This window comes from Harpia harpyja, chromosome 10 (assembly GCF_026419915.1).
Source record: "Harpia harpyja isolate bHarHar1 chromosome 10, bHarHar1 primary haplotype, whole genome shotgun sequence".
NCBI lineage: Eukaryota > Metazoa > Chordata > Aves > Accipitriformes > Accipitridae > Harpia > Harpia harpyja.
The window spans coordinates 3,115,736-4,267,132 of NC_068949.1; the positions used below are offsets into that span (position 1 = coordinate 3,115,736).

Consider the following 1,151,397-nt stretch of genomic DNA (forward strand, 5'->3'; position numbering starts at 1 on the left):
TACTGCAGAATGAACTTTTACTACACTCTCTTCTTACATTGCTTCTTGCCAGCTGTGCCAGAAGACAGACTTATCTTAACTCTCTGTCCATACGGTTAATATTATTTTCAATGTTTGGAAAATATAACTAGGGAAGCAAAAAGAACAGGTAGGAAAGGGGTAATATATATAATTTCTATTATGAGATACAGCTGACTTGAAATGTCATTTGTTTAAGGGTGTTTATTCAAATCAAATCTTCATATGTTAAAAAAAGGTGTGTAATGTGGGAGGAAAGAATTAGAACCTGTTAGAAATCTAATATATTGTCAAAAAAACCCTTATCTGAGCTTTAGTTATGGTCTTTTTATGGACAGAATATAGGCTGAAAATGATTTTTAAAAAGTTAGCTTGGGCCAAATCTCTTGGACTTTGTGAAATACAGGTTATAGCAAGAACTTTCAATTACAATATGCAGATGCGATAGGGTATGTTTCTGTGTTGAGCCACCAGTTACTACTGAGTGCTGTTTCCAAACCTTTCTTCTTGTCCCTCTCTGATAGTATGTACAGATCTGTTTTTAAAGCATATTAGTGGAAAGGGAACTTGGCTCTTTTCCTTGCAAAACTGTTTGCTATGTTGGAGCATGGGGGGTGGGGCAATTTGATTTCCAGATGGTTCTGGAAATCCCTATAGTTATCTGCAAACAACAATTGTTTAGGAGAGAGGTACATTTTCATGACAAATGGAAGGTGGGTGTACTGGCATTACAGAGGCTATTTAGAATGAAAAAAATTGCCCATAGGACACAACAATTCTGCAGTGTCAGCACTGATCTTTCAGGCTTATCAACCTTCACTGTAGTTGCTCATTTTAAATTTGTGGCATCTATCCCAGGATCTAAACTGAACTAATACTGAATAAAAACACAAAAGCCCTTATGATGCTTGCTCGATATTGGCTTGAGAAATTAATTTTTCAGGATCAGTATCGTTAAACTACTTTTGAAAACTTCTTATAAAAAAGTTAGTTATGTCACTCAGGTTGTCGCTCATGTTGCCCAGGAAGAACTATTTTCAGTTATTCTGACAAAGGAATTTGTGTTTCTGTCTGTTGGACTTGACTAGAATGTAAAGATTAGGACTTTGCATCCAGTTGAAAGTAGGAATTTTCTCAGTTGTCCATGTATACGTAAGGAAAATGAAGCCATGGTGGAGATTTAGCTCTATTCAGCTTAGTATATGCTAATGTATTCTTCTCAGTGTAATCTTTTACCTTGCCTAAGTAAACTTTTAAATGCATATTTCTCTCAAGGTGCTCATAGAAGTTTACGTTAATCTGCAGTGTGCAGCAATTCCCAGAAAAATAATACCGGGAGAAGTCACTGTGAATTGTGTTATCATAAAAGCTAGAATCACTTATTTCCCTTTACAATTTAAAACATTGCACAAGACTCTCCAGGGTAGAAATAACATCTCCAGCTGGCCTGATTTGTGTTACTTTTAGTAACACCACCAAAAAAGTATTGCCTGTTGTAATTTGAAATTGAATATGTACCTTATTACTAGAGTAGGAGGAATGCATTTCACTGTAGTTCTCATGGCAATGTCCATCAGGAGGAAAAGAAGAAGAAAGCCCCCACCTAATCACTGAACATTCTGGATCATAAACATTTGGTAAGGAAAATCAGAATTCAGTGAAAATCCACTTGAAATGTCTCAATTAAAAGCAGTTGTTATGGAGGCTGAGCATATGATGCATCTTCTCAAAATTAGTCTTTTAAAGTTCTACCCATTTTGACGTTCTGAATTCACTTTGTGGCTTCTTTGTCTCTCTGAACAGCTTTACTTGTCTCTTGCTAAAAGACATGAAAATATGAATCAGCCAAAAGTTACATGAATTAAGAAAACGTTCTGCAAATCATGGTGTCTAGATAGGTGGGTTTGTTCTTTTGCAGAGGCAGCGATGCTTCACATCAGTGTGTGAAGGGTGCCTTAGGCAGAGCAGTCATTGCAGGACTATGACCACCCTGTTGCATATCTCTTTATAAATATGAAGTGCAAGGAGAAGCAAACACTGTAGGGGAATACACCCTGCAGTGCTTCAGGTTCTTGGCAGTAAGGTAGTACTTCTAACAAGTTATATGAAATCCTGGGTGCTGTTACAGTTAAAAGGGTGAAAATCCATCAGCATTTAAATGTCAGAAGTCTCCTTGACTTGTATGAGATCAGAGTTAGCTCAGCTGGGGAAAAGATAATGTAAAAGGATCAGAAAGGAATGGATGCCATTATGCAGCAGCTCTCTGAGGGAATGGAGAGCAGGATCTATGTGCATCATTTCTGTGACCCTCCTGGGGTTGTCAACAGGTAGGCCTGATGGATCTAGTAATTATGGCTTAGACTGTTACCTTGGATAACTACTGTGCTATTGCATCTTTTTGTTCAGGGTTGCCAGTCCCCCTGCAGTGACGGGAGATCCAAGTTGCATTCCAACGTGAATTACCTTAGAATCCCATGAACTTTCTTCGCTATTTCAGCAGTAGCTCAGGCACAGTGCTTCAGCCAGCGCTGCTATGGGGCTACGGTTCCTGGCAGAGAGGTGGAGCAGACAGCAGCTGAAGCTTCCACAAAATTGGGTTGGTTGGTTTGTGTGGTGGCGTTTTTTTTTTGTTGTTCGGGGTTTGTTTTTGTGCAAGAGTAAGAAGCCTTCAATTAATTTGCTGCCTTAATTGGTCTGAATTAATCCATGGTGCAACTCCATTAACTTCAACTGACCCTGCAAGATCATTAAAATGATAGAAAGGTATTGATGTCTCCCTAATGCAGCCAAGTTGTTGTAAAAAAAGTCACCCTAATTTTTATATCGTGGAACTAAAAATCTACGTATACCTTACTTTCTGTTTTGTAAATATATTCTCTCAAATAAATCAGTGACTATTTTAGCTTGTAGCAGTGGGTTTCTACATGTATCAAACTCATCGATTCCTTTGCGAAAGGATGTTAATCTGTCTGTTAAGAGACGAAGGTTTTCTTGCAGTTTATGTAGATGGGAAGAAGAAAAGGAAGAAGAATTGGAGGGACAGTATATGCTCTCAGACATAGCTCATAAACCAGTAATGTTCTAATTAAAAAGTGGGTGTATTTACCTGTTTGAAGTAGTCTAAAATGTAAATTATGTTTTGCCCAAATTAGAATGGGTTTCCTGTTTACTTGTAGCTGCAATCGTTGTGCAAGGTGAACTGTTCATGTAGAATTTTGTAAGGGTTTTGGAACTACTAGTCCTATCAAATTTTCTAAACTGAAAGCAGAGTCTCATGCGCTCACTACTGAAAACATGTTTTCCTTTGTATGTCCTATGCTGAAAAAAAAGACAACCTGGTTGGTTGTTGTATCTCAACTTCCTTACATTTATTGGTATTATTTTTCTCTTCAAGAAATACTCAGTCAGCATGATTAGACTTAAGTTTTCAATAGTCTTAAGTTACATTTTTGCTAGCTAGATTTTGTTTTGTTTTGTTTTAAATTCTCCTTTCTTTAAAAGATGGTCTACTTGATCTATACCTAAACTCTGATCAGTTCTGTTAAACTCACATGTACCTTGGAAACTACTGCTTCTATTTTTAGTATGAAGAAGGGCTTTTATGTCTGGAATGTTGTCTGGCTTTTCCAGGCATACCAGCTGCTCTAGCGAAAGATACTACTTCTACTTCAGACACTTTTTCTGCCTGTGTGTTTACTCTGTTACAGCTGTTGTAGAATATGCTGCAGCAAAATACTTTGGTGCTGTTGCTACTGGAATCAGTTTACAAACCAGCCGCATAATTGGTCGTTTTTTCAATTAATCTCTGTTTTGCTAAAATGATCTGCCATGTGATAAACCTGAACCGTGTATCAGGATCCTGAATGATGAATGGATATTAGTTTTACTGAGTCTACTGAAAAGAATATTTTTGAGTCACCTGAAAAGTACTTTGAGCCATGTTCATTTATTGAGCATCGTTTTGGGTTGGTGGTAGTTTACTGACATCATCCTTCGGGTCTGTCTGTCCTTGTGAGTATCTGCCTGATGCTGTGACTGCTTACAGCCGTGGAGCAAAGTAGACTCTTTGAAAGAAATGCAAGACAAATTTTGAAGTGGGTATTTCCAGAGTAACAGCACGGTTGGGTATTTTTTTTTTCTTGACCCCACAGACCTTGGTGCTAGCTTAGCTGTGTAGGGTTGAATGCAACAAAAGCAGAAGAAAGAACAAATGGGATTTTGCCTGAGGCTAGCAGTCTTTTTAAAGAGGATCTGGCGGCAAGCTCACTCACTCTAGGTGGTGATATTAGTGAAAGGAAGAGGTTAGTGGGTCTCCCCTAACTGCTGTATGATGATGTTTCTTCTGAGCTGTCACAGTCTCAGCCAGTTCCTATCCAGAATCTGAGAGTTAGCTGTAAAACTGTGCTTGACTTCTCAAATTCCAGGATGGATGTGATTTCCCCCCCCTCCTTATTAAGTCAGAGATCTGGATGAGGGGAATACCTCACCCTAATCACAGAAATGAGGGACAACTGTCAGGGAACAAGGCAATGTTCCCACTCTGCATTTAGCTCTAGGCTAGCCACCCTAAGTTAGTCCTCGATGTCCCTCTGTGCCAAAAGCAACTAAGGAAACTCCTGGTTTAGGACGTCAGATGTCAAGGATGTGGCACCACCATTTGCCAGGAATGCCGATTGATTTTTGCCTCTTTCCATCTTGAGGCAGTGGAACAAGGTATGTTTGCAAAGTACCCAGTAGCAGAAGGGTGCATCTAAAGGTAAGACTTACTACTAGCTTTTTTTTCTTCCTGGCACCTGAAAGAGGATGTTATGTTGTGTCTCCTGCTTGTCATGCCCCCATTCTTGGCTTTGCTGAAAATGTACTCAGGGTGCTGCTTCAGGGTAGCTTGTTCTGTAGTTTGAGACTTGTCCATGTGCTATCAGTGAACATGGAGAGGCTTTTATTCAGCTGAGTAAGCAACAGTTTCTTGCAGAACATGCCCTGAAAATGGCAAGGGCAGCATACCAGTCTGTAGAAAGACCTTTAAACTCTTGAGTAGGGTATTGAGGAGGGAAAACAGGAGGCTGCTGGGAGGATTGTCATTGATTAATTCCACTTGAAACTGAGAGAGAGGAAACATTGAGTACAGATCTGTCTCCCTTTCTTCCCTCTCTTAACTGCTTCAGTCCAAATAATAATGAAAAAGCAACTATTCTCTTGCTTGCTTCTTCACTTTTACTGTTGTTGTTTACTGAAAAAAATATTACTCGGTTCAGTATGAAGTCTGCACGTTTATTTCTATCAGATTTATCCGAGATCCTTCCTTAACCCCCCACCCCCCACTTAACTGGCAATGTAGAAAATGCTTTGGTGGAAAATCAAGACTGCTGTTGTTCCTGCCGGTCTGTAAATGATGTGTAACAAGTGGGCATAGATATTTAGATTTCTAATATGTTTCTCTGAATACATTGCTAGTCCAGACTTTGCGTCTCGTTTTCTTCCTGCTTATTATAGATGACATATTTGTCCCTAGAAGCTGTATTCCAACCATTCTGTGAATTCATTTGGTTTTCTGCAAATATTTGTTTTAATTATGTCAACAGAATGAAAGTATCAATGACTATCACTGAATAAAAAGTTGTGTTGTACATATAAAAATAGAGAGCAAACATTCCATAAAAAAGAGAAACACATTTGGTTTTGCTGCATCATAAGACCATAGGATAAGTCAGGTTGGAAGGGACTTCCAGAGGGCTCTAGTGTAACCTCCTGCTAAAAGCAGAATGGAGACTGCAGAACCTCTCTGGGTAACCTGTTGCAGTGCCTGACAGTCCCCGGGGTTGCGTGGGGGGAAGTCTGAATCTCTCCTGTTCCAACCTCATTGCACTGTGTGATATAATAAATTATCTCTTCCTTAAACTTGTTGCTTGTTTTTGAAAGTAGCAGTGGGGATATGTAATGGAAATATAATGCTCTATTTGTTCCTGCTGCATGAGCCTGAAGGTATTCACGGGATAAGGTGGGTCCACATACAGTTTACGTTCAGTTTTTATTGTGATGAAGTGTGAAACATTTCTGGTGTTACGGTTACTAGTTGTCCTCCTTTGCTTCTGGAAAGATCACATAAATTTATGAGTGTGCTTGATAAATTATATCAGTGAACTGATCCAGTTCAAAAATAGGGAAGTATTTCACTGTGATCAGTTTGTTCATTGGCTAATAGCATGAGGATGCAGGCATAGAGAAGAGGAACTCTAAATTGGCTTTTCTATCAGTAAAGGGGTAGAAGGAACTTTAACTACAGGCTGGAGATCTATAAAGAGTCTAAAGACAGACAAAAACTTTGAAAGAAGTGTAATGCACAAGGTAAAACTGGGGCTGAGTGCAGCTCTTCTCTTAGAATAGCTCAGAGACTGGCTGGCTGACCGATTCTGATTGACATGCATTTTAGGAATAACTGCATCCTTTGAAAAAGAACTGACACTGGTGGAGTTTTCATGACCACACTGAACAGTTTATTCTCTGAGATTGTGGTGGAGACAGCACTAACATAAAACTCAGTTTTGTTTGCAGATACTTACCTGTTATCATGGTACAAATTTAATTCACTGATCAACTTCTATTTATGGATTCTGATGAGTCTTCTAACAAGAAAGGAGAACAAATAAGCTGGAGGTAGTACTGTGAAGTTGAGTTAACTATCTTTGTCTAATCCCTTCTCAGTATTTCTGTATGAGACCTACCAAGGTTTAAATCATGGGGCTCATAAATGAGGCTCAGAGCGTGAAAAGCTTCAGAGCAGGTTCAGACTTCTCATTCTGTTACCACTGAGCTGAATTCCTGTTGAAAGGGTTTGGTGCCTTTCTGACTAGAAGTGAATCATTACTGATAAAACAATCAGAGATATGACCTAGTCACTTCGGCAGTGTGTAAAACTGGCAAGAATGCGTTTCACTTCCTGCTGGGTAGTTATATTAAGATGACATGTTGATCCTAGAAATCATTTGCTTTGAAAATTTGCACAAAGCAATGACTGCTGTGGTTGAGGATATGTGGCTCATTAAATGGAATAGAAATTTCTTTCCCCCAAAATGGAAAAGAGTCGTTAGGAAACTGGCAAGCTAGGACTGAGGAGATGCTGAGCTAATACTCATGGTACAGCCTAGATAACGGGGTTCTGAATTACTGCGAATACTCCAATCTGAGAAAGACAAGGACCTTGGTGTTGATTTAGTATTGGTATGTGTTGCTATAGGGTCATTCAGTGAGTCCCTGTGTATTTCTACAATAGAATAATTTCTGTTCACTTCACCTGAAATCCAAAAGCAAGAATGGTATGGAAATAGTTTTACTAGAGTAGAATAACAGATGCTATAATCCTAGCATTGTTTTAGCTGAACAGTATAGGATCATCTGCCTGTTGCTCATTGCTTTTATTTTGTTTTTCCTCTTTAGATGTCTGACACCCTAAGAAGTGATAAACAGTTTTCTATTTAGCTTGAGAGTCAAAATTCTCCTTTAGTTATCTACATTGGCTGGGCTGTGCTCTTGTTACTTTTGTGCACAAGGGAACAGAGCACAGGAACTGCTTTTTATTACAGTTCTGAAAGACAGTGCAATCTTGTCATGACTTAAATTAGAATTAGCTTCTGAAAAAGCTGTGTACTGTGGGTATGAAATCAGTGCAACGTGTGAATTGCTCCATGACTAATTTAAAATGACCATTTTTAGTTTATACTAATAACTGCATCAGATAGTGAGAACAATGTACTAGATGGGCATTTAGAAGTCAGTCATGTGTTACACTTGTATAATAATGTAAATTTGACAAATTAAATGTAATAAAAAGAAAACATTTTTAATGCCCCATGGTATCAAATGTGTCAATATTTGTGCCTTCACTGGCCATACCAGAAATAGGGACTTGCAAACAGGATGAGCAAACTTACTGTGAAGCAAAATGTACTTTATATTGGGTTATACTTCTGGTCATGTTTGTATAATTATAAAAATGAATCTGATGGCTTTGGGAGATAGTTGGAGATTGAGGTTGCCATGACATGAACGAGGGGATGCCGTCTGTCTGCGTTGCATGATGGGGCATGGTGGACTCATGCAGGCTGATGTGATAAGGGCGGATCTACGGCTCAGTGTTTTACTGAGGAGAGGTGCACATTTCTCAGCTACAAGCAGTGCTTCAGCTTCTCGTCTGCTGTGGGACCTGATGTGCAAGACTAACATCTGCATCCCATATGTTGTGTTATGGAATTGGAGGAACGCTGCCTTTGGGAATGTATGAGTTAGTGCTGAGGCACAGTGGGAGATGCAGGCTAATGATCCTAATCCCCTGAGCCTCACATTTTTAATATGCATATGATTTTGCTTGGTCACCCCAGTGGCACTAGCAGGATAGTTGGAAGCTTCTGCTTTACAAATGAGATGCATCTTCCTCGATGCTTTAAAGCCATCAGGAATCATAGTGTGACACACAAAACCTAACAAAACACTAAAACGTATGAGCCCGCGCTGAATCTAGAAAAGATGCGGGACAGCCATCCATGGGTGAAACGATTTGATTTCACAGAGAAGACTCTAGAATGGGACATGAAGATGCATCAAAGGAATAATACTGCAAAGAATTTAATACAGATGAATGAATATCCTGAATATCACGTGACTGTGTCACATCAAGCTGTTAATCAGACAGAACTAAATTTGGATGCTCAGGTTGTTTAGAGAGCACTTTGTGTTCTGAGGAGATATAGTCTCACTTTTGACTGCAGAGTGACATCAATTGCACTCACTTAGAACATTGTTTATTTGAATATTTACCAGGTTGTAAAAGACTTACGAAAGAAAATTGTACCATAGTAGAATCCAAGAGTGGTTTTTTTCCTTTTATCTGGGAAAGCAACAGAGCAGAGTCTGGAATTCCATCCTCTTCAACTTTCCCCCTCTTCCTTATTCCTGAAGTTAAATAATCTCTTCAGAATAGATCTTGAAGAAAGCGTTAGAGAGGCAAATTGGTAATAGACCTTATGATATCTTTCCTTTTGGTTCAGTTCGCAGTATTACAATGCTTTAATCTCTTGGTTCTTTTTTCAAGTGGCTGTAGCATGCTTATATGAGTGGGTTTGGGAATGTACTGTGCACTTGTGTCACGTGCATGTTGAGCTGTAACAATCATACCGATGCTGAATAGTGGGAATCAAGGCTGTCCTTTGCAATTGATAGATCAGGTCATGGAAAGATACAAGGAAAATAAACATGCTGGACATGGTCCTTATCCTTTCCTGCCACTGTGACAATGTTGGATATGTGGTTTTATAAATTCTGATGTCAGCAGAGGTGAATCGAGCATGGAATATGGCCATGTATATTCATTTAAAGAGAACAAAAGTGGATTTGGGTTTTTTTTTTTTTCTGCTAAATCCCTGGAATGCATTACATCAGTGTATTATCTGCCTCATCAGAGAGCCTATAAATTGTGACATACATCATCAAAACACTCTTCCTCTAATGATTCATAATGGAACATGGTGTATTAGAGGTAATCTATTTTAAAATTGCCATGAGCCGCCAGAATAATTTATACTAGGGTTTTTTTTCTATAGAAAGAAGGGCAAACCTGCATACATTTTCTAGTGTGTAGAACTTATACCAAAGTTCACAATGTTAATGTGTATTTTTATATTGCAAAATCTATTCATGTGTTAAGTACACATTGTACAAGTAGTGGGTATTGTAAAGCTGCCTTTGCTGCAGAACTGTTAAAACCATTTCATTCATCATATTCTTTTAGGTAGATACTGCATGGGAACTAAACCAAGCATTATGGCTAGGGTTATTCACTTCTTATATGACAGAGAGGAAAACAAACATGCTTTGACTAATGCCATTACTAATTGGTCCAGTCATGCCATAACAGAATATTTGAAAGAGAAACCAAAAGGTTTCCATCTCCCCCTCTTTTATCTTGTGTTGGACTGTGGTGACATTGTTTGCTGAAAATCCCTGTCCGGTGACCAGTTCATTGTCTTGCAAGGAGAAAGCTGGGTGCATTCTGCTGACTCATGGAGACAGACATTTCTGTATTTATCCAGGCAAACAGGATAATGAGGAAGCTTAAAGCAGCATTGCATCTTTTGTAGCTGCTTCTGTTAGCAGTTATGTTCTGGAAAAATAGAGTAAGAATGCTTGCTCTTATATTTGGACAGCTCTGTTCTGAACTATTGGGGGAAAGGTAGATCTTTCCCCACAAACAAAGCAAGTTCTTTTGCATACATTAGCTTTGGTGCAATTGCTCGGAAGCCTATCTGAGCACGAGGACTATGTAGACTTAAGGACCAAATCTTTAGAAATCCTAAAGGAAAGGTAGGGCTGGAAATTTGGTGTCACCTGAAAAAAGGTGAAGGAAGTTCACTTTGAAGGAATCTGAGGTTTCAGCAAAAAGACCATTGGTAGAACAGTGGGATTTGGAATGGTAAGAACTCTGTGTAGAATCACTGGTAAATTAATGGACTGTGTAAGAAAAAAAAATAACCAAACAAAAAAACCCCAAAAACTTTGAAGATCCTTTTACTTCTACTGCAATTTACTGTGGGTTTTTACTTATAGCTACTTATAAATGGCAACTGGTTATTTAGTCCTGTAAATGCTTCCTTCTGTTCTTTCCTACTATGGCAACTTACTTTCTTGTAGCTTCTTTAGAAGATTATGTCAACTGAATCATCTTTAACTGTGTGCTTGTTGACTCCTTCAGGGAATTCCCATAGATTTGAGAGGTGTGACTTCCTTTTACACAGGACTCCTTCCTGTTGACCCTTTCCCAATATATCATAGCTATCTATGTGCTCACAAATTATCTTTATTGTAGTTTCTACCAGTTATCCATCTACAGGCATCAGATCTACTGGTCTCTACTTCCCTCTCTCTCCTGGAACAGTTCTTCAAAATGGGTATCTGATGTATGACCTTCTAGACTTCTCATAGTTAGGTACTTTTAAGCAAGAGATTACACATCACAGTTAACTGCTCAGTTATTTTATTGTAGATTTTGTCCAGAAGGTCATAGGTGAATACTGCCTGAGCCCAGTGACTTGTTATTATTTAGAGTGTTCAGAGTAGAAGTTCTTTTCTCTTATTATTGTGTCTTCCAGCAGCCCTTTGATTTGGCGGGGGGGGGGGGGGGGGGGGGGGGAATCCTCTGGTATGCCTTATGCTATGAGGGGATCCAGTAAGGGAATCTCTTTAAGCTGCCTTACAGTAAAAATGAGTTTAAAAAAAAATTGTTTAATGCCATAACCTTATCTTCCCTGAGCACTCCTTTTATACCTTGAACAGTAATTGCTTCTACAGATTCCTAGACAGGTATTCTGCTCCTGATATGTTTGAAAAAGGATATATTACTAGGCTTTATAACTCTTATAAGCTGAACCTAAAACATTTTCTGTGTCCTTTTTCTCTGCCTGTCTTCTTACATCTAGCCTGCCAGAATTTATGATCCTTTCTATTTCCTTTGGACAAACCTTTAGTTTTCTGAAGGATGTCTTCTCACTTTTTAGCCATGCCTGCTTTTGTGTGATGTTTCTAACACCTCTTTGGTTTCGAACACAAGCACTTACTTACCTTGAGCCTCCAAAACAGTCTCTTTCCTTATTATCCATGTGGGGAAAAGTACTTTGTGGTTTTGTGTGTGTGAGAGAATTTAATTAAAATTAAGTTAGAACCAAACCCAAAAGCTTTGGTACTGTGATAATAACGCTCTAATGCAACATGATATTTAGAGTATACTTACAAAAGAAAGAAAATAAATAAATAGATTAAATCCCGGATGGTATTTACCTCAGTAAAGAAAATCTACATCGTTCAAGCTACACACAATTAATTAATGTAACATTGCATTCTATGGCAGTTGAAAGAAATGAAGAAACTTCTTGATCCATATCTGTTCTTGATCTCCCTAGCAGGCCTGCTGAAGATTATAGAACTAATTCTCAAGTAAGGTAGAATTTAATGTTGTGTGAAAATATTAGCATTTTAGTGTAAAAGCATTGAGCATAACAGGGTTATGAAGCAGTGGCTGTGGTCACGGCAAGATATCTCCTATTTCTTTTTTTTTGTTTGGGTTAGTCCTGTAGTAAATATTGGGGGGGGGGGAAGTAGAAGTGACATTTGGGGCATTTTAATGAAGGATGTCTGGAAAAAAAACCCAAACCTCTCACCAGATCAGCTTGGAGAAGAGTATTGTTGTATACAATAACTAATTGAAGGATTAAAAGCAAAAGGTTATGGTATCTATGGAGAGAACCTTGAATGTTTTAATGACTTGGCAGGAAAGTCATCTAGTACAGGTGCATTATTTGAATATATTTTTGAAAAGTGCTTGTATTTTTAAATGAAATGTGATTTTTCTCACAATCTGAAATGGGACAGTGAGTTAAAAGTTCAATGGCTGAAAATTCATGCAAATGCTTTGTTGTCCATGTAATTTGAATTAATAATGACAACATTAATTAATACATTAATTAAGTTCACTATGAATTTCTCTAATATTCTGGCCTGGATTTCAGTATGTGAACTACTTGAAGATTATAAAGGAGAAGCTTTCCTTGATTTCTCATATTCATTAAACTTCTGAAGAACTTTCCAGTTTTGTCACTACCGTACTGCCTTTGCTTCATTCAGTATAATGTTTATGTGTATGTAAGTTCTTAATACATAGTTTAGATTATGGAAAACAAACCCAGTCTTGCCAGTTCTGCACATATCTCATTGCTCTGTAAGAACCAACTTCAGGGAGCTGTTTGGTGAAATGTCTTGAGAGGAAATCCCTCACTCTAGACTACGTGACACTGATAGATGTCTAGAGAGCTGTCCTAGAAAATGCATGTTCCTTCTGATTCTTTCTGTATAGAGGAGGATCTTGCTCATTTTGATTTTCCTGCAAAGTTTGGCAAAAAAGCACTTAAAAGCATATACTGTACAGAGCTGACCAAGAACACTATGGAATGGTCTTTGCACTTTTACTGTAAATTATCTTTTTTATATAAATTGTGGCTAATAACACTATTCTGCATCTTCTTTAGAGCTGTTTGATATCATGATTTACAGGTGATGTTATTTATCATCTTATATTTACTGATTAGGAATAGATCTAATTGGGAACAGATCCTCAGGTTCCCTAGTGCTCTCAAAAACCATGAAGGTAATGCAGTCATTTGGCGATTTACTATTCAAGTACAAGTACTTCTCAGTCACCTGAATTAGATGTTCTTACTTTCATAAAAGATATTTTTGAATTATCAATGCTGTTTTCCAAATCTGTTATACCATTTGACAAATGTGTTTTAAATTTTTATTTAGGCTATTATTGAATATTACAGAATCGTGTGGGAAAAATCAGTGTAAAACAAATTTGCAACATTATAAAGTTATTACAGTAATCTCCTATTTTTATGCTCTTTAGCATTAGGTGGCACTGTTTTCCAAGCTTACCTTTCACAAGTGAGTGAGAATTTGAAAGCTAAAATTGAAATGCCATCAAATAATGGAGGTGTTAGTATATTTACCATAAGATAATTTAATTAAAATGTGGCAGTGTGAATTAGAAATGTATTGACCACTATCAGACTGACACTAAAACAGTGAATAGTTCACCTGGATTTTTACCTGGTTCACCTGTTCGTTTTGTTTGGTTGTATGTGGTGGTTTTGTTTTGTCTGGGGTTTGGTAGTTTTTTTTTTGGTTTTGGTTGGGGTTGTTTTTCTGGTTTCCTGTCCTTACAGTCTTTAGGGTTCCCATAGCAGCTTTGCTTCTTTTAAGTGAAGCTCACCTATACTGTATTAAAATAATTTGCCTGCCAGCCACTGCATGAGTTGAAATGAAGAGAGTTCAGCATGCTCTTATCAGTCAGTGTACCAACAGGAGGAAGAAAGATGTCTTGCAGCTCTTGTTGAGAAAGCTGTGTGCCTCTGAAGGTGCATACTCAGTGAATGTCCCTGGTTGCCATTTGAGGGTGTCCTCACTCCTTTCTCTTTCCTTTTCTGTCTGGGCGAAGCAGGAATGTTCATCAGCCACAGCAGGAGCCGGCAGGTGTACGTTACTGCCAGGCTGGAATTGGGCTACAGGAGTGGAATGGTTGTTAGGGTAAAACTTTATTTTTATAGTGGTATATATTGCAAATATATAGAAAAAAGTCTAGAATGCTTGTGTAGAGACCTGGGTGGTTAAAGAGAAGTGATCTCGCTGCAGGCAAATCATTCCTTTACTTTTCAAGTGTCAACAATATTTAAATGAATCACTGGAACTACACAGGAGTGTGAATGGTCTCATACTGTGAACAGCATTGCAAGGGTGCCATGCTTAGGAACTGGCTGTAAGTTTAAGGGATTTCCTTCTTCTGGGGCAATAGCCTATATCCCTCTGCTTTCCCACTGTGACTGTCATCTTAAGTCCCTTTGCAGTCAAGTAATAGCTTTGTTAAAAATTTAGTCAGTGTCTTAAGTTCTCGTATCATTTGGGGATAATGACAAAGTTAACCAACTACCTTTCACAAGATGTTGTATTTATTTAGAGCAACAAGCAATATAGAGAAAATGAATGTTGAGTTGATAAGCAGTTCATGTGGGCTGGCAATTACCCACTACCTGTGCAGTCCTGTCATGTGCATGTGTGTAGGTAGTACACCGCAGACAAAGAGAAGCTCATTCTCTACCTGGTCCAAGTTGAAAAATAATTGTTTGTGACCGTAACTGAATGAATATACCCAGCACAGGGGGGAGTATGAGAGACACGGTTCATTAATCTTGGGCTAGACTGTTACCCTTGCTTGGTCATGCATGGCTTTCTCCTGTCCTAGAGCATTGACAAGGTTTACTTGTATCTGCTCACAAGGCACAAAACAAAGGCATCCCTCAACACTCAAGTTTATCAGTTTGTCCTTTTTCTGAATCACTAAGTATCTGCAACAGGGTTATCCATTAATTCAGATTGTCTTTTGTATTTAATTGACTTTCTTTGGTTCAGGATGTGTTTCCCCTTGCAGGGGTAAGAATTCAACGGTCCTGTCACTTGCTTCTGTGATTTGTATTAGCTTTCCTTTTCCCCCCATACTCCAGTTTCCACAGAGAATTAACTTTGAGCACAGTACAGATGATTATAGTCCTTGCTATGCTCAATATTAAAAAAAATGAGTAATGTCTACAGTATCAGACACACCTCAGTGTATTTGTCATGTGACTGCTCTTAAGACTGATTTTTCTAATACAATAGTTATCTTAGGGTAATAATGCAATGTTAAGTTTTTCTTTTTTAATACGTGCATGTTTATTCACTGGAGTACATTTCAGTTACTGAATTGTTTATGTGGTACACCATCTTTTTTGCAACCTAATCTGTGTGTGTATATGTCTTTTATTGTATGCCCTGCTCAGTAGAAGACCTCAAAATACACTGAGGTATTGGGAACTACTTTATAATTCAAGAAAATTCTGTACTGTCTTAGCTTACTTCATGAGTATTGGTTTTACTGGTTGGCAGTTAGAGTAGAAAATAGGGTGGGAGGAAATAACGTTGTTCAGTGTAAGCTACTGTCTAGTAAATACTTTAGTATTGTTAATAGACAATGTCAATACAAGAATATGCCCAAAGACATGGCAAAATGAAAAGCTTTGGAGAGTTTCTCCTAGATGTGGAAGTTGCAGCAGGCTACGGGTGTTTTCTGACATGTCTGTGGTATCATGAGGAAATAAGACATCTACAGTCAATCCTTTACCTAAAAGAAAACACTCTATAGTTATGTGAGAAGGCTTTGCTTCCACTACGAAATTAATGTTATGTTGGTTTCGAAATGGTTTTACTGTCACAGCATGTCAATGCACAGGACTATGGGGAAAATATTTAATGGAATCTGCTGAGTAAAAGCAAATAGAATCTGCTGGCCCTGAGTTTTGGGAAATTGCACAGTTGTGCTAGCAAAGACAAGACTAGAATCCGAAGGTAGTTGCTTCATAGAGGTCAGAAAAGAAGATAACTTAAATTTATCACTCCACCTACACATGTAATATTTTCTGCTACCCCATCTTAGTTGGTGAGTAAGAGAACAGTTGTTGTGGAAGTTGTGCATAAGGATACTGAGAGCATGTGTAAAAGTTCCATAGCTGCTCATCTTCAAACCTGTTTAAGATGAAGGATAACTCTGCAATTTCTGATTGTGTCTGTCTGCTGTATATTTGAAGAAAATCTATGGAATTAACTTTAGCTGTTGTAGCCAAACATTCATCAGTGAGGATGGCCTTAGGAAGAAATACACTGACACTGTCCCAAATCAGAGGAGTTCACTGGGTATCTCAGTAGACAAACATCTATGTTCATTCAGTTGTGATTAACATTTAACCTTTAAAATGGCATTCTCTTTACTTTACCAGACTGTTTTTTTAAATTGAAGTGACTGCCAATTATCTTTTAATCTGTTATATGACATATGACTACACACATTCTATAATTAATTATTTGGAGCAAGTGAATGTGGGTCAAAAAAAGCATTTGATACACTCTTCTCTAAAGCCTTCACATATCAAAATAAATAGAGAATCTCTATTTAAAGACAGCTTGGAAGGCAGTTTATTGAGCATCATAAAAACATACTGATACAGAGGAAAATAAAAGCATGTTAAGGTGCTTCTGTTTTTCTTTTTTTATACAGATTGGTAGCTTTTACTCAACATGTCTAAAAATGAGTGATAAAGGTGCAGGTCAAAATTTTGGAACTGTATCTTGGGGAAAAACTCTACAAATTTCTATGCAGTTTCTCTTAAGGCTAAATGACTGATCAGGAAACTTGGATATAGATCTGAACTTTCCTAAAATCTAGATGTATTTGACATCTGGTAACTTGATTCTGTCTCACTTAGGATCTTTAAATTCAGCTGTTTTGGGGTTTTTGGGGGGTTGGTGTCATGTCCCCCCCCTTACAGAATCAATGACATTGTCATCATCAAAATACAGATCTTTCTTTGCTTGGCTTTTAAATGGAAAATTTATACTAAAAATTTCATTTCATTGCAAAGGTGATTCTATTGTCTCATTATGTACAGATGAATTAGAAATGTACAATTTACTTTATTCACCTTCCTTGGGAATAAGAACAAATGTACAAGACTTGGAGATACTTAACAGTAGCGGCTGGAAAAGTTCTGTAGGAATATAGTTACTGCTTTGGAAGAAATCCATGCACACTGAGTAAATTGTATTAATGCTGTATTGCTTGATGTATGGTCTTAAATTGTAAGATGAGTCTGCACTGGTGGGTATATCATAATAACTTAGTGTAACAATGTTTAGGAATTTGCAAATTGCTTTACAAATCGGTAGAACTGGGATCTAATTTTGGACTATACCATGCTATTGGTAGTGCTGTGGATCAGATCCTTCCATCAGATACACATGCTTGCAAGTCAAACCTTGTATCTAAGGGTAAAATTAAACTTTTTGTAAATGCTAATTTTTCTGTTTTTGTCACTTCCATTTTTCTTCACAGATTTAGGCATATTTCTGTTGTGAATAACTTGGAAGAAACTTTCTGCTTTAAGCTACTGTATGTCCTCAGCTTGCAGCGAGGAACTTATGAAGATCAGAAGTATATTCAGGGTCATGCTACCTACCTAACTTTGTCTAGGTCATAAGTTCATAACATAGCTGACTGAATCCATAGTGCATCTTCAGGTAATTGAAGCTGTAATTAACAGCGTTATGTTGCTTTTACAGAGGGTAACTTGTCACCTAGGAAACTACTGGTGTGCAGAACAACAAAAAAACCCCATCTGAATTACAAAACTGGTAGAAATGAGTATCTGATCAGACACTTTGTTTTAAGTGTAAATGTAATAGTTCTGATATTTAAGTAGGCTCTCTATCTTTCCTGTTAAATTCCATTTTGAGCAGAAGAATTCACCATTAAATTGATCTAATTATGTCTAATAGTTTTTGTCATATGCTGTTCAGTTCAGTCTTCTGAAGTACAATGATCTTGCTCCTTTTTCCTTCCTTGCTATGCCTTATGTTTTTCATCCAAATGAGATTTAAAAAAAAAAAAAAAAGGAAAACACTAGGATTGTTTTTGAATGGTTTATATGCTGCTGTTTACCTTGATGAAAAAGATGAAATTATTAATCTTACGGCATTTACTCATAGAGTGTGCAGTCATTGCTTGCCTGTAAATGAACTGGAGTCCAAATTCTAGAGGCTTAACAGTTTTTTTTGCAGTCAATGGACTCTAACTTCTGTTGTACTGTAAATTTATTGAACTAAGTAAGTTTAACTCTGCATGAGCTGACTATGGTAGAAACTGTATTTTATTAGTCGTGTGCTAGGACTTTTTTGGGTAATTCTGAGATGTTGCATCTCTGAAATGTTGAGTTTTTGCCTAGCCACCTCTCAAGATGGTGGTGGTAGTAGTTGTCTGTTAACACCATCTATATCCATTCTGGATAAATGCATTAGAGGAACTTGTGCTAAGACAGTTTTTCTTAAAATTAATTGCTGAGCTGTGGAGTTCTTTGCCACAGAATGCTGTGATGATAAGATCCCATGTGGTTGCATAAAATGGTTGGGCAAATTCATGTAAAGAAAATTCACTAAGGGCTTTTAAATACAAATACAAACACACCACTTCTGGCTTAGGATGTCCCTGAATTGCAAATGGAAGTTGCAGAGTTTCATCTGTTCTTGCCCTCTTTGCCAAGACTCTACCAGAAACAAAGTACTGTGCTATGTGAACCTTTATTCTGATCAGGTACCTTTTTTTTTTTTTTTTTTTTTTTTTTTTTTTAAACAGAATAGACAGATAACTTCCTGGAAGATACTTATACTACACTCATCCTGCATATAGCTCCCAAAATTCCTCAAGGGCAATGTAAAATCACTGTCACTAGGCAAGAACTATTTCTGCGAAAACAAAGGACAGCTGTTACTGCAGCAGAAAAAAAATTCTTTGTTTTTGTCTAGCTACAACCTTAGTCTACCAAAGCTAGCTCCCTCCCATGAGCTGTACAGCTTCTGGAGAACTGAATGAAAGTACAATATGCTTATTTTGCTTTGTTTGCTGTGTGTATTCTGCTGCTGAAAACAACTAAAGAAACTAAAAACAGTATTTGTGTAGGGTCAGCCATTCTCAAAGAAGCTGCTAAACTTTATCAATGCTAAGCTTATACTGAAGCTAACAAGAGAGGGGCATGTTAATGAGCGGTAACATTAGTAAATTTGAAAAGTAAAGTGGATGGAAAAATGCGTGCAGATTAGAAGGAATTGATTGAACACAATTCCCTAACTATAGTATTAACTAGAATCTACATAAAGCTATCTATAGCCATACGTATTCTTAAAATGTTTGGTTTAGGTTAGGTTAGCAATGTAATGCTAATAGGGTGCAAGATATGAAAATGAGTCATTAAAATCTGTGGTGTTGTAGCAGAGGAAAGAGTAAAAAGCAACATTGGAAATAAAATGAGAGGATTAACGTGACAGTCCAACACTGGTTAGCGAGTCCTCTGTTATACCAGATAAAGCATAGGTATATGTAAAGATCTGGAGATACTACATCCATCAGTATTTCTGTGAAAATTATGTTCTGTTTTCTGGTAACGAGCTAAATTGATCTATATTCTTTCTAGGTAGTTAATCAACAATCTCAATGAGTCACTCCCAGCAGGTGAAAATGATGGTTTGTGGAGTAATAGGAGTTAGAGATTAATATTTATTCAAGATTTTAAAACTCTTCTTGAATAAACCAATGAAAACGTACCATAAGTCCATTAGAAATCATGTTGGTATCATTAAAAATTGAATCACTATATAGCATATTAAAAATGCGAGCCTACTTCAGTTTTGGAAAAAAACCAAAACCCTGTTGTAAGTGTTTTGTTCTCATTAATGTTGTGATTTATTTTAGTAACAATGCTGTCATTAATTTTAATAATTGATGCAACCAAAGCTTTATGCTGTTAGTGACAGTTCATTTCAAAGCAGTGCATAGTCTTAACTGTAAGACCACAATATCTCAGTGGAAAAAACCACTTTTTGAATGTTCCGGTTTTTTTAATTTGAAACTAAAAGTTTGAGAATTTATCAGCCGCATCTAGCTGTACCAAAATTTTCTTTGAGGTGAAACAATATATTTTTTTTCCCCTCCTTGTTTGTGTTTTTCTTTCAAGGCTGTTGTTTTGTGTCTTACAGAAAAGAACTGTCATTGATGCATATAGAAAAATATGCATAATTGCTACATATGCATACATGAGAATATTGGTGCATTCAGAAAACAGTTTTCAGATGTGCTGATGAAGATTTGTTCTTCCTCTTTCCTCTTTCTTATGCATGATCCAGCTGGCATGAGCCAGCTTTAAATAATTGTCACGTGGGTGACTAAAACCCAGAATTTGTATTAACAGCCAATATTGTAGCCAAAATGGGGTTACAAATTAACAAAAAATAAATTAAAATAAATACAAAACCAATGGGGTTAAACAAATTTAAAAGATTGCTTTCAGTTTGGCTGTAAACACTCAAGAGAATCTAAACATTATATGCAACAATTGAATGGATCTTACTCAGAATGTGTACCAATAACAGTTTAAAACAGAGCTCTTAATGCATCTTATTTTCGCCTGTTTCTCATCCTTGATTCTGTACCTTCTCGGACCTTGGGTTGAAGGCCAACTGAGAGTCTGGTCAGGTTTTTATTGTAAATATTACTGTTGCATCAATATCAAAAAGTTTGCTCCACTTCCTTCGTTTCAAATGTTGGTTTTTTTTTTTTTTTTTTTTTTTCCCAAATTCCAGCACAGAGCTCCTGGTAGAGAAGCAGATAAGTGCAATAGTCCCAATAAGAAATGTTTCCAGCCTGGGTTGCACTATTACAGCAATGTGTATTGCAAGAATAACTGCCAGAATATCTGCTCAAATGGTGTAAAAAATCTCTGGCCATATTAGCTATGCTCAGGTGTGGTTGACAAAGGAACTTTTACCCCAGCACCAGGGCTCAGTAACTTCTCTTGATGAGATACGGAGAGAAATAACAAAATATGCTACAGGTAAATAGCGTGCATCAGCTGTTGCTATGTTGCTTTTTCTACAAACTTACTGTGTGCATGAAGTGTGCACAAATGTGCTGTATTTAACTGTTGCTCTTGGGTGAAACAAACCCTGAAGTAAAACAGTGTTTTGCCACACAAGTTCATCGGCAGCTGGATGCCCACTCCCAAAAAGAGGGGGTCGGGGGGCAAATGTGGCAACCAGTTGCAGAAAGCAGCAATAGTAGAGAAGCCGTAATTCAGTGGGAGTGTCTGTGGACATGTCAGTCCATGTCTTTCAAGCAGTGTCCTTAGTGAGTAAGCAGAACATGACCACTGCCTTCTGTTGCAGAAGTTGAGGGCTGAGGAGAAGAGATGTTAAGTGATTTTTATTGATTAGTCAAAAATGCAGTAAGTGCAATTTCCATAAAAATTCTAGGTGAATTCACACAGTAGTCAGGTATATTTATTTGTTTCTCTAGGAAAGCCATGTGGATAAATAAATATAGGTTGGGAGAGAAGAGAATTGCCTGCATCTACTATATGCTGGTACATTCCAAACAAGAACCTTGAACATGCTTTCAAGAAGTTGTAGAAGAACAAAAAAATAAAAATACAAGTATTAGAAAAAATTAAATATGTAGCGAAAAAGAACTGCCCCACAGGATCTTGGAATAAAGAATCTTCTATGAAATTGTAGAGGTGCGTTGAAGCCCACATAGATAATGAAAATATATGAGTCTAATTCCAGTGGTTTGATTCAACGTGTAGAAGTGATGTAGAAATCTGTCTTAGAGCAGGAAAGCTATTGAACTGAAATTAGAACAGCTCAGGTTTTCGTTTTGTTTAATTGAATGATTTGCCTGCACTGTGGGTTACCTACCTGTCTGTACTGTAAGGAAATCTGTTGAAGCACCACGACATGCGCTGGTGTTGCATGCTGAAGAACCTGCTCTGTTGGTGTGTATAGAGATGCTAATCTTCAAACTTCTCCCTCTTAAAAGATTACAGTATACGTATCCTTAATTTCTAGTATAAACCAATATGCATCTTTCCAAATAATCTTTGGAAAAATCTAGTAGCACTGGGCATCCTAGGATCTTGTACCTCTGGTTTCTGAGTGCATGCCTTTGGTAGTGCTGGCCATGTGATCTAATTGTTAAAAATGAACTGGCTTGCAGGAATCTGGTGTAGTTTAATTGTCAAAATGCTTTAAAAATAGGTGACTGAAATATTAAATAATATAGTTCAGGACAAACATATTTGCCACTAGAGAGTTTTGGTGCTGTTCTACCTTAAGGGGGAACAAATTCAAAGCTTAACAGCTTGATTCATATTTGTTCTTCTTTGTTCCTCCTGTATGCGAGCTCAGTCTCTTGAATATCAAGTGGTTACGTTACCAAATGCTTTTAGCTACAAAGCATCCCAGCATACTGCATTGATGTTTCTGTCCAATAGCTTAACCTGCTTCTTTCCACACACTCCAAAGACAGCCAGATGGTTCCATAATGTACGTCAATACTCAGGCATAAAACTCACTTCAGTAGCACTATACAGTTTCATGCTGGCAGATCCCAGTGCAGTGTTTTCAGAATAGTGATTACTTCAAAGGAAGCCAGTTTGACAGAATGTGTTTCATGAAGGTGGTTATAGCTTTGTTGATGGATATACATAAAATTATAAGGCTGTTTTCCTCTTCTTTTTGTACAAGAAATCAGGTCAGTTAACCTTCTCTCTTAAGAAAAATCCAACTCCAAATGTTCCCTATTCCTCCAGAGCTTTAGCCGTGATTGTTCCAGCGCTCTGGTTTAACCATGTATTGTAGTGATACACACACAGAGATGCATTTGGAGGGATGGATAGTGTGAACTCAGGGTAAAGGTTCCAAATAGATGGTCTGTTGCAGGGTTGATGTATAGCTATCGATACTTGGGGTAAGGAGATAGGAAAAGGGTGGTTATAATGATTGAGTCATTCAAGTCAATGGCTGGTTGGAATGTTACATAGCAAGCGTGTACAACGTTTTTCATCATGGGAGACAGGATTTTTCCAAGGAACTTGGCTCCAAGAGCGTAGTGGCAACATTGGGCACTGAAATATTGTTTGTGAGGTACAACATTAATATTTTTCCTAATCAAAATATTCCTTCTTCCCCCTTCCCCCCCTTTAAATAAAAGACTTCTTTCCTGCCTTTATAAAGTTGACATTTCAAGTGCATTGAATGCCTTTTGGAGGCAGTTATGACTAGACAATCTTGAAATAAAATGGGTATGGCTTAGATGTATTGAGTAACAGCCACTGAAGTGCAGAGTATGCTTGCAACTTGGCTTCTCTGAGTTCCTGTGCATCCATCTGTCTAAGAAATGGGACAGATGACATTTGTAAGATACATCAATAAAGTAAGAAAGCTGGTTTAGCAAAATTATCCAGTGTATTTTTTAAGTCTATGTAAAGGTGGTTTGTTGTTGTGTGATGTTGAACTGTAAAGCTTAAATTAAGCAAAAACATCTCTAACTTATGATGCAGTCTTGCTGATCTGTTAACAAAGGCAAGCGAACAGATTAAAATGGAGCAAGTATGTTGGCTTGCCCCTTGTCTATGGTATTGCTCATATCAATGTGCCTACCCAGCATCCTGCTTTCTCTTTCCTTCCCCCCTTAAGCATAAAGGAAATATGAAAACGTTTCCATGAATCTTGGTTGCCTTTACCAAGTGAACGTCTGAAAAGCACTGGTACTTCAGTAATATAGCGCTCCTGAGAGCTGGGTGAATCAATAATAGTAAAGTACTTCTTTAAATGACAATATACCTTTTAAGGCAGTTTCAAATATACTATGCCTTTCTTTTTTATACAGACAGAATAATGGTTCTAAATTAAATGTCAAAATACCCTGCATTGTTAAAACCTACTCATCATAGATGTTTTGAGTCTGATATTATATTGTCTTTTTTTTTTTTTTTGTACTGGGAGCTTGGCCTGGGAAAATACTTAGGTGTGGGCCTTTTTGTGATGATCAGCTAATGACTTCTGATCTGTTACCTGAAGGAATAAAGGAGCAGAATTTTAGGCTATTGTAACTTGAACTTGGAAATTTAAGCCATTTCCAGAGCTTGGATTCTAATCACAAATTGCATCAGTTTATACTAGGGCTGTGGGACTTAGGGGGGAAGAAATGAGATTTTTACAGGGCAAACATCTTAGGGTGGGATGGGGGGAGATGACAGACTCATGTTCCTTGAAGGGAGTGAGTGAAGAAAGTAGTTATGGAAACTCCGCTGTGGTTATATTGTAAAGCAGCTAAGGTGGAAGTGAGAAAAGGCACAGAATTTGAAATGCATCTGAAAGGCCTATCTCTAGGAGCTTCTTTAGATACCCCAAATAAGTATTTTGAGAAATAATAAGCACTCAGTAGTTGCCACTTACAGCACCCAGTAGCTCCCATTCCAAATTAGAAAGTTAGGGTATGTCCTGCTTTGAGAGCTATCTGTGGATTTACTAGCTTAGTTTTAGTTGTAACTTAATTTTTAACAGATTATGTTGAACTAAGAGTTTTACTGTGTGAATTTAGAATTATAAGGCCATTTATTGACTGAGCACAAGCTGCCAGCTGTGAAATGAATGGTTAATTAAAAGGTTTATGTTTCTAGTGTAGAACATAACATAAAACAATAGCAGTTATGTGAGCGAAACAGAGTCTCAAAATGGGTGTAGCATGGGCTATCAATAGATCTTTTACAAGCCTGTTGCTTTTGGGCTTTAGTTCTATATTCCCTTAGCCTTGCTCCACCTTTGTTGTCAGTTCAAAGCTTTGGTGATTGCTTTCAGAAGTTGTTCCACATAAGGACTCTGAAATATTGTTCCCTTTGTGGGATTTGAATCAAGTTTTTCATCTTTGGCAGGTTCTCTATAGGAACTTCTAGCATTCTGCAGTCTTCTCTGTGCTTCGCAAGCAGAAGTACATTTCTGGCATCAGTACAAAATGGGAAAAATCTCCAAATTACAGGTCTTGGTATATGACATTCCTCTAAAATATGTTTTCCCTGAGGCTGGGCCCTAAATTTGCACCTCAAACAACGTTGTGTCCTTTTCCAGTTTAAATTTACATCATAGTTTTCCAAGTAGCTCACTCATTAAGGCATGCTTGTCTGGATGTTTGTACAGCTCTGTCTGTCTTAATGGGATGAAGTAGGTTGGAGCTTCAACTGGCTACCTCACCCCTCAACAGAGGTCAAAGACCAGACAGAGCACAAGAAATATGTAGCTGTAGTATGGGGCTTTTTTTCCCCTAAATATTTATTGTAATTTTGACTTGGCAAAAACTGCATTTTATGGCAATATAAATGTCTTTGTTTTGGGAGTATTTTATGTTCTGCTGGAACATAAGCTGTTTTAACACCTTTGTAGCACTGTAGATTACAGCACCTATAATGCTTCTGTATGGTCTTTGCTATATGCTGGAGAATACTACAGCTTGCGTCTCTTAGCTGAATGGAGAGTGTCATGGTTTAACCCCAGCCAGCAACTAAGACCCCCCCAGCCGCTCGCTCACTCCCTGTGCGTCGGGCTGGGAGAGAGAATTGGAAGACTAAAAGTGAGAAAACTCATGGGTCGAGATAAAAGACGGTTTAATAGGTAAAGCAAAAGCCGTGCACACAAGCAAAGCAAAACAAGGAATTCAATCAATACTTCCCAGCGGCAGGCAGGTGTTCAGCCATCTCCAGGGAAGCAGGGCTCCATCAGACATTAATGGCTACTTGGGAAGACAAATGCTGTCACTCTGAAAGTCCCCCCCTTCCTCCTTCTTCCCCCAGCTTTATATGCTGAGCATGATGTCATGTGGTATGGAATATCTCTGGTCAGCTGTGCCAGCTGCGTCCCCTCCTAACTACTTGTACACTCCCAGCCTCTGCTGGCAGGGCAATACGAGAAGCTGAAAAGTCCTTGACTTAGTATAAACACTGCTCAGCAACAACTAAAACATCAGTGTCTTATCAACATTATTCTCAGTGCAAATCCAAAATACAGCCCCATAGTAGCTACTACGAAGAAAATTAACTTGATCCCAGCCAAAACCAGCACAGAGTGGTATGCAGCCATCCAAAAGAGAATGCTATCTATATGTCATAATTACTTTTTTATTTTCCTAAATTTAAAAAAAAAAAATTTCCCTAAATAAATAAAACCATCTTTGCTAAGTGAGAGGAGATACACCAGTTAGTCCTTTATTCCCTGAACTGAAGCTGAAGTTTCAACTTTGTGCAGAGCACATCTTCTAGTATGTAACAACCAATGCAGGCGTAAGGATGGACTGCTCTGTGGCCATTTCTAATACAGAAAATTCCATATAGACCCCAAAACACTACACAAAGTCTAGTATATAGTATAAATACTTTTTTGCTGTAGTATTTTGGAAATGTTTCTGTCTCCTTTCTAGTAACAGCACAAATCGTAACTCATTGCAGTACAGCGTGGGGAGTTCTAGTCTGAACCCACACGATTTTAGTCAGCCGAGCTGCTTAATTTAGGAGTAGTATTGATAGTCTCCTTTTAGTGCCAGAAGAAAGAAGCAAATGTATTTCAGTTCAGAACATTGTCCAGTTCAAATTCAAAAGCATTTGGCACCTGACTTGATTTCAATCAAGATTTTAATATTAACTTTCCTTCTACTGAAAATATGTCTTATTTTTAACAACAACATCAGGAATCTTGCTTGAAGTTTTTCTCTTGACAGCATTGTGTTCTGCTGCTAGCACCTGCTGAAGACATTAGTTCAGGAACATCTTCATTAAATGATCTCTGATTAGAGGAGGTAGCAGGCAATTTCTTAACGCGCAACTGTCCTTTGAGTCTGAAGATAAGTACAGATCATGTTCCACAGTATTCAGTTTCTGTTTAGTCACACTGATTTAACTTTGTGTAATTGTTGAGGTGATTTCTCTGCAAGAAACATGAATCCATACAATTGAATATGTATCAGGCTTAGCTAATACTTACAAATAACTCATTCTTCCTAGAACTGTACAGTGAAAATGCGTTCCCTGAAAGAGAATACATAATCTGTTTTTTCAGTATGAGAAATAAGTAGTTAAATTATCCAGATAGTTTAAAAACCTTTTGTCACATGCTTTGGCATAACCATTCAGCCTTTCCTTTCTCTGTTCTCTCTTTTCTGTAATGGAAATATATTGTTGGTTGTGTACAGCTGATTTTATGTATTGTTTATTAAATGTGCAATAGAAATTTTGAAAGGAATATAGTGCTAGGGTACATTAAGTTGGAGTCTTCTAAATTCTCTTAAAGTACTAAGTTTTGGTGGAATAAAACAATGTTTTTATTAAGAAGACTAATGATTGCTTATTGGTGTTTAAATGATGGTTATGTAGTACTGAAGACTTACTCATGTTTATGTACCTGTGCACTTTTTATATTTGTCACAATTTTACTATATTGTGGAATAACTAACAAGCATACAACTTTTCAGTAGGTAATGCTGCACTGTAGTATATTTGAAACTGAATACAGGAGTAGGAAAGATAATTTTGAAGTATCTTAAGAAGTTATTCTATTTTCGCATGTTGTCAGAAAGGAATATTGGTTCTGCACTTCTGATATAAGTGGAGGACTGTGATATGCAAAAAAGAAAGGACTACATCCCCTGGCAGCACTTGTGGACATGTCTGGATTTCCTAAACTCTGTGGTTTAAAAGCAGTTGTGATATTATTTTCAAATCTTGGTCTTTAATGAACTTCTCATTGGAGAGTGTTCTTACTGATGTTAAATGAGTTCTAAAAAATTAAATTTGACTGTTTTGCGTGAGATCTACCAGGAGCCATAGGTTGGAGTATAGAGGACAGATATAAGTATCATCATCTTTCTATTGCCAGAGCATTGCGTAGCCCAGTCATAAAAGAAAAATCTTTTAGTATGTGCCTATGCGGTATAATCACACTCTGAAAGCTGTACTGTTTGAACACAGACTGAAGACTGTGTCTGTCTCATATATGCATTTAGTGGAATGAATGTAAAAGCAGCAGAACAGAATATGTGTTCGGATTTCTTTCTGCTCCTAAACTTTACATGCTAAGGTAATAAGCAGTGTATTGGGAGGATCAGTTCTTATTCTGAAACTAGGGAAGTATGGTATGAAAATCAAGATTAAATCTCAAATCTTCTCATTTACAGCATTGTTTCTACTGATACACAATTAGTTTTCACGGCTTTATTATTTCTTTTAATATTTTAGGTAGTATTAAATAAAGGTGATGCTTGGTGCATTTAATAAAACTTATGTGATTTGACCTTTGGCAAGTCTTGACTTGCAATAAGCAAACTAGTTGCTGCAACACTTAAGGTAACTGATGGGGGATGGGGAGCAAATTCTTATTGCTTTTGATAATGGATGTTTCTGGACACTTAAAATGATGACTTCTATCTTCTATCTTATATGGCATTCGGTAATAACTTTTAATGGCTTGTGAATATGGAAATCTGTATGTGTTTCTTGTTAGATAAATGAGGGTAAAATTATTTATCGTTTGTGTTCCTAAAACTACCCTTGAGATACCTTTTGTATCAGATGCAGATATACAATACTGGCAATCTCAGTAATGAGGCATTAAGAAGAAAAGTAATTTCCCCATTACTGTGCTATTGCATTATCTTTTAATGTTGCACAGAAATTTTTGGAGATGACAGCCAAATACAATTTTAGGGGTAAAGATGAATGACTTCCTACAAGCAGGCCTGATTTTTCATTATAGCTTAACAAAATGGTAGGCGCATGATGATGCTGGATGTGTGGCAACATAGAATTGTGACTAATACTTTATAAGAAGCCAAGATACAAGACTTTACAGTGCACAAAATTAACAAAAAATATAAATGAAAGGTATTGCATTTAAGGTAAACAGATGAGTAAGTTTGAGGGAGAAGTTGCATTGCCCTTTTTTATTATTTACAAATACTGTGAAAAACATTTGAAAGTTGCAAGCCTCAGACTTCCCCCCCCCCCCCCCCCCCCCCCAGTGAGTTTCCTCTATTCTTAAAGGTAGGTAAGCCCTAAATTTGGGGGGAGGGAGGGGAGAGATACTAGTTTGGTGTGTTGAATTAGAATCAGTTCTACAGAGTTCAAGTTTGAAATATGCCACAACCCGGATATTATTTCTAAATACCAATTGTCTAGCTCTTTTTGTATACATGTGGAAGACACATTGTCAGGCTACCATGTATTTTGTGACTTGCCTATATATGGTATATCATTTAGGATATTTGATCCCTAGTATGACATGTAGGACTTGAGTAACAAATGTATTTAAAGTTGGTAACATGGGGAAAGGAGGCTGTATTGTCTCTGGTATAACAGCATGTTAAGCAAGAATACAAACTGCCTCATGCTCCAGTCACATATATCAGAATATTGCCCTGATCTGCTTAAATGTTATCAATCTTTACACAGAGCTTTGTCATGTGATTATCTCTGCCCCCCATTCACTACTTGCTTTGTTTGAGTGTATCCCTGTGTTAATGTTCCTGGACTATTTAGAACCAAATTTGCATAGCTGAAAAATAATCTACATGCGAGACAGTAGGTTATGTCCGCTGGTTGAACCCTCCAGACTTTCCAGAAGACCATTTATCAGTGACATTTAATAGACTGTTTTTACTGGATTAAGCAAAGATAACTGCTCTCTTGAAAACTGAGTAGGCCCCCAATGAAGCCTTATTTCATGGTGTTTTTAAACTTTTCCTAAGCACGGAAATAAAATGTGATTGCTGTCTTTATTCTGGTACGTCCCATTTATTCAAATGAAACATTTTAAAATAGTTCATAAACTGCCTTTTGATATGTAGCTTGTCTTGTCTGTGTGAAGTGGCTAATTACTTCCCCTAATGATATGATTTAATGGTTAAATGTTTCAATATTAATCTCCTGCCATAAAAAGATTTCTCACCCCTGCTTAGGGCTCTCGGTTGACTTTTATGAACTAAAATAAAAAATTAATTCACGTGAGATACCAACAGAAGAGCTATCACTGACTTCTTATTTGCATCTTTTAATGACTAAGCTGATTTCCTTATCAGACATCATCTTTCATGTGCATAAAATCCTGAAATCTCTAGTTCTCAAGTAGTTCTAGAGTCAAATGACAAGGTTTTTAGCGGCTATGAACTGTTTGAGGGCTGAGGCAGATAATTAAGGCATCTTGATTCCAGTTGTCTGATAACTTTCTCTGCAGCCCAGCTCTAGTTGGGCAGACCAGAGGAGCTAGTGCAGATTTTATTTCCTAGCTGCGTAGCATATAGTCGATAAAAATTCACTTAAAAAAGCCAACTTTTCCAAGTGTCCATGTCATCAGTTTCAGTAGAAAAGCTAAAAGCCGAATGAAAATACAGACTGTGTTTTTTTTTCTTTTGGATGAGTTTTTTTCTGATTCATCACTGAGGTGACAAAGGGCAAAGAGCAAGCATATGTGGGTATCTGGCACTTGAAAGCTGCTCTTCTATGCATCTTGCACCTTCCGAAGCACTGAATAAACTAATTGCATAATGAATAAATGTATGTTTCCAAAGAAACACAATGAAATGAACTAGATTAGAGTTTTTTTCTGGAAGCATTCTCTGATGGAACCTGCAAGAAATGTTTGATACTGAAAGGATTACTCAGAGCTGTCATGTATGTATATATGTATAAACATACGTATGTTTGCGTATATACACACAATCTTTCCTTCCCCCCGCAGTCTCTCAAATCTATACATGCAATTTTGTGAATATGACAGGAAGTTCATGGCAACCGTTTCCAAAAAACAGTGTATGAAAACTGATCACTACAAAAATACTTATTGCCATCTTTTTCTGGAGCCAGAGTTTTCTAACACGTTCTATATTTCAAACTTTTTATTCCTTAACATAGGGTCAGTAAACAGGACTAGTGTAGGAGTACAGCCTGAATAAGAGGTTGAATAATCTCTTAACAAGAAGATCCCAAAGTACTAAGATAATCAGCTTGAATAGGTTGATTGGAAACCAAGTATCAATCAACATTCAAACTAAAACCTATTTTTGTAAATCTTTGTCAAGAAATAAGAAACTATGTCATTATAAAAGGCTATTAGATTTTGGAGGATTTTGAGAGATTTAGTTCTCTTCCCTTATGCATCTCTTCTGTGAAGCCAAGTTTCTTCTTATGGAGGGCAGCTGCAGATAAGACTCTCTCTCCTAAGATAGTTATGAGCCTTTTTAATAAGATCAACAATTTGAAAATGCTGATGAATTTTCTGTGAGCGGCGGTCAGGTTTTGATCTGAGTGTACTTTACAGATGATGCAGCAGAGGACCAATGGTAAGGATTTTTTTTCTGGTAGGGTTAGCTGCTTTTCGCACCTTCAGAGTGCAAAGAACACAGGCAGAAACCTTGCAGTACTACGAAAGGAGCAGCATTTGAGCCTTATATGATGATAGATGCCAAAGGCATCAGTAAAAGTACTTGCAATATAATTTTGTTAAAAAGTATCTAGTGGTTGTATGTAACTTCTAATGCTAAAACAACTGGGCTTGAGGAAAGGGGATGAGAATAAAGCTGTCTGTGCATCCTCATCTTGCATTCTTTTAGGCTATAGCCTGGTTTTGGACGTAGGCTGACTGAATGTGTCGGTATAAAGTCAGACAGCCAAACGTGCGTCTATCTTGGCATCGCTAACTAAATCATCATCTACTGCATTTCCATAGAATTTGTGAGACACTCAGTTCAATGGTTATCATGCATAGGGTAGCTGTCTCCTGGTAGCTTATAAAATCACAAATCTGGCACTTTGAACTGCTTGACTTCACAAGCTCATCAGTGCTCTTTGATATAAGCAGTTCAGCTCAAGAACTATATAAGCAGTAGTTCAGTGTGTTACTGTTGGATATCAGGGTTTCTTCTCAGTTCTTGTAAGAAACACTAAGTATAAATAATAAGTTATTTATTATTACAAGCTCAAGTTCGTAACTGTGAAAAATACTTATTTTTTGGCATTCCCATTAGACTGTTAATTCCTAAACTTAGTCTTTGTATGTGTGGCATATGATAATTGCTTGCTTGCAGTTATGGTAAGCCATGTGGTTGGTCAGAATTTTAAGTATGTTTGTCATTGGCTTGATTCCATAATACACCGATTACAGCATTGAAACTTCCTCGATACATTGCATCTGTTCTTTAGGTCTCAGTGTTGACAGGCAGCCACTTATATTCTCAGGCTGTTGCAAGCAAAGTTCTAGTTATTTGATCAGAGAGAAATAAAATTTATCGGTAATAGTTTTTGAAGGGGGGGGAGAGCTAGGAGGAATTCTGAATTTTGAAGTCTGGCTTTACAGAGATTTTTCTGTAATCAGAGTAACATTAAGGGGGGGGGAAGCTGGGGGCTAGGGATGGCATATCCTTTATGAATATTTAATAACTTCTAATAATCCTCAGGGGAAAGTCTTTTCTATTCTGCCATCTTTTACTTTTCATTTGTCTTTATTTTCAGCACTTTAAACTCCTTCTACTAGTAATCTGTTGAAATTGGAAGTCTTTGCTATGTGCTGTTATGGAATAAATGCTCCATCTATTCATCCATCTTTCTATAAGATACAGAAACCTCCTGTACCTTCATTCCAACACCTCCCCTTCAAACAGGAAAAGGAGAGACGGATTCTTCACTGGAAATCCTGGTTTGATACTGGAAACTAATGAGAGAAAGTTGGTACTGCCCATCTTTCTCTTTAGAGTCATATGAAATTGTATGCAGTTGTTAGTGTGGAACTGCATTAATTTCCAGGATCCAAATCTCATGTATACAAAGACTGCACTTCTCTCCATGAACTGAATACTAATTATATTAAACAACAAAGTTGTTAAGGCTAAGCTTACAGAAGTACATTGATAGCTTACAATCAGACTGCAATAGTAGAAGGTTTGTAAACTGTTTTAGCTTTCACTTCCTGTATTTTGCTTGTTACCCAACTTGTCTGTCTTTTAATCATTATAATTTTCATATATATAGGCCTTTAAAAATCATTGGTTCCTATGCGTATTCATTGTTGTCCTAATAACTGAATTGCAGTAGAGAATATTTTTGTGCACATCATTGGAAGCTGTTTGAAATAACTACTGTAATTCAATATAGCAAATGTGGCCAAAGTTATTGCATAGATATATTTGATAGTTCCTAGCTCCAAAGACACTGTGTAAAAGCTACAGTCTTTAGCAGCATCTTTTTTTATTGTTCTTGATGGATTATCTTTCCATAACTGACATATCCCAAGTTCATTGATACTTGGAACAGAGCAGTAAACAAAACAGCTGTTAGATTTTAAAAGGAAGTAGCTTATTTATAATGCAATCATGTTGTTAGAGGACTGCAGAAATCTTTGTTCACAGGATCCTGCCTATTTGACTGTCCTGTACTGAACTGCAATATGGGTGAGGAAAGAGAAGCATATAGCTATATATGTAGCCTTGTGGTTTATGACATCCATGTCTTAGTGTCATCAAAGAGCTACTGTAAACTGCTGCTGGGTTGGTTAAAAAATTAACTAGTTACTCATTGCTTATTAATGTTTTGCATATCCAAGATATAACAGTTTATTATTATTCAGCAGATGAAATAACCAGTCCCACTTTTTTCTCATATATGAATTCTATGTGATTTTCAAATATAAAAATATAATTTGTTGCCATGTATGATAGATTATTCAGGCTGTTTTGCAAAGAAGCATTTCAGTATCCATTAAGCTTTAATTACATACTACCTTTCTATCTTTCAAACAGTGTTTAACACGGTATCTTCTAGAGAATATTTTTATGTGGAGACAGCTGGGGTTCCTGAACATAGCTAAATTACAGTTTTAAACAAAAGTTCTCAAACCGCTGAATAGCACTGCAAATCAGGTTTTAGCTGGTGGTGCTGGCAGCCTCTGGGTGTTAACAGACACAAGGAAAAGATCGGTTGCTTGGGCAGTCCTCGCTTACTTGCACTGTTGGTACACATAGATTCTTTTTATTACCCCTGAGGCTTCAAGTGTCACATTTGGCCTGCTATGCAAACAGTTCAGCTTTCCTTCCGGTCTAAGGCCCCCAAAAATTAGTGTTTGATAATTGCAATGGAAATCACATATGTTTTAGTTCATAATTTTTTTTAAATAATTCCTGATTCAAAGTGATTTTTATTTTACATTGCTGAAATTTCTGCTGAGTCTTCATTTATATTATTTCAAATATTGATATGAACTTTAGCTTTCAAATAGCAGTTTGTTGGTAACTTTAGTTGTTGAGCAGGTATGTGAAAAGAACTCATAGCCCAGTAGAAAGGTTACTGTGTTCTGGAAAAACCTGTATGATTAACCCAATTTTGTAGTTGGGAAGGTTCCTAATTGCCTGCATTTCAATGTTGTATCTTGTCTAGTGAGTCGGCTCCCTCTTGCAGAGAATCTCTCTTAAACATTGAAGGTTCTGTGTAGGCTAGTCAGGTTATTAAAAAAAACCCGAACAACCCAAAACCCAACAAAACCTCAAAAACTTACATGATCAGTAATATGTAACAGAGCTAGCGCTATGTTCAGGATATTAGTTCAGTACTTCTAACAATACTGTATTTTTTTTTTACTGCACTTCAGGAAGTATGAAGCTAATGTAATACATTGCCTGTAAATGCTTGTGCAATACAGTAGACTATTAAAAATTAACTCACTGACTTTACTGTTGCTTTTAAACAACTGAAGCTTGTCAGATTGTCTTACAGCCTCTAGATCCCTCGTACACTCACTCCATGTGCTTTATAGTAGCGGTTTAGGCTTCAGCCTGCAATCTACTGCACTTTAGCAGCACCTCTGTGGTTATTTAACACAGTGCCTGTTATACATAGCTATCGTCCTTTGGCACTCGTCTGATTAAACAAAGACTGCAGTTGTGCTGATGGATTTTGCAAAATCAAAATCTTAGTAATTTGGTTCCATGCCCATCCTTATTGGAATCAGCAATGTTGCAGTAGGGAATGTTTGAATAAAAAGACAATAATTGATAGTTATCTCTGAATTAGGCCCGTTTGCAGGTTTTTATTCAGAGTTGGCTCATGGCAGCTTAGCAGTATTTATAGACAGCAATACCTAACTAAAAATGTTCCTTTAATAAAAATCTTAATAATTAAAAAAAAATCCTTTACAGATCTCTAAGCAGTATCTGTGTTTCACACAGTAATAATGGTGGTTGACTTTCTATGAAGAAGAAAGATGGAGAAACCAAGACTTTGAAATAATGAATGGTTAATTTGCATTTACTTTATTTAACTTCTCCACTACGCATAGATATTTCTTGCATATTTTTGTCAGTACTGTGCCATATTGTGTAGTGAACATTGTTTTCATTTCATGGAAGTTCTGGTGGGTGTATTGTTCAGTACATTGGCACAGTCCTAAGAAAGCATGGTAAGAATTAGCAAACATAAGACACAAGGAAAAATTTTTTTTGACACTGAGGACAGTTTGGGTTTAATTTTTGTTAAACTAATAACACAATTAGATATTCAGCTAATGCTGTATAATTTTTATGAAGTAGTCCTGTTGTTGTGGCATTAGAAATGGGATACTGTTTGGTCATGAAGCAGTACGCAAGTAGGAGATAGTTGAGAACTATGCTTTCAGCTTAGTGAAGAGGAAGCCAGGAATGCTCTACTGCTTCTGTCCATCTTCCCCTTCAGGTAGGTCTCTACTGGAAAGAGTTACATTTGCTCACCCTGTTTGAATTCAGTTAAACATCTTAGGTAGGATGGATCTCCTACCTATCTTTAGACATCCAGAATCTCAATGTGAGGATGTGAGATTGTATTGGGTTTGGGGGGGGGGGGGGGGGTGTTCAGTAGTGGGGAAGAGGCTGCAGGGCCGGCTCCTGGGAGAAGCTTCTCGAAGCTTCCCCGGCTCCAGGCCGGACCCGCCGCTGGCCCAGGCCGAGCCCCTCAGCGACGGCGGTAGCGCCTCGGGGAGAACATGGCCGAGAGGGGAAACCTGCAGCGGGGGAGGAGGCTGGGATGCGAGAGAAACCCCTCTGCAGACACCGAGGGCGGTGAAGGAGGAGGCGGAGGAGGGGATGCCCCCGCAGCCCGCGGTGAGACGGCAGGCTGTCCCCCCCCAGCCCACGGAGGGGAGCGGGGCAGCAGATGCCCACCTGCAGCCCGGGCAGGGAGGAGCCCACGCCGGAGCAGGGGGATGGATGGATGCCCCCCAGGATGGCCGGGACTCCGTGGGGAAGCCCGCGCTGGAGCAGGCTGTGCCTGAAGGACTGCGCCCTGCGGCAGGGACCCGCGCTGGAGCAGTTGGTGAGGAACTGCAGCCCGCGGGAAGGACTCACGTCGGAGAAGCTGGTGGAGGACGGTCTCCCGCGGGAGGGACCCCACGGCGGAGCAGGGGCCGAGCGCGGAGTCCTCCTCCCCCTGAGGAGGACGGAGCGGCAGAGACGGCGTGTGAGGAACCGACCCCAGCCCCCGTCCCCTGTTCCCCTGCGCCGCCGGGGGGAGGAGGTGGAGAGAGCCGGGAGTGGAAGGAGGGAGGGCTGGGGGGAAGGTGTTCTCGGGTTGGGTTTTACTTCTCATTATCCTTGTTTTGATTTGATGGGTAGTAGATTAAACTGATTTTGTTTCTTCCCCAAGTGGAGCCTGTCTTTTGCCCGTGACCATAAGTGGTGAGTGATCCCTCCCAGTCCTTGTCTTGACCCACTAACGTTTCTTTTTATTTTCTCCTCATCCCACTGGGGCGGGGCCAGGAGGAGTGAGGGAGCAGCTTCGTGATGCTTTGTTGCCCCCGGGCTTAAACCACCACAGAGCTAATCACCTCATACTTCTCTTCTGGTCAATGAAGAGAAATCGGTATTTCCTGAGGGTTGTGTATTTGACCAAAATGTGATGAATCACAGCCCTGACGGGGGGTGGGTGGGTGTTTGTGTGTGTGCATCCTCCTGTCAGACTATTTTGAAGAGCTAAAAAGATCTTTAGGTGTTGCCAGCTGCTTTCCTAAATGCTCTGAGTGGGTCTTCGGAAGTGCTTATTTCTTCTCAGTACATAGAGAACCTCTGCACTTGTTTTTGCATCAGATCTACACTGACTCAGGGCTGCTGCAGAAATAAGTAGTCCTGACCCTGTGCTTGGTCTTCTCACCAATGCATAGTGACTCAACAGTTTCAGTGTCAGATCATTTCACTGATCAAGTCTACATCCCCTTAAAAAACCAAAAGTTTTCTGGCGGATTATCTGAGTAATTCAACTTGCCCTGCAGCCACCTGATATTTAAATTGGATGGCAGGCAGGGAGTAGGACAACCCCCAGCTGCAGGTGGGTGAGGCTGTGTAGGTGAGAAGAACTGTCCTATTCAGCAGATAGATGCAGTTGGATGAGGCAATTGTGGGAAAATGTATCCTTAGGCTCCTGACTTCGGTCCTCAGCATTGCACCCAAAGTACATGTGGTGGTGGGCTCACTGAATTTGTTTAATATGCAAGTGCTATATTTTGTATGCTCTAAGTAAGAGATTGAGTCAGTGAGCACCAGAAGGGAAGGTTCCTTTTCACCTTATCTTGGCTCTTGTGTTGTCGAAATCCGGAATAAAGCTCCTTAACAACAATGAGAAGTTAAGCAGCAGGCACTCCTTTATTGCAGCGTTGGGCACACAGGGGATCGCTCCACCTATCGTGTGCACCTGTCTGGTTTAACTATGCAGGTTAAATACACACCTGTTATACATATTCACTAGATTTCCAAGAAATGTTATACATAATCATTAGTTTTCCGGGAAACTATTAACATATGTAAATGTCCTTTACACAAGCGCCTTGAAGGTCTCTGGTGGTCTTCAGAAGCCCTCTGGTGGTCTTCCATAGTCTTCCTCACTTGTCCGCTTCTTGACCTCTCTTAGGTGATTCTGCGCAGTACGATTCTTGCCATCATATATTAGATTACACAAAAGTACATTCTATGTTAATTCCTTTTCAATGATTGGTCTTTTAATCATACCACCTTATTAATATTCTTATGTTAAAACAATCATTGGTTGATCTCAATTTATTAACTGGAACTTTGATCAAACTAGGGTTTCTAAGCAACAGAACTAAGGTCCATAACAATTTCTAAAACAAACCACTATAATTAACCAATCTGTGTTAAAGTTCTATGGTTAACTGACTGTCAATAATACTTGTATTCTTACGATTATGCTTAGCACATTTTGTAATGTTCCTAAGTCTCTATAACTCCGTTGCAAACTGCACATTCCTATCTCATGATTTTATTTTAATCAAATCTTTATCAAAGCATTTGCAACACTTGTGTTCTGGGTTTTGAAGCATCTGTGAGCATTTGGGGAGGTGGAATGTCCAGGCTGAAAGGAAGCTTGCAACCTGACTGGCAGATGCCTGAAAAAAGTAAGGAGCCTGTGCAGTTGAGAATTGGACCAAAATTCAAGGCTTAGGAAATGGAAGGGGTCCTTTCCAGGAACCAGAACTGTTGGGGCAGGAAGGTGCAGCTGGCTAGAGGACAATGGAGGGGTTTGCCTCAACTCAGGTTCTGCAGGTTGCGGGTTTTGAAAGAAAAATGGGAAGAGCCACACTGGAACTACAGGGTTGTATTAAACGTGGTCTTTTGTTCAGCTCTGCCCTCCTCCTGAGCCTAGGGGCTTTAAGTTTGCTGCTCTTTTGGTTTTACTGAAGTGTTGTACCAATGGGGGGGTCAGAGGCTTTTGGAGTGCTTTTTTTCCAATATAGAGCTACTTCAATCTAAAGTTTGTGTTGGTTTGTGGTCACGTTCCCCCTTCTAGAAAAGGCCTGGACTGGGTTAGTCCTTGGCCTTCAGCATATTGTACCAAGTATCCAAAATACCCCCAGGTTTTTATCTTTCTTGAGAACGGTAATTAGAGCAACTGTTTTCCCCATGTATTTTTGTTAAAGGTATCTGATTTTTTTGTTAAATAAGTTAAGAAAATTACCTGAAATCACATTGTGCTTGATGTACAATTCGTACTTTCAAGTACTGCAGAACTTACAACTCATTTTATACTTTGCCCTTTTATAGAATATGTTGTTTAAGCTGTGCAATGTGTGTCATCCATATTGGATAACAAGCTTTGCAAGAGCTTTGTAAGGTTATACGTAAGGATCATTTCATTCACTATTTTATTAAGCTGAGGTCAGCCTATTGCCATTTGAAATACCTGTCTTAAAGATTAACTCTCATTGGCAAATCCAAGATGCTACCATTACAGGTTTTGAAGATACTAGCCCTCCTGTCAACTCCAAGCAGCTGGGAGTCTGTGATCTTGGCACTGAATTTGGGTTTGTGTCTATCCAATTTTTCCAGTTCTTTTGAGGACAAATGGGTGTCTCATTATTGAAAAGAGCAGCTTGACACCTGGCTCCATTTATATTACAAATCTGGCCACCTTAGTCTTGTACATGTCATTTTTTGAGGGCACTGAACAGCAGCATCAAAGTCACCCACAGCTGATGTTTCTGTTCTTCATATAATAGAACTGTCAGCTGGAAGCCTTGTAAGTTCGAGAAGAAGGTTAACTGGAATAGTTAAAGCTAGATGTAGATGGCAACGAACGCTTCCGTCATCCTAGAAAGCCCAACAGATCATTTTTCTCTGAGCAGTGAATGAGTTAAGTATACATCTGAAAGTTGGCAGGATCTGTTAACAACAAAAAAATCTGAAAAGGCCTCCAATGACTTCTCACAATTTTGTTAGCAAGTGTTTGTACTAGGTACCAAGTATTACACCACTTATTTTAGATGCTTGTAAAGGTTGCTGTCATGACCCAAGTGAAAATTAAAGTCTCCTGCATATGTTGCCCCTTGACTATCTCTTTGTTCTCTTGGGGAAATCATCTTTTTGATAGTGAGAATAATTTGGTCTCTCTTCTCGTTCAGACGTTTGGTTTCTGATCAGTAAACCAGTTTACGATGATGCACCTATTGGTTAGGAGAGCTGTAGAAAAACTTAATATGAGTATTTTTGGACAGAAGTAAAATACTTGCAAAAGAATATCCGTTGGAGTGGGGGCGTTTGTTTCTTACCAGAGTTTAAGACCAAAATATATTTCAGCTTTTTAAATCAAAACATGGTCTAAATGTTAGAAAGTATGGAGGAGAGTGTCTGTGGAATAGGCTGTTCTGAAACTTATTCACGTAGAATTAAAGAATAATGTAGTTTGAAAAGGACCTATGGATGTCATCTGGTCTAGCTTCCCAACTTGAATTTCCTGTATTTATGAAACGTAAACTATTTTACAGATTTGAACTGGTTTCCTGTATGTTAAAGTTGGATTACTAATTTCTAGAGTCAATTTATTCTTATGTCGAAACCATCCTTCTTATCCTCCATGTCTCCAGCTAATATCTCCTTTCTTAGTGACAGTGGGTGATACAACCACCATGGCTGGTGTTCCAGTTCCCAGCTCGTCTCCTGGCTTTCAGACTTGCTCTCTTCTGTTCTTTTTTGGAAACAAATACTGGGCTTGAACAGTGTTTAGGATAGCGAAGTGTCTTGACTTAGCACTATGGCTTTTCTGTCCTACAGTAATGTAAATAAGGTATAGATTGTTTGCAGAGGTTAGCTTGGTCATGAATCAATTAATCTGTAAACAGACTGACTGTTCCTGAAAACTTACTGTAACTGATGTGTGTACTCCTATGGTTGGTTTTTGTAACAAAGAGCTGGGTTTATGTAACAAATGTGTCGTCTCCCTTTTGGCTTCTACTTCCCCGGCAGATTGATTATACAATTAGAAGCTCACTAATAATCATATAAAATCACACAGGTAATCCCAGATGAGGGATTTGTTCTTGTTCTGTGAAAATAACTAGTGACCTCTCAAATGTCAATACTGCAGCTGTTTTTACCTGCAGACGACTTAAAGGCTTGGCTCCATGTCTACAAGAACACCACTGGGAATTTTCATCTAACAATTTGGCTTCAAAAACATTGTTGTGAAACCTCAAATGGTTCCCAAGCTGGTTGTTCCAGTGACAAAAGCAACCAAGGATGCCCCCCCCCCTTTCAATTACCATGGGTTTTTAAAATACAAACAGTTTACCTTCACTATAAGCTCAGAGAGCCTGGAAGAAGAAAAACAGGCAAACCTTCCCCTCACCACCACCCCCCCCCCCCCCCCCGCCCAAATGTTTGGTTACTTTCTTAATTCATATTTATAGCTATATGGAAATTGAGGGGGGTTGTGAAATTTCTAAGTGACTTCAAATATGAAATGGGAAGTAATTGAGAACTTGAAACATTTTTTTCACTTTTTCTAGTGAAAACATCCATTTCATTAGAGCGCTAATCATGTATATTCTGTCAATATAATTTTTGTTTAAAAAATACAGCCTCGGGAAAAAAAAAAGCATCTGATAAATTTTGTCAAAAATCTACTGGTTTTGACACAAATGAAACAATAGTTTACCAGGTCCAGGATAGATTGTAGCCAGAGGGAGAAGGAAATGCCAGCATGCTCGGTGCCACTGATACTAAGCATTAGCGTTAGCTTTATCAGATTGAGCCTAAAGAGGTACACACACCTGGTGTTGCTTACTCTGGAATAAGCTTTTTTCCCAGTCTTTTTTTTTTTTTTTTAAATACAAATATTTATTAGTATAGGGATTCAGCCCTCATCTGTTTCATCGATTTGTGCCTTTTCCATTGGAATCCTGGAAGGGAAAGTGAAAAGTGAGCTACAGAAGTCTGTTTTATTTAAAAAAAAAAAAAAAAAAAAAGTTTTGGCTTTACTGAGGAAAGGGAATCCTCTAAAAATACCATGGGTTTTGGGAGGAGATTCAGAGATTCGCTTTGAACAGATTTCAGATATATTCTACAAATAGATAGGAACTGAAGAATAATTCAGGAAATATTTCAGGAAAAAAGGAAGGTACACAAATCACAAGCAGAAGACACTGCTGGCAGAGGTAACTTTAGGTGTCTTAATTAGAAAAGACATTTAGTGTGAAATGTTGATGATCAGGGCTAAATATAACAAACTAATAATAATAATAGAATGTGAAGTTATGAATTGGCTGTATCTAGACCAAGCGGGGAGGGGTGGTGCACACAATTATTTTACTGACACAAGTTGCTATGACCTGTGTGACGCTCTCCACCGCTGGTGGATGTGCCGGCTTAGGTGTGAAGAACGGTCTGTGTGTGCACGTTAGATAGCAGCCCAGCTGGGCTGCCTCAAGCTCTGCTGCTGGCTTAGCCCTGGCTTTGTAGGTACGGTTCCACCTGGAGTATAGACTGACCCTCTCTGTCACCTTCTCTGTCATGTCGGAACTGAGATCTTTTGTCTCTAAATAATTGTTTTTCAGGTTTTATGACCAAGCGAAACATAATCTCTTATGTAATGATGCAGCAAGAAATTGTTCAGTAAGTAAAAATATCTGTGGTAGGGTGAAGTTCAAACTTGCTGTGGAGTGACTGTGAAAGATTAAAATATTGATAGAGGTGGATGAGTAAAACAAATAAAATACAGGCCTGAACCAGCATCACTAGTCTTTTCCTTCCACAAAGGAAAAAATCCTGGAAGCATCATAAACTCTTCTGGCCAAGGGCCCTGTCTTTAGTGTGAGTAGCACAACATTCACAATTTAAATAAAGGTCAAAAAATAAGAGGGGCTCACATTGGTCTTATGTGACCAATGTGACTGTACTTATGACTTAAAGTAAAACAAACATATTAAAGAAAACCCAGCAACTTTAAAATGGATATTGACTATACTGTACTCCCAATTAAAATACAAGCAATACCTCTGAAAACAAAATGATGCTTTGAAAAAAACCCAACACTTATTGTGTAGGAAAATGCTCATATTTCAATATTGCTGTGTGTGTAAACGTGGCTTAGGCAATCATTTTGCCCCTCTCAGGGAGGAGATGAAGACAGAGATCCTTTAGGATTTTTAAATAAATATTTGAAATGGTATGTGTGGTCCCATTTGACAATGGACTTGTCAATATTGTCCTTAAAGACTCCCCAGACAAAGCAGTACTGTATTTTTCATTGATAATTTTAAATCAACAAGACAACATGGTAAATAAAATTGGAAAATTAGTTCTGAATTTAATTCTAATTGTTAAAACTGATTTTTATTAGTCATCTATTTTCCAATTTACATGTATTTGTCTACATCCCTTAGACCTAGCCTGCGGATATTGGAGCACTTAGCCTTCAGGTTCATGGCTTCCACAGCCCTTAGTTGGGTGGCTTCCTGTGACATGCAGAGGGGAGGGGAGGCTTCAGTGGTTTTAAGTGGACTGAGTGTTTTAGAAATAGTTGACTTTTTTTTTTCCGCAGCAGAATGGCATCCTCATTTAAATTATCAGGAACTTGTTATATAAAGTGTTCAGATTAGGAGTTGTGTCTAAATATGCCTAAGATACTTGATGCTTTGGAAATGGTTGTGGTGGAAGTATTTGAAATGTGTCGTCTTTTTTTTTTTTTTTTCTCCCTTCCCATATAACTTATAATGTATTGTGACCTTCCAAAAAATACCTTCAAAACTATGGCAGAATCTTCAGACTTTAAGCAGAAACCTTGATGGCAGGTGGTGGCGGGATTCCTCTTCTTTGTCCTTCAGGCCAAAGCAGGCAAGTTGTGATGCATGAAAACATTTCTATCTGTGTCAAGTCATTGCATCCTTGTGCAATACCATTGTGTCTTTATGTTCTGACAGACTGTCATCATGTATCATCATAATATGTTAGGTTATGTTATCAGCATGATGTGTAGGAGGCTCTTACTGGCATGTATTCTGTACTTATTCAGGACAGCCCTATAAAAGTAATGAAATACATCTAAATGTAGGAGGTTAGCAATCTAAAATAAGAGGCAAATTAATATCCTGGTCTATTTGACTGCAATTATCAGCGTTGACAAACACTTAAGAATCAATCCAGTTCATATTTCTTCATCGCTAGTAAAGCAGCAAAATCATGATGCTCTATTTTAGTGAAAACCCTGTATAAAATCTCTGTAACTTACGGATAATGCCATAAACTATCATCAGAGTTTTTTGAAAGAAAACCTACTTACAGTTTACCCCCTGTTTGTGCTGAAGTGTGTTTCAGCACTTTGTTCTAGGTTTGTGAGCACCAGATGCATTTGGACACGAAGAGGGTATTCTAATCTATATACAGAGTGTGTGGGAGTGAACCAAGAAAGAAAATAAGAAAGGGGTCAGGTTAATATATTTAATGCATAATAATGATCTCTTTGATATAAAAAAGATAACATGCAGATTGAATTCCCTTCTACTTGCATTTCCTTTCAGAGAACAGATGTGGATTCTGACTCTTGGCACCACATTTTATTATTCTTCAAGTATGAGGGACAAGAGATGATACTCATTTTTCCAGAGAGACCAGGGAGGATAGAGTGGCTAGCTTGGTGTTATTTGCTGATTCTTGTACCATGATATATCAGAGTTACGAGTATCTTTGCTAATGAATTACCTACTCCAGCTCTTGTCCTTTGTCTCTTCTGTAGCTTTTGTAGAAGAACCTTTTCTTCTTCCTACTCTGGAAGTTGTCTATTCTTATTGGTGGCATACACATATAGCCTCACAGTTTTGCAGTAGTTTTGCAGTAAGTGTGCTGTGGCAGCCAGCAAGCAGCCCTGACTACTAAATAGTGGAATAAGATTTTGAAGAACCGTTCCTTGGCTAGTGGAGTTTCCTGCAGAGCCAGTCAGCCCTCATTGCCTTGTTGGCTCAACTGGAAGGCTTCAGCCCCTCCATGCTCTGGCAGATTGAAACTTTGGGGCCAGCCAGTCTTTAACAGCCAGGTCAGTTTGGAACTACTGACCCTGTTTATAGGGAAGCCCAAACAACAGCATGAGTGATTTTATAGCAGAGTTTTGTAATGCTAGTTAGAGTTTAAACATAAGGAGAGACATTGTTTATGAGAAGATAGGAAGTATCTGATAAGCAGGTCAAGAAGTCGTCCAAGTTTTGAAGATTTGTAGTTTTGCTGTCCAAAAGAGAAGCCTGTTTTCATGTAAGCCTTTTGAAATTGAATTAAGAAATCTCACAGGACATTTAAATTGTAATCAGCTGGATAATTGTTTGGTACAATTTTTCTTCTATAAACTTACAAATGGAAGCCATTAAATTTGAGATCTTAACAGGAGGAAAAAAAAAACACATTTCTATATTTGGTGGTATAAATGCTGTCACCCTCTCAGCCCACCCAAACACTGTAGGCAATGTAGAATTTTATGAAAAAAGCCCACCCAAACATATGGACACCATGTAACGACAGGCAACATTTTGATCTCAAAAAGAATGGTAATTAATAACGTGTTAACTTTACAGATACAACTAAAAATCACACTTTGGATCACACTGTTGCCAGTCTGAAGTGTTAAAAATCATTATTGGCTTGAAGTGATGAGGGTTTTCTTTTTTAAACTAGCATCTGTTTTATTTGCCATCTCTATGTAGGCATTTTAGAGTTCACTCAAGTTTTACTTTCTAGCGTTGTGAAATGGAAATTTCACTTCAGTGTCGATGCTAATTCAGTATTGATCACATGAATATAAGGATCAGAAATTTTAAAAGAAAAATCTGAAGTACTGTGCAATTTCTTGGTTATTGACAATGCTGAGAGAACTGAAAGTAAAGAATTTAGCATAAACAAGAAAGGAGAGAAAACCTCAGATGGGTATGTTGCTCTTTTGAGATATATGTTGTGGTATTTCTGTAGTGATACATCATGGTATGCTAATCTCTGTTGTAGTGCCTTGCAAACAAGGTATTTCTTTTCATATAATGAAATATTAGCATCTGAACTCAGTTTTACTGTTTGTTTCTGTGGCTTCATGCTACTGTTACTGAAGGGCATTAAACTTGGGATAGTGAGAAAATATGCTTGTGAAATTAAGTGCAAATTAATTTTTTCCAGTATTGCTCCAATGAATAAATACTGCACAGAAAACATAAATGCAAGTTTCCAGATGTGACCTTATTTTTGTTTGTTTAACTCTGGAAAGGAACCATTGTTGCATCTGCTGAGACAACCAACAGTGGGGACACAGCCCATTATGCTGGTGGTTTGTTATTTTATAAGTGTGCTGAGAGGCATAGTTACTGTAGATTCAAGTCTATTTGTGAGGTTAATCATTTAATGATAAATCTTATGGAAATGATCCTATCCCCTGTTGAAAGTTTTAGTATCTTAGTGATGTTTTACATGTTTAAACAAACATACTCATTTTTTCTTTAGACTTAGGGGGTTGTTGAATGCTGATTTGAGTAAACTTTTTTTATAACTAGCTATTTATGTATCTTTATAACCACTTTCTATTTCTTTCGTATGTGGCAAGAATATTTTCAGCGTAGTGTATTGACATTTCTTCATGGTCCAAAAGATTTGCTTTGAGAGGTATCTTTCATAAGATTCTTAAGCAAACGAAAAGATTGAGCACAAGCAAAGAAATGTATTAAGCTCCTTATTTTAATCCACCCTAAATCATTTAAATGTATGTATATTTGCATGTGAAAGCTGCTGTATTATCATTGCAGTAGAATTGTTGATATAAATAATGCCAGTCACTGTCTAACTTCTATTTTACTTTTAGCTGGAGAAGCCTATCTGGAGAAATGCCAATTCCTATTTAATTGCCTTAGAATTTTACAGATGGAAATGAACCCATTAATGAATCATGCATTGCTGTGGACTGATAGGACCGCTGAAATGCCGTGTAGTCTAAAATTGCCATCTTAGAAAACAAAAGATAAAAAAAGTTTACTGTTTTCAAGAACAGTGGCTATATATATAAATAAAGAACTTCCTCGTTTGTGTTCAAAACCTTTAGTTGTTGGAGATTAACAATGGCACTTCTTTACTATTGTGTTTACATGTGTGATTAATGTACCATAACACAGCTTTTTCCAATTACAGGCTGCAATGATGGGAAAGTTGATCATGTTTTCAGACACGTTAAAGAGATGGTGGGACAGCCTCGCACAGAGAGATTGAGCTGTGGGTTTGCCATGGTGAGAAAACGGGGGCATCCAAATGTTCTCGAGCAGATACCAAGGAGATGCAGTGGAACTTCAATTTGGACAGAAGGAGAGGAGGTTGCCAACAGACAGAGATATGTGAGTTGTTCCTGGAGGTGCTGCTGCTGATTGTTTAGAGATAGGTATAAAGAGAGGAGAAAGGGAAGGGCAAAGTGCAGCACCTGGCTGGAAGGGGAATGAGAAACAATCTTCAAAGAACAATTTAAAGAGGGAAAAATTTGGAAGCTTTAGATTATCCCAATTTTACAGTATCCCATTCCTAAATATGGGAAATTGAGAGAATCCTATCTGACTTTAAGATCTTGTTTTAAATCTCCATATACAATGTGCAGACCATAAAATTAAAATCTCCCGCATAATAGTTGTATAACTGCCTCTGTCAGATGTTGAGAAGTGCTTTTATTTATTTTGTAATGTTAGAACTTGCCAAAAATTATCAATGATAAAGAACGGGTTCTAGTTACTCATCTTTTCTGTAACCCATTGTGATTTCTTGATTTGCACATGTAAGCAAAAATTTAACTCACCAACTCAAAGTTAGATGGAACTCTGGATTTAGTGGTTTTTCTTTTTTCAGGAGAATGTCAAGGAGAGGACAAGGATTTGCAGCTAATGACAAAGTAGGACTAGGCCTTTAGTCAAGAAAAAGGTAGGGTTTTTTTTTATTTGTGTGGGGTTTGGTTTTGGGTTTGGTTGGTTGTTTTGGTTTGGGGTTTTTTGGGGGGGGGTTGTAACCTTGGAAATATTTTTTCTTGCCCATTTGTATTTTTCTAGATTGGATGGTTATACAATGATCTGCAGAGTGCCTCGGTAGTGTGCTTTATCTGTCTGAATTTCAATCAATACAAATCATTTTGATGTGCAATTGTTAGTACTTTCTACAGTGAGGATAAATATCAGGGACCACTGTTAAGTTGTGCATATTGCATTTTCCTTTTTGCTGAAGTTAGTGTTGCATTTTTGAGAGCAGTCTTTCTAGGTGGAACTAAATAACATGGAATTTGAAACACATTCTTCAATAGTCATTATTTAAATAAGCATATAATTTTTACAAGTTACATTTTGTATTTCCAACCTATGTATGTCCATCACTTCTTTGGGGATGGTTGAATTAGTTTAGTAATTACTTCCCTTTCTATTGAGTAGTTGAGCAATTAGTAGTATAATCATTAAAGTAATTACTTCTTTGTTGACTAAGAGCAATCTTGATAGTGAAAATCCATACACGTTAGCAAATCAAAATGTGAGAGCTTTTCTGGTACAGAAATGGTTCACCAGACAAAATTTAAGGGGTTGTATGATGAGGTGGTGTATTGGGTTTGCGTGGCAAGGTTTTGGTAGCAGGGGGGGCTACAGAGGTAGCTTTTGTGAGAAGCTGCTAGAAGCTTCCCCTATGTCTGACAAAGCCAATGCCAGCTGGCTCCAAGACAGACCCTCCGCTGGCCAAGGCCGAGCCCATCACTGACGGTGGTAGTGCCTCTGGGAGAACATAGTTAAGAAGGGAAAAAAAGTTGCTGTGGCACAGAAAACTGCAGCTGGAGAGAGGAGTGAGAACATGTGAGAGAAAAAGCCCTGCAGACCCCAAGGGCAGTGAAGACGGAGGGGGAGGAGGTGCTTCAGGTGCTGGAGCAGAGATTGCCCTGCAGCCCATGGTGAAGACCATGGCGATGCAGGCTGTCCCCCTGCAGCCCGTGGAGCAGATATCCACCTGCAACCCAGGGAGGATCCCACGGTGGAGCAGGGGGATGCCCGAAGGAGGCTGTGACTCCATGGGAAGCCCGTGCTGGAACAGGCTCCTGGCAGGACCTGTGGCCCCGTGGAGAGAGGAGCCCATGCTGGAGCAGGTTTGCTGGCAGGACTTGTGACCCTGCGGGGGACCCACGCTGGGGCAGTCTGTGCCTGAAAGACTGCAGCCCGTGGAAGGGACCCATGCTGGAGCAGTTTGTGAAGAACTGCAACCCATGGGAAGGACCCATGTTGGAGAAGTTCTTGGAGGACTGTCTCCTGTGGGAGGGACCCCATGCTGGAGCAGGAGAAGAGTGAGGAGTCCTCCTCCCCCTGAGGAAGAAGGAGCGGCAGAGAAAAGGTGTGGCGAGCTGACCCCAACTCCCATTCCCCCTGTGCTGCTTGGAGGGGAGGAGGTAGAGAATTTGGGAGTGAAGCTGTACCCAGGAAGAAGGGAGGGGTGGGGGAAAGGTGTGTTAAGATTTGGTTTTATTTCTCATTACCCTACTCTGGTTTGATTGGCAATACATTAAGTTAATTTTCCCCAAGTCGAGTCTGTTTTGCCTGTGACGGTAATTGGTTGAGTGATCTGCCTGTCCTTATCTCGACCCACAAGCCTTTTGTTATATTTTCTCTCCCCTGTCCAGCTGAGGAGGTGGAGTGACAGAGTGGCTGCATGGTCCTTAGTTGCTGGCTGGGGTTAAACCACAACAGGTGGATTGAATCTGTGTTGTAAATAGATTGGGCATTTCTGTGTCCCCAAATGAATTTTGGAACTCTGTTTCAAGCTGTATGTTGTGTTATTTATTTGTATTGAGGTTAGGGGTAAGAAATTAAGAATCTGTTCTTTTTAAAGAGAAACATCAATGAATACTGCAGTTTAGCTCTTCTTCATATCTGGTAAATATCTCATCTTCCCTACATTTCTTGAAAATGAAGCACACGTGAAACTTTAAGTTGAGAAAGGCTTAACAGTATTTTTATATTTTATGTGTATTAGCTGTATAGGTATTCTATGTATGTGAAGTATTATTTGCTAAAGCAGGCCTAATTTATCAGTGCAACAGACTGCACACAAATATCTGGGCACTGCATGTACCACCTGGAACTTGTAGAGCTGTATCAGCCTTACTTGTGCATTGTGGACCACAAAGATGGATTCTGCAATTTGCCTTCCCTGATCCCCTGCAACAGCTGCTGTGCTGCTGCTTTATTTACTTCTCAGAATATTGTTTGACACAAGTTAGTTGTAAAGAAAAGGCAAACTTCTTGATCTGGGCAGCCTAGTAATTTACCATAATCAGAATCTCTTTCACCATAGATATTGGATTATTTTTTAGAGTAAGACAGCCTGAGTGCTGAAAACACTGAGCCTGTGAGACTCATGCAGACTTAGCCCAATGGGTTTCTGTGAGAGAATTGCTTGTAAATTAGTACATGAGAACTACTAATACTCAAAACCTACACACTTGATTCAGTAGAGCTCTTCAGTACAAACTTAAGTGATTCAGTGAATGAGGGCTTCAGTTCAGAAAGGCGCACTACATTGTCAGTGGAGCAGGGCTTTCAGATTGGCATGATGGTACCTTTTTGTCCATATGCTTGAACTGTGATCGTGGGAAAATCAAAGCCCTATTTCTGGCTTTCAAGTGTATTTAAAAAACAGCAAAATTTAGCTACTGACATTCCCCACCCCCACATGCATGATCTGATGAGGGTATGGTCCCCAGTTATGATACAATAGACTTATCTTTGCGAAGCCTTCAGCTGGTCATGTAGTATATATGCTGACTCTAGGTTTCCCCGTAGCTTCTTTGGAGAAAACTTGAGTTTATTCTGCTAATTATTTTAAGAATCACCCAACTTGTCTCCTTGGGCAGCTTAGGCATCATGTATTTGAAGGCTTGCTTGTGGGTGGGCTTTGAAAATGCTATGGCTAAACACAGAGACTTATGGCTTGCATTACAAAGAACATCACAGGAGCATGGTCATGGTAGCATGAGAAGTTCCCAGCACTTAAACAGTTCTTTGAAAGCGATCTTGTCTTGTGAATGTTCTTTTGTGACTTACTCTGACAATCTGACTCTTGACAATCTTTATATTGACTGTCTTCCATTAGCATATTATCAGCTGTAATGTCCTCACACTTTACATTTTGTCTTTAAACCTCTATCATATTTAAAATCCCAAATAACATTTCATTCAGGAGCACATATTTTGGGGGATTGTCACATGTAATGTGAAGGACTACAACCTCTCCGATACCAATTTACATGGGAAAAGTAAGCATATCAGTAACTGACAGTGTCTGCTGCAAAGGATACAAAAATCCTTCCAGATAATGGTTGGAGTTCTTTCCAGATGTCAAGGATTTATGTCAAGTGTTTGCATTTACAGTAAGGCTGGCTAATAAGATACTGTACCTGAGTTATCTCTGGCCTGCTGCTTAGTTTGGTCTTTATATAAAAGACATTTGAAAAGGATCTTAGTGCTACAGACAGTATCCAAAAAAACTTGTGTGGAAAAATCAGGTTGCTCAGCATTGGTTTTTGACTGGTGTAAACTGTACTGAGCCTTCTGCGATTCTTTCAGGTTTCCTGAAACAACTCTTTGGCTCTATTTCCTTGCAGTATTTTCCCTGAGTACAGCACTACTCTATTTCACTTTTACGGTTAATTGAAGTGGTTGGAGGTCAGCCAGTTTGACCAGAGAGCTACAGCCAGGCTGTTTTATAATCCTGATGTAGTTAGTACTGAAGATTCTCTGTAGAGATTATAGTATTGAATTGGAATTACTCTCCATATATCCAAAGTATATTAAATGTTTGTGCTTGAAAGGGGCAACTGGTAGGGCAGGAAGCATTTTATTTACATTGAATTAAGATTGCTTTAATTGCTCACATTTGCAATCGGGGAAAGGATCATGCAGCCTAGGGGAATTGAGACTGAAGCAAAGGAAGTAAAAATCCAGCAGGAGTGTTGCTTTCAAGAGTTCTAGCCCTGCAGCTAGCCTTGCCTTTAATTTAGGGAACGGGGGTGTCCTTCATGGATTTAGGCTGGAGGGAGAAAGGGGCCTCAGGTACCAAAATTACCATAGCTGTAGTTGGCTGTATAATTTCACAGAACTATAGAATATTTGAATAAAAGGCTCACAATTACACCTTAGTGTTAAATTTGTAATGAAGTTTAGTCTTTAACTGTAGCCCTTTTAGAAAATGAAGCTACTAATTACAACTATTATTTTTTACTTGATTTCATTTTTAAGAGAATACTGAAACATAAAAAGAAAGATAGAAAACCATGAAAGGTTAAAAAAGCATTTCTGGATACAGTGTGTTTTAAATCTCCTGTGGCAAATAAGATCATATCATTTTTTTGAATTTCAAGATGCTCTAAAAGTTGGTTTCACAGTTGTTCTATCACATATTTTCTCTGGCTTGTTTATACCAGTCTTAAAACTTTTTATTATAACTTTTGTGAGATCAATGTTTAAAAATAGTAATGACTTAGAAATGGCTTTAAAGATAAATTACAGTACATCATCTAAATGGGGTTATTCATAGAAATAATGCTATAATTAGAGTGCTTGCTGATTTTCATAAGTTGTGATGAACAGCGATACACAATTGCAACAACAAAAAAGACAGATTTTTGTTCTTAATGATGAACAGCGATATACAATTGCAACAACAAAGACAGATATTTTTTTTTCTTAAGTATAAAATAGTTTTCTATGTAAATTTAATTTTCCAAGGTCTATAACTGTTACTATGATAAAAGGCCCTGCCCAAAATATCAATTTTCTGCATAAATAATTGTAATAGGTTTCTCTGAAACCTTGTGTTCTCCCAACAGAGAACTATAAAATGGCACAGTAATGTGAACTGGGTTACCTTCTTGCCACTGGCAATAAATGGTATTCTAGAAAACCTAATAAAGTTGATGATAATGGGAATGTAGACAATAAAAATCCGAGTAAAATTTTTTTTTTGTTTAAAGTATGCCTTTCAGGGGGCAGGGAAATTGGCTAGAGATGGGGAGTTTATGAACATGCAGCAGAGTCTTTTCAACAAACTGGGGAAAGAAGATAGATGTCAATGTTTTTCAGCCCATCAGGCTATGCTCGCTGGCTTAAAGGCGCTTCTGCCTATATAATTCTAAATGGGTATTTCTGGAATAAAGCCAGCCTTCTGGAAATCAAACAAAACAATGCCATGGGATTTCCTGGGGCTGCTGCATTCTAGGGTCACTTCTTATGCTCTCTGGGGTCTCAAGTCATTGTTCTGATTCAGTCAGCTCCATGTTACCTTGGTTATCTCTTATTCAGGATATCCAAGTTCTCTCATTCAACATATACTGCATCAAAATATGACAGTTATTTGTCTTTGGAAAACCAATACTCTTTTAAAGAAATAAATTAATCTGCATCTTATAAACATGAAACTAATGCCTGGAACCTGAACAAACCCTTACTTCTGAGTAAGTCTGGTCTCTGTTCTGCAACCAGTCAAGATCTCAGCTAATTTCCTCAATCTCTCAAGGGAGACTATATGAATGTCTGAGCTCCTTCCTGTCCTCTGTATGCAAGTGGTAAGATTGGCAGCTGTTCATTATTATATCTCATGTATTTGAGGAGATAACCTACTTTTAAACCATTCAACCAGGAAAATAAGGATGAGGTACTTATCAAAGTTTTTTAGGATACAGGAAGTGAAGGGAGATGGGGAGAGGAGCAGAAAGATCCGTTGCATGATCAAAGCAGAGGCAAGATTTGAACTATTTGGATCCTGGTTTGTTGCATAGGCATGGCATGTGTGCCATTGGAGGTAAGGTAAACTCCAAACAATAAAAAGGTGTATGTTTTAGAATATGATCTGTGTTTGTCATATCTATATTTCCTGGCTCAGATTTATTTAAATTTAAAATATTTGTTATATTTTGTTTTACTTGCGTAATATAAGGTGATCAGCATGTCACACAGGAATTCCTTGTGTTTAATGGACTCTGCTAACTATATCAGACTCATGACTGACAGGATGGCTGTGTGGGATGACTTTTTGCTTTTGAGTAGGGTCAAGCTCAACATGATGTTTGAAGTCCTTCATTAAACTTGAGCTCAATTTTATTGTATGGTTTGTTGAAGATGAGTAGATTTTTATTTATTTTTTGCAGGGCTTTGCACAAGCCTGAAAGTGAGTAGGAGTATTAGCTGTATTGTATTCTCCAACAGTTCACAGAAATTGCAGCCCAGGATTGATAGTTTTTGGTTTTCAAGGCACCTGTCTTAGCTGGGGAGTTTCTCAAACTTCTCTAGCCATAACACCTATGTTAAGAGGAGCAAAATTAGTCTTGTGGTGGCGTGTTTGAATTCTGCAGACCTACTTTTTTTTTTTTATTCCTCACCCTTTCATGTGTCAGTATTTGCTTTTGCAGTCTATAGTTTGAACCTTATGGATTCTTTTTTTTCCCTTTAATAGTACTGCAAAATTAACAAAGTTCTTCAGAATTATTAAATCTACTGGAAAGGTTTTTAGTGATCTTCTTTACTAGAGATCATTCAAGTAATTCAGTCTTCAAATTTAATGAAGCATGATGCAACAGGCCTCCTGATGTAAATAATGAATTCTATATCCCACTTTCATCAAGCTATTCAGAAAAGAAGGATTCATCTATGCTTCACTGGGTATGCAATGAGAGTCTTCTCTGCTGAAACATTTTTTGTAGGTTAAACAACTGTTAAAATATCAAAATCTGATTTTTCTTGGGAGTTTTATGATTTTTCTTTTACACTTCTTATGTTTGTTACCTAATAAATAGCCTTTAGCATATGTCTATTTACACTTATTAATGCATATCCTAAATGTAGTTGTTTGATGGAAGTATAGGTAGTTTTCCTGTGTTAAAATAATAGTTAACTCTGAAAGACAACAACCCTTAGAATAACAGCACTGCTCTACTGGGGCATGCTGAAGCTCACGAACAGTAGGTATGGAAGGAGCTGGTACTGCGTGTAAAACATTAACTTATTACGCTTGACACTTTGTCTCTAATTGTATGGTCCAGAGAGAATGAGAAATGTAGAAGAGTGGGCAGAGTAAGACAGACAAAATAATATAATGAGGTATGTAAGTTTGTGTATCATTTTATTTGAAAGTGAGCATTTCTGTAGCTTTGGCACAGTACGACATTGCACGTGTAGAAGGCTTGTGACACTTGCACAGTATTCAGGAATGACAGCAAAGTTGCATTCTGAGCAGAACAGATCTTTTAGTTGTGACATTGCACAACTTTTTCTAGGCTGTACTACAGAAAAGCAGAGAACTTCCCTTGTCAGGATTCAGCTGGGACAGCACAAAAGTCTCCGTGAATTCACCGTGGTGATACACTCTGTACTTCTAGATAGTGTAAACTACTCATGGATAACTGAATGTTGATTATCTGGACTGTGCATTTTCCATGCTGCAGGTGCAAGATTCAAGTAGCTCCCTGCAGTGCCAAGTTAGGTGTGGTGGGTCCTGGTGACTCAGATGCACTGCAGCAGAGAAACAGTGGCCCTTCTCTCTGCTTGTCTCAGATGTGAAAGCAATTAACTTTTGCATGGATTGCAGCCTGCTCTAATAAGTCTGCCAGAATTAAATAGATTTTCAGAAGAGCTAGCGTGTCATTACTATACTCCAGGAACTGGAAGCATAAAGAACTATACCATGTTAGTTTAACATGTTTACCATATTAGCTGAAGTCCAGGTGAATTTGTTAGGTCTAGCTTGGTATTGGTTCCATGGGAAATTAGGCATTTGTGCAGAGCTGTGCATGCCCTAGCTCTAGGTCACCTTGTCCTCTGGGTTTTGAAGGTGTTCTGTTGTGTGACTGTGGGAGATTGTGCAAATTTTGATGGTGAGCCTGAACTGAAACAGCCAAAAGTAGTACAGGGTTTCCAAATATTTTTGCACGAGTCATGTAAGTGCTTATTGCCAAGGGCACTCCCTACCCAGACATATGAGTGCACTATACTCTGCAAAATGCTCTGTCGTTCTTGTACCTTTGTTGCGGATGGAGTGATGCACTTCACTCATGAGAGAGAAGTAGCAATATGTTTATTGATAAAAAAAGAGTGATTTAACAAAGTTTGATAGTAAATGCGACAGTGGTTTAACAAGATTCAATGGCAAGGTATGCTTGAGTGTTTGTTGCATAGAGGACAGGGTCAGACAAAACTGTCGGGGAGACCCTCCCATTGAGTCATGAGGTTCAGAAAGGATCCCCTTGCTTTCTAAACTCCTCAGAGAGGAGACTAGGTGCAGCTGGATGCAATCCTAGTCCCAGACTTGGTCAACAGTTTCTGTCTAAAGGATTATGTATGTGCAATCAATCCTTTATATCACTTAGTTAAGATTTCAAAGTTTCAGTGCTCTTATTTCCAATTCACTTACTGAGTAGCTGACATGATAAGGATTCTGTCAACCTCAAGGAGTAACCTTGAGAGGCGTCCCTACTCAGGACAAGATCCTGGCATACAGCCCATTGCTGTGGAGGAGAGCTCAACGGGCCCTGGGCTGTCCACTATTTACGGAGTAAGGTGATTGACTTATAGTCATATTTGCATACCAGCCGTATTTCAGTTGGCGCGTGCTCAACTAGCCCTTGGCTATGGTGTTATCTGTCTCCCCCAAATCCACTTTGAGCTGGATGCAGCCATCATGACCAGATGCATCCATTACGACTGCCACTGGTGGTTATCGCTTGAACAGGATTATGGGAAATAAAGGTCAGGTTGGGGGAGGCAGGGGGAAGCACACAGTCACAACCTTCTGGGTTCTGCTACTTAGGCTGTGCCTGTCATACCACCAAATAATGGAGCACTGACAGTGTATGGGAATCTGGCATCTGTGAACAAGCAGTACCTCTTTCTACTAGAGTCAGGAGTAACTGAGAGGGAGTAGGGCATATAACAGTGAGTGAAACACTACTTCAGAGTTTTCTCTGGAGCAGACATTGTCTGAGAACACGCTGTATCTCATCTAGCAAGCGTTTGGTATGCGATGCTGCACACCTCCATTGGGGTCTTGAAACCTCTCTGTGTTTGTGTAGGGGATGTGTTCCCACACTGTAGTCAACTACTGCAGATGGTTACGCTCGCTTGTCTCCAAATACATCATGATGTTTATCCCAAGATACTGCCAATTGTGATAGGTGTAATCAATTCTGTAATTTACTTCACCTGTTGGAATTAATCTTCATATGTAGAAATGTATACCCATTTTAATGACATACTAACAATGTGTTCAAACATGGGTCAAAATTAAGTTAGGGCTAGCTGTAAATTTAACTGATTTCTATGATGACTTTTGAAAAGATTTCTGTTTCATTAAAGGTTGCCCACTTCAGCCAAACTAATTTTTGTGGGAAAGGAGAGTATCTAAATAATCTACAGGATAAGCTCATATTTATAGATCCGTCATGCTGATATTTGTTGCGAAGTTTTGTGTGTGATTTTTGTTTGTGTGGTGTTTTTGTTTTGGTGTTTGTTTTGCTTTTGTTGGGGTTGGGTTTTTTAGGGAATTCAAAACTGGTGTGTTGAAGTAGAGAAAGAATTGGTACTTAGGATGAGAGATGTGCATCTGGAGAGATGCAGAGAAATGCAGCAGTAGGCAGGGAGGGAAGGGTAGAATTGCAGCACAAGATTGGACCTGCCTTGTGGCTGTCATTACTGCCTCTCTGCTCCCAGTGTACCAGAATTAACTGTCACAGGTAAAAAGAAATCTCTGCCCTCTCAGATCCTCAGTTGAGAGTATTTTACTTCTTTTTTTTAAGATTAAGTCCAGCTGCATTAGACAGCTGAAATTCAACCTTCTCCATAGTTCAAAGTAAGAATTTTATACCATATCTGTATCCAATTTAGCTGTTGTAGATTGATTTCAGGTGAGGAACATGTTTAAAAATATTTTTTTCATGTAATTATTTTTTTTTATTTATCTAGATCTATAAGCAAAATAAGCAAGGAGGTGTAAGTACCACAAAACAAGGGATATTAAAATGTGCCTGTGGGGTTTAGGAGCACAAACGTCACTGAGGGATAGTCCCAAATTACATGATATTTTAGAAAAATCTGCCAGAATATGCATACAATGACATGCCACATACATATGGATTCTCCTGAAAACAGAGTCACTTCCTCATTCTAATCCTGCCACTGTCACCAGGCAGGTTCACAAATTTCCTTGTTCCAAGTTGGAAAATTCACAGTAATTGTGGCTGTCTACTACTCCATAAATTTTTTAGGAAAATACATAAATCTAAATCTGGAGATTGCACAATTTTAATATCACATAAAAAACAGGTTAGTATTTGAAAAGCAGTTAATTTAAAAAAAAAAACACAACCAAAAAACAAAAAACCAAAAAAACCCTCCAAAAACCCAAACAACCAAAACCAAACAAAAAACCCCCAACAAACAATGAAACAATAGAATAAGTTGTTAACTTAATAGAAATTGTAAGAAAAAAAAAAAATCTTCAGAGATTTAAATTATTTCTTCAATTTCTTTGCTCCTTATGTTGTTCCTTCTCTCCTAACCTTCCTGCTAGGCTTTTAGCTGATCTGTAAGGTAGAAGAAAAATCCCAACTTCAATTCAGATTAAGATGACAAAATATTTCTTTAACTGCTCACTCTCATTCTCTTCACATAATAGTGCAGTCATTTGAAGGTTTAATGTTATATCCTGTGATTGGACTTCTTATTTTAGACAGTTTTAACATTTGATACAAAATTTTAAAATCTTGTTTTGAACTTTTCTCTGTCTGCAACCCCTGTTCAGGGCTGCAAATTGTGCTCTTGGTAGTGCATTATGAGAGGGATCAGTCCACTTGCTCTTCTGGAGTGACTTTTAGCAGCACTCTGTGGAGGGGCAGTTGTATTTACTTCAAATGAACACGTGTCTTCAAAGAATTGAGGAACAGTTGAAGAATCAGTATGATCCTTTCACTAAATAGCACTAAAGATTACATATGGTATCAGACTTTGAATACTGGTGAGTTGACCATGAAGGCACACTGGAAATTTCATTCCAGGGGCTGGGGTTTTTTTATGGTTTAGGATGCCCCTGAGAAAAAGACTGAACAACTAAAACAAATATTTTGAAACTTCTTGTTCATTTGGGGATTTTACTAAAAGTTGATGGAGACTTTTGATAAAGATAAAATATTCATTTGGCATCTCTGCCTGTACAGCAGCCTTCCTGTTTGGAAGGGAAGAACTTCAGTTCACTGATGTATTTTCAGTTAGTTGGAAACTTTTCTGCTTTTGACAGAACACCCAGAAGGAGAGGAGGGTTTGGCTGGTGTTTGTACTGTCAGGCTGCAGTGCAGCTATGCCAGGCTTGCTGTGTCAGCCGGAACAAATGTTATTTTGTAAATCACTTTCCTGTTGGTGTGTTCAGACTTGTCTCCTCTATCAGCCATTGTCTGAGTGGACAAAGCTGAATGGGCTATCCCATTGCCTTGTTTTTCACAGAACCATTGGGGCTGGAAGGTACCTCTGGAGATCTAGTCCAACCACGCTGCTCAAGCAGGGTCAATTAGAGCATGTTACTCAGGGCCATGTCCATTCCGGTTTTGATTATGTCCAAGGACAGGGACCCCACAACCATCTCTGAGCAACCTGTTCTAGTGTTCAGTCAACCTTGCAATAAAACAGCCTTTTGCTATGTTTTAAATGAAAATTTAAATGGGTATTGGCTCTTGTCCCATCCACTGAGAACAATCTCCATCTTCTTTGTCCCCCCTCAGGTGTTGATAAGATCCTGCCGGAGCCTTCTCTTCTCAGGACTGAACAATCCCAGCTCTCTTAGTCTCTCTCCATATGACCTATGCTCCAAATCCTTAATCATCTTCATGGCCCTTTGCTGGACTCTCCCCACTATGCCTGTGTTTCTACAAAGCTGCTTTCCAGCCATTCAGACCCCAGCTTGTACTGGTGCTTGCGGTTATTCCTCCTCAGGTACAGAGAACTGCATTGAACTTCATAATGTGCCCATCAGCCCATTTCTCCATCCTGTCAAGGTCCCTCTATATGGCAGCACAACCCTTTGGTGCATCAGCCATTCATCCCCCTTCTCTGTCATCTGCAGGCTTGCTGAGGGTGCACTCTGTCCCATTGTCCAGGGCATTAATGAAGATGTTAAATTGTATTGGTCCCAGTATCAACCCCTGGGGTGCTCTGCTAATGGCTTGTCTCCAGCTGAATTTTCTGCCACTGATCACAGCCCTTTGAGCCTGACACTTCAGCCAGTCCACAACACTCTCCACTTACCTAGTCCGTACTTCCTCAGCTTGTCAATGAGGATGTTAAGGGAGACAGTGCTGAAAGCCTTACCAGCATCAAAATAAACAGTATCTGCTGCTTTCCCCTCATCCATCAAGCCACTCTTCTCATCACAGAAGGCCATCACATTGTTCAAGCATAATTTCCCCTTTGTAAATCCATGCTAACTACTGACAATTGCCTTCGTGCCCTTCCCATGTTTGGAAATGGCTTCCAAGATTATTTGCTACACCACCTTCCCTGGGAGTGAGGTGAAGCTGGCCAGCCTGTAGTTCTCAGATCTTCCTCCTTGCCCTTCTTGAAGAAAGGAGTGATGTTTATTTTCTTCCAATCCTTTCCCAGTGACCATGACCTTTCTCAAAGGTAATGGAGACTGGCCTTGCAATGATATCAGTAGCTCCCTCAGCACTATTGAATAAGGAAAGTAGAGGAAACGGTGGTGAAGTGAATGGACTGGGTTTTCTGACAGCAAGATAGCAAACAAATGTTGCATGAGTGAATTTAGGTTTTTAAGCACAATAAATAGCATTTTATGCTGAAGGTGTTCAGGGAAATACCTGGTATCTGACTGGCTGGGTAAGAATTCTTCCTGTCTTTAAACTGTATGTAGGAGAAAGTCACATTAATTTTGTTTTACAAAGAGAATGGCTGAACATATGCAAACTCACTGAGACAGATTATTCTCAAGGTTAATTGAGATATATCAGTTTGCACTAGCTTTCTCTCTCTCAATTTTCTGCCTGATTACCAGTACAAAATGGTCAAATACATGTACCTTTATTCAGGGCGGTTTCTCTAAGGTTAGAGATCCCAAGAAAGATGGATTTAGGAAGCTTGGTTCAAGGCTAAGATAATTAATAAAACTGTAGAACAAGTTAGTTATATGCTCAGGGAAACCTAACTGGGAAGGGACATTCAGCATGGCTCCCTCCAGTCCTGGTGCCTCGGTCGTCCTTGGTATGCAGGCACTTCTGATGTGGCTTTTTCCATTTGCACAAACCCAGATTTTCTTTTGGAAGGAATCTAGAATTTAGGAGCAGGAATTTTAAGTTTGTGATCTGAACTGTGGATTGTTCCTGTCTGTGGCATCATGGTTCGGTCTTAGGAAAGTAAAAGATCGCTTTTTCTAGGATTCATTCTGGAACTGCAAGCTCTTAACATATTAGCTAGAGAAGATTACTCTGCACATGGGAGCTCCTTTTCTGTATTTACTTGGTGCTATTTGTAAATTATCTAATTTCAGGAATAAGGGCTTGAGCTTGATGAGCCAAGCATCTCTTTCTCAATAAAAGTGTGTATTTCCACTTGAAATCAATGGGAATTTCAGATTCACAGTAGCTTCAATGTCAACTTCTAATGTCCATTGTTGCATATTTGGTGTGGACAGGAACACTGGAGATCATTAAATGACAGTAATTAAGGGCCTTCTCAAAGAAGTGCATAGGAGAAGATGGGATATTTAGGAGTATTTGTCATTAATTTGAAAAATACAGTTTCAGCGGGCTGACTGTTTGTTAGCTGGGTTGTTCGCATTAGTACAGTTGGCCGTAAAGGTTTCTGTGTCTGTACTCTAATGGGGTTAACAGAATGGAAGATTGAGGGTAATGAGTAGCAGATAATGACCAGTATAGTTTTAGCACCATATTATAATTTATTTAAACTTGCAAAATGATCAGAGTTAGTGTGTGTATCTACCAATCTGTAGTACAAATATTTACAAATAATTAGTATTATTAGGATCTTTATATATGACTGTGGACCAAACTTGGCATTTTAGATGTGGAAATGTGAGTGAATTATGGATTGTTGTTTGTTCAAGTATTTGTAACAGTGAAGCAGAATGATTGAAAAACACATGGTAGCCTGGCGATGGACAGGCTCCACTAGCAAATGAATGCTGAATTGAGCAATTAGGCAGGAAATCAAAATGAGGATTCACTCTAGGGCAGCACATGGCACATGATATGGAGCAGGTCTAGAAACAACTGTAGAAGCTGGCAGAGCATTGTCAGCACCTGGTAGTGTCATCTATAGCCAGCATCCTGCAGTGGGGACTCTAGAATAGCATGAACGTTTATCTTGTCTCTTTTGAAACATTTTGAGAGCACCAGCTTGCTCAGAAGTATTTTTTTTAAAAGGAGGAGGGAAAAAAAAAAAAAGGAAATTACAACTGGAAAGAAAAGAGAGGGTGTTTGTTCTTTTAAGTTCAGTGTATGAAAGGCATTCCCTTTTGTTTCAGTAAGTTTCTGTTATGGGAAATAGTTGCTGTCTAGTCAATGCAATATCTGAAAATGAAATATTTTGATTTGAAATACTTCTAATAAGTGTTATGTGTTGTTACAAGTCAGGTTAGTAAAATTCACTGCTGCAATCATGAGCCCGAATGAGTTTGTGGATTGAGCAATAATCACACCCTGATATTTGTGACTAAATAAATCTTGTATTTGTTCACGTTGGAAAGAAGTGGGACAAATGTATGTATACAACAAATTTCCAACGATTTTTCTGCCTAACCCTGAATTTGGCTTTCTATATAAAGCCTAGGTACCGGTACTTCTCTTCTGGGCCCTCTGTGCACTCTGTCATCCAGATGATCCTTGCTTTAACGTCATGGTAGAAATTCAGTGGTACAGAGTGCCTTGTTCTCGGTCTTCCACACAAAGTTTAATTTCCACAGAGTGGTACTGTATGATGCCAAAGCTTGAATAGCTCTTGCTTGTCTTGTGTCATTAATACTCATCTGTCAAAAGCAGCAACATTCATCTAGAAAACATACTGAAACTCGGGGATCATTCTCCTGCCAGTATAAAGAATAATTTTAATCTTCTTTACAGAGTTTTCTGTATTATTTTGCAAATATTTTCTGTATAAGAAAATCCACATAGTAACTTCAGTCAGATTTTTACTGTCTTCAAAATGACTCAGATGACTTTTCTACACCAAACAACTGAATTTCAATGTGTATGGCACACATTGGGGGTATGAACACTGACATGTGCTGGAGCGATGAGATGCAAGTGTTGTGGTATTTCAGTGAGACCTGAGTGCATGTTTTCTGCATAACACAGGCTGGCTCTGCTCTCAGGTTGCTGCTGTTTCAGCTGTAGCCCAGACAGTTCCTGGGCAGGGAGGAGGGCAGAGACTGGTAGGTAGATGTGTGTGAAGCGCTTCATGTCTTAGTGTGAAGAACGGAATCTTGGCCTCTAGTTGCAGTGTTCCTGGGTATTTCTAGTAATATGCATATCCTTAGAGAGAATGTTAAAAGCTGCTATTTTAGTGAAAAATGTAATTTCTTGCATAATATCAGTGTCACAGAAGAGTAAAACTTGTGGAAATCCGTAGAGCTCCTTTCTATCCTTTCATACCATCTGCTTTCATGTGGTTCTCCGTTCTGGTGCTTTATTGCTAGTAAAAGTGAACCTCTTCACTTCAGCAGAACCCAATCACAGGCTCATGTACATTAACTGTAGTGAGTTCATTATGGGCTGTGAGAGTCAATTGTTTTCTCACTTTTGGTTGAGGTGTAATTTGCATAATCAAAATGAAAATAAAAAAACTATTTTTGTGAAAACTGAAAGGCAAGGATTTGCATAGTATCTACTACCATGTTGTTTGAGTATGGGATGCTAAATCATGGTAAGCTGGGACAGATTCTCATTTGACAGTCAAGCTTAGCTGTGCTGTCCGGTGAACTGCTACCTGCCTAATAACTGTTCTTCTTGCCCAGTTCTGCTGCAGGGAGGTGATACCTAATCCATGTTGCTGGAGTGTGGTGGGGACCTGTGCCTCAGTGAACCATTTACATTCAGGAGAAAGATTGATTCTTTTCACCTGCATGTTAAACAAATTACTAGGGAGGATTACAAACCGCTGAGGCTGTCTAACAGATAAGTAAAAACAAATATAGTTCAGAACATCATCATTCAGTGATTGCTGACAGCTAATACCGTCTGAGCCTCTCTATTGTTGAATGTAGCCTTTTCATGGAATATAAGTCAATAAATATATGAAGTCAGAGGCTGCATCTCAAAATGTGTTGAAAGCATGTGCTTTGATAATAGGGCACTTCAAGGGTAGGTTAATTAGCATTAACTTCCTTTGCTCACACATATTAGGGAACTTTTCATAAAGAGAATGAAGTCCTAATTATTCAGATCAGCAAGAGTAATTAAGAAATATTACTTGCATTAATAGAATGTGGGACAGAGATCTTTACTACTACAAGATTGATTCAGGCTGTCTAAATGGGAAGAGTTGCCCATGCATTTTTCAGATTGGCCAGGGTCCCTAGTTTTTAAGGAACTGGTAAGAATCAGAGGTCAGCAACCCAAAATGTTATTAAACTTCTTAAAGCATACTCTGCACTTTAGCTTTAACATTGACTTCCAACATTGACTTCAGAAGGGAGCAAACCCTTCAAAAAATAAGCTGATACAGTTACTTCATGCAACCCGTAAGAAAGGTTCTGTGTCTTGCTGTTTCCTAAATGTAATTAAGATAGTTGTGTGACCCTCCCATCTACCTCGTGGTAGTGCTTCACCTTTGGGTTCATTGTTTACCACTAAGGGTGCTCTGCCTCATCATGTCAGTGCTGTTGCAAGAGAATAAAGCTTACGTAGTACTCTCTGTCTCCTAGCCACTTATGCATATGCTGCATAGCTCTGTGTAGTTCTGGAGATGTTACAAAAAGATGGAGATCCTGTGATAGAGGATCAACTTTGAATTTTATTTTTTTATTGATGACAAACTAAATTCCCTTAGGATACAGTTTGTGTAAGATAATAATAATGACACCCTCCTAAGTCAAGGCAGAGCAACTGAAAATAGATGGAACTGCATTATTGATGGGAACTGAGGAATAAGGAAACAAAAGGGTAGAACAATGCTAGATAGAATATTTGACCATTTGCTAAGACAGGAGCTATAGACACTTCCTTAACTAGCACAGCTGAGACCAGTGCAATCAAACCTGAAAGTTAATGGGAGGAGATTTTCAGATAAAAATAACTACAGAATATTTCTGCATGAATGTTCGTTTATGTTGCCCTCTTGCCTGGGTTTGGGTTCATTAAGAGAATCAAGACCCAAGCCAAACAGTTCACTTCCCCCCAAGTGGTAGCTTTAAGCTGAAAGCTGAAAATGTGACATCTTAGTGTATTCAATTACTTTTTTTTTTTTATCTTTAACACCTTTGAAACTCATTTCCACAGGTGGTAAAGAAGAGTTAGTAGAGTGAAATTTTCTTGGCTTTTCCTTTTTTTTTTTTTTTTTAATTGGTGCCAGACGACTTTATTATACTCTAGGCCCAATTATTCAGCTAGTATTAAGGGTATTTGCTTGACTGTTCTTGACCTTCTTACTGACACGGGCCTTGCTTTGCTATCTAACCAAAGGAACCTGAAGAACATTCAGGGAAAAATGACCTTTAAATGCCTGCTCATCTCAGGTAAGGAATAATAAGGGTTCACTGGCTCCCAACAGATGGTAGGCTTTTCTTAGGTGTCAGTACAAATTTATTTCAGTAGAAGAGGAGAAATGCCTACAAGCTATTTGTGCAGAATCCTGAATTTGGTAGCTAGATAGAAATTGACTTGAATGGCATTTCTTCACTGGGTAATAGTTGGTCACCTGCAATCCCACAAAAGTGTGGTTTCAAAGGTACAGCTGGCTAAGCCTGGTTTAGATGTTCCAGTAGAACTGTCCTATCCTTCAGCCTTGTCTTACTTTTGAACACAAAATATATATAGTTTATGAAAAGCTTAATTTAGATTAGAATAAGGAGGAAAGCATTGCCCAATTCATCCAAATACAATTGTTTCAAGGGCTGATGAAAGCGCATGAAGGTTAACAAGGGTCTTTCCTTTGAGATTACTGGAATTAGGTCAGTTTCTTATTTTAGTACATCTGGCCTACAGGCATCAAAACCAGCTGTAAACGCAAACAATTTGTTTGCACACTCCTCATTTATAGTTAGAGGATGAAAATTTAATTGGAAATAGCATGGATCAAAATCTTTATATTTTTGGTAGTTACAGTCCCTGCTAACCAACCAGCCTGAAAGTTGTACTACCAGGATAGCTTTGAGGTAGATAAAGAAATTAATTAAAATTAAGCTAGAGATCAAAATCTTGCAAAGCACTCAATCTGCAAACACCGATAAGATGTATTTTGTTCCTGTTCTTCAAACAATAGGTGTAAGTCTTTTGGGGATTTTGTGTTTGCCAACCAGAACAAGCAGTAAAATTCTTCCTTCCCTGACAAAGCAGCTCAATGCCAGGAAAGCCGATGCAGCTAAGTTCCCTCATTTTCAGTGATTGGACAAATTAAAGGCAGTTTAATGACACATAGGTAATATCTGACTGAGGGTGATAGTAGTTTTTGAAATTTGTCTTGGTACATATGTCTCTGTGCAAAGATACTGTGCAAAAGTAGCACTGCTCCATCATGTCAGTACAGCAATGCTTCTGGCAAGTGTGCTTTTGCCAGCTTGACCTCCTCAAGCTCAGTGTAAGTATCAGTATCCAATTTATCATTGACTATACAATATGCTTCTGCTCCTTCAGAAAACCCACGCTAGCAGAATTTTTAAAAGCGCTTCTCACTTTGAAGAAAATAACATAGGAGGGGAATCAAGGTCACTTTCCACATCCCAGGTTGCCTTGGGGGTCACAGTAAAAGAGTTTGTCTTTGTTTAAAACCACTTCAAAGAATCATTCTATCTTTATGGAGGAACAAAAGAAAATGCAAGACTCCAACTCCAAACTACACCTTAGCTTCTTACAACAAAGCGTGATGCTGTTTATAACTGTTGAGACTGTTTCTGAATAGATGATAATAAAGGACAATTCAGTGATAAAAGGCAGAGTCTGACTAAAGAGATTTTCATACTTGGCAAGGAGGGGGTATAGGAGGAAGGGTTGGCACAGGAGGATAAGGTGTACTGAGAAAGAATTAGTGACATTAACTTTATAATGTTTGTCTTCCTTTTGACTGGCTTTGAATTTGTATAGGTATAAATTAAATCCTATGCTATTGTGAAGATCATAATCTTTTTCCTATGTTTGTATGAGAGAAAAAGTTGAGGGCTCTTTACAGCCTGTTTGAAATACACCTGTGTTAGCAACCAGAGTGATGCAGGTGAATACAGAAAGAAGTGCCATTGAGGGAGAGAACTAGAGGGAAAGATAATGGTGACCTTGAGGAAGGTCTTGTTTTGGATCACCTGGGTGATTTTGACAGGCAATCAGTTTAGAGCAGTCAGACTGACAATGATGACAGTAACCGGTACACTGTGAAGGTGTGAACTGGTGACCTGTGAAGCACAGGAAGAATCAAGAAACAGATGGTAGAAAGGTTAGTGGAAAAGTCTTAAAAGTTCAGTTTTCCATAACTTGAATAATTTCCCATATACTTGGAGCAAAAGAGCACAAGTTGTATCTTAATGCCGCTTCCATCCTTCATCCACGGTTGGACTTGGTGATCTTAAAGGTCTTTTCAGACCTAAATGATTCTATGGTCTTAAACACTTTATTTTTTCTTTCCTCCATCTCTTCAGTTTTGTCCCCGTTTGCATCCAAGGAGATCTGCTATTGCTACAGTTTGGGTTTCTTTTGCCAGAACCTGAAGGGGCTATGCACAAAGGTGGTGTTTCTTGGAGAACATACCTAAAACTAGGGAGAAAAGACGTGTCCTTTAATTTTGATGAGACAACCTTGAAGCTAAGGTGGAAACAGCAGAGTGATCCATGCTGCTTCTGCAGAGACAGCTGCAGCTTAAGATGGTAAAAACTAGCAGAAGAGATGGAGAAATCAGTGCTACTTCTACTGCTGCTTTCTCTTGTAGTAGTTTTCTGCAGTCTGCCTCAATTGTGGCTCTGCTATCAATCCTCAGAATCGCTCCACAAGCACTGAGGATCAGTAAAGAGCTTAGTCTCAGCAGTGAGCAACAATATGCCTCAAACATTCATTTGCTTTTGTAACTAGGGGACAGAAACACAAGTTTATCAGCTCTAGTATGGTATGCTAGCTTCCAATGCCTTCTATTGAGCTGTGCTGCTCTTCCCAAGAAGGATATGTTTATCTGCTCTTGCTGAGTTTTGACAGTTTTACTCTGGAAATTAAGGTTTCCAGGAAACAAAGAGGGAAATACATACAGCTTGTCACTGAAATGTGACCAGGTAACGCTGTTTTCTAGTAGCTTGTTGGGTCAGTATTAGCAGTGAGAACATAGCCACCTCTGGGTTGTTTCTTCTGGTGTTTAAGAGTAGAAGCCCAGAGAAGAGGAGGAAGTGGCCTGTTTCCCTCCATGACATGATCATGTTAACAACAGAAGCAGTTATGAAGTTGCTGTTTGGATAAAATCTTTGTTTCTCTTATTTTCTTTTTCCTTCAGATAATGAAGGTAACTAGAAATGGATCCAAGCTTGAAAATCTGGAGTCAAATTCTTATTCTTTTAAAGCTCTTTACTCTTTGGCCTTTACTCTTCCAAGGTGCAAGGAGCAACTGTGTAGCAGCCTGCCTGCTTCCAGTACCATCACAAAGATGTAATAGGGATGCAGTGATTTCCTTCCAGAGTTCCTCTGCAATAAAATCTTCATCATCTACCAGCCTGGTTGCCTTCTCAGGATTTCAGATTCACAGAGGTTATGATAAAAATATTACCTTATTAAACTAGAACATCCCCAGAATATCAACTGCTTATCAAAGCTATGGGATCCTTTGTTCAGGCTTTGCCCACAATCAAACCCATACAAGACAATTACCACTCTTCTCTGAAAGCAACACTATTCTGCCTGAACAGGTACTTGTGTGTAATCACCACTTATTGCTTGAGCTAAGAATCAAAACTGGACCTCTCTTAAAAGGCAAGACAATACATCAATGCTAAAAGGCCTCACAAACTATTTTAGAACATGTGATTAAGGCAGTTGTTGCCTGCTCCGTCTTAGCCAAAAGAACAGTAAAAAAAGGCAACGGATTTTAGGGATCAATGAGCATTATAAAACAGGGTATGCCTTGATATAATTTGCTGTGGAAAGAAAAAAGGACTGGGTCAAACAACCCACAAGCTGTCTGCCTATCATTAAAGACCAAGATTTCCAATTAATTATTTTTCATTTAGAGTTTTGCTTATTATTAAATATAACATATTCACTGTGGTGCAGAAGTAATTTGGTTGGCAGTTACTTTACATTTTAACAGCTACTTTTCTTTCATTTTCCAGAAACATTTTCAAGTTGGATGTAAGCATACAGATGTGTATTTATATAAGACCTTTGGTAAATTTAATTTGCTATTGTGAGACTTATTTCTCGTAAACTACACTTCTAAGAAATTTGAAAGTGAACACGATTTGTTTGTTTTGAATATGACTGGAAAATAGTTTTCTTCCCTTGGTTTTGCAGGTGAAAGAGTTAAGACTTTGCCTGCGGTAGACTTATGAATGTTGCTGCAGGCAAAAATTAGCTTAGCAGTTTTTGCTAACAACTCCATCCTTTTCCTTCTGAACTCCACTTTCATCTAGCAGAACTGTAAATTGTGACCCAGTAGAGCAGGTAAACTGAAGGTGAAAGAGAAATGTAATGGGCTGAATCACACGGCTTCACTTTCATGAAGGTAGGAAGATCTCTTTAAGAGCAGATCATAAATAAGCTGAAAATTGTGGGGGTCAAAACCCTGTAGAAAAAAGTAAATAACTTTTTCCCTGCACTGTTTTTATGGGGGGGGGGGGGGGGGTGTTGGGGTTTGGAGGTTTTTTTTGTTTAGGTTTTTTTTAAAAGTAAGAAGAAAAAGTAATATTATTAGTTAACCTTGTGCCTTGCTGCATTCAAATAACTGCTTATGAAAATTACAAGTACAATCACCTAGTGTAGATTTTATCCATGGTGCTTAATGTTTGTGGAAAAACCCCGGACATTTTCTTTGCCTTCGTAGTTGCTGCTCTGAGGCCAGGTGGAAGAGCATTATAATTTCTCTTGCGCTGCACAAAGCTGTTTGTTCTTGAGCTCTACATTGAGGTCTAATGCAGGAAAAAATCAGTAAGGCTTGGACTTAGAATCGTAGAATCATTTAGGTTGGAAAAGACCGTTAAGATCCAGTCCAATGGTAAACCTAGCACTGTCAAGTCCGCCACTAAACTATGTTCCTAAGTGCCACATGTACATGTCTTTTAAATACCTCCAGGGATGGCGACTCAACCACTTCCCTGGGCAGCCTGTTCCAGTGCTTGATTACCCTTTCAGTGAAGAAATTTTTTCTGATATCCAATCTAAACCTCCCCTGGTGCAACTTGAGTCCATTTCCTCTCATCCTATGGCTTATTACTTGGGAGAAGAGACTGACGTCACCTCGCTACAACCTCCTTTCAGGAGGCATTCAGTAAACTGCACCGTAAGCGGCATTACATTTCTGCTTCTGCGGTCCGCAGACATCAGGAGAGGGTTTGTGACTGCAGTGCAACATGCCCTGGTGCTGGCAAGCAATAAATAGATTTCAGTTTTTAACTTGTCACAAGTATACCTGTAAAGAGTTTGAATACTTGTGCTTTAGATGGATAGTTTGTATTTCAAAGCAAATGGGGAACGATTAAAGACTTTAGGATCAGATTTATGTCTTCAGCTTTGCCATTTGCTCTGTTAGTGACCAGGAACAAGACACTCAGTATGTCTCTCGTTTGTCACAGACTATCTCTAGTTTTGTATTCAGAGCAATTTTCTAAGTTTATTCTTTTCAAGTCTGTTCTTTCACATCTGACATTAAACAAAACTTACCTTCTCTGCTTTAAAAAATTCCTTTCCTGTTCTGGGACTGACCTTCTGTCATTTCTTATCCAGTATAGATGGGATCCCTGCTGCTTAACTACTCATCATGACATCTCTGTCCTCCCACTTACCAGTTTTTTGAAATATCTTGTATTTCTTCCAGTGTAGCTAATGCCAGTGCGACCAGTTAGAGTTCCAAAAAACATCATTAAAGCTTCCCTCTGTTCTTCCTATCGTTCCTGACAATGCTCCTCTACCATAATGCTTATGCAAAACTTCAGAGAAGTTATTTGACTGGTGTAATGAGTTCAATGGCTTTCACTATGATCCATAATTTACTCCCTCATCTGTCTTTCTCTTTATCATCTTTTCCATAATAGGGCAAAGGTGAGTACTTACTTTTACTATTTTATAGCAATCACAGAGTCTAGGTAATCTCTTTGTGTAGATGCTGAATGACTTGGGCAGCTGCTGGCAGTGATAAACCCAGGATGTTCTTTGCAGGTGTTCTGTGCTCTTTCAGATTGACAAGAGACTTTAATATTGTCTCCAATACAGATATTGGTGTGTTTCTGTGTTGTCAGAGGCTCACCATTTCTGTGCTGGTTCTACTCTATTTTTACAGCATCAACAACAGAGGTGCAGGGCTAGGAGACTAATATACTGTGAAAAAAGCAACCAAATAGTATCAGGAATGCCAGCTCTTAATGTGACATCATTACTGATGGGGGTTACTTCTCTTTGCCATATATGATTGCTTGCTATTGTTGGATGTGCAGAGCTCTGCTTTGTGCTAGACATGTGAATGGCTCCCGATAGCCGGGAGGCAGAGGCTGTGGCAAAGCACATTGTGCATCCTCAGTGTTTTGCTGAAGGTGTACTGGGGCACAGTTGCCTGCCCAGTGAGACTGGGGCTGCTGTCCAGGGGTTCCAGATGAATCACTGGTTAAGACTAGTGTTTAATCATGATGTGATTAAAATAATTGTAGGATTTGGGGTAGTTTTCTACCCTAGGCTGGAACATTGTCAATCTCAACCCTATCACTTTCACTGTATTTGGGAGGAAAAGCAAAAAGCCGTGTTGATTTTCACTGGCCCTGAATCAAATCTTAACCTGGGCATGAAAAGTCTGGTGGTTTGATGGAAGCGCTCTGCATGTTCCCTTACTGAAGGGAGGGGATGTATTCTGATGTGTTGCATGAGATTGCAAATATTAGCACTGCTTTTTGACTAAATCTTTTCTTTTAGTGTCTCAATATGTTGGATTTGGTTGAAAATTGAATTTTTAGTTGTTAATGTCTATCTCAGTTGGGCTACTTCATCATTTGCTGCTTACTCTGAGTGAAGTAGCATGATTGCTGACTGATTTGAGCTCTTGTCAGTGGGAGTCTTTCAGCTGATATTAGTGGATGTTGAAAAAGGTGCATTATGCGCAACCTAAATTCTAGTGTTGGCTGCCTATGAAACAGCTGATTTATTTAAATATCTTTATTGTCTTTTAAGGGCCTTAATTCTGTTGTCTCTATTTGTTATTTAAATCCAATGTCTTGAACCTTGTTGTGACTAGTATCTGAACTCAAATATCCAATTCTGTCAAAAGCCTATTTGTCATAAAAAAAAAGCTTTTCTTTCTGTAAAAATGCTATTAAAAATGCCTCCTACTTGTTCTCAATCTGTGTAAATATTTTGAAAAGGCTACTTATAATATACAATATATATCAAGTTTATTATTTTAAATTAGAGCAGTTTTCTCCTCTTTTTTGAAGACAGAACACTTTCCAGGTTTTGTGTCATTTTGTAATACCTGATAATATTGGTAGAAGAACTTGCTATTTCTTGCTCACGGTTTTCTCAACTTGTTTTGGTTTACATATTAAATAACACTGTGATCTACTGTAGTGAAATGCTCAAACTGTTTCTGTAATGTCTTTTCCTTATTTCTAGCAAAATAATTTCATTGAAAGCTTAAAAAGATAATGTAATAGACACTTTATAGTAACATGAATATAATTAAATAGGAAATACAATGTATTCCTGTTAAAAATTGTGATTATTAATGGAGTTTTTATTGAAATTAGTGAAAGATCATTATTTTACGTTTTCCTGCAGATGTTTTATTTAATACCCTAAAATTCTAAAGACAAAGTATGCTAAAGACAAACCTTATGCATTCTGTAGGTTTCAAGTAAGAAAGTTTGCTTTTGTGCATTAAATTCAATAAAACTCAAATTACTGTATGAGTAATCAAACTAAAATAGAATAAAAGGTAAAGTATTTACATGTAAAATATGAATATTCACGGAAAGAAAATTCTTAACCACTTCTGTTTCAGTAGTCCCTGTATACTTTTAAAGCAGAGTCATTAAATGTCCACTCACACTGTTTCAAAACAATAAACTGAAATATCTCCTGGGCCTACATTTTAGTAGTCAGGTCTGTACACCAATCACTCTCTCTGGGTGCTGCTTCTCTTGAAGACGTTAGAGGAGGTTTAGAGATCACAGGGGACGTTTAGTTAGAGCTGTGCATAATGATTCTCAATTAGGTCAGGTAATGGTGGGTATCTGCATTCTGCAGCAAATGGAGCTTGAAATGTTTTGGGGATGGAAGGTGGGTTGAATTTCTCCATAAGATGCTTTTGCTGAAGTTCAGGAAGGACTAGAGAAATGCTACTTCATGCTCGCTTATGTAATCAGCCCCATAAAGGACAATATTTTGGAAAAAAAAAAACAAACAAAAAACCCAACAAAAAACCCCATTTGGTTTTGCATTACAGAAATACAAACATGCCCACACAACATGATGACCTCTTTTAATACTTTGATTCAGTTGTATTGCAGTTGTATGTTGTGTGCAGCTGTGTTAATGTAGTATAAAATACTTGACTGCATGTTTTACTAAGCATTTTGCTGCCTTCTCATAATCCTGTGTTTTCTTAAGAATTAATCATTTCTGTGCTATTTATGCACAGTTTAAGGCTTATCATAGGTATTCCAAAACTAATTCTATTTTCTATTCGTATGACAAATGGATTAAGAATCTTAGTTATGAAAAATAGTTATTAGAGTCCAATTATCATTCGGTCGTTAACGGTCTCATATAATAGGATGCTTTTGTGGTAAAGGAAGATGCATTCCATCTGCAGGAGCTGCATAATTTTTCAGACTTCTTAAGTGGAGGTTTAGAAGTTTTCCCATAGAAAAGACTAATTTCTCATAATAGATTACATTGATGTAGTGCATTTAATCTGAAAGCCTCATTGCTTTTATAAGCATCATTATTATTCTTTATTTATATTACAGTAACATCTAGAATCCCCTGCTGACATCAGTTCCCTTTGGTGCTAAGCGCTGTGCAAAATACTGAATGAAACACATTATCCCCAAACATGCTAATGTCTGAGCACACATTCTGTGTACATGCTCTGTGCCAAGGAATTACCCTGAACATGAAAATCCCTTCTCCCAGGTGATGGGACTTGTTGGGCTAAAGAGCTGCGGAGTCCTGTGGGAGAGGCATTCCTCCGGGGAGTCAGAACAGAAGGAGAAAGTGTAAGTCTCGAATAGAGTTGCTATAGGGCAATATGTTTGGGAAATATGGATCTAGAGCAGCTTTCTCCACATAATTCGGAGTGAACCATTATAGGCAGACTTATTAAAATGAATTACTCTTGTACAAACTGAGATGGTTAGAAACGGAATATTTGCATTAATTATTTTCCCCCCAAAACCCCACCCCTGAAATTAATTGATACTTCATGGTACCTGAGTATTTTATCTATACATACAATACCACTAAGTATGTTAAGTTCACTGAAGAAAGGAGAGGATCTGCTTTTTTTCCTGGCAAAAATCCTTAATATTCTTTCAGTATAACAAAGGAGTATTTTAGTAAGTTGGTAAGCAAAGTTAGTCAATTTACTAGTGCTTTTCTAGAGCTAGTATTTTAGGTAAAAACATTTCCATCAATTTAATAAGAACTAGGAAGCATACATCCTTGAGGTTTATGCATTTTTACACTTGCAATGACTGTTCTCTGTTGTCATATAGCAGAAGCAAGCCCTGGACTATGTGTGTGTTGGCTGCTTGAATGAGCACTGAAAATTCAAGGTCCTGTTCTCTTTAGTTTGCTCAGGAATCTGATGGTAATTTTTAGTGTGAACGTGAGGGGATCTGTTCTCTACTTTGAAAGCCCCTACAGTTTGTCGTTGGGGCATGTTGAAAGCTTTCTGAGGCCATTAATCTATGCGGACGGAGATCAGAGGCTTTTTTTTTACACCCCCCCCCCCTTTTTTTTTTTTTTTTTTAAAGAAAACATTGTTCAGATAATTGTGGAATTAGTGAGAATGTGATTTTGTCTCTCTAAATAGGCAGAATGGGCATAAACAGCCTACAGCAGTGGAGACCTGAAATAACTGTAAGCTCTCTTTGTATCTTAATGAGCTACAGCTCTTTGGTCCACATGAACTGGAAAGCTGGGGTCTGTCTATGGGCTTGTGGTTGCAGGAAAATTTGTGTTTATTAGTGTACTGATATAATTCTGTCTTCGTAACTTCTAGGAGAGAACTATAAAAGTCTCTTCTTTCCTGTTTATTTTAAGTCACTAAGGAAATAACTAAGGCTATTTTACCTCAGAATGAAAGCTTTCACCTGGTGAGTTCTAATAGTATAATTAGATCATTAGAGATAAGCTGCAGGTTATGCCAGGGTCTCTTCTCTGCTATCTCTGGCTGCAGAGGTGCTTGGGATCCCCACTGAGCTCTGTACCAGTGCTGTTCTGTCTACAGCACAGCTGGCTCTCAGGGCCTTGCCCTGGGGCTTTCCAAGAGGTTCAATGAAGGGTCGTGGGGGAGGGCAATGGACAGCCCTTCCCATAAATTTTGAGAAAGATTTTTGTACTTCGACTCCCACTTGACAGAAAAGGTTTTGGCTCACACTGATCGGGTTTTACTTCAGCAGGGAAGTGGTGTCGTATGCTCGCAGCCTTTGGGTCCACAGCTATGTGAAGCAGACCCAAAGGCCCAGGGATCTGGGAAAACTGTATGTATATAAAAAAAAAAAGTACGGTTTGGGTTTGGATTTTTTTTTCCCCTCTGAAATGATGTAGAGAGAAATGAAAATATTTGCATGTCACCGAAATTTTTAAAGAAATGCAGTGGACTTTCTGAAAATTGAAATTTTATTTTTTAGGTTTTTTACATATGTTCGTGAACGTTTCGTCATTTTATTTTGCTATAAGTTTATAAATGGTATTTTTGAAGTTTACTTACTATTTGCATTCTCCAGGTCCAATTCATAAAATTTTATCCCACTTTCCCATTGAAAAGACAAAGAAAAAAAAGAAAGAATAGAAGGAATAGAAGTGAAATTAAAAGGGAAAAATAACTTCAGAAGTGAATTCAGGTATAAACTGTTCAGGTGTGAGGGTAGGCGTGAATGGGGAAACATCTGACTGTTTTCATTTGGGGACTGGGGGACTTTGTAGTTCCCTGTCTTGAAGGTGGCTCCAGTATTTCTACAATCCTACTCCAAAGTGAACATTTGCTCTTACTCTGCTGGAATTGCGTTGGTGCTGGTAGAGACTGTTTAGCCTGTAGGCAGTCTGAGCAAGACATATTCTTGTCCTGCAGCCTCTGCTGCATGCACAGGTCACAAAGGTGTATCCAACCTCGTTTTAAATAAGCCAGCTCAACTACCACTAGCCATGTAGCTATGACAACCCTTACCCTAGGGTGGCTCCTTGATTCTCTGGGTCTGTTTCTTTTTCTCTTATTTATTAATACAACTATTTCCCTTTTGTCTTGGACAGGTTTTATGCCACATGGTTTGCTTTGTGAACAGTATCCAAGCTGATTAGTTTGAAGCTACCTTGACTTTCCTTATACATGCTGAGTGGCGTATCAATACTTTTTACAACAGTCAGAATGCTACTCTTGCTAGATGTTTGTAGGAAGTGGATGGAACATTTTAGGGTTGAAAACAATATTTGATTGTCTCACATTTCTGAAGCACATTCACTGTTTATATATTCAAATATTTGAAGACAGCGACAGGCAGAGAGAGAGCCATCTGTGTTGTGTTCCTTAAGGTATTCACAGAGCTTTAAAACTATTGACTGGAATATTAATATGATACATTCATATGTTGGTTTTCTGCTGTACATTGACCAAGTGTCATGACTATTTCATGCAATTACCAAATGTTAGTGACTGGCAGATTGGAGAGAGACCTATTCTGCCCTAAGAAACTTGATATTAGTTTCTTACATTTAGGGCAAACTTAAAAGACAGCTAAGCCAAATGAGCAACTCACTCCTATCCAAAGGAGACATCCCACTTCCTACTCCTCCCAAAGCACACATGTCCGTTGGTGGTGCTGGCTGTCCATTCCTCCCTTTATCCTTTGTGCTGGCTCCAGCCCTCCTTGATTCCTTCGCTGAGCTGATTCAACGTGGCAAGAGAAGAAGAGCAAGCAAATAGCTTTCTGTGAACTTAAGCTTCATTGACTCAGTGCAGGCTTTACCGAACATTACCAACGTGCTGGGAAGCAGGAGGTTGTGTGCATAGGAGCAGGGTGAAGGGGGATCTCCCCATTGTTAGCAGCTTGCCTCCAGATCACCGCAAGCTGTAAGAGGTGGCTTGAGTAGCCAAGCCTGAGGGCTTTGTGTATTGTCCACGGTACAAAGCAGATGAAGGGCTGAAACGTGATTGTGTTGGTACTGCAGAAAACAGACAAAGCAGATGAAAGCCTGAAATGTCGGTGCACCTGTTCTTCTCTTAAAATGTTTTTTGTTTCTCCTTAAAACTTGTCAGTATACAGTTTTTACTCTGCGTGCTGAACAGAGAATGTAACAGTGGAAAGGAGAAAACAGGACAACATGCAGCTGCAATACCACAAACTGACTTTCAGCATTACTCTTCCTGCATGTGCAGCCGATTTGTCTATTAGCAGGGATAAGTGAAAAGATAATGGTTTTCATTTTTTTGCCAGATGCTTGGGTACTAAGTATCTTATTTTAGGATAAACTTTAAGATCTGTTATAAGCAGTTATGTCCTTGTTTTCTTACTTAGCTTAGATGCCTATATGATGATTATGGCCAGTTAGTCGTGACAGATCTTGAGAAAAGAGGTTTACAAGGAAAATTCCTTCTGTGTTTCAGGATTTTTCCTTGGGGACTTAGCTTTTCCTGGCTTTGTAACTTTACAGTGTGAACCCCGTTACATGGTTCCTGAGGTTTTCCAAGTATTGCATTCTCACTTTCTTAATTTCCAGCCTGTAGGAAAAAAAAAAGCTTGCTTGGTTCATGTAGAGTTTTGCTTCTCTATCTTGCTGAGGGCATGTGTGTCTGAGACAATTACAGAGGTTGTTAAAATAAAGAATCTCAGTTGTGTTGATCAAAGAATAGGAGCAGCTTATGTCCATTAAAAGATTTCCATGACTATAGCTTAATGATCTTTGTGAACAGACCTAAAATTAAAAAGGTTGGTTTAAATTGATTGCCAGACTATAGGTTACGGATATGAAATTTCTCTGATTATTGTTTCTGCTGACACTTACAACAAAACAATAATTTTTTTTGTGATAGTTTTTTATTTTCAGTGTAGTATTAACCAAGAAATATTAACACTTACGTGAAGGAAACCCTTGACACCATAAAAACTGAAATAGGTACTTAGAGAAATGAAAGGCTCCATATTTGAGGCCTTTACTTACTCAAGCTTTATTTGATAACAGTGATTTGGTAATTTGCATGCCCTAGTGTGAAGTCCTAAACCTGTATCTAGAAAATGTAACAGCAGTGACTTCTCAAACAGCTATTATTTGAGATATCAGAAATGTCGCTTAAGATGTTCTTGATCTTGCCACATCCTGTGGCCACTCAAGCGACTGGTTGAAGTTTGGCAAAGATGGGATCTGCGACTCTGTTCCCAGTGTACTAAATGGGGCTCGGATGCTTCCTTCTGCCTGTTCTTGGTGTGCTTTAAGTAAGCTGTCAGAGGCAGGGGGTGTCTTGCATCTTGTTATATGCTTATCAAACATAGAAGCATGATGAGACCTGTTATCAGATGGTTCATATGCATGCTACTGTAACAATAATACTGTAATAACTAATAATAAAATCTTGTCTCATCTCCTGAAATCCATTTCTCATACATGCTTCTAGAAAATGAGAGCCTTAAAAATCATTCTCCTAGAGAAATGAGAACACAATGCTAATCACATCAAAACAATCTGAAATCCAGTGTTGCTTTCATTATCCTAAAGTCAGCAATATGCTATCCTCATTGTTCCTTTGTATAATGGAATTTATTGACGCTATTCATCCTTCACACACACTGCAAAAGTGCACTTTGTAAAGCTGAGAAAGCTGTGGAGTTAATAGTGTAATAATTCAGCAAGAAAAACTGATTTGCAAGTGACCCATGTATCAGGCTGTCAATGGTGCTTAAAGGTAGTTCATAAATTCTTGACAAAGAAAGGTGCGGGCTTTGGGGACCACCCTTTTTTATAAATAAAATGGCCTTGTAAGAGTTGGTCACAGGAGCTTAATGCAGAATGTTATTCTTGCATGTAATTTACATACCACCAGTGGAGAGGAGGAAAGGAAAACAACATTTTGCGATCAAGAGCTAACACAAAGATGCTACATTTCTAAGGACCAAGCAGTTTTACTTGAACCTAGACTGTGTCAGAGATGCTGCAATATTCCTTCTGCTCCCTACCAATTCCCAGGGGATCTTGATCAATCAGTTTTTCAGGGTCATCGTTCTTTAGGTCATACTTAAGCGTATAACTGCCACCTGGATGTGACATGAGGCCATAATTTTTCTGTTTGCGAGGACCTTGTTAGGTCAGTACTGCTAAGAAAAAGCTGTCTCTGCCTGCTAATACCATGTTCAAATTAAAAATGGTCTGGAAAACAGAATTTGCCTGAATAGAAATTATCTATAAATAGTTATGTTGCTGTGCAGTCTCTAGGCACTTACTCTAAAGCAGGTTATGCTCTAGCACTCAGCTTGCTGGATGAGAAATAGAGGAGGACTTTTTTCTTATTGGCCAGTCTTTGAATGGTGAAAGGATTGTTTTGCCTTCTTATCTTTCTTTCTTGGGAAGGGTCTGGCAGCAACTGCTGCCCTTACATTTCCCCAACTGTGGGGGCTTTGTCTGTGAGCGTCGTGTGTCTGCTGAGGAGTTCTGAAATTACTGTGCTCTGCTGTCATGGGGTGGCTCTACAGTGCCCTGGCCAGTGACCAAGTTACACAGAAATGGACCTTGCTAAAAACTTGAGGTCGTAGTTACTCTGCAGGGATGAACAGCATTAATTTTGCACCAGCTGTACATGTGCAACCTGGTGGGTCATATTAAAAACAGTTCTTACTGTTTCTGTACAAATTGAAGGTAGAGGTAGGTTCAAGTATTTAAGGATTATTTGACAAAAACATGTTTCTATGGGCTTAGATCCTCCCTATGTATAGAATGGATACAGCAGCTCAATGATTGCTGAAGTTATTGATTACTGTAATAGCCCATTAGTCTAGAATGTCCCATCAAGTCAATCGGTACCTCATGTGATTTCAGACAAAAATGCTGTGTGGTAGGTTTATACACACTTTAGCAGATTTGGGATATGTGGATGGAAGCTTTTTTATTAATTTAAAAGCTGATTTCTCTATAATGAAAACATAAATCAGAGGTATGCACTCAAGCAATCTATTCAGATTACTCAACTGAATTTCTACATTGGGCAGTGAACGATTACAAATACATTTCATAATGCTTCCTACTAGGTTTTTTGATAGAAACAGGAGCTAATGATCAAGGTATAAATGTATGAATTAGACCTTGAATGCATCCCCAAGAAATGTATTGAAGGGCCTAGTGGAAGAAATTATAACTTGTGACACACAGAAAGTCAAATCACATCAGATGTCAGCAGCAGTCATACAGGAGTCCAAGAAATTGATTTTCTTTAAAAGGATTTTTATAACTGCCCCTTAGAAAATGAGTGTAATGACAGTATACATAAAATAGATGTCTGTTTAAAACAAACAGAAGGCAATAGAAGGGCTTTGTTTTATAATCTGTTTTTATCATTTCCTTATCTTCCACAGCACTGGGAAGTTAAGGTTCAAAAATGATTCCACAAGATGGTCTCTAGTTGACAGTATGGCATTAGCCACCAAAACTTCCTTATGGGTGCTTTCAAGGATAACAGTTAAATGTTTTGCCTTATTTAAAAGGTGACATTAAGGTGCTATGACAAACAGCTAAGCTGTCGCACTTAGTAGTGTAACTGAATGTGGCTGTATGTGACTGATGTATTTAGGAAGAAACTGAAATTTGTATTACTCCCATTAGAATCTTAGAATCGTTTAGGTTGGAAAAGACCTTTAAGATCATCGAATCCAACCATCAACCCAACACCACCATGCCCACTAAACCACATCCTGAAATGCTAAAATTCTGTTTTACCTTTGTTCCTTGCTGGCTGTACTACTGTTCCAAGGAAGAAAAGCCTCTGTCCTCACTACTGACCTTCCAGGCTTACTGAAAGGAAGATTATGGAGCTAGTGAATATTAAAGTTTATTGTATTAATAGAAACTCAGAATCATAGGTCTTACTCAAATTTACTTTAAAGCATGGAATTTCTTTTGTCTTCATAAAAAGCTGAGTAAAAATGGAATATAAATCGATTACAGACGTTATAGAGCAAGGCAGTCATCGGTGGATTTACATTTGTACTCCGAGGTACAGATGCTGTAAGTGTTATTCTTTAGCCGTGCTCGTTCAGTTCAGGCCTTCAGTAAATCTAGGAGCAATTTAGTAAGGTAGTTAGTGGGGAAAGAAAAAAGGTTACTATTCTTGACATTTAGAGAAGTCAAATTACAGCACATCAAGTTGTTGCTCAGCAAAATATGCCTGTAAGGGAAAAAAGAATGTGATTTCCTGCTTTTTGTAAAGGGTGTTTTCTGCAGGGTCTAGTGCTAGCACGTGGGTGGCTGTGTATTTCCTAATGTAGATAGAATCTCCCCTTTGTGGCAGAATTACTCTGCTGTACGTATATAGAAGAGCACACCAAACAGCTAATAGTTCTTCTATTTTCATATTCGGTGACCTCCAGGTCTTCACTGGTTTGCTGTTTTCTGGAAGAGTTGTGTAATGCTGAAGGCAATCACTATCATGAGATCAGAATTATTGATTTAACTTCATGTTTAGATCAGTGGTCTCCAAACTTTGATTGCACACCCATATTAGTTAAAAAAAACGTTTGAGCACACACCCTCAATAAATTTATATTTATTTCTTTATTAGTACTACTGTATTAATGTATTATGTATCTTATAAAACATGCAGAAATAGAAATGGAAAAAGGACAAAATAATGCTGAAATATACACTATTTAAAAATTATTTCTTATTTTATTAATGGTACAAAAAAAAAAAATCTTCCCACACCCCAGTAGATCACCTTGCCCATCCCTTGGGGTGTGCACACCCCATTTTGGAGACCACTGATTTAGACCCTGTTCAGAAAATCATATTCCTAACTCCCACTGTCTTCCCACTGTGTCCATAAAAGCCCCCACATCTTCCTACATTCTGAATAAACCTTGTGTCTTTCATGTTCATCTAATAACAAAGGAAGGACTTATACCAGGAAATGTATGAGAATCTCTTCTTATTAGATGTGCAGGGGATTTTTCCGTGTTTGATTATGAGACTGAAATGCATAATTGGGCACTTCAGAAATATATATTTGCTGTTTACTTTGTGGGAGAGTTTCCTGAAGAAATGTTTTCCGGTTTTAAAGTGTTCATTTTGAATATTATGAAAATCTATTAAAAGCTGTTTAAAGGCTTACTAATTTTCAAATTAAGTGAAACAACTTGTTCCAGGTCAAATTATGTATTTTATGTAGAAATATATTCTCAGTCCTTATGGTTTGCTGAGAAAATTACAAAGAAATATTTTTCCAGTCAAGATGAAATACTCTTTGGGTTGTGGAGCCGTTTAACAACTGAGTTGGGAAAACTAGTCGTTAACACGGCCCCACAAAGGTAGAATGCTTTTTGCTGGCGACCTTCAAGAAAACCTTTGTTCTGCAAGACAACACAGCAAGCGAGTGTGGATTGCCTGGCTGGAGGAAGGCTGGGAGCCCTGGGCTGAGCCCGGCCCTGCCTGTGTCACCACTTTGGACTGTGGGCAACAGCTCCGAGAGCCGGGAGGCTGCAAGAACAGTGTAGCTGTAGTTGTCTCTTTGTTTTAAGAGGAGTTTGTAAGGTTCTAAGACTTATGCTCATATAGGAAATACTTTTTTCCATTTGCATTGCTATTTTCAGTGGATTTCAGTGCTTGCTGTGAGACTAAAAAGAACAAAACAGAAAAACCCTAAAGCCTGTAGCTTTGATGAAACTGCTTCTGTCATACTGTTCCTCCTGGCATGGGACCCCCTCTGATATTTATGGGTGGGAGAAGGGGCTTGTCTCTGCCTTTACATGGGGGTGAATGTCTTTACCGTATTGTTTTACAAGCACTTTGAAAAATTTTGTATACATATGTGTGTGCCTGTGTATATGCGCATGTATGTTTATATTTGTGTGTGCGTATTTCTGTGTGCGAGCCCCATTCTGCCTTGTAATCTCTTTGGAGTGTGACCCTCATGCTGTAGTCGATCTCTGTGTGGCCAGCTTGCCATCTTTTTAAATGCTTGTCTGAGGATCTGAAGATTGCTTTCTTGGTTGTTTTGTGGTTTCTGGCCCATCTGAAGGACTTGGCTCGTAGGGAGAGGTCAGCACTTCTTTGTAGGAATCCCTGGGCAAACAGCGTCTGGTCTCTGCTATGGAGGGAGGCCATCCCAGGAGGCAGACTGGTACCCCTCTGTGCTGGAGAGGGGGCAGAGCTAGGGAGAGACCTTTTTTCTTCCCTGACCTACTGACCCAATGCCAGATCTCAGGCTTGAGATTGGACTCATCAGATCTGCATGTTATATTCTGTGTTCAGTTTTGGGCCCCTCACTACAGGAAAGACATGGAGGTGCTGGAGCGTGTCCAGAGAAAGGCAACCAAGTTGGTGAAGGGCCTGGAGCACAAGTCTTATGAGGAGCGGCTGAGGGAACTGGGGTTGTTTAGCCTGGAGAAAAGGAGGCTGAAGGCAGACCTTATTGCTCTCTGCAGCTACCTGAAAGGGGGTTGTAGTGAGGTGGGTGTTGGTCTTTTCTGTCAGGTGGCTGGAGATAGGACGAGAGGGAATGGCCTCAAGTTGCAGCAGGGGAGGTTTAGGTTGGATATTAGGAAAAATTTCTTGACTGGAAGGGTTGTCGGGTATTAGAACAGGCTGCCCAGGGAAGTGGTTGAGTCACCATCCCTGGAGATATTCAAAAAGCGCGTAGACAAGGCACTTCAGGGCATGGTTGATGGTTGGACTCGATTATCTGGAAGGTCTTTTCCAACCTAAATGATTGTATGATTCTACATTCCCTAGTGAAGGTGTGGGGTTTTAGATCTTTGATACTAAAAGAAGCTTTAGCAGAGGATTTCTTTTGCTACCCCATTGCCACATGCCTGCTGTGCTGTGCAGGGAGGGCTTAACCAACAAGCTCAGAGCACCTGTTAAACAGGGACTTGCCAAGTAGAGAGGAGAGGAAGGCTGAGAGAGTGCTATCAGGTCTAAAATGGGACTCACTGTTGTAGTAAAATAAAAGTTACAGTATATTGTGAATTGTAGCCTGCTGAGCTAAGGAGTTGTAACCACAGAGAGGTGTGAGGCATGCTGAACAAACATAGTAGGGGTATCGTAACCACCAGCGAAAATCAACAGCATGGAAGATGCTAAAGGAGGACAGGTACGTTTCTTCCAGTTGGCTACAGGCGTGCAGGGCACAACCCTGGAACTACATCCACTTTACATCACCGAAGGCTGTAGAGTCTGTGCAAGTTTTCGTGGCAAATGCAGTGTCACAATAGAGGTTTTCATGAGGTTGGGGTGGGGTTTTTTTGTTTTGTTGTGTTGGGTTTGTGGTTTGTTTTTTTTTTTTTTCTTTTTTTTTTTTTTGGAGAGGCAGTGGCATGCTGTAACACCCATGAATACAGACATAACTACAGAAACTTCCTTTCTTCACCAAGAAACAATTCCAACAGATATACATCTGTAAGAGGCAGAAAGAAAAAAAAAAACCACCCAAACAAAAAACCACGTCTACAAAAGGAATTATGTATAATAAACCAGTCTGCTGTTTGGTTGAATGAAACAAAACACAGTTTGTGAACTTTGAGGTGATTTATAGTGCTGCCTCACAGTAAAATCCCCAACTGAAATTAAATTGCATTTGATGTGCTGGTTGTACTCTGTAATTTCTTTAAAAATATAGTTGATTAAAAAAGATTGAATGGGAAGGCAGTGACTTGGGTGGGATTGTCTCTCTCAAGCTGGCTGAATAATGGGTATTTTGCCTCATTGGAAAACCTAAAAGCAGGGGCGGGGGGAAGGGGGTGATGGAGATGAAGCCAACATAACATGAGTTGTATTGCTGGAATAGGAGAAAAGAGAAATGTTAATTTGATGTCAATTTTGTAACAATTTTGCTTTTTTCAACTCTGTTTCTATTTTCTCTCAACAAAACTAGTTAGCACTTCTGAAAGAAATATTTAAGTTTTGAAGAATCAAAATGTTTTCACTATGTCATATTTCTCTCCTCCTCCTTTTTGGGGGGACTGAAATAGCCACCTGAATTAGCAAACAATGTAGGATTTGGAGACTGATTTTTTTTTTTTTTTTTTTTTTAAACTAATTTCATTCAGATCTAGTCTTTGTGCCCATACCAGGCTCATTGTATTATTTAAAATGCTTAGAGCTCCATGTGGCAGCTCAAAAAGGACATCATAATCTTCCTGAGGAGGCTTTCCTACAAGTTGGTGCCCTTGCAGGCAATCACAGGCTGTTTCCTAAGAGACTTTGTGCGGCCCCCAGGCAGGGTGATGTGGGTGCCTAGCACAGAGGCACGGGGAGAGCTCTCCTGCAGCTGGACAGGATGGGTGGGGAGTTGCCATGCACTCATCGTGTTGTACCTGGCTTGTTGCAGTTTTCATAACTGGCCGTATGAGGGATGGCACAGAGCTGCTGTTACTCGCATCGCATAGCTCCTTAACTCCTTGAGGTTATGAAGTTTTATGCGTTTTCAAAGTGCAACACAGAAAATCATCCATGGTATTAGCTGCAAACCATTCAGCAGCTGTAATCACAGTTACATTGAAAGGCTTCCTCGATGGTATGAAACATATGGAAATATATAAAAGAGAGCAGAAACAAGGGAAACTATATAACACTGTGAAATTTTTGCATAAATATTGGTCACGGTAGTGAAATGAAAAATTTTGTTTGCAGCCGTTACTTAGTCACCAGCTCAAACCATTCAAAGATGAACATCATTGCTTGCATGAGGGACAACTTTATTATCTAACTGTCTCTAGAGCAGCTAAGGATTTTTCTGTTGACTCCATTGGGAGCTGTTGTAAAACCTTGTAATGATGAGTCTACACGAAAAGGAGGTGTATGAATTCTTCATAACGCTATAGTGTAAGGAAATGTGTATCACAAACCAGCTGCCCACTTATAAAAGTCATGCAATGCATATAGGATTGTATTCTTTTTAAAAAAAAAAAGTTTGCAAAAGGGGCATGGATGATATATGGTTTAAGTCCTTACGCCACCAAGGCAATTACCGTGAAACTGAAATGTTTATACAGGCCTTCATAGAGGCATTACCACATCCCAGGTATGATATAAACTGACTTAAAAGGTTACAGCTTCTAATAAAAACTAAGCACCAATATCCTGAACTACTAGAAGTTTTTCAAGGATTTATTCTATTTCTCTGTTTATTGAGTATTCCATTTCTCTGTCTATTGAGGACACCATTGCTTGAAATGCAGGATGAATGCTAAGCTGACCAGAAAATACAGCCATCCTCCAAGAAAAGAGTTACTTTTTCAATAACAAATTGACTTGAAAATTGATTATAAATCCAAAAGAAATTACTTAGTTATGAACTTGAGTTAAAGCAGATTGCAATGTAGTTTGGCTTTAAATACGTGGCAATATGTATCCATTACACTGTTCAATATGCTAATGGAAAACGAGGTCAGAATAATAAAACATCTAATGAACAAAAAACCTTGAGAAACAGTATCTGATCTATGTTTAGCTTTCTTAATTACAGGATAGCAGCAGTGAAACACAGGCTGTCATCAGATAATATTTCATTTAGCAGAAAACAGAGAAGTGGAACACCTATAGCGTTAGAAATTTATGCCAGAGTTCTGCAGAAGTAAAAAGGCTGTACAAAACAAAATACTGCACGTGAGACTTGAGGTCACAGGAGTTGTATTGTCTACCTGTATGGCAGCCTGTTGCTGCAAAACTCAATAATCAAGTCCCAATAGAGGGCCCTGCAGGCTTACAAGGTTGACTTACCAAATGAACACACAGTAATGAAGAATAACGATACTACCATTTTCCAAAAAGGAGAGATCAGAGATACGTAGCACGTGGTGTTCCACCAAGAAAATCACAGGAATGACCACAGTGGATTGAGACAGATGATCTCCACAACATGATGCTGTCAGAATGAACTGACATATCATGTATTTTGTCTCTTGTAGTCACCACATGGGTGGCTCAGAGCAAATATCTATCGCCTATCAAAAAACACTCTAGCAAAATTCAAGGAAAGTCAGCCTGGCCAAGTGAAAGGGTAAGCGAGGATGTTAGAAATAAGGCAATAACCTTTAAAAAAATTAAAGTACCAGAACGCAGAAAAACAGAAAGGATGATAAACTAACCTAACTTAGGTCTTGCTTTGAGAAAAGTTTGAACTAGATGATCTGCAGTGGTCATTCCTTCCTACCTAAAGTTTTCTTCACTTCTATGAAATGTAGGTACAATGTGGCAGGCCAAAAACCCAACCAACGACAACAGCACAATAAACAAAACCCCCCAAAACTTGAAAATGGTATAAAAAAAGCTGTGATTTTTTTTTTAAACATAACAGGAATATTGAAGCCTAATGTAAAGGTGGGGGAGAAAAACTTTTTCACACATGATCTTTATGGAGAAGATTGGGGAGCTACCCATGCTGGAAGTGTATTTAAAGGGATCATGTGAGTTGGTAGTCCTCAAAAAGAAATTCTGGTCAATGAGATTCCAGCATTTGTTTGGCAGTAAGTGATAAGAAGTTACGGCAGCACATGTTAGCACCCAGAATGTCTGAAGGATTTCTCCAGTGAAATTGCTGCCTTTGTACCTGACAATGAGAAGGGTTGTGTGTTCAATCATGTTTCTGAAAGGATTTAGAGGAAAGCCAGGGCAGTAATGGCATGAGGCCTGATGTCTGCTGTGGAGGGGGAAAGATAGAAACCGTAATAAGAAATGGAATGAATAGGCACACAGATGGATATGATACTTTGGGAAGAAGTCAGCACAGTTCTGAAGGAAAGTCAAGCCCCACAAATTTATTGCAGTTTTCTGAAGAAGTAGCTGAGCAAGTGGATAAGATAAAGCCTGCTGATATAGAATCAATTTGGACTTTCAAAAAGGTGTTTGGTAAGGCCCCTTGCCAGTATTTTAAAAGAAATTTGGCCACTGTGTATTCATTGAAGGAATAAATAACCAGTCAGGGATCAAAAGAAATGGTCAGGAGATAAACAGTGTGATGACAAAGTTTGCTTATGAGATCAGGTTATTCAAGATAATAATGAGGAGGATCTGAATGTGAACATGAGATGAAATATCTCGTGATACTGAATGACTGGGTGATAAAATGTCAAATGAAATTGAATGTAAATAAAATGCAAAGTAATACACATGAGAGAGGATAATACCTCAGCAGTGCTTGTTTGTGATTTGAACATAAGCACTAATTTTATAATTGATAGTTCAGAGAAAATGCCAGAGTTGTGCTCAGTAATGATCACAAAAAATAGCAGTATTAAAGATCATTATGGCAGGAATAGAAAACAGAATGAAAAAATGTCATTGTGTTGCTACATTTACCCATGATACACATACATTGACAAACATGCACAGTTCTGGTGAAACTAGGTCAGAAAGGTGTAGTAAAACTAGAAGTGGAACAGATGGAGGTAGCAAGCGTGATCAGAGATGGAGTATGTTCCGTATGGAAAATGACTAAATTGACTCTTCAGTCTAGAAAAGAGTTTCATGTTCTGTAGCTGAGAGGTGGTTTGAGACATCATAGAGAAAACCTCTGACCCTCAGGTGATTTCTGAACCTATTCAAGACAGTGTACCCACAAAACCAGACTGAGGGAAAAAGGGTATAGTAGGAAATTTGCACACCTGGTTCAGTATTACCTCTGAGTCAGCGCTTTGCAAAGTGATGTTATAGGCCGAGGGGATGTAGAGAAGTGGGAAGAAGGGAGTAGTGGTGTAAGAGTGATGGGATGAATGAAAATGTCTCCAGACTTTCACGGCCAATTTCTTTTGTTGTTTGAAATGATCAGCAGGAGTGTGTTGCATCCGTACACCCAGAGCACTTGCAAAATGTGCTCACCTTTAGAAATGAAGAAAAGATTAAATCAGTCTGCTTTGGGTTCTTGGGATTAGTCCTTTGTCTCCTTGTGTTGCCCCAGGTGAGTGCTGCAGGGTGCTAGGTAGCAGTTGTGAGTTTAAGGAAGTGGCAGCCTGGGGCAGCTGTGCATGTTCTTTTCAAAAGAAATGGAGTTTTAGGAATTATAATTAGTTAGAGGGCTCTGAAGATACATTAAATTTGATTTGCGCAAGCAAAGCCTCATCTGCTTCCCCAAGAGTATCCCTGATTACATGCAGTCTTGTTTTGAAATCCCCATAGTGGGGAGAGGCAGGTTTCCTTTTTGGAGCACGAGCATTAGTTTGTGTCTGATTCTACTGTTTTTTTTACTTAGTAGAAAGAGAGGTTCAACTCACTAACAGTAGAGCTAAGTAAGATGGTTTCATGCTGTACCATGTCTATTAAAGCTGCGAATGGAGTTTAGGGAGACAACGTATTAATTTTCCTTTCTCAGCGTGAAGCTTTCTTTTTCTTGCGTAATAGTGGTGCAAGCCTGACTTCCCCTGTCATTTAAAACAGGCAATGACCTTTTTGTGCTTTGGGGTGCACAGGTACCTCTTGTATTGTTTGATTTCTCCTTGAAGAGGACTAGTAAAGAACACAGCTCCAGCTGAGACATACTGAACCTGTGAGTTTATGATTCCATCATGGGAAGGAAACAAAGGTGTCATCTTTTTATGTTGTTCTTTTTAAGTCCTTGAACCAAATCAGAGTCTCAGCATGTAGAAATGGTAGCTGTGCAGTGTATAGACACAGTTTTCACAGCCAAATTCCTATTACTGGAAGGGAAAGAATTTCTTAGACTACTTCTGTAAGTTTTTAACAAATTTGGGCTTGTCTCTCTAGTGCCCATGTAGGTTACTGCTGCTTAGGTAATTTTTTCTCTCTCTGGTTTGGTCAAACCATTTCTTTTGGTGATTTTATTGTCTCAGTATGAGCCACATTTTTTGCCTCATTAAAATGATACCATTCTCTCACGTACAAAATGATGATTTCTAAGTGGCATAAACCTTTCATGCTAGGCCCCCACCTACTTGTTCCATTTCGAAGACGCCTTTGTCCCTTCTGCCCTACTACTCCTCGCTCTCAGGAGGAGCTGCTCTTTATGCTTCTCTCCTTGATGATGACCATAAAACAACTTGACTGTGATGAGGCTGTTGAAGCTCTGGGGGTGTTGTCTGCAGCGCTGAGCATCAGTATAGTGTTGCATTGTACTTCCCTGTTGGTCTGTTTCTATCTGTTGTCCCATACCATTTGTAGAACAAAGATTGGATTTTAAAGGGAGTTTTAGTCTTTGTTTGTGTAGCACCTGGTGCTACAGTGCAGGGTGCTAATGAGAATGGTGGTATAATGGTCATAGTGTGGCCCAAATCCCATGGACTTCACTGGGAATGTTGCCTGGAGATTTAGGCATGTAACTGACAGTGCTTTCCTGGCTGTTTTTAATTGTGCTTGCTTAAATGCAACTTGTTAAAAGAAGTAATGAGGTGAATGCTTAAATGAGATTGAAATGGGTAATAAACTGTCCCCAAAAAGAAACTTGAAAAGGGTTGAGGAAAAACGACCCTCCAGCCAGCACGAAAGACTGCATCAGACACACGGTAAGGACAGAGATCTGATCTGTCATGAACACAAACATGGAAATGCATCAGAACCATGTAATAGTAAATAGTGAAACTATATGCCACTGAAACATACTTAATACTAGAAGTTTTCTAGACCAGGAGCTGTTGTCTCCTGCCATGTACTGTCATTGTATGAAACGGACATCTGCCACTGGGCAAACTGTAGCTGTGGGTTTTTTGGCTGCTGAGATGCTATGAAAATGCCATCTGGGAAGCATGAAATTAGATGTGTTTGCCAAGTTGTTATTAGAGTAACTATACTGAAACAGTATCAATATCGGGTTTTGCCTTTTGCTACTATTTATGTTGAGCTGGCCTTATTACCACCTTAAGTCTTAGAAGAGTACAGACAACGTCAGGAGGATTGGGTATGATCTGTGCTAACCAAGATGTTTGTCTTCAAAATCTGGTACAATGCAATATTCCAGGATGTATTCTGATAACTGGTGCTGGCATCCGTCTGGACATACCAACATTTGGAGAAGGAGATGGGTAGTAGGAAGCAGAGTATCTGTCCTTCTGTTAATAGATGGGATCCCATTTGCTCTTCTTCAGCATCAGTCAGATGGTTTCCTGAGATTCCTATGGCAGAAACATTTCCAGGGAAGCAGGAAGCTTCATTGTACCACTGCCTCAGAATTCAGAGTCCTTTTAATTTGCACAGTTGGCAACAATCAGTAAAGGCTGATTATTATACTAGATGCTACGTATGAACCACCTGATGGAATGTTGAATGGGATAAAATTATTATTTCTAGCTAAACTTTAGTAATTCTGGGGTAGAGAAAGTAACCCTGTATATGTGTGAGAGAAGACTGTTAGTACTAACCAGCGCATGATTGAGTCTCATTTGAGACACCAATTGCTGTGTCACTGTGGGCTTTAACACAGTGAAACAATTCAGCCTTCGAGAGAGGGGAATAGCTTTTCTTCTTCCTTGTCCAGAAGATAACCATGAGTAAAATGGCAGTGCTTTTTTAAACGTTGGTTGCTAGAAGGTTTTAAAATCTCCGGTATGGATTTTTTCCTGACCTCTTACGGAATGACTTTCTCGTGAACTGTATTGACTATCCCAAGAAGATCATGACTTGGCTAACAATGAAATACCTGAACAAAAATACAGCGTTACTATGCCATAACCCTTATGGATGTGCAGGGAGCATCGGGAGCTTCTCTGCTTGAGCTGGACTTTTGAATTTTCTGAGGCATGACTAGATATGCTGTGGATTCCTCAGTACCAAGCAGTAGAGCTCCTGGTAATAGAAAGAACAAGGCCTTTCTTCAGCTCAGATGTTCTCAAGAAAGCCTATAAATAATTTATAACTGCAAGTTTCTTTTCTAACAGTGCATCAACCAAAGTCACTCTTCAATCTGAAGTGTCTCTGCCTTTGGTGGAGTGTACTGGTTGCATTTAATCCACTAAATAGTTGGTTTGGTCACTTTCTCCCCCCATCCCCCAAGTTTTTCAGTTGCAGACTACCAGCTCATTTAGAACAGCAAGGCAGAAAGGTTTGTTTTCAAAGTAGTTTAGTGCCAGGAATAACTGAAATTCTCAAAGGAAAAACAAGCCAATTATTAAAATTGTTTCTATATAGGCAACTAGATTTAATTATTTTTCAATTGTTAACCAAGTGATTAATTCAGAGAACTACAAATCTCAAATTTCTTTAAATTTCAAAACAAAAATTCATTTTAGATTTAGAAATTCAACATTACAATAATTCTCTGTAATGATTTATGAAAGCAGTTCTGCATTCTGGTTCTCACCAATGCAACTTCTGCATGTGTAGGAGGGTTCACCATCAAAATTTGCAGTTGAAATTGATTTTGAAATAAAGAGAATGTTTTTATTAGTAGTGTATCCCATATAAAGGAAATTAAGTAAACAAGTGATGAAATGTGTTAATATTTAAAGAACATCACACTGATGTGCCAAGGCTTATAAAATTATGACATGGTTAGATTGAATACCTTGAAAGGACATGTATCATGGAAGTTCCTTCACAAGCAATGAAAATCAAGAGCAGCAATTTAAAATTCTGGAAAGTCCAAGAGTCGTTGTGTTGAACTGAGGTTGGTTAATAATCAAGATCATTGGCAACATTTAGTAATCATATTTAGGGAAATAGCATTGTATAACTTAATGCAAATACAGTGAAAATAAGCTTGCTTACTAACGTCAGAATTCAACTTTATCTAGGGATTCTAAAGAAAATAATCAGAATAAAAATTGGTAACAAAATAGTACACTTAAAATCAGTTAACGGCTATTAAGGAGAAAAATAAAAGCCAAACCCAAAAAACCAAATCCCTCAAAGCTCCTTTTCATAATAGTCATAAAAGCATGCAAGACGCTTATCTGTAAGCATATGTCTCAATGACTATTTCAAGACTGATAGTTACAGATCAAGGTTATGTCTGTACATGTGCCTAGCTGAGGGCTGTTGCAGTAACTATATGTATAAAAGTTGAGGGTATGATAATCACATTATGATTTTCTAAATACCACTGTGTAATCTGGTTTGATATAATTTTAAGAAAATAAGTTGTTGAAAGGTAAGAAGAGAGTTTAACAGAGTAGTGCATGTGATTTTCAGATTGAAAGAACTAGAAAGGAACAATCAGAACATTGAAAAAGACTTTATTAGGGTACAGTGAAGCATTTATGTTATTTATTCAGTTACTCTCTTTCCGTGGACTATCTACATTTCCATTTCTGGTTGAACTGAATGTTGCCTGAGCTCAGGAAATCCTTTCCTGGTTTTATAACAACATGTAATCAATATCTGAAGTTTTCCGTGGAATGTCTCGTGAAACTGAGCTGTTGTACAGATTGTGCTGTTTACTTTTTGAATGGGCTTTTGGGATTGTCTGGTTTTATGGCCAGTAGCAAAAGAAAGTAAAAGAGAGAAATTGAAATGTTGTCATTGTTTCTCAGAGATCTACTGCAAAAAGTATCTGAGGGTATGGGGTGAGAGGAGAGAAGCTGGAAGGAACAGATTTGGTTTCCTATCCATAAGCTCAGGAAGTTTCCAGGCTTAGAATGTCTTTAGAATCTTCTCTGAAAGGATTTGCAGTGGGGATGGTTGGCCTTTTGGGGCTTGAGGATAATTTCAAAGTTAACTGTCTTTGTCACTGTAGATGTAGATCACAGAAAAGGTTGTCAAAGGTAAGTCACATATAACAATCCAGTGTAAGCCTGGGCAGAGAGAATACACAATAAAATAAAACACCCACAGCAGAATATTAAAACTAATTGTAGTTTTTATTAGTTCACTATGACCAATGCTAAGTTACCACTCCAAAGTAAAAATTTAAAGATGGTGCTTGAAAGTATGTGACATTCACTCATAGATGGAATATTTCTGTAAGTAAAAATATGTAGCACATTCAAAATTGGTGAGGCAAGGTATTCTGGAGTTTATAGGAAACATACTGAATGGTATAGAACAAATTAAGGCAGGGAATTACTATCCGTTTTAATGCTCATCCGTGAGTAGGGAACGTTTTTATAGGAGTTGTAAAGTGTCTTTCCTCTTTTCTGAGATCTACACAGATATTCAAAAGTATATGCTGATACGCTATGCATTTGTAGCTTCTTACACCATGCTCAGCAAACCAGTTATGATCTCAGTGTTAATTTATGTAAAGACTAAATGCGATATGAAGTATTCCACTGTTCAACCTTAGGCATCTTGCTGGATGCCTAAATCAGCTGGATATCTGCAAAGCTAACCTAGGTCTAGAGTAGTGAAACATCAGAGTACCCCTCACAGTCACCTGGGGATGTTGGTCTCTTCAGAGAAGAGCGTAGTCCCACAAAATGGCAATTCAGGAAAGCATGGGGAGATTTCTAGGTACTGCAGATGCAATTAAACATTACTGCCTTGTGAATGATGGGCTAAAGCCAGGCTGTGACTGCCATGGGTGGCACTGAATCAACAGTTAATCTGCCTGGTAGGAATTCTAGAATTCAATCCTTTTCTTGGTTTATGGAAGAATCTTAAAAATCTTAAGCCTACTTTGTATAGGTAGCTCCTATATTGATGAACCCGAATATTATTATTAGGAATTGACAACTCAGTGATATTTAGAATAGGCTAAATTTACCAGTTTGTCTATTTCCGATGATTAAATGCTGTTGGCACAGAAATCTGAATTTATGAGATGAGATGTTAATGTTCTCAACATTCTAGCAAACCCATAACTTGAAGACAAAGTTCTGAATTATATTTTAAATAAGTAAGAAGATTTTTCTGTGGAATCTTTCAACACTAAGTTCTGATTTTTTTCTATTTCACAAGGTGCTTATGGAGATTTGAATAATACCATCTTTTACAGCGGGTAGTTTGGGGCAGTCCCTTCTTTCTTTCGATGATACCATCTTGCTCTCAGTGAGGCACAAGTGTTGCTTTAGCTTTCCTAAATTGTCTTAGAGTTGGAACACCATCCTGAAGGTTTGACGTTAAGAATTTTTTTTGTCTATAAAAGGCTCTGAATTAGAGTATTTCTCTCCGACTAACGAAATAACTCACTTGTAAGAAGTAAGTAGGCATGTCTGAATCAATGAGGAAAGAGAAATGTGTTTGTTAGCTGCTAATATCTTGATGAAACCTAGAAGTACCACAGATCTGAGAAAGTAGGGAATTTCGTAGTCTTAAACAGTTCAATGGATCCTTAGGCCCAGGCATTCCTTTTGGTATGTTATTTTTGCAGTGAACTGCACCAAGGAGATATTCTAGTCCCAGGTGTAATCAATATCTTTACAGACCTTTTTATTGGACAATCTGGTCTTTGACTGCTGGTGATGACTTTAATAATTGCATGATTCAGTTGCTTCTGCCCATTTTCTGCCTGTCAGGTAGGCTGCATTCAACTTCAGAGAGGTTTCAATTTTCCTTTGTGTAATTCTTGTTCTTTATTGAAATGGGTTCAAAAGTACAGATATATAAGGTGTCAAAATAGGAACTTTACATAGCAAAAAGGGAGAGGAAGAGATTAATTTCTTCTTATATTACAAAATAATTGGAATTTTATGGGGCAAGAGGAAGACAATTTTCTTGTTCTCTTTCCATACAGCACATAGGCAGGTCTTTTTTGGAAAGTAATAAAGATGATTCATATAGTTGATAAAAATCTGTCACTCAGGGTGCAGGAAAAATTACACTAAATTGGGATTATAATATTTAGAGCCCATTCCATTTCAGATCATACCTAAATTATAAAAAAGTGTTTATAATATGATTAAATTTTTTAAAATATGTACTTTAAATTTTCTTTAGTCAAATATTTATGTGTAAATAAATGACTTTAAAAAACAATAAGGCTCAAAAGTAAGCTTTTTATAAAGAAGCCATATTTCAAAACAAATCTTACTGTCTTTCGTATCCCTCTTGCAACTAAATGGTTCCACTTCTTCCAATCTCTCTTCGTTTGCCCTTTTCTAGACAGCCTGTAGCTCCCCCCGGCCTTCAGTTTATTCATATTTTTTTGATGTAGTGTTCCAGTAAAGGAATTCCTAGTCAAAAAGAACAAATACTTTGTCTGTATAATAGCATAGGCTGCCCCCTTCTCAGTACTCTCCAGGTGAGATTTACTTTCGAAAAAAGTACAACCTTGCTCATTTATCACTAGCTTCCAAACCTGTTGAACACCTACACAACCAGTTGATCCATTGTTAATTTTTCTTTTGACTAATTTGATACTTGTTGTTTTGTAAAGTAAAATCAGCGATGCTAATGCTGCACATTTCTAACATTAAGCTTAATGTCTGAGGATGATGCTTAAAGGTTATCAGTCAAAAATTGACAAGTTTTTCCAGCCAAACTTTCAGGTTTTCATTTAAACTTGCAACACCTGATTCAGTAATAAATTAAAGAGTTGTTTGTTTGGTTTTTTTTTAAACTCAAAGTTAAGTATGTTCTTAAATGCTTTGCTGATTTGAGACCTGTAAGGCAAATAGATCCCTGATGTTATATCACGGGCTGTGTTCAAAAATATTATCACATCGGTAAAAGCTACACTTCAGGTATATGGTTAATGCTTGCTTCAAAATTGTAATAAAAAAAAATCTTTCTCATATTTTAAGGATTTGCTAAAATAGTGCTGAGGCATTGTTAAACATTGGGTGTAGTAAATTTCTGTCCTTTTATTCAGTTTCTGAGTAGGCAGGCCTGAGTGTAATAATACATAAAGAACAAGCGACTGGTAATCAGTAGTTGTTGACTGATCTTCACTAGGGCAGAAGAAATATTCAGATTAGAATCGAAAACTATCCACATGAACACAAAGCTCTTGCTGCAAGACACTCCGTTGCTATCATTGGTACTGAGAGCCAGAATCCTTCAAGCCATAGTTACCCTTCAGCAAGAAACTGCATTCCTAACCCTGTAGGGAGCCCTTCAGATGACAATAAAGGAGTAAATTATAGTGGTGGACTCGGAAGACTCCAGGTATGGTCAAATATTTTAAGTATTCAAATAGCTTGCAACTAAACAAGCACTGTTCAGACCGACCACTGGCTTTATTTCTGGCTGGATTTTGGAAATGGAATTATCGGTCGTCTACAGTTTGCATAGAATTTTCATGTTGTCCTCATTTTCTCTGTTTTAAGATTGCTTAATTTTAATTTTGATACTCTGTTTCCAAACATAAGTGAGCGTGATTTTTAGGTAGATATTTTAAGTTGACTAATTAATTTGTTGTGGGTAGTTATATCACAGCCCATAAATCTGCAGTTGCTTTTCAGCATTTTTCTGATTTTGTTCAAACTATTATTTAAATGTAGGGAAAAAAAAAATCAACATCAACTATTTTTCTTGGCTGGCCTGTTTTTACTAAAAATGCTTATTTTCCCTTTTGTAACATTTTTCCCTGGTCATAAGCGATAGAAAATAGGTTTAATTATTAAAAATAGAAGTTTATATCACGCTTTCATAATTTACCAGAAAATTATTGAAGGACTTCAGTTATTTTAAGATCATTTTGATTGCCATATACTTAAATTTTCAATGAGACTTGTTAGATGTGACTGTCAATTTACTGTCTCCTTTCCCACAAGCAATAACAAAGATACGTTAAGAGCTCTTTTTACTTGTCGGATGAAAAGGCAAGAGTGTATTTTTTTCAGCACCAAAAAAAAACATTTGAGGGCGGTTTTTCCCACCACATGTAAGGTACTTGGTTTTTTGTCCTCAGTCTTATGTAAGTAACTCTGATAAATCCAAAGAGACTTGGACCAAACTTTCAAATAACATTTTGTCACATAGGAATTGTCAACATGGAGAAGGACAGATTCAGAATGTTATAGTCATGTGAAAGCTGTGTGACGTTAAGAGTCTCTTGGCACGTTGTACCATTAAAAAAAAATGGAAAAGAGAGTTTGCAGGAATAGGTTTCTTCTTGTACGCACAATAAAAGGTTTGAGGAGGGGGAGTGAAACAGGAGATAAAGAGTGGAAAGAGAAGACTCTTAGAGTAGAGGAGGATTAGGTAAAAGAGAATATTATGGTGGACTAAGAGAAGAAAAAAGCATTTGCTTTTTATATGCTGAACTTACTCTGTGTGACTTAATAGACTCTATACAATGGATGTAAAGTTAAGTCAGGAGGTGGTAACTGGTAGACAAAGGGCAATTGTACAGGGGGAAAAAAAGGTATTTTACTCATCCCAGTTCAAAAAGATGAGTTTCCAGTTCCGTATAGCTCTCATTTAATTAGTGTTTTGTTTAGTTTGGTTTTTTTTTCTTTTTTCCTAGAGTAAAGCTCCACTATAATATAAAGAGGAGTATTGGTGGTCTTTTGATGTGTATGTATAGGGAAATTCAACATTAAGTTTCTTGTTGATACAGAATGGTTTTGATTTGAGGTTTTGTTGGTTTTTTCTAAAGCAAATTGTGCCTGTTTGATACTTCTCCAGAGAACAGCTTTTCTGGGTGGCAGACAAATCTGTGGACATGGGCAAAAGACAAGTGCCTGGTGCGTTTGTCTACCAAATCCAAAACATTTTTCAGGAGTACAGGAAGGTAGAAGTGTCTTGGGCACCTTTAACTTTGAGATGTTAAACCATTATCAGAAATGTAACCCGTCCAGCTCTGCTTGCTCAAAATCTAGCCTGAAGTTTCTCTCCTCTGTGTGTGAAGGCAGCTGAATATGTTTTTGTTCTCATAACCTGTGAGTCACCTAATGAAATACTCTTACCATTCCAGTTTGCAAGAGGTTGCAGGCAGGATAGGATCACAGCATAGTTCAGGTTGGAAGGGACCTCAGGAGGGCTCTAGTCCAACCTCCTGCTTAAAGCAGTCGGCTCTGGGGTCAGACCAGGTTGCTCAAGGCTTTATTCAGTCACATCTTGGAAACCTCCAAGGATGTAGATAGCACAACCTCTCTGGGCAACCTGGTGCACTGCTGGGCTTTCCTCATGGAGGAAAAAGGCCTTGTCAGCCCGTTTCTCCAGCCTATACAGATCCTTCTTGACACCTCATTTTGGTGTTATCTGCAAATTTCAACAGCGTGCATTCTGTCACCTCTTCCATGGCATTGATAAAGACGTTAAATAGGACAGGTCTCAGGACCAATTCCTGCAGTGCTTCACTTGTCACAGGCATGCAGATAGAGTACAGCCTATTTACCATCACTCTCTGAGCCTGATCATCCAGCCATTTTTTTCAGTCCATCCTTCCATACTGTAATGACCTAACAAGAATAATGTGGGAGATGGTGTTGAAAGCCTTGTCAAAGTAAATGATACCTATTGCTCTTTCCTTATCCACAAATGTGGTCATTTTATCATAGAAGGTAATCAGGTTGGTTAGGCATGATTTATCCTCAAAAAAACTATGCTGACTGTTCCCAATCACCTTATTCTCCTTTATGTGCCCCAAAATGTGTTCAAAGAGGACTCACTCCACGATCTTCTGAGTGACTTATGTTGTCTGGCCTGTAGTTCCCCACATCAACCTTTTGACTTTTTTTGAAGACACTTTCTCCAGTTGTTGAGTATCTCTCCTGGTCTCTATGAATTTCTAATGATGACAGAGAATGGCTCTTCAGGGACACACCCAGTTTTCTCAATATCCTCAGATGCAACTTGTTGGATCCCAGTGACTTGTAAGGATCAATCTCTCCCAAGTAATTTCTGCTTCAATCCTTTTACGTTACTGATAGTTCATCTCCTCTTTGAACCCTTTGACCAAGTACAGAGGCATTTTTGGAGAAGACTAAGGCAAAGATGTTGTTGAGTAGCTCAGCTTCATCTGTATCTGCTGTCACTAAGTCATCCGCCTCATTCACCACTAGACCCACATTTACCTTGTTCAGCCTACTGCCACTAACAGAGCAGTAGGACATGTGTGGTTTGGCTCAGCCTATGCATGAAAATTCCAGGGTTTTTTCTTCTAGCACACAGTTGGCATCAAAGGCTGGTAGAGGCTGTACAGACCTTTGATCTGATCTAGTCTGCTCACGTTAAGCAGTCGTAGTCTCCTATAAATGCCCAGACATTTGGATATGGTGCTGGCTCTCACACAAAGAACTTGGTGTGCGAGAAGCACTATCCGGTAATTAGAGCAGTGAGACTGAGGGCTGGAGCTTGTAAATTTAGCCTCTTCCACCCCCCCCCCCCGCCTTAGGTGATCAATAAGTAGCTTTGTGTGGTGTCAAAATAGGTTTTGGTCTTTTGCCTTCCTCTCTAGCCTGAAAAGGATTTAGTGCATCCTGAGAAATTTCTGTATTACTTGGTTATTCCCTTCGCTATTCAGGTTGTGAATATGAACTCAGAAAAGCCCAGATATTGTGCACCCTGGTTTCTGTCCTGCCTCCCAAGGGGGTGCCACTCAACTTACTGGAAGTTCAAACATCTTCAGTATAGGTACTGGATGGAGGTGAGGCACTGATATCTTATTAGAAATAGATCTGGGTAGAATTAGTCCTTTTACTTGGTTGAATCCAGATTTGTTAACTGTATCAGATTAACTTTTAACAGTAAAGGCCAACAGTTTCCTGACTTAAGAAAAGAAGTATATTTTATTTTACATATATTAAAATTTTAGCCATCAGTACAAAGACTGGAAAACTTGAGCTTTACCAAATGATGTGGCTCTAAGGGTGTAATATTTGAAAATAATGTGTTATAATTGTGTTAGTTAATAATGAACTGTAACCAACTTAGTTTCTACAAACTACGGGACCAGTTCAGCATCTAGCTGTCTAGCAAAGCTCTGTTGAATGTTAAGAGCGTGACTGAATGCTGTATGGGTCCCAACAGTGATTGTCTTGCATAACTGAAAGGCATTCCTCCTGCAAAACATGGGAGAACAGGCTATTTGGCCCGGCAGCAGAAACGGTACTGTAGCCCCAGGGATTTTTCTGTAGCAATACATGTGTTTACTGAAGCAATAATTTCATGAATGAGACGGACAAAGAACAGCTCTGTAGGCTGGGGATAGCGAGGATGCTGTTGTGAGAGATAGTGTGGTCCTGTGACTGCCATTTCCTTGAGATCCCCTTGCCCTTATACACCGGCACACCCAGCCCATGCCCTGAGGCCGGACAAGCGTGAGTCTGAAGGTTTGTGGGCAGCAGAGGACACCTAAGCTCTGTAGCCTGTATCTTGGCTGCACACCCTGAAATAGCAACCGTATCGGTCGCCTCCAGCCAAGGTTAGCCCTCTAATTCCAGTCTCTTTTTATTAAAGATGTTTTATATGACTCTGGAAGAGTTTGTTTTTCTCAGTAAAACAGGTAACAAAAGCTTTTACTTTATTGTAAGCTTTTTTTTTTTTTTTTTTAGTTTGGGCAAAACCCTAAACCATCTATTATTTGCATGGGTATATTATTTGCATAGTTAGTTTGATGTCTGGTTTTGAATTTTACTTTGTTTCCTGACACTGAATTATTTAGTTTAATAACATCAACAGTTTATTGATGTAGTTTTGGGCATTTTAATAGATTTATGCCAAGCATTGTGAAAGCAGAAGAAAAATTACTTTCTTTATGCTAGTTACAGTTTTAGTAAGGTTACTTCCATGTTTTAAAATGAATTCTGAATGTAATGAAAATAGTTGTTCCAGTTTCTTTTTCACCTTTTTGTCTCACTTTTTTTATAATTCAGTGCAATTATTTCCTAACATGCTGTAGGATGTAACAATTACCTGTATGAAAAACTAGTATTTACAGCTGTAATTTCATGGCTTTAAGAAAAAAACAAAAAATGGAAGTGGGGGGAAAAAAGGCACAGGCTTTTGTGTTTGAGGGAGACTAAAGCCTGGCACAATGAGTTTGGGAAAATTTCTTAGTCATTGCATTTTAAAATCTACACTTAACATCTGTAGGAGAAGTGATGACAGTGATATATTCTCTGTAACGGAAGACTGATTTCCCTTGGTTGTGAATGTGTCCCTAAACTAATGTAGGAAGGCACCCTGTTCTATCATGCAAGGACATTGTTTTTGAGCTAAGCAAGAGACAAGAAGAAATTTCTGATGCATAAAATTTTGAAGTGAATTATGAGCTGTGTGATTGCAAAAGTTAAAGACTTAAATTATTAAACAGCTATTCAAAGATAAGCCGGTAACACAAGCGGTCGCTTACTGTATATGTGAACCCGTCTTCCTAAAGTCAATCTCATGCATAATGAACATTTTTGTGGGCATAATCATAAAGCACAATGAGTATCTCTAGGTATCTAAACATAATAAGAACATTGTGAAGTAACATTGCTTTGTGTAGGGAGAGATTTTGCTATTTGGAATTCTTTGTTCTGTATTTGTGATTCTCATTTGAAATTGGCTTTCCTGAGAGTGAAAAATCTGTCCCTACTGTTTTTAGAGTATACTTTGTGTAAAGTTTTGCTTTGGATAATTGGAAATTTAAGAGTGTGTGAGTGTATGTAAGAAAGTCATGCATACTGATGGAAAGTAAGTAACCTATCTTATCTACTCATCTAGTTTTTTCGTAACCACATGCGATTTCAAATAAAACAGTGCTGTATTAAGTGAATCCAATTGATGAGAAATAGAAATTACATTCTATGTAACACGAATTCAGGGTAAATGAGTAAATAGAAGAAATGATATATGTCCTGCTAAATTCTAAGCATGCCAATAGCATAAAATACAGATTCTGCTCTGTAGTATCATTCCATTTTAGCTTATTTTTTCAACCTCTGGTAACATCAAGCATAGAAATACCAATAATTACAGTGAGTTTGTCGATTTTGGTGCATCAGCCATGAATTATTGAGGTTCCCCTTGGGGGAGGAGAAATCCATGAGGAGATGATTATGAGAATTTCTTATAACTGAGATATACACCACCATGTTGGTGAGAAGCAATGCTGAATCCCAAAAAACTCAATGCAGCTTTTTCCTTAACCTGAGACATCAGTCAGACAAAACTGTAGTTATTCTTTTTCCTTTTTTTTTTTTTTAGATGATCAAATATCCTAGAATACAGCAATTTCCACACTGAAAGAGTTTTATACAAATGTTCATGACCACTCTGCCTCCTAAAATGACATGAAGCATCCTGGTTCTGTTTTGCGATCTTTCTGTGATGAAGGAGCTATTTTGTCAGTATCTTAGATTCACGGAGCACATGTAGTTGCCAAAATAATATGATAAAATCAATGTGAAAGGTATTAGGTACTTCTCAGGGATATTGGTCATCTGCTTGGTTTTCTTCTATTTTTCATTTAATTTTCCAGAATTGAAATTTTTGTAAAGCAATTTCATATCAAGTAGAGGCATTTTAATAGGGCTGCTGTTATACTTACCTGCCGGTGTATCCTCTGGGTATCGATGAGTACTTTATTAGCCCTGGATGTATATACTGTAGCATGTGAGACTTTAGAAAGGGAGGGGAAAAAACAGTAAAGCTTAGCACAAAACACAATTATTGTGAAAAAAGCTGAAGGATTAAGGTGCATTCCCGACCTATAGAAACAGATGACTTTTATATTCGAGAGAGAACCACAAATTATTTAAAAAAAAAAAAAAAAAAACAACTTTGTACACCAAACTTAAAATGTTAAATCTTTCTTCCAGACTGAAAGATGATATATTCTTTGCTTTCCCTTTGAAATCAAAGTTACCCCTGATTCCCAGTCAGTGAAGTATGTGAGTGTATATGTATTTCTTAAGCATGTTTAAGTTAATCAAAACCACTTGGGGATGCTCAGAGCAGAATAGGCACTTTATTTGCCTTTCTGAGACAGACCCAAGCATTTTAAAAATGATTGTGCTATTACATTTGGTTTAAATATGCATGTTGATTTGAAAAACCTTTGGTTTTCCCAGATAATTCTTGTGAATAAATACTTACAAAACCAACATAAATATTAGTAAATACTCAACAGAAAATAACTACCTGAATTTTTGCTTTTTTAGTTACAGTACTGTTTGATAGCATTTGAGTTAAACTTCTGCAGCCTGATTTATTACTATGGTAACAAATATCTGCAATAACTGATGTACATAGTAGGAATAGAAGAATTATAAAGAAAACCTGCTTAGCTTAAATATTGTGGATCAACTGGGATAGACTACTTTAAGATGAAGCCTTAGCGCTATCGTTGTACATCTGTTTTCTGTGTACAGACTATGGATATTATGTCTTCTGCATATGTCTTCAGACTTATTTTTTAGGTGCTGAGTGAAAAACGTACTACACCCAGAGACTTCCCCTGTACTTTCAGAAAAATGGAATTCCTCCGTCATCTTTCCCCTGGCTTCTCCATCTTCATGTGTCATTTTTCTTTCTTTTAAAGAATAGCTATGTCAGATTTCCTCTCTCCTGCACCTTTGTGCAAAGGTTTTTTTTTTTCTGGTGCTTGATGTAATTGATAGCATATATAGAATTTATGGTATTTGGTTCTGAAAAATATTCTCCAGTAGGTAAAGGGAAGTTTCCACAACATTTACCTGGTGAGCTTCAGAATGAGGATTATGACGAACATGAGCTTTCAGCCTGGTAACACCTTTCCTTTCTTTGAAAAGATGGGAGGTCAGTTAGACCTGCCATTACAGGGTATGACAATTCAGAGTTGCTGGCGGTGACAAGCTGTTCCCCTGCTGGCTTTCCCCCGTTAGAAGGGTTCTGCCTTACATATGGGAAACAACTCATCTGGAGACCTGGTGTGTGCTAGTCCTCGTAACACTTCAGTTTGGTGGAAAACACATCCAAATTCCCAGGACTAGTTAGTCTGCCTAAAGTGGCACGTACCTGAAGAGGATGAGCACATTTTTTGTGTTGGTTTATTTATCTGCTTTATGGCTCCTCAAAGTCACCTGAGAGTACTCTCAAAGATGAGAACAGATGGGATCCAGCAAAGCAAAGGGTTAGGTTATATATTAGGAAAAAGAAGAGTAAACCAAGGTCTGTTTAGCACAAAATTTCTCTTTAGTTACCTCCTGTCTTTTTCAGTGCACTTGGGAAATTGATGATTGTAGTCTGCCTTTTCCTTCCAGTCTTTCTTCCCACCAGTCTCCTCTGAGTCATATTTTGTTCCTTAACCAATACCTTTTTTCTTCCTTAAGTGTCCTCACTTCACAATGTTTTCAAGGGTATTTATACCATTTTATGAGTCATAGGTTATAAAAATATGTTTGTACTTATCCATTGAAACATTTGTTCACAGTTTCTCCACTTCGTAGTTCTGATAGATAAGAAATTATTCATATAGACAACAGATTTGATATTTATAGTGTTTTTGCAAACCACCCTCTTGAATCTGCCATCTACTATTTCAAATGCTCATGTTGTCCTAAAGGATGCTCTCTAGAATGGATGGGTGTATCTTGAGATTCGAAACATGTCTGCTTTGTGTGGTCTTTGTTCCACATGCCAAATGGCTAGACTCTCAGCAGGTATGTTTAAAAATATTGTAGTTCAGTTGAAATCAATGGAATTGCAGGTCGTCTTAGTTGCAGTTTTGGCCTAAAACACAGTCAAAGTGAATGCATGTCTGTCTGGTTCAAAAACATTAAAGCTATTCCTGCAAAAAGATCTCTAGGGATCTAATGGATTTATATTACCAAAGTGGGGGTTTTCTGCAGTCAGAAGGAAGGTAACAGAGTTTTGGAAGCCTTATTTAATACTATTAGTGTAAATACAACCTTTCTTTTATCGTGTTCCAAATTCTTATAGCAGCTCTTGCCTCTTTTTGATGGCTCCAAATAGCTTCAGTCCTGAGACTAAGATCCTTTTTGCAAGACACTCTGAAAGCCTATCAGAAAGACAGGCTTGGCCCTGTGGAGCTTCCAAAATTAGGGGCTACCCTATAGCTCACTTCATGCTAGATGTTGTTATTTGTGGCACAGTTTTATTTGTGGATTTTATATGTTTCTAGTCATGGGAATCTTCTTTACCTTTTTGCTTTCCCCAAACATTTCTTGCCACTTTTGTTCCTCCAGGTTGTGTGTGAAAAACTGGCATTGGCAGGGTTTTGTGATCCAGGACTTTAATTAGAGCCATAAACATCAGCTGCCGTGTGCCATGTAGCTTTCTGAGCCGTTTTCACAGATTGTGCTGAGAAGGAACATACTTGGCAAATTCATCACTGGCACCTAACGTTCTGTCCTCATTTGTAAATGGCAACTATCTGTAATGCATATTTATTTAATATCTCTATTTTTATGTATGCAAAACAAGTAAACAAGAAGGAAATGAAGGAAGTAAACATTAGCATTCCTGAAAAACACGCGTGGTAACCTTGGAGACAGAAAACCAAGGGTGCAGAGCTGTTAATTTATTTTTGAGCCGAAGTGCTGTAACAGTCTATTCATACTTTCTGTATAATGCAGACTTCTGCATTTCAGAAACAATAGAAACAGTAAGCGTACATCTTACCCGTATAGTTTTAAATATGTCTCTAGGAGAGGAGAGACTACATGTGATTGTGAAAGATCGGCTAGGTTTCCGTGCTTATCGCACCCATCAGGTTGTGACTCAGGCTGTTGGTTTTTCCTTCCATTTATATGTGTGGATTTAACTTGAGGATGCAGACTGGTACCCCATAGTCAAAGGCATGTTTTCAGTTTTGAATACAAAAGAGGTTGTGTTGCTGTAGGGAAGAGAGATACATGCTATCCTGCTGCTTTCTAAAACCAAGGAACTGCTGCCAATCATTTTTGCACAGTATTACAGATCTATATTTCTGATAATATCCAGAAGAGAACAATTATGCTTTTTAATGCTTATTTTGTAATTAAATGCTAATTGCTTTTAGTCGCTTCTTACGGTGCCTGGGATATTTAGAGCTAGAAGTAGTATTTCTGATATTTCCGTGATAAGAAAGGAGGTTTGGACTCTGTACTCCTTTACTAACTGTGGCCAGTTGTGAGTTTTTAGTGGCAGTAGTGTCATAGCTGATCTGTAATAAGATGAATTAAAATTCTTGAAATCTGCAACAGAACAAATACTGTGCAGCTCTATAAATGAAAAGGCGTGTCTAAGTCTCTAATGAGTTGGTTATGATACGGAAGCATGTCCTTGCTACTTCAGTCCCAGGTTTTTTCTTACTACATTTAATATATTTACATTTGCTCCCACACTTTCAGCTTTTGATATGGAACAGATCTGTGTAAGTAGACATTGCCGGGGCAAAGAGAGAGATTTGATAGCTAGATTGGCAGATGATAAATTGTTTCTCAACGTTGCCTGCGTATCTACTGTCAGGGCTATTGAGGATATCTAGCAAGTATAAAGAACTGCGCCAAAACTGGCAGTCATTATTCAATCTCACCAGGGCAAAACTATCACTGAAGCTAATGGGAGTTTCACCTGATTATCAAGTCTGAGATTCAGTTCATAACTGATAACATCACTCAAATACCTTGTACATCATATCTGTATGCCTGTGACCTCATCTGCTTACACCTGAGCAACTCGTTCACCTGTTGAGAGGTGTACATATTTCTTAATTTCATAATGCTCTGTAACGAACACTTTTTTGTCAGAAAGACATTGAGCATTAAAGCTGGACTTCAAAGTATTTCTACTCTAAAGACGAACTTTCTTCTCATGGTAATTTTAATGGTAAGACTAAATCTTCCAGTGCTGCCAGAACTAGGTGCACTCCTTTCTAACTTGAGCCTGCAGAAAACACAGGGTCTTGCAAAGGGAAGAGGATCTTTCTACATTTTTTTTCTCATTATGATTTTCCATTTAATAAATTTTTCTTTCAGGAAATCTAGCTTCCTTGCTGACTTGAATCAGATGTCCTTTTTTGTTCTCTTATGTCTTTCAATATATTATTAACAAAAGTTATGAATGATAAAAAAAGTTTCTTCATCTCCCGCTCAAAAATGAAAAGAACATGAAAAAAAACCCAAAATCAACTGTTTTCCTGATTTTCTGTTTCTGTGACTGTTATGGAAAACTTGCTGGGTTTGGGTTGTCCCTTTTCCATCTCACTTCGCAATTCCTTGTAGCATTTTTCCTTTGTTGTTCAGCTCCACCTTTATATAAACTAAAAATAATTGAGTACTTTTTGATTCATTTTATTCTAGTGCCATCTGGGATTGTAGCAATTCTGCTGTTTCTCCATCCTTGTAGACAGCAGCATATATTGCTTTTCAGATTTTCAAGCTATCATCTGATTTGCAAACACTTCAATGATTTTCTCTTTATGTAAATGTTTGAGGATTACAAGGAAGACTGGAGTCAGTTTTTGAAGGGACTTTTTACCATATAGAGCAACACAACCTGGCAGTTTAATTTTAATTGATGGCCAAATGGGCTGGAAAGTAAACTGCCCAAAAGCGTAATGGAGGCAATGTTTCTCTGTCTAAATGCTAACACAGGAATGAAATTGAACTCCCTATAAAGAACTAGGCTTGTTTACAGTAGAAAATTCTGCTTTAAAAATAAAAAAAGCTTTCTTTTTCCCTGCTTTCTGGTGAGTGCTTTTGGATAGAGAATCTGGAAATATACTCAAGTCAATGGAGAAAATTACCCAAATGCTGACGAGGGCTCTGACACTCCATCTTCTCTTCTGCATCTCTTTACATGCATCTTTGAGGACAATGCATTTGCCTCCAAGAGCTCTTCCATGTCATTCCTCTACACTGCATCTCCCTCTGTCAGCCTGGCACTTAAGAATAAGTCAAAGTGGAATGTTTCCTGTCTGCACATTTCTAAATTGCTAGTCTTGAGTTTTAAAACTGGAAAATGTAAAAATTAAAGCGTTAATGTTCCAAAAATACGCCTTAGTATATATGCCTGTTTGTAATTTTTTCCTCATCTGTGAAAGATCATTATACCTGTGATGGGTTAACCCTGGCTGGATGCCAGGTGCCCACCAGAGCCATTCTATCACTCCCCCTCCTTCTCAGCTGGACAGGGGAGAGAAAATATAACAAAGAGCTTGTGGGTCAAGATAAGGATAGGAGAGATCACTCACCAATTACCGTCATGGGCAAAACAGACTCAGTTTGGGGAAAATTAACTCAATTTATTACAAATCAACCGGAGTAGGGTAATGAGAAATAAAACCAAATCTCAGATCACCTTCCCTCCACCCCTCCCTTCTTCCCGGACACAACTTCACTCCCGAATTCTCTACCAACCCCCCAGCGGCACAGGGGGACGGGGATGGGGTTTACGGTCAGTTCATCACACGTTATTTTCTGCCGCTTCATCCTCCTCGGGGGAGGACTCATCACACTCTTCCCCTGCTCCAGCGTGGGGTCCCACCCACGGGAGACAGTCCTCCACGACCTTCTCCAACGTGGGTCCTTCCCACGGGCTGCAGTTCTTCACGAACTGCTCCAGCATGGGTCCTTTCCACGGTGTGCAGTCCTTCAAGCACAGACTGCTCCAGCATGGGCCCCCCATGGGGTCACAAGTCCTGCCAGAAAACCTGTTCCGTGGGCTCCTCTCTCCACAGATCCGCAGGTCCTGCCAGGAACCTGCTCCAGCGTGGGGTTCCCACGGGGTCACAGCCTCTTTCGGGAACCCACCTGCTCCGGCGTGGGGTCCTCCCCGGGCTGCAGGTGGATATCTGCTCCACCGTGGACCTCCATGGACTGCAGGGGGACAGCCTGCCTCACCATGGTCTTCCCCACGGGCTGCAGGGGAATCTCTGCTCCAGCGTCTGGAGCATCTCCTCCCCCTCCTTCTTCACTGACCTTGGTGTCCGCAGGGTTGTTTCTCTTACATGTTCTCACTTCTCTCTCCGGCTGCCGATTACTGTCTGTCCCAACTTTTTTTCCTTCTTAAAAATGTTATCGCAGAGGCGTTACCACTACCGCTGATTGGCTCGGCCTTGGCCGGCAGCGGGTCCGTCTTAGAGCCGGCTGGTATGGGCTCTCTCGAACACAGGGGAAGCTTCCAGCAGCTTCTTACAGAAGCCACCCCTGTAACCCCCCCCCCCGCTACCAAAACCTTGCCACACAAAGCCAATACAATACCATTCTCCTGTAAGTGTGAGCTGACCTCTCTCTAGAGCAGCAGTGCACCCTGGAAGTGAGGCTTGGGGTCAAGTCTTAGAGGTTTTGGGTCTACTCGTACTTGCCTGCGGAGTGAGGTGACCGAGTCTTGGCCCACAGAGGCGATTTTCTAGGAATGCTTGTACTGCAGCTATCTCAATAAAAATACCTTATCTTTTTAAAATGCATTGAGACCTGCAGTTAAATAATACCATCAGACCAGCTTCTCGGAGGTTTTAAGGTAATTCAGATTGGTTTTGGTTTTGGTTGGGGTGGTCTGTTTGGCGTTGTTGGTTTTATTTTTTTTTTTATTTTATCTGTGTTTTCTGCATCCTACTTGACACCATGATCTTGTGTCAGGCATATGGTAAAAATATTACAGGCACTGGGATAAATTTTTTTCCAAAGGAGGTGGCCCTGGAATGAAGGTCTTAAGGTTGTCTTATGGCATTGATTCATAGAGACAGTCGTTTTATCCCAGAAATTAACACTACAATGCAATTCTTCCAGAAATTGAAGAGTAAATAATCATCTCAAAAGAGGTGATGCAAAGGGGAGGATAAATGGTGTAATATCTATGGGAACTTTGCACTGGCATATAACCTTCAGGAAAACGATGTAGAAAGATTTAGACACGTAACTGAGGCCAGGATCTGAATATGACGGAATCTGGGATAGGAAGAGGGACAGAGAGGGTGGAATTCAGTTCAGCTGTGTTTAGTCATAATTATTCAAAGACTGATACAAAATGCTGGCAAGACATGGATACTGCAATGATTTAGCCTTTCTGTTACTCCTCATATAGAAAAACAAATAGTTTCTTTCCTACTGTGGAATTAGAGTGTCTCATGGGCTATTCTGCTGGAGATGTTTGTGAGGCACACAAGGGAAGAACAGAAAAAATTATGGATGCAATTTATATTGTACTGTATTTTTAGCATTTTAATATGTTTTTTCTGTGGTTGTGTTTTGTTTTGGTTTTTTGGAGGGAGATTGGCAAAAAAAAACCCACCCAAAGAGGAAGCCAGGACCTGTTTCCAGTTGTGATTGAGCTAACTTAACTAGCCAACATTTTTCAGCTTTTGCTGATGAAAACGTACACTCAAGTGGCAGTAAACATCTTTTAACTGTAAACCTGTAAATGTTGTTGAAAATGGAAATTAAGGAGACTTCTATGCGTGTTTTTAAAAACACACACTAGAGACAGTAATTGTTACTGTGGACATGGGATATGATCAGTCTTTATGCTTCTATATTGAAGAAAAAACACTCCAGAGTGATACCTATGCTTTGAAGTGCTTATGAGCAGAAATCTTTCTCCCTGGAGCCTCACATTTTGCTGAGTGAATTCAACAGCAATGTTGAAGTTAATTACCAGAGTGCAATATCAAATTTATACAGCATTTAACTGCACGTTTAAGGGATACAAGACTTTTAAATCATAACTTAAAAAGATAGTTAGAAATCATAAGATATTGCATATAACCACTCATCATCATATATACCTTGCAAGTAATGACAATTGGAGAACTGTGTTGATAAATGTGCAGAATAAACTATGAAATCTGTTTACAGTATTACAAATGCAGAGTTGTAGCACCAAGATTTTCTTCCCCTGTATGTAAATAGCCTACATCTGTTTTATTAGTGGGTTACTAAGAAACAAAACCAAAAAGGGTAAGAATTGCAGTAGGTGTAAAGATGTTAGAAGAACCAGCTATTGCAGCATGAGAAGGATGTATTATATGTAAATGTTAATCACATAAAAACATATAAAAATTGAGAGGTAGAACAAAAGATATTCTATATGAATTGTAAAATGCACAAGTTTTATAGTACTGTAAATTGTTTTCAGAGATAATGGAAGCATTTAAGACATACAGATATAAGCACTAATCATCAAATAACTATTGAGATGAAAGTTTTTTTTGCCAAACCTTCACGACATAAAAATATGAGATAAATAACAGACACAGATCATAAAGGATAATACTCTGAACCCATGATGAAGCTGAAAAAAGGTGTAATGTTTGAATTTGCACATTCTGGAGATGTAGGGTGAAAAATACAAGAGGAAGAGCAGAATGTCAGAAGAGGACCATGAGGTGGTGTAGAGGTGACCAGGGATAGGTTGTTCTTGCATGCAGTTGAATGCCAAATGGACTATATTGAAAGGGAATCCTTGCACAACAATAGCAGAGAATTGAAAAAAACAAACATCAAAGGAGGGATGTTTGGTCAGGGATAGGTTCAGTAAAAAAACCCCAGGAAGTCTAAAAGAATTAATATGCTATTAAAGAGCTTATCAGACTTAAGGGGAATACTGCTTTTAAACAGTCTCTACTTCTGATGTAAAAATGTGTTGTGGTTTCATAAGCTCCAATAAAATTATCATATACAAGTGGAAGAACCTGCAAATCTGTCTAGCTTATCAAATATGATTCAGACTCCTATGAACCCATATTTTTTGAAGACCAAACTGGATAGTGCTTGGAAGGAAAAAAGAGGAAATTATGAAAATCTTCAGATTCCTGTATACAAAGCGGTGTTCTAATTTTTTTGAGAAAATATATCCATCAATTATAAGGCTATTAGATTGACCTGAGTATCTCTAGTATTCCAGGCAAACTGCACAGAACTCATAAATGAGCATGCATTAGTTCTTGATACACAATTTGGAAGAGAGGTTTACTGAAAAAACTCGTCCAAATGTACGTACTTCTGAACAGCACAAATGATAGAAAAAGAAGAAATGTCTTTCCAGTGACACTCTTCTTGCCGTTATTCAGAACTCCAAACTGCAAAAGCATTTGATTTAGTTTAAAATGCCTTTAGATAGAAATTACTTTAACAGACTACTTATTTTGTCAGGTTTTGATTATGGATCTACCTCTTATGTGGATTTGCAAACAGGCATCAATGTATAATCATACTTGTAAAAATAATATTCTGAGCTTTTGTTGCAAGTAGTTTGAAAGTTGCTTTAGTTGCATGAACAGATTCTGAATTGGTTGTTGCAAAGCTCTGGGTCTCTGGCAGAACCAAACTCTTCTGTATGTATTTCCATGATTAGATGTAAAATGGGCTGTGTGGGTAGTTGGTCTCCTAGCAGTATGAAATAGCTCTTATGAGTATAAATGGTTTCCTTCAGCAACACACAGATTCTAATGGGGACTGAGAAGCTGGTTTATAAAACAGTACGTAGCCTGCTAATTTAACTTCATCATGCTGTTCCTGAAGAGCATGAATCCTCAGGCACTATCTGGAGAGCCCAGGAAAAAGCTTCCAACTGAGCCTTTTTTCCAGAATTTTATCCCTGAAAATGAGAAGGACCAATGTTTACATGTATTTCCAGCTATCTCTATGTGTAGAGTGTGTTTTTGAAAAAATGAAAAGGTAAAGGGAAGTTCATCTTGATGAAGACTATAAAATCTTCAGGTATTTAGTTCAAAAACCAAAAGCAAGTTCAGGAATGGCTGTTGTTTAAACAAAACTATATAAAAAAAAACCCAAAACCCCTATAGTCCTGGTCAAGACCTATCTTCCTATTCGTAGTTGGCTTTTCTAGATAAAATTAGAGTAATAATAGAGCATCTAAAAAGCTCTCTATGTTTTTAGTAAAAACAAGTAGTTAAGATACTTGTAGTGTCAACACCACCTATTCCCCCAAAAGAAATTTGAAGTTGCCCTTATTTCCCCAGATAAAGTACAGCCAAAAAGAAAAGTATATCATATCTCTGCCTGCCTTCAGCAAATTGCCTTGAAATATACTTTACTAGTGGGACTTCATGTCTTTTTCGTTAACTACTTTTTCTCTCAAATTCTTTTGATACATTTGTTATGATATGCAGTATGTCACTGCTATTTTAGAAGAGTCACAGAAATCTCTTTGTGGTGGTTTTAAGGAATTTTAAACCCCTAAAGACACTCTGATCAAATAAGGTCACACCAGCAGTTACAGTGCTGATCAAATGTACTTTTTACATCCTCATCCACATCTCAAGTATTGTATCAGAGGCTGCTTCAAAAGAGCAGGAGGATGGAAGTTCTTTTGCAAACTTTTGCACTGCATGTCTACAGGACAAAAAAACCTTTTTAAAGCAACATCAGAAGTAAAAAATGCTAGCCTTTGCTATGACTTTTCTACTTTATTATTTTCTCTAGTGAAAACTTTCAAATGATGCTTTCACTGACCTCTTTTAACATCTTATTTCTGCCTAAGAAGCTGATGTATAAGAAAAAAAAATGTAACTGTTGGATGATTGTAATTCTTAAGTCAGCATGTTCTGTTCAGTTTCACTAAATGAGAAGAACCTTAAATATGCTCTCCCTTCTGTGCCTTTTTTATCATAGTATTAGGATGGGCCTGAAATCCAGCCAGCTTTCCTCTCTTTTAAGGTACAAATCAAAATGAAAACCCACTGTGGAATCTTGTCTTGTAGGCAATGCTCACATATTTGCTATCAGAAAACGGAGGATGATACTACTGTTATATTACTGTTTAGGCTACTGATCAGGCTGCTGTTGTAGATGCCATACAGGTTTGGAACAAAAATTAGATTTCAGACCCAAAGACTATGAAAGTTCTATGCAAATTACAAAACAGTAGTTTGAAACAGAAAGAAGTGCAGCATGTCCAATAAACTAAGCAAAATTCAAGCCAAACTGCTGCCAGGTAATCACTGTAATTTATAAATATGTATTCTACAGATAGAGGCACCAACTCCCTGTGTTGAACAGATACTGCAGAGAGCGCACTTTATTCTGGTCCCACTGTTGTTCTTTAGCAGTAGGACAAGAGGTTGGAAGACTCATAGAAAGCTGAAACAATTTTAGATCAACTAAGCAGCATTGTTTTCCTTCTTCACAAATGCTATGCTAGATGCAATACCTTTGTTTTTTTGTTTAAGAGTTGGAGTTGCAGCTTGTAGGGATCCTAGGAATTCCCCAGTGAACCATCCCATGTGCTCTTGCTTACATTGAGGAATGGCAAAGCTTCTGTAGGAGCCTTGAATCTGGACATGTTTGACCATTGCCATCAGCATCCCAGCACCTTTCACTCCTTCCAGGGATAGAAAATGGTGCTCTTGCTCTCTTCACTGGAGTCATAAAGGAAGAGTGTTTATGGGACTTCTTGAATTGTTGAACATATTGCCAGTGAGTAGCTTGTCTCTAAACCAGTGGGAAATATCCAGTACAAACAGATGGCCAATCTTCATTCAGCTCTATGCTGTATAGCACACAACAGTTTTCTCTCTTTTCTTTTTACAGCATTCTCATTTCAATCAGATTAGTGATGGGGATATTCATAGCAGCCTGTGACTGCCTGGCTGTCTTCTGCCAGAAGTATCTGGCCTGTTGCTTTGGATGCAGAGATAAATTCCTCCCCTCTTTTGCTAGACTGCACAAGACAAAAAAAGCATCTCCTGCCAATCTTATTGTGTTGGTATTCAGCTTGTGAGGGCAGTTCTGAGGAATTAAGGGTGGAGAACGGACTATTAGGATATAGCTATTTCCATTTTTATTCCTGAGGACTATCCTCAGGACAGAATTTGCCTTCCTGATTGCCTTGCAAGAGGATATACATGCTTGATTAGGTACTTTGCACTGATATGTAGGGCTTAACCCCAGATACACACATGTCCATGAAAGCGTTGAATGCAGCAGTTTGTTGTAAATGCAAACTTGTGTGTACTGCTAAGATTTTGCCTGCACCACTACCCGCCACACCCCTCAAGAGCACTGAAAACATTTGATCTTTACTTCTTCCCTTCCCAGCCTTCCCTTTCTGGGACCAGGACTGTGGCATAATTAGATTGAGGTCTTAGAAGTTTGCTCTGCCGTATCCTACAGTATTTACTTTATGTAGTGGAGTGCACGAAGTCTGTGTATGTGCAATTGAAAACCCATACCAGCTGGTTCACCTTAGAGGCTACAGAATTCTCTTGGGAAAAGGAGAGGCAAAATCAAGTTTCTGCTAGGCTGTTCTCTCAGATGCAGTCTTAGCGCCCTCACCATTGACACCCTGGCAGCTGGTTCTACCAGGTATCTCTTTTTCACAACAATTTTCAGATGTTTCCATTCCAAGAAAAAAAATAAACTCTTGAAAACATGATTACCAAGATTACTGAAAAAAGGAAGATGATTTCAGCTGGATGTAGTCCTTTATTTGTTGTAAATAAATCAGACGTTTGCTACATGAACATCTTGTTTTGTTTCTGTTATTTACAGCCCAGGCTGACAGTTAACCTTTTAAAAACTTTCAATTAAAATCCAGCTGCAGAAGTCTTTGCTTACACCAGACTGATAATGTCCAGGTTTTTTTGTTTGGTGGTTGGGTGGGGTTTTTTTGGGGGGGGGCATAATATATTGTATACCTCCTTGTAGTTTTTAAATTACCTGGTCATCAAAAAGGCATTTACATTCCTGTTAAAATAAGTGCACTCAGAGGTGCCAACAGAAAGTTATGCATAAGGATATAGTTTATGTATGCAGGTTGCAATCTAATAAAAAAATCAGTCACTTCATGTTCCTAGGTTTGTGAATATTTATCATCATAAGCAAGTAGCAGATAGAGGCTGGTGTGAGGAAATGGGAGGGTAGGGGAGCATATCATTATAACCAATAGAAGACAAATCTCTTAAGTGAAAGCAGGTTCTTGCAAAATCCCAGGTAAAAGCTGTTGACAGTTTCCTTTGTGTCTCTTAAGTGGCACTGACCTAAACCAGCCCTGTAAATTAAGCTGCTTAAGAACAGTACACAACAGAACAGACGTTCTGCCAGCTCCTTGCTAGTGCCCAGCAGGATCCCATCATTTTCTATAAAAGCAGCTGGGTGAGCTAATTGTGTGGCTAAGGAAGCATCAGCAGGTTGCAAGAAACCATTAGTCACCTCTGTAATATACCTGGTAAATTATTAGTACGTTAAACGTACAGCAAAGCTGTCTCAGTACTGTGGTGTAGTCTACAGGCAGGTTCAAGGTTCTGTACATAATCAACAGATGTGTGTCTGCAATTAGAAAGCAACCATCTCTTCCACTACCAAGTCAATGCAGAAGAGCTGCAAGAGTGTAGGCAGGCTGTGCTTCCATTATTTTGCTAGGTACCCACAGCATAACACACCAAGCTGATATAGCGTGCAGCACATAATCCAGTTCTTTCAAATCACTATGTGCTATATGAAGTCTAAATAGGTTTTAAGTTTTCACATCAACTGTAGAACAGCAAATGATACCGGGTCAAGCATAATGATACAATGGCAAGGTTGGATGAGGCACTGTCTGGGAGAAACTCTATAGTACAAAGCTAACTCTTCAGGGGGAAAAAAAAAAAAAGGTTATCACATTTGAACTAAAGCGTGAATTTATGTTGAATCAGTATTTTGACTTGTGCAGTGTGTTTTTCACCTTGTGTAGGAGCTCTAAAGCTGGTTCATTTATAGTTTTGGGTCATTGCTGCTATGTCAAGTGGAAAGTTTTCTGAATTAGTCTTGACTATTGTATGCTAGATAAACCTTTACCGTTACTCTTTTCAGCTCCATAAACAATCAGATGAATCCCTACAGAGGTAGAAATAACACTTTGGTCACCTTTGCTCACGCTGAGCAGTCCCCGACTCCACGTGGATTTCCCTGGAAATCTGAATCTGCCCAAAAGGATAAGGCAGTGATTTCTGGCAGACTTGATCCAGAGTGAAGAAATCTGTTGAGTACCTTCAGACAGGCAGTAGAGGGGTGTCTGCACTGTTCTGCTATTGATGTTCGAGCTGTGTCTCTGAAGGGCAGCCTCAGTGTATCTCATTGGAATGTTTCATGCTGGAGAAAAAAAAAAAATAAAAGAGGTTGTTTTGCATCTGCAAACAATACTTTTTTCTTTGTTGTGTGTTACCAAGACCTAACTGAAGCCTGACATCAGAATTTTAATCCTGTCCTGCAATTGCTTGAAGGAAAAGGGGATATGAAATGAGTCATGAGAATGGACCAGGGTGGATGATGATAGTTTTGGTTTCCTCCTCGTGCTCTGCACGTGGTAAGGTAGGTAAGGAGAATTTGCCAAAGATGACATGCTGAGAGCAGTAGCACTCACCAACAGTCAGCATGTTGCTGTTTTCATAGATTCATGCTCTCAGACTCTTGCGTAGCCAGTAATATGTCATCTTAGGTACACATTTATGTTGTCAGACAAGCATCCAGGAATAACTGTCCATTTTCAGAGTAATTTTCAAGGCTTGTTACATCCTGTGGAATCCGTCTGGTCCATCAGTCAGGCTTGTGGGCGAGGCAATAGCGTTATGAAAAACAAGTATATCAGTTGTTGTCTGTCCCAGTCCATCTGGTGAAGCATCAAGTGCATAGGAGCACTCGGTCCAGGTAGAGTAGTTGGGGCAACGTGCTGCTGAAATTTAGAAAATCTGGGCAGTAAGTGTATACTCCGCTCATTTGACCGCCTGATGAAAACAAATTTTTACCAGTGCTGGACTGTGCTCATGTCCTATTTTGAGACCTCTTACTGTTTTCCATGCAGGGTGGTCTAACTTCTAGCGTGCCTCTGCATAACCTCCTGTGGCAGCTACTACTTGTCACAACTTGGTAATAGCTCTCAGTAACTCCAGCAGCTGGCAGTCCTCTCTAGAATTCCAGTGTTGTTTATACTGCTTTATAGCACTTTTGCCAAAGTTGGAGGATACCAGATCAAACAAGCCTTGAAACTTGGTGGAGGCAGGAATTGGAATTTACAAAGCTAAGAGGTTCCCTCAGTATTAAGGTGTTTTTATGTGGGAGTGGTCTGCTTTCTTCTTATTACAAACACTAGAAATATAGTAAGTGTTCAAGTCATACCAATTTTTTTTAACTGCCTTAATGAGAAAGTTATCAGCATTTCTAGTTTATTGTATGGCAGCTACATAACAGAAATACTGGCAGTATTCTGCACTTGCACATAAAATGCAAATATTATACAAAAGAGGTTTTAAATAGTATTAAATATTTTTTTGTAGAATTTGGAGAATCCAAACTTAATTATTGGAATAATATTCTAAACAGTCAACCTTCACTCTAATTATCCAGCAGTTCTTCTGTGCTCGTGCAGCTATGGTGTCATAGCCAAAGAAACAATTTAATGAAATACAGTAAGTGCTAAAATATATATACACATACACATGCTGTAAGTTGATAAATGAAAAAAAAAGCGACAACGTAAAAAGCGCTTTAACAAATCTTGTTATTTAATGTTCAGTTTAACAATTAAGCGGTCATATATATGTTGGATGTGCTGCCACAGTAAATACTGTTTAATTTTAGTCCCTTAATCCTTTGGCTTCTTACGCAAAAATTGGCATCCCATCTGTTTATGGAAGTATTGCAGATTCTAAACTCGCATGGTGCCTCCTTCTGGGAGTGCAGCAAACAGGTGCAGGGAGATGATTCTTGTATGACGCCAGGTTTTTTTCTTAGCTGTATGATGAAGATACATGATAGTACTCAAGGCATAGGCTGGCTGCTTGATGGTGGTGACATGCCATGGGGAATTCTTTTTTGAGAGCAGTCAGCCAGTGGAGAGTGCAGGGCTGAACCCTACCTCTAATCCAGGCCCCGTCTATAAAGGAACATATGCTCTTATTTTGGGGCCTTTGGTAGAAGTAGCTTGGCGAGCACACTTGCTCCCAGTCTTCCTGCAATAACCTGTTCTGTGCAGCCAGCACAGCTCTGAAACAGCCTGCCGGTTGCTTTTGCTGCCTCTGCCCGCTACATCTAGAGTACAGCATCGATTTGCAATTACTCTCTTTTCTGCTTCTCGCATGTCTTTCATTACAAAGCACAGGCCCTAGCTATAGTAGCATCCGTGTGGGTCTCCAGTATACAAAACCAGAATTAATGTTTTTTCTTCCTTTACAGACCATGGAGGTTCTTTGTAGAAGAATCAGCTTGATTAGCTCACTGGTTTTCATGTGCTTGCTTGTTTGCACGGTATGAAGGCTTTTTCTATGAATGGGAGGAATGTTTAGTGTCTGATTTTACTGAACTGAAAAGATTTCCCGTCTGTATAATTAGCCTTATTTGTATGATTAGAGTTTATCCACTAATTGCTTGGGGTTTTTTTTAGTTTGCTTTCCCTGTACATAGTATATTTATCAGACAGCTCATGTTGAAAAGTCAGAGATTGAACAAGATTGTTGTTTCTCTGTTTTTCATGTCTCTACAAGGAATGTATTTGCCACTGAAGCACTGAATAGTTGAACGTTATCTAAACACCACTTAATGTCAGCATATTTTCCTGAGTGACATAATGATGAATTCCGGAGAAAAAATATCTTAGTGAAATTTCATCAAATAAATAATCTAGTTGTGCCAAGAAATCCCACAATGACCTCAAGACTTAACAGCTGCCAAGTATACCACTTAGTGTTAGCCACTCTTCTTGAGGTATCAAAATAGTATACAATGAATACTGTAAAAACTGCTTTCTCTAGCGCTTAGTGTATCTTTTCTAAACATAATTCATTGTGTGCAAATGGCACTGTCTTTTATAATAGTAGCTTGTATTCATGCTCAATATTGTTGTTGTCTGTCTCTCTAGCATGATAAGGACTGCGGTGCATCCTGTATGTCTTAGAGCTTAATCATTCAATTTATCCAGTAAAAATAAAAATAACGTTATGTGAACATGCTGGTGAGCGAGAGCAATCAGACTCAGTTACAAAAAAAGACAGTCTAAACTTGAATGTCAACTAGATAATTTACCACGCTCAAAATGTGAAGAATTTAATAATGAACTGTCGTCTTTATAGAGATTTCAAAGATTATATAGATAAAGAATAGCAATGGAATTATGATTATTAGAAATAGCAGAGTAGGGTAATTTCTTCTTAATCCATAAGCAGTCCTGTCAAGCAAAAGTATTCACAAGGTTAGCACAGTGGAATCTATTAAGCTGGTGGTTGTGTTGTTTTCTTCTCTTTGAGAAACTAGTTCTCTAAGGCTTCACCATGTGCTAGCCTTCATCCCTTATAATGCTTTGTTATATACCCTACAAGATCTGCATTGGAGAGGACTCAATAATTATGGGAAAAGCAGGCAAACTGAAAAGGTTGCTAAAAGTGCGGTGCAGCAGTGTGGTATCTGTGTGTGATCCTTTGCTTGTCTGCATGTGGACACATGCTCGTTTTCCAAACATGACCTCCCAGGGCAGCAGAAGGGAATACATCATCTACTTGCTATCAAGAAACGGTACATTCCTTTTGAGTTTTAGCTCGGCTGCGTCCTGACCCTGCAGGGCTGTTTGCTCAGATGGGTAGTGTATTAAACAGCATTAGGAGGCTGAATTCAGTGTGGTTGGTTCCTGGCTTGTTAAGTAACCAAATCACTTCTCTGTTCCTTCTATCTGTGAAATGGAAATTACAGAGGAGCGTTAAGAACTTTGGGTGAAAAAGTTTGCTCAGTGATGTTATTTGTGGTGTTGTAACACAGGAGCAAAGGCAGGATTAACGGTCAGGTAATTTAAAGACTTACAGAATTTCCCTGACCAAGGAGTGATAGAAGTAGTTTAGATGCAGTAACTAAAAATCAGTCTTTGATATAGCTGTATAGTAATGGTAATAAATAGTGTTACAGAATGCATAAATCATATTGCTTCTGTGTTGTAGTTTGATTTGCATAGCTATAAACTGCTTCGTTATTGCTCAAATCAAAGCACACCTACTCTGTACGCTTGACCCTCTTTTTGTTTAAGATGATGTAATAGAATTGATCTATTAATATCCTGACTTGTTTTCTGCTTAGGTGCATCTGATTGCTACCATCCATTACCAGTGTTTAAATGCCTCTAGATTTGGATTTTCCACTACTTTTTATAGCCTCATGTGACAAAAAGTATTTCCTCATATTCAATGTTTTCATTTTGGAAAAGCCCAGGTTGCGGTGCTATCCCAGTTGTCATTTCTTGCTAATTCTTTAGAGAAATATTTGACAAAAATTCTGATATTTCAGGCAATCTCGTAAAAACTGTCAGAACTGTCATTAAATCATAACTCCTTCTGGAGCATGTCTATTTCTTTTAGGAACTCTGAGATCAGCCTTTCTGTTTTTTCTAGACTGAAACTTTTCTTTTACAGCAGACAGCTCCCGAGTGGCATAGCTAGCTACAGCGATGTATTTTTCTTTGTTAATGCTAGCATTGGAGTACTTCTTCCTCATAAGAGAATAATTTGAAAAATTAAAAAGAAAAAAAAAAAAAGCTTAACGCTCAAGAACTCACACGAAGAACTTCATTGCTGTTGCCGAATTAACCATCCATACATATCACGCAGTTCTACAAAAGAAGGCATCACTTTTTCCTCCAGACTCTTTGAAAGCATGGGTGTCTTGAGTAGATGCTCTATGTTTGGACAAGCTTAAGAGATAGATTTAAAGTCCAATGATCGGGGCTCAGATTCAAGTGACATGAATAGCTTAAATGTAATTACCCTCTCCAGTCAGACTAGATTGTCATATAAAATGTTCTAAATCAAATGAAACACAGTATTTCAGTGAGAAGGGATTGTCCTTACCACTCTATCGCTCTCAGTATAAGTAGTGCTGTGGAAAGTATATTGCAAGAAAAGACTTCTTTCCCCATGATAAAACAGCCTTGGCGGCTGCCAGGCTCCTGAACAGCTGATACGCAGCTAGGGATGTGTTATTTCAGGTACCTATTAGAAGTATATGTTGAAGAAAATGTATTGTGAAGCTGATGCATAAGCTAGTAGAGCAGAAGGAGCTGTTTCCATGGGTGTAGTAACTAGCCTAGTGGTAGTGTTGTCATCCTGTGCTGCTGTAACTACAGGAGCACTTTGAGTAGTTTTGTCCTGTTGGAGAACTTAATAAGTTGCACATGAATTAAACCTATGGCCAGCTGTGATTTACGCAGACTTTTACCACTGTAGAAATTCCACAGCAGGGCAAACTCCACTCCAAACTCCAGTTTCCAAATAGGATATCACAGAAATACGGATTATTTGAAAACCAAAACAGTTCTAAAATCAGAGATGATTTGAGCACAAGTGATGCTGAGTTTAAAGCTTTTAAAAAAGCAGTGATGTAAGTACAGCTTCTTTAGATGGCACACACCTAACTGCCTTAGGGCTGAAATTAGATTCTTATGCTATCACCTTCTGGTTTAGGTAACCAGCTGCCGCAGTCAGATAAGTGAAATCCTAATAGGACCTTTCCTTCATCTCCTTTCCAGGGCAGTGTCTGCTGTCTTTACGCTTTCTTATTGCCGTTTGCCAAAACTAGAGAATTCTTCATTTCTTCCCGGCAGACGTATACTGAAATGCTTCGTCTCCCCTCTGCCCATCAATAATTTCCATGACTGTTTTAAGTGCACTGCTTAGGGTGCTAGTATAGCTTGTTAAAACAAAGCCACTCTCTCTTCCCATCACCACTGTGTTCAGCATGCCTTGAATCTGCTGGTTTATGGCCAACACACTGCTAGCTTTCTAGTAGTGAAGGGTATTGATTTACATACCCAGTAAATATCTTGTAGGCATTTTTCCTTTTTTAATCATTGTTCAATAAACACAGCTGGACGCAAATAAATTGACATCATAGTTAAGGCCTCCTAACAGCTCTACTCACATCTCCTGGGGCCTTTCTGTAGCCTCTAGGATTTTTATAAAGATTTGTTTCCCCTAAAACCAATTACATGATAATCTAATTATTTTGTTCTAATTATTCTCATAATTAGCTTTGCTATGTTTAAAACTTAAAGAAAGAAATGAGATAGACCATACCACTACATCAATCTGAGGAGCATATCTTGTATTTCTTAACATTACTTCTGATTTTTATTTTATTTTATTGGTCTTGTTGATATGATCAGGAAATGTCATCTCAGCCACTGTCAAATTAAAATAATATTTACTTGATTTTTATTGTACATCAATAAAAAACATAGATGACATGAACAGCAAGAAGGAGCAGGTATGTGGTTTTATGTTTTATGCTATTTTAAATGTGAATGTGTTACATCTAATTTGCTGACATGAAACAAATATTGATAGGCTTGAAGTGTGTAGTGGAAAAAAATGCATATTGTAAATTCAGTTTCTTGTCTTAGTTTGTAGACTAGGTACTTCCTTAACTATTTCCCTTATACTAATACAGAAGTTCCTGACTTCTCTTTTTCTTTTTTTAATTTCATTGTCATTTCATATGGATATAGAACTGTTTTGCACTGGCAGAAATGCATTAAAATCTCTTTGGAATAGATGTAATGTAATTTATTATTCATCAGTATTTTCTGTGTAGTCTTAGAAAGCAAATTCCTTGATAACAGTTCATGAGCACTTCTGTTTGTCTTTCTGCAGCTTTGTGTTTGGTGAGTGGGATGGGCCAAGTGATGGACTTATATGAGTAAAGTTTCAGGCAAGCAAATTCCGTAAGGTATGTGAAATATTGACTAAAACACATCTGCTTTTAATTCTTAGAGAGCATATTTTCTTAAAATTAATAACATTTTGAGGATCAAAGACCTCAAAAAAATTTATTTTATAAAAATAAATCACCTGAATACTTAGGATACTTCTACAAATAGTAGTAGAGAGATCCCACTGTAGTGGTTCTCAGAATGTATGAAAATCATTTTTTTTCTGTTTTGCTCTCACATATATAGAATGTTTCAAGGAAAAGTCGGAGGGGAATATATATCTTCTTGATGTAGGATGAATACTCTTTTTGAAAGAGAACAGAACTCAGTTAATTTCAATATTCCATATTCAGTATTTCAAATCTTTCAGCATTTTTATGTAAGCTAGAGGTTTTGGGGGTTTTCTTCTATTATTTTTGTAATAGAAAATCTGTTGCCTTATGTGAGGACCCCACCCTATTGTTTCAAATAATTTCTCATGAAATTTCAATGGAAAAAATAGCACTCTGCCCCAATTCTTCATGCTCTTCTCCAGTGTGGCTACTGAGCATGGTAGGAACAGTTAAATACCTACCTGAGCTAGGTAATACTGATCTGCAGGAGAAGGTGGAAGCAGTTACTGTTGTACAGGAGTAGCGCTAGGAAGCACCATTCTCCTCTTAGGGCCCGCTATGTTTGACCCGATGGCAACCAAAAAAGTTTTTCAGAAGAGGCAGCTTGAGACTTCTCAGCAACGGGGGTTAAATTGAATATTGCCAGTTCAGGGGTGGGAGAATATAACCTCATTCATTCCCAGTGCTGACAGCTATAAAGTTCAGTTTTATAGCAGAGGAGAGCCAGTGGAATGACACCAACCGTTCTTCTGCTATCTGGCCCAGCCTGATTGTAACACGTGGGTGGCGAAGGCTATCAGAGCAGGCAACGTCTATGTCCTCTACCCGCTCCTGCACCTACTCAGCTTTTGCTCTGAGTGCTGCCAGGGTACTGAAGAAAAATAAGTCTCTGTTGGTCCAGCAGTTGTAAGGGTATCTAAAATTTGGAGATACACAAAGCACAGTTTTGATAATGAAAGAAAAGCTAACTGCGGTGGAGAAGGGATGTGCAGAGGGAATAAGAAGAGTCAAAAAGGGATGGTTTTCCCCACTTAAGCTAACTTCTTTAAAAGTTGGTGTGAATATTAGCTGTGGAAGAACTGAAAGGTCATTCAGGCCTAAATATAGAGCATATCTTTGTGGATGGAGTGCCTCTCTTCTTGATTATAATAAAAGTGCGTAGGATTTCAGTTGAACTGAAATATAAACTGACTCTTTCTTTAGTATTTCAGGTTCCTCAAACCAAATCTTTTCAACAGAAAATACCTGACCAATCTTTATGGTGGAAAAACAGATTTCCAAAGTTTTGTCCCTAGTCATCAGGTACTTAATCTTTACCTTTTGTAAAAAAAAATCATTTGATAAATGCCAGCTCTATATACATAGATTCTGCCTTTCGAGACGGAAGGGAGCTATCTGTGTGGGTGTATCTATTCCCTCCTGAGAGTGTGCCCTATGCGCTGAGCATTGGACAGCTAAGTACAGAGGTCAGACTGCCTGGGACCCTGAGGGTGATAAAAGCGAACCATGTCACCTCTCTGTTTCCCTGCTAATCTGTTTTGCCTATTAAATCACGTTGCCTTCATCACCTCCTTGTGCTCTAAAAATTTACTTCTGTTTACTGCTTTTTAACCATTTGTTTATCCATTTGAAGACTTTCTTACTCTGTATCAGCTGTTCCTTTAAGATCTCGTGCCTAAGGACTTGTCAAATGCCCTTGAGTATATAAATATAGCCTGGATTTCTGTTGTCAATATAGCTGCTGATGGATGCCTTTAGAAAATATTTTGATAGATAATGAGGCATGACTTCCTTCACAAAATCTGTTTCTCTCATTACAAATAAATATATTTGTCTATAAGGCCACTCATTCTATTCTTTAAAACAATTTCCACCAATTTGCCTGGCTTTACTGGTCTGTGATTGCCCAGATCTCCTTTGGTATCAAAGTAAACTTAAGCTAGAAGTTGAATAGCACTGTTGGTAGTTAAGTCTTGAGTTTCTTTATGCTATTGGCAGTTACCATGTGGTTCTGGTGATTTGATACTGCTCATTTGCTCATTAGAAAACCTTTGTATTCTGTCATTAATTTTGATTTGAGATAGGTGCTCTCGTATACCACTGTAGAGAGAGATTCCAGCATAGGAGTCTTTCCAACCTCCTCCACCACAAACACATGCAAGAAATGCATTTATTTTTTTGTGCTATGGCTTTACCTTCTCTAAGCACTTTGTTTAGATCTTCATCATTTTTTGACCCTACAGATTTCCAGCAGGATTCTTTCTTCTGTGTTTTTATGCCTTTTTAAAGTTGTTCCTCAAACACTTTTTTCTGTTGTGTCATACATATTACACCTGCCAGAGTTTACGATCCTCTCTGGCTTCTTCATCTGGACGTGAAACCTCTTACTCTGCTGTTTAGCAGCATCAGGTTCTTTTGGTTTCTCTCTTAAGTTTTTAGTAGGCACGATTTATTTGTGAACAAAGTTGTCTTTGAATACCCTTCATACTGCCTTTAAGAATTTTACTTGTTTAAAAAAAATAGAAAAGAAAAAAGAAAAACCTGTTCCAGTGCAGTGCTTCCAACTAAGCCAAGAGTTGCTTCCTCCTCTCTGAGTTTCCTGTCTGCCCATGAAATGATGATTCCTGGCAATGTGTCCCAGTATGTTTACCACTCTCCACTGAGTATAAGTTAAGATTTCCTGTCACCATGTCATTGCATAGTTGATAATATAATGCTATAGTATATTACTCCTCTTTGCCCAGAATATCAGTTCCATGGGATCACATCTTATTAACCTGGCTAGAGAGCTTGGCTGATTAGTTTTAAACTACTCAACATACGACACTACTTACTGCTTGGTACAGCTTGCTGCATCTTTTATATATGCTTTGACTTTCACGTTACAGTAGCTTTGTTTTCTTTCCACTAGGCATCCTGTATGCTTATTATGCCCATATTTAATGTTATCAGTTAAAAGTGTGTAGGCAAGCTAGTCAAGTAGGCAGTCTAGTTCCCCATCTTACTGCTTACTGGCTGCAGAAATACATGTGTAAGTTGTTTTCCGTTTGTTTCTCTGTAGAACTGTTTCTCCTATGTAGAGCTGTTGCTATTCTTTGCTATTTCCTATTTGATTATTTCTAACTTCTATCCTATCTTCTATATAAATTCTTTTAACTTCCCCTAATGACCTTTTCTGCACCCATCAGCATTCTTCCATTTTTCAGTTTCAGCAACTTTACACAAACCTGGCTGTCTTCCTGGGAGGTGAATTACCCAACACTGTAGCCTGCAACTTGTAACTAAGGTTCATGACCCAAGGGTGTGTTTACCTCTTGTGAGGAGGATTTCTCATGAACATCATTTCCAGCTTGGGTTCAGGACCCTCCTACACAACAGGGGCTGCAAGCCTGTAGGTGTTCACTGCTAGGAAGGGTCTTCATTGTGTTGACATACACACACAACCCCCCTGAGGAGATGCTGATTGCTACGTCTGTTGTGCAGTGCAGCATATTCTTTGCACATTTGGATTTTTTAGCTTCCTAGTTGCATGGGCTGCCTTTCTCAATTTATCCTGTCAGTGCTAGCAAATTGGCTGCCCCTTGTTTCCTTATTGTATCTCAGATTGACCATGACAGCAAATAATTTTTAAAATTTTTTTAGGTTTTTTTGTTTGGGTTTTTTTTTATTTCTAGCAGTTGTTTTGCAGCCTGAAAAACATGTATCTGCTAGATTCAGTTTCCACAAAGCATTGCTAATTCTCACGGCAGAATCTGGGCTGAAGAATCCCAGGCAGACCTCTCCACAAACACTGACATGTTTGATATATTCTTGGCATTGATAGCGTCTCTGGTACCTAGAAAGGCACCTCAGCAAGTGGCTCTCCTGTGTCTACTCTTAAGAATGTTGTGGTGCCAAACAGCTTATTTCTGAAACCCCTCTGACTGCATAAACCATGCGGTTCTGGGTCTAACTACTTGATGTGAGGGAACAGCACCTGGATGTGTTGAATAGTGGTTATTCCTTGCATTTGAGCACATTTTCTATTGAGGGTTATTCTACTGGAAGAAAATCAAGCATGGAAGAGGGATTAATTCCAGAGTCCCAAAGACATTGTCCATAATAGGAAGTTTGCAGCTATCAGGCAGAAAGCATCAACTTCCTATTTTCAGAAGTAGTTCCTTTGGTCTTGATGAGGAAATAATAAAATCCTTCAGAACGTAATTCATTAAGATACAGTTCAGTCTGGGATCACTGGTGAGGTTTATTACCTGTGTGCCCTCTTGTTTGCCTAAGTGGGCTGTAGGTCATAGAAATATGTCGGGAAACAGCTTACAGGGACACCTATTTTAATATGCAAGCTTGAATATCTGCCTCTCTTAATCTGTCATTCTTCCATTAAAAAAAACATTTCTGACACCCAGTCAACCGAAAATATCCTGAGAACAGCCTGGTGATTGATTCAGTAGGAGCTTGTGAGTGGAAAGAAACCAGCCTGATTTGCACAAAATACCATTCAGTGGTAAAGCCTCAGTTTTACTGGTGGCTGGAACAAGTACAGGCATGTTCCACCTTCTCATGTTTCATGCTTTAATTTGGCATTAACGAGTTCCTACAAACATGGCCTCTGTGTTTATACAGTCGTCTTTTTCTCGTTTCTACCAATCTGTCAAAGACTACGTTGGGGTTTTGTGGTTGTCTTCAACATTGAGCAGCTAGCTAGGGCACATACACTTGTATATGCATTTCTAAAATAATATCTGCTAGATGAACACCTGGAAGTGATACCTCTATTCACCTCAGATATTTCAAGTCTTACAGTTTGGTTGGGATATGCAAATTAGTCTAGTTTCCTTTTTCTGTCCTTTTGAATTTAACTTATTTAGGCTTTCTTTATGAGATGAATGTCTGTTCTCTCAGATGTTATAATTTACAAACTAAATTGTGAATGTAGAATTCTTGTTTTATGAGAAATAATGAAAAGTGTTGACCATTGTGTACAAAAATGGCTGTAGCGGGACCCTGTAGCATGTCCTATGAGTCTTTCCTGGGTTTTAGCTTTGCTTTTGACTGCAATAATTCCATAGTTGCAAACTGCAATACTTGATCCACTTTAACCTGGTGTCAAAAATAGTTACACTTTTCAACATTGCAAAAATGGCTTTAAAATTTCAGTGGTTGGATTTCATTGTCTGTTTCCTGACAGTCACAAATCTTCAAACCTTTTAGAGTCAGATTTCAGTTACTATTTTTGCAAGCTAACAACATTGTATATTGCAAATAGGCAGATTTTTGAGAGAATAAAAAATAATAATACACACCCCCCCAAATTTAAAATGGGTTTGTTTTCTCCCTATTTGATTTGTTTTGGGTGGGTTTTTTTGGTGGTTGTTTACAGGCGTACAAGCCAACATTCCCTATTCTGTCACAGGTTGAGCACAGCACAAACCATAACAGAAAAAACCCTGAATTCTCAGGTCTTGAGATTTATCTAGTACCGCTTAATCACATAGATTAATTTAGCCTCAGTAGCAAGGAGTTCTCACTACAGTCAACAGCAACATATTCGGGAAAATTATCGTGTTGTTGCAATAGAAGAGCAGATATCCTCCCATGTTGCATGGGCTAAGGTAGGCAATTTCTGCCCCATGTATTGGAGCATATCAGAGAGCTAATCAGGGCAAAATGAACTCTCTGCTACTGAAACTCTTTAGTTACAGTGGGCAGCTCGGCATGTGTAAATTAGTTGGGACTGCAATTTAAAGGATGTTGCTGATTATCAGAAATGAATGCTGGCTAAAATGTATTAGAAAGCTTGAACCGAGCCTTCTGTCCCTTCACAATGAAATATTTTTAATCCACCTGTTTAATGAGAACAATTCCCTCAAAATAAAAGTCAAATGCAGCAATATGAATAAATCCAGCAAGCAGCTTAAAAAAATAAACTCCAACTAGATGAGTAGACGGGCAGTGTTCATGCTTTATTTACTTTAATAGATTTGTGAAGCTAAGTCCTGTGCAGCTGTTTGAAAATTTATGGAATTCATTTCTAAAACAAACCATTTAGATGATAGACATGGCTATGATTTCTGTTGTGTCTGTGCCAGGAAAGCATTTGTTTTTGTACTGCAAATGCTCTTTAATAACAGATCTTGTGTTTAGCCTTTTGGCTTCTGAAAACAAATTACTCCCTTTTTGATATCCAGCTGATTGTGATGCAACCTCATGATTTAGCTTTAAGTTCATATTTGTTACTTGATATCCATTCTTTTCATAACTATACAGCTAGGACTGGCAATGGTATTGTACAGCTGAACCATATATATTGTTAATGCAACATAATGCTCACAAACTGCACCTCTGCTGCGTTATCCAATGTTGCCTGTATGATATTACTGTTGACTTTGATTGCTTCTTGTACACAGATGTCCTTTTAAAATGTGCTTGAACTCCTGATAGATTTCCAAATATTTCTAATTGACAGCCTCCTTACAAATGCCCATTTCAGGGAATGTGAGCCAATATTTCCATAATCAAGTTCAGTCATTCACATAGCTATCACATTTGAATATAATGAGGAAAACTGATTGCGCTAAAGCACAAGGATTAATTGGAAGCAAATGCCAAAAAGATGTTTTCATAATGAATGTGTCAATATTTAAGTAGTTTCCCACCATTTTAATATCAAAAATATGTTGGGAACTGCCAACTCACTTGGTAATCTTGGATAATACCAGGGAAGCTGCACATATTCAATGGCTTTAAGGAGCAGCGTTACTCAGCACACTTCTTGGGATTCTGTGCATTTTGGAAGCAATTACTTGCTGTCTTTCACAACCTTGGCAACAAGTGTCAGAGCAACTGCAATTTTTGTCAAGAGAAAGTGCTGTCCTGTAATTCCAAGGAACATCTGAGGACACCAGTCATGATAACAGAATAAGGACCTGCAACATATCACTGAGCCCTGACTATGGACCCACTTACAGCCCAGCTCAATAAAATCTGTGTGCCCTGTAGGACTGCTGTGTTGAGCAGGATGTATATTCAGAGTGTTTTAAGCATTTACACAATTAAAAGCCAAATGTGGACTTTATTGCATGGGGCTTTCACCGGTTTGTTTGCAATCCCCTAGATACACATTGTGCCATGGCACAGCAGAGTCTGAAACACAAAATAAAGCAAAGTGGGGCTGTAAAATCCACTTCCATCTGCACATTATAGTTCTAAAGCGGTTCAAAATAAAACACTAGCTAGTTACAAAGCAGAGCTACTGAGAATCTATTCAAGATTCTGTAAGTAATACAGTTCATATCTCATGGCAAGTCATGTGCAGTTCAATCAATCAGTGTTTCATTTTCCATTATACTGTTGGCGTGACAAAGCAGGGAAGTGTTGCTAGACTTAATACTCCAACTCTCTTATCTGTGTCTAGAAACTGGTTCATATTGGCCATGGGAGTGTTTTAGATAGTATTTCCATCTTGTGTTATTGTCCAGTCCTGATTCCTTGGCAGACTGCCATATCTTATATATTTTGCTCCTGCAGGGTTTTTTGCCTTCTCCCAAGGCTGTGCACAGTTTGTCTTCCTTGCTTTTTAAGTGGAAAATACTTTGTTTTTCCAGAGAGCTGGAGGATATTTCTTTCTCATATTTTTCTGTATTACTGTGTAATTTTCCTTCCTTTTGAAAGGAGGTATTGCTTGGAGAGTTCCCAGAAGCTATGGCTACCATTTAAATTCTGTATTGTTGTCTTCCCTGTTGTGGGAGGGTTTAAAGGGTATTTGGTGAGAGGGAGGGAAAAGAAAGAAGGAGAACTGATCTTATTTGGGGGAGGGTTTCTCCACAAGCATTCAATGAAATAAATTATTCTCTGTTCAAGCATCCCACCAGGTCTTAATTGACACTATAGGTAAATATATGTCATGCTAAGGAAGGGGAAGCATGCTCCTCTTTGAAAAAAAGTTTGTAACCCCTAACATTGTTAAGGTACACTACAGATTATTTTTCAATAAAAATAGCTGTATTTTCTCTAAGGTGACCAAATAAGTAGCTTTTTTCTATTTCTGTCTGCCTTGTGTAGATGTATCATGATACTATAGTGTTGTAGTTAATGAAAATTAGGTATAGTACCTCTTCCTTCCTTAAAATATGTCCATAGTCAGTGTTTTCAACCTTTAGCTTCTATGTAAGTCTCATGTGCAATTATCTAAGAGAAAATCTGATGGCTAAACGCACTAATAGTTAGAAAATGCCTTAAGGTATGGAATTGTATTTGGATTTCCAAGAAGAGGGGTCTCACTGAAAGCTTTTAGAAGAACTAAGAAGTCAAAGGATAAAAAGAAAACATGACTTGTAGATTGATAAAAGACATAAATCCCCAAAAAGGAATAAATAGTTAATTTTCACTGAGGAGGGAGACAACTAGCATGTCCCAGATAAATCTCATCACCTATTCATAAATAGTCTCAGGAAAGGGTAACAGTAGAGAGGAAGCATTTGCTGAATATGACATTATTTGTGGTAGTAAAAAATTAAAGTGGCTGTGAAGAGGTGTACTGGGATCTCAAAATAACAAGTGATTAAGGTATCAAATGATAAACGAAGCCCGGTGTTGATAAATGCAAAGCACTGTACATTGGAGAAACCAGTCCTAATCTGTACATATAACATAAAGGGTGTATGAAGGGTTATTACTTCTGAGCTATTTTGGATAATTCTGTGACCATATCAGTCTGGTGCTCGGTGTCTACATCTTGTTAGATACAGTTCTGCCCACCTCTCCCCTCTCAGAAAGATAGATGAGGAGCCCAACAAGGCTTATTGCATTTTTGAAGCTGTTCCACACAAGAAATGACGAAGTAGACAAGAAGTCTTCATCTTGGAGGAGAGATAACTGAAGTGGTATGAAATAGGGAGTCTGTAAAATAATAAGTAGAAAACAGACAGTGAGTAGGGAAGGATTAAGAAATGTTTCTCCTAGTGGGGAGAATATTTGGCAGTGTATTTAAAATCAAAAAGAAATAGTCTTTTTTTCTCCAGTCCCATAATTAAACTGTGTGACTCACTGCTCAAAAATGTTGTGGATACCAAAAATTCAGCTGGATTAAATACTGTATTATAAAGGTAGGTTCATGAAAGAAAATCCTGGAAGAGGCTGTAAAATATGAAGATACAACATCTGGCTCAGGTAGTTTGAAGGGTTTGCTAGAGGAAAGATGAAATAGGCTTGCTGTGGTTTTATATTCTTCCCCTAAACCATCATTGTCAGAGATAATGTGCTGTGCTACATGGACCTTTGGGCTGACCAAGGACAGCAGAGTCATGTCAGCAGTAAAACATCAATACATTATAGCAGTGGCTGAAAAAAACCAAACTCTACTACTGTATACAGATTAAAATAGGAATTGTATGTGTGCTGTAGCCATTCCTGTAACTGGAGTATTTGGCTGATTAGCTGACAAGAGCAGCAGTGCTGCTCTGAATTGCCGTGACTCTTTTATGCCATATTTCTTTTTTAATTTTAAGGTGTAAGATTATTGCATTCTCTTTCTCTGAAGACCAGTGGCCTGAGAACCTGGTTACAGTTCAGGTTCCCCTGGAGACCTGGGTTTTGAAGGCCTTCTGTATAGAATAACTATACTCCTTTCTGTCTTACATCTAGTGAGTATTCTAACTATGGAAAGCTGGATGACCTGTACTTGGCAGTCTGCACAATATGGCTGAACAGCTAATGCTCTCACTCAAGCTCCTCTGCCTCTATTTGGAACTGTGGTGCTCTAGCAGAGATATTTCTGTCTGTTACAGAAATGGAAAGATTGTCCTTCTCCATATAGCACATTTTAGTTTTGTGGAAATACTGCAATGAGCTTGCTGCCATTGCTTACACTCTTTTCTTTCACAAACACTCTAGCAGATTGCAATGCTCTGACTATTAGGACAGAGATACTGATTTCACTGGAAGGCAGTGAGGTATGCAGAAGTGATGTGTTTCCATGGCCCCTGTTAGTGAGCAGATGGGCTGCTGCTTCCCATACTAATTGGACTACTTCAGTCAACTGTGGCTTCCTTCCCAAGTATTAATCCATCGACTTTGAGGCTGGAACTCACAAAGAGATGGTCTATTGTGACCAGGTGGTCTAGGCAAGTGCAGCTATCAAGGTGTTGAGTGGATTTTTTGTTTGTACATATCTTCCTGTTTGGACATCCAGCAGCCTCAAAGACTCCAGCTGGAGTCCAAAACTCCAACTCATCCTAATCATCTTGCAGGTGTCCTAGACAGATGGAGATGTCATGGAAGTGCTTCGGAAGCACTCCTCCCTATCTAACTACCATCATTTCTACCTTCTTAATGGCCTGATACAGTAGCTGGGCTCCTGACGGTGCAGCCAGCCAGAGAGGCCTTGGAAAAGCCACGACAGAGCATAGTCTGTAACAGAGAGGGAACAAACACCTAAGTTTTGAGCAAATGTTTTCTGTTTGCTTGGAAGTCTGTATCATGCCCTTCCCACCCAATAAGGAAACAAATATTCCAATTTTGTAGCAAAAATTCTAAAAGACAAACGATTAAGCTATTGTCCAGGTATTGCTGCATATCAAACCATCACTATTGGACACTGATCTATCTTGGAAGGACTATGAAGAATTTTGTTACACTGTCTACAAAAATACCTTAACTCTAATAAAAGAAGAGCTTAGCTGATAGGCAATGGGCTGCCCTTCTACCTCTGCTTTAAAATGCATCATCTGTAATGCCTTCTGTATGTAATGTAGTGACTTTTTTTTTTCCATGCTATCAGCCTATAAAACTCCAGAAATAATCCAAAGTAGTTTGGAAATTTTTCCAAATCTGTTTTCAACAACAACAACAAAAATCATCCAACCTGTTGAAACTATTTTTTTCAGGATCAAGTATTTCTCCTTCAAGAGTCTGCAGGAGAGAAAGCTTCTGACATGGAATTTAAGGGCAATACGAGAGTTAGATGCGGATTACTTTTCCCTGCACTTCTTAAGAACAGAGGAACTAGCTGGCGTGAGAGCATCCTCCAAGGAAGCAGAGGATTGAAATCTATCACCTGAATTACAAGAATGTCCTCAGTCCTTGTCTCTCACATTCCAGCTACTGCCCTGGGTATTGTATACTTGCTCTTTGTTGTTGTGGCTTTTGCACAAACACTGCAATCTTCATGGAAAATGACACAGCTGTGTGCTAGTGCAGACATAGGAAAGTGGGGGGAATCCCCTGTTCATACGTAACTACTAATACAGTGTAGGACTGCACTAGCAGAAGGTGGCTGATACCTACTCTGGGAAGAACAGTTATATCACTAATAGGGCATCACACAACTGCAAAACGGAGAAGTGGTGATGCTAAGACTTGAACTGGTGCCACCTTCACCAGGCAAACTACTCAGCTGTTCACAGTTATGAGACTGCTGCATTTATATATACACATCTTCATCTTATTGTCTTCTGGAGTGAGACTTTTAAAAAACCTATTTACTCTTTACAGGACAGGAAAAAAGCTCTAGCAAGTGTTCTGCCTCACATGTTAAGTTGCAGTTATACTGAATTCCAATGGAGAAATCAAATCATCAGCCTGTGTTTAAAATTCTGGTTCTACCTTGTATTGAGTATGGCTATTATAATATCCTTTCTTCCCTCTCATACACAGCATGAGCTTTTTACAGTCCCATTTCACTACAGCATCCTAGAGAAAGCTGACCTCCTGACCTTATTTAAACTATGTTTTTCAGTAATACTCTACTCATTTCGCTGTTAGATGAAATGAGCAGCAAGCTGCACACACGGCCCACATCCTTATGGAAGAATTAGGATCGTGCCATATCCATGCTCAGTCCTGGGAACTTTAGGTGATAAATGTGCAATGACGGGATCATTTTAGGAACTTTCATCTTATACATTCCCAAATGATACTGCAGCCGTAAGAATCTGATGAGGAATCCTAATAGAACTGCCTGTCATGTGAATAACTTTGCACAGCATCCTACCTGCCAGACCCCTGTTAATGTGCCACAAAGGAAGTTGTGCAAACACAACACTACCAGCATTGCTGGAACAATTGCAATAGATCATTTGGCAAGAAATGCATTTTTGTCATTCATCAGTCATTAAGTTCCATTAATATAAATGTGAGCTCACTTCTCATTACAGATAGATGAATGAAATACAGAATATTGAATAAAATGTTTCTCTCGGAGAAATGCATCAATGGACTTGTAGTTTGCAGAAATACGATGAACTTTACTTGTCCTGAAAGAATTTCTTTTTTTGGATCATGGGAGGAAGGCTGGATACTCCAGGGGACAATGTGATTTTGGTTCAAATGTGCAGGTAGTGATGAACACAAACATGGATGTTGCCTTGTGGTTACAACGGCATTTGATTTTTCTGTGCTTCCAACACTACAAAGATGTTTAGGAAGCTTTTTATTTTTCTCCAAACTCAGGAAAAAGTAAATGTGCTACCCCTCTTCACTTTTTTCCTTTTTTCCTCTTTTCTATTTTGTAATCTTCACTGCTATTTGAATTGTTTTTCTGCCCAGACAGAGTTTTTGTCTAGACAGGACATCTTTAGTCTTTCTGAAGACAGTTATTTAAAGCAGAGTGTTAGAACAACATTTATCAATGTTATTTGCACTACACACCCAGTCTAGGCACAATCAAAACTCTGTTGTTCCTCACCCTTCACTTAGGACCAGAGTAAAATATGGTCCCTATCCATGAGTGCTTACAGTCTGTTTTAAAATGTTGTTCACAGTAATGTTGTAAAATGCATCTTTGTGCAGCCTTAGGCTGCTGCCACCATGCATAGACATGTCTGCAAAGGCTCCTGATTTAAATTTTCCCCAGTGTATGTGAGCTGAGAACTGCTGCCTGTATGCATGGAAAACCTCACTGATACAGTGAATGCCATTCTGACTCTGAGCACTCTCTCATGGTTAACTCATGCCAATACTTAAAACACAACCATTGCAAGATTGTATTTTGGGACTGGTTTATAAAATCGGCCTATCTTTTTGGAACATCCACTGTATATGGATGATTTTGTTTCGAGGAAGCTAAGTGAGGTGGATGGATATAGCCAGATGAGTGTCTCCATTGAATTTTATAGTGTTGAATTTTTCTGTTTACTTGAAGACAAACAAACTGCTCTTAGTTATTGTTTTCTTAATGAGGGTAATGCAAGCAAAGTGGTTTAGATGTACAGTGTATCAAAGCAGCTGTTGAGAAAGCTCTGATGTGTAATAGCATGAGAAAACAGGATGGCAAAAAAAGCTGTTAGTCTTTCAATAGCATGAAAATTATCGTAGAGATAAGGGGAAAGAAGTTGAGAAGGATGTTGGGCAACAGTGAACTGCAGTATTGCTGTAAACAATAGAAAGGTGTATTTTCAGAGGAAAAAATGCTAAGAAGCTAGGAGAACTGAACATCTGAGGAATATTCTTCAAGAGAAGACAGATACTATGAGAGGGAAAGAGTTGCAGAGTTTAGTTAATGGGGAAAAGCCGGCTATATTGGCATGTAATGAGAAACTTGCTTGTGAGCTACATTGTGGGTTGATTTACATCCTGTGCGACTTACTGAAGTCACTAGGATTTCATGAGATGTAAATTAGATCAAATACCATCTCCTGGTGTTACTCAGACAAATTAGTTGGGTTAGAGATTTAGAGGCTTTTACTCTACTTGATGAGAACAGCAATAGGAAAAAGGGGGCTGATAGCCTTAAGTGGGAATAGACATGATTGAAGGTGCAAAGGAACGTTGAGTTAGTAGGACAGAAATACTGCGGTACAAAAAGCTCCGTGTTGAGAGCCTTTTCTAGGGGCTGGATGAAGGCAAATGAGGCATTCCTAAAGTCAAGAGTCATTAGAGTAGCAGCCAGAAACGTCAGAGGAGGTTGCAATTTGCTGATGGTTATTCAGAGTAATAAAGTGTCTATAGATAAACTAGAAAAGACTTTAGCTTTTTTTTTTGTAGGTGTGTGCTGAAGGCGACTAGAAGGGTTAACATGTTTAGGCCAAATCATCACCTGCTGTAGGTTTAATTGAGATCAGCAGAATGTCACTGCTTCCAAGTAAGTTGTACAGATTTACGCCAGTGCAGGTTTGGGACTCAGCCTTTTCTCTATATATTTTTCTCAAATAAATAGTACGTAGTTAGACAATGGACTTGAAAGGATAGTCAGGAAAACACACCAGAATACTAATGCCCTTATAAGAATGATTTGTATTTTGCCTCTGAGAGAAATTTTGGAGGAAAATGCAGCAAATTAAAAAAGTAAAGTAATTACTATATTAATAAAAAAACAACCACCACCCCAACACCTGATGGTGGATACCTACTAAAAATCAAAGGTGTTGTAGAGCTGGATCTGAAGAACTGAAAACTATTAAGTAAACATAACTGTAAATCTTAAGGCCAGTATAGGATGACAGTTTAGTCAATAGCAGGTGAAAAATCAAAATGAAAGTGCTGTGAACATCACAGTGGGGCAAAATAATAATATACATTTATCTAGCACTTAACATTTCCAGATTGTATGACCCTTAAATAATGTTGAAAGTTGCATTGGTCTTAGATGCATGGTAAGAAATAAAGGATATGCTGTATTTCTAGAGAATATAGCTGAGCAAGCTGTTACTAGACTGGAGGGCTACATTAGAGAAACACTGTGATGAAGGAATTATGGGTAATTTAAAATAATTAAGAGGGAATGAGTGCTTTCTGTCTGGATTTAATAAAAAATATATGTGGAGGTTAGATTGGGTAGCCCTTGGAAAACAAAGTGGTTGGTATTTGAGACTGAGTTAACTGGAGTGTTTAAGAGAATAAATTGGCAAACAACAAATTAGGTCTTTCTGAAGGAAAAATTAACTGTGCTATTAAAAATTGTTTTAAAGACCTTTAAGGAAATACACTGGTAAAGAGCAGCCGTCATTCTAAGATACTGGTTTGGGTTTGTGTGGCGGGGTGTTGGTAGCAGGGGAGGGGCCGCAGGGCCGGCTCCTGGGAGAAGCTTCTCGAAGCTTCCCCGGCTCCAGGCCGGACCCGCCGCTGGCCCAGGCCGAGCCCCTCAGCGACGGCGGTAGCGCCTCGGGGAGAACATGGCCGAGAGGGGAAACCTGCAGCGGGGGAGGAGGCTGGGATGCGAGAGAAACCCCTCTGCAGACACCGAGGGCGGTGAAGGAGGAGGCGGAGGAGGGGATGCCCCCGCAGCCCGCGGTGAGACGGCAGGCTGTCCCCCCCCAGCCCACGGAGGGGAGCGGGGCAGCAGATGCCCACCTGCAGCCCGGGCAGGGAGGAGCCCACGCCGGAGCAGGGGGATGGATGGATGCCCCCCAGGATGGCCGGGACTCCGTGGGGAAGCCCGCGCTGGAGCAGGCTGTGCCTGAAGGACTGCGCCCTGCGGCAGGGACCCGCGCTGGAGCAGTTGGTGAGGAACTGCAGCCCGCGGGAAGGACTCACGTCGGAGAAGCTGGTGGAGGACGGTCTCCCGCGGGAGGGACCCCACGGCGGAGCAGGGGCCGAGCGCGGAGTCCTCCTCCCCCTGAGGAGGACGGAGCGGCAGAGACGGCGTGTGAGGAACCGACCCCAGCCCCCGTCCCCTGTTCCCCTGCGCCGCCGGGGGGAGGAGGTGGAGAGAGCCGGGAGTGGAAGGAGGGAGGGCTGGGGGGAAGGTGTTCTCGGGTTGGGTTTTACTTCTCATTATCCTTGTTTTGATTTGATGGGTAGTAGATTAAACTGATTTTGTTTCTTCCCCAAGTGGAGCCTGTCTTTTGCCCGTGACCATAAGTGGTGAGTGATCCCTCCCAGTCCTTGTCTTGACCCACTAACGTTTCTTTTTATTTTCTCCTCATCCCACTGGGGCGGGGCCAGGAGGAGTGGGTGAGCGGCTTCGTGGTGCTTTGTTACCGGCTGGGCTTAAACTGCCACAGATACCCAGCGTGTGTGTGCATATCAGCCCCTTGCCAACCCCCTCATGCCCCGTGACAGCCCAGCACCCTCCTGCCTGGTGGGAGGGCAGGAGAGCTTTGTGTCCCGGGGCAGGCCTGCTAGCGGGCACAGAGCAAGCAGGGGTGGGTCAAAACTTAGGCTTATCTTCAGCATTTGTGGAAAAGCAACTGAAAGCCATGGGTCAAAAAGGCCACCTTCTGCAGACCATATTATGCCTCGTACTCACATACTGACTTGATTATGGGGGAAAAAAAAGAAAAATCTGAACAAAATGGTGATGATCTGTCCAAGTGATGAGAGATGTGACTGATCTCCCTGGGGCTAATTCTTTATATAAAGTTAAATGTACGCCTAGAGGGTTTCCTGGATGCAGTCAGAAAGTTCATTCCCTTGCAAACTTGAGAAATAAATCAGGGTAAAATCATAGTAATTGACAGCTCTTTGGTCTGACTTACTTTCTGACATTGCCAGTTGACTTCGTTACAGGAGCAGGGACTAAGGCACGACCCAAGTTCTCAGAAAAGGGACTGTGTTCAGAGTGCTGGATTTTGTGGTGAATTTGTATGATCATAGCCTTAGACAAATCTATTTTTGTAGTTGCCATATGTGACGGCTTTTCATAATTGCCATCTGTGGAATGAAAGGCAATTCAGGCAAAAATGTGCACAGTTGCAAATATTAGAAAATACGGCTATTATAAAAAGTCATAAGAACTTTATGCACATGTTCCATCCACAATGGAAAGGCCAGATTCTAATATCACGCATGATGCACAGTGACAGATTTTTCTTAGGTATGCCGAGATGCCCACGCTGCGTCTGAGATTAGAATCTGTCCCAAAAATGGATTATTGGGATATGAAAGAGCCAATGATGAGGAAAATCAAATTTTACTGAGTTTTTTTTCTCACTCTTACTATGTGAGATTTGCCTTACAGCATAGTTCTTGATCTTTGTAATTTATTATGAAAATTGGCAATAAAAATAATGACAAAATGTAAAAAATCATTTTCCTCCTTAAGAAATTCACATCATCAAATTAGGACAAAGAAGTGATCTTTCTATGCCCAGTTGCTCTGAGCAACTAGCAAATTTTGAGTACATGAAGCATTAGCTGAAGCAAACAAGGATTCCATTACCAGGGGGATTCCCCCGAGGTGGTGTTATCAGGTATTGGTAGCGCTCTAGTTCTGGTGTTGTGGAGGTTGTGTGCAGGTTAATTTACTCTGCAAATCCTATAATCAGTGGCAGCATCTTCATTTATTTAAATCCCAAACTTTACTGTCTTTATTTTCCCCGTATCCAGATACTGTCTTCTGTTCTTGTCTCTTTGGAGAGAAGGTAAATGAAATTTGGGTACGAGACATAATTATTCTGGGAAAATCACCCTGTGGCATTGATTTATATGCAAGATCTTGCCCTGCAGCAGCTTGACAGCTACACAAGGCTAGGGAGGCAAAGGCTACAGAGCTTCTCTCCTTCTTAAATGATATATTTATGGCCCTTGTCTCTTGTCTTTAATTCACAGTGACCCAGGTTTAGCAAAAGAAGTTGGTACAGCTATCCCATTCTCATCTCCAGAGTAACCCAGCACTGGCCAGGTAAGAAACTCCCCTTGGATAGGGGAGATTTGATTTTCTAACGTCATGGGAAGATAAGGGGTGCAGTGAACACAGCCCCCATGCACCACTCAGGGGCAGAGCTGAAGAAGCCCTGGCAACGCTCCACAGTTAGAAAGCCCCTTGTGACTTTAGACTTCTTCAGTATTGAATAGCAGCCGCAGTAGGGTTTCCATGATTTTGGATTAAGAGAAGTTTCTTGGAATGCTATTTAGAGTGCAAAGGGGTGGCTGATGTTTTGAAGTGCAGAGTGTTCCTAATGACTTCCATGGAAATCACAGTATCAATTGGTTCTGAAAATGAGGCCCCTTGTCTAAATGGCCAGGTACGAAGAAAAGGACCAAACACTTCAAAGTGTTTTGTTGGATCATTACTATATACCCATTTTACTATATCTGAACTGAACAGTTTTTCATTCAACAGAGGATTGTTACTTTATTGCAAACAAATGCAGACAAATTCTAATAGCAGATTCAGCATTTTTAGCAAAGACTACAAACACAAAAATGGTCACTGCAAATGTTTTTCTAATCTACAGCTTCTCAGTTTTTTCTGAGAGCAATACCCTTGTGTTAGTGATGCTTCTAACACCAACTGAGAAAAGCTATAAATCTTTATAACTCACAAGTGAAGCAATAAAATTTCAATGGCAAAATGTTTCTGTCTTCTGGAAAAGTTTCTGTCTTCTTGAAAACATGAAAAATATGCCACTGTGTAGGGACAGAGAGCTTTTGCAGGAAATATTTATTAAGACTGACTGTGAATATTCAATAAATACCCCGAAGTCCACATAGTTTTAAAATGTTGTTTTTAATCAAGATTTTGCTTTTCAAATATTGTTGTAACTAACCATCTATCTTCAAATATTCTGAAAATAGAAGGATTCCATTTGTCATGTGTAAGCTATATAAATGCTATCTAGATGCTGTAAAATGAGCTCCTTTTTTAGGCATACATATTAAGGTATTCCTTTTCACAAGAAGGTTTGAGTATAAAAATTATATATCTGCTCATCTTTATATAATATAAATTCCAAAATATCTTTTTCTTTTAAAAACATAGTAGTTTTTACCAGAAATATCATGGAATGTATCTGCAGTTGTAGATTTTTAAGCTGCAGCGTCAACAAGCAAATCGAGTTATACAGGATACTACATCAAATGAAACTTCAATGCCGTGCATCACCAAAATGTATGTTTCACATCTCACTGCATCCTTTCTAGTTGTGTTCTAGTTTCACACAGGGACACCAAGACCCTAAAAAAGTCTTATGCATGCAGATAATTAATATGCTGCCTTGTAACAAATACCGAGGACACTAAGGGGTCAGTCTGTACTGATACTTTGTTTTTATTCTTTTGCAGTTTCAAATTAGCTGAAAGGTTATTGGTGTCAAGTCTCTAGTTCAAAATCTTTTACTATCTGGGCAGTTTTAGTAAGGTTTTGAAACTGTATGATACTGTTGCTGATGTAGCAAAGGGTTAGAATGAAAGATCTTGTTTGTACGCTATTATGAACAATAATTGGACTTTGATAGTGGACATGAGGATCCCAGTATCATCTTTGTTTTTTTGTGACTTCTCTGACCCTTATGTCCTCTGCAGTCACACAAATCTCCATGTGCATGGGATAAATAAATTCCTTCATTTTCATAAAAGAAAATAAGAACAAGGGATTGGAAAACACTGTCATTAATTACAGTTCCCTGCTTCATCAGGACAACATCATGTAGTCACTTCTATGGAAGTTACTCAACACAACTGTAAATGAAAGTAAATTTCTTGTTGCACCATCTCACTTGAAAACATGTCCCAGGAATATAATGGAGGAATAGCTAAAACTATTTTTTCTTATATAGCCTTAATGTATGTATGATCAGTTCACACACATTTGTCCTTGGAATTATTTGTTCTCTGGTCCTGAAACAGCAGTGCTTCTCCCTCCCTCATGCTTATCGTAGTGTATTTATGGACAGCAATATTTTCCTCTCTTAACTTTGTAAGTCTTGTAAAACTAGTAATGTACAGTAGCTAGACTCCTTTGCTTCACTGGCTTTTCTCTTCTCCAGCAGTCTTCCACTGCACATTAATGCTTAAATTTATTTACCTTGAATGTGAGGATCAGGACTGCATATTTTTGCAGAATGTGTTTGGCAATCTGAATTTTGGGCTTCACAACTGCTAGTTTCCATTTCCTCCTTTCCCCCGCCCCCCCCCTTTTTTTTAACCATTGAGTTAAACAAAGTCAAGTCAATCTTAGATTATATTCTATTAATGTATCATTTTGCTATGTATATTTTAGTCTAAAATTAGGGCAAACTTTTAAAGAAAAACTCATCTTCTATATTTAGTTAAAATTCTTATAGAAAACTGAGTATTCAACATAACTCGAACATAGAACATGCTTTGATTTTCAGGTTTTCATTAAATCAAAGAGTATAATTAATAAATATAATTTCACATCAGTATTAATTTCTCTTACATAGTGGATGTGCAAGTGTTTTCTAAAAATAACAGCAATACATGAAGGAAAAGGATATAACCGCTTCAGAAGTTTTGGCAACTTTGAAAAACAACTGCGCGGGGTTTTTCATATTTTCTAATCCTTCTTTTCTACTTTTTTGTGTTTCACTGGTGTTGATGTCTGCAGAGTGTAGCCTAGCTTTGTATAGAGTATGGTAGTTAGCAGCAGCAATCGCTGTGTAAAGTGGTAGAACATGGTTGAGGTCTTCACGTTAGACTGAAGGGGAGAGAACGCTGAGTTATAAAGATCTGCCCATTGCTGCTGAGAGCTTCACTGTACAAGTGGTCTATTGTCCACTTCTGTCTTGGTCTGAAAGCATCTACCTGATGCAGTACTAGCCACCACATGTGGAAAATTGACTTGAGTGAGAGGCAAATTAAATCTTCCTGTTTTCTTTTATTTCTCTAAAAGATATACTAAATCATGCAAATGTTACTCTTATGTCTGAGTTACTTCTTTAAAATGTTACAAGTGGCTGTAGAAGTGATTGTACTTCAGAGCTGCAAAAGCTCTTCTGGGGCCCTGTTCCAGCATGCACCACTTTCTGCTTTCATATTGGAGCCACTTCAGAGAAACTTAAATGAAAATAAATCATGAGCTTCCTCCAAGGAGGGAACAAAATACGTTTTCTTTTAATGCTGGTTTTGTGCCAAATGCTGCATACCAAATTTGTGGTATAAAATCCAGGAGAAATTGGGAGGAAAAAGGTTGATGTTAGGTGGTACTTTTCTTAAGTTTACTAGGGATAGAAAACATTTATATGGGAGAATATTTGCACTAGATCCTTGTGTCTGACAGCGAAGCAAGCACCCATGCCTTTTTTCTCCTGATATTCTGCTTGTTGCAAAGTTAGGTGTATGTGTAGCTTAATGCGCTACAGCTGGAGTTCTGTCTCTTTTTTACTCATTCCAAAACAGGCAACGGCTTTAGCTGAGTCAGAATTTCATCTTTATTTTCACCTCACTAATCTCACATTTTTACCTGGTTATGTGATTTCAAGGTAGGACCACAGCCTAAGAGTAAAGAATGCTCTTCACCCTGTCATTGTCCCTTCAGCCAGGACTTTCGGTGCCTAGAGAGCTTCAAACAGAGCTTCCTATGGCAATATGGAAAAATGCGATTGTTACTGAAGGAGCCTAAAAGTAAGGCCTTCCAACCACTACTAAAGATAGAAACTGCTTTTCTGTGGAGGTAATGTTGCTACATGATTCTCCTGTCAATTTCCAAATGCTTTTCCTTCAGTATTTCTCTTAATTTCCCATGCCATTCAGCCCTGGTATGTTGTGAAAAATAACCAATACCTAGTTTCGCCTGTGGAAGGCTGGAGCCACACTTCCTCTTAGGGCTGACTGGAGCTGAAAACAGCCAAGCTCCCTCTGGCAGTAGACTCCTAGAAGCAGCAATTAAGTAATCTTCCTGATGATGGCTTTGCCATTGTGAAAATATTTTAAGCCAGTGACAACTTCTGTAGTTGATGGGGGAATGAGGGCTGGAACGGTCACTACTTCACTCACCCCAGCAGCAGGATCTTTTCCAGGGTTAAGTTCCTCTTCTGCTCCTTCTGCCCTTCTCCGTGGCCCTGATTTGCCTCTCATCTTCAGAACAGTAGAGCCTGGTTTTCTCTGCACCAGCAGGAAGCATCCAGCTGGCTCTCCCTCCTCTCTCTGCACCTGGGCCCCTTCAGCGGCAGCCCTAAGCACTCAGTCTCAGCCGCTCAGGTCCTGTGCATGGTGCTGGAGCTGGGGAGTCTCCTGGTGTGAGGAAACGTTCCCCATCAGGTCTTGTAGCTTGATGCTGAAGCATGTTCATGGCAGATGGAATCTGTAGGGAGTTTAGATAAAAAATTTCTGTAAAAAAAAAAAAGCTTGCAAATTGGTTAAAAGCATCTCTTAGATTTGAGTAACCGAAGTATCTGGCCTGCCATGTTTCAAGCTTTTTCTCTAGATTACAGTGATGTTTGAGTGTCATGTAATTACACCAATTAAATTATTTTTAATAAGAAAAAAATATTTTGTCTTAATTTTATACTTCAAACTGACTAAAACTTTTTTTTAAATATTCCGTTAAATTCAGGTGTGGGATGTACTTGTGGCAATAAATAGCTAGATACAAGAGTTTATAACAGGAACCATTAGACAGCCTCATTTTATCTGGGGAAATAAGTACTCTTTTTCACTTTAAAAGAAAAAAATAAAACATCACAAAGTGAATTCTGAGGATACTAAGTCATTAGTCAGAGAAAAATCCAGTTGAAATCAAACTCTTATGGATTGGCCAAACAGCAAAGGGCATACTCATTTCTGTAGAAAAATTATTTCAGGCTAACACAAATTTATTGAAAACATCTGCTCCTCTAATTAGCATACTGACTACTTATCATCTTTAGTTGTTCAAAATGCCAGACTGTTTCATTACAACAGGAGGTATTGTGATGTAGAAAAATTCAACCAGGACTAAAAAGCAGCTATTGCTATTGATTTAAAGAAAAAAAAAATTAATATAATTTTTTGTGTTTTATTGTAACAATAAAAAATAGTAGTAGTAGTAGATCATATATGTCACGAACAATCTCTGCCAAAGCATGAAGTACAAATCTACAACAAAATTTTCATCTAATAATAGAATTTCAAACTCTTTCCTCACTGTAAATATCCAAAAAGTATCCATTAAACCCTCCAATTCCTATTTTAATGGAATATTTTGAAAATGTTTTGTTTCATCCTGAGAATGTTTTTTACACTGCCTGCAAGACACAAATTCCAGAGCCCTGTCTGTTAATCAGCACAATCTGTTTACCATGAAAAAATGTCATGGTAATCTCTGATTGCAGATAAACACCTTCCTTTGGAGAATTATCATTATTAACATAGCAGGTTCAACTAACTTTTGTGGCAGCCACAGAGAGAGTATAGCTGGCTCAATCCCTCTTACTTTTTCTTGCATCTTCATATTATTCTTTTTTGTTGTCTCAAACCCTAGACTCTGGCTTTTCAGTGTTTCAGCTGTTTGCTGCTCTTAAACGTTATCAAATATTGGATACTTTTGACTGAAGTTGAAAGCAACTTTGAAAACAGACATATGACATTCTAACATTTAGGGCTGCACACCACTTTCTCACTTGGGACAATGCAGAATGAAACAATGGCTACAGATAGAAGAAAAATGTGGCTCTGCTGAACCCAACCCAAACCTCACCATGGACAAAGTGGGCTGAGCCAGGGAGTTCTTGAGATCTGTATCATCTCCACTGAGGACTCATTTTATATCTGTAGGCAAGTCATTTAACTGTCTCTGGATCAAATTCTCCTTTGTCGTAAATCCATGAAGCTTTGTGCGTTTCATGGTACATGTGTCAGCTGAGGAATTACCCAAATTCTTTTGCTGGAATATGTCAAGCTGGTGAATGGGCTCGGCATTACCCCTCTAATCTTAAAGGTTCATAAGACATTTTGGGCTTTAAAAATTAAAACCAGGCTGATAAAAAATGATTGCTTGACTCCCACACTACTGCTTTTAAGAATAACATCAATTTAATTTTGAGTAGGAATATATCAATCTGACCCTAAATGAATGCAAACAAAAAAAATTTTCTTATCAAACAAGCACAAAGATATGTTCTGCCATTGTTTAACAGAAAGTCGTGGTTGTGCTACATTTATGACTGTTTCCTTCCACAGCTCTGTCAGGGATATAATTTCAGAAACTTTCTGTATGCTAGATGTTTAGTTGGTTTATTTTTCTTTCTCTCTAGGCTTGCATAGATTTTAGATACTTGCCTTAAAAGAAAAAACTCTTTGGAGTGAAATATTATGTTAGATTCAGTCATGTCTATTCTAGTAAGGAAATTTGTACTTGATAGCTCTTCTTGTTATTATCAGTTCTTTCAGCACAATGTGAATTTTTTCTTGACTTTCTTCAGTAATTTTGTTTATTGTGAATTACGTTATTCTAAATTATTGTGCTGTCAGGGGGAAGGGCTAAAAAGAACTGTCAGTAAAAGAGGTAGGCTGTGGTTCTCAGGCATTATATTGGTGTTGCATATGCAAAAGCACCTTTGCTAGGGCTATGGGTGACACCTTACAACTCTGAATGTTCTTGAACTATTGCTGTTGTGGTAGGTAATAAGGGTAGATACAAGGCTGGTCTGGGGCGAGGGAAATTTGCTTCATTGCCTTTGCCAAAAATTACTGCTTTTGGAAGTGGAGCTTGGTGGAGCCAGAAGGTTGCTTTATTCTTTGATAATAGTATCAATTTAAAAAAAGTCACATCCAAGCATAAAAAAAATGCCTAGTTCTTGGACAGTGTAACTGGTAGGAGAAGCACATTGCTAGGACTCCATCTCTAAAACATACCTTCTATGGCATGGGAAAGCAGAAAACTGAAGAAAGTGTCAGACTGCATTTATTTTAATTTTTTCCTCCATACAATTAATGTGAGTTAATGGAAGGAGTGACTGCCCTGGCATCCCCTTCCAACTGCAGATTTCCTACTCCCAAAGGTCTCTCTGGAACATGAGGGAGCAATGCTGCAGAAGCTGGTAAAAGCCACTAATTAGAACTGTAATTAACAGATAAGGATATGTGAGGAATCTTCTCATATGGGATTCCAATACAGCATTTCAGCTATAGTTTCTGTCAGTGTTAGGTCCAGCATTAGCCTCCTCGGATTTTGCCTAGAAGTAGAACAAATGTTCTCTGTAGAATTAACAGTAAAGCATTTTATGTGCAGCTGCATGGAAGCTTTAAGGCAGCTGGCTGATCAGACTCACCTCTGTCTGCTGCAGGTAATTCTGCTGTTGGAGGAAATGAAAGTTCAGGGATCATACGGTAGAGCTATGTGATGAAGAAGGGCTTTTGAAAGCAGGGAAGTTTGCCTTTCAGGGAGAATAAGATTTGTAACAGGAGAAGAGCCTGAGTGAAAGTTCAGGGAAAGAAATTCTGGGTAGTTTGATGTCATTTAGGGGAGGTAGCCTGTTTCTTCAGCAGCTCCCAAGCCCTTGAACGAAGTTTTAAGGGTATGAAGGCACTCGTTCCAGCCCAAAAGAACTGGTAGCAGGAGGGCTGCACACTCTGAAATATGAGCAATACCTTGACAAGGTGCAACTCCTAGCAAGATGCAATACCTAGATTCGAGTATAATTTTGGGAGGAGGAGATCGGGATTCTTAACTGGATGGTAGACAGTTCACTGACAAATTCAGGTAGGAAATAATAACATGCTGCAGGGGAAAAAAATAAAATAAATGAGGCCATATGCTGCATGAGCATTGGCTAAAGTGCTTCCACTGTAGGAAGAGAAAATTGAAGTGGTAATTAACTTAATCCATTACTAAAATGTGTCATTCGTGTTTTCATACATTGCTTGCTTCTTTTCAGCATCCCCAAAAATGCCAATATTGGTAAGTTTAAAAAGGTGATGAAATATTCACACAATATCTGTATATTCCTAATACTTCAGAATATTCACCTGACTGATACACTAGTTAATTTAGTCAAGACAGCAGTCAAAGTTTAATGAATGCAGCATTTGTGTGATGTTTGGGATAGCTTGGGTAAAAGTTGCCTTGGGAATCAATAATGATGCTTCCCCTTTGAGTACCAAAAAGCCAAAGGATTTGCACTGGACATGCTTGTGATGCTCAAAGCAAGACTGCAGCCTAACAGGGTTGGAGGAGGGGAACTCCAAAAAGATTAATTGAATGGCAAGAAACATTTCTTTCTGCTATTGTGGCAAAGATTCTGTAAACTGTTCTGTATGCTACTGGTTTGCCTTGGTGAGGGCTTGTTAAGCAATTCAGCAAGCAGCGCACCAGGTGGGAGACTGTAACCAGCACAGGGTAGCTATCAGCTGAGATAAGCAATAGAGCCCAAAATGCCTCATTTTCAGCAGTGAACTAATCCTAATAATATCTGTTACAGAAGTGCTGTCTTCTTGAATTTTTTTTTTCTTATTATTTAGTGGGAAAAAAACCCTGGCTTTGTAGTCTTTCCTAGTGATCGTTCAAATATGCAATAAAACCAGCAGTGGGCTGAGCCTGATTTGTTCCAGTTCACAACTGCAGCCCTTATAGATTCAGAGAGTAACTTTCTTCTTATTTTGAGACCTCTGGTGATAACATTACATCTTTCCTTACTGCTGTCTAAAGGTTTGGATCGGTGCTTTGCTGGCCATGGAACAATATAGTCTTTCTAAGCTGTGAGGGAGGTTTTGTTCTGTTGCATAAGGGGGATTTTTGATAAAAAAGAAAACTCTTTGTATGTTTTGTGGAGGCATGCTGCTGCCAGTGCCTTGATGAACGTTTGCAAATATGAGAGAATTGATAGGTTAAATATTGCAGTGCTAAGAGCCTCTCTCTGTTACAGTTTAAACTTTGACTTACAACCTTAATTAAGAGGTAAAGCTAAAAGTTCCACAACCTAATACTTCTAAAATGGGTGTGCTGGAGTCTGAACTGAAGCTCTGCTGCTTCAGTAACTAAACAAAGGTACTTATTAGACTAAAAATACTGTGTTGAACATCAGGAAGTCAAGTTATATCAGCTTAATATTAAATTATGTTCTTTCATATACATCATTATCTCCTACCGTAAGCTGTGCAGCTGTTCATGAAATCTGCACCCAGTCTATAGTTTGTGACATATCTTGAACAGATATTTTATGAAAAAAGCCACCATGTCTAACCTTGTAGTCATCAATTTAGAATTTCTTACATTTACCTGTTAATAAATGTATACCTTCCTTTATATATGCATTCCAGCAGTGTCATGTGTATGTTCTAACAATTACCCACATTTAATGCTCCTTCGTGACCTTTATGCATGTAAGGAGCAATGAAAATGCACTTGGGACTTGTACATGTCATGGTCGAGTTTAATCTTTCATGATTGAAAGAAGCTGAGCATGTAAGATAGAAAATAGTGCAGTAATTGCTTCTTATTCTGGAAAATACCGTTCAGATTGTATGTGCTGGAAATACCATCATTTAGTGCTTTATAGAGGACTATCTTCAGCCACATCATTGGAGGTTCTTCCCTCACAGGAAGATGATCATAGTCCTCGAATTAGTAGCAATGCTCCTTGGGTTACTGTATGCCTCCGATTTTTCCAACTTATATGTGCACTGTTTTTTAAAGTTAAAATGTTGTCCTTCCGGTAGATTATTGGATGCAGCTCCCTGTTAATGGAATTACTCTTGGCTGAAAACTAGAGAGAAAACGACTGATGAAGATCTGCTAAATTTTCTAAAAAAACTTAGATATATGACTTTAAGCTGCACAGTTGGTTCCATACTGAAAACAGTATCTTTGAAAGCTTAAATGAAGATTAGATATATTCAGGTATCACATGTGAATATGAGAGAACCATTTTTTCCTAGGATGCTAAATCCAACAGGTTTTGAAAATTATACCATTCTTTGCCTGAAGACTGGTTACTCTGAAAAGTATACTTAGAGACTATTTGGAATTCTTGCTCACTGACCGTGAATCATGGCATTTTCTACCAGTATTCTCATGTTTCCGTCTCTCCAAGAGCTCTAAGGAAAAAGAAAGGCAACATTCATCTGGAGAAATTGCTTTCCCCCCTCTCTGTGTATTACCTTCACTAGTTAGAAATGAGTTAAGAGTTTATTAGTATTCAAAGTTCTTCACTATTCAAAAGGTTTGTTTCTGTTTGCTTTTGGCTTCATTTATAGTAGAAGAGTAGTGGAAAGCTCATTTTTAGGGATTACGCTTCCTTGTTCTCTCTGACGTGTCGTAATTGCATAAGGGTTGAGACAGATTTTCCTCCTTCTGTTCTTTGGATGGGATCCACAGCAATATAACTGATAAAGAAATGGCATTGACTCTGGCTCTGGAATTAGAGGGACAATTCTTATGAGAAGAAATGGTCATTTATTCAGGGGATGAGCCAGTACCAACTGCAGTGATGTATTTTTCTACATAGGTAAATGAACTGTGAAGTAAAGGTTCATTAAGCAAAGAATATCAACTATGCAGAAAACCGTAAAAGTTATCAAATACAATGTAGACGAGCAGGAACTGAAAGGACTTAGAAAAGTGACGGCATCATAGAACTGAGAGATTTTAAAAAACAAATATTTGAGCTTTAAAAATAGTTTTTATTGCATTTCTTAAGTCTCCAAGTATTTCTTAGTAACCTCTTACCTGTTATAATTGCTTAGTTGCACTGAAATTGTTGCAAGGTTGGCAAGTTTCCAGGGTAGCATCAGCCTGGTTCCCAGAGCGAGACAGACACCTTTATATTGTTGAGACTTGGGCATTTCAATGGGACCTGCGAGGAAGGGTAATAACTAGTGGGAATAAGGATGGTGGAATTTGGCCCTAAATTAATGCCTGTTGTAGCCTTGAGGGTCTGTGTATACTGCTAGCCTAAGCTATTGCTTCTAAGGGCCTGTTTTGTATATTGCTTACAAAGATTTATTTTAAACAAATCCCTGATAGTCATTGTAAATCAGTGCTTTAACTTTTAATTATTGTCTAGGCAGCTGGTTTTCTGAATTATATTCAACATCACAAGTATTTTCTTTTTCTTCTGAATTCCAAAAAGTCGCTTTTAAATATAAGGTGTCTCAAGTTCACTTTATCTGAGAAATAAGAAATCTGAGAGGATGTAAGATAATTTGGCTGATGTTTCAGTGAGAGGGTGTCAGAGAGAGACTAAGATAAGAGAATGAAGTAATTCAAGTTACGTATGGACTGATACATTGACTTCAGATTATGAGCCACAATTTCTTCTTAATTTAATTTTTAACAGTTTTTTTTCTTCTCAACACATTTTGCAGGAAAAAAAAAAGGAATGTGGTAGAGCTTTTACTCTGTAATATTAATTTGGTTCAAATAGTATGAGTTTTTAGTATAGAAATCTGCATATTAAAAAAGTGAAGAGGCTGGGGTTTACATGTTTTTTCCTTAACAAATCCTTTAAATTCTCCTCTGGTTATTACAAACTAGCCTTGCAGTTAAGGTTTAAAGGTTAGCTAACAGCTTTTTTAGAAGATGGGGAGGGTTTGGGGTCTAACACAGACATTAATGAAAACATAGAATAATTGTTGAAGGTGTATTTTTACTGATACAGTACACAATTTTTTTTCTTTCTCTTTTTAAAAATCGAGCTAGGCTCAGCTAACAGAAACTGTTAAAGTACAAGATTTAACATAAGAGAAACATTCCTTCCTAGGATAAAAATGAGGATTATGATTTATCGCTTTTAGCATACTATAATAGTATCTTGAAACAATCTGTATTTGGAGAGTTATGTGAGATAACATTACAAGCATTCTGGAATCACACTGTGACAGTCCAGTGAGCCCAAATGGTCATTGCAGGCAAAATGGCAGGTTGAATGGAATGAATGAGATTGTGTATTTGATACGCTTCATATTCAAAAGCTCTACGCACACTGTGGCATACAAAACTTTGCTATGGGCAAATAGGGAACATACCTTATGTGCATAGCAAGGAGTTTATTGTTAATCTAATTCAAGAATGATTACTAATCCAGATCTACTTATAGAAAAAGAATAAAGAAAATAAAAGAATGCAGTTTCAGGAAAATGTCCTAATAATGGAACAATTGCAACTGTTGCATGCTCCTTAGTACCGACACTCTTCTCTCCAGTGTGTTATCCTTGCCCTTGCATGGCTTCCATGAACCACAAGACTGGGTGCTCACCTTCCTCAAGAAAAGGGAGGGTGTTACATGAGCCTTCTGCAGCCCCTGGCTCTTCATTAAGAGGAGAATTTTGACTTTGGGGGTTTCCTCTACCCTGCTCCTGGGTCCAATAAGTTAACTAATGAGAGCCATTCACTTTTTCTTTCTTTGTGGGTTCCCAATTTCACCTTACACACAATTCTTTATATATACATACATACTCCTTGTTCACATTATTATCTATAAGCCAGTTCCATGATCACATTCCTTTTGTGACAGTAATTAACTATTCATGATTATATTCCTGGGGCCCCTAGTATCATCCTCTGCCTTTATTTGAAGGCCTCTGCTATCATCTCATAACTGTCAATAATTTTGAGAGCAGTTTGGGATATCTTATGAGTGACCTGGGGATACTTAATCATAACTTGACATTAAATTTAGGGCATGGCCATAGCATTTAGCATATGGTTCTTTCCTTTACAGTTTGGTACTGATCCTGCCTCCTAGAGGCTATTTAATTTTTAACTCTCTCTTTTCTCTACTGAAATGAAATAAGTAATTCTCTCACCTCCGAAACCAGCCAAAACAATAAATCTAAAACTACTGGTATAATACTTGAATCAAATAGTGCAGAACAGCTGCAAAACTCCCTTATAATTGGTCCTGGTGATTGTCTTTCCTGGAGACTATCTACTTCATACATAAAACATGCATGCGTGTATCTCCATTGCTACCACAAGGTCTTGGCAGGTCTGTTTTTCTGTATATCAAATTAATGGTCTGAGATTTCTTTCATAACAGTTATTTCAGTAATTTCTGAATTTTCTTTTATCTGTAATTTTCATTCCCAATAATTTATTATTATTATTATGAAATAATGTTCATATTCAAAACTTTGGATACAACAGAAGCAAAGTATTGAGCAGCTCATGTTACCTTCTGTTGAATTCCATGTTTACGCAAAATAACGCAGCAGAAACTTAGAGTAGTTGGCAGTAATCAGATATCTACAACACAATGAAATAATGTTTTAATAAATGGAATCTTTCCTTAATTCAAGACAGCAAGTCAGTTCTTAATGTTTGCTTCTTCTAAGCTAATATGTCGGATTGTGGTGTACAGTTTTTAACAGGTACCTATCTTACACCATGGGGAAAAAGTTAGAGAAAACAGCAAACCGGAGAAAATATTTATAAACTTTCGTATGTAAAAGGAGCTGTCATATATAAAATGCCTCATGTTTTTATAAAATGAAATGTCTACTTGGAAAAGCATTAATTTAAGAAATACAGTGGAGTATAAAAAATCCTCTTAACATTGGGGGTTGGGTTTAGAAAACACTTGTGTGCCCATCATACTGCAAACACTGTTATAGAACTGTACTCTCAGGATTCTCTGAACTGCTGAAAGAGAGAATCGTACTCATTTTAAATCCAGAGTTAAAAAAGCTTATTTCAATAAGATACTGAGTTGTGTCAGTAACTGATGAAACTTTAAACAAGATACACTGGAATGGTATGATACGGTCTAACCTCAAATCTGTGCCTGTAATTTTTATTTCTTGCATCTGTAAGGAGGGGAGAGATTTGTTAGATCAGTGGATCCACTTTGCCCCTGCCTGGGTACATGGTTTTATTTAAAATGTGTTCCAAGATTTTTCAGTAGCTGTAATCAAAGTCCCACATCACTTACACAAAGCTTCTGAAGTGGATGCCATGGAAGCTTTGGCCCTTCTGGTCAGTATATTCTAGTGAGTATTGAAGAGAAATTCATTTGAATAAGGTAATCAAATTCATGCTGATCACGATATGATCAGAGATATATTTTTCCAGATGAAAACTGAAATCTGTAATTCTGCATGGCTCTAAAATGAATCATATTATATCTATTGATGTAACTGTCTTGCATAAAAATATTCATTATGAGAAGTAGTAAACAATTGTAGTAGTGGTTTTACTAGAATATAAGAGAATGTAACACGTACAGCAACACTTAGAAAACTGATGAGTTGTGTATAAGAACATTTATCCCTCCTCCCAGTAGTGCTTTCCATTAAGAAATGAATCAAATACCAGAATTCCCCTTTCCAAGCCCCAGTTAACTTTGCATTTCTTTGATTGGATCTCCCTAACTATGCAGTTTATAGAGTGGCAGAAAAGCCATTAGAATGGTTGGTTGTTTTCTTGTTGGCTAATGATGCTGTTCTTCCTTTTCCTGAAAGGGCATTTTTAAATCCCTGCATATTCTTATTCCTCCAGTCTGGCCTGCTGAATGGCAATCACAGCTAATATCTCCCTTCAGCAAACCATACTTCTGTCTTTAACTTTACCTCTGGAACAAATAGTCAATTTAAGTTTGTACTAAATGTGAGTTTTGGATTGGATTGTACAGTACTCTCCTAATGTGAAAGCTATGACTTTATAGCAGTCTTCATAAAGCATACCTCCATAACTCATCACATGTTCTCCTTTCTCTACATTCCAGGTATACGTATTCTATAAATCACTTTACCTTTTATAGTCTCTATACATCTCAAAATAAATTGAAACCTAAAATTGAAGTGCAAAAGTAATTTATTCCTGAAAAAATCCAATTGGTATTTATTACGTTAGCCACTTGGCGCTTCCCCTTTCTTTCCAGCACTCACTGTTTACACTGCCGTCCTCCTTGGTCTATTCTTCCAGCTTAATATTTATGTGTCGCTATTAAAGAGAACAGTGTTCTTTCAGATGCTTTCCATAGCACCCTCTATGCTTGGAATCTGGAGGAAAACTTAAAGGAGTATTATAGGTAATATACCTACTGCTTACGCACAGTATCTTAAGTTCCACATATTAAGAAATTGTTCAGATTTTCTTCATACAGTCAAGGTCACCATAGGTACTTTATCTTCCACATATCCTGGTTGGAAAGATAGGCTTGTGTGTTTTCATTATTTAGTATCAGATGGAAAGATACTTCATTTTGATATTTCCACTGCTTCCAGGCTGGGTAAGGACCTTGTCTCCAGTAATTGGGATTTTTCTGTTTGGAAGTCCACTGAAGGAAGGGGCCATACTGCAACTGTAACCACGTGTTGTGCTCTGCCTTACTAAGTTAAAGTCTTTTGGGTGGCAGCTGGCCCTTTTTCTATGGTCTGCCTCTTATACGCTTCCCTCTATTCAGCTGAGAACAACAGTCTTCTGCAAGTGGTTAGTCGTGATCTGACAGACTTGATCAGCTGGATCCTCTCATGAATCACAATCTTTTTCACATGGTTACATTTTGTGATTATCTCATTCTTAATGTGGTCGTGCCAATATACCACAAGCAGCTTGTTTCCAAGAGTAGCAGATTTTTGCCAAAGGCCTTCTTTTGAGAATCAGGGTTGATGTTACATATATCATGATCAAACCCATGGAAAATGTGCATAGCTTGAAAAGCCTAAGCATTTTGTGTCCCATAAAAGTTCATACCAGCTTCAGATCATTCAAACTGATTTGCATACCAGCTGTATTTCTCGTGATCTATGTGGGAGCAATTTTCTGCCCCTCAAAATGCAAACTCTTATTCTTTTTGTTTAGGAGATCAGTGTGTCAGTGAAAATCAGGGGCCCCTATGCAGTGTGCACTTGCTGCAGGACTGTTGGGCCCCTGGGATGTCGTACTCCACACTCTCAAGCTTGATGAGGATGGTGTTGAGTGATGTTGACTCTCCCTCACTGCTGGTAGTTGCTGTTCTGCAGTACTTATTAGCTCACTGTTGACTGGGATTTCACCTCTTCGTAATTGCTTTTCAGCAGGGTTAGTCATCTGGAAAGCCCATAGTGTATCCTAGCCCAATGTTTTTCTGAAATCAGGCTCATCCTCAGGCACCAGTTGCAGAATTCATCAGAAAACCTTCTTGTCAACCTTGGAGTTGTCTGTGGTTAGCCTCAGGCATGGGATTTATTACAATGTCTTTCTGTCTCTTCAGAAAGCAGAATAGAAATTTTCTCTTTCTGCATTTTGAATCTTCCCAAGAATAACAAAATTTTGGCTCAGGCAAGATATTTCTGAAGTCCTCATAATACCTTTTGGGATATTATGATCAGAATCAACTTCCTCACTTACTGGTGATCTTTATAGGTATCACTGCATAGCGTATGCCTATATCAGTCTGTTCAGATCCACTACTCCCTATGCTAGGCCCTGCTGATGCACCATCAGCTTCCAGTCTTAATTTCTTAAGCATCTGATCAAAGGCACTCTGCCTTTTCCACTGAGATGTCACCATTTTTGCTACCCTGTCTAAGCTAGGTTGTAGTTTTCTGGGTTTACATCACTTCTTTGGCTTTTGGTCCACCATCCAGCTTTGCCATATTTATTGCCTACTCCACAAGATTCTCCCTCTTTTTTGAAAGTATCAGGATGTATTTTTCTTTTAGTACAGCACCTGAGATAGTCCTTCTGACTGATCTCCCCTTTTACTCTAAATGTGTTTCTCAGTTTGGAGACTCCCAGGAATTTCCTGGTGCTGCAAGAGTCTTCTGTTAGCTACTTCATAGCTGCTGGTCCCATCTCCATGTCACTGGCTGAAAAGGTCCTCTTTCCTTTGGCTTTCTGCTTTGAACTAATCAGCAGAATAAGTCTTCTGCCATCTGTGCTTCCTAGCTGCCCTCTTGCAGTACCCAGTACAAATGAAACCACCCATTTTTAAAGCTTATGTAATCTACTATTTCAGGAGATCAAACTTACCATTCACATCATATTTCTTTTTTACTTCAGGCTATTCCAGGACATTGGTTCTGGCTGGACTTCTCAGCAGCTCAAGTAGAGTTGCTCAAATGAAGCCGGGGTATTGCAGGTGACAACTGATGAACTACATGCTTTGTGAAAGGCTCTGACACTGAAGTGCTGCAATTCCAGCTAATCTGACAGGACAACATCTATTGTGTTTTTGCGGATATGATAGCAAATTTGAGGGTGTTCCTTGGTCTTTTGATCTAGGCTGGAAGTTCATATGGTGTATCTGGAGAATATGGGATCCTGCAAATGGTACCATTCATGTGTCACATAGCTTTCCAGTGCTGTACCTGAATTTGTGTAACTTTGTTTCAAATTTTTTAGCAACCATTGGACCCCTGAAAATTTCACCAGCTGCTCACCTTTAGCTGGAGATGAAGCACATCTTTTTTCAGTAATTTTCGCTTAAACCCATGAATGCTAGTCACTAATAAGTGAGGAGAACTGAAACAGATGCCAGAAAATTAAAATCAATTGATTTTATGCATAACATTAACAAGGCATTTTATCTTGGTGACAAACAGTGCTATCTTAAGTAAGCATTCATTTGACTTAGTGGCTTTGATATCAGTTGCTATTAATATCCATGTAGCACTCATTAACAAGCCTGGAGCTTTCAGGGGTTTAGCTGAATGGTAAGTAAAACTACATGTGAAAATAAACTGACCTGTAAGCATCTTTTTTTTTTTAGGAAACAAACCAAACAAAAAACAAAAGGAAAATATATTAAAGCTAGTCTAACAGAATGCAGGAGATTAATAACTGTGGGCATTTAATGAATACTGTCTTATAAATAGAAAATAGATATTAATGATGAAGAGTTTCTAAAATTAGAATTTGTCTCAGATGAGATATTTAGAATAAGTTTATGGAAGTCATGTTATGTGGCCATAGGAACAAATCAAACAATAAATGGCTGACAAGCATAAATGCATAATTAATGCTGTGCATCAAAATGAACTGTACCAAAGCAGCTTTCATTTTCCCAGAAAATTGAAGGAAGCTCTCTAAAAGCAACTAATTTGCAATACAGAGCTGATGAAGTAACATTTGCAAATGTTTCTACTCTGTTGGAAGGCTGAAAGGATACTTATAAATTCCCCTGGATTACAAAGTAGGAATTGAAATCATTTCACTGCCTTCCCCCATTTCACCAGCTGCATACCTAACATGACATAAGCCCATAAGCTCTCTGAACTTCTTCCTCTAAAAGTTACTGCAAAACTCTTGTTTGATGGGTCCATATATCAGATTCACAGCTGTATCAGAAGCCTGAGTCAGTATTTATTTACATAACAGGACAGTTCTTTCTTCTTCTTGCAATATCTTTAGTTCAACCTGTAATGTTTTTTTAAAACTACAGTAAGCTTCAATAACTGGATCAACACCAGTGTATGTCAGGTAAACCTACAGTTCAACAGGTTTCTTCATTTTCATTCTTTAGCTTATTATTAGCTTATTATTGTGCTAGCTGGACAAGGAAAGTTTTAATTACTGATGCTGTGATCAAATCTGATGGTGCCAGGAAAAGCTAGAGCTTTATTTCTGTTCTTTATGGCGTTCTGTATGCAAGTAACTCAGCTGTCAGATAAGGAATCTGTATTAGGGCTCATTGGAGATCTTTGCAAGTGAACAGAAGCATTGATTTTTTTTGTTTGGTTTGGTTGGTTGGGGTTTTTTTGAGGGAATAGCATTAGGGAGGTTGAGATCCAACTATTGATTCATAGCCTAATTCTTTTAATGTATTAACAGTCTATGGAGAACTTGAAATTAAACAGAGCTGTTCAAACTTTTATTTAATGAACAGTAATACAATATTGCATAAAAAGAAATGTGATTAACCTGGTACCTAATAATGTTGATGGCATGATCCTTTCAAAGTAAGTCGCAGACTCCCTTTACTCTGACCAGGGCAGGATTTTTCTGCTTGAAACAGAAAAAAGTTTCAATGTTCTTAAAACCAGATTTGATCCAGCTCCGTCAAAAGTTAACGTTTGTCAAATTCTGTTTAATCCAATTTCTATTTTGTAGCCACTATTACACTAAAATGGCCATTCTAGTGCTCCTTTAGAGTATAACATGAGTAGCCATTGACATTGGTGGACCGAGATTTCTCCTCTGATGTTTCTCACCAGATAGTAGCTCTCCGAACAAACTCTGTTATGATATGAAATATTAAACATCAGGGAGGCAGGATTGCTGACAGCACTGTAATATTGAAGACATCTGTCTGATTCATAAATATATTATATTTGGTTTCACAAAAGCCAGGGAATGTCAGATCATACAAGAATCAATTTAGACTGGAGAAGTTCAGCACAGTTTTAACTCGAGGGCATCATTATTTACATCACTCGGTGACATAAATATGATCTCTGATCACATCTTTGCTTTGAAGAAGCTGCATATGTTGGTTCTTCTTTGCAGAGTATATCTCCAGAGACATACAAACTGAACCCTGCAGAATTTGCTTAAATTATCAGTTCCTCTTTATGTTTAGATTAGAATAATTTTCAGAGTATTTCTGTGGTCTCTGCTTATGTTTCTGTGGTATTCATGTACACGCGTCAGTTATAGTGGAAGTTTGCCAGTTTCAGACAGTTGGAAAATATCTGTATCTCTTTTCATACCTTAATCTGACAGGTGTTCCTACCTTACTTCATTTGAAAGAAACAGCAGAAGCATAAGACAAATCAGTGTCTGTTTAACTCATTACTGAGTGTGTTGGGCTTACTTGTAGAAAAAACTGTGTAACAAATCCTTTTTGGACCTCATTTTTTGTAAGAGCAACACTATTTTCCTCTTCAATGACCATCATCATGTCATTGTGTTGCATCTCATCATACAACTATCTCAAAATAACAAAAAAATATTTCTATAGGCCTGCTGACTGAGGGTAGTTTAAGTACTTGTGTGATATTTTATAGGCAGGGCTACATGCTTGGAAAGTGATTGGTTCTAGACAAACTTAGGTATGTTTTCATTTTAAAGGATATAGTAAATAATTGTAGAGCTCATAGAATAGATGACCAAAGATGACAGTGAGAGTGCAGAGTGTAGACATTTTAAAAAAATAAAGGAATTGAAAAATTACTGGATAATTACAGGTCAGAATATTTCCAAAATGTACTTTTTTGACAATACTGACATTGGAATTGGTAGTTTTTTCCTATTTTTCTGTGGACAGTGGGGAAAAGGAAGAAGGGGAAGAGGCAAGGACGATTCCTGTATTCTAGTGCAAAGATCTGGGCTCTTAACAGTGCTTTTATGCCAAGCTAACACTTCCATCATGAGGAAAAATACACGGAATCTATTTTTAACAAAGAAGTGGAGGCCTTCGATCTGGGGTTTTGTTATCATTTCAGAGAAAGCTTTCTAAAAGCTCTTTCTAGTCAGGATGGAAGAATTTTAAAATTACCATCAAGTGGATCTGTCATCCTTCAATCTGCTTTAGGAGTCACTTTGAGAAAGAGAAGTACTCCGGGAGATTCGTTACTTTACATTCTAGCAGATATCCTCAGAAAATCCATCTAATAACAGGAGCTGGAAGAAGCTTGTACAACTAATTTGTAGCCAGTGTAAATACCCCCAGGTGAAACAATGCTCTGGTTTAGGAAGAACAGTTGACAGTCCCTTTTTAGTAATCACTCACTAGCTGTGTAGCCACATTTCTTTTCAATGGCTTACTTCCTACATCTGGAAATAGTTTCTGTTCCTCAGCAGTTTGTTGTTTAATGAGATACAAATACCCCTCTGAAATGCTTTCATTATGATAAAATTCTTTTAAATTGCATGATTTTTCATGATGTTTTACATTAGGTTTGTGTGTCCTTTAGAGCACTGGGGGTGAATCAATGTCATGTGATAAGAAAGACTGATGTTATCACCACTGCTGCCTAGACTACTGCAGAATCTGCACAGTGAGCAGAAGAGGAGTTCAGGAAGGTAGAAAGCACAGTTTCACTGTTCAGGCAGTAGAAAGCTGCCCCAGAGAAAAGGACTCTCTCTATATACTATATCAGCCTATGCTACAGCATTCATGTGTAATCTAAAAAAGTAATCTAAGCTGTAATTTTCAGAATGTCTCAACTGCATGCTATTGACTTCTCAGGTGGCCACCTTTAAAGTCAGGGTTATACTTTTGGGAAGCACCAAGCAGAGAATGCATCAGATGGACAGTACACCCCAGATACTGGGGCAGTACTGTAAAATATATTCATTAATGACCTGGATGATGAGACAGAATGCCCCCTTGGCAAGCTTGCAGAAGGTACAGAACGGGGAAGACTGGGTGTGCTGCCATTCTGGGGGACCACAACAGGATGGAGAAATGGGTTGACAGAAACCTCATAAAGTTCCACAAAACGAAATATATTTACAAACAAGTGAAGTCTTGTGAAGTTGAGTAAACAAATCAGTAAAAGACAGTGTGAAAAACGCTGTCAGTAGCCGGCAAACTGCTACCATTTCTCTCAGAAGGGAAATTCACTGCAACACTGGTGATTCCTTGAGACCTGTATGAAAGTTGCACTGCAGTATGTATCCTCGCTTTTCATTTCCCAGGTTTTAGATCACACCTTAGCATCCAATACCTATAGTCTTTGTGTCCTATCTTTTCAGGTACGTGTATGAATAATGGTCTTCATTTGATTTTTTTTATATTTCATTAGTTATTATTTTGTCAAGATGGACTGGAAAGTTTCACTTTTCGGAGTTCTAATACCAATGGCAATAATCATGTGTGAAACACCTGAGAAGGGGCTGTAGTGATAAGAAGAGACAGTTGCAGTTCCTCTCTCTCATAATACTCTTTAAATCTACACTAGTGACCTCCAGAAGAGGCAGACCGCAGAGGGGTTGCAAGGACTTCTTCCACTGAGTAGTTTTAAAGAACTTATCAAAAAGCACTCCTTGGATATAAGCTCCTTCTAGATTGTTTTCATCTAGAAGTAAAATACTAGTGAGTCAGCAAGAAAAAAAAAAAATCTTCTACGTAATCTAAAATCTTTATATTTTTCAGATCTGCTTCTGGGCAAATAGTCCCATAATACCGGAGGAAAATTAATAGAAAATGGCCTATTAGTGTCTTTATTTATAGTTCAAGACTCAACAACTCAGTGATTTATATTTTCAATTTAATCACACCAACTGATGTAAGAAATAACTGGGAATGCAGGTATGACCTTGCTCAAGCAGACTATATAAAATTCAATGTAGCAAAGCTTGTATATTGAAAATTGTGCAGTAATAAAATGTTTTTTGCATTGTGTAGCTTGCTAGCTATGTCAATACAAGATAATGGTTTAGGCAAATTACACGACTAAAGAATTAGAAATGTAACGGCAAAAAGGAAACATAATATTGGGTTTGTGGCAAGAACTCCTTTTATATGATAAAACTAATTTGTAATTTGATCTTTAAAGCAGAACGCAAAAAGAGTACCAAAGCACTTGAAATGCAAGGTCTATTATAGAATAAAGGAAGTGTGAAGACAAAGAAATAGTCTGACAGCAGCCTAGACAAGGGCAAAGGAACTCTTACTGGGCATAGCTAAACATGGTATTCTTAAGAAAATAATTTGGTTATTTGAAATAAGGAGCTGATGAAGTTCATGGGAGAGGGAGAACAAGAAATAATTTAAGAATGCAAAGTTCAGGTTTAGAAATTTCATTTAATTGACTCTATTTTTGTTCACTTAAATCTTCCTTAATATACTCGGGCAAGAGAGGATAGTTACTGAGCTAGTGGAAGGAGAGAAATTCAGCTTAGAAAATACAGTTCCTTATAGAGTTTCCCAGAATCCGTGTGCTTATGCTGAAAAGAGAAACAAAGGAGTGTGAGTGACTTCATGCAGTAACGCAGGTCCAGTAACGCAGGTCAGGAAAGTGGGCCCAGAGAATACCCTCCTTGGAACAAACTTCCTGTCTCATGTGGAACATGTGCATAGTCTTCTGTAGGGAAATGAGGCTTTGTTCGGCCTGTGCCCTCCACCACGTTGGTACAAACCAGCTCTGAGCTGAAGTCATGCAAATGAGTGCTTTAGGTACAGCCTTACGATAAGCAAGGTTCAGAGCAGGCTTACGTCCAGCTGGCTTGGAGCCCAAGCAGGTTGTTCTTGTTTGCAGAATACTGCATGGATGTACCCCTGTATTGCAATGATGTTAGGTGTTTCCATTGCAATTTCCTTCATTTATCTTTTTCCATCCGTTTATAGCTTCCAAAAGTATTAAGCAGAATGGCTTGGAGTGACGTTGTAGCTTATTCTAGTGATCGTGAAGACTGATGAAGTAGGTGGGGAGCAGGTTCTGATCAGCTGGTCTATTGAATTATGTTCTCTCTTGGTGAAAGTGTAGCTGCTTTTCAGACCCAGCTTGTTGGCCCAGGATGTCTATATGAGGCTTTTGTCTCTTTAACTCTTGATGAAAGGACTTCTGGTAGGACATTAAGGATGTTGCATTAAGTAGAACCAAGTAAAACCTGCTCATTCCCTGGAGCACGTGAGGTGTATAGTCATATCCAAATAACTAACTGAAAGGAAATTCTCTAAGTAACCAAATGTTACCACTGATGTTAGGTACTCTATTAGAAAATGACCTCAGGGATCAAAGAAACGTTGATTGCAATGGTTCAAGGTATTTCTCACTAGCAACAGTGATTTTTTGTCAATCTCCTCCTCATTTACGCCTCCATGTTGGGAAGAAGAGGACCTAAGCCATTGAGTGCAAATATCTTTCATACAAGTTAGATGTATTTTTTCCAAAGGCTAATTCCTCTCCTGGTACAGCTCCTCATAAAAATATAAATTCATTAATTTGTTAAAATACCCTAATGGCCTGGCATAAGTGCAAGAGGGTGTGATTATTTCTGAGTTATTAAGGGAAGGATCATTTAGATGCAGAAGTTCACATTGCTTCATTGAAAGACTATGTAAAACGGTTGTTGAAATAGGTTTTTGGTCTATTAGGCTCCTCACTAATCTTTTGGGGGAACTCATTAACATGCTTGAACGATAAAAGGCATAAGGATAGCTTTCATCAAGTGAAAATTGTTAGTTGAGCATATCATGCATGAGATGCATTATAAGTTACATTGATGATGTGAGAAACCTCGTAATAGCATCTGATACACTGCATAAATCATTGCATTCTTGGGACATGATAAATGCAGAGAAATTTAATTCTGGGACAGTTCTTAAGAGAAATCAATGGATTGTATAAAAATTTGCCCTTGTACTATTTTTTAGCTTTCTGCTTCTGAAGTATGAATGATGTACTCCCTCCCCTTTTCCCACACTACAGATCTTTAAGTACAGGGCTTGAGTGGAGAGCAGCAATGCTGAAATGCTTTGGCCTGTGTCCTTTGAATCAGGTAGAAATAGTTAATCACATGTCAGAAGCAAGCTTTGGGCTATGATTAATCCCACATGTTGAGAATTACCTTTCAAGAAATTGTTTAAGAGAGGGCATGAGTCTTTTGGAAAGAAAATGAGACAGCTTGCCAGAGAAGAATATTTTAAACATCCTGGTTGTTGAATAGATACCTGGCGAGAGAACTCAGCTGAATACGTTTGAAGGAATTATTGTTCAGCAAATGAAAACCTTTCAGATGACTGTTATCCCAGTTTGAAATCCGATAATGTATCTTGGAAAGTTGAAGAGCACTTGGGAGTGTTAAAAGTGGCAGGGAATATAGGACGTCACAAATTTCTGTTCAAGCATATTTTTCTATATTTACCATATTTCACTTGTGCTTTTATAATGAGCTGACAATTTTATCAGATTTTTGCTTGCCAGCATTTATTTGGAATTAAATTGCTAAGGAGAAACCTCTAATAGCAGAGTTCTCAATTTTTTTTTTTATGCAGGCAAGTATGCCTACAAACCCAGGGCCTGCTCTTAGAGCCTTTATTACAGTTCTTGTCAATCTAATGAGTAGTCCATGTGTAAGTTCAGCCATGAAATGTCTGTAGAAGACATGCAGGAAGAGATCTACACAAGCTGCAGAAAATATTTTAAGAGATTTAATGAAATACATGAGTTTGATAAAACTGTGCAATGTGCTTGACTCATCTGCTTGGACAGAAGTACTCCATGTGTTTATTCAAGGACTTGCAATTGCTTAAACCTCTTTCATCTCAAAGATAAAACTGCTAATAATACTTATTAGCATCCCCTGCAATTGAAAGTTCAACGCATAATTCTCATCTGATCTAGTATGTTCATTGATACAGAGAGATTATGTTACATTGTGGATTTACGTTGCCAAGATTTAGAAAGAGAGAGGCAACATATAAAAGGAAATGCTTTGCTGCTGAAATAAGTAGGGAAGGCATGCTTCCTAAGTTAGAGTCTAAAGGGAATTTTTTGCCTTAAATATAAATTTCCCCAGTGTCGGGAAATTCCTTTTTTTCATACGAAGAATAATTTTGGTGACTATTGATAACAGGGCTCTGAAGATAGATCAAATGAAAGCGGGGAGTTAGGTTGTATTATCCACTCGGGGATGATGTTACAAACAGGTACAAAGATCTTCATCCCTAGTGAAAAGGCCACAGAGCAAGTAGGATAGTTCAGGAGGGAAGAAGCTTGGGCAGAGTTTCCAGTGGTTTTGGTAGTTCTGAAGCTTTTTCTCATGGGCAAAGCTCACAGAGTAGTTTAACCATAACAAATACTTTCAAATACAGGTTGTACTGTGCTGGTTAACACACTTTGGTCCCACATCTTCCTCAAGACTGGGATAGTTTTGTTCATTGTTCCATTCAGTGAAGGGGAGAAGATGTTTCTTAATTGCTTGTGATGCAATCAACAGGCATCTTTTGCTTATGTCATGGGTAAAACTAAGGAAATAAAAATTTACCTATTTTCTCAGTCTGGCAATAACCAAAGTTCTGAGCTTGCTTTATAAATGGTGCTGGTTTGATTTTTTTTTTTTTTTTTTAAATTACTTTACAACAGTTCTTTTTTCCTTTGTCCACTATTTCTGGCCCGCCAGGGCGTGTTTGAAACCAGTATGTAAGTAAGATACAGTTGTTAATAATGAAACTTACGCACCTTTTACTACTGATAGTATAAAGCTTGCACAGAGGAAACATGAATCAGATGCTGCCTTCCTCTTTTAGCAATAGCAAGGTCAAAACTACACTATAGCCTTTGAACTCTTGAAGTCCATCAAACTGTTTATGGTTTTACATTCCCAAAATAGAAAAGAGGCAAGCAGCAGGGAAGTGCAAGACGACCTCCATCTTCAGTTCAGCACAAGTGTAATTTATGGTCTCCTTTAGGAACTATTTAAAAAATAGCAAACCACGTATTTAATTATGTCAAAAAAAATAGCCTTGGTTCAGCATTTCACTTTGTAGATGGAAAAGGACAGATATTGAAATACCATATATGAAACCCTTAAAAGTCTATTTACAGTACCTTCTTTTGACAACTCCTACCACTTTTACCCTTGTTTATTTGCTATATCAGCTCACATCTCATTGCTGATTTTCGCTTTATCATGTTGCTCTAAAAACTCCCTAGCTTTATATCTCTCAATAGTTTGAAACAGAAGCAAACATGCTAAACTGAGGTAACGTATTGCAGTTCAGAAAAATGAGAGTATTGCCCTAATTTCATGCTCTTTAGTCTCTTTTATATTACTAACTCTCAGAAATATTTTAATAGCCAAGGGGACCAAGTCTTTTGATCTCAAATTCATAAAGCTCCATTTATTCCAAGAATGGCAAATAGAACAAGGAAGACTATGAATGGACATAGGACTGTTAGAGAAGGTGAAATGCAAGTTCCAATCCATCAATACAATAGAGCAAACTGATATAAACATTGAAAGAAATTATAGATACTTTAGTAACAAAAGCTGCACTATTAAAATTAATTTGAGAAACTGTAAAGATTGGTCCCTGCTTCATATTGATCACTGGATGCATTCCATTACAATGTACAAAACTAGGAGGATTTATACTCACCAGTGTAATAAGGTAAAGCCTTAACATCTGAGCGCAGTGAATAAATGTTTTAATGAAAATGAATAAGAAGCAAGTCTTTCTTTGGTGTGTTGGATATTTTATGTTGTCAGAGTTTTAGATGTGCTTAAGATACTCAGATATTTGTTCAAAGAGAGGCAGTCTTTGCCCAAAGAGCATATTTGACTGGGTAGAGGAGAAAAAGAATGCTTTTGTTGTGTAAGTTCACTGCTGAGAAGTATGTCCTAGTTCTGACAGAAGTGGTACATTTCAGAACCCTATAGCATTATAAGGTTTTTTTTTTAATTTAAAATTTACACTAGGAGCTAGAATAACAAAAATATTTTGAAACAAAGAACCCAAATGCTCAAAACAAAGCAAAATCTGTGTTATCGAAAAAAAAGAAATTGTCTTTTATTATTGTTGAATTCAATTTAATTTATAGACATTTATATTCTTTTGTCTGACTGGAAAGTGTTACCTCAGAAGAGGCTGAGAGCTGGAAGCAAAGCAAGAGCAAGCAATGGCTGGAAGTGATGGGCCCAATACAGAAAACGCTAAATCCTTGAGTTGAACAATGAGGAGGCTATTAGATGGCACTGACTTTTCTTAGGACAAGATTCATATTCTCAGGTGAAAAACAAAGATTGAGAGGTAATACTTAAGAAGTCCAAGTTAAAAAAGGCCACAAAAAAAAAAAGGCGTGGAGGCAGTTGCTGGCTATAGCTGAAGAGTTTTTGACAGAGAAGCTGTAGCAAGGCAGTTTCTCTAGCAGTTTCACTGTCCCAAAGACTGATCTTGTATGTGCTGGAAGTGGCAGGGAAAGATTACAATTTAAGTGAGGTAATTGGTTTTTTTCTTTAATCCTTTTTCTGTGTGCTCTGTATCTTTTGGGAGAATAAATAATGCTTTACTGTTAGCTGGTTTTGGTCCGCAGTAATCCAGTGTTGTGACAGGATCCTGGGGAAAAGCTCTGGTAAAATCACGTGCTTCAGTGTTAACCACTGAAGATTTAGGGATGCAGAGTCCCTGTTGAAGACAGCAAGTGACAGCAAGTAGTTCCAGGTGGAGAGAGAGAGAGAAAAGGCCAATTTGTTTCCAAAAGGTTGTATCCAAGAGAAAAAAATATGTATACAGTGCTGGTAGCAGAACATCAAAACATGTAGCTATAGATTTGATGTTGATATCATAACCTGTGCCATCAATGGCATTTTTGCCTGGCTGCGAGATGCATCGTCAGACCCAGGAGGTTTATAGCTTACTACAGGTTAGGAAAATGCAGAAGACTACAGCGTATCTCCTTTAATATAAATTATAAAAGAGTACTGAGGTTTTCTGTGGAATATATGATGATGAAATGTGACAGTGTGTTCGGAGGGGGGGCTCTTTCTTGTTTTTAGAGCTCTGTAGGACAACAGCCATTTTGTTTTCTGAGTTTCTGAGGTGTTAATAAGACATAAATATTTTGTGCTACATGCCTTTGTTCTGTTTTCTTTAAGTTAAAAGAAATCACTGTAGACTGAAGATGGTTCCCCATTGCTTATGGCAATCACTGCTTGAAGAGAAACTTCTTAATACTCCTGTTGTTGTTGACATTTCTGTTCACAGTATTGAGCGGGGAAAAGAATATATACAAAAAACCAACTATAACCTCAAAAGTGCTTGCAGATATTTTTGTTTTTTTTATTCTTGAATGCTCAAGCTAGTATTAGTTGGCTAAGACTTTGTCTGACAAGTGTCAGTGGAGTCATGGAGAACAATCATCTATCTGGCTGTTTTTCTCTTGGTCTGAATTTCAGGTGTGAGTCTGGTTGGCTGGAGTATGGTTCCTGTATCCTGATATTAGCTTTTCTTAACCTGTCAGATTAGGAAGATCAAGCCTTGTTGAAGCCAGACACTTCCACTTGACTTGGATATATTTCAGCTGAGCTCTGAGAGGCATTTGGAAAAATCCACGTTCAATTTGAAAAAGCAGCTTCTTCTAACTTTTGTATAGAGCTCAATCTGACAAGCAGTGGCACTGTACGTTTCTTGCCTTCAAAAATCCATGGGGAATGCTATAATTTTGATTTTATATCTGTCTTGACGTAGGTATCTCCTAGTTTTGCCAGGGGAAATATATTTATTTCATGATTGATATCAAAGTTTCCTCGTGTGTTATCTGCCTGAGGCTGACATGGTGTTATTCTTGGGCAGAGACCTACATGCTAAGGCTTGTAGGACTACTCTCTGGAGTTTCTTGACTTAGTGCCTGAAAATTGATTTGCCCTGTGGTATTAGCTGCCTCTCATAGCGTGTCAGCTTTGTCTTAAAAACCAGAAAAGATCAAACCTAGGAGCAATAGCAGTAGTAAAAGCACTGCCTGTTACTGTTACCAAGGGGCAACAGAGGGTCAAGACAGGGTCCTGTAACTTTCTTACTGTAAGGAACAGTAAGAAGCAGCTACTCATAAAGCTTTAATTAACTTTGCAAACTGAACAAAGTAGTCCCAAGCTTCAGTGATTCCATGTAGATCCCTCTTAAAATCTGCTGGAGCTCTTGAAGATCTTGTTAAGTATCAAGTATTTGCTGAAACAGCAAACAAAAATGCCTGTGAGGTGTGGGCAGTCACCTAGGAGCAGGACCCATGCAGTTCAGGTTGGGCTTTTTGTCAGTATTTGTTCATGTATTCACAGTGAATAGAAGTCAGCCCTTCTCTGACAGACTGGAGCTGGCAAATCCCTGGCAGCATTCATCTAAGACCTAACTTAGGTTCCAGCTGGACAATTTTCCATATGCCATTCTCACTATTTTACAAAGCTGGTCCAGCAGCCTAAGTACTTTCTTAACTTCTCTCTGAGCACACTGTTACCATCATGTTAATATGCGGCAGGCAGGTTTAATTTTTTACGTTTATGCATTTTGACTGTTCAAAAAAATACCAATTTTAACTGTTCTCTTTAGTCATTGTTTAGTTATCATCATTCCCCTTCCTCCTGAAAGAGCAATTAAGCTAAGCCTAACTGCTTTGGATTTGATGTGTCTAAGAGCAGACACATGGCCAGCTATTACAGCTCACTTGACACAGAGTAACTTTGTATGCTGGCCATTTTTTGGAGTTTCCCCTGCCAACAGGACAGTTCTAGGTCTTATTGCTCACTGAGCAATGAACAGCTCAGAGGAAGAAGAAAAATCCCCATTTGTGTTAAGCAGTGGCTGACTGCTTCCTCAAACACAAGATCACACACATTTTATAAGTGTGAGTGCAATCACTGAGATGTATAATCCATTTTTAATCTCTTACCCTTCTCCTGCAATGAATTGTCCTGCTTAATTTTATGTTCTATTAAAATATCCTGTTAATCAGTTTTAAATGTATTTAAATGTAGCCTTGTGATTTCATTAACTGTATCTTCTTCTTTGTATTATGAGAGAGTACTTGATCTGCCATGCCTATATACTTCATTGTTTTGGGTGGTTCTGGCATATCCTAAATTAATTAATCATTAATGTGAACTGCACTAGTCTTAATTTTTGTTCACACAGGACTCTCCATTTCCCTAACAATACTTGTTGTATTCCTCTTAGACTCCTGCTGTTTCTGCTCTTATGGTTTTGGAAGAATACTTCTGGTTTTATAATATCATTGTAATTATCTCTGTATTCTATTCTAGTCTCCAGCATTTGTCTGCATTCTGAATAGCTCTGCACATGCATCATTGATTTTGTAAGATTCTGTTACATTAATACAGCTCTGCAAGTAAGCTATTTTGCTTCAGTTCTGCAGGGCAGTGGGTGTAGATCTGAATGCTGTCACAACACTGGTGATTGACTTCTGTATTTAGTCTCTGGTTTAGTCTCAAGTTTCCATAGTTACTTCATACATTATTTCATTGACTGGAATGGAAGCTGAACTGAGCCTTCAAATGGAATTATTAGTAAGGATAAAGTAGTTCATACAAGCAGCCTTGTTGAATCCATATTGTCTTGATTTATGATTAATAATCTGGGTTCAGTCATTTAGATGGATGTTTAAAAATACTTGGAGTTATTGACAAAGTTCTGACAAATGGTTCTCTACACTGATAGAGACTTCTGAAAATAATGAAATAGTAATTGGTTTAAAAATATGGTGTTTTTTAAACTCTTGAGTAAATAATATAAGAGGATCAGTAGAAATTGCAGCAAAGTACTCTGTATTTCTTTTTCTGTTTGTGGAGTGTGTGGTGGTTTGGGCCAAAATAATAGTATTATTTAAAGATTCATGGATTTAAAAAACCATTGACCATGTGACTTTATATGATAAATTCAGTCTAAATTATCTAAATTCTGAATATATTAGAATTATGATAGTTCTATGCCAATCTAATAGAAGACATGAAACAAGCACAGTAAAAATTGTTTTTAAAAAAAAGTTAAAATATGAAAATCTCTCCCACTGTACTGAGGAGAATTGGGGAAGGCAGTATTTTGTTATAATATATAAATTAATACGCGATATGTTAAATATGTAAATAATAGTAATTATTTTGCTGCTGGATACTGCTTACTTTGACTATTGGCTAAATTAACAAATTTTTGTTATAAGTCAGTTAATTAATGTTTAGAATCAGTTGTTCGGTGCTTTTAAAGGCAGAGATCAAGGAGGGCATGTAATACTGGTGTAGCTTTTGTTTGAACTCTTGACAGCTGAGAAAGTCATTGCACTTCAGCCTGGTTGCCTAGTATTTTGTATTTGGTATTTCACAGCATCGCTTTTGAGCACCAACTGATTGGTTTGCAGTCCTTTGGAGGAGGACATCCTCACAGAGGAAGAACAGCCACGAAGCATCTCTGTGTCACAGCCTGAGCTATGCCATTGCAGTTGTGTTTGCATGTCTGCAGCCAGACACTATGGTGTGAATTTTCATCTTTCTTTCACAGTATTTATGGCAGCTAACAGAAGTGTTGGGAAATGGGATGTCCTCTGTATAAAACCCTGTAACACACTGCTGGGGATAACAGATTTAGGTCCCAGACTTCTTTACCAGATGCCCACTCAACTTTGGAATCCTGTTTTCATTTCACCCCAGTGGTTTTGTCTGCAATTGGAAACACTATTATAAGTTACACTCCAGTGAAATTAGAGAAAATAGGCTTTACTTGCAGCTTACTGTTCCCAAAACTCTTTGACTGTTTTCCCCTTCTTGATACCTATTTCTGTCTTTCCCTGACAGCACACATGTACTGTTTTTCAGACAATTTTTCTTCCTTTTTTTTTAGTTATTAGTGCTAACTCTTGTTTTTCTCTTACAGTTTTTCTGCACCATGTTCTGTACCACTTCATCAGCTGAATTCCATGGACAGCAAAAGAATATGTTCCTGTGCCCCCTATAACGTGGCCCCAGGCAGCAGAAAGGTTCATACATCCCATATGGAGCTTTATGACTTGAGGTGAGAAAGAAGTAATTGAAGCAGATGAATTTTAAAAGACAACTGTTTATATGCAAATGTATTAGTGGAAGTCTGTGATTCAAATGTCTGTGAGCTAAATTATGGAAAAAGCGTTTCTCAGTTAAAAATTCATCATAAAGAACTTTACAATACATTATGAAATAAGAACTGGTAAAATAAATCTCAAAACTACTGTAAAGCAGTTTGAAATATAACACCATATATTTTTTCCTTACTACTATTGTTTCTAATTTTAATTATTTATTGATTTATATTATGAATTATTTTTTTGTCTTCAGGTCAGTTGTTTTTAGCATCTCCCTTCTTAGCTTTTGCACCAGCTCTTCTAAGGTGTTCTTTTTAAATATCCTAAAGGTCATAGGGTTATTGCCATGTTAAATTACCGAGAGTTTCTACTGGATTGGCAATGGATGCAGTGTTTTGACTGCTTTGGCAGAGAGGTTACTTTTCCAATTCACTCTTCTGGTCACATGATTCAGACTGGATGTTATTGATAAGCTGAGATTAATATATTGCTGTAACGATGTATGTGGGCTCACTATTAAGTAAAGCCAACTTAAGCTTATTTTGCACAGTGGATATAATAATCATTAAAGATACCTATCTATCTTTCAAAAATGAAAGAATTTTAAATTAATACAGCCCAGCCAATGTGCTTGTGCACATTTGTTAAAGACTTGCATCTAAATGAAAAGGTACACAGCTAATGAGCTCAGTAATGATTCCTGACCTCCCTGGTTTGTTTCGGGGTTTTTTGTTTTGGTTTTGTTTTATTTATTTTTTAACCATGGAGCTTCATGTCTTGATTATTGTGCTGGTGTTTTCCACAGTGGTTTTGAAAATTAAGTTAAATCTTCAGCTGATTATGTTGCAAAGTTTTTTGTGGATTTTTTTTTTTTTTAGATTTGTTTTTATCACTGCTTGAGAATTACCACAAAAAAATTTTAGACAATTTGACATCTTTTTTTTTTCTTTGTATACTGTAACACTTGGAAATAGTATTGCACATGGGACAAGATTAGAATGATAACAAGAATGTAGTATAAAAAATTTTGATGGACTGCTTTTACCTTAAGATTTTGGTGAATCAGCATGTAATATACAAATTATGTCATTTCCAAAGTAGTTCTTGTTCTGAGCAGTCCATCTTACCCTTCTCCAGAGGTCTTGTCATTGGTTTGAAAAGATGGAAATCTCTATCTGCTCCAGTATCCACATACTCTGTCTGTATGTGTATGTATATGTCTGTATGTGTTTACCTGTTTTAGTTAAATCTGCACCATTTTGGTCTCATTATACTCAAATCTGCTTCACAGCTTTGCCCAAAGTCATGTTGGTGTAGACTAGCTGTAGAGTTGTTTCTCCCACATGTGTCGGTCAAAAGATTCCCCAGTACTGAGGAGCTCCTAGCTGATTTGTGGTTAGCAGATATTTTGCAAAATGCACTTATTTCTTCAACTGTTGTCTGTAAGCCTTTCTTTGTGGGGACATCATGAAACCATATGAATTTCGGGGCAAAGACTGCACGAGGGAAGTTCTTGACTAACTTTCAAGAAGACACTGTGATACAATTAAATGGTAAAAGACTGCAATTTAAGAAAAGAACCACAAAAAGTATGTATCGTATTTGTAGATATCACAGCAGCTTGGTTTTGGTCCGTTCTGCATTCTGATTCAGTTCAGGTAGAACCTGGAAGACTGGTAGACTAGAAAAGCTTATAAGAAAGCTGGAAATTGATAGAAATAGTCATGACTTTAAAGGATGACTCTAATAAATTCTTATTGCAAATATAGAACATCTTTGAATACTCTTTTCAATTATAAAGCATTCAAACTTACCTGGTTACTTTCCAGTAAAAGTCCAACTGGAAGAATGAGTTCACTGGTTTAGTATTTACTGCTGACATTCTACTTTTCCATAACTAAGGCCCCAAAGTACAACTCACTGAAATCAATGAATATATATATCCATTAACTTCGAGGTTACAAATCAGTCTCTGAAACAGTTTTAACACGATTTGTTTCATATGCTCTATCAGTTATTCAAGAGTTACAAATTTCTGCAAGATGTTGTGGTATGACATCTGCCTCTACTGTTCTAGATTCACCCTGTCAGTACAGTAGTGGATGGTGACAACTGTCACAATATTTCTAGATCCCTTTTAGAAAATGATTGATGTAAATTCTTAGAGGAGATAATATACCCCCTTAAGCAGCCACCAATGTTTCAAAACTTATTAAAGCCTTTTCTCTGCACTCATCAGGAAAGCACAAAATGTAAGGGTAAGTTTATCAGTTAAATCCAAGAATTAATGAGGTATGCACAATCCTAATAGGTAAAGCACAGTTCTATGTAGGCTTCAAAGGTCACTCTCCAAATCTGTTCTCATTGTTAAAGCAGCTTTTGCTGTTCTAAAGCCTAAATCAGCCTGAGTAGCATCCAGTAAACTGAATGCAATGGCTTCAGTTGCCTTTTCTTGTGTACAATTGGGTAGCAGCATCATCGGTCAGCTGCTGCCTGGTGCTAGTTCCTGGCAAACCAGGAGAGCAGTTGAGATGGCAGACGGACTTATGTGTAAGTGCATGCCCCTTCTGTGGCACTTAGGGGAATAAATTGTAAGGAAATTACTTTAAAAATTGTTCCTGAAGTTACATCACTCCATAAGTCACTGATGGAATCTTAAGATCCAGAGTTGATATGTCACTGCTGAATTCTTGATAGGAAGGTTTTAAGAAGTGTGACAAGAATTTCACATTTTATCCTGACGGTCATGATGGTTGCAATGCCTCATTCTATGCATTTCAGTTCAATTTAACCCTGTGGCCTGACCAGAATTCAGTAGCTTATTTGCTGTGAGGCATCGAATGCTTAGAGCATGTGGTAGCACAGTAAAGCCAACCTCACAGAAGTGTTTTGTAGAGGAGCAGAACATTTTAATAATGCCAAAATTCAGTTTCATGGCAGTTTAGGATAAAAACTTTGAGATTCTTCTGTGAAAGAGAGTGAGGCTTCAGTGCAGTCTTTGCTGGAGCAAATGGAACTAAAGATATGAAAAAGAAAGTGAGACTGCTGGGAAGAAATTCCGTCAAGGTGGATTGTAGCTGCAACGTGCTTCTTTCCAGAGGATTAGGTTGTTAACCCTGTTAAGGTATGGAGCCACAATCCTGAAGGACTCCTAAGAAGGGGCAGTCCTAGGGCTGATAACATATGTGCACTTCCAGGGGGTAGGCTGATAAGAAGGTAACTTATAAACTCTTCCCTAAAGGCACAGGGGTGGGGTGGTGGCAGCAGCTGGTGAGCTGTTAGAAGTCTCTAGAGGCCAAGAAATTCAGTTTCTGTTTTGAACATTAGCTACCGGGTCCTAGGGAGAATCTTATAACAATTTGGTAAAGAGAAATCTCTAAGAAGTACTTTCTCGATTTTGACTTTGCTCTGAAAACAGCTTCTTTTTATTTTATTTATTCCTTGCGCTTACACTTGGGACTCTTCAAATAGTTTCATTAAGAAGAATCTGTTTTCCCTTGAGAAATAAAATCCACAGAGGGATACTCTTTTTCCCCCCCCGATCAAATCTCTGTTTATGACTAATGTCTCGATTGCTGTAAAAAATTTTAAAGATCACTGTCTCTAGTCATTTAACATACTTTTTCATTGAACATCTCATTTTAAAAAATCAACATCCTGAAAAACAAAACTCCTATGTGCGATTTCATTGACAGCAAATGTGAAAATGTAGTTAGATATTCTAAACTAGGCTTTCGATTACAAAATTCCAGACAGAAGAGAAAAATATTCAAGCTGGAAGTAAATATACCTGATTTTATATCCTTATTAGATATCCTCAGTTCACCTACTGCAAAAATTCTTTTTATTGATGTCATTATTCAAAGAAAGATTGCAGTTCAGAACAAAATTTGGCATAAATGTATCTCTGCTACAAAACTTCTCCACTGGCACTGGCATTGTGATGCAATTTCTCGTGTTGGTGGTAGACAGGGTACTGGTATGCACAGTGTAAGGAAACTTGTGCATCATCAGTGAAACGTGAAAGATAGTGGTCAAATACATGCAGAGTTAATTGATTCATGAACATCTACACAGAGCAAATAACACTTTGTATAATCTATTTGTATCCACGTTAGTTGCTTTTCCCTCCCTCCTGTATCTCTGACTTCCCTGCAATTTCTCTCTATTGTTACAATTTAGATAATCTCTTGCTACTATGTCTTCTTTAATAAGCATTCTTTCTTTGTCAGCTTCCTTTCGCTGATATCATCTAGAGCCTTGCTCTACACCATATGTGTACATTATACCTGTGCCAATTTCTCTATTTCCGATCTTCTCTACATTTCACAGAAAAGTGAAAATGAATGAGTTTTTCACTCTTTAAATAAACATCCTGAGTTCTTGTTAAGCAATATCTGCCTTCTACTGAAGCTGCATTGCTTGCAAATCCACTTGGCATTTATGTGCAGCGTATATGTGCAGCTTTGGTATAGGGATAACTGCAAACCTGTTTGGAGGCAATAGCTTTCATTCAAAAGGAGATGACCAGCAGTGCTCATGACTTTTGAAATTTGACAGAATATTTCGATTACTCTTATGCAACTTCTGCTCCTGCTCTGGGAGTTTGTTTTGTAACATTTCAGTATTAGTATGGTATATCTCTGGTCAAACTCTATCAGCAAAGTAGTGCATTAATTTCTAGGCAGTTTGTGTTCATCGTCATCCTGCATAAGCAGGACACAAGTAGTGATCTTAGTGTCCCTGGCTTCCCTTGACTAGCAATGATGGTTTTTGTTTACTGTCTATTCACAGACACAGATTTGGTTTTGGATTTCTTACAAATACATAACTTTTAGCAAAACCAGAGCTCTTCTGCTTAGACATCTGACTCCAGCATAAACAGACAGTGGTGCAAGATGAGATCCAAATACTTCAGAGAATTATTGGTGGTGTTCTGAACTTCAAAAATAAAAATAATGAGTTAAGCCCCATAAATCGAGGACCTTTCAGAAAATGTAAAAATAATGAATGCCAGGTTCTTTATTTATACTTTTTTTTTTTTCTGGTCCTCTAGCATAAGGCTACAAATTCATTTCTTAAGAAGATTTGATAGGTAGTTTTAACAAGATCATCTTGGATGGAAAGTGTGCATGAAATCCAACCAGGCCAGCCAGGTGACCGGGAGAAGAGCAAGAAATACAGGATTTTCCACAGGAATATTGGCTAGATATATAATATACCTAGGAAGTTGAGATCTTGACAAAATATATGCTTAGCCTTGAGCCATTTCGGTAACTCTGCCTTGCAGTATGGTTTGGATAGTTTTCCAAGCATCTGATTTCTCCACTTTTTCTGTTTCTGTATTTTGAAAACTTACGTTCTCACTCTTACCAGACTACTGTCTCCAACAACTACATTTCTAAGTAGCAGCATATGTATCATTAAGCTTGTAGCATTAAACACTGAGATTTTACTATTGTTACCTTACTACATGCATACAGGTATGGTCTTTTGAAAGGTCAAGGCCAACAAGAATATTTACGTACTTGTGGATGCTAAAATTTTACATAGACTAAAACCAATATATGGACAAGTTAATGGAAGAAAAATTCTCTGAGAGCAGTTTAAGAAAGACCTCATGCAAGTGCTGCCAGTCTCCTGCACCATCCATGTACTGACCATTTCTGCCTTAGTTTACTGAGCGCTCAGTTACCACTTCGGTGTTTTAAGCTGGTAACAGCCTGTCAGTCTGCCTACATTGGTTTTGGTTTTCACATTGAACTAGGTATTTGCTGTGAAGATATTTGGGAGAGTTCTTTAGTAGCAGCCATTAAAAAAATGTAAACTTCAAAAGAATATTGTAATTGCTATGATGAAAACAAATACTAAATTGCTTGTAAATCAAAATTTCATGCAACACTATGATCAAAAACTCATCAATGGATATTAGAATTAAAATGTAATGCAAATGGTAAACAACTACATATGTAAAAATCAAGATGAAAATGCCCAGTTAATATAAACTGCAATGTATGTAGGAGAATGAAGATGATTATAGTAGCTCTGTTTCATATTTTGAAATAACAACCTCTTGGGTAGTACATTACTGCTGTTCGTAAAAAAAAAAAAAAATACATCACAAAATTGTTAGCAAGCCCCTTCTCACTTGGAAATAAAAAAAAACATTCAAAATACATTTCAGCATTAGTATGGTATATCTCTGGTCAAATTCTATCAGCAAAGTAGCGCATGAATTTTTAGGCAGTTTGTGTTCATCATCATCCTGCATAAGCAGGATACAAGTAGCAACCTTAGTGTCCCTGGCTTCCCTTGACTAGCGATGATGGGTGCGTTTTCTGGATGTGGGGCATAGTTCCACCAGCTGTCAGCATCCTTCTAGATTTCCTCCATGTGTATTAAATTGTATGCTTAGTGTTTGAGATTGTGAGAAGACATGGGCTGCTTTCCATCCCAAAAGAATAAGTTTGAGAGGAGGGCAAAGGTAGCAGAGTTCTGTGGATGTGTTTTAATGAATGGGATGTTATAAATATCACAAACAGATACCTCACGGAAGAAAGAAGGAAAGGGAGGGGAAAGGGAAGGAACAGAAAATTGAAGTGATCAGGAAACTGCAAATACCCAGCACTTGAAATCTAAACAAAACTGGAAAAGAATAGAATAGGTCAGGATTTTTGAATTAGTAGAACTGTATGTGTGGTAAGTTTTCATATTAAAATATATCATTTCATTTAAAACAAAACTATTTAATATAAAAAATTTAAAAAGGGGTGGAAAGGAGCATTGAGACCATTTACCTACCAAAAATTTTGGAACTTTTGGAAGGAAAACTGAGCTGATGCTTTAAAATTATGGTGCCCATAATTTTAGTATAATAACTCTTTTTGTAACAAAACTGGCTGATTTGTTTTGTTTCCTGGCAAGGAATTTAGAAGAAATGTTCTGTTAATATACTGGAATACAAGAGGCATCAAAACAAAAGTAGTTTTACATTAAGACCATATTTAAATATACTGTAATACTAATACACTATATTATTAACATAGCAATATATTACTATAGAGGATATTGAAAAGGGACAAAAATGCTTATTATTGAATACAGTCCAGTACTTCATATGATGTTCAAGTCATATAATATCTGCCAATAAGTTATGAACTTTTGATTTCACCATCTCCCTGTTTCTGGATGAGAATTGGGGCTTACTATAGGAAATATTTCATGAGCAGCATTTAGAAAAATACCTCTATCCTTGTTTATTACTTGTTTACACTATTTCAGGGCAAAAGAAATTAAGTGGGAGGCCTGAGCTTAAAAACAACAACAAAAAAGAAAAAGTTGTAAGTGTTGACTGATGGGATAGAAGAAAGCTAAGCTGTTAATTTGATAATTGGGAGATAGCTAGGGATGGGTTATGAACAAGATGGTTAAACATGTTCTAAACACCTTAAGAAGGTGAATGAGACTTTTCCTCAAACCTAATCACTTGCCCCTCCACTTCTTTCCTCATCTACATACTTCCACAAATACTGTGTGTATTGGCCGTTAACAAAAGTTTCCCTTAGTAAATCTTCACACTGTGTTGCTGCCTTCTCTTGCAGACAAGCTCAAAACGATTCACCTTTCCCCTGGTACTGCTGAAGCAGGAACTCAGCTGTTAACCTCTGCATTGTAAGCAGAGAGTTTCCTGGAGCAGCCAAAACCTTTCAGCTTTCCGATTACTCCCTTTTGCAATTGCACACTTGAAAGCTTAGGTCTAAACCTCAATGTGTGGCCTGGATTAAAGTAGTTGCTGACAAAAAGTAATCAGCTGAAAGACTTGTTTGGTGCAGATCTCTTATGTTCAGGTTTCTTGCTATTAAGAAAAGGCACGTAAAGTCCACAGGTGTACTGAACTAAAAGGATAGTCAAACAGCTTGCAGGGATCCTGAGTGGATACACAGCGAAGGAAATATCAAGGACTTAAACTGAGTCTGTGAAATTGCCAACCTTGGACGTTGCCAGCACCGAAACCGCTGTCCTTGAGGCTGACTAGTCGCTAATGTAAAATTCTGGTAGTGCTTCCCAAATGAACTGTTGAATCTGTAGATGTTTGTAGCTACAAAAGCCTGAGAAAAATTAAAGCTTTATGTGTGGGCATGTTTGCATACCTGCATGCCTATGTCTGTAAAGTATGTTTTATTCTGATAGCTCTCAAGTAAAAGAGCAATAAAAATTTTAAGCAGCTGCCCTTTCTGATAGCTGCTACCTTGGGGCTCATTCTGATCCTCATTGAAAGTCAATGACAAAGATCCCATTACCTTTAATCATGCAGGATCAGGGCCTTATATGACATGGTCAATCCTGCTGAGCATTTTTTCAATGAATATTCTCCTGAATTAGACCATGATTATGGTTTTGACTGCACTAACTCATTTCTGTATTAGCTCTTTGTAAATATTCTGGTTCAGGCACATCGATAACCAGGGATGTCCATGGAAACAGAAGTAGTTGAGTAAACATTAGAACAGAGTCTTGAAAACAGGTTTTTAATTTATAAGTATGACTGTTCATACAAAAAAACCTGAACCTGCTGCAGAGATACTGCCTAGCAAATCAAAACCCAGAAGTGGGTCATGCAATTCATGGGTTCAGTGATAGCCAGAAAAGTCTGAAGTTTAAACCTCAAATACTTCCAAATAATAAACTGCTCACATGCAGGCCACAGACAGGGAATGATCTACCAATATTGTTTGGAACAAAATTAATTCAGTCAGGCTATTTGCTTACTTGTACTGTCCTGCCCTTTACAACAAACAGAAAAAATAATGTCTAACTTTCTAAGAGATAACATCTTTGCTTTCTAACTGTGAACATGTATTTTTGGGGTACGGCCTTTGTTCATGGAGGTGGCAGGGTCATGCTTTGTCTTAGTAGAGTCTGCTGCTTTTAACTGATTTTGATGTAACCCTTCTTAAACCAGCTAAATTTATTCAGACAAAATGCCTCTCCAGGAATTCTACTTATGTCATACACATTATGTTATTTCAGGAGGGAGTAGGAAAGAAAAGAAAATCCTCAGTAGAATTGCTGCAGAAAACAATTCTTGTTCTTGGCTTTGTTGTTTTATCTCCTCTACTTCATTGTGGCAGTAGAACCGAATGTGAATGAGAAAACCAGCCCAATCCCAGACACCAATTTTGTGGGATTTAATTTAAGAACTGAATCTCCAGTTTGAATTTTTTCTAGGCAATTTGCAAGTCAGATTATTTGAAAAATCCAGACAGTCTAACTTTATTTTCCTAGGCAGTGGGGCATTTCAGCTTTATCTCATTATATTTTTTGCAGAAGCTGGTGATAAAAGGTCTCTTGCTTTGGGACTGTTTGTGCAGATGTGACATTATCTCTTCTTGTGTCTCCCCTGTGCAGTTGTCTCTCTAGGGTCTAGCAAGGTGCTTTAGAGTTCTGGGGATGTCTTCTCTATTCTTTTGATAACATGGGTTTTCTCTTGTTTTCCTTCTCTACCTTGGCAGAATCTGCCATACAAATATGTTAGTGCACAGATGAAGGGCATCTTTTGAAATCTGTGCCAATATTTGTACCTTTTGTAATTAACTTAAGAAAATAATGCTTTCTTTTAGGAGAACATTTTTTCACCCCGTATTGCTAATGTTTTATACTTTAATCAAAAACAACGAAATCTTTTATGAGGAATTATTCTATGCCATTACCTGTGTTTGATCATTTCTTCAAGGTGATACTCTACATAAGTGTGCATATGCAGCTGTTTCATCTGAAGGGCCCATTAAAATCTTTGCTCATTTTTCAGCTCTGGGACTGGATGAGTTTTTATTCAGGTCTGCTGAGCTGGGAAAGCTGGGAGGAAGGTGTTTGCATTTTAAGTAGCTTTCACTGGTAAAGTTGATATAGCACTGAGCTCTGAAAGTATAGAAGAGAGATTATCTTCATTTTGTCTAAGTCACCTCCATCATGCAAGTTGATAGCCACTTTTCTTTGTAGCTATTTCTGTGTACTGGAAACTAGTTTCTGGGGTGTGAAAAGCCAGGCTTTCTCATCTATTGTTTGACAATAGGCCTGTTCCCAGTTCCCATAGCCCTGCTCTTAATTCCCCATGCACTCATTTATTTCTGTTTTAATGTAAGACCATAATTTTTCCCTCCAGCAATAATATGGGAACTTCTGCTTGAACACCCACTAGTTTTGTAATTTTGTTACAGCACCCTCCAGCCAATAATTCATGCAAACATAATATGCAAATTGGATTGTTTTTCATAGAATAAAAACCAATTCTAGTCTTCATTAAGCGTGAGATTAGGATTATTATAAGGTTACATACTAGGAAAAGGTGTTAAGGTTTTCCGCAGGGATGAACAAGCACTGAAATAATCTGCCTCGAGTTGGGTGAGTCCCATGGAAGCCTGTAAGAACAGGTGAGACAAACACTTCTCGGGAGCTGTTTTTCCCACCTTTCTGCACAGGGATGGACTAAATGACCTCTGAAGGTCCCTGACAGCTCCTAAGCTCTGTTTATTTGATGTTGACTGTATTTTCATTCATCAGCTTGTGGGTTTGCTTGTAGGTAAAAGCAACACACACGGAGATAACACAGCTAAGAGAGGGGATAAACTTCCTTCCCTTTTTACCCTCTCAGGATGACCTTTCTTTTCCCCATCCATACCTACTACCTGTACTAGCTATGCTCTGGACAGGACACTCTCTTTCCCTGCTTCATATGCATTTAATTCTTCATGGGCCACAGCCATGTGTGAGCCTGTCCAATTCTGCCCTAGGAGTAAAGAGTTTACTGCTGTACCTGCCCTGCTTGTTCCAGCCTCCTTTGCAGCCCTCAGCTGCTGAGGCTTTTAATCTACTTCGGAAGAGGGAGTGGGTTTTTTCTGGACTGATGCTTCACATGGCTTGTGCACTCCCCTCAGCTGGCTTATATACAAATCCCCAAAGGTTGCTTATTCTACCCAGAGTACCTGCAAGAAAACAGTTGTCTTAGTATAAAGACATCATGAATAGGTTGGCAAGTATCCTAAAAATACAGATGCATTATTAAAACGTTGTCTTGCTCAGTCACCAAATGTGGAAATGTACCCTGTGGTTTTTTATTCTTTCTGAACATTTTGGGGGGTTAAGCTCTCTGGGATCATCACTTAGACTTTCTTCGCACCTCCCAGACACAGCGTGTATTAGTGTTAGAGTGTTATTAGTATAGCAGTGGTTCACACAAAGTCCTGAAAATCTCAGACTAAAAATAGTCTTAGCTACTGTAGTGATCCCTTTCTGAGCAAAATGCAACTTCAGTTTGCTTATCTAAATTAGACTGCATGCTTATGATATAGGCCTAATTGATAGGAATCTGTGCTTATGGAAAAAGTCTTATGAAAATGGTCTGGAGAAAAGAAGTCTCCTAAATTGTATTCTCTTTTAGGTTCTTCATGATGTAGTAATCCTCATGTTTTAAGGCAAGTTAGTGGTGGTACTTTAAATTTTAGTGTTTAAACTAATTCATTGAGGAAAGCCAGAGCCAAATTGTTAATATAATAAACACTGAAAGCAGATTATTTTACTCTTTGAATCTATTCCTACAGTGCTACACAAAGACTCCTCCTTTGGTTATTAAAGAATTTAGGACATGGATGAATGTCAGCAGGAGTCCATGGAAATAATGCCATTGAATTCAGTTGGATTAGTATCAGGTTCTTATGAATAATTGTAGGAAATCACTGTGTAGGAACTGCTGCTGAAATGCCTAACTCTCAGAAATATCAGACTAAAAGGAATAAATATCAAGGCCAGTTCCTTCTTGTCAGAGACAGACAAGTTAGATAGCTTCCACAAGCTGATAGAGAAATACCTCTTTTTTAGTACATTCATAAAATGTTCCACACATGCAATGTTAATAAAATTAATGTTAATTTGGAGCTTAGCTGTACTGAATCAGGACTTGGTAAGTTTCTCTGGATTATGCAGATCTGCCGTCACACAGAAAACCTGTCTGTTACTGCATTTGAGATAGGAATTCACATAATAATTTGCAGAAACTTTATAACATTATGAGAAACAGGATTTAATGATAGAGTATCAGATTGTTTCCAGATGCATGAGCAAAAATACTCTGTTGAATCTCTGAGAAAATGGTGTCCCTCATATTAATAGTCCATATCTAAGTATCTGTCAAATTACTTAATGCTTAGGTATTCTTTAAAACTTCCCTTCTTTTCAAAAAAAAAGTGATTGATCCAGATCAAAGGAATACTTTTCCTGGGGAAAAAAAAAAGTATGTCAGGTGTTTGAGAGCTGGTGTAATGACTGAATTAAATCTGATTCCATTTTTTGCTTTTCCATGTTCCATATTTGTACAAATTACATGTATCACCAAAGAATTAAATTATCAATTATTTGTCTCAAGTGACACAACAGCAAATGCTTATGTCTTATAATTCAATATATACTAGATTGATTTCTTTTAATTTTTGATCTCTGGTAGAAATATATACAATATTCAGCCACTAAAAGTACTTCTGCATCATCCTTATTTCCTCCCTACCCCCACTGAACTTAAAAATAGGCACTGGGCAGTCCTCAACTGAGGAAAAGATTGATTTCTAATAACTAGAAAATATTTTTTTATTTTCAACTGAAGAATATAGAAGTAACCATTTTTCAGGGACATTGCATAACATTTCCATATAATCAAGTTTCAAAAACATTTAAAATTTCTCCTGTAATTTTGAAACACTATTGGGAGAAGAAGAAAACTCATCTAGAACTTGTTATAGAAGATGAAATGAAGACTCATCTGTAGCTTTCTTTAGCATTATATTAACTATACAATTAGGTGAAAGCAGATACTCATTTTCCTTTCCACTTGTTTCTTTGGCAGAACGGAATCTTCTGAATTGATGATAGCATTATGCAAAAGAATACATGTCAGAATTGAAACCATTTTAGTTTAATGCACGTTTTTAAATATATTTGCATTTTTAATGTATTTTCAAATATTCCTTATGCAGCTTCATTGCTATTTTGAAAGTCATAATGAAGACGATGATCATTCTTCCTTCACATCAATGGCAATGAACAGCTATCAGAAACATTTTTGGTATTTGAGGCAAAGCTGGCCACAGAGAAAAAAAAAGTGTGTTTTTCAGCCGACCCCTTCTATTTTCTCAATGTAAAAAGGAGCTACTGTATTGTTAGCATAATTTCAGACAGCGAGGTGGCTTAGGGAAGAGGATGTCATCAAAAGTCCGGGGGAACAAGTCATCACATTTTTTTCTCTCTGCTATTCCTTGATGTTTGCCTCCCTCTGGAGAGGTTCTTCCATTTCCATGTAGAATTTGGTGGAACAGGGCCTCCAAGGAGAGGACTTTCCCCCAGTTTCACAGAACCAATGCCCTCAACCTACAATATATTCACCAGCTCAGAGCAAATAGTGTCTGTATGCTGAAGCATCATTTTGGTTAAAATCTTTCTGTCGTTATAGTCTTCAGAATCAATATAGAAATTTTTGAAACTTTGTTGTAAAGCTCCTGCTTGGAAATACCCAGACCTTTCAGAAGGATTTGTTTTCTCAGATGTCTCAAAGCACCGCTGTGTGTACAGTACTTGCTGAACTTTTTCAATGGCCCCCAGTGTCTGCTGTCCATGTGGCAAGACTTCACTGATTGCATAGCCGTTAATGAACCTTGCACAACATTCCTCTCTTTGGATTTTAAGCAGTACATTTCAGGCACAAGTAGTACAATTTTGTAACAAGGTAAGCAGCAGGTGTCTGTGATTATTTCATGTGTGCAATTCAATGCTGGTTTAAAACAATAAAAAAGGAGAATAAGGGGTGGGTTTTTTTGTTTGAGGGTTATGGTTAAACTTCCGTTAGGAGGCCAGGTTTCTTCAGGACAAGTTTTATACTAAAAGCAAGGTTTAATCAATAAAACAGCTCTGCACAGGTCTGATTGATTGATTCAGCCTTTCATGCACTCAGGAGATGGAGGAACAGAATAAATGTTCCCTGGAATAAGCAGTGGATGGTCCTTTAACGTAAACGGCTGTTCTCTCTCCTTGGGGCTAAGCCCCAGGATGCTTATTCGTATCATGGTTTATTATTCTACTGCACACTATATGGTCTCATAAGACAGGCTCTCACTTCTTGACATCACCCCAGTGATCATTGACTTAATCTGTTCCAACCTAAATTCCTCTATATAGAATCAGAGAAATCTGAATGATACCTTCTATTTTTAAGTGAGTTTTCCTCTGGGTTGTGGACAATGACCTGATCTTTACAAACAAAATCTCAGCAACAAAGTTTTGCAGAGTTTCTACACAGCAAAACTCTTGAAACTCGGGCAGGTGAAGTATCAACCCAGCCCTGGATGCTGCTTCCTGTACCAGATAGAAGTCTTTTAAGATTGACTTCAGTTTTTCTACATGAAACTGAATTTAACTATGCTTACGCAACCAGTTTTTGCTGAAATATATACATAAACACAGTACAGGAGGGCTTTTGAAGATATGTATAAATTGGTAAGGGCACCCTGAAGATGATACACACATTATATAAAGGCAAACTACTACTCTCCATAACTTTATACAAAGAGAAATGTTGTCAATGGTTATACAATAACTTATTTATAGTATATTTTATAATACTCCTTGAATGCTGGTGGCAAAGACTCTTCTAAGTCCCATATATGCACTAGGACGCAACTTCAGTTTGGTTCTTCTAATGTTTACTGGTATTTCAGTTACGCTCTCCTCTGCCAATACTTAATTAAACACTTCCATAATACTTGGCTACCAATGAAATAATGTAGTTCAGTGGATGAAAGTTCCACTTCTACAAAAGTTGTGATATTTTTATTCAGAATGTTCCTTTGCACTTTTTCTCCTCCATGTAATATTGGTGACTATATTTTTATCTCTGTCAGCCTTAAACATTCTAAATTTTATTTGATATGACAAGAATATTGCAAGATTTTAAAAAAGAAAATCAATGAAAACCCAAGGAAGTACGGCTTGCATGTGGAATTTGACAAATACATTTTTATTTTACTATTCTGAATATTTCTGTTCTTATTACTTTTCCGTTCTTTTGAATGACCCCTTCTTTTAGTTTAATGTCATGATATATTAGGTATGTTCAGCAATGCATAAAGTATTTGAGAGGTTTCTGAACATACTTTAGATTTTAATTAACTGGTTAGCTTTTCTGCCAATGTCAGTATGTTTCTATATTCTTGGAGCAAGGTAATCATCTCTGGTGACTAATTCACTAAGAAGATTTTGGTTTAGGCTTTAAAATACAGTTATTAGAAAATGGCATTGCAAATAGAAATAGGTGTCGGTGAAGTTAAATTCATTTTAGCTACATTATTCATTTATCTACATTAAAAATGTCAACTATATGAATCAGCGTATCTGCTTAACTGGGTTTTATTTCAAATAAGAGAGTAACGTTTAAACAAAAAAATCTTTCACCAGTGCAGACTATTGACAAAACACTAGTCATGTTAATGAGAGAGTATTCTCAGAAACAGACCAAATCAGAAATAAGTTAACCATGAAAATGGTGTATTTCACAAAGCAAAACTGGGACTAATTTTACTTCTGTTCCGCTGGATTTCTGTCTTGGATGTATAGAGTTCTGCATCTTAGGAAGAGGAGATAGAGCTTCTACATTTTGTTCATCTTAACTCGAGAAATACCTGATCTTTTTTCCTTAAAATGTCCTGATTATGCCCATGTATGGCCTTGTTTGCATAGCAGATAAGTTCTCTGTTTTGCCAATGCTTCTCTGACAATGGGGAAAATGCAGTGCAATTCCCAAGTGCCAACAGACAGTGGTTTATTTGCACTGCCTACACCAAAACAAATCGTGGCTGGTTGTAGCAGGTTGGCATGGAGCCTTGGGTGGGCACAGATTCCCCCTAAAGAGGTTACTAATATCCTTGAAGTAAAATACTTATTTAAATGTCTTTACAGGGGTGAGAAAATAAGAGTATCTCTCGGAAATGTAAGTTTCTTTTCTAAACATTCATTGAGTTATCACTGCATACCAAGTATCTCTTGTTAATTGACAAAGCTGTGTTTGTATATGTGTCAGAGATACTCTGCTACAGCAGAACCTTGATGTGTATGCATAAGGTTCAAAGGTCTGATCAAGGATGAAAGTTACTTAGTCAGTAAGCCCAGGGATGCTTTCTGTCATCTTATTCCTGGCTATTTGTAGAACCTGCAGACGTGTTTTTCATATGCCAAAGTTATTCTTTAATAATTTTCTCCTGTATGATACTTTTTTGCAATCTCAAATGTCAGCTACAGAACATGAGATTCATTTCTAAATTGAATTTTAATGTCTAACTCTTCCTTCTCCTTCTATTTATAGTCTACTGTCTCCAGCACAGAGCCTACAGATACAAGGTATTACACAAATCCTACTTTTTAATCTGTTTGTGTTTGTGTTCACAGTGTCCAATAACATTAAGAAACTCTACCTGAGTTTAAAAATACACTTTACATAATCACTAAATATATTAAGTTGTTTCTGGGACATTGTTAAACCTTTACTTTTTAGAAGCAAACACCATATCCCCCCAAAAAAGAATATAGAGAGGTTGATTATTTCAAATTAAGATATAGACAAGACTGTGTACATGTGTATACATACATATATATACACACACACTCTTCCTCTTGTCGGAGTATATTCATAACCCTTTCAGTTTCTCCTAACTGCAAATTTACTTGGTGGGCTGGGATTTGTTGGTTGCTAGATACTTCTTTTTTTTTTAATATTTCAGCCTATTTCACATATTTTTCATAAATCAGATGAAGGAAAAATAACTCTTCAGAAAAAAGATATGACAGCTAAAAATAGGTTCAAGATAATTTACTAAGTTTTAACATTTTCATGTTTTCGAGAAGACACATGAAATTTAGGAAGGTTTCGGTTTGCCATACTCGTGAACATATCTGCTCCAATACAGCCAAATTATGTTTACAAAAACCAGAGCTTTGCATGTATGTCAGGGCAGATTGAAAGCTCTGAGGACTTTGCCTTTGCTGATGCTCCATCCCGCTAGTGCTTGCGGTGCTGGCCAGCTTGTGTGCACTTAACCCACCGAGCAGCACAGCAAGCGCCATCTTCTCATAACTCCTGTGTCTGACTAGATGGCACATATGCCATCCCCATGGAGTAAATCAAACTTTTCTTGTAATTGCTGTCCCCAGCTGCTCTCCAGTATGTCTTATATGCTTTCAGGAACACCCATGCTGGTAATCAAGCTGAGAGGATTTGAAGATGGCATGTCTAATTTGAATGTAGAATGGCCTGGAGCCAGACCAAGGACAAAGAAGGAATATTTTGGAATAACATTGGTGATGCTAGGACTGAGGGGCAGGCACAAGGGAGAAGAAACAGTGACTAGTTTGGCAACTTTGAGCTGGGGTTATAGGAGTGGCAGGCAAAGAAACAGAGCTTTTTGTGTGTTAGAGGAGCTTGGGATGTGGTAAAACCAGTGAAACTGTGGCTAATGACAAAATCTGGGAGCCAGTGACATGTAGTGCAAACACATGCATTGAACATGACAGCGAGAGGCAACTTTAACTTGCTCAGTAATGTGTAAAGGCTAGAGGTGAAAGTAAACAGATTAATGCAGACATGAGCTTGAGAGAGAGGCTGTGATAAGGAGTTACAAAAAAAAACCCAAATAAACTGGGAGAAGGAGCCAGAGTAGAAGGAATGAGGCTGGTATTTTACAGGAGCCAAGAATGGGGAGTGGGGACAGGCAGCCTTCCTCTTCCTCTGCTCTTAACTTCTGCAGCTCACCAGTATGGCAGCTGCCCTGGCATCTCTCTGGGAAAAGGGCAAAGTTGTTCATAGCTCTTTAGCCAGCCAGTCTTAATGGTGCTCAATACTGTGGCTTTGAAGTGGGATTTTTTTCCCTTTTTTTTTTTTTTTTAAATTCCACCTTGAAGTGCTTGGGTTTAATGTTTTTAATATCACATTCTGAAGAACAGAAATTCAAAATCAGTCCAAGAAAGAGGTGAATCTATTGAGTAGAAAACAATGTTAGATATTTAATGTAATAATTTTGGTATGTTTGGGTAGTAGTAAAAGATAGCCAGTCAATGTGTAATAATTATTTTCCTGTTTGTGTTAGCAGAGCCTTGTGCTCTCACAGTTGTAATTCATGTTACTATTGAGGTGGAATTCTGAGGAGGCTGTGCCAGCCAATTAAAATGGTAATATGACTTCAAGATCTGTTTGTGATCATATTGATTTCTTTAATGGAAAGCTTCTCTGTGACCTTTTCAAAGCACATACTGTACTTTTTACACTTTTATAAATTAAACTTGTAAAACATTATTTTGAATTGTCACACAGTAAGCTTGTAGAATTTTATAAATTGCCTAAAAGATGATAAAAGCTACTGTGATTTTGTGATAAAGAGCATTAGAGCACTGCCAGCAGATCACGAAAAGTGCCTCTGCAAGTCTACTGGGAATCCCCCATGGCAGAATGAAAATTGCAGTAGAGCAATTAGGGAAAGGAAGATGTCTTTTATTAAGACATGGGTATTTGTTGTGGTGGAAAACCTGTTTTAAGAATGTAATATAGCTATCAAAAAAGATTTAGAATATGAACAATTTATAGTTCATGAAGTATAACAGTGTGAGTAAAAAGATCTGTCTGAGATTTGGAAGAAAGCAAGCACTACAGCCGAGTCTGTTAAATCATAAAACATCAGACATGGAGTTCATTCTTCAGATATTCAGATGTGAGAGATGAACCTAAAGCAAAATTCCAGACTGGAGTCCAACTCTTCTCAAGCTTTACAAATCTGAACCTTCAGATAGAAACCAATGAGTAAGATGTAATGGGATTTGAATTTTCTGGAGGGAGAATCCGTTGTGTGAATGGATTTTAATTGTGATGAAAAAAGGCTATTAAATCTCATCAGGGCAGGAAATGAATGTGCTGCCAACTTTACTGAATTGTGAGAGATTCCCTGGCACTGAAAAATAATGGGAAAATGTTAAATCATACTCTACAATTGTTGATGATGATTTAGAAATTATGTTTGATTCAGCCCGTTTCAACAGATAGTTTCCAAACATGTTTGTGTTAGCCTCCATATTACACGCTAAATTACTTGCGTAGGGTTGGTGTTATGCTGAACCTCGTCAGCTTATTAAAATGAGGAGCAAGCAAAAATGGGCATTGATCTCACTGTTCGTTATTAGGGGCAAGCACTGGATCGTATAACGTTTCTCAACATATTTGGTATGTTTAGACTTGCATATCTTCGTAATCCTTTTGCAATTTACTCAAAATCTGTATTGCTGTCATTCAGAACTCTGTTTATATATGTGTGGTGTAGCATATAATTTACAAGTGAGGTCAGCTGTTATGCACCAGCCACTGAGACCCTTGTTACTGGTGCCGAGAAGCAAAAGGAAGCTAGGAATAGCACTACCCTCTGTTTATAGACGTAGAAGAGGGGTAAACACAGATGCAATGCTTGTTGACTACTTGCTTATTTGAGCCAGCTCTGCCCTTTTGCAGAAAATAAGAAGAATGTGCACTAATTCCTTAAGTCTTTCTTAATAGCCGATGTGCCTTGTCTTATGCTACCAAGATGGTATCTAGGTCTCTTGGCCTTTAGACTACCCACACTGCTATGCATGCTCTTTAACTGTGCGATTCTCACTCAGAACCTGGATGCTCCTTGAGGCCAAACCAAGGTCACATCTTCTCTTCAGAGCTCCCTTAGCAGCTGTTTCTTGAAGCAGCTTTTGCTAGTACCTAAACACTGAGTCTCTCCTTCCCATCCCAGTGTCATGATCAGTCACCCCATCCTGGATGGCATATGGGTAATACAAACCCAAAGCTAAATTCTACTGATCGAGGCCTGTGGGTTTATGTGGGTTTTGTATTACTCGTTCACTGGGATGTTTGCTAATTTGATTAAATTCTAAGCAATCTTAACCATCACAGCCTGCTCAGTCTTTCTGGTTTTTTCTTTGTATTGCCTTGACTCCCTGATTATCTTCCTATCATCAAATTTCTTTATGTGAAATACATTGATACTATATCAGTTAGAGCTAGACCTTCCTGTTCACCACCTTATTGATTTTTTTCTTACACTTTGAGTGTTTCTTTCATGCTGGAAGTATTGTGCCTGCATGCAGGAGAATAAATGGATACTTCACTGGGCAGTATCTGCTGTGAGATTTGTTCACCCTACCGTTTCTGCTGCAGATGCATGTTGTGCGCTCAGTGGATGGCAGTAAGAGCTGTAGGGTAGCTGACTGTTACTTGGAAATGTACTCTGTGCATTGCTATACTGTCAGTTGGAGTGGCTATGGAAGACTGGTGGTAACAGAGGTGGCTTTTCCCTCTGCAGCGCAGTTTTCTGTCATGTCCGAGTTGCACAGACACCAGGCATGTTTTCATACACATTTCCTTTGCAGCAAGGGTGACAAAAACCTGACCAGAAGGCCTAAACTTTGCCTTGTTCCCTATGGTGAGTGTTTTCGGGGGAGACCTCATCAGAGGCAACCGTTTCCTATGCTCTCCTCTTCCCATACTAGGCAGAGGCAGACGAAGAAGTGGTGGTAGGTGCCAGGCTGCTTTACCCACCCTCTCTCCTAAACAGTACTACACCTATCTGGTGCAGCATAGCATTGTGAAAGCACATTTTCTGTGTGCAGTGAATGCCTGAAGGTACACTCTTTGAGCTTTATAAATCTCAACTGGCATTGTCAGGCAGCCTGTGGTGGCCTGCAGAGGCCACTACGCTTCTGGCCTAGCTCCGAACAGATAGACATGGGAGTACACTGGTCTTTTCTGGTCTTGCTGTAAGATCCTATGGGCCTGAGTCAGTGCCCTGACGAAGGTCAATTTAATTTGCTTTTTGGCATTCTAGTCCATCATATAAAATAATGATCGTGCTGCTGTGTCTCAGCAAAAGTGGTCTTACAGCTTTGTCAAGGTATGTTTCACTTGCTGGTGCAGGAAGATGTGTGTGGATGTACAGGAATGCAGGGATTATTGGGGTAGTGTTGGAGACCTGTTCAGTTTGGTGGGCCCAGAGGTTTATCCTTACCACCCCTGCATAAACTAATGGCTCTGTGGGTTTTGTCACAGATGGGACTGCAGGGAGTGTGGATGAAGATAAGACCAGAGCCTAGGAGCAAAGAGTAAAACTGAATTAAGCTGATATGGTAGGCACACCCAAATTTTGAAAAATTTCAGAAATATTGGTTCAGTCCAATGTAAATAAATCCCTTTTAATTGAATATACTGCTGGGCTATCTTGCATTTTATTTAGCTTTAAGTCTGAATTTTTGCTGAGAAGTCGAAGATTTCCAGGTGGGATCAATTTCCCATGATAAATTGTCTGATTTATGTACAATTGTGCTAAATTCTGGGGTTTGCAACCTTCATCTGTGTAGATCTTGGATCTGATGACTCTGCCGTGTTAAGGTGGTATTAGAGACACCTTTCAAAGATGCCCGCAGATCCACCACTGAAGACTTTCTGCTTCTATTGCTTTCCACCTTCTACTAATCAATTCCAAGTGATTAAACACATAGGTAACACGCAGTAGCAACAGGCAGTACTTCCATACCCTTGCTTTGTATCCACATGGAAAGCCTGGGGAAAGCTAATGAGCTACACATTATTCTCTAGCAGCTCTGCACCTGTTTGTATGCCCTCTTTATAGTTCTTTCTACATCAGTGGTCATTAATGGTAGACAGTTTACAGCAAGAATGAAGTACTCCAGACTATGCTGAGTGCACAACTAGTGCATTTCCTGTGGGAGATTTGGTGGGGGGTCTTTGACTCGGTGACTTATCATTTCCAGAGGCACACACCGATGCTCAGCTCACCAAACCTATTTGAGGCTATCTGAAAGAATTTCTAGGTGCACACTACTGTTTTCTTGGATATGCAATTCCTCACTGAAATTTTATGGCAACTTTGTGTAATAACTGAAGCACAAGTTGGCCAGTCACCAGTCTGGTGAGCCACTCTGTCAGTCAAGTAGAACTCCAGTAAACTATCGGCTTCTGTTTTGAGTATTCCTATATGAAAACAGATTTTTCTCTCCAATATTTACAGGTTTGACAGAGAGCAAAATATTTCCATTTCCCCCAGCAAACAGCTTGTCCTCATGTAATGACAGTTTTCCATCTGCAAGAACTGCCTTTTTGATACCACAAACCACCTGAGGTGAAAATGTAACTGACTTGCTTTTCTGTAAACCTGCCAAAAGTAAAATTATTCTGCCTGGAGCAAGAAATGTTTTCATGCCAGTGTATTCTCCAACTTTGCTAAAAGTTACATACTTCTGATTTTATCAGAACAGAAGAGTAGCTGTAGCGTATCTCTTGGCAAATCAACCTATTCTATTGTGAATCAAGACAGCAGTTTTATTTGTGAGTTCAAGTTTCATATTCACTGAAGAAAGCTGTGGTGTGTCAAATTATGCCTTGTCAGTACCTAAATTTGAGCTTCTAAATCACAGGTACGTGACTGAAAAGCAGACCCATTTCTGGAAATAAAGGGAACTGGAAATAAGCATATTCAGATCCTTTTGAAGTCAAGGTATTTTTTTTTTTCAGATTTACAAATATAGATTTAAGTGCCTAACTTTATGCATTCATGTTTGAAAATATTTTGACCTGAAGAGTCATATAGTAATTACAGATGTTCCAATTAGAGAGAGAGAGATTTCCAGAGGAGGGAAAGGTGACATGGGAGAAAAAAAATTATAATATAATTTGTTTCTTAAGAGAAGAAATAAATCTGCATTGTAATGTTTTGGCTGACATCATCTTCTGACAAACTGAGGCCAATCTCAAGTATAATTATTCGTTTTAAAGTAATACAGTTTCATAAGGTAGTTAAAATTGACTTATACACAGGGACTTCTTTTTTCCACACACTGTGATTGTCCTTATATAGGAAGATATTTAATAAAAAAACATTACTTGCCCTGACCTTGCCAGCATTGCAAAGGATTTGACAAGTTGTATCATGTTTTTAATCTAGTGCAGCAGAATTCTGAATCCTAAAGAAGTTATCCATTGTGTGTCTGTGCTAGCTTTGGATAGCAAGGGGACTCGCAGACTAGAGTGCAAGCCACAGAAACCTGCAAGCTCCTTCCTACTATGTGACCTAAGCTGACGGCACTGCTAGAGAGTTTTCCTTCCCAACAACTTGCAGTTTTTGGAATACATTGATGTTAGGCATAGCTTCTTCCCTGGTGTGCATCTGTCCTGGTTTCAGCTGGGATAGAGTTAACTGTCTTCCTAGTAGCTGGTACAGTGCTATGTTTTGAGTTCAGAGCGAAGAATGTTGATAACACTGATGTTTTCAGTTGTTGCTCAGTAGTGTTTAGACTAATGTCAAGGATTTTTCAGCTTCTCATGCCCAGCCAGTGAGAAAGCTGGAGGGGCACAAGAAGTTGGCACAGGACACAGCCAGGGCACCTGACCCAAACTGGCCAACGGTGTATTCCATACCATGGGACGTCCCATCCAGTTTAGGAACGGGGAAGTGGGGGGGGGCAGGGATTCGCCGCTCGGGGACTGGCTGGGTGTCGGTCGGCGGGTGGTGAGCAATTGCACTGCGCATCATTTGTACATTCCAATCCTTTCATTATTGCTGTTGTCATTTTATTAGTGTTATCATTATCATTATTAGTTTCTTCTTTTCTGTTCTATTAAACCGTTCTTATCTCAACCCACGGGTTTTGCTTCTTTTCCCGATTTTCTCCCCCATCCCACTGGGTGGGGGGGAGTGAGTGAGCGGCTGCGTGGTGTTTAGTTGCTGGCTGGGGTTAAACCACGACAGCATCCTATCTATGCAAAAATCCTTCTGCCATGATTTCTTTATGCCAAACAACCCTAGCCTTTTTCTCCTGCTATCCCATGACAGCATCTCAAATGTTTCTGATTATGTTATTCCCCAGGAAGGTTATTCCCCCTCAGAAGGCAAAGAGCAATGGCTTTATCCTTTCTGCTGCTGCAGTCCTGTCTGTGCCCTTCTTAAGCATACTGAATCTGATTGTGTTTATGATGGGGAAGGTGAGAAGCACATTCTTTAGTCCTGCCTTTTTGGATAGTCCCCAACTTCCTTCATGATCACAGAGGCATTGATAGGAGGAATAGACTTGAAAGAATATTTTGCCTAGTTCTTTACTGCTGGAAGGATGGAGATTTCTTTAATGAAGTTTTATGCAGTGTGAAAAATAAAGTGAGAAAAAGATGAATACAAGATACCCACGTATTCATCACAGTTGCTTCCTAGGAGAAAAAAAATGTTTGTCCCATTGAAATCAATATCAATAGGAGTGTCTCTGTTGATTTTTGCAGGTTTGGGAAAAAGTTCAGCATGAAATAATAAACCTTGGCTTCCTATTTTGCTAGTTCTATTTGCATTTCATCAAGTAATGGATGCAAGCTACAGCACATCAGAAAAGCCAATCTATATTCTGACTAGCTATGGACTCAGTAATTTGACAGCTCTTTAAGTCAACATAATTTTAAAATATTTTTAATCACAACAACATGAAAAATAGTGTGGATTATTACTCCACTAGCAAATTAATGTAAGAATGTACAAAAGTGGGAGACAGTTAAAAAAAATAAATCACTGCTGGGAAGAGACTCTCTTTAACAATATGCAATAAAGCTTAACACTTTGACAGTCTAAAAATTGACAGTTGAATCATCATAAAATAATACAGTAAGAGCTGTCCAAATATAGTCCACGAACAACTGTTTGATACGAAGAGCCCTAGAAAAAGCATTGCAATAACCCAAGTTATAACAGGCATTCTGAATTTCAAGATAAATCAGTGCAGTAGTGTTTACATGATAAACATGTAGAACAATGTTAAATCATGTCTTGACTTCTATTGAACCAACTAAAATGTTCTCAAAATTAAAATATTTACAAGAGGATATTGTTTCACAAGAAATTAAAGAGACATATTCTACATATTGATGTGTATTATGTACATAAATCATCTTGAATGTATTTTGAATGCCACATTGGATGTAAGCAAAGAGACATTACATCTTCTGTGTGAAAGAATTATTAGGCTGCAGCTCCAGATTGGGGTTGTGAATTTTTTGATTCTGACAGTAAATCATTTCAATAGAGATGGAATACAAAATGTTTCAAACCAAACCTTTAGGGAAATGTATAGGCACTGTCATCATATCCTTAAATATTCTAGAAAAAAAAACAAGAAAATTAAAAATTGAAAAGGTTCATCATGAAAAGAAGGACAATCTCAATCTAGAATTTCTGCTGGAAATAAAATCACTAAGGCTACTACCAAATTATAAAGTTCACAAGGTTGCTTCATTGGAACTCTAGGTCTAAATGACAGAATAACAATAATGATGCATTTGCCTTTGAAGTCAGCAATACATAGAAATTAGATAAAATAAATTTAGTTGAGCATCCTTAAAAATTCAGTTGTTTTGACCTAGTATTATACCAAATGAATTGATGCAGTTCGTATCTCAGTACACAGTGCTTATATCACTTGTAGCAGTTGCTTCTCTGCTTGCTCAGTTTTACCTTACAAAGGCTATGCGCGTTCCAGAATCAGTATTCAGAGGAATATCTGTGTAGCTGTCTGTGAGTTGGAGGGGGTGTGTATATGTGTGTATTTTCATAATAGCCGGTGAAGACAACACAATAAGCCTCTTCTGTTTAAAATAAAATTTTAGTTTGTAGTAAGGGCAATATCTAAGTAGCACCTGTTTACCATCAATCACAAAGACTTACTCTGTCAAGTTGCAATACTTAGGTAGCAACAGAAATTTAATGCATTTGTCACAGATCCATTCCAGTCAATTCTTAATAATAAAAATTCTTCACAAATGGTTATAATATGCAGTTCTAAATACATGTAGCCAATCTATTGAGTAGCTTTCAAGCAATACTTAGCCAGTTTTGGAAGTGCCTCATAGAGACATTCTAATTTGTAAAACCCCCTTAAAGTGTCAGCACTGCAGTTGTATAGTGGAAGTCCGCTTGCTCAGTCTGTTTTCATTTCAGCCAAAATGACAAACTCATCCCTTATCTCCCTCCCTCTGGAAGCAGAAAAACTATGGTTCAAGCATTCATAAATGCACACCCTGCTGGGGGACAATCCCCAGCCTCTAGGGAGAGCTCTGGATGAAGTTACTGTTTGGAACCATGGATCATGTTCACAGACTCATGGCATCTTTTGAAACTCTTATGTCCTGTTGCTTTCTCCTTTACCATTCTCTATCCATATATGCTGCTGCAAATCCTTAAATTCTTCAGCAGCAAATTACATCAATACAGACTTTGTAACTCAGGTTTACTTGCACATAATGTCTGAAAACATTTTTGCTTTCTTTTTACTATTCTGCAATTTGCAGGGTAAAGTATCAAGGGTCAGAATCCCTCTTCTTTTGTCATTAAGAACTTTCATATTTCAATCCTTTTTCAGCTAAATTTGTAGATTAGAAATAATGAGAACTATGTGCTACGACATCTAAATGCAGACTTCACTGCAGGCAGCCTGTGCTCCACTCTCTAGGCTCCACAGATGCAATGTCAGTTGTATCATGCCTAGCAAAAATCAATTTGATCTTCATAATCTTTTGTTCAGCAGGGGTATCCTGCCACTGTCAGTGACCTAAGAATTGAAGTCTGTTATGGGTATGTAATTTTCTTACAGTCATTTTAAATAAATCAATGCCATATTAGTTCTAGGGGATGAATTTTTTTGATCATCAGCACATGATCAATTGTTTCACTCGACCTCACTTTTATGGCATATACCACAAACCTGAAGAAATATTTAGTACTGTCTCTCCAAGATTTTTCAGTCCAAAAATGGTATTCATTTTTCTGACTTATTCTCTCTCTCTCTCTCATGCCCCCCCCCACCCTTGTAACATCTTGAAAGCCTTTTTTTACTATAGCTAAATAAAAAACAAACTGGAACTGAATGCTTACTCCCAAATTGTTGGGGCGAGGGGGAACCAAAAAAAACCCCTGGAAAATTTCTATTAGAAATACCTTCTTCATGTTTTGCAGAGCTCATCCTGCATTATAGTTCTGGCAGTCACAGTTCACACTTTCATTTGTAGCCAAAGGATTTTAGCATTCATGTAAACCATTGTTGTCATTACCAACCATAGCACTAGAAGGATACATATCCTTGAAAGGATCCTTTCACAGGTAGCTTAGTTTTGTGCTTGTTTTTCCTAGTACCTCAAGACCACATTTCTTTGATTCAGTTCATTTTCTCAGAACGTTTTATTCAGATGTACTTCCAGTATACCCTAGCATAGCAAAGTTTTTAGACTTCTCATTTGTAAAGCTGTCCTGGATCTGTTCTCCTGGGAATCAATTCATTTTTTTCCCCTGTAAATAACAGTCACATTAATCTCTGGTGTCTTGGGGATCCATGTTTATTTTTTTCAACTTTTTCTGAGTGTCCGCATCTTACATTCTATCTCCTCAAAAGCTTGTATTTTTGGGTGACAGATACTCTCTCTGCCAAGACAACCTACCCCATGGTTCTGGTGTCTTGTCATAACTAACTTCTGGCTGTCTCTGGATGACTTCAGAGGTAATTGCTTTTATCCCTTCTTGCTGCCTCATCTTCTCTCCTCTTGCCCCTCGCCTCCTCATACCCCATTGTAATGAACTTACTCCTCAGTTAATTTCTCCTGCCTTAGCTTGTCTCTTTTTCTATTTTGTCCTTGTGTGCACATGCACATTCTGGCCTGGATTGTGTGCTTTTTCTCAACTCGTCTGTATTCTGGATTCATCACTCTCAAATACAGAACTTATATAAATTCAGGGTAAATCCAGAGTCAATATGTCTTGCAGTGTAGCCTGTATGATTCACAATTCATGATCTGGTGGAAGAGATTGTGAGAAGAAGAAAGCATGGTGAAGTCATAGATGAAGCCTGCTGCTTTCACATCATTTTGCTAGCTTGCTGGCTGGGCTCAATGAGGGCAAATGTTTACTGACTTCCCCTAGTCAGGACATCATTTAATTTGAACAAAATCAGGAGAATCTGCCTTTCATCCAGAAGAAAAAGTTGTGCTATCTCATGCATGCCATTTCTAGCTGTTCATGCTAGTTCACATTTCTTGTAGTAACTATTGCATTTGGCTAACAGCTTCTAGGCACGACGTGCTGCCTTACTGACCGATAATAAGATGGGGATGGTTGTATTGCTGATCACCGAAGGAAATTATTGCAATCAAATTAATGGATTAGAGTTAATGAGTGTATCTATCTGCTTGGAAGAGTGTTGGGTTTTGCTTGCTTATTTGTTTTCTGTGATAGAATTAATGTAGACAAATGTTCATTTTAGCAATATTAATAAGTTCATTATCATATAATCAGTCTAACAAATGGTGGGTTTAAAAGTTTAATCTTAAAGAGCTGCAAATAGAAGATAATTAGCTATGTAGGGCTACACCAATCACTGCTTAGTGGTAGTTGATTGATTGAAGAACTGGTAGGAGTTTTCAGAAGCGGTTTCAAAATGTTTAAGTGGTTATTAGTGTGAAAGCCTATCAGTGGCCTAAAAGGTGTATTAAAGGTTACCAGATGGCTTTTACTGTCTCATTCTCATGTCAATTACAATTGGGGATTTTTGTAGATACTAGAGAAATATTTCAGTCTTGCTGTTTTTCTTGTAATTAGCAGATTGGTGTGGGAAGATTTCATTGGGATATAGTGATGTTTCCTGATGTGCAGGAGGTAAAGTTTCTGAGTGTAATCAGCAGCTTTTTAAAATGGATTTTGCAGCCATGAGGTGACAAGATATCAAAGTAAAGCATTTCAGTAATTTATTGTAGTTTATTTCATGTAGCTTTCATATATTATAGAAGGAACATCCGTTAACTCGATAGTCATTAGAAGGGTTTAAAAGAAAACTCTGTACATATTCAACAAAGTATGTATTCTTTTTACTTAGCATTGAAGAGTAGGTAAAGGTTTTCCTACATGCAAGTAAGTTTAATATCCTAATAAGTAAATTAATTTTATCTTGGTGAGCATACATCTTACAATTCCTGTATTGGACAAACTGCAAATATATAGGGCCATCTTCTCAACTGGTAAAAAAAAGTATAATTTGCAGGGAGTTCACATCCATTAATTAGTATGTCCTAGCTAACTATCTGCCTATTCTCCCAGAAATCTCAATATCCGGATAAAAATACTTTCACTGATGTCAGTTTGCGTACGTAACAGGAGGCTGTCAAAAATGGAGTAACCATCTGCAAAATGGCTGCCTAAATGTTTCAGGGCCAGGTTGAAGAATAATAATAGGGAACGTGAGTTCTTAGGTGTCATGGTCGAGACGGACAAATGACAAGTATGCATTCTTATAGTACAAGCAAAGAAGGTTTTTTTTATTACTACAAGCCAGCAAATTTATACCCATTATACTTGTTACCCTGTACATATGTCTGTCCCTTATTGGTCAGAAAGTTGTCAGAAGTTGTTTTTCTCACCCCTCATTGGGTGACTTTTTCAGGTTCCTTACCACAACTGCAAACGGTCAACACATTCCTTAAACTTAGTTTCCCAGGCATGCTTCTCATCCTTTCTTGTTCTCGCACGGCAACACTGCAATCTTGTCAAGGTCAATATCCTCCCCAGGCCCCGAGGTCCAGCTGAGGTCCTCTACACTTAGGGACCCTAAATATGAGGATTTATTTTCATCCTAATAAAACTGAAGTTCCTGAAGAGACAATTGGAGAAACCTAATTATTCATTTAGGATCTAATAAGAGCCTTCAGAGAAGGAATGCCACCAGTGGTAGAGTGGGATGTCATAACCATAAGTCTTCAGACATTCAGAACTTCTCATCCCACACGCACAAACTGGAAGATGTCTGGAGGATTCAAAAACATATGGTGAGGCTGCTGAGAAGGACAAAGAAGATGCTTTATGACTCTCCTACTACAAGAAACTGAACAAGAGGTGAATGAATAAAAGCCCCAAGATGGAAAACTGTACCACTAACAAGAAAACCAGAACCGCAGCTGTCTCAGGCAAGAGAAAAATGAGGTGTAAGGAGCAATGCTGATGGTACTGTGAGCCGGAGATGTTCCCAGTCCAAAAACTAATGAGAACCAGAGAACGTGGTCTTGAAGTAGAGCCAAAGCACTGTACCAAAGGGATTCAGTGGAAACAGAAGTAGCAGCTGTCATCAGGCAGCAAGGAGAGCTTCATTTGTAAGGAAGCTAATGAAAAGTTCAGGGAACATGTTAATTTGACTAAAAAACTTTAAAAATGCTGAATGAATCAGAACAGACCCTGTAGTTCTAAGGGATATTAAGGTATATTATGGGGACAGGAGTCTTGAATTCTGGGCAGAGACAGCTTGCATGGAGTTTAAGCTTAAACTTCCTGTGAGTGAAGCATCCATGTGTAGCAGGATGGCCCTTTGAGGGCCAGTCTGTTCCCACTGCATGTGCTGACTGCTGGATTGAAGACAAAGCAGCTGTCTAGGTGCTAGAGAATCTCATCTAGGCTGCCTTTTCCGTGAAAGATTCGACCAGATGATCTTTCTAGGTCCCTTCCAACCTGAGCTGTGTAACTGAGGTCCATGTAGGTGGGAAGAGGACAGAGGTAGGATATTCTCTGAGAACAGGCAGTGTGCTGCAGTAAGAGCTGCCTGCAAATGGGAGAGCCTACCAGAGGAGCCAAACCCAAGGGATCATGTTGACAAGAATTTGGGACTCAGCACTGTGGTAGCAAGAGGGGATACTGCTGAGAGGCCTTGCCGGCAGAGAAATATGGGAAGCTTTAGGAGAGTGGCCAGACAAGAAGCAGTAGAGGACTAAGAAAAAATGACCTCATGAACCACAGACAGAATCAGAATCCATAGGCGTGACTATAGACTCTCATTCCCTTACTAGCCCCCAAGAAGGATGTCCTAAGAAAAAGAGTGGTTGGTGCTACCCTGAGAGGGGAGATGCTGCTAAAAAGCCATTTCCTGAGCTGGGTTCAATAACCAAATTAGCAGGTGGGACCTAGAAGGTAGCAGTCAACTGTTGCTTACATATGCCAGTAAGCATATTCATTTCCATAAGAACCAAAGGGATTTTTTTTCCCTTCATTTAACACCTGTATACCTGTAATGGACCTGTTTTTTTAGGGTAGGTAATGAGCCCCCAAAACAAGCTGTTTGAGCCATGCTTGTATCAGTTTAGAAGCAAAGGAATTGAGGTTCTTCGTGTGTCTTACATCTTACAAGAATTTCTTCTGAATTTTCGCAGTTCACAAAAGCAATCAAGCTTTTTGGCATTTTAACATGCATCCGTGTGCGTGCCCTGCAAAGCAATTGAGGAAATAGAGAAAATAGCTGTGTTGCAATTCACACTGGGTCTTCAGTGTGCTTTCACCCTACTCTTACCGCAGGACTCAAAAGGACCACAGGAGTATTCGGAGTATGGTTTCTGATACTATGAGATCATTTACATTTTCTTTGTTACTTTAAGTGAAAATGTTTTTCTGTAATGGTAGGAGTGATACATCTATGACCATAACAGGTCACGTTTCATGGTGAACATGGGGGTGACGGCAAGTTCTACTAAATACAGATTTCCTCTAAAAAGGTTCAGCCTTGACTCTTATCTGTTAAAAGAGAAAAAAGCATGTTACAGGAACAGATGGTGTAGCTTTTTTTTTTTTTTCTTTCTTGTTGCTTGACTGGAAGGTTCAGAAACTATTTCTTTTTTGAAGAACTGTACTTTTTGGTGGGAGTGCTAGGTAAGTTTGTGCTCTGTGCTTGGTTTTTAATATATGATATATGACAAGGTAGTGGAAAAAAATAGCGCTATTAGGTAAATATCAAGTCCTTCACGAGTCTGTCTTTTTATCTCATCTTTTTATTCTTTTTCTACAAAAATAATAAGAAACAACTGTTTATGATTGTTTTGCTAAATATTTAACTGTTTCTCTCAAGTATACTTAGTATGATTTAATATGAATGTCAATATCCTCGCCTATTTTTAGTATAGGTTGAATTATTGCTTGCTACTTATGTTTTCTGGGAGGTATGATGTCAATTGTGGATGAATTCAATAATAGGTGCTGTTTATAGGAATTGCAAGAATCTACATGAAGTAGAAAAAATCCATATTGTTAGGAGAAATAGCAGTGTCTGCTAACATAAAAGAAATTGTGCTTTTAAGAAATAAATATGAAACACCTTTAAATGAATCTCTGTGTGAAACACTGGGTGTATGCTTCCCTGCAGGAGTCAACTTCAGAGAAAGAGAAGGGGTAATGGGATCCCTATTGGGCTGAAGTATGCAATGAGCACAGGTACATTCCTGAATTAGCAGATCCGTATGAATATTTGAATACTGCTGCTGAGTTGCAGGGCTGACATCCAGAGAGACCTTGACAGGCTTGAGAGGTGGGAACCTCATGAAGTTCAACAAGGCCAAGTGCAAGGTCCTGCACATGGGTCGGTGCAATCCTAAGCACAAATAGAGGCTGGGCGATGGGTGGATTGAGAGCAGCACTGAGAAGGACTTGGGGGTATTAGTGGATGAAAAACTGAATGTGAGCCAGCAATATGTGCTATAGACAGAAGTGTGGCTAGCAGGTCAAGGGAGGCGATTCCCCCCCTCTACTCCGCTCTCGTGAGACCCCACCTGCAGTACTGTGTTCAGCTCTGGAGCTGCCAACATAAGAAGGACATGGACCTGTTGGAGCAAGTCCAGAGGAGGGCCATGAAGATGATCAGAGGGCTGGAGCACCTCTCCTATGAAGACCGGCTGAGAGAGTTGGCAGCCTGGAGAAGAGAAGGCTCCGGGGAGACCTTAGAGTGACCTTCCAGTACCTAAAGGGGACCTATAGGACAGCTGGAGAGGGACGTTTTACAAGGGCATGTAGCGATAGGGCAAGGGGTAATGGCTTTAAACTGCAAGAGGGTAGATGTAGATTAGATGTAAGGCAGAAGCTCTTCACTGTGAGGGTGGTGAGGCACTGGAACAGGTTGCCCAGAGAGGCTGTGGATGCCCCATCCTCGCTGGATGTGTTCAAGGCCAGGTTGGATGGGGGTTTGAGCAACCTGGTCTGGTGGAAGGTGTCCCTGCCCATAGCAGGGGGGTTGGAACTAGGTGATCTTTTAAGGTCCCTTCCAATCCAACCCAACCCATTCTATGATTCTAGGATTAAGCTATGTTCCTGTGCTATCCTGTGCTATTTAACCTGCTTACTGATTAGACTCAGCATACAGTTTGAATTGCAGTGTGCTCCAGTTTAGGAATGTTTTTAATGCATGTTTTAAATCAGTCCTTGTTTAGGAGGTTTAAATCCTATTCATTTCAGTGAGAATAAAATGCATGTTTTAGTATTCTTAAAGCCTACAGTTGTAATTATTGGAAATAGTTATTAAAGGAGGTTGCATTCCTTATGTTAACATTATCTTGTGATAAAATATAATTATAGTCAAGAATTATTAGGAGAAATTATTACACTTTGGTACTACAAGTGAAAGATGTGGTAATGAGGAAGTGTATTAGCTTAAATTACAAGAGAAAAACGGTAAGTGAAAACAGCAAAGTATTTTCATTTTGAAATAGAATTATTCATAACAGGCTGTGTTTTTCTTATACTTGTTAACTACCTGCTTGGAGGGAGGATATATGTTTTTAAATGGTTTTACAGAGACAGGTGAAGCAGCTAATTTTTTCTTCCAAGATTAGCTAGATAGTGTTTTAAGTACGAAAACATGATTTCTATCTCAGTTTTCAAATTTTTCTGTTGAAATGAAACTGCTTCAGAATAAGGTATTATTCTAAGCTAAGAAGCAAAAGTTGTTTTTTTAAATTAGTATTAATAACATACAAAAATATGAGTAAAATGAAAGAGATAATATGTGATAATTTGTAAAATGCAGTCTGTAGTAGTTTGGTTTTCTGGAAAAGCATTTGCATCTAAGAAGTTTTCCATGGGAGAGGGGCAGGAGGACTGTTGTGCTGTTTCCATCATTAATGGAGCAACAAGGTGCATTTAAACACACAAAGAATGCTATTATTTCTCATGTCTAGATATTAAATCAAATTGAAAATATGTATATTTAAAAAAATGCATGCACTGGAAAAGTTTTCTCCCATACACATGCATCCAGTTTTAGGTTCTACTTCTTTCTTTATTGCTTTTAGTGAGTGCTATTCGATGAAGGAAGTTCCAGGCGCATTATAATTTAGTATAAATTTTTGTTTTGATTTCATGGCTCAAATGTTTCCATACGTAGTATGATAGAAAAGCTTTGTTCTTCTACCCTAACTGCATGTATTCCAAAACAGCAAAGCGGTCCTCAGAATGGATGGTGTTACATTGCTATTTCAGTGGAAGAGGTACCTTATTGCAAAGTGGGTGTAATGTGGTATTTTTTGCTGAGGTTTCAGTTAAGTGGTAAATATGGGATGTTTCATTCTATTCTTAATTATACGGATTTAACCCCGGTGTGTGAATATCATGTACACACATGCAATACAGGTCCAGAATAGAAGTAGTGCTTTATTTTTTTCCAACAGTCTTCAGCTTTATATGCTAATGGACTATTTAAATTATGTCCCATAACTATACATACAAAAAGAGAGGAAACTGTCTTTGTATTTTTAATGGTATTTTGGACAAGGAAAGAAAATAAACAGTAGGAATATTTTTCATGGTCCATCCATCTTTCGTGTACATCCTGGTATACGTGAGAAGTGGCACTGTATTTGAGAAAAAAAAAATCCTTTCTCCCATGACTTCCCATGCAGCAATGTTTCATGGTGTGTAGTGAACTAAAACTAGTGTTTCATGGAAATCTGTGTGCATGTTTAATTCAGGTCCCTCTGTATTTACATATTACGGTGAAGTTTCATCCCATTTTCCCCAGTTAAAGCACAATTCTGAGTCAAAGCTTTTCTGCTATAAAGAAGGTAAACAACTCCATTATAGACTGAAAATTTCAAAAAGGAAAAAAAAATTGTTAATTAACATTTTTTGGACACTTGACCAGTTGTCTTGAAATTTTACAGGAAATTTGTCCTTATTCTTCAAAGAGAAGTTAGGGCTTTACAAATACAAAACCAGTCTAAAGGTAATGCAGGGAGAAAAATTGGAAATTAAAACGTCAGATGCATTTAGCAATCTCTCCATAAGAAGTCCATCCTCTGATTAAATTCTGAGCAAGGCTTTGTGTGTTCAACATGCTTTTAGGCCAGATTTATGATATAATGAGAAAAGGACCTGCTTAAGAGCCAAACCTAAGATAGTTTTGTTAGCTGTATTTTAATTAGTATTTCTTTCTTGAAAGGTCTAAGTTATTGCTAAGTGCTTAATTATTCTCAAGCCACTCTATATCTGTAAAACAGAGGCACTGAAGAGAAAAACTAGGAACCTTTAATGGTCTTTAAAACATTATCTAAATCGCCAAGCTCTTAACTGACTGTGAAATATCTTTAAGATGCTTGAAGTCTGATGCTGACATTTTAATAACAAAAGTGAGTGGCAATAACTATTTCAAGAGAGCTCTGGAGCACTGAGCAGTCACTTTGCTGGTGTATAGGGTTGACTAACCTGCAGCAAAGCTAGGAAGTTCTTATTTTCTCTTGATTGCTCAGTATTTGCAACCTGGGTTTGGTTTTCCCAGTGATCTTTAATGGTTGATCAAAGGACAAGAAATGTGGATCATGATATTAAACTGACTACATCTGAATAAAGACTTTTTTCACGAATGCCAGATAAAATCCTGTTCCGTGGTAGCTCCTCAATCCCATTTACTTCATTGAAGCGAATGGTGGATATTGCAACAACGGCAGTTTTTGAACATGAGTGACATCATCAAAAAAAACCTAACAAGACTTAACGTTACAAGGTTTTTTTCCATTTGATTTGTGAAAGGAAAGATGAATAGATTACATTCCTCTTTTTTTTTTTAACATCCATACCACTGAATTGTGGTTTTACTTTTGCTTAGTTTTTGTTGTATATGCACTACAGTTAAATTCTTATATTTCTAGCTGTGAGAAGAAAAAACAAAACAGGCTTTCTAATGGTATTTTCTTTCCACTTGTTCCGTAAAAAAATTATTTTTGCATGTATAGATCTTTGCTATTTCTACGCTGCTGTACTTGTCAATAAGTTATGATCACCAAAAGAATATTTCCATTGCTAATAAGATGAGAAATACCTTTGCTGTCAGCTGTCAGATATAAATTATTCATTGCTTTTCATGTCATCTGCTCTTAAGCAGAGAAACTTGTCTCTTTAATTCTTGTAATAGCTAACAAAACTCCCTATATGTGAATTCTTTTTTTTTGAAATGTTTTCATCCACTGATTGATTTTTTGGTTTTTTTGATTTTTGAACTCTAGTTATTTTTGTGTTTGGGGTGTTGTTGGGTTTTGAGAGGGTTTATGTGGGTGGGAATTTTTTTTTTTTTTTTGGTTTGGTTTGGGGTTTTTTTTTGTGTGTTGTTTTTTTTTTTAAAGCACCTGAACTCAGTATATGGTATTATATGTGATACTCCATAGCATCTGATTTGGTACAATATGCGTAGTAAAGACTACCTTTCCACTATATGCTTCTGCTGCCTAATGTAACAAGGCCCTGAGACATTCAGAGCTCACAGACATGATGGCAATAAAGCATGATAATATTAATAATAACTTAGAAGAGAAAAGTGACAGTGGATCGAATATAGAATTGACATAAAATCACTAGTCTTAAATAACAATGCCTATTGCTCTAAAATACTACTCAAAGCTTTCATAAACACCCATTTACTGCATTTACTAAGCATATAAGAATAGAAACCTACTGAAATCCAATGATGGGAGTTGACAAAGGCAAATGGCAAAGGTTAGGTTGCACCAGCTCTGCAGTGAAATTACAGAGCTTCTGCAGATGGGAATAAGCGTGTAATGTAACATAGTATTAAAAAAGTCACAAAGATAGGGGATCTATTTGCAGCATCAAATGTTTGCCACACTTCTTTGTCATTTTTTTTTTTTTTTTACTACTCTCCTCCTTCCTCATAATATACCTTTCCCTTTTTTCTCCTTTTTCACAGAGCGGATTTTCAGCATTTTCTTCATTATGTACTTTCTGATTTTCTTAGTGGGAACTTCCACATTCTTTGAAATTTTTCTCAGACTCACAAGACTTGAGTTGTATTTAGTTCCGTTTTCTTTCCTTTGTGTTTCAAATACTTCTGTATGCTGTAAAGTACCTGTCTATCAGTTTCTCAGTAGTCTCTGGTTTATGGTCATCAGATAATTAATGACTGTTTTGGCAGACCATTGGGATATTGTGGTTCTTTAAGCATAGACACCACCTATTTTCCAAATTAATGTAGGTGCAACTCTTGGACGAGTATTTATTGGAATGGTTTAGATACAGACTTTAATTTCTCAAAAAAAAAAAAAAAAAGCTATTGACTGCACAGACAAGGAGTAATCTTAAAAATCATACTAGTTTTGATAAACTAGTATCTTCTGAGGTCTTAATTCAAAGTCTTTATTTTTGGTGATGCTAAAACCAAAACCCATCAGTGACTTAGTGGCTTGATCTGAATTTCTTAGAATAGAGCATAAATACATTGTATAGCATTCTCTTGTAAATCAGGGTAGAACAAATCTTTTGTGGATTATAACCTAATTCCAAGACTTTATTCCTATAACATGACTAGTAGACTGAATTATGTTTCCTTCCTTATGTTGAAGCTTGTGATTTATTTCAGTTTCAACTTTGTGGAATAATAGAATTTCTCACTGGTGCTGCTTGTGTATAAATCTTTACAACCCAAAAGTTAGTGTTGGTATTCATTCATATTCATTTTTGCAAACAACAGGATGGTATCAGACAGCATGTGCTAAACTAGTACAGAGGAGGGGATTAAGTGATTACTTGGCTTGGGAAAATTGGACATATATGGTTTAAAGGATCACTAGTGTTTAGAGGAATGTGTTTTGACTGCAGAATACTTTGCTTCCAACTCTTCTGGCTGAGCATCCTGTAAAATTCAATTACAGGAGCAATAAAGTGTATTGCAATAAAAACACTTCATACTTTCCCCTTTATGTACAGTAGACATGGATCACATTGACTGGACAATTGATTGCAGTGAATAAAAGCTGATCTGTAAAGCCCTGGCAAATCAGAATAGTTATTCATGCTGTCTAGCAGTTCCAAACTTGATTTCAGTAATACTACTATATGCAGCTGCTAATTAATATTCTGAGAATCAAAAGAGATAAGCTTGTAGCATGAAGACACCGCAGAGAGTCCTTTAAATCAGTTTATTAGAACCTTCACAGAAATAAACGTAAAACATTTTGTTGTGAAATATAGCTAAAACAATATCCTATTGAAGTAAACATGGGTCAAATTAACCTTCTGTTGCAGCTGTTTGATCACTGATATTAGAACTGATAGCCATAAAAAGGGGTCTTGGAACATACCGGGCTTTGCTGACTTGCACATTTTTTTCTCTTTCCTCCCAGTTACTTTTCTCTGCTTTGTACGCTGCTTCTGTCAAGTGTCTCCGTTTGTGGGGCTTCTTAAATGACTGTTAAAGCTATGCCTGTACTGGCTAGATCTTGCTAAAATACTTTTTGCAAGTGAATCTCCAAAGGTAGTCCTTTTCCCTGTAAGTCAATTGTTTGTAAACAGATTCTGAATGCTACAAAGTATCAGCTATTAACAAATATTTGCCAGATAGTTTGCACAACCAAAACTGAGGTTGCAGTACACTGTAGAACATGCATCATATGCCTTGTTTGTGAGAAGTCATTTAAGGTCATGTAAGATGTTGAAAATGCTTTGCTACAACTTGCCCAATTTTTTTACAATACAAACAGAAACTTTTCTGCAATTATTCATAACTGATTAGTAAGACTGGCAAACATGGCTGAACGAAACAGTTGCTTAGTGTTTGCTTAGTACGTTACACACAAATACAGAAAACCAGTGTTATTTAGACTGCAAATCAAATACTCAAAAGCTAGAAACTTCCATAATTACGATAACAATTTAGCCCCTTTTCCATTTGCAGTCTGATACTATGCTCAACCTCATAATCATACATTCTTTTTGCACAAGGCATGTGCTTCACTCATTGCTCGGGAGATCAGTGCTGTTAGCCATGTTTTATGACAGAACATATTGCAGAGATTTAATGATATGTAATCCCCAATGAGTGTGTAATCTTACATTGACTATGCTTTTATAATACACAAAAGATACAGATTTTAAAGGCAGCCTTAGTCTTAACAGTTCCTACTGGTTGAGAGTTTTATGTTGTAAGTTTAATAACTTTTTTTAACATGTTTGATGGGTTTCTTATAAGTTTTTCAAGAACAAACTGAAAAAATAACACCAGATGAGAGTCAAACTTTCGGACCCTCATGGTCCCAGCACTGCACACAGTGAAAACTTTTGACTCTCCCTTACAGGCCTGTGCTATCTGCATTGCTGAGATGTTGCTGCTGGGGATTACTCTGTACCTGCAGCAATTCCAGGAGGACTGAGGACACTTTACTCTTAGGTTTCATAGATAATTGCTGGCATAGAGGGTGGACGTTGGGTTAAATTACAAGCTGTGAAGGGAGTTTGTACAATGAATAGACAATGCTCTGCCTGTGTCCTTCAAGCTTTAGATTCCTTCTGCACCATCTTTCCATCCTGCCTCACAATGAATCCTTTTTGACAGACTCCTCATGCTAGTCCCTTTTTCCTCATGAGGAGTATGCAAGCCAGCCCCACTATGGATTTTTAATGACACTTCTACTCTTCCTGCCTTCTAAACTGTAGCCTTCAGATAGTCTTCTGAGCTTTTTGTCCAGTCTGTGTATTTACTCTTTGTTCTGTCCTAACAGAGATATGTTGACACTGTCCTATTCAAGGAGATGGAAAAAAGATGGCTGTGACAGAAAGGACAAGCTTTTTTCAAGTCTTTGTTCAACAAGGTAAGAAAAAGAAAACATTGCATATAAAGTCAGCATTTTTTTAATCTTTGGGATGTGGGGGTGGAGGCAACCATTGTTTTCCTCAGCGATGTTATAAATGCCTGAGTAATTTTGCCCGAGTTTTTAAAAAGTCAGTCTAGGACAGATTTATGACTTAGGAAGGCTTTATGCAAAATCCTTATATTTTTGAGAAATGTTGAATAGTTATAAATGGACTCTAAATAATATGAAAGTTGAAGAACTTTATCATTAGAGGATGCTGTTACCTGCTGTTGCTCACAATGCTTTTGTAAGAGCTGGAATTCAGTTTGATGGAATACTGTTATTTGCATATTTGTCACCTTTTATAATATATGTGATTTAATGTGTTTAGTATTTGTTATGCTAAAATTGACACTAATTATACAATAGCATTAATGTGAAACTTGTTTCTGTGATGTTACGGAATTTCTTGTGATGTGCAGTTCTGTCGTTAGCCCCTGCCCAGATTCAATGTACTACACTACTGCAGTCCTCAGGTAAATCTTCATTTCTAGTGTGTGACACAGTCATGTTCTGTCACATGCTGGGAGGTATAGATGATGTATCAAGGCACATGATGGGAAAGAGCCACAGCACTATGCCAACGCTGGGACACATGCTGCCATGCACAGTCTGTTAGGAAGCAAACTCGCTAGTGGTGAAACGTTATCCTGGCTCCCATCTGGCCACATCCGAATGAAGCTAGTTTGTCAATCACTGTGGTTATGTCATGAATCCAGGTTAAAAATCAGATGATCTGTAGTTAAAATAATAACAAAAGAAGTCTTCCTAGCAAAAAAACCCCTAAGCTATGAGGATTTACAGACAATGAAGCTTTATAGGTATATTATAATTACTAGTATTTCATTTACTTGAAGGGACATCATCACATTATAGTAGTTGTTCTGAAAGAATGTCTTACAAGCTTCTTTAGATACACTTTCAGTTCTTACATACAGTGTTTAATTTACTAATAACATATTTTGCTTTAGTCTAATGTTATTTTACTTAAATATATGTATCCTTATACAGGGCAAAAAGGTATTTTTTTCCTCAATGCTTAGGATTTTCAAATCTGAAGCTGTACGTTATCACATTAAAATCTGCAATGTTAAAAAAAAAAAAAAAAGTGTTTAGCATTGACAATTACAGGACAAAAAGTCATGACAAAGAGAGAAATTCACCAGAGAAGGTCTGGGATAAATAACCTGTGACGTAATTTCATATAACTTAATCTATTTTCTTTGTCCATGATTAACTAGATAAGAAGCAATGAGCTTGAATTTCAGAAAAAAAAACCAACATTTCAATTTATTTGTTAGAAACTGTTTGTAGCAGAAAGCATGAAAAGGGGTTGCCTGAGAAAGCTGTACAATCTCTAGTATCGGAGATACTTAAGAACACATTAGACACAGATGTGTCAGAATGACTTAAATAAATTTAAGCAGCTGGCAAGGGAATAGAATAAATAACTCCTGGGTTTTTGTGACTGGGAACTATGAAGGCACTGAAGAAGTAAAATGAAATTATATGTAATATTTTTAGTTTCACATACAGAAATACAGTCAAAGATTTACACAACAGGTGATGGGGAATTTCTGTGCAGTTCCAAGGAGATTTTTACTGAGCTGATTCCTCAATAATACCACAAGTTTACAGACGAATTTGGGGGGGCTCAGTAATGAACAAGAATTGAGATAAATGGGAAAAATCTTAATGAAATGTGGGCTTTTTCTTTTCAAAATCAAAATCCACTTTTTACTCACTTAACTCTGCTAAACTCCATTGAAAATCTCAGTTCCCAGCTCTGTTTCATAACTGGCTTATGTAACCTGTCTGACTACAGGGAAAGAAAAAATAATATTAAAGAAGGGGTTTTCTTTTCTAGTATTCTCCACTTTAAAGTGTAATTAATTGGTTAAGAAGGAGTTAGGGTGACTGGTGGACTTCCACTCTGGTTAGATACCATCTTTGTGGTATCTATAAGCATCTATCATCTGCTGAAATCACAGTCCTTGACTGCAGAAGTTTGAAAACTGGGGAAACATAGAGATGAGCTGAGAATGATTAAAGACATAACTTTTTACAATTGAGGATTGCGAAAGTGCCTTAAGGGACATAGGCATCCATTTCCTGTTCAAATACTGTCGATGGATGTGAGTGCCTAATATCTTTTGGCAGATACACCCCAGAGTTTTAGGAGTGCCCCGTGGTGGAGTGGAAAAGGAACATGTCCTATTCTCATACAGTTGGTGTAAGTTCAAATATTCCAAAAGCAAATTAAACTGTAATTTTCTCTGCTGGACAGGGTCACAGTGCAGTTCAGATTCACAGGCTGCCCTCAGTCAAACCTTCTCACCACCTTCTCTCTGACAATGCTTCATAATGCCTTAAAACAAAAAGCTCCATCCCAACAGCTCTGAGAGATTTAAGTTTATTAAAAGCACGTGTTCCTAACTCTATTATCAGAATACATTTTTCCCTTAGGGACAGAAATGAAAGGGCTGTGAAATAAATGTGAATGTGACTTATTAGCCTCATGATAGCAATCCATTTTCTTACCTTACGGTCTCCCTAAGAAGTGTTTGTGGTTTTGTCCCCAAAATGTGTGCTTTAAATAACTCTAAGAATGTTATTTCAGTTCTAAGACAAAGCGCTGCTGGTGTCGACCTAAGAAAAGTAGAATGTCTAATGCATATTATTTGAAATAGAAATATTACCATTTATCGATGTTCATGCCTCAGACCAATTAATATGGGGTTTCTGGTACAGGTTTCTTGAAAACAAGCTGCTACCAACTGGAAATGAGCTGGTAGTTAATTTTTCCTCTCTTAGAACTGGAACATTTTCCATAGCAAATAATGTGGTAAAGAAACTACTATGTAACTGAAATACATGGTGTTTGGAGACCACTAATTACATTTCCACTGGCTGCAGCAACCTCAGGGGTTGCTATTTTGATGTTCTGCTGAGATTATCATCAGCATTTCAGCTCTTTGAAGATAAATCCTTGGACAATACAGCCACATCCACAGCTTTTTATTCTTAAGCTTGGCAAAGGCCTTTATGACATTAGTGAAAGTGGTGTTCATGAAAATGTTTGTCAGGACCATTATGCTCATGAGAACTTCAGCGACCTTCTTTACCTGGAAAGGAACTTTCCTTTCCTGCTCTCTACCTCCCTTTTGCCTAATGTCCCTGAAGGACACCTGGAGGCAATGTCACCTACTTTAGAGCATGGTTCTGTGGCAGTTTTTGCCTGTAGGTTCATGTTAACTTTAAGACACCATTTTCTCTGTGCATTTGGCAGTATTTGTGTCTATTGCAAAGGCAGCAGTAATGATGTGACTATCAAGCAAGGCTAAATGAGCCTGCAGTATGCAGTGGCTTTCATTACATGATCATGTAGCTGGGGGTCAGAATTCAGATGCGGAACATTTTAATGAAATGTGGTCCATCCAGAGGACTGTTTTTTCCACCACCTGTGTTTTTATTACAGATGAATGAAAGGCAGTTTTTACTTCAATACAAATTAAATTAGTTGTTATCATATTGATTTCAACTGGGCTAGTAGCAACAAGCAATTATAATAAGTGGGAATTTAAAAGGTATACTACTGGCCAGTTTAATTCACAAATGGCCTGGTTAAGAATTTCTTACACAGGAGAAGCTCCTGTTAGGCGTCAGAGGAAACTGTTCCTGAGCACCAGCACTTCAGCCTGTAGCCAGAAGTGATGAAGCTTGGCAAACATATTCGTATCCTGAATTTTGGAGAAACAACAAATCTAAATGGAGATGTTTTGGGTAGGAGGTCTGTTATATGGCACATCAATGGGATGTCTACAGATATTTTAAAAATACCAGCTTTAAGCTGACAGGAGAAATTACAGAAAGTGATTTGAGGAAGCACAAGTAATAGTAATGGGAAGGAGTTAATTGAAATATAGTAGACTCTTGAGGGGGGAGAGTTACCTGCAATGGGACAGGGTCACAGCAATAGGTTTTTGAGCCTGGTGGTTAGCACACTTACTTCATGGTCATAGTGAACACTTAAATTTCTTTAAGCAAAGTCCAAAGCAGAAAAGAAAAAAACATGGGATAAAGGTTCCTATAGAGTTCATGCCAGAACTTTTATGCATCCCATCTTCCCCCTGTATTCCAGAGCCCTGCCAGCTCACTGTTTCTTGCAAGACCCGAATCTTGCACCCTCTACTGCTAGCTTACCCAACTGTTCAATCAAGCTGGTATTTCTGCTGTCACTTAGCCTGGATAAAACAGCAAGAGTTGGTTGCAAAAATATTAATGAGGTATGGTTTCTGACTGCAAAGGAAGAGGTGTGAACTGCCAGCTTGGTGGCCAGGTAGGCACTTTGCAGAGTTAGTTTGTATGCATTTTCAGAAAAGAAACATTTAGTATTTTAAAAACAGGAAAATACTGGAAAAGGGTGAGGAAAGAGTTCTACAATAGCATCTCAGCAGATGTAAATATATATAGTTTTGTTAAAGTTAAAAGACATGTTAGTTTGTTCCAGCTAAGGATCTAACCCTGTCTCTGGAGCTGTTTCCTGATATCGGTGTCCATTTCATTTCAAGGGTGTAAAAATCTGGTTTAGATCTCTAGGAGAGATTCAGAACTATTAAGCAGTAATAAAGGATGAGTAAGAAATGACTAGTAAGATAAACCATGGATAAAAAAAGGGTTTTCTAAACTATATTTGTGCAAGTTACACTTGTGTAAATGCTTCAGTATTTTGCACATTCTGGGTCTGCCTCCTCACTTTATTAACCAAGACAACAGCATACGAACACTGCAGCCAGAACTAGGCTAAAAAGCCTGCCTTTCTCATTTCTGTTCTCTGTGCTGGGGTGATGTTCCTGGGGCTGGTACCAAAGAATAAGCAGACTACTTTGCACAGCAGCAAAAGAGACTCCCTGTATTTGGGGATTTTGCAGAACTGCTTGTTTTCAAGGTTTTCTTTTTAGTGTGTTGAAAATTTCAATCACAAAAAGTTTGTCTAAGTTATAAATTGTAATGCAGTCTGTTTAGATGTATCTTGTGATTCATCTCATGTAATCAGAGACGATGATGCACTGAGCACTTTTGAAATATTCATTCTTACATCCTTTAGAAAGTATCCCAAGAATTCAGGAAACTTATTGCTCAGTTCTGCTGAGACGACAGCACACTGGCAGACAGTTTTTGGCACTTAAGCACATTATTAATATATGGTTCGGTTGTTTACTTAGTATTACAAAAATATTTTTTGTTCTACAGAGGATACCTGGAAATGGTATCCTCTTCCATCTCCCTATAAACTACCCAAACATCCAAACTTTGTGAACAGCAGAGGTTGTTTCTCTAACAAGAGAAAGAGAACAGGAATTGGCATGTGCAAAGGCATTCCAAAGTGACCCTCAGCAGTTGGTTATTTTATAAATTTTTAATAATATCTAACAGTTTATTTTGATTTAAAATTTCAAGACAGGTGGATTTTTTTTTTTTATGACCTCACAATGGTTCTGTAATAGAAACAACAAGCAAGAAATTGCAGTTGAAGTAAGATTTACTTGTCTTTTGGATTGATTTTTCTTACAGGTATAAAATTGTATTAGTCTGTTTACGTGCTTGAGTTTGTTCTAAAGAGTGCTGTAAACGAGTGTTCAGAGGCCAAGAGTTGAACATACGTAAAGTCATTTAGTCTGAGTCTCCCAAAGTAACCTTCATTTGTGCTTGCATTACTTTCTGCTCTTAAGGAATTTTTCCATGGTTTTGTACCTGTAGTTAGAAAGAAAATTCCGTGATGTGCGGGGTAGATGGTATTTTTGCCTGAAATGATAAAGCCTCTGAAAAAGAGATTTGCCATCTTTTAGTACAAGAGTTTTGCACAGGAAGATAGGGCAGATAGGAGATTAGGCTTAATTAACCAGTACAGAGAATAATAAAGTTACTAGTAAGCAACAGTCTCAGTTGACAAGGAAAAGACATGAAACATTCTCCCCTTTAGTTGCTTAGTACATTTCCACAAGAAAATGCTTCATCAAAAATGAAAGGAAAAGGGAACTGTGTCCTAAAATCAAACTGGAGTACTGCAGTGTCTAAATTTTAGCCTCCTAGTCCTTGGAATATAAAATGCAGGATCTGTACCAGACATTTTGATTCCCTGTGAAGAGGGGTACAATCTGGAACGACTCAGGAACTGCACAGAAAGCTGCGTAAGGCGAACAGGCTCAACTGGAGCTGCTTTGGCCTAGCCAAAATGGAAGTAGCTGAGGCTAAGGGGGTAGCTGAGGCTCAGGGGTGGTTTTAGCCCTCCCTGTTCAGTGCAGTAGTTCAGCCCATGAAAACAGATGTGGCTGTGAATCTTCTAGCACAAAGATGTGCAAACAAAATGCCCTACCCCACACTTTTAAAGAGTAGAACAATGCAAAGGATGAAGAATTAGCAATTATTGAACTCCCTTTTATATAGCTTGTAAATCATTTAGCAAGGCTGAAAACTGAGATTTGCATTTCCTTTCTCTGTGGGACAGTATATCAAGCCACCTGCTGGGGAAAGCCTGAACCATTAAGATGGAAGCTGGTTTGGAATAAGAAAAAGTACACCCTTTGCTGGAGCCAAAGAAAGTACCTGTTTATTTAAGTTGTGGTTGGCTAAGGTAAAAGCCTGAGACTGTGCAGGATTCCTCTCAGCTCATTAGAGAAGAAAAAGAATGGGGGTGAGGGGTGTCAGTTCCTTGCTACAGGGACTGCTAATGCATAAACCCTCTGACCTCTTTTTGTCATCCATAAAATCACCGCCGGACTGCTTAGCTCTCAAGATGTCAAAACTTCTGAGCATGGGTGGAAGCAGAACTGTCCGGGGAGCTTTTAATGCACATGCAAAGCCTTTAAAGTAAGAGCAACATTTGAATTTAGGCGTCCTGAAGTCATGAGGCTTCTCATTTGGATTAGAGGGGAGGGGGCAGAGGCAGTTAATGATTTTCGCTTTTGATCAGAAGAACCTTTGTAGCACTTAAATCCTTTCTAAATCCTTGTAGGGATCTGGACCATTCTCTTTTAGTTTTATTACATGCTTGATGGCCATGAAATATTGGAAGGAAATTGGATGCGATAAAGTTATAAAGAGTCTATAAATAGCATTACAGTCTTCATTATGATTCCAGTTGTGCTGCAGTTACCTGTGCTCCATGTTGAGCAGAGCATGAGTGAGGTGAACAAGCTGCTGGGAGAGGAATTCAGGCACAGGGACAATGCAATCAGTGACTACCTAGCTACCACGTAAAGGTGAAACAAGTGTACGGGGCATCCATATATCATCACCACAGATATTTACAGGTGCATTTCCAGAGGTGCTCACCTAGCTAAAGCCCCATCATGTAAAAAATGCATGAGTGGTATTCCTCACTGTACATTAGTATTCCTAATTGCAAACAGGATGAGAGCGCTGCCAGTACTTCGAAGGGGAAACTGTCCTGTTGCAAGTCAGCAGATACTGAGAGCCATTAAGTTTCAGCGAGGCCAGAATCTCATTGCGTATCTAGGTTGGCAGGGTAATTTAGGTCTCAGATGCTTTGACTCCACTATCCTGTTCATTCAGGGATTTAGGGATTTTCTTTTTTTCCAGCTGGAAGAATTAAATTTTAGTCATCTTTTTCAGCCCTTTTCTTCCTCTGTTCTACAGATATTTGTACTCACAAATTATCAGCGACTAAAAATTCCACATTTTGTTTGTGATTATATCATCCAATGTTTGGTCAAACATTATCTTAGTTTACCATCTCAGTGTAATTAGATGCTCTACACAGTAAGATAGATGCTGGAATTTTTCTGCTTGGTTCTCCTAAGGTGCGGAGAGAGCCCTTGTTGTGAGCTGTTGCAGCTAGACCAGCCACGTGTTCTGTACATTATGTATGGCTACATACAATACCCTACAGCTCTGGCAGGAGGCTGAGGGTTTGGGAAATACAGAAATGGTGAGAGGCACTAAAGAGATCATAAGCTATTTAAAACCCAAATTCTTTGGGATTTTTTAGGCTAAAATTTCAAACGGGATAGGTTAAAATTTCAAATGGGAAAGAGATAGGTTAGAAAAAACCTACAGCTGCTATACAGGTAGCATTCGAATAGCTGGCCAGTTTTATACCGATGCTTAAATATAAATAACTACAGGTATATGTATATGAGAGTTCTTTTAAAATAGTGTTCTAGGTCTTGCAAACTCCACAGATTTTGAATCTGGAAGGCCAGTTAATGTATTTAACCCAGACAGTGGTCTATAAAAGAATGGTTTAATTGCATACTAATTTTAGTCTACATTTTAGTGACATTCTAGCAGCATACGTGTTGGAAGCGCTGTATTAGATGCAATGAGAAACACAAGCTAACAGCTGAAAAGTGTTTATATCGTTCCCATCACATATTAAAACAATCTGAACAAAGACTATTGTTTCTTCACTGGCTTGTTATCAGTCCAGCCTTTGAAGCTACAAAGGACGCAGAAAACACTGGTAATGGCTGTTTTCCACAGAGTGTCTGTGGCAGATGCTACCTCCGTTTTCAGTACGCGGTCTTCCCTGTGAGCACCCTGAGCAGAAACGTTTTCCCTAATAAAGCAGGTGGTAAATTTGAATAAACCGCTTCCCACAGTCAGTCCGTCCCCTTGATCAGCAGAGGGTGACTCCAGATCTGACTCCAGTCAGTGGAGACGGAGGGCGGGGGAGGCGGCACACAGAGCGCGGCGCATCCCGCGCGCCCCCGAGGCGCGTGACCCACCCACCTGCCCTCCTCTGCCCCCCTGCCGGCGCCGACCTGTCGCGAGGCCGGCCCGCGCGCGCCCCCGCGGCAGTTGTTTTTGTTTGTTTGTTTTTGAAACGGGCGTTAACGGCCCTTCGGCCGCGCGCTGCTGAAGGGGGAGGGGCGGGGGGGGGGGGGGCCTCTCCACAGGGAACGGAACGGCTCTGAGCTTCCCCCCGCCCGAAGCAGCGAGGAAGTATCAACGCCTCCCTGTGGCTCCTGTCGTTGGAAAGGGAGGAGGAGAGAGGGACGTCTTCTTCATTGTCCTGTTTTTTTAATTAAATAGGAGGTGAATCTGAGTGCTCTTGGGAGATAGTGGCTAAAGGAGGAAATAAGTCTCCTTTAAAGGATAGCTCCCTTCCCCTTTTCCTTTTTGTTCTAACCTTTCAGAAAACACTTGAGACAAAGCACCCCTGGTATTGCAGAGGGGGTAACACACCTTATTGTTTATCATAGTCGTTATCATTTCCAAATGGGGCCGATGTTACTTGACGTAGCTCAATGCGTAAGCAGTGTTTCGAAAGTGTTTCAGAAGGATAAGGTGATGTCTAAGGTAGCATAGTTGTCAAAGGGAGCAATCCTGCTCCTTAGCAGCTCTATCTACTTCATGGGGGGGGTGGAATATTTTTAAAATATTTAGAGGAAAGGGATCGAATCAATACACAGAAACATATTTAACTTTATATTTCTACAGGGACACTGTTAATGACAAGGAATAAATAATTTCAAATTTTAATAACCTTTTCAGCAATTGTTACACCTTTGTCTTCATAAAATTGTTTCTCATCCTTTGGTATTACATAGTAGTGCTACAGATACATAGTTTGCCAAATAGTAGAAGTCTTTGTCAAATTCCTTATAGTTTAGACTTAAAAAGAAAAGATACTGTATATTGTAATTCTAAAATAAGAAAAGTTGTGCTTTATGTGGATTGTGTCACATGGTACTCCTGAATAGATATTGGACTTTGTGGTTTAATTTGAATACCTTTCCACTTTTGTGTGCTGTTTAAGCACTTAAGTTATTCTCTTGTTTTCCCCCACCTTAAAAGCTGGCTGTGTTATCAGCTGAATATAATACTGAAGAACTTAGGTAAAGGCTTACCTGTTTTAGCGGATATAAACTCTTGTTATAAAACGAATAGGATTGGATTGCTTATACAAGCTGTTATGTTATACAATCATTGTATTAGGTATTTTGAATTGTAAATATGAGGAGAAAGTCTGTTCTGGGGAAACTTACTCATTTTTCAACCATTATGCAGAAATGCTTTTGTGTGTTTTTGAGACATTTTTGAATTAGAGAATATAAAGGCTGCATGATCAGCTTCCATTTGTATGTCTAATACATTCTATGTGGTTGTCTGTTAGTTTTCACATCAGGTGCATGATTCTTGCTGTTAATGACCTAGGGTATAAAAATTCTTCCTTTCATCACTGTTCTCTCACCAGTCATGTTTAGGTAATGCTCTTCCACTGTTGCCCAGTATCAGAAGCTAAGGGTATATCTACGGAAAAGACTTTTTCAATGTTTTTTGAAACAGGTTTTTCAAAACTGCATTTCTCCCAAGGAATAGTAAATGATCTCGGGATAATTAGAATGATAAGTAGTGACTGCTATAGTTCAGGTTATGTGTCCTTAATATTGTATTTTTATGGTGATAAGAATATATTTTCAAAAAGAAAAACACTTCAAGACTGGGAGATAAAGCAGCTTATTGCATCAATAGCTCCGATGCAAAACAGTGTTTTACTGCTTTAGCAGTCCTGTTCAAGGTTTACTTAATGGAACTGCTATGGGAATACTTAAGTAATAGTGATTAGTCTGGTTGTATTCTCTGCTATACTTCCTGTATTTTTTTTTCAGTGCAATATTAGAAGAATCATGCCGCCTTTTCCTGTGTAGGGGTTCATCACTGTCTTAATACATGGAGTCATTCTTAAAATATATATAAATGCCTTCAACCTTTGAAACAGGAGGTAGGAGCTGAGGAAAAAAAAAATTCCATACTTAGAATTTTTGATTGACTGCAGGATGCCTACACCACTGAAATCCCTTGTTGTTTTTAAGGAAGTGGAATGATACTAATTAGATTTCTTTCCTTTACTTAAACTTACTATGTGCTTACTACTTAGTAAGCATTGTGATAGGCTCTCTGTTGTGCTATATTATATTATATTATATTCAGAAAAGCATACCATCACTGTTGTATTTGCAGAATCCAGGGTTTCAATAAAGATGATTTATACTATCTTTAACAACAATGGAACCTATTTGACAAGTACAATAGGAGTAATACATCAGAGATTGGTTTCTTAACATACTCTGAAATTTTGGTTTCTTTTTAGTAGGTTATTTTATCCTAATAGATTAATATAAGTATCATTCTTACAATTTTTAAACTATTTCCTTTCCACAAAACTTTTATTTTAGAACAAAGGAAATACTTAAATGTATTCACGAGAAAAGATTTCATTATTTCTGCTTTCTTTTCTTTTTCTCTGTCGTAAAGTGTTTAAGCTTTCATTTTTCTCCTGTCTGAAGTAGAAGTCAGCTGCATTATTTCTGTGGCTGAATTTAAAAAAAAAAGTTATTGATGCTGCTTGGAATTATTTGATACAACTGGTTTGTTATGATGTAGGATAATTTTGTATCACACCTGGGGAAAAAATAAAATGAAGTAATAGTTACAAGTTTATTGGCTATATATAACAACTGCCCTTTTAATGATGGTGGTTTTACTTATTCTGGTTTCTTCATGAGTTCATAGTCACTGAAGTTAGTGAAACTAGTATGAAGTTATCTGAAGTTGTCCAGGAGATAGCCATTTTGAATCCTTTAAAAATAAAGGCAGAGGAAATAAGTTACTTGTATATTAGAAGATATTTAAGCACCTCTGATACCTTTTCTTGTAGATTGTGATCTGCTACTGGAAAGCACTTGATGAAGAATTCAGTGTTTTACAAAGACAGGTGTCCCAGTAAGCATAAGGCTCAAACCATGTTGGAGAAATTGTAATCTTCAAAACGTATCACATCACTGAATATTTTTTTCTAGTGGCTTCCTCCTGTTGTTTCAAGGTGCTATGATTCTTTAGGCTGCTGTTATTAATTCATTGATGTTATTCTGACAGTGGAAATAAATAGTAGCAGCACAAGCATTCCTAGTAAGTGCTTCCCTCCGACCCAGTGTTCCATACCAAATGTCATTTATGAAAGAGGTGCTTCCACTGCCTTTGGGCACTCCAAAGGCATTACACCTTTGGTAGCATGATTCAAAAAGTTCTGCATGAAACAAGTCAGGAAGGTTTTAATAACCATGCTTTCTGTTTTGGTTTTATAGAATGTTACTCTGCTATCCTCAGTTTCTCTTAGGTGTTTCTTAAAGGACTTAATTCACTACAATTAGTGTGATAACACCCATAACAGTAATTTAATGATTATTTTTGTCTCACTAGAATTCTTAGTGCTCAAAGGGTAGTTTTGTCTGGAATTTTTCTAACAGTGGTTTTAAAGAGTTTGGATATTTTCTATATCAGATAATTTGCATTAATTATTTAAAATTGAATATATATATTGCTGTGTGCAAAATGGTGATCATGTTGTGCTCAATTTTCTGAAAGAGAAGAAAATTCAAGTAAATTCTCTAATGAATACGACACAGTTTAGAAGCATTAAATTTTCAGCAGAAAATTTTAATGTGTCGGAAGTTCATAGGTACTACCATTATTTTCTTTTTTAGTTTTGAAGGCCATTCTTTATAGGGTGACATTTTCTTTGCCTCAAAACAGAAATCTGTCGCCTACTGTGTTTTCCTTCTTGCTTTTCAGAGGGTCTGTTTAGTGATGATCTGCAGTTTTGCAAATATGTATAGCTTTAATACTTGCAAATAAGATTCTTATGTCATCCGCTGTTATTTTCAACAAAACTGAGTAGGAACGCATATGTGGCTTTATGTGATTTCTATCTCCCTCGCTTGTCCCTATCCTTAGGCAGACTGGTTGTATGTACTCTGGCCTCAAGACTGTTTTGAATTGTGCTCAGCAACCCATTCAACAGAGCAGAAGGAAAGCCCTCTTTTGTGCCTGGTATATAACAAGTTACCTGAGAGGCAGACATGACTCAAGATGTCTTATACTTCATCTGTCTGCCCCTATGAGTGTCACGCTTGGATTAAAATGTCAGCGTTGCGCAGTATTATGTAAGTTGCCATGCATCATATCTTCTGCAGGGAGCACTTAGACTGCCTGAGCGGTTCTGGTATCATGGATATATTCTACAAGTGCTAGGTCTTGTGATTGTTTCTAAATCAGCATTGCTGGGAATGGCGAAGGAGATGGAGACCTTGTGACTGTTTAACTCTCTTCTTCCAGAGAGCTCTTGAAAACATAAGCATCTTAAGTCTTGAGATGTGAGAGTTACTGAGAGTCTTAAAAGTGCTGCTAACTCTTCCCCCACTTCTTGAACACACAAAAAATCCTAACCGCCACAGGAGCTCTAGAAGAGGCTGGCAGAAACATGTGCTGGCAGAGAGCAAGTATGTAATCTGGATTAGGGTTGTTCAAATGTTCTCTTAAACATCATTAACCTGTTCTCAGTGATCAGTCTTGGCTGGATGAGTACTACAACATTCTGCTACTTTTAGAAAACTTAAAACTGGCTATGCTGTCTCAATAACTTTTTCAAAAGGAAGCATCTGTAATAAGGTACATGCATATATTAGAATAATTTTAAGATGTTTGTCATAATTATGACTAGGAAGATCTCAGAAAAAGATATTACAGTACACAACGTGCATCCTTACAACTCGGCAGCTCAATGAAACTTTTCTCTGTCAAGTATTAAAAGAATGCAAGTTCATATTATGAATTTTAAGGAAATAGAAAAAATGCAACTTCTGAGCTATCCTAAAAGTCTGCCTTAAACTGTAAACAGACTTTTTAACATTCCTAAGTTTTTTTCTTAAAATAAGTTCTCGCAGTAATGCTGTGGTTAAATGGTGCAAATTTGCTGAAATATTTAACCTAGAGTACAGTTGTCTGCCATGGGTATTCAGCTGTTTTAATTTTTGCCCAGGAAAGCCTTGGCTCATGTGCACATATTTACTAAATGAGAACCAAAGAAGAGATGCTTTATACGATTAGGGTTTTGTTTATCATTGTGAGAAGGCTGTTTCAGGTGCATCAGAGAAACTATGTATGCACCTACTGTTGCAGGCAAGATTCTGGACATCCAGGTGCACCTAAAGAAGTGGTTTGTATGAGAGGGATGTGTACAAGGATTGAAAAGAGAAAATGCAGTCTAATTCCAGCCTGCCATAGGGGTGAGGCCAAAATCTAATCTGATTTTGCACTAAAAAGAAATCGCAGAATATCTTAGCAGAATTTGGCTAGGTAGTTCACAGGCCTTCCATGCACTTTGCGCAGGATCCACCAGTAATTCTGGCAGGATGAAATGTGATGAAGTGCATGCTTTCCACTCAGCAGCAGCTGAAGAGGCTTAATGTGGAACCTAATTATCCCTCCAGCTGTGACCAAGCAGCCAGTTAGAAACAGCTGCTGTGAGAGACAGTGTGGGCAGCAGGTGGAGTAGTTGTGTGATACAGGTGAAAGAAGCTTCAAAAAGAGAAATATCTAGAGGAAAAACAGCCATGCAGCAATGGGTAGGAACAGCATGGGCAAATGGCAAAGGAAGGAAAAAATGGTCCTTGGTTAATGAACAAGAACAGAGAGGAGAGTCCGGAAATAAAGGTTCATTTCTTCTCTCTCATATGGAAGGGGAAGCGGGAGCTGCAGAGCTGAGGGTCCAGGTGTGTTTGAGATTAGAGAGACACCGTGCAGTGCAGTGCATATGACCCCTCTGGTCTTTGGGTTATGATTTTAAACACCACTTTTTCCTGCTCTGCTTTCAGGCCCACTCTCTCTTGATGGGAAGACAGGTGATCAAGTGACATCTATACCAGGTCTAGCAGTTCTCATACCATGGATTCTGTTGTGCTTGATGCCTTATCCTTTCTCAGTGATGTAAATACAGAGTGCACCAGAAGAACTTTATATGGGTAAGTGATTCTGAGAAGGTGGGTCAGCCAACAAAACTTGGACAAACATTTTTATTTGGAAAGTTGTGTGGGGAGGTTACTGAACTAAATAGGCAGTTAGTCTGACTTCGATCTCAGCATCTTGGAGGAGAGCTGAAGACAAGCTACTAAACTTGTGATTTTGCAGACTTCATTTACTTACCCCCGCAAATAGGAAACATTTGATGCATACTTCCTACTGTCCCTGTTTCCCTGTAACATTTACTCTTTTGGAAAGCTTTGTTAGGCATGGTCTTTACACTGTGAAAGCTTCCTCTTCCTTGAAAAACAAATCTGTTATTTATTCAAAACAAGATCTTGCTAATTTCCAAGGCTGCAGGTACAATATCATAGGGAGCAAGACTGACAGCAAAGCTATGCAGACTATAACATCATAAAGTCATTACGCTTCTATTAACAACTGGAGCAATAAAGAAGGCAGTTCCCTTTTATTTTTCCTCCCAAACCTGCTGGTGGCTGAGAATGCAGTTTGTACTGTGTATGCTTTCTGAAAGGATAGATGTGCTGGATTCATCCTCCACTTAGGAACTGCTACCACTTCTTCCAATGACTTCAGTAAAGAATACGAGGGGAATGGTATCTAACTCATAGAAAAGATGTGTAAGAAGCTACTATGTTAAAAGATTGGGTAATGTTTATAGTCTGCTCAGCATTTTGCCACTTGCTTTATGGCTATATTAAGTGCTTATTAAGTGTCTTAGTTTAACGTCATACACACCGTCTTTATAATACATGTTTGGATTTCACGTGTTATCTGTGGCACATAATAAGTATGCATAATAACCTAATCATTTCTATGTAAATGATAAATCACAAGATGAAGAGCTTTAACAGTTTGAAAGAAAATGAAAAATATATAATTTATAAAGGAGATTCTTCTACAGGAGATTATGGAGAGGCGTAATAAAAAATAAAAAGTTTTCTCATTTCTGGGTATGAGGTTTTTAAACAGCCCCTTCTGCAACAACTAGATTTTCATGTTCAGTCAGGGCACTGTAGTGTGCTGGTACCTTACCTCCACTCACATTTCTTTCCTCTCTATATCAGCAAGAGTGAGAGGAAGCATTTTTGAGGAAAGTACTTGGGACAAAAGGATCCTAAAGAGCTGATGGATTTATATATGTTACCTTTGCCATCATAGACATATTCTTGAAAGCTCTGAAGTACAACTAGCTGAACATGAGCAGACTGTTCAGCCTCTGGAGAACCCCATTGCCTTCAGGAGTAATCAGCTTGGGCACAGCAATTTGACCCTAAAGTGAACTTCTGAGCACAGGCATGGAAATATCACCATCTTTATCCCATTGCTTCGGTTCTAAGTGCGTGATTGTGAGAATGAGAAAAGCCAGAGTGAATTAAACCAACCTAAACAACGACACCAGCAAAATTTCCCTTTATTTAACACACTATTCTTCCACTGTATTTATCAGTTCTTTTTTACTCTTCATGTCTTACTAAACCTAAACTGAAAGATCAGAGGAAAAAAAATAAAAAGGGAGGGAGGGATCAAGTAAGTTTTCTCTCACTGAAAGGGATGACAAAGCTCCCATTGACTTCAATGAGTGCATCTCCTTTTGTGCTTTACTTTGAATCAGGAGTGTGCTTTTGAAGAAAATTTTATCATCGCCACTTACTGTGCTTTGGTTCACATGATGGAAGTGATCGTAGAGACACAAACTGAGTTCCTTTTGAGTTAGACTGAACTTAAGGGCACATTCCAGAAGTACACCTAATACACTTCAAACGAACATTCAGACCATGGGATGAGAGAAGGGCTATTCTGAAATGAAAATACTGTCAAATGGATGTAGTGTGGATATGAAGTTCTGTGCACCACTGTTTCATTTTGTAAGTCTCCTCCTGCTAGGCCACATTATTTGCAAATACAGAGATGACCAGTGAATCCAGGATTGGTCTATGTATTCTTTGTTTTGAAAGGCACTGTGCTCTTTGGTGCTTTAATAGCTTCCTTAAAAAACGTTGACTGTTGTGATGGCTTACGGAAATGGGGAGCAATTCAGTCGAGATTTAATATGAAATTGAAATTATGAGAAGGAAAGAAATATCTGAAATTAATTTAAGACTGTGATTCATCTTCTGAGTTTAAAAATACTGTGGATTATAATTTAGAGGGCTCTTGTATGGAATTGTTAGTACCAAGTACTGTGCTTGACTGGTTTAAAACATAAACGTCTTAGAGAAGATGACATCTTCAGCATGCATGTCTGCAGAACCAACTTATCACCATAGATTAAATGCTCTGCTTAGAGTTAAATAGCTAGGCTGTATTTGCCCTCCTTCTAATACTGTAATCATATCTTGTGAAGCTTCATTATTTAGTTTTGAGGGGGTTTCTAAATGAAAATTTGAAAGGAAGACTTGGACAGCTCTTTTGTGACAGGGAACAGGAACATGGTATGTGGGTTTGTGCGTTATATTAACTTTGTGCAGTCTTATAGCACATGGCTTTTTAATTGTGACCACTTAAAAAGTATATTATTAGTGATCTGAATTAATTAGAGATAATGTAAAAATCAAGGGCGTAAAAAGACATGTCACATAGCATGTGTTTGCTCATTAGATATGACAGTAACTCTGCAGGGGAAATTAATATTGATATAAATATTGAAACAGAAATAAACTGGAGAGGAAGAGAGGCTGAGCACTGTTCCTTGCCAGCATTTATAATGGGAAAATAAAACAGAAGTTAATATTGACTACAACTTCTCATACACTAGGCATGTTCTGTGGCTCAGTAGGTTCCTCCCAGTACCATTTGATTTCTCTGAGACAAATGGTGATTCCAGTAATACTGCTATGCTTCAGGCAAGGAAGACTCCATAACTGCGTCATTTTTCCTAGCTACCATTATACTACAAAATTTGTGTGAAAACTTGGAGTGTGTGCTACAACCTCCACAGCCTCTGTGGTGTAAATGAAAGCAGGAGCAGTCAGTATACATATTAAGCATTACACAAATTTCTCCATTCAATTTGCTGGCTCTATTTGTGGGGTAAGCAGATCTGTTGCTATTTCTGTGCTATTTGCTCTCTCTGGTAGCAAGCCAGCAGTTCTTGTTTACTGGGAGTAGGGCAGTGGGCTGTTGTGCCAAGTGTGTACTTTTTTTGTTGTTTAGTTTTTAACTGAGTGAATTTAGAGCTGTACCAAAACGTATATTTAAGTTGCATTTCAGAAGTATTTGCAAACGTTTTGACTAGCAGAAGTTTGTCTTTTGTTACTGTAATTGTGTAAAGCCTGGGTTGGTTTTTTTAATGTAAAAAAATGTTAAAGAGTTAGTAGTTAAATAGTTAAGAATACGAAGCGTATTATAAATCAGTGATGTGATGCTAATCTTGTCTGGTTACTGCCTGTAAGAAGTGCCTCATCTCCACTGGGATTCTCCAGTAGGACAGTAAATGGGACACAATGTGCTGATATGGTTTCCTATCATTCTCTTCAGTTTCTTTCCTTTGTTCCTACTTCTGTCTTTCTGAAACTTGAATCAGATATAAGGAACTCCCACTTCAAAAGTTCCCGTACTAACATCACTGAGGAGTTGTGAACTAACTGCATGCCATCAGTGGACTCCTAGTTTAGATGCACCTGTGCTGACTAGTGCCTTTGCTGGCTTAGTTTATGGTAGCTGGCAATTTATGACCACCTGCTAGCTACACCACAGAAAAGCTCTTATGTATGTGGTATCTCCAGTAGAAGGGCCTGTTGCTTTAGCTATGCTACAGTCACTGTTAGGGATTAAAACTTGACCAGTGCATGAAGTCTTTAGGATTTTAAGTGCCTTGAAGTAAGGAAGTTTGGGCTTTTTTCTCTTTGTGTTTATATAGCATCCCTTAGTACCACGGGGGACCTGGCTTCTGTGTTTTGCAGTGATATTGCAAACACGTGCTGGTTACATGCAAAAAATACTATTCTAGTAGTGAATAGAAAGATAACCTTCTGACCTTTCTCCCATGTCTGGTGATGGCCCGTGACCTAAAAGGTCAGGGCAGTTGATCAGAGCCACTACAATTGGAGTGCCAGTTTCCTGGATATGAGGATCTAAATAAAAACTTACAAGTATCATTATTCTCTCAGTGTAGCCCAAAATTATTTGCCAACAGGCTGGTCTTCAATTTTGCCTTTCAGGTTTGTTCCAAAGGATTGTAGAGAAACTTAATACTTTCTCTAATGTTCATTCTTGCATTCTTCTTGTTGTTGGGTTTTGGGGGCTTTTTTGTTGTTTGTTTGTTTTTTTTTCTTTAATAAAAACAGAACCTGTATTCTTTGTTAGTCACTAGCAAGTAGAGCGCCTTATTTATGTTTAAGGATAGATAAGGTTATGTGAATGTTGAAATGAAATCCTGTTTATGTTAATCTGCTGTTTAAGCTTCTGAATGTTATGACCAGGATGTTTTTTCTTCTGTTCAAAACAAGAAAATGAAAATTAAGCTATCAGCTGAAAGTTTCTACAGTGCATGTGAGATACTTCAGCAGCATAAGCAACTCTGTTACCTCTGTCCTCTTTCTAGTAGATTGGAAGGGGCATGCCTAGTCTTAACAGCAAAACCATGGGTCATGGTCACAGTCGAATTCAACAAGTTCCTAATTTGTTGTAATTTATGCTGCTGGAATAATAATGGAGTATATACTTTGTGATCAAAGGGGTATAGATTGCTGAGCTGGCTCAAAATTAGTTTCACAGAAATAGCAGGAGTGCTTAGTGCGTGAAAATTTCTGTCATTCTTATGGGGTGGAACACTGGCTTATTAATGGTAAATTTGAGACCCTTCTGATAACACAATTGAATACTGAGATGTTTGGTTGTTTGTTTTTTTAAACAGAGGTTACTTTTGTGGCTTATGGGTAAAGTCATGTGATATTACTCAAATTCATGAATTGTGTGAAATTGCCCTGTAAGCTCAGAAAGGTCAGCAGGGTACACTTGGAGAGGGAGAAGATTATTCAGTGTTTCCTTTTCTTTCTTCCCATTCATGTCTTTTTACGAACAGCTCTTATGATCCAACTTACATGTCTATCAATATCCTAATAAACTGGAGGAGTTGAAACTTTGCAAAACAGATTCTGATATCCTTTTAACAGAATGGAGGGAAATTAAGGTAAATTTTGTTGTTGCTTATATCAGAGTAGTTTTCTGTTTTGAGGATTGCCATTGCTGGCTCACATCCTCAGTGTTTGCAGAAGACAAAACAGGTAGTTCTGTCATTCTCAGAAGAAGCCTGGGAACTCTAGGTCACTGTGGTCATTCTGCTGGCAACCAGAGAAGAAGCTGTTGCTCAGCTGTGGAGAGCTGGCTCAGGTCTGGATAGAGGGAAATGTGTAGAGCCTTTTAGATGTCATAAATTTTTGTGTTCTGACATTCAGCATCCTAGTGTGTAATAAATCTGTAGAAATTTCTCATTGGTGATTACTATAAAGTAGATAAAGCCTGTGAAAGTGATTAGAATCAAGGATTGTCATGGCAAAAGGGAGCTCTAATAGGGGAAAAAATTGTACATCTGTGTACGTACAAGTATATGTACATACAAGTGAGCGTGCATGCTTTAGTTACCTTAAAAATATGCTACATATGTAGTGTCTGTCAGCTTTGGTATAGCTGCAAGGACTGTTTATTTATTCTATTGATTACCAGTGTAGAGAGGCCTATGTAGCACTGCCAAAAGTTATTTCAAAGCAAGTATTATGCACTCTACTTAGATGCTAGTGACCACTCTTTTGCTAGAGTTTAGCCTTTCCAGATAAGCCTGGAATTAACAGAATTGTAGGAAATGATTTTTTTGAGACAACTTGAATTCAGAAGCAAATACTGGTATACAGGTACTGACCTGGAAGTCAAGGAAAACACTATTTTATTAGTGGTGAAAGCTGGGTGCAGTTTCCACCTTTGCCGGTGAATGAAATCACAAACATGGCTTTCTCTTTCCATGCAGGAGGATGAGGTATAAATCATTTCGGATATTGCTCCTAAAATGAACACAGGAGTCTGCAACATTTTATGGAGATAATAAAAATTAAGGAGGTATTATATGTGATGCATATCAATCCATCAGCATCTAGCTGTGATATGATTGTGTGTATTTGACACAATTTGACAACCTTTCCTACTGGGTTTCACTGATCAAGAAAAGTCAATGATTTGGGGCCCCACAGCAGAAGATATATTTGTGCTGTATGAACATTATACCAGTTATCCAGTTTATGCTGGGAATTTAATTGTAAAAATGTGGACTTTCAGAAAATAATGCATATACAAATCTTTCTAACAAGGGAGAAAAATTGATTTTACTGGCTGTGCTGAAATTTTCAAACGTTGGTAAATGCAAACTGAGCTGTGTATTTTTCATTTGATTCCAATGCATGCTTATTATTTAATAGAATTTTCTTTATAGGCATGCTATATATTTTATTACTAGAGAGTGGGAGCGTATACTGTATTTTGCAGTTCAAGTATCATAGACACTTCATTTTAGAATAAGCAAGTATATCCAGACATAAATATGGTCATACTATTTTTGTTGTACGGTACCTTACCAAACCCTTTTTTCTTAACCCTGAAAAATGGTTTATGATTTGATATATTGGCCTGTGGCAACCAGTGCTATTCATGTCAAAGGAAATGACAGCAAATGGAGAGGAAAACATGCCAACATGCTTCAGTGCAGTTGCTACCTAATGTGTATTCATAGAGGGATATAGCACTAATGAAGGCAAATAAAAATGGCAAGATAGCTAACGAGCAGTAGGTGGACAATAGCCAAATGATAAAATGGAGCAAGAAAGAATCATCTATCCAGGAAAGCAATATGTTCTTCAAAATAGTATAGCAGTCAGGTCAGGGCAGGGGAGACTTCAGAGCACTAATGGACAAGGTCAGTTAAGAATCTTGCTGGGAACTGTAATAATGGGGTTATGAAATTCCTTATATCAAAAGAACTTTAGGTTAAGTCCTAAGGACCTCATCCAATCATTATGCGAAAAAAAATCTCTTTTAGCTAAATATCAAAGTCTTTGGATAATTTTACTTCCACTTCTAAGAGTGGAGGAGCTGATGCTTATATACCAGTCCTTTGCCCTTGCACCCTGAGGCTCAAGGCTCTAGCTCTGCATCCTTGATTCCTGTAGTCTTCAAATGGACAAAAGCATGGTTGGATCTGTCTGGCTGAGTTTTGTTCATTTTCTATAATTTCATTCATTTCAGTAAAATACAAAAGAAAGTATAACTAATTATGACAGAATAAATATGCAAACATAGAAAACAGATATTTTCCTCTAATTTGAAACATCCTTTTAAAAAAGGAAGGTGAGTAGTGAACCGGCTAGCTACAGGGTAAATCCTTCTAGGCACAAGGAAGCAATGCCATCACAGGTACCAGGCTGCTTGGCACAGGTGAGACTTCAACTGGGAAGTATTTATTGCATAAGTAAGTAGTCTTGACTGTGTGGAAAGTGTGAAAGCCTGCACAGTAATGGAATGCTGAAGGAAGGACTACTTTGAGCATGCTGTGTTCCCTCCAGATTTCCTGCTTCCTGATTACTGCCTGGAGCCCCTTGAATCAATGTGGGTTAAAGCAGCCTAAGGTTGCTTTAAGTTCCCATGTGACCCAAAGAAGCATTCAGACTGTACTGTAATATATGGATCCGTGATTGCTTTCTACTTTGTTTCAGTCAAGCACAGCTCTCAAGAAATAAAGCACCTACAACATAATAACTTGTAATGGCATTCTGCCTGGGGATTTACCTCAGCTCTCAGTTATTCAGCTTGAGAAATGTGTACTGGCTGTATATGTTTATATAACATGCTTTGTAAAAGAAAATATCTGAAGAGGAATTATCAAAGTATAAGTAGACTGCTACTGTGTTGGAAACCATTTTCTAGATTCTGGTCTGTATCAGTGGAGGGCCATCGTGAAGTATAAAGTGGAGTGTTTTCTCTCCAAGATGTACGTCAAAGGAGAAGCTGCCCTTTTGAAAATGTGCCAAAGGTACCCCGTAAAGCTGGATTTCTTGAAAGCACTTGACCTCAGCTCAATGCTAATGCTATTTAAGTTCATGGGAACAGGACCAGGCCAATAGTGAACTCCTCTGAAGGGTTAGTCACCTCCACGTCCCTAGCTTCTACCATTGTGCTACAGAGAGAAGTCCCAAGAGGAGTGTTAGGCAGCTGTTCTGATATATTCTGAGTCCTTTTTAGGACTTTAATAATAGATAACTACAAGTCACTCTGAACTCTGCTGTTCATAAACCATTTAAGCTGTGTTCTAGCAGTTTATGCCATTTCTGAACTCGGTGAAGTACAACCTTTCTTCAGTTACCAAGGTGGCTGGTAGCTAGTCTTTTTAGTCTATTTCATGGAATGTTATATTTAAGAGGGTTTAAGCAGATTTTTTTTTACTAACTGGGGGAAGAAAAACCACCAAACCACCTCAGCCCAAACTTCCAGAAACTTTATTTTCATTTGAACCTCCTGTAATCACTGTATAAACTTTTTTTTTTTTCTGTCACATAAATTGAAAGAGGGAACAAAGTACTGTGGTAGCAATATTTCATTCTTAAGAGGAGAGAACAAGGAAGGGTAAGAAGAGATAGTTTCTAAAACCTTATGACAGTCTGCAAATCTTACAAGTGAACAACTGAATACCTTTTCTCCTTGAAGGCCAACTGGCTCTTGTCTAATCTCTCATGTTTTTATGTGTTCCTGTAATGGGATCCCTTTTAAATGGTGTAGCGTCCAGCTCTTACTGTTTTTTTGACCAGGTTCATATATTGTGGCTTCTTTTTGTTCCAGCTGCTTTAACTGATCATCTACCAGAATGTAAAGTAGCACTAAACAAGAAAATCCTTTGTCACTGCAATCACTCCCTCCACCACTCAACCTATCTTAGTATCATCAGTAGGATGAAACTTGTTTTAATGTCCCCTCTATTTTTCCTGTGCTAGTGCTCACTTACGCTCTGTCACACACGCTCTCTCCCTCTCTCCTTCTGAATTCTGTCTCCCACAGTGCTGTATAAAATCATAAATGCAGCAAGAAGAGTTTAGATACCTAATTAAGACTCTCTTCCTTTGCACATTCATCTAAGACTCACTGGTTTTCTTTCTCCTTTGGCCCAGGTACTGTTTTTAAAATGGTCAAAGCTTCCTAGTGAGTTTTATGGAAATTTTCTTGTATAAGGAGTAGTTTCTTCTCTCTGTCAGTTTAAATAAATTAGACTTTTAAATTTACAATATTGCCATTTATTTTTAATATGTAAGACACCGTGCTTTGTGAAGGAGAAAACTGCAGCTTTTAATTACTTAGTATTTGTTTAATTTCCTAGTAATCACTACAGCAAATTCTGATGTGTCATAGCATATTTACTTTCATTTTTTACCTTATTTCCTATGTTTGAGTTAGAAATGTATTATTTTGCCTTTTGCACTGTCATTCTGGAGTTCTCAACCATGTGGTGATGGTGGCAGGATTTTTGAATAATGAGCATTGTCTCTTAAGGAAAATAGATTTGTATTGTGTTCTGAAACGTTATCATTACTTCTTAACAAATATGTAAAATAATGTCATGAAATAAAGTTCTTTGGCAGGACCTTGTTGCACAACTGTTACAAATGTGAACAAATGTGATAAGGTGAACAAATGTGAGATGAGGACCTGCTATGATCAGAGTATACGTAAACTCAGTGCAAAGGGCAGAGCCTGGGAGACAGTTTATAAAATTCACAGTCAGTCACTGAGTGTGTTTAAAATAATTCAAGGAAAAGGCATAAAACTCCAGAATTAAAACCAAACAAACAGGCAACTAACACACAAAAAAACCCCAAAACCAAAAACCCCAACAACAAACAAACCACCCAGAAAATGAGTGAGGTTTTTTCATTATCTACTGTCAGATCTTTCTACAGGAAAGCTTTGGAAGCTTTCATATAGATTGGATTGTCATAGTCCCATTAAAGGTACCATGAATGGTGCATTTCAAGGAGAGCCTCAAATTAGTGTTGCATTAGCTGCTTATGGAGTGTCATGATGTACTTAGAAATTGAGCTCCAGGGGAGTGCATGACTCCAATTGTGAGTACTCAAGATTTATGCAGTCCAGAAAACACCCTCAACCTACACAGCAAGGCTTGCAGGTTATGTTTCTCTAATAAATTTAGGAAGAATACTGTTTAATTTTACATACTAGTAGAGAAGATAACATTCTTGTGACTCTTTAGCTGCAGTACAGAAGAGGCTGACAAGTGTAGGGAGCTATACTTTAAAAAACACGTTATTGGAGGCAGTAATATGAAAGCCTGGAACGAACAAACTTCTTCTGAAACTCAGTGAAGTTCATAGTACTGTGTGGTGAGTAGTGAATAGAACGTTGCCAATAAGAAAATGGAGATTAGTTTAGCGGTGCTCTACAACTTAAGTACTGTGAGATGAGATAACAAGACACAAAACATTTTCAGAGAGGATATTGGTACAGTCCTCATGCGATAGTATAACCAAGATTGGGACTAAATACAGGTGAGGAGTGCATTGCTTGGAAGGCACTCTTCAGCCCAGTTGTTTAAATGGCACCATAGAGCTAAGTCCAGGGCTATACATAGTCTTCTGATTTAAATTATTTTAAATATCTCTCTCTCCTCGGATTGAATACATACAACAATGCCCAAGCTTGTCTGGTTGGGACAGAGACTCTTCAGAAAGTGAGTTAAAATGTTAAAAGAATATGACTAATTAAATTGGTGTTAAAAATAAAATGGAAGCTATTTAGGCCTAATATGTAGAGTGTTGCAGTTGTATTACACTGGTCACAGATAGAGTTGTTTGAATAAATGTCTTTAGGATTGCTGTAAGATATGTGAAGAAATGTAGGAAAAAAGAATTGAAAAGCTTACTTTGGTCATAGAAGTAAAATTTGGTTAAGGAAAAAAAATTATTTTAGAGAGCAAAGCAAAACAGGACCATCATTTTCAAATTATGTAGTTGTTTTGGAATATTAATTTGACTTTCATGACATTTTATGACATCTTTACTGGAATATGCTTCCATTAAGCAGCAATCACGCAGGTCAAGTCAATATTGTTAACTATGAGACAGAAAGGTCTGAAAATGGGATCTGTCAATATGCTTTCTAAAAACTCCATGGAATCAGACCAAAAGTTGTGATTAGCACAAGTCAGAGGCCATCATTGTTAAAGACGTCGTCAAAAGGGAACTGGAGTACCTACCATGGTAGTGGCTGACATTATCAGAGGAACCAGGAATTGTCAGAAATATAAATATGTAAATAAGATAAAGAAAACAAATCAATATAATGTCCAGGGAATTGACATCTCTTCAAAAAAAGGATTTACTGTTTCCCCAGTGGTAATTGATGACTGTAAACCACAGTGGTATTCTGAGAAGCTGTGCTTCCCAGAATATATTCCCAACATAACTTGGAGAAGAGTAAGTAACATTTAGTCCAAACTGTAGGAAGAAGGGAAAGTTGTCCTGAGGATGAGATGCTGTCCAGAAAGGTCTTAGGCAATCCACAATCATGTAGTATGTGAATCTTAGGGTATATTGGGATAAAGCAAAAAAGTCACAGACCACTAAAAAGTGATTTGTTTGGTAATGACTGCTTGGAGAAAGTAAATTATATTTGGAAAGTAGGAAAGACATTATTGTTCTTAACTTCTGTTTTATGTTATGAAGTTATCCTGAAAATCTGCAGTGCTTGGTATCTGATACTTGTTTGGTATCACAGAGCTTATTTGGGGATTTGGCAAGGCAAAATCCCAGTTTTAAGAAGTTAACTTGTAGATCAGCATGGAACTGTTACTATTTTAATATAGGGGTTTTGAGATATTGCAGCAGTAGGGAACAGAGATCTAAAAGTCCCCGCTAATACTGTTAGGAAAAAAGGTATTAATTCAGATTTCTGGCTAACAGAAGAACACTTCAGAAGACATTACAGACCACTTAGGAGGAAATGACTGTGTCTGATTACTTAGGATCAAAAAGGAATTATGTTAATTTGAAAACACTATTAATGGTAATTAAATTGCCTTCCAGTTTCTGAAATTAAAGATAATCTGAGTTGGAGAAACTGAAGTGATTATAGAGGCAACTTTAGAAGGTCTAAATAATTATAGCTTTCAAAAGCATGAAGTAGGAAGGGGAAGGCTACTTTCTTTTACTTGTTGGCAAAATGATACTTGCAAATTGAGACTTAATAATAGCAAACAGGAACATCTACCTTCTCTGTTACTACCTATCCCTAATAATTGTTATTAGAATGAGGTTGTTTTTAAATGAATATCATACTCTCAGATCTTAATAGCTGCTGCTTTAAATTTAGCTGAGAGAGAGGAATATGGCTCAGAAATAACTACACTAGTATTTGCTGTTAATGTCTGTTCATTTACTGAGAACAGTCACCTTCAAATCCATGTTTTGTATGCCCTTTTTTAATCTTTCCTTATTTCTGAGGGGGCATCATATTTTCAAATACTTACGTTCTAATTTAGAAAACTTAAGGTACTTTTATGAAATAAAAGATGATTGTGGTGGCAGGTGTGAAATGAAACAGCAGTTGTTGAAGTAACAAAGCTAGTTTGTCATTTGGAGTCATTAATGCTGTATATGCCTTAGCCCCTCACATGCAGCTATAAAGGGATAATACATAGTAAGTGCCGTTAAGTATCTGAGGTATAGAGGACAGCAGCTATTGTAGTGATAATCCAAATTTCACAACTTCGGGCTTCCGCCACATATGCTAAGGCTGATCTCATAAAAGTGTGTGATGATAGAACTGCTAATGTAGTTGTTTCAGTTAGGTGAGTATTACAATGGTAATTAAAATTACTTGTATTAAAAATGAGTATTAAAAATAACTGGTAAATTTGATTATTACAATCGTGATAAAAAAATTACTTACATTGCACTCCATATGAACTGAATTTCAGTTCATTGAGGTTTGGAAGGGCTGGAAGAAAAAAAATTAAATGCTCAGTTGAAGGTTCATTTGCTGTGAAGAATGAAATTACTTGGTAGAAACAGTGCTTTGGAAATCAAATCTCTGTTCCTTGAAGAAAGAGGGCTAAAGCTGTTTTAAACTTTATTTTGCTCCTCCTTGATTGTGAGCTAAGAGGTGTCCAGCACAACTTATGTGCCAGTTACACCAGCTGCGGTAACTGAAGGGCTCATGCCTTGAGGACTGCTTTGCATGCTTGCACTTTATGCTCAGTATGAAACTTGCAGTATGCAACTTGGAGTGGAATCTGAGCTTGATGTGAGTTAAGTGAAACCAAATAAAAGGTTTGAGAATAAAGAACTTGAGCTATAGAATTATTTTTTCCAAGTAATTTGCATTAGGTCTTAATTATATAATTGATTATTTATAAGTTACTCCTTTAATCCCTTTTACTTAAAGATCTTTCATCTTATTGTAGTTGACTCTGAAATTCATGTGCAAAAATACAGCTGTGTCTAATTCTCTGCTGATTTCTTGGAATTAATGTGATTCTTGTTCTTGCATTTTTTTGCAGAGAAGTAGGCTTAAGGCAACCTACTGCATTGAGGGAATGAACAATTATGCTACACTTGCAAATTCACAAGTTGCATGTCAGTAAGTGGTAGCTCATTCTCAAAGTGCAGTTTGATGTTAATGTTGAGAAGAGGGAGAAAGTGTGGAAGTGTGGTTTTTTTCCCCTCCTGCTTTCCCAAAGTCATTTGTTTCTTTTGTGATTCTAATCCAGTTCTGATAGTAGATGGCTAATTACACAGATGCTTTATTTTCATATGAAATACTGTATAGGCAACCAGCTTGAAGTGGATGCAGGGTAGAAATTGTGAGAGTATTTACGGAAGCAGCAATCAGAATGGATATGAAAATCTGGGAACATCATACAGGATTAAATTGCTTATCTTTATTTAAGAATTGCAGATTGCTAATTAAGCATAAGGACATGATTCTGAAGTGTGGGTGATAACTTAAAGAAAGAGTACTGACTCCTCTTATTATGAATAACTAGGTCTCCCTGAAATGCTTATGAGAAGAAACCTCCACATGTACTATTTTGAGCGGCTGGATAAAATAAAATAACGTTTGCTCTATGAATTAGCATATTGTTTCCCAGAAGAAAAAATGTCCTATTGTGTAATTTACTTTCCTCTGAATTTTTTAGTGTTTCTGCAGCTTTTCTGTCTGTGAGGATGAAAACAGATATTATCAGATCTGCTTGTTATATGCTCTGTGCCTTGAGCCCTGCCCTTTGCAGAAAATTCTCAGTTCAGAATGTTTGTAGGTATTACATTTATTTGTGGTGTAAAATCCTGCAGTTTTCTGTCAGTCAGAGGTGTGCCATTTGTCCAGTGGCTTCAGTCATTAGGTCACAGAATTTTTATAAAACTGTTTATAATTTATATCATGCACCTAAGAAAACTGTAATTAGGTATTTGACCACTTAGTGACACCAGTAGTTTTGAATCCACCTAATCTACTTAGCTGCAGTAAGATCTTCTCTTGCCCTCATCCCACTTACGAGTTTAATGTTTGCTGTTATGGCCAGTCTGCTTCAATTTGGTCAGAGTACGTTAAGATGGTCAAGCTGAGAAAATGACAGATGTATTAAAAGTAACAGGCTCAGATGCATGGGCTTTGATGTGTGTACCACAGTCCTGCTGAGCCAGCATAGTACACTTGATTTGCGTGTACCCAGCAAATTCATAATCTGAGCACATCAAGGATCCTATATCACTTGCGCTTCTCCTCCAGTATGTCCAGGCACCTATTACACTCACTGCCTGAATGTTCCTCCTGAGTTTTGATTGTTCCATTAAAAAGAAATAGTACAAAATGCGATATCTGGATCCCAGTCAAATTTTGGTAGCATGCTACATCTGCAGCTTTTTGTATTTAGAGTTTTTACTATTGTAAATTTAGGGATTACGCTTGTTTCTGACTTTGATTTGGATTCTGTACTCCTCCAAACCACAAGTCCTTATGCATCTCTGTTCTAAAATGGAAAAAATTGCTTTAATTGTGATTTTAATTGAAGTGATCTTTGCTTATGAGGGTGGGCCAGTTACTGGGAGAGGTGGGGGGGAAGTAAATCACTAAGTATGAGAAACATTTGTCTTCTGTGAAGATTATGAAACTGTTGCTAATTAAGCTAACAAAATCTTACAGTCTCTTCTCTTCCTCTGTCCTTTTAGTCTGTGGCTGTTCTTCATAAAGCTTACTCTGTAAATATCCAAAATGTTTATTGATCACCGCTAGCAAACTACTCTAATTAACAGTGAAATTCATTAAATAAGTACATGGGAAACAACTCCATCTGGCTGTAGAAAATGAAATGAATATTTGGTAGTTTGTGAATTTGTGATTGCAGTGTAAAACCCATGTGAATAGAAGTGGTTTTAGAAACATTTGAATCTCATTACCAAAGTGTAATATTTTTACATTTAAGGTTATCAAAATTTATCTTGAGGAAAATGAATCTTAAAAGTACTTAATTAGTTCATATGGAACGTTAATGTAGAATTACATTGTTCTATAATCAACAAAGAGCAAGTATACTAGATAGTAGATATAGGCCTAGAAAACTGAAGGGACAGGAAAATGGGTTAGGAATGAAAAACCTTACAAATATTCTGATCCTTGCAGAATCACATAATGTACAGTGAAGAAATATATACATAGAGTGGAGGAGGCTGATAAGCATAGAGAAGGGGCAAAAATCCAGGAAGAGGAATGTTCTTAGAGTAGAGGCAGGGGATTGCTGTTGACAGAGAGGAACAAAAAGTAGAACAAATACTACGGTAGAAAACAAAATTTTGCTTCAAAGTCCTAAAAATACTTCTTTTGATAATGTCATATTTCTATTAAAAGTATATTATACATCAGCCTTTAAAACTACTATTTTAGGAGGGGTGCTCTATTTCACAGCGTAGACATATTCAGAAATACAAACTTTAGGCAACTGAAGGCAACAGTCTGTCCATACTTAGCAGAACCTGTGCTAGGTACACAATTTGAATTCTCAAACGGGTAGTTGGAACATAACATTTGTAATGCAAAGCAGTAATTGGAATTATCCCTTGCTTTCATCTGTTTAGGTTTAATTCAAGGGTTCAGTCATAACCTATACTGGGGAGAGAAAGAGATCTTGTATTCTCTGGTCGTGCCACATGTAATTAAAGGAGGATTTGTACAAGGCTTGGTACCTGCCATTCCATGTTTCAGTGCAACTTTCGGAATTCCAAGAAACTGAGAAAATTATGTCTAGACAAAATAGAAATACAACAGATACTATCAGGCACAAAAAGGTTTAAATCCAGTGCAGTCAGTGATTGCCACAGAGCTTTTATCTGGTGTTAAGTTTATGTAAATAGTCTCATTTTTGTCTAAGTTGAATTTGGTTAGAAAACGGTGTGCCACAATAAGTGAATAAAGCAGACTGTCGGTGGTTAGTTACTTTAATTTAAAATTGCAGTTTTAACATACCTCATTCTTGCTCCAGTATAATCTAAATTTAGCAGTGTAAGATCTAGCAGAAGGGACAGAATACCTTTAATCTGATAAGATGTTCGTGATCTGACAAGGCCTCTAGTCAAATGCAGCATGTTACAAAAATCCTACATAAAGAATGCTAACGAGATTAAAACAGGCAATAGTAAAGCGTTTGTAAGATTTTTTTTGGCAAGTTATTTTCTCTTTCTACAGTTCTCTGATGTTTTTCTTTAATGTAAGGGACTTCTACTGGAAAGAGAGTGGTAAAGAAATATAGCTGAAATAGAAAATGCTTCTGCTTAAGAACAACAGCTAAGAGGTAATTTAATTGAATTAAAGAGTTCTTGAGGAGTGAGCCATGTGCTACATTAGCCTGAGTATATCTTTTTTTTTTAGGATAGTTTTTATATTTCAAAGCTGCATTAACATTAGTCATTGAGTTAAAGGTTCAAGCATAGCCTGGCTGAGGCTAATACAGTGCTTTTAATTTTGTCCTTTGAGTAGTTCAGTGTCCAGAAGGGTTCCTCATTCTGAAGCAATGTTTCCATAGAGTCAGTGTTAATAATTGTTGGGACAGCTCTGTTAATTGACACTAGCATTAGTTTCTTCTGTTCTTGATATGCTTACAAGTTTTGTCCTATTCAGTATTTCTTTCTTCTTTGAGTTCTTAGTGCCAATATTAGTCTTTTTTTTCTCCTAGTGTTGACTCATTCCTTTGTTTCAATTTACTATGTTCTTCCAGTCTTTCTTCACTGTGTTACTCATAATCATAACTCATTTTCTCTGAATCCGTAAATGGCTCCAAGGGACAGGCATTTCTAATAGAGGACATTTCAGAAGTTCAGATTAATGATTCATGAGTGTGCAGGTGAATGCCAAATTGCCAGGTTGCTGCTCCAGCATTTCACTGCTCTGGTAGAATATATGGGCCCAATACTTCCAGCAAGATGACTTCATAAGGCCATTTTATTTCTTTATCCATTCCTATTTCTGTAAAGTGGCTAAAGCAATATTATTTTTCCAAATTATTTCTTTTTTTTTTTTTAACTGAGTAATTATTACTTAATGATTACCAGTTAACTTAGAAGACATTGTTTTCAAGAGAGGTCTACTTGCACAGTAGCACAAGTGCTATAAACCTATAATGAAATACAAATACTGCTGGATACCAGATGTTATTGGAAAAAACAGAACTCATGGATTTGAAAAAAAATGTCTGCTAGCTGAGATTTATAGCAGGGGTGTGTACAGACTTTATGCAATTCATTCTGAAAGCCATTAGAGGTGTGGTAACTCTTAGTCTGTTGTAGCATTTGTTGGTAGTGAGAAAGAACTGAAGACAGAGGCTTGTTTTTCAGTAACTCAGTGTTAGAGGTTCTTATTGAAAGTTGCCACAGAATGACAGTTCCCTTTGTCTCTCCCTTAGAACTTGACATCCTTCTTTATGTTAGGAGAAAAAACACAGAGGAACTAACAAAAGTTATCGGAGGTAAAAACCAGCATGTTCCATACAGCATGTGCTTAAGCAACATTCAGAAGCCTATCTTCGACTTTCTGTGATGTTCACTAGGTGAAAGAGTATTTAATTTAGAAATCAGCATTTTCATTTTTTTATTTATCTACATCTGTCAAAATAAAGCATCTCTGCCTTTTAACAACCGAAGGGCAGATTCCCATTAGTGGAAACTGAGCTAGTGACGTGAATACACCAAGGCAGAGAACGCTATCCATTATAGTAACATACCACAATTTTTAAGGGTATTTATTCGTCTAAAGTTGTAACCAAGTGCATTACAAATCCTAGTAAGGCACCTGGCTATATATTTGGGCATCTAAATACCTTCAGCTGGTAGCAGTAGCAGACAGTTACTCTATGTGGATCATCTGGAGACAAAGTGGCTGGTAAACAATATACTGTAACAATACAGTAAATTGTACACAAATGCAGTTATCAAAACTCTATATTCTCATAACGTTCTTCAGTGAATAGTAGGGCAATGAAATTAGAATTTCATGCCTCATGAAGACACATTTTGAGCAAAACTGGTCAAAAATATAAAGCAATTCATAAGCAAATGCTGAGTTTGGACCGAAGTACACCAAGAGAAAGTAGCACCACCTGAACTCTGTTGTGATTTACTCACTAATCAAAAGCTTTGCAAATACTGCCTCTATTATAGATATTGACTGTTGTATAGCACAACGCTATATGCTTAGACTATGTTTAGTCTAAACACTACTTAGCAACAACTGAAAACATCAGTGTGTTATCAACATTATTCTCATACTAAATCCAAAACATAATACTCTACCAGCTACTAGAAAGAAAATTAACTCTATCCCAGCTGAAACCAGGACAAGTGTTTATACTAAGTCAAGGATTTTTCAGCTTCTCATGCCCAGCCAGCAAGAAGGCTGGAGGGGCACAAGAAGTTGGGAGGGGACACAGCCAGAACAGCTGCCCCAAACTGGCCAAAGGAGTATTCCATACCATATGATGTCATGCCCAGTGTGTAAACTGGAGGGAGTTGGCCAGGAGGGGTGGATTGCTGCTCAGGGACTGGCTGAGCATCGGTCATCGGGTGGTGAGCAACTGCATTGTGCATCACTTGTCTTTCTTGGGCTTTATTTCACTCTCTTTTTGTTATCTTCCTTTTCATTATTATTATTACTATATTTTACTCTTTATTTCAATTATTAAACTGTTCTTATCTCAACCCATGTGTTTTACTTGTTTTTGATTCTCCTCCCCATCCCACTGCGGGGGTGAGGAGTAAGTGAGCAGCTGCGTGGTGCTTAGTTGCTGGCTGGGGTTAAACCATGACAATACCTCTTTTATTTAAGCTATTTTCACCAGTCCTTCTTTGTCATTTATGTTGCTAGTTGAAAACTTCTCGTTTTCTGTTGAGGGTCGACTCCCAATTAAGAATTCACCACGAGACCACCCAGACACAATTGCAATGACCAAATCTGCTTTGTGCACCCAGGCTTTCTTCACAGCTATGTCTGTCACTTGGCCTACTTAGCTGACTTAGCTGTTCCTGGTGCTGTACCTGAGCTCCTGCGCTGCCCTTGAGCATACATGCTCACACACAAGCCTTTGATATCGACAGTACTTTGGAAGATTTCCCCTTTGCATAAAATGTTAACGAAATTGAGAAACAGAAATGTTTATTTTTGTCTTGATTGTTGAAATGTCAATTGCTGCGCCCATTCCATTGGAAGTTGTTAACAAATTTAATTGTCTATCCAAATTTCTAGAACTTGGATAACTTTTAAGTCTTTCCCCTCATGCGTGCAATACCATCGTGTATTTTGTTCTACTTGATCCCTTTTGTTAAAACACTGTGAAATAAAACTTTTCTGCTCTCCATAAATTTCTTCTTTCAGGAATGTACATGAGCAGATATCATTGAAGCTTCCCATCAGTCAACCCTTTTAAAACTGTTACTTATCTGTCTTTCTTTATGTGGCACTGACATGCATCTAACCACTGTCTGTTTTAGAAGCAGTCACTGAGTAATACTGTCGTGAAATTAGAAAATTCTTTAAAATCTTGATCAACCTTAGTTGGTTTATACTTTTTGACTTAGTTTGACAAGATGTCTGTTAAGAGATAATAGGCATTTACTTACTGAATGAGGTTTTAAAGTCTTTTAAAGTAGAAACAAGTCTACATAGCCATGGCAGTTAGAACTCAAGCTCCTTTCTTTAAGCAAAATAAGTTTGCATTCAGACCATACTCATTAAACTATGCACACAACACAATTTTTGATTTTGAAATAAATGTAGAGTTTCACTAGTATGCACAGTGCTGTTTAAGCCCAGCCAATCAATGCCGTTTCCACCAAGGAGCAGATGTTTTTTCAGCAGTCGTACTCTACTAGGTTGTCTTGGCCACTTCAAGTTAATAGTTTTGAAAACTTATGACTAAACAATTCTAGGATGCCTCTTTCCTACTTATTTATTGTTGCACAATTGTTATTTTATTTGGTTTGTTAATTTAGTTTGTTATCTTTATTTTAATATGGGATTATTATAACATTTTGGTTTTGGAAGCCACTGATGAGACAACATGCTGGCGTTGTAGCATGTTTAAGAAGCCAGCTTAGGGAGCTTCAGTCTTACAAAGTTAGACAAAGTAGTTAAGGATGTTGAATATCTTGTGTTCATATGTTTGGCTTTTTGACTTGACTTGCCCATGCACACAATTCGATTAAGGAATATTCTTCCTGAGAATTCCATCTGTAGATCATCTGTTCTTCCACAACTCATAGTGTGCTGTGGCCAATGTTCCGAAGAGACTGGACATAAAATTCCGAATCTTAAATTTCAAGTAGAAGTAGAGCTGAGGTGGTTTGTAAAGTAGGAGAAATTGTGGCTTTAGAAAGTGGGTTAACTGGTCTGTATACACAGATCTAAAACAATCTCTCTCGACTGAAATAAGAGCTTCTCCCATAAAAATCTAATTTCCCTGTTTTAAATATCACTTTAAAGGAAAATGTGTTACTTGTTCTTGAAAAAGCATTTCATCTTTTTGAGGGTTCAGAATCATACTTGTCTGGAGGTTGATGCTTCATGTAATAATGAACTGTTTGCTATGAAATACACTTCCAAGTTTTTTTCTCGTTGCCTTTTGTTCTTCAGTGCTGATAGTCTATATATCCGTGTAGACTAAGGAGGAAGAGAAGAAAGGACAGCACTGAGTTATGCCTTGGTAAGCTGTTTTTGTAATGACTTGATTCAGTTTCTCATTCTGAAATAGCTCACTGTCATCAGTTTCAAAGTCATTTAATGGCTCTACTAGATCTAAATCAAAGTTGATGTTCATATTTTTCGTGGTAGTTGTACAAGTCTTGAGTCAGCATTGGTTCTGGATGAATGCATGAATGATATATAGTGGCTTGAACCCACCTAGGAAATGGTTAACTGCTTTCGCTTATGACAAAGAACAGCAGCTTTATTTTCATCTGCCTGCTAGAGGCCAGCGAGGTGTCAGCATTTAACTGTTGGAGTCTTGATTTTGAAATGTAGTATAACGTTTAGTAATCAGTAAAAGCATTCAGTAAAACATTTAAACATGCACCTCTGTGAAGACGTATGATGTTATGTATGCTGCGTGTATGATTCAGTGAAAACGGACTATGGTTGGTAACTTGGGAAGAAAGGGTAAGATTCTGGAAGGAGAAGGCAGTGATATGAAAGGTGAGGAAGTAAATAAGGAAAGAAGAGCAGGGTAGCAGCTAGAGTAGCAGGCAAGTAGCTCAAGGATGTTACACTTCAAGGGAGGAGGTGAGGACAGCAAAAATAATGAAATAAGAAGAGGTGGTGCCAGGGTTATGAAAGAGAGAATGGAAAGGAGGTAGTAAAGGAAAAGCTTGATCATCAGCAAAACCTGAAAGGACAAAATCAGGGCCAAATGCCTCACTAAAATAAGTAAAACCAGTTTTGTTCTGTATTATGTGAAAGGAGCGGTGGGCCTGTGCAAGCTGAGTGCCCATTCTGTGCTGTAATTTATATTAAGACACTTCTTCCGATTCAATCTCAGAAGCTGATAAATCAGACAGACTATAGAAAACAGGACATTAGCAAGAAAAGCAGTGGCTTTCTGTGTCTGGAGGCAAGTGGAGTTACTACTTGACACCTTAGGAGGTGTCAGGAATTTCTTTTTCTGCTTCTCCTTTTCCCCTATTTCCCTCCCCCCTCTATAGTTTTTTTTCACCTGGTGTGGAGTACAATGCTTTGTGAGGAACTGGGATTTAATAACTGTCTAGCTTCAGGTCAAGTTGCAACCTGAATTTGGTTTATTAGCTGATCCTGGACCCCTCTCTTTCTTGTCTAATTTTGCTAGCTCCATGCACTAAGTCTATTCTTAAGTTTGCTGTGTTTGTTTTTTCTATCCTTTCTCTTCCCATCTTACAGAGGTGTTGAAGGTTTACCCTTCAGTCTGGTTTCTGACACTATGTGGAGTTTATCAAAGATCAGTGCTGAGGTGATCTTCTATTAAGAACATAAAAGAATGAAAAAAGAGCAAATTGTTTAGATTTGTACATAATGAAAACAGGAGGTGAAACGGGACCCAGAGCGATCCAGAGGCTGGGCAAGTAATTTTTATGGCTTCAGTGTTTGAAATGGGAAGTAATGAGTCTGGTAGAGAATAATTATCTTTTATTACTGCTTTGTAAGTATTCACAACTGTACTACTCTGCTCCAAGGCTGGATTATGGTGGATAATCTAATCCTAAATTAAAGCACGCAGGATTAAGTTAAATTTGAGCACATGAAGTTTTGCACAGGTCAGGAGGACAGTTAATAAAGCGCTGAGAAGATTACTCCCAGACTTTTATTACATTGTCCATTGAGAAATAAGGGAATGGTCTAGAAAGGAGGAATAAAGTTGATAAATCCTAAATCTATTTTATTGGAAACACAAGATATGGGTAAGAGAAAGAAGGAATATTTGTACTTCTATGAAAATACAAATGTATTTCAATTTCATTTAAAATAGTCACTATGGGGACAGAATAGGAGAGAAGGTATACTTACGGTGTTTGATAATTTTAATATACACAATACTGATTTATTGTGCTGAACAGAGCTTAGTGACACATGAGGTCCTTGAGATAATTACTAGACTATTGGTACAATGAGCAGCTGTTAAAACTTTGTTTTATCTTCAGTTGAGCCTAAAAGTACTATAATCCTAGACCGATCTCACAGGTCTCACTGAAACTCCCTGGAAAGAAAGGTAGAGGAGAGTTACAGTGAGAATAAAGAGTCAAGTCACCTAGGATTTCAATCTTTTACACATGTGCAGCTGCCTTAATAATGTGAAACCACTTCTTTATCTTAGATTGATATTATGAGGAGTATTTATTAATACTGATAGGATTTAAACCATTCCATAAATACTGTTACCAGGCAAAAGTAGAATACTTGGGCATTTCGCAATTATTTGAACAATATATTATATCACAGTTCAGTTTGTGTTTTACTTCAGTGAATTCTTTTTTATTCATATTTGTATTAATTTTTTTTAATGTACAGTATTTTTCATCTTCATCACTTACCTCTTGAGAGCGTACTTCTATTCATCTTTTCACTTGTGAGCTCCAATAACGTTTTTAGATTAGGCAATGCAACATAAATCACTTGAGAATGCAAACAGATTAGACAATTCATTAATAACTTGGAAGGTAAAGAAAGAGGAAAAACATTTTTTTCTATGGCATGGCACTTTGAGTAATATTTTACAGTACTTTCTTACTGACATTTTGAAAAAAAATTGCTAAACCAAAGTCAAATAAGGTGTCGTATGTTTTGGTGTGGTTGCAGTGCCATGATCACTTGAAATAAATATATAGTGGGGTTGCTGCCAAACAGGACTGTCCTAGCCTTTTTGCTGCCTTTCTTGTGCTGACACTTTTGTGGTTGTGCAGTAAGACAGTTCAGGGGACTGATTTGGCTTTAAATCATCATGCACCACAGATCTAACCAAACAAACCTCTAGAGTACAATCAGAGTGGGAAGCTGAGAATAGGACTGCCTAATTTGGCAGCAGCCCAAATTTATGTTGGTTTAACAATATCATGAATCAGCCATCTGAGTTAGCTATTTAAGCCTTCAAATAACATTTCATATGCTTTACTTCAGGTATATTTGTAATCTATTAAAACTGATGAGCTTGTTTACATCTTGAGTTTACACACATGTGAGTAAATGCAGCATGGAGGCTTTATTTTGATACATTTGGGAATTTTAGTACAGCTTATTATTTTTCAGTTCCATTCCAAACTAAATGGACACCAAGCTTTAAAAGGTAACACAGGTCACTCAGAAAGTAGTATCTCACTTTGATTTTGTTTGGTTGCTGATATAGGTGGTTGTGTGTGCCAAATGCAGTTTTCCACATCTGAAAGAAAGTGCTCTTTAGACAAAGCTAGGCCAGTTAAATGTACATTCTTTAAATAATTTTCTCTTATTATGTAGTCCCATGTAAGCTGTTCAGGTTTTCCTAGAAAGTGCTTGTGCTGTTTGCACAGTGGAAATCATAAGGTGTAGATATGACCATCTTTATAACTAATAATAATTAAGTATGGACAAAGCAAAAGTCTAATAGGGTTTTTTTACCGCCTACTACTACTTTTTAGCAAGAATAAGACAAAGGACATAAGGTCTGAAGCTGTCGAAGCAGCCTTTTCTCTTAAACAAATATACCCTCAGACATGACCTCTTCTGTCTTAAGATTGCCCAAATGACATACAGATTTATAAGCTTCACACATCTGTCCGGTACACAGCAATATGTGGAATATCTTATTTTATTCATTTTGCACTTGTACTTGCCTGCCTCCCTTTATATTATTTTGAATTTAGTAAGTCTTTGATGTAATCTGATTTTTCTTTCTCATAACGTTCTTGAAAAACTATTGCGGAATTCATGCAAACCTGGCTGGATACTCTGTTCACAGAGAGTAGTTCTCAGTGATCTGCTACTGAATTGGAATTAGTCGGGTTTTCCAGGGGGACTGTCCAGAGGTTTGTACAGCTTTGTATCTTCATTAGTTGTTCAAATAATGGAGTAGAAAGTATGTTTATTATACTTGACACTAGCATGCAGCTGGGAAGAACAGGACAGGTTGGAAGGCAGGTTTGTAACTGAAAAAAAGTTATGACAAATAGGAGAAATGGGTGTACGTTGCAGTTGGAATTTATTAAGCACATAAACAAAGGTACAGGTAGGATTAAGTAGGAAATAAAATTTTGTTTGTTTGTTTGTTTTTAAAGGATCTGATAGTTGAGGCTCCCAAACTGAAGAGGAGTCAAAAATACTATGCTGTTGTGGAAAAAAAAACAAATGCAGTACTACATTATATACGTAGTGGTAGCATTTGTGAGACATAAGATACATACAATAAAAAAATCCTTCCAGCTCAGCTTAGATGGAGTCATATTCCCAGTTTGAGGGAAAAAAAAATTGGGAGGGAGGCAAACCATTGGGAGAGGGTCCAGAGGAGACCATAAGAATAGTTCTCTTTCCCTGCATTTTCTATAATTCTTCAAAGATAGTGAATGGAATTTCTTTAGCCTAAAGAAGAAAGATGTGAGAAAGTGGAGGAAAGCATAGGAGGAGAACTTAAGTATCTTCAAATATGTAAAAGGCTGTTTCTAGCTGAAAAGGCACTACCTGTTCCCACATATCTATAGTGCTTACGTCAAGAAGCATGAACTTAAATTTGAGGAGTAAAGATTCAGGATAGACGCAGATTAAAACTTCATTGTGAGAGGGTACAGAAGTCCTTGAAGGGGTTTACTGGGGGAGACAGTAGAGTATCCATAACAGGAGAGTTTTAAACAGTGAAGACAATGTCTGTCAATAATGACCGGGAGCTGCTGAACCTGCCTTGAGTTCAGGAGATGGCCCAGTTAATAGGGTTCCTTCCTGCTGTACGACCCATATCATTTTAATGTCAAAATAGTTACTGTTTTTCCAAACATTAACTTTGCAAGTTATCTAAAATACTCATCCTGTCTTCATGAGTATCTTTTAGAACCACTAGGTACTGGAACATGTAACTATTTCAGACCAATGGGTGAATAAGTTAGGGTGACTTGTCTTTCTAATGAAGCTTGGATGTTATTCTTGTGAATCACAGATTGATCTCAGTGTCCTGGGAAATTTTTCAGGACCGCGCTTTGTTGTGTACTTTCACCTGAATGGGATTTTCTCTGTATCCTTTCGAACTGTGAGCCTAGGAACAGACAGATGGTCATCCTGTACTAGAAGACTAATTGCTCTTGTTACTGTGGTAATAAAACCAATAAATCATTATTCTGTTACAGTCAATGTTCCATGCTTATTTCTGTTATACATCCCACTCCTACTTCTGTAACAGATCCTAGCTATGTTTAGGTAGGCATGTTAAAAGTATAAATGCCCATCTGTTTGTATACATCCATAACCTTTTCTATTTAAAAGCCCCCATTTGAGTAATGAGTGTGAATATTGCCTATCAAATATACTTTTTGCCTAGATTTCCATACAACATGGTCTAAGAACCTACTTTGCAACAGCATGTAAAGGAATCAAAAAGCCACAGCAACAATGGTGTGTTATAGGAATAGGGCAAAAAAGATCAAGGATACTGTCAATGCTCTAGATCTTGTTCCTTTAATAGGGAGTATGTGCTTTTACTGTCAGAGCAACAAGTTGAATAAACTGTTTCACGCAAATACAAATTGTAACAAAAGATACTAAAAAAGCCTGCATAAGTCAGATGCTGTCAATTTGTTATGGAACACTTGGACATCAAATTTAGGGATGAAAATTCATATGAAATGCAATTGTATGCCGTTAATAAATGCAGAGCTGCATAATCCCATTTCATTAGGTGTGAGGGCAGACTTCATAGGGATGTCAGTTCACGAAACTGCACTGCAGTACAGTAGATTAGTCCATTACTGTGCAGGCAGGCTGCCTTCTCACAGCAAAAGAGAACCTCTGTGCATTATCCACCTGGAAATAAGTTGATTTCTCTCAGAATTAAAAAGCCCGTGACTCCGGAAAGAATATACTTATTCATTCCCACAGAAAGTGTAGCACATAGAATATTTCCAGCAAGAGAGATAAATGACCATCTGAGGATCACTTTGTGCGAAATCTCAAGGGAATACTTTTCAGGAAGCCATTTTAAGTTCCGTTAAAAACAAAACAAAACAAGCCCGTGTTACTTAGTCTCTTCTTCCAAATATGAAATGTTTGAAAAAGCAAAGACAGTGCCCAAGTTAATCTCTGTAGAAAAAAATTGGCTGCTTACTTGTTTTAAGAAAAAGTCTTATAGATAAGAGCGAATTTGAAGATTGTGTTAATGTAATGAGAAGCCTCTAGATCACAATTCTTGATAACATGGATATACACGATTATGTCAGTTTTATTTAAGATAGTGTTTGCACAAATGCTTAGTTTTAAATTCTTAGTTTGATTTCAGTGGAGTTAGGTAAGCATGTATTTGCTTTGTTTCCTCTCTGGGAACTGCTTTACAAAATCAGAAGCGTAGATATTGTGCCACTGATGAAGGGCAAATGTGCACATAATAAGAAGCATAGAAAGCAAGGTGTTTACAAAGCAAGTTCTGACAGGCAGAAATAACAAAATTACTACTTTCAAATACTGTTCTGAAATAACTTTCAAAAAGAGTAAAGCAGGAAGTTGGTTCCCAAGATGTATTCTGGAGGCGAACAGTTCATTGCAAACCATTTGCTACACTGGTTTAGCCTTTTATTTTGTTTGCAAACTGCTTTACAACAGACTTCGAGTTTTACAGCTTTGTTCTCATGAGTTATTCGGCAAATGCCTAATGAGGACAAACTTAATCTTGTGGATTGTTTACTAATTGTGTTTTCCATATGTTTATATGTTCATCTTTTCTATTGAGGGATTTCATCACATGCTTGAGGACTGTTTTTTTTCTGGAAATTATTATATGTAGCATAGTGCTGGGAAAAAAATACAGAAGCACTAAAATTTTTACTTTCTCTGGGATGGAATCTTTGAGACCTTGCATTCTAAGGATTCTGTAGAACTTTGTTTCATATATATTTTTAAAAATATGTCTGTTTGCAGCTCTTCACTCTAAAAACTGTTGTTATTAAAATCAGCCTGATGGTGGTGTTAGCAGCTTTCATCTGTATGTGGGGCGTATTCTTTGTCAGACATAAGCATTCATTTTTAAGAAATGATAGCCAACTACTGTGTCCACACACCAGACACTTTTCATGTTTTGGGTTTGGAGCAGACTCAGAGTCTTCAGATAGTACATATACAGTCTTTGCCCTTTTACCTCCTGCGTTCAGTTCTCTTCTGTTGCTTTTTTGCATACTCAGTTTTGCAATCTTTCTACTTCCCTACTGACTTACGTTTGCTGAGACCTTCTCAGCTTTTTGCCACCCTTCTAGTATTCACATAGCCAGCCATGGGAGTGGCCTACCAGGGTTCAAGTCTTGGTTTTGTGGTTTTTTTCAAGCTCTCCGTGTTATATTGTTTGTTAACATATTAAACCACCTGCTCGCAAACTAAAAAATCTCATCTCTAGTTGCTACCTGGCTCTTGGAAAAGTAACTGTAGAGGGGTGGATGATTAGACCAACTCAGCATTTCAAGTAGGCAACATGTTAGTGAATATGATTTCTTGCTATAGCTCTGTTTTGGTTTTGAATATGCCTAGGGTATCTTCTAGGAGGCAGAGAAAAGATTGAATTATGTCTATCATTGAAGTGAAATGGGAGTTTGAGACTATTAAGGGTTTTGGAAGCATTACAATTTCTGCACTGATGAAATCCACAATTTCTTTATGAAACCAGTCTTAGAGGATGTGCCTAAGCAATGTGAATGTTTAAAGTGTAATGCTTATTGATTTCAAAACACAACATGACATACGTTGTCTGACTCCCACTCTATATTTATTTCTTTGTAATTGGGAAAAAAGAGGAAGAGGAACAGCAGAACAGGACATGAGTCTACCAGTCTGTCACATAACATATGAGCTGTTCTTTCCCAAATGAAGTCACTCACAAAAATCCATTATCTTCCATATGAATAGAAATCAGCCTTTGTGGAAAAGGTTGTTAAGGGAGGTCTGTCTCAAAGAGTCTCACCAAGAATTTAAGCATGCATCTTTTAAGTATGGAGTATACTTCTAAATCAGTATTGCCTGGTCCTCTCTTGTAGTACAAAGAACAAACATATAAACACAGTTTCAATTACTATTATAACAGGAACAACTATAGGAAATTATTATTTTTTCTAGCATGGAAAAAGTATGATTACTTGAACCCATCAGGTTTCACGCACTCAAGCTTTTTCTGTTCCAAAAATCTGATGAGATGCTTTGAAACTTTAAGCTACGTAAGTTCCATACATGAGAGAGGCTGACTCTAAGATCCTCCGTAGGGAAGCAGGATGATTGTGACAAGCCATACTTGAGCACTGTCTGAAGACACTTAAATAGCTGTGAGTAATACTAGTAAGAGGACTTCATGTCAGTCCAGAATCTTTCTGCACAGCTGCAACTAAAATTTATCTTAGATTTCTGCACAGAAAATCTAAGAAAAACTAAGGTCTGAGAGAACTGGCTTATAAAAAAATAAAGTCAGAAAAGAGGCTGTTTTGGACTACTATCAATGCATGCCTATTCTTTCTAGGTGAAGCAGATAATATTACTTAGCTGTGATACATATATGAAAGTAAAGGTTGGATGTCACCCTGGTTTTAATCTAAGCCTAGGAAAAAGCGTGTTGTTTGGTTAAAGAACTAGCATCTGCTCAAAGTGCCATCTAAATGTCTGCCCAAATTTGATCCATGTAAATCAACAGAATACAGCAGAGCTTCTGTAAGGTCCGGAATAGCTCAAGGAGCTGAAGACTGACTACATATGTTTTATTATCAGCTGAAATGTCTGATAGAAATGGCGACCTCTGGAGAGAAGTCATTGATTATTACATTGTGTCCTTTTCTTTCTCCTCTTAATGATAGCCACCCGTGCTAAACTTATAGGAGCTTGGTAAAATTTTAAGAAAGCATTTTGGTTAGAAATGTTGTTAAGATCAGTTTATCAACTCACAGAATATTTCAAAATTGTTTGGGGTTTTTTTGTCCCGGGTTTTTAGCACGTGGTATTTTTAACACATTGAGTGTTTTTCCAGGAGAGTCAACTTGACTTTCAGCTCTTCTTCATTGCTTTGGCCATGTATAATCCACATAATTCTTTTTTTATAAGTGGGCTTTTTTCTTTTTATTTTCTGTTCTAACTGAAAACTCAGAACTGTGCTCCTTAATCATGGATTTCTATGAGCAAGAGGTTAAAACTCTTACCAGAAACTTCTTATTTGCAGGACCCACATTCTTTGTAGTCAATAGATTTAAGACTGACTGACTTCTGTGGCAACGCAAATGCACGGAAAAGAAATAGTGCAGCAAATTAATGTAAAAATGAAAGCAGAATGATTTTTTTATTGACCTAAATTATGAAAATGAAGATACAAACAGAATATAATCTTTACATAACTTGTTTTGTTACTACATTCAGTTTAGTTTATGCTTCCTTAAATTTTTAATGTGCTTCAGAGTTTTTAGCTGACAGTTATTGCTTTCATATAGAGACTATCTAGTGAGATCTGAGGTTTGGGAATTTGGTGAAAGAATAGTTTTGAGATTCAGCAGCCCAGCTCTGAGAGCACTTGGGATTGATGGAAGATGCTGCTAAAGGTTAAATATTAAAACTGTCATGTGTCTGAGTTTAGATGACAAGAAAGGAAGCCCTCCATATGGATGTAAGTTGCTGTACAGTACTTTATTCATGTTCTGGAAGATGATGTAACAATAATTTACATGTAATCTATCAGAATGTTTTCAAACATTTCACTTAAATCCTCCAAATTTTGTGTGGATTTCAGATTTCATGTGTGTTTATAAATATACATATATGCAAACAAACATGAATGCACTCACACATGGACTTTCGTGTTGAATTTAATACTTATGCAGCAAATTCTGTGGTTTGAGAATCATAGAATAAGTGGGCTTCTTATGTGTATGTAGCTAAATAGTTCCAAAGACCTGTGGGAGAGTCTAGTTTCAATGTCAAAAGCAAGCATTCACAAATACAAGTATTAGCTGCTGTTCATCACTACTTCTTCTTCCTTATATATTTATTTCTTTAAAAATCTCTACACTATGCCAGTGCAGATCTTATGATGTCGGGATTACAGGGGACGTTACTTTGGTACCAGAGTGCCAAAAGACATGGTTGTATTGTCATTTGGTGACTGGCCTAAGTAGAGGAATTTGTATCAGTTCACCAAGATACCTAAAATAAGTTGTCATCACGTTTTTATGTAACTTAGCTCCTCAAAGTGCTGTAAATTGCATTACCCCTTAGGTCCCAAGCAATGGGTCAAATGAATGAATATTGTTCAGCTTGTAAGTGCTTTAGGACAGCACCTACTAGGTGTCATGTTAGTGAGGAATTTAGCCATTGACTCTGTGGAAATACTGGATCACTTGGCAATGAGGAAGTAAGAGTCATCCTCCTCATTGCCTATATTATGTTTTCTGTGAATAATAGAGAATTAAAAAGCCCTAGACAAACAGAACTGATAAGCACAAATTTGCTTCTTGAAAACAGACCTGACAGTAATCCATTTCCTGTTAAGGGACATTGGGGGCTTTTCCATCTTGAAGGGATCAAGCCCAGAGATACAACAATCATTTGCTTAGTAAAACATTAATGCAAGTTATCAGATTAGCCTGTTAATCATAGTCATGACCCTTTTAAGATTAAAGGGCAAAAAAAATGGTGTGCTCTCTGTACTACTATACCAGGCATTAATTTCCCTATCACTTAAACTGTCATGACAGTTGATGATGTGCTGGTTGTAAGCAGTTACCACTAAGGTTTTTAGGGAAAATATGGCAAGAAAGTGAAGCAACAGAGTTTACAGCTAGTAAAAACTGAAAACAAGCGTCCAGCATTTATTCATAATGTCAGACATTAGATCAAGAGCTACCAAATCAAAAAATACTGTGGCAAAAAGAGAGATTAAGAAAACTAGCCCTAAAACTGCATCAAATAAAAGCAAAAGAAGCAGATAGCACATCTAAAACAACAGAGGATCCAAAAAAAGCTGAAATAGGGCATCAGGTGGTAAGACCTACATATACGAAGGTAAGCTTACACTGATAGCAACAGCAGTTTGCTCACTTTATGGGTCACACAACTATACTACAGCCAAATGAACACATAAACAGAAAAAGGGAGGAAATGTACAGTGAGAACCAGTTCTCAGCGTTTTTCCAAATACAGTCCACCTCAGAATTCAACTTCCATCACCGTTGAGGGATGGCCATGCCAAAAAAGCCAATTTCAGTGGTTTGTTTAGATCAGCAAACAGAAAAGAAGCAAGGTCTGTGCAATACAACACAGAGTTTTGGATTTTATCTTCACTGGAAGCTTTATTGTGGCTCAGATGAAACAGCTTGATACTATTAAGGAAAAGCAGGCTAAGTATGTCAAGCCATGCTGCAGTGTAACTTCTCAACTGGCATCATTTGACTTAGACAAGTAAGAGAAACATGTCAGTTAATTATTTTGTACCTACTGTTCACAATCTAATCTAACAATGTCAGAAGTATGGAAGCTGAGGAACTGACTTAGCCCAGAGGCTTTGTTTAAGATTAAATGACAAAATGCTATAACTATCAGACAAAAGATAATAATGACATTTGTCTTCTAGGACATTATGTAAGAATGAAAAGATGCTTTTCAGGAATGATTTGCAGGAAGAACTCTGTTAGAATTTATATAAAATATATGGAGGAAAATACTAGGTGATATTGGGGGGGGGGGCAGGGGGCAGGGAGGGGCGCAGAAACCCCACACAAAAAGAAAACCCCACATGAAACCCAAACCACCCTCTGTCTCTCAGGATCCTGTCCGTGACGCCAGTTTAATGTCACGAGTCCACCGAGTGGACCGTGACACAGACATAACAAAGACAGCTTTGTGAATATGGAATAAAGTCACTACAGTTGCCATGGGTAAACCATTCTTCACAAAAAAGGCCCATGCTCATCAAGAAGATGCTTTCAGTATCATCACTCTGAGAGAAAATATTTACCATAATGTCTATGTTACCTGTGCTGGTCTTCCTAATATGTTTCTTGGCTGTCTTGTGATTAAGCCATAGGTCAGGTTCAAATCTCAGGTCAAGGAGAGGTTTCTGGAGGGGTGGGTGGTGGTTTTGTTGTTTGGGTTTTTTTTTAACTGAAGAGTAAACCAAGACATTTAATGAAAATTAATTGTGGTTATCATTTAGCTTCCTAAAATTTAGGAAATTTCCATCATTTTTTTTCTGCACACATAATTATCAAAGGGGGAAAAAAAAGGTGGAATTTCTAGGAGGAGCAATCCAAATATTCAGATTGTGTTCTCAAAAACAAATAACATGATTAGGTATGTTTATAACTCAGCTTTATTCTTAGTCCATGTAAGATGGATAGCTTTATGAAACAAATGTGTTCTTAAAATTCAGTGTCCCATTGTAGTACTGGCAACTTTTATCAGACAGTGTTGTCTTTCATTTGACTGTGTTAGAAAGATACTTTGGTGAACCCATCCAGAAGAAAATGTTAACGTTTATAGAGGTTTTGGGGGGAAGTTCTGCCAGATTTACAGGAGTTGTAGGTTTGGATTGGTTCATTTTCTTATTCGCTGTTTTGGACAAACTGAAGAAAGTGGGCTGCGCACTGAACTAGATTGTCTTTTGAGGATTTAGACTTGTTTATAGTCAGGTTGCTGGTGGGGTTAGGGTCAGACAAGAACTGGAGCTAGTGCAAGAAATTGAGAAGAAGAATTAGATGTATTCCTGGACACATGGACTCATCCCAGAAGTTTTTTTTATCCAGCTTGCCAAAAAAGTATTCAGAGATGCAAGATCAAAGAACTCTTCAAGCAGTGATGTTTCGTAGGCTTTCTAAGATAGCTGTGATCACAGACTCCTAGCTGCTTTTCTAAGTTCAGAAATTTTTTAATTACAATGTAGGACATATATTCAAATGATGTTTCAATTTCTAAATGCTTTTTTACCTTTGAAGAACTTTACCACAGCTGATAAGACTTTATGGAGCTCCGCAAGCCTGTTAAGATTAAATAAGCAGAATTGCTTGTAAAAACTGCTGCACGTGTGGTAGTTATTTTTTCCCATCAGACAAAAGTGCCAGAGAGAACTTCAAAGAAACAAATAAAAGAGAAAAGAATGAGCAAGATGAACAGAGAAAGGGAATTGGGGGGGAGCAGGTGCAATATTGAACCATATCATAACTAATTGCAGACTAAATTGTACAAAAGAGACAAAATACGTGTTCACTTTATGGTTGCAGAGCTGATGGCAGGGTAGCATAAAGATGTCTCCAGTGTCTGTAAATGAGGTCAGCCAGGCATTAATTGTCCAGACAATTATCAGTATGCCTTCTGTATACCTTCAGTGGCAAACAGGAACAAAACCAGGCACTCCTGCTTTGTTTGTAGCATTGCCATCACAAGATTACTCAATTTCCTACAGTAATTGCCCAGCCCTATTCCAATACCCTTCCAGCACTGAAATGTGGTTTCCTCACGTGTTAGAGCATTTAAGTGTTTCTGTGCAGAAGAGCCAAGGTATATGGAAAATGGACAGACTCTTCACTCACTCAAAAAAGCAAGCTCAGCATGCACGTGCCCTTCTGTGAAGAGTTATGCTTGCTCTGTGCTGGAGATGACAAGGGAAAGACAGCCTCAAGGGTTCCTTAAGAAGTGTATTAGATCTTAATAATTTAATAATACCAGGAGATTCATAGCCAAATGTCTTAACAGCAGAGACTGAATCCCTGGAATGAGGCTTTTTCTGCCTTCTGTTCTCTCCTCTAGAGGGCTTTATGGGTGTGTTTTGTTTTCAGTCTTTTTGTTTTCATTATTTGATTTTTAGGAAAGGCATAGGCTTAGCATTTTATCACAATTGCCTTTTTATCGAGCAGGATTTAGTCCTATCTGTGAATACTTAGAGCCATTGTCCAGGATGGTTTTTTAGCTCTAATTAACAACTCTAAACATACAGAGATGTTTTGATCTCATGAACTTATATACAATATATATTAATTAATTACCACTAATGTGATATTAGACATTAATAAAATATTATTATAATATTATAAAATTAGATGGTTTAGATCTGATAAATATCTCTAAACATCCAGAGAGATAATTGGAGGTTAGAATCTGTGCAAAGGGAAAACAAAGTCCATTTGCATTGACCCTAGCAACAGTGGTATTCAATCTCTACATTCTCCACTTCCATGTAGCAGTTTCTACTAAAAACTCATCATAATTCTTCAGTGGAGAACAAGTTTTAAGCCATTTTTAACTTCCCTTTACATGATGATGGGTTCCCTAAGTTGTCTGTTATAGTAAGTTGGTTCCTTTACTAAATAATATATGCATTTCCCTATTAAAAATAAGTTGTCTTACAGTTCCTCGTCAGAACCCTGTATTTTTACAATAATTTATTCAGTGGAAATTAGTTTGTTAAAATAGAATTGTGTGAGATCTCGCTGAAATGTAGTCTGTAAACTCTAAACCAGAGTCATGTGTCTAGTTTCTGCCTCATTTAATCAGACTCTTTGAAATTGCATTAGACATTACAAAAAAGTGCTACTGGATTTTTCAGTTCCCTAGAGAAGTGTAGGTTGTGTGTCAGATCTGGTCAGAAATTCTGGTTTAACTGGCTTTATCAGAAATTCTGATTCATTAAACCTTAAGCATTGTGTAAGAATATAACTGTTACAGATGAAAGGTTTCTCAGCTGTTAAGGAGAGAGGTGGACTCAGAAGATGTGGTTTTGGTGCTCACCTGCCTGCAAACCATTGTTCAAATTCCTGCTCTAATTAATATTCAGCTTACACAGTGGAACAGGTCCAACAGGAAAAATTGGGATAAGCCTATCTCAAACATAGGCTGGTTGTGTGGTGGCATTTATTAACATTGTGGGAGAGCCAAATTCAAATCCCTGTTCTGCCAATAAACTATGTGGCTATGGAATTGTTATGTTTTTCTTCTTAGCAGTTAGCAATTTTTGCCCCTATTCTCAAGAGCCAAGTTTAAGGATTACATTAAAACATAGAGCAGATTGAATGATGTAATTTGCACAGACAATAACCAGAAGAGAAGGAAGGAGCTCACCAAGAGAAAGCCCCAGAAAAGCATAAATTGAAAGACAGAGAATGGCCTCTTCCTGTATTCCGTCATGTACTGTCTCTATAATACTTTGCAGCTGCTTCAGGTGTCCTGCCTGCTCTAAGAAATTCCTGCTCCACTTGCTTTGCAGTGCCACTCCTGATTGTGCTGAAAAAATCTGTGGGACCTGTGCAGGTTACATGTGTCAGAGAAGTTAAAGATACATAGGTAATTATATCATATTTAATATATATTTGTTTTAGCCTGATCAGTCCTTGGTCAGCGCTTAGGAATTTGCACGAATGAGCATAAAGGGCTGAGAACACTTTATGCCAGCAGTGAATGGCCCTTGATATACAGTACAACTAAGGCAATCTTATAATGCAAATAGATGCTCATTGAGGCACAGTAACTTCATGGCCTCACCAAATTTTGCTCTGCATGGTCAGGGACCAGTTTATCATTGTCTTCTTAATTATGCAGTGTATTATACATACAATAGCCACTCTTGCTCTCAGCCAGATGATAGTCCTCATCAATATTCAAAACTGCAAATAGTTGAATACTGAGGTAACTTTTGCATCTTAACTTCCTCATTTAACGTAACCACTACTTTATTCAGCATTTGGAAAAAAATAGCTGTGCTGTGTCTTTCTGTCATTGAATTACATAGAAACAGAGAGAGAAGGGAAAGGATATCAAGCAAAAGAGGAAATGAGTACTGTTTGATAGCATTTTAAGCCTGGATCATAATCTGGGTTTGGGTTATAAATTCTCCCTTACTAAAACTGTTAAATCCTTACCCACGGCTGTAGCGATCCATAACCTACATTTTGAGATGCTTTCAGGTCCTCAGATTAGAGGTGAGTCCGTCCTGCCCTTTGAACACCAAGTGCATCGTTGCTGAGAAGTGATGCCCCTAACCAGCTGTTTGTTGTTGCTGGAGGCAGGCGCTCTGGTCTGGTGAAGGGAGGTGCTGGTAGCTGGCAGCAGTCAGCTACAGCTTACTTCCCAAAGAGTAGGGAGGATCTCCTTAGCCCAGCTGTGGTCCCAGCTGAGGAATAGTGATCTCTGAGCCTAGAGCAGTGGATACAGTGACAATGGGTCAAAGAGCTCAGCAGTCTAGGGCTAAAACCATATGGTAGGTATATAGCCTTTAATACATGTAGGCAAAGATAGTTCAGATACATATTATCCATAGAGAGAAGACCGTCAAAGGATAAATGTCACTTCCCTAAATCTGAAGTGATTCTGTGGCACCTAACAGAGAATTCAGTGATCAGTGAAAGCTTTATGCAGTCATAAATGAGTAAAAAACCTGGCTAAAAAGTATGGGGGAGAATTTCCCACTGCTGGAAGAAATTTTTTCACTTTTTTTTTTTTTTTTTTTTAAATTAGAGCACCCATTAGGACTGTTTTCTTCTAATTAACTTTCTGTCATGGAGACATTTAGTTATTTAAAGTTTGCTAAAAAGAAGAGTAAAAAATATTTACCCTGAGTTTGACTGTTACTGCTTTTGAATTACAGGTAATATTTGACATTATCAGAGCATGAAACAAAATCCCACAAGCATGCTTGCCTTTCACTCCTCTATATTGTTACATTTCAATTAAACTTTATTAGGCAAGTGTTGTTTTAGTTTAAATATTAATTGTTAATAATTACTAAAATATTACTTATATATTACAAACAGTACTGTCATTCTGTTGGATTATCTGATATAGAAAACTGGGACTGATCGTGAGTATTGGAATGCACAACGTGCACCCTTCTGGAGAGTTACTTCTTTCTTTCCCAGTTGTATTTGTTCTTTTCTTCTACCACAGACACCACTTTGTTTGCCCCAGGAATATGCTTCAGGCAATTTATCTCAATGTAGTCGTACATCCTAGCAAAGCAGAAGTCTCTGGAAAGCAAAAATTTTCCTTTTCTGGCCAAGACTGACAATTATCATTCTTCCTTGCCTAGTTCCATAGGAAGTTCCTCACTGAAATCTCCCCTGACACTTCTCTCCCACTCCAGCCTGTGTTACAAAGGTACAAACTAGAACAGAGCTCGTCTGTCAGCATCCCTGTTGCATTGTCATTTATTGAACGTAGAAGCTGCCCTAATAGATCAAACCAGTTGATGCTGACAGAGATCAGTAATGGATGACTGGAAAGAATATACTCACTTCCATTAGGATAAACTGGTGTTAGAGCAGTCAGAATCCTAGAGCCTTTTTTTTTTTTTTTTTTTTTTTTTTTAATGCATTAAACTCTTGTAGTGTTTTGGACTATATTGTAATTCATTCCAAAGTGGTTGCCTAGAAGAATGGCCAGTATCACACAGAGAATCCCTGATGGCCTTTCATTTAACTCTCTGTTTGGAACACACTAACCTGTGTGTGAACCTCTTGGCTGCTCACTGTACATTTCTTAGTTCCTTTTGGTCTTACTATTCTGGGTTTTCCTGGGATTATTTTTCAGGACTGAAAATTGAGCAAGAATAGAATTTTACAGACTTATTCAGAAAGAATGCAGAGAAAGAATTACAGTGAATGAGACAAGAAGGTCTCAGGAAAGGAGAAATATTGCAGTGGAAAGCAGGAGGCGAGCTTGGCTCTGGAGGAAGGAGATGCATGGGATATGGAATGTCCAACTTAATTCTGTGGGAGCTAAGGGTAGAGAGAATTTTGATGCAAATCTGTCTGAACAGAGTGTTAGGATAATTCCAGTATAGCAGACTGTTGGCATTAACTTTATTTCAGATTGCCTACTGGTACTGCTTATCTATCACCTGCAGTGTGGGAGCACAAGCTCTTTTCTGCTCCTTTTCTGTTTTAGCCTCACACACCTGTGTAGGACAGAAATCAGTCTTGGTGTGACCTGGTACAATTCCCAAGTAATTGATGTTGCAGGCTTTCACTGATTTATAAAGAAAAAATTAACCTAAATATTGATTTCAGTCCTCCATTAACTGTTGGAGTAAGCATTTCTTTGTAGGGTACTGGCATTTCAAGTTGTTATAACAGTTTGAGAAAAATCTGAAGGCTTGTTTCAGTTGATACTGATCACTACTGTAAACCAGCGTGAAATTCAATTTATTAGTGAATGGATAAAAGCTATAGTCAAAGCAAGATAGATCAGTTCTATCTTTGTGTTAAAATGTATAACCTATCCATGGGAAAATCATGGGACAAATTAAATGAAAGTTAAGTCAGATGCTCTGTAAAAGCTATATACCTTGTCTGCTTTGAAATTTCATTGTACTTTAAATACTTTTTAATTCAGTAAGTGCCCTAGCCCAATTATGAAAGTGTATGCTTTCAAGGATATATTTCTGATATGTTTGTTAATAGCTAATCAAATGATCCGGTTGGTCCTAGTTAATCTTCATTTTGCATTCTTGTCTGAAAAGAAAAAAAAAGGAAAATTATGAGCATTCAAATAACAACATGAGAGGGTAAAGATTTTCCTTTCCAGCTCTGACTGAGCCACTGCTTTTTGGTGTTCTTAACTGTAGCAGGAGGCTTTAATGGCAAAATTGCCAAAAAGCAGTGACTAGAACTGGAAGCATTAAGTGTATTGGAACATTTGTATTTAGGTTTGTAAATTAAATTACAGGAATTTCAGATGTGACGATTCACACACAAGTACCACTTGTGTTAATAGGGATCTGAAGATCCTAGCAACTGTAGCATGTTGCTAACTTTTTGAGTTTCTGTTTTATTGGCTTCTGTGAGGAGGTACTTGTGACAAATAAAATTTTTATTTTATACAATTCATGGAAGAGAAAGGATGAACTAGATTGGCACTCGATAGATCAATGTTCAGACACACCTGTAGGACTCCAGAAAAGATGTTAAATTTTGCTATGCTTGAGTTGCCTGAAGCCATTTCTCTGATGTAGTGAGAGCTTGTACAAATGTGCAACGAGTGCCTTGGGCCCTAAAAAGTGGCTCCTTGTTATCTGTGTGGGCTTACATGCTAGTTAATCCAACATCTACCCACTGCACCACTCATTGTGCTTGGTAGTGGCTGTTTACATCACAGGCACTAGTATTATTTTGTTCGCAGTGACCTCATTATGAACAAACTGCTTTCTAGGCCCACAGGCACAGCTGTCTGTCCTGAGACATTTACCATCTCAGAAGAGGTGGTCAGTGCTACTTCAACGGCAAGAGATTTTTTCCACATGATAAGGAATTCTATAAACAGGATGATAGGACGAGGATGCTAAGGATTATAAAGTATGATGGATAAGGCCTTTGTGTAGCATTTGGTGGCCCTCAAAGACTGTATGTATTCTCCTGCATCTTCATGAAGCTTCACAAACTTGCACTATTTGACTTTTCTTTCTTTTTCAAAATAATTGGATAATTACTAATAGAGTCATACTTTGGTTTTCCACCTTGCACTAGTTCCATTTATAAATTGATTTAATCTCTGAAACTATTAATTTTTACTAGAATGTGAAGTACAAAATAATAGGGGGAATCAGTTTGTCCAAAGGCAGCCTTTGTTAAATGCCGAAGAAGCTCAATCTAATTGTTAAGTTAATCTCACAATTTTATATGAAGGGTTTTGTATACATCATTATAGCACTCAAATGTGTGAACAAAATATTACTAATTGGTAACCTGAAGGTTGCTTTTTCTGATGACAACTTAGGTTAATTAAAAACTCAGTTATTACCTGCAGGAAATGTTACACATATGCTGAAAAATTGTGTCCATAACTGTGTCTATTAATGAGATGCAGCTGAGAAAGAGGAAATTCTGGCTAAGTAGCAGGAAAGTCTGTCCAATAGTGATAGGTTTAGAACATTTCAGAACAATCTCCTGGAAGAAAATGGCTGAATCTCTTTAAATCTCGGTTGTAATCAAAAATACGTCAAAGGGAATTATTCTGCAGTAGAAGACACTGAATTTGATAATTAATACATATTCATGAGCTCTGGCTCTGCAAATTGCATCAGTGACTTGTTCATAATGTTTAAGTTAGGAGCCCATACTCAAGTTTGTACAAATGTGGAAGAGCACTCTGAAGTCCAGGTAGCCTACTTGACGCTCTGACTTGTTTATGTAGCGAATGAGTAGTGTCTGTGGCATGAGAGTCACCATTCTCCCCAAGTCTGTCTTTGGTATGGCCTTCATTAGTTTTGATTTTAAACTGTCTTTCTTATCCCCATGAATACTGCAGAGTTTCACTTTCTGATCAGTTACATCAGTATAATTTTTCAGTAGTCTCCTGGTCAAGGATAAGATGACAAATCTCCAAAACCCACTGGTTCAGTGCCTTCACGCAGCTACAAGTGTGAGCAGTGCTGAATGCATTTGATTGTGGGTGTCATGAATGCTTAAGTAATGCTAATTTATTCAAGTTAAATATTAAGCTCTTCTACTAAAATGATATTTTGCAACATTTAATATTTACTACCTAGGGGCATAAGATAACTTCTTAATCAGAAAATGAAAGGCAAGGAGAGTTTAGGGTCACTGTGAATTTTAAAGGGCTTAACAACAGCTGAGACTAGCAAGAAAAAGAAGAACATCATCTGAGTAAAGCAAGAGTTAGCCCAGTATTGCACTCTAACTGAACTCAGTTTTGTACATTGAAAAAACCCACCAGTTTTTTTACCTGCCCCAAGCCTTCCTACATAAGTCTATCTTCACTTGTTTTCTGGACCTGTATTTCATGAGGAATGACACTTTTGTACATTGCAGTAACTTAAGTAGGGGAATCTGAAAGTTAAGGCTGAATGCACAACCTCATATATGCTCTTAATGTAAGCATATACATTATAATCAAGCAGGTAGTTATGTGACTGCCTCCTGTTCCTGAAATGTAATATATTATTTCTTCAACCTGTAAGCGTTATCCCACAATTTTTCCTCCTAAAAGTAGTCCTTGCAGTTGTACCCAGTCTTATCAGAGACAATGGGAAAAAGGATGCGAGTAAGGTTTGTTAGATTTGGTCATTACGCAAGAATATTTCAGGTTCTGCAATAGGAAGAGCAATGCAACAGATTTTCCTGATGTTAGTGGGTGTTTGGGAACCTTTTGCAAGAGAAAATCCATGAATTTATGTAGAAGAGATTATGATGACTAGTAGCCTTTCCTTATATGAACTGATGCATCATAGCTTGTCAAAGGTTTTTTGTCCTTTTCTGGTTTGCTAGGTTACTCTTTGCTTGTTTCTTTTCAGACTAATGTTTACTAATTTACTATTTTCAATTTAGTACAGACTCATTTACCCTTTTTCCTTTGGCCTAGCAACTTCAGAAGCTTATCAGTCCCTGTGGGATTATATTTTGCAGATCATTGCCCTAAGAATGACATATAAATTAGATTCTCTCCTACCATCAGGATGCTCCTGTGGAAACCTACTGTTTCTCTACAGCTTAGCTAAAACAGCTTCCATTTTTTTCAAGATAACTAGATGGCTGCCAAGATCTCACATTGCTTGTACCAACTGGGAGACAGTTGATCAGTTAGCAGTGGAGTGTTAAGATTCAACCAAAAGGGTGGAACAGGTCTGGCTAGCCCAGCATCCTCTCTCTGAGGGCATTAACCATGAAGAGGTCTTGAGAAACAGCTTCGCTAAAATGTATTTATAGTTGGATTAGAACCGAACATTGTTATATAGCATTCCAAAAGTGAAAAGACTGTTTTTTTCTGATCTAGATAGATGAGATGTTATGAGAACAAGTTAGTATGACAAGATTATAAATTCTTAAAGTGCTAGAAATGCTGTAAAATTGCCCAACTTTACATATAATCTAATTTGAAGAACAACAGTTTTGGGAATTTCATTCTACAAGTGCTGATTTGTTGAGTTTGTCCCCAATGTGTGGTAAATGTTAAATTTTTGAACCATTTGTGAACATCAACACTTGGGCTCCACATCTGTAATGTCAAACTAGTTTGTGAAGAGGTACAAAGCTTCTTTGGTACAAAAGGCATTGAGATTTTAAAATTGCATTTAAAATAGAATGCTGTGTCCTAGTCAGATTCATGTCTTTGGAAAGCTAACTACTAGACAAATGAAAAGAAAACAAAAGCTTCTGGAAGTGGGAGGTCTAAATTTGTGCTTTTAAAGTTTTCCTAACGTTTAAAAATTGCTGCTCAGTTTAGGAAGAATTGATTTGTGAGGAAAAAAAGAAAAAACAAAACTCTAGACAAACCACTAGTTATGATTCATTGTCATGAAATAGTGCGAATTGTGTTGTTTAAGTGTATACTCAGCAAGGAAGTAAAAGTGAAGACATTAATGCATCTTCATATTTTAGTCCATATTTTTGGTGCGATTGGTTGGGGAGGCTGCTTAACATGCTTAAATACCAGGAATAAATTCTCTCAGGCAATTTGCAGTAGGAGTGAAGAACAGCCTCTTAACTTTTGATCCATGGATATTAATTCACCAGAGAGCAGCATATGGCTCTAAGAGGATATTGCTATACTGTACTACTTACTACAGTGAATTGAGATATTTTCAGTCCAACTGCTTTATATAGCCCAGGCTGCAGTTTTATAGATTCTTGTCCTGAAACTAACAGCTAGCTGTCAAATACACACTTTTTATACCTCACTTTGTTAAAAGAGGAAAATATAGTTTGTTAAGGAGATAGAAGACAATAAAAATTTCTGAAGCTAAAATTCAATCCTTAATAGCTTCCTTTGACTGTAACTTTTGTTTCTCTTGTATGTAGCAATTTTTTAGCATACCAAAGGGTAGCATAGTAAGATTAAGAAGTTGTTCCTTTCTTTCCTGAGTTCTGATAATCCACTTTCCTACGTGAAGATATGACTTTTCTTTCCTCAAGAAGCCTACAGACTGGTGTGGATATCTGTGTAGTACCTCTTGCTTTTTAAAATGTTTTTTAAAAAACTGCCTGCATGAAGACAATGTTTGGAGAGAGTTTGAAAAAGAGACTTCTTCTCTTAGGTAAGTACCTTTTCCAAAACATTGGCTAAAGCTCCAGAAGTAAAAGTTCTGAAGTTTCATTAAATGCAAAACCTGCTACATTTTCTCCTATCTCTAACAGAAGGCCCTTTTGCTCACTAATCTCTCTTCTTCCCTTTGACTGCATTCTGAAATGTACAGAAATGGGGGAGTGAGCCCGGATAGTCAATTATTTGCATTTGGCAGGTATGACTTCATTGCTTCACTGCCTTTTGTAATTTCAATATGTAAAGGCAGCAGTACCAGATAGCAAAATTCATAAAGAACTGGCAAAAGAGGTTTCAGAATTGTTGGCAGTTATCTTTCGGGGACTCATTAAGAACATCAGGAGGTAAAGAAGAATGGAAGAGGGCACACGTCCAACAGACCAATTTGATGCTTTGTTGCATACATGCAGAACTGCAGTCACAACTGTGTACAGATCATAAAATAAGTGGCAAATAAAACTCTCCCATTTCTCAAGGTGAGGGAAAAAAAAGAGAGACCTCAGAAATTACTGATAAACTGAAAATTAAAATATATTTGAGGAAGTGCTGTGTAGCATTTACATCCCTCAGTGTTTGAGTGTACACTGTCATAGAACTCGCTCAATGAAGTCTGCTCTTGTGCACCCTGATTGTGATACAACTCGCTCAATAAGTCTGCTCTTGTGCACCCCTAGTTATCTGAATGTTTTCCTGTAACAAATTCAGTGAAAATAGGAAATCTAATAGATACAGATTTAACGAGTTACATGACTTTCATGAGGTACTGAAGCAATGTGTGCATTAGTTAGAAAAATTGGCAAGAAGATTGTCATGAGAAAATAAAGCAAATGAAGAAAAGAATGAAGATTGCACCAATCATATTTGCTGACAAAAATTAATCTAGGAGGGCTTGCTAACATTTGCAAAGTTGGACATAAAAGGCTGTAGGAAGTAGAGCAGTTAACAGAGGCACAGATGTTAGCAGAGTAAAATGTAATCAAGATGAATACAAAGAGGTTCTCAGTGTAAAAACCAACAATGAAAAACATAAAATGTGGGAATGCTGACTAAGAAACAGTATTAGAGAAGCAGGATCTTGGGAGTTCTAAATTGAACATAAGCACGCAGTATGGTGCTGCTACAAAAATGCAAATACGGGGATATAACAGAAAGGGGACTTCTATTTTCTCTTTCTTTGGACTGTGAATTAATGGTAGTTTTCTCAGAGAACGTTCTATGATATCACCGACCCTAACCAGTTCCATTAAATAACCTTAGTAGCACTCACTCTTCCTCTCTTCAGAACTGACTTTTCAAAAGGATTGCATTTGTAATTACCACTCTGAATTTTTAGCCAAAATACTAGCCTCAATTACCATAGTTCCCTACACTTGGCATTAGAGAAATTGTCCCTTATAGCCTTTGTTTCTGTCTTTCTCCTGCTTGCAAGACATTTGATGTACAGTACTCCTCTTCTGCAGCCTAGCAATGAACATTTCTACTGTGTTTGTTCTGTGTAACCTGTTTATCATTGCATCTCTTCATTAAGTTTTCAACCTCCTCCTCTTTAAGAGCATCCCAAAACCCAGTATTTCTTTGGACAGCTGTTTTTCCAGTTTTTCCCTGTGCTGCTACCATCTTCATCTGACCTTTTGCACATATTCTGTGCTGCTGAGGACTAACCATGCTACAAGGAATAGAGATGAGAACTTTTTTTGAGACAAAGATTTTTGTGCTCTCCTTAGGTTAATCATCAGCTTTTCAATTACCACTAAGTTAAAATAAGGCCAGTTACGGAGAGCTCTATAAATTGCAATTCAAAGGAGAAAGAAGTTGGGTGTTTCTGCTTCTGTTACAGTGATTTCTACTTCCAACAACTTTTCATCTGACTCCTGCTTTCTAAATGGTCTCTTGCAGAGATCTTTCAGTGGCTTCTTTGCTTAATTCCCTTTTTAGCATTGTGTTGATTTATTTCCTCTGTTGCCATCTGAATCTTACTTTATATGGCTTTTGACAGATGCTTCTATTTTTAACTTGCTGCAAGCTATGGCTGTTAGTTTCATGTTGTACTTTTGCTCTGGTATTCCATATTCTGGATTGCACTTTCATATTACTCCTTTTTGGTCTAATACTGCAAAGACATACGTAATTTTAGCTTCAGTATTGTTAACTAGTCACATAAAACTTTTCACACACATAAACAATTGCTCTATTTGATGTAGTGGCTGTTCTTCCTGTAAAGTTGTCTGAATGATAGCATGCCTTCTCATGCTTCCAGACTGAATACCATGTATTTCATTTAGTACTTTTCTTACAACTCTTAATGCAGGTGACATGAGACTTTTATGATAGACTGATGTTGTTATTGTTCTAAAGAAACCACATTATTCTTTTACTGTCAGTGCCTTTCTAATTATTTTTAAAAAGATAGCTGTATGCAATGCTAGATACAATTTTACTTCAATGTTGTCTAGGCTGTAGAAAGGTAAGATTTGTTTAGTTACCTGAAAAAGAATCTGGAAGTTCTCAGTTCTTCTGAAGTAATGAAAAATAGGTAGGGTTATTTTTTTCTTTTCAGATCCCTCAGACCTATGTAAGCTCCTGGGATAACAGATGATGTTAGATAAAACTGCTGAAAAAAAAAGGACAGATAAATCAGAAGTAACTGCCCTTACTGATAATAGCTTTTGGCGATGGAAATTAAGAAAGCTTTTTCAGAATGCTGGACTTGGATACAAGAGGATCAAGGAGTCTCTCAGTGACAACAGAGAGTTCTTGAACAGCTGACAAAGACGGCAGCACTCCTGCCAGATGACAATTCAGATCAAATATATTTTCCAGGAATTGTGCAAGTACATTTTCTGCTGTAGTGCATCTAGGTCTTGATGCTTGAGTTGAACAAAGGAAAATATACAAGAGAGACATTGATAGGTTTGCCAAAGGGATGGGACAAGATTTCTGCTTGTAACAATTTAATTTATTTTTTTCTATAACAAAGTTTTAAGGAACTTATCTCACTGGTCCTTGCAAATCATGTAGATGAGGTGTGTTACGAGAACAATTAATTTTGTTGTATAGTCATGCTTGCCATTTGGAAACGTAGCTGTAAAGAGGTTGTGATGGACAAGGGGACCCTTTCCTTATGGCCTTGGCCATATGAGTTATGGGTAGAGCTGCCTCTTCCATTAAACTGTAATTAAGATACTTTCAACATGGAATCACCAAGAAATAACAAAAGATCAAGAAAGATATGATTTGGAAGAAAGAGAAAAAAAAATCACATTTACAGTAGAGGGATTACCTTAGTTTGGCACAACAGGGGTATTATGATCTTTTCATTTAATGATGACTCAACAGGGAAAAGTCTGTAATCACACAGCGATAACACAAGACAAAATGATAAAGACAGTTAGGCATGAAATATATTGCAGGTGGTGGACTTGCCAGTGACTTCAGGGGAAGTCAAATCCGCACTTCTTTAGTGAAACCGTATGAATAGATGTTACAGTAATGGTAGTAGAATATTAAATGGCCTTGTTTATGCTTTGTTTTGGCATTGATGTGGTCCATGTCATTGGAGAATTTACTTATTTCTTAACCTTCATTTCAGATTTAGGTTGTAAAGTGCTTGGGGCAGGGCTGTCTCCTACTGCGTGTACCTACAGGATCTTTAAAATGTAGCATTGACCACATATAAGGCCACAAGGTACCAACTCACGTTGTTAAAGAATGCAGGTACACTGGAGAGAAATCAATGGCATCTAATGCAAAAATGTATGTATAACTTGCAGTCTGCTGTCTTCTTTTGTTAGGTTTTTTGTTTTTTTTTTTTAATCTATTCCTTTTCTGCTAATGCAGAAGGCTGCAAAAGTCTGGAGAGAAGAAAGAAGTACATAATATGTAATCATTCTGTTCAGGGCTGTAACCTTATAAATTGCTATACCACGTTATGTAAAAAGAATATTACTAGACAAGCATCTTCATTAAAACTGAATCCTGATGATGGAGACTTCAGTGCTTGTTTAAGCATTGTCAAAAAGGGCTAATGGGAAGATAACAGTGGTAGTTGATGGCGTAATAAATAATTGCGTAATAAGTAATAGCTGTAAAAAGTAAGACCTGGACCAACTCTGAAGAGGGTTGGTTTGGTGTAGTAGTGTTTTGGAACATAAGCTAGTAGAAATTGTGTAAGATTTAGGCCACAAATCAGAACTATAAAAAATATCAAGGTTTCAACCATAATTTAGAAATGAAAACATGGCAAGAGGTAATCAGGAATTACATGTGGAGCATTACTTTGCAAGTTACCATTGTACTAGCATGGTCCAGCTCTTACCAACAAATACTTAGTTGTAGTAAGAGGTAACTTAAAAAATTGAATTTATCTGCTAGCCCTTTGATGACTTTGATTATTCAAACTGAAAATGCATTGCAGAATATGGCTTTGTGGTTTTGATTTGCATTTTTTAGCACTTAAAATTTGCAAGTTATCCTTATAATTTAAAGTTCGTGTGGGGAGATAGTATCTTGTATTAGATCAACAAATACAGCTGAGAAAAATGAGGCATGCTTTCAAGAACACAAGGCTGCCTTTGAATCTGAAGAACCTCAATGTTTATATTGAAGACATTGTTATCCTAGTTCACATTTTTATAAGTATAGCAAAACAGTTCTTTGAGTGCGGGAACTGTCTTGCTTATTAAGAATGCTTGCCCAAAGAGCTCACAATTGTCTCGTTTTCTTAAGATTAAATTGACAACATCTAGCAAGATTGGCACTGGCAAGAGCTTTCCAGCTCATTGCACTATCCTCCTGCTGCAACCAGAAGAATTGCCTCTGCTTGTTTGAGCCCTCATTTTGAGCTATTCCTTTTCACTTTCTATCTCGTGTAACTCTATTCTCCATTCGCTATCACTTATTCTGATCTGCTCTGTAATCTGCCATCTTGCTCAGAAGCACTCTCTTCTGAAGTCCGTCCTTTGATCCATATAAAGTGTAAGATCTTACCAAATAGCTGCCTGACTCTGTTATACCTTTTCTCTTCTAGATCTTTGAGTGTGTTTTGTCTCACCAAGACTTAATTTTTTTCTCTTTGATCTCTTCTGGGGTTTTTTTTTATTCTCTCTGCTCTAAACAAACTGGCCTAAAGGCGGTTTTTCCTTCCTGCTCTGCACATTACATTTCCTGGCTTTGACACGCCCTTCGTTTTTTGCTTTTTTACAAGTATTGCCCTGTTACCTTTCCAGCCATGTATTTTCTTCTATGCCACAGGTTTAATATATTTGAAAATGTGTGTTATGGTATTTTTGAAAATAACACGGTCCAAACCAATCTGGAAAGCTTCCTTCTCAGCTGTGTCCTCTTCTTCCTTATGTGCCATGTGTTTTCTTTGTTTCTAGGCTTATTTCTGCCATTGAGGAGGGGACACAACAAAAAACAAACCCCTTTTTCTTTTACCGTCTCGCTGTGGTCTTATCTGTGGCATAATAGCTTAACATTAACCCTGTGAAAGTTACAGTCCAAGTTCAGGTAGTTGATTAGGATTTCCTTACAGTTAGCAAGAGAAATGGACATTTCTGTTGGATAATTCAGTACATCTTCAAATGCATACAGATAGTTCAAGCAGGAGAGATGAATCTCTCCCTGCAGATGTCTGTGATTGTTGACTATAGAGGGACCCTAAGCACACTGTGTCTACTTGCTATCAACTAGGCATCTGTGTTAGTTACCAGAAATGAATTGCACTCGTAATCTGCATCCTGTGTATGTGCAGCATAACTTCCACCAGAAGCTGTAAGAGAAGCTGGAATTAAGGGCATCAGTATTTGGATATGGGTAAATTTTCCTTCTTGTGTCCCTTCATGGAGGTCTTATGGATGACTCTTAACTATGAGCATGATTATGATTTTTCTCCAAAATGATAAAATAGTCTCACTTGCCCTACTGGAATCCATCTGAAACTGATTCCCTGTTTCTTTGCCTGTTTTAAATTTGAGCAGTTTCTCAAAGAAAGAGGCACAAAACTTGCAAAATAAAGAGCTCAATTATCTCAAAGAAAGAGTCATGAAACAAACACCAAATTTAAGCAGGAATCCATCTTCATGTGAACAGCAAATGTCTCTTAATTTATCTTTTCTTTTTTAAGGGAGGAGGAAAGCAAAATGAAGGGAGGTATAGGATATAATACTAGTAAATGAAGGACACTTCATGTTGAAAAAAAATGCCTTTTCAAGTTAAATGCACAGAAATATCCTTTTGTGGACCATTTATACCATGGGTGACCAGCAAAATACTAAAACTTTTGTAAGGTAAAGCCTTCAGTAATTACCAATACTATGCAATTTGTATTTTTTTTATAAAAAGTATTACCATAAATCTCATGAATCATTTATTTATAGTTAGAAAATAACAGAAAAAGGGCAGTCTCCTTTCTGCTAAGAAAAACACAAAAAAATTAACAAAGCACAGTGTAACAGCTCTTAGTTGCCACCAAATTCTTAGATTCTGGAAGAATTGTGATTTTCTCACCTTGAGCTTGCAGAGATTGTGTACAGGGGGGAGTGCTGAATGAATGTTAGTCTCGTGAAATGGATAAGGGGTATGGGAATTAAATTAGTAGATTTCTTTGCCGCTTAATGCATTCTGGTGTTTGCTTGTAAAACATCATTATAGTCTTCTTACAAGGAGCTGCTTTCACATCAAGTGCAGAGATGATGCAGTAGTTGTGTATGCCTGCAAGATACAACACTTGACAGAATAATGGAGGTTGTGATTGTCAGGGGAGAACGCAGCACTGTGACACTCTCCTACTGAATTCTCTTTTGAACGGTCCTTTCCTCTGTCCGAGTGCATCATTGCAGGGACCCAAAAGTAGGCCTGGGCAAGGTGTGAACTACGTTCTGTGGGAATATTGCATTTATTTCAGAACCTGCAAATGTGGTGAAATGGAATTTTTGTGGGAAATTATTGGTTTTCAAGTTCTGTGAATGCTCACCAACAGCAGGTTTTATTTGTTTAGGGCTAAACTTAGCGGTGCTTCAGCTGTGCATCTTGAGTTTGACCATCAGTGAACTGATTGGGAGAAGGAGGAGCGTTTGAAGTTATAATTTTACCTGTGCACTGAAAGAGATGATGTTTTTGTGGAACAGAATTACTATATATGATATATCCTTGTTTCCTATTAATCACCATCAGCTCTCTATGAGAATAGATATATATTTTCACACACAAAGCAGTTTTAATTCGTTATCACAACATTGAGTTACTGTTGCAACTGTCTGGCCAGAGGTGTGTCATTTAGCAGCTGGATTCAAAAAGACATGATCAGGCTCAAAGCAAGAGAGGACTGCACATGTTGAAATGCACTGTGTGTCAATAGAAAACAATAGGTGTTAAGACCTAACCTGTAAGCAGGCAAGAAGCTTTACCACCAGAGATCAGTCTTTCTCTCCATCAGCTGGGAAGGAGCAAAGAAAAATTTAGCCAAAAGAACAAAAGAAAATCTTCCAGATTTTCAGAAAAAACATCCCACGTGGATAATTTATTTTAACTTCATTTTCCTGACATAACCAGTGCCTCAGTAGCTCATACTACCCTGCAGAACTGCAACAGTTAACTAGACATATCCAAATAATGAGTTTTTAAATTTATATATTTAATATATACTTAATAGTAACTAGAAGAAATAATACTAGATCCTCATTTTAGTGTCACAATTTTCCAGTGCTTTTAATAGCAGCTAAATTCATGAGCAACATGTAGACTGGTGTAAGTTCACTGGAAACTACAAATCAGTGCAATAAATTAACAAACACATAAATGTGGGTCTATTTATAGACAAGTTTTGTACATGACAAACTAAATATACTAAAAAATTGTATATCATTATTCTAATTAGGATACTAAATAAAGTAGAATTTGCACTTAGCAATATATTGGTATCTCTTTAATAGATTTTTAAAAAACCAGACCATATAAAATAATGTATTATATAGGTATATCAAAGCATACTTGTTATGTAAGCTCATTGTTCCTGTCCCTCAAATGTAGACCTTTATTTATATAATATTTACATATTTAATTATTTACATAATATGCTGTATACGCTCAGGAGATCAAGCTTCTGAAAATTTGCATTTTACTAGTTGGTTACAAATTTCTTGTCAAAGCAATGCAGTTTGAGGCAAACTATAGAAGCAGACTGTTATTCAGGGTGTGTTGTGGGGTTTTTTCTTGCACCACTAAAAAAGGTTTTGATATATAACAGGGATTATCAGGCTTAAGCAAAATAGTCTGTTAAACTATACTGACAATTAGGTTTCTCTTAATATTTCTTAATGACAAAAAGCATCTTTTCTTTTAGAGATCATGTATTATAACCTGCATGCTTTGATGAGTGTGATATCAAATAAAGTTGTATTTTTTTTAAGTTGCCAAGATACCAAATAATCAGCATAGAGTTTATTCTGTCAAAAGCAATTAGCTGTCATCTACAGAGATGCAGTACCTTGTCATTAACATTGATGTGATAACACATGCACGCTCTGGGAGTGTTTAAATCACAGAACAGAAGCAGCGTCTTGTTTTCATTAACAATAATTAATGCTTGCTTTTTTTTTTGTTGTATAACTTAGTCATGGAGCTGTTAGTAAAAGATGCTGTTAAAAACTTCCATATTTGGGGGAAAGTGCACTCATTGGAACTACATCCTAGCTATGGTATTGGAACTACAACAAATAACTACAATAAAAAATAACGGCAGTGTTCTTACCGCTGGTGGTGTGCAGTGCTGTGACTCAAACAGGACTGTGAGACAACTGAGCAGTGCAGATGCTGCGAGGGCTTCAAATGCACCAAAAAGGCTGAACTGAACAGAGGATGCAGGGAAGCCCCATTCCGCCTCTAGTGCTGGTTTAGCACTAGACAAATACAGCCATCAGTTGACTTACTGTAGAAATAAAGCTTTAGAAAGAATTGCATAGCTGAGCAACTCACCTGCAAATTGAAGTTGGAATTTGCATCCTCCTTATCTAGGAGCCATTTGCCATATTTTTAATATGCTTCTTACTTGAACCTAGTAGGTTATGGCCAGTCCTTTTAAAGTCATGTGAAAGGAGGGGGAGAGCTATGACCAAATGCTTTCCTGTGGCAAAGGTCAGACATTCTTCCCATTCACCCTCTGAAGATAGTGACGTGCTGTAATGTAAGCTCTGTGAATATCCTGGTAATTTCCATGGAACTACCAGCATGGCTTATGATTGAGAGCTTAGGTATGTCCTCAGCATTGAGCTTGATATGCAACTGGGATAGTGGTTCTAGCTATCTTAGACTGAGACTGTAAGACTTTGGAAGTTTTACTAATAATTTCTGTCAAATATAAGAAGAGAGATTGTGAAACACCTGTGTATCAAGGTGCTTCTGAGTGATGCATGCATGCTGGAACTTTTTTCTGAACTGTGTTGAGTGATCAGTTCCAAAACCATTATTAGATTTAGGCTTTTGTTAAAACAAGTAAATGAAACCCTGCAATACAGATGTGTAGGGAACAGCACTAGAGACAGACTGCAATGGGCAGCTGAATACTTTTGACTGAACTGAATAGTGAGATAAGTAGTTTTGACATAGGGTCCCTTTCTTACTTGCTTTCTAGTTATGTTTGAATCTGACCTCTGATCACTCCAGTTGGTTGTCGTGCCTTCTGTGTATAGTGTGTATTCTGGAACTGCATGCTGGCAAGTCTAAGTGTATATATAGGATCATAGGGTACCTCAGGTTGGAAAGGACCTCAAGAGGGCTCCCGTCCAACCTCCTGCTCAAAGCAGGGTCAGCTGTGAGGTCAGACCAGGTTGCTCAGGGCAATATCCAGTCCTGCCTTGGAAACCTCCCAGAAGGGAGACTGCACCACCTCTCTGGGCAACCTGATGCACTGCTGGGCTGTCCTCCTGGGGGTAAATGTTCTCCTTGTAACCAGGCTGAACCTCTCTTCTTCCAGCTTACTGCTGTTGTCTCTCACCCTCCCACCATGTGCCACTGTGCAGAGCCTGGCTCCCCCTTCTTCATGACCTTGTATTGGAAGGGCTGCTCTTAGGTGCCCCTGAAGCCACCTCTTCTCCAGGCAGAATGAACTTACTTCCCTCTATGTCTCCTCAGAGGGCAAGTGCTCCATGACTTGATGGCCCTCTGCTGAACTTTCTTCAGTTGATCAAGCCTTTCCTGTATTGAGGTGCCCAAAACTGGACACGTTGTCCAGATGTGGTCTAATGTGAGCCGAGCCCAGGGGGATAATCACTTCTTGCAGTCTGCTGGCTCTGCTATGGTTCATATGGCCCAGGATATTCTTGGCCACCTTTGCTGCCAGGGCACACTGCAGACTCATGCCCAGCTTCCCATCTGCCAGGACCCCCAGGTTCTTTTCAGCAGAGCTGCTCCACAGCCAGGCAGCCCCCAGCCTGTGTTTTTCATTGCAAGGGTTTTCCCTTCCCAGCTGCGAGACTTTGCGTTTGTATTTTTTTTTTTTATTTCATAAGGTTCCTTGCTGTTCTTTGTCCAGTCACTGAATATTCCTTGCCTAGACTTGATGCCTTCAGGAACAAAGAACTCTCTTGATCTTCCTGACCACCACCTAGAGTCAGCAGTATTTTTCCCTTAGATAAATATGGGTGACACACATAATGGTGTCTTCATTAGGGACGATGACATTCATTGCTTCTGTTTTGAAATTTAGGCTAATCCATCAAAGTGGAGGTCTTACAAGGTCCATGTTGCAAGACAGCTTTAGTTTGTCTACTTTCTGACTTGTGGCATCTGAAGAACAGAATAGGTCCTTTCTTCTCACAGATACATTTCAAGTTAAGTAGCAAATGTCACTGGAATGTATCATACCCATAACAAAGCAATTTCACTAGGAATAATGAATCTGATGAAGAGCTGAATAGCCTTCATCTGCCACCTGAGCTGCCTTCTGCTGTATGATTTTTTTTTGCTGCAGCTGGAAGCTGTCAGGTTTTATGTGGCTTGTGACCAGTCTCCTAACGGACACTAAGCTCAAAGTCATCCAGAAGCTTACACCCAAAGTATATCTGTTGAGGACATGAGTCAAAGAACAGTATGTTTTCATAAGCAAAACTTACCTGTTGGCTGCACACATTACCTTCAAGTTGATAATCCAATGAATTCTGAGTACTTCAAGTGCCTACGATAATAGCCTTTATTTGGCATGCATACAAAACCTTCACGTTCATTAACAGTGCAGCTATGCTAATCAGTCCTTGAAAAGGTGGCCTTCTGTTTCTCTCACCTATTTGTCTATCCAGCGCTGAGACTTATTTTTTTATTGATATGATCTTTACTTGCTTATTTAAAACTACTGCTAGAAGAAGGAGATTTAATTTTAGCATTGTATCTAGCAATAGCAACCTTCTTTTCTCCTTAATAAAATTATAATGCTAAGATAACCAAATGGTTTGGTTACAGTGGCTGGCTGTCGTGGTTTCAGCCCAGCCGGTAACAAAGGACCACGCAGCCGCTCGCTCACTCCTCCCACCCCCCTCCGGTGGGATAGGGGGGAGACGGAGGAGAGAAAAGGAAAAAAACTGGAACCTCGAGGGTTGAGATAAGGGCAGTTTACTGGGACAACACACACACAAAAAAAAAGTTACAACAACAACAACGGTACTAATGAAAGAATATACAAAAAGAGTGATGCACAGTGCAACTGCTCACCACCCGGAACCCGATGCTCCGCCACCGAAAGTCCCGAGACCTCCCCCCGGCCCGCTCCCCATTTATATACTGAGCATGATGTCACATGGTATGGAATAGCTCCTTGGCTAGTTCAGGTCGGCCGCCCCGGCTATGCCCCCCCCACCTCCCAGGTTCCTGTAAAAATTAACTCTATCCCAGCTGAACCCAGGACACTGGCCTGTTTCAGGAAGAAAAATTTGATGTAATTTTGAGGGTTGAAGCCAACCTGATATAGAGCTGTTTGCTTCTTGGATCAACAACATCTATAGGTGTGGTGAACAGGTGTGGTTTACTTGAAACATTAAACTGGTAAAACCAGGCACAAGTTTAACAAATATGTAACTGTTTTCCCAAGAATTCTTCAGACACCTCTGGTGTATCATTTCGGTTTGTGAAATTGCATTAATTCACAAGCTTTTCAGTCATTATTCCAACTGAGTAATATTTACTCAAACTGCATAATAAAATTATTGAAGACTTTACCGTAAAGCAAAGTATTTCATGGTAACTATTGGAGTAAGTGCTAGTCAGCATGAATAGCAGTTATGTATCTGTGCTCTAGTTATTCCACAGAAAGTATTTTTTGCGAGTATTTAGTTAATTTTAAAAAATATGATTTTTTAAATATGATTTTTTAAATCTATTTAGGTAAATATCTTTTTCTCCAAACCAGATATTTCTCTCTAATAAAAATGTATAAGCCAGTAACATATACTTGTTTTGAAAACTGTGGGTTTTAAATCATGTTTCCAATTGAAAAGTGCCAATTTTATGCAAAGCAATGAACTTCTGTGCATGCTGTAATTTATTACACTGATTGAGGATAGGGGCTATAACATGAACTTTCTTGACAGAAAGCTAAGTTGAAGTGGAAAGAAGTTTTACTGGATTCAGTATTATTATTTCCTTGGAAAGTAATTAACATGAGAAGAGTATAATGATAGTAGATGAGAAACTGTATATGGCTTGAAATTAATTTTTAATTGAGGCCAAATGACACTTGAGTGTCCTTTTCTTTCCTGTAATAGCACTGGAATAGGGGATAGAAGTAGAGGGTTGTTTGAAATACAAAGGGGCTCTTCTTCCATAAGAAGAGACCTTCATTTGCAAAACCAAAGAAAAGTCAGAAGCTTTTAAATCTGAATGCTGAGTCGTAGAAATCAAATAGCATTACTCAGAGTCTAACTGGACATCTGTTATCAGGTGAAATGTTCTGTGAGACTGCTGTTTTGCCATCACTGGCAGACATTTATTTGCTAGAATTTGTCTTGGAGAACAGAAGTTGTATGCTGATAACAGATAAGATGCTTTCAAAATCAAAGGGTTGTCAGGAAGTTTATCTCATGTTTTAAAATATTAAATGCCATTAATCCATTCCTGAAATAATGGACAAAGACAGTGACAGCTGGGTGATCAGTTCTATTGAGAGTTTTTTTAAATTATACATTAGCTAGCTAATAGAAAATGTATATGAGAGAGCAGAGGTGAGAGACCCACTTGTCAAAAGGTTGCTTTGTACTACAGTAGTTCAAAATCTGAAAACACAGCAGGAGGATGTGTCAGGTTATGTCCATTTTGTGCTTAAGAACTTCATATTTGGAAAAATAGCTTTCAGTGGCAGAAAAAAGGGGGAGGGTACAACAAGGGGAAAAAACAAGGAAGAAAAGCTATGCGTATCTAGAGATTTTCTTTTCTAATCTTTATAGTTAAATACAAAACCATCTGGATAACCATAGCCAATCAACAGACTTAAATAAAACCCAAATATGCTAGGCTTGGAAGGACTGTGGGTTTTTTAAATGTAATAAATTCATTTTCATGTCTTACAAAACACTGAGCATATTAATAGAACTCCCTAGGGGAAGTGTTACAGAAAGTTTTGAATATGTTTAGGCCTTAAAGCCATGTTTTTACACATTTCAATGGCATGATCTAGGGACATCAAAATTTATATCGTGCTTTTAATCTGTATTAGATTATATTGTTATGTGCTGAAGAAGCAACACAATCTGTCATTTAGGATTGACATTGATGCCTATGGAAATAAAGGGGTTTATTCACTCTGTCCATGGTAACAGTTAATTGCATGAAATCTCACAAAACCAGAAAACTAGCTGTCATTAAGGAAGATCTATGTTTGTCCTAACGTGACATCTATGCCAAAACTTTCCTTTTAATGTTTTTTTTAAATAAAAAATTGTGATCTTTGTTCTCACCAGCAAGCCAGCTCCCGAGAAAGACTTCTCTATTAATATTTACAAATTTGGCTCCCCATGGTTCTGAGTCACTGTTTTATTTAAGTTCAACTCGAGTTACCTCAGTGAAGAAGGCAGTCATAGAATCTTTTTTGAACTGCACCTTAAATAATTATGTTTCTAGAAAGAATTACAATGTAAGCATGAGATCGTATGTCTGTAAACATGCAGAGATAGATACTAATATTTCATTTGCCCACCAAATTTAGAAGAATGCTGGAATTAAACCTTTGGTTTAGCAGCCCATCTCCATTGAACAGGTATGTGGCATTTAGTTCTGCTCCTGTTGAATTCAGTGTCAAAATATGTATTGACTTTTATTGTATAGGATCATGTGCTTGTGTATTGTTGACAAGAGAGTTGATTTATATTTGTTGATCACAGTATACTTTGATACACATTTATTAAATTTCCTCTTCTGAGTGTATGCAAGATGGTATATTATTATATGGCACATTTGCATACCATTTTTGAGGGGTTTTATGCTTTTTCATTCAACAGGGTGGACCTGCTTAAATGGATGAATCAAGGTAGTGTACTAGAAGGTGTCTGATATAGTCTAAGCCCTATTTGTTGCAGATACTCTAAGTTTTATAGTAGATCAAAGAGAAGAGAAAAGAAGGAGGATGATCTCAGAGGTTGATTTGAGAGGTTGCCCTACTCAGCTGATTTTTGGTTTTGTTCATTCAGTAGAGCATCTGCATTCTGCAAATTAAGTCACTTGGACTAGACAACAGGAGGGATTTCTAATGGCGTGTACTTTAGTTTTGTTTACCAAACCTAAGATCTGATTTTCAGAAGCTCCATCCAAATAAGGTTACTTACCTTTCAGTGCTAAGGTGATTTGCTCTCTTTTAATTCTTCTGTAAATTAGGGATAATAATTCAGTATCATTTTATAGGGGTACATTGGAGATTAATCCATTACTTTTTTGCAAAGTGTTGAAGTAATACAAGGATGAGAGACACAGAAAAGTTCATCCAGCATTAATCATTCTGTCATTAAACTAATGGTTGAATAGCGTGCAATAAATATTCTGACATGTTAACATGTCTTATAAAGAACAATAAGGATTAAACAAAATAATACCTGCTGGGTGCTTAATTGACCAGCATTCACTCTCAGCAATAACTGAGACTGGAGTTCTTTGGGAAAAACAGTTGTGATCATGTAATGAAAGATAATTACAACTCACGCACAAGGGGATGGATTATATTTGCAGAGATACCAAATGCCAGAACTAAGATTTTTTTTTTGCATCCATAGCATCTGGTCCTATGAGAAAGCAAATTAGACTAAATAGACCCCTGATCCTGTACAATGACTTCCTTATATTCTCATGAAATATTTTTAATCGGCAGATGTGGAATTCTTCTTCCCAAGTGAAAAGAAATAATTTTTACATGGAGCATCTGCCAGTCTTTTAAGCATCCAGGCCCACAGAATGCACATGAAAGGAAATTTCAATTCTAGGATTGTAATGATAGATCTTAGACCCATCCTTCAAGACATCTTCTCAAGATCAGGGTCATCCAGAAATTGATCTCTGGCTCAGACAGCAGCAAAAAGTACCAAGTCTTTTAATGCCTAAGAAGATTTACATCAGGCTCACAATCAGACCTCTTCTTATCTTAGGGTGAAGGTAACTTACAAGTTGTCTCGCATCTGTCTGCAATTTTACAGTGTTGCACATGATGAGGTAGTATTCTTCAAAGTTGATTCCATTGCCCTCAGGCCAAAACACTGTTGGATTGAGACTTCTTCCATGCCAGCTAGAACTCATAGGACTCAGCCACCTTTGCTCTTGCACTCGTTTTCTCATACCAGGGGAATATGCAGACCCTTCTTATCCCAGCTCTGTGGGATGATTAGCTGCACTGTAAACAAAGGATTTGCAACCAGGCGTTATTTTCTATTCCATTTTAATGTGACTATGTCCTTAGAGTATACAATTTAAGTTTTAATTAGTTATTAACAGTAGCCGTTGCAGTTAGATAATTCCATGAAGAAAAGGGAAAACAAATTACTTGCAACTAATCTATGTTCCATTTCAGCACCCTGAAAATGAAGGGTTGCCAGGAGAGTAGGAGGGAGAAACACTGGTTGAATACACACCATTTTTTCCCACAAATGTCAATAACAGCTTATGCGAATTTATTGTCTAGATTTCCAGGGCATTAAAAGTTTTTGCACCTGCAGACAGTACTGTGATTGTTGGTGAAAGATTTGCCAGAAGTTCATGTATATACAGCTAGATGTGGAAGATTATGATAGAAGGAGATGGAAGCTATAGGCTGCAATTATGTAGCAGAAAAACACTCAGTCCAGAAGCTTGTTGAAATCTCTCCTTTTTTCCCCAGGAATAATATCACGGTGAAAGTCGTTTTTGTAGCATTGATGTGACGTTGCTGTCTTACAAAACATGGTTTTATTTTTAGAACCTTCTGAGAGATTGAGAAGCGAATTGTGTGATCCTCACTACAAAAAGTTACAGATTTTTTAAAAATTCCTTTCCATAAACATGCTATGAGTAATAACCTCCTGAAGCCAACTGGTACTGTATGTACTGACAAAGGAGTTTTAGTCAATACTTTCATAAAACTTTGTGATGGAAACTGCCTTTTCACAGCCTTTGTAAAGAAAGGCAGATACAAAATGAAGTAGGCACCTGTAAGATTGCTGAAGGAGAAGGGAATTGGCCTAAACAGTTGAACTTTGGTAAAGGAGAAGGTCCACAAGGTGTCACTGATATGACGCTGGGATCTGTTAGGGAAAGTCTTCCATGTTTCCTATCAAAAATATTTTGTTTTATTTATATTGGTTTTGTAGACTGTAAATCAACTGCCTTTCTAAAACGCTCACTGCATTCCTATGTAGCATGCGAGTCCAGAGCCAAGTGCAGAAGCAGTGGCCCATGCAAGTCAACAGACCTTAAGACCTGCTTGAAGTGACATGCATCAATTAAAACATGCTGTAGAATCTGCCAAAGTAGTAGAGTGTTTTATTCACGGTTTGGTACTCCGAGCTCTTTCATTGTTAAATCTCTAAAAAAAAAACCAAACCCCATAAGTTTTGTTTGATTTGGGGGTTTTTTTTTTCTTTTTTAAGGGAAAAGTAAAGCTTTTTGTAGCAGACTGCAAGTCCCAAGGTTGAAAAATACCGTGGGATATGGTGAGCTTTACAAGCAACGTGTAATGTAAACTAGAAAGAAGGTGCTTGCATAGTAGAAACTAAAATGTTCACTGTTGTATCTGGTGTGGCATAGGGCTTTGTCTCCAGTCAAACACAGAACACTGTCCTTCAGCTCAAGTAAATCGGCATCATTCCTCCCCAGCTGAGTGTTTTGTTAAGATATTTGTCGTCTTTGATCGTTGTGCTAACAGATGTCGATGAATAACTCCCTGCTGCCTAACTCTGGTTTTACAGTGTCATGATTCCATTGTTTTCAATGGATCTATATGATTTAAAACTAATACTAATAGCAATCTGTTATCTCCTGTATTTTTCCTTTCCTAATGATACAGGAGGCAGGCCTTTTATTCAGTTCATTTGGTCATGTATTAATATATAAAATCCTTGGAATAAAAGACTTTCTGGAGGACTGGAATGATGATTTATATTTTTGGTCTGCTCTGTTGAACAGCAGAAATTAGAAAAAGTTTCTTCAGTTTCAGTCATCTTTGTTAGCTCCTGGAGCTGAAGGAATTAGGACTCTTCTTCAACCTGGTAAAGGTTCACCTAGTGGTCTTCTCTGCCATCATCTTGAGATGAGTTGAATCTCTGTATTTTCAAATGCCGTGCTTTCAAAACATACTCTCCTCCTCATTAGCTACTTCCCCACAATATTTGAACCTTGCACTCCTTAAGTTCTCTAGGACCAACCCTTGTGCTTCTGGGTACATTATTCCCTTTTTATTCTTTGTAAAGATGATCACTATGACCTTTGATAAATAGATGGCAGAGTTTTCAGGTCATAAGAGTGATCCCCAACCAAATCTTCTGACAAGTTTCTCCACACTCTCCCAAACTTCCTTTACAAAGTTGTATCAAGTCCGTTGTAACACCCTGTATTTGAAGAGTGACTCTCTACTTCACACGCACTGGGTCTGCAGGAGTCTCTTCTTTTCTCCACAGGTATAGGCTCTTTAGGAAATCCTTCAGGCACACAGGCTGCTTTCCTTTTAACTGTACAAAGATACTGCAGCAAAATCATACCTTTCAAAGCACTGCCATCTTACTCATGAAGAAAGGCCTAGTAGGAAGAAAAGAGAAATATAAGTAATTTGATTGCTGTCTTATCCTACAGGGAGCTGAGAAGGCATACATACATATTCTGACAAGAATGTGGATTTGCTAACAGATACCTGTTCATATTATTTTGAATTTTTTTTGTTGTTGCTGTTAATGAGGGTTGTGTTTTGTTTGATTGTTTTGTTTGTACGGACTGAGATCAACTAGGAAAAAATCAATAAAGAGAGGAGAGCTAGAGCTTCTTTTCTGTTAGTGGAGCTTATTACCTGTTAAGTATTATCAACCAGCTGGTAAGGAGTCAGAGTGCTGGAACCAAGAGGACTAAGGATAGACTGCAAGCCAGAACTTAACTTTCAGAGTGAAAATGCTATTATTGGGACTGTGTGAATATGAAGATCTTGCATATGAATGGTAATGATTAAAATATAAAGTACAGTGAAGAAACTGGTAGTATCATGATTTCTTTTGCTCCGACTTGGTGGTGTACTTTATAATTACTTCTTAAGTTTTAACGTCAGTGGTATTTGAGTGTTTTAGATTATTATTAAATAATTGGCCTTAAGTGCCTCCAATGAACTGCTCAGTTTCTAATCTGAATTTATGAAGTATTTAATAATACTGTGCTGAAAAGTAGTGATGAAAAGAAAAAGAGCGTATGCTTTTGATCTTCTAATAAACCTTTTTTCTGCACAGAAAAACGATTTTTTGGTAAGATTCAGTTCTTAATTAAATGATAAAATAGAGAAGAGGCATTTTATGGGCACTACATTTACATAGTTGTCTTGCGTTATTGTTTTTACTTAAATTAGCCTTCTGTCATCACCCACTTACCAGTTCCAGTGGTACTTTTGAAGGGAGATTTTCTCTGCAATGTCTTAATTAAAATCCAAGACGGAAGAATGTGCATTTTTTTTTTGGTTTATTGTTTTGGTTATTTTTTAGATGTTTTTATAAAAGATCTAGCTGCAGCAAATAGGAAACACTGGACACAGGAACACAGGTCAAATTTAAGCTATCTGAAAATGCAAATGATGAATACGTTTGTCCTGTTCATGTAGAGTTATTCGCTGGAATGTCTTGAAGTATTCATTTCTAATGGCCTAGAGTGATGTTAAAATTTTAGAGATACATTATGTGACCTGTAAACATTAACTCTGGACTGCACTGATGTTCCACGCCTCGGTTCTCCATCATTAAAATAACGGTAATAACTCCTTCCTTTTGCCCTTTTGTTTTCTTTTTGGTATGTAGCTTAAAATTGCGGGTCTGGGGCTCTCTCCACTGTGTATGCTGGATGAGCAGGGTGGAATCCTTGAGTACTACTGTTATACTGATCATAATTACAAATAATAGCTATTACTTCATCTGCTATCAGGTTTTCTGTTCAATGTTAAGACAGTGGTCCTCTTCAATGCATTTTTAATAAAACCCCATAGACATTTTTTCATTACTATTCTGCTCATTCTGAAAATCTGTTTCCTATACCTACTATTTTGGGTTTTTATTTGAGTTAAAGCTTACATTAGCTGACAAGATTTAGTAATTTCTTATGTAAATCAACCTGCTATTACTCACCTAGGTTTATTTTCTCCTGAATTATTCTAACCCTTTCCCCTCCTGCAAAATAGAAAGAGTAGAGTGTTTGTGCACTGGCAAATGTATGACACTTTCTCAGGGGAATATGTAATGGTGTTAATTTTCAGAACCATAGAAACAAAAGATGCTTAGAGTTCCCATCATAAAGAATATACAAAGGTGGGTTTGTCATCAGCATGTATGCAGTCTTTAGACTGTCAATTATGAAAGTTCAGACATAGACAGTAATTTCTGACCTAACTTACTACTTATTCCTGATTTCTAGAAGGCAAATAATCAGTGAAGTATTTAAAGGTACAGAAAGAGTACCTGCATAAAAAATAAAATGAATGCTAGTAGTGTGAAGTGAAAATGATTTGTTTATGCTCTTTCACAGTAAAGTATGTTTTAATTTTTTCAGCTGTAGTGATTTGAAAGCCAGGTCACATTTACGAGGGGCATTATTACAAAACTGGAATTAAAGCTCAGCCTACTCAATCTAACTGTATCATAAAGCAGTCAAAAAAATGCTGATGACAGTTGAACTATCGATAGTTTATCAAGTTTTATGGACTAATGGAATGTAGATCACCAGTACTTGTGTTAATAATGATTTTATACTACTGTTTTTAAACAAAGACATTGATTAAAGAATATCCATTAAAGAATACGTCTGATAGTTCTCTAAAAATATTTCTTTTTTTTTTTTTTCCCCTTTACATTGAATTCGGAAGCTCTAAGAGATGCAGTTTACTTATTGAGGAAGAATATGTCAATAAATGTAAACTGGAGAATAGCTAATAAACTTGCATGGATCCTTTTAATTAATTTTTGATTGCATAGTGTCAGAATAACACGGTGTGTGTGGTCACTCCCTTTCCCTCTCTTTGTATTCATATGTGTGCATGTACCAATCCATGCAGGTACATACTGTATAGTATAGCTACACCATATTTACTTGACCTGAATTGTAAAGCTAATTGTTTTGCAACTAGATGTCACTGATCTGTCATTTTTGAGAATTTGCAGGCATATTAAGAGCTGTTTACGTGACAGCCATAACTGGAAGCCAAATGGTGATGTGGAAGACCACACTACACTGGAAATTTTAAATTCCAAGTTTACTATTATCCCTTTTCTACAAAGGTATAATAAAAAGGCAAACTACATTTTTATTTCTTTTGAATCTTTTAATTAAACTGTAGAAAAGAACTCTGAAGTCTAAGATGACATGCTAAAGAATGTATCTAAATATGATACACAGTAGGATTTATTTCAGTCTTGTTTAAATTTCAGAGGTAAATGTTGAAGCTTTATGTCATATTTTGAAAAGTATCTAGCGGTGGCTGTTTTCTAATTTGTTTTTTTTCCTTTGCCATCTTTAAAACTATGCTTGTGAGCAAACTGGAGACATTGGATGGTTTTCATGGTTAGCTGATGTGATGCTGTCATGCTGGTGAAACAGACCTTCTATATTCCAGAGCAGATTGCTGTGCTTTTTGCGCTATGTGGTGCTCAAAGGTGCTCTCTAGCTTTAGGGAAGCCAGCACATTAACAAAGAACCATGTGCAGAAGCCCAGTGATGGTCTGTGAGGCACAGGTAACTTAAAAGATGTCGAATTTTTCAGAAGTGGCTCAAGTGGGAGATCTGCATTATAAATGTATCCTAAACAGGTCTGGCTATTTGGTGGTGTGAAAAAAAAAAAAGTTTTGTCATAGCTGTCCTGATAACTACCCTCATGCAAATACAGCTAAATATGCTAGCTTTGTCAACCAACCTTTAGGACAGGTGGTAACAGGGAGGCTATGGAATCACTCCCCATGGGCAAAGCATTGGCCTGGCCTGACCCCACAGCTGGCTGCTCTGAGTAGGATGTTGGACTGGAGCCCTCCTGAGGTCCCTTCCAACCTGAGTTATTCTGTATGATATAGGAGTTATTTGGGGCAAAAAAAGCGCAAACCCCCACATTTGTGGACATATCCATGCATTTCCATTGGAACTGTCTTGACATAGCTGTAGCAGACAAATAGGAAGTTCCTGCCCAGCTCTTGCCCCATCACACTAAATGCAAGGATGTCTTGAGTGTTTTGTCAATTGGTTCTTGAAATGCTGAGCAGTTGGGACAAGGAGCACTGACAGCAAAGATTGAAATCCAGCTCTTCCCTCTCCAGTGGAATTCTGAAGACTGACAAGGTTTAGTAATGTGGGATACGTGGGATAAGTTACTTAAAAGTTTTCTTGAGGGCATAGTGAGGAAGCCAGGTCTCCATCACTTCCCCATGCTGAACTGTGAGATTAGTCATGTTTATTCCTTTGTTCTCTTTCTGGCTTTACCGAATCTTGATAAGTCCATGCAAAATGAACAAGTTTCATTGCAGAGTTTGCCATCCACCTGAGAATTATCTGTAACATGAATATTCTCAGATAACAGATGGAATAGAACATATGTTTATTCCACACTGTATGAGCTTAACTTTTTAGAAGATGGTGATGCTACTACTTCAGGGACTGTGTTTGAGTTGAGGCCTGTTCTGGTCATGTCTAACAGATCAGGTAATAGTAGTCAGAGGACTGCCAAGTTTCTGGATCCTGACAGAACTGAGGACAGAAATGATCAGCAATATCACATCGGGCAGCTTGGAGCCTACCTGAAAACCAAATTCCATTATTAATAACTGCAGTATCTAGAATTTTCAGAAACCATCAGAATAAACCAAACATGAGATACATGTCTTGGTTGATATCCAAAGTGAGCAGTATGTAGGGCTTAATCATTGAAATAATTTCTTCTCTCTGTCGCCTTATGTCTGACAGCTCTGAGTAGAGAGAGCATTGCTTAAATACTTGTAAGTATGGGCTTATTAATAGTTCATAAGAATCAGTTCTTGTCATTTTACTGATACAAGGGAATTTTTTAGTACTTTCAGACCTCACAGCTGTGGTTTCTGATAAGGCTAGTACCACTGTTGTCCTGTGTCCGTCCCCGTCCGTCGCCCCCCCCCCCCCCCCCCGCTTTTTTTTTTTGGCTAGGGAGGAAATTGTCATTTTGGTAAACAAACTTTCAGTAACACATAATTAAAATAACCTTAACTACAAACATTTTGCACCATATATCATCAGTTTTCTTTCTTCACTGAAAAGCAGTTTTTCACGATCAAATTTGACTTTATTTATTTTTCCGGTGTCCACCTTAGAGTTAACTTTATTGTGAAGTTTTTAGTAGCATGTGATTTTTTCTATTAATAATTCTTTATTAGTGGATGCAGCTTCCAAGCATGTTAACCATACACTTCAAGAAAATATCTACCTTTGGTACTTCAGAGGAAATAATAATACTAATGACAATATTAGTGCTGTCTAGTTAATGCATATGCAGTCAAGCACACAGTTTTTGTCATTTGGGAAGTCATTATCAGTTTGTATTGTCCTGTACAGTGTTGGCATGGGCTGATTTTACTCCTGTAGTGAAACGTGCATACACCTTGGCATTGAGAGAAAGTATTTTTATGCAGCAGTAGGTTTCTAAAATTAATCTGAATTTAATATAAGCATATAGTTCATTAAATCATAGCATATTTGTCATGGAGAAAGCTGGCTTGACTCATAGAATTTTACTTCATTTATTGGCAATTAACGCAAACTTAATTACTGAATCATATATTGAGAAAAAAAGAACATACAAACAATTTAACCCTTAGAGAAATACCTTTCCTCCCCCTTCCACAGGCTCAGCTTCAGCCAAACACCTTTTCACCCCACTTCCTACCCTTGTTTATACCATGTGTTTTACACCGTCCCTCCGAATTGGAGGGGCTGCTGTTAGGTGCTATTAAGCCAAAGCCACCTCTTCTCCAGGCAGAACAAACCCAGTTCCCTTGGTGTCTCCTCACAGGACAAATGCTCCAGCCCCTGACCATCTTGATGGCCCTCTGCTGAACTTGCTTCAGTTTATCAGATGCCTGCAGTTGTGGACTGTAGTAAAATATGATGCTGAAGCACATACCAGACCTGTTGAGTTCAACTTTGCTATTTATTTAAGAACGTAAAGTTGTGTATACCTCAGGTTCCTCATAGTAAATACGATGGTATCTTCTCTCAGGTGTGATCTGATGTTTACTGCTTCTCATAGTTAATCTTTTGAGGTCAGCCAGAGAGTGTTGCTAGGGCAGAAAGAGCTTTGCATTCCATTCACTGTTCTAATGTCTGGTGCTGTAAGGATAGGAGAACAGTGGAAGCAAAAAGATGAGAAAGAAAGATGGTTTAAGTAAAATTAACTGTTATTGTACTGAAATAGCTGAGTGTTATGAAAATCACCCTGTCTGCTTCCCTCTGATAAGCGATAACATCTTTTCTCTGTAACTTCACAAGCTGTGGAATAGCTTTTTTTCCAATATTTTAAATCCTTGGAGAAAGATAATAAAAGGGGTCAACTTGTAGGTATCAATTACATAAATAACAGGCCATTAATTTAAAGCAATTTAAATTAAATGGCAGTATCAATCAAGGGAAGAGATCCCCTCTTCTCGTATACATTTTGGATGTTTACTTCATTCTACATTTGTGTGTAGATTCCTATTTGTCATCTCCTGCATAAGTCATAGGTCTGAGAACTGAACCTACATGGCAGAAAATGTCTTAATATTTTTCTTTCTTCTGTGTTGTTCACAGCTAGAGGAAGGAAATGAAAAATCAAGTAGAAAACTCAGGCAGCTACAAGTAACCAAAAATCCTGCTACTTCAAAGGTAGACTTTTTGTACTGACTTCAAAGGATGCTTTGTGAGACTGATGTTCAGCATCAGACAGAAGTCTCGCAATTGTTGATGATATTCCCTAGAAGTTTTCCTTGTGCAAATATCTGAAAACTAAGCCTGAACTAACTTACTTATGTGATATTTTGTCATTAGTTTAACTTGAAATAAGTGAAGAGTCAGTCCTGCAAAAGTCATTAAGTGCATAAGCCTATCACTGAGACCTCCAAACACCACATTTTGGTGATGTGTAATCTAGGAAGCCTCTAACTTTCCTCTCTACAAGCTCCCTGGATGGTTTGGTGCCTGATCACTGTCAGAAACAGAGGCGCCTATATCAATGTTGCCAGCTCAGTTGGTACCTGCTGGGATATTTAAACCAGGTTTCTGTCCTTCTCCTTGACTTTCTTAGACCCAACAGCAACAATTCTCATGGAACAGTTGGTGATAAGATGGTTTAGTACTTCTTTATAGCCATTCTACTCTACCCAGTGTCATAAAAAGTTGAGAAAGGCATCTGGGAGAATAGAGGCTGCTACTTGTAGGAAAGGGTGCAGATAGACAATGAAGGGGTCATCTAGGTTGCTGGAAGTGAGTCCAGATAGAAGGTTGTAAGGGGATTGGAGTTTAACACTTGGAAGACATCTTCCCTTTTTGTTTATGTTTTTAATTGGTTTTACTAGGTTAAGAATATGTTCTCCGCCTGTCTGCATATGAAACCTGCAAAGGTCTTGTTTGTTTTGTTATCTGTAGAGTAAGAGTTGTAAGGACTGGTTTGGGAAAGGGCATTAGAAACCAGGAGACAGATTAATTTTCTCAAGCTGTCCTAGATATCTTTCTTGTGTTAATGAAAGCACACTATTAGAAATCCCCAGTGAAATTTCACAAAACCAGAGTGATACATGGATTGAGAAGAATCTGAGGATTTCTGTCCTTTAAAGGAGTGCATTCCAGACCTTACTGAGTTCTTGCAAGCAGGGGAATGCTGCCTGTTTGGATTCTAAGTTGCACAGCTCAAGCCGTTTGCCTATAACAACTCAATAATGTTCTGTCACATTTTATTCCCACCTCAAGTATTGTATGCTTGTTTGTTTATATTATATAGTAAAGTGACTGCACCAGTTGGTTTTTTAGACGTTTAGGTTTTTCATTCTGTACTGCATTTTTATGCTTTTATAAGTTTTTTGCGTTTAGTGTGATCTATGGACATGAATCAATGAAATGTAGATAACTCAGGATTGTATATGACTTCTGAGTTAACACAACATGCTTGTGGTTTATTGATGTAATTCACGTAAGGTACTGAAGATCAATTTCTTATGGATTTATTTATGTTGGCTAAGTATTTATCCAGCAGTTCATCCCAACAAGTTCAATTCTACCTTCACACCTGCTTAATGATAGGTAATTGTTTAAGATACTTAGCAGTAAACCTCTGCTAAGAAGTAGCACTGTTAAGCAATAGCTTAAGTTGGTATGTTAAAGGCAACATAAGAAAATGTGAACCAAGGAAAAAAGGTAGAATAAGATATGAAAAAACAACCTAGGAGCAATGGAATTGTATTTAATGAAGTTAACTGACATGATATTGGTATATTGATTAAGGTATAACATCCCATGGATCAGGCACGTCTCAGAAGTTATATGCGTCAATGCAAAGGATTTGAGGGTTGTTTTTCTAATATTAAGGAATGAGACTAGGAAGGCTTTAAAGAACAACGAAGAAGTCCCTAACTACCTACCTAAATAAGCTGCAAAGTTAAAATATCCAGCTTAGAGCCACTATTGGTGCAAAATTGGGTTTTGTTAACTGTTATCTGTGTGCACCTGCTGTCATGCATATCATCTGATGAAGAACAGCATCTTCTCTGTCATGCTTGTATTTTCATTCTTATTAAAATGATGATCATCATACAGGGCCAGACAGAACTAAGTACTTTCTCTACAGATACTTTTTCCTGGGAAAGGGCTTTCTGTTCAGAAGATGCTAAGATGTGCTATTGCTTCTTGTTCTGGTGGGGGAAAATCTGTTTTGAAAAATCTTTCCTTCGCTATAGGTGCCTAAATGGGAAAGAATTCTTGAAAACCTGGCCATATGAGTAATATGTCATAAAAACGGCAGCACGTGGAGGCAGTGCATCTTTCAGCATTTTGTTCTTAGTTGGTATTTAGCTGTCTGTGATCATACAAAAAGTGCTGACTTGTTACTGTTCTTATATCCAAAATGCTGTTGGTGAAAGAGGAAACATTTCCCATGCTTGGGTTTTGGTTAGTTTGGAGAAGGGCAGGTTGTGCTATTCTGGATAATTTTAGTAGTTATAAATACATAAATCAGGAATTTCCAAATATCCCAGAAGATGAGCTTTGAAGTTTGCAAGGCACTGGTGCCTTCTGAATGTTTTTATGTTTGTGAAGATGTTTCTTAGGGGGAGGAAATGCCTCAAGAATTTTAATTTCCTTTCATTGCTATTAATGCAAATAGTCTCTTTCTCCTCTTTTTCTCGCGCTCTTTTTGTCTTGGATTGTAAAGTCTTATTAAGCAGTGAACTATGTTTTCTAAAGATTTTGCTAGTGCCATGGGCGCCAAGAGAGTTTCTTGGCCATTATCTCAAACAATTGTGATCAATATATTAATACTTTCTGGGGTCTTCTAAGCATGTGTAACTGAAGTGAGTTTATTCCAAATGCAGTCTTGATTCATACCATTCATCTTTACTCAAGTGATTTGTTCCAAAGGTGAGGATGCAGCTAAAGAAAGGTTTGCAGGGTAGACTTGTTTTCATGTATCTTTTATTTCTACAAAGAAAATATAATTCAGAATCTGCAGAGGAGGAAAATACCATAAACATTCTTTAGAAAATAATTTAACTAAAGATGTTTGCTATTTAATTATAGCTGTTTAAAAATAAGTAGCCAATCAAAAAAGCTCACTATGTAGAGGGGATAAAAAAGTATATTTTTTAAAGTAGTAACATATCCCTTTTAGGCAATGAATTTGGCAAATATAGTAGGACACTATTTTCTTTCTCCTTTTTAATTTATTACATTAAACATCTATTAAATGTAATTAAAATGTAATCAAGTTTTCCTGTAGAATTTTCACTTTTATAATTTCATTTTGAGGATGCTAGTGTTTATTAACTTGACTATATTTTTAAGAGGAAAAGGAGAAGAAACCTTGCTTTAATTAATGTAAAATGTAGGACCCTTGCTCTTTCATTTCTAGTAAGGGTATCTCTAACTCATGAGTAGTTCTCTATGTAAGAAAAATCCATAATTTATTGACTTCCTGAATAAGGATCCCCTCATCTTCTACCTCATTAAATAACAGACTTGATCAGGTGCAGAACTTATTATTTCCCACAGTTGGTTTGACTGATTAACTTCTTTTCACTGAGCATAGGCAAATGTTTTGAAGAACATTGTAAATGTTGAACAACATAAAAAGCAGGAAGTTAGATGGCAAGTGCACTTCTCGTTATAAGAGCCTAAGAGCTCAAAAGGAGAGAAGGGGCTATAATGGGACACCAAATAATGAGAATCTGCTCTTATAATAACAAATACCATCTCTTTAGAAGTTCTCTGTAAGACTGACTTGATCACTTCTTCAGATGCATGGGTCCAAGAGGAGTCTCATTTGTCATCTAGTGGGACCTTTGGGTTTCATGTTTTGATACTAATGGAAAAAGTGGTGCTAGCAGAAAACAGAGGTTTCCTCTATATTTGCTCATTGTAAGAAGCTGCTTGGGGGGGGGGGGGGGGGGGATAAGACAAAAAGAGCCTTCCCCTACTTTACGTCCTTCAAAGACATGGCAAAATTTCAGGCTTTGAAATTACAAATGATTTCCCAGTATCTACTGCTGTCCTGTAAAATCCAGTTCAACCTAATGAGTATGAGGATGAAGATGTCTCTTGCTCTGTTCTCACTCAATCAGGCCAACTGAATTAACCAGTAAAATTGTTTGCAACAAGCTGCACTGTTCAAAGGAATGTAATAACAGCATCATAGACTTTGTGCTGGGGAAATTTGTCGGGGAGAGGAGAAATCTGTGAGAGAGCGAGCGCATTACTTCAGGGTCAGTGAAGCCCTGCACTTGAAACCCTTTATGGTTTATAGTGTCACTATTGTAATTCTAATATTCAGAAAAGTTAACTGTATTTATCCAAATTTTCATATATTCAGAAGAATTTAGCAACAAAGCAGAGTATTTTTTACCAGAGTTTTTTGAAAAGTCAGTAAGTAAATGACATGCTTATGTCTTTTTTTTAGTGTGTCTCAGTTGCTTGGCACTTGAGAAATTAATGGCAGGAAGAATGAACCCTGTGTACAGGAAGTGCAGAAGTAAAGCAGTAAGGAGCCACTTTTTGGAATTAGTTGCTTCATTGTATCAGCCAACACCTGGTAATGTAGAGAACGACTGGATTATATGGATTATACAATTACCAGTTCTTGGTAAGGCTGAAAGCTCACAGAAACAATAGGGGGACAGTTCCTATAAAATTGCTCAAATGATGCATGAGTTGTCAGTGGTGTCTTGCTCCATATTACATCGTCAATTCTTCTACTCTAAAAACTAGGCAAAATAATTATTAAGGAAGCTTCTCTATTTGATATTTGTATGTAACTGTTGGTATCTGTTGCCAGTGCTCAGAGTTATGTATTACTTAAAAGAACTGCTTTAGAGACCAAGTAATTAAGAGATTTTAATTCATGTACTGTGAATGCTCACAGTTGTCTTACTAATTTGTTTGTATATACTTGTTCAAACTTACAGTCTATGGCAGTAAAATTGTCTTTTGGTACTATGAGTTTATGCAGTACTAATAGAGCTTCTGTTTGTTCTGTTAGTAAGGATAATAAATGTTTATTAATAAATAAAATCACAACATTATTTTTACTTGTAGATTTTAGAGAGTCCTAATGGAATGTATGGCGGTTTTGTCTTTCTGCAGGTAAGCAAAATAAGGCACAAAGAGGTAACTTGGACCTGTTGAGCATCACAGAACAGGTCACTAGAGCAGAGCCAGCAATACTATCGAGTCCTTTTCATTATCAAGCAAGTAGGCCAGCTAGGTGAGTATGTATCGCTGTCAGATGCCACAAAGACATAGTAATTATGCTCATAGAACATGACTTCAGTCCATCAAAACAATCTGTTACAATTTTTCCATGATCTGGTGGCCCATGAAATAGTATTTCAGTTGTTAGATTTATGCTAGATTGAAGAAAGGTGAAAAAACTAGGCAATGTTGAATGAATTAAAATGGCTGGTTTTGACCATAATCTAATGATATGAAGCAGAATGTTTGACTGTTAAAGTAGATTATTCAAATATCTGCAAAAGGCTTTAAACAATGTCTGCCCCTCTTAAGGTTCTTTATGACAAATAATATGCCATTTGTGTACTATGAATCCTTGGAAAAGAAGTTCTGGCTCTCAAAATCTCCTAAGCTGGCCGACCCAATTTTGATTTAGCAACAATAATTTATCTTACTCTGTCTACTGCCAGAGTAGACGAAATATACATACTAACAGCACTTACATTACAGCAGCCACATACAGTGATGTTACTCATTAACTTGTCAGTATAATCTAAGGAAACAGATGAAGCTGATTTGCTGTGAACATTATTTCTTTGTATCTTCCTGAAAGTAAATAAATCTTGAATTGTGCAAATGCCCTGCTGGCTGTATAGTATATATGGCCTTCATATAATTGATGAACAGACAGATTCTATTGTATTCATTTTCGTGGTTATATTAACATGAAATTTCCTATATTTGGCATTACTCCATATACATTCTTTTTTTCTCTCCCAGAGTAATTTTCCAGGAAGGAAACTTCTCTTCCACTTCTAATTAATCAAATATTCTTGGCTTTTGAGACTTTAAAATTTTATTTATTATCAGGAATAACTTTATTTTATTTTTTTTAATTCAAGCAGTTTGTATGCTGGTGGTCTCCCACTTTTTCAGAACATTCTGTGTTTGCTGAATGACCATCAACAGACATAAAATCTGCGTTGACATTGATAAAATAATGTCAATAGACACAATACAGGATTAAGTAGAGAGTTTGGCTTGTAGAAAATCAGTTTGTATACTCTTTCACTGTCTGCATTATGGTTCTTAATGAGAACTATATGGGGCTGCTAGTAAACACTTCCCATTTGTAGGCAACTTACACTGCCACACTTTTTTCTGTGTATGAGTTATTATTTATGTATATAAAATTAAATAAATAATGTTCACAACCTTACTTTGGAAACTTGACCCATTTGACCATGGGAAGAGGCAGTTACAGAACCCTCATACACAGTCATTGCTTACTCTTGTCTTTCAGTACCAAGCATAGTTAAACTGTTAGAATAACCAGCCAGCAAAGAGGCAAATCATCCTACATTTGCAATATTTGAGTCAAGGTTGTATCCCTTTAATGAAGATATGCGATGGCTTATGTAGAAGCTTACAGGTGTAATGCAGAAATTGTTATGCAAGGTTCTGTGACCTATATTACACGGGAGTTCCTCCCAGCCTCAGAATGAATGAATCTTTTCTATTAGACCTGGCATATTGGAAATGGTAACAGGTGATGGCAAGGTGAGTTTAAATAAAGCTGTTGCCAACAAGCTGTTAAAAACCCCCAACTTTTTTGGTTTTTCCAGTCTGAATATCTCTCTTTTGGGAGCACTGAAATTCATGATCACCCAAGGGGAACTGATACTCTTTAGAAGCGGTGTGTGAGGAGAAGGGAAGACAAAGAAAGAGAATTATTTTTGTTCATTGCCCCTCAAGATCAGAATCTTATAATTTAGCAGTCATAGTAAAATAAAGGAAGAAAAAATCCGTGGAGCTCTCCGACAGTACTTTTACCAATGAGACTCTCACGACAGTAAAACATAAGAGAGCTAGAACTTTAGGAAAAAGAAAGGACTGTTTGAAAACAAATCACTGATATTCTGGGCAAAAAAGGATCCTTAGTTACAATATCCTAGGAGAGTTGATATAAACAAAATTGGGGAAAAGTAGAGGATGGTAGGTGAATGCCTGCTCCTACACCTAGCAGACCTTGAGAAACATGCCTAGGTGTTCTAGTGTAGCAGAGAGAATTTGTTCATCCAGCTTTTAGCTCTGCAAGTTCCTTTAGGGTAATATGAATAGAAGTGATAGCCCAATTTTAACAGAATGGAAAAGACCAAAGGGTGACAATTTTAGGACGATAATATAGATAAAAAGACCAATGTTTATTTAATATTAATTTCATTTTACTGCAGGTTTGCACAGTCAGTGCAGTAGTTTACCCAGTATACTCCCTACACGGCACTCATGTTTCAACTTTAACTCTTCCTGGGGGAATGGAGCTTATTGATGGCAAGCTTCCAATGGTGTAAACAAATCACACAGAAACAGCATGTTACACATTCAGGAAATACAGCATGTGGTATTACAGCATAATGTAAAAGAAGATAATAACAACTGAAAACTGCCCATCAGAATTTACTCCAGAGGTTTAATGGAGGATAAATGTTTTGTATCACAGAGATCTGGCTCCCATTTTGCTGTCAGTTTATGTATGTAGCAATTCAGCTATGGGTGAGAGTGAGTTTGTTGTGGTGGAGAAGGGGAGAGTAATTTGAGTTTTAAAAATTACTTTATGTAACTTAAGATATGTTGTTAGAGCAAACTCACTTCAAATAGATTTACAATCTGAAAACAATCTCCCACAGCAGGAACCTAATTTCAGGAATATGTTGGGGAATTTTTGTTGTACTTGAGGAGAATTAAACACATATTTGTGCTCAAATATAGTAAAAAAAAAAAAGAAAAGCATTGGACAGAGTCCTGCTGTCATAAGTGGTTCTACAAGGAGTCTGCAAAGATGCATGACAAGCTGATTCCTTATATACGCTTGTGTTGGCACCGGTCCCATGAACATTGGCATGGCGTGCTTCAGCCCAGCATTGGGTCCATCCCCAGGGTCAGCTCTGCTGCCCAAAGGTGGTCCCTGAGCATTGGCATTCCAGCATTTCTACAAGACAATGCTGTGGCTATTTCTTACCCCATCAGCAAGGAAAACTTCACTCCCTTACAGGGAGTTCTTCCCTCTCTGGCATTCCAGCTTCCAGACAGTTCAACCCCTTCTGCAGTTGGGCCTTTTTGCCCTCCATGCCAGATCATTTCTTTAGTCACAAATTACCACTGCTGAGCAGTTACAATTTGAATTTCCCCTTCAAATACTTCAGCAGTGACACTACGCCCATATCTATATAAAGTCTCTTTAAATAACTTAAGTGAAAAAGGAAAAAGAAGTAAAGCTAATAAGTTGAACCCAAAGATAACCATCTAGCTCAGTATTTTGGGCTTACGGATGCATGCGCTTTCTATAATTGGTAACATTTACACTTTTTGTTAATATTAATTTCATTTTTATTGTGATGTTTAAGTTACCTCTGGATGCATGCATCCATGGTGTCTTGGGGAGGAAGAAAATTTGTTCAATTTTACTTCTACTGCCTTTCATCAGGCTGCTTTTATTTGAATCTGCTTTTCCTGTGTATTTTATGCTTATAGCAAGGCACTTGTGAATCTTCATATTTCTGGGAAGACCTTGTTTGCCTTTACAGCTGTGGAACGTGACCTAGTTGTATATCAGAATCTTAAGTCTGTCTGCTGGAAGCCTGTTTGCCGATGTTAAGGAGTTGTCTTTCTGAGAAGCTAACAGTGAAACATATGGGATCTCCAAACTCAGAATGACATCGCTGATTAGTCATGAAAACTAAGTCAGTTTCCTAGAAATCGAGACAACAGGCATCAACAAAAAGAAGGAGAAATAGGGATTACCAGTTGCATATCTGAAAATTAAAACATCTGTCTTCCTTGTGATCTATCTCCTCAGATCTTGGAAACTACTTTTTCCTTTTCTTTCTGCTCATTTCCAACATAATGGATTTCCTTGAAATCAGCCATGTCTTGTCTTCTCTTCCTCTTCATGATTAACTATGGCATTTTCAATAATAGCCCCTGGAGCTGCTTTCAAATCAGTACAGAGCTGATAGAAACATCTGGAACATGAGGAGAAAAAAATGGCAGCACTAGTGAGACCTCTGCCATACCACCCTGTGTAACTCTGTGTGCGATACCAGTAGTGACAAAGAGTATGTTTCTGAGCTGCCAAGTCAGCTGCAGCTTTTAAGAGCGAAATATTTAACTACTAATAGCAACACAAGACCACAGGTTTCCATTCAGTAGTGTAATATGCACAAATGCATTGTGGTTGTGGTGGGTTGACCCTGGCTGGGCGCCAGGTGCCCACCAAAACCACTCTATTACTCCCACTCCTCAGCTGGACTGGGGGGAGAAAAATATAATAAAAGGCTCATGGGTCAAGATAAGGACAGTTTAATAAAGTGAAAGCAAAGGTCACGCGTGAAAGCAAAGAAAAACAAATGATGTTGTTCTCTACTTCCCATCAGCAGGCAATGTCTAGCCACTTCCAGGGAAGCAGGGCTTCAGTACACTTAGTGGTTGCTCTGGAAGACAAAAATGCCCCTGCTTCCATCTCCCTTTACTTAGCTTTTATATCTGAGCTGACATCATATGGTATGGAATATCTGTTTGGTTAGTTTAGGTCAGCTGTCCTGGTTATGTCCCCTCCCAAGATCTTGCCCAGCCCCAGCCTGCCATTGAGGCAGGGCAAAAATGTTGGAGAGACAGCCTTGATGCTGTGCCAGCACTGCTCAGCAGTAGCCAAAACATTGGTGTGTTATCAACACTTTCTAGCTACTGATGCACAGCACTACGAGGGCTGCTATGGGGAGAATTAACTCCATCTCAGCCAGACCCAATACAGTGGCCAAAGACCAGTATGAAGCTCCTTTGTCAGGAGGTTTACAGCTACAGATTAAGGCTTTCCAGGTGTCATGGGCTAATCCTGGTACACAGCTAAATGCCACACAGCCACTCACTCACTCACCCTCAGTGTGGTGGAGAGAATTGGAAGGGCAAAAGTGAGAAAATGTGGGGGTTGAGATAAAGACAGTTTAATAAAGCCAGCAAAGCAAAACAAGGAATTCATTCACCACTTCCCATGGGCAGGCAGGTGTTCAGCCATCTCCAGGAAAGCAGGGCTCTGTCACACATAACAGTTACTTAGGAAGACAAACGCCATCACTCTGAACGTCCCCCCCTTCCTCCTTCTTCCCCCAGCTTTTATTGCTGAGCATGATGTCATATGGTCTGGAATATCCCTTTGGGCAGTTGGGATCAGCTGTCCCAGCTGTGTCCCCTCCCAACTCCTTGTGCAACACCAGCCTACTCACTGGCAGGGCATTGTGAGAAGCAGAAAAGGCCTTGACTCTGTGTAAGCACTGCTCAGCAATAACTAAAACTTGTTTTACCAACATTGTTTTCATCACAGATCCAAAACATAACACCATACAAGCTGCTATAAGGAAAATGAACTCTATCCCAGCCAAAACCAGTATACCAGGAAAGAAGGGACAGGAGTTAGTCTGAGTTATCTATTTAGAGGAAACATGCAGCAGGAAATTTTACTCACCAAATCCATCAGTTTCTCTTTGGATATGCTTGTTGAAAATAGCAGCACAATGCATTGTCTATGTGCAGCTCCCAAATCAGTGCAGAAGACAAATAGAACTGGGATTACTTGGGGTTTCAAGCCATTCTCATGTTTTCCTACATCTTCCTTCTCCTCATAAATCCCTGACTCCTCTTTGTTAAAAGGGCATTCCTTCAGACTGTATTGTTTTAGTACTGACACACCATGTGCTGTGCTGGCTGCAGGAGGGTGTTGTCAGAAAATTCTTCCTGTAATTATCAGAAAGACTAGCAACCTCAGAGCAAGTCCTCTGAAATAATTTCTTTTTTTAATGAACATTACGTATTACCAGCCTGTGCCTGCTTGCATGTTCTAATAAAACATGGCATCTTGAGGCTTTGTCTGTTAAAGTTTCGATAGGAATTATTGTCTCTGAGGGTATACAGGTTTTTTCTTCAGCTATCCTAACTTTATTAATGTCAGCTTTTGTCACAGAAAGAAGCCAAGCAGTGTAGACCTTCTATTCTCATCTACTGACTAAACTCTTTACCATCTCCTACTACTTCCCACTTCATTTGGCCACCAATTTTATTTTTTTTTTAACTACTAGGGACCCACAAGCCTCATTCCAGCAGGAGTAAAAGGCCCCCACTATCAGACAACTCAACATACAGACTTCAAAGTAGGCATAGCTCTGAAATCACAGCAAGATCCACAGCTCCTGCTTTGAGAGGATACTTTTACCTTCAAATTTCAGTCCTCATTTCAGGTAGAACACTACCCCCCTTGAGGGGAAGAACCCATTTTGTTCCCAAGTGCTTAAATCACTGCACTCTGCAGAGCATCCTGTACCTGTGTTGAGACCATTAGGAATATTCCAAGACACTCCCAGGGAAGAATCCTCCCTACAGCCTTGCTTTCTTGCAAACCATTCTGTTTCTCTGCCCTAGCCCCTTCTTAGCATATGCTCCAGAAATTTTCCAGGAGTAAATAATGGTCTGCTGTCATCAGTCCTCAGCATCAAATACCTCCGCAGTGAGACAGCTCTGCCAGACAGCTGAAAGCTGTTAATCCAACACACAGATCCACCACCCATAATTCCAGTCACATGTCTTTTCAAGGATAGACTCACAGATGTAAATCCTAACAGCAGTCTATAAATTCAGCAAGACAGACTTTTAATATCCTAGTCTATGGCTATACTTTTAATTCTTGAGAATACCTCAATCTAGTCTTCCTTCCCCATCCCCTAAGACAATGTGCTGGTTTTGGCTGGGATAGTTGATTTTCTTCATAGTAGCCAGTGAGCAGCTTTGTGGTACTTAGTTGCCAGCGGGGGTCAAACCACGACAGACACCATCACAGAATATTGAAATCCTATCATCGTTTTATCCAGGTGCTCTAAAATTGATCCCCCGTACACTTTGATACAAATGAGTTTTTCAGAAACTTCTTTCCAGTTACAAGAATGAAGGCTAGAAAATGTTTTGAATTTTTTTGATCAAAAACTTCTCATTTGGAATGGTGCCTCTGTGGGCAGTAATTCTATTGAAGAACAAAGTAATTTTCATTTCTCAGGCTGGAGGACATATACATCTATATCTGCATCAGACCATTGTGTTAGTTCTCAGCAGGTAAGAACCTGTATCAATCAGTTCAAAGCCCTGCTTTTCATTTTTCCTGTAGCCCATTTATAAAGATTTTGCTTCCTGTTGACAGACACCTTGGATATCAGGTTGCATAGGACCTTCGTTACGTGGACAATTGCTTTATAACAAAGCATTGTTTCTGCCTTAGTGGTGAACTCAGTATAATATTAGGTGAAGTAAGATCATTGGACCTCTGCATAAATACACTAAAATTATACTGTACTCTTACCTTAGCATCTGTAACACCTCTTAGTGTCATTTCCAGGCCTTCCTGAAACTCATCAGCTAATTTTACTACCAAGCACAATTAAAACTTCTGGATTTGCTGGCAAGTAGCATTCAACACACATACTAGATGCTAGAGGAGGTGCTTGCTAGCATGCCCAATTGATCTGCTGACAGAATATTCATACTCACATTTCAGGCATGTGTCCTGCATTAGCCTCCAATGGTAGAAAATTCCAGACGTTGTCTACAAAGGATGTCTTTTCTTTTTCATCTTATATCCAAACTGAAATCTCAGAAATATTGCTTGTAGGGTAGAACACATTATGTGTAGGCCAGAATACCTTGTGCAGAGCCCAGCTGCATCTTGAAGACCTCCTCATAGGTTTTGGAGTGGCTGCTGTTAGGTGCCTCTGCAGCTGCCTTTTGTCCAGGCAGAACAAGCCCACTTGCCTTGGCCTTTTCACACAGGGCAAGTGCTCCAGCCCCTGACAATCTTGGTGCCCATCCACCAAACTCACCCAGCTGATCTAGTCTTTCATTTACTGTGGAGCCCACAAGTGGGGTTCCCATGTTTATTACTGCTCAGTGACTACAGACTAAATGAGCTTTGATTAGAAGTATGGTTTTGTTTTTGTTTTTCCAGTCACACCAACACTGGAAACTAAGTTTGGGATCTGCACACCCGCAGAAACTGCAGTTAAGATATTTTGCTCTGAATGCTTCAAAATGAAAGATTCCTCAATCAAGATTATATCTCTAGAAGTTGTGTAAGATGGAAACATATGACATAGCCTGCCATGCTCATGTCAGCCCTCACAGAAAAGCACCAATTTACTCCTTCTGTCAAAACATAAAGATATCAGTTAGAATTATCCGTGTGAAAAGTCTTAGGGAACAAAGTCTTGGGCAAATAATTCAATTTATTTCTGTGAATGTTCATTTTTAAACTAATTAATGTTGAGTGCTTTGAAATAATTCTGTATTTACTATTCATGTCTATCTGGGGAATCAATTTCTCTCATGTGAATTCTCACAAGTAGCCTGAGCAGGATCCAGCTGTGAACTACAAAATGTGTATATCAAAATTCCCACTGCTCTTGTTATCTAAACTATGCAGCAAGGAACAGAATACCATTTAATTTCACAAATGATTGTAAAGAACCTGTTTGTCAAGATAATTTCTGAATTTCTTTAGATTTATTAATCAGGATTAATTTGCTTTTCAATAATTTTTCACTATGTGTGATTTTAACCACATTTATGAAATTATTCCTTTCAAATTCTAACATTTCCAGTAAGAATTCTGAATATGCCAAGAAAATCTTACTGCTAAGGCCATGGACTAGAACTTTAACCTCAGTCTTCCCTGTGTAGAATTGGTCTTATCACTACGAGCTTTGTTGTAAGCCTCAGGTCAGGGCCAATCTTTTATTCTGTGTTTGTAAAGTGCATAGCACAATACCTCCATCTTCCACATAATTCTTGTTGTAACTTAAGAAGAAAACCCCATATTAAACAACAAGAACATACTAAAAAATGAATAAACTGTTTTTCCAGAACTGGTAAAAACAATGTAGTTTATAGTAGATGCTTTTCCAAAGCATCTTCAACATTTAAGAATGGCAAGTCCTATTGAAAAGTCAATGGGAATTTAGATTACCAAACTTCTCAGAATTTAAAAAAAATCCTTTAATATATACTTAGAGTTATTGTATAATTTTAATGAAATAATTTTATAATTATTGCATATTTGAGCAGTGTTATACTGAACCACAATGTTCATTAGCAAGGACTTTGCTTAGTGAAAAAAACTTCTGATCTGTTCCACTGCAATATTCCTTCCCTTCTCTTCAAAACAGAAAACTCTTTGGTACATTACATACAGAAGTTCAGCAAGAAATTAGATACTTATGAAGTGCCATGAGGAGTGCAGGGATTTTATACACCATTATATAAAACAGGATTAATAATTTTAAGGAAATTACCTATAATTAAGCAAAAATACAAAAAGCATGCTTGAGATCAATTGTTAAAGAAAACAGCCTCAACAAAAAGGATGATATTTTTGTTGAGGAAGCTGCTACTTCGAGTAAAACACTGCTTCTAAAATTCAAAATTAAATTAATGTTTTCTGCATTAATTTACTGTAGCAGTAAATTACAAAATTCATTATAATTTATAGTTAAGAAAGCAATTTGCTTTCGAAGTATGGTAGAAAAGAGGCAGTGATAATGAAAATAATGTGTTCATACAACTGTATATGCACAACACAGGGATAACATTTTAAAGCAAGTCCATCAGTACAGAGCAAGACTTTTATGTGTTAAAAAACAGGGGTTTAAGGCCAGATATTATAGTTGTTCTCTGCGTGTCTCAGAAATTCTAATCTTATTAGGCGCTCTTCTGTTGTCTCATCTCATCATACCAGCTCTGGTTGCGTACAACTTGCTACAGTCATCTCACAGAGCAGTGTTTTGTGACAAATAAAAATTTCACGTAACTTCTTTTAGCTATTTTATGCCTACATGGAGTTCAGGAACTGTAGCTCAAACAGTGCTGAAGCAAGGAATGGGCTGATAGAAACCTTACGGAATTCAGCGTGGGCAAATGCAGAGACCTAATAACTCAAGGAAGTTCAGCAGAGGGCCATCAGGATGGTCAGGGGGTGGAGCACTTGCTCTGTGAGGTTCGTTCTGCCTGGAGAAGAGGTGGCTTCAGGGGCACCTAAGAGCAGCCCTTCCAATACAAGGTCACGAAGAAGGGGGAGCCAGGCTCTGCACAGTGGCACATGGTGGGAGGGTGAGAGACAACAGCAGTAAGCTGGAAGAAGAGAGGTTCAGCCTGGTTACAAGGAGAACATTTACCCCCAGGAGGACAGCCCAGCAGTGCATCAGGTTGCCCAGAGAGGTGGTGCAGTCTCCCTTCTGGGAGGTTTCCAAGGCAGGACTGGATATTGCCCTGAGCAACCTGGTCTGACCTCACAGCTGACCCTGCTTTGAGCAGGAGGTTGGACTGGAGCCCTCTTGAGGTCCTTTCCAACCTGAGGTACGCTGTGATCCTAAGTCATTGGTAGTTTCCAAACTCAAGAGACATGTTATGGTTTTGCTGAAGCTGTGGAATTACTTTCAAACTTCTATTGCACCAGAAATCTGTGTAAATCACTATGATGCTATTGGTAATACCAGTATCAAAACACAGATAAATCTTTTAGACTATTTAGCAGAGTTCTTCCTCTTTCCATCTGTCCCCTTCTAAATGTCTCTTACATTTTTATACAAACCTGTTTATTCTGTAGTTTTACTCTGTGGAGTTTAATACTTCCTTTACTTTACATCAGCATCTAGAGATATATTTTTTCATATGCAGAAACTAGGATATGTAAAAAAAGAACAACAAAAAACAAGCCTCCAAATGTATTCCATTCTTTTTCTGACTGGTTGAAAGCACAGCAGTAGTAGTTAGGTGGCTGATAAAAAGAGCACCTGGCAATCATTAAGGATTTTTTTTTTTTAAGTTAAGGTTTTTTAAGTTTTTTTAGATTAGAGTTTTCACTTAGAGAAGTCTATAATTTACCTCTTCAAAATCAATTCAAAGGGAAATAAACAAACAGTTAAAAACATGCTCTTAAAACCTGATTTTTCATACTTCTAATTTTGCTACAGGCATCTATAAATGGAAAAAAAAAATTCAAAGGACTGATGTGTAAATGTAAGTAGACTTGTGGAGGCAGTGCGATAAATAGGCTTGTTGTCTGCATGTCAGACTGCCTTATGTTACATACTGTAGAAACTGCCTCATACAGCCTTACTGTTTTTTGCTACAACAGCTTTGTTTCTTTATTGAGCTGTTTTGTGTGCCAGTACTTTTCTGTTTATCATAGACTTGCTATTTAGCTTTCAGTTTGGTAGTTGAATATTCGTACAGCTCTTGGTATTTGAGATTACAGATACAGTGTCATGGTAATGCTAAGTATGCATTTTTTCTTGTACTCATTGCTTTTTTGAAAAATACATACTTATTCAGCAAAATTCTAAGTTTCAAGGTGTCTCAGCTAGATTTCTTAAGAATTTTCACATATTTTACTATTTTTTAACTTATTTTCTGGTGATAATTACTGTTCTCATTCTTTAAATTGAGACTATCCTGGAAAATTTTAGTAGCCATTTGCTGATCGTGTTTTTCAACACCAAACATAGCAATTCCAACTTGGTTCCATGAAATTTCACTTGTTTGTTTGTCCTGTGGGAAATCACCGTGTGATATATTACACATATACTCACCAGCTCTTTGATGTCACTATTAATGTGGGTCCTGCATATGCTTTCTCTACCTGTCATGTTTGATTTGACTGTTCCAAGGTGCCCTTTGTCCATTTGTTTCAGTATTTTCCTTGTCATCATTATTACACCTACAATTTGTGGACTTTTCAAGAACACTGCTGAGATCCCTGAAAGCTCATTTTTACTAAAATTATGAGTAGAGAGCATTGATCTTTTCCCTCTATTTCATAGTGTCATTAGTTGTTAGTTTTCTTATTTAGTGGTGGTTGTCTTCAGATCACCCCAGATGCTTAAAGCTATAGCATGTTTTGCTTTTGTCAGGGTCATGTACATTTATTGCTTGTTTGAAGTTAGCGGACTTTGAATAATGCAAGTTTGATAATATACCCTTGAGAATGTGCTTCCCATTACCAAATAGTGAGCTACTTTCTTCATCTTGTAGCCCATATGCAGCAAAGGACTACAGAGGTAAATAATAGCATAGCATCCATTATCTAGGAAATATAGTCTAAATTGACATGACAAAAAGTGACTTGACCAAGGCTGTAGACTATATCTATGGCAGAGCGATGCTTGGATCTGCTTCACTGTCTTGGTGGCAGCATTATCTTTTTTTTCTCCCAACAGTGTGTGAGATTGTAATCTTAGATTCTTCATATCAGCTGACCTTTTATTTCATGAATCCCATCTCTACTACCAACCAATTGTATGATGTAAATCAGAGGAGAGGATGAAGCACATTTAGGACAGAGATAGATGGGTAGATTTGTGTATAAAGTGCTTTTTTATATGTCTAAGCAAACACATAGGATAGTCACATCTCTTCACCAAATGAAGCAAGTACAAAGATAATTTGATTAAACTGTTAAACCCCAGGTACTCCTAGTATGACCTAAAACTGGCATGGAATCATGTTTTATGAGATCCTTGCCTATGGAAAAGGTTACAATTGCCATGTCTTTGTCAGTGTTTCTATTTAACTGCTAACTGTTTTTTTAAATACTTTCAGAATACATACTCGTACCTGCCAAACAAACGCCGCTGTACAACATTTAGGATTATTTCCTCACATTGGCTTGGAAGATTATAACTGTCCATTGCAAAGAAGCAACTCCATTTTTGAGTGTAATTTTTTAGAAATGCTGTTGGTGAGTGCATTTTCTTTAGCTCTGAGATACTGTTGTTAACGTTATCTAATACTGTAAAAAAAAAAAAAAGACAGCATTCCTCTCCATTTTTAAGTGGTGGCCAAAATACTGTTAAAAACTGTATTCATAAATTTTTTAAGAAACACACATTATGCTCAGTAGCATTGCAGAAAACTGGCAATTCGGAACACCCTTTCCTCTGGAGACTGAGTGTTCTGAACCTACAGTATAAAACAGAAGATCATCTGGTGCTGTTTCTGGGGGTGGGGCAAGGGGAAGACATGAAATCAAGTCACTCGGAGCTCCTCTGGTCAAACAAGTAACCTTCATTCCTATTTAGTAACCATGAGCGAAAAGCAAAAGTCTTGCAGAAGAATCGTAAGCATCTGCTCAACACAGCTAAAGAGTTTCCTGAGACAAGTGAAGTGCGGACAGACACCGAAGTCAAAAATAGTTTACTAAATGATCTTAGTATTGACTAAAATATCAAGCAGCTTGTCGCTGGAAGAGACACTTGAGGAGGGTTTACCCAACTGCAGGTTAGGAGGAATATGGAATGGTTGTAACAGATAAAGGTATTCTGTGATTCTATAATTTTAAGTTTTTCTTAATCTGGACATTAAGTCAGTTACTTTATTTTTATATGATTATTTTTAATATATTTAATAGAGTTTTATTTGGGCAGGAAGAGAAAAAGCAGCATGAAAGGAAAGCAAAAAATATGTGTCCATAGTGTTACCTGTATAGGAATGGTGGAGATGTCACACTTCCAGTATGCTTTCTAACTTTCTGTGTAACACAAACTTACACAGAACTGTACCACAGGTAAGACTAGTAGAAACATAGCTAAAGTTTGTATGGTTCCCCAAAGCAGAAACTGTAGAAGTCTTTCAAGACTCCGCTAAGGTGGAGGGTGGAAGATGCTACGCCTGTGAGTACCTTTCCAGTGAACTGCTCTGATCCATCAGGCCAACTAGGCCTTGGGGCTGCTCCCTTGTGAGCAGTCCTGGTAAACTGGTGCTACTAAACCAGGCATTGTCATGCCTGTGCACTGATATTTGTTAAGCATTGTATTAGGAGTTTCAAGTGGAATATTTTAGGTACTTGTGATAAGACGTGTCCCTGCCAAAGCTGAACTGGATGCTGATGAGGGATATGGGGATGCTCTCCCACACAGATTATGTACTAAACACGCACACATATTCTTATCTGTCAATCAGTATTCCAGTTTCCATTTCTTCAGCAGTCTCTGAGGATTTAGTACGTGAGGGTGTTTGGCTAGCAGATGGAGATATCAAAGTGGAGGATACAGAGAGCGATATGTGCTTCATGGGAGAAAAACAAATGTATTTAAGAGCGATCCTTTGATTGCAGAGGAGTTTGAGGGCTGCAGGAATAACCTGAGTTCAAGGGTCTAGATGAGTATTTGTAGTGTTTTGCCTAAGGATTGTCTAATCCTATCATCTGTGGTGGTTAAAGACAATAAAGGCAAAGGGGAAAGATGCAACGGCTATTTGCAAGAGATGGTCCTCAGACTGTGACTGGTGTGACGGGGTATGGTCTCAGTGCTAACATCCTAATAGAAAGCAAGTTTTATGTAGAATTGGCTACACGTAACAATTGGAAACAGCGTAGAGAACCCTGTGGCCACTAAGGCAGCCAGGCGCTAATCCCTTTTCTCATCTAGGTAATTTTGTGGGTCAGTTCTCACTTTTTGTGTGAGTGTAGGTTGTATCAGGTGCTGTTAAGCCGCAGGAACAGCAGTAAAAGTCCTTGAAAGCTTTGTATTGTAAATAGGAGTATTTTGGCTTAGGCATGTGTTAAGCGTCACTGAAGGTAAATTACCCTGAATTAGCCACAGATACTGTCAGACAACAGGTAGAAAGTTTGGTCTAAACCCATTCCGGAGCATATTGGTTACTTAAATACCTAAAACCATTTTTTTTTTTGTCAGACTGATATAAAAAACATGCTTCAAGGAAACTATTACTAGGAAATGCACAGATAAGACACATAAAACTTGAGTTTGCTTCCAGTGTTAGTTACCAATAAAGAACTATACTTTGATTAGGAAGATTTAGTAAATCATTATTAATGCTACATGTTGAAGGTTATATTGGTAATTAATTTGATAAATAGGACATATTTCTTGCCACTTGTTTGCAATGTATTATTAGTAAGCATAATAATCTTTGATTCCAAACCAACTGAAAATCATTTTCTGACCATATAAAACAGTAACTACTTAATTATTCTAATCTTATTATCTTTAATAATTACTTTTATGGAAGGATGCATTTCATCATCTGGCTAGTGGCTCTAAGTAAAGTTTCCTTTTCTTGAATCAGACTTAGATTTAAAGGATTACAAAAATAAATTTTTGTCTTCTTGTAAGGTTTCCATATCATGTGAATTTATTGCAGCAATACATTAACCTTTCCTTCATCCAGAATGCAGTAACTCAGCATATCCAATATTTTGCAGTCATGGCAATTTATCCAAACTTTGTTAGATCTGAACATTCAGCGGTTACATAGATAACATCTGAATACTTTAGGAATCTTTTACTCTTTCTTTATGTGCATTCTGTCCAAGCTATTAATATTATGTAAATGTAGAAAAAAGTTTATCTAAAAGGTTTTTTTCTTTCCATTCTTGTAGATAATTCCTAGATCTCACATGCATCAAAGTAAAATGGTCAATTATTGTAAAAAATGGAGGATAAAGAGTAAGCAAGGATTATTAAAAAAATACCTTCAATGTCAAATATTTAATAAGAATTTTTAGGTGTTGGTCAGTGTTTTTCAAGATCATGCATATTTTACTAAAAAAAAAAAAAAATCTTGAATTTCAAGTCTATTTTCTTTTAGTATGGATTGTGACCCTGCCCTAATGTGTTAATATTTCCAGTTAAGCAAGTAGATTTCCTGTACTAACTTCGTCCTCATAAAGAACATTTTTAGTAAAGGTGATGCTAGGGAACATGCAAATTTGAATTTGGTTGTTTGAGACAAAAAAGGATTTTATTTGATTGTGTGGCATTCAAGATCACTGTGGTACATGGTGCAGAGAAGTTGGAGCTGACTGTCGGCACTACAGTTAATAAGCCCTCACGAGAGGCAGGAGTAGTGAGCACGGACACAGCACATCACTAACATGTTAACAGTGTTCTGTGCAGATGTACCAGTCAGCACTAGCCTGACCTCTCTGCACTACTGTGTGCACTGAAGGCATACACTCGGTTTTGATTTGCTTTTTTGAAGTGAATTCCTAGTGGCTTTGGGTTACAGAGACTTCAAGAAATTGTGACTGAGACAGGCATCTAAATCTGGAATAACAGCTTGAAGAGCTGTGACCTGCTTATCCTTTTCATTTCAGAGTGGTGCTAGCTCAGCCCCAGTAACAAAGTCAGTACAATATAGTACCATTCCTTACAAAAATAACATATGAAAGAATCACATGCTTGCATGATGCTTGATTCTGGAACAACAGAGGCCTCACAATAGCCTTACCAGTGACCCACCTCAGACAAATCCTGACTGTGAGGTAAGGTTAGATGGAAGAGAGCTGATTTATTTAACACTCCCATTCAGTCCAGTATCAGCAATGCTCCTGTATCAAGATGTACGACAAATATTTCACATCTAAAACGCTCTGTACAAGCATGCAGGAGAACGACAAAACTGGAGCCAGAGAGACTATGAGCCACTATTATCCAAGAAATTTGTCCAGATAATACCCATAATTGTAGTAGTGCAAAATGCCTGATCTATGCAATACAAGTTCAGCAGAAAAGGTGATGGGTGTAGCAGTTAGAGAAGTACTAACAATACAAGCAGGTTAGATTTCAAAGATTAGAAGTGTGTGGGCAGGACAGGAATTAACAAGAATCTTTAGTGATTAAGGCAGCTTTCTCAAGAGATCTTTTCAACCCCTCCAAATGACTTCCTCACCAAAGCAGGCAGAGTGTGTATCTTATGAATTAGCTCAACCAGAAGTTACAGTTTTGATGCAGGAAAATAGAGTGAAATCCTGTAGATGACTTGTGAAGAAGGTCAGGCTAAGTATCTAGCCATCCATTTCTGGCAATCAAGTGTCCTGTGTGAAACTATTCATAGCTGTTAAGGTTTGGTTACAGACTAGATCGTATCCAGTGAAATTTCAGTAAGCTAAATAGAGTATGGTTATAAACTGTGTTGTAGAAGCTATAGCAGTACAGTATGGCTTGGGACTGAGAATTGTAGAGCTTGATCACTGTAATATAGCTTCTTAATCATAAATACTGTGGGGTTTTTATTGAGTTATTAGAAACAACAATAAAAACCCAAGCTGTTTTAATAGATACACATCATATAAACTGCTGTGAAATTGAGATGGTTATTACTCATTTGCTATAGTTAGAGTAAATTGTGTTGTGATACTTAGCAAACCGCTATACCTACAATTCTGCAGTCTTGTCACAAGTGAGGACTACACCATATGATAGCATAGCCTGTAAAAAACAAAGCTCATAGTAAGAACGCATCACTTAGAGTTCTTTAGATCCTAGCTGACTTTTTTTTTCCCCCTAGGAAAAGTTGTTGGATTGAAATGTCTCAGTGAGTTGCTGACTGTTTTCAATATTCAACCATAACTCAACAATACGGGAGTTTGTAGTACATGAAAATGTGTTCCATCGAGGAGTTATCAATAAAGAAACTCCAAACAGACAGTTAAAGGCTTCTTCAGAGAATCCTGTGAGCCATGTGCTCTACCTGTAAAAATAGACTGGCTCCAGTTTACCTCAGCACCCGGCTGTCTCTTGAGTCTCACTTGGCTGCAGGGAAGGAAAGTTACTCTTTGCAGACCTGATGCTAACCCACCCACAGTAAACAAAAGTTCCTCCACTTCATCTACAGACACAAGTAAGTGCCTTCTCACAGTGTTTCATATCAAATTCCTGAATGTTAGAAATGAATATTGAAACAAAACAAAACCAAGCCAACGCTGTTGTTTATTGTAGTACTGACTTTTTGAAAGCAAATGGCTACATAGCAGTATTTGAGATATCAGTTATTTTTCTGCATATTGGAAAGCCTGCAGCACCCAAGATACCACCATGGGTAGCAGCCAATCCTGAGATGCCTGTGAAAGGACAGGCAGCCTCCCTCCCCTAAAGCCAAATGTGGCCTCATCACCTCTCCCATCTGTGCCTGAGTAGCAAATAGGAACCAGCTGTGTAACATGCACAGCCCACCCAGCAGCAGGCAAGAGGCTGTCCTGGAGAACTTTTAGAGAAATTGTGATAGAAACAAAGAATGAACAAAGCACCTCTGGCACAGAGAGCAGGAAGAGGACCAGGGAAAGCACTGAAGTAGGTTCTGCCTTTGAAAGGCTGGTGTAGAGCAGGATGGAGAGGCATGAGCACAGTGCTTCAAACTGCTGCTTGGACTGCCTATATAAGTCACTCACAGTAAGGAAAAGGAAGGAGCAACCCCTGTTGCAAATACACATATTCTGGACTGGGACCTGGAAGAGCAGGTGTAAGCCTATGGAAAACAAGGTAAGAGAACCAGAAATAAAATGATACAAACATAGGGACACAAGAACATGGAATAGCCCCAAATTTCTTTGAACTTTTGTGAGAACATGTTTGAAAGTTCCAGTGAGGTATGTGGGAGATGCTCCTTTACAGGTGTAGTATTATTCCTGATCAGAGAGAAACAAGTCAGAGCAGTAGAAACAGTTTTGTCACCATAACTATTTACAGTAAGGATTTTTGCCGATACTGCTATGGCAGGCACTATCATGCCTCATTACACACCTGACCCAGCTAGCAAAAACTTTAAATATTGTTTTAGCTTTAGTAACTGTTGCCACCTGGCAAAGGATGGCAAACACCCTGCCATCTTCTAGGGTAAGCTCATTGTGAGTCAGAATGTGGAAGTCTCTCATTTCTGCTGCACTGAACAGAAATACCCTACGACAGGGAGTTTGAGATGTTGTGTGTCTACACAGGACACTCGTATTTTGAACCAAATGAACGAATATGGCCATAGTTACCTGCATGTGGTTTCTTATAGCCCCTCCAGCTGGGGCTATTAACCTTACATCTTGAAAGAGTCTGCCCTACAATTGCTCCTAATGTTAGTGCAGCACCAGTCACTTCTGTACAACTTTGTCTGCAGAAAATACCCCCCTTAAACTATCTTGCATTTGCTCCCTGAAAGCCACATTCTGCTGGCAAAAGTTTGGGTCTTTTTTGACTAGAGCTTTGATCACTAAAACTATGCCTCTATCAAGGGTTTCTACTGGCACAAAGTACACCTTTGTTACAGACTTTTGGCACCACACCAAAATGCAAGTCTGTATAAGAGAAGAGGGGGATGGAGTCAGAAAGTTATGTAACATACAGCAATACTGAATATCACTTCATGTTCTACCATGTGCTTATGTCTATATGTCCAACGCATACCACCTGCTTTTCCTTTCACACATGCAAGGCCTAGGCTTGCAGATGGACACCCGAGAGACTCAGAAGGATGGGTATGAAACTATGAAAATGAATTAATGGATTAGTAATTAGACTTCACGAGGTGTGTGGATTGAAACAGTAAGTCACAGAGTTGTATTCAAGTAATAAGACAATCAGAAGCACGTCTTTACTTTCAAATAACTATTTCTGCTGTAAAAAATACTGCTGTATGTGTATACACACACAGTGTCTTGCAAACTTCAAATTTTCTACTATTTTCTTTGTCTTTTTGATGTTTTAGGTATAGGTGGTTTGAAATTTTTATGTTGCTAAAACTGCCACTTAATGTAGAGCTCAAAGGCTAACCAAAGTTATCTTAGACTATATTGTGGGCACAATACACTTCAAAATAATTTTCGTATAGGTTAGCTCAATAAAAATGACTCTTACACTTCAAAAATAAATGCATGTTCCACAGTAACTCCTTATTTCTGTCAGGATTTAGTTATATCAGCCAGATAAGGTAAAGCAAGCACTTTTGGAGACAGGAATTTATCATCATTTGTATGGCTTTGATGCATATGACAACTACTAAAATTTCCCAGGCTCATAATTAATAATGCTGGCACTGAGAAAGAGGGAGAGAGAAGTGATTAGGAGAGGTAGCATTTTACTATATTGAAGCCAAGTAAGATTGGTAAGGACAAAGGCTACTTGAGGAAGAGTCATTTAAAAAATGACATAGCACAGAGACATTTTCATATTTTTCTCAATAAAAATAAAACTAGAAGATGACAGCTGAGAATTGACCCATTAGAGATAAGACAAAGACTTGTCCCAGGAATGACTAGGGGGGGAAAAGAGGCAGGGGCACGGCAGGTAAAAGTCTTAACAGCTTAGAATCAGTAAGTTAATATTTTATACAAACTTTTTTTCATAGCCTCAGTTGCTATTAAGGGATTAAATCAAGACTTCTTGCCACAAATAAAGTATTTTGTAATTTTATTTATGATACCCTCAGCCTCTTTGTCACCACCTGTAAAAGATATGTGAAAGGTTTTACTAGTTTGTCTACATTTAAAGAGACAACAGAACATCATTTTGTAACTTGGTAATGTGTGGTTGGGGGGGTCTTTTATTGTAGAGAAAAGGATTATTGGCTTACAATTTTTTTTTTTTAAAAACATCTGTCTATGAAAGCAGACCGCTAATGAAACATTGTATTCCATCCAACTTTCTAGGACATTGTTGAGAAAGCTTAGTTCTGAATTTCTAAAATACTGATTACTAGTACAAGTATGCTAGATTTTGAGATCTATTTTATTCTTCAAGGTAACATAAAAGTTGTCTACAGCTACTTCAATAGTTGGGGTGAAACAGAGCAATCATCTGAAATATTAAAAGGATGCCATTTGTCACAGTGCGCCATACCACAGGGTTTTTTTACCTTCTTTTGTACTTGGCAGGACTACTAGAAAGTCTTCACTGTCTTTTATCAGTAGATTACCAATATACAATGAAGAGTGTTTAGTCCCTATCTAAAAATACCCATATATTGGGGGAATGCTGCATTTCTTTTCAAACTATTTTACTGTAGAGAAAAGGATGCCTGTGATCAAACATAGACTATATAGAAACAAAAGAGCATGTTATTCCCTTTACTCCTTCTACTGCAATTAAATCCAAGAAGAAACCAAATTACGGAGTGAGAGGCAAATTTCACATCAGGATAATAAGCAAGGATGTATAATACTAAATTAGAACAGAAGCTTCCCTGATTTTTCAGATTTTTGCTTGTCTTTTTCAGAAGTAGAATAGGAGCTGGAAGATACACTCCTCTTTTGTAGCATTTCTATCAGTGTTAAAGTACTCTAGTTGGTTGCTGATTCATAGAAAGAACTCCTTCAGCTTGATCAGCCCAACTTAGGAGTCAGTGAGTAGGAAAGAGGGGGAAAAGAAGGGCAAAATCTTCTTAAAGTATTATGTCAAAGGTACCTTGCCTTTGAACTCACTCTGTCAGGATGGGATGAGAAGCAGTAGATCCTAAGGCTGGACCCTGTAAATGATGTTAGTAGTAGCCAGGGAAAGGGGGGAGGTCAACATTCCAGCTAAATACTTTCTTCCTAATAGGCAAAAGTATTCAGCTGATGAATGGTACCAACCTTCACACTTCTACCAAATTACTAATTAAATCCCTACCACACCCACAATTAATACAAAATTGCACTCCAGAATCAGATGGATTCTATTAGTGCCTTCTAAATTACATCTAACACAGAAAATACCCAGTGTATTAAAACAGCATTTGCTGTACCTACTACTCAGTCATTTGTCATTAGGTTTTATTCTCAGTCTTTCCTGCTGTCATCCCTTTTAAGTATTCCTAAAATCCAGTTGGTTAAAGCTGAAATTTGAAAGTATTCATGGTGTATTTGGTTTGTTCTGTAACTTTAGCCACATGGCAATTTTAATTTCAGCTCATAGTACTGAAGACAAACAAATTATAACTTGAGGGAGCAAATGTTTTCAGTGTTGTTTCAGTTATTTTTAATCTGTCAGATTCAGGGACTTCCTCATGGTTCTTGAATGAGAGAAATTTGAAGATACTGGCCTGTCACTGTGGTTCCTGCCAAAAAGGCAGATGGAAAACTCAAGAGCTGTAGTAGCTGCAGTGATGAGCAGGGACAGTTGAGAAAAGCAAGCAACCTTGGAGTGAATCGTTTATGAAACATCCATTTTTTAGACACCAGTACTTCTCTCTTTTTTTATAGATAAAAATAATTGTGTCTGCTATGGTCATGTTTTCTCCTCAAACAAAGATTACAGTCACTCTTGTCTGCATATTTTATTGCTGAAGTGCTTAACAACAAGCAAGCCACTGGGGTTATAAATGGAAGACAATGAATAGTCTCCCCTTGAAAAGTATAAGGCTAGCTGTTTATCATAGAATGGTTTGGGTTGGAAGGGACCTTCAAAGGTCATCTAGTCCAAACTCCCTGCAATGACCAGGGACATCTTCAACTAGATCAGGTCACTCAGAGCCCCATCCAACCTGATCTTGAATGTTTCCAGGGATGGGGCATCTACCACCTCTCTGGGCAACCTGTGCCAGTGGTTTGGGTATCAATACAGGCTGGGGGATGACGTGATTGAGAGCATCCCTGCGGAGAAGGACTTGGGGGTACTGGTGGATGAAAAGCTGGACATGAGCTGGCAATGTGTGCTCACAGCCCAGAAAGCCAACTGTATCCTGGGCTGCATCAAAAGAACTGTGGCCAGCAGGTCGGGGGAGGTGATTCTCCCCCTCTACTCTGCTCTGGTGAGACCCCACGTGGAGTACTGTGTCCAGCTCTGCGGTCCTCAGCACAGGAAAGACATGGACCTGTTGGAGCGGGTCCAGAGGAGGGCCACAGAACTGATCAGAGGGATGGAACACCTCTCTTGTGAGGACAAGCTGAGAGTTGCATTGTTCAGACTGGAGAAGAGAAGGCTCCCGGGAGATCTTATTATGTGGGCAACTACATTTTTACCTGATTCTTTTATATGTCACACTGAAGGCAGTGCAGTTACTGATCCAATTTTAGGAATAGTGTCATTTTCTGTCTCTTTAAATTTATCTTCTTTTATTTTTATTTTGAAAATGGTATTTTTTATGGGTTTTGGAAAAGATGGAAGTAGAAGGCATATTAGCTTCAGCAAGAGATACACAGAGACACTGTAGGTGGGGGTGGATGTAACAACGTGTAGATTATTTCTGTGGATACACAGCACACTTCAGGGAAGATATTTTGTTGGTTCCCCATTAATACCAGTTATTAATATTACATTCTTTTATTATGAAATTTATTTGGCTTGCAAATGCCATGGGTAGGGTTGTTTTTTTTCTGAATAAGCAGTTAAGTGATTTGAAACCATTTGTATGGTATATATAACAGGAAATATCTTATGTATGTATTTGCAAGGCTGCTAGTGAGCATGTAAAACATATTTTCAGACCAGTCTGTTCTGAATTTGTCAACTGTTTATTGGGGAATTAATTATATAGGAGAACCTTTCAAATGAAAATACAATGCCAATCTTTTTGAGGCCTTTTGAAATGTTTTTTGTAAATCTCTTCAGTTAAAGGATGTGTTACTCTGTAAAACTGGCAAATTCACTATCGTTGAAGCTTAACAGATATTTTAAACTTGGCTAGGAACAGTATCTTTTACTGATGTGCACTGTTAAAAAACTGCTCATTACACAGGTATATCTCTGACATTATGAATTCAGGGAAGTTGCCCTTCCAGCAAAGCTTTTTCCACACCATCAGCAGAGTCTCTGTGACACTCCATATTACAGATAGCTACTGACATAGATGAGAGCTTTGCCTTAAACAGCCTTACATAGCACAGTTTTCTATTCCGTACTTGAACTGGCTAGTATGCTCATCTCATTTGTGTTTTATAAAATTGCACCAAAAATTCAATGCAGTTTGTTATTTTGCATGGAAGTGGCTCAAAGTTTTCCTGCTAAATGATGAAAGAAACACTGAAGGACTTGCATCATGTGTTTGGTCTGAATCCCTCTTTAAATCAAATCTCCCAAATACACTAAGGAATGCAAAATAGGCAGCTAGATCAAATAGATGATTAACAACAGTCTTATAGTTAGAAAAATGGGTGAATTCTATGATAAGCAACTCGGGTTTATTCATATTTCATGTGTCAGAAAGCAATCTGAAAAATAAAAGCACCAGAGTAATAGGTGAAAAGTTAGTTATAAATGCGTCAATCAGGGCTTCTAGTGAAGGAAGCGTCACTCCAAAGGGCTCTGAAAGCAATTACTGTGCTCAGGTTATGGCATGTGACCACTGGTGGTCTGTGTTGGCACTGGGGGCTGTGGGGTAATTTAAATTACCGACACAGTGGTGGCTCGTTTCCTTGAAGTACCGGGAAGTGAATTGCATATTCCTTTCTTTGGCTTCCTGAGTTTCATAGTCAAGGGGCATATACTACGATAACTCAACGGTGATTTGATGGAGATGCATGAAACCAAATGGAGACAGTAAACTGGGATCAGTTGTTCACACTCTTATTTCTGTACAAGAATGAAGTGGATCAAGTGAAGGTGGTAAGAGCCAGTTTCAAAACAAAGAGAAGGGCAGGGTTCCCTATGCAACAAGTAATTGAGCTGTGGAACCCCCCAGCAAAGAAGTTGTGGATGCTAAAAGTTTGGATGAATTCAAGAAATGAGTTAATGGAAGAAATGTCTGTGAAGGGATGCTAAATTTATAGAAACATCATCCAAGTCAGGAATTACCTAGGCCAAAAATAGTTAACACGAGTTCTACTTTCAAAGCTAAACCAGTTAGAAGAGTTTACCTTAAAAGTGCTCATTACCACTCTTGGAGGTAGGATATTGGCTCTCATGACCTTTGTCTGATACAGTACTGCTTTTCTGATGTTAAAATGTTACTTATTTTCACTTTGCAGCTTGTACTGTCAGAGGAGTTTGGGTCACTGCTGCAGCCCAGCTTATGTAAGATTTATTATAAAACCAAGTCCCTTAGGGGCCCCAGGGCTTGAAATACTTACCTGCTCAAGAAGAAGGAGGGAACTCACTATGATATTTTTTTAAACAGATGTGTTCTGATCTGGCTTATCTTCTAACCATGATTGGTTGGCATCTTGCAGCCTCACCCACTCAACTGACCTGCTAAAATACATACTGAATTTCTGTCAAACTGTATGACCTTGGAATATTTTGTCAGCGGTTCTAGAATTTACAGCATCTTTACACAGTTAAGTGGAAATTAGAATCTGGTGGTGCGGTTTTGCTTAGGTATTGGCTTTCATTGCTTTATTTCCTTCGTTCTCCCCCTTTTTTATGAGAGTAGCATAATCAATTTATGAGACCAGCAAGTTATTCATAGGTGCTGTGATACCCAACAGGTCTGAGTTTTCTTTGTTTCAGGAGTCACCTTGGTTTGGTTTGTGTCTTAATAAAAACTAGCTTTAGAACTTGGAAGGTTTTGGTGGTGTAACTGTGCTCACTTTCCTGGTGCATATTTATTTTAGAGGGTAAGCATTCAGGTCAGGGGCTTTGTCTTGCATGCCTATACAGAGCATTTTCTGCTTTTACACTGGGGTTTGTGTAAATATCCAAGAATATAGCTTGTTGTCTGCACAGGATGTTAGAGTGCTTTATCTGAAGGTTAATGAAGTCCTTCTCCCAACACATCTGACAGTTGACATTAGCCCTATTTTTAAGTTCTGAGCAAGAGGACATGCAGGTTAAACAGCTCACACAAAGTCACACATTAATTCTGTGGCAGATCTAGGAGGTTTTGGCTTCCAAGATAACTACAAAGCTTTACTTTCAGTGCTGAGCATCTTGTACATAAATGTTAGTGAATGCAGTTAATACTTACCTAAAACCATTTTGATTAAAAATACTAGATTACCCAGGTAAATACTCCAAATGAGCCTATAGGGTTAAGGTTTCTTAAGCTCCAGAATAAAAAAGGGGGGTTTTGTGTAATAACTTTTATTTTAAAGTTAATGCTATGAAGGAGAAAACATAGATGCTTTCCATTCACTCTAGTTTACTATCACTGAACTTTGTAGATATGGGGCACTGAAGGGCTTGAAGTCCTATGAAGTTCAGTTGTTCATTGGCCTAACAATCCTGAGAAGCTAGGGCTTAGATTCTGCTTTTATTTGAAGAAGGAAATTTAACTTTGGGAGCAAACTGTGACAGGTAGATTATTTTCATAAGCTCCGTGCCTCTTACAGGCAACTCTGCACATCTGGTTGAATGAGTCCAAGGTTTATGGTAATGCCTGGATATTTACACATAAGAAGAGAAAGGATAGGAAATCTGCACTTTTCCATAATGACTGCAGTTGGTAAATACACACTGTGTATGCTTATGCATGTATGTGGGTGTATGGATAAGTGGATGGGCATAGGTCATTTTCCTTGCTGAGAAACAAATGTTCTCCTACTTTTGGTTCCCATGGAAACCAGCAGGAACATATGGATTCATCCTATGCATACCCTACATTCAGGCTCTAAGTGCCACAGGATCCACAGCACAGGAATAATATGTCTGCTATCCCTAGATGTTCAAAATCATGATTCCTTGGGCAAAAGATTGGATGTCTATAACTTTTCTTAGTGTCCTGGTTTCAGCTGGGATAGAGTTAACTGTCTTCCTAGTAGCTGGTACAGTGCTATGTTTTGAGTTCAGTATGTGAAGAATGTTGATAACACTGATGTTTTCAGTTGTTGCTCAGTAGTGTTTAGACTAATGTCAAGGATTTTTCAGCTTCTCATACCCAGCCAGTGAGAAAGCTGGAGGGGCACAAGAAGTTGGCACAGGACACAGCCAGGGCACCTGACCCAAACTGGCCAACGGTGTATTCCATACCATGTGACGTCCCATCCAGTTTAGGAACGGGGAAGTGGGGGGGGGCAGGGATTCACCGCTCGGGGACTGGCTGGGTGTCGGTCGGCGGGTGGTGAGCAATTGCACTGTGCATCATTTGTACATTCCAATCCTTTCATTATTGCTGTTGTCATTTTATTAGTGTTATCATTATCATTATTAGTTTCTTCTTTTCTGTTCTATTAAACCGTTCTTATCTCAACCCACGGGTTTTGCTTCTTTTCCCGATTTTCCCCCCCATCCCACTGAGTGGGGGGGAGTGAGTGAGCGGCTGCGTGGTGTTTAGTTGCTGGCTGGGGTTAAACCACGACACTTAGTAACTAAAAAATCATCTAAGAGAGGTTCAGCCTTTGGGAATAAAGCTTTGGTCATTTTGTTGTTGTTTACACTGCCAAAAAATGCCGCTGTGTGTAGAGATGGATTTGCATGGGAATTCATTCTGATTTTGCAAAATACGATCAGCTGAAAAAATTAAGATGAAAAAAAAAAAAAAAGAGTGCATTGGCTCATTCCAGGCCCACTGTTCCAGAATGTGGGATTCTAGTACCTGGAGAACCTGTACCAATGCAAACTTGTAAGGACTTTAGGCAGCAACACTGTAAGTGGTAGCCGAGCAAGTGTTCGAGGGATTTACATTTTGGATTTAAGCACCTAAGGAACAATTAAGCCATATTTGCATGCCAGAATTCTCTACCAGATGGACAATATATGTGATGTGACTAAGGCTAGCTTAACATTGAGAGTAGCAGAGAAAAATATTGCAGAACATGACTCAATCCAAATGCAACCATAGAATAGATGATTTTGTGGACATATTTTAAACAACTGCTGAGAATTATTTTAAAGCCCAAGCCATCAGAAATACTGATCTGCCCCAGGCAGAAGTGAGAAAGATGAACATTTTTGTGGTTAAGACTTGGATTTTTGCTGATGTCTGGTAAGTCAATAAGAGAGGAGATGCAACTTCTGCTTCTATCACGGGAAGACATGTCTGCTGGTTTTCTTTGCTGTTCTCTTAATAGCTACAGCTCTTTCAGAGTTCAGTGAAGCATTCCAGCCCTAATGGAATTGCAGCTTGGTGCTGAAATCTCTCATTAGAAAGTCTTTCAGTCTCATGGTCCCCTTCCTCTTCCTCTGGTGCAATGAAGATGGCTTCTTTGGTGGCTGTTGACTCTGCTAGATGAGCTAGAGATTCAAGTCATAACAACTCACCTTCTTTACCTGTTCTTTTTCTAATATCCCCAGTTCATTTCTCAAACTATCATTCAATTGAATTTAAGTCAAAAAACTCTTCAGCTCAGTGTATCCCTAAACCTTACGTCGTCTGAGTTTCAAAAAAATCAGTTCACATAGTATGTTTGGTGGTGCTTTCCATCTCCATCACTATAGGATAAAGCCATTTTGGGAGAGGCTTAACCTCTTTGTTTCCATGGCAGAAAGGCCATCAAGTTAACTAGACTCAGAGGCTGTTGCACTGAATAGGAGGACTATATTAAGCCTTTTCTGCAAAGGTCAAGCTGCATCCATGACCTGAACATTCTTCAGGAGACAGGCAACCTTAGAGCACCTCTGATGAGTCTCTGTTGCCGAGACTTGTCTCAAGTTTTGTACACACCTTTGCTAAGTAGTATGCTTTGTGGAAGTTACCATGCCTGATACAGCTCTCTGAAAGGTGACTTTCCAGTTACCGTTCTAGGAAATCTTCATGTTCGTAATCTATGCAGGTTACGTTTATACTGGTAACAATCACCCAGCTGTGCACGTGAACAATCACTGCAAAAAAATAGAGAGGTTACTTTGACTTACTTTGACATTTTTTGAGAATTCCTATGCCTACATGTATTTTTTTAGTCCTGGTGTCTTTCTGTTTTGCGTTGGAGTTCTACCAGGATATAATCCAGGATCTGGGATTGAGCTTCACTCGTACAAGAGTGCACCTGTGATGGTAAGATATGCACAGTGTTCAGACACTGGTAGGGCTAAAATGTCTCTAGCTTGTTCTGCTTGTGCCCACCTATGGTGTGAATGTATTGACAAACTATGCATCCCAAACAATGTCTTGATATTTTTGATTGCTATAGAAATCTTAGTTGGCATTTTTATCTTCATTCTAGCAACTGCCACTTAGAGACATATCATGTCTACTGTATCCTTGGGGGATTGTTACATGGAAATATATAAATATGAAGATAAGGGTCATTGCTCTTGTTAGAATAATATTTCTTTAAATGTATAAAATTTCTGAATTCTCAGAAGCAGGGATGTTTTGGTAAGAGAGATGAAGGTAAATTTATTTTAGAAGAATAGGTAAAAAAATATAAACAGGTCATACAGTTTGTTACTATCACATATTTTTCCCTCGTTCATTCTAAAAATGTAATAAAATCATCTCTCTCTACTCAGTTTTTTTGCTTTTTCATTTATAAAACTTTTTTTTTTTTTCCTCCTGATATTTGCTCCTTTGTCTCACACCTGCCTTGTCACATTTGCTCATTTTGATTTTAGGGGATGAAGAAGCTCTTTTTATTGTCTGCTTTCTTATCAGATTAGCTTCTTAAATTGTTGCTGTAGAATAGTTAAGGAATATGGCTTTCATCTGAAATAATTGGCAGGTTGCATCAATCCCTGGTTGAGGGAGAAAGGAAGTTGTACGTGCATATTGCACATAAAATTCTTGTAGTGTAAAATCTCTTTGCCTGTATACTTCTTGGTTTAGATATTTTCTGTGTTATTACTTTGATACGATTCACTCACGTTGTTAAATATCTTGTGTTCAACAAATAATAAAAGCATTCTTTAAAAGTGTTGCAATTTCATAACCTTCTCCGTGCCGACTTCTTCACTTATCTACTTGTCTCTGGTCCCAAATCAAGAATATGTTTAAAATGACTGGTAGGAGAGGAGGTCCACAGAATTTAATGAGGCTATTAACAAACTTGAATCTAGGTAATTGCTTAAATACATTCCTGAATGCAGAACTCACAAAATAAAAGGACTGTATTAATAGATCATTAAGAAGCAATTAACCTTTTTTCTTCTGACTGTGAGACCTGTGATCATGATAGCATTAATTCCTTATAGCTTAGCATGAGACTCTTCCTATATGTCCTCTTATATGTGCTCTTTTCATAGGATTCCATTCAAACCTGATATTGAAGGTATGCTGTAAAATGTTTTCATGATATACATACTATAATTCATAAGAAACTGTAACGCTAAGAGAGGTGACTAACTTTGGCATAGTTTATGGGCAAACTCCTGGCATACGTTCTACTTTGTTACACTGGTATATAAAAAAGGGTAACTAATTTTGCTTCACTGGAGCTGTTCCAGATACTGATGGAAATGAGGTTAGAACTTATTTGCCCAGTTATAAATAAATTGAATAGCCATGCTAAGTGTGAAGAATAGCTAAAACGCAGCCAAATTAGTACTCTAATAGAAAGTTGTCCATAAACATTAACAAGAATTCTTTCAATATGTCCATAGTACAGTTGGGACTGTGCTTGCTCCAAATACCTGACACAATTCTGATACAGCTGAACGTAATGAAGGAAAAACAACCTTGGAAGTACCACTTGTAATGGAGGAAATATGAACTGCTTTGGACCCGCTTATGATCGCTATAAAACACTATTGATTTAATTGAATTAAATGTTATTTAGGACTTCGGTGGGTAAGCTGAAGTTGTGGACACGGATTTCCTATAATGCAGTCATGAATTTATATATAATATGTATAAATCTTAAATATATATGGATGCATGTAGAATTTATACATGCATTAACGAATATTTTTATATGGGATATATCCATAGTCAAAGAGAAAAATACTCTGTTCTGTGGGTTTGAAAGAAAACCTGTGCATTGCAATTTTTTGGTTGGTTTCTTTTACCAAGACTTGCACTCTGACAGGATTAAACACACAAGCTTCTTTAACTTTGTTGGCTTCTAGATTTATATTCATGTGGAAAGTGATTGTTTTGTTACATTGATATGTTCAGATTTAAGTGCGAGACAGAATGGCTGTCTAGTGCTGTCACTGGAAAGACTGAAACTTTAATTAAATTATTTAACTGAGCTTTACAGTTAAAGGCAAAGTATAGAATGTGAAACATCATAAAATTCATCTTTCCAATGAAATAATAGTGATCAACTAATCATTCTTTGACAACTTGTGGGATACTTAATAATTTCAAGGATCATAAAATGTTGAGATCTAAAAAGTCAAATGATACTCAGTCCTAGGTGTAAGAGCTAGATTAGTTGAAGGTGAGTGGCAGGCTTTAGGATTTAACTACTCTCAGAAAACTCCCAATATCATTACACTGTTCTATTGCATATACTATTTTCTGTACTTTAAGACTGATATTTTCAGTGTAAAGTTTACCAATGTGATGAAGAACCAACAGGGAAAAGCTAGTTAAAAGATAAAGCCAAAAGCAGTGCCTGTAAAAGAGCACATTAACAGAAAATTGGCAGAGGATTTTCCTGTCCGCACTGGCTTACTGGGTCTGCCAATAAGCAGACTGCATTAACCCAAATAGGCCTCCATGCTGGCATTGCTTTCCTGCTGGGACGGTCCATGACAGCACAGATACCTCTGCACAGCACTGAAGCCTTGTAATCAGGTCAACTGGATGACCAGTTGGGTTTTATATCTGATTAAGAAGATTAAAGATGAAAAGATACATCTTATTTAAGACCTTAGAATTCTGTGAGGCTTCTATGTGCACTTCTATTTGAGGAATTTTCTTATCCGTATGAATTCTCCTTTGCTTTATGTCATGATAAACCAGTTGTTCCTCTTTGCCAGTCTTTTTGCTTGCTCGATTTGCAATTAAATCCAGCAGTCTGTATCTTTTATTGGTGCTCTTCTTGGTCTTCCTCTCTTCCTCTTTTCCATACTTTCTTGAATGGTTATCTTCTTTTGGCTGTTGCTTTTTTCCCCTCCTGATCACGTGACCATATTTTGTGTTTTCCTGTGTTAATCATATTGACAGGGTCTTTTGTCATACCACTCTTTTAAACGTCCAGTTATAAGATTTTTGCTGAAACTGTAGTTACAGCAGCTCTGAAATCTGGGGTGGTTGTATTTGATCTAACTAACATTACTACCTCCACCCCCCAAATCTGTGTCTCTGCTATTTTTCTGTAAAACAAGCAGCATTCAAAATGCAATCTCTGAAGCACCCCTTTTTCTCAGCCTCCAACTCTCATAGGTATATGTTGCTTTTTAGCAAGCTATTGTCTTCAAAAAGCGTGGATTTCTGTTTTTCATGCTGACCCCTATTTTTTTCCAGATCATTGATACGTTTGTCTTTTTTGGTTCTGTAGTACTTAATTTCCTTCAAGTATTATTTTCATGGGAATTATTTTGGTCAGTACTTGAGCCTAGATATGAAAACTCTTCAACCCACTAATGTTCTTTCTCCTCCATTAGAACCATAGAATGATGTCCTCTTTTCTTAAAAGAGATTAACGGAAATCTACACTCCTAGCATATATACCGTGTTGACATGTTCTGTGGAGCCTCAGACCAGGTGGTAATCAATATTATACAGTCTGCATCCCTAAAGTCACAGACCTCCTCTCAAATTTTTTAATGCTTTCCTCTGTGCCATCTCTGCTAGAATGCTGGATAGGATGATGAAACTCACCTTTTCCTGTACACCTTTATTGTTTGAGAGCCACTCTTAGATTATTCTTACTTCTTGTACAGCAAATTTATGATTGTGCTAAGTTTTACACAGTAGCTCGTCTAAGTATGATAGAAAACCCATTTCAAGCATCATCAGCCATAACCGATCATTTCCCACTGAGTCAAATGCTTTAGTGAAGTCAACGAACAAGAGAGATGATTACTAAAATATTTGAACATGACTGATCATGGTCTTGAGGTTTGTCCCTTGTGCCTCTTCCAAGAGTATGTCATACCAATTCACATTGATATTCTGAGTTGTGTTTTTAATCTTTGAATCCTTTCCAGAATAATGACCTTGCTTCCATGCAGTATCAATGAGATTGATTTGTAGTTGTATGTTTCTTCTAGTACTCTTTCTTAGGTCCTGGAATGTACATTGCTCTTTTCCAAGAACCTGGCTGTCCTCCAGTTTCCCATAGCTTCATGAGTATAGAAAGCAACTTTTCTACTGCTGCTGTTCAAGAAGCTTTATTGGTGCATCATCCTGTCTTTGAACTTTTCCATTCTTCATTCTTTTAGCAGCATGTGCTGCTTTAGACTATAATGGTGGTAATTAAAATTACCTACTCAATCGATATCATTCATCTGTTCCTTATCCTTACATAGTTTCTGACAGCATTCTTTCTGTCTGTGATTACTTGCTTTTCTTCTACCTGGATTCTGTAACCTTTGACTGAGTACCTGTGATGGGAGCTTCTAAGCAACACTGTAGTGACAGTGCTACAAATATCTTATCTGAGTCAACTATTACGTCATCTTCTGATTTTTTGGTACATCTTTTGATCTCCTCATTGCAGGTTTTAAAAATTATTATTGAATTTGTATAAATTATTCTCTGCATACATTATTTTTTTTTCTATCCTAAATAACCCTTAGTAGCTTATCTAGGAACCCTCTTTCTTAGTAATACTCTGTTCTCACATATTTCAAGAACATTAGTGATATTTGTTTTACTAAAATTTGGTCTGTTACTTTGGATCTTGCTCTTCTTTCACTTTCAGCAGTACTTACAAATGGGTTTAGTATTGGCAGCATGTGCTCTGTTACATACACCAAGTTGAAACTCAACAAACCAAGGCCTTCTCTTCCTTTTACCTTCTAACTCTCAAGTACAGCTAATGAATCACAAACTGTAACAGAATAAATTCTCCTTTGGTGCTGTAGTGGTCTCCATCTGAATGTCTCTGTGCAAATGTCCTTCTGATTTCCTGACTGTAGGGTTGGCAATGTCAGGGTATACACGTTTTGCTTGGACAGACTTTCAATACAGAATTCCACTAGCTGCTAGCCCTTCCTTTTACTTTTCTTTTATTCTTGCCTATTATTTTTTCTTCATTTTCCCCAACTTTGGTATTCATCACAATAACACTTAAGTACCTCTCCCTTTGAAAATATAACTGTTTAACTCTTGCATTCATTCATAATGCAGAAGTAGCCACGTAGGTTATGATTCCTCCCAGTGGTATAAAATACCACTGTGTTCTTTACTGATGTATTTAAATTATTTTGACCTAACTCATGGCCACAATTCCCAGCATATCTGATGTCTGTAATTGTAATTCTTTTACAATTAATGTAATTACGGCAGTGAAGATGTTTAGAAGTTCCACCCATTAATTTGTTTTCTTAAATTTGGTTGATTTTGATTTTTGCATTCAATAGCCACAACAGCTGGATTTGGCTTAGTTACATCATAAAAGTGCTTTCTCAAAGTCTAACCCTTCTCTTCCATCACCAGCCTGCTGATTTCATACTTTAATGAGAGAAGGAGAGGATTAAGGGGAATCTCGGTGATTTCTGCTCTCGTTTGAGTCTATCAGGTAAAGTAGTTCAGTCTGCCCCAATGGGAAATTAATTTCCTTTGCATTGATAAGCTTATTGGAAAAGGCTAAGAACCTGCTTCTGCTTCTGTTGTGAAATCAGAAATTATTTCTCCTATTTATAGTTCTGTTTGGTTTACAGGACTTCTCCTCCATTAAGAGGATGTACCCAGCACTGTTGTACTCCAGAATCAGGGATTTTTTTTTTTCAGATTTTATAAGTAAGCTGTGTTGTGAATACTTAAAATGCAATTCCATCCCTGATACCGTAAGTCAAGCTATTGGGCTAATGGTCTCAGCAAAACTTATTGCACGTGTTCAGTATGGTATTCTTTCAGTATCTTCTAGCTCTTATTTTCTCAATTTAAAGCCAGGATACTCTACATGTACGTTACACAAATTGAAGTTTTAAATGGTAGCTTTTTAATAGCAGCAGTGACAATAAAATTATGCCCTGAGTATATGAAAATGGAAAATACATTCTAAACATATCAGATGTCTAAAAACCAGCTGAATGAAATCTCAGACATTCTGAGAAGAAATATTTTTGTTTGGGGCTGTGTATATGAAAGTTTAAGTTCAAAAGAATATATTTTCAGATGATCTTGATGCAGAAGAGGTGATGGAAAACATTTTAAAGCCATATTGATAGCTTTGCTGGAATTAGTATCTGTATACAAATAGGTGTATATAGACGTTGATTTCAGAATCTTTTCTAGACATCTTTCTGCAGTCTTACAGTCATGGGCAGTCCTGTTTTTCTCAAAGAAAATATTATTCAATGACTATAATTATTTTCCCTTGAAACATACTTATTTATTCTCTGAATGTGAGGGATGAAAGGTTTTAAGTACCAGAAATCTGGTCTTACTTTCATAGGTTTTCTATTTCTGAATTACCACTCGCTCTACATTAGAATTTATCTAGCCTTCTGAGCAATAGACTAGTGTGTGAAGGAGATAACCAGCATACAATCTGGCTTTCTCCAGGCACATAAGGGACACAAATGAGGAGAACTGAAAAAGCATAGAAGAGCAAAGCATCCCATATCACTGGGGTTAGCATCATGGATTACAGCAGGTCAAATGAAAAGTGAAATTGTATGTCCTCAATGAGTAACTGCCAGCTGGCTGACTTTGGATCCAGATGTCACATTTCTTTTTAGCCTGAGAATGCAACAACTGTTTCAAGGTTTACTTGGGGGGAAATGCAGCCTGTATGGAGGAGGCAGATGTGAAGTAGACATAAAGATTTTGGAAAGTAATTAGAAAAGATTGGATATTCTGTTTTATACTCTTCAGAGATTTGTTCCACCTGGTTTACTGTTATTACAAATGTTGGGAATATCCTTGAAATGTCAAATAAGACAAAAATGTTTATGCCTTTTTACTACATGTGCAAAGTGTTTGGATAAAAGCTTTTGAGTGCCTTTTTTTTTTTTTTAATGCAGCATTCTTTCTATAGAACTGAAAAAGCAATAGTTACTAAGCCATTTATTCCAACAGTGTGCTTTAATTTTAAAGAGTATTTACAACATAAATGTTCACTGAGCCATTGACATCAATATAATATTTAATGTGACCAGGAACTAAAGACCAAAATTGGTATTACTCAAGGTCACCAGGAAATATTTTTCCTGGTGGGGGAGGAAGCCTCCAGGAAACGGCGTGATTATGCTGAATTCATGCCCATCAGAATGGACTGTGTCTACAACAGAAAATGCCACTACACTGATTTGAAGTGTGGTTTATACTCATTTTTTTCCCTGCTTACTTGTAGGAGCGGGAACTAGTGTTGATGCTGATATATAAATGGGTAACACAGACTTTGAAAAATAATGCTATCTAGCGTGATACCTTCTTCTCTCCCAAGTATATATGCTGTGCTGTATCTGATCTCTCTTACACTGAGAGCTTTATGCTAACAAGGCTGGTGGCAGCAGCTATCTGAAAGAACAAAGACTTCCTTCAGAAGAAGGGCCACAGACTCTGAGGCCTGCAGACTAGATCACTGGCTCCAGATAGAATTTAACTTGCAGGGTTTTGAAATTTGGACCTGAATCCAACTTCTGACTTCCTAAGTCAGCTTGAGTCCATATTCAACTAGAAAGATGAAGAAATGCTAGTTAAATATTTATGCATTGAATATTTAAGTTTCACTAACTGATGCTTTTTACCTACCCCATGGTTCTGCTTCTCTTACAGAAATCAAAGTGGTAAAGGATTCATACCAGCTTTTGAAGTCCAGATTAAATTAATTTCAGCGGTAGAGGGATCATAGTGGCAATTCTGTAGCAGCATTGCAGTCTAGAGGGAAAGGCATGTATTCTCCTTTGGTCAGCCTGGGGCTAAACCTGGAGGTATCCCACCATCACTCTGATTTGTTTTCATAAATTTCTCTTTCAAGTTCTTGTTTATATGTACATCACGCTTTGGGAACATCTATGCAAGAACTGTCGATTGCATAATTTTTTACTTCACCTGGATGCACAGCACTGCTTTCTGAGCCTCCTCCCATGTGCAGCATAAATGGGCAGAAAACATCACACACTTTAATTTCAGCTGCTGTCTGAGCTGGAGGTTCTTTCTTTTGCTCATTGCAGTTGAGTCTAATTGCTGAATTTTGCTCTCAACTTTTATTGGGTTTAAGTCTTCTTTCAGTACCTTCAAGAGCCTGTACTAGTGGGCTTTATTCCTTTATGGGACCTAGGCCTTGGTTTCTTTTAGCATGCATGCTTTCATGTATGTTGATAACCTCTCCCGCTAGTTCCAAGATCTGTGTCTTGAAAGTATCTGATGGGCATACATTCTGCCTGTGCTCTCTAGAGGGAAATGTTGTAGCTATGCGATTTATCTCTGTAGCCTTCAAACCTCGGGCACCTCAGCACCATTACAAAATTTCGAGATAAATTGCAGAGCTAAACCAAAAATTCTAATTCTTATTTCTATTTGTTGCTGTTACAAACACATACATTTTCAGGAGAGGACTGCTAATCTTTTTAATTGGATTTAGCAGCCTACAGTTTAAAAAAAAAAATTGGATTTTGCACGCTTACCCCTTAACTTTTAAAACTACTTCTATTATTAAAAATACACTGCTCCCAGCCCTCCTTTCAATTACCTCTGAGCCTTCCCTTCTGCTGTTTAGGGAAAAGCCTCTTATAGGAGGCTCAGCACTAAAACATTAAAGTCCTGAAACACAAAAGGGGCCTTCAGAAGTTTTCTGCATTCTAGCAAGAACCAAGGTTGGACAGCAATTCTGACTGAAAAAATGTTCGAGTCATTGTAATGTGAAAATTGAAGTTAGGGGTAGCAGCTTTTGTCCACAATCCCTTTTTTCAAAAGGGAGATTGGTTTGTCTTCCTCTGCCTGTAGGATGTTTACAGCTGCACATTGATCATCTCTTCATATCAGAAAAAACATTATTTCTAGATAAATCAGGATCATTACTAATGCAGGGTCCTGCCTTTTGGTTTGTCCATTACTTCAACTAGCTCCAGTTCTTATATGCATAAGATGACAGGGCTTAAAGACTTTTCCTTATGTACATAACCGGCTCCTGTAAGATAAGAATTCCTATAACTCCTAACTCCTTATTCCCACAAAGCCATGTTAAGATTGTTGTACAGCCTGTCATATTGGCTGGTACAATTGATGTAATTGTTGAGAGAATAAGTGACATTCATGAGTTACAGCTGTAACTGGTGTGCTGCCTTTTTGAGAAGGGGAAAATTTCTCATGAAGTATACATTTTTGTTCAGTCTTGGATGCTAAACCACATGTACAAAAAATCTGTTTGTTTTTAGTGATTGCTTCTTGGTTTATTATGTAGTTTTCAAAATCTAATTGGTTTGCCCTGTGTCTTCTGAAACTTACTATCCTAGTAAGTCATTTACCTTTGGCTACATATGAATCCCAGAGCCCTGGTTTTACTAATCCATACTGACCATTGTAGCCTAAACTGCCAAATATTAGCTTCCTGCAAAGGGCTGCCTTGAACTGAAGGCTCAGTTACACAATAGCAGCTCAGATTAAGACATCAGTAGGAATGCAAAGGCTTGTCAGAAACAGCAGTGATAGCATAAATTTAACTACTCACAGATAATGTTGCCTTCCAAAGATGTGCAATTACTCATGGCATAGCCCAGCCCAAGCGTAGTCGTGATTCCATGGCCAGTTCCCCTGGTGGGTGGGAAAGAGGTTGGCTGCAGAAAGTGGAGATCTAGGCTGATCCTTTGCTGAAGCCTTATCTCAGCCCGTGGGTGCCAAGTGCCTTACTTCCAGAGTCCTGATCTTTGAAGTAATTATGTCATCTATTGTCTTGATTTGTGGAAGCTAACCCAGTGGTTCCTCCACCTCTCCAAACTTCCCATCTGATCTGCTCTCCTTCCATGAAACTCCAGAAAAGAACATCCTTGGTGTGGTTTCTCTTCCCTCACACTAGTCTCCCTTCCATTGAATCTTACACTAGTGCTACCCTGGCGACTCAGGAGTTGCAATACACGCTTTTGTAGAAACATCAACATGGTCTTACATGCTATGCTAAAGTCTGTATGTTAACTTACTTAAAGACATTTTTGGCCATATCCGTCAACAGTATCATAGCTAGAAAATTTAAAACTGACTGCAAGGTGTTTATATGGAATTAGGCACTGCATATTTAGAAAATAATATGTAAACCAACCCTTGCAGTGAATATATACTTAATGAAAAATAAAAACAATGTACTAGCTCTCTATTTGGCAACTTTGGATATATAACAAGTGTTGTTCCACATACCCATTGAATTGTTTACTTATATTAATTTTGTGTGTGATGAAGAGACCCAAGTAAAATTATTTGGAGCACTTGACATGCAGAAACCAGCAGATGTACAAAACCAGCTTGTTGGAAGGTTACCATATGGTCTCAATGTCCTTTGGCACGTTTTATAAAAAGTTTAAATCCAGATCACATCACCAAATTAATAAAACATACATTTCAAATAAATGCTTTCCTATTTTATAAATACATAACATGACATTGATAGAGTAATCAGTGAAATATGGATAGGTCCAGGGGGCCTTTCTGTACAGAACTGCTAGAAAAAAGGGGATCTCTGTTTGTGATTGCATTATTTTTATGTTCTCTTATTTTTAAACTGACCTAAAGCCCCCAAAAATCTAGCTTCCTTGATCTACTTGACCAATCGCTTATATTTCACTCCTCACTGTCCTGTATCTATCCACAGTTTTACTTATTATTATCACTTCCATATGTGGTGGTGTATTAGACTTCATTTTTCAGTTCTAGCAACCATTGTGTATTAAGATCATGGAAACACATAATCATGTTTTTACTTTTTTTCCTGTAAAAGTTTTTCATATCATTTTTGTCTTTTTGAACTTGCCAATCATTGATCTATAGTGTGTTAACAACAGTCACACATCTGTCGAGAGAACATTGAGCTAGGACAGAAAACCTCAATGACTAAGCTTCAGAATCCGGTTCTGTTTTGTGATCCTTGAAGTGCTGTCTTGGAATCCACCAAAAAATTAGTGAGTTAGAATGTTATACTTAATGTAATCAACATAATAAAAGATACCAGGTGAAACACAATTGTTTCATGGCCTGTATTTACTACTGCATGTTAATTCCAGTATTGCTATTTTTTTTTTGCCTCCTCACTGGTATCTCTGATGTATTTTTATAAAGACAGACAAAGCCACAGGATCATACTTTTGGCTTGGCTGAGCCTCAGTGATCAGTTTGCAGTTCCGTAAAGTTAATGTTGCAGCTCCCACGTCCTCTCTGGGTAGGTGGGAAGGTAGGTAATTATTCAAATGTTAGTCCATTGTTAGTGGGTTTTTTTACATGAAACCTACAGATAAGACACACTGCAAACCTGTATTTTAGTGCTACAGAAAAGAAACTAATGGTGTTTTTTCTATTCACACAGCTGCTAACTTCATATCACTAGTGAGTACTGCTTTAATTATTTGGTATGTTCTTCACTTGATGTGACACAAAGCAAAATAGCTCCGATTACATAAATACATGGTTAGGGGATTTTTTAAAGGCTCATTATGTACCATACATATGCATATTTTGCTACAACTGAATGCAGTCATGCCTTCAAAGCAGTAAGTTATTCCATAATCTCATTGACGACTCTTTAATCCAAAGTATGTAGTCTGCAGATGAATGATACTCTATAAAACAAAATTACTTTCTTCTAACAATGATGGCCTACAATGAAAGTATTTATGACCTAGGTGGACTTATCTTAGTCTGTGGATTTTCTTACTGCTGTGATTTTTTTCTACCAGATTGTAAACCACTTGAAACATAACTCCAAATTGTAGCAGCACTATTACAACATACACCACTGCCAAAAATTATTCTTATGAATGTCTCAAGTATAATGTAATATGATTAATATTAATGTCAAATATTTGGCTTTGCAATACTGTGACACAAGGTCTAATCCTTATAGTTTGGACTGAACAGAGCTTTTAGTAAGCTAATTGAATTTTTTTTTTTTCTTTAAAATGGCAGTGACTGAAATAAGTAATTCTTATGGATGTCTCTAGTGGCTAGAGGTTCTAAGATGGAACTTGCACCTTTGACCCATAATTTGACCCATTAAAATGTCGTGTTAAATTTTTCTCTAGTTTGATTATTATTTTTGTGTTAGCAATCAAACACATACACAGTTTTAGGGTAATGGAAATCTACTGTCAGGACTTAGCAGTGAAAGAAAAAAACGAAGTAATTTGTTCTGTGTTTTCCTTGTTATTTTCATTTTGATAGTTTTTTCAACAAATAATTGAACAAGCACATGAACAATCCACCCTCGTATGTGTGACTCTGCCAAAGATACAACTCAGAGAAAGAAGGAGACACTAAACAATCTTTGTCTGAAGACAGCTCAGAAGTACAGCAGCCTATCCATACGCTAAGAAATATTTCCTATGTAAGACTTGATTGTACCAAGTTCCATGGCTCCAGAGTAGCATTTTACCAGATTTCCCTGAAGCCCTTGGCTTCATTGAGAGCAAGTTAAACTTTGACAGCAGAAAAATTCCCTCTTTGCCTTCTGGAGTAGTGAAAAATCTTAAGGGAAACTGGTGAACTTCAGAATCTCTCAAGACACAGCTGCCTTAGGTGGAAATAGTTGTGACATTAAGAAATTTTCTGCATGAGTATTTGACCTGTGTCCCTGCTTCTGGAAAAAAAATTTGATCAGAAAGCTCTGTGCCAGGAGAACGTGTTTTGTAGCCGTAGTTAGTGCTCCCAGGCAAGGAGCCTGTGAGAGGTCAGTGGTTCACGAAGAAGTTTCATGCTGTTTCCATTTCATAGCTATTTTATTTAACTTCTTTAAAAATATAAACAGTAAGAGAGTCCAGCCTTTTTCTAGTCTTCAGCTTTACTGTATGAATCCATAGCTATGTGCATATGAGCACTAGTACTTGAATACAGGAAAACAGGAAAAAGTTCCCATTGAGCATGCGTCATAGAAGTTCTCATTAGGGTATGTCCTACCATGAAAAGTCACAAAGGTTATAACATTTTTGCTTTTTAGGGACTCTTTTTTGCTCCTGCTGGGGCAGGAAGAATGTGGGGCCAGAGAGAAAAGACGTAGTTACGTGAGAAGAGCTGCTTTTGACATTGTGACTTAGACTTTGCTTTCAGTTTTAAGATATTTAATAAGCTCCTAAGCTGAGTTATGACCAACACAAATGAAATTTTTTAGCTGAGTTTATAACCAACCAACTAGGTTAGCTTATTGTCACCTTTAGTGTTTATAAAGATTGATTAGTCATAGCATTAATCTTTTGATCTAATTAATTTAATTGACCCAACATTGAGGCTAACCTATTGATGTATTAATTTGACCTTTATTTGATTTAGATTTAAATGTTAAATTGTGTTATTCTTCATTACAGTGTGTTAGTATTACTGAAGTAACTCTGTTTGGATGATACATTTTCATTTGTTCAGTTTTTTTGTTTAAAAAAAAAAACAAAAGCAAACACACAAACCTGCTGCTTGCTTTTATAAAGCTCAGTGGGTCCAGACCATTTGAAAACTTGGTTAGAAACACACCTGCCACCCGGTGATTAGCCTTTGGCTCTTACACACGACAACTCAACATTTTATAAACTAGGAAGAGAGAGCTGAGGAAGAAAAAGTGTTACTAACTTTCTCTGTGCAGGAGAAATTGTCGTGAGCAATGAGTTTTAAGAATAAACTTAAGACTTCTCTGAGGAGATAATTTACTGAGGTTTTTATAGACTCAGTATAATTAACATTTACATGCACTGCATGTAATTGCTTTCATGTGCATTTCCCTAAGAATAACTGTGGTAGGTACTGTGTATTACAATAAATCCCTCCCTTTCTCCTCCCCTAGGAAAAAAAAAAAAAAAAAAAGACAAAGGAATCTGTATAACCGCAAAGAAAAATGTCTATTACTTGACTGATTATTGAACATAATCTCACAGCTGCAGTTTTTGACAGCTAGCATTAGCCCTTACTGAAATGCTTGAGCAAGACAGTGTTAGGCAGTGCCTCTGAAACAAGTCGCCAGTTTCTGCTTTATACAGCTTCAATATGAAGGTAACCCTTCAGTGTCGCTGAGAACAAAGCGCAGGTAAATACGAATAGCTGCGTTACTTAAAGAACATGAAACATTACTCTTGATCAGAACTTTTTCAGCTGTTGGCAATTCCTTGTATCTATGCTTTCTGCAAGGATAGCTTAGCCTTACTGTAGTTGCTAGACGTTACTGTTTAATCATAAAAACTTCCATATTTAGTCGGACGTAGAGGGTCATCTGGCTCATAGCTTGTGAAACTGTGCAGTAGAAAACTCTAAGTGAATTTGTGTAGGAGCAGGACACGTATAATGGGATTCTTTGCTGGAATGTGGGAAGGTGTCCCTGAAAGAAGTTAATTCTGAACCAGGGATTTGCCCACCCATTATGTTAACATCTAAGAGGAAATCCATTCTCCATTAGTATTTGTCCTTTTTAAACCACTTATATTTTTAGTTTCTACAACATTTTGTGGCAGTAAATTCCAACATTATATGCTGAATAAAAACCCCTTCCTTTTGTTTGTTTTGAACCTGTTACTTGGTAAGTTTATAATATTTTAATAAATATTGTATCATTCATAATATATGCTATAATATAAAATTCAAGTAGATATTTTCAAGTAGAGATGTCCAAAGTTAGATATCTAAATTAATATTTGAAACCACTTACATGTCACCTTATCATTTCTTTCAGAAGTGCCTACATTTCTTTTGAAAAGTGGTAGGTCAAGTGTTCATTTCCGTTTCTAAAATTACATGTAACAAAACAAATGTAATTGAGTTTTATTCAGTGGAAAATTCATTTTAGCCTTCTTCCTCACCAAAAAGAAATACTATTTTTGAAGTTGGATATGCCCATTTCCTATGCATTAATTTTGATAGGAAAAAATACAAATGAAGCATTTAATTTAAATGATGCTTCATCTGTTAATGGTATTTCTGCCAATTTTCAATAGCTAATGCTAGTGTTAATGTAACTTGATTTCTGAGCAATTAAGCAGCACATTTCATACTGGCAAAAAGATTAATTGGCATCTTTTGTTGGGAAGCCAAAAAAATGGCTAACACCATGTGTGTGTTTGTGTGTGTGTAAAATTCAAATGAATTTCTATAGTTTTATTACATTCTCAGGCTGGACACTAAATAGCTCAGGCAATTGGTAATGAAATACAGTGCCTTTCACCTTTGGGTGAAAACTGTCATCGTAGTCATTGCTAAAAGCAACAGTGATGGTCATCACTAGGGAGGGAGCCCAAGAACCTTACTGGATGTGAAGGTGAATGAACAGTTCCTGCATCCAGCAGTGATGGTTGCAGGCAGAGCAGCAGCACACTGGAGAGGAGGAACACAGATGCTTTTGTTCCTATTGTTTGTGATCAAGCAGACTCCAACTCTTTTTAAGGAACATTGAATTCACCGTGAAGTCGAATTGTAAAATTATTGTTCGCTTGAAACCCTCTGGCTTCCAAATCTGCAGCCTTTTTGTGTTAAGTAACATTGACATATGTAATTAGTCTCCTTTGAAGGTAGTAGTCCATCTGATCTAAATGTGGGTAGATAATCAAGTCAAGTATGCTCAGAAACTATTTGTCAAGGCCTTGTTTTATCTATGGTGAATGATTGTCACTGTCTGAAGTGTAAAGGAAAAAGAAAGAGATTGACCAGCTATTGACCCTGGAACTTCCTAAATATGCTGGATTTGAAGCTTGTAGAGACGTAGTGGGGGTAACATTTGAAAATGTTAGCTTCCAGGGTTGTCTCACTGGATGAGGAGCAAGAGAGAATCAATAGAGTCTAGGAAAATTCATCTGGGAAGGGAAAATGAGTAACATCTGAGAAAAAGAAATACAGGGAACAAATAACATGTTGCTAATCAGGGGGGACTGTTAGAAAGTGAAAGTAAAGTAAGGAAAAAGAAAAGGGGGGGGAATGGCAAAACAGGGAAGCATTTAAAGCAAAGGTGGCTATGGGTGAGATCTGTATTATCAGGTGAAAGATGAGCATGATACAAAGAACATTTCTCAAAAATCACATCTGCCGCTATCTTTTATTGCAAATGTTCTTTGAGATGCTGCTTTTCAGCTGAAATCCTCTGCTCCATTGCATTGTTGCTAATACAACTCTGTGTCCTGAGACAGCAGGAAAGGACCATCACTTTTTGTGTGAGCTGCAGAAAGAGAAGAGAAGGCTTCCATCAAAGGAAGTAAAGGAAGGAACAGTATCCAAGATGCATATCAGTACCTGCCATTTACAGATATTAAGTCTTGGATGCAGTGTACTAATGTGGATTTAAACAGATATTGGATTTTACTGGGTGTTGGGGGGAGCAGGGAAGAAGCAGTCAGGCACTAGAGAGAGACGTAGTTCTATTACAGAGGTATTTTTCACATATATCAAGAGCCTACAAGCTGAAAATTTAAATCAGCAATCTGCTCAGGGTGAACACTGGACTAATTGTTCCTTCCTGTTCCAGATACTAGTATTTTATTTTAGCTTTTCAGTTTCTTATATTATTCTTTTAAAGTGCTACTTTCCCTAAATAGAATGAGAAGAAATGGAATTCTTTTCCGGAATCATCTGCCTAATGTTCCTCCTCATTACTCACTTTCCTACTTAGGTCTTTAATCAATGGCCCAGAAGTCAGTCTGTCTGTCTGTCTTCTTTCTTTCTTAAGCAAATGACTAATCTTTTTCCTCCAGATCCTTTCCACTGTCCTCTCATTGTAGCTTCATGACTTAATGTACTTCTGCATGCCTTCCTTGGCAGCTGCCCAGCTATTCCCTCTAGAGCTTCCTTACATCATTATCTGTAGTTTAGGTCTTGCGTTTGGTTTAGGTCTTGCATTTGTTGGGGTTTTTCTTGTTTGGTTTTTTGTTTGTTTTATTTCCTCATGTTCCCCTTTTATAACCAAGTCTCAACAGTATGTTAATCAAGTTAATCAACGTATGTCCAGAATCAGTGTATGTTTCAATATACAGTTTATGTCTAGAAATGATCAAACATCCAGTAGATTTGCTCAGATACGTTACCTGTTTTGAGGTAGTGCTAGCTAGCACCTGCGCTTAGGAAAAACACAGGTCCTTCCTTGACCTCTTTTAATGGTAAGAGAAAAGATTGCCATTTGAGGTGTATTTACTTCTCTTGATGGTGGGGAGACAAAAGTTCAGAGTTATGCACTGGCAAACTTCATTTGGATTCAGTAAATCCAGTGGAGCAATAACTAACCAGTGAAGTTAACCAATATTACTTATGTTATTACAAATGAATGAAACATATGCAGCCTTTCTGTGTGCATAAGTTGTTCTGGGGCAGAATTCCCTTTGTACATCTTCCACTGCCATTTTCATCCCCACTGTGCTTCACAGACGCTTCCATCAATGTCCTGTGCACACAGAAACCCATACTGGATTCCATCTTCAAATGTAGTAAGTTTTGTGAGGACTCTTAACACATAGGTTGCTCTTGGGCTTTTGTGAGTTGTGTTTTTCACCTCATCCCTTTGATTTCCATCTTTAATTCCACTTAAAGTATTTGAGGTACAGTGAATATACTGTGTTTAGTGGCTGGTGTTTCCAGAATCTGTTGAACTTTTAAAATGCACAGCAGCGCACATGTAATACAGACTTATGTGCATTATTTCTAGCTTTCTGGAAATACATTTCTACATTTCTGCTTTGCTCTGTGGAACCAATTATTTAATATACCATGAAATGTTGCAGGAAAACCTGATGCAAGCATTCTGTGACTTCATTGCTAATGTATTCATTCTGAGATATATTAATATGTTCTTCTACAAGCACTACAGGATTTCAGAGGTAATTTGGCTTTTAGATTTCTTTAAGTTTAAATATTTAAAAAAGGAAGTTTTCCCAATTGAGCTGATCTGAATATACAGTAAGAGGCTCTGATTTATGTACTGCTTTATTGCCCTAAAAGAAATTTAAGTTACACCTATGGTTATGAAATTTTATTCTTTACTATGGATAATACTAAAAATACAGCAAAATCTTGCGTATCTGCTTTTATCTATTACAAAGAACCTAGAAATCTTTCTCGGTTTGATGTCACTGAGTAGCTGGCCGTTGCAATTTATAATTACATAGGGTCATGGTAGAACATCAACAGTGCTGAAATATTCCACTGTGAATACCGGTGAAGAGGTTGCTCTGCTAAGACTTGCTTTATTAAGTAAATAAGTAGTATATATAAGGATCGATATTCATGGAAGTATATAACCAGAAGCAAATTACTTCAGTTTCCACTCTTTAACAATAACTCAGTCAAAGAGGTGAGGTTGAAACTTGGCATTTGACCTGCTAAATTTCTTTCAATTAAATTTAAAGGGTAATCGATCAGGAAGATACAAAAAAAAGGGTTTATTTGGGCTATTTCTGAAGCGATGCTCATGAGTTAGGAGTCAACTCAGCAAGCCATCTTAAATACCCATCCACAGGGAACTAGCAGGGCTACATTAGGGTTATGTTTTCCACTGGGTGCCAGGATGCTTGAGAGTTAGGCCTTTTTTTTTCCCAAATCTGAAGTTACTTTCTTATATTGATCACCTTCGATTTTGTCAAACTCCACTTGTGCTGCAATTTTCTATGTTCAGTCTTTATTTTAATTCAATAAATAGTATAAAAAAAGTTTTGGGTAGGGCATGCTTTTTAGCAGAGGGCTAGTTACAGAATAGTAATGCCTTTCTCCTTTGAAAATCTCCTGAGTGTAATCCATTTATAAGCCTTGCAAAAATCACTATTTTATAATCCATGCAACTTATGCTTTTATTGTCTGAGCTTTCCATCTGTTACGCTTATCTGTTGAAGCTGTTCCACTTTCCAGAGTAAAATGTATATATTCACTGGCTCACAGAGGAAAATAATTTGAATAAGAGCACACCCCAGGGATCTAAAGAATCAAAGTCATGCCCCTGTTACGGTGTTCAGTTTTGTTTGTTTATTTTAACACAATGTGGAACAGCTTTGAGAAAAGAGAGAGTAGTGTGGTCATCAGTCCAAATCAAGCAGAAGAGAGAGCCGTGTCCTGTATTTTTGAGCAGTGTTTGAATTGGTTAAGCTGCTTAGCTCACTGTGTGACATTGTCTTTTTCCTTTACCCAAAACAAGTCTTGAAGCTGAAGGAAAACAACAAACATGCCCCACTACTACAACAACAAACCAAAAAAATATCAGTGTTGAATCTTCTTAAGGCTGAAGTATCCTATACTTTAATGCAGTCATGTCATAGGTGACAATACATTCCTCAGAGCACTTAGTCATCTAGGGAAGCCCTACTGGTGGAAAATGAGGCTTTTAGGAAATTTATATGTCTACAGTGGAAGCAACAGCCAACATGCAAGTTCAGAATATCTAAAGTATGAGATTGTTAGATGTGTCAAACCTTTTATGTGTCCAGCTCTGAACTATTTAGTACTTTCAGTAATATGACTAATAAACAGCATCAGCTTCAGCAGAAGTTGTTCTATTGCTTTGGTAATAGGAGGGATGCTCTCACCATTTATGTAGGTTATGCTGGGTTACAAAGAGCCTAAGTTTTTTGCATAGTCAAGGAGAGAGATACGCACTTCCAAAGGATGGTTCATAGCCACTAAGATGGATGATTTTGGTTAGATGCTGTGAAGACTCCTAGTATTACTGTGTTACCCGTGGGCAATTCTTTGCTGCAAATAGGGAACTAGATAAATTCTGGAGAAGATCAGCCCAGTGTGATTCATACCCATCTCTTATAATTCACACTGAGATAAAGAGAACAGATTATTCTTTTTTGTAAGACCAACATGAACAGAATTTGTAGTGTTGATTTCTATACTTGTTTAGATTATTGGTTTACATTAGATTTCTCATTAAAATTCTATGCTTATAAAGACAGTTTGGAGTTAATTGTCTGGCACTCTTCAATGTGTGAAACAGTGTAAGAATTAAAAATTCTCTTTTCTGTTTCATAATAGTTCAAAACATGCATATAAAGTTGCAATAGTCTGTTTTCTTTAATCATAGCTTCAACATACAAATTGCCTTATTAAATATTTCTTATAGTCAGTCTTAAAGTTTTGAAGAAGGGTTCTCAGCTGCAACTACTATACCAGTGCAGGATGGAATAAATAAATACGTAAATGTTTCTGCAAAAAAGTAATACTAGTCTTTTTGCAGAGTTATAAATCTGCCTTCTATACTTTCTCCATCTTCTCTCATACGCGCCACCAAAAGTCAGCTTGTTAGGATCTAATGTTATATGAGAGTTTTCCCTTGCAAGACTCCCTTTCAGTGTTTTCTTTCCATAGAGGAGACTGGTATTTGATGACCTTCTAAAACAGCAATTCTGTTTTCTGAAGCAGAAAATTAAGTTTTCTCTTCTTTACTGTGAAGAAGCCAATGTGTGTCTCATATTCACGCTAGACTGTCCTGACATGCAAGCAGCAGAAAATGTGAAAATAGCGTGTCCAAGCAGCTAGGACAGCAGAATGCAGTTTTCCAGCAGAATCTATATCAGAAATGTCTCACAGGCTCTGATTCTTATTCATACTAAGATACCTTTAAATTGCTCCAGGAGTGCAAAGAGCTTTCCCGTGGATGAAGGTGTAATTTATACTCTTTGTACTGCCAAGAGACCATAGTGTAAATAAGAATCAGATTCCATATCTGTTCTCCCCCAAAAATAGAGTATCCAGATTTCAGCAAGGCATCTGAATTTTCAAGTAGGAATGAAAAAATGTCTAAGATACTTCAAGTGACAAAATTATAATGAAATCAGATGCTGATCCTGGATATTATATGCACAGATGCTTTAGGAAAAGCTGAAAAGGGAGGTAGTGACAAATTTGTCCCAAAATGTCAGGTTGTGTATGATCACTGAAGTTGCTGAACAGATGTCTTCACTTGCATGGAGTTCAGATGTTCACGAGGGCAGCAGCTTCTAAAGGCATCCTGGCAGAAGCACCCAGCCCCTTGCGCTGGGATACCCACTCAGAGGAAATGCTTCATCTTCAGAATCTTGACAACTGGGTTTTTCAGGTTATGCTGCTCTGGATGATCAGCCAAACGCTTTGTCTTTGTGCTATTGTTAGTGCTTCTCTAGATCCTGAATCTGCCCATACAGATTCATTTATTAAAATAGGCTAAAATACTAGATCAACCCACAGTGATGTTTTGTGTGGGAATAGTTTTTCCTGGGGCCCTTCCTATAGCTGTACTGTAAACCTGCCCAGTTATGTAATTTATTTCTCCTGCTGGACATTACTCAGCTCCTCCTGTAATTTAGGTTGGAATAACAGGCAGAGAATAGTGTATTGGGCCCTGGAATGTGGGCTTGTCAAGTGCAGTTAGTACACCAGCAGTGTGTCTCACATGAAAGACAAAGTTACCTGTAAAATTTATTCAAATGCACTGTGTCCCAGTTTGCTTCTCAGTAGGTGGCACAGCCTTTCTTATGTCTTACTTAGCTGAAGTAAATAAAAGAGATTATGCTTAGATTAGGCTGAATTTTGAAATAATATATATGTTTGTACTTGCAGAAAATAGGAAAGTGAAAATATTATCTTTTTCCCATCCTGAACAGGAAAAAAAGCTAATCAAATGAGTGGAAATGGCACAGAAGAGCACTACACTCATATTAGAGATGGATTGAATCTTGTTATTCATGCTCTGTTGTTGGCAGATGGCTTAATGTATTAAAACGGACAAGAGAGCATTACAGACAGCATGGCATCATAGCTGTACAAATGGAGACAGTTCAGGCAGTAGCTCATTGCTGTTTGGGGAGTGACTGAGAAAAGAAAATGACTCTGTCACACTTAGTTAGAAAAGTAGCAGTACAATACAGACGCAAAGCCCAGTGACAAGTATCATCTTTGCAGATCAAGCATGAGATACCTTGTACAGTCCATACGGTACCTTTTAGCTCCTTAGCTTATTGACTGTATAGGTAATATGACTTTTTACTAATCTGACAGTCGTAAAGAGAAAACAGCTCTTTAAGCAAGCAAAGATCAATCAAAGGGAGGAAGACCCTGAAGCTGGACGATTCCCTTCACTTCCTTCCTTCTTAGATAAATATAGGTCTGCTGCTCTCAAATCCTGGATTTCTGTATCAGTGCTTAAATGAAAGATGATTTCTTTATTTCTGTGCATAACTGAATAGCAGAGCACCCTCCTGAGTCCTTTCAGCAAATTTTTGCTTGTTTTAGTGCAAGCAGCATTTTTGAAATCTTACAGCTGCTAGAAAAAACAAGGGATTTTTTTTTTTTTTCTTCCCTAACTTTCAGAAAATACTTTCTCCTTCTTGGCAGTAAGCTTTAATCATATTCAGCAGTGATTTCCTCCTCTTTAGAGTTCAAGTAAATTAATAGGTTTGAGATGTCAGGGGCATTCTTTCAGGAATCTAAGGTGCAGTGATTATGTTAATGGCTTTTCAGTGTGCTGTGATCAGTTTTTGGTTCACGCTCAGCGTGAAGTGGCTTTGGGCCAGCTAGTGATTCCCAGCAGATAAATTCCCTTGTGCTGGCATCACTGTTGCATACATAGCACTAGCGAGCATGGCATGGTCCCCTCCTGCACTGTTTGCCCAGCCATCCCCTGTTGCAGGCAGGTTACCAGATGCAGCCAAGGGCAGCACTAGGGCAAGATGGACAGGCAGAGCCAAGCTCTGCTGCAGTCACCAACGGATCATTTGCAGATGTAATCTTGGTGACTGCTGGATTCTGTAAGCTGTTGCTTCTTTTGACCTACAGCGCTTATGTTAACAGGGCAGTATGTTACGCTCCGCGTTCTGCCTACAATGGAAGTCTTCCAGGCTATACATTGTCCTCTACAGCAGTGTGTCATGTATCCTGCAGCAGAGGGGCTACACAGGCATGAAACTTGGAGTTTATCTTAAAGGTTTTATTGACTAATTAATTTTATATGATTTGAAAACTTAATGCCAGAAAGCTTTGACCACAAATACGGTTTATCCAAACTTCTCAGAAATTTTCCCTTGTTCTTCAGACATGGATCAGTGTTAATTGTCCATTCCCCCTCTACCATTTGCCCAGTTTCTTCCTGTTCAAGCATTCTACCTGTTGCTCCAGTTTGTGGTCTCCCAGGAGGTCCCAGGCAGGCTCTCTACTGCTTTATCATATAAATAAATAAGAAGCAAAACCCATATTTGTTGATGTTGCTCTGTACAGCTGCCACCAAGGTATGAAGTCAGAGTTGCTTTAGGATTAACACAAAAGTCCTTCTTACTTTTTCCTTTTTCTATAGTTTTTTACCAAGTTTTATGAATGACAATATGAAATATCCTGAAGGAGGAGCCACGCTTTAACTAGAAGACCTCTTCCAGAAGTATATTTTCAGTGTCACTCATTGTTTGGTCTCTTGAAGACCAAAGACAGAGGACTTGCTTAACAAGTCCTTCCAAGTAGTTGGACAAGCTCACCATCAGCAATGTATTTCACGGGGCACAATAGCATTGAAAGCATTGGCACAATGATTTTTTTCAAGGCAACTTTGAATTTTTCTGGTTTGTTTTCTGATTGTCATGCAATTGGTTAGCCTTCCATATATCCACTCACAAAAATACCAACTGTTACACTACTGGCATGCAAACAAGATCTTCGATGTCCCTAGCATCTAAGATAACTGTTCCCATCTTTACTGGCCTCACTTAACAGCCTTCACATACTATCTTCTGTATTTTACCTTCCTTCTCACCGTAGAGAATCCAACTGTTCCATTATAAATCAACTTACGCATTTTTTAATTACCACAGATAAATCATGTACCATTCCTGCACTTTATACTGCAGCAAAACTCCACGTGCTTTCACTAGGAACTTAGCTTGAATGAAGCAAATCACCAGTGGCCCAAAGACATTAAAGTTTGCAACTTCCTAGGGAAGTTTCTTATGTGCATTTATCTCTGTGTGAATTGCCAAGTCTTTTTTTTTTAGTTTATTAATTTCATTATGATATTAAGAAACCTGCTTTTTCTAATCTTAGTTCACTTTTTTCCTATGTTGCAGTACCTCTTTAATTCTAGCTTTGGTGGTGCTGAATATTTGTTAGCTAACTATAGGGGTGAAGGTATGGAATCTTTAACAAATGGAGCATTTCCTCAGTATACTTAACAAGCAAATTCAAATCTCTTTCTAAACACTAATTACTTTGAATTCCTGCCATCTCCCTCTGCTGCTTCTCCATCCTCAAAACAGGCCAGAGTTTCATTTTTCTATTGCAGTTTATTCTTCTATATTGCTCAGAATTTACTCTTCACTTTAAGAGCATTTCACTTGTTCTCCAGTCATCAGTTAATCATCAGAGTATGCAGGCCTTCCACATCACATTAAGCTTGTCAATCATTGTATCTTACTTTCTGTCATGAGGGACTTTCATCTAAGGGTTTTGTTTTATATGTGGCTGTTCTTAAGCTGAAATAAGTTCTATGTGGCTGCTTCTCTTCTGTTGTTTGTATGTGTGTGAAGCACTGTGTATTGAATAAAGTTCATTTAATTATGGGGAGAGCTGGAAAAATGAGCTTGGTGATAATATGATTTCATAGTGCTTAGTTACAGTAGTCAATAGTTAAGGCATCCCAGCAACAGTGGGGTGAATACTAACTTTCACGGAGAACTATGGAGAATAAAACAGTTTCCTATATGCAGGCAGAAAAAAAAGAAATTTGCTTTTTAAGGTGCTGACATAGGGGGTAAACACATCCAGTAAAAACTGGTTGCAATGTCAAAATCAATTATTATTCTGCTTTACCCTTTACATTTGATTTGAATTGCTTTACAGAAATTAATTACATACATTTTATAATTACACCACTTGTGTTACTTTATAATAATTCTCAGAAAGGCCAAGTGACTTTCCTGAGGTTATATATGTAAGAAACTGAGACAAGAGTCTCAAATTATATATTGTATTCTGGACAAAAATTATGGAGCTTCAATGCAAAACCTTGCTAAACAATAAAACGTATCTAGAAGGTAGGCATATTAAAAATTATCCATAAAAACTACCATAGGTCCATTTATTCTTTGTACAGCCTTATTAACTTCAAAATATGTGGATGTGGACAGAACACACACACGTACACAAAGACATATTCATTCAAATGTCTCCCTCCTCCAACAGTATTAAACAGAATATGGTGAATAAAAATTGCAGTTTTGCTACTGTACTGCCATGCTAGTACAAAAATCAATTTCTTTTGCTTTGGAGATGCCAGGTGCCTTCTGAATATGGTACTTAGTGATCCCGCTAAGATAGTGAAAAAAGTGAAAGAGATGTCAAGAGAAAATGCATCTTTAGTGGAAAAATCAATGTTTTTAATTAATTTCAATTTCTCATTTTACAAATTTCATTACGTCCAATTCTATTATAAAAATCACTCTTTCAATATGGCAAATAATTGGAAGAAAAAAGTTCAACTGGGTTTAATAATTCATTTATCTGAGTCTTCAAATGTTTCAGTTTTCTTCAATAAAATATAACAAAATTATGGAAGATGATGTCAGTCCAGATAAAGTCGTGTGCATAAAAGATTTGTCCAAATATTTCATTCTTGTCTGTACTTTGTATAAATTCATACTAAACTAATTCATCACTACCAAAACACAGCAGTTTAAATGTTTGTAGGGTTATATACTTACAGTCTAGCTGTTCCAAATCCGTTCCTCTGAATAATGCATACTATGCTACAGAAAGTCATCACTACTCAGGAAGCAAGACATGGCCTGCTGCTTAGGTGGCCCAGCAAAATATGAAGTAAAATTGTCTCGATTTTGAAATAGAGTACATAAATACTGGCTTTGTTTTGTTGCCGTGCATTTAATATAATCCTTGTTATGATCTATATTTTACTCTTCTGTAATGAAATATGACCACAGTTGTCCCATTCCCATTCAATTATTCTATTCCTGGGAGATGATACAGTTATTTTGGAGTGTGTGCTGCCCTGAAAGCTGGGGGGACATCCCCCTCGGGTGGTCACCCCATGGGGTGAGCCCTTTAGTGCCTTCCTGCTCCTGGAAATCAGACCAGCCTGGGGTCAGCTGTGCAGAGGTGGGAGGCTGGAGGGAAGCTCCGCTCTGTAAGTTCTGCACCTCTGACACACAGAACATTCCCATGCTGCAGGAGGAGGCATTCTTTCAGTCACCTCTCTTCCTTCTCCTGCTTACTTCAGGCAGGCAGTAACATCTTGAAAGCTCCTTTCAGATGAAATAATCTTCCTAAACACGTGTTAGAGAAACATGGTAAGATTATAACGTATCACAGTCTGCTAGAGGAACGGCTTTCCTCTCATGAAATAAACTGGGTCTGCTCACAGTAGGTTGCTTGGCACAAGAGATCTTGGAAAGATTGCCTACAACCTATTATCATTTTGATGGAGTGCAATAGGCAATGGCCTTTTTTTTCCTGCCAGCTGTTTCTTGGAATTGCCCTGCAGTGTTGCGTATCAGTTACGTTGCTTACCTATATGGGTGAGAGAGAAATAAAATGGCTCCCTCTGAGATGCAGGAAGAATTAAAAAAAATAAAAATCTGATGGTCACTGCGCTTCTGGGAAGAGCTAGACTTCAGTGATCACAGAATATTGAAACCAATGTCCCTAAAACTCAAGAGACAGCTACAGAAGTAAGCAGTGACAGAGAGGTGGCTGAGGTCTTTTTGATACTTCATATTATCCTCTTTTTTAATGTAATTCTCAGGAGATAGCTGATTTATTTGAGACCCTGTCAGACTAGCTTATGTAATAAGGGATTGCAGTGCAGTGGCTTCAGGAGTTCAGTGAAGAATTCCTGTTTTTAAAGGAGAAAACTTGGGGTTTGTCTCTCTTCTGTCTAAAATTCTTGTTTTATGACATGCGGTTTGCCATCTGTTCCAGAGCACACAAGTTTAAGGATGGGAGCTTTAAAAAAATAAGGTAACCTTTTCCTAAACAAGAAAATACTGTTGCTGTTGATAAATCACATTGTGTTTCGCAAAATCAGAGGAGAAGCCTTTGGCCGCTGCAATTAGTTTGTTGACTTTACAAGTATACCCCGCTCTGTTTGCAGTCTAAGGTTCTGAGTTTTTTGTAGGCTCTTCTGTGTGTGCTGCATTAATTCTTTAGTATTTTGCTACTAGTCCCTCTTTTATTCTCCCTTTAGATATCAGAATCTTTGGGCATTACAGTGGGTAATTAACACAGGTTGCTGAAACAGCTTGCCACTTCAGTAAAAAAAGAAAGTTGGAGTCTTACTGCCAGGGTAGAAGTGTTGTGAATGATTACAATTAGGCTAAGGCTGTGGTAGAAGCTGGTCAATGGATCATTTATTTATGAAGATCTAGCCATAAGGGAAAAAAGATGCGTTGAAAAAATATGGGGAATTTCTATCTATCTGCTTCTGCCAGGTTAGAAAAGTGGGAGGGCATGAGCAGGGCAGGGTCATATGGATTTGACAGGAGGGAGAAAGACCTTTCACTCCAGAGGCAGGGATAGGGTTCAGGTAAATATCGGACTTGTATAAAAGCAGTATTAAAACCACTGCAAAGTGATCTGACTGCTGTCCCAGCTTATCTGCTTCTGGCAGGTTGGCCTGTTAGGGTATTTGTTACCCAGTACTTACAGATGTGTCAGAGTCCTAATACTGCCTTTTTCCTCAGTGAACAAGCAGTGTGTCCCCTGAATCCCATCTTTAGAGAGCAATTCAATGAATGAGAAGTGAACTTACTTAGGAAGGTGTTTGGTGGTTACTTTCAAAATCCTTACTGTGTACTGATAATTGGTAGCTGCAAAGTGTTGAGTACAAGCTGGCCATGTGTAGGAACTCCATACAAAGAAACTCCCGAGGCCTTTCTGGAGAAAAATAGCACTTTTTTCTGCCCCCTTGGGAAATGCTGACTTTACAATGAAATTATAAACTGGAAGTTTTCCATGTTATGTAAATGTCATTTTCCCTCCTTCTATCTTTTTTTTCCCTCAGCTCAGAAATGGGTAATGCGTTCTCTCATGCTGTCACGGTTTAAGCCCAGCCGGCAACAAAGCACTACGAGGCCGCTCGCTCACTCCTCCTGCCCGGTGGGATGGGAAGGAGAAAATATAACGAAAGGCTTGTGGGTTGAGACAAGGACAGGGAGAGAACACTCACCGCTTAGGGTCACAGGCAAAACAGACTTGACTTGGGGGGGGGCGGAATTTGTTACCAATTTGTTACCCTGTAGCCCCTACCCTGCTATTAAAACCCTGCCACACAAACCCAACCAATACACATGCAAAAATATTTTCAGCAGTACCTAGCAGCAGCATGGAGAAGACTAGAGATCGCTATTGGCATCCACATACGGCTGCTGGGGGATGTATGAACTTAACCAAGTATTCTCCTAGACCATAGGCTCCACGCTTAAGAGTTAAGGCTGCTAAAAGTGACTTGGAAGAGGAAGTGTGGCCAGCAGTGGAAACTCAAGACGACAGTTGCAAGCGAAGTAGCAGGAGGGTGATGGTGAGACCAGGTGGCACACCAGCTGGAATTATTAGAGGTACTTGAATGAGGGGAAGATGAGACTTGTCAATTAAAGCTTGGCGTTCATTAGACATCAGGCTCCAAGGTATTATAACAGAGTCTGGTTTGTGACCACATTTCCAAAAAATCAAATGTTTGTTTCGATCACAAACTGAACCCATTATATTGTGAAATCTATATCTAGTAATACCTAGTGACAGGCAGTGTCTTACATACAAGCTAAAAAAGCAAAATAGAATAGAGAAGAGCCTGGGACATGGGGAATGAACACAGAATAGTTTGGCAGATTTGAGTCTTGAATTTCATTCCAGTAACAGGGTTGCCTACACCCTATTTATTTTTAGCCCAGATCATGGGTTTAATTCATAATAACTGGATACACTTGCTGCAATGTTAGTACATTTGTACATGCTACATTCCTTCCAGAGCCCTGAGAACAAGAGGTTCTTCTGGGGGGAAAATAAGGAAGAATAGGCAGAGGATAGGACACTGGGGCAAGTGAAGCATCTTAGTCATTCTTGTTGACATAACACCTATTTGACTTGAAATTATATTGGCTTGTGTAATGTTTGCAGCTAGACAAAGATGATTTCAGTAAAAATAGAGCTCATCATTAGCCAAAAAGTTGTCTTGTTTCACTTTTTTATATTTTACCATATGTGAATATCCTATTCAAACTCATCAGAGGTTTGTAGACATACTTATTTTGTGTTCTGTTTTTAATTGCTGGGGTTTTAGGTTCCAGTTTACTTTATCATAGAATCGTTTAGGTTGGAAGACACCTTTAAGATCATTGAGTCCAACCATCAACCATGCCCACAAAACCATGTCCTGAAGTGCCTTGTCTACGCGCTTTTTGAACACCTCCAGGCATGGTGACTCCACCACTTCCCTGGGCAGCCTGTTCCAATGCCTGACAACCCTTTCAGTAAAGAAATTTTTCCTAATATCCAATCTAAACCTCCCCTGCCACAACTTGAGGCCATTTCCTCTTGTCCTTTCCGACTGACTAGATGCAGTTGCTATACTTTTGCCATAAGCTGCAGCTGATTTTTTTTTTTGTCAGATTATTTCAAAAGCAGAAAATTGAGGCTGAATATGGAAATGCTAAGGTGCAGCATTCCCGTACTTCCGATAGTACTGGCTATTAATTCTAACAACTTTAGTTTATCAATAGCTAAATATTATGTAATTATAGAAAAATATCTTTATAACTATATTTATTATGTAAAATAATTACATTTATTGTATGTTACTAATATTTTATTAATGTATTATAGTAATCATTACTAATATGTATTCTACTATACATAACATATATAATAAATAAGTAAATTATATAATTCTACAAATAGGTAAATAATAGTGAAAGAGAGGCATTTTTCTGTCAGGCCAGGGCAAAGATCAGCTAAGCATTAAGGCAATCAGATTAGTGGCAAATGGTTTGCAGTGTGTGCATGTGGTCTTCCTCTATTTGTGTTTATTTCTGTATGAAATTTGTGGCATGTGTACAGTCCATATGTAAAGTAGTGGAGCTTCCCTGTAAGGTGAAATGTGCCATCGGAGCCGTTTGCCAGGAGTGAAATCTCAGTCATAAACTACCATTTTATTTTCACATTTATACTCCCTGTAATAATCCATATAACTTTTGGGTAATAAATGTTTCTCTTAGTAACCATGCCTTGCTGATTCCTGAGATAGGTTGTTGACCTAAATGTGCCAGGAGCATGGCTTTGATTCAGCAAAGCACTTTCATACAGTCATAAGACCAGGCCTGCCAAACAGATCATTTAAGCACAGGCTTAATGATATTGTTTGCAATACTGGCAGATCCATGAGAGTTCTTTTCAGTGGGAATCATTGCTTATGCTTACTGTGATAAAATGTGATGAGGTATGTTATATTAGTTTGTGTTGGAGGGTAAAGCATGTTACTGTTAGTCTGACCACATACTAGTAGCTGTCAATTTGGTGGCCACACCAAAGGCTACATTATTGTTTCAAAAAAAAAAAAAAGGTATTTCAGCCAAAGTTTGCCCACGCTTACTCAGTATCTTACCCAACATTTGCATATTATAGGGAATACTACATCTGAAATGAGTAATTCCATTTCTCATTACAACAAACTACATGAATCTGTCAAAAAAAACCAACAAAGAAGTGAGAAGTCTACCGTATGCTATCTAATAACTTGGCATGATGCCTGGTTTAGTAAGTTGTCCATTATCCAATCCATTGTCTAGGTAGCATATTGTATGTTCCTTTCAAGTTTTTCTTAAGTCTGTTTATATAAAAGTCAAATACCAATGATAATAAGATTTAATTAGTTTTCAAAAGAAGTCCTAAATTGTAGTCTTTAAGTTTTTAGTAGCTTTTCCAGTCCTTCTGCATTGGAAATAAACTCTGGAACTTTCAAATACTTGGTGGCGAATTCTGTACCAAAGTGTGGGTCTCATAGCTAGATGTAGTTGGATAACCATTCTTCTTTAGATGATGCCTTGTTTAAGGGAAAAGAGATTGCAGCATCAGGGCACAAAGTTTCTGGATTAAGAAAATTAAGATTTGGCCAGAAAATGGGCTTTTTAAAGATCTCTTGTAAATTGTTCCATTTAAAATATGGCTGAACATGCTTTTGTTAACAAAAAACCCCATACTGTTTTATCCGATAGGCAGCCAACCAAAATTAATTCACAGAAATCCCTTCACAGAATGACATGCATCTCTTAATGCATAAGTCACTGGTGGGGGAGATGCATTCCATGTGCTATGTACCTTAAGCAAAAACACAGGAAGAGCTGCCCACTTTCTCTCCTTTGATACCTTGAAGAATCAAAGTACGTGAATATATTTTAGCACATTCAGACCCTCAGAATTCACTTAGTAGTGAAAAAGATAAATGTACAGCTGCTTGGAAGCTGAAATACAATGTTTCTGAAAAACAATATTATAAGGACTCTTATACTTAGGAACAATTCTCTTTGTATTCCGTCTTTTGCCGCATATTTTCCGATCTGTTATATTCGTCTGTTAATATTTTAGGAGGTGATGGGAAAGTTTGTTTGTGCATGTATTTGGCTTACACTGGACTCATGTATTATTGGCTGTCAGCTTTGGTCCTCAGCTGTTGGTGATGCAGAAAATTAATGGAGTCTTCAGCCCAGGCATTATGATAATAGAGTGCTTGAAGATGTGCCATCACCACCCACATGACTCAGTAGCTCATACTACCAATAAGCTCTTTGCCCTTTGGATTGCTGTATTAATAACCTTCATATTTTGTATTTTGGTATTTTAAAGTTGGCCCCGACATGTCTAAATAAAGACAAGTTGTTTGAAATGCAGCAAGAGGAAAGGGCAAGGAAGACATATTTTCTTTGGGGGAGCATATCTCTTTACTGGTGGCGTGCTTTCTACCTGTTCAAAAGCAAACTTCAAGGTGACTGATCGGTCTTAGCCAGCCTGAGTGAGGGATAACATTTTCAGAGAGCTGCTACAGAGGAAGGACTACAGTAACTACTGTCAAGGGGATATTTTACCACTGAACTCAAAATAGCTGTGCTGATTTAGCTTGGCTGCTGAGCTGGCCACACACTTTCTCCTTGTTCTTTTGTTGTGGTGTTTTGAGAAGAAGATGAAGTGAAACAGGATCTTGGGAAATAGGGGTGGAGGTGCAGAAAACCTTTACACTGTCTTTTTGTTTAAAGAAGTTGCAGTGTCCAGGACAGAAGACAGGAAGCCAATGCTGAGGGAGAGCATAGATATCAAAACAATACAAAAATAGGATAGATAGAAATTAAAAGGTGGATCAGAAGGGAATAGGACAGGTGGGTTACTTGGTCACTGCATACAAATAATACTAGGATGCTGTGGGGAAGGGATTCAGTGGCTCCCCTCCTCCTTTCTTGGCTAACCTTGCAGACAAGCAAGCCAAGCACCCCTGTGGAGCCATTGAGGACCCACTCCCAATTGAATTCCTGAACATCATGAGCTCTGGCTCCTCTGAAGGACACACAGTCTGCACAGTGTGGTTACAGCATGTCCCATAATGAACAATAATGAAAGGTGTTAAGTCCAAGCAAACCTATTCCCACACCTGACCGTAAAGGGCAAAATACAGAAAGCTGTAAAAGCAGCCACATCCCAAATGTGCAGGAGCTCAGCTGCTGGTGATTAAATAGGTAGCCTGCCATGACAGCTTGAATCTTCATGTGTGACTAGTTACCATCTCTATACATCATTATGTCTGTAGTGCTGTTCCCTTTCCTCCAGAAGAGGCCTTAGTTAGGACTGCGTAGCGGTCACTACTGAGCAGAGGAATATGGTACAAACCACACAACATTTTTGCACTCAAAATATTTACACAAGTAGCAGTAGGAATGGTTTGCTGCCTCCTTCTCCTGGTTGCTGCCTATCCAAGCTCTGAGAGACATCACTGAGGGTTTGGGCTTTGCAGCTTGCTGGGTGAGGTCCTTAGTACCTCAAATAAAAATAAGTAATATGGAACAATTCATCAGTGCAACTTACTGTTAGGAAGGCTTCCAGTATGTGCATCAGTTGCTATAAAATAACAGCTGGGTAAATAATGCAAAATTTATACTTGGATAATCTGCAATTAACAGCAAGTTTAGGACAGAGAAAACAGAGGACTAGATTGGGTTCATAGAGGGAGTGGAAGGCATAAAACAGCCTCTTGCTGTTTTTTTTCTTGATCCTGGTAAAGCCTTGACTCCAGGGAAATTCTGCTTTCCTGGAGAAATCATTCTTTTGAATGATGGTCTTGCTCCACTAGAGAAGCTGAAAAAAACACAGAAAAGTTAGTTTTCTTCCTTTCTCCCATCCCCTCAGCCATGCTGGCTAGTTGGGCAAACAGAGCATGGTGGTCCGTTCTGTATTTTGAAAGTGTGGGAGCAATTTCCTACTGTGTTTCCATCTAATAAGGGAGCTCTGGAAACTAAACAGACAAAAATACCTACCGGCAGGCTTGCTGGAGCAGTCAGCACCAGCTCCCTTAACATCCTGCTGCCCTGCCTCCCTGAAAGAGCAGTGCCAAAAAGGCACAGTCTACCCCACAGCTAATGAGCTACATGGCTATTTTCAGCTGCTGTTCAATCATTTGCTGTCTTGTGTAAAAACAATTGAGAACTACAGCAGCAAAGTCAATGGCTCTAAAATGGCCAGGCTGATATAAGACTGAGAGTCCAGAGGAAACATCATCCTGCATGACAAGGCATCTCTGTATTCTCCAGCCTGCTTAAATGCAATCATTTTCACCATCAGGAAGCAGAACATGAATATTTCCTACACTGTAAAAAACTCCTTAAAAATAAAATTGCTAGATCCATCTCTTGCACTGCAAGCTTTCATCTTAACTATTTCTTATATGCTGGAGTCAAAAATTAGCCCCTCAGCTTTCAACTCCTTTGACTGTAGCAGCAAGTTTCTGCTGTTGACGGTAAACACCAGGGACTTTGAAGCATTTTCCTGGTTTGTTTTTACATAACTCTTAAGCCATTTCTGCTTTGGATATATTTTGTTTCTCTTTATCCCAAGAAAGTTTCCACAGAGTTGCAGTTTATTAATTGAAAAGTGGTATTTTTCATTGCAGCAATACCACTTCCAGTGTACGACACAAAATCCATAAGATTTTCTCATCAACAGTGCTACTGCATTTTCTTTAAGAAGTAGTTCTGCAGAAAAAACCAAGCCCACTAACCATCTTAGGAGAAGGAGTAAGCCAGTTCTAATGGTCTCTCAGATAAAACAAAAATGAAGTGTATAGCATCATCTGCTTGAGCTTTAATTATTTAATTAATCTACTAATACGGTCCTAAATTGCGCTCTGTTGGACAATTTCAGATGACTGCTTTTGTTATATTAACTTTTTCTTCCCAGCACCCAAGCGGTTTTAGTGGGTTATTAGAGACAAAGTGGTTTATTAACAGTTGTGTATAACCAGAGCTACCTCAGTGTTACAGGCAAAATTCAATGGGATGCAGAGGAGACTCTGTGGAGAGTGGAGAATGGAGGCAGGAGCCCAGAAGAGGGCTGGGGAGAGTCACTTGTGCCTCAAGTGACCACCAAGAGCTGCTGGCAGGGACAGGGAGGACAGGGAGGATGACAGAGGTAAATGGCACTTTTCAAGGCTTTTGGGATTCAGGGGGTTAGCTGCAAGGCCAGGAGGCAGAGGACAGGCACCATTCACTTTCTGAAGCCAAAGTGCTGATCTCAGGTACAAGACCAAGATGGGCAGCACCATTTTATCAAGCCCTTCTATCTCTGGAGTTTCAATCACTTCCACGTCCTCTGCCAAAAGTACCACCCCTGCTTACCACCCTCACTTCTTTCCTCACTCCAGGGCCCAAGACTTCTTTCCTCTCCTGCATACACACACATACCAGTCCCTCTCTGTCTCTTCCAATGCAGGGCATTTGTTTTGGTTTTGGGTTTTTTTTGTTTTGTTTTGAAATCCAACCTGAGGGAATAGGGTTTTATTTACCTCCTCATTTCCTGAGCCAAATATACAGGCAAGTCCCCAAAATTTAACCAAGAGCAGTACACAAGGGATAAGTAGGACCTGGAAGCAAAAATAGCGGGTATGACCACATAGAATTTTACTGTCTACTACTGGTAAAGACTTAGAAGTACTTTCTTCATAAAGAAAATTTCTAAAAGCTCATTAAACAACTTGCTGCATAAACACATTTTTCTTAAACACTTCAATTGTGGGCTCACAGGAAATAAGTAACACAAAATACCTTTTCAAGAGAGCTGAAGACCTTTTAAAACCATCTGGAACATCAGACCTGCATGATGTCAGGTTGCTTTGTCATGTTCTTCAGTAGAGATGCAACTATAGAGCTTCCCAAGTGATACCAGGTTAACAGTGAGGGGAAAAATAACATTGGTGTAAGTGCAGAGAGAGTTACCACATCTGTTCCCCACCTTTTCCTCAAAAAAAAAAAAGCTAATTTGTTACGTCAGAACAGTTTTTAGCGTGCACAAGAGCAGAGCTCCAGGGGTGGGCAGAAGTAGAGGGACACGTTGTTTTACACTTTCTTGAGGGCCCAAGAGATGAGAGGACTTTCATTACTTTTACTTACCAGGAATGGCTCGCTCACTTAAGACAATAATGAAGTAATTGGGACAAACTGCAAACTATGCTCAGCACAATCTGTAGTGACAGAAGCTGCTGCTTACAAATTAGGATCACTAAATACTAAAGGAAACAACATCAGCAGTGAGAGCAGAGTGACACAACCTTAAGTTTGTTAAAAAAAAAAAAACAACCAAACCAACAGCTTTGGGATTCGTGGAAATGGTGTGAATGTGTCCTCTGGTACTAATGTGCCTCAACAATGAAAAATACGATCATCTATCTCATTTTTTAGTGCTCCACTGAATTTTTTTAAATAAAATTGCCTTCAGTTGTCCATCATACTTTGCTCCGTAATGCAGTAATGGGGAGAGGACATGGCAAGATAATGAAATAATCTGAGCTGCTGAGGTGAGAAAGCCTTGCAAAGCTGCAGCTAAGAGCACAGTTTTCAAGTGACACACTGATACGCTATGGACATCATGCAAACACAGGGAGAAGCAGCAATGGATTGAAAAATTATAGTCTGAAAACTGGGGCTAAGAAGGACTGAGTAGATTTCAGGATGAACTGAGTACTGTTTTTCAATAAAACTTACTGAGCAGCACATCCTCCTTCAGCATTGTTAATAGCAGCATAGAAGTGGTGGTTCCCTGCTTCACAGACCTGCTGAGGGGCGTAATGAGCTAATACACTGGGCTCTTTACATCTTCAGGACTTGTTTCTTATCCCCCTGCCTCCTTAGGCAGGAATAAACTTCACCTTGTTATGTTTTTCGCTTGGGTTTGAACTCTAACCAGGAAAAAGAAGTCTAGATACAATTAACAATTCTTTTGGCTCTTCTCAAAAACCAGCAGTAGGTTTTGATTTTCTTGTTCATTTAGAGGGTTGGTTTTTGCCTAATAAATTCCTATGTAATAGGAATAGCATTGGAAGTTGAGATCAAACTGGCTATCGACTATGGCCAGGAGAAGAGAGTAGTGACTAGCACTGCAGGAAGGAGCATTAAATCAAGCAATCAACTGTGCTTTAGTGATACTAATGCAAGAAAAACTCTCACTTAAACCAGACTAATAAAGTACACTTAGTGTGCTGGAAGGCTGGCATTCCTATAAGCAAACCTGGCAGGCTTTTGAACTGGGTGTTCACTAGTGTTGGAGACCAATAAGGAGACACATTAAAAAAAAAATAAATCCCACAACACTATAAAGATGTCTTCTCAGTGGTGTACATGCTTTTTATTAATAATGTGATAACAAGACATTAGTTACAAACATTTGATGTCAAGGTGACCTATATCAAAGGTGTAACCCAGAGACATGAGAATTTATTAAGAGAGTAACACCTCCCCAAAACAAGGTTATGTCAACTTACCTGCTGGCTCCTGGACCTGAACCTTGCTGGGGGAGGAGGTAGTCTGAGGGGGTGGGCCAGAACATGAAATACTATGTGGAGATTTTGGCTTTACGGTGTGACAATAATGTACACTCTCCTGATCTCCATACCATACAGAATCTTTATCTCAGCTCTGCTCAGTCTGCCAGCAGACCTACTGGAAGTAGGTTATATGACTTGCTCTCTATTAGCTCTGCCAGCTATACTCGACTGTTAGCTGATTCCCACTCTGTAGCCCTAAGGGGACGAGCAAAGACTTGTACGTGTTACTAAGATCTTGGTGCAAACGTGCTGGAGGGAATCTGAGTTGGGAAGAAGTAATTTTTCTTCCAAACTTCCCTTTTTGTTTCATTTAACAGACAGTAAAGTTAGCGAAGGGGGAATAGTGATCTGTAAAATTTTCAATTCATGATCACTATAGGTTTCATGGGGTTTCTTAACCAACAGCCTAGAAATTATACCGCTCCAGTCCTGAACTTAGAGAGTGCCCCCAAGAGGAAAAACACAGTTTATGGTTCTTTTTGCTGCCCACATTGTGCTAGGCAGGTGCACTGCTGTGCAAAACATGGCAGTAAATGACATGGAGCAGCAGCCCATAGTCTGGAGCTGCCTCATAATGGCAGTCAATGACACATCACAAAGTTCTGGCATTTGAGGGAGCCCTTTCACCTTAGCAAGTACAAAAAACATGCCAAAGGATCTTCTTAATTGCCAAGCAAAGACATCTTGAGTAACAAGTGTCATCTGGGAAAACTCAGTGACATGGCAGGGAAGACAGGTTAGATTCTTAAAAAAAAAATAAAGTCAGTCCAAGTGGATTTTGGATTCAAACAGGTTTAGAAAAAGTTTCTTTATCCAAGTATCTTACAGAAGCCTAGGGGTGATCACGCACTAACAGCACTTATCTTCATTACATACTTTGAGATACAGTGCAGCCATTTAGCAAGTCACTTACCAGCACAGTCCTGCACTTAGGACTTCACTGTCATAAGAGAAGTAATTTAAATCTCTACAGTTACCTTGCAAAAAATCTCATCATTCCTAAGATTCAAGATATGTGTAGTTCACCCACTGATCTCAGAATAGTGATTTATTTCATATTTGTTCTTTTGTGCAGTGATTAGAAAAGTTTTTTATTGTTAATATCTGATTTATCTGAACTTCCAAATGTAACAGTCAGCAGATTTATTACAGCTCACAGAATAGAGTAGGAAGCAGAACACAGATTAATGTTAATGTTTCAAAAGGCCTTTTGAAAAGCTATTATTACTGCTGTGTTGCAGTCAATGCTTTTTTTATTGCATTATTACATCTATGTTGTTACAACACTTTCTGTGTTTCATCATACATTTTCAAACTTACATTTCCAAGGCTGGGCCTTGGACGAGGGGAGATCTTTAGATCTTTCAATCGAGATGATACAAGTTGAGGGCCCAGGGTCTCAGCTACCATCAAGCAGTCCAGCTGATTTGATCACGGTGTAATGATGCTGATAAAGGATCTGGCCCAACAGCATAATGTTTGAAGAGCTGTATGTCATAAGATACATGCAGTTTAGTATTGGCCTCATTCATCGCTGGTGAAGGAATGCCTAAGCCTAGTGAATGCAGCGGGACTTTGGGCAGGTTTGCACATTGCATCCTCGTTTCCAACTACAGCACAGTCCCATAATGTATCACTCAAAGTGCTCTGCTGAAAACATGCCAGTATAAAGACATGATAGTTTGTCACTGCAAGAGAATGGGTATTTTTTTCAACTGTGTGCTTCTAATTAATCCAACAGCATTTTCAAATAATTTAAGCAAGTGTTATCTTACAGATTTAGAAAAAAGCAAAACATTAACATATAATTATTAAATAAATGGGGGAAAAGATGAAAATAATCAGAAATTCAAGATAGGAACACAAAAAGTGGCAGAATATTAGACTATTTCTCTGCCTCTAAATTCACTCATGACTTGAACAGGATGGATTCTCTTCTTTGCAGAACCTTTTCTGACAGCTGCATAGATTTCTTCTGGCTTCTCTCTTTTAATTAGGGGCTTCTTCTCTGGAGCCTTCATTCTCCACATCACAACAGGATGTCGTGGGCCAGTAGGACTCTGAATCTTGATAATCTTTGTGGATGCAATATAGGACATCTTCACTGTCTGCACCACAGCATTCATTAAATTTTTGGCAGCCTGAATTAGTGAAGTGACGCTATCCAACTGTAGTAAGAAACAGAAACATTAGCCTAGGAAGCTGGTCTGCTTTTAATCACAATATGCTCAGGAATAAACAACGGTTAAAAAGTAAGAAAGACTACCATACCAAACCCTTATTTCTTTGTTTTCCTCTTGGTGTGTTTGATCATTGTATTCATGTTCCACTGCTCAGACTTAAAGTGATACACAGAAATTTGTGCTGGTGGACTATAAATGCTTAGGTAGATAACGTTTGTTGTTTTCTTTTTTTAAAATGTGAATTCATTATGCTTGTCTGCAGCGTCTCATTGCAATTACTACTCATGGGTAATGAAACCAACTCAAAGAAGAGCTATGAAAATGTGACCTGTTACTTCCTTGGTATCAGCACTAGGCAAAGTCTCCAGCTGCTCCTGTCGCATTCCAGGCTCCCACACCTGCTTCTGAGCAATGCTGGGATACTGTGAAGTAGCTGGCTTCGTCAGAGCTGCTGAACCTAGTCTCAGTGGCTAAGATTTTTAAGGGTAATTGAGTGGGATAGCACACAGAAATTGCAGTGACTGTGTGGCCTCTCAAACTGCTTAAGGAGTGCCAACCAAAGGCAGACTGCATAACAAACTAATCCCTATCACCTACTACCATCTTCAACAGCATACTACATAGGCATACAAGCGTTAAAGCAAAGGCATTTTTCCATCAATACGCATGGAAATAGGAAATAGTGCATTTAATTCTAACTGAAAATCTGCTAACTGGAACAAAAATGACAGCTTTAACAAGGGAGTTGGCTCTGCAGTGCAATACAAGCAAACTCACTGATTGCACTGCTCCCTTCATACCTTGGAGGCCTGCGGGCTGCACAGTGTCTGTGGGCTGAAAGCAGAGAGCGCTGGGGACGCTTCACTGGCTTAGTCACCTCCTCAGCCCCAAGGACTTCGGCAGCCTAGCTAGAGGCTAGTTGCACTGTGCAAATGGCAAAAATGATCCTATGATGTGTATTGAGTAGAGGCATTTTATTCTGTGTTAACCCTCCCCAGTGAATCTTAATCTCAAACTGTAGGCACCAATGTGGTCCAATGATGTGCTCCAGAAAGAGATTTCAAGCAGACTGTTTGCAGAACAGAGTTACTGCTCTGATGGGGAGAGCTATGATCTCAGAGGCTGTGGCTTGACAAAAGCAAGAACAAGTGCAAGTATTTGACAGGAGGCCAACACTGGCAAAAGAAGTAAGTGATGCCTGTAATTGGCCATCAGTATTACTTCAGCCCTTGGAAATGAGTAAAAGCATTTTTCTTTTTCTTCATTTCTCGTGTTCTCAAAACACAGACTGATAAGGCTCGGGCTCATCCTTTCAGAAGTAATAGGGACAACACACAAAAGGGGAGGACCTGCTGGCGGGGGGGGGGGGGGGGGTGTCCTTCCATGTCTTGTGGTCTTAAAATCCAAGAGCAGAGAATTGCTCTGTGTACGTTTGCTACAGCTGTGGGTAATGTTAGGCATTGTATGCCACCCCAGGCACTTCAGAAGGTATCACCACACATCCAGTGCAGTCAAACAGGAAAAAATTATACCATTTTAGGTGAAATGTTTGTTTATGATTTTATGTTTGGTCATATGGGAAACTTTTCTGTTGACAGGGTCAGTTAACAGCTGAGTGATGCCATATTTCATTTTGACCACACTGCTTTTTGTTACCATTAGATTTCTTTTGGATTTATTTGCTTGAAATAAAGGCTGCCTTCAGGTATTATTATTCAGAGTAACTTCAGGGATCTTTGCTGTGGTCATAGTGCACCAAAGAACTGCTAGGGACAAATACTGGGCATAAATCACCTCAGTGACCTAAATGAGTAGCTTTTTATCTTGAGAGATGACACCACACTCCTATTTAATTACAAGGCTGACAATTTCAATTTGGAAAGGAATCTCCAGTCTGAATACCTTCAAGAAAGCCCTATTTTACATATTTATTATTTAAATATTATTTAGTATTTAATACTTACAGTTACTATTTATTTAAAATATTTTTTTGTTAAAAGTATTATTTAAATAAATAAATTCTACCTGAGCTGCCTGCTGCCTTATGACGTCCTCCCCCAACAGGGAAGAGGAGTGTTAAAAGCCGAATTTACATCAGTGTGCCAGGATGAGAATAATATTGCTTTTAGGACAATATATAAACTTCAAATGCAAGACAGTCTACTTTCTAGAGAGTATGTGTGTGCGTGTGCGTGCACACACTTCCATGCTCCAAGCACATTGTTCAGCAATATTTGTCACTTGCATATATGTCAACACTAGGAAAGCCCACTATGGTTTGGATGTAAAAATAGTAGAATTACTCCATATAACTGGAGAGACTACATTTCAACTTCTAAACATCCTCTTTGTTGAAACACTTGTCTTCTGTAAAAGCAATGAAGTCAGTTCTCTAAAAGGGCCATCGGTTTTAGTGGGAGAATGATCTTGCACTTTGTCATCCAGCCTAACTGCACAGTCTTTTGCAACATGCAGATTTGCAAACTGAGTCATTAGGAAAGGTTCAAGGTCTTCTCCCCTTTGCCAGGTCAAATGAAGATCAGGTGAGGAGTGTTACTGTCTGTCTGCAAGTTGATTTTGCACATTTGATACACATACACACAAATGCAAATCAGGCAGTAATAAAAATGCAGCCAGTGGGCTGGATTTAGTTGCAATTTGGAAATGCCTCTGAACTGGCAGAAAAACCCTCCGGTTAATATCACGTCTACTGCTTCTCTCCAGAAGTGCCAAAAACCCCTTACTAATTCTACCCCCCTCGCTCCGCCCCCAAGTTAAAATACTTAGAGGCCTGGTTGAATGCACACATATGTGTGATAGCAAACTGAAATTATCTCTACACTCCAAGAAAAAGTGTAAAAATTTCCCTCTAAAAGTAAAGGCCTCTAAAGTTCATTCCTTGCTGCAGCAAGGAATTTGGGCCTGTGATTTATAAACTGAACTTTAGGGCAGCAGACTGCCGAGGCACTCTGCTAGGTTAAGCAGTACAACATAGTTTTTGTGATACAATTTGACATGAAATTCAAAGCATGTGGTGACCTCCAGGCCTAAAGCTTATTTCCAATGCTGCTTTTAAACCAAACATTTTATAAACTTCCAGGCTATCAGTAAGGTGTTCTGCTCAGAGGCCTTGTCATTACACTCCTGATACGTCGTCAGTCCCAGCATATCCCTTTTCCTAGGAAGGCCAACTAGTGTTGTAGCATTAGCTCACTGGCAAATGAACTGACATCCTGTCCAAATTTCAAACTGCTGAATACTCAGCGTCACAATATATATTACTTGGTTAGAAGGACTGAGGAGAGAAAGATAAAAGTTTCCCATGACCTGTTTTCTTTCATGCTAACAAGAGGATTAATTATACACAGACACACATACACACACAAAATTTTAATTATCTGTTGTTTTCTGGAACAGCTGACATCACCATGATCCTGACAGCTTCTTAAGAGCTTTGAATAATCTTCACACGTACACACACCCTCCTCAACGGTCAATATTGGTGGCATCATACACACTCACTTTTCTAGCATTGGCTGTGTAGTAATACCATTATGAAGCTGCTGTGTGCCAGAGGGGGTAAAAGAGAAGATAGTTTTGGTTCTATGGCAGGTGTATGGGCTAAGGGGCAGGGTTTTTTTTCCCTGAAGTTTCTTGGTGACTTCAGTGTCTGTAATCCTTCCACTTTTTTAAAGTTGCCTGGAGTTAGAGCCACACTAGGAGGATGGCAGGCTGGGCAGCAAGCTGGGCTGGGATGTCAGTGGCAGGTCTAGTGACTGCTGCTCCAGGAGTGGGGAGAAAAAAAAAAAAAAAAATCTGTTCACATGGAAGGAAAAAAGCTTCTAGAAGAAATTGGTACCAGCATCCAGGCAGGATAAAGGTTGTCCAAAACCTCATCTAGTTTTTATTGTGACTCTAGTTTATACTGTGAAATACGGATAATGAAGTGGAATCCTTTTAGGAGACCATTATAACTTGCCTTTCCTCTCCTGGGAAATGTAACGGTTAGTTATCACCTCATTCTGGCATCTGTAGCTCCTTTCACAAAACGGCTGTGGCTGTGGAACAGTCCACAGCTCCTTCACCACACCACTGTGATCAAGAAAACTGTGTTTTTATTTCTTAAACTATAATCATATATATCTACTATAAACAAATAATAAAATAAACTTCATGGGTCTCTAATTTTGATGAGATGGTTTGCAATTACAAACCAGTATGTGGCTTGTTAGCCTCATAGTTTGACATGCAATCTGGGGAGGGGACACCTATCAACTCTGGCGTTTTAAATGCTAAAAATCTGAAGACTGAATTATAAACCCAATTGTACACCTGTACCAAACTGAAGTGGCTGAATACCACTGCCCCCTTGCCATGCCAGAGGAACTGAACCTCTGCCGTATTATTTAAGCTCTACAAAAGATGCCCTGAGATACAAATGACAGGCTTGCAGAAAGATACCTAAAAAAAAAATATATAAAAAAGAGCTGGCTGTGTGCCTCCCTGCTGAAAAGCAGATGATCTGTCTACTACTAAGGCTCTTTAAATTAGGGGTTTTGCTGCAGGTACCATAGTGGTGGTGGTGGGGGGCGGTGGTGGTGGGGGGTGGTGTATGTCAGGACAGGCAGCAATCACCATTAGTTTTACTTTGCTCTTGGCATCTCTGCATAGGCAATGAAATACAGGGAGACTTAATGCTGCCCTTTAGGCTACTCGTGTTATTTGCTGTGCCTTAGTGTTCACGTTCCCCCTCAGTTTTCTGGGTGCATCTCACACTAGTCTTACTTCTATACAGAAAATGTGGTTATTGGGGGGGGGGGGGGGGGGGGTGTATTTCTTAACTGCATTCAAAATTTTGGAGAAGCTTTTAGAAGATGTTTTTGGACATCTTACAGATAGTAAGAATCAGGCCATACATTTAATCTTTTGTCTCCAGAGAGCAGCTCTTTTTATACTTCGATGCCAGTAACAGTACAGAGTTTGGTGTAAATCTATTGTTCTTCTATAAATCTAATGTACTCAAGGACTGCTTCACTTGGATGCTTTTATCTCAGATATTCAGCAGGCTCTTCAAGGTTTTATATCTAGGAAAACTGATGAAATGAAACTTGGCATAAATGAAAGATTGGTAAAATATTCATTGAGCATTTAAGTTCATTTCATTTAGAGAGATGTAGCTGCAAACTCTTCAGTGTGTAGCAAGTGGTACATAAAGATTCACTAGCAAAACAAACCAACTAACCAACCCCAAACTAAAAGCTGTTTATTTTTGCTTGACTCCTACTTTTCCTCTTTTGGCACTTTCCATGGAGACACAACGTTCCAGGCTCCACATTTCACAGGTCTGACTGCATCAGTGAAGACAGTAATTCATTAAAGGATTTAGGAAAAGCATCCCTTGCCATACCTTTCCTCGTTTAAATAGGTCATCTGTCCTATGAGCATTAGTACATTGTTGCCATTGCAAAAGGAATACAGAATGATTCTGTAACCACTCTAACTTCACATTGTGCTGAAACACAGAAGATAGAGACCTGAAGACAGTAATTAAAAAACAATCACCCAAATCCCTCCTCCACCAAAACCCAGACTGGCAGCACTTATGCTCAAATCGACACTCTCATCTCCAGCGCTTCCATTCCTGTTCTGTAATGAGTCCTGTGTGCAAGTAAGCAATCTCTCCATTGAATAACAAAGCTGAAGGGAGTTCGGAAAAAACTGAATTTTGAAACTTCATTTTCAATTTGTTTACATGCATTGTGTTTTTCACATTTTTGTAAAATAACTTCATGTCTTGGCAGTAGTAGCAATCCATTACTATAAGGAGTTTAACAATGTAATAACTGATATGGTCTTTTATTTTTGCCTACTATTTAGAATGATTAAGAGAATTCTAAGTTAGAATTTGAAGAAACTCTTTCTCTGTCAAAGTATTTTCTGTTCAGTGTACTAGGAATGCTTGCCTTGTCATGTGTCAGTACGAGTTGTTTCTGTAGCAGTTAATCAAATACAGAATTTCCTTATTCTCAAAGCACGTGAAGTCAGTCTCCCACTCACATTCTTTGCATAGATCTGCAGACGCTGTCTGTCTGACATTAAGAAGTAGCAGACAACTGCCCTCTGGAATAAAGCTGTACAAGAGACTGCGCAAAACAATACTCACAAAACACTTCTTGATACATAACGTGCCAGTCTGCTAGAACCCCAGTTGTGATACTCTTGATTGGTCTGCTGTGAGCATAGATTTTTTTGCAGGGAACTGCTGTTTTACTGTTTGAGCACAGATTTATCAATTGGCTGTTTACAATCTCCCAAGTCCTATTTACAGTTCAACCAGACTTTCATACAGATGAAAACTAAGAACTGAGTATCAAACACACAGTTCTTTAATCAGTGTTTGAAGTCTGAACTTAAAATTCTTTTGGAAACAAGGTCAGGTATTAAAAATTTATCTCAATTGAACCGCTAGGTTTACATACATTCCTAGAAGCAAATTTTCTTTGTTACGGTATACCAAAAGACTAAGACTGAATTTTTATTTCTTTGACAACTACTTCTGAAAATAAGATGAATTCCACATTTCTATGAAGAGTAGTGAGCTTCTAAGTAGTGCTGCATTTAAGGTAAGGAATACTTAATCACATTGTGCTTTTCATTTTTTTCCCCACTTTTTTTACTATGTGTAACAATTTGCTGTTGTGAATTATTTTAGGGTTCTTTCACTAAGGTTGCTATATAAAATAAAGTGATTTAATCCCTTAAGATTAGAAGTAGCAGAACAATCCAAACAGGTAAATTCTTAAGAGTGAAATCCTGACTGTTGAAGACATTGGAGTTTTCCTTGGCCTGGGCCAGGATTTTATCACTAGTTACTTGCCTTGTTTTCTGAGCCAAGGATGATGTTTACATTTCTGCAGTTTCTTCTCCACCAACAATTTCATTTTAATGAAAATGGAGATCCTAGTGTAACAGTGAGACCAGAAGATGGGTGTTCAAGAAAGCACAGGAAAATGTTCAAGAGTTGGAAGCACTTCATTAACTACCATGTTTCTTCATATAATTGCCAGATGATCCATAAAACCTGTCATGGATTCGATCCCAGTACAGGTTATATATAAAATAAGCCAAAGGGAGACGTGCCATTGCGATTCTTTTTTCCCATTACTGGAAACTGTTCCCTCAGCATTTTGCTCACCTCTGCTTTGCCATGCTCTCCTCCTTGTGGGATATCGGAGAGATTTCATCCCAATTTGTGGAACTGGCCTCAGGAAATCTGCTTCACCATTTGGGCAAGTAATCTGGGGGTGTTTCTTTTCATTGAGCTGAGTTTTCCTAAAAATGTGGCTATTCTGTTGGTTATCTATCTCTGCCTGTCTATCTAGTAATTACATTATACACCTCAAGGGTATGTGGGGTTTGTTCTGCATTTTACCTATTTTTCAGGTGGGGAAATTGAATCTAATGAACTAAATATCTAGCCATTACCAGGATCTGCCTCAGGCTGTATAGGATTCAAAGACCTGAAATTAAGTCCTATAATTAGACCAGGCCCTGTGTCCAAGTGAAATGATAAACAACTTACATAAGTACTGTAAAACCGTTTCCCTGAAACACCATAATGGAACATATGCTTAGACAGGCGGTTAGCTCAGTCCCTCCCAAGTACTGCTGCTTTCACTTGCAGGAAGGTTTTAAGAAAGGAAACTATTTTATAAAAAACAGGTCCTTGAGAAAAAGAGAATGATGGTTTAATACAAATCCTTTCCTTGCTGTTCCATCAGCTGCTTTAGTTTGTGAAGAAACAGAGTGCTCGTTGCAATAATCTTTTACATGCGCTGAGGCTAAGAACTATAAAATACATCCTGATTTTACTAATTAGCAAAGTAATTATTATTAGGAAAAGGTAAGTGTCTTGTAGTGTACATTACCAGTAATACTTCTTGCTGCTTTAAATTAGTTTTTCGTGGTAGATGCAGTTTAGAAAGCAATAGCAACAGAGCTGTCTGTAAGTAATTAACAGGAAGAAACATCCTTTGCTTTGCTTCCAAAGGGCAGGAGTTCTATATACACACACCTACTGGCATACACTAGACAAGAGCAGTGAAAGATGTAGCGTTATTGCATTAAAAAAACAAACAACAGTGAAACATCTCTGTCAACTCTCAGTAAAAGAAAATTTTAAAATAATATACCAGCTCTTAGGGGTTAACATCAACTTTTAGAAAATAAGTGGTTTAGTATTTTCAGAATCAAATACCAATATAAGAAGTCACTTTATGCATAGTATAAGGCCCTACAAGTAGCCTTCCAACATTAGTTCAAACAAACGGAACTACAAGTTCCCAATGACATGAAGAAATACCAGCAAGTGAAACAAACTGTCTGAACAAGGAGCAGTAGCTGTGCCTGTGGCACATGCAGGCATCAGCTTTGTCAGAACAGCAGCTGTGGACTGAAAGCAAGGCAAAAGAGAAATTTTTTCACTGAAGGTCGCACAGCAGTAAAAGCAGGACAGCGGTACCGAAGTCAGTGGAACAAACTGTCTACCTATAATAAATCAAGTGGGCTGTGACAGTGGCCAATATTTCAATATGATTGCCAACTTGCTGCTTAGCGCTTTGTTCCCATTCTTCAGTCCTACAGGAGCTGCAGCTAGGAAGCCATTCTGCCCATCTTCCCTTCTCTTTTAGGAGGAAAAAGCAAACCCAAACAGAAATCCTAAAAGGAACTGAAATGCACTGCTCCCCATCTCCTCCCCTGCCACAGCAGCAGCTCTTAGAGTTCAGCAAAATGCCAGCTCTTGCTGTGTGGCACCTCTCTAGCAGTAACTGAAAACCTCCAACTGCAACAAAGGTGTTGAGCAGCTTGCCGGCTGCCACAGTACTTGCATGCTGGCTGAGACACGATTTTCCTGGGGTATGGTCATCCAAGGATTGGGACTGTGTCAGCCAAAAGCCTGGTGGCAGCTACAGATACCCTACCTTGTATTCTTCTACATGCTAGCTTACAGCTTTGACTCCATGTGTTTTTACCTGCAGTATAGCCTTCACAGCTGAAACACAGTCTTAGCAATACTGTGCAGGCAACTTTTGATTTAACTGGCGTGGGAAATCATCGGTAACTCGGTAAGTGCAACAGACGTTTAAATCCAGCCTTGAAGCATGAAGTTAGAAGTAGTAAAGCACCAACATTTGGCACAAAAGTGGACTTATGTCACTGTTTAAGTCTGGTTCTTGAGATACCAACAGGAAGAATCAAAGATAAATCAAATGAGGCATTTGCAGGAAAAATAGAGTGAAACAGCCTCCAATGCACAGGTAAGGCTGGCTAACCTGGGAGATCTTTTCTATGCTTTTTATCAAATTCTGAGAACTCTCTCTTACAGATTTCTGTTTCTTTCTTAAGGCCAAAAAGCTTTGTCTCCCTTGCCAATATGAAATGAAATACAAGAAGATAATGACTACAAATAGCACAAAACAGAATTGCCTGGCAGAAGTCAGAGAGCACGATGCTTGCATATAGGATATGTTAATTTTCTGCCCTGTGATACGAATTCTCTTTATTTAAAGCCACTGCTGGGGAAAAAAGCAAGCTGGCAATGTGCAAGCCTATCATTGTGCAGTACTTGTAAATGAATTATCAGATTATCTACACAAATGAATGCAATTACTGTCAATCTGCATACTGCAAATGTTACCCCATTATATTGTGCCTGAAGAGGCACAAATTTATTGTCCATTTCCTGTTTAATCACACCTAGTGAAGACTTACTGAATCCTCACCATTTTTACTTGTGCAGCTTACGAACTGGCAATGCTAGCTGCATTATTTAAAAATTTAAGTATTTTATGGGAGCATGAAAGACTAAATACTCATCAAGGAAATTTTTCATGAATTAAAAAAAACAAACCCACAGTGAATGAAGAATTAGAAGCCAATGAGTCACACCTCTCCCTCTCTTTTTCTGTTCATGACCCTTTACAACCACTATAACTGGGGCTCTGAGCATTGCTGCGCCACTGGCTGGAGTGAAGGTACTGGAGCTCAGGAAGGGCAGTGAGAAAGGCAGGTGTTCACCTAACTGCAGTAAGAGACTACAAGATTATATGGCCTGAAGTCAAAAAGCCACTAATTGAGGAGAGCAGGTAGGAGGACCATCAGCTGGATACTCCCGGAAGCATGCCAACTGCCCCAGGCAAAATGGCCTATTTAACCTACACTAATGGTATGGCAGGGGTATTGAGGAAGAAACATTCCAGGGGAGGCTGTTAGAGGAGTGTTAGAGGGAAGACAAGGTCAAGGGCACAGGGGCCACAGATGAAAAACAACTGAAGAAGATAATGTCATATAGAGAATGGATGACTATGAGCTGTGTTTGCGGATTACAACAGACTTTTTCATATGCATAATGCTCTTTGTTGTCATGGGAGTAAGTAAGTCCTGAACTGAACTATACTGGCAGTCACCAGCACCTCCTTAGGTACAGTGCTTCTGTAGATGAGAATCCGTTTTCCTGTCAACAGAGATACAGGTGCTCTTACACCATGGCATTGCTGACCACTGTTACATAGTAGTATACAAGGTTAATCTGTAATGCCATTTTATGTCTACTTTACTTTCTCCTCCATAGCTTCATCCAGAAGAGGATACTGGTAAGACAGATGTTGTGACTTAGCTCTATTTCAAGAAGACCATTCTTTCTTTTACAGATCTACGAATACATGATAGAATAAGACTACATCCTCTGCTCTTTATCCCTCTATTCTTTCCTCTGACTTGGTCTTTAGGCTTCAATAGAGGATTTTTTTCATGAACCGCTACTCTTCTTATGAGGAGAAAAAATTTTAAAATTCCTTAAGGCCAATTTACATCTGAGATCCTTGTGCACAGTTCTTATTGTTAGAGAAAGGGAAGTGTGGGGTGGATGTAAGTGCCATCTTATATCTGTACAACAGTGCTTTTTATGTGTGGATTTATGGTCTGTCACCAGCTTTTGCTCCATCATTCTCACTTTCTACAGCAAAGTTGACTTGCCAGTGTGGAAGTTGATACTAGCCATCTGAATGTGGAAATCTGTAATTTCTCACAGGAGAGGGGCTTTCCTCCTCAGCTCTTCTGTTTGCATACACCTATAACAGCTCATGAGGGAGACAGGGAGCTGCAAGGAGCAGACAGCTGAGGGATAACCACGAATCAGGTAGTTCAATCTTGAGCAGACATGTATGTACATGGGTACAGAAGAGAGAAATCACAGCGAAACAGTGAAAGCAAAAAATGGAGCAACCTGCAAGTACAATTATTTCCTTTCTAATTATGCCCTTTCTAATACACTTTTTCCTGTTGCAGATCTTCACAATCCAGAGGATGGATACAGTTTCAGATACTCTGAGAGTCATGGGGTTTCTTACTTAATACATAATGAAAACTTTACTATCTGCATGGGCATGTGCTCTTTTTTTCTTAATCATGCCTGATGTCTCTTTTTCTGGTTCTCATTCTTTATTAGCATAAACAGATAAATGAGAGAAGATCAGGACTGGGGAGAATATAGTCCTGTTCCAGCTACAGTTCTGACTCCTTGAAAAAAGAACTTTGCTATTGATTTCATGTGAACAAAATCTGAAGATTTAGCAGTGTTGCATAAACCATAAAAAAACCCTTTTGGCTAGAAGAGTGAAATTCAGCTGCCTGAGCAGATACTTGACAGATAATCAGGGCACAGATGTTCTGTCCACATATTTTCTATAGAGTTTTCTCCTTACTATGCTCCCAGATCTTGTGTATGTCTGCATGTGAGTGTGTGTGGCAGGGGAGATAACCTCTGTGCTCTCCTATGGAGAACTTTGTTTTGTCACTTTTTTCAAGGCCACTAACCTACATGACCAAATTCTTAAGCCCCCACATGGACTTTCAAAGCCAGAATTTGCTCCAGCTTTTAAAAAAGGCAACTCAATCATCAGCCATGTTGTATCAGTACTGAATTTCTCTCCCTCTCTGCTTATCACTTTATCCATACAAAGTATTTCTAATTCCCATATTCTCCTAAAATTGAAGCAAGTCAAACACAAATAGTTCATTTACATAGAGATTAGGACAAGCCTTATAGGAAAGCCATCACAGTATGCTGTAGTTGCATTTTCACATAACCACAATTTTAATTGAAAAGGGACAGTTGAGCACAGTCAATCATGAATGCCCTCCCCTTCCTAATAACAGACATTTAGACCAGTGAGATTTTTTTTTTTAATTTTATAAAAAATTTTTATAACCACCAATACCAAACAGGTATGTCTACACTGACTTTAAAGGCTTTGGTTGAGAGTGCAGATCTCTTGGAGCATTGGCTGGCAGTTTTTCTCTCTTTTATAGGCCTAACCGTATCACCCATATTTAAAAAAAAATACAGTCACTGTTGGAGCATTTTCCAAGATTGCTTTAACAGAGTAACAACCAGAATTTACAGTGTCTCACCTCGACTCCACAAACACTTCCAGAACTGTCCAGGACTCTAAGCATGTTCTTAATTTCCACTGACTCCAAGCTAAGCACCTGTTTAAGTGTGTTTATTGAACTGGGGCTGAGTTAAGCATTTATTTGAACAAGTAACTGCTTTCCTGAACTGGAGTATCTGGATGCACACAACATATGTCCTCATCCTCCTTCCTTGAAATAGGACTAAGATCTATAGTCATCTCTCTGGGATTATGAATGAAGTTGAGTTTGGGTTTTCATTTTTAGAATTAAAATTTTTGCACCAGGATTATATACTTCCCACTGTTGACATAGGGGTGGCACAATAAAATGGTAAAAACAATGTGAATATCATTACAGCAGGAGAAACAAAAGAGCAAGAACCAAACTAGGCTTCCAAAATTTCTTGCAGCAAGTCCACCAATCAGTTGCGGTCAGTAATGGAAACAGGACCAGGAAAATTACAGATTGTATGCATCAGGCGGTATGCAGATTTTTGCAGGTCAAGGATCCATGTGAATCCAAATTTGCCAAAGTAGTGGACAATGCAAATCAGATACACATTGTGATGTGCAAGAATCTGTATCTTTTAAATAGTTTTGTAAGCGAATCAGGTTTATCTATTTGTGTTGTGCATTTGTTCATTTGTCAATCCTCCAGTAACTTTTTAACTTACTAGTTAACTAATCTCAGATTTCAAAATTTCACAGAGCCACAAGAATGCCAAAGACAAATAATGAATCTCTACCAGATCACAAAATCAGAGACTGTATAGAGGAAAAAAGAGTCCCAAGCAAGAGGTCCCAGAGAGGAAAAGACAGAGACAGCCCAATTCTTGCTGGCTCTGAAGTGGGTGGCCAGCTGCTTGTGGCACAGCTGTAGTGGACTCTGGGGCAGGTTTATGGCAGATTCAGTGTTCGCTCTATCTATCTATCTATCTATCATGATCAGGGGAGCACATCAGAAGCACAGAAGTTGGGGTAAAAAGCACTAGTACTCTAAGAACGATGTAAACAGTTTATGTGCAGGTGAGTGGGAGAATGAAGTACTGAAACAAGGCCTCTAAGCACAGAGGGATATGTGGATTTCTGCTGTGTAGGACCATTGGGGGTAGGTTAAAGACAACATGGGGAGGTTGAGAGCAAGGATAGCAAAGGACAATCACAAAGGGCATGAAACAATGACTTTTGGCTTTATTAACCCACACTGCTCATGGAACTGCTTGTAAAAAGAAAGAACAAACAGAAAATGAAGGTAAAGTTGATTCATTTACAACCCAAGTGAAAAGAAGTATTTGCTTCAGAAAGTATACATTCAATTCAAAATCACTTACCTGTAGGTTCCAGAGATTTAAATATGGTCTCTGAATTATCATTTAAATAGCCAACAAAAATATCCTACAAAAATGTTTAAAATCTCACATCAGCAATAGAGGCTTCATTTCGCATTAGTTTATAAACCATATAAAATGTAGTAATAGTTTTAGTGATACATATATTCCTGACTATGTGAATGTGAAGTTATCATAAAGAGGAAAGTATGTAAATGGTAAGAATGTGGGGTGGGAAGCTTTTGTTACCTGTTTTTTGTACCATTTAGCAGATTTTATGTCTTGAAATCATAATCCCGTATGCTACAGGTAACAACACTAACAATCAAAGAAATCATGAAGGTGAAGGCATTATATGAATGCCCATGATCAGATTAGTGCTGAGGAGAAGTGCATAGAAGTTCCACAAAATCATAAACAACGGTATCTTTTCCATGGCTAATGATACTTAGCTGTAATCGAGCTAATGACTCTTAAATTAATGCAAAATGAAGAAATCTACTCAAGAATCAAGTCACCTTGCTCTTTAATTGTCTTTATTTCTGTAGAGATGTAGAATATCCTTCATCATTTCCTTCTGAACTGAAGTACATCTCTGGGGATTTCTTTTTGTGTACATACATGCATACTCCATATATGTTAAATAAATGACCCACTATCTTAAAATACGTTACAGTTCTTAAAACCAAATCACCCCAGAATAACAGGGAGGAATAATATATTTTGAGAATTTAAAATAAAAAAAAAAAACCAAACGCAAGTGATTGCTATTTCTTTTAAGCCACCAATCTTACACTTCAGTGTCTCAGAATCTCTGTGTTAAGTGAGTGTAAAAAACAGTGGGGAATAAAACAAGAGATTTGGGACTACACAGGAACACCTCGCAAGCACAGGAAAGCACAACTCAGATTTAAGACTTAATTTGATTAACGGAGTGATTTATACCATTTTTCTACTTACAGCAGACATGATGAGCTCTCCACCTAGATTCTGAATTTCTGCTTTAACTTGACTGCAGATTTTGAGCTGATGGGAGTACAGCTTGATCTGTTCTAGGTAAGCCAACAAATCCTGTTTGCATGATTGGTCTGGACACTGAAGATTAAGAAAAGAACAGTTAATAATGCATTTCAGCAATTGCAGATTCAAAATTTTGTCTCGGACATCAGGTTAATACTTCACTGAGGAGTATTCAAATTGTATGCGAGTGTAGCCTTGCTTTTCACTACAGCTATATCAGGTTGCACAGTTCATTCCTCTTGTGAAGCTTTTTAACAAAATAATTGGAGGAGCTCAGAATAATCCTAAACTTCCTCATATTCACTTTTTATTTAACACTGCTGTCCTTGCCTTAGCAGTATTTGTAAAAAAATTCTTTAATGTATGGAATAATTACTTTCCCTTCTATTCCTAAGAGGTTACGATTTCTTTTTAAGCAGATACCTACATTAACAGTGATACCTATATGGGCAAATACAAGCATAAATGCAGAGCAATCTTAAAGTTTATATGAAATTATTCTTTATCTTATAATATGATCTATATTTTTTTGTGTTCCATTCAGAGTTTATTCAACTTGATCAGCAGATCTTCTGTATCAGTGGGAACAGGAAAATAAGAATGTCTTACAGAAAACTCACCGATTTCAATACTTTTAACAACACAGTTTTTTTATAAAAAATAGCATCCTTCTGCTCTCACTTCTGTGACCTCCCAAAATACTTGGAGTACTTGGAGGTGAAATGCCACTCTGTGAGTACCAGGCTAGACACCTAAGGCCTGGTATGCATTTGTTCTAAAGCTGCTTTTCATCGCTCTGGCAGAATAAAGGGATCTTGAGGTGAACGGTGAGTCCCTATTGTGCTACGACAGCTGTAAAAAGTCAGCATGATAAGTAAGAAATAGATCCCTACAGTTTTTCAGACGTGTTTTTAGCCTGTGTGCTGTACTTACATTATAATATGGTCACTTTAAAGAAAAGATACATTCCCACCAACTGCAGTCGCAGCAGTCATCTCTGATTTTGTATAGTTATTTAAACTTTTGGTCTTATGGAATTGTGGTCAACAGATTTAAATCCAAAACCTGCCAGAAGTCAGAAAAAGCACAGATTCTACTTAACTCATGAAATGCTTTGCCTAAACTACTAGCTTTGCTGAAGAAACTTGATACTTGTTTAAAATAGGGGTGTGACAATTCTACTCTTCATGACTATGCAGTATGTTTGGTTAAGCAAACAAGTTCATGTTTTAGACTTAGGAAACAATGAGTAAGGAAGATTAACGTGAACAATTTTAAATTAATTTATATGAATTAAATGTCGGTCTTTACCTTGTGTTCTGCTAGATCCATTACTAAAATGTTTTCTGTACTTTGACATAGTTTAGAAGAAAGATAGAGGAGTTTCTTGACATCCTCTCTTTCTTATGTGTGACGTTTTCAAAGTGTTAGCGTATTATGGAAAACTATACTAAATACGTCTTTGTTTCTTGCTTATTCAACACTGCTTTAAGAACCGCACAAATCAGTATTTACATACTGGTATCTAACTGACTGTTTAGAAAACTGGAATACTCATTGTTTATTTAATTTTAATTAATAAAAAATTGTCCTTCCAGTCAAATACAATTAATTCCTTTAAACATCAGAACTAATTATACCAAGACAGGGCATATTTCCTGGAACAAGATGCTTGCTTCTCCATTTTTGCTTTTCTTAAATACACTGTGATTTACGTTTTTCCACCACTGGAAAAATTCAAGAGATGGGCAGATAGGGTGTCGATGTAGTGTCTCATCCACTTCAAATAGTGACAGTGCCAATTACAGAACTTCAGAGACAAGAATAATTTAACCTTATTATATAGTACTCTTTTACATATTGGCAGGCCAGTCACATTTACTATCTTCCTTATATACCATTTGAGAAGAAATGTGTAACATTTTAGGAATGCTAAAGATGATATGCATCAAAGACCGGGAAATTGCCACTCAAGAACAAGACCTTGAAGTTAAAACAGTTCTATGAAAACACTGGTTCAGTGCTCAGTAGCATTCAAAAAAAGCAAATGCTAGGCATTATTAGGAAAAGACTTCTGAAATGTGGTTATGCAACTGTACGACTCTCTGGTATACCCACAACTTTACTACCCAGTGTAGATAGATATGGTGCATCTCTCCCCTCCCTTGCCTACTATGAGGCACATAAGACAACAGGAAAAGGACAACAAAGATTTTTATGAAGACAGGTATTCTTTCCTCCAATAAAAACCCAAGAGGTCATTAAAAGTTACTAGCATGAGTTCAAACCAAAAGGAGATGGTTCTTAACACTGTGTTGTTAAGTTGCAGAAATCTTTGTTGCAGAATGGTTATACTAAAAGCTTACTTGGGTTAAAAAAGTTACTGGACAAATCAATGAAAAACATCAAGGACTATTTAATGTATCAATGTATCAAAAATATGTTTGGTTAAGTAAATTCTTGAATGGCTGCTGGAGGTTGGGAGACCATATTGTCAAGTATCATGAAACGCATGCCATCATCTCACCGAGTTCTGTATATATTCACTACTGTCAGCAACAGGATATTGGCCTAAATGAACCTATAGTCCAACTAAGTGTGCTCATTTTTATGTACTTTACCCATAAAATTTTCCAAGATGGTAGGATCAAGGCAGGGACCAACACAATGCAAAGAAGAGGCATTTACAGGGGCAGAGATAACACTCTAGACTACTTTAAGCAGGATGAAGTACTACAAAAAAATTAAAGCCTCATGCCTTATAGCATATCCCAATCAACCATGAACAGATGTTAGAAAGAAATGTACTCTGTAGAGAGGATATTCCATAAGGAATCCTCTACATACGGCTCAGAAGAATCTGGTGCAAGCAACACTTGCTCACTAGTGAAACCAAGCACTAGGCTGCAACAGAATCACAATAACTTCTGAGTTTAATCATCCCACAGGCAATTGATGGTTACCAGTTTAATGTCCCACATTCTTAACTAGAGATCCTGGCAAAGTATGAGAGGTTCTTTCCCATACATATTGAAGGTAGTGAGGTGTTAAGAGCCTTCCATTAAGAACAGGATCAGAACTGACTTGCATCCAAATGATGCAGTGGTGTTTTACCCAACAGAAGTAATATCCAGAAGCCTCCAGGTCATCTGATAGATTATGCAGTGATTAAAGACACAGTGAAACCAACATTCACAATCCAAGTGAAAAAGCCACTAGTACAGCAGTGGCACAAAAGACCAAGACAAACAATTCTGGAGGAAATTCTGACTGTAAACAATACTGTTCTTGCTTTATGTTGATTTCATCCCTTTGCTAACAAAGTCGGTAGCATTTCTCTAGAATCTGAATCTGTCTTCATGGTGAGTAATACTATGTATAATCACAAACAGATCCACTACTATAAATAGAAATGTATAATAATTTATTGCAACTAGTTATTAACTGTGAGCTTCTAGGTTAGATGATCCTGTAATTGGAAGATCTTTTCGGCACATCTGCTTGCATCATATTCACCAGCTAATCATTTTAAAGGATGCCTTTTTAGTTTTACTTTCAGGGAAACTTTTTTGAAGTACATGAAATCAGCTTCTAAGTCAGGAGACTACCTGGTTCTATAGCAAGACATGTTTCATACTGATCCCTACACTTCCAGAATTTGAAAGTAGTTAACTTTTTATTGCCTTGTATTGATCCTAACCGAGAAACCACTGTACATGGAGGAGTTAGTGACCCACGCAGCAGTTAACCTGAGTAGGGCCAGGCCTGGGCTGTGCTGTGGTGCACAAATCCCTTGTCTGCAGCATACACCTAGCTGATGTACGGCAGCAGAGGAGCTTGCGGGCAGCTCCCACTTGGTAGTGGTGATTGGGACACTGGCATATCCTTGCCTTTATCTAGGCAGAAAGGAGTTCTCATGTCAACATCCCGTTTGACAGTGGAAATGATTAATAGAGTTGTTTCGTTGTAAGAGAATCCCGTAATAGCTCGAATGACCAAAATGGGGGAATCTCTTCTACAGAGAGGGTCTGCCCAGCATGCTGTGGATGGCTCCAAGGCCCATTCGGTGCTACACCACCTGGGGTTCCCACCACTGAACGGGATGTAAGATTATCTACGCTATTCTTTCCTTACAGTGTTAGCTCTCACAAACAGCATTTTAAATGACATCTCAGAGAGTCTGAGTGCCTGTCTTACTGGGATCATAGCGGACCAGCATCTCCTGGTGCAAAACAACTGGAATACTGAGGAGGCTTTTAATAAAGATCTTAATCTACAGCACACAGCATTAAAACCAGGATGTAGTAACTGCCTTAATTATCTTATGGCTTTCAGGTCACAAATTTGACAATGAATTTGAAACAATCTTATTTTAAACTAAATTTATTATCAATGTACTTGTGATTAATTTGCCTAGTTTTATGTTGATGCGGTACTGTAATTATTTTCACAGTTGTTAACTCTGAGTCATCTTAAAAGTGCTGTATGGACTCAAATACAACTGAATTCTGCTAATTATACCATACTGTGTCTCTTTCCTTCAAATGCAGGAAGAGGGGTTTATAAAAATCTGAAATGAAGAACAGTGTATCAGAGAGGTGCTGCTGTGGCTGACAAGTTATAAAATACTGCTAATACAGTTTCAAGGTGGTTTGTTTTTTTTTTTTTCCTCCTAAAAGAAAAACTGTATGAATGATGTCATTCCACAGTTCTCAATTATGATTCTCTAAAATTACATGGAGTGTGAACCAAAATCATTCATTTGAAAATGTTTTATGAACAGGAAAAGGTCACAGAGATATGACAGTGATTCTTCATCCCACAGTGATTGTGTTTTTTGGGTTCTTGCTCAGGTCTGAAGCTAGATGGAGGAAATTGAGCGAGGTTTTGGCTTTTCTTTCTTGCATGTAGCTTTGAATACTGAAAATGCTATCATAGATTACTGTGGTCCTGTTAACTGCAAAGGCAGAGTAATATTGTTGAATCATGGGACAACTGTGAAGTGATGTGGCCTAATTAAAGGACAGTATCAGAAGTGGTAACAAATACTTACAGGATAGCCTAAGCTCAATAGCAAGTAGTGAAACAGTGTTAAGAAAAGTATGCGCAGGAAGAATGCAACGACTTGTATCTTGTAACAGTTACTTGAAAATTGGTGCAATGTAGAGCTATCTATTTCCACTTTTGAAGCAAATCATACAAATCCATTTTTACATGGAATAAAAATTCCACATAATTTAGATGTTACTCAAAGGCAACAGGTGACATATTCCACTAAAAAGTATTAATGCTGCTGAGAAAGGGACCCATAAAACCTCATCAGAATTCACGTTCCAGTCTGGGCACCAAATTCTTGCAGCATTCCTACAGTTTGGACCAAATTCAGTGAACAGCTATTCGGTAGCCCAGAGGAATGTAAAGTTTATTTTATTTTAGGACCCCAAGAGAGCCAGGCATAGGAAATTTGGCAAAATAACAGCTGAGAAAAGGAATTACTGGTCTTTACAAACACCTTGCAGATTAAAAAAATAACACAGTGAGAAAAGAGCTTTGTAAGTTAAAAGATGACGTGGCATGGGCAAAAAAGGTTACAGAAGTTAAAAGATTTCTAGCCATCTGAGGAATGAGAGGATCATATTAAACCTCTTTGTAATAGGAGGAGTAAAGGCAAGATTCTCTTTTTTACTAAGTTTGACACATGGCTAGCAATGACTGTAGTTGTGTTCACCACAGAGGTACTGGAAGGGCTGCTTTGGTTCATCTTTTTAAAAAAAAAAAAAAAACAACTGTATATGCGTATTTGCTTCTTGTCCTTGTAATAGGAAATTACATCTAAAATACACCTCTAACTAACTAGTGTATTTCAGATGCATACTAGATGGCAGAGGGAATAAATACCAGGGGTCAGGTGGCTTAAGGGTATCTACTGTGTGCAAGCTCTGAGCTAGGACAAATGGAAATAATTTGAGTGAATTCAGTAAAAGGGTTACAATAACTTGAATGACATCACATTTCCCAGCAGCTACGAGGGTACACACGAATTATTAGCACTAATGATTCATGGCTACTTTTTCCTCACACTGATTTGTTCATGTTTCTAGTCTGGAGTCACTGTAATAATACAGAAAAAGGAAAATTTTAGGAAATAAATATTTCATTGAGACTGGATTCCCTATTCTAAAACAAGCAAGAGATTATGATGCTTACTCATCTTTGGCTTTGATACCACATTGTTTTCTGCAATAGATCAGTGACGGTTTTGAATTTTAATTTGTAATTGAAAAAATCTTGAAAGGAGCCATGCTGCAGTGCTCTTGAAAAGAGAAATATGCTGGAAGAATATTTGTCAAGATCAGAAATGGGGACTCCAGACATTTTACCTAGTTTTGCCACAAATCAGATCACAACTGTATAGATCAAAAATAGAAATTCTTTGTCTTGTTACCTGGAATTCAGAGAGAAATATGACAGAAAACACTAATAGATTGTTGCTGCTTCACAGATATTAGAAAAGCAAGCGTTGTGTATGAAAATCAAAAGTGAGGGGAAGAGAGAGAGAATGTGAGAGTGTGGAAGACAGCGACTATACCATGCTACCCTGGACCTAAAAGGCAGTCACAAGGACTAGGAATGTACATGCTTTAGATTTGATACTTGCACACTGACACTTCACTACACTCTTCTATTGGCACTGTCTGCCCCTGAAACAACCAGCCCTACTTAGTAAAGAGGGCTGCTGCATGTGACAAGTTGCTTTTGGTGTATTCATTTACTAAGCTACTATGCAGTCGTCTTAGCCCAGAAAATGAGCATGCTTACTGATCTATGTAGATCCTGGTTTGGATATTTTGGTGGAGTTTTTTGAGCGACTGGATGTTTTAAAGATCCAATGGAAATAAAGTGGACCTTATAGCTCTAACACTTTGCATTTGATGATGATACATATTTCTTTTAAATGCTAAAAAAAATCACCTCGAGACTACAGCTATGCAGCGGCCAAAACTCAGACTATCCAGAAGGTAGTTACATGGAAAATGATTTGACATCAATACTTGAAAGAAACGGCCAGTGTTGGGGGGCAGAGACAGAAGAAAGATTACCTAGGTACAGCAAAAGCACAGGTTCTGTAACTATCTATGTATAGAGATTAGGGTAGAAAACAAATTGCAAAGACAGAGGAAGTCAGTCAGTAACCTTACTAAGCACAGTGCTGAGACCTAGCACCTGTCCAAAACAGTAAGCCTGCTCAGCAGAACTCTATGCCAATGTAACAACCCTGTGTTCCCACACCTAAGCTGACTCACCTGAAACAACTCAAGTTGTTTCTGCGTAATTTACCCAGGGAAGTCAAGAATGGACTATACTATACATCTAAAATGTTGCATTCATAGCTTAAAGGAGCTCACAAATATACACGTATGTTCAAATACATATGTAGATAAATGTATGTACATATGCATCTGTGATACATGTACACATACATTTATGTGTGTTTTTAAGTGTATATGAACAGACACATTGATACGTATGAAGAAGAGAATCGACATAGACAATTAAGACAGGATCTATCTATCCATTGCTTCAGAAATTGAGAAGAAAAGGAAAATCTGAGGTAGATCTAAAATGCCACAAGCACTTTCGTAAGTGACCTTCTTAGGTGCTAGAGGTTCTGTGGATGGATTAATCTGTGACAAAGTTTAATGCACTGCTGCATAAATAACCTACCTGATTGGCAATCAGCCGTGCTAGGACATCCATCCTTGATCCTGACTCTGAAATCATTTTTGCTGCATTAATTACATCAGATGTGTTCTTCAGTGGTCCTCTACCCCTTCAAATGAAACAAAGAACCTTACTACATTATTCAAAAACTGTGAATAAATCACATCCATGCAAATTAGGCACAGAAGAACTCAATTGAATAAAACAACTAATCCATACAGAAGCAACATTAATTAAATCCCTGCCCCCCCCAAGGGTTTTGTTTTTCATGTCCCACAAATTTGTATTGTTTGGCATCAACTGGATGCAGAAGTACGAGAAAGATGTCACACAGTTTTTTCATACTGGAAGCACAACCCACACCAAATCCTGAGAATACAGATTTTAAGAGACTACTTTTGCTATTCGCTATTTCCATGGTTATATGAAGTTTATCCTCCTTTCCCTTCCAGGAATTTTCTAGTAAATATGTTCAAAGAAAGTTCAGCACAGTGATGTATTCTGAGACTCATTATAGATATCTGGTCAGAGCAATAGTAGGGGTTTTTTTTAACTTAACTGGTGTACACAAGCTTGAATGGAACTACATGAACAAGGCTGCAATTAAAACTAACAAATGCCACTCAAAGTACAGGTATGCCATATCTGAAAGTAGTTTCCAAATAATTTCATAAATTATTCAAAGAATTTTCAATTTAGGAAAACTGTGAAGTTCTTGTGAACAGTTTGTCAAGAAGCCAACCTCTTCTTTTGTACAACCTCCCCACAACCCTAAAAACTTTAATTACTTGAGAATGTTTCTAGAAACTAAGAAGTAAAATGTGAATACTTAAGGTAGGTAATATTGACAACCATTATCTTCACATTCTCTTGTGCTTCAGCTTCTTCAGTGTTGAAATACTTCAGCTAAACTAAAGTCAACGCTTAATAGTAATTCACACATGTACACAGTGAGCAACCCCACTAAACTCAACTTTGCATTTCAACGTCTTTGACAGGAATACTTTTAGTTTTATTATGTAAACATTTAATTCCTGAAGGCCTCATATAAATTTACAAGTTCTGTAATGGACAAAGGAAGTGGACAACATGAAAAAAAAATGGCTATACTTCTTTGTTCAAATGAGGAGACCCTTTTCCTCAAAGACAATATGGTTTCACGTATAAAGGCAAACCATTCCAGTAAAAAACTCGTTTAGCTTAAAAATCTTATCGTACGTAACTATACAAAAATTTCCTTCAGTAAAAAGACCCTGATGACAACACAATATGGCAGATAATGTTTAATCTCTTCTCTTCTGGATTAATTGGAGTGCTTAGCAAAGAACTATGTGTTAATCCTTGGGGAAAAAGCATACTTTACAAAATCATACTTTACAAATTTCCTTATTCTTAACTTCTGAAGCCCACATTTGGAACAACTCAGAATCGGGTATTTTACGTGTTATTTTTCTACAGAAAGGTATCTCGTCTTATGGAAAACCTATTTAGCAAATTGACCAGTTTATAGAAGAATAATAGTGTATGTGGGGAACGAATTTGCAAACGCAATCCTATGCGTCCAGGATTAAGTACTCAAACTTCACAATACCCTTCATTTGCCTTTCCTGATGTTTTTCCTTCTGACTCATAGTTTCACAACTGAATTCGTACAACCGCATACTGAACCTTCCCACCATCTCAGTCCACTGATTAGTTTTTCATTGTTATTTGCACTGTGGCAAGTTCCAAAGGCCATAGGTATGTCAGTTGTCCATAGCAAGTACTTTAGACGTTCTACAAGTTGTAAGCAGTCCAGTACCCTCCTGGAAAGTTACAACCCAGTCTACCAGACAAACAGCACAAAAGGTGAACACAACCCAGAATTAAAGCAGCAGGGAAAGGAGAGATGGCATAACAGTGCAAGTAATTTCTGTTTAGGTAATCCTTGTGAGTATCAGCCAGCAGCTTTTTTGGCATCTGAAGATACGCTGGCCATGCATTTTGAAGGTGAAGTTGTTCAATTAAATTAGCAATTTTCTTGTACCTGTGCAAGTCCCTCAGAGGATCTGGCTAACGAGAATGAAGCAATTCTACCCAAGAAAGGTATTTCAAACAAATGAAAAGTATTTCTTTCCACCACAAATACGGCCACCATGAGAGCCATTAGAGGAACACTCAGCAATGAGGACTGACAAGAATTCTGCTCCACTTGCCACCTAATTGCACCAATGGTTCAAGTTCTTCTCCACTACATTCTCTAAGAAATGTGGGGCAGGATGCTTACGAGCTATAAACCACAGCTAAGTCTTGAAATAAATGCTTAGAAATAGTGTTTAACAATGCCTCAGGCTTATATTAAAAAGTGCTGAAAATCCAGCATGTTAAGTTACACATACAAAGACGGCTCCTTTTCTACACAACCAAGAAGAACTATCTGTGCTCCATTTTTCACCTCCACATAAAATCCAGACCCTTTTACATAAAGTACAGGTTTAACTGCCTTGGGGTACGGCATAATGAGCCATTAGTCCCAATTTATGATGTTTGGCAATTCTACCCACTAAATACTTTTAAAACAGTACTTGGGAGAGTACACCAAATCTGCTGAATCACCAGCCAAACAGAAGATACAGACAGGAAAAAACCTGGGATGAAATTTCTATGGGGACAACTGCAAACTCTTAACTTGGACACAAATAATCAACTGCATGGAAAGAGAGCAATATAAACTCTATAGCAGGTTTTTAAGAAGATACAGGGGTTATTACAGTGGGTCAGTCTGAACAAGAGTCCATGAGGTACTGCTGTTGTGAAAACAGCAGATGCAACACCAAGGTACACAAATACTTAGATATCCAAAAGAAAGTTCTCCTTTTGCTTTCTCAGTTTTGGTAAGACTGCAGCTGCAGTTCTGTGTGGGTCTCCATGAAGACAGTTTTGACACAACTGGAGACTGTCAAATAGGATGATTAGACATGTCATAAATATGACCAGTAAGGAAAGACTGAAAGGTTTAAACCCTTCTTTGATATAGAAATTTGAAAGTTAGGAGTGGGGCAAAGGAGGAAGCATAAGCAAGAGAGGCTGTAGGATACACATGGTAACAGTCTTCAAATAGGCTTCATGGCTGTAGTGGATAGGGGAGGTAGTATTGAGCTTACATTCTGGAAAAGAAGTTTCAGATGAGGCACTGAGATCATGGGGAACTGGAACAGAGCAGCCAGGAGGCTGTGGCGTCTCCGCTACTGGACAAGACTAGACAGACATCTGTTACAAATGATGGGATGATTTAAGTCCCCTTCTGAGGTCTCTTCCAGTCCAATGATTTTATTTTAAATTTAACAAAGAAGTTTCATGTTGTTTGGTGAATGACTACCAGTTTCAACGTGTGTTGCCTTCTAATGTTATCGGTGCAGCTGTGCATTTTGTGAATTCCCAGTTTTCCTGATTTAGCACCGGATCAGCAGATTCAGAATGCCACTAGCTCAGATTAACTCCCTGAATCCAGATGTTAGAGACACAGAAAGTCTATTAAATCATCTAGGTTTTTTTCCCCAGCCATTAGACAGCATCCTACCAGTTTTATATTTACTTGCATTTTGTCTGGCAAGTTTGAAGTATGAAAAAAACACTTTGCTTGGGAGGCTGTTTCCCTGAGCTATCCATCTCACTGTCTGGAGGGGGTTTTTTTAGATATTTCACTTAGTTCTCTCTCCATATCATTGTACCAACATCCCTTTCCTCCTACAGATGTAGTCCATGATCCGTCTCCACCAGGTGCTGAAGCATCCTTGCCTAACCTGTGAGACTATTGTGGTACTTGGTCCAGTCGTTAAAAATAACCAAATTACTATAGATAATACAGATCTGCATGCAGAAGCTTAAGAAGATTAGCTTAGCTCATGCACCTACAGCAGGTGCTTAAAGACATATTAAAAAATCCTTCCCACCATGTACCATCTGCTGGTCAGCAGCATCACAAAATTTCTCCTTCATGGAGTTTTCCACCTTTTTCACTCTTCTATGAGATAAATTCTAATTTCTTTGCTATGGTGTCCATGTAAACTTTTTTTTTTTTACTCAGCCTTATCTTACTATTTTTGCCCTGCTTCCAGTCTCTGTAACTTTTAAAGCCAAACTTCATCTCACACACTCCGTTACTGCATTTACTGAAATTCTTTCCCAGTGATTTCATTGCGTTCACAGCCTACAGTAGATTCTGAATGCCTGATTTGGATTCATTGCATGGAAGATCTAATGCATCTATTTTCCTCACACTTCACTATTTCCAAGCATAAAACCTTACTAGCTAAGTAAGCTGGTAACACACTCAAGGCTATGAAAACAAAGATGAGACACAAAGTACTATACTTATGAGCAATTATATGCTCCCAAGGCAGTGATGGATTGTTACTAGATCTCTTAAATCACCTGCTTTATCCAATGAGGAAACTGTGAATAGACCATAAATAATTTGAGAGACGTCCAGCTAAGTCTAAGTAGAAGGAATGTAGTTGGATTGTGTACAACAAAATCAGTTTAGAGTACCTCCACTAAATTGTAGGAGAAAAAAAGCTTCACATAAACGTTTCTTGAAAGGTACAATCCTAAGAAGAAAAAAGCTGGACCATGTTAATTGGTATGACACCGAGGGTTTTGGAAGATTGTGAAAGAGAGACCTAACCCTCTCAATCTAATCCTTCTTGCTCCAAGCCATGATAAACAGTGTATCATCTGCAGAGTAACTCCATCTCTGTCTGCCTAAACTTAACTAGAATGATTAGCAGGCATCAGTATCGGGCATTATCTTCTGTTTTCCTCCACACTGGAATTTCACTCTGAAAAGTAATGATCAAAATTATTCTCTTAATTCTTACATTAATGGAAATTTGTACTCTTACCTCAAATCTAAAAGGCCTTTCCCATCACATTTTCCCGGAATAGACAGTTTTTTGTCTCTGAGCAAAGCTGAGCGGCTTACCCCTACTCACTGTACTCACCTCAGCAAATGTTTTGTACTTCCCCTGCATCAGAAACAACAATAGGGAGCTCTACTGACCAGTCAGTCTCAAAAAATAAACTCCTACCTAACATACATCTAACACCATAAACTACCATCAAACATAAGCCTTTCATAGCACTGCAAGCATTTCAAGGCGTGAACTTAAGCTTAGCAACTACTGTCATCTCCAAACCACAACCTGAGTGGTCTTTGTCACATTAAAGTCTCGAGCTTCAGGCACTGACCACTACATCATCAGTCCTAATTTCTAGCTCAGCAAATCCTGACAGCTCCCACTGTCATTACAGGATTTCTGGGCATGCCACAGAAGAGGCACTAACTCCAAACCAGTATAGACCCAGCTACCTCTTTGGTCCTTGCTGTTCCAATCAAAGCTCAGCAATGGATCCAGTCTGGCAATCCTGGCCAACCCCAGACCTGTGTCCGTGTGAGCAACCCCAACTTGTATCATCAGTTAGGGTTCAGCCTTGGCCTGGATGAGGCTGACTGTTGGCAAGGGCTCCTTGTTGATGGGAATCAGCTGGAACTTTTCTTGACTTTGTGAAGAAGGTCAGAGCACTCATCCAGGTGGCTATCACATCAGGTGCATGTCTACTCTTGGGGAAAGTGCATTAGTTACATTGCTATCAGTTTGTTTAGTTTTATAAGGCACATCCATTACCTTATCCAGAGACAGAAAGATACTCCTAAACAAATTAATTACTTTTCATATACACTACAGTATTTAGTTAATTCAGTTGTCACTACTTTCCATGGTTCCACTTGTGCCTCCTTACAGTTCTTCCCCAAATACACAGTGTGTTTCTCCCTTCTTTCTACCTTCCCACTGATGTTCTGCAAAATGCTTCTAATACTGGCACAGTTAAGAAATTTGGATTCCCATCACACATTCTGATCTCTATTCCATGAGCTGTTTCTTAAGTTTTCTTTTTCTTTTTTTAACCTAGTGATTGCATGAAGTCCTGGGAGCAGGGATAAGGAAGCAGGATTCAAACCTCACTCATTACAAATGCTCTATTAACTTACTGAGTGAATAATTTTTTTCTGTAGATTGTTTTGTCTGCCCCTCCCAGCTCAGTGCGCACAGTTTTAGATGCAATTTGTGAAGTGCTTGGTGTTCAAGGATGGAAAACTACACTTTTTAGAATCAAGGCTATAAACAAAAGACCCCTTTTATTACACCTGACTGCATGTCTCTATCAGTTATACCTAGACAAACAGGAGGCAGCAGAGTTCCTCAGGTAATTCAGTTAGGGAGAATGTAGTTGTATATTGTACAGGTGGATCCCAGAGCTGACTTTTGCCATTTCATTACAGCTGTGGACACAGGAGCAAGGAAGATTCTACTTTAACTCGCTCTCTATCCCCATCTGAGTTTACAGGTTTGGAAATTAGAAGAAAAGAATTCTTAATGCTAGCAAAACTGCTAGTGTAACTGACTAAGGCCAAACCCACACTCAACATTTACAGATGCAATGGCTGAAGCAGTTCCACTCATTAATAAAACTGATGTAATATAAATAATAGTGTAGCCAGATGAGAAACGGACAGTGGGAAGGAACTCTAAAAGGCATGAAATAAATGTCCGTAAACTCTCTGTATTAAATAGTATTTTGTAGGTATAAATACCTTTTGTGAGTAAAGGAATTTAAGACTTGCAAAAATACCTGGATTATATGAATCCAGGAACGGGTCAGTGAAGTTCCAGGCAGGATTATATGAATCCAGGAACGGGTCAGTGAAGTTCCAGGCAATGTGAACACAGCATATATATTACTATCTGTTCTATAATTCTGGAAATGAATATGAGTTTAAGGCAGAAGTTTCTCTTCCCTCTTCTTTTTTGCCCTCCTGCACTGGCAATATATCAGCTCTGCATCTCCCTCAAAGAGGAATAAGGGAGAGGAGGTCCAAAAGCATAGTCTTTTTTACAGCAAGAGTGGGGTGATATATATGAAACAAATATACTTTGTAAATGAGTATTACATGGGCTGATCTGGCTATGACTGGTTTTTATTGGATTGGTTCCTTTGAGTGTGCAGAAGTCAGCCACAGACCCTGTTGGAGTTCTGAGAGCTGCCCTTCAAAATCTCTTGGTAAAAATGTTGGCCATCGACCTCATTTTGTCTATCAGTTCCAAATGTCTGCTGAAAGCCAGTAAATCCTATCAATTCGTAATCAATCAAACAAGTAGGAAGCATGCAGAATACAACAAAGATGAGTAAGAGCCAACATGATTTTTCAAGGATAAATATTGTCGGACCAATGTAAAATAAGCTTTTATGGCTTCTGGAAAGATTAAAAGCTGTAAATACCATGTATCTTCAGACAGGCTTCTGAAACTCCCTTCTGTTGTATTTTCATAAACTACCTAATGAGTATGTGGTCTAGACAAAATAATTGCAAGGGAGATGCAAAACTGTTGGAAGAGCATTCTCCAAGACAGACTGGTTATCAAAGGGCCACTGTCACAATGGAGGCAAAAAACAGAAGAAGGAACCTGGTTTTGCTGGGATCTGCCTTGGTTTCTGCGCTGCTGTCGTGGTTTAACCCCAGCCAGCAACTGCCACCTACTTCGTAGCATCTAACCAAGTTTTGAGGATAACAAAAAGAGAGTGAAATATAACCCAAGAAAGACAAGTGATGCACAATGCAATTGCTCACCACCTGCTGACCAATGCCTAGTTAGTTCCCGAGCAGCGATCCACCCCTCCTGGCCAACTCCCCCCAGTTTATATACTGGGCATGACGTCACACGTATGGAATATTCCTTTGGCCAGTTTGGGTCAGCTGTCCTGGCTGTGTCCCCTCCCAACTTCTTGTGCCCCTCCAGCCTTCTTGCTGGCTGGGCATGAGAAGCTGAAAAATCCTTGACTTAGTCTAAACACTACTTAGCAACAACTGAAAACATCAGTGTGTTATCAACATTATTCTCATCCTAAATCCAAAACATAACACTATACCAGCTACTAGGAAGAAAATTAACTCTATCCCAGCCAAAACCAGGACAGCTACTCAGTTCCTTATTTATGACTTGAATGAAGGAAAAAAAGAATGCTTAATGAACTTAAACTTGATAGTGATGTGGAAGAAGAAGGAACTAAGCTGGGAGGCCAGACTTGGAATTAAGAATTATCTTGAGAAAAGTATGGAAGAAAAAGTAGATGCAATTAAAAAAGGATATGTGCACTCAGGTAGGAAAATCAAATGCACAGATACAAGTAGAGAGTCAGTCCCTACACAACAGGACAGTAAGAAGCAATTTGGAGTTTCAGTGGATCACAAATCCATCATGAATCAACAATAGCATGCTGCAGAAGGAAAGGCAGTGGGAAAATGGTAAACACAGAGGAGAAGTAAAACTTCAGCTCTTTTTTACAGTAATGAGGTCTCTGTAGGAGAATTCCTGGAAAGACATAAGACTTAATTTAGAAAAGAGAAGACTGAGTGTCAATGGAATCGATTAGGTTTGGGTTTGCTTCCTAAGCTTCAGCTTATTATGGTGGAATAAGCAGTAAGGCTCTGTGAAAAATCTTGACATGGGAATTCCTCCACAGCTGCAGTCACTGGGTTACATGGCACAAGAGGATTATATGGTACTTACACACTCATACGGTTACATGCTCTATCAACAATGACATCTTATCCAACATCATGCATGTCTTGTCTCAAAGGCATCTCTCCTGTCAAAGTGGACCCCTTCTGTTATAGGGAACAGTAGGAAATGACACAATTTCTCCATGAACCTGCAATAATTAGCCCAATGAATTCTACAGCACTAGATTCAAAGAAACCAAGGAAGTGGGAAAAATACTAAACACAGAAACAGTTGAAAAGTCCAGACTTTTCCTTTGAGTTAAATTGGCAGGAGGCAAACTATACTTCCCTCTTCTCCCAGATCTTTACAGAATGATAATGGAACCGTGGCTAAATACTGAAAATGAAAACCAGTGTAATAATCCACAGGAGTAGTTAAATCCTTTACACCAGTGTGGTAGTTAAATGGGAATTGGAAAGTACTGTTATTAACATCAATTTTTTTTACATCAATACAAGTTTATATCAGCCCTATGATTTCTTTCTTTTTCTGCTCTGCGACAGATTCTACTATCTAGATACATCATTGTTGATCTCACATTGGTAATTTTCTTATCTAGGTCATGCTTCTCTCCCCAAATCCTTTGTGCTTTCACTAGCTTTACAAAATAAAGCAAGCTATTATTTACAAGGCTTTGCTCTAAGAGGAACCCACTCATTTATTTCTTTTTGCTGCTCTTACTTCTTGTCTTTTGCCACCCAAGACGAAAATAGAGCAATCAAAAATCTTCTCAGCACTTAGTAGACAATACAGAAGCAGATTTTTCAAAGGCCTTTAGTGTCTAACAATTTCAGTTCTGATAGCAATGTCCAAAATTCTCCGAATTTCACTAAAACCATGATCACTTCTTGTGGTCTCTGAAAAAAACCTGAATCTTCTGGTAATTTCACAAAACATCACGGAGACTCTATGGTATATTTGTAGTTCATCTTCGGTGCCATGCCTATGCAACAGTGATTCTCATTCGTGGGCCACCACAGCCCCTCAGGCACTGCGATGCAGAACAGCATGGCCCTGCCTCCCGCTTTGCCCACAGCTGCTTTCAAATGGCATGGTCCCTGGCTATCAAGTCTGCCAAAGCCCTTAGGCCCATCCTTGATAGTGTCTGTTCCTGACCCTGTAAAATACAATGTGACTGCGTAACAACAAACAAAATGCCCTTCACTTGTATTACTGTGTGGAAAAACTATTTGATAATATTAAAACGCATAAGACACCTTTTCTTAGCTGTGTTTTCTTCCTCTCTCTGCTTTGATTAATGAATGCAGCCATTTAAACATGAAAAGGACAAAACACTCTTGTTTCTAAGCTCACATATCCGATTTTGTCAGCTGTATAAGCTTTGTTAGAAAAATGCAGGCACTGAAAACTTGGCTGCAGGGTCAAAGGTGAACATGACAGTATTGCAAGATAACTGTCACTGGAAGTGCTATTTCTGGTCTCCAATTTTGAAAAGCATATGGCTTAACGCCAAGGAATTCTTGCTTCAGAATGTAGTCCTATATAGCAGAGTGCTGCTCCATCATCCTCATCATGACGCTTTTGAAACTGAGAAATCCTGAAATAGTTAGTAGGGAAAAAATGCTGATATTACTTGAATAGTTACTCAACATTATGCTACCTGTCAAAGATGCTTCATAATTTGGAACTGTATTTTAAAATAGTATGGAAGAGAATAGAAGAGAACCTGAGGCAGAAGTCAAGTGGGAACAGAAAAGAAGGTATGTCAGTAGCGGAGCTGTACGTGTAGCCTGGGAGGTGGAAGAAAGCTGAAACCCTGACTACAAGTTGTTAAATCAGAAGGCTGACAAAACTAATCATAGCAACAACAGAATGTGGAAAGCAAAGCATCAAAGGGATACATGTTTGTACATCTGACTGATGTGTATGCATATGCATTGAGTATTTGTATGTGCAACAACCAAACACAGAAGTGTCTGTATGTTTACATACACTTACAGAGGTTAAAATCTAAGAATTGTGAGATCTTCCCATACTTACACTTGTGCACACAGGCAGACACCCTTTCCCTTCACCTATAGACCTGAAAGTCCAAATCTTCTCAAAGATATTTGGAGTTCTCTTGCCAACCCTGATGAAATGCGTTAATGAAAATGTCCAATTTCTATCCAGTTGAGACCAGCTGCAGGAGGTGTATATATTAAAAACCAAACCACTAATAATGATATAAAATTGTCATTGTGAGCTGAAGATGAAAAGCACTTCACAGTGCTTCACAAAGCTAGTTGTTGTTACTAAATTATTTTATCAGTGGATTTTACACTGGACTCAAAAAAAAAAAACCCAACCAAAAGCCTGTAGTGATAAAAATATCGCTGCAGCAGGTCTCAACTGGGTATAAAGTCGACACTTTCATGATGCATTTCATCAAAGACTGCAAGACAAGTCCAAATGTCCAAGGGTGTCCATCTGCATGCACAAGTGTTAAGTATGGAAAGCGCTCACAATTCTTAGATTTTCAGCTCTGTAAGTGCATGTAAACATAGAAGCACTTCTGTGTTTGGTAGTAGTTTATTAAAAATAGAGATGAAATTGTAACAAAAGCAGTGGTTTGTACAATGTAGCACACCTGAATAGATTTGATGATGCCGTTACTGAGCAGATGCCCTGCATGAAGCTCAATGATTTGCATTTCGTTTAGTTACAGAGGAGACAATTTACAGATGTAGAATCTGGTTCCCCCAGTTAGCTATTTCATAGCCACTTTTTCCTGTGCCACCAGAAATCTCTCCCTAAATCTCCCTCGGATCTGTTTATCACAGCCATATACAAACACTGTTGGTACAATGTAAGAGAATACCAGAACATCACAAGTGAGACAGTTCTGGTATCTAAAGCAGGCATCAATTATTTGTTTCTCATCTCTTTTTCCTCTCATTAGCTCTCTATCTCTTTCTGCTTCCAAATCCGGCTTTGCAAAGGACACTTTGATTTTTTAGTTGCTAAGAAGGGTCAGCAGACCTTACCAGTCATGGGCTTTAATTTGGATGTCTATCATTTTTAATCGCTGTTACGTACCTACAGTTACTGTTCTGTTGATTACAGGAAAAATCTCTGCTATTTGCCTCATCAATCTCCCTTTTCCTATTTTCCCTGTCACGAACAGAAATTATTCAGAAACGTTTAACATTTCTAATATAAGAAACCATCCAATAGCCTCACAGACTGTATGTTTCAGTAATTTTTAAAATCCAAGCCTTCCTGTAAGTAGAAACTATTTGGCTATGAACAAATAACATTAAAATTGTATGCATACATGTTAATAAATGCACATCTTCCTTGCAGTCTGGCCTGGATTGTGCAACAAAGTGGACAATGCAAAAGGAGATGTCAAATCTTGTCCGTTATGAACAGGCCAGACACACTGTCTATGATACTTCCATAGGCACTAACAGCCTGTCTGCAGAGGTACTCTAGGGTTGTCTCCCATGACAGCTGAAAGAGCAAGCATGGAGGTGTTTGGCTATGTGGAATATGTTTCAAATATAACAGCACTGCAGCTCCATATCTGCATTTTCTCAAAGCACAGAGGTGAATTACAGCCGAGTCAGAAAGTCAGCATTATCTCTAAGGACTCCCACTGCAGAGTGGCCCATCTGCTTCCCACTCTTGTGGACCATGTGTTGAATTTTCAATAGGAGTTACAACATGGTCTAGAAAACACAAGTCTTAACAGCCTGGAAGCAGAAGAAAAGCCATTGGAGGGTTACTAATGAAATAAAATATGAATGTAAGCAGTACAGTGCAAACATATAGCAATGCCACTTAAATAAGTCAATATTGTCTTATAAATCCTCTTGCTATGCTGTAACCTTTAAAACATGAAAGAAACATTGCTTTTGTTCTTCAAAGTGTTATCTTTTCAGTTCTCCAATGAAAGAAAGCAAATTAATTGTTCTGAAAATCATTTGTTGCATCTGTTTTCTATTAATTTTTTTTCTTTAGAAGAATCCAGCCACATATATATCCGGACTATTTCCTGCCTGTTTCAGAACATGCCTTGTAGCAAGGCCTGTTACGGCAATTAAAACTCAGTGAATCCCAAAAGGTAGAGGATAAAACTCAAATGGCAAATTTAAATTTGGTGCTTTATGACCACTATGCTGTGATTTTTTGAGGGTATTTATTCCTCGTTTAATTGTGTCATTAAAAAAATTAACTTAATGGCAGACCTTACCTTTTGAAATTTTACAGCAGTGCACAGATAGTCATGAATAGAGTGTTAAAACTGAGTTACTGGGAACTTGGCACAGGGTAATGCTCTTGTGGGAAATCATCTCTCTAAAACAGGACAGTTGGTCTCTCTCTGGACTCTCTATTTCAAGTGTCCTCACAACAGCATCTTCAGCTGGATTGTGAGAGACTTCCCAAACCATTCTTCTGCTGAGTTTTTACCATTCAGCTAGCCTGTGGTCCTACATGACCTCTCCAGCCTGTGCATAATCAATCCATTGCTATTCACTAACCAAACTACATGCATCCTCATGACTTTAGTGAGGTACAAAGGACTGTCTTAAGTCACCAGTTCGGCATCTGCAGCAACAGTTTCTACTGGCTATTTACAAGTATCTCCTGTGTAGAGTTTCATCAGTTTTGCAGCAGGAACTGCCTGGAGAGTCTGGATGGGCCAGATTCTCCACCCCAGCTATTTATCAACACCACAGGAGCTGCCTGGGGAAACCTTAAGGATGCTCTAGAACTCCCATTCAGAGAGCTCGTGCACCACTTGGTTACGTCCTTCTTGGTGAAGGTGGCTAAAGTTCAGTCTGCAACCTTGTCTGCACTCAGTCTGCTGTTCCAAGTCCATCCATTATCTCGGGGATGCAAATGACTACATGGGGAATTCCTGGACCACGCACGCAATTAAATGAAGTTACTAGACATCAAATTGTCACATTTTTCTAACTTTTGAAGTCTCTTCTATGTTTTTAGAACAAAGCAAGGATGGAGTGCATGGTAGGATCTGACCCTACGTTTTAACACTTAGTAAAACGAATGGCATATATGAACAAGCAGAAAGTACTTCCCCGTCTGGCCTCAAGAAGGTAATAAATCAATGCAATTTAAAAACACAAACTACTTGAAGAAAACCATTAGGAATGCTGGCAGATGCATAACTAAACACTTAATTAAATTCAGAAGGGCCAAGCTAAAGGTTGAAGGTGCCAACTACCCTCTGGACATGGAGTTACGGAGAAGCTTTTATTTACATGATCACAAACCCAAAGTATAATATATGGTACACTTTACTTATTCCTGGGTAAAAAAATGGATGGTAGCAAAAGAAGATATAGACACTGTAAAGAACCATCTTCTAATGGTTTTTTACATTTTCAAACATGAAAGCAAACAAAGGCAATAATGAATTCATTATCCAAAAATAAACATTGAAAAATCCAAACCTGGAGTTTGGAGAGCTCTTTTTTTATGACAAAAAGACTGTCATGAACTAGAGTCACAGAATGAGTCCTCTGATTCAGTAATATGGGGTAACGGTGCCAGCTGTATTATATACCCAAATAGCTGTAAATATGCATTTATATGTACTATATCACCAATCTGTCATTCTTGAGCTTACACTTTTGATCTGTTTTTTTTCCCCTAATCCAATTGACCGCAATCCCACTAATCAGATGACAGTAGAAATTGCAAAGGTAGGTAGATTAATTATTTCAGTTTGCTCTCATGTATGTCATAGTCCACATCATTAAACACCACATATATTTTGTGGTGAGACAGATACCTTTTGGAGTAACTGCCTCTACATGAAAATTACCTTGCAAGTAGATTTCAATACCAGCCAAACAAACTGGACAGTCTGGGAAACCTGACACACCCCCACCCCCACCTCCACACGAAGACTGACCTGCTTTCTTAACAAGTTTCTAGCTTTCATTACACCTCCCAGATTAACACAGCATACAGTACATAAATATATGAAATGTGGGATCCCTCTCCACTATCTGCCACTTGACTTCCTTGGAAATATCTATGGCCAATGGATCAGAGGCATTTTATGCAGCTGGTCAAGACAAATCATGGTAGTCCCACTCTGCCATAAACTCCAGCTATGAAACAGGTGTGAGGACAAGCAATGGGGACTGGAGACTATTCTCCATGCAATTCTCTGTATTCTAGCAGGCAAAGCACTATTAACCTGCCAACAGCTCACCTAGCAACTCCCTTCAGCACTTTCCTAGACCTGCTAATTGTCTGGGTGTTTTACTGACTGCATCTATTGCTGCATGCAGCCATCCTGACACAAGGACTGCCTATACACAATAGATACACCTTGAATATACAACAGGCATTATGGTCTACTGCCATTTATGTCTACTGGCATTTACACACAGAATTCCACTTTGGGGCTTTCAGGTCTTTAGAAAACACAACTCCTCAATGGATGATGCAGGTAACTAACCACCTTTACAAAATTAGGTTTCTGTACTTAGAAGGTCACAAGACTCATACGATACACGTTTCCTGCTGAGGGTATGTCAGAGACTACCTAAAGATAGAAAAGAAAGCCAGAACCTAGCTGTGCAGTCCATGCAGGTGTGAACACAGCAGCTGAGAGGTCTTTAACACAATTAAGCTAAAAGCTGTATCAATGACACACAGTTTTAATTCTGAACCCTTCTCATCTCACATTTTCTCATCCCCCATGACTGTATCTTCAATCATAGTTATTAAAGAAACCTCATCCGGATCTCAAAAAACACAAGACTGGCCAAAAAGTATGTCGCTCAGATTATTTTGAGCTTGTTTTATTTCTAAAGTTCAAGGCTGCACGGTGGTCATGTCTTCAAGCTTTTAATCTCTAATCTTGAAAGCCCTGCACATGCCTGCAGGGCTATGGTCTCATTGGCATCACAGAGACATGGTGGGATGGCTCCTGTGACTGGAGTGTTGGAATGAATGGAAGGATACAGGCTCTTTACGAAGGACAGGCAGGGGAGATGAGGAGAGGGTGTTGCCCTCTATGTCAATGACCAGCTGCAGTGCATGGAGCTCTGCTTGGGGATGGATGAGGTGCCAACTGAGAGCCTATGGGGCAGGATTAAAGGGAGAGCAGGGAGAGGTAATATTATAGTTGGGGTCTGCTACAGGCCACCCAACCAGGAAGACCGAGCGGATGAGGCCCTTTATAGACAGGAGCAGCCCCATGTTCACAAGCCCTGGTCCTCATGGGGAACTTCAACCACCCTGGTATCTGCTGGAGGGACAACACAGCAGGGCATAAGCAATCCGGGAGGTTCCTGGAATGCGTTGATGATAACTTCCTTCTCCAAGTGATAGAGGAGCTAACGAGGAGAGGTGCTATGCTGAACCTTGCTCTCACCAACAAGGAAGGGCTGGTGGGGAATGTGAAGCTCAAGGGCAGCCTTGGCTGCAGTGACCATGAAATGGTGGAGTTCAAGATCCTTAGGGCAGCAAGGAGGGCGCACAGCAAGCTCACTACCCTGGACTTCAGGAGAGCAGACTTCGGCCTCTTCAGGGATCTGCTTGGTATAGTACCATGGGATAAAGCCCTGGAGGGAAGAGGGGCCCAAGAAAGCTCTTTAATATTCAAGGATCACCTCCTCCAAGCTCAGGAGTGATGCATCCCAACAAAGAGGAAGTGAGGCAAAAATGCGAGGCCTGCATGGATGTACAAGATACTCCTGGACAAACTCAGACACAAAAAGGAAGCCTACAGAGATGGTGGAAGCAAGGACAGGTAGCCTGGGAGGAAAAGAGAGAAATTGTCCGAGCAGCCAGGGATCAGGTTAGGAAAGCTAAAGCCCTGATAGAATTAAATCTGGCCAGGGACGTCAAGGGCAACAAGAAAAGCTTCTATAGGTACGTCAGTGATAAAAGACGACTAGGGAAAATGTGAGCCCTCTCTGGAAGGAAATGGGAGACCTGGTTACCCAGGACGTGGAAAAGCCTGAGCTACTCAATGACTTTTTTGCCTCAGTCTTTGCTGGCAAATGCTCCAGCCACACCATCGATGTCGCAGAAGGCAAAGGCAGGGACTGGGAGAATGAAGAACCACCCACTCTAGGAGAAGATCAGGTTCAAGACCATCTAAGGAACCGGAAGGTGCACAAGTCCATGGGACCTGATGAGGTGCATCCATGGGTCCTGACGGAACTGGCAAATGAAGTGGCTAAGCTACTATCCATCAGATTAGGGAAGCTGTGGCAGTCCAGGGAAGTTACCACTGACTGGGAATGGGGAAACATAACCCCCATTTTTAAAAAGGGAGAAAAAGGAAGACCTGGGGAACTACAGGCCAGTTGTCTCACTTCTGTGCCTGGCAAGATCATGCAGCAGATCCTCCTGGAAAATATGCTAAGGCACATGGAAATTAAGGAGGTGATTGGTAACAGCCAACATGGCTTCACTAAGAGCAAATCATGCCTGAAAAATTTTGTGGCCTTCTACAAAGGGGCTATAGCATTGGTGGACAAAGGAAGAGCAACTGATGTCATCTACCTGGACTTGTGCAAAGCATTTGACACTGTCCCGCACGACATCCTTGTCTCTAAATTGGAGAGACATGGATTTGACAGATGGACCACTCAGTGGATAAGGAATTGGCTGGATGGTCATATTCAAAGAGTTGCGCTCAATGGCTTGATGTCTGAGTGGAGACTAGTGATGACTGGTATACCTCAGGGGTCGGTATTGGGACCAGCACTTTTGAACATCTTTGTAGGAGACATGGACAGTGGGATTGAGCGCACCCTCAGCAAGTTTGCTGACAACACCAAGCTGTGTGGTGAGATCGACATGCTGGAGGGAAGGGATGCCATCCAGCGGGACCTTGACAGGCTTGAGAGGTGGGTCTGTGAGAACCTCATGAAGCTCAACAAGGCCAAGTGCAAGGTTCTGCACATGGGTCGGTTCAATCCCAAGCACAAATACGGCTGGGCTATGAGTGGATTGAGAGCAGCCCTGAGGAGGACTTGGGGGTGTTGGTTGACGAGAAGCTCAACATGACCTGGCCATGTGTGTTCACAGCCCAGAAAGCCAAGCGTATCCTGGGTTGCATAAAAAGAAGCATGACCAGCAGGTTGAGGGAGGTGATTCTCCCCTTCTACTCTGCACTCGTGAGACCCTACCTGGAGTACTGTGTTCAGCTCTGGCGCCCCCAATATAAAGAGGACATGGACTTGTTGGAGCAAATCCAGTGGAGGGCCGTGAAGATGATCAGAGGGCTGGAGCACCTCTTCTATGAAGACAGGCTGAGAGAGTTGGGATTGTTGAGCCTGGAGAAGAGAAGGCTCCGGGGAGACCTTAGAGCAGCCTCCCGGTACCTAAAGGGGGCCTACAGGACAGCCAGAGAGGGACTTTTTACAAGGGCATGTAGTGATAGGACAAGGGGTAATGGCTTTAAACTGAAAGAGGGTAGATTTAGAGTAGAAGAAAGGAAGAAATTCTTCACTCTGAGGGTGGTGAGGCACTCGAACAGGTTTCCCAGAGAAGTTGTGGATGTTCCATCCCTGGAAGTGTTCAAGGCCAGGCTGGATGGTGCTTTGAGCAACCTGGTCTAGTGGAAGGTGTCCTGGCCCATGGCAAGGGGGTTGGAACGAGATGATCTTTAAGGTCCCTTCCAACCCAACCCATTCTATGATTCTATGAAACCATTTTACCTTTAAATAAAAGTTAAGGCTCTGTTCAACTCAAAACAAGGGCTTCCTTAGCACGGACAGCTGTGATGAGTGGCCACTCTTTACCACACCATCCTCTCTAGCATCCCTACCCTGCTGGGCAGTAGCAACAGAAGACCTCGATGCGCTGCAGCTCAGTGCCATGACTGTAGTCACTGTGGACACCTCTGCAAGAACAGAGGGGAGAGATGATGGCTGGAAGAACAAAAAATACCTTCACATGTGAAGCAGAGCCCTGAGAGGCTCATCTACCCAGAGATCTTCAGAAGCAGATACTTTATGGAAAAAGAAAGTCATATTGCTAGATACAGAAGAAAATTAGGAGAACTGGCAAAACTGATTAACAGTAGTAATATCATGGGCTAGAAAGGAGGCCATGCTACGATCAGGTCTGTCTTATGGCATTATTTTACTTTATGCAGTTAGCCTCAGCAAATCTCTTTTTCACCTTCCCTCTAACGTTTTTTGAATTCTTTGATTCACAGCACAATCATTTTACCTCTTTCTTGCCAATACTTCCTACTGTAGTATTCTTTACTGAAGGGTTTATCATTCCACTGAAGTGTTGATTCCAAAATGAACCTTTCAGAGTGCCTTTACTACATGTAACATCATCTTGCTAATCACCAGTCATGCCATTTTCAGAGTTTGCATGTGCTACCCTACTTCCGGTGTTAACATGTGCTATTAATAATTGTATTTTTCAACACTTCTGCCCACAAGCTATCATTACTAGCTTTTAAAGCTACTTGAAAGAACAAGACCTCTCAGTGGTACAATTATAATTTTAACTACCCACTATGTCACAACACAGGAAACAGTCTTCGGAAAAATCCCCAGAAAAAATACAAATTAATACCAAAGTTTGACTGAAAAACTCACCTGGGCTATCAGTAACGTGCTAACTTTTTTGCTCAAAAAGATGTATTTGACTAATGGTATATAAAAATACTGCAAAATTGTCTTTCAGAGTGCTCATCTAGTGTTTTTCGAAGAAAAAATTCACAATGATCAAAGATTTTGCAAATATGATAAATGGATTTTAAATTGAATGAAGTTTAGGACACAGAACACAGGAATGGAAGAAATTCTTGGGAGTTAGGGAGTCAGTTTTCTGGTAGTGAAACTACTATACCTTACAATTGCATTTATCAAGTTTTCAAGTTTCATCTTCAGAAAACAATGGCAATTTTTGCCCGATTGTGACATCTGACATTTAGAAAAGGGAGTCATGAAGTTGTACACCCTACATGCCACGCATTATAAATTTAACGGCAACTGGAATTAAAGATGCTATTGAGCCTAGAGAGGTACCAAAATCAGGATTATCAGAAACAAAATGCTGCAACAAACCTGTAATGATAGGCTGTTGGTCGGTAATGGAAGACAATAAAATTCACCTTTTAAAATTATTTAATTAGCAGAGTCATATTTTAGAATTTATCAGAAAACTGTCCTCACAGATTTGTTTAAAAAAAGGACTTTCAGTGTTGCAAATTGAAACAAATGGCATGATATATAATGTAATTAAAACACTGTGTAGTAAAAAATAAGAAAGTACTTATCAAAAATTTACATTTTATGTTATATACGTACCTAGCACATCTGCTATGCCATTGTGACAGATGTTTATTAATATGGTTATCTAATCATATTGCTAAATTGCTAATGGCTTAGTAATCCTTCTAAATACTGCACAAGTTTCTGGTTATATGTTGAACCAATTGTCAAATTATTTAAGAATTACTTCTTTACCTCTATGGCCTCTGAAAAGCACCATTAACTTCCAGTTTTATTTCAACAACAATGTACAATTATATCATAGCAAAAACATTGTATGAAAGACTTACTTCAAAGACGCTTCCTTTAATATGATAACTAGCATGAAAATCAGCTAAAATTAACAGAAATGTGTTTTGATACGAGAGATCTCTTGAAAGAGTGTGTTCCGTGGCAAAGCCAGTGACCACAAAAGTGGTGACCCAGGTGGACACTACTCTTTTCGGTTACCTTCAGGAATGTATAGATCCTAAATACTACTTCCTCATGCATTAGCCCACCCTAAAATTTTTATGCCTTGCAACCTGCAACCTGTTTTTTCCTCTCGGTTTGGTTTTTACGTCCAGAGGAAAGGAGTAAAATTCCCCACATCAAAATACAATGCTGATTTTCAAATTTCTTTTTCTTATTCAACTTCAAAATCTCTGAGTAGAAAACCTCACATCTTCCTGACAGAGTACTACAGATCACGTACTTATTTGAAATGCTAGCATTTAGTTAGAGAGTTAGTTAGTTAGACAATTACACAATCCAGTTAATTATTGAAATATTTGGTTACAGCTGAACATCAGTGTTTTAAGATTCCTCAAACTGTGGAAATAATAATGGTTTACTGAAGATCACAGTATCCTTTTCTAATATCCCAGCCATTAACTACTGATGTCTACCACACATTTGTATTCACCTTTACTGTGGACATACTCTCTTACCAACTCTTCTCCTAATTTCTAAGCCCTTATGGAGGTACAGATAAAGCTTACTTTATTACAAGTAAGTTCACAGAAGATGAACAAGCTGGACTTGTTGGGCTTGAATTTTTGAATTCCCTTGATTTTTCTGATACTACTTTAGCCCCATTTATTTTCTACTAGCCACTGTCCTGTCACTGACAAGTTGCTGTTTCATGTGGCACTGCCACAGAATCAGACTGGAAGGCAACAGCAGCTCTTGAAAGTGTTGCCTTGGACACCAGGTATCATCAGAATCCTTCAGATACAACTCTTCAGAGCTAAAATACCACTTAGTGTCATCCTATTTATCGCATCTCAAGGGTTGAGGGTTTTGGGTTTGTTTTGGGGTTTTGGAGTAAAAACAGTAAATATGTCTTTTACTTCCTCCATATTACAATTGCCTAATGGGCATGACCAGAAGAAGCAGTTTCAGTCCTAGGTAGTCTTCATGACTGCAGTACTTACTTACTTGACTCTTACTGAAGAAGTACCTGGCTTTAAAACACTATGCAAAGAGGAAACCAATTTCAGATGTTTAGAATAAAAAGATAATACTTTGCATAATGAAAAAGAGCAGTTTTACTGACAGACTGTATTGTATTTTCTTTGTATGTTCTTTATCAATTTGATACTTGTCTTGTTCATGCTCTGAAAAAAAAAAGTAAACAAATTCTCATTTATACTGTTGACAACTCACGGAGTTACAAACAGCTCTGGCACCAAAGGAAAAGGGTCATGATGTTCCCATCCTCCCAAATCTCCCACATTTTTCATGGTGGACTCTCCTCATGGCTCTTAACTACTTATGTAAACACAGTGTAACATAGAGAGCGTGTGAATGAAATATTTGTATTGTCAGCCTCAAGCATTCAAATATCATGAGTCAGGCTCCAAAATATCACAGAACTGGAATAAATACCATGAGACTTGAAATAATAAATCTGAAGTTCTTTGTATTTACTTTCTGTTTTCCAAGGCTTCAGGGGTCACATTTTCAGGATTTGCTCAACAGCCATGAAACTTACTTAAAAAATGCTGGAGGTTAAGTTTCACCTACAATAACACATCTCAAGTGCCAAGACACAAAGCAATATACACTGAAAGATTTCTAATAAAGTTGTGAGTCCTCAACACTGACTGTATAAGTCTAAGAAAAGAGCAGTTAAAATATGGAAGATCTTAATTCCTGTTCTGCTCATCAAACATCAGTAAGAAAGCCCTCTTGCAGCCACATGTCGGTGAGAGATAAGTGGTATGAGAGGATGATGTGGTCACTGGCTAGAATCCATCACTGGTGAAAAAAAAAAAAATAGGGCAAACACGGGGGAAAAATTATGAACATGGGGGCTGTTAGCTAGAATGCATACACTCTGGCAGACAGTTATGTCTGCTTATAATGTTGTAAAAGCTGCTTAGCTCACTTTTTACATTTCCCCGCCCTTTTAAGAATAAGGACTTTGCTACTGACTGGCAATAGAGACCATTCATCATTCCTGCTGCAGAATGCTGGGGGTGAGAAGGGATTTCCTTCCCTGCCGTGACACAAGAACTCGCCTGCTGAAATGCTTGGCTGCAGATGCAGAGAATGCAAACCAGAGCCAGAATTTGGGTCTTAAATAGATCATTCCTTACTGTTTTGAACTGCCTCATACAACCACAGCAAGACAGGCCATTACTGGTTATATTAATTATGTACTTCAAAGGTTTTCTTAACAACCAAGAAGGCTTAATGGACACACATTTTCTTGAGAAAATTACATTCAACACAATTAACACAATTCAATAGGGCAAGTTACTTGCCATCAGCAAGTCTCACTGTCACTTTGCCATGCCAAAATGAAAGCACTGGAAAAGATGTTTGGCACATGCTCTCCGGTGAATGAGACTTTTAAATTGTATCACAGTAGTTGAAATTTCCTAGGACTGAAAGGAGAAGTATCCTCTGAGAGTGTTTCAGTTGAATACGACGTGCCCAAAAAGTAACATGATAGGCCTGAATAGAAACATCACTTTGTCTTAATTTTTCATCAGAATTAAACCATACTTTATTCTAAGGCCTAAAACTACAGCTGCAGCTTGTTTCATCAGCCTATAGGACTTAAATTTGAAGAGAACTTCTGGAATAAGTTACTGCCTGGGCAGGCAATGCAGTACAGACAGCTGCTTGTTCAATGAAATCCTGATAAAATCCTGAGGGTTTCTGCTCTGAGGCTTGCGCTCTGTCCCACGCCATGAGAAGTTCTCTTTCTATATTAATAACCCTGCTTTATTGATGAGAGAAGCTGCTTTTATCACAGTTAAGCAACACAGTAAACAGCCATGTTTACTTACATATTTATCTTTACACTTATAATGGTTCTCTCACTGCATGAGCAGAATTATGGGGCTGTGTAGCTTTTTAGCATGGCTTCTCTTACGATTGGTTGGGAAGACAACTCTTCCAAATTTTGTTAAAGTACTAATAATATTCACTCAGGCAAACACTACATAGCCTGACTCTGAAAAGGAAACACAAGATGTAGGCTCCACACTGCAGCAAAGACGTAAAGGAGAAGAATGGCACTGTGATTGAGAAACTTAGTGGGGACTTCCCTCTACAGTATTTCCATAATAATTCTTCCTTTCACCCACCTTCCGTTTGCTTTGCCTATTGTCAGAAGCCAAGGTGAGACCTTATGTGAGTGGTTCTCACTTGGGGACATGGGAGAGCAAGGAGGTGATGTGCATTCCCCATGCCAGCAACTGGCTGTTCATTAAACACCAGCCAGACATCACATGAGGTCCACTGAGAGAGCTTTATGATTATGGTGGGGGGGGCCTCAGGGTCTGCCACATTCTAGACAAGAACTGCTCTTGGAAAGGATTTGGTAGACTACTCTCGAAGTGTCCTTTGAGGAAAAAACCCAAACAAATCCCACAGTCAGTTAAGAAAGGTATAAGAAAAGAAAGGTAAGATTCTCCAAGTAACTCATTGACTCTCTTATTAAACTAGATTGAGCTGCAAGTCCCCAAACCAAAATTATGGCTTGTGTAAAGAAAAGCTGCAAAATACCCACATGTGAAAAACAGAACAGTCTTGACAGAGATAAGCTGCTGATTAATCTGGATATGACCTACACATGTATAGCTGCTGAATATTTAGAAATGCAAACAACGCATTTTAGGCATAAAAGGAAAATGAGAGGAAATACTGAGTGAACACTTGCAATACCCCATCCAACAGCAGTAACTTCTTTGGCAGCAACTTTTTCCTGCCATATCCTGTGTTACCCGCACCATGACAGCAAAAGCTCTTGGTGTAACACAGCACCAAGCTCTCGCAGTTGCTAGTAACGAGCGTCCAGCATCTGCTGCCTGCAGCTCATGCCTTCCTGTATAAGCACTGAGAACTCTTAAAGGAAAGCACTTTTAGAATATTCATGTTATCCTCATCTGGTACCTCTGACTGGCCCACTTGAAAAGCAATATAGAGAGAGACCAGACAGCATTAATGAAGACATTTGAGAGAGAGATGGAATAATGTATATTCCAGTATAAAAAACCTTGAAATGCTAAATTTTAATTGGCAACTATCATCTGTTTGTAACTATTTAGCTAAAAAAAAAAAAAAAAAAAAAAAAAAAAAGTTATTTAAGAGCAGAGCATTACAATATGTCTAGCAATTACCACGGGCCCATACATACAGAAAAGGCTTCTCATCCATTACTCACTGAGGAATATGCTGCTCTGCATAGATGATTCAGCCAAGAGGAAAAAGAGGATGTTTAAACCAATAAACAAAACTCTGCAAATAAACCTCTGCTTAATGCTAAATATAAATCAAAGGTGTTAGTGTAAATGGCCAAGTAGTTTCTTAATTTTAATCCTAGCTTATACAGCGTACCTTCAGCTCTAGGGTAAGAGAGACAGACCCACCTCAGGATAGCAAGAGAATTAGCGATCAAGTGATCCAGGTGGAAGTGGGAAGCTGACCTGAATGGTGAAAAGTAGAAACTACACTCCTCTGCTTCCTCCTTCTCTGACACAACACTAACCAGAAGCACACTATATGTCCAGAATACCACACATTGCTGAGGGTAGGCATGTGGGACGAAGTGTGCTCGCAAACCCCCTCCCCTTCTCCTTTACAGCTTTAGTTGTATTTTTTTTGCTTCTCAGTATGTTGATGACACGTGGCCTTTCCATAAATCTAAAGATGACCTCAATGACAACGATGTCAGCTACTTCTTTTAGGGGAATAATAGAGGTGCATATGCAGGGATGACCTCAACGGTCTGTGAAACAAGTGTGACTACAGCAGATATCTTTAAACAACAGCTTTTCAGAAGTTTACCATGAAATGAAGACACCCTGCTGAACTCCGAGACTCCTTCCATTAACTCTCACCCACCCAGGGTATACCAAACAGTGTCACTCCTTCCCTCTGCCATCACAGAGCACATAGAACTAGTGGAATTGTTTGATCCACTACTTGCTGACAACCGGGAAGCTCTCAGATGACCTCAACAGTTCAGGATTGAAACAGGTATGGGAAAATGTTGTGGAAGAAAATCTTACATTTGCAATCTGTGATACAAATCCCTCTACATTTCTACCTTCTCCATCTTCTACCAGCTCAGGTAACAGCTATGATGCAGTCTTTCAATAAAGAAATCATGGTATTACTGCTGTTGGGTGTATGCTGCATTAAGACTACATTTGCATGATCTGGATATTCCCAAATACCCATATCATGTTTACTCACATTAAGGTCACACACCCTCCATATCTCCAGACACTGACCTCCAAGGGGTCAACCAGCCGTAGTCATTCTGCAAATGAGCCTTGAAGCAGCAATAATTCCCCTGACCACATGGTCAGCAGGCAGCAGACAGAAGGGCACCTACTCTGCTTGCACTTCAACTTGGCTGATGAAAACAAGATCTGGTGCAGGGAGGCAGCATGATGCTCCGAGCAGGTCTTACCATATTTGTGTGAACATGCCCCACTGCAGTAATGGTGACCAGTGGCTATCTAACCTTACAGAAAAACTAGCGCTACAAGCCAGTCCATCCAAACACAAGCTTTGTCCATCATTTCTCATTTGACCTTCTTTCCAGCAAAGCAGAGGTATGTCTCTACACAGAACACAGGCCATGACAAGGGAAATCCCACCTTTATACCAAGAAGGCTGAAAGCTGCTCTCAGCTGGTGTCAGGGCAGTCAGGAGTTTGGACCAGAGGCTCAGTATGGGCATACCTCTTTCTGCCCTACAGTATTATGCCTCAAAGGTGTCAAGAACATAGTAGGATGGAGAGGCAAAACTATTCACTGACCTTTATTAACATTAGTACTACATCAGGTCTGAGGTATACTATAAGAAGCTGAATGCCACTACCAGTACCATTTTAAGAAGACAGAGTTTTAATCCCCAAGGGTAGCAAAACAAAGGCACTGAATAAAAAATGTGTCTTAAAAAATGCTGTATAGTGTTGAAGAAGAAAGTGTGAAAACCATTGGCAGGCTGTGTGAACCCTGAAAGGTCCTGGTTTAATTAAAAAAGGTTGGAACAGACTCCGGTCATATTTTTAGCAGAAAACACAGCAGTTCAGCACTGTTTCTGTTTTTCAGCATGCTCCCAAGGTGAGCATTTGTGAATAGTTTTTCCAGAAGTATGCATATTCAAAAAAGAAAACTAAACTAAAAGGATACTAAATAAAATAAATCACACAGAAAATACAGTAAGGCTGCTTGTAGCCCTGCAGCTTCTGGAAACAATTCTATTTTATTAGATAGCAATTCCATCCTAGCTTGACTCTTGGCCATAAAGAAACCAAAGGTTCAACTGAAATTATTTCCTGTGGATTGATCACTCAGACAGAAGAAAGTTAGACATTTGGTAGGGTGAATAGGGGGAGGAGAAACAATACAGGTGAATTGATTTTGTGAAGATGAAGGCCATATCTCTCTGAAATAACCATGGCTTCATCTGCACAGAGGAGGGTGACTATAGCAAGTGCTATGGTTCTGTCAAACAACTGGTCTGTAACCCAATTTAGGGAAGAGGGGAAAATAATAGTAAAATAATCCTTTAGGAAAGACTGAAGTCATATACTGAAAAGAAAATTCTAACCATACTTCCTCTCCCCACCCTATAATGTACTTCTGATACACCAAATGACTGAACCAAGGCACACAATCTAGAGAGCCTCTAGCTGATTTGGATATGGCTGGGTACCTGCCCCCATAAAACCTTCTTTTTAGGGTGTGCTGTGCCTTCACCTCATCTACATGTTAAAGGATATGGGATATGTCCAGAACGCAAAGGGCCAAAGCCTAATTTATCTCCAGTGCTTATGACTTACTGCACATGTGAACGTAAAAGAAGATAATTTGCTTAAAGTAACTGACTCTTATAAAAATATTACAAAAACTCTTTGCTTTGGAAAATATGACTTACTCGCTCTAAGTTTTTTCATATTTCACATTCTCATAGAGAAGCCATGAGATACAAAGTTGATAGCATTGCTTCTAAGGGTAAAGAAGATGGCAGAGAAGTCCCTGACTACAAGCCTTCCTCGTTCCCTTTTCTCCAGACTGCCCACTTGCCCCCTCACTAAGATCAGAGCATCAGTCCAGAAAATGACACCCCTTTACTAGATTCATCTCATCCTGGTAATCACCAGCAAACCGCTGAAGAGTATCTGCAAATTATGGTGACCAGCAGTGCAAAGCCTACACAGCATCAAAAGCGCTCCCTTTTGCCTTATAAAATAACATCCCATTGATCTGTTTCCTTTCTATTTCACTATCTGCAACTACTATTTGCCTTCCTTCTTTTAGCAGTTACTACTCATTTTTATGTATCCACATTGGGTGCTATATGTATTATCAAGTTCACAAACTCTGCCTTGACAAATACTCCTGTCTTCTATTTCACAAACACCAGCCAGGTCAACAGTGCAGTAACTGCCATAAATCTGGGGGTTTTTTACCCTTGGACAATAAATAGTCAAGAGAAATGTGGGTGTACATCATACTTTCAATGTGACTGATCTCTTGCAGAAGCAGGCACAACTTTCAGTTGAGTAAGCATTAAATTCACAGAAAAAAAAGGTAACTAATATTTTATGTCAAATTTCTGGTCATAATTAATTCACTGATATGCCTATACTTCCAATGAAGGATCTGATAACTGCAAAAGTTTCCAGTCTTTATTCCTTGGAAACCCTCCAAAGGTTTAAGCTTCTAATTTCTGCTAATTAATTCAGGAGGAACCTGAACATATGGTGTTATAGCAAAAAATATATAGCAGGTACAAAATATAGCAAATAAATTCCATGAAAATAGGCCTACATTTTAAAGGGGAAAAAAGCTGAGAGAGGAGCTTTGCCTTTTTAATGACAACTTCTTTATTTCTCTAGGAGACATTGCTGGGCATTCTCACCCAACAAGAGCTTGAGCAAGATAATCAGAAAAACAAGTCTTGCATCAAGCCATTAAAGTTCAAAAGGCAGGCTTAATGACATGCCAATTGGAGAATGCTACAAGAATTGTTACTTCCCCGAACATTATCATAAGAACAGCAAATTGTAGTATGTCACAGATCATGACCTCACATCCAGTCTGGACATTGTCTTTTTGGCTTCCCCTTCTGGGTGGGCCTGAACCATCAGAATGGACCGAGAAAAAGCATAGAGGAGAAACAGTTCTCCTCTGCTCCAGCTGACACGGCCCTGAGGGTACCAGTAGGCCTTAACTGTCCTGCCGAGTCTCACCTGAGGCCTCCTCCCATGGCCTCTGCCCATTGGCCTAAGAGCTCCATTTAAGCCCTGACCTGATTCACATGCATACCTCTCTCTAGCTCTACTTTTTGGACAGACTTTGGACCTACCTTGCCAGTAGCTTGTCTCCTAGATGGACCACTCATGTACATGCTGCTGTTTGGCTTTGGCCCCTTCTCCTTTTGCTCCCAGATGGACCAAACAGGTGCTTCACTGCTTACCTTGTCTGGGACTGCTGATGGATGTTGTTACCAGCACCCTGGGCTCCTTACTACATTCACATGCTGTTGGACTGAGCTGTGCTTAGTGCAAGCTCTGTCTACACTGGGATTATCCTTGGATCCTGGCCTGCCTCCCTTTGGGAGTAGCCGGCCCTTGCTGCTCCCTGATACTGGCCTATATCCTCACAACCCCAGGATCTAACTCCTGCTGCTTCAAGGACAAGGAGGAAGATGACCATGGATCGAAACTGAGCAGCACCAGTCAGAGCAGTGGTGCTGGCTGACCCTGCAGAAGCCTCCAACTGAGCAGGCAGCTATCACCTCTGGGGTGCTCTGCTTTTCCCTGCTAGGGAGCTGACACCACCTCTGCCCATCCCTGCTAAATGGTGAATGTCCACAGAGCACAACCTAGACTGCTGTGAGGTGGCACTGCATCTGGCTTTATACTGGGTGTAATGCTGCTGATACAGGTGCAGTTTTTCCTTGGTCTGTCATGCCCAAAGGAGACTGCCTTGCCACAGGCTTCCCAGCTGCTTATGGAAACTGGCCTGGAAGCTGTTAATTCACTGCCTGAACCTCTCTTGCTTTACACTCCTTATGTCTCTGTTGGCAGGAGCTAATACTTGGGAGTCCTGAACTCACTTTGTCCTCTTAGTAGTCCCGAAAGATGAAACGCAAAAGATGGCTCTTTCTGGCACGAGATAAAATCCTATTTTAACGACAAGTTGTATATGCTGTAATGTATGCAATGGCTTTGGAGCTGATTTGCTTCTAGTCCTCAATGGATTTATACCGATGGGCGGACAGATCCGTTTATCTGCCTTATTCATGATTTTGCTGTATTTGAGTATGTCCCCATTTTATTAAGTTGTCTTTGGCTATGTACATGAGGCACGAATATTAGTTAGTTCATCACTAACCTCCTTGCCCAAACAACAAGTATCTCTTTATCCATTCACTTTTTTGTCTCAACTTTTACGCTAAGGGTTGTAGTACTGGTATCAAGAAGTACTAGGTGCCCTGAAAGAACTGCTAGGCTATTTGTAAGATTGCTAAAAAAGCAAGGTATTCATCAAAATCTTGCAGAGGAGTAGAGGAAAAATAGTGAAGTGGCAACAAGTGTTACTTAACTGATTTCTCAAGGACCCATTGTTTTCAAGGAAATACTAGTTACACTTAGAGATACTGAGACGGGGAAGTCTAAAAATATTTTAGTGTTCATATTAGTGTATTGTTTCATCCTATGTATACAATTTGTTTACCTATACATGAGGTATAACTAAACATGTCAGCACAAACAAAGGACTTCTACAGGAACAGTAGAATTAAGAGGCTTGCTGTTTAAAATGGAACACATTTTCTTGGTCTTAAATTTATAAAATTCTTTTAGGATGTGGAGCATGTAATTGCTCTAATCAGAGGAATTAATCTCCACAGCTTCCATGACTACAAGGCATTCTACAGCATGAAACAAATGATTCAGCAATGGCTTTGTACAGTCCAGCAGTAAGTCAACTAAAAATGTCACAAAAGCAAACCATCACCAGAATTTTTAAGTCAAGGAGTTTTACATAGACTTTTAACCAGATGACTAGTAGAATTCTCTCTGTGATAGAATATATCTGAATTTCTGCCTCCTATGTATGAAATTTAAGAGTTATTTTCTATTCCAGCTGCCAAGTGACTTTGTTTCCAATCAATTAAAACATTCTTTTAAAAGAACTTCATGTCTACATGAAAACGGCTCCATTTCCAAGCCCTGCTACTTGTATCAATACCTGGTTTTCTTGCGGGAAAAATAAGAATTAAAAAAAAATGGTTTGCAAGCATTGGCAATATAAAAGTTGAAATTAGGAAGGTCAAATGTCAAGCTAGAATATTTTTTTGCCATTTTTCTGCCAAAAGTCTAAGTGTAACCATTAAGTTCAATAATAAAAAAGCATTATGTTCACTTTCAGTTTTGATCCAAAGAAATGAAAGTCGCACAAAGAAAGTGTCTTTTAAAAAAAAGTTGTTACATAAAAGACAAAACTGTGAATGCATCACCCTTCCAAGGAAAGAGGCAAGTAGGAAAACTGAAATAATTACACATGCATATAGTGTAGAAAGATATCCAATGTAGTTATGTCACTGAAAGAAGAGGAAAATGGTAACAGAACATCCTTCTGTCCTCATCTTTTGCTGAAGAGCTTGCATTTTCCCAGTACGATTGTTCTCTCAGTGAACAATTTCAAGGACTTAGAAGTCTATCTTTCTCCCCATATAGGGGAGAAAACATCAGCTCACACAGATCCAACAGTGATTCAGTAGTAGAACAGTTCCTGTGAATTTTGTGAAACTAGCTTACCCCAAACCAATCCTTTCCATGAAAGGCTTACTCTGGAATCGTAACTTAACTCACAGATAAGCATTCTTCTTTCTTTCCAGAACTGGAGGTGTAATAGCTTGAAGATCAGGTTTCAGAGAAGACATAAGCAACTGTTTAATAACCAGAACCTACTAGGTAAATTATATGTTAACTGAATTATTTGGAAGTTAATAGCATTCATGGGGGGAACTTAGGGACCTGCTGTATTCTAGAACCTTTTAGTTTTGAGTAATACATTAGTAACTTAAAACTTTACAATGAACTTGAGAGACCGGGAAGCAACAGTGATAATAATGTGTGATTTAATGTTCAAAAAAAGCAGAAGCTACTCACCAGGTATCATAGTAATTACTACCATGAACCTGACACTGTCCTGGACCCACTGGAGTACATGCTAGGCACCTGCTGCCAAAGAACTTCCAAACTAACATAAAAGAAGAAACAGACAGCTCCATGTTAGTCTTCAAGTTCATCTTCTAAAAGTTAAGGAGGATCTGCAGACCTACAGGCTAAGGGCTCACCTCAGTCCTGGGAAAAATTATGGAGCAAGTCCTCATGGAAGGCATTCTGAGGACAGGAATATGATTAGGAAGGGCAAAAGGCAAATTGTGAGTCTGCCAAACCAACTGCTTTTTGTGATGAAATGGCTAGTTCTGTGCATGTGGGGACAGCAGTGGATGTTGATCAACTTAAAGGTTTTGAGTCTGCTACAGTATCCTTGTAGACAAACTGAAGAGACATGGCTACATAGGTGGACTACAAAGTGGGTGAAAAGCTGGCTGGATTGTTGGTCTCACAGTGTTAATGGTCTGTGGTTCAAAGTTTGATGAATTGTTACAAGCATGTTCCTCAGTAGTTGATAGCAAGGCCAATGCTGTTTAACACCTTCATCAATGACTTGGATGATGGGACAGAACACGCCCTCAGAAGTCTGCAGATGATACCAACTGGAGGTAATGGTTGATACTTGAATTGTTGGGCTGCCATTCAGGAGGACCTCAGCAAGCTGAAAAAATGAGCTGACAAACCTTTTGAAGTTCAACAAAATAAAACACATTGTCCTGTACCTGAAACGGAACAACTCCTTGTATCAGTGCAGAGGCAGAACTAACTGGTTAGGTATTAACTTTGCATAAAATGACCTAACATGAGTTAGCGGTGTGCCCTTGCACAGTGAAGGTAAACCACATTATGGGCTGCATTACTAAAAGCATAGCCAAGAGGCTGAGAGAAGTGATGGTCCTGTACTTGGCTCTTGCAAGGCTGCATCTTGAGTCCTCTGCCTAATGCTGGGCCCTCAGTGCTACAGAGACACTGACAATCTGAAGAGAGTCCAGAGATTTAGGGCTGGAGCATATCATGTATAGAGTAGAGGCTGAGGGAACAAAGCTTCAGCCTCAAGAAAAGAAGGCAAAGGAGGGGTCTAATCTGCATTCTTCCACTACCTGAAGGGGAGGGTATAGAGGACACTGACTTTTTCCTCAGAGACATGCAGTAAAAAAACATAAGGTGCATGGGACACAAACTGCAGCTAAAAAATTCCTGTTAGATGAAGATGGAAAACCTCTTTACTGTGGGTGGTGAAACACTTAGAGGTTGCCCAGAGAGGCTGGACGTGCTGGAATCTCCAATCTTAGGAATTTTCAAAGTTTTACTCGACAAGCCCCTGAGCAAGTTCATCTGATGTAGAAATTAAGTCTGCTTTGAAAAGGCTGGACTAGATGTCCTCCAAAGGCCCCTTCTAACCTCACTTTTTCTATGAGTCAGTAGGAACAAACTGAGATGCAGTGAGATGAGACTGGACTGCTGGTTAGCAAGCGACCCCAGCAAACCAACATGTCTTCCAGTATCCATTTCTCAACCTGGAGTGTTTCTGTGATGTAAAGGAGAATAATGAGCTTCCACAGTACAGCACTGAAAGGACCCATTTAAAAAAAGAAACCTAGTAGGTGTTAAAGGAATAGGGTATTATGAATGTTATAAGCTGACTGGAGACAGCAGCAGTACTGAGTGAGAGATGAGAGAAAAGAAGTGTGCTTAAGGGTTTTGACAGTGAAGGCAGGTGGTTTGTTTGATGCAGCGGAGGTGAGAACAGAAGTGTGTAAAAAGGTTGTGGTTAAACAAACAACAAAGATGATGCAAAAAGAAATAGGAGGCTGCAAAAATGCAGATTCAAAACAAAGCCAATGCATATAGGTATGCATATTTACCTACTGTCTTCCTACTTTGATGCTGACACAGAGCTTTAGTTTATCTATTCCCTTTAGTATCTCTAGTCCAGTTGTGAGCAATAGCAAAAAAATTGTTTACTGAAGGTAGCTGTAGATGGTTTAGCTGTATTTTGTTACAGTAATGCTGCAGAGGAGAGAAAGCAATGTTATGCTCATTATTTCGGTCATTAGCTGTTCACTGTATTGGTTTATGAGTATTTAACATGCTTTGTTAACCTGCAAAACAGCAAGCACGTTAACGTTATATTTGTTACTCTTCTCACCTAACCTCCTCTTCAGCTGCATACTCTTTATCCATTTAGAACCTGTTTGTGTCACAGTCTAAAAGTAAATCCTGACCTTGTAATTCCTAACAAAAGCATCTAAACCAGACTATGCATCCATGATTTACTATGTTTGTTTAATAATAGTACTATTGATGTTAATTATGAATACTACAGGGAAAAACTCCACTCAGTTTGCAGGCAAATTGGATATCTAAGTACTTTGAGTAACACACTGAGTAATAGACCCAAACTGTTTAAATTGGTTTGGTTTTGGGTTTTTTTGTTTTTTGTTTTTTTTTTTTTTCTTGAAATGTTTCTCTTTTGGTTCTAAGGCTTCATACCATAAGGTCATTTTCACTTTGAAATATGTGGTTGTATAAAATAACCAGTATTTGGATTTTTTTTTGAGAAATTTTACTATCAGAGGATGAATATTTAGAACTTATACCTTTTAGAATTATATTGAGGCCTCCAGAGTAGTGATTGCCATTTCTTATTAAATATTTGCTGGTGTATGTCTTTAGGAATCAGCTGAAACTATTTTTAATGTAAAAGTGGTAAAAGAGCATCCACATGAGTATCATATAAACTACCGTATTCTATGTAAATATCATTAATAAAGACACAGTAGTACCATGCATGAAATTCAGACTCAGTCAAAATCTTTTGAGATGGGCAGGAAGACAGATACAGGATTTTTTGCCTTCAGAATTCTCACTTATTTGTTAAAGTTGAATTTGTATACATTTTAGAAGCTCTGTGACATTCATGAAGAATACGCAGTATCAGCTCATTCTGTGTTACATGATATGATTTAACTTGACACATCTCAACAATTCATCACAAATCTGAGAGACCATGTTTCTACTTGAGGGTAACAACTGCCTGAGGCTACTACATGTAGTTCTGGCTGGACAGTCAGTATCCTGCAAGTACTGCAAAATCTTAAATAGCATTTATGCTACTCTAGCTAATGCAAGTCTCCTGCTCATTTTAACAGCAAAATTTATCTGCTTAATCTACTATGTTCTAACAAATAAATCCTGATGGTTCTGTTTATCAAAGAATGTATGATAAAACACATGCAAATATGCACACGCAACTAAATTATACATGCTTTAGAAATAAATTTATCTTAAAGAATGTCTTCATATAATTAACTCTAGTAAAAGTTGCTCTTAAGATAGAACCCTAAGGAGGGTTCACCTACTTTGCCCAAAGTAATTTTGTCCCAAATAACTCTTTCCTTTCTGATGACTCAGCTTGACAACGTCACTGTTGACAAAACTCTTACAACCTTCAATCTTTGGGTGATTTTTGATGAAATACTTGATTTTAAAATGAACGTTTTTTGTTTTCTTGCATCTTATAATGCAAACACTGAGTACCTATGGACTCTCAAAAGCATCCTAGACTGTTTAATGAAATAATGCTGACCTATGAATTCTCTGAGCAATGAAGGGAGGGAAAGGGGAAATTTTTTTATATATCTGAAGTAGAACTGTAGATGTAATGGCACTTAGTTCAGGGTTTTTAGTAATAGAGGAACCATTATCTTTTGTGGTGGTAACAAACTGGGTTGGTGACCAGGGAGAAGACTGAGTAAGAGAGCTGGGAGCTGGATGGAACTGATAGAAATCTGAGGGCTAGGAGGGACCAGAAAAAGACAAGGAAGTCAGTGGATTTTAGGGTGCAATGGAAAAGCTCCACAGTATTTCAGAAGTATCTGGCTGCTGAAGGGAAGCTAGGAGTATCATGGGTAACTCCGAAAAGGAAAAGAACACCAGGAAAGGTAAATCAAATAGTGAGTTATGGTGAGGAGCTTCATGGATAAACTTGAATAGGAATAGTATCCCTCTTCTTTCCTCTTCCATCTTCACCTTTTTGTCCCATGGTCTCTTCAAATCTCAGTAACTACAGAACTGCGACCTTGCCTTCCCATCTTCTTTTTAGATCCCCCCTCTTGCTTTTCCAAGCAAAGACTAGAAGACCAGGGAGAGCAGAAGAATTAAAGCTGAAGACTGTGGCTCTTATCAGGTGAGGAGACTTGCAAGATTGGGCAGCTGCACTTGGTCTTAACCATGAGTACTACAGCGAGAAAAGTTTAGGCTAAGCTGCAGTCCTTGGAAGTACCAGAGGTATAAGCAGAATTATATTTAGGCTTACTATAAGGACAAAGGGGGACAGCTTTTGCGGGGTGACTTTGCTAGATTTTATTTTTCCACATCTTGTTAATTTGTTTTGCCATTTTTAATATTTTTCTAATATTAACTCCGATATTGATGCCATTTTAGAAACAAATGTCAAGTATCAAGAGCAAATATGAGACATTTTCTGAACAGTTTGCTAAGAGCTGCACTTTTTTTTTTTTTTTTTTTTCTTTTTTCCCAAAGAAAGCATTCATGTGGCCCCATTTGGAATCTTGACAAACCCTACAACATGGGTAGGGGTAAAAGCCCAGTGATTCTCATTTACTGTTTGTACCACAGAAAACTGAAAGGGATTGTCACAGAGACTTTAACCCGGCGCTGTGAATCCTGAATCCATGGACTGCATGCCATTAGGACATGCTGTGAAAGAGCCTAGCAGAAGTCAGTTACCAGAGCTGGTCTCTCCCTGGCATATCTTTAAAATCACCTCAGACATGGCAGCAAGCTCTGCCTTGTATGTCCGAATCTCATCTGAGGACCTGGTAGTATCTTTCCTATCAGCAAAGTGCTGTGAAAAACTTGCAGTCAAGACACCCTGCAGTTCTCTGTTACTATGAAGGAACTGTCTTTGGCAAGCAAGACTCAAACAGTAAGGCCGTCCACTAAAATTATTCTCAACAAGTTCATGACAGATTTCCCTTTCTGCTTAAACCACTGACCCTTTCTTGCTACTTTCTCAGCATGAATTAAAAATTCCAGTGTTCTGATCCTAAGCACTGCTTGAATAGATACACATTCCTTTATATGAGCAAAAGGAGATTTGTGTCTGTTTATTGGTACATAACTTCCTAATTATAAATCTGCTGTGGCAATGGAAAAAAAAAAAAAATCCTGCTCCATTTATACATAAATCCTAAGAAAAAAAAACCCCACAACCCCAGGATTTTTCTTGTACATTTTTAGTCAATCAGCAGATAAATTAGAATACTTTCACCAGAATATTATGAAAACTATTACAGCAGATGAAGCAATTTCTTGCTATTCACCTCTACAGAAGACATAGCAAAAGGACAAAACATTGATGTGTGACTGACCCGTGTGATTAAATACATTTTTCCCATAAAATTAAAAGCTCTAACTTCTTTTTAAACTTAGACATTTTCTATCAGTGAATATTCACGCTTTTGCACCGGGAAAATGTAATGCGACAGGACACAAGGAAGAAAGCACACATGTATGTTTATACATACCAAAATCCCTATTCTTTTACCCTTCCATTCCTTTTAGAGGTAATTGTGCCTGTTGTACATTCCAAAACACTGGTGGAGAATAGAGACTACTGTATAGCAGTGTTGCTTCCTAAGGAGAATACGTATACACACACACACACACACGTGTGTGTGTGTGTGTATTTATTTCCCTAACCCAATGTGGTCTTTGGGTTAATTTTGTCCATACTTTTTCACGTGTTTAAAAACACAATTCATACCTGTATTTGAGATAAACACATAAATAAGCAGTTATTTCAAAAGCCCTGCAAGGTTTCTTACCAATAATGTAATTTGAAAATGGTTAGAAAGCTTGGGAAAAAAAGTATTTTCTCATAGAGAGGAAAAATGAGTGCATTTGGGACACTAAATCAATGATGTATCCAAGCCTGTTTATTAGCTACTTGTTCAGTTTCTGTAAAATACAGCTTTGAAAAATAGTAACTCTAAAAGTTAGAGGGATGCTTTGAATTAATTGCTTAAGAAATTGTAACCAGCCTTTCTTAAGACAGCTCTTGAGTCATTTATGCTGGTTGTATGCTAACATGGTTGTTTGTAAGCACTTCAGAGTTCCTTGTTCCATGAAACTGTGTTTTCTTTAATGTCAAATCTTTCTATGTTCTCTTTTGTTTGGGGTGAACCAACTGGTTCACAGGCCAAGATTTAAAACTAAAATACAGTGCACAGTATCTGCTTCCCAGATAGATCCTATGTCCCAAATCCAATCTAGCCTCCTCTTACTCCCCTAGAAGTCTGCCTGTTCAGATGCCACTTCTGTTCTCATCTTTCATTTACATACCACCCATCAATACAATGAAACAATATCACATATACTGAAGTCTAAGCAGCGAGTTAAATTAATTGACTTTCCAGGAATTATGTTCACTTAAAAGCTCAATTTAAAGGAAGAAAATTCATTCATTGCCGATACAGAAGCTATTCCTTTAAAAATAGTATATTCCCACACAGCAGGACAGGTCTGTCACTGCTGGAAAACTAGAAGCTCAAAACCAGAATTAACTACTTCTATTTTTAAAACAGTAGGCCTAAGTTTTGGACTGAGTTTTCAAGTCACTAACGGTCCTTGTACAGTTACGGCATTTCGGATGTCAGACATCTAAGACTACAAAGGGACTTAGGTGCAACTAAGTGAACACCACAGCACTTAAATACACCTTCATCACATCACACACACCGCACTGTTAAGACTGTGGGACACCCTGTAAATGACAGTTAAGTAATTCAAAATGGGATCTACACAAAACAAAATGCTCATCAGGAAGTCATCTAAGATGGCCAGTAGGAAAAACCATGGACAAAGGAATCCTTGTATCTTGTCCTCACCCAAGAAAGAGAAGCCTTTCAAAGGCTGAAACAAGAACTGAAATCCTGCTTTCCCTTCTCCGTAACATAACTGATCAACCCTCACCACGGTGGCAGAATTTAGGCCAAGTATGACTTCAGTGCACAGAAATATCAATCCATGTCTATTGCCACCTCTCACTAAGAAGTGAGCTACAGGGTACACCGTGTGTGAGGACTACAGAAATGATGGCTTTGTGGAAAGGAGGAACCTAATATTCATCCTCCTGTCCCCAAACTATCCAATGAATATTTCACAAATACATATGCAGTTTTTGGAACAGCAATTGGAATCCCTAAACACTAGCCAAGCAATCTCCTCTTCTGCACAGGGAAGTATCCACGGGATGGTGTTAAAGTAACTCCCACAATTCCCAGTAATTTATAGCCTAATACTCTGCAAGGTGAAAAGTAAGTTTAAACCCCCTCTAGCCAAAGAAACCAAATGTCCTGCTATCTTGAGTGAATCCCTAAGGTATCAGAAAACCAAATAAACTCTGTTCTGTACAGTTCTGCACAGCAGGCTTTCAAAGGAGATGCAGATACGCACTCTGGATAGATCCTGACCCAATAAGGTGCTCTGAAAATGTCCAGCCCCTTTGAACGGAGAAGTGACAAAGCACCTCTCCTGTATATTCAGAAGAGGATGATGAGTGACAGGCACAAGGGAACCATCTCCCAGACTTTGCTCATTTCTGCATACAGACAGAGGGAGAAGTACAGGTTTCTGGTCAATGCTGTGGAAGCTAGCAGAGCCAGGATGGTATTTCAGGAGAAAGAAATGGTGCTGCAGCTACAGGCTGAAGACAGACAGAAAACATCAGCAGACCCACTGATACCTCATTTGTTTCTCAGCTTTGCTGAATGCCTTTGCTACTGAAGCCATGGCAATATAGGAACAATTTCATACTCCTTGTTCTTTTTCCCTTATTCAGTGTAGCCTCCCCTAAAGAAACTAAAACTACAGTCCAGTTCATTTTCAGCAAAGTAAAATTCAGGAAAGAAACCTCTACCAAATTCCCTCATTTCTAGCAGCAACAACCTTCAGCAAACAGACAGAATAAAATTGGCAGGAACGTCTTATGTTATCCCCCAACAACCAACACGTCTGGTGGAGTCCAAACGGGAACAGGGGGTCACACTTTCAGCAGAGCAAATGTCTGTTATCCACTGCCTCCACCTCTGCCTGTCAGGGCCAAAGCTTACTACTGCAAATAAAATGGAATTTTTAACCAATTCCAGTAATCAGTATAACCAGTTTTGCGTAAACAGACCTGATTATCATGTTCATACCACGGATTAGCAGCTGCTACAAACTTCCAACAGTAGATTTCTGCTCTTGCTCAATTACTTTTCCGTCTGTCAAGTATAAGTTTTCTATGACAATGATTTATAGGATGGTTCACTAGAGCAAGGTTCATCAAGTTTTAGTAAGCTTATGTCATGTAGCACATACAAAGTTTAAAGAAAGCTGGAAAAATATGTTACATAAAATTACAGTAGCCTGGCCTAGTGTCTATCTGCAGAGGACATGCTCATGAATGTTCAGTAGGGTAAGAATTGTTTCAAATGAGGTTCTGCAGGTCCCTTCTGCCAAGACTCAAAAAAGCACAGAGGCATCTGCCTGTATAATCAAATAAGGAAGCTAAGCCATAATAAGCTACTTCACATGGTTACTCTTTACACCGGTCCTAACTCCCGCTGAGCAATCACAGATTATCACTGGCCTTCACTGAAGTCATCCCAAAGTATTTTTGTTAATGATCTGAGGCATACACATCGATACTTTATGCCATCATCATTCCTGTTATCTTCTGTCTGAATAATGAATTATTTTGATACCAACGTTAACTTGTTTTTAGTTGAATATATAACTGTTGCATAAATGTTCAGGATAATACACACATGCAAACACACTAAGATGCTAAGATGACCTTAAAAAACTAAAGCTTTGGAAAGCGCTCATTGAGATTGAATAAAAATTAATGCAAGGTAATACCTTTGTAGGAAAACAGAAACCAGCTTAGGTAACAAGTTACTCAAATAGGGAAATTTACTATTTGCCTGGGAAGCTTCTGATGTAACAAATATAAAATGTCAGAATCTTTTATTTCTTCCATGTCCAAGAACTTGGAATTACAGACTAGAGAGATCAAACCTTAAGGGTGAGGTGAGCCGGTGCTTGCTGTGGCCTCTGCACTATTCATCCCCAGATTTTCACAGAGAAGGAAGTGAGAAAGCCAGCTGTGTTCCTCAGCACTTAACTGCTACCTTTGATACAGCAACAGCAAGAGGAAGGGGAAGATCCACCTGAGTTCACCTATTGTTTAGATAGATACAAACCTTTAAAAGACCTTGTCTGGCATCCTTAAGGAAGAAACAAAACTTGAAAACATATAGCTGAAGGACGTATTCAAAACCAGTTTTATAAAGACATGAGGTAGAGTTATGTAAGATACAAAAGTATCTCGTAAGACCATTATTGTATTACAGGATGACCTTGGTTTCTGTTACTAACAGTCCTAGAAACTCAACAAAAGACTTGGTAGGATAGTCCTACGCCCAAGAAATTACACCTTAAGCATCAAACTCATAATACAGTAGTATATACTTGTATATACTTGCATATCTCAAATTATAGTCTAAGTATCTATGAAGTAAAAAGAGTAATGTATTTCCTAAAATTTGGAAGAGAATAATCAAAATCCATCTTCCAATAATGTAGTTCCTTACCATACTCTGAAGTAAAGGCTAGCATTTCTGCTCTCTCTTCCCAACAGATTTTAAATTTACCTTCAAGTTATTTGACCTGAGTAATTTCAGAGTTCTCTGTAGACTCTCTGGATATCAGCAACACTGGACGAGAGCTGCTCTTTGACTCGGAACTGCAGATTATGCTGTGTTCAACAGACAGCCACAGATGCAAAACTAAGACTATGAACTGGCCTTGTTAATCTTGATTAATCTAAAGCTAATAATTTAAAGAACTCTGGTGAGGGAGGTGACTTTAATTGTAAAGACTGACTTTATGGCACAATATATTCATTTTCAAAGGTCTCAATATAAATCATATACTCTTAAAACGAATAAAAGGATTCCAGAGTTCAACATGCAGGTCTTCAAATCTCTCTCACACAAAGGTGAATTTGGGAAGTGCTAGCATGATAAAACGCAACAACTGTCTTCACCAGAACAGGCCTAAGCCAGAACCCAGCTTTGTTAGCTGGTTCAGCTCTATGCAACTCTGTTAATTTACACACCTGAAGAATTTGTCCAAGAGGCTTAGGTTTTTCTTTGTATCTTACATGAAAGGACTTATTTTATGAGACATGAAGTGTCTTGCAAGAGTGGTTGTGTTTTAAGGCTTCAGCTACCTATCAGCAACTATTTTATTAGTAACCAGTGTGGTGGTGCAGCCCCCGCTCTTCCCCCCTGCCACGTTGCGATGTCAGGACCAGCCAACACTGTGTTTTCACACAGTGAGTTGGGACAGCTCAAAACTTTCTTATCCTGGCTATGGTACAGCGAGTCAGAACCATTAGGCACACCCTAACTGCACCCGGGGCTCCTGTCACCTGGAACTGTACCTGAGACTCCTGTTGCTTAGATCATGACTCACTGCAAAAATCGGAGGACGGTTGCCAAAAGCTGACAATGGGACCTGGGCTCATACCCTTTACTCCTTGAGGCTCAACCCTTTGCCCATTGAGAAATGCTGAGACATTTGACATGAATATTTCACTGAACTCGAGGTGAATTTTTTAACAGGTATACCTCTGTTTTTATATATATCTATCTTTGTATCTTTGTGTGCACATGTGTGAATTAACCTAGGCATATTCTATTGAATTGCTTTGTAATTGTTAATCAGTGATTAAGTGTTACTAAATCTTGTCATTTACCTCAAACTGTAAATGAACCTCAGACCGCTGCTACACACATAATCCCTTAGACATGAGCCATTGATCAAGTCTGGGACTAGGAGTAGATCCAGCCACACCTAAACTCCAACAGGAGTTTAGAAAGCAAGGGGGTCTTCTCTGAACCTCGTGACCCAATGGGAGGGTCTCCCCTACCTTTCTGTATCCCCAATATTTGTACAAATCATGAAAAATCAAATCTAACTCAATCTTTCTTTGTATGTTTATCCCCCACACTTTGGTGTTTTCAGTCTCTGTATTCTAGTTTGATTCTAACTTGATTTTCCTTTGTGCACTTCATAAGTAATAGAGCGAACCTTGCCACTTGCCATCGAACTCTGTGAGGTCATGCTTTTATAAATTCCTATTAAATCATTTTTGCTGATACCTTTGATGGTGAATTCTTTTAAGTGGTTCAAACCTCTCATTCGCAACAACCAGATGGGGAAAAAAAAGCCCACCAGTACCTCCCTTTGGTACAATTAATTGATGAAATTTACTAAACATTTATTCAGTGCATGGCAGAAAAAGCTCCTGAACTTAAGATTGTTTCCTGTATACAAGTATCATAGAACATATACTGGCAGCAGAGAAAAATACCAGCTTTGAAAGCTATGTGCTATAGGACACTTCATTCTTTAAAACTACATATAGCAGCATGATACAGTTCTGATGAAAGCAACAGCAAGTAATGTGATATAAAATATGCATGAGTCTGAATGCGTCTGTACATATGGTCTGTAGAGTATGTTTTATGCTTGACAGCATGGTATGGTACAGGTAGAAAGAACAATAGATGAGACAGAACTACAACTTAGAATCAAGATTATTTTGTTACTTTCCCCCCTTTCATTGAGAGCAGAAATAAAGCGCTAAAAAATGTGCAAAACCCCCAACCAACCAAATGAATAAAAAAGGACAAAGAAAAAAAAAGTTAAGGACATGCATGGTTCAAAACTTCAAACTTCCTTTCCAACATTTCAGTACTACTAGCTAGTGTGGTAAAGCTTACTACATTAGCTTAGCCACTCAATTTTGTAAAGATGCTGTCACCTGACATTAAAAACCCAGTATTTCCTGCTGTAACAATATAACAATGGCCTCCAATATTTATAAATATTGAAGACCCTTTTTTTGCATAATTACCTTGTGAAGTCAGTCATCTCCATCATAATCACACACATCCTCTTGGCCAAAACAATGATGTCATTGCTGGTATCATCCCATATTTCAATCTCTGCATCAAGCTTACTCTTAACTTTTTTGAAGTCAGCCACTTGCTCAGCTATCTTTTCCTTTTCAGCCTCTGGCAGTTGAGTCATCTTGGCCTGAAACATAAAATAATTTGATTAGCAAAACATCTATCTCAGAGTGTTTTTTGTTTTTTAAACAAAATCACTGGGTATTATTAAATATATAGTTTAAACACACTGTGGCCAGAGCCAACTGTTCCAGCCTGAGCACTTCTGAATTTCAAAATCTGTATGCTATCATTGGGTTGGGCCAAATAAATTACATCAGAGTAATGGGGACAGTGGTGTCCCCAAAACCATTAATATTAACATAGTGAAATAAAGAAGAATAAAGTCTTCCTAAGAGCCTTTATGAAATATGACTATTGATAGAGTTTCTTAGGGATGAAGGAGCCTAAGGGTTTTTAAGTATATGCAGGTTATGAAATGCAATATTCTTTCAGGTACGAAAGAATAAATGAAAAGGTTTAATTGTCCTAAAACTTTCAGGTATGCTTGCCCTCTCTCCTGAGAAGGTTCTATAATATCATTTTTAAAACTGAGAAGGACCTTTTTATTCAAATATGCATCTTCTGTCTTTGAAAAAGATAAATAAACAGATGAACATATCAGAAATCAGTATGTGAATAAGGTTAGCAAAAAAGTATCTCGAATGTCAACAGGAAAACTTCCAGTATTCAAATAAAGCCACATCCAACCTGGGTGAAACAACTTCTGAAAATGCAGCATGGCCAGAGAAACATTTTACTTAATATTCTTTATGAGCAAGATTATCAGCCTCCTCCAGACAAGGGTCAGATATACTTCCTGTGTCAGAAACAGGCCAGAAAGCAGACAGGGGCCAAGATATTTTGTGGCCATATGCCTGTCCTGGCCCTTCATAATACTTTCTACCACAGGAAGTCAGGAGACCTTTTGGCCTGTTTGTCTTGACGGCTCTACTGCCATAGCGGTTTTTATCTAGGACCTTCTCTGTGAAGTGGTCCACCCCTTGCATTGCAGGCCTTGAGGAACTCACAGTTACATACCGCAACTACTAACACGCTGCAATTATACTGCAATTAAACAATAAGTATTTTGTGACTTATTCTTGTTTATAAAACATTATATACTATCCATAAAACAGAAAGTCAAGGCAGTGGCTGAATTACTTATGATTAGTATAATGGGTAAGCAGTTTAATACGTAGTGCGTACGTTTTTCAAGCCATGCCATTTCAGAGATTTTATTTATGCTGGAATCACTCTGTCACAAGGTTAATTTTCCCATTTATATGAACTACTGGAAATTACTGGTCTCCCAAAGTGTAACTATGTTACAACTGCAGTCACAGAATTAGAAAGTGTAACTATTTTAAGAAATGCTTTTCCTGTTTTGTTAAAAAAAAAAAACAAACCTAAAACAGACCAGAGAAGACCAAGACACATTTTCCTCATGGCTGCAGGATAAGCTTGCTGTGAAAGGTATGAAACAGTCAAAAATAAGAGTTGGCTACAGAGTCAAGAGAACTGAAGTACCCCTTTTTTATAATCTGATATGTATTTACTGATTGGTGGACGCTTATGGTATTTCGTAGCCACCAGCTTCAATACTGTTTTGCGTTCAAGAACACAGGCCTAGATCTGGAAACCACAAGAAAGATGACATTTTAATGAGGGAACAGTGACATACAGTATCCTGTTATGTGCCAACAATACTGAGTTTCAGGTGGAATGAGACACATTATCCACTGGAACAAAGGGGCAAAGGAAACTACAATTCTGACCCTGACTTTTCTTTCATTTTCCTCATACTGCTTTAAAACCATTTACAGCAACAAAATAAAACAATTGTATACACAGCCTTTTAAGTGCAGATATGATTTTGTATCAAAACAGACAACATAATGGTAAGTGTGAAATAAAGATCTAAATTAAATGACTGCTATTACATGAGTGCAGGCTTATTTTGTCCACCAGGAGAAAATGATTTTTTCATTACTTCTAAGACAAAATGTTTTTTACTGCAGTAGCAGATAACAGAGTTAAAACTAAGTGAGAGGAAAGTTACATTTTTGATATTTTTCTTTCTTCTATTAAAAAAACCCGGTATGTATTTTTTTCTTTAATTTCCTTGAATTAACTCTTCAGAAGGCTATTTATTCCTCGTAGCTGGGAGTCTGCCAACACTGGGGCTATTTGCATTGTCTCATTTGCAACTTGACTTACCATGTGAGATTGGTGTTTCTTTTCATTTCAGCCCCTTCCAAGTTTCAGTCAATTCACTATCACAGATACTGACATTTTAATGTCAGAACAAATTGTACACATGATAAAAATAGAGGACACATAGGGAGTAACTACTTGGTGAAGATTTTGACTCTTCTCTCACTGGTGTATTCTTCACCAATGAGATCCCAACCCAAAGAACTGGCCTTTTTCCTACCTTTGCCCCTGGCTCCACTCAAAGGAACTGACTTTCATATAAACTTAGGATTATTCTCTCCGAGTCTTACACTGACATGCTTTTTTTCTCTCCTGACCCCCCCCCCCCCAAAAAAAAAAAATTACTGGCCAGATCCATGCTACCAAAATCCTTAACACATACAGGGAATCAGGAAGGAAAAAAAAGCAACAGAAAGAAGCAAAGTACACTCAAGCAATTGTTTGTGTTACCGAAAACTCCTTCTGTCTGAGACAGAGGCAAGCCAGACACCCTTTTTAAAGGTAAGAACCTCCCTTTGAAAATTATTTAACACTTCCTGCTTTGTAGGTTGCAGCGTGTCATGTAACTATAGAAAAGAAAAGAGGAAAACTCTGTTTTATTACAGTTTGGTAGGTTACAAAGAAAACAAACCCCACTCTCCTGATGGAGCACATGAAAAACTTTTCAGAGCTTTTACAAGCAAGCATACAAAATAACATACTCTTCACACATTGTAGGTAGAAGATAATGGCCTAGATCCAAAAAAACCTGATTCGTGTCCCTGCTTTGCCTTAGTTGAGAGCTAAGCTTTTCATTCCACCACACACTCAGCAGCCACAGGAAGCCATCTCACTTATGTTCTTGCTCCCCTGCTGCAGAGTCAGCTGAACATTTGGTGGAAGTGAACAAGATCCCTCCGAATCACTCAAAGGACAGTAATATCTTTCAATCAAACTGTTATAAACCAGTTCCAATTGTGACCTTTAATTGTTTTTTCTTGAATAAACTTGTAGATCACTGTCATAAAATACGCACACATCATCTGAGCCTGTTTTATCAGGAAGGTGAACGTAAGATAGGCACTTACAAAGATTATTATACAGATGTAGTTTTAATGCCAGTACGCAAGTACACTTCTTGAATACAGCAGAGTCAAAAGTGATTCTGTTAAAATGAGTAAAATGTGTCCACTACCTTTTACAAAACGTACTTTTTCTACTGAGTGAATAATTATTCAAGTTTGGATAAAGAGGTGAAAGAGAGAATGGTGGATATTCAGCAATTCATGGCAAAGTGAATACACAGCATGTTTCCTTGAGATGAACTGTGTGGGTGTGTGATACTGACAGTGTGATGAACTGTGGGAGAAGCTGAATTTCTTCTAAGATTACTACCTGCTGTCACCAGTTGTCTTCTCCCAGTTTTAAGAATTGTAGCATGCCTGCTGAAGTCCAGCATTCTTTGAACAAGTTCAGAGAGTGCCTCATTTGGGATGCCAAGTCAGTTCCTGTGTATTTTTAGATACAATGTAATTGGATAAAGAGGTAAAACTATCAGGAGATAATAGAACAAACCGTTTAATGTCATTTTTGCATCAGGCTTCACTAGAAAGGTTGACTTAGATGAGGCAATTGTGTCATTAATCTAATCTTCTTTGTCCCAGCATAATAGGCCCATAGATGAAGAAGCAACATGTCATAAATCTGGGCTTCACTACAGTTTTGTCACTGGTTCTCATGTTGTCCTCACAAATAATTTAAGGAAATATGATCTAGATGTAATTGCCATTGGGTGGATGTCATACTGGTTAGAAAACTGCTCACAGAATACTTATCAAGAACACATGCCAAGCCAGAGGGATCCATCAGGCAAAATTCTGAAGGGACCTGCCCTGACTCTGGCATTATTCAGTATTTTCGCTAATGGTGTGGACAATAGAACCAAGAGTACACATCACACATTTGCAGTGTAAGAGGCCTGGTTTGACATCTAAGAGGCCTGGTTTACAATTCAAAGTGATCTTGAGAAAATTGAGAACTGCTCTGAAAAAATAATAGGATGTATTTCAGCTGAGACAAGTACATGGTTTCACACCTAAGAAATATCACCAATACATACACAGAACTGAGACAAAACCAAGTTATCAGCGGTTCTGTGGGTGAGGATTTGTAGTTGATCAAAATGTACTCTTGGCAAAAAGACAAACCTCATACAAAACTCATTCTAAAGCATGCATACAGAATAATACAGTGTAAACCTTACACTAGTGCTTGTTGCTGAGACCACAGCTGGCATAATGCATTTAGCAATATAAATACTCTGGACACAAAATTCAAAAAATCATTAACCAGCTGAAGAGCATGCAGAGGAGAGAAAAAGAGAGCAAAAAGACATGCAGAAACCACTCTCTTAAAGGATAAATGGTCCGAAGGATCTTCTTCAGGGATATAAGAGAGTCCTACAAATAATAATCAGTATTGCTATCCAGTTTAATTACTGAGAGATCTCACAGCACATTGCCCAAGTTAACCTGCATCTCACCATGTGGGACGGTGCCATAAGCACTATCATATTCATCTTAGAGATATGGAATTATCTGAGGGAAAGATAAATGAATTCCACACTTCCAAGATTACCTATATACTTGCAGAGTCAGGAACATAAGTATGAGGTCAAATCTCAGTCCTGCTATCTCACCACTAACCTATACTCTCTATATACAGAGACAGATTTTGAAGAAGTTATTATTAATATATGAGTATTTCCTACATAAGCAAAATGAGATTTCCTACTGAAGATGTAGCCTTTGTTACAAGTGGCATATGCACATCACATCTGGTTTTACGTACTTTATATGTTGTGATAAAAAGAGAAAGAGAAAAGGCACTTTCATAAGCACTAGTTCCCTGTTGGAGCAGTGAGAGATGTGACACAGGAGAAAATACAACACACTTGACAAAGCAAGAGGAATCAAGAGTGCTGTTATGCAGAACTAGTATCGAGACAGATACATATAAATAAAATTGAATTACTATAGCAGAAATGCCCAAGAGAAAGAATTCAAGGAGGAAAAAAGTTCACTCTGCAATCTTGCCATACCACTTCTGGAACACAGTCATTCTTGGTGTTACCACTGCATGAAGAAGCCTCACAATAGCACATAAAGCTGCTGCAGAACACAAAACGAGACAATCCCTGTCTAAACCTTAACATCTATCTTCCCTAACAGATTCTTCATATTGCTAAATAGGTTCTATGTATAAATCTTCAAATATCAATATCAAATAGCAATCCAAGCAGAGAGGCCTTAAATCACTGTTCATGTTTGCTGCAGCAGCAAATAGATTTGTTCAAACACTGGTTTAAAAAAAATGTATGTTAAGGTTTCTGTCAATATGTTGATTTAGGCTGAGAAGGTATGTATCTGATTTAGTCAAAGCTGTAATTTTCTATTAATTTGGGGGATAATGTGCCATTTATGGCCTTGATAGCATAATCTGAAATCTAGGAAAATTGTTCCCAAGATATAGAATCAGGCTTTAAGCAGTGACTGCTATCTAGATCCCCCCAAAAGGAACATTTACAGGACTTGTATTATTTTCGGGAGAAATGGAAGAAAAAATAGAAATGTACATCCTATACTGTTAAAATACTGTTTTTTCAGATGTACTAACCATAGTTTATCTATAAATAATGGAGCCTTCCACGTCCCCACCAAATTCACTGACAGTGCAGATTATATATTGTGTGTGTAGTACAAGGAAAAGCATATCCCAGGGATATCTCTTCACAGCAACAACCTATGCCTCTGACTCTTGATAGCCAGCTCCCTACCTACAACAGTCTTCAGCATTTACTTCTTGCTTTGTGTAGTCATCTGGTAGTATGTGTTATTTATGGTTCTCTTTTAAAAAACATTCTCTTTAAAGAAGTACCCTGGTTTATCTGAGAATTGAAAGACCATGTGTGAAAATGTGATCTTTCAAAGCTTTAGTGGATCTTTTGTTACTACATTGTGACAGTAAACATCTACAAACTACTACTTCTGTTTTCCCAGTGAGAGAAAAATTGCAAGTGCATTCATTATGGGATATTTATGAAAATATGCAAGCACACCATCTGTACCTGTTCCAAACAAATTCGTAACACCTTATATGGATAACATTTTGAAGGAAAACCTTGCCCTTCTTAACTACAATAGAAATTTTAGCCTGTAATGTCAGGAAAACGTGCTAATATTTACAAAGAGTAATTTAAATTGAAAAGGGCAGCTAGTGTATTTTAATTGCCAATTATGTTTATTGAGTAGTAAGATTGTATGAGGTGATCTTTCACATAGTTGTTGCATTTCTCAAAATGTTTTAAGATTCAACTGACAGTTAATTAACGTATAATTGATATGCACATATGCAACACAAGTTAACAGCATTCATTTTGGCTAGTATTTTTTTGTTAGTATTTAGGGTCTTAATAAAGAAAAATATTTGTGTTGAATAAAAAAAAAAGTGTTTGCTGAAAAACAGATGTGAATTAAAATGCCATTTTCTTGACATAATTCTTTTTGTATTTGAATGAAAATGTTTGCTTTTTCCTAACTAGTTCTATCATTTATAATTTCCATTATGGGAATAATACTAGAATCAATCAAGTGTGAGAGATCTGTTATTGCTTTAGGTATTGAGCAAACAAGTAATGCAGTAGACGTTTCTGGCCTCATGGATCTTTGCACTTCAGAAAGTTGTGAAAAGAGTACAGTTTTGCTGAAACATTATTTAAAGTGGAAACATAAAGAAGATTAACGCTTGCTAAATACATCAATTTTGTACTAAGAAACCTTTTGCTATCTCAAAAATGTTTTCAGGCTCTTAAAAATGTTTGAATATAAACAATAAACAAAAACCAGTAATGTAGTGAAGTCCTCAGGTTAAGTGATGATAAAACAGGAAAACCAGATTCATAAATTCCAGAAATACAGAAATTGCCAAATGCTGTATTAAGTTTTTCATGCTTCCTCATTAATTCACTAGTTAAGCAATAAACTATAGAATAGGTTCACACAACACAGCAGGAAAAGTTTGTAACGCACACACTGCAGTGGCTAAGATTCCAGATACATCCCCTTCTCTTCTGTGCATGTGAACTTTCTCATATGCAGAGGTTATTTTTGGTTAATACACCTTGCAGGCTTCAGTAAGACCCAGATACAAAAAATTCCTTACTAACCTAGCTTCTATTAGACCAAGCCACATTTATGAAACTGTAACCTGTTAGAATTTCATTCAGTAAGTATAAGAATTTTTCTGTCTAATTTACATGTTCACCAAGTATTTACAACTTAATTACACTGTCTTTTTCTCTTTCAGGTTATACATATCAGTTTTATGCCCTCTGCACATTTTCAGAAATCTGTTAAGAGCTGAACAAGACTTTAATGATTCACTGCATGACTTTATGTGGCTTCATAGGAACAGCAACACAATAGTGTTTTTCCCCCTCATCAAATTGCTTTTGAAATAAACTGGTGTAATGCATACCCTGTCCGTTTTCCCTTCAGTCTGAATACTTGTACGACTACGTGCATCATGGTCTTCTTCAAGGTCAGATACATCTTCTAGCTCCTCAGGTGTCTGGGGAAAAAAAAGTGGAAATGGGTTATTCTCTTTTATGGTTAGTCACTTTGGTATTAATGTCCAACTTATATTATAATTTGGTCTAAGATAACGTCTGATAAAAACCAGTCCTGTTCTAGCACTGCACGGGTTACTAAATGCTAACTAAAATCAAATTGTGTCAGACAGCTTTGAACTAGTTCAGAATAGCCATGCTTTAATTAAAGTACTTTTAAAGTTGGTACTTAGGGAAGTTATTTTGTATTAAAATATTGTGTTACTGCTGCTAGCAAAGGTATCTTACAAGAAACCTTTACATGATGAGAATGGATGCCTAGGATTTTAGAACCAAAAGGTTTTTCTACCTTTTTTACAAGTTTTTCTACTACTTCTCTTCACTGTCCAGAAATACTCATATGCCCACCCTCCCATCTTCACATTAGACACAGTAGATCTAGCAGGCTCTCAAAACGGCCTAATATTTTGTCAGTGGGAGTAAAAGGCTTCAGAATCACGCTGATTTTTGTTGCTACACTGACATCAAAGAGTGCTCCAAGTCAGCTATGTGCCCTGAGAGGGAAAGAACACCTCTTCCCCAGTGTTGATTGTATCTCTTCTCAATTCTATCAAGCAGCACAAGTTCCTGCACTACAGGAAAAATTAAGCGGCCCTAATTTGCTATTTGTATACATGGCATTGTTTCATATGCTACTGTCTATTCCTTCTAGTCACCTCAACTGCCATTTAAGCAACACCAGTTTATTACATGAAAATACACATTTGCATTATGATAATTTGCTATCATTTTCTACTGCTGTGATATTTTCTTAGGGCTGTCTGGTTTTTGCTTACAGGTAGATAGGAAGAAGTAGTTCTTACAGGTATCAAATAATGATATCAAGCTGTCTTCTCAACAAAGGAAAGTTAATCCCAACAGCATTAGGTAAATATATTTACACTTTATTCAGCATATAAGCCTTTTACAACCCTTGAGCTATTATTCTTCAACCAGTTATTATATATGTTGGGAAAAAATGTAAATTCTATTTTTAGCCTCCTCTTTTAATAGGCTCTCTGAATTCTCTTCTTCTCTCTTCCTCTCCATTGATTTTTTTTTTTTTTCATTTTTTCTTTCCCCCATAAACTCCAAAACATGAGTGATTTGGGCCAGCCTATGACTTTTACTGTGTATATTATATGTAATGTACTCTCAGTTAAAAGAATCTGTTTTGGTAACAGAGGTTTTGGAAACTAATTTCTTTAACTATACAGGAGCAACTCTATCAAAAAACATTGTTTAACTTAGGACAAGAGCAATTTTCTATACAATCCAGGTCTTCACATTTATTTCCTCCTTCCCACTAACCAACACAGTATAAAAAAAATAGACTTCATGTAGAAGTTCTGAATTTTATTGTAAATAACTTAGTAAAAAAAGCATAATGAACATGGCTGTATAACTGACACTAAATAAAACATTAAAAGCAAGGCTACGCATAGTAATAAAACACTGTACAATGAAGCACACAAACTTTCAGGCTTATGAACTATTTAAAAAATAATATTGGTTCCGCCAATGCAATAGGGCATTCAAAGAAATTTCCTTTATCAAGTAGATTCACATTTTAAAGAACCAAAAATATATAGAACCAGACTTAATACATAACTGACGACAGATCTACTACTGAATGATCTACTACAAGCTTGATATCTGGAGTTCCCATTAGAAGGAAATCCTGACGTTCTTACTATCCCAAAAGCCTGACATGCCAAGAGAAGCATGACAAGAGAAGCACTATCAGATAACCCTACCAAAAGATAGGCAGAAAAAACCCTGGTCATTACTTCTACCCAATTTTCCATCATGTCAAATGTAATTTTTTTAAATCCAGAATTGCTATACATTCTCACCTCCTTCTTTTTACTGTCAAGTTACATATAAACAAGATCTGTTGAGAGGGACACTGTAGGGTTCTGTTATTTTATTTCTGGGTCCATAGCATGGTAATGGCACTACATTAAATTGAATAAATCTACCTTCGTATCATTTGGGAAAGCGCCTCTGTGGCCAGAGGGTGGTATATAAACCACTAGACTTCAATGTCAGCCTTGAAACAAGGTTTAAATAGCACTCCATTACTTCAAGAGCACACAAGTAAATTTCACTCACTGAACAAAATAACAATAATTTCTATGACATAACATTGTAAGAAATAAAGGACTCAAAGTTGGTGCACAATCTGGCAGAAATATGCTGGTGGTGAAAAATACACCTAGAGCCCCTCAAGAAAACAGACAGGCAATCAATTTCGGGGGCAAAGATGAGCATAATGCTACACTGGTAAAGCAGGGAAAAGGAACATTTTATTTTCAGGTGAAGACTAACAGTGTGATGAAGTCTCTCAGCTTTAGCCCTGGAATTAGACGTAGTAAGAATTCCACAGTAGCCAAAAGCTGTTACCATGCAAAAATTGTTTGAAAACCTGCAGTGTGGAAGGACAATCAGATTTTGTTGTGCCTGCATATCCATGAAATAAAAAACATATCACCAGCTCACTTTAACTGAAACACTTACAGACGCTCTTATTAGAGGACCAATAACAGAAAGGGTATTAAAACGGAGTAACTTCAGCTTCTCAGGATTACACTGACCAGGGCCCTCAGGCAGGTAATGGCCCTTATTCAGTAAAAGGTTTATAGAAAAAAAGAAATCACTTTCTTCTTAAAGCTACAAGATACTTGGTTACTACATACAGAAATACATTGTGATTCTTAGGTTTTTCTAAACATTAGTTACAATTGTTTTCCCCAAATGATCTTAAAGTTGTATTCAGGGTAGCAGGGCACCATTCCTTCCTGGGTGAACACATACTTGGGAACGTTTGACAATCCCACATTTCCAATATAATTTTTTTCTTCTATAAAACATGGATGTCGTGGTTTAACCCCAGCCAGCAACTGGGAAGACAATTAACTCTATCCCAGATGTTGTGACAGGGCAGAATGGTTAATAATTTTGAGACAGTCACATTATTCGTAAGTGAATTTCAGGTCATGTCAGTAAGAGCTTTATATCATCACCACGCCACAACAAATTGCAAATATTTACAAAAAAGTTATTTTAGGAGGCATTGAGAGAATTTTGTAGAATTGTATTGACACTATTTTTCTGTAAAGTCAAACTACATAAATATTAACAGCCTAAAGGTAGAAACCTTAGAGAGCAAAGAGGACAGGACAATTACAATAGTAGAAGACACCTCTAAACAACAGTCTCAGGTAAGCTTTCCATAGACGAAAGCATCAATCTATTAACTGATATGGCACTTTTGAAATAGTAAGTTACATAACGGAGATCTCTTTCCATCTGCACTGACATAGGGATTCACTCTCCAATTCTTCATTCATATGTCGTACATTAGGTCAGAATCTAAGTGCAAGCGGGCTCATCTCAGAGCCCCTCTTGGCCCAAATGCTGTCAGAAAACTTTTTTTTTGTTTTTAACAATGCATATGCCCTTTTCAGGTTGGTAAAATTTATTTGTGGCTGGGATGATAAGTTTCTTGTAGGAAGCCCATTTTCCTGGCCAGAAGAGTGCACTCCCATTGAGTTCTTCCTAAGTAATGTTCTGCAAAGTCTAGATCTGCCAGGTTTTGAACTTTTGGTACTACAGAATTCAGAAAAAAAGCCTATCCAGTTATTAAAGACTAAGGACAAAGTTTCAAGCTGAAAGAAGCTCTTTGTTTATCAAACCTTAAATCACAAACCATAAACCATAGTCATTTTTGGACACAAAGCATCAAAAATTGAAAAAAAAACCCCAACACACCAAACCACCATAATAATGAGAACAATAGAAGTAGTTACTCAACCCTTTTTTCTCCTTGGAAGCTGTTTTATTTAATTTAATCCAAGAATTGGAGTTTTTCATATTACATTCATAATCCACTATTTATTAAATACCTGAGACACACATGTGTCTGCTCATATGAATATTTCATGTGTGAACACACAGGTATTCCATGTCGGGAAAACTGAACGTAATGCAACTCTCTGCTGGTTCTGAAATCTACCCTCACTTTGAATGCTATAGTAAGAAAACGTTATTGCATGTTTGAACTGGTCTGGACTACCAGGGCTTGTAACACAAAATAGGGTGCTATCATCCATAAACAGAAATTTTGCACAGGAAGAACAGCAGAGCTTGAGGACTGGAATAAGAATGGAAGGAATTTGAAAGGTTTTTTAAGGTTGAGTATTTAGGGGCCTGACATAAACTGTACATAAACTGCGACATAAACTGGAGTCTCAGCAACTGCAAGTGACAGAAGAGAAAGAGGACAGGACGAATACAAGACATAAATGGCAAATTCATTATTAAGACACAGAAAGTATGGAATTTCCAGTAAGTGTTAAGGAACAATGCTGAGGTACAATGAAGTCCTGTGCAAGAGTCTGGCCAGCAACAACCTACAAACTCATGTGTGAAGCAGAGTGGTAAAAAGAGTTTAGAAATAAATTAAACAGGAAAATTTAGACAAAGGTTTCCAGCAGCCATAGGAGCAGAACTCTTGAATAGTCTCCCCTAGAGGTGCTAGAGGATGGGAGAAATCAATTATAAGATGAAGCCTGAGCAGCCTACAAACAAGGTTATGTACCAGCTGGCTGCAAGAGTGGAGGTGTGAGACGGGATGGGACAGGATGGGATGGGACTTCTGCCCCAGCCTCCTGGCCCATGATTCTAAGAGGGATTTTGGTCATTTGTGAAAAGCCTTTGACGACCCCAACAAAAATGCATTCAGGTGTGACCCTACATATTTAAGACGAATATTACATTACTACTGCTTACATGTTACACAAGTAGTGTGCACTCCTTTCTACATTTCAATGCTTGTATTAAATCTGCATTCTCGGTGGTTTTGCTATAGAAGACTCAGGCTGAGGACTCGAAATCATATTTATAGCCAAGTCTAGTACTGGTGAATTTTACACCTTCCGGGTATTCAACTTCAAGCTGCAATAGCAAGTCATTACTATTGCACATGGGTGATTTCAGGCTATGAATTACCTTTTCATCTATGAAACGAAAAACACTCTCTGATGACAAACCTTTTAATTTGCTTTTCTACTAGGATTTTAAAGAGAATAACTAATAAAAACAAGGTCTGGCATTAGTCTTTAGATCTCTGCCAGTCTTTCCAAACTGGGTGCAAATGTGCTCTTTGGCTTATCTGCTTTTTAATCCAAGCTTTGTAGAACAATGTATTTGACTAGGTTTCACAGCATTTTCTCCAACACAAAGTTTTTTATGTAAACTCTCCTCAAAAGTGATTATCCAAACAACTTTAGATCATTTATTTTTAAAGGTCACATACACCCATGAAACCATCAATCCTGCAAATAAAGGGTCTCAGGTGTTAAAAATAATGCAGAGCCAAGTCTGAAAGCTCAAGATATACACTGTAAATGGACAAAGAGGCATCATGATGTGAAAGAAGGAAGCTATCTCCTCTTATCTAATGTTCAATTAAATGCTGACCTTTAAACTGTCATTATATGCCCTTCTACTTTTCTTATCTTGGTTTCAACACCCCCATCAGTCATTCTTTTTCCCAAATGAATACTAAAATGCAGTGCAGACTAACACCTTAACAGGAGCTAGTTGATAAGTGATGTCTTTATTATACCACTCCAAATACAGAGTTATTTGTGGTATGTAAATACCGCAGCAGCAACAGAAATGCTTGTATGCACTCTAGGAGCATCAGAATTTGTCTATTATATTCTTCACTGAGAACAGAATGGGTTTAAAGAGATTATCTATTCTACTCTGGACATTTGACTAATGCCTGTATTTCGAAAACTTCATCATGTCAAGCAGCATGTCATTCAGTATAACAAACTATGGTAAACGTGTCACAAACAGGCCCTCTGCAAATATCTAGCTAGTGTCTGATATTTTTGTGTATTAGTCATAATACCACCGTTATCCCACACTTAATTCTGCCAGATGACAGGCTGCCAGATAAAGAGTTTTGATGCATTAGAGGGAGAACAAGAAATTGCAAGCATTATTTATTTTTCCTGACTAATTTAGTAAGAACTTCATATAATTGGTGCTATCTATTCACTAAAAGCACTTGTCAAGTTTTTGCTAAAAGCAATTATTTTGAGTGTTATTTTGAAAACAATAAAAACCTACATTATAAAGGGCAAATTAAAATCCTATGTTCTTAATCTGTCAACATAGCGACATCTCAACGCTATGGCCAACACCACCCCCCCTATTTATCATTAAAATGATCATACATCTATTCTTGAAATCTATTCTTGGCACCTCCCTTAAAATGACGTCTTTTGCATACCACATTATTTGGGATATTATGAATATAAAGCTAACAAATGATTAACTAAACCAGCTATCAGAACTCTGTCTTTGGTAGCAGCATTGTCACCAACTGCTGGCAAGGAATTTGTCATCAAGTAACAGTAAAATCATTATCCTGCCATAGCCTGTACACATTACAGATAGTTCATTTTCAAATGTAGGTGATAAACAGTTCTTGTTACCAACAGACAGAATTGTGCAAAAGATGTTTTATATATTTAAGCTGTAATTTCAGATAAGATTAGTGGTGAGAGCATAAACTTTGGTGAAGACCAAACAGTTTAATTAATAATGAGAATAAATGACAACCTTCAGCACTGAAGGATGAAAGTATTTTCAATAAAAAAAGACTATCTTATATGGTGGAGAGTCGAGGTTTTAAAAATAATAAATGCCGTGAACTCATACTATGGGGGAAAAGTTACCTTATTACTACTGGATGCTAGGAGGTTTTGCTTGCTCGTTTAACAGTAAGCCAACTTACAACATTCTGCTCCAGGAGATTAAGACAAAAAAGTGAAGATTAATCACCATTAGAAACAGCTACACAGATCAATAGCCTGACTCCACGTGACAATTCCTGTATTTTCAGTTCCCAGTGAGCATACATTAGGCTAACAGTCTTCTCAATAAATGGCCTGGGAGATAGGAAGGATGTGAGCAGAGGAGTGTAACTGAAAAGTTTGAAGTGGAATTTTTGAGAAGTGCCTTCTGAAAATCCTTTTAAAGTAAAAACTGTGAAGTTGTCACAGCTGAGTAAATTGGCACAGAGTTTTAGCACCTATTTTCTATCCTAAGTTACACCCGCTTGCTGGAAGCCTGTATTTCAGCCCTGTTTTCATTCCTTCCTTTCTTGAAGTTTGGTTATACCTCTTGAAGCACTGATGGTACCTTTGTGGGTATGCCACTCTTGCATAATGCGGACAACAATTCAAATAAATAGAATTTTACTCCTGAAAATACTGACCTAGTTATGCTGTTGCAAAAGCACTGAACACATATTTAAATCTAAAAAGCTGGGGGAAACTTTAAAGTTGCCTGAAAATCACAAACAGTAATGGTATTGTAACCATAAGGGTCAAAAGATACAAGGAAGATAGGATTTATAGATGAGGTAGCAGTTTTTATAAAATGAACAGCATGATCATAAACGAAGCTAAGATTTCAGGAGTACAAATTCTTCATCAGGTACCTGAGGACTCACTTGGGAACCTGAAAACTTGTTTACTTTTTTCCAGTTATTTCATTTCAAGGAAGCACTTTTTTGGTATGACTTTTTTTAAAGAATTTAATATCCCAAATAACAACAACAGAAAATATGATCAAACATAGCCATTACAACCATACACCTCTGTTGCAACCAAAGTCCCTGTCTTCACTCCATGAAAACCATGACAACTGATACACAGCTCCACGCAAAGTGTATCCTTTGCTTATGCTTATTAAGTAGGAAACTTCATCGCATGGCTTAGAAGCTTTCATTTTTAACTCAGAAAATTAGTAATTAACAAGAACAGAACAGTAGTTTTTAATATAAGTGATCTGTCGTTCTGCTGATCTAAAATGTATTCCCCGTTTCCTCTGCTGGGCTGACATACATTTGCTCCATCTAGTGGGAAGCTAATTAAGACTTTTCATTTATAATGGAAATACTTCTTAAGTTGTTTGAAAACACTGAAAAGCCAGCTGAGCCGTTGTTCTCACTTTTGCCAGTAATCTTTATAAGTAAGTTATATATGGCCTACCAATTTTATAGTTGTGTTTGAAATAGAAGACTTTATTTCTAAACATTACTCCAACATTTGAAAATGAAAAGAGAAAAGAACTTGTTTTCTCTATCACATCCGTACGTATTAGAAGTAGTCTAAAACACCATTACTGTAGGACTGGCTAACTCCAAAGGCAACCAAACAGATGCTTTCCATTTTAACTCTTCAAAAATTCATGATGGTTCCCATTTTCAAAAAAGGACAGAAGAACAAACTGGGAAAGTTCAGGTTGCTCAGCCTCTCTTCAGTGCCTGGGAAAATCATGGACTGACTCCTCTTAGAACACACTTCCAGGCACATGAAGGACACAGCGATGACTATGAATAGTCAGTATGGATCTCCCAAGGGTAAATCATGCCTCATCAACCTGACCACCTTCTTCCACATTTCTGGATGAGGGAAGAACAGTGCCTATCATTTAGAAAGGCTCTTCATATCATCTCCCAGTTTCTGTAACCAAGTTGGGACATTAGACTTTGGATGGCTGAACAACTAGATGGATAAAAACTGGTCAGATGATCCAGCTCAGAAGGTAATGGTTCATGGGTTGTACCCTACCTGGTGGCTGGGAACAAGAGTACCACAGAAGTCTATGCTAAGACCAGTTCTGTATGACATCTTTACCAAGGGTCTGGAGGAGGTGAGCACACTCAGCAAGTTTACAAACGACTCCAGATCAGGGGACCGGTCGATACGCTTAAAGGCAGGGCTGCCATCCAGAGGGATTTATGCATGCTGCAGGAATGGGCTGACAGAAATCTTATAAAATTCACCAAGAATAAATGCAAAGTCTGGCAGCTGGGAAAGGAGAACCCCTTGCTACAAACAAAACAAGCTGGGGCTGCCTGGCTGGGGAGCAGATCAGCTTAAAAGGACCTGGGGGTCTTGGCACACAGCAAGCTGGGCATGAGCCAGCAGTATGGTCAGGCAGCAAGGAACACCAACAACATCCTGGGCTGTATGAACCACAGCAGAGCGAGCAAATTAAGGGAACTGACCATTCGCCTTTACTTGACTCTTAGTAGACAGCATCCAGAATGCTGCATCCAGTTTTGGCCCCCACCCAATACACAGAAGACACTTGATTAACTGCAGCGAGGTCAGCAGAGGACCATCAAGACAGCTGGTGGCTGGAACACTTGTCTCACAAGAAGAGGCTGAGGGAACTGAGCTTGTTCTGCTTAGCGAGAAGGTGGTTTCAGGGCATCTAACAGCAGCCCACCAAAACATACGAGGAGATCACCAAGACAATGGAGCTAGACTCCACACAGCAGTGCATGGTGGGAGGATGAAAGGTAATAGGCCTAAGTTGGAACAAGAGAGGTTCAGCCTGGCCATAAGGAAAACCTTTTTCCCCATGAGACCAGCCCAGCAGTGAAGCAGGCTGCCCAGAAAGGTTGTATAATATCCATCCTGAGAGGTTTCCAAAACACAGCTGGTTAACACCCTGTGCATGGGACTGAGGAGTCCCATGGAAGGCAGGAAAAGCCCCAAAGCAGAGGGGATGATTACAATGAAGATCCACTTGGGGAGGTCCAGTCACAGGTTCCAGGTACTTTCAACAAAAGCCTGTTTCCTTCCTCAACTTTCATGCTTGTCTGCTTTTTTGTGGTTTTTTTTTCATTTGTTTGCTTGTTTTTCCCCTTAATGCTTAGTCTGTATTTTAATCTCACCTAATGGTGAACTTCCCACAATGCTTCTTCCTTGTGATAGGCAGTAGTGAGGTGTGGTAAGACAAATCCACTTCTGTGAACAAGAGATTTGAAATTATGCTTTGAAAACATGTGATACAGCCTGCCTTCCTGCAGAAACTCCCTTTCCTCTCTAGAAGACTTCATTTTTTGTGGAGTAGGAGAGTATATCCCAAAGCCAAAACAAATCGTTTCCAAGGCAGACTGTCCTATGAAATGCAGATAGAACTGAAACTGCTTTTGAAAATATCAGTATGTTAAAGGTAAAAAAGGTGAAGTGAATGCCTCAAAGTCTGACTGCCTTAAAGAGACATTTCAGTGCTCAGAAAAGACAAGAAACAGAAGACAAAACAGACAATTCACAATTCCATAAGAAATGTAGGTTTATCAGATGAATAAAGCCTGAGCAATGGCAGCCCCCGCATCAAAGATTTTTCTCTAAAAATCCATCTGTTTCTGTTAAATGAATTATGCTAAATGATCACACTAAGAAAAAAAAAAATCCTTGGGTAGATGAATATATATATCCCTTAGCAAAAGATTGCCAATGATAAGTACATTTCTCAAACTGGAGTAGATGAAATGATTATCTACAACCTCAAGATTTGCTCAAGTCTCTTCAGTCTCAACCAACCCTCTCTACTATCTGACCTGCAAGTAAAACATTATCACCTTAAAAAAAGGTACACAGAATAAGCCTGTCAATCAAAACCTTATGCATAATTGTAAAAATACAGACTCTAACGCATAGGCCACTTCTGAATGCAAAGGTACCACTACCATCAACCTTCCCACACATTCCCACCTATGACTTACTGTTGAAATGTAAACTTCCCAGTTTTAGCAGATGTTCCCCCCAGACGCTAAGACAGTGAAAATAAAACCACCGTAGCCGTGAATCCTGTATCCATTACTTTCACTCCTGCTTTTAATTACCAAGAGGCTTCTGATGCCCAGAACATGCATCCACCCACATTTAGTCATTCAGTAACCAATAACTGTTCTACTGAGTGATCAGTGCCAGTTGACGTGGAACAAATAACCCATTAAGCACATCATTGTGCAGACCAGCCTTCATGTCACAGATCAGTAATTTGATTCTACTTTAAGAGGCTGATAGCCTTTATTACTAAGTAGGCTCCCCAAGTGAAGTGGAATTACACACACACACACACCAACCACCCCTCAAAGAACAGTATTTCAGGTCTTGGTTCTTAACAAATTATTTATTACATGATTTTGTTATAATTTTTATAGCTGCTAAAGAGAATCATACAACAGCTTCTTAGTTACATGTACACTGTCTGTTATTACTAATGCATTTAACAGTCCATGCAAAATTCTTGGGTTTCTATGTGAAATGATTTAGTTTGGGAAGGTTTATGACAAAGTCGTGTGAAACATGGCAGCAAGGAATATTCCTCTCTAACACACCAAATGAGAAATTTATTCCAATCAGTACTTTCCCTTTGTGTATTTTTTCACAATATGCATCTTTGACTGCCTCTGCTGGCCAGTGAAATGGAAGGGGAGATATTCAACATAACTGTCATTTACAAACACAGACTTCCACAGATAAAAATGACAGAGACACAAGATCCTTAATGTCTATGAAAATTTAACAAAATTTTACTTATGAAATTTGGTTTTCCATATGTCTAAACTAAATCACTCCCCATGTAGTCAGAGCTTATTCCCTCTGTATCCATTATGAACATGTAACACAGATTTTCTCCTTTCTTGTGCAACAACTTTTCATATAATTGAAAATGGCTATCGTCTTTTCCTTCTCTCTCCCCTTCTGTTGCTCTATTCACTAGGCTAATTAAGACTAACCCATTTGGTATTTTTCTCATAGGTCACATTTTCTAATACTCTGATTATTCTAGCTGCAACAAATTAGAGTGCATTTGCTTAAACAACCAGGGAATTTTGGAGGTGCTCACTGCTCATCTTGGGACCATAAAACCCCAGTTCCCTTATTTTTAACTAAGGTATATAAAAAGCAGAATAACTGCAGCCAATTGTAACTCAATCAAATCTTGTTTGGGTGCATGGGGTGAAACTGGTCTTTCAGAGATCTCCAGAATTATCTGACTTGAACAGTAAGAACTAATGAATCTAAATACAAATTAACCATAGCCAGCCAATATTCAATCAGTAAGTGGAGCTGATCAGCAATATTTTTATCCCGTGTCAATGGATTTAAAAAAGAAGAAGAAGAAAAAAAAGTCTTTCTTACTAGAACAGAATGGAATACAAAGACTTTTTTCCATGAAAAGAAAAAAATGCCTTTGATAAATACTTGTTAGAAAAGCATTAATGAGATTCATTCGGTTTGTCATTGTTGCTGCCTACCCATTATTTTAAGTTTTTGTGGAAACTGCTCAGGCACATGAATAATTTCAGTAAAACCCTTTCACAGTCAGTTAAGTATTAAAACTAGATCTGGTTTCAAATCTCCTGGAAATTTAATTTTGGCAATGAGAACAGACTTCACTGATAAAGTAATGCAGCTTTGGGCTTTACAGAACATAGCTGATGTGATGGTCAAGGTGTCTCAATAGAGGAAGGGTTTGTAAGGCACACGAATTCCAACTTGTACGCATGTGCGTAATTGCACCAACTTCACTGAGGCCTTTTATTCTAAATTACTGGTCCCCAAAAGCTGCGGTGAGAATAGGGCCCTGGTGAGCATGCTCTCTTGTCTCCACAAACCAGAGCTGTGGGACAGCAAGGATGAAGCTATACTCCTTTTGTGAATAAACTAAGCACTTCAAACTCTAAGTCTCCGACATGAATAGTAGTTTGCTCATTTATATTAACCTGCAACTCACAAAATGTAAGGCAGCAGAACAAGAGAGGTCTGTCCTGTGAACTGGGTGAACTTGTATTTTAAATTAAACAGTATACAATATGAAGCAGAACTTATGCTTCTATGAAATGGCAAAAGCCATATAGAGCAGCATCTTCATCAGTGCTCATCTTTATATGGAGAAAATACACAACATGCTTTAATGACACTTGCTGCTAGAAGAAAGGAAAACTTGAAATGAAACACGCTGAGTGACAGCAAACATGGATTTATTAAGAATAAATCACAGCAAAACAAACAAACTTAATTCTTTGATGGGATAATGCCCCTTTGTGCATAGAAAAGCAGAAGTTTTTGTACACTTTCACATGATCGCCTTTTAAGCAAGCTAGATAAATAGATTCTAGATGAACCTATGATAGTGTTTGTACATAATTGGTTAAAAAAATATATTCCAAAATAGTTACCAAGATTTGTCTGTCAAAATGACAGGATTTATCAAGTAGAATTCAACAGGCATCTGCACTAAGCCAAATATTTTCATAAAAACTTTGCACAATGGAATAGAGTGGGGTTACTAAATCTGTAAGAGATAGTAAATTCTTGAGAGAGACTGTGATTATAAAGCCAATGTTAAAACTAACACAATCTTGACAAACAGACTGAGAAAGAAAGGAAGATAGCACAATAGGAATAAATGCAAAGTACTGAATTTAGGCAGGAAAAATCAACTGTACAAATAAGAGATGGGAACTAAGTGGCTAAGCAGGAAGTCTATAGAAAAGCATTAAGAATTACAGTGGATCACAGGCTAAACAGGAAGCAGCAATGTCACATTCTTGAAAATAAAGGCAACCAGACTGTTATAAGTATCTGCAGGAGCACAGTCAGCAAGCTGTATGAAATAAGCCTTCTACTCAACTCAGAGCTGAGGCCTCCACTGGACGTACTCTAGGTATCTAGTGTTGGGCACTGCACTTCCAAAAGGAGGTAAACCAGCTGAAGAAAAGGATCGCAACAAGCATGAGCAGGATATGAAAAGAAACACTCTTACAAGAGTATACAAGTATACAAGAAACAAGGAGGAGACAGCCTGTTATCCACATCCTTGATGGACCAGACAACAAGTGCTTTAAGCTGCCATAAGGAGACATGTGGGCCAGATTTTAGGAAGAACTTGCTAAAGCGAATGGAGGAATGGAATAGATTGCTTAAAGACACCGGGGAGTTTCCAGCTGTGGATGTTTCTAAGATCAGGTCAGGCAAATGAACATTGGGAATTATTTGAAGTTAATCCTGGTCTGCACAGGAAACAGTACTGACGGAGTACCACTGTGCTTGAACTACTGAACTGTAACTGGACATGAAGGAAGTAAAAGCAAATACTATAGAAGATTCAAGTTTGCAAACACTGCTACCAAGCAATTTTTTTAAAAGCAAAGATACCTTGTTATGCACAGATTACACTATGGAATACCTGCTGTTAGAGTACAAGTAAGGTCTTTGCAAGAATGATAAATTAAATACAAATTGATATATACAGGAATTACACTTTAATTCTAATTAGTGTAAATCCTGAAAAATAGATGAAAAAACATCCAACAGTCATTGCACGTATTTCTTCATTAATGCAGCGCAGTACTGTTAATTTGTTGTAGCAGTTATTACCACTTGAAAGTTGAGAATGGGACTTGCAATAATGTAATGTAAAAAACAGACTTACACAATTGAAAAGATTTTGCACATCATTGGTCATAGATCCTTGATTCATACAGGAAAATCACTTTTGAAAACAGTGATCTCATAAATGATACTCTAATTAATTTATAAATTTATTTGCCTTAATTTTTATGTTGATCAGATACCCAGTAAACTATTCAGAACCATTTCAATCATCCAAACTCTAAGATTTTCTCTTACTCTGAATAAAAAACATAATCTACTCATTGATTTGGTTTAAACTTTTGTTTTCTTTTATGGAAATACTAACATATTAGTATGCATATATATGAAGGCAGTATGGATATTAAGATATACTTATTTAATGCAGCGCAAGAAGATTTACTATTGTTAATTACTGAGATACCATGAAAAAACACCCCTGCTTGCTAAATATCACTAGGGATGACACAATGACACATTATTCAGACATAGTGCATTAAGTTTGCAGAGAACCTCAACAGTGCTGTTTGCTAACTTTTTAAGTACTTGTTTCTAAAACAGTCACCATTTTTTAGTGTAGTATTTTAATACAGATAGTGGCAACATAAGAAACAGAGAAGGCAACGGAATCAGGTGCAAACATCCAGATGAGTTTGAAGAGACTTTAAAATTTAAGATTTAAAAGAGAAGAGAAAGGAAGCTTACTTTCGCAATTAAGAAATCCAGTTCCAAATGCGGGGGGGGGGGGGGGGGGGGGGAGGGTAAAAGACAACTTCAAAGAGTTAAAAGGGAGGAAATAACTAGTCGTGAATGCTCAATGAACTGTGCCATACCACGGGACCACATGAAGACTGGATACAGGCTAAGTGAGATGGGTAAATGAGGTCTGCTGTTCACAGTGGTGGAATGGCCTGTATCTATTTCCCCTTTTTAATATTTTATCAACAAACTCCTATTTCTCTGTCATACAAAGTAATACGAGTCAGACCTTCAAGCAGAGTAATTGCTACAGTTTACTGATTTTAACATAGCTGCTAAATTTCTATAAGCAGAAGATGTGGCCCATAACATCTACATAAATCGGTTCACAATGGGCCACTGTTCATTGGTGTGCTCTGCCAGAGGTTAAAAAACCACTAAATTCCCCTGAGATTTCAATTTGCTTTCATGGTATTTTCAGTAAAATACATTTTTTTCCAACTAATTAGTTGGCCATTATTCTATGTAATAGTACAGTACAAAAATACCACCTATTCCTTGGAAAAGTGTATCTTTTGGAGCATATGGAACAGAACAGAACAGAGTATTTTCAGTTGGAAAGGACCTACAACAATCATGCAGTCCAACTGCCTGACCACTTCAGAGCTGACTAAAAGTTAAAGTATGTTATTATGGGCGTTGTCCAAATGCCTCTTGAACACTGACAGGCCGGGGGCATCGACCACCTCTCTAGGAAGCCTGTTCCAGTGTTTGACCACCCTCTCGGTAAAGAAGTGCTTCCTAATCCAGTCTAAACCTCCCCTGGCGCAGCTTTGAACTGTTCCCACGCACCCTATCACTGGATCCCAGGGAGAAGAGCTCAGCACCTCCCTCTCCATTTCGCCTCCTCAGGAAGCTGCAGAGAGCAATGAGGTTGCCCCTCAGTCTCCTCTTCTCCAAACTAGACCATCCCAAAGTCCTTGGCCGCTCCTTATAGGACGTTCCTTTCAGTCCTTTCACCAGCTTTGTTGCCCTCCTCTGGACACGTTCAAGTACCTTCAGAGCCTTCTGAAATTGTGGGGCCCAGAACCGCACACAGCACTCAAGGTGAGGCCGCGCCAACACTGAATACAGTGGGATCATCACCTCTTTTGACTGGCTGGTTATGCTGGGTTTGATGCACCCCAGGATGCGGTTTGCCCTCTTGGCTGCCAGGGCACGCTGCTGACTCCAATTGAGCCTGCTGTCGACCAGCACCCCCAGATCCCTTTCTGTAGGGCTGGTGCCCAGCCACTCATCTCCCAGATTATACCTGTGCCCAGTGTTACTCCATCCTAGGTGCAGAATCCAGCACTTCGACTTGTTAAATTTCATCCCATTAATCATAGCCCAATGCTCCAATCTGTCTAGATCCTGCTGCAAGGCCTCTTGTCCCTCAAGACAGTCAACAGCACCTCCCATTTTGGTATCATCAGCAAACTTGTTAATGGTGCATTCAACTCCTGCATCCAGATCGTTGATACATACATTGAATAGAACTGGCCCTAGAATTGAGCCCTGAGGAACACCACTGGTAACCAGCCAGATGTAGCCCCATTCACTACAACCCTTTGAGCCCTGCCCTTCAGCCAGTTCTTCACCCAGTTGTGAACCCACTCATCCCACAGTTAGACAACTTGTCCAGAAGTATGCTGTGAGGGACAGTATCAAAAGCCTGACTAAAATCCAGGAAAACTACATCCACCGCCTTCCCTTCATCCACTAGGCAGGTGACCTCATCATAGAACAAGACTTTCCCTTTGTGAACCCATGTTGACTGTGCCTGATGATTGCATTATTCTTTAAAGGCCTTTCAGTAGTAAGCAGTATAATCTTCTCTGTAATTTTTCCAGAAACTGAGATTAGACTAATAGGTCTGTAGTTCCCTGGGTCTTCCCTCACGCCCTCTTTGTAGACAGGACTAACGCTAACTAGCTTCCAGTCAGCAGGGGCCTCCCCAGACCTTTGGTAGATGATCTAGAGGGGTCCTGCCATAACATCTGCTAGCTCCTTCAGTAGTCTGGGATGAATCCCATCAGGCCCCATGGACTTGTGAACATTCAGCCGATCCCTTACAATTTCCCTTACAAATGGAAAGTCACTCTTCCCACACTCATGGTCCTCCAACTCAGGGGACTGGGCAGCCCAAGGTCTATCAGTGTTATTAAACCTTTAACATGCTTTTCAAGTAAGCTTGCTTTGACACTTTGTAACTTCATGATAAGCACAGGACATGTAGGCTCACAAAAAGGTGACAGAAAATTTTCCCTCACTGAGAAAGGTGAATCCCGCCAGGCCCCAGGAGGCCTGGTGTCACATAGATCATACCGTGATCAACACTGTCAATCAGGGAAATAAATTGAGAAAACCCACACTACCATCGGTGCTCCAGGTATCTTACTACAACAAAATGGTGATTTCTTTTCTATCAACCGGCAGGTTTGCTGGTTTTGGTTGGGTTTGTGATTTTGGATTGGGTTTTTGGTGGGTTTTTTTGGTTGGTTTCTAGAAAAAGCAATCATGGTTCAATTTTTGAAAGACAAGGCTAAGCATTCCTTTTTTTTAAGAAAGTCCCAAGCTACAGAATTGCCTTTAATCTTTGAAGCCTTTAGGAAGGTCACCTGGCCCAGGAGAGAATGGAAACTGCTAATCATGAGGATGACAGTATTTTCACTAAAATGCAAACTGTTTTAAATTGCATTCCCAGCCAGTAACATGGTTTTTGTGGATCCTATCCTGGTTTGTCCAGCACTTTCCTTATCTTGTATGGGAAGGCATGTCAGAGTGATGAATCTAACTCTGGAGATGAGATTGAGGTGGACTAAAGTCATGGTGCCACTTGTTTTATTTTTGTCTAGCTCAAATGACTTCCCTTGTGTGTAGAAACTACTAAGTACATAGACTGAGGTAAACTTCGGGGCATGTGAACATGGGTCTCTGGGCCTTAAACTTTGTATTTAAACATCCATCTTCTAATCTACATCCATATGCCAAGGTAGCTTTTAGTGTGTAGGTCCCTGCTTCTAACAAGACTTTTTGAATCACATTACTTTATTATACAATTTCTATACGTAGTTTGGTAACTTTAGATTTCGTACTTGATTACAGTATTTATTTTAGCCAAGATAAAAGTTGGAATTCATGCATTAGTTACCCTTTTCCAAAGAGACTGGCACCCTGTGGGAATTCCAGTTTTCATGCTTTACAAAAGTCAATTCTTATAAGACCTTAGTATGAGGCATGAGAAGTAAATCTACATATAGACAACATGAGACAAACTGTAAGGTAACAGGAGAGAAAATGGAAAAGGAATGAAAAAAGAAAAGGGAAGGAAAAGAAGATACAAACAAACAACACTATGTGAGGCAAGACAATGCATAGCTACACCTGTGATGCAGCACCACAATACTTCAAATACTATCTTACGTCTTCACGGTAAGCTATTCATGCCAGTTGTTGAATGGTCCCGACATGAATTTCAATTTTCTTTTACTTTCTCTTTGTAGAGGATGGTATTTTTTGGCAATTAATAATGCTCTCAACTTTTTTTTGCCTAGGCAGTAGATAGATCTCTGAGCTCATCAACATACCCAAGAACAAACAAAAAAGGAGCGGAGATATATCACAGCCTAAAACCCAATTATGCCAGGTAAAAGCTGCCTGCCAAACCTCTGAGCTATCTGACAATCCTACAGACTGTGTGAAAGTGAATCACTCCACCTCCAAATATCCACACTGCAGGTAATATTTGCTATTGAGCTTTCTGGAATGCAAATATCAGGAGAAAATCAAGTTTTTTATTGATGAACTAAACACAGCCTAAAATTTCATCTGGATTTAACCCCACCAGCCAAGAAACGTGATAATTTTATAGGGAGAAAACAGTCCTATGAATTATAAAGCTAGTATGTTCTAAAAATACATGATGCAATTTCATATACAAAAAACTCCTCAAACACCCAAACAAAACCGACAATATAGCAGTAACACTATCAGCTAGGATGACCTTTTCATTCAGGAAAAAGTAACTCCCTTCAAGCAGATCCCTTCTGCAGCTAAAAGGCAACTAGGGCAAGTCATCTGTTTTCTGATCTGTGAGTTTTCTATAAATGGCAAAAGCAAATCAAGCAGTCAAGCCTGAGATGGTGGAAGCTGTAAGATGCAAGGCTTAAGGCTATATTAATGGCATGGAATAGCAAAGGGGAAAGGGAAGCCTAAGTCTAGGCAGACACAATTTTAGGTTTCATCTCTGCTGGGGAGTGGCTCCATTTCACAAATAAGCGATTAGTCCAGAAACCCCAACACTGGCAAATGAAGCCGCAACTTGCGCTGGTGCTGCTCTGCTTAAAATCTGGTTTAAGTTCTACTTCTGGCTTCACTCACTGAGGTGACAAGCTTGTTTTATTTGTTGGCCACTGACCAATCAGACTGAACTTAGTACTTACACAGTTCCAGGACACTGGTGAGATCTCGCATCACTTCAAGCACATAACTATGTGCTGAAAGGGGTTTACCTTTGCTTGTTGTGGTTAGCTCTTCCTCACTGAAACAGCAAACAAGTCTTCAGCTCTGTTGTTTATTTGCTGAATATTAACTAAGTCTCATACTTGGTTTTTTACACATCTGGAATCAAGCCTTCACAAACCCACAAACATTTTCAGAGTGTATTTGACAGAACAACCCTGTGGGGTCAGCACAACTCACAGACATAGCATGGCATGCCATGTTCACATGGGATGCCAGACTGGCTTCTCATTACGGCAAAAGGGACTGATTCCCATCCTGATAGCACATCAGCAACAAATACAAAGAATGCAGAATTGTCCGACGTCTGCTTATCTGATTTCCTCAATGAGCAAATTACACGCTGATTATGAAAAAGGTAAAAGGCAGGCAGTGGTATGATTAATACAATAAATATAGGTGGAAGAACAATGGATGTCAGTTATCCAGCTGGCTCTGACACCAATTACTGCGGTCAAGCATGTGGCCCTCACAGCAAGACTACACAGAGTCAGCCAGTGAATGTCAGTGCCCGTGAAAGAATGATGATATTCCCCTACCTGTGCTGGCCACGATCCTAATGGAGGAAACCTGATTACACTGTAGTAAGGGGATGAGCCGCTGCTGGAATGGGGGCCATGCAGCTGCTCTGGGTGCAAGGCGGCTAACTAAGGCGGATCATCTGTTGACAAAGCCATTCTTAGGGACACGTAACTGTACCTGTGTGCATCCCTAAGCTGCCACCATCTCGCTCTATATAGTTACTGGCAGCTCTTTATTCTCAGTACTTCACATGGATATGCTTTGCTGTATCATAACATGAAAGTTTTTACTATTTTTGTAGGTTAATTTAACATTGTAACAGATTTCAGGATATTTCAAAGGCTAACCGAACTGGCAGGTATGATCATATGTCCAGGAAAGAGGAAGGCTTCTATTTTCAGAAAAAATTCTCTCCAACTTGCTGAATAATTTGGTTTTCTTATATTTTCTATAATCATTTTATGCAGACAACTTCATGGAGACCAGGATAATGAAGCACTTGGAGTAACAAACTAATTTTATGTTAATGTTACTGCTCTAATTTCCTAATAACTAAAGCACTTGGTATAGTGACAGCAAGACGGCCTCAAAAGCTAGTAGCTAAGTTACATTGAAGGAATGGTGCTCTAAAACTGCAATTTCAACACAATCCATGTGCTAGGTGATGCACAGTACTCCCTCGCTGCAACGCACCTCACTTTCAGTATCAATATACACTTTGTTGATACTGAATATAATGAAGGGTCTTTCTCTCTTTTTAAGAATAGGTTGTAAGTCCCAGAGGTTCTCAGGTAATTAGGTAGTATCTGGTTTGTCAACCTCTACAGAATCTTTTCATGTAAGCAGTACTTAAAAATACCATCTTCCATTTATCAAGCTCAGTTGCTCAGTAGAGGAATTTTTTTTAAATTCCCCAAAGAATTTTCTTTCAAGGTTTCTGTTTTTTTCTGAGTCAGTTTCCCTATTATTACTATGCCTCCTTACTTGGTATGCCCACCTGTCTTCATCAACTCTGCATTCCAACTCTATGAGCACACTTTCAAGAAAATAACCTGGTGTGATTCAAGTTAGCAAGAAACATTATTAAAAAAAAAAAAAAAGGTAGGAAGGTATCATTAACAGCAAAACCTGAACTCAAATATACCTATGGAATACTAAGAGATTATAAAAATGTAAAGCAAAAGAACTATTCAGAGTTAAATAAAGAAATAAAATCTTCCCAACCTTTTTCACTGTCACACTGCTGCATCAGCAAGGACACGCATGACAACAGGACCAGATCTTGCACTGTTACACCAATGTCAAAGCACAGAATGACACAGACCACAGCACTGCTACTCCATTCTTGTGCCAGCAAAACTGAGCTCACAATCTAGCACACAAATAATTATTATTACGTTTTTGAAGTCAGATTACACGTTCAATACATTTGTAGTGTACCTCACTGCTTTTCTGCATCATGCTAAAAAGAGTCCATCCTATCAGTTAAATGATTCCACAGTGAAAATAATGGCAATGGAGAAATTTCAACTAGGCCATGGACTGCACAGATGATTATGATCAGTAAAAGGGATCTATGGCCAGATTTACACTGAGCAATGAAGACCTCTGAGCAGAACCGGCACTAGCATTGACGGGGCTGATTTCAGAACCAGAACCATAGCTTGAGCTATTAACACTATTGAAACACTGCAGTTTCCAGGATTGCATTTCTCATACTCCAGTGAACCATGCGGCAGGATGCATATTTTAATAGAGTATCTGAGATTTGTAACATTTTTCCTGTGCCTCCCAGTTTTAGTTCCAGAAATTCAGTCCTTCCCTTTTAACAGGATAATATTAATTCAATTTCTCTGGGAATATAATTTATATTAGACAGTAAGCACCAAATGGCAAGAAAGGAATACACATCACTTTTCCTTGCTGTAAGAAAAAAAACCCCTTCAGCAAAGATTTTAATGTTCCAGAAAAAATACTGCCTTGTGCTTAAGTTTCCAATGAGCCACTAAACTAGAGCTATCACATCATTCTGGAAAGTTCTGCTTTCCTAAAAGAGAGGGATAATTTTGTGAACAATTAAAAACATAAACATATGTGACATAGTTGCAATATAATTTAATCCCTAAACTGGGAAGAACAGAAATTTAAAGTAGTAAGTCAAAACTGTTCATGCCATCCATTTCTGTACAAAGCATACTGGCTTCCCTGTCTGAACCAGTAATGCCAGCACTAAGAGACTTTGATGGTAAGCCATGTAGCAATTTGCTGCTGAGAAGTTCTTAATTCACAGCCTTGCATGATGCCTAAGGCTGTATAGCTTGGGCAGAAGACAATGTAGATTTGCCAAGATGGATAATTGCACATTTATATTGTAATGCATACAGTATGCAGCTGACACTTTCACTAGTGGTCCCTGTATCAGCATTTCTGAACTCATTCTCTATTTGGTTTATATACACCCGTAAGGCCTTTTCCCTCCCACCCCCCCTTTCTTTTTTAAAACCCAACACAACATCTTTCCCATTAGCTGACACTTTACAAACTGGAAACCTAAGGCAGATTTAAGAAAATTACATTTGTAACTGAAAAAGAATAAAAAAGAGAAGCACATCATACAGCATGTGCTGCAGGTAAACAAGCAGGCATAAACACAGCAAACAATGGTAAAAGTATTATAGTCTAGTAGTTGCATGCAATGTGGCAAGTGGCTTGCTTTTATAAATAAGATTGAGCACACACAGCTTTGTTTGCCCCATCAATTCTCCATTACTGTCTTAACACTAATATATAAAAGAAAAAAACCAGACAGTGAAGTCAGACTTGGCTTGAGAGGGCCCTGGATAACACTCTGCTTTCAATAGGAGGTTGGACCAGATGATCTCCTGAGGTCCCCTCCTTCTGTGATCCTCTATGTATGTGTCTCTTTCCCCCCACTGACAAGAGAGTGAGATGAGTAAAATGTTGACAGTGAAAGGTAAGGTTTGGTTCAAAGGATACTGCAGTATTTTCGGTTTAGTAAGAAGGCTCAGTTAACCATAATATTTTGGACAAAAAGAGTAATACTGAATGGTATTAAAAGAATTTCAAATAATGAAAAAAGTAATAGATGTTAACATACAGTAACTACAGGCTTGAATGTGGTACTATCCAAGCGGTGAGCTCCTGGCACTCTTTTTCAGTACTTACTTCCATTTAGTCCTATCTAGAGCCACCTGGATGGTACATGTGAGCTGCTGCTTCGGAGGGGAAAGAAAATCTTCACCATCAGGCCCGTACGCAAGATACAGCCTGACAACATCAAGTGCTTTCTCATATACTTATACATGCAGTTAGAGAAAGAGTCTACTCCTCCAACATATACACAAAACAATCCAAAAATTCTACATATTCTTGCTCGGAAGGGGGTACCTGCTTTTGACACTCATATACTACAGGATGATTTCTTTGTACAGAAATAATATAGTCCATAGATTTAAAAGAACAATTTTAGACTTGTCCATATGGGGATGAAGGGCACACTTATTTTCCTACCCACTATTTGGTTTATGTGTAAAAAGAACTCAGAATCTAAAATCAGAAATATCCCTGTAAAAACTGAGCAAATGGCTGGAGTATGGGAGCAGGGACAGCAGTCGGAAGGATGTACAATGAACCAGAAAGTTAAAACTTGTTAGTCTGAAAGTGCAGGAATGTAGAAGCACAAAAGCCAGGTAGTTTCTCTTATCTTTTGTTCAAAAAGAAAAAAAAAAAAACCAACACAACAACAAACAATCATTCGCCAACTACCCTGCTGACTCTAATTCAATGGTTTACGCAAAGGGGACCTGAAGATGTGGGAGGAGAAGGGCTATCCCTCCTTGGGTGAAATAGTAATGTATCTGTGCTTTGGCTTCCATTCCCATGTCTGAGATAAAAAAGGTGTACATTCTCTTTTTCCTCTTCTGTCTCCCTCCCTCTACCTGAGATGTGAATACACCATCCGTTTTTAAAATCAATAAATTAATGTTTTTCTGCTAGCAAAGTATTAATTTTTTTGTGGAAACACCTCAACTCTTAAGAACAGATACTTGTTATGGCAACTGTGGCAACTCTAAACTCTAAAGATATTTCTTAGGGTAACAACCTGCCCACATGTTCAAGAAAACAGAATGTAACTGTCAAGGAAAACAAGAGGGTGGGTTTTATTTACAGATACACTGCTGAGCAGCTTTTTGCTCTATGAAGCAACAAAACCAGTAACACTATTACACACAGAACCAGAACGGTCATCTGATTTGCTGAAGATATTAAAGGCCTTAAACTAATGAAACTGGCAGAAAAATCAGACCTTTGAGAATTTGTTATACGGTACATAAATGTGAAATAAAAGCAAAATGATGTGTGTAGTTAGTTGTTTGCCAGAAAACAGAGATCAGCTTTATTTGGGAACACAAATTGACCTGGTACTAAATGGAGATTAGCATTTAAAAAAATGTCAGCATGTTAAATTGAAATGTACGCAGACTGTGTCCCAAAACTGTTGCAGTACAGAGCATTTTGATAAGACATCTGCAAGGTACAGTCATAATAATAATGACTGAGTTTATGACGCTAATACAGATGTAAACATAAACAAGCATTTCTACAATGAGATGATTTCCCAGGTATACTGTGGGGTAAAGAACATAGACGTTTTTGGAAAATATATATGTAGATAAATTAAGATACGAAAGGTAACCTATGTGGGATAGTGCTTTGAGTTAAGTTTTCCCCATAATGACACCTAAAGGTTGGTGATCCTGACTCAAGATGTTAAAAGGCCAAGTAATATGGCAGGGACAAATTTCTGCCAGAAGCTTTTGACATGCAAGTATGCATATTTGATCATGGCACTAAACAGTTTTAACTCACCTCTTATTTGGTTTCTGCAGTACAAACATAACATTCCCCAGTAAAACCTTTTATGTGGCTTGGGATAAAAACCTGAAAAAGGAACAGGTGTCCAACTATCCTTAGCAGACAACAGGCACTTCTTCTCGGCTGTTTTTTAATGGACATCAGATATTATATCTTTTTTCAGTCACACTGCATCTAGATATATCAACCTTTGGATGACAGGACTGATAGAATAAGAAAGAAAAGCACCATTTGAAGAAGGTAGGGCATGGAAACACCTGCCTGGTAAAAACCAGTATAGAGCATATTTTTTCCTGAGTAACAAAGGAAAGAAAATCCTCTCCTGGTTAAAGATGAGGACAATGTAACAAGTACTAACTATGTTTATATAAGAAGTCTAGTGCATAAGGGAGCACAAGTGGAAACACACTTCCCTTCTGCCACGGAAGCTGACAACAAGCTGAGGCAAGGAAAGGTCAGCTCTGACCTACTTAGGTCAGAAATGACAAGAAATTTATGAAAGGTGCAGGTCCAACTGGCTTGCTAACTACTGCAGCAGAAGTTCTTCCTCTTGTGCAATTGGTATAGGGCAGAAAAATGAAGAAAAAGGTACTTAAACTTCCCGATATATATTTGTAATGAGTTAGCATCACTCATGAATTTCAGATCAACAACAGTGAAGTTTACCAAGATTATATGAATTGTTTTTTTTTTTTCTTTCGTCCCCGTGAGGTCTCAGGGCTCTCTTGGAAAAACAAACAATTATAAGACTGCAGTAAATGCCTTTTTTTCTCAAACACTTCCCTGCTTTGCTGTGTTTTCTCTAACTTTTAAATAGAGGTTCAATTCAAGTGTGCTATTGCCTGCATCTGAGAGGATCTAACTCATTCCTACTGCAGAAGTAAAAACAGGTAGAAAAACCTGCATGCATAGGGTAATTCTGTCATTAATAAAAGCAAAGGTAGAATTTAAACTAGACGCTTATTAACTGGCTGAAAGAGAAACAGGATGATGATACCGTTTTCGCCACTTGTTATCTTCCTTTCCAAGAAGTCCATGTTCTCAAAATTCCTGTAACTCTGCTGGGTACAAGAGATCAAAGTCTGCTGTGATGTCTCTCATTGAGAGCAATCAAGTGTATTTAAGAGCTCACAAGCTCTGTTATGGATGAACTCTCACATTTCTTTAAAACAGAATGAGAAGCCACCCAGGATTTCCAACCAACAAAAGGAGAAAAAGGGAACCCATCCCAAGGGTATTCTGAGGTAGCCAAAACATTTTCAAAAGGGTCATGCTGTGGACACCTGAATGTATAGCTAAAACTGAGTTTGATTTTGCAAAGGGAATTAAAACCCACAGTAAAAGACTATCAGCTAAAGAAATAGGAAGATAAGGAATGGAATAGGGAAGTAGGGAGGATCTAGCTTAAATGGAAGTATCTAGGTACAGGTATAATAGAAAACCAAAATGAATGCTTTGCCTCAGTTTTTTGGGGGGACCCCAAGTAGACATCATGTAGAATATGGCGCAAACAATGGCTGCTCAACGGTAATAAAGGCACAATCTGCAAAAGAAACACTCAAAAAGCTTAACACCATAAACCAAGGAAACCTGTAGTCTCCATGCCAGAATTCTGAAAGAAATGGCACACGGAATACACATTTCAGCAGAGAGAATTTTAAAGAAATTCATCAAAATGATGCATTGTACCAGATAAGAACTACAATTTCAATATACATTTTCCACCTCTCACAGAATCAGGGAACACAGGTTCCTCAATCACTGCTTCCACGAACACAGAGTAGTAAAAGCATTCTGAATAGAGTATATGAATATTTTGCCCTCTTCTTCCTCTCTGGAAAACTCACAGCAGTTCACTTGTTTATCCTCCAACAAAACCAAAGCACTCCATGAAACTTTGACTTGGTGAATTCTTTTCCACTGTTCTTGGTGTATGTCTATTAGGATGACTTTATTACTGCTTCAGCCATCAGTAGTTATTATTCATTTGAAGTCATTACCACTTTCCACTATGTTTAATATCCTAATGGGATATTATTAGCTGTTACTTCAATCCAGGTGTCTCATATTTTTCAACAAAATACACTTTCATATAAAGCTCCTTTTTTTAGAAGAAGTTCTAGCATCGGTCTTAACATTATGCAACATTTAATACGTATTGCCTCAAAAACTGTCAACCTGTTCCCTTTGACTTTTCCATGTATTTCACATGGCAGAATTCTTGTCTTTATTTCTACTATCTACCCCAACCTAGTTCCATAACAGCAATATTCTCAATAAAACACTATCCAGACAATGCCCAGATGTTCCTCTGCAAAACCAAGCTCCCAAAGCCTCTACAATTTAACAAAAATCAGATGCTTCAAGAGTCAAAAAAGGACTGAGGAATGTGGACACTAATAACCACATGCAGCTATATACCCTGGATCAAATACATGATTTCAACTCAACAGCTACCACTGGATGAATTAATCCTTGCAAGTGAAACAATGAAAAGCATCGTAAGGGAAGCATCCTGCAGTTCCAGAGGCATTTCTATTACAGCTCATCAGTGTAGCACACCTTCCACTATTTAGTTGCTCTCAAGTGTTATTCACATTATACCTGCAGGACTGGAATGAATGTTTTATGTATCTACGGTTAAGCTTGGACATTGAAAACCATATCTGATAATTTGCATTAACAACACTATTTGGCAGCATTTTACAGTTAGGAACTCTATTTTTAAAAACATTCTCTCTGTGTAATTACATGCTTGAAATGCTTCCTGAGGAACTGATCTGGAGAGTTTCTGCTTTTACTTTGATGTTGAAAAATTGCCCCCTGTGAATCAGTGTCCTTGTTCATTTACACTTCTCAATTATATTTTGATCAACAATTTCTTTCCCTGATTCAATCCTGCAATCCCCTGTAATCAGTAACGCATTGTTCTTTGGCACTGTATCAGTAAGCCCCTATAAGTTGGCCACAGAACACTTTTATTTCCTCACCTTGGCTGCTGTGGTAACAGCATGCATCTGAATAACCATCAGATTTACTAAAGCTTCTTACAGGCAGGCTGAAATGAAACTGGCATTGTCTGGAATGTATCTGTCCTGGTTTCAGTATCTAATTAGGAATGCAAATACATCCTTACTCAAAAAATGAATGCCAGGGTTTCCTCAGCACTCTATGCTCGCAGTCAGTATCTCTAAGGGATGGTGGAGTAGCTGACTATCATTTCACCAAACCTCAAAAAAAGCCTCTCATGACAGTGTCTGAATAATGGTATTCATTAAATAGAAAGCTGCATATGTCCTTTTTAATGAATTAATTTTTTTTTTTTATTATCTCCTGAGCTTTTGTCAGGACTCTGCAATTGCTGGGCTGTTGAATACATTCAAATACAGTTGAATACACTTCAAGCCACATGGATTTCTAAGGCAAACACATACATTGTTTAGGATAATGGAAGGTTCAGTACAGGTGGAGGCAGGCTCTTATCCCACTGGTCATAACTTCTTCAATTCAGAGGAGGAGGATTATCTGCTCTTTGCTACCCACAGCTTTAGGTACAGCCCACAAGGTAATTTCTGATACTTTGTTTTTTCTTGCCTTGTGAAATTCCACTTGCGAAGCAGAAGTGGAAGACGGCGCTGATAGAAATCTTCATATTAATACTGTCCATTTAGGTGTTGTGCAATGACTTGCAATTTTGCAGATGCACTATGCACTTACATAGTACACGTACACACTGCACTTACTATGCGGTATGCATATGTACAGTCTCTTCAGATGAAAGTATTTTCCTCTCATGTTTCAGAAAGAAGTACAGGGGATATAATATCCTTTTCTTCTTTGAGTGACTGTCCACATACATACACACATCACAGAGGACTGTAAGAATATACACTCAAGAGTTTCCTGCACAGCAGTGTCTGTGTCTTCATAGAGACTGACTGAAGCTTTGTTGCACTCCTCGGTGCATTTCCCAAAAATGAAAAACTCCATAAAGGGATAGTTAGTCATGTTCATCTGGGGTTCAAGCCCAAGAAGACTGGACCTATAGAAGACTCAGATCTCACTGAGAAACAGATAGAAACAACTTTATAATCCTAAAAAAACCAAAGAGTCCCTGAGTCACTACGGGAAGGCGAGATGAGCAATGCAGGCATTAAATGAAGTTTAACTTATCTACAAAAGAAATTAGACGTCCTAACCAAAACTCTTAGCTTATGTTCACTGAACCAGGAACTGATCGGAAGACCTAGCAGAGGATCGCCTTCAATCCAGTTTGTTTTGCCAGATAAATCCAATTCACATAAACCCCTCCTGCTATGGGCAAGAATCTTCTAAAAAGTAGAGGAACAGAGCCAGGGAGTACAACGCTGTGAAGCAAGACATCTTGAGCCTGGGACAAGCACAGAGTTCTGCATTAGCAAATAAGGAGAGACAGAGTCCAGAAAATTTTCATTGACAAAGACCGTCGTGTCAAAACCGCTTATCTATCCTAGCGTTTGGCTTTCCCTGAGCAGGACTCGTAGAATAGGTTTGATGCTTTCTTCCTTGTGTCTGAGGCACAGAGCTTCACCCTAGAATTACTTCCAGTCCTAGCAGGATTGGAACTGAACCCATCAAGTAACATCTGCGTACTGGTAACATCATTCCCAGTCTAACCGCATGAAGTAGTTGAGATCACCTACCAGGATATTTGAAGTGAGAAGGAGGCAAACTTTGAATCTGCTCTTGATACACTTCCAAAGATTGACCACTCCCTTATAGAGATGAAGACAGCACTCAGAACTCCACTAATGTAACGTAATTGCAATAGCAGTGGCACTCATCACATAAATGTGATTTTCTTGGTAGATACTTGCCTTTCCTGTTTGATCCTGAAAGTATCTGTTGTAAAACTCCTTTTTCTACAGGTGTACAGAAGAAAACTTTTGTAATTCCCTGATTAGCATAGAAGTTACATCCTTTAAAGTGTATGGTTGTGAGAACACATCACCAAAAAGGCCTTTTTGAACAGAAATGGTTCCAGCTTGGACCCCTCTCAAAAGGTACACAGTTTAAAGGAGCAGCAAATGGAGATGGTGGTTTCATCTTTGCTGTAGACATGCCTACTGCTGTGGGATCTGTAAATGGTATCTGACCTAGGCAGGATGGCATGAAAAGTAAACATTTGGAAGATGCTGTAAGAGCAGAAGCCTACTCAAAAGTAACAGTGACAGGCACAAACAGAAGGCAAGCAGACACATGAAGATTCCTTGAATACATGTGGCAGTAGCCAAATATAATTTAAATAGGATTAGGAAACTCCTAAATCTGCTAAGAAACAAAAATATTTTTAAAATGCTGCAGGACTGAAAATTAGCAATACAGTAATAAAACTTTTTCAGACAGTTGCAATGAAATTAGATGGTACTAGTTGCACCCTGCATCATGTAGCTATGTGCTGAACAAGACAAGCAGGCCAGGCTTTAGTGAGCCCTTCAGATAAAGTATATCATTATCTGATTTTTTGGTGCCTGGCTACATGCACAACCACCAGATAAAAAAAACTTAAGAACAATCCCTTCAAGACAGAATTATTTAAGACTAACCTGCTGGCAACCAATCAAAACCCACTGTAGGTAAGCGAAAGAACAGCAACCATACAACAGTGTTTCAGGATCTCTCTTCAATACATAAACAATTTCATAACTGACAACTGCAATATGGATGAGACATTTTAAAGATTTTGCACATTTGAATTCCTACTGAAACTGCTTAACTTATACACTGAAATATGTTAAGACTTACTAATATTTTCCATATTAGAATCATAGAACAGTTTGGGTTGGAAGGGACCTTTAAAGGTCATCTAGTCCAACCCCCCTGCAATAAGCAGGGACATCTTCAACCAGGTCAGGTTGCTCAGAGCCCCATCCAACCTGACCTTGAAGTTTCCAGGGATGGGGCATCTACTACCTCTCTGGGCAACCTGTGTCAGTGTTTCACCACCCTCGCTGTAAAAAATTTCTTCCTTCTACCTAGTCTGAATCTACCCTCTTTTAGTTTATAACCATTACCCCTTATCGCAATGGGGCCTGCTAAAAAGTCTGTCCCCATCTTTCTTATAAGTCCCCTTTAAGTATTGAATGGTCCCAATAAGGTCTCCCCGGAGCCTTCTCTTCTCCACGCTAAACAACCCCAACTCTCTCAGCCTGTCTTCATAGGAGAGGTGCTCCAGCTGTCTGATGATCTTTGTGGCCCTCCTCTGGACTCACTCCAACAGGTCCATATCTTGCCTGTACTGAGGACTCCAGAGCTGGACACAGTACTCCATGTGGAGTCTTACCAGAGCAGAGTAGAGGGGGAGAATCACCTCCCTTAACCTGCTGGCCATGCTAGCCTACAATACATTTTTATATTTTAAAGAAAAGAGGAATCTGTTTCTTACTTTCTTCTCAACTAAAAAGGCAATGCAGAAGACAACCTCACTTTGAAAAATGTATCTACATTTTTATTAATGTTTCATTTTGTTTAAAACCAAAACTGCTGAACATACAGATATTGCAGCTCAGATGTTCTATCATTTGAAATGGGATTTGTGGACTGAAGATATTTGAGGGAAATGCTGCATATGACAAAATTCTGCATATGACAAAATTCTGGTTCAAATTTTAAAAATAAGCTGTTCCAAAGCATTTTCTTGAACTTCAGGAAAAACACTAGGATAAGTACATTGATTGTGATTGTGTAAGACTGACAGAAATCAGGCTGTTAAGTCTTCTGGTTCAACAAGGGATTATCAGGATCACCTGGATATACTTTCATTCCTACATTCCACTAAATAAGGTTAAGGTTAAAGAGCTACAAGCAGATTTGGGTTTGTAGCCACAAGTTGATCATTAATGAAGTGAATGATGATCTTTATCAACCAAACATAAATAAATATTTTTAAAGAACAGAACACATTTTAATGCAACATTCTGATCTGGTACTCAACGCAATTCTAGCCTTCTTGAGTTATAACCATGTGTGTTTCATTGTAATCCAAGTTTCCCAGATCAGCTCAATCTGGATGTAAGCTTACGGGCATTGCTCACATAGAGTTCTAAATTCTCCTGAAAATGCCCTGATGTCCTGAACTATTTTAGAAATTAATATTAAATGAACAAATAAAAAACTTACCCGAATAGTCATGACTGAGCATCTGATGTTATGAATTGTATCATACACCTTCTTAGAAATGTCCACAAACTGGTTATCATCAAACAGATGCACTGTATTCTTGGTTAAGCTCTCCAATGCAATATTTACTTGACTAATAAACTCTGGAATCACTATTTAAAAAAGAAAACACAAACAAAATTCAGTGAGCATAAAAAGGATAAAATTTTATTTTTCTTTCTGGCAAATTGCCTCACATTGATGAAAACTTTATTAAAAAAAACATTACAGTAATACCATGATTAGCTTTAAGTGGGAACAGATTTGTATTTTTTATCACAGTGATAAAAATGCATTTGGTGGGCACGTAAGCTGTGGATGGTTATACAGTACAACAAAGAAGAAAACTTTAAAAGGGGGGTCAGGGAATCAGTTGTAAAAACTTGCCAGTGATTTCAACAGTCATTTTACCCAAAGAATCAGGATGAATAACCTGGCTCAAAGTTGGAACTACAACTGACTATTATTATTTCATAATCTGCTTTTAGTCTGAATGGAGACAAAACTACTGAAAGATTGATGCTTATTCTCCAAATTTAAAAGTCCCACAGTTGTAACCTGGACTTACCAAGGCAGTTTACCTTGTTTGATTGAATCAAACAAATTGTATATTTTGAGTCAGTTTGATATTAACTTTTGCTTTACCCAGAATGTCCTGGAATTTTCTTCTGGTGCTCCATGGCCTTATTTTGCATGGTGACCTGGTACCACTGTATCTCCCTTGATCCTTCATATCAATTCAAAGCAAAGGAAACCCAACACACAGATATAGAGTGAAGAGAGAATGCAACTGAAAAATCCATCACACACAGAAGGACCTCAAACAAGTACAGGTCAAACTCATTTGCAAAAACACATTTCCTATCACTTGGAGACTGAAGCGACAGAAGAAATGGAAAGTAAAGGGATAGAACTCAAGTTCTGTAGTATTCAATATGAATAACATATACCCTGTGGAACAGCTTTTTTCAGGCAACGTGTTGGTTTCAAATACAAGTATAATATGCTTTCCATCCCTTCCTACACAAGTATGCGCTGTGTAATTCATGAATTCATATGACATGAAAGCAACAATACCAATACCTTAAGTATGAATAACTTCAGGTAAATTTTGAAGTATATAATGATTTTTTTATGCAAAGCTTCAGCTGAAGTCAACAGAACTTCTGAATTAGAAAACCTGGCAACATATACTGTAAATATTAGGAAAAATGCCACAATAATGCTTTAACCCCTAACTTTACATGGAGAAACCCACATAACCCTTGGAGACATTTAAATTACTATTAAATTACAGTAACTTCACTATCTTCAAGCTCAGTTGTTTCTCTCTAGAGTGCAGAACAGTTAGCTTATGTGTCAGTTCTCAGAAATAACAAACTTCAGTTAATTCAGTGGTAGTGGGAGGGTTCATTTTCTTCTGTAAAATAGGTCTCCATAAGTGTGAGACAAGTAGATGCCATTTAATTTGAAAAATAGGATATTTAAAATCCTTTCTTCCCTCTTCAGATTATCACTTGAATTACCTTGCCTTCTGAAAAGGTCAGTGGGAAGAACAGATTTCTTAAACGGTATGGAAAAAAAGACATGGCAGATTTTTCATTAGCAACCAAATGGAATAATTAGGGAGAGCGAGCACTTATTTGTTTAATGCTTTTTGATTTTTTTTTTTTTAAAGAAACACAAATGCACAGTTTCAGAACATGCAATCTTTTTTTTCCTGTTAAACAAAGATCTTGGCCCCTAGACTATCAAAATAGTTGCAAGTGTGGCAATTTTGAACAGTCACCTCAAACGTTTACATAAAATTAAACGTTCAGCTCTTCACACCCGGGAGATTATAAGAAGTGTCCAGGAATTCAAGATTTCCACTGGTATAGTAAAAACCATCAGGTGTTTTCCAGAGCCTCCTACATCCTCACTTCTCAGTTCATTGTACTTCATATACTTTCACTTGCAGTACTGTAAAGCATAGAATCCCTGCTTACCAGCAGCATTTTCAGTGGCTGCTCACTGCCTACAGGCATTGTCTTCTATAGCACAGGCTATTTCTTCTCTGTTTCTATTCAGGCTCCATCCTGCATGCCATCCTTATTCCATATGCTTATTAATGGCCTTTTTACAGCTCCTTCCGAGGCCAAACTCGTTATCACAGTATATTTGTTTGTCTGGATGAATACATCACTTATGAAAAAAGATTTTACACAAATAGGTACTCTATAGCTTGTATGCTACTGGTAGAATCAGTGCTAAACCACAGTCTGCACTTGATTACAGAAATATGATCCCAGTGGCTTCCCTTTGATAACATTTTTAAGATGGCTGCTTTTCATCAGTGTAATTTTTACACATAGACAATTAAAACACAAGACTAAACTGTAATTCTAAAATATGTACATAACAATCTGCTAATGAAGTATAAAAATATACTTGGGCTATTATAAGGTTATCAAATAGTTCTTATTATTTGGTCATTTACCCTGTATCTGATTGGATAATTCCCTCAAATCCAAGACTCCTTTCTTGACTGCATATGATTTATTTAATTTTTGAGTTCTCAACTAAATGACTACTTAAGAAGAGGTTTTGGTGGATATATGAGTTCTTATACATGGATCACTGGCATCAAAAATACTTTACTTCATACATCCTGAAATGGTTCAGGCATCACTCTGAAGCACTGCATTAAGTGGACTAGAACTACGTTAATAACGCGCATCTTTGCTGTATGCTGCTTTATATTTCTAGACAGCCTAAATACAGAGAAGCAGATGCAGGTAAAAATAGGTTGGATAAGATTGAGTTTTTCAATCTTTCAAAAGCAAAGAAAAATTGAACAAGTTGTAAGTAAAATAAAAAGTTTCAAGTGTTATACAATTGAGAAGTATTATTAGATTTTTGTGATTTTAATATTAAAACATTACAATTTTCCTATAAATTTTTGCTATGTTTTTCCTCAATGAAAATTATGAACAAATTTCAACAGGAACATCTGTAACCCTGCCTTTCCTGAGGGAGAAGGCATGGAAAGGACGAGGATGTTTTGGAAAATACCAATACTGTTCATAATTGTAATGATGAAAGTCCCCAAACTAATTTACATTTTTCATGCCACCAAAATCATGTTCTCCACTCTTCTTGAAATTAAGCTTATTTATTTTAAAATTAATCTTGTCTTCCTAATTCCTATTTTCTTGTAAATAAACAATACTATTTGTCCTTCCTTCTAGGCCATATCTTCTTAGACCTCTAATAATTTTTGCTTTGTTTTGTCATCTTCAACCAAAACCAACTAATGAATCCCGTTTGTAGTTTAATAGCTGTCATGACCCAGCTCTTAATTCAGAGGCTACCACTTCTATATGCCACAATCATATCAGGTAATACAGAAAAGTAAACTTCACTAATCATATTATTCCAATTAGCAACTCTGTGCCTGTTATTTTTAATAACAAAATCATCAAGACAACAGGTTTTCACCTTTGCAGATGGGCAGTGACAAGTGGTGAAAACACGAGCCATTCTACTGGCACCTTTTAATGAAGTTAAGTGATTAACATCACTTCATCAGCAATCAAGAGAGCTTGATACTGAAAAAGCAACAGCTTTTTCACAGCTGAAATGACCACACGTATGCAACACTTACCTAAAGAATGCCTTAACAAAATGAATTAACAGACATGGACAGACATGACCTCCTACAACTGATCAAAAAGCAATTAATTCACCCCCCCACCCCCTTCAAAATGTTTATGCTTTTAATTGGGGGGGAAGAAAGGAAAAAACCCTGTTTCATTTGTTTGAGAAAGGGGGAAAAAACCCACCAAGAAGCATCGTCATAAAAAAATGAAAACATGGATTACTTATTTCTCACCATTCTAATACTTAAGTACTGAGAATAAGACTATTTGGTACTCTGCCCTCTCTGCAGGACAATCCTCAGGTCCCATCCTCTGTGTTGGAACAATATAGGCAGGGTATGGTTCTCCCTTTCAGTTCCTCTCAACTTAGAATGCCATAGTTTCTCAAGGATGTCAAGGAAGAACAGACATCGTGGATTACTGAATCCATATATGCAAAATTTATCTCAAGAAAAAGAATTTGTGGCAAATAACCAAACTTTCACCTTCAATGTTTATCTATATGGATAAACACTGTGAGCAACTTACTGTATGGTGTAAATAGACTGGAAAAAGGTTCAAGAGTTCCCACTAGAAAGACGACTTATAAACTACTCTTTCAAAGGCAGCTTTGAGATGGAAATGAAAACACAGTGCCCAGAGGAATGAATGAAGCTGTGGTAGACCTACAGATCCCAGCTACAGGTAGACTCTGCAAGACTGCCACAGCTATCGCTTGAACTTAAGTTCAACAACCTTTCCGCAAAGGTGAAGACTCTCTGCTGGGCAGTCAGCCATCCAGAGACATCTTCTGTCCTCAACTAAAAGACCCACAGGACTGTTTGGTAAGAGATATGAAAACACAAGCAGCCTTCCTAAAAAGTTTGTCTTGTCAGTATACAAAAATACAGAATACCCAGAGTGAATAATTAGTTTCAACTAATGAAGCACTCGGAATAAAAATCACATGAAGGTTAGTACCTAAACTGAACCTCCAATATCAAATTGAGTAGAGACTGCAGGAGAACTTAACAAGAATGGCATAAGGAGGATTTGTTCTAAGAATGGGAATCTCCATCTTCCACAGGTAGCTGAAGTAATTGCTATGAAAAAGATCATTTAAAAAAAAAAAAGTGGAAAAGACTCAGTGAAAAAATGGTTTTCCTCCTGAAGATAATAAAATGAGGGTCAGTGACTATCGATGAATTGGGATTCTAACAGGAGGAAAAAGCCCCATGAGCACTTCCAAAAGCCCATCAGAAGACAGATTCTAAAAAAGTAAGCAAAAGCCAAAAGCATGGTCATGTAAGGCCTAAAAAGATGCTGAATGAATGTAATATGAAACTAGTATGTCTGGGTTTTTTTTTTTCAGATCACAGAAATAAACCAGACTTGCAGGCAGGTGAGTGCAACCTAGACCTATGCCAAGCCACATGTTTCAACCACTATGCCTAATACCTTCTTTCAGCACGCTATGTCTATTCATTAGCCTCCAAACAGGAAAAAACAGGCCCACTAAAATCTTGAAAACCATCCACCATTTAGGCAGTAAGATGGCAAAAAAACAAGAGGCTCAGGTCTTGATAATGACCTCGGTTTGTTGCAAGAAGATCTGAAATCACAGGAAGAGCTACAGGTCTCCAAACCAAGAGACACAGCAAGTCCTAAGACCAAAACTGTCTGAGTAATGCTGTAGCTCAAGGTATCAAAAATGCACTGTCTTCTGTCATCTGGAAGATAACTCCTGACAAAGGAAAACTTGAAGGTAATTAATATATTGCCATTCCTAACCAGAGGGCTAAGAGTGCACCTGACAACAATCCTTGGAAGAGACTTCTTTCAGAGGAAAAAAAGCTGTCATTTGTTGATGCTCAAGGTTAAGAAATTGATCTCAGGGCACCCACAAATCCTGCAAAACAGTCTTTAGTACACCATTGTGTATCTCCCCATTTCTGTACATCAACCTGAAGGATCTTAGGTTGCCTAAAAGACCAGGAGGGCTCCTCGGAGCTAACCCAGGAGTAGTACGTAAATCCAAAGCTCTCAATCCAGAGAGAGAAAATGCTAGCCTCAAGCATAAGCAATCATCAGGAACAGTATTTTTATGAAAAACTTCAGTGCTGCAGAGAAAACAAAACCCAGAATCCTACACTGTTAGTGCTTCCGTGACAATTTTAAACCAAAGAAACTTCCATAGTTACTCCAGAATAACATTTAAAGGTAAATTTAGCTGCCAAAGCTCTAAGAGGGAGTTGTAATCATAAGCAACATGAAAGGTACCAAGGCTTTCACTGCTAGCAAGACCAAACCACCTGAACAAGATGACTCTAGCCTTCTAAAGATGAAGAGTAGATAGACAAAGGACTTCTTTATTTAATCATAAAATTAGATGGAGATTGAGTGGCTTGTTACATGAGAAGTCCGTGACATAGCAGAACTAAAACAGCACTAAAGGCTGGCTGCCTTAATAGCCTTTAGGGCAATCAAAAGATGGTGAAACCATGGCAACAGATTAATATGTCATAGCTAGGGTTTTCCTACGAATGGTAGTAGAGCTGTAGCATATGAAGCTCAACTCACCTTACAAGTCCTAGTAAGTCTATTGTTGACAATGAAGTATATGGATAGATTTCCATCTTGTTCTACACAGGCAGTAGAGTTTAGACTTACAGAAGGATCCCAAATACATGTTTTATACCTTACCTTTCCAGATGCACTTGACCTATCTCTACAAGCAGGTTATGACTGTGTCAGGAGAAAAGGAGGCTGAGGGGAGACTGTATCTGAAAAGAGGTTGTAGTGAGGTGATGTCGGTCTCTTCTCCCAAGTAGCAAGTGATAGGACAAGAAGAAATGGCTTCAAGTTGCACCAGGGGAGGTTTAGATTGGGTATTAGGAAAAATTTCTTCACTGAAAGGGTTCTCAAGCACAGTAACAGGCTGCTCAGGGAACTGGTTGAGTCACCATCTCTGGAGGTATTTAAAAGACGTGTAGACATGGCACTCAGGGACGTGGTTTAGTGGTGGACTCGGCAGCTGGACTTGATGATCTTAGGGGTCTTTTCCAACCTAAATGAGTCTATGATTCTATATGTGATCTCTTGTCTTTTACGTCAAAAAAGAGGTAAAAAAACTGAGGAGACAACAGTGGAAGCAGTCCACAGTAATCTCCAAGTCTTGTACTTCAAAAATGAGCTCAAAATTATTCTAGGCACCAAGAGCTCATGAGAATTCATAAAAGTCAGAACCAGTGATCTTGTATCTTATATTACCAAGGAAATTATCCCTGCCAGATGTAGTTAAACTCAAGGTATGGATACAAAGAATGCTGCTTGAAGTGATTTTCTCTTCTCTTCTGACTGTCAAGGACCTAGAAGGTCCAACCAACTCCGGAACATCTTTTCAGGTGGCAAGGGAAAAAATTACCTCATTTTCACTAAGTATTCACATTATGTCTATACTAAAGCTGACTGACATTTAAAGAAAAAAAACAAAAAACACTGTTGACATTTTTGGTGGGCTTTAAATCCCCTGACCAGTATTACTTCCTGTGCTACTGCACAATTAAATTTGTATCACTGTGTAACACGTATTTTAGTACAACAAGGGTAACACAAAAAGGACATGACCCATATGAATATGGGGGATGACATTCAGAACACTGCACTCACACAGTGCACACATACAAAATTAATCAGAACCCAAAGAATCATAGGAATTAGTGCATGGAAATTATTTTTTAAATGTCTCTGCCACATTCACCTCCAAAAATAGAGCATTTATGTACTCTGTCCACTACTGTTTAAATATTAAAGAATATTTAAATGTATATCTTATATGTTATGTTTAATTGTACATATAAAAACACCTCTTCAGAGTGGAGGCCATTTTTCACACATCAAGGCGCCACAGTGAAACAGTATGAAAGCACAGTGTGTCTAAGTCAAACAACGGTTGTGAAACTGAAATAAAAACACAAAAAAGCTTCTGGGAGAAAAATGGTGGTGACAAAAAACAATAAAAAGAATAACTAATACTAAAAACTGTTCAAAACCACAATCCCACATTTTTATTTAGAACTGTTGCACCATGTCCTTTACTTTGTTATTTACTGTTTAAATTGTCTTCAACTGAATAATTTATATTTCTATCCAAAATGTTCCCTAAACTAAAACAAGTTTTTCCCCAAAGAGCACTGAATTTTACTCAACTGCTGGACCACAGTAGAGTATTTTTTCATAGCCCATACAATAAATCCACTGATCATTGACTCTGATGCCATTTAAAAAATATGCCTTCTATATTATAGTTTCTAAACATCACACCTAATTATATGAAATATATTGGGTTTATATTAAATCAGTTATCGCAGAGCCAATTACCTAGTATCCTCCTAACATTGAATCATGTTCTTGGCTCATCAACTCCTTTCACAACATAAGTATTTTTATCATTATGAGGAAAACTCAAGGCATTTTGAACAATGAAGGAAGACAACTTCAAAAAAATTTGTTATCTCTCTTTATGAAATACCCTGAAAAACTGAACTCAGTTTTGCACTACTCTCTCTTACAAAGCACCTACTGAACTTTGAGAACCTGATCTAAATTCTACCCATACCATAGGGGGCTCTTGCTTTGACCTCAGTAGGTCTGGGATCACACTAGGATGGATACTGGCCTTTGATTAGACCCCCTATGTTGCAATATGTTAACTCACACTCTTTCCTAAATACAGGAACTATATTGTCCATCAAATCTGAAATTCCCCTCCTTTTCTCAGAGTAAAAATTTAACACTTCCATTTCAGAGAAATATACCATTGATGCTTTTAAGTTTTGTAGGCAAAAATTATCAGGACCTGTCGATTAGGAAAAAGAAATCTATCCTTATAACAGACAGCTAATAGATGACAATTTAACAGTCTCCTGACTTCCCTATTTAAAGGAAGAAGCTTATACAATCCTTGTAAAGAAAAGAGTTGCCATGTACACTTAAATCCTGACACCAGGTAAATGCTACTGGCAAGCAGCACGAGTACAGGCATACCTTCCATCCCTCGGGTTAACATTCCAAAAAAACAACAATGGTAAAGGAAAAAAAAAAAAAACCAAGACAAAAGTGAAAGAAAAGTAGAAACAAAATAAAAATTAAGGAAAAAAAAAAAAGTAGTAAAGCAGAAAAGCAACAGGTACTCTTCCATCAGAAAAAAATAAATCATTTTTTCTTGTCATGTGAGGTAATTCATTATTTCTTCTCTGTATGCCTTTTCATTTCCCGCTATGCTCGCTAGCATAGCTTGAGTTTAATTTTTATTGCGTTCATCTAATTTTGTGTAGCACCAACAAAGCCACATAGTAAATGGAATAAATGCTTGAACTCTACCCTCCTGAGGATGCTTTTTGATACTATATCCTGGAATTGTACACTATGTTAGATTGAACTAATCTAGAATTTATTCATGGGAATGAAAAATTTGCTTTAAGGATGTCCTTCATCTTTCAGCAAGAAGTTCAGATGAGTCCTCCTGCGGCAGCATAAGCAGAGAGTTGTGGCAAGTGGTGTGAATCTCAAGTATTTTAATATCCCCCATAATCTGATCACCTAGCATGAAAGTCAGTGTGATGGGTACAGATAGTTTGCTTTCAGAGGATTTAAATAGCTTTCCAGTTGCAGGAATTCAGCTGAAGTATGTATGCAAAGTATGGTTGACAAGATTAAAAACACAGCTACCATTTAAATGCAGGGTAATACTAGAGTAAATAAGAAATCTAGTTAATAACTGCACAGTCTTTATTCAGTACTTTATTTCATTTCATTCTTTGAGACCAAAGAATAGTTTGCACTTCTTGTGATTTAAAAATAAGCATTTGCAAATTTCTTCTGGAGTGGTATTAAGAATTTCAGGTAGTAAGAACATTGCATATTCCAGTAACCCAATTTTACTGCTAAATATTATGTCTATTCTTAATGTCATATTAATCCAAAGAGGTATACAAAAAACTAATAAATAGATCAAATAAAAACCATCTAAGCTAAGGCAACTGCACTGGCCAAGGCATACATCTGAAAAACAAGGGCTGCTTCTGGCAGAAGCTTGAGTTATACCACCCAAGGCATGCTATTTAGAATGGAATGAACTGTTTTATGACTGAGACACCTTCATCAAATGTGTTTAAAATTACATTTAAATAATAATGGAATTATTGCAAAGAACGATGATTCTGCACTCACTGCAAAAGGTTGAGCTGAATAACATAAACGGTTTTCTGAAACTCCAATCGTTTACGAGTCTGTTACAAATCCACATAATACAATGTTAATATGAAGATTAAGCTCTAAATTTGATTTCACTATGGTACAGACACTTAACTTCAAGCCGGTATTTTTGTGATACAATGTTAAATTGGTGACATATAATTATAACATCGTATCAGATGACTTGCCCAGACATGCATATATCTATGAAACGATTAGAAGAGCATTGTGACTGTGCGCTTGATATATCCCTTCTACTTCTTCAGATATTGCCATTCATACTTAAAAACCTTTTTTGGTAACAAGCTTATAGGTTATATGCAGGAAAAGGGATTAACATTTTTGGAACTTCTAACACATGAAATACTTAGCTCATGTTCCTCTGCCCATCTCCATCCTAGGCCAGTATATGAGAGAGATCTCTCAACTGCCCCCTGTGCCCACCTCCCACCCCTCCTTAATTAAAGAACTATAAATTATCTTTGTGGGATTTAGTATTTCATGCTAAAGTTTTTGCATACTGAAAGCATAATGCAACATGAAGTAGCCAAGGCAGAGGCCTGTTGCACATAAAAAGAAGTTGCATACTAAAACCAAGATGTGATTAGTATTTGCTTCTCTTTAACCCAGACATATGCATACTAAAATAGCAAAACCAGAAACTGCGTATAAGCATTCTGCAACACTGTATGCACTTGCAAGGTTGTAAGACTACTGGCACAACCAACAAGCATTTAGTAACACAGCTAAGAATATATATATAAACATGTATTATATATTTATATATAAATGTATAGAATAAATATTTGTTTGTAATATATGTATATGTTTACATATATGTAAGCTATGCTGAATATATGACAGCAGTTTTGTGGTATTACAGCCTTACAGCTAATAAGGGTAAGATTTTTAAGAGTTAGTCCTGAATATGAGAAATGATTGATAATGCGTGAGACCTAATTATTGGCAACGTGTATTATTAACGAATGGCAATCCAGTAAATTGCTGCTTTTACGTTTGAAAAGGCCCTAATTTATCCCTCTTTTAAATGCACCCATGACAGTGATTCAACTTCCTACCTGGAAAACATGTAGTTATTTTCATTTGCACCAAGACAATTTAGATACATACAAAGTCACTCTTACTCTGTAAGACAGCAGACTGGACAGATATGCGTACAGGTAATTGCTTGTGACTTCGGAATATGTGAGCCTCTGGACTTTGCCCTACTCAAGCTCTCCCTCCACAGTCCTTGGACAGCCTGGCAAATGCATGTAACACTGCAGCTGGGAACTAAAGCAGTGCCTACAAATAAACATCACAGTTCCAGACTTCAGTGGTGACTTAAAGGCATCTTCTTCCTGTCACTGCACAAATGTGCAGAAAAAACAGAGAGAGCTCGTTTTGGTTTTGAGGGGATAGATAGATTTCCCTGTATTAGAGGCAGGTCACAGCACCTGTAAGAGCAGAAAGATACTTGGAGATCATATAAATAATCTACCTTTTTTTAAAGCGTTCTAACTACTGCATTTTGCTGCCATGCTCAAGGACAGACTGACCATGAGATCTCAGATGAGAAAGACATTTCCCCCTAGGTCATACTGGTGAAGAATTTCAGATTTTTTTTTTTTATTATTTTTTTTTTTCCCCATTTCTTAGCAGACAGCGTGGACCATGTGGGCCTGTCTTATCTCATCAGTTCCCTACTACTGCAGGGCCTTTATGTGCTCTAGAAAAAGCATGACCTTCTTTAGTCTAACTGAAGTCACTGGGCTTAATTTGAAGGCATCTGCACTAAATAGAATGTCTTGTGATACACATAGGCTAAGACCAGCAAATACCCTAAGTCTGTATCTAAAAAAAAGAAAAATTATTACTTTTCGTAAGTGAATTTCATGGGGCACAGACGCTTCAGTTTACTTTCAAGTCCAATTGCGGACTACCATCAGAACTCCACATATATGTCCTCACTTCAAAACCAGTGATCATACAGAAGCATGATGACAAGGTTCAATGAACTGAAGCAGTTGAAGACTTTGGTTTTTAGTTGTCAAGCTAGTTTTGAGGTGGTCCAGTGTACCAGTCCAACTTGCTATCAGGCCAGGTAGTTGACGTGCCAGTATAGGTACAAGGAAGGTGGTAGGAAAAGGCAGATGGGGCAGGTGGACACCACTGCTGTCAATAAAAGCTGCATTTAGAGCTGTTTAGAAGGACTGTGAATTGCAGCCCCCATTGCTCTGACTAAAATTTGTTACCGCAGATTTCTAATCAATTTTTTCTTCACTGGCTTTGTTATATCCAAGGCCAAAGCTCTGCCAGGAAGAGCAGGGAGCCAACTAACACATCAGGCAATTCTAAAGGCTGCTGAATAAATACTCCCGAATTGGGATTGTTCAAATGTCCTGAATAGGACACAGGAAATTCCATACGAACCACTAAGAGGAAATGAAGGTCTTCCTACAGGGGAGTCTCCTCATTATATGTAAGGGAGACTATCTGAACAGAGAACAGCTTTTCATTAATTTAGGTGGGGAAGAGAAATCCTGAGAGTTTAATTAAAAAAAAAAAAAAAAAAAATCTCTGCGAAACTTGGTTGTTTCTAGTGCATAAGCATCATGGTATATACTGCTTAAGCTAGAGAATGGTGTTTAGTTCACAAAAAACTAAACCAGTCAGACTTTATGAGTATTATTACATAATGTTTTTTCTTAATTTTATGTTTAGCATGATAATTCCTATGAAATTTGACATAATAAGAATATGCTTAACAAAGGATATAAAGGGATATTTTGGGGTAAATAAGATTATTTTAGTCTTTAAAAACACTGACCTTTGGAAAGGTCACTTAGAAGATATTTAAAGTCATTTAAAAGCATTCAAAAATAATTACCTCTTTTGAACTACAACAGAAATCTTATTAAGGTTGATCTGGAGAGGAGTACTGAAAAGAAGACAGAATGCACTTCATGCAATAAATTCACCATTGTATTAGAAACTACGTATTTGGGAAACAGACACCCTGGAACATGGAATATATTCTTACCCCATGTGCAATACAACCCCATTTTTGGCTAAGGTTTTATACATTAACATTGCCATGACTAAAGTGTGGATTTCCTCACGTGCTCACTTATGAATGCTGAGACGACCTGCAAACTGACAGTTTGCTTATTCCACGTGTTTACTGTTACATCCCCGAAATTACTGGTTAGCATTACCTTGGCCTATGGCCTGAGCTTGTAACTCTTAGTACACCTCTTCCTTTCCTTGAAGGCAATCCAAGCATCTTCAGAAGATCCCCAAAGCGTTCAGGCTTCATTCAATAAAAAAGGAATTCCACAAAACAGTCTGTTGCTAGGTAAGGTGGATTTATTTGTAAACATACTTATTGTAACATACCAGACACATTCCATAAAAGCACTGTGTCTGTAAACACAATGATTTTTTTTAAAAAGGAAAAAAATATTGCAAAATTATTTTTTCGCCTTTTGTCTGATAGATTACAATTTTGAGTCTTAGAAGACTGGCTTCATTTATCTTCGAGTATGACTGTAACACTTTCTCCACCGTTTTAAACTCCATCTCTGTAACTTTCTATTCAACTGCATAAATGCTGTAGGTACACACATCCACACTCTCCTATCTATTGAAGACAAGAAAAAATAAAAAAGATTTGAGAGATATTACAATCTCTTTGTCTTATCGCTTGCAACTGGAAAAAAGAAAAATGAAACCTGTTCTAAATCAGTGGGAAGAGAATTAGCAGTCTACAAGAATGGAGGATAATCTGGAGGGATGTTAAGACCTCTTTAACTAACCTGTTTCTAGAACTTGATTCTGTTATCACACAGTATCAGTACAATAGCAGGCTACTCTCACAGATTTTTCGCTAATTTTATGTCAGGATAGACAAAGCACTCTCTGATTTTTAATACCTAGTATCTGATTTCATTTCAAATTAAAAACTGTTACAGTTGGTGGGAAGTGGCATGTTACTGTTTTCATCTGGAAGATAAGGAAGATGGTTAATTTAATTTAAGCATGTAGAAGTACTGGGGAAAGCTAGCTACAACAATAAAATCAATGGAGAAACACTAAGTATCTGTCACTAAGTATCTTTAAGTATCACTTTAGCTCTGCTTACTGAAAAGTCACAGAAAACCAGCTGTATTTTTAAATGCAAAGTTATATTCTCATCTTATAATCTTCCCCAAAACGCAGCTTATGCTACAGGAACATACTGACTTATCTGGGAAAATGTAGACACATTTTATTAAAACTAATTGATAATTGTTTTTTACAAACACAGTCTTGAAAAATACAGAGAGGGTAAGCAGGGAAAACCTATTAAGATGGGCCTTCAGGTAATGCAAATCTCAGGCTCTATGCGACAGTGTTACATTCAATGAAGTGAATGGATATACGGCAATTCATTCTGGGAAAGGGCCTTCGTAAAAGAAACAAAACTGCTGTAAGACCATTTCCGAATGTCAGATTTATAGATTATACTTTTGTGTTTATACAGGAAAGTAGTGTTCATTGTAGATATGAGCATGCACACCTATTAAGTCTTTCTATATGCTCTTATTAAAACCGTACAGATCACTTTGTACTAAAAGGCTCTGCCTTCTCCCTAAACTACAGTGCAAGTAGCTAAATGCAACTACCACTCTTGAAAATTAGATCACTAACACTGTCTCTAAAAATGAAATGAAAATGTACAAAGTACCAAGAGAAGCAAGTGCTGGCATTTTTACCATGTCTAGTTGCCCCACCTCCGAAAGGGGAGGCGGGGGAAAGCACGTGCACAGAAAGCCTCACTGAAGACACACATTTGAACACATCTAACACTACAATGTCCAAATGCCTGAGCTCATGAAAAGTGAGTGTCTCTAATCCACTGCAGTGCTCTGAAAATGCTAATGTAAGGGGAATGGCTGATACGTGAAACTGGGCAGGGGGGGAAGCCACAGGGCAAGGGGCAAAGGCTTGCCATGGATTAAAAGCTGAAAGTGATAGGAAATAAATTTAAAGTGAAAGGCATCTCCCCTGAGCAGCGAGGAGTTAAGCATATAGTGCTTCAACAGATCAGCAGGGGTGAAGACTATTATTCACAGACATGTTCACATTCACATACCTCTAAGATTTATCTAGGCATGATAAGGAGTTGGTATCCATTCCCTTAATGCCTTCAGCACACATCGATGGACAAAAATACATCCCTCTGCTAACAGATACAGTAAGAGTCATGGAGTTTAAAATTAACGCTGTAGCTAACATGGACATTTTTAAAGGGACAAAGCTAGCAAAGGGACAAAGCTAGACTCCTTCCTGTCATATCGAGTAATTAAACATCTTCAAGACTGCAATAGTCTCCAGACATACTTAGACACTTGGGGAAAACGGGGCAGCACAATTCAGGATAGGTTTTACTCCAGTTAAGTTTAATTAAGTTTAGGTAACACATCGTAACAAATATAGCTGCCTCTCAAATGGGAAAGGGAACAGACCCTTGCACGGGACTCAACAAGAATGGTGCAGGGCTAGCTGTTTTCTATGTGTTACTGTTGTTCTTGACATTCTCCCAAGGTCTCCCTCCAGGAACACTCTAAATTGCTATAGCTGCATAAAGACAGAGCAGAAACCAGAATGGAATTTAGCATTTGTTACCTTACATAAATGTAATAATCACTGATAGTACATCTTCTGACATAGTTACCTTTAGTTCTACCTTCTACAGAAAACAGATAATAGGGCACAGCTTGAAACTAGTCAAGAAAAGGCTCTTAATGACTGCAAGAACCACAACTTGAACAGGACCAACTGCTTGCAAAAGCAGGGGATCATCCACTCTAAGCCACCTGGTGTGGGACTTTTCTTTTTGTATCGAGCAGCGCCTATTGCATGGGAGTCCTAGTAATAGAAATGAGTCACCATCTTCACAACGGGGAAGCTTTTGTCACTTACACAACAGCAAAGAATGCTTGTGTCTACATTTTGCCATAAATCTGTAGACAGACCATATAAATAAATTGCATCATTTTGGAAAGAAACAAGTCTGTGATGCTTGCGTCAGCCTTCTCTAGGGTTTGCTTACTGATCGCTGTATAACTTCTAATGAACTCAATAGTGCCAGGGTTTTGTTCTAGACCCCTTTATCTCAGCTTGGCACGTGTCAATTGCTGCACTGAAGGAGCACACTACTTTCGTAAGCTGCAAGGTTGATTACTTCTGCGTTCTGGTCTGAATTACTGCACAACATCCCACCCACCAGAAGGAAAAACCAAGTGAATGCTTGAATCTAAGCATACTTGTTTTGCTATACAGGAGTGTTTTAAAATCGCATTTTTGAGGATTTCTTGAATCAGTTTCAATTATGAAATTATCTAAAAAATTTAAAGATCATTCAACTAAACAAGGTCAGAAACTCTAAGACATTTCTTCCCCTTTACAAATGTAATGTTTCCACTAAATAGACTTTTTGAGGGACAAAGAATGATGCAATTCAATGAAAAACTGAGAAATCCAATTTCTCCAAATAATTTTTTAACTGAAAGGTGTTTAAATTCTATTCCAAACAAACAAGCAATACTGACTGATGTTATCTCATTTTCTCCATTCTATTGTACTCTCTTTGGGGTGTAACTATAGACACTTCTCAGGCTGTACTTTTATAGCAGGGCAAGGGACACCTCAATTTAAAAAAAAAGTCACCAAACACAGAAATCAGAATAAACAAAATAGGAAGAAATTATCTAATCCCACCTCACTACTCCGAGAGGGTCCCTCTTGTTCTAAAGTGAGTAAGATATTACTTAACTTTGTAATACACAGACTGGCATGCACGTTTTCAGTAAAACAGTAGAACTAAATATACAGTATTTTGACTAGTGGTTCATGCCATTACTGGTCACATCTTACTTCAGGCTGACTTGCAATGTCAAATTGCCAATGCAATCCTGCAGTACTATATGCTTTCTACAGAGAAAAAGGCAGAAAATCTGTTTATTTTAAGGAGAACAAGCGTAGGCCGCAAATCTGCAAAGGAACTCTTTGTACCCTAATATATGCTTGGTTTGTATGATCCTTCTTAATATTTCTCATTTATAGCCACTTTTCTTCGCAATTTTTACAGCAGTTTGGTATTTTTTTTCTTCTTATTTTACATCTAAAGGACAGAAATCAAATATGGTTTTTTTCCTTTGCTTGCTATACTACACTTCATGCAGTTCATAAAAGACAATATACAGGAGTGTAAAAGCAAGACCCTTTAAAAAAAAAAAGCTATTTTTATTTCTATTTTTATTTTCAACAATTCATTTTGAGACACTGCACAGAATGTCTCTTTTGCAATGGCAAAAATAGTAAAATGTCAGAGTTTCATAAAGAATGTTTCAGAGTAGAGACTGTGTTTTACCAAACAAGGCAAGCAGTGGGTGTATACTGTCTTGAGTACCAAACACAATGGGCTCTTGAGCCAAATATATACCTGTAACAGAACACCAGACTACATCCACCACTCTCAGTTACTGAAAAAAGGGCCAGCCCAAACAGAACATGTGAGTGGTAACTACTGTCTTTCTGCCCATCTCTTGCTTGAAAGATAAAATTTAGAAAGGCACATGGGCAGGTGTGTGTGAACAGGAACAAGAACACTGCAGACACCTCTGCTCAACACAGCTAGAAATGGGAAAACAAGACTACTACATTTGTTGCATTTGGGAGTAAAAACATATTCCTATAAAATCAGCTGTGTCTTTGACATTCAAATGATTTATTTCCCAACTGCAGCTTAGATTATTTCATACCTGTAAGATAAGAATCAAAACAAATCTGAATGTTATCATTGTTACAGTTGGCCTCAAGGCATAGCTATTTAAATTGATATTAAATGAAGCAATCATCCTATAGGGACAGAAAGAATTGGTTTCCAAGTGGTGAGAAAGTTTTCCCATGAAAGCAGGGGAATGCTCACAAGCAAAGGTGGACTGAATCTGCATGTATAGAGAAAGAACTGCAGCATTAACATTCTTCAAATTTCTCCCTCTATTTACCACCCTAACTAGTGAAAACAAATGGTGCACCAGAAATGAAAACTAATGGCTTTGACTACAGTGTTCTGAAAGAGAGCCTTCAAAGAAGCCACAAGAGATGCTCTGTCTCCTCTTTGCATCTTGCCTGCTTGCAGACAACCTGCAGGGTATTAAATGATTACATCTAAGTTTTGGGACTAGAACATGCTCTGACAGTACTTGAGAACATGCTTCTGAGGATGTGGGGTCCGACAGCTGAGAAAATTTGGTCTCAGTAAAAGCTCCAAATTACATGCAAAGTTCAATTTGCAAAGCTTGTATTTTGTTTTTAAAAAAGTTTCCAGATCTGAAACATCTTGAGGAGATAGTTCCATTCAGATACCTCCAGAGATGTGTGCACACATTAGACATCCACTGCTCATGAAATACTGATTCCTGCTGTGCTAATGTTGACCTACAATTCATTTATTTAGGTGCTGTTCCTAATACCAAGACAAAAGAACATTAGCCTATAATGTTTTAAGCATGATACTGAAAGGTTAGATACAATTCAGTTTTCTTCCCAAATCAATTGGTTATCTTAATACAAATCTCATCCAAAAAAGATCACTCATTAGAAAACAATCAACAAGAAAAATAAAACCACCCAAAACCTTGACCTTGAGGCAAAGAATTACAGAGCTACAGGGAGAACTTCCATAGTGTTTAAATTCCATGTGACATAAAACTTCAAAGTCCTATCTCAAAAAAACTTAGGATACAAACAAAAAGAAGAATAAAACTGTGATGAGGCTGATGAGCAACAGATTTAGTGAAGTATGAGGAAAACAAGAAAGCTGGAGAGGGACTTTTTACAAGGGCATGTAGTGATAGGACAAGGGGTAATGGCTTTAAACTGCAAGAGGGTAGATGTAGATTAGATGTAAGGCAGAAGTTCTCCACTGTGAGGGTGGTGAGGCACTGGAACAGGTTGCCCAGAGAGGCTGTGGATGCCCCATCCTCCCTGGAAGTGTTCAAGGCCAGGTTGGTTGGAGCTTTGAGCAACCTGGTCTAGTGGAAGGTGTCCCTGCCCATGTCAGGGGGGTTGGAACTAGGTGATCTTTTACAGTCCCTTCCAACCCAAACCATTCTATGATTCTATGAAAAATAAGAATGCCTAAATCTGAGTTAAATCCAGTCATCCCGTAAGGTAGAGAAGTAGGAAAAAACAACCCTGAGCCCAGCAGTTACTAACATACAAACTTCTGTACTATCCCCAGTAAGTTCTTCAGTGATCGGGGAAGGCAGAACACTGGTGCTGAAGTGGTTATTACGTGCTTGGTACAGGGAGGTTTTCATGTACTATTGGTGATATTATGTCAGTAGGCGTCAGTGTAGTTTCAGAAATTCAGAACACGTAACTGGGCTGAATTTTCCCAATATTATAACCATGCTGACAGTAAGTTGGTCTTCAAAACATTAGCAGTAGATAACAATCTAAACATTTCCTTTTGAAATGTAGCCATTTACTTTGGTAGATTATTAGAAATACTGTCTTTTTAGAAATCTGGTTTCCAGTGGGTGTAGTATCAGCTTACAAAACCTGAAAGTAATTGGATTATCCAGAAGGGATAATCCTGCACAAGATTCCCAGCTTTCATTGGTCCAAAGAGGAAAAAAAAATTGTATATCCCACGGGAAACAATCAGAATTTAATACTTTTTTTTAGGCAGAATCAGATACTTTGTTTTTGACGCATATATTAGCAATTGACAAAAACATAGACAACAAAATTGCCTTTGGCAAAATGTATTTGGGAAAAGGGTCACACCACTTTTTAGTACTATGTCTACTACAATAGTAACTTGGAATAACTGAAATAATTTAATCAAGAAGAATTATATTTTATGGAAGATTGCTGACACTTAAAAATCAAGCAGAGTAAAAATACAGCTTGGTAGCCAAAATCCTCAAGTTCTTCATTACAGTGAAATTCCAATAAACACTGTCGACTGCAGAAAACATATTTTTCTGAACAGTGCCAAAAAAATACTGATTCTAAATTTAATATTAATAGCTAGCCTCGAAATGATTCAGAAAACACCACCTTGTGACAAAGACAAACTTTGTGCATCTACTTCCTGTCTTTGCTGTAATACCTTAATGTACTGTGCTCTTTACTGTTCAATACAATAACGAACAATGGTAAAACTCAGTAAATAAGAACTGGGACATACGGGTTTAGAGAGTTAGTGGCAATCATTCCAGCAGTTTCAGTGGATTTGAAATTAGGTCCTAAATGCTGAAGCCCATGGTGTAAGAGACCACACAGAAACTGTCGTTACGAGAACATGGTACTAATGAAATTGTTTTAAATGAAAAGTGATTAAAGGAATGTCAGTATATTTAAGAAGTATGTTCAATTATAGTATGCAATCATTTGAAACCAATAAGCCTACTAGTTGCAGAAAGTGAAATATCATTGGGTAGCTTGTTTGTGGCCAAGGTGACACAAACTCAAGTGGTTCTCTCTAGACGTCAAGCTAAATTTTATTACCACATGTGGCCCTTTTGTTGTGTACTTCACAGGCTTTTTGCCTTTTTGAATTATTTTGTAATTGCCTTTTCATTTAAAAAATGGAAATTTGTTATAGAATACCTTAAGTCACCACATTGCAACTATGACTCACAGCCAGCCTTCACAATGCCACCTTCTGGACAACCATTTTTACTCCACAAGGTAAGAAATGACTGTTCAGGTAGCAAATGCTGTCTTAGTAACATTCTTCCAGCACCTGTGCTTACTACAGAGCTTTGAGGCCAAACCACATTCACGTCCATGCGGGAAGACAAAGATGAGCTGGAAGTATAGTTCCCAGCTTGAGATAGAGCCTGGAGTAGCTCTTACCATATTGATACAACCTGTAGGAAGGTCCCCAATTTGGACAGCTTTGGGCTTCTCCTATTACATTTCTGACTACTCTGAAAGTATACATCAAACTTACAGACACTTAGAACCTTGCATTTTAATATGTAAGGTTGCTACCTGTTAAGATCAACTATAAGAACATGAGTAAACCTTACCCAAAATGTTTTACCTTGGTGGTCCTGTTTGTAGTGGAGAATGATCTTCAGATTAGGGAGCAAAATAACTGAAATTAGAAGATCTTTAAGCAAACCAAACTGTTTGTACATACAAACACACAAAGCACATTTATCACATAATCAAGCATCTAGCTGTGTCATAAATACAACTGTTAACCCAAATTAGCAATCCAATCTCCAGACTTACAGATCTCTGCGTTTTTATCACAGTTGAGCTTTTAAAGACTTCCTGTCAGAAGTGTTGAAGCATGAGCTCACCATCTGAGCTGAAAAAGAAGGCTAAAGGGGACGACTTTGTAACAAAGGAATCTGGGGCAGAAATTGCTAGAATTCTGAGTATAATGAAAGATGGAAATTATCATATCCTTCTCTTGCTACAAGCAGCAGAGTAGCCCTCTGGACACCTGGCTTCCCTGAAGGTGAAGACTTGGGACACTCAAACAATTTTGCCCGCATTCCTCTAAAGAAAATAATGGCAATTAGGGAGTTAGAAAAAAACCCACAGAATACCTTTCTCTTGTAGAAAACAATGCTGCTGTGCTCAAGCATCTTCTTTTGCAAAAAACTTAGGTCTGGATGAGGAAATTAAGGAACCGACTTCTACTGGCTCCTGCTTGCTATGGGTTTGAAAAGGCTCAGGTTCCCTAAATCTGCTTTAAACCACTCAGCAATACAAAATTAATAAAACCAGTCAAGAAGGAGCAGTTTCGGCCCACTGAGACAGGAGTCAGGAGACAGAAAGTTCATTTCACCTAAGCAGATGACTGCAAAAGCATAATAAGCATCAGACTATGCATCGAAGGAGGGGTATCTCCACGTGCTCTGCAAAAATTCCTACATACAGACAGTGCTCCAGGGAAAAATAAACCAACCCAACCCAAGAACTCAAGAAGTCATCTAGTTCTCCTCCTGCTCAAAGCAGTAAGAGTTGTGCCAGGCTTTGTCCAACTGGGCTTTGACCAGAACCTCTCTGGGCAACCTTTCAAAAGCTGTCACGTACATTTGGATAGAACTTGTATATCTTTTTATGTTATCAGAACTAATTTAACTATATCTACCACAAGGAGCACAAGTATTTTAGAACATTTTTTTGTATATCTGATTAAAATCTAAAACCAAATGGGAAAGCGATTCTGAAAATTGTTTCAAGTGGAATTTGAAGATAATTGAAAGCCCAAAAGATCAAGCATAGACACAAAAGAGTGAGCAGATGATCAGATATACAACGGCCCCTGAATCAGACAGGATTGACATGAAGAATGAAACAATTCACACAGCCTAACAAAATTGCTATACTAAAAGATGAAGAGACAGAGAATATGATGCTCTCATCTACCAGTTCTCTACTGAAAACAGCAGGATGGGCTACCACATAAAATAGAGGGGAAAATAAAACGGTAGAATATTGAACTAATTCCAGTTGTACTATTCAACTCGTTCCTCCCCTTGATTCTTTTCCCAGAGGTAAAAAAAGCATTCCAAGCAAGAATCTGAATGGGCTGTTTGCACTCATTATACTGGTAATAACTGCATCTTGCATTACATATTTTGCCCCATAACAGAAGCCTTGCCTTAACCAACCAGCTACAAATAACATTAAAAAGAACATTCTTCAGTATTTACCTGAAACTCTTAATCAACTAATGACTAATTATATTAGCAACATTTATGGATATTAGTGCTAATGCAAGTATTACCAGCAGGGAGAAGTTCTTTAGGTAAAGAAAGTTCTGTACGAGAACCTAGAGAAACAGTGAGAATGATTAATTATAATAGGTACTGACTGTTCTGCACATACAGCCAGGGTGAACTCCAACTGCAACAGACTGCTGACAGACAAGAAAGTGATTGTCAATTAGATTTCCTGCTACTTTCAATTCTATGTAGAATAAGGAAAGGCTGAAAAAGTTCCAGAAGATTTTTTTTTTTCTTTACTCATGGTTTAGAGTTTAGAAAGGCTGACTGCAAGAATATTTCCTCCTAACCTGCAATGCAGAAAGAGTAACTTTTCTCTAAGACTCAGAATAGCAGACTTTAATAAAGATTTAAGAACATCAGTTATCAACTCATGAAAAATGGTTAGAAACCGAATAAAACTATATTAAATAAAACTAACATTGCTTCTAACACTACTAAGATATCACTTCTGAAGGTGTTCTTAGGTACAGGTACTTATTTGTCTCAGAATAATATATAAGCAAGACAAGTGAAGAAATTGAGTAAATACAGGATGACTTCTTATTTAGAAGAAATCTGGAGCACTGCTGAAAAATCTTACAATTAGCTCTCAGGAAAGAAAAAAGGCAACGTAGTTTTAAAAGAGCATGCTACAGAGCAAACAAACACTTTGAAAAATAGGGTACCAATAGGCTTTAAATGTTTACCTGCTTATCTGGAAATGTATCTAATTACATCATGTAGATTGATTGCATCTATTTGCAACGTTGCTATGATTCACCTCCATTTAATACATGATACCTCACAGAAAAAACCTGCATTAGCATTCTGGAGAAATATGTAGATTCGGAATGAGGTATCTGCAACCCTTTTACACTAAAAATCCTTCTCAAATACTAGCACTTCATATTTTTAACAGCAAGCACATCACCAAGGAAGAGAAGGAACTCTGGGAATTTGAGATTGTTACTGCAGAGTATGAATGCACAGGTTAAAACATTTAATTACACAGAAAAGATGACTCCCAGATGAATGCAGCTGGTGTCTAACAACGGGGGGGGAATCATAAACACATTGTTTGAAAAGGACTTCTGCATATCATTTGGATCAGTCTCCTCCTTAAAAATAAGGCCAACACTATATCAGAGCTAGACAAAACTATGAGTGACAAGTCTTGAAAGCCTCCAAGGACAGAAATTTCATTGCATCTCTGTTCTAGTGTTGCCCTACGCTTTTAATAAATCCTTCCCCCCTCCCTGCCCCCATGTCCTACCTGAACTTCTCATGCTGCCACTTGTGGCTACCGTCCTTTGTTGTGCTATCTGTCTCTACCAAGAAGAGTCTGGCACCATTGCCTCTGTAACCATCTCTCAAGGTAAGACTTCTACTCAAAGACTTCTATTCTATTAAACAAACCCTCAACCTCTCCCTCTCCTCACAGGTCACCTGCTCTAGGCCCCTGGCCAGCCTGAGCACCCTCTGTTTTCCAGAAATCTTTTCCCCAGCATTTCTGAATTTAGCAAGGCATATTTTGCAAAGTGTACAGTGAGTACCTTCCTGTTTCCGAAAGACACATTCTCAGACTCTTCCCACCTTCTTTTTGGCATTCGTGTTATAATCAATATATCATCTTCCCTTAATGTTTGGTGTACTACCATTAAATATTACTTTTTTTACCATGAATGCTTCCTCAGAGATCTGCCTCACAGTATTTCCTGAAATCTAGCCACCTCTTCCTAAAAAAAAAAAGCTTATAAAAAAAAATGGTCTCAGGAAATCTAAGAAAAATAAAAATACATCTATTACTTGCAGCCATCTTCTAGAATAAAGTTACTGGGAAAACACTAATAGTCTGATACAAGGAATGCTAACTTGCAGCTTCAGGTCAGGAAAGAAATTATGAAATTGCTCCAGATTAAAAAAAAAAAAACAAGAAAACAAAACAAAACAAACCACAAACAGAACAAAACAAAACAAGCTGTTGCAGTATGAACAGCTTCTCCCAAACGTTTTTGTTGATTAGGAGGGGCATCAAACTATTTACTGCCTAACCTAGCTGTCAAGCTCTGAGTATTCCATGAGAGAAGCACGGCTGCTGCTTTATATTGCTTTGGAAGGGTGAAGGTTTCTGTAATGAATTTTTTGTACAGTGCCCAAGGTACATACCTTCTAATCTGCTGACTGAAGCTGTCTACCTGTTAATTTTCAATTCCTGACAGCAATCATAAAGGAGCATGAGTGATGGACAGTTGTATATTCCTGCATGAAACGCCATGATGAATGCTCTAAAACTGATGGATATATTACTTACACTTTGTCTGCTATCTACTGAATTATTCCACAACTACTCTAGCTGCAGTTGTTCAATAGCACTGGGTAAACTGAGGAGATGGTCTGGTGTTCTCATCAACTGTGAGTCAAAACAAAGCCCACAGCAGACAAAACTGGCTTCAGAGATGACCTTGTACAGTGCTGGCAGCAGTAGGATTCTGGTAGAAAACAGATTCTGGTCCCCAGAAGGTAAGGAGAAGCCCTATTTACAGAAATATTTATTCCACATATAATGCATTCAATGCCACTTCTCCAAATACTGCCATGAATGGTAGTGCTGAGAGACTGAGATCTGAGGTGAACAAAATGACCACAAGCACATCATTTATGATTTCAGCAAGACTCAATTTGACTATGTTAACAGATTTATAATCCATCCATACACACACATGCACACACAAATCCTAATGAATTATGCATACGCTGCCCCCATCAAGGTCTGCTGCATCATTTTCAAATCTAACAGTTCATAGTTACTAAGGAACGAAACATAAATAGCTGAGGGCATGTTTGCCAGAAAGCAGTCTGGGTGAAAGACTATGAAAATCTTAAGCAGAGCAGACTTTGGAATGTTTAGCTGTATATAGTTATTGGGGGGAGGGAGGGAGACCATATAATTTTATAATTATGATATAGCATGTTATGACAATTATGAATTTTATCATAAAACATTTAAAAAAATTCCATGCAAAAATGAAGACTGTGGAAGGTGCTTTTTATAAATTCAAGTTAGAAAACAACAACAAGTGATAGCTCTGAAGAACTCAGAGTGATCTAAAGCTGAAGAACAAGAAGTTACTGCAATTTTTCACATCTTAGGAAATCCTTAATGAGACTGGATTCATGTTGAAGACTTAAAACAAAAAAGTCCTCACAGACTATGGAATGTAGATTTAACTCATAAGCACCAATGATTTGTGAAAAAGTTACTCAGCCCACACTCCTGCTTAGGAGGCAGATCATGCTCTGACACATCAATGTTACAAAACCAAATGGTTAGAAGAGTGGTAAATCCCAAATAATTCAAAACATTTTGGTCTTTAGGAAAAAAAACCCAGTAGGTATGTCTGACCAATTAGCTCCAGGAAGCTTCAGAAAAAGCCAAAGCAGCTAGGTTAAGAACTAAAATGTTCCTATTGGAAAGAATTTATAAAATAGACAAAAACTTTGACTGCTTTAAGGCAGATCATCTCCAATGCACTGCACTGTTCTAAAAGACAACAGGAAAAGAGGATTCTTTGAATGTTAAATGGCAAAGGAAATAATTATTAAAACTCGTGTCTGAGACATAGAAAGTTAATCAGGGACAAATGCAACAGGGACAGCATGCTTATTGTAATTCCCAAAAGAATGCAAAATAATAGTATTATCAGGGTTTGTAGGTGCAAGACCACGAGAAAAACTTTATGACAACAGTAATGGAAAAACACTGCCACAGAGGCTCTGGAAAATACATTCAAAATAACCCAAAAGGTTACAGAGCTGGCAGCCAAAAGCAGACTACAGAATTGCAAATGAAAGGTCCTTAACATCACAGAGGTTAAGGCACTGAAGACCCTGTGCAAGGAAGCCACAGCTGAAATGAAGGTAATGGTTTTGATACGGGCACACAGATAAAAACCGTCCAAGTTAGAGAGTCTGCTTCAGTTAAAAATACCTAGTACAAAGAGCAGCAGTAGTTCCCTGATCTTGTTATCAGCTTAAGGAAGGGCTGTCATTACGAATGGACTCTACTGAACGAGACCACAACAATGATTCTTAAGATCTACAAAAGAAAAATATATTAAAAGGGATAGATAAAGGTTATATACACAATGGAAAGTCATGAGTCATTTCTTGAAGTAGGCTCAAGTGAGGAGAAGCGGTGAAGATTTATCACAGTGTCACATATGATGAACACAGAAGGGCAATTCTACAGAAAACAAAAAACAAAAAAAACCACAAAAAAGACCCCAAACCCACCCAACAAAATTTGTCTTCTGGAGCACACGTAAATATAGATTTATTATACTGACTGGAAAAAAAAAATCCACTTACTGCACATTATTATATCATCAACCTCACTTCCCCTACAGGAATAAAAACCTGATTTTACTAAGGGCTTGTGGAAATTAAAGAAACAAAGACAACAGCGGTGTTCCTACTTTAAGGAAGGCTTACATAAGTGTCCTCTGCTCCAGAATCAGACTGCAAGTAAACCTGGCTTCACCAGGGTACATGGAAAATTCATTGTCATGGGAGCAAGATTAGAATTCACAAGAAAGCCTGCCTTTTCCAGTTTCTTCCACAAATGCCACTTAAACCAAGAGACCTTTCTCTCGGCTCCCTCCCCTCTCCCCACATAACTAGCTGGAACATGAACATGTATGTCAATTCCATGCTGGTAACAGAAATGTATTTACTATCCTAATCCAAGAAAACGATCTAACAACCAAAAAAATTTCAAAACTAATTTGAAAACTGTAAAAATAAAGGCATTAGCTTATTCATAAACATAAACTGATTTTATGTTAATGCTGTGTTTTAAATGCTCCTCTTACTAACTTTTATCTTGAGAAGGAGGAAAGTTTTTGGAGACTGTGTGTTTACGGGCTAGTGCCCTAGACAGCAGGTCTGTGCAGGGCACTCTGAAGCTTTTACTGAACAAAGCCTGTGGGAACAGCGCACTGAAGAGGAGTTTCTTCTCAGTATCTTGGATGATCACTAAGCACAACAGTATTTTAAAGCAACCGAATGTGTAGTTAAAGGCATCTGAACTCCCACACAGTGTTTATCATCAACATGGACATTACTGTTGTTAACAGTGAAGAAAAGCTATTTTTGAGCTACAGGAAATGGAAAAAAAGGTTGGCAAAAAGAAATGGCATTATGATCATTGTCATTTTTTGATTATCTGGAACACAAAAAAAATTTGATGACATTTCTTCCTGTTTTTCAGAACATTCTTCACATCCGAAGCAAATTTCACAGTTTTTAAAGCCAACATTTTAAACATAGTTTCACAGAAGGATTAGAACAGACCCTGACAGGGAAAAAAGCTAGCTGCAGACTTAACCGAATGGAGTTTACTGACTCTGTAATAGAGTAATAGTCACAAGAATGAAGGGTTATTGCTTAAGTTATAGTCTTACAATCATCATGTAATTATAAACAAAAAATATTTTAGGCTAAGTCATGCAAACATCCTCAGCATTTTTCTTAGTTAATGCTTTTTTCCCCTCTTAAGCTCTTACAATATTTCTCTGTTGAATAGTTTCTTACAAGCTGTTCCTTGTCCGAGTTGTACACCAATTTCACAAGTTCACCAATTCCATAAGCTTGCATACTCAAGCCTCACTCCAGTTTTTCTATCAAATGTTTTGGGGATTTTAGTTTTTAATATTTTACAGTGAAAAGACTCCGTCCTTGTTAGCAGTCTTTGGGCTTCACAAGCAAGGGCAAAAAGCTCTGAATACTAAACAGACTCAAATAGCAAGTATTATCTTTAAATCTCATTCTGAGGGTGATGAATGAGCAGTGGAAAATATCTTTTTCATTAAAAATATTTGTCTTTTCAAATTAATGACAACTTTTGATTTTGCACACACCACAGAATGAGTGAGATTCATCCACCTCATTTTTAGCTACCCCCAAATAAATCACCTAGAACAAAGTTTACCATATTGGTATCTTTTATACTACAAAAGAGGTAAGGAGCTTCAACAGCTGATTCATCCCATCTAATCTGAAGATGTATCTTAGGAAAAGTCAGTGAAGTCTCTGGAGGTGCTTCTCTCTCCCCATCTTGGCTTAGATGGCATGCCAAAGTACCAAATGTCAGAGTGGTCGGGAGAAAACAGACCACAAAGCCTTCTTATGTTTCCTCCTTGGTGGGTGTCTTTTGGGTTAGAGAGAGTGTAACATTCTTGAACTGGAGAAAACAGACAATCCCTACTGCAAAAGATTCAGACAGTGGACAGAGGAAACTGTCAGTCATTTTGCATAAACTGTTGCGACAAGCCTGCACACTGTATTTGAAAAAGGCAAATGAAGCACCTAGGAATACACAAAGTCATTAAGTTGTGCACATAAACATGCAAGAAATGGAAAAGCTAAATAAAAAGCAGAAGATGGAAGGAAGATCATATCGAATAACACTACTATCTTTTATTGCTAAGATAAATTACCTTTTCCCAGGGAAAAGCAACGCAGTAGATTTAATCCACTCTGCAGAATCATTTAATAAAGTACCATACAGGAAAGCTCTGTTTCAGGTGAAGTGTATCAGTATTAGTATGGAGGCTAAACAACTGATCGCACTGAAAGAGCTATAAAGTGAGAGGAGACTCTGGAAGGTGGCCAAAATAACAATCTTGGGACCAAGAAATAAACAAATAAATAAATTAATTAGTGACACTGGCAAACAGTGTGATGTTAAAACATGCTGCCAGTACAGAAGACAGCTGGGTCAGGAAGAACAGAATGACTTTTAGGACAAAATCATAGGAAAGGACTTAAAGAAAAAAAAAAAAAAAAAAAGGTAACTGAAACTTGTGAAGGTTTTAAAGAAAATCACTGAACACAAACCCAATCTCTCCAGAACAGGTCTAAAAGTTTAGTGTGTTTGGCCAACTGAGGCCAAGTGTTTTTTTAATCCAGGTGGAGGCAGAAGAGTTGTTCATACTGACGCAAGAACAAAATGTACAAACTGGCCATGCATAAATGCTAGAAATTTGAGGAAAATCTTTAATTAGAAGTAATAGGTCTACACAGCTCTCAAGGAGATAATGGGGCCACAAATTGTCCCTGGTATCCCCTTGCTATAGATCAAAGAATTATTATTATGTAATACTCAACATAAAGCTCCTTGAGCCACGTGAATAAGTCATGGTGACTGTTTAGATATGAGGTTTCTCCCTCACTCTGAAACGTCTAAAAACTTGTACTTACCCAGATGATTACTCACTTAATAAAAAACACGTCTTATGTATTTTGCCCTTCAATCCCCAATTACAAGTAACATTGCTAGAATCACATCAGAAAAGCAGTAATCTCTAGAACTGTTAAGATTCCAGTCAATTCAATTACTAGACTTCATATTTTGCATGAATACAGTTTTAATGACTTTCAACAAGACATACACAATTTAGACCTATGGGTATTTGTAAAAAAATCTGACTTACGTCCCTCATACTCAGAAACTATTTGGAATTCACAGTTATGGACACAGGTTTAAAAACATTTTCTGAGGCAGGAAGAAATTTTCAAATCCATGTTCAACTTTACATTTGATATCACCATTCTGTCTCAGAGATTAAACTCTGTCTTAATCCATACTTCAAAGGGAGTGAGAACAGTATTGTGTATCATACCAGTGTCTGTCTCAGAACAATGCCTACAGTTGACCTTTAATTTTGAGAACAGTTAAATTTGGTTTTCATTCCAAATACAACTTCATTATTATTCCCAAACTTAAAGTTAAGCCCTATGTGAATTACAAGGTATTTCATAATTCTGGTTATAAGAAGCTGTGGACAACGGTTTGCTGTAATTCCATCAGCACTACTGGAATAAAAATATGTGGACTCAAAACTCCAATGATTCAGAGAAAGATGCCTCCACTAGTTCCTTAAGACAAGTAAAATACTCATCTTTGTCTCCAGTCTTTTCCTTGTTTTTTACAAGATCCTTAGATCTAAACAACCAGAGGATTTATATATGTGTATACATACATACATATGTATATAACATATCATTCATTATACGTTGACATGAAAGCAAAACTGCAGACAAAATTTACAATAAATATAGGCTTTTTACTATATCAACAGATATATACCATAATATAAATTGTTTACCTAAATTTAACTGCTGCAGATTCTGGCAGGCAGTAATATAAGAGAGTAGACTTCGATATTTAAAAATACAGTACAAGGTTACTCTTCCAGTTCTGAAGTGGAAATACCTTATGTTTTTGTAAACAGTGTTTCTAAAGGTTTCATTTTGCTTTCATGCAGCAGTACACAAACCCAATCAAAATGCACGGATCTGCATATTTCAGTCTAATCAACAGTGCCAGACATTAGGAATCACAGAAAGGTACCAAAACTAACATTTTCACAGTCTTAACCATACCAGAACGCAGCCTGAAGCTCTACTACCTTTGCACTTGTAAAATCAAGATAGGAAATGCTGGTTTAAACAATTGCCTGCAAGGAGTATACAGAGCACATGATTGAACACTCTTTTCTTCAGTGATCTGTAAAGGTTTCATACAGACCCTGGGGCATGCAGTTCCAGGGCATGATTCTCAATGCTGCCTTCCACTCATCTAGAGTAGGGATTTGGCTGGAATGCTTTGCAGCTCTCTTTCCTACCCATGTACCTACATGCCCTTCCCACTCAAACCTGAGAACAAGACCCAACAGAGCATGTGCCAATCTCATTGTGATGTAGAACAAAGACGCAGTCAGCATGGTGCTCACTCAGATCAGGAGCTGGGAAGCATTCCTGCACCCCGCAATTAGCTATAGCCTCAGGCACTTAGTATCACACAGGAACTCTGTACAGACAGTGGCAGTCCAAATGAACTATAGAATAATAGAATCATTTAGGTTGGAAAAGGCCTTGAAGATCATCAAGTCCAACCGTAACTACCCTCAGTCTTCCTACAGTCTTTTGCTTCATTACTTTCCAAACTGATGCTTTGGACACCAGCCTCCTCTAATGTGACCCTGGCATATGTCTAAAGCAGGTCCATCCAGTGACCTGAATTAAGCAGCTGTTTTGAAATATAACTGTGTATGACCACATAATCACAACATCATAACGCATGCACACACAGCATGCAAATCAAAGCTGCAAAGACAACTTTAGTTCTGGTATTACCTAACTTCTAAAAGCTCAACTCCACAACATAAATGGTGCTCTTATAGGGCCTTGTTGTTAGTTTTCTTGGGGGTTTTCTTCTTATTGAGGGAGAGGGAAAGGGCAAAATGGAGGAGCAGAATAACATAAGCCTGAGAAAGCAGACACTCCATTGTATGGTGCTACAGAGATCCATTCAGCTGTCAACAGCTTGTATCTAAACAGGACTACACAACTTGAGCGAAGAAATTAAGCACCAGTTTTTAATACTTGTCGTACGGCAGTAATATGATATTATTATTGAATAGCTCACTTCATCTCAAACATGTCTGATGTATTCCAGCTGAAGAGACAGATTCAGCAATCTTATGCTCTTTTCTTGAATATACTGTAATGCAGAGAATCTAACCTCTTTTTTTCTTATAAATTAGCTCAACATATGTGCTACAATTTAACATCAGTCTTTGTTTTAACAAACAGTAAATGTATCTGTTCCTCTTTATGCACAATTTCTCTGTCCTATTACCTCCAATTTGCATCCTTCCTATTTCTGGCTCCCATTCTCTCTCATTTCTCTGCAATTTCTGTGTACGCTATTATTCTATAATTTTATTTTCACTAACTCTATACTCTGCCTGCAGTAATTTCTCTTCAGTAACACAGTACCTGTTCACTGGGCATAAAGGATGCACTTCACTGCCCTAGGTTACTCATGTAAGCTAACTCAGGAGCTAATGGCAGCATAAATACACAGTCCTCTCCTAGTGCAGTGTCACCTTGCCCATCAGCTGGCTCCTCAAAGACCCAGCAGTGATAGAATATTTTGGGTTACACCTGAGGGCTGCAGCCTACCTGCATTCTCCCTGTAAGCTGAAAGAGTCAAAACAAACAAAACAAGAGAAAACCATCAAGCAATCAAAAAACCTCACATGATTTGATGTCTGTTCATTGCAGATCATATAAATACAGGTAAGAACGAGTACATGTTTCTTTTTTCCACTCCTAATGAATTATGTAAAGGTAGTAGGTTCTTGGATTTGAAGTACTGCAAAGACATGCGAGATGACACCATGCTTGATGTCCCTTGACACAGGCAAACATTCCAACCAAAACCAGTTTTACGTCTTCCTGTCTTTTGTAGATAGACGGATTTAGGTACATTATATATTACTGTCAAAGCAAGGCAACAGAACAGAAATCAGTGTCAACTCCTAATGTATTTAAACACTACCAGTTTCAAGAAAGAAGGGCTCAGCTTTTACATGGGAATCAAAACTATGCTTTCCTATAATTGCTGCTTCCCTTGGTATTTGTCATAGTACTTTCAGAAGTTATGAAAAAAAGAATGTCATGTTGAAAGTTCTCAGATTTTCTCATCAAAATGTCAGAAAAGAAGATAAAAACAGGAAAGTTTATTACAAACTCTTCTCACTATTCTGTCCCTTTTGCCACTTCATTGCGATGTCAGTTCACTCTTGATCACATGAAGACGGTTCTGTCCTGGACATATTTGAACTGATTAAGAAATTTGTTTAGACTGACAGAGCTAGGATTTAGACTGCTGAGTTCATGAAGCGAAATCCTGTATTCCGGAGGTATACAGACTTGCCAGAAAATTTCTTAATAGCAAGTTTTTTAACTGCCCAACTATTAGACTTGCAACCACTGAAAACATGGAAGTCCTGGGACCTCCACAGATAAATTTTTTATTAAGTACACTATGAAAGACCAGAGATTCATTTATATAAACGACAACTGTTGTAAACAACAGAAGCCATTTATAGAATAGTGCAGTTATACCCCTGCTGCCAGTACAGGGATATTCCAATATAGGATACACTCTTCTTGAACATTATGAAAAAGTAACCATTTTAGGAAGTTCCAAATTTGCTTAGCAAAACTGAAGGTATCTGGGGATATTTAACCACTGGTCAACAGTCCTTAAAGTGGTAGTACAAACAAATCATGAACCTGCTTCTCCTTCTCTGACTTTGCCTTTCATCTGCTTAGAACAGATGTGATGAGGTCAGTACAACAAAGTGGAAAGCTGCTGCCTCATCAGTTACAAGTCTCCAAACATTGTTACTTGCATTTAATTAAGAACTCTGATAGAAGTCTTCCATAACTTAAAAAGCCTTACATAAATGATGTAATTCAAATAAAACTTTAAAAATTAGTTTTGAACTGCATGGTATCATCATAATTGGATAGCATGCTGAAAGGAGATTAGAGACCATACAGTGAATCATTAGTGCATAATTAGTCCGTTATATCAGAGAATCACAGGATTCACTTTAACTGTGGCATACAAAGGAAAGTTTATACCAGTAAAGAAACTGAGAACATAGCTTAAAAATCAGACTTACCATTCTTGGTCAAATACTGAACGTTTGTCATCACTCCTTCAGTGTAAGCACCTGGTTCATAATTGTCCATCTCACCCGAAACAATATGAGCTACTCTTGAAGCACGGCCTCGGATTGCGCCTGCTGCACGATCTAAATTGTCTGCATTTTGCTCTCTCAGTGCAATGATACACTTGTTTACATCCTCAAGAATATGGCTTTCTGCAAATAAAACAGCATTTCGTTTAGGATGGCACCTCTTACACAATCAGACACATTTTCGACATGGAGCTGATTGCATTTTTTCTTCCTCTGTTGAAATGCATTGACCAACACAGGCTTGGATAAAAAACTTACAATATGAAATCTACACTGAACTGTCCTTGAAATTCTTAAAACAATTTACTGAATCCTAGAATTCAAAGGTACAGTAATAATCTCCTATAAGCAACAGCAACAATAAAATATTCAGTCAGAAAGTGTTAGAAAAATATGAAAACCACAAAACCTTACATACAGAGTGAATATTTGCAGAATGAAGCAAAATTTCAAGGGATTAAAGCTGTTACTTGTTGAAACCTTCTTAAGCCGCTGTGACAAAAGGTTCCATAATGAGATGAATCTTTGTTGACAAACAATTGCCCCAACAACTAAACTAACTTCTTTTACATCAATATGTTAGGATGTTCATGCTAAATCAAACTCCTATGTGAATAAAAAAGAGCAGTATTTTTGCCTAATTGCATTAAAATTGGACTATTACTTATTAAATTATTGCAATGTGTCATTATTACAAAATGTATATTGATTACATATTTTCCATACGATTTACATTTCTTATTTATAGTAATGTATTTACTGTATTACTATGTATATTACTGGTTTATACGCTATTGGTGACTTTCAAATAAATATGTGCAAATATATATCTATATTTATATACCTACAGTATCAGTTACCAATATATTAACACAATTATGCAGCACTGGCTTTCCTACTACAGCTACATTATTTCACTGTGCCTTCTTGCCATACAATACTTCCCCCCTTCAGCTATTTCTGTCATTGCCTAATGATAAGATTTCTGTTTTCTATTATCATTCCTACAATATTCTTTTCCTTATTAGAATTTTCCTCTTTAGAATTCATGATCACCTCACAAATTCAAAGCCACATTGAAGAAATGAAGGAATTCTTGTTTGCTTCATCTTTTCTACAGTATTGTCAAGTCTAGTTAAATGATTTGCCACAACATATCCAAAGCCTATCCATTTTTACTTTACTAATTGAAACATATACATGTTATAGTCACCTTCCGCCTGTACAAATATACATACATTCATAATTTTACATTTCTGGCACAAAACAGAACACAAAGTTTGGGAATAGGCAGGGAGATGCTTTTAAACTATGTGAATCACATAATGACGCAGAACCTCTGAAAGTCAAAAAGTCTCTTAGACACCAGTTCTTGGATGAAAGATTAAATGGGTTAAAGATGATCCTCCTAGTAAAAAGCTTTAAGAAAGAAATAAACATGCACAAAACCATCCCACTACTAAAGGGGCTGAAAGATGCAATAAAAAAGGGGCTATTCTTCCATAGCACTATTTAAAAAAAACCCACACACCCCACCCCACCCCCAAAAAACCCCACCCCACCCTCCAAACCAACAACAGTATGTATCACAGTAATTGCTATCTTCCGACTATGGACAATATTTAGCATCCAGAGGACTTCTTCAATATTTGATAAAAGAAAGACAAAGAAACACCTGGGAGCTGATGAAGTATATGTTGTACAGTTAACCAAAGAGGTACCCAGTGGTGTCTTCCCTAAGGATGGGAGTTGTAATAAGCTGACTCTGTCTTCCTTACAGATCAAACATGTTTATATCTGGCACTCACCTCCAATGCAGGTAGAACTGCAAAGTTGCTTTTGCTGTTTCCTCTTTGACAGATTTATTTTTTTATTTTTTTTTTAATGGCAGTAGCTGCCCTATGCCAAGACAAATTGAGCTGCTTGACACACTTCCACACTAAAAGGCACCAAACACTCAGTACAAAAGAGACACTTGAACCTTTCTTTGCTATTTCGCTCAGCTCTATGTGATATAATGACCTCACTGAAGGGAGTCTGATGTCAGTTTGTGTCTAAGACAGCCAGAAAAGAGAAATTATTATAACACACATAAATACAATGTCAGCATGGCATATTAGCATTTCCAAGTCACCCATGCAAAACGTCAACAGTTAAAAAAGAACAATGATTTGGCTAGAGGAAAGTACAAGGAGAAAATGGTTGCTTGTAGACTGATGGAAACAACTGTTGGGTTGACACGGTCAGAAATTAAAATTAGAGAAACGCAGAAAGGTGCCAAGCAAAGAAGAATTATACAATTCTTCTTCTAAAATAAATTATTATCCTTCTGTCTTTCTGAACATCCATTTCCTCAACATTTTTCAAATGCCAATAGTAAAGTTGTATTTGTGCTTAAAAACTATTTTTTGATACTCAAATATATAGTAATGGAAAAAAGAACATCAGCAGGAAGGATGGAGATGAAGAAGAAAATACTGGTACTAAAGTAAGAAAGACTAGTCATAAAACCAAAAGGTAACAGACCTGAGTAAGAATTCAGATTAAGCTAGAAGGCAATATCAGTAATGTCAAGAGTTACAGAGAAAACAGATATGTGGTATGCTAGTATTCCCACCTATACTACCAATACTGAAGGGCATATTCCATTTTTTTCAGGCAAAGTGATGTATATATAAAATTTAACTTGTGGTACAGAGGGCAATACCACAAAATATAATTTAAAAAGATAATATGTTTATGGCTTTAAAGCTTATCACTTCTTAAAAGCTTCCATACTAGTTTTGGTATTGAATTTCCTTTCCTACACAGACCTAAAATCTGCTTTGTCTCTCAGAGAATGTAATACAAAAACATTAGAAATGCAAGATGTGAAGGCAACAGATTTGCTCTATCTTCAGAAGTACCACTGTGAAACTTCTTTTGCACTAAGCCATGAAATAAGTCAGAGCTTACATGTTTCTTGTTAACTCAGGACTGCCATTCAGTATGTCAGTATTAAATTGCACTTTATGTTATACAATAAATTGGACAACCGTGGTAACTGGGACAGACAAAATGCACTCTTAGGTAATCCTGAATTACTATGTCTGGCATGAGTATCTTGGGATTCTACCTATGCAAAAATTATGAATTCTGGTTCAGTTTATGAAACTGCTACATCACAGAGTGCCTCTATGAGTATGGAATGTCCATATTCTTTCAGGTACATGTCACCAATCTCCAAGATCAGCAGAGAAGTTTAATAATGGTGACTTTCTTAGCACTGTTCGTTCAGTCTGTGCATATTCTGTTAACTATACCCATGGACTACCATCTACATGGAAGCAGGGCAATGAGAGGACTGGCAACTCTTTCAGTTCCACCCATGCCAAACACAACACATGAAACTGAAAGAAAGAGGCAAACAACAAGATGCACAAAGACGTTCCAGGGACTACCCTGTGCTGTACAGGTTAATACCTCATCTTTCTTTTTTCAGGCATCTCCTCCTGTGTGCTTTCCACAGTGGGAGGCTTCCAAACAAACCAGTTTGTGAATGTGTACAAGGCTGAAAAAGGCTGAAGCACTGAAGGAAAGAGAGGGCTGACATGCACAGAATGCAGGAGAAAGGACTAACAAAACCCCACTTCTGCTGCCATAATTATGTCTAAAATGAAGTAGCATAGGTCACCATTGCATTAGGTTTAATATTGTCCACCTGTTAACAGAGACAATCACAGAAGTGGATAGCACAACCTCCACTTTAAGGGCCTTTGTGTGAAGAATACACTCCCTTTTAACTGTTCAGCAAAGACAACAACGAAAGGGCTTAGTCCTGTGTGAACGGAAAGGTAGGGCTCTTCTGATACATACCAAGTGAAATCTCCATAATGGAAAAACACAGTTAACTGGTTATCTTGTGTGATATGAATCTCAAGTAAATTTAAAAAAAAAAAAAAAAACAACACTGCATGTGGCATAATGGAAATACTGTATGAATGGAACACATGACGGAAAGCTCCCCATTTCCAAACCCTTCTAAGAGATGTCAAAAACAACACTTTCATGGAGAAAGAAAAAGCAAATTTGAGGCCAGATGCTCAACAGAAATGCAATTAGACCTGTATGTTGTGGCCTGAGATCCCAATTAGCTGCTTCCTTCCAAATTGGTAAGACTACTTTTAAGTCCTTTTAGAATCCAACTATCAAAGCCCACAATAATATCAGAGAATATAAATGAGAATGTGATATATCCTTCCAGACACTGTGTTTCACAGAAGACAAAGACGGATGCAGATTTTATTAACTGTGTACTGTCCATCCACCTTGTACTAGAAAAGATGTGCAACATCTTTTCTTGCTACATCCATATACTGTCACAAGTAAGGGGTCAGTTGAGAACTTCACAAATGCCATACTTACGTCAAAAAATCACAAGTTCTTGGCAGCATGACAGAATGCACAGACAATACACGAACTCAATAAGCATAAATGACCTTGTCCCCACATATTGGTACTATACAGCCGTAGCTTTTCTGCATATCCACAGTCAACACACAGTCTCTCACAATGTTCTGAAGCTCCTCCCAGATGAGGTACTTCACAACCAACAAAACCTTGCTTAACTTAATTTCCTCAAGGCACAAACAAGCTTATAAATTTGCCTTAGCACATCTAATGGAAAAGGAAAGAAATCAGCACTGGTCACAGTCCAGCTGAGATTCTTTTCTCCTGTAACTTTCTTACAAATGCTGCTTCCTCCTCCTATATAAAATGCATTAGATCAACTTCTGATTTTCATCGCAGTATACTACTTTCCAAAGCAGAAAAGGATGGTTAGGATGATGTACCATCTCTTCATCATGAGTCAATATCTAATATGAGAGTTAATTGTAACAGTGGATTGATAGATGTTTAAAGAAATTGTCAGATCACCACAGTCATCACAGCAGTTATCACGAGTGGTGCGCTGTACCTTCTGATTTTCCTTTGGGATCTCGGTGTTAGTTGTATTGGCCAAAAATCATATCTCAGCTGAGCTAACCACTGGATAATAAAGCTGTCTCTGACAAAGCCATGACTCAGACTGTCTCTGGGACAAAATCAATAGCTCTTCCTTTGCATGTCATCTGAAGAAAAAGACAGGTGATGCCCTTCCACTCCACTTGGCACTGATAAGGCCTCAGCTGAAGCACATTTAATTAAAGTTCCTCCGCTCAGTTCAAGAAAACTGTGGACCAAATGGAGGCATTACAGAAAAAAGAGAAGAAAAAGAATTATTAGAGATTTAAGAAATAAAGTATATGAAGAAGCATTAGAAAACTCAACTTGTTTGGTCTCCTGAAGACAAGATGGAAAATAAAACATACTTTTCTGCAAGCCCTAAACCATAAAATTAAGATATAGAAACTTATGCAGTGGTAGTTTAGCCTGACCAAAATGAATTCTATCTTTTACCATCTGTCACCATGATAAAATGGGAAGCAAAGAAACTTTGTACAAAAAGTAAACTTCCTTTCAGACCACTCCTATTCCCTGGATGTGGTACTTTACAGTGCTACTCCGAAGATTTCAAGTTTTCCAATAATAGCACTACCTAGTATGGCAAAAGATGTGCTCCCGCAGACTCATAATGCTTTGGTGAACCCCAAAAAGATATTTGAAAGGAAATAATTATTAATAATATCCATACTTAGATTTGGCAATTTCTGGTGCCAAAGTTAAGAGAACAAGACCACTAAGTGGAAGGTGCAAGTGCCAGTATACAATTCCCTGTTATCATTCCTCCTGTATTCAGACAGGAAAAGAAGCTGCATTTAATTCCCACCTTTTTGCTACATACCAAAGTTCAGAGAATACTCCAGGGTAAATCTCCATGAGCAATCTTATGAAATAGTGTTTCTTGGCCCTTGGGGCAAGACAGTGTCTTAGTCGCTATTCAAAAAAGAAATCACTGGTAATCACTTAATGTTCAAAGTCTCTAGCAACTTCAATAGAATAATTTTTAAATTAATAAACAAGCGGAGAAAAAGAATTACTCAGAACAAGGAAAATAAATATCCTTTCTTCTATGATTGTATTAACTAAATCTATTTTATCTGCCAAAACTAAAAAACTGGATGATGATTTCTAACGTTATTTGTTGCTAGTGCAGCTAACAACACTGTCATTCTGTCTCAGACCAAGAGTGGTATTGAGAAGCAGGGTTCACAATGGTCTGATATTTACTCAAATGCATGCATGGTGCTTCCAAAATGCTCAGCTTTCAGACACATACAGCTATAATATAAAATGCATATAAATGTCTATTGTCATGGCCATCCTAAAAAAGGCAAGGAGGAGGATCCAGAAAACTACAGGCTAAGGTTTCACCTCAGTTCCTGGAAAACTTATGGAACAAGACCTCATAGAAGGCATTTCCAGGAACATGAAGGACAGGAAGATGGTTAGGAACAAACAGCATTGATTTACCAAAGGCAAATCAAGCATGGCCAAAATGATCACTTTCAGTGATGAAAGACTGGCTCTGTGGATGAGGGGAGTGCATTGGCTATTGCTTACTTCAAGAACATTTTTGACACTGTCTCCCACAGTCTCCTTACAGAAAAACTAGAGTGATAGCATCTGGGTGGGTGAACAACAAGGTGGTCAGTAGTTCAAAGAAACTGGAGGCTAGTTAGGACAGCTGCTCTTCAGGAAGGGTCAATGCTGATGCTGATATTGTTCAACTTATTCATTAACACCTTGGACAATGACACAGAACACATCCTCAGCAAGTCTGGAGGTGACATTGACTGGGCAGACTGGCTGGCTGGTACTCTTACAGGACACAGCTGCCATTCAGAGCAACCCTGACAAGCTGGACAAATGCACCAACAGGCACTTGGTCAGAAGTCAAAGCTAAGGGAACAGGACTTGGTGTAAGGGGTGGAGGGAGTGGGAATTTCTTCATTATGAGCACGGTGAAACACTTTAACAAATTGCCTGTGGAGACCAGAAATGAACTGATGCAGAGAAACGGGTCCAAATGTTTTTTTTTTCAGGTGCTAGATAAAATAAATTATTATTACTTTTAAAAAACACTGAGAAACTCTGCCACAACTACAGTCTCTTCCTGAAAGGAGAATTGTGATGCTAAGAGAGATCAAATTTGGAAAAGCACATACATGAAAAGCCTCCTGAGTTAACAGATATGTCTCATGTTAATGGGTACTAGGCCACAAGGACAAATTTTCCTGAGAGAAGGACATGCCTAGGAAGTGTGCCAGAGAGCTCCAGGAAAGAGTGAGCAAACTTGGAGAAAGGTAAAATCTAAGTGTCCAGTATCATGAGACATAAGCACAAAAATATGGTAGCCATCTCAAACAGTGAGCTGGAGGCTGCAAGACAAAAGCTGTAACACAACAGAAGAATAGGGATGGAAAATGAAGATGAATGTAGGCAGAGAAAAGAGGGGATAGCATAAAGGCACCCCCTTAGGCAAGGTACTGAAAGTTCTTCAGGATCCATCACTATCTGTGCAAGTCCCTATAGATGACTTCTGAAGGAAAACAGAAGCAACATTTTAAATTTTATAATAAATTTCTTGTTTATGTTTTTAGAAACTTCAACCTGTAGTCTGAAACATTAACTTCAGTTCTGTTCACAGAAAGTACTAACTGAAGTGTGTATTTCTTTTGGATTTTACCTTAGGGTGAACAAAGTATTGATTGAGTTGGCAGCCTCTCCTTAAGGTTCATTTTCATTCACATATGCACGAATGATTCCAAGATGTTAGCATATAAACTCAAGACAGCTAAAAAGAAACAAACAAACAAAACCCAAATCCCCCACCACATCAGCACCAAAAAAGAATCTTTGAAAATAAGAATGTTTCTTACAGTGAATGTCTATTTATTAGAGAGTTGGTAACCCAAAATGATCAGTTTAATTGGCTAATAAAGGTTTCAAATTACACAAAATTTCTCTCCCTGCATGAGTGAGAACTCTATAGTAATATTAATCCTTTCCAGAATTTTATTTCTTTCCCTCATTCATTTTAACATGATTACAATAAGATTTGGTTGGTTTGAGATGCTAACTGCTTGTGCTTCAATCCTTGCCCTCAATTTCTTGTGCAAAAAATTCAGCCTACAGACAGGTTCTTGGATTGCCAGCTTCCCTATTCAGCATCCAGATGTACTCCAGAATCTTGGGGACATGAAGGAAGCACAGTCTTAAACTCTCAGTATGTTTAAGTCCCTCTCCTTTCCTAGAGCTTTCCATGGGCCAGGCTCTGAGATCTCTGAAAATGAGGAAGTACACAGTAAAAGCATACAAGCAATCTTGATGTCTAGATAAGGATCTGGAGAGAGGAAAGGCAGAGAAAAAGCAGACCAGAAACATGGACACCTGGATGGACTAGACATAAAGAGAAGCCAGAAAAATCAAAAACATAAGCATACCCAGCGGGGTAGGAGTCACTTCTCTACCTACATACTCCAATTCTCTCCTGGGCTACGAGACCAAGGAAACACCTTCCTCCACAAACATGCAGGGGTGACATGCACTCATACAAATTGCCCCTAGCCTCTTCATTTGGCCTAGTCATCTTAAACGTACCCTTCTTATGTCAACTCAGAGAAATTATACATTTTAGGGATAATCCACCTCATACTTCATGCACACATGTAAATGTGTTCAATTGACTTAGGCCTTAGAGGTGCCCATTTCTCTCTTCTGGCTATAAAAAGCTGAGAATACTTAGCTCAGTTTTTATTCTAAAAATTACAGGAGATGGTTCATACTCCCATTATCCAAGATAATGTACAGGGCAACAAAGAATTTTTTATGTATTAATACTGTGTAATATGATGCTGACTTTGTAGGAAAAGAAGGGAAAAAATAATGAATTGCAAATGGTAGCAGGACATGAAAGAGGAGACAATGAGGGAGAAGAAGAAATAGAGCATTCTTGTTCAATCCTTGGAAATCACCATAACCACAAATCACGTTCACAGTATGCCCTGCCGTCCTTCCCAACTGCTACTAACTTCCAGAATGTACGTAGCAAATTTTACTCAGACTAGCCACATCTCAGCTATAAGCCTAGGTAAAACTATAATTATGTTAATAACCATTGTTTCCTAAAAAAGCATTCTCTTCACTGAAGTTGCTATAATGGACACAGAGTAAAATTTTTCAAAGACTGTATTTTACCTTCCTAAAAAACAAATTCAACAACTTCAGCTTCTTGAAGTACAATGGAATAACCCCTTCAACTTTGATTTGACCATGCTAACTCCTGATAATGCTGACCAGAAGGCCATTTGGCCTAGATTAGGAGACTAGGCAGCACTGGACTAGAAGAACTTTTTTTGTCTCAGCTACTGCGGACAGACTGATACTTCAACATTATGTTATTTATATTAGAATTCTCATGGTACATGTACCTCTCCTACATCTGATCACAAATGGCTCCCCCTTCCTCTTCCATAGCATGTGGTACTTCAATGGACCTGCACTATACACCCAGCTTTGCTAAACAGCTCTAAAAAGTGCTTCCACCATTTAAATACATTTACACCTAATACAGTAAGTGCTTCCAGACAGATCCAAGAAGCCATAATCAGCATACATCCCTCATCTCTTATACTACATTTTAGAAATTTAAGTTTTAGTGAACACAGCATGCTGGAAGAACATTGCCAGGTAACATTAACCCTGCATTAATAGGTTAATTGACTCTGGTCTTTCACTTCTTCACTGAGGTGTGAGGCTGGTGAATGTGAGGTAACAGTTGAAATAGGTGAGGAGGGGTGGCGGGAGGAAATCACTGCAAAGATAATGAGGTTGACCAGAATAATGAACAAAGAGGTTGTAAAATCTCTGTTCTTAATCCGAATACACTGTAGGCCCAGCTGTGAGCAGTAGGATGGACTAGATCTTGAGGTCCCTTCCAACCAGAAGGATTTTATGATTCTGTGATATAGAGGGCAAAAAACGCAAAGAACTGCCAGCCAAAAAGAGCACGGGCTGACATGTCCAGGCTCCACAAATTACTGAAACATGCCTTCTCTGCATCAGCAAGTCCTTTTATAGATTTGATCATAAAATTCTTCAGTACATTTGCCACCAACTGTCAGCCTTAACTTAGGCTTTTCTCCTCACTTTGTTACCTTAGACGTAATAATTAAGTAATTACTTTTCACTCTTCCCTTTAGCTATTGGATAATGGAGAATTGTTTGCCTTACAAAATCATGTCGTATTTTTTTTGTATGTGCATCCCGTTCATAAAATACACAGGAAAACCATTTTATTTATACTCAGTCTGGGCCTGTTACCTTTATTTACACAGCAATACAGAACCGAAGCATTTATTATTCTCCTCAGAACATTCCCTCTCAAAAAATACAGGAGACAGTTTCCCTTTCTGTCACCTTTATAAACCCCAGGTAAAAATTCAGGAAAACTTCTTTTTCCAGTAGATGAACTACAAAAGGGGAGAGACTTTTCTTTGGAATTCTCCCCCCCCCCCCCCATTTGTTTCTTAATTCCCATCAGCTTTTCAGCAGTCTACTAGAACTGTCTGGGGGAGAATTCTTAACTACAAGAGAGGATTCTCCTTCAGATGAGCAGAAGACTGCATCATACACAAAATGCTCCACAAGTCTTTGGTCTTTTGTGCCCCACTTGCCTCTTCTGAAGGCAGAGTTGCTTACACAGCTGACGAATTAAAGCAGACAGAGGCTGGGGACAGTGGGAAGGAAGTTGTATTCTCAGTGCTATGAAAGTAGAGATTCAATTTTCCATATCATTTGCTCTGCCAAAAGAGAAGAGCTGAAGTCTGCAGTTTTATTGCCTTAGGTGAAATATGAGCTGGCCCTAAACAGGGCATAAATAAATCTGTTTTCTGCCCTTCTGTGGCTGGGAAATGGAAAATTTATTGTTGCTTTCTAAATTCTGCATTCAAAATCCAAATCTAGCTAAAATATTATCTAACTTCATGAAAATATCTCTTGAAAACTCAGAAAGGCCTTGATATATCATAAATCCTTAAGTCTAATATGGCAAAAGCAATGTCTTCTGAATAACACGTTATCTAAGGAATTAGTTTACGCCACAAATTACAGAGTTCTTCATTGACCTCCAGTCTTATCTCATTGGAAATGAAAGTCTTTTGAACAGTGAAATAACTAGCCAGATTACAGGGAAATAGTTCACAGCACATATCTTAAAAATAGAATCATAGAATCATAGAATCATTTCGGTTGGAAAAGACCTTCAAGATCATCAAGTCCAACCATTAACCATGCCCCCTAAACCATGCCCTGGAGTACCCTATCCACTCGCTTTTTTAATACCTCCAGGGATGGTGAATCAACCACTTCCCTGGGCAGCCCATTCCAATGTTTGACAACCCTCTCAGTAAAGAAATTTTTCCTAATATCTAACCTAAATCTCCCTTGCCTCAACTTGAGGCCATTTCCTCTTGTCCTATCTCCAGACACCTGACAGAAGAGACCAACACCCACCTCACTACAACCCCCTTTCAGGTAGTTGTAGAGAGCGATCAGGTCTCCCCTCAGCCTCCTCTTTTCTAGACTGAACAACCCCAGATCCCTCAGCCGCTCCTCATAAGACTTGTGCTCCAGGCCCCTCACCAACTTGGTTGCCCTTCTCTGGACACGCTCAAGCAGCTCAATGTCTTTCCTGTAGTGAGGGGCCCAAAACTGAACACAGCACTCGAGGTGCGGCCTCACCAGTGCCGAGTACAGGGGAACAACCACCTCCCTGCTCCTGCTGGCCACACTGTTCCTGATACAGGCCAGGATGCGATTGGCCTTCTTGGCCACCTGGGCACACTGCTGGCTCATATTCAGCCGGCTGTCAACCAGCACCCCCAGGTCTTTCTCTGCCAGGCAGCTTTCCAGCCACTCTTCCCCAAGCCTGTAGCGCTGCATGGGGTTGCCGTGACCGAAGTGCAGGACCCGGCACTTGGCCGTGTTAAACTTCATACAATTGGCCTCAGCCCATCGATCCAGCCTGTCCAGATCTCTTTGTAGAGCCTCCCTACCCTCAAGCAGATCGACCCTGCCTCCCAACTTGGTGTCGTCTGCAAACTTGCTGAGGGTGCACTCAATCCCCTCATCCAAATCATCAATAAAGATATTAAACAGAACAGGGCCCAACACCGAGCCCTGGGGAACACCACTCGTGACCCGCCGCCAGCTGGATTTCACCCCATTCACCACGACCCTCTGGGCTCGTCCATCCAGCCAGTTTTTCACCCAGTGAAGAGTGCACTTATCCAGGCCACAAGATGCCAGCTTCTGCAGGAGTATGCCATGAGAGACAGTATCAAAGGCCTTGCTGAAGTCTAGGAAAATAACATCGACAGCCTTTCCCTCATCCACTAGGCGGGTCACCCGGTCATAGAAGGAGATCAGGTTGGTCAAGCAGGACCTGCCTTTCGTAAACCCATGCTGACTGGGCCTGATCCCCCTCTTATCCTGGAGCTGCCGTGTGAGTGTTCTCAAGACAAACCGTTCCATAATCTTTCCCGGTACCGAGGTCAGGCTGACAGGCCTGTAGTTCCCCGGATCCTCCCTCTGACCCTTCTTATAAATGGGAGTCACATTGGCAAAATCAATGTATAGCTAATATCCTAGTTAATAATTTCAGGGCAGATACTATAGAATGAAGAGCTGGCAATCTTCCTAGTTTGGACCAAACACCATAAAAGAAATTTGCAATTACTAGGGAATACTCAATGTCTGTCTTTGGATCAGCTGGAGGATTTGGTCAATTTATCACCTTCAAAAGATTTAATTTCCTCGGGGGGTGGGGTGGGAATTAACAAACATGAAAATTTATCATCTATTTCCTTTTGCTAGATTAGTGGTGTATAATTGGGAGACCTTTTGCATTACCTGTTTTACAATGTGTGCAACAAAGCAGACCGTATTATGTTAAATGGTAGCTATTTCATTTATGTCTATAAAATATTGTCAAAAGACAATAGCCATCTGCCACTCTTAGGTAATTGTTCAGGTGAAAACACTTTATGATAATATTCTCTTGTAACAGCTTTTTATCTGCTATAGTGAACATGTGATGAACACCTAATAATTCTGTTTGACACAATAGCCAGCCCACAGAGAGGGCAAATGTTAACAGATGGAAAACATTTAACTGACAAGAGATAATTTGGGGTAGGAAACTCCAAAGTCTCCCTACAAAAATGATAAATTCTAAGCTGTGATAAATTTGTCAATTTTCCTGGTGGAAGCATTATACTCATCTGTGAATTGCGTTGTTTACTGTTGAAAATAGCTACCTCTCGAAGTATCAAATGTCCAGACAGAAAAACTGCCTTTTCATTAGATCAGTTTTTCCACTGAAGTGTAAGCTGGCATCATTTTTGCTGTTGTTGTTGGGGACGGGTGGTGTTATCTTGTTTTGGGCAATTTTTGGGTTTCAGAGGGGTTAAGGTGTGGGTGTTTGTTTGTTTAAGTTTTGTTTATACTACCACACACCACATTTCTGGGACCAAATTTAAAGCATCTGCTAAACTTAATGGCAACAGAAGTTTGGGCACATAAGTCAGACTTTGTGCAACCCACAAATTCAATTAGGCACGTTCCTTGATTTTGCACTTTTTCCCCCCCCCAATATTCTAAGGATTCCCCATTTTGTAGCAAACAGGCACACGTCCTATCGAGTTGCTGGAGGTTCCGAAGGGTAGAATGCCTTCTGATCATCAAGAAAAGCTCATTAGTATCCTACTGCTTGTTATCAGTTTCACAAGAAGGGACCTTAAGGGAACACATCACATTCAACAATCGGCTTTTGCTCATCTTGTGCATGCATGTATGTATGTCTTTTTAAAGAAAATATGTGTTTGACATGCTGCACGCTAGCCTTGCTGGCTAGCTTTCAGTAGTAAAAGCACGCACCAGAAGTTTCAGAACTACAACACAACTGGAACCTGCTCTTCCAGATAAAGATTTTGTATCATATCCTAGAAACAGAAAGTCTGGCATTCTGCACCATAGTAGCATCGTCACTTTGAACTCTTAGTGCCACTGATCAAAAATCTTCCCTTATCATTTGGTTGTGCTTATTTAGATACCGTTTTTTAGAATGCTTATGTATGTTTCCAGTAGGCCTCATTACAAAAAGCAAGCAAATCAATTCCTGCAAAGCTGCACAAAACCATTAAAAGCTACTGCCACAGCTGCAGCTGGAAAGCTATTAGCAACCAAGCTGTTAGGAAATAAACACACAAAAAATTAATCCCAATCTGCATCAAACCCATGCATCTTAGACCACGCTCCAAAGGCTGCCAAATCTGAACTCAGCCAGATCAAATACAAAGTGAATTCCAAATGCATCAGCCTTCAAAACTTTGGAAGGGGATGCCAGTAGTTTGCAAAGCTTGTGATGAGAAACAAATCTTGCAGATAACTAGGTCTAAGCAACAACTTACTGAAATTCAGTAAAAAGTGAGCAGGAATTCAATATGAAATTTCAGTTTGTGGATGGAAACTTTACATAATGCAAATGACTAAGTCCACTGCTGAACTGCACTACCTAGCTCCTTAGTCCTGCCTACTTACTGAATGACTTCACACATCTGATTTGCTCTTATCCTCTACAGCTCTGCAAGCAGTTTGCCACTAAAACGTTCCCATAACAGGTACAGAAAATCTTGAATTAGAAAATGCTAATCTGAAATAGCAGGTTTTTATGGGACACCACTTGCCAAAACAGTTTCCCAAAATCAGCATGTGATACATGGTCCAATCTGGTGGCTAGGATATGGCATACCTAAACAAGCAGCCCCTAAGAAAGCATCAATTACCTAAGAAGTGTAACACCATTGTAATGTTTGCCCTTGAGCGTAAACAATCGCAGTTACAAGAGTAATTTTCACTTAGATCAGTGTATCAGGGACTGTCTGCTACTTTTGGGGCTAGGATAGGGATACCAAAGGGAGGTAGGAGACAACACTAGATTTTCAGTTAAAACAAAATGCATACAATGAGCATCAACAAATTTGCAGGAACAAGACATTCCTCTAAAGAAAACTGAAAACAAATTGTTGAACTACTAGTTGTGACACATAACATACCAATTTCCATTAACCTTGATAATAGAGTAAGAAAAATTGATTACTATGGTGATAACTTTTAAGGCATTTGGTAGGAATCACGGGAAACAGAAACCTATATATAATAATCCTGTTGGGCAAACTGGTAGAAACTTTTCCATAAAATAGAACAGAGAGTAATCCGAATATGACGTAATTAAGAAGAGTCAGAATAGCTTTGTAGAGCAGAAAGCCATGTATCACAAACCAGAGATTTTTAAAGGTACCAGTGAACAGTGAGATAAGTGATTCATTTGGTAACTATAGACTGGATTTCCAAACAACTTTCAAAATGGTCTTGCAACTACTATTCTTGGACAAGTCTGAGATGGCATGGAACAAGATGACAGATTTTCCTGGGTGTTACTTCTTAGAAAACAGAAAACAAGGGATAGAAATAAGCAGACAGTTTTCCCAATTACGTAAGTCAGCAGTTCCACACGGATCGGCTCTGAAATTGTGTGATTCCATACTTTCAGAAATAACATGAAAAGAAAGTATTGAAGTAACAAAGGAGGGATTTTTTTTCTTTTCTCATTTAGGATAGTCAAAGCTGACAACAAAGAACTGAAGATGGCTATCACAGTACCAAGTGATCAGTCAATGAAACAGACGACATTCAATGTCAATAAACTCAAATTAATGTGTTTAGTGGAAAAACAGCCGTAAGTCTGTATCGAATACTGAGCTATAAATTAGTTACTACTATTAAGCATAGAAATTTCTGAAGTCAATTAAGAAAATTCTAGACGCACACTTGCTCAACCATGATTAAAAGGTGAACAATGTTAGGATTTCCCAGGGAAGACCTGACAGTAAAGAAAAAAGGGGTTTACTATGCCAGCATAATCCATAATACGCCTACATCTTAAACGATGCGAAAAGTTCTTGTCCTTACTTCCATCTAAAAACATCCACTTCAGTAAGTAGCAAGACTAAAACAAAAAAACCCCCTACTTCTTCATAAAACACATCTCTAAATTGTTGAAATAACAGTTACATAATGTTATGGAAGACAAACAGGTTAAAAGAAAGAGAAGGAGATAGTAGAGGATATGGCCCAGCAAGGGCAAAGTCATATGATGGCTTTGACAGAACTTTCAAGTGGGTCATTAAACGGATGACTGATGAAAGCTATACCAGCAAAAGCAAACTTTGCATGCTCAGTGACATGCATTTTCTTATACTCCAGGTGAGAACCATGAAGAGGGACCTTGACTATTTCAGCTCAGTGAATTCGTATTTGTCCTGAAGCACATTATAGTCAGGCCAAACAAACTTGAGATAAATGGTATTGAAACTCACTGTGTAATTAACCTTCCTGTTTGAATATCATTTCACCATAAATAAGTGCATACGTCTCTACTTAGATTCTTATGGGGTTTGTTTTTTTGTTTTTTGGTTTTTTTTTTTTCAAAAAGCATGGCATGGTATTTTGCTATTGCAGGTGCCAAAAAGCCAGCATGAAAACATTAAAATTCATCTTAAGCCTCTGAATAGCATCTTGTTTTTTTCCCCCCTTCTCCATAGCTATGCTAAGACTGAATCTATAATTGGCAATTTTTGCAATGCATTCATCTGTAAACATGCTACATAGACTGGAAAAGTAGTAATAAAACTGAACCAGAACTTTAAACCATTGATGGAAAACTAATTATATCAAGAGAGATAAGCAAGCCAGAAATCTGAATCTTTCCCTTACTCCTTGCCCAAGTATTTACAGCATACTTCGCAGTTTACTTGGAGGGACTTCAACTTTCCAGATTGCGTTCTTAATGATTGTAACTGTCCGAAGTGATTTGAAGTATGAGCCCGATCAAAATCTAAAATTCAATGCTATAAATACTTACAGACTGAGGCGTGGTCTTATGACTCGCTGTATTTGAGTGCTATTCATCAAGCGTGTTTTTTTTAACATAATAAAAGATGTAGCAATGTTACAAGGTTAAAAGAAGGGTGATCTCAGCTTTCCAAACAAGCACCATGGAGCACCTTCTATCTCTTAATCCCAGAGTCCTGACTGAGTAAGTTTTTCAGTATCCATGAAGAAAAAATGGATTGTATTAGTAAATGGGCATTATAACGTTTTTCTTTGTAAGCAGTAAAAAGAACATTCTCCCACCCAAAAATAACGTTTGGTTGTTGTTTTTTTTGCTGGTTTGGGGTGTTTTTTTTAAACAAAAAGCATTTCATAAGAAATTTCAGACTCTCTTATGTTCTAGAACACGAAAAATGTTCTAGTGTCATTGCAGTTTACACAATAGTTCAACAGGAACCGGAACAAGGGCTTCCCCTTCCTCCAGAAAAAAAGCCAATCCACTATGATCCAAATCACATTCACAAAGGAACACACAGGAGGCACTGGACAACAAATTCTACTGTTTACCCATCAAATGGGCACTAAAACCAAGAGCTATGAAGCACCACTGACAGTCAGTCAGGACTCATCCAGGAAGAGGCCCTTCTACACAAGCTTAAAGGTCTCCCACATTGCCCAGCAGCAGAAACCATCAGGGACAATGAACAAGGTGGATTTTCCATGGCAACAGAATCAACAGGCCCAAGATGTTGTGACTCATGGTCACATGCGCACTTATGGAAAAGAAGCAGGGTGTCTTGTGCAGGTAAGTGGCATATAAATATAGCTACAAGTTGCACAAGATTTTTAAATAAAACCTGTATGTGGAATTTAAGGGAAGTACACACATGTTCCAACGGTGCCTTGGCCTCTGCTGGCTTTGGCAAAGGAAAGAAACTTTAGGCGACTGCTAAATCTAGCTATAACAGTAGAGACCTCTGATGGTCACAGGCCATCTCCAGAGATGGACTTCATTCTACTATGCCACATAGCAGAGTACTTTTAGCAAAAGACAAACATATCCACTTACTACATTTGACAAGGCATGAACTTATTTTATGCTTTTTATGATCCAGTTTTTTAAAAACTGGTATTCTACAAACAGCCTAGTTTTGTTTTCCTTTAGGGGTTAATAAAAAAAGCAACCGTAGTTAATAGAAACAATCTCACCAAAGCCAAGTCCGGGGTTCACATAATACCCATCTGCACAATTACAACAGTCACAGGTAAAGTCCAACTACAACAAACTGAGAGTAATTAAAATAGAGATGAGCAAGCTATACCCACAGTAATTCAATCACACACATACAAATGCGCAAACATGCAATCAGTCCTATAATTGCAGTGATGCATGACTTGAAGTGAACAGCCTTAACGGTATTATTCATGGCTTTGATAAGTTCCTAGTACTTTGTTACAGTACTACAATAGCAAAGTTACTGCAAATATCTGAAGTAGCGAAGTTTGAGATGTTCCAACAGTCCTCACTCTCCCTACAATATACCTATTTGCTAGGAGATACATGTAGGAAATAAGTAATTTATTCAGTGGTGCTCCTTAAAATCTACTGGGTGGTCTCTATGCAAGCTGTTCACTCATTAGACTTGTTCCTTTAAGACAACAATTTCTGCTCACAGACAAGTTTTTTAAATGAAAAAAAAAAAAAAAAAAAGCGCACCTAACAGAAAGACATAACTCCACAGGCAAAAGGTAAAACCCCCAAGACAACGAAATAACATACCAATCTGATTAGCCCAAATCACATCCAATACTTTGTACGTGGCTTAAGCACAACTGTGTATTTTTGCAAAGAACAAGTGACTAGTAAAACATAAAAAGTTCTGCCCGGAGAAATAACTGAACTGCAATAACCTCAGACTAGCACCTTCCTTAATGCAGGCTTAAGTGTAGGTGTTCAGCAAGATGAAAGCTAACATACATTCCTAAATCAGTGAATAAAACCACAACAGAATAAAGCGCATCTGAAAAAAATGCAGAGATGTCATACACTATTTCTGTTTGCAAGTGGTTCCACTAAATTAGCAGACAAACCATTAAAGTTTTACAGCCTTACCTGCAGAGTACTAGAATGCTGAAAAGCTTTTTTGGTTTTGGTTTTGTTTTGTGGGGTTTTTTTAAATGAGAATGGGAGTGTAGAGAGGAAGGAGATTCTAGAAGTTTCAGAAGATAAACTTCACAGGAAAGAAATTAGATTTTGGGGTGGGAGGGGAAGGAAATGGGAAATTTTCAGTGGAAATGCACAGTACTAGAGAACTGAGGAGATTTAGGAATAAAACGAGAAGAAATTACATGTAAAATGGTTTCTAAACTTTGAACTACTACAACATTAGATATAACCTTTCAGAATTTTTAACTGAGTTTCAGTAGTTGGCACTAAATAAATTTCCCAGCAAATCTAAAACTTCCAGTGCAGTATGAGAAGAATTAGTAAGGATGAACAGGATTTTACAGAGTTGGAGTACTATTTTTCAAAAGGCATCTAGATAATGTAGGGATTCTCTTCCACTACACTTTCAAAAGGTTCAGCACTTCTCAATGTTCTACCATTTGCCTCTATCTACGTATTTACAATGACCTTAATTATAAACGGCACTTCTACAAAGAGCTCTTGCCATATCTAGGCTTATACCTGTAACAATTTTTTACATGTAAAAGTCTCAGATGATCATCAAAGCAGAGAGCAGAAGGAAGAATTCAATAAAAAGGTCATTGATTTCCAAAATTTTTGACAAGGTTGGTATCACAACTGAACAACACTGGTGTCATCAGTACATTGCAATAACTAGTTCTACAAGTTAAGAGTTTGCAGAGCATAAAAATACTAGATCTAACACGTATGATGCATTCTCTAACAATGGTGCAAAGAGCACAAAATACAGTCTGTTTCCAGACACCAATATAGTGCAGTGAAGGACAGACGATGCCATGAGAATTAGAACCTTTATTTTGGCAGGAAAGCATGACATAAAAAGCTGAAAACCTATCCATATCTAATCTCCATTCTCCTTCCAGTTGCCTCCTATCCAGAATTTATCATTCAATTCGAACCAATGGGGCAGCAAACAGTTCTTTTTACCATCCAAACCTTCTGGCAATTAAGCTGGGAAAAATAACATCAGTTATTACATAAAAGAAAATAAATGTGTCTCAGTCACTCCAGATAAAAGAAGCAAGCACAAGACAATTTAAGAACTTGCAAATGAATACACATAAGAAATGGACACTGTGAACAGGTAAGTTGTTTTCCCTCATATTAACTAACTTGCTTATGGTACAACATTTCTCTACTGCATGACCAACTTACTTATGGAACTCCATTATTTCAAAATTCCTGCAATTATGAAATAACTGATACATATCAAAAAATGAAGAAATCATTCAATGTGATTCCAGCACAACATGACCCCAACACAAAGAATAATCTATGTTTTAACACCTCCTTCCCTCTCACCCTTCAATCCATCAGCAGAAGAGTGCCTGAAGCTGGAACAATGACTGCAATTCTAGTTTGGATGCCAATTTCAATGCTGATCTGTGATGATCAGAATGCACACAGCCAGACAGGATGAATTATGTTAATTATCTCTGGTGCTCAGCACCCTTCTCTCTCAAAATGTCATCAATTAATTTAAGTTAAATCCTAAGCTATTTTTACCTTGAAGTTTGCTGCTTTTGTTTCAAACAAGAAAAGAGAGGGTTTATACTAAAAAAAACAAAGCTTTCTCTTCCCTTCAAATCTAACAAAAAGATATTAACACCCCCTTCACATCTTGGCCTGTTTCCATCCTCAGACTGTAATAGCAAGTATAAATTATTGTTTCAGATTATCTGAGGTCCCAGAAAAAAAGAAAAAAGCAGCACTGGGTAGATGATGAAACAATCCTGGATAAATGAATATGATATTAAATGGACAGGCAGCATAAAGAAAGTTATTTTTTAGGAATACTCTTATACAGAATGTAACACTGGATAATGAAGAGCAACGGTTCAACAGCAGAGTAACTACTATAGGGCAGATATAAAGAATAATGTGTGATATTGACAGAATATTACAAAAATTGGAAATGTAGTTGCATATAATTGCATGTTAGGGATGTGAAAAGTCAGAGGAACTAAAAGGATAGCATGATTTTAAAAAAAAAAAAAACAAAACCCGATTGATTCAAAGTCATTTTGGAGAACTACACAAAAGGTCTTTTACTGTATGAAATTGGATAATGCTAGGGATCTGCTACAGATTTGAAAAAACAAACTTCGAAAGTTATTAGAAACCTAGCTACCAACAGGAAATACAACAGACTGGACAATCGGGGAGAATTCATAAAATTTTATGTTAGTCTAATCTCAACAAGCTTTTTCTGTATTCAGGAGAGAACAACTGAATCATCCAGAACAAGCAATGCTCTCCTACATCTCTCTAAATGAGCGTATCTCCGTCCACTGAGTACAGAAGAAAAAAAAGGGAGATTAAATTAAGCTTACGAAATTCATTCAGCTGTAGATTGAATAATAAATGTTCATCAGATTTTGTAAAAAAAAAGAAATCTATTTAAGAATTACTTTTGTTAAGAACAGAGGTTATGATTCATAACAAACACTGGCTTGATTTTAATTCAGAGTGTGCTATATTGAAAGACTATAACTCCATAACTTAAGAGTAAACTGTGGCAAGTTTAACAGAACTGCTAGTGAAATCAATTGTATGCCTGAGTCTAGGGGAGTAAGAGAGGAAAGAACTGTACCAAACTTAAACCAACAAACTTCTGCAACCAATCATACAACAAAAATTAACAGAAAGCCTACAAGGAACACAAAAAATGCAAGCAGAGGTAGAGCTGATACACAAAAGTCCATCTCACAGAGCTTTTCCAAAGGATGTAAAAAACCCCAAAAATAGCACTTAAAAAACAAAACAGCTTAAGACAAGAAAATTACCAAACAGAAACTGAGCTGCTGTGAAATTCAGCCAACAATGAGTCTAACAATCCAACAGACTTCTGCCAGGGATCTCTTCCAGAAGTTTTCAACAACCCTGTTTTAGTACTACACAGAAATAATAAAGCACTGGGTTTCCCCCACCCCAGTGCTTCAGTGATACCAGTCTGAAACCAGAGAAGTGAAAGGACAATTACATGGGTACTTCAGACCTTCCAAAATTACATCCATTTCAGTAAAAAAAGGTGACTACATTCTTAAGTAAGAAGGCAGCCTCTTTTTTCTGAAGCAAATTCTCAAACATCAATATATGCTCAAAAATTTTTGAAATATGTTATGTAAATAACAAAGATTTTGCTTTCCATCTTCTTAAATGTTTATTTAACGTACTGAAATACTTGAAAACAGAAATAGCTTTACAATAGTGTTAATTGCAGTTATTTTTGTATCAAGTAATGGTGTGCTCCTGTAACTTTCAGTTGCTCTGTTTAGTAAATAATTTTAATCAAACAATTACAAATTAAATGCCTATGTAAAGCCTTCTCTATTATAAGAAAGGGTATGTTTTCTGACTTATATAAATTATGATCTTCACCACAACACAACTACTGCATTACCACAGGGCATCCACCCAGGAAGTCCTAAGTCCAGTCAGTATCATCAGCTTAGAAGAGCCATGCAATAATTCACAGAGCTCAAATATGTATAGTTACGTGTAAGTGTGTGTGTGTATACATACGGGAACATAAATATGGATATATACATACATACACTTTTCCTGATTCATTTTAGTAGTGTGGTATTTTAGCTTTTAAAAATGCACAAAGCTCCCCTTTCTACTTCTCAAAGAATGTGTATGCAACTGAAAAATTAAACATGAAAAAATCTGTTTTAAAAACCTATGCAATTTAGTAATTGCTTTCAGTTTCTGTAAGCGGCATATTATCAGTATTCTTCCATATCTATGAAATTATCTGTAAATAAAATACACCTCTCCAAGGTACAGATATCATAATTTAGTATTATTTTGAACTTTGTAATCTTTTATATAATCCTAAGAACTTTTCTGAAAATACATTTACATGAATCTACTCTTAGTTGCTCTGACTCAGATCAATTGCATTCTTCTTTCAGTGATGCAACTGAGAGAAGGGATTCATCAAGTAGACTTTATACATTACTGCAGTAGACGAATACTACTTAAGTGTTGCATTGCTTACGCTTTGCTGTACATTAATAGTTAAGAGCAAAGAAGAAACAAGATTTGGATCACATACAACTGAAGAAGTTTCAAATGAAATTTCTGCAGGGAAGTGGAAGTTTGTCCTGCTCTGCGCAAGATGCTTTAGTAGAGAATCTCCAGAGTTCTCTTCTAATGTCTTTTATTCGTTGATTCTATTCTCCTATTTTGCCATTTTGTACATGCTATAGCAGCAGGGGCTTCAAATCTGAAGCTATAATGTTAGGAAAGAAGAGAAGCTGCGCATTTGCTCCCTCTGTTACCAGTAAATTACTTACTTGGAACTGGGCCTTTGGAAAAAAGACGTTAAGGTAAGTTTCTTTCTTCCTGTTTCTTTTTGCTAGTGTTAAGCTGAGGAAGCTTCACTGAAATCAAATAAAAGCTACAAACGAAAGCAGCAAGAAATGTGGTCCCTTAGCTCTTGTGTTTGTTCAGGCCCTAAGACCATTTGCACCCACAAAAATTGCTTTCTCCAACAGCTTTATGGTAACATACTATCTTTTGCGGCTTTCCATGAATTAAAAGTAGTTTCTGATGGCACAGGTTTACATTAAAAGGCAACTTCTGTTCTAACACTGTGGTATCTCACTGCTTCCCATTATGCCTGCAAAAAGACTTAACATATTCTTAGATTTCAAGGGACGGATTAAGACACTGGAAACAAATTTCTAGCCTGCACGATTTCAGATTTTTTGGGAATTCCTTGCACACTCCACATTTGGAGTGTGCTCTTCTCGGCTCCACTCAGTGGGAGGGCCATGCAACATTTCCCTGGATCTCCTCTGAAAGTCTGTACATCACACTGGAACAAGAGTATTATAGGAAGGTGAACTATGACTCTTGTCCCTCTTGCCAGGAGTAACTGATTTGTAACAATTCTTCAGTTAAAAAATTACTTCCTTTTGCCTACTCAAGTCAGCTTGAATGATCTTTAGTCCTATCACAGAACTTCCTTAGCAGTCTTGGAAATCTTTACCTATCTGTTTAAGACACTTCAGTCCAATTTCTGAAAGGAGTTGAATTGTGGGGCACCTCCATATACAGCACAGCATATTCTTCTGTTCACAGTACTAAATATGGCATCTTCTCCAGATTCTACTGCAGATTGATCTGCCAATGTCCATGTTTACCACTATCAATTTAGCAGTGGAAACTGCACAGGAGAGTTACACAAATCCTTACCCAAGGCAAACATATAAGTCATTCCAACTCACTATCAATCCATTAGGTAAATGGCAAGTAACAGATTTTCTGGTGGAGACACAACAAACCGGACATCAGACAAAACCATCTCAACATCTAATGACTTATTACCCATTATCTGGAATGCATTTACCTTAAAAAAAAAAAAAAAAAATCAATTTAAAGTGTTGATGAGATTAAAAGAGGCAAAATGCACTTTAGACAAATTGTATTTTAAGGAGGTATTTGAAAGGACAGAGCACAGAGACATCATTACACTGAGAACACAACAGGAAGGGTCTATGTTATTTGCATACAGTACATGAAAAAGAGGAGGATTTATTCATACATGAGGAGGGATGAGAAAAGAGATGAACAAGGAAATGTTTTTATGAAAACACAAAACTTCAATTTTAGCAAAAGAGGAGCTAATCTTATAAGGATTTAAGCATAGTGATATTGTAAATATGACAGACCAAAACTCAAGACAGTTTGGAAGGCTGGAGAGAAGGTTCAGTAGATGAAATAATCGTAGTTTGGGCAAGGACACTGAAGACAGAAAAGCAGCACAGGGGTCTGCCATTCAAGCTCTTCAAGAAGACAACAGAAAGGAAAAATCACAGGTCCTGAGAATTTTGTACATATAAACACACTTTTGACACTTTTCTTGCCAATATAGTCCTTGTAGAAGTTAACTCTTGGACTAAGAGACCTAACTCTTCTCTTACTGATTTTCTAAGGTGTAATAATATTAAAATACTTAACAATTGCAATTAACATGTCATTGCAATTACACACCATCATCAGGAGAGCAAAACATACATGCAAAGGAAGGAAATACTGACATTTCAGATTTTCCATCTATATCCAAAAAGGTTTATTCATCCAATTTTGAATAAAGGGTATTAAAATAACACAGAATAATCAACATGAGAAAATGAACATCACAAACTATGTTTTCAGCCTAATTGTATCAGGAAAGAGACACTGAAGAGTCAGTTTACGAGAGCAGAGTTGAAGATAAGATTTACCAACATAAACAAAATTACAAGCATATCAAAACTAGTTTCCTGGAAATTCATGCATCAAATGCAATAGCACATTTCAGTTTAGTTATATGAATCTAAAAACATCACATCATCATGATAAACGGGTGACGGTATTTTCTAAACTTAATGTCAGTGGGTTGTAAAGATTAATACCCACATTCTTCCTTGCATAAATTCACTATCCGAAACTGATAGGCTGAAACTGATTCTCTGTTTTTAGAAGGTATAACAAATCTATGAACTATGGTATCATCATTTAAAATGGTTCAGAATTGCAATGACATTTTCTATACAATTCATTAACTCTTGCTTTGCTTTATAAGGAACAGACCTTCATTTAAACTGGCTATTTGCAATTAGACCTCTTTTTCACTTGTAAAGACCTGACTTCATCTCTTTTTTTGTCTAATGCTAGTTTTCCTTTGAACACAGTATCACATACAAATAAGTAGCAAGAATAAACTACAACGGAAACAAACAAAAAAATCCGGTTTCATGAGGATAGGTGAATCTGAAAAGGAGAGACCAACACACTGAGAAAAATAAGAACAGTATTATTAGCACATACAGTAAATGTCATTTATTAGCACTTTAAACAAAAAAAAACAAAACCAAAACAAAACAAAAACCCAACCAACCAAAAAACAACACCCCGCCCCCCGCCCAGCCTTTCAAGTGCTCACAATTCAGCGTTTTTGTTCTGCCACAGAGTTCTCCTTCCCCCAGTGCTACATCACAGAAGGACATGTATCACAACAGGAGAGACACGGTTTTCCTGCATGCGTACATTTTGATTCAGCAACCCCACAACTGGCTTGCAAAGAGTCACAAGAACATCTTTTCACGGGGAGCTCAGTTCCTTCCCATCCTCTCAGCTATGGCTCCCTTATTCAGCTTATTTTAAGGACAGAAACCTAACATCCTGGATTCAAGAAACACAGGGATTAATCCACTTGCTACTGAGCTCTGCACAAAATTTTTGCCGTGACATTAATCTGAGTTACATTGTACCTTAAAAATGCCCATAGCAGAAACACAGCTGGAAGCACTAATTTACCCTCCAAATCATCAGTAACCCAGAATAACATCATTTTATAGAATGACTTGCCATCCAAGGCTCAGGTGACACTGTGTGAAAAGGAGATACATAAGGTAAACCAAAAAATACATCTTCCCAACTTTTAACAGGTTTAGGAAGTACATTTTGCATCTGGTAGAAAAAAATCTGACCTATCAATCAATTGGAAATGTAATTTTAAAACAGTTTTTAAGTAGGCAATTCTGTTGCATTATTTAGAACTCTGAATCACCAGAATTACTAGGGAAGGTGTGTTTACCCTATTTACAAAAAAGTATACTATATTTTTGAATATTGTATTATATTATATTTGAACATCATATATATTATATGATTTTAACACTACAGGACTAATCACTTCCCTCGCCAACCTGGAAGATGCAGTTGGGGCTGCAAACTCAGCCATTCAACTCAAATGTGAATATCTGACACTCTGAGACAGCACAGTATCAATTTTGAATGATGCAATTTAAAAAACATTTTTCCACCAATATGCCCATGTTGGCGGATGGTGTAGAATACTATTTTCCGTAGAAAAAACAGATGCATTATAAATCTATTCTCATATTCCTTTCATCTCAAACATGATGCAAAACACCCAATGCACCTTATCTTCCCTAATTACCATGTAATTTCCGAAAAAGTTAGATACCATCTTCTATTACACATTTAACTTTTCTATTTAGACAGAGCAATATATGAATGTTTTACTCCCTCAGAACACAGTAATGGTGCTAATACACTGAGGAGTAGACAGAGAGTGGCTTGCATCATTCCTTATAATTAGTCTTAATAATTACTTCTTTGTACATGAGCTAATTCAAAAAAAATAATAATAATCTTCCCAAAGCAAGTAGATGACACTGCTACAGGGAAATATCTACTCAGCAGATCACTTAAGAACAAGCATGACACTTGAAGTTAAATGAATTAAATTAACATGTGCCAAAAGGTTCTACCAAAGCTTACAGAAGATGCTCTACACATAGTTTAGAGAAAATATATGAATGTTTACTTTTTTGGACCTCATGGTATGTAGGCCTACACATCACTACTACTTAAGTTACAGCTTCTGCTTTTACTTACTGTGAAATGTTGTCAATCATTCAACTGTGCTCAACCAAAGAATACAAAATACACCAAAAAGCCAGGAGTCTACTCTGAAGAGTAGCTGCCCAATGACATATTTTTCTCCCCAATTATTATTGGAATGTCTAACTTCATTCCTCAATTCAAGGGAATTTTGAAAAAATATCTGCAATGTGCCATTTAAATGAATCACAGTTGTATAGTTAAAAAGAAACGTTCAGCTCAATGAATTTGAAAAGAACTCTAAAACTCAGGAGATTTCATTACAGGTTAAAGAGATTCCTGTATTTACTTCATTAGCAGTTGACTTGTTTCATCTCTTTATTAACAGCTATAGTAATACCTGCAGAAATTTCAGTTTCAGTCCAAGAGGAAAGATTTGCAACCTCCCAGACCCTATAAGCAACAGGAAGGTTCATAATTGGCTTCCATTAAAGGCTAACTTACACAGGGGGAAAAAATAATTCTCTGGTTAAGTTTTTCTGTACTAAGATGCTGAGATACACGTAAGAGAGTAGCTCAATGAATAACCAACTTGTGCTATTTGCAGTAGATTCTTCTACATTCAGACCTACATCACTTGCTAGGTATAGCAACTGACCACTGTAAAGCAAGGAGAATTTTCATGCTCTGAGGAAAAGTCTGCATCCAGCATCGGCAGACCCAGAAAGGGCCTGAACAGCCATCTCTGCTTACGGTTTCTGCACTGTAATACCCACATCCTGATCACAAGGAAAAAACACCACTCAGTTATGGGAACTCCAGTACAGCAGCCTCCAGTTACCGCAGTAAAGGTCTTATTTTTGAAAATACACAAGTAAGCTTCAGAGCAATGAATATCCAAGCTAAGTCCCCTTTTAGACAAGGGTCTACCCTCATGTTTAATGAGCAAAGAATAATTTGGGAAAATAAACTTAGAATTCTGACTTCAATTACAATGGTTTCAAACTACTGACGTCTGCAGAACTATTCACGTGCTATATTGCTGCATAAACCAAATAATCCTAACACATAGAATTAAGCCCAATGGACATGCCCAGAGAAAAATGGGCAAGCGCAGGGGCGGCTGGCCATAAGGAAACACAAAAATTAAACCACATTTAATAAAGATGAGACAAATTTTTCATTCCTGTCCAGGTTACACTAACAGAAGTCAAAAACGTAGAATTGGGACCTTTAAACTGCAAGAAGTAAAACAACTGTTTTCTATCTTCTGTTTAAATGTTGAAGATGCTCACTGCTTCAGTAAATACAGTTTACTGCTATCAAAGGTCTCTTCAGTGAAGAGATTTATAACTACATTTTGCTTGACAAATATTCGTAACTCTGAAAATTCTGGAAATGCTGTAGTGCATTCCACAGTAATTGGAACACAGGACTTTGTAAGAATCTCCTGTTTTACGTATATGCACACTGATATGCACTTCCTTTTCCAGAAGGAGACTTCTCACAGCTGCAGAGAGGATTTTGAAACTTAAAGCTAAATGAACCTGTGGGATGGATAAATGTACCCACTGTAACATACCCATTCTGCTTCATGCACCTAGTTTGCTCAACTAACTTCTACCCAGCTCTACATTGTGCAGAGTAGAAATATCTACTGTGTGGGGACATTTTAAACAGAAGCAACAGCTTCACAAAACCTTACACAATCTAATCTTCCACTGGTTTCCTATTGAAATGTTATGAAAAGTTTTCAAAGCATATAAAAGAATAATCAGATTCTGAAAATTGTCATACCTGATACAGCAAGAAAATCATCAATACTTGTTATATCATCCACAGCTTCAGTAAGAACATGGATGTGATTCTCCCATGTACTCCTATACATCTCCATGTTGTTTTTCACAACTTGACTTTTTGGTCTGGCAGCAAGAGCTAAAGCAGCATTAATAACCTGTACCAAAAATAAACACAAAACCCAACATCTAATTAATTATGTCTTCAGAAACAAAATTTTCTATTTTACTTAAAATTGCAGAGCAGCATTTCTGTTCTCTAAGCAAAAGCGTAGCTCAGCTTTTGTTTCTGTTCTCAGCAGGAATATCAGTCAGCTGTTGCTTAGGCCGACTTCCATTTTAGCTTCGTAAATAAAGCAGCTAATGGAATAGGATAGCAAAAATCCCAAAGTTTTAGTTTCAGTTGGAGAATTCATACTATTCCAGTTTGCAAGTGTCCTGGTTTCAGCTGGGATAGAGTTAATTGTCTTCCTAGTAGCTGGTACAGTGCTATGTTTTTGAGTTAGGTAGGAGAAGAATGTTGATAACACACTGATGTTTTCAGTTGTTGCTAAGTAGTGTCTAGTCTAAAGTCAAGGATTTTTTTCAGCTTCTGATGCCCAGCCAACAAGAAGGCTAGAGGGGCACAAGAAGTTGGGAGGGGACACAGCCAGGACAGCTGACCCAAACTGGCCAAAGGAATATTCCATAGCATGTGACGTCATGCCCAGTATATAAACTGGGGGGAGTGGGGGTGGGGGAATTGCCACTCAGGGACTAACTGGGCGTCGGTCAGCATGTGGTGAGCAATTGCATTGTGCATCACTTGTTTTGTATATTCCAATCCTTTTATTATTACTGTTGTCATTTTATTAGTGTTATCATTATTAGTTTCTTCTTTTCTGTTTCATTAAACTGTTCTTATCTCAACCCACAAGTTTTACTGTTTGGGTTTTTTTTCCCCGATTCTCTCCCCCATCCCACTGGGTGGGAGGGAAGTGAGCGAGTGGCTGCATGGTGCTTAGTTGCTGGCTGGGGTTAAACCACGACAGCAAGGTATCAATACAAGGAGGTTTTTACTTACACACACTAAAAGCACACAGATATGAGCATGGCATGTATCACTTTAGTTTTGAGTTTAAAATCTGTAACAACTGTTACCACACAACTTATTATGGACTATCTTCACTGAAAGAGTATTATCAGCCTCTGTCATGTAAAAGTGGAAAGTTTTGCCAGGACAAGAGAGGTCTCTTTTAGGATCAGTGGCATGGGACATAACACATACCGCATCTATGTAAAAGCAGCAGGCTGGTATTTCTACATCAGTTAGGGCTAAAAATAGAAACTATGTTCTCATTAAAAAGGTAGAAGTTGGAAACTGAAGATGGAAATATTGGTCCTAAAGTGATTACTTCTATAGATACCTCTTCAATCATTTAATTAGCTAGTGAGGTTTTTTTGCTAACAGGGCTTTTTGTTGATATCTGTAAACATTATTTAAATTAAACTAATACATATCCCAGGTAGAAGCTAAACATTAACCTTACAGTAGCCTTTTCTCGCCTTCCCAATATTGCTTATTTATCAAGCGGAGAATGGTTTTAAGACAACAAAACACCATGTAAAGCAAGAAATGGGAAGAATAAACACAATGTGCCACACTAATCCCCAGAGCTGACAGCGTACACTCATTAAACATTCCTGTATATCATGCCACTGTAATCAAGTCATTGCACCAAAGAATAAGAACCAGGAAATTCCTCATCCTAAGCCCATCTGATGTATCTTTACAATAATATCAATCCTCTTGAGCCTGTTCTGGACCATAAGCTAAATTTGTAATCAGTTTTGTTTGGTTGGTATTTTTACGTATCCCATGAACTTACACAGGTGGTGAAATTTAGATAATGACAAACTCTAATATTTGCACTCTCATAATGAAGAAACATACACAATTAGGCTTTCACAAGAATACTGCTGGGATTGAGTCTTTTTACTAATGATTTTGATAAGAAGAATAGACCACGTGCTTATTACTTTACCAGGCAGTTGGAGAAGGCAGAGAGTATGCAACTACAATGAAGAAAAGGATAAGATTTCTTCACCAACTCCACAAGTGATGTAAAAAATAGAATTCTGTCCCATAAGAACAAATATAAAAGCATTCTATTCTCCAGCAAGAAAAAAAGAAAAAAATCCCAATAAGCAAAACAAATTTAGAATTGGAACCAAGAGGACAGGTAGCAGCAAAAATGCTTCTGGATTTACAGTGCATCAGTCAATAAATGCAAGTCCACCATGCCAAGTGGTTGCAAAAAATAAGGTACTGTCAGAGAAACCAACAGTCTGAGAAGTAAACACAGAAAAAATACCTGAAAAAACCTGAGGCAAGTGTTTTGCTCTACTTTTGCACTATAATTTTTTTAAGTGGAAAACCCTATCCATTTGGGGGCACCATACTTCTAGAAAGACACAAAGAGTTTCCCTCCCACTGAAGACAGAACAGCAGTATCATCATCACAGTTCTAAAAAACATAAAACTGTGAGAAAAAACTGAAAAAAATGAAGTCAGACTAGAGGAGAAAGCCTGAAGAGAAACAGAGAGTAGCTGCAGAGATGAAATAAATAAACTACTCTATGTGCATGATGAAAAGCAAAGAAGAATCTTTAAATTGCAGGAAGGGAAAAAATTTAAAAAAAAAACCCAACCCCCCTCCCCCAAAAACCACAACCAAAAAACCAACAACACACAACAAAACCATATGACAACAAAAAAACCCCAAATCAACCAAAAAACACTAACTCAACTTTCTGCAGGCAAAAAGCTCTCCATTTACCTTAAATTCTCTAACACATGACAACAGTAATTTTCTTAAGATTAAAATATCAAGCACACTAATTGCTGAACTGAGGAAGACATTACTAACATGTCATCCAATGCATAAAAGAGCATCAACATGAAGTATTACACCAACATACCAGAATGATTTACTACATATTTTCGTAAAACAAGAATGGAATTATCATAAAGATGTTACTTGATTTTAAATAATGACATAATAAATATATTTAAACACTGTTTAATTGTTGTCTAAATGTAACCCATCAGGAGCCCCACCATCTCAGAATTACTATTGAATTTGTGGCAATGTACACTGCAGAACCTTCCTATTTTAACAAAACAACTGCAAGGTTATGCTGAAAACTGCAAAACATACTGAAAAAAGCTGAAGTTGTCATTCTCCCCATTTTCTGGATTACTAATACCCAAATTATTTAATTCATTAGACTTTTGGCTTTTTGACAATGTATTCTGCCTTCATATATACAGCAGAGCACCACGCAGCTATCTTAAAAAACATGTTATCAAACTACCCATATCTGGAAAAAAAAATTTAAACTTTAGTAAAGAACCAAAGTAAAGAATCAAGTTAATTCTGATTAAAGGCAAAAAGTGCATGCTATACGAAAAAAGCGCTGAGCAGTTGAGGAATTACAGTTTGAAAGTCCTGCGTCTGATCAGTCTTTTTTTTAAAGCTGCACAGTTGTTGTTTTAAAAATATCTGTTAGTAATAACAACAATAACAACAACAACAACAATAATACAATTACTTGATCCGCACCTCAGAGAATATGCAATGACCTTTAAAATAAAAGACTAAAAATCAAAAGCGCCTCAAACCCCACCACCATCAGCTATGGTTTCAGCACTTTGCCCATGAAACAATATTTTGAAAAAGTACAGCTCACAAGAATATACATAATGAAGTCTAAAGGCTCATTTGAAAGAAGTCTGATTTCATGCAGTATCCTTAAAACAAAGCCACTGACTTTTAAAATAGTAGGCATTATAAGCAGGTGACAGAACACTGCTCTAGCCAGGCCCAGTAAGGACTTGGAACTGACTACTCTTTTTCCTCTTCTGATTATAGTTTGCTTTATGCTAAATAGTTTTCCCCATAATTTTCAGACATCCTTTCAATACAGCTCCTTTGTTATATGTTGTACAATTTTATTTTATCCATACTCCAGATCTACAAAATCTGCAGCAAAAGCTTTTATCAGCTGTATCATCTGGCAGCAGGTATGTCTTGATGGTGTATGATTCTACCCCTAAAAGTGGGCACACCATTTATGTCTCTTATGCGAAAAACACAACCGCAGTTCCCCACTCTCATTTATTGTGGTTTTTTTAAATGCAATTGCCAGGAAACATATACAGTTAAAATACTGAATGCGCAGACTGTGCCTTACATTTTAGTTTGTAAGTAACACTCTCTCCTCCAATAAAATGCAGGAGAGAGTCATAGTAACTTCCAGGGAGATTAAAAAAGAAGCTCTCACAAATGAATGTTGAGTGCAGCTTAGAGCACTGCTAAAATCACACGTCGTTTCTAACATCCGAAAAATAGTAATAGCATAGCAATGCTGACGTAGATGAAAAGGCTGATCATTTATACCTCATCAGAACGTAGACATTAAAAATGAGTCACCACGGACTTTGAAGCCCTATTCAAAGATACCAACAAAGGTGTCTATCTCCTAGGCATAAGCAATCTACCATTATAAACCTTCTGCCTACATTCCTACATGCACTATTCATTTGCAGGACCACTTCAGAAACACAGGGTGTCTTCCTGTAGACATTTATTTATGCTTGGATAGCCAATTGCTTCTGGCTTCTCAAATAAGTCAATAGATCAGTCAAGCTGCTGAAGGCTTAAATTTCCGTTTATGTACATTGCTTCTACTGAAGGCTCTGCAAGTACACATTCCCCACCCCACCCCCCAAAGAGTTAAACCAGGGAATTTAAGAGCTTATTAGGGTTCATTTTTATTAAGGTAAGTGTTCAGCATTTTCCTCTGTTACAATACTACCTTTGGCACTAAACACACACTTTGCATAAATACTTCAAAGTAGGCAATAACACATTATGCTAAAGCCAGTCTTAACTGACTTCCAATTTCACCAGTAATACAAACTACTTCCTTTGTTTATTAAAACAAATGCTTAAAATTCCAAAGATGCAACTGTAAGCAGTTTACGAACTAGGCTTCAGATCACCTTTTCAATTTTGTTACCACATTTCTCAGGACCCGTGGTGATAGAGTCCATTGCTTAAGGTTTCTATTTGATTGAAGGTGCTTTGACAATAGGATAAAACTGAAGTTTTGATTTGCTACGACAACTTTATTTCTCATCTGTAAGGAACTACAGACTGTGGCTATTCCAGCTGACTTGGTAAAACTAATAAAAAATCCCACACATGCACATATGAATGGACAAACTGAAGTAGGAAAGGGCCTGCACTAACACCCTTTCCCTTATTCCCTTTAAAACACACTGAGCTTTCAGTTCCTAAACACTATTCTCCCAAGTGTAGACTAGAGACATAAGGCCTTCTCATTAATGCCTGATTTTAACTCACGGACATGGAAAATGGGGAAGAAAACATGGTGACTCAAGACTTGCACACAGACCATGGTTTTAAAACAATTCTGCATCGGTACTTCCGGAGTACCACTTCTGGTGACAGTACATATCACATCCTTCAGCTCCTCACAGAAACTTCTGCAGAACAAAAGCAACCTTACCAAGCTTCAGCTCAGTGCCCAAACTTCTTTGGTTGAGAGACAATGGTGCCTGTGATGGTCTTTCTATATGAAGTGTAGAATACACAAACAGAAAATTCAGTGTAGTAACAGTGTACTTCCATGTATTTTTTAAAATAATATTAGCAGTTTAACCATTTTAGGAATTAGTAGTTTTAGGAATTAGTAGAAAACTCTGTTTCCTTTGTCCTTGAGACAAGACTCAGTTTGTTTTTCTAAGATACAGCCCATACTGATAAGCATTTACACTTACGTAATTCTTCCTACTCTACCTTAAGCTTTGTCTTCATCAGCCGGAACACAATATGTCACGAGAAAAAGAAGAAAAATTTCAGTAAACACAAAGACCAAGAATTTATAAAGCAAGCGACATTCTTAATGTTGGGTGCTTATTAACTATTCCAAAATTATACCCAGAAAACATGCAACATAGAAAAAACAGGACAATGTCCGTGTACACAAGTGGGTGAGAATTAAAAAGCAGAGGAAGAGAAGCAGAAGAGAAGAATAAAACCAACATCCCCAATAAAACACATTCCAAGTTACCTTCTGCTTTCTAAAAAAGGAAGAAAGTTCAAATTGCACGTTGGTCCTGGAAAAAGCCATAAAAAGACTTTGCAAGATACTTAATAGACCAGTATATGCTGGTACATTAGCAACAAGAACGCCACCTTCACCATTTTGGTCCGCCTATTACTAGCAATCCTTTATGTCGCAGATTTGTTACAGGAAACACTGTGATAGAAAGGACTACTAGTACTGGCAGCATACATAAACTGTAGTATAAAAGTGAGAGGATATATGACAATTTTCAAATTCATACAAGGTAGCTTCTCAGTAGGGAAAAATAAAACTGCAATCTCTGCCACCAGGAATAGGTCAGGAAGTACTGAACAGAACTATAGCAAAGAGACAAGGCTGTTTAGTTTTTTATGTTGCGGTTTTTTTGTTTGTTCTTTAAATATAATGCCTAACTGAAGGGACAGTTACTATGCTCAAAAACAGACTGCCTGGATAGACTCTAAACTCTCCATCACTGGAGGTACTTAAGAGCAGGTGTTAAAACATCTGCCAGGAATATTTTGTATCTCCAAACCATGGAAGAGCTGATCCTGTATTGGTGGAAGAAAGAGGAGCAGGAAAGTGGACTACATATGAAATCAATATGACATCAAAATAGAGCTGAAATGAAGTGGTTTCCTGACTTGATAACAAACATGTTACAGTACAGAAGAGCAGAAGTTCTAATACTGCCAGGAAGAAAAGGCATCAAGGCTGGCATCAAACAGGCATCACCTACATCCTGTGGGACATTTTTAAAAGAGTTGGGATGATTCATTTGTAATTAATATTTTTTTTCCAATACTAACTGTAAACATTTGAAAATGTTACAAAGTAAATAAACACTTGCCATTACTAGTTAAGCCTCAAAACTGAATACTTTTTGGAGAGCATGTTTCAAGGAACCAGCACATATTTCTATATAAATCATGACATTTTTTTAAGATGTAAAACACACCCAAAAAACAATTCACTGCCAATCCCTGTACATGCCAGGGACTTTACAATAAAGACTTTGAGCTTCTGCCAGGTGGAGATCCAGCCCAAATTTTGTTTCTAGGATGCAGACTGCACAGATTTGAAGCAGGCAGGAAGAAATACTACTTGCCCTACACAGAAGGAACAGATCTGTTCTGCCTTTGTTGCTCTGATTTCAGACCTGCTTCCTACATCATGCTGCGAGATGGGCAAACTTGCAAACAGCTTTCAGAAAGAGTGTAACTGGGATGCTTTCTCTCACACTGCCAGTGAGTAACGTGCACAGGAGTCCTCACAAAGCTAAGCTTTGTAACTCACAGATTTCTGCACGATTTGCAAGTATTTGGTTCCCTCCTCCATACACCTAACAGTCTACTACATGAGCTACCAATAAGGCATTGAGAGTACTGGCTATACAACTATACCAGTGTCTGCTGCCCAAAGGGTCCAGGAGATGGGCTACAAAGATGGAGGAAAGTGTGGCCAAGTACTAGAACCCAATTAAATATCCTCTGAGCTTGTTAAACCAAAACAGGATCTGTACATCTGACCACATTTGGATATTTCACAGTTGCATATGAGAAATAATCTCCGGTTTCTTTATTTCAACATCAACACCAAAGATACAAGAACTTTCCACATACAGTGTAATACATAAAAGCCCACTTCTGTTTGGCTTTACAGCAGCTCCCCCAACACTCTCCTAAAGGTAAGAAATTTGCAGGAGTTGAGACTTCACTGTTTTCATTCCTATCACGCTTGATTCAATTTCACAGGATCAGTTTTCTGAGCAAGGGGCTCAAAATTTCACCTCAATAATCCTTAGGTCACATTGGTCCTGTTTTCATTTGCCACACTAACTAAACAGTTTAGGTTTTAAAATGTGTCCATCAAGACTGAAATACTACACAAGTAATTTCTAACTTTTCTGTTCAAGCCTCCAATAAGAGGAATAATCTGAAAGTCAAACCCTATTTCTGGTTGAAGAAAATAAAGTCTTTTTCTTCCTGTATTTTATTCTTTGTTTTCGTAGATTTACCAGGGGATTGGCTCTGCCAAAAATGACGAGACTATGTAAAAAGCTGCTTCAGTATCAGAAGAACCATAAAATTTTTATCTTGGCAAATGCAGTAAAGAGCTAAACTGCTTGGGAAGATCACCAAAACTGTCAACTTTATTAAATGGGTGAATTTAGAAATCCAGATGACTCCAGATATCTCTGGAAATAAAGTCCTGAAACCTTCATTAAACGCAAAAACAACAGCACAAGCAGGCAAGCACCCTCGTCTAACAGTACAGAGATTGCACGGACACAAAGACTGAGGGACTCTAAGGCTACACAAGATCCACAAATCATCTAGTCTGACCACCTAAATAACACAAACCACAGAACTTACCTAAGGCTTCCCTCAGGAAGTTTAGAGCTAGAGATTAAATCAGTTACATTCTACACAAAGGCAGTTAATCCTGAATTAAATATTTCAGGTGACAATGTTCTTTATGGTTCCCAAGGCACATTGTTCTAATGCTCAATATCCTATTAAGAAAAGACTTAATTCCACTTTGAATAAATGTGGCTTCCACAAGTGTGACAATACTTACATTCCATAAAACAATTCACATTGATATTATTGAAATTAAAATCCTGTCATAGCTAAGTTGCAGAGCAGGATATAGACCACGTGTCTTTGTTTTGCCTGGGAACCACGTCAAGGTGACAGACCTGATGATTAAGCAAGGTTGATAAAGCTTGGTTAAGCACAGGTACACTATTAGCTTTGTTCTATCTGGAACTGTCCTGACAGCCAAGATTCACTAAATTAGGAGCAGCAACCATCAAAAGCTCCTTTGTGTAGACTTGTAAGTAGTTCCAAACCTGTAGTCATTTGAGTCTTTGTTGGACACTTCCAGTATGACTGAAAAAGGGGCATTCACCATACTGGTGTTCGTGTTGTAGAAGCTTATCCACCTCAGATCCAATAGGAACAAAAACAGCAAGCAAGAAGCAACTGCCACTTTTGCTCATGCAAAGAGTGCAATACCATGCTGTTCATTAAGATCAGTCTCATGTCCTTTTTTTTGAATAATATTATCTGATATTTTTTAAAATTGATTTTAGAAAAATCAAATTTGGCAAGAAGCTTTACCTGTTTTTTATTAACAAATGTTATGATTTATGTGTTTAAAATCCTTTGAAATACTTGAGCATCACTAATAGTTTGATGTTCAGAACAAAATATAACTAGAAATTAAAAAAAAAATAAAGCGAAGCCACCAGTGGCACTTAAAAAAACCCCAAAATGGACAACATGCATGATTGAGACTACGGTATTCTCAATATGGTCTAAGAAACTTGAAGGGATATATTATCACACAAGTAAAATAAGAGTTTTTAAAACTCTCTTTTCCTGTAAAAAGAAGAAAATCAAAAAAGAAAAAAAACATACTTCACACCAGGGCTCTCACATTCTTACCAACAAGAGACCAAGCTGAAAAAGTTTTAGCCAGTTTCTTGGGCTTCATGGAGCTTGCTTTTCTACCTCACTCCAACCATCATTTATGGTATACATTTATCATCAGCTGAATTGACCTCAAGAGATAAGAGCAAAACTAATTTGAAGTCACTGTTTCATCACTGCTTCCTGATCTTAAACAGGGTTATAATTTGTTGCTGGCCAACTAAATATAGCCTTACTTACTATCTTATTACAGCATATTTAGGCTGTTCTAATTCCATCATTACCTATCATTACCTTTTCCCCAAATGTTGTCCCAAACATTGTATTTCTGCACTACAAACCTCACAGTTCAGGTAAACATTACTAGGAAGTTGTTTTTCCTCCTGCTCTACTGCTTGGGCATATTGCTAGGAGCTAAATTAATAGTTTTCAAGTATCTCCTTTCACTTCTGAGCAGGAGTTAGCCGAGGACATAATTTATTATTATTACTTGTACTGCAGTAACATACATATGTCCTCATCAAGTACAGGATAAACCATACTCTACTCTACACCCTCCATTAAATGAAAGCCGGTCTCAAAAAGTTAACAGAACAATAATGGAAGATTACACAAGTTGAGGGAAGCTTGAGGACAGAGAGGAGTCATGACAATAATAAGATAATCCTATATACCTTCTACTAACTAGCTTCTGAACAGCTGATGACTGCATAAAAATACAGGTAAGCTGAAATGAGATTTGAGGCATACACAGTCAGACGTAGCTTGCAGTGAGCTACTCCTGTGCTTAACGGGTTAAAATGAAAAAAGGACCCAAACAAACAAACAAAAAAACCTCATACAAAACCACACCTGGACAGCATTCATGGGGTAGCCTTAGACTACGGGACATCTTTATTTTAGAAATAACAAATGGGAGGCCAACAGACATCTATCCTGTCACACAAGGGAGGAAAGCAATGTTCAGTGAGATGGTGCCTTAAGGTAAGGATGAGTCATCCAGCTTAAGGTCAGGCAAAAGGAGGCAACAGAAGAGTAAAAAGTCCACAGCAGGGTTGGAATAACATTACAAGAGAATACTTTTAACTGTGTTTTAATTAAATAAAACAAGGAAAGAAGCAAGGGTAAAGGTCCGATAAGGCAGCGCCTACAGCAGAAGAAAACCAGAAATTTCTTGGAAAGAAAATATAAGATATTGTGGATACTGAAAACTATTAGTCTCTCTAACCAAAGAAAGAAAAAGTCTTAATTAATTGCTTGGGGTTTGTTTGGTGATTATATTTTTTTGCTGTTGAATAGGAGCTGGCTGCCCATCTTCACATTCATCTGCACCTCCAGCAGATGAATTTCCAACAAAATTAAGTGGGCAGATCCATCAACTTGACACAGTAACAGCAGAGACAAATTCAGTCAAGTATTTCTCAAATATGCTAGAGAAATTTACCTCCAAGAAAAGAAGGGTCAATTCTGCCCTAGGGTAAGCTAATACAGTGAAGATGAAGGAGCTGAAGTTGAAAGACCTCACCCCAGGATAACATGGTTTAGCAATGGAATCAAAACAGGAACTTGTATAGCTTTGGGAATAAATATTCTCAAACCATTTTATTCAGCTGGGAGATCAGTAATATCTTAAAAGTCAACATGTAATTACAGTCTAAGTGTAACTGTGTACGATTTCAGGTGACGGGGTAGAGAGTGTATTTAAGCCCCCTCTCATTTATATCTGAATTCTCAGGCATCCATTTCATTTATCTCACTTTTGTCAACATCTGTAACCAGCCTTTCAATCGCCTACAAATTTCTATGCCATTGATATTCTTATAATCCTGTCTCTACAGGAGGTTGCTACAAAGGTGAATGTGTCACAGTTCACCTGATGTACTAACAAACGGAAATTGGTAGTCATTGTACTGCCCTTAAGAATCATCCTACCAGAATTAATTCACTGTGTTTTCTGTATGCAGTATCTTCTCCAATTACATGCAATGACGTCTCAAAAGCAGCTACCAAATCAAAACCAAGGAATTCAGAAATATGTTTCTGAAATGACAGTCTTTTCTATTTAGAAGTCAAGTGACACTTTTCAAAACAAGATCTTAAGACTGGAGTCCCCATAAAAAGAGGCTTCTGACACTCAATTTACGTTTCTGGTTGTTTCGCATTCTGTCCTTCATTTTCTTTTCTCCACTGGCCACGCTATGCCACCTTTACCCACACTGTGCAGTAAACAAAGCTACAGTGTTCACAGTGACTAATATTTAAAACAGATTAGCACAAAAAGCACAAATTCTAACCAAAGCATGGGGAACTTTGCTCTTCAGACTTTATTGTCGAGTGATTGACTACTTCATCCTAGCCTTTAAAACGATGACATGCTTCATTTGCTGTGCATGGATAGGGTGTTCATCTCTAAGGGAAAGGCACAGATAACTACATAGTAAAATAAGCTCTATCTATACGATAGGATGTATATGAAAAATGGATTGCACTTAAACCTAGATCAGCACAGAGCGCATGGAATCAACCAAAAAGGACTTCTAGACACATATACAAAAACTGTACCACTTGTGCATAGATTACAAAGATTTAGTACCAACCTCTACTGCAGAAATGTAAAAACCATGCTCACAAGGTAAAGTCCAGATGGGGACTCTGATTGTTGCCTTCTTCAGTCTCACCAAATTGGCAAGCACAACAGTCTGTGAAGTCAGCATTTCTGAAGAACTGCTCATGTTCATGGAAGATGTAAAAGGCCATAAAGTTCTCTTAATTTGCGTACAGAGCTAACGTCTCCAAAATCTGATGCATGATTACGAACCCTGGCCCCAAACATTAAACTGACTCATGTTTCTTGGTATTAAAACTGTGCATCTATTGTATATACATCAATATAAACTCTTAGGAGAAAGAATTATTTTGTGCCTTAATATTATAGAATAAAAAAATGTAGTTGAAAACCGGTAGGTTTAACTGCCATCCTGCTCCCTGAAATACAGTAATAGGTCCACACTTGCTCCAGAGCAAAAGCTCCCAGAAATTTCATGTTCTGGCTGGGGTAAAAAGTTTTGAGCTGAATATAGGCTGGAATTCCTTTGGATCCAGAAGTTAAGAAATGGTCTCCAATCAGTTCTTCCTGTGTATAGGATAGCACGCTCTACGTTCATGTAAATAAACAGAAACTGAATTCAAGGCATCTGATTCGACCATAGAGTTTTGTTACTGGAAGATGGAACTTTGTAGTTCCGTATTTTTATAGCTAAAGAAAGTATAATGGGATGCTCATATTCAAGGTGAACAGTACATCATATATGTCACTTGATTCTGTCACTTCTAGAGATCAGAATGCATGTCTTTGTTTAAAATCAAAACTATTTTGTGCATCTTATAATCCCAATTAATTTATATAATGTGAACAGTTTCTAAGCATACCTCACAAGATTCATCGAGGTATGTGCATGAATAACACAACAAAATAACAGAGAAAAGTATTTTTTGAGCTTTTAGAAGGTGCATTTTTTCCAAGCTATTACTGAACTAATCATCTCATTCTTCTTCACAAAAGGAACTGCACTGCTTGGGACAGTATCACTAAGGAATAAAACTCACGTCTGACTATTTTTGATCTTAGAGAACCTAAGGTTTTTCTTCCTCCTTTCAAAAATGATCAACTGAATGTCTAAAAAACAGTCTTGCAGCTAGGATGGAGTACTTGTCATGATACAGTCTGAGAGTCGACTGGCTGGGGGGCAGCTCTGCTGGAAAAGGACCTGACATCCCGCTGGACAACACTTCAGAACGCATGTCAGCAGCACGCCCCAGCAACAACGAAAGCTAATAGCATAGTGGGCTGAAAGGGCAGGAGCATAGCTAGTAGAATGAGAAAGGTGACACTTACTAGATCACATATAGAAAACTGTGTCCAGGTGTCTGGTTTTGGGCCCTCTGATACAAGACGGACATCAATAAAGTAGAGCAAAATCAGCAGAAGGCCACCAAGATGGTTAGGGGCTGGAGCTCTTACCCTGCAAGGAGGGAGAGAGAACTGAGCTTGTTCAGCCTGGGAAAAAGGTAGCTTCAGAGGGACCTAACAGCAGCCCCTCAACACATGAGGAGATTGCAAAGATGACAAAGACAGGCTCTTCACAGCCACGCATGGTGGGAGGACATTCTGACAGTGCTCAGAAATTGAGGGAGGTTCTGATGAGAGAGAGCATGGACGCGCACCAGAGCACTTTTCATACCAAGGTCAGTCAAGCAGTGGAACAGGTTGCCCAAAGAGTTTGTGCAGTCTCTGTCCTTGGAGATTTTCAAGACCTGACCAGTCAAAGTTTAGAGAAAGTCAGTTTGAAATTCAGCATTGAACTTGCTTTGAGCAGAAGCCTGGGTTATACACATCCTAAGGTCCCTTCCAACCTGAATTATTCTGTAATTCTGTTCTGTAATGCACAGTCACAGAATAATTTACATGATACACACTTAGTTACTAACATTGACTCCTTCTGGGGCAAGACCGACTCACTTCTCAGCAATACTCTAAGACAAGTAACAGAAATGTAAACAGATAATTATCAATAGATAATGCAGCAACATCATGAAATAGTATTTCCTGACACAAGCGTTACAAGTGAAGAAACCACAGAAACATGTTGGCAGTCTGCTGTTTTTGTTCTTTTAACAGAAAATTGTGCAGCACTTTATTTCTATCAAGCTGTGGCTTGTATTTCTCTTAAACAATGCAGTGGAAGAGCTTAAATATCCAGACATCCCCAAGCTCCGTAAGGTGGTATCCGTATTTACTACTAACCCAAAAAACAAACTTGCAAGCAAAAAAACCACACTATAATGATAAAAAGGCTCGGGAATATATGACACTGTTGCTTTGGCATCTGCCATAAAAAGCCACTAAAATAACAAAGACATGAAAAACCCCTAACAATTTAAAAGCTTTGAAAGTTGAGTATCTTGTATACAAAATATTTAATCATAAAATGTATTTCAGTCAATATAATTAAATAAAATTGAGAACATGTTGGTAATGCAGCTCTAGACAATAGACAAATTCTACTCAAGGGTTAAGTGCATTCCAAGAGTAAATAAATTACTTGCTATATTTATTGTTAAAATCAACTTTAATTGTTCAGTGAACTTAAAAGGTGAAATCTATCCCCACTGAAAATAGCTAAAAGGAGATGCAAAGTTAGGGAAGATCGTTTAATCATTATATCAAAAGTGGCACGAGTGACAAAGCAAGATTGTACTTCCACAAGAAACTTCCCTCCTCTTCTGAAAACAGGAAAAGTTCCATCCACAGCACACTGCTCTCTCTCACAACATGCTGAACAACTTGTATCTCAGCAGCGTTATCAAGTACTGATAGTTATGAGGAATTACGTGTACAGGTGGTATGATGGAATAAACACATGACCATAAGTTTTTACATTACACTCAGAAAAGATTAAGACACCTATTACTTCAGACAGAGACTCAAGAATCCCAGCAAGAAATAATGATGCAATAATAAGAACACAGCAACCCTAAAATACTAAATGCAATGGTTAAAATACTTGAGACAAATTATGTTCCAACATAAAATTTCAAAGTCCTTTTTGCAATCTCTCTCTATTTTGGCAGAACTAGCATTTAAATGACTTACTGCATGATTCTGTTTCTTCCTCCTTTCCAATCATTTAAAGCAGGAAGAAGGGATTACACTGGAGGCACTTGTTTTGATGGTGACATAGTTGACTATGTTTGGTAGTAAGTTTTAGAAGTTAAATATGGATTCACTTACTCTGAGATTATTAAGTAACTAAGCTTTGAGAAACGGTCACTGAACAAAGTTGGTATATATTAACCCACTGTTCAAATCTAGCAAAGGGCCTTCTTGATACCAACCATTAAGGGCAGATTTAATGTCTACATTGTTATCACAAGCTATGGGCCAAGAACCTTGCGAATAAACTGCGAGCACACAGGTAAAGCAACCCCTCAAGAACAAACAGAATTGTGGGGTAGGGGCTAAGCCAACAATGCTATGAACATTATTGATCTAATACTCCAGGCTAGACATTAAATACAATCCTGCATAGCTTTACCTCCTGATGTCTGGCCAGTGGTTGCTAGTGATACACAGAAATATGTTTTTATTACATTGTCATAAAGCTTTTGTACTTTATTAAAACAATTTGTGTAACTTCACTCAAAAGCATACCTCCCAACATAGCCTAGCACTGCTGAGAGGCATGGTGCACACTTGAAGAAAACAAAAACAAAACCAGACACAAACAAACCAAACCAAAAAAACACCTACCAAACCAAAACCACACACACCAAACAGTCCTCTAAAGCTCCCGCCTACCCCCGTACACAACTATGGCTTCTTTTTATACAGGGACTACATGCACGTTTCTGAATGCATTTGGAAACCTTCTACAGGAAAGGCACACAAAGTTATCTTTAACACTTCAAGGACTGAGTAGAGACCCTAATAAAAATATTCTGAGGCAAGAAAATAAAAATAAAGCTTAAAAAAGAGACATTCCCATTATTTTAGTTTAAAATGTTACAAAAGTGCAAAAGAACTGAAAATGCAGTAAAGTATTCAGTATTCACATTTGGGTGGGTGGCTTCTTTATTTTTTGGAGACAGAGGACAAAATAGACTGAACACTTAAAGGCTGCTTTTTAAATCCATCCGACAGCACCTCCCTTCCAGAACTAATTCACTCGACCTGACAAGTGCAGCAGACAGCAGATCACAAAATATGTTGGGGGTTTTTTGCAGGTCAGATTGCAGGTGCTTGATTTGCATGAAATTACTAATTTCAGTTGTTAAGTACTTTCACTTTCTCTACTTTGCAATACTGAAACTGAAATAACAAGAATGAACAAACATTTCTGTTTCTGCCTTATTGAATAGTGTCTGTAAATGACCCAAGGAATGTTTTGGATATGATATTCAAAGGTATACGCAGTGGATTGCACAAATCCCCTAGTTTATTTCAAGAATCAAAAATGCATTTTTCCACTCAACCAAAAAACACTGCTCCTCAAACTGTATTTTTTGTATCAGATATACACCCGGTATCCAGTATCTCACTTAGGATCATGGTCAATTACTTTAAACAATTTTAGCTACAGTTTCAATTTTCTAACTAAACAATTACTTTCTTGTGCCCACAGTTTGTGTATGTGGGGGACAACTAGATCCTGCTCAGAAAGCACAGAACGCTTCACAAAATTTTATCAAGCCTTGAGCAATGCATTCTCAAATACAAATTTTAATTTCAAGAGAAGCAAATTCTTGAAATGGAAGGCTAAAATAATCCTCAAGACTTACTGATATATGAAAGAGGAAATAAAAGAGTTCTGTTTATAATGTTTCATTTGTTATTTTACACTCAAAACCATAGTGGAAGTCAGATCTTCAACAGTGCTCCTTCCAGAACTGGAGCTCCACTATCTGCAGTTCTGTATAAACATATTAAATAGGGAACAAAGCCTCTTGACACAGCAATGGTTTTTAGAGATGCAAGCTTTTCCTGTGTTTTCTTAGGCTGTGTAAATGCTCTATCACAAGTATACCTACTATACTGGTATAAAAATTATCAGCACTGACGATAGCTGAGTTTGCTGATCAAACTGGGATAAGCCATACTACAAACAGCACAAGTTATACTCATACAGCTACAGTACAGCATTCCAGAGTATGCAGGCATAAAGGACTTGATCTTGAAAGGCGTTCAGCAGTAAAACCCCCTGTGTCTGAATACAGCACCCATAATTATCAATTAAGTTAGCTGCATACTGAAATTACAATATAAAAAATGAAGCTTATGTAATTAACCTTCTGTTTATTGGATTTCATATCCAAGTAAATCTTTAGTCCTATTTATAGTGTACTGCATGTAAAACAGAAAGGTCCTTATGGACTATTCATTCATGTAGCAAACTTTACAGAGATAAAATACAACTGCAATGGAACTGGAACAATTGCAGTGTAACTACACTACAATTACAGTTTGAATATTTGGTAAAATAAACACACATATGGATTAAGTTTATATACTGAGATTTAAAAAAAGGTATCAGTAAAGCTCAACATGTATGCCGCAACTGTTGCTTCATGTACATTTTGAAGTATATTACGCAAAAAACCCAACCAAAACAGCAACAAGAAAAAACAACCAACCTACTAAAAATGTATTAAATACACCCAATTAGTTCCTCATTCCCTCTTGCTATTTCTAACAAAACTCTCACCATTACAGACAACCTTCTTCAGTAGTCATTTGTCTAAATGCCATTGCCCTACATTTCCTGTAACATCTATGAACTATGGTATAGTCTGAGCAAAAGAAATCAAGAGCTGAAGGCAACAGTGGGCTTTCAACTCGACGGAAAAATGAGTTACTGAATAGACAGACAAGCAGAAAGCTTTAGGAGAGTTACACAGAGATGGGGACATGGAGGTCAAAAATCCCTAAAGTGCCTCTGGAAAGAACAGCTATAAACAGTCTGGTGAACAAGTATGACCCACAGACATCCTCAAATACATTCCACGCCACTCATGCAGACAGAAAAGCCCAGCTTCAACTTTTCACCTGTTGCTGCCACAGTCAAAGATCTAAGCTGCAGCAAGTACTACCCTGCCCCTTCTGGTCCCTGGAAGTTTCTTCTGTCCTCCCAAGGCGTCACTGTGTGCTACTGGTCCCTCACTGCAGGCTCCAAGGACCTTGCTAGGCTTTCTCACTCTGCTGCAACCTACAAACACTCAAATCTTTTCTTGATCCTCTTACCCAGTTAATTTTTAAGGGACCTAAAACAACACAACTGTGAACAGAAGAGAAAGCCAAACAGCCCACACCTACTACTTACTTTCTTTCTCTGGCAGGATTACTTCCAGAACAACACTTCATGTGAGGCACTTGTCTTCAATAACAGCAGGACTGGCAATGGAGTGAGTCTGCTTGCAGTTAAGCAAGAAGACTCAGTAAGTGTGTCATGGTTTAACCCCAGCCAGCAACTAAGCACCACACAGCCACTCATTCACTCCCCCCCAGTTGGATGGGGGAGAAAATTGGAAAAGTAAAAGTGAGAAAACTCGTGGGCTGAGATAAAGACAGTTAAAGCAAAAGCCACGCACGGAAGCAAAGCAAAACAAGGAATTCATTCACCACTTCCCATCAGCAGGCAGGTGTTCAGCCATCTCCAGGAAAGCAGGGCTCCGTCACGCATAACGGTTACTTGGGAAGACAAACGCCATCACTCCGAATGTCCCCCCTCTTCCCCCTTCTTCCCCCAGCTTTATATGCTGGGCATGACGTCATATGGTCTGGAATATCCCTTTGGCCAGTTGGGATCAGCTGTCCCAGCTGTGTCCCCTCCCAACTTCTTGTGCAACACCAGCCTACTCACTGGTGGGGCGTTGTGAGAAGCAGAAAAGGCCTTGACTCTGTGTAAGCACTGCTCAGCAATAACGAAAACATCCCTGTGTTATCAACACTGTTTTCAGCACAAATCCAAAACGTAGCCCCATCACAGCTACTATGAAGAAAATTAACTGTATCCCAACCAAAACCAGCACAACTTGTAAGAAATATTTACATTCTGATAGCCTATTAATTCACTGAAACTGTATCACTAAAGCTTCAGCTACAGTTGGTTTTACACATGAATGAAGTCACATGGTTTTGTACTTATGTTATTATTTTAGTCATGTGGTTAGAAAATTCTCTGTAGTACATCCTCTTACTGTTAGAGGTTAATTAGGGTAAACATTCTTGACCAGGACAACCACTACCATCTTGTTATTCAGGCCTAATTTGAATTACTGGGTATCAAAAGTTATGTGGGTTAACAATTCAATATTTGAGAAAGATAGCTGAAAGGGATGGTTAAAACTCAGGAGTGAATAAGTTAATTTAAGACTGATGTCTATTCATTATCCTTGCAGGAAGAGATGTGGACAATATATTTGGAAAAAAAAAAGTGAAAGCCAGCAATGCTCAGGTTTTCATAGAGCTCTTAACAAATCCAAAATGTTCAACAAGTACACATCAAGTTGTCTGTGTAGCCTAGCAAACCCTAAGAATAGTCTTGAAAGCACTACAATCCCATGATGTACATAATGGCATCACCTCATCTGAAAAACTGAAATTTAATTCTCATCAGTTCATCCTCTAAAGGCATACAGGGGGAAAAATAGGCTTCAGAAACAATGAAAACACTGAGAACAGCTGAAAGACAGCTAGATCTGGGAGCTAAGAGATTAAGACAGTATCATGAGCGTTATGCAAATGCATCATGACAAATCAGGTATATTCTATATACTGAGGAATAAGGGAGGACTCTAAAATAAAAGAAGTATTTCCAGTAATGTATTTTATATGAATGGAACTAGCCCATAAGAATCAGCATCATATGATTTCTTCACAGAAGTGTAGTAAGATTTCAGTTACATTCCTATACATAAAGTGGAAAACTGTAACTTCAAGAGAATAACCGTTTGCTCAGGGACATACATTTCCATATAATAAGAGCATAAAACTAACACCTTGAAGATTTTACAAGTTCCTCCAAAACAAGTGTTATGTCACACCACCAGATGTGTTACACTGAAGTAGCAAAGTGAAGCCAATATAACAAAACACTTTGTTTCCCGGTAAACAACTGTAGTCCCAAAGATCCTCACCGCTTCACTTTGAGAGGTTTGTGTTCGTGAGGTTGTTTATTTTTTTCCCCCAGTGAATTATCTCCCACCAAGAGAGTTTCAAATCTCTTTTTTCCAGAATTCCTTCAAGCAAAATTCTCTACAGCCAAAGAAACAAACAAACAAAAAACCAAACCCCAAAAGAATTAAGTAAATGGTGCAAGCTAAGTATTCGAATATTTCCTCCTAGTTTTCATTTTCTGTCCTGTATTTCCCATACACAGCCTGTACACTGAAAGAAGTGCAAAAACCAACACAAACCCTTGTTACCCTCCAGACTGTGAGGATAGTTCAGGGCAGGTAATGAGAAATTCAAATAAAGAAAATCTACACACATACACCCACCCCACCCCCAAAGGAATCTTTATTCCTCTGCTATTAAGAATACTTTCTGAAGCCCAAGTGCAGAGACTCATAATCATGAAATTAGGTCCCTACACGTCATTCACACTACCATCCTGTGAAAGAGGAATGCAACACTACCTAAATTATACATCACCCACCATCACATGACTAGTTCTTTTCCCCCCGTTTTTGGTACTGTTTTTCTAATGTCTTTAGTCCTTTAGTCTATTTTCCACATGCAGAAATCCCAGCAGAATATTGACTTGAAATAGGATCAAGAAAGAGGTAAGCTATTGCCTCCAATAGAAAGATGTACCATTAAGGAAATGAGAAATGGGGTGACTTTTGAAGCATCGCTAATTATTTATACACACCATGATTCAGGTACGGGTAAAATGAATGTCGGAAGGATGCAGCGTGCTATCCAGAAAAAAATGCCGTATCAGAACATCGTTCCCAGAAAACTGCACATATGGGTAGTAATTCTGCCTTAGAGATTGTCCTGGTTTCAGCTGGGATAGAGTTAATTGTCTTCCTAGTAGCTGGTACAGTGCTATGTTTTGAGTTAGGCAGGAGAAGAATGTTGGTAACACTGATGTTTTCAGTTGTTGCTAAGTAGTGTTTAGTCTAAAGTCAAGGATTTTTCAGCTTCTCATGCCCAGCCAGCGAGAAAGACAGGACACAGCCAGGGCACCTGACCCAAACTGGCCAACGGGGTATTCCATACTATGTGACATCACATCTAGTATAGGAACTGGGGGGAGTGGGGGTGGGGGGATCGCCGGTCAGGGACTAGCTGGGTGTCGATTGGCAGGTGGTGAGCAATTGCACTGCACATCATTTGTACATTCCAATCCTTTTATTATTGCTGTTGTCATTTTATTAGTGTTATCATTATCATTATTAGTTTCTTCTTTTCTGTTCTATTAAACCGTTCTTATCTCAACCCACAAGTTTTACTTCTTTTCCCGATTTTCTCCCCCATCCCACTGCGGGGGGCGGTGGTGAGTGAGCGGCTGCGTGGTGTTTAGTTGCTGGCTGGGGTTAAACCATGACAGAGATACAGATCACGCATCAACAGCAACAGAGTCTGCATTCTTCAAGGATTTCAGTGATGCTACAGTAGAACACAAAGTTAGTGTGACTGCAGCTATAAATTTAAAATTAATTTTGCATTTTCCCAGAAAAAGTGGCAAGGAGACAGAAGAAGCTGTATAATGAGAAACACACATACCTCATCCCTATTTTATCCATAAACGTAAACATGAGTTCACATCTAGCTAGCATGTCACATCACACAGCACGTTCCAAACAAATGAGAAAGAAAACTTCACTTGAAGTTATTCTGTTTAAAATAGTAGTGACAGCTTTAGGATGGTAAATGAAGCTTTTTCTAACTCGGAATAGCAAATTAGACTCTGCGTCAATATCAACAATAATGCACAATCATTTAAGAGATACAGGAATCAAACAAACTGGTCCTGTACTTGCTACTTTTACTGTTACTTCCAAAGCTGCTCTTACTGACACATTTCCTAATGACTTTTAATTTGGAATTTAGTAAAGCAGATAGTCAAACTGCCAGATTTATTTTGCATTTGTCAGTCCACAAACATAACACAGAAAATCCACTTGCAGATCACATTACCTCTCTTTGCCTTCTTTAATGACATTTTAGCATTTTAGTCTCTAGGAAGAAATCATGAAAACACAAGGGTAGTCATCTGCTGCCTTGAATTGGATGCTACTTCTATAGAAACCATTTAAAAGCTCAATTTAAAAACCTGGAAGCTTATCAGAGACGTGAATCGGCCAAAATTTGTAAGATTCACTTCTTCACACTTCTCCAGGTCAGACACTTCCGTCAGAGACGAGCTAGAATTTCCCCGAATCACTGAAGTCTGACCCTGCCTCAGTAACAGAGCGAGAAGGTGGGTGTGTAGGAAAAAAAAGAAAAAAAAAATTCTTGTGCCTTTGCTTTCCAGGCTTGTGCAGAAGACACTAGAAATTGCCAAAAGGTCTGTTCTGTAGCTGCAGCTCACAGGACATATATGCACATACAAGAATTTGGACCATGCAGCCCCACCCTGTCAATGCTGCAGCTACACAGAACTTCTGTCTACCTTATTCACTTCCCTTGGCACTTGCCAGACTAAGTGTTTGCATCTGTTCCCCACCATCTATATCACCAGCTGCCTCCAGGGTGCTGAAGCACCCATGAGGACCCCCATCACACTTCAGTATTCCACTTCAAAAACATCTCAAAATTAGGTAAAAAGCTGGTAATAGTTATATGTCCAATGTCATGGGACAAAGTTCTGTCAGATGGAACCATGTATCAATGAATCTATCTTCTTGCTTCAACAGGAACATGTTCCCTTGTCAACCTATGCTACCTATACCTCTCTATTACTGCATGCTATAGCTGTTTATATTCTCTGCTCTTTATTGCTGTCCACCCCTCTCTTCCAAGAACCATGCAAAACTACATCTCTTAACAGTGGTATTATATTGCTGTCTTGCACTACTCTAAGCTTTCCTACTGTATGACCACCGTCCTCCCCAGACCCAGTAAGTTTTTTATCACAACAAATCTCTAATAATGATGTTTTATTGCCTGCCTTTCCTTCCTTGGCATTATGCTGCAGGACTGTCATCAACAAAATGTGGCATCTCAGGAAAACTTACAGATTCAGAAAAAAGGATGAAGTTGAAGAGATAAAAAAGAAATACATTTCCGGAAGAATACTTTCAAGTTTTAAAGGCACAAGGAAAAATAAGTTGTTTCTAAAACATTCATAGTTGTTTTGTGCAGTATGAATCCACAGCAAATGCCCTCCAGCAACTTTAAGAAACTCAATCATTCTCACGTATTGTGTCCACTAACTGCAGGTGGGGCAAGCAGAAGAGAGGGTAAAACAAAACAGCTTCTGTATTGCTACAGAAGTTGAGGCTACTCAGAGTTGGTATTTTTATTTAATATTACAAACTGAGAACTTGTTAAAGATTCTATTCTAACACAACAGATGCTGGAAGATGAAAGTTAAGACTGAAAACCTCAAGGCATTTTGTAGTCAATTATTCTCTCTCCAAGTACTATCATAAAACAGGTAAGTAGTCACAGCCAACATGAGACTTTCAGGGGAATCTGAGAATCACAGTATTATTCCCCCCCCCCCCAACCTGTTTATTGGAGAAGTTCAAGCCACAGCAAACATCTAGCTAAGTCTAGTTGTACAGGAACATAAAACATTAGGCCTTCCAATACATTCTGGTGGCCCACAGCTTTAGGATTTCATAGCACCCCAACCAGCTAAGAACGCCACATGCTTTACGATCTTTTTAAAAAAACAAACCCCAATTTCCACAAACAGAAGGTGGTAACATCCTACAACTACTAATGTCTGTAAATGATGCTAGAGGGTATGAGAAAGGGCTTCTTCTTTGTATCACTTTCAGTCCTTGTCAGATAGTCAGATTAGAAACTGGATTTGTACATGTTCCTTTTCTGTAGATTGCCCATCACATTAACACTGCACTGTTGTGATGGTACAAAGGATCATCCATCCAAATAGGATCATGTATTATTATGATACTTGAGGACTTGACTAACAACTTTCTCCATGCAATATTTCCTGGTGGCCAGTTAACAACAGCTGTCTACTAATACTGAAAACAAACATTAACTTCTCACACCAAAGCTGTGCCACTGTCAGCTCAACCTGGCATTAGTCTGCACTGCCACCAAAAGCAGTAGCCTGCTCCTCTTTTAGGCTGCTTTTCCCTCATTCCTTCCCTTGAGCTAGCAAGCAGTGTTCATACATCCATACAGCAAACTACATCACGCAACTGACTTGAATGAAAACTAACCTTACTTGCTTCCCAGGTTAATTCTCAGCTGCATCAGTTTCCTGATCCAGATCGCTGAATAGCTGTATGATTGCTATTGTTAGTCACAAGGGAAGGAGGCAGAAATAACAGCTTGAGAGGAGGGAGGGAGATCAACTCTTTAGCAGTGCTGATGATGTATGTCAGATTAAACTGGTTGTGGAACAAAGGTGTAAGAGAAGGAATTAAACATAGGAATGTTCAAGCAGACTACCATAGCTATCAAGGTTTGACAATTTCTTCATTAACTTCAGCAGCATTGTGTGTGGACTTTGCTGACATGGTGAAAACCTACATGAAAAGTCTATCAGTTCACCAAAATATCTTTAGTTTTAGAAATATTAAGGCATGATACGTCCCTTTAATTAATCTCTCAACTGAAAGGCTAGAGATAGTACTTAAGAAGATGTCCAATACTGTTAGAGATACTAACATCTGTTTTCTCTCTTTTAAAGCAGAAGGTAGAGAACTCACTGATTTACCATGTTCTCTCCCATTATTTCCGCCCTTGCACAAGACTGCCGTATTTGAAGAAAATGGTATTAAGACAGATGAAAGGAGAGGCCACACAGACAGTTCAACCACGAAGATGAAACAATTGTGGTTATTTAAGTGATACTAGTGAAGAGTTTTTATGAGGCTAATAAAAACTTCTTCAGTGTCTCCTACCATTTAATGTACCAAAGCAAATAACAAAATGGATGATTGATTTTCTCTCATGAAAAAGTAAATATATAGGAAATGTAAATTGCCAGCCTCAAAAATCCACAGCATCATAAAATACATAATTAAACTCCAATACCTGAAAAATGTAAGACATCAAAAGATGCTTCCCACTTACTAGCTATCAAGTCTCACTTTTGTGAACGAGAATTTTCAGGCTTGTTCAATACAGTACCTACTTTCTAGAAAATAACACAGAAGCAAATAATATCCATTTATCTGTATCAACCCAAAAGAGCTAAACAATTTAAGTGTACATCAAAACATAGCTCAAAGGAAAGACTAAATTCCCCTGTTCATTCTTATAAGGGAAAAACACACTGATAAAATGTTTAATTTTGAGAGAAAGATGTTATAGGACATTCACATTTAAAGCCTGAGCAAAACTTACAGGAAGCATAACAAAGTTATGATCACAGTTTTAAGAAAGAATGCAAGGAACATGCAAGCCCTGCTTGGAAATTAGAGCTTCTCAGTTGAGAATTCACACGTGAGATGAATACGAGATATTCATCCGTGTGGGGCACACTGCTGTTAACTGTTAGGCTGCTGAAGGCTTCCATGCCACTTCGCACCAAATTGTAGGTGTAATCAATGTACTTTGGAAGAAGACAGAATACAAGTGGTTTGTGGACTGGATTGGAGATGCTTTGTCTGGATCTCTTCTACAGACAAACATACACACACTCTCTCCAAAAAACACCTCAGTTCCTCAGCTCTTGGTTGCACAGTATTTCTGAATTTACAGATAGGCCATTTCACGTGATCCAAAAAACATGCAACAGGCTTAATACTGTCTGCTGCTTGAGAGAGAGGAAAGAAAGCATCACTACAACAGTGCTGAAATTACTAAAATTCAAAGAAAGGAAGGCTGCAGGGGCTGGTTTCTTGCAAGGAGTCTTGGCATTTTTTGCCATTGTCCTCACTGCAGGTACAGCTGTCAACAGAGAAACAGATCTGTAATACCAAAATACAGCAGTCAGTTCCAGACAGTCACGTTGGCATTGAGAAAAACCAGATGAATTATGGTGGACAACCCAAATATAAAATCTTAAAGACAGCTGTCAGATCAGTATTTGAATGGCCTGGAAATATGACCTGTATAAATGTATTCCCACTGATCAGCTCAGCCTCTTGCTTACCCTAATAGCTCTCCATGTTACTCAAACTACCACACTGCTATCTTTACAAAGGCACACAGCCAAAAATTCAGCTTCTATCTTTAGTTATATATTGCGTACCAAGCAATATTAAAAATAACTAACAGCATATTAAGTTCCAAGCAGCAGGAAAAGATGGCACTGAGAATTAGAGCAGTATCTTCCACAAATGTGCCAAGTGTTATGCTCTTTTCATTAGTATAATTTTTTTTTAAGAAGCATTGTAGGAGGGGAAAGAACAGCAAATATAAAAATAAAAACCTACTGCAACAATGAACCCAAGATACCATACACTAAGGATGCTAGAGATCAGTGCTCAGGTAACACAGGTCAATACATACCACACATTGTCTGTTCCAGTCTATGACTGGCAGGGTTGTAGAATAGCGGTAGCTGTCTTCAGAGACAGTTGTCAGCAGGACTTTTGACTGTTGGCTATGTCTAAACTCCATTTTGGGAGCTGGCCATTTTATTAAGCATTTACCAACAGTAGATTTTTGCAGTGTGATTTTACTGAAGGGTATTAAATAGCATAATCCAAACAATTATTTAAAAGATGACAGATACACCTGCATAGAAATAAACATTTTGATTTGAATTGTTGAAGTGCTGAAACCTGCAGAGATAGGATGCTTACCAGATGCTTTTGCATACATTAAACATTCTTAGTCAGAGTTCTTTCTGTGGGAAAGGTGAGGGCCCCCATTTAAAAAGCAGTAATTCTGTGTTTTATGTAATTTCTGCATTGAATTCTATATTGAAAGAAAAATTACATCTTAGCAAAACAAACCCAGGAAAGCCAGACATCCAAAACAGGCCCTAACACACTGCAAACCAAAATAATAGTCAGCCTGATTTAGAGCAGAATGCTAGCAGGGCTGTTTTCAGGGAAGAAGCAAAAGAAGTATGACCAGAACATTCGTCTTTTGCCTGAGAGTTTTTAGAGTGAGGGAAGATGAGACTATACATATATTTTTATGCTTTGAAATTTAAATGTAAGCGCTGGAAATTTCTGAGACATCCTTCAAGAGTGGGAACACACTGAAACGCCTTGTGTCCTTTCTAACCTATCACAAAGGCTGACCGGGGTCTCTCTCCCAAATCCCCCATGAAGTTGTGCAGGAGTTCATGAATGAAATCATGTGATTTGAGCTCCCCTGTAAATAGCATTGAGAACAACAGAAATAATAAGCAGTTTCTTATATTTTGATCAGTGAATTTAGGAGCCTAAATAGAAAATGGACTCTTTTAACGGAATTTGGACAAAGAAGAGCAAATTATGGGGCCCGATGAAGTCAGTTCATGTGTCCCTAATAACTGAAGTAGGAGTGAAACAGCAAAGCATTTTCCTTTAAGAGGCAGTTTAGTTTCATAAGCATGGAATCTAACAGAGACACACTCTTTTTTTTTAAATCAGATCTTTCAATATGGATATTTTGTAACAATATAATTCTCCCATTTTAAAAGTTGTCAGAAATCTGGTGTGAAGTATTCTCAGAAGGTTTTTGCAAGATCTCAAAACTCAGTCTGCTGTCATGTGTCATCACTACAAGTTACTGAAGTCTAACCTCAACCATTCTGCATTTCTTACTCCTTTTCATATACTTAGAGAATTATGAATTTAGTCAGATCCTAATTAGCTTTTTGGTGTTTGTTACAGCTTCTTCCTCACAGCTGAACTGGAAGTGTTGTCGGAACAGAACTAACAAACTGATGCCTGATGCCTCTGTTTCCAAGCATGCCAACTTAACTTCTTGCATAGTATTTTGCTAAGGCATAAGAGGAACTGTAGGTACAGATGTACAAAGTAAATAAGGGTGGGAGGGGATGGGAAGTATGGGCACTAAATGAACTACAGAAGACACTTAGATATCCATTTGCTGAATATTACAAACTCAGTAAACCAGTATGAATAGGTAAGAGTAAAGCCTGTGACACAAAGCTTACTGACAATAAACATTTTATTCTTTGTCAGTAAAAAGTTCTGAACAAGCAGGGCAAGGCAGAAATGCTATCACAGGTACCAAACACCACCTAAAATTGGGCACTCCACTGTAGAACAATTTTAAGGTTAGAGGCATTGAGGTAGTATAGGCATCAAAAGAACTAATGCATCAACTACAAAACAAATAAATCAAAACCATATCAATTCTCAAATATCTCTTTTCAAACTGAGATATTCCACATACGCCAGTGGTGGAACTCAAAGCCAAGACATGTTAGAAGCATGTAATTTATTTGAAAAATAACATCTTCCCATTCATACTTTTCCTCAATAATTAGTCATCAAGGCAAAACACTAGACTCTACTGATGTTACACCAGCACGTGAGAGAATACAGAACCATACTCCATGGTTCTCAGAAGAAACATGCCCTTAGATAGAGTGCCAAGGACTAAGAGGAAGCCAGCTTCCATCTAAGCAACAATAAATATTTCAGTAGAGAAATTCTTCCACATTAGTCTTGGTCCTCAGCCTCCTCATATAACGGGCACAGCATGATGTGCAGTTTTATTGGACAGCCGAGTCTGTACTGCAAGTTGCCCTTTTTCAAAGCAAGCTGTAAGGTGCCCTTGGCATCATATACTGCCACAGGAGTCAACCACACTAATCCACTTGAATGCCTGAGAGCCATGAGGTCTTACAGTGGCTGTGTAGCTGAGCCTCTGTCATTGAAGGTCCTCTCGCTCACCTCCCCTACTTCCAAATGGTTCCTTAAGAATGGTGTAGGGCTATGGCAGGCAAAAAATAGTTTAAATTGTGAACACTTACAGGCAGCAGAAAACTGGGGCAGGGGAAGAGGAATGTCTGAACTCCTGAGCTCAAGCCTGGTACTAGCTAGCTGCAACTGGTATGTGCTGGTTTTAAATTCTGTTAACACCTCAACTAAACAAAGCTGACGTGTCCTGAGTTGTCCAATTAATAAAGAGACACAGACCAGAGCCACCAATTAGGAGGCATATCATACTTCATGCTTCTGCATACACACTTAGATTGGGAAAAATCAAGGCTTCAGGGGCCCCAAAAAAAGCTGACGAAGATCCTGGCTGGAGAAACAGTCCTGGAAGTAAGGAAAGATCCTGGAGGTAAGGAAAATCTGTGGAGACAAACACTGGGAGACCCCAGGGACATTGCACAGTAAGGCCCAAGACAGCTGACTGCAAGCAGATGTACAGGACAAAACCGTCATGACTTTCTGCCCAACTTTCCTGGACTAGCAGCCATCTCCCTGCTAGGAAGGAAAAGTTGAGACCTAGTGAAAACAACACTGTGGGGAAAACAAATGAGTGAGCATGTGGTATCAGGAAGCAGGGTAAAAATTGATCTCCCTGGTTCTTAAATAAACCCTAGTATACAAATCTACTATGGCTTGTAACTCTGTCTTGCTTGTGACAAAGTTTTTCGCCTACCACAAGGCACTCGCTCTTCATCACATGTACACAGTGATGTGTAATGGGCACTACTTTTTAGCCAATAGCTCCAGCAGCTTGAATACAAAGATAAGACTCAGGCAGACAACGTTCTCAGAACCAGAATCACTATCTAAGCATGTACGCTTCACATCAGAAGTGACCGTGAATTTAAGTGGCTCAGCGTGCATTTCACATGCATTGAATCAGCATCTTCCACATAATATATTTTGGATCAACAATAGCTAGCTATAAAGAAGGACTTTTATGTCTTTGCAAACTTCCTCCAGCAGCTTAGGAACTAGTTCGGAAATATGCTGTAATATCTGCTTTAGGTTCTCATATATTCCTGGTAGGTGCAAGTTAACAAGAGAAATGAGGTGACAGCTTCATAGACATTTAAAATTGCTCAAGATGCACACTTTTTATTTTTCCTAAGGCTATTTTCCCTCATCTCCATTTTTATTTTTTAAAGACAAAGAGCAACCCAACCTCTAATGGATTTCCTGTTACATAGATTTCCTTCTCACCTAATAGCTTTATAACTAGATGGTTTCCATCTCTCTCTCAATACTTACAAGAAAAACAGAACTCACTAAAAATACTAAGACTGCAGGTTCTGGCTGTACCAGTGCATGCCTTGTCTTTTTAAAAATATCTGATAAAAATACTGCACGGGATTGAATGATTTTTAAAAATCTATTTATCACCAAATAAAGATTAAGCTAAACCATGAACATTCGTGTCTTTTTCCTGCATTTTGCTTCCTTGCATGATGTACCGGCATGGACGTGGCCCACTGCAGAACTAATCACTCTACGCCATTTTGGTAACTAGCAGCAAGCTCTACCAAGATCTCATCTTCAAAGAAATGAGCCTAAAATTTGCTTTTTCAGCTATGGTTCTTCCAAAAGAAGCCCAAACCTCCTGCTCCTTAAAACTCTCCAGGGATCTTTACGCTAATAAAAAGGCTCTAGCCAGAGCCCTTTGACATGCTGAAGCTCTTCCCAGCTGCTCCCTTGAGACTAGCCACTTCTGATCTCCACTTTGAAACATCTGTTCCAGCTTTAGGCTCAAGGTCATTCTTCACCTCAAAAACATCAGCTCAGGATATGTTTGCATTAATGCTCTTGGCACTCCCTGGTTTCCACTCCCTCAGGGAGGAAAATGTCCTTATCTCTCATTATGTGCATCACAGCACCTCCACTGTGTGTGTTTCTGACAAACGTCAGTTTCAGAGCAGAGAAACACACTGTCACCTACCTCAGCTACTGTTCAATCTTGCTTCTCTGCTCTTGCCCAACACTGTATCCTTATCCCAGGTTGTCACATACCTAAGGCCTTCAACTCCATCTAAAATCTGATCAATGGCTTCCTTCTCATCTCCTCCTTCCTTCACAGCCTGTTGCAGACAGCATCCTTATTCCTCAAGCTTATCCCTCAGGAGAGCTCACCAACCCAGCAAAACCACACACCTACCTTAATGGAGGTAAGGAAAAAGGACCCAGTACTAACACAGAAGCCAGGTCAAATAACAGGCTAGATCCTCCTTATACACAAACACACAGGTTTTTCTGGGTCTTTTCTCCCTTGTTCCTCCTCTTGTTGGCCTGGCATCCAAGACATACTTGTTGAACCACATGAGAGCTGATTATCCCGTGAAAATGTAAAAAACTATCAAGAATTTAGACGGAGAAGCCAGATCCCTGTCTGCTAATCTCTGGTTTCCTGCATTTAGGATATCTTTCTACCTCTATAGGTTTGACAGGTTTACTCTCTATTAGGTATCTTTGCCTATTCCAGAGGACTATTATAGGAACCAGACACTTCTTCAAACATGCCACTGAACTGAAGCATAAGGGTAACAATCCCAAGATCTGCATTAGCAAAACAGCTCTACAGATATATATCCTTGCTGTTCAAAAATGGAAGTTTGTTTGCTTTTGTGGGTTCTTTTCCTTTTCTTTCTTTCTCATGCATTTGATGAGGTCATGATTTTATCTGCACACCAGGAAAGTAACATGGACTCCCACATGGAACAAGTGACATTGTAGATTTTGCCCACCTGACAATGCTCAAGAAAATTCTCCCAACCAAAAGCTATTAACATGAACATAAATAATTCTTCCTTCATCAAAACATATGCTAGCAGCTCTTTACTTCTTTATTCTATTCATTATTATTGATTTAACATTAAATATTCTTAAAATTCATTTCTTATCATGAAGTATTCATGAAATTTCAGGAACAACAGGTATTACGTGTTTTGTATCAGCTCTAACATACATGCCTAGCTTATTTCATTTATTGAACAGTCAAAATATTTGCTAATAATCTCACTTGAGAAATAAAATATGGTCAGAGTTCAGAATCAACCCTCTATATTTTAACTACAGTACAGTATAATTAATATAACATAAACACATCTATGAATTCTAACAATTAAAAGGCTTTCCTCCAGGGTTTGACAGTTCTGTATCTGCCTTTGTCCCAGTGCTACATGGGAAGTTTCACTGGTCAAATCTACAGAACTCCCAAGACTCCAAGGTGTTTTCTGTAGGTGGTGTTTTCACTGCTGGCTTTTTGGTTGGTGTGTTTAGGGGGGCTGCAGGGTGTGTTGGGTTTTTTTAGTGGGTTGGGTTTTTTTCTGTTTTAATTCAACCATTTCAGATTTCAATCCCAACCACATGGTTCCTTTCAAGAAATGTATTTTTCAGAGCACGTAAAATCCCTTTTTTTTTACTCTAAAGATTTAAGAACACTGGGGAGTTCTACATGCAAATTTCCCCATTCCAAACTCTAATTGATATGCCCTGCAGGGATTTTAAGAGAGAATTATTTTCCCTGTGGAGGATTTTTAAATGATATAGCATAATCTGATTTACTGAAAAATGCAGGAGCCTTATTCTGCTATTTCCTACTTAGGTAAAATGCCAATTGCTTTCATAGGGAATGGTCCTTATCTAAGAAAGCAGCAAATCCTGCACAATGAACACACCGTTAATAGTAATATGATCTTATCATGTGCATACTACATTCTCTGTTTAGACACATCTATAATCATCAACTCGCTCACCCCTGGTTTACCTCAAGGTTAAAAAAAGGGGGGAAAAAAAAACCAAACAAGAAACTGCCATTTTACTATAGGAAATCAAAACCCTAGCAACTTAAATGGCAGTGGAGAAAAATCAATATTTTAGTCAAAATTAGATTTTAGGAGTTTCTGGTATCAGATGCAATACTGGAAGTGTTGGTTTTCAATTAAGAAGCTATAACTGGATGCATAATAATGTATTAGAAAGGTGCACTTGTACCTCTGGAGAAACAAAGAAGCTGGAAGAAGCTATTCATGAATTATTTTTACAAGCCAGCAATCTTCTTACAAAACCAGTAACGCATTAAATCAAATAGAGTGGGATGTGAAACACAGAACTGTAGAAGTTATAAAAAAAGACATTGAAACTCAATGATTCAAGAGAAAACACTGATCTCTGATATTTTCAGAATATGACTACTCCTTGATAGAAGTTTCTTTTTCCCCAAGTCTTGCATTTACTCAACAGGCATAAAATGGACTCTTCAAGTTTGTAACTGAACATATTATTAATATTTGCTCTTCACCTATTTCAACTACATTTAGCATTCAGACACACAAAAGGGTAAGAATATTTACGCCACTGTGTAAACTCTAGTGTTCTTCAAAGAACTAATGATATTGAAATTATGCAGCCTCAAGGCTGAAACACTCAGATCAGATTCACACAAACCAGTAAAATCTTTGCTCTAAACAGATGTAACTGGAAATTTTTTTCTCTCTATAATTCTGAATGTGACTAATACAGAGTGAATACACTTTTTGTAAGATATTAAGTAACAAAAATTCATCTGTAGCTGTGCTGTTTTTCATTCATTTCCTTAAGACAAAAGCTCAAGCTTCTGAATTGGTGATTGTCGTGGTTTAACCCCAGCCAGCAACTAAACACCACGCAGCCGCTCACTCACTCCCCCCCACCCAGTGGGATGGGGGAGAAAATCGGGAAAAGAAGCAAAACCCATGGGTTGAGATAAGAACGGTTTAATAGAACAGAAAAGAAGAAACTAATAATGATAATGATAACACTAATAAAATGACAACAGCAATAATGAAAGGATTGGAATGTACAAATGATGCGCAGTGCAATTGCTCACCACCCGCCGACCGACACCCAGCCAGTCCCCGAGCGGCCAATCCCTGCCCCCCCCACTTCCCCGTTCCTATACTGGATGGGACATCACATGGTATGGAATACCCCATTGGCCAGTTTGGGTCAGGTGCCCTGGCTGTGTCCTGTGCCAACTTCTTGTGCCCCTCCAGCTTTCTCGCTGGCTGGGCATGAGAAGCTGAAAAATCCTTGACATTAGTCTAAACACTACTGAGCAACAACTGAAAACATCAGTGTTATCAACATTCTTCCCTCTGAACTCAAAACATAGCACTGTACCAGCTACTAGGAAGACAGTTAACTCTATCCCAGCTGAAACCAGGACAGTGATAATCAGAAGAATTTACACTTTAACATTCACATACACAAAAACCAAGTCACGTGGTAATAGTATTTCAAGTTAAAGGTAAAAATATATATATTGCTTTCTAAGAGTAAAAATATTCCCAATTTGCCTACCATGTTAACTCCTCATTCAATCAGGTTTAATTTCAGAAACAGAGCAGCATGTTTCTTCAATTGCAATTTTTACAGCTTTTTAAAACTCCCAATCAAAATAGATTATTAACAATTCCTTTGTTAACCACTAAGAAAAAATAAACAAATTAACTATTTGCCCTTGATTTATCATTTGGTCTCCATTTACTACACTAAGCTGCATGAACAGAATGTGAATTTAGACTGAAGGAGCATGACTAAACATCTGTGTTGTGGGACAAAAATACAGTGTATACTCAGTGCACTGTAATGGGAATTAATTGAAAAAGTCATACCTGTGGGCACAAAGTCTCTATGTGATTAGCTGCCATTTGGACAATTTTCATTCCATCTTCATTTGTTGACAATGAACAAGCAAGATTAGCAACCTTAAATAAACAAACAAAAGTTCTGTAAGCAAGCATTCAGCCCCAGACTCTCAAACTTGCCAAAAAACTCTGCTACAAAACCTTCATTATTTGGGGAAATTAATTTGTGAAAGAACACATTTGAACAAGGAAACACAGGGTGGGCAGGAAAGGAGCTGTGGAAACAAGTGACAGTAACAAGGAATGTCATGACCTCTTCCCAGTTTAGGTTCAGCGGGTAGTAGCTGCAGAGCGATGTTTAGGTAACGTCAGGAAATTTCAAAGTAAGATCCTAAGGCTTCAGCTAGATTGCTTGTGATCATACCTGTTATTTTTTCAGAGCTCTTCAAACTATGTCCAGCTTTTAATTTTTTTTGAACTTACTTTTAAGACCTTAAAGGTCAAATAACATTTGCCTTGATTTGCTGTAATGAAACACAGAACAATTTACACCGAGCTATCCACAGATAATTATTTTTATCAGTGGTACGATTTTCTACTGAAATAGTCAGACCAGTGCAACTTACACTGAAAACGTATAAGGAAACTTGAAATCTGTGAAAGAACAAGTCTATCTTCTGTTTTACTTTACTAAACACCATGGAGATACAGCTTCCTAGCTTCCTTTAAAGAAAAAAAGCTTTTCCATAACACTCCACAGTTCAACAAGTTTGAAGATATGAAGGATAAAGAGCACTCACTTCAGCTCACTGCAACTCAGCATCAACAGGCTGTAACAGACAGGCTTGACAAAGGCACAAGAGGGGCTGGGATACGGGGATCCAGTAGATCTTTTCATTCTACTGAAGTGATATAATGTCCTCACATAAACTACTACACACTTGTTAAGTCTTCATAGCCTTCACTGAAGTAGCTGTATTACGTATCTACAATACCAATGTTAATGTAGATCAAGAACTTCCTGAGAAATAGACCTCTGTAGTGCTGCAAATACCAAAATAGATATAAACATAGATATGCACAGTTAATTTGTAATTATTAGAAACTCATGCAACGAGTTCTACACTCCAGCTGCTGCAAAATAAAAGCAAATCTTCATTCATCAACATTTTAGGACACTATTTCTAAGAAAGAACAATAGTTCAATGATGATCTATTACCAAACACTTTTATTATTCTTAACTTAATTGATGTAAATAATTACAAGGAATTAGTAAGTGCATAGCCAAATCAATTACTTTTCCTATCCAAAATTCAAAAGGGACTAAGACGGATACTTTCTGAAGAGGATGAGGGCTAGAATGCATGGCCCTCCATGTACACCTGTGCCTACCTATAAATACTTTATGAACCTATCCCTGGTATTCCAATACAACTCACTGGTTCCCCTCCTGTGTGATGTGTTATCTTGTCCACATAAAAAATAAGGTTTAAGACTGAAGAAATCTGATTTTCATAGATGCACTCAAGCTGTATTCTCTTTTATTTGAAGTAAACTGCCATGGGGTTTTTTAATGTAATATTTGAGAAAAATGGGGTTTGATCCTATGCTTCCCCTCCTGACTCTTCAGCTTTAAGTTACCTACAGATATCATCTGTATCATCATATCATTTGGTATCATCATAACACAACTCTAAAAGACACTATTCCCTCCCCTCCAAAAAAATCAGTTATTTTATTTTGGATTGAAAGTCAGGATTTTTCAATATTCGTTACAACAACTAATTCACATTGGTTTGAATATTTTAATTTCTTTGCCCCAGTCACTAAACTGCTTGTGTATCCCAAATGTAACACTGCATTCATTCACACTGCATTAATATACCATCCATATATAAAAAGAAGCACTCTACAAGGCTCAGTGCAAATATTATTGATCTATTTCTTAAAGAGCTCCTCAATGCCTAAAGCAGTAACATTTCAGAGGTTAAAAAAAAAAAAAAAAGAATAGGCAATACAAGCCATTCCACTAGGAGAAAATAAATACTCTCAGCAGCTTTTTCTCTTTGCCATAAGGTTTCTCAGGTTGTCCAACTTCATTTCACAGTTTCCAGAAAAGCTCTACTTTTAATTTCTTGGGATCCACTGCAACATGTGCGATACATAGCTCGTGTTTATCAGTAAGAACAGTTTTAAGATTGAGTTCTCTGCTGTAAGCAACAAATTTTTTGTCCCTGTCTTGATCTGCAACGCAGATACAGAGACAGCTTAATATAATTTTTTATCCCGTTTCCCAGTTGCACTGGCTGAAACATCTTGGTACAAATCCAGTCCTTGACATAAACTGTGTCACAGAATCACAGAATATTAATTCAGGTTGGAAGAGGTTTCCAGAGGCCATGCGGTCCAACCCTCCGCTTAAAATACGAGAATGAATTCTAAACCAAGCTGTGCCAATGGCTCTATGTAGCAGATCAGCACCTGGGGACAAATTATGTGTATGTTACCAGATCACATTGAAGATTAGAACAGTAATAAAGCATGGCTCTTCTCTGACAAAACAGACTTAGGTTGGGATGGATCTCTTAATCCACAAGTATTCTCTTTTATTTGAAGTCAACAGCCATAGGGGTTTTTTATATACATTGAGGGAAAACTGTTTCTGAACTTACGCTTCCCCTCCTGATTCCTCAGCTCTAAGTATTCCTTGGTGATGGCCCAATCCATAACAGTATTCTCACTGCACAAGCAGCAAACTAAGGATATAAGCATTAGGAATTTATGCTAAGCCACTTTACAACAACAACCAAACAGAGGTCTCTATTATTTACATCAGATGTCTTTTAAAAATCAATAAAGTTAAAGAAAGTAGTATTTGGCTACTTTAGAATAAATACATTCATTATGTTACATTTCTGCTGGGTATTTGGAATTCATGCTACAGTGCTACACCAACAGTGAATTTAGTCATTTGCCTTTCATCTTGATCGACATTAGCAAATCTTTTGTTTCCATTAGAAAATGTGTAGAATCTTCTTCTCCTGGCATTTAAGTGGCACGACTTTTCTACATGTAGCTTATGCATAAGAAAAAGCGTTCTCTGTCAATCTCAGTAGGTGATTAGGCTTACATCTGTTCCACCCAAAAAACAATCCAGATTATAGTAAATCATTAGCATGGTCTCAAGCATCAGTACACTCACAGTTAATAGTTTCCTCACCAGCTCCTGAAGAGATCTCCTTAACACAAATCCAAAATACAATAATCCAAAGAAATCAAATGAAAGAGTCAAACAGAGCGGGGGGGGGGGGGGGGGGGTGTGGTGTGCATGTGTAATGTTTCCAAGCATAGGGCAGGGGATTTGAGAACCTGAAGTCTCTTTCGAAGCTGTAATGTTACTAATAAGGATGACAAGCAGTTTCATCAATACTAAATGCCTATAACCCACTAGAAAATCAAGCCCTAGCTCAGAGAACACCTATCCCCTTGCCTTCCTGAAAGCATCATGCACATCTTGAAGGTTTCTCAAATAGCAAAAATCCTTTATTACACTGCCATTTCTCCCCAAAGCAATATAAGCTACACAAATACATCACTTTTTTTTTTTTTGTATTCTCTGAGAGTGACTAGCTTCCCTTAAAGGGAGTTCAAGCCCAAGCACACTGCAACTTCAAAAAGAAATGAAATTGCAAAATGAAGAGCCAATGATTCCTCTCAGTCAGAAAATCATTCTCTTTCTGAAGAGCAAAGTTTCCCTATGGCTGTTGACTTCAAATAAAAGAGAATACTTGTGGATTAAGAGATCCATCCCAACCTAAGTCTGTTTTGTCAGAGAAGAGCCATGCTTTATTACTGTTCTAATCTTCAATGTGATCTGGTAACATACACATAATTTGTCCCCAGGTGCTGATCTGCTACATAGAGCCATTGGCACAGCTTGGTTTAGAATTCATTCTCGTATTTTAAGCGGAGGGTTGGACCGCATGGCCTCTGGAAACCTCTTCCAACCTGAATTAATATTCTGTGATTCTTTCTTGGAGGCTGGTCTGATTGAAATCAGCTCTAACAGAAGTTTAAGCCATCAAGTTTTTCAACCTTTTTTTTTTTACCACGTGAAAAAAGCATATTTGTTCAACTTGTACTACTCAATGCAACATGCCTATTCGTAATCATTCTCTCCAAACATTTCCAAGATAGTACTACGAAAGCAGTTACACAGGTCTTATTTGAAAACATGAAGAACAGTGAACAAACCATCCATGATGAGTTTTAGCAACATCAATTAATACACTAATTAAGGTGCAGTGGGAAGAGGAAGACTCTGAACTGAGCACATAAGTGCAGCACTGACAGTAGATGAAATACTCCATTAGTCTGATGGATTTTTAGATTATGAAGGCACCAAAGACTGTATTATTTGATGTCCATTACCTGTAAACAAAACATATGCCAATGCACATTTCTTTCATATTCCTGAAGTTATTAAACGAGCTTCTTGCAGGCACTTTAACTTGTTTTTATTTTTTACTACTGACTGAGGGTTTGCCTTTCTTTATTGGGGGAGGGGGTTCTTCTCTTTAGAATTTGGTGAGCCACCAACTTTTCAGGCTAGAAACTGTTGAAGAACAAGACCTGCATATACTAGATGCAATCAGTTTAAAAAAAAAAAAAATCAACTAACCATATTCCTTTCAGTGACTTACACATTACATGGAGCATGCATGTATATCTAGGAGACAGCACAACTGGAAAAGCTTTTATCTGAAAACGTGTGCATGAACTTTTTCAGTTCCTACTCTTTATCTAACAACTGAAAGGAAAAGGAAGAAGTATTTAGAGGCTGTTTGAGATAAATTATACATCAACAAGTTTGCACTATTGTCAAAAATTCTTCCAGATGGAAGGCTTTTTACCTTGAATATGCTCACGCAAGCGCACTCACACCGTGTATCCTAATGTTCTGTCCCCAAGTGGAAGATAAATGCTTTAAGAAGTCCTCAGCTGCTTTCAAACTCAGATTTCCAAATGCTTTCCACTCGAGATTACAAGGCAAAAGGGAAAATACATAGAGACAAAACTTCTTGGAGATCCACTAATTACTTCCAGTGGATCTCCAAAAAGGTGCAACAAGAAATATTCTTCAGAAAGGTGTGATAATTTTCAACAGCCAATGCCCTAAAGCCATATATTGCTGGAGGTAACGAAGATAATGTAATATCTTTCCTGTAGGCAAAAGAAAAGCATTCCCAATCCATGAAGAGCCTCAGGACAAGTGGAAGTTCACATACAAAGTGAGACTGCCTCTTCACTGTAAGAGGACCAAGAGGCCTTACCACGTTGATTCTGCTGAAAAGAAAGAGAAAAGCGTGACCCTGTTGGTAAGAGTCCTTGGGAGAGACATTCCAACCATGACTCAAGGATGCATGACAGTGCTTTAAGAATGAATCGTGGCTCAGAGTTAACTCCAAGGTGATAACACATACACAAAGCCAAATGCAAAAGTGAGATTTTTAAGTAGCAAAAAAGTAGATAAATCACTGCACTGCCTCACCACCTGTTTCATTCTCAGCTGAGAACAGCTTTACTGTTCTATTGTCCACACTGCGAACTAAGGATTAAAGGCACCCCCAAGGATTTTTGTTTCAGTCAAATTCCCTGCATTAACTCCCCAGAATTAGTATTTTCTTAGGAACAGATAGTCTGCCAACTAATTACATAACTTGTAGTAAATGCAGCAACATGTTCTTTAGACATGATCCCCCATGCTCCACCAATAAGAGCTGTTTCTTCTCATTATTTTATCCAGACTCCTAACTCACTTATACTGTAAATCACTAAGGATGACTAAGCTGTTAATTCCAATAAAACTTGTGTTTCCTCTTCTTGGTGAAGACCTCCTATTCTTCATAGTAAATACTTCCTGTCAAGAAATTCTTTCCACTGAGGAAAGACCTCCCAAAGCTCTGCCTACCCTAAAGTTAACAAGGTCCTTCACCACACTGCAGGGTAAACTCAAAGTTTGTTCTAAAAATTTTTAGCATAGCATGAAGAAATCTCTGGCAACCCAATTCCACTGATAACCCTATAGAAATTCTTAAGGCCATGCTGGGAGCACGTATAGCCTTCGATGATGAATGCTCTGCCGCTATTTCAAAAACAAGGAAAAACAGTGATGTATCTAAAGTAAAATCTGACATGTTTCAAATTTTAATAAAATTTAACTTGTGTGTCACAAGATTTCAAATACAGTCTTTACTAGAAAATTTAAAATACTGATCCTGTCATTCTGCCAGTCTTTTTTTTTTTCCTAAATGCACGTAATCATGATCAGAACAAAAACCTGTTGGTGTTCCTCAAAACCAAGCACAAGTACTTCTTACACATACCTCTTGAGAACACTAACCAGATACACTATCACTTTAATGCGTATATGAATTCACCAAGTCACTGACATGATGACTGTAGTATAGGGGGTTAAAAAGACCTAAACCAAGATGAGTACCTTGCTTTGTCAAAAGTTTCACAAAAGGCAAAGCTTCAAAGGCCTTCTGGTCCATCAAGCTTTATCTTTGTAACCTCCAAAGAGATGAGCGCCAAATACAAACAAAAGAATTGGGGGGGATGGACGGGGACGGACGGGGGACGAGACACGACACAAATACAATAAAGCAATTCATTGAGGTGGAGATTAATCCAAGTAATCACGGTTCAAAAGATATTTCATTTGTAGGAGAGCAACTGAATGCTGAACTGGGGAATAACATTTGAATTTCAGCATTACAGCAGTCAACATAGCTTTTGATACTCTACGTAAATTGGTTTTAACTGTTAGTCTGCTCTCCTCCAACTATAAATAGAAAAGGTACTTACGTACTCTTTGCTTCTCATTTTGTGGTATACTGAACTATCTTCTACAAGTTTATTAAGTGTTCTTAGCTTCTACCTGTCCTGGTTTCAGCTGGGATAGAGTTAACTGTCTTCCTAGTAGCTGGTACAGTGCTATGTTTTGAGTTCAGAGCGAAGAATGTTGATAACACTGATGTTTTCAGTTGTTGCTCAGTAGTGTTTAGACTAATGTCAAGGATTTTTCAGCTTCTCATGCCCAGCCAGTGAGAAAGCTGGAGGGGCACAAGAAGTTGGCACAGGACACAGCCAGGGCACCTGACCCAAACTGGCCAACGGTGTATTCCATACCATGTGACGTCCCATCCAGTACAGAAACGGGGAAGTGGGGGGCAGGGATTCGCCGCTCGGGGGACTGGCTGGGTGTCGGTCGGCGGGTGGTGAGCAATTGCACTGCGTATCATTTGTACATTCCAATCCTTTCATTATTGCTGTTGTCATTTTATTAGTGTTATCATTATCATTATTAGTTTCTTCTTTTCTGTTCTATTAAACCGTTCTTATCTCAACCCACGGGTTTTGCTTCTTCTCCCGATTTTCTCCCCCATCCCACTGGGTGGGGGGGAGTGAGTGAGCGGCTGCGTGGTGTTTAGTTGCTGGCTGGGGTTAAACCACGACAGTCCTTTTTGGCGCCCAACGTGGGGCACGAAGGGTTGAGATAACGACAAACCTGACCAGAGCTTGTTAAAACAAATTTGTTATAAGCATTCATTATATCGGTCTAATAGTTGCTGGTCATTATGTTGATTTATGTGTTCTTAGAGTTGTTGCTCTGGTTTTTAAAGTTCTGTTATGTATCACCTCGCTTGCTGTATGTAGTCCCTCTTCTGCTGCTTATCATCCGTGGGAGGTGGATTAAGGTTTTCGCTTTGATGTATTGTATAACACTGGTTTATGGTATGATAAAGTCGTCGGCTGTGGGATTAATCCGGTACTTGCACCCAGCATTGTCACCTTTATACTGTGGAAGCCATCTGTGGGAAACTATTAATAATTATACCATTTACCTTTCCTCCTTGGAAAACCAGTCTATGGGTGGGATACCTTTCTTCCCCTCTCCTTTCTCCTTCAGTCCAGTTACAATGGTGTTTGAGAATTTTGAAAAATTTGAATACTCTTGGGATGTTGGGACCAGCACGGTCCTAGCCCTACTGCTAGGAATTAGCATGCTTCTGAATGTGGTTCAGCTCTCGTTTAAGGTTAAACAACTATTTAAGAAAATCACCCAGAGATCTGCCCCAAGGCTGGATAATTATGAGTGGCAGGGTGTGTGGGGTAGTATGGGCAAGTACCTAGAAAAGTGGGCACCTCCAGTGTTTTGGAAATTCACCCCTGAACAAGTGCAGAATCCAGAAGAACTAGTAAAATATTTGGAAAAGGTATGCTGTCACCCCGGCAGCTCCAGAGAGATACAAATTACTGCAACGTGCTGGGGCCTGGCCCATGCCTATCGAGCCCTGTTCGACACCACTCAGTACCCTCAAGGGGAAGAGAAGGTCTCTGGACCTAACAACAAAACGATGAGCACTGTGGCTATCCAAACCTCAGCGACAGGCACTGCAGCCCCTCCAGCCTCGGCAATGAGCACGGCAGCTACCCAAACCTCGGCAACGGGCACTGAGGTCCCTCCAGCCCCAGCAACGAGCACAGCAGCTACCCAAACCTTGGCAACAGACACTGCGGTTATCCAAGACCCGGCGAGCGGTACTGCAACTGAACCAGTGGACCAACCTGCACCAGTATCAGTTGCCCCCGTACAGAAAAAGAAATATACAAAAAAATCAGTTCGCTTAGCGAAGGATGAAGGCGAACCAGGGTCATCACGGGAACAGGAGGAAGAGGCAGAACCAGAGGTAATAACCCGGTCCCTATCCTTGAGTGAGCTGCGGGATATGCGAAAAGATTTTGGCCGCCGTATAGGTGAGCATATTATCACCTGGCTCCTCCGATGCTGGGACAATGGGGCTAATAGCTTGGAATTAGAAGGTAGGGAAGCCAAGCAGCTGGGATCGCTTGCCAGGGAAGGTGGCATTGACAAGGCAATTGGAAAAGGGACACAAGCCATCAGCCTCTGGAGGCGACTCCTGTCAAGTGTGAAGGAAAGGTACCCCTTTAAGGAAGATGTTATATGTCAATCAAGCAAGTGGACAACCATGGAAAAAGGTATCCAATATCTGAGGGAATTAGCTGTGCTAGAGACAATTCATCATGATCCGGACAACCCACAATTACCCAAAGATCCAGACGAAGTCCAATGCACACGACCCATGTGGCGGAAGTTTGTACGGAGCGCACCATCGTCCTATGCCAACTCACTGGCAATAATGACCTGGAAAGACGAAGAGGCACCGACAGTGGATGAAGTGGCTCGCCAACTCCGTCAATACGAAGAGAATCTCTCCTCCTCCCTACAAGCCTGCATTTCGGCTGTGGAGAAGCTGTCCGAGGATTTCCAGCAATTCAAAGAGGAGATGTCCTGTTGCCCACCTGTAAGGACCAATGTCTCAGCTATTAGGAGTGAGCGCTCCTCTGCCCAAGAGAAAGAATATAGAAGGTACACACCGCGAGGTGCCCTGTGGTTTTACTTATGTGATCATGGAGAGGACATGAGGAAATGGGATGGAAAACCTACCTCGGTCCTAAATGCACGGGTACGTGAGCTGCGAGGAAAAAACACCACAAAAGGGGATTCTACCAGGAAAAATGCCGCTCCGGTTTCCAAACAGAGTAGAAGGGCTGATCTTATTTCTGATCCTCTTGAAGGGACTTCTGAGCCAATTTTACAAGAAGTGAATACTGGATACTCTGACCAGAATTAGAGGGGCCCTGCCTCCAGCCAGGTGGAGGAAAGGGATAACCGGGTCTATTGGACTGTGTGGATTCGATGGCCTGGCACGTTAGACCCACAGGAGTATAAGGCTCTAGTAGACACCGGCGCACAGTGTACTTTAATGCCATCAAGTTATGAAGGGGCAGAACCCATTTCTATTTCTGGTGTGACAGGGGGATCCCAAGAGTTAACTGTATTGGAAGCTGAAGTAAGCCTAACTGGGAATGAATGGCAGAAACACCCCATTGTGACTGGTCCAGAGGCTCCGTGCATCCTTGGCATAGACTATCTCAGGAGAGGGTATTTTAAGGACCCAAAGGGGTATCGATGGGCTTTTGGTATAGCTGCCTTGGAGACGGAGGGCACGGAACAGCTGTCTACCCTGCCTGGTCTCTCTCAAGACCCTTCGATTGTGGGGTTGCTGAGGGTTGAAGAACAACAAGTACCAATTGCTACCACGACGGTGCACCGGCGGCAATATCGCACCAACCGAGACTCTCTGATTCCCATCCACAAGTTGATTCGCCAACTGGAGAGCCAAGGAGTGATCAGCAAAACTCGCTCACCCTTTAATAGTCCCATATGGCCCGTGCGAAAGTCTAATGGGGAGTGGAGACTAACAGTTGACTATCGCGGCCTGAATGAAGTTACGCCACCGCTGAGTGCTGCCGTTCCAGATATGCTAGAACTTCAATACGAACTAGAGTCAAAGGCAGCCAAGTGGTATGCTACAATTGACATTGCTAATGCGTTTTTCTCAATCCCTCTGGCAGCAGAGTGTCGTCCACAATTTGCCTTTACTTGGAGGGGTGTCCAGTACACTTGGAATCGACTGCCCCAGGGGTGGAAACACAGCCCCACCATTTGCCATGGACTAATCCAGACTGCACTGGAAAAAGGTGAAGCTCCGGAACACCTGCAATACATTGATGACATCATCGTATGGGGCAACACGGCAGAAGAAGTCTTTGAGAAAGGGAAGAAAATAATCCAAATCCTTCTGAAAGCCGGTTTTGCCATAAAAGAAGGTAAGGTCAAGGGACCTGCACGGGAGATCCAGTTTTTAGGAATAAAATGGCAAGATGGGCGTCGTCAGATCCCAATGGATGTGATTAACAAAATAGCAGCTATGTCTCCACCAACTAATAAAAAGGAAACACAGGCCTTCTTAGGTGTCGTGGGGTTTTGGAGAATGCATATTCCAAATTACAGTCTGATTGTAAGCCCTCTCTATCAAGTGACCCGAAAGAAGAATGATTTTCAATGGGGCCCTGAGCAACAACAAGCCTTTGAACAAATTAAACGGGAGATTGTTCACGCAGTAGCCCTTGGACCAGTCCGGACAGGACAAGATGTTAAAAATGTGCTCTATACTGCAGCTGGGGAGAATGGCCCTACCTGGAGCCTCTGGCAGAAAGCACCTGGGGAGACCCGAGGCCGACCCCTGGGGTTTTGGAGTCGGGGATACAGAGGATCCGAGGCTCGCTATACTCCAACTGAAAAGGAGATATTGGCAGCATATGAAGGAGTTCAAGCTGCCTCAGAAGTTGTTGGTACTGAAACACAGCTCCTCTTAGCACCCCGACTGCCAGTGCTGGGCTGGATGTTCAAAGGGAGGGTCTCCTCTACACATCACGCGACTGATGCCACGTGGAGTAAGTGGATTGCACTGATCACACAACGGGCTCGCATAGGAAACCCCAGTCGCCCAGGAATTTTGGAAGTGATCACGGACTGGCCAGAAGGCAAAGATTTTGGAATGTCGCCAGAGGAGGAGGTGGCACGTGCTGAAGAGGCCCCGTTGTATAATAAACTGCCAGAAAATGAGAGGCAATATGCCCTGTTCACTGACGGATCCTGTCGCATCGTGGGAAAGCATCGGAGGTGGAAAGCTGCCGTATGGAGTCCTACACGACAAGTTGCAGAAACTGCTGAAGGAGAAGGTGAATCGAGTCAGTTTGCAGAGGTGAAAGCCATCCAGCTAGCATTAGATATTGCTGAAAGAGAAAAGTGGCCAGTGCTCTATCTCTATACTGACTCATGGATGGTGGCAAATGCCCTGTGGGGCTGGCTACAGCAATGGAAGCAGAGCAACTGGCAGCGCAGAGGTAAACCCATCTGGGCTGCCGCACTGTGGCAAGATATTGCATCCCGGCTAGAGAATCTGGTTGTAAAAGTACGTCACGTAGATGCTCACATACCCAAGAGTCGGGCCACTGAAGAACATCAAAACAACCAACAGGTGGATCAGGCTGCCAAGATTGAAGTGGCTCAGGTGGACCTGGACTGGCAACATAAGGGTGAGCTATTTATGGCTCGGTGGGCCCATGATGCTTCAGGCCATCAGGGAAGAGATGCAACATATAGATGGGCTCGTGACCGAGGGGTGGACTTGACCATGGACACTATTGCACAGGTTATCCATGAATGTGAAACATGTGCTGCAATTAAGCAAGCCAAGCGGTTAAAGCCCCTGTGGTATGGAGGGCGATGGCTGAAATATAAATATGGAGAAGCCTGGCAGATTGACTATATCACACTCCCACAAACTCGCCAAGGCAAGCGCTATGTGCTCACGATGGTGGAAGCAACCACTGGATGGCTGGAAACATATTCTGTGCCCCATGCCACCGCCCGGAACACTATCCTGGGCCTAGAAAAGCAAGTCTTGTGGCGACATGGCACCCCAGAACGAATTGAGTCAGACAACGGGACTCATTTCCGAAACAACCTCATAGACACCTGGGCCAAAGAGCATGGCATTGAGTGGGTGTATCATATCCCCTATCATGCACCAGCCTCTGGGAAAATTGAGCGATACAATGGACTGTTAAAGACTACATTGAGAGCAATGGGGGGTGGAACTTTCAAACATTGGGATACACATTTAGCAAAAGCCACCTGGTTAGTCAACACCAGAGGATCTGCCAATCGGGGTGGCCCTGCCCAGTCGGAATTTTTACATACTGTAGAAGGGGATAAAGTCCCTGTAGTGCACATAAAAAATATGTTAGGGAAGACAGTCTGGGTTACTCCTGCCTCAGGCAAAGGTAAACCCATTCGTGGGATTGCTTTTGCTCAAGGGCCTGGGTGCACTTGGTGGGTGATGCGAAAAGATGGGGAAGTCCGATGTGTGCCTCAAGGGGATTTAATTTTAGGTGAGAACAGCCAGAATTAAACTGTATATTAGTTGCTATATAACCCTGCTACTGTATATTATCCTTACTATAATTATGTGCTATATCCATAGTACTATAGTAAGAATCACTTAGATCAAGCAAGAAAAGAACTGTGATAAAACTGAGCAAAGCGCAGTAGTGATGGAACCAGAACTGACTCCAGCATGCAACAATCCAACGGTGCACACCATCCTCCTGCTGCGCCAAATGTCACCTGCTTGTCACACTGCACTGAAGCCCAATTCTGCTCTACCGACTGAGAGGACTTTGCACCATCCCTCCTGCCCAGAAAGACTGGTATGACAGATGGAGCCCAGAGTCGGAAACTAAATGAACTCAATGAACATTTTATGAACATGACCCATGAACTAAAGGAATGATATCTCTGTGTGTGTATACATATATATATATATATCATTGCTCATATGTCTTAAAGGGATGGAAAAGTGATGATTGATCAGGATGTAACTAAAGGTATGGGAACTGTGCATGACGTCAATGGTATAGAATAAGGGGTGGATACTGTCCTGGTTTCAGCTGGGATAGAGTTAACTGTCTTCCTAGTAGCTGGTACAGTGCTATGTTTTGAGTTCAGAGCGAAGAATGTTGATAACACTGATGTTTTCAGTTGTTGCTCAGTAGTGTTTAGACTAATGTCAAGGATTTTTCAGCTTCTCATGCCCAGCCAGTAAGAAAGCTGGAGGGGCACAAGAAGTTGGCACAGGACACAGCCAGGGCACCTGACCCAAACTGGCCAACGGTGTATTCCATACCATGTGACGTCCCATCCAGTACAGAAACGGGGAAGTGGGGGGGCAGGGATTCGCCGCTCGGGGGACTGGCTGGGTGTCGGTCGGCGGGTGGTGAGCAATTGCACTGCGCATCATTTGTACATTCCAATCCTTTCATTATTGCTGTTGTCATTTTATTAGTGTTATCATTATCATTATTAGTTTCTTCTTTTCTGTTCTATTAAACCGTTCTTATCTCAACCCACGGGTTTTGCTTCTTCTCCCGATTTTCTCCCCCATCCCACTGGGTGGGGGGGAGTGAGTGAGCGGCTGCGTGGTGTTTAGTTGCTGGCTGGGGTTAAACCACGACACTACCACTAGCTGTATTCATGAAGCCTTAGAAAGTCTTTTGAGGAAAATGACTCTTCATACAAAAAAATGCCATGGAAAAACTAAGAAGGGCAACAACAGATAATGACTCTATACTTTTTTAAGGAAAAGGCTACATTGATGTACGTATGTCTTCTAGTTGTTGCTGCATTTTCAATATGCATTTATGATGACTGTGCATTTTTATGAGCTTAATAAAACTTGACTAGAATATTTGTTTAGAGTGAAAAAACATATTCCTGTGGACTGAAAACTCACCTCCAGTGGGCAATAAACTAATATCACAACGTTGCTTGGTTTTGAACCCATTTTCTACCCTAAAATTTAATTTCTTTCCAGATCAAGTCGAATAGTGATACTGAGCTATTTATAAACTGCCGCCAGAGTTTATTTGTTATTTTTGCAGTTTATAAAATGCTTTAGGATACTTCAGATCAAAAGTTACAATATTACTTTAATTTTTATTATTTTTACTTTTGTGGGAGTAAAGTTAGAAACTATACTCAAAAATACATGTAACATATGTTATGTTGCTTTCCCTGTCTCTTTTAGCTTTTCACCTTCTACTCTTCCAGAAAGATTCCTGAATCTCCTAATTTAACTACTCTGGGGCACTACATATGTGCAAGCCTCTTCACTCATCTTTTGGTTCCTTTTGCACTTCTCTTAATTTTACATGTCTCTCTCTCTCCCATTTTCCGCAGAACTGAATTACATAGTACACCATTAATGCCATAATCACTACTCATTCAACACAATTAGCTCTACCTTGTACACCGGAGGCTTATCATTGCCCCTGTTCAACTGTAACCAACTACCTTGTTAACATGAAGAAACTCCTCAGAGTATTATGTAACTTTAAATGTTTCCTGTAATTTGTCAAGCATGCTAAAGATTCTTATGTTTGTAATTAAATAATAAAGGGTATTTGAATACCAATGGACTAGATTGTTCTTTTGGTTTTTAACCAACATAAATCTAGAACAACCCACAGCAACTAGTTTATTTCAAGTTCCATGTGCTCAGACAAGTCTTAACTCATACAAGTTCATTTAGGAGACTGTTTTGATAAACTGGGCCTCAACCAAAACAAAAATGGAAAATAAATTAAACACTCTGAGGCAAAGACAGCACACGTGTAAGGGAGAATTCTGCACAGTAACATTTCAGAAAATTTCCTCTTCAGTAAAGGTGTCAGGCTTGATGCAGAGTCCCATTAAGCCTTCTCTCACTGCTTTGGGTCACAGTAAAGACAGCTGAAGAACTAAGTTAATGATTCCCTCTCTAGACCTCAGTGGGCAGAACCCTGGTTAAAACCAAAGAAAAGATACTGTATTTGGATTACATTTGTGCTCTGGCAACCCGAGTTAGCTGAAGAGTCCACTAAATAGAAACTGCCTATAGATGTGATCTGTGTCTCACTGACAGTTTCTCAAAAAAAGGTACCACCCATACCAGCACCAGACTTAATTTGCTGGAATAACAGCAAAGTGGCCTTTGATATCTGAAGAAAGGTCCTTCCACAAGCCCAAACATAACAGCAGGTGAAAGATATAAATGTAAACTACTTTATGAAACCTCTCCCTTAGCACCGTTTGCTGAAATGTTAGCAACAGAAGGCTTTCTAGCAGTACCACAGAAGTACAGAAATATAAAAGAAAACTACCTGAAAATAGGACAAGCAAAGAACTGACTAAAACCCAACCATTTTACTGCCTTGTCCCTACCTCTTTCTTCATGCAGATGGAAGAAAATGTCAGTATAAAGACAAAAATATATTTTAGCAGTAGACAGAGATGTTATATGTTAGATTTATGTTGCCTGTAAAATTTCCAAGTATCTCTTTCTTTCTGCATGAACATTTCTTTTTTCCTTTCCTCCCTACATGAAACCCTCTATCTCCTGCACCTAAATAATAACGAGGCAAATACAACAATATAATAAACTGTCATTAGAATACTCAAGATTTCAGGCCCTTTTCCTCTATAAAGCAAAGGTAAGATCCAAACATATGCATGAATACATCCTCATTTATTTTCTTATTACTCATTATTTAAATATTCTACAAAACAATTATCCATTGCTCGTTTGAAGGATTTTTCTGTTAGACTAAATAACACATGGGTTTGTGATACAAATACCCAAGCATAGTCGGGTGACCTTTGTTTCCCCTAGCCGCAAAAATCTTAAGATTCTTCCTGTTGTCAGAATCAAAACTTTCACCTCTTTGCCTCTGACTGGTTAACTGAGACAGAAATCTATCCCAGGAGATACAGCATATTTCTTCCAAGATGCATACCCTCTATTATTTAAATCAGCGTGAGCTAAGAAGACTCAATATGCTAACAAAATACAAACCACACAGCTCTCACTTAGCACTTAATAAATATTAGTGGAGCAGGAGAGGAAACAGACTTCTTTCCAGCAGTGTAATCACTTAGTTACAATGCCAGAAATTCTTTCACTTCAATGTAAATGTTTTTAATTCCTTGAAGAAGTAGGACACCTGACAAATAAAACATTAAATGATTGGTTTTGAATGAGAAACAAAACCACACTTTGTTTAACATTTCTTGAAAGAGTTCAAAATAGAGGCAGTCCCCTACAAAAATTAGGTATTTATCCTTTTACAAAAGCAGTTGTGTTTTAGGCACATTGTTCTGATGCAACACCTGGATTGGTTATACATGCTACAGATTTACTTTTTTATAAATAAAAGGTCAATCATACTGAGCATAAATTAATTTGATAATACATGAAAACCAGAATTCACCTCTAGAAAGTTACAAAGAACAACCACTCAGATATGTAATAAATACTGTATCACAAATACTTACCAAAAAAAATCATTATATAAGAGCAGGGGGGCAAAACCCACCAACAAATCCAGAGATAATCAAAGAAAATGAAAGATTGGTGCCAACAAAACATACCTTCAGAATTTAATCCATCTCGGGATCAGCCCCCTTCACAGAACTTGCCTCCGCAGAAAGTATGGCAATTCATTTTATATCTAACGTTAATATCAACCACCTTCTTCGGCAATATAGAAAGTATATAGCAGTACAGGTTTCTGGAATATGTATTTTTTGCACTAAGAAGCAGTTAATCTATATTCTAGTTCATTCCCAACTATCATTATTATTAACTACTGGTACAGAATTAAAGATGTGCATGGTGCTTGAGCACTTACAATCAAATCTAAGATGAGAATAATGGTGGAGTCAACAGTACCACATTGAGGGTTAGCTACAGCTGAATAAAATTTCACATGCAGAATGTTAATGCACATTACCCAGACGCATAAATGAACACTTCAGCACCAAAAGAACATCTTCTCCATAGTTGAAAGGAAACAAGACAGGGAGATACAAGCATATGCTTACTCAGTAATATAAATTCAATTCACTGTATTACCAGAAATAAAGTAGCTCACATCATCCATACAAACTTCAATATTAATTTTCACACATCCACCATTAATAGTACCTACTTTATTTTCTGCAGGACACAGTATTGTGTTACAAATTGCATGTGACAAACTCAAAAACAGTGAAACTTTATCCTCTGAATACTAGAGAATTCAGCATGTCCAATTTCTCTTAAAAAAGTAATCTCTTCTTGAGACAACAAAAAAAATTTCATGATCATGAGCTGTCCTTTCGTTCACAGGGCTAAGAGCAAAAAGACTATCTTAAATCCTCAACCCCAAAATCAGTGCAGCAACTTTTTATTCCCCTGCAAAGTACTGAACAGAAGGTCAATGATACTAGCAATAACCAAAGGAGTACTAAAACATACCAATGCATAGAACAAGATTCTAATTGCACTTTACTTGTGAAAATCCCAAATACTATCACTGACTTTGGTTAGGGTTTGCACCAAAAGGTGTCACTGACTTTCCAGAAACACAGTTTTCCTCCCTAGATATTTAACTGAACCAGATCAGCACAAAATAAATGCACAAAACCATTCAACCATGTATACCAGCATACATGGTCAGTTAACTGGAATAACAGAGTTATCAACAAATTCAGTATTTGCTAACTTAATGACACAAATTGGTTAGTACTATAAAGAAAATCCAAATTAAAACATAGATAGAATGAGTACGTAACAAAAATGGGAAATAGTGTAAAGCTGCATATCTTTTCCTACTGCATGACAGGAAGGATTAACATGAAACTTTAAGAATCCTTATTGTCAATCCTGAGAAGACTTCTCTTCAAAAGGGAAAAAAAAGTGCTTTATCATGGAAGATGTCCATGGGGGGAAAAAAAAAGGAGGGGGGCGGGGGGAAGTGTCATCCAACTTTTTAAAGACTCAGCTTGTGGCAATATCTTAATTCTAGCACTTTGAAAGCCTTCCCAGAGCAAGTAAAACATCCATCTCCCAATTTAAAAAGAGGATGAAATTTACTGAAGAAAGCAGGTGAGAGCCTAAGGCACCTTACATGATGCACAACCACCAGCTCCTCCCACCTCACACAAATAAACACATCAGATGTGTTTAAAGAATTCTTTTCAAATATTGGCTTTTCAGAAAGAAAAAGTCCCATTTCAGAACTTGTCATGAGTTAAGTCTCTCCTTCAGTATTCTTGGAATCCTTCTCCAACCCAATTGTCTCCCTCCAACTTTTGGGACAGGATAACACCAATTCAGTGCTAAATGGTATGCAACCCTCACAGCACACCTGCACATAGGGAAAAAAGATAAAGCCTTATTTTCAGAAAAGACTTTGGTTTTATACTTTACAACTAATTGGATGACTCATTTTTTCCCCGCAGGCTTTCCAACAGTTGACGTGTTGACAACTGCTGTTTCCTGGAATTAAAATACAGCAGACTAACTCAGAGACACCCTCGCAGAGAAAACTACCTTAATGATTACCAGAAAGCGAGGTACAGCCTTTCGTATAGCCTCATTCAAGAAAGGAAACAATCACAGAACACAGATGCATAAATTTTTATCTACCGTGAACAAAAAATGCATTTGGCTCACAGAGTTACACAGCATACAATATACCTTAATGTTTTCAGTGTTATTGTAAAGACCTTTAGTCTACTCTCGTCCTGCTTCCACTGAACAGGACTTGTAAAAAATAATACCCGGAGGAAAAGGACTACTTCACCACTCTATCACTGAACAGCTTTAAGCATAAGGATAATGCATAATAGTTAAGTACAAATACTGACCAAAACACTCCTCTAAACTGGACTGTATACCCCTTGCTTCCACTGGTGAGTAGCTGCTCCCACAAGTGCTCCCAAAAGCTCACTATTGCTTAATGCAGTCCTTTTTCTCAGAAAAAGCCAAACATTCTAACTCGAAAAACTGAAAATTTGGCAAGCTAGGAAAACAGGTACTTCTTAATATATTGTTTTCTATTGTTGCCTCATGGATTGATATTGTAGATTTTATGGAGCACAACATTAGGCCTTGAAACGACAAGGCTGTTGAGCTTACCACTTGCAAAAGGAAAACAACACTTCTTAACACAGACTACTTGATAAGGAAGAAAAAACACCAATGTTACTAGTTTTTACCAGCCTGACTCGCCCTGCCCTGCCTGCCCACGCGGTTTTCTCCTCAGCACCCGGCAGCTCGGCACTCAGAAAAGCCTCGGCCAGGAACGGTGGAATTCTTCTTCCAGAAGATGAAAACGCACGTTTGGAAATCTACCTTAAAAGCTAGACAAAGAGAGGTGCAACCAAACCTACCGGCCAGCACCCACCCTGGACGCCGCCCGGCGCCTCGGAGCCCTCCGCCACGCCACAACCGCGGGACGGCCGCGGAACCTTCCAGAAGGATCGGGGCGGGGCGCTGCAGGGAGGAGCAGAGACGCGAAATGGCGGCCGGGAGGGGGGGAGCAGAGGCGCAAAATGGCGGCCGCGAGGAGAGGCGCACGCTCCGCCCTATCGCACGCAGCCACTCCCCGGCTTGGTCTGTACCGGGGAGAGCTGGTCCCCGCCCCCTCAGCGCCGGCATAGGACCGAGCCTGAGGGACGGGCGCCCGGGCCTCGGCAGCCAGCCGTCCCCCGCCCGGGCTGGGGTGGCGGGGAGGCGCCCGGCGGCGGTTGAGGCGGCCGCTTCACTGCCGGGCAGCGCGGGGACGCTCCTGTACCGGAGCGTGGCAGCGCCCGGCCCGGCCCTTGCGATACCAATGGCCGGGTCAGAAGGGCCCGTGGCTGGAAAGCTGAAAAGAGCCTTTTCATTGAAAAAGTAGCTTCGTGAAAAGCCTGTTTAAACGCCGTGACTTCCTACTGCCAATGGTTTTGTTTTCTTCTCGATGAATACATACAGGACAGGCATGAGGTCTGGGTATATGCCAACTCTATGCGAAAAACTTTCCATAGTGAAGTGAACTGAAATTTTAAATTGAAATTTAAGGCTGTAAACACGCTTAGCAAGCTTTTTATGAAATGCTCAAGCCAATTGTATTTGTAGTGGCTGTAAAGCAATCCATTATTCACTCATAATGAAGCACGTGTATGTATACTAGATAACGAAGCTGTCTTGTAAAAGCAAAATAAATGTTACACGGCTCCAGTGGTAAAAATCTCATTTGTGCCGCAGGCACACAGTATATTCTTAGGCATTAGATTATGTCATTACTGCATTATAGTATATTCTTGTGCATTCACTATAGGCTACATTTCAAATATCTTGTAAAAATATAATTAATCTTCTCGTTCATTTTTACCGTTCCTTTATCCCTTAAATGAATAGCTAAGTGATTTTTCTCAGGTTTATTAGTTTTTCTTCGCTTTGTGAATGGTGTCATGAGCTGCACTCTGCAGCTGCTGTGAAAGCCATCCATAGACAGTGTTGCCGAAATCCGGAATAAAACTCCTTAACAGCAATGAGAAGTTAAGAAGCAGGCACTCCTTTATTGCAGCGCTGGGCACACGGGGGATCGCTCCACCTATCGTGTGCACCTGTCTTGTCTAATGATACAGTTAAATACACACCTGTTATACATATTCATTAAGTTTCTGGGAAATGTTATACATAATCATCAACTTTCCAGTAAATCATTAGCATATGTATATGTCTCTTCACGCAGGCGCAGCAAAGGTCTCTGGTGGTCTTCAGAAGCCCTCTGGTGGTCTTTCATAGTCTTCCTCACTTGTCCGCTTCTTGACCTCCTTTAGCTGATTCTGCGCAGTATGATTCTCATCACTATCTATATTAGTTTGCATAAAAATGTATACTATGTTCTCTTTTGAAATCCAACCTTTTCAATGATTGGTCTTTCAGTTTGTTATCAAAATGGGAAAGGTAGGGAGTTTTCAAGAAGCAAATCTTCTTGGCTTCTTAAAAGAAAATATAAGCCAACGATAATCAGCTAAAAGTACAGTACTACACATTCTTTAAGTTTTTTTATCTACTATGGTTACACCCCACAACTCTATATTCCTAATATTTCAGTTGTAATCAGATTTGATTTCTTTTAAAATGTAACATTTCCCCCCTTTGAAAGTTTTGAAAATCACTTCAATACTTTCACTATAATTCTATTGATCAGTTACTATATATTGGAGGAGGTTCTGTGATTCTTTGTTCATTTTGTTGTTTTGTAACAGCTTGGATGATCATGTGATTAAAAGAAGTTTCACGAGTCAAACGTGTTAGCCGATTCATCATTCTCCAAGTTAGGATATATAATATTGCTGACAGAGTCAAACTGATCAAAACTAATATCAAAAGAACCACGATGGGGTGACACAACTTGTTCAGGATGTCTGTAGCAGTAGGTGACCATCCGAAAAGTGTGTCCCACCATTTATGTTCTGTATCTTTTTGTATTCTTTCAAAAATTCGGTGTATTTCTTTCACATTGTTATGAACAGTTATTAAGGGTTTTTTTGTCCATTTTCCCTAATTTTTTTCTAAAATCTCAACTAGATCCTTGTGTTGTAATAACTGTTTTACCAAAGCGAGATTCATTCCGATGGGTATAGGTAGTAATTCATGAATCAACATGTAGTTAGATTGCAAAAGTTGGTGAGACGTGACCGGGGCTGAATAGGAAAAGTCACATCTTACAATCTTAGTAAAATTGTAAACACAATAATTTGAATGATTTTTAGTCTCGACAACTAACTCGTTTACAGATAAAAAGTCACAAACTGTTCTCAAACATACACAGCCTTTGTCGATATATATAAGTACTGTTTCAGGGTTTTCATTAGGATGAATCTCAAAATGGCAAATATTTTGTTCAGTATCTAAACAAATATCTTGTGCCTCCATTGTATTACCTTCACAAACAAATCCTTGTTGTTCCCGTATAATGTAAGATTCCAAATTAACAGTTTGCCATTTTTCGTTCTCTTTTCGGGTCCATACTCTATGCTCAAAAGGATAGAGTATAGTTCCGTTGTGGTTCAACTCTAATGTAATAATGGGATAAATTGGGTATATGGTAGCATTATATATAGTAAGTACAAAAGTTGTAGCTGTGTTTGTAACGAGATCATAAATAAAGTTTACCAGGTTCCACCAGGATTGGAGTTTTTCTCAAAATCAGTGGTACTGTCTCAAATTATTTTCCGAATTTCAGTAGGGAGAATACTTTCTTCACCTTCTCTTATAATTGAGGTGGCTACCGACTGTATCTATATTTGAGCCTGGATACAACTGAGAGCCAAAGAGAGGTTATTTTGGACCACCGTAAGTGTATCAGTAATCAATTCATGGTCCCTTATATTTACCTTTTCCTATTTTGGTAATATATTTGACAACAGCCACTGGTTAGTCTCCAAAGTCAATAACAAAGATCATAAAGGTTGTTGTAATTTAGCTAAATCACTAATTAAAGTAGTCAACTTGTTCATTATTATCTCTGAATCGATGCTATTTCTAGCATTTTCACTGATACTATTTGTCTTTTCAAAAGAGTTACTAATGTTTCTGTTCTTCATTATATTTTTTTATGTTTTGTCTGTACTATTTCCCTCATTATAAATGGTGGAATTACTACTTGTCTTTTTGATGTCACTGACCATTCTTTCAAATTTTTCCTTGCATTTAATAATCTTCCCAATTTCTCATCCTCTTCTGAATATTTAGGTTTTTTCTTTGGTGATGTAATAGTTTTTGTAGGAATTAATGTCATTTGTAGGGTATTCCTTTTGGCTGTTTCTCTAGTTGATTTATCTGCTAATCTGTTCCCTACAATCTCTTTTGTATTCCCTGATTGATGTGTTTTACAGTGCATGATTGTTACTGTAGTTGGTTTCCGAACTGCTTGTAATAAATGTAAAATCTCCTCTTTATATTTAATGTTGGACCCCTGAGAGGATAATAATCCTCTTTCCTTCTATAAAATCTCATGAACATGGACCACATCAAATGTATATTTCAAATCAGTCCAGATATTTACTTTTTTTTTTTTTTTTCACTCAATTCTAGAGCCCTTGTCAAAGTTACTAATTCTGTCTTCTGAGCTGAAGTTGTGCTTGGCAAAGCATTGGCTTCTATAACTGATTTTTCAGTTGTTACTGCATATCCTGCGTAGCGGATTCCATTTTCAACAAAACTGTTACCATCTGTGTACAATTCCCAGTCTGGATTGTCCATAGGTACATCCTTCAGATCCTCTCGACTGGAATATACATATTCAATGGTAGTCAGGTAATCATGTTCCAGTTATCCTTCTTCCTGTATAGAACTCAAAAAGACTGCAGGATTAGTCAAATTAGTGGTTTTCAAAAGTACATCATCTTGCTCCATTAAAATTACCTGATATTTCATCATTCTGCTTGGGGAGAGTCAATGGCCCCCCTTTTGCTCTAACACTGATATCACCATATGTGGTACATATACCACCATCATCCTTCCCAAAGTCAATTTTCGGGCCTCCTGTATTATCATCACAGTGGCTGTTACTGCTCTCAAACAAGCAGGCCAGCCTTTACTTACAAAGTCCAATTGTTTGGAAAAGTATCCAACCGGTCGCTTCCAACTTCTCATCTTCTGAGTCAGCACTCCCAGTGTAAGGTGGTGTTTCTCATGTACAAATAACTGGAAGTCTTTAGTCAGATCCGGAAGTCCCAGGGTTAGTGCTGTCATCAGGGCCTGTTTTAGATTCTTGAAAGCTCTCTGCTGATCTGGACCTCATTCAAATGGTGGACCTTTAAGAGCTTCATATAAAGGTTTAGCCAACAGACCATAGTTCATTATCCATAGCCGACACCACCCAGTTATTCCTAAGAAGGTTCTCAATTCGTGGGTATTTCTCGGCTCCGGGATACTGTAAATTGTTTCTTTGTGGTCTGTTCCCAACTGTCTTTGCCCTTGTGAGATTTCAAAACCCAGATATATCACAGTCTGTTTTGTTATCTGGGCTTTAGTTCTAGAGACTTTGTATCCGCTTAACTCCAAAAAGTTTAAAAGATCAATTGTTACCTTTATACACGCTGGTCTCTCCTCTGTTGCTATCAATATGTCGTCTACATACTGTAGGAGCAAATGTCCAGGTTTGGGACCATCTCGTTTCTACATCTCAAGTTTTTTGTTAATTGGCTCCCAAAAATTGTTGGACTGTTCTTGAATCCTTGCGGCAATCTTGTCCATGTCAATTGTGGTTTTCGTCCTGTTTTTGGATTTTCCCACTCGAAAGCAAATAATTTTCGACTTCCTTTTTCCAGGGGTATACAAAAGAAAGCATTTTTTAAATCAAGCACTGTAAACCACTGGTGATTCTCCCCTAGAGCTGTTAAAAGTGTATATGGATTGGCCACTACAGGATGTATGTCTTTCACTATCTGATTTATCGCCCTCAGATCCTGTACTAATCTATATTCTCTTGATGGTTTTTTTTTTCACTGGTAAAATTGGAGTATTATATTCAGATTCACACTTCTCTAAAATTCCATATTCTAAAAATTTATCAATTAATTTCTTGATTCCCTATCTAGCCTCAGGTTTAACTGGATACTGTTTTAATTTCACTGGTTTCACATTTTCCTTCAGTTCTACTTTTACAGGCTGTGTCATTTTAGATTTTCCAGGTATCTCTGTGTTCCAAACTGTAGGGATCACAGCATCATCAACTTCTTGTGGCATCTCCTGAATCTTAACCTTCTCTTGTATCATCAATATTTCTCCTGTCTTTGATTCTGGTATCTTTAAAAAAATTTCTCTTCCCTCAAAAGCTATCTGTGCATTCAATTTGGATAACAAATCTCGACCCAACAGGGGTATCGGACATTCTGGTACATACAAAAATTCATGTGTAATTGCTTTATTTCCAAATTTTAAATCAAGGGGTTGAAAGAACGGTCTATTTTCCTGTTTCCCAGTCGCTCCAATTATGTTCGCTGTTTTATTTCCTAATTTCCCTTTATAAGTATTCAAAACAGAATATACTGCTCCCGTATCAACTAAAAATTCAACTTTATCATTTCTCAGCTTAATTGTAACCAGACGTTCAGCTGGGTTCCCCTCCGGTCTCCTTCATTCATTTAAAGTCATCATTTTTGCAGCCTCTTGTTGACTTATTTGCCTTTTGGGGTAATCCCTTTTCCAATGTCTATCCTCCTTATAATATGCACACTGATTCATTTCAAGGGGTGTATTAGGTTCCCGGTTACCAAAGTTTCTAAAACTTCCTCTTCCTCGAGCTCGTCTTCTTCCTCTTGCTGCATTCCCTGTTAAGACAGCTATTAATCTACTGTCTCTGATCTTTTTTTTCTTTTTTTTTTTTTGTTTTTTCTTTCTTCTCTTAATTATTATAGACTTTCCATGCTGTTTCTAACATTTTATTTAAATTTCTTGAATCCTCTCCTTCCGATTTTTGGACTTTTTGCCTTATATCAGGTGTTGACTGTTTCATAAAAAAAATCGAAGCCAATTGTTGTTCTGCTTCTGTCTCCAATTTCAAATCAGTATATTTTTAGTGGTTTCCTTCAATTTTTCCAAAAACACAGAGAAATTTATTTTTATCTTGATTTATTTCATATAATTTAGACCAATTCAAAGCTTTCGGCATTGCATGTTTTATTTCATACAATACCTATTTTTGATATCGAGTTAACCTTCTCCTGTGTACAGGGTCATTTGGATCCCACTGGGGATCTCTCGAAGGAAAACTCTGTTCCAAAGTTCCAGAAAGCATTCCATTCATAAGTGTTGCCTCTGCTTGTGTTTTTCCAGTTTTATTACCATCTGTTTTTCAGTACTATCCAATAAATTATTCTCCCTGACTCAATACTCCTTTCCCGTGAATGTGAGGGAGAGAGATCCTGCTCCTCCCTTGGTGGGGCTATTTCTAATTCTAGTCTCATTTCATCCTCCTTTGGCACCGTACATCTAATGTACCTCCTTCCAATATCACAAGCTGAACAACAACTCTTAACTTTCTTATTTTCTGAAGTCAATGTCATCACCAAATTGTCTCGACTGATTAACTTGCATTCTTTTTGCCAATCCGTTCTCTGCCTCAAATAAAAGAACAGATCCACATATGGCACTTCACTCCATTTACCCTCTCTCCTACAAAATAACATTAACTGTAATATAGTATTATAACTTAAAGTTCCATTTGTTGGCCATTTTTCTTGAGCTTCCAAAACATACAAAGGCCACCAATGATTGCAATATTCAATCATTTGACTTTTACGTAAATCATCATGTAATTCACTCCAATGTGCCAATAAACATCCCAATGGTGATGTTTTTGGTATCTTTTCATCAGTGGTTATATTTCCCATACTCTTAAATAGTTTGGCTAATGCCATTATGCTTATATCAAATACCAAATGCACCAAATATCAATTATCAAAGTTCCAAATATCAAAGCCCAAAAATACCAAATATCAAAAACCAAAAACCAAATACCAAATACCAAACAAATGCAAATGACAATTGTCCCAAATACACAAATGTCCAACCCAGCAATAGCTTTCGCTTATGACTTACGGGCAGACGCCTAGGCTTCTCCACAAACGGGTACCCTCTGAGCCCCAACCCTGCGAAGCTTTCGCCGCGCCTTACGGGCAGGCTATCCAAACAAATTCCAAAGAAGAAGTGCCTTACCCTTTCTCCAGGGAACGTTGCGAGGAGCTTTGCGAGTCGAGAGCGATGGTTCCCCCCCGAGAATCCCTCGGTGCCGGCTGGAGTTCGATCACCACTCGATCTCGTCCAGTCTCACTCGCAAGGTCCCATCTGGGTCGCCAAAACTGTTGCCGAAATCCGGAATAAAACTCCTTAACAGCAATGAGAAGTTAAGAAGCAGGCACTCCTTTATTGCAGCGCTGGGCACACGGGGGATCGCTCCACCTATCGTGTGCACCTGTCTTGTCTAATGATACAGTTAAATACACACCTGTTATACATATTCATTAAGTTTCTGGGAAATGTTATACATAATCATCAACTTTCCAGTAAATCATTAGCATATGTATATGTCTCTTCACGCAGGCGCAGCAAAGGTCTCTGGTGGTCTTCAGAAGCCCTCTGGTGGTCTTTCATAGTCTTCCTCACTTGTCCGCTTCTTGACCTCCTTTAGCTGATTCTGCGCAGTATGATTCTCATCACTATCTATATTAGTTTGCATAAAAATGTATACTATGTTCTCTTTTGAAATCCAACCTTTTCAATGATTGGTCTTTCAGTTTGTTATCAAAATGGGAAAGGTAGGGAGTTTTCAAGAAGCAAATCTTCTTGGCTTCTTAAAAGAAAATATAAGCCAACGATAATCAGCTAAAAGTACAGTACTACACATTCTTTAAGTTTTTTTATCTACTATGGTTACACCCCACAACTCTATATTCCTAATATTTCAGTTGTAATCAGATTTGATTTCTTTTAAAATGTAACAACAGCGAATTCCAACTGCAGTGGAGCTGGAGGTAGTCTCCTAGCTACTGTAGTTTATATGGAATAAATGTACCAACATAAAATGTTTCTGTGTCGGTGGAAGTCTTTATTTCACGTTAATTGAGTTTAAAGGTTCATAAAACATTTTATAAGAAACCCTTGACTCATTTTTGCAATGTGATCTCTGGTCTAGGAAAGGTAAAATTGATCACAAAGGAAAACACTTAAAACCGTTGATAAGCCTTGCAACCAAAACTTACATATAAAATCATCCAGATTTCCAAACTACAGATTACAATGCAGTCTGAGGCATTGTGTGGGCTCACCCTGAAGCATGTGGATAGAATTCAAAGTGTAGGATTGTGATCCTACTGCATTCACTGACAAAACTCTTATGGAGACTATATCTCATTTACAGTACACACTGGCCTTGAAAAAGGGCAAATGAATTCACTATTAATCACTGCAAAGCGATGCAGAGATGAGAAACAATCCTAACGCACAGTAGACATCCGTCCAACTAACAGAGTATGAGATGTGGGGGTTACTAATATGTTTCAAAGGAAATAAATCTCTTGTGCAAGGAAGTCTAGAATTATAACCTATAAATGATTCCTAATAAAGGGCTGACAGGGTACATGTTAATTAAGCTAAAACTCAGAGTGGTGAGCTGAACTTCCCACCACAAAAGTACATGAGATATGGCTACTACTGTCTGTCTGTCCCTTTACTGAACCAGTTGGGTAAAAAGAGAGCTGATAGTGGTGTGACTGAGGACAGTTCATTAAGAGAAAACGTGCCTAGCTACTTTAATTCTGTCCTACTGAGTCTAGCAAGGAGATTCCTTGTGTCTAGCAAGACCAGCCTGTGTTTTTGAGAAGATCAAAGTTTTAGAAATTTGTCATGAACTCAGCATTTTGAATACTGGGCCAACAGTTACTATAAAGCAGTTTAATGTAACGATGTTAAAATGTGAGCAATGTGATCTCCTTGGAAGTAACCACGTTGACATTATTGCATATTGCTTGAGTTTGTTGTTCAGTTTCTTTTAAAGAGCTTCTACAGAAGATGAATTACACCACCCTAATGAATTACACATATCCTAACAGTATGTGCCTTTTGTCTCAGCCAAGCTGTCAAAACCAAAAACACCCAACTTCCCTGTTAAACAAAGATCACTTGCTTTCCTTGTGATCAGAAATTCTAGTCCATGACTTCCCACAGTATGTTTTCTTGATAATTTCCTTGCCCCCTTTAATTTCCTTGCCCCCTTTTTTTTTTTTAAGGAGAGTTCAGCCACTATTCTTTTAATTTTATTTATGCTGTTAAGTCTGTATTATGAAAGTATTTGTCCTACTTTTTGTTTTCTTGCCTCAAATACAAGATAATAGATAGCTTCTTTAAGTATTGTTCACAAATTGCATTTCAGAACAAGAACATTTCAGTTATTTCAATGTATTCAAGAATTCACTTTATTAACACAGTATTGTAAAAAAAGCATCACCCTGCCAATACGGGGAAAAAATACTAGTTCAAAAGCCATTTGGCAGTGGTAAAACACCCAGAAGGATTCCTAGAGGGGTGATTAAATTGAGCCAATAAACATGTTGCCTGATCCTCTAGAAAATACTCTTAAAATCATAGAATGCTTTGGGTTGGAAGGGACCTTAAAGATTATCTTGTTCCAACCCCACTACCATGGGTAGGGGCACCTTCCACTAGACCAGGTTGCTCAAAGCCCCATCCAACCTGGCCTTGAACACTTCCAGGGAGGATGGGGCATCCACAGCCTCTCTGGGCAACCTGTTCCAGTGCCTCACCACCCTCACAGTGAAGAGCTTCTGCCTTACATCTAATCTACATCTACCCTCTTGCAGTTTAAAGCCATTACCCCTTGTCCTATCACTACATGCCCTTGTAAAAAGTCCCTCTCTGGCTGTCCTGTAGGCCCCCTTTAGGTACTGGAAGGCTGCTCTAAGGTCTCCTTGGAGCCTTCTCTTCTCCAGGCTGAACAACCCCAACTCTCTCAGCCTGTCTTCATAAGGAGAGGTGCTCCACTCTGATCATCTTTGTGGCCCTCCTCTGGACCCGCTCCAACAGGTCCATGTCCTTCTTAAGTTGGGGGCCCCAGAGCTGAACACAGTAGTCTAGGTGGGGTCTCACCAGAGCAGAGTATAGGGGAAGAATCACTTCCCTCAACCTGCTGGTCACACTTCTTTTTATGCAACCCAGGATACGGCTGGCTTTCTGGGCTGCAAGCGCACATTGCAGACTCATACCTAATTTTTCATCTACCTATATTCCCAAGTCCTTTTCTGTAGGGCTGCTCCCAATCAATTCATCCTCCAGTCTATATTGGTACTGGTGATTGCCCCAACCCAGGTGCAGGACTTTGCCTTTGGTCTTGTTGAACTTCATGAGATTCACATGGGCCCACTCCTCAAGGCTGTCAAGGTCCCTCTGGATGGCATCCCCTCCCTCAAGCACATCAACTGCACCAACTTGGTGTCATCCACAGACTTGCTGAAGATGCACTCAATCCCACTGTCAATGTCATTAATAAAAATATTGAACAGTACCGGTCTCAGTACGGACCCCTGAAGGACACCACTTGTTCCTGATCTCCATTTGGACAGTAAGCCGTTGACTCTAAGTCTTTGGATGCAGCCACCCAGCCAATTCCTTACCCATCAAATAGTCCATCCATCAAACTCTTATCTCTCCAATTTAGCAATAAGGATGTTGTATGGGACCCTGTCGAAGGCCTTACAGAAGTCAAGACAGGCGATATCTGTTGCTCTTCCCTTATTCACCAAAACAGTCACTCCATCGTAGAAGGCCACCAGATTAGTCAGGCACAATTTGCCCTTTGTGAACCCATGTTGGCTGTCTCTAATCACCTCCCTGTCATCCATATGCCCCTTGAGTTCTCTTAGCCTGTGGAATAACAACTTACAACAAAACTTTATCTTTTAGGCTAGAAATCCGGTTTCCAAAAGCGGTGAAATTAATGCAAACCTATTCTCTATGCATGTATGCACATATATATATATATACACACACACATTATACATATAGATATGTTTCTCTGTCCTCAAGAACTCGAGATCCCATTGGCCAATTTGACCTAATGGGGGCCAGATCATTTGACAGAAGGATAACATCCTCTGATAGATGCACTTCTGACAGTCTGCATAGAGGGTCACATAGAACAAAGAATATTCAGCACCTCTACCAACAGGAATAAACATCCTCCTTCACCAGATACCCCAGCATCCATGTTCCAAGGGAAACAAAAAAACCAAACCAACAAACCCTAACAAGTACACACACTCACAGAGCTATTTGGTATTTAAGAACCACAAGCTTTAGTAAACTGATGTTAACATTTTGATGACATGTGCCTTTTTTAGCACATTCAGAATTATTCTATTATAGGTGACTGGCTCATTACAGATCAGTACTATCAAAAATATGAGACTTTGGGGGTTGTAAGATGGAATCACAATTATCACAATTTCTAATATTCTGACAAACTTCTAAATCTGGTTTCTCCAGTAATACAAGAAAAAAGTCACTGCCACTGCACTTGTATCAGCTGTCTTTACACTATCAGCAAATAAGTTAACTGGGTGTATTACGAGGAGGAGTCCATGTTGAACCAAGACAATTTCCCTTTTGGAGCTCACATAACTTACAGTACACCCAGCCTCACCATACTAGGTGGCTGACATTTCTAGCTGCTGAAATATGCCCCTCAGACATAGAAAGTCTGATAAATCTTTGCATTGTTTATCTTTTGTTCCCTTGCTTCACACTTATGCAACAAAGGCTGTGATTAAGAGGATTAATGAAAATGTCACCATTTATCACCTGAAGCTCAATCAGTAATAGGAAAGTTGGACCTTAGTTGATTAATTACATAAAGGTGCAAAAATTCACACATTATGAATTCAGATGTTCCAGCTGCAAGATGCTGGAATTCTGTGAGGCCCAAAATAGCAAGGTTCAAAGTCTTAAAGTTTACATACACTCAGAAGTACATGGTTGACTTTAAGGTAATTTTATTGAATTAAATTTTCTTAATTCACTTATTTTGACCACATTAGCATCCATCTACCAGCTCCAATACATGAAGAACAAGTTACTTTGTTCAAAGGCCTCCTTCCACCTGCCTGCCACCTCTCAATTACTGTTGCCAGGCTTCTTCTATTAGAATTTAAAGTATTTGTGCAGTTTTCCTGTGCTGCCTTTCATTTTAGAAATAATTCCACACAGCCCCAACAATGCCATTACCATCTTTAGGCTTCCCTTTTGCATGCTATCTGCAAACAAACAACCAAACAGAGCAACACCTGACAACACAGGGTTTGTAGGCTGTAACGAGTAAGGCTGTCTATGCCGTTCATTGACAGCTGTCACATCATCTTGACAAGCAGGTCAGTTTGCTGAAGGACTGTTGGAGCCTTCAGCACAGAAATGAATTCTAGCTGAAATGGGAAAGCAGGGCTTTAGACCTAACTCTTGGGCTTACTGGCATTTAATTTGTGTTTCAGACATTAAAAGTTTGATTTTTTTAAAAAGTTGCAGAAAAAAATTATCTGTAAATAAAATGAGCAAGTGCATTTTTTGGTTTTGTAGTTAGATCAGTATTGCTTGCTACAGACCTATCTAATCACAGATTTGGTAAAATTAGCAAAGTCAGCAGTTGGATTGCTAAAATGGATCCACTAAGATCTTTGGATTTAACTGAACTGCAGCTATGAAGAACCTACAAGAAAGGAACTTCTGCTGCCCAGATCTCATGCATGTGCTGTTAACTAAACCCTGCCGGAACAGGCAGGCTGCACATTGGTCTCTCTTGAAAGTGAAAAAGTCAGACAAAACCCGGGGAGTGCTGAATGGGAATTCTGAATCACACAAACTGAGGATGCATGGAAATTGGCAAACTGAAGGTGGTTTTCATCTCAAAAACAAAGCATTGTGTTAACTAGCTAAATAAGAGTAAAAAAAATAAAGAAATGTCTGTGATAAGAGAGGAGAGTTAATTTGTCAAGGATAGACTGATTCTAGAAATTAGTGTGGTAATGTAATGAAAATCCACTTCCCATTCATAAATATTATTCATGCTTAGAAGTGCTCATCTTATTTACAAAAAATGTCCTCCTCGTGTGCTGACAGGTACGTTTTATTCCCAAAATGCTGGCCAATATTCTGCATGTATATCTCTATATGCTAACTCCTTCATGTTTCATACTTAGATATATGCTCTTTCAAGCAGAAAACCACACTTAAGTTCTGTGTCCACAGATCGCATTGTACAACAGGATCCTGCATCCTAGTGACAGCTGCTGTGTATGTTTATGTACATGACTAATAGAAGTTAAACTGTAATGCAAAAATAGGGATGATGATATACTCTTCAACTTAGGGTCTTTAATTGCTATTTTGACACAGATGTGATTATATGATGATACTACTGAAAGTATATTATGGGTTAAAGAAGAATAGTAACAACAGAAGTGCCAGCAAAAAAATGACAAGCCCCAGACTTGGGTCTTACGCCTGGGGATGAAATTCCTTAGTATTGAACTGTCTGAAACTAAAAAGTTCTACATAACAGGATTCACGTTTCTTGTCTTCTGATTATGCTCCTAAGAACAACAATGAAAGATTCTGCTCTCTTCTGAAAGTTAATAAAGATGTTCCAGTAATCTGTCAGTTTGACCTCTACACATGCAGTTGTTGTGGAGTTTTGCCAGTGCCAGTAGTTTTGTTTTTCAATAGCTCGGTAAAATCAATACCGAAGAACTAGCAATGAAGCATTAAAATGTTATTTTTATTGTTTACCAGTCTGGGATGAAAACCCATAGAAATGGGTGCAGTGCTGAGAATACTCAATTCCCTATTGTCTTTGAAGGTGGTAGAAAGAAATCAGAATCTTCCAGTTGATAGTACTTTGTATATGCAGTATTTTAATATGTAAAGCAAAATTCATTAATGGATTGCTAAATTACATTTTAGATTAAGCTGCTATCTGCCAGGAAACTATGTAAGTATTACCTTGGAAGGCAAATCTGGGGCGTTTTGTTGGTTTTCAGAATTCAAGTAGATTTTTTCCCATGATCCTTAGCTCTGAGTAAAAGTAATGTGAAGGAGTGTAGTCCTTATGTACTGGGTGTTCACAGGTTAAAATAATAGCCGTCACAGGCTGCTTGAAGGTTGGTTGTTGTAGACTAGACTCAGGAAAGCACAAGAGTGAGATGATTTTTTTAGGGTTTTTTTGCCTGCATCTGTCAGAGCTATGGTGAGTTGCTCTCAGAACCCAATATTCTGGGTCAGTATATTTAAAATTTGACAGAGAAAGATGTAGCAAATTACATACAAAATCAGACAAAGTGGCAAATAAGAGCTATCATCTTTTATATATATGTCAATAAAACAGATCGAACTAGTGAGAGTTTTCCCATTCTACTTGAAGAGAAATATTTACTCTTTGTATAGAAAATGAAAAGCAACTTATACAATTAAGTTGCAGATTCTGTACTGGAACTGACTTTTGGCAGAGCTGTTTTCCACAAGAGGCAGCTGTAGAAAGCTTTAGTTCAAGAGCCAGTGGCCCTGTTTTTTGCTTGAGAGAAAGGAAGAGTTTTCTTGTAGCGTGCTTATTAAGTTATTGTCAATATAGATTCATTTTGATTACCAAATACTTAGAATGATTTCCACTGTGCTGGGTTTTGCAAACATTCTGATTAATATGTTTAACCATGTAAACATTTCATTTGTACCATATGTAAGTTCTTCCATGTTGTTTGCCGAAATGGCATTGTAATTGTAGTAGCATTGAATGAAAAATAATTTTTGTATCTATGTATATCTCAAACCTCATTTTCTTTATAGAAATTGCACCAATTCATGGTTTTCTAAATAGAAGGAATTAATTCAGATAAAACCTTACATGGACAATCTTAACTGAAGTTTAATGGTGACTGACTTTGAGTTAGCTAAATTCACGTATCTCTGTTTTATTCCAGGCTCCATCATTGATCCACGTAACAGATTCATTCTCCCTTTCTGTCTCCTACAGTTCATTTGTCTCATCTGTTTTCCCAAATCTAGGGACCCAGATATTTCTTGGAGTCTCCAGAGTGCTACTGAACCACAAATGAAATAAATGCTACTTTTGAAGAACTTAATTTCTGTGAAGGATGTGCAATTCCATGAGTTTGGCTCACATTAGTTCAAACACATTTTCTGGGTCCAGCTCTTAGGTAAATAGGAAAGGCTCTAAACCAACAAACTAAAAAAATATTTATACTTAAATTTAAAATAATAAAGGTGCCAATCCCAGACTGCAGTCATTCCACACACAATAGTTTGATCATGTTAAAGTGGGAAAAAGCTATTAACTCTCCAGTGAAGGTGGTTTAAATGAATTTCCTTTATCCTTATTGTTGTCCTCTGCTATACAGAGACAACCTCCCCAGGTAAGGAGCCAGGAGCCCTATATTAAGCATGGAGCACCTGGACCCAAATTATAAGCTGTGAAGCAAAGTTCTCCCAGCACATTCAGGACATCAGTCTCATCTTTTTAAAAGCTAGTTTTAGAAGTAGCTGAAGTAACAAGAGCCAGCAAGTTATTTTATTCAAGGTCTTAATAATTTTTTTTCTTAAAGTAAATTAACTTTAAGATTCTGTCAGTATTTGTATAGTTTGTTCCTATGCATCTTGTATCTTGTTCAACTAGAAAGTGACAAAACAATTTATTTCTTTATATATATATTTTTATAACTCAAGGTTTTTTCTCCTTTACATCTTTTAACTTCATTTAAAAAGAATGATTTCTTACAGAGAATTCACCTTCAACAGATGTGCTGGATTTCCTGCACTGGAAGTCTTTATATTAACTGTCAAACTTGTTTTTTAACAACACTCTGTATGTCCTGCATGCCTTTGCTGTTCTATATCAACGCATTACAACACTGATGCACTTAAATATATGTGCTGTCTGTTACTGTCCATTGTTCATAACAGATTCAGCCTTAGACATCCTAATTCCTAGAAGCCAGCATTGTCATACTGGAATACAGTCAAAAACTGAAAAACACAAGGGCAAGAATTAGGCAATAGGCTAAACCGTCAAGTTTATGTATCAGAGTAGTAGATCTGAAGTCAGTGTTATTAGATCAAACTACAGAGAATGTGATATATTCGTGTACTGAGAGAAGAGATGAAGAACACAAAGTTCACTTCATCATTGCCTCCACTTCTCCTATTAAATCTCTCAGCCTCTGCTTGGTACAGCTGACCTTTAAACACTGCAGTGGGAGATTTGCATCTGTGCCAAAAGACAAGATAATCAGAGGATTCTTCCCTGCTCCCATCAAATTCCTTTTTTAATCTCAAGTTCACCCAGCCTATCACTCCTCCTCTCAGAAAGCATTACATCTCTTTGATAGATCAGCTCAGGAGAACAGCCTGTCAGCTTTCCCAAACAAGAAATTTCTAGTTACCGAGGACCTGCTTTTTTCCTTCTGTAGATGTGACATTTCAGTCCTCCTTTTTACCTATCTTTTGTTCACTTATACGTACTTGTTCTCTCAATACCAGAATTTGTTTTGGTCTTAGGTAGAAGTGAACCACAGACCAGAACACTATATTCACTAAAAACTGGCATGTCTTACAAGGGACTGTAAAGTACAATCAAGTCCCCTAAGGCTATTCATCATTATTTTGTCATAATTTTCACAATTTTAAATAGTGTTTATATTCAGAGCTAATTTTGAAATTTCCTAGAAGACAAGACTGTTCGAAAATGTTTCCATATAATCAGATATTTCAATTAGATTTGCAATTTAATTGTAATGTTTTAAATGAAAAGGCATTTCAAAGCAAAACCTAAGTGTGTGAAATTTCAAAGCAGTTAATCTTCATTTTTTGAAATATTTTTATCAAAATTGCTGCATTAAATAAGGAATTCCAATTAAAAGCAAGCATTTTCTAACAGAAACATATCTTTTGGGAATTTATTTTAGCCAAGGCTCACAGACAAAGACAGAGTACAGACAGAATTTTAACCCAAATCTGGTTGCTTTTTTCATTCTGCAATATATCCTAGTTTTTCAATGTCACAAAATCAATATTCAGACTTACTTTAATGCAGTATATGAGCAATATAAGGAAGGCACTGTAGCCTAGAATAATCTCTGTCTGAAGAATGTTTAATGTGACCTTTGGTACTCATGAGAATACTTCAGTTGCTGAGTGTCCATTTCATATCTGGGAAGTGTTCAGTATAATAGCCAAAGTGGGCATTTTAATGTTTTTTCCTTTTTGCTGTGTAACTGGGGCTATTTCACTTCCTCCATATATCTGAAGATACTATTCACTTTTACAACTAAGAGATTCTGGTTTGTGCAATTACTGTGCAGCTATAATAGTGCAAAGATGTTAACCAAGGTATCTCAAATACTTTGACACTGAGCTTTTTGAATACTAGCACTGTCCACAAAGCACCAGCTAATATTCCTGGTAAGTGTGGCTAACATCCCAAGTGCATGCGTTTTTTAACAGAAGCTAGAACCTCTAGGGTAAGAGCACAGAGCAGTTAATAAACTCAGGAGAGAGAAAACATAAGAAAACAAGGAAGAAAATACTACCTGTAGTTGCTACTACCTTTGGAAACATCATTGCCCCAGGTCTGGTGGGCGATGTCTTTCCATTTCACTGATGTTTTGTACTTCACCGAATTTATATACATACTTCTGAACTGTATTATATTGTTATGTCTTAAATCAGTTTTTGAAGGAAAGACTGTAACTTCCAAATGCTAATTCAGAAGAGAGAGATTGTAAGAGACACTAATCCTCAAGCTGATTTACAAAGGTCACTGGCCTATGAGGATACTGTTTGTTTTTTAAATTACAATAGGAGCAGTGAGTCAGTGTAGCGGGCAAGTTAGCGTAGCTCAATTAACAATTCATATTCAAAGAGGAAAAACAAAAGTACATTCTTTCTCAAGACCTATTGTTTCTATTTGAGAAGTTTTCATTTTCTGATTAAAATAGAAATCACAGAAAATCTCTCTTGATATTTCAAGTAAGTACTTCGAGTAAGTACTTCTAATTTCTGTATCAAATTTGTTGTTGGAGAAACCTTTTTGAGAAGATTAACTTTTGTTTTTATAATGTCCAACTCCATCTACTGTATTTATATACAAAATAATATTATAACCTACTATTCAAACATCCTTGATCTTTCAAAAACAGATGCAAAAAATGCACTGAAAAATAGGATGCACCTGAATAACAACTGCTATATGAGGCATAAGAAAATGCAACATAATGTATGTCTCAAAATAGACCAACACTCATCTCTCAAGGTACAATTCATCTCACCTCACTTCAGCTATCTAGAAATTAGACATCCAGACTAAACTAGCCATGTAGTCAAAGGAGAGACAGGCACTTAATATAAGCAAGATAAATCTTCTTTGGGAAATCTTTATCTTGGGTTAAGAGTAAACAAGGTAAATAAGGTTTTAAATGAAAAGTCCTGAAAAAAGACCAACACAATCAAATCTCAGAATACCTACCTGACTTTTTCAACTTCAAAAAAAGACAAACCAATGTAAATGACAAGCGAAGTGATACTGATGAGTATGGGGGGTGGTGGGAGGAGAGGGCAGTATTGTTAGTTCATGTTTTAATTTGAGTGGATAAGTAAATGCTTAAACTGGAAATAACACAAACATCAATGGTTTGTTTTACTTAAAAATGGACTTACATCCTAATCCTGTAACATCAAAATCAATGCATTATCTATCACCGTTGGACTTGCTGGCTGCAATACTAGAATCGATTTTTATGTGACTGGAGATCTGACTACACAAGTACACAGGTCTTTGTGGACCAGATTCAGAAATTTATTTTGCAAATTTCTGCAATCAAGTGAAATATCACAGAAGGGAAATTAAACATGGATGGTTTTATCAACATGGCAACAGCAGCATCATTTGCAGCTGGCAGAGTCATAGAATAACTGTGTATATTAACATTTACGATGGACATATTAGACTAGGTAATAAAACTATGCTGATTCAAATTATGGCTCACTGATTATTTTGAGAAGGCAGTATCATCTCTTTATTACAATATGTTGTCCTGTCTCCATTTTTAAATTGGTATTACCAAATTCATCATTGGTGCAACACTAACATCATCACCCCAGCTCAGTGAAGTTGCTCTGAAGCCTTGTAGGTGTGTGGAGCATGTTCAGCTGGAACAGTGTGTTTGACAGGATAGAGCTGAGACAGTGGTTTTTTTAAAGAGGAGATTTACTGAAGTTATGACTGGATTCAGGAAAAGCTACATTTTTTAAAAATACTGTTTTCTTAGTTTTGATAGAATTAAACTTCAGCAGACAGTACATACAGCTGATTTCACAGCACATATCTTCAAGTGCAAAAAGTTACCTTTATATGATGAAAAGGAAATAGTCATAAAGCTTTCTTACACCATAAATATCTTTCAGAAGAGCAATGTTAAATTCAAGCAGAAATGGACAGACCTGTTTCCATACATGGAGGCAATGGAATAATGCCCTCCCCAAGGTTGCCAAGAAAGAGCTAGACTATTAATTGGACTGTGTATGCAGTACTGAGATCCAGACATGTAGATCCTACGGCTCGTCCAAGAATCGGGGTGGCTGAGTAACCAGTAATTCTCAGTTGATACAGATAGATTAGCATCACTTTTTTCAACCTCAGGAACAAATCAGCAGGAAATTGGGAGAAAGCCATGAGCCAGAAATTTCCTTGTGGTCACAGTGTCTGCATTAACTTTTTATTGATTTTTGTTATGCATCTTTTACCAAATTATTCGGAGTAGGAAATAAAAGAACTAATGAAGATTTGCAGAAGGACCTCATGGTACTAGATGACTAGATGATAACATGGAAGATGAAATTCAATCTAGAGAGATGCAAAGTGAGTCATTTTGGAAAAAAAAAAAAAAGCCAGTTTTACATATCTATGACAGACCTCAGCAGACTAGTACTAATCAGGAATAAGATTTTGGGATTATCATATAAGCTTTCTGTGAAAGTTGCAGTTTAGTGTTCAGCGGTTGTCTGAGAAGAAACACTATTAGGAATTAAATAGATGTGGAAACAGAGAACATCAAGAATTATCTTGAATATCTTGAATAGCATGCACAGTTCTGACCTACCACCTCATGAGCTGGAAGGTGCTGGAAAAGGTACAGCAAAGGTAGCAAGGTGATCCTTTTATGGCTTCCAAACAAAGAAAATTTAAAAAGACCAGGAATACTCAACTTGGAAAACAGACAATTGAAGGAGGACATGACAGAGGTCTGTAAGTGGCATGGAGGAGGAAGATAGGGACTGGTGCTCATTTTCTCTTCTGATACAAGAATTCAGGGACAGCAAATGAAATCATCATGTGGGGGTTTCACAGATACTTCTCTACACAACACATAGTCAAGTTGTGAAATTCTTTGCCACAGGATGTTATGGATGTCCAAGGTTTACAATGGGCTCAGATCCACACCTCGGGTGTCTTACATTCAGAAAAAAAGGACAGTGAGAATGTAAATGGGTTTTTTCTTAGCTTTTGTTCTCCAAGACAAAAACTAAGGATTGCCAGCATCTGAGCTAGTTTTCACATCTCAATGCTTGCAAGCAGCTTCACTATGTCCTATGTTCCATGAAGGCTATTTGCAGCTGACAAAATAAAAAAAGCTTTTTTCTTCCAATAAAGAAGGTATTTTGTATTATACAATATGGGCAGTTTTGCTTGCATCACTGGCCTTGGCTTTATGATTTGCTGCCCACAATCCAGCCAACTCCTTGGATGTCACAACTACGTGTAGATGGTAAAACTCATTCATAGTTATATTACAATTGCCTGATGTCTCATCTACCTCACCTACCAGCCTTCTCTAGCACAGTTACTGTCATATGCCCTTTTTTGCAACAATTTTTTCTTAGTAGTTTGCTTTTAAAATATTTTACCTTCAACTATTGTCTCTGTTAGTATTCCATAGCCAGGTACATGCCACCCATGATCTTGCACTTCAATACTTGACTTAAGTTATTCTCAGTTGCAGAGATCGAGCCCAATTCTGCAATAGCATACATGACTAGCTTTCCAGATTTATATTTCATAACCTGAAAGTTGTAAGGGGATTTGTTTGTTGACTTGTAACAGTGAAGGAAATAACAAAGGAATGAATGTGAGGACCCTCCTGCGAACATGCAAATCATAACTGTCATTTAAGAGCCTTCTAATAAAATACCAAGATGATTGACAACTTTCCCATAAACCCTGGAAATGTTGTACAGGGTTGGATCTTGAATTAACCTGTCATCCAACTCAAGATCTTACAGATGGCAGACAATACCACGTTATGAAACATATCCCTGGCAAAAGGCAAAGGGGACAGGTGATGTTTATACATTAGAGGTTTCACCAAGAAAAAGTAAATTCTTTGATAAATAAATGGACAATAGAAGTAGCAAGGATAAAAAGCCAACTCATCTCCTTCCTGTCTGTCCTGTCCTTCTTGCAGAATCCAGCTCCCTGATTTTGGTAGCACTTTTAGCTATACCTGATTTCTATGGAATATCCATTACCCATGGCACCATGATCAGGTGGAAACCAAGCTCCGTACATATTTGCCACTTCTCAGTTTCTGAAGTATGTGTGTATTTCTGAAGTACATATACTTGTGAAAACTAAGATTAGTAAGATCTAAGTCTATCTATCTGTTATATTCCTTGACAAATTAAAGCAACAGTGCAATGTTCCACTACTGTCAATTTAAATATAGATAGATATTCTCAGCTTAACAGTTTTTAGCCCACTAAAAACCAAAATATGCTTCCAATTTACAGCTCTAATGTATTTAACTGCTATTGCATTTTTATCAATTGAATTGGTATTACACTTTCCACAGAACAGCTGCCATTATTCTTTTTCTTTGATAATGCTGTTGGAAATGACTGATTTTTTCTTAAAAATCAGATAAATCTGTTTGTATGTACAAAGCCCCTTTATGTACAAAGCCCCTTTATATGTACAAAGGCCACTTGCTTAGCTGTTAATATTTTTTCATTTTTGTTTTGTTTTACATCTGATAGGCTACCAGTTGATGGATGCAGTACAACTACTATCTAATTAATTTGCTGGAGAGTTTAGCAGTACAGTTTATCAAAAAGCCATCAATCAAGCTCTCACTTAGACATACTGGTAAGTGCATTTAACTGATATAAGCAACTTTTAAATAAGATACTTCAGTTCTCGTAGATATCCAGAAGATAACTTCCATTTTATTTTATGTTAATTTTCCATAACAGCATACGATATAAGCACCAGTAAAGTGACAATTTGGAACACCTAATTCAACAATAGGAGGTGGCACTGTGTACAGTCTCTCTGAAAGCCACTTAAAACATTTTTAGAAGTATGTTTTCTTCACTGTAGGCACCATATTAAGTCACAGCATAAATATAAATATGTATACACATACTGTATATTTACATATACAGTAAGATCAGTCTACCATGTAACAGGGCCCCTTTTATACAACAGTCATGAGAGTCTTGCTTTTATCCCCTCACATGATTTATTTATGATTTACTAATTTGCTTGTAAAATAAATATGTCTGATGTCCTCAGAATAATCTGGATAAATGAATCTCCACTAGTATTTACATTCATGAACTATACACATACTTTCCCTCTTAGACTACTCTGCTTAATAGCATTTAAGTAATAAGTTTAGGTAAAAACAGAGGGTTCTGAAGTTAATCATTCAGTGAGGTGAACGAAGGCAATCTCTGCAAGTTTTTGAGGTATCACTGTCTAGTCTGGTTATCACTGCAGAAGGGACACTGTGAAATGGACTAGTAACGTCTACGCTGAAAAAGAACATTTGACTTTTTTTTTTTTCCTTTCTAGGTAGTAACTATGCTGGATTTGAAAACTTTGCTACCGTTTTTCCTATATCACTAAGGATAGATAGCTATCTTCTGGGTAGTCTTATGTTCACATAAGCAGCTGCTTGTAGATTTTTTAGGCAGTGTATCTGTGCAGCCATCAGCCCCTTTAATCACAAACATACCCTGATGGCCAGCTATTCCTTGCATTTGGGAAACAAATTCAAACCCATGAAAGGAAATGAATATTGGATTTTTAGGTTCACATCTTCTAAATTGAATAATGATTCGGGTATTTCAGCTGACCTGGACTCAATTCCAAATTCAGTGAAGTTATCTGATCTTCAGGGATCACCTGTCCTTTCTAAAAATCAAGCCACTTCAGGCTGGTTTAGCTTCAGCATTAAAAATCTGAAAAACTTTCAAAACTTTGGGTTTGTGTTTTAGCTTTCATTTGATTTTGCAGCGTGGTCAAAATGAGACACTCCTGTAAATCGGAGAATAATAACTAGTCTTACTCTGTAACTACACAGCCATGAAGAAAAACATAAATGCAATACCCTACTTTTACTTCAGCTGTTTACCTATTTGTCTTTCATTATCTGTAGATCACCCAAGATTAATGAATTCATTCTGAGCCAAATAGTTTTCCTAAGTAAATTTTCAGCCAGAGTGAATTCATTGATTTTTCCCATTTTTGCATTACTGCACACAAAAGCACTAAAAGCTTAAAAAAAACCACAAAAATTAGCAACGCATTCCTTATAAGCACTTGAGATAACATTCCTGCAAAATCCATGACTTCAGTATTCCAGCAGCGTTTCAAGCTCCAGTTTGAATGAGTTTAAGTCAGTGAATATTTAGCCACATTTGCAGGACTCATTGTCCAACAAACTAAAATCTCCGCCCAACTCTATTTGCAAATTTCTAAGTGATGAAGAAGTATAATTTATAAATAATAAAGAAGTATATCCTTTAGAAATGAATACTGAGTATACAATGTACGCGAGTGAATTTATTCAGCATATACGCCAACATGCTTTCAGTCTGCTAGAGAGTTCATGGCTTTAAACTGTGTGTCAGAGCACCACTTCCTCTTCAGCATATCATTACACAGGCTATAAACCTTCAAAGTGAGAAAGGTGGCAAACAACTAACACTAATACAGTGTCTCATGTAGTTTGGATAGTAGTATTCTGAACACTTTGCCCTAATACTCCTTAGAATCACACATTTGATCAAGTTCCTACTGAACTGGAAAGGCTTACACTGATTTCTCAAATTAGAATTCCCCACCACCTAATTTCTATGCAATGAAATACTATATAAATGCTGATACCACAAAGCCAAATCTTACTGCGTACCATTACCTAAAAAATGGAGTATGTTTACTACTACCCTAGGCCACTTATGTATTCTTTCCTGAAATGCCAGGCTTAATTGTTTTATGATATCTGCCAGCAAAGGAAATGTGCAGTGGCAAGTCAGTTATACCATATATTCCAAAAAAGTGCAACTCCATCAAACATACCTCCACAAGCCTGCTGGTATGTTCTCGAAATATAGCAGCATATTCCTTTATTTCTTTCTCTCTTCCATTTTTAGCAGCTTCAATGAGAACCAGAAGTGGAACAGTGGTATCTAAGAAGGAGTCTGAGATGTGATCTATAATGGCTTTACGGAGCTGCAAAAGAAAGCATTACATTAGTATCTACTAATTGGACTATTTATTAAAGTCTACCGTAATTATTGTCCATTAGTATTGTATAACGTAAATATGTACACACTGTATTCCTGCATTATTTGCAGGATTATGTGTCTGAAACCTATGGCAGCTGCAATTTATCCATTACACAGAAAACTCTATATAATTTCAGGGACAATTTTAATATACCACTATCTAAATATGCATGTTTGTATGTGTGAGTGTGTGTGTGATTACAGATACATAAAACACTTAAAACATGCAACAGTTCTGTTGAAATCAAGGGAGCCAAACAAATATCCATGTTCTTTGAGGAATAAACTACTTAAATGATTCCACACATGAAAAATTACTGTTAGACCAAACCTAATGTCTCCTGGGTATTCTCTCTTGAAGTTCAGACACCAAGGGAGAAGGCTATTTCATTTTACAAATAAAATATTAATTTAATTATGTTTGTACTCACAAAATAGTCTACATCACATGTTTTCATAATTGCAAAATTTACCCAAGTATTTTCTACCTTGTTGGAAACCCCAACGATACAGTTTGATTAGCAAAACAGTAGCCTTCATGGTAATTATATCAATGAGATTACTGATTATGCCACCTGATAATAGATTAATAGAGCAAGAAGAACTATAAATGAGTCTGAAGTTCAATTTTCTCTACTTAAATTAATTGTTCTTGAACTTCTTAAATTATTGAAGTGTAACATTCTGCTACAAAATACCTCTCTTAAATTAGGTTCCATGTGAGCTTACAGCTGATCATTGGGACATCACTTCACTTAGGTTATTTTCCATGTTATAAACCTACACATGGCAATTGTTCATTTTAATCATAGAATACTACAAGAAATATACCAATTGTGATGATACATGTAATGCAACTAAATTATCAAGTTCACTGAATTTCCTACTGCAAATAATTATTTTTACAATATATAAAAAAAGGTATTGATTGGAACAGAAGAGAACATAAAAGGCTTTTAAGCTCTTATAAGCTGACAGGTTTGTTGCCAAAGGACGTGTTTTCACTTAGCATTTTGTTCCAATGTATCTATGTGAAAACTCAGTAGAAGTAAAGATGCCTACAGCTAGAAAAATGCAAAAAATCACAATCTTTTTGGTGCTGCTGTCCTTGTAGGTAGGGCAGTGAACATGCACAGCAGAAATAATAGTACAGAAATCTGTTGATTGTTAAGACAAGATTTGGATATGAATTCCACCACCAGCTTTTGGATAGCCTCACCATCTAAAGCCAGCTCTCATTGACTCAGCAAGCACATGGGACAGACAAATCTTAAAAAAAAAAAAAAAAATTACAAGTAAGTATTGTCCTGGTTTCAGCTGGGATAGAGTTAACTGTCTTCCTAGTAGCTGGTACAGTGCTATGTTTTGAGTTCAGAGCGAAGAATGTTGATAACACTGATGTTTTCAGTTGTTGCTCAGTAGTGTTTAGACTAATGTCAAGGATTTTTCAGCTTCTCATGCCCAGCCAGTAAGAAAGCTGGAGGGGCACAAGAAGTTGGCACAGGACACAGCCAGGGCACCTGACCCAAACTGGCCAACGGTGTATTCCATACCATGTGACGTCCCATCCAGTACAGAAACGGGGAAGTGGGGGGGCAGGGATTCGCCGCTCGGGGGACTGGCTGGGTGTCGGTCGGCGGGTGGTGAGCAATTGCACTGCGTATCATTTGTACATTCCAATCCTTTCATTATTGCTGTTGTCATTTTATTAGTGTTATCATTATCATTATTAGTTTCTTCTTTTCTGTTCTATTAAACCGTTCTTATCTCAACCCACGGGTTTTGCTTCTTCTCCCGATTTTCTCCCCCATCCCACTGGGTGGGGGGGAGTGAGTGAGCGGCTGCGTGGTGTTTAGTTGCTGGCTGGGGTTAAACCACGACAGTCCTTTTTGGCGCCCAACGTGGGGCACGAAGGGTTGAGATAACGACAAACCTGACCAGAGCTTGTTAAAACAAATTTGTTATAAGCATTCATTATATCGGTCTAATAGTTGCTGGTCATTATGTTGATTTATGTGTTCTTAGAGTTGTTGCTCTGGTTTTTAAAGTTCTGTTATGTATCACCTCGCTTGCTGTATGTAGTCCCTCTTCTGCTGCTTATCATCCGTGGGAGGTGGATTAAGGTTTTCGCTTTGATGTATTGTATAACACTGGTTTATGGTATGATAAAGTCGTCGGCTGTGGGATTAATCCGGTACTTGCACCCAGCATTGTCACCTTTATACTGTGGAAGCCATCTGTGGGAAACTATTAATAATTATACCATTTACCTTTCCTCCTTGGAAAACCAGTCTATGGGTGGGATACCTTTCTTCCCCTCTCCTTTCTCCTTCAGTCCAGTTACAAAGGTGTTTGAGAATTTTGAAAAATTTGAATACTCTTGGGATGTTGGGACCAGCACGGTCCTAGCCCTACTGCTAGGAATTAGCATGCTTCTGAATGTGGTTCAGCTCTCATTTAAGGTTAAACAACTATTTAAGAAAATCACCCAGAGATCTGCCCCAAGGCTGGATAATTATGAGTGGCAGGGTGTGTGGGGTAGTATGGGCAAGTACCTAGAAAAGTGGGCACCTCCAGTGTTTTGGAAATTCACCCCTGAACAAGTGCAGAATCCAGAAGAACTAGTAAAATATTTGGAAAAGGTATGCTGTCACCCCGGCAGCTCCAGAGAGATACAAATTACTGCAACGTGCTGGGGCCTGGCCCATGCCTATCGAGCCCTGTTCGACACCACTCAGTACCCTCAAGGGGAAGAGAAGGTCTCTGGACCTAACAACAAAACGATGAGCACTGTGGCTATCCAAACCTCAGCGACAGGCACTGCAGCCCCTCCAGCCTCGGCAACGAGCACAGCAGCTACCCAAACCTTGGCAACAGACACTGCGGTTATCCAAGACCCGGCGAGCGGTACTGCAACTGAACCAGTGGACCAACCTGCACCAGTATCAGTTGCCCCCGTACAGAAAAAGAAATATACAAAAAAATCAGTTCGCTTAGCGAAGGATGAAGGCGAACCAGGGTCATCACGGGAACAGGAGGAAGAGGCAGAACCAGAGGTAATAACCCGGTCCCTATCCTTGAGTGAGCTGCGGGATATGCGAAAAGATTTTGGCCGCCGTATAGGTGAGCATATTATCACCTGGCTCCTCCGATGCTGGGACAATGGGGCTAATAGCTTGGAATTAGAAGGTAGGGAAGCCAAGCAGCTGGGATCGCTTGCCAGGGAAGGTGGCATTGACAAGGCAATTGGAAAAGGGACACAAGCCATCAGCCTCTGGAGGCGACTCCTGTCAAGTGTGAAGGAAAGGTACCCCTTTAAGGAAGATGTTATATGTCAATCAAGCAAGTGGACAACCATGGAAAAAGGTATCCAATATCTGAGGGAATTAGCTGTGCTAGAGACAATTCATCATGATCCGGACAACCCACAATTACCCAAAGATCCAGACGAAGTCCAATGCACACGACCCATGTGGCGGAAGTTTGTACGGAGCGCACCATCGTCCTATGCCAACTCACTGGCAATAATGACCTGGAAAGACGAAGAGGCACCGACAGTGGATGAAGTGGCTCGCCAACTCCGTCAATACGAAGAGAATCTCTCCTCCTCCCTACAAGCCTGCATTTCGGCTGTGGAGAAGCTGTCCGAGGATTTCCAGCAATTCAAAGAGGAGATGTCCTGTTGCCCACCTGTAAGGACCAATGTCTCAGCTATTAGGAGTGAGCGCTCCTCTGCCCAAGAGAAAGAATATAGAAGGTACACACCGCGAGGTGCCCTGTGGTTTTACTTATGTGATCATGGAGAGGACATGAGGAAATGGGATGGAAAACCTACCTCGGTCCTAAATGCACGGGTACGTGAGCTGCGAGGAAAAAACACCACAAAAGGGGATTCTACCAGGAAAAATGCCGCTCCGGTTTCCAAACAGAGTAGAAGGGCTGATCTTATTTCTGATCCTCTTGAAGGGACTTCTGAGCCAATTTTACGAGAAGTGAATACTGGATACTCTGACCAGAATTAGAGGGGCCCTGCCTCCAGCCAGGTGGAGGAAAGGGATAACCGGGTCTATTGGACTGTGTGGATTCGATGGCCTGGCACGTTAGACCCACAGGAGTATAAGGCTCTAGTAGACACCGGCGCACAGTGTACTTTAATGCCATCAAGTTATGAAGGGGCAGAACCCATTTCTATTTCTGGTGTGACAGGGGGATCCCAAGAGTTAACTGTATTGGAAGCTGAAGTAAGCCTAACTGGGAATGAATGGCAGAAACACCCCATTGTGACTGGTCCAGAGGCTCCGTGCATCCTTGGCATAGACTATCTCAGGAGAGGGTATTTTAAGGACCCAAAGGGGTATCGATGGGCTTTTGGTATAGCTGCCTTGGAGACGGAGGGCACGGAACAGCTGTCTACCCTGCCTGGTCTCTCTCAAGACCCTTCGATTGTGGGGTTGCTGAGGGTTGAAGAACAACAAGTACCAATTGCTACCACGACGGTGCACCGGCGGCAATATCGCACCAACCGAGACTCTCTGATTCCCATCCACAAGTTGATTCGCCAACTGGAGAGCCAAGGAGTGATCAGCAAAACTCGCTCACCTTTTAATAGTCCCATATGGCCCGTGCGAAAGTCTAATGGGGAGTGGAGACTAACAGTTGACTATCGCGGCCTGAATGAAGTTACGCCACCGCTGAGTGCTGCCGTTCCAGATATGCTAGAACTTCAATACGAACTAGAGTCAAAGGCAGCCAAGTGGTATGCTACAATTGACATTGCTAATGCGTTTTTCTCAATCCCTCTGGCAGCAGAGTGTCGTCCACAATTTGCCTTTACTTGGAGGGGTGTCCAGTACACTTGGAATCGACTGCCCCAGGGGTGGAAACACAGCCCCACCATTTGCCATGGACTAATCCAGACTGCACTGGAAAAAGGTGAAGCTCCGGAACACCTGCAATACATTGATGACATCATCGTATGGGGCAACACGGCAGAAGAAGTCTTTGAGAAAGGGAAGAAAATAATCCAAATCCTTCTGAAAGCCGGTTTTGCCATAAAAGAAGGTAAGGTCAAGGGACCTGCACGGGAGATCCAGTTTTTAGGAATAAAATGGCAAGATGGGCGTCGTCAGATCCCAATGGATGTGATTAACAAAATAGCAGCTATGTCTCCACCAACTAATAAAAAGGAAACACAGGCCTTCTTAGGTGTCGTGGGGTTTTGGAGAATGCATATTCCAAATTACAGTCTGATTGTAAGCCCTCTCTATCAAGTGACCCGAAAGAAGAATGATTTTCAATGGGGCCCTGAGCAACAACAAGCCTTTGAACAAATTAAACGGGAGATTGTTCACGCAGTAGCCCTTGGACCAGTCCGGACAGGACAAGATGTTAAAAATGTGCTCTATACTGCAGCTGGGGAGAATGGCCCTACCTGGAGCCTCTGGCAGAAAGCACCTGGGGAGACCCGAGGCCGACCCCTGGGGTTTTGGAGTCGGGGATACAGAGGATCCGAGGCTCGCTATACTCCAACTGAAAAGGAGATATTGGCAGCATATGAAGGAGTTCAAGCTGCCTCAGAAGTTGTTGGTACTGAAACACAGCTCCTCTTAGCACCCCGACTGCCAGTGCTGGGCTGGATGTTCAAAGGGAGGGTCTCCTCTACACATCACGCGACTGATGCCACGTGGAGTAAGTGGATTGCACTGATCACACAACGGGCTCGCATAGGAAACCCCAGTCGCCCAGGAATTTTGGAAGTGATCACGGACTGGCCAGAAGGCAAAGATTTTGGAATGTCGCCAGAGGAGGAGGTGGCACGTGCTGAAGAGGCCCCGTTGTATAATAAACTGCCAGAAAATGAGAGGCAATATGCCCTGTTCACTGACGGATCCTGTCGCATCGTGGGAAAGCATCGGAGGTGGAAAGCTGCCGTATGGAGTCCTACACGACAAGTTGCAGAAACTGCTGAAGGAGAAGGTGAATCGAGTCAGTTTGCAGAGGTGAAAGCCATCCAGCTAGCATTAGATATTGCTGAAAGAGAAAAGTGGCCAGTGCTCTATCTCTATACTGACTCATGGATGGTGGCAAATGCCCTGTGGGGCTGGCTACAGCAATGGAAGCAGAGCAACTGGCAGCGCAGAGGTAAACCCATCTGGGCTGCCGCACTGTGGCAAGATATTGCATCCCGGCTAGAGAATCTGGTTGTAAAAGTACGTCATGTAGATGCTCACATACCCAAGAGTCGGGCCACTGAAGAACATCAAAACAACCAACAGGTGGATCAGGCTGCCAAGATTGAAGTGGCTCAGGTGGACCTGGACTGGCAACATAAGGGTGAGCTATTTATGGCTCGGTGGGCCCATGATGCTTCAGGCCATCAGGGAAGAGATGCAACATATAGATGGGCTCGTGACCGAGGGGTGGACTTGACCATGGACACTATTGCACAGGTTATCCATGAATGTGAAACATGTGCTGCAATTAAGCAAGCCAAGCGGTTAAAGCCCCTGTGGTATGGAGGGCGATGGCTGAAATATAAATATGGAGAAGCCTGGCAGATTGACTATATCACACTCCCACAAACTCGCCAAGGCAAGCGCTATGTGCTCACGATGGTGGAAGCAACCACTGGATGGCTGGAAACATATTCTGTGCCCCATGCCACCGCCCGGAACACTATCCTGGGCCTAGAAAAGCAAGTCTTGTGGCGACATGGCACCCCAGAACGAATTGAGTCAGACAACGGGACTCATTTCCGAAACAACCTCATAGACACCTGGGCCAAAGAGCATGGCATTGAGTGGGTGTATCATATCCCCTATCATGCACCGGCCTCTGGGAAAATTGAGCGATACAATGGACTGTTAAAGACTACATTGAGAGCAATGGGGGGTGGAACTTTCAAACATTGGGATACACATTTAGCAAAAGCCACCTGGTTAGTCAACACCAGAGGATCTGCCAATCGGGGTGGCCCTGCCCAGTCGGAATTTTTACATACTGTAGAAGGGGATAAAGTCCCTGTAGTGCACATAAAAAATATGTTAGGGAAGACAGTCTGGGTTACTCCTGCCTCAGGCAAAGGTAAACCCATTCGTGGGATTGCTTTTGCTCAAGGGCCTGGGTGCACTTGGTGGGTGATGCGAAAAGATGGGGAAGTCCGATGTGTGCCTCAAGGGGATTTAATTTTAGGTGAGAACAGCCAGAATTAAACTGTATATTAGTTGCTATATAACCCTGCTACTGTATATTATCCTTACTATAATTATGTGCTATATCCATAGTACTATAGTAAGAATCACTTAGATCAAGCAAGAAAAGAACTGTGATAAAACTGAGCAAAGCGCAGTAGTGATGGAACCAGAACTGACTCCAGCATGCAACAATCCAACGGTGCACACCATCCTCCTGCTGCGCCAAATGTCACCTGCTTGTCACACTGCACTGAAGCCCAATTCTGCTCTACCGACTGAGAGGACTTTGCACCATCCCTCCTGCCCAGAAAGACTGGTATGACAGATGGAGCCCAGAGTCGGAAACTAAATGAACTCAATGAACATTTTATGAACATGACCCATGAACTAAAGGAATGATATCTCTGTGTGTGTATACATATATATATATATATCATTGCTCATATGTCTTAAAGGGATGGAAAAGTGATGATTGATCAGGATGTAACTAAAGGTATGGGAACTGTGCATGACGTCAATGGTATAGAATAAGGGGTGGATACTGTCCTGGTTTCAGCTGGGATAGAGTTAACTGTCTTCCTAGTAGCTGGTACAGTGCTATGTTTTGAGTTCAGAGCGAAGAATGTTGATAACACTGATGTTTTCAGTTGTTGCTCAGTAGTGTTTAGACTAATGTCAAGGATTTTTCAGCTTCTCATGCCCAGCCAGTAAGAAAGCTGGAGGGGCACAAGAAGTTGGCACAGGACACAGCCAGGGCACCTGACCCAAACTGGCCAACGGTGTATTCCATACCATGTGACGTCCCATCCAGTACAGAAACGGGGAAGTGGGGGGGCAGGGATTCGCCGCTCGGGGGACTGGCTGGGTGTCGGTCGGCGGGTGGTGAGCAATTGCACTGCGTATCATTTGTACATTCCAATCCTTTCATTATTGCTGTTGTCATTTTATTAGTGTTATCATTATCATTATCATTATTAGTTTCTTCTTTTCTGTTCTATTAAACCGTTCTTATCTCAACCCACGGGTTTTGCTTCTTCTCCCGATTTTCTCCCCCATCCCACTGGGTGGGGGGGAGTGAGTGAGCGGCTGCGTGGTGTTTAGTTGCTGGCTGGGGTTAAACCACGACAAGTATACATTCGGAATTTTTTTTTGTCTTCTAACTTACTGTAGCTTATCACATTAGGGTATACTATCTGGATACATTGTATGTTCTCAAAAGTAATTTACAAAGACAAAGGCTATGGGATTCCAATACAAAACTGGATTTTTACTGTCATGTTCACGTTCCCAGCTTTATTCAGGCTGGAATTTTAAAAAATAAAAAGAAAGACATAATAAAAAGTTTCACTACCAGGAACAAAATACATTGAACCTCCAGTCCTCCCAAGTTACCTGTTAAAATTTATGTGTTGGAAAAGTCCAACTGAAGAAAACAGACATACTCGCCTGTTTCAAATTAAGTATGTGAATGTGACCTTGAGGAATCACAGTTTAAACATTAAGATTTCAATTTACAATAATCAGCAACAAAAAGCTGTGGAACTATATCCACAGCCGATGATTCATTATCTCCAAAAGAAATATTTGGGGATTCTGCATAGCCCAGATTGTAGGACTTTCACAGCCTTATTGTATTATTTGAGGACCAGTGACTGCAATGACCTTAGTCATATTTGTGGTGAGCTCGAGGCATCAAATTTTCAAGCCAGCAGCCTAATTTTCTCTCTCATCACATAATTCTTTGCTGTAGCTTTTTACTAGTTTGCTTGGTTTAATTAACCTTTCACATATAAATTATCATTATTATTTTGTTCTAAGAAATCCTCTATCCTGCAATTAAACAGTGAAACGCATCTTCTTCTTCTTCAAAAAAAAAAAAGATAATGCTGTGTCTTTGCTGAATACAAACAAGTTTGAAATTATGTTCCTGTTTCAGCTATGCAAAGGAATACATGAAGCTGATTTTCAAACGATGGCTTATGTAGTATTAAAGAATGAAGAAATACAATGTAGAACAAAGAAAGGAAAAAGACAAAATAAAAAAGGAGTATCTGAAACAATATCTATTTCTCTTCATCCTAATCATAACAACCATTTTTTTCCATGACTCAGTAAGTTTGTTTCTGACTCTGGCCAGCTCTAAAGCAAAATGCTAAAAGCTAAGTAGCCATATAGGGAGACATATAAAGAGACAAAGAACAGCACCAGTAGTGCTAGCAGGCAATACTAGGGAAGTTATTGTGCTATAATTAAAATTTTTCTCATATTTTTAAGTGAAAGAGACACCATCAGAAGAGGGAAAGCAGAGGGAGGATGGCATCTGACAAATTGTTTTATTTTTAAGGTGCAAGGTCTTATTCTTCCTTTGAGCAGACTGGTACAGAAGTGGAAGCATGGAGAGTTTTTGTTTTGATATCGAAGTGCATTAAAAAATAACATAGAAACATGTTGTTTATAAAACACGGGGCATAAGTTCGTCAAAAACAAACAGTGGAGGGTAGAGAAGAAAATCCCAGCAGCTGTTTGCAACACTATTAAACATCAGTATCCTGATGAGTATAGAAAACTGTGTTTGCCTCTATTTGCCAATTGCCTCACAAGACTACACTGGCAAAAATCGTGGAAGAACTAAAGATTAGTTATTCTTGAGGGATCTCTCTTGCCTGTTTCAAAGGGATGCCAGGAAGGCAATCTCCTTTGTGTTCAGAAAAAGCTATCCATGATGAAGCAGCAACATAGAAATATAAGAATATAATGAGGAACAACATTTATTAAAAAAACAACCAACCTAAACTGTGGAATGACCATAGGGGGAACATCTGTGCACTCCATTCACAGTACACTGGGAAACAACTGGGAGGTAAGAACCCAGTGTGGTAATTTCTCAGAACTAGAAATTGGAATGAATACGCAATGCCTTCCTAAATATTCATGCAGCTCTACTAGGCAGGGAAGCAGTGATCTAGGTAAAACTGCACATGCAGAAATGACATGCACATCTCTGGCACAATACAAGAAAAAATCAAAACAAAACAGAATAGTTGAAAATCCCCACAAGTACTGGCCAAGTTCCTGAAGTGAATACAAATCATTTCATTTGAAAAGCCAGAGATTTTTACAACTTCCAGAATACACTGTTCTTGAGATAGCTTCTTTTGCCTTCAAGTCTTGCCAGATTCCTTCACTTTACTAACTGTGGTTTACAAAGATGTTCCATAGGGGCCCATGGCATAACCCCCAATCAGGTGGTAACTTATATGATTGTTTTGTTTATTGTGCACTACACTGAAGAGATTTCAAAAATACAACTTCATAAGGTTTCATCTTCAACCCCAATTTTGCAGAGGCAAACCCAGTAACTAACTGAAAGCAGAGTACATTGTGCACACCAAAGCCCTGAATCCACTATGAGTGCCTAATGTAATACCAGCTATGGTACATAGATAGTATCATTCAAAAAAATTTTAAGTATTATGAAAGCTGTAAGAGTAGACCAAATAGCAATTTTCATGTTTCTATTAAAAGTGGTGGAAGACAGGATATTGAATGTTCATAAGTGAAAGCAAATAAGACTCTACTGCAATATCTGCAGGCACAGAACTCAAAATTTCATGTTTCCCAGATCAGGAATTAGACATGCAGTAAGAACTCCTCCTAAAACAATTCTTATGCAATTCACATGTATGAACACAGAATTGGAAGAAGTAGATGAAATATTTCTCATAAATATCTTCCAGTGGAAAACGTCAAGAAACCATAGAGCCACTATGGTTAGACAAAACTACTGGTTCTAGACTGATTATAAATTGGGCATGATTACGTTCAGCCTGAACATTTTACAAAGGTTTATAGAAATGCACAAATTGAATTAGTTAACTGATTTTAAACACCGTAACCGAGTCAGTAAACTGTTATAAGTTAGAGTTTAATTAACTCATGGATGAGACTGTAGGACAGAATAGGAGAGTTCCTAGACACACTGAGCTTGTGACGCAAGTCGCCGGGTGTCTGAGCTGAACATATTTTTGATGGATTGTGAGCAGAAATTGGATAGCTAGTTAGTTGTAAACACTATATTTATATTATATTCATCTCATCTTTCAAGGCTTCCCCTGGCTGATTATGGGAGACAGGAAGGAATTTATTCATCATCTTGAAGCATAGGCTGGCTTGTAAGACTGTACACAAAGTTGGGAGGGATATTCTTCCACCAGAGAGTTGATAAATAGCCACAGCTAGAGACAGGATGAAAGCAGCGTGTGCTCATGTTCTGTGTAGCCATAAATTTTCATACAGTTGGTTGGGACAGCCTGGCTGAAAGAACTACTGGCTTTCTAGCTCTCCATTCTAAACTGGCACATTATACACTTTCAACATAATTTGCAATTTTTCTCAAAGATGTTCCTTGCAGAAAAAGGATGTAAACACAGCTGATGTCTACTGCTCACCTTCTGCAGGACACTGAAGTGGATTTTGGTCCATGTCTTACGTTAGTTTTAGAATACTGAGATGCAAGATGGGTGGGTGGACTGTGCACCAGGTCTTCCAAGCACCCTTTTCTGCTGTGTGAGTTCTCACAACTGTAAAGAACTAGACATAGTGGCCCAGTGGTCCCTTCAAGGTATCTGTGCCAACAACCAATAATAATTCAAGCTTCTTTAAAACAAAATGAATCTTGATGTCCATAGTACATCACTGATATATTTCTATAGCAAATACATATTTAGACATGTACACGTGCAGAGTTTTGCCTATGCACATACATATATTCAGCCAGTATCATCTGGTAGGGTTTCTTCCCAGAATTTTGAAAATTTGTACATATACATTCTGTGGAATAGTGTAACTATCTTGAGTTATTTTTTTAATATAGAAGAAATCTTTATTTTCAGAATGCAGTGCTACAAAACCTGAAAATAGCAATTTGGAAAAGGATCCTTCAAGCCTCCTTTTCTAGCTTTTCAGTTCCCCAGGTTGCTTACCTGTCTGCGGAGGTCTCTTGTCTTCTTGCACATGCTATCTATTGCAACATTCAAGGCATTACTTCTCTCTTTCTTGTCAGTCTGTAATAAATATGATAGAAAACACAACAATGGTTGGTTGTGATCTTTTAGCAAGCATGTTCTTTGTGTCCTCAGTTCATCAGAGCTTTTGGTAAATCATACATGCTTAAGAATTTTTTTGACTTTTAATACGTTTCAGGAGCCACTGCCACAACATTCACAGAATGCCAGTTTGTGATGTTAAGCATAATCCACTGAATCAAAACATGTGCTTTACTAGCAGTATATACGAACAAAATTAAACACTTTATCTTCTGAATTGCTGTAATACTCTTTTTATAATCCAGGGTTACTTATGGAACAACATTAATATAATTATTATTACTGATGCCAATCCTTTATCACCATATTCATATGAAAAATCATTTTATCTCTCTACAAGTAATTTATAAATTCAGATGCCCACAATGCAGTTTGGTAGTGCTTTAGTCTGCAGCATTCATTATTTTACTTCTGTAAAACAGAATGGGTGAGTTTCACAATGTCTAAGATGCTGCAATGCAAACATTGTCAATGAAAATGGACAATCTCTTCATCTAGCAGCACATTCATTCTCAGGATCAATAGAAGATTGAGCTCTTGAGATATTTGAGAGGTCTTAAGAGAATCAGTTGTATACTTTCCAAACAATCTTAACTTTTTATTTCTATCTATAAGCAAAGTGCTTATATCATTACTAGCTATTTGAAAATTATAGTTAACACTTTTATTGTACTGCCTAGCATTTTTTCTATGCAATATTACCATGGTAGTTCTGTGTCTACTAGCTGTTTTGAATAATCTTTTTTTCACATCAGCACAGATACGATATGAAAATCCAAACTGCCTGATGAACTTTGTTTCTCTAATGCAGTCATTCATTACTCACTACCTTGGACTGCCCAGGTCCAAAGGAAAAGAAATCACAAACAGTGAAAGTGTCTTTATACAAAGTCTTAAGTCAATACACATTACATTTCCAGGGAAAGGACCAGATTCTCATAAACGTTAAAGAAATAGCTATGTACACTGACTATAATATTTGGGCTTCAGTTACAGTACACTAGGAAGTCTACATTATGAACATAACTGTCTCATTTTGTAAATCATACTAAAATAAATACTAGTGAAAACAAAAGTAGCAATATTTTAGTAGGCACCTAGGTGTATAACCTTGCTATATACAATGTAACATACTTCATAGTTATTCCCTTGCTAAAAAATAATAATCTGTGAACAGAGCAATATGCTTAATATTAAAGCAAAGACTAGAGATGATCAGGAAAGAACTTGTACATTAGAAGTGAATGTGTAATGTAATAAATGGTTTAAAATGATTAGTACGTTCCCTATCAACTGAAAGGAACAATTACTTTAAAAAACTGAGCTTATATATGCAGGGTGACTTAGAAATTTTCCTACTACTTTCTGTTTCTGAAATTCTTTACAGTCTTCACAGGGATCAGACGATCAAACGCAAGTCTTGGAGAGAGGTCTGAACTTCACCTTGAAACCTTCAAGGAATCCCTAAAGGTAGATACTGACTTTCTATTTCAGAGTAATGCGACCATTTCTCATACCAATACTTGCATAGGAACCAAAGTAAATAATGACTCTTCTACTATATTTTGCAAGCTATTGTCAGCCTTGACAACAAAATTGATTCCTTCTAAACTGCTAGGTAAACAGGACCAGTAAAAGCATTGTGGATACAACTCAGCTTATGCCTATGCATTTTCAGATGACAAAGATGTAGTTCCACATTGGCGCATCCTTTAAAAACTTTATATTTAGAGCCTATATTTCTAAGAAGACAGAATCAATGTAAAATATTGGGGTTTTTCAAAAGTTTTCTAGTAAGCTATAACTTTGAAGGTGGCAACTAATAATACAACCGTCTCTAAGCAAACCTAAATCTTCGAGGCAGCTAATTTGAAATAACCTCACTCAGCGAGTGGCATAAAAATATTGAACAGTGAACAAGGAAAAAAAATACTTCATTCGCAAATTCTTAATTGTCAATAGTCAATGTCTAGAAAGCAAACCTAACTATAAGTGAAGTTTTTCTTCACCTCGTGTTTTCCCCAAGAACAAAATACACCGTAAAATGCAGCATCTGAAAACAAACAAGTCTATCCTGAAACAGTTCATTCTTGTACAGTGTGACTGAATTAAGAAAAGCACTAGGAAAATTATGCACATTATTCTAGGCTCTGGATTTCAAAAATCATGTGGTTGAGCTCAGTCCTTTCAGTTTTCCTGCAGTCAGCTACAGTTTTATTCTGTAAAATATATATAATAACGGTTATATGGTTCCCTTGTGAAGATACGACAAGCAATATCCAGCTCCTATTTCAATGCATTTTTAACATATGAAACATTTCACAAGCACTAAGTCACATTGTTATTAATACTCCACTAAGCGAAAACAAGTATTTTTAATGAACACTGCATAGCCTGAAGAGAAATGCTGAGTATTGCCAATAATACAGGCCTATCTATTTCACACACTGGCAAACAACATTAGTTGAATGACTCAAAACCCACACGTGCAGAAAATCTTTCCTGTTGGATTTTCATTTAAAACAGTGCACATCTAAGGGCAGATTCTCAGTTGAAACAAATCACCATATCTCCACTGTTTTTAATAGAGTTCATTTATATCAGCAGGGGATCATGACCTTCATGGGCATTACAGATCCTTCTGCACTCCAAGGTACACCGATGCAAACTAATATGTTTGCATTAGCTACACAACCTTGAAGGACTCAAGAATATGTCTCCAGTGGAGTCTTCGGTGGGTACATGCCAACAGTTAACAATATTAACAAAGACAGCAGTAATTCTACAACATTCATATTTCGTTGAGTTGAAGAGATAGCTTAAACAAAGGAATACAGTTATTCTGATAAGGTTTTTAATTTCACTTTGTTTATAATTCTGAAGTGCTACAAATTTTACCTAATAGTTGCACTGTGTCTCCCATCTGAACACTGACCAGTAGATTATAAAGAAGATTTGGGTAGAACTACTTAAGTGATCATCTAATCTCTTCAAGAACTGAGGCTTATAGATATGGGCTAAATTTATAAAAAATTATATAAAAAAGGATATATAAAAGGATACAATCATCCATAGGTATTAAAACAGTAAATACTATTAGTATTCATTATGTGAATCAAAGAACATCCCCCCTTTAGCCATAATCAAGAATTCAGTTACAACACAGAACTGAAATACTCTCATTAGCAGGACTAAAATAAACAAGATCTGGCCAAGTGAAATGGAGCCAGTTTATTTGTGCATGTACTGGTGATAAAGTATTCACAAGGATTTACTTAAATCTTGCAAGGCTACACTCCTTGAGGTCCCCTTATAGTCATCAGAGAAAGTAATCACTTTTGCATCACCTCCGAAGGTCCTGAGCCTCTACTCACTATAGAGGGTGGTGAGAGACACCTGCTTTGGTAGGTTGAAGTTTTGTCTCGTGAAGAGTCCACCAAAATACTCATTTTATATTAAAAAAACCCACAAACTTATAAAAGTAAATTGTAACAGGCCTTTATGAAGCACCCTGGGTATTTTGGACATATCCACCTGAAATAGGTGTCAAGATTTCAAATATAAAGTCATTATTTTTCAAAAGTAGCCATACATGTTCAAAAACATATCTGTAGACTCTAGCTTTTCAATGTTGTGGAGTAAAGGGAGCAATATTAATTTATCACATCCATGGTGAGATCAGATGTCTTCTGAATTCCGTATTCCAGAACAGCTGGAGACTTAGCTGTAAACTTAAAAACTATTTTAATTTAGTCCTAAAGGATTCCTTCAAGTATTTGTATGGCAACAACACAGGCAGGAGATTCTATCCATGCCATTATGCAGGGCTTCATGATACAACAGCTGAATTAGGATCTAGACTGCAAACAGCAGAAGTAGTCAGGATCTATCTGGGTCCCCTGTGCAGCAAAAGTGATGTTGGAGTAGTGAATGCAAAACCTGGAGCTTGAGCCTCACTCTGAATTTTTAAGAGCTGTTCTCCTCAGCCAAGTTGTCTGTAAAGGAATAAATATATGCAGCTACTGGGCAGTATAAGGTTATAAACAGACTACATCAATATAAGCCTAGTTATATCATACTTGTCTGCGTGTGCCATTGACTACAGAAACTACAAAGCAGTAAGCAATTTATCTTGATAGGCATCCTGACTTTCTTTCCTGAAACACCACTATAAAGAGTTATTTGTAAACACACAAAACAGGCTTGAGATTCAGGGCATTCCTGATGTTTAAGGATATTCAGATGCAAGTTCATCTTGCATTCCTGGGCTTACATATTGGTTTAAAATAACAGAAGTTAAAAAAAAGCAATGATACGTCACTGGAATGTTTGAAACTATATACACCATTAAAAACAACTTCATAACCTTAAGCCATATTGTACTCAAAGGCTCTCCTGAAAATAGATTTCCATACATAAAGGCCTATGGCCAGAAACCGAGCACATGTTTTGTTTCCTGGGATGTGTCTGTTCCCAGACACTAATTGTACAATCTTGGGAGGACTGAATAGAAAAAAAATCCAACCCACCAGCATGATTTTCACTGCTTATTTCCAGCAGCTGTACCGTGACTTTGTGATAAACATCTTTTGATTTAGTTCAATGTATCCAAGGACAATTTTATTTTTAAAAAGACTAGCACATTTATTGAAATCAGTTCCCTAGGGAAATATTTTTAAAAATGTCAAGCTAAAAAGTAAACACCAATCAATACTATGATAATCAGAGCTATGATTAAATGACTGATCATTTCAGGCTATGTGTTGACTGACAATAATCCTATACTCAATAATTATAGGGTCCTATACATTGTACCTTAATAGAAAAAATCCCAAACCCTCACCCAACCTAAGTAAGATATTAAAACAAAGTCACAGTCCCTATAGAGATAGCAGGCATTTTATGTCTGTTGTTACAATTTAGCATTTAACATTTACCATTTAACATTTTTTGGTATATAGTGCTTATAAATGTTTCCTCTTTTGAATTATAAAGTCATTTTGAATTCTAGACAAAACTGTAACAGTGATGAAAAAAAAGTTGTATAAAAAGCAGTTTCACCATTTCTTGTGTGTGTTGAAACAATGTTGCCATTACTTGGGAAAATTCCAAGCATGGATTTGTTGTGCAAAGACAAAAACAAGATTTTTTTTTTCCCCCATACCCAGCTCAGAGAAGCCCCAATCTTTCAAACCCTATTGTGCAACTCAACAAAGTAAAGAAAACTGCAAGCATCTGTCTCAGAAAAAGCCCCAAACCCATAAGGTTTTGTAAGGGAAGATCCAGTTCAATCCTGTTGCAGTCTTCGTTTATATTAAAACATATGAACTAACAGAGAAGGGCCAAGAGGTTTTTCAACTTGATTACAGTGGGTTTGCTTCTGCCAAAATTAGTTAACGCAGTGCTTCAGCCATCAAGAAGTAAATAAAAGTAATTTCGCTCCTTACATTCTTTGCTGGGAGAAGGCAAAGGACTTGTCACCTTGAAGGTCACACGAAGAGTGAAGAAAAGCGAGATGAATGCTTGGCTGTGAAACACCTGTGAGAACTGCCAGGTCTGGGGCAGCCGTACCACGAGATTGATAACAGGGCTCCAGAAACATCCCGATCATGAGAACAACGTAATACAGCATGGAAGGTCCAAATCAGCAGTGTTTGAACAACCTCCATCTTTTTCACAGTTCTTGCCAAAGTGAGGTGTCAGGGCAGCTATTTCCATATGGATAGCCTCCTTCCCTCCAACACCTCCTCTTGAGGAACAAGTAACTAGAACCATATAATCTAAATCTAAGTCCCACCAATGGGCCTTACCATAGTCAATCTGCTTGCCACCAGGCTGCTGTGTGAGCCTCCTCCCTGCCCCTGGCTCCCTGCACTGCCCGTGCTCGCTGCAGAATCTGCGCTACACTGCAACAGCAACTTCTCCCGCATTAGGACTCCCGAAGTCCCTGTTTTTCTTGGGCACCGTAAGTACGCTATTTCCAGAACATGAAAATCAAGCCGCAGCTGTCTTCCCATCAAACAGCTCTTTATACCCAAATGCATCTGGCTTCCTAGTTCAATCTAATAAAAAGAAGAGACCTCTCAAGTAAGTTGTCTTTCTTACTGCTGCCTTGTCTCATTTTAGACTGGTTCAGTCCCATTACTGTTCAGTCCCTATCCTACAGTTCCCAGCACAAAAGGAACAAAATCTCTTGTAACCAATAGGCAAAATCAAAGAAATTTAAATGCTTTAAGAACTTCTTTGTACTTCCTTGTACCAATTTGTGTATCACTAGGCCCTAAGAATATCTGCCCCTTGCATGCAGAGTTAATGGAGACAATATTTTACCCTTCAAATTTTCAACTTGCTCCTCAAAATACAACTTCCAACTAAAAAACAAGATCCCTTGTTGAAGGTCATATGTCTAGTTAAATAAACAAAATCTATGATCTTCTCCAAAGCTATAGACGTCAATGGACAAGTTTGCGTCAGATTCAAACACAAAAGGAAGCCAGTTATTTAGAATTCTAGTTTTCAAGTATGTCTCATGCTTTTAAACAAACTTTTTAGAAGACCTCATTGCTCCCCATTCTAGAAGCAAATAGGAATAACTTTTTGAGCGCAAATAACCTCATTGAAACAATGGGACCATTTAGATGCATGGACAATTGCATTCACATTTTTCTTTTTTCCCCCAAAATCTTTAAGGATTCACAGCAATGCCACCTTATTAACTGCTGCCTGAAAAATCTCTTAAATGAACATTTCACAAGTTAGTCAAGGAATCCTCTGACAAGACAGTAAAGGCAGAACTTGACATTTTTGACATTTTAAAGAACAAAAATTCCTTTGAAAAGGCAAAAGCTCCCAAGCCTTTTAATACAGCATTTCAAAGCATATTTTTACTGTGCATCAAAAGCCTGCAAAAGGAAATTCATTTACAAGCATATTTATTACCTTTCTTTGTTAATATAGGTAACACAAAGAATGAATAACCCATGAGTATTTTAAGTTGAAAATCACTGTATTTACTTGGTAACACAGATTCCCTACTCTAATAAACCAAGCCTAGCGCATTTTTTTTAAAGACACCTGACCCAAGAAAACCTTTTTCTGTGAAAAGCAAGTAAGTATATTTAAAAAGGGGGGTAGGAGGGCAGGCAGGGTAAGCCAAGAAAAAAAAAAAAGGGGGCATGGAAAATCATATGCAATGAGCAAATAAGGAATCTTTCATGTGGAACTGTTTCTCATTATAGATATTTTTTTCTCCTCAACAGTTTCAATATGAGATTGTAATTTTTTTTCCTCTTCAAGCCATCATGGACAGCTCCCTATGGATCTAATGCTCTGAGATGTGAAGTACCTCGTAAGAAATGAATTACCTCAACCTCTATCGATATCAATTGGGAGTACTGAGGGCTCTCCTCACTGTGTGAATTACCCTTTCTCAATCAATATGCAGGAAAAGTCTTGAATTTAAAGCCTCTCAGTGTAACTCTCTTTCAGCATTCAGTTATATCTAGTTCCTAATACTGCAAAACAAACTTAATTCTAAATGAGCATGCATAAAACAGCCTAAAAAAACCAGAAAAAAATATTTAGAATGTATAACCCTTTAATTAAAAAAAAAAAAGCAGAAATTTTCAGAGCCAAAGTAATCCTAAATTCTCAGAAAGAACTACGTTGCTGGAATATGCATAATATTGCATGTTCTAATCCACTCTCCAAAACATTGGTGTCAGGCAACTGAAGTTGGGGAGGGTAGCCAGAGTGTCTCAAAGGACAGAGCTGGATCCCTGGTTTCTGGTAAGAAAATAAGGGTCTTAAATTCTCTTGAAAGTGACTGTGAGCAAGCCAACGGGGGGAAGGAGGAACCTATGCTGTTTTCAATTTTTCTTGTTTCTTTCTGATATATAAGGCAAATATCTCATTATGTCGGTTTTTCTCTTACTTTTTCACATTGGCAGTATTAGAAAAATTCAGCATGATTCCAAGGTGATCCTAAAAAACCCCCATGCTTTTCTACTACTTATTTGGGGAAAAGAGTCACAGGAAGTGAACACCTCATAACTGGTCTGTTGCAAACCAAATATAATGATCACTTACTATTGCTAATGCAAAATCAAAAGCCATGGGTACTTCATATTTGAAATATAACAGTCTTTACACTTCATAGAGAAATCATAAAGGCCAAATGGTACTTTATTTTGGTTTGTATTTCAACTTTAAAAGTATTGGAGGAATTGGCAGGGATTAAAAAAGAAGTTAAATTTCTTTTAATCAGATGTTACTGTCATTCACTGATGATGCAGGAAGTAAAGGCAAACATAACTAGAAATAGAGCAATCTATCGAACTGACAACAAGAAGCATACTTAAGGTTAATCTGCTTTTTACTAAGAAGCAATTTTCTAAATTTCTAGTACAGAAGTTTTTAATTGAGTATCCATCTACCATTCACCGAAATGTTCCGGCAGTTTTACAGCAGGAAAATAGGAAATTAGTTGGAGAAAAGCTCATCCTACAACAGCAGCATAAGACTTTCCTATGATGAACTATCATATAAATTGCTTGGAGATTATATGCTGTTATGAGGGGGAGGAAGGGGATGGAGGGGGAAGAAAATTCAAAATAAAATATAGTAGAGCTGCTGAGACAGCCCTTCTCATCCAGATTGTTTAAAGGTCTTAGCTGTACTCTAAATCAAAAAGTTATGGTCTTAAACAGGAGTCATAAACAGGGAAAAATGTCCAGCGCTAAGCTACTCAAATTCTTCCATATCTAGGGATAGACTGAGTTAGTACAAGTTCCAAAGTGGTATTTCTGCAGCAAAGCAAAGGCACATCCTGCATTTTTCAAGACAACAAAAACAATCTTACTGTAGTTTTAGACGTGGTATTTTAACGCACTGTGTACTACATAAATAGATTCCAATAGACTTAAGAGGAGTGTAACAGCATTCAAATCAATCAGCATTATATAAACACACATAAACACATTTTAAAAAAATAAAATATAGTGATTAAAAATATATTTCTGAAAAAAAGATCTCTTTCAAGTCCTCATAGCCACTCCATACTATCCAATAACATCACACTTTCTCCTTATTTTCCCATTTTATCAAAGAGTAACAGGAAGAGACAAGGAAGGTAGAACAGTAAAACTAAGAAGGTAATTTCTTTTTTTCCTTTATGAAGTTTGCTATGTTGACATATTTATTATTCTGAAAAATTCTCTATGATCCTGTTCATGATCACTTACAGAACAGGCATGCCATGATACTTCTTTTAACAGAAAACCAGCATACTCCTGTAACACCATGGATGGGTAATGAAGATTTATTTCCCTGATTCCCTTGATCTAAGATTTCAGCTATGCACATGTCCATAAACAAAGGAAGTTCTACTTGTAATTATTATAAAAAAACATTTAGTTTCACTCACACATAACTCATACTCTATTTTCTGTGGAATGATTTGAAGGAAGCTGTTTGAGACAAACATGGGTGGAACCATGACAGAACTTGGTCTACAGACAGAAACCTTTTGAAAATATCTACTTATCAAAGACTTCAGCTCTAAACCAGGCAAAGTTTGGTCATTTCAGCTAACATGCGGGTTATGGATTTGGTTTTGTTCATAATGGTACTTTTACATAAAAGTTAAAGGCTGAAACCCCAAACAGACAAAAACTGTAATTCCATGTAATTATGTATTAAATGTATTAGTTAATCCCTTTCTAATCCAGAGCAATTAATTTAATTTAACACCATACTGTAATGTAATATGTGAATCTAGGAGGCTGGGAGTCACTTAAGAATGTGCAGTAAATGAAAATCCAGCTTTTAGGGAGAGGACTAAGGCAAGTGGCTTAAACATTTAGCTCTCAAATTTACAAATACTTCAGCTAAACACTCATCAGCATCCTGTACCTATAATGAATCCAGATTGTATGAATTCCTTTATACACGTCTTGTCTATACAGAGGACTACAAGATAAGAAGTAGCAACATAGACATTTGGGGGATTGTCAGCGCAAATAATAGTTGATGTGATCACTTCACCAGGTGAATTCAGTACTATCGGTCACCCTTGAATAAAACACACCATTATGTATAGCAACACAATGAAATGACTCCAAGGTGTCCCAGAAGCTTGCAACTAAATGTTTTAAATACTCAAATGTTATTTTAAAAAATCACTATTGTTAACTAGAGAAAATCTCTTCTACTTCAGATAGTTTCTCCTGTTAGCACTTACGGGAGAAAGGACATGAAAGAGATTGATAAAAGAGCACTTGAATGATCCTTTTACACTGATGACTGCCAGGAAAGAGGCCATTGCATAGCCATTTATTTAGCAGATTGATTTGGACAGTGAGAAACCAGAGCACTACTGGGGCTGTTGGATTATACTCTCAGTACAAGTTCGAAGATCCTGGGTTTCTGTGCTACAAGAGGGAAAAAAAAGCAATTTGTTAAATGTGGCAGCTAACAAACAGAGCAAGGGAGGCTGTATGTGATGGCATGCAGGGAAGACGACTGAAAATTACAGTCTCCTACAGGGCAGGGATCTGCAGAATCCTGCGTAAGATCAAGAAAGTCTGCTATTTGGGGCATATTCCTCTGCAGTTCTATGCAGAAATTCTCTGCGGCTTTTTCCCTATTTATTTTTACACAGACAAAACCCCAAATATACCTGTGGAAAAATTCAAACTCAGCATGCAACATTTTTGACATTCTAATTAAGTGATCATACTTTTTGTGGGATGTTCTTTTTCTGCGGGACTTTTAGTTTAAACATTGTAGAGAATTTTTGTCTAAATTAAGATTTCCTAGTTTCATGTTTCATTTTTTAAACCACTTACATCCCTAATTAGCCAAAGAATTAATATACTATACATTAACCTAAATTTGCATACCATGTCAACAGCTCCATGAAAGAGTACAGCAAAAAAGGAAAGGAAATAAAAGGATCTAACTAGAACAGAATCAGAAAGTAACTAGGAATTATGTTGGATAAAGCTAGGAGCAGAAGAAAGATTCATTAAAGGTTTAAGAGAGATGTGTGTAAGTTAAAATCCTGTGCTGATGCATCATTAATTGTACAGAGTAAGCTTTTAACTGACAGGCAGCAGTGAAGATCAAATAAAGGGTAATGAAAAGTCCTTGATATTAGCAGAAAGCTCAAGAAGAACTATACATACATAGGTAGAAGAAAAGATACAGGAAGCATGGTGACTTGTGGCTATGGAAGGTAAGAGTCATGCAGACTGATGGAGGTCAAGAGGAACATACCCTGTAGAGGTATGGTGTATTGATTTTAACAGTAGTGTTCATACTTTTAGGTAGCCACACATAATGAAGCGATGGGTAACATAAATGCTCTGTAAAAGAGAAATTAATGGTTGGCAATCTGGTGACAGCATTTTGTAATGACACCAGTTATCTCAGTTGAAGTAGAACCAGGCAAGGCGTCTAAATACCCAATGACATGAGGTAGTTTCACTGCTGAATGTACATACCGTATCAGAAGAAAAAAAACCTAACAGATTCAAATTAGGTTTTTAGTGGAGGTTAACATATTTTAAAAGCATGCTACTTATGTCTTACCAACAGATCAATAAAAATTACAAACCCAGGGTCTAGCGAAGGCAGTTTTGAAGGTAGGCAAGCATTCTGCTTCTTCAAGACACCGCACCTGCTTGGTATACCTTTATTGCCATAATACCAGAGATATGGTGGTACACTGCCACCATACAGTAGAAAAAAAGGTGAAAAAAGGAGCTTCAAAAAAAAAAAAATCAGAAAAAATACAATAAAGTGTGTTTTTTCACCAATGCAGTAGTAGCACAGAGCTCAAAGAACATTTTTTCCTAGAAGATTTATACTCGTTACTTCACTTTCAATGAAATAAATGAAATACATGGCTGAAATCTAATGAGTAACCTGCTCTTTCTATAAATGTGTGTTACAGAATTATCTGTGAAGTTAAAAGAATGTTAAAAACACACAAAGTCAGAAGACTAAAAGCAAAAGGTTAAGTAGGATCGTTGTAAATATTGTTCACTAGTTGTAATTTACATGCAAATTCAGACAGAGGCATTTATATTAGAGAAATATTCAGGTTGTGTTATAATGACCTGTGACCAGGGTCTTAAAAGATATGCTGTCTGTTTGCGTACTCTAGAAGTGGGCACATTCATGCACCACTATGTAAGAGTTGAAATTTTTCCTTATAATATCTACAGAGTATTTGCTCTTGGACCTCCCTTGTTACTCCTTAAGACAGTGTATGTAGGTCAGAGTAACTGCCACTAGTTCAGTTAACTCAACCACATGACTGGCACATAAAGAAGAAGAAAAGACAGGTGGAAGTCAAATGTCCACAAAGACTGCAAACTTCAAGGAACAGTTTATTGGTAAGGAAATCTTCTTTATTCTTTGCAAGTCCTTGTATATATTCTAACAACAGGTGCAGTCAGTTACCATTTTCATCTATTAGCTGGCAGATAGTTTTGAAGTTTCTCATGCAATTACTGATGGTAGCACCATCCTGCCAAAAGCCACATCATCCTCTGATTCATCAAAGATGCTGTAGCATTTAATAAAAGCGATGATGGAGCTCCAGGTGCCAACTCAGCAGCCATCTAGAGTTACAATCTCAGCCCAGCCACAGAAGTTTTTGAGGGCTCTTACAACATGCTCTGACTATTGTAGGATGGCTCCTTTCACCAATTTACTAGCAGGCCCAGATACAGCTCACTACCCATGTAGGTAGTCCTCTCGGAAACAGTTGGACACAAAGACCTCCCAATAGTAAGCATCAGTAAATTGAAAAACTTCAGAAAGGGACTGTTCATTGACTCCATGTGGCGTATGAAACATCATTCATATGGAGAAAACATAGTATTCAAGCACGCATTTAAGGATTGTGCTTGTGCTAGTATGCATTCTGCTGATAGGACATGATAGGTGTGAAAAAGAATCTTAAATCCACCATCTCCCTGCTGCTTCAAGTTTTGTTGCTATTAACTATATATCTATGCATTTGATGATACATATAGACATATTATCCAAACACACTGCAATACTCACACATACATACGCAAATATAAATATAAATACAGATAACAATATGTCAGACTGTATCTGGTTTACTTTATAAACACTCTTTGGGCTGAAAGAACTGCCAATATTGCATGCTGATCTGACGGAAATCTGAAAACAGCAAGTGCCCAGAACGAGTGACTAACCTGACCACAACATATTTGAAAGCCACCTGTTCAAGCATTGCAAATCAAAGAAAACCAAATTTTCTATTAATTTGAAACATAAATACTCACAGTTACCATGGAAAATACTGTTAATAAATGCCATGGAAAGAGAGTTTAGCATATAGTAAAATTGTGAATGAGATTCTGAGAATGAAGATAATGTTGATACTTATTAGATATATTTATTTTACTTCAGACTTTCATGAATAAAATATTTGCTATCATACTATGAACAGTATGGCAGAAAGTAAGCTTTCTTCTGCAATCCATCCCACTCCACTTTTGTTGCACCAAAAGATATCCCTACACCCATATTATAAAATCACAAGGAAAATTATATGCCTCTTTGGGGGGGGAGGGGGGGAGTGGAATCAGTTCAAATATCAACTGTTTATGAAAGTATAAAACATATTTAAAAACTCAGTGCTGAAAGTATAAATTCAGTTTGGCATCATCTTTTGTATGTAAATAAATATATTTTAAAATAGACTTGTTACATCAAATACACTTCAGTGTGCTATGCTTCCAAACTGCCACAACAAGCACTGCCTAAAAACAAATATTTGTGGATATCTCCTTTACCAAACTACTTAAATTTATCACACTGAAGGTACACATTTAAATGTCTATCTTTCAGGGATATTAAAGTGTATAAATGTTCATTTTTAACTGGAGTAGGCATTCCAATGTAGACAAAATACCTCTACAATCACATGACAGCATTATATATTAAAAACAACTAAAATAATAATTGAACAAAACTACATTAATGGGATTCAAGAAAATATAAGAGCAATTGTACATGAAAAGGTTTTATGTCAGATTGTGCTGATAGCGTAAGAGAAAATGGATGCTGTAGTAAACCATATTACATAAAGAGCAAATCTGATGTGACACTGTGTCTGCAAAGAATGTTAATAAGAACAAAATCAAAATCATAAAAGAAGAGAATGGGAAAGCTAAGCAGAAAAGGCAAACTAAATATTCCAGGCAAGGTTTGTTCTGTAATTATGAAAGAGAACTTAAATTATAAATTATGGAAGAGCTGTTGTTTCCTAGTCACAAAGCATGAGTGAGAAGGGTACTTGGAACTGAAACAAGTTTGCAGAACCAGGGCTTGGTTTTGCGTGTTTAAGACTATCAAACTCTGGCTCATGGGGTTTTTTTAAGATTACTGATACACTTCTTTTATGCTCATCCTTAACAACAGCAAATTAAATATACAGGACATTTTTGCTACACTCAGGAAACCTCAAATGGGAACTAACACATAACTGCTACTGCAGACATACACTGAGACATACCCTTGTACTGAGATGAAAAAAACCAAACAAAACACTCAAAACATGAAAGAGACAAAGCTGAAGGCTCTTCTTATGAAAGACTTCCATCTTGGTGCTTCGTTAAGCTATGCTGAGTGCAGGAACTTGGGTGAGAAGAGCCAAAATGCCTCCAGATTATCCTTCTGCTAATCCAGGTTCAGAAAGACCTGGATCCTCACACACCACCTAATGAAATTATGGCAGTTAAAAGAAAGCCATAGAGAACCATGCCACTGTCTTAAGTCAGAAGATGGCAATAAATGACATGCTATGATCCCAACACAGTACCTCCCCTTGCCTAAAGACATTAAGCCTATGTTAGCTGAGCAGGTGCCAACTAAAAGATTCTCCTGCTTTGGGGGAATCCCATTAACCTTTGCAGGGCAACTGCTTGTGCCCACAAAGTGATCAAGAGAGGAGAACAGAAGACAGAGCTACAGGGCACAGAAGCTATGTGTGATTTACCCTACCGTGAGGAGACAACCCAAACCCATTCTAAGAAAAAGGAAAAAGTAACTTTTCTTGTAAATTAAATAGTCAAACAGGATCACTTCACACATTCTGCACTGACCAAGCCCAAGCCCAAAAGCTCAGAGATGTCCAACATAACAGTGATTTCACTAAATCATCATTATTTATCAGTGGTAATCCCATGGCACTTTCAAATATCTAAAAAACAGCATTCTCCTTCTTAAATTAGTAATATTTGAAGAAAAACAGGTAGAAGCTATAAAGACTGGGACAAAACACAGCTTTTAAAGCATGTCAGTTAAAGCCACCATGAGCAGCACAACAGCAGTGTGCTCTGAAAAGTCCCTAACAATCTATGGACAATGTGTACTAGGGGCCTCTGGGTATTTTTATCCATGTTTCAGAAAGTTTTGAGAGGGACAGAGGTTGTAGTATTTGCAAAAACATTAAGAAGTGCAGGTTTCGTTTAGAATATGTAAGTACATACGTACTCTACAAAAGCTCAAAAAAATGATGCTTATAGACATATTAGCTTTGTTACTGGTTTTGCAGTAAGCAGCCATCACTACTCAAGTGATGGCAGAAATTATGTGCATAGGGTAGATCAAAGAGACTAAATGAAATACACTGAATAATACCCACTTATTTCTCATACAATAAAGAGAGAAAAATCCCATGATGTGCAAAATATCTTTAACCACTTATCACTCTCTATATTAGTTATGGCATTTACTGAAAATGCTGCACTTTTAATTTAATATTATTAACTGTTTTAACATTAATTTGGTAGCAATCACAATGTTGTGAAATGTGTAATATACAAATAAGTGCTATGCTTTTAATAAATTTCATCCAAATGATCCTACCTAAATACACCTTAGACAACATTGTTGATAAAGCTAAAAAAGAAAATAAGAACAAGCTGCTAAGAAGCACAAACAACGCTTTGCTTTCATTTTCATACATAATTGAAATACCAAAGAGTAGTATACTCAGAGGCTCTAAATGATACATGATGGAGAACAGTGAAGAAACAAAAATCAAGCAACTGGAATCCAGCATCAATTTATAGAACATTCAACAAAGGGCAGAGAATGACAGGAATTGCCAGTTCTTGCTAACTTTAGACTTCTGAGGTTGTTCCATGAAACACTGCCATCCCTGAATTTATAAAGTACTAATTAAAATTAAAAAACACATCATCACTCAGAAGCTGGTTCCTCATCCACTTCAAGCGTGATATGAAGAGACATTGCCATAAAATGAAGGCATCAACCGACTCTGGAGACTGAGGCAGAACATGAACAGCTTCCCACTTAAGGAATAAGCTTAGTAATGTGTCGTGGTTTATCCCCAGCTGACAACTAAGCACCACGCAGCCGCTCGCTCACTCCCCCCTGCCCAGTGCGATGAGGGAGAGAATGGAAAAAAAGTGAAACTCGTGGGTTGAGATAAAGACAGTTTAACAGGAAAGAAAAGGAAGGGAAAATAATAATAATGACGATGATAATAATAACAAGACAAGTGATTCACAATACAATTGCTTACCACCCACTGACTGGTGCCCAGCCAATCACTGAGCCGTGCTGTCCCCCAGCCAACCTCTCCAGTTTGTATACTGGGCTTGATGTCATATGGTATGGAATACCCCTTTGGCTCATTTGGGTCAGCTGTCCCAGCTGTGTCCTCTCCCAGCTTCTTGTGCACTCCCAGCCTCTGCTGGCAGGGCAGTATGAGGAATTGAAAAGTCCTTGACTTAGTATAAACACTGCTCAACTGAAAACATCAGTGTGTTATCAACATTCTTCGCATCCTAAATCCAAAACACAGCATTATACCAGCTACTAGGAAGAAAATTAACTTTATTCCAGCCAAAACCAGGACATAATGGAAAACGTAAAGTTAAACATGAACAAGCCAGATGACAGAATGGCATCTTGGGAAGGCTAACACAAGGAGGTCTGAAAACAGTATCTGTAATTTTCAACAGGTTTACTGTTGACTTATTAGGCAGCAGTGTGGAATTGCAAAGCAAGGCTTAATCATGCAGTTTTTCCCAATCTTTTGAAAGAGAAACTGAAGTTCAAGAAACAATATCTTTGGTCCAAATATGTCTCTACTATTACGGAAGCAGTTCAGTTAGCATCCTCTGACTCTCACCAACTACAACACACCTTTCACAAAAATGGGTCATACTCCTTGCTGCATAATGATATGCACCGTTAAAACAGTTAAATTGTTATAAGAAAAGACTGATCCAATTTTAAATCCATATTTAAATAAGACAAAAGTCTGATTCAATGCACTGATTAATAAGCCAGCAACTGTCATAAATTTTATGTGTGCACAACATGCATTTATTTAAAGCACAGACAACATTGGTACCACTCTTGGAATTTATATTTAAATGAATATAAAAAGTTGCTAAACTGAAAAATGCTTTTAAATTAATTCTGTTCATTAGCACATGTACTGCAAAGTGACAGAAGCCAGCACAGAAGACTCAGACTGAAACTCAAAGCTGGTGGTTCATACAAAGGATGCTAGGTACCATCTGTGACCTCATGAAGAATTTAACTGCCACAAGTTTTTGGACCATTCACTAAGGTTCTAACAACAAACTCCAAAAATCTCTTCAGATTTTGGACATGTGCCAAAACAAAATTAAAGCCTTTCTTACGCAGTTTTGCTAACTGCAGAAACTCATTCACCTAAGGCTAAATGATGACAACTTGATTCAATTGCAAAACAAGATCAGTAAGTTTTGTGAAATATGTTTCCTGTCTGCAGACTGCAAAACGCTATGCTAAAAAAAATAAAGTTCTCTTTTTTAACCTTTGAAATATCTAAGCCTCACTTGTAGTTTAACAATATAAAAGCTGTAAACATTTTCAGATTCTGCTGCAAGAATCTGTTTAGATTCTGTCCCTCTTATTCTTTATACCTTAGATAAAACTTGCGTAGGTCAAAAGCTTTTGAAAACTACACCTTGTCATTAAGTAATTACTCAGACTCATATATATCTCTCATATGACAAGGCCCTAGAAGCACAGCAGTGCTTGTTATCTGTGTCATGTTACCTAATAATTTATTGCCAGATGCACATAGAGATTAAGGTAACTTTCTCAATAAAGAGAATGTCGAAGAACAGCTACCCCTAGTGATCAGAGAAATGGGAGATGAAGTTCAAAGTCTGTCTTTGTTTACAGTCATTTCTCATTTTTCTCAACAAGCTTGTAGCCAGACACAGAATGAACACTGAACAAAGACAATACCTCAACGTGTATACACGTATTTGGCTAAGTCACTGCACATAATTTTACTAGAAACAGCTTTCCGAGTAGGTTTGTGTCACATTGTTTCATCCAGGTCAGAACTCCACCTTCAAACGCTAATGTACCTCCATCTAAAGAGTTAAATCCCATTTTAAATTTCTCTGGTCTGACCCCCTGAAACACAGAATACCAAACAGGCCCTTCTCTGGGTCTCTATGCAATATGAATGCACTTGAATGGGCTAACTTACGAACAGTCTTTTTTAAGTGCCCTGACCACTAAGCAAAGGTCCCTTATCTGGAGAGTCACACATGGGAATGGTAGCAGACGGAGGGCAAAAGCTAACAATGTAGACTGGACACCTGGGGGCAGAAGCCCTCAGTCTGGTAACAGGAATACCCCGAGCCAAAGGGTGTAAGGGAGAGGACATCAATGTGTTTATACTGTGCCTAGCAGAGTCCCAGTTCACAAGAAGAAAATCCAGATGCTACCACAGGAGAAATACAGAATCATAGAATCATTTAGGTTAGAAAGGACCTTTAAGATCATCAAGTCCAACTGTAAACCTAACACTGCCAAGTCCACCACTAAACCATGTCCCTAAGCACCACATCCGCACGACTTTTAAACACCTCCAGGGATGGCGACTCAACCACTTCCCTGGGCAGCCTGTTCCAATGCTTGATAAGAAAAATTTCTTCACCGAAAGGGTTACTATCCAATCTAAACCTCCCCTGCTGCAACTTGAGGCCATTTCCTCTCGTCCTATCACTAGTTACTTGACAGAAGAGACCAGCACCCACCTCACTACAACCTCCTTTCAGGTAGCTGTAGAGAGCGATAAGGTCTCCCCTCAGCCTCCTTTTCTCCAGGCTAAACAACTCCAGTTCCCTCAGCCACTCTTCATAAGACTTGTGCTCCAGGCCCCTCACCAACTTGGTTGCCCTTCTCTGGACACGCTCCAGCAACTCAATGTCCTTCCTGTAGTGAGGGGCCCAAAACTGAAAACAGCACTCGAGGTGCAGCCTCACCAGTGCTGAGTACAGGGGAGCAATCACTTCCTTGCTCCTGCTGGCCACACTATTTCTGATACAGGCCAGGATGCCGTTGGCCTTCTTGGCCACCTGGGCACACTGCTGGCTCATACTCAGCCGGCTGTCGACCAGCACCCCCAGGTCTTTTTCTGCCGGGCAGCTTTCCAGCCACTCTTCCCCAAGCCTGTAGCGCTGCATGGGGTTGTTGTGACCCAAATGCAGGACCCAGCACTGAGCCTTGTTGAACCTCATACAATTGGCCTCAGCCCATCGATCCAGCCTGTCCAGATCCCTCTGTAGAGCCTTCCTACCCTCAAGCAGATCAACGTTCCCGCCGAACTTGGTGTCAGCTGCAAAATTCCTGAGGGTGCACTCGATCACCTCATCTAGATCATTGATAAAGACATTAAACAGAACTGGCCCCAAAACTGAGCCCTGGGAACACCGCTTGTGACCAGCCGCCGGCTGGATTTAACTCTCTTCACCACAACTCTTTGGGCCTGGCCATCCAGCCAGTTTTTTACCCAGTGAAGAATATGCCCATTCAAGCCATGAGCAGCCAGTTTCTCCAGGAGAATGCTGTGGGAAACGGTGTCAAAGGCTTTACTAAAGTCTAGGTAGACAATATCCACAGCCTTTCTTTCATCCACTGAGCGGGTCACCTTGTTATAGAAGGAGATCAGGTTAGTCAAGCAGGACCTGCCTTTCATAAACCCATACTGACCGGGCCTGATCACCTGGTTGTCCTGTTTCTGTATAAATGGAAAAAACTTAACCCAAATGTTCTTTAGTACAAGAATGTTATTCATCAGAAAATTAGGAGAGTCCATACCGAGTAGCAATCTTCCTGATTTCTCTTCCAAGAGTGAATACACAGTGTGCAATCAAACTGGCTAAACATTGTCCATGAGAACACATTCCTGATGGATAATTTAGTACAAGCAACACAGACTATATGGAGATGTTATTACCTGGAGCCTTCTGAGCACTGTATGGACTCAAGTTACACAATTGTATTATACAAGTGGGAGTTCTGTCTGTGTTCATAAATACTATACGGTTACTTTAAAATATGGATAATACACTCTTTATAGGCTCAAAGGTGGAGACAGGACCAGGAAAACAATTTTTACAAGGAAGCAAAGAAAAAAATTAGCATAAAGAATATTCATGTGGCAGGAAATTTAAAGCACACAAGCTGCAACAGCAAGAAGAGATATGAGTGAGGAAGAAATCAAAATCTCACTGAAGGGAAACAAAATGGAGACAAATTAGAAACACCATTATTTTCCATAAAGCAGAAGGCAAAATCACTACAGTCCTTGCTTGGAAGAGTGCAACTTGCTATAAGCTTCACTCATCTTTTATACACATACCAAATCCTTTTCTGAATTGTATTTGCTTCAAGACAGTCCTGCTTGAGCATCTTCCTTACAGCTTCTCTCGATACACATACTGACTTCAGTCCTCTTTTTTTCTCATAATAACCAAAGATACTATACCAGCCTCCTCCATATCCAGCTTTTCTCTGACTGATAGTCTCTGGTTATTGCTACTTGTCTACCTTTGCATTCGTCATTCACGGATTTACAGAACTTTCATGTGGTAGATTCTGTGTAGGAACTTTGAAGAGATTATTTAAATCATGTCTTCTCCTGCACATAACTTGTCGCATTAGCTTTCTATGTAACCAAGAGAGAAGCTGAGTGAAAGGAGAGGGAGCGAGCGAGAGAGAGAATATGTATGTGTGCAAGCATTTTGTTCTATATAACTCTCACCTTTTTTTAAAAAGTTGTTTTCATTTTATATGCTTTCTCTATGCCCCACAGTGAAATAAGCCAAGACAAAAAGAGCAGGCTATACTACAGACACATGCTTTTCCACAGGTGCTCATTTCAGAATGAAAACACTCCTCTCAAAACAGGAGAAATTAGTAACATAGCATAATGGCTTTAAAATAAATAGTCTAATCCAGAATTAGCAAAAAATACTTTTCTCATTAACTTTTCTGTTATATGATGCCATCAACTCTCAGTTTATCTGAAATAACAGAGGGATGTTTGAGAGCCCAAGTAGAAGAAAAAGGTCAATTATACAGAATATATTTAAATTATAAAAGAAGTGAAAAATAATGGGGGGGAGGCGGCAACTATGTAACTTTAGAACATGTGTCTTCCACTGACTTAAGTGTCACATCCAGATGACCATAACAATTCTCCATTTAGATCTCCACAGAGGAAAGCCAGAAGGCTGATAACTGCTCCCAAAGGGCTAGAAACAGCACGGAGCTGGCTTCAGTGGGGCCGTGGTATTTTTGACAGCACAAAGCTGGGTGCATGGAACCAGTTGGAGGCCTCCACACCTGACACACAGTTAATATACAGCCTGGACAACCTGCCTGTGAGTGACAGGGTATTATGCATGATGTTATGGTGTTAAGCATGGACTATGATTCTGTGATTCTATGACTAAACTGAGAAATCACTGAAAAATTTATGAAACACCTGTCCCTTTTAAAAGAACTATTTTTGCAAATTATTTTCTATTAGATTAAAACGCTATTTCCATTCTGAAAGGGAAAAGAGATAAATAAAGTCTGTTGGCCTGTTACAAAACAAGGAGGCATATTTTAATCTTTATCACTTGACAGAAAATAAGAAATAAATTTCAAGCATGGTCTGTAGTACCTGTTCACCAGCAAGTATTAACAGGGCATATCTTAACAAGAAAAAGACAATATATGGGTGGAGCCAGACTCTCACAAAATCACTTTGGGTGGGAAACATCTGAAATCAAGGAATATAACTTCTAGTGCCAGGGAAATGCGTCTGCCAGGAAATAAAAGCAAAGTCAAGCCACAGATACAATCTCAAAAAAACCCCCAATTCAAATGTAACACTGGAGGTAATTTGGAAGCTGGCACAGGTAAACACAGAACAGGCAAGCTGGAAGACAACAGCAAACTGCCAAAGAGTGGACAGTATTAGCCACTTTAATTAATGTGTTATTACAGGGCACACCACTGAGGTGTGTGCACATCTGGCCTCTGAAAGGGCCACTTCATATACAAGTGGAATTATCATCCTGTTTCAGTCTGCAGGACCACAGTCCTTTCTTTCCAAAGATTCCGTGCTACTGTGGCAAGAAAATTTGACTGATGAGTATTATCAAGCCTGATGGACAAAGCGTAGTTGCAGTTTATATAACAAAGAGCCAATACTGTATTATTAAGACAAAATCAGCTGTCATATTAATCATGCCATTATCCTGTTTTTCTAACATTCATCTGTATATATTATAAACTCTGAAAATCCTTCTCATTTGTTTAGACACAATCAAATACAATGAGGCCCCTGCTGGAAACAAGTAAGTGCAATGAAGGTAATAATAATTAACAGTAATGGAGTACTGGTATAAAACTGTTCTCATCAACTTTTATTGCACAGTAGTTAATGCTGTGAGATTTTCAAGAAATGTTCATCTTTACTGTATTGTAAAATATGAGTTACGATACTGATCTGGAAACAATGAAGACTCGGCAAGAAAACAGTACATCTACAACTTCCAACACCTTCGAAAAGCATTTCTTAACAGATATACCAAATACGTTATAATATCATGAATAAGACTGTACCCTAAGTACTAGGTTTACATTGAAATATTTATGCTTCAACACCACAGTTGGATATTTCTTCATAACTGTACATTAAAACAGTTTCACAGGCTACACTGCAAGTGTTTTTATGTTAACTGGTAGGAAAGAACATTTATACGTTCAAGTTGTATCAAGCAGGCTCTTCTAGATCCTTGAAAACTTGACTGGGTAATATCAGACTTTAGCAGACAGGCTGCCAAAACCCAGTGGGCCAGACTGTTGAACCCAGGAAGAAAATGTGACAATCATAAAAATAGCCTACACAATAATAATAATAATAGCTTCCTATGACAGCAGATGAGGTTGTGATACAACTATAAATGCATTAATAGATTTGGTCTCAACATTTTGGTAATATAGGAGTCTCTGAGGGCAAGAGCAAATAGGGATTTGATTTGAAGCCACACCACATGAAAAAGGTCAAACTGTCTAGTCAGACAAAACATTAGGCAGTAGATTTAGCTTACCTGTTTAGTGCCTTACATCCATGTTTACCAGCAAACAAAATTCTCACTAAAACTCTTCAGATAAACATCTCTACTGCCTTGATGCTGTTTATCATATGGCACTAGAAGTTTTCATGAAAGTTGTTGCAGAAACAGAGACAGCAGTAGCAGTACTCTAGCACAGAGCCACTTTTTCACATGATTACACACCACAGCCAGTAGTTTGGCAATCATCTTTAGTAGAAGGAAAAATACATGGTTTTGAAGATGTATTGCTATTCATTCTGTCAGGTTTTCTGTGATTTCTTTTACCTGTGCTTCACAAGGAAGACCTCTGATGTCCACCAACCACTTTCATAATGAACATGGATGAATTTGAACTCACTGAGCACTCTTGAAAAATATTTCAGTCATTTCTGGCTCATCTTACAGACTCTTGCAAGACTTGTTGGATCTGACTTATTTAAAAGAGGGTTGTCTTTATGCAATTCTTGCAAGCTTTTCTGCATGCTTGTAGTTTAAAGTCACTGTGATTTAACTTTATTTTGTTTGTATTTACATTCCCATTATTGTTCATCCATTTTAGCTTTCTGCAGCTGTTTCAAAGTCTTCGCTGATAGGTACTATGTATTTGCTCTGGGCCTCTAATATGGTATATTCAAACAGTCTCCACATAATTTTGAGAGAGTTCACTCGTAACTGATCTTTTTAGTTTCTTTCTCTTGTTTACTTTAATTCCTCTGTTCCAAATCAAGCACTAGCATATCAGATGCTTTTTACTTTTGCTGTTTCTGCAAGATGTTAAATCTACATGCATTACAAAGTAGCTCTTAAAAAGGAACATTTTGAACTAAGTTCAGTGTGCCATTCAGGAGTAACTGAGGAGTTTCTTCTTATTTTACACCTAAAAAATAACTGGGAGAAGGGCAAGCAGCAAAGTAGCTGAACAGTCAAAGAGATGCAGACTGCAATTCAAGAAAGGCACCAGCCAGCTCTTGTACTCCATAAAGGAAAAATAGGTATAAGGAAGGGGGGAATTTGTGATATATCCTCAGGACTGAGCTATGCTGCAGTCTTCCGCACAAGCATAATTTGCTGCATCAGACGTATGTAATTGGGAGACTATATTCACATAAGAAACCTCTATATAAGTGAACATGGGTTAACTTATAGCTTCTCAAGAGAAGGTGGAATAGTATAGAAACCTGCCTGGATGGCACCATCTCTGCATTCTTTTTTTAGCCTAAACTAAAAGGAGGAAGTTATAATAATAACAACAACAAATGTCATTTCAGACAACAGATAATATTGTAGCTATATCTTAATCTGAAGTGCTGCCACTTTTGGCATTATATTTTTGCAGTGGTCATGAAAAGTGTTGTGCTTACTGTGCATGCTGAAGTTGAAATTGGCTGTGTTCTCTTCCCTTGCCCCCCCCCCCCCCTTTTTTTTTACAAAAGTGTTCCCAGGACTCAATCATATTGTAGTGCTTCTACATCAAAGACCTGCCAAATTTGTATGGTTTATTAAAGAACCATATGTTAAAGGAAGCCAATGAAAGTTGCTGGTGAAGGAGCAATTCAAGTTCTGCTTATACTCATTTATCATTCGGCTTGTTTGTTGAAACTGTCAATCAGTGTGTGATTTAAAAGTTTTCTAACATGGGCTCTGTTGCTGATTTCTGATCATTACATGTTTGGTTAACAAAAAAAAATTACATACACAGAACTCCAATTTTGGCATAGGCAGCATGATCATATAAGGGCAAAAACTGTGTTTATTATGATAGCTACATTTCATATACAAAATGTAACTGTGGTTCTTGTTCCTGCCTCATGTATTTCTTCTCATCTGATGTGAACTCATTTAAGAGGTAATACTCCCACTTTTGCCTTTGCTTCATTATTTTATATACAGTGATTTAACTTTAATTTTTTAATGAGAATTAAAACAGGTAAATGATTATGCCAAAAGAATGATGCTGTATTATAGTGCTTTTTATCCTAGCTAAAACTTCAGAATACAATGACATCTAACCCTGAAAGACTGCATTTTTTAAATAAACAGTCTTCTGGGTATCTAACTAAAACATAAATCTACCCAGACAATATGAAACAAGAACTTGGCCAGACTGGAACTATTTTTCACTATAGCTCTAATTACGAACTTTATTCAGTAGAGAGGTTTTATCATATGAATAATTCCATCTTTTTCACTGAAGCATGATAAAAATAGGCCCTTAAAATGAGCATATGCTTTAAGAGCCTGAAACAAAGTCAATAGGATCCATTTCCATGGACCTAAATGGACAGATAGTAGAAAAGAACTAAAAAAGCCCAATGAAAAGAGGCTAGGTTGCCCATGTTAAGCACATACGTATAAGGCGCTGCTGAATCACAATGAATGCCATTAGGATTCTTTATTAAGATACTTTTTACTTCCAGTAAAGTTTACCTCTTCATACATCCGTGTAGGTGAGCACATGTGTATATATAATGGTATCTCCCCTATAAAATGCTTTCCTCGATATATACTTAATGTTAAAAAAAATTCATTAGTTTGCTGGAAAAAACACCCCAAATCACCTAAAATCCACAGGAAGTGAATTCATAACTGAATTCCTATGTGAATTCCTTGCATTTTCTAAAGCAATTGCTAATCCCATTTTAAAGATGTCAATGCTTTTTCAAGCGTATTTCTGTTATAGACAATTTTGCATCATTAGTTTAAAAGACATTTTAAAACGCAAAAAGCAAAAAAACATGGTACTTTGATATTCAGAGGCAATTCTATGAACTGCCTGATTTTGACTAGACCATTCCTTACAATGAGAAAGCAATTCAAGGATGTTAAGTGGCATGCTATTACTCAAAGAGAAACTCCTCTTTGAGATACAAATCCACACAACATAAGCTTGTTCAGAGATAACAAAAAATACAGATACCACCTGCTACATAACTGCCCCAGCTGTAATAGGCATGAAAGCTGAAAATTTAAGGCAGCTTAGTCTAATACAGAGGCAGACCACTTTAGCTATGAAGTTTACAATCAAAAGAGTAAGCTCAGTTGTACAGCAAGCCATCTCAGTAATGCAGGAGGGAGACATACATACAATTTTAACATTGCTGTTAAAACCCACTCTAGTTAAAGCGTATGTAAACACAGAAAAGATTAAAATCTTATTATCTGCCTTGCTCCTGCTTCACTCATAACCTCCAAAGCAAATAATCAACTTGAGCATAATCACAATCACAGTAACTAGATGCTCAGCAGCATGAGATCATTGGTAGCTTTTTCTCCAACTATATCTTCTGATGCTTTTAAACACAGAAATGAGACAATTTTAAGGACTCATCATCTGACAGACATAATAAGCCATGCCCTAGACTTCTCAGTGAACCCAGAATAGAAAGCTACCAGCCCACAGTTTACAAAATGTGTACAGAGACACTCCTGAGAGACACTTGCAGCTCAGCCACAGATACACTACTTTGTTGCTTTATTTTACTCTTCCTGCAAAAGAATCAGATCTATAGCCAAAAGGTCTTCTGTGACTTGGGGAACACACGTTGACTCATCAGTATTTATACTTCATTATTATGTTAATACAATCAGTCTAATGTAATATATCATTCATATTGTAATGAGTACCATTGCAGCACTGTAAAATATAGTAGCAATAATTAACTCTTACACTGAGCTTTTCTCAAAGTGTTTTGTGAAGAAAGCAAGTCCTCTTCCCTTACTCTCCAATGAGAAAATTGAGGCATAGAACGGTGAGGTTACTTGGCCATTGCCACCTTCAGGCCAATAGCAAAGCAGGGATAGAAAATAAAACTAAAAAAAAAGCAACCTTTAACTCAAAGGGGTCATACTTGAAAGCACGACTGAATACATATATGGGGTAACCAACAGTGCAGAAAATGGGATAATCTTTGTTTCCTGCCACAAGACTCCCAATGCAAGTCAGGATCTCACCATACAAACTCAGTATCCACTGACATGAGTTGTTACTGTACCTTACTGCTGTGAAGAAAATGAAATACAATATCAAATAAAACTCTGCCATTATTCAGCTAACAATCTTAAACTGAAGAGGCATACATGGGAAACTGAACGGACAGCCTCAATTTACCAAAAGCTGAATCACTTCACCTTTTAATTTCCCTACTTTTGTGATTACAAAGTTATGTCTTAATCTTACAATCATTTTCCCCCTTCATAAAAGCAGAAGAGTCCAACTTCTACTTTTGCCAGTCTGACTTGGTGAGTAATGGAAAAGTACCTTCCATCAGCTCCAGAAAAGGTTAACAAGAAGGGGATCCCAAGCTCCTTGGTTTTTTTTCAGTCAAAAATCCATCTAGGGCAACAATTAGTAGAAAACTTTCATATTTCCTGGGAGCAATAAAAAGTTTCAAAGAAAAAAAAAAAGCCCAACAAACCCCCCCCCCCCCCAGAGTTGTAGAGATGTCTTTTTACAGCTTATGGATACCAGGCAACTGGAAAGTAAGACCAGGTTAATTGTGATAGGAATGAACTCACTGTTGAGAACAAAATAATTTGCAGGTCATGCAAACTAGAAAATTAAAATGCATTTATTCTGCTTAACCTGGATCTTACTCTGTATGGCATTAGACGAATGAAATAATTTTTTCATTACTCATCCTAACAAGGACCCACAATTTAGATATATTTTCCTGAACTAACCCCTATAAATTCCAGAACCATATTCTGCAAATATTATAGAGTTGGGGCTATAGAAAGAATCTGAGTTGGCTGGAGTACTGCTGCACTTTACAAACTAAGACACAAAGTAAAGATTACAGCAAAAGCTTAAATTTATCACTTCCAGGTTGAATGAGTCTCTGCAAGTTGTTTCCATGTCTTTGGAACAGTGTACATCACATAACCTTATGAGCTGTGCCATCCCTGTCTGTCTTGATCATCATTAAACAAGCAGTAGTGAAAAGTACTTTCTGTTATTGTTTTGTTCCATGGATTCAGGGATGGATAAATCTTAAGTTTTCTAAAATGACAGTTCAGAGTGTTTTGGATGAACCATTCTTTGTTTAGCTATGAAACTACAGTCAAAAGGCAGGTCAGAGCACAGCAAGATACCATTCACGATTTCTTCTCTCACATTAGGAAATAACTCTCAGAAAGAAATTAATGCATTTTACACATCCACACAGTCCTTAGCTTTGGGGTAAAGATAATAAACAAGGATGCCAGTAAATAGAAGTAAGCACTACCCTTCTGACTGCAATTATCTACCCTTTTTTCAGCAGACCAAACACAGCTGCATGTTTTGACGTTTAAGTTTTTCTCCTATTTTCTAAGGACATACAACTTAACCCCAGAAGCTCTTTTCCTTACCGCTTACATTCTCAGGTGCTGCTGTTCCAGTGGTTCTAGAGAGCAGTGGTGAATCTCCATTGTGAAAATGTGCGTGTATGCCAAGACCTGCCTCTCCAAAAAGGGAAAGGATGCATGTGCTTCCCAGAGCAGAGCAAAGGACAAACTGTCTTGCTGCCCTTGCAACTTCTCCCCACGCAGTGGCAATGGCACAGAGGAGGTTTATTAGCCATTATGGGGCGATTCCCCATGAGTCTGTACCCAGAAGGCTGCCCTAGCACCACCCTCCAGCCTGCAAGGAACAAGCAGGACCACTGCACATAGCACTCACAGATAACAAACGTATGGTTGGAGGGGAGTGTGCAGAGGTCTCCAATTAGTCTGTTGGGGAAAAGAGAACAATGTCATGAAGCCTTAAAGCCCTTCAGTTCTTACAGGGTTTAGCAATCAATGGTACCCTGAAATATACCATCAATATAAAAGCTGTCTGAGGACAGAAAGAGAATAGCAAAGTACTTTTTGTCTCAGAGCAACTGATAAGAACTGTTAACACAGGATGCATTAAGTATAAAATCACATGAAGTCCAAAAGATGACAGGATGGAAGAGGCAGAAAACATCCAGCCCAGGACTGAGGCAGCAGCCACTTGTGCAGCATACCTATTAGGTACCACAACAGCTAATCCATCCAGATTTTGCTGGATTTATGAATCAATCCTTTGAATAGTCCAAACTATGATCATTGCTGTATGTGGACCAATGTTGAGCCTTCACAGACTAGGCACTTTCAGGTCACTAATAACTTGAGGATTCAAGCTACATCTACAAAAAAGCTGAGCAGTAAAAAAATCTATTAACTATATTGTCAAGTCAATACCCCCCCCTAATTGAAAACATTTCATCAGGTGGGATACTCAGTACAATGACATCTCCTCTCCCACTACAGATAACCTGGTAGGAAAAAAAAGAGTGCAAATCCATTATGCTGAGACCAAAACTGGGGATTGCAACTCCAGTATATTGTGGCTTACTAAACGTCAGAAGTCATAAGTGGCCATGTGGATCCAGAAATGGAGCCAAAAGACTGTCATGTCTTTATTTTCCAGGGAAGAAGCTGAATATTGAGGCTGTATAACCTGCTGTCACATCAAGACTGTAGAAAAAATATCCACAGCTGCTTTACAGGTCTGACAACAGGGATGCCTTTCCTCCTACATGCCTTTCTGGCTTCGCTATTCCACAGAGTAGCTTTGCCACATAGGAGTACAATCACAGAGATAATAAGCCAACTTTTAATGCATTTAGTCATGATAAATACTCTGGACTAAAAGCCTGTTAGCATTATCCAGTTTGCAAAGTGTACTTTGCAGTTGTGAAATGTTTATGACCAGCCAAGCCTTTGTTAATAATTCAGCAGGACAATCCTATAATGTAGCGTCTCATATAATGTGAAAGGCAGTGTCTTGATACTATTCATACTTTGCTTCTGTATTCTTTTTATGAGACATGCACATGAAATACTGTTTATCACCATTACAGGAACACAATTATTTGCAAAGTACAGAGAAATATCTCTGGACAAGATTTTGACTGGCTTCAGCATGAAAAAAAAAAAAAAAAAGATTCTCAGACACCTAGAATCAATTACTTCTGAAGCAATAGCTATACAAATAAAATATAAAAACAAGCACCTTCAAGATGTTCAGATTGCCAGGAAATACAGGGCCTAATTTAGTATTGATATATGCTTAATGGGAATTTACTGGTGTGAATGTCAAGCAGATTTGCTTAAAGTAAGTAATTACTAAGAATGAGAAATATTTGTATGGTTTACTTGCAAAGTCACATGGGATAGGGTTTTTTAAAAAATCCTTTTTCAGGTCTTTTTTATTGTTCCTACAAAATAGACTTAACATTACAATTGCGTTACACTTCACTATGATACAGTACCTTTATTACAGCCAAATTCCCTTTAATTTTCTCAGCCTTTAGGACACAAATCTTATAGTACTACACAGTGCTTATTTATTTTATTTGTTCTGTTTCAAACCTGGTATTCATTTTCCCCCACAGAGTATTTTGATTAGGTTCATAGCCATTCCAATTTGGATGAAGAAAAAACCCCAAGCTTTCACAATTTTGCACTTGACCACCACAAAACTTAAATTTATATGTTTTCTTTTTACTTTAAAATGATTTGTGTAGTGATTGGGATTTACGCTCAAATGGGCCTAGCTGACTGGTATAGTCATAGATCTTAGAAATATCAATTCTCTCTGAATGGCTTAAAAGCTGCATAGAACGTAAAATAGAAGTGGAATAAATGCTGGCTGGACACCTAGCATCACATTCAGAACTGCAAATTCATCTTTCTAAAACAACCTATCTTGTTTAGGATAGTCTCAAACAACTCACACCTACTTTCCAGGTAGTTTATGAGATCTCAGAATTTACTGTTTGCATTATGTTGACAATACAGCATCTGACAGCTGGTGGGGTGGAGGGAGGAAGTATATGTATAGGAATTTATGCTTCTGATCTTGAAGGTTAGCTATCTTCTGAATTCTATTCCAAGCTCTTATATTTTGATGAAGCTCATTGATCTTTAACAGTATAAATTAGCATATTAAATTAAAAGTACGATCTATTTTCTAGTTATTGTTAGGCAATATTTGAAAGACCCTAGTGTATCAATTGTTTGCTACTTTAAATTTCAAGTCATCTGTTTTTAATACCTGGGTCTATTTATTCATCAATGCTTGGCAATGCCAACAATGAGAAAATTCACACATTGCAATACAGAAAAATCACCTTCCTTACTCAGTTCAAATCATCTGACTTTTGGTATCTACAGTAGTGATATCTACACCTGAATGAGCTGCTCTGAACTCTTACTGTGCCAGTGGAGATAGAATCAACACAGACAATGGAATTAAACTCAGCCTAAATTTGGCATTTATATTTGGTCAGACTGTAGATTCCATTGACTGTACTGACTCAGCCTCCCAGCACTGTGATGGGAACATAGACAGCTAGGTTAGGTGTAGGTCACCTACACCTAACATGAAAATTAAGCAACATGAATTACACTCTTGGTGTCCAAGAAGCAGACATCGCTTTATTTTTAGATGGGCTTGATGATGTCATTATAAAAATTTCTTTCACTGCATAATTGTAAATTAAAGGCTTCAGCATTTTCTGTATTTCATTTTTGCAAAGAAACATAAAAGGCATGTCCCCCTGAGTCAAGCGAACTTTTTACAACTACCCTGGGCACTCAATTAAAACACTGGAAATTGTTTAGCTATCAGCAAACCTGGATGAAAACATATAGAACATGCAAAAACTATTTCAAAGATTTGATAGAAAATAGTAGAAGACATAATGCTGCGGCCACTGAAGGCAGCAGGAACACTACCACTTGTTTAAATAGAAGCAGAACTGAATATGAATATTTTTTCACAAGAAAGTTTTGAACTATTTTGAAACTAAAACATCTATTTTCAAAAAATATTTTTTAAATAGAAATATACATTTGATTTAGATTACATTTTTTTTCTGAGTTTTTTTTCTCATTTCGAAAACTCCAAAGTACTTCTAAAGTAACAACAAAATGAAAACTGGGATTTCTTGCTTGAATAATTTTCAAACGAAAAGGGCAGTCTTAGAGAAATGTTACCAAAAAATCCAGATTTTCCCAACGTAAAAATCATAGCAGCATATTCTCTTTCAGTAGTTCAAGCCAAATGGGAAGACTTCATTGCACTCCAACAATATGAAGAGTTTTGTTTGAAGTTAGAACACAAAAAAGCATAACATTTTATTTTCTTCCCAGTGCATTTAATAACTGGAACTATAGCTGGGATTCCATAGAGAGGTATGCATCTCCCTCACAATAATAAAACCACACAAGAAAACCTGTACACTGCATGAGAGAGAGCTGGCTATCTATGGATACGTGACAGGAGGTGACTTTTGAGCCAAAGAAGCTGATGCCTCCCTCCTTCCACACTATTTGCCTCAGCCTGGCTCAGGTCAGTTATGCAAAGTGAAATACTCTTTTAATTTCAAAAGGTAAAAAGCTTTCTGTTCCAATCAGATGTTACAATAAAATGTCCACATTTCCATAGTCTTAGTCAACATTTTCTTACCTCAAAGTCCCTTTTCAGAGCAAGAATAACGATTTAAAGTTGGAATTTTTCAGAGCATTGAAATTGCAATTTCAAACCAAAATGTTTTGTTTGATGTATTCTGCGGGCAAAATAATCATTACTGCTGCGAATGCCATTTAAAAGTGTTTTGGGGGCCCATACGCAGGCACTGGAAGCAGGGCTGAGAGGTCTCTGAGAGGAGGCTGGGGCTGCCCTGTGCTGGATGCAGCTGGTTCCAGCAGGTTCCGGAAGGTTCTGAAGCTCTGCAGCCAGACACAGCTGAACGCCTCAGCCCCACTGGTGGCACCTTGGGGAAATGGATTTAATAAAAGGCATAAACACCAGAAAGGAGAGGAATAAGGAAAAATAGTGTTGAGGAACAGCTCAGCAAGCACCTGGGGGGTGGTGCGGGGTGGTGCTTCAGGAACCGGGGCAGAGACTTTGGGGGTTTTTACCATTAGGTTCCAAGACAGATTTCTGCACGAAAAAGCCTTTCTCAGATTTACAGATAAAACCTTCCCTTGTGGCTGTATATTCATTGGCAGATACACATATTATGAAACTTAGAGATAATTTAACATAATTAAACTACAGGTACAGTCTGTAACACTAGCCAAGAAAGAATACGGCAACTGAAATCAAATACTAACTCACTGAAAGCAGCAAATAATGTTTACCTGATAAAAAGCCAAAGATGAGTAAACAGGACAGAGGTTGATGCTTTGTATAGCTCTTAAATTCTGCTCACAAAGCTAATTCTAATTTTATTTTCTATCATAAATCCATTTGCTTTAAATCTCCCTTACTGCCTGTCATTAGTTTAGAGAAACAAGCATTTTTTTTAGCCAAAGAAAAGCCTGTGTTATGAACTAGACCAAGTCTAAACTAGAAATTTTAGCAATATAGATATATCAATTACATGTGTGAATTTTAATAATATTTCACTGTTATACTTGAAAAAAAACTGGGAGAGGTTTGGTATAATTTTATTCAAAGAACTAATTTAATGCTCATTCTCTTTTTGTTGTTATAGCTAAATTCTCTACAAAGTATCTTATAGTATTTTCTATAGACATTACCCTGATTAGTGTAGCTTAACATAGAGCACCTGGCCTAGATGGTTAGATTTAACCTATCCAAAGGATGAATGAGAGAAACTGTGTTGCTGTGTATGCAAATACATTGATATTTTAATCTCCTTCGTTTTCATTGCTCCTTTTGTTATTTTTTTCCAGCAGAATATGCTGAAGACCTTGGACTTTAATTACAGTTAAAAATGTGGAATGAAAATACATGATAAAAATTTGGCAAATTATTTATCCTACTCCTCAGAATCAGCCTGATACTACATTCTGATTTTTAAAGATGAAATTCCCGGCTTAAAATTTTACTTTGCCTGTTCTAAGTTTGGCTCTTTGGCTGTTTCAGATATGAAGTCTTTGAGGCAGAAGGTCCTGACTGTCCTGGTGATGGACTAGTCTTCTCAGAGAGCACCTCCAGTTGCGTCTCCAACAATAGCTGTAGGAATACAGGTGGGCAAAAGCCATTTCCTCAGAGCTGAACTGAGGATACTTGAAGACAGACACTCAGTGCTCAGGAAGCGGCAGAAAACTGCGCTAGCCAATCATCAGTACATATATTTTTGTTTGTATCCAACAAGATACAATACTACATTTCCCTTAAGACCTGAGCTAGTTCATTCTAAACCAGCATAAATAACATGTTTTTCTATACAATTAAGTTAATTTTGCTTATTATTCAGAGCAAAAGCCTGGTGTACTCCACAAGTCACTCATGTACAGCCCCTCAACTGAACAACCTGAAGGAGGGTGTACATATTAATGGAGAGAGACTATAAAAATGGGGAGAAGTATAACATGATAGCATGCGCAGCCTTTGTTTGCAATACATTCTACATTGATGGATTTCAAATAAACTAGCTATCGCTTCACCACTCACAGGAATAAAACAGAATGGCACATTACAGAGAAATGCTATCTCAGAACAACAGCTGTATGCGTACTTTGGCTATGAATGTAACTGGCACACAGTCCCAGCAGCATTGCTTATTCTGTCATCCCCCACAGGGAATCAATGCCTGATTACATTTAGCATGGCCTCTCTTTTGCTACCTTAATTTCATCTGCCATGAAATCACAATTCTCTGTTTTCGTTTTCTCCCCAAGCTTTCTTTGTCCCTGAATTCCTCCGATTACTGATTCCCTGTACACAGTCTTTGTATATCTTTTAAGAGCCAGAGCCCACATTGGAGGTCTTTATGTAAGGCTTTCCTCTCCAGAAGTGAACCTGCATCCCTTCGTCACAGAGACTGCAGAAAATCTCACTGCACCTAGTTTGGGGCCACTCCACTGCCTTAAGATAGTCATATGTGAATAAAGACAATCCAAGTTTACTGTCCTGCCTTCACCCCTCATCTGGGAGACATGCAATGACCACGACAGTAGCCCCAGCCCCTGCATATCCTCTGTGAAGAAGTCGACTGAACCCTCCAAATTTGGTGATCTTGATCCTGTTGGGTGACTTCAGGGAGAACCCAGCAGAAGTTTACTGTCACCCAAAATGCTTCTTGAGGGCATCTCATGAACTCTGCCCCTTTGAAGTCATTCTAGATGCAGCACTGTCCTTTTTGCATACTGCAAAGGGTCTCAGATACACCTGTATAGTGACATTAGAGGTGAGAATTAAGTAGGAGATCAGGTTTTAGATGTCCTGTATCCATGAAAGCCACTGAAGTTAGGTAACACTGCAAAGAGTACACCGAGTACACTCACTCTCCCTCTCTTTCTCCTATCCCCCCCAAGCAAAAAGCTGTACCCTGCATCAAAGAACTTACGTAGTGGTGGAAGGAACGTGGCCAAGCTTCACAATAGTACTTTCATCTTACTGAGGTGGAGGAGGGGGTGGGTGGGTGTCTGTTGCTCACTTTCTTAATTTAAGGTAATATGAGAAGATTCATAGTATGTGAAAGAAGGAAAGAAGCACGTCCTCTAGATTAAGTGTGCTTTCAAATCAATATTCTTACCTTTGAGATTATAACATAGCTGACTGGTGTACTAAGAACATACTGACATCGCAACAGTTAACGTACAAGGATTTCTTGTTTACTGAAGACAAACCAATTCATCATAACAATAGCAATGTTGAATACCTTGAAGAGTAAATGGATTTTGTGAAGTTTCTAGAATGTCCTCAAGACTCATCTATTAATCCCCCATTAATACTCATTAGTATATTAAGAATTACACTAATGTTTCTCACAAATTATTTTCAGATTTTTTTTCTTATTATAGCATATATTCAACACATTACAGAGTAAGATATGAATAAGCCCACAGGAGACAATGTAATGCGACATGAAATTCAAAACGTATTGAGAGTAAAACCAACTCATACTTAGGAAACCTCATCTTGGCTCTTCTTAGAAGGACATGTAAGACTATGCAGGCTTTTGAAATATGAGCAGAATATCAATGCAATGTGATTTCCAGTGGATTTGTACTATATGCCTAACAGCCATCCCATTCTGTCGGCTCCCCCTCCCACACGCCATGTTCATTTAACAGGCCACGTGGCAGCATGCAGCATTGGGAAGCCTGGCGTAAGGTATGTGCCGATTCACCAATCCAACTATGCTGACTGGCCAACAGGCCAATGACTTCCCCCCTTATGGCTAATGTGTAGTTACAAGTGCTTTATGCTCCATGGAAGCTTTAATGTGGACCTCTCTTCTCCAACCAACAACCGATTATTTTTTTTAAAGTCTTTATTGTAGTGACTTCAACACTCAAGACAGATTTGGCTGAAGTCAGCCAAAAGTTCAAAAATTATCAAGGGGGGACCCACAGTCAGCAATGTAATCACCTATATCACTTAAACCTCATTTTCCTAAGAAACCAAGCTAAATAGTGATTATTTTACAAAAGCACCGAGCCAGGAAAAGACATTAAATAGGTTTCCAATTTTAAGTATGAAGAAGTCCAGTCAAATAAGCAGGAGCATAGCAGAGGGGTTTTGAGTGCAGTAAAACTTTGCACACCAACAAATAAGAGAGCCCTCATACTCTTCTCACCTTCTGTCACTAGCAAGTGAGACCAGCACTGGAAACCAATAGGACAGGCTTAATTTAAGCAGAGACTAATGAGCTCATGTCAGTTCCTGCTCTGATGATGTAAATAAGACTTTTCTCCCTGTTCTTAGAAGGTTTTCCTTGGGTTTATTTTTGCATATAGGTTCTTTACAACCGAAACAATGTGTACAGTATTGGTTTAGCATTCATTCTAATCTATATATATATATTTTCAATCTGAAGCTCAAACAAGATTTCAAGATGGGGAAAAATTGTTTTTGAGAGAGATTTCTTACTGATGATATAGCCAGTAAAATATGGCTTTACATTGCTCAATAATAGTAGCTAGAGTTGTGTTGATGACATTGCCTGCAAGAGTATACTATAAAATGTAAATAGTAGCATATAAAAAATACTTACTTTATGCAGTAACCAATTATTTATAATACATATGAATAGATAAACAATTTTAATGTGCCATTAAAATGACATTGTATTTTTACTATCTTTCGTCCCTTTTTCCTCTCAATTTTAAACAACAATAGAAAATCTAATGCCACGCAAATATGTTTACCATTTCTGTACAGGACATATACTGCTTTTACAATGGAGTCCAGGAACAGACTGGTGTGAGGAAGCCTTTAACAAGAAGGAATGTTCTTAAAGAATAAATATGAAAGGAAAGATTTAAATGAAAAAATGTCAAATCTTTAGTATGTTGTCATTACTAAGTTTCTTTCACCCCACTCAGCTACTCCAAACAATACTGAAAAATCATTAAAAAATACAAAATATTTTTATTACTCCCTGTTTCCCAGACTTCCAATTCACTGAATTTTCATATGACTTTTTCTCTCTTTAAGAGACTTTCTCTCTCTTTACCTGTACAGCACAGGTCAATAAGAACCATTCACATAGTTTACAATGGTAAAGTGGGCAAAAATAATCTTTGCCATAGTTCAGCAGAACGAGCTACCTAATACAAAAGCAACATGTAAAAATGACCCCAGGTATGATGTTTCTGCTCATGTGCAAAGCTTTTTCAGATGGTCCCCAAAAGATTAGTCCCTGTTAATTTAGTGTTACGTTAAATCCAACCACATCAAAAAAGGTATATATACAAGTGTTTGGGATTTCATATAAATACAAGAACACGTGTAAGAGATCAGACCACGGGTCCCCACTGCTCAGTATCCTATCTCTGGCAGTGATCAGCCAGGAACGGTTAGGAAAAGTGTGTAGGACAGAAAAAATACACACTGATATGTTTTGAATTATGTGCTCCCACCTATTGGCAATACGCAGCATAACTTCTTGAGCTTGGGACTGCTTGAGCCAGAGGTGGTATCCACCTCTTAGTACAAATCCACAGCTGCAGTGAATAAAAATGTGTCCTACTGCTAGCTACGCATAATTCATTACTCTTTAGTCACTGAATCTAAAAGTAGAAACAATACTCTGTGACCTAGGTGACCAACTGCACACCGTGAACAATAAGTTGCAAATAATTCAAGCAAACAATTTATGCCCATGGGCTAACATTTGTTCACAAAATATTTCAACATCTGTGAATAATACATAAATGAAGAGGAATGCCTGTTCATGAACAATTCACAGACAAAACAAATGCTACTTTAGCCAGCTAATTCTTTTGTGATGAAGAGTTTGGCCAACTCTCGTGCTCAGAGAACTGCTAATTTTTGGTGGTCTCCCCTTTACCCCTCCAGGTTCCATTGGGAGGAATGCCAATGATTGAAGGATGGGGACTACAAAGTTGCCTGAAGTCTCTCTCATCAGTCTGACTCCTTTACTTCTCCCAGCATGAGGCAAACAGAAATCAGCCAGGGCCACAGCTCCACAGCTAATGTTTTCTATGTACTGTACCTATTTCAAAGATGCTTCTCTTCTCTTTCCCTTCCCTTGAATTCAAGATCCTACCTAACATGAGAAGCAAAAAGACAAGGCAATGACGTGTATATCTCCTGGAATTTCTAACCATGTCTCAATGCTACTATCAGAGAGAAAAGCGGACTACTACAAAACTATCTGCTGAAAAGCACACTACCTACTGCTGACACTGATATTCCCTATGTACCAAAGAATGGAAGCCCCTTCTAAATGTTTATCCCAAATTCCATGTATATCTTGTTAATCCCCTTCAATTTTTAAATTTTCAGAAACATGATACACAAAAAGAACAGCTACCAAGAGGTAGCTAGTAGAAAGTAACAAACAGAGTGCATCCAAATCCCCTCCTCACTCCAGAGAGTAGATACACGTCTCAGGACATCACAGAGCTCAGCCTGACATAGTTTCAGCCCATACCTTTCACTTCCAGGCCTGACTACCAGACTACAGAACAGGTTAGGTAGGGCAGTGTTTCGTCCCCCACACTGAAGGAGGGTGACAATGCAGGTGCCGCAGGGCCAGAGTGCGCTACTGACAGACTTCTGAGTAGACCACCTGGTCCCTGCTCACAGGACTGTTTCACCAGTCTTGATGTGAAAAGGCAAAAAATTCATTAAGATGGAACCAGAACAGATTCACACTCCTGCAGTCACTCTGTGTGGCACACCTACCTTGCTCACTTAACACTGATTACAGATTCATTCTCCATGCATAGGGGAACTGTATGCTTTGGAGATTGGATTTGCAATGGCTTTATACTTCCAACGTTTATCTAGATCTCTGATTTAACTACAGGCTTCAGTAAAGTCAATAGTCATCCCTCTTTTAAACACAGTGTACAGCTGTTCCAAAAGAGAACTTTCCATTACTAAGCACTGGTATGGCTTCCAGCCACTCCTGAAACACTGCTGTTTTGTGAGGGTCCAATCGGAGGGGGGGTGTGTGTAGAAAAAAAAGTCTTGGCTTAGTTTCAGATTTTGCACTCAATTTCTAAACAACTAGATTTTAGTTTGACTAGATCACTCAGACTGGTTTTTTTTTTCCTTTGTTTTTTAGATGTTAACAAGAGAAGCATGGACTCTGTCCCCTAGATAAAGTTATCTTTGTAAGTATTCGCATCACTGCAGCATTCATTTGGGATCCCAGTTCTGTTTTGCACCAATCATGAAAACCAAACCCCCTGATTATTCCATTAATACTGACAGATTATTTATTTTTGTTGTTGCTTGGTAGGGTTCCATTTTCTTCAAGTCCAAAATAAAATCAAAGCATGTCCCCTTCTAGAAAGGGGATACCAAGTCAAAGTAAGACTAGACTTAAAATACTGCAAGCTAAAAACTCCTTTTTGTTGTTGGTGTTTGGTTTTTTGAGGTATTATGTACATTGTTAGATGATTAAAGTACAAGAGGAGGGGGGACTGATCCCACACTATTCAAGTTAACCAAATAAACTCCATGATGATAACACGCCTTAGCTACTAGATTTGTCACCACATTCTATAAGTTGTGTTTCTAAATCACTTGCACTGCTCTGAAAATTTAATATTGAAATACTGAAGATTCCTACAAAAGTCTCCTCCTCTGTTATGAAGGACTAAACAATAACATAGTATACTAACTAAAATATACATTAAAAAAACCAGCCCCTAGTAAATAAAGCCAGAGAAACAGAGTATTTCCAACAGGTCTGCCAGTTACCAAAGAAATTTTACATATATTCTTATTCTTCTGAATCTTGTTCACCAAAATAAACTTAGTAGGTTATACTCTTTGTTTCACAGTTCATAAAATGTTATGCCATTATAACAGCATTCACCGTACATACCACTACCATTTTCAATCTTTGCCACATGAATTTATATAAAATATGAGTGTCAGCAGAAAGCACATGTGTTTCCAGATACCACTTAAAATGAAGTATGTCTTAGTCCAGTAACAAATATACTCTCTCACGCATCAGCATTCCTCACTGTTTTGAACGGCAATGAAGACAAAATATACCAGTGCTAATGATTTTTTCATTAGACCAATCATATTATGCCAGGCACTCTGAAAATGACATTTTCCTTGGTCTTCCGGTCAGTGCAAATACAAAAAGTGTGTGAAACACGCACCTCAAAAGTGCGATTTTTTTCACGAGTAAATAGCCCAAATACTTCACTATGAATCTAAATTTTTTGAAAACACAAATGTGGGTCACCTGCATATGAGCAGATATGCATGCAGTTTTACATACCTACTTAATGCATTTCCTGATAAAGCAAAATCCTTAACATAGCTAATATTTGCCTTAACAGATACTTACACTGTAACCAAAATTGAGATCTGGGAATTGTGAGAGGGTGGAAAACAGCCCTGGGAGGGCTATGAACAGCAATGGAAGGACATACCCAGCAGTCTTGTGCTGCAGAGAACAGACGAGGAAGGATAGACACCTGGCTGTCCTATGCAGTATTGGGCAGACATCTATCTTCAAGTGTCTGCCTTTCCAAATGCCAAGTAAATGCTGTCCCCAAGTAATCCTTACATTTCCCACTCTGTTTCCTAATCCGTCCTGCCCTACCGCCTTCACTTCTCAGTTCTCCTCCCTCAGAGTTTGGATCCCTCGTGTTTGTGCTTTCACCCCTCTGTGGTTCCAAGCTCACAAATCCACAAGCCCAGGTGCTGTCTTTTCACTCCAAAACACTTCACTCTCAATTTTGAGACAGTGTCACATGCCTACTGGGGGCATCTAGAGGTATAAATGCTTTTGCTTTTGTTGCCACCTCTCATAACTGGTATTCCAAGGATCCGACTTCACTTGAAAATGTGATCATTTCTGTAAAAATAATTTTAGTCACCATGTGCATACATAGTCTCATACTTACGTCTGATTGTGCAAAAAAAGAAAATCAAATAACTCCTAAGTATAATTATTTTTGAAATGCAGAAACCTAAGCCTCCTTACAAAGAACATTTTATACTTTTACAGCCTATTTCTGAACTTCAGCATCTCAGCTCAAACTACTAGTAACATTCCTGCAACTTACACTTCCAGTTTTGACTCTGGAATGAAAATTCTGCAGAGTTGCAACATTTGTATGTTTATTTGCCCATCAAACCTAATGCTAAACACTGAAGCTAATATTTTCATACTTTATACACTGCAATTACAAGTTTATTTCTATAAAATACAGTTCAGTTGCTAGAGATGTCTCATAAACCCTGTTTTTTTCCTATCATTTCATTTCCAGCTCCTATGGTGAGAATCAGGCATTCAAAAAAATTATCACTACTTTAAAATAAAGTTTCCAGACAACACAATGATAGAGTTGGATACAGTTAAAACATCTATGAAAATGACTGAGGAACAGAGACTTTAAATCTGGCATCCTAAACCTGATTAAACTCTTCTACTACAGTGCACAGAACTGCAACTATTTCTACTAAAAATTGAATGTGGCCCTGAGTGTGGAATAAGCATTTGAGAGCTGCTGTGGGATGGCTAACCATAGGATCACAATTAATGCCCTCTGGCCCACAGAGGATTTAAGTAAAGCAGCTCACTGAAGTAACACAGATTTCTCAGATCATCTGAGCTTATATGGAAGACATAAAATACAAAGTTCTATTTCTCTGGCTTTCAGTGGAAATCATATGGGTTAGTTATTTAATCAATGGTAATTCGACAAACCAGTAAACCAAAATGCATTTCTATCAAAGCAGAAAAAAACATAAATATTTAAATTTCATTTACAGCCTATCTAAAGACAAAGGCACGTACCCAGTATTAATTTAACAGAGAAGTCTGCTCAACACAAACCATATAGTTCTGCCTACGCTGATACTTACCAGTTGTAGGAGGAGGTGGGATTTTAAAACAGTGGGAGCATGAAGCTCGGCATACCTCCTTCCCCTAATTAGCTTTTTAAATACTCTGTAGATGCACTATACCTTCAGGGGAAGAGTATTTGTCCAGCCCCACAGGCACACTGTGGATTAAAATTGTATCTCATCACTGATTTCATTATGTCACCTCAGCAGCAGCCACAAGCATGCCAGAGGTGATCACTGCCAGTTATATTCAGGTCAACCCACCTTAAAAATTTTGCTAGCACTATTGGCATTTAAGGCTATAACTTTTTGTCATCAGTAGGCTAATATGATTTATATTTATAACATATTCTTTGAAAGAAAAATAAACCTCTCAGTAAAGAGCCTTTTCTAAAGCACCCTCACTTCAGCATCGAACCATTTGGCTGTCATTAACTGAGTCACATTTATGCAGATGAGGACTTCACCAATAAAATCTACAAACACCGTTATCTTGTTCCTCATCTCTGATTTTCAGAATCTAAACAAAACAATAAAACTGCTGATTTCTTTTATTGTTATCAGCCTGTCATATTTTGCAATAATGTTAAGCTGCTTGCTATCTCAGGGAATGTATGCATTCAAACATTATACATTCTAAAATTCAATGTCATTTAAAAGTGCTAATGCAATGAGTATAATAAATTAAGACTATTCTGTATATGCATTAGTTTTTATTAATTCCATGCTTGTTAGGCATTAGTTAAATCCAGTTTGCCAACTGATTTTAAAGTAAATACCTTTCTATAGTCCTGAGGAATTAGTTGCCTTTTGCTGCAATAGCAAAACTCTGAGTAACATGTTTCTAACAGAACTTTTCTAATTATTTCAATTCAAATAGCTTCCACTATGGGAGACAATTCGGCTGCGGTCGGTGAGTTGCATCACCACAAGTGTCCAAAGAAATCACTTTAATACACACTCAGAAATGAACAAATGCTGTTTCTACAAGGTGACATTCCCACTGAGACCAGACTGGCAGGCAAGTCTCTATGTTCCTATAATTCCATTCTTCCTCAGGGAACAATTTTTGCCATAAAAGTTTTATTCCCATTGAATAATTTTAACTTCCCTTAAAGAGAGAGACCTTTTCTTACTGCAGTATGAACAGAATTTTAAAGATTCGGGACTAAAGTTTAACTCATTCCATGCAGAGTCCAATACCTTCAGCCTGACTACGTTACACTCCATCCAGATGATGTACCTTGCTGGAATCTGTTTACTCTCTTCCTCCCCTCGTTTTGTTATGTTTAATTGCTCTGTGCAGAAAGATTCAACATGCCTTTCTGCCTCCCAAGTTGCCTTTTCACATAAGCCTAACTGGTGCGGAAGAAAACAAATGTGATGTTGGGTAGGACAACTGTGGGAGAGCTTCTAGAGATGTGCCTTCCATACCCAGTACAAGAAATAGATTAACACCCTTACATACTATCATTAAGTAAAACAGTGAGAAGGGACAGAACAAATGCGCATTTCACTCCATAAACACAGTTATAACTCTGAAAAGAGAAGCAGTAATAACAACGCTACTAAATATTTAGCAAATCCAAAGAGATATCTCAAAAGTCTCTCATCACACAATGTGGACAACAATAGTTTGTGTTAAAGATGTAAACACACTAAGACTGAAATCCAAAGTACAGTCAGGTTTTCCTCTTTCTCTAATTGTCTGTCTATTGTCTAATATGCTTTTCCTATCTATGCTAAGGTCCACCATTCTGGTAAAGCTGGTAGATAACCCTGATTTTTCAGTGTATGAAACAGAAGCACTATGATTCTAACAGCAGTGAAGCTGCTGTATACACTTTTTGTCTGTTGTGATAGCTTTATATCATCAATCAAATAATGGCAGCAATTACTCTGAACTTTCTAGTGAAGTCAATATGGGTCAATGATGTCAAACCATCAAGCTGTACAGAAAGTTGGTCTATGCATAGTTCTGAAAAGAACTATCATATCTTCCACTCTTCCGGTCTTTTGAAAACACTTGTCATGTCTTTTTCTCAGTGAGATTATAAACTCCTAGGGCTGGGATTAACCGTTTCTGTATACTGTCCACTGTTGCTGCTCCAGCAAATAATTTATGCGTTAAAGACCTATACAGAATTTGTATTTTAATTTAAAATTATGTTAGCCAGTGTTGAAGATTGATAAATCTAGAACCATTTTGTCCCTGAACACTCCCCATTCAGTGGTCCTAAATGCAGAGAGCCAGCTACTCTTGCCTAAACCAGCATTTCATTCTCTATTTCATGATACTGATTCATGATGAGCAGCCAAGCCTAATACTTAATACCTAGCTGAACAGAGTATTAAGCCAGAGACTTCAAGATCAAGCATTATACTTGACCTTTAAAATTTTGTTCCAATCAATACCTCAGAAATTGATTTTTCTCTAATTCAGTATACCCAAATGGTTTCATTAAACTGAAATATCACATGACCTCTCAACAAGGAAAGGCCATCAGAACCTATTCTGTAGTCTGTGTTATGTAAAAGCCCTAATCAGCAACCAGTGAGGATCTGATAACATCAAAGACATCCACCTCGGTTATTATACAACAATCATACTAGCAGTGGTGTTCAGAAGAAATTATGTACAGAATATTAAACTATCAAATTTTTGGACTTTGTCAAATGTCTGGCAGCAGAACACACAGCTGGATTTGTACTACATGAAAGAACAACTATTACCAGTTCATTGTAGCAAGAATGTCAGAAAGTTTCCTAATCCAAATGCATTTAAGGACTTTGAAATACCAACAAGTTACTCCCTACCAGGTGACAGCTTCCCCCAACTGCACATTTAACCAAGAATAAATGAGGTAACCACATTACTGTGACTATTAGTCCCAATCAGCTTGTAAATCCTTCACTCCTGTAGAGGTGGTGAGGTCCAAAGGACCAAAGGTGATGTCAAGGGTAGCCAACAGGAAGAACAAGGTTTATCATAGAATCATTTAGGTTGGAAAGGACCTTTAAGATCATCGAGTCCAACTGTTAACCTAGCACTGCCAAGTCCACCACAAAACCATGTCCCTAAGCACCACATCTGCACCACTTTTAAACACCTCCAGGGATGGCGACTCAACCACTTCCCTGGGCAGCCTGTTCCAATGCTTGATAACCCTTTCAGTAAAAAAATTTTTCCTAATATCCAACCTAAACCTCCCCTGCTGCAACTTGAAGCCGTTTCCTCTCATCCTATGGCTTGTTACTGGGGAGAAGAGACCAGCACCCACCTCACTACAACCTCCTTTCAGGTAGCTGTAGAGAGTGATAAGGTCTCCCCTCAGCCTCCTTTTCTCCAGGCTAAACAACCCCAGTTCCCCCAGCCATTCCTCATAAGACTTGTGCTCTAGACCCTTCACCAGCTTCGTTGCCCTTCTCTGGCCACACTCCAGCAACTCAATGTCTTTCCTGAAGTGAGGGGCCCAAAACTGAACACAATGTTTGAGGTGCGGCCTCACCAGTGCCACACTATTTCTGATACAGGCCAGGATGCCGTTGGCCTTCTTGGCCACCTGGGCACACTGCTGGCTCATATTCAGCCGGCTGCCGACCAGCACCCCCAGGTCTTTTTCTGCCAGGCAGCTTTCCAGCCACTCTTCCCCAAGCCTGTAGTGTTGCATGGGGTTGTTGTGACCCAAATGCAGGACCTGACACTAATACTTTTGTACTACCTGGACCCTGGCAATGCTCTAATAAATGGAAAGTCCTCCTATTAAAATATCAGAGATCCTGTGGGCATATGTAAAACAAAAAGAAAATTAGTGAGTCTCTTGAGCCTTTAAGGAAGTGTGCAAGCAGCCTTACGTTAGCATTGCCACCTGAAAACAGGGTCTTAGTTAGAGATGACCAGACTATATTTTCTGCAATATGTCCCTCATCCCAAACCCACTTTTTTTCTACAAACTCTTGCTTTGCTGTTCTAATATCCAAGAAGTCTCCAACCCTATTCAATACCACAACCTTCTCTACAGCTCTCAACCCCTCCTGCCTGTTGCCTACTCCAGAGTTATCACAATTATAATCCTTGCAAGAACTCTCCCCTCCTACCCCAAATCCTGTCTGACAGAGCCCCTTCTATCCCTTCTGCCCTAAACTTCCTCAGTCTCCCATTCACAAAAGCCAAGCTTTTTCATTAAAGCAGGTTACAATTAAAACTATCATGACCTCTTTGTGCTAAAGGAGAGGATTATATATTTACATTTGTGTTTTTACTATCAGAGGTCCTGTACTTCCTTGCTTCCCAAAATTCCCTCTAGATCTGGTGGTCTCCTTTCTCTTTCCATTCTCCTATCCTCTTGCTACAACATGCTGTCATCTCAAACCTTCCTGCCCTCATAGTATCTGGGTGTATGGTGTTCTACCCTAATCCCACGATGACTATAATCCAGCACTTCATTTACGCTAGCCACCCTCCTTTGATCTCTCTTTTAGTACAGCTGTTTGAGTCCATCATGTGCCTATTCTTTATCATTAAGGCAAATTAAGGTTTGTAGGGTGGAGGTTTTTGGGTGCAGGAATGGAGAAGAAGGGGAATGAAAGAGCAACTTTAAAAAACTCTACTCAAGGCAGCAATCATCAAAAAAGAGTCTTTCCTGATGAAAGCATAGCGACAAGAAAATGATTTGGAACAGAGTGGAGGAGAGGAACATTGCATGGTAATTTTCCCCAGTATTCATCCGAGCTCAATAGTAAATACAACCATTTGTCTGTTCTCTACGAAAAAAAAGACACTTTGCAAGATTTTTTAAACTTGTATTTCTTTAAATAAAATTAATCCCAGAAAACCTGAGTTAGGGTTTGCCTGGTGGAAAGATGTGTGGACTTTTTCAAGCAGCCACAGAAAAATAATAAACAGATATTTAAAAAGTGCAGTTTAACAAATGCTTAATCTCAATGAATCACCAGTAAAAGGAAGAAAAAACCAACAAAACAAAATTTATCGCATGGCAACACTGAAGTGGTGGGAGTTTTATCTGGCAGAGAAGATATAAGGGAAGGAATATTAACCATTCTGTGCCTTAAATCAAAGCTGTTCTTTTTTTTTTTCCTTCTCATTCAAAACATGTTTGTCTGATTATAAAGCTCTGGAAGATCCTAGATATGAAAACAGGCATATAATAACATATACTACTTCTCAGTTTAACCTGCTATTGCCTTTTTTAATAAAGTTATGGCAATTACACTACAATTCTTTGGCCACAGACACTCAGATTTAATCGGAAGAAAACATAATATTAGCATAGATAAGACAAAGCCTTCTTTGTACCAGACCAGGGGAAATACTCAATATTTTTCCCAAACAACAAATACCACTTGCCCTATCCTCACTCTGTCAGTACCATTTAGATCAACCCCAAAATGGAAAGCTCCAATCATGCCCTAATCCTAACCCCACCTACTTCCATATAGCCTCAGTAAATAATGAAATGTCCATAAATGATGAAATGCCTCCACAGTAGGAGCAGTGATCTTCCTTGCCCCAACTCTACTACGACTCTGCTTCTGAGACCTTTCTTAACACAAGAATCTGTAACTTTAATCCTCAGCACAACCCTACATTTGGCTCATCCAGGCATGACACCCTGAGAAAATCCCAACCTCAACTGTAACTCTAAAAAATATTTTAATGAAAATAACTGCAAGGAATTCTTATGCTTCCGTTGAATCAGTCAAATAATGGCCACAGAAGCCTTTATCTGGGTAAAAGACAAGCATATATCAGCGTCACACAAAAAACCAAGACATGCAAAACTGGTCAGAAATCAGACCATGTTGTTAAAGTGGTAATGGTTGTTGCTTTGTGGAGGCTTGTATATGCACGGTAGCGAAAAGCAGAGAGAAACATCACAGAAACTGAGCCACAAAATAATTTAAACTATCTAATCTCATCAGATCCTAGGACTGTAGCACCCAGAAAAAACTAATGGAGTATGTTTTCTGGGCTTTGGCCTACTGAAAGAGACTTGAAACAGTACTGATGAGGCTTAACTCAACTGCTATTTGATTCTTGCTGCGTACAGAGAAACTGGAGTTAAAAAAGAAGATAATCTTTGCCTCCAACATTTACCCTTCCTCCTAAGCAAAGCTACTGGCAGAACTGTAACATTTGTCTACCTCTCACATCAAAAGGAATACCAATACAGACATAAGCCCAAACACACCTACAGCGGCGACTCTACTCTGAGGAAACGGATTCTTAACTTTAATTCCCAGTCCCTACAGTTTCAAGAATATGTCTTGTAAATTTTTATCATGTATAAAGCGAACAGCTAATTTGAAAAATGACAAGTAAAAAAAAACCTAAAAAATTCAACTTTCTGGTCCAAGATAAATGATAAATTACAATAATTGCAATAAATGATAGACACACCTAAACAATTTCTAGAAGTCAATCTCTAAAGAAATCAATCTAAATTGCCAAAGCAAACAGCCCACCTACAAAATTTTCACAGGCTGCAATATTATCTATGAAAGCTGTTTTTCATGTTGGCCTCTATTTACTGACCTTTTTTTAGATCAATTTTATGTATCTAAAAACTCTATAGTTCTACATATATATGCATAATATCAATAAATTAGTAGAATAACTTTTTAATGAATCATATTTGTATTAAAATGCTTATTAACTTAATCTGAAATGACTTGTGGGAAAACATCAGTCTGTCTTTTTCATTGATGAAATGTGTTGGAGTTTTTCACTTTTTTTACAAGAATCCAAAACCAAATCAGGCCAGTGGGTGAAAATTAAAACCATTTCAAATTCAAAGAAATTCAACAACTAACTCTAATATTTTAAGCACATTATTAATAAAATTCCTATTTCTCTACATTCATATATATTTAATTGAAATGAAACATTTCTGAAGTATCAGCCTAAAGTACTTAAAATAAGCTGAAACAATTTTATACTCATTTTGAAAAGCATCACCTCATTAAATAAACCCTGAAACCTTGATTTTCAACACAATTTGTGACTAAAAAAAAACCCAAACCAACCTTTAAAACTGGTAAAGGGTAGGGCTAACTTTCCATGCCAACAGGATTATTCCCTGTAATACACACAACATAAAATCTGATGTCAATTTACTAAAACAGCAGCTCCTAGAAAAAAACATATACTTAATTTCTATATGAATGCACCATACCATCTAAGCAGTCTAAAAGCATGTAAAGAGGGTCATGGCTGGTGCTCCTCTGGGTGAAAAGATCAAAATAAAAAAGCCAGATAGGGAAGAAGACATAAATAAATGTAAGGAATGGAATTCTCCTTCAGAGAGAAGTGTTTCTTGGTGATAACCCACTCATTTCACATGCATTCTTGTTGATTTACTTCTTCGACAGTAACAAATGTTAGTGTTGAGACTCTCTGGCTCATTTGCACAAGTCCATGATGATGAAGAAGACAGCACCTCAGCCTCAGAGAGAGGAGACAATGCAGAGACACCGTAACAGACCTCTGGGACAGCAAGAAGTCCTGATGTCAGAAAAAAAATTAAAATCTCAGTTTCAAAATTCAGTGACTCCCTCTTTTCTTCAACCACTGAAGAAAGCACTGAAGAACTGCTACATGACTGACTATTGTCTTCAAACATGGCAAGTCTGAAGTAGAAGGAGGAAAAAACCCAAGCCTTTACAAGGCTAAAAATGTAAGGAGTGGAAACACGGGGTTATAGTTACTTATTACGTTGCCCTTATTTATATTAAGTATGTTGCCCCTTGTATGTAAATCCTTGTAAGGATTTACAAGACTTTAGAGAGGAGAGATTTCAGGATTTTGAGAAAGATAATTACATATGTGGAGAAATTGTAATCACTTTAAATTAGTAAAATGTATTGCCTGTCCAGAAAGAGAGGAAAAAAACCTCACCCAACTATATTATAAGTCTAGAGAATCTGTTCCCAGTTTAAAGGCGGTAACGGTAAGATAGGCTGACATACCACAGTGACCATCTGGACAGCAAAATAAGATACTGTCTTAGAGAAGAAAGTTGAAAACATACCTTCACCTCATGAGATAGAAACCTGCTTGGTCAGCAGCCAACTAGAAAATCAGGTGGTTTTATTTGTTTGTTCTTAATGGACGAAATAAGAATAGCAAAGTTCCTCATGGTTAGAAAAGGTTTGAATCAATTACTAAAACTGATACCTTTTTATCTAGCTGCTGTATTTACTTGCTGAGCTTCAAGTATATTTTTATTTTCATTTGCATTTCCTGAACAAGAAATGGATCCCGAAGAGACTGCAAGAATGCCTAAGAACAATCTTTTTAGCAATTTGGAATTCATGATAATACTTTTTTTTTAAATCTGACCTGTTAAACTCAACAGCTGAAAAATTAGACATTAAAAATAGAAATTTCCTTAACAACCTCTTCTGAAATTCTTATTAAGTATCCTATCAAACTGGCAAGAATAATTACATACCACAGACTGAGATAAAGCCGTTAAATATGGCAGTAAATATAATGCTTTGCTTTGTTTTATGTAATAATCCCTATTTGGCTCAACCGAAACAAGAAGTCTGAGTCACAGGAAATGCATTACAGAGAAAAGTGGACTGAATTTTCATGAATGTTATATTATCTTGAAAAACTCTTTACGTTAATTTTTTGAACCACAATGCATGTTTCTACAATAATTTCAGTTCCTTTCCAGCATAGGAGCTTTGCACTTTTGAACAGCTCAGAAACAGTAGTGAAATTTAACTGAAGGTTGCACAAAACTGTTTATTTATACAGTGTTTGAACCAATTGAAGAAATGCTGTGAGCACAGACTGACTGTCTTCAGAAGCATTCATTATTGTTTCAGCTATGATTAAATGGAAACGACAAGTATCCTGATAAAAGGATTATCGCATTTCCCTTGTAATCTTTTTCCAGAGCAATAACATTTTGCAACAGTCTTCAGAAAAATCAAAACACATCCCTTGTCCTGTTATAGCAAAATTCCTATATATAAATATCAAATGCATGTTTATTTACTTCTTTGTGCATTAGAAAGTGATTCAATCAGATTTACATATTGATTAAAAGGAGTAGCGGGTAGAATGAAAACACCTCAAATCAGAGAAGAATACCACTGTCACCAGGCTATGATGAACCTGAAGGCTGATACCTTACAAACTGGTACCAGTACACTCGGATACACACACAGACTCACAGAAACTACTCACTTCAGTGTAATGTGCATGAATATGCATGACTTAAACTGACCTTTAATTGTAGATCTAAGAAGGAGCTGAGAACGGTGAAACATGACATCCTATATTCTCATACTACTTAGCAGAAATGAACCTTGCAAACAAGACTTTTAACCAGTACCTGAGGGACTTTTCACAAGGTGGTGAGAATCTGATTAGCTCAGCCTCTTTCCCCATGGAATACTAATCCTGAATAACTGGACACAAAAGTTCTCCTTTAGAATGTCAAATAAGTTATCTGTTTCAGTTCAAAGTTAATTAAGATGCAAATTGAAGACACAATGTTACAGCATAACTCCCTGACCCTAAATGAAGACATTCAACAGTATGAAGGACAGCTACTTATAACAGAAGAACATTTTTCATGCCAGTATGTTTAGACTAAATGGTATATACCTCTTGTGGTAACCAGAGCCAAGCAAATTTTAACTCTGTGGTGTTTACAGGGCTCTTGACTTATGAAGGCAGTCTCCATTTAACAGGCAGATTCATACTGTGTTTTCTTCACATGAAATAATTCCCTTTCTTGGGAAAGTAAAGACAATGTGAAGGCCAGTACAGCTGACTGATGAATGCCAAAACCTATTCCATTAAACAAAAGTAATGACAAAACTCAGGAGAGGCAGTAGCACTTTATAGTGAGTTCCCATATACTCATTTTGTTTCAAACCCAGCAACAACTCCTATAGATTTTCTTAGACTCCAAGACAACAGAATATTTCCATTTTGGATTTTATCAGTCTTCTAAAGACACCACCTACAGCACACACAAGCATGTCTAATACATAGTCACAAGTTCTGTAAGAGTTATTAATGCTTAAAATAAAAATGCATAAATGAAATCTTAGTATAAAATATGATAGATGAATCATCTTGAATATCAGGAGTAAAACTATCCAAACAGTGACTCTACATAAAATATTTACCTCTGACCCTTGTTCTAATCATGTAGAGTACAAATTAGAGACAAATAGAGACAGTCATTAATTCCATAGGGAACAGAAATCAGCAAAACATACTCCTAGTTATTGTTATGTTAAATCATGAAACTCATCAATAAGTTCCTAAAGACCTCTGACAGACATATCAAAAATATGTGCTGAAGGATACTCTTGTTCTGACATACGCATTCATATCTGACTCACTGATATGCCTATTCACTAGCATTCCTGGAAAGTGTTTAAATAGTCTATCACTCCATATAACGATGAGTAAAACTCTCCATAATTTTTAAATTCTTTTTTGTTTGAGAACATGAGAGACTCCCTAATGATTTCATAAATGGTTTCATATGTGGTTCCTACCTTTCTTGAATGGCAACAGTGGAAAGAACGGGAACTGAAACAGCAGATTCCTTTGCTGCTGCCGACTGCTTTTGCATTAAACTGTGGCAAGTAAAATAAGCCACTACTGACACACATGACACTTCAGCCAGCCTTTGACAAGGAAGTAGCATATGGTACCAAGCAAATTGTGCAGAAAGTAAAAGACAAATACTAGCAAAGGGTGGCAGAGGCTGCAAACTTGTAAAACACTGAAAGCATTTACTCTTTTTGATATATATTCTAGGCACAGTGGGACATACAGGATTTCACACATTTTTGCTGCAAGCAGCCTAAAGTAAAAAATACCAGCTAAGTGGCAACGTAAGCAAAGAATACAAATGTACTAGATAAACACTTTAAAAGGAAAGGACGTAAAATATCCATCAAGTACTTCCAGTAGACGTGAAAAAAAAAAACAGCAACAGAAGAAAGGTCACTGGCATATCTATTAAATTATATGCTGAACATTTAGGAGGCTAGTTTTGCCAGACTTAAAAGGATCAGCAACTCCCCCCCGTATCTTCTGGATGCAACTTGTATTAGTTCATGATCTGATATGGGATTAATTATCCAGAAAGAGAGGGAGAGAGAAAAATATAACAATGGAGAATCCTCTCCCACTGTGAAATTCTGCAAATTAACCACATTCATTATGTGATAATTAATACTGTCATCAGTTAAGACATTTGACTGTAAAAAACTGTGCTACAAAGAGTAGGAATTCTCTCTTTCTCAGTGTCCCTGATCTAATTTACAACAACCTTTTTTAAGTAGAAGATCCAAGTTGGAAGTTTATCAGTACTATGCTAATTCCCGCCATGTCAGTAATGGGTAATGACAGAAATAGGCTTCCACAGTACTCACTGAAGGTACAATAACCATCACAAGTGGATTTGGATTTTGTGCACAGACAGGAATAACCAGAGTAGTAACTGTTACTGGAAACCTTGTCTAAATCTGGCTTTGGATAAAACTTTGTTTTATCAAAATTAAGGAGCTTTGCAAAATCAAGTCTTGCAGTTCAACTGTTACAGAGCCTGGCATATTCATTCCTGTGTTCGTCTCATGTTTCTGTGTGTACGAAAGGGTGGAATGTTAAACCCTGGTCTTAATGTGAACATATGAATTATCAACTTGTTTAAAATGTTCACCTTTTGATCAGCAAGTATCTGATACAGAATTCCAAAACCCATAGTGCTTGTGTAAGGAGCTACTATGTTCAAGGACATTTATAGTTTTCTTTTTGGAGATTCTTTCATACAGTGGTGTTCTGATACAACTGCAAGACTTTTATCCATTTACAGATATCTCTATTCTAACGGCATATTTCTACTTGACTTTAAATCACACAGAGGAGAACATTGAAATTGCTATGTCAGATAAGAGCACTGGATCTCTTCCAGCTTTCTGTCTCAAGAGTGGCAAGTACTATGTATTTTAAAGGAAACTGCAAAGATCTTCATAGGAGACAGCTCTTATTCAGTAACTTGGCCATACAGTAACTTTGGTTTTTTTCTTTTCCTAACACCCATTAGTTACTTTCTGGCTTTTACACTGAAACATAAGACTTCTATGTCTTTTAGCTTTTACTACCCTACGTGAATTCTTTATGCATGCAAAGAGCACCAAGGCACATAACCGCAGAAGAAATCCCATAGAGATTGTATTGTGGGGTTCAATTATCATAGTATAAACTAAACTATACAGCTGAAATGACGCACATTGATGAAGTAAAAAAAAATAAATCAAAGGTATATTTAGCTTCTCCTGAAAAAGCTTCTTTTCTACTTGTCCTATGAATTTCAAACTAAACGACATTTTAACACCACTCTATTTATGATTGTTCTGTGTATTAGATTTGTACAGTTATCTTCAGATTAGGGTCCTTTTTAGTCTTACATTGATAAAAGTACATTCCTTTCCTAGGAGCTTACAGTCTTACAAAAGAATATGGGAAACTGCTCAACACACAGCAGTAGAAATCCCCACAGAAGTATTTTTGTTGTGTTAATTATATCGGTACGTATCTATTCATGCTCTGGATTTCAATCCAGTCAATTTGTCCAAATGACAAATGAATGATGACACAAACATATGCTATAAGATCAAATCAACAAGCCACATGATTTCCCTATTACATAGACAGAAGATTTTTCTGTCATATATCTATGACAAAAGAGGTACCTTGTAAGAACAAGTGGATGGAGACGCACCTGCTTTCTGTGTGTCTGGAGGCAAAATATTTGGTTTTGAAACTGAGTTCACATTTATAAGTTTTTACTGTTTTCTCCCAATTCCTGTTACCATTTAGGGACACAGAAATGAAGCTGTTGACTCACTCAGGTTCAGCTCTCCTGTGTCTCCACTATGTGGGCTGACCAGAGTCTCTACTTGGTTATCAATTGGCAGCATTTCTTGCTTTCTAACCTTTTCTGTATGCAGCTATGCTGTAAGGAGAAGGTGTTTTTAAGCTTCTTACCGACTTACGAGATACAGAATACTGGATAGAAGGATTTACAAAACACAAAAACTACAACATGTCTATCCCACTATTGTTGCAAGAAAGAGAAGAAAGGCTGAAAACTCCAATTCTTCTCTTCATGTCAGCTTCCTCTCCCTCCCTGTGCCTGCAGCCCTCTTCAACATTTTGGTCTATCAGAAATTAACGTTTTGCAGATACTAATTGCTTTACACTGTGACGCAGCAGGCAAACAACATGTATAATATCTGAGTCCCTTTGAGTTGGTTTTGTCATTTGTTTGCTGTCCTGTCCACTAGATAAAAGACACTTAGTTTTAATAAACAGTAGAGTATACTGTCACAGAAACCAAAATAAATCTGCAGTAACCAAGACTTTTGTTTTGAAATTAATTATATGGGAGTCTGTTGCACTTTTGTAAATCACTTAAATATGCTGGGGTTTGCTTGTATGTTCATTTTTTTATTTACACATTTAATTTAAGACAATTTTCTTGGATAGACATGGCCTGAAAAGATGGGCTAATAAGTAATTTAAATCACGTATGGTTTCTTCAGAGCTCTGTTTGCCAGACACACCAATGGGAAAAGAATAAGAAGGATGGCAAATACAGAATGGAATAATCAAAACATACCTGCAACAATTCACCTTTTATATATTTTTTTTTAAACCAGAAAGTTCTAGTCCATCGTTGCTGGGCACGGACAAGTGACCTCTGTGACTAAGTAGAAGCAGATCACTGGCTGGTTAACTAACCAAGACTGTCGGTATAATTAAGATTCTTCCTCAGGAACACCAGCTACCAAAGCTGGAATATCTAAAAGCTGCTGTAGCTTGCTTAATTGCAAAAGATTTGACTGAATTATTAAAAGCTACAAAAATCTGAAACTTTTGATGAAAAAGAGAACAAACATTTTTTTGCAGGAAAATGCCAGAAAAGTGAATTAGGCTGAAGCCAGGGAAGGAAGTGACTAAGCATGCAACAGTAACCATTTGGAATAAATCATTTTTATGCTAGTCACAGTGTGAATGAACATAATTATATGCTTCTTAACTTTGTTCATGTTTTTCTCTTTCAGTTGCAAATCTGCTCAACTGTCATGTTTAGTTTTCTCTTCAAAATGTTACTAATGCTGTATAGTAACACATCACTCTCACTGTCTTTGGATTTGAAATCGCAATCTCAGAATACCACACTTGAGTCCAAGCATGAGTCCTAATAGAGGTAAGCTATAATGCTTTTTTCTCTGTAAAGTTTTTTGTGCACAAGGAAGTGAAAGGAGAAATTGGAAATTATTTTAGGATATTTCAACAGGTCAAATGAAATCAAGCTATTCTGCACTCTTTAATTGCTTACATCTGTATGCCTATTTACACTGAAGAGGAATAAGACTAGGAAGTACAACAATAATTGTCTTATCTGCAAATCTAAGTCTGAGCCTAAGAAATGCTATGTATACATATCGTTCATTTCAACTAGCTGAAAAATGTTAGCCACCCATCACAATTTTTATATGGAAAATTAAAGGTAATATTCAACAGGTTTTTAAATAGTTTTCAAAATGGTAATCCTGTAACATCAAAAAAGGTCCTACAGTGAACAGAAGTTGATAAGCTTATTAACCAAAGATCTGACGTAATTCTGCATTTTAAAAAGAAGCCTGTTCTCCTATATTTGATGACTATGTTGTCCTCACGGAATTTTGCTATTTGGTCATTCTAGCTTAAAAAAATGCATCAAAATAAATGATACCCATAGCAAGTAATAAAAATGACAACAGATACAGAATAACTTGTGTTGGAAGTCCAAAAAGGAATAGATGGCTTAACTGATGGAAAAGACATATGTTTGAAAATAACTAGCATCAGATAAAAAGTGAAGCATGTCATCTATTGTGCTGATCAACTTACAGAATAATTAAATGTCACTCTCCCTCTCTCATAAGTGGAGATACTGAGACCCAGAGAAAATTAGGGTAAAAGCTGAAGTTTGGAAAGCAAGTTATAAGATTTTTTTAATGGCTTTCGATAGGATGTGGATGTTGTGGTTTTCCTATATTGAAAGATCTTGCCAGATGCATCCTTCTAGCAGTCAAGGAGCCACAGCAGCCAACAGATATTCCCATGTTGACCTGACAGAATAACTAACTCTACAGCTTCAGCTTATAGTGGGATACCAAGGCAGTTTCACCTGGAGAGCCAAGGAGCAACTTGTTAAATGTGTAATAGCGAACAAGTCTGAAATTCCTAAGAACATGTGTGAACATGCATTGTGTATATATGCTCTATGCTGAGCAACTGACAAATATTCACTCCTCAGAGAAGTATACACTTGGTAGGAGTTAAGAAGGAAAAGCTATAGGCAAAGGCATGAAGGCAGAAGGAAGAGCTGAGGAGGAAAGGCTAGCCCTGAGTTTTTTAACTACACATCAGCACTGAAGACTGAAAAGGTCTAGGGTTTGGCAGAAAATAAAACACTGTCAAAATTGCCATATTACTGACACTACCACCACCTCATTAGTCCTTAGACAAATGTCACCATTCCTGTTCTTACCAATAAGATGGGACATGCTCAGAGATCCCTTCTTTCCCTCTGGCCAGAACTGGACACTGTAGGATTATTTTGTTTCCCCCAACAAAATGTCTTTCTGTCTGGAAACATTGATTTGTATAAATCTTCTATTGAAACATATCCATTTAAAGGAAAACTTCCTCTGAGGATGCTTCCAGTTTTCCAACTCATTCTCCAAAGAAGAAAAAGTATTTATGTGCTTGCATATGCTCCACCAACCCATAGTTAAATTGCTCATCACACTAGTTCTAGGTAGACTATCAGATAGAGCCAGACATTCCAATATCCTGAACGGCCCCATGGTTTTCTCCTCAGTCCTACTGAGACACCAAAGACCTACAGTCCTCCCTTTTGCTGCTCCTCAACCATGACTATCACTGGCAAGTCATGTACTCTTCAGCTAATGAGAGCTCGGAGCAGCCTGTGATATCAACCAGACCGTCAAGGGCCACACAGGTACCTGTTCTGAAACCAGCTGCTCCCCATCCCCTCCGATTCTTCAGATGATGGCACAGAGCTGCTCCAGGGATGTCACATTGTTGGGACCAGGCTGCAACTCTGCTTGAATTCAGTTACAAAATGCCTCCAGCCTGATGTCCCAGCCATTAATTACAGAGTTCTCCATGAACAAAACTCTTCTAGAAGATCTCCGTGTTAATCTGGCTCCCCAGGAAGTAAGTTCATTGCCTTTGCCATCTATCATAGCCTGCCACTGATGCACATGCAGAATTGTTATAGCAAGGTAGAAGTCAGATACCCCTAGGGGAACAAATCATACCTCACAGGCAAACATACTTCATGGTGACCTCTAAGGGTTTCTGAATACTTTAGGCTACATAAACCCCATACGCGCTGCGTGGACAATAAGACAACAGGCACTCTTCCAGCAATGCCATCCTGGCCCATAAAAGAGTGGGAAGCATTTGCAACAAGCCTGGGTTTATTCTAACCTAATATCCCTGGAATCTTCACAGATACTACAGGCAGAATCACAAGCAGAGGCCACTAAGACTGCCTTTCATTTTTCACCTACACATCTCCAGGGCATTTATGGCGTGTATCATTCATGCTCCGAAGGTTGAAGCTAGCACTATGTGTAAGATGTAATTAATTTCTTTTCCTTCAGTGATGATCATTTGCCTTCTGCTGCTTCTACTCATATTCCCCGCTTTCACCAAGATGCTGGAGGACAAGCCTGAATGAATCAACAGTAAATCCACTGAAACAGAAGCAGCACCTATCAACGTCAGAGAGTAAGCAAAATGATAGCTTTGCATCTCACATAGTCGTGTGTCCAGAGGATGAGCCTGAAGCACAGGCTGCTTGCCTTCAAACAGCTTCAAAATCATAGGACAAAAAGTCAATCAGGGAACAGTTGAGTGTCCAATGCCTCATTAAGGATAGAGTTATGATGGGATCCAGAAAATCTAGCCACTAGATGCCATGAACGAAGGTTGTAGGCTTTTATGCTGCATTATCTACCCTGGGACAGTTTAGAGGCCCCTGTGACCTATCCACAATGCACAGATTTAAACAAAACTGTACAGCTGGAAAAGCTTTATTATTCAACAGTGTGTAACTGTGCATGAGGAAAGCGATAGCCTGTGTTGCCCTGCGAACCACATCACTGAGGAGATCCTCTGGGTATACACAAACTGACAGATGTGTCCCTGATGTCCTCTACAAGCAATCGGATGTTATGGAGGCGACTGACTCCTGGAAAGGGGGCATGGCTCCTATTCAGCTTCAGGTGTTCCTTCAGCTTATCACAGAATTTGTAACATGGGATCCTTTCACCCTCACAGAGGCCAGGGGAGGCCTTGCAAAGCTAATCGATCCTAGCAGGAGAGCAAGGGGCTATTTTCATTTATCCACCTCCCCCATCTACCACTTACCACCAACGGTCCTTTAGGTCAGTACTGACAAACTGCTGGGATAAGACCCTCCCTACTCTCAGTCCTCTTTCCCTGTTTCTTCAAAGCACTTTCTGTTGCCTCGATCTCCCTTGCCTGCCTTCCTTGAACCTGGCTTTCCCACACTTCCCTTTCCTTATGTCTGCCTTTGGCAAATCCTGCATCCTGAGTTTCCCTCTGTCTTCCCACACTCTGATATTTACACTGGGAGTTATACTCCCCCAGCTTTAATCTGATCCTCATGGAACAGCAGGTTCATTTAATCACTGGCTCAAAAATTGCAAACACATTTTATTAGACTTATCTACTCTCAATGATACAGTGATAGCACACTACAGTACCATTTAAAACAAGCTACTATTGCTAACCCAGCTGACTCCTAGTTTCTTTATAGTGAAATAAAGTCAAGGGAAAGACATACATTGTCACTTCATAAACCCCAAAAGAACACAGTGCAGCACTTGTTAACTACGGTTCTCCAAAGGGACATGCGATTACATACATAAAGGCACTCCTAGACCCAGGAGCTCTATCTGTGAACAGAAAAATGCTGTATCCAGAAGTCTAAATTCTGACGTTTGTGCATTAAGAACATAATGCACTGTGGCTAGAAAGGATCATACTGCTTTTCTGAACAGATTTCTTATGGGAATAAGAGAAATGTAAACTTTCTTAAAAATTATTTCTATTTTGTAACAACATCATTAAACAAGAACTGCATTTTAAAGAGTAAGCATGAAATGTCCTGAGGAAGGCTGATGAGAAACAAGTGACAGAACAGGGGAAGGCTTTTGACTGCTGATTTAAGTGGAATCCCACTAGTACCTGGTAACTGCTGGTTCCTTATGCTTTGGGAAGTTTACATCTCTCTCCTGCACCCCTCATCCCCATTCTACTGGAGCCTGATAATTCTGTCATCCCCCCCTTTTCAAATGTACTTAGCAAACAGATGTACCTGGTCATTACAAGTGCCTTCTCAGAACCCTGAAAAATGCAAGATTTTCTGTTTCCCCTTTCCTCTGCAAAATTTTTCAATTCCAGACCAGCTCTGTGCAGGAAGAGGCTTTCACAGTGAACGTCATCTTTTGATTCACCCTATACTATTCTGGCTGCAGTTCATGTTAAGCTTTCCATAGGGAAGTTGCAGCTGGGTACAGAGACCACAGGCAGAATGAATGGAAAAAGAAAATATACTAGTATTGTAGTACATAAGAAAAATCACCAAAATCAAACATGAAATTAAATTAAAGCAAATTACTGCAAAATCAGACAGTAGTGAAATCCATCTAGAACAACTTCCAGGCAGAAAACCTATTGAAAAGTTTAGTACCAAGAGAAAAATCTGGGCCATTGCTAACTTGGTATAGTCCATCATTTTCAAACAACTTTGAATTTAATTTGTCTGTCATGCTGATGAAGAAAACAATGTGTTCATCACAGGCTCCGCCCACCACATTGCTTTTCATCAGTATGAATGTTAAGACAAATTTAGCAACATATTTGTCAATGTATTTTCTGATGTATGCCATTTTCCCCCTCAGAAAAAGCCCAGAAAAACAAATTGGAGCGATCATGGTGGCATACAACTCAAAACTAGTAAGCTTCCCAGGTTCTGTGGCATCTTAAAAATTGCCACAGAAAATTATGTCTAAGGCTGAAATCCCAAAACACAGATTGTGTGCGAGAGTACACAAATAAACAAAATATTTCTCTTAAGAGCATCTGTCTTTGCAGAATTGCACAAAATGCTGTATTCATAGGCAGAAGAGAAGGAATAACATTGCTTCTGAGCGCTAATACTCAGTCAGCGTGAAGCCATTGAGACTTCTGTTACTTACAGTTTTTCCCTCCTGTTCCTGAGTGGGACAGGAGGCAGGGCTGCCTAGCAATGGTGCAGAGAGGTGAACTTACACACCCTTGGACTACAGCAATTATTCTGCAGAATGAATACACATGAACTCACATGGAGTACAAGTTAAATTCACACCAAGCTTTCAGCAAACTCCTGGATTTTAGGCATTCAGGAGTTGCAGTATTAGTTCTAATGAAAACTAGCTTATCCGTAAGAGAAGTTAACCAGTTTTGCCTTGAGTTCTTTTTTCCTGGTTACATGAGTTAAACGGTAATGCAACGGGGCTGCACAGATATATAAGGTGTAGTTGATACAAGGCGAAGATTAAACCACTTATAAAAGGTATCTTCTTACCTAAGATGCAGCTTTAACTTAATTCTCTATTTTTCATAGTTTATAAAATGGCCAGACTGGTCTGAAATTTTGTATGAAATGTTTCATAGTGGGAGCAGCTTTATTCCCACAATTTGAAAAGAACCCATTCAGCTGTTTGAAGATACAGAAATGCAATTTTAAAAAACTGTTTATCAGACACTGGCACTTTTCCTGCTTGTGTAACTCAAAAAGGATCTCAGTAAAGAAAATTGAATTTGGCAATCCATTAACATAGATTTGATGGTCTCTGTGTTCATCTCTTGATGTCTCACCCCTTTCAGAAAAATGAAAATAACTCATGGTAAAAGAGTGGCTGTTCCCTCTTATTTGTCCAGTATATTGGCAATTATTAAAACCCTGGAAAAGCTGCTGAAGCTCTGCTGACTCATGGTGGCAGAGAAGTTACTTTTTAACTCCACAACGAAGATGGAGGAGGGAGAGAAGAAAGAGGAAAAGCCAGAGAATAGGCAAAGTCTGGGGAGAAGGCTCAGGCTGAGCTGTTATACTAAGTAGCACCAACTCTTCAGGATGTTATCTGTAGCTTTACACACTGTGTTTGAACCAGGTCAAGATTCAGACCTAATTTCATGCCATCTAAGTTTAGGAACCTAACTGAGCGATTTCAATAAAGACTTTACTTGTTGCAGGCATCCTCTACTGTCAACAGAGGGAGAGCGGCAGTTCCAAGAGGCAAATTGGCTTACCAAAGGTCTGAATTGTCTTCTGAAGCTGCCAATCCTGCTCCATCAAGTACAGAGAGACCCCAAGGCAGTGATACAAAACACACAACAGGCACGCCAGGACTGGCACGTGTCACTCCTGTCAGCAGAACAGCTCCCCAGACTATCACAGCTCCCAGGGCAGTCTGCAGTTTGTCGCTGGCTCCTCAACCCTACAGATCAGATTTAAGAGCCAGAAACAAGCTATAGTAGAGACGGGAGATGGTGACGGTGACAGAGATTAATGGAGGAATTAACCCTTTCCTTCTTCACAAATCTGACCTAAAGGGGAGGATGTGCCTCGATGCAGGTATGTATTTCTGACTCCTGACATGAAAGATGTTCACAGTTGTTAGCCAGGGGCAACTGTGCTCCTAATTTAGACACTAGATAGGTGCATTAATACTAGTGGGATTACTCTAAGCCTGAAGTCATTCACAGACTAAGTACTAGGCAATGTTGGCATTTTAATGTGTGGAAAATTTCAGGTTTCACCTCATTTTAAGTTCTTCTATGCTCACAGCAGTTAATAATAAGGGAAAAGTCAAAGCACATTATTCCAAGGGGTAAGGATTCAGCCTCAGAAAGAAAAAGCAGTTCTCAGAGCTGTCTGGTTGCATTTGAGGGACTGTAATCTGTACTCCTCTTTTAATGAGCAGCACGCTTCTCTTCAGGCTCTAGCCTATTCTTGTACGACAAAGAGCCATGATTTTACACTTCCCCACCATCATCTCTTATCACATATTTCTTGGTGAAGGAAGACTGCCAGCGTGGTGCATTTGCTGTAATGCCATCTTACCTTTGCTCTGCCCAGATAAGAGGATGTGTCCTTTCTCTACAGCACGCAGGAAAGAAGGGAAGAGTAAAGAAAGAGAAAAAAGCTCTTTACGTGATACATAAGGACTGCCCAGAGTCACACATCTAAAAAAACTCTGCATATTGTACCTTCACATAAAATCCTGCCCATGTCATAAGCTACAGTAAAAACAATTCACCTGATTAAGGTACTACACCAAGCTGCTTAGTCCCTATATCGTAAGGGTTACAGAAGCCTGTGTTTGAAGTGTTAGTGTTGTGGAACGAAGTGACAGCAAGTTGGGAAATAAATGAGCACAATACTCTCTTCTAACCTCCTGGCACTGTGCCTTTTAACAGAGAAGAAAAAAGCAAAAAGGCAAAATGTCAGCTCCAAAACATTTTTCATGTTGTAAAATATAGTGTCCCCACTGAAACTCTTGGTAAGAGACACACTGAGGGGGCTGATAATTCACAAAAAAATAGTGAGTTATTGCAAAAAGGTCGTGTGAACACGTCTAATGCAGTAAGAAAAAAAAACCCTTAGGACCAAAAATTTGTATCTATGTCCTACAAATGTCATGTTAGCCCTTCAGACAAAAGTCTCAGCAGCACATGCTGAGCTATTAAGTTCAAGGATGCAAAACAGCTTTCACAAACAGCAACAGAGACTAAGAGGATTTGGATATTTCAGCACACCTCACTAGTTTACATCGAAGCTGACCATTCCACTTCTATTAGTCACTCAGAACAATCACTCTTTTCCCAGCAGAGCTTACTCATTTGCAAGATAAAAGGAAGACATTTCTGCACATGCCCATAATATTCTTCACCACTGGGGGCAGCTTTACATAAGACTGCATTTGCCGAAACCAAAGCAACAGTCGGACGGAGCTTTCAGAATGACAGTATGCAGAAGTGAGCAGAGCTTGTTCATTGTACGGGCTTATTCTACCTTCTATGCTACAAAGCAGCTTCCTAGCCGGATCGGGTACTAAGTAAGGGAACTGCTGTGCTATGGAATACAGGTGTGAATTCAGATAGCTAAATGGTGCTTGGAGGAATCTAACATGCTTTCCTATAAAGAGAAATTTTAAAAGCCAGGTTCCTAACTATAAAGATGCAAAAACATAATATCCATGAAGATCCTATTACCTAGGAAGAATTTGACATTTTGCTGCGAATGCTGTGTTGGGATTGATTTATTCTTGGAGTGTTCTGCATGGCTGGCAAAGAATAATGTTCCAAAATCGGTCCATCTCCCAAGGGGTCCAATTTTTCTTCCTGGGTGTCAGCGAGCCCTGACTCACTACAGTGCAGCTGACAGGGGCTGCCATGCTTGTGGCACACTAAGCAAAAAACAAAAGACCTAAGGACGACCTTTGAACAACACAAAGGATGGGTATGTTTTTCATGTTATTTTTTTTAATGTATAGTTCATAGCCACTGCATAGCCTGTGCTTTAATTACTCCATAGACTTGCCTTGATATGATTTGTTATTACAGTTAAACTGCTTAGGGATTACACCTTTTACCCAACTGCTTTTCAGTATTTATATAAAGGCATTCTTTAAAAAAATCTGAGTAAAGAAAACAATGTGAAAACAAGTTGAGTCGAGCTAGGGATTTTTAAATGATTGTTGAAATAAAAGATTTTAGCATGATTGAAAGAAATGACTGATGTGTGGGGGGATAACTTTTCTAAGTTGTTTTTATTTCCAGGTTTCAATGTAATTAGGCTACTGAGCGGATCAGCTGTAGCTCTGGTAATAGCCCCTACTGTATTACTGACAATGCTTTCTTCTGCTGAACGAGGATGCCCTAAGGGCTGTAGGTGTGAAGGCAAAATGGTATATTGTGAATCTCAGAAATTGCAGGAGATTCCCTCAAGTATATCTGCTGGTTGTTTAGGTTTGTCCCTTCGATATAACAGCCTCCAAAAACTAAAATACAATCAATTTAAAGGTCTTAATCAACTCACCTGGCTCTATTTAGACCATAACCACATCAGCAATATTGACGAAAATGCTTTCAGTGGAATACGCAGACTAAAAGAGTTGATCTTGAGTTCCAACAGAATCTCCTATTTTCTTAATAATACCTTCAGACCTGTGACAAATCTCCGGAATTTGGATCTGTCATACAATCAGCTGCAGTCTCTGGGATCTGAACAGTTCAGGGGCTTAAGGAAGCTGCTGAGTTTACATTTGCGATCCAATTCCCTAAGAACCATCCCTGTTCGGATATTTCAAGACTGTAGGAACCTTGAACTGTTGGACCTGGGTTATAATCGCATCCGAAGTTTAGCAAGGAATGTCTTTGCAGGCATGATCAGACTGAAAGAGCTTCATCTGGAGCACAATCAATTTTCTAAGCTCAACCTGGCACTTTTTCCAAGGCTAGTCAGCCTTCAGAACCTTTATTTACAGTGGAATAAAATCAGTGTGATAGGACAAACTATGTCCTGGACCTGGAGCTCATTACAAAGACTTGATTTATCTGGCAATGAAATAGAAGCTTTCAGCGGACCTAGTGTTTTTCAGTGTGTGCCCAATTTACAGCGCCTCAACTTGGATTCAAACAAGCTCACATTTATTGGTCAAGAAATTTTGGATTCTTGGATATCTCTCAATGACATCAGCCTTGCTGGGAATATATGGGAATGCAGCAGAAACATTTGCTCTCTGGTAAACTGGCTTAAAAGTTTTAAAGGGCTGAGGGAAAATACAATTATTTGTGCCAGCCCCAAAGAGCTGCAAGGGGTGAATGTTATTGATGCAGTGAAAAACTACAGCATCTGTGGCAAAAGCACCACGGAAAGGTTTGAATTAGCACGAGCTCTCCCAAAGCCAACGTTTAAACCAAAACTCACCAGGCCTAAACACGACAGCAAGCCCCCTCTGCCCCCAACTATTGGAGCCACTGAATCAAGCTCTGAATCCGAGCACGACACAGAACACATCTCCTTCCATAAAATCATAGCAGGCAGCGTGGCCCTTTTCTTGTCTGTGCTTGTGATCCTGCTGGTAATCTATGTGTCATGGAAGCGTTACCCAGCCAGTATGAAGCAGCTGCAGCAGCGCTCTCTCATGCGAAGGCACAGGAAAAAGAAAAGACAGTCACTGAAGCAAATGACTCCAAGCACACAGGAATTTTATGTAGATTACAAACCTACCAACACTGAAACCAGTGAGATGCTGCTGAATGGAACAGGACCCTGCACGTATAACAAATCAGGCTCCAGGGAATGTGAGGTATGAACCATTGTGATAAAAGAGCTTTTAAAAGCTGGGAAATAGTGGTGCTTTATTGAACTCTAGGGACTATAAAGGGAACGTTTTTCTCACTTTTCTGGCACAGCTCTTCCATGTCTCTTTTTTGTACATTCATAATACTGGTCATTTTACTCTCATACATAATCAACTCATTGAAATTTAAATACCGCAATCAATGTGAAGCCTGAGCTCTGGTTTAATACAATACCTATTGTACAAACCCTCTGCTGATTTCATTAAAGTCTCTCTTGTTTTTAAATAGAAAACTTCTTTCATAAGTAATCCACTGCACCTGCAGCTACTGTGCCTCTGTTTAGGGAGAAAAATGACAACAATGAAAAAAAAAAAAATCAAACTCGGCTTCCCCCCTACCCCCTCTTGCCCCCCAACCTAACCCCAGCCCTTGCTCCGAAACTCACTTTTTGAACCAAGAACAAACTAAGGACCCAGGTACTGTAGCAGCATCTGAATTCTGAGTTGTCTGAGGAGAGACATGGTGCAGAACAGCTCTGAAAGAATGCCTGATTTCTGCCCAACACAAGATATAATAAAAAGCCAGTGGGGAGTTAAAGCACTGTCTTAGGACATGAGGTATCACACCAAAAGCGAAGCAGAGGGAAATCTAGGCTTACTAAAAATTCAAAAAGAAAAAGGTACAATGGGATTTACTGTACTGCATTATAATACAGTGTTTCTAGGGCTGATAACTATTAATTGAAACCTGTTTATGTGACTTCATACAAAAGGTGCCAGTGTTTATCCCTTACATCCAATTGCCTTTCAGAAAGTAGTCAAAAGGCATTCATTAAATGAGGAGCAGAAATTCCTTATTGATGTAATTAGAGGAACTCAAATGTGCAGCAGCAAAAGCAAGACCACTTCCTGCACACATTTGTTTCAGTGCTCATTAGAAATTCTCTTTTCAAGACTGTCAAAGACATTAATGTAGCTGAGGAAACCATTAAATCTGTCATTTTCTTCTTTTTCTTTTTCTTTGCTGGGCTGGGCTTGTTAGGGTTTTGTGATGTGTTTTGCACACTGTCCCTCTAATATCTAAATAAAGGTTCGTTACTTACAAAGCCAAACAGTGTACATTTTAGAAATACTACAACTGCAAAGAGCTTTCAGAGAAAATTGGTTACTCACTGATCTGAGAAGACTGCATCCAAAAATCCTTAAAGAAATCAGTGACAAACTATTTTTCTCTCTTAGCAAAACCTTAATGACATTATAAGAATTCACAGATGCTCATTTTTAATGTGTAGTCATTCATCAACGGTTCTGGACAAAATACAGATTTGTAACCTGGCTACTCCCTGCTCTCCCTCTCCCAAAGTCATGTATTTTTGTTGGCTGCAGAAGAATGTAACATCCCCCATACTTCCAAATAAATCATACCTCCTATTTTGATTATCAGGAGGGGGGGTGGGGGGTGGGGGGTGTTCATTCTTGAAATAATACATCAGCACCTATATAGAAGCAAGTCAGTAATTTAATTATCTCTGGTTTGTAACTTGATTTGGCTTAGTAAACTGCACGTCTTCAATCACTTGGGAGGGAATGTTTCTACAAAGCAGTTTCACTGCAGCAGATTAGAAAAAGCAAAACCTTAGCAGAATGTTCTCCTGAATTTTTACTGGAAAAATCCCAATCACAGCCAATCACCTTGACATATACTAGATATGATGAAAACAAAGCTAGAAAGCATCTCTTAAAAAGAACTAATACACTTGTAGCATTTTTGTTTTGTTTTCCTTTTTTCATATAATGAAACCATTCTCATTTTCAAGGACTGTAGTGAGGAAATATCTGAGAGTAGAAGCTTGAGACTATACTGAACCCTGTAACACTGAGATCCCGTTTTACTGAGTACAAAGAGGATCCCACACAATTAATAATACAAGTCCTTGAGACGCTTTTGCAGCACTGAGCAAACTCTGATTTTTAACCTGAGTTGCACCTTGAAAGTTGCTATTAAAAAGTCAATATACATTGAATTATCTTAGCTATTATGAGATTCAGTTTTCTACCAGCAGGTCTTGGTTATCTCTGTACTGAAGGCTTAGAGTTTGCTGTAAACTTCGTGTTAAGAAGCATCGCTGTACTTCTACAGGCTTTAACATCTGCAGTGGTGACTAATATTAGGCACAGCCAACACAAGAAAGATTTGGTCCAAAACATACATACATTCATATATATATATAGATACACACACATACACATGTGTGTGTATCTATATATATATAAAAAAATAAAAGAAAATTTTGCTATTTAGTATTGGGAGTGCTAACTGCAATCAGAAAATAATTTCGTACTATTAATTTAGATTTTTGCTATTTGAAAATATTCAATATATCTTCTAAAACTTCTCAGTGGACTGTGATTGTGAATGAGTTGTATATAACCAACTTTGGCTTTATATGCTTCCTTTTATGTTTCTTTAATGCCTACTTCTAACCATAACAATAGTCAGAAAGAACCAACCCACAACCTCCTACAGAAAGCAGTACCTGTAAAATTATCACTAGCTCCCTTTGAAAAATACTTAGTTATGGGCATGAAAAAGAAAATAAGGCCAGTATGTCATTAATCATAGATGGATAACAAAAATACTAATGAAAATCCAGCATGTCTATATTCAAGCACAGACATGCTTAGATCAACTAATTCATTTTTTGCCTGAAAAACAACAGATTCACTTTTAATGAATTTCCAAACACATACCAAACACAGATAAATGTGTAATTGCTGCTATAGTCATTGATAATGAAAACACTGTCTGATTACACAAAAAAGATGCCCAGTGTAACTCCTTGAACCTTCTTGCACAGCCTGAGGCCTGAGAGCTAAGTTGTTAAATCTAATGGCTATGGCTTAGAAAACATTTTAAACCAGCTTCACAGCATGTTAAAACACATTACAAAACCCATGCTTTCATCTGTGGAAAGACTACATGAACTAAGCTAAACTTTGTCTCACCACTGTCAAATTAAACACTATAGAAGTGACTTGTTTTGGTTGGCTAGGCCACCAGAGTCACAAATTCAAATAATCTTGTAGGAAATGACCTGGTCTTAGCTGAGCAACTTTCTGTCCCTGTGAAAGGCTCCCCCTTTCCTGAATACAAATGAAGTGTTAAAGCCTCAAAGATTCCATAGAAGAAATTTCTTCTTTGCTTCTCTCCAGTTTGGGCAGCAGGTATCTAGAATTCTGATCCCACTTTGTCTTGGGTTTGGGATATTTTGGTGCCAGTCTCTCACATAACTGTTAAAAACTTGCTGGGGTAATGCTGAGGAATCCTCAGAGGATGCACGACAGCTATGATGGCTCTTACAAATCCCTAAGCCTTCATACAAGCATTTTAGGCACCAACTTGTGGAAGGAGATGTGACCGAGTTTCTCTAATGACCTGGTTTATCCCTTAATGGATCTGATGCTGCCTACATATTCCAAGTTTAGGAGAGCAACAATGCATTTTGAAGGTGTCTGGGTTTGTTTTGTTGTGGTTTTTGGCTTTTAAAATCAATTTCTATTCCTTTTCCTAAGTCACATATGGTGTCCTGGGGCTACCACTCGAAGACCACGGCTTTTCAAGCCACAGACAAAGTGCAGCAGTCTTCCATGCCCATTTTCATTAGTTTTGCAGTCTACATTTATTTAAACCACGTTGAGACAAATGTTAGGTGGAATCGCCAAACAAGACTGTTTCGTTTAACACCTTCTAACAATTTCTTACATTAAATGTTTACAAGGGATGTTGAGAAGACAGACAGAAGATGGCAAATAAACATGACAGATTTGAGGTAATTTGCTCAAGATCACACACCAGTTGAGTACTGGGAATATAATCCAGTCTCCTCACACCAAGACATCCTCCCAGCCAGTGGAGTACTTGGCCTCTCAACTAAACGACCTAGCTCCTGGAATATTCAAGTGGTATTTCAGAATAATAAACCACACAGAAGGCATATCTGTGGAAAAAGAAAATAACTAATGTACTAAGCAAATTCAAGGAGACTGGTAATGTTCATTCACTGTGTTGAGATTACCTCCAGCAATTGCAGAGTAAGAATAATAATGAGAATGAGTGGCTTGAGCATAATGAATGCAAGCTTCTCTACTGGCTGGTAGGTTTTCATTACTCACTATCTGCACTTACACAGTCAGCACAGCTTAAGGTTTGGCAATGCTCTTTTTATTATTATTATGAAACAGTGAACCTTGATATAAAATTCAATTGCAAAATGAACATAAATGTACAATATTCCTGCAAACACAATTAGAAATTTTCAGTTTGCTGCAAGCTAATGGTCTTTGCTGTCAGCCACTCAACTCTAGATAAATATTCTGTTAGATGAATTTCTGTGGAACAATAGTGACATCCAGCGGGTAGTTAGCTTAATCACAGGTATCTATTGTTTATATCAATTCACACACAGATGTGTTTGCCTTTTTACTTTGCATTCTTCTGTATCACATGGTAGTAGCATCAAATCCTTTCAGCATACTAAGTATTCAACTGTTTCTGTGTATAGGAATCATAACCTGAATGTAGACAAATGCTAGCAAGAAATTGTCTATCCAGTGTCAGTAAAAGGCAAGAAGCATATAATAAGTAAGCAAGGACAGGAGCTGTAACAAATTTGTGGCCACTGATTTAGAACTTATTACTTATAAAACAGCACTAAGTGACATTAAGATACTATAAAATAAACTCGGACTACAAACAACTCATTCAACTTCCTAACAGCAGATTTAAAAAAAAAAAAAAAAAAAAAGAGTTTAGTTTTACAATAATGAGAGAAAGATATTATTAGACATCAAAAGGAAGGGCACTCACCACCTGGGAACAAGTTAAAGTAACAGCTTCATCTCGAAAACACACAGCGTACAAAAGAGACAAGAAGCAAATTATGAAAGATCAAATTCACAAGCAGTAATAAAGCCAAACAATGAGAAACTCACCAGTGACATGAATATGCAGCATATTTCCTTGGGCAAAGGTTGCTTGCAGCAGCCTCTGGTATGTTTTGCAGCAACAACTTTAGGCCTCAGAGTAACTCTATGCCAATGTTACTGGCAGTAATTTTAAACCACAGTGAATGACATAAACGAATGAAATCAGGATTATAGCTCTGTTGATAACAGACAGATTTCATTTCCCTTAAGATGATGCACAAGAACTCATTTCACTCCACGTTGAATGAAATACAGTTGTATTTCTAAATTTTATGTACTTAGGTGCATTTGGAGGTCACCTATCAGTCCATGATATGTAGCCTTGATTTTTATTCCTAGCTAGGCTTTCTAGAATGGGTGTCATCACAGTGGTACAGTATAGGATTTTGATGCAATTTTCAGAATTATAGTCAAACTATTTCTTGGCATAACTGTGAATGGAAGACAGTAGGGCGCAAAAGAAGTAAAAAGTGACTGAGTTCAACAGCTATGAACAGATCATCAAGGAGGTCATAAATTAATAAAAAGGAGTTTATACAAGACACTCTGGGATGGCTAGCTGTGAGTGGATGGCCAACATTTTACCTACCAGAGAAATTGCAAATCTCATTTGGAACAAGCACAAACATCATAAAGGCAATAATGAAAAAAGATTTGCAAGTAGTAGGCAGTATCTTTTATTTGACCAACCCATCACAGAAATCACATCTCCCTACAATTCTTGTCTTACTCGTATTGTTACACAATCATGACCATAGCATTAGCATTCTAATGTAAGAATGAGCATTGTTTACTGAGAAGGGACAGAAGGGCAGTTAATCCCCATTTATTAACTTTTTCTTTCTAAACAGCTTAATGAAATTTACTGATGTTATTACAGGAAACATTTTATATTCATGTGAAAAATCACAAGTTTAAGATTCTTCATTACTGAAATCAACCAAACTCTTTAACAAAACAAAATATTTCTTTCTTTACTTATAGTTTCTTACTGTTTCTCACAAACTCTTTCGCTTGCCGAGAAGAAACTGAATGACTGGAGATGTAATCTTGAAAAAGAGTTCTCAAAAAAAAGCCCTCATATGTGCTGTCTTAACCGCTGAAACCATTCCTCTCCTGTGTTCCTGTGCAACTAATACACTGACCATGTGTCACAGTTTATATTCTTGACTGAATGTTAAATTTCTATTGCTTCAATACTAGCAGTAGCACTGAAATCATGTAGGACTTCGTAATTACAGTTCAACCTTGCAAATTCTCAAAGTGTTTTGGGGCAGCCAGACTCTATTAATACATCATAAGGACATATGAAAATCAAACATCCTAATTACTCATCCACTTATACTCCAAACAAGGACATAAATGCATTACAAGGTTTTTTGCTTCACTACACCATTGAGAAAATCATCTGGCCAGTTCTGTGTGCAAATCCTTTTCTTCTTCAAACTAACAAAACATTTGACTAGCTAGGTCTCTCAGGAACTTAATTGCTTAATGCTGAAAGAAAAAAACCTAAACACATAGATATTGGCAGCAGCCTGCAGAAGTTGTCATTGTGAACTCGGCCTTTATTAGTTATTCTCACTTCAAATCCAGCAGTACCTCCTATACTTGTCATGTATTATACCTGCGCTATATCCCATAGTGTGATGTACTAACTACGAAAGCTTTGCATTTTTATGGCCACTTCAGTTCATGTGCAAAACTATACTGAGAGATGGAAAACAGAAAAGACTCAGAAAAAGGACTGCATATGGCTTACAGTGCTAGAAAAAGTTAGGGAGGATCACTCAGCCTTTCCAGAAGTTAAACAACTGGTTTTAAAAGAGAGAAAATTACATTCTAAAGCAAAACTAGAATGTTAAATAAATGTTTGTGCATTTCTTAAAAGTATTTTAAGCATCTATTTTTAAAAAAATTGCTACTGTGTGGTTCTGGGCATCTTTAAACATCAAACAAAAAACTTCTCTAACTTTTATTTCACACCTAACTTAAAGAGAGGGAGAAACTACCTTCTTATAATGTAAGGCACCTCTTTCTGAAGCTGTGGGACTGAGCTGATATGGGAATAATCAAAATATATTTCATCTTACTATTTTCTTGTATGATTATTTTCAACATCTGTAGGAATGATATGATACTGCTAACTCGTACATGTACACTATTCTAGCTGAGCACATTCTCCTGGCATTTATTTTGTGCTTCATGACAAATCATAGGTTGTGTTGTTGGGTCTTACGTGTGCCCTTTTTGGTCAGGAACAACTTACTGAATGTTTGAATACCAGTTCTTTAACTAGTGTCTATAATACTTGGTGTTGTAGAACTCATGATTCTGATTTTAAATTAGGCACTTATATTTTCCACTTCCTTAAAGGATGCAAAACGCACAAATCAACTTCAAAATAATGTAATGAGATTACCCCTTCCTGGTTCAGCTGTAACTCAGGGGAGAAAACGTTCACAAAATGTTCAAAGGTACAAAAGAAGATCTCCAGTGGAAGCTGGGCCTTCTAATTGCCTTTGTAATCCTTCCCTTCATTGCCCTCAAGATTAAAAGTAGCTGTAGGTGAAGGAAACATGAACACTGAGCATGTGTTTTGCTAGAGTGTAGATAATAAGCAATAATAATACATTAGTCATACAATCTCTGCGGGACTGAAAATACAACCATCATAAATGGATTCCTTATTCCAAAATACAGACTTCATAATGTATATTCTAGCATACACATTGTTTCTTGTTTGCTTTTTTTTTCCCCTAGAAAAAAAACACATTATGCAGAAGCATCTATTTGGCTTCTGGTAAATTGTGCAAAAGCAGCAGATGATAAAAGTATAAAAGAGGGAACACAGTTTACAAAATGCAAACTGGAGTCAAACAGAGAAACACTTTAGACTTCACCTTAATTAGTGTTTTGTTACTAATTTTTCAGTTTTCTGTAGATTATCCTGTTTATTTTAAAACAGACTATAGGAAAGATTTTCAAAGCTGCAAATGGGAATTTAAACACCCGGATCCCACCCCCTTCTTGCAATAGTTGAGCACGTAACCTTTGTGACAGAACATTATCTCCTCTCCTTTTCTCCCCAGAATTTGAAATTTGAACAAGACTGTTTGTGAGGTCTGCAAAGTGCTCTGACCAGCTTAATGAAGGTAGTCTGAGAAATTACCTTCCTGGAGACCTTCACAAGTTTTGTTGCAAGTGAAAGGAAGCAGTTGTACCTCAATGATGTGCAGATGGTGGCAGATGTATCTTACTAACATTGGGTGGGATGCATATTGAAAAAGGGTATATAATGGAAAATTGCCTTCTGACCTACTACAAAAGGGACTGCCACTAATTCCTGGCACACAGGTAAAATTAACTGACCTCAGAAAAACAATTACCTATGGTTCAGTTTAAAAAAGCAGCTGCAGATTCTGGAATCTGTTTTTTTAACCACATGAATTTATTCCCCATATTCCTCACTAATAACAATCGTAGTAATCTTACACAAAAATACTTAGCCAAAGTTTGAGAAAAGGATCTTCTTTTCCTCTTCAAAAAAGAACACCATCAAATAATCATTCCAGCACATCAGTTTTGTTAGCAGTGCACTATTACTTGTAATATAACGCTTTCATATCACAGTATTAGCCTTCCAGCCATCTATGAGTCACATACTCAGAACAGCACAGGCTTCATTCTACATTGCTTTATACCAGCCAGCTTCTGATCCACACTGTGCTCTCCAGAATACATATGCATTGCATATAATAGCAATTTCCAATTCAAAAATTAATTTCATGTGATATTACACCTGTGACTCACAATGTAATATACTTACTATGCACCTTCCAACAAAGGATCACAACAGATGGGAATGGAAACCCTTCAGTGGGAACTTTTCCTAAGGCTAACTGTACCTATAAAAAGCAGTCTCTGTACTTTTGGGACTACATGTTTAGTTTCCCCTACTTTCATTTATCCGTAACAACAGTTTCCAGGCTATACTACTGATAGAAAATGTGGGCCTGCAGCAAACACTACCAGTATTATTATATGAGCTCAGAAGCTCCAATTACTACCCACTAACCTGTCCTTCATTCAAGAACAGACTGATTTACTTCAAACATACATGATGCTGGACAGCATATTTCTATTCATCCCTAGTGACACTGGCAACACAAAATAGTTTTTCATTTTTCTTAGTAAGTCGCAATCACAAAGAATATGGGGGGAAAATTTCTAACATTTTAAATCAGAATCCTGTATACTGAATCCTTATACCTTCCCCATTTCACATAGGTGGCTTCCTACTTTTAAAACACGTCAAAAATAAACTATTTGCCACAGGGGAAGCAATAAACGTTGTGTGGCAGTCTACATGTAACTGCCAGTAACCATGTTCTTTTCACTGAGAGTCTGAACTTATAACCAGTGTTCATTTGGCAGCTTAAAGAAGCTTACAGCTATGGTGTCTCAACATTCTCTTTACTTTTTTATTAACTTTTGCATATGACGTTTCTTAGGACAAACCTTGAAATATTTTAAAGTGAGAAGTTATTGCCTATCAGGCTAAGCAGACAGCAATAACATTGTAGGGGGAAAAGTGACTGAGAGCGGTATGCAGTTGCCCTTAGTTTGCGTGTACTGAAGTCCAGCAGTATTCATGGAGAATTGTTTTTATGAAAGCTTAATAAAACACTGTAACTTAAGCAATTATGCATAAATCCTTGCTATCCAAAGGATACAGGTTTGTCTGTAGCCATAGCATATAATGGTAAATTCTGATGTGTTAGAGGTATCTTGTAGCAGTATAAAATAATTTGGAATCATAACATAATAGATGCATTCTCAAATCTGAAAGCATGCTGTATTTCAACTGTAACAGTATCATAAATTAAAAATGCCTATATATCAGTAATAGTAATAAAATGCATTTTTCCAAAGCCACAGAACTACTGATACGTATGCTTTGGCTTCATGTATAAACTGACATGGCAAACTCTAAATTTAACAAAGCCAATTTCTTTTAAAGCTTCATCACACTAATTACATCCATCAAGCGTGTAAAATACATTTTGTCAGCTAAGAACAGAGGACTTCAATTAAATGTAAATCCTTATTCAGCACTCTAAGCTGTTAATGGCTCGAACTCATTAATGAGATGATGAAAAGAAAATGCTCCTACATAAGACTCTGTAGTGAGAATTTATTACGAGTACTCATTATTTGCACCTAGTTTATATACTTAAGAAAGTGTCCCATATTTATGTCAACACTCCAGTATCAACAGAGAAAGATATCAAAATAATCTTGTTTGTTTGTGGATGTGCTTGTATATATATTTGGGGCTTGACAGTCATTTGCAAGACAGACAGCCTTGTCCCCTAACCTAGAGGGTTCCCAGAACACCCAAGTGGGACACTCTAACCAGCTGTGATCTGCTGTTGATTCAACCTTTAAGACACCTTCTGTGCAGAGCTTGCTATAGCTATTTGATAACTTTTTTGCGCAGTCCCAGCAGCTTATTTGAAAAAGTATTCCATATTCCCAAATCTTTCCTCAGCCATCCAGCAGCATGGCTATCCAAAACTGGGAACAAAGTTCACCTGGTAGGTACCAAAATTCTGCCTCAGAATCGAAATAGATGAGTCTGTCTTTTAAGCTGTATAGGTGATAAGACCTTAAGTAGGGGAGCAGAAACTTTCAGAATGGTAATTTAGGCTAAGTGTCCAGCATTGTAATTTTTCAAATAGTAAGATGAACACTAATGGCAGACTGCACAGCATGCCTGGGCTTATAAATTTTTATAATGATTTTGGATAGATTCTCTATTTGAATTAGTTCAGAAGAGCAGTGAAAAGAGGATTACAGAACTACAGGTGAACTACTAGAGCGGGATGGGGAGAGACATGAGAGTCAGACGAACACATCCTTGTTCTCTGAAACATGCAAATTTCATTTCAGTTTAGCAACATCAGGATTTATGAATTTTCATCCTTGTTGTAGACTGCAGGATCTTCTGTGTGTGCTTATAACCTTAAGGAAGGTTATTAAGGGGATTTCCCAATTGCAGGACTCCCCTAGATCAGGCTTACTTCTCACAGAAAGGAAAAGTATCATTATTTTGATTTGTTTTTCAGATTTCTCTCTCCCACTCCACTCCCTTTCTTTCCTCCAGTCTGGGCTCCTCTTCTCTTTTGATTACCTATTTCCCAGAAATAAAAAAGAGAATCCAAGGGCTACATATAAGTGTACCAGATGCCCTTGAATTTCTACCCAGTCTACCAAGTTCTGCCCCTGCAATACCTTGTTTACAAACAAACTCAGCTCCAACAGCGAGCAAGCTTTCAACAACAAAGAAATGTTAGAGACATTTTCACAATAGTTTTGAATTACTTCCCCCGGTAGAGAAGCCTCATTGATCAAATAACAAGTAAAATGAGATACAGTGAAGTGATTCATGCTCAAATACTAAGAAAAAAATAAAATAAAGCAGTTCTGAATATCTGCACCTTCTGCAGGAACCCTATCCTGTCAATTTGAAGTGAAAATTAACATAATGTTCAAAAATTGTTATGCATGAGAAAACAAAAGTTATCTCAAATTATAGGCCTTGCAGTATGCTGATTAGTTACAAAGAATTTAATTTTTTGTATCAATGCTTTATTGGGGCACTATATGGATACGACAGACGGGACATGTCCACTGCAAAAAGGAAGCAGATCTGCCTAAGGTGAATTCCACACTAGCTTAATTACTAATTAATCTCTCCCAAATGAATTTTTTTTCATGTACTTAAAAAGGCCTTTGCAAATAGAAGTCTTCTGTTTATCGATAGGATAGTTTTCAAGGCAGACAGCTATGCTGCAGTATATAGACAACATTTCTTCAGCCGATCTGGTTAATTAAAATGCATGGTTATAACAGGCTCCCTTAGAACTGCAGCTGAATAACCCATGATCCCTTTTTTCTCAGTACCACAGAACACTTTGCGTCTATTTAATAGGGCTGTTTCAGGATTTAATCAAGGATTTCCAATCTACACTCTGGAACTAGGAGCCTTTCCCTTTCAAAAGGTTTCAAATAGAACATTTTCATAGAGATCCCTTCTGAATATCTGTAGCCTGTGCCCCTTACCTGCACCTTCATTCAATTTAATGCCTGTTTTATACAGTTCAATACTTCCTCTTCCACTTCTCTGCATCCACAACACAAAGAAAAAACAAACACCACTATCGCATGTTCTTTCCAGCATAAATCTGTAAGTCCAATTTTGTGGAATGAATTCAGGAGGACATATTAACAGCTTTGAAGGGGGAGGGTAACTGAGAGAACTGCAAAAGCTGATAGAAAACCTGTGCCAGGCAGTAGATGGAGCAGGACTGAAAGTGGAAATCCACCTGCTATGTAGCATTCACTAAAACACTGCAGTGGTGCTGCATGCTAATGTAAGTAAGAGAAAGAAGAAGGGGATTTGCAAAGGAATGTTAACTTTGAAGGCGTATAGGCATTAAACTGTTTGGGAAACAGGCTGGAATAAAGGAATGCCTCAAAGTCAACCACTCAAAACTAGTGGACACTTGAAAACACAGCACCTTCCTATTTCTGTTTATACACTGTAAAAATCACTGCGATAATTACAAGGCTCATTTAGTCAATAACGGTAAAACATGTGGATACCTGAAAATTAAACATCTTCAGTTCAATTTCAGTTCTGACTGTATCTGACTCAGTTCCTTCACGTGTTGGATCAGTTGGTCGTTCACCCAGAGCCAATGTGGATCATTTGTGACAGTACTCTAAAATGATCCTCTATTTCAAACCTCTAACTCAAGATTTCTAGTCAAGTACCTTGACTGGGTTGGCCTATGCATCTTTTCCAAGCAGTACTGGAAGTCTCCAGTAAGTTGACGAACTTCTGTATCCTTCAGAGAAAGATTATATATTAGGTCTCATCTGCTTTACATTCAGCTGTCCAATGAGCCTACCAAAAATTACAGAAAAGAAGCTCTTCTCTAAGGCATATTTTCCTTTCTAACGGGCAAATTCAAGTAGACCTCCATGGTGCAGACTGCAAAAGGGCCCCTTATTGGCAAAACCATACTGAATGGGTGTTCAGGGCAGTCTGATTACCTTTGCAAATACCTTTATATTCCTTTAATGCCGCTGAAGCAACAGAGATCAGTGAAGAATCACTGCACATCCCTCTTCCACTGCTTTCATTGTATTTAAGGGTTTGTTTAATGGACAAAACAGTGCACTTTCCAGGGTCTTCAACAGCAGCATTAGCTTTCTTAGGTTAACTGTCAACTCAGGTGTGTAATTTTTTAGGAAGTGTTGTTTTCCTTGACAGTAGTAACACTGACTGTAAGAAGAACAATACGTAACAGCAATAGCCTTATGCGTTCCTATTCTATTAACATTCCAGAAATCAAAGCTTGCAGAGCCTGTGGGAAAGAAGCCAGTGACCATTAACCTTTGCTTTATTTTCAGCTTTTATAATTTTAGGAGTTTAATTTCAGGCTTGCAGCCTTCAGGCTGCAGAGTCGAGACTGAAGTAAAATACAGCAAAGAAGCAAATGTGTGGCACAAGTTTAAAAAGCTCTTTTCCTGAGACCCCTGGTGATCTCCCCCATTCCTAATGCAAAATAGTTTTCAAGGGATTTAACATATTTTTCCCTACTTGGAGTAAATGTGATAGAGTTTTGATTTCAAACAGATGAGGGAGAGCGATTTTCAAATCTTCACTAAGAATCCTGTGAAATTTCCACTAACTTTGCACCACAGACACTATCTGCTTTTGTAACAAAGAAATGCCTCCTGGTTTGATAGTCCCTGAGAAGCCATGTTGAGTAGGCAAATCCTGACTATCTTTCAAACCCTGAATTTCTTGTCAGGGGACTGGATGAGTCAGGGCTGGAGGGATGGCTAGGACAGCATACTCATCTCTTCTTTTTTGCCATCCATATGAATCCAGCAGAAAACTCTACTGCTATTAAAAAGCAGGGAATCACTCTTGTACCCTCATTCTCTCCTTTTCTTCGACTCAGATTTGTCCACTGGAACTCAAGACAAGTTAAGAGTTTTCCAAAGCATAAGTGTCCCACAAAACACAAAGACAGACCTTATTAAGAATGCACTGGCACAAGGACTTTGTGGGTATGGTTACCATAAAGCCACAAGGGTGTTTCAGAAAGTTTAACCTTCATAATTAATTCACACATCAAAGCATTCCAAAAGGTTAGCTGAATTTTACAGAGGACTGTCATATGCTGCAGTTTGTAAATCAGTGGTATGAAAGTAGGACAGTGGTATCATGCTGACAAGAGGCCTTAGCATTTAACAATTTCTTCACTAAATAAGCATTACTTGTGATGGCTGCAACAAATCCACTCTTCTCAGTATCAGCTTTTCAGCACAGCCATTGAGAAGGGGAAGGAGACAGGGAGAAGCTGCCTAATGTAGCACCTTCCCTTCTCAACACAACATATAGCAGCTGAATAGTGCCCTTTCCATAGCATCCACACACTTCTGTACAGCATGAGGACCAGGCTGGAGAAGCTGAAACATTACGCTACTGTTGTTGAGAAACCACAAATAGCCTACACTTTACATAGATCTTCACAGACATGCATTACACTAAAGAAACATGCAACATTATTCCTGTTGAAATTACAGTCCCTTATTAAACTTCCAGAATAATTCGGTTTAAGATTCAGAAAAACTCATGATGACTGTACAAGGTGCAAGGGAAGCCAGTGCTACAGGGAAAGGATGATTTCATCATAAACAGTCCTTTTTGCATTCTATGTTTCAAAGGCTCAATTGATTAAATAATATTCATTAGCTCCTATTACACACAAAAGCTGTAGGAGAGGGCAAGCAGGCCAATCTGTTCAGTGGAAAGGAAGATGGCACCATTGATTCTTCATGTCTCCTAGAAATCAGGGTCAGGGGGTTCAGGCCATCTTGACCTGCAAGTGAAAAACAGCTGATAATACCTTTTATGTCATGTCCCAAATCCTCCTCAGGGAAAAGAATCTAGAGCCACCATACACTGTAAAAAGGGTTAGGTTTTTGTTTCTGAGTTTTACAGGCTGATGGCTTTCAGTAATGGATTCTCTAGATCTTTTATATCACTGTCTTTCCTGTGCTTAATACTCCAGGTGGGAAGGCCTGGCAACAAACACAGGCAATGTTTTGACATGCTGCAGTGTGCCACTGCAGAGGAGTCAGGCTACTGTCCACCAGCCCACAATTCCTCCCAAACCAAAGGAGGCCACAAAAGACCAAATAATTTTCACTTTTCCAAGTCAAGTCAGTCCCCCAGTGAGCCAAATATCTGTTGTGATCTTTGCTTGCTAGCCTTCGTATTTATGTTTTGGGAAGTTAGTAGATAAGGACATAAAGATTTCTTCTAAATTATACCCTCAACAAGAGGACTATGTCTCTTTTGTTTTGTTTCTTTGCTTGAGGTATGCAGAAATAAAACTCATCAATCTGGCAAGTATTTTTCTTACTCGGAGTTTCAGTATCAAATATAAAAAGCCCCACTTAATTTTCCAGGAATTTCAAACTGAAAATAAACAGCTCATCAAGTCAGGTATCTATTAATTAATAACTTAAAGATTATAACGTTCCTCCCCAACTGCTTCATAATAGAATTAATTAGTTGTAATTAGAAATAAATGTCACTCCTTAAAGTAATCTTAACAACAAAAATATTGAAGCACCTTTCATCAGAGAGTCTTAAAACACTTTACAAGACATTATTAATGCCATTTATACAGAAAAGACACCTGATCTGGTTTCCTTACAGGCTACGGCAGCACTGGGAGCAGATGCTCAGCCTCCCACTGCCAGTCCCCAGCTCTGACCATTAGATCTGTGAGACTGCCTATGCCATATAACTCAGGGCAACTTTGTTCAATCAAGCCAGAATGGATTTCCATTTCTGTTTATATATTAAAACTGTTATTCAAATAAATGTTGTACATTAGCAGTATTTGGGAAAAGGGCTACTCCTCACTGCATTTTAAGAACTTTGTCAAATAGTGACCTTTTTGTGAGATGGGTGGGAAGAACACCCATCACATACAGTGATGGGTGCCCCACAACCATCAGAGCAACTTTATAGGTTTTCCCCAAAGGCAGGTATGCTGTAACTCTCAGATGTGCCAAACAGTTTTCAATGTGCAAGGGAGTCTGGATCTCCTAAACTGTGTAGCTCTTATCTGCAGTTCAGGAAACCCTAATGGGAACTGCCTTCACACATGGTAAAAATGATGTCTTTATCTTAGCTACTCTCTAGCCCCATCACATTTTTGCTTGTCAGGTTAACATAATCTCATTTTATACAGTGAAAATTATATATTGTCCCCTGTATATCCTTACTCCATTTTTTACAGTTTATTCATTAATATTATTTTGTTGTTTTTTCTTACTCACAAAGAAAGTGGAAATAGGGTAGGAGACATGAGTCAGATGAAGGGAGAGCAAAGGATTATGCAGCAGCAAGGGAGTAACCCCAGACACTACCATCTGAATTTAGAAAGGTACAGAATTTTTTAAATTAAGGTATAACCTTAATCCCATAATAGCATACTATCAGAAGTGTTGCTTGAAGATCTATAGCCTGTCAACCCATAAAATAAAATTACTCAGAGCTTATAATCACCACAGAAATCATGTAGGCCTGTTGTGGTTTGGCAGGCTTTCCTCCCACATTGACAAATATAAAACAGATGATGGTGGCCTACAGAACTTTAGGGAAACATAATGCTTGACAGAACAACACTGTATTGGAAAGTACCGTATATCTTTCAATAAAATAAACAAACTAAAACTCTCACAATATCTATTCCGGCAATTACAACCAACATAATAAACCCAGAATTTCAGTTTTTTAGTTTTAAAAGATTCATTCCACTTTGTGAACCATGGCTGTTCTTTCTAAAGTGGCTCATGATCTGATTGCTTAGAGATTCATGTACAGTCAGATTATTGTAAAACTATTACTGGGAATGTCTATTCAGATGAATACTTTCTGTAAATTGAGAAAATGACTAAAATCAGACTTGGTATTTATCATCTAGTAATCTAGTATTAATAAACTTTTTTTATTAACAACAGCAGAAATTATAACTTTGTATTTATAGTGCCAGACAAAATTCAGTTTCATTGCTACCCTCTATATATTGATTTCTACTATTCGTGCTACTCAACATGATTAGCAACAGCATGCCGATATTGTGGTTATCATTTCCAAAAGATCCAGGTTTACTGTTAAAAAAACAACCCATTTTGATCCTAGTATTTATATTAGTATGAACAAGTAGTATTGAATCACACCTGTCTATGATAAACTAATGAAATCCAGCTTAAAGACAAGTAGTGACCTATCCTGGCAATGACCACACGTCAGTATTATGCTTCACCACTAATACTACATGCAGAAATGAAAGATGTGTCCAAAAACCAGAAAACTTGAAAGAAATAGTCCTTTTATTATTATTATTATTATTATTATTATTATTATTAAAGAAATATTATAATAAAGTGACACATGCTGAGCACAGACAGCCGGGCTTACCCATGCAGAAAGAACAGGGGATTATCCAGAAGGAACCGCACTACACGAAGAACAGTGCTACCCCACCCTCTACCCCACATCCTCTACAGTAGCAGCAGCTCCGGAGAGTTCTCCTACGTTCCCAAATGGGGCCCAGCTACAAACTGCCAAATGCTGCTTTTCTCTATCCCTCCCTGTAAAACATGATGGCAGGTGAGGAGGGGGTATAAGTTGTGTTTTACAAGTTGAAAATTCTGATCCAACTTCCATTGACCACATTAGCATTACAAAGGAGTTGGAATGCTAATGAGATCATGGCTTTAGAGAAACTCAGAATCAAACTGAAACAAACATCAACATGAAAATTGTTTTCTTTAATTCCACTGTAACTCTGTTTAAGAAGCTCAGATCATGATGATACATGATACAATAATCCACCTTGCAATACCTCATAAATTGAAGGAATTTATATATAGGGTATTTAACTATTTGTGCTTTCTCCTGAGCCAAGGATAACACACTAGGAAATGTCATACAAGACCTGCCTAGCAGGCTTTCTAACTGTAACCTGTGCCTAACAGCTAGAAGCACATATTTACAAGGAAAAAAAAAAAAAAAAAAAAAAGACAGGCTACATTAGTTAGACAAAAAGATGCTACTGTCTTAGCCCTTAACGTATTATCCCTTCAGGCATGTAGATCACGTATCATACTTTTAATTTTAAATAACATACTTGTAAGTGTTCTCATTATACATTTAGAAATGAAATCTTTTTATACAGAAATTCTACCGCAACCTTAACATCACTGAGTTCTGGCAGGAAGTTCTACAGATGAATTATGGACTGTGAATAAAAAGATTTTAATAGGCCATTTTAAAACCAGTTCCCTATCCCTTGAATCCAATACTCCTAAACATTTTGCTCAGCAAGCTGCAAACCATTTCTGTTTCAACTAATCTTCCTTGATAATACATAATTAGAATTGAACATAGACTCAAGAGAAAAGGTGAAATATTTACAGAGGCATTTATTAATTTTCAGCATATTTTCTAGTCTATCGCATACATGCCTGTCTATGTCTTTGCTGTACGCTGAACAAGCCTTTTGAACACAGTGTCCAGAAGGACACCACATACTCTTTTTTCACTGCTAACGCTTTGCTTAAATACTAGCAGCAGATGTTTTTAGCTCAAATTGCTCCTACCATTGCCAACAGGCATTACTTTATGTTTGTCAATTAATTTTGCTTGGTATGGTAGTGCTAGCTTTGCTGAGTTCTGGAAGGTCCTGGTTGCATTTCCTAGGTTTGACAGACCTAAACAAATGTATATTATCTGCACATTTTGCCATTTTCCCTTTCACAGAGACTTCAAATTGTAGCGCATGAATCTAACCTGAATACCTGAGGGTTCCCTGCTGTTAACCTTTTGCCATGTGGAAAACCGACACTTCGTTCCATCTCTTTGTTCTCTGTCTCCAGCCAGTTCCTACCCCAGAAGAGTAGTTCTCCTTTCACCTCAGGAATATTTAGTTTCCTAAATAGCCTAGCAAAGGCTTTCTGAGAGTCCAAATAAATTCTGTCAATGTGCTCTACTTTACCCTGTCAGACAGTACTGATCAGCTGTAGTGGTAAAGCTGTTCTAGAAAAAAAAATATTTTCTGGGTTGGTGCTACTTTTAAGCACCTAAGACAGTAGCAGTTAGCCCCCATTTACCACATGTACTTGACATGACACTTAGGAGACCAATAAAAAGCAGCTATGTGCAATATTTCAAGTATCTACCATACCACCTCCCAGGAAAACAGATAAGAAGGACTTTCCAGCAGTGGCTCTGAATTTTTCTCTTTGGTGAGTTCAGATCACCCCATAATGTTATCCTTAATTTATTTGTTTTCTGATTTAACTATGCTTAGTGCTAGTTTCCAACAGGATGTGCTTATAGTAGGCTAGACATACTACAGAGTACTAAGGCTTAACAGAGTGTAAACAGCTGTTATCTTCATTCACATGCACTGGATTAAATCTAGAAAAGTTTATTACAAAGCTATCATTCTGAAGGGAGAATTCAGTCAACAGTTCTTTCACTTTCCCTTTGGAAATCAGTGAGATGAATATAAAAATCAAGACTTATTATGTTAAAAACTACCATTCAGTAATGGCTGTAGAATTAAATTTGATTAGAGTCTTATGCAAAAGCATGTAAATGACAAAAATTAAAATCTATTTATTTTATGGTTGGCAAAGAGAAGTGTATGTACACTAGACACAAATAGCAAGCAAGTTTACAGGCATAGCCAATGTTCAGATAAAGGCATATTTACATCAAGTAATGTCTGTTATTCTAACAATCCATGCATGAATGCCTCCATACTAGAGTAAAAAGAGATGAAAAATAACATTATATAAATTATTTGTTTATAAAACACATATATGAGATCAGTCACATTTTTGGCTATCCTATTAAAACACCATCTTACAAAAACTAATACTGTCTCATCTAAGCTATCTTTCACTAAAAAGATAAGTGACCCTCTTTATGCCACAAATAGATACACCATAGATTAACATATTCTAAGTAAACATATTTTTATACATCTTACATATATAAAAACAGGAGCCACTGCTTATTAATGACAATCAAATACCATTAAATGATATCTCCAGATAACTTCAAGGCACTATAATCCAGACAGAACTTCTTTTGCATGCCAATACGCATAAAAAGATACAACCCTGTATGCTTATAGCTAGGGTTCCAAATCCTAACATGAGCACCGTAACTTCTACTCCAGAGGTATGTTACTGGCATGAGGTATGTGGGAGAGGAACGGACAGGCAACCACACCTAACTTCACAGGAGCAAACTCGATCCCTAAATTATGAGTGAAGTCTCTTATCATCCATTAATCTAAATTAGACACACTATAATCTTAGTGGTATGAATAGTCCTGCTTAATTCCATCAAATTGAACGAGGTCATGGATGTTCTTAAAGTAACATTGCGGGGTTTTTTAAGATTCAGGTCTCCCTAGGCAATTTCTCTTTAGGTGGCTAAAATATGGTTTTAAAAGTTTAGCTCTGGTATGAACATTGTTCATATGTATTTTCCCTTCATAGTTCTGTACAGTATTCATTCTTAATGTACTTCAAATATTTGTAGATATATATTTAGAAAGGCATACCTTTTCAAAATACAAGCCATTATAACACACCTGTTGAGAGAGAAGCTTCAGAAAACTAGCTGTCTTGTGCAAAAGTAGAAATACTGCAATTTTCGTAGTTAATAAAATGCAGACCTTTATTTTCAAAAAAACAGAGCACTATCTATCTTGCAGGTGGCAACAGAGCAGGAATTTTATTTTTTTGGGGGGTAATCAATTTAAGCATACAAAATTTAAATGCAAAACAATTTGCAACTAGGTTACAGAAATTTCAATGTAATATGGAATATTTTTAGTTCATCTGCCTGCTATTATCAGATCAAGATTAGATGTATTTGTACTAATGTTGTCCTTACAGCCTCCTAGAAGGTTAAATATTCTCTCATTTCTGTAATAAATCAGCTGTTTCTGCTTGCATGTAAAATGTTACGTACTTGTAAAACAGCATCTGGTGGTGAAAGAAAGGAGGGAACACGATTGCCATATGAGTCCAAGATTTGCTGTGGTTCAAAATCCTATTTCACTATATAGCTTTATGCATCTCACTGCAAAAATAAAACTGAAGATTTTCTTGCATTATTCTCTCCATGATACATTATTGCCAATAACTTTTAAGATTGTTTTAGGAAATGATTCGGTCAAATTTCTAGAGCAAAGCAGTATGGAAAAACATTTAACCCTAATTGTTTGGGGGCTTATTCTTCACTAGCCAGTGTGCATAATGACACAAACAGTCTCTTTTCTCATTAAAATACTACAGGTCCCACTTGTCCTTGTATCACTTGCCTTGTATTTCTAAAGTGAAATTGGAATAGTATCGAAACATTTATCAAATGCTATCAACAAGCAGCGTGCCTCACAATGTCCCATGGCCTTCTACAGATTCCAGGGCAAGTCTTCAGCCTCAGCATCTGCAAATGCTCAAAGTCAATTACGACAAAGATATTAACTAAGGCTGACTCAGGAATGGATTTCAGCAGCTGACTGAAATTTCATTAATTTGAGTCACCCACCCCCTATAAACATACATCTATAATAAAGCAGGGACACTCATCAGTCTATGTGCAAAATTCATCTGAGTATTGACACTCTGTAAAAGCAGCAGAGAATCCCCAGAGAAAGATATATGTGTTGTGAGACTTTATGTCTCCTTTCCCCCATCTGTCCACAGGCAGAAGGACAGAAAAGACAACGGCCCAAGTCAAACATGAAACAGCGAGAGCATTTCCTAACAGAGGTAGAAGAAAAGGAAAACCAAACCAAATGTATATGTGTTTCTATACAAATGCTGAGAAGGTTAAAAAAGAGATGGGTAAACTATAACACCTACTTGTAAGTGAGTATGTTTTGAAGCATGTCAAACAACTGGAGGAAAGAGATCAATTATCAGTACATTAGTACCTGGACAAAAAGGATAAAGAAAAAATGCGGTAACTCATGTCAATAGAGGAATGGTGTTAAGAAGTTGTATTACAAATAGCTTAGAACCAAATCAGAGCTTGGTGAAGTGTAGCAATGAATAACACAGAATCTCTACAAAATTGAAAGTCCGCGTCCAAATACAGGAAAAATATATTATTAAGGACAATCTTATCTCTGTCATTTGGCAACAGTGACCCTGTCATGCCCAGAGAAATTAGAATAATTCGTAGCACAGGAAAACCAGCAATAATGGAAGGGTTTAGTTATTTCAGACATGCTGTGGTGCCAAACCTAATCTGTAGATTGTGCTTCATGGAGTGGCTAGACAGGGAACCCACTAAAACCAACTTGTGACACAGTCATCAGCAATGCTGAGGACCTCATCAAGAATATTACTACCAAGAAGACAGTCTGTTAAGAGGGACCTGATATATTTAGATTCAACATCTCTACATAGACAAAAGCCCCCCAAAATCCACCTGATTTTAAAAAGGTCATCTAACTAAAAATGAAAGCTTATTAAAAGAAAACAAAGTATCAAAAAGTAAGTATTGGCAAGCACATGAAGGTTATGTAAGCACAGCACGGTAGACGGTGAGAGCAAGCATATACCACCCACCTCAAAAATACTGCTGAAAGACTAACAGCAAAAAAGCCATTGTGTTTAAACGGCAGGTTAAGAGAGGGTATTAGAAACAGTGTCAAAATAAGATCATGGCATATACATATTGGTATAGCAGCAAGGAATATAAATCATGGCAGGTTAGTTGTATAAAACACACTATGACAGGCCCCAAAAGAGTATAAGGAGCAAGTTGCAACAATACAGTAAGCTATAACACACCTTCCTTATCATTTCATCAAGAGCAGGAAGGCTGTCAAAGTCTGTGGGATCATCAGAGTGGACTATCCACAGAAGACACAGTGATTGTGCAAAAACTAGATGAATCTTTTTGCACATTTAGTGCAGAAAATCTTTGGGAGGATTCCATAAATGAAGGGACGATGCAGCTGAAAATCTGACCAAAAATGAAATGACATTTCATTGCAGAATAAATTGAAAAAGTAAACTGTAAGAACTCATCAGGACCAGCCAGAATTCACCTGTAAATTCAAAAGAAATTCAAGGATAAAATAAGTAAACTAATCACTGTGGCATGCCATCTAATGCTTTGAAATCACATCAGTGTCAAAAGAACAGAAGACAGCACAAGTGATGCAGGTTCTTGTTAAGAAGCCTTGAACACAAGAACCTGTACACACAATGTCCATCTAAGTGAAATGGTAGGTAGGAGCAATAATAAAGAACTAAAGTAACAGGCAAATGGACAACTACTATGTCTTCACAAAGGGTTAAGTAGACTTTTGTAAAGAAAATTCACAACTCACAAAGCTATTGAAACTTTATGTGGGACTCCAATAACAGCTGGGAGAGCTTTATAACTAGTTCCTAATTAAAAATCTAGAAACCTATTAACATTATATCCATTGCAGAGAGATTGACTTGTAAAATGTAAAATCGAAACTGTCACACACACAGAATAAAATCCAGCTTTCTAGACTCTCAATCCCATCTCTCAGCTGGGATTTTCAAAGGTTAACAGAATTGGGCACCGATGGGTACTGCTTTAAATACTGGAATTTAACATTTTTTGACATAGTTCTGTGACAAAGTTAGCTCTAGCCATTCCACTAACAACTTCCTCTAACTCACTTCTGTTATTTCCAGGTAAAATTAATTCCTTGAGTGGTGTTATTTTGCTGCTTGAACACCATAATTATACAAATCCCAAGTTGCTACTCAAGTTTAACATACACATGGTTTTTCTTTCACCATCACCATTCCCCTACCTTCAAAATTCTCTCAGCCCTTATTCATCACACTCCAGTAGGTATTTGATAGCTGACAACATAGCAGGCACCTAACACAAACATACTTTCAAAGTTTATGACGAGAAACACAGCCAGTTCCCAGGCAGTGAAGATCTACGAACTCACCCTTTTCCTAAGCAAAGGGCAGGCTGTATATAAGTGGATGCTGCCAAGGAAGACTGAAGTAAGAGCTCACCGAATGAGGAAGGAGAGGGGCAGGGGGACACCCTGTTAAAAAGACCCCCAGGAAGCACTGCTTCTATTTGTTACTGCCCCTCTCCCCCAAAAGCCAGGCTGCCTGTGCCTGATTCAGAAGGCAGCTCTTTTCCTTCTCCCCTTCAAGCTTCCCTGTCGACCCACGCATGGGGCCCAAGGGCCCTGACCTCAAAGCAAGCTTCTGGTTTTGTACAGCACGTCCCTAGTGATGAGCTTTTAAAGTAGGAGTGAAAGGAAGAGTAAAGTTAAGTGTGTGGGGAGAGGGGGCGAGTAAGAGGGAAAGTAAGATGACGAAGAGGAGAATCCAAGCACTTTTGGAGACACAAAGGGATTAAAAGAAAAAAACGTGATTGTAGCTCTGCAATTTAATATAGCAGTGTTAAATACCGCACTGAAACACAGGTACGGTGGCTGTTTTCTGCCTTGTGGCAGTTTCTTCTTTGGAAGGGCGCTGCGTTAATCAAGATGAGGCACAAAAGCCTTAGAGATTCACTAAAGCACAGCAGTTTTATAAATCTAAACAAAAGTTGTGCGTAGTGTGTCACACATACACTTCAAAGGAAAAAAAAATTACAAACGGATCTTTAAATCTGTTCTAAAAAAACAATAGTGAACAAAACAAGTGATGTACTCATTCTTTCCAAAACCAACCCTACACAGCCACCATCTTCACTTTAATCATTATTTCCTTGAACAGAGCCTTCGGGGAAATGAAACAAACTAATTTAGGCTAGTTTTAAAGCTACACCCTAAATATCTAAAAGATGTACAGTGTGCTCAGATGTGGAGAAATTCCACGTCTGTGGGTACCAGCAACCCGAGTCTTCTCTCTCAGCATGTGCACTTTCCGCGGCAGTCTGCATCTCTTCCTGCTAGTATTCAGCGTAGACCATTTTCCCTGGCAAGCAGGCTTAACTGTGCTGCCCACTGTCTCGGGAGTTGATGAGATGGAGACCTTCAGCCCTCTTCCTAGTCATTCCTGCCCACTCTTCAGCCTTAAAGACAGTGCTGGGAGGAATAATCCCTCCCTGTTGTGAGGCTGTTGAGGACATTGAAGGAACTGAAGGGCATTCATTTCCTGCCCAGGCATGTTAGGCAGCTCACAATTAAACCTTCTGCTGCAAAGCTTTTAAATATTTTTCTATTAAATTCTACAAGATATTTTTTGAGCAGCTCTGCTTATATAGTACCATTATGACTTCTAGAAGAAACGTTTATTTAATATGCTACACTAGTACTTCTCTAACAACAGTAAGAGAAAAGGAAAAGCTTTATAATACAGAAGAGATTTGGATTTAGCAATTAGACCTTAATTTGTATTTCATTTAGCAATATGAGAATTCTGCCAACATCTTCAGAAGACTTTTAATATATCTGCATTAATGCATAGCCCATAACCCACTCGTGCTTTCACTTACTAAGCGCTCTAATGCAGCTATAGTTGCCAGATCAGCTGGTGCATGGGGAAAAAAATTTCCTTGGTTTGACTAGATTCTCCAGTCAGCTCCAATGAAATACAACAGAAGTAGCTCCAAACTTCAACTTCAGAAAAGCTCTAATGCATTACACTTCATGTTAATCAGAAGCATATGGTCTTTCAAATAACATACAGCCTTTAGTGACTCAACATTAGTGTTCAGAGAAGCAAGGGTAGTACGTTTAAGCAATTCTTATGTCAAAACGAGAGTCATTCAAATTACAGGGATGACTCTAATTCATCTATTTTTCATGCTTTAAAAATTATTTGGAGTTTAAAAATATAAAAAGAAATTATGCAGTGTTCCCTTTAAAGAGGAAGGCAGCATGACAGCTCCTATCAGTCAACTACACAAAGGGACCCCATGTTCAGGGTCTCTGAGCAAGCCAAACTATTAACTAAGAAAATCTGAGGGAGAATTTTGCTCAGAAAAATGTTCTCATGAGCTTTATATTGCATTATTACACTAACGTAATTTCAAGGAGGTGCATAATTTAAATATTAGCTCAAAGTATGTGTGCCCTGTCAATGGTGCAATAGGAATTCATCCTGCTTGCAGTGATCCTTGAACAAATTTGCTGTATGGAAGCTCTGCACATAGATGCAATCTGCATTTCATTGTAATAACTAGGACTGCCCAAATCGTGCACATTTTCCAGAACAATCTCTTAAAATTGGTTCCTTATTACCAATCTAACAACCCTTCTTCTGTCTACTTCCCATACATTTATGAATGATTATGCTTTCCTGGCCTGAGTCACAAAGTTATTCTTTGAAAATGCTTTATAACTGTATGCAAGCCAAAAATGGCTACCTACGTGGGCAGTCAGGAAACTCAAGTTCTCCCACATGACTCATCAATCTAACACTAATAAAACAACATCCCTCATTTTTTTTATATTCAGAATTAAACATCAAGAAAGAACAATTACACTATTGATCAACAATACTGAAAAAAAAATATAAAGGAAAATTTTGTTAATATGGCCTTAGGATCCACACCCCAACATTGCAGGATCAGCAGATAAAGTCTAGAGCAAATGATTTGTTGTGAAGAATTTGCCCAGGTCTAGAATTACCCAGGGCTAACGTCTCCTTTAAATGTGTTATAAGTTGTTATGAAGAAGAAAAACCAAAGCTTAAGGGCCAGATTGTGATCCCCGTACTTATATTGGCTAATGTTAACCAATGGCGTTTCCATAAACTCATATGAGTAACTTGTCTCCACAGGAGCTAAGGACATCACTATCTAGGTCTGAAAACACAGAAGACTGGGAATATAATAGAAAAAAAAATATCTTTAAGATAAGCAAAGCTCCCGCAAATCCAAGACTCTTCCTCCTGCCCCGGGGAGCACAGACAGGATAACGAACAGGATTTCATGCAAGAGAACCAACACTCATTAGCCAGCAGGCTACTGTGGTGAAGCAGTAGAAACTCCCAAAAGATCTGAAATGACCTGGTGCTTTAAAATGCTTCCCTTAGGTAACCACTGTGAGGTCTATCACTTACCAGTGAGTACTGCTAATGGTTCCCTTCTTCAGAAGGAATTTGTATTTAGATTGGACAAAACACTGGTGAGGCTTTGATGCCACTTTTGTTCTAGGGAAAGATGAAGACAGACTGTTTAGGTATTTTCCCTGTGCCTGGGACACTGTTCTAAGCATTTCTTGGAAAATCAACTCTTAAAAGTCTTGAGCTCTGCCTGAGATAGATAACAAGAGAGAGACAGACTGGTGGGTGGCTTTGGTGGTTGTTTTTTCTATTAAATCTGTTATTTTCAAATTAGGCAGAGCTGGGTTTTAAAGTTTATCACCACTGACCCAAATCAGTGTCTGAACTACCCAGTTACCCACTCTCTTTTTTAAATCATTTGTTTGATTTGATTCATCCAGCTGATGAAATGTTTTAATTTCAACATGACAAAAAAATAAACACATTTCTCTGTGATTTTGGTTTGGTTTGCTTGTTTGTTCTTAACTACCTCAGCTTCCAAAAGCAACTGCAGCTGCAAAGCTACTCTCCAAGCTCCCTGACAACAGTAATACTTCTAGCTGCAAACTACAGTAGCAGTGAGATGCAGGAATAAATCCTAAGGAGCAATAGGGTAGCTGATAGGAGTCACAAAGTGAGAAGAAAGGTGCTAATGAGCAGTACCAGGAGGCTTGGAGCATCAGAGGGAAGTTCCAGGGTGCTGCAGGCAGGCAAGGACAGGGAAAGAGGACTGAGCCTTCCAGCGTGTTTTCACTGCACAAGCTAGACTCTGCTGCTGACACAAGACAATCAAAAGTCTGCGTATTGTCTGCAAGGCCTTCGGGAAAATTAGCAGACTAGATAATGACAGAGAAACCCTTATCAAGGAGGAGAACCTGCTGATCTTTTCAACCCCAGGCTGCAGCTTCACAGTTACTTTAAACTGACCTAATTATGGGAAACACCCTCCCTTGGGCTCCCACTAGACCTGGTACTAGGCACACTGTGCAGAAATTGGGGTTTCACACAGGGCACCGATTCAACTGAAAACTATTTTTTCTGCTGTTTTTAAATTCTTATCAAGTTACTTCTAGGCTGGATCAGTTCCCTCCTTCGGCTCAATCCAAGTACCTCAAGGGCACACTTAAACAAGGCATGAAACCACACCTGGAGAAGGCCCCAGCTCCACCTACAAAGACAGAAAACACCCATGGTCCTGGGCAACTCTCCTACCTTTATACCAACACCCTGTGGTTCTTAAGAAGTCCCATCCACCGCTACTTTACACACATTTCCATCCTGCTCAAATCACTAAAGTTTTTTATTCGCAGCAGCAGGCTACAAGAGAGAAAGCCTCTGCATGCCTACAAGACTGCAAACAAGCGGTTACAACGTATGCAATGTGTAGTGGAGACAGATTTTAGACTTCGAGTAACATGACACTGTTTAGCGAGGCGTTGGGGAAGAACATTTGGCTATGAGTTTTCCATAAATAGCCCATTTGCAAAAAAGCTGTTCAAGTTCTAGAAATCTGTCACTTTTCTATTTTTGGTTCTTTATCTAATTATTTTATATAAATGTTCGGAACAGACTTCATACTTCTGAGATTTAAAAGTGGATGTCTTTGTGGTTTTTGGCTAGAAGACCACATGCTTCACAGATACAAATGGATAGAAATTAATTTGTGTCATAAACGAAAAGAGGGATCAAATGGCAGGAGCTCCAGTTCTACAAATCAAGTAATCAGTCAAAAAAGAAATAAGAATTTCTTTATAGGCAGAATTGCCATTTATATTTTTCTGTAAATAAGCAATTTGTTTCTTTTCAGAACCTGCTCAGACAAACCATCTTTGAAGCTCCTCTCTGATGTTTCTCAATGACACCAAATAGATGCAAGAATTGCCTTTTGGCAATGCTCTAGGCTCTTGTCCTTGCTTAGCTGCTTTAAAGTAGCTCCTTCTGGCTCATCTGTAGCTCCATACCTGACAAACTTTTCCTCTAGGGGTTTTTGTTAGGTTCTATTTCCCCCTCTTCCCCTGGTCTCTCTCATTCTAAACTGAAAATGCACAAAGGTACCAAGACAATAATTTAGGGGTCCTGCTGAAACAACCTGGCTTCAGACACATACAAGTCAGCTGAAGGACCTTTTAGGAAATGCATCATAGTTCATCTGGAAGAAGAAGAGAGGAGTAGGATGAAAAGGAAGCAGAGAGATTATATCAAGGGCTCTTGGAACTGAGACTGCAGAAGTAATTACAAGTCAAAGACAAATCCAGAAACAGTCACTACTGCAAAAAATTAGCATGAAATGTTCTTCATGGAAACTACCACTTAGCATATGAGTCTAACTGCAGAATTCTTCCACTGCTGTGCCTCAGAATTATTAATGAAATCTGAGAGGAACAGGACTACTGAAACAGACAAAGCAAGACCCATGTAAGTCAGGAGTGAGCATATAGCAACTGACAAATACCGTCTTTGATAGACCTATCCTTAAAACCCTTGTATCTGCCTTCACTGTTGCATTAACAGTTCTTAGAAAACCCTTGGTTGAACTTAATCATGACATTTAGTATGTTCACTGCCAATCCATACATACGCTAAAAATGCTATGGATGTGCAGATGAATACCGAGAGCTCATCCATCCAGAGAAAGGTTTAGGAACTCACTTAGGACCAATTTTGCACAGTTTATCTATTCGTTTCTTAAGCCATAAGTCTATGAAAAATATTATCTTACTGGTTTTTCCTAAGAACACTGAAAGTGAAAATATTTCAGCTTTTTCTTGGGTCATCGTTGCCATAAATACGTCATACTATTCAGGTTCCCTCAAACCTAGTTTAGGCTCCTCGGTACTCTCACAATGTATTAGATAGCAAGAGAAAAAGTACTTTATGCTGTAGGCATAGAACACTTTATAAACAAAACCTTTATGAAAGAAGATTTTTCACTTTATGAATTCCAGTAGAATTTGGAGTAGGATGGTGTATAATAAAAGTAATTATAGCACATGTCTTAATGTCATCAAAATCAGCTTCTTGGGCTTCATGGAGAACAAACAAGAAAGTTATGAAAGATCATTTAATGAAATGGTTTTTGAGAGTTGACAAAATACAGTCCCTAATATAGCTGCTTTACTGAAAAGTGAAATCAGATCACGCTTATACAAACAGAAGAGAAAGTAATATTTTCCCACATTTCTTAACCACCAAGAATTATTCTTCCCCTTTTCGTTTCATATTAAAATAAAGGTCAAGTTAGCGACTCAAAGAAAACTAATGCTCTAAATATTGACCTCCATAGGTCTGAAATGATGGCTGGTACCACTGAATCCTTGAAACATGGTTGGAAGAAGTAAGTGGAAAAGTTTTGTAAACTACTGTAGAATTTTCTAGTGCTCTGCGCACCTTGTGAAGTCTTAAATATCTGCCAGACAGTATAGACAGAAGTGATTTACAAAAAACAAGTTCTGTTCAAAACCAGCTAGCACTGAAGAGCTGACTGATCTTCATTTAACATGATTACATAACCATGAATTAAAATAAAAACTGTCTGCCTTTTCAATGTGAAACTCAATTTGTCACAGAGCGCCTCTTTCGCGCTTGATGACAAATGACAAGATCATTTCTTTCTGGGTTTTTTTTATGTAATGCAACCACAGTTAACAGGTATTTACTGCAACATTTCATTACCCAGTTGAACATGCAGTATGGAATATCCTAGTAGTATGTTTATAGAAAATACAATTTTTTAAATATCACTGAGTTGAAAGAGATAATTAAAATAGGATGAGTGAAAAATTCATTTGTTCCTTCTCCCTGAGGACAAAGCCATTTTTTTCTTCAATGGAAAACGAAGAGGAAAGTGGGGAAATAACTTTCTGAGGAACAGCTTTGCATATAAACAGGTGTAGAGACCTAATTTACAAAAATAATCAAAACAGTTAATTCCATTGACCTCTGCCAAAAAGCAGCCTAGGTAGGATCCTTACAAAGCTTCAGCTTCACAGAAACCCAGAGCTTCTAAAAAGGCTGGATGAGAAAGCCTAGACTGCTTGTGAAACAATATATTCCCCCATGGAGCTCTTAGCAGACTAAATGCACCCCCGGGGAGGCTATAATTGATTATGCTGCTGTCAGTGGCTGAATAAACAAACAAAGGAGCAGACGTGGTCACAGCTTCATTTATCATGCTTTAAAATTCTATGTTGTCATATTTGCTCAATTAGTAAGTGAATGAGCTCACAGTATAATCTTTCCCATTTAAAGATGAAAGAAAAGGAGTGGTATCTATTTGTATTGGAAGTCAGGGACACACTCATTCTGCTGCCCAAAGTTCACACACACATAATTCTTACACTGCCACAAGAGAAAGACAAGCAAAATGAACCGCATAAACAAGTTTGAAAAGTGTTTTGAACTTATGATCCAAGCAAGCCTTCTGTTCATACGAAAAGAAGTATGACTTTTTAATTTAAAGATATTATGAATTTTAAGTAATACAAAACAGCATAGCATTAAGAGGTATTTATTGATAACGCACCAATTAACTGTCAAACAGAAAAAACTGGCAAACAGAAAAAATCCCCAAGCGTGTAATACACTAACAATAAATGTAATTGACTTCACCAGGAATCTTGGATAAAAACAAATAGAGTATCAGACCCAAACATAGTTCAAGCTGCAAGTCTAGAGAAATAATCCTACTGCTATTTAATGGAGAAAACTGGTCTCACTCTGAAATAACTTCCATGAAAGTTAATGAAAGACTTGCTAGTGTTTTATCATGGGAATTGGATGGTGCCTTAGCTTTGTTTCAGTGTCAGAGACGGTTAGTCCTCTCTCTTTGTGATTTCTAATGGGCCAGGAAACGGCTGTGGAGAAAAGAAGAGATACTAATTTTGATAAGCCAAAGAAAATAACTATCTGAAAAGCTGATTCCCATAACAAATATTTCTGAAATTCTATGATTCCCACTAATAATTCACCCAGAAGAATTTTAAAACATCTGAAATACAGGTCAGAATAAGGGTTAGTGACATCAAAACTACCTAATCCATGGTGCGTAAGTACTGTGGATATGGGTCACTAAAATTTTTATGCATATGACATTGTAACATTTGTTACTTAATTACATTTCAGGACAACCATGGATGAATGGGAGCATCTTTTTTAAAATTCTGCCCCACAGTTCTAATTTGCCTAGCACACTTAAATTTAGGAGAAAGATTTTCAAGAAAAGCTGAAAATAGCACTGATGGGAAATCTGGATGAGACAGTACTCAAGAAGAATGATTATATAAAAAATGGGATTGGAGGGAGGAAAGAACAGATACCAGAGTAACCTTCAAATAGGATAAGCAATTAATGTTGGCTCCAGCATATTTTATACAAAGCATAGGAAGTCTAGCAGAATTATTTCACCCCAACTGACCTGAGCTGATACACTGCATCCAGTTGCTGATACTGCATTTTAAGGAACATAAAGAAAAAGGTAAAATAATCTAGAAAACAGAAAAGAAAATTAGAAGAAATATTGTTAAAATTACCTATGATGTGCTGAATTGGTTCAATTTGGAAAAGATTGAGGGAAACAAGAGAACAATCCCCCACTTGATAAAAATTTCTGGCAAAAGGAGTAATAATCAACATTATCAATAACAAATGGAAAGAAAAAAAAACAAGAAAAAATCCTTTAATTTGCAATGAAGATTTAGGCTGGGTAACAGAAAGCACTTCTTCAAACTCCATTTGCAGTTTTCTCTTCATCCTTCTCTCACAGCAATAGTATTTGCTGCCTCTATCCTACCCAAGGAAGAAAGCCTGATCTGCAGAAAGACCACTGTGTAAAAGGACACTGTTAGGCACTGAAGCAAACACAATTCATAGCTAAGAGCAACTTTCTTTGGGTTTCACCCATGCTTCTGAGTTGCCAGATGTTGGCAAAGAATACATAAGCTTCTTACAAGCCACAAATAAACAATTTATCTGAGGTTCTGTGCAACTTTAATACTTCCTATATTAGGCTATCAAAAATATGAAGTGGCCTTAGGTTAAAGCAATGTAATGGATTGCAAATTTGACATAAAAGTGGAAAACCAGGCTTTAAAAAATCATGGATTTGCACATGGCAAAACATAAACAGCTAGATTATAAACGATACAGAGGAAGATGGGTGATTGTCAATAGGCTAGCGCAAGAGGTGAATGATGAGGTTCTAGGATCAAATAATGACAAGATGTCCTAGAAGCTTCTCTCCCCGGATCAAAAAGTAAAATTAGTGTGTATTCCAGTAAAGAGAGACTCGAAACCACTAAATATAGACACCACGCCAGTAAACTACAAATCACATATTCAGCACAATGAGTAATAAAGATGCCTCAGATATATAGGAAAAGCAGAAGTAGCCAGATATGATGTCATCAAGCTCATTTAAAATCTACCTACAGCTAATTATAACAGGCCAAGCTCATTCCACCGTTCAGGATAAATCAAGTCTATGCACTAACTGCATGATAAAGAAACATGATGAGGGGATAACATAGATTCTTACTTCCTTGCATCTCCCTGAAACTGGGTATAAATTCAATTTTTCAAGGCACATCCTCCTCTATAGAAATGGCAATATTCAGTAGCATATCTCAAGGCAGCTCAGTTAGGACGCGGCTAATACGGCGTGGAATTTGGCAGCAGTATGAGTCAACACAGTAGCAAGTGTTTTAAGCATGAAAAGTTGTTCAGAGATGAGTATGACCTTTTATCATGTGTAAATACATATGGCTGGAAGGTATTTAGCTTCTGGCAGATACAAAAGGATAATATTTAGAACAAGTGATGTGTATGGCACTTAGTTGTGGAGTCGTTTGATAGCCTATACGTTACAAACAGTCCTCAGGGAAAAAGAAAAAAAAAAAAAAAAAGCCAGACATAAAAAACTGGTTAATGCTTCAGGGACTTCTGAGGTGCAACTAAAACTTCGCATGAAGGGACTAAAACTTGTAATAATCCTACCTTTTTTTCCATGCACCCCCCCCCCCCCCCCCCCCCCCCCAAATCCCTAAAGCAAATGGAATCAGACTTGCCTCCCATCTCCCCAGTATACAGCACAGGCTCCAGACATAATGGGCAGATTTTAAACCTGACCATTACATTGAAAAATAGAGTTAAGGCTTGCCATTTAACCAAACCTTTCTGATGTTCCTACTTTCCTTTCACCTGCTGCCAGTCAGTGAAATTAATTCAGCAGGCAGATTGTATAAAGGCAACAGATTATATCAGTTTAGTTTTCCTCACTCGTGCTGTATACTCTTAACAGCTGGTTTGAAATGCCACCTAGGGGTCTTGGTGAAATCATTAAACTTGCCAGCACTTTGGAGCTGAAAAACTGCAGAATATAAAATATGATTAGAAATACCAAAACTGTGAAAGAAAATACAGATTTTCAAAACACGGGATTTTAACAAGTATATTTGATTAACTGAAATGCGAATAGACAGTATTTGTCTAAGTTAAATGGACGGCTCAGCAGTGTACAGAGAAGACAGCTCACCTCATACATGGGAGCTTGACAGTTCTTAGGTCATTCCAGAAGTATTCCATGTTGCTCTTCCACAGCCCAAAGGTCTTAAAAATGTTCTGAGAAGTATAGTTTTTGTTGTCATGCATGTATGTAAATTCTGCAATGCCTAATAGCTGTTCTTTGCCTGGACAATTAGGCAAATAGGGCTAATAATTTTATTTTTTTTCTATATCAAGACAAAACTCCAGCTCTCCACTTCCTTATACCACATCCTGCAGCTAGAACTACTATAACTGTCTTGTCTTCAATGTTTGAATAGTTCCTCTTTTTGTTGCTTACCTAGAATTCTCACTTCACAACCACAGGTCTTGCTATAACCAAACTCTGCTTTATGTAATACAGGAGAAAAAGCATTTCAGTAGAAAACTGGCCCTCGTCAGTCCTGTAGGTCTCTCTCCTGTACCTAAACTAGAAGAAAAGGGTAGGCTTGGCTGATCCCAGCTCAGCTGCTACTGAGACTCTGCCAAATGCTACAGCAGAAACTGTCACCCAAAAGTACACCTCCTACGGAACAGTATTGTGTCTGTGCAGGCTTCCTACCAAGAACAAAAGTCAATACAGCAGCTAGGCTTGTCTAATGCTATGCCTGAATAAAACATTTCAGAAAAAAGCAGCAGCAGAAAACCTAAACACAAGTCAGAGATGCTCTTTGATCAAAATCCTAGACCTGATCAGCATCCCAAACTTCAGAAAGTCTCAATACTGGACAGCATGCAGTCCTCCCAAGAAATATGTCTACAAATTTTGTGACCCCTCTCTACTTAGAAGCCTGCTAGGTTGTAAGCTGAGAAAACTTATCCCCATTTGAAGGTGAAGCCATCTTCATCATGACTGATTTTGTTAGCACAACCGGATGAAACAAGTATGTGCCACTGTGCCAAAGGGGACTAACAAATTAGGTGTTTAAACAACATAGCAAGTACAAAGATTTTCTGCAAGAGACAAAGTATCTGCAGCTTTTCTCTTCACATTTGTTTCCAAATGTGCGGTCTTGTGATCTTTTCCCAACAGGTGAGACAGATAGATATGGGTCATTACATAACTTGTCTTGCAGCACTGAGACAATATTAGCCAATTTGTGAGCAAATTTGGACTAAAAAATGATGGTACAGATTTTACATACCAAAATTTCGTGCTAATAAAAACAGGCAATATAAGTCAGGTGTGTTCCATGTGCATGAAATACATGCAGAAACTAACCACGAGGCCAGAGGACATTAAAAGACACAATCTCCCAAGAACCGCTCCTCTATGTTTGACATGTCCTAGTACCTTCGACCACTGAAAGCCCAAAAGATAGCTTCTTTAAATCCCCCCAAGGTGTTCTTTTTTTCCCCTAATGCAATTTAAAAATACATCAAAACTACCTCATTCTTGTGACAGGCATATTTATCCAGAGACTTAATAGCATCCCTTAACGCGCCACATTCAGACACAGTTCTCAAATACCTTTGTAAGAGTCGTGCCGCTCTTATCTGAGCACTAAGAAATGGATTCAAACCAAATTGCCTTCTCAGAGGCAATCACACAGCAGATAGCAACAGCATTAGTAGTTGCCACCTTTGCCTAAATGTCCATTGGCACAGACTACACATCTAGTTACTAACTTTCGAGACACCCTACTCTCAAAGACCAGGTTTGCTTTCCTTTTCTAACTATGCCACATAAAACCCAATTTAGGAAATGTGCTGAACTACCCTGCTATGTTACAGGTAACCACTATCCCCTTGGTATTTCTTACATGACTCATTGCTTTTGACTTGAAAAATAGACACATGCATTAAAATTGTCTTTTCTTATAATTACACAGTTCCCTTCTCTGTAACTTTATCAGACATTTATTGCATTTTTGGCTGCAAGTTACTTAGGGAAGGTCTTATTCTGCTGCCATTATTATTGCCAAGTAGTTCAATCAAATTTAATGGCATTATTTGTTTAATAAGATATTACACAACATGAGAAAGAATGGATGAATCCAGCTCCCAGTAAGGTACCTGCCTCATCTCAGCTAGAATTATGCTTCTGCTAACCACATACACATTACATGGTAATTTTCTCCCATCTTTCCCCTGTGCTAGCTTTTCAAGTGGTTCTTAATTAGCTCTGCTTTATTTATGAAAGCATATTTTGCTAGACTTTCCCCAAGAGCTTTAGTAAACAGCTATATGAAGCCTGTCTTCACTTACATCTCCTGTAACGCTGTCAACAGGGAGGGGAGAAGGGGAGAATGTTTAGAGGGGCAGAGCTGTGTTTGGGGTGTGAAAGTTTCTGCTACTTTCAGCCCATCTCTTAAGCCTGATTTCCTTAGGAAATCATAATAGTTTTCCATGCTTGTATATGCGCAAGTGCCAATTTGTCTCCTTTCTTGTTAGTTTTTAGCCAACTAGCCTATTTTGGCCTGATTTAGTAGAGGGCAAAGCTTTTAAAAATATAAAGTTCTTACAAATACTGTGAACACCGGGAAGAGAAAATACGAGAGAGACTGTAAGAATATTCCCATTGAAGGAAAGATGCAGTGGACTATTCAGCTCGTTAGATGCAATAGAATTGAAAAGAATTAACTTTTCTCTCCAAGGCAGTAAAAGCTTCCATCAACACTGAACATCTATCACCACCGAACATCTGGTAATGCTGTTTTCCACACATACTTCAGCAGTAGTTGCTAAGTTTGCAAAAGGAATGGCTGTTAATTGTCTTGAAAGGATGCCCATCACTCTAAAGAAAGGTAGGAAAGTGTATCACTGGTACTGAAAAAATGAGCACTCTCAGCTGGGTAAGAAAGAGAGTTGAAGCATTCTGCACCCCATTTTGGCGTGGTATGCCTCAGTTTGCTGCACTGTACCAATCACATTTAAAAAGCACAGGGAATGTCAATAAATATACTCACCTTGCAAATCATTTGTTAGTGAAATGCACTGTTAATGCTAAATGACAATCCTTTTCTGAAGCAAAAAATTACATACTGTTTTTATTCAACAGAGCTCACAGGCAGATTTGGGACTGTAAAATGAAAAGTGAATGTGCACTCATTTACCTCTCAAGCTAAACCAATCTTACAGATTTTTGAGTTTTAAACTTTTTGGTGTATACAGATGTGAGAACTGATGGTCCATCTAAAGTATAGTCCATCAAAAATAACTACAGTATCTTTCCATGAAGTGGAGGAATAAACAGAATTAAGCCAGAGAAAGTTTTGCTGTAGATATGCCTAGGCAATGAGATGTGGTTCCATATCATTATGTGTCCATTTGTCTCCTTTCCTGTCAGTTTTTAACCAGCTAGCCTGTTCTGGTCCAGTTTGACCTCTATCTTTTTTAAGACACAGGTGATTTTTATTTTGGAAAGATAGAAGGCAGCACAACAATTTGTGTCATTAGAAATGTCAGTTCTACAGGAAAGTCAAATGAAGGTGAAGCTTAAAATCTTTGAATTTTTACAACGCTTGCCATTAAAGCACTTAGAAATTAAATGAAACTAAATTGCTAAAAAAATTGAGCTGTGAAAATATTTTCACGATTTTTTTAAATCCCTGAAAATTTCAGAAACTGACTAAATGTAAGCTAAAAGACTGAAAAATCTTAAAATATATTTCAGTATTTTCAAATTTTAAAAAAATTATCCTTATGAATCTTTTTTTGCATTGAACAAAGGTATTAATGAATAAAAAATTTTGGAAAATATGCTGACTAAAAATTAAACATTAGCTTTTACATCAGTACAAAAAGCTACTTTTCAAACCCAAATGATCATTATCTTGTTTTACCAGAAAACAAAAATTGACATTTAATTCCAAAATAGCCAACCTTTCACCATGATGTGAGAATGAATTAGAAGGTCCTAAATACATTCTTAAAAAACAAAACAAACACACTAAAAAAAAAAACCCACCCAACAAAAAACTTGCACGAAGACAGGACTCAAAAGCTCCTGATGACCAAAAGAACGGGGGGGGGGGGGGAAACAACCAAAAACATTCAGGTATTTTGAGTCTATGCTCACCACACTAGCATTAAAGTGACAAAAGAAAGTGTTAAGCAAGGTTATTATTTTTAAATTCTAGAAATGGATGCACAAATATGGCTAACACCACAAGCACACAATTAGTTTAGATATACGCTTATTTTTCTAAACATGAAACCTCAGTCAGAAATCACAAATTCAGTTCTAAAAATATTCAGAATCAAGAAATCATTAAGAAACCATTCTCATCATTTTGCGTTTGAAATAAAATGCCTTTTAAACTTGTTTTCTGTTCTCTTTCATGCCTATGTTTTTTTCCTTTTTCTCTCCTTTGTGGACAGTCAAGATTGTGTATTTGCTTTACAGCCCTTCTCTCCATCTGTGCTAGCACAATGAACACAACTTAAATGCCTTGGCCTCCTATCATCTCCTGAATCACATACAGAAGTTTTTGTATTAACTGCCACTATACTGAGGGCATTACAAAGGAATGTCAGTCTACAAACTCATTTTAAAGAATATTCACCTTACCAAGGCTAGTTGAGTTAATTCAGCATAGATTAACCTCTCTTCATTTTAGGGATCCAAGTCTGTGAAATAAAGCTTGAAACTTGGGACTCAAAACCCATTTGTAAAGCTGGCTTAGTAAAGGAGCTGACAGCTGACTATGTACCAATTCTGGCTTTCACCACCACTGAATTCATACAAATAAAATACATTGTTTGCCAATTTTTTTCACTTTAAGTGTAATCTTTCCATCAGGTGTACAAGAAATCATACCCTTCAACTGTATGTGCATTTGGCTTGGCAAGTGAATGGACTCAAATGTACAAAAGTTCCAGACAGGAGTCAAATCAAGTAGGAAAATGCAGCTTTTTCCAAAGAACATTTAATTGCTGTTACCTACGTATTCAAAATCATGATTTTTTACTTTTTGTAAATTCCTGAACAGTCCCGTCAATATTACATACATTTCTGTACCATAATGATCATCACATAGAACACATGGTGTAAAATAAAGCTTTTAGATGAGCACATATTAAAAAAAGTGTCCTTTAATTAGATGTACCACTTCTATTCAACTGTGCCAACATTCTGCTTAAGAGAATGGAGTAAATAAGCTTTATCTTATTTTTTGACCTTTTATGAATTGTTTTATATTAATAAAACTTGTTTCCAACAGACACCAGGGTTTTGTAAACAAATATCAATGTTTTCCACTTTTGTCTCCCTGGCAGACTCCCCATTGCTTCAAAAGAAACCTTCTGTAGCTGCAGCCTTCGCTTGTATTTTTGTTTCAGGCTATAGAAAAGTTAAAAGCAATGGCAGACACAGACAAAAATAAAATAAATATATATATTTAAAAAAAAATCTGCAAGTGCTACCTCCAAGATTTCCATTTAAGTTCACTGAAATGAATGGAAAAAACCCAACAACATTGAATTGAGTAGGATTTCAACCAAGCGGTTACATTGCTTCATTCTTGTGGCTGGAAGTCTTTTGAAGACTTTTTTATGTCTCCCAGCGAGTTAACCACTTGATTTAAATCTCTCATGCTTACGTTAAACACCATTTGGGAACATTTTTCAGAAGTTTTCAAATTCTTAGCTCACGAATTTCTAAAAAATATCCAAGAGCAATTATTTACTTATTCTAATTGTCAGCACACTCTCTGACACTGCATCGTGTCCAATACTGGTACAGTCCTTTACACTAGGAAACAGTGGGATAAATACAGAAGCATCTGAGGAAAAGAAGGGATACATAGTCTAGGCACAGAATTGAAAAATTACTCCCATGACTCCTTCCAAAGTCTTGGGAAAGTTATCTAATTTCTTTCCTTCAATTTTCCCCTCTATAAAATGGGAATATTAATACTTAACAACTTTGAAGGATATGATGAACGTTGAGTCATACTTGCAAACTGCCTTGGAGGCAAAAAACACTATATGAAGGCTAAGTATCATCCCCATGATCAGAAATTCATGGTGTATCCTTTCCTCCTCCATATATATGAAGGCAGGAAATTATCTTACCAGTGAGATTGATGGCACCTGGAAATTGTAGGCAGCCACCCTCTAAATTACTGTGCATGAGTCACTTTAAAGTATTATAGTTCTTTAGTCAGTGGGACTGTATTGACACTAGCATATATTGTCAGAAACATATTGAAATGTTTGTAAGAGGGGAATTTTTACTGAAGACTACCTGTAACTGGTACATAAAGCAGCTAGGGAGAAGTTCCCAATGATGGAAGAGATGTTGGTTGTATTTCAGTATCCCCATCCCAAAATATGTATTTCAGATCATGTCAGAGAAAAGCTGTGCTGATGTATAACACCATCACCACCAGCAAAGCTGGATCCAGACCTAAATTTAACCCTGTTACATTACACTGCATACATCTCCATTACTTTTTTTTCCCCACACATTTCATTACCAGTGCTTGCCTGTGTTAAAAAAAAAAAAAAAAAAAAAAAAAAAGCCAAGAAATGCAACTTATGTTCAAGGCACCCCAGCACATCAGATAAGGAACTGAACTGATAAAAGAGATTTTAATCAAAAGCAAATTTAGAATAAGAACTATTTCTGGCTCTTTCAAATGATTCACAGCCATATCCTCAGCAAGTTTAAATTAAGATAAGTTTCCTTGATATTAGTGGAGCTCTGCAGCTTAACAGGGGATGAAGATAGATTATTTAAATTCTAAGAAATAACCAAAGCACCGCTTGAGGTATTTGAAGATGAACCTCCATTGAAATTTCATTCTTTGTAGCTTCATCTTCTGATCATCTGCATCCATTAGTCTTTGCAGGAAGCAACTTCACTCTGTTAATTCTATGACAGCCATAGTATAAGGACATGAGCTGTTTGGGTTTGATATTTCAATAATATTGAGTGACATTCTATGTGGCAGTGACAGCATATGCACTGAAGAAAGTTTAGAAAACTAAATCAGAGTACTCAGGCTATCTTGATACCCATCCTGTCTGCCCAAACTCTTAATCATTATTTTGGAATCCAACATGAGACAATCAAGGGTTCACCCAAAGACCAAGGACCTTTAGTTAAAAGTATTTATCATTCACAACCTCAAAATGTGGTCTTATGTATCTCAGAAACAGAATACTAACACGGAAACAATCAAATCTGTAATTTTTTTCCTATCTCACCTGCATAAGGCTGCAAAGTGCCTCATATCTTTGTTTTAGCCTTGAAGTCCAGCACTTTGACTTCAAGGGTTAAATTTAAACTGCTAGAACATATCTTCTTCTGAAGGCATTGAGCAAGTTCAACAGTATTTTATGTATCGAAAAACTGTTTCATCACTTTTCATCTTCTCGTTTCTACACTTAGCAAGCCCAGCTCTTTCAATCTTTCCTCAGAGGTATTATTTTCTAAGCCTCTTATCATTCCTATTTCTCCAGCTTGTCTACATCCTAACAGTGATGTCCAAACCCAGCACAATATAGTTCCTTTTCATAACTAAATAGTATCCAAACTGCACTTATCCTAAGCATGAGTATTGTAAATGTTTCAGCAATATCTGTTATCTTTGTAAAAGTATAACTGAGTCTCCCACCTCGAGATTTTGCTGTGTGCATATCTTCCCAGCATACAATGGTAAGAAAAGTGAATTATATGTTACTAAAAAAAACCAAAAATAAATAACTCAAGTCTTGCTGTCTTGGCTGTGAGGAGAAGACTGAAAATATGAAATAAGTCAACAGTAAAGATTCCAAAATAGAGGTGAAAAATAAAAATAACTTTTAAATGCATTCATTCCTCACCTCCTTTTTCCAAACCTTATATGGTGATTTTGGACAGTCCAGTTAATGACTTTTGAACACTTCCCACTTTTGAAAAATTGCCAGTGCTTCATAAGAAACAAAGCAAAAGGCACCCCTGAAAATTCTTTTCTCTGCTACATTTAGGATAACAAAACGACTACTGACCTGGTGTTCTCTCAGCACTAGAGTAATGGAAAGCATAAGTAACTCAGTCCATACTATGAATTTTATAATTTGATTCTTAACATCACTTTGCAATTCCTGTTTCCAAAGGAAAATGAATACTGTCACACGTAGCTCATTAAAAAGTGTTCTAGACCAGTTTTTTAGCCTTGCACATCATGACTGATGTTGGGAAGAATACTCTGGAAAAACTGAAGCTGAAAATCTCATTTGGATTAAGTTCTTTCACATGATCTCTAAGAATGAAAAATGGCTTAAGGTCAGAGAAAGCAATTTCCACATGCATTTTCATTGTCCACAGAAGACATGTGAAGTTCTGTCTTCAGCAGACACAATCCTTCAATTTAACATTGATTTTGACTTGATAATTTTAGGGGTAACATGAGAAAAGTAATGTAAGAAAGCAGAAATCATGCCAGTAGAAGTTAAAGGCTCAAAACACTGCTGAAGAGCATGAGGTTAAGAAAACCTTTCTATTCATCATATTTAACACTGTATAAGGAGGTGCAAACTTATTCCTAAAAAGCTTTCTTCTTCAGTTATGCTTGTTTCCATGGGTGATAAAAATCAAATGTATTTTAAGCCAACAGACAACTCATCATAAAAATACTGCAAAAAGGTTGAAGAACCACTTAATTCTCAAGCTATCACAGACAAGCATAAATTTAATTTCTATCAGGAAAAAAAAAACCCAAAACATTGTTGAAGGAACAGTAAAGTACCCAATTCACCTTTTATTTTCACAAGTGTATCCAATGCAAGCCCTCAAAACCCTTTACAGGGAGTCTTAAGTTGTCAGGCACTTCTTCCCATGCAGCCAATGCTTCTTTTGCTGTAGGAGATGTTTTTATTTTTCATATGAAGACTAATATAACTCTGATGCTGGAGTTCTGAATAAGCTGACATGTCAGGGTGTTCTCCATGTTGCAGAATAAACAGCATAGCTCAAATACTCAAGGCATTAGCCTAGGCCATTGATAGTGTGATTCAAAGCATCACTCTTCTACATCACATTAGAGTACTTCCACTTGCAGTATTTTTTTCTAACTTCTGATTGTTCTGATGCCAGTCACCTCTTTATTTTCTTGGAGCAGGACAACCACCACAGCATGTCCTGCATTTCTGTAGTGCTGCTTTCACAAGAACGTTCCCATTTCATTCACAGCCCTTTCTGTCATGCTGTATACAGAACTCTTGGGTCTGATACTTAGAATCATAGAATCATTTCGGTTGGAAAAGACCTTCAAGATCATCGAGTCCAACCATTACCCATGCCCCCTAAACCATGCCCTGGAGTACCCTGTCCACTCGCTTTTTGAATACCTCCAGGGATGGTGAATCAACCACTTCCCTGGGCAGCCCATTCCAATGTTTGACAACCCTCTCAGTAAAAAAATTTTTCCTAATATCTAACCTAAATCTCCCTTGCCTCAACTTGAGGCCATTTCCTCTTGTCCTATCTCCAGCCACCTGACAGAAGAGACCAACACCCACCTCACTACAACCCCCTTTCAGGTAGTTGTAGAGAGTGATAAGGTCTCCCCTCAGCCTCCTCTTTTCTAGACTGAACAACCCCAGATCCCTCAGCCGCTCCTCATAAGACTTGTGCTCCAGGCCCCTCACCAACTCGGTTGCCCTTCTCTGGACACGCTCTGGCAGCTCAATGTCTTTCCTGTAGTGAGGGGCCCAAAACTGAACACAGCACTCGAGGTGCAGCCTCACCAGTGCTGAGTACAGGGGAACAACCACCTCCCCGCTCCTGCTGGCCACACTATTTCTGATACAGGCCAGGATGCCATTGGCCTTCTTGGCCACCTGGGCACACTGCTGGCTCATATTCAGCCGGCTGTCGACCAGCACCCCCAGGTCTTTCTCTGCCAGGCAGCTTTCCAGCCACTCTTCCCCAAGCCTGTAGCGCTGCATGGGGTTGCCGTGACCGAAGTGCAGGACCCGGCACTTGGCCTTGTTGAACTTCATACAATTGGCCTCAGCCCATCGATCCAGCCTGTCCAGATCTCTTTGTAGAGCCTCCCTACCCTCAAGCAGATCGACCCTGCCTCCCAACTTGGTGTCAGCTGCAAACTTGCTGAGGGTGCACTCAATCCCCTCATCCAAATCATCAATAAAGATATTAAACAGAACTGGACCCAACACCGAGCCCTGGGGAACACCACTCGTGACCCGCTGCCAACTGGATTTCACCCCATTCACCACAACCCTCTGGGCTCGGCCATCCAGCCAGTTTTTCACCCAGTGAAGAGTGCACTTATCCAGGCCACGAGACGCCAGCTTCTCAAGGAGTATGCCATGAGAGACAGTGTCAAAGGCCTTGCTGAAGTCTAGGAAAATAACATCGACAGCCTTTCCCTCATCCACTAGTGGGGTCACCTGGTCACAGAAGGAGATCAGGTTGGTCAAGCAGGACCTGCCTTTCGTAAACCCATGCTGACTGGGCCTGATCCCCCTCTTATCCTGGAGTTGCCATGTGAGTGCTTTCAAAACAAACCATTCCATAATCTTTCCCCGTACCGAGGTCAGGCTGACAGGCCTGATTTCTCATGCCATAATACATCAGCCCAAAATTTGCCATTACTACTCATCTCCAAAACAGTTTTATAAAGATGTGGATAGGCATGGATAGGTAATGACTAATGACCACAGCCAGTTTCTCAGTAAATCGAAAAGCACTGTCCAAAGGTCAGCGTTAAAATCTACAATTGAGAGATGAGATAACCGAGTTTCAGAAAGGGAAGTCCCAAAGATGACCGGGCCATTGGCAGAGGCAGGTGAGAGAAGCCAGGTTTCCTGCACCTCATACTCTCTGCACTGGACTGACACAACCCAGGAATCCCACCACAGACTACTGACCCTTTGTGAACCCAGGCAATGGTGTTAAAAGGAAACACGTCAGTTCATGTAAACACATTGTTTAGCTGTTCAGGTTAATGTAACTAATATAAAGAGTCATCTGAACTTCCTCTTTCTTTGATTAGCCAAGATTTTATAGCTAAAGTTTCAGGATTATATAGGCATAGCATACTGCATCGTATCAACTATTAAACACAAAACCAGCTGATTTGCAATAATTCCACCTTTAAAGTGAGAGTTCAAAAGACTCAGTACTAGAAGCTTATTGCTAGTAGAAGCACAGCTTTGGTGCATAGTAAGTGTGGTTATAAAACATAGTCTTTATGAAACTGAAGCATTGATACTAATGAATAAGGCCAGGCAGGTCTTGTTCATACATTTCCATAGAGCTCTGTGAATACTCATGAGTCCTAACCTCTGATGCTGTGGCATGCCTTTTCCAAGACTGCTTCTCCAGTGGATCTTAAGTGTTTCGCTCTTCATGAATAAAAAAAAATTATGACTATCATGATGTTTCATAAAACTGCTGTTGATCGAGAAAAGTTAGGATGGAAAAAAATTACAGGAAATATAATTTCAGAACCTGTAGTGTAGCCAGACTTGTTAGCTGTCTTTATGTTCATCAAATAATAGGGCCAGCAGGAGGATGGGCAAGTCCCCTACACAGGAGCATTAACTCTGATTAAATCCTCCATGTCCATTTAGGCAAGAAAGTATGACCTGGCAATACTGCTTTTTCTCCCTCTCAAATAGCCCCTGAACATGAGGATTTTTCATCAGCTGAAGCTTCCTTTACACTAGCAGACTCACTAAAGAGAAGAATCCACTGGTCTTAAATCTCAATCTGTGCCTTTGTTAGCAGTAAAAGCAACCACTGCCTTGCTGATAATCACAGTTTTAAAAGGTGTTAGACTTATGAATTCAGCAAAAGAAGAGACAGATAAAAAGGTGTTGTTGTCTATATCAACCAGATAATTCTATCATCCAGCTCCCTAGTAAACAATTTATGATCAGTGCCAAGCAAGTCATTGCAGCAAACTCTAAAATTAACAGTGATCATAACATAGAATACGGCTTCCGTAATGCCTTTTGTTTCTCCCTAAAACAGTTACCAGAGTTTAGCCTTATTCTTTCTCAACCGCTGCAAAACAAGCACTATGTAACTCCACTGAATGCAATGGAAGTATTCAAGGCTAACACCAATGCAATTGAGCTGAAAATGCGAGGCAGAAATGCTGGAAGTTCAGAAGGACAAAAGTCTTTGCTGCCTAAAGAAACTACTAGGTAACACACATCACTTTCTAGCCTGTACACAGTATTAGTAATGTTCTCAAAGTAATCAATTTTATCAACCGTGCCACAATTCTTAGCACTGCTCTATTTCAGATCTTCAGGAAGCTGTCTTAATTAGGGCAGCAGTCCATTAGTACTTTATACCACCACTGATCTTTCTTCTTCGTGGTCTGGTAACAGCATTAAAAGACATTGAAAGCCTTGGTGAGTACTACCTATTTCGGACTACTGACTGCATTTTACTAGTCACTTCTCTGTCATCTTACCCAATACAGGCATCTCTCACAGTAGCAACCACTAGTTTTCACTGACTTTAAAATAATTCTGAGATTGAGTAAGTATCTTACAGGATTTTCTTACAATAAAAAGATGTAACTGGGTGTCACAGTCTCCCAAATAAATTATAGTGCCAATACAAGAAATTGAATCCTAAGCAACTAGCTAATAATGGGCCAAATCTTTGGATGCTGTAAATGTCATCAGTGGAATTTTTACACTGGCAAAAAAAATTTGGCCCTACAGATTTAATAATATATCAGCAGACACATTTCAGCATTTTTGTGGAGGCACAAATTGGAACTCATCAGGTTTCTGCCTAATGGAAGTAGCTGACAGCCAAGAAATGCATCTGGAGTATTTGCACATTAACTTTACTAATCCCCTCCATGCACTCTTAGTATGCTGCCTTCTCCTGTAGCTGTCAGAAGTCATGCTTTTTGTAGGAGACACAGAAACCAGGGGAACAAGGGAATGGCTGAAGCCAACAACAACAGGATGCATTTAGGACATGACTATGTGTTAAAAACTCAGCCTTATGTCACATTTCTCTCTAATGTTTCAATGGTTAAGTATTTTTACACAGGAAGGATAGCTTTGATACGTCAAAACGTTATACAGCTTGCTCATGTTCCCACTAAAGTTCACTTAAAGTGAACTTCTAATAATATAAATTGTAATATTTCTAATTTTCTTTGGGATTCTTACTATCCTATTCACACCTGAAGTGCATTGTCTCTATTTAATGAATGTAATCAGATTTACAGCTTCTTCCACTCATTTTTATGAATGTTACAAAATAAACTCAAACTTCCAATATGGAAGTTTCTTACCAACTGCGTAAGGAATAGGAGGAGCAGAAGACAAAAAGAAGGTACAGTTCATGCCCACTTGGTGTAATCTGACTGAGGACTGCAATGAGCTACCAGACTGAGCCAACTTCAGGAATAAAAAGTTGCATCATTTCTTGATCCTATGTTAATAGTTAGATAAAATAGCCCAGTAGCCTGATGTTTAGACCATTACATCAGAGGAGCAAGGGAGGATCATAAATTTAGACACTAATATCTAAACATGTAAATGCTCATCTGGACCAAACCTCAAAGTTATGGATGCTGACTCATTGTAAAATTACCATCTGATTTTTAGTTTATAATACCAACTTCTGAAATTAATAGGAAAAGCCACAAAACAGCATGCTAATTCCATATTTTAGTCATATTTCTCAAATAAATCCAGTTTCCTGTATTCTATATACATGCAAATATAAATACAAAGTTCCTTTGTAAGTGTTCTTGAAAGGTTTCTGTGTTTAAAAAGGATTACTTCCTCAGAAAGGTGACATAATAGCAGCACTTCAAACACAAAGCCCACCAGAATTTCTTTTGGTTAAGATTCTGTGCATTCATGTTCATCAAATGTCCACTAGTTTCCTTGGCTCAGGAGACACCTGCTGAAAATGATTCTTTACTGCTACTCTCTCTTGCTCTGCAGAGACCACCTCCCAATTAGCAAAGGAAACTCATGCCCATTAAGTTGTTAGACTCTGATGAAATTGGCACAATGGTGCCCACCAGGGTGATTTTAAGAGTGAGAAAGGAGACTGCATGAAGGATTCCAGCTGGAAGTATATTTTTAGGTGCTATTTACAATTCACTGCAAGCAAGAGTAGCTCTTAAAACTGCAAAGCAGCTCTGGAAGCCCCTAACAGCTGTGACATTTGCTGGGGATGGCGAAACCTTCTGAACTAATGCAGTCACACTTCTTTGGGGGGGGGGGGGGAATCAAAGAAATGATGACACAAAACATTTTCAAAACATGTGCCTGATGTTAGATTGCTTAGACATGGCCTCTAACAGTAAGAATCCCACCCATGGGATTTAAAACAGGTTCTTAGGCATTTGGATTTTACAAGCTAAGATCTACAGTTTCATAAATTCAAACAGCCTTCTGCCAGCTTTCTTCCCCATTATCCCCTGACATTTACCTTTGTCAGGATGCCTATATGCACATTAAAATGTGACCATGATCTCGTGCTTCCCTTAACTAACTGATAATCCAACTACTTCTAATAACTTAAATAGATTATAAACTCAGAGAATAAGAGTCAACAGTTTCACACTGAATATAGTCAATAGCACTTAGACCTACTTAAACGATACAACATCAAAGACAAGAGAAATAAGTAAATCAGTGATTAGCAATGAAGTTGTTGCATTTTTCAAGAAAAGCAGCAGATTCTGATTCCTGAATTCTGTCACTCCAGGACAAACAGTTTATTTTCAGTCCCATTTCCTACATGAGGTATCAGTTAAGGGTAAAGGATTTAACAAAGTACCAATTGCAAAGAAGAGTATTCATAACCAAACTTTATCAGCTAGTCTAAATATGCAATGCTGGCTCCTGAATCAAAGAAAACATAAATCAATTTTGTGTGAAAAGTACATTCACTGTGTGTCAGCTGATTAACTTCTCAAAGGACTGCATTACTCCCCTTGCCTCAAACACATAACATATGCATCTACAATTTCTTCTAAAAAGTTACCTGAGTCTATCAAACCGACCATGTTATCAGCTCGCTCTGACTCTAATGACACCTTTACCTTGTCATGTTCCAGAATTAACATCATTTTTTCTGACCCTCATTCCTGTGAAAAACTTTTACTCGCCAATTCTACATTTCAGCTCTGAAACTTCTTCTGCTCAAAGATACACTACTTCTCTGTGTCACAGCTCCCATTTGGACTTTGATAAAACAAAAAACTGAAAAAACTACCAGTTTTGATGACAAGATCAAGATTAGCAATAAGAACTCTGTGGTGGATAAGGAGCTAGTTAAAAGAGAAGCAAAAACTCAGTGTTTGAAGAGAAAGTAAAGGGCTGGTGAGAGATTGTAAATGGCTTATCTCAGTATCTTCATTAATGATCTTAACATAAAAAAGTAAAATTATGCTAATGAAATTTGCTGATACACAAATTTATGCAGTATCATCAATAGAGGGGGACTGGAGTATTACATTGAAAGAAGGAAAAGACTGCATTAGAAGGAAAAAGATTAAAATTAATGGAAAATAATACAAAGTCATGCATTGAGGCGAAATTTTTTTCTTGTAAACAATGGGCTTATTCACTGGAAATAACAGCAGGAAAAAAGATACGAATGTATTCATCAATTCCAATCTTAATATGAAGGAGTAATGCAATATGGCTTTGAAAAAGGTAAATCTGATCCTAAACATGTCAACTGAGTCATTTTCAGTAAAGAAAGGGAAGTGTTAACATTATTATAGAAGGTACAAGTAAGAGTTTCTCTCGGATAGTACATAATTCTGGTCCGCTATATTTGAGAAAGAGATTCAAAGTGAATCTCTGATGGAGGGAAGAACCTGTATGACAATCACTAGGATGGATGAAAGGAAATTAACAGCATGGATTTTTAGTGTACAAAAATTAAGGACAAAGGAGAAAATTAGGCATATATCAGCAAATTAACCCGAGAAAAAGAAGGTTAATTTAAACTGAAGGCAGCAAAACGTGTTTATATTGACCCTATAACATTGTAATCAGAAATTAAAGAATTTCTAACATCACGAAGATGAGGTCCTACAACAAAATTAGTAAAAGAAAAGGGAAGGGAAGAAACCTGGGTTTCAATAATGAGCTTAAGCAGCAAAAAAGGAACCTCCAGATTTATGTTCTATTTATCCCAAGCCACCATGTTGTACTGAATCCTTCCTGAGACTTGTCTCTTGTTGTTCTTTATCAATACAGCCTTGATGGGATTGCATGGAGGCCTGGGGGTTTGTGACAAGAATGCAGACTGTCTTCTGTTAGCAACTTCTACACGTTTGAGCGTACAGGGAGTGAAGGAGTGTCAGGCAATGAATGAGGACATCTCAGAAATAGCTAATTCATTCCAGCACACTGCTATTTTGAATTAATCTCTTTAAAAACTATCGGTGTAGGTTCCTGAGTTGGTAGGAAGTAGTTCTAGAGCCCTTTGTATGGGAATCAAAAGCTGCACTCAGCAAAGTGACATTTCACAAGACTTTGTCCTTAGATAAGGTATCTTTTTCCCCAGGTTACATTTGATAGTATCTTGCAATTGGATTAATTGCATCAGATTTTAGGCTAACCTACTTCCCTAAGTTTGCTTGACTAACCCCTATTCGTACAAAACAGCATCTCTGGTTATATGCTCTCAATTATGGGAAACCTCAAACCTCTGACAAATGCTGTACCAAATCTAGTTTTGATAAATACAAGAAATACTTACTGAGCTATTTTTAAGACATCTCTCCTAAGATTTCCGAAGTGGAGTTCTTTGGCCATCACAAGATTAAATCAAACAACTACCAACAGGTAGATACATAGACCTTTTTCTTGTCCCTAAAAGGTCCCCTTCTAACATAAAAAAAGATTACTAACAAAAGGAGAAGAGCTAACTAGAGACGCTAGCAATCTTGTTACAGTCCTTAAGTGAGACACTACCTTTTGACACACATTTGTTATACATTCCCTGTTGGACATAGAATGCTTAAGGTCATGGCTATGGTTTCTACAGTGAATCCTCAGTTATGAGAGAAGAGTCAGAATAGATTTTTATGGCACTATTCTATTCATTTACCAAACTCCTTAACAAAGGTGAAATGTGCCCCAGCTGCTTTCTTGACCGTGTTGTTCCAGAAGTTATGTTAGTATAAAATGTATTTTTACTCTCAGGGATTTTAGGAGATTAATGACAAGCCTTAATCATTAAAATATACTTGAGGCAACGCAGATGCCAAATTTCACACCCTGTAATGCTGTAACACTTCTCCAGAGAACTTTAGAATTATATAGAAGCCTGAAAGCAGGGGAACTGATGCCTCTTCTGAATTCCGTGCATTTAAAACTCTCTTGTTTACAGAAGGTGTTGTAGCTTTCAGACAGATCATAGTAAATACTAAAGACACTTAAGGTATTCCCATTTGAAAAAAACAATGACAATCCTGGAGGCATGGGAACCATGAAGCTTATCCATTACCAGCAATATAGCTATTTTGTATTATTTGTAGTTCCTACCACCTTTTATCTGTGCTTACTCTGTATCTATTGAGAGGTTGTCATCCTTATGTCCATTTAACTGTAGCTGTGGAGTGCCGTACTGATTGAGGAAAAATAATTCTGGTATGTCTGACAAAAATCCACAGTTTAAATGGTGGGGAATTTCCACCTTACCCATTTGAACATACACATCTCTCAGTCTGTTTAGACAAGTACTTCAGGAGCTTATCACATTTTGGCTGGCATTGCGGAGTGGTCTCAAAGAAAACAAACTGCACTCCTTTTGCATGAAACTAAATCAGAGGATGTGCTCCAGGAATGTTTCAACTGCTTGTGAGTGCTCCCTCCACAAGATCAGCACGATCTGAAAGAAAATACACACAGTGTAGACTCTGGGTCCAGCTCACCAACTGTTTCACTCTACACATCTGCCTCTATTGCACTCACTAATCTAGATATAGCCAGTGGTTTCTCTAGAAGCTCCTCTAACAAAAGCAGTGCTGACCTGAAACTTTGCCTATTAGCCCTGACATTTCTTGAAACAGTGGAAGCTGAGTGAAGTCAATAATTAGCCATATTGCCTTTTTTTTTCCCTCCCTAATAAAAGATAAAAGTAATAATAATTTAATCTGGTACCATATCACAAAGCTTCTGTAAAGCAGAGGAGACCCTAGAACAAGATTCAAAAGTAGAAAGAAAAATGAGGTTGCCTTCTCCCAGAGGTACCCATTCTGATATGCAGAAGCCACTCTCCCCATGAAACAGGTCTAAACTTTCAAGCTATCATGTGCATGCTAGGCCATTTTATATAAGCAACATGCATATTTTCAGTTCTTTTCCCTGTTCCACAGCAGGTGTGATGAGTACAAAGTATGAGAAGCTATGAAATCAGGCCACATTAATATTTCAAGTAAAATTTGACATTTGAATCAACTACATTAAATGACTGAGTCTTAACATCAGCGAAGGTACATTAATATTACCTAACCACAATTTCCAAAATTTTCATTTGTCAAATTAAGGAATGCTTTCTGTTTCATGTCACATCAATTTCAGACTTTTTTAAAAACAAAATCAAATATGCATCAATATGCATGGTTAGATAATATAGATGCATAGAAAATCTACTAGTATTTTAAAAAATTTTACAAGAATAATTATTAATTACTGGTAATTTTCTTTGCAAAACATTACCTCTGCAGTAAAAGAAAACTTTTCATATGTTCTTGACAAAAATCACTCTGCAATGTTTCTCATCAAAATAGTTTCAGGCTGGTATTAATGGAAGCCATTGGTGGTACTGTTACAACATCACGCTGTTGTAAAAGGTAATGAAAATCCAGAGGGACTGCTGTACTATGGCAGAATGATGTCACTACCAGTCTGAGGAGATGACTTCAGAGAAGTCATTGGCCATGAGAGTCTTTGGGGATGGCACCATGACGACAACACCACACTGCAGTTCTAGTAAAGCCATAATAATCCGAAAATTTAATTTGATTGTTTGGCATCTAAATAAATTACTCACACAGGACCAGCTGGAAACTAATCAAGCATTGACTCAGCAGCACTTACTCACCAGTGCCATAAAATGACAAATAGTGACTTTCAAAGGAGATGAGGTATGAGAAGAAGGGAAAGGTAACAAGCAAATTATTTTGTATGCAACTGCTGTGAGAGACCTCCCTAAGAAACAAATTCTGCATCCGTCATAATTACAAACAGGCACAACCCCAAAATGCGTTTCTTTTGCTGGCATTTGAATTCTGAGTTCATTTGTAGATCCCAAGCACTGTTTCTAAAATGTTACAATACAAATAATGCCCCCCAGAACTCTGAGACATAAGATATTAAGATCTGGATGCAAATTTTGCAATTGAAGTCTGTTTCTACTAATCTTAAATCAATCTTCAAACATCCTGAAACCACAATTTCCAAGTACTTGTCTTACAGAGTGCAGGGGAAGCAAGAAAGAAAGAAAGAAAATAAAAAAAGAGGAGGTAACTCAATCAAGTAGCAACCATATTTACCTACTATAATGCTATTAACTAATGCAAAGCTCTTCAAGCCAGAATTTACCTTGTTCTTATCTACACAACACACAAATTCTGTTTTCCAACCCTTCTGGTGGTAGTCATATGAAGTAAAATTTTATATAGTTGTGAAATTAAGAAAAACACTACACCACCAAGGTGTTCTTTAAGTGCCAAACAGGATTATATAAACACAGAAAGTGGGCAGAGGAGAAGTCTCCTCCTGATCTCTGTCTGGTTGATACTTCAGACTATAAATTACAGAAAATCTTGTAGCAGGTATGGACACCTTTCTGTTTCGTCCTTTCACCTTTCTCAGTATGCTTTGCCTCCTCGTTCAAGATTAATTGCCAACAGCAATAGACTACATAAACAGGATTTTGGTGTGATGTATTATCAAGGAATGTGTGATAAATCATATTGCTGACACCTTTCAAACTCCTCAAAATGCATATCCTGTTTCCCTCCTAAAAGCTCATTTGATAATTATTTGAAATTATTTTTTCCGGACTTTGTCATTGCTTTATTTTTGTGTTAGACTTTACAGGCTTGATTCTTGCCTCCTTTAAAACAGAGAAGTGCAAAAGCCATAATGTTCTGTGCCTCTATGTGCACATGCTCATAACAAATTTACAGCAATGACTTTACAGCTCTTGTTTTATGAAAAACGTGTGACAAAAATGATGGCTTTATTAGATGAGAGGAAAACCAAACATTTTTAGGCATAAAAAAGACAACCTCAGAATTATAAGGACTGTTCTTACAACACGAGGAACAATTATACTATGTATATACATATACTATCATGGCAGGTATGTTTGTCTCTAACTGTTCTTCTCTTAGAACTGCTTCTGCCTCATACGTGTCTTTCTCTGCAAATACAGATGAGAGGTCAGGTTTGAGAGCATCGCATTCGGCCTGTAACCCTTAAGAGGCTAAGATGGGTAAAGAGAGGTTCCTTTGGTGGGTATGATAATTTCAATCAGAGCAGAAGATGGGGCAAAGCCTTTCTCTGAGCAACCAGCACACCGAAACGCAAGCAGGGCTAAGAAACCCCAACTCTCCCTCACGCAGGACAGATGCCCCACAACCCTGTCCCTCTCCCAGGAGGAGGACAAGCAATCTCCACACAGATACCCTGCAGAATTCAAAGCCTCTTGAAAAAAAGAGAACACTATTTCCAAACTATGTGACTGAATTCAATTCTCTCAATTTTGCTGCAGTAAAAATTGCAGTAAAATTAAGATTTGCTGGGCCTGTCACTCCCGTATTCAGATATCCCTACTTCTAACATCAAACTCCAAACAACATGACTTCTTTTATATGGGTTCTAGTCCACTGACCAGATTTTAGCTCAAAATCTACAGGTATAAAAAGTACTCACAGGTTTATTGAATATATACTGTGTTGGATGGGACATACAATGTAAAAGTTAAGCTAAATACTAACCTTGATAATAAAAGCGAGTATTTTCTACAGAGTGTTTAAGCTAATGACCTGAAAAGCCCCACTCCCCACTCCATGTAAACCTTCATTTTAATGCTGAAACAAACCCAAACAAAATTGTAAAAATACCACGCAGAAGGTAAAATTATGGAGGTCCCTACGACTTTCAAATGAAATCTTTGGCTATAGCTTTGACCAACTCTTCTTTTTTTTTTTTTTTTTTTTTACAGTCATTTCAATCCTACCTTAGTATCTGAAAAAAAAGTGATTTTTCAAATACATACTGCACATTTTCCAAGTAATACACATTAAACAACTGGAAAAAATGTTGCACAATTTAAAAAAAAACCAAACCCAAAACTTTTTGTTATGCCTAAATGATACCAATTTCAGAATAAGCAAAATATTAAAACAGGATGATAAATCCCTTAACTTGAGGCTATTCTTATTAGGTTAGCTTTTCTCTGAATAAATTTAGTCTTAATGAAAACTGTCACTGCAAAATGGAATGTAATCATTAGATAACCTACTGAATTATGAATTCCACCCACATGTGAATGAGTACACAGGGGTTCCACAATATTATAAGAGTACATTTCTGCACTGGGATTACTAAGGAGCAGAGCTGCCTGATTTTTCCTTCCAAACAGTTTATTCACCACAAAAGGCAACAATGATTTCCTAAAACTATTTGACAAATGTGGGTCAAATGTAACAAATTGTTTAGCCAAAACACTAAAAAATAGGGGAATATCAAGGATAGTAATTTAACTCAAAACTTTTTTCCTTTATTTAGGTTTTTCAACTCTCCCCATAGCTAGCTAGAATTGTTGAGAAAAGGTTGTGGTGAAAATACAGTAAAAAACATACTGACAGGTAGCAAATTTTTTTTAATACATATACAACTTTTTCATACATCATAGAGGTTTTCTAATTAACATCAATGAAAACCTGAACTCCTACAACAGGCAAAAAATGTCAAGACTGATACTAAATAAGTATCTGCAGCCTTGAAGTTGATCATACCATCACCTGTGCTTATTTCTTTGCAAAGTTCCATTGCAAAATTCTGTTTACTGTGGTTTTACTCCATGATGTAATGACCAGCCTAATTTCCTTCTGGATGCTCCAGACAGAATAAGAGACCAAATATTAACTATTCAAAATTGCAAATTTATCTTTTTTAGTGAATACATGAGAATTCAACCTTCTTGTCCTGAATGACTTAAGGTATATCCTATTTCTATTTTAGTTCAAATATAAAACATCTGCTTATGAAGATATTGGCAAACCTTCTATTCACATTTAATTTACTGTATTGCTGTAACTCTATCATAAACACAGCCATGCATGAGATTAAATGCAGTTTATGAAATAAGAACATCACTTGTTTAATTTGTTTCAAGTAATTCACCCCTAGTGCATTTAACAACATAATTAACACCAATGCTGTTCTCTACTGCATTGTGTCAAGAAGTGCTGCACTTAAACCTGCATCAAGGTCACCTTCCCCCATAACTCTCATAATCTCAAATCACCACACAATAAAAAAACCTGCTGTCAGTGACTGGACAGATTTATATTATTTTTAACAGCCTAACAGAATTAAAGAGTTGTGCCACCTCGAACAGAGGCCAGATTTTAAGTTACTAGGCACGTAGGAATATTAGACACACACTTAAAATGAGCTACAACGCTTCCCACATTCCATAAAATCAGCTTCCTTGGTGGCTTTTACAGGCCTTTAGAATTGCTCAGAAACTTGCTGGGAAAGGAGGAGAAATTGCTCATTATACTACAACTACCTCACCTAAATATATTTTCTTTGGCCTATTTTAAATACTGTCAAAGTGTATTTATGAGGCACTGAAATGATATGAATACCATCACAGTAGAAAGTAAAACTACGATATGTATAAAATATGGCAGGTTCTAATACTGCAATTAGCTTCACACTGGTAGGTTAGCAGGCCTGCAAAGAGACCTCTTTCAGTCAGCTGAGCTCCAAAATGGCCATGTGTCTAGCAGATCAAAATTCATTAAATAGGACATTTTAAAATTTCCTTGTTTGTATTTCCACTATATAAGGCATATATGGAAATATATACATGGAAAACTTCTGTACTTATTTCCCCTAAATTGGCTTTTATTAAACTTTAAGAGACTGGAAAATTATCAGTATCACAGAACAGTATTTGCTATGTGAAAGGTCACGGTCCCACAGATTTTCTCTGTCCTCATCAATCTTTGTCCTTCCCCGCCCCACCTTGGGGCCTAAATTATATTTTCAAGTCCTGCTTCCTTAAATTAAGGCTTCCAGAAACTACAGCTGCTAAGAATGGTACCAGGGCATGTGTGTCTACCCAGATTTTTCAGTCTAGCTAATTAAAAAGCATCTATTCCTGCCAATTGAAATGCGTACCTCCTGAAGAACCCATATTCTGTGTATTCTTGGATACTTAGAACTTACAAACACTCTGTATTGCTACTGACCTCTTCCTGCTGTAGAGCACTGCTAGCAGGATCATCCAGAGGTTCTTCAAGTAACAGCCCCCCCATTTCACAGAAACAAAATAATAAATCACAACACAAAGTAAGTACACTTTTACAGATCACACTGCATTTTACTACTTCGTTCTCCAAGTTTGTCATAAAGGTAAATGCAAGCTACTAAAGAGGTAAGTAATATTTTTACTGACTTAGCATTTCTGTAGCTTATATTGCAAGACAGCAGCCCCCATGAACTGCTAACTTGAACAGATCACAAAGAACATAATCTTTTCACTACAGAAGTTCATTTTTTTCACTGTATGATTAGTATAGAAAGGCTGGAAGAGAAATCCTTTGATCCAGGAGGATAATACTTTAGAGAAGACCAAATGATACTTTTCTAAATTCCATCACTGGGCAAGAAAGATTGACATAATCAGTCTGGATTTCTGGAACTACGCTATTTCTACTTTTCTTTTGATCAAGCTATATGTGTTAAGATGCAATAACTCCAGGCAGGCCAAATTTATGCACAAGTTTCTTTGAACTTCAAACAAGCTTGCTGGACCCTTTAAATTCAATTTTATCTGCAACTCAGTTACAGAGAAGTTGTTCTCTCTCCTCCCCCCAAGAAAATACCTTCCCTACACAAACTGCTCCAATGCTTTGCTATCATTAGTATTAAAAGAACCAAAGCCTGTTGCTTCTTGTCCTATCAATCTCAGTCCAGGAGAGCAAGCCCCTTTCCCCAAAGCAGCTTTTAAGCCCATTGTGCGGTATCCACCAGGATTGCTATCAGATTACTATCAGTTCAGTTAATAATGTTTCTGATAGAGAAATAGAGATGGAAACTTCACATGTCTTTGTGCTTGGAGAGGCAACTCAAGCTAACTGTACTGCACCCAGGCTCCACCTACACATTGATTCTCTTGCACATCATATTATGCTATTTAGCCACACTGGTGAGGCCAAAACTGTGAATCTGTTTTATTTAATTATCTGAATTACAAAATACCAATAAATCTTTGCCAATAACTTAGTACTCTAAAAGCCTGGGCAAAATTGTTGTAGAAAGATGATGACAAATCTTGAGGCCAATTAACAACTCCCAAACTTCAAGTTGAAGTTTTGCAATTGTATGGACCTGTGCTCTCAGGAAAAAGTATATGGAATAGATAGCAATTACAGATACCCCCCCATACACTGCTTTACATGCAATTACAGATACCCTGCTAGCAATTTAACAATCTTCTTTACAAATAGATCTGACAGTGACAACTTTTTAATCCTTTTTGAATCTGTCCTTCAGCAAGTAGCCTATGCCAATTCTACACTGCTTTGACACTCATTTTGCTACAGTACTGCAGCATAATTCAGCTCATTGCCATGCGTGGTATGAAAATAGGGCCAGGCCAAGAACTCATTGCCAGAGTTAAAGTTTCTGAAAGAAGCATTAGCAAAAAGATGCCTAGCTTCCACAGAAAAACTTAGTAGCATAGAATATATACATTTAATTTTGCAAATTACCCAAGAGTTATTTTGACAAGCATGGTGAATTTATTAAGCCCCAATGAAATATATCAGCAGATTAACCCCCTGTTTTCCTTTTACGTCTACTGTGTTCTTAGCATAAACCCAGTAGAATCAGTCCCGATTTATGGCGCTTGAAGTGTGTCATGCTGTAACCCCAGCCAGCAACTAAGCACCACGCAGCCGCTCACTCACTGTCCTCCCACCCAGTGGGATGGGGGAGAAAATCGGGAAAAGAAGTAAAACTCGTGGGTTGCGATAAGAATGGTTTAATAGAACAGAAAAGAAGAAACTAATAATGATAATGATAACACTAATAAAATGACAACAGTAATAATGAAAGGATTGGAATATACAAATGATGCACAGTGCAATTGCTCACCACCTGCCGATCAACGCCCAGTTACTCCCCAAGCGGCGATCCCCCCGACCCCACTCCCCCCAGTTTCTATACTAGATGTGACGTCACATGGTATGGAATACCCTGTTGGCCACTTTGGGTCAGGTGCCCTGGCTCTGTCCTGTGCCAACTTCTTGTGTCCCTCCAGCATTCTCACTGGCTGGGCATCAGAAGTTGAAAAATCCTTGACTTTAGACTAAACATTACTTAGCAACAACTGAAAACATCAGTGTTATCAACATTCTTCCCCTGACTAACTCAAAAACATAGCACTGTACCAGCTACTAGGAAGACAATTAACTCTGTCCCAGCTGAAACCAGGAGAAAGTGGGAGAATAATTAAATCCATTATCCCACTCTCCCAGAAATAAACTGTGATATATACCATTCTAAGCGACTTGATGAGGGGAAAAATATTCCATCTAGCCCAAAACTTTTGTAATTCAAACATGAAAGTCCTTGTGCTGTCCATCCTACAGGGCTGTCTCTCCCAATTAGTGCTACCACTTTCACCAAGGTCTCTTTCTTCAGGATAGGGGAAGAGATAAACTCCATTAGGAGTGCCACCCTCAAGAGGAAATATTCTCTTGTATCTCCAATGACCCACCAACAATCAGCACAAAGAAATATTCCTCAGACCTACTGGCCACCCACAAGGGTGCTGCAATAAGATGCAAATGCAAAATTTCCAATGTTTTAAGCCTGCTGTAGGTGCTACCCTTCAATCACTCAGCCTCTAAATAGATTCGCAGGCTACAGGCTACCCAGGATTTCCTTAGGAGAGAGCTATGCCATATGCTATAAGCTACATGCTTATGACAGAGGATTCAGTCAGTTTTCAGGCACATCTTTTCCCATAATTTCAATTAGGGTGCAATTTTCCTGTTTCACAGTCTAACTCTTAAAGAGGAACATCATAGGTGTGATTAACACATACACTAACATAGAGAAACTTTGCAAAGAGTCCTGAATACAGGGTTTCTCAGTCAGTCACAGAAATCTTGGGGAGTGGGGTTGTCATCTATGTCCAGAATAGCATAATCATTCCTTTACTTGCTCCCCATCTGTTAAAGGCAGCTTCTTAAGCTTTCCTGGATCAGACCACTCCTTAATCAGGTGACTTTACTACCAATGAAACCTCTTCATGAAAACTCAGTCACTATTTGTGATACCTGCATTTAGAGAGACAACCAGCACGACTTAAGGACTTAAGTCAGTCAGTTATGTCTCCATTTGGAGTGCTAGCACAACAGAGGGGTGAAAAGAAAACAGAGCTGAATAAAAGCTTAACAGATGGGACTTTGGCAAGAATGTGTCTGATCCCACACAAAACACAGATCTCTCTAAACTCTTTTAACCTACTTGTTGGCTCTATTTCTCTATCTAACAAGGACTATCCTCACTCAAAAGTGTATTTCTTTGATGTATACCTTCTAATCCTGAAACAAATCAACAGCTTTTACTTATCTAGGAACTTTTGAAGGCTAAAAAGGGGTTCGGGTTGGGGGTGGGGGTGGGGAGAAATGCCAAGTCTTCTATCTAGAAGCTTACTGAGAAAATGTTTACATCAAACCAGCCTTTGGAAACACAATAAGGGGATTTGTTTGTTTGTTTGTTTGTTTGTTGTTCAGATTCAAAGCATCTTTGAAAACTTAAACTTTAGAGTAAGGCTAGAAGGACTTGGGGAGATCAGCTTGTCCATCACTTGCCCGAGCAGGAATGGCCATGATGCTGTCATCCTTGACAGAAGTCTAGCTAATCTACTTCTAACTTGCTTCCTGTGAAGTACACTTCACTATTTCCTCTGGCAACCTATTACAGTACTTAATTATTCCTAACATGAGAAGTTTAATCCAATTTAATCCTATTTAAGACCTGCTTCTTGTTTTACCCACCACTATGATGGAGAACAGATCTTCTCTGCAGCAGCATTTTATGTATCTGAAGGGTTTTATCACATCTTCCTTCATCTTAACTAAAGACTCCAAATCATTCCCATAAGTCATCATTTCTAGATTCTGATTTCTCCTGATGCTGTCCCTTCAGACAGTCTCTGATTATTTTGTATCTTTCTGTAACCACACTGCTCAATAATGGACAATATTCCTCTCCAGCCAATGCCTGACCAGTGCTAGACAGAGAAAAGAATTACCAGACATGCCTTGGCAGTGAACTACCTCATATGCCATGCCTTTTTCATCATAGTATGATAATGCTGACTCACACGCCCTGTGCCATGCACAGACACTTTCTTGCTGCATTGCCACTTACCCAGTTGTTTCTCACCCTACAGGGACACAGCTGACTAGTCCCACGTGAGGTCAGAACCAGGCACCCTGTCTTTTCAAACCACCTCTCCTATTTGCCAGTGATTCTAAATTCTAGTTCGGTCCTCCAACATACCCATAGTCTCCTCCTACAAATTTAATACTCAACTCCATTAAGAAGCTGCCTTATGACCAACATATCTAGGAGAGACTTCTGCAGGACTTTATTTGCTACATTCTTCCAACCTGAGAGTGAAACTGTACACTCATTTGTTACAATACTCCTCCTACTCCCCCACCTGCATTTCAGCACATGAGTAAGTTCATCTTCCAGTTCACATTCCCCAACATGCCCTCTTTCAAGTTATTCCTATAGCATCATAGTCAAATTAACATACACGAACAGATCTATTTAAAGTACCCATTTTATCATTGTTTTTTCAATTTAATAACATTTATGCAATGTGTAAATAATTAGAAAGACAGCCTATGCTACAAATACATCAAACCCCCACTTTTTAACACACTGTTAAAACACATATAATATGCAAAACAGACATTCAGATTTCTTCTAAGTGTTTGTAGTTTGTATGGCTACCAGGTAGAAGACTGTGATTATGATGCCGTGTATCATGAGTGCTACAGGGAGTCTGAACCACATAGGATATGTTGCTGTTATGGCACATGCCCTAAGCAGATTTCCTGAGTCAGGCATGTCTACTGCCTCTGTTCAACACATCCTGGACCTGCCGAGCCAAATGCACTAAGCAGATCAATTTCCCACATTCAATAAATGGAGGTATGCCAGCTCCACTGTTCATGCGTGCAGCTCAGGACCATGGAGTGACCTCTTCGGAAATATTCATGCATACAGCTTTGAAATCATCTCTTCCCAATTTTAATATACATAAATTTGAGAATTCACACAAAAACATGCAGAAATCAAATAGAAAAGAGAAGCAACTGTGAGTATAAAAAAAGCTAGTTCGCTTACTATGCATTTGTCTATAGCTACCATGAAAATTGCTTTAACCAGTCGTAGCTGTAGGCTGAGAATGAAATACACTCTTTTTAAAACTTAGCAGAAGAAATAGGCATTAATGAAACACTTTGATTTTAAAAGTAAAGATAAGAAAATTGGAAATAAAAGTTCCCAAAGCAACTGGAAGTCCGTCATTTTTGTGTGTGTATTGAAGTGAAAAATGAAAACACACGTATGCACAAATGGAGAGAATTATAAGAACTGGCATGCAATAGTGTAACAGCAAAGTATTTCTTCAAGGGCAGGATTCATCAGATTTCTGTTTAACTTCCCTCCTGGAAATGCAGCATACCCCAAGAAAACTGAGAGCTGGATCCAGGAACACAAAGGATTTCCTTCAGAAATTGAAAGAGTATAAGGACCTTTCATCTGGACAGGTTTGAAATCAGGATTAGTACTGTTTTACTAGCCAAATGGACCACGGTTGTACACAGAGGAAAAATTCTTCACAAGTGGACCAGTTCTGATGTTAATTAATGCCCTATTCAGCTTAAAGCGCTGATCTTGATGAAAAGTGGCATCAATTATGAGAGGAGCAGATGTTCTCTGTAACACTTTTACATACCTAACAGACATTATCATAACCAATTAACAAACACTTCAGAGCCAGGCTATTATACACACCAGTGTTACTCAACATACCCATTTTGAAAAGCTGTAACTTGCAACCAGTAGAGAAATGCAACTATGCAGGGTAGACACATGGGAGAGTTTAATATGGGATGTTAGAAATAAAACCAGTTTACAGTCTGACTACAGCTTTTAAAAATTCACTTACAATAAAAAGATGCTGTGTATAAAATTGAGATTTTGTACATGATAACCCACTATCATGTATTAAGCCCTGATGTTGCAATTAACTAGGAGATTTCTGAAAGGACACCAAGTGATACTGAATACTCTTTCAATACTCTGAAATCTTGATTAAGTAAATTCTCGCATCCTGATTCCTAATAAATGAGTGATTTCAACCTGTATATACAAGATGCCAGACTATGATACAAAGCCTGGATTTGTGGGATTATTCAAGGACTAATAATATATTTGTCAATGAGAGTAAAAATATCTGTCTGTCTCTCACTGTTAGTTCAGTAGTCAGTTGAAAATATTATCTGATCAAAGTATCCATAATGCTTTAAAGGACAGTAAAAGATTAGATACAATACCAAGATGATACACCAATCTTCAGTTCTTATCATTTATTTGAACACAGAGATATACTACTATATCAGATGTAAGTAGATTCAACAAGGATATAAAATATCCATGAAATTTGTAAGACACTGACAATTAAAAGAGAAAAGGAATATTTAATGGTGACTAGTTTAAAGATCCCCATCCTGTACTTCAAGCAAGATAATCTGGCAATAAGCACCCACTAACATTAGGAACAAATATGTATATAGTTCTCTTGCTGCTAAAACTAGTCTAAACAGCCTTTTCAATCTGATATATAGAGCTTTAACTTCTAAAAATGGAGTAGGAAAGTTTTATGCTAAAATCTTTCTGCATAAAGATTTTCACTCAAAAAAAAAAAAAAAAGGATGTAAATTAAATGGAATTTCTGTTATTTCAGTCCAGATTTATGTGTAAACAAGCTGCCAATTCCTTAGTTCAGACTACAAAGGCTGAACTATACTGGAGGCTCCAATTCCCCCTTTGGTGGCAATCAACATTAGATTTGTTCTGAACAAAGCATTTTTGGATCCTGTTTCAGACATCTGGTAAAAAACTCTTTGCATACACTATTAACTGGTACATGAGAAAAACACTTCACCCAAAAAACCAGAAGGATAATATTTTATAATGTAACAATATCAGACTTCTTTTATATTTGGCATGTCTACGTAAATAGTATGGTAATAGTAGTACTGCATCTTTTCTAAGTAGGTCACCATCAATACTTGGAATTATATTACATTTGTCAAATCTGAAAGTTAGGATTGCAGCTGGTAACAATCTCAATTTGCCAGTTATGCATCTTGGTACAACCATCCACCTTATATTTATAGCAAATACTTCTACAAATAAATAAAAGAGCCAAAACTACAGATTTCAACGTAGAATACAGACCAGTTGATTTAAAGACCCTATAATGCCCTATAGTTATGATGTTTATATGATTAACAATCATGCTAGTATACCATATTATAAAAGGGGCAATGGAGCAGTCTGCCTGCTTAGGTGATGGAGGACTCCATTTGTTTGACTGGAAAGTAGTACTGACTCTATCATCCAGGAAGTTAGTAATGGCTTATATGTTAAAACCTCCTATAAAAATTAGCTACTGAGTTGGCTGGTTTGTTTTGACAACTACTCACCAAGAGTAAGTATCCTAGAGGTTTCGAATATGTCCTCAAATTACTGAGGAAAAAAAATGGACATGCGCACTTGACCTCTTGCCCACACGGATAACCGTTTCCCTTCCCTGCCAGCCACAACCTCCGAATAAGAATAAGGAGGGCCAGTCTTTGAGGCAGTCAGGACATTAGGTAAGGAGGAGAACATAAAGAGCCTCTCTCTTTCTGCCCCAGTGTCAGTGGCTATTCACTTGCTGTTTCAGTAATGTGCAATCCAAACATTCACTTCATGCCCTGGCTTTGAAGTCCCTGAGTGACAGTATTTTGCAATGTAAAGGTGGAACCATACGCTTGGGTTGGGGGGTTTCCCCCTAAAATGACAAGAGATAGCTATATTCAGAAAAAATACAGAAATAAAAAGAAATACTTTCTCCTGAGACATGGAAAGCAAGTCCCATCCAGTTTTATGGCACCTTAACATCACAATACATACAAGAAACATTTGGGTGATTTGGATGAGACAGGGTTAACATTGGAGACGTTCTTTATTTTATTGTTGCACATTCTGTCTGAAATGGTGGTGCAATGCTGAGCAAGGGAAAAGATGGCTGGCAGGAGCAGTATGAGTCTTTTAATTATTAGAAGCTACATCCTGGCTGGGGCTTTATGTTAAACGATTTGCTGGTTAAGCAACCACCTGTTCCATCAAGTTAGAGTTGGCCCTGATTGAAGAAAAACATTGAGAGAGGCAGCTAAGAAGTATTAACAATCCTCCAACAATGAAAAAAAAATAAAAATAAAAAAGGGACATACAGTTATACCCACCAAGGCAGAAGATTCCACAAAATTCAGTAAAAACCACATTTGTTACATATATTTTAGATGTTAGAATAATCCACCAAACAGGCATATTCCTGATTACAAAATAAATTTAAGATAGATAAAAAGCTCTGCCAATCCTCATGTTACTATGTCCATATAATGGAGCTCTTACAAGCGAGGTGCTGTGACACACGTGTACAAAGGGGCGCCCAGTGAGAAAGTCACCAACAAGCAAAACTTCATAGGAAGTAATGCTATGTTATCTCAGGTAAAGGAGAAAAGGAAATGTAAAAGCATCTATCTGAATAGCTACCACGATGTTGCACAGAACTCAATATATTACAATCACAACACAACAGGGAGATTAGAAAGGACCCCTGACCAAGGAGAACAACACTGGAGAGATACATCAATAAATTATACTATGCTTTAAAAAAAACAAAACAAAATAAAACACAATACTTCTCAGGAAAACTGTTTCACTGATGGGGAGTTTTTCAGCAAAAGGGTGTTTTCAACAAGGAAATTAACAAAGATACATAGCTTGACAATGGCAAAGATTCCCATATCGCTGAAAACCTAGCATTAAGACTCTCAAATACTACTGCTCTCACTGCACTAGCTTTTCCCAACTGGACAATTAGACACGCTTAGCTTTTTAAAACCTTCTTCTTATGACATGTGCATTCGTGTTGCTTTTCAGTGGAGATCCCAGCAATATCATCATGTTTCTCATATTTTGGCTAAGTTGCAATTTCCTTACCTTCCTTTATTTATCCGAACAAGCTGCAAGAGTTAATGATTTCCTTGCACTAGCCGTAAGATTTCTGTACAGCTCACACTGGCTTTAATTCTAGGCTGTGAGCATCAGATCAATGTCATTCAGACCTTGGAGGCAGCAGAGCAGTATCAGTGAAAGAAGTACAGTAAATGCAGCAAGAATAACAATCCGGTTTCTCACATGCAGTAAAAATGCTATAGTCTAGAGACTATGTTTGCTGCAGGGAAGCAAAGAGGTGATATAAAGCAGTAGCACATGTTGCTCAAACATCTCCAGGGGCAGAAAGAAATTGAAAGGACAGGTAGATAAGGATAGAGACTAGAATACTTTAAGGATATTTTTTTTGTTTGTGTCTCCTCATTTTCTTGTAGTCAAACAACATGTGTGAAAGCATCACATGCTAATCGAATAAAAACAGAACATAAAGAATCTCAGAAACAGAGAATCCCATTAGGCTGTAGGTATTGTTCTCATGGATTAAAACAGACCATGTCATGAAGAACAAATTAACATATCAACAATTTAATGCAAATCATCAGCCCAGCAATACAATAACTTCTCTGAATGGCAAATAACAATTTTTACCCTTCTCATTTTTTGTTTGTTAAAGCTTTTCTTTCTAAACAAAAAAGATAATGTGTGTCATTTATTCAAAGTGCATAACTACTTTTCAGAAAATGAATCCATAAGAGTGTTTTGAAAGCTCTACTGTCATTTTTACATTTACTCCATAAACTGAATGATGGCATGTACTGAAAAAGCTGGATATCTAGGATGCTGAGTGGTATATCTTACAGATACAACCCGAGTTTAAAATTAATTGTTCCTCCTTTCCTTGTTGCACTCTTTCCAAGTTGTCACCTTATCTCTGGAGTAGGTTGCAACACAATTTTTCCATCCCTTCTCTCAGTAACATCCAGACAATGGTAACACTGAATACAGTGTTCTTCACCATTTTGCTTTCTTACTTTCAAACCACAAGTTATTATTTCTATATAAGCCAATTTTAAGCTATCACTGTTAAAAGATTTAAAAGACATTGCACGTAAATCTGCACTGTAGAACACAGAGCAATGGAGAAAGGAAGTAATCTAACCCTGACTGAGCTTGCTTATAAACAAAAGGCAGTGGGGTTGGCAGTGTTACTAAGACACACAGACCTAATGTGACTATTGTTTCTGGGATTTGAGTTAGCAGCTCTGTACCACAGTGTGTAATGTAGAAACTCCCTTAAGAGCATTTTCATTGGACTCTAGGCTGAGATTTACTTCCTTGAGTAGAGTACCTTTGCTCAGTATTTTCAGATATCCAGAAGTCTAACCAGTGCATTTCACTGTACTGCCAAGGACACCATCTTCATATATGACATGCCTTTGATACCTTAGGGAATGGTGAAAACATTGATAGAGAAAATGCAAGGTACTATTTTAACTGGCAGGAAAACAATGAAGGATTACCTTGTGTTGACAGTAAAGCAAGAGCATTTTCTTGGGTCAATCACTGCAGCATGAATCAATCTACATACTAGTTTGCTTTAAAGTAACTTCCTTCTCAAGCCAGCCTGCACTTACTACAGAAATTCATACATGTGAAATTAGTGCATTTGCCTTCAACAAACAAAATTTGGCTGTATGTTTCAAAAATCATGATGACTCAAATAATTATTTTATCACCTTTCTCTTCCAACAGAGTGCCAAACTAAGAGTTTCTTGAAATATAGACCTGAAATAGTCCTAGGAAAAAGTAATCTTTTCTGGGCTGTGCTTTGCCTTCTCCACATCCATTTCCTATCAATGTCAGATCCAGAGTGCAGATGAAGTCAAAGATTGTGGCTGCCCAGACGGCTCTGTGGAAGGCAAATTACAAGTGTGGCTGGGACACAAAGCCACTGTGGAGACACAAAATCTTCTAATAGACTTCTAGGTGACCAAAGCCAGCTGCCTGATTTAGGAGCAGGTGCCACAGACTCAGTGAATAAAGGAATGAACTATCTCAACAGCACTGAAATCGACATTAGCTTCCTGTAATCAAATCCTTTCCTTGAACAATACTACTACTTTTGAATCCTTATGTGATTTATAAATTGTGTTGTTAACATTCATGAGGTTAGAGAAATTTTGTCTGTGCAACTGTAAAATCCATTGCTAGAAAACAACCGTGTGATCCATTCCAGTTAACTTCACTAGCTTCAAGGTAAAAAGTCTTTCATAAGTAATTTTCCAATATAGATTTGAGAGACTGGCAGATTTCTGTAGTAGCCATCTGCGTCTTTGGTTAGCTCAGCTGAATAGTTCTCTGTTCATCTATTTTTAATGTGCAAAGCACATTACCAAAAGGAACAAAACGATAAATAGCAAACTATTCTTTAAAAAGGCAGAAAACATCTCTGTCACAGGAAGTTATATAAAATATTTCTCTTTTATTCTAAAATCACCTTAAAGAAATTCTGCCCAATTATTTAAAAATTTGTTTTGTACATTTAATTAGATGTTATCTGTGACATCTGATTGTGAAATTTGGTCAGATTTTCAGCCCATCTAATGTGCATATTAAAGCCTGCAAATCCAGATTTTGAAAAAGCTGTACTAGAAATTAATAATGGTTTGGTCATTCTCATGCAAATTCTTGTAATGAAAGTTTTAAACGAAGGTTTTCAAAGGAGCTGGATTTAGAGGGGGTTTTATAAGAGGCGAAGTTAGGCAAGACCATTCTCTGTGGAATCACACAGTGGTCTCTCAAAAGATACAGGTTCATCAAGCACTGGCCCTTACTGGCCCTTCTTCAGGTCTATTCAGATTCTTTGGATGAAATGTAGTGCTGTCAGCACATGTAACCAGTGTTGCAAGGAAACATCTATCTTCCATTCCTGCAGTGTTCAGCATCAGTTAATCCAGCTTCCAGATCTAAACACCACTTAGTACAGATGATGGATACCCTGGTGGTCAAATTCGGATGGTTCTCAGTCCACAACTAACACTGAAGTGCAGCACCCCAAGAACTTACAGGTCAAAAAACTAAGGAAGATGACTTGGGGTTGCCATCTCTGGTTCAGGTGCATTAGCATCCACTTAAGTGCCATTTTGGCTCTTACACCCTTCTGTCAATGAGGCCTTGAATCTGCTGCATGACTTCTAAAATCAGACCCATAAACATTACTTTGAACATGCACTACTTTCACAGGGAATGGTCCAAATGCATGCCAGCATCCTCTACTTCAAACACAGTTTTTCAGAAGTGATCCTGGACTCCATAGGATTGTAGAAACACAAAAGCACTCCATGGTGACTAACCAAATGGGAGGAAGATCCTATTTTTCCTTCACTGACAAAACACTACTTGAGCTGCAAATCAAAGTCAAGCAAATGCAAGTAAGCTGTTACCATTCTATTGTCAGCAATCCCATGCAAGAGAACAACATGCCAAAGAAGTGACACATACTAACTGACCTTTTTGTTTATGGCTAATAAATATTAAACCAGAAATTTATGATTACATAAAGCTACATTACTCATATCATCTTTTCCTTAAAACTCCTAAAAATATATAGAATTGGTGGCATCAGAGCACTTCATATGAGACAAGTCAAACTCTGCACCTATTTTTTATCACTATACTCCAAAAGAGAGAACCCAGAAATTACTAAGGAAATTGAAAGGACAAAAAAGGGGATCCATGCCACATACTGGTGCATAACATATACCAGACAATGGTTTGCTCAAGCAGCCAGATGATAAAGAAGAACTGACATCTATATTCTCTTATGACAACTTAAGTCCTTTAATTAGTAACAGCCACTAAGCGTTGCATTACTACTATTAGTAACTCAGTCTATTGTTGCTTGATTGCCTTTTGTTTCTGAATCTGATGTCTCAGATGAGATGTAACACTACTTCGAGAACACCATCATGCTAATGGCATGATCCATCCAAGAGTACTGAGGGAACTGGCAGAGGTCCTTGCCAAGCCACTCTCTATCATCTATCAGCGTTCCTGGTCAACAGGGGAGGTCCCTGAGGACTGGAGGCTTGCCAGTGTGACTCCCATTTATAAGAAGTGTTGGAGGGAGGATCCGGGGAACTACAGGCCTGTCAGCCTGACCTCGGTACGGGGAAAGATTATGGAATGGTTTGTCTTGAAAGCACTCACATGGCAACTCCAGGATAAGAGGGGGATCAGGCCCAGTCAGCATGGGTTTACGAAAGGCAGGTCCTGCTTGACCAACCTGATCTCCTTCTATGACCAGGTGACCCCACTAGTGGATGAGGGAAAGGCTGTCGATGTTATTTTCCTAGACTTCAGCAAGGCCTTTGACACTGTCTCTCATGGCATACTCCTTGAGAAGCTGGCGTCTCGTGGCCTGGATAAGTGCACTCTTCACTGGGTGAAAAACTGGCTGGATGGCCGAGCCCAGAGGGTTGTGGTGAATGGGGTGAAATCCAGTTGGCGGCGGGTCACGAGTGGTGTTCCCCAGGGCTCGGTGTTGGGTCCAGTTCTGTTTAATATCTTTATTGATGATTTGGATGAGGGGATTGAGTGCACCCTCAGCAAGTTTGCAGCTAACACCAAGTTGGGAGGCAGGGTCGATCTGCTTGAGGGTAGGGAGGCTCTACAAAGAGATCTGGACAGGCTGGATCGATGGGCTGAGGCCAATTGTATGAAGTTCAACAAGGCCAAGTGCCGGGTCCTGCACTTCGGTCACGGCAACCCCATGCAGCGCTACAGGCTTGGGGAAGAGTGGCTGGAAAGCTGCCTGGCAGAGAAAGACCTGGGGGTGCTGGTTGACAGCCGGCTGAATACGAGCCAGCAATATGCCCAGGTGGCCAAGAAGGCCAATCGCATCCTAGCCTGTATCAGAAATAGCGTGGCCAGCAGGAGCGGGGAGGTGGTTGTTCCCCTGTACTTGGCACTGGTGAGGCCGCACCTCGAGTGCTGTGTTCAGTTTTGGGCCCCTCACTACAGGAAAGACATTGAGTTGCTGGAGCATGTTCAGAGGAGGGCAACCAAGTTGGTGAGGGGCCTGGAGCACAAGTCTTATGAGGAGCGGCTGAGGGATCTGGGGTTGTTCAGTCCAGAAAAGAGGAGGCTGAGGGGAGACCTTATCGCTCTCTACAACTACCTGAAAGGGGGTTGTAGTGAGGTGGGTGTTGGTCTCTTCTGTCAGGTGGCTGGAGATAGGACAAGAGGAAATGGCCTCAAGTTGAGGCAAGGGAGATTTAGGTTAGATATTAGGAAAAATTTTTTTACTGAGAGGGTTGTCAAACATTGGAATGGGCTGCCCAGGGAAGTGGTTGATTCACCATCCCTGGAGGTATTCAAAAAGCGAGTGGACAGGGTACTTCAGAACATGGTTTAGGGGGCATGGTTAATGGTTGGACTCGATGATCTCAAAGGTCTTTTCCAACCAAAATGATTCTATGATTCTATGAGTTGGCCCTAGCAGAGGAACCAATCCTTGGAATTATTCTCAAGGTACTCAGCATTGGTCAAAAACACATGGATGGATTTTTCCATCAGAAGATTTCAATTAATGAAATGCGTTAAAAGAAAAAAAAAAGAAAATCTATCCACAATATTTCACTAAAAATTCTGGAACTTTTGGATTAGAATAAAATGTTCTCATTATGATTTTAATGTGCTGTAGCCACTTTTAAACTCTAACTTTTCTATGCTGGTTTTGGCTGGGATAGAGTTAATTTTCTTCATAGTAGCTAGTATGGGGCTATGTTTTGGATTTGTGCTGGAAACAGTGCTGATAACACAGGGATGTTTTCGTTATTACTGAGCAGTGCTTACACAGAGTCAGGGTGTTTTCTGCTTCTCACAACGCCCCACCAGCGAGTAGCCTGGGGGTGCACAAGGAGGGGAAGTTCATATTCTATCATCAGGGGCTACCTTGAGCTACTGCAGGTAGAGCATGCAGGATTCAGAATGTACACTTCTCAACATTTTGAAAAGCAGCACTATTTTAGTATCTTTAACATGCATGCTCCCATTAATATGGATGGCTCTCACATCATCTTCATATTTCTCAAATACAGAAGGTAATTTCCTTTATTACCAGCACAGTCTTCCCCCTCTTGCCCCTGCTATCACTACCACCTTCAGGCAGTAAATACTGACACTAGGCCAAGGAGGCTGATGAATATCTAGTATACCTGTGTTTGATTTTTCCTTGCACACAGCTGGGCTGGTTTACTGTGCCTAGCTCTTGAGTCCTCTAAGTTAGTCTTGTTTTCCACAGAGTTTTCTCACTTGTTCTAATAGCAAATAAGCTATCTGAACAGAAATGCATCTTCTCTTGTAAATTCAGTGGAAGGTTCCATATAGAATTACATAAATGGAATATATTTATTACATTTTCTGTGATATTTTCACTTGTTTCAAGAATATTCAGGCTCCGTTCTTTTTCTCCAGGCCAGACCTGTTAGAAGTGCTGGCAGTGCTGCTCATCACCGATTTTGCATTCCTTTAAACTCATGCTGGGCTCCTGCTATATATGTGGGCTTTATTAATACTGTTTAACATCTCAGGTTGCATGTTCTGAAGAGAACCATCCTCTGCCTACCCACAACAGCAAAAATAGTGCAAGCTGCTTCTTTTATCACAGCAACATAACTCCATTTTGACCTAAAGAAAACATGCTAACCAAAATAGCTATGCAGTAAGTATGTATTGATATCTCTTTCCACAGTTAATATAAGAAAGTAAACATATTTACATGACTGGGTACTAGAAAAGATCAAAGTGACTGGGTTTAACTGGCTGGCTCCAAATATATATCCTAAACAGTTTTCATTTCCCTCACTACTTAAGGATTTCTTTAAAGGGGAAATGCACTTTACCTGTACAAATCTGAAAGCAATACCACTGGTATCAACAGGAGGATGGGGTTTTAAGGTCCACTTGTCAAAAAAGCCATGAACGGGAATAATAACCCAGATACAGACTGAGAGGGGCTCTTTTTTCTATTAGTCCTATTCAAGTTCCTGTACCATGAGGGCTATAAAGGAGTCAGCTGTACAGAGATAACAGAGCAGCCTCCTAATGGCTTTTGGTAACTACCACACTGGGCTAAGCAGATGAGTCACCTGGATATCTAGAACTCCAAATTCCAGTCCCAATTCTATGAACCATGCAAACCAGCAATTAAGGTCATCTTTAATGAACCAAAAAGGTCTACAACAACTTTTCCAAGTTTTTTTGTTGTTGGTTTTTTTTTTTTTTAAAAACCTACTCTACTCAGCTTTGGTCCCTTGCCTGCACACCTCTGTCACAGTGTATTGTCTATGCTCCCTCACTTACTAAAATCTTCCTGAAAATCTGCCACAGTAACTAACCAGTGCAGCATTTAAGAGTGAAAAGGATGAGGAACAGCCTGGCTATCAATAAACTGCCACTTTATGCTTTGAATGGTTGGCCTGGATTTTAAAAGAATTACTGAATTGGCCAAGTAATGCTCTCCTGCCCTGCAAAATTTGTAGTCATACATTGTAGAATTGTTTAATTATGGACAGATATACATCCAGCCTGAGTGCCACGCAAGTATCTTAGGAGCAGTGCAACTGATGCACATGATATAAATATTTTAGCAAGTGCAAATATTAATAATTCTTATCAACAGAAGTAATCTAGCACATACTGCTTGGGAGCATAACAGAGCTATTTCTCTCTAGAATTATACAGTGATAAGATACAATATGAAGGCCACTTAAAACACACTCACAGAGGGAAAGAATTTTAAAAAAGCAAATTATTTCATTAGCACAAATATTAAACAACATATGTAGAGGATGTCTTGGTTAAGGAAAAGAAACGCTGTATCATTACTACTGTCACATCAGAAAAAAACAATTTTATATTTGTCAGGTAAACATGGTGAACTCATTAAGAACCTTTCCTGAGAACTGAAAGAACCATATATCCCATGCTCCCCATTCATGCAACATATAAATTACATTAACCCCTGCTCTTGCTTTTCAAGCTGCATCTGGTATTAGTCTTCTGTTACAATATCATTCAATTTTTAACAAAGATCTTTCTTTAATTTACTTAAATAATTACACAGAGCTTATTCACTAATGTAATTGGAAATACTTCACTCAGATGAATTTTATGAAATTACACTATTTTATAGAAATAAACAAAACACTGCTCATTGCATGGTTAATTCCAGGAACTGAGTCTGTTAAAGCAGTATTTTATTTCAACATTAAATGTAATTTGCTTTTTTTTTCTTTTAGATACATTAATCTCTATTAATTTTATAAGTTTCCAATTAGATATTTGACTTTTGGTTTAAATTCTTCTGTGTTTTGAGTTGTTTCTCCCAATATCCTTTAGGAAGTCTCTTCTCTCTGGCTGAACATATCAATTCTCCTACCACTAACAAAGAAAGAGGACTTAATTTGAGGAGAGCCTCTGCCAAAACTGCACTAGCATTTTGGCATAATTAAAAAGGTTTTTTTAAGATATATGAAAATGCCCATGTTCAAACAATTAGAAAAGAGCAATACGCTAGTTATTTAACTCAAGTGTCATGGTAACTATATGGAGAATTGCTATTTTGCCTATTGTAGTTATTTTTTGAATAGGTAGGTGATGATGATCCAACTCTTTCCACTCCTCACTTGTACTCTCTGAGCAACACAAACCGACCTCACAGAACAAGGACTCCTACTCCCTAACTGTTGTTTTGTGACTGTGTACACCCAAGTTACCCCCCCTCAACCTGTCTGCCTCCACCCTCCATTCTGTGATGTCCCGGCACTGCCCAAGTTTCAGGGTAACACTCACTGTAACACACAGCTGCAAATTACCACTGATAGCACTAACTCGCCTCTAGCCAAGCCAGGAGCTCCCAGCTCTTGCATCTTCAGCGAAGCAAAGTGTACTTTAGAGCGACAACAACAGAAACAAAATCTAGCCTTTTCTCAGCTTGGTGGGGAGAGGGAACAAGAAAGGAAGGATGGGAGAAGAATACTTGGAATTCTGTGCAGCATGTACTAAGTTTTTCAATGAGAACAGATGCATTATACAATGCAAAATAGATTTTAAAAACAAAACACTTCCTACAATAAACAAACCATTTCAGCTTCAACAAATGATTGAACCCCAAGGGCATCTGTCTATGTCTTCCAACTAATTTAAAGATCTACATGCAAAACTCAGCATGTGGAGCACACTTGGATTTCAGTCAGGTACTTCAAGGGACTTTGGGACCATAAAAATCAGCAAATGGATTAAAGCAGTCTCAGCATAGGTTTTCGATCTCTGACAGGTATGTCTGGATTAGTCATTGAAATAATATTACTCATATCATAAGTTGATGCAAGCTATGAATGTAAGTTAGATTTTTAAATTTTATTTATTAATTTGAGAACACTGCACAAGAGGACACCACTTCATGCAAACTGGTTGTTTAAAATGTAAAAAGAGGAATTTACATTGCAACACACGAGAATGAAATAAAAAACACACGCTTAACATTCTCATTCTTCATAAGTAGTTTCCTACATCCAAAGAGACATTTTCATGATATGCCTTTTAAATTAATCCACACATGCCATATATATCTAGGTATGCTTTGGCCAACCTCAAGTACTGATCAGCATTGCCTCACAAAATAATGCAGCAGTACAAAGAGGTATCAGAGAGGAGTAAGTTGAGGTCGGGGGGGTGGGGGGGGGATGTTACTGGGGTTTTTTTAACCTTTCTTACACACTTCCTAAGGCTCCTGGGACTTGAGTTTTCATTACATAGGAATATCCCTGATATCACAACATATCACTGACCATCAAATCCCTCAATATTACTGAAAGTCAGTTGAGAGAGCTGTAATAGCAATCACACTCATCAGAACAATCTAACAGCAGGCCTCCTGCACCAGCTGAAGAACATCCTGACCGATACAAGCTAAGCTAATAAAATTAAGCATCGCATCTGCATGAAGGCTTTTGCCAGCACATGTGTGTTGCTGAGAGTGTGTGATTACTTTTTCAGTTACAAGAACACTGTGGACAGGATTGTGTCAGCTATAGATGTGACTGGAAAACCTCTTCTCCAGAAATGTCAGGAGAAGAGGATTGAAAGCATCAGGTTTCGGTTGTTGGTTTTTGTGGTTTTTAAATTGGCACCCCAGTTTAATCTCAAGCTATCAGTAATGCGGAATTCAAACAAAATACATCGTTTGTCTTCAACTCAGTTTTCTGCACAAAAAAATTTGAGAGAGGAAAATCAAACTAGCAGAGTAAATAAGGCCTCCTCCTTGCTCACAGAGATAAAGCAAGTTCTCTTCCCCTCAGATCTGTAAATCTTTTGGCCCTGGCATCTGTTGGCCCATACAACTCCAATTTATACAAACACTAGATTAACTACGTGGGTATCTCATTAGCTCATTCTAGTAGGCTAGTCACAACTGCATGCAACAGTTGGCAGGATCAGACTTTAGACACTATGAAACCCACAATCACAGTCCATTCAGCAGGAGAACCGTTTAAATATCAAAGGCTAAAAGCTAATGCTCAAAATGTAAAAGCGCAGTGGGTGGTTTCACTGTGAATTTGTCTCAGCACCACCAGGCCTTCCTGTCTCCTTTCCTGGAGTCAAGAAAGCTTATTTGGGGATATGACACTTAAGGAAAGAGAGCACTAGGGCACCTTACTGAAAAGCAGCCAAAGATATACAGTAGAATACAAAGAAAAGCCAAGGAGAATGAGATAATAGACTAACGGCAGCCAACAATAAAACTGGAAGATGGAGAGGTTACACAAATGATTAATATGATTAATAAGAAGGATGCTTCCGCTTAAAGACAGAAATAGAGGGGAGACGATAAAACAAGAGACGTAAGAAAGAAGAGGTTAACACTTGGGAGATAACAGAGAAAGAAAGGGCCAAGTGGAAAAAGGAAGACATCGATATCGTCAGTATTATCAAGCTTCCTGGTATTTCCTAAAGCCCCTACTGTTGGAGCTGTAAGAACATCAGCTTTCACTGGAGTTAGAACCTAGTCTTCATAGTTAGATACAAAAGCTATGTAACATTCCCCAACTGCTCACACACCAAAAGTAAACAAGAAGCTAAAGATTATATGAACAAAAATACTCTCCCTTTCTTAAGCTAGGCTCACGAATTCTTCGGAGTCTGACTCGTGGTTCTGAATACTCAGAGTAGGTAATACTTCAACTTCTAGTTTATTCAGTGTTATTTATTTTGCTGCTGTTTTATTTCTGTGTAAACAAGCCTGATGAAAAGTAATGAGATTGCCTGTTATAGCACTTAGGGGATATTAAAATTGCTTGTTACATTAAAATAATTAGAGAAGGATAAAGAAAATAAGAATATATTAATCACACTCCACAAAAGCCTATCTAGTATATATGAGAATCTAACCTTTGAGGAATAGAGTCCTCAAACCTACTTATAGTCCTATGATGGGTCAGAAAGTTCAACTATCAACCAAAACAATCACACTTAATGAAAATCTGTAAAAATAACTGCAGTCAGTAACTGATTAGATATTGGATATAGCCACTCTTCAGCGATTTTTGCTCATTAAGAGGAATACCACAGAATACCATGCATAGACCTTACTCTCCACAGAGCTCTTCAAAACAAAAAGTTTTCCCTTCAGTTTCTGCAAGACATCCTGCATTACCAGTCCCTAGGGTATTTAACTAAACAAGCTCTCTAATGTTTAACTAAGCTTGGCTTCGCCAAGTTTTTCTAAACTTAACTGTAATATGTTTCTTCAACTTTATGATACAACAGCGGTTTTTTTAGGGAGATAGACCTCCCCTAAATATGAAACAAATCTGTAATATAAATCAGACTAATCTCATCGGTTCCTTTCATTTAGCTCCCTTTCTTTCTACTGATGAAGTCTAGTTTCCTTTTTGGTATTCTAAAACTTTCAGAGGAGAAGGGAAGCAGCTGCACTGACCTCTTCTAGGGCTTGTCCACAAGACTTCCAAGTGTGCGTGTACAATATACACACATCTACCTACATATGTGTGGCGTACAAACATATTCTCTTTGAGACTTCTCTACAAATACATTATTTACTTTTCAAGGGTGTCTTTTTTCATATGCTTTTTATTCATGCAAATTCTTCATATCTTATCTATTGATTGCTAAATAATTAATTAGAACTAAGATACAGTATGATTGTCAGATTCTCCAAGCTGCAACAAACTTTACTAAGACAAAAATAGCTAGCTTTTTCTATATGTAACAATGCTTGCTATCTAATACTTTGAACTGAATCCATCATTTATCCAGCATCTAAAGTAAAAGCTTTATCTGTGTTGATTTACTTTTAGTCCCACAAAGTTCAAAGCTGTCTTTTTTAAATGATACTTCAGCAATTATGCCTTCAGACCCTATTGACAAACACCAAATTTTGTCCAGAAATGAAGAACAAATGAGAAACCTAAAAAGGTTAGTGTTCAAGAAATACAGATCTAATGGTAATAACATTTTTAGAAATACTTTAGGGCAATATACACTTCATTATTAAATATTATGAAGCATATTTCAAACAATGCAACAATTGAAAGGATAATTATTTACTCATAATCATACACTCTCATACCTACTTAATTCAATTTACTACATTAGAAATTGAAGGACTGTTACTTAAAAAAAAAAACAAAAACCTTAAAAATCCAAAACTGCAGGCTGTTAAAGAAAAAATAAACCCAATCAAAAAACCCCAACCCAAACCAAAAGAACCCACACACACAAACAAATAAAAAAAACTTGAAAAAGGCAGAGCAGATATTTATCTTGTCAGGCATTTATAACTTGTTCATTTTTTAACATTAATAGCCAACAGTGAATGTCTAACTAAAATAAAATGTAATACATACTGCTTTCAAAACCAAGCAAGCAATTAAAGCTAATCAAGCCACAAGTTGTTCTCATCTCACGAATGTCACATTCTTTGCAGGAAGGAAAGATGTTAAGCAAATGTCACTGTTCAAATTTTGAGAAAATTAACAACATGCAAGACAAAATGCCCAGCAACTAGGGAACCACAGCTCACTATTTCTTAGTCTGAACCCCAATGAACTGAATCAGAATGAAAAATAAAACCTTTTTAGTTCTGCTTCCTACCCTTCCTTATTTTCTACTTCTTAAAAAAAAAGGGGGGGGGAGGTGATATTCTGTAGCAGCTGTTAGCAGCTATTCACTTTGGCATTTCAAAACCTGGTAAAGGCCACTGTCAAAACTAGTATATTCAACTTGCGGAAAAATTTTTGCTAATTCCTTCTACTTTAAAATTAAGACACCAAATCTACATTAACATAATTAAAAAAAAATTTCAACGGTTTTCTCATGGAACCCAACAGTGGTTGAATGCTTTCTGTACCCTCTCCCATCCCTCAGAAAAAATCAGCTTACAGTTTACATGCCCAACATTAAACACAAAGGTTCAAAAGTACTGGCCTTGTTTTTAAAGGTGATTTTTACTTTTTAACACCACCCTCCTCTCCCAGGGAATATCCTGCATCATAAATTACTTAAAATTCATGTTAAACATTGAACAGAAAAGAATACAATTACTGACGGACTATAATTCTAATCATGCCCTTACTAAAGCTTTTTCTTTTTTGGTATCAATATAAACACAGTGCATTCAGTCAATAGCACAAGTCAAGTCTAGAAGTAGCAGCTACTATAACAGGAGCTTTGAAATAATATGTTTCTTATATTGCCATGGAGACAACTGGTCCTCACGTTCAGTGTGACTGAATGGATGGTTTAAAAAGCTTAAAATACAGATGTGATGCAAACCTCTCATCTGTCCTTTGCTTCCTCACTCTTGTCTTTCTCTGATAAGATTGTAGTTACGACACAAGTTTAGTCTAACATGGCAGTGAAGACTGGGCACAAACCAGATGCATAGTAATACATGTTTGGTTTCAGTTCCATTATTTCTCACAGTGTGGGACCACAATTTAGGTAACCAGAGATGAACACACTGGAAGAGAAAAATTACCAAACCCAAGCAGAGCACATGAAACATATCACTATCGTACTTTATTGCCCAGATTTACTGCAGAGAAGGAAAATTATAGCAGAAGAAAAGCAAGTGTTCTTGAGCAACAGAAAATAAATTTTCATATTGAAGTCATGCACAATGTCTGGACAGATGTGCCTTTGAATAGAAAACACAATTCTCCTTCACCAAGAAGGCATTAACTTAACGTTTCCAAGAGGGCATTAACTTAATGTTTGCGTGAAGAAAAATTTTGCTATTCGATGAAAGCTATTGTTACTGCTTACACTTTTGGTAGGTTTTTAATTACAGCCTAAACTGACTAGAAATTAATTTTGAGAGAAGCAGAAAAAGCTTGAAAACATCCTTCCCTTCACACTCTTTCACTTGCACAACTCCTCCCTGCCATTCACAAGTAAAGCTGGGTGAGTTAATACCAATGCCTTGTGACCTTTCATGCTGAAGTTCTCACCAGCTGATCTAACAACTTATTGCCCTTTCCCAAGCCTTTAGAATTTGGACTTTGAAAGGTTGAAATATGCAGACACAAGTTTTAAAGAACAACCACCTAAGAATTTAGAAGTTTAAAGGAAAACTAAGATCTTTAAAAGTGACTAGCAATTTTTGCAGCCATTCATTTTCAGCACTTTAAAGGGACCACAATTTAATCCGAGGTACTTGTTGCCTTACAGTAAGGTCTCCTCGCAGTGTATGTAAATACCACCATCAACAAAAAGTAAATTCTGGTAACCTTACCCCCATGGCTGTGTTACATTTTGGTAGAGGAGCTAGGAGGATCTGGACTGTAAATCCATGACTGTCACAAATTGGCTATAACAGGTTTATCTACTCCTTTAACAGAAACTTGAGTTTAATTATCTCCCTTGTTTCATGGCACGGCACTTTTAGGTACATACATGCTTGATGAAGCAGACAATGAAAGAAATGGGATGAGATCATAACCAGATAGGTACTTTCCTTTCATACCTATACCTACCAGACAGCTCTGGGACTTTCACAGAAAGCCATTGAACACGCTACTTAAGAGAGAAAATAAGGCACTTGTTAAGTGCAAGACCTGCCTAAATCAGAGAGGACTTAAATGCGGGGGTGCAGGGGCAGGAGACGTAGGTGAGGGTACAGAACAATCTTGCTACATTCCTGTTCTATGACTCCATAAGAAACAAGGACTCAGCTTCAAGAAGAAGCCAGTTAAGAAGCCTGAATTAGTGTTCAGGTAATTCTTGTGCAACTTTATCAATAAATCAGAACCCTGTGAAGTACTTGAAATATTCAAGACCTACCTAGGTTATTGGAAGAAAACAAGAACCACTAAGGAGCAGAGTATCTGCAAGGCTACTACACTGTGCCTGGGTGTATATTCAACCGCTTTTCTCCATTCAGCACAAGAAGTAGTTTCCAACAAAAGTCCAAAAATTCACAGAACTGCTATATTCCAGCAGGACTGGAACAAGACTTTTTGGATTACCCTCTTACATAGCATTTTCTCTGCATCTTATGGCAACAGAAGAAAAAGAAACAACCAAGTTAATATAGCCCTATTAAGGAAATAACAGTGTTAGAGAGCAATGGAAAAGAATTTGGGGAAAATCAGTTCCTCTTGAGAGAAAACCAGAACATAGAAAACAGGGTAAAATGTTCTGAAGGGTCTGTGGTAAAATCTGGGATAGGCATTACAATACCTTGCAATGTTGCATCTGAAAACAAAAGTGCACCTATGGAGGACTGCATGGCAGAGGCAGACAGGAAAGACTCAGAAAGTGTGCCTATAGCCTCCGTTATGCAAAGTAGTTCTGGCTTCAAGAGACAGCTCTCAGAGAGAGCAGGATAAGATGCATTTCAGTGGAATGAGCTTGGGGTAGGCCAGAGGACAGAACCAGTGAGCTGGCAGAGGGATGGAGTCACTGGAGAGCGAAGAAGTCACCAGGCATTTTGTGAAGGCTTAGAGAAATGGAAGAGAAAAGCAGGGGACAAGATAGGAAACATGTAGATGAGAAATATGGGAAAATAGGACAGAGGGTGACAGAGGAAAACAGGGAAATGTGCCTGACCATGCTAAAGAGAACAGCATAATGAAGTTTGAAGTAGGAAAGTTGGGAAGTTGAGAGGGTGCTGAGAAAACAGAGGTAGCAAAAACACTTGCAAATCACTTGCCAAATTGTGCTTTAAGAAAGCTTGTGGGAAACAGGGGTATTTAGAGAAGAATCAAAGATATCCCGGAAATATTGGCTAGTAAATATGAATAAAATGGGTTCAGTGATGCTTTGCTGAGAACAACATTCAGTAGCGAGGTTCACAGGTATACAAAACAGAAGAGAAACTAGGAATTCAGGGAGTTCCCAAATGAAGACAGAACTGCGTTCAAATGTAAGTCGAAGTCTGAAATCAGGTTGTTAAGATTCATGAAAGAGCCATTTTAGATAAGATTTCTTAAATACATTAATTATAATTTATTCTAATGTATTCTCTATCTAATAAACCCAAGGTATTTTATTCCTTCCAAGCCTTTTTCTGTTTTATATGCATAAGGATTCAAAAATAGTACTATTTAAAATTTAACCTCCAATAAACTTAAATAACATGGCAAATACATCACAAAGACAAACTAATGGATGGTAAAGTATCAGGTTTGTTTTGACATTCATTTGAAATAACAGGATTCTTCACAGTGGTCATGAATACAGCATTTAATTTTGCTTCATGCCAATAAAACCTTTATGGTTCCCTAGTATATATTACAAGGGTTTGCTCCTTTTTTTTTTTTTTTTAAGCGAAGCCAATAGCAAAATTCCACTGACTTCTATATGAAATAGATTTAACTCTCATATGTTGACCATATATATTATATTCCCATGCCTATGTTGTAATGGCATTCCTATATTCTGTACATTTTCAGAATGATATATCACAACTCCATTACTTCTATTGCTTCCATCCTTCAGCTCATTTTATTCTCCTATTTCAGTGTACAACCTGGTTCACTTATTTTCATCCCTCCTGTTCATGATCTTCTGTTTTTCTTCTTATCTCTGCCATCTCCACAGATAATACTCCTTTGCCCTATCATATTTTCCCATTCCTACATTCTTAAGCCACTCCAGATCTGTGGCTATGCCCTTATGCCTTTAGTTTCCAAGCTTTCATTTCCAGGATTCTGTGGCTCAGTCTTGAAATCACCCCAGGAGGTTTGAACACCCCACGTCCATTAAATTTAACAAAATATCAAAATCCTTAGGCTGAAAATATTGCCTCTAATTCTAAATACAATAAATTCAGAAAAAAAATGCAACTCTCTTTCTTATGAAAGCCAAGCCAAGGTCAAGCAATCAGATAAGAACACAGCCACAACACCAGAAGCTTAATAAACACTGTATGCCTTTGCTAGAACCTTTCCCATCTTTGCTGACTGCCAAGATATTCATCTGTAGCTAGAAGCATTCCCCTCCCCAACCAGTTCACATCTGTTTAGTAGCGAACATATTTCTGCAGTCTGGATAAAATAACCTATTTCCTGCAGATCTCTGTAATTGCTGAAGAGAAGCCAGAACCAAATTCTCAGCCTCATTTAAAAAAAAAAAAAAAATCTTTTTAATTTGTGGTAACTTTTCAACTGCCAGTGAGGATCAAAACAGAAATGCGAAAACACCAACATCCCAAACACTGGATTAAATTCTTGTTGGGACTAAACAGAATTTTTTTTTTATTTTTTTTTAAATTCTGGTTTGCTATACAGTTTTGTAAATGCAACCTTTTAGCTACATCTTCTATGTAAAATGAGTCTGGAGTTTTAAACTTTCTTACTGAAAAGATACAGGGTTGCTGGAGCTTTTTCCACAGCAGTACACACACAGTGTACAGAAATTTAATACTATGCAATGAAATTCAGCTTGCAGGACAGATGCTTCCTTGAATAGTAATTGCAATTTTAAAGCTTCTGAACTGTAAATCTGAGATAAGCCAAGGCTTTTTGGATGCTCATCTGAACCTGAACTCCAGACAATATGAAGTTCACACATCACTAGTAATTAAACAATGCAGTGTTTTCTACTTCAGAATTGCTGTCAAAGAGATGAGAGCTCTCATTACAAATGCTGTGGTATTACTTATTTGAATTTTAAAAGAAGTTCAAAGAACAGGAGGTTTATAGAGATAGAACTTTTACTGAGACAAATACTGCTATCAGAAGGAAAACAGGAAGGAAAAATGCAAAGGAGGAAATACAAACAGGGATGTTCCCTGTTTAATTACCATGCCATGAGGGTTGACATCTCTGTTCCAGGACTGTAACCTGAGAATCCCAAAGTGATCCAGCACACCCAGACAGCAATAAAGCAGCAGCTGGTAGCAGCTTCACCTGATGTTTACAAATGACCTGTGGTACGAACTGGAGTGACCAAAAAGTCTCCTTCCCCAAATACTTACACTAAAAAGAAACATGGCAGGTGGTCAGATCCTGACCATTCTAGGAAACAGAGAAAAGCAGTAGGTCAGAAAAAACTATCTGGGAGATTTTATAACAGGTCTGAATAGCACTAATTTTCTAAAAGGCGGAGATTTTACATTCTACAGGAATGACCTGGTTACAAGAGAACCAGTGCAGATTCTTCTGCACTGAAGAGTGACATCACTCCTGGTTCATATTTGCCTAGACTAACATAGAACTGCTAACACAACTTTATGCATCACTTCAGAAAACAGCAGTGGAGAACCACACGTAATTTTTTTCAGAATGGAAACTTTACCAGACTAAGGAAAATGTCATTAATCCAAAAGTTGTTCTGTTTCTCTAATCTCAGCTAGGCCTTAGATCTCCTCCTATGTGGCTTCCCACTCAGGCCTGTATGTGTATCCATGAAAGAATGCATGTATGCAATTGTCTACATTTCATGGCAACTGCACATATAGTTTGCTTAGCCCACCTTACACTGCTGACAAAATTCCTGTAGAGTTGCTTCACTGCAAGGCCATCATGTCAGCATCAGAAAGAAATTAGAACAAGCCCATAACCATTATCATCTTGTTACTGACTACGGCTCTGAAGCAGTTAAAGTGCTCCTTTCCTCCCTTCTGCTTTCCTTCTATTCTGATGTTGCTGAAAACAGAATATGATCAAATGTCAGCAATTTAGATACATTAAATGGAAAATACATGAAAAAAAGGTTACTGAGAATATGACCAGGTACTAAGATCATAACACACACACACTTTTCCCAGTCTAACATACATACAACAAACCTTTTTCAAAAATGTATGCAAGACTCAGCTCTTATTCCAAACACACAGAGACAGATTTTAATTTTTACGAAGCATGTCAACCCATATCTTCTATTTTGACAGATGTGGCACTAAATATCTCTTCATTGACTATTCCAACCAAAATGTGGGCAACAGCACATCTGAAGCCAGATTGTACAATATTTTGTCTGGTTGTCTGGTTTCCACAGAAGTGTGGATAGGCATCAGTGATTCAAGGCCATTCACCACCTTTTGCTCCTGTTAAAAAAGGGCAACGCAAATGTGCCTAAATTAGCTGAGTGGGCAGAGAAAAAGTAAGTACCAGCACACCTACATGATTCCCTGTACAGTCAGAGCCTTGTTAGTGTTTATGAAGGGGGAAAAATGTGGAGCATTTCTTCTTATTGCATGTATTTAAAATGCCAGAGTTCTTCCTCAGGTAAAGTCTTTTCATTATTTTAAGAAAGCCTGAGGTGTTCACCCAGTGTTTCATCACGAGGAATAAAAAGAACACAAAAACACCCAAGGTGGCCACACAAAATGCAGAGACCGCTCATGAATTTTTGTGAGTGAAGAGATACAGATCACCAGACACCTACAATACGGTATGGTGTCTTTAACCTTAAATCTTTCAAATACAAGAGTCAGGATAGAAAAAGATACATTCCACTGGTTTTCTGATTCTTTCCTATGAAGATATAATTTTGTCATAGGTTTAACTGACATTCTTCCAATTCAGACAGTGTGATCACATGATATGCTACATACATCCATCTTCTAAGCTGAATGTTATTTAGCTCTTCATGAGCTATCGATATCTCATATGTAGGTAGAAAAGTCATAGATTTCCTAATATTTCTCAGCCCATCTCCATGTTTTGCATAGCATATGAGCAGTGTTTATAATGGGACTTCCAACATGCTGTTGTGAGCACGTAGAGGTTCAGGTGGGACATCCAAATGCATCAACCAGTTGTGCTAATGAGAAACAGTTTTGTTTTTATTATTTCATATTTCAAATTAAAATGCTTTTAAATATTACCTGTCTTCATATTTAGTTTTATTACATGTCAGTCAGACTTCAAAATAACAGCAAGAGAACAATAAAAGTCACGAAAAAAATTGTTCTCTTTAGTTTTACAATGCACTGGAAATCTGATTTTTAAATACTTTTAACACGACTCACACAGCCATTACAATATAGTCACCTTTTTCATCCTTTGATTCTCTTAATATAAATAAAAATAAATCTAATAGTACAAATACATACAATTCAAAATCTGTATTAATTTCACCTCTGATTCTACAGTGTATTGTAAATAATTCTATGCTGAAGTGTGTTCAAAATCCTCAAGAAAATAGTAAAAAAAAATTTAAGAACTTTTCAGCCTAAAGCATTTGAATTAAACCTGCAATAGCAAAGCTTTCAGAGCTACCATAGCATAACAGTGGATGAAGCTATCATCTGCCATGGTCCAATATTCACTGAAAGCTGCTAAATTCAAATAGATGCTTATGCTATAAATAATAGGAAACGTGTCATCTGTGAGCATTTCCCAGCAGGCCAAAGGTATCACACCCACTGATGTATTCAAGCAAGATCCACTAACCACTCTTAAACTTGAAAAGCCATTTAAATTTCATTTGAAATACTCCATATATCCCCAACTGAGTCACTCCTATTTCTCCTCCCTGATAGGCTGATTTTAGCAGAGGCTAATTACATTCTAAAGACAATTTTAATTCAATCACATCTTAATCCTCACAAACACATTCAAGCACACACCTAGCCCTGGGCCACAAGATCAAAGGTGGTAGTATTGGGTGGAGTGGAGGGGGTAGAGGGACAGAGAGAAGGAAGAGGTTTTCTACATGCAGCACTATATTTGGCATTAGCCAATGTTTTTAGACAGTCCGTTTCTTCAACATCAAATTCAGGCAAGTACAATTTGATGATGTCTTTTGGTAACTGGCTGGTTTTCATCTTTGTTTTTCCCCTAGATACCATTGTCTATGAATGTGTCAACATTTCTTGCCTATGATCAGCCCACGATAAGTTACTGTGGAGTACATCATGAACTGCTTGCTCACAAGCCCTATGACTCGAATAACCAGGAAGAAACAGTGGAAACACACCTAGAAACTGATCTGGATCTGAGCACAATAACAACAACAGCACGAATCAAGGAACACAGTCAGCAACTGGCTTAACTGGGGGAGGGTTTGTTGTCTTTATTTTTTTTCCTGTAGCAGAGGCTGCAACCAAATTCTATGTAGTATCATGGACAGAAGTGAGAAGACATAGCATTATGGATTCTAGGATCCCTGTTCAAATTAAAAATGAATCACAAAGATTAATTGTTTCAAGTCTACAATTTGTAATTAGTTAAGTTGTGCGGTATTTTTTTGACTTCGGAGTATGACCCTTAAAGTGAATCTTTTTCAAAACTCATCCTACCTACCTGTATAAACTGTACAGATGTAATGTATTTTTCATATTGTAAAGTTTCAATTACCAAGAACAGCTGGTATGTACAGTACCATAATTTAATTACATCTTACTTTACAAGTTTCAGTTTCTAAGGTTTCAAATTAACAAAAGTTATTTCTTGTGTTATTAAGTTACTCTGTTTTGTAGGGATCATTTTGTTACTGCTTTTGTGCCCAGAAAACTTTATTCTAAAATTCTGTCCTTTGCAGAATATGCACCGTTTTTACCGTGTTTAATGTGTAGAATTTTATCTACTGGTTCCAGAAGTAATGTATTAACCAAAAGGAGGGTTTAACTATTCAGACTTCTAAGAAATTCTTGAAATACCTAGCCAAGTTTTCTTATAAATGAAAATCAAAAAAATTTTAACAATTCTCAAACTTACCTGTTGCCTTGAAATACAGCCTGATTTTGTAAAGTCTCACTGTTCTTCAAGACAATATGGACAGGAGACTTCAATAGGCAGCTGTCTTTACAAAATCTGCTGTGAAAGTATAGCCTGCCAAATCAGGCATTTGTATTTCTACTTAAAGACAAATGGGCCCAAAACCTACTTCTGTCAAAGATGGCTGCTGACAGAAGTGGCAACAGAAACAAGCCCTTGGAGTTACACTACTCCTAGAATGTAAAATCTTACTCAAATGTAAGAAACCTCTACTTCACTGAAAAATACAGTAATTCGGACCAAATGGTAAAGGTTAATAGTCCTTTAACATTATGATACATCAAGTTAACAAAAAAACCCCAAAACCTTTAAAAACAAAAAAAATGTAGTATTAAGTCTTTAACAATTACTACATTGCTTATTTGTCTACCATTTAATATCTGGATTGAAGCATTCTTATATCCCATTCTTCCGTTTTAAATCTTCAGGACTTCTCAATGCTGTATGAGAATAACTTTTATAATACTACCCTCATGGTGTAATCACAAAAGATTACAGAAATTAGAAATACATTATATCATGCCGACTTGGTGAAATATAAAAGAGAACACGAGCCTTCCAAAATATAGGAGAAAAAAGTTTCATATGGTGAAGCAACTTTTTTATAATAAAGAGAAATTATATAACCACAAATCTATTTTTCTGAATGTTTATCCCACCATATTTTCGTGTAGCTTCAAAGCAGAAGACTGAAATTTAAAATTACAGTTCAACTGTTTGTACAAAATACAAAGCAATTATAATGAAAAATAGCTTCAAAATATTGTTAACAAATGAATCTGCATTCACTATCTTTAAGTGGAAACAAAGTGTCAAAACAGAATACATTGTATTGGTTATTTATTTAGCATCTTAGATTTTGTAACATATTTTGCATAAATTATTTGCTATTCAAAACATTACTTGCCTTTTTAAGACTCATCTTAAACCTCCACACTTCAGTTTCTTATTTCTTTACTACATGGGCTCTTGAATTTCCCGTCATCTTCTACAGTGCTGGAATTTTACTATGCACAGTTTGAAAATACATTTTTCTAATTATAAAATGAAACCAAAAATGCAGGTGTCATTCTGGAGTCAAGTGACTTTTGTACTGCAGGAAGAAGTTAACTGCTTCATTTCAAAGTTGTTTTTAAGGTTTAATGTTTAGGCATTCTGGTCATAAGACCTGAGCTGTTAGGATCAAATACCATCCTCCCAAAAGACTATTTCAGTTATTCTTACTCTGTCCTTCCTATTCTTTACCTTGACCCACTGCCCTCAAATATTTATGGTGTGTGAATGTGGTCCTGGCACTGATGCAGTTACTCAAAACGCACAAATATTCAAAGGCTTCATGTACTTCTAATTTATGGAGAACTGTACAATGTGAATATTTTCAATGTTAGACACTCTAATGAACTTAGGCTAAGGAACATGATAAAATATTTTCTTATGCCAAGAGACAGAAAATCTTTTTGACATATCTGGTTAAACAAGCACAACTGGGTATATATTCACATACACACAAACATTTCTGCTTTTGTTTCTTTTCCTCAATAACGAAGCATACATTAATGAATCTGGTTTGTCTTGGACCTCTCCTGAAAGACTTGTAGTTTCAGACCAACATATCAATAGACAAATGGTAGAATAGCAGGGTCACAGAAGTAGCAGCGATTCTGCACCTCACAGGTCTGCTATACTATGACATTCAACTTCCTGTGCTTTTGTAGTGCCAGGCCCCCTGTAACGCCAATGGGCCACTCCAGGGCTCTGAAAGACAGATATGACATCCCAGGGCCCAAAGCAGCAGTGAAATACATGCCCACCCCAAATCTAAAGTGTTAAAACATACGTTTCCATACATATAACTGGATACCATTTTTTTAATGGACTACATCAACCCAAAATGTACTAATCTCAACAAGATGGATGGATGTCTTCAAGAAAACTAGATGGCAGGTAGGTACCTTCCCTAAAAAATCAGTATCATGAAAAAAAATCTAGGTTAAGCTAACCCAAACAAGGACTCACTCCTAAAGTCCTATGTTAGTGTGTGTACACCTGCTTTCCAACAGATTATTGCCAGCTATGTACTGACTTGGAGTGCACAGAAATAGTAACTGCTCTTGTTCTGTGGACAAAACAAAAACATATCACCTAATAAAGCCCCAGTCTTCTAAGCTACAAGTTAGCAAGAAAAAGTAGGCTGAGCCTATGGGTTCAAATATTTATTTACAGAGGGTCACTTTCATATATCATTTTGCTTTGCAATAAGATCCATAAACCAGAAATAGAGGTAGCCAACAGCATCAAACTCAGTCTTTCAGTTAAGTGACACCGCCATACACTGGGAGATCATTTTATCAAGAAAAAGCTAGGTGAATTCATTATGCTTGCAAAATACAAACTGATAGATAGTATAACCTCTACCAATAAAAAACCCAGACAATATTAAAAATAAATCTAGCTACAAGCAACAATTCACACCATCCATCAGTGGATCATGCTTGTACCACTATTTACAGGGCTGAAACAGCCATTAGGAAATTGAGCACAAGTATCTGAATGGAGGTCCTATCTAAAGAAGAAGTTACATGGGAAGATTAATGATTAATCTGACAAATTACTGCATAGGTCTCATGAAAGTATATAAAAAAATAACAAACACCAAAATAACATCTATACAAGAAAGCAAATGACTGTTTCAATTTAAAAATGATCAGAATTTGCAGTATAAGGCATTGTACAAGCTATTTGCAAGGGATCCGAGAGCTACCACTAACAAAAAAAAATGTATACACAGTTTTCAGAGATACGTGGCAAATATCAGACTTCTTTTGGCAACATACAACAAACAGAAAATGTACCAGCCTTAGTTGTGTACTAGCTTGCTTTACTGACAGCCGCTCAATTTCTTCTCCTCTCTCAAGGCATTTTTTATCTCTTACTGTTATTTCCAATCCTCAGATTGGACAAGAAAACAAATTGTGCAAAACCCATGACTTTAATGGTAAAAAAACCAAAGCAAAACTGCAAGAGTGTCCTGGTTTAACCCCAGTCAGCAACTAAGCACCACGCAACCACTCACTCACTGCCCCCCACCCAGTGGGATGGGGGAGAAAATCGGGAAAAGAAGTAAAACTCATGGGTTGAGATAAAAACAGTTTAATAGAACAGAAAAGAAGAAACTAATAATGATAATGATAACACTAATAAAATGACAACAGTAATAATGAAAGGATTGGAATATACAAATGATGCACAGTGCAATTGCTCACCACCTGCCGATCAACGCCCAGTTACTCCCCAAGCGGCGATCCCCCCGACCCCACTCCCCCCAGTTTCTATACTAGATGTGACGTCACATGGTATGGAATACCCTGTTGGCCACTTTGGGTCAGCTGCCCTGGCTCTGTCCCATTCCAACTTCTTGTGTCCTCCAGCTTTCTCACTGGCTGGGCATCAGAAGCTGAAAAATCCTTGACTTTAGACTAAACATTACTTAGCATCAACTGAAAACATCAGTGTTATCAACATTCTTCTCATACCTAACTCAAAAACATAGCACTGTACCAGCTACTAGGAAGACAATTAACTCTATCCCAGCTGAAACCAGGACAAAGAGCAACACCAATGAGTAGAAAAAAAAAGCCAGGATTCCAGTATCAATGGAACTGTAATAAATTCTGGAAATTGCTTTATTAGCAATGTAGGTAATCAAAGATGGTTAATGTAAGCAAATTACATGATCATGTATAGTGTCAAATACAAGCAGCTGTATTTAGTTCCCAATTGGTGTAGTAGAAATAGTCTGCTGAACAGGTGAGAAAGAACAGTTCAACTCATGTTCCCTAACCTGATCCTCCTCTCTTAAGGGAAATATCTTTTTGCTCCAGACTTTTGCATGGGTCTCAGGGGCTTGGGCTTCCAGAAGGCAAATCTTAACTGTAAAGGCATAAATACCTGTAAATCTATATAATAATGGTTTCACTTGGTCAGATCAAAGGCACATCTAAGGCTTGATAAGCTGTCTCCAACAGCAGCTGAAAGATGAAACCCAAAGAAGAACTAAGGAACGGGGCAAGCACACAGCAGTATTTCCCCAGAATGCCCCTATAGTTCGTAACAATTTGTAGGTCAGGGACTTACTGAGCCAAATGTGGTGTCTTAATAGGCCCTCTTTGAATGTGTCCATGGCTTCTCTGAAGCCATATAAATTTGTAACATTCACAAGTCCTGCAGAAAGTAAATTTACTTTGACAAGAAAAGCTGCCTCTTTTCTTTGTTCTAGTAGAAATGAATGATAGAGTAGTGTAATAATAACACTTTTCACTTCCATTTTTGACACAGAAATATGATTATCACGTAATTAATAATGACAGGCTGACAACTTCCAGGTAGCTTGAATAACATCCATCCAGTCTATCTAAAGTACAGACATTACCTGAAACCCTGTAGATTTAATTATCAGATTTCCCTTGGGGGATGGTGGGGGTGTCTTAAAATCAAGATTCGGCTCACCAGAAAGCAGAATATTTTTTCAGCTTTCTCAAGTCCATCACAATGGTAAACAAAAAATAATCCTGTTTCTCAGAAAGTACTGCAAAACACTTTTCAACATAGAAGGACACACATGAAGCTCTTATTAGATACAAGTTTGACTGTATGATCCATATTTAAAAGCAGATGTTCATTAAATTCCTAAAAAAAATTCTAACATTTAAGTGAATTAATAGTTCTATTATAAAGTAACAAGGCCAAATTCCATTTTCCTGCTCTACCTAATTATAGAATCTGATTAATTTTAATTATAAAGTTTCAGAATAAATCAACGTGAACATCATCAGAGTTCATGATTAATGTTATTTTAATGAACACCTAAGGAATTAACATTTTGGCACTAGAACCTTGCCAAGAATTTTTATGTAAGCTGAAGTGCAGTGTGTACAACTGTGAAAATCCCACATAGCATGGAGCTTATATTCTACTTTATCAACATCAATTTTGTATGTAAATAACTCATTCTTAAAACTGTCTCTTTAGATGGTTAACTACAAAGGAGCACCTGCTGTGTAACAGCAAATGAGCCTGCAACATGGAATTCATTATACCCAGTCCTGTTACATTAAAGCTCTAATACATTCATAATAGTGGACACTTCAGTGTCACCACTATAGACATGATACATGTAACGATAATAATATACAAGTGAGCATTAATTAATGTTGCACTAGTATGGAACTTCTTTGGATTAACATTAACATTTGATGATTGCCTTATTAATTGCCTTAGGTCAACTGACATAAACAGTATGGATGTTATTATCATAAACACTAAAGGAATTTAAAATGTTCACTTATATAAGAATATGTTTTTTCCAGCTTTCAGAGAGAGTACCTTCCACTTCGTATTCCATAAGAAACAGACTTTTTAAGGTGGATGCAATTCAGCAATGGTTGTATCTACAATCTAATCAAGTGATTGCACCAATGAAACGTATTTCAAAGTCAAATAATTCAAACATTTTCTAGACTAATTCTGTGCTGCTTAGACAACAAAAACTCATCAACTAGGGATGAGAACACTCATTAAAAGAAAATGATGTGTCCCTCCAGCACTGTGCACTTCAATAATTTCAGTAGTTTTATACAAGAGTATGTCATAAATGAGGCATGGAAAGCCAATAACTGAACCATTCATATTGAATACATTTTGTTGTCATTTATTCTTTCAAAAGAAATAACAAAACTGATTTATTTTTCTAGTAATAATGATGCACCTCCCTTTTACATCTTGCTGTTGGTAACTTTATTTTTAAAGAACCTGTAAACTCACACAATTAGTATACACTTCTACTATCCACAAGCCTTATACTCATTTTCAGGAAAGGAAAAAATACAGCTATCAATAGTATATCTGAATATGCAAATAAGATTCATCAAGATTTTTTTGTCTTCTGCTTTAGCATTATCTAGACAGTTCATATTTCTCCTCCTTATACTTCTGCAACTTGCCTCTTTCTCCAAGTTCTAACTGTCACAATTGAGAATGCCAGAAATAAAAAATAAAATAAAAAAAAAAAAAAATTCAGGCTGAGTTACTGGAGGGAAAAAAAACCCCAGTGTTAAATGCCTTTCAGGTTTCCATCTCCAGAGTTGAACAGGTTTGCTGCCTACTGAAGTTTGTCTTACTTAAGGGCCTTTTACTTCGCCACTAGATCTCGCAAATATAAACTCATAAATATGCTAATACTATAACGCGCTTATAAAAATCAACCTTTTTTTTTTCATTCTACCACTACACAAGGTGGTGCTGGTTTTTGGTTTTGTTTTTTTTAATCTCTTTACACCCTAAAGCCTTGAATACATATGATTAATAGATGTCAGTATAAACTGTCCTAATTCCACCTTCATCAAGTGATTACAACACAAACTTTCAAAGTGGAACTGGAAGGGGTGACCATGATGTCCTCCCCATCTCAAAGCAAAACCAACTTTACTATAATAGATGCTTCTCTAACTTTTTCAAAAACCTTCAGCCTCTGGGGAACACAGTATCTACATCAATCTGTATCCAAGCTTAAATATTCTTATTATTAGAATATTTTTCCTTATGCCTAACCTAATTGCTACTTGTAGCTGTTGAAGGTCTACACCCATACATGCCATGGCCACAATGAAAAATGCCATACAGGTTACTACTGACTGCAAGTTTCATGATGTTTTAAGAGAAGAAACAATGATATTTGCCAAAATTTTAGGTTTCAGACAGACAGATGCACTCCTTGTGAAGATGACCAGTACATTTAAATATATATAATTTTTTTTTTTTAAATTGTATGCTTAAATAGGAATGGAGTTAGTGAACCTGATTGGAAATAAGCATTATTTATTAAATTTCTATTTCCATTTTTAAGACGTTGTAATTCGTAAGATTTGCAAGACAGGATTCATAATCCTGTCTACTGTCTGGCTTAAATATAGCCATTTCTATGCTACTTTTTTCCTGAAGCTTTCTTCCATTTCTTTATTTCTTTGAATAACTTCTTGAATCTACAAAGAATCTTGCAGAAGATACCTGGATCCCAAATATGCATAAAGATCTGCCTCTGTTTTGCACTGCAGGATCAATCTCATGGTTTAAATTTAAAATAACAACTCAAATATGAATTGCTGCCAGTCTCTCCTCCCATATTCACAAGCTTTGGCACTTGTTCATTTTTTTCTTCCCTACTTGCATGCATTTTCCCTCAGAATTTTTGAAGTTCCACATTTTCTTTAGCAAAGAAATTAAGAAACTCACTGAAATTAAGAACTGATTTCAGATCATTTATACTGCTAAATTATAATCTAAGATTCCTTCATGTAATATGCAAGTATCTCTACTAAAAAAACAAAATTATTTTTAGAAAAAGAATAAATGAATATGTGCTTGTGGAAATAAGCATTAATGGCCTATTATAAGACTTCAAGTTTTTCTTTTACAAAATTTGGGGCGGGGGGCGGGATTTATGCAGGGACATTGCTAATACCACAAAAAACCCAATAGTTACTGGAATAAAACACTTACATTGCTAGCTAAAACTTCAAGTGGTTTAAATGCAGAGATAATTCAGTGTTACTGCCAAAAGAGGATGTAAAGAAAGGGGATATAAACATCACAGATGCGACTATGTTACGCTGCAGGAACAAAAAAATATATTCTCAAAAATTATACTTAGCTAGAATAGAAGATATTTAAGGCTGGTTTTTAAAAGAAGGTACAGGCTAAGAAGGCACTAAATAAAATAGGAGATGAGAAGGATTAAATTTAAGTCTGGACTGAATACACTCAGGCAAACAATCTGATAATGAAAAAGGCTTCTGCCTTCCTCCCAAATGAAAAACGTTTTATTTCCATTTTCTCCAGTACTAAATATCTTCTGCATATCTGAGTAAGCAGTAAGACAGTATCCAAATGTAAATCATTAAGAAGGATAAAAAAGCTGGCCTTATATACCTGAACTAAAAGGAGTAACTGACCACAGAGAAAAAGACAAGTCCCACATATGCAAACATTTAAATCTCAATTCTCTAACTGCTCTGGGAGGAAAATAACTAACTACACTAGAGCGTCAATCAAGTGCTTTTATGTTAAAAATAACTTATTGCTAATGACCTGTTTCATCTAAGAAGACTTTAGGGAAACCAAGGGAAGTGCAAAAGTAAATCAAAGGCAGAATTATTAAAAAATAAATAAATAAACAGTAATATCCATAAGGACACCAAAATATTGCTCGTATGAAAATTAATTCAATTACATGGGGAAATGAGGACATACAATGCTGCCTATCAAAAGCAGAGGTCTGCTATGCTTTAGTGGAATATTTTTCCATTAACATCACAGTTTCCAAGACTCAGTTATAAACGTAACCTTGGAAAAAAATTTAAAAAATAAGCAAGCATTATAAAAGGAAAATCTTTAACATATACATTGTAGCATCAACAGGTCAAATAAGCTGAACTAGTATGAGTTGCTGTATAAGTTTACTGTCTAACTGAAGAGATAAAAAAGCAAACCAGCAATTAAGAATGAAGGTCAAATGTGCTAAGTACCAGTAACAATTCTTGAGATTCTTACAGTCATTTCTCACACAAAGCCAGTATCTCCATTAAAGTTGTCCAAAAAAGAATCAGCATTTCACTGAAAAACATCTTCTCCTATGCCACAAACTTTAGGAAATACATCCAACTAGGAAAAAAATTAATTCTATCTATACAGGAGAAGGGGTAGATGTGTAAAATGGAGAAAGAAAGAAGAGAAAACAGTAAGAGAAAGCGACATAAAAAGACAGAAGTGATTCAACGATGAAGGACTTGACAAAACTGTGTAACTGGTCATTATGGTAACAGATTAAGATAAGCAAGTAAACAGGAAGTAATGAAAATGGAAGGCACAAATTAAGCTGCTCATTCATATTGACTGGTCCCAAATCAGATTTAATCTTCTGGGGAAGGGGAGTGAACACAATGACTTCTAGATTCAACAAGCTATCTACCTCATCTGCCATGGCAGTAAAAATAGGTGAATGAGATGTTATGTTACATCAGAAGGATTGGATAGTAACACTATATACATATATAAAGACAATACTATCTGAATTGATGTTACCTTTTCAGCTCGAATACTTCATTCTGTTTGGACATGTCAAGGTATATCCATTATTTTTCTTCTGACAGAAATGGCTTTTCCTTTGCAGCAGTAACTCTCAAAAGAATTAGTTTTAAAAAAATGCATTTTTCACCTTTAGTAAAAGCACACTAAAACCGTAAAATACTCTGCTCCCAAAATTCTTATAAAAATAAGAGCTTTGCAATCAGATATACTTGATTTAAAGGTAATGAAGCACGTTTTGTGGGCTGCAGAACCTTATAAATCTTTTCTGATTTCTTTTGGGGTAGAGGGAAAAGGGGAATTGTTGAAGGAAAAGATGATAGATTACATTTGCCTGTGGGTAATAAGGCTTCCTACAAGGACAAATGGCATACTATGAATAATTACATGCAGTTTGAGGCCAAAAGAGACATAAAGAGTCTAGGCCTGGTCAGAAATTTTGGCTGCCACAAAGTACTGATAAAAAATGCGTCAGGAAAACAGGATGAATTCACACTATTTTTCAACATTTTTTCTTTTACTGATTTGCTTAGCTTAAACAGCAGGTCAAACCGCAATTTCTTCCTTCTGCTTTGCAGAAATTCTTCCATCTTGCATAATGAATGTCAATAGAAAAAAAGTAATAGCCAAACTGCATAGAGAGAATGTCAAAACACCAAAAACACAGCACAATTCCAATAAACGAGAGATATAACCAGGACTGTATTTTAACAAAAATATTGAGTATATTTGTCAAAAAGTGTTTATAAGACACTACAATAAACATGGGTGTTTGGCAATATAGGCAACAACAAAAAGCACAGCATGAAATATTCAACACAGATGACACTTTTAAAAAAAATTATTAAGACCCCCTTCCCCCCCACCCCCTTTAATTTTACCAGATGTTACACAGCTGAGCTTACATCCACAGAGATGAGCTTAACTCCTTGAAACAAGATGATATTCTGGCTCCATTAAAGTCAGTTGAAGTTCCACCATTGGCTTTAGAGGATTTGACCTTTTAAAGTAGTGGGATTTTTACACTTCTACAGATGATAGTCAGGAGGCAGCAATGGATACAAGAATGAGTGTTTTATGTAGCTCAGTTTGACAAAGGCAATAGCCAAAACACACTAGCCAATCTCATAATTAAATACTTACCTGCAGCCTTCTCAGATATTTCCTATACTTGAAAGAATACTTTATGAGAGGGTAACTCCTTCCTTCTCATACTGAAAAAACCAACTCATCCATATAGTGATTTAAAAATTTAAATGTTATGTGTCACTGAGAAGCAGCTATTAGGAGCCACCCAGAGACCGCCCCCCTCTTGACCAGAATCTTCTCCACCTTCTCCTTAAGAGGATCAAAAAGACACTGAATCAAAGCTATGCTTTACTGCAACACAATTCTAAAGAGAGGAAAAGCTGTCCTGCTGGATAAAAGAAACTAAAAATCAAAGTGTTAGTCAGCCAATCCCTCCCTTGCTCATCACCTACCCTTCCTTTCCTACAAGCTTGTTCTCAGGCTAAGATTTCTCAGTGGGGGTTTTTTTGAGATGCAGTAACTTTATAAAACTCCCTTAGGATCCACAGAAATATTACCTTCTCTGAAGTCTCCTCCAAGAGATACCAGTCCCTAGCTTAGGAAACTCCAGAAATTTCTCTCAGCTGAGCAAGCTCAGCTGTTCTCAAAAGAAGTGCATTCTCTCTTCCTTCTGGAAAGCTCCACCTGAACAAGAGCTACAGGGGCCAACAGGGAAAATACGTGACTTTCTCCCTGTCTCTGAGCCAAAATATAACATACAGTAACATTCAGTAAAGAGTAAACAATTGAATAACAAAAATTATACTATCAATCACATCATCCCAGAACATCAAAAGTCACAACTTATATCACAGTTCATAGATCAAAAGCATCAGAATAACTTAAATTTTTCTTCTTTGTAGTCTTAGGAACTTCAGACTATTTTCTAGGTTACCTTATGTATTACTTCAGCATAAGCTAACATGATATTGAGTGAGAATTCATTAGCAGCTGGTCAAGTGTAAACAATCCATCAATCATTTCTATTTCCTTACTGTCAGCAATTCTAATTTCAACTCTGGAAAAAATTTGTGTTTTAAACTGTGAAATATATCACATAAAACAGAGACATTCGATAGTATGTTTTTAGACTCTCAAGCTTATTGTGAAAAAGTCAGTTCAATAGATAATGAAGTCATTCTTCCTTTGTAACCACCAAAACTAATTACGGGGGAGGCGGGGGGAAAGCTGCTTCAACTAGAACAGATGAACAAACTACAATCTATCCCGGAATAAATCCATCAGTTTGTACCTAAAGCTCCAGTAAAAATTCTGGAAGAATTGCAAAGCTCTCTCTTGTCTTATATTTACATGATTTCTGCCCAGTGAAAAGCAAATACATATTCTAGGTTGTTCTTATATTCCAGTCAGTGAAACATCAACCGGTTACCACAAAAGGACCTTTCAGCTGACAACAGGAGTCACATCTTCAACATACCCAACGCAGTGCCCTGCTCCAGTTTTCAAGGTGCTGTTTTTGCAGACACATTTTCATAAGCAGCTTTTCTACAAGAAATCTACCTGACATTTGGCAGAAGTTCATGAAGAGGGTAGCACTGCAATTAGTCACACAAAACTGCACCATCACCCTCGCAAATTTTCTGCTCATTTGGCATACCAGATTTCAGAAAAAGCCACAGTGTGACAGGGTCCTGGGGTGGAACAGGACCAGCTTTTTCCTTCATGTGACTGTAGCAGAAGTGCACTCAATCTCTAAAGCTATGTTTACTATAGCTTTCTGTTTATTAGAACAGAAAGATTATGAAGTTGAACACAGCAACTATCTGAGAAAGAAAGCTCAGATGGCCGAGTGACTCAAAACATATGAAAAAGGTCACCTCCCTCACATCTGTATCCTGAGACAATGGGTAGCTTACTCCTTTCTTGCTTCCTAGTCCAACACCTTGCAGCAGCTTCCTGGCTTGCAGCCATCTTAGAGAGTCTCCTCTAGAACCTTGGGAAAATTTCCTCCCTCCAAATTTCAGGTGAGGCTTGCCTGGAGGTCCACTCCCTTTGGACATGCAGGCCTGGGGCAGCCTCCTGGCTCCCGGCTGTACCCCAGCCCACTCCACGCTCCAGGCAGTTTCCTCACTTGCGCACACCCCCGAAGGCAGGAACAGCCTCCAGGACCTTGCAGAGTTCCCTCAAACCCGAAGCGCAGCAACCAGAACAGGTAGGTCAACGCATCTTGTTTTTAAAATAGTGTGGTATGAAGTGCATACAGAATACACTAATACCATAAACATTTAACAACACAATCACACATGGCCTGTCAAGCTGGCTGCCTCCCTGCTAACAGGTTAGGCAAAGTTTCATCTGCCTGAGAAAATGTTAGGAAAATCACTTCTCCAACCAGAGTCAAAAGAAAGCAAAATTATATTCCCTCTCACGTAAAAGCACTAAGAACAGTAATATTGACATTTCTTAAATTATTTAATAATTATTAAAATAATCAATATTAAAAGTAACAGTAAGTACAAAGAGTAATGTTGAATACTAAATATTATTTAGTTTATTTTCATATTAACACTGGGAAATTCTTGTGGATTTCTGCCATACCACCAAATTCTAGAAAGATTTGTTTTGTTGGTTGGTTGGTTGGTTGTTTTTTTACAGTGTTTATCAACTTTCTCCAGAGAAAAACGTTAATATGAGAGAGCAGCTCACATATTACATTACACAAATGCAATTTGATTACTAAAGTTTTAATCTTGTACAGCAAAATTCCAATTTTCTATTTCTTGTACTTGAGTTCTAGTTCATGAACAGATTAGAGGATGTGAAATTGTTAGGTAGATCCTAAAATGCTAAATTTAGATAAATCTTTCTAATGTAGTTATAAATTTGGCAGGGTAAAACAGAAATCCTGCTGATAAGATAAACTGAATCACTGTTAAATGTACTACTTTCATGCAAACAGCTCGTGAGGAAATAGACTCTTAGTATGCATACAACTATTAATAGCTTCTTTTGTATATCCAGCCTTCCCAAGATACAGAAGGCAAAATTGTAGAAGGGACAGATTATTATCTGTAGATAACCAGGAAGTCTAAAAGCCCCACCAAATTTCAGTCCAGTTTTGATCACTGCATATGAAAAGCATTCACCATTACAATTCTACACTAATCTGGGGAAAGAAACCAATTTGTAGTAAGAAAATGCACAATGAAGACTGGGAATATTACTCCTCCTCCATCTTTTCCTTTCTAAATTACACAAACTCAGTTAAGTCAGCTTCTTACTTCTTATACATTCTAAAATCCTTGCTTCATTTCGTTCCTCTTATCAGTCCACGATATTCTTAAACTGTGATGCCCAAAAGTACATACTGAGGTGAGCCCTACTGACAGTTCATTTCACCTGTAATTCTCTACAGTTCCCAATGCCTTATGAACAGTACCACTGCTAAGCCAGAAATCCTGCATTTTTATTTATACAGCTGACTTCTTCTCAAGGGTAATCATTTGCACTTGTCATTTCAACTTGCAGATTTCAGACCATCTCTCCAAATTAAAAAAAAAGGGGAGGGGGGACAGGACACACACACAGGGGAGATGCTTTTACTGTCCTATAAAATACTTAGAACTCTCACCAGGGTAGCATCATTCAAACTCTCAGCAAGTCCAACTCTTCATTCCCTCAGCCACCTTATTAATGGAACCATGTAATATATGTGGACCCAAGCCAGTCCTTGTAGAATCACACTTTATTAAACTATCCCAAGTTGACCTGCAATAGTATAAATAACAATTCACTAGGAACGTTACTTTTCGGTGAACTGTATTTTCCCCTAATAGTGGGTTAACTATGCTTCTCAAGCTTGCTTATGAAAACATCCTCCTCTCAGTGTGAAGCACATGTGCAAAGTTACATCATGTTTACTACACTAGCCAGCTGTTCTGTCAAAGAACCAGATGTATTTGACAAAACGTATTTTGAAAATTTCACGCTCATTCTTTATCACCACCTTCTTATCCTGAAGATCTTTAGGAAATGAACATTTTAAGTATTTACTGCAGCTTCTTCCTGGTTATCCAAATTACAGGGACTAATCTATAAATTCCGTAGTTTTAAGATAAGTTTTGTTTTTCTATTACTTGCAAATACCCATTCCTCACTGTTTTGTTACAATCAAGGCCAAAGTTTCAGAAACTCCTTTCTTAAATATTCTTTAACCGCTTTCTGTCATGTATTTCACTTTGTCTTATTAACTGTGTTAAGCATTTATTTCCAGCTAACTATTTACATAAAGCCTGAAGCAGGTAGAAAAATCATAGTATTTTTGAGTTACTGTCCCCCATTTAGAAAGGTCTTGACTTTCCTTCTTAGTTCCTCTTATTAATAATGGATTAGTAGAAACATTTCTTCTTGCCTTATGCAACTTCTACTGGATTGAACTCTGTCTGCGCCACAGCTTTTTTGGCTGTGTCCACAATCAACACTTGTCTTTTTATTTACACTGCATCTCTACTTTATTTTCCAGTCACTATAAAGTTCCTGATGCAGGCAAGTTGGTCTCTTTCTATGCTTTCCACTTTTCCAGAAGTTTGCTCTTGTGCTTTAAATAGCTTCTACCGTCTACCTTCTTTTGAATCCCTTGTCTTTATTGCAATCTTTTTTAATGAATGATTTTGCTGTTTCACTTGTAATCTTTAGAATCGTGTTTCTTATTTTCTCAGTATTTTTTACTAAATTACTTACAATGCTCAGGTTTCCACCCTCCTCTTCACTATTAAAATTCACTAGTTACTCCTTCCTTTTAACAGAGCAAAAAAGTCTTTGATGCTACACAAAAACTTCTTGGAGTGTGCCTTTTGCTGTATTATTTTTGCAACAGAATGTTTGTTATTTGGACAAAGGAGTGAACAGCCATTCTGACCTAGAAACCACATACAAAAATTCACCTAGCCAACAGCCAGGCCTTACAGAACTGAGGGCAAGGTACAACTTTCATAGACAGACGGCAGCAATGGTTTCCCAGTACTCCCACAGGATCACTATGTTATAAGGTTGTCCTTAGCACAGAGCTAGATCTCACAGCAATCCCATGACACTATTTTCAAACTCCTCCTCATCTACTACTTCCTGTCACTGAAGATTCACTCTCACCACCAGCCAGAGGGAATACCAAGGACAGGATCATACTCTGGCTGTTTGCAGGTAATGCATGATTCCAGATTTACAGGCTGCCTAAAGCTCTGTATCATAGATACACACAGACTCTCTGCTACAAAAATAAAGTAGAGAATAAAAATATTAAAACTTCCACCCTGAATTAGTGGTCAAAACAAAAATCTAAAAATACTCCTCCCAGTTATTTTTTCAATCTCCCTATTTTAATTAAGTTGTAATAACTATTTGGGTTTGTAGCAGTATTCCACTGGAGCTGTATCTAAATAAATGCCAGGCGAATAATTTGAATATCTGACCTTTGCCAAACATCAGTTTTGCTCCAGACATGGAAAAGCCAAACTCTTTGGCAATGTCCACGAATATACAGAAGCCTGAACTACATCACCCAATTCACCTCTGTCCCCACCAGTGTTAAGAGAAGGATCACCTCCTCCCCATGTTGCAAATGATACTCCTACTAATAAAATTTACCTTTCTTTGTCTTTTCTTTTTTTTTTATATGTATGTTCAAGGGAATGCCATCTGTCTCCTTCTTTAACCTCATCCTTAGAAACTGCCATCACGTAGCTCATACACAACCCACATGCCATTCAGTTACAGTGTGTTTCTGGAAAATCCAGTTTCCCCAACCTGGCTAACTACATCTTTTTTTTTCTCTCAACCAAGAGCCAATTATAATCTACAGACACATGCAGAACATGTAGACTAGCATAAAGCATATTTCATACTGAAACAAATCAGTGAGGCACAAAAACAGATTTTCTGACAAAACACAGGCATATGCCCTGCCAGCTCTCCAAGATGGCCTTGGAATCAAAATCTGAAAGTTTCAGATCTGCTGCTCCCAGACTGTTCTGGGAAGAACTTGGAGGTACCAGTCCCTGAGCAGTCTTGCTCTACAAAAATTCTGTTCTTACAGCCAGAGAAGTAGGTGTTCTGAGGTTCACAATAACTAAGAAGCCAAACAGCCTAAGAACCTGGCTGCCTTACCTGGGGCTTATTCAGATTTTGCATGCTCACTCATATGCAACAGCACTCTGGTTTCCATTGGGATCTAGAATAATACTTCATCTCTCATCGCAACAATCTAGTCAGTTGGTCCACAGATGTTCAGGAGTGGACAGGTATAAAACTGATAATAATCTTGGCAATATAAGTCAGCATCACCTAAGACATCCCAGCGTATTTCATTTTCATAATTTTGCTTTAGTATGTGCACAGTTGAACACAGGAGGTGACTGGCAGAATCCAGAAGATCATTAGGCCTCTTTACTTCAAATTAGAAACAAAAAGTTTTCCAATAACTTGAAAGCCAGAACATAAAACTAGCCACTTCCTAGCCAATTGTAGCAAGGATCAAAAATGTCATTATGAACTTGCCTCCTTAAAAAATGGCTACAAGCTGTCATATAGTATTTCATGATTCCTTTTAACTAGCCATTGTTTGGTTTAATTTAGTTCACACTTTCTACTGGAACTTTGCAAAACTTTCATCTATTTCTCTTCCTTATTATTCCAAACAGTAGACTGGAAACAACATTATCAAACCAAAGTGGTTCCTGCATGTGTACATGTGCTCCCTCATGTATACATCGTCCATTTGTGCATGTGCATAGTTAGTAAAGATACATTAATAATACAGTGTTCTTTTACTCTATTAAGAAAAAAAAAAAAGTACTAATCAAGATTCCAGAGAAAACATTTACCTTGGGCTCCAGCTGGTTTCCATTAACTGCTTGCAGGGTGTATGTAATTATTATATTTCTTATTTTCTCCTATTTATGGGGAATTCAAATTGATTATTATTCTTCATTTCTCCTGCAAAGAGCTAAATATATTCAATAAGAGAATGGAGGGAGGGATTCCTTTACCAGTTATCTCCTTTGACAGACTGATAATTCCTCCCATACAATATTAAGGTTTTGAAAAAATGAGAAACATCGCTACTTGATAGAAAAGATAATCCTAGATTATTCCTGAGTACAGCCCCTAGTTAAGTAGCTGGCTTATCCTTTCTTTCCATCTTCATATAAATTTTCTTTAATTTTTGCTACTGATAATGAAACAATGGTTTAAAATAATTAGAATAACCTAAGATACCAAGGATTTTCCAGTAAATAGAGTAATTAGAATAATTTATTTAATGTATTCTACTAAGCATTGCAGCTGTCTGATTTGAAACATTTATTTTCTTCACATACTCAAACAGAAAGAAAATGTGCCAATTGGCAACATGGGCTTAGAAAACAACCACGAAAAGCGGTTCTTGAGAAAAGCTGATCTTGAAAGGACTTTTTTTTTTTTAATTAATATCATGGTGGGGGTTAGATTGATTGTTTACTTTTCCAGCCTTCTGATCATACACATTGGTCACAAACGCAATGATACAAAAGAATATTCTTCCTTTTTGTTTTTAGTTAATTAAGAAAAAGAGGAGTAGCACATCAGACAGAGAAACAACAACTGGAAATTAATCCACTGAAATGGAAGTTAAAATAAAAAGGAAGTGCCAATAAATGCTGTTTATGACCACAGACACAGATCTGGTTTTGTTCTTTAAGCCATGTTTTCATTTTCTTTTCAGAAAGAAAATGGAAATGTGGAATGTGGATTTAGATCCTCAGGTCCCCAATCTCTTTTAAATCACTGTTTTGAGATCTTGCTGAATGGTAAAGACAAAGCATTTGAATTTTTTATTCAATGGTTTTATGATACAGTACTGATTTCATCAAAAGTGATCATAAGCTATTTCACATAAAACTCCGTTGTTCATTCCTCATAAAAAAGATCAACAGAAGTCAGGCAAGGAATTAAGTTGAAAAGCAGTTGAGAACTATGAAGATATCTCCATTTCTATAAGAGACATGTCACCTCTGGTTCTATAAATTAAGAACTTCAGCATCTCACAGGTTGCTGGCATACAAATACCTTAAATCTGAGTAACTACAAGAAAAAGCATTTGTTTTTAGCCACGCAGTAGACCTCAACACTGGCTGATGAAATTCATGGGGAGAGCCTTTAATCAACCACTTCCCAAATGATTTCCAGAAGGAATTCAAGGTGTCATTCTAACCTTTGTTTTACAGAGAGGATTAACTAGCACAGAACTTAACTTAGTAACTACTCTCCCTTTCACCACCTCAAGATTGCCAGAGATTATTCAAATTAAAGAAACTTTCTTTTTACTACTTTACTCGGTATAATTTCTTGTCCTACGCTCATTACCAGAGTATCTTTTCATCTTCCATTAGTAAATAATGGGATTTACTTTATATTAAAAGAAGCTGGCAGGGACATCTGGGAAGTTGCACAGACTTTGGAATTTATTCAAATGTTTAGAATCACAGAGTCCACATATTGAAGTCCACAGGGACGTCTGGAGATCATCCAGTCCAACCGACTGCTCAAAGCACAATCAACCACAGCCATGTTTGTTTGGGTTTTGGATGGGAACCCCACAGCCTCTCTGGGAAACCTGTTCCAGTGTTCAACCACCCTCACAGAAAAAAAAGTTTCTTCTTGTTTAAATGCAATTTCCTGTATTACAGTTTGTGCCCATTGCCTCTTGTCCTGTCACTAAGAATCCCTCAGACATGTCTAGCTTTGTGGTCTTTACTCCCTCCCATCACATATTTCTACACACTAATAAGATCCCCCTGGAGCCTTCTCTTCTCCAGACTGAACAATCCCAGCTCTCAGCCTCTCCTTGTATGGTCAGCGCTCCAAATCCTTACCCAGCTTCACAGCCCTCCACTGGACTCTATCCAGTACAGCTGTGTCTCCTTCATACCGGAGAGCCCAGCACTGGACACAGCACTCCAGATGTGTCTCACCAGAGCTCGGTAAAGGTGAAGGATCACCCCCTTGACCTGCTGGCTATGCTCTTCCTAATGGAACCCAGGAGGCTGTTGGCCTTTGCTGCAAGAGCACATTGCTGGCTCACGGTCAGCCTGGTGTAGGGCTTGGCCTTTCCCTTTGTTGAACTTCATGAGGTTCCTTGTCAGCCCTTTTCTCCTGCCTGTTGAGGTCCCTCTAAAGGGCAGCACAACCAGCTGATGCATCAGCCATTCCTCCCAGTTCTGTATTATCTGCAAGCTTGCCAACAGTGCACTCTCCTATCATCCAGGGCATTAATGGGTTAAACAGTACTGGACCCAGTATTGACCGCAGGGGTATCCCGCTAGCTACTGGCCTTCAGCTGGACTCTGTGCTGCTGATCCCAACCCTCTGAGCACAGCACTTTAGCCAGATTTCAGCCCACCTCACTGTCAATTTATCTGGTCCATACTTCATCAGTTTGTGTTACAGGAGACAGTGTCAGAAGTCTGACTAAAGTCAAGTTCAAAATCCAGCATGCTATCACACTGAACATGTGTTTAAAGATTGCACAGAGATATTTGGGGTAGTGTAGGTTACATACTTAGCAATTAAGGGTTTTTTAAGAGAAGAATTTAAGACATTTTGGATTTGTTTAAAAAAAAATTTACATTAAAAAGTTAGATTTGGTCTTCATTTGTCTGCAATATCAATATTCTATTAAGAGTTCCCTAAACTATCAATGACTGATCTTTTTAATAAGAATTGTTACATGCACAAGAAGTAAATACCTTTTAATCTGAAACAGAATACCATTTAGAAATTTATTTTGACAACAAAAATCAGCTTTCCTATACCGAGGATAAAAAACAAGATAAATGCGCTCTGAAACACCAGACTTCAGTAGTGTTCCTAGAAATGTCATATTAACATTTAGAAAAATGATCAGCCTTTAACATCCTCCAGAAAATAGGAAACTGGTCACAAAAACCTTTGTGTAATGACAACCATTCTCCTTAAACTGCAAAAAAAAAAAAAAAAATCTTGTAAATTAAACAGCTAGGTAGATTTTGAGTTAACAAATACTTTAATATTTATTTTTTAGTGCTTGTTTATTACAATAATCAAGGATTTATTTCATCTTGGTGAGAGAAAATGCTACTTTATTGAAGGTTCCCTAAAAAAAAAATTAGTCTTCAGCAACCCAATATATTTCCAGTCCTGTCAGGTACACCAAATACGAATTACTGACTTTTGTACTGAATCATACTCTACAGAGCCATGAGTCGCTCATCACGCTACATTACTTCAATGCAAGCCTTAAGTTAAGATCCGATTAATCCTGAAATAGCTTGGCTCAGAACCGTTAAATGAAAAACAGGGCTTAAGAATAGAAAATCTTTCATTATCTTTCTCTAGCTCACGTGCATAGATCCCAGTTTATTGCAAATTCTGTAAGACCATCTATAATCAGGTAAACTTAACTGCAGCTTATTTTTCAACTGTAAATCTGTTTGGGGAATTCACTAGACTACTTTTGTCTTTTAAGCACACTAAAAATCTTCTTCCTGAACAGTTCACATCTAATTTCCCTATAAAACTAAATGTTTGACAAAAGTTAACATTTAGAAAAATAATTTTCAATTCCACATACTACATATCAAATGTAAGAAAACCCACTATAGGAGTGTTCAAAGTCAACTGAACTAAGTACTTGGCTGTATTGGTTTTGTGTGGCAAGGTTTTGGTAGCGGAGGGGGTTACAGGAGTGGCTTCTGTAAGAAGCTGCTGGAAGCTTCCCCTGTGTTCGAGAGAGCCCATACCAGCCGGCTCTAAGACGGATCTGCCGCCGGCCAAGGCCGAGCCAATCAGCGATAGTGGTAACGCCTCCGTGATAACATTTTTAAGAAGGAAAAAAAAGTTGCTGGGACGGCGGTATTCGGCAGCTGGAGAGAGGAGTGAGAACATGTAAGAGAAACAACCCTGCGGACACCAGGGTCAGTGAAGAAGGAGGGGGAGGAGATGCTCCAGGCGCCGGAGCAGAGATTCCCCTGCAGCCCGTGGTGAAGACCATGGTGAGGCAGGCTGTCCCCCTGCAACCCATGGAGGTCCACAGTGGAGCAGATATCTACCTGCAGTCTGTGGAGGACCCCACGCCGGAGCAGGTGGGTTCCCGAAGGAGGCTGTGACCCCGTGGGAACCCCGCGCTGGAGCAGGCTCCTGGCAGGACCTGCGGATCTGTGGAGAGAGGAGCCCACGCTGGAGCAGGTTTTCTGGCAGGACTTGTGACCCCGTGGGGGACCCACGCTGGAGCAGTCTGTGCCTGAAGGACTGCAGCCCGTGGAAGGGACCCACGCTGGGGCAGTTTGAGAGGAACTGCAGCCCGTGGGAAGGACCCACATTGGAGAAGTTCATGGAGGACTGTCTCCTACGGGAGGGACCCCACGCTGGAGCAGGGGAAGAGTGTGATGAGTCCTCCCCCTGAGGAGGATGAAGCGGCAGAAAATAACGTGTGATGAACTGACCGTAAACCCCATCCCCGTCCCCCTGTGCCGCTGGGGGATTGGTAGAGAATCCGGGAGTGAAGTTGTGCCTGGGAAGAAGGGAGGGGTGGAGGGAAGGTGTTCTGAGATTTGGTTTTATTTCTCATTACCCTACTCCGGTTGATTTGTAATAAATCGAGTTAATTTTTCCCCAAACTGAGTCTGTTTTGCCCGTGACGGTAATTGGTGAGTGATCTCTCCTATCCTTATCTCGACCCACAAGCTCTTTGTTATATTTTCTCTCCCCTGTCCAGCTGAGAAGGAGGGGGAGTGATAGAACGGCTTTGGTGGGCACCTGGCGTTCAGCCAGGGTTAACCCATCACATTAGCCAATATCAACAACAGAATTATGAGAACTACATGTTTTCCTGCATAAATGCCAACATAATATGCCATATGGGCATACCAATTTTACTGGAATAAATCTTTTTTCTGAAAACATGACACTTTCCACCCACCCATCACACACTGAAATTTTTATAGTTTACATTTTGCTATACCTGACTTACAAACTTCTCTAGAAGAAGCAGTTTTTTAAAACATTTGAATATGAAGAGGACAGTGAAGTAAGAACATTTGAATCCATTCTTTTTACAAAAAAATATGAATACAAGCTCTGTTTGTTCATATTCCTATATAGCACTACAGAAAAAAGGATTTCAGGAAGTCAGTCAGTTCGACCATGTGCTACTCTGTTCTTGAAGACTTTAAAAAGGAATTTCTTTGAACTCCCTGGTTAATCTGGTCTGCCAAGTTTGGGCTCAGTTCTTCAACCAGAGAACTTTTCAAGGTACATATTAGTGAAAGAAAGTGAAAGTAACCAAGAAGGACAAGTCAAACAGTCCCCTATTCTTAGCTCCCTAGATGTCACTGTCAACAATTTGGAGGATCCAATACCGAAGTATATTATTGAAGAAATAACATATTTACCGTAACTCTAAACAGTTGCTGTAATCTTCAGCTGTGACAGATATGATTGTTTGGAATAATTTTCATTCAATGGAGAAAGTTAGAGACACATCAAGCTAAACAGATAAAGGTACAAAGCTGTATGTGAAAATGCATTTCTTCAGTCATAGCTCTTAGATTCTTTAATTAATGAGCTGAATTATCAATTTTACAGATTCACAGTACCATGTAGCTACACAGACAATTTCACTGGAAGCTACAATCAAACCACGTTTTGAAGCTCTGTAAAAAGATGTACAAGCCTTAGCAGAACTGGTAAAGTCCTTCCAGCAGTTTCACCATCAACAACAACAACAAAGGACAAACAATGTGAAAATGGTGAAATACACATATTTATACATATATCAATATACAATCTGTGGACTGGTTGTAATATTTTTGATAACTGGCAAGAAGATCTCTTATGACAAAATTTTAACACACATCACCATAACAGTTTTCTGTAGAAGAGCAAACAGTAGCTGGCAGGCACTGAGGTTTAAGTTTTTAAGTCATGAAAAATGTATTCATGAAATTATACATTCCAAATAGATTTTCAGCATACTATTAAAAAATATTCATATTAGACTGCTTACTATACGCCCACTCCAAAACATAAATGCAAAATAGCCCCAAATTAATGAAACTTAAAAAGTGGCAAACACTATGTTTTCTGAAATAGCCTGTGTTCTCTGAAGCCTGTCTGACAGGAACAGGTTAGGTGAACCCATATGTGAATGGAGAACATAAGCTTTACCATAAAGAGCTGTAGCAGATATGAAAAGTGTCTGGTGGTTTTTCACAATTTGGTTATTTGATTCATGCAATGTGAATTTTCGCTGGTAGGAGATACCATTTTGTGCCCTTATTTCTTATTTATGGAGTACCAGTCTTTTCATATACATGTTAATAACCATTAGCAATCCACTTTTCTGCAGCTATAACACATGGATAATTGAAGAAAAATAGCCCCAAGAAAGGCAAATATCTAACAAAGATGACCAAGCAATTCTTTAATTTAAAAATATGAAACATTCCTTTTTTAAGCTGAACAAAATGTTTTCTTCAATCTGAAATAACTCTTTTGGAGGAATTATTGCAATTTCCAGAACTACCAAAAATGTTCCCCCTGAGCACTGAAACGAAAAATCTACTGCTCAGAGCAAGATTAAGTAGCTTAAATGCAAGATACACTGCACCACCGTGATGATAAACCAAAGTGTCTTGTGTTCCCTCTATCCAGGGAAGCGTTAAAAGTCTTCACCAGGAAACCATAAAGTACAAGTAACATGAAGTTTGAGATATCTCTATGTCCTTCCACTCTAAAAGAGTAAGAATGGCAATAAAATACTACACAAAATGTTATGAATCAGAGGCAATCTCTACATAGAGACAGTGGGTCAGACCTTAAGCTGTTGTTGAAGAGTACTCAATAGAGGGGTAAAGCAAGGTATTAGCACTCCACAGCACTGAAATCTATGAGTTGAGACAAAGGGTAAGGCCCAGAACTGTGCCATCAGTAATGAAGACTTCTGATTTTCCATCCATTTTCTGGTTTTGAATTCCAATGCTCAGGTTCCAGTAAGTGAACAACAATTCAATTTGAAATCTAGACAGACACAACCGCACAAGTCCCAACTATCACTGTATCATCTTTCCCGCAGTTGGAACTTCCCCATGGCTACAGAGGGCTCTGTACTACATACCTTTTCCTTAGAGGGCTCAGCACAGTCCGGCTCACTCCCTCCGGTATCCCCCTAATTTCTGGGATCCTAGCTCCTAGTCTCATTCTCACAGCATTTCAGTTCATGTGCTCAGATCCAAATATGTCTCAAATACAAATGTCTCATATCCAGAAGTTGTGGACACAAACCTGTGGTGAAGCAGCAGGCTTCAGAGAACCTTCAGGGAACCCAAGGAGATAAAGCTCCAGCTGCTGTATTCCCAGTGAGATTCAAGTATGCCCTACATGTAATACAGGTGCTTCACTATCTGCCACCAACTACTTCAACTCCCTTGCAGCATCTTTCCTGGAGTGGTCCGACGCTGTCTGCCACAAAGCAGATGAGATTTATAGTCAGCCTCAGCTTGGCCTGCCCTTAGGCTACATGGATGGTCAGGGCTTGATTAGCAGTACCCTAGATATGTAATATAAATATGTACAACATGGTCAACTTCAGTCCACTTCCTGATCTGGCCTCAAGGTAAAATGTATCATTAGTCTCCTCCTTTTCATTTTAAAGGATGACCAGAGACAAGATGAGCTTATCATTAGGAAAATGCAAGTGCTTATTACTAGAACAAAATTATTGCTCCCACTGATACATTACTATCCACACACCATAGCAGGATTCTGCCATTGATAAGCTATCCAAATTCACAGTAGTAATTCCTGTTACTTGATGTCCTGAAATGCAAATATATCCCTTAACAATATATGTCTATGAGTAAAATTCAGAGAGGATAACAATAGTAGACAAATAATTCCAAAATACCAGAACAAAAATTGCTGCCTTTCAGAAGAATTATAAATATATTTGCAATTTACTGTATGTCGGAATTACTTTGTGAACAGAAAAACTTAAAGCTTCTTGGAGACAGAGTGGTTCTTTATTAGTGTAGAGAACATTAGAGCTTAACTTTCCATTGCATCACCTCAGTGTGATAAAACCTCTGCAAAAAACAGCCACTTACATAAAAGGCAGTAGTATCTGCTGAAAAGATATTTCTCCCAGCTTGCAGTAAAAACTCTAAATTTTATCACTGACACCAATAGGACCTTGATTTCACTTGATGTCCTTAAGGCTTATTAGAGACTTCAAATAATTGAGAAAAAAACCCAAACCAACCAAATTTAGGAATCAGAAAAGCTATATTCCTTATATCATTTCAAATAGTTAGGGCTAAATTGTAAGTTCCTATACATTTGTTTAGGCACTGATGAATAGCTTCAAAAAAAACAGACAGTGCAGAACTTAAACAGGATTTAGGCGCTCAAGTCCTTGGCAATGATCCAGTTAAAGCTAAACACTTACCAGGCAGGCCACATCTACCATCAGCTCCAGACCCAGGGCTTTTAGAGATACGCTGGATGTTACCAGTGTCAGTGCAGCTCATGCAACTTCCTGGCAAACCAGCTGCTAGAGAAGGATTTGTGAAGGTGGCACTTACTGTGTGTGGTGTGTCTGAAGCAATGCAGCTCTCACTAGCAACACTCAGATAGGAAGATGCCTTAAGAAAAGTAATCAAACTGATATACTAGCAAGAAATGACAGACACATATCCAGAAAAAAATCTTCCAAGCAGCTGACAATTATAACTCATGAGAGTGATTGAAGAGAACTGAAATGACAGTGGGTAGGCTATGTTTTGTGAACCATACACCACCAGGACGAAGACAGGAGCAAAAGCATGCCCTTTATGGGTTGTGGGCAAGGAAAACTTTCCACTCTTGCATACAAGCTGCAGTACAGAGCCTCTGTGCCTCACTCTGGGCATAGGGCACAAAACCACCATGAGAACATACACAAACTCACATGAAGTATTACGTAGACAGTGCGACTGCTTGTGGAGTACAATACTGTTCCCAAGGAGAGGAAGGGAATCACAACCTAGTCCTTAAATTGTACTCTGTTAACAAATGGCTGGTATAATTTTTATAGCTCATTCAATTCACAGTCCTAGCTTATTGAAATTATTAATAGAAGAGCCCAGAAGACAGTGATAAATCAGCACTGTCTCCTGGATCTATCATCTATCCTTCAGTGAGTTAGAGTTGTGAAATAAAGTAACTGACACCTGATAATCTTCTCATTGAAAAACTTATTTAATCCAGTCTCAGTAATAGCCATAAACTATTCTTGGTGAGAGTTTTTCCGTTGAGATCAATATTAATTGTATAAGCAGATCCAGAGCACTAAAAGAAACGAAAAACTTTAAATTCAATCCTGTAATTTAACCCTAGTATAACACCTCATACCTTTAAATCTTTTGTATTTCTTCCTATCTGCTTCCCTCCTCGTCTTTGCCACCTTGTGCAGACACTGTGTTCTACAGCAAATTATATGACACTCTCCCTTTTTGCCATAATTAAATAGCTGCTTCCTGACTTTCTCAAGTCAGTGGAGTGGGTTAGGTAGTCTTCTTTTCCCCTTAGGTCTGCATTATGTAACCCTAAAACCATGGTTATTTCTGAAATAGAAAAGATAATCACAATTTTGTTTCAAGAGTCCAAGAATTTAAGACCATTTGACTTACAATCATGTAGTTTTACTCCTGCAAGACATAGAATTCCCATAAAGCGTTCTTGTGACAAAACACAGTGATCTTTTGGACTAATACGGGTTGCTATACACCACTTCTGGATCCTCCCACGTGCTCTGGCTACTACATGTTTGAATCATAGAATCATTTAGGTTGGAAAAGACATTTAAGATCATCGAGTCCAACCGTTAAAGGTTGATGCCTGCTCTTATTAAACTTTCAGCCATTTAACAGCAAACCTGATCCACCCTAGAACAGATATTGCAATAGACATCTGCTACAAGAAGGTATCAAAGACTAACATTCCAAGCTAACCAGAGCTAAAGAAGTCTCACATGTGTAAAGCACCACCGGAGAGGTTCAAGAATTATGGTGCATTCAACAGAAACTGCAGCTAAATTTTGAGTAAAAATATGAAAGCATCTTTATCTGGTATAAGGACTGAAAGAGCAACTTGAATTCACAGAAAATTAAATAAATCAGCTGTAAATTCCACCTGCCCCCCAATAAATAAAGAGAAAATATCAAAAAGTATAGTATCTGTGAAATGAAAAAAAAATCTGATATGCATAGATTATCTTAGTCCCTACACTTCATTATCCTAATGACAACAGGATAAGACAAAGAAAATGATCTTATTAGAACACCTTCGGACTGGGTTAACTAGTATGACTTACAGAATAGAAAGGAATTTCAGCTTCCCAAAAAAAGAAACAAATAGCTATATGATATGACTATCCTCTCAATGTGCTTGATGGATCATCTTCAAGTATCTTTAGATAAGAACAGTATGTCTACAGAAAATGTTTCCAGAGGAAAAGCATGATATTAACACTGTGTACCCGTATTAATAGTATCTGATTCTCCACTGTTTTATCATTTAACTGCCAGACATAAGAAGTGCCAAATCCATTCTTTAAATCTAATAGTTATTTTTAAACCACAAACAAACTATATTCCAAATTCACAGATGAATTGGCCTATAAGCACGCCAGACAACCACATTTCTGGATTTACTGAACAGTCCTAGCTTTCTAACTTAGCAATTAAGTGATTTTTACACTTGTGACTTGGTACTCTTACACAGATCAAATGTAGTGGTGTGAACACTCTACTTTAAAATGTTTCTAAGAGATTACTTACGTTTTAACAAATTATTATTTAAATGGTTGCATTCTACAGGAACAGAGATTACATTTTAAAACTCTGGTCTAGGAAGTGACATTATGAAGAAACTCTTGTTGCTAGCATATGAAGGATTATGTCTGTTCTGTACTAGTGACAGTTCACGATAAGTGTACAATAACCTAAACATGTGTACACTGTATCTGTAATACAGCATTTGCCACAGATTGTATGATATAGTATGATTTGTCCTCATTCTGGGGATCCATATTTAGCATTAGCTTAGATTTATGCAGAACAATGTTCCTTTCAACCTTTTAAAGAGCATGTTGAGAAATATAGGTTAAACTCTAATTTACACTAATTATAGGTTAAAGTCTAATATACACTAAAATAGGCTTTGAGATAGACATTAAAAAAGGAAAAGAAGTCTGGTTACCTACATTGTTTATGTATTCAGAAAGCAGGTCTTGGAGAGCTTGCCGGATAGCATTGCACTCAGCAATGATGCGTTCTCGATGAAAATCGCGCGTGCAGGAAGAATCAGCTAACAAAGCCGCTCCACTGATAATAGCTTCCAGACGTTTCTCTAGTGATGGCCTTATTTTCTCTTCATTCACTACAAGAGGATCCAGGATAATTAAATTCTGGAAAACACGAGGAGTACAGGTAAGAAAGGTCAGCTCAATTAAGTTGCTGCTTTATTTTTTACTTGCATGAACTACAGTGACATTATGCTTCCTAGACTTGCAACTGGCCCTTTCCTCTTGAAGTATCCAAAACACTTTAGAGCATGGCAGATTCCGTTTTCCCTACCGGGGCTATGCATACACACCATCTGCAGACAAAGCCAAGTTCTCGCTGCCATTCAGACCTCACTTGTTCTAAGCCAATATCCATGTTATCAAATCCTAATGGCCTGGACCCAGTGCTAAGATAGCGACAGAGCTTTCTAGTCGGAGCTGGTTCACACCTAAGCAGCTCACAGAACAAGCAGAACAAGACCATATCTACCTGCAGGCCATGTTGACATCTGACTACAACTGCCTTGTCTCTGAGTCCTTCTTCTGTTTCCTACTTTTGCTGCATGAGATTCAAGATTTTTATCCTCGGCTTCAGCCTCTCCTACTCCTGTATGTGGCATTTCTTCCTCTACAAGGCATTTCACTTCTGGAAACAGAAATGCTATTTGTCTACCTTTATAAATATGCATGCATTCTTATCACTGCAGTATCTATTTGGTCTATCAATCTTCAGAACATCCTACTCTACAACAAAAAGCTATCAACCCCATTTTATAAGCAAAGAACTGAGGGCCAGACTGCCAGGTTCACGGCCATACAGATGGTATGGCCTAAAACAGGCAACTGCATGCCATCTTCCCAAGTTCTCAGCCAGCATTGCTTCTCCTCTTCAAGTTTTGTCACTGCAGTTGTACAAAAAGTATTTCTTCTTTCCAATTCCTTCCTGTGTCTGTCTACACTTCTTGAGGGTTATCTGTCTTCCTTAGCCTTCCATACAGTGGCCCCGTCTTGTATATTTACCTTGCAAATTCTTAAAAAGAAGATATGTATCTTATACTAAGCTTGTAATGTCTATGTACAATTATGACACTGTGTATGAGTTTACTACTCAGTAATATGCCATGCTTTATCCAAGTATCTCAGACCAGAGTCTCAACTTTTTTTGAAAGAGGTGTTCAACACCTCCAAAATTTAGTCTTTTAGAGGTCAAGAGGACCTCTGGATTTAACACAAAAACAGCAGTGTTAGCTCACAGCTGAAAATGTCAAATCAGATTACATAAGCAGTCTACTTGTGTTGATTTTTAGTCTAATACAATCCCAGACTGTGGCAGAAAGTCACTGCTGCTACCTTTAATAGGCTGAGTATGGGCAAAGATCAAAATAGTAGATTTTGTTCAACAACTGTTTTTTCAAAGGACATAGATATAAGTGTCCTTTTCTTTTCACTAGCTAGGGTAAACAAAAGCAGACAACTCTCTTGACATGATAAAATTAATTACATTTGTGTGTCAAGGAAGTGTTCTAAAGAGAAAGAAAAGGAGAGGTGATATTTTCATGAAATGTGAACCTAAGTATATTTGATCTTCAGCATTTAAAGAAACTGAAACTAGTAATTTTTAATCTAACTAAACATCTGAAACAGTGTCATTATGGTCCAGATCACCAAGCCTATATTCCACATAAATCCATTCACCTGTTACATCCATATGTGGTTCCAATCTTTCAGAAGAAATATTAGACAAGAAAACTATGCCATGTACACTTAAGCATAATTTAGGTCAGGTAAATCAGAATTTATCTGTGCTTATCCAGTATGTGCCAGACTACTTTTAAGCTGGAGAATTTTAATTATTTTTTCAATTTAGATTTAATATCACAATTTCAGGTACTGTCTAGCTTAGGCAATTCTAAGAGTAGTGGAAGTGTTCTATTAGAACATCACAAGATAAAAGCTTAAACAGCTAGGAAAGGGGACTTCAGTCACCTTAACATTTTCTTGTTGGTTATTATTAACATTCTCTTACAGGTTAGGTATGATTTAGGGAAAGGAAGACTCTGTTATATATTCAATCCTCCCATCTTTTCTGAAATATACAAGAATTGTTTTGAGACAGCTGGGAGATTCTCCAGAAAAACTAGAGAAAAATCAGACTTCATAATCTGAATTATTTCCAAAGGAAACCAATGCACGTTCTTTCTGCATTACTGTGTCATTCAAATGGAAACTTGTATTTCCCAACTTGGAGGATCAGTGTAGGTTTCTAAACATTCCACCTCCACTACTGTTCCACTGCCTTGAAGTCCTCCATCTCATTTAAAAGCATTCTAGTTATTTAAGTAGTCTTAGCACTTCAGCCCCATTCTTACTACCTATTAACATACATAAAATCAGCGGACAATGAACCTTCTTAAACAACCTCTCTAAGACCTTCTGGGGCCTAAAGTTCTAGGATTATGTTATGCTTTGCACCAGAAACTGGGACTACATGAACTCTAGTTCTCAAATTTCCACAATGACTAAAAAGAAAAGGTACTAGTGATTTTCTGTCTCTCCACATTTTCTGTGTTGAATTTTGGAATTTTCATACCACTGCAGAGTATCACAAAAAATCAGGCCAGTGCAATTTTCTGTTGTCTATTCTGAGAGACTATAAAAAGTCTAAAACTAAGTTTATGGACTAGTTTCAGCAAGTGACAGGATAGACCATTAAAATGGCTTATGGGTCTGTGTCAGGTGTTTATGTGCATCCAGCAGATGCAAACATAGATTAAGTTAAACTATTAACTATGTATTTCCAAGTTCCTAGATTTTCTCAAACCAATGTTAAACCTATCCAGATACACATAATATACTAAAAAAGAGTTTATGTGCAAGCAGGAGTGAAAGAGCTTAAATATTTTGAAGATGAAAAACACAGCTATTTCTTTATCCATAAAAGCAGCATATTAACCCTATTTGTTTCTTAATTATTTCCTAATTGAAAGATGTGAAAAATATGTTGATCGTGGAAACATTAATTTCACATGCAACTTTGGAACCAAAGCCAAACTCGGATGGAACAATAATTTGCCCACTTGCGAAGATGGAGCAAAGGAAACAGGCAGTCCACTGCTTTAATCCTCTTTTGCAGGAGTAGAGAAGTTAGAGCCAGTTAAGAACTACTTGGTAGTTACAAAAAGTCCAACTTCTGCCCTCTCTGAGAAAGAGAGAAGAAAAGCTGAAATTTTGCCAGGGCCTGGCAGACGCTTCCATGAAGGCTAAAATCCAAAGAAAAGAAAAGAGCGCTTGGACAGAATGAAGATGGCTTGCTCTTCTACTCTGAAATATCTCCGTATATCCTAACCTCTTGCTGGCAGTGGATGGAGCCAGACTGGCTCTCCTAGGCAACAGCATAGGAAGTCATTTTGCTTTTGCACGCAACTTCTTAATTGCCAATGCCTAGAGCCAGGCCCGATACGAGCAGTAATCCAGCTCGTAGTGTTGTCATCAGAAGCCTTCCTACTGCAGTTAAAACATTAAGACTCCCATGTCCTTTTCTATAATAGATATTTCCACAGAAGGAAGGAAATGTACCTGAAGACACTTTTCTGGAAGGGTGAAGGCAGTAAGATAGCATTTGTTCACAAGAATAACTTAGAGACACATTAAGAGTATTAGTATAGGACATCCATTTTTTCCTCATTTCTTCTCTTTGCTGAGCTTCCTTACAATTGTGAGATTATGGCTGAATGCAAAGGAAAACTGCACCCAACTTACCTGGAGGCAAGCTAAGTTATTGTATGTCTCAAACACAATATGCATTGCAGGAAATTAGGGAAATGCAGTAAAGGAAATTGTGAAGAGGTAAGAAGTGCCATTAAGGACTCTGAAATGCAGGGGAAATTAACCCCTTTCAGCTGTCACCTCTCCAAGTTAGAATGCATAACTTTAAAAGCACAATCAAAATAGTTCTCAGCAGTAGGAACCGTGTTTTCCTGCATAACAAGCATTTAATGACTGCATTATCTAGGACTTCGTTACTTTGGCTATATCCAAAGACACAGCAAAATTAAAAATGAAAAAGCTTTGACTTTAATAACTAGCATATTAATACAGAGTTGGAAAACTGCATAAAAATAGTCATTAATGTTTAATTATTTACCTTTTAAAAAATGTAATTAACTTACACCCAATAGATAATTTCAAACTAATCCTAATACTCATCCACGATGATCTTTGAAGAATGACAAGGGAAGGCATTCTAAGATATAGTCAGTTTCCACAGGTCAGGACACTCATTTCTGATGTGAAAGACAGGTTTATTTGTGTTAGAGGTTTGAAACTCTGTCTCCCACGTTCACATTACAGTCCTTAAAACCAAAGCATTCTGCGGTACCTCACCCGTGCTGAAGCTGTGCCACTTGGTCACTGTTCACTGGAGCAGCAACTTCACTGTTGCACTCCTATGTCTCAAGTAAGGACCCTCAATACTAGGCTATACTCTAGGATACTCTAATTTTAGTGGTGGTTTCCTCACCTATAAATCTGTAATAACTTTCACATTGCCAGCACTGGCAAAGGAAGAATGACACTGTAAAACATCTAGATACTAGATTCTTGGGTAAGTTCCGTGATACATTTCCACACTATAAACATTTAATGAGATTTGTTCCCAACAGACTATTTACTACGTCAATCTATTTCATGGCACTGTATTTGCAACAAGAAGATAGAGCAAAGGTTATTTCAGGTCCTTAGCCAATAGAACTTTATGTAAAGAAAGGAAAGTGCAACCATCTAATTCATAAAATAATTTTAAGAAGTTAAATGCTCTATAAATTGTGCTTTATCTAACTCGCACAGCTTCAACTCCCATTTGTGTTACCTAGGTAAAAATATATTTAAAACTCCATAAAGAATAGGCTTTTTCTAACAGTCGGAATTCTATGTTCTTATGTTTCCAAATAAAAACAAATTCAATCCAAAAGACAATTTTTATCCATTTTGTGATTATCCCAAATCTTAAATTTTAAAACAATAATAAATTTAATTACATTTTTAAAAATAATTTAAATGGTACTGCTCATATACAGTCAAGATGAATTCATCTGCAGTCAGAAGATGCAATCCTTTTGCCGAATTTTGTTTAAAAAATTTGTAAGAAAATCAGGTAAATAATAGCTCTCATTTAAAGTATATCATTTGTCATTCAGAGTTTCAAAGTAACAAATCATGTATTCCTTTTAAATGTTTCTTTTTTCTTCCATTTGTTAAGAAAATAGATTAGAAACTATAATTTTAAAACCCAGTTTGAGAAGCAAGGAAGGATGACACGTAACATGTAATTGTAGCCTGTTGCTTTTGGGGAAAAAACCTCTCAGATTCAACTTTGAGCATGACTGAGAGGTCTGTTTTGATAAATAAACTGCCACTACAAGATATGCGTCATATTTCAATGTATTTCTCTAACCTTTCATTGAAAATTTTAGACAAAATCTATTACCATCAGTCATAGCACCAATTCTCCTGAAAATGTATCAACAATATTGGAGTTCTGAGGCTGAGATCTGGTAAGTCTGAGAACTTACAAGCAAAAAGACCCATATTGCAAATGTGCTTAGAAACTTTGATTTCTTTTGTTGATCTGGGCCTACATTAGTTACACCAGACGAGGAGATCTCATCTACAGGAGGTCTTTTACCATTTTTGGCAGGACAATGGAAAATAACACTGGTAAGAGCCAGAGCAGCCATAAGAAAAAGGGAAAGCTCCATACAAAAGCTTAGGACCAGGTCAGGAGTAGAGAAAGAACTGACTTTCTCCAAGTATTTGCTTAAATAGTGGAAGTAGAAATGCAGAATTTGTAAGAAATGCAGAATTTGTAAAAGCATATTGTTTATGTCACTTTATTTAATGACAAGCAGAAAACATAATTACGTTTCTAAAGCCTTCAATTATATAAATTACATAATGATCCCAATTACAAGTTTTGGAGTAAAGGACTTCAACTTGCATTGTACTAGTTCAAATGCAGTCAAGGTAGCAGTGATCACCATCATCTAATAATCACTGTTACTTCTAAACTAAACTCATGGGTTCTGCCCACTTATTCAAGGATGTGTCTGTCTCCATCACTAGTGACACACTTGGAACTAATTCTTCCCTGCTGGTCGGAGGAAGCCAAATATTGAACACATACATGAACACTTAATTTCAAACTCTTTTGAAGGAAGTGATCCCTCCCAATGAAATAATTTAGAGTGATACTGTTTAGACTAGGACTAAGCAGAGCATCAATTTCTAATGCCTTTAGGTCCATCACTTATGATAGCAATAGTTGATTAAAAAAAAAAAAAAAGAAAAAAAAAAAGAAAGAAACCATTTTTCCAAAAATGTTGCAGTCTCACAGGTTTACGTACCTCAAGCTCATCAAGTGCACTTCCAAGAGTAGCTGTGTGAGATGTTGGTTGTCCCATTTTATTGCCAACTCCTTGGGAAGCATTAGAAATTACATTGAGAGCATTCTGTATTTCGTTGCAAATTGAATCCTTGCTGGCTGTAAGGGATGCAACATCTGAATGTTCCAAACAAGCTGAACATATTGAATGTAGGAGAGAGGAATTTTCCTTCAGGGATGCACGTGCTGCAGCAATTTCATCTCGCTGATTGCTAGATTTCAAATCCTGTCAGCAAAAGAACATGCTGTTTATTTCCAAAAGCACTTCAAAACTTCAAAACTGACAAGTAACGTATAAACAATTTTTTTTTTCTCTCTCTACTCTGTTTAAGGAAACATCGAGTTAAATTCATCAAAGATTGTGAAAATGGACTACAACAGTACTTACAATTGAATCATCTTTATCTCACGAGAAATGAATAAAGTCTGTGTAAAACAACCCCAATTTTTATTGTGTCTTACAACCAGCACCATGAACTGCCCACATTTTGCTTGTTTTTAAGCACAGTTTTCCTATGAGAAAACTGGCCTGGAAATTAGCTGCCTTTCCTCCCGGACATGTTTTTCTTCATAGGCAATAGAGAAGGACAGAGGTGCAGACAGGGTTAAGCAAGGAATTCTGTGATTGTTGCATCTAAACAAATTTCCTGTGTTTGCTTCCCTGCCCCACCGGCATACATCCCAAGCACAGTGCAGAAAGGACGGCAGGTCAGGGATGAGAATCCTCTACTCCTGGGAAATGGGAAGCGTGGAAATGAAAAAGGTGCTTGAGAGAAGCCATCACTGTGAAGTGCCACTGCCTGTTTCTCCCCTCTCCCTGCTATGTACACACTTAAAGCACTCAGGGATCTTAGTACACTCATCATCTTCCTCCCTTCTCAACCCAGAACTTGTTGAAACCCTACTGCCTCCTGTTAGCCCAGACAACAAGGTACACAGAGCTCGACAGAGCTGCCAAGTCAGATTTAACTGTTTATAGGAATCAAGCTTGGGAGCTGTTATCTGGACTGTTGAAAGTTATGGACTTTGGGACAACCATACAGTCAGCATCAGGATTGTAAGGAGCCTCCTGTCTCATCCTATTTTACTCTAGACATTCTCCCCACTGTTGTTCTGTATCTTGTCCCTTTGAAAAAAAAACTAATAGGTATTTGCAAAATGGCTTGGGTGAACGAGACAGTTAAATTCAGGGGAAAATAAAAAAGGAAGGGAAAATAGCACATCAGAACAATAAAAGCCTGTGGCACCAGCTTCAAATGATGAGAAGAGGCACAATGAAGAATGAATGACAAAATGCATACAAAACTGCTCGCGGCCTGCTCTAAAGCAAGCTGAAGTCTTTCTAATTATTTTCCTTTGCATTGCATTCAGGCTCTATATGCATTATTTACAAAAGCATCACAGTACCTACTTCTCATTGCATAAAGTTTATAAGTTTATGGCTGAAGAAAAGAGCATTCAATATTAATTGAACCAGTCCTATGTTTTTAAAATCTCATTTACTGCAAAATATGCATTGGGCATAGGATTGCATCTTACTTCCTCAGGCTAACTTGGAAATCTCAGGAATACAGTAAAAAACAAACCAACCAACCAAAAAACCCCACCACAAATATAAGAGAGAGAGACAGAAAGAGAGGTAGAGCATTGAACAGAATCAGACAATGGTTTAACCATCTATCATCTGAATTAGAAAACTATTTCTATTATTTTCTTGGGCATAATAATACTTAACATATTTTTACAATTTCAATAAACTAATATATAAACAAATCACCACTGTGCAGGAATGACTTAATTGCCCAGTGTACTCAAATCCAAATACCAGTGCACCTCCAACTTTGGTAAAGCATCTGCAATTTATCCAGTGCACTCTCAGCAAAAAGTGTTATTTATTTTTAAACAAGGACTCTTGTTCTAATTAGTGAATCTACCTTTCCTACAATTAAATTTCAAGACAACAGAATGCCCTCTCTTCTCCTGTGCTGCAAGGAAGCTACAGACCTAGAGATACAATGGTAAGTCAATACAACACTTCAGTCTAGCTGCCTTCTATTCTTAACCATTTCTTACTTTGCTGCATCATATGCAAACAATTAGACTCAAAAGTCCTTCCAAATGTCTTTTTCCCTCCAAAACAGTACTGTCTAACCAGGAACAATGGGTTCAAAAGAAATCCAAAACTGGCAAGCCACTAGCACAAAGCCAGTAACAGCAAGTCAATAACATGGCATCCAGAAACAGTCAAAAAATGCAATGTGTTAATGTTTTTAAAACACAGAATGTTTTGTTTCATGCAATATTGTGTAGAGTTTCAGAATCACAGTATTGGTAAATTCACCTATGAAGAGCCTCAGTTTTGTTCAATACCACTTTGAGAAAAAATAAAATTAATGCTTAGACCTATGAAATTCATAACTATTTTGTTGTTCAGTTGTAAGCCTTGGGCAGCCCCAGAAGAAGCTATAGGGCTGTTGTTCTTTTCCGCCTTGATGAAGAATTAAGTACTCTAGATATTTTATGTGAACAGGAAGAGACAGCTGATAACCTTAGTCTGATCTTCTGCACAAATGGGCAAAAAAACCCTACAATTCAGTAATTTTTCTATCAAATCTTTGCATATGTGGATTATCAGAATAATGTAACTAGTTCTCTGAAGAAGGAAGTTAGTCTCTACAAACAGGTTGTTAACCCATAGTCCATAAACTTTTTCCACTGGAGATTAAAATACAGAAACCATCTGATTCCTTTTTTACTTGTCAAAAAGAATATACCACTAGGAAACACAATAAAGCAACAATGAAAAAGCATACAGTTTCTTTTAAGTTATCCTTTGATAGAACAATCACTTGAGAACTAGAGAGTGTTAAAACTCTCCTAGGAACTATCAGTCACAGTTCTAAACAAGTTGATGGGCACTGTGCTGAATTTGAAAGACTTGCACACTTCTAGACAAGTTTCCAAACTAAGACCAGAGACTTTTAAAAGTCTCAACATTCAGTGTGTCAAATCTGACTGCACTGAAATTTGGACTCAAATAGGTACTCTGCACGTACTGACCCTTGCCCAAATATACATTAACTTTGGCACAGAATGCAAGGAGACAACATGTTACTCAAGTGTGCAAAAGAATCATACAGGGAAAAGTATATACACATAGGATTGAAATATCTGTAAAACATGAAAACACAAACTACAACTATGTTTTTTGTTACTCAGAGGTTGTTGTAAGTATGGATGGATCATCTTTCACCTGCACAGAGGCAGAAGACAAATAGGACCTGTATTGGCTTTGTGTGGCAAGGTTTTGGTAGCGGGGGGGGTTACAGGAGTGGCTTCTGTAAGAAGCTGCTGGAAGCTTCCCCTGTGTTCGAGAGAGCCCATACCAGCCAGCTCTAAGACGGACCTGCCGCCGGCCAAGGCCGAGCCAATCAGCGATAGTGGTAACGTCTCTGTGATAACATTTTTAAGAAGGAAAAAAGCTGCTGGGACGGAAAACGGCAGCCGGAGAGAGGAGTGAGAACATGTAAGAGAAACAACCCTGCGGACACCCAGGTCAGTGAAGAAGGGGGGGAGGAGATGCTCCAGGCGCTGGAGCAGAGATTCCCCTGCAGCCCGTGGTGAAGACCACGGTGAGGCAGGCTGTCCCCCTGCAGTCCATGGAGGTCCACAGTGGAGCAGATATCCACCTGCAGCCCGTGGAGGACCCCACGCCGGAGCAGGTGGGTTCCCGAAGGAGGCTGTGACCCCGTGGGAACCCCGCGCTGGAGCAGGCTCCTGGCAGGACCTGCGGATCTGTGGAGAGAGGAGCCCATGGAGCAGGTTTTCTGGCAGGACTTGTGACCCCGTGGGGGGGCCCACGCTGGAGCAGTGTGCTCCTGAAGGACTGCACGCCGTGCAAAGGACCCATGCTGGAGCAGTTCGTGAAGAACTGCAGCCTGTGGGAAGGACCCACATTGGAGAAGTTCGTGGAGGACTGTCTCCCGTGGGTGGGACTCCACGCTGGAGCAGGGGAAGAGTGTGATGAGTCCTGTCCCTGAGGAGGAAATGGCAGAAAATAACGTGTGATGAACTGACCGTAAACCCCATCCCCGTCCCCCTGTGCTGCTGGGGGGGGTGGTAGAGAATCGGGGAGTGAAGTTGTGCCTGGGAAGAAGGGAGGGGTGGAGGGAAGGTGTTCTGAGATTGGGTTTTATTTCTCATTACCCTACTCCGGTTGATTTGTAATAAATTCAGTTAATTTTCCCCAAGCTGAGTCTGTTTTGCCCGTGACAGTAATTGGTGAGTGATCTCTCCTGTCCTTATCTCGACCCACAAGCCCTTTGTTATATTTTCTCTCCCCTGTCCAGCTGAGGAGGGGGAGTGATAGAACGGCTTTGGTGGGCACCTGGCATCCAGCCAGGGTCAACCCACCACAGGACCACAGAGAAGAAACCTTCCAAACCAGTTCTTACTACTACTCTCCTCATACCTTAATATCTGAGCATCTGTAGTTCATCCAGCTACATTGCTGAGTTTTAGTCTATTTTTCTTTTTCTTCACAGCCTACCACCTTCCTCTTATTTCAACTTCTTTTTGGACTATTTCCACTACTCTGGGATGTGTTCTTCCATACTAAGTCAGCAACTGAGCTCTAGAATTGTCATATGAGACCAGCTGAGATCAAAGATAAACCTGTCTCCAACCATTGCCAATCAGCACGGTATAGCTGCTGTCCCAGCCCCCCTGGGAGATATTATTATGTCTTCCTCATACCTGGTTGTCCCTGATAAGAATGGGAAATGAATGGATAGTCACAGATTCCTGGCTGTGGATTGTTCCACCCAAACATGGTGAATGGACAAGAAGACTTTGAATGGAAAACTTGAAAACTACCTTCACAGTTAAGCTTCGGTTGCACTACTTCAATAAGAAGAAAAAAAAGGAAAAAAAAAAAAAAAATCTGTTCTTTATCACACTTAATACATTTAAGGTTTGACAGCACAATACACCAGGAAGCCAGTTCCTGTTCACTGAGTATTCGTATCAGCACAAGTCATGTGATCCAGGCATCACTGTGGGTATAAATCACACTGCCATATTTTGCACTGGCTGCAGTCAACACAAGGTTTGCAAATGCAGCTTCAAATAAAGTGCGCTGCAGTCCCCTAGCTCAATCTTTGCAGAGACAGATGTCATTGAACTGAGTTCTATATCCAGGAAAAACACAGTCATACAAACCCCAACGATTTCATACTACTATAGTGCCAGGGGACAAAAGCATCACTTCTTATCAGAGCTTAAACTTGGGCTTTAGTGTTCAGCTTTCAGTCAAAAGTGACTGCCAAATTGCGTGTATTTGGTGATCAAAGACAATAACAAAGCTCAAACTCTTCCGAGTGCATTCATGCACTGTTTATCTGGGTAAGGCTCCAGATTACATATTTCATAAGTACTGTGTAGCCTTATTCAGTGGAAGAAAATACCTCACAGACAAGAAAGTGAAAAAGATCTGGTGTTGATACTGAGTGCCGCATTGCTCTTCAGCTGTGTCAGTTCTTCCAGGATAATACTACTTTCACACAGGTTTTGAAGGCTTATACCTGTCAGGACCCTGAGAGAACTGCCAGGCCTCAAAGGCCCTCTCCAGCCTCAGCTGGGGGCTCCATCCACACCCCACCCTTGGGCCCTGGAGACCCGGTTCAGCTCACCCTGGGACCTTCAGTCCCTGTCTGAGCTATGTTGTAGGAGTGCCGGTCTCCAGCTCAGCCACAGCTGCCCCCCTGCCTGGCCACAGGCCCCCTGATTCAAACCTCAGCCCACAGACTGACCTCCTGAGCTCAGTCCTGCCCTGTCACCGCGGTACTTCTGAGATATCTGTCACTGGGCTGTCTCTCACCTCGCTACCCTCATCAGGCCTGACACTCAACCTGATCCGTGGACTGACGTCCCAGCTTGTCCTCTGACCTGCCTGGTCACCACAAACTTCCCTGATGATCCAGACTCTTGGTTGAACCTTGTTACCATCACCTGGCCTGCCTGGCTCACCTTGATGCAGGGCAGTGGGACAGGGCCCTGGCCAGTGAAGCCCCTGCCTCAGAGAGCAGCCAGCCCTCGCAGCACCCCCACAATACTTATTTCTAAACAGATAAGCATTTACCATCAGCAGGAATTGACTTATAAACTCTGTTATAAAGTTGACCCTGCTCACTCTACAAAATGGTAAGTTTACAGAAAACAGCGTGACCTAATGGCCGCTTTGCTCCACCTTAGGCTTTTACCTACATGAGTGACTGTAACTGTACAAGAGACAGACACAAACACACATTGGGAAAAAGGCCTGACTTAGGATAATGGCTTTGTTAGCACAAACGAAGCATCACTAGATCACAGAGCTGTACTACTCTGACCATAAAAGGTCACCTTACATGCATTCACAGCAAGTTAAACACCACTGAGCAAATATGCCAGTAAATTCAGAAGGGCACTGAATCAAAGGAATTTGTTTAAACACACCTTCATGCATTTCTCATTGACTGAATCAAAATCCTGCCATTACCTCTAGAAAGAAAATTAGATCTTCCAGTGTCATAGAAATGGAAACTCACTGGAAACTCTTCTTAAAAATATCTCATCTGCTCCTTCACAGAGAAAGCATGTACTCCCAAAGCCAGTTCATTTGCATTTTGTTTGTTGGGGTTTTTTAATACATAGGTTTCCAGAGATTATTCCAGTCCAACAGGTAGATGAAATAAATTAACATTTACACTCCAGAAACATTAAAGTTTTTCCTTTCTCATTTCTCTTCTCCCAACAGACAGACAATACTGAAACACTGACAATCCCCAAAACAAGAGTGTTGGCAGGCACCACAGAAGTAAGCCATTTTAAAACGTGTATATTATAGATTGACCAGGTCTGGAGACAAAACCAGGAACCTATCTTTACAAAGCAGCAACACAGCAAGTGCTTGATTGTCAGGAATTCCAAGCTAACTTTCTACTAAAAAAGTCTTAACCGGCCTCTAGCTTTATTTTTCCTGACTTCAGAAGTCATCAGCAGTTCTAATCTATACTACAGCACATATACAGAGCACATAAACACCACATATATATATATACACAGACAGAGAATATATACACTCTGTATGTCTATAAACTGTAGGCAGAGTTTGTTTGCATCAGCCTTATGCAGGAATACACAGAATGTGAAGTGTTACAGTACAAAGCCATGCCAATGTTATCATAGGACTAAGCCTTAAGTAATACCCTCTGCCTCTAAGACGACTCTGCACTGTCTTTATAAAAGCATAACTTTCAGTCAACTTAGTGCAAGCAGGAAACATTTACAGGACTGAGGTTCCCAGTCAAGTGAAGCCTTGCAACTTTATCTCTGTATCTACACCTATTTACTATTAATCATACTCAAACTGATATATAATACCACAGAAAAGCAAAGCTATCTTATACAAAGTATCAAAACCTGCCTATGACTGGTTAATATCCCAGCTTTTTTAATTTACTAGTGTTTTTCAGGAATTTGCTGTTCAGCTAGGAAAGATACATTTTCTTTTGATGACTTTGTTGCATCAGATTGCAACTACTGCGAAACATTCTGTGTGTCTCATGCTTCAGCAACTTCCAGTGCAGTTACAGATGATAGAGCAACACCTTGCTGTCACTTCTCTATCCATTATTTCAGGATTTGGTCCCCACACTTCTAATACCCTGCTCTGTTAACTTTCAGTATCCTAGATGAAGTAGCTGATTTTGAAAGGTAGCAAAGCAATTTTTCCCTGTAAGAATTTAGGTAAGAATTTTTCTTTAACTCCAGCAATCGTTTTTCTGCAAACATATACCACTTAATATATTAGCTCACAAAGGTCTTCTCCTAGTACAGTTATGGTCACATTTGTCATCAATGAGCTTGCCTGGAACTAGAGCAGGACACATTCATCAGGGAGAGGGCTCTGAAGTTAGGAAACTCCGGAAGGTCTTATCACATCTTGAAGAGAAGGAGTTGGTTAACAAAGATGTGAAGGAGAGGAAATGAGGAAAAAGAGAAGGAGGAAATACAGCAGAAATATAGATTAATTTAAAGAGAGGAAAACAGGAAATGGGGGAGATAAAATACAAAAGAGTGAGAATGAAAAAGTGTAAGGAAAATTAAGATGAAGAAATAATGGATGGGAAGGAGTCAGTGATATACCAACCTCACTTGATTCCAAGCACTTGAAAATAGGATAGCCAGTGTAGAAGTACGCAAAAGCAGGGTGGCAGCAGCCTACAGTCTTCTTATGTAATTTAATGAGTAAAGCAGCAATCTTTTCTTTGTAAAGAAAAAAATGAGTAAAACAGCACATTTTTTCTTTGCTAACATTTCTGCCTAAGGAATACCTTCTCTTTATACTGCTGTCAAATACAGTTTAAAATTTCAGAACTCCAGCGTTTTCATGGCATAATTTTCTCTTCCTGTCTAAACTTGCTTTGTTTTCAGTGCTTAGCTCTTAACATAACTTGGAGATGGGTCTCTTTCCAGAAAGCTAAAGAGGTGGTAGGTGTACCCATTTGTTTCAAAAGCATGTTGTATTGGTTAGTGTTAGCTTGACCTACGCTGTTTAAAACTCCGTCTTACACTTTAAGCTAAATAATCTGCTAGTTAACATCCATCCTTGAGAGAACAGAGCTCAGAAATGACACATATTTCTGGCAGTCAAGATAATTTATAATTTAATGTAAAGCTTAATATTAAAGCAACCTATCACAGTTTTCAAGACATGGAATTTGTGCGTACACACCTAAGTAATACAAGGCAAACAATGCAGAACATGGAGCTTGCAGAAGTAGGAAGCTCAGAAGATATGCCAAAGCAGGACTTAACTTCTTTCATACGAGTAAAGACACCTGAAAACTGGCATTTGTGATGAATGACAGGTTAAAACTACTCTGTAAACATTCATACAAAAAAATCAAAGTAAAACACATCAAGCTAGATTCAATACAAGATCTTTCATACTGGAGTTACTTCAAAGATATGGAAAATATAAAGTACCAACATTCATATATAGTATAATGCACAGAATATAGCTGTTAAAGCTTTCAAGAAATATTTTGGCCTGGAATTTTTTCAATGGAGGATGACTCATTGAAAAATGTGGTAGAATGACATTTATTCACAGTTATTTGTTTCTGCAATTGTATTAAATTCTCATAATACCATATGTGATTATTTTTTACTTGCTTCTTTTTTGAGATTTTAAAATTCGAAGGGATTCAGGGATATTTATTAGATTGAAAATTTGTTTCATTCTATGTCTTAGTGCTATTAGGCTACTTAGAAACAACTTAAGTAAAACTATTAGTAGTGGAAGATCATGCTATACATGCTCCACCAGCGTTTTCACCGATATTGATCTGTTAAACTAACAGATAACAAACAGATCTTTCACATTTAGCCTGTTCTGTTTTAGCCTCCTTTTTACACAAATAATTATGTCTAAACGTATTCCATCTGCCACAAGTGTTCAGGATCTCTTTCTCCAACAAATCAGCTCAAGTTCCCCTAGGTACAAGTTTTTCCTGGTCTTGAACAGAGCACAGTTCAATTTTCCTAGATTTAATATCTCAATAGGAAAGATGTGAAATCATCAACAATAAATAGGTACACAACTCATATCAGGCAGCCTGTTCCAACTGCTTTCTCACATATTATATAGTCAACAAATATTCATGGCCCTTGCTCCTATTCTTCTGTCAAATTCCAGTTAAACTATTTTTAACATTCATTACAAAAACTTCCCAAATATTTAAAATTAGCTAGTTTCCTTTTTTTCTAATTAAAAAAAATCCAAAACTAAACCAAGCTGAGTCAAGTAAATCAATGACATAGCCTCACACACTCTCTTAAGATGCACACAATTAAAACAGTGCAGGGAATATTAAATTTCTGTAACATGAAAACACATATAATTGACATGCATAAAGAGTGGCACTCAAGTAAATGGAACTGAAGTGCTAATCCATCAAAACAAGCTTATTAGCATTACCAATTTCAGAAATGTTAACAGTAGGTTTTGGTTTCGCTGTTCAGCTTAAACTGCAAAATGAGCTGGTTTCAAGTATTTATCATGGACAATACTGTTTCCTTTTTTTTCCTTGTATATTGGTTTAAGTTTTTTAATGCTGTTTTCTGCATACCTTGCAAACACTTACAGGACAGCAACTCAGAGCAAGAAAGAAAAAGCCATAAGCCCTTGAGCTCCGTACTGAATGTTAATGCATTTGTATATGATAGATTTAATACAGAAATGAGAATAAATGAATTCCAGCAGCTGCACTCCGGACCTATAAATCGCTGCAAGTACTACAAAATCCATACAGAGGAAGAACAGCTGTATAATTTATAGCATCAGTATCTGTCAAGAAATGCTGCAAATACAGAACTTGATTTCTTCATTTTAACATTCCTATAAAAATTAGAAATTACTCTTACATAGATTCTATTTAGATTAGAACTTCTATTCATCTCCCCTATCAGGGGAGGGCACTTCAATGCAAAACGCTATTTAATTCTTACCAGTGTTAAACAAAATTCAAAAAGCATAAACACCAAAAGAGTTTTATAAAAATAAATGTTAAGAAATGTGTAAAAAGCCAATGATTAGCATGTTATGTTTTACTTAGAATATGCTTTGAGAAAATCAGAAAAGTATAGTAGTCTGATCGGATGATTTATACTACACAACAGATGTATGCTACAAAAATCCACATGAAGCAAATCTCAGGGGCAAAGGTTTAAGCAGCTGGATTTTTCTCAAGATGCATCCTTACCAACCGTACTGACAGCCACCATATCACTCGCTCCTATTCTTCTTTACGCTTGAGAGAATTTTGCATCACCTTCACAGCATAGTGTGACCAGCCCAAGAGTATGACCCAATATACTATAAAAATATGTAGTATAACATGTCCACTCAACAGTTAATATATGCTTGCTTATTTGTGAACACCAAGCAATGGATTTTTAAGGGATTAACAAAATCTGAATTTTTTACTAACGAGGAGGTACAACTTATCAGCCTGTGGTTTTGATTCAGAAAGTGAGAAAAACTTGTGAATTCTTTTCTTCCCAGACAACAGACATTTTAACAGTTGTATTTATAAAAAACATTCTGAGTAACATCTTTATTAACACAAGTAATTTCAAAATCCATGGAATCAAAATGATTTTGTTTTGTTGAAGGCATTACAAATAGTTCCTTCAAGAATGAGATCAGTATGGAACTGCATTGCCTAGTACGTCTATTACCTTAAGAGACTACTGTCTGTTAATGGTAGTTTAAACCCCCTTTTTAATTTATATGTCAGCTTCCAAATTTTATAGTTGAAATGTCTCAGTAGGAGACAATGTCTTCCTGGTCTCTTAGCAAGTGACAGTTAACCCCGTAGTGCATTTCTTTTATAGTAATAAGGTTGGTAAATGCAGTTTTCCTGATCTTTAAATATGTAAGAAATAAGGTGTTCAAGTCCCATGAAAAAAACCAACTGAGGTAAACTGATCTGAAATAAGACATTTCATTATGATTTTTGTTGCAGAAAATCAGAAAAGTTCCTATACATAATTTCCATTTTTCTAAACTGAATGCTCTATCAGAAGTTCAGTCATATGAAAGCCCTTCAAACTGGTCAGAATTCGGCTTTATCCCTCTATAACACACATGACACTACAAAACAAAACAGCAAACCTGTTTGTAAGTATTATCTCACATGGCACTAGCTGTTGTGATTCAGTGGGTTCAACACAATTCTGAACCTTAATACAAGGAGTACCACAGACAACATGCTCTAAGACAGCCGTGTTCAGTAGAAAAAACATCCAAACCATAATGATTCTCATTAATACAAGAAAAAGCAGTGGAAAGCAGGCACAGTTTAAAGTTCATTAGGGAAAATTTGATGAGGACCCTACAGACACTGTGAAACACGGAAATTTTTACCTTCACCAAGTTGTCCTTTAATATATTAGTTAGAGAGTTGCACTGTATCTCCTAAAAAATAAAATATGAATCCACAGCTGATCACAGTCATCATCAGAAACAAACAAATCTGCTTCACTTCATCATCATCTCCCTACCTCAGGACAGATCAAAATAACCTATAATGTTCTTTCCCTGAAAGAGAGGAAATGGTGAAGAACTTCCAGCTTCACACAGCAGTGGCAGCAGTTTTGCCAAATGTCCTCCACCCATTCATACGCTGACTACCCTATTTTTTTCAGTCATTTAAGAGATAGAAACCTATAGGTACCTTTCCTTACATTAATAATTTTTCCTTATTAATTCAATCTTTCCATTAGAAGTGGAAAATTTCTGTAAACAGCTAAAAATTGTTTTCAGAATTAGTTGGGTTTGGTTTTCCTTTTGGGGTTTTTGGTTTTTTGTTTGTTTGTGTTTTTTAATGATAGTATCAACAGTGTGGAGGAACACTGATAAACTATAACATCCAGAGACTCATCTAATTGAACTGCTTCAGAAGTTTTTCAGTTCAAGGGTTTTATTTAAATACAGTTATTGTCTGTAGTATCAAATTGTTGCTTTGGAGCAACTTAGTATTTTTCTTATAAACCCCTCAGCATAAAAAGCCTTAATGGAATATACTCATTTCTATGAATAGCAGTTTTGCACAAATGGTAATGAGGTCAGTTTTTCCATTGAGTAAAGTCACTGTTAAAGAAAATGTCCTCATCGGTAGAACTTCCAGTTAGAAACTACAGTACTGTAAGGACCTCAGACAATTTAGGAAGTCTAGGACAGCCGCCTTGGTTGAGAAATATTTACATTACGCAGGCTTAAGTGTTTCTAAATAAGCCATTCTTTCCCCTGTTGAATCAAAGACACCTCACTAGCATTAGTTAAACCCTAGAACCTTATAAATTGTAAAATAAATGATACAATCTTCAGTAAATACTTCAAGTGCTCATGGTAAAAATCTAGAAAAAAAAACGAATTCTTTTATTTAAGAAAGAAAATGGAAGAGGTTAAAAATAGTATCAATCTTTCTCTGCTTCCCTTGATTATAATAAAGGAGAAAAAACTTATGACATGATTCTGTGCAGATAGTTTAGAAAATTTTAGAAAGACAGGTATATTTTCTGCTTCCTCAAAAATAAATCACAAGCTTTCAGGTTTGTCAAGTTTTCAAGAGTTCAGTGGAAGGCAGCACAGGAATTTAAGTAAGTTATTTCTCCATACTATTTATGAGACATTGTATTGAAGCAATCACATACTATTCTTCCAGTTAGTCACTCAGGGCATAGTTTGGCTACTTCGCCCAAAGTAAAAGCAGAACTCTACAAAATTAAAGCAATTATCTGTAACTGCCATGTTAGCCTTTGGAAGTCTGATGGTTTGCTGTCTGTAGGCTTTTTTATTTTTTCTATCTGTATCCCACCAAAGCCTATTCATCATCAGAAGGCATACTTCTCAATATATTACCTGATGCTTGCCACATACTTTTCTCACTGAAATTTTGGCCAGTGCTTTGCTCTGCTCTATCAGCTTCCTACAGAGACAGGCCCTTTGCTGCTCAGAGCCACAGCCATGAGCAAGTCTTATGTACAGAAGCCCACCTTCCCGAATCTCTAATGAGAAAAGACTCCACAATAATATGGCTACATATCACACAGCAGAGGTTTGTCAATTATGACCAGTAAACACATAAATAAGTTATTTCCTCCAGTCCTCACCTATTCTCCACACGCTCTTAAGAACGAGAGAGATTGTGATTGGGTTATAGGCTTCGACATACATCAGAGGAAGCAAAAATGAGGGGGGAAATGAAGGAAAGATATGTAGGTAAGTGAATAAGGAGGAAGAAAATATGGAAGAAAAATAAGTTAAAAAGCAGGAATGCTAAATTAAGGAAAGAGGTAGGGGAAAAGTTAAAGGCAACAAGCAGAAGGAACAGCAGATATAGCAGACTAGTAAACATAGCCATCAGGCCTCAGTATTACATGTCTTGTGAGGCCTAAGACCTTCTCAGGGCATGTGATTTGACAAGTAAACACAGCAGTCCCTCCTGGTAAAGGGGGAAAGATGGATTCCAACATCGCAAGTGTCACAGAACGTGGAGAGAAACCTCAGTTTCTCTGTCCCCTGGTTTCCTCTGCAACAGACTCCTTTTCTTCTCTCCATCTGTGTGTCAAGGAAGGAAATAACATATGGTAGATGGGAACAGAGGCTCAGCAACCATCACTGAAACTACTACCATAGACAGAACCTTGTATTTTAGATTTCATTTCGTAAGGCCTCATTAGTAAAATGAGGCCAGGTAAGTCAGTCTAAGTGGCACTTTACTTTACATGACCAAATAATTTATCAAGCAGAAACCATCTCGACACATATAGCATTTAAAAACTTATTTTTTCCACATTTCATGCAGAAACTTAGTTTCATGTGCTCAGCAAGTGCTGAATACTTAAGTATTAGGACTTTGTGCCACTGTATACTTTTCGCTAGCAGTCACTCCTCTGAGGTGCATATCATGTCACTAATGAGCCCATAATTTTCCATTGTTAGTTACAATTTGACTAAACACAGATTTGCTCCAAAATGCCCTCAAGCCAAGAGGAAACTGCTATATAAGTCTTTGCAAAAAATTGTGAATAAAATACTGTAACACAAACAACAACAGAGTCTTCTTTTATATTTCTAGATCTGTTTTTAAAAAAGTTGACTTAGGCATTTCTTTCATTGACCAGCTAAGTATTGCCCAATTAATTTAAATTTAATTACTTACACTTCATTACAGTATCAGTCTTTTGTTTGCAGCACACTCACAAATCCTAAGATTTACAAGTATCCAGAGTGCTTTTCATTTATAATTCTGGATGAGTGGTGTAATTTCCTGGGTTGCTGAGACCAGAACGCAGTAGATTACATTCTCTCTTTATCCACTCTAAGCCACACTACAATCAACATAATATCTTATAATTTCAGGACTGTGAATTACATTTATATAAAAGCTACAGTAGAGTTCTTTTGTCTTGGAAAGTTTATTTAACATGACAATAACCTTTCTGAAATGCTTCCTTTTTCCTAGATTATTCTTGTGATATATTAATGCAGCATTAAAACTTTTTTCATAAGACAATACCTCACTGTTAAAATGATAAATCACACTCAATGACTATATAATCAATTTACTTTTTAGATTATTATTAGAACATCATTTCTGAAAAGTGAGCAGAATTTTTAAAAAGCGTAATCCTTCAGAGACCTGATCTTCAAAGCTAAGAAGCATAACTGCCTTCTGAAAGGGAACAAATCTTTTGTATTTTATTATACCAGTCAATTTTTACACAATATTGGAGAAGTTATTCTTGCTCAGGAAAAAAAGCTCCAACATTTATAATACAAACTTCTTTCACCATGAATGTGACATGCAGTTGTGCATTTGTGTATTTCAAAAGTGAGTTTTTCATAGGTTTTCCCCCCACAATAGATTTTAAATTTGTGAACCATATTCTGATTCTGCAATATTAGCTCTTTAAGAGAAGAGGTAAATGATCTCCATTCCTCTGCCGGAACAATTGGCTGTTGGATTGCATAGCAGCAGCTGGGATCAGAGCCTCAGCATACAGGCACTGCATAAACCTAACACGAGGGACACTTTGCTCCTGACACAAAATAACAGAAACAGGTCATGCTATAAATAGATAAGGGAAACTACATGGAAAGGAGAAAATAAACATGTGAGCAGAGGGATACATCATTTTAGCCACACATTCTGCTTCTTATTCTCTTAAGCACAATCAGGCTAGGGGGAGAAAGGAATGGAATAGGAAGAGGCAGGAAGTGTTTACAATTACATGGGACTGCAGCAATCTCAGGAAAGCTTGTTAAATGTATGTGACATTGTCAGTATGTCAATAGTAGTAATAGTGAAAAAGAAATCTCACTCCTTTTAATGATTATAGAAATGGAAAGAACAGCACCTGGCACAGGAGTCATCAAATGGAGAACAAAAGAACAGTGGTCCCAAACAGGAACAAAAGCCATCTGGACTACTGCAAGCCCACAGACTGTTCTGAGGCTCTGAACAGGACAGCTGTACTGTGCGCTCACTCCGCAGCTTGTGATACAGAGCGAAGAAGAAGGTTCTGCACATGGAGTCCCACAGCACCTTGGCAACCATATTCTTCCAAAGCTAAATAATCCTTCACTCCAAGCATTTTTCAGGCTTATCAAATATTAGTAAAAACTACTCCTATCTCATTCTAAGAAGCCATATATTTCCCAGTTTTGGGGGTTCTTTTTGTGTTGGGGTTTTTTTTGTGAGGTTTTTGTTTTGTTTGGGGTTTTTTGTTGTTGTTTTGGTTTTTTGGTTTTGGTTTGGTTTTTTTAGGAACCATCCACTGAAACTAAAGAAATCTGTTCAAAAATTGCCCAAGTCTCCAACATAATTTCAATGTTCTTCTCACATTCTCTCTACAGAATTGTGACCAAACTAGAAACTGTATTAGGAAATTGTAGCATGGAAAATATTCTTCTGTTAAAGTGCTACTCATACACTAACAACAACAAAAAACCCACCCAAAAAAGATATCTAACAAATGCATACACCTGCATTGTGTATACTTACTTAACTTACAACACCCACACAGCAGCTGTGGAGTGTCTGTTAACAACTATTTTTCCTGCTTTTTAGACACTCTTCTTCTAACTTAGACAAAAATAATTTGTCCTTGTTATGCAGTCACAGAATGCCAACTTCTAGATTTAAAATCAGTCTCATCAATCACTTCAGCACAGAAAAATGTCCCAAATGCAAAGCATTTGAAATTCTTTTGAGCACTGTATTAAACAGCCTTGAAAACTCAGGTTTGTGAAAACCAGTGAAATATGTTCAAGTCCACTGCTGATTCAGCCTGTTAATGTCACAGTAAGAATAGGAAGCTGCCAAAAATCCAGCCATGTAACAATTCCCACTGGAAAACAATTTTGATAATTACAGTCTCCTCAGATACTCAAGAAAAAAAAACAATTTAATATCTCTATAAGAACATTATTTTTTCTATCATAAAAAAATTCTTTCTATAGCATTTGTATGTTGCATTCAATAGCTGCTATATTGCAAGGAAACTTTCTGATAGCTCTGGAGTGCCATGTACGTTGTCAGACAACTTAGTGTGTTTGGCAACTCTTCTTACATGGGACTGCTTGTGGACTTGTGCCTAGTCATCTGCAAGGAGGTTTGTGTGTCGATTAGTGAGAATCCTTCAAAAGAGAGAATGAGAGATGTGTAGCTGACTGCTGATAAGTACGTAAACTATGTATTGAGAATTCCAATGATGATAATCATGACAGTTTACAGTAATCAGACAGTAACTAGCAAAACCAAAATACACATTTTGTCTGACCTGGCTAAACTTGCAGTTTCAGTAAATTGCAAAAATAGTGGTATAAATGGATATACATGTCAGAAAAAAAAAAGCGATCAACATGAGAAAACTACGTAGCCAACTAGCAATCCATTATAAGATAAGGGAAGCAAAAGTTCATTATCTGTGCAACTGAAGTATCCAGGCACCTTTTCCCCCACTGGTTGCTGTGAGCCAGTACTGCTGCAGGAGTATGGTGCTTCGCAGACTGCCTGAATAAAAGGATGCCCGCCCCCCCAGGGGTAAATTCTGGGTCAAACTGGTTGTGCAAGAGAGGTTAGGATCTGTGGCTTGCTGTCAATTTGGAGAAAATGCAACACTCGTTACTCCCCTCTGGAAATAATCGGATAATTATCACTGCTTCCAAATGAGACTGCTTAACTCCTCCAACAGAGATGGTAGACTTCCCCCTCCTTCCTCTGAGAGCTTGTACCTGAAGAGTACCACGGTGTGCAAAACCTTGTTAACATTACTACTCAGCACTTAAGTGAAACCTGCAGGGACTAATTACTAGCTTTCGGAAAGCTTTGCAAAGGCACAACTCAAAGCAGCCTTATATTCTGTCTAAAGTGCTCCTTTCTGTTGTCCCCACTCTGACGAAAAATCACATGTGGAGCAGTAACACACTGAGATCCAGCTTGCTCTGAGTGGGACATGGATGAGGTTAACACAGAGAATACTGGAGAACCAGCTAGAGCTGTGACCTCCAACAACTGAACACATTTCTTCTCTGATTAGAGGAGGGGCCTAGAGTGAAGGAACCATACAGAACCCTTCTGTGCATCTGAAGCCCAGACAGAAACAATGACTACCGAAGTCCATGCTTCCCTAAGCTTTCACTTCCCAATGAAAACAGGTCTGTTCTTTCCTGTTATAAAACAGAAAAGGAAAAAAAAAAAAAAAAAAAAAAGAAGAAACCTTCAGAGGATAAATCAGTAAAACAAGCTTTAGCTACTTTTGATGTGCAAAGAAAAATTGCTTCAAAAATGTAGCAGTTTGCTTCTTAAAGAGAACAAAACCAAAAAATGAATGTTACTATTATCTTGCTCTTTAAAAATGCTTCTTATCAATACACAGACCAATGTACTGGCCTATTGGTCCCTGTCAAGCTCGGACTCGGTTCCTACACACCGGGCACCAATCCAGGAGAAACTGAAGAGGATGACTAAGCTTTTAATCATTGAGCTGGAAACAGTACCAGCCACATCATGACCTTCAAATGAGGAATAATTTATTTTCAAAAAACTGACCCAAACTTTATTGTTAGGTTAAGTAATAATTTATTCTGCAGTTTCTCCCCAGGGAGAGGAACAGAATTTTCCAACAGACTATCTATCTATCCATTAACACCAGGAAAAACTGTTCCAAAGTCATTAAAACTCATTCTTTTTCTGCAAGGAACATTTTTTAGAAATAACTTTTTTAAGATAACACAAGGACCTGATTAATGAGAGACTTAGTGCCTACTCTCTACTGAAGTCATTCTCTTACTCAGGTTCTGATTCAGCAAAGGACTACATAAATCTAACTGAAAACATGCGTGACATCACCAACCTCCATGGGACTAGAGACATACTTTCTGCTTAATTTAAAATAATTATGATGTGGGCATTGGTAGACTAATAAATGGACAGAGACGATTGGCAGTAAGACAGAGAACAGCTGTTACATGTCATCTCTAATAATCAGAAAAAAATTCAGATTTGAACCTCTGGTCTTCAAATGAAGGCCGCATATACTGGTATCAAATCCTTGGACCAAACAGTTCATCAAATACCATATGTCAAAAATCAAAGGCTCTAATCAAGTCTTCCTAGTCAGTAATGAATCCTAAAAGAAAAATCATTCTGTCACTTGGATGGAATATGTTTCTCAGAGTTTGCCAGATTCTTTTATTTTAGAAAAGATTAAAGATTTAGTTTTTAAAAGGAATCTGAGGCTTCAAATTAATAGTTTGTACAAACCACAAAGCAAGACTGCCCATTAGAAAAACTACAGGTAATGAGTTTACCGTCTTTCTGTTGTCCAGTCAAGAAAGAAAAACAGACATTTTCACTCTGAAATCAATAGAAGGCATTCAGCTTTTCATGAATAGACAATTCATGATGGCAGTTATGAGAAAGCCAAGAGCCATATGCTCACAATATGCTGTAGTTAACATAGCCAAGAGATCAAGGCAGCCTGTCTTGTATATCAAAATCCAGAAATATTCAACATAAAATTCCCATGTTTTCCATTTTCCACATTAGTGCACAGGATCTCTAGTTTTTACAGATATATATACCTTTTTTGTTAGGATTATGATTCTATATACTAGCACAAATAGATTAACTTCTGTAGGACTCAATACTACACTCTTAAGTGCTGCAAACCTTTTTGAAACCTCTTTGCTTGCGGTTCCTTGGTGAAACTTTCAGTTGAGGAAGGATAAGAGTGATTAGAATAATAGCTATACAGAACTACTTCTGTATTTATATGTCATCTGCAATTCTCTAAATCATGTGGATTTGCTTTGAAGAATATTATACTTTTGCATTTGCAGTTTACTATCACAATAAAGAGCAAATGGATAAGCTACGGCAACTAAATTACTTTATGCTACTGCTTCATTAGGAAGCATTATGCACAGTCATGTTGCAATGCACTACTCAATATTTAAGTCATTAAAGGAAAAAAAACCTTGCCGTACTCAGAAGTACTTTAATGGGTAACAAGTTGAAAAAGCAGATCCCAGTAACGCATTTTAACTTCATTTTAATTCAGAAAATTTCTGAACAGTTCAGTTTTCTCAGATTAATTATCAAAAGCATTTACTCAGGACAGTCAGCAAAAGTATTTCATTTGTTGCAGCAGCTTCAGTGCCAAGAAAAAACATGTATGAATGAATAAACAAGTAAGTCCACAGAGGAAGAGTGCCATTAGAAATAAGGCTACTAAGCTCAAATAAAGAAGTAACTACATCCAGGAGACACTTGGTTATACAATGACATACAACTCTTCCATACTGCTATTGCTGTACAATGATTGGGATTACATGGAAAAACAGAAGTCGTTTGGTGAGCAGCAGAGCTAAAACATAGATACCAGACCTGCAGCACTCACTACCCAACCTTCAAATAAAGCACGCAAGTCCTGTTTGTTTTCACTGTAATCTGTGGTGTTCTTCCACAGTTGCTAACAAGAAGCTGGAGTTCTCAATGAAATAATTCTCTAGTGGATGCATGCCACCGGTTACCAGTTAGACAAAGAAAGAGCTGAGTGTGTTGCATCTTGGAACCATTTTATCTCCACTAACCAACCCCGCTAGAAAGGCTTCAGGGCTAGTGCACTTCAGCCCAAGTTTTACAGGTCTGACACCCTTATGTTTTTCACTTCCAAATAAATTACAGCACAGTTCTTAATCTATACCTGCACCACTCATCTTTCTTCAACAGATCAAGGCAAGTCACACGTCTATTCTCTGCATTCTCAAAGGTTACAAGCTTTCCTTCTCATACTAATGACCACTGATTCTTCTGCAACCTAATTCTACTCCAGTAATTGCCACATCAGAGCAAAAAGCCCACAGGTTACAGCCTGTTGCTGCTTTCTGCATCTAGCATGCAGGATGCCATTTGACTCATGCATTTTAGTCTGTCATGATACAGTTTTGGTTACTTTTTTGCTTTAGCAAAATAAATAGGATGCACTTGGAGAAAGACAACTTTGACAAACACACACTGACCTATGACAATCACCCACAATGTGGGAAATGGAGAGAAAAAGACCAAATGGGTTAATCCTCAAAAATTTTTTTTACAGCCTCAGAAGGATGAAGGCAGCTTATCCAAAACAGAAATTAGGTCAGATTACTACAATCAAATTTAAAAGAATAACACAAACTCATAAAGGACAAAAATCAATACTGGCAAAACATAAAATGAGCTTGAATTAGCCAGGGACACCAAACACAGCAAGAAAAGGTTCTGGAAATGTTGAAGTAGTAAGAAGATGTTGAAGTAAGTGCTGGGATACTAGAAGGAAATCTCCAGAGACAGATTATCTTGTGAAAGACAAAATGTTCACTGCTTTTTTTTTTTTGCTTCAGACTTGACTTGAAAGATCAGTTGCAATCATTAACTAAAATCAGGAAAAAAATATTAAGATTTCAGATTAATACTGGAAAAGAACACATTAAAGAATACTTAGGATAACCTGGCAGCTTTCAAATTGCCCAAACCTGTTTAATTTCATCCCATCATACCCTGATCAAGTCTGAGAGTCATAAGTGATTAAGCTGAGACCCTGTTGGAGTATTGAGGAGGTAATTAGAGAACTGGGGAGAAGGGGGGGGAATGCTTAAAAAGAGGAAAACAAGGAAGAGTAAGGGAATAGAAATTTAACTGTAATTCAAAATGACAAGTGAATTAAGCTGATTTGGGTTGGCTCAAACAATCTCATTTCTTTCTATAATAGGGCCATGGGTGTGTGACTAAAAGAAGTAGACGACAATAACATACACAATTTCTCTAGCATGGTTTTTAACCCCATCACAAACAACATTCTTCAAAGCAGGTTCAGACAACATGCTCTACATGAAACTAGTGTATAAGGACTGCACAAAAACATCGGCAGTGGAAGCATCTTGGAATAGATAACAATGGCCCACTATCAAATGGAAATAAGTTTCAAATAAGGCTCTTCAGAAATTTTTTCTGTGTCTGTAAAAAACTAAATATTCTCAAACAAAGTTATGAAAAGGAGAGAAATCTGAAAGAGAACACAAAGATGACAAAGGGCAAGATTAAAACTGAAATAGTCTCGATAACTTGCAGAAATGGACCTAAACCTAAAAACAATTTTAAAAGCACATATTTCAACATGCACAAATGTCTGTACTCAAATTGCAAAAAATAAACTGCTGGCTATATTACAGTCCTACAAAAAAGAATCATAACAGTGAATTCACAAGCGTAGTGCAAGGGAAATATGCTGCCCTGTTGTAAATCCCTCTCCAGTCCTGCCTGAAACAGCAAATATCAAAGTGAAGTGAATGAATAGATTGTAGCCTGTAAAAACATCTGGTTACCTTTCATCATCTTCCATAATGATAAATCCAGAGCTGAAGTGCTGTGAATAGTTGTGGGCATTATAATCCCTGTCCCCCCTCCAAAAACCTCTCTTCAAAACAAGAGGGAAGAGAGCACTGAGCATGCACAAGAGTCCAAAAAAAAAAAAAAAAAAACCCAACACTTTAATTTAGAGTAATAACTGAGGAGACTGAGGCTGTAAAGAGAAAAGTTACAGGACTTATGGATCTTTTCCAAATATATAAAAAGGAAGTGAAGCACATGTTCTCTGTGACCACTGTGGACAGTAGATAAGAAAAAAAACAGATTTAAGTGACAGCAAGGAAAACAGTTAAATAAAAGGGGAAACATTTTACAGTAAGGATAGTGAAATACTGGGATAGATTGTACAGAGAGGTTGTAGCACAAATAGGGATAGGTATTTTAAAGAAAAAAAAAAAATCTGTTGGAATTGCTCACATATTTAATTCTGGTTTGGGATGCACAGATACTGGATGACTTCCTGCATTCCTTTCAGACCTAATTTTCTGATTCTATGAACACATATTTTGAAACAGATAACAAATATCACAACTCTCCATCAGACTAAGCAAAGAGAGATTTCACATCCAATGCAGAAGAAAACGTGTCTGACTAACAGAAGAGAGTTACAAAGGCATAAAGAGGTTTTCATTATGGGTCAGTAAACTGGATCTCGGTTTCTCTGGTCATGACCAAAATACTGCCTTGTACAGACTTACATAAAAATATCAGGCATGTTGTCAGAATAAGCCAGAAGTACACAGGGACCGTGCTTCTGCTCTGCTGGCCTTGTGGCTAAACAGACCCATGCATGTGAATTTTGCTCAATGCAACAGCTTGCACAGCCACTAAATTAAATGCTACAAAACACACAGCAATTACAACTAGTCTAATGAGTAAGCTGTGTGTGAAGTACAGAAATCTAAAAAGAAGACAGTAGAAAAAACTACTTGCTACACATACATGTTCTTCTCATTCACTATGTCTGAGCAAGTTCCTAAAATACAGAACGACCTAACATGGAATGTAATGCTTGTGTTTTGGTCCCAGGTTTTAAGTATCCTCACTTCAGTAGTGTTGGCATCTCATATTTACTTATCAAGTAGGTTTGAAACGATTCCAGAGAGCATCAGACTGCACCTGAAAGTGTTACTTAAAAGCCTGAACACTAATACTGTGCAGCGAAGCATGGTACAGAGATCCCCATACTAGCACTGACCCAGGGTAATACATCTCCACAGCACAGAGACACAAAGAGATAACAGCCTCAAACCAGAAGAAACTTCAATATATTAGTACAGTGCTGTGCCATGCCAATGCCACAGCATAATTTTACTGTCCCAGAACAGCCCCTCCAGATACAGAGACCTAATATTTCAGGCTGTCTTACAATGATCAATGTAGCACAGTGAAAGGAAATCCAAGTTTATTAGCCTTGTGCAAAGTTGTGCTGATGCAGCTGAACAACTTTGGGACTCTTGATCATCTCTGTACAATTGTACAGACATGACAGTTTGAATCAGCACTCATTCTGGTGTGTGTGCCTACCATATTCCTTTGCTTAGTTGTAGTTAAACCACTATTTCCTCGCTACACATGAAATCCATTCCATACACTTTGTGTCTCTGCTATATGAGCCTCAGAAATTTTACCAAACATACATACAGCAGTGTTTGCTGAGAAATATCTTTTTTTTTTTGCATAGAACCTGTGGAAAATAATTTGTGAATCACAGTAATATTAATTTCATTATTAATAGTCATAATTTAGTGATGTATCTTCCAACCTTTCATACAATCTTTTAGAAAGCTATTACACATACTCTGGAATCCATATTATTACAACAATTCTCAAGCTCAGCTGCAAACACACTATCAGGCCTAAAAACTTCTCAGAGACTCTTGAACACATCTCAAACTTCTAACCAAAAAATCTCTTGCAAAACACTGCTTACAACAGTTCCATGAATCAGATGTGTAACATGGCACACCACAGCTTTGCAGACCACTAATCTAGAGGATCTTTATACATCACAAGAGTGCTGTAATTAGTAGTATACAGACTGAAAAGTAGCAGAGAGGGCTGATTAAACATAAGCAGAAAACGTATTTAATAAATGTTAAATGTTTCGTAGAATTCAACAGGGATCCCTTCAAGTGGTGTTTTTTTCCCCCCACTGATTAAAATTATGTGCCTCTGATGTGCCTCTGCCATCAGCTTCTTTCCCTCCTCTTCAATTTCCTCATCTAAGAGCCCTTTGTTTACTTGCTTTATTGGTCTTGTGACTGAGGCAGGCAAATTATAGACATCACATTAATCTGTTCTAAGGGCAATGCAGGTTTCAAAGTCTTGTTATTGTCTGCCTGCGAGCATGTGACAAATAATGTTTACAAACATCTGTTATTATTGGTTTAGACCACTCTGGGTCTTTTTTAACTACACTAAACCAGTAATCACCCTGAAATATCTCCTCTCACAGCACGTTTAGATCATATTCATGACAGTTTTGCATTTAGTCATTGTGGGATCTCTCACAATGACTCTCTTACAATGTCATACAACAGGGCTGTAGGGTCAGGAACTGCTTTACTGAAACTGATGAGCCTTCAAAAATCAACTAATTGGTAATTGGCAGTGATGACCAGGACCTGCCTTGAAAAAGCATGTGATCTCAGAAGCTCTGTCCTTTCAGGCCAGTCAAATGCTTTGATGGGGTCATCCATGAAGAAGTCCAGCAGTAAGCACTCATGGCTAAGGAACAGAAAGAACTTCCTGTAACTTCCTTTCCCCAAAAGCAATGCACTGGATCACCTCTTTCTATTCACAGTCCAGTGCGCAAGGACAAATGAGAATCATGCTTTGTTTTACAAAACAACTTAACTTAGTATATAGCAGCTCTATTTTAAAACATTTTTTTGTGTATCCCTAGTCATAATTCATGATACTTTCTAATACTTAAAAAAGAACATTTTTCAGATATCTTTCTGTATTAAGCCACCTATCTCACATTTTACATTACTGCAACATTTTGGAAGAAGACAAAGGGTAGGAAAGTTAAATCAACTAACATATATTTCTTCACTATGTGTTTGAATAAATCAGCATGAGAATATAAAAATGATTGCTTTTTCAAAAGTACGTATGGATGGATAGAGGGCTAAGACTCATAGCATTTAATACATTTTGCTTTCAATTCCATGTTTGCAGTAAATGAGTCACCTTTCACTTTCATTTCTTGGAAACACTGAGTAGGTTAGTAAGTTAATGAAAATTTTGACTTATTTTTTGCACTAGTTGTTATACTCTTAACTAGTTGTTATGACTCTGACTAGTTGTTGTACTCTTTTTCTCTTAATTTGGTTGTACATCAATTGATTTTGTGAATCCTATGCTAAATGTGAAAACCTGTGTTTTTCATTTGAACATAGACCTTCCTGAACTGAACTAATTTTCAAATAGTTTTTCACAGTTTGGGAGTCAACTCTCCAACTTCAGATTTTCATGACATAGCCTTTCTATATTCATGTGAAGACTGTCTTCTCAGTTTATTATTTCCAGGCCAGCACAGCAGATATATAATGTGCTCATATATGAAACATGATCAGTGGCTGACCATGGTGTGACATTGGTCATGTTTCACTGCAAGTGTTCAAGTTTATTTGCTTCACTTCAGCACTTACAAAATATGGTGAGACAGTTGTGTAGATGAAAGCATCAAATCCAGCCTTGATGAACATACAACTCTCCAATACCCCAGCCCTGCCTTTCACACACAAATGCCCCTGAAGTTATCCTTACTCCAACATGCAAGTCACAGCCTACCAGAAGTAGGAAAGAACATTTCTGAAAAGGCAGAGACTGGCTGCAATGTTAAAAACATTTTCACCTACGTTTGTGGCTTGTATTCACTGTCCTTAGTGACCTCAAGATTGAGAACTAAAAATCCTAAAAGTAAAGCTTCAGTGAAGTTACCTTTGTAACTCTGGAAATTCTGATACAACTCACAAGCTTGGAAAGAACAAGCTACCTTGACACATCTCTATACATTGCATAAACAACAGTCACTGCTCAGCAGTCTGTCAGTCATCTTGCACTCAGTGAATTTCCTAAACACCTCCACACAGACCTAAGGAACAGCTTTAAAGGAACATGTTTAAAATATCTGGGCTGACATCCTGGCCCCATCAGACCTTTAGCACTGACTCTAACAAAGGGGGGGGGAGGAAGAAAAACACATTTTAAGTGTCTTAAGTCATTTATAAAGCAAAATACTTTCTGGTCTCAAGGACATTTTACACAAGAAAAGAAAAAGGCCAAGATTACTTTGTTCTACCTGATCATTAGAAAGAAATTCTAACATTTGAGAAGTCTGTCCATTTAAACAGAAAGCAATAATATCTGCAGCACTATTGAGCAGGCATTTCAATTAGAAAATTACTCCTACAAATACTATAAAATCAAAAGAATCTCTAGAAAATAGAGAATGATTCCAATAGATCAGTTAACCCACACAAAACTTCAGTCCAACTCTTATGCACTATGACACAATACATTTTTAAATCCCACAGAAAGCCTTACTTCAGTAATACAGTTGCACTACCAAGCTACAAATAGTATGTAACAGCAGCAGAATAGATTAAACGTTACATCCCGTCACAAGAGCTAAAAAAGATCAAGAATTAGGAAAATATATGGAAAAATTTTGACCTTTCGTTGGAAATTTTTCAGCAAATAATGGAAAATATATCTATTGATTAGTTTACTGAATGTCAGATTGTTTGGAAACTGGGTGAATATGATAAAAATGTACATTCAGCAAGGTAACCAAAAATGCCTATTTAATCAGTGCACTGATCAGTGCACGATCTTTGACAAGCTCTAAAGCAAGCAATTTTTGAACATTTTAAAACTATAAGTCTTGGAAATGTGTTATTGAATATAGAGACAACCAAATATTGATGCAATCCAGTGAGTGATAGGTAATAAACATTGTATAAGGGCATTCTTCCTGAAGTACTATGTCAGAAAGACACCCTGTCAACGTATAATATGTAGATTCATTAATAAATGTTGAAAGGTTTAACAAGGAGTACAGACTCAAACTCTGCAATTTACAAACACCTTAATTCAGCCATGTAAAAATTCTCCATGGGATCCATTCGCCCACAGATCTGAAAGCCAGTCCTTATCACACCTAGCAGTTTCTTCATGGTGCAGTGTAACTACTCTATTGCTCTTGTAGCCCTATTCTCTCCTCCTCTACATCAATGGACCATTCAGCAACTCTGACGGAAAAAAGAAAAGGGAGGTCACTCTCTTTTTTTAGTAGATGGGGAGATTCACTTGCAGGGACAAAGTACAATCCCTGTAGGCCCAATCATGACAGCTAGGAAACTATCAGGGGTTCCTTAGCAACCACATACTAATGATAACTGAGCTTTATCTCGCTACGGTTGCCAAGGGTATCCTAGAATATTTCCTAACTACTGCACCAAGGATTAAAGAAGGGGTGGGGGTTACAGGGGAGACAAACCATCTTCCATTTCTATCTTGTTTAGACTTCTATAGGAAGAAGAAAAGTTTTTCCTGTCTCTTCTTGTTCTGCTGGAGGAAGTCAACACTCCAGCCTGCATACTGCACACCAACACAAAGGGACTGCAAAGCAGCAGAAGGCAGCGGGTTCAGCACTCTCTGGCCACCTAACACTCCCTAAGATCACTATGCCACCCAAAAGACGAAACAAATAGGAAGGATGCCTGTATGAGTAGCTGTGTAAACAGCCAGGGCTCTTGTCCAATTGGAAGAAATAATTAGATATTCAGGAGTCACTCACTAAAATGTATTTATATAAAAAAAACTCCAGGAAAAGCACAGTTACGTCATTTTTTCTGAATAAGCTATGCATACAAAAAGGACAAAAAAGATTTTATCAATGTGTATCATCTTTTATGATGACACTAATTTAACATGAAAACTGGAAGCGTATATAGCAATACATTAAAAAGAGCTTCAGTTATTTCACAAAGCCAAGGAAAAACCTGAGAGGTTATTCAAGAGAATTTAAATCCATGTCTCCGTTAGATCCATAAAATCATCTATGACACTGAAAATATTTTTGAGACTGCAAAAATATGTGACCCAAAAAGAGATCTATAAACATACTTAAACACTACAAGTGCTAAGTTACATAATAAAGGTGGAACAAAAATTTTAAGCGTGTTCTTTTCTTCCAACATTTACACTTTTCTTGAATTTGCAGGTCAAAGACGCTAACAGTCAGAATATCACTGCTCATCATACTTTTTATTTTCAGTTTGTCATTGAAAACAACCTGGTATAATGTTGTCTCACTAGCTTTTTGTTCCAAAATCCTGTAACCTTACATCCTAATGGTTGCTGTGATCAATCATGTGAAAATTATTGCAGCAAATGTTGAAATTGGAAAGAAATAAGATTAATTGAGGTTGTACTAGAAGGCATATGTAAAGCACATCACACTGCTCAGTTTTAAATAGGTCATGAGCTAGAAGGGAAACGAACACCTCTCATGTACCAGGGAGCTGTGTAATGTTAAAAATCTTACTTTTTCTCTGATGCTCTAGGATGAACAGAAATCTACTGAATTCTGTATTACTGTAGTAATACTGAAGCAGTTTCATTTTGATAAAATTTATTCATTAAAAAAATTTAAGACTGTGGAAGCCAAATTTCTCCTAACAAAATGGAAGACAGCCATATTCCGTGGTACACAGGAACAGTTAGACTTCCTGTAGAACCAGATACTGTGCAGTTCAACTCTTAAGATTTTTTCACATTGGATTTCATCTGCAGCCCTGAAAGATTTATACCCACTGCACATCATGTATTGACTGAATAGCTCTCATTTATTTTTTGAGAATGTTTTGGAAAGAATGGGTTATGTTCCAACTCCTCTTTTCACAAGCTTCTGAAATGCTATCCGTGAGGATTTAGGCCAGTACTACCAGGAATGCTGGCAACTTCCTGTTAAATCTAGTTCGATCCAAAGCCCAACAGATAGACCCTTCTCTGATAACAAGATTCTACATTATTCCAGTGGTTATATAGCTATCCCTATTTTTATTTTTCAAGCACTTAACGTTGCAGTCATTTAACAGTAAATAGGTTTTTCAGAGAAGGTCGAAGGTCCTAATATTTACGAATCTCCAAAATCTTTTCTCTTTGTAGAAAATTATAATGTAACTATATAATTAGCATCATACTGAGCTCTGTCTTCACTGATTACTGAATTCTTGCCAGGATAAGCTGCATGCCATTCCCTTCATTTTTCATTATCACATGACTACCACAAGCTTTAAAAGCAGTTCTTAAAAAAAGTGTGGTTATAATTTTTCATCACAGACACCTGCCCTCTTCCACACTTCTTCTATACTCTGTTATTCCAAACAGGTTTAGCTTTTTTAATGGGTTCTAGGCACTACTGCAGTTCCTGAGTAAACTCCTGTGAAGGTCTGAAATATTTTCATTACAAAGAATGTTTGCAATTCCTTTTTCAAAGTTGTTGTCAAGTATTTCCTGACAAGTCAGCACATCTCACAAACAAACTAAACAGAATTTGTGTTCCTATACCTAGGATCTTACTTCCTCCTTAACCCAGCTGTCACATCTATTTTAAATGCAGACATGTCTCTCCAAATGCAAGTGGCATGTCTGGGCCCCTTGAACTGCACGTGACTTAAAAGCAGTTTAAATGCCCCTGCCATGTTGCTGATCCCATGAGTAATCTCCAACTAGGGGAGCAGGAATGCAAGGGAGGATATTAGATAATCAAAAGCCCTGGCTCTTCAAGGAAGTAGGCCACCATCACCGAATCACCCCAGGGTTCAGCTGTGTCCTGAGTGATCACAGGAAGCCCTGGTTGGGAACTGAAAGTCAGGTCTCCCTCCCTGAGGCTTTCCAACGGTTTATGATATCTATCTTGCGGCTATTGGACATACAAAGGTTAAGGTATGCAGTCAGAAGGCCAGGAACTCTGACCACCTGTGGCACACTGCATTTCTTGAGATTCTTATTACTGCTACAAAATGGATATAGTGTTTCACTTACCAGTTCTTTTAGTTATTAAAAATGCAAGATTAAGATGAAAACATACACAAAAGATTATACTTTCCTCCAGCAATCAAAATTCTTTGTACCAAGGATTATTAGACATGGACCTGTTGGAGCGGGTCCAGAGGAGGCCACAAAAATTATCAGAGGGCTGGAACATCTCTCTTATGAGGACAGGCTGAGAGAGTTGGGGTTGTTCAGCCTGGAGAAGGGAAGGCTCTGGGGACACCTTATTGGGACCATTCAATACTTAAAGGGGACTTATAAGAAAGATGGGGACAGACTTTTTAGCAGGCCCCATTGTGACAGGACAAGGGGTAATGGTTTTAAACTAAAAGAGGGTAGATTCAGACTAGAAAGAAGGAAGAAATTTTTTACAATGAGGGTGGTGAAACACTGACACAGGTTGCCCAGAGAGGTGGTAGATGCCCCATCCCTGGAAACTTCAAGGTCAGGTTGGATGGGGCTCTGAGCAACCTGACCTAGTTGAAGATGTCCCTGCTCATTGCTGGGGTTTGGACTACATGACCTCTAAAGGTCCCTTCCAACCCAAACTGTTCTGTGATTCTAAGACTCTATGATTAATAGCTGAGGACCTATCCCTGGAGAAAAGTTGCAAAAACAATGAATAGAATTTACACAGATTTAGAAATGTATTTACATCAAAGTAACGTTCTCATTCTCGGTCTAAACTACTTCCCTAAATAAAATACTCTGACTGCAAATGTAAAGTGAAAGTATTATTACCTAAACTACCTTATCTATTTTACCTAGAGGAAACACAGCCAAACCTTTCTGCTCTCATGCCTTCAACCAAGATCACTGACACAAGAGGAGAATTAACGCTTTGATGACAGGCATGTACACCCTACTGATAACACAGTGGAGCTGGAGCAAAACCCTATGCCAATTCTTAAAACAGTGAGAGATGAGGCAAACACCTAATATAGTTAGTTGGATGGCTGAACTATCTCTGCCTTAAACACAGACCCAGAAAGCTGGAATTGCTGCAGGGAAGCAAAAGACCCGGATGTCTCAAGGTCACACATAAGCAGTGGCTCTAAAATTTGTTCCAGTATTACTAGTTTATCACAGCCCTTGAGCGCTACTAACCAAAACCACAGTGAATTTCATATGTATTCTTTTCTGGCTACTGTGTGAGGAAACTATCCATGGGGAAGCAGAACAGCTTAATGTGTGTGATAAGAGACAATGACCATTTAGACAAGGAATCATAAATGAATTATAATTAGAGAAGTTACCAAACACATTCAGTTTTACCTAAGTAAAACTGAAAAAGTAAACAAAATATTTATGCATATGTTTCAAACATACCTATAGACAACATCACTGGATTACTTCTTACATTTCATGTGCTGTTCCAAAAGCTTTGGGTTACAATACCTGAAAGAATCCTTACGTTTCATTTTGTTGATGTAATGTACTAAGTGAGTACTTACTGAACAGAGTTGTATTATTTTCACTTTATTGTTTATTCTTTAATTGGGAGTGATTAAGTTGCATTTCCATGAGTTTGCCTGCTCTACTGTGTCTGTTTTTAACTATTTTCAGACACAAAGTGACTTCTGCAAAAAGCTTATTCAAAAATTCCTTTTAAATCATATGTGAGCACTCATTTTGTCTCCACACCACTCCTGAGAGAAAAGCATAATGTCTGAAAGGTCTGGAGCAGTGCAAGCCAAAAGCAACAGTGACAAGAAAAACCTCATGTTTGATCATTCTGTGCAGATTTAGAAGTGGCTGCATTAAAATTTTGGCAGATGGACAATGGCACAACCACTCAGTGATGTCTTCGCCTCCCTGATCATAGTCAAAAAGTGATTTTGGTGTGAGAAGCATTAACAGATACTTGAGTAGCAGGTTAATTAGGCAACAGTCACAAGCATAGTGTATGATGGAGTATTAAAAAGAATTGCTACAATATCTGCAGTCTCAGATGGCAGGAAATACTCAGATAACTAAGAAGTAGGGCCTAGGGGAAAAAAAAAAAAATAATTGATCTCCACTTACTGCTTCTCCACATTGCTAGCCCCAACTTGGCAAAGCTGCATGGCAATAGACTTGTAGAATACTATCTTTTCAGTGCCACACTGTGATAAAGTTAGAATTTGAATCGTGTTCTTTTACCTAAACCAGAAAGGTCTTGGTCAATGCTTCGATTTTATTCTATAGCAGGAAATGACCCCTTATATCCAAAATATAAATTCAGTTCACAAATACCACCATCAGTCAAAACACACTGTATTTTGCTGCAGCTTAACATTGCTAACACAGTTTCTGCTGATTTCACTAACAAGCCAAAAACTAAAGAACCATGTAAAATCAAAGCTATCCTGCAGGCTGTTTTAAATTTACATCTACATTGGAACATTCAGATTTCTTGCCATAATTTTTTAGTAATTGCAACTACACCAGCACATCAAAAGCATGTATGCTGACCACATACATGACATGTACACGTCAGTATATAGCACTACTGCGCAGCTTAAGAAAGGGCGGCAGAACAGATCCATGAAGAAGAAAAATCATCTTATCATTGCAAAGTTATGCAGCAAAGTGTTACAGTTAGCACCACGGTATAGACAAACTCCTTATAATACACAGTTATCTCCATGCAGATGTGACTCATGACTGCTTTTTTAAAATCCACTTTAAAAAAAAAATCCCATCTTCCCCTTAACCACCTTCCTGTAACACAGCTGGTTTGGAATTTTCAGCACTTGCTGCCTCAACATACAAATACATAGCAGGTTTTGTAGCAACTATATGGACTCTTCCGCTGCCGATGTTCTTAACAGGCATTGTTTTTTTCAAGCGTGGTCAGCCAATTAGGCATTGAGGTCTTAAGTCAGTGAGATATATTTTTAAGAACCATTAGGCATGTAACACCAACTATTCAGTGAGACAAATGGTGTGGCTAGCAGTTCAGAAAACTAGGCTATTGCATTTGAAAACACTGATCTGTCTGTATGATACAAGGACCATAACTGAAAATGCATCATCCCACATCAAGAACTAGGCAACTTGAACTGTTCAGCAAGTTTATCAAGTGCAGTATGAAGATATTTGCAGAAAAAAATTAGAAAGTAAGCAAAAAGGAAGATTTTCCAGATTGGGGTAGACAGAGGAAAAAAATTTGTAGAAGAGAACCAAGAAAAACCAACCTGCTTTTAGAATATGCCCAGTTTCTTCCCCCCAAGAAACTTACTATAAAGCTTCTAAAGTCCCATCTTCACATGCACACAACATACCACCTAGAATTCATTACCTAGGTGGAAAGCCAGATACGGCTGTCTTTAGACAAGTAGTTAACAGTTTCAGAGAGAAAAATATTTAGGGCATGAAGTTTTGCCAGCATAACCCAAGAGCAACATTCTACTCTTGGAAATTTCAGACTCATAAACACGTTTCTGCCAAATGCTCTCCTTTTACCACTATTTTTTGCTCATTCCTTCACCACCATTTCCCACCCTTTCAGAGCTGTGGAAAGGAGAGGGGAAAAAAAAAAAAAAAGAATGTTTGATGTTCCCTCTGTACTTTATGCCCTCTATTCTTTAGATTTGCACAGACATGTTGCAAATATTGCTTTACAACAGCAAAGCTGTGAAGGACATGATTTAGGAATCAGTTGGAATACTTGCCCATTTGTGGTTAAAAAGGTACTCTGATGCTTGGCTGATTGAGGACCCCAGTAGTTTCAAAGAACAAACAAACATTAACAACAGTCTCCACATTTTCCAGGTTGTATAGATAAATAATGACTTCAATTGTGGCTTTGGGGGAATTTATTTAAAAGAGAAACTGCATTTGCCTGCCTGTACAAGCTGCTGTGATTAAAACATTAGTATTACATGAGTCAGTCAGGAAGGATAACTGGAACAGACAATTCTTTAGAAGTTATCTTAAAATTATGTCTAAATGTGGATCTTATGGTTCCTTAAGAATTCAGGGATTGTTTAGATTATATCAGAAACAGTAATACAGAATCTCAAGATATATATTGTCTGCCGTTTTAAAAGGAAATTTTAATCTTCAAAGCACATATCATGACTCTATACTGAGCATATGACATACTAAACATAAAGCTAACTTTTAAGAATCTTCCAGAGTAGATCAAATTTCTGTGTCTTCCCCATGACTTTATGAGTAAAAGGACTAGACAGTGTTTTCTCTTGCATTCAAAAGTAAGTTCATCTCTGAGAAAAGGTCATCCATGAAAAATTTCAGCCTTAAGGATGAATATTTGGAAAGCTCCAAGCATATAAAAGAGAATTGCAAAAGAAAAATATTATTGCAACTCAAACCACACACTGGTGTTTTGAACCAGCAAATTTTGAAGGAGAAATATATTCTACTGCTACTGCAAATCTTTATTTCCTCACCAAAAATAGTGACCAAAGGAATTTATTTTCCTTGAAAAGCCATTCATCCTGGAAAATGAAAATTTTTTGTTTAAATAATTTTATCAAAGACATATTAACTCCCCTCTTCTAGATAAACTGTATGTAATAAAGAAAAATTTATCTAAGTTATGGGAGAGCACATTTTTAACAGTATTTATAATATCCGTAAGAATAAGGAATTAATGCACAAATATAAGGCACAAACTATAATAATGGGTAACAACCTGACTGGGTTTCTTTCTAGAACTAATATTAATAGCCTGTAGGCAGACATTTTTCCCTCATAGAGAATTCCAATGAGTTACATCCTTGTCTGTTTTGCAGTTTCTTTTAATAACACACACCAGAGACCTGGAGGTGTCTCTCTCAGCCATTCCATTCCAAAGATTACAGCCTGAAAGTTCACTTTGTATGGGAAAGTATACTGGAAAACCTATACAGAGTATTTTTTTTTTTTTTTTTTTTATCTATTTACTTAAAACCTTTTTATGCCATTTCAGGTTTACTATCTCCCATTCCAATGCTGCAATTAAATGAAACAAAATCTTGCAAACCTAGGCTAATTAAAGTTGTAGTTTCTCTACTAAACAGTAAGTACACACAGATATCTACGTATATTTTCCTGTATTTTCATTTTATATATATTTTCAATTTCACTGCTGGTGGTAAACAAACCACAAGTACATTACATACATTAAAAACAGAAACATGGTTGAAAACTTTCTGCTCAGACATTTTCAGGGATGATCTGTAGAAGGAAGAGCAGGTCAAAAAAAGGTTAAATATTTTCCATTTCAGTGTACATTTTAAATAATCCATTTGCTCCATTATTTGCACTGAGAAGTGCTAACCTACTCTGTTCTCATGAATATTTATACATAATTAAATGCACTGCATACAGTTTACCAAACACAGATCTTTACTATATGTTATACCTTCAAGAATTGTTTCAGACACTTACATGAGCCCCTATCTAGCCCACATTTTGGCTACATTTGACATGGCTTTGTGATTTCACTGGCTTTTGGACAACCTGAACCACAGAAGACTGTAAAATACAGCTCTGCTAACATTTAGATTTAAGGATTCAGTCAGGACTATAATGGAGAGCAAAATAAAGCAATACATTTTAAGTGTCTATTGGAAAGACTATAAATAACTGCAAGTTAAAAGAACTGTAAGAAGCACCATTATATTTTTTTTATCCACCAACAGTAAAGAAAAAAGCAGGAATGACAAAAAGAAGATGACTTCAAAAGTCTCTGGGGCTCAAATTCATTTTGAATACACCTTGATAAGCTGTCTCCAAAGTGATTCACATTCATACGTTTTGATTAGGAACAGGAAAACCACTCCGAACACACGAAGGCCAAATTTATCAGCAGTCAAGGCTCACATTGCTTTCATATGAACTATTAACATTTGTTAACAGAAGACAACAGGTGTCATGGTTTAACCCCAGCCAGCAGCTAAGCACCACTCAGCCACTCTAGCACTCCCCCTCATCAACTGGACAGGGGAAAGAAAATACAACGAAAGGCTCATGGGTCAAAATAAGGACAGGGAGAGATCACTCACTAATTACCGTCACGGGCAAAACAGACTCGACTTGGGGAAAATTAACTTAATTTATTGCCAGTCAAACCAGAGTAGGGTAATGAGAAATAAAACCAAATCTTAAAACACCTTCCCCCCACCCCTGCCTTCTCCCAGGGCACAGCTTCACTCCCAAACTTGTATACCAAGTAAGACCCTACTAGAAATATTTGAACATGCTCCTCTAGTATATTAAGAGATCAACCAAAATGAGATTGCTTCACTATCAGTCTTACCTTGAATATACCATCTTCTCTAAGTTTACAGAAACATTTTCCTGCAGAGACAAGTTGTGCAATACAATACTCTGCATTAAAGCCTCTGCTCAGCTCTTCTTCCTCCAGTGTAATTCCCAGCAAAAGCAAGGGAAACTACTCAAAACAGGACTGCTGAAGAGACCGAGAAGTAGTGATGCCTCTAGTTCAGGACGATTTCTGGCTGCCAACAGACTGTGATCAGGCACAAAATCCTTGCTCCGCTGAAACCAAGAGGATCCTGCCACTGGGGTCTAGATTTCACCCTTTCTGCTTGGGGTTCTTGTGCACTGGAAGTGCTACAACATTGCTCTTTAGAAGAGGGATCGCAAACTGGCAGGGCAGAGACTATATTTGGTCTACACATCTTTCTTGTTTCCATGTATACTTCATATTACTAAGATCACAGTTCTGTGCATGTCATCATAGCAGGAACAAAGAAGCAAAAGCAGTTTAGTCTATCAGAGATTTTTAGGTCAACTACAAGGCCAGCCCAACGTGGCAGGCGCTAGGGGTTTGGCTTCACCAAAACATGTAAACAAAGATGGTTCCTGATCACTTAGAAGTCAGTTAACCCTGTTTCTAATACACTGCATGCATGGTGTTAATGGAAGTCCATGAAGAGACATGTAGATCAATTAAAGTGCTTTGATGGAAACTCACAGAAGGAAAGAACATGAATACTTGTGTCCAAAACAGTGGACAATGTGGAGATGGTTAACAAACTACTCAGCAGATAAAACAGATAAAAATTAGATCTCATTATCCTAACAGTTATAATGAGTGCATGTACACATGAAATTCAATTTCCTTTCCAGCCTGGCAATGCAGCTATCAAGAAATGATGTTTCTGAAATGCTTTTGTATTTTATAGATTATACTGTATCATGTGTATTATATAGGTCAAATATGTCTAAAGCAACAAGAATAACCATAAATACGTTTTCACAGTAATCTCAATTATTCTTAGCTTATTCATACCTCTACAGGTTAAAGAACCATAACCATACTGAGCTACTGAATGTTCAAAAGGAATCCAAAGCTTCTCTACATGCAAATTTTTTGTTTGGTTGGCTTGTTTGTTTGGTTTGTGTTTGGTTTTTGGGGTTTTTGGTTTGTGTTTTTTTTTTTTAACAAGACTGGGGATATTAGGTTTTGTATGAACCATCTCTTTCATTCATACATAAAATACTCTCAGGACTGACCATGGATGAGAGATAAACACTAAACATCACTGTTTAAGGAAGCGCTCAATAGATGCACAAGGAAATTAGGAAATCACAGACCCGTAAGTCTAAGATGAGTTTGAGAAAAAGAATCTGCTGGACTTCTTTGAAGATGTAACTGCTGAGACAGATAAGGGAGATACACTCGTTGTCAGAGCTTAAAAACGTGTTTTGGTGTCTACACACAGTACAGTAACCCTTCAAACCTGTATAGAAATCTTAAATCTTACTATCTATTATTGAAATTCAAAACTGTCAAATTTAAAAGGGAGGAAGGTTACTTAGTGAAGCTTCAGTTTGTTACCTGGCAAGAAAGGGCACAAGGTGCCTCTGCATTACATTCAGAGTTGTAATCAGTTCAAAATCCCTAATAAAAAGATCCAACTCCAGCACAGCTGAAGGCAGTAACATAATGGGATACAGCATTATGGTTAAACATGTTTAAAAGCAAGGAACAGGGAATGCGCAGCTGCTGTTGATAATGTGCACCAAATGTCCTTGGTCAAATCTTGAGGCCCTGACAGTTCTTTTACTAAAAGAAAGCCACACTGTAGAGCTGAACAGAGCCTTTGCGGCAGCCACCATCCCCTGGCTGGAGGGAAACACCCATATTTCTAAAACACAGCTTTCCCTGATTACTATTCTTGCAAGCCATTCTGTCAGAGACAGTCTTTGATTTCACAGAGCTGGAGTTGTTGCCAATCACCATAATTATGCCTTCCAGAATTACTTTGAACCCAATGAACATTGTCCAAAAGGCTTTTCAGAGCCCTTTGCAGGGGAGGGGGAAATAAAAGACAAAGAACTCACAACTCTGTGCAATTTGTTCTACTTGGATAGCATATTAATGGGATTAGTTGCAGGTAACAAATCAAAATCAATCTGAATTTTGGCATACAAGTTTGTAGGTTGGTTTTTTTTTTTCACTTATTCACTCATTATTAATTGGATTTATAATTATATATAATTCATGCACATTAAAACTCGTCTGTCACACTGTGGTGCATTTTTTAGGACTGTAGTAACATCTAAAGGGCCAAGTTCTAACCAAATGCCAGTTTTAAGATTGGAGATTATTTTGGTGAATTTTCTACTTTTGTGGTAAGGATATTCAATACAAAAGTCACAGGCAAATGTATAGCTGTACTGTTCCATTGTCACTAAACCGCTTTTCAGAGAAGAAACACACTCTATGATTTAGCTCCTTTCCAATGTAACTTTACAGCTCAGAACAAAACAGCTAGCATCCTGTGATAAACCCACACAAACGTGCTAAAGAACAACGGCAGCTACTTGTCACAGTTTATTAATTTAAAAAAAAAAACAAAACTAGAAGCACTACACACTACAAACTAGTAGTATGATAAATTGCTTTAATTTTAGCAATAAAAAATGCTAACAATAACACTGAATTTCTATCACTTACAATCTTATATCCTTTCACTTGTTAGAACCAAGTCTAGCAAAACTAATGACTGTCGCAACCTCTGTTTACTCAATCTAACCAACTATCAACCCAGGGTTTTGTTTCTTTGAATAAATACAGGATAGCACAATATTTCCCTGTTTCCTAATAATTATGGTTTAAAGATTATTAGTTAACAGACAGAATTTTCTCAGTCTCGCCACTCTTTGCTTGCATGTGTACTGACATTACTAATTTCCTACTTAACTCCTTACTAATCTAATAGAAGTTCTTTAAGACAATATAATTGAGATATTTTGACAGGTCTTTAGAGGTAGGGTCACTGGAAAGACTGTGCAGCAGGGTTCAAATATCAAAGTGAGAGGTATACAGGAATATAGAAGAGGGAGAGTATTTTGTTTATTTTTTTCACTTGCCAGACAACAATACAGCATGAAAATATTTTTAGTGTGGCACATACAAGCCAGGACATGCAAGGATATCCTATGTGTCACTATTACTTGTTGCCAGAAGTACTATGGACAATGAAATGTCATTTTGCAATGCATTGCAAGAAACTCTTACCTGCCTTACCCCCTAGAAATAATTTTGAAAGTCTTCTGTTTTCTTCTATTGTCAATCTTTATATAAAGAATTAAGATGCTTTAAAAAAAAAAAACCTCCGTTGAAAATGAAAGATCAAAATATTACATTCCAGAATGCTTTGATATGGACTTTAACTCGTATTCTAACAGATTAGGTCTAGAATCTCAAGCTCCATTGTGAACCTCACTTCTGTAAAATGTTGCTAACTATAGAAGGATTAGCTAGACTTGTTTTAATCTACAGGCTAATAATATTTTTGATCAGTCAGCATGTTTGTTAGCATTTACTTTTTACTACTGTGAACTTATTATATATCATATATTTAAGTACTGTAATCTACATTCTTTCTGTTACCCTATGTTGAAAAGTAGATGTATCAAGAAAGATCACGAAGTGACCCAAATAAACCATAAATCCACATAAGGTCATATCTCCTGTTCAACGCATGACATAATGAAAAATTTAGAGCATGAATGAAAAATAGAAAGCTGATCTTTTTAAGATTACAGCTCCCCTTTGAATGCTACAAAGGACTTTTTCTGAATGGTGGACTGTGGTCTTGTCCAGTAAGTGACTGAGCTGTGCTGAACTGAACTTCCAAACTTGCTGTAGTTGATTAACATTACCTTGACAACAAATGTCAAAATACAGCAATTCTATCTGGTCAAAACCCTTCCCCTCCCCTCCCCCTCCCCTTTTTTCCTGTTTTAAAAATTTCTCAGAAATGGAATGTTGACAATATTAAAATAATTTTGTGTAAGCTAGTTTCAATGGAAATGCACTTTCAGAAACAAAATGTTTTTCCCATTTTTTCAAGGTAAACACAAGTTGTAAACTTTTAGAGAGCTGACTGGTTCCTGGAAGCAATTTTGCAATATATAAATGTATTCTTGGTTATGTTTATGCCACCACTCCATGCATATGAATCTACTTACACATTTAAACAGCTTTATTGGATTATGGCCATGAAGACTGATGCTTTAAGTCTCTGCACACAGAAGTCTCATTCAACTGAACAGGATTTTTATCCACTAAAAAATGGCAGAACCAAAGCCATATGGCCTTTTGGCTTGGATTATAGTATCATATGAATATTGACTTTTTATTCTCCTAAGGGTGAATTAACATAGTCATGGAATATGCCGTACCCTAAGGAAATATTTGTGCCCAAAAGCTACAGCTGACTCTTTAAAATCACAAGGCCTGTTCTTGCACAAATATTTCTGAAGTAAAGCACTGGATTTCAGTCAGCGACTGTTAAAAATTTACAATGTAAATATATAATGTACTTACACTGTTTTGTTTTCTTTACCTCCACACCAACAAATTTAGACGTATACAGGAAAAGAATTTCATCTTTTAAAGTAACCAGTTTAGAGGTCGGCTGTTCCATTATGCTAAGGTGGCTAATACAGGACTCCAATAAAATTACTCATGTGAGTAATGCTTTAATGAACAAACCATTAACACCCTGCAGACTTTCACAGATATAGAGGAAAATAAACAACAGTCCATATTTCTAAATCATTGGTCTTATTTCTGTCATAAATAAGAGTATATCATTTATATCCCCACAAATACATAACTTTATTAAAAAAAAACAGTTTCATTCTATACCAGTCTTCCCCAATGCACTGTAACTCAGTGGTAATTAATGACTTCCCTATTATAAAGATGTTAATGTAGTCCTTTCAGTTTTCATTACTGAATTTTTCAGAATGAAGATGAATGTTGACTTGTGTAAACCTCCTGCTGCTCTGTACACCTGCAGCCTGACTTATGCAGCCCTCCTATTGACCAGAGCATCTGTTTCAAAATGTACTGCTTCTTCACATTTTTATTTCCCCTACAACTCCTTAATAAATCTTTGCAGTCAAATGGTGAGAAACTGTAAGCCTAGTAAAGTGACTTCCCATTTTTTTCAAATGGCAGATTTTGTAGTACCTCAAAAACTGCTCCACTTCATCCCCTTGAAAGACTTTTTTGTTTATTAATACTGTGTTTAAGGCAATTAGGGCCACTGAAACAACTTATTTCCCAGATGAAGGGAGTACATAACTCGAAAATACTGAATGCTTGTCATACAAGTTTTATTCTGCCACTGTCTTTTAATTCCTTCCTGAATTTCTTACCATAGCAATATATAGAATAACATAGAATATAATTAAATTCCCAAGAATGTATGAGCCATTAAAAATATGAATATAAGATATTTATAACGTGCTAAATATTTGCACTAAATTCTGTTGAGTTTTACCAGTATTGCAAAAAAAATACAAATCATAAAAAGGTCACTTGAACAAAGATTATCCTATTCAAATTATTCCAAATGAAAAAAACATGATCTTCCCAGATAGAAATGCTTCTGTAACTGCATGCTATCTTCAATCATGGGATAAAGCTAACATCTGGTTTAGTGGTTTGCTATGAAAATAATTTTCTAACCATTCACAATGGAGAAATACTATAATCTTAAGGAAAAAGCCCTACGGCCAATAAGCTAAAAAATTGTGTGCAATAAAGCAAATATAATATGAAAAATTCAAGGAATGGTGTATATTCATTTAGCATTTATGCAATATAATTAAATCCAGTAATGAAGACGTGGAGTATTTGACAGTAAGTTAACATCATGCAATGCTTGGGGGGGGTGGGGTGGGTTGGGTTTCAACAGAGACACCAATATATCATACAAGCTTTCAAAGACCAGGCTCTCCAAGAAATTTAAAATGGCTCACTGTTCCTTAATGCACATCCAGACCCTATGCATGTCAGTAACATTACTAACAGCAGACAGGGTACTAAAATTTAACAGCAAGGAAAGTTTCCTAAATCAACACATATGATGGCAAAATGGTAGTCCTCCTAGCTTGGTCTAGCAGGTTTCCTTAGTCATTCCGACAAGCGAGCCTACAGGTCATGGTACAACCCATCAGTATTTACACATACAAACTACAACTCAAATCAAACCATAAGGCTTCACTTACACGTATAGCCCCCACCTCATCATTAAGACTATTCATATCAACAGAATCAGACAAGTGAGAAGCAAATACAAAAATGACAGTTTCATAATAATGAAGACTGTCAAAGATAGGTAATTGCTTCCATAAGCTGTCTGATTGAAAGTATGAAGCAGTTTTTTGTATTTTGCTCATAGAAGCAAGCTAATGCTAGACTGGAATCCTTAGATCTCAGTCCCACTCTGACCCATGAATGTTTTGAGTCCCAGTTTAAAACAAGAAAAGAGTAGGGTAGGGAGATGAGAAAGAAACTAGATTTTTTTTAGAATAAGATTTGTGTTTCTGTTTCAAAAAATAGTATCTTAGGACCAGAGAAACATGTATTTTAGATTTTTCTCAGAAGGCAAAAGAAAAAAGCAGTCCTATAAACAATGGGATTCTTTATGGGCCATTAATGTATTTTACTAGAACAATTCATGGATCTGGAGAAAAAAGTAGGCATGCTTTTGTTCAGAAGCGTTGTCTATTAGGCTAATAAAAGCATTAGCTCTCCTACGACCTGGACAAGTTTTTATCTTCAGACTGCTACAGCTACAATGCAATCACTGGCTTTAAACCTTCATGCTAGGACATAACTTTGTGCTGCAAAGTTTCGTACTTCATGTAGGCTTAACTTACCCAAAGAACAAGACTGCATATAGTAAAAGGTTTCCTGGGCACACAAATTGGTATTTTGGAAGACTCCTTTATAGAAGACAAATAGGCAGGAAGAGCTGACAAGTTTCAGAAGCTAACATTAAAGTAAATAAATAAATAAAATAAAATAAATATCTCATATTCTGATTTACATACCAGAACATTTCAAGGAGTACACCTTGTATTCAGTGCCTCATCTGTTAAGAGAAGTTAACAGGTACAAAAACAAACTGAAGTTTTGTTTGTTTTTTTTTTACATAGATGTATAGGTATTATAGAAAATTACTGCTGATGTTCAGGAAATGCTGACTTAACTAGATGACTGAGAAGGTGAAGAGAAAAAGTCCAATGAGGGAAACACAAACGTGTATCTGTGAAAGAACATTCTGTTTAGTAAGACATTATCACTCTAAAATTATTAGTTTTGGCTGGAGAACCTAAATTATCATCACAGCCAAAGATTAATGGGCTAAAGTAAAATAATTTCTTAAGTAAAATATATTGAAAGACTGCTTTTAAGAGCATATAAAAGAGAAATGAAAACGAATTAAAAATAAAAGAAGTCTTAATTTGGTCCAGTTATGTGTCTTTTTTTTTTTTTTTTTTTAATAGTTTGGGTTGGAAGGGACCTTTCTATGTGATTAGAATTAACCAATACGACAGAAATAAATCTAATAGATAATGTACATGACAGGTAGTGTAAGACATGAAACAGAAAAGGTACACATCTTTGCATTGTCTCTGTGTTTAATTTTAGAATTGATAGTATGTGCATATACACACCATCTGTCTCTGTTATATATATTCACAGAAAGATATAATTATAAAAATGTACTCAACAATATCATTTTAATAAGCCACTGTCCAGCTCATGGAGTAAAAAGCTTATGGCAAACAGGTGTGATGACTACTAGAGCTGTCCCAAACTCCTGTTCATGAAGTATTTATACTTAAAACTTTGGATTTGTTCCTCTTCAAAAATGGTATTTAAAAAAAGCAACAGTAAATGATTCTCTGCAGCAGGGAAATATTGCCATTCATTTTTCTGCTAGTACTGCAGCAGCTGCATTTGTCTTTTCCTGTCATGACAGGATTACACTGAATGGACAAGATATGAAAATACAATTTTGTATTTTCTATCACGAAAATAACTTTTCCTCTGTGCCACATAGAAATTCTCAGCAATGTCATAATGAATTACAATGTACAAGTAAAACCTGTCAATTCACAAACTTCTCCAAGCTTCTCCCCATATCTATGGAAAGATTTAACAGTGGAGGTGGCAGAAATTCTGTCTTACGAAAACTCCATGATTTTCACAAGGTATTTATTAGTACACTATGAGTAAGTCTACAACCACATAGCACTGAGTTCTACCATTCTTCTAAGCAAACATCTACACAGATAATTTTTGCAGCAAAGGAGTACAGGTATCAAACTAGGACACCTGGTAAAAATTTTACTAGCAGTAATTCTTCTGGATAAAGGGGCTTACACAATGTTTGAATGCCTATCAGAACCCATAGAAAGTGCAAACTGTCCCTAGGCTGCCCCTTTGCTGAGGTACAGGCACAATGCTTCCAAGAAGCTAACATGAAACTAAGAACAGCAGTGAGGAGAAAGTATTAAAACTGAAGTTTCAGAAAGGGGCATAAAAATAGATGGCCCCTCAGGAGTACTCAGGACTCCTCAAAGGTGCCCAAAGAATCAGATGTTGTCAGGGGAACAAACTCTTTCCTGAGAGATGAGGGAACTAGCACGTGAAAATAAGTCTATAGTCAGGTAGACTGCCTTTCCCCCTTCTCACACCACCTTGACTACAATCGCTACTTGTCACCATATCACAATGCATTATGTAAATAACAAATACAGAGGAGTCATCCACTGTGAAACAGTATCATGGGTTCCTATCTAGCAGTTCCCAGTCCCACTGCAATGAAGACCAAGCATTACTGATTTATTTATTCAGAATTCTTCTTATGAGTTACATAACATAAGCCAGGAGATGGTGTTTCTTCCCAGCCAAGCAAGTATTTGCTTCCTTTGGTTTTGAGACAACTCTCCTGTACTCAAAAAAACTATGTATTAGACATATTGGAAAATAATTAATCTTCTAAGACAACTGCAAAACAATTGTTAAATAAGATTAAAGCCTCCACTCAAGACAACCATATGTTAGACTGACCACTGATTCTACTGACCTACTGAATTTTAAGTCATTTGGTCTGCCACTGCTGCAAGTTACAAAAGGAAGCAGTGTACAAGGTTATAGGAAAAAGTTTTCTGCATTCCTTTACACATGAAAAAACAGCTTTACAATACTGCCTTTAACAACACCCGAAGCATAAACAGATATACCATTCTATTTATAGGACAGAATTTATAAAGTCTATGTTCCATATTCTATTTAAATGCACCTTCCACAGAAAAGCGATTTGCTGTGTAATTTACACACACAATATAGTTATAAGGCCACAACCCTTCGAACGCATACTTCACACGACACTAGTCATGCCAACAAAGATATGAGCTTGCAGGTATAGTGCCAAAGTGATTCTCTGGAAAGATGCTTAAGGAATTGAGGGATGAAAGGTATCCTGGGCCGTAATAACAGAATCATAGCCAGGAGGTCAAGGGAAGTGAGTATTCCCCTTTACTTGGGGCGTGTTAGACCATATCTAGAAAACTGTGTCTAGGTTGGGGCCCTCTGATACAGGAAAGACGTCGGTAAGCTGTGGTGATATAAGCAGAGGGTCATCAAATTGCCAGGGGGCTGGAGCTCTTCCCTGTAAGGAGCGGCTGAGAGAGGGGCTTGCTCAGCCTGGGGAAGATACAGCTTTGGGTGCACCTAATAGCAGCCCCTCTAGTACCAACAAGGAGGTCATCAATAAGACAGAGTCGAGGTCTGCGCAGCAGTGCATGGTAGGAGGATGAGAGACAACAGGCACAAGTTGAAAAAAGAAAGGTCCAGATTAGAAGTAAGCAAAATCTTTTTCCCCAGGAGGACACCCCAACAGTGGGGCAGGTTGCCCAGAGAGGTTGTGCAGCGCCCATCCTCGGATATTTCCAAGATGCAACTAGATAAAGCCCAGAGCAACCTCATCTGACCCCAAAGCTGACCCTGCTTGGAGCAGGAGGTTGTATTAGGACCCTCATGAGGTCTCTTCCAATCTGAATTATTCTGTGATTCTATAATTATAAGGAGAAACTAGAGGAGCTGGTAGTCATAAATAAATCATTGTGACATTTTTGTGACATATAAAATAATATTGCAGCAAAATTATTATACAAGAGTATAAAGTCTTTATACAAAAGTTCACAAACCATTCCTATAGTATGTATGAACATAGTAAAATTTATATGCATGGTAAAATGTCTAATTTAAAACTTTTATGAGATTTAACTAGTTACATTTTATTAGCATTACTTCCTTCCAAAAAAGAGGCTTAAGTATTACAATTGAGCATATCTTGCTAAAAGGCAAGTATGTATTTTAATATTTAAGTAATGGACATGCTTCAGCTTTTAACTTTGGTTTTCTAACTAAATAAATCTTGTCTGTGCCAGAAAATTTTACAGAACAATTCCCACCAGTGCTAGTACTGCCTCTACTGAACTCAGATGAACATACCAAAGGAAGCTCTAACTCAAACTAGATTTTTTTGACTAGGACCACTCTTTTCATTTTGTCCTCTAAGTCTATCTTTCCAACTTAACTACCAGAACAGCCCTGGAACCTTGTTTACATTATGGTTAACATCAATTCACCTGAACACACCAGAAGAGCAGTGTTTTGTTGTGTGGTTTTTTTTTTTAAACGGCGTGAGATGTGCCTTAATGTTTCTATACCTGACTACACAAAACATAGTTCAGTTCCATCTCCAAGGCAGCTTCTTGAGAGCACGCAGTCATGCTTGTACATGTATTTCCTACATCTGTCAAACTCCGTATCAGAGGAGTCTGAAAAAAACAAGATCTCAGCAGAACACTTCACTTTCGGAGGACACAATGCACAAAGCAATACCCATAAAGGAAAAAAAGAATAACCTATATGGATTAGACTAAATGTATATTTAGTCAAGCACCCTGTCTCTGACATCTGAATAGGACTAGGTCAATCACAGCTGCCTCAAAGCATACCGATGAATGCACCAGCATCTGACTTCTCTGGTTGGGGTTTTAGGATATTTGCTACAGTAGAACTTTGAAAATTAGAAGTATTGGTGTGTGTAGCTCACAGCACGCCTCACTCATAGCTTCACAAACCTCTGATTTGGTTTAGGAACGAGCACCACAAAGACCGCTTTGGCACAAGTCACATGGACAATGGTGATTGTAAATGAATGGCAGGAAAGAGAAGAAGTATTTAAGCCAATTAAACACATCTTCCTTTCCTGGATATCAAGTACATTGTTGCCCAATACAACTAAAAAATACTGCTTTCTAGCTTTACTTTTTTTTTTTAATAGATAGGTACGTTGATCTCTATACTAGTCAGCTGAGTAGCTGGAGACTAAATAAACACTACTTCTTTCTTCTTGTCTAGTTCCCACACCACTCAGATGTGCACAAATACTACTGACAGCCCTCATCCCACATTGGGGAGTTCACCCTGGGCAAAGATCCATAAACTGTGGGACCATGAGAATAAGAGTAACATAAACCAAGCAGGAACAGACGTACGAACAATAGCCTTGCAGGTCACTGTACAGTTGCACCTATGGCAGACACGCTCACCAGCAAACCACAGACTGCTAAGATACATGGCTGGTCAGTATCCTCAGTTCTGCTTCCTCTATGGGTACTGGTTCCTAGAGGGAAGGGTACCAGTGCTCAGTGGATAGGTAACTTGAAGGTCACCCCTACTTGAGTACCGACACCCATACTTGAAGACATCATCTCTAATAACATTTTAAAAAATCTCATTCCCAGTAACATACCTTGCAAGGCTCCTGTAAGACAGGTTAAGGTTTATCTCTACTTACAGACAAAGACAAAAATTTTAAGAGTTGTCTTACTGAGACTACTACAAGCAGTGAAGAAAGGAGCTACTAAAAGCAGTAAAGAAAGGATAGAAAGACAATGCATTGAAATGATTTTGAATTTTCTTAAAATATTTCTCATCTGCATCTTCTTTGGAGATGTTCGTATTTTATTTTCAGAATTGCCTTCTTTCCTCCCTCCCCTGACAACTGTTTTAATTTCGCAACTATGTCAGAAGCATCTGTCATTTCTCCCCTAAACTATTAAAGACACTTGGAAAGGGAGTACATTGCCTTTCTGGACTATACTTACTGCTGACAACAGTGGTGGAAAAAGATTAGGCAAGATTCACACAGTGTGCAGGCAGACATACACACACTTCTTTAAATTAATCTTCATTTGTTTTAACCTTTTCAAGACTCTTAAGAGCTTCTCAGCTAGCTCTTTACAATTCTAATGAATCATTTTCCAGGGCAACATAAAAACCTTCCCATTTCATTTCCAATAAGCTAAGAAAGTGGCAAGGCCAGGATCAAGAACTCTTTAGCATGCTTTCAATTATCTTTCTCACTAACTCCTTTCCCTGATCTCCTAGGTTCAGTTCTATACATACCATAGTAATGAATCTATCCATGCTTCCCGTGATAAAATGCAGTCCACTTCTCTAACAGACACTTCCCATTGAGTTCAGAGGGGATAGGCTCAAGTGTATCAGGACACCTTGTTACCATTTTACTTGTGTTTAAAAACGATAACCTACTGGTAAAATGAGGGGAAAAAAAAGAAAAGAGAAGAAAATAAAAAGATAATATTACTCCTTATATTGTCTCTGTATCTATACTCTCCTCTCTATCTATCAATTTAGCAATAAAACTTAAATCAGCATCTCAAAAGTTTTGGTCTGCAATCAAATTTTAGTTCCATGGACTGTAGCCCCTTCGTTTAGGTTCAGATCCTTGACATACAAAGGACTGCTTTAAGAATGCTGGCTATTAGTATTAGTGAAAACATAACCTTTGCCAGGAAACTTACCCAGAGACATATGGTGAGCAGCTCATATCTGGCATATCTGTTATTTATCTATAAACTAATAATCAGTAAGGAAGTTAAATGTAATGCTGCACACTCTGTTCAGATCCTGAAACAATTTATTGGCCTCTACTAACTTAGCAGAAGAGGAGAAATACTGCAGTATTTTCTCAAGACACTCAAGCAAAGACTAATTCAACACTAGCTTACTCATCTGAATGTATGAAGAAACGTATAATACTTCTCTCTAGTGTCTGTCCTTGTTAGAAGCATAGTATAATATTTGTATCAGTCAGTAAAGAGAATCAATAACTAACCAAAACAGCAAGCTACTACTCAAAATGTGCATCAAAGTTATTGACACCATCAGCTCCAAGGACTTCTGCCTCATACTTTCCCTTTGCCACTTCCTACAATGGTTTGTGAGTATGTGAACAGTTCAGAGAACGCAACTACTATTTCTGAGTACAACTAGCCACTGGGCTGGAGCCCAACTAGGTTTCTGCATACAAGAAATTCAGCAGCAGGCTTAGTTAGTTACAGAAGAGACTGGAGAATATCAGTGAGATCCACCAACAAACATAGCTATGACACTCATTTATAGCTCTAATGATTGTAAAAGTTAATTTAAGCCATGCCACACAGCAGTAATATCACTGAAATATATGTACAGAGAATATACTGTGGACGGAGTCTGGCAGTGAAATGGCTGTTGTATAAACACAATTGCTTTCTCTTTCTCAACACTGTATTTTCATGGTTAGCATTTTCTCAATACAGCAGCATACAGAAAGATCTGGAAGACAGGAAGAAGTCTCTGCCTTCTCCTAGCTTTTTAAAGGTTTTTCAGTCCCTGATTAGAAATCATATACTAAAACTGAATTATGAATATGCCGCAAACACCTGATTTCTCCATGCTTTTAGCTCCCATTCTACCAGCACTTTATTCTCAATTCTTTTCTGAACTGACTGTGCCTAAACTCACTGTTCCAAGCTAGATTTATTATTGATTGTACAGTAGTACAATCTGAAGTACTTTCCTGATAATATGTCTGAATTGTAACTTCTTATATATTCAGTCTATACTCACTGCACATTACTAGACCATGTCAAGAGCATGTAACACCAACCCGTGGTCTGCTAATCAGACCTTTTGAATCCATAACAGCAATTCTTCTAGGTCTCAATCTCCATTTCTGGGCCACGTTCCAAGTGCAAATTAAATATATCTCTTTAGTACAGTAACTTTGCACTTCACACATACCATCTGCAGGAACTGCTCAGAGACATCTTTCCCAGGTCTCAAAAGTGAAAAAGGGAATCATCATTAGGAGATCTTAGCCTAGAGTTCTCCTTTCCCTGAAGGATATTTAACTGTACTCCTTGACCATGTGGTCTGTTAATCTCTTTTACACTTCAGTGAATCCATTGCTGAATTTCTTGAGTGCAGACAACATAACTTGGTAAGTTTATACAATAAAACATGCCTTTTTTCTTTTTTTTGGCAACCTTTTGTGATCTAGCTAAAATAAACAACTACATAAAATTGCCCTGCAGTACAGTTTCTATTTCTCTCCTACAAATCAAAGAGGATGCTTATCTTTCTCCCAGTGTTAACCAACCAAGTTACAGCTAAAATTAATATAACTGTTGTTGCATATGTAAAGCTTGACTGAAGTAAGACTTTAATACATATTATCTCTTGTCCTTACAATGTAAAGTTAGATCCATGGCTAAATTAATGCAGAGAAAATAATATCTTTCTTTCTCAAGGAAATAAACCCAGATTTAAATTGGATATAGGAATGCGTTCACTGTTCCATTGCCAGCAGAATTTATTATCATTAGTTATAAAAGCACTGCTACAAGTATCAAAATCTTACCTACAAATAAAGTTTTGTTCTGTAATGACCACCTATAAAGCCACAATTTTGCTAAATGACATGAAGGCAGACCAACTGAGTAATAAGGTCTATACTGAAAAGGAACCAGCTGTAGCACTCTTAAACCACGAAGATCTTGCAATACAGACTCATGTTTTAACAAAAGCTAGGTAACAAAGGAAAATATTAGAGCCTGGTGAGCCCCATCAAGCAAGGGCAAGGTCTAACTGTGCTCTCCCAAGTCCTTGATGAGAAAGAGTCAGTGATGCCAGGCCTATATATAACAATCAGATGCATTTCGGCTGGGTTGGGACAAGGAAGGATCTGGAGTTCTAGAGGGACAGGTGTGAGAGACTAAATTGTTATCTCAAGCTATTTGTCTCAAAGATTGTTTGCTGTGAGAGACTGAACTGTGAACTGTTTATCTCGAGCCACTTATCCCAGAGATGGCTTGTTTAAGCAGGGCACTCCTCTGTCCAAAAGGATGACTATCAGGCCACTGATGCATCCAGGGGAGGAGACAGGCCCGAGCCGGCAAAGCATGCAGAAATGCGAAGACTCATGGAAACTGCAGTCTTTGAGATAAGGTAGTGGTTTCTGGTGTTGATCATGCGAAGGTCATGTGATAGATGAAACCTGCGGCAAGTGAACAGTGCATGAACAGTACGTATGCACATGCATCGCACTATGCCCTATTAAAAAGAACGTGGAGACAAGCCATGGTGTGCACCCACCACCGAAGAATTGAAGACTGAGGACCAACAGGACACCGCTGGATCCATGGTGGTGACTATTCTTGCAACTCTATCCTGACTGTTTGCTTGATTTCTGTCTTTTCTTCCATTCTATCCTATCACTACTATTTTCTACTTTTGATAATAAAAGCTCTTTTGGGTATATGGCATTTGGCCTACTTTGCATCTTAATCTCGCTCTTGGGATCATATCGAAACCTTCCCTGACATTGGATTGGGACAACAGGAAGGATGAATTCAGATCAGGAAGGTCAAAACTAGGCTGGGGCAGCAACCTCTGTCATGACCCATCCTTTGCCCTCCTTCCTCTATGCACAAAATCACTGTGACCTGTCAGACTACACATACACACGCTCCAACTCTTAAACAGTAACCCTTCAGACCCTACATAAACATACACACCCAACACTACTGTATCTATTGTGCATGGACAGATGAGAATAAAGGGAAACAGTGTATGTGTGGGTGGGATTGCTATGTTTGTTTGAATCTAATGCGATAAACATCCTTCTGTGAGCAAAATTAATAAGTACCTTCAGAATGAACAAATAGAAATGAGGTGTGGATGACATGACAAAAAGCCTTGGAGGAGGAGATTGAACAAAAATTGATGCAAAGTGACTGGATAAGAAATTTAACTGCCGTATGATTAGAGTTAGTTTTAGAGGGAAACTGCACATGGCTAACATTATGCAAATGCAAAATAGAGAATGCACTTTATGCAGAATATGTACTGAGGAAGGGGTGGGTGGGTGTGTTGGGGAGACAATACAAAAAGAAGGACTAAGAGCCCAACTTGATAATGTCACAAACTACAAAGAATATTGTCTTGGATTCAAGACAAGACTAACAAGTAATTCATTAGTGTATGCAGCATTGATTTTTATCTTTAGGGTTTTGTTTCAGCCCTGTGTAGCATTGTTCCAGCTTACCAGTATCCTCAAGCAGCTGGAATCCAAAGCCTGTATAGGTACCTACTATTGAAGTGACAGAAACCTCATGAATAGGGGTTCTTATTATGAGTTCTTCCTTCAAAACAAAGTTGTTGGCCAGGGGTGAGCTATGAAGCTCACCCATTACATAATCCTAACTGGTTACAGAACTTGAGTCTCATAGGAGACACAGAGATCTCCACCTCCTAACCTGTGGCCAGGCAGTTAAGGGTATCCACATGAAAAAAAAAAAATCTACATCCTGCATTAACTCTCTCAGGTTCAAGGACTGCACTAAATCCAAGTTTTCTATTTCCTATGTGAATAATCTACTAAAGCACTGAAGTATGGGCAAGCTGTATGGGCATAGTAACTGCAACACAAGCTCAGCCTTAGAAATACACAGCAAGAAGACACAACTGCTCCTGGCAGAGTCTGCTTTTACTCTTGTGTGCTAAGGGTTCCTGGAGCAAGCACTTCAGGAACAGTGTTCCTGCAGGATTTGTCCATCGTTCCCAAGCATTATGTTCTCAAACCGTTTTTCCACTCACAGCTCAGTCATCTTGCAAAGCTTTGAATTTCATATAACCTGACTTTTATGAAGTGCCAAGTAGAGAAACATTTTATAAGAGAATTTATTTTTCTGTGAGGAACTAGTATATGTCTGTCAGGCTTGGATCAATACAATATAACATTCCCTTCAGATACTCTTTTACCAACTACTGTTACTGTCATTCCACCATGACATATCATTCATTAGACAGTCTTTCCTAATCAGGGCTCTACATTCCAAACTGTTATTCCACTTCTAACTTGCATTATTTCAGCATCTGAACAACAGGTTTTTCTCACATAAAAAAAAAAAAAACACAAAAAACCACCACCACAAAAAACACCACAAACACAAAAACAGTGGCTCAGACTGTATGTTTTATGCTGCCTCTGACCCTGTAAAGGTGTGTCAGTTGTGCTCAGACTGAACTTCGCTGAACCGCTTCACTCAGGTGAGACAAGTGAGAGCAAATTCTTAATATGAAGATCCCATGCCAGACCGCCTAGTATAGGGGCCAACCTCCTGTCTTATCCTATGCTGACAGCATTTACCTAGTCTGACATAAATCTATCATAGTCTGAGAAAAGGAACTTCAAATATCCACAGAAATTTACAGGCAAGTCCTTATACACCTACAGATTTTCAGCTCCTGGAGGATGGAGGCATTTAGTGATGTCCTCCAGTAGGTCTGGTACCAAGAGGCTTGCTCCAGGTCACACAAGAAAGCTATGAGAAAGCGAATTTGAAAATGTTTACAAGACATCTATATACATATCTCCCTCTTCTCTCTCTTTTTCTTCACTTTTCAGTAAGGAAAATCTTATTCTCACCACCACTCCCTACTGCTCCAGACTGGTTTACTTAAAAAAAGATAATAAGGTCAAATCAAAATAGCACATACATCACCTTTGATAGTGTTCAACAAATGAAGCATCTTCTATAATTCTTGCTTTTTCTGTAGAACATTCAGATATGTTACTTCCCAGAAAATTAGGGAATGTATTTTCTCCTTCAATTATGGCTAAGAATCATGTATCACTTCACTAGGTGATGATTTCAACCAGTAAAAATGTACTGAGCTGTACATCTGTAAGACAGGGACAAAGAACTTGGCACAGTCTTTGAAAATAACATCCCTTAAGTATTTCCGATTTCAAGCCAAATTTTTATTATTTCCACAGATAAAAAGTCAGCACTTAGACCTAGTCCACATATAAATATTGCTTCTCATGCACAAATATGCAAGTGTTATGTTTTATAATATTTTTGATAAAAAACTTTGTGTCAAAGTTCCTGAATGTAACACTTCACAGATCGTAACATTTCATAAGCTTTTACACAAGGCTTATATAATATAGGAATCTTGACAGGTGTGTGAATGAGGACATTAAAACCCAGCAGTCTCATGTCCCAGCAAGACCTGCAAGCAAGCTGCTGCAAACCGGAGTTCTGCAAGAGTGAACTGGCAGGGGAGAGGAAGATCTGTACAGCAAACCATACCAAGAACATAACATAAGGGAAATTTTTCAGTGTACAGCTGGTAGAAGCATCCAAAGAGCAGGACTTACAACGTAGGCTTTGAACTAGCCAGTGGGAAATGAATATAGTAGCATAGAAAATGTTTAGCAAGATCTTGAAATGCATTAGTGTTTGACAAGGAATGTGAAGCCAGTGGTGAGAGGAAAACTCTTTTACATTTTATTTTAACCAATTTGGAGAAACCATGTGAAGTTCTGAAAGTCACTTTAGTTTAATGATGGCACTCATTACTCTTGGGGAAAACATGATGAAAACCTGCAAAATGAACAGCAGTGTGTTCCGTTAAGGCAGTTGGGCTGAATGTCATCCTATGACAACAGAGAACTCACCGATTGATAACAAAGCTGTTCAATGCTCCTTGCTAGCAATGTTCCCCTGTGAGAGAGTGTGGAGATCTGCATGACAATGGAAGACTGAAAGGGAGCAAACTTGACTAGTCCTTTTTCAAACAGAGAAACCAAGGAATTAGACCAGTCAGTTACATTTAAATTCCTGGGGGAAGATATTAGAACAAATAATGAAGTAGAGTATTTAGTTATCTAGAAATAAACACAGGAATGAGTAATAGCCACCACGGGTTTGTCCAGAGCAAGTCTTGCTAAATCAGTCTAATTTCCTTCTCCCTCTCTTCTGGTAGTCATAGGATTAGTAGCAAATGTCTCATAATATGACTAGATTTTTTACAGTCTCGTAACACTTTCTCATAAATAAATGGGGAAAAAAAAAATAGATTAAATTACTCTGGAATCAATGGAGATTCCTTAAGAGCCATTACCAATGATTCACTGCCACTACAGAAGAATGAAATAAATGATTTCCTGCAGGGGTCTGTTTTGGGTGCCTCACTATGCAACATAACTTGGTTAAGAAAACTGAAAGTGATTTCTTGGGCGGGGGGGGGGGGGGGAGGACAAGGAACCGTTAGTGCACTGGAGGGCAGGATTTGAACTCAAAGTAACGTTTATAAATAGGTGTGATGCTCTCAGACAGGATACAGTTCAGTAAGGATGAGTACAAGTCATCACATGTAGGCAGGAACAGTCAGGGATACAATGTATGATTACAAACAACCAATTAGGCAACACTTTACATGAAATTGTTCAAGGGAAATAAAGATGACTGTGCTTACAAGAAAAGTCAAATCACATATGTGTAAATAGAAGATGCCAGAAGAAATCCTGCCGTTCTACTTATCAACAGCATCCTTTAATAAAGGGGTAGAACTATTTCAGCCCCAGGATATAACAGAAGGTATCAACAGCATGGCCTAGGAGGAAAGACAGAATGATTTGTGGATAGTTGTTTTAAAGCAGAGAAGCCCGAGAGAAGGCAAGATAATATAGACAAGACCACAGCAATGAAAAAGGAATAATCTGATTCTTATGTCCGTAGTAGAAAGTACAAGATGCAACAATCTTAAATGTACTAAGGGGGATTCAGATTAGACATTAGGAAAAGGAACTTTCAATGAAACATAAGGACAGCAAGGGATGTTGTGGAATCTGTCAATGGAGGTTTTAACAAAATTTTAGATAAAGACAACTGTCAGAGTAGGTCATAGTCTGACATTATTGATATAGTTTATCTAATTCTGCAGTGGAATACCAAAATAATGTTCTCTTGACGTACCTTTTAGTTTATGTTTAAAAAAAACAAACACACACAAAGAGATTTGAATATATTTTTTCTTTAGACTTTTTCCATATTTGTAATAACTCCCAAAGCAATTTGACACAAAGACTATTACAACACAAAGGCTTTATCAATATATTCATACTAACAAAATTCTGTCCAGAAAAAGGTATCATTTATATCACCAAATAAACTCTCCTTCTTGGTATAAACTGTACCCAGATGGAGAACTTTGCTTGCATGGTTATGTTTAGAAAACTTTTTTTGGTTGTGGTTTTTTTAATGCTCTTAATACGAGAGCGAAAGAAAAATTTGGAATGGCCTGTCCTCAATGATAATGGAGATTCTGCAGTCAAATTCAGACCACCATACTTTTCTTTCATGAAATTCAGAGCATTTCATGAAGCAAACTATGTGTCACTGGCCTTTTCATTGTCCTGCATATTGCAGTCTTTTATTCTAAGAAAACTAACCCAAGTTCTCAAAATTCTGAATTTCCTGGAGCAACATGACTCAACTTCTTTGTGCAAAAGATGTTACCAATAAAAATTCAACTCTCTATATGTCACAGCTTTATAGAGCCATTATCCCACTATGATTCCATCTAACGCATGAGCTTATTTCTTGTCAGAGAGATTAGCTATGCTGAGGGAAGATCTACCTGGAATGAAATTTATGATTTCCTTGCAAATGAGAAGATGCTTCCATGTGAGACAATCTAGATAGCAGAAACAGCAAAAATTTACTCAAACAGCAACCCCTTGAGCATCAACTCTGCTACCTCAGCCCCTGAAAGATGATTAAAAAGAGATTACTGACTTTTGTGAGAAAGCACATGCTTGTTACCCTGGCACATAAAAAAAAAAAAAAGGTTATTTTTTATTTACTGTCTAGACAGAGCAGAAACATTTAAAAAAAAAAAACCAAACGACTATATATACCTTTACCAGGAATAAACAGAATATTGACAAACGAGTCTTGCAAAAAAAAAAAAAAAAAAAAAATCCGCCCCCCCCCAACCCTCTAGTTTAATCTCTGAGCACTGGCTCTCCCGCTGGAATCTAAGCTGCTTGTAGACATCCTGCTGGGTTAATTGGTAGGGTAACAAGGGCCATCAGTCAATAAACTTACTGCTTCCTTAAGCCTCCCAGGGCTTGCACATAACTCTGCAACGTATAAAAACATAACAGAGTTAGGTTGTCCCCAGCAGGCATAGCTGCAATCTTCTCCATGTTCATAAAAACCCCCTATACACATTTCATATGATTGCCAAATACAGAAAGAAAGGCATATGCACAAATCACAGAGTAACAAAATCAAATATACCACACCTGAACATGCAAATTACTTCTGAAAATATTCAGTCATTCAGTTCCAGGACACAGGCATACTTCAGTCTCAACAAACTTTGAGGTAATTATGGAAAAATAAAAGTTACAAACGGTTTAACATCTGACAACCAAATCTAGTATCAAGAGGCAGCACCACCACAACTTTCAAGTTTCTTATAGTTCTCACAAAAATGAAGACACAATCACTTTCTTACAAGTTAGATGACTCTAGTAAAAGATTAATCTTTCACTTATGAAACAAAATCCTACTTGTTTTGTCATCTCCACTGCATGAACAACGCAGTCTAAAAACATACAAGGATGAAATCTTTCTTCCAAATCACTCACCCACACAAATCAAACATTTGCCCCCAGTTACAAACCACACACATTTAAATAGCAATATTAATTTGGAAAAACCCAAGAGTACCTTCTAAATTATATCAAGGGCAATCAGAACACTTCATTCAATAATTTTAAGTTTCACTGCAAGTAGCTATGAAGTAAAACTACATGGACACATACTTCCACAGCTCACAGAGTGGGCAAGCAAACCCGAGAACGTTTTTAACCATTTTAACTCAACAGGAACATAGAGAGAAAACCAAACCGAAATCTTAAAACTAAATACAACACGCAAGTTGCATACAAAAAGAAAGGGTTTTTTCTCAATATTCTCCTAAACAAGGATCCAATAACATCCGTATACAAGAAACCATAACAAGCATGCATATTACTTTATCACAATGATCTGCTGTGGAATACTCATATTCTGAAAACGTCAGATGCCTGTACAAAAATAATTACTTTGTCCCATAAAAAATACAAACCACAAATGCACTGATCCTATTACTGAAGCATTCCAGGACAAGCACTCCCCAACTTTTCTGTCAGAATGACACTACCACACGCCAGCACAGGAAAAACAAACACCCACTTGTGGAGCGTGTGGTGCAAATGGCTGTCAGATGCCTGTTAAGGGGTGAAGCTGAAGTTGGTAAACCATAGAACAAATAGCTGGAACCAGAGAGCAAGCTGGAAGTGTTTCCAGAGCACAAACACCTCTGGTTTGCTACACCAGTAGGCTATTACCTCTTTTTACCCATGTGCATATATTAGGGTTACAAACCAGAGGCTATATAAATGTCATTAAATAGTTGGAGTGCATTGTCGTGAACAAGCAACTATATCCTAAACGCTGCAAAACACTTGGATCTCAGTACTCTTATAACGTTTATTTGAAGAAGAAGTTTCAAGTTTGTATATTACAAGTTCTGTCTGTAATTCATGCTGTAAATGCACTGGCCTAAACTGAGTTAGCTGCGGAGAATATGACAATGACAGTAAAATCTTCAACCAAAATATATTATGTTCTTATCTGCAATAAGCTTCTACATTTTTTTTTTCTCTTTAGCTGGTCTAGTCTTCTACTTAAGACTGCTGCTTTCCTCTCTCTTGTCTAATTGTAATGTGGATTGTTGCCCTACTCAGGGTGTTAATTACTGTATGCTCTTATGATGCAAAGAAACAAATGAAGAAACTCCCTGTTTTTATTTTGCATTCACCTCTTCTTGAAGCAACACTCATTCCTCAACACAAATTTATGGGATTCATATATATTTTGACTCCCTTACTTGTTAATTTACAGAAGTCTCGTATATAGTCTTGCAGAGTATTTGGAGCACTTCTGGAAAGGAAGATGACAATGAGAAAATATTAAATACACTCCATCTGCATTAAAGCAAAACAGTAGTCTTAATATTAATGTACCAACACGCAGTCATGAATGACACCTGTATGCAAAATAAAGGTATAATGCAGTTCATCAGAAACAAATGCACTTAGCTACATTTAGAGCACTGAACAAACATACTGCCTACTTTAAGGAGCACAATTTTTGGTATAGCTAGTATTCTGCAACTTGCCTTAAGACAACCTATCTGCATGGACTCCAAAGGACCAGATCTTTGCCATCTGCTGGAATGAGATAGATTTGAGTCTAAAGAACAGTATATGTCATGAATACTTTCCCAGGAATACTACTATAAACAGAATGTTCTCACAAATTTAAGAAGCTATCAGGGCCCACTACTTTCTTTAGACTAGTTGATATCAGTAAGAAAAGCCTAATATTTTATATAAATCTAACTTGCTTAATGCAAGTTTTAGTAAATGTTTCACTGCCCTCCCATTTCTGACTTTCTGCATGTTCTGAATACAGTCTACTCCTTTTTTCCCCCTCCTCATATTACATCTTTAGCTGTACTGAATTCAGCTGAATGCCACAGTTTAAGACATAAAGTATCCATGTCTTAATAGCTTGAATTTAGTCAATCTGATGCCCCTGAAATGCAATTCCGCAAGAAAAAGAACCTCTTAATTTAAGGATGGAACATTTTTCTCTTATCGGATTACTCCAACATGAAATACCTGGCCAACTCCATAACTAATAATACATATATACAAGAAAAATGTGTTTTCAGTTCATTAGTGGAAAAAGTGTTGGCTTATTTAGGGGTTATTGGATCACCAGGGAGTTTATACGTTCATGTATTAATTCTCAGAAGACAGCAGATTTTTCAGGTGTACATTCCACAATGTAATTTATTTCTATTTTATCTTCAGAGACATCTAGGCTTGTGATTGTTTTTCTCATTCAGCAGTGAGAACATTCATTTTAGCACGACCACATTCATACAAGAAATAAGATGGAACCTTGATGTATTTCATTTTCTTACAGCCTTCACTGTGGTGATTTACTGAGAGGAGAGAGTAACGTGTAATAGCTGGTTCTCACAGTGGCAGCAGGAAGACACATGCTGGTTGGTATCTTTTTTCTTTTGTGTATTTTCCTCTCCCTCACCTGGACCTGTATGTTATGGGTAGTTCAACAGCAACAAAAATCAGATTTGCTTTGACACATTACTGGCAAGGCTAAGCAGCTTGCCCAGCAACAGACTGGCAAATGGAAGCAAAAAGAAAAAAAAAAAAAAAAAAAAGATATCACCAGCAGTCTGTCTCTGCTTGAGCTCTAAGTTGCATTCATCAAAGCTATGTTCACAGATAGAATCTGGAAATTATTTTTTAAGTGATGAAAATCAGAGGAAAAGTCATGGTAACAATCTTCACATATGATATACAAACCATATAGAAAACAACTAGTGTTCTTTCTTATGTCATCCTTGTGCTCCATTTTCACTGCAAGTACATATAGAGTGTGCCAGTAACAGGAAATCACTTTGAAGCTATAAACTGACCTGCCAGATTTTAAAAGATTTTTAAGTTGTCTTTTGTAACTGATGAAGTTCATTGTTTCAGTGCTTTGCTGCTGATGATCTCCTGCTCTCAGGCAGTTTTCTATTAAGTCTGTTCATGTATTTATCTTCACCTCCCTTGACTGGTAAGAGCCAAGAAGTAGCATTTTGGATTTTACTCCCACCATTGCTACACGGAGTAAAAGACATGAAAAAGGAACAAGTTTGAAAACTAGAAATACTACTTTATTTGGGGGTGACAACTAATTAGAATTTAACAGAAAATTATCAACCAGCTACCTAGCACAGGAGATCACTGCTGGTTTATATAAGTAAATTTTGTGTTCTGTAGCCTACAAGCAGTTTTCTCCTGCCAGACTTCTGCATTTCTCTTTAGAACTGTCACACACAAAAAACCCCTAACAGGCCCATTTCAGGTGAAAATCATTAGTCCTAAGTGATCTCAGCAGTGCAGACAAATAATTTTGGTAAGCCTATTTTGTCCTCCTCATTGGAGAGCCAAGACCAGGTCTTCAGCACAGTGGGTCCAAAGAAAATAAAGCTGGCAGGGAGCCATAGCATTTCAGGCAGTCGTGGATGGATGAAGGCACTGGAAGTAATCAGTTATTGGGGTGCTGTGAGCAAAAGTTTCCCCAAAGCATATTCAATCCATTCTCAAAAGAGAGTTATCACTTGCCCCTTTCAGATTTCACAGAGCTGTGTTGGATGTGTTGTCCAAGGCCTAAGAACAGTACATGGACAGGGAGGCCAGAGGCAGGTAGACAAGTTCTGTGTCTCAAAAAACACTGAAGGACCCCCCTTCCATCTGCTCTCAGAAAGTTATAAAGCACACGTGCTACCTCACCCCTCTCCCTCATACCCAGCTACATAAAATACTACAGAGTGTATAGTACACCTTTAGCATCACTGAACTTCCCCACATTAAATAGATCCACTCAGATCTGCGCAGTAGCCCAGCATCAGGATGCAGAAAAAAGTACAGTGCCAGCCCTTTTTGGTAAGCTGTGCAAGAACAGAAGAGAAGGAAGGTGAAAGGCCAAAACACAACTGCATGCTACAGAGTTCCACAGGGTCTTGCGGGATTCAATAAAAGCTGAGTCTGGTACATGGAAATAACCCAGCCTCACAGGAAATGCAAGAGCAGCTCTGCTCTTACGCCTAATACAACCTGAAGCATAGGCAGAGAGGATTCAAAAACTACAACCCTTCATTCAGCCAATCTCAGCAATTGCTTACGGTGACTTACGCCTAAGCTCAGCTCTGAAAACCTAGTCAACTAATAGTAGAGATACCAGGGGCTATAACTGCACATTTAAGGACAGAACTGAAAAAAAATCTATTCAAAGCAAGGTAAAGTACTGGTGCTTTGCTTGGAGTCAGTGTATACTGTCCCTGAGGAAACCACATTCTGTAACACATCCTGCTGCTCTTCATGTCCATCTATGATCTCTGCAACTAAGTTCAGCACCTTGTTAGCAGAGTTGTCCATGTGTAGTGGCCTAGTTATATTCTCCTTTACATAATTTTTGTTTTAATATTCTCCTTCTTCCTTATACAGCAATCACTTGGTAACAAAGATTTAAGGGAGAATGTGGAGGGGGATATACATGGGGTGGGGAAAAAAAGGGTGCCTCAAGAAAAAAAAAAATCATCACCTGCTTTTTAATGGGAAACAGAAGGAAGTACCCCAAAATCAAGATACCCAGGACTTTTCTTCCTTAAAAAAAAAAAAAAAAAAAAAAAAAAGAGCACTGTGTGAATAAACATTCTCCAAGGCCAGGGCAAGCCCAGGAAAATCCAGATAATTGGCAGGCCCATAGCCTGTTGACATTCACAGTCCAGAGCATTATGACAAAGTTTTTGAAGAGTTAGATTATTTTAAGCACTGGATGCTTTTAGCATTATGCAATGCGTATGGTATGTCAGGATCTTTCCCCCAAGGTTCTTATCTAAACACATGATAAAAGATGATACAGTTTCCAGAGAGAAGGCAGAAAGCTTCTGTCTGCAGGGACCTTGTCTACTGGCAGAGCTCCAGGTTCAAAATTGTCTGCCATAAATATAGTAGGACTAGGTCTATGGAGAAGAGCTTAGCACTTTTATTTGCTAGAAGTAATTTCTGATGAGTTCATGATCCATTTCCAGTATTCAGAATCTGACAAACACTACAGCGTATCAATTGGTGGCAAGGAGGGGCAGACTAGAATGGAAGTCAGGAAGACTGCAATCCCATCAATGAATGCGACACTATTGTTTTCTAAAAACTAGCAGAGCAGATACAATGAAGAAAGCAAACAAAAGCAGAAAAGAAAAATACTACTTGAGTGATAGATACAAGTGGTGTGATAAACGTACCACACCTGTCAAAACACTCAGCTTCCCTGCAAAAGTTTTGCATGTAGTTTCTCTGTTAATTTAATCATGTATACTTCAACACTACTTAATGTCTTTAATTTTTAAGTACTTTCTCTTGTTCTTTTTTTCTTTTAAAATAAGACTTACCAGAACTGGAAGAAACAAGTTTTGTTTCTGTACACAGAATAAATTGCCACAATCACAGAACCTTCCATTATCAAATAATTGACCCTGTTATTTTCAGCTTAATTTAATTTTTAAGATTGCCCAGGGGTAGTTTAGCTATATCTTGATATGAACAAGAAGACATTCCTTCCAAAGCGTGCTGACTGCTTAAAACAAACTACATGTTGGTTCTCATATATATCATTTAAATATCCATTGATAAAATATTTTTTATCAGGCAAAATCAGAGCCATAAAAGATGAACACGCTCCCCAAGACACACTCCTTGACATGGCACTTAGGGAGATGGTTTAGTGGTGGACTTGGTAGTGTTCGGTTAATGGTGGGACTCAATGATCTTAAGGGTCTTTTCCAACCTAACTTATTCTATGATTCCTTCAAATACTCCTCAGCTACTTCTCTCTCCATTCTAAGATACATTAATGATAACTTCCTGAGATGTGGTTTGAACCACAGGAAACCTAATTTATGCTTAATTGTGGCTTTTTGAACATAGAACGGTTTGACCTTCCTTGCCTGGTTCTGAGACAAGTTATACAGGACTCAAGTCATAACTGGAAGTTCTATTGCTCCAATAAGAACAGCCAAAAGAATATATTTTGCTCTCCAGGTAGAATGCCACCGTTTAGCAAAAAGGGAAAAACACTAAAAGATACTAAACACTGTAAAATTTATTCTTTTATAGAAGTGGAAAAAGGCATTTAAGAAAACAGGAGGGAGAAGAAAATATTCGCAACCTTCCTATGCACCACAGAAGCAAGTCTTAAGACCTGCCTAGCTCACAACCACAGGCCTTCCATGGTTCTGAGGCACAAGGGCATCAGGCACAGCCTTAGTTTCCAAGAGGATATTCCCCCCCCCACTGAGCACTAGGCTTGAAAGCTCACAGGTTCTCTGGTGACATTTACACTTACCTTTCCGACTTTTCTAATGTTTTAGGCTTTTCTAATGCAAATGGCTCTTTATTGACAACCACAGAAAACCCATACAAACTTCCATATCCACAGACACACTTTGAGCTGCCCCAAAACAGCACTTAAAAGCAGTGAGAATTCCTCCGATTCTCTCTCATCCATCTTCCCTTCCCATATTACTGCTGCTTCTTTTCCCTCCCTAATGTTCTCCATCCTAACAGGAGTTTTGCAAAACAGGAAAGGATATATATCCAAATGTCTCCAACAAGCAATCCCATTAATTTTCATGTAGCTTCACAGGTACATGAAACAAGTATGATCTGATCCTGTTTAAGATCAGATCAAGTATCTTGGCCAGGATAATTAGAAGGAGAAACAACCACAAACAAGGACTGTGATCAAGTTTGAGGCTGTACTTTCTCTTCTCTTTGTTTGTACTTTCAATTCTTTGTTTACTCTCTCTTCCCGTGTGTCTTGGATTCACTGATGGTACTACTCAGTTCCCTTATATCCATGAGCAGTTCACAACAATTCAAAGTACTACATTTCTTCCTCTATGACCACATAGAGGTTTGTTTTTTTTTTTTCTTTTAACATCCGTATCAGTGCCTTTCTATTACAAAATTGTTGCAGGTTTCAATAAATTTATTTTAGCTGTGTATCTGGAAAAAGGAAAAGATCAACAGAAAAAAACACAGCAACTAAGACTCACCTATCAAGTCCATTTTTTTTCCCGGTTGCTAAGCCAGGAAAAGTTTAATCACTCCTGAACACAGAGAATATTTTATTCTCTTGTCTAGTAGGTTATTATCTATTCCAAAAGTACAGGATATAAATCATGAAGTTCATACTGATTTGCAAAGGAGAGAGATGTGTGGTGCTCACAGTTGTGTATTGGTTTAAGTTTACATTAGTCCATGCAAAGCTTACTGCTGATAAAATCTCCCCCAGCAATAGGTCTAAGTATAATTAATGGAAATTACCACAAAGGATTTCAGGAGGAACATATCTCAAAAAGGAAGACTAAATAAAATAAACAAGAAAAAAAAAAAAGATTGCTTGATATCTCCTGGAACACTTCAAAGAATTTTTCTTTTAGCTGGGAGTGTTAAAACATGGGGAATTATTACAGACCCCTCTTGATTCTACTATTCTTTGGACTCTTCTAAAAGGTAGAATGCTTTGTGTCTCTCCTGAACACAAAACTATTCAGGAAGGAAATAAAATTACAACTACAGATATGCCGAAAAAAAACCAAAGAAAACACACACACATACTATCTTGGTACTCTCTACATAGAAAATATCTGTGGAAAAAGTCTACCCATGCCACCAAAGAAAGACAATTTTTAAAAGTTTTTCCATTATCTCAAAGTGAATTATACAGTAACAGTAATACTGCCGTGTCTTCTTAATGTTCATTCTGAATACAATTCACATGAATTGTGTGCTGGTAGTGGACAAAGCCAGGCCTCAAAGTAAGAGGCAAGCAATTTAGTTTTAAAACATTTAATTTACTGAAATTGCTCCTGTCCAATTAGAATAGATTCTGACCTTAGCTATATTGGTTTAAGTTTATAACACTATTAACTTCCTGAAACTACTTCACATTTAAACCAGTATAAATAAAGTCAGTTCAGAATACAGAAACTAAGTATCGAAGTCAATAAAATAAAATGGAAGGCAGATGACCTAATATGGTAATTGTCATTAATTAATTGGAAGCAGGTAGGACAGTACGGAAGAAGTCCCCTGCAAAGTGGATCATTTACGATCCTTGATTATTTCCTCAAAACAGAAGTTTACTGAAATGTAATCTTCTATTCAGAGGAGCTTCCATTAACCCAAAAATGTGTCATATAAACTTGAAGTATGCCCAGTTCAGATATGTTTCTCAAACCACCACGCTCTTACCATTTCCAATTATTCTCAAAAACTTTGTATACCTCAAAGCCATTTGGCTAACACGGGGATTATTTTATTAGTCACCATAAACTTATCCAGGGCTTTTTCTTAAAAATTATGACTCATTCATGAATTCTCTCCATAACAGAATAAGAAGCTGATTGTGTAGAGATGACAAAATTTGCATTGATTACAGTTCAGTTGTGGATCATAAAGCGGACAAGACAAGCAACACAGAAACACAGCTTCTGCGTCTCATTCTGTGTGTATCCTGGATGCGCACAAGGGGCTCAGAGGAGCCCAGCAAATCAGCCCAGAGGCAAACCACTGTCAATCATCTGATGCACTGTATGCCCAGAGAAGCAAGCTGCCTCTCACTGCAACAAGATCAGCACAATTTTGTATCTGTAAGGAAATAGTACTTCAATCACCCCTGTGTTCTGAACTAAGCAGGAGCCTGCAGCCACTGTACTGCGTTGTCTCATCTTTCTCCAAGAAAGGTGGGGTCTCTTCAGCTACAGAAACTGCCTAGGCACCCCATGCGGTATCCCAGAATGCAGACCCACAATGACTGCCCAGGAACTTCCAGGTGAACTTGGACTGCCATGACTATTATCAGAAGAAAGCAAACCCAGACAACTTTCAGAAAAGATAGTGAAGTGGTTTGCAGTTCTTTGTGGTCTTAGAAAATATTAGAGCATGCTGAAACAGTTTAAATGTGTCAATTTCCAAAGTCCACAGCAAAAGATACTTGTTTGATATCAGCATTTAGAGGTATGAAAGTATACCTTTTATAACTTTAAGGTCAAAGAATGGAATTTCTCTCAGTGGCTGGCTGAATTCTACCAAAGTGATGACTTCAGTGCTGTCAGGATTTTACAACTAACAGGCCAGTGTACCAATAATCTTGTCTTTAGTTGGTTTCAATCAAATTTTTTAAAAATCATCCATTTAAAGTAATTAACATATTTTAGATTACTAGACATAATGCTAACACAGCAACACATTGATTTCTCCTGTATTTGTTCATCAGAAGTGCTGGTGACCACTTGTAATTCTGAAATCATCTCAGAGATTTCAAGATTTTTCCCATTTTGTAGTGAACCAGAAAATGAAGCACTTTGAAAAACCTTTGTCAAGAGAGAGACACATAACCCAGAATTACAACTATCAAACTCACTAGACCATGTTGGTTTAAGCCTCACAAATCAAACAGAACAAGAACTTTAATCTGAATTTGGAGCAAATACTATTTTTGGATAGAAGTCAGTCAGTCTGTCCGTCTCTTGCTCTTAAAAAAAATATACACAAGTTTTTAATAAAAAAAAAAATCCAACTAATTCCAGCAGTTATCTGTGCCAGAAATGTCACAGCTAACGACTGCCATTTCAGAGTCTAGGCTCTGTAGCACAGAATTATTCCTTTGTGCATTTTAATACACAGATTCATTATTTCACCTTTACTCTCAGCTAAATCATATAACCTACTTTAGAGCACTGTATCTGTCCCACCCACAGTTATTCCTCCACATCAGATGCTCTTTATTTCTGTCTTCCTTGCAAGTGTGAGGAACTCAAATTATTTAGGCCAGAAAAGTTATCATTGAAATAAGAGCAAGTAGTCACTTTGTCAAACCACTCTCTAATCCTAGATTCTCAACACATGCACCTAAGTCTAGTTAATGTCACAGCATCTTCAGCAGCTCAGAAAATACCTTTTTATTTAAAAATACTAATCATTAAAATAGAGAGCCTGACCTTACAGTCTCTGCTTAAGAAAATCCAATACCACTTTAAAGTTAGCAATAGGTTTGCCTTAGGAAAGGCTGAAGGAATAAGGCTCACAGACTTAATAAAATTAATTATAGATCACTTTGCTTCTCTTTTGAGCACTGACTGTTTCCACTCTGAATCTCTGCATCATCCTAAATTTGCACTGTATTGTCTTGATATAAACCAAAGAGAACTAAGTCCAAACACTCGCTTGTACGGGAGTGGTTCTCCAGTAGTCTCTCATTTGAGCATTTTCCATCATTAAAATTCTACTGGGTACCCACTATATGGGTACTGGTCTCTTCTATCAAGTAACTAGTGATAGGATGAGAGGAAATGGCCTCAAGTTGCACCAGGGGAAGTTTAGATTGGATATTAGAAAATATTTCTTTACTGAAAGGGTTGTCAGGCATTGGAACAGGCTGCCCAGGGACATGGTGGTGTCACCATCCCTGAAGGTGTTCAAAAAACATGCAGACGAGGCACTTCAGGACATGGTTTAGCGGGCATGGTGGTGTTGGGTTACAGTTGGACTCCATGATCTTAAACATCTTTTCCAACCCAAACGATTCTATGATTCTATACTCTGCTACACAAGATCCTGCTTTATTCATCACATTGCCTAACCCACAATATGCTTACTGATGTTGCAGGCAGTTATAACAGTCACACTCTGAACCATTGGTGGGTACAAATTAAGCTGTAGTAAAAAGGTTCAGCAAGGACACCCCTGTTTGCAGAGCAGATTCTATCTGAAAAATTATCTTTTGTTTTCCCACATCTTTGATTAGGGCTAAATAATTAAAACATACACTGCTATGGATTATACCTGACGACCAATCAAAAGCTACTATTACTTCAAAAGATAGTACCACTACCTTCAAAATGACATTTTTCACGACTTGTACTTAGCTGCCCAATGAAGTGTTGCTAAGAGGAAAGGAAAACCTCTTCATCCATTAAGCAAACCATATAGACACACAGGACAGACAGAAGCAATGGCTAAATGACAGAGCTCTAATCATGGAACTACCAAAGATGTCAGGTAGCTGAAAACAGACCTGTCATAATTTTTCACCCTCTTAGCTACTGAGACTGATTTCCTGTTTGCTTGTTTCAAATGAATGCATAAATCCATTATTTTAATTACACAACAACATGATAGATAGTTGTTCTTATGTCACGGGGAGATAATAAGCTAGAATACTGGAAATAAAACCTATACTCTCATTTTATAATTTCTATTGTGTGACTAAATATTAAAGGAGAAAAGGAAAGAAGGCATTTTCAGAAAAGCCCATGGGGAATCAAATGCCTACATGTCCTCAGAATTACTCTAAAGTGAAGTGCTAGGCTTGTTTGAAAATTCCTAAACAAGAACTCAACACATCCAACCCTGGAGAAGAATAGACAGTGGCAGAGTGGCAAATGTAAGAGTAAACAAACTCACCCATTTATTAATCCAGGACAGCAATTCAAAAGCCATTAATTCTGCCTTTACCCTCAAATACACAACCAGATGTACTGTCATTAAGTCTAGGAAAAAAAGTTACAAATTCTCATTCAAATTCATTGAATAGCACAAGTCTTAAAAATTTCCATAATAATTCCTGCCCTTTGATTTGCATCTCAGTTACTGCACATCTTTTAGAAAGGCATGGATTATGGATATAAAGGCTACAAGCAGTGATTAATGTACTGCACCTCTTAACTAAGCCATCTCAGCAGTTAATTGTCAAAAACATTCATTTGCTTTCTGGTTTGAACTTTTCTGACTCCCAACCATTGGATCTTGTCATACTTCTGTGTACTGGAATAAAGATTTAGTTAAGTACCTGTATTTGTGATATTTCCAAGCCATAACCTTTTCCAGATAAGCTACAATGACTGAGCTCCTTAAGTTTTCCATCATAATGCTTGTTTTCTTGACAACAAATAATTCACCTCTACCCTGAACTCCCTCCAATTTTCAGCATACTTTTTAAAGTGTTTGTCACACAATAAACCTGCCAGTTGATAGGTGATAATCTCTTTTGAGAACTTGGCTCCAGTTTCTGGAGTAGAGCACTTTGGTGAACAAATCTCATGCTCAACACAATGCCATCTTCAACAGCAAAGTGAACAATCAAAGGTAGAGAATAAAAGTGCACTTATTTTAACAAAGAGAAATGCCATTTGACTGTAGAAACAAGTCTTTTTTCCAAAATTAAGACTTTTAAAATGTAAATTTGACCTGTATGATCATGAAGACAACTGCAGTACTAGTAATGATGGACTGCTCTGAAGTAAAACAGGTTAAGGGCTCTGCTCCACCTCCTGGAAGCATTATTTCCCATGAGCAAAGTAAATTACTCTGTGCCCCATGATACAGCCCTTCTTCAGTTTCTAACGCAACTTCTTCAGACATTTCAAAATAAAATAATCATCAGGAAGCAATCTTAGAAAGATTTTAAAATGAAATAACCAAAATGGTTTCACATAGATTCAGTCCTTTAACACACAATTACCTTGAGGGCATACAATCAAAATCAGATAAGTAAGCCTTAAATTAGCATACCTTTACAATAAGATACTGCTTTTGTGTGTTCACATACTAAAGTTCTGTTGTCAACTGTTAGATTATCACATTACCAGAGACTTCTAGGCAAAAACTAAGTGTCTTTGAATTACAGCCAGCACTGCTACAGGCATCCTAAAGGCACTGTTAACACTGAGAACAGCAGCAGCAATAATTTTTCAGTTTGACAGGTGCTAAATACCACTGAATTTGATTATAATTCCATTTTTATTGTAGCTATTGCCCAACACTCCTGAAATGAACTTACAGTAAGGTCATTATAATGAATGGCCTTAAACCAGTACTGTTCCAGCTGAACAATCTATGGACAACTTCCCTTCAATAGGAACAAGGTCCCATATAAGGAAGCGTGTGCCTACTACAGTATCCCAAGAAGACTGTTGGGATGGATCACTGAGTCCCCTCTTATCCCAAAGTGCTCTACCATTTTGTCCTATCTCATTTCCCTTGTAAATGCTCATATTGCAGATGTGTTAAGATTTAGGTTGATACAATACAATGCTCAATGTAAAGCTTACTTAACTCTTATTGGAAACATTCCAGTAAGTCACAGAGCAAGAGAATAGTTTTACTACTCATTGTGGCACGGAGCTATTCTTTTTTAGTCAAATTTCAGAGATGGCAGTCAGTATCAAGGAAATTAAAAGCTTGTTTTAATTCAAAGGAATTGCCAGACTATCTCCTGGACAAGAAAGAAAAGTTACATTTCTTGGAGACGGGTATTTCCTGGAAGGCATCAAAATGGCAGACTGGCTATAAACTGATATTCTCAACCCAAATGAATTTCTCTAGTGGATGCAACCCAACCCTAGAAGCATGCAGAAAGATTAGGTCACTGCAAGTTAGATGGATGAAGGGACATCCATCTGGATGGAGAAGAGAGAGTGCTAAGTGAGCAACTGATTAACAAAATAATAAGATCACCAAAAAGCAAGTAATTTTAAGTCAGTTCAGCGCACTGAAGCATCTCTATATGCAAGGTTACACAAATGCCAGAATGGGAGGCACAGGAACATGAAGCCCATGCCAGGGCTGTGGGTGGGTCTGCAGTAACCGGCACCGAGCTTGGCCAACGTAGCAACCACAACCTGAGTGTGAGCAGATCCTGTGCATTTCTTCACCTGCATCATTTATCAACATTTGCAGAGTGTTGGCCTACATTCCACTGTTGAGTATAAACATTTTGTTTTTACTGTATCTTCATCTGACCTGACTTAAACATACTTTCAACTAACTTGGCTAATAAGCCATCTCTCTTGGAAAAGCATGGCAAGTCTGTAGAGATGGAGATGTGTGTTTCACTAAACAGTAAGAAGGAAAGCTCTGACACACAACAATGTATTTGGGAGCAGGCTTGAATATGGTGGGATTTCATCACAGACAGCAACAGTACAGCAACAGTAACTAGACCTGGCATATAGATGTGATTCAATACTTCGTATGCATTTGGGACACAAAAGAATGGCGAAGAGCATCGTTCAGGCTTCTTGACCACAATACTAGATGTCATCCACACAGTTCAGCTTTGCAACATTAAAGTCTCCAACTCCAATGACTCCCCATCTTCCTCCTCTGTAATCACCAAAGAATTTAGCCACCCTGACCAGTTCCATACCACCTTATACATACACTCAGCCTATCTGCAAAATTAGAATCTGAAAGCTCTGAGAAGTTTGACCAACATATGCTAACAACTTTGGAGTTTTTGTATAAAGACAGACAGAACTGAATTCTTGACCTCACTGCTCATTTTAAAGACACATTTCTATTGGCAATCTGCTGGCTATCTGAAAACTCAAGACCTTCTACCCCATTCTGAAAATTGCCAGTTAAAAACAACTTAATATAAACCATCATCCCAAACATGTTTACCTCTTGCACACTTCTACCACTCATAGAAGTTTGGTCTATATTTATAAATCAGAGTCAACGTGGGTCATTTTAAACATCCTTTAAAAACCACAGTTTTAATTTCCCATCTGTCCTGTAAACTTCACCACTGAAGAATTACATTGCTATATTGCACTTTATGTCTCATGTCTAAAAAATAAGGACAGAAGCAGATAACCATATTTCATTCAAAAGCAATATTCATTACTTTGACCACATAAAACACTTACTTTACCATGAATGCATTCATGTTCACATTGTATACAATTGTTTGCCTCCAAACAGACGGTAGTGACTCAACATTTTGCCAGTGGGGCTATGAATATACCCTTAATCTAGTAAGAAATCATATAAGTCGTTATCAATTAAATGCGCACACTCCACCAACTCAGATACAAATGTCACAAACTCAGAACAGCTTCAGTCCCAATCCAGGTCTGTGATTCTTGCACAGTAATCAAACCAAATCTTAATCTTTTCACAGAGAGATCACTTCCTTTTCAAAGCAGGTCACAATTCACAGCATCTTCTATAATAAATAGATAAGGTAGGTTTTCAAATCCCTCACTGCAGATTCTCCAGCAAGTTCTATTGAGACAAAAATCTCAGTATCAAAACAGGTAAAATACTACTCAAGAAAACCATACAAGTACTGATCAGGTACACAATGCAAATTAACTTAGACACAGAGAAAAATCTCTAGTCTCCCTCATTTGTTTTTGGTCTGGTTTTGGGGGTTTGCCTTTTTTTTTTTTTTTTTTTTTAATTTCAGGCTTTGCCTAGTTTATTTTCTTGATAGCATTGTATAACATTTTAGAAAGATTCAATCACAGACCAGAAGATAGAACAGCCTATCTTCTGTTCTGTGAATAAAAGCAGGAAGTGATTGTACACCTAATACACCTTTAGTACCTCCAAATGCAAAAGCTTCTGCCAACACAGTTAAATATAGAGCAGAAACAGCATGGGGAGATATATGCATGCCTGATATTAAACAAGGATGTTGAGATTCTCCAAATGGCTTGAAAGTGCAAAGTATTGAAATGGGAATGGTAATGAAGATCTGAAAACAGGAGAAAAGATGCCCTGCTCAAGGTGAAATGAAGTATGTTATTGAAGCATATTCAGAGTCTGCTAGAGAACCAGACATACATCACTTGAAATAACAAGGAATTTTGCAAAGTCAAGACTGAGAATTCAGGCTAGAGAAAGCTACTCCCAATAAAAGTGTGATGACAGCCTGAGAAGTAATTATAGAATTTACACTTCCCTGGCTCAGAAGTACTCTCCAAGCCCTTGCATATGTGACATTTATTACGTTTGACATAATTATGAGATCAGATAACATAAACCCACATTAGTTGCCAGTTAAAACATTGTCTTTTGGTTGCTGGCAGCCCCATGTCAAAGGGCACAAAGAACTATGCTATAGTGCTACCAGAATAACAGCTCCCACCACACTGAAACTCACCCAAGCCAATTGCTCCCTGACCTCCCTATCTCAAGAATCAAATATTCATGTGTTCAGATACCATCTGTCCCTGAACCCTTTCCTAATTTTTAACTATCTAATCAATTACCCGATATAAACAACTGTTAAGTGATCTGCCCCCAAGCAAATGAAGTGTTTGACAACACTGACACCAAGCGACAGAATTCAGAAAAATACAAACCAAAACACCCACGTAGAAATGTTAGAGCATTTTGTCAGTATGCTCTGAAAGAGGCAGTCTTATTTAACCAAGAACACAAAAAAAGAAGTGAAGACCTATTATGAGAACTGACATTTTCACAGAAGCCATGCATAAGTGACTGAAAGTACGTCCAACATTAAATACATGTTAACAATTCGATTTAACCTTGATTTTGCAAGCATGAGTCAAAGACCACATACACTTCAAAGTTTTATGCAATCTAGTCTTGCAAATTCATTTCTAAAGAAGAAAAAACCAGTGGTTTGCATGCACAGTCAATATCTGATTCCATTAACTTATGTGGATTTAGTTTATTTTTCAAGCCAAAAAATCCAAACAGTACTTTTATGCCCTTTCATTTAAACAAAAATTTCTTATGCGTTAATGCAAAGTTTAATAGTCTGCTAAGTCTCACTTACTTGCTTTACCTGTCTTTCTCTCTGTTGAGAAATCAAAACCCATGCAGTCCAACATCATATGCATTAAATAGAACTGTCACCCCTTCTACTGGCTTACCTGATGACATTACATTAAGTATAAAACCCTACTAATAGAACAATAACTCTATCAAACACATCAGTTTTACCACTCATCATGTTTATGTCCAGTATTCTATGTCTTCCTACCAAGCTTCCGTGTTCTTACCTGCTGACGTTTGTATGCCAAATAATCAAGATTTTCCAGATCTTTTTGCAACTTCTGGTAGGTTTTCTGTAGATCAGACTTACTGGATACATTTCTTAAAGATTCGAACGTTCTTTGAAACTGTGATAATAAAACAAATACCATCAATCACACAGTTGCTGTATTTTTCGCTGTATTAGGATTTTATTCTACTCCATACTCATGTTATAGAGTTGTGTCACCTCTTGAGTACACCACTTTCTAGACATTCCTACAATTTTGTTTTGAAATCAATCCCAGAATTCAAAGCATAGTACATATGCCCCGTTTAATTAAATTAAATCCTCTAACTTCATAGGTCAGACTTGCATAAGACAAAACACTAGCAATCAACACAATCTCTAAAGGTTAGTTGTTCTTCTATGCCATGTTACAGGATGGAATATATTAATATGAATTCAATTTTTTCAACTAATAAAAGCACATGCAACATCATACAGGCCATGAACTCCTCATTCTATCAAGCATAACAGTAGATCTTATATATAACAGGGTACTTCTTATCAAGTTAATTTACTTAAGAGTAATTTGCAATACCAGATACTCACCTTGGGCAAGGTGCTCACATTCTGTATGAAAGCTGTGACAACATTAATTATACTTCATTACAGATCTTACTTTTAAATTTAAAACTTCTTTCATGCATACACTATTATTAAAAATAGTACCAGTATTTTTCAAAGAGATGAACAATACCAGCCCAGCTGTAGGGAACTGTAACAGAAAGGCTAAGATTTGTGCGAAAGGAGAATGGGAGCTACAGCTTTCTTGCTACCTTCATGAAATCATGAACCTTCTCCTCTGACTTTCTCTGTTTCCCCATCTGTAAATATTCTTCTTCACCTCACAAGCATGTGATGGTTGTAAAGCTGTAAGTAGTTTAGAAATATTTTGTTATAACAGTGATTACCACCAGAAGCAAGTCTATAAACATTTATTTACACTGATATAATCAGGAAGAACTACATATCTTCTAAATCCATCCAAAATACTGACTTAGCTTACTACAGTTACAGGCCCGGTAGATGAAGCACCTACTGTAAGCTTACATGTGGTACTGATATCCAGGGAATGGAGCAAAAGACCAAAAGAAATGGACTGCTTTCCAGTCAGTTGTGGAAAACCAAGCACTTCAGTAGTAACTACAGTGCACATTTCTCTATACCTTTGCTAAAACTACAGTCATTGAATTGGAAAAATGAACCATAGGAGTAGAAGGAAAAAAACTCCACTCATCTTCAGTCACTCTTTAAAAAGCTGACAACAGAATTGACAGCTAGTGCTGACCATAGATGTAGACCGCTCCACAGTGTGACTCATTCTGTGGGCATTTGACTGAGAACAAGCCCAAGTTGTATAGGCTGTTGAACAGCCACTAGGTAATTCCTCTTTGGGGATAAGCAGCTGCAGTGGATTTCAGCTGACAATCTACAACAAACAGATATATCCTGGAATCTTCAGGCAAGTTAGCACTTCCTGTTTGTCACATTGCAGGCTTTATCTAAGCCTCACCACTCTCATAACCAAGAAGCAAGTTAAGGCAGTGTTTATATCTATTTGTAATTTATCTTACTGTACCCCACCCATCACCACTAGAGGTTAACTGGAGACCTTCTAGTTGCATTTGAAACGTTTGCTACCAAAAAATAAAAGAAAGCTTTCTCACCCAAAGTATACTTCACTGAATTCTATAACAACATGGGTGACAGAACATAAATGCTAAGACAAAACAAAAACACAAGACTCTATTCTTTTCTGTTTGACTTCATTATCTTTCACCTTTTGTAGGATCTGTTGTTTTCAGATTTTATCTCTACTCCAGAGTTGTTCTGAAAGCCTTGAATTTGCAATGCTTGCTTTCACCAGTTCCCACTCCAGGGTATCCCCATTAGGTGGAAGCAATTTAATTACAACATTTGCAAGCAAGACCTGACTACAGTTCAAGCTGACCAAAAGCTATCCATAGTGGTCCCTCTTTATATATGTGTAAGAAACTGCTCACAATATATCTCTGCAAGTTCATCATACACCCTCAGCTCCAAACCATGACACACTTCTCCAGAAATTACCCCAAAGCTGCTGCGCCCTGTTACAGGGTTGAGTAATAAAGGGAAAAGGTCTCTAATGATTCCCAAACTCACTAAGTGGACATAAGGTACAGTCCTTTTTTGAGCTTTTTTTTTTTTTTTTTTTTATCATCAACATGTTAGACTACAATACAGTTGTATAGTTGCAGAACCACCATCATCCTCTTAAGGATGTACTTAATCCCATAGCTTCAATTCTTCTTTTGGCAGGAACTCTACTAGCAAGCTCACTGACTTCCTTATGTCCTGAAGCAACCCAAACATTAATAATGCATTTGGCTCTCTGGAAAGAGATATAAGAACCAGCATGTGAGGATGAGTAAATACAAACCAAATGTGTAACTATAAGGGTAATATACTCCAATAAAATAGACGGGTAATGGCCAGGACATCCACTTCGAAGTCTGTCTTTAGATGCAAGGGAAAAACACTTTTAAAAAACTTAATTCAAAAGTGAAAAAAAACAAACAAGCAATTTTAAGAAAACATACATATGCTCTTTCCAGTGCCATCAACAGGAAATCAAAGAAATGTGCCTTGGACAAACAAAAGGTTATCAGAACATGTTTTAAAATTAAAAATCATATTTGGATCTTTCTGTATCATTTTGCTATCAGTATGAACCACCATTTTTGGATGAATGGCAAGAAAACCTCTCTCTCTGACACTTTTACTGTCTAGAAGTGAAAAGAAATACTAATACTCCAGAAGGTAGTTTTTTCTCTCTCTCACCAATAACCAAATGTAAATAATCCTAAGAGACCCACAAAAGCTCTTTTTTGCCTGTCACTTTTTCAAAGTACTTTAAACATAGTTTCTGGAAGTTGATAGGTAGCATTCCTTTACTACTTTTGCTCTCTGTGGCACTACTGGGAACTACCCGGACTGATTTTTCCTCTGAAGAAAGCTGGACCACAGGCAGAGAAGAAATACCAGTATTTCAACAATTCTGAAGGCTCCTCCTGTTTGTCAAGTTACTGTAGATAACTTTGTAGCACAGATACTGCATAGACAACTTTGTAACTTTTCAAAACACAAGAACATTACATTACATTAATGAACATTACAACATTCCTTTCACAATAAAAATAAACCAAAATCAACAACTGTAAAACTAGAGCCAAGCACCCTGGCACTAAAACACACAAAGTGGATAACACACCAGACGCTATGTCCTGAACATGCACCATCAAGACATCACTGAATGAAGGTTGCGTGCTTATCTGACTGGAAACCAACACACAATGGATGTCTAAGTGGACCAACTCTCACAGTCCCATTTTAGGTATCTTGAAGCAACAACTACCATCAAACTCTGAAAGTGATAAAGATCCCAAATGTGGATGGACCAGAAAAGCATTATTAATATGGGCTCTTCATAAGTACGATGCCCCTGATTAGTATGGTAAAGTCCGGCAACCTCCTCTCAGATAATGATCATGGTTCTACCTAATTAGTAAGTGTAACTGTAAGCACCAGGACTAAATTTCCTACAGTCTCACAGCTTATTCATTGTAATGTCAAAGAAGAGATGTGAGCTCTGACTGAAGTTCCTCCTGCAGTAAGGCTGTTTATAAGGGCTAGACTCCTCTGGTGTCTTTATAAGCTCCTGATGTAGCCTTTTTGGTTTTTTCTCCACTATCCATCTACCTATTTTCAGGAACCTTGGCACTTCTGTTTTTCTGTCATATATAACAGAAATGAGGCAATGAATTCAAAGAGAAGAGGCTGCGGCATAAACAGAGTGGTTGCATAATGTTTCAACAGGAAATCATACTAAAATTTTGATACTACTTAAGTTAAAATTTACTGTTTTGATCTTCATTCAAATTAATTTATTCAATTTAATAAAGACTCAAAAGTCTCTTCATACTGTAGCTCTGCATCTTTCTATAAAAGGTTAAGGTCACTGTTCACTGTTGCTAACATGTTCAACTGTTGCAAGGAAACCGATTCATAATATGAGTATTTGTGGAATAAGCAATGATATTAAAGGCAGTTGCTGTCTGATTTTTAAAGTCTAGTTTAATTATTACATTTCAATAATGTAACTTTGCAGCTGCACTTCATAGCATCCTTTATGAAATCCCAAGGAAATAAGACTGAAGGGAAGGCTCTACATTGCAAAGAAGCAAGAATTGGATTTGTTTTCAAATCTTTTCATTTAAGTGTGTTTTTAACCCAGCAATTGTGTTTTTCCTCTTGGAAATACAGCCACTATATTCCATTTGGTTTTCTTGTGGTCTGGTAAAACAGGTTCAGGAGCCTTCAGGCTTGCTTACACCAAAGAAATTCTGGTACAGTAGTGCATGAAGCTGGCCAGTTAGGGTCCCTTCAAAGCCATGTTTCTGACTGGCAAGAAAAGAATAATGCTCTTTTTTTCAGTGATTCCCATGCTAAGACCAAAACCAGATATTATATAAACAGAACTGCAGTGACTAGGGAGCCAATTCCTTAGCAACAGTTTGTTACAAGACAGTTAAGAATATGGCTGTTTCAAGGGAAGCCCTAGGGGCTGTAAAGCCACCAGTCATTAGGGAGTTACAGAGTGGGTAGTCAAGAGGCCACCATACGCAGAACAGAAGTGGATCCATGTTCCTCTTGCACTCAAAAAGGTGTTCACTTTGAAAAGCCTGACTCTTAAAAGTAATTCTTCGGAATCTGCTTTTCCTCTGTCATTTATTGCACATTACAGACTGCCACAGAATTTGCAGAGTGTAATGATAAACACTGTAGCCCTGATTACAAACAGCTGTATCCTACGTGGCATATACTGACCTCAGACTGGTAGCAAGAATCCGTTTCTGCTGGTTGATGAGAAAATAAATGAGAGTATGAACCAAGGGAGAAGCCAAATTTACTCCCAAAGACTCCTGTCATCTTCTTAACACTCCCTATTTTCAGAGTTTTCTCTTGCCATGGGAGTGACCCATGCCCACCAAAGGCAAGGTGGGAAGCTTCTAATCATTTTCAGTTTCACAACCTGGCCCTGTTGCCCCCAAGGTAGCCTACGTTCTTTTTTGCCCTTTTTCCATTTTTAAATGTTTTACTACATGATACCACAATACCAAAACAGTCAGAATGTAACGCAGGGAGCAAGTCAAATTCTAGTTCAAGCAGAGTAATGCAAGTCAAACCAAATACCTAAATCTCGAGCGTAGGTAAGCCTGAGATTACTTGCCTCTCTTTTTTTATGTAACCATACTGTTTTTCTCCTACTCAAAACATTTTTAATGCTGATGAATACTCTGCAGGGAAAGTAGGAACAGACAACGCTATGGCCACCGGGCCCAAGTTTACAAGTTGCTTCTTATCTATAGCCATTCTCTTTTTTTTTTTTTTTCCTGGCAAGGGTTTTAAATAACTCTAAGCAAGCATTTTATAAAGATCATGCTGTCTGAGGCATTCATGAAAAATATGAAGACTTAAACAGTAAATCCACAAGCATGACAAGAAGGGAAAAAAGGCAGATAAAACATGTTGGCTCAGCATGATCTGAAATAGATTAGAGAAAGACAGACTGCCAATGCGCTTTGAATGAAATTCTCAAAACTTGTTACCTTCTTGCTGTTCTCCTCTGATCAATAAATTCAAGCAATTCCATTAGTCTGTTAATTCACTTAAATAATATCGAGCATTACTAACCATAATGAATGAGGCTGGTAATACAGCTCTGAATCAGAGAGTGCAATACATGAGATAGCTCTTTGTCTAACTACATTTTTCACAACTCAGTTTTATGATTAGAAACTTCAAACTCTAAAATAAGTACAGAAACTCAGATACGGACAGGTATTTATTTAAACTCTTCCCTGTTTAAATAATTTTCAGTTGTTTAAAAAAGCAAAGCCTTTCTTATCAGTGTAATGTATTTTATTTTCTCAGTCAACTCTAAAATGAGGTTGCTGTTTGTACCGCACCATCATACTCTTATAAGGCTGTAAATTCCACAAACAGCTAGAAGTGTACTATGCCAGAATACGATCAGTCACTGAGAATTTGTACTGGTTTCTAATATGCGTTATTTGATACACACTTTGCTGGGTGAAGATTCTGTAGAATCCATAAAAAAAACCAAAATTCTCTCCACTTTATTAGTGAAATTTCAAAAAAGCTAATCTCATGTTCACAAAGGTACGTTTTTGGACATTTGGAGTGAAATTCCTGCCAGGTTTATCAAATTCTTCCAAATACACCAACCTGTTATTTCTAGTTTAAAAGTTACATTTCAATATTTTTGTGACAAAAATATTTGTTATTTTCAGTGTTATACTCTGTTTTATATAAAGATTTTATTACATAGAAGTAAAAAACAGTCTGAAGTCTAAGTAAAATGTACAGAAAACAATCCTCTTATAGACTACATAAATTGGAAGGAGGTAGGTGAGGTTCATCTTTTTTCCTAGATATACTTAGAATGGCAGATGTAACAGATAACACTAGAAAAGTGTTTATATGACAGCTAGTCACATTGTCATTGTTTCCTTTCTACTTTTATTCACAGATTACAGAGAAAGTTAAAGTTTAATGATCCAGACTGCATTCTGTCAGTAGAATTAAGTATGGTTTCAGATGTTTTGAATATCAGTGTTGAAATTAACCAGCTTTACTGAATGAGCAAGATTAAAAACTTTCAGCACTCCTTGATAAATTGTTTTGAAAAGTGTTAGATACATAAATAGATAATTCCCCATGGAATACTTCCGTATGGAATAAGATCTGGTTAATACTCTACAGAGTTCTTTGATGATGCTGGACCACTTTCTTTCACTTTATACATACAAAAAAACTTCCTTGGTTAGAACTTTCATTTCATTTATTCTACAATTACTTATTTTGGGTTGGTTTGGTTTTGGGGTTTTTTTTCATTTTTAAAATTAATTTTGGCTCAGTCCTTTAAATTTCTTAATTTCATTCTATGACAATTATAGAGCTCAGAGTTACAGAAATAAAGGGCAATGAAATTTCTCATCTCTGAAGATTAATAACAGCTGTAACACCCATTTCTTTGTGAAGAAGATAAAATGTTAGAAGTATTGAAATTTTAGAACAAGTTCAAAGAAAAACTGTTAATGACTTTTAAAGAGAGTTGATTTTCAAGTCATATGAACATGCAAACATTGAGAATATTAAAGCTGATACAGCAAAGACAAGGTCTACTTTCTACACTGCAGCCACTGTGTGAATACAATGTCTTTTTGTTGGAGCAAGTCTGTGTTGAAGAAAAACTGAATTCCTAAGGGAGTTTTAAAGTATAACAATTAAAGTTAAGGACTTTGAAAAGAGCAACGTTGAGACTCATTAAAATATTTAACTGCATTTAAACTTGGCTCAGTTAGTCATGAGCAAAAGTTGTTATAATTTGAAGGTTGTTCAGTAGCATACGTTGAAATTACTCTATCTTCTAAGTTGATTTCCTAATTAGATGTCAACATGAAGAGACACCGCTACAGCTAATACCACTGCTGGCGAGTTCAGCAGCCAGGGCAGAGGCCAAATAAATATGGAAAATGTACCACCTTCCTGTAAGGACTAGGGTGAGTCTTTTTACATAAGCATTTTGGAGAGTGTTATGTCACACTAATTTATTCTAAGAGTTAACTGAAGAATTCAGTTCTCACTCCTATTAAGAGAACTAAATTAAGGTATGGAAGAAGAAGAAAACTTAATTGCAGTCTTTGCAGTGTTGGAGTCACTCCTGAATGATTCTTTACATTCTTTTATGATTTTCAGTTATTGTTTTTCATTTTCAAATGGAAATCATGAAATTAATTATATGGCTGTTTAGAAATACTGAAACTCTAGGAAAGAAAACTACCCACTTTTAGTTCTCTCCTGTAAAATATACTGAAAACATTTTAGAAGGGTGCATCTAGGATCCTGAAAATACGTATGTAAGAATGTAATAGGCTATCAATGAAAAAATATCATAATTTAAGAAAATTTTCCACAAACACTACAAAAGACATAGGCCACTCCTCTTAGAGATGACAAATTTCATATATATATATAACAACATAGAAGCTCCTGCAAGTCAGTGTTCATTTAGCCTGTACAGCATCTCCAACAATTGTCAACATTGGATGTTTCAAACACAGCATTGGAACACACACAACATTGTTTTATTATGAAATACTGTTCCTACTCTGATTGGGAGCTAAATTTTCAATTCCCTGTCCTCAACAAACTGAACTTGCTTCAAAAGGGTCCCCTTTAAGTCAGTGCATCCTCTTGTGGCATGAGGCATTAGAAGTGGCGCTGATTATTCACCTCTGCCCTGAAACATTAAGAAGTCAATAGAACTTGGAGGTTTTATCACTGTCACACATTACTGAAGATGTTAGGGAAAAAAGGGAAGCAAAAATAGAACAATTCCTTGCTATTCCCAGCAAAGGCACACACCAGACTGAATGGAGTAAGCAACCAGAGAAGAAACTCAGTAAACACATTTTTGTGGTCAGACACATGATGCTGGCAAGATTAAAGTCACACTGTTCAAGAAAGGAAGGAAGCCTGCTCACATGGGACACTATGGCTGACATTAAAGGAACTTGAGTTTGTGTAGACAGGAGAGTGTTTTGATGTTGAACAACAGAAGTGTGGACATTTTGTCTAATTCAGCAAGAGTGGCACAACCACTGGTTAGTTTTATACGGGAATAGAAGAATGAAGCCATCCCTTCTGTATAAAGAGAGCCAGGTAGAAAAAAGATTCCCCCAAAACATAGCACTATTATGATACGCACTTCAAAAACACATTATTCTCTTGAGTGAAAAAATTAAGTGGCTTTTAGAGAATATTTTCTACTGCACAATTTTTAAAGCTTTGCCCACATCAGGACTTTCTAGCCTTCTGTCTGCAGTGCATAGCTGGAGCTGGGGAGTTGCTGGAGGCCTCTCTCACACATCTTCTCCCTCTCCTTTTAGCTCATCTCTCTCTCACACTGACTTGTATACAGAGATAGACCCTTACCTACTTAGTTCTTCCCTTCGTAAATATCCAAATAAAATTCCACCTTTAAGATTCTCTACAAATAAATTATTCCCTACTACTGCCACAAATACCAAGAAGGTTTCACGCATAAAAAGCTATACAACAATTCAAGAATTCAAGTAAAAAAATAGGAAATAAGAAATAAAAGGAAGTTAAAATATAAGTGTAGAGATAACCATCTGCTTCCCCGATCAAATATGTTGTGTTAGAAGTAGAAGAGGGGTTCTTTTGGTACGTTCTACAAATCTCACCTAGAATCTACACTTTTATCAATTGCCAAGGTGTTACGTGCATGAGATCTGCAATTCCGAAGTACAAAAAGAATTTTCAATGCAAAAAGAACCAGCAGCCGGCTTTCCTCTAGCTAAAGGGAGTCTGAGTTAAGTCAAATTCTACTCACCACAGTTAAATGTTCCAGTAAGTACGCCACATCAACCATGTCCGCCAGAATTAGAAGCCTTGTGACAGCTGTAAGCAAAGATCGTGCTGCTTGGACAACGGCCTGCCTCTTAGGCAGATAGCAGGGATCACTGGTAAATGCCTCTGCTGATACCTTTAAGGCTTGACCTGCAAAATGAAGGCATAAATTCCCTTAGGCTGTATCGCAACACCCAGGAAAAAAAAAATAGTTAAAACTTGATCAGTTATTTGGCAAGTCACAAGTATTACTAATAAATTTGGCATCTCTCTGTTGCCCTAATGCCTTGAAAGGAAGGTCAATTATTACAGATCATGCAGAATGTTCCACATTTTGAATTATGCCCCCTTTCTGTTCTTCTGTATCATTTAATTCCGAAATAATTCCCCTGGAAATCACACCATTACTCTTAACTGTACACAACAAGGCCAGGGGTGCTTTTCTAGTGACTGCCTTTTATATTACTATGTACTTTGCTGTCCTTGCTATTAAATAATTCCTGCTCACAGAAGGGAATCAAATATTGTTCTTCTCATTATAAATATAAGTTAATGGAATGACAAATCTCATACACTTGAATATCTGACTCTGACATAAAATATGTGAAATCTATGCATTGGAGCTAGTAACTGTGCCAGTAGACAACAATATAGCATTCTCCAATATGAAGTTTTGCAAATGAAATTTAACAATAAGAACAACAATGACAAACACCCAAGTTTACTTTCAGCAGTCTGTCACCTAGACTTACTCTGAGGAAAAAAATGCCATTACACTCATTTCTAGAAGCATTTCAAAGTCTATTATCACCTGAGGAGCTTTGTTACTGATGGCACAACCTTGAGAGAACTCACTCTACGCAGGACAGCACTGGAAAACTCTTGACACACAAGCACAAACTGCTAAAATAAATGTTTGACCCATTAAACTCTCTGTATCAGCTTGGAAACCAAAGATGGATCAAAAGTCACAAAAATGAATAGTTTCGGCTGTGCTAATATTAGGAAACATCATTAGTAAATGTAGCTATTAAAGGACTACACATTCATGAAGCCAGCCCTTTGTTGACAACTGCCTTAAGCATGTCCTGGATTTTGGATGCAACAGTAAAGAAAAATATGGCATTTAAAAAATTTGATATTGCTCCAGAGTTAAATCCTTTGTTTATTATGCACTATTCTTTATACCTCTATCTAAATTACGTAAGTCTTGCTATAAGAATGGGGTACGTTTCTCCAAGCAGTCATTTGTATCACAGAGATTTTCTACATAGAAAGAGAGAGTGCAGGAACATGTAATTTTTGTTTCATTTTGTTCTACAAATTCTGACCAAAAGTAAGGAGAGAATACTGCCTGCTGAAATAAAATTCACAGTACCTTTAGCACTGTATAGCTTCACTCAGAGGCAAGAAGTCTGGACAAGTCTCATGCAGGAATGCTATTGGCATGTCTACTTCAGAGTATCTGGTAGTAAAGTCAAAGCTGAAGTTACGCAAAGAGTTTTGCTACCTGAACCAAGAATGTGTTTTCAAAACCTTTGGAGTCCTCAAATCAAAAACTAGGCAACAAGGTTTGTACAAAATACATGCAATCAGTAATTAATGCATATTCATAGAAATACATACAAACATATGGTATTTCCTGTAATTACAAAGATACAGACTTTTATGTGCTCCCTCCATCAGAACTGAATGAGAACTATTCAAGTGCACAAGAGTTTGCCAGACAGGTTCTTTATGTGACTGCATTTCTCAAGATTCAGAGAAAAAACAAGCTTTACTGCTCTTACTAGAAACTGCATTTGAGAAAAATATTGAGCAAAGGCTACAGAAATAAACCTGCCAATTACTACAGAGTCCCTGTACCAGCACCTGAGAGAGTACTGGCCTGATTCTCAGAACACTGAATACTTCCAACAAGCTGAAAATCATGTGTTTTCCAGGAACACCCATCTTTAATAGCGCTCTCTGGTTCTCTCGGATTTGTTAAAGTCTTTGTGCAAATCAAGTATCTTAAGTACACGCTTAACAAACTCCATAAATAAATAAAAAACACACTAATTTGAGATCTGGTTCTAGCACCTGCTACATCACAAAACACTGAAAGTAAAAAATATCAATTTCTTGTGCTCAGGACAGCAAATCAGAACTTTCCTCTAGTAGCTGGTGAGATAATGCACCATAGCTGAGCACATCACAACAAATAAACCTACAGGAAATAAAAATCAAATATTAATCAGAACAACTGATTTTTAAGGTCTTTTATTTCCCCATCTGCAATAGACAGAAACACCTCTCCAGATGAGTACTGTTATCAGTACTAGAAGTTTCAAAGCACTGATTTGAGCCCAGTAATCTGGAGTGGTGTAAATGGAGAGAGTAAATCCTGCTTACATGCATACATATCTTTAGATGTATTTTACATGTACCTTTACATGTAGCAGGTGACTACTACAGATGTTAATAAATTAATAGCAATTTGGGAAGTTTTAGTAGGAATTTAAGATACTAACTCTGGAAATTCATTGTGCCTTAATAAGGGCATGGGAAACACAGCGCATACACACTATCATACAGCTAAAATCCTTGCCCTTTCATTTCTCTTATGACTTCAAATAGAAAGAAAACTTTCCAAATTTCTGAGAACAAGCAATGTCAATGAATAACAAAAACTGTCTCCATTTTATTTTCATAGTATTTAACTACCATCTGTTTGACCTGCCAGTTATTGGGTTTGAATATCTTAAATTTGACATGTTATGTTTCAGGCTGTAAAAGTACAAGTTAACACCACATGTTTTTTATGTATTTGGAATGCATACACTGTAGTATTAATTCAGACCATTATAACTGTCAGATTCTTAAAAACATTTGCACAAAAACATGAAGCTGACACATGCAATGTCTTAATAAGACAAGAAAGCATGAAACAATGGAAATGTTTTCTGCAATTAAGATGTATGAGTGTAGAGCTGTCCACCTTGGTCCCTCAGGATTCATTTTAACAAATACTGACTAAAGCATCAGGAGATACTGTTTTCCACAACAGTACGATTAACATCATCACTGCTTGACTGGCCACCTGGTAACTTGAACTTTCTGACCAATTTAAATAAATAATTACACAGAGAAAGATATTCAAAGTTAGCTAACTACTTTTCCATGAAATTAGGAAATCAGGAAAGAGACCAAGTTAAAGCCCTCACTGATGGCAAGCTGGGGCTGGCAGTAAAAGCTTACCTACTGCTAAGCTTCAAAGAATCTACAGAAGTGTTGAGATACAAATTTGAACGAAGACAGGCTCTCCTTGTTCCACTATTTATGGACTGACTTTTTTTTTTTTTTTTTTTTAAAGACAGAGAACATCTGAAGCGTTTATAAGGAGAGGAATAATACAGCACGCCATATTCTACTACCTGTTATTTATTAGCATTTACTTACAAGGTAAGCAAACAGACCAGATTCACTACTATTTTTGCAGTGTCTTCTGCCATCCAAGCAAAGGCAAAGCAGCTATTAACTTATTTTAACTCAGCACTTCAAGCCAGATTTGCAAATAGTTTTGTAGCCCAAGATAAATGTGATGTGTTAACCTCACATACTTCCCAGGATAAAAGGATAAGTAGCAAGTCAACTTGGTGACCTTTGGGGAACTTAAAACTTCTTAGGCACAGAATGTGCTGCAGTTCAGAAGAACTTCTGTTGAAAACTAGTTAAGTCTGGAGAAATTGCGAAGAGAATTAAGGAAGCGAAGGCAGTAAGAAAAGAAAACAGAACTGGTTACTTTGAGAGGAAAATTTGGAGGGGAGGGAGAGAAGAGTGAGAGAATCAACCAACCAGAGGAAGACTGTGTGGAATCCTCAGTCCTGTGGTTCAGCCCTCTGTGATCCAAGGCCTAGTTTGGTGTAGTACAACTGTGTGACCTCAGCTGAGAAAATTTTTTGTAAGGTACAAGAAGTATGTTAGCTAACATCACAGAAGATAAGTAAAAATCACAGACAGAAGTAGAGTTGTAGATATAGTAGTAATTAGCAGTCAAAGAATCCAAGAGGAAAAAATACTGACGCAAAAAATTTTAAACCTTAGTCAAAAGATCCAGGTACTTGCAAGATAAAAACTCTGCAAAACTGAGCCACAGTTCTAAAGAAGCAACAGTGGCCAACATTTTCCCAGATGACTGACAACTGTCTGGCCAGCATTACGGGGGTAATAAATACATTAACACTTTGCTCAGTCACTCGGTCTTAGCTATCTACTGCATGCGTTAGCCAATAATCGACTACTTTTTATTTTTTAAGTTCTGTATAACCTGCTAGTAGAGTCTCTTTGTGCACAGTAAAAGTGGTCCAAACAAAACTGACCAGGCAAGCAGAGCTACAGATTCAAAAGGAACTGGTTGGTTAGGAAGGAGTGAAAGTACTCAGCTGTGAGAAGCCCAGAGAGGAGTGAATGGTGAGCCTATGAGTTAGTAACTGAACGGATCAGGAGAGAAGTGAGATACAGCTTAGATGAGGATAGGAGACAGTGCTATTACCAGGAATATTTAATAACAGTTGGGAACAAGAAAGATAACCTTCTGACAGCACAGCGGCTCCTCAGAAACCTCTAATGTAATGTTTCACCCTACCCATAAACACAAGGTTGAACTGTGTATTCACAGGCCCCACATGTGATTAACTGCCCAGGTCTCTGCTATTGTGCCTTCCAGAAGAGAATGGCCATATGGATTTGGGTGCCGTTCAAGCACCTGAGACACTTCAAAACCTCAAACAGTCCTAAAATCTGAAAATAGTACCATTTCAACACTGATATCTTCTGGGTACTTGAGCCACAAAGATTAAGGGACTAGAGCACCTCTCACATGAGGGAAGGCCGAGAGAGCTGGGACTGTCCAGGCTACAGAAGAGAAAGCTCAGAGAGATCTTATCAGTATATGTAAATACATGAAGGGAGGGTGCAAAGAAGATGGAGCCTGACTGTTCTCAGTGGTGCCCAGTGACAGGACAAAAGGCAATGGACACAAACTGACACACAGGAGGTTCCGTCTAAACATCAGAAAACATTTTTTCACTGTGAGGGTGACTTAGGAGTGGCACAGGCTGACCAGGAAGGTTCTGGAGTCTCCATCCTTGGGAGATATTCAAAAGCTGACAGGACATGGTCCTGGGCAGACTGCTGGCCCTGCCTGAGCTGGAGTATTGGACCAGAGGACCTCCAGAAGTCCCTTCCAACCTCAACTATTCTGTGATTGAGTGTGTGAGCAAAGACAAGCCAGAAGGGTCTGAATATGGCCAATCCCTTAGAAATGAGTTGGACATAAGCTGGGATGGGCAGAGGAACAAGTATAAAACCATGACCCTAAAAGAGAGTTATGAGATGTAGCCTAGGCAGATAGGAGCTATGAGTACAAGCAGCAGAAAATGACAGCTCCAACAACAACATGATGTTAGAACTTACTTAAAATGCAGTAAACAACATGACAGTTCAATGCAAATTCATCCATTTCATTGTAATTCCCATCAAGCGGATATTCTTCCATAACTACATTTGTCACAAACAATGAAATGTGAAAGACAGTGCCCTTTTAGTGGCACAAATAGGGAAGCAGAAAGACGGGAGCATTCATAGTATTTCAATTATTTTAGACATTCAAATGAGAAGCAATTCAAAGAAAGTCAGGATATATCAAGACTACATAATTATTGGAAGGCAGATACTTCCAAGACTCTGTTCAGCACACACAGATAGATGACTCCCAAAGTAAATGGTGTTACTACTATTAGCTGATCAGTTACTGATGGCTACTGCTATTGTCAAATGACTGCTACTTACGAACATGCTTACAAAAATCTATGCTTAGGCATTGGGAAAGGTAAAACCACAGTTCAGCCACAGGGTTTTTTTTTAAAAAAAGTTAGAGGATCCATGCACTTTATCCAGCACCAAAAATATCCAAAAACTTACATGAAAATTCCTTTAAAAACAAGTCAACTGTAAGCCTGTTGGCAAATTTGCTGTTGGCAAATAGCTGACAAAAGGTACACACTTCTGCTGGGCTGCTAGCCGATGGCAGGCAATCCATCTATACAGATACTTGCACTAATACCACTAACTGCAGTCAGTGAGCACCCCTCAGAGACAGTGTTCAACATCACACTGACAACAGCTAAATGTTCTTTATTGTTTTAGGCAAGACCATCAGAATTAAGCTTTCTTCTCTTATTTCTTTGAATAGATTTTCTTTCTGCTACTAAATCCTATCTAAGCACTACATTTCTCTCTCTTCTATTTGTTACATCTGGCTTTCTTCTCGTGTTTTTTATTTTTAACTGCAGCAGTGTGAAATCCACATGGAATGCAGTGAATTTTATGCCATTCTTGTGTCCTCCCACAAGGAGGTATTGTTGCCAAGAAAGTCCTGTCACCCACTCCTGTGAACTACACCCTTAGAGGCTGGTAGATTTACAGTTCCAGAGAAACGCAGTTGTCAAAGGGAACCCATTGACTAAGTGAAGCAGGGATGCAACAGAATCAGTAAAAAGAGAGGATTTCAAACGTCCTAGTCTCAAAATTGAGAGGGGTGGGGAAAAAAAAAAAATCAATGGTTTATACCAATAATAGAAAACTTATAAACTCTGATTTACAGTAGTATTTGCAGCCTCAAGTTCCGCAAGCACAAACTAACAGATAAGTAGAATCAGTACCAGAGAAGGTTGGGAGTCAATGTCCCATCAGAGCACAAAACAACCTACCCTTTCTAAAAACAAGAGATTAAACAATACTAGTCACTAGTGTAATCACCTGTTCTGCTCCCACAAATATCATCTCCATCTGCTACAGCAAATAAAGGATTCTGCTTTGGCCAGCTAGCTGGAAGTGACACTATCAGTGTCAGGGCAAAGCAGACTGATACCTCCTGCATGTTCCTAATATTCAACACCAGGATAACTCAGATTCTCACAATAGCTTTCTGTAGATGTTACAGGACATTTTTCTCTTGCCACACAGTCTCTTACCCCACTCAGATACCACTGTATTCTGTTGCATTGCAATTATTTCACAGCTGCATACCAGGAAGTTCCACTTCCACATGTCATACAGTTCTTCCTAACGTGAAATCAGAGCCACCACACACCCCCTTCATGCCTTACACACATCTCTTCATTCCCCCTTTCCCACTCAGGGACACCTGATCCAGCGATGGTGGTATCAGAAGCTTTTCTACAAGGGATCTGTTCTTGGTTTGATGAAGAGGCTGTACAGCACAGATTATTTTAAGCCTCCTGAATATCTAAATTTTGTCTCCCAGAATTAAAGTCCCTTAGATGCAGAGCATATACATGTACCTCTTAACACAGAATGAGAAAGCTAAGCTTATGTTTAAGACTTTGGGGGGGGGACAAATAAGAATATAGTATAATACAAGAGATCACTATGCCCTTCCTTTAATAAATATCCTTTCAGTGCACTCCCTATTTCTTGCCAGTGAACGGTAGTTTCTTCCATGCCATCAAAGTCTTGCCTCCCATGTTTAATGTCAAAAGACATTAAATATGGACATTCAAAATATCAAATTATTTTTTTCTATTTTCCTTTTAAAGAGTAACTGAAGGCTCAAAGCAAAACTCAAGCAAGTAACTTTCTTTCAATTCACTGTTATGGGTCATGAAAGGCTTATCTAGGAACACACTTGAGCATGATAACAGCTAAACACATACAACAGTGACATTGCAATAGATAGAAACAATGCATACAACAACTGTTGTGTTTCTGACCATATATAGTCAGTAAGCAATGGCAATAAATACCAAACATTTTAGCTACGCCTGTACAACTATTTGAAAACTATAAGAATCACACCTTGCCATAAATACAAAAAATCATTATCCTAAGTATAATGCTAGGCTTTAATTCAAATTCCTAAGAGAATGTTTCCCCACATAAACTACATCACCGTTTTGTCTTAAAATTGATTAAATATCAGAATCAGGACATTAATTATAGTTTGATGTTAAGTGTCAGAAACATTCAGGGTTGAACAATGCTTCTTATTCTTTTGTATAGTATTTTACCATTAATTCACAGCACATTATGAGTCAGAAGGCAATTTTTTGAAATTATGTATACATGAAATCTGGCAGTGTGAGTTTTTAAAAATACTTATATTTGGGTTTATTACACTCTTTTAGAACAAAAATGTGAACATGAGTACCCTTAAACAAAGCTTCACCAAACCAGATCAACAGGAAAACATGGTAGTTCTTCACTTATTAGGCTAGTGGATTTCTGGGTGATGCACACAGTCCACCAGCCACAGGCCTGCCTAGTTCCAGAAGGTGAATCAAGATGTGGATAGAAATAGGCCTGAAAAAGTACTTTCTCCAGAGGAAACTCAAAGAAAAATGTGGAGGACCTCTGTATTAAAATGATCAGCTCCAAGACTATAAATCTTTGGTAAAACTTTGCAGATGTCAAAGGAAGCTTTAGATTATAGATTTTATATAAGATTTCTACAGATTTTAGATAACATTTTATAGATCAGATATAAGGAAGAAATTCTTCACTATGAGGGTGGTGAGGCACTGCCACAGGTTGCCCAGAGAGGTTGTGGATGCCCCACCCCTGGAAGTGTTCATGGCCAGGTTGGATGGGGGTTTGAGCAACCTGGTCTAGTGGAAGGTGCCTCTGCCCATGGCAGGGGGGTTGAAACGAGATGATCTTTAAGGTCCCTTTCAACCCAAAGCATTCTATGATTCTATGAAGCAGAAACTAGATTTATCCAGGGAACATGCCTGCCACCCATTATAGCAACACCTTCTTTCAGATGTCACTAAGAGAACTCAACTGAATTTGAGAAATCAAAATCTGATCTACTGAGAGTGTTTGTCAAGACCAAACTGTAGTCAGCAAAGCCATAGCCACGTCCCCATTTCTGAAGACATTAGACGAGTCACTAATGCATCAGATAAATAGAAGATTTGTCATATTCATCTCCACTGTTTACTTTTATCCTAATAATTTGCCCCTTTATTCCCCAAAACATTATTATGAACAGGATTATCAGCAGCAGCTTGAAAAAAGTCTATCACTCCTCTAAAAGGAACCCCTATTAATGAGCTCCAAAAGTAAGAAAGCAGCATTTTCACACTGGCGACTGACATTAAAAAGAAATAAGAGTTTAATTCTCATGTTACAGTCTTGAACTCAACAAGCTCAGCGAGTGACACAAGCTAAAATGCAAGAAGAGGTGAGAGAGTATTTATTCTTTCCAGATGTTGGTGTGCAACTCTTGGACTGGTAGTTCAGTTCACATCAGAGCAAAATTATCTAGAATATTGTTTCAAAATTCCACTATACAGTAAATACAAGCTGTAGCCACATCTAAAAATTCATAATTTATTTAAGAGCATATTAATAAAAATACTTGCCAGTCACCACAGAAAAATATACCCACAGAAAATTAAATACTATATGCTATGACATGCATGGCAGGTGACTGCATGCAAGCACAGTTTACGACCCACATCCTTTCAAAGAACTTGAAGTAAATAACAGGAGACATTTAACAGCAGCAGAATGTGACTTGAATAACAGGCAATAAAGTCACATATGACATGGCATACCACAAATTAAAAATAATACACAGCTTCAAAGGACTAAAAATACCTGTAAAATTAACAAACTCCTATTTATTTTACAATTGTTCACCAACTTCTTAAAATTAACTTGTGCAGTTTGGCAAATCCTTGGAGGAAGATTGGCTGTGAACACTCAATTTGTCATTGCATAATTATAGGTGATAACATGGACTTAACGTTCTTTTAAAATGTATGATGCGTATATAATCTACTTTACGTATTATTTGGTTTTGTAGTTATCCCTGGTCTTGGGTGAGAATCAACAAATAAATTGAAAATGTGAAATATTTTATATTATCTATGTATAAAAATCAATATAAAACTATGTATTCTATTCTTGTTGCATGTTATTGGCCTGGAATGGATAGGCTAACATTTTAAGAGTACTCCAAAATTAATGATTTTTTTAAAAGCCTCAGCTGATCAGTGTGACAGATAACGATGATATGTGCTGGTCATAACACTTTTAATCACAAAGGACCTTAAGGTATCTCAGATACCATATGCATATATCAAACTCTAAAACGCAGCCATCTCTGAATCCAGAGGAAGCCCATAGCTAGTAATCACTACCCTGAACAACAGTGGAGACTCAGAAACTGCCCCAGCTGCCCACGGAGGAAGACAAAATAAAATAAAAAAAAAAAACACAAATAAATTCTGATAAAGTTACAACTTCAGTAAGAGCAGGGTGATATAAAGACCTGATTTAAATGGCTAACACATGGTCCTTCAGGCACAAGTTGTCACATGGCATAAGAACATACACCACACTGCTCAATTGTGAAAAGGCAACTGAAGCCCACTTTGCCCCTTGATAAAACCAAGCCTGGTTGGTAGCTCATTCAATAACATGGCCTGACAATAACTTTATGGTACAGACCATTGTTCTTTGCTTGTCTGCTCCCACTTTTTGGGAAGGCTTTCATCAGCCCCTCCTTATCTGATTCCAGGCAACCCTTGGGAACCACTTGTTTACAAAATTCACAGAGCACTGATGGAAGGACATAATTCTCGAATGACCAGGCACTGAAATCATTACTCTTCTGTCCCCTTCTTCCTCTGAAACCTTCTCCTGAATCAGTTTTCAAGGCTGATCTCTGCAGGAACACATTTTGGATGTCTGTCATCCAGCTTATTACTATTTGAGCCTGGCCTTCATATTCACCCAAAGGGCCCTGATTATCCATGGGGAGAGTAAAAATCAACAAAGCAACAAAGAGCCTGAAAGAAAGTGGCTAATACACCTTTCTCAGCAGATCATAAAACCTAGTCCTATTCTGGGAGACTGGTTCAAAATGGGGAGATAGGTCATGAGGAAATGGAATATGGCAAAACTTACCAAATATGAGAAGCTCTATCATGAGGGGATGACTTCTACAGTAGTTACAGTAGGTTAAAGAATCCATCTTCCTCGTACTAAAGTCTCAAAACATACCTCCACACAGGACTATTATACCTTCCCAAATTAAGTCCTTACTACCATACAAAAGAGGGAAGATTCTGTTTTTAAATTTTTAACTAAAAGGCCTTAATCCCAGATTCAGGTAAACAGTTCTTTTTAAGAAGAGCATTAAAGCATGCATTAACTTAAACTTGTGCTTAACAGCCACTGAAATTAACAAGGGGCATCCTGTCTTCATTGGAAAAAGAAAAAAAAAAACCCCACCAACAAAACTTCCACTGATATAAGTGTTCTTCTGCAATGGGGCCCAGCTTGCACACTTTACCTCCTCATAAGCAGTATCTGAGAACATACAATCAGACAACTCAAAGTTCAGACATTTCCACATGAAAACATATTTCTCATGGATATCCTAGCTTCATTTTGATACTAGTGTTACATGGTTAAACTAATTCCTTGTGGTGCCTAAATTATTTGTCATATACTCACTCTCTTTCTGGACATCAGCGAGTGCTGCATGAAGTTCCTCTTTAAGCACAATTGCTTCCTTGGCAACTTTTTCCCCCTTGTCCAACAGATTCCAAGTGGCTTTTTCCACAGAAGCTAGCAAGACACAAGCTCTTTTGGAACGGCCCTTTTTCTTACTAGAAGGATTCTGTGGACAGTTCACTAGTGTTGTAACCTACATTGAGAAGAAACAAAAAAGACAACAGTGGTGTAAGTTCTATAAGAAGTGAATCTATATTATTCCCAAATCTTAAAAAAAATCAAATTAATATAGTTGAGAATAAGCTATGAGATTCCCTCTGCTTTAGAGAGAGACAGGCAAGCTCAGCATACATACTGGGAATGGACAAAACTATTGAATTAAATCTGACAGATAATTTTACTTAATATGCCTTATCTTTGTATTCTTCCTTGTGTGTGATCATACCGAAGTTAACAGAAATCTCACTGTCATATTAACCCTGATGCAAACTCCTGACAGTGCTTACTTTAAATTTTCCTCATGATAAAAAAAAAAAAAAAAAAAAAATTACTAATGCTAAGGAGGCTTCAGCCAAGGCAGGAAATATAATCAGTGCTGAATCTTCCCATACTTCCGGCTTAAATCTCCCAGTTATCTCAGAAGCAAATATTCAGAATAAACATAGACACATTTCAAAATGCATTCTCTTCTTACAAAGGAGGATCGCAGTGGCCAGAACTCAGCACCTCAGAATTCTCAGGGGGGCTCTCAACATTAAAATTGTACATCATTTTACTCAGAATGTAGGTTTACAGCAGCTTTGTCCAAATTCTGTTTTTTAACAATGCACTTCAACATCCATAAAGAACGTATTTTTATATAGCATCCCACTCCACATTCCTCATCATCTGAGCACAGCCTCCACACTGTTTGTTTCTAACAGACTTTTCTCTAAGGCATCACTTGAGCTGTCACACTAAGGAGAGACTCCTAAAAGATTTTAAAAGAAAAGTTATATAGCTATTTTAAACAAACTTTCTGAACTATTCTGTTCTCTGTGCCAGAACATGGGTAGTATATTAAGTACAGATCTAGTCTTGGAGCTCAATGAATACATTTTATATGTATACAATTGCTTCATTTTATTAAATGGCATTCCAATCATCAAGAATATTGTATAAACAAAGCAAAAGCTGCATATAAATTTCTCAGTCCAGCAGGCAAACTTAGCTAATGGCTGCAGTACAGCTTGTGGTTTGAGCTGGTCCATGGAAAAGGGCTCCATTCACAGGTATAGAATGAGAAGTGCGCTAGCTGTACCATAGCTCACCTTTAGATCTTGGTTCATGAATTCAAGCACTTTAGTGCTTTTCATGAACGAGTACTTTTAAAAGTAACTGACAAACATCCTCTGGGAAGCATTTCTATAAACACATCTTTGAAAGGCAAAAGCCCTGACCCCTATATCATTTATGTGGAATTTGGGGGGAAAAAGGACCATCCACTTGACATCGACTGCTTTGGCATGTCACAAGGGAGACAGCGACATAAATAACCCTGGCTCAGATTGTTAAAGAGGGCTTGGGTATTTTTCTGACTGTGGCTCAAAGAAAGTAAATCAAATTATTTATTGCACGTAAATCAGCCAGCTGGTAGAGAATGCAATGGGAATAAGAATCTTAATATCTTTTCTTTTTACAAACCCTCTAACATTAGTTCTAGAGTGTTTAATGCAGTTTCAATGATCATATTTTTAAGAGTGAGTTAAAGAGATTATAGGCTGATACTTCCAACAAGAAAGGCATAAAACACTGTAAAAAATTAGAAGCTGCCCCAAAAACCTATCAAGTAAAAGACATTTTTAAAGTGTCTTAACTATTTAATCACCATTCCCAGAAAACAATATATTTTATTTCTCAGATTTTTACTGTAGTCTCCTTTTTATGTAAAATACCATTCTATGTACTGTTCATTCCTATGCTTTGGAGGAGGAGGAAAGGAAACAAAACAAGTGGAAAAACATGAAAAATAATCATTCCTGCAGGTGAAAACTCTTGACTGTAAGACCCCCTTCAACTTCAGCATCACTGCCAGGAAATATCAGAGGCAGCTTCTGATCTCAAATACAAGTCAAAATTTGACAGGTAGTTCTTGGCTCATGGAGGTGAAGAAATACAGAAAAACTACTCTGAATTCTCTAACACAGAACCGCAGAGAGGAACGCAAAAACTTTATGCAGATCCTATGCAGAAAGAATTGAACTACACAGTAGCTAATATAGTGTGCCCTTCTGATCTGTGGTCAACACAGCTTGTACTGTAGTGGCAGAATACAGAGTCAAAACGGTATCATTGTAAGAAAAATTAAAAACATATCCCTGTTAATCCTGTTCATGCCCAACTGCATTTCCCAGTTATTAACACCTTCTTATTGCTATATACAGCAGGTCTTCCAGCATTCAATGGAAATTATTGTCAAGAGGTTATTTTGTACCTCTGCTAGAAGCAACAGAGTTGTGCTAGAGGCACAAGGGGTTTTTTTAAGTGAGATTTTCAAGCCCATATGCCATCACAGTTGCAAAGCTGAATCATGATGTTGTTGCCTGTTATTGCCATTATTCATTAGGCTGGAGGGGTGGGATGTTTTTCATCATGGTTATCCCAAATACTGAATTCCTAAGGAACCGTGCAGCAGTTCTTCACTACTGTATTCAGTTCTTGCCAGCCCTGACAGACGGTCTTCTAATATTGCAGTAGTTAAAGGAAACAGTGTCTTGGTACCTTGAGTATCAAAAGATTTGGTTCACCTTTGATATTAATATAAAAGTATTTTAAAGCATCAATCATAAAACATTCTTTTTTGTTTAAAATTTAGTTCAGTGTAACCGCAATGCCTAGACATTTGAAAAAACAAGACATGAACTCAGTGATCTAATGACAACAGCAGAACCCCCTCCTCACTGTTTCAAATTCAAAGTATTGCCCATACAAATAAATACTGGTTAATCACTTTCAGTGTGCATAAAGTAAAACTCACCTTACATAGAACTAAAACCAATAGCGTATATTTTCTGTGTGAGCAAACTTTTGTCAGTGTGGATGACAGATGAGAATAAATGCCTTTCAACTTGCCTATTTTTCATGAGTGATGTAAAGGACCCTAAAACACATGGATGTTTCTACATACTCTGTAAAACTTATCTCTCTCTTGCAGCCATAAACTTTCCTTAGCTCATATGTATGTATAACATATAAAGAGATGGAAGCAAGAGGTTTGGCAAGAAAAGCTCTTACAAACATTTGCTTATGTATACATACACACACAACACATATATTAAGTGTGTGTGTATACATAAATACATAGAGCACGCTTTAGATACAATATCCAAACAAGTGGCAAATTTACAGCTTATAAGACTTGCAATGACTGCAAAGGCAGTTATGAAGTGTTTCTTGCATGAATTAATGAAGCTATATGAATCTCATCAAGTCATATCTTTCAAAACTTTTACTTGTACATAAATTCAAAAGGAAAAAAGAAGCAAATTTATAGCTAGCCATAACTATAATCATTCCATAGTATAGCAAAGAGATTAAACAGACTTCAGTGTCTGAGGATGAAATAAAACAAGAGGATATTTTCCATTACATTAATTGTTACATTTTGTGACTAAATCTAGCACAAGCATGACAAATATTAGACATCAACTATGTGAATGAAAATGCTTTATGATCTACTGATTACTTCCCACTAATTGCTCCATGACAGAGTGCATCTCTGATAAAAGCCCAGAATTAAGGAAAGTTTGTCTGAGCATGCACTCAATTTACATCAAGGCAGCTGTCAGCTGAATGATGTCAATTTTGACAGCTATCATTTTTAATGTGCCAGATGCATTGATAGAGAACTTAAAAGCCTTCCTTTCAAAACTAATGTCCTCAAAGGACCTGGAATAAAATAAAATAAAGGCTTCACACAGAGGGAACCCCTTCTGTTGAGGGGACAACTGGACAGGATTAAAGAAACTTTTTTGCAATATATAGAAAACAGAGTGCAGCTAGTAGTACATCCCCATGAGAGTACAGTTTATAAGGCTGGACACAGAATTACACTAATGCAGTTATGCCACTTCCAACATAGGAGCTTCTATCTCTGCAGAGCCCTGCACAGCACTGTTTGAACTAATCACCCTGGGTCAGGCCACTGTTTGGGATGCAAAGAAGGAAATGCAGTGAGACTGCTACCCCTGCAATCCCCCAAACATTGTAATTTAGGGGCATTGTTTTACTCCAAGGATGGAGAAGTTGCCAAGTCAGAGAGGGTTTTATACAAAACAATGTGTCATACTGTTTTCAGAGTTTCAAAGTGATCACCACTGCCGACTGCAGGGAAGAGAGAGAATCCAGCAAAGTAATTTGCAAAATTATTTCCACATAGGCTGGTTTTGCCTTCATTTTCTCCTGTATTGATGCTGTTAACCTAAGGATTGCTCTAACACTGAGCATAACTGGCTAGGACAGACTTCAGAGAAGCTCAAGCACTTCCACTGCCTCTTTCCTACCAGAGCAACACAAGACTATTAAATAAATAAATCAGAATGTAAATCTCAAAATAAGGCTAAATTGTGTTCAAAGCAGCAGCTGTTAAGTGAATCAAGCCAGAGCATAATACTATTCATTTTTATCTGTGACTGGTCTGATTCTCTTTCTAATCATAGATCAGTTTTCATTTATTGCTTTTCCAGCATCTCAATCATCCTTCACTGAGTATTAGTTTTAAACCCCACTTTTGCATTTTCAACATATTTTGTCTCCTTCCCACTCAAAATGCAAGTTTCCCTTCCACAGTTCTGTTATGAAACAAAGAATTAAGGTTGAGAGGGGGGGAAAGACAGCCAATATCATATTCTTTTTGAACCAAAGCATTTCCATTTTTAAGACTCGAGCTTTTTAAAGATGCATGAGAAGAGCTTTAAAAAATAAAAATAAAAAAAATTGATGGTTTCTTTGTTTTGTTCTGCAACTGTATTTCTTTGTTTTGGCAGGTTTCTTTGATCCTGCAAAAATTTACATTTCTTCATCTCCTCTAAAAATACCCACAGTGTTGCAGCTGCCTGAGCACAGTCTGACCTACTGGTATACAAGAGAAGGTTTTAAAATGCAGTCTATCAAGACATTTATTCCCACTACTCTGAAACTAATTTTATAATCCATCCACACATGATGCTCCAGCTTGACGACTTCCCACAAACCACTGAACTGTTAACTGAGGTTTTATACACCGTCAATCACACCCAGCCAACAATAAATAAATAAAGGCAGACAAAATGAGTGAGAAGCAGCTCAGTTAATAACAGCTGGAAATGAAGTAATGATAAAAAAAAAGGTTACTTTCTGCAGAAAAGAATCTTCCAGAAGGGACAAATGAGTAAGGGAGGAAAAGAAGATCAAGTCAAAAATAAGACAAGAAATTCTGAAGATTATAATGAAAAATAAATAAAAAACTGGATGAGTTAGGGAGCAGCAAAAGTTTCAAATGGGGAAAACACAACTTTATTTGTTAAAAAGAAACTTATTTCAATGAACTAACTGATTTTTAAAAGCAACTTTTCCTAGAACTGTTATAAAACATGCTCAGCACCTCTTTGCTCTTCCTAGCCTTTAGAGCACATACAGCACTTCTGGAATAAATAAAGGACTTTTCCAACATGAAAGTCCAAACAAACATAAGAACCATCACACCAAACACACTCATCATTTTATTGTCCTCATCTTTCATCTTTGTATTCTTCTTCCCTCCAGTCATTATGTGCTGCCTCTTTAATTATAAACTGACTGTTACCCTGTATCTGGTCACCACCCTTTGGCAAGCCCAGGGAAACAACATGCAAAGGACTGGCTGGCAGGACAAAGAAGGAAAGAAGTCATCAGAGCAGTGTGTGTGAAAAGAAGTGCATTCCTGGAATAACAAAATTTACCATGAACTTAAGCGGCTGGATGCAGTCAAATGAAGCCCATGAGTTGTACAAGAAAAAATATTTTTTCCTTTAATATCTGTCCAAGTACAATAATAATTGTTTCAGTCTTAATTAAAACGATTTTATTTATCTCTTTTTTAAAAACAGAAAAGTTGCAAATTGAAAAAATTGAAATAATAGAAAACCTGGTAGATATATCCTTACTTTTTTTTTTAATAAGCTGTACACCCCCAATTCTTACTTGTATATAAATAGCATAACACCCAGAGTACAGTATTCAATCTGGCTTTGCTCTATTTACCAACGGTCATCCTCCCAGTTATCAGTTTTGTTTGCTGATTGTTAACATAACCTAGTTAACACAAAGTTATTGTCTTGTAAGAGGCATTACTCAAAGAGCTTGGAAAGATCTTAATCAACCAGCCACTGAAACTACTTCATAGCTATTATACCTGACCACCTTCACAACCTGAAAAACAACAAAGTATTCTTTGTACATTAGCAAGTGAATGAAAATTCTGAATTAAGTCACACCTTTCTGTACCTACACAAACTGCAGCCAGAGCAGTGACTGCCATGTAAACATACCCCCATGCACCAGGAAAGGAATACTAAATAGGCAGTGTACAGCTGTGACAAGTAGTTTGATCTACATCATCTTGGCAAGGCTAAAAGACAGTGATAAGCTGGCATCCTTGCGCTATGTGTAATTGAGTAATTAAATGCAGGTACCCCAACATCTTTGTTCCAAGTACAATGAAGAGAAAATTCAAAACAGCTTGAGTTTCAAAATAGATGATGTCCTTTCTGTTCTTTACCCTGTAACATATTGCTACAGAGGTCTTCTAACACTTTCTTAGTTATACACATTATTTGCAAAATGAGGTCAGGTCTTCAAGTAGGTCCTTTCCATTGCATTACACAAAGACATTTCTAATCCATTCCAAATATAGAGATAATGAGAGAATCTTTAACACACTAAGCACTGCATATTTAACCAGTGAATACTTGAAATAGAACTGCAATATGCAGTAAAATTGCTCCTCCTAAAAAGAAAGTTTTATCAACAAACCTGAAAGCATTTTTGTAAATCCCTCAGTCCAAGTCTTCTTTAGTTGGAAGGAAAAGTACTAACATAGGTTTATACAATATGCAACAATTGCACTGTTCTTCAGGCATCTCTTCTAAAATGCAAGAGAATGCAATTCTTTTCAAAATTCAGATAAAGAAGCTCACCTACAGATTTCAAGGCTATTCTTTTCCACTCCATCCAGCACTTACAATATGAAACTTTTCATGTGTTGGAAATCCATTTGCAGTGTATTCTACATTTAAACATCCACTAGATAATACTGTACAAGAGACTAGCTAGAACACGCAACATTTGCTATGACATACTGTATGGCATTTGCAAAAATGGAAGCGACTAAACGAATGACCATATCTGGAAGAAGACAGATCCCCTTGGACAGTTTCTGAGCCAGAGTAAACTACAATGCAGAAGAGTTGTGGGTATGCCTTTCATAGCAGCATCCTTAGCCAAAGTTCTTCAGCCTTATTCCCTTCCCTCTATGGTTATCCAATTTATTTTCTGCAATACTAAAATACCTGAATTATCAATGGTTCCAATAATTTCTCAACTGTAAACGTCTGGATCTGCAGATCCCGAGGATCAATTTTCAGTTTAATGCTTGGCACTTTTGTTGACATTTCACCTAGGTAAAAAAAAACAAAAAAAATTGCAATAAGCAATTATTAGCCATGACCACAAGTCTCATTGCCCTCTGTCAGAGCCCAGAGACTGCCTATGGGAGTACAAACTTGGTTCCATAACAGGCTTAGGATTTCAAGAGATCAAATGAACTTTTCTGATTCCTCATTTCAAAATTGTGAAAAAAAAAAAAAAAAAAAAAAAAAAAATGCAGGTACTTGCATAAACTGTAAAATAACAGATTTAAAGTACATATAATTCCTTGTCTTCTCTTCCAGATTTCTAAATTGACCATATACTAAAAAATACACAAGGATAATTGCATTAGAAGACCTTTGAATGCAAGTTCTCTACTAGTCAATAAAAAGGAGCTTTAAAGCAAAAATTACGTATTACATTACTGAACTTATCACAAAACAAACCCACTAATGCTATGTGCACAGTACTTGTATCTTATTCTATGTGCCAAATTATAGTGGTCATAATAAACACTTTAAGAACAAAAATACGTACAGCAGCCCTTAAAAGTCCTGGCAATTAATAGCAGGAGAAAGTGAAACATTTAGTTATTTTACACCCTGTAATAACAAATATTTCCTAAGTGTCAAGACAGATTATGTCAAGAAAGTCTATTACTGAAGTCAATAAGATGGAAGTAAAGCTAAGCTAGGTCTTTAAAGTGAATAAATCATTCATTATGAGCTTGATCCAAAGTCCACTGATGTTAATTTAAGGGTTTTCACTGAGTTCACTGGGCCATGGCTCAGGCCTTTAGCCGCAGTGAAATGTGTGTGTGCCAACAAAGAATTATAACTGTGCTTTAGTAGGAATGCAACTGATTATTGTCCCAAAATAGAAGACATTTTAAATTTTCCAGTAACTTAACTTCCCATAAAACATAGCTCAGCAAAGCCTTTTTAGCCAATAAAGACTTCAAACACACAAATAATGGATATCTGTCCTTTTTAAGCTGGACTTATTACAACCATTGCTGCTGTACAATAAAGTAATAAGGTACTGCAATTGTGCAGTTACATTCCTTTACATTCCTTTAAGACATAAGGCTAAAGAGATAGATTGTCACCTTCTGGTGAACCTAGCATTGATTTAATACAACACAGTAGCATTAGGGTTTCTATAGCAAGTTGCGTAGAAATGGATCCGAATTGTTTATCACAGAATAGTTAGCCACATTTCACTTGCAAGCAACGATAGTATGAATGATAATTAAAGAATTAAGGTTAAAGGTAATTTAGGGTTTTGCCATTCTTTGTAAAGCTTATGCAAGTGCCAAGTTTATTCTTTTATTACAAGCTATACTAGTCACAGCCCGAAGTTCCCACAGCTGCACAGTCAGGTGATAGCATATGTAAAGAACTGATTTTTTAATTACAAGCCAAAAGATAAAGAGAACAAAAACTTGAGATCAGACTAACCAGAATTACTTTCCCTTCCATGGAAATTAATAATAGAAAGAGAACTCTAGAAATGTCAATGCAAATTATTTGGCCATATTTTACACATTCAACTTTTACATACTTGTAACAAACCCCAGGGAAATAAAATTTGAGACTCCCAAAATCGCCAGTATCAGCAGTTCTCTTTCTGTCCAATGAATCAGTAGGTAAGATACTCTCACAGTTTTGAAATACTCTAGTTCAACTTGTCCCTCTGTTTGAAGGAAACTGAGCCCCCTCATCATTCACTGTTTCATAACCAAGTGGAGGCTCCTTGTCAGGAAAAGGACTGCAGCCCTTCTGCTTGCTCAAACTGTTATTTGTCCTCCTCCATGTGATGAAGTTGTAGCTGTCCAAGTGTGCAGACCACACCTCTTACAAAGCCTCACTGCAGCTGTTACAAAGTGCTTTGAGATGGATGACTCGGTATCTTCTGCTGGTTCTGCTGTACTTAATGTAAACTACTTATTTACTCACTGAGCTCAGAACAGAACAGGCTGAAAACACAGCATAGCTGTAGAGGCTGGTGGTTAGGGCATGCTCCCAAAAGGCAAAATACTTTGTTTCCAAACTTCGCTTAACTGATGGTTTCAGAATTTCAGACCAAGAAGAACCACAAGAGACAGAAGACATCAAAAGTCAACGAACTCAAAATATCTACAAGCACATTCAACATAATAAATGTCCTACTGAATCAGATCAACAGTCCATCTAGCCCAGTATGTTTGTTATGGTCAGGCTATCGATTCTCGATAATACACTGGATATGCAACAAAGCAAGAAATAAGGCAGGCTCTTTCCATCTGCTGTTTAGTGGAGGAATCACTAAGAGACAAATTCACAATCACCCAGAGGTCTTCATAAAACTACAACTTAGGTCATCATGAAAGCGCAACACCTCATGGTTTCCTTATGTTGTGCACATAACATCCTTGGTGAGCTGAGCTCTGCAACAAGAGCTTATTCTTACAGCTCAGGCCAGAGACATGCCCACTCTGTACTCACACAAGCAGGCTGGGTTTTTTTATTTTTATCTATAGCGATTCTTACTGTTAATACCCATCGGTTCTTTATGTATAAAAACTAAAACCAGTTTCTCAACCATGTAATTCTTTGGAAATACGCTAAATATCTAATGATGTAAGTAAAGCCTCTAAACCTCGAGAGTGAGAGGTCTAGTACAAAATGCAATCTCAAAGGGCCAACACCTATTAACTGCATCATTTTATTGAACAATGAATATTCAGAAAGGTTCTGTGTCTACAAAGTAGATAAAAATTCAAGCTTTCTTATAGCTACAGCTATATAGCTATTTCCAGCAACATTTGCTATACTAGCAAGGGAGCTATCAGTAACCTGGAAGCCAGGTTCCCACTGACATTCAGACCTCCACACAATCTGTTGAATTAAAAGACAGCCAATATTAACGGGAGATCCTTTTTAACCTGTGAAAGTAAACTTTCCTACAGTACTAATAACTTGCTCTGAAAGCCACAAATGTCTGTCATTCACAACCCTGCTCTCCTGTTAGCTTCAATTCCAAACTGCATTGCTATTTAATAGCTTCTTAAACTGCCCCTCTTATAATAAAACAGTAGCGCATGCCCTTTTTGGTTGACTCTACAGCATTGGCAAATAGCGTGTCATGTCTCTGCCTACCCATCACCATGTTGGTGCAGCCTATGAACATACAGCACAGAAGAATCCATGCTGCTGAAAAGCTGCTTCTGCTCCGTCCACCCCTGAATCAAAAAGCCTTTTAATTCAACAAGATACTCTCCTCCAGCTTCACTGGGTTTGCATCAAACCACATCATTTCACACTCTTGAAAAGGTAGACTTTTTTTTTTTTTTTTTACCACCTGCAATTCACTGGTTCTCTAAATCTTTGGCCAACACTTCAATTAATCTTTTATTCACATTAAAAAAAAAAAATCTTTATGATATTGCTGGTTCGCAACCCTTATCTTTGACATTTTCACAAGCCTCCCAGTATATGGGCACTTCTTGAAATCCATCACAACAGTTGCAAATAGATGGTATTGATTGTGCCGTGAATTTTTTCCGGTCAAGACATACATCAGTTGCAAGAGGACAGGTAAGAACTGGATGGAGATAGCACTTCATGCTTCTACTGAGATTTAACCTGAAAATCACCTAGAGATACACTCACGCTTTAACTTCACAGTGGCTTCCCCTCAATTCCTTGATAGAAGCATGATAGCAACTGCTTTACTGAAAAGTCAAAAATAAAACCGTTGATGCTTGCAGCAAGAGCTGCTCTCTGTTTTCACAGCACAATTTCCTATATTACAGGTCATCTACAATGATCAGATCTTTTCTAAAATTTGGCAGATAAAAATGTAGTTGTAATTATAGTCAATTCCTCTTACTAGAGATCACTGTGCTCCAGAATCCTACCACTGAGCAGTCTCAAACTTGGGAAGTGGTACAAATCCAACCACATTTTGCAGATCAGAAAAATGTGAATCCATGTGCTGTAATTTTCCCTTTTCTGGGTTTTTCAGTTGTTTGGGGGGTTTTTGTTTGTTTTTTGTTTTTTAACCTTAGCATATTGTACAATATAAGCATTTTTATTCTTTGCTTCAGCCCTGGCTCAGCTGGCTTTTGAACTCAACAATAACTTTTAAGCCTTGGGTCAGGCCCATAACTTATCATTAATTGAAAGCCAATTGCCAAAATTATTGTTTCTGAACATTTCTATTATATTCTAAGGTATAAATAACGTACTTAAGTGCTCACTTGCTGATTCCAGTCTTTTTTTTAAGTAAAATTCTAATGCTTCCTGAAACTTCCTTAAAGCAGCCAAAATATGAAAACAAGCTTGCAAGCCAATGCAGTGAAACCTACAACATCTTAAATTATTTTGATACCCCAACCACAGATTTTTAACTTACCAGGCTCTCCTTACTGTTATTTACCATATTAGCTAATCAGTATTTAAATAGATGGGTTTTGTTTGTTTCTTTTTAAATCAAAACAAGGGTAATAGGTGATAGAAAGAAAAATATGCAGCCAGTAAAGATCATTCTGGGATTTTTTCTGATATTTCCACTTAGAAAGTGAACTTCTGTCCTTCAAGATCAGCTTCATTAAGACAACAAATTTTGGTGCTTGCCTCAGGAAAAAATGAGAATCACAGTCCATCTTCTTTTTTTTTTTAAATGCATATGTCTACTCAGGTATAATATGCCTTCTAATTACAGTAGGGATCTCAACTGCAAGATATTTTGGTAGAAGGCTGCTATAACCTCACACTTGGTTATATTAACCTTTACAGTAGGCAATTTCAGCACTATAGACCAGGAGCTCTTACAACACTTAGGATGTTAAGCATGTGTCACGAGATAGTTGTGTCTCAGAACAGCCAGAAAAGCAACCACCTGCGCACTCCCACCAAGTGCTACAAACTGTAAGATAATGAGAATTTTGTCTTTTCAGCACGTGTCCAAACTGAAACTGCTGAGTCTTTTAGAGTAAGAAAAAAAGACACACGAAAAACAGTCAAAGTCTGTATCCATCTGCAATACAATGTGAACATAGTACCTGCAGCTTTTAAACAATCTGTAAGTACACTGTATACAGACATAGATAAACTACTTGGTGCCAGAAAGCAGAGCCAAAGATATTCTCCATAAATTAGAAAACATTAACTTTAGAATCCATTTCCTGCTAGATCATTAGAAAGCCAATAGCACATCACTCACCTATCCTAGAATATATGTGGTCCATATTCAGCACTAAAGCAACTGTCTATGTAATTTCCTTGTGTTAGGAACTTCAGTGTAACTGCTATGGCTCACTATTAGGCTTCTGAGGCATCTGTAAGCGACTGCCTGACAAGCTCTCCAGTGTATTTCAGGATGACTGACAGGACACAGTGGCTGCTGGAGGGGTGGCAGGGGGATGGGCATCCTTAAAGCTATATACTAGAACACAAATATGTCAAAAAAATGTAAAGTTAAAAAGCTTTTGAACAATTAGATGACATGAAACATGTCATTACTGATACTTGTGGTGCTTAGTCTCATAATTTTCAGCACAGCTACTGTTTTCCCATACATTCTGATTGTATGCCAACTTCTGTCTCGAGGCAATGACTCAGTCTCAGACTTTTGAGCTGGACAGCAAAGGGATTCATAAGGCTCTCACCCAGTAACTTGGCACCAAATTTGTTTTCTTTGGGTTTTTTTTTCTATTGTGTATTACTCTACACTGACATGCAATATATTACACTATCAATTTCAAAATACACTGGCCTATTGCCTTCTAAAAAACAGGGAAGGTAAGAAAAAAAATAATAAAACAAAGTAGTCTGGATTAGTATTTTTAAGCAGGATACACATGGACAGGACACCTGAGAACTTCCAAGACATGAAGCATTGCTGAGAACATGGAATAGAATGTTTTATTATTTGTTCTTAATTTCAGTATTTATTATACAGCATCATCAATCGGTGCCAACACCACTCTGGGAATAAAATTTGTTAGTCCTTTTGCTACAGAGTCAGTACAGCAAGTGCAAATCAGGCTTTATAGAAGTCACAAAAACAGTCCCTGCATTTTTTCTTTAATCCTCTAGTTGACACATGAATTAAGATATTCAGAATGCTAAAATGTACTCGTTCTCTTTGCAACACAACAGCATGGACAACTTTTGCTTGAAGACCTGCTGTAGTTTGTAGGACAGACCATGCACTGGAATGGAGCAATACCTCTGACACCTGGGAAGGATCTGTCCCACTTAACACCAGGGAAAACCTACAATGCACCTGCCAAATTATTTAAATTTCCATAAAAAGCTGTCAGGTTACAGTCTAACCACCTCAGATTTTACCACTTCTTCTCACTAGTAACAGGAAACATGTCTGTTAATGCAAAGAAACCACATAGGAAAGAAGAGATGGAGAATTGAAGAAGGTGGCAAGATTCAAATCCGTTAATAACATTTATTCACTGAAGGCTACTTTATTTAAACAGGCTTTGCATTTAGGTGTAGATTTGCAGTGAAGTAACTGGAAGATGATTTTTAATGCTGACAGAAAAAAAAATCAGCACTTTTTTTTTTTTTTTTTTTGCAGTCCCTATCACTTCCCTCTGTGTCTGCTTTCTCCCTAGAGCAATTTTTTAATCCACTGGCCGACTTCAACCACATTTGAAAAGCAGCTGCAATTTCCAAGGACACAAGATTTCCACCAAGTTCTTCAACATAGTTCTCAGCATAAATAGTGTCATACATCATCCCTTATAATGAATCCACCAAGGAAACGAACACAGCGTAAGCCTAGTTCTTACTGGATACTGGAAAATCCACACGGCAAGGAACAGGTTATGACTGACCTAACAGCATGAAAAGCTTTAATTAAGGTTTATGGAAAAAAAAAATGTTTGAGATGGGGAAAGCATTACACCTTAACAAACTTGTCTCATGCACTCTTTCTGATGTCTACTGAGATACCAAATGAAGATTTTTCCCAGGGTTATAACATTCAGAACATGCTCTCTTTTCCTCGTTTAATAGTCATGCCTACTTCTTCTCCAGTGCATTCCATCAAGGCACTTTTTCAAGCAGAGGTGATCTTCCAATATCACATAAGGAAGTAGAAGGGAATAGAATAGAGGAAAAACTATTTACTCAAGATCACACAGAATGCCAGTGGCAGAATCAGGGATGGAATGCTGGGATACAACCATCTAGTCACTACAGCACCTTACTCACACCTTCTTTAACTGAGGCCAACAGGCCAAGAAGAGTAAAATGTTTCCAAATATAATTTACACTATAAATCTAAAGAATATAATCTCATCTTCCATACTCATGTCAAAGTTACCCACATACTAGTACTTCTTATTCTTACTAAGGTCAGCTAATACATTCTTCTCTCTTAAACATACTATCAAAATTACTGCCTTGGTTGAATGCATGCACTTCCAGCCAGTTGTGACACACTGACAAATTCTAGGAGACGTTCCAGCAGAGGCGTGAATCCTACAGCCTGACCAGCTACAGAACTTTTGGCTTTGCTCTAACATGCCAGACTCTGCTTTTCAACCAACAGCTATCTAAAAATGTGTGTTACGGTCCTGAGCCTATAACCACAGCAAGGAAAATATTCTCCACTGAAGTGTAACCATGGAAACTTGTGAACCTGACAATGCTCTCACTATATTAGCAGTAAACTAAATAATTCCACTGATATCAATGAAATTCTAGTGGATATACACCATTACGCAGGACTACAGAATCTAAACAATCCTGCTTGATTTAGAAATGCTTTACCAATCTTATCTTCATAACACTTCTTCTAGGTATAGTTTTGCAGGTTCTGGAGTTTGTGGTCTCAAAAATGCAGTTGTAGTATTTAAGATACTGAAAAAGCATTTACTTCAAAAAAGACAAATAAAGAAGGTGGTGTGACATCAGATGGCAGCATTTCATTCAAAAAGAAAAGTTTTTCATTAACACTCTTTGGACCCATTTTAAATTCTTAAAGTAAAAAAAAAATCCTTTCACATGAGTCTCTGTGCTATTTTCACTGCATGCACTTTGAGCATGGAACAAGGATGCCTCTCTATTTAAGTGGCATACAGTGCTTACATGGATGGCTATCCTGTGCTGGTAATGATAGGTTAAGAAGGTCTGGCTCCAAGCCCTCCCTTTTGTTATCACTTTTAAAGTGTTCCTATCTCTATTCAGAACCAGAGACTCTGTTTAAATAAAGTTCAAGTTGACCTTCCACTAAAAATAGGATATTGTTTAACTCATTAAAAAAAAAATAGACAGCAAAAAAATTCCATGATGTGCTACTAAAAGGTTTTTTAATTTTATTTTTGTTAAATGCCATCCCCTCATTTCCCCTTTTTGTAATTTGCTGATGGTTATCTATTGCAACATTATACTATACTGTTTTGCTTAACAAATGTCTATCTCTTAGTTGCAGTGAGGTAAAAAAACATGTTTTTCCCTTCTCTTTGTAGAGCTGCTACTCCTGCCAACTGATTTTGTTGTTTCATACCCATACATTACCCCTGGATGCTTCACCATCACATACCATTTTATGTAACTATTTTCAAAGTGATATAAAGGTTTGCATTATTTGTTTTGTCTAGCAACCCAAATAGTATAATTGTTCTTCCCTGTTGTCTACGGACACGCACAAAACCACCCCAAAATTAAGGGTAGCATATGTGATTGATACTTCTTACATATATATTAATTTTGAGATATGCATGAAAATAAAAGAGAAATGGTTCTCAGAAACTGCATCATTTTGGATGTTGGCAAGCAGCTAGTTAGCTAGCACCTACAAAAGCACAATCTAAAAAACAGGGGACAAAAAAGCCCCAGTATTTAAGCAAAACCATAACACCACAATGCCATGCCTGCATACATGGACAGACCTCTGACATGCAGATTAATTCTTCCAATGGGGCTCCTGGTGCTGCACAGCACCCTATTTCCTTGATCAACTCAGACAACCAGTTTCAAATCAAAACATGGCTCAGAAGAAAAACCCTACTTAGTTGATACATCATTTCTGGTCAAAGAGCTTCAGAAATAAAGACTAAAGACATTCCTGCCCATTTTGACCTCTGCTCTCATTCCAACTCAAAAGGATTTGGCTAAAGAGTAACCATTAAAAAAAAAAAACAAAACCAAACCACAAAACAAAGAACAAAAACACAACCAAACTTTGTTCCAAGGTGGATTAGTTTCCTAACATCGACCAACTGACTAGGAATAGGAGAGAACAGCAACAATTCATTATGCATTTTTTCCAAATGCCTGTCACCAGGCCTAATTCTTTGCTGTTGGATGTCTTTTGGGCTTCACTAGATCTGAATATAGCTCTTGTCTTTAATAAAAGGAATCCAAATGGATTTTACATAACAGAAAATTGTCTTAGTGTACATAAAGTTCTTGAAACATGCTGAGTGTTATACTGAATGTAACAGCCCTCCATTACCCGTCACTTATAAACAAGTGCCTTTTATATTTTAAAATCAAAAATAATTGTATAAAATTGCCTTGTACAGTAATTCAGTATTTTCAACACTGAGGTGATAAACGTACATTTACATAAACCTCCCTTGCATTAGATGCAAAATCCAGCAGAGTACCAGGAGGCAAGTTCAACTTTTTAGAATAACAGCATCCATGAAACATTTTATCCTTCCTTTTCCAATATTCCAATATGTTTTTTCATATTTGGAAAACATCCAGACACATTGCACAACATTGGCTACTAGCTTCAAGTGACAAAAATCATGTTCAAAAGTTCTTTTTCTAGAAAGTTGGTTAAAAAAACCAGCTTTTTAACTCAAACTTTTGAGGCAACTATTTGATTAAACAACTATAGTTCCATTCACAACTTCATGTACTTTCACTAAGTGGAAAATTCCCTTCATTCCTCTTCAATCTTACCTTTTGATTCAAGAATCTAACAAGAGATCCTAGAAACAGCTCTTTGAAGAACTCCTCTTGATGCAGCTTGACTCCAGAGGCACTGACAGTGAGACAGCAAATGGTTGCCTGTCATTCCTAGACTATGAGAAACAAAATAGGAGGGGAAGAGAGTCAAAATAGGGGGGAGGGCAGTACCCATTTGGGACCTCCTCCTAAACTGTTAGTTCCTGATTTCACTGACAACTTGCTACTGAAAAGACCACTTAAAGAAACCCCAAGCTCATTCCTAGTCTTGCAAACATAGTTCAGCACTGAGCTTTTAGACCCTACATCAGACACCATTGAAATCAATGGCAAAGCCCCCTCAGAAATCAATGAGGTTTGGGTTGAACATGAGAGGGGAAAGGGGAAGAAGGAAAGCAAACGCCATTATTGTAAAACCCAGGTCAAATACAGTTGTAATGTACATATCATAAAAGTTCATACAAACCACGCAACACATGACAATCTTCATTTACCTTCACAAAATACTCAAAACATACTTAACAGATCGATAATCCCACATTTATAAGATTTTCCACCAAGGCAGCCATTTAAGAAATGGGCATGAGTGAAGTTTTGCAAATTTGCTATTATAGCAAATTTGAGTACCCTGAAGTGTAGTATGCAATAGCACTCGTGTAAAAAAACTCTGGAAACTCTGAAAAGGCAGAGGTTGCTCAATACTTACATCTATTCTGCTAGAGACTCTCTATTCTGCTGCTTAAGATCTTAACAGTCTTAAACCATTCAGTCTGAAAATTTGTATGAGGTCCATGTGTCAGGCTGAATTTTATTTTTGGAAAATTTCAACCACAGCAGTTTGGCTATTTTTAGTTGATTTAGAGGTAAAAAGGGCACAGACAGCCTGAAGGTTGAGGTAATCTGACACCAGCTAACAGCATTAGAGAGCCTCAACTAGAAGAAAAAAAAGAGACCTGAGGAATGAGTACATATTGTGACTACTCACAGGTGAGGAAAAAAACCCAAGACTTGGACAGACATAAGAGACAGTACTGAAACAGTTGGAGGGAATGGCAGGGAGAGGTAATCAATCACATTTGGGCCCTGTCATGCAATGGCCAACCGATTTCAGTAGCGTCTTCTGCCCTTAAGGAAAAGATTTGAAAGTCAGACAAAAGGTGCATACAGAACATCTTACAGAAGATTTTGTTCCCCTGCAAAAGCGTCAAATATTGTTCATAGAAATTAAGCAGACTTGCCTAGATGATATAATAATTTTATGGGGAAATGTACCTGGTATTGCCATGTTAAACTTAAAATTTTATTTATAATTCATTCCTCTCATAATTTTTTCAAGGTTCAACCTTGAAAGATAATCCTTTATTTGCTCACCTTCAACTCAGGAGTTTAGAAGGCATGAACAACAATAGTCAGAGAAGAAAGCTGCTGGACCAAGATTTAATTTTGTGAGCACTATATTAAAACTGTGATGCAATCCAAGTCTAAACCTTACTAACTGCAGTTAGTATTTCTCAGCATTTCTTAGCTTTCTTATTTAGTTCATGAATGTAATTTGAAAGTTAAGAACAAACAAAACCACAATTCACTTAACTGCAAGATTCAATATAGACAAGTGGAGTTATGTAGGTGAACTCTATTACACTTTTTCTAATCATTAGATCTTTGTAACTACATCAGTGCTTCATGTATGAAGCAAATTACTACACTGGTGAACAGAGACCCTCCTTATTTTAATAGGTACACTAAGGAGAGGTGTGGATAATGCTAGTTTTATTTAAAGTTCTTTGTCCCATCATCTGCATTATGACATGAGGAATGGGATTCAGTTGCTTAAGCTAAGCAGCTAGTGCCATTTTAGGTACTGTAGGGTATCCATCATACAGGCCTCTACGGTACCGCAGGTCTCCCACAGACTTCAACCACGTATGCCAGGGCTGGATATGGGGATGCTATATGAGCCCAAAGATGGCCCAAACGGCTCTAGACACCTATGCTCAGGCACTTGAATCATTCCCAAGTTGTCTTTATCTTAACAAATCTTCCTATTAATTTGTTGCTATAAAGATTTTCTACTGAACTTGGGTTTGACAGGTCACCTATGAAACAAAGTGGTAGGCACGTGTCATTACAAGTAAGCACTGCAAATTTTGAAGTTATGCAGTACCCACTGCAAATGCCACTGCAGCACCAATTCTTAAGTACCAGTAAAATATTCCACACACAATATCTAAAAATTTGTCAACGGTACGGATTGTTGTAAACTACTATATACTATACTTTTCCACCTTGGATGTCTTCCAGATTTCCTTAACAGCCTTCTTTTAACCTTGTCCAAGCCTCTTTAACATTTGCTCTCTATTAACTAGTTGTAATTCCTTATCTCATAACTTTACATCTTGCTAAATTTAATCCTCTGACTTCTACACGTTGCCCATCTTTCACTAACTTCACTGAGCAGTTTTAATCTGTTGTTGTACAATGTTTTGCTCATCAATCCAATCCGATGGCATCTACACAGAAAAATGAGTTCTCACCACAGAGGTATCAGTCATTTTGCTGTGAAAACTACATTACAGTAATCAAGAAATAAAATTTGTTGGATATTTTCCTCAACTCCCTTGTTCTATATCTATATTTATTAAAAAAAAAAAGGTGTATTTTTAGATAGACAAAGTTATTCCTTTGTTGAAAGATTTCCATCCTTTTCTGTTACGTTTAATACATTTACAAAATAGGTGATCACTCTTTCAGGTACTTACAGAATTCAGTGGCTTCTTATAGGCTAGCAGTTTGGCAATTCCTCTGATAAATTACAAGAACTCTATATACTGGAGTTATTTCATTCTCTCATACCAAGGGAGTTTATTCTTCAGTTTTTTAAAACATAATGAACCAACCAAGCAGCATATCCACTAAGCAATATCAAAAGATTTAACCCAACAGAGAAAAAGAAGCCAACAGCAAAAAGACAGAAACCCCTATTCCCAACCCTTCCCCCTCCCCATTTCTCTCTCCGATTCATGGCACTTGTTCAGAGGGATTGCTTCAAAAGCTCTGGTAACTTCAGGGCTGCAGTCAGAATTGGCACGTTTTGAACAAGGGTCTTGCCATCCCAAACCAGTAAAAATAAGCAACTTGTTACAAAAGGCCCTGAAAGCACTTTCAGAATTTGCTGAGGCAGTTGCTGGTGAAGGCTGAGAGGAGTGCTTGCACTAATATGCCAGAAACAGGGCAGGAGAGGTGAGTGCATCCATTTCCCTAGCAAGTGGGCTGGCAAAATGGACAAAAGCAGGAGATGCTACACTAGAAGACATCTGTCAAAACCCTTATATTAAATATATTTTTGCCTACTGCTTATACCATTCATGCCACGTAAATCAGTTTAAAATCCCCAAACAGCTCTGAGCAAAAAGCAACCACGTCCATGACACACCAGAGTATTACCACTGTATCTAGAAACACCTCTCTGAGCCACATTCCCTCTTCATTAAGAGAAGACGTTCATATACCTCTTCTTTGCCCCTGACAGTCTTCCCAGTTCCTACATCAATGGTGCCATCTGTCTCAACAGCCTGTTGAAGACACACGCTCCAGTTACAACCTGCATTCTAACACGCCCAGCTGCCTACTTCCACCTCTCTCCCCTCCCCCTCTCTCCCCTCCCGCTCTCTGCCCTTCCTCTTCTTCCTCCTCCTCCTCCTCCTCCTCCACAGGAGGACACAGGTGCTCCTGCCTCGTTACTTGAGGCAGGCACGAAAACCCACCCAGACTGAGGGCAGATCTGAGGTGGGGGGAGCCCACCCCCTGCTCCTCACCCTGCTCTGGCTCGCACCCCAATGGGAGCAGGACGACAACACGACCGGTATTAACCGCTGACAGGAGAGGCGGAGAGATGAGGCTTCTACCTCACACCGGGATGACGCTTAACGGCTCTGCGCGCGCCAGCGGCCGCGGCCCCGCCCCAACGGCTCTGCGCGCCGCAGCCCCAGAGGCCGGGGCCCCGCCCCAACGGCCGCTTTCCCGCCCGCCTTCCCGCCTGCCGCTGGCCGGCACGCGGCGCGCTGAGGAGAGCATTGTCTTCGCTCTCCGTTTGCACCGTGACAGGTAGTTTACAAGGGGAACCTCACTCTTTTAATTCGCCCACTGCCCGCCAAACTGCTGTTTTATCAACCAAGTTTTTTCTTCTACACTGTGCGATAAACAGCTCTTGTTCTGCCGTTTGTTTGCAAGCCGTGCCTACCAAGAAGGCCGTTTCCTAAACTTGTGAGAAGACCTGCCACCACAGTGCCACTTCAGCTCCGAGGGGGTGTAAAATGAAATTTCCACAAACAGATCCCGCTATTGACAAACATTTCTGTCAGATCCATTCCTTAGCAGTGCTTGTGAGAACTGAACATACAAATGTGCACTAAGCCTCTCTGTGGATTTTTTTTTAAGTTAAATCATTATATGTCAGTGTTCATGTATCACTCCTTCTGACATGCTGTTTTTTCAGGTAGAAGGTTTTCCTGTCTGTTTTACTAACTGTCATGATTTTTTTTTCCTTTGGTTCACAAGGCAAGGTTCTGCTTTTGTGTGTTCTGCTATAGGACTCTGGATAGAATTTCACAGCTTTAATGAGAACTAGGCCTAGTGAGACCCAGCACTTCTGACAAAGCACGTTGGAACTTTAATCAAATTTCAAATCAAAACAAGGTATCCATATCTGCATGGGGTGGACACAATCTGTAGTGCATCTCAGTCTTGGTCTGTGATCATCCAGGTAAGGAACCTGCCTGATTAACATCAGGGTTTTATGCATCTCTTGTGCCTGGATTTCATTTCCACAGGAGGCAAGTCAAAAATTTGTAAGTGGTGAGTGGCTAAATCTAGCCCCAACATGGCATCAGGGCATGGATAGAATGTGTGTGACCAGACCCAGGACCTTAGACTTAGCCCTGTGTCCACCAGTATAGGTGTCATCATATTTGCTTAAATAATTTAGACTACACTAGGCCAAAGGAAATTTTAAAATCAAATTCTTTAACAAAATTTCACACTGCTGATGTTAGCTGTCACTTGAATCACTTCAAAAATAAAAGATTTTTTTTTCTTTTACAGACAGCACATTCCAGTATTCTGACTGTCCATTTGCCTTCAACTATTACCTGTAAGTAAATTCAGTAATTAGTAATTTCTTTCTATTTTCAGTTGCTTTACTAATTTATTTACTTTTAATGGAAGTACTGAGCAGAGTTAATATATTTCACGTTTGTGCATTATTATTTAATCAAACTTGTCAGAACTGTAATTGAATCCATAAGCTATAATTTTATACAAACAATAGATAGTATTATTTAAAGAGAGAAATCATTGAAAACAGCCTGGTTACAAGGCACTACTTGCCACTACTACTGAGAAGCCATGTAGTATGAAATTTGCAGTGTGGAAGCTTGAACTGCAAAATGAATCATATCACCATGAGCATCAGAAATGAAACAGCAGTGCCCGCAGTTCCTGAACCCATGTTTAGGTCTTCTTGGCATCCACGCAAAGAGAAGACACAAATCTCAAGACTTCCATTGCTTGAGGTTTATTTCTTCAAACTATCTTTTGGAATTTTCACCAGCAATATTTTTCTTAAGTAGGAAATGTAGGCTATAAGGGTGAGAATAACCAAAGATCAAAAAAGATAACAATATTCATGAAGATCATAAGGTTCTCAGACAATTCAGCAAAAAAATTCAGCAGACCTTACCACTGTGTTTCTCCACATGCAGCCCACCAGCAACAGAAATCGTCAACAATATCGACCTATAAAAATCAAAGTATTAACCATGAGTGCTGATGTTGTATACCATAGATTTTTGCACAAGCAAAATGCTAACAGTAGATGTGTAATTAGTAGATCTTCTAATATTGTATAACAATGTATATATAGAAGCTTAGTTTGAAACAAAGAGGACATTGAGCTGAAGGACCCATAGTAAATTGACATGAAAGGATAATCAAAGTTGAATCTATTCTATCTGTTACTGAGTTTTAGCTTTCCTATATTCAAGGTCTTATAATTCAAAATATACAAAGTATTTGATTTTACATGTATAAAGAATTGCAAAGGTTTATTGTTGCAATCTATCACTGAGGCTTAATAGGAATTAAAGTTAGAATGGTCATTTACCCAGGATAATTGCAACCTGTCAATACTACAAATAGATTTTATGTTTAGGCACAAATGTGTGTTTCAGGGTTAAGCCAACCACTGATCAACAGGGAGATTGTCTGATGAAGGGATTTTTTCATAATTGCCCACTATCTCATTTAAACTTTCTTCTAAAGCATCTGCTAATATGGAGGTACGAACATGAGATGCACCTACTGGTTTTACCCAATATCATAATTACTCTGTGTAATGACAATGAGAAAAATAGCCTGTAAAACTCAGAAAAATCAGTTTTTAATTACAACTATTAAATAGATTCTGTATATGTTCTTTTTATGGGAAGAAAATTATATCAAACGAGAAAAATATAATGAAATGAAAACTGCAAAAAAAATTATTGTATTTTAAGATTTGAATCATACAAAAGGGAACAAGTCTTTGAAGTAAATCAGGGTCTCCATACCTACACAGGGATTTGTACTCAAAACAGGGACAAAAGTCAAGAAATACAGAATGGGAGCCAGAAGCATATTTTATTTTCATACGGGTGGTAAATATGTTACTGTTTATTTGCAGTGTTGCAGATGCATCCTGAAAGCCATGTCTAATTAATAATCCTACCATGAGGGTATTTCTGGCACATAGAGTAGTATTTTCATACGATATTTAGCATATTTGAATTTTGAAAGCATATTTACTTAGCTGGAACATTAGAGGTATTTGCCTATCCAGTTACCTTGTTTCTGTTTTCATAAAAATATAGTAAATGTGTGTATAAAACAGTTGCAAGTAGAAACATAGAATATGCTTTTTGTATAAAACCCAATAAATCTGGCAAAAATGCATTAAGGAAAAAGGCTCCAATCCAGTAGTGTACTGCACACATGCCTAAATTTACTAGGATTATTTACTTAAAAATAAGAATGCAACCAAACATTTGGCTGTATTGACACTTACACCAACGTTCAGTGATATAATTTGATAATCTTGTAACACTGAACCTGTAATTTAATTAAAATATAGGTAGAACTAATAGCATCTTTCTGAAAAGGATCCATTACTGAACATATGAGAAGACTAAAGGGAAAAGCAAGACTCTACAGAGTCTGTTAACTTTGTCACATTCTCAGGAGTTAAATGAAAGCTCCAACATAAAATTGCGTGCCTCTTTTTGTATATGCATGGATGTTTAGACACCTAGATTAATATTTAGCTGCATTAGCAGGATTAGCAAACAGTACATGTTTATTGATATACTTGTGTTGACAGATGTCATACTTCCTTCTTTTAAAATGTTGCTTTAACTAAGTTGATTAAGCATCTCTGAGCAGAGCCAGACAGATGCACAGGAAACTGCAGCTATGTTTGCATACAATGAACAAGTCAGTCAAAAGCATCCGCACTTTTTCAACACTACCCTGCCAACAGCCTTAGGTCGTTGAGCAGAAAGGACCAGCACTAGAAGAAGTGTGGTTTACGTAACTATCAGGAATTTTTTGTTATTTTTCTAGATCATGTCTATAAAAAAATACCTCGTGATACCAATTAATTCCATGGAAGCTGCCCAGTAGCTATTATATTGCAACAAGTTTTGTCATCATTGACAAACTGACAAACAAGGAAAAGTTCCACATATCATAACCAGGGACCCGAGCCATCTGGGTTCTCCAGTTCTTGGCATCCTGTAGTTGCAGTTCAGTCCTAGAATAAATTCCATATTCACAAAAATTACAGCTATCCATAACAGAAAAAGAAAATGGCAAAATAACATATATTCCATGAGAACCCTTCTCTGTTTCAGGACAGAGAAGGTTTTACTAGAGTTGTGTCTCAGAGACCATATTGGTACTCACTATTCATACCTGAGGGAGACCAGAAGAGGAGAAGCCAGAGCAGAGCTCTGACTTTAAGTAACAAAGCTGCTAAAAGTTTCTAAAGATGCTACCATCCCCCAACCAGAAATTAATGTCTTCATCTCAATAAAGGAAAGGGGGTTAATCTTTTCCATTACGCAGATAAACATCTGCAATATCCATTAAATAGCCTTTTGGTTTAAGATAGCAGGATTCCATTCAACATTTCTAATGTTAATGCATGATTACTAGATCAGATTGTGTCAAGTCTTAAGCACTTTGGTTGATTGAAAGTTCTCTCTTATCATAGCAGAAACAGCATTTCAGTTGTTAGCAATAGATCCTGGTGCTGTAAATGTGGAGTCAAGCAAATAAAGCGAAGCAGGGAAAATACTTCACAAACTATCAATCCCTTAATATGGAATTGTAGTATACTTCTGTTCAGAATGTTTTCAACCAAACAGAAGGAAAGTGGAGCACCATTGTACTAGCCTCAGCAAAGAGGCAGGAGCAACAAAATAAGGAAGCACAATGCTAAATCAGGGGAAGGGACTGACCAGGTTTGATAACAGTGAAGAGGAGCACAGTACAGGGTTCTGAACTAGGATAGGAAGTAGGAAACATACCTGTGTCATGAAAGAATTACCTAGGTTCTTTTTTAAATAAGTTGTGCCAGAAAGCATAGTATGGTGAAATGCAAACTCCTTGAAACTGGACAACTCTATTGACTACTTAATTAGGGACAATTCTCTTAGAGCATGCAAAAAAATCATACTAAATTAGTATCTGTTTCACAGGCAAGTTGATTTGGTGTAGTGGCTAGAATTATAAATGATGAATAATAGCTTTTCATTTTATTTAGAATTCATATCCAATAGTCTCCAAATGTCTTAATGGAACTAGCAACAAAAACATGGAGAAAAGCTAAATAAATCACTCTTTACCAAATGATTGTAAGGATATTGTATTTTTAAAAAAGCACACCAGAAATAACATGCATTTAACATCAGCCTTACACCATGAATATGTTACGTGTAAGATAGATGGAAACAGAAAATGATCCCTAAAGGGCTTTTCAGTGATATCAGAGATGCCATAAGAACTCCCAAAGTTTAAGATAAATAAAATACAGGATGTTTTAATACAGAGCAATAATGTTAAAAACTATATTCTATATTTAAGAATTCGAATAAGTGGACTAAGAATAAGGGTGTACCGCACAGCATGAACAAACTACTATGCGGGCGAGTTTATGAAACAATAGGCTATAGGGGCAGGCTATAACATGATTATATAGCAGCTCCAAAATGAAGCCACTTTTGATTCTGTACCTGAAACTGGTCCCCAAATCCATTCTTAGGCACACAGAATGGAATATATAGGGTATATTTAGCCATATAGGGTTTTCTAAAGTAAACTCTTATTTTTATTGATTGTATGGTTTAGGCATTCAGCTTTGTTAAATGATCTACAAAGCTAAAAGACAGAATGAGAGAAATACAGAAGAAATATACTTCAGTATGCAGCATTATTTTTGCTATTATTATTCATTAGTTTCTTCAGTAAGAAAACATGAAATGCTGTAGTCTAGTGGTGCTAGCATTATCTGTTGTAATATACAATTTGTGTTGGGTTCATTAACTCATTCACATTCTTCAAGGGAGATGTCAAACTTACTCTTGAATATTCTAAGTTACACGTAAGCACAAAGTTACTGTTCCATAGACATAGCTGTGTTTCTTATTAACTTAGGCAGAATCTAATCTAATTTTTCTGTTGCAAGCATCACAGACATAACATATTAATAGATTTCTAACAGGAATAAATGTTGAAACTATGGCATTTGTAAAGTTGATAGAGATCAATTAAGTAAAAGGCCACAGAGCAAATGTGTGAGAAGGGATGGAATAGGCATTACCAAATGAATATTGCACTTGGGGTCAAAAAAGGCAAGAAAAGTGAAGCGTTGAAGTGCTTGGGGCTCAGTCCTGTATTTCTAAAGACGACAGTAATAATACAGAGATTATTTAATGCTGAAGAATACATTTGCATGCTGATTAGCATTTGCGCATTTTTTCTACTGTATAGTTAAACTGTCCATATTCCTATTAAAGATTTTACAGTCTCTGTCCACTTACAGAAGTTAGACATGAAAAAAATACGGGCAAACCTGTTCTGGTACCATTATTTTATATAACAGTCCTAAACCAGATTTTTCTCTCTCCGTTATCTATTCCAGTGTCCAGCTCTTGCTAGTTTTAAGTGACTAAGAAATAAAGCTTTTAAGATTCCTTTGGGAGATAAATTTACTTTCCAAAATACACTTATCCATTGGGAAATTTTATCTGTTATCCTATGTTCATTTTTGATCAGTTAAATCTTCATTAAAAGCCCACAAGATACACTAAAGGTTTTCTTGTTGTTTACTTCACATTTAGTACTGCCATGAAGAAAAATTCTAAGCATTTCCAAACCAAATATATTATAATTGCATTTTCAGTTTATGAAAACTTTTTAAATACCACAATCCTTCCTGAAGGCTGTCAGCTGTAATTTTTATTCCCATTCAAAAAGAGGTGCCATAGGTTCAAAAATTCTAAAATTATAGATCAATACATTCATAAAGTGATGTTATATGCATGAATTCTGATAATGAACTAATTCTTTGACAATATCATTGTATGAAAATTAACTATATATTTGCATAAACATTGCTAACTTCAGCCTATGACATACCAAATGCTTTAGTTAGGCTTTTAGTCTCCTATCTAGTCACCTTCATGGCTGCTCAATGGCTACTGGAAAGTATTTCTGAAGAATTGCTCATACCATTCTGAAATAGGTGAGCTTACTTGTCCACCGGGGACAAGGATCTCCCTCTTCGATGTTTGTAAAAGATGACCTGAGCCGCTGGCTGTGGCATCTAAAAGCCAAGTGCCTACTTGAATGCTGGGGAAGCTCTATCCTACTCAGACTTCCCGAGACCAGTTTTCATTTGACCTCTCACCCCTTACATTGCCTCAGCCTCTTAAAGGTAGTCAAATATGTCAGACTTTAAGGTCTTTAAAATAAGATTATGTGCAGTAGGTAGCATGCTTTATTAATTAAACACCTGTATGTGCAGAGGTTCTCCAGCACTTGGCAACAGAGCTTATTATAGGAATTTCAGTTTTACTTAAGGCTTCTATCTCAAGGTTTTAGTGACTTTTTTAGATACCGTTGAGTTTCCCTACCGCAGAATCTAGGACTTAACACTGCAATGCTATTTTAGTTGAGGCTTTCTTTAAGAATGTGTTTAGTGATTTGTGTTGTAGTTAGATCTCCTTCTGTCTTGGGAACACAATAACTTCATAGTGAAGTGCTAGAATTCAAATAGCAATCTGCAAATGATACCATTCTTCTCTAATCCCTTTTTGATCACTGCTCATCTTCGAAGATTATTATATGAAAGTGCTTAAACCTGCTCCTTCTGCATGTGGTACCTGCAACACATCCTGTCTGCTCTTTTACTTGCAGCTTGCACAAAGAACACTGGAGGTCACTCTAGCATTGCTCAAGTAACAATTTTCTCTAGAGAGAAACACCGAGTTTTTCAAGATTCAATTGAATGTAGTTGGTTAAATATAACACTTCGTGTGTCATTTACACAAGTCAGCCCGCTCTCATGATTTATTATGTTTTACTGAAATTGCACATTTAACTCAAGTCCTACATTCATGTGGACACAGAACACAGAATAAAGGCAACTATCATTTAAAGAAAAAAATAAGTTTCTTCTTAGTCCTGGTAGGAAATAAAGGCTTCTAAATTCAAAATATAAAAGTTAGACATTGTAAACTGTGAGACAGAAGGAATGCTGAGTCCATTTCCAGGTTTCAATGGCTCAGGATACTGCCAGTATGTTTTAGATGTCTCTTTACAAGTCTGTGTTCATTGCAAACAGGCAAAAGCCTATGGGCCTGAAATGGTCAGGCTATAGGGTTTAACCTTCCAGGGAAGACCTGATGGAGAACAACTGAACTCAAGTGCTCCCTCAAGCTCCAGATCCAAACCCTCAGACCTCAGTGGTCTTAGAAATGCATTGGCTATTCCTATGTAGCCTATCAGCCACCCAAGGGTTTCCAGGTGGACAATTCATAAGCGGTCCGTGTGTCTCTGTGTCACTGCACAAAACTGTGCTCAAGTATACAGTGCTCCAAAGGACATGGTCTTACCATTCATGAGCCCAGAGACTGGTAACCTTCTTTTTGGTGTCAAATAAGTTTGGTTTCAAGAAGGTTTGGATTTGCTAATAGGTAGCAGGGGCATTTCCATTGAATCCAAAGGCTGAGTATAGTCTAAGCTCTGTATTCAGTCAATGTCTATAACCACCCCTCTCCTTCTGCCAAGTAAATAAGTTCTTTTGTTACTGAGACCACACTGTAATTTATTTTTGCTGTGTCTTGTTTGGGTTTTCTGCATTTTGCATGGCTTCAGAATATAATTGTCTTTCCAGCATAATTTTCAGTAGATTTAAAACACATGTCTTGACAAGGAGCTCAAATACAAACTCCAAAACATGATTCCATAATTTAGTATTGATGCCAATTAACTTCATTCCTGAGACACAGGAATTGTGCTATTATAGTTTGGGGCAGCTATTAGAACAAAGGTCAAATAACATGAGACCTCTGGTGTTGTGAATATTTGCATAGTACAGACATTAATGATACCATCCACAGACATTAATGATACCATTCACATTGATTTTCCTTGCTATTAAACCCACATAAAATGGTAACAAACATACCAATTCCTCATTTTCTCTTGAACGTTTTCCTTATGCAGCTCAAAGTGTGTCTGTAGATAAGTAACAATTTCCATATTTTCTCAGCTTATAGAGGAATTATCCTAATAAAAAAAAAATATCAAAAATTCTTGACTAAAGAATTGTATTTAACATTTCAGTCAAGAAAGGAGTATTTAAAAAAGACCCTCCTTTAATGAAGTACAGGAAAAAGTCTAGAGTTCTCAGAAACCACAGTACTAAATATTACTTAGTACTACTTCAGTGGAATTGTTTCTGTAGTCTAAAAACAAGACCATTTTGATTTAGACCTTAAGAACATTTTAAATGTATGACTCCCTGTAATATAATGGAATATTTTTTGCACATTTCTTCAATGAGAGTAACAGAACAGAACAAGGCATCTGGAAAAGCAGGGAAGGCATATTTCACATAGATAAGGGGAATTTTTCTCCCTTACAAACTGTCCTGAATAAGTGGGCAAAATTAAAAAATGTAGAGCATTTAACAGTTTCCTGTTAATGTTTTCTGGGTAGAATAACTTTGTGCAAATAACATATAAGACTCGGGTGGTAACATGCCATTTATTGCATGGATCTCTAGGTCATTAAACAACCTTAAGTGGCAAAAGGCCTTCATTCATGACCAGAATATATGTCTAAGTTACTGCCCTTTACTCATCCTGAACATGTCATCTATTCAGAATGCGAAGATGTTGTGTAATCATCCAGGAATTATAAATATCCAACAGTTCACTCAAAGCTGCAGATTGCCTGCTGGATGACTGGAAATCTCAGTCCTATCCATCATGCATGTGCTGTGAGGCAAATACATGTAAGAAGCACATGAAGACCAATATATAGCACATGTGCATAAATTTCTGTCCAAGGTGGGGAGAAAAACAACCAAAAACCAACAGCTGTGGTTCAGTCCCTTCAGGAACAGTTAGAACAAATACCCTTACTTGAAGGAGTATTACCAAATCTGAACTTTGATGTGGTGTTATAATTTGGTTTCCTTTGGCTTTGAATAGTAAAAATGTTCTTGCATTTCATAAGATCTTCCTAAAATAAATTACTTGTATGGATTTCAAGTAGTCTGTTTTCTGTAAAGAAAATAGATCTGCTGCAGATCCATTAGCGTACAAGTAAACAGCTCTGCTCCTTGTCCTCAAATCAATTTAAAAAAAAAAAAAAAAAGCTTTGTACTAAAAGCCCCAACAAGTCTTTTCTGGCATGTATACCTGAGAAATACTTGTTTCTCCACCAGCAAACATGATCTCTGACTATCTCCACTTCTATGTCTGTTCTTTAAGATGTTCCCCTTGGCTATAATGTGGTATACTGAAGGCACTACTTTTCCTCACCCTGCTCTTCGCACTTTTGCTATTTACATAAATATAAAAATTTGGTATAAGCATGCTTTTTATGGGATAAAGACAGTATCTTATCAGTCATAATGCAGCTTATGGGCCTTACCCAAACACACAAAACTACATGGACATCAGCAAAAACTGTCCAAATCACTTTGGGTATAAGCACATTAAACAACCAACAGTTTAGACAAAGATTATTGTGGTGCTAAACTACTGAGGTGGATAGGGGGATGCAAAGTAGGATAACAAGGACCATTTCATATATTAATGTTTTTAAAATGTTCTCATTATCTAAAACACAGGACAAGAATAAACTCTAAATGAAGTTTGATTTTTTTTCTTTTTTTTAAAACACAAAAAGACATACAGGAGAGAAAGAAGAAATATACAGATAATATTAACAGTAGCATTGAACCCTATGCAGTTAAGTGCAAGAAAAAAATAATCACTAATATGTAGTATCAAATTTTCTGTATCAATCCAGCCTTTTACTGTCTACTTTAGAGGGATGATTCAAGGTCTGTTACCACCGCAAGCCTGCATGCAGCTGAGGGACCATCCCTGTTTCTACAAGTGGTCCATAAACACTGTTGTTCTTATAGTTTCCCATTGAAACTAATGATAAATTCTCTATCAGTTTTCATAACGCAGAACTGAGCCGTCATAGCTGTCCGACAATGACCACAAACTAAGCTAACTCCCAATTGCTAATGAGCAATTAAAGATGAGGATTCAAAACCTTTTTAAAAGCTGTATTAACTTAAACGGTAAAAGAGAATTTAATAAATATTGAAGTACAAAATAACCGAGTTCTTTCCAAATTATAGAAACACTTTGTGGTTTCTAACGTCTGTCTGTCCTCTACATTCCCTGAATCAGGTTCCAGAGAAAAATCCTAAAAGACTAATTTCATAAGCCTATTTTAAGATCTTTATTAATCCGGCAATATTTTTGGTACTGAGGAAAGTTAGCGAATTATTAAGAGTGCTTCTTGATCAATAACTTGTACAAAAAAAAAAAAGGGAGGGGTGGGGTGGAGCACAATCAACATCACTCCAGCTATTTTAAAAAAAAAAAAAGTTAACAAAATTTGTGACTACAGGAGGGAAAATAGGGTAAAATTCCTAGCATAAACACAAGCCTGCAAAAAGGATTAAAAGAAAAATTATTCTTTTTATGCATTGCAACATACGTATAAAGTCAAGTTAGATTTAATTTCCATTATACTACTGCTCACACAGTTAACTATCGCTAGGGTAAAAAAAATATATCTACAGCAAATGAAATTACATATAAAAGTCCTACAATAGAGACTTTCGTAACAACTTTTGTAACAGTTGAGAGAACAGAATTAGTAAAAACAGGAAAAAAAAAAGATACCGCCACTGTAAAAATTAATGCAATGCCTAATAGTTACTGTATTTTGTAGTAGTTACTGGCTGCATCATAACTAGCAAATTCAAGTGTGCCTGCAAACACTCCCAAGCACATTTACTTTACAGGAGTAGACACAGCCTTTAGGTTTCAGGTTGAAGAACCCAGAAGCATACAAACTGACATGCATTTTTCCCGAGCTGAATAGCTGCACGGGAAATTTATTCCGGTTATTAGCTACGTTAGCGAAAAATCACTGTATGAAAGGTGGCACTTATTTCAACTGCCTAAAGCCTCACGCCGCTCAGCGCCTTTGCGCTGACTCGAGCTACTGAGCAAAACGGGATTCTTGGAACTGGGCAGAAAGGAAGAAAAAAAAAAGGAAATAAAAAAGGCGATAGCGGTAACTAACGCGTCTGCTTCCCCACGCACAAACATTATCTTTCAAAAAGAAATCCGCCGGCACCCAGTTCCGAGGAACGCTCCCGCCGGGCAGGGCGGTGCTGCGTGCCGGGGGAGGACGGAGGTGGGGAGGAGGACGGAGGGTCGGCGAGCTGCCGCCTCGGCGGGGCGGCCATGACGCCGGGCGCGGAGGCCGCCGCCGTCGTCCCTCTCCCCGGCCCGGGCGCAGGGATGGTGTGCGGCAGGGAGAAGGCGAGGGCGCCCATTGGCCCCTCGGGCGGCTGGGGGCGGGAACTTCCGCCGCCGGAACGCTCGGTAAGGAGTTCAGCCCGGGCATGTTGCTATCAGCAGCAGCGATGGCCGAGTGGTTAAGGCGTTGGACTTGAAATCCAATGGGGTCTCCCCGCGCAGGTTCGAACCCTGCTCGCTGCGGCCCGGTGGGGCTTCCTTTTTTTCCTGTGCTCTTACGATGTGCAGGTTTTACTCATGTCTTCTCTCACTGTTAAGCGTGCCTCTGCAGCGGCAAGAGGGATTATCTAGTATTTATCTTAGTGCAAGTCGTTAGGCCATGCCTACGCACTCCTCCCCTGCTTCTGTCAAGAAATAACAGTACTACCAAAGCAGCAATAGGTCCCAGGGCAAGTTTCCAGCACTGCATCTAAAATACTTGTGTTAGACAGCACTTGCTGGAGGTGGGAGAAAGGCACGCTAGGATTAGTGTTCTTTCCACAGCTCACCTGCTAGGTCCCCTGTATGCACTTTCCAAGTGCAAAACTCAGGATTAATCCAATGCTTTACACAGAGACAGTGTCCCAGTTTGTCCAAAGGGCTGCTGGCCTGCCCCCATGTTCTACAGCTGATACAAAATAAATAAAAGCTTGTCAGCAGCAGGCTACTCTATACTGAATGCATTTGCTCCATCAAACCTTCCCTTTCATGAAGGAAGCTGGTCTGGTTACTCCTAGACTTCCAGTGAGGGTGTCCTAGATCATCTTTTCCTGGCCTTCTGCACAGGCATGAAGCACGCACACACACACAATCTGGGGGAAAAAGAACCCGCAGAAGTTATTATGCAACCAATAACCAGGAAAAACATAAGAACAAGGCCCTTCCCCCTACACACACCCCCCCCACACACACACCCCCCTGCCCTCTTTTTGGCTGGCTTAAACTGGCCTTTCACCACTCAGATGTGTCAATCTCCTCCTATGTGACCCCAGCATTAGCGAAGAGCTGAAAATTTGCAAAGTCAGGTAAGAGAAGGCTGGAAATAAGAAAAAAGGCCATTTCCATAGAGGCGAAAGTCAGCTAGAGTAGGAACAACCACTTTTCACTCCTATCTCTCTTAAAGACAAGACAAAAACCTGACACAAACACACATGCAAACCCATTCTTTCTAGCATCATGTTTTGTTAGTGCAACTTAATTTCATCAAAAAAGTGGAGGTGGGAGAAGAAGAGGAAACATACCCCTGCTCAGAACAAAATAAAAGAAAGAGAGAACAAACAAACAATTGTTTAAGCTGGCAACAAAATAAACATTTCGAAGTGTTCCCTAACAAGGCTTCCAGGGATTTCAAGTTTGGGTGTTTGTTTCCGTTAGGGTACGTGCAAGTGCCAGAGGTTACACTTTAGAGGGAATCTTAAACTGGTAAATAACTGACAATGGTACTATTTAATACGTGACCGTAACATCAGGAATTTCCCTTAAGTTCTCACATGTGAAGGTCTGTCCCAAGGGATACTGGAATCAGACATCTTATCTCAGACATTGCAGAAGAGACAGATTTTAAATTCAGGAGTACCCACTTAAGCATCCTTTGCTAAGCTACAGTACATGTGCTACTTTCACCTTAGCATATTTGTATTCTAACAGCAGCTTAAAATTTTGTGCTTAGAGCAGTATAACGTTAGTCACTCTGCAAAATATCAAAATTTTTAGTGAGTGTGCACATTTCAGATAGCAAAAAAAACCAAAAAAACCCAAAAAAAACCCCAAACCTTCTTTTCCACATATAAGGCTTGATTTTGTTTAATCAGTCAGGAATTTAAACTCTTTTTTGTTCTTTTATAACTTGAAGATCCCACCCACACCTGTAATCTGGAACAGGTGAGAAAAGCTCTATTTTGTATAATGCAGTTTTGGGTAGCATTCCAAATTAATAAAAAGATTATTAAAAGTATTAAGTGTTAAAAGAGTCAAAATACTAAACACAGTGGGCAAGTTTTGCAGTAAGTCCTTCTTTTCCACTGTATCACTGAAGAAGTTGCCAGGTTTTTTACTAACCACTTTAAGTGTCTTACTTCCAAAAGACATGTTTCATTGCTTTAATAGATCTGAAGACAAAGCACCAACCCAACATTCATGAGGAAGTTTGCAACTTCAAGATGTCCTTTTCACTGGGACCTTGCTGGGGATGGAAATGTCAAATGACCGACACCAGAAGTCGTGGTTATTTTAGATTTTATATTGAAAAATAAGAGGCCAGTCTGTCAGAAAAACAACAAAAATCTCCTCTAAGGAAGTATTTGCATTCAATGAACCTTTTCTCCTTGAAACTGATTTTCCTTAAAATTTGCAGTTGAAAAATAAAAGAGCAGCAGCGAACACCCAAGTTATTTCCCACCCTCACCCTTCAGCAAGATTTATGAAAATGTTCCCATCAAGGCACTAAAGGGGAAGAACCATATGGTTTTAATTGCAGTTATTTTTTTGTAAGTTTTTTTGTAATTACAGAAGAAAGTAAGGACTGCAAACCGCCTACTAAAGCTATATACGCATCAGCAGCATTAGTGTTCTGGTTTCAGTGCGCTCCTCTTGACTCCTATCGCTTTTCGTCTCCATTTTGTAGCAAGGAGTTAAAGTGCTACTGTTCTGATGTGCTTCCCTTTTTAAACCTCAGCTATGAGAGTGAGAAAGAGCAAGGCAGTAATGAATCTGGTGCTGGAGTCCAGACCCCAAAACGTACATAAGGGCTCAACATGGTACTGCTCCATATCTCTGCCACTTGGTGCAATTTTCCTCCCCAAATCTGGCTCAGACCCACTGCGCAGTACCTTCAGGGATCAAGGTGATCAAGGTGCCTCCAGCCAGCTAAGCAAAGAGATGCTTAAGACATCCAGGCTCCTTTTTATCATCAGCTATCCACACCGAAGCAAGCAGCCTAGTCCTTTGGCAGTGGCAGGCCAAGGATAGACATGGGAATCCTGGGGAAGACTCAGGTCCTTTGAAAGTGAGGACCGCAAGTAGCAGAAAGCACCAAAGGCACCCAGGCCCAACCAGCTGAAACAGTCTCTTACTCCTCTGGACCTTTCTGCTCATTCTCCTGCCCTCCCTTCCATCAATATCATTCACACAAAGTTGTTTATGAGAAAGAGGAGGAGCTGAAAGTCCTCTACCCACCATAAATTTGGGGGCTCCATGGAAATTAACTGCTAGTAAAGGACCAGCTCTGACAATCCTGACAAAGTAAATGTAGTTTCTGTAAGGATTGATGCCTGAGACTCAAACTGCATGTCCTTAGAAAAGCTGTCTGCCTTTGGTGCCAAGAGTCCTTTGATATTTTCAGAGAAGCAGTTTTGACAAAGCAGCAAGCAAATCATTTTATCCAAAGCACTGAGAACCACATCGCACATCAAGACTGGAAACCTTCTAAACATTGGTAGCAAATTTCATTTTCTAGAAGTAAACCCTCTCCCTTACTGCCCCACTAGAAGAAGGGAGCAAGAGCAGACCACTGTGAAGATGGAATAGAGAGGAAAGAAAGTTCATTTTCTCCAGCATCCACCTCCTGTGACAGGTTATGATCTCCATCAGAGACCGAAAACATGTAAAAGTTCCCAATCTCTATTGTGCACCACTGTATGCACAATCTCTATTGTGCACTGACTCAGGCACAAGCCTCTCAAAGCTGGGACAAACAGCACATGAAGAGTCTCATCTTCATTAACATGGGAGGAAGAAGAGACTAATATAGTGAAGGTGAAAGAACAAACATAATGCAGTGACTACCATCAGGGAGGGGCTTGGCAACGCTTACAACAGCAGGATGAGCATGTATGCTGGGCTGCAATAAAAATACCCAGCACAAACTAACTGATAAATATCATGCCATCTGACAGGGACAGAAGCTGACAACTTAGTTGCTTTATCTTTTGCTGTGTAATTTTATCAGCTTTACAACAGCTTCACTGCTTACCTTCCCAGCAGTCTTGTCTCTCATTTCAGGATATGAAAGTGTAAGATAGCAATGTTCATGCTCAGGAAATTAAAGCTACCCAGTATCTGTTTTAATCATCAGGATACTTGCTTCTATTACCGAACATATAAACTGCCTTTTTTTTTTCTGCCCTATTCAAAGAGGGAAACAAACATTCAGGAAACGGCCTTACCTATCATTCAGCATTACTCATCCTGAGATTTTAAGTCATATACTATCTGTATTCATCATCAAAACTTTAGCTCTTACATTGCCACTTGGGAAATGTTGGCAAAACAACTTGGCAAATACTGGCAAAACAAAAAGTTTGTGAAGAACTAGAACATTCTCAATCTTATATATTTAGCCTTTGCACAAGAACAGACATGACAGCAGTAATTAAAGATAAATTAATTTTATATAATTCAACACCACCACCCCCCCGCCCCAAGCTGTTCAGTTTTATTGTAAACAGCTGGCTAAATAGTTGCTTAAGTTCTGGTATTACAAAACTGGTTGATACCATTTCAGAGACCTAGAAACACAGTATTAAGCCACATGTCCTATTCTCTCTATTTTATTAGCAACGTCATCCACCTGCACCCCCATCTGCTATCTCATAACTTCCAGCTGAAATCTCATCAGCCCTTACAAGTCCAGTAATGGCCAAGTTTAATCAGTACTTTTGACTAGACTCCAGAGGATCTAGGCTCACTTCACAGGTCTGTTTATTTTCATACCAAGCTAAGTGAAGTCACTTAGAGCTATAGCTAACAAAGCACTCAAGCACGGCAATGCTCAATAGCTGTGTAGTGGAAGCACACACTGAGTCAGACCCCTCAGATACCCAGAAGGTTCAGGACGTTTGTTACCTACCTAAACAACTCACAGGAAGTGCTAAAGAAGAAAATGGGACCTCACCATACCCTGCAGGGACCTACCCTCTCCCCCAGCTTGAGATTCACAGACCCTAATTCTAATATATAGTATCTGGGTTTGTTGCTGTTGTTCCCCACTCCCACAACTGTCCTTTTGCAGCTGTTTCCACTTTGCAAAGAAAGTTAAGTTCTTTTTTGGCCACTGAAAAAACATGTATAACTGACTCTGTTGCCACTTAATCACATCTTTGCAGAGCTTGAGTTCCACATTACAACCCCTGCTCCAATTAATGTTTAAGCATGTTAAATATATAATGTGCTTTCCAGTGCAGAGGCCAAGGCACCACATTATTGTGGATAATGTCATGTGGGACTTTTGCTGGATCTTTTCATGCTACTAGCAAAATAACTTCTAAAAATACTATATATTTTTTTAAAAAGGCAAGCAGTTTATGCTTGGGGGGTGGGCCCTGAATGATCTAACACTGAGTAACCTGTCAAGTGCTTATTTCTTTCCTTTCTAACATGAGGGAGAACTGGGGCTGCCCACTTACTCCAGTTAACTGTTCTTACTGGCCAACAGGTCAGGTCCCACCAATGCTGTCCCACAAGCAAAAAAGGCTGCACAGCTTCCTCTTGCTTTCCAGTACCTCTGGGTTTGCTCTGCTAGGAATAGGTTAATTCAACTCTATTTGAGAAATACAGAAAATTGGACCATTTCAAGTTAAATGTATACATAAATAGAAAAAAATAAAAGCTGGTATCGGTGTACTAGAGCACCAGTTAATAATCTGCTCCCTTCACTAGGGCAAATACAAATTAGAGTACTGATCTCTAGCAGGTATGTTGCAAAATGCAAGTTTTACCATCAGCTAAGAGTCTTCCAAATATCTGCAATTATTCATCCAGAACAAATATCAAAGGTGCTTTGCCAAAACAAACCATGTAACAATTGGCTAATTATGACATCAGTTTTAATGACATGAAAAATGAGTTTGCTCTTCAAGGCTCTATTGTATACTCACTTCTGAAGGGAAACCAGCTGGTAAGGTGCTGAATCATCCATCCAATTACCCCCTTTTACCTTTACCAGCAAGTGAAATGGGGAGAAGAGAATCTGAGCTGCCATCTGATTCAAAAGTACTCCAGCTGGTTGCATTTCCATCTTTTTGTTAAAGAGAGAAAAATTGTACCCTATTACTTTGTATCCTTCGCATGAACTAGAGTTTCTTCTGTTACTACTGTTTGACATTCTTTACAGTCCCTCCCTATAAAATGGATTGAAAGTCTTTCTTGAGCAAATACCTTTATATAAAGGAAAGCAGTACATGCTCTAGAAGAAAGTTTGTAATTACATTTAGCAGATGTTACAGAGAATTATTAATCTCATCTCTACAATGTTTTCAGCTGCAAGATATGCAAGGGAAAAGCATGTAGAAATAAAAAAAAAAAATTTGGATAAGCAGGATGATGTGTTGTAAAAATAGCTATTGCTACTGATGCCGTCAAATCTGGATCAATGTAGCTGTATCAGCAGAAGACCAGTACTTTGAGCTTTTATAAACTGGTACGAACACAACTAGCATTACCACTGGTATCAGCCCCCGTAATGAAAACTGGCACCAGAATAAATATACTAATGAAGTTAATAACATATACATATTATCAGGGTTCCATTGGCAGGCACCTGTGTTACAACTTATAGCGAACAGGCACCAACAGGAGCAGCACAGTAGGTCAGTCAGCACACCATACCCTTGCATGGAAGAGCCAAACATGTCACTCCAGGGAGAGACAGACATCGTAATATTGTTTCCATGTTGGGAGAAGACTGTAGTTTTTCAGATTAGACTTTCCATGGAGATGTCCAAGATTCATAACTGGACTCCCTTAAGCTTTTACCCACTGAGGGGACAAATAACAAGAAATTCAAAAGGGATCTCTGTGGTGGGTAGAGGATTTCAATTTAAAAAATGAAAACAACCCTTTTTTGTACATATGCAGTTTTATTTGTTGCTGACAGAATTACTTGCCTGCAGAAAAACACGATGTCAATACCTGACATATTAGCCAGGTTTACAAAGAAGAAAGCAAATATGAAATAAATAAATACAATGTAGAATTTGAAAAGTTGCCCAAAATATCAAAAACCTTTCATGTGAGATTTTGTACACATTAATGCTGACTGGCCTGATTCTTCATTCCTCACCATACAAAACCCTGATAAGACCCCATCTACCAGGCCAGAGCAGGAAGGGAAATTACTATTAAGCCACAGGACAATGCTGGCACACATACAAGGGGTATCAGTTGTCCACCAATAAATCCTAAGAAGAAGAAGGTTGCTAACTGGAAAAGTGAAGTTCTGGAACTTCCAAAATAAATAGCTGGTGCAAAAAGTATACTTGTTAAGATAGAAAGCAAATGATTTTTAAGGGTGCTTGATCTATCACAGTGACCTTCTTGGATAATAAGGAGGTTCTTATTTCATCTATATCATCAGATCGCTATTCTCCAACAAGTTAAGTTTGTAATAGTATTGTGTGTGCATGCATTATAAATCTCTACAGTAAGTACAATACAATGGAGAAGTGAACCAGAGTACAGAGTTTAGAAATAAGCACAGTTTTGTTTAAAGTTCATTGTCATATAGCTTTTGGAAGATCATCACTGAACAGGATGATATGCTGGAGTCTAACATTGACTTTTGGTTCTACTGAGAGTACATTCTTTATAACATCACAGCATTGAGAGAAATATTATTCACTACACAATATTTAAGAATACAAGAAACAATATATAAGATGTTAGATAACCTCACAAAATCACTAAAATCACTTTAATACTGAAAACGGCTTTACTTATTAAAATTTGCTTATTAAAGACCTCCATCTATAATGCTCATAGCATGTGTGTTAATGAATCAGTATTAAGACATTTAGTTGAACAACGTTCACATCACAATGAACGAATACAAAATACAAATAACTTATAACTGCTGGCAAAAAAAAATACTGAATTGTTGAACAGATGATCTCGCGCTCTTGTGTATTTTGCATTTTAGATCTCATAGTTTCTGAATTTCCTCAGAAGCTCTGATGGAGCATCCCCTGACCAGCGGAAACGCAGATGCCAGTAATTTGCCTCTGAAAATCCTGAGGAAAAAAGAGAAAGGCAAGTATATTATTATAAACATGTATAAAACTAAGTTGTCTGAAATAATACTTGATAATCTTCTCCCAAAAAAGTAAGTAAAAAATTGGTCACTTCCAGTGCTCTTGACTAGTAGGGACAATCTCTGTATTATTAGCACCGTTTGAACAAGAACTCAAGCAAACACCAAACTTCAAGATGTATATCAGCTGGGAAGAGTCCAAAGGAGAACAGCAAGAATGATGGCAGTCCAGAAAAGAGGACTTACAAAGAAAAACTGAACAAATTGCGTTTGCTTAATCGAAAGAAGAAGAGATAGAGGGTGACATGATAAATCTCCAAGTACGTGAAAGGCAGCAGTGTGGAGGGAAGGTACAGATGGCCCTTTCCACATACAAGAGAGTGAAGTTTTTCAGACCATGCACTATGTTTTTATGATCTATGGGCTGTTAATACCAAAATGTGATCTTCCTATATCAGGAAGCTGAAACCTATTACCAGACTTAGTGTTAAAACCTCTTATTCAGGCTGAAATAGCTACATGGAGTCGTAGTCCGTAATTGTTACAGACCAGCAGACAGGAACAAAAAATATCCCAGTTTAAAAGTGGAATCCAATATAATACATTTTCCTGGACCCAAACAAAAGCATTATCAACATCCTAACATCAAGTATGAACACTGAAGCACATACAGGCCCTGTCAAATAAACATATTCTAATATTAACATTTATTAATATAAATATATGCCCACTGAATAAATTAACTAGGCATTTGATGGGTTTGATATTTTTCCCATTCAAATCTATGGAAATTAAACTAAAGCTTCAAAAAATTATGAGAAAGAAGATGCCTGCAAAGAAAGCTCACCATTACAAGGAACGAGATGATGTTTTCTTTACTTTGAAATTTTACTGTTCTACAAAGGATACAGTGATGATTTAATTACCAAAAAATAGCAAATAGTATAATGTTATAGAGCATATTTTTTAAATATAAAATTTTTAGTTTGCCTCACATACATTTGTTTGTAAAATTTTCTTATCCATTTTCTTCATTGCACAAATGTTTGGGATTAAATTAGGTTTTGCTACCCTCACAGTTCAACTTAATTTCCTGTTTGATCAAGCTGGAGAGAAATTACAGGACTTTATTTAATAATAGTTCTCTGATAACATAAGCCTAAGATTATGAAACTCCTGAAGGATCAAGCGGAACAGAGGGTGGCCATTGTGGTAAGTAAACTTTGATTCAGGCATACTAACCTAGACAACAGACAGGAAATACTAAATGGCCAGATGACAGCTTTTGAAATACACATATATTCCGGTGCATGCACTATTTTTTAAAAAACCTGTTCAAATACAAAAGAAGCCTTCAAGTCTCAATTTTTAGTCCTCATTAACTCATCAGATGCAAACTCTACAGAAGTACTGAATGCTGGATAAAAAAAAAAAAGAATATAATACCTAAATATTTTATTTAACAGTTTTAAGAGTTATTTTTAAAATATCACTGAAAAGAATTGCACTTTTTTTCTTTTTTCTTTTTTTTTTCCTTCATTTTGGTATAGCAGCAAAACTGAACTTTCCATTTTGGCTTAATGAGAATTTTTTTCTTCTCCAGTTTTTGGTTTTACTAGCAAACAGGCAAGCAAACATGGGGTAGGGAGGAAGAAAGGTCTGAAAGCTTCAAAATTAAATTAATGATAAACAACATAAAACCAAAACCAAAACCCCAACCCAAAACCACATTAAAAAAGCTACCAGTTAAACATATGATTCTGGAGGAGAATTTCTCATGACTAAAAGCATCCATTTCAGGCCAATCCCTGGATACTGCAATTTTATGTAACTGCTGGTTTTACTTACTGGGGGAGTCTGGATTCTTTGAAGACTGTGGTTTCGCATCAGGAATTGCAACATCTCCTTGCTCCCTATTCCCATCTGACAATCCATCTTCATTGTTTTCAGTCTGTTGGGTCCAAATCTCATTAGTTATACTGTTGCTATTATTCAAGTCAGGAGCTTCCAGCATTTGGTCCTTCTTACTTTGGACAGCCCAGTGCATTGACTAAAGAAATGCAAAAATTACAAATAAAGAACTAATTCCTATGCTTTAGAAGACTTTTAATGAACGTCTCTTTTCTTTCTTATATCGCTGTAATAAACGGTTAAACAAAGCACATATTAGAGAGAAGCTTGCAGGTCAATAGGATAGGGGAAAGCACAGTTACATATTGCAAATAGCATTTGAGAGGATAGTTTATGTCAGGTGGGGATGAAGAACAAAATGTACAAGTGCATCAAATAATTCTAAGGGTCTTTTATCCAGTTTCTTCTGTCATGACTTTTTTAGGAGGGCTTGAGTGACTTAGAAATTTCCATTTTCAAAGCTGTCTTTGGCTTCAAGGTGCCCTTTCAAAGCAAGACAATTTGGAAACATTTACTATGAAAGTCCGTGGAATGACTTCTGTTTGGAATGGAACTAAGCTTGATGGGATACTTCCAGCAAACATTGAAGCTCAGGCATAATGCTTTAGTTGAAGAGGCTCAAACTTCCCTCGTAAGCAGAATTGAGGTGGGCAGAATGGGCAAGGGAAACATTTATTCACCTGCCTTAAAATATGACAATGTAGACTTGTAACTATCATTCACCCTAATACTGCAGAAAAAAAAAAAAAATTCAAACATTATGGAATTAGGATCTACTAGTGTCGTGGTTTAACCCCAGCCAGCAACTAAACACCACGCAGCCGCTCACTCATTCCCCCCCACCCAGTGGGATGGGGGAGAAAATCGGGAAAAGAAGCAAAACCCGTAGGTTGAGATAAGAACGGTTTAATAGAACAGAAAAGAAGAAACTAATAATGATAATGATAACACTAATAAAATGACAACAGTAATAATGAAAGGATTGGAATGTACAAATGATGCGCAGTGCAATTGCTCACCACCCGCCGACCGACACCCAGCCAGTCCCCGAGCGGCCAATCCCTGCCCCCCACTTCCCCGTTCCTATACTGGATGGGACGTCACATGGTATGGAATACCCCATTGGCCAGTTTGGGTCAGGTGCCCTGGCTGTGTCCTGTGCCAACTTCTTGTGCCCCTCCAGCTTTCTCGCTGGCTGGGCATGAGAAGCTGAAAAATCCTTGACTTTAGTCTAAACACTACTGAGCAACAACTGAAAACATCAGTGTTATCAACATTCTTCACATACTGAACTCAAAACATAGCACTGTACCAGCTACTAGGAAGACAGTTAACTCTATCCCAGCTGAAACCAGGACAACTAGGAACATGATACCAGATTATCTCACTAGCAAAAGTAGGAGGGAAAACAACCCTTAGAACATCTGTGTCTGTCACAAATCACCCCACTAGCTTAGCAGGGCTCCTCCAAAGACCTGTGTGAAGCCCAGGGTTCCAAGCAACCTATCTTCTAGATTTTTCAGTGAGCTCTTTATTTAATCAGATAGCAAGAAAACCTATCTGATAAGCAATATACCAAAAGGAGAATATATTATACAAAGGTCCTAGCTTTAATTTAAGTTTGAAAATAAATAAAAGGTTCCTACAAAAGCAGTGTGCTGAAGCATTTGAAAACAGCCCTTAAGTTACTTAAACTTCATATAATACACATAAAAGCAGCAACTTGATAAATTCACTCTAAAACCACTAGCCTACAAGCCTTCTGTGAATGGGCTTCTATGGTACTCCAATTTTTCCTGCATTTCCTTAACATCCTTAGTGCAGGAATCACTCTGCACTACACCCATCCCCAAAACCCACCACTGCAGCAGAAGTGTTGTAAATCATCCCCTCACTCACTGCAACATTTTCTCTGGACCAGCCCTACCTCCCCCTCCTCCTGAATGCCCAAACTTAGACAACACCAACCGTTTTCACAGAATTGCTCAGGGCTTCCCATTGCTGGAATGGAATGGTAATTTTGCTTCGTCGCCAGTAATCGTAACGTGCTCGACTCTCTTCATTAGTAAGAATCTCCTTCGCTTGCTGCAGCTTCTGGAAATTCTCCACTAGAACACAAACCAAAAAGATACTAAAGCCAATATTTGTTTTCAAAGAAATTAGTTCACATGTGAAAGAGGAGCTGCCAACAATGGTTTAGAGCAAACAGAGCAGAGGAGACAGAAGGAGGACTAAGTGACAAGGGTATGTGGTTGTTCTGCTTACAGCTTTGCACAGTTTTAGCCAGCTTTAGGATCATAGCACCTTTGGTGGACAACTGATACCCTTCTCAAATGAGGACTAAAATGCTGATTTGTCTACCGGGTTCAAAATCTTCTGAATTTAAGTTCAGAGAAACCTACAGAGTACAGCAGGCACAAGTCGCCCCCTGCAGACAACCTTAAAAAGGGAAATTGAACTAGAGTAATAATGCTTAGAAGGAACATACAACCACAGCAGCAAGGAAGTCAGAGCAAAGCACACCACCAAAAAAACATGAGCGGGGGTGGGGGCGGGAGGGCGCGCAAGCAAAAATTGACAGGCAAGAAGAGGAATCTAAATATTGTTCAAATTAAGTAACTTGGGCTTTATATTAGGTATGTTTTCTACATGGGCTAAAATGTTGTCTTGAATACCAGACTGCATGAATGAGAACTCGTATTTGTCACTACAGGGTAATTTTTCATTAAATGGTTACTAAGGATGCAGCTGCATGTTACTATTTGTAGAAGGGTTATAAAGATTTAGATTTTATCTATGAGTCACCTATGTTACAGTGATCTATCATCATTATTATTCATTTATTCCAGTTTACAAATTAGAGATTTCTTTTGACATACACTAAGCCCAAACACTAATCAAAATTGATAACTATAAATCAAAGAACAGACAACAGGTTGAGGGGGCAGTTCTATTAGATTTCCTTTTTCTAGTTTTCAACAAATAAAAGGTCTACTTTAATTACTCTTTACTGAGCTTTAAGCTGATGAAATAAAAAATACAAAGTAAACTTTCACCAGTACTGTAAAAAGGTATTTAATGTAAATACAGCATGTTCAGGTAAATGGAGAATAAAATACTACTTCTTAACAAAGCTGCTCCAACATCTGGCACTTCGCCTCCCTTTTTGAGTTAAGTTTCAATGAATGGGGGACAGGGCAGGACTGCCAGGTGGTATAGGCAGAACAGGACCATGTACTGGAATAGTCTCATTTCCCTGCTGCCATAGCCAGAATTTTCTGCAAAGGTGATTCCATTGGTTTCATTGGTACTTGTGCTATCATTTAAAATAAATGAAATATTAGTGATCAGGTTATTGTGAATAGGTGGTAGATTGTCTCTCAAACACCAAATCTCGGGGGGTTCCTTGTCAGGGAATCTCAAAGTGAAAAATGCTACCTATTTTGCCCTTTAATGCCACCCTCCAAGCCCCCCCCCCCCCCATCAGCTCTCTGATTCTAGGCTAGGATGGCACATCAATAAGGAAAGCCAAGCCCCGCTGAGAGCTCTGCTGGAGGCAGTGGAGCGGGAGTCTCATTTAACATTGGCTATATTCCCAGCTCTGCTGTCTCAGAGGAGGGTGTGGATGAGGTCAAACTCACACGGGTAGGTGGGCTGTGGTGTTCAGTTTATAGTTAAACTGAACAGAAGCATAAACTAATAGGAAGAATCCAAAGGAAAAGTGTTGTGCATTAATCAAAATGAGAAGCCTGTTTAATTATTCTATAACACATTTTTGGTGGGCACCATACTTATGATCAGAACAACCTTTATTACAAGAATATAAACTATTCAGACATCGGTGAGCACTGATTACAGCTATATTGTGGTGATCAGTGGGTAAGATTGTCTCCAAATAACTTGGGTGCTGCTTAGCCATCACAGGTATAATGAACTGCACACTTTCATAAACGCAAATGTTAGCTGCTGTTCTGGAAACAGATGGCTACTCATGTGGTGTTGGCTTCTTTTTATTTCCAGTCATTAAATTACATTAAAAGAAACTAAAGTACATTTAATGTGTTCCTGATGGGCTTGTTCGTGGAAGCAAATTAACTAGTTGACGCAAGTATGGCACTTGAATGCCTCTGAGCATGGAAGCAAGCCAACTTCATAGGTCTAGAAAGGGATACACTCCATAAATAATTTCTGTATTAAAAGATGTTCTACCACAGAAAGAAGAAAAAAATGAAAGTCCGGGGGGGGGGGGGGGGGGGAATCCAAAAAGTGTCCTCCTAGGAGTGTGCAAGTATTAGAAAAAATATTCAAGCTTGCTATTTGAAGACAGTATGCTCAATACACATGACAATTAAAATATATTTGGGGAAAAAGAATATTTAATAAAGTTTTAAGGCTGAAATTAATATCTTAGTCATGTTAATATAAGAAAAAAATAGATTGTTTTTAAACAGAGAAGAATACATACCTGCTTTGGGGTTTCCAGGATGTTTGTCAGGATGACATTCAAGGGCTTTAATCTTAAATTCTGCAAGAATTTGTTCAACCTAAACATAATAGCAAGATTTTAAGTGAGTAAATATATACACACAGAAACAATCTTCAAATTAGCTTTTTGAAAGGAGTTGGGAGGAACAACGAAGAATGCTGAAAGATTTTTTCCTATTCATTTTTACAAGCTTTAGTGCAAGCAAAATAGGTAACAACAACCATCTGTCAGTAACACTGCTTATTTAATTTCATTTTCCATACACTCATCCTTATTCTTGTTTTTGTGAAGTTCAGTCATCCAATATGGCACGTTGGCTTTAGAAAGATGTGTAAAGATCATGCATGCAAAACCCTTTCCTCACGTTTGACCACATAGGCAAAATGCATCACTTCAGTTGCTCTTCACTTTGTTTAATCAACTCTAACATTTAACAAAGTCTCATTGCAGGAAGCAAAGACCTTCTGTACTGCTGACAATCAATTTGTGGGATTGGGTGGCTTTCTCCATATCCTCTTCATAGGAAATTTAGCCAGTGCCACATGACTTCCATCTTGGGTACCCCAAAGCTAGATAACTAGCAGTTCCCATTCTTCCTGTCAAGCTAATTTTCTGTGCAAAACAGTTGGCTTGGAATAGAATAAATTTATAAGCAATATTAGAATATTGGCATGTATTAGTTTATTAGTTAATTACAAGTTCCCACACAGTTTATAGTACCATAAAGTATTACAACCACTGGAAAAACAAAGACATATTAACAGTTAACAAAATACAGGAAACCACTGGAGTGGGCATCAGCTTAGATTAATTTTCAGATTTTTCAAAGTATCTTGCTTCTTATTATAATTCAGAAGCCAAAACTTCTTTATATCATTCCAGTATAGCTTAAGCTTTTACAACATTTTGCCCTAAGATATCAATTAGCTACTATACTTTCCCATGCTAGAAAGGCTGTTTATATAAATTCCCCATCCTTCAAACCCTGATATCCATGCACAATTTAAATGATTTATTTCAAAATTAAGGCTCATAACATTTTTTCTTCAGAATAAAATTACAGTTCACTCAACTAGCTGGCAAAATTTTGTTGTCACATGCTGGGAAAAATGTGGTCTACAGTGGTATTTTAAGAATTCTACACTTTTCGCTCCTCTCAGTAACTTCTTCCAGAGGGACAGATATAACGTGGTATACCTCCAGTCAGTAAGACATTTAAAAATATATATGTTGTACAGAGAACTTGTTGAAACTCGTTACTATATAGCTAGCTACCACCTCTAAAATGTATTTATATAAAGGGGAACTTTAAAGTTAAAATATGTACAGTAGCAGAGGGGTAGCCTGGAAGTCTTCAGTTTAAAAGAAAAAAAAAAAAATCAGTAGAAGGAAAAGTTTGTAGGAAGTTTATACAAAACATATGAAATTTATATAAAATATTCAGTGAGATGTTTTACCAAGAAAGGTACCCAATACACACTATATATGAATAAAACTGTTCTTGGAAGAAGGATGTAGATTAAATCTCCCTCTTCCTCTCAAGTCTGAAGATGAACTACGTGTCCATGAGCTCAATTCCACAATAAGCCAAGAATGAACATGGGTGTTTACTTGAATACAGGGAAAATCTGTAGAAATTGAGACTATTTGTGCTTAAATTTAACCAGGTCAGATAAAGACCAGCATATTCAACAGCTTGGGTGAAAGTACTGCAGCTGGGAATGTGCTGTATATGCCTAAAGAAGCCTCTGCTGCTACAAATACTTGACTGCATATACAGAGTAACGTGATTGCAAAACACCCGTAATGCTTCAAATTTCTGTTAAATGTTAGAAGTAGCGTGCACCATCCTGACGGAAGGCAATCATGGTACTCAGTCAACTTGTGATCTCAGTTCCTACTCCCATGTCAAAAACAACCCAGTAACATCTGCTGCTTCTCTCAATAAATAATACTTGACAGATTATTTTTCAGAACCCATTAAGATTTATTCCATCTTTTTAATTTCATTTTTCAGCAATTTGAAAAATTATTATCATAGGTACTTGAACTATTCATTAGTTGCTAAGCCCTTAAGGAATTAGTGTGAGGTAGAAAATGAGAAACAGCATCTAGGAAACAAGCCTACATAGAAACTTTCACACCGCCCTCTGCTGGGATGATTTCTTGGGAGTTATCTCAGGAAAAGCTTTGAATTGCCTTCTGTAACAGATCGAAGATGCTTACTAGTATGCTTTCAGTGACAGAAAAGACAGAGGTGTTTTCCCAGCATTTGACCACTAGGACAGATGAGAGCATCTGATTAAATTTACTGAGAAAAATACAGCTTTTATCCACACTGAATACATCCTTCATTACAGCAGAGTAATCAAAACTCCTTTTCCAAAATTGAAACACAATTCCAGTTAATATAACAACTAGATTAAAAAATATTAGCATAAGACTAACTCAGACTATGCAAAAAATGTTATATGGACACCTTTAGGAGGAAGAACACTTGTTTTAGCTACAAGTCATTCAACAATTGCTTAGCTAGATCTCATTATAAAGTATATATCTGCTACCAAAAAAATTGGTAAAACTAGTATTTGAATGTCATAAAAATTAGCATTTAAAAATCATTAATATGATGAATGAAAAAGAGATATTATTTTTGTTTTTCCTCCCAACCAATGAATACAGTTTTTAAAACATTTAAAAAATATGTGTAAAACTTGAGAAACTCAATAGCATTATCAGTGACCTACAGCTATGAAAATTACTTGTATTAGTTGCATATAAATAGCTTTTTTCATCTTTTAGAACCAAAAATATATTCCAAAATATTATTTGGATGTTGTCAAATTCATGCAGTTGGCTCATGATTCATAACCATATCACATGTTGAACTAAATTAATGAATAAACCATTGTTTCAGCTGTATCTATAATACAATCCTGTTGTATAAGACACTTTTAATATAAGCCTTATCCTAGGATCTTAACATCAGTATATAGATCAGAAACTAGAGCTTTATGAAGGAAGATACTAAAAGATAAAAGTGGCAAGAAAGAAGGTTCACAACGCATTTCAAATAGTCCTGCCTGTAGAGATAAACAACTTCAAATCCCCCCCTGTAGACGGACAAGCACGTTCAAAATGTTATTAACCTGGAGGGGAGGTAGGGAAGGCTCTTACCGTAGATAGTTCGTCGCATCCTAGCAAGTTGTAGTAATCTTCCAAGTCATCCAGTCTGCAGTTCAGAATTGCATCCATCTAGACGAGTCCAGCTGTCTTTTTCAAGCCCAGGCACAGAGATGTAAAATATAATATCAATACAAAGCTCACACAAGGGTTCAAAAGTAGCCCAGGGAAACGGGCAATTTCCACTCAGGTCTACAGCTCTCTCCAGTGCTTTTTAATACTGGCAGCTGACACGCATGGGTTTTCTTGAATTCTCTGCCTGCCATTGGTCCCTGCAGGATGCCAATCCGGTTGCACAAACCTGCTAATGGCAATGCTCCCTGGGATTTGTAGTTGCCAAAGTCACTTCGACACTAAACGGTGGGTCCCGTCCAGACCGAAGAGAGTTGTGGATACTAACTAAAATCTAGCTGTATTTGAGATTTAGATCATGCCATCACGTGTATAGCCACTTAAAATCAGACACATACTTAAAGGCTTTCCTGCACCTGAGCCTACATATACTAAAATATATTTTCTGCTTAATTTTTAATTGCAACTTTTGCCACAGTCTTTGACAAGGTGTTTATATGGGTAATCATAGAAGAGAGTAAAGATTACTTCCAAAATAATGATTACAGGGCTACGAACTTTTGAGAATGAAGTACTGACCTTGCCAAAGCCTCTCAGAGGTCTGCCAGTCACTTCAACAGAAAGGGGTGAATCTTCACTCTTTGAAGGCTACCTAGTGTACAGATGTACCACTCTTCAAAAACAAACAGCTCTTGTACATCAGTTGCATGTCTGACAAAATTAAGACTATGAAAAGACAACATGATATACTTACTGTCTACTATCTAATTAAATACAGACTTTCTCATGCTAAATTACTTTCAAATTGTGTCTTGAAGGTCTGTATTGTGTGCAAACCACATTCCTTGTAAAACTCATTTTACATTGAAGTGAAATACCTTTAATTTTGAACTGTGATTAATGATCAAGGCCTCAGTCCAACAAAGACTACAGACATGTTTAACTGTAGTGTCTCCTGTGATCTATTCTTTTAAAAAGATTACTTCCTAGGTGTAATACTAACCACTTGCTGAAGTCTTTCCTCTGGAGCCTAAAGGAGCTCTATTTTCACTTCCCTCCCTGCAAGAGCTTTGTAATCCAAGATGTTTCATGTCGTTAAATATTGCTGATTCTTTAAACTAACACTTACAAATAGACGCCTTGAATAGTTAGACAATTTTAGATGCAGTGACCTAGTAGGAGAGTCTACACAGAACAGATACACAGGGTGTGACCAAGGCTGGAACAGGTGTGTGTTTATCAGTGAAGGACCTAGTGGCCATTCAGAACTGTTTATAAAATACTGAATACATAATTTCTGCATTTACAAGTGCTTTATTTTATTATCTATATTATTAATGTTCTGAAATTATCTACATAAAATATTAGTCTGCTTTCTCTTCAAGGTTGTATTGTCTGAAATTTCCTATTTTTACTGTATGTTCAGATAGCCTATTAAGATTATAAAATATGTAAAGTACATGAAAAGAAGAAGCAATAATATTAAACAGCAAAGCACAGGCCTCAGTGAAACCATTTAAATCTGTTAGAAAACACTACTACCATATTTCTCTGGGTAAACAGAATTATACCGTTTTTCAATAAAGCAGAAGAATTAGCAATTACAAATCTCTCCCTCTCCCCCATTCATAACTTAATAATAAACCAGAAAAGTATAGGAAAGAAAAGAAAGCCTTTTAGCAAGAGATCATGTAAATATTTAAATAGATTGTACTTTGGGGGAGGATGAAAAACAAACAGCTGTCCCTCTTCCCAACAGCACTCCTGACATACCATTCTTGTCCAAGTATTCCTTGCATATTTGCATAAGGTGAAAGGGAAGGCTCTTTAACCCTTTTTCCCCTCCAGCTTTCAGTGGCTATTGCTGTGCTGCAGGGTGAGTTGCAGGTCCAAGAGCTAGATTCAGACGACAAAACTCTGAGACTTGCAAGCTGCTTGTTCACAGGGAATTTGCTCACTGAAGCCTTGGTCCCATCTATACTCTTGTCTGTTCAGACCAAATTAACAAGGGATTTGATCCAAACTGCAGCAGCAACCGTACTTGTGCCCCCCTCACCACCATGAGATTTCCAGTGCTTGGGGTGCAAAGGGTCCCATAGCACAGTCTAAAGGTTTTCGTGTGGAGGACACAACATACTGATACTGAATAATAACTCGGTCTTTTACTGCTCGTACTGACTTCAGTGGGACAACTTACAGAGCAAAGCATCATCAAAAAAAGGAGAGCAAGAGAACCTGTATATAATACGGAGAAAAAAAATATAAAGAATGCTTTCAGGACGTAAACTTTATTTGAAAGAATCACAGCGCAGGAGATGGCACAGCTTCTGTCTACACATTTTGGTTAGTGTTGCTCAGAATGTACAAACAGTACTGAAAGTGAGGAAATCTATTTGTTCTCTGTACCCAACCACGAACAACACATTTCCATTCATTCCTAACACATTATCAACAATTTTGCTTGTTTAGAGCCAAGAGTGAAACTAAGTTCTGGTTCAGTACAACAGGAGTTTTACCATCAACTTGTAAAAGTCATAAATGGCCGTTTAAATAAAACAGCAAGACCTGGAAATCTCTATTTGAATTTATTCCCATAGAATACATCCAATCTTCCAGTACCAGTTCTTCTCAACTGACTTCAGTTGTTTTGCTTCCTGAGGGCAGAGTATGCATTTTCAACAAGTTCAAGGCACAATATAACTGAAACGAGTTTTGCATTTCATGCTCCATCCTTGTCCCCACACACGCTCGGAGTTGCAGAAATAGAAGAGGGCCTAAGAACTACCAAACTGACTTCCCAGTTTAGGGGTAACTACTGCAACAACATCACTAACACGTATAAATGCTTGCAATATTAGAGTCAGCTTTAGGATCCTTGAATCATTTCCTCACCGATACCTTTGCAGAAAGCTTTAGACCATACACCTGTACCACTTACATGTTTTCCTCCTTAGAATGCAATCTTCACATAAATAAGCACCAAAACAACAATATTAAAGTCACACCTCTGCTTTATATGCTGACAAAAGCATCTTGCGCGTGCTTTTTAAGAAATCTGAATCCTGCCTCAGCTTCAGTAAGGAAAAAGAATGCTTGCATACAAATTTGCACAGAATAATAAAAATGTTCTGATTCACATCTGGTTACTTCATAGCTTGTTTTGAGAAACAGGTAGTGTGAGAAATGTTATGTACATCTTTTGGGGGGTTGTCAATACCCGAAAGAACCAGAACCTCCCCCCCCCCCAATACATACAGCACGTATAAAGCCAGTTATCTGTAAAATAATCCCTTTTGGAGCCAAAAACCATGTATCAACAATTTTAACCCAAAGTTTTTTAAAAGCTGTTGTTATCAAGGCCTGCAAGGGAGATATTCCACCTGTCTAATCTTGGTCTTGCCACTAAACTTAGGCATTCAGTTGTATTAAATTCACTAAAACTATTCTGCAAATAGTCTGTGATGTTAAACACTAACATTAAACAAAACAATATTTAAATTTATATCCATGAAGTTTAGACTGAAATTCTGTGTTGGTAGAAATCCTGGGAAAGTGGCCGAGTTCTATCGAGACAAGACTTCCAGGTAGAAAGAGACACTACATCTAAGAAAGCCCACGCGCGGTACCTCCGTATTTACTACACAGTGATTGTCCACAGCATCAAGGTCAGCCACTAAGGATTGTTATCTCTACAATTTACAGGAGAGCTCACTGGAAACCACAGGTCACCAGAGCTACTAGCTGCGCACATCACACCAGAGAACAGTGATGTGAAAAAGAAAGACTTTGTCATTAGAGCGAATCCCAACTCTTGCCATGTCCCATCAGGTCCCTCATATGCTGTGCAGGGTCGGTTCTCAAAACAGCCGGGTGCTGAACAGCCCCCTAAAACCCTTCCTGTAGCCCAGGAGTTGAAGTACCACGGTAATACATTTAAGCATCCGTACCGAAAGCTGAACCTGCAGGTGCAAAACCTTTCCCAGGCAGTCAGCGGGCACACCGACCTCCCCCGCAGAAGCTGTCATCCTGTAAATAGTTCTCTTCTTACCCTCAGCTCTGTTCTGTGGTTACAGAGAACGAGGAGCCGCTACGAACCTCTCGGTAACGCTACCTGACTGGCAAACGAGCTCCCCGGGAGACCCGCTCGAGCTTTCCCCCGGCGGGTTTCACCTCACCGGGTGCCGTTACGGCGACATGGCAGCCCGACAAAGCGCGTTTGGAACGTGGAGCCCGTGCCAGGAAACACCGTTTGTTCCTCGGGAAGATGCGTTCGCTGTCTGATACCCTGCACGCCGTTAGGCGAGGCCCGGGGGTTTCTCAAAGGGGCCTTGTGATGGGAGGAATACCGAGACCCGCGAAGCCACAACGGAGCCGCCATTTGCCAGGTGCGTCCCGGCGGAGGAGCGCGCTGCGGGGTGAGCCCCCAGGGCGGGGGGACACGACGCGGGGGACGGGACACGAACAAGCACCACAGGGACAGGGTTCCCCCTTCCCGCCGGGGGCGGGCACCCCTCCGCGGCAGGCGGCAACCGTCCCTTCTGCGAACCGCGCACCGCAAAGGGAAAGAGGCCGCGGCGGCAGCCGGGCCCGGACCGGCCCATAACGCTTCCAACCCCCCCCGCCGCGGCGGCGGCCGTGCCGCTCCCTGCCCCCTTCAGGGCGAGGCTGGCGCGGGGACACGCGGCCACGTGACGAGAAACCACCATGGCGCGAGGGGGCGTGTGCGTAAAGCGAGCGGGAAGGGGGGAGGGGGGGGGAAGGCGCCCTGCCGCGCAAGGGTTGAGCCGGCACGAGCGTCACGTGACGCCGGCAGCGCCCCCCCCAACCCTCCGGCCGTCTCCACCTCCCCCCCCTCACGTGACCCGGTTTGTTGTTGTTGCTGCCTCCGCGGGGCGGGTGCCCGCGTGGGCGGCGGCGCGGTCACGTGGCGGGTTTAAATCGCTCCCTGGGGGTGGGGGAGGGGGCCGTGGCGGAGGCGCTGTTGCGCGCTGCGCCGGGCGGGAGGGAGGGAGCGAGGGGGGCGGCGGCGGTTGCTATTCCAAGATGGCGGACGAGGAGACTCCGCTCCTCCGTCCGTGCGACGGCGGCCCCGGTGGCGCGGCCGAGAGCGCCGAGCCCGCTCCGAAGCGCCAGCGCCTGGACTCGGAAGACGGCGGCTGCGGGCGGGGCGCGGCGCCCGCCCAACGCCCGGACCGGGGCTCGGGGCCGCCGCCGCCCGCCGCCGCCGCTGTGGTGGCGGAGCTGCCGGGTGAGGCGGCGGCCGTGACCGCCGATGGCGGCGGCCGGGCGGCGGCGCAGGAGGAGGAGGAGGAGGACGAGGAAGCGGCGGCGGCGGTCTGGAGCGGCGCGGACAATAGGGCCGGGCTGCGGGGCCTGCCCCGGGCGGAGCCGCCTCCGCAGTCGCGGCAGCGGGGCCGGGGGGAGGGGGCGGAGGCGGCGCCCGGCGAAGAGGCGGCGGAGGCGGCGGCCATTGGCTGCGGGCGGGCGCAGCGTTCAAACGGGGCGGCCGAGGCGCCGGCCCCGCATCCCGGTGAGGACCCCATCCCTCCCTTCCTCCGCTCGGCCCGGCGAGGACGGGCCGCGGGCCGCCCCCTCACAGCCGGGAGGGAGGCGGGCCCGGCCGCGGCGGGCTCCCTCCTTCCCCGCGCGGGCTCTCCCCGCGGGCGCCTCGCCGCGGCAGCCGCCCGGGGCTCTCCCGCCCAGCCATACCGGGTGGGTGACGGGGAGGCTGGGCGCTCACCTTGCCGGGGCCCGGGGGCCAGCGCCAGCCCGGGGCGGGGGGGGTGGTGGACCGTGCGGGGGCGACCACCGAGCGCACGCCGAGCTCCTTTCATCGCCTCATCCACCGTAGGTTGAACGCAAGCTCGAGCGAGCAGCTGCGTCCCTTTTTTCTAAACCTAATCGATTCTAATTCTGATCGGTCCTTGTCAAAGCCGGGTGTTTCTTGTGCTGGGCTTCCTGGAAGGAGATCGACTCGGCTCTCATCTCTGAAAACACTTATTTTGCTGTGTTGCTGGCAACAAGTTATTAAAAATGAAAAATGATAAGCCCCGTTTCCTTTTCACAATTTCCGCCGTGATAGTAATTTTATTTCTGTTTCTTGGAAACTTCTACAGAAAGCACAGGAGCGGCAGTCTTGAACCATTCTTTAAATGACTTCAAGTTACAGTCTTGGTTAAGATTTCAGTGACTGCAGCACAAAACTAAGCTATAATCTTCTAAAAAGCTTCTTTGCGGATCGTGTTCGAAGCATACTGTTTGGGCAGTATCGGTACGAAAGTACCTTGCATCGCATTATTGAAACAGATAGCTTTTGAGGGGTTTTGTTGTTGTTGTTCATCTTGGTTTTTAAGGTTGTGCTTCAGAAAGACTTCTTAAAAGGTATAAGATACTGCGTTCTGCCAGTACAGTCTTTCCATTTTATCCTAGAATGCAGTTAAAGATGCTCTTTAACTCCATAGTAAAAACTCTACAGAAAATTTCTGCCTGCGCAAAAGCAATCCAAAAGGGAACAGAGCTGTATGACAAGCTTGGAACAGCCTTGGTATTTAAAAACTTCATTGGAACAGTGCAAGAGTAAAGCTAATGAGCTCTTATCAGTGCCTCATGTGAAGCCTTTTTGCTCCAGTTACTCAGATCCTCAGGCATGTTTTGCTGTGGATTGCTTAGTTCTGGCAAGCATTCCCTTTAGTCCTTTGAGGAATCGAATGAATTCACAGGGAGTGTTACAGTTTAAACTGGTACTTTAGCCTACTTGTGTCTGTCACAGTGTTGCTTAAATACAATACAATGTGACCTGTATATGATGAGTCTTTAACAACATAAGCTTTGATTCTTTATACAGTAGATGTAAAGGTCGTTTTAGTAAAACTGGCACTTCACACTTACTGATGTGTACTAATCAACTTCTTTCTTCTTCATAATGCTTTTTGGATAATATGTTCACTGACTTCATGCATAACGAGATGGAAGTGAAATGCTGTAAATACGTAGGTTAGTAATAAGAAATAGTAATGTCAGTGAGCACCTGTGGTCTCAGAAGAACAAGACAGCAAGTACCAAAAGCAAATTTCTGTCCTCTACCTCTTTCCATTCTAATCAGAATAAAATATTTATGCCAACAAGGGAAAGAACAGGACAACACAATCTCTGAATAAAAAAATGATGGTGTTTTGTGGTGTTCTTTATTTAAGAGTAAAGTGAAGTAACAGCTAAAATATTGTAGGGGTTTATTCAAGTAGAGATTGAAAACTATTACAGTGATTCTTTGCTTTAGAGAGCATGACTGAAACTTGCTCTCCTTTGTTCGTAGTCTTAGATTTTTCAACAAATTAAGCTACAGTTGCTGTGGCTATTTCTAATAAAGCCAATAAAAAAAGTTTAGTCTAAATTCTAATAAGCTGTTCAGGTTAAAACTTAGATTTCCCCTTAAATGTTAGCTTAGTAATGTGTGCTGTAAGACAAGTATCTTGTTCTTCTTTGGACTCCTTCATCTAGATACGTGATGAAGTTATATTGAGTTTCTCTGGCTTAAGGCCATGAGCTGAGCTGCAGTAACTATGTGGTACTCTAAGCCAAACCCAACTGCAGGGTAAAATGGATGAGAAACTTGGTTAAGGTGGTTCAAGGTAGCACATTTTCTGTTGTAACTGAAATATCATACAAGTGTGTATGTGGTCGCCTATTGCAGCTCAGCTGCAAGGTAACAACCCGACAAAATTCTGTAACTTAGTTGTATTCAAATGTGTATTTATTTCTTTTAAAATGCTATGCTCTTGAAACCTAGTCAAAGATTGGTCTATTAATGGTGACACATTTTCATTTTAGCCAATTTCTCAGTGAGCTGAATGAAGTGAGAATTGTAAGAGAAAGGAATTTTTAGTTGTGCTTTTAAAGCATTTGGATTTTTTTTAGGATACAAAATCCTTAATGCCCAGCACTTTATAGAATGAAAATTTCACTAAGGTCAACATCCAGCTCACTGAAGCCCAGTATTAAGGTAGCAAATCCTGCAGTAACTCTACTGAAGGCTTGAAAGCATATCTATAAACTCAAAAAAGTAGAAGTTTTCTGTGTCTAAGTGACAAAACTGCCTATTTGTAATTCGTTGCAATCAAATTTAAAAGCATACAATTTTAGGTTTTGTCATGTATTTAAATATATATCTGTGCCATTTGGCTAAGTGTAACCCATCATTGTTGTGCTGTCTTGCAGATAACTTCCTTTTTAGTGATGAAATCATAGCCAATGGTTTTCACTCCTGTGATAGTGATGAAGATGACAGAGCTTCACATGCAAGTTCTAGTGATTGGACCCCAAGACCACGTATAGGTAGAAGCCTATATAATATTCTTGGATACTGTCTGCCTTTGAACAGTTACTTAATTCTTCTTGGTCTTCAAGTGATTTCTTCTGTTGCAAAAAAATTGGCAGTTGCTGCTTTTGAGCAGCTTAGAGTTGTTGACTGTATTCTGTATGTTATTTAAGGAGTTTAAAAATGAACCTCTCTACACTTGCTCTATTTTGATTCAAATTGTCTTTTTTGTATAGAAATCCTGCCCATGATCCATATTAAAAACATACACATAGACTTGCTAAATTGAACAGATTTATGGCATATTTCTAGCCTATTTATTTAGTATTAGTTCTTTAAGGAACAAGAAGATGATTCTTGTACAATTTTAGCCAATCTGTAGGGCTCACTGTCCTAAGTGTTACATCAGTTTGGGAATTATTAGTCTGCATATATATTGCATATTAGCAACAGATAAGTTAAGCAAGACAGTTAGGAACTCAGTAGAAAGTTCTTGTCTCGCACAGAGGCAAGGCAACTGCTAAGGTCACTGGTGATTTGTCTGGGACAGTGGCTTCCAGGGTGCAGTGGGACTGGGACTTGAGGTCTTTTACACAGGTGTGATAATACCACAGCATTCATTTTGCCAGTATTGATAAGAACAGCAGCAAGAAAACACATTATGATAACACAATATTCCACTTAAAATCTACCCATATGTTGTCTTTGCTGATCCCTCGTTATAGGATCACTGTTGGTACCTTTTGGGTAAATATGTAAAACAATTGTTTTCTTTATATGTATTGTAGCTAGCCTTAGTGATAGCTATTTGGGTCCTCTTAGTTTAGTTTCTTAAGATTTACCTGTTTTTCTCCTATAGCTCTAATCTCGAGTCTTTCTGGAAAGATTGATTTGATGGCTTTAGGAGGTCATGTCTGAAATCATTAGTGTTAGACGACTAAAAGAACAACAAAAATCCATGGATTGGTGGGCTCTATCTGTCTCTTTAGAGTGATATTTTATAATATGACTAGAAAGTGTATGTATGTTTGTTGTCTTCAATTTATTACTGTAAATACCTTACAAAATGTTGGAAAAATACAAATGAAGCCATAAAATGGAGATACATTACGAAAAATAATAATAAATAAGTACAAACTATAGCTATAATGTGACCTCAGAATTTAGACCAAAACATACAGGGGTTTTGATGAACGAAGCATTAAATTGGATTAATAAAATTGTAGTAGGAAGCATTAACAAATGGGATGATGATGGTAATCATCTGAAATACTTGATTCAGTTTTAAATATTTGTATTTTTTTTATTTTCTTAGGTCCCTACACTTTTGTTCAGCAGCATCTCATGTTAGGTACAGATCCACGGACAATTCTGAAAGACCTGCTACCCGAAACAATCCCTCCACCTGAACTGGATGATATGACACTGTGGCAAATAGTTATAAACATTCTTTCAGAACCACCAAAAAGAAAAAAACGAAAAGATATTAATACTATTGATGATGCTGTGAAACTTTTACAAGAATGCAAAAAAATAATGGTCTTGACTGGAGCCGGGGTACGTATTGCTGCAATGACAGTGAGAGAATATGTAGACAGTTGGTTAAATACTTATCCACTGCTTTACAGCATGCAGGTGATGTGACCCTCGCAGCGTTCATTATCAAATAATTGTGCTAGATGGGAAGAGGAGGCACAGCTTTCCGCTAGAACGATGCACACTGCAAGACTGGAGCTTAAGTTGGAAATGACAAGATCTCTCTTCTTATAAGAAAATATTCTTAAACATTTAAACTCTTATACAGTTGCTTCCATGCAAAATAGTTATGGAATAAGATCACACCTACCTGTTTGAGAACATTTTCTATTCTAGTCATTTTTTTATTTGAAACAAAGGTAATGACTTTTTAAACAAAATGTCAGTGGATCTCTTAAAATACCTGATGGAGCTAGAGGGACTAGAAGAATAGGACTCAAAAAGAAAAAAAAAAAAGAAAAGAGTTGGGGAGGGTTATAAGGAGTGTTTGATTAGATTTCAGTAGACTGAATTTTACTTTTAACATGCCACTCTTATGATGGTAATAAGATTACTCACTGTTTTACTAAAGAACATATTTAAACTGTTGTACATTTGCAGCTTTGTATCTATGTACCAGATCATGAAAAGTCGATCATTTTTTGCTTCTGTTGTTCATACACAGAGGGCGTGACGCCATTCAGAAAAGATGAGTGATTCAAATCAGCTTGTCAGAAAAGCGCTGCTACTTCTATTACCGAATCTTGTTCTTTCAATGATTGCTATCATTCACCTGTTTCTCCTCCTCTTCCCACAGTATTTTGGGTAGTCTGAGACAATAAATTTTAGTCTTTATTGACTACTACAATGCTTTGATAAACAATGTTTGTTTATCAAAAGGGGTTTATTCATCAAAAGTAAGAATCTATTCTGTTACTGTGTTAACATGTTAAAAAAAAACAAAAACAAAAAAACCCAACCACCTTGTCCAAGCCTAAGTTGGCAGATCAATGAACACTTACTAATCAAATTTAATGCAACAGTATTTTAAATTTTCGTTCACTTCTCACAAAACTTCCAGTAGTAAACGTAAGGCCTGGTGTCCTATTACTGCCTGTACAGATTGTACTAAAGGATTTTTTTGTCCAGTTGTCAAACTTTGTTTCTGTGCTGTTTCTCCTGCTTGTGATTTGGGAATTGTTACATTGGTCCACAAAAAGAAAAAGGGGAAAAAAAAAAAAAAAGAAAAGAAGAAAAATAAATACAGAGAACCCAGACTGGTTTTGTTCTTAATGTCTCTGAGCACTGTGAGCATACAGAAGTGTGGTTTCCCAGATAGTTTGTATCATAGCAACTCTATAGCCGAGTATGTAGTTTCGCTTATTTCAGATTGCAAAAATATATTTCAGGTGTCTGTGTCTTGTGGAATACCTGACTTTAGATCAAGAGATGGCATCTATGCACGCCTTGCTGTAGACTTCCCAGACCTTCCAGATCCTCAAGCAATGTTTGATATAGAATACTTCAGAAAGGATCCCAGGCCATTTTTTAAGTTTGCAAAGGTATGGTTTTCCAACAGTTCTTATCTTGGTCAGTAAAGACAGATAACAGTATTAAAATGCATAAATCAGGTATAAAACTATTCTGTTAACAAAATGGTATCTTTGTCTTTTTTTTATAAACAAGATAGAAAAATATGTTAATATATTGAATTTACTTTAGTGAGAGACCTCATTCAGTAGCATAATAACTCTCTCCTTGGGCACGTCTTCGCAATGTATCAATTCTATATCCTCAGTGTTACTTCAGTCATTGTATGCAACCACATCTTAGCCTTATTAGAAATATTTAGCAACATTCTGGGTTTTTTTAAGCTCATTTTTACTGTTCCTGTTATAAGTTCATTATATATACAACCATTCTAGACAGTGTCTCCAATTTCAGGGAGGATAAATAAAAACTTGTAGTTATTTGATCAAACCTCAATAATCTTAGCTGCTGTTACTTTCTCTGAAAAATGAAAGAATATGAGAAACTTTTGGCCAGCACATGAGGAATGTGGAAAACTACATTTGAATTTGATATGCTGTGGCATGCCTTCAATGTCATATAATACATTCACATTTTATCACTATTTACAGTAAAGAGGACTAAAGCAGTTTCATGCACTAATAAGTTTGTTCTTGTTTCAGGTTTTGATATAGCTGTCACAAGGATCTGTGCATCTTAGAGAATTAAAGCCCTTTTGCAGGGACTGTGTTCATTTAAAAGGGAGAACACAGCAGTTTTTGGAAAGATGTTAGTGTTATTAAACAGTTTAAAAAGCAGGGAGTACATATCTGAGACATGAAGGAATTGTAGAAGCTGTAGACATATGTACAAACAAAAAAATAATCGCATTTAGTCTGGAATTTCCTCAGGACAAAAAAAAAAAATCAAAACAAAAATGTTATAAGAATTACTACAGGACCAGTAAGGACTTGTGAAAATCAATCACTACTAGTTGTGCTCACTTTTTCTTCCCTTCGCTTACAGTTTATACAACTGCTCTATTGTGTTATAGAGATTGGAAAAGAAAAATCAATAGATTCTTCAGCTGCTTGGATTTCTCTGAAAGCCTCCTGTCCAGATACTAATGTATTTTGATGCTCATTAGTATACTCAGTTCCTTGTTTTTTTAATATTTAAAAAAAGCAAAGCAAAACAAACAAAAAAACCCAACAACACCCCCCCCCCCCCCCAAAAAAAAAACCAAACCAAACCCAAAGAGCCCAAATCTCACGGCAAACAAAAAAAACCAACTTACTTGAAGCCTGTCTGTACACAGGTTTTACCAGAATAGTCCAAATCCAGTTTGGCTGATACTTTTTTACTAAAATAATTTCTCTTCCTTCTCCTTTTCTGTCTGTCAGCTCAGTTAGAATATTGATTTCTTATTCTATGAAATCTTAAGTTCCTTTAATTCTAGGGGCAAAGAACAGTCAAATAAATTTGCAGAGCTCAGTGGCAGAATGTGTCTTGCTTCTTCAGACTAAGATATATAAGCTGTTAGGACTACAAGAATATCTGATTCTAATTGTGTAATAGCCTAGTCATAATCTAGATAATAGCACTATGAGCAATCAGCGATCATTGCTGCAGTTACTCCAAAGACCCACGTAGCTTCAGAATTATGAGTAACTTGAAATATTTTTGGGAAAAACAAATGCTTTCAAAAAGTCTTTTTTGTTTGTTAATAGGCTATATGGTAGCTGAAGGCAGAGCTGTCACAAAGATTAATTTAACAGTTCACTGTTGTGCTAGAACTTTTGGTTCAGCTTTAAGCATCTACTGGTAAAGGTAGGCAGCAGCCTCCTTCTTGCTAACTTTCTTTTGGCCAGTGACTCTTGTGTTTTTTCTGTAAAAAAGCCTCGCTTTCCCAGGTGAGCCTCCAGCCCAGTTGCTGTTCAGTGGTGAGAGAGTGACTGGAGAGCAGAGGGTCTGGAATTCAAGTTCCTCCCCTAAATAATTGCTCCTGAGCAACGGAGTGGTGGTGCCACTGCTGAAGTCCTCCTAGTCGCATAGCAATCAGAGGTACCACCTGGGGTGGTCAACTCTAGACAGAGGTTCCTAGTGTGAAGCTTTCAGCTGGGTGCCCACATTTAATTTTTCCTTTTGGCAGGCTCCTTGTTCACTGTGAGCAAACATCAAATCATTCTACAAACGTGCCTATGTTTTTTTCCATATGCTCTTTGGATATACCTACCTCCTCTACCTTGATCTAATGGAAGGGCTCAGCATCTATCAGGCACAGTGGAATTGCTCTGCTAAGCCATATGGTTTTAACTTGATGACTACTGTAACTGGCTAACTTGGCAAAGCTGCTCTGAGTGTCCCCTGTCTTCTGCTTTATATCCAATGCCATTCTGCTTTCTGGGCTTCCAACTTGTAGGAATAGCTGCTAATAATGCTGAGGAGTAAACATGGCTTATCCCAAACCAAAAGACCAGAATCCAAATTCCTCATTAAACTTTTTTCAGACTGCAGTTAAACCGTATATGTTTCTAATAACAGATATTGAGGTTACTTGACACTTACAAAGGAAGAAAAGCTTTCCTATTTCATAATTTTCAAAACCAAAAAAGATCTAAACCTTGCTTTTATGCTGTGTGAAGAACAAAATACCAGCTTGCATGGAGCAATTCATCCTGACATGATCAGAAGCTCAGCTGTTGAAAGAAGAGTCGGATCCAAGAGAAATGGCAAAATGCAAAGGGAGTGACAACATTAACTGCTGACGTAATCATTATTGATAATATTTAGCTCTGTGTGAATTGCTGCAGTTGGAATAAAGACATTGTGTATCCATTTACACTTTCTAATGTACTTTTGAATTCCCTAGGAAATCTACCCAGGACAATTCCAACCATCTCTCTGTCACAAGTTCATAGCTTTGATGGATAAAGAAGGAAAACTACTTCGCAACTATACTCAGAACATAGACACATTGGAACAGGTTGCAGGAATTCAAAGGATAATACAGTGTCATGGTTAGTGCTTTTAGTTTCACTTTTCTTGTTCTATGTATAGGAATGATTTTTACTGGTGCATGTGATAAGGTAATTGCTATTGGAATTAATTTTTTTTTTCTTGAATTGGTTATCTCTTGGCAACAAGTATTCTGCTTTTAAAATGTTGAAATTTTTTTTTAGGTAGCTTAAGTATTTAAATCAGAAGTGTTTCAAGAGGAAATACTTCTTTCAGTAATTATGCTTGATAAATGGTGGTGTTTGTGTATCAGTGAAGATCAACACCCTGTTTGCACAAGCTTAGACCTTAACTTTTAAAATGTATTTGATTCTTCTTTGTATAGGTCTCTCTCACTGCCTATCAATGAAATAGAGTTTGGCTGCTACCTGATTCTTTATTTAGGTTATATTCCATTGAAATCTTAAAATATCCTGACACTTCAGTGACTTTATCTTGTGTGTAAAATATGGTGGATTAATCACCAGTTCAGTTCAACTGAAGATCATCTTGTTACACCTTCAGTGTCATACGCATTCTGCAATTATGATACCAAATTAAGTGGAATATCTTAATTAGTTGTTCGATACGCTTTCCATTTCCAAGGACTTGCAAAGGTCAAGCTAAAAGTCTAAGGATTCATTTTTAAGGAAAGGATGCAGAAAGTTAGTTCTTAAAATGCACTTTGGGATCCTTTAGTAGACTTCTAGCAAATAAATTGTTTAAAAGCAGCATTGGCATGTTTGTAAGACCTGTCTGTATAATTCCACCTTTTCCAGGGACCAAACTCTCTTGGTTTCCTTCTTTACAAAGCTTAGCTCAGTACCAAATTCATCAGTTTTCTTTTTTCAGACAGAGCAAACATGGTGCTCTGTCGTGGTGACCAAACAGCACACAGTAGAATCCTCCCTGTCAAATAACCCAAATCTAGTGCTAGTTTCCATTTGTACTTAGTGTGTCATGTATTTTCTTTTGGTTGTCATTCCATATGAGGTATTTACCATTAAATTCTTACATGGTTCTGTTCTTGCACACCACTGCCGTGCTCAAGCTTCCCATTTTTTCAGTTGCACACTACAGTAATCAGATTTCAGACCATGTCCTGTATAAGTTGATCTTAAATTAAAAAGATTCTTTAAAAACACGCTATGGACTTCTGAGACTTTGAGATTTTGAGGCCTTCAAAAATTAGCAAAGGTTGTTTTGAGCACATCAAGGTTTATCTGACATATGGTTATGCTGCTCTTCAACAAATGCTAGTTGACTAATGGTAGTGGCTAAAGAGAAACTGAAACTCTGTTACGTAAGGGTTCATACTGCTGTATTTATTTTATCTTTTTTGCCTAGCTGTGGCAATGGCAAGTTAATCATCAGTGTGCCAAATGAGAAGGACCCTTGTAATGATTTGGGGAGTTTGTGTATGAACCTTGGAACCCATTTCACACTGCAGACCTACAGTAAAGTTGCTACTATGAAAACTACTGTATCCTAGATGCATTTTCTGAATTTAAAATGGCTATTGCATTCAACCAACATGTCTGGAATTAGATCATATTCCTTGCTATTGCTGTAGCTGAATGATTAGAGGCAGTGGCCTGCTGGCTACACGACTCGTGCGTGGGGCAGCATAACTTCTTGATCAAGTCCTTCTGACGGTGAAAAATAACTCACATAATAGAGTTGCAAGTAGGTAGCAACAGATGCCTCAGACAGGGTTAGGTCTGCTAGCCTGACAGACGTGTCCCTAACACACTGTATAAAGGCCTAGTTTATTACTATAAACAAATTATAATGAGCAAATAACTGTCATACTTCCCGTAGTCTTTGGAATCCCTCAAGTTCTGGGAATTGCAATGCTGAGCAAGCATTTCAGAAGCTGTGCACTTTCCACACCAGCTGTGATTAGCAGACCTGAACTGCCAGTTGTTCATAAATTATCTGCTCCAAGTTTTTCAGTGCTTTCGCTGTCTTTGTCTTACCCAGCTACAATATCCTCAAAGCATATTTTGATGTTGCACTTAGCCCCAGAATCCCTTCATTTAGCAGTGTAAGTGTTGGTTGGCTGCTGTGTGTAGGTTATGAGCAGAAAACATGTTTCGTTTGGGTGGCTTAAAATAACAGTCCAGATAAAGTTTTGGTACCAGTGGTTTTTAGCTGTTCCTAGCTTCTGCAAAGCTTTCAACATCTTAATGGTTACCTTTCTAAAAGTTTCCTTTGAAGGGAGACTTTTGTACCTCCCTCTACATTATTCAGTCACAGGGCTTTCTTACTGCCCTCATATCACCATTAGAAATTGGAGAGTTCCAGACTTTTGCTGTATGAGTGACACATTGCAGTGCAGGGTCAATTTAATTTTTTTTTAACTCCTTGTTTCATGGTTAGGAGAAAATCTGTCAATTTTTCTACTTTATTCTTCAGCATTCTGTCAACTTCTAGCATTATTCTTTCCACAGATAAAAGGCCCTGTAGGCTTACCTCTCCTGGACACGTACGCACCAAAAGGCCGCTCTAGTTTGCCACAATGACTCCACACTGTGTATTTTCATGTGTGTTAGCCACCTGATAAGCTTTCCCTTTAGACAGATAGAGACACGAATGTTCTACCAGATACGTGGGCATCACCTTCAGCTGCTTCAGAAACAGGCCGGTTAGAGCTACCAAGTGGCTGGATGGAGCAATGAACTTAACATGGTCTTGCCAAATAATAAACACAGTAGCTAAGCTGGATGCCAAGTTCAGAGCAGTATTTCATTTTGAACAATATAGCTGTAACTTCTCACTTCTGCTGAAAGGAACACTGCTGCTATTTAGTTGCCTATAGTGAAGTCTTTACTAATGCATTTTCTTAGTTATTTTGCCCTACAGTTTCTTGAGTTCATGTGGGTTCATGTTCTGCTGCTGCTGTTTGCAGAGCTGTCAGCACTACTGTTAGTTGTGTACAGAGGAGAAGGGAAGGTTCTCTTCTCCCCTCCTTGTATATGCTTGCACGAGTTGGGGGAATGAAAGGACACAATATAATTTGTGTTGACATGCAAGTGGCATATCACTTTTCCTAAAACAAGATGTCTGCTGACTAATGTCTAGAAGAACTACTTTTAGTAGTACAAGTATCTTCTCTTAATTTTACATTACTTTTTAATGACCAATTTTTATAGCACTGCAGCATAACAGCCTTTGTGTCAAAACAGCTTGGGCAAAAAGACCATATCTGAATGACTGAAAAATCCTTATTTCTACCATACGGGTTTTTCCCCTCAGGTTCCTTTGCAACAGCTTCCTGCCTGATCTGTAAATACAAAGTTGATTGTGAAGTTGTTCGAGGAGATATTTTCAATCAGGTAAAAAATTTATTTCAACTCACTGCAGCTTTCTAATAAGTAATTCTCTCTCTCTCTCTCTCAAAAAAAATCAACCACAAACCCAAAACACCACGCTTGGATTGCTTAAAAGATCTGCTTTTAAAAGGCTACATATCTTTGCATGTGTCATAAAAGTGCCTATCTGTATTTTAGTGTTTCCTCTAGTATTTAAAAGTATACTCAAATACCATACTGCGAAAATTAGGTAATGGGAAAAAGCAGAACAAAACGATAAGAGTCCGTTTTTAGTGGCACCTCCGAGAAAAGCAGAGGTTAAAATGGTAAGTAGAAAGTTGGATTTATACCTGTTATATATTAATCTGAACTCACAGTCACACTGAGAAAGCTTCCTTAACCATTTATAACATCGGTTGCTCTTTGAGCATTTACCTATGTTAAAAATATGTTTAAACAGTAGATGATGCTTGGAGCAATTGCTAACTACAGAGCAGCCTCTGCAAGGAAGAGGATCAAATGAGATGTCAGACATTGCTTTCTAGGACTTCTGAACTATTCCATATTCCGAACTCCCCACATCTGGCTGGGAAGTGCCCCAGGGCCAAGGCAGGAGTTAGTGCTGCTCTGTCAGAGCAGATTAACTTTTGGCTTGGCAAGACCCTCTTTGCTCTTCTTCCCCTTCTTTTGAAGGAACAGAGATGATGATTCTCTGATCAAAAATACCTTGTTTATACAAACTGAAGGGACTCTTTTCTGCAGGCTCATGGTTTTTTGGTAAATGCTTGGAGTCCACAGTTTCAACTTTAGATGAGAAGCATGGAAGGGATGTAAATCTTTCAGGAATTATATTTGAAGTGGAACTCGATGAAAGCCTTTCAGAAGAGATGTTTGAGTTAAAGCTGTAAGAAATGTGAATCTTGTAAGCCTGAAGCTTTGTAACACTGAAATATTGGATGTGAAATCTGGTTTACTTTGCTATTAAGAATATTATTTTTGAGAACTTTTTATCTTACAGATGTTTGCTGCTCCTTTACCTTCAAAGCCAGCTGGTTGGAGTTTAGGTTTTCTTCGTTCTAAACAACCTTCCTAAGCATGTTGTCATTTTCTGGTTTGATTGTTAGTGGTCGGGTCTCCTTTTCCTAGCACCACTTTAATCATTGTATGTTCATATGCTGAACCAAACTTCTGCCCCAATGGCCCGTCCCTGCTGGTGGTCAGTAATGGAAGTGTGGGGAAGTGGAGAGAAGCTGCCTGTAGCAATACTTATGCGTAATGAGAACAAAGAGGGTTCTTACTCCCAAGATGAGACTGAAGAACCATTTTTACACTCAATCTCTCAGCCCTAATCTTACAGTACTGTTGCCAGGTATATCTTTCCAGGGCAGGCCCTAGCTGTAATACCGAATTATTTTCATAATGCAAAATAAATATGGTTATTGCCAAATATAATTGCACACAACAAGAAATAAAGCTATTGACAGAAAATAGATCCTTCCTCCTTTATGCCTGAAAAAAAAATTGTTCTATTTGCCATCATTATCTTTATTCCGTAGCCTGCATTTCCCAAACCGGTGCCATGCAGTTTCTTTTTCTTTTGGCTCTCTAGAATATAGAATTTGGTTCCTTAGATACCAGAAGAAACCTTTTCTATACTTAGGAAGCAAAACACTGTCCATTTCAACAGCCTTGTTCCCTAACAAGTCCTCCTTCACAAAAATGGGTTTGGCACCTGGCTCCTAATAGATAGTCCAGTTTCTAGTTTCTGCTACCCTCCACTACTTGGAAGTTCAGTTATATGTGGCCCCAGGTCCGTAGTTGTCCCTAAAAATACTACCTTTCCTTTGCTCTAGTCCATCCCCTGATGGTCGTAAGTGCTTCACAAAGTGAGTCTAGCTAGCATCTTTCTGCCAGGATTTCCTTTCAACTTATTATAGACTGAGAATTGTTTGAGATCATCTGCTTAGAAAACTAGCAATTTCTTGTTGCTGCTCTTCATTCTTTTACCACTTGCAAGATAACGTGCTAGTTCCCTGTAGCGTGATCCTTTCTCTTGGTTGCTGTACACAGCCATCCTTCTGGATGAGAAGCAGCAGCAGTTATAAATCATACAAAGAACTTCTGAGTAAAGCAATTGTCAGTCACTTCCAAAAATATCACTTTTACTTTGCTTTTGACTATTTTAGGCAGTTTCAAGATATAGTGAAAGCGTCTCAGATGTAGGAAGAAAAGGCCCAAGAAATGGAAAACATGCACCAGTTCTTGGATATTCTTAAGCCAATGTAATCTTTACTAATCTCATTGATGTTATCTGTATATCAAAAATGAGAAATTCCATTTCTCTTTCGTTAGACAAATACATCAGCAGAGGTGGTGGGGTTTGGGGGGAGTGCTGCTTCTGGAGGGAAAGAGGACCCTAGGCAACTGAGTGGCCAATTATCTAGCTTTAACTTCTTGGTATCAATTTCAGCTCTTGGAATAGATCTTCCCCCTTACTGACGACCTTTCTGAGGATTAGCAGAGAAGCTGGTGAGTAGTGTAGTGTTGAAACGCATTTATGGGCCCTTTATAGTGACTCAAATGATTTGATAGGGACATCAGTTGCTCTACAGAGATCCGCTAAGTCACAAGTCATTGGACTTCCTGTGAGAAATGATGGAAACAGAATTAATATTACTTGGTCTCTTTAAACCAAAAGTTAGAGGTCTTCATTTCATCTTCCTCCTAATACAGAGCAAATTATTTTCCCTCCTTAAGCTTCCAACTGAAAGGGCAAAAGGATCACTAACATCAATGGAAGAGACAGCGGGGTAAAAAGTTTCAGAAATGTTTAAGCTGTTTGTGTGTTATGAGCTCTCTTTCTAATATGTAAAGATCTGAGGAAAAAGTTCAAGATTCATTCTACCCATCTGTTCCTTTTTGGGGAATTCTTTAGTCGGTTTCCCTTGAGTGTGGGGTTACTAGATGCTCTTTGGCTTGGGTATGTGGTGAAGCTTTCCTGCATACCAACTCCTAGTTCTTGTGCCATATTGCTTCTTACGCATCCCTACCACAAGGTTTTCTTCAAAGAAGGATTAGATTCTTTGTTCGAAGACTTAAATTTTTGGGAAAGGTCCTTTGACACTAGAGGAAGGCCTTTTACTTGTGATGTTTTCTCATTTGAAAAGCATTGTCTTCTGTCCTACTGCAGGCATCCATAAACTAGTTCTTTGATTTAAACTTTCTAAGTTCTCTATTATTTTTTCTGTATATGCTCTCTGTACAAGAGGGAGTCGTTATGCATTTAAATGTCAGTTTTCATATATTTTCCTATTACAGTAGGTAATATACATCTCTTTACACCTTTACATAGGAATAATTTGCTTGTGATGACTGCTAGAGGATTGCAGCTACATTTAGCTCCTTAGATTTATTCTGGGGTATCCTATTTTAACGTTACGGCTGAGAAGACTTGAACTACTTGAAAGAAAAATTGCTCAGTAGTAATTGAAGTATTGTCTGTACATATATCGCTCACCTTCTTGTTTTTCTTCTCTCTGAAAAAGTCTTAAGATAGGAAAGTGTTGAAAGAGGTCCCAAAGGTCAGAAAATCCTCCAATATCAGGAGGAAAGGGAGCCTACTTCTTTACAAATGTAGCTCGTCCACATTTTTAGTGAACGAGGATTCTGCTCTGTTTTTGGAGGAATTGGAAAAGTTTAAAATGGAGACCAAACAAAACTTCTTTCCTATGTTCTTGTCCCGTATGCTTTTTGCCAGCCACCTGCTACGGTGCCGTGTTGTTTTATGAGTGTAACACACATATCCTCTTGGAGGAACAGAGAAAGTAGAGAGGTAAAGCTCTGTGATAGATTCTTTGATTAGGAAGGGGGTTATATCAGATCCTGTAATGGAGACTGACAGTGAAATCTAAGTTTTTGCTCCAATTAAACCAAGAAAAATATATTCCTATCAAGTAGGAGGTAATGACTCATTGGTGCTGAGCTTGACTTCTGGACTTGGGCTTAGTTGTCAGGTAAGAACTGTGGTGTAGATCTGTGTGGTTTCTCCCTTTTGACTCCCTCTTTATTCCTGGTGTAGTTTTACTTCTGTGTGCAGTTGCTGCAGGCTAGAGTAACAAATGTACTTGTCTGTGTAGCCACAGAAAAAAGAAATGAGGAAATACCACTGAAACTTCCCTGTCTTTTGCCAAAATAAGTCACTGTGAATTGCTAAAATCTGATGTTTTTAAGGGCGCAGCCTTGAATTGTAGTAATGGAAGCTGTTCTACTGCAGGTTGTACCTAGATGTCCCAGATGTCCACCTGATGAACCGCTCGCTATCATGAAGCCAGACATAGTGTTCTTTGGAGAGAACTTACCTGAGCAGTTCCATCGCGCCATGAAGTACGACAAAAATGAAGTTGATCTCCTTATTGTCATTGGGTCTTCACTGAAAGTAAGACCAGTAGCATTGATTCCAAGTAAGTGACTATCTCCGGTAATATTTTCTTCCAAAAATTTGGATCACAAGTGAAATTCTCAGTTAAGAGCTCTAAGAAATGCTTTTGGCTTGATTCAGTGAAGAAACTAGGTTAAGCATCTAATTTTCTAAGATGAAAACTGATTGCCTGTGTAAAGCTGAAATGCAAAATAGAGGAAGTAAGAAATTGTAAGTGCTTTTTCTACACTCCAGGCAGATCTCAAGATAATGAAATGATAATCTGAAAAACTACTCTCCTAAAACTTGAATGACTTTGTTCTGAGATTCAATTCATTTCCCTCCCTGCTTGCAATATGCTTTCAGAGTTACTTGCAAGATTTAGAAAGGAATCATCTTTAAAAAGATAAATGTGGTATCAAAAAACCGGATCAAGTACATCAGGTGTCTTGAGTTGTAGCTTATTTTAAAGTCAGTACTTAATGATACACAGTGGGCATTATATAGTGTGTCACTATTTGGATCCTTAGCTTTTAAAAGTGATATGGAAGAACATCTCTGCTAATATACATTATAGAAAAACGCCCTTCAGAAAGGCTGACAAAACACCACAACAGGTGATTTATTTGCCTACTGAATGCAAGACTTACTGGTACTAAAAAAATTCTCTTCACGTGTAAGCCCGAGGAGGACACGTTCTTAGCATCTGCTATTAACTGGGAACAGTACCGCATCCATGGCCCTTGTAGCAACATCCTCTTTGCTATATGAGAGGCAGAGCCTAGTGTTTGGGCTGATGGGAAATGCATAAGGACTGGAAAGTGAGGATCCACTACACAAACCATTGCTCTTTCTGTGCCCTAGAACTGGGTTTCATTAGTTGGTTATCTGAGGAATCGATGCTAGGTTACCAAACTGGTGGGTTTTGGAAGCCTAAATGTCAGAAATGAGTTGAGCAGCCCTGTACAGTGTAGGTTGTACACGGAAATATTTTGACCTAATGAAGGGGATGTCATTTACCAGCAGTATGTTCTTCATGAGCACTTAAGTACATAAAATGAATGCACAAAATCAACGTAATTCTTCTAAGAGATTATAGTACTAATTTTAGTAATCTTTTTACACTTGACCAAACATTGCTGTAGTCAATATTTCTGTGCGTGTGTTTCTCAGTGATTGAGATTCCACTTTTTACTGGAAAAAAACGGGGAAAAGTCCAGACAGGCTACCGGTGAAGGTATGAAGAGAAGTCTGAGGAGTCAAGCTTTCTAAGTAGATCTCTGCTGAAAGTAAAACTGAAGTGACTAGCTTTAAATTCTTTTTTCTATATATAGGTTCCATCCCCCATGAAGTGCCTCAGATCTTAATTAATAGGGAGCCTTTGCCTCATCTACACTTTGACGTGGAGCTTCTTGGAGACTGTGATGTTATTATTAATGAATTATGTCAAAGGCTAGGTAGCGAATATACAAAACTTTGCTACAACTCGGTAAAACTTTCAGAAATAACAGAAAAGCCTCCACGAACGCACAAGGAGCTCGAAATGCACTCTTCCGAGCTACCGCCTACCCCCTTAAACATTTCAGAAGGCTCTAGTTCACCAGAAAGAATGACTCCACCAGATACTTCAGTGGTGTCTTCAGAACACCCAGCTGAATGTAAGGTAGAAAACTGTGATCCTGCCTCAGAAACTAAAGGGACCTGCACAGAGGAAAAGCTTCAGGACACACAGACACCATCAGAAAACCCTGAAAATCCTACTAGTGAACTAATGAACTCTGAAACAATGAAGGAAAATGGATCTAACAATGGAGAAAACAAAGAAAAAAATGAGATATTGAGGAAGTGCTGGGTAAACAGATCTGCAAAAGAACAGATTAGCAAAAGGCTGGATGGTAAGCATTAACTCATCACAGTATTTTCCATTTTTTGGCCGAGATGTTTATTCTAGACCTATTTAAAGCAATACATAAGTTACCCTTGAGGGAACCAGTGGGTTTTGCTGGTTATTTTTGTTCAGACAAGCATCTACATAACTCATCACTGTATCGTTTATTTCTTTTAGAGAAGCTGATAGGAAATTTTTTTGTAATTCATAATAGGTTTTATAACCAGCGATTACGTACTCCCTAAAAAGATCAAAGTTTAGGAGGTTCAAGGTAGGTACCAAAAAATAAATCAGTTTCTAACATTTTCAAATGCATTTTCAGAAAAACTAATTTGATCCTCAGGTGTTAAGAAGCTGGTCGCACTAGGTCATTATTTGGTATGGCAGTAGAACTGAAAGATGAAGTCATGATAGGAGTTGAAAAGCAAATCTCACAGCTGGAGCCAGGCATGTTTGGAAGGAAACTTTAAGACTTTCCAAGGAAGCCTTCCAGTATGCAGTCTCTTAACTGATGTAAGGAGTTCTCACACTAGAAAATCATTGTGGATGAAGAGCCAGGTATTAAATTGCAGCTTTCCAAAGCAAAGGCTGTTTTTAAACTTTGTCAAATACTCTGTGCAGTGGGTTCCATTTCTGCTACAAGTAATGGAAATCTAGCTGTGAATACCTGCACCAATGAAAAAAAGCTGCTAGACATTAAAGTTTAAATGCTCTTTTGTGTCAAAGGGAGGGGCGAGAAGGAATGCCGAGTGAAGCATTTGTTTTGTGCTTCATAATAAATACACATACATTGAAATGAGTGCGTTTCTAATGTAATCTGATTTGTCAGTTAAGTTTCACTGTTGAAAATACATATATGCAGGTGCCTTCTAACCAGAAGTCTGCAAGATCTTGTATGAATCATTTATTTTAGCCTTTTATTGACTTTTGGAATTCTGTTTCAGGTACTCAGTATCTATTTTTACCACCAAATCGCTATATTTTCCACGGTGCTGAGGTATACTCAGATTCTGAAGATGATATCATATCTTCTAGTTCTTGCGGGAGTAGTAGCGAAAGCGGCTCATGTCGTAGTCAGAGCTTAGATGTGGAGGATGAGAGTGAGATCGAAGAATTTTACAATGGCATAGAGGATGAGGATGCTCCTGAAAGGGAAGAGGAACCTGGATTCGGGGAAGACGGAGTTGAACAAGATGAATCAGCAGCTGATGAATCAGCTTATACAAACGAAGCTGCGGGGACTGATCATCCGAGCAACAAGCTGTAAAGTGATCACTGACTGGTTACAGGAACTTTCCACCAGCATTAGGAGCTTTGGCATGTCAGAATGAATGTTTACGTCTGAATTTAGAGCAACAAAAACATAAGGATGTAGTGTTTATAAATAACTAAAACAGATTTTCATGCTTAGTTTTTTACCTTTTTCAATAAAATTCTATTACTGCGCACTCAACACTAACTCATCTTTTTTTTTTTAAGGTACTAGGAATATCTAAACAATTGTCACTATGTTCACTTTTAAGTTCATCTGTCTGATCAGGCATCCATGTATATAATACATATTTTTGCTTAATGACTTTCAGCTTATATTATTTTTAAACAGTTTTGAAAAAGCCATTGGAATGTTAAACTAATATAAAGGGAACAGCTAATTTAGACCAAAGAATGGTATTTTCACACCTCTTGCTTTGTAACAGTTTGGTTTATTTAAAACCTTCTTATGCTTCTGCTAAACCTCTCATTCTCACCTAGTCTGTCATTAAACACTGGCATTTTCCAAGACCTACTGTGGCAGCTAATTTTTTGCTTTGACAGTTACTTTGTATGTTTGAGACATACTTAAATGTGAGTAGGTAGTTAAATGGAAACAAGACAGCAAGCACTTGAGAAATCCTATGGGTTTTGGGCTGATCAAGAAGCGCTGTGAAAACGTTTGGGTTACCGAGTTTCATACTTCCTGTGGATATGAAGTGATGTTGACGTTGGCTCCTTTGCAATTACAATACTGGCATTTTAAACAAAATGGATCCCCCACAGTAGAAGTTTTTCACGTTGCATACAGAAGTCAAACATGGCAGAGCTTGCGTTAAAAATAGCATTTGATAAATTGCCAGGGCTCTAATGTGGAAGCTAGGCTGAGTTCAGAATAGTGTTTCTACCAGCATGTGAGAAGGTGCAAAAAGATGAGCTCTTCCTTTATACTTATCGATGCAACAAAACCAGGAGCAACTAACTCAAATACTGAGAGCCTCTGCTTATGCTGCTGCGTGGATAAAACACAAATTCATAACCTAACCAGGCAGCATGCTGTTCTAAGGTCACATCTCAGGTTGGGAAAATAATCTTCCACCTGCTAGCTCCACCTTGCATATTAAAAGCAAAGCAGCTACTCAAATTATTACATCGTAGATTCAAGTGCTAGGCTGCCTTAAAACTGGATGATGCAACTTTTCAAGTGCAGATTGTTTCCAAGCCTTTAGAACTATTTTGTAAAATTGCACAGTGCAGTAGTAAGTGAAACAGCATTTTTCTATAAACCACTTTTTCAACATTGGCCCAAATGAACTCTACGATGTAGATTATTCATATACTTTGCTTTAATATTTATTACATTTTGGAAGATGTATAGTTGCTGTTCTTTGAACATAAGCCACATCAGTTAATAAATATTTAAGAACAGCCTCCTGTATTCATCGGAAAATGTTGGCATGTTGTCTCATTGTCCAAGTTTAATACAGCTCTTATTTGGCTACACTAAAGAATGCAATATGTTTAGTTTTCACTTGCATGTCACAATGTATTAGTTTGTGCTATAGGAGATATTTTAAATTGAAATACTTTGTTTTAAATTATTTTTACAGTGAGGATTGTTTTCTGCTCTTTTATATTGTATATAGTGTCTTTTATGTAATCTACTGGCATATGTTTTGTAGAAGACTGTTTAAAATGACTGGCTATCTTCCTGCAACTTTTGAAATACAAAACCAGTGTTTTATACTCGTACACTCTGTTCTAAAGTCTATTAAAATTGTCATTTGATTTCTGGTTTCTGTTAATTTCTAGGTATATCTTAAAAACTTAACAAAAGAAAGATGCCCTATAAAGTCAAGGTATACCCTAGCTAACGTAAAGCATTATATAGTAAATTGCTTTTTTTTTCCACCTGACCCCAAAAGCCTGACTGAAGGAAGGTACTCTGCACTGTCATTGGTAAAACGGCCTCCTAAACCACAATGCAGTGTTGTCCTTCAGAAAACTACTTCTCTCCTTTCAAGCCCTACGTTAACTTTGGATGTATTTGCTGAACAAGAGTGTTTATTTCTGCTGGTGTTCCAGTACCTTGCAGCTCTGCCGCCCTTTCTCTACCCAGCCCAAAGCCTCCTCGATGTCTGGTACTCGCTGCTTCCACCCCAACCCTGCACAGCCACGTCCAGGAGAACCTTCCTGTAAGGAACCTGCACCACACAGGAGCTCGGGGCACGTTTTGCCATCACATACACAAGTATTTCACTTGCGTTTCATCTTCACGCAGGCAATGCCGACGGGTAAAGCCCCAGTTCCCCTTTGGGCGGTGGTCTCCCCCACCCGGCGCAGCCGCGGCTGAACCCCACTGCAGAGAGGGCTGGCTGGGGCAGTCTCAGGTTTGTCCCGCGGCCTCCCGGGGGGCTACAGCTGTACCGACCCCCCCAGATCCTGCAAAGCTCCACTCCTGTTGGCCCTCAGGGGCCAGGGCCCAGTTTCAGTGGTTTCCACTATGTAACACCTTACTATTTTGACGATTCCACTGTAGTTCTGAACCACCATCCCTCAAATATAAATTACATTTGTATTAGGCAAAAAAAAAAAAAAAAAGTTTATAAAACTCACACACAAGACATGAAATAAAGTATTAAAAATATTAAGAATTTTTTACAGAGATGTTTCCCTATCAATTGCTTATTACTCTGAAAGGACCTGAAAACATTTTTTCCTGTAGAATAAGACAGCTGCACCTTTTTCTACACCTAGATGAAGTTCTGCTTTTTGTTCTTTTTTGTTCTTTCTTGTATCCTTGCCAATGTTATTTGAATGGAGGAGGAACCCCAAACTATAATGTGTCGCCTTATTCCTCCATTTCACACACTATCCTTTCCCTGTAGTGAAGCTGTCGTCCTTAAAAACTCTTTAAAACAATCATAAGGCAAAGGATGGGGATGAGGAAACATTCGCTATCACAGCTCTTTGTCATCCCCAAGTATTCAGCATCTTTCTTACATGAAATTAATCTGGAAGCACGAAAAAGCATGTTCAGTTCAAGCTGTAATTTGTACAGCCTCAAAAAGGGAGATTACTTATTTTTCTCATAATTTGTGTTACCATCCTATGAAAGCATCTTAACCATGTTAGTATTTATATTAAATAGATGCACTGAAAAAAGCAAAATACGAGGCATTTAATAAGATGGCGCCATTCCCCAGCCCCCTTTCAGCCTATTTTGATGCATTAGACACAATAATGACCTTGCAAAAATATTTCAAGCAATATAAAAGAAGTCCATATTTTTAAATCTTGTAATATTTTTTCTTAATGGCCATGTATTCTCTATGGGTCTATCTTGAATCCAGTACATTTTTAATTGCTGGGTTTGATTATGGAAAATACACAATGTTTTTAAAAGCTTGACAGCAAAGGGTCAAACAACATCCAGTTGGGAGGGGCTATAAGAGTACAAAATTTGAATGAAACCAGCATTCAGAATCAATCTGAAAAATTGAAAAAAGTTTGACAAAAAGGAAGACACAGTTCAGTACCTCAAGTTCAATATCTATGCTTAAATACCGAACCAGAATGGTCAAATCTAAAGGCCGTTACAACTATTTGCATAATATACTTAGCTACAGAGTGACTGGAGAATAAAATCCAGTTCAAAAAGCAGAATTTCAAGCTAAAACAACTGGCCGTGTCTGCATAACAATGGGTTCTAAACTAGCTATAACACATCAAGAGAAGTCATGGAGTCAGAACAGTACCCTTGGTCACTCTTTGCTCAGCAGTTTTGAGAAGACACACAGGCTGCTAGCAGGACTCAGCAGGAAAAGTAATAATAATATTAATAATGGTGCATGAAGGGAAAAGAGTTGCTATTTACCCTCCCACCATGAGGCCCAAGGACCATTCAGCTGAAGATGCAGAAAAGCAGACGCAACGAAGTAAACCGTCATCACACACAAACCGTGGAACTCCCTGCCGTAGGATGCGGGGGGAGCTCAAAGTGGCCTCAAAAAGGAATTGGGCAAATTCAAGCGGGACAGGACTACCGAAGCTCTTGAGAAGGATTCCAAGGAAAAGAGTGTTTTCCTCTCGCTACACTCTCCTGTAAGCACCTGGACTAGCTACAGGTGGAGACAGTTTGTACCTCAGATTAACCCAGTCCAGCAGTGCTCAAGTGAAATACAGGGACAGAGTGCTTCCCAGAGCTCTGCTACGACTATTTATACTGGACCTTTTAAACAACAGACCAAGCAAACACTTGTGAGGCACACCCTACGCGTATATTCATCCTGCCTTGGAGATGGTGGAAGCAGATACGTGACCACAAGTCTTTAAAGGACTAAGTTTCTTAAGAGACACGAACCCGAGTGCTCTGTGACTGCGGGGCTGTTTTTACTCTCATAGAGCAAGAGATACTCTGCCGTCCCCACAAACCCCACTTCACGTGCCCCGGAGTCACAGCCCAGCCACTGGCAAAGCAAACACACGCAAACTACAAATGAAGTTACAGATTTTACATATTCCTCGTAAGTGGCTAAGTTTTTTGAAAACCGCAAAGAAATGCGACTCCAAAGTCCTTAAAAACAACATACAAACATTTCAGCAGGTTGTTTTGGGTTTTTTCCCCCCCTTACTCCATACAATTATTAGTCATAATACTTCCAAAGGACAAAGCAGAGCTCCCGAGCACAAGCCTCAGCCGAAGGACACCCTCTTTTCAACAGCGCACGGGTGATTGCCGCAGAGCCCCGGCAGTCTCGGGTAACCCCATCACACCTACCGCCCCAAGAAGGGCCGAGCTGGAGCCCAGCACTCACCTGCACGCCGGGACGGAACAGCCGCACCGGCAGCCCCGCTTACTGCCTCCGCAGCGGCCGCAGGAACTGGTGGGAGACGACGGCTCCCGGCTCTCCCAACCCGCGGGACAGGGAGACCGACCCTGCCGGCTCCTCGCCTGGGTTTGAGAGCGCTCCGCTGGCAGCTGGGAGCCATCTGGTCCTGACCGTGGGGCATGGCTACCTTCTCACCCCAACCTTTGATACTTCTCTAGGCACTCGCTACTGGCCACCCAGAGAGAGGAGGGGGCTGCAGAAATCCCCGAGACCCCCCAGGGAGGGCACTGGGCTGCGCTGACCTCCGCACCACCACAGCCTGCTGCAGGGCTGCAGCCACAACCATCCCACCTACTCCCTCCTCTAAAGATACTACTGATCTCCCTTACCTCCTCAAGTTAGCCTCTCCCTTCGTTTACTGCCAGAGTGAGTTAAGATATTCGTTAAGATATTCATACCTTGCCAGTGGATGGCCTCAGGCTTGTTGAGATGCTACACGTAGCTCCCAGAGTACTCAAGCATTGTTGCTAGCAGGTGCACCTGCATAGCCTCTGCGCAGAATTAAGCCACAAATAATTAAATTAGTTTCACCTTTAAAATTTTTCAAAGACATGGCAAATACAGTTTCTATAGGAAGTTAGTATTTAGCTGCAGTCTGGCAGCTCTGTTCCTTCTAATGGAAAAGCTCAAAAAAGGGAAGGAAGCTTAACTTTTGCACTCTATTCAAACTGAAGTCTTCATGGAACATTAATTTTTTGTTTCCTCAGGGAAATTCCTGACGTAATCAGGCATGTGGGGGAAAGCAGTGAATAGTTGTAGGTATTCTCAGCCCCCCAGGCACTGCACTCCAGTGTAGGATTGGTGTGCTCTGGGCATGACCCGTTGATAAGACTAGCCTGGAGCCTGGGTGAGATAAAGATCCCCACTAGCATCGTACACACTGACACAGCTATGCTGAACATCACAGCTCTGTAGTTCATACGTGGAACAAGATTCATAAACCTCCTTTTCCTTTCTAATAAACTGAGATTGACGCATGTGCCTTTGGCTGGAGAAAAAAAGTAATGCTGACTGCTACCCTCACCTACGCAAGTTCTTTGATCACACTCCTGGCATCAGCACCACATTATGTTGTTGGTTTGGAAGAGATCAATAAAGTACGTTCAAACTCAAGTGATACGCAGGAACTCAGACCGTTCAGTCGACTGGTAGTAAGAGACAAGTCGCTCTGTACATAAAACACTTTTGCAAAGTTCTAGTATGCCTATGGTATTGCCACAGTTGGGTTTAGGTGCTTGCTTTGGGTTTTTTTCCCCCAGTTGTCTTGTAGACAGAAGGTAAAAGACATCTTTCTCATTCACTCGATCTGCATCAGTGCAGAAATGGGGAGGCAAAGGTTTGCAGCTAGAGAGTTTTAAAGTATTCCACTAGCAGAAAGGAAGTCAGTCTAACCAGTAGCAGAGAGTTAAACACTGTGTACAGGCATGAACAGGCTCCTTTCCTCAAGAAAAAAAAAATTTAGGACTCAGTCAAATGGTCAGGGAACTCAAGCATATAGAAATTATAACTGGTGGTGTTATTAAGCGTGTACATATTCCAGTAAAACAGTCAAGGGGATTTCTTGAGGCTCTAAGGTGTAGCATCAAATCTGGCTCTGGCAGGTGACAGAAGATGCTCTAAGCCTTTCAAGGTCAAGGTAAGGTTTTTAAAGCTACTGCTCCAAACTTGATCAACACAAACCTGTACAGCCCCTTGGAAGTCAGAAAGAGTAGCTTGATTAGCAGTTCACCCAAACCCCACACTGACCTACAATTAAGAAACACCCACTTGGTAAGCAGTGGGAACTGTCACTTAACAGGAGAAACAAGTATTTTGTTCGTCCTCTTTTTTTTTCCCCCCTCCTGCAACAACTAAGACAGTTGTACATGGCACACACAAGTACATAGTTCTGGTTGCACAACAGAGAAAGTCAACACAGCCATTCATGTGGTGCTCGCTATATACAAGTCTATCATGCTGAAAATTATATTATTAAAAGAAAGCTTTTATTCTGCATTTATTTTAACTGCAGAACCTCATGTGCCTTTCAATAAAGAGCTCTCTTTTATAGTCGTTTATATTTGATTACATTAAACTTCATTTATTCCTGATAAATCAAGTTTATTGCAGCAGAGAGCAATGCAATGAATTAAAATCCTTTTTAAAGTAGCGTATAAACCTTCTTGAAGGGAATTCCACAGCTTGATGCTCTACATTAATAACAACCTTATTAGTAGTAACTCCCATAAAGTACCAAAGGAGACAAGTCATTGTGCTTAAGCAGGGCTCACCGCTTTAACAGTTCTACCCTGGCGCAGGGTGACAGCGTTCTTAGATTTTTCCCTGGAAAACGAGGGACAAACTTCCGCTACATGTGTAGTTGAAACAGCCTGTGCAGTTCTGCCACGCAAATTCCATCTTCAGCCCTGTACTAACGTGACAGGTGCAGTAAATCCAGTACCTGACTGAACTGCTATGACAAGTCCTCCTTTAGTAACCATGATGGAGATGGATACAAGTTTGACACGCAACTACCATTCTCCAGTGATAATTCTGAATCTTCATCAAAATGCTAATATAATTATCAACTAAAAAGACTTTCTTTAAAGACTTTGAATTATTGTAAAATGCTCCCACCGCAAACCAAACTGCTACTATCCCCCAGTTGCTTGCGTTATCCTTTTAGAAAAGTGGTATGCAAGCTTTCCTGATTAATTGGAGATTTGATAAGGAGGAAGGCCCTAGGCTTTCTTAACATCATGGCTATTTTAGCTAAACATAGAATGGAAGGGAATTTTTTTTTTTCCCTTTCACACATGATGCACAGCATCAAATACTGTATGCAAAATGATACTTGATCCAAGAAAAAGAAAGCAGTTCCTGCTACCCACCTTTTTCCAGCCAGAGGAAACACTTAAGTGTACAACTTCTGTAGAGATCCTTCACAGGGCTGTTACGACTGTTAACAAAACTAATGGCAACATAAGTATTGCAGAAAGTATTAAACCGCTTGACAGAAGTAATACAATGACTAGTAATTGTTCTAGTACTATAAAAAAGTCTTTTACCTTGTTACGTAGGTAATGTCTGTTTTGCAACATGGCACCTGTCTCACTGCACAGAATGAGCTAACACCTGTAAAATAATCAGGAGCATTTAGCAAATACGATCATGCTCTGTAGGACCCAACTCGATTTCTTGCAGAGGTGGAAAAAACCAAGGCCAAAATTAAGAAAGAAGTCTCAGGTGAACGCTGTCCTGAGGAAAGTGACTCTAGCCCTGCTCCGCCAGTGGGTTCTTAACATGACATTTAACAAACCGTTCAACACCCCCACCCTCCCAACACTTACTCATGTCCACTAATGTTCCGAGAGAGTAAGAAATATGTCTTGCCAATGCTGGAGAAACTTTTGCAGCAACACGAAGAAATTGCCACAGCAGTTTTAGTCAACAATTACTGCGCTTCAAAGATAAAGGACATCTAAGTTCTCCAGCACATTCTAAATTGGGCACCAAAAATTGGCAAGTGTTCAGTAACTATGGCTTGGATTCTGTCTCAGACCCCCTCATCTACAGAGTAAGGCTATTGCTCATCTTTCAGATTAATATCAGTATTGATGAAAAACCCAATACAGCAAAAATCAGAGAAAGTCCCATAGGGAAATTAGATACATATATACAGTGCTGGGTTTAGATGATATGCACTGAATTAGACTTGGACCTGCACAACTGAACATAAAAACCCCCTATTATTCAGTGAACACCATCAACTGTGTACACTGAATGAAGCAACAGTCCCACAGGAAAAAAACAGCACTTGATCATGTAATAATACACAATCTTTCTCCTTTTCTTTCTTCCATGTATAGTAAGATTAAGCTGCTTCAGTATTTGTTGGTTTCTTGTTTTTCCTCAACAGGGAGAATTTCCCAGCCAGGTAACAAATGTTGGAAAAGATGGAATATGGGCTGCATACAAAGAAATTACTAGAGGTTGTGCTGCATGAGAAAGCTGTAAAAACACAGTGTTAAGGAAAAAAGAATTATTTTAACTGTACTGACTGCTTTGTATTATATCCACATCCACTGTCAGCACAGAAACTGCATGTTATACAATTTATTACGAGTGAACTTCCCTGCTTTTCAAGTGAGATCTTGGTATCCTAGCTGTACTCTCGATCTAATGCATGCAAAATTTGCCCTCCAATTGAAGAAATATGCATGATGCAAGCTTCCATACACATCAACCAACAAAGGTTTTCATTCAAGTCTTTTATTATAGCTTGAATTTTTTCACTGCATTTAAAAATCTAAAAAAAATAAATATTTGTTTCACAGCTGCAAGTCACATATGCATTAACACCACAAAATCTGGAATTTAACCAGAGAAGGAAAGTCAAATCCGAAAGTGTCCAGCTAAGCACAATCGTCTCAGGGCAATTATACTAAAAATAAAATCTTAAGAAAAGGGGAGGGGGGTGTTAAAGAGTTATTTCAAATGCATTTATCTGGAAAAAAGTGAAAATTCTATTAGAAACCATAAACTACGCTTTCAGCATTTAAAAATAAACGTTTAACCTCTTGACAGCAACAATTGTCTGGTGCATCTTTTTCTTTTAAGCTGTATTCTTGACACATGGCTGCAGAGGTTTCAAATGATAAATTAACCTCTTTTATAATTGTGTCCACTTAATTACAGAATCAGTCCTTAAAAATAAAACAGTGTATTAAGTCAGCTTGTCCATCCACATATTAAAAATGCCACTGGATGCAGTTTTGTATCGGCACTAAGTGACTGCTTCATGGATTGTACATTGTGAAGATGAATGTCTCTTAAACAATCACTTTCATTAAGGTTCTTAAAACAAACCAGAAAAATATATATCTTCAGAAATCAGAGTAGTCACTTTTTTGTTAAAAGCCATAAAATAAGCTCATATTCAATTACAAGCAATAGAAACCATACTGCTATTGGAACATGATTATTTTGTCACAAAAATTTATTATTTACAAAATGAAAAGTTACCAAGTGAATTTATTAGGGAAAAAGTTAAATGTTCTTACTAAGTGATTTGAAAAACTTAAGCAAGTCTCTCATGCACTCACACGCCAAATTGTTTGCATAAGGTGAAATGTTAATTCATGTTAGTGAAACTTGACTCCCATTCACAATACTGTTGTTTTTATTGTAAGATGGCAAAATCCACATGGTTCTGTACAAGAAGGTTATGTGTTAAGACAGTTCCTCATTTTTGTCAATGTTTTTTGGCTCCCATGAATATCCGTACCACTGAACATTTTTGCAAATAATCAGTTATATTATCAACTCCATCATTTAATCCACTGAATTTACCACCACAAGAAAGACACAAAAAGTTAGTTTAATGATCCCACATTACACAGAACTCTCATTTCTGAAGTTATACTAAACTGAAACCTTCATAGTGATCTATAGCCTGGATCAACTTAGACTTTAGGGTTTCTTTATCTGTGTATTTTGGAAGATCAAGAAGATTAAAGCAAGTGTGAGCTACCGGAAGATAACCTTCTCCACCTCCTGTTGGTTGGATGACTAGTTTAAGACACTTCATTCCAAGAATTGGAATACGATCACTGCCTGTCAGAAACACTGCCAAGAAAAAACAAACAAACAAAGTCTTGAGAGTAGTTTAAGACTAACATTGCATGTGTCATATATGCAGTTCTAATCATTGTTTGCATCTTCTAATTATTCCAGCAGTGGTTAACTTTTCACACTGAAGTTGTTCTGTTAAGTTTGATAAACAGGGAATAATGACTTAACCTTATCTCCAGCTTACACATATGAACTCTTAACTATAACAAGTGATATATAAAGGAAAACATTTCATTTTAGCGGGGGGGGGGTGGGGGGGTGGGGGGGTGGGCCAGAGAGAGACTGACAGAATAGGAAGTTCTTCATGCGTCAAAATTCGTTATTTAAAAATCTATTAGCTATACCTTTACTGGGCCTTTGCAAGCATCTTGTAAATACACAGAATTAGTTTGTTCAATAAGAAATTTATCTGAATTGGAAATTAATCTATGATCTATTCTCAACAAAAGCTCATTCACAGGTAGCTTCGATAACTTTGTTTTTCCCCTGTACATTTCCACTCATATCAGTACCTTGACATATTTACAATCAGCTATAACTCCAAAATTCCATCTATGTGCAGTGAAAAAACTGGAGGATGTGAACCTTATGTCAAAACACAGAAAAAAAATTCTAGCCATCAGATAAATGACACTAGCAGTTTAGGTTGTTGGGTCTTTTTGGGTTTGGGGTTTTTGGTTTTGGTTTGGGGGCTTTGTGGGGGTGGTGTGGTGTGTTTTATTTTTTTACTGCTGCTCTGGTCTACTATGATCTTGTAACTGCCCACCACCCAGAACTACTCAAGACAACCCCAGCAAAATCAGAGACAAGCTCATAATCAATTTCTTCTACTATGATTTTTTTCTTCCAAATAAATGTAATCACATCATTATAGACAAATACTTAACGTCTGCCCTCTTATAGCAAGAGCCTGAAATCAGAGTGATCCTGTTCAGTTAACAACTTCTGTGAAGTAGTTTCAAATACTTACGCAAAAACTGTTTTTTCTTCTCCAAAGACAACTCATGAAAAACCTCCCAAAATATTTTAATTGTAGGATGGTCTGCCCAGTATTCTCCCTTGTATTCTGTATTCTAAAATGAGCAGGAAATTAGGTTATTGTTCGCACATAGAGCTAGCAGGATAATCTGACATTGAAGTAGAATGAATGCAGTTTGTGTAAAGGGATACTGCAAGTGATATATTACTGTTTTCCTTGGTCAATTTTCTTCAGCTGTTCAGTATGACTTCACCTATATGGACAGATGCATGTCCTCCAAAGCATTTTCAATCCTAATAAAGCAGTGACAAAGCCTCACAGTGAGTTTTGGCAATCAAGAATATTTACTTTTATTAACTGTGTGCATTTTCTTCACCTTCCCCCTTCTAACTTAATACATTGTATACACCTGCCTTTTGGTTCTGTGGATTTTTGTTCCCCTCTCTTCCGATTTCCTTCAGAAATTAGATGGAAAAACTTTAAGCAGGAAGGTAAAATGTCAGTGAGTGAAGACACTAAAATATTATTTAGAAAAAGTTCCTCACTCATGCAGTCAAGCCAATCAAGGCTGGAGGTCACATTAATTAAAACAGAGTTCAAAAGGACACTTCAAGATTTTGCTTTTGCATCTTGAAATTAAAAATATATGAAACAAATAGCTACCTATGGTTCTTACCTTCTCCAATTCTTTCCAATCATAATTTGTGTTCCCAATCACCATTGCCTGCAACTCGCTAGGCTGGAAGAGTTGAAGAACTTTACCTCCACATACTTTGTGGAAGCCTGCATGGAATGCACTGAATAAGGAAGCCACAGATTTGCTGAAGATGTAATCCACATATGCATCTACAAAATCTTGCCTGTACAAAGAAGAAAAGAGAATTATGTTGAGGGAAAAAAAACCAAACACATGTCACCCTTCTACCAATAAAACAGTAGCCTTTTCTATATAGAACACGTGTCACCCTTCTACCAATAAAACAGTAGCCATTTCTATATAGAACACAGCATAGAAAGTTAAGCAAAAAGGTTCCTAATATATTATATTCTCTGCTTCACGTTACAACCATAGTGAAGATAACCTCAATGAAAAAGGCACATAAATGTATTTCCCCACCACACCCCCCCAAGACAGAGTCTGTAAGGTGCAAAAGAAAAACAATAACATTTAGCATTATTTCTTTCAGGCACTACAAACATTTCTCTTATTTGTATGCATTGCAGTGAATTGGACTGAATGGCAACAAGCTTAAAGGCTTGAATTACGTGCTGTGTCCTGAAATGGACTAGTCAAACTGGCTGTTGTATGTCTTTAATTAAAAAGATTACCATATTTGCACTAAAAACGCAAATCAACTTCAAACAGGCATTTGAGTTCCATACAGTAGAAAGATCAGTGCAAAGGAGCTAGGATACTGAAAAACAGACGGCCTCTTATCTGTGTTTTGTTATGAGGAGCTCTCATACCTTGTTGGAAACATCTTATTCTGCAGCATTTAGGGGGAGAACTAAAATTCCTTGATGCGATACAGTATTTATGATTATGATTTTTTAATTACCATTTTAATAAATCCTAGTTAACACTGTTAGTTTCTACACTGGCAGAATGACTTTAGTTATAAATTAGTTATTCTACCAACATGCATTCTCTGTGGAAACCCACAGTATTTGAACAACATCCGCAGTATTCAAACATCACCACCAATAATTTAAAGAATCATCTAAACATATTTTGAGGATTTATTAAAGTTGTTGAACTGAGAATACTGGAGACGAGCAAAGTGGTGAATCATGCTCCTCCTCTTCCAGCACTCAATGTGATATCCATTTAATGCACACTATCTAATTAGCAGAGAGGTAGGTAACTTGTGTAATACTAATAGTGGAAAGAAAGGCTGCTCCAGAGAAAATTCATAGTAATAAACTAATTAGCATTATTATACTCTATATTAATATTTTTTAAACTGAATTAAAGCATCATGGAATATTTGGATCTTGAGAAACAGGAATTCTTCACAGCTGCAAGACAATGGGTGATGACAGTGCAGCTTACATTCCATAGGCACCTTGAAACTTTTCTCATAATTCAACTCCAATTTTACTGTCACTTTGTGACAGAACACCAAACCACCACCAGAGAACTTCAAAATTATCATGTTTAAGATAAAGTATCACAAATCCTCGCTATGAGCCAAGGCTTAAAAAAAAAAAAAAAAAAAAAAAAAAAAGTGCAACAGGTATAGGTGGTGATTGCAGTTGTTAATGGTAGGGTAAGTCAGGAGGACAAAAATCACTCCATTGTGGTGGGTACTGCTACTGCACATGGCTATGTGTGGGTTTATGATACCCTCAGAATCTTCTGTCATCGTTCTTTCCTCTACAACAGACCTAGCTAGTTATGGAAAACGTTGCCGAAAACATTTGCCCTCTAGGAACATGCCCAGAGGTACATTTTCTCCCTCATTCCTACCATGCGCAGCCTAGGTGCATTCTGTTCTCATAGAGTATGCTCTTTCCGTTTGATTCTCCCTTTACTCTGGGAGAACTAAAAGCACAGAGAATTCACGAATATTAAAGAACAGACAGGAATACATGAGAGGAATGGACAGAGAAAGATAGGAAAATGGTAGTTTTCTGCAAAAAGGGACAAAAGCACCACCAGATACATTCTGCCTATCCTCCAGGAGCAGAAAGGGAACAAAGGGTGGGAGAGGCTGCTTTTATAAATAGAAGTAACAGAATCCTTGACCAAGGGAAAAAACCCCTACCCCTCACACACTCTTCTGACAATAACACTAGATAACATCAGATACATTTATCTGCTTTATAAAGGGAAGACTTCTCTGAAATAGTATTTCGTATATGAATAGTTGCCACATAATGGCATGTAGGTTGAAGTTTTCATCATTACTCACTTAATTCCAATTATATGTAACTTCCTGCAGAACCACAAACATTTTTCATCTTATAAAATGAAGACCATGTAGTCAAAATGGGCCCTAAAAAGCTTCAAAATACTTCTAAGCTCAAAGTGAAAAAGAAGTATTACAGGTTCTGAGTAAAATTAGATAGCCTCTCCACAGCTGGCAAATCCTTAAATACAATAGCTATTTTAACAATACACATGAGAACAGCTTGGAAAAACAACCAAAGTAGCTTTGCCTCCACAAGCTTTTAGTGTAAAAGCTTGGCAAAGGATACTTACAGCAAGCCAGTTATATTCCCAAGGCAGATAGCAACACTGAACTACCCTGTAACCCATAAAACTCACCTATTTTGTTTGACTACAGGAATGTCAGCACCATTAGGAACAAGCTCTTTAATTTCTGTTGTACCAAAATTTTCCACAGTGATCTATTTAAAACAAACAAAAATAGTAGAAATCTTATTTACTGCGTAGAGTACTTCTTCCCACCACTTAGCTAACACCAAAGGGAATGGCAGACACAGATGCTAAAATTCATGGGAATCAGCAGCTGATGCTTTTGCTCAAACACTCCATCAGAGGCCGTTATAGTAGATGATATGAGCTTGATAAATACTTCAAAAGACTATATAAAACTTACAGTAAAATTAAGACAAAATGCTTCTTCTATGTCATCCTCTGGATAGTCCAGTAACTGTTGCATTCCCCTGCAAAACAAGTTACAAAGTACTTGTACTAGTGGAAAGAAAGCTGAGCTTATTTTCCTGAAGTATTCTTTATGCTTTGATAATTCAAGTTTAAGAATAAAGTCTTTCTACTGTTATTTCATTTAGTAGCTCTTTGACTTGCACCTTGTGCAGTGTTGGGAAATCTCAAGCAATTATTTTGCTATTACTTGTAGTGTTATTGATTATGTCCAGGTGTGAAGAGAGAAGATTCATATCCTAGTCTTCAGCTAATGGAATCCCAAACCAGAGGCAGTAAGTGCTTAATAACCATTGATGGGCTCTTCCATGAACTTGTTTGATTTCTCCTCGCATCTACGAAAACTTTAGCATTCACAACACTGAGGCAATCAAACATCCACTTCCCCTTGTTTGAACCTCCCACCTGTTAGTGCTATTCAAATCCCTACTCAAAGGCAGGTATTTAGCATGTATTTGTATCTGAAATAAGCAAAAACATTTCCTTGATGGACTAAATAAGCTGCCTATGTTCACACTTAGGCTTATAAAATTAATGGCTAAAACTCAAAGGTTTTGAATTTCAAATATTATTTTCCCCAAAATTCTCGTAGGATAATAAAACAAAAGACACAAATACTAAACCCAAGTATTTAGAAGCAGGATACATGCTATTGTTAAACACCTTTCTCAAATGACATGATGGCTGTAACTTACTCCAAGCTGTTTATCCTGTTAGTGTGAAAATAACACATTTTCTTTACATCCTTAAAGGAAAACACTGAATTAAAAATTAATTCATAGTAACACTCATTTTACTTTCTTGCTTACCTGCCAACATCTGGCATCAACTCTTTTAAGTCATCCAGGGATGGTTTCTTATTCAATAGCTTTTTGTACAAAGCCAAAGGGAAATGAAGGTCTACAATAGTAAAATTATATATTGCTAGCCCACAGACAACACCAATCAAATGAAACAAGTCACTGTCTTCAAAGGTCTAAGAACAGAAAACAGACAAGATGGTTTAAAATAAAGAAGTTATTTTAATCTTGCAGAGTCCAGAAAAAGTCTACAGTGCAGTATAATCTGAGTGAGTTTCATTTGTATTTTCTTTAAATATTATGTATCCATAAGTACTGAGGAAAACAGGATGAAGTTTTAACCAGCTGAGAGAAACTGAAATCCAAGGAAACAGAACTCTTTCTACTTAAAAAAAAAAAAAAAAAAAAAAAAAAAAAAAAAAAGCTGAGCTACAACACATTTTGTGTTATAAGTGCTGTATACTGCTGGAAGTACTGCACTAAGATTCTGGTTTTGTCAGTGACTTACAACTGCACTATTCAGTGCTTAAATATATGTCAATTTCTTAAAAAATTATTTTTGGGAGGAGGAGGGAGGAGCTCACTACTGACTCCCTTGGAGTTAATAGCCAAGGCTTAAAACACAACGGTGGAAATGTTAACATTCAGGTATCTGTGGTATAGCCACCCTAGTCAGTGTTTTTCTCTGAGAGGACTAAAAAGTCAGTGATCAAAACTTTCTTGAAAGTATGACTAGATGACTACCTACAAAATAGACCCAAAAACGTGACTGAACACAGAAAGACCTGTTCACCATGCCACTTAAGAATTTTTCTCTGCCACCTTGATTTACTGATTCTGCTCTTGGAATCAGTTTACTCTGGCTGGCATTTCTTCCTACTAAACTTGTCTGGGTTGTGGACAACTGGTAAGGAGTAAGTGAGGAATGGGGAAAACCAAAGGGGAAAGTTTTGATCTAACAATGACAGAAATAAACATCTTTTGATAATACTTACTTCAGCTTCTCTTCTTGAAATAAAACTACCACTACCTACTACGTTCATACATTATTAATATAAATATTGTAAGTTAAAAGAAAATTAATGACTATAGATCATACCCTACCTTATCAGAGAACCAGATCAGCCTGGACTCTTCATAATACCTGAACATTCCATATTTGGGATCTAGCAACTCCCTCATGATGAGCAAAAAAAATTCTTTGCGAACACCTCCAGCATCAACAGCTTCTTCCCCTACAAAAATAACCTGAAACACACAATTCAGTTAACACTGAATTAAAAATGGATTGTGAAACAAGATTTGTCCAAAAATATTCTCAACTACTTGCATGTCAGCGAAAGACACTTTGAGTAATATGTACTGATAATACCTTGAGTGGCTTCTTGTAGTCTACATTCTTTGTTTTCCTTAGGACTTCCACAGCATCTCCTACAATATTGTCTCTCCGTACCATTAGTATCAGGCATGGGTTGACAGATTCAAATACTGGCAGAAAGAGAGAAGACAAATTCTGCCTGTGAGCCTGATCAACAGCCATCTGCAAAAAAACCAAAGTGAAAGTGTCAGTGGGTAACAAGATTCCTGTCAATATTAAATGTCCACCAGTCTTGTCTTAAAAAGTGCAGAGGACATGAATGGGAATAACTGTTACAAGAGCTACTGAATTTGCCCAAATTTTCTTCATATTTCTTTTATCTCAGGAAATATTTAATCTTAGGAAATATTTTTCCTTTACCCATTAGCCTCATCAATGCTAGCGTTCACGGAAGTCTTAGAATACAGTTTTTGACATTCCAGTTAAAATACTTTGGATAACAAAAGGAAGCAAAAAACCACTGCACTTCATCTAATGAAGAGTAAGCTGTTTAATATAAATCTCACATGAAAACATCCATTAAAAACTAATTCACAGAATTAAAAGCAATTTGTTCATCTATTTCATTTGTATTACAATTTTTTATATTACAGCTGTTCAAAAACAAAATACTGTTGCAAATGTTCTGAATATGGTGCAGAACTCTTGAAAGTTTGTGTGTTTGAATACTATTTAATATTGTTAATAGAAACATTCAATGTGAACATTTCCCTGAATTCATCAAATGCTCATCTTGACTGCGTATATACGTTTTTAAAGACATAAGAAACTATGTTTATTATGAACTACAAAAGCTACTAGTATTTTTCTGCATAAGCCCATTACTTGAACATGACTTATTTCTTCCATTTAATTTCAGATGCTAAACATCACAAACATGGGGCGGGGCTGGTGCCCTTACTGCATTCTTCCTTTCCTTTTTTAAGAATATGATTTATACCCTTACAGCAGCTGAACAGGTATGGATTACATATATAAAAAAAAATTTCAAACATTGAACAAAAGCATAGCTCACCACATCACACTGGTTTCAGTTCTACCTAGAGAATCATGAAAACACGTAAGATCCTCTCAGTTACTTTAGGGTTGTCTAGTGTATCTATCTCTAGACAAGAGATATGGGTCAAGATATAGAATTGTTCGTATCAAGTGTCTAATTTCTAGGGAAGTCTCTAGTTAAAACTGAAGTGAACAAATTAGGAGTAACATATACTTGCATTTAACAGGAAAAGAGCCAAAAACTACTGCAAACCGCAAGATCAGGAAACCTACTCCCACTATCCCACATAGATACTAGATTTTCAAGATAAGCTTCTTTTCTACTGCCTTGCAGACACCAATCAGACTTCAGAGTTTAGCAGCATTTTGAAGGTGGTATGACATGACATGAGAAAGTAGGCGTGCACTAGATAGTCACGTGGTGCCAACATGTTGCCTTTCTGACACTACCAATCCTAAGAACAGCACTAGCTCTTAAGTCCCATCAAGGTAAGAAATTAAAAGTATAACTGGCTGCTGCCTCTAACAAAATAGATTGACTTCCAGCTCCAGGCTCTACACATAAATCATTTAAAGTCTGCTCATATGAGAGGTAGGGTTGTTTTTAGGTTGGGGGTGGTGGTTGGTTTTTTGTTTTGTTTTGGAGTGCATTTTTTTGTTGGGTTTTTTTTTGGTTTTTGTTTTGGTTTGGTTTTTTACACCTGTACTATGGGTTAACACCTCAAAAAAGCCATCTCATTAACAAAAGGAAAAGAAGTTTCTTAGAAATTTATGCAATTATTAAACAACCTAATTTCAATGAGATCCCAAACCCAGAAAACCACTAGCTTTATTATGGACATATGCTGAGAATAAAACTAGATCCCTGATTCTTATGGAGAAGAGATTACACAGTTTAAAAAAACAAACAAAAAAGCCACAAAAAAACAACAGCACCACCAACACCGCAAGACCTCCAACTAAAAAAAAAAACCAAAACAACCAAAAACCAAAAAACAACAACAACCCCCCCCCCCAAGAAATCATAACATTAAAAACTGAGACTTACCTGCATCTGTATGACTGCATCTGTTTGTAGGAGAGTTGTCTTTGCCTGGGCATCAAATACAAATGGGTATGTGCAAATTGTAACAGGAATATCTGTTAACTAGAATGAAAAGAACCATGTCATATCTCTGCTTATTTAAAAACCACAATCATGGTTAAAGAAGCCATTGCAATAGTACTCACTTACTACATCTATTTTACTGGAAAGAGAAAGAAATCTTTACTCATTATCAATGCAGGACCAAAGCATCTTAGGAAAATTCATTAGATTTTCAACTGTTTAGTACTTCAGCAAAAAACCCAAACCAACCAACCAAAAACCACAAAAAAAATCCCCCAAACCAACACACACACAAACAACACTCCCACTTAGTACATTTTAATTTCAGAACTTTTATTACAGCTAGTGGATATCAAAGTAGTCCTTGATTTCAAATACTGCTCTGAATTTGCAATACAAAAAATTATATATTTTTGCCCCACAAAAACCTTTTCAGATTACAGCCATGCTAAATTAAAGTTTTACTCCCAATAGAACACATCAGACAATCCTTGACATTCATATTTCTGATTTCCTTACATTCTGCAAAAGAAATCAGACTGCAACCAATCTTACCTCAGTTAATCCATGGTTGACATCCTATGACAGCATTTGCACAAAGGTAGCAATAATTAAGACGAAAAAGCAGCATTAGTGTCTGCATTAATTATTCATCTCTGATGTAGAATTAAAAATATTTATCTACAGCTTCCCCCCCCAAGAGAACATTTACCAAGAAATCAATATCAACCATAAACACTCTAATTAACTTACCAAATACAACCATGCCTTTCAACACCCTATATATCAGTCCTTAAAAAAGGACCACTAAAGTATCATGTTTTCTTGGATGTAAAAATTTGAACATTTTAAATGTTTACTTCCATACACTAATAAATATGACATTTGCTTTTACCTATGTATTTTCATTCTCAGATGACTGTAGCATGTCAAGTTAATTGCAAAACATTTCTAATGAGTAAAAATTTAAAAATACAGAACCACCCCACTGCTTTATCATAAAGTCTCAAGAATCATTTGGGTCTATGATAAGATATGATACGAGAAAAGCAACTGACTCCTGAAATTTGAGACAGACCAATACATGTGGCTGGGACTGTGTGGAGACTTCTACAACAAGCTAGATCAACTTTGCTAAGAATCTAAGTTATCCATCTGGTGCTATGGTACCCTCCTTATCCTCCGCTGAAAGCTGAGTTTGTTTCCACAAACAGCCTGCCAGCAGGCAGAAAACAGAAAAAGAATAAAAAGGTAATAACCAACTAATAAATTAAAAATTTGACTATATATATACGAAACTCAGGAGTCAAATATGTAGACATCCATGGCTCACAGAAAGCAACGGCCAGAATACTTTGCTTTCTATCTGTATCCCTGATTCCTACAGGAAACATCAGATTTGAGCATCCCATTCATCATATGTAGATTTATACAATTTTGTACTCCTACTGTATCTACCATTATTTATCCCTAATTCAAATGGTTTTTCTCAACTCCTTTAAGCCGTATCTCAGGAACAGCTCTTCAAATCAATAGTTTGTTATTTAGTACCTTCAGTTTTTCCCCACTTGTTTTTCTGTTGTTGAAAGAACAGAAGTTTTTCTTCCAAGTTTCTCTCTGAGAATACTCTGCATACTTCTGAGATCCTCTTTTCTTCCATATTTTCCCCTCCACGTTTTAATTAAGGAACTGAGCAAACAGTTTTGCCTCAAGTTATGACAATAAAAATTACACTAGCAAAAGAAATTTTAATTCATTATTACTGATTCAACACAGGAAACTAGTGGATATGAAGGCAGGAAAAGGCCATCAAAACCATTTATGACAGAGATCTGACTAAGGCCATGGAATTTCTTTCAGTCCTATAATAAATCAAAGTCACTTTTTCTGCTGAACTTGAAACTGCACAAATGCATGACAAAATAATGATGATTAAAGGGAAATTCAGTATCCAGTATTTTCTTAGTAACATCAAGCTACTGCTCAATCTTCTAATTTAATTAACAAATGGAGCTTAAGACTTTCATTACCAAGCAATTTTCTAGCTCTCATTTTCCCACATTCAGTATTTTCTTCTCTGATCGTGACACATGCAATTTGGGTTTGTTTACATCCATTTAAGGCATAGTTGCAAAGGTCATCATCTTTTAAATTCCACCACTTCTGTCCCCTTCACCGGCATACCCTTGCTCTGTTCCAAATAAACAGCCTGTCTCTAATTCCAAGGCCCTGCAATGCTTATCCCTAGCTTCTACATCTCATTTAGTATACCACCCCTCTTAGCTACAAACACCAGCCTACATCACACACCAGTTATTTTTTTCAAACAAGCTTGGCTGAAACAAATGTCTGTCATGACTGTCAGTACTGACTCATTATTTCTTTACGCTCCCCCATCTCCCTGCTGTTGTTATTTTACGTTGCAATTTTATTTCTTTGGTAGACAGCATCACTTGTTTTGTATTCATAAAATACAGCAAAAGTAGGTCTCCCATGTTCAGGACCTTCCAGGTAACTGCTGCAAAAAAATTAAATTTAGGTGGCTAGAGAAAGCATATTAATTTACTCAATATTCTTTCAAAGAGTAAGTCAAAGAACTGTGTGGCAAAATCCTATCCAAGTCACTAGTTCTCTGCACAGTCATTAATTTACTTCCACTTACCACTCTTCTGTTTACAGATCCAGGAATTAATTATCTCGGTTCTTGTTGCTATACTCAAAGTAGAAAACTATGTTAGTTGTCTGTCCCCTGTAACTCCCTATTATGCTTCTAGACTTAGTTTTCCAAGACAGTTTCAGCCATCTCATTGACTGCACTTATCTTATATAGCAATTCACGTTATTCTGGATGTTTTCCCATCATGAATTATCACTTTCCTAACTTTTTTGACATGGCAAGTCTCAAATGACAGCATTCCAAATCACTTTTTAATTGATGGATTAAAATGTTGAACAGTGTCAGTCCTAAGAATGATATCCTACAAGAAGCACCTATTTAACAATTCTTCCTTAGCTAGTACCTGACATAAGATGAGTCTGTTCAGCATCAGTGATCTGTGAAGATATTTTTATGAAAAGAAAGTGCCCATATTTAGAGAATCTACAGGCTTCTAAAGGGACAAAACCAAAACAAAACACCACAAAAAAAAAAAAAAGCCAAAAAAACCCCAACACGACTTACCATTCCAAATACCTGCTGCTGGACCCAGTTGACATAGTCATTTCTGATATCTATCAAGTCTTGTATCTCATGAATGTAAAATCTGTCATACTGTATAACTTGTCCTCTTTCATTTACCTAAAGAAGTGCAATTTATTTTTTTATTAGCACTTTTTATAGCAGTTTTCAGAAGGACATTTTCCATGTTTTTCAAGCATTTGATACGTCAGCCACAGATACCCAGCTACTAAAAAAATTCTAGAAAAACAAGAATGCCTACAAGAATGCAAAATACAATGTTAAAGACATGGACACATGGATTATTCAGAATCCCATCAAAGATGCAAAGCAAAATAAGATTAACTGAGCATACAGCATCGCACAATATAGTGCTGCTACTTTGAAACATCATACAATTGCACAGGAACAGTGATGAACATACATATTCATGTATACAATGGAACAAATACTTGTTCCTGTATTTGCAGAAGTTTAAAAACTGTGATTCAAGAACTCTATTCTTAATTACAGTATGAATACTATCTCTGTTACCCATGACCAGAGGAACAGTTACTATTTAAAAACATTAAGCTTAGAAGAAGACAGAGACATGGAAAAGTAACTTATATAAAGGTTTGTCTTTACAGTATAATTTTAATCCAGAAGCATCCGCACTTTCCTAATACACACTTCTTTTCCCAAGGACTGTTAAGCACCATTAACTGCCGAAACAGCAAGACCCCTAATTCTGTCTTTATAACCAGATAATCTAAGCCTACTTTTCTCAAACATCTCCCCCACCACCCCCCCAAACCACCAGATAGTAAATCCACGTAATACCCCAGATAATGTCGCCCCATTTTTTCCTCTTACATTAGTCCACACCAGCTAATTATTAAGACTATACCAATATAAATAGTCGGACAGCAGGGTAGGTACAAATTTAACTATTGCTACAAGGTAGCTACATATTAGTCAAAGTGGGGTTTCAAAAAAAAAAAAAAAAAAAAAAAAAGGAACTTAGGAGAGCCACATTACAATTCCACAATTACCCGTGAGGCTTTAAGATTTTAAGATCAACTTCAGCTGTTAAGATTTGCAGCTACTGCAAGCCTGAGCAGTGACAGAAATTCTAAAGGCAGCAAAATAATCATTTATTATACACCAAAAGACTTCCATACGGCAATCTGTAATGGATATCTTGCACTTCTAACACCAGATAGTTACTAAACAGTCTTACTGTCAGCCTTAATTTGATGGTCTCCGTAAAGAAGAAAAGCTGAGCAAACCATAACATACACATTCCAACTTCCAAAGCAGAAAGCTTTTCCATTCTTTCTGACAGCCTGGAGAGGAGGGCTGTTACGTGTAGCATACAAAGGTCCAATTTAGACACCTGTGCCCATTTTGCTAGATTGTACAAACACAGCACCTTAAGGAATGCCTAAAATGCTCTTTTAGCATGTAAGGACAAAATGCCATAGGACCAGAATAAACTACAGAGGGAAAAAACAGGGGGTGGGAGGGGAAACCTCAGCAGCAACAGTCTGGTTATTCCAAATGACTTAGGCTGGTTTTGTTCAAAGGTCATAAATTCATTAGTTTTCATGAATTAAGTTACAATACTAACAAATGGAATAAACAAATCAGAAAATAAATGTCTTGGTAAAACTCTGCAGATCTTTCTTGTTCAAAATACAGCTTGCTCTTAGCTTCCATTTGTGATCTTATTTGCTATCATTTCAAGCTTAAGAGGCAGCTCTTTCCAACATACCCTCACAGATGCAATTGACTGGGTCAGTCTGTGTTCCTAAGAAAACAGGTAATTCCATCACCCTGTCGGATTGGAATCCAGAATTCCAATGGTTCATAGGTCCAGATGGAAAAACTACAGATAATTCTGTAGATGCAAGTCTAAGTATTTAAACTCTTTAGTAACTTAACTTCTTTTAACAACTACACAGCACACAGATGCTGACAAAAACAGATAAATAATTGGTTAAAATTATGTAAACATACCCTATGCAATATTTCCAGAACTCTGAAAGCCGTGTGTAGAAAATTGGTAAGTATTCTTCTTTCAGAAGCTGGAATGCCAATCTTGCACAACTTCAAAAGATGGACTACGACATCCTTGTAGAGTTCCACTATCTTGAGGAACAACGGAGGTTCAAGTACAGACCACCAGTTTTCTGTGAACAAATGGTGAACACATAAACTGAATACTTGCCACTACAACATTATGTTATGCTATCCTTTCAACTAAAAACCATGTTTTTCTACAAAACATACTTGTCAGTTACCAAAGACCCTCAAAAAAAAAAAAAAAAGCTTAACACAGCAAGAGTGGTGCAGACTTTTAAACAGCAAATTACTCTTGTATAAATAATGAAACCTCTCATCAAACGCTCTATGGTTACACACCAACTCTTTAAGTGTGTTCATCCAGAGTACATGACAGTATCATGAAGTAACATTTGACAAACAGATGGCTCAAACCCTGAAATCTTGACTTAAGCTAACAGTCCTGAGAGCAACGGAAAGTGATGGAAAAGAAAAGGATCTACAGTTCAAAGAAATTATCAGTTCGCTTTTCTTTACAGCAGACAAGCTCTTTACTCTCACCGAAAACTACTGAAAAACACAAGAGATGGGTTACAAGGCAAAAAATAATTGAGGAAGAAAAAAGCACCCTCTCAAAAAGATACCAATTAAAAAGGAAATATTCTGAAACCTCAATTCTTTAAGCTCTATTTCAGGTGACAGGAGTCACAATAAGGAGGTGTAAGGAAGTACAGTTAATAGAGCTATTCTCAGCTGCGTACTTGAAGACCACATCTTAGTATCAGTGAGAAAACACGAACTGCTCAGAAGCAACAAAACAGTGCTGTACTCAAAACAAAGACAATTTAACATCTGCTCTGCAACACTTCTGGAAATTGGTTAGAGCTTGTTAGCTGTCTGACCATGTAATTTTCACTTTAAAGCATGACAACACGTACCAAATACACTGAACTACACAGTTTAATTCCTTCCAAATGGAATCAGTCCAAAAATTACAATACCAGATGAATTCATATGGACAGCCAGTTAACGCACCCAGAAGCAACAGAATAGGTGTTTTCCTACCCATCAAGCAATGTTAACCCTTAATTTTCTCACTGGGGAATTCTATAGAACTGTAAATACACAGCAGGTGTTGCTGAGACCATGTCTTCACTGATACATTTTCTATACATTTTCATCTGGAGATCCTTAGTTTTAACAGTAAAGAATTCAGTTTCTTACCAAGAACTTTCAGAGGAGCTTTTTCTAGGTTCAGAATAGCTGTTCCAAAAGGAATAGCTAACGTTGTGAAATTGTTTGCATCACTCATCAGTGGGCATTCTGGTAGAGTGAGATAGAGCCTCAAAGCTTCAACATCTGGTAAGGAGCTGGTCAATTTGGGAATAAGGTTCTTTTCCAAACTAGCTGCCACCTACAGCACATCATAAAATTCTGTTTATTCTAATGCAATTGTGAATTTAAACAAATGCCCACCTAGATAAAAAATAATTTAGAAGACAATCATCAAGAGTTTAAATCATACTATTATACATTTAGAAAAAAGACAGTATATTAAATATTAAAATACAATATGCTGATGTGTTCCTAATTGTCACAACACTATATAGTTTTATGTATTTGCACTTGATATATTATCAAGTAAAGAAAGTTAATGAAGGGTCAGAGCAAGCATAACAATGGTATTTCTGGATAGGTGTAAAACAGAAAGATAATCCCAAACATAAGGACAATATGCAGCACAAACCTGTTGTGATATATGAGTGTGGTCAGGCTGTATAAGTTTGTGAAATAGTAGTCTAGCAGCATTCATATCAACCCCTGAGAATCTAGTGCTGGTTTTGTAATGATCATCATTGCTGCAGAAAGAAAAAAAATACTAAGACTGAATGCTGTATTCTCAGCAACTCACCTTGAATTTTTAGCCCTACTAACTAAGGAATTAAAACATGAAAGATCACAGTATCAGACTTCCATTTCTTACATGACCTTTGAAGGAACAAAAAAAAAAAAAAAAATCTTCTCTAACTGCAAGACAATCAGGTAAAAACACTAGGATCTAAACCAGCCTGTGCAATATATTCCCCTTGAATTATATACAACCTATGGCTGAGAAGTAATGAGTTTTGCTGGCTGACGCGGTAGCAGCCAGGCAGCACACGCTTCCAAAGACTGGCAGGAGACACACTGCATTTGGGCCAGCTGACAAACCATATGGCAGTAAAGGAGCTAGAAGTTTAAACTGCGGGTATCAGAGTAACAGTAAGATAAGGAAATACTGGAAAGGTGTTACAGTTGTAAAGAGAGACACTAGGAAGGTAGCCACCATTAATTCTGTTCACAGGAATACTTGTTTAAAAGCCTGACCACTTACCTCAAAGCCAAAAAGCTCCCATTCAGGCACCCAGCTGAGGAGAATGTTCCATCAATTTCACTGAAATTGTTGACATGAAATAAGTTAAATTTATTTTGTTTTCTTTCAACAAATTAGCATTAGCAATAAAAATACCTGCATTTAATCCCTAATAAATTACATTGTACAAAGGATGGAACTCTAATATGATTAAACAACACTAGATAAAACCTCCATTCAAGACTCAATGCTTGAGACAGCTCAAATGAAAGCAAGTCTTGCAATTTATTTTTCATTTCTTTGCATCCTCCTTTATTAAAGTAGAAGCAATAATCCTTGAGTTGTTCTCATATTCCTTTACATGTACTGTTATTTTTCAATGTGCAACTAGATACTTAATTTAGTCTTGTACAGTCATCTGTCACAGAGATGACACAGACTAAAGGATCTAAACTACTTGACAAGCATGACAATGAAAGCACAGCAACAGCTCTGCACGTAATAATATCAGTAATTAAAAAAAGCTTTGCTATGTATGTACAAAACCCCACTAATGCCCAATTCATAAGTAAGATTATGAAAGACAACTTCTTTCCTCAACATCACTTACTTAGCTATCTCTACAGGAAGTCTTCCAGATGGGAAAGTCAGCAATCTTTGAATAAACGTTTCATTCACAGTCCAGATCTGCTTCAAAAAGTCAGGATACCTAAAATCATCTGGTGGCACCATGTTCTAAAGTTTAAAGAAAGTGTAAAGAATCAGGCACACAAAATTAATTTCTAGAAAAATCACAATCCTGTGGTTGAGCTCTTTATCTCTTCATTGACTAACAATTTGCCTACCCAGACTATTACTGTGAAATAAGCCCAAGGATAAATTCACTGTATTCTAGCAGTTCTGCATTCACTATGAAAGCAGAGCATACACTAAAAACATTCGGTGTGTCAGCTCGCACCACAGCTTACTTAATGGTAAACTCCCTAAACATACAGTACTTTTCTGTATGATGAACACCAAACAAGCTTGACATAAGAGTAGCAAGCATCTCTTCTCCCTAGTAACTATGAGCCATTTAGCTTACTGCCAAGCTGTGAGCATACAGAAAAGGAGCCATTCAATTTTTTGGACAGCTGCTCTCCCACCCCACTTCCATCAGATTCCTGAGAATGAATCATGTTTCTCTGAACATTTACTGCATCATCAGCTGAGCTGCATTTTGATGTGCTGCTCATGCCAAATGAATTCCAGTTAGATTTCTAATAGTAAAGAGGAGCAGAAGGAAGACCATCGTTTTGAGTAGGAGCATTGGTTCAAAAAGAGATGGCAAATAGCACCAAAAATAAGGTTAAACTAGGAAAAGGAAACATATTTCTCCTGAGGGTGCAGTCTGACAACATAGCTGACTCAGTATAATGATGACTAGCTGTTGCCAAAAATCAGTACTTCTGATCCCACCCTACAGGATCAGGATGAGAAACCCTCTTGCCGTTTCCCTTGTGTCCAGCCGAAGTGTCATTTAAATCCACAATGAAACAACTCAGGGAACTGAGCTGCCCAAAAACTCACTTGAGAAAACAAACAGATTTTGGCTAAGACCCCTTAACTGGCAAGGACACACAAGTCCCAGGAGTACAGTACTCGCATAACTTTGAAAGAATTCATTCAATACAAATTACCAAACTAAAGAGTACTAAAAGGGATACTTTTGTAGCATCTAAGTTCATCTATTGCTAATACTTTTTGTACAGAACAAGCCACAATAACTGCATTCATACAGTCTCCAGTTCACCTCAATTAGTCAGTCAGAATCTACTTCAGTAATTATGAAAGTTGCACACGAGAAAGTTTTTAAGAAAGGAGTTTTAATAGAGAGGTTTTGAGGCTATATTATCAGTAATTTTTCCAGTCGACACCTGCTAAACAAGCTTCTTTCAAACACAGCAATAGTTACCACAACTCAATCAGAATTAAGAAAAAAAAAAAAAAAAAAAACACCACAAACCCAGAAAAATTGATTCTGTACAACCAGAACAGGCTGTGGGAGCAAAGGGTTGCTGCAAGCCTAACCTGTACTCAGTTTTTCTTGACAACAAACATGTTTCCCACTAGAATCTGTTTTCCTACATGTCCAAATTAGTTTTCACCCCACATACTCAGCTCTTGATGCTTCATTAATCCCTATGGTCTAATATCTGCTAGGCTATACTGGAAACAGTCCCACATATCTTCATCTTGTTTCTTCCTCCCAACTCATCCTCTAATAGCATCTGCTTTCCATCATACTCCCACATTGCCATTTTTACTGTGAAGTGCTTCTAGACGTTTTTCCATACTAGAATTTAAACAGATCAATTCTTGTCCTTTTAAAACTTAAGTTTTAAGACTAGCATAAAACTCTGTCACATAACAAACTATGTCACCACCTATGATTTTTAGCAAAAAGCTCCATTTGTTTCCTCATTGTTGTGGTAGGCTAAAATGGCTACAGAGCAGAAGCCAGCAAAGCTGCAGTCAGGAATTACTGAGGAGGACTGGGCAGGGGTGAAGAGCTCAAATATTCAATCACCTTTTCCTTTATGAAAGGAAAAGAAGTGTATGCATCCCTCACTCAGGAAAAAAGCTTATGCCAAAAAGCCTCAATTGCTTACTGACAGCTAACACTCAATAACTGGATCCAGGTCTTCCAATTACAAAATTGACTTAGTGTCTTGTGCTTCCACACTGTTGTAACGAACTTTACAATGTAGTCATGCACCTTCAATATGAAAATCTTTTAAAATCCATCAGAAAAACTAAAATTTAACTTTGACAGACTTTGGAACTAAAGTATATTTAATTTGTTACCTGTGGATAAAAGTAGTGTGCAAAACTTTGGTCCCCACCAGAGAAAATTCTCTTTACGCAGTAACACTCCTCACTGTCTGCAATAGGAATAAAAAACAGGCAACTGTGAAAATGTGAATCTGAGAAATGATTAAGACACTGCAATCAACACTCAATTAGAAAAAGGTTCCTTCATTACATAACCTGGCTGAAGCAGATCTTTGCAATACAATAGTTAAGACTATCTTTAACTGAGGTAAATGTTAACAGCTCTAAGTTTTAGCTTTAGTGCTAACAAAGGACCTAACCCAACAGCACAAGTAAGCATGTATTTCCTACAGCAGAAATGGGACTTTAGGGAATAGAGCACAGTGAAAATGAGCTGTTTGGAAGAAAGTGATTATAGCCCATATTTAGTTTAAATCTCAAGTTTCGTAAGACACTATAAAGGAACAGGAATCCAAGAAGTAAATATGCTAGATGTTGCTTACCTGTGGTTATCGGGCATTGAGTACTATAAGGAAGCCAGTTTCCTTTTACTGTGAAGGGACTTTTCCTATTACTGGTTGTTCCTGTACCTAATTGCCCATTACCTCCAAGTCCAAAAGAATAAATTCTTCCAGATGAAGGAACAAACGCAGTAGTGTGCTGCCTAGGGCAAACAAAATTCAGTAACAAAAACCTAAGCATTGTAACATGCTTTGTGCAGGCCAGCTTAAGAATTGTGTTAAACAGTATGTTAAAGGTCCTGTAGTACCAAACACTCTACTTCTCTATTGGCAATGCACTGCCACTGGCAATAGTCCATTTATACTCCAGTAGGCAATATTCCGTTTTCATGAAAAAGTTCACGGAACGGAGATGCCAGGTTCTGCTTTGAAACCCTGCTTAACCACAGTCTGACCTTTAGAGCATATCTCTTGACCTTTAGAGCATATCTCTAGACATTCAGAAATTTGAAATTTCTACCAGATTAGCTGCATCTCCTTTCCCCTCCCATCCTTCTCAACTCTAGATGCCCTCTCTCCTACCATGAGCCTGGGAAGAACCAGTATTGAATTTATGCAGACTATTAAAACAGAATGGGTCCACTAGATGTCAACCAAACTGCTAGAACGATAGCATATTCTTTAACCCAAATAACAAAGTGTGCCCATCTCTTAAAAAATTATGTTGCCTCCCTCACTTTGTCTCCTTAGAATACAATTCTTTGGACAAGAGCATTTTCATGTGTGCTGGGTATTCTTCCAATTTCTTGGGTGCTATTATAATATATACAACAAAAACCCATTAGGAACTGAAGTGCCATACACTATTACGGGTATTTCACAAAACAAGCTATGTTTCCAAATTTTACACTTATCCTCAGTGATGTTCATGTACCTCCCTAACATACTTGTTCTTTAATAGGAAATGATAAAGCGACAGCAATAAACAACACGTTCACATTTCACACTGATTATTCACACTTTCAGTTTAGAAAATCAGAGCCTCTCAAACAGTACAACTTCCATTAGTTCTTCCATTGAATGTTTTTAAAATCCCAGTAAGGTTTCTAAATATTTTTTGTTAGAGACCATCTTGTGTTCCCTAACCACAAAGGGTAAGAAAAAAAAAATTCATATTGCAATATACATGAAGTTTTATACAGAACAAGTTATAAAATTTGCAGTGCTAGCACAGAATAGACCTTACCTGCCACAAGTGATTTGTGTGACAACACTTCCCATAAGTTCAAAAACTTTCCTTGGGTTTATCTCGTGGCTGGTAGAGTTATGACCCAACTGACCATAGCCTCCAGCTCCAAATGTAAAAACCCCACCTTCCTAAACAAATAAATTATTTGCATTAAAATAATAGTATATCTCAGAACAAGAAAGTTAACAGAAATAGGGGTTTAATAAATCTCCTTGTCTGATGATTTTGGAATTGTGAGGAAAGGAGAGAAAATATACATGCACAAGAGGGCCCTGAGACACAGAAGGGTCACAAGTTAATTGCAGTTATGAAAACGTGGCACAGCTATCAGGTATTACCTTATTTGTGTTAAATCGCGTTCTTGTAATTTCCATATTATATAATAGTCCTGCCATTAACTTGTGTCAATAATAGATACTAATCCTCGTTTTTCCTCTTTTCCAGTTTTCTTGACGAACTACAACAGTATATAAACTCACACTATTAAAAAAGTATACTTTGGCTTTTAAATCCTGAATATAAACTTTAAAGCAATTATTAAATAGGAAGCTGCCCTCCTCAGGCAGATGATGCAGAGTATGACTGAAATAGTCAGCTTCATTATTCGAAAGCGTAAGAAACCAGAAAATTTCAACACTGTCGTGAGGCAAGTCATTTTTTAAAAGTGTTTCTGATTAAATTTAATCAAGAAATTAACCAAAAACTTTAATGAAAGAATGTTAAATCAGAAACATTTTCAGAAGTTATACAACTTACCTTACAACAACTTTGAAACTTTCCATTTTCAAATGCTTTGAAATTGTAAAGCTGTTTCTTTCAATTCTACTCTGCATCAGACTGGACCTCTGCTGGAAATCATCATTAAAATGGCAGCGTCCGCTGAGAAAAACCAACAGCCTCATTCACTGAATCAGGATAACAAACAGTGACAGGTTTTTCTGAATTTCAGAAGGACTTGAAGAATGCTCAGACATATACATAGTACTGTCTACAAAAGATATAAGTCAAGACCCCTCGTTCTGCAAGGCCTATCATGCAAGAGAAAATGGAGCTATATAAACAGGTGACATAAACAATTTGTTGAAACATTTACAGTAAATTCAGTATCTTAACTGAGTCCATCAGCTTTAAAGCAAGTTTGAAGTTAACTTCTGTACATTAAAAAGGGAAAAACATTTAGAACCCAAGTTACAGATTGGTGTTTTCTTCACATTCTATATTTCCCTAACCTCGCACAATACATCAATATCAGTTTCAGGATTACAAAGTTGCCACGTCTTTTTCTGTTAAAGCGAGAGAATATTTTAGGACAAAAAGCAATTGCTTGTGAACAGTCCTTTCCTTTCACTGTAGAAAATTAAGCATGTATAAACAACAAAAGTATGACCACATTTAGGCAGATCATATTCTTCAAAACAACTTTTAACTTGTTGCAGTATAAAAATTCAAACTAACACATTAAAAAAGCCATACATTTTCCAAAAGTAAGTAAACACAAATGTTTTTCTTCAGAAATAAAACATTAAAAATAGTTACTCTCAAAATTCTAATGCCTTCTACAACAATATTCTGAATCCAACAGATTCAGACATGAAATGGATATTTAGTCACTTGCCCAAATCTTGACTGGCCAGAAGTGTTTTCTACTGCTACCAGTATTAAGCCCCAAAATACTCTGCTTATAAATTGATACATTTTACTGAGATTGATGAACAGCAAATGTAAAAATGTTAATACATACTGATTTTTACCTAAATGTTGAAGTCTAATCCAACTAGCAAAACACAGAAAGAAAAGTACAGGAGTCAATCATTTAAAGCAAGACATGTATGTTTTGGTTTACCCACCACAAAATAAAAGGTATTTATCATTACTTGATCCTCGAAATACACTATTCATCACTAAAATGAGTGTAAGAAAGAACACTAGCATTATACAGTCTATGTTGCTCCTAGAAGTTTCCAAATAAGTTTAAAAGTTAAAAATAAGACTCCAAATAACACATTTAGCCAACAGTAATGTATAAGGCAATTTAACACATTTCAGCTCTCTATTTTAATCATTTCCTACATCTCTGTACGAACATGCCACACTGACACAGAATACGTGCTTTTTTTCCAAATTGGCCTGGAAATAAGTGGCCAACTTTTCATAGAACCTCACACTATAATACTTTTACTAGTGGATTATGTAAATCTTCCATTTCTTCTATTGGTTTGCCAATAGTATGTAAACAGCTGCTGCACAACAGCAGACAGAAGAGAGGAGTGAGAATATGCAAGAGCAACAACCCTGCAGACCCCAAGGCCAGTGAAGAAGGAGGGCAAGGAAGTGCTCCAGGCCCTGGAGCAGAGATTCCCCTGCAGCCCATGGTGAAGACCACGGTGAGGCAGGCTGTCCCCCTGCAGCTCATGGAGGTCCACGGTGGAGCAGATATCCACCCGCAGCCCGTGGAGGACCCCACGCTGGAGCTGGTGGATGCCCAAAGGAGGCTGTGACCCCGTGGGAAGCCCGTGCTGGAGCAGGCTCCTGGAAGGACCTGTGGACCCATAGAGAGAGGAGCCCACGCTGGAGCAGGTTTGCTGGCAGGAATTGTGATCCCACAGGGGACCCACGCTGGAGCAGTTCATGGAGGACTGTCTCCCGTGGGTGGGACCCCACACTGGAGCAAGGGAAGAGAGCAAGGAGGAAGGAGCAGCAGAGACAATGTGTGATGAACTGACCACAGTGCCCATTCCCCATCATCCTGCACCGCTGGGGTGGAGGAGGTAGAGAAGCCAGGAGTAAAGTTAAGCCCAGGAAGAAGGGAGGGGTAGGGTGAAGGTGTTTTAAGATTTCTTTTTATTCCTCATGACCCTACTCTGACTTTTGATTGGCAATAAATTAATTTCCCCAAGTCGAGTCCCCAAGCTCTTTCGCCTGTGACAGTAATTGGTGAGTGATCTCCCTGTCCTTATCTTGACCCACAAGTCTTTCGTTTTTTCTCCCCATCCAGCTGAGGAGGGGGAGTGATATGGTGGCTTGGTGGGCACCTGGCATCCAGCCAAAGTCAACCCACTACAATAGCAAGTAGCAAATCACTAAGAAAACTTTGAACAACCACACGCACCAATCCCCCCACCATTTAATTTAAATTCAAAATTAACTTTGTCTGATCAGTGATAACAGCAATACTAGAGGCATTACAGTCAGAAAACAGCTAATCTCTTCAGGATACATTAATGTAAATGTCAATATCTGCATAATTTTAATAATGCAACATGCACTGTCATATCGAAAATGCTACATTTTGTATGGTCAATTTCACCAAATCGGACAAAAATTTAAAACTACCGAAAGATTTCTTGTATTTGGTAAGTTTTTTCAAATATTTAACCATTCTTCCAGTGTTTCCTCAACTTCATCCAATAAACTTTGAAGAAATTTTATGCAGAATTTTGTTTATTATTTCCTATTCAGGTAGCATCTTCTCCTGAAAACATTAAAAAGAATCAAAGCATAAACATATCTTTAAATACTGTACCTTTGTAAGGGCAGCAGTATGGTCTTCTCCACAACATATATGAACAACCTTCTGAGTTCTCAGTGACTTTAGCAGCGTAGGAACATACCTGTCTGAAAGGTTTAATACAGCAGTAGGTCGCTTATTTTGAAAATAAAAATCAGAAAACAAATAGCTCTGCTCATTTATTCTAATTTGGTTCCAGTCAAACAAGCATTTTAAATTTGCTAGCATAATTACAATCATTGTGACTGAGTTTATGTATCTTTGAGATGGAAGTGTCAGTACAGAAAAAAAGAAAAGACTACTATACTGAAATACTTTGTAGCAAATAGTCTCATTTTCACTAGCATAGCATCATGTGGACACATATTTAGCTAACGGTCGCAAGAGCATTTCAGACGCCTTTAGAAGACCTTGAACAGAATAAACAAGACGACAAAAAAAAAGAAAGATGCCAATTAAAAGAACACAGGTGCGCATTCCACGATAAAGGGAACTTTTGACCAATTAGACTGAGACAAGTTTCGCATGTTTTAGTTGGTATAACCAATTATGTCCTATGTTTATGCGCGTGTACAGAGTTGGTATAACCAATCATTAAGTGTAACTAGGCGCGTGGACAGCGCGTGAATAATGTGTGTAACCAATAGTAAAATAGCTAAACGCATGTACGGATGTAACCAATGTATAAAAATGATGTCTGATGCTCTAGTAAAGGGTCTTCAACTATGATCATATTGATCTGTCATTGAGTCCATTACTATGCTCCCGCAATTGGCGCCCAAACAGGGACCCCCAAATTCTGCACTACGTTTGGAGAACGAACGGCAGGATAAGAGGAAGACGGGAGGAACCTGACCGAAATACCGGCTGCCCCAGCTGGTGTGCCCATAGAGGCAGATAAGACAGCGCTGTCGTTTTTTCGCCCGTTGAGGTGAGGACTCGCCCGTAAAGGAGGTGAGCGGTCGGGGGAGGAGATGGGGTCCACGCTTTCCAAAGAAGAAGAAGCGGTAGTTAAGCTCCTCCAACATATACTCTCAAAGAGAGGCATAAAATATGATGAAGCTTGTTTAAAGCGGCTTTTACAATGGAGCAAGGACAGAAACCTCTTAATTAGTGTGGGTACAGCTTTTGAGCTTAGTACCTGGGAAGCTATCGGAACCTCCCTATGGGATGAAATTAGTGACGGGTCTAAAGAAGTTAAAGGTCTTGCAACTTTATGGAAAGTAATTAAGACAACTCTGCAAGAAATGAAAGCAGATTGTAAAGCGTCTGCGTCTGCTTTTGCTGCTTTCTCCCCAACCGCAAGTGAAGGGGAAACACAGGGAGAAAAACATAATGCAACGAGAGAGACTTTTGGCTTCCCTGGAGCTTGTCCGCCTGCTCCTGTGCCCTTAACTTCTGCTCCAGTCCCTGGGACTGCCGATATTAATCAGCCATCTGACAGTTCGCAAGCCTCCCTAACCGTACGCTCAAAGGAAACCCTACAGAATCAGGAAGCGAGTAAAAATCTGCCTAGGAAAAAACAGCCCCCAGATACCGCCGCTCAACATGAACAAATTATACTTAGCATGTACCCTCCGTTGCCTTCGTCTACGCCCGGGTCGCCTCAAGAGCATGAAGAGGGGCCGGAGCTCACTTCGCAGCAGTTGCAGTCAGTAATAGAAAAGCTGGCACAGTTGGAGGCTGCTGCGAAGCGAGAAAAACCGCCAGCCGTATCCTTTGATGCACTCCCTCGCTCTCCTCCTCCTCCTTCAAACCCTTTTTTACCTCTGTCCCCTCCTTGTCCTGCACCTATACCTCTGCCTTCTCCACCTCCCAGGGAACCGATCCCCACCTTTCCAGAAACAACGGACCCCCAGAATAAATGGCGGGGAATTATTCGCGATGCCTTAATTGAGGGAGAAATCATAGCAGCTCCCACAGCGTTTCCGGTTATTGCTGGGGCTGGGGGTGGACCTAATCAATGGGTTCCATTTGATTGGAAAATCATGAAAGAAGCAAAAGTTGCAATTGCTCAGTATGGTTTAAAATCTCCTTTTACGCAGGCAGTTTTGTCCCATATATTTTCTGAGTCAACCTTAACTCCACATGACTCGCGAATGCTTGCTAAAACCTTGTTGTCGCCGTCACAACAGTTATATTTTTTTCATAGGTGGCAGGAACTCTGCGATGATGCAGAGGCAGGAAATAGGGGACGTCAACAAAATGATCCCTTATTTCAATGTACTGCTCAAATGCTGATAGGTTCTGGACCATTTTCAAACGCCGCCTGGCAAGCTCAATTTGATACTCAAGTTTTAATGCAATCACAGGAATCGGCATTTAAAGCTCTCCAAAGCATACCCGAGCAAGGAAAGGTTTCTCCTTCCTATGTTAATATTCGGCAGGGAGAATCTGAACCATTTGCTCAGTTTATGGACAGACTGCATACCGCATTGGAATCTCACGCAGATCTTGACAGTTACATGAAGGTTAAGTTGTTTGATCAGTTGGCATTTGAAAACGCAAATGCGAAAACAAAGCGAGTATTGTGCACGTTACCTCGAAGCGTTACTGTTAGTGAGATGTTAGAAGCTTGCGACCGTATGGGTGAACAAGGGAAAGCTGCTCTTTTTGCTTCTGTGTTTGCCGCAGCAGTGCGACCTCTGCTACAAACAAAAAGCAGGGGAAGGCCAGGAGGAAAGAAATGTTTTAATTGTGGAAAGCCAGGGCATTTTAAGGCGCAATGTAAAGTTTATGCTAAAGTCTCTGGTGAAACACCATGCGATCGATGTGGGAAAAAAGGCCACATGACTAAAGAATGTAAATCAAAGTATCATGTCAGCAGCAGAGTTTTGGGAAACTCTCAACTGAGCACGAGATCCCCGCGCACTACGACACAAATACAGGGTGTCTGGACAGCGTCCCCTCCGCCACAGCAGGAAGTGCCGGAGTGGACGTGGCAACAGCAGTAGAAGTAACTTTGTTAGACACAAAGGTGCATTGCATTCCATCAAACATGAAAGGGCCTCTTGGTCATGGATTATGTGCAATATTGTTGGGGCGATCGTCAACATCTCGACAGGGGATTTTTGTCTTACCAGGAGTAATTGATGCTGATTACACTGGTGTGATCATGATCATGGTCCAAACAATAATGCCACCCGTGAATATTGCAAAAGGTGCATGCATAGCGCAGTTAGCATAAGCAGGCTGCAGTTAGCATGAGTGGGCCAGAGTACGTGACAGCTGCAGTATGAAAGGACTTTGAACCACCAGAAAAACAACAGACATGAGGAACTTGGACAGTGCAGCAATTAATAAACAAGATAACAGAACTGCAGAGGCAAGAAGGAGCTGCAAGAGCTTTAACGCAATTAAGAAAGCTGTCATTTCAGCTTAGAGCATTTAGCTGCAGGATGGGGACTTAGGAGTTGGTTTGTATCTTTGTCAAAAATCGGGGTTTCTTTATGTATTTTATTAGGTATAATGTTGCTTTTACCGTGCTTAATTAATTGTGTTCATAGATCTTTGCAAAGGGCAATACAGCAGGTGTTAATTGACGAAAAACAAAAAAAGGGGGAATTGTGGACACATATTTAGCTAACGGTCGCAAGAGCATTTCAGACGCCTTTAGAAGACCTTGAACAGAATAAACAAGACGACAAAAAAAAGAAAGATGCCAATTAAAAGAACACAGGTGCGCATTCCACGATAAAGGGAACTTGGCACAAAGAACCTCAATTTGGCAGTTTATCTTGACCAATTAGACTGAGACAAGTTTCGCATGTTTTAGTTGGTATAACCAATTATGTCCTATGTTTATGCGCGTGTACAGAGTTGATATAACCAATCATTAAGTGTAACTAGGCGCGTGGACAGCGCGTGAATAATGTGTGTAACCAATAGTAAAATAGCTAAACGCATGTACAGATGTAACCAATGTATAAAAATGATGTCTGATGCTCTAGTAAAGGGTCTTCAACTATGTTCATATTGATCTGTCGTTGAGTCCATTACTATGCTCCCACAGCATCATATGTCAATACATAAATCATGAAATAGGGAACAGCACGTTAGACCTGCCATTGGCCATGAGAAAACAAATGACAGTTGTTTTGAGTTGTTTCTGTGCTTCATCTTTTTTAAAGTGTTCTTTAAGTTGGTATCAGTTGGTCATAGTTCTGTACTACTAAACGCATAATAAAATGGAAGACTGCATAATTAGGAAGGACAACTAACTTCCCTCCATCACCAGAGCAAATCAACTTTATCATCCAGTTGAACAAAGGCAATTTTTTTAAACACTAATGCTAATGTCTTAAAATTTGTCAGGTAAGCTAAGATGCCTGGAAGAAGCCCTATCAAGACATAAAAAAGGGATCTTACTGAGAAGTGATGCTATATAAAAAACTGGGATCATACATATTCCAAAGAATATGTAGAAGCAACTGAAGTCTCCCATGAAAATTTTATTTCTGAAGAGTACATCTAATTTTCTTATCACGTAAGTGTGACCAGATCTAAAGTGTTAATTCAGATATGCATTTTAACTACAACACATTTTTCTTATTTTAAATAGTTATAAGAACAATGAACCAGTGAGAAAGTTTGAATACATGAAACTAGCTATGGATTATTCTATACTAAACTGTGTATTACAGGAACCTGATAGCATATACTCCCATCTTGGAGCCCTGCACACGTATTATGTTACATGCGCACTATCCAACTAACAAAGAAATAATTTTTTGTCTAACCTAACCACTTGCTTAAAATCGTTAGTAAATATCAAGACCCTAGTAGAGGAAATTTTGGAAATGGTTAGCTGAAAAGTGTGAATGATTATCAAAAGTGGCCTGAGAAAGGCAGACACCCACATGGCAGTAAAACAATGCAGATGCCTTAAATGTGTCTACTAAGGACAACCAAATAGTTTTGATACATTACTGGTTTTGTCAAGCAATTTCATCTATCTAAAATTCAGTTCAAACTGTAACTACTGCACAGTATCTTAATTCGATCCCGTTCAGAAAGTTTAAGTCACAGAAAAATCTAGAACAGGGAAAGAAAACAAGTCAAGCAAGCTAGAATTTCAACATAACACTGTTGAAACTTTCACTACAAAACAGCCAAGGAAAAAATCTCTATGTCTTCCTTATGCAATTGCACATGACATCAGCACTCTCCAACAATATTCAACAAAGGTTTGTTCTGTCTGCTCCTTTTCTAGGAATACTGCTGTCTTTAGGTTTGCAAAACAAGACCTTCAGCATGAAATTTTACTGAAGCAATGTTTACTTACCATTATCATCATTAAGACCCAGCTGCCCAAATTTGTTGCGTCCCCATCCAAAAATGGCTCCAGAAAGAGTTAGTACAAAACTATGAGCTCCTCCTGCTGCAATCTGTGCAAAAGGGATTCCCAGCAGAGATTTAATCACATGTGGTGAGTTTTGTTTTTTATACTCATAACCTAAGCCCAGCTGGCCATATTTATTTTGTCCCCAGGAAAACACTTCACTTCCTGTTTAAAGGGAAAAAAAAAAAACCCAAGAAATACAATCAATATAGTTTAATTATACAAAGTTTATTTACTGTAAGAAAAGCTAAAAGTTACTCTTCAAATATTTTTGAGTTTGAAAATGCATACAAATTACTGATGTCTGAAGATAAGCATTCTTGTGTAATTTGCAGTCATTCAACGCAAATATTTAATCAGACTGAAAGTATTTAAATCACATTCAAAACCCTCAAAACTGCTCTTACCATTCCTGTTTCAACAGTGTTAGATAAGTTGAGTTTGGTTATTACAAAGCAAGGTGCTGTTCCATTGAGAGTTCCACTACTGCATATATCTTTATGCAGAGATCTTGCTTAAGTTGCATACTGGACATGCAAAAATTTCCGATTTCCAATCACAAGCCTCATCTAAGCTTTTATATGGTAACATACTTAATTTTCACATACAATTTAAGTTACTATATTTTAAATTTTAAAATACTGTATTAATGATATGATCAGTGAAGCACAGAGTTTATAATGTCTTTTGATGCCTTACAAAGAAAAAAAAAAACATTCTGAAGAATCACAAATCAGAGAGCTATTTATGTTAAGATTGCCACCAAAATAAAATGTTCCCCTGAACAACCAACGTTTTGCCAAGGTATTTACTATCCTAAAGATCAATACCTAATCACAAAGATATTTTGGTTTTGCTGATGCAATATGTTTCAAACAGTAATGTTACCTATGTCTGTCCTATCTCCATCTTCCCAATAACAGTTTTATCAAGATGGAAAATGATGAAACCCATCCCCTAGGGTACAGGTCTCTCAGATTTTATTTATTTATTTAAACAACAACAACCAAAAACCAAAACCAGATTAAAAAAAACCCTAACGCACCACTTTTATACAAAGCCTTCCTAACACCGAAGAAATCCTATGCCAATCATTTATAATCACACGAACTAATCCACCTTATCAATATCCCATATATAGATCTAAAAATGCTATGAAGTCTCCTCTCAAAATGCCCGATGCAAGTAAGTTCATCCCACCTTCCTCCCTGTGTGGGTCTGTTTTGAAGGCCATAACCTTGCTACATTGCAAGTATTTCTGCAAGTTCTCCTACAACCAGGAAAAAAAACCCCAAAACCAACAAAAAAACCACCCTACAATGCATGTGAAGAACAGAAACATAGAGCTGCAAATCCACGAATGGGCAATAGGATAGTGATACTGTACTTGAAGCTTGTAACTATTTAAAACACTGAGTGAATTTTATCTTGCACTTTTGACCAATAGAATGCTTAACAGCACAATTCTGATACTCCCCACATTCTACTGCTGATCTTAACCCAGGCAAAGGGTTATTTGTAAATCCCTGTCTGCCTGTCCTGAAAACAAAGGAATCTCACTAGGTTATAATAGTAAAGACACCCAGGAATACACAATGGCACAGAAAACATATGAGCCCATTAAAAGTCACATACAGAATCAAGGCACATGTAGTCAGTTTAAACTGTTATATTTAAAGAAAAAGAAAAAAAAAAATCATTCAACATGCGATTAACACCTCCCTCCCCACAGCTTATTTAGTTTATATTTTAACCACACATTGTTAAGAAACACTGTCAAACTATAGTTTTTCTGGAATTTTTGTTTTGAGTTTCCAAGTTTCCATTAACCCTGTACAGCAGCCGCTTCTTCCAAATGGAAGTTTTGGCCACAACTCTCCTTTGTCACGATGAAACAAACAAGCAGCAAATTTAAATTCATATTCTTTTCTGGAGAGCTATTCTATTAACTAGACATGCAATACTCTTACATGAGTGAGGCCAACTAAGTATGTTCTCATAGCCCCAGCAAAACTTTCAAGACAAATGTTTAAACCTTTCAAAAGGTGCGTTATAACGTGACATTACATTTTAACTATAGAAGCATCAACAAAACAGAGGCTTTGCAATAGAAAAGCAGACAAGGAAGTCGTTGTCTGCAAGCCTCAGTAACTTGAAGTTACAGGTTAAAATAAGACTAGTGACAAAGTGCCTTGCTAGCAGGACGAAAAAGAAATGGGACCATAAAAAGGAGAGAAACAAAAATTAATTTAAAAAGGAAGTTACATGAAAGCAAGATGATAAAAAGCAAAAAAGCATAAGAAAAAAAGCAGAACAACACAACATTTGTTTGTACATTTATTTTTTTAAATTCAAGCTTCCATCATTAAATTAGACTTCCCCTAACAACCTGAAATCCCATCTGTGTTAAGTGGTAGCATGTTTTAAAAAAAATTTCCTTTTTAAAAAAAACAAAATAAACATTGAAACGTTTAGAAATATCTGGTAAGAAATTACACAAAACTTCAGAAAAATTTGGCTTACCTTTTGAGAGTGCTAGCGAGTGATAATAACCACAAGCAACTTGAACAATTTGGATCTCTGATAAGCTTTTAATATTTCTATCAGGGTAAGAAAACAGAGAAAAAATTAAGCTACTAGGTCATGGTATGAAATATAAAGTCATGCCAAAGGGTAATATACAAAAAGTGAATCCTTTTCCCTGACGTATATATGAAACTAATTTAAATATCCTAATTTTAATTAGAAGCTCTTTAGTAAAGTCTTAAGTCAAAACTGCTTCTTTTCTAACACTTTCAAGGACAGGTTCTGTCTTATTTTCAAATTAATAAAGTCAGTAAAAAAGACCATAATGAAGAATTAGGGAGGCTCATGTGCTAGGAAGGAGATGTCACACAGCTGAATGGAGGAAATGAATACCGGATGCAAGAAAAAAATTATTCTTACTTTCGAGTTTCCAAAAGAAAAAAGGTTTTACAAACTTCTTCATATCAGTATTAGATATAAAGACTGAATTAGTTCCTGTTAAAATTTGAACACTCAATTTTTCATCTCTACCAACATTAACTTCAATCAAAACTTCAGTTGATTCAGAGCTATTAAGTATTGCACAATGCTATAAAGAAGTTGCAAATACATATAAATGTGCATTAAATCTAGTGTGCTTTCAACTTTTGATGAGAAAAACAGTTTCTAAAAGGTCTGTGGGCTTTTAAATTTGATACAGAAAAAAACCACTTTAGTTATTTATATCTTTCATGTTTATACATATGTCACAGATAGCCATGATAAAGTTATAGATTACTAATGTTCCAAGGAATTGTTACTTTTGCATGTCTCTTCCCTATGTAAAAAACAAAACTAGAAAAGAAAACCTCCAGCTTGCAAACATACAAACTTACTGCTACAGACAGTTCCACTGATTTCAGTGAACCTATTCATCACAGTAAAAACATGGACTTCAGCTAGCTGGAATGCTTACAGCATTCTGAAAACAAGCTAGTGAATCTGGCTAGCATTCATTTTTATAACTAGAAGGCGTATTATTTAATCACAACTAAAAAACTTTGGGGTAAAAATTTAAGTGTCAAGATCAGATAGTGAACATACCTTCTTCAAATGTACTCCCACAACTGGTTTTGAAAGTTTAACATTCTGTTTCTCTTTAACTTCTCTTAACTGGCAGTTAGCAATCTCCATTTACATTCTGAAAATACCCATCCTACTTTTCCAACATAACTGTCATTCTTAGTACATGACTTAAAAAAAGAAAAAAAAAAAAAAACCAAAAAAACACAACCCCAACAAACCAAACCAAGCAAATCCATAACACACTTCTCACATAAGCTAACTTTTTGTGAAAAGGAAACTGTCTACAAGTGCCATAGCTAAAATACACTTTCTAATATGTGGTTTTAATTATAACAGCAGAATAGGTTAACCAATGTGATTTAAGCACATTTTTTTTCAAAAAAATAACTTCTTATACACTAATTATTTTTAACCTGGGCACTCTGATGCATTCCTCTGTTCCCGGCAAGCCAAGCTGTCCATCAGTAGCCAGACCCCAAGCATATACCTGACCCTTGTCATTTAATGCAAGGGTGTGGGCTTCCCCACATGATACAGCTACAATATTTTGGGCATCCAGTGCACCAACATGCTCTAAAAAAAAAAAAAAAAAAAGGAAAAAAAAAAGTTAGTTGTTTAAAAAAAAAGCTACTAACAAGTTAGTGTTGTCCAAGACAGTTATACTCAGTACCATGATGTCAATTGAAATGACACAGAACTAAGCCCAGAAAGTCTGCCAAAACATCCTTTATTTAAAATTATAAGCATGCTATTCTAGGAGAAGTAAGTTAAATTTGACACCCCAAAGTAACCAAACAACAACTGTATCTGGAGCAATACACAGAAGTGCACAAAAACTGCAGCTTGATTATAATGGTTCCTTCTGATCTTGTCATCTGAAAATGAGTGCAGAAACTCAATTAACATTAAGGTCAAATAGATTACTGTCAAATGACTACACGTGTAGATATTACATAAGAGGAAAACATTCCACCACAGCAAATTAAATTCACCTATTCATTATTAGCAAAAAAGCCTGCAAAACAAGGCAGGGCAAATTAAAGACTAAAGCTACTGATTTTGCAATGAGCTACACAATGTCCTCTTTATAATGCAAAATACTGTAGAAACAGATCCTAAAGAGTAATTTTTCTAGATATACAGGGCATGCCTCTGAAAAGCAAACACTAAAATATCTCTGATTTTTTTTCCAGTAGCCTGCATCAATACCCTTAAATACATTTGGAAAAACTCAAAGTTTGTTTTCATGCTTATGATTTGTGATCAGAAGTCTAACATTTTTATTTCAACAGTAAAGTGGAGAAGTATCTTCAGGGCCTGTCATTAAGGCTGCAATTTTCAACAGTCCCCCTTAAATATGAGCCTGCTTGGACATTTTATGCCCAGTTTTCAAACACATAAATTCTATTCCTGCCTAAGCATGGCACGCCACTGAAAAAGCCTGTGTATCATCAATGCAACCTGCACTGTAACCACAGTGTAGCATAGCCTAAGTCAATTTTGAAACAGTAGCTAACAGTATCTGCAACATGACAGGCACTCAATTCCCAAAATAAAGTAACACAGGCAGTAGAGGTAAGTTCATTTTTTTCAACAGCTGGTCTGATTAAAGAGGTTACCACCCCAATTCAGCCCATAACAGCCTCGCCAGTGGAAGAGGTCATGTAAGCGCTCTCCAGTTCAGGCAACAGCATGCAGATGAGCTCCAACTATCTTCACCAGCTGCTAAACTAGCCAGGCTGACTTTGCCTAATAAGGGTTAAGGAACATTCACACAACCCCTGTGGCAAGCAGAGCTCTGTGGGGAGGAAAGAGGGAAGGTACAACTAAATAGTGCCACTGGCGACACGGAAGTGGCAAAGACATGCCGTCAGCGACAAAATTATCTTCAGCTAGCAGAAGTACGTTCAAAAGAGACCATCCACCCATTTGTAAAGACACTGAGCCTCTTTAGACTGTGCAAGTTATCCCAAGGCACTGACTTCACATCAGAACATTCAACAGTATTGTCAGTAACCTCTAGATGACAGAAAAATTAGGGAGGAGGACATTAGAATCCTCATGACTACTGCGTCTGAGCATGTTAAAAAAAAAAAAGATTTATAGTAGGTGTTTGTCCATTACATATGAAAGCTCATACAAGGCTGTTTTAAAAAAACAGAAATTAGAAGTCACATATTTTTGTTTTAAGTTTTAGATTTAAAAGACAATTCAGCATAATTTTCAAAGTGGGTAACAAATATTCAGAGTAAGTTTGACAAGCCCAGTTTCTATCCATTTTCATGAAGTAGATTTTTGCACAGGATTAAAGTTTATCAGTTTTAATATCCATTTATTGTTTCCCAATAGAAGTCCAAATTAGTTTTTAAAAGTTACAGATCAACTACACAAAAAATCTTTAATTGGCACCAAATCCGAAACTCTGAATAAAGGAGAACTACTAAAATACTGCATAATGCCTTATTTCCATTTGAAATATTTGTATCAATTACTGTGCCAAGTAACTTCTAAAATTCCTATAGCAGTGATTAGAATAAACTCTTCTTAAGTCTTTTCAGTTTGCTTACGTTATGCTACAAGTACCATCAGAAGCACTGTTCTGGATCTCTCAGTAGCACGCATATATGACTCACAAGCACAGCTCTGAAGGGAGCCCATGTGCACACTCCCCTGCAGTCCTTGCAAGATGTTTACCCACTTCTGCTATGGAACTGCACTAGCAGGAAGCAGAAACACGCATATAACATAGATAGGAAGAAAAAAAGCCCAAATAAGTTTTACATTGCATCCTTTAGGCTTTTCCAAATCCTCTTCCTGTAGCACTGTATATGCTGAAAAGTCTTTTATCAAAAGTTTTATTTTTAGTTCTTAAAAAAGAAAACGAAGAACATTGCTTCAATCAGACCTGCTCTACATCACATATTACACGATTAAAAACACACAGCATGTTTCTCAGCTATGGTATGGCAAATATTCATGTCTACCATATTCCAGTAGCCAAACCCATACATGCAGTACACAATGCTAATCCATGTATTGAAGCAGGTCACCTCCCCTTGAGGTTAAAAACAGCCACTGAGTCTCCCACGGCCTTAGGTAAAGCGATTCCATGCTGGAAATAAAAAACAGTGGCACTGTCCAGCTGCATGGCAGGCAAAAGTATGGGGGACAGCCATATTTTCACAGTTGGTTGTTTCCAACTGTCACAAGATGCGATCCAAGCAAAGGAATGCTTTTCAAGTTAAAAATACGCCCATTCTTGGAAGAACTACTGTGCATACAATTCAGCACATTCACAGACACTGGCAATCTTGGGTTTGATGTAGAATAATGAAACAAAAAATACAGACACAACCACACGTACTCGCCACAATTCATTACTTCTAAACTTACCGGGTCTTTTCCTGGCTTTTTCATGCCCTAGTTGTCCTAGATCATTGCATCCACATGTATAAACAGTCCCATCATCCAGGACAAAAACAGTATGTCTCAGTCCACATCCTACATCTCTGACCCTCTTATTTAAGAAAAAGTCACTTTTTCTGGGTTCCAAAACAATCTCTTCATCAATTCCACCCAATCCAAGCTGTCCAAAAGATGCATTTCCCCAGCACAACATGTTTATGCTTCTCTTGATCACAGAGATCTTCCAACTTCACTTTTCTAGAATATCCCTTCTGAGTAGCTGTTAAAAAAAAAAAAAAAAGAAAACGTATGTTTTTTCAGTATTGTCCCTAACATTTATGTTATCTTCTATATAGCAGGTAATCCACAAGTTCACTTTCTATATACCAATATATTGAGACATCAAACAGTTTTTAAGAGTGTGATTTACTTTCTTGGACAGTATTTACATTAACTCTGCAGTAAAAGGCTTTCCTTCCCACTTCAGGTACAACTTTTAAGATGTGCAGGTCCTCAGTTTTATAAAACTTTTTTCAACAACTTAAAATATCATTCTTTCTAAAACTTCTCTGATCCCTAATCCAGATCCATACCAATGGCAGTCACAACCAATTCTAGCCAGTGGAAATGACATCAAACATCTTTTAAGGAGACAGTACAGGCTAGTTTCATTATACAAGGAGCTGCATGACTCCAGAAAGCACTGTGTGCAGCCTCAAGATCATCCCCCAAAACAACACTTGACTCATAGCTTGGAAAAAATTGGTCAGCTCTGACCAATGCAGTTACACAACACAAAGGATAATATGATGTGTCAATCATTACATTTAAACAACTATGAGTCAAATGACCTTACAATTTAAAAGAAAATAAATAGCTGAAACTCAAGTCCCCAATCTTGCACTGCAATCAACACAGGCTACAGCTTCATAGTTACTCTGCAGGAACAGGAGGACACATATACAAACTCCCCCAGGCAAACGCCGATCCCTAATGCCTAAATTGCAATTACCAGTATTTATGCTGACAGACTCTGTACCTATTTGGAAAAGATAACACTTCTCTTTCATTTTCAGTATTGCAGATGACGAAGAACTTAGGACAATGTTTTCGCTATTACTCATACTACACTTCCGTGAGAGTAAGTTTCCCCGTATTTTTCAGAACAATTTAAAAATCAATGCAATACAGTGTAAAATTGCTATAAATTTTCATCTGTGACCATTATTTGGAAGACAGCATGAATAATGGAACATGGAATGCAGTGCACTACAAATGGCTTCAGTCTTACATTCTGCAGGGTCATAACTCATATAAACCGCCTAAATATAAAACTGCTCAGAGAAGCAAGCCATCAGTTAGCACCTAAGTGTTGCATAAACCAAAAAAGGGCAGCATTCCTGCCAGCACAACAGGATGAACTATTTTTCTCTGCAAAAGTCAAAATGCAATAAACAAGACGCTTATTTTTGTGATCTCATAAAAAAACCCAATACAGCCAAACAGCTTAAGAAATATTGCATTCTGTTTACCTATCTCAGGAGATGGCGCATGATCAAATATTTCCCTAGCTATCACTAGCTATATCCTACCACATTCAGAAGGGTACATCAAAATGAAGACGTCTTCGGTTAAGACATTGCTATGCAACAGCAAATTTCACACATCTGTGGCAGTGACTGCAATGCAAGCTTCAACCTGCAACACAAGAAGTTAGAAGAGATGTATGATTATAGTGCTTCAGGATTTCCGTAGCCAAGATTCATCTCCAGCGGGGCAAAAAGGAGAAAAGTTCTCTTTTCTGTTGAAACAGATACGTATTTCCATAGGTGTGGGGGGGGGTTGTTGTTTTGCTTTCTTTTCTTTTAAGAGCCGGTAGCCAAAGAAGTTTTGTACTTTGATCTCAAATCACGGCAGTATTTTATCCCTGTACGCAGGCACGAATGCCAACTCACGTTCTCAGCTGCTGGATACTACCCTGCGTGACGTCAAAAGCTGCCCAACGCCGACACCAAATACAGAACGCGAGGGAAACCACCCAACTCATTTTCTACTAGCAGAGAGCGAGTAACGGTGCTACAGGAAGAGTCTGGATGTTTCCCGCAGGCTGGAGCGGGCTGGGTAATCGCCCTGGCCACGGGCGCTGCCTGACGCGCTCTTAAAGCGCCCCAGCCGCAGGCTGCGCGCCCGCCGATCCCGAGGGCTGTACCACACGCTCCCGCCCGCTCCGGCTGCCCCTTTGAGCGGGACACCGCCCGCCTTCGCCGCCACACCGCCAAACGCCGTCAGCCTGCGGCACGGGCTGCAACGGTTCCCCTTCCCCGGGGCACGGCTCCCCCGGCCGCCGCCGCCGCCGCGCTGGGCTCCGGGGAGAGCGCACGCACCGCCGGCGGGGCCGGGGCCGGAGGAGCGCAGGTCGGCGGCCGGAGCGGGGCCTCCGCCCGTTCCGACGGGGGCGGCGCCGGGCGCCGAGGTCCCCTCAGCGCGCCCCGCAACTGCTTAAGCGGCGGCGCCCGGAGCGGTCCGAACCGCCCCGGCCCACCGGCCGCCCTGCCCCTACCCCCCCCCCCCCCCCGCTTCCCGCGCCGCGGCCACAGCCACCGTCCCACCGGCCCCCTCCACTCTCCCGGCCGCCCCGCGGGGCGGAAGGGCGGCAGCGCCGGGGTCCGCCGGGGTCCCAGCGGCGCGTCACGGCCCGGCGGAACTCACCGGCGGTGGCGAGGCGCTCCGCTCCCCGCGAGGCCGCGCCCAAGCCCGGCCCGCCCGCCCGCCCGCAGGCACCCACCGGCCACCGCGAGGGCGTGAGCGGCCCCGACACGGAGCGGTGACAGGCCCCGGCCGCGCCTCCCGCGCAGGCGCGAACTCAGCGGGCGGGGCCGCAGCGCGCCCGCTTCGCCGCCCGCCTCCCTCCTCGGCCTCGTGGTTCGGGGCGGTGACGCAGCGGCGGCGCGGCGTGACGTCAGCGCGGAGCTCGGCGGGGCGAAGGAGCCCGGGGGCGGCGGCGGTTTAGCGGCCCACGCGAGGCGCTGGCGGCGCGGAGGTTGGGGACGGGGGTCCGGGTCCCGAGCGAGGCTCGGGGGGAGGTTACGGTCGGAGCTCACCGCTCTCGGGCTGTGAAGAGGCTGAGCGAGAAGTTGACAACGGAAGAGAAATGCAGGAGGATGACCGTGAAGTGTGACGAATGGTGGCGTGATGCTTTCGTCCTCCCGGTGCGCCTGGAGGACGGCGCTGGAGAAGAGCAGAGCTGGGTGCGGGAGGGTGCTGTTAGCTCAGGTGCTCGCTCCCGGGTGGTGCCTGCGGCTGTACGTATTCTGGTTTGGGAACAAGTCAGCGCAAAAAAAATACAGCAGCTTTAAAACATACCACTGTTGTATTACATCACTATTTTAAAATCAAGAATGAAAAAGTCTGAGTATGTTCTGGGGCAAATCGCTCCCTCCGTGTTTGCTGAGAAGAGGTCTTCGTGATGGAGTATTTCTCCTTCCTTGCAGAGCGGTTAAGAGAGTTGGCTGCGTCTTGCTATTCCTTATCTGTGATCTACGGAGATCTGCAGAAGCCTCTGCTTGATCTCTGAGGGCACGAAAAGAATGAGATCAGCGAGCGGGAAGGAACTGGATCCGCCAGGGAGAAGCAGGAACAAACTGTTCTTCATACTCCAATTACCTGTCATTAACTTCTGACCCAAGGGAACTTCTTTTCCGAGGGTAACCCAGCCGGGGTTGCTGCAGCGTGCGGCAGCAGTGTCCACACCAGCCCGGCCACTGGCCCTCCTGGTTCAGGGAGAGGGGCAGGCTGGCAGGTCTTTGCTGTACCCCTCCGGCAAAAACAAATGCAGTTTTCTGAATTCTGCCTTCCGGTTACATTCTCGGTGTCAGAGCATACACGAGTTATGTTAAAACATTTTTTTCACTGAACACACATCTCTAGTGGAACAACTAAAGATAAGTTTACATGCGAGATGCGTTTTTTAGCTTTTTTTTCTAGGATTTTAGTTAGTACTGGGAGGAAAATCCATTGCAATTTATGTAAGTGGACTGGGTTGGGAATCCAAATGCAGTTTCCTTATTTAGCAGCCTCTCTATAGTAGTTCTGCAATCCACCTTTATGTAGGTCAGGAAGGAAAAAAGGCCAGGCAGGACCAGGCATACGTCACAGCAAGTGATTTTGCAAACGATGGGGAAGAAAGGTGCTGTGTTTGGTGACATTTTGCCCTGTAATGGAAAGCATTTAAAAAAAACCAAACGGGATGTCTCAGTCCAGCCATTGAACGTTCCTTTGTGTATCTAAGTAGGTAAGATTCTGCAGGACTTCTCAGGATGTGTGGCTGTAAATTTATGGGTAAAGATCCAAAACAGAAATATTAAATTCATACATAGAGAAAATGAGATAGCTGCGTAGCTGACAAAGGCTAAATGATGCAGCACTTTTCAGGGTAGCAAATACACAGGTTTGTTGTTTAAAGGAGAGAGGGGAGTGATTTGCCTTTTTCCATTCTGCGTGTAAGAATGGAAGGTTAGCAGTAGCTGTTACAGATAGCATAGCAAATGGAGGAAAACATTTCATTTATTATCTTCTAAACTTTCTTTTCCCCTTATTTGTGAGAGCACCAGAGTAGCAACTGCGAATAATTACCCTGTGAAGTGGATTTTAAATATTCATTCATTGTGCAATGTGTCCTCTGACCAGCATGTGGGGATATGTCCATGTACTTGAAGAGAACATTATATGTCCAGTACAATTTTTACATGGAAAAGTATTTTGGTATAACTGGCCTAACGCATTAAATAAGAAATATACAAAGCGTGGAACAACATACGATGTTGCACAAATCTCAACTTCCTTCTGTATCAGACATAGCTTTTCATTTAAAAGAATGATTTCAGTCCTAAAATCAGATTACTCTAAGTTAAATAATTCAAATGTGTCTTCAAATAAAGTATAAGCCATATGTTTATTCCACTTACTACCTATTTTAGCAAATTTTCTTTCCTGTGCCAGAGAAGCCACATCCTGCCTGTCTTAATGCCTTGAGAAAGCCCCTTCCTTCATGGGGCTAAAGATACGCAGGCAGCGGGGGGAAGGGAGTACCTACTCTGGTGCCATATCGCTGCTTGGACTCCCTGCCGCTCAGTACAACCAATTCTGCATCCACTGGCATTAAATCTGCCAAAATGTGGTTCTGTAGTTGCAGTGGTCAAGAGAACTATGGGTGAGCATGCTTTGCACCTCAAAATTCCCAATGTCCATTCTAGTACTTGCAGAAAAACCCAGTATTTTGCAGTGATGCAAAATCCAGTGAAAACAAGAAATGTAAATCTGGTTAACTTCAGGGAAGGGATTTATTCCTTCTAAGTACCTTAGCACACAGGGTTTTCTATTACAATTGCACAGTCTTCTTGTTGATGGCCGTAACAAGCAGGAAACTATTTTCAGTTGCCCTGCCATTATTAAAATAGCAATGCTTGGCTACTGCCTGGTGATTGCTGTCAGCACAATTGTGTTTTTTAAATTGTACCCCAGTTAAGCACCCAATCAGATAATACAAAAATGAAAAAAATCATATATAGTGTTAACTAACGTATACTTTATGCTTTATTACTGGAAAACACCCTTCAGTGAAGACACATGTTTTTGAGGGCTACAGTGTTAGGGCACAAAACTTTCTGTATAGCTAATAACAGAGATAGACTCTGCTCTCTGCCTCCATTTTCTCCTGGCAACAGTCAGTACATACTTTATAAACATTAATTCCTCATTTCAAACCCCTTTGTTTTAGACTTTGATGCGTCACAGACTATGGAAAATAGAAATGGGTGTCCAGAACAGCTGATAACATGAAATTAGAGATGTCAGCATTTTGCCGTGAGAAATTACTAACCTTTGTGTGAAGCCTTTGTGTAGAATATTCTTGATTAAGACAAAGGAAAGGCTTTAGAATGCAAATAGCCGTACAAACAAGGTACGGCTAGACCCTTTTATGCTATTTCAGTTTTACATTTTATCCTTCTATTCTTCACAGTATCAATATGTGGATGATAGTAATTAATGGAAGTGCCTATGTAGACAGACAGACGTAACTCACACATACACATAGAGTACATGTTTTATATGCTCTGCTACTTCACAGCTGAGCATGTTTTAGTTCTCTGTCTGCCCACCCTGCTCACTGTAATGATTCTGGTCAGCTCAAATGCAAATGTGCATACCAGTAAGACCAATTATTTATTAACTGATGGCGACATGGTGAAAAAAAAGAACAGTTTTTCACCTGTTTGTGAAGGGAAATCACTATATAAATACTATAATCGACAATACTGCAACTTCTGTGTCTAACTCGAGGCACCTAATTAAGGGAGCTGTTTAAGGATTAGCCAAGGAGTCATACCTTCAAATAAGATAAGCAAAACCAAAAACCTGCAACACCCCATTCCCCTCATCCTTTCAGGCCACAAAATACAGCTGAAACAGCCAAAAGAATGCTATTCATGGGATGACAGATGTAAAGAAAATGGAAAAGCAGTGAAGGACAAGGATGAACCCTGGACGGGAAGACTATAATGAAGGAAACAAGCCGACCTTTGCATTAGCTATGAAGCTTTTGTGCTCACAAACTCCTGCGTGGATCCAACATCCCCAAGCCCACACAAATTTCAGCTGGCACTCAGAGTGACTACCCCATATCCTGGCAGTATGGCAGAAGCCACACGAGTGCCCAGGCACCTGCAGGTTGGGCTAAAGATGCTGAACATTTTCGAGCATCCTACACAGGGGGTTGGGAGCACAGCCCCTTCCCGCATGTGGCACGTTCTCTTCCTATTGCAGTCATGTTTCACACTACTACATGAATTTTTTTCTGTTATAAATAGATCAGCAAGCCAGGTGCTAACTGAACACCAGGAAATTCCCAGGTAATCTTTTGGGTTTTTTGGCTTAAGTGTTGGATGCTGAGAAACCAGTTCCCATGTCGTTAAACTGGGCTTTTGGTCAGGCCAAAACCGATCTTTGATTTTTAAGGTGCAATCCTACAGGAACACACGATCAATAATTGAGCCAGTTGTGCCCTGCGGAGACCAATTTGAGAACACACTGAACCTCAGCTTATAAAATAGCAGCTCCAAGTGGTGCCACATGCTGCTGATTCTGACATGACACTGTGTCTTTGCATGGCAGGATGATGAAGCACCCTAAAATTAGCCGCCTTACTATTTCGTAAAGAGCAGACAGAAAGGTAGCAGCCTGCACTGAGGAGAACAAAGAGGCACAGGAGAAGACCAGAACTGAGGCTCACACACAGGCTGGTCACAACACTTCATGGTGAGCACTCTTGGCTTCTTTGCAAATTTCCATGTTGGATTGTTTAGTGTCCTTTCTCATTCCAAGCACAGGGTGACCTGATTGTGAAAGAAGAAAGGTGCTTGTGTAAACAGAAGCGGGGTGGAGGGATCTGTTCTCTCAGGGGGCTTGGGAGACAGCAGAGGGGAAAACTCACTGTTAAAATGACATGGATGGTCTCTTTTCTTAGAGGTGTGGTGGGAGCTGGCATCTAATTCACAGAATTAAGTTTATTGTTACTGGAATAGAACTGGGAATGGAAGTAAAAATCGTGCTGGTATGGAAACCAGAAATACCACGATAAAGCCCCCCCCTCTGTTGAGCCAGAATGAATTTTCCCTGATACTCAGCTCTCTCTCCAGCCCATTTCTTGGGTGATAAAGTCCTTGGCTTTACAAGGAGTAAAATTTGAGAGAAAAAAACTTCCAGGCAGTAGGAAGATAGGCATGGATGTGTTTGGGTATGGGAACAGAAATAGTGAAGGAAAAGGTCCTTGACCAGAAAAACGCTTGCAGATGAGGAGGAAAAAGAAACTGTAAGGAAACACTTGAATATCAGAGGGTATAATAGGCATGACATGAAATGGATGTTAGGGCTGATTGCTTGGAGAGAAGATGACACAGCATGCATCTCTAGGAAGCAGAGGACTCTGCCATCAGCTAGGTGTAGCAGCCTGTGGCCCTGTGCCTAAACTATTGTCAGGACATGCTGTTTTCTCTATTCCTATGGTGGGACTCTGCGAAGAATAGCTGGGAAGAAAATAACTCTGAGGCATAAACTGTGACCAGTATGTTCGAACTACATCCAGCTGTTTCTGCTATTAGTTAACACTCAGAAATATGGGACTATTTTCCAACAAAGATATTTCTGTTTAGTAAAGATGATTGGACAGTACTCTGCAGCTTTTGTGATTTAATTCAGGATAAGACTCATGATTTCACATGTATCACTGAAACCCAGAGGGGCATGATACTGTGGGATCTATTTTGGTGCAGTTAGCAACTGATAGATATTTGGTATAGCATGGACTGAAAAGTGGTGTCAAAGTGGTAATGAATCTGTGCCATTTGTATCAACTACAGTACAGGACATCTCTGTTCAAAAAGTGGATTAAATATTCACAGTGGACAAAGACTCTTGGACAGATGGAAAATTAGATTTCTCTTGCAGAGGTTGCTAAGGAGCTCCACAGAAATTGCATGTGAGCAGTCAGAGCTTGGAGTCCTTGGAGGACTGTAACTCTGAATTTCCTATGATCTAAGTCTCAACCTCAGCATTAGAATAAAAGATTTTGAAAAAAAAAAATTTGGAGACAAAAGGAAAGTGAGCTGTATGAGATAAGCAATAAAATCCTCGTAACTGTGTGAAAAATGGAATCACTGCTGCTACCTACACACAATTTGTATGTAGAGAAACCTATTGACTCCTCATGTTCCCAGAGAATTCCTATGCCAATACTTACTAAGCTCCCATTTAGGAAAGAAAAATTGCCACAAACTTGTAATCTTTTGTTTCTGTTTACTGACACTGGAGTGCAAAATGCTGGCAATCTTATTGTTGATTTTTTAATATGAGTGACTTAGAGGCTGGTATTTCTCTCCAGAAAATCTTGGGACAATGTTTTGGGGATAATGTTTCTTTGTTTATTTGGTCTACCAGCATACAAGAAACTGTTTCAATTTAGAACTTCGGGCTTGTAAAGGGGAGGCCAAAGTAACTATATATCATTTTGAAGCAGAAACAGTAGAGGAGCCATGTGTGCCAAACCTCCATTGCATTTAGCTGGCTTTTTTTTTCTTGGATAGGGAGGGAGGTAGCAGTGATTCATCATTTATGTCTGATTGATGAAGGCTTTCTTGTCATTAATGTCAGCAAGCCACTAGGACACCACTAAATATGATCACTGATTCCAGTCAGAAACAATCATTGGGGGGGTACTGGATAGTCCCCACTTAACACACATATATTTACTTTCATAAAAGAAGAATACAGGGCTATTTCCAGCTTCTGGGCAGGGTTCTAGAGCAGCAAAATTACTCTTAAACATACATAGACATAAATTTGAGAGTAGTCATAGGGCTTGGATCCCTCAAGATTCAAGAGAGATGTTCCTGACACTGTCTCAGAAAAAGACACAGCATTTCCACAGCATCCAACTGAGACATAGCAGCTTCTGTTCACCCCATGACCCCATGGAAACATCCAAACCCAGACAGATTAGCAGGAGGAAGGTCAGCTTGAAACTCCAATTTCATCAGAAAACACTTCCACAACATTTTTTAGTCAGTAGACTTGTAAAAAAATATTGTGCCTAATGTGATAAAACTTTTGCAAATACAAACAATTCAATACAACAACATTGTATGCTTATAAGCTTGTAGCAAACTCAGCCAGGCAAAATGGCTCTTGAACAGACAGTATAAATATTACAAATTAAATTCCTTTGAGTATAACTTATTTTTTTTAATAAAACATAAGAAAATAATGCTTATCTGGCCTTATGGCCAAGTGGTTATTTGTAATAAACAGCATTAGGATTAAAAATCACTTTTCCTGAGAGGCAAATGACATGTGATCTTTATAATTTTTCTTGACCTCTGGTTCAAGTTTGAGCCTCTAAATAGCTCATCACCATTATAAACCAATTTGTGTTATCTTCTGAGTTTATAATAACCATAAGCATTAAAATAGTCTGTTCATAACTATAATAATCCCTACTGGATTCCCTGCAGAATTATAATAGACATGAACCTAGAAGTGTTTTGTTTATAACCATTACAAATAGTAAAAATTTCCAGTGAGTTGTATCAGCAATGATCTCTTAAGAATCTAGTATTTGGGATTACAGTGTGCACATTTTCAAGTCAAATTTATGAAAATTGTTATCTTTTGGCTAAGATTTAGTTTGGAATAGTTAATAGCAATACATACAATTTTAAAGTCTTCACTTTAAAAGTTCCTACACCATTAGTTTTACAGCTAATTTTGATAGGATACAGAACTCACTATTTGCCCAAGTAACAACAAAACAGATACTGTTATTATATTAATTTTCCTGATGTTTTCTAGCAAAACCACAGCAAGTCAAAAGAAATGCCATTTGACAAGTAGAATTAAAATGTTTTTTAAAATATAATTTAGACCTACGTATTTTGAAGTGAGATTTAAAAGCTCAAGAATTACCAAATAAATTTATGTTTACAGCTATATTTCAGGAAACTTATAAATTTTTAAATATTTGAGAAATTAAAGATTCAAATACCATGCTTGCCTCTGCCATAATTTCTTTGGACATATAGTGATCAACATAAAAAGAATAAAACAGGAAACTAGTAATATATTCATTGCCACATATTTTCTGATGTAAACACCTGGCTGCATCAAATCCTGCATCTCAGGATCTAGACTAGAGAGATCTTCACATTTCTGCAAAAGAACCAAAGGTTTTCTTTTGCACCACATAAACAGAGAACAAGTATTTCGGGATTAGGAAGCATACGTTATGTAAAGAGTTTCTTTCCTAATTTTTTCAAAACAGGAAAGGAAACAATACTGCTTGGAGACTGTTATCCCGCCTTAATAGTTTCAATAATACAATCAAAAGGAGCTCATGGGAGCGCAGAGAAAGAAGCTATATCTGCGACGTGGAGACTGTTTTTAGAAGCCTCATTCTTGGGAATCAAATTATTCATTGGTTCTTGGATTTTAAACTTTATTATCTTGACTAAAGCTGGGAAAACTCTGGAAGTTCTTACTATTGAGTTCTTTCTCTTGGCCCTCCCTGGCCAATAAGTCAAAGCTGTCATTTTCTCTGCTTTCCCTTCCTCTAGGTCAAACTCTCAGATGGGCAAATTGTTTCTCAATCAAAGTCAGTGGAACTAATGCCAATTTAAACTAGCTGAGTCTTGATGGGTTTATATCACAGCTCAAAACCTCACAACTGATTATGTCAAGTATGAAAAAATACATGTTTATACTCCTTTCATGCAGTGCAGTCAGCAAACTGAAATGCATTTCACATAAACTCTATCCATCACAGCATGATACCAGCAGTTCTGGCTCCCCTTCCTGCTCCAGCCCCCACTTAAACTTCTCTGTTCACTCAAACACCTTAAATCCTATTCAACAGCTCAATGTACAACAAAACAAATCCGCCCTATACAGGTGGAAGAGTTTTCATATATGAAACCCATAGGTTATAAACATTAAGGTTGAGACTTTCTAAACTATGTCTCTTCAAAATATGTATTTCAGTTTTCAAAAAATGGTGAGTAAAGATTTAGGTGTCTGCCTCTAGTCACTCAAATGTCAAAATCGTGGCTAGTATGAAGTCATATAAACACCCCAAATGAGAATATATAACTGGTGATCTACACAGTTAATCCCTTAGCTTTTCAACAAATAGGCAAGAAAATCAAAAGTATATCTTTTTAAGTATTTAATGAAAACACAGGCTTGGTCTTCATATCCTGTCTTTGAATCTCCAAACTAGTAAATATTTCTTCATAAAAGAGATGTTCTCTTGATTTGCTGTGTTGTCCTGATTTAACATTAAGCATTAAAGCTTAAAGAGCATTATGTCTAAATTTAAGAGCATTATGTCTAAAATTTAGTTCAAATATAGAGTTTCCACAGCCCGACACCACAAATTAAGCATGTCAGAAAGGTTTTGTTGTGCTTTAAAAGGCCTTTACTAATCAGATTAAATAAAAAATACTTACCATAATATTTGCATTTTCTTTCTAAGTGTCACAGTTTGGAGTCTTCCAATATCCTTCCTTTTCTAAAGCAAAAAGAAGGGAGACGTTTAAAAAAGCATTTTCAAAGCCACCCTAGGCAGAAAGAAAATTCCTTTTTATAACTTGAGTGATAGCACATGGCATTACTATATGTCACTGATGTACCAGTTGGTCTAAACTTGGCTTGTAATATGCATGGTTTGTTCAGATCAGAATATATTTTAAATCCTGTGATGTATCTTTTGACTCCTTCCATTGAGTAAATTAATATTTTGACTGTTTGGAAATTAGATGGTTCTGGAGACTGACAACTGCATAAGCAGAACCACTGGCTTAAATGTGGCCTGGGAAAGTAGTCATAAACATTGATTACTAGGTGATTTATTTGAAATTAACTGGAGGTCTTATTTAGTTTCCTATTAGAAAAGGTATATCCTACTCTCTTTCTCTTTCTTCCTCTCTCTTTCTCTGTCTTATATACTTGTGAAAAAGTCATGTTTTGTGTAGTTAACAATTTGCTTGGCTAGTCAGAATGGCTAGTACCTCCTGCTATTGTTGCTCTGAGGTAATTTTCCAGGTCATGATCCTTACTTCGGTAAGTGAGCTTACATTATCTGAATATCACTTGTTCTTTAGCTAGACAGAGTGATTCTGATAATGCTGGTGTTTAATAAGCTGGTACTATCAAATTACTTTAATTCTCATCTCTGTCCCTTCTGAAAGTTTGCTTGTGTTTTGACAAAAAAACCCCTTATTTTAATATTAATTCTGTCAGTAAAGTTGCATCCTAAAAACCCAGGTTTTCTGAAGCTTCATCAGTATCTATAGATACAATTTTTGCAGAGCATCTTCATACACATTTTTACAAATTACATTATAATGCAAGTCAGTTTAATATTACAATGAAAAAGGCAACATTTATAGTGGGAAGGTGACTCAGTGGCGTGAGGGAAGGCGTTCCAGACAGATGAGGCAGCGTAAGGCAAAGAGTGCCAGAATCATCGGGAGGGGCTGGTAAACTGATCTCAAGTGTGCAGAATAAGGTGACACACTAAAGTGCTGGTAAAACAGTAACTATTTCTCAAATCAGTCACCTAATGAGATTCAGAGTTCGGGAACGATATCCTAATTATGTTTTCATTACAAAATGGCACTGTTTTAATACAAAGGAGGACATTTTTAAAAGCCATAGAACTTCTGCAGAAGTTGGTTTTTTCCCTTGTCTGTACAATCAGAGAGCTGGGCAGTGTCAATGCTTTCTGAACGCTATGCACAAGGGGTCAAATAAGAGCAGGTAGCACTCATTCTCCTAGCTATAACCAGACAACACAACTCCCCTAACCCCAGAGGCCATTACTGCATTTTATTTGTTGGCACAAACACTGCCATGCTTTTCTACTGCCCCCATGTGTCGAGATGGTAGTTTCCATGTAAGTATGGATACAATCTCTCTTCCTCAGCTGTGGCCCTTCAGACTGACCATTCGGAGTTCATCCTGTTGAACCACTATAATATACTATACACAGTCTCTCCTTTCCATGGAGTTTGCTTCTGTCATATTTTAGCAAACTGTTATCAAACTATGCTCTCCTGCTACCTGATCTATGCATGTCAAGTTCTCATCTTTAGTTAGTTTCTCTAGTCACCTCACTGAACAGTCATGTTGCTGTCCTCCAAACTGTTTAACCCAGGCCTATCTAGCTGAGGTGATCCAATGACCACAAGTTCAGAGATGAGCTGACTGCCCTGCACACTGCTGATAAACCACTGAAACTCTCTTCTGAGTGTGGTTGGAAAGCAAGAGGTCTCAAGAAATTACTTTAAAAATGCAGACTATCCATTAATGCCCTCTCCTTATTCTCTTGTAGCAACAATCCTTTAAGACATTCTAATTAGGGGTGTATCTTATGAAGCATAATTTTGGCAACTAAGTTATTGAATGTTTTGTCCTATTAAACACCTGACAAGAGCTGATATTCTCTACAGTTCTAGTTGTCTATAACAGGCACAAAAGTCTCTGATGCTCAAAACACCAGCCATTCATTCTGGTTTTGGTTACTCTAAAATCCTAAAGGTCCTGATCTGCACTACCGTTAGGCTGAGCTGCCTCAGGGTCCTGCCAGCTGCCTGGCTCTTTGTGTTTGATTTGCTGTAGACCTCAGGGCCTCTAATATGAAACAAAGAAATACGCTGGAAAGCCACTATACCTAATTAGAAAAAAGATACTGAAGACACCTATGTTTTATATAAATGGTATATATGTTCTTAGTTCAGGCAGAAGGCAAGAACCTCCGAGTATATTTTCCTCATTACTGTGCAACTCGCATTAATCAGGTTTCCACAAATAATAGCCACACTTATTTTGTTCTTTTATGTTAAAAGCACTTACGGATGGACTCTCAGTGAAGTCTCTCTGTTCTTTAAGGATTTTGGAATTTCTTTGTAAGTAGCCTGGATGACATTCTGCTCTCTGTTCTAGATGTGCAATGCCATTTAAGTGATAAGAATAAGGACTACACTGTAAATCTCTGTTTGACGAATGTGTAATTGGAAATAAGAGACTCTGTGGTTACAAAATACGCCTCACTAGGCTGACTCTTAATCCACTTTTAAAAATACAGTCCATAATGTGTTGTTGTGTTAATCTCAACCCCAAGTCAAAAGCATTCATGTATATGACCCTGTCTCTGGACAGCAGTAAGCGGTTAACAAAGGCAGACAGTGTAGATGTCAGGTCTGCTTAATATCAACCACAGAAATAGCTACCATGAGAAAAATAAGAAAAATTAAACTTTTATTACAATACAAATAAAAGGAGAAAAAGTTCAAATATTCAAAATATAAAGTATATAATATGGCTTTCACTTTAGTAACACTCCTGTATCTATTTTTCCTTTAGATTTAGGTAACAAGATACCACCACTTTTTGTACCAGTCCCTCTGACACTCTGTTCAGTTGGTATTAATCATGGCTATAAACATCCTTTTTAGATGTTTTGGAGATGCATGTTCTGAAGAAAGGTAAAGAAGCCAATTGAAATGGATAGATCTGTAGCTGCTAGGGTCTAATCCTGTTTTATCTGAAGAACAAATTAGACAAGCCATGAAAAAGGGGAGAGCAAAACCCAGAAAAGAACAGCGAAAGCACAAACACAGTGTTTGGCCTAGTGCCCTCTCTTACATATAATCTGAGGAAAACAAGTCCATCATTGTTATCAGCTACAGCAAGATCTGGCAAACCTCTACCAGCATCGGACTGAGTCAGTGCCAACCGGTGCTCTCTTAGTTGGAGACCTGAAAAAAACATAGCAAAATTAGTCTTGTCTGCTAAGCTGAGTTCTTCTTAAAAACAAGAGAAGGAAAGACATGAAAGACAAAAAATAAAGTGAGGAAATAAAAGAAGACAGGGAAGGAGAGGGCCATAGTAGGAATGCAAATCTCACATATCACAGAGTGTCCCAAATTAGGTGAAGACAGTAGAACTGGCATTATCAGATCCCCATTTATGGTCTCTTTTGCACTAGTCATGCCTCACAATCAGGACAGTGAAATCCTATAGTGTCAGAATGGATCCTGTAGTCTCTGACAATGCTGGGAGTAGTAACCCTGACTGTAAATCTCACACTTTTCAGTCAAGCTGGTTTTTTGGCATCAATGTCAAATCAAACTTCCTCCTACTTCACTTGCCCAAAGAAAGTCATGAATGGAACAACACATCCCCTTGATATTTTGTTCAGTAATCAAACCCAGTTTCTGGGTTGTTAATTTTAATCCATTGATTTCTGATGTGTTTCTGTTGATTACCAGACATAGTCTCCACCAAGTCATTGGATTTTATAGATAGGAGTCCTCATTAGTATTATCTCCATTTTTCCTGCATTTGATTTTTTAATGATTTTTAAAACCAATCTTATATAACAGGTTGCATCAAACTTTTGCTTCTTTGGGCAACTGCCAGTCTCTATATATCAATATTTGCTGTGTGCTCTACAAATCATTGAAGTCTGGTAGTGCTGACCCCAGAAAGAAGGCTGATGTGAGCCAAACCCTGCACCCAGAGATAGTGGTAACGTCAAGGAGATCCTACTCAACCATGTAAGCACTTCCAGGTAGAGCTCATGCACTTTATATTTGAACCATAAAGGGAAACGATCCACTTTTTAAAATTTGAATACTAGCAAATTAAAGAACCCAGCTGCTTCTACAATGTTGTTTAGATATCCCGACTTAAAAAAAAGAATTTCCCTTACAAAAGGAAGACTGTAGGAGAACCTAATAAAATACTAACTACACAGGGAATAGAAAAATGGTTGTGAACAGACACTTTTTGCTAACTCTTTTGTGTTACAGGCATCTTTGCAAGTTGACCAAGTTCTTTGAAAGGCTAATATTATACAAGATAGTATCGTACAATGGATAATACTGCACAACAAAAAAAAGATCATCATTTAAAGTAAGGACACAGTGTCCTCCATGTTTTTTAGGCAGGGAATCCACCTTAAAGAATCTGACACTTTTACAATTGAGTAGAAATTTTTTACAAAAAAGGGATTCTACAAATTCCCTTTTTACAATTGCCACCCATAACACCAATGATTTCATGTTCTGGGGGTTATCTCTGTGTTTTATAGAAACCTTTATAACATTTTTCTGCTGTACCACTTCTACTGCAACAAAGTAAAATACTGGTATATTTTTACCTGTTGATTCATTTTGAAAAGCAAATAGATGGAACATTAGATGAAACTGGATGAGGATAGCACAAGAGATTGTGGCTCTGTGTGGATGACTGGAAGACTGTGGTTACAACTAACTTTTTGGAGAAGTCTGACTCCTCTCCTATTGATGTTAGTGACAGAACAACCACTGATTTCATTGGAAACAGCATCAGGCCCTATAAATTACTAGTACATTTCACCTGAATAATTAATGAGACTGAAAAATTGTGTAGTAACACTCAGGCAATCCTCACATGAGCGCTGCCCTGTTAAATGATAAAGCCTGTTTGGGGCTGGGTGAAAAAGAAATAGGCACTGAAGGAATGTTACAACATTATTATTTGTGCCTTCTACAGAAAAGAGCTACCATTTCTTTCATCCTTCCAATATGTTTCCACTTCTGAAATTAGAATCTGCGTTAGAAACACACGATACCTGGCAGGCTCATGCTAAGAGATGCACTGCATAATGGTATGAATAGAAAATATCCAACTCATATTATCTTACACAAAGTTTGCAAATCACTATTGAACTAGCTTTACCAGAAACATCCAGAAAATTGCTATTAACACTTTTCTTACCAAAAGAATAATGGCCTTAAGATAATTCATTAAAGTCTATAATCTAAAAGATAAATAGGGCTTGCCACTGCTGTTCAAATTACTGGACCTTTAAATGTAATACCTCAAGCAGCAACTAGTCACTGATGCTTCAGGAAAAGACACCATTGCTGTTGTCCAAAGCTGCACAGTTAGGGAGCAATTCACTGCCCTTGGAATAACTAGGCTAGTATAACAAAAGACAAAGTGGGTATTTTATGAGTCAACATTCATATTTGACTAGCAAAATGGTTACAGGTCTGCTAAGGCTGCATCTGCCTCCTGAAGTTACTCCTTCAGCCCATTGGAGAAAACTTGTCTAACACACTATTTCATACTCCACATTAGAAAGAAATGAGTTCAGTCTTGGGATGAGCAAGACCAGTGGTTGGTGGGATGCAAACCAAAAGTGGGCAGTAACCCTGTGCTCCACTGGGCTCCAGAGAGATCTGCAAAATCACTACCTCACTAGAACTTGACTGCAAAGAGCCTTAAGGAGGCTTTCAAAGAAATGGAACATTTAGTATTTTGGCTCCAGAATTTTCAATGGGAATTTAAAAAAATCACTATCTAAACCCCTATCAGAAATCTAGGACTGATTACAAAGACAATATTAATATTTTTGACAGTGATTTGGAATTGCATTACAATCACAGGCAAAAACTGGTCTTGTAGAAAATCTTGTTTAGACATGGTGAGATTTTTTCCTACTTTTCCAGTTTTCCCCATCTCTCCATGTCTTCTGTTTGTGAGGTAGCTGTATAAACACCATCTTCCTGCTCTGTATAATTGAAGGTCACATGTGGTAGTCACAAGAACACAATGATTATTGCTGCTATTGCACATATTTATGTGCAAGAACAGAGTCTGCTGTTGTATTGTATATTGGGTATTTCCCCATCATCGCTCAGAAAAAATCCAGCAAAACCGGTATGCAAAAGGTGGTTTTGATGTCTTTTCTCAAAATTTTTTCTTATATATGAAAATTGAAGATACAAGTGTAAATATTAGTATGATATCACTGTTTCTTTTGAATGTCTTTTCTTTTATGGACTGGGCTTTAATAAAGTCCATGGAAACTTGTAATTATGTCTTATAGGCGGTATTTGATTTTCAAAAGCAGGTACTGTGTTCCTCTAAATCAAGAGCAAATTTCTATCGTATTGTATAGCACCATCATCAGCTTAATGGCACATACACTTTCGTGAACCCATTTGTGACAGCATGGTAAGAAGTTATTATGACATATCTGATACCAGCTTTTCTTGCTATCAGTTGGAGCCCTTTGGATGTGAGCCCCTTTGTCAGTCTCGGAGAGACAGTGGGACATGAGTTTGCTGACAAAAAAACCACTGATTTGTCATTTCTACCATTTGTGTATCAGGATCTTCATTTGTACATTCCCAACCGTAATTCTCAGAATATGCAGACCTTCTACACAATAATACATAATCTAGTTGTACTTAGGTGTCCTTTTAGAGCAAGGAAATTGCCCACTGTTGCTTGAATGACAGTCTACCTGCCTTTTGCAATGTAGGAGTGCTAGACTATCATTTTCTTTTTTTGTTTGGTATTTTTTTGCCACTGTGATATATAGAATATATCAACTCTCTCTGGATCTGCCCCAGCACTCTTGCCTGTCCCTTGCAGAGGCAGACATGGCAACAGCAATCTGTATTTGCCCATCAGCCAACACTTTTAGCACAGAATCACAACCTGCGACATGCACATCATTGCCCATATCTTTAATCATACTGCAAACTCCTTTTATTGGTTTAAAAATTGAGCCAAGAGATTGATGAGCTGTAAAACAGAAAATTCTTTCTCCTCTAGACACTGGTGGTGCTTTCTAACACCCCAGAATAAACACACTGAGCACTGTTACGTTCTTCTGAAATAATGACAGAACAAAGGCAAGAGGGCATGAATGAGCTTTCATTACCAGAGACATTGCCATGGGAGGAAGTATCACAAGCTACTCTTGCAGGCAAAGACACTCGAATATATCCAGACCCTTTCAGATGATAGATGCTTATCTGAAACATAAGACAGGGTGTGAGGACCAGCAGCAGTTCTGGTTATACAGGGGAGGGAACACTCTTTTCATGCTGGCAGGGATTGCTGACAGTGACTGATCAGCTCCTGAAGGAAGCATAATTGGGGCACGCTCTGTGACTTGTGCTTCTTAGGTCCCTTTGTGAGTTCAACATCTTTTTCTGATTCTGCACATGTTTCTTGACTGGTGTGTCCACAGTACACAATTAAATCATTGATAAATTTACATTTTCTCTAAAAATTCAGATCAAGTTACAATGGTTGAATGAGTTAGGAAGCATCACCTGAGCTACGGTACCATTTTACATACTTGCCCTTAAAGAGTAACAGCAGAAACTCTCACTACTTTGATCTCCCCAGCTGCTGTGTGTAAACCAACTGGAGCTGATCTGAAAGGGGCTTGGTCTAGTCCAGTTGAGCTTAATTAAAATCAGAGTCACTTCACAAACCAGCTGTTAAAACATGTTGCCAGCAAGTTTTTCTTTGTGCAGCTAATGCCCTCTTTCCTGTGAGTTGCACTGCTAATGTTCAGCTTGGTCCAGGGTTTTTCTCTTTCTTGGGCTGCCTGGGGCTCAGTCTGGCTCCATGTGTATTGCCACTCAGCTGGCTCCCAGTCTTCTAGTCCTGCCTCCATCCCCTCTCTGCTCACAGCCTAACTAAACCTCAGCAGCAGTCAGTTTTATGCCTTTTATTCTAAGGTGGTATTCCTGCTCAGAATACAATTTTGAGGTTTGTCTCTAGCTGTTTTTCATCACTAGCTTCTGTGATAAGTATTTAACTAATCAGGATGCCCTGTAATATATGTCCCAAAGCTTACTGCCAACTTGCAGCTGTCAGCACTATTTCCAGCACAAACCTCTAAAGCTGAAATAAACTTTTATACATGTGTAATTGTAAGCTTGAGGTAGCTTGAATTGCAGAATTTCTTATTCCAAACTAATTAGGCAAATATACGCTATATGCTAGGTACACGATACTGACCTATATGTACTGTGGGCTTAATTGTAACCTTGAAATCACTGCAACTATGGCAAGCCTACGCCCTAGAGAAGTGCTCATCTGCCTCAGCTACTCTGGGATAGTAAGCTAAGCCCTGCTTCTTCTCTGAGCTGTTTAAAAAAAAAAAGGGTGGTAGATCAACGTTGTAAAGAATAATGACTTCTTCAGATCTTCAGGTGCCTTTTCTATGTTCTAAGGCTCTAAAGCTCTCCAATACTGTACTTTAGATGGCTTCTTCCAGCCTCAGCCATATTCACAGGCTTACTGTCAGGCTGGACAATATGTGTGGTATTCAGGGATGCCTTCAGATGACCCCCAAAAGACAGTACGACTCATCATATAATTTTGGGCAGTCCACACAGATGTCTAGTAATTGTTCTCTACCAAATAATGTGTAACCCATCTCATTTCTCAATTAATGGTTCAGCACATGCCATTAATAGGATTGTATTAATTTAATCCTAATATCTAGAAAATCAAGAATTTTCCATTTATGATAAATCCTGAAGGTTTACAATTACGGTCTGATTATCCTACTGTAGAATAACAGCAAACCAGCTACATCCAAAGTTCCATTTTAAGACTCATTCCTTCTGCTTTTAAAGGTACTTTGGGCTTTGACAGACAAGATCTGAAGAGAATTAGCACTCGCAATTTATTCTAGGACACTATGCCTTATCCTAGAGAGGCAGATGTTCCCTTCTGCTAGCCAGCAAAGGCAAAAGGACATAAAGCTGGAGATCATGATATCCTGAAGTGGTTTATTAGTGCTTAGCAGTCAAAAGCCTCAATTCACTGTCTTCTAAAAAAGTAGACAGAGGAACAACAGTATTTTCATGGATTTATGCTGTTATTTGCAAACCAGTGAATCTGAAATTCTCTGATGTTGCTCTACCAAGATGACAGCTCTGCAAGACCTGGCACGTTTACTGTGTATGCTCTAACTTCTTGTGGTTCCTGGAAGTTTTGTCCTTGTACCACCTGCTGTTACAATGGTCAGTCTCTTTGCCACAGTAACGGCTCATAACTTTTATGGTTTCTCAATGCTGTACTTTCTGTATAACCCTTAGCTCATTTGTTGAACAGATTATTCAGTGATTTTGCAATTCTAGCATCTTATACAAAACTCTCTCTTACAGTGGGAAATTTTTGGATGTTGTTTTGGATCAGATTGAATAGTCACATTGGATTTCTTAATTTTGCATACCATGCACAAGCAGTTCACAGCTCAGCAAGACTCCATGCACATTTTATAATAATTGCATCTCAGCAGAAGTCCACATAGATTTACAGTTATTTTACTGGACACATCAGACTTTATTTTCAGGCTTCAGGGTTTGTAGCCTACAGATCTACAGATACTGTAACGTCCAAGCCACAGTAGCATGTGGTACAGTATCAACATGCAGTTCCTGTCAGCACTGTATGGCTCACACCTCCTGTTATGGACATTATAAAGAATACATTAGATCTCTATTCCAGATATAAAGTCACATTAGACATCACCCAAGCCCTAAAATGCCTAACCTGTCCCCAAAAGAAGGGCTGACTTCACTATACAACTTTTCCATATCACTGAAGAAGCCACACCACCAACTAATGCTCACAATCTATTCTCACAATGATATTTCACAAAAAGAGAGAGAAAAAAAAGGAAACTACCTCCAATGCATCAGGAAATTTTTCATAAAAGAATTGCCTGTACCTCTGATTTTTCACATTGTTATACCCCAAAAAAGGTCTTTCTGAAGAACTACATCCCACAGGAGAACTTCTTTTCTAGCAAAGGCGCTCACTCGATAACATTTTGAGAGAACTGGGAGAAGGTCAAAACCCAAGCTAATTACATCATTAGCTGTGGAAAGGGCTATATATCAGTTCCCCATAATAAATGCGTAACATTTTAGTAATCTTTTAAAATCAGAATTGTGACGAGCATTTTTAATAAAATAATATACCAACAATCAAGTATTTTTGGTAAGCTAAACTGTTTAGAATTACAGATTATTTTCTGTTGCTGTTGTATAGGATGAGTAGAAAAGAAAATCTAGTCTCTACATTGTCCAAGTGATGTGGTAGGTTTTAGTCACTCGAGGTTTTAACCAGTAGCTCAGTTTTACAAAGTGAAATTCTATATAATACCAGGGCTTCTCTGTGTACTGCTTAAAATATTTTGAAATATTCTACCTATGTTTATATCTCAGTTTTATTTACAGCTAAGTTTCACTCGCCTCTTTTAATTACTTTTCCCCCAACAGTTTATTTCTGTGCATTCAATAACAAGTTTAGAAGTTCTAGCTTTTTGAGGATTTGTAGTTACAGGCCATCCTTATGGATTTCTGCATTGTTGCACTGTGTTTATTAAATCGAACACTTCAAAGAAGTCAGGAATATTTTACTATTAAATCACACGCGTTTGCTGAGTTTGCCTTCGGAGTTGCAAAACTTTTATATTGTTACCGGCTGATGGGTTTCCCAGTGACTGTAACCTTCGAGTTCTGATCAAAACATAAAGACAATAGCAATAACTAGTAATTTTAAAAGGCTGAAGTCTAAACCGGCTGACAAGAGTAATACAATGCCACTTGGATGAATCGGCAAAACCCGCATAAGCATCTATAGGGGACGTTTCATGAGTGAGGAGAAGGCACTCGGTGCCCATAGGTGCTGTCAGAGCAGTGGATTCCCTGTCCAATGAGGTGGAATGCTCCGCGGGCACATGGTTTACGCTGCTCAAAATAACTTGGGACCTGCAAACTGACAAATGCTATTGCTCCGGTGGTGACAGGTTGTCCAGCTCCTTACAGCCATCCTCATAATAACCAAGGTTAACTTCCTTCACTGTATGGACTCCTAGCTGTTTCTGTTCCTGAGGACTCGAAGAATTCCCTCGCTTCCATAACTTTAATCTCACACTTCTGGATAATTGTCATCGCTACTAACTGCCAGTGTTGGGCAGCAACATCTGGAGGAATTAAAAAAGGTAATCCCTCAACTTTAGATCGGTCTACATTTTCATTTTGCAGCACAGGTGCAGAAGGGTTTGATGAGTATGTATATTTGAATGCTAATTTTTGCTGGTAAGACATATACAGGGAACAAATAATTTTTAAACTGACTGACTTAAATTATGCTGAGGCATATGTATTGCAGTGAAAGAGAAACAATGTTCTGCAGTATTATAAAGGGCTTGAACAGCATTGGTGGGGTTCTCAAAATCCTTCGGAGCCAGTCTGACTCCTCCAAAGAGTCAACAGAAGATTGTAACAACCTGAAAAGTTCCTTGCCGGGACTGTACTCTTCCCGGTTATTTTCCCTCCACATTCTGAAATATTTACATTCTAGTATTCAGCCTTAAACCAAAATGCCATAATTTGGATTTCCTTCTTAAGCAAAATCAAACCTAATTTAACGTGACCCCATAGTTAAATACTTTCTATTTATTTATTTATTTATTTTGTCATGTAAAATGACCCCACTGGCTATATTTAGTGCTGAGAGATCTGCTCTCTGGATTAATGTACACAACAGCTGCAGAAACAGTCCTGCTAGAAGGGCATAGCTCTCACCCTTGAGCTCTCACTATCTCCCTCTCTCTCTCTCAGAAAAGTATTTGACTGTCAGTAGCAAATGTTTGGCCCAATATATTGCAACATTAAGCATTAATCAGAAGCCCATCTTAAGTTTTACAAAATATGTCAACAATTGACGAGAACAGAGTAGCTCTTGAGTTTACGTCAATAGAACATTATACAAATGACACTAAAGACACTGATTATCAGTAGTTTTGTTTTGGTCATGAGGTTTACATTTGTGAAGACGCTCTAGACTTTAAGAGTGGAAACAAAATCAGCAAATGTTAATGGAACAATTTCATAAACTTCAACTCTGCTCTTCTCCCTCTCTTACATCTTCTGAAGGTTCCTAATGTCAGGATTTCTTTGTTTTTGTCTTTCTTTTTTTCTTTCAGAAACAGCTAACAAAAGTAAACAGCAATAGGAAGTGTGTTAGTTCCTGTAGCTGAGCAGAATGATATTTACATATCAGAAATTATTTATAGTCAGTTCAGGAGTTAGATAGGTTTTGTATTTGACAGACTGTCAAAGACAAAGGAGAACTGTGTGCTCTGTGCTGGTTTGCTATTCCTGTGCATTCTTAGAGATTTTACAGCAGGTCTTGCTGTGGTACTGAAGGAATGTTTCTTATCAACAGCTGCTGAGAATTAGCAGTCTAGGTATATTTGCACATAAATATAACATTAAGATGGTTTGTTAAAAATTTACACAATACCATAACAGCAATTGGACAATGCAATTTAAATTGTAATCTAAATCACTGGCAGGGAAAAAAAAAAACACTTTTCCGTTTAAAACTTAACTGGTTTAGTACTTGTTTTCATAAACAGTAATATCCTACAGGGACAGGCAAATTAATTCTGTCTAATATAAATCTCATTTAAATATTGTAGTTTGAAAATATGATTCACATGTGAAGGCTTTTATGTTACAATGTTCTTAGGGAAGACTGATGAAAAAGCATAAAAAAAGAGAACAGCAGACAAAAAGAAACAAATACAGTGAGAGTGTGAAAAAAGAAAGGCACAACTGAAAAACCTTAGGGGAAAAAATGCAAGCCAGATTTCTTTTGTGTCTAATTTAAGGCTTGAGTTCCCTTTTTCACTAGGAACCAGTATTTGTATGAAAACTGAATCTCATTTTAAAAACAAAACAGTGCATGGATTTGAAATTACCAGACAAAAAGACGTGCAAATGCCATGTAGTTTGCATACCCCTGCTTTTCAGGGCATTTCTTTGTCCAGCTTGTGCTTGTTCAGTCTGGCTACACAAGCAGTTGGTTGTCCAGTCTTCAGATACACGTATACGATTCCCTTAAAATTGGTGCCACTTACATGCACGGACAGAATAGGGACTTTTCCTCAGTGTTTTAAGTTGTTCAAATTCTCATTACAGTACCTTATGCAGTGCTATAATCTGCCAGTCTAGACTGAGCCCATGCAATACATAAATAACTTTTTAACACTGAGAGCTAAGCTGTAGCTTCAGTCCCAAACTAAAACTTTACGGTAGTCCTCAGTCTCATGCATTTGTGGATTTCTGCACTGCTCACACATATTGCTAGCAGGAATAATAGAAATGACCTAGTTTAAATCATTTGGGTCACAGTCCATGAAAGTGGATTTGCAGTTTTAGCCATGAAAGACTTGCAGAGATGTCTGCCTGGTTTTGGACCAGGATAAATGAATATAGTTGCCTGTTAGTTATATTTAGCGTTGAGGACTTTTGTATGTAGATTCAGCACCAAACTGTGGACCTCTGCTGTATCTTTTTGGGCCTTTCATATAAACTCTTTCTCATATGGGCAATCCTTGAAGGAAACATACATTACTTGAGTCAATAAAAACTTGTCCTACATTAGGAGCACTTGAAGTACTACACTCAGAGCTTGTCCTGACATCTGAGGCCTGGCCTTCACAGGCCAATAGGAGAGGAGGATGGAGCAGCATCCCAGGCCTCAAATACAGCCATCACCTGCTTTCCTTTTTGACCTTCTAATTTAAAAATCAGATTAAATTTATTTCAATTTCAATTTGACTTTGTATGGAGTTTTTGTACAAGATACTGTTTACCTTGCAGTTCAAGGAGATTCACTGAGGAGGCAAAGAGAACTTGAGACATGGGTAAGAAAGTGTCTTAGTTCTCATTTTGAGAAGTACTAAGGGACAATATTAATTACAAAAAAATAAAGACTTTTTGTGATCAGAGTAAAAAGAAAAAAGGTCTTTTTATTATATGATGGTATGAAGGAAATGTTGAAAAAGTTAAAGAGCTCTGAATGTGCTTTTTCCTTGAAGAAGAGCTGAATATTTTATGCTGCTTAGGGTGCCCACTGCTGTAACACTGAGGTCACAGGCCAGGGCATGATTCCAAGTGCACACAGGCCTCTTGCAGTGTCTTCTGCAGAATGACTTAGAGAGAGGATTTATCCCATTCCACTTCTGAGATGATGAATCCCAACTTTTTTTTTCTTTTGTGGGCTGTGTGATTGTGCTGTCAGCAGGAAAGGGAAGAGACATTAGGGATGAAATACAGTGGTAATGAAGAACACATTTCACCTCTCACATTTCTAGCACCAGCAGTACAGATATCACTGTTTGCTTGCAAAATAGGTGCTCTTAAGGCTCATTAAAGTTTCTTAAAGCAAAATAGGTGCTTTTAAGGCTTTAACATTTGTACAATTTGAGTCGCATTCAAATGCCTGTGGGTGAAATGGTGAACACCTCCAGACAAGAGGAAAAGAGCTGTGTTAGAGGAGACTAACATCACTACAAAAAGCAGTCTAGATAGATCCTCTGCTACAGAAATCTAGACTCTTAAATATTCCCAGCTTCAAGTCACTTGCTTGTGGTTTGAGGTTATTTACCTAATGTTCATAAAATATTCACATGTTAAATTATATCTCTGTAAATTCAAATTATTTATTACTTCAGCATAATATTTTTAATATAGATTATATATAACTGTATATAGATCATTCAATTCTATATTCCCTTTCTAATGAAAATCCAGATAGCAATTCCAGTTTAAAAAGAACGTAGAAGTAGTTTTACCAGTTAAGGCCTCAATCCACTATCACAAGTATTTCAAAAGACTGTTCAACTCCCAAGCCGTTAAAAATTTATTAAAAATAATGAAATTTCCCCCCAATTCCAAATATTGGATGTTCTGTATTTACCTTTTTTTCCCTTCTTTCTTCCCTTTTCCTTCCCTTTCTTCCCTTCTTTTCTCTTTTTCCCCTTTCTTTTAGAAGGGAACTTTCTTTTATAGGTAACACTTCTCAAGATTTAAGATTCAAGTTTGCACAGAAAAACTTTGCATTTTACCTGAAAACTGCTTAAAAAATTTAACTGTGTGGCATTTACAAATAGAGGGGCTACGAGGTGGGAGTTAGTAATTCTGTTTACAGCTACAAGTAAATCCTGGGCAGTTTAAGTGAAGTTGCTTGCTCCGGGTCTATCCTGCAATGTATCTAAGGGCAGAAGCTGGACTATTGGAGGTTTTATTTACAGAAGAGGGCCTGATTCGACTTATTTTTTCTGAACAGAAGCAGTAGTAGCCATACATCAGTTATAACAGCATTTTAAAAATCCCTTCAACAGCAGACATTTGCATTAAAGCAAAGAGCAGCAGTATGTGAAGATACTTAAACCACCACCACCACCAGTCTCTTCACTATTTACAAAATTATGTAACAGTGAGCAAGAAACAGCTACCAGCCTCTTTTAGACATACAGTCAAGCAAGAGTTTTAAGGTCTGAAATTTATAAAATGGATTAGGGATGGAAGAAAATGCAACATATACTTAGAACATTAAAAAGATTATATTGAAAAAGATACATAAAGAAGTAGTAGGATATTTCCTAAACATGGACATAACCTTTAGCCTACTTGTTCTTAGAAGGATTTTGTTTTCATCAGAAGTTGGTACACTCCTGGGCTTGGAGGCTCTCTATTTTCCATTATTTAATTACATTACTTGGAAATGGGAGTTTAGTTATCTGACTTTCTTGGTTCATTACAAGGAAAGGAATTCAAAGCTACTAATGTGTCTAAAACAGAAAAGTAAACCACCTTCTTGTACATAGCCTTCTAAATACAATTATTAAAAATATCTTACACTCACTTACACCCCCAAACACACACAAGACCGCTAACCTTAGTCCTCTGCTCCAGCCTAACCTTTCCCATGTCTGGAGTCTCAAAGTCTGTCTTGCAGCAGCTACAGCTTGTCAACAGGCAGTAATGGAAACGGTGACAATGGCAACTGCTAAGTGAGAATTCCTGCGAGCACGTAAGAATGTGATTGTGATCATTAAATGTCTGCAAGACTGATCACTTGTGTCATGTCTTAGCTTGTTTTTCATAGCTGTAATCATCCAATTGAAACACCCATATAACTGTTAGTGTTCAACACTGTATGGGTAAATGCCATTTATGTGCAATTAAATTAATTGGAAAAGGATACAGCCTCTAATATCTGCTAAACTTTCCAGTTTCCAAACAGAGGTGCTGGGCATATAGGTCCAGAGCTTTGCTGTGTAAAGGCCACAAAGGTGCCACTATGCAGAGAAAGAAGCAGCAGTTTGCTAGCTGTTCTGATACTGAGGTTTCATACAAAAGCAGTCTCAATTAAAGTAATGGTAGCTTGAAAAGCTATACAGGAACAACATGTACTGACTAAAATTACTCATTTTTAACTATAACTGAAGGCCAAAGATGTTCAAATGCTTTTTGCATCAAATCTGTTATTTGCAGATAACCTCTTTATTATGACACAGAGAAGGGGTGTTTGAAAAAACACCTTTAGGGCATCAAGCATTCAAAGCTGTCTCTCACCAAATAAAACAGAGGATCTGCACTTAGATGTATCTGGGATTCCCTTCAGCTTTGCTGAGATTTCACTACTGCTGTTTTCTTAGGAAAAGCTCAGGTTCTTTCAGTGATGATTCAGCAATGAGTCTAACAAGCCTCAAACAAGAGGAAATGAAAGCGTTCGGTGTCACACTGCACAAGCTTCCTGCGGTGCGATTTTTCTCCCTTCCATGTAAGGATTTTCAGGTCAAGCCACTGCCAAGACAAACTGTGAAAACTAAGTCTACCTTTGTGAATATTTTATCCTAAAGATCACTTGGCTAATAAGAGAACATTGCCATAAGTAGAGCCTCTTGGAAACTCACAAAGCTTGTGCAATTAGTTGGCTAGTGGAAACTGAATTATTAGACTGAAGAAGTTCATACAGTCAGTTTTATTCATGACATCCTCTGATGCCTCTCAAGATAATAGGTGCCCAAGGTCACTGCTGTTAGCGTCCCAGGAAAGCAAAAAATGTTGCCCTCAATGCACTTGTTTGGTGCTGTAGGTAAGGAACCAGTCAAGAGTAGAGAACTGCTGACTGCTGGAGTCAGTCATCCCATTTTCAATCCTAAATAACACCAGTTTAGAGCTATTATTTGTAACTAGCATTGCAATTTCTCCCCTTGATACTGGTTCATTATAAGACAAATTTTTCCAGTCTGCAAAATTATTGGTGCTTTCATTGACACCACAGATTGCTGTCTACTGTGTTTGTACTGGAGTTTGTCCTTACTGCTTACTCAACAGAGTTATGTGCAGAGTTATCTGCACTTATCTGCTCGACAGAGATACCTGCAATTACTGTATACATTTTACTAGCTCCATGATATGGCAGCAGTGTGCCGTGCACTGCCACTCAGTGCCAGCGTTCTGTGCTGCTGCACACTGGGGGACCATGGGATGGTTTCTGTGCAGCCACAAAGACACTTCTGTTCCAAAGTCCCAAGCAGGAAAAATTAAAGGGAAGGCTCAAGGCAGATCAGGGCCAATTCCACATCTCAGTCTAAACAATCCAGAAAGTCAGGCAAAGAGAAAGACTGAATTCAAGACCAGATCTTAATTTTGGAGCTTAGAGTCCAATTTTGGCTATAGAAAGGCTAAATTATTATTAATCATCATTAATCAAACCTGTAATAGCATCGTTGTTCCTCTGGTGATATCTTTTTGCTCACTAGAAAGATGGTTTAGTAGGTATCTTAGAAAATATATTCAATTCAGCCTTACTGCTATCTAGCCCAGAGACCTAGTCAGGCTGTATGCTTGGTCTCATTTGAACAAAAGCTGTTGTGCCCTGACTGTGAAATCTGAATGGCTCAACCTACCCAGTGTTTCCCTCAATCATCAGCCCTCTGTAGTCCTTGGAGACTGCAACTCCTTGTAAAAAAAAAAAAAAAAAAAAAGAAACTGGACATCTCTCAAGGCATAAGCAAGGCATAACTAATAATTGTAACTGGATTGTCTGGTAGCCTCACAGCAACATTTCTTGAAACTCAACATTTTCCATTTAATTAGAAATATCACATAATTCAAAATGTCTTAAAACTTCAGTAGCCAAGCACTGCCTCAAAGTGCTACATTTGACTAGTATCCAACTTCTTCCTTACTAAAAATAGAATAAAAAGTTATCTTCTACACAAGCTGAAAATAGAGAAAAGTTAGACATAATATTTTGAAACCTGGATGAGCTCTAAAAAAAAGTGACAGCTCTCTAAGGATTAAGAATTGGGCATCAGATTAATTCTCATCAATATCTTGCTTCCCAACACCAGAAGGAGCACTCTGCTCTGATGGCCAGAAGGAAGGAAGTTGTTCCAACTCCTTTGCTGGGCAACTGTTTGTTTTCTCCCATTCACATCTGCTCAACTGCCCTCAGAAGGGCAGCGACAGGGTTGAACCAGCAATTTGTTCATTTGCTTCCTACCTGTTCACTCAGGACTGTGACAGACAAGTGGGTTTTGGTCTTCCATGTATGGCTGTGCTGTCTAGCTTGGTCATCTGAATCTAAGATGCTTTATACAACTGCATTACAGCTAGCCAAAATGAACCATCAGTACAAGGAAGTTTTGATGTGACTACTTTAATATCCTCTGTCATTTTATATTTTCACCAGGTATAGGCACCCCTGGTTTTGTTATGTTGCAGTAATTTGCATTTAATTTTCCTCCTTTTGCTATCAGACAGTGGCTTCTTCACTATACTTTTTTGAAAACTAGAATTATAAAGCTATTTTGCCAATCTAAACACATCTTCTTTGAGAGCATCTCCTCATATTGCAGTAATAGTCCTTAAGGGAATTAGCAGAAAATATTTCTCACATTAGCAGAAATTATTTCTTTCATGTTTCAATGCTTTGTTCAAAAGATGAATAGAAGATATGTAAGACCCAGAACAAAGTCTCAAATAACCATACTGAACAAACAGTTGCTTTACCATGGTTATCTGCAGAAAAGCTGCACTGTGATTAACAACCTCTGTTGAGATAGACACAGCATTTAAATGAGAAAATCAAGCAATATCTGTACAACAGTGGAAAATAAAACCCTGCAGAGTCACAGTCAGATGATTTTCACATACCCTCTCAACAAAATTATTGCAGGAGTTCTTTAACTTCATTTGACTTTGGCAGGTTTTGATCACACAGTATTATTTCCCTACTTGCATTTCCTCCTTAGAGAGTCCAGTGTTCTGTAAAGACCTGCATCGTGTTTCTTCAGCTCTGATGACCTTTACAGACATTGAGATGAAATGACGATGTGCCATTCTGAAATGTTTCAGAAAGAGTGGCCAAGAAATGTAGCAAGCTAAATTTTGCAACCATGTAAAACACATACTTCTCCAACCACATAAAATACAGCCTTCTGCTGTATCATCTAAAGCCACACAAAGATAGATACAGCTGGATGTTATAATTTAGCCATAGTCACGTGTAGAGAGGTTAGTGTGGACCTGCATCCCTCCAGAGATATTCTGAGACTGTACGTTCTATGACATCCCACTAAAAGCACACACTGCTCCCTTTTCGCAGGCTAAGCCAGCTGCACAGTGCAGGGAAAAAAGCTGGCTATGGCTCTGTTTCCTCCCTTCTGTTCTTAAGTAGATACAAGGCGGCACATGGCAAGGAGGTCTAAAGCAAACTTTCCCTATGTTACAGCTATACTCCCGGTCTGCAGTTCATTCATGTGCGAGGTTTGTCTTCCAGGGTGTAAACTCCTTATGTTAGAATCTATTTAAACTCTTCAGAGTTGAAACTGTAGCTTTAGCTGTGACCTTTACAGCACACAGTATGCTATCAGCACATAAACAAGATAATATAACCCCTTAAACACGTTCAGCTTCAGTAAGGTTGCACAGCTGTTTAAGAAGTAAAAGCTGAGCAAGCAAAAGTAGTATCCATAAAGCAGGAACTTTAAGCCTCATGGACACCTCTTTGTTCTCTTAAGAGGTTAAATTACATACTCTGTCCAGTCATGAAACAGCTTACAACATTATCTCATGTGGGCTTCCCAAATCAATGTTCTCTTATGTGCCACAGCTTCACTGAAACACTGTGCCAGATAATTTAATGCCAAGTGTTCAATTAGTAGTGCAGACCCTGGCTCAGTTGCAGGGACTAGATAGGGTGCTTAGAAGCATATAATTTATACAGTATTTTATTTGTCATTTTTTGTACAGGCACAAACTTATCAATATTTTGGTTGGGTGCCTTTGTCGCCTTACTGATTTTGCTTGCTTCATACTACCAAAATAAAACAAAATAAATAAATCTAAACTGCCAAAAATTTAGGTAAGAAAAAGAATTTCAGTATTACAAATTGTGCCTCAGGCAGAGGGATTGAGGTCTCAAAATGCACATCAGAATATGATAGCTTTATGTTCATTCACTGAAGAAGAATATAAACAGTATAAATTGAAGCTTTCCTTTTGTAAATAAGGAAGAAGGGCTGTCACTCACATTCCAGGAAGAAATACTGCAGCAGTACAAGATATTACCGCCTCATTTGCTTTTTACCAGCCCTTTTCAGGGACAACTGTCCCGCTAGCAGAGCAGAAAGCCCTTCACAGCAGAGATACCTTTTTTACTTTTCTTCTCTTTCTCTGGCAACTTAAGTTGTTACATAAGGCTGTGAATGGAAATGGCTGAGGCAAGGGCATGCATATTCCCTTCCCTTGATGCCACGACAGGAACAGAACCTTCTGCACTGCGACAAATCAGACACCTTGGGGTAGGAATATTTGAAACCATCACAGCAAGACTTGCCAGGCCATAAATGAAGTAGGAGAGAGGTACTGTGCACTGCATATTCTGAGAGACACAGATCCGGTAAATAGTGATGCACTTGTTTCATTCAATATCTGTGAGGCATCAGCTGTCTGAAAGGTTGTGAAGAGTATTTGTCTTATTTATCTTCATATTTAAGCCACCTTAAGATGAGTGTGTTAATAGGATGCCTGAATCCCTCTACATTCATAATGGCTCTTGTGTAAATAAAAGGGAGACTATTATGCAGAGGTACTTACTTAAGTATCAAAAGGGATACTTTAGCTTTGCTTATCAGGCATGCCGGTTAAGTATGGGCTTTCTGATACTGTCTTCTCATCTGTGGTACATTTTTTCAGAATCAGGATGAAGTAAGATAATGATTTTGAAAGGCCTGTATAACAAATGACGTTCATATCAAATAATGACATAATCCTCTACTTACTTTAAGTAGCTTATTAGAAATAATACTTAATTTAAGAAGGTATAGAACATTTAGCACCATTATTGCTTCCCATAATGCAGTATCTTTAAGAATTTTAAATGAAAAATTGTCATTATAGAATATTTTCGTTCTTCTCTCCCCTTCTCCTTCCTCTTCTCATCCCTCAGATGTTTTTGAGGGTTCATTTACTTACTACTTCAATGTCTTTCAAGCTAAATTTACTTGATTTAAAAGTACTGTTATTGTCTTACAACTTTCAGTCCTTGAAATACCCAGCATTTAACCTATCTGATGAGGTTGTTTCTTAGCTAAGAAACACACATCAGCAATGATAAAGGTTTGAAATTGAAACTCAGTTAATAGCTCTGTAGTTGAAGTTTTGCCTGGAACAAAGTATAAATGACCACACTTGCAGTCACTTTAGCTATGTAAGGCTACCAATGGTAGAAAGTGATAAAAGATGAATTTTACTGGGTAAAGGCAATAGTATCTGGCAGTATGTACAGAAGCAGGCCTTTAAAACAAGGCTATACTTACAAATTAATATTCAACACAGAGATGCACTTTGAAAATGTTGTGTTCTGCTTTTCAGAAGCCTGTAATTGTGTGCAGTCAAAAAATTTGCTATTGATAAGGTGTGGTCCTATTTGTCCTTTTTGTTGACAGCATGCAAGACGACAGTTTAGAATCCTCAACTTCAATATCTCAACTTCTGAGAGAAAGTTATTTAGCTGAAACTAAACATCAAGGGAAGAGTGAAAGAAGCAGATCGGAACCAGCTTCTCATAATTTCCATTATGGCAATGCTTTGGGTGATTCAGATGAGGTAGCTGCCCAAGATGACCTTCCAGATCTCTCTGCCTTTTTGAGCCAAGAAGAGCTAGATGAAAGTGTAAACCTGGCAAGACAAGCTATTGATCAGAATCCATTGGAAACTAAACAGGATGAGCTTCAGGCACATTCACAGCATCTCCCAGATCAGCTGAAAAACACAGAAAAACACAAACAAATGGCCCAGTCTACAGCTTTGAATACATCAGACAATGGCCTGCACTCAAACTTTTGTCAGGACCATGTCGGAAATACAAAGGGCTCCAAAGGGAGCTCTCAAGATCTAAAGAAACACCACCTCCCTTCTGAATCAGAATCAAAAAAGGAATTCCTAAACAAGGCGGCAGATTTTATTGAGGAGCTCTCATCACTTTTCAAAGCTCACAACTCTGAAAGAATAAGACCCCGAACATGCAAAAACTACAGGAGCAAAATCGATTCTAAGAATAAGCCTGCTCAAAAAGGTAGCTCTAGCCTATCTAGCACATCAGAAAGCAGAGAAAGGCTTTCCATTCCAGTACCTCAAAACTTGGAAAACAAAGCAGAGAAAACATTTGAACAAACAGATCATCAACAGGCGGCAAACTTGGAATCTATCAATCAATTAACAAGTGCAGAGCTAAAAACAGAGTCAGAATCAGCATCTGTATATTCTGATGAGCCTATTGGACAACCACCATGCTTTACTCAAAAACTGAAGAGCAGGGAAGTTCCGGAAGGAACCAAAGTGCAATTGGACTGCATTGTGGTAGGAATCCCAACACCTGAAGTCAGGTAAACATATTCTGCACTTATAATTTTGTATTTCTGTAACAGTAGGTGTATGCCTTACTCTTTTCAGATATTTTGATGCATATGTTTCAGTAATCTGTAGCAGAGGTCTCTTGATCTTGGTTATTAAAATCAATTAAGAAAAAAAATTGCTTTCTTTAAATCATACAAAAGGTTGCTTATATTTTAAGACAACATATTTTGGGACACATTACTTTCTTTGAATTTAGAGAACTGTTTTTAAATACTGTACTTTCATAATTAAAAGAAAGTGCTAACTCCTTAGTGAAAAATGTTAGTCATCTTTGCGGAAATCAAGAATGATTGTATAAACCAGCTAAAAACACCGATGGCTGTGATACCTCATGCTGATGTCTGAAGGTATTTGACATGAGTGAACATAGGATCCTATAAACCAAAAACATCCATACATGAACAGAGAGGAAAGGAGTTCATTTAAGTTATTATACAAATAACGAGGAGCAGCTCAGTTCTAATTCAGATTCTGACAATGATTCTGCTGTGACCTTAGAAAAAACACTTCTGTTTTATCAGGTATAAGACACCCTTAATAACAGATACTTATTCATGTTGTGTGACCAGCCTGCTAATTCTGATGCTTCAGTTCTCACCTATATCTATGAGGATTTTGAAAGTTAAATCAGTAACATTTGCAAAGATCACTGGAGATGAAAGGAAATGTGAAAGCTACACTTTATTCATCAATGACATCAGTGGAATGAGAAACAGATTATTGTAACTTTTAAATTTATCTTGAAAATTCTTAGATCTCATCAGCATTTCTAAATCCAAATTTGTTCATACAGAGCTCATCAGTCAAATTTACCTCTCTCTCACAGTGGTGGAATTATATTTACTTTGCTGGGACTGTACCAATCCAATAGAAAGGAAAACTGTATCCATCTTTTAGAGATGTACTATACATACTTGCATCCTAATATCTGCGGTATCATAAATAGATACCCTTAGTCTAGACAGTTGCCTATCCTTTTATAGGCATTTTAGAAATCTGTGTTGCTTTTCTAAATATTGAATAGAACTATTTGCATCTTCAGCATCCTATTAAAGGACTCTGAGCTTCACAGATGGTCCACTTTTTCCAATTGTCAGCTCATTGTCTTCCTTATATACTTCGACAATGCTGAGTACAGCACTACTACCACTTCTGCTACAGTCGACACCTTTTATCATCTTTCTCACTGAACTAATAGGCACAATCATCAAATGAAAACTATCTCAACGTCCCAAGACAGAAGCTCCAAAGATTTTTGTGGTAAAGAATCTTTCCCTTCCACTCCCTTGGATTTCTGGCACATGAGCTGCTAATTTTTCAGAAGGAAGAAGCTTTTACAACACACTATTAAGTACATAGGAACAAGGATCTACAAATGAATCCTCTTGTTGTGGACAGCCTTGTCATGAAGACAAGAAGTTGCCCAGCTCATAGGATCCCTGAACTGTGACTGCCAGACCATTTTGCCCCACTAGTGCCTTCCATAGTAACATGTAGGTTCTCAGTCCCTAACAAGACCTTGACCCCTGGTGCCACGCAGGGTCTCTTGTCCATGACAGGAATGTGAACTTCCAAAGGACTAAATGATTTGTTTACAGAAGAGGAATCTGTTCTAAAGCTGGGAGAAATGCTTTGTTTGGGAAGAATATGCTTTCTACTACGCTTCATATCTAAACTCACTGCTTTCATTAACAATTTTGAGGCATTTTCTTGGTGGAATTTATGCCATTATAAATTTTGTATTGTGTTCAGCCCTTCAATTCATAGAGGAATCTGATTAAAAGAGAAAACAGTGCCAGAAATTTGCAGGGTTTGTCAGAAAACAGACAGGAAATATCATCATCCCCTAGATAGTAGCAATATTCTCTGAAGACTTCTCTTGCTTATCAAGACTTTGAGACTTATTTCTCCAAGCACTTGCCTTGATAAATCTTTTTGATATTAAAAATGTCAGTAGGATCCCTGGACATGAAAAGTATATTTTTTTTCCTCTCATCATTCATAGTTTATAATACAACGAAAACAACTGAAATAATCTTCTTTTATGTATATAGACCTGTACACAAACTCAATCTGGCTTTCTTTGTATTCAGAAAAGGTGAACACTGAATTGTTTGTTTCTAGACATATACTCCGGCGCAGAATGTTAATTTTATCTATTTCTCCAGAAGGCCACAACACCATCCTTATAACAGCACATCATGCCTATGCCGTTGACACATACGTAAAATGGACAAGGTGTTCATGCCATCTAAGTTTAGGTATTTAACAACTATCTGAATTAGAAGCTGACACTATAAAGTCACTGAAGCCTCACAAGGGCAGATCAGAGAACCCAGGAACAATGACTCATCCCATGGAGTAGCCAGGGATGGCCAGGATGCCTATGCACCCAATTCAGGGACCACTTGATTTCACAGAATTGGATGACAGGTATCTTTGTAACTTGCGTCTATTTTTGTCCCAACAAAACTGAAGCTTTTCCATTGAAATTTCTATTTCAACATTTGATTTTGTTTATTTTAAATAATAAAGTAAGCTACTCATGTGAATGACAGTCAATACAGGAGCTGTTACACTTTTATAGAATAAGCATCCATCAGATTTTTCCAATAATACACTGCTGTCAAGCACTGTACTCCTCCAAACAGAAATGCACACTTGGTTTACTGACTCATGCTTGTAGCCAGATCAGGGGCTTAGAGGAGCTAAGACAGAAGTCCAGAACTCACATGCTGATGCCCCAAGGCCAAGGGAAGCAGGGACAGGGAGAAAGAAGTCCCATAGAGAAAATCAGTCCCAAGGACTCAAGCTCAAGAAAAAGATCAGGATCAGCTTTCAGTTTCACAATTTAAACTAACAAATAAAAGATAAATCACAAGGGGGTAAGTTTGAAGTCTCTTTCCCCTTGTGTTTGTGTGTGTGTGTGTGTGTGTGCACATATGTGCTGTATTAAGGAGAAAACTGGGAATGTTAGCTGCTTGAACAGTTTCCTGATCATAGTTGTTTGTTAACAAAACTTTTGTCCTGTTCATCTAAGATTCTTTCAACTCCACCTATATGCAGGAGTAACACTAAGAAAGGGTGTAAAAAAATTCTCTTGCCTGAGTGACAAATATTCACGTGCTTCCAGTGATCATGGCCTTTTTAGTCATTGCTACAGCACCAAGAAACCAGAGAATATAATGTACTTTGGGGTATGGGGACCATGAGAATGCAGGTTTTTTTCACTAAAAATAGTGCTTGTCTTTGATCTGCTGTGCAAAGCTTCCAAAACAGTGAAGGAAGCATCTTGTTGGCCATAGTTGTGGAACTGTGTCCAGAACTGGGCTCAGAACTGGCAACTGTCTTGCTTTGAGGATAACAGTTTTCCAAGGTTCGTGGTGAGTTAGTTCAGTATCTGTGGAGCTGGGCAAGTATAGAAGAGTTCTAATAGATAAGCAAGAGAGATACAAAAATCAGTAGTCCCGGGAAAGGACTAACTGGCAAGGTGGCAACTGATGAAAGAAAGCTTAATGCAGACCGGCTTTAAGGCATGATTTCTTCCTCCTTCAACTTAGTTGAATGACCAAGGTCAGTAAACAAGCAACCTTTGGACAAACGTGTGCTAATGCATGCTTACCTGTGTCCTTTGACTTAAAATGGACCTCCTAACCACAGAAAGGAATCCCAAGTTACTTACAATGCTTATAATATATACACTTACAATGTACAAGTGGTACTGTGGGAACCGAAGGCATTGTGAAACAAGAACAAGATTCAACAAGCTCTTAATGTAGTTTCTCAGTCAACACTAGGAGCAATCAGATCGTTAAACTGATGTAATGGGGATTATAAGAAAGAAATTAGAGACAGGAGATTTAGAAAGAAGCTGATCACACAAATGGAAAGGACTGGAAAATATGATGGACAGATACCACGTTTGAAAGCAAGATAGTACAAAACAAAATTGATGACGTAAAAAAATGGTGTAAATGACATTCATGATGGATCAGGGTCAAAATATCATTGGCAATGATAAAGCAGTATAATTTACAGGCTAACTATTGGTAGGTAGGTTACTGGTAGGTAATTATCTGGCGTATACGAGGGCTCACTGAGGGACAGAAAATCGGATGGTGGAGCAAGAGAAGAAACTGGGAACTGATTTGAAATAGCAGTATATGGAAAGCTAAATCCTGCTTGGCTGAATAGAGATAGACCCGTCCAACTGCTTTTTAAGATAACTCAGCCTTAAGGTAATAAACCCACATGTTAGAGGAACGTTGTTAAGCCTACCTATCTAGAAAGACGTTTCAATGAAACATTACCCATATGTCAGTATCATCACTGAATGCAGTGTCATAGAAGAGATGAACAAAGATGGATACTATAGCATATGGGCCTCTCGCTAGCTCAAACATTAGCTCACAATTAAAGAACACTACTACAATTATTGATTGGTTATTTTACTCTGACTATACTGCAGGTTAGAAATAAGCATTTAAGAGAAATGTGTAGTATATTTCCAAAGTGTTAAGGGTTTGGACGACCTCCTTCTCATGCTTCTTTCTACAGCTCTGTTTCTGTATGAGTAGCGATAGGTGTGACATTCACTCCTCTCCGCGAGAAGAGCACTCCTTATTCCCTCAGGTTCAGAGGTGCCTACATTTTTCCAAACTGTTTGGCACATCACTCCTAGGTTAATTTTACTTATGAATCACATTGCATGGTTTGGCATACACAGCTATCCTGGAAGTGTCATGAGGATTTGATGATCTAAAAACAGGCTGTATGTCATAAGGTTTCCATGAAAACATTCTTTAACATAGGCATACAAAGCTTAAAAAGTGCATTTTAGTGCTGCTTTGTTTAAGGAGACTAGATTTGCAACTAATCACAGATTTTTAGAGACTCTGAAGCCAAATAAGATTGATTAAGATTTTCTTTTCCTGGCTGCCAAATGAAAACCTTTATCTGTTTCAGTGTTCAAAGTCTAGAAAGCCAAACTTCTCTTACATGCAACTCCAGTCAAGTCAATGGATTAAAACCTAGGATGAATTTGGCACAACAGATGACACTGCTTGTGCTTAACGTGAACCTGCCTTGTATGATGAAGCTATCATTACAATTCATGGCAGGAATGAAATGTCAGTGACAGAGAGTATTGCTACTTCAGTCATGCCACGTATCTCAATGTCAGAACTCCCTTGGAACTGACATTTCATTGCTACCACGTACAATGTTTTGATGGTAAGAATAAAATAAAATGTTAATAAGCAAGGAGTAGATATGGCCATACCAAAGATTTACATAAAGCTTAATTTCACAAGACAGAATTGGTTTTCATTTATAAGCATTGCAAAGAGATAACATACATGTAGCACGTTGTTTTTCTCGGCTTTATCTCAAAATACTTTAACATTATGGCAAAAATAGTGACTAAAGAACACTCTGCATAGCAGAACTAAACACAGGTTTGAAACAGAATTTTATTCCTGAAGTTTTAAATCACTTGTGTTGCAAATTTTGGACTAGTCAAAGGAAAAAATAACTGCAAAGAAAAGAATTAACTCAATACTGCTTCACTGTCTGAGTCTACTAAAGGAATATACTACTCACATACTACTAAAATAATTGGAAGAAATAGCTTACATGGTGTTTTTAAATTTGCTTATAGGAAATTAGATTTGTGCCTCACAAAGGCATGCAATACAGACTTTACACAAACACAACAGGTTAATTGGAATAGCTGATCAGTAGTAACACAAAGACTTCTTATAACTTACTGGTGATTATATCACAGCATTTTGTGTAATGCTTTATGTGTCACTTGAGTGAGGAGCCACATTTCAGTGGACACAAAAATATATCACTGTACCATGTAAGTTATTTTAATGTTCTGAAAAGATGTTGCTGAAAATGAGGTCAAATTCTAGAACATGGGTGTTCTCTTTAATAGCTTTTCATATCTGCTAAAGCTAACACGCTAAACCAATGCTACATTATAAGGAAGAGGCATGAGGTAGGTATATAAAAAGACATGAGTAAGTGCCATGACTCACCTCCCAAAGTACACAGTTGCCTACATGAAATACACACCTAACAGGCGACTTGTACATTCATATACCAAATTTGTGCTTGTAGTCATACAACTGTGCACGAACCTTAGGTCTTCTCTCCTGAAAATGTGACCATTGTCAATTACCACCAATTGCAAATCTTGAAAACAACAGAAGAATAAACCATACTGTACATAGAATTTAAAAAATCCCCCCTTCGGGATCACAGGAATCCTATAAAATTTCCTGGCCTGGAACTTTAAAATGGCACTAATCAATTTCAAAGGACCTTTTCAATCAACCCTGTAATGCACATTACCGTACTTCTCCCTTGGGACTGCTAAACATTTCCTCTACTTACTCGTGGTAGAGTTGTTCCTTTATCCCACGCACTAGATGATTGTGTTCTAGATACCAAGGACCCCACTACTAGCTATGGTGTCTGTATCTACATATTTATAAGGACATCACTGAACAGAAAAGCAAATGTGATACGCACTTCTGGGGAGCCAGTCTAAAAAAACCCACTGTATTTAACTATTAGTAGGGAAAATACCAGATTTGGGCAAGTCATTATGGGTAAAGTGTAAAATAGATATAGCTGTTCCTTCTGTTTGAAGAGGTTTGTATTAGAGGATCTGAAGGCTCCTGACTGGACTATGATGCAATATGAACACTATAGCTCAATCAGAAGAAGCTAGAAAGATCATTATTTTTAAAGGAAATGTATTTTGAATGGAAGTGTAAACCAATTCTTTCAAAATAAAGATGATACAAATAAAAAGCAGGATTTGCAAACTAAATGTTAGTGAAGAACCATACAATCTAATCTACTAGAAAATAATGGTAATGGCACTGTGATGGTGAAATCCTTTAAAACAGAGGTAGTTTGTAAACAATCATTTTAAGACCAGTGATTTCACCTTTTTAAAATTGTTTCTAAGTGCTGCTTCACACCTTCTAAAAAAGATAAAGAGAATGGTTAGATACTCCAGAGAAATATATGAATATACATACATGTATATATTAGCTCTGTTCTTAGAGTCTTCCGTAAGTGTCTGCTTTTGGCCACTGTCAAGATACCATGCTGGGTTAGGTGGACTTGTAGTCTGAGCCAGAACATGCAGTAATTTCTTATTTACCTTTTTACATGTGCTACCTCACCTGGCATCCTAGGATATGTGCCAATGTTATTATTCCCCTTTGTATGATGACAGCTGTCTCTTAAATTTCCAAAGGTGCTGCACGTTGTATGGGTTTGGTTAATATCCAGAACGCTGTTTACAACTGTATTGTGAAGCACCTGAAACAAGTTCCATTAAGGTGTGAGAAGTAGCATGAATGGCTGCTCAAAGCTATCCTGGGGTAAAGTGTTGTCCTAGACAGACTGTCCACTGACAGAAAGTACCTCGGAGCATCTCATTTTGCCCACCAGAGTGGTAGAAAACCTAGCAAATGAGCTATGTCGAACTTCAAAGGGACACAGGAATATTCCCCTAATGTTGTGGCTCACACTGAGTTCAAACAAATATCTGTGGCAATTTAAGACACAGCTGTAGCCTCCTGACTGCCCAGTCCCTTCTTTTATGGCTATTAACATTTACCAAAAGTGATATATAGAAGAATTTCTATGGTTCAGTTATCCTAGATCCACGTGCCTAATGTCCTGGTGCAAACCCCTATTCATTAGACCAGAACTAGGGCAGCTAGGCCTGGGAACACATTTGAACCTGCCATCCTTGCTTCAGAGCGAGAAACCTCGAGCAAAGAAGTTAGCATCAGGATTTTAACATTTTAAAGTTCTGCTGCCAGATCTGCAAGAGCTTGTCTATCAGAGCCCTAAGGCTCAAATGGAAGAGAAACGAGTAACTTTGTCTGAAGTGCTCCGCATAAAGTAGTGCCAGTTTCTCATTGGTAAAACCCTGCAAGAAGGATGTGGATGTATTTTAGGGAAGCGAAGCTGTCCTTCAGCTGTGAAATGTCAGGGAAGAGAGATGGGACATTTTACACCCTGATGGCATCCTCTTTTAACATGATGATATTTACGACATGACTGTCCATTGCAATTGGAAATGTTAAATTCATAAAAGTCATGTTCTTAGACCCTTTTTCAATTCTTGTTACAATGGAGGCTTGTAAAAGAGGATAAGCAAGCAGGTATAGACATGAACAAGACTTTTAAGTTCTAGCTCTCTAGCTACAAAGGTCTGCCTTTCTAAAAGGGGAAATTGTGTTAAGTAGTATGATTCACTCTACAGTGCAGGAGCTTCCCTCCATAACAGGCAGACCTGTACGCTTTCCAAGCTGTACATTCAAGTCAGTTGACTGTACAGCTACAGATTACACTAATGTGCAACTCGAAGTGGACTGGGGAATACCCTGTCTACTTTAAGAAAGCCATCTTGGACAGCTAGGACTGATGGTGCACAAATAGTGCATGGTTTACTTCTTAGCTATGTAATCAGCATTTAAGTTCCAGATCTGTACTCCTTCATACCCCATAGTCCCTTTGAGGCTCCTTTTTCAATTCTACATTACACTTCTACTAAATTCTAGTTTTCCATTGGTATGGACTGTCTTACAGGGTTTTTTTTTCCAAGATATTAATTTGGGGGTTTCTTTATGCTCAATTTGTAGCACCAACTGCTGTAAAAAGTTGTGCTTCCAAGAGTTGCATACAATTGAATGGTTAAACAAATTTATTTATTAACATTTTTCTAAATTATCTGAGATGGAAATGTATCAAAGTACTTTATAGTATGAGCCAGGAAATATGAATTATTACAATTTACTACGCAAAACCCTATCCCTATCCTTTCCACAACTAATGTTATTTGCTGTAATATATAATAGTAAATACATTTGCCATTGCTTTGATAGCATTTGCATGCACTCAAAAGCTAGCGGGTACTTTTACCAAGTTACCATATAAAGATCGATGAAACAATTACTCATTTTAAAAAATCAGTTGAATCAAAAATGTTATCAGTATGACAGCCTCCACCCACACGTGCACAAGACACATTAATCAATCATACATAGTTAAGAAAGCAGCAGTAAACAGAAAATACAAATATTTTTGTGGAGTTTCACATCTCTGTATTTATTAGAAAAGTTATGCTGAAGATGAAGGCACCTTAGTTTGGCTTTTCAAATTCAGGTAGTTATCTGAAAATACAGGTATTTCTGAGTATTATCCCACACATTTAACTCTGGATCCCTATACATAGTACTACAACTTCTCTATAAAACCTAGAATGTCTTATTAAATTTGATCCTGGTTCTGTAAACCCACCTGCTTTTTCTCTTTCTGTTCTGTCTTTTCCATATTAACAAGCAATAGCAATCAGGCCTGCTCTCCCCTCCTACTAGCTCTCAGGTTGAGCTGACTGTTGCTGTCATTAACACATTCTAAGGAGCTGTCTCTTCACGTGCTGCTTTTAATTTTGCTTGGATTCCTGCATCTTCTACTGAAACAACCCTTCTGAACACTGAGAGACTTAGGAATGCCTTAGATGAGAGCGTGAAGTCTCTAAAAGGCCCAAAATATTCTTGGATGTGTAGCTGGATTTAAAAGACAAACACAGAAATATGATGCAGAAAAGAATTCAAGGTCCAGCTGTCCCACTGGCTATGTCCCTGTAAGGAAGTGCCTCTATATTGTAACAGATCACTTCTCTTTCCTTGTGGTACACTTATGCCATCTTTTATAAAAATCAGATTGTCTTAAATATATGACAAAACAAAGAGTAACATTATAATAAATTTCAGTCACATTCTGAACCAACATGAACTTTGGAATCACAGCTTTGAGGGAAATTTGTTCACTTAGGGTTTTGGGGTTTTTTTTGCTACATTTTAAGCCACAACACAGATCTGAATGTACCTCAAGAGAAATTCAGAGCTGGACTGATAGCGTTCCAAATTCAGAGCTCTTCTACTTTGCTATTGAAATCTGTACATCAAGAAAAATATGTGCTAGAGTCACTTACATGAACTAGTTTGTTAGTATGTTTAAATACTGCAAAGAAAGGAGCTCTATTATTTGCTGTAACTGAATATTATGAAAATCATAAATATTTTATTCCTATGACTGTTCATTCAACACTTGCCTGCAGTACTCTGTCAGAATCTTCAGGCTAAAACCCACCCATTTACCATCAGAAAGACTTCGAACATTGTCATTCTAGTTTCAAGTTGTTTGCATTGATAATATTTTTTGCCTTGCAGGTGGTACTGTGAAGGGAAGGAGCTTGAGAACTCACCAGACATTCAAATTACCCAGACAGGTGATCAACACTCATTGGTTATTGTTGAAGCTTTTGAGGAGGATACAGGACGTTACTCGTGCTTTGCTTCAAACATCTATGGAACAGACTCCACTTCTGCAGAGATTTACATAGAAGGTAATGTTAGAATTGTTGCGGAAATTGGTTGTTGAAATTGGTCATACAGGATTAAGATACAATTATGTATTTTGTATGTTAACCGTGTAATAGATTTGTCACAAAAAATACACAGCAGGAAGTCAACACTTTTCATCATTACTAACATATTTATTACTTCTCTATAAAATACCCTTCAGACAAGTGACTGCCCTTTACATATAATTTTATTGTGTTGCTTCCCAGAGATTTTATGTCTCTCATGGAAAGATCAAAGACTAGAAATATTCAGATTCTGATGCCACCTTGTATTTTTTGTCTGTGGTACTCTACAGAAATATAAGAACCTAAACTTTGTGTCTAATTCTTATTAACCCCTTTTTCCTACAGTCATTAATACAAATTGAATATAGGATAGCTTCATCCTAAACCATTATTGGGACATTGTAACCAAAATGAGTATACCAGCAATTTGATATTTTACTTGCACAATAGATGCTGTAAATAAAACAGAATATATATCTGCAGATTTAGGTCTCTTTTCTTTCTCTTTATGCTTTTTAATATATCCTACTTGGCTTAAGAGAGGTCTATTTTTTGTATTTCTTTTTAACACTTTTTTGGGTAAGGTTTCAGGTTGCATCCATCATTGTGCTAGCAGGATTACAAATTTAAAATAAACACACAGAATCTTTTTTTTTCCTTTTGTCTTTTTTCCATTTCTCAGGCAGAGAAATATACTGTGAGTACCATCACTGACCACAGTGTGACCATTCATAAATTAAAGCACCTACCCTACTTAATACAAGGTTAATTTTGCTCTACTGTTATTCTTCTTTCACATCTCTAATCTGACAGTGAAGGGACGAATCCCTTTTTAGTATCTGCACTGCCCCTGACATTAATGGGAGATGTCTGTGCTTGGCAGGGATTTACTAGTTCTCGAGACTGGGGCCAAGGCCTGCTTTTACCTAACTCGTGGATGTTGGATGGAAGCCATGGCTGATGGAGATGCTCACTGGCAGGAACTGCAGAGAAAATGCAATTTCCAAATGCAGTGAAGGCTGAATCAGAAGTGTAAAATGTCTCAGTAAGACAGCTGTTAGTAAACGGAGCTAGTATCTTCTCCAAGCTGTGCTAGAAGGCACTAGTTTAAGAATAATAGCTATGATTCCAGGTGTCTCTCTTTTTTTTTCCCTTTTTTTTTTAAACTGGTAGTATCATGTGTCTGTGAAAAAAAAACCTCTTACTTGATTCACAACAGCAATTACAGACTAAATCATACTAGTGGCATTTTAAAGAGAACATGAGGAAGACCCAGGTATACATTCACTCTTGGATGCTGTTTTCCTCATTTCAGTCTCACCTCATCCCAAATCTGCCTTATGTCAATAGCAGTTCTGCATCTTACACAGTGTACAACGTTGGTTCATTTCCACTGCAATGTGATCTTTTGTTTTGGCATAACTTTATAATATATATCCTTAGAATGCTCTAGAGAAATTTGAAGGCTTGTATCATTCATAGATAAACTTCTCCAAAAACCCCTCTGATAAGTGATTTTTTTTTCTTTCTCATAGGAGTCTCTTCTTCTGACTCTGAAGGCGAAATCATCAAAGACGAAATGGATCAGTAAGTTTAAAATCAATTACATCTTCCATATTTTTTCTTACAGTTAAAAAACACCACAAGTGTAGACATTTCAGTTTCCATTAATATATTGCAACTTCCAACACATTAGGCTTTTGTTTGGGATTTGTTTGGATTGTTTGGGTTGGGTTTTGTTTGTGTGTTTGTTTATTTGCTTTACAAATACTATGGAACAAATACACATTTGCTTGTGTATCTTCAACTTTAGCTTAAGAATTGAAACTTTAATATTAAATATAAACATAAGAAGAAATATGTTACCTCAAAGATTAAACTACTAGAATTAATTTACTAAAACAGATGCCATTTGACTAGACCCAACTTAAATGCCGATTTAAGCGTCTGACTTAGAAAAACAGTGTAGTAAAATTTCTCACATGAAAATATGGTATGTCATTAAGTTTTTGTCAGAAGATAGCTATACATGGATTATTTAGATTTAATATAAGGAAATTAATAGATATGAACTAGAGTAAACTGAAATGATGGGTATAAAAGAATACTTAATTATAAAAAGAAAGAAAAGGTGTCAGATGTAATCTAAAACCTGGGAAATAATTTTATTTTTCCTAGATGAAACCCATTCCTTGTGCATTTAGAACCTGATCCAATGCTGTTAAAATCTATATCTTTCAGAATCAAAGTCTTTCTATTAAGTGGAAAGGGAGTCAGACTGGTTGAAAACTAAAATAATCAATCTTTTATTTTGAACTCCTTTGTATGCATTAATTCAACCCCAAAAGCAACCAGTGCTTTATAAAGAGGAAATTTTAATCAGATAGATGTATGCACCCTGGTTTTTTTCCATTATTTATTAAGGAGGGTTATACTCATTACAAATGTCATTTTATTTTAAAATGCAAATACAAAAGACTGCAGTGTGTTTGACTGAAGACCTCAGGCTAACAGCAAATCCTGTTTTAGGTGGTTTTTACTTCAAAGTCTTAAAATACTCCAGATTGGATTGGTTTATGGACTTCGATAAATGTAAAAGTTTATATTAAATTTAAGATCAAGAAGATCTCAAAGGTTTTGGGACGAATTGCTAAGTTTTTCATAGTTCTACCTCAGACTTTTCCAGATGTCTCAGGCATAAATTTTTTTCTTATTCACCTCGTTAGTTGTTAATGTAGTGTTGACCATGATCCTGATCACTTGATGGCATCTCTAAGTTGCTTACCTCATTAAATTGTGAAGTAATGTATTGCAATCTGTATTTCTTAAAAAAAAAAAAAAGAATGCTGCTCTGACATTGTAGTGGGACGTCCTCAAATGATAGAATTATGAAAAATCAGGTTTGGGTATAATAAGAGTGTCTTTACTTCTGCTTAGCTTCCAGCTGCCATCACATGAATCTGAACACCTGTAATTAAAGGGAATTAGTATGAGAACAGGTGCAAAAAAAAGTTCACAATTTCAAAAGAGAAATCAGGGATCACAACAAGTGTATGTTCACTCTGAGTAAGGCTTCCTCTGGTTTGAAGGCTGGCTTTCGTGGGGGGACCTGTGGTACATTCCAGAGCCACTAGTGCATACCTCAAACTGAATAAAAAGACGATCTCTTCATCATCTACATTATTTTACTTAGCAACAAAAATAAATAGGGTCAACTCTTTTACTTCAATATAAAAACAACCTAGAAGAAGTGAAGAGTACTGAACCTGTACTCTACCAAAACTGCATGATATTCAGAAAGCATAACTCTCTTTTTTTATTTTTCAGCAGTAAATTATTGAATCTGTATCCAAGCAGACCATGGTATTTTCATTACCTTATGGGCCCAAATCTTTATACAAGCTCAGGGAGCAGTGCAAGAGAAACTAGCACTGTCCTCTGAGAAACTGGCATCGCGCTCTCATGCTGCAAGTCACAATTGGGCTAATCCAGGCCATTTATTACATTTGGTGTAACTGAACTAAGTATGAGAGATTAAAGTGGCAAGATATGCAGCCTGATTCTTATAAAATGCAGTTTGCCTAGGAGTACGTATCAGTTTAGATCAATTGGAATTCAATCCCAGAAGTGAGGCTGGGGCTGACATGTAACTGGGACAGACATAACTAAAGGACATACACGTAGCTCTGACTTCCAATTAGAGAACTTGTTTTTGTTAACATTTCACAGCAAACCAAAGCCAGCTGACACCTCCTTGAATGCAGCATCTCCTGCTGTTAGAACTGCAACCAAGCATCAAGAAACCTCCAAGGCACCATCTGCCATGGTACAGCCTGTGTCTGTACCTGTCCAGCCTGTGTCAACACCAGTTAATCAGGTAGGGGAGACAATACGCTGAATTTCAGGGACCAAAAGCAAGGTCTTAAGAAGGTGTTTCTTCTGCAGTTTGTGACTCAGGACCCTCAAATTTCCTAGTTTTTGCTCTGCTGTTGAACTTCAGCTTTGAACCTTACAGCCATACAGTAGTTGCATACACAGAAGAGATGTCCTGCCTACTTGCTAACCTTTAGCACCTGGCAAAGGGAAGGGAATCTTTCATCCCCAGGTTACAGGCATCTCTGCGGCAGTGAGCAGAAGGAGCAGCTGCCGCTAGCTCAGCCAGCGGCGGGCATCTGTGTGCGCTCCAGCAGGTCAGAGACTGCATGCCGTGAAGGGCATTTGGATGTGTAAGTCAACTCACTGGCCTCTTCACATTGCAGACTGACTCATTCACTTTCAATAGCAGCAGCCGGTAACTTTTTCCTCTCCCTCTCTACAGAACTCACTTGAAATAACTTTCTTTCAATGAAACTTATTCTAAGCTAAATAATTTCACTACTATGTTTACTTTATATGTAGATATGCTTATGTACCACATAACATTTTAATATCCCTATCAAAGAGTTTCTAATTAATGTTAGCATGCATTTCCTAATAGGAAAGAGCCGCCATATTTACTTAAAACTGAAAAGTTAATGAGAAACTCACTTTACACTGCCTTTTCAATGTTTACAGCCTAGAATTAGGTGGTAACCAATAAACAGATACTGAATAGGTGAATTAATGCATGTTTACTTTTGACTACAAAGAGAACAGAAGCAAGCCTGTGCAACATTTTGCCATTTTGACAGACGTTGCCTAAGTCAAAAGTGATAGGTATCTCAAAAATTACCACTTTTAATCTTGCTGACTTGTAAGACACCATCTATAAAATTTGGTTATGTTTCCTGAGATACTGAATCACTAATTCTGCTCTTCTGGGCAGCTTCTATTTCACTAAAATGAAAAACTCTATTTATCAAGTTATATAAGGAAGTTTTCCAGGAGGAGAATAACTTAATTCTGATTTCACTGAGTAGGATCAATAGGGTGATATACCACCTCTGTAAATTGTTTGGTTTTGGCAAAGGAGAAGAACTACAAGATTAAGACTTGACTTAACTTTTCCTTATTAACATCCCTAAATTTTGTAAGTAAGAATTCTTAAAAGGAGACTACTACCAAGCAGTCTACGTAGATTTGCCTTAGTGAAGTATCAATGAAAGATGTTCTAATACACTGCAGTGAAGTTTCCCCTGCCACGATTAACTCAAAAAGGCAATAACAGCATTTTTGTTACTCAGGCAGTAACCCCTCCAGGAAGATCACTAGCGGTTGTCTACAATAGAGCAAATTTTATTCATTTGTTCATTCATGTGATGTTTTGCAATCTACAGGCTCAAAGCCCCACTAACTATTTGCAAGGACTGGATGGAAGACCTATAATTGCTGCTCCTGTATTTACAAAGGTAATTTGTTCTATGACATATTTGAAAACTAAACAGGTCAATTAATTGTATGGAGAGATAATTAAAATTTTCTAGCCATCAAAGATAAAAAAAGGAATTATGCATTTCTTAAGCCATCCAAGGATTTAAGTGCCTTTAAGAAATCTTATTGAAACCAGTATTATTTCCAGACCAATAAGACATTTACTGACTGTCTATTCATTTTCTCTATTAGATGTTACAGGATATTTCAGCTTCTGAGGGGCAGCTTGTTGTCTTTGAATGTCGGGTGAAAGGAGCTCCTTCCCCAAGGGTTGAATGGTATAGAGAAGGAACACTGATAGAAGATTCTCCAGATTTTAGGATATTACAGAAAAGTATGTTTCTTGCGTGGAAATATTGTGTCTAATAAAATAGAGGCAAGCAACAAAATTGCTAATATAGCAACACTTTGAATTTCTTCTTACAATGGTAAGAATTATATAAGCCATATTTATGGCAATAAATATGGGTTCCAGAAGGCAAAACTGTGGATGAATTGAACAGCATACTCACAGGTAGTATTTGTCTGAGATTCCCCAAACTATTGAACTGTTTTGCCTTCTGTTTGATCCCTCTGCCACTTCAATGTCCTTTTCTAATTCAGCCTTACTTTTGCTGTTTGTTTTTGGTTTTGCACCATTTATGTAGAGTTCTGTTGCCTATAGATCCCTCATGTTTTAGTTAAGTGCTATTGTAATAGTGCTTATGGGCAGTGGATTGCTTTTTTATCCACAAAAGTAACCTGATGTACACGTTAGCATGCTTATGGATACATGTGTGTTCACATAATACATGATAGGTTGTAAACATATACTTCTACTTTAATTTGCAAATGCAGTCAAAACATCTGCAGTTTTCTCATAAGTCACTGGAATGCTAAAATTGCTAAAACTCAATAGAAATTCCTTAAATACCACACTAAATCAAACCTAAATTAAACAATGTTTTATCATAACTTGATTTCATGTCTGTAATAGTTTCAGAAATTGTCTTCGAGACACAATAAAGTAGTACTAAGATTGCAAAAAAATACTTTTTGCAGAATTTATTTCCTATTCATAAATTCTCAAAAGTTTTCATAAGTGTTCATATTGTCAGTGGATTTGACATACCACTGAGTACAAGGCCTGGCTGTCTCCAGCACCCCTTAAACAGAAAATTGGATCAAAAGGAGTATTGCATCATATTGAGAAGATCAAGCTTCATATTTAGTGCTTAAGAAAAAAAAAATATTGGCAAAAGTACATATATTCAATCTACTAATTCTGCTCTTCTTCCCTTTAGAACCACGATCTATGGCTGAACCAGGTAAGGATCATCAAAAGGCTCATACTTTTTTGATTATACAAATGTGGTGATTTAACTTCACAAAATATTATTTAAACTCCATAATTTAATTAACATTTCTTCTTTTCACCATGTTCTGTAACTACTAGTGAGATGCATTTCACTGTAGACTGTTCCATAAACATATAATTTTAATTAATTCTATCACTTTTGAAGAAAAAAATGTTTCCATTCTGCTTTGACCCAGTTCTAAATTAGGACCTAAATATTACCACCTTACGAGCTAAAGATTAACAAAATTAATGTATGAAGGTCCCCTATATATCTGAGGTTCAGAAGTACACCAGATGATGTAGGACTGAGCTATTTTTATCTAGTTTACCAGCTAGGGAACATTGCATCAGATGTTTAGCCATGTCAGCCATTCCCTTTGCTCCCTACCAGCGTAATATGAGAGTATCACATCAGGTGTTCCACCCCTGATATCAGCAAATCCTATAAAAGTGTCTGGATTTGCTAATTTCAAGGGTCAGAGCAGAATGTAGGCTACTCTGCATGATTTGAGCAAAGGAGCCTTATAGATCTTGATTTCTCCTCCATGAGACAATCACTCTCTTGGTTATGCTTTTCACTATTAAAAATATAAAGCTGTCCCTCTTAAGATAGAAAATTACCAAAGGAGTATTAATTCTTACAGTATATAAAGTTCTGTAACTCTTCTCCTTGCCCTATTAAAAGTTTTTTACCCCAAAAAGTATCTTGAAAGAGACTCCCTCTCTCTGCAATGTCTCTCACTGAGACTTAGGAATGAATAAATGGAGCTTCTACCAGAACCCACCGATGCTGTTCCTTTACTGTCCATTGGCATCACTGCTGAGTAATGTGAAGCAGTTTTCAGAGGGTAATCAGTTGGGTGCAGTTGTCACTGCCTCATCATCTGCTGCTCGTTCAGAAGGAATCTGGATTTCCATGCACGCAGTGGTTGGCAAATCCAAGTACTATAAACTAGATATTATAATGCCTTAAACTAGTTCTATGATCCTAGCACTATAATAAACTATTATTCTCCTATAGTTGTTAGTAAATAATCTCTTTGTTGCTACTGGATTTTCCTCAGCAATGACATGAAACAATCAAGTTAAGTGCAGTATGGTCTTCTGCAGAAATACTTGTAAAATATTAATCCTGTAGGGTTTTAGGAAAGTTTCTTGCAAAATGGTAGCAATATAGTCACTGACTAGTTGAAGAAATGTTATCAGCCCACATTTCAATCCACTTTAGATGTTACTCTCCCTCCCCACCCCAGCTACCTGGCCAAATGAAAGATTTAAAATCCTATCACCTTAGGTATTTGTTAGCTGGTACTGTTGCCCGGACATGTCAGATACTCGTCAGACAGGAATGTCATAACTCCAGATTGACTTTTCGAGAAGGAATTTAATTTTTGCTAGTACAATTTTGCTAGCACATTTTTGGTGCCCATTAGTCTTCTTCACAAAGAAGTGAAAAGGCAACTTTCTTTAAGCACAATTAGCACAATCCCCTCTATCTGCAAATCTGCACTGGTACTTTTGGAAAATGCCAGCCTATATGTATGTGTTTTGTATTTCTTCACCTTACAGAGTGACTCCACTTGAATTGTTCCCAGTTAATTATAACTAATCTTTCAATCTGCAGCAATAAAAATACATGTATTTTAGTGAGTTGCGGGTATAGAGTACAGTCTATTTCTCAAAATTAAATTTTAAGTTCTTCAGAGAGAAAGTCTGTACTTCATGTGATTAGGAAAACATTTTCTAATGTTTTCCAAACACTGCTGACACCTGTTCTTCACTTTCATTGGGCATGCTGGAGCACAGAGGGTACCAGTTGCTGCAGACAATGCTGGTAACAGCTGCTGCACACAAAGGCTGCCAAAATTGATAATACTGATGAAACTAAAATCAAACTGAGCAAGGTGGAAAACCTTAAGGAAATGTCCCTGAGGGTAGTCAAGGCTTTGTGTGTTTGTCCAATGCATGTTCACTGCAAGTAATAACACTGCTCTGATGCTTTGCAGAGGAAATTTGTACTCTCGTTATTGCTGAAGTATTTTCAGAAGATTCTGGTAGTTTCACCTGTACTGCAAGCAATAAATACGGCACAGTATCTAGTATAGCTCATCTAACTGTCAAAGGTAAGAGTTTGTTTTAGTCCTTTGCTTGCTAGTAAATACAAGGCAGAGCCACCTGCTGCACTGTGCAGTCCAGGCTGCTTATCGAACATACGGATTGCTATGTCTTTTCAAAATGTCCTTCCCCAATTAGAAATGTGAAGGAACAAGGAACATTAGGGAATGAATCCCACACAGCCCTTCCAAAAACACAACTCTTGTTGACCTCAAGAGTTCGGCAATAGCCATTTTTGGAATCTCTGTGGACTGTCTAGTTTGCTGTTTCAATAACCCTTTGGTGCAGAGCCCAAAGGAGGAAACCTCAGAACAGATTCTTTCATACTGCCTACGCCGTTTATGCTGCCAAGGCACTAAGCAGTTAGGTGAGCAAAGTACAGTACATAAAAGCATAGTACACTGTTGACTCCAATTCAGCTCAAGTTCTGGCAGTGTTCTTCGTAATGAAAAAGTTAAAGAATTCTCTGAAAAGAAAGTTTGTATTTCAAAGATGCTAGTGGAATTCACAGGGCACATGGCTGAAGACCACTACTGGATCTTCCAAACTAGACCTGTGTCTCTTTTTCCCCCAGTTTTACAATCTTCCTTTGTTAAGGGAATTTGTTGTTAAACAAATGAGGTCAAACAACTCACTCCAACAGCTGGAAGGACATCAGAGTGAGTTTTTCCAACTGTAACTTTTGTGATTTCATTTCACTATAATTATGATATTTACATATCACCGAAAGTTGGATATTTGCTATTTCAGCATCTGAAGACACTAGTAATGCTGCTACCCTTCACCCAATGAGCTCAATCAACTTAATTGCTGCTGAACATCAACCTCCCCCATGTACTCCTTCCTCTCGTGTAGTAAATCAAACCCCCAAACCTAAACTTGAAGGTGTTCTTGTGAACCACAATGAACCCAGATCGAGTTCCAAGATAGGTCTCCGTGTGCACTTCAAGCTGCCTGAAGATGATAAAGGAAGTGAATCATCATCAGAGGATGGACCTGGTGCTACAAACCAAACCAGACCCAACTATTTCCAAGAGAGGATAAATGGACAGCCAATGAAAATACCAGAGCCGACATCGCCATCCAAGGAACCCCCCCCAGTATTGGCTAAACCAAAGCTGTAAGTAAAAGGATTCTAACTCTCAGGAACATCACTGTTAGTATTTAGTATTTATAGACCAGGACACTATTGCACTAGAGCAAAAAACTCAAACGCAGAACAAAAAAGACAGTATCACATGGGGCTGGCCTAATTAACAATGCTCTTAGAAATACATATTCTACAGAGATAGATATTTTTTTCTGTATATGCCTCTTGGGAAAAGCGTTCTCCAATTTTAAAAGGAAAATGTTCTCCCTTTGAAATTGTATTTAATTCCACAATATTTTCTGCTGCAAACAAAAGGTGAACAACACTGCTTTTATGCAGGTAAAATAAAAGCAGGTTCTCCAATTATATCTCACTCAATTCTGAGTATGCAATTTTGCCCAGACCAGACATATGTAGTCTTGTACATAGTATGGGCTAGCAACTAGCTAGCAACTGTAGTCCCAAAGGCCATGCCTCATGACTTTTATGTCTCACAAACATAATCTCCTCCTAAAACAGATAAAATACTTAGAAATGTTTCATAATGTGAAACCACTTGGTCTAAAAAGCACCGGCATGATTCGCGCACTGTGAGCTCAAGGGGAAATTTTAAGAAGTAGTGTAGTTTTCTTAGAGGACAATTTATGGAATTCACACTGCAGTTTATTAAGAAATATCTTTTCAGAAACCTCCCAAATCTAGTTTAACAAAAAGCGTGCAGAGTCCTTCATTTCATTTCTTAAATAGGCAGAAGCTTTAACTAAAGGCTCAGGAAGGACTTTTAAAAAGTAATTCATTGGTACTCTTAAGCAGGGATGTAATTTCATAGCATAAACATTACAAATGAGAAGACAGAACTTACATACCATGTAGCAGAGGAAGAACTTGGAGCAGTGTTTTTTTTAATTTGTTAAGCCCATATTCACAGTCCTATTTACTTTCAGAGCTACAGTGTGTTTAAGGGGGGAGCAGAAGCGGTATTTAAGTTGCCTGATGCTTGCATAAAGCAGAATTTCTCTCATCCCACCCCCCACCCTCCCAGCCAAAAAAACCTGTAACAAATGAGTGCATTATTTTGCAGATGTATATATGAAGGACACAAAATCACGATTGCACAACTTCTAACTCTCGAACAACCTACTTTTTGAAAGTTTGAAATTGCTATCTTTATTTACCTTTAATGTGACTTTTCTTTAGTAGATTATATTTTATTTAAAAGAATTTCTGTTGACTTCATGTACATTGTTTGTCAGCACCAGTTGTGGTTGGTCTCTACTTCCACATTTTTCACTTTTTAACAATAGTAATTTAATACTCAACAATTTATTCCATTATCATTTTCTATATTCTCTATGTCCTTTTTCGTTTCGGAAGGGAAAAAGTTAGCCTGTTTTCCATATGCTGTATTTCCATATACATAATAACTAAATAAACCACTTGGCAAAATAATTTTCCTTAATTGCAAAGTAATAAAACCCTGAAGACATATAGAGTAGATAGCATCTAGGAAACAATAGCTGCATGAAATGCAAGTCCTCTCTGAATTATGCACTCCTGCTTGTCACTGAATGCCACCACCACCTAAACTACGTTGGTAATATCTCTTTTGGTGGATTATTACAAAGCTTTATTAGCCAAAATGCTGGTTTCAGAACCCACTTTAATAGGAGCTAAATAACTACAATCTGGCTTACAAATGCTCATTTAAAATCCGATAAACCAAATCCTACTCTTAGTTATACAAGCAGAGAAGTACTAAGGTGACAGAGCAGAATTGGACAATGCTATCCCTTAAATATCTTCAAGTAAGATTTATATTTACAATTCATGTGTTAAAATGTAAGAATCGCCTTCAGTCAATTTTCAAACAAAAACCTTTTGTGCCTCTGGCAAAGAAGGGGAGAAGAAGGAAAAGTTTAGTTTAGTAGCAAACTAATATTATGCTCTTCTCATAATGTTAAGAGAATATGTCATGTAGCAGTTTCCCCTACCTCTTACTGTATCACACGATATAGAACTATTCTCTTCCAATTCACATATGGAAATGTAGTCAGCCAGCACATTCAGGGCTCATGACCAATTTTGCTCATCTTTGTTTTATATGCAGTGATCAGACCCAGTTAAAACAGCTCCACAACCAGGTCTTGCTTGAACAACAGCAGGTGCATCAGATATCTACAAGAGAACTGTCATTCAACACAGCTTTACTGAATTCTGCTACTTCACTCCATCAACAGTCCACCTCAACTACGTACAAACAAAGCAAAGCTTCTGCTTCGCAAGCGTTCAGCTATACCCGACCTAAGCAGTTCCTACCATCACAAACCACACCGCCTACCAGCTCCAGTTCTAGCTCCTCAGTTACAACATTCAGCAACATCCCTCAAGGAACTCAAAGAACAAATAACAAGGAAAATTTCACAGGAAATCCTCCACCTGCCCAATCAAGGTCTTCAGGAGGGTTTACAAGCAAAAGTGAACAGTCTCTACCAAGCCCTAAAGAATCCATGGTGCTTCCATTAACACTTTCTACATCTAGTGCAAAACAGGTTCAGCCACAGAGTGTGACTCCTGCTCCTATCTCCCCAACTGGCCGGATTCAGAATCCAGTAGCTTTCCTTAGCGCTGTTCTGCCTTCACTTCCTACTGTGCCGTCAACCAATGCTATGGGACTGCCCAGAAGTTCACCAGCCACGTAAGTAGCATAAGCCATATGCGCAGAAGCAGGGACAAGAAATACTCATAAAGGAAGCTAAGATGTGTTTCTGTTCAAGGGTTCAGTGGGGAGCTTACTGAAATGCAAGTAATTAATAAAACAGAAAAGTGAGTTATTCATATATTCTGGTCATTTCATCTAACATTTACATTCAGTTTAGAAAGCAAGGAATAGTAGCTTCTATAATAAGATACATCAAGGGTAAGATAAATTCAAGATAGAGAAATGTGAGTTTATAAACAGGTATATACAAGAATTTGGGGGCTCAGAGATTTGTAAGACTGTACTAGTGGGACTAAAGAGATTTCATGACATTGCAGGGTAAGCCACTCTAAGACCATTTGCCTGTATGAGCTATAAAAACATTCTTACCTATTGTAAGCAACAAGTAAAGTTTTAAAAGGTACCTCATAATGTAAGTTATTTCTTAGTCCAGGTAAATCTAAGAAATAACTTAAGTAAAGGTATTTTTCTGCTTGCAATACTTTCTATATTTAAAGCCCCCCAGAAATCTCAGAAGAGTTAATGGTTTGCACATAAATATTTTAATTGACAGCCAGCATGATTTCTGTGACAAAATGGCTACCACCATACAAGCAAGTAAGGATGATGATGTACTGGAAAGGTCGTGGCCTTAAGACTTCCTTCTTTACTAGTAGAGTTGAAATTAATATCCCTTTTGCGGACTATGTGAACCTTGTGTTAGCACGGCTAGCGCCAGTAGGTTGATACAATTTTTTATTAATAGAACTTCAAATTCTGCATAAAGGAAGGAATATTTCCACCTTTTACCAATGGTACACTTGAAGGTAGTGATAGCCATCAGTAAGTCACAATCTCCTACTTATCCTGCTGATACTACATCAACCAATCTGTAATTATAACAGAAAAAAAAAGTGTCCCTGTATACATAGCATTCACCACTCTATGTGCCAAGAAACCCTGCCTTCAAACCATTATTGCACTCCTACTCACAGACTTCCTAGTGGCCCAGCACAGCCACATAATTGCCATTACCCTGTGGCACATGCCTGGAGGCCTTCATGGCCCTGGCATCATGGGCAGGCATACACAGTAAAGTTATAAGGTTCACAGTGAAGGTTTTAACTATACCCATCTCAAGCCTGTGGCCTGCTTTCACAACATGGCAACAGCAAGCAAAAAACAACTGCAACTACTCATCCACTCTCCTTCCTCCCCTTCAGAGCTGGTGCACAAGTGCTCAAGCACTATTCTCTTTGCATTAATGACACTTAACCCTTGCAAAGTGCTTTACTTTTTATAACTGCTGTACAGGCATTACCAAATAAATCCTTACAATATGCCTACCAGGTAGAGTAGTTAAATATTGTTTTCTTCATTTCATCTTTCCTGGGTCCCAGCCCAGAGCTGAATTCCCACATAACTGGAGCTCATCGTGCTGAGATTCAAATCTAGATCTCTACATGGGAGAGAGTCAAAGTGAGGGCACAAAAGATCAGGAAGGAACCTGAACAGTATCTGTGCTAATCTGTGAATATCTATTGAAGTTTCAGCTTCCTTATTTGGCATTATCAATTACAATAACTCTGGTTACAAAAGCAGTGAGAGATCACCATGTCTGCAGAACAACAAAAGGAAGGTATCTTGCACGGCAATCATCAGTTACAGCTTTTACCTGGATACTGTCCTGGTTTCAGCCGGGATAGAGTTAACTGTCTTCCTAGTAGCTAGGAAGCTACTAGTTTTATTTCGCTCAGGATATTGCTGGCTGGGGTTAAACCACAACAACCCCCTGTTATTAAGATCCCAAGTCCTGGGATCCCACTACTGGAACGCTGCATACTCTCTAGTAGTGTGCTGCTGCTGTGCTTCAGTGGTGCACTCTCACAGTCTCCCGACAGTCCTATTTAAGAATTTAACTGTTTTCAAACCTTACTAAAATAAAACAGACTACATCTATAAAATGAAAATAAAAAGAACTGTTGATGTTAGGTGCCATAAAAGGGTGAGAGAAATGAAAGAAGTAAAAGTACATGGAAAGAGTAAATGATCAATGAAGATGTGAGATAAAGATCAATGAGGAAATGTATTAACTTTTAAATTATTGCCTGATCCAGTAAAATGTACAAATTGTATACCTATGGTAATACCTATATACATTTCTTTGGCATTCATTGTAACATCATTATTCCAGGATAAATATAAATGGAACTTAGAGGCTTATTACAGTATTATAATGCTTATTCTCTTTAAGATGTGTGTCCTTAATTCCTACTGGCATGGGAATGGGATGCACCATTAAAGTAGTATCAAAAAATCAAATCCCATATTGTGCTTTGGCTTCTACATAAATAAATAGTAGGTTCCTTCAGACAACTGAAGCGTAACATATCATATCACACAGGTGACAAAAAAAATATATACTGGTTGCTGCATGTTAGTATCAGAATTTTCTTTTAATAGCCCGACCCAGGGATTAACAAAGAAAAATCTGAAGCCTCTGCCATTAGCAACAGATGATTCTATTCGGGAAAATAAAGCTGCACTTGTAAAGGACCTGGAAAGAAAACTCCATTTCAGAGAGGATGTTAATCAACAAAGTAGTCAGCAGGTAAGAAAATCGAGTGTTATTAAAATAAATTTTACACATGAACAAGACATGTATTATGACTTGTGGATTGTGCAGTTGACCAGCTATGCCACTTTGTGGAGTGAGCTTTGGTGGCAAGTACTGGTTTGGAATAGCAAACGGAAGCTTTAAATAGGAAGTATGAGGGGATGCAGCTGTAGAGGGTTTACTTTGTGGCTGAGTAGCATTTTTAATTTCTGATCATCTCTATTACAGACCGGTAGGAATGTAAAACTTTTTTCTTTCCATGGAAGCTTCTGTACATTGGATTTCATTTTTTCACTTTACAAGTTGCTCAACTCATTGTGCACATACACATTCATACACTATATTTTTAACACAAATTAAGGAGTAATCAAACTGGTTAAGAAAAGGTTTCTAGTTTTAATTTGGTTGAACTAAAATACAGAATGTAATTTTTAGCATTCGACCTATTTTTCCAAATCTCCCAACTTAAATGAATTGACAGGGACTTGTGAGGAACTTAACAAAGTTTTTGGTAGCTGTTACTGGCATACACCAAACTTCAGGCCTAGCATTATTAGAGTTTAGCAAAATAACAAGCCTTTTACAGAGTTCAAGGAACTAAATATCAGTTCATTCTTAACTGGAATCAATAAATTCACTGGATCTGGGCAGTGCCTATGAAAGTGAAGAAGAAATAAAAAATGAAATAATACTTTGAGGTTGAAATCACTATAAATCAGGTTCAACCACCCTCAGGTAACAGTGGGGACACACTAAGGACTGCTAGAGAGCTGTTCTGTCTGTAGGTGATCATGCTACTCTCACCGTGGCCACAGAGCCCTCCACAGCTGTCCCACCAGCTCAGGCTTAACACAGCAATTAATGGTTTACCCTGATCTGTCGTCAACAAGGGAACTCTTCACAACGTCTGTTAGCCCTTCTGACAGAACATGCAAAGATAAGCAAAAAGCCGTGGAGTCTCTGGAGCAAATTACCCTCTGTGGACAACTGCAGTCTAATCCCTGTTTTTTTAATTTTGCTGTTGACCTTTCTTTCTGACAGATCACGCTGCCAAAGCACTTTGAGTAAAACAACTGGCAAGCGGTATGTTTTGCAGATGAATCACAAGTGTTACAATTTGTGCTTGCTATGGTAGTAAAACAAATTATTTAGAGCGCTACTGTGAAATACCAATCAGTCTTTCGAGTTAACTGCATGATAACCCCTTTAGAAACAATGATCACTACTAGTGTCAAAGTTATCTGCTGACAGCAAAAGTTATTTATACACTTATTCACTATTCTGTATGAGAGCAAACCAAAATCTTGATTCCCAAATCCCCCAAACACTGGAAAACTTCAAAGCTGTCATTTCTCTAATTGTTATGGTAATTAGAATGCCAATGGTAATGAACTAGAAAACAATTTTAGGATTGCTCAATAAAAGTTCCCTCATTTTCCCCTGAGTTCCCACCTTTAATCACTTCTGATTTTATTCTTCCACATTGAGGAAAACCACTGCTCAGACTGACTCCAGCAAATTCGAGTCTGAGTTTTCTCCTCAGTGAAAGCAGTGATTATTTAAAGAGATGAGAGGATGCATAGTATTTGCCAAAATTCCTATTGCTTTGCCATTTATATAACAGTCAACATCGTGAGAATAATATGTTGGAGTGCTGGATTCACACCCATAGATTTTGTCCTGTTTTTTCCTCTTCCTCCTAATTAACACAGAATTAAAAAGGAGACATTTTCAACCTATATATAGCATATCTGCATTAAATTGATTATTATAATGGTAGGGAGGGGCTTCTCATTCACTTTCTCATAAATAGGAACGCAACTCTCTCCTCCGTGTGAGAGATCACTGCATAATGAATGGAGTACAGCATCCAATAAGAATCTCAAAGTGTTGGCTTCTTTGTATTTTCTACATGCTATTTTAAAAATTCCTTCTCATAAAATGTGTCCTATAGCGTATTTTTATTTAGCAAATTGTATTGTAACCCCGTATTTCAATAGCAGCATTTGGTCTCATTTACAATATCTGCAGAGCATGTAGGGATCATCCAGAATGAAAGCTGCAGATGACAAGTCTGTGCCTTAAAGTACTGTTATTGTCTTATATTACTATATAAAGTGCAGTAATGAACATGAGTGATTTACATTCTGGTGCTCTATTTATTATCTAACATTGACTTCCGTATGAAAAGTCTTTAGCTTACAAGTCAAGATTTTCCTAAGTGTCAGCATTATGCACTCAGCATGATATCTAATAATCCAGATGTACTCCTTCTGTTTCATCCAGTACATCATTCATCACCAACAATAAAGAAATCCAGAATCAGAACATAGTTGGTAATTTCGCTGATGTTGCATGAGACAGAACAGATTAGTCTCTGGTCTTCTACAGCTATGATAATCATGCAGTGCTGACAGAAATACAAACATGATTTTGCTAAGATTCTAGCTGCAACTTTGATCAAGTACATGCAATAACAAGCTGCCGTTTTTACCAGAAAAAAAATGCCATACCTGTCATTTATGCAGATGGTAGTATGCTATATTGCCAGGTGAAATTTCATCACAATTAGTGATGTTGAAAAAAATGTGGTTCAGTTCTACCAAATGTCTTCAGTCAGATTTGCTCAGTTCTTTCAAACAGAAGATACACTAAATGAGGATTAGCTTTATGCAATTGCAGGAAGAGGTTAGGACAAATCCTGGAATATAGGAGACTTCACTCAGTTTCTTCCTTGGCCTGAAGACAGTCAAATTTGTAACTCTTAACTCCCATAAGGACAGCCTAACTCCTTGCCAGTGGGTACCTGTATTGTTGGTGCTGTCCCAGGTTGCACAAATAATTAAGCATTCTTTATCAGCAGGATAAAAATCTGGAAATTCCACCTTTCAGAACAGCTTCCGCAACAGGAGACCCGAGCCTTTCTCTCACCTTCTCCAGCTCAATGAATAAAACTTAAGACTTTCAGGCAGTGTAGAACAGGCCCTCCTTTAGCAGGACATTTCAGAGACCATTTCAGCTTAATGGTTAGGGTTGTTTGAGGAAGCTGCTAGAATCCTTTCTTCCAGTTCGTGTTGGAGAAAAGAAACATAGACAGACTGAGAGAGACAGAGAGAGAAAAAGAGAATCACACTCCTGCCTAGCAACTAGGACAAACACCTGGATTCTTGTCCTTGCTGTAGTGGATGTTTCAGTATTTCTGCAAAGTGAAAGAGGACAAGAAGGACAAAGAACTTCCCTGTCCACTCATCTCCACCCCCATAATGTTTTATTAGCATGGAGCTCAGAGCTTCCTCTTGGAGGCCGAGGTTGAAATCCTGTGAGACAGAGCATCCAAGTCTCATAACTTCAGTGAGTGTCTGGGCTACTGCACCATTTGATGAAAGCAGAGCACACCCAGTGTTATCTCTGCTTCCAAAAATCTGTCAGTCTAGTCCATTGGGCCTTTTATTTTCCTTACAAGTAAAATATCTTGGTAATGTTCAGTTAGTACATGTCATGTAGAAACAAAAAGACACGTGGGGAGAAAAGGGCAGACGGAGAATTTGGGGAGATTTTGGCAAATGGAAAAAAATATAAATGTATAATGCAAACTGATTCTTTTACCCTGGTATTTGAAAACATTTACAGGCTTCACCAATGGGACTATAAATAGAGGAAATTCAGCTTTACAGGCAAAACTTAGAAATTAATGATATTATCTCCTCAAAACTTTGCTATACAAATAATATAAAACAGAAAGATGAGGTAATTAAACCTCAAAATCCTATACAGTAATAAAGGAATTTATACCTTTTGGTTATAAGAACTACAAACTGTGCTGACATACCTGTGTCATTTACTATGAAGAATATCATGTGGCAATGCTGGTTGGTTGTGTCTTATGTAAGACCCAGATAGCAGCATGGTCACTGCCTTATTTTTAGGACAAAGAGTAAACCTACAGCTGTTTAGAAAGTTATGCACAGCCCTCACATGAATATTCTTTACTTTTGCTAGGGAATACTTTATAAGAACTTTCAGAGCAGAAGAGACGCAGGGTTTGTCCAGAAGCTTTTAGACCATTAAAAACCACGGCCTGTAAAACCATAAGCAGAATCTAACTCATCGCACAGGCCACATCACCACTAACACCCCAACGCTGATCAAACAGAATCATCTCCTCACAGTTCCCATACTAAGCAGTCAGCCTCAGAAAGGTCCCAAGAATCACCAAGAACTCTGTTCCCTAGAGCACAAGAATTACACTTAATTCCTTAATTCAATCACTCCAAAAATCTTGCTTAAAAACAAGCTTCACAGTGTCTCTCAAAGGTCAGCCAATGTAGGCAATTTTGGACTAAGGATGGGAGTTAAGCCACAAGGAGTCCTCACAGAAGCTTGTTTGCTCTGTACTAGAAACGAGAAGAGATTTAAGAACCTGACCAAGACAAATTACCAGATCTTGATATTAATAGGTATAAACTCCCAATAATCGTGGGAATGGAGAGCTGAACAACCACTTGTAGCTGTCTTCTCAAGACCTAGATCTAATCAACAACAAAATACAGACAGGTATTCCTGGTAAGGATCCTGGCTTGCAGAACTCATCACCTAGGAAAGGCAACCCGAGCTCCTCATGCTTTCACACATACTTCTAAGCCACTCACTCCAGCTGAGAAGTCTGTGGGAGCTGGAGATGCAAACCTCATTTGCTTTCTCTTCTGTTTTCCTATTGCTCAATCACTTTGAGCTGAACTATATTTCGAATATTGTCTAGCTGTGTACCACAGATGACTTGCTAGACTCTTCAAGGGTTTGTGTTTACATTTGGAGAGCATGATATTCATGCCTTGTGCCATTTAAGACAGCCCAACATAATTAATCTGCAAGAAGGAAGGCGCTTCAGTGATACTTCTTCATGGGAGATGATAAGTGAAGAAACGCATGCACGTTGGATGTGTTGTTTTTTGATTCCCACTGTTGAGGGGGGCTGGGGGGGCGGGAAGGAGAGAGAATCCAAACAGAAGATTTCAGTCAGAGTAGCCTAGATGAGACTTTGAAGCCAAGGACTGTTACAACTTGGAAACAGATGCTGAGATGCAATATATGCCAGTTTCTTAGATAAACTGTTAACTGGATATAGAATAATTCTGCCAAAAAGCCAATCTAGCAAAAGTTACAAAACTGGGATTAAATTGGGAAATTTGTCTGGAGCTGGCAATGAGTGGCAAACAGAATTATGTTTTCATACAGTATATGAGAATCAACATTCAAATAAAGTTCCTCTAGCCTTTCTATTTGTGGTAATTTCCATGGGTTACTATGCTAACATCAGATTATTTTGATGCTACAAGCTTCTACTAACTGTTAGCACGTATTTTCACTAAGATCTGAATCCTGCTAAAGTCAACAGCAAGATAGGTTTTAACTTCAACAGATCCAGGATTTTAGAACACACATTTACACACAAAGATGCTTAGAAAATTACAGGAATTACTACAGTCTGTGCAATTCCCCTTTTTGCCAAAAAGGTTCACAGGTAGCAGAATGGCCCAGGAGCTAGATTACTTGATTCAAGATCTAGCAGACCATGATCCAACTCTCTGCTCTGTCACAGATTTTCTATGTTACCTTAACAGGTCACTTAGCTTATTTAGGCCTCAGTTTCCCATACGTAAAATGCAGGTAACAGCCCTGCCCTGAAGGGTGCCTTGCTGTCAGGTGCTCAAAAAGTGATGGTGACGGGGCCAAACAGATTGATCACCAAGACAAAATTATGTCAGTCTGTACCTTCAACAAGACTTGCATTGAGAGAAGATTTTGTTTGCCATACTGGTCAAATTACAACCATCCAGCAGCACACACAATATTGCCAAGGCAGTGCAAAGGCTAGCAACTCCCCAGAAGAGAAGTTGCATTTCACTTCTCCATCTGCCCCAAATTTCCACTAGAACTTGTATGACTTTTTTGTTTTTTTCCTTTTGAGTTAACTTTCTTCTAGCTCACTCCTGCAGAACAGGTCACTGTGGCATTGGATGACCGCCAGTGATGGCAGGAGGGATGTGTGGGAACATATAAGTATAAGCAGGGAGGGAAGTGGGGGAATGCTGCTGTTAGCACAAGCTGGCAACTAAACTGGTTCAGCTACATTGTCAAACCATATACTGAATACACTACATGTCTCTGTGGCAATAACATTGCGCAGCTCGCTCACACGGTGCTACTAATGACTAGAGAAAAATGGTACAGAACTGCTTAAGACACATATTCACCAGCACATTTCCTGGCTTTGGTCTGGCCAGTTTTAAGTCTTTTACCCTTCTAGCTATACCCTGACAATATTAATGCAACAACCACTGCCTACTCCTCTCTTGCTAATGCATGTTTGTGAAATATCCAGGTTTCAAAAGTTGCAGTCTACTCAGCATATACAGATACAGATAATTACATACAATTACAATATATATATGTCATACATATACTAATTTGTACAGAACATTTACAATTCTAGATAGGAGCTTGAATTTTACAGTTTTCTAGCTGGGAGATAGCACAATTTTAAATATCTGGCTACTATATTAAACAAGTGTGTGAATTCCTGTCTGTAAAAACTTCATGTTCCAGAAAAGTTGCCAAAAAGCAGCTGAAACACTACATTTTTGACCCCAAACCAGAGCTTGAACCTTTGTATTCTTTCCCCTAGCCTCCTCAGTATGCTGAACTGCAGCCTAGTTTTAACATTGTGCCCAGTGATCACGTTGACTTGTTCTTTGTGTGACACTTTACAAAATACTTGTCTGAACCACAACCACAAACACTTTGCCCTACTCCACTTATGTAATCACATTCAGAAATAGTTTTATGGCTTATGTGGTAAAAACAGTTCTTCAGAAAGCCATATTAACAACTATTTTCTGTTCTTCCTAATCCTAGAAGAAAATTTTCCAAACAAGCAAAAAACTCCAAGATTATATTTATTCTCTATACAACTGTGTATTTCCACTTATTTCAGAGATTCCTGTTCTTTATAAGAAGTTTAGCGTAATAACTTCAGTCTATGTATGTTGGTGTTAAAATTTGGCGTGTAAATTTATATAAGCATATATACGCACACTGAACAACACATTTAGAAAGACAAAGACTGAAGTATGAGCACAACACACAGGCAAAACTTTGGGGCTGTGATAACCTTAACTTTGTTATTTTCTAATTTAAAATATATTTTTGAATATAACTCCTTAAAATGACCAGTCCAAACACATGCAGTCAGCCTGCACAGTTCTTAGCCAAAGACTGTTGTGTTTGCATGGAAACACAATGACTCGTGGCTTCCACGGGCAGAGAAGCAGCTGCCAGTAATGACAGCCCAGTGCTGATAGTAGAGCAATATGCATTTGTTCTGACAAACTGCTGCTTTTATTTTAAACCTTTTTCTGTGTAGGCACATATTTCCAGAGCCACATACACTCAAGAAATGTGAGAGAAAACCTGTCCATGATTAACTTCAAAATGGCCCATGAGATGCATCCCTTCCTCTATCATATTTTCTTCTGCAAGCAGTCATATGAAAAGGAAGAACTGCCCATATTTCTTAATGAAGTAAAGTTTGTAAGAAGTTAGTACCTTCAGCATGTCAGTCAGGAAAAAATTGATACACTGTGTTCACAGAAAACTTTTTCAGAGCTAAAACAGATGCAAGAAACGTGGGGTTAATTACAGTTTGGAAAATAATTCCTTTAAGTTTAATTTATGTTAGTTGGTTGGACAACTTAAGACAAACCTGTACCTTTGGAATAGAGGAAATAAAAGGCGTTAATTGTCTCTACCTATTGGTTTCCATCTGTAAGCCATCATGGCTATGGCAACCCTACACTGTTAATTTCTTATTATATACCACAACTTCTTTTGGACAGCAATGAAGCTGAAAAAAAAATCAGTATGAAAAACTGCTGACTAAACTCAACTATCTATAAACAATACTGGACTCTCCATTCGCTTGCAGTATTTCATTGCCTTTTAACTCCACTCTGTAGCATTTTGTTCTGGAGTCAACACCTTACTCATTAACATGATGCCTTGAAAGTATAATGGTAATGCCTTCCTAGCCCCATTACTTCCCTCTGCTAGAGAACACCATATGATGAAAAACTCACTCCAGGGACCAAGCAATGATTCCCCAGTCTTCAACTATACAGTTAAGGATGTATTAAAAGTACAATACTGCCTTTTTAATTTGAAACATTACTCTTGTCATTAGCAATTTTCATTTCCAAAACCTGCTTTTGACACAGTCACCAGAAAATTGAAGTAAAGAAAAATTTGATCTAGAGATTAGTTACATCATTCTGAAAAAAGTAATCACATTCATGCTTTGTAGGTCTAATGAAACATGCATATAGCTCAATAGAGTTGAAGACTGTATACAACTAAGATAGTCCAGTGGCAGATTTATGTACTACCATAAAAGAATGATGTTAACTGCTGGTAAGGTTCACAGGGCAGTAAATAACTGTCTGCTGACTTCCAGATTACGCAGATTGAACGGTTTTGTATGCGAAGCAGATGCAGGCCCCCTTAATTTTTATTCCTTTGTTCTTTATTATGTTGCACTTTAAAACTAAAAGGTGTTGGCTCTTGCAAAAGCCCTCTTCCAATTTCTAGTCTTCTAGACTACTGCTTTCAGATTGCTATCTGACTCTGAGAAGTTTTAACACTTTTCATCCCCACTCATTCTATTCTAACTGGAGTTCAGATTTGCCTTCTCCAAGTAAAAATTCTTCACAGACTTACTGTGTCTAGCTTCTGAGATAACCAATTTGTGAGTCACTTCACCTACTCTGTCCAGCAGCCCTGTTGCCCTCTAAACATATATAACACTTGAAAAATGGCTTATTTTTACAAAGGGAATAACAGTGCTCAGAAGTGCTCAAATATGATAAATGAGAAACATGTATGCAAAACAGTGCATTTAGCTTTATAACTATGCTGTCATATAACCAATATCCAGAAATAATTACATAATTTTTGAGAGGTTCATTACACAAGAAACAGTAACATGTTTAAACAGGCAGAAATGAGACTCTCTGTACCATACTTGCTACATTGCCCTGACCTTTATTCCTGTGACAAATCATTAGATGATGGAAAGGGAAGGAGGGAAAGAGATTACCCCTACCTTAATTAATCCTTAATTAGCCTCCACATTTCCAAAGGACACAGCATGTGAAATCCCTGACAACAAATTCATTCTTAGAAGAATTACATATATTATCTTCAGGTCCTACTGGAAAATTCAGACACTCAAGGTAATCCTTTCTCAGTAGGTCAATTTTTTTGCCACGGATTTTGCTCTCTGCTGCCAAGAACTACCTAAACAACATGAAGGAAACTATTGTAAGTTCTCAAAGAAGTGGAAGGAAACAAAGCTCCACATATATTAAATATGTTCTTCAGTACATTGCTTGCAACAAAGTATTTAGGTCTGAATTCCTTAATTTTTGGGAGACTCTAGAAACAAGTGTGACTGCAGTACATTTTGGTGACATGGCTGCTGCTTGGAACATAGTAGTCACTCTCTGATTTTTACTTGATTCTTCCTTCCTAAAAACACATAGGCCTTTTCTCAGTATCAAGGGTAAAAGACTGATTGCTTAACTTTCCCTTGGAACACTATAACCAGCTCTTGCCATCTAAATGTAAAAATGATAGCTTTGGTTGGTCAGAAATCAGAGAATCTCCGGTTTTACACTGGCTTAACTGAGATTAGAATTTGATCTATTAAAGCAATTTGTTGAGACATGCTGCGTGAAAGAAAAAAAAGCTCAACAAGATGAAACTTTATAAGGCTGTCTGCTGATCACCAGCTGTTGGCCAGCCCACAGAGCAAATAAAGCCAACTAAGAGAGTGGATGATACCATCTAGTGGCTGGCTCCCACCCTTTGGCGCATGGCTGGCACACTTCTACAGACCTCAGGCTCAAAAAACTCCCGCCTGGCAAAGCTGTACTCGCAGCGGTACTTTTGAAGAAAGTATCAGAGAGCAGAGTGTTCCTGTCAGAGTGGAGGGAGAGTGTTAAAGGTAAGGAAGGTATCTTGAAGGGGGGACCCAGCGATCTAAGCTCCCTGTGAATGCTCCTGTTACCTTGTAATTACTGGCATGGCTCCAAAGCTGTGTGGAAGGAACAGCCCTGCAGCATCAGAGAAGAAGAGAGGAGTGGAAAGAGGACTCAGTTTCCAGTAAAGAGAGTTCATTCATCAAAGTCCTTTCCTGCCTGCTTCGAGCTGTCTACCTTTTCCTACCATAGCTAATCTTTACTAGACCTGACCTTACAGCAACCCCCCCCCCCAAAAAAACTTTAGATGAAGAGACTGATATACAACATCTACCATCACAGTACCAAAATCAGGTATTTATTCCACCATGGCAACTTCCAAATTTTTTTACTTTGTGCCTGCCATGTTTTCTGCCTCTCACACCCAAGTCTCACAGACCCCTGTCTCCTCAGAACTCCCTGTAACCTCTCAACCTTTGGCCATTTCTGTCTCTTTGGTCTCCTGAAGAAATCAGAAGGCTTTGTCAGCTAAAATTTTGAGCTGCCTCTCCATCTTTGCTCCTTACTATTTGGGAACTACTGGTCAAGAGCATAATCAGCAGTATGATGGAATGGCTTAATGATCAGGGATGTAAGTCCCAAGGATTTGGGATCTTTGCTGGTTCTTTAACTTTCTGTAAGATTTCAGACAAGATGCATTTTCTGAACCTTGCTTTTTCAGCAAATGGAATATATCTAAGGATAGGCTACCTCCTTATTTACTATTCATCAGTTTCTAAAATTCTATTTAAAAAATGAGAATTGTACTTTTGGAATTGCTTAAGTATTTCTCTTCCAAGCCACAGATCATTTCCTTCCTACAACAAAGCAATGAAACCCACTGTAATAGCACTATCTGACAGATTAAAGTGAGATTCTGAAGACCCAAGCTTGCCACAGAAGTAGAATAAAACATAAGCCTGCTCTCAGAGATGTCAGTGCCCTTCAACAGGAGCAGGAATGCAAGCTCTGGATTTACAAACTGCATAAATCCAGGTCTGAGCAAGCCGATTTGGTTACTGCTACAGGCCTACATATGGTAATACAAGCTTCCCCACAATACAGTTTATAATGACTTAAGCAAGATATTCTTGCAGCTATCTATGTTAGTGTAGCAAGGCAGCATATGCTACCAGCAAAGTCCATTCAGGTGTACCTATAGTGCTCCATCATGCCCAGGATAAACATTGGTTTGGTGTCAAAAACTGAAGCTGGCTGTTGGTCTGAAGCTTCACATATCACAGCAAGAGACATCTGGTCAAATGCCTCTTGGTCTAGACAAGACATCCTCATGCAAAACAGCTAAGTAACGAGAGGTTTCTAACTGACTTCAGGGGATTAGGAGGAGGCTCATAATCACACCAAACTATCTGGAAATGGTCATTTATGTAGGAATATACTCGTTTTCTTGCATCATCTGTTTAATCTTCTAAGGATTTTAATGTGGTATGTTTTGCTTACTCAGTTAAAACAGCTAGAAATCTGGTCAAGTTATAACCTGAAGGTAAATTACTCTGAAAATATTTCACTTTCTTCCTAGCTTTCTCTTCTAGTAGGTACGGTTTTCCTTATTTAATTCTGAATTGATATATATAGCAGTAGTCATTTCTATAATTCGCTGACTAATATTTGCACACAAAATCCTCAAAATTTGGTATATTTTAATGATCTTTTTTGATCAACAGTGTGCAAGAGCATAGTTTTTTCATAGGGACTTAGAGGAGGAATTGCGTGTTTGATTTTTTAGCTGCCTTTGAAAAAACTCAGTTTCATTAGTTACATTCTAAAAACTTAAGATGCAGTGAGAATCTGTGTCTGCAGACCAAATTCAGACTGTTTCAATGTGTTCTAGTTTCTGTAGGCTTTTTTATTTTCACTTATGTTAGAATTAGTCTAAAAGCGCAAATGACTGCAAATATCACAGAATACAACTCATCTTGTTCAGAACTGTGCCTCTTTCACTCTGCAGGAGTACAGGATTTCAAGCTTTGAGCAGAGGCTGATGAACGAAATAGAATTTCGCCTTGAACGTACCCCGGTGGATGAATCAGACGATGAAGTCCAACACGAGGAAATTCCTACAGGCAAATACATAGCACCGATCTTTGATAAGAGACTCAAGCATTTTCGGGTAATGGAAGGATCTCCTATTACATTCACTTGCAAAATAGTTGGAATACCTATTCCCAAGGTAGGTCATTCTCTCTGTTAGCAGTAAAAGAATAAAAATCAACCACCCGCTATTTTCTAGACGTCCCTCTGGAAAGTCTCACTCCTAAGAACATGGCTTTGTGGAGAGAGCTCTAAAACAAATTATTTCCCCCCTGCTTTCTAAAGTATCAGTATCTGCTCCTGAGCCTGTATCAGGCCTTGATGTACTGTATGGACTGTCTCACAACCACCTGACACCAAGAGAAACAGAACTTCATAAACCCCCAAAAGATTAACTTCTCAGAAAGATGAGAACTGATCTGAGATAAACAGTAATGTGCCTATAGCCAAGAAAAGAGGACCCGACAGGCCCAACTCTGTAAAGGAGATATGCAGCTTTCCGAGTTCAACCTGGAATCATTCTATTTCACATTGTAACTGATCTGCAAATTTTATAATATTCTAAAATTTTTACTAGCAATTGGTCAACTTTTGTCACGTTCTTATCTGCATTTTTTCTAGTCACTATTCCACTACAGAGCAAGTGTTAAGTCACTGGGGGGGGGGGGTCTGATCACTACAGGTATACTGGTTCAAGGATGGCAAGCAGATTTCAAAGAAAAACACACATTTCAAAATGAACAGAGAAGAAGATGGAACATGTTCTTTACATATTGAAGCTTCTACTAATGATGATGATGGCAACTATACGATTATGGCTGCAAACCCACAAGTAAGGTGTTTTATTTTCCTCTATAAAAATGCTTGTTTCACTTTTTTTGTAATATATGTTAATAGGAGCACAGATTGGGCCACCTAGTCTGACATCGAGTGGTGACTATATAAAAAATCAGATGCTTCAGAGGAGAGGAGAGGAAACCATGTAATGAAGAATGATGAAACAACTCCCCTATTCTTACACATCCCAGTCACCATCATTACGGACATTTTTTCACATTAATAACTCCTGCCCTATTTTCTGACCCCCCCGCTGTTGCTGATAGATACCTTTTGAGGTGTGGTGACAAGACAGACATGATATTTCAGGCAGAAGGAATACAGCAAGGGGAAACAAAAAGTTACATCAAATTTGGAAGTGTTACCAAACACAATTACTCTTTATCTAGGATGTGAAGATGTGGATCTGCAAATAGCCTCATCTCCTAATACCATTCTCCTTCACCCTATGTGCTAGCATAGCTGTTTATTTAGCAGTACACCCAAGTAGATCAGGCAACTTTTTCCAGTTTAAATTTTCCCTTTTTTCTGAATTATATTTCAGCCCAACTACTTTTCAGTTTCTGTGTGGCTGCATGAATGACTATGCTAGTACAAAGCTACTAGCAGACAGTACCTGTGGAGACACAGTAGCAGGCAGGAACAAGCAGGGACAGACACTGCTTAAGCTGGTTTACATAGCACTGCTGCTAAATGCATTGCCACAGCCTAGAAGAGTGAGAAACACACTGCTCTAGACACACAAAAAACCCCCTGCCTCAACTGCACTCCACCACATGCTAACAGCATCTGCTTTGAAAAAGTAGTATTTACACTATAGTTCAGTTACTTTATAAAAATAAATCCTAATGCATTGTAAATGTTAAATATTTATACTTTAAAATGAAATGAGTTATTAACCAACTATTAATTCTGTTTCCATTGTGATTTGCAGGGGAGAATCAGTTGTTCAGGCCACCTGATGGTTCAGAGTATCCCTGTTCGGGGCCGAATATCAACAATTCAGCCTCACAGGTAAAAGGAAAGACAAGTCCTTCAGACCCTCTTTATGTTTTTTACTGAAGGCATTCAAAATAACTAGCTACTGTACTTCAATGCACTCTGTACTTCAGTTCTCAACCATAAAATGGAAATAACAGCAGCAGTTCCCTCCCACCAGGTCACTTCTAGAATGTAATATTTTTGAAGGTCATCTTCAAATACAGTGAAGTTTAAGTTTAAAGTATTGTTGCATTTACCTATTGCAGTGGAGCTAAAGGCAAGGGATGGATTAGCAAGATGAAATTCAGCCAAAAAAGCAAAGAGAAGTGAAGGACAGCTTGGAAATCCAACAATATTACATGATATAGTTAATTTGATAATCTTTCTAAATGGAAAATAGGCAAGTACTAAATTACAATCAGTCCATTTCTTTCTGCCCTTTTATTTAACTCAAGCTATCTGTTCATACTTTTCCACAATTTCTTCCTTTTTTTAAGCATTAGGGAAAAAAAACTTGACTTCCTAACATAAACATGCAATTTTTGTGTTGCAGAACACGACCTCGGGTGCCAGAAGGAGACAAAGAGGCAGTTCAAGAACGCTTTTTCAGGCCATACTTTCTACAGGCTCCAGGTGACATGGTAGCACACGAAGGGCGACTTTGTAGGTTGGATTGTAAGGTATTAACTGCCTCCTCTGTTCATTCTTACTTTCCCTACCTCTGTATGTGTATTGCTAGGTGTCTTGGTGCATGCGTGAACACTTTCTGTTGAAGTTTTAATGTTTCATTTTTTAAAATTATTTCTTATTGCCATTGTCTCTGAGCTGATTCAGGGGATTTCTTTTCAACACATGCTATATGGAATGAAGAACATAGAAATAGAAGGCTCACTTAAAAGGTTGTTCAAATTACTAGGTATGTTCACCATGTCCTTTACCAGTCCTAACTCCAGAAGTTCATCTGGGAATGACAGGTCCTTCTGCTCCATTATCAGATTCTTGAACATAATCCAGAATAGCACAAAACCATGAGAAAGAGAGGATTCAGCATGTTGTATTCTGTTCAAACAAATGTTCCCATTGTATTAGACTGAATTAGTGAAGATTAATACTCCCTGAAAAGAGGGAACAGAGCCCAGTTCATTTTATGCTTCCCCAGCATGCACAGATGCAGAGCATCCCCATTTACAGATTCAAATCCCCACATGAGAGAGTTGTCAGAGGTTAGAGTACACGCAGTGAACATCCTGTTACTGAACAGCTTTAAGAAACTCATCTGCTTCAACATATTTTGGTAGTCCCTCTATGTCCCAGTAGCACAGCAATGGTGGTAGTGCTGACACTGACCTCTTGATGCTCCAGAATGTCTCCTACCCTGAAGAGGGTAGAAGCTCTGAAGCAGAAGTTAATGCCCTGAAGATGAATGAGATTCATTACTACTCAATTTACGATGCAAAGTTTACTAGGGAGCATGCCAAAGAATTTGGTTATTCTTAGCTCTGCTATCCTGGCAGAGCTTGTGAAGCCCTAAAGCATGTCTGGTATTGCACAAACCTGGAAGACAGCAGTCCTCGTTCAGGCAAGTTCCGCTTCCCTCTTTCTCTGGTTTGTAGAATATTGTTTGGAAAGCAATATTTTAGACATGAGTAAGTACTTCTATTTATTGGAAAGATCTTTAAGACTATAATACAGTCTACTAATCTTTCTAAAAAATACTTAATCTATAGTGTTCTAAAGCATGTAAGTTTAACAGCTACAAAGAACTATACCATTCTTCATCAAATTTTAAAAAATACAGAGTCATTTGTATAGAACTCTTTTTCATCTCTATTATACTCTGTAGTGGTTTAGAACCAGGGTTTTGATTTATACTCAGCACTAAAAAAAAAGAAAACTAGCAGATTACTAGGAGTCTTTTGTGAATCTGATATATAAACAAGTTTCTTCCTTTCTGACTAAGAAAAATGTAGGCATCTCATATATTTGTTTCTCTTGGGATTTTGTTGCTTGTTTGTTTTCTGTTTTTCTCCCTTTTGGAACTAATCAGCAGAAAAACAGAAGTTGAGAAATAAAAAAAAATCTTTCTGTTCTGGATTCTGACATCATTCAGATGGTATCTGAAAAAAGGCGTATGAATTTACTAAAATCTATTTGTCAGTCTGACATTTGCCTCTAGCTGTTTTACTGTCTGTTAGGTGAGTGGGTTACCAACTCCAGACCTGACGTGGCTTCTAAATGGCAAACCTGTGCTACCAGATGGCACCCACAAGATGCTGGTCAGAGAGACTGGAGTTCACTCTCTGCTTATTGATCCTCTCTCACAAAATGACGCTGGGACTTATACTTGCCTTGCCACTAATAAAACAGGACAAAATTCATTTAGTCTGGAGCTCACCGTTGTAGGTAAGAATCATTGAAAAACTAGTCACAATGATGCAGTTATTTGTACGCGCTTCTTCAAACTTACCTTACTTGGTTTCCCTACAGACAAGCTTAAATAAATAGTTAATCCACTGATAGTAGGAGAGTTCAACAGCTGTAAAACTCATCTAATGGGGGGAAATGGGCCTGGCACTCAGTCAATAGGTGCACTCCTGTTATTAACAGAGGGCTGTAAGAATTTTGTCTCATCATCCCTTTACCTCTTTTGTCTTGGCAAAATGACATTCTTAATTTTCTCCAAAGAAAATGCTTAGGGTTAGAATTCATAACACATGTTGAGGTCTCCTAGATTTCAGTCCCAGTTTTATTAGTTTAAAAATGTTTTTAAATATAAAAATACAAATCTGAATACTGTTCTTTAATAAAGCCTTACAAGATGCGAGATATTGAAATTCACAGATCTGGCATTAATTTCCTGCAATGGTAGTTTGTTTAGACCCATTAGATATGCGTGCATTCTTTTATGAACACCAGTTCTGCCTATTATTTTCTTTATGTTCCCTTACAGAGGCTATGTCATGGCATGTCACTTTCCTTCCAATACCCCATTAAAAGGTCACAACCTATTTTGATATCACAAGAATAAATTTTCGTCATGTTCTTTCATACTCTTCAAAGCAAAACAAAGAATAACATACCTGTTGTTCAATAATTCTTTTTCTTTTTCCAGCAAAGGAAGTTAAAAAAGCCCCCATGTTTTTGGAGAAGCTTCAGAACTGTGGTGTTCCTGAAGGGTACCCGGTCAGATTAGAGTGCAGAGTTGTGGGAATGCCACCCCCCATATTTTACTGGAAGAAGGATAATGAGACCATCCCATCAAACAGAGAGAGGATGAGGTACTGTGCCATCATACGCATGCTTGGAGTTTCCTGTGGCTGGACCAATTGTTTCCATGAAAACCTGTGTGATAAGTACAGGTGGTGTTCTTCTTAAAACAATTTCTTTCACCCACATAAAGTTTTGAAAAGATGGCTTCACTGTGAGGTGAACAATAGCTATTTACTTACTTCAGAATAAAGGCATGGAGCATAATATGCCACTGCTTCAGAGAGTGGTGATAGACCTTTCAGGCCATAGGCCTGATACAGCATATGCATCTTCTTATCAAAGATACTATGATACAGTATTTTAATTCATTTTAGCACCTTATGCTCTCTCTAAACTATTTTTTCCCCACTTTAGTTCTAACTATGCATGAATTCAAACTCAGAACAGTTAGGAACATGGTTTTGAATGCCCCAGAGCACGGGATAACAGAGAGCTTAGCATATCAGATACAGAGGCTGATAACAAAGTTTGGTCACAAACATAGGCAAAGACTTTGATCCATGCTTACAAAATACAACAATGTTTGGGTTCAGCTCTTGCATTCAAATGCACCACTATTTTTTAGGTTTTGCAAAAGAAAAGCTGATAAAATAATGTGCCTGGCTGTAATTAATGAGAAATTAATTGCTTTCATTTATTTTTTAAAGATTTCTACTTCAGCATAAATCTGATTTTTAATATTTTATTTCACTTGGCTCCAACTAATGATTTGATGCAGTCATTGGATCTCTGAGATCAACTTCAAGAAGTACTACATTTTTACACACATAGCCTGCAGGCTGTCTGTAAAGAAAACTGGCTCCGCAGCAGCATACCTATCACGAGGGAAAGCTTGAAAAAAATCTTTCAGTGGTCTCTCTGTCCCCACTCAGAGACTGCTGTCCCTCTCCAAAAAGCCCACCTGACTCTAATCTTCTATAGCTTGTAGTCTTTATTCCTCTGCCTCTAGGCAGATTACTCAAGGATTTATTTCAAGTACTGGTACTTTCACAGGAATTATGGTTATACACATGCAACTACTGTAGTTAATGTAAAATGAACAGCTGTTGTAAAATGCCTCATTTCCAGTTGTTTCACAGAAGCTTAGAAAATAAGTTTTTGCTTCAGCTCAGCAGAGGAATGACTAAGGGAAACTTCCCACACCTCAGAATGCCAGGAGCTAATATCAGGCTTGTAACACCTCTACTATTTCAGCCAGTCATGACCAGACTGCCTGTCCCAAAGGCTTTGAGGGGTTCTGCACAGATCCATGTAAGCAATGGGCAGCATTGTCCTTGTTTGTCCCTAACTTGCCTCTCTATTATCTTCCTGCCTGAAGCCAAGAGACCTTTTTTCTATCACGATATGGACATGCATGAACTTCTATAGTAGTGCACCCCCAGCATAAGGCAAATTATGTAGTGCAGGGAGCAAAGGGTGAATGTTCCCTTTTTTATTAGGGCTGTCAGAAGCACAAAATGTCCTCTTGACCTGAAATTTTGTGGTTTGATGTTTCATTCCAGTTCACAAGGAAACAAAATCTCAAATTTCAGAACTTCCTGCAACTTCAAGTATTCTGATGTGCTCATCTCCCACCTCTCCCTTTATAATGAGGGAAACACTTGGGTTGATATAAAGGACCAACCACAGCCTAGAGAGCAGGGGAGCCCCAGTTCTCTGATATACTACTGAATAGTTTTTCCTGGAAACTGCAGCCAGAAAGTCTTGGATCACTGAAGAGCAAAGGAAGAGGAGGGAATAATGAAGCAGCTTTCTTTTAGAGTGTTGGCTAAACAAATCTTAAGACTTTGCCACACAGTCATTTTCTCATGGAAAAGGGTGCCATAAGAAAGTTTTTGACTGGCTCCGGTTACTGTTGTGAAAAATATCACAACTTTGTACTAATGTTATTGGTGTTTTGTTATGTCATTCTTCCAGCTTCTGAACTAAGAAAAAATACATTATGACTGTGCAGCAGCTTTGCATGGGTTTAGTTCATTGGAATTCAATAAACAATTCCAATATTAACACATACAGGGCAACAATTCAGCTCACACTATCACACCACGGCTTTACACAACTGAGAGGAGCAAGAACAGATTTCAGCTACTCTGATCATTGGTTGAGGCCATACTGAAAGCAAACCTATTGACTATGAATGTCTTGGACTGCTACCTCTTTGAGAATAGAAGTTAGGACTTATCTATTTCATATTTAATGTACATATTGTAAAATCTCAAAGTCAATATGCTCTTGAGAAATACTAATTCCAAAACACTTGTATTCCCAGCATGCATCAAGATGCAACAGGGTATGTCTGCCTCCTCATTCAACCTGCCAAGAAAGCAGATGCTGGCTGGTATACCTTGTCTGCAAAAAATGAAGCTGGTATTGTCTCTTGTACTGCTAGACTTGACATATATGGTAGGTATTGGCTAGTAAGTAAAACAAATCAGAATTTATTTTCTTTGACTGGTCCCAGCCCTCACCTAGTTCTCAGTTCGTAAATTGCTGGGTTTGATGTGGATTAGAAATTAGCATCACAGCATGGCCACAGCTTAATATGGCCACCAGGAGGAGGTATAATGATACAGCTAAATGACCAAATTAGCTCTCCTGCATCAGTTTAAAGGCAGGTAATGAGAAAAAACAGAGGAGGAGTTTTGCACAATATTCTCTACTCCCATTTTCCACCTTCCAAATTCCCTAGACACATAATAAACATGTATTCAAGTTGAACCTTAACTCTGTTCCCTCTGACTCATGCCTGTGCTACAGCCCTGACCTGAGATGGAACAATAAATTGCACAAAAGAAAGTAGACCCCTTCTTCTATGGACCATGTATAATGCAAACTATGCCTAATTAATGGAGGCTAGTTTGCAACTAACATGTTTGTCTAGGACTCAGAAGGCCCCAGCCCAGTTCAAGAATTACAGCACATCATTTAATTACTCTGTATCTATGCAAGATGTAATAGTTAAGACAATTTATCTAGAGCAAGAGAGTACTTTGATCACTTAAGCAGCATAATAAAACAGAAATCATATTCCACAAACTGTTGGATTATAGCCATACCCTCAAAGGAAAAAAATCCCACATTTTCAACTTCGTATTTCTCATTTTTTAAAAAACCCAACACTTAATTATCAGGGATAACCCCAAGTCACCAGTGCATCCCTGTTTTCCACCACCTTGTGGTGATATAGACAATAGTAGTATAATGGTCAAGAGAGGGCTGGTGAGAGTCTGATTCAAAAAAGGTCACATAAAATTAAAAATAATTCCTTAGGTATCTAAACGTTGCAAGACATAAATTAAATTTCATATGAAGGATTCAAGGTACAAACAGGAAAAAGATGGAAAGTAAGAAATGCTTCCTGATTCCAACCACATTTTCTAAAGACTCTGCAAGTCTTACACACCAAAGGGAGTGACAGAAATAATTTTTCTTTGTGCTATTTTGAATGGACGGGGTTGGGGGATTGAAGGTGTGGTCTGATATTTGCAATTCCACGTGCAAAGAAAAAATAATGAGTGTATTGTTCAAATAGAAACAAATTGGGGGCTGCAAGAAAAAAGGAGGCTCTTTTTCAAATATTTCCAGATAGACAGGGTCAAAATTCAGCATGGAAAGACATTTCCTATCGATGCTTAACATGTAGATTGTAGGTCTCCCACACTAAGCTATTCTCAGACTACTGTAGCCTGAATTTCTACCCTTTCGTTTTAATTGCTGACAGATACATTTGTCCAGTTTGGATGCAGACCTGGAGGTTTTGTATGGATAAATACCAGAAAAGATAACATCAATTTCCCCTTTCTGAAGTGTTTTAAGAATGATAATTATTAAGTATTATATAATAGCTAAATATTCTTACAAAATTATAATGGCATTTGTTCATATGGGAACATGTTCAATGTTACTTTTAAATTACTGAATATGTGTCTTTGGATTACATTTCTTTCAGTATCTTTTAAAAAATCTAGGAAATGTGTTACTACTTATAAGTAGTTGAGGGAAATAAAAATTGTAATCACTTCATTACAAAAATTCCCTATATTATTACTTTGAAATTAAATACCACCAAAAAAAAAATCAGGAAGTCCCACAGAAGATGGAGTAGCACAAAATCAGAGCCGTGTCCAGTTTATTCATCTCTGTTCATGCTATGGTATGTTTTTAGTTTTGATTGCAAGACCTTTGGAGAAGGCTCCAAAGATTAAATGATTAAATTTTGGACTTTGTGAAAACCATATAAGTGTTGCCATTGAATAGAACAGGGATGGAATTCCATCTGTAGACTTCCATAAAAATAGTCAACATATGTAAATGGTAATATCTGAAGGAACAGACCCTAAAACAGGCAACAACAATGCTATGCTCTCTTCAAGGATGTTGGAAGCAACTTTTCACTTGTGTGCATTGACTTCTGTTGTTTCATTGCTAACTTAATTAGAGGTTTATACAGCCTATTCTGTTTCTCTTGCTTCAGCTCAGTGGCACCATCAAATTCCACAACCAATAAAGCTTCGACCTGGTGGCAGCCGATATGCAAACCTTACCAGTCAAGGACTTGATATTTTTTCTGCCTTCCCAACTACTGAAAGCCCTATGCTGTTTTCATCCCCAACCCAAAAGGTGGTGGAGAGTGAAGAACTTTGAAAAACAAACAATTGTTCCAGTTACACCTGCAGAGACACTAGAACTGTGGAAAAAAAAAAAAAAGAGGTACAAGTCAAGATGCTCAAGGTTTACAAGCAACTTGTTTGTGATTAAGTATACTGCTGCTGCAAACGTTGCAAGTAACATATCATACAAGACTTTTGCGTATTATTTTACTGCAGGATAATTGTGGTATGGAGTGTTGTGCAATAAATTCAGTACTGTGTAGTTTGCTAAGAATTACATAGTAAACATAGTTTTCAGCACCTAAAAGCCAATACCACTTTTACTGCTTGAATTAAAGCTACTGTACTGTAGCAAGCCATGTTAAGGATTGATGATGTTTAGCTGGAATACTGCCAGTGAAAACATTGACATTACAATAACAACAATCCTGAATGAGGGTAAACAACAAGACTTTGAATGTAATTCTAAAAAACATGCCAGATAATCACAAAGCACAAGTTAAAAGGAAAAGATGTAACTCATTTTTATATATTATTATGCCAGATTATCTTAGAATTTTTGAACTCAAGACTAGGTAAATATAGCGTTTCATGTAGGTACAGCTGTATACCCTATATATTTATATTTGTGTGTGTGTGTACTCCATGAACTGTGTATTCATGGTGTAAGGATTCATAAAATAAGGTACAGGACACATGCATAGGATGCTAACATAGGAAACCAAAATTCCTGTTGTCTGAAGCATGTTCTCTAGAGCCCATAGCTGAAACTATTTTCCAGATGTGCTTCATACTTTTTTCTTTACAATGTTACTGATTCTCTGCCTTTAAACACAGATGATATCAACCTTGTAACTTCATGGTTTTTAAATATCAGTCTCTTTTTCCTAATTTTTAACGTGACTAAAAGACAAGTGCCTCTACCATCTAGTTCATTTTTTAACTAACGGAAAAGGAATTATGATCTGGTGGAATTTGCATTTTCACCATCATTTAGGAAATAATGACAAGTGTGGTGTCTACTATAAAGACAGAGAAAATTATGTTAATATACAAAAGTTATGAAGTTAAGCAACAGTTATGTGCAAAGAGCTAAAAAACTTACTGTAACTAATAGTAGTAATAAATAAGGCAATTTAATGAAAGTGCAACAGAAGATGTTAAGTGAAAACTTAATGATTGAATTAAATAGATTTAGCGTCTATACAGTTGTATTAATACCTCCCAGCACTTAGAATCTGTGAATATCTAAGATGATTTCCTGCATCTTTAAATTACTGCTATCCCTCTTCTTTGGACATTTTTTCAAGCAGTTCTTAGTGCTTTCAACATGGCTGGAGAATGCATCAAAGTCCTGATCAAAGTCACAGACATTAAAAGAAAAATTAACAGATACTTTCATTTTAGACCTTATTTGGATTTTTTTCAAATTTAAAAATGTCACTTTAAAAAATTACATATGCAAAGAAAACAATGAGGAGTTATCTTAAGAGCAAAAGGATACTGGATATAGCCAGCGACTGAGTAAGAGATAGCCTTTCATTGGGTTTCCTACAAATATAGCTTATGTTGTCTCTAACTATTGGTTCCCTAAGGGTTTAGAGGAAGTGAATTCCTTGTATTGTTCCACTTCCCACCTGAGTGAAGACCATAAAACAAAACCATCATTATAACTTTCATGCTTTGTTAGAAATCTCAGGCGATTCACCCCAGACTGAACAGACCAGAAAGGTAAAATACATTCTTATCCTGAGACGCAAAACAAGGTGCAGGTATTTCAGTGGGAAAGCAGAAATACCAGTTGTTGCCCACCTTGTACCTCCTCCCTGGCAAACAAAATAAAACTAATAGCTATTAAAAGTGATGCATTCATTCAACTGACTTCAAGTTATGGGGTGCCCAACTTAAGACACATTGTGGGTCTGATTTTCCAGGATAGAGAATCTACCACTCCTCTTATCTTCACTTGTTTTTAGGATGGCTTAGGGATTCCAAAAGTAAACCTAGACTGTGTCACACTTGGGCAACCCAAATTTAAAGTTTCCCATATTTGTAACTACTCTTGGGAAAATAATCCAAGGAAAGTTATTGAATTTGCCTATTTAATCCAGTACTGTTGGGAATTGGGAAGAGAGGAAATTAAGACACAAAAGATCAAATTCTACTCCCATCTACAGCCCTGGTCTTCCCATTATTTCATGCCAGAACTGAATAATAGATTTTGATCCAAAGTATTGCAAGTTGCATATCAGCCATCAGGCTTTATACCTAGCACAGGCTTAGTCAAGCGATTGTCTGCTTAGAACTCCCATGTGGCCCCGTTGCCTGGCTTTGAGTGAGGCGTTGGACCAGATGACCGCCTGAGGTTCCTTCAGACCTAAGTCACTCTATACTTCCTAAATTGTTTTACTTTCCACTGCCTGTCTGAATACCCTATGTGGATTAAGTCACCTATTGACTGAGTAGAAACTAAGAATTCAAGCAAGCACAAACTTTCCCTTTTTGACTGGGATATATCCTATTAGGCAATTCTAGCTTCAAGAGTGATCGCTTTAATCAGAGTACTTTATGTAGTTTAGAAGAAAGGAATACTAGTACTTACTACTAGCAAGCATCTGGTTACCAGTGCTGGAATCATACTTGTTAATATTACTGACAGTAGTAGTGGTTCTCACATTTTAGAACATCAGACAACACACCCAAAAACTCAGTACAAATTAAAAGACAAAGTGCACAGAGAAAATATGTAAACCACATCTCTTCAACCTTTTCTCCATGATTTCAGTGGAATGTCTCCAAACTTACATCATTATAACCTGAACTGACAAGCTGAGGATTAAATGGTACAATTTTTTTTTTTTAATGTACATTCAGTTATTTGGAAGTGGGATGACAAGAAGCTACTGCTGAAAGACTTTTCCCAAAAATCTGTGTAAGAAGGATTAACCGTTAGCCATTCAAGAAGGGGCCCCAGAAGTCTCACTGAGAGATAGGCTACAGAGAGCAGATCACCAAAATCTGTCAGCTGAACTATAACATTCTCTCTTTGACAGTTTTTACTAGCAAAAGGATCAAAACTTTACCCGTCACATCTCCCTACATAATGCAGAAGTCAGTAATTTCAATTACTTTCAGTGCATCTGATACAAACAAAATCAGAATCTGATCCCAAATGGTCTGTAGTCATTAAATTTTGCTCGTTAACTGCTATGGGACATTTCTCCTCTGCATATACTGAGCCCATAAACTGAGTATGTAAAGGAAGCTTATGTGAATGGATGTAAATGCTGTTAATTAGTAGTATTGATGTGCTCATCACAAAGACGACTTGCTAGAATAAGACAAAAAATTATGTTTGTGTTGTTAAATGATGGAAAAGCCAAGGGAAAAAGGCTTGTGTAAGCAGCAGAGACAACACTGAGTTGTCACAAAGCACGTGATGCTGTTTGAGTTGATGTCCTGTGAAGGACGGCACTATCTAATCATACTGTGTCAAGATGCACTAGAGACTATGCCACTGTGCTCCCTTCCTGAACAGCTTGGCTGTTCATTGTTTTTGTTTAATTGAATAACCAATTTGACTTCACACTAACATGGTATTTCATTCTCTTATTCAGGGCAGGCTACTGCAACAACAAAAATCAATGTTAGAACTTCCACTGAAGTCACTGTTAGCTATTATCTTCCAAAAGACCATTAAATCACCACAATGTGGAGCATAACATTGTACAGTGAGATACAGAAATGCTCGGGTTTGTAACCTCTCAGTGTTTTCTGATTCAGAATTTTGTAGGTTTGTTTAATTTCCTGTTTCCTTCTAGTCCTGGTTTTGTATACAATCAGAGGCACAGTATATTTCAAAGAAGAGCAGAAATGACAACTTTTGTACTGCAATTCTTGAAAGCAGAAGTATTATCTTTGCTTTAAAATTTTTGTCCAGCTTGGTGCAAACCCAGTCCTCAGCAACATCACATAGCAGTTTGCATTGATATCGCTGGACTTCTTGCCTTGAAACAGCTGGATTGAGTTCCTTTGCTTCCATATGGAAGGTGGAGCATTCCTTCTGAATGCTTCACGTCTGCTAACGTGAGGAGAAGATGAGAGTACACACTTCAAATATGAAAAGCCAAGTTTGCAATCTTTATCTTAATATGTAAACAATTGCCAATGCCAACTGTTTACAGTAATCATAGGTACTTCAAAGCAACAAATCTGGAATAAGAATTTCTTTAAGAACTGTGTTCTTAATGCTACCGGGTTTAAAAGCCTTGGTTTCTGGAAAACGTTTTCATACAAAATTATTAGCAAGACCTAATGAAATATTTTAACTGTTAAATATTGGAGAAATGATTCACTGTTAACTGCCTTACTGTTTCCAATACAAAGATGTTCACTTTGAGCCTTAAGATTCTATTTTATAATTTTTTTCTTGATTAAAGTTGATATTTTTTATTTTTTGATCCAAAGCCATTCTCAGTGGGGGGAAAAAAGTGTTAATGTCAGTTTTAAAGTATATTTTAAGTGCATATGAAAGGAAAAAGCAAAAACCTGCCTGTTCAGTAATGTATTTCCCTTTGTCTCACCTAAACTTAAATAAATGCTTCAGTTGCATACAAGACTGTGTCTTTCACGTGTTCAACTAATTGTGAAAGTGTACAACAAGACCAGAGGTTTCCTAAGAACTTTGCTGTGACAGCTGATTAATGGAATCAGACCTTACATTACTTAGAAGAAAATCATAAAATACTGTGAAGTTATATACTAGCCATGCTTCTAGCAGGTAGTTGTGAAATATGGTTGTTGCTTTTTTAAACAAATTCTTAATATCAATTTGCTTTGGTTTTGAATTATGCTTTCTTTTTCTGATAACCTCAGCGCCTTCATCAAAGTTTGAAAGAACAAGTTTTCTCAGGGGCACCAGAGCAGAAGCCAAGGAGTCTTTAGGGCAATTTGCATGTTTTAAAGGTCAATAGATTTGCCAGATTCTCAGTATCTTGGAGATTTAGTCTCCAAAGCCTATGCTTGAGCATATACTTCTACCTACAGACTGTCATAGCTGAACTCCGTTGTGCCTCAAAAATTCATGCAGTATCTGTCTACTACTACATTGGTTGCCTAGCCCACACACTCCCCCTGAAATACCTGTTTACTGGGTCTAGACCAATGCTCCTAGAAGCTTCTCTGTGCAGTAGGACACTGGAGACCTGTTACAGAGGACTTATTTTTTCAACCCTTAGCTGTGTATCCAGCACTTCAACAAGTGAAAATTGAATGAGGGCCAATCAAAACACACAAACCACACTGAATTTCACTCTTCTCTATACATGTCTTCGATGATTTAGCATATTCTTTGTATAAGGGTCCATTAGTAGATTTTGGAATGAATTTCAAATGAGCAGCAGATGCAAACCCAACTTGAAGGAAGCTGGATCTTATAGCGCAGATGCAGAAGAGAACAGGGGAAAAAAAGGATGCATCCCATTACCTTTGCTGGTACTGATTTTGCCTTCCCATGTAACCATGTTTCTCCATTCCTACCCGGCTTGATTTCTATGTACTTCTGTGCCTGCTAAGTCAGAGACAATGTTCTTAAGACCATTTTAGCTCAGCTACAGCTTCATGAGCTAAAACAGCTCCTACACATTTTATGATCTCCTCTGATCAACACAAGCTGCTTTTATTAATGTCTTTATACTTCAAGTCCACTACAGATATCAAGAACCATTTATTGCATAATACAAAGAAATCTTGGGCCGCATGTGCTGTGAATTTAATTGGAGTTCTCCATTTATGACTGGGAAATTCTGTTCAGAAACTGACCATCCTTTAGGATCACACAACCCGTTAGCAGCAGGCAACATGGTTTTGTAAAGAAGTGGAAAAATACTGAAGACATTCTGAAATCTTGAAAAAAAACCCCAAAACAAATGACTATGCACCCCAGGCTGCAGGAAGCCATTCAAAAGTGAACTTCTTGTTCCTTGGAGTTACATATGCAGACATTTTAAGCAAATTCTGTATAAGATATATTTTGCAAGGTAAGTTCTGTACAAATGAAAACTGAATTACGAATTAGAAAAAAAATTAGTAGACAGTATGTTGTGGTTTAACCCCAGCTGGCAACTAAGCACCATGCAGCTGCTCACTCACCTCCCTCACAGTGGGATGGAGGAAAGAATCAGAAGGGTAAAAGTGAGAAAACTTGTTGGGTGAAATAAAGACGGTTTAATAGGTAAAGCAAAAGCCACGCACACAAGCAAAGCAAAGCAAGGAATTCATTCACCACTTCCCATCAGCAGGCAGGTGTTCAGCCATCTCCAGGAAAGCAGGGCTCTGTCACGCATAACGGTTACTTGGGAAGACAAACACCATCACTCTGAAAGTCCCCCTCTTCCTCCTTCTTCCTCCAGCTTTATATGCTGGGCATGACATCATATGGTCTGGAACATCCCCTTGGCCAGTTGGGATCAGCTGTCCCAGCTGTGTCCCCTCCCAGCTTCTTGTGCAACACCAGCCTACTCACTGGTGGGGCGGTATGAGAAGCAGAAAAGGCCTTGGCTCTGTGTAAGCACTGCTCAGCAATAATGAAAACATCCCTGTGTTATCAACACTGTTTTCAGCACAAATCCAAAACATAGCCCCATACTAGCTACTATGAAGAAAATTAACTCTATCCCAGCCAAAACCAGCACACAATATTAAAATGTACTCTTTGGTAGAAAATAGATTTAAATATTACACATGAGGTTGCTTTGGGTTTTTTAAAGCCACATTTTCTTGAAATGTAATTAAAGTTAAAAACATAAAGCATTTTTTAAAAAGTGCCCAAGTACCAGGTGAAATCAATGTTTGTTACAAGATATCTGTGTAGAGGAAACACTAGACTTCTTCAATGAATAAACACGTCTTCATTCTCAGTGCATTTGTTTTTTCCCTGGATATTTTGTAGAGATAGAACAGCTGAACATATTTAGAGCAAAAAGAAGCTGTTCTGTAAATTCTTACTGGATTTTAAAAATCTAGATAAATTTCACTCCTGAATTACAGAAAACTGCATCCATATTGCTTAGCTCAAATAGCTGGAAAGCTAAGTGTAAGGACCCATCTTAAGGCAAAAGCTTATTTTGGAATATCAAAAATTTGACTGGAAATCATATATTTTTTAATTTGTGCCTAGTGAATCACATCACAGTAGGGACTTCCACAAAGATTTCACCAGGGAAGTTCTACTTAACAAGGTATAGGAAACTTAGCTAAATACTAAAAAATATAATGATACTCATGCTTCCCCATGTGAAGAAGTTGTAATGTCATTGACTTTGCAAGACTATAACTAAGGTTAGCAACATTTCTACTTTTCAGAATTTGTACTGTAGCACCATTTCGGAATTCCAGTCAAGAACTGAGCTTTGCCCTGTATGTGTGTATAGTACAAGATGGACTGTGCCCTAAATACCTTATAAATGGTGAGATGGAAAATAGAAGCCTAAAAAATTGGAATGAATTAAAGTTGTAAGACGTGCTAATACATATCCACTGATGACCTCAGTACTTAGACAGGAAGAAACCACTGACTTTTCGTTACTAACATACATTTTGGGAATGTGCCACCCTAGTTCTGCTTTCAGCCACTGAAAAGCCACTGCAGTTAAAAATGTCACTCCAGTTTTGAGTTCAAAAACAACTCTGGTCACCTTGTCAAAACAGGGTGATACGATTCAAAGAATCATAGAAGCAGAGTATCTATAGCTACTTCAAAGAGAGAACCCTGCAGTCTGAACCTTTTAGAAGAATAAAGGTTAATTTCCCACAAACAGTTCATTAGAATTTTACACTGAATTTCAAGAGCGAAACAGGTATGTGTGTAGCATGCAACAAATATCTAATGAAGCAAGAATTCTCATCCTCAATGTTTTCACAATAATGTGGTTCTAGAATGACAAATGACAATGTACTGATACTACAAATAGAAGTATTTCAGGTTTGCGCTGCTGTTCAGTGGGACAAAAATTTATGAGCAGACAAAACTCAGTCACTAAGAACACACCAAGCTCTGAGCATCTAAGCTTTTGCTTCATTTGGAGGCCCACTGGAAGCAATAATTATTTAAGGGGAGAGAGCTTCAAATACCCATACCAGTAAAGTCCAGTACAGAAGAAGGGTCACAGCCATTATCTGACAGGCATCAAACAGCTAGTGGGGAACAAATATTTGGGAGCAATAACCAAACCCAAGTTAAACAGTCAAGTTTACATTTCACAAAGTGTCACTAAAGTATTTGTAAAGAAAAGCTATGAAAAGAAACCAATGACTTCCTGAATAGCTGTTGCGTTTGAGAAGTCCAAATCAGCATGGATAATACCTGCTTTTCAGACTGCCTTCAGAAAGAATTTTTAATTATTAAACTTCCCCCTCACCCCAATTCACTCTCCCAAAAGCTCTGACAGATCATCAATAGACAAGACAGCTGTCTATATACTACCAAGAACTTACTTTGCTGCCTTCAGTACTATAGTAAATTGGAAACCCCAACTTCCAGGTCAACTCTGCACCCTCCCAGGAAACAAAAATACTACAGCATTATATAAAACCACAATTTTTCCACTAGTAATATTAATAATTATTATGAATAGATAAAGAGATCAATAAAATATTCACCTCCCACTAGCACAACCAAATCTAAGAGAATGAGGATTATAATCTTATGGTATTGATCAACAGCAGAGATTGATGCAATGACCTGATTTACAAAGTATGCACAAGCTATGCACTGCACTAAAGTGCTTTTTAGGACTTTGGTTTCAATTCTTAATAAAATTTGTTAACATGACCACAGATACTTTATGTTTTGTGTTAGTTTGTTCCTCTTTACGTGAGCTTACTATCATTTAATAATTCACTGCATACTAACCCATTATTTTTATAATTATATCTATCATCATATGCAGTAGACAGTAAATTACAACGCTGCATGGAAGAAACAAAATTTGAAGAGAAATGGATGTTAAGTACTTTTATGTAAACTACATATAAACTGCAATGTCATGTCCCGAAAAATCAAAGTATATGGCAGTAGTGCAGAAACACATCAGTACTGTTCTTGCATACTACTCTGGTATTTATACTTTTGTATTGCATTACCCTTCCCACCTAATGTTTAGAAGGCTACCTTTCACTAAGCCATGTTTTCCACATCATATAATTGCACAATTTATTTGCATCGTATTCCTGTTTCAGGATGGAAAAGCCACTACTGTGCTAGCAGTGCAGGTGAGACAATGTCTGCCTAAAGTTTACAGCTAATAAATTAGTGTAAGATGGCACATCATTTAATTATTTAAGGATTGTATTGATTGTTATTACATACATAAACTTGCCACTTAATGATAAGTAATATTCAAACAGTATTAACTTGGCTATATGATAGACAACAATTAATTCTATTCTCTCTATATAAACTTCTGCAAAGAAATCTGAGTAACACGACTTCATATTCCCAGAAGGTTGAATCTGCTTTCTGTTTGCTGATAAAGATCTAATGTAATTCATTAGAAGCAAACCCCCACATTTTAATAATTAACACTATTCATTACCTTTAGAGAGGCTAAAATAAACATTAAAAAACATTCCTGAATGCCAGTGTTTAAAGGAGAGAGTTGGTCAAATATACAGTGCCTCTTCTATATGTATTTAACTTAGCCTGAAAGTCTGTCCCAGAAGCTTTCACTCCAGGAACAGTCCAGCTCCTGCCTCGGGAAACGTACTAGTCTGCATGACGGTGACTAAGGGCAAAACGTCAATAAGGGTTCTGAGAGAAGACAGACAGTAAGGTCAGGTCTTTGTATGTAACTGTTCCTGCAGCAGAGTCCCACTCACCCAAAACAGGGCTTAGTTCCTATTGATGCTTTTGTTTTTCACTGAAAGCTGCTTAATTGTTGAAAATAACTCCTATCAAAGCTATTCATTTGTCATTTGAAAGAATTCTAAAATATAAGATATGGCAGCAGCCAGCAGGGAACCTGCCAGCCTTCCCTGCTGGAAACCCACCAACAGCTGTTCTGGGACAGCAGCTCCTTTTCTCCTTCTCCCTCATGGCTGACACTAGCAAGGGCTTGTTTCTGGAAACTCCTCACAGCAGCACCAGCAGAAGTACCCTTCAGCTTCATAGCCTGCCGCCATCACAACAGACATCGGCAGTCGATATTTTGCAGACTTTACATCCTGCTACAAACACATCTGCTTCTCCAGCTGTCCCGCTCCTACTCATTTTTTGACCTTCCCTACCTCCTTTTTCCTCTTCTGCCTTTTCTACCCAGATCCCTCTATCCTCCACAAGTGAAAGAAGCAAAGAAACAAAAGGCAATTCAGGGCATCACCAGGGCTGAAATGAACTCAACTGCTTTGCAAGAATGCTCTATAACTTTTTACCAAACTCTTATCTTTAAAGGCTGTTTTTCAGAGGGTACATAAAACACACTTCTTACTCTAACTGGGAAGCCAGCATCATTTGCTAGTTGATTCTTCTGCACATTAAACTGCCAGGACTGTGATGGAAGTAGTGTAACACTTGAGGTAGGAAAGCCACTAGTAAGTAACTCCTAGAGTAGGAATTTCAGGTAGTTGGTGAGGACATACCATAGAAAACACTTTATTTATGATTTACAAAATCTGTTCTTGTTTCCAGATAACATAAAATTAAAAACTAAAATGCAAACATTTAAAGTCTAAAAAAATCTAGAAGCTTAGATTATTTTCACACTAGCATTCTCATTTATGGTATATAATCACATGTGCTTTTACAACCAGCCATTGAAAATAAAAACATTCTTTCCATGACTTGAAACTAGCTCTTTTTTGAGCATACAAGAGACACCATAAATTGGATTAAAGCAAACCTACACAACCTTGGAACCCATACGTCAAACTTACAAAGTTTAAGAAAGTAAGTTCTCTGAGGACTAGAACTCCAATACATTATAAAACTTTTTCCATGGGAGCCATTTATGTGAAAACAAACCAAAGAATAACTCCAAAGCTGACATAAAAATAAAAACATGGAATGAAGTTCATTTCTGGTGTTATTCCATTCAGTTACACCACGGGTCAATTTGGCCCATGATCTGTAGAAAATACTGTCATGATTCATCACAGTGAAAAAAAAACATCAAAAACTTATTTAATAAAATAATCAAATTAACTAGATGAACTAGGAACCAATTGTCAGAAAGATTTCAAATTAAAAGTATGCCTTCCACCAGCATTAAATAAATTCAATCTTCTTAAATGCATTTTGATTTAAAGTTCTCAAAGCAAATTTATTTTGTCAAATTAGTATAAGATGCAAACAAGAATGAGCTATTATAACGCCAATATTACCTTATTGAAGCAGATTAACTCTTGCTAATTATTAAATTACACATCTGGCCTGCTGCATATTCTTAGTTCGTAAAAAGTTCTAATTAGCTATTTGAAAGTGTTCAGGGTGATAGCTGAATATTCGCTGTGCGTAAGGATCACTGTCTGTTGCCATTTTTTGTCCTGTGTAATGGTGGTAGCTCTCCGGATGGAAGTGTTCACAGTGAAGGCTAATCCATTCTCTTTCAGTACTGTATCTTTCTGCTTCGGCAAGTATTCTAGTGAGAGCCATGATATAACTCAAAGCCATCTGAAGGGTCTCATACTTGGACAGCTTCTTATCTTGACCCCACTGTGGAACCACCTTTCTCAAACGATCAAAGGCTGTGTTCAGTCCTTGCATCCGTCTTCTCTCCCTGGCATTGGCAGCCAGTCTTCTCTTTGCAGCATTCTCCATCCTTTCTGAACTGCACTTCACAACACAGCCTGGTCCACTTCTGCACTGGATGTCTGGTTCTACGCCCGAATCCAAATGACTGGATTTACAGGTTTTCATATTTGATGCAGTTTCAGATTCACACACACAAAGATTACTTTTTAAAAATTAGGTATCTAAAAAGTGGTAGGGAAAGCACTCATGTGAGTAGCCTGCGTACCTCTTGAATCTGTTTCCAGATACCAATGATGGGATATTTTTCTTAGCATCTAAAAAAAATTAAAATAGTAAAATAAAAGGTGTTCTGGTTCTTCTGAAAATTGCTTCTTATTGTTTAAAGAAAGAATAAAGAGTTTTTAATGTCTTATGCTTTCATTCTTTTAATTTCTTTAAACTCAAACAGATAGAAAAAATGAAATCTCCATTCCCAAAATGTATGTTACTGAAGAAAATGGTCCATTTAACGCAGAAAGGATCTTAATGGATTAAAGACACATCAATTCCAAATGCCCATTTCAAATGAAAGAAGTTCTGATTCAGTTTAGGAGAGTATTTCGAAATGATGAACTGTTGTGATCTGAAGACGTAACTTCGTAACAGAAATCTCTCCTTTCTTGACTCCTGCCGGCAAGCAATGATTCTGTCTTGCAGACAAGATGAGGCTTTATAGAAACTGCAAAAGCTAAACAGGTGGTAGCAGGTGGGCGGGCGGCACTCTGCTTCCATCCCAGTACCTTCCCACCCTGGGAACTACACGGGGAAAAAAAAGAAAAAAAAAAAACCAGTAAAATCCGAACATTACAGCCTTCATCTGTTGAGAAGTCTTCCAAAGCCATTCTGTCCAGCCCTAACAACTTGCCATCTGGAGTAGTGTCTGGCTGGCCCCACAAGACTCTGGGCAGTTAAGCAAAAGATCCTTTCAATGGATAATCTGTTGCAACTCAGGAAAAAAAAAATCTCTGTGCATTGTAGTATTTGTATATTAAAACACATGAAAATTCAGGTTAGACAGTATTAAGGGTAGAAGAAATAACTGTTCTAATGAAACCAAGGAGAATTAGCTTAATGGTATATGGCCGAGAAAACTACTGTTTTGCACTATATGGTACCAAAGTAAGTAGACTCAAATTATTAGAAAGCCTTCAGCACTCACAATTTTAATATTGTATACAGTACACAACATTGCAGAGAGAGTAGTATCTTGAGAAAAATGGAGATTATGTATTTGCCTGTCAGCAAATCCAATGTCATTAAAATGATTTATATATATTTAAATAGTTAAAATGTAGCTATGGATTTATCTAAGAATGATTGTAAAAATATTTAGATAGGTTGTGATATAGAGATACACAAAAGCATGTAACATACAAATTGTCTGAAAACTGCCCTTTTTAATACACCATACTAAAGTATATAAGTGTATTTTATGTGAATTAAAAAAAAAAAGTGTCTTTTTAGTAATATCCCTAAATAAGTAAAGAGAATAAAAGAGGATGTGAAAAAAAGAAATCTGCTTGCTGGCAGTAAGGGATTATTTCTGCTACCAGTTGTAATGACAGAGAAGTCACGATACATACACCCACACCCCATAATCGAAACATGTTTCTTTTACTGTACTTGTATTATTAAAGCCATTATCTTACAAGGGAAATATCATACGATCGAGTTATGATACACGAAAGGTAAAAAAAACCCTGCCACACAATGATTTATTATCTGTATTGATTTCAAACTTAATTAAATTGTTACCAGCATTCATAAATCAGTAACTTTTTTCATTAGAGACTGAATACTGTATATTTATTTAGAACTATAGCTCAATTGTTTTCATTATGACTCCAAAAGTTGGTGTAGTTGTAAACAGCTGATTAATCCCTAGCAGAAGCAATGACAATGAAATGAGGTTGAATAATCCAAAAACAATAGGATGCAATTGAACACTAATGGACTCCAGCATGACAGATGTTGAACGTAGGCTGTTACGCCCAGTTGCTCTGCTCTTAATATTCTGAATCCTAATGGTCTTGAACAGAGATGATAGTAGGGGTAGGGAGTCTCCATTATTCCATTATCAAAATGTATGCTACATCTTCAATTTTTAAAGAAGTACAACTGCATCACATTTCATTATAAGTGTTCAACATTCCTATCTGTGTGCATTGACCTCTTCTCCCAAATATAAAGAACTACTACCACACATTAAAATGCTACTTTCTGAATGACAATTTCTGATTATTTGTGTGTGCGAGAGAGTTGAGAACAGCACCTTTCAGAAAAAACACATAACCATATGTCTTTCACAGAAGGATCAGCAATTAGAACTTGTGAGACATTTCTTTTTCTGAAGATGCTTCATGGGAAGTATTGCATGTGCAGTAGGAAAAAAAACCACCTCTGATCTTCATGCTATTGCTAGAGCATGTTTTAGTGCTACAGCCTTCTATGCCCAAATAAGTTGGTCCGTTAAATCCTTTGTCACTTAAAATGAATCTCAAGGGATTTTTAATCTAAAAGAACACAATAAAATCAAGGTGGTTTATGAGTTAATAAATATTGTGCATTCTCATGAGATAGCTAATACTCAATTCAGATAATTAATCACTCTTAGTGTTAAGAGTACTGTAAACATCATACCAGAACTATGAAAAGCACCCCTTTAAAATATCATACGGTATAATACTGTTTTTTTTTCATTTGTCAGCAGTTTTCCTATTTTTAACTTCATATGTCCTGCCAGTATGAATTACAATGAAGACTTCAAATATATGGAAAATCACAGCTCTTAAAAACTTTGTATTTTACTCCACTAATGCATAGTAACATAGTATACAACAGTGCCGTTAATTTTCCCCTTCCTAATTGATTCACCACCATTATCATGCTTTGACTAACACATTGATATAATCTCAAGAGAGAAGCTGTGATTTATCTTTCTTACGGAACAAATTGTAACTTTACCTTAAATGATTTACTATCAAATTACAGAACAAGGGCCCAAATCCATCTGGATTAATAATGAACCCCTAACAGGATTTTATAGCTTATAGGCATGGCTAAAAATTGTTCCATGGCAGATCAAAATGCCTGCTTTTCATCACTAACAATTTTTTAAGTGTCTGCTTTATGAAAGAGAAATAAGAAAAGTAAGTATTAAGGTCTTATCGACATCGATTAATTTAGTTCATTTGCATAGCCCACCAGCCATATGAAAATACATTATCTCAAGGTAGAAAATAAACTGCTTTATTGTTCAGTCAATAATGGAAAGCATATCATTGAAATTTTCCCAGGTTTCCTTCACCTGGTTTGATTTCCTCTATATTTCAGCTTGTCTCAGTTATTGCTTATGTAATTCTATTCCCTCCTTCATTTATTTTTAATCATTTCTCAGAGATCTTATTTTTTGGAATAATTTTTCAAATTATTCTCAAGATTTTTATGATATAACTTTTTAGAAAGCTACTAATATATTCTGATGTGATATACTGCTGTGGTGCTATATACTTTTCTAGATCCCAACTTATATAAGTCTCATCTTTATTTATGTACATCAATCATTTCTCAAGCATTTCCCTTTTCCTCTTCTTTTATTGTCATAACATAACCTCAAGCCAGAAGAACATCAGAATCACCAGAAAGAAGTTCTGTGTCTACTCAAGTATTCCGATTTCAATCTTTGAATCTCTAACTATGCAGGTGCAAATTTAGTGCTACTCCATGACCCTAGCAGCATTATTCTTGATTCACATTTTAATTCTAAAACAGTATCTTTCACTTAAGTATTTTGTTTTTCTTAGAAAAAAAGCAAGAGAGACAGGTAAGAATGCTATTTCAGTCATAAACCAAATTATTTTAGCATCTTTAAGTGACCACTCATACTAGGAAAATAAAGGATAGTTTCAGTCCATTAAAGAAATTAACTACTTTCAGGATTTATGACTACATAGAGAAATACATTAAAAATTGTCTGCTAGATATCCTAGTTAGTAAGTCAGATGCGATTATCACAGCACCAAGAAGAGCTGGATATCTTCCACCTGTATTACTATGGAAAACACAATCTAATTACTTTTGTTGTGGAATGACTGTGGCCGAATACTAATTTTAAAAGGAAGTGAAAGTAACATTTCTGGTTAAAGTCTAATTCCTCAATACCTTCTCTTCTCTAGTTATACCAAAAATAACGTATACGAGCAATATATCAAAGCAAGAATCTTACCTCCTCCTTCTAGCCAGAACTCACTATTTCATCTCAGGTAGATCCTTTCTCAAAGCCTTATCAAGACTTCTTACCACTGTAGTTTATACTGAGCAAAGCTGAAAGACTGGCATGCCGTATGCTGCTTAATTAAGAGCAGGTGAGTAACTACCAAAATATGACCATCCTTAAGGGCCCAATTTCTGGTAATATTTGACTCAGCTCACAAGACAGGCTAGAAATCCATCGTATGCAGAATAATGTCTTTTCCTTCCTTGGTTATTTACATTGTTTTCCCTATCACGGCTATAGGGCAATCAGAAAACAGAATAATTCACAAGTGAATGTTGTATCCTGAATGGAAGGGTAATTTAAACACTAACTCATACTGGGAAGTTGAATAGCAATCTACAGCAGTAAGACGAGTTTACAGTCATTTCACCTAGGGCTTCCCAACCTCACGCTGGATACCCTTTTCCACAGAGTGCTTAGAACATTTCATTTTCCTCTTAAATCTCTCTGGGGTGAGCTTTTCTTTCTAATAGATCAACAGGAAAGTCTCCCAACCTCACTTAAGGGTCTACTTGCCATACTACTCTCCACCTACTGCTTCTTCTCAATTTAGCCCTTTCTCCTTGCCAGTTATCCTTTTCTGTTCCACATTATCTTTCTTAAGCAGCTTTCCCTCAGGCAAGGCTCAAAAAGCATAGCTTTCCCCAGTGATCCTGCACAGAACACCCTTTCAACATAACTGTTTTAAAGCATGTTTCTACAACAGGAGGTCTAAAACCTCCTAAAAAAACAAAAATGAGAAAGGGTTCATTTTATCATGGTACTAGAGGAACATGTTTTGAACCTTTAACTGTCTAAAATGTTTCTCACCTATATTATATATTGAATATGATTACTATTACATACATATATATACACACATACATATACACAAGACAGCTCATGAAAAGAAAGAAGTTTCCACTTAGAATGATATTGCAACCCATTGCACCACTAAAGCAGCAAAAAAAGCTTTGACATATTATTACAAAGCTAGCAAATTTTCTGAGTACTTGACATCACATAGGTTCTCGTGTGCTTAAAAATACAGTTATCTATCAAGGTCAATTCCACGTGTGAATGCTCGGTGATCTGCAAAAGCTGGCATGAAGTTTTTCACAATGGGACCTATCGGCAACACGCAATAGGGGGGACACAGTTACCTGACACAATGTTCACTGTTCACCGTTCTCACTAGCATTGTGCAAAGAAACTTGGATACTGAAGTAGTACAGCTGTGTAAGTTTTGCTCTACGGCTGAACTAACTAGCCTGGACAAAACACTGATCCTCTGTTCATCTTTCAAACATGAATTAACTTGTTTGGCACTACCTTCAGTAGCACTGGGCAGTACAAATATGCCCACAGCAACCACTTCAAAAAAATTAATATTACTTGTTAGGCATTACATAGGCAATCTGGCACAGGCAAGAGCAGAATCCATCTATTGAAGATGTAATTCAGTTTCTTTAACCATCTTTTTTTTTCCTATATACCCAATTTCAATGTGGCAAGAGTCTTTCAGAGAAGACCCTCCTTTATTATATAGCTTGAGACTTATTAAAAGCACTACCTGTGCTATGCACCAAGAAACAGATAAGGGAAGGGATCTAGTTTACCCTCCTGACTCCAGACAGGAATTACTGTTTTTATGATCTCTGATAGATGTTTTTCTAGCCTGTTCTGAAAATCTTCTAACAGGGTAACTAGCAACACAAGTGATAAATTAATATCTTTGAATATGTCAGGTACCTCAGGATTAGAAAGATGAAGTAGGTGGTTGGGAAATATTTCATCCGTATTTCCTCACAACAGAAGGAAGTATAAACTCAGGATTCTTGGGTTCAACTCCAGATTCTGGAGGGAGCAGTACTCCAGGGGCTATTTATCTCTTGGTCCTGACTTCCCTCTGTTGTGGCCTCTACACTCTTTCAGACCTCTCTTCCAATTGTCAGCCTGCCCATTCCTCACTCCTGTGCATCATAATCACCTCTGTAAATGTAAGGGCATCTTTGAGATTACGGAGAGATAAACTCCCATGTTTCACCTCCTGTGCCCACTGCCCTCCAAATACAATGAGATGGTCCTTTTAGCCTCAAACTAGAGATGTTTGTTCCAAATGGATTCTGGAGAGATGGTAACAGCCAAAGCCCAACAATTTATGAACCAGCATACGTGAACTAGGATTCATGTGCTTATTTTTAAAAGTTTACAAATGTAACTAAATTTAATGAGATCTTTGACACTGTGCTACAAACAAAACAAAACCAAAAAATCCTAAGGTGGTTACAAAGAATGGATGAACTAAAACTTCTTAAGAGAAAAATCAGCTCAGTGTTCCTCCTTAATCAAAAGATATGGTCAAACAACCTCAAGCAACAAAGGTAATGCAGTTTAGAATGTCATGTCATCTCAGCAAAGGGTGTGATTTGTTATCACATCTTACCTGCTGAACCTTCAGGCTCTTGCTGAAACAGGCAGTCTTACTCCTTTCCCGTCCCTAGGTGCTTGCTTCCTCCCAAACACTAGCAAGGTAGGCGATAACGCAGCCCATAGGGCGAGTCAGTTGCCTGAGCTGACTTTGTGAAAAAACATTCTTTCTTACATTGTAGTAAGTAACAATTAAATTGTCTATTTCCTATGCTATATGAAGCATAAGAAATACTTTGATGCTATTGCAATCAGTTTAAAGAAAACCCGTAATTTTAAATGTCCTACATTCAAAGAAACTTCTTTTTAATTAGACAAAAAATACCAAGATCGTTCACAAATTAGCCTTTAAAATCGATTTTTTCTTTGGAATTCAGAACAAAATCCACAAAAATTCCTAAACGTAGAGACTGAACAGGTAACTATGCTGAGAGACAGTTCAGAATTTCATCCTGGAATGAAATTACTTCCGTAGAAGTATCTGTACTTTTTTTCAGCACAAGTATTACATTTACCAAAATTCGTCCTAAGAATATGTCTAATCCTATACCTAAAATGGCAAATACTATAATTTCCAATTCATTTATGCCTGTATCCAACCTACTTGCTAATCAGTAACTATGTATTTTACTTGGGCTTTGTTGAGAGCATTGTTTTCCAGCTTTCTCAAGACCATGGGCAACAATGCTAACTATATGTTGCAGATGTTGTAGCAGGTTCTTACAGTTGTGGGGTGCTAGGGCTCTCCCCAGCTAGCTGTTGAATTAATTATCGATGTGTGAAAAGACAACTCCTTTTTATTTTCTCATAAACCTTTTTCTCTTAATATGTGGGGATTGTCTTCCTGATACACAGGAGAAAACTAAAGCTGTTCATACAGTAGTAGACTCTTTGTATTGGCAATGAACTTATTTATCACAGCCTAGGGAAGAGACAGCTGTTACACTAGTGGAGCTTTCTGTTTACTATTGAGGGGAGAAAGAGAAGTAGAGAAAGGGAGATACAAAAGGTGCTTCATGGTATCAAAGAAGAGGAATGTAAGAATGTGCTCCCACTGAGTTTCCCAGATACATCATCAGAAAAAATCTTATTTAAAATCGAACAAACAAACTGCTTGCACATGCAGATTTTGGTCAAGCAAGTAGCTTGACACACTTCAAAAGTAGAACTGCAAAAAAAAATTTGCAGCATTTTACCTATTGTATTAAAACTTTTCTGTATAACTGTCAAAAAAATTGCACTCTCTGATTAAAAGCACCGTTTCTCTCCCTGGACACCAACAGCTAGTCCACTTCACTTCTAGAGTTCTTTTTCCTCATATGGCAACCTTCCATGGGACAGGGCCAATAACATACTCTACGAACATTCAGCTTTTTATTCCTTCCACCAAAGTGCTGGAACATTCATTTTTTTCCTACAGTGAAAAGTCATGGTCAATAGTCTATTCTTTTCTCTATCAAGAGGCATGAAGACCCTCAGACTGAAGCTGACATCTTCCCACCACCTATAACCACAGAAAACTAAGGAGACATGGGAGTGCTGCAAGATATTCAAACTGTTTATGAAACAATATTACTTGTGTATAATTTCTATAACATAAAGACTTTGCAATCTGCAACCTGCTTCACTCAAAGTACAAAAAGAATCAATGTGCAGGAAAATACAAGGTAGTTAAAGTATGAAAATGAGTGTTGAAATTGTTGAAAATAGAAATACTTATTGACAAGTAGACAAAAACCATAGAGAACGGTCCTGTTTTGAGAAGCAGAAAAGTGCACAAGAAAGAAGCTCCTTATGTAAGGGATAAAATATGGTGTCTAATGCCATGAACCTGTAAAGACTTGAGTATGTTTAATATTAAGCCCTGAGTAATCCCTCTGAATTCAATGGCAGCTTGCTTACAATATTTAAGATAAACACCAGCACTTGGAATTTCAGGGAAAAGAGAAAAACCACAGACAGACAATGGGGAAAAACAAGAGCCACTAGATGAGATATAAGCAGAGATACAGGCAGGAACAGAAAGTAAGAAGAAAAGGAAGATGAAAAACAAGGGAAGGTTTGAAGTGGGCTGAGCTGCAACAGTTTAGAGTGGCTGGAATCTGTAGTCTGTAATATTAGGAACTTTTTTTTTCTTTTCAAACCCCTAGACTCATTGTTGTAACATGAAGAAGAGAATGTAATGCACTTTGGAAATGAATTACAGTTATACATCTGGTTCCTAACCAACTAGGAAGAAGACCCTTAAAACTCCTCATCTCCAGAAACATAATTAATGCTACTATTAAAGTTGCTTGCCCAAAACAAAATTGTGTATAGATTGTGCCACATAGTTTATTGACTGAAATAAAAATATATGAAGCAACAATGGAGAGAGCGATGCCAAAGGGTGCTGTAAGCTTTTTATAAAATAATTTTTCAGTTCAGAAGGAGTTATTTTCTTGTGCAAACAGGCATAAAATTACTACCCACTGCCCTGCTTCTCATTGATTTCTATTTGGCACAGTTTGCCAGATGCTGTTTGGTCTAAGTGTTGCCTTGACCTCCACTGGTGACGCTGGCCCCTTTTTGCTTTGTTGCGCAGTATTTTCCCAGCAGGGAGGTCCCACCCCTCTAATAGTCCAGTTGCAACTTTTGCTAAAGGCTTATAGGTTACCCATATGTTATACTGGAGGGGCCAGCCTGACTGGAATTAACTCAGAAGTGGCGTCCAGCATTGTGGCTGGAGCTGGCCCAGAGGAGATTATAAATGCCCCAAAACTAATTAAATATTTTGTCTCCTGCTGGTAAACAAAAGCGAACGAGGGCAAAAATATGAAATGCCTGATTTAACTAGGATCTGTAAGTAGCATGACAACGGCAACCCTGAAGTCACTGACGCATGATTTAAAAGCCCCTAATGGGTCAAAGCTGTCACACAAATGAGACTTTTGTCGATTATCCTTCACTTTATATACTTGCAAAACTGTTACACAAATGTATTTACTATCAGTTTTCAGAGTATTTCACAACAGCATTTCTGGGGCAAGAGCCCTGCAGTCCAGATATTTATTTGGAAGCATTCTTAACTTTCACTTTTGCGCTAAAAAAATACAGCAAATAAATATGACCACCCAAAGAAATATGAACAAATAAGAAGTAACAGTATTTTCAGTAACATTTTCAAGGAACTGAACTGTCAATGGTGCATCGTAAAAATGAGATAGAAGAATTCTCTTATTTAATAATATATTAATTTTTTTTTGTTAGCTAAGTGCCTTTTTTAAGGCACCTCTATTTAAAGAAATATATATAGAATACATATAGAAGACTATATATAAAGAAATCAGTTAAATTATTTAAATACAGAATAATATATATTTAAAGAAATAAGCTAAATTATTTAAATAATGGATCAAACGCTTTCGACATATATCATTCAGATTTAATGTATTCAGTTTTGTAAATTAAAAACCCTCTCTCATGGCATTTTAAATATTTTATGTCCATAAGGGTATACTATATTTTAAAATACACTACTGCAGACTTAACTTCTTTTCTTTTAGTAATGTATAGTAGTTATCACGTAAATATTCCACAAACATGTTTTAGAATGTTAAGTGAAGAAGTGTCTTACAAAAATCCCATTGGTAAAGAAAATGAGAATTCTAATTAGATGTTCTATTTCACATACATGCTTAACTTCACGTTTATGTAATCCTACTACAGTTAATAGGACTAATCAAGTGTCCGAAGTTAAAAATAGCTGTAAGTTTTGGTCATCCAGGACCTCAGTTCATAATGCTGTTAGTGTGAACTATAAAATGACTTGTTTAGTGGAACTATAGCATTCACCTTTTCTGGGAGGGCATGTGTTAAATCTTTATGTTTTCCATAAACACATTTTTACTTACTTTTTAAAAAAACCTTTACAATAAGGTTATCTTTACCTGCTGAAATTTGAAACTTACTGAAAAATGGCACGGATCAAATATATGGGTAAAAGAAAAGGAAGCCTTAAAACAAATTGATAAATACATATATATACAAACATATAAAAAAAATATATATACAACTGACTTCCAATTTTTATAGTACTTTACCATTAGATTTTTACTTTATAATTAAACTGTCATGCAAATTAAGTAATCCACACTCAGTTTAAGTAGAAGTTTACACTATTAACTGTAAGGGCTGATGTTGTAATTAATGCTTTCCAAATTAACTAGGAACTTCTGTAGCTTTACTGGTTTGCATCCTGCCATAGATGAGCGCACATGCACACATGCATATAACACATCTGCTCTTTTGTCCAAATGGACAGCAGGACGCCACAGAGGTTTTTCCATCAAAAGAAATGCAATTCTAAAAGATTAAGATGTTCTAGTTACGCACATGGTAACATTTGATGTTTCAGATTTTCAAATCTCCCAAGTGTCACACTTCCAAACTATAATGAATTAGATGTGACGGGTATATTCTAAAAGCTACTAGTAAAGCTGGTTGTGAATAAAGCAGCACTTAATGTAGTGATTGCTAATATATAACACTGGATTTAGAATGCACAAAGGACAATGTTTCCCATTAGGTACACAAGAATAAAAAGCAATAAACCATGACTACGAAGAGCAAAAAAACTCACTTCATCCA

At 38.1% G+C, this 1,151,397-nt stretch overlaps 7 protein-coding genes, 6 long non-coding RNA genes and 1 other non-coding gene across 31 annotated transcripts; 7 read left to right on the plus strand and 7 right to left on the minus strand.

Moving 5' to 3' along the window:
- The first annotated feature begins 124,944 nt into the window (after positions 1–124,944).
- Positions 124,945–303,813, plus strand: LOC128147516 (uncharacterized). 2 transcript variants are annotated; one of them, XR_008237034.1, is made up of 9 exons: positions 124,945–125,005; positions 142,583–142,655; positions 174,874–175,011; positions 191,051–191,081; positions 191,454–191,488; positions 215,004–215,093; positions 229,817–229,963; positions 303,016–303,198; positions 303,699–303,813. It is a non-coding gene; the product is annotated as an uncharacterized LOC128147516 (long non-coding RNA). The 2 variants fall into 2 exon arrangements; XR_008237035.1 differs by lacking the exons at positions 191,051–191,081; positions 191,454–191,488.
- On the minus strand, positions 253,365–263,307 carry LOC128147518 (uncharacterized). Its single transcript, XR_008237037.1, has 3 exons — positions 263,187–263,307; positions 261,002–261,109; positions 253,365–255,154 (listed from the first exon to the last, which is right to left on the minus strand). It is a non-coding gene; the product is annotated as an uncharacterized LOC128147518 (long non-coding RNA).
- Positions 277,994–283,250, minus strand: LOC128147517 (uncharacterized). Its single transcript, XR_008237036.1, has 4 exons — positions 283,167–283,250; positions 282,943–283,090; positions 281,576–281,628; positions 277,994–278,044 (listed from the first exon to the last, which is right to left on the minus strand). It is a non-coding gene; the product is annotated as an uncharacterized LOC128147517 (long non-coding RNA).
- A 17,571-nt stretch (positions 303,814–321,384) lies between the features above and the next one.
- LOC128147415 (uncharacterized) lies at positions 321,385–367,170 on the plus strand. Its single transcript, XR_008237017.1, has 3 exons — positions 321,385–322,150; positions 364,392–364,603; positions 367,062–367,170. It is a non-coding gene; the product is annotated as an uncharacterized LOC128147415 (long non-coding RNA).
- A 3,582-nt stretch (positions 367,171–370,752) lies between these two features.
- CTNNA3 (catenin alpha 3) lies at positions 370,753–939,317 on the minus strand. Of its 3 annotated transcripts, none has more exons than XM_052799302.1 (18): positions 939,192–939,317; positions 929,187–929,293; positions 921,622–921,814; positions 910,073–910,239; positions 900,554–900,673; positions 824,901–825,164; positions 818,419–818,622; positions 633,049–633,129; positions 620,665–620,817; positions 576,342–576,434; positions 541,539–541,695; positions 512,153–512,353; positions 477,902–478,053; positions 445,664–445,756; positions 437,839–438,020; positions 394,354–394,459; positions 386,569–386,703; positions 370,753–371,792 (listed from the first exon to the last, which is right to left on the minus strand). In XM_052799302.1, the coding sequence occupies exons 2-18, from the start codon at positions 929,286–929,288 to the stop codon at positions 371,505–371,507; spliced, it is 2,691 nt and encodes an 896-aa protein (XP_052655262.1). In that variant the 5' UTR covers positions 929,289–929,293; positions 939,192–939,317; the 3' UTR covers positions 370,753–371,504. The 3 variants fall into 3 exon arrangements, with proteins under 3 accessions (XP_052655262.1, XP_052655260.1, XP_052655263.1); XM_052799300.1 differs by lacking the exon at positions 939,192–939,317 and adding an exon at positions 934,474–934,614; XM_052799303.1 differs by lacking the exons at positions 576,342–576,434; positions 939,192–939,317 and adding an exon at positions 934,474–934,614.
- On the plus strand, positions 381,585–391,445 carry LOC128147090 (uncharacterized). Of its 3 annotated transcripts, XR_008236927.1 has the most exons (5): positions 381,585–381,952; positions 382,438–383,097; positions 384,989–385,127; positions 386,571–386,664; positions 387,173–391,445. It is a non-coding gene; the product is annotated as an uncharacterized LOC128147090 (long non-coding RNA). The 3 variants fall into 3 exon arrangements; XR_008236928.1 differs by lacking the exon at positions 384,989–385,127; XR_008236926.1 differs by lacking the exons at positions 381,585–381,952; positions 382,438–383,097 and having other exon boundaries at positions 383,122–385,127.
- LRRTM3 (leucine rich repeat transmembrane neuronal 3) lies at positions 698,102–789,359 on the plus strand. Of its 3 annotated transcripts, XM_052799305.1 has the most exons (3): positions 698,102–698,624; positions 698,945–700,476; positions 789,007–789,359. In XM_052799305.1, the coding sequence occupies exons 1-3, from the start codon at positions 698,621–698,623 to the stop codon at positions 789,214–789,216; spliced, it is 1,746 nt and encodes a 581-aa protein (XP_052655265.1). In that variant the 5' UTR covers positions 698,102–698,620; the 3' UTR covers positions 789,217–789,359. The 3 variants fall into 3 exon arrangements, with proteins under 3 accessions (XP_052655265.1, XP_052655264.1, XP_052655266.1); XM_052799304.1 differs by lacking the exon at positions 698,102–698,624 and having other exon boundaries at positions 698,641–700,476; XM_052799306.1 differs by lacking the exons at positions 698,102–698,624; positions 789,007–789,359 and adding an exon at positions 727,399–728,058 and having other exon boundaries at positions 698,641–700,476.
- A 16,162-nt stretch (positions 939,318–955,479) lies between the features above and the next one.
- TRNAS-UGA (transfer RNA serine (anticodon UGA)) lies at positions 955,480–955,561 on the plus strand. Its single transcript has one exon. It is a non-coding gene; the product is annotated as a tRNA-Ser (tRNA).
- Positions 955,562–962,197: 6,636 nt separating this feature from the next.
- DNAJC12 (DnaJ heat shock protein family (Hsp40) member C12) lies at positions 962,198–974,189 on the minus strand. 2 transcript variants are annotated; one of them, XM_052798289.1, is made up of 5 exons: positions 972,955–974,189; positions 969,757–969,835; positions 967,260–967,399; positions 965,229–965,331; positions 962,198–963,360 (listed from the first exon to the last, which is right to left on the minus strand). In XM_052798289.1, the coding sequence occupies exons 1-5, from the start codon at positions 973,030–973,032 to the stop codon at positions 963,266–963,268; spliced, it is 495 nt and encodes a 164-aa protein (XP_052654249.1). In that variant the 5' UTR covers positions 973,033–974,189; the 3' UTR covers positions 962,198–963,265. The 2 variants fall into 2 exon arrangements, with proteins under 2 accessions (XP_052654249.1, XP_052654248.1); XM_052798288.1 differs by having other exon boundaries at positions 965,229–965,430; positions 972,955–974,159.
- Positions 974,190–977,350: 3,161 nt separating this feature from the next.
- Positions 977,351–1,000,025, plus strand: SIRT1 (sirtuin 1). Of its 3 annotated transcripts, none has more exons than XM_052798285.1 (9): positions 977,351–977,417; positions 981,247–981,363; positions 982,662–982,903; positions 984,271–984,423; positions 987,243–987,390; positions 990,626–990,705; positions 994,955–995,141; positions 996,433–996,993; positions 997,931–1,000,025. In XM_052798285.1, exons 1-9 carry the CDS (start codon positions 977,366–977,368, stop codon positions 998,251–998,253), a joined length of 1,863 nt encoding a protein of 620 aa, XP_052654245.1. In that variant the 5' UTR covers positions 977,351–977,365; the 3' UTR covers positions 998,254–1,000,025. The 3 variants fall into 3 exon arrangements, with proteins under 3 accessions (XP_052654245.1, XP_052654244.1, XP_052654246.1); XM_052798284.1 differs by lacking the exon at positions 977,351–977,417 and adding an exon at positions 978,042–978,562; XM_052798286.1 differs by lacking the exon at positions 977,351–977,417 and adding an exon at positions 978,845–979,303.
- Positions 1,000,026–1,007,364: 7,339 nt separating this feature from the next.
- On the minus strand, positions 1,007,365–1,048,429 carry HERC4 (HECT and RLD domain containing E3 ubiquitin protein ligase 4). 6 transcript variants are annotated; one of them, XM_052800243.1, is made up of 26 exons: positions 1,048,293–1,048,429; positions 1,047,176–1,047,281; positions 1,045,572–1,045,863; positions 1,042,592–1,042,751; positions 1,041,111–1,041,187; positions 1,038,531–1,038,752; positions 1,033,262–1,033,353; positions 1,029,736–1,029,866; positions 1,028,532–1,028,692; positions 1,028,062–1,028,138; positions 1,025,825–1,025,949; positions 1,025,236–1,025,295; positions 1,024,609–1,024,720; positions 1,024,086–1,024,275; positions 1,022,817–1,022,989; positions 1,020,819–1,020,935; positions 1,018,193–1,018,216; positions 1,017,578–1,017,676; positions 1,015,525–1,015,692; positions 1,015,257–1,015,400; positions 1,014,162–1,014,328; positions 1,013,288–1,013,354; positions 1,012,993–1,013,075; positions 1,010,398–1,010,581; positions 1,009,713–1,009,815; positions 1,007,365–1,008,736 (listed from the first exon to the last, which is right to left on the minus strand). In XM_052800243.1, exons 3-26 carry the CDS (start codon positions 1,045,795–1,045,797, stop codon positions 1,008,528–1,008,530), a joined length of 3,171 nt encoding a protein of 1,056 aa, XP_052656203.1. In that variant the 5' UTR covers positions 1,045,798–1,045,863; positions 1,047,176–1,047,281; positions 1,048,293–1,048,429; the 3' UTR covers positions 1,007,365–1,008,527. The 6 variants fall into 6 exon arrangements, with proteins under 6 accessions (XP_052656203.1, XP_052656202.1, XP_052656204.1 ...); XM_052800242.1 differs by having other exon boundaries at positions 1,047,116–1,047,281; XM_052800244.1 differs by lacking the exon at positions 1,048,293–1,048,429 and adding an exon at positions 1,047,539–1,047,752 and having other exon boundaries at positions 1,047,116–1,047,281.
- Positions 1,048,430–1,052,538: 4,109 nt separating this feature from the next.
- Positions 1,052,539–1,132,914, plus strand: MYPN (myopalladin). 3 transcript variants are annotated; one of them, XM_052800239.1, is made up of 20 exons: positions 1,052,539–1,052,897; positions 1,079,827–1,080,765; positions 1,091,068–1,091,243; positions 1,092,803–1,092,854; positions 1,094,997–1,095,144; positions 1,096,523–1,096,594; positions 1,096,809–1,096,950; positions 1,097,900–1,097,923; positions 1,099,962–1,100,078; positions 1,100,821–1,101,190; positions 1,103,268–1,103,855; positions 1,106,322–1,106,469; positions 1,118,518–1,118,739; positions 1,119,283–1,119,432; positions 1,120,372–1,120,451; positions 1,120,972–1,121,098; positions 1,122,614–1,122,821; positions 1,123,531–1,123,696; positions 1,125,958–1,126,091; positions 1,128,163–1,132,914. In XM_052800239.1, exons 2-20 carry the CDS (start codon positions 1,079,828–1,079,830, stop codon positions 1,128,330–1,128,332), a joined length of 4,032 nt encoding a protein of 1,343 aa, XP_052656199.1. In that variant the 5' UTR covers positions 1,052,539–1,052,897; position 1,079,827; the 3' UTR covers positions 1,128,333–1,132,914. The 3 variants fall into 3 exon arrangements, with proteins under 3 accessions (XP_052656199.1, XP_052656200.1, XP_052656201.1); XM_052800240.1 differs by lacking the exon at positions 1,052,539–1,052,897 and adding an exon at positions 1,068,716–1,069,008; XM_052800241.1 differs by lacking the exon at positions 1,052,539–1,052,897 and adding an exon at positions 1,069,822–1,069,954.
- On the minus strand, positions 1,057,571–1,091,200 carry LOC128147564 (uncharacterized). Its single transcript, XR_008237045.1, has 3 exons — positions 1,091,103–1,091,200; positions 1,060,836–1,060,948; positions 1,057,571–1,057,698 (listed from the first exon to the last, which is right to left on the minus strand). It is a non-coding gene; the product is annotated as an uncharacterized LOC128147564 (long non-coding RNA).
- Positions 1,132,915–1,139,669: 6,755 nt separating the features above from the next.
- Positions 1,139,670–1,140,440, minus strand: ATOH7 (atonal bHLH transcription factor 7). Its single transcript, XM_052799642.1, has one exon. The coding sequence runs from the start codon at positions 1,140,207–1,140,209 to the stop codon at positions 1,139,754–1,139,756; it is 456 nt and encodes a 151-aa protein (XP_052655602.1). The 5' UTR covers positions 1,140,210–1,140,440; the 3' UTR covers positions 1,139,670–1,139,753.
- Between the last annotated feature and the right edge of the window lie 10,957 nt (positions 1,140,441–1,151,397).

Coding starts and splice junctions, on each gene's coding strand:
- LRRTM3 (XM_052799304.1), top strand. CDS start 698,896: ATGACTGATGTGTGGGGGGATAACTTTTCTAAGTTGTTTTTATTTCCA. Junction 700,477..789,006: donor CAGGCTCCAGGGAATGTGAG/GTATGAACCATT, acceptor TTTTTCCCCTAG/ATACCATTGTCTATGAATGT.
- DNAJC12 (XM_052798288.1), bottom strand. CDS start 973,032: ATGGATGCAATTCTGAACTGCAGACTGGATGACTTGGAAGATTACTAC. Junction 969,836..972,954: donor GATGCGACGAACTATCTACG/GTAAGAGCCTTC, acceptor TATTATGTTTAG/GTTGAACAAATTCTTGCAGA. Junction 967,400..969,756: donor TCCTGGAAACCCCAAAGCAG/GTATGTATTCTT, acceptor TTTGTGTTCTAG/TGGAGAATTTCCAGAAGCTG.
- CTNNA3 (XM_052799300.1), bottom strand. CDS start 934,498: ATGGACCACATATATTCTAGGATAG. Junction 825,165..900,553: donor TGGCATACAAACGTCAGCAG/GTAAGAACACGG, acceptor TTTTGCTGACAG/GATTTGAAATCTAGCAATCA. Junction 386,704..394,353: donor CACGGCTGATTGCCAATCAG/GTAGGTTATTTA, acceptor CTTAATCTTCAG/TGTCCAGACCAATCATGCAA.
- ATOH7 (XM_052799642.1), bottom strand. CDS start 1,140,209: ATGAAAACCTGTAAATCCAGTCATTTGGATTCGGGCGTAGAACCAGAC.
- MYPN (XM_052800239.1), top strand. CDS start 1,079,828: ATGCAAGACGACAGTTTAGAATCCTCAACTTCAATATCTCAACTTCTG. Junction 1,096,595..1,096,808: donor CTGCTCCTGTATTTACAAAG/GTAATTTGTTCT, acceptor TTTCTCTATTAG/ATGTTACAGGATATTTCAGC. Junction 1,118,740..1,119,282: donor TTGGAATACCTATTCCCAAG/GTAGGTCATTCT, acceptor TGATCACTACAG/GTATACTGGTTCAAGGATGG.
- SIRT1 (XM_052798284.1), top strand. CDS start 978,076: ATGGCGGACGAGGAGACTCCGCTCCTCCGTCCGTGCGACGGCGGCCCC. Junction 990,706..994,954: donor GAGGAGATATTTTCAATCAG/GTAAAAAATTTA, acceptor GTTCTACTGCAG/GTTGTACCTAGATGTCCCAG. Junction 995,142..996,432: donor ACCAGTAGCATTGATTCCAA/GTAAGTGACTAT, acceptor TTCTATATATAG/GTTCCATCCCCCATGAAGTG.
- HERC4 (XM_052800243.1), bottom strand. CDS start 1,045,797: ATGTTGTGCTGGGGAAATGCATCTTTTGGACAGCTTGGATTGGGTGGA. Junction 1,042,752..1,045,571: donor AAAAGCCAGGAAAAGACCCG/GTAAGTTTAGAA, acceptor TTTTTTTTTTAG/AGCATGTTGGTGCACTGGAT. Junction 1,015,693..1,017,577: donor ATGCAGTCATACAGATGCAG/GTAAGTCTCAGT, acceptor GTTTTTTTGCAG/ATGGCTGTTGATCAGGCTCA.